Raw genomic sequence first — 1100962 nt, forward strand, 5'->3', positions numbered from 1 at the left:
TATCGATTTTTCAGATTTTTACTTAATACCGATAAGATAAACATTTTAAATCCGCTTAGGGTAATTCAATATCTTTTATAGTGTATTTTACATTTTTATAAAGAACCTGTATATTATATCGTTATTTGTTGTGCTTACTTTGCGTAAAGCATATAATTATAACGAGTAAATCTTTTGAAACCATCGTAATTTTAAAAAATCTTTAAGATGTTCAACTGATAAAAAAAAAAAAAAAAAAAAAAAAAAGAGAAACGTGAGATATAAGTTTCGTGCTTTGTCACTTATTGCGAATAATTATCTTGAAATGAGTTTACAAAACGAGGTAGGGCGGAAGTGTCTAGAGATTTATCTAGCTTTATGATATCGCCTCTGACAGCAAAATTGCTTGAACCACTACTTTCCTTTATAACGTTACGTTCCGCTCACAATAAGCCTTTACAGCATCTGATGACACTAGTAGTCCCTATTAAACGTGGCACTACACACATTTCGGTTTAACCGTTATCTGCTTTCCACAAACCTAAGCGGTATTATTTTTATCTCAATTATAATGTACAGTTTTTAATTAAAAATTTATATTATAAAAATTTATTAATTATTATTAGTATAAAAATTATTACACTTACATATAAATATATTTTCTTATTTAAAAGCAAATAATCTGTTTGAAATAAAAAATTATTTACTCGTACCGCTTTAAATCTGCAGCATTATAGGCAATTCAATGCAACAAAAATATTTAAAATAAAAAATAAAAATATATTTTTAATAATTTAAAGTTATTTTAAATATTGTTTTGTTAGTTGGAACTCGGGTAGAAAAATTATAATTGTAGCGTATAATTTTACCGTAACGCGGTAACGTACGTTCGCCATCAACCAGTACTCGTTGTAGAACGTACGTCGAGTATCACCATCCTGCGGTAACATTTCACGTTATCAAAGAACTCGGTACATACCGGTGACTGCAACGTTATTGTAAAATCAGATTTATCGCAGGAGCTTTTAGCTGTAAACTATAAGCTTTAACAAAGTTCCAAAAGAGACGTGGCTTATTATCGTTGCGATAGCGTTTCAAATTATTTAAAATTCAAAAAATTATATTAAATGATTTACACAGACACGCGCTAATAAACGCACTGCGTCAGGTGTTTTACGTACAGATAAAATTTAGCTGAGTATTCGAAATTGAAAATAAGGTAAAAGTTAATTCATGCGTCACTCACCAATTTTTTAAGATAGGATAAATAATGTAATGTAAATTTTTTATGTGCAATGCAGCAAAAATTTCCCGTCCCACTTAAACAGACTGCGGACTGTCGGTTGTACATACTTTTAATATTTTCTTTAAATACAACCGGTGTGGTTAAAAATTTTTGATGCTTTCCACATTATTTCACTGAAAGAAATATATATTAGTACAAATATATATATAAATATATAAATATATATAAAATATATATAATAAGACAATTAAATAAAGAATTTGTAAAAAAAAGCATGCGACTTGCCAATCTGCATGAGCTTCAGTAAAGATGTTGAGTTCTGCCGGTGTAACATGTCACATGATTTTCTTTTCGTAGTTTGTAATTGGAGTTTTTTAAAAAATAGCGCGCACGTAGCGCGCACATGGTTTCTTCTAGTATAACAAATTTCGAATGCTTTCTATCGCACCATTCTTACATTTTCATTCTAATTGACATTCACGTCACATTTTTACCAATTCACACGATATATTCCCAGATAATACAAACGCTGCCGAAAGCTTTTGACATCGTTCTTCACTCTCCTTATCTGATTTTGCTTCGTACAATGGGAATAAAAAAGAGCCACATTAATGTCGTAAAATGCGAAAAACCGCGACAAAGTTCTTGATTAAAAAATTTTGCGGAAAAACAAAGTGAGTCTATATGCATGCATTACAAAACGATAAAATGGTTATTATGTTATTTATCATGTTATTAAAATTTTTTTTGGCGTTTAATATAAAATGTGAAAAATTTATTTTTTAACGTTTACACATTTTTTTTCAAACATTGTCATTTAAATCCATCGCCTTCGAATTTCAACAATTAAACATGGATTTTCGCCACATTTTTGGCAGTTTCATATTTCTCAGTTTAGTTAAAAATACAAACAAAACGCCAATAAATTGTCTTTCTCCTGTAACATGCACTATCATATTACAAGTAATATAAATTCCTATTAAATAAAAAAAATAGAAATACGTGTATAGTATACGCATATTTTTGTTTATATTAACAAAAATTTGTGCACGCGTCTACTTTATAAAAATATTATAAAAATGTACTAATTTTATATGAATCAATTGGTCAACGCAAAAATAACAACGTCTACGTTTATTGTATTTGCCGAGATCTTTTTGTTTTTTAAAAACGTCAAAACTTTTATCATATAAAAGTATTTTTTTTTTAATTTTCCAAAGCCTTCGCGAATTTAAGAAGCTACTCTAATAATAGCGGCAACGATCTAAAAGGAGAAGAGAAAATAATTATTTATTTAATATCTCGCGTCGTAAGGGCGCGATTAATATCGCGAGACCTTGCGGAAGTACGGGAGATCCCTTTCGGCCTTGCACGGTTCATCGAACCGCGTTTTTGCAAATCGTCAATGCCGGCGGATTCACGTCCGAGGCTTTTTGACGGCACATTTGCGAGAGACGAGCTTGTATAATGCGCGCGACGTCATGGAGTCGAATTTACCACACCACGACGTATGAAGGAGCTTAAATCCGCACGATTACGAAAATAGAATGATAACGGAGCCCCGCCACCTACGGGGGCTGCCTCTACAGAATCGACACGCTGTATACATTTTACGCGGCCCGTTTATTCCTCTTTTTTATTGCAAGCGCATATCGGATGCCGCTGCGAAATGGTCCGTGCTTGCGTATACGCGACATCGTCGCCCGATGTGCGTGGCTCTCGTTACGTTTTCGAAATTCTCTTCCACCAGCGTTCGCAAATTATTTGCGTAATACTTGGGCCGCCGGAGAACAGATATCCTAGGCAACGTGTACGCGGTATTTATGTACTTACGTAGGATCGACGCTCCACCACACCAAAATTGCATTAAATTTACCCGCTCGCGTATCTCATTGGCTTGTAGGTGTAACAAAGTTTATTGTTGGAGAAAGAGGATTGTCTATTAATAAATAGATGATCTAATTATGTCAGAATCAATTCCATAAGTACGTCGAAATTAACGATAGAGATATATCTTTTTGTATAATACAAATGTTTCGCGATTATGACTTTTGCGAGGTATGCGAAAATTAAACGTTAACAAGTTGTGAACTGATAATGAACTTAATTCAATTAACCTCATGAATATTCCAATCGATCGAGCGAGAGAATAATAATAGGTCCGAAATTGCTAGAGTGTTTCGAACTTTCTGAATTAAAACCACGTTCTCATCAGCTGAGTAAAGAAGTAAAAACATGGAAGATGAAAATCGGCAAATCTGTATTTAACATACATATTTTTGTCATGGGATTATCAGCGGAATCCCATTACATACCGAATTACATCTTAATTTCCGGAAAGTCGAAGAAATCTCATTATCGCGAAATCCGGCATCAGGCAGTATCGAGGGACATATCTCTAGTGTTCGTAAAACACTTCCTGCAAAGCTAATGATTCAGCATATTGCCTCTTGACGCTTAGGAAATTCTTTTCGGGATTCGTCGAGTTTAATAAGCGAGTAGGAATTTCGCTCATAGATTTAAATAGATTATATTAAGAAGCTTAGCGAATTATAAGAAGAAGGAATTGTGCTTGCATATTATTTTTTTTTAATTTTTAACTCGAGAATTTAATGAATATGAAAATTTTTTAATATACTTTTCTCTTTCTCTTTCTCTCTTCTTTGAATATGAAATTTGAGCAGGACAAAAAAAAATGCTTTGGTTTAAAAATAATAATCCGCTTTTTCATTAAATACAAATAAAATTGTCGTGATAAAAAATCCAGCGAGTACAATTCGCGCACCATTTGGAAGAGAAAAGGTTGTATATCGATCCAGCACTGGTTTCGCGCCATTGAAGCCGGTACCATAAAATTATATTAATCGTGAATGCTGCGAAGTGACGAAAGCGGCCTAACATTCAAATGCGTAATTCGGTGACTATTCTCCGTACGCGTTAGATTAAATCGCCCGGTTATTGCCTTCTATGTGAAGGGCCGCAAAAGTAATTGACAACGAAAGCGACTTGTGCCACTCTTCCTCTTTCTGATGACTTAGGCTTTACGACTAGCGCGCGAGATCACTCTCCCTCGTGATGAAACGGTACGGGTGACACACAGGGCTGTTGACATGATTCTTACACGACGATATTGAGCTCTTCGATACACTCGCGATGCACTCGATACTTCGACACTCCAAAGTGGCAGAAAGTCAGTCATTAGTCCGCGTTTATTTACCGTAGTATCTCGAACAACATACTTAGGACGATAAATTAAGTCGTAAATATTTTGCGCAAATTTTCTACAATCTATTAGCAGAAATGTTTATTAATTATATTGCGTTTTTATCAATTTAATTCCGCGGGTACGCGATACAATATTGATCCGTATTTGCCGGCTGACTGAAATTGTTGGTACATGTATTTATATTTGTATCCGCGATGCGACGCGGCGCACTATGAGATATTTGTACCATTTACGAGGGTCCAGCTGATCTACAGCTGTCCAGGAACTTGTTGCGCTTTCCCCGCGGATGCGTCAGCGAAACTCGAGGTTTATTTAGATCCATTTAGGTAATTTGAAAAACGTAATAACTATTTTTCGAGACACGTTCTTATTTCGACAGAGGGTGAAAACGCACGTGGTAGCATTTCGGCGAAAAGTTTAATTTATAATTGCTGTAAGAAATATTTCTTGGCACGAGGTGCTGTTACGAGTTTTCTCCGGATAATATCTAATTACAAGTCTTGCGGCCACATGGCCACCAACATATCTCAACAAATTACAGGCTTATACTAACAATAATGCTGGATAACTCAGATCACTATTTTCTGGAAGATGTTACTTGTCTTGAAACGTGATATTAATACGATTTATCCAATTATTTAATACGTGATCTTTAATAAAGGGTTCACGTGAAAACTAACAGACGTATTAGCAGTGCGTTAATTAAGTCAGATAAATATATAATTATGTTAAAGTATTTATGTTAAAAAATGCGATCGGAAAGCTGGTTGTCTCGTTCTTTAAAAAAAAAATTTACGAACGTACATAAAAATTTTCTCTGAACACTTTTCTTGCGTATCAAATTTCTAAATGCATACATATGTATATAGTCATTGCCTGGCCATCGGATACGAGTAAAATATTGTCGTGGATGCATCCGCGTTTATGCTGGGCTCTAAATTTTGCATATGCGCTTCTATTCGTATATCCGCATATGAAGTAAACGCTTTAAGAATCGCAAACATTCTGCATGTTTGTTAAACAAACAAAAATAATCTCGAGTTTCATGCAACACGAGTTGAAGAAGCTTCAGATGAAAGTTGAGTCTCAGATTACGCAAATTCATAACAGAACGTTAATTACTTCTCAATTTAAAAGCTATTTAACATCGTACGTAATTTACTTTAGTCAAGCTTCAATACTTGATTACACTACGAAAATATTTAATGTCGAAATTAAAGAAATGAAATTAGTAGTGAGCTAAAAGGAAGATAATTCTGAATTATTAGTTGACTAGTCTGAAATTTGGCATGTAGAACTAAATTAAGCGTATGAATTAATGCTCTGATGAATAATACAATATCTAATCTACATGACATGAGGCAAAAATTTATTTAAGATTATTGGAAAACCCTTTTTTTCTGTAATCAGATTTTCTTGATTGTATTGAAATAGACACCACCGGGTGATCTATTTTTTAAATAGTATTTCATGCATTTGGATTTAAAAACGTTTTCAGTATCTATTCGGGGCTAACATCAAAATCCCAGTATTATCGTAAATTTTCAATTAAATCCCACCCACGACGATTGTTTTTGTTCGCTTGCACGAAGTTCGTCGTCACCGACGCAGGTGCGCATCCGGAGGGTGGCGTCGCTCAGTTACCCCACCATGCACCACCGTAGAGCTCGCTACCGTATATAAAAGCCGTGGTCGCGACACCCCCGACTTTGAGTTCAGTTGCCGATCTCTTTGATCGAAATCGACCCTTCTTTCGCGAACAAAAATTTTCACATTCGTGTAAACGTGCGCAACACGTTTGTAATCCTTATAACGGTGTTTCGCTCGTCTTTGTAAGAGTGAACGGAAGTGACGTACGCGCACTATCTTTCGAGTGTGTAAAAAAAAAAGAAAAAGATAAAGGTAGAGTTTTTTTTCGAGAGGTGAAAGTCGCCGAGGTATTTATCTAAAAATAGCTATCTCTTTAAGAAAAAACAAAGTAAAATTAATTTCCAGGTAGCAAGCAATCTCGGGTAACATTTCCGGAACGTATCTACTCAATTGTTTATATAGAGAAGCTTAAAATATCACATGGCATTAACTTTGAAAAAACCTCGCGCTTTGACAATCCTCATGCAGACTTGCACTGTCATGTTAATCTTCTGCTTTGCCGGATGCGCAGCTGGTGGGTACAGTACATTTTTTAATTATAATTCTATTTTTTACACTTTCTTAATTTTGAATTAATTATGGCTGGAAATTGTAATGTTTTAGATAAGTATAATATTTTTTTTTCTTTTTTTAATTATATTACGTCACGTTTCGAGATCTTTATCGTTATGATAATATTTATGTATAAAACGTACGCTTAATTTCGTGAACTTTTTTTTTCCTTTAAATTGTATCTTTTATTGTTAATGAAAAATCGACAAAATTTAATTGTACATATGTATTGTCTATTTCTCCATTATTGATTTCTAATTACTTAACGTTATTTCAAAAATCAATGATAGTTAATTGGTGCGAAACGACAATTTCGACAAATTATAATATATTTGCTTCTACGTGATATATTTATGAAACAGCGCGACCGAGCATAAGCCAAATGCAAATCTCATAGCAGTTGTATCTTATTATTCTTTAATCACGATTACATTTTCATGAGAGCCAACTCGAGTGCTCATTGGATGGCTTACAGAACCTTTGCAGAAACACGTCTAAGTAACTGAGAAAATGTTTATTGCATTTTGTTTACGCATTGGGCGGAAAGTAATTATTCAAAAGACATTGCAATATCTGTGGCTGTTCTCGGATATATGGCCATTAATTTGAAATAAAGAGATGCGAGTTTATTATAGTGTTTGCGAAACGCTAAGTGGTTTATCATGAGAAATGCGCTCATAACATTTTTTTTTTAATGCCGTAAAATGCAATAACGTGATATGAAAATAATTTAAATTATTTTTTTTTTTTTTGAAAGCAAAGTTTTCCATCGAATTAAATTTTAAACATAGCATCCACGATGATGAGATTGAAATTAAATCTAAACTATCTCTAGCGAAAGTCTGTGGTTCTTATTCTTTATGCTCTTATAGCCGTTGGCCAGCCATTTCCGTAATGATTATCATAATTTTTGTGAATAAGACACATCTTGAATACATCAAAACCGTTGAATTAATATTTAAAAAATAATACCTATAGTTTAATGTTTAAGTCATATCGAGAGTTTAGCGAAAAACATGAAAAACGCTTTGAAAGATGAGTCGTTCATGCCTTGAAAGTCGGTGCTATCGAGTACATATTTCAAATTCCCTTGACATATTATGTACATGTCTCACACAAAGATATTATCTTACGAATATTTGCATGGATGGATAAAAGCGAATTTTTCTTCCTTATATGAACGCACCTTGCTTTCGAACAAAGAGAGAGGTACGGTTGCTTTTTTCCATCCGGATCTTTTTCCGGTTCAAAAATGAAACGCGAATAACTATCCATGCTGTTAATTTCATTTGTCCCATTGCAACCCTGTCGATAAGCATTCCTTTAATCCTGATATCGCAATTTCAATTATTTCTTACTTATTCGTTTATCGAGATTCTATTCTAAATTTATAACGCACAAGCGCACGCGGACTTTTAATTCTAAATCACTTTACAAACGGAATCGGCAATCGATGATCCCTTAATTACAACAGTATGTTAATCGTATTCTTAATTATCTTAAAATGAAAACTTTATTATACCGTTATACACGGTACCTGTGGCACTTGACATTAATAAAAAAATTTTTTTTAATTATTTTTAATAATTCCTTAATATTATTTCTTGGAGTAAGCAAGTTCTTTTCAGTAAGAGCATAATAAAATCTGAGTTCTAAAGCGGAACGTTGAGTGAAATCATAATAAAGTAATAGCATAAAGCCAATTTTACGGAATATTGTCTGTCCTGACATTTATCGCGTATAAAAAATGCCGAGACAAACTTCTCCATATCGTTTATCGCTCTAAAATGATTTACAAGTTTATTTTTAGTAGTAGGACTCTATAGTGAAGCATCCACTGTGGAACGTAGTGGCACTAAGAATATTTAAATAAATTTTTATGCTTTTTATAATGTACTGAATACGAATTCCATTCATTTCCGCCGTTGTTTGATTTCTACTTTTCTACCGCGCGACACAAGACATAAAAACGAATAGTGTTACAAGTTCGGAAATAGTACGTTCAGTTATATCAGTTATATTAATATATGCATTACAATCCAGGATCCTGTCTAAGCTATGGGCATTCTTGTTGGGGAGGTACGTAATATTATTTTTAATAATAGTAAGTGTTTTAATATCTTGCACTATTAGCGATATATCGCAGTTATAACATTAAAAAAAAAATTTTTAGCGCACGGAAAGCGCAGCGATGTTCAGGGTGCACCTATTATGCGTATCTTGGCGGGCAAGGTTCTTTTAAACGAATCTCCGCAAAATGACCTCGCATCTTCCTTCAAGACGCAATGGATTCTGTCTCATTTGATTGCCGGACAGCCCGTATTACCGCTAACGGATAAATATCGCGATCGATGGGGTGGTTTCCTCAAGAATAGGTCGTACGTCTCGCCAAAATGGGATCACGATGCGGCACCGATTACCGACGAAGACACCGAGTCGATCAGGTGATGTTCCCGCAAAAACTGGGGAACAAAAGTCGAATGATATCTTAATAAAAAATTAACATTATAAATATATTAACGTATTACTTAATAATATTATGCATCACACCTAATTGCAGAATTCCCATGAATAACGAAAGCGAAGGTAACGAGAGGAGAATTAGTAATACGAAAGATACAGTACGTAATATGAACGAAAATCTTAAAAATAATCGAGAAATCTTCCTAATTTCATCTGGAGAACCTAGTATGCCAATAACCGATCCTCAAAAGTTAAATATATTCAAGTTACTGGTATGGTTCACGATTTTAACAATTATCTTACCAAATAGTTTTTTCTTTTTTTTTAATAATTAAGTATTTATAAATGTTAATGTATCAAATATCCACTTACTTAACGAAACGTTTGCTTTCAGAATGAGAGGAATAGAGATACGAAATAAAAGGAATATAAGAATGTAAAAGACTGCAAGATATTGCGACGAAAACTGTTTTAAAGAACAAGTCCATTGAAGTAATAATGTGTAATAATTCCTGTAAAAACATATATATGTGTTTTCTTATTAAATTATTATTTGATTTAGTGATCTCCACATGGAGAAATATATGAATCTTTACTTAGGAAATATTATACTCATCTCTAATAAAACTTTCGATAGTATAACGTTATTCCGGTGCAATCGCAATTTCGCGAATACTTTCATTGATTATTGCAACATTCTACTTTAATTAGCGAGACTGCACATCTCTTGCTACAGAATAGTTATCTGTGTAAAATTGGGTGAGCTTTACCTTCATTTCTTCGGCTCTGTAAATCTTAGCGAACAAATATGGAACCTTGATTTAATATTATTTAATATATACGTATTGAAAGTCGATTAAAATTAAAACGCATATCGATAAAAATCTTGTAAAAGTGTGTATCGTTATATATACATATATGAAAATAGTAAAACAGTCTCAAATATTTAATTCAATCTTCGAACTTTTTCGATATCTGTTGATGTTTATTTTACTTCAATTTTTACATGAATCGAAAACTATAAGTAAAGCTGTTTCGCAATTTAAATAGCTATTACATCGTAATTATAGTTTTAAACTACATAAAAAAAAAGAAAATTGTAAAGCTAATTATTGCATTATTGTATTATGCGTAAACACAAGATGAATAATATAAAGTGCATGCTAAAAATTGAATTGTATCAATACCGATAGATTGTAATTTCGATGGCGCTCATTCCAGTTATTACATGGGTATAAAAATAATAAATAATTATTATTAACAATTCCATAATACAATGAGCTAACTTACGAAATAATAATTTCGCAAATAACAAACGGTAACGACGGAAAAAAGTAATATTTTTTAAATGTGTGTATTCGGACAATTTTCATAATTTAATATTATTCGTAAAACGTCGATGGTTTTTCGACAGCGGACGATAAAACGAACAGTAAGTTGTTATCACACGATGATGGCAAATGTTACCGACAATTCATGCAGCAGTCACAGTTATCTATGGAAAATAAAATGTCACGAAGTATAGAAGACGCAATCTCGAGACTGCATATGAGTTACATTCAAGTTTAGTCAAACGTAGGGTTTAGAACAATGGCGATTCAATGTGAGAACAATTGAGAGACGTGATTAAATTAATATTATAATATTTAAAAAAGAATAATAATCAAAATATACAAATGTACAGCAAGAAATATCGATAAAAATTTTAATGCTATTTTTTTTTAATGCCGCTATAATAAATTATATCGATTTATAATAATTTGTAAGAAATGTGATTGTCGCATCAGTATAAAAAGAAATGGAACATGATACACGTAAGTAGTTATAACTAAAATGTAGTGACACATATATTGTACAATAATTCGTTCATATATGTTTACTAAATATAGTTATAACTAAATGAGCTAAGCCGTATCAATCAGTTAAAATCTTAATAATACAAATTAATCCTTTTGGATACATGATGTGCGCGGATATAAACGAAACTGCTTAGTTTCGACATAGACGGGTAATTATCCCTTTTGTTTCCTTTACTTATTGGTGATGTCTGTATCTGTACGATGAAGGCGGCGATGTGATGCCATCTGAAAAACACAGCATCTCTCTTTAGTTGTTCTTCACTAACGTACGTTTTTTTTTTATTTTTTTTTTATTTCTATAGTTTCATGTAACTTGCGGTTAGCACAAAGCAGTTTCAGGTAACGCAAGGGGCGTTCTCTTATTTTTCGGTCGTTAGAAGATTTTTCTACCCTTTTAACTATTTCGCACTCGAGAAGCAACTTTCGGTCGATACTTTTTCTTACGGCAAACGCTATTTTTGTTTTTTTGTTTTTTATTTGAACAAATTTTTTTATTTTATATCTATAAGCGGTTTTAGTAGCAAATCGTGGAGTTGAGAATCGTGTAATGCTGTGAAGTCGAAGATTCGAATTAGAATCCAACTAAAAATGATTTGATTGCTACCTCGCGATAAGTTAGTGGCGAACCACCGAGAATATTCTCGCCGAGAAATACTTTACAGAAATATCTATAAAAAGTCGTTTAGAATCGGTTAAGCTGTAGCTCTCACGTATACATATTTAGCGCAAAATTTGCAAAGGAATCCCTTAGTTATATTCGTTTTTAAAAACGTACCCATCGGTCTACTAAAGAAGAAAGAGGATAAACGTCGAACGGCTGCGTATCTTTGCGACTCCTCATGAAGGACTGATCGGGTCGTTCTCGAAATTCATTGTCCGAAAAAAAGTAAGGTAACCCATTGTTTAGCGACGGTACATCAGATTCTTGAATACTCGGGTTTTTTTCCAAATGCTGTACGGTCGAATCGAATCTTTTGCCGTGAGCGCCGAAACAGGAATGGCCGAATGAGGCGCAACCACCTACGAAAGTAATTATTAATATTAGTCGCACTATCGAATTACTTGTATAATCAATATAATAATTGGAAATATGATAATGTATTTACTAAATGCGGTTGGGTCTGCATAAAAGATATATGTTTTCGTTACATATCGTGCATATTTTATGCAATCTGCACTGTCACATTCGTGTTTGTGCGTTATTTTAGAATCAAACTGTTCCCGAATATTTTTTTAATCAATCAAGACCAGGTGACACTAAGTCACGAACAAACGTATAATAAATAACAATGATAGAGATATAATTCACAGTACGTGGTTTGTAAAATTAAAATTAATCGCAAACGATAAAACTACTTGTTTCGCGAGGTCGTACGTTCCATTACCACGTGGAACAAAGCTGATTAATTGATCGACTTCAATCTTCTTTTTCAGAGCGATTGAACAAGGTAGTTTTTCTTTTAAACAAATTGCTACATTTTTTTAAAGTTGTACGGACGAACGCTTCCGCTGCGAAAGGGCTCATTAAACATCCCCACATTTTACATCCGTTTCTCAATATAAGTACATCTCGCTCGCCGATAGTACAATTGCAACGTAATCACGCGTGTAAATTATTATCTACGTTATGCTAAACAAGTGACAAAGTAAAGCTTGTTAGTTGTATTACTGATTAAGTACTTGTTATGAATTTACGACTGATTGTCATCGGTACCATCCATCAAAGTGACGTCAATCACTCTGATCCCGTAAACTCTGATACAGTAACTCAAAATGAACATACCGCTTGGCAGGTAACACATTTGCACATGTGGAGAACACGAATATTTCGGACCCGACTTTTTTTTTTCAATATATACCCGTTTGCACTTTGATCGCGCCTAGATTCGTCGTTGCTCATCGAAAATACGCGTCACGGCCGGACAATTCGGACTTCAATCTGAGCGACGGCCACATTTACAGTGAAATGGACTGGCGTATTGCGTAATTCCATTCCATCTGCGCGATATAAATCTACCCAAGTGCACTTCACCGTGACACTTCACGCCCGCAAAAACTCCTACATTCTACTTAAAAGACCACTTTTGATGGATTTACTCTAGATACAATCTATGTTCCTTTAACATTTAGCAGATTCCTGAAAATCTATTTTAAATATGTTCTATAACTTTATATATGTATACGAGGTTTGACTGTTCTTTTTAATTTTTTTTTTTTTAATTTTTTTATTATTTTAATTATTACTGCCTGTATCCGTTTTACTCTTGGTTTTAGTTCAACTATTTTTTATTGAAAACTAATTTTTAAATCTCCTTGCGATAATATAAAATTAATTACGGTTTGACGTTAATCCGTTTCTGCATACACATATTGCATTATCTATGTATAATTGAACAAAAGCTGAAATTTTAAAATTTACGCAATTTTTGGTCGTGTAGCATATTCGTAAATAGCTGAATAATTTAACGAAATTTATTCCGTTCTTGTATCATTTAATCTCTTCGGACAAATTTTCCTCTTTTTTTTTTCTTTTTTTTATCGTATTATCTCTATCTCTGTTTTAACACTATTCAAATTTATCAATGTATTATCACCATTAAATGCATTAAAAAACTTGGATATTTTATCGTTAAAAACTTAGTATGTAAAATTGGTAAATAAGTAAGAGATATTAATATTTGAAACTTTTATAAACCCTTTCTGTGAGTTTAATGCAATGGTCCTTTAGCTACCACATATCTGGTGGCAGCAATCATAATCAAAGCCGGGTAAAACTTATCGTTGCAGTCCGTTCTTGTTTCTTTTGATGAGAGGAAATTCGTAACATAGGAAAATAGAAAATTGTTTCAAATCTCTTTCTGCTTTCTTGTCTGACACTCATTTGCACTATATTGCATTTCAGCTTTTTACAAAAGTTACGGAAATTTTTGAATAAGAATTTATATAGATTTCCAGACCAGTGGTTTTAGCAAATATAAACGCAACGTATTTCCATATTTTCATCGTTTTGCATATGCTTCGGCGATTGCGTACGTGTAACGCGTCGTTAATAGGATTCGTTATATACACGTTATAGCGTATGTATTTTGTTTCTCGCGTTGTTAATTAACAGAATTTACAAGCTGCAAACCCGAAACCCGATCAAAGAAAATCCCACGCAAAATTAAATAATATAATTCTTAATGTGCTTTTAAAAGCATTTTAATCTATCTCAACATTTCAATGACGTTAACAGTATAATTATTATTGCTTTTTATTATTAACGAAATCATAGTATTAAATAAAATTTAAATAACATATTAATCAAACGAGATTTTCATGTTATATTATCTTCGAATTCTTAGCTATGGTAAAAGAAATTCCGGCAAACGAAGAAAATTCGATAAAATATCCGCAAGCCATAAAACAAATCGAAATAAAATATCTGCAACAACTTGAAAACTAGAATAAAAAATTAAAAAATCACAGAAAATTATTCTGATAAAAATAAGATGGCTTCTCTTCTAAAATTAAAATTTAAATAAAAAAATAATAACGCCCTGTTTTTCCTTTTATAAAACTTTGATCAGTTTCTCGAAGATCGTAACGATATTGCGACCGCGAATAATCTTATAAGCTCCGCAAAGTTAAATGCTAACTTTTTTACTTAAAACGTTTCTAATAGCATTGATTATATCGACTGATTAATTCGAAAAAAAAGATGTGCAAAATGTACTTGCCTAATTTTTCATCGCTATATTACCGTGAAATATTTATAACTATTGAGATGTAAAGCTACTACATTTTAATAACGAAATAAACTGAAGGTTAATATTAACTCTTTCGATAAATACGAACAAGAAACAATCACTGATGTAAAACAAGTCGGGAGCAACGATTATATTAACGGCTAGATGCACGGCCGTTAATAATATACGTAATATTTGTCTATCATACAACGTGTATAAGCTATTTCATTAGATGCTAACTATGATGCGATTTTCTCGACTGACATTGGCTTTTAACGCCGCATAATGTGTCAATCAAGTTATTAATTTTCAATATATGTATAATATAACCAGAGCATTATTGAAAGTTTATAAGAGACTTGCTATCAGCAATCAAGATGGTTATTAATTTTATAATATACATAAATTAGTTCAATGAAGTTTTTGGACATAAAAAAAAATTATTCTATAACTAACACCTATTAAAAAAAAAAAAAACTGCAACTTTTAAGTATGATGATAGAAACTATAAATAAATAGTCTAATTTTTATTATTCAATATGCATATCAGCTACGTACAGTTTTAATATAAATTTCTATTTTCGCGCTAGTCCCACGCTTGTGCTGTTTCTAACCCACGTTAGAATTGATAACTGCGTCACAAAAACGTGAATGTTAACATTTTATAACCACGAGAGTTAATGGATTTGATACGACAATAGAGCAACGATAATTCGCTTTTACGCGAGTTTTGCGTAGAAGGAAAACTTTGTGACAGCATCGCAGAAATAATCTGTTGCTCGCGCCGAGACCCAAAAGGAAGTTGAGCGGGCGTATGCAATCGTCAAATCTGCGATATAACTACCCCAACTTTACATCGTAGATTGTTACAGTTTGCACAAGCGAAAAGGGAACGATTGATGTCACTAATATAACTAAGTCCGCAGTTATATACTTTGCAATATTATCGTTTTACGACAAGAAATTTAAACAAAAAATAGAAAACTCTCTGAGATATTACATTTTTAATCATTTTTGTACCCGCGCAAATCGGTTTCAATATATTTGACTACAGAAAATTAAAATAACCAGTCGAATGTCGGACCGACGAAACAGCGACGTGACGCGACGATATATGAAATATCAAAGCGTTGTTTAAATTATAGTTTTTTTTTTTTTTTGCGAAAAAGCACGACTGAAAAATAAAGTTATGCGTAAACACATATAACAAACACTATTTTGACATTTTTGATCGCTTTATGTTTGCTGTTCGACTGACCATTTATCCATTTGATGACGTAACGTTTTATCGTAGAAGAACTTTAACTTACATTTAGACGACACAAATTTACAATTAATTTAAATATTACGTTAACTTACGGCATTCTTCATTCAAGTAAGCTTCACAACAGCGCTTGTACCACTTTTTAGCTTTAGTATTATTAATAAATTATTATCGTGGCCTTAAATCATTCTAATTACTACTGAAAGATTTTGTCAAAAAAGCTAAAAATAAATATACAGATTAACGAAGAGGGTAAGATTACTCACGTTTGGCGTGCGTTTTGTCGCTGACGGAAATTAAAATCACGAGTAGGACGATCGAGATGTAGAGTGAGAAAACGGGACCGGAAGTCGCGTTGGTCCTCATCCTGCGGTCGTCGACGGCGGGCTTCGCTGTCGCGAGGGTGGGTAGGCCGGGGGAAAAAGAAAGGGGCTGCTGGCTTCTTCTGGTTGCACGATCACAAATGACAGATGTTACCCCGCCGAGCAGGTGGTTGTGAATGAACGATGGCGGCGCCGCGCGTTCCCTCTTTTACAGGAACGGAAACCGGAGTGGCGCAGTCGGATATCACCCAGCAGTGCATGCCGGGTACGCAGACAGTGGGATACTCGTGGGTGGTGATATCTTCCAGGTGGTGGTGACGGTGGTGGTGGTGGCGATCGCGACATTGCTATCAGCGTGAACTTTGATGATAATCCCGAATCCAGAGATTGATGAGTATATATATGGCTTTGTGAGATCGCGCCGGTAGAATTACGTGCCTTCAAGGCCGATCTCAGGAGATTTCGTGTAGGGTAGTCGAGTGCACTTTCAGACCTCGCTATAGCTTGATAACTCCACTCAAGAGCTGCTTGCATAACTTTCTTACGAACTTTTTTTACATGAATGTTTGTACAAAGATAAGATCGAAGTGTTACTTGCCAAAATGTTAAACCGTTTATAGCGATTTGTTCAAGAGCTTATCATTTTTTTTTTTTTTAATTAACGTATCAATATATAGCTATATGTGCATAATATTGCTGCGTGCAGTAACTTTGACACTGTGACCCCTTTATCATCGCTTTTTAAAGTTTTTTTTCTTTTTTATATTGTGGCTTTTAAGGAATCATTATTTTTGACAATTTTTTCTTACAAAGATACTTGAACTTACTGACATTATTGATAATAAATAATTAATATTACAATGTACGAAATGTTACAAATTTAGTATAAAGACTGTTTTATACGTTTTTATATGAATTGGAATCTCTTAACGCATCATTGAGATGCTTCGGTACGATAATGTCATTGAAATTAAAATTATAATTGTCGCGCTCCACAATTTGTATTTAATTATCCGTTATTTAATTATTTGAGGCGTATGCACAACAATGTTCGCACAATCGGTGGAAAATCTTGACAAATGATTAATTAATTGTAGTCGATAATGCCAATCGTGGCCATCCTTGTCATTTTGTGGGCAATCGAATGCAAATTTAACTGAAGAACCAATGCGTGCAAGCGATCGCGTTAATTAACTACTGTCCTAATTTTGTCGGTGTTACAACCTCCACGAGGGTTGTTATTTTTTCCTTGCTCTGCGCAGAACGTCTAATTCACTACCTATTAGCGCTTTTACCTCGTAACTTTTATTATAGACCGCTTCTTTTACTTTTGTTCTTATTGGTCGAAATATTTTTAACTTCAAAGTTGTAATACAAATCTTATCGCGTTTTATTTTACGCCTCGCGCAACATGACTGCGCTGTAATTAGATTTAAGATAATTACCGTAATTAATTTTTTTTCTTAATCATTACGCTCACGCGTGTAATTAATTAATGGCCAGCAATGGGTGTTCATTAAAATATTAAATATCAAACAGCAAGTATCTAAAAACTCTAAAATGTATTATAATGAAAAAGTACATAACGATATCTCATCTTACATCATTTATATACGTGTTTTATGTGGGACAATATTAAATTTTTCTGTCGACTCGGCTTACTTAGAATTTAGGTAATAAGGTTTTTCAGCTAATGAGCTTATTTTATAAGCATAATTGTTTAAAAAAAAAAAAAAAGTTAACTCTTATACACTTCTTACATGAGTATTGTACAGTACAGATCGAGCAGGTTTCACAAACAAGTTATATTTCAAAGTGCCACAATATTTTAAAACTTTATGTATTGTACATGGTTATGAAATGATGATCGTGTTGCAAATTTAAAACGATGTTACATCGCAAAAACACGGACGTTACGTTTGAACGTCTTTCTTGGGCGGGAATTAAGATTGATAAACTCCGTAAGATCATCCTAAACATTTTTCAGAGTTATAGAATAGGTATGTAACTGTAATAATCTTTCATTCAGAATGTTCCGGCTTCCAAGTTGAATTTTTCACCCATGTTTCGCAATGACATACGTCATGCTCGACGCGCATCGTCGCTGTCATAATTTCAACGTCTTGCGGTGTATCCGTCAACTGATAATGATGATCAATTCGACGTTAACATCCCGTCATGACGCACACAATTGACAATCCGTAAAAAGTGTTACCGTCGAACGTAACGAATATGCAATTAATCAATAGTTGATACTCATTCTCGTGCATTAATGTCGATACATGTAAATTTATTTGACTAAACAGTAATTTTTCTAAAATTTTATTTTATAAATATTTTCAGATTAAAATTGTCCGCTTTTTTTTATTATTTTGTTTTAATATTTTATCTCTCTCGCTCTCTTTCTTTTTGCGTTAAACGTCCAAAGAAATTAAAAGTTCCAAATCACGATGACCTTTGAAATTATTTCCTTCCTTGTAATTCCTATGTATATAAGGTAAATCCACTGACCTCGTTCTGCCGTTGTCAAGTTAAAGAAAATAGTTACCATCAAGTGAAAACGTTCTTTAAGTGAATTTCAAACCAAATTGCATTTTACGGGCAATGTTCAAATGAAATTGTAACTTCCTTGGAAAAACCAGTAAGAAAATCTTTTCATGCGTTAATGTCAGAATCTCGATTCGATACAGCCTAACGTTAACTGTATTCTATTCGGACTTAATAGGGTATTTTTCAATTACAGTTTTTGAAATGTAGATAATAACGAAATTAATAGAAACGAGCTTCCATAGCACTCGGGATGGATTTTATTTTTGAGTTTTTTTTCCGCAAAGTAACGAGAAAAAGAGTTTATTTCAAATGGAAAATGGAACGACTGTACTGCGTTCGTGGAATAGCCTTGATCCAAACTGATGAACTAAATATGTACATCACTCCTTCGCTTCATGACTAGAAGATTGAGAATACTTAAACAATAGCCAGATAATATTGACTAAAGTTCGCTCATTGTTACCGACTCCGTAATGGCGCTACGACTTACAGACCGAGACACGCTTCTAAGGTTCTAAGGTACCAAAGCCGGAACCTGTTTCGAGGCACCGATGATAGAAATGCAAACCCTCGTTCGCATAATGTTAATGTTAAATTGAAACAAGAGAGAAAGAAAGAGAGAGAGAGAGAGAGAGCTGCGCTAAAATAGCAATCGTCATCTCTCACCCTGTTGCTCATCTTCATTATCTTACATGCCAACAAAATGTATTCAAGAGCTGAATCAAAATACTAATAATATTTAAACGTAATAAATGATTGCGTCATTGCGAAATAAACATTTTACAATGATGAAAAGTAAAGTAAAGTAAAGATAAAGCGTAATTATATTGAAAATTTCACTCACTATTATTACGTCATCAGTATTAGTTACGCAACGCGTTAATTATTTATATTAAAATGAAATAACTAACAAGGCTTTTGAGATCATCTCTTTGCAAATATAATTACAAAAGTAAGCATAGCGTATCAACATCGATTTTTCCTGTGAGCGCAATTTAATATATGTTGTCATTAATGTTTAAATATTCTTACACTGGTTCTGTCGAATTGTTCGCCAACAATAAATAGAAATTTTTTTTTTGTTTTAAATTTTTAGATTGCCAATTTAAATAAATCGCCTTGCGTAAACTATGTAGCTTTCGCAGCGGCACATTTGATTTTTTTGACATTCGCATTGATTGCTGTCGATTATTATAACGTAACGACTAGCGCTAATGGAACGTCACCTACAATACTTGCGTTCAATAATTATAACGTTCTAATTGCCCAGTCAATCATATTGGATACATCAAATAGTCAGTTAATGCGCGCATCTCTTGAAATTTTTGACGTAATGATATTTGCGTCTGAATTTAAATTTAACTTTTGTGGTTATTAATTCATATATCCCCGTGTAAAAAAAAATCTTAATAATGAAATACGCGCATTTGTTGGATATTTCATTTCTAACGAATTGATATAGAATTTCTATTATACAAATATACGGTAGCATTTTTATTTCTTTTGTAAAATTTACTTCGAAAATTTTATAAAAATAATTTGCATTTCTCTTTACTTTTCTCTCGCAGTTAAAGTTTAATTGCAAACTCTTGCGTATTACAAGAAAGCGCTTTAGTGGCTTCCACCTACGTATATAATCTTATAGTGCTACGTGATGCATGCGACATTATAAGAGGAATAAAAACAGTCCCGTTGTATTCGGCGGTGACTAAGGACACGTAAGGATGAAGCAAAATATACTAGCAGATTTAAAATGTGATGAAATTAGCATGCCGCGGCACGTAGAATCAGAGAAAGTCGGCGTCGCTGAAAGAAATCCGGTATTCTTTCGTAGATGTTTACAATTAATTGGATTAACGGTGATAACTTAGCTTTTCTGCGATATGTCTGGCGCATCACGCGATACAGATCCCGCACGTATCGCGAAGTCACGTTTGCGACCGCCGACCTAGTTCGACTTAATTGCGACTGATACTTTGCGCGATGTGCGGCGGCTTTGGCAAAAATTAATCTCGCTCCTACTTTCACACGGGTAGCAAGACGCGTGGAGAGATAATTTTACGTAATTTTCCTAACGGCACGTACCGAAAATAATTCGCGTGTCGGACGTACAAAATCGCTGCGACTGTCAGTCTTCGTGGGAAATGGGGGTCGCGGTGTTAAAGAGTTAATAAGCGCAAAGCTGCTTTAACGATGAACCGCGTGTACGTTCTTTTCCGAAGAATTTGCCGCGACACGAGATCTTATTCCTGCTTCCTTTACCCAATTTCGAGAAAACATAAGATTAATTACAACGTTGTTTTAGTAGTTAATTTCGCGTGCACCACGTGCGCCTAGCGCCTGCAGTTTGTTCCTCGGGTATAACTCGTCGTCGAGTTTCTCAGCTTTTTGTTGATCAATGTGTTTTGCGGGGCCATTGATTCGAAGTTACTTGACAAATCGCGCTCGATAATTCGAACGGACAGTTTTCCGCGTATATCAGAAACGGCACACTCAGCCACGCGTAGTACCGGTCGACTAGGTCAGCTCGCTACTAACGACCCATAATCAGATTCTTGTGGTTTGCCGACGACCGGCCGTCGTATTTTTCCAAGAAATTTTCAGTCGATCAAGCGCTCGCCGGAGGCTCTTTTCCGTCGAACACGTCCCCTCGATGGAACTTCGTTGAGAATAATGAGATTATCGATTAGTAACGCTAATATCGCCGTGTCGCGAGATCGCGCGGTGGACTTTCGGTGTCGTTTAATCGTTGCCGCGTGCGTATAGATCGCCGTCGAGATTGAATTTCGCTTCGAGCATCGGAGCCGACGACGGTCGTCCTCATATTCTCGCCCGTATTCGTTGACATTCTCGTGAAATTCTCTGCCGCGGAATCCCGTAGCGCGCAATCACGGTAGGATACACCCGGTTGCGCAGATGGGTTACTTCTGCGTTATCGTCGTTCTTATTTGCATATCGAAGTGGACAACGCGCCGGAGTTTAACGGGAATGGAGGCCGAGTGAAATTTCGGCTAAGTATTATGCGTGAAGAAAGCGCAAGTGAAACGTTGGGCGATTTTGTCGACGAAGATCAATACAGTTCCCGGTATAATAATTCTCGCGCGAGTAATCGATGAGATTTACGAGTGAAAAGGATACTTCCGAGGAGATTTGTGGGCCGGGCGAGTCTTCGTGGTAAAAATTTCACGAATCACGTTATCGCGGGCTTTATAAATTTTTTTTTCCAACAAGCATATCAACATCTTGCTAAAATGCCTGAAAGAAAATTCAGGTTGTCTTCGGGTTACAAATGCATTCGCGTAGTTGTACTTTACCGAATGACTAAGGGCGACCACGCCAGTGGTTCAATATATTCACGGGCCGTGCGCAGTCTATTTTTAATAATATCTTATCGTCTACTCTCGTCGTCTACGAAACGAAAAGTTCATGTTTCATATCGCGGAATATTTATCGAACATAACGACAAGGTAACAATGCTCCAAGGGATTCCCAGGCGCATTAACGCCTACGTGGAGTGCGACAGATAACAGCGAGAACGTCATTTGACAATCGTGCCGTAGTTATATGGACGACAATAATTTCATATCTCGTCTTGTCGCTATTTATTAACATTCGGATAGTCGCGTTAGGAATTGAGACGCCTCTGCTAGACACCGCAAACTCAAATATAATTCTTTTCTCCTAGCGCTCGACGGTTCGTTCAGCTTTTTATTTCAAACTTTACTCCAGTTTTAATCCCTCGGGTATATGCTTACGTCATTTAAATTTTTTTCTTTTATAAAGGAAGTCGTAAACGTTGGGAAATGCAATTTCTCAAACACTAATTACGTTAGTAAATGGAAACTAGGTATGTTTAGCTGGACTCGCTTTTGAACTTTTTATTTACTCGCGTATTTCAAAAACTGCGCGTAATTTAATTTGCTTATCTTGTCCTGGTAATGTAACTGTGAGAAAAATCCGATATCCCGATTATGTAGGCTCGATATACTTTCCTTAATTAGACATTAAACAGAACTCTTCCTTGCGACAATTTCTTTTTACAAACAATTTCTTGCAATTAACACGGAGTTGCAATTAGTATCGCGATGTTCGCGAAAGTGATACGAGGTAACGTGGCATGATGAACTAAAGTCATTTAACAGCGTCGCGTTGGTGTCTGCTCTCTGTTCCCCGGGTAGAAACAATGACTCGTTCTTTAGGTGCATAATCGTGCCCGATGCGCGAAATGTCTTCTTGAAATTGTGCAACTTTAAGTACAAAAGCATGTCGCTCGGCAGTCACCATTGTCTATCATTTTCTCTCCGCCTGTTATTTTCTGCTCGCGGGCACGGGAGGGTTAAACGACGATAATACAATTAAACAACCTCGTCCAGGGGATTCGTTTTCAGCGATACTTTTATTCGGCGCCAATTAAATCGCGGGCAACAATTAACGCTGACAACAATCACCATCCCGTACTTTGTGGTGCATTAATCTCGATCTCCCGCCCGCCCTTTCCGCTTCTCTCCTTCTTCGTATTGTATCGCGCACCGTTGTGCATTGTCCGATTATCACGCTGATCAAAATTCTGCCACGCATCGTTTCGTAACCGGGCGCGATTGTGCCGCATTTGCCGTCGCGTGCATCAGCGCGGTATCCCGCTATGCCTTGCGTTCACCGCGATGCAGAACAGCGTGAGGACGGCCAATCTCCTCTGTGTTTCTCGATGTCGGGCCAGTCAGTCGGTCAGTCGGTGAGTATACCTCTTCCGTAATTTCCCAGACCGTACGGCGACGACGTGAATCCCCGCGAGAAGATGCGGCGCGAAATGTCCCTGATGATCGGAGGCCCAGCCCCGGGGCACGTGGATAAATCGCGGGTACGAGAGAATCCCACGCCGCGCCCGGATGTAGAAAGTAGCCTCCTTTGCATCCCGATCCTACGCGCCGCGATCGTGCACCCGAGATCGATGGGCTGAATTATCGGCGCGGCTCGACTTTGGAGAACCGGGCGTGAAAAAATCTCGCGCATTCCTCCGCGATTCGCTGCGGCTATTGCCGGTGAAACGAGGCGCGTTTAAAGGAAAAGTTCGTTCCAGCGCATTCGACGAACATTTATTAAAAGTAAATGATGGAGCGGTGCAGTAAAATGGATTATTTAATCGTTAAATTACTGTACGATGAACGGAGGCTTTTCTATTTATGTAAAAAGGGTGGGAAAGTGTCTTGTAAAAATTTGATTTTTTAATAACGACACATAAAAATTCTCAGTCCCGTCTTGTACATATATTTGCTCATAAACACATAAGTAACAATGAATTATAAATATACATATTACACTCGACTGTGAATTATGGTACGTTTGAGACTAAAGTAAGAATAGCTGTAACCTGTTGCACCTCGACCTCGAGTTAAACTTTCGCTTGCCTACATCGATTCTATCGTAAACGTTTATTTAGTAAAAAATTAATTTAAATGAATATTTAAAGAGTTGTCTATTTTTTGTTTAACATAATGTAATGATTAAATCATCACTTAATTATTATTTAACCGTACTCTTCATAAGTACTTGCAGAGATAACGAGATCAATATTCATTTATTTATTTAATTATTTTAACGACGTAAATCTATAAATATTATTCAACGACAAGTTGCAGCAATTAATTAGTTAATTTCATAGCACGTTGCATGATTCTCTCGTTGTTCGTAAAACGTTAAATCCGATAAACGGGCGTTACGGGCGTCGATTTCACGCGGAGGCATTCGACTCAATAAAAAAAAAAAAAAATACCCAAGAATTCGGAATGCGAGGAGTCTTTCGTTTGCTCGTTCTTTGAATTTGGAGCGCGAAAGAGGGCTATTCAAAGGATTAAAGATCAACGCGCGGTCAATGGAAAAAGCCTGGCCATCTTTCTCTCATTCTCCTCCTCCGACGAAAGTGTAACAGCGCGGAGATTCGCTAGACCAAAGAGAGTACCATGGTAGTGCGACTACGGGAACCGAGCAAGTCACACTCCTCGAGTCGAGCACACAATCGACGCTCCCGATGGACTTTCTCGGGGTCACAGAGTTGAACCGAGTGGTGTATCTGAGAACGTGGTGCGTTCAAGAATGTTGGCAAGAGGTGGAAGGAGATGTTGCGCCAAGGAAGACAACGGAACGGGCCTGATAAGAACAGTGCTCCGTCGATCTCTCGTTGCGGAAGTTGATCTCCGCTATGTGGGAAACTTTGAAGTAAATCGCGGCGCGACAGCTTAAAATAAAGTTTCTCGAAAGGCGTTCTTCAGCACAAAAGGGAACTTGGAAATATTTCGCGGCCGAGCTGAATCAAACCGCGCGCGATAACAAACGTTTTTAGGAAAACGCTGAGGTTTATGCAACTCGTTCGCAAAACAACACCGTGTAATAACGTGCAAGCCGTGTAAATCCGCGACGGAAATCGCTTTAAAAAAAAAAAAAAAAAAGCAACTTGTTAATTTATTATTAAACGGCGTCGTGCGCATTTAACGGCATACAAAAAGCAGCTACATTATTGAATTTCCACAGATTCAATGCAGAATCCACGCGGCTCGACGCGAGAGAAACTCCCTTTGTGCCGTGCGGGAGTAACCGTACGTCCGGTTGCTCCCTTATTCGAATAATAATGATCAGTCCGCGTTTTCAGTCAATGTTCCTCAGCCGAGGAAACACCGTCGGCGAAAAGACCGCATTGTGAGCGCGTTAATTGATCCATCGGCAATCGAAACTGGTATGCGGCAGTGGTAATGGTGGGTGATTCGCGGTCTCTCAAATTACACGGGTTACGTCATAAAGCGCGCGCGAATCAGTTTAATCAGCAATCACGGTGACGACGAAAACGGAGAAGCTGCAGGTAATTGGATGTAGCCGTTATTGTTATTATTGCCGTCGCTGCCGCAATTTCCCCGATGCGCCGACACGTGGAGAACAATGCTGTCGCGCGGGATCCACTAAGGATGATTCGCAGGTGACACGGAGGATCGAGCCCCGATCTGCTCGGCGAAAACGGGTCTCGATGTACCGTGAAAGGTACAATGTCGCACGTGGTCGCGATCCGCCACGGATGGATCGATCGTCTCGTCCGCGCGGAAGGATCCTGTGCGTCATCCTGTTGCTCGCGACGCTGCTCAACCGCGACGTTCGAGGTGAGCACAATTGGCACGATTTATCTTGTCATTATTGACGAGCGTTTCTTTTTGTTTTTTTTTTTTTTGGAATTAAAAAGCGTAGTTGCAATTTATTAATTATCTATTAGTTTATTCTAAGACTTAATTATTGTATTAAATCAATAATTTTAGTTGTAATAGTAAATATTTAAAAGTAATAAAATATTCAATAATAATATAATATTTATACACATAAGTAAAAAGTAAAATATTATACGTATAAAATAATTATATAATAATTAAAAAAATAAATAATAATTAAATTTAAACTATAAAAAATAACATTATATAAATAATCAACAAAATATTAACATAATGTATATCAAAAATATTTATAAAATTAATTTATTAACGTTTTTCTCGTGCCTTCGTAGCGATCATATTATTCCAATATCGTTAACATAAATCACGCATTATACGTGCGAAAAATGTGCTTACATTGTTGTCTGGTTTCTTGCTAAAAGCTTAATTACCGGTCTAATCATGCGCTCGCGAAATTATTATATCAAATCTAACATCACGACCACATATCGCACGTAAACTTTCTAAGGAATATACACACAATTTAATCAGATTTAAGAAGTGACAAAAGCGGCGTCTAATTAAGTCGGTTCGCACGGCAATACTGAGACAACCATTCAACCGAGATAATTTCGTTCACAGCGAAAGTAACGCAAAGGTATAATTAATTAGACTTAATGAGACCTCAGAGTGGAACTATACGCTGTAGCTTCAATAATGAGCGCAAGCCCTTTCATTTGTTCCGAAATTATTTCTCTCCCTTAGCAGTCGGAACATTCGAGCGTGTCCGCACGTTTTACCAGCGAGCTAAATTCATTTCCGAAGTAAGTAAATATTAAGGTTAAATTTTATTTCGAGCAGGCGAGGTTTCAGCGGTTTATATTATGCTTTCTGTTAATTAAATCTCTTTTCTGAAAATCGAATATTTGCGATGGAATCCCGCTTGAATGATTGAACCTAACTTCTACGCTCCGCTCGCCCACGTCTCGTTACTTCAAGGGAGAGAAAATCAACGTATTAAATTTTTACGTGGCTGCGCCATGGTAACCGCGAGCAAAAAGGAATTGCATTTCGCTGATTACTGAAACTACCACTGTCGAAGACTAATTAACGTTATGAAGCATTATAACGCCAATCATTGTTACGATGGAATCATTAAAACTGGCAATTCGATCGCACCGTTTCGTTTCACGGTCTCAATTTATTTGTCGTTGAGCAATTTCGACCGCAGAGACGAGCATTAAACAATGCATAATCTCTCGATTTTCCTCTGAACGTTAACCGCAACAAGTGCGTATAATTACGGTAATTTTTTACGGAAGCCTAAGCGCGATATTTTCTCATACTAGTTCTATTAGTTACATCTATCGTCATTTACATCACTACGGCTTCGGTCATTAGAAATGCCGTTCTTTTCACTACGTAATACCTTAGATAAAAAAAATGCGTTTAAAAATATTCATTAATTATATTTTATTAACACGCAAATTTTAATTTGAATTGATTTGATTTGAAATCCATCAAGACTCGATTAAGAATTAATTTTTATTTGCTTTTGAAACTTTCGTCGTGTAATGTTGCGTAACGTATTTAAGGTTTTCATTTGCCTGTTGATTTACCTTCCATGATTATTGAACTTTTCGCTTAAGGCAGCCGGAACAGCAAAATTCCATCAAGCCAGGGATTATTGCGAACTGAAGTGAGGGACTGCACGTATTTTTGCGATTACGCGATTGCATTTGAATTGAAATTTATAGTTACACCTACAGAGTTTCTCTGCGTCCGCAAACTTACCGCATAATTTGTAGAATTCCAAAAATATCGTGTCATCAAAAAAAAAATATTATTTGTAAGCGTATCTCGTATCGAATGCGTGGGTCTCTTACGTTAAATTCCGAGAAACGCAAACGAGACGTTTGCACATTTTCAACGACAGCTCCTGTTAGCAACCACAGCTGAACTCTGACTGTGCGCATATATGGAAACGTATCTTATTATTGTACACGAGATACTTATATGTACACCGCGAGACGCCAACCAATTTTCAAACATCATCTCTCTCGATGAGATGAAAAATGAACTTTCATCCGGATAGGATCGAAGATACCTTAATAGGAAAAAAAAACTGGCTGCTTCCGTTCCCATGCGCTTAATCTTCGGTAATCACATAAATGAGATATCATGCATCTCTGCTTTATTGCTGTTATTCTTTTTCGAATCGTTATCTGTTGTATTGTTTGTAGCTTGCACATTATCGCTAGGCAAGTTCATTAGCGATTAAAAAAACCGTGGGCGTCATTAAATATATGTATAAATATAATATTTCATCTTTTTCCCCTTGAAGCTACGAATCGTTAAAAATGTTTTTTTTTTTTTTAGAACAAAAAAGCAAAATGTTTAATAAAAATAATTACAATTTAGTCGCGCACTCGATTTTCATGGTGATTCTTGAAAAGCAGAAAATGTCACAGTTCGTAAAATAAATACTGAGGCTTACATGGCGCTAACGAAATAAAAATAACTAAAAATAATTGCGTAAACATGCCTCAGGAGGATAAAATGGCTATTGAATAACCGATGATAAGATACAGAATTTTTTTTTTTTAGGAAAAAAAAAATTTAATTTTATCGCAAAAATAAAATGAGAGATATATAAGTTTCTTTTAGTTAGTAACTTATTTTTCTCTCCCGTTCTGAATTTACGAGACGCCTTAAAATAATCTCGACGTCGCGAAATTTACCGAGATGGTCTGCGTATCTCATCATCAGACTAGTAGAAAGGATAGATAATATAAAAAGTGAAATTAAGGAAAATAGCTCCCGTATTCCGTTGTACGGTCGTTCGGCAAAGAGTGGATGCCCCTTGTGCAATTGCCTCGGCGTTTATGGAAAATCGTTGAGAAACCGTTAAAACGGCCACAAGTGGGATACATAAGAGTAGTTTTACGCTAACCGAGTTTAAATCAAGGCGAAGTCGAATACCCTTGATGATTAGATTATATACTAGATACAAGACGGTTTGGAAAATACGAGGAAATGCATCTCGGACCTGTTGGTAGAAGTAATCGATGAAATTATTAAAAAGAGATCTCCTCTGATATCGATAGTACACTCTCGACTCCTTTACATATAGAAAGTTGCGAGATAATTTCAAAGTATTGGCCGTAATAAAACATTGTAGAAAGCCGTCAATTTTTAACGCGCTTAGACTTCCAGCCGATAAAGATCGTATGAATGCAATTGTAATTAATATAAGTATGACAAACTACGGTTACGTATAACTGTAGATCGCCGATGACTCTACGTAGGTGTTGATGCAGCCTTTTTCTCTTCTCTTTGCTAACGCTATTTATTTGATCTATCAGCACTTATGGTACCTGCAGGTAACGGTATGCCAGATGTTTATAAGATACTTGGAGGTGCCAGAACGCGCCAGACAGATTATTCCGATATGAGCGACGACGAAAATGGGAATCAAGAGAATCTCTATGTCGGTCACGGCGGTGATCCTTGGAGCGCTTCCTCAGCGCGTATTTACGATAAGGATGTCCACGTGCGCGTCGTATTATCAAATAATGCGACAACGAACAACACGAAGCCTCAATCCGCGTAAGTACCGAGAGTGACTGCGCGGAATAAAACTCAATAGACGTGTTCTATTAATAAATTTTTAATAAATAATGACTTAAGAATACATAATATCGGAGTGAAGATTACACGATTTCAGAGCGAGCGGAAGAGCGATGGGCCATACGAGAATCAAAAGGGGAGTGATACACCTTTACAACATGGTAGTGTGCGCCACAGGATGTAATCCTCTGGCTTACAAAGGATACGGTTGTTACTGCGGATTCTTGGGATCCGGTTACGTCATCGATGGTATCGATCAGTACGTTACCCGTTTGTATGAAGTTACATTTATCGATTTCTTTTTCGCAAAAAGCAAGTGTCAGTTGACAAAATGTACTGCGTTACAGGTGCTGCAAGATGCACGACTGGTGCTACGATGCTACAGAGTGTCTCATGTTCTCGGAATACTTCGTACCATATTACTGGAGATGTTACCACGGTTACAAACCCGTTTGTGGTACGTTTATCGATTATTCGTTTACCAATTTCCTCATTCCATTTTCCTTTGCGGATTAAAAAGATTGAAATAATTTTAATGCAGCAAAGTCTTTGTACGTGTTGCAGAGAGCCTCACCATCTCAATTAATTTTTTAAATCTATATGTAAATAAAACAATAAAATAAAATAGTCCAATAAAATCTTTGTCGCAGCTATTGAGCACGGCAGCTGGGGAGGATCGGGATCTTGCGCTCAACGTTTGTGTGAATGCGATCGTTCATTAGCCGAATGTCTGAGAAGGTATCCTTGCCCTACTACCAAAGCAGTTTGTACCTCGTCGCCATGGAGACTCGTGCAAAATCTCTTCATGATTTTATAAATAGCAAATCTAAAAGTTAGCATAGTCTATGTTTTAAAATACAAAAATATTCGCTTCGTACTTTGCAAAATTTGACTTTTAAGATAAATTATCTCATAAGATTTAATTTATAACTTGCACGTGTCGCATAAACAAATCAGTTGTCGAAACTCGATTAAATTCTCGGGTACCAAAGAAAATACATATTATTTCTAAAAATTACAGATAATTTAAGATAAAAAATTAACAGTTATCATTACAGTAAAATGTTCTATAAAAAAATATCTATAGAATATATAAAATTAAAGAACTATATTGTATATTATACAATAACAAAAATAGTATTAATTTAAGATAGTAGGTATTATTTACATTTGACATAATCCAATTTGTTTTCCATTGTCTACCTACAACATACTTACGCCTCCGGTTAAATATACCGTTCTATTCTTGTACTTCTTAGAGATATCTTGCTCTATCTGTAATTAGATACAATGTAAAAATATTACAATTTATTATTTGAAAACGTAGCATTACAAGAGCAAAAGTGACATACCTCTGTTTGTAGTTCTTTAGTTCTTTGTATAACGAGTTTTAATAGCGGATGTAATTTATCGATTTGATCCTGCGTGTCATCTTGCTTCTGTCGCATGGATTTTTGTTGTATCACCATTCTATCAATTAAATTTAATTTCTGCTTCAAAGTAGTAGCAACAGCATCCACGTACCTACGACAGAGATATATAAACATCCGTAAAACGATATATTTAATTACAATAATTGTACCTTGGATAATGTTTGATGTTATGTAAATGCTGAACATTGTTATGCAATATTTCGGAGAGGATAACTTGAACGTTATCCAACATAATCTGAGTAGTCTCTATAGTAGAAAGTTGCAGAATAGATGAAGCGTCTTGCATCTGACTGAAGCTGAGAAGGTTGTTTCTATCGTCTCCTTTGAATTCGTATAGACGTAACTTCAGAAAAGCCTCCAGCTGTAGAAATATATATATGTATATTTAGATAAAAATATAGAGCAATCAATTTTTTATATGCACATTTATAAATCATACTTCAAATAATTGATTGATAAATTCGGATCTCGTTATTGGATTATCTAATATTGTGTACGCTTCGGATCCTGTAGCCATGCCACCTTCACGACCCACAGCTTCTACAACTATACCCGATTCCTCCAAAGAAATATTGTAATCTATTTCTTCTGCAGGTTGTTCCACATTTTCGTCTCCCCAATCAATGTCGCTTCCTGTATCCAAATCGACTTCTTCGCCAAAGTCAATCTCCCCATCGAGATTAAAGTTGCCAAAATCAATAGCCTATTAAAAATGTCCGGGATAATAACGTATTAAATATACATTAAATAAGTTTTCAGATTAAGTTAAGTCAAACCGTCGATTTCATTTTTCGACTATTCTAATTAGAACTTCTTTGTTTTATGTCAAATATTTTCGACCCAAAACTGACGTTTCGTTGAACTTTCTAGCGACAATACTTAAAAAATCATGTCCGACATTAGCCCGTTTCTATTAATATACTTTTGTTATAAACCTAAAGAAATTATACTTAAAAAAATATTCTTACATTAACGTCCTCACTAGGCCTCCCATTACTTTCATCTTCATCCGCTTTAATATTCAATTCTGGCTCAGTTATCGATATTGGGACTTCTCCATAAGTATATTCAAACATCGTCGTGTTTCCCTTTTCTTTAAAAAAAAAAAAAAAAACACAAATAATATGTAACAATTTATACGTTTTTTATTTAACGTTATGTTAAATGCATTCTTAAAATAATAATTTTACAAACCTATGATGTATTTAATTATAGACACGCAATTACTATCGCGCTGCTGGCCAAAAGTAAATTCAACAAATGCACTATAAAACTCCACTACCTTTTCCAAACTTTTCGTCTTTTCCGCCACTTTTTGATAAATCTCTGGCAACTCTTTCACCTTATCCATTAATTCGTTTTTAATTGTTCTGTAACCAGTCACACCTAATTGTTTGCATAGCGTGTTATATTCGGTATGGGCAATATTTTCAGATTTTTTATACTCTGTTTCCTTCTTCTCCAGTTCCTGCCAATATAATTTTATATGCATTAACATGATAGAATTAACAAATAATATAACAACATTGTACGTTATATAAATCAATTTACAGTTAACAATTGTTCTAATTTCTGTATTTGCTTTTTAATATTGGGAACTTCGTAATTAACATTTCTCATAAGCATTTGAGCGGCTTCGGCAAGATATACATTATCTTTTTCATACGATCTCAAAATCTCTTGCCAGTCCTTCATCCTTTGTGAACCATAACGTCCAAATAAGTTTTTTGTATCCGCTTCTGTTTCTTTCAGAATTTCCACAATTTTCAAACAGTAAAAATAATTTATATCTATAAAAAAAATTAATCAAGAATTTGAGTATTTACAGAAAAATTAAATAGAACTCTGTAACTCATACTACTTACAGGCGCCGGATAATAACGAGGCAATGCCATCATGAGCAGGCATATTTTGTATCGCATTATTAATCTTCTGTCTGATAGTTAAAATGTTTGTGTGCCAATCTTTTTTGCAGTGCCTGCGATTAATCAGCCAATCTAATAATTTTCCAGCGTTAATATCGATCGGGATATCTTGCTCCTAAATAATGTAAATATATGATTTAATAAAACGTTACAATAAAAGAAAAAGCGCAAAATGTATCGAATAAAATCACACAAACAAGATGTTAATTCGCAATTGTATCATACACAATTTTTCATATTTATGTTTAAAATTAATATTATTGATATAAAAATTAATGGCGTGCTCGATTAATGTAATTACTTGCCTGCATATTGTTAAATTCGACGAATCTCACGGCCAGAAACCGTGTCTTTAATTCAAGAATAGGTTATAACAGCTGTTACTTTCTTCTGACAACGTGCACTCGGAGCAATAACACAACAGAACAGACTCGAGTGTCTACAACTCCAGTTGTCTTTATAATCAGTAACACACTAGAGTGGGAAGAAAATAAAAAACAAAAGAAAGCATAAAAAATGGAACATAAAGCAAAATTATTGAAAAAAATTAAAAAAAAAAGAGAGAGAGAAAGAATATATGCTCCTAGAAAAAATGGCAAAAGAATCTCCTAAAAAGTAGAAGAAAAGCCTTAATAAAAGTAATTTATATATATATATATATATATATAAATGTTTAAATTGTGTTTAACAAAAATTAACTCTTTTCAAATCAATAAGAAAAATATAAATAGTTATCCTTCTTCCTTCGTATGAAGATTCGAGGGATAATCTCTAAACAGTCTAAACTAATGCAGTCAGCTCAGCTGAAAATAACAAATAATATGCTGTTAGTACTAGCCATCAGAGTTGGGGTCTCTACCAGCGTGAACGAAGGAGTCAACGATCGGACAACGTCGCGGTAACGTCGCCGTCGGGCCGCACGACGAGGACGGTGATGTCGCAGGTGCGCGAATACACCGCAAGCGGAATCGACGGGACGCGCGATTGATCGATGCCGTAGCCGCGATGCGCGCCGAGGCCGTGCCGCCGCCGTGCGACACCCAAGACATCGTTAATCAAACCGTCGATTGAACGTTCGAGTTAGCGAGCGTGCGTATTTCGGGGAACGGCGGGGACGGGGCGGTAGCGCACCTTCCCTCGAGCGAGCGCGAAGGGCGGATAAAGAGCACGAGAAAGAGAGTGAGAGAAGCAGTGGCGGGAGGGAGGGAGCAAAAGCGAATTGAATTCCTGCAACGTACGGTGCCGGAACTGCAGCCCGATAAACCGTCTGTTTCTTTCCGCGTGACGACGAGTTGCGGGTGCTTGAGAGAGACAGACCGAAGGCTCTAGTGGCGAGAGGAAAAGGACGAACAAGAAAGAGAGAGAGAGAGAGAGGAACAATTAGGAGGGTTAGATGAGGGAGGGAGTAGGTTTCGGTGAAGCAAGTGCAAGCGCAGCAACGAATAATCCGGACTCCGGAGTAGGTACGATCGACTAAGAGCGACTGATTGGTTAGCGTGCACGAGGAACCGAAAGACCGCTTCACGATGGACGAGTGCATGCTGAATGACTTGTTGGAGTGCTCAGTATGCCTGGAGCGGCTCGACACGTCCAGCAAGGTGCTACCGTGTCAGCATACGTTTTGCAAAAAGTGCCTGGAGGAAATCGTCAGTACCCATCGCGAGCTACGTTGCCCGGAATGCCGTGTTCTCGTAGACGCCAAGGTAGACGATCTGCCGCCGAATGTATTGTTGATGCGCATTCTCGAAGGAATGCGAAATGCTGCGCCGAAAAACCAAGCCAAGTCCACGCTGCCGTCGTCGAGGTCTTCGGGTGGTACTGCTGTACCCCAAAGACTGTTTGGAGGCCACCAGGTTGCTCCAGCACCTATTGTCACTGGTAATTTGGCACCCACCATTGGTTCTGAGCCAACAGTGCGACATTCCAATGCTGCTGCTAAGCAGGTGCATTTGCACAACCAGGCATACGGCAGAGCAATCTATGATTATGTCTCCAAGGTGCCAGGGTATGTATTATCACACTGCACATTTATATATATACTTATATCTGTCTTATTATTTAATATTATTGTAAATATTACTGTTTATTTTTGTAGTGATTTAAGTTTTAAGAAGGGTGATATAGTCATTCTTCGGAAGAAAATTGATAACAATTGGTATTTTGGGGAATGTGGCAATAATCACGGTGTCTTTCCTTTGTCGTATGTTCAGGTATGATGCAAATTCTATTTTGCAAATTAAATATTCTACTATTCCAAATTTATACAAGTTACAACTTTAATCATTGTTATTTTTAGGTGATGACACCTTTGACACCACATGTACCTCAATGTAAAGCATTATATGATTTTAGAATGACAAATGATGATGAAGATGGTTGTCTAACTTTTAACAAGGTAATTTTATACATTGATTTTTAGTAACATACATTAGTATACTGTTATCAATTTATATATATATTATAAAATGTGTGAATTTCGTGTGATCGTTTTCAGGGTGAAGTTATCAGCGTTATCAGAAGAGTAGATGAAAATTGGGCGGAAGGTAAACTCTTGGACAGAATTGGTATTTTTCCCCTAGCCTTTGTCGAACTTAATAGCGTTGCTAGAGCTTTGATGAAACTTTCAACAAAGTAAGCAAATTAATCAACTAATTCACTTAATTTTTTTTTTAATAAACATACATTAATTAATTTTGTTTTGATTAGTGTACAGCCAGGACCGTCAAGGGTAGCGCCGCCAACTCCGACAAACGAAGAAACCACCCCATTAATACCAACTGATCACTCACGTAATGTGCAAACAACAAGTCAATCTCGACCACAAATAGTACAGGTATATATTTTTAATTAAAACATCTGCAATGTAAATAAGACATATATTTTATATTTTAATATTATAATGCGTAATACAGGTATCTGATTCGGTCTCAAACGTGTCGTCTGGTGGTAGCTCCACGACCACCACTCCAAACACCCCAAACAGTTCGACTACATCAAGTAGTTCCAGTACTGCTCCGAGCAGCCCTGGTAGTCCTGCGACGTCGCCACCCGCGGTTGGCAACAGACATAACGTTAAACGTCATAGTTTCACTGCCGTTAATACTGGTCATCATGCACATGCTCATCATAGGCATAGTGCTGAAATACTTAGTCCTCCAGTAGACAGTGCCCCGAATAACGCCAACAATAGCGGAGGAAATGAATCATTTTCCTCTTTACAAGTAAGGAAATCACTTTTTCTGACGATTTCTTTATAATTATAACTCGATGAATTGCTCGGCTGTTAACTCGATTAACGACCTAATCATAAAAATTCTTTATTTTAAATTTAAAAACAATTTTTTTTTATTCTAGACAAGCGGTAGTAGCACGGATCACAATCTTCGTCACAGACGAAGTGGCAGCAGTGATCTTGTTCTCGCCCAGGTGTCGCAAAATATACCTGTTGGCCAAACTACAGGTGCATCTGGTGCAACGCATTTACCGGCAGCATATGTAGCATTGTATCCGTACAAACCTCAGAAAGCAGACGAGCTTGAATTACGAAAAGGCGGGATTTACATGGTGACAGAACGCTGTCAGGACGGTTGGTTCAAGGGAACGTCCAATCGTACCCAGAAATGTGGAGTGTTTCCTGGAAATTACGTTGCACCTGCCAAGTACGTTTTTATTTTACAATCTTTATTTATTGTATTAATTTGATAATTTACGTTACAATAATGATATATTTACAGTAGATGTCAACGTGGGTTGTGTCGCGGATCTCCAAACTCACCGAGCCAACATCAAAGTTCACCATTGTCAAACGCACCACCGAATACCGAATCGCGTTTGGCGGTGACGTACACGAAGAGTAAGGGTCCTGCACCGCAACCATATAATCCTCGCACACTTCCACCACCTGAATTACCGCCGCGCGCTATTAGTCCTTCTACGACAACTGTGTCTTCGTCCTGGCACGGTGCCGCTCAGTCGAATCAGGGACTGAATCAAGAAACTAGTCCGCCCCGACACAACGACCAAAATGCAGTTGCCACCCCGCTTGGGCGCAGTCACAGCGCGGTGATGACGGCAAATATTCGTAAGTATTTAAAATATGTTGCATTGAATTATGACTTAATTTATAATAAAATAATATGTTTCTTTTCAGCTTCCCCTGGTAAACAAATCACTGCATCATCATCGCTACAACCGACAGCAAGTATAAATAGTGTTAACAATGGTTGCAGCAGCGTTACCACCATTCCAGCTCCTTCCTCATCCACGGGTGACATGAACAGAAGCCCGAATAATACTTTGCGTGTAGCGAGTGGTATTACATCGCCGAATGCAACTGCGATAGCGTCGAGAACAGAAAAGGTATTTTTTATAAAAGATATTTTATATATATGTTATTTTAATAATATAATAATCTAATAACTTTTCATATATTTATTTATAAATTTCAGCCTAAGGAAAAGAAAGATAAATGTGTCTCTTTAATGCGGCGTTTAACTAATATTAAGAAATCTAAATCGCCTCCACCTGCTACGTATTCGATGGATAATCCTGTATTTGACGATGGTAACTCCGTCAATCCGATGCACGTTCGGTGAGTATAAAATTTGTTTAAATTATCTCCAAATTTTTGAATATGTATGTGTGTGTGTGCAATCTGTATTATAATTTAAAAATCAAGAACAACATTGATTTGCGAATTGCACGTTTGATAATCAATTTTGTTTGACTAATCCTGCTAATTTTTGTATGCACATACATGCATTATTATGTACATTATATAATCTCAGATTGTTAAGTAATTTGTACGTGCCCGTATGAATGTTTATCAATGTGTTAGTTTAAATGTTGAGTACAAACGCCACTTTTTTATTTTTATTTTTTATCGCTCGATCGTTGCATGATCGTTACGTTATCAATAATTATGCACACGTGCAGAATAGATGGTAGCTAAATAGCTACCTACGAATAATATAATTTTATCATGCTTTATGCAGCATGACACAAACTGCACGCCTTAAAATGTTTCTCTAATATTGTGTTGGGATGGGCTGGGTGGAAACAAATTGACAATCGCAGATCGGGGTCTTGTCCAAGTCAATTGCTACAGGTGGTACCTACACAGGAATTAAACGCTTCAAACAACCCACACCGCTTATGTCCAGGCTCTGTGCAAGGGCACGTCACATCTTCACAGAGATTGAAATACAAGGAGAGACCCTCCTTACCAGTATCGGTACTAAACCAGAGGTTAGTCGTCTGTAATTTTAAATAAAATGGAAAACAAATTTGTTAAACTCTTGCCAATTAGCTAATAAGAAAGAAATATTTTTTTTATATATTAGAAAATCAACGACATTATTTCACAAAATTATTTAACAATGCCATAATTATTTACATTTGTAAAAACGTATAGAATGGTAAATTAATCCAATATTAAATTGTTCTACAAATTAATACTTTCTTTTTTTAAGCAATCAATTCTTAATTTTAATGGCGAAGACATGTTTTATGTGTAAGTCAATTTGTGCATTTGAGAATTATAATATTCTACCATATTCGTTTTTATTTTTTTATTTATTTTTTAAATATATACAATATTTGAAATTTATTGCAAGGTAGAACTGCATTTTATTTCAAGGTAAGCTTAAAAATATATAGATCACATTATAAATTTTTTTTATTACGGCATAACTAACAGTACACAAATGTTTTTGATACATCACAAAATTATAGCACGCTCTTTTGCACAAAGAAAATTTTATTTTATATAATTTAGTTAGAGAAACATCGATTGCAGATACTTCGCATGTTCGAAAAATTGATGTGATAATTGTGATGAATCTATGAAATGTTTACCGTTTGTTATACATATAGCCCTCCGTTAATAATTTTCTATGCAAAATGCTGTGTTTTATTTATTTGTGCTTGTGTGATGCTGAACCATGTGATATATTGTCAATAGTTTTATATTTTCTGTTGTATTTACATAACAAATTATCACTAAACTTTTTTATAAAAATATTCATAGAAGCAGTCTTATTACCATTGGCTTTTACTTTCAATTAGATCTAATGAATCTGGCGCAATGGTATGCTCGACTGTTGGAAATCACCATCGCAAGAGTAATTCCTTAGACGCCGGAATGGGAAAGCAAATGAAGCAGCAATCATCGCGCGAGCGGTATGTATAATTTGGTTTTCCAAATCTTGAGTTTAACTTTCGTTAACTTTCGCTTATTGAACGTAAAATTGTACGTTCTTCATTGTCCCATAATAATTGAATTCAATTTCAGCGCAGGGTATAGATTCCGTTGTATCGTACCGTATCCACCTAATAGCGAGTTCGAATTGGAGCTACGCGTGGGGGACATAATATACGTGCAAAAAAAGCGCGACGATGGTTGGTATAAGGGTATGCAGCAACGTACCGGTCGTACGGGACTATTTCCAGCGAGTTTTGTTGAAGCTTTCTGAGACCCAACACATAGTCGCTTAGTGTTAGAGACTTGTATATAATTTGGCCTTTTGCGTAAGTATTTACACGACATATTCATATTCGAGATTACCTTCGGTAAACGGTACGTAATTCGTATATACTTGTTACCGTTGTTCTTCTCTGACATTCTTTAGGATATCATCGATGCGCGCGTATGATACATGCCGTATCTTGTACTGTGTAATGTACGATACGCACATCTGTTGTGTGAATTTAATGGGCCATTAATTAACGTGTTTGTAATAACCGCGTCGTGTAAATGATCAACGTACAAGTGGTCGATGATACGTCAAGTTAATAAACGCATTCACGTTGTGAGTGCAGTAGGAAATTTTAGCACAAAGCAATTATCTTATTTCGCATGTAAATATGTGCAAGAAACGATGAAGAATATACGCTGAAACTATTTGAAACTTATACTGCCATTGGTTACGTAGACGTGTGTAACTGTAATGAGATAACTTCATTTCGCGCAACGTTACTGCCATTTGCGATTGTAAAAAAAAAGATTTGCTGTCTTTTTTTCATTCGCGTAATATATAATAAAAGAGATTAATGTGGGTTGTGTAATAATTATGGTTACACGCGTGAAACCGTCATGACACGTAAATTAAATTTAGAATTATGGAATGAATGAAGGGAAAGGAAATTGTATATAAAAAAGGAGGATTTTTTTTTATTTAAATATCTCAGGACACACATGTAGATTAACACAAGACTATAAGTGCAGAAGTATCCATGCGACGATACGGTCATATTTTATTAACAATATTGGAATTATATTTGCGACTTTCTAAATAAGACTATACTCGTATACGTATAATTGATAGTGTAATTGAAAGATGCAATTCCATCATGTTTAAAATTTAAACGGATTGTCGCAAAGGTATTTATTCCTGAGATATCTAAGTTTATAAGTTCGAGCTATATTGTCAGTCATCGGGCTTTATATAATTATTTCTTTCTTAACCTGCCAGCGTAGACGATTGGCTTATTTGCCACTGATAACTTATGCTTGTGTATCAAAAGGTATAAAAGAACACAATCAATAATTTTGTTATTGACATGATTTAAGACTGGACTATATTTTCAAATTGTTAATCGAGATAAGGAGAGCGAACGTTTTTTCTTAGAGGGTATATTCATTGTATACCTCCGCCATACAAAGATGTTCTATTTTAACAAACAATTTGAATTGTTATAGACAATTTAGCTAAAATATTTAGAAAATGGCCTTGATACGCGCAATGTTGATGTATTATTATATACACCATTTTATATAACTCAATTTATAACTTGTTTTCTAATTTTAAAATTACGCAAGCATCCATGGCATGAGTTAGTTGTTTAAATAGCTAATTCTGGATGAATATAAAAATATCCATTAAAGTGCTTCCATTATCTGATTAATAATCAGTATAGATATGAATTTTGTTATATTCTTTATATTTTTTATTATTATTGATTATTCTATTCATTATTCTTATTAATTATACAATTTTCGCAAACAATTTTTATAAATCTTTATACATACGCCTTTAAAATATGTTTAATTGATTACGATTATTATTCTAATAATTATACTCTCGTTTTTTAGAATTTATAATTAAATCGCGAAAGTGTACCTTATTTCAATAAGTTATTCAATAATTATATACATCAATTGTACATACATTACGCGTGTATAAATATGTAGAGAGGAACTTGTATATACATATTCGTAATGCTCAATTCATTGACATTTATATATAAGCTATCTAACATTATTTACTTACTTGAATTTAAGGACATGTATTGCACAAACCAGGTAAACGAAAAACTTACATATGTATCCATAATATAATTTTGCTCGCATATGTATACGTATACATATATATCGTGGGAACATGTATTTATATTAATTATGGACATTTAACAGCATTTTTGTATATAATTTTATTGTAATTTGACACATTATTGGAGTTTGCAGATGTCCTGTTATCTAATTTAAAACTTTGTGCACAACTAACATTATTATAATGCTAAAACGTCAAAAACACTATGTAGTACGTTATAAAAATAGAAATCATAAACAGTGGCAGCTGTGAGAAAAAATGTTCTTTGCAACTTTCTTTCTTAAAATTTTTATCATTAATTTTATTAATGAAATAAAACTCAACTATAATGTTATTAATTCTATAGCACATTTCTAACGAATTAATATGCAGTCATTACACACATAACTGTGACATCTACAAACTGTTACAATACGAAAAATGTCATTGTCCTTATAGAAATGCAAAGCAAATCAGATATCAAAAAACAACAATTTAAGTTATAATCATGCAATAATAGCAAAAAAAAATAATAATAATAATAATGAAAAGGTCTCGTTTTTGTCATTTAAAATTAAGAAAAAAGCGTCGCCTGTTACGAGCGAATAATTTTCTGTGGCCATTAAACTATAGAAAATAAAATTTAGGAAGATTAACATAACTGATAAAACTTACGAGACTTGTCGACGTTAATAAAGTTTACGTCACATACGAGCAAAGTGTGACTTAGAGATTCTGAACGTCTATATACGCGTAGGAAAAAATGTAATTTTATAACTAATCGTCCGAATGGGAAGGTGGCTGGATATATTTTTTTATGTCAGTCACTTCAGCGCGAAAAAAGTGAACGACCGATCGACCATAGGATCGAATTTAATCGAATCTAGAATTATGATAGGAAAAGAATATCTCTTACACTTTTATGCGAGGGGCCACACTGCGCATACTATGATAAATTTGGCAGTCTATTGTAGCACGATATTTAGAAATCGGAGAAAGAATAAAAATAAACGTGAGATATATATATGCATATTTATAAGTAAAAAAAAACTTGTCTGTTTGTGTTCATGCGAATTATTGGAATCATTATACAGTAAAGAAATTATGAATATGTCATACGCACAATATATTAATGTTTTGCATTTCGATCTTGCATATCCATTTCTGAGAAAAATATGAACTTTAGATGAAAGTTTTGCCCTTTTTTTACATCTCTTGGTGCATCTTCACGACGATTAAATTATTGAATTTTTTATGTCAAATTGCATAGAAACTATTTATATACAGGCATGCATATGTGTGTTTTATATAATGTACGCTTAAGTAATTTATTATTAATGGCTTGTAAAGGTACCGCTAAGTTGCGGGTGGTATATCAGATTGGCTGTAACAAGAGAGACTAATTATTATTATCACTACTTTATATCGCACGCAATACAAAATCAGGTGTGATACGATACGCCTGTAAGATCATCTTCTACGTAATTATGTCGTTGATTTAACATCGTCGCTCATTTATTTTTGCATTAAAAAAACCGAAAATGCACGAAGCGCATTCACATTAACAGTCTTGAATAACCGAGAGTATACGTACAATGCGATTAACCGTCTCCATAAATTGTAAATAAGTTACTGCGAAATCTGACGTTACCGCGACGTTACGCTAAAACAAGATTATGTCAGTAAAGCTATACTCCCATATACATAGAAGCGACTCTCCTGCGTTTCGCAGGAGGTCGAAATCTATCTAGATTTCAGAGCAGGTACACGTAGCGTAGGAATGTAAGACAAAGATACGAGTCAAGAGCCTTCGTTTAGACCAAATGTGTTTCTAGCACTTCTTTCATAAAGGAAAACTTAGATTAGTCATTATATACCGATTATTACCTTTACACGCTACTTACGCTACTCGGTATTTTGTCACTAACGTAACGATGTTCCAACAAGTCTATGTCGATGTCGTGTCCAAGCGTAATTACACATATACATAAGTATATCATTTAATATTTAAATAGCATATAAAACTGTAATAAAATCCTTCACGTGGCTACCACAAGTACTGGGGTCTGTGTATGTTGTCCCAAATCAGTCATTTTTATTTGTCATGCTCGTGAAGTCGATTCGCTGTTACGATCCATTATTTCAAATTGCGTTTAACTTAATAGATCGTAATAATTATTTTGACAATAGAAACTGATCAGTTTTGTACAATTAAAGAGCTTGTCGAGTCTTATTTGAAAAAAAAAAAGAAAAGAAATACACGTGTATTTCTTTTTTAATATATGTTAAACATATGTGGTTCCTTAATTGCACGAAATCGATCGACGTGCTGAATCCTTTAAACTGCTGCAGACAGCGCATAGGAAGAAGCCTTTTACAGTCTCTTTATTGTACTATAGACAGCAATTTCGACAGATATGCACCGGCTCTGTTCCAGCGTTATAAAGACTGCTATACTATATATCAAGATATTTAAGTGGAAAATTGCAGTATAAGCATTTCAATAAAATTTAAAATTATAAATTCAATTAAAAATATGATAATCATGACGTCAAGTAATTTATCAGTTAAAATATTATGTTTATAAAACGTATTGTATACATAGCAGCTTTAATTACGTGATTAGATCAGACTGGTGCAAGTCATCGGATTTGCTATTGCTGCAGATACCATTATCATTACTCTTTTCATTACGCTTATTATTATCTCAAACATTGTAAAGACAAAATAGTTCTTGTCTTAAAACTCTACGTTATTTTTTAGCTTACCCACATAAGAATGTTTCGTAGCAATATAAAAGCTTAGCCGAAAAACAATATTATATCTCAGGAATGCCTCTAAAATAAAATCGGTAATGGTATCATCCTTAATTAATTTATCTTTATTATTTGTCTGGTGCTCGCTAATGAATACAATCAGAGTACGGAGGAACACGCGTGTAAATAATAGATAAAGTTATTCCATTTTCTGTATCTTACGTATTTATTTGACATTTACTACGCAACGATGCCATTCGTGCCGGCTACTTTAATACAACAGCTGGTCGTCTTGATGTAGAAGCGCTTCTTTGCACGCGAGCGTATCAATTGAGTTCCGTCGAGAGTTTATTAAAGTTATTTAACACGGTCCTTTACGCACTGGTGCACAGTTAGATTCTTCTATCTGGGACACAGTGCACGGTGTAAATACATTGCACGTAAATCGAATATATTTGTATAAATTGCATATTCTTACGTACACGTATAAAATTATGTTATAAAGATTATATTAGCGTGAAACATTCCAGTGATATTACAGTAACGTCCTGTAGTGTCATAGAGATATTACTGCAATATTGTTGTAATGTGGTCTAAATAATACTAAAATTAAGTAATCGAAAAAAAACATTTTTGTACAGTACGTTAATAATTTCAGGTGTAGTCTTCGTGAACGTTTAGACTTTAGATGAATTGATTACCAAGTGGTTTACATATCTTAAGCAGAAACTATACCAAAAATTAAAATTTTTTTTTAAAGCGACATAAAAGCATTGAAACTTTAATACATATAAACTGGTTTTATTTTTTTTTATTTTTTTCAATCAAGTCACGTAAGATTATTTTAATTTTCGAGAAGCTGTAATTTATGCGAGATAAATAAGCAAAATGATATACTTTATACTTCTCTCAAGCGTAATAACGAAGCTTACGCAATTTCATGATATAAAAAGATCCTTGTAAAGTTCATATTTGTATTTCAATATATATATTTCTGTGCAAACTTCTACGAGAGATAAGCTCGTAACGAAGATCAGTTTGAGAAGGATCTTTCTAAGTCCATCGTTATCTCGAGGACATAAAAGTGTAGTTGGCGATATGATGTCTTACATGTAATACTATATTTTAAGAACTGATAAAAGTTAGCTTGGATAAATTTCAACGATGAAAAGATTGAAATCTAAAGATTCTACGATGGCACGTCGCGTCACGTAACAGTACTCTCGTTCTGACCGATGCAAAGAGGCGCCTGAAATCGCAGCGTGACTCAGGACCTTGGGAATCTATTTAGCAAGACTTTGTACACTGGAGGCTAGCATCCCGCTCGAAGAAGTGCCGAGTACAAGACATGCGGTGACGGGCGCTACAAAACGCGCAGTGCGACCGCGGCGTTCGTACTGTTAAATAACTCGGGACGATGCGATAAAAGTCCATCCCGGCTGTTCGTACGACTGATTCGTCGACTGGCGACTCGCGAATCACCGACCGGTCTCGAGCTGTAAGTAATTTTGCGAATAAACCAGTCCGCCCGTTCGTCATTTTGCCGTGTCTCTGGCATCCCGGGGTTTACTCGTTTGTGTGTGCGTCGAAAGGAACGAAGAAAAAAAAAAGGGAAATCGAAGTTGAGCGCGCACACGTAGCCGCGCGATGCGACGAATAAATCAGTGAGCTCTTTTTCCTGTCCTTTCGCGATCGTTGACCTCGCAGAACAACGACCAAGGACGGTTAGATTGCAGTTCGAATCGCGAGCCAAGAAACACCCGTTGCTCCTTTCGTTTTACTTTGTTTTGCAGTTTTGACGGAAGATCCGGAATGATATCGCGAGCGTATAGTACTTTTTTTGCGCAACGAGTCACGCTCGTTTACATGACTAATTCTTTTTTTTTTTGCTTTGATAAAATTTATTCTTTTCATTGTTTTCATATTTTGATGTCTGGCGTCGTTGAAAGATAACGTAGTCGTAAAAACCAGTGATTTGTCTTGAATGAGTTTAATTAGAAATTCATCGCAAGATGAATCTATATTTATGATCTATATTTATGAAGGCTTACATTTATTCTGTTTCTGTCGAGTTTTCTTAAACGCACGCTTGAATGCACGCGATAAAGTTAAAAATATCCACAATTTACATACGATCTGAATACATTTAACTAATTACAAGTACGTTTTTTCTTCTTCTGTCTCGTATTCAGCATTTGTAAAAAGAAATTGAATTGCTTGTATACTCTTTTATACACCCAGACGTTTCGTTAATATTTTCAGCGTTATGTAAAATTATCTCTTAATTAAGAAAAAAAAAAAAGAAATCCTTAAAACGAGAAACTTGGCGATTACGACAAAATGTTTCTGAAACGATCGCTAACATCTAGCGCTATTTTAATATTACTAATCGTGACGTCATTACGACTTCTCGTTCTATTTGGGACGGGCGCGCGCGCGCGCGCTCACGTTTACGCACCCCTTGAGAAAAAAATAGTGGAGTCCCCAGGCGTGCGAGAGCGACGCATGAACACCGTCGTAGTTCGTACGCTTGTAGCTGGTAACCTTTCGCGGTGGCGACGTCCGGGAAGATTCCGTTCCGGCCGCGCCAGACAGTATTTATTCCGAGCGAATTCATTTCAGTGACGCGCTGTTTCGCTCTGGGGGTTGATACCGGAACTCATTCGTGCCGCAATAGATAAATTCGATAAACGCCGTCACGAGCCGCCGCATTATCGCTGCCAAACGGAGACACGGACCTCGGTGTTCTCGGACTTTACACAAGTTGTTGCGATAGCGATTGCCACGACAAGTCCGCGTGGCGCTATTATGTATTTATTTGTAAACGCGATCGCGTACGTGTGTGCGTAACGACACCCATGTAACTTTGACAATCTGCCATCCCACTTCTCCCCAGGACTCCCCAGTCGTCATCGCGCGTCCCACTCGAGCGGCAGCATCGATTCTAACTTGATTTCAGTAACCAAGAGCCTGTATCTCGCTTTTACTCAGGTATAAAATGCAAATTAGCTGGCGAAGTGGAATAATCCTCTCGACGTGCCCCGAAGAAAGAAAGGAACAGTGAAAAAGAGAGAGGGAAGGTGCGAAGGTGGGAGATGAGATAATTGTATGTAGTATAATCGACAAGCCAATCATAAGGAATTGTTCATTATGCAGAGTCGGCAGAATTATTGGTGAAATACATAGACGCAGTGTACGCTCGAGTGGTCTGTCGGGTGGGATCTTTACAAAAATCGGTTGGTAATAAGTTTTTAATTGTATTACATAAGATAAAAGCATTTCCCAGTGAAAGCATCACAGTTGTGCATTTAAACCTCATTGCCTGTTCTTATTATTAAATTTTTTTTTTATTTTACGATACATATACATATGTACGTACATGTTATATGTTGTACATATGCTTCCTAGCTAAAGTTTAAATGTTTATATTTAACGTCAAAGTTTAAGTCTATGTCAGATTATTGATACTTTTTGCCTCATTTTGTGATTAGAACCTTTATCGAAATATTTACTATGTTATACTGGAAGTAATATAATCTTTTGATATTTTGTAGGTATATGAGAAAAGCAGCAAACTTTTTTTGTCACAATGATGGTAAGAGCTTTGTGCAATGCCTATTTGGGAAGGCAAATTAGCTTGTGTGCGCAGTCACAGCTGTTGAGGCGCAACCCATACTTGGTATTGTGTTCTTTTACTTGCAATGCAAAAATAATGATAATGCTGGGGCAACTTATAATTGTTAATCATGTGTTCTTATTATATTCCTCGTTATGATATTTGCAATTTCTTTTAATTTAGGGTATCGGACAACTAACGCGCCTGATATCTTCGCATCATGTGTCAAAGAATATCGAATTTCTTACACAGGATAATCGCATTGTATTATCTAAGAACGTCGCATCTAACTTAAATGTGACAAACAATCGTCCTTTATTAGTTATTCTTACTTGGCTGCTATCAAAACGACGACACGTTATGAAATTTGTTAATTTATATATGGAGCAAGGTTTTGATGTGGCAGTGGTATCTCTCACACCCTGGCAGCTCATGTGGCCTGCAAAAGGCTCTAGAGTAAGGACAAATGCAGTATTTTATATATCTTCTCCATAACATAAGTAATATGTGAGGCACATAAAATTAAATAGAATTTTGTTCAGAATTCTAAATTGTCTAAAGTGGGTTGGTATGTTTATTACATTAGAAAACTTTTTTTCAGTTAGTTGCAGCGGATTTGTTGACTTTCTTAAAACAAAATGAAAGTTACCAGCAAATTCTGTTACATGGATTTTCAGTGGGCGGTTACATGTGGGGTGAAGCTTTGGATTTAATACACAGCAATAAGGATAAGTACAATAATATTACAGACAGAATTGTCGGACAAGTGTGGGATAGCATAGCTGACGTTAGTCAGATTGCAATTGGTTTTCCTCGTGCAGTATTCCCGAAAAATGCAATGCTGCAATCTATGCTGCAAAAATATGTAGAGTAAGCAACAAAAAAGATCGATTGACATTTGTGCGATAAAAAAAAAAGTGTATAATTATATCGAGCAATGTTTACTTTTAGATATCATATGAAAACATTCCATCAACAAGCGACACAGTATTATATTCGATCCAGTCAGATATTTCATACCGCTGGTGTGCGCGTACCAGCATTATTATTCGTAAGCAAAACTGATCCCGTTGGTGCAGTAACCAGTAATTTGACTTTGCGTGACACTTGGGAATCATTAGGAATAAAGGTATAAATCGCGTTTAATAATTTGTGAGAAAATCATATAAAAGATACATTTATATGTTACAGACGTACGTGAAAACATTTGAGGAGTCGCCACACGTTGCTCATTTCTACACATACCCTAAAGAATACGTCGCTGAGCTCTATGCCTTTTTACAAAAATTAAACTTAATACAAAATGAAGAAAAAATTAGAGCGCGCCTTTAAATATCTCAAAAGTGCGCTATTTTCTGGATAATGTAGTCATATAGTATTTTTTATATGAAGTTGCCTTTTCAATTACATTTTACTCCATTTATTACATTAAAAATATCTAGCACTTATCAGATACAAACATACATACACACACATACACACATATATATACATATATATAAACAGTAAATTATTTTAAATATTTAAATTAAAAAAAAGAAATTTGTATAAAATTTTTTTTTACAAAGTAAAAAATTTATATAAAATTTTACGAAAAATTAACACCAATTTTAATGAAACAAAAACATTTAAATAAAAATATCTTATTTTTTATTTAAATTGAAACTGCCTAACATTTTCTGTGTAAATTTTCAAAAATATATTTAAACTTTAAAATAGGTATCGTATTATGTATTTTTATACATTTATGCACAATTATAAACATATTTATTATTTGTTTTTATTCAAATATAATTTACATACTATTTTGATGCGAAATATGCAATGCAGTTTTTTAATAAGTTATAAAAATGTGGTAAAAATAATTGTGTATAACTTATAATTGTATGTACGAATTATATGAATAGGTAATTGCATATTGTATGTATATTTGATGTTGTTTATTATAAATATTACCATATTAATTGTCATTCACAAGAAACTTCAAGTTTTTGTTTCTTGTACTTTTCTTTTTTTTCTTTTTTTATGTTCCTTTTTTTCCTCGATAATATCTATCTCATCTAGAGATCGACCTTCCTCCAGTCCTTTCAAGATTAATTTTTTTCGTTTATACATCATTTTCTTTTCGTAAAAATCAGTCTCATCCAATTTAATTTCTGCTTCCCGTTTTGCCACAGATATTTGCGTCACAATGGTAACAATTTCTTTATCTAATATCAAAGAATAATTACATATAATTTTCAATTATTTTTATTCAAAAATAAAAGTATATAAACATAAAAAAAATATGTACTCACCATCTACTTTAAATTCTGTTAATTTAGTACCTATGGCGTCCTCGATTGCGTGCAATAATTTAATATCATGTGGAGTTATCAAGCTTATCGCCATACCACTTTTACCTGCACGAGCAGTTCTACCGACTCTATGAATATATTCCTTTGGTACATTTGGTATTGTGTGATTAATAACCAACTGTACTGTTGGGATATCCAGTCCTCTTGCTGCGACATTGGTAGCAATTAATATCTGTACATGGTTTGACTTGAACTTACTTAATGCTGCTAAGCGTTCTTTTTGCTTAATCATCGCATGAAGAGCTACGTTCGTAAATCCAACATCATTCAATGTCATTGATAATAACTGACAATGTCTAAATATAAAAAAATTATATATAATTAGATTTGAATACATAATCTTTGAAGCTTCTTTTATATTGTATGACAAGAACAAATGTGTAACTTACTTGCAAGTGTCTGTAAATATCATAATGGAACCGTCTTTATTTGCAGCACGAAATGTCCGTATTACTTCTATTAAATATGAATCAAGTACATCTTTAGGACACAACACATAACGTTGATCTAATTTTCTTACAGTAGCGATTCCGGCGTCATCCTCTTCTTGCCATGTAAAAACCTGAATCAAGCATTTATAATTTTAATCTATTACTTTTGTAATGTTATGGATTAATTGTATTTTATGCATAGTGTTCACTATCAAACAAAGATAATTTTAAAGGTACACTCTGTGTAATATGGTTATGTTAATGAATTATACCTTATCAGAAGCCAAATGTTGCACTTTTTCAAGAGCATCTGTCATTGTAGCACTAAAGAACAATACTTGTTTTTGCTTAGGTAGTGCAGCAAATATTTTTTTCAACTGTGCATCAAAATGACCACCAAGTAACCTGTCAGCTTCATCCAATACTAAAAATTGGATTTTCTGCAAGGAAAATGTATCACAACTGTCTAAGTGGTCTGCTAGTCGACCTGGGGTAGCTACAACTATATGTGGATGTTTTGATAATTCTAATCCTTGTACAATCATGTCCATGCCACCAACAATTACACATTTTTTCAAATTGATAGCTTTACCAATGGCAGCAAACTGATCAGCAATCTAAAATAATTTTATTATTGTAAGTATTATTTTACCTAAATATTAAATTATTACAAATCATGCACTTAATTTTAATAAATTAATAAAAATAGTAACATTGCTGGTTTACCTGAAAGGCCAATTCTCTTGTTGGCGTTAATATAAGAGCAAATATACCATATGGATCTTCGCATAATTTTTGCAAAATAGGCAGAGCAAATGCCAAGGTTTTTCCACTACCTGTTTTGGCACAACCTATGCAATCTTTGCCTGCCAGTACTTGAGGAATACAGTTCTGTTGAATTGGTGTTGGCTTTTTTAAACCTGAACAAACAAATAATTGTGTGATTCAATAAAACTTATACTTTTGCAAAGGCTTATTGTCTTGAATATCATAAATCGTTCTTTGTAACTTTGTAATCAGAAAGTACTCTAGTAAAAAAATTTGTTAACAAAAAATTATTTACCCATGGACTCGCATTGCGCAAGGAGCCAAGAATTTAGTTTTAATTGGGAGAAATCCTTAATTTCCTCGCCCATATCGAACGTTGTTAATCGAGATGTAAATTAAATGAAACTCATTTTGTTTAGCACGTGTCAACGAAATCACGTTTTCTTTTACCTGCACTCGTTCTTTCGGCATGTGAGAACCGTAAAATGCAGATAAACGAAAACTCTTCAATGCGCCATCTGCACTCGAATTACTAAACTACATTGTATTATATCAATTCTTTTATGTAAAATCTGTGTTATCATTTTAGGTTATTATCAATCAGGATGCAATCGCTATGTCTGCATCTTGGAAACTGTACCGTAAATAGCTATGTTCACGACAAAATAAAAATCTGACTTACTACGATAATAAAAAAAAATCAATTGTAAGTAAATTCTTTCAGTCAAATAGACTCGACATAACGAAGATATAAATATTATTAGTTGTGAGTGTAATTTTTTTTTTTTTAATCAATAGATATTCGAGTACAATTAGTTGATGTCGCCAAATGACAGGCTTGAATTAGCGACAAATTCATAAGCAGTCTAACCTAGACATAATTAAATCTGTTTTGTAAATGACACGGAATTGTGTGAACTGGGGGAAACTTTGGCTAAGCGCGATGGGTCGTGACAAAAACAAGGACGAGAATGAATCGGACACGGATGATGATATTAGCGAGAGCGACGAAACACTCTCTACGGAAAAGAGTTCACGGAACGTCGATGATTCTCCCGAATCGTTTTACGAGCGGCTGCCGATGGGATGTTCAAAATTTTCCTTCTTGTTACTCAACAGCATGATCCTCGTAAGTATGCGGAAATGAGGTGTTATGTTTAAAGTTTTCATGCAATTTGTCAGTTCGAAGATGTTGCATTAACTTCGGAATTTATTTAATTAGCTCGCAGGTGCAGCGGTAATAGCGTTATCCATTTGGATACTGGCAACTGAAGATCTAACATTCAGATTCTTTGGCCAACGGCTTTCCGTGACGATTTTATTAATTTTAGGAGTTTTCGTGTTTCTTGTGGCTCTTACCGGGATTGTAGGGATTGTAAAGAGAAAAGAACATCTTATGGTCTTCGTAAGTTAATTAACTTAATAACAGCAAATGTTCTAAAATCATTCCATATATGTATGTATATATATATTTAACCAAATAACGAACGCGCGGTTTTGGATAGGGAATAGTTCAGATAAAACGCAGCAGTAATAATTATGATAATTGAAAAATAAGATAATTGACAAAGTAAAAGATGGCAAATCCGTACGACCATCGGCGCGTTGACTCCGTATTATTTGCTTGATTTGTCGGTGGTGGCTCGTAGTGAATTTCCTCGGAACTATCAGCGCTGTTCCCGCTAATTCCTTGTCCACGCCCTTTTCGTAATGGCCGCTACCTTCCACCACCAGGCTACAAAATTGGCGGGAACGGTGCTCTAACCATACGATCAATTTACTCTTTCTACATATACTCTTAATGCTTCCCAAACGTTTTCGGAGTGTCTACGCCGCGAAACCCTGGGATTGAATTTCTCAATCATCTACATGGGCGCATGATTAAATTGTCATTTTTCTTTAATTACAATTGAGAATTAAATATTATTTATTTAATTGGTAATGTATTTTTTAATAACATTAAACATTACAAAGCAGCAATAAATTCGATTTAATCCAAAACAGGTTTTTAAAGATAAAATATATTTTATATTGATTTACTTGTAATGTTAACTGTGACAAAAAAACTTGAGAGCATTATTTGTTTTATGTTTCTGATATATATATTTTATTTTGCAGTATATAATATGTCAAACAGTTGCTCTCTGTGCTGTATTTATATCCCTGACAATAAGTTTTCCAATTTTTGATATGATTACGAAAAAAGTTCGAGATGGTATGATTTATTCGATGAAAAATTATCAATCTAAGGATTGGGCAGAAGAATGGGACAACACTCATAGATATGTAAGAATTTATTAATTTCATAACCATGCTGTCACATTTTTTTCAATTGTAAACTTCGAATTTTTATTAACGATCATTTATTGCAGTTAAAATGTTGTGGAATCAGATCATCCAGAGACTGGCTGGATCATCATATGAACATTCCTGAAAGTTGTTGCTCTACGTCAACTAAACAAGTAAATTTAAAACAGCTCATTGAAAAAATTCTTTTTAATATAAAAGGAGGAGCGCAGAAATATATTATGTAGGTAATTAAATACAGATAATTTATAGTTTGAATATCTATAGAGAAAACAAATTTAAAATAGCTCTCGTCTGAAAGCTACATCCGCTCTTACTCATGGAAGGATTGCACCAGTCATGTCTTGATCCATTTTCTGCCAAGTAGCAGAACTTAAAGCGTGTACTTTCTTTTTCATGCCGGGGAAATGAACGAGTTGCGTTCAGGCGTGCCGCACATCCGGTCGCCTAATAATATCCGAATTCCTTTTAGTCTTCTCTCGTTCCGGGATTTTCTCTTTTTCCTGTTCCGTCAAACAGTCACGGACGGGTCGTCATAATTTTCATCCGGTCAACTGCAATAAACTACTTCATTAGCAGTTTAATTTCCAAATAGCCGACATAAATTAAACAATCGAAAACATCATTTATTCGACGACCATAATTGCTGATTATTAAATACATTAATAATTATTAATTTACTTTAATCCATACTGATAATTTATTTAATTGTTAAATAAATATATTATCCAATATTAGCAAATTTCCACAATCGCGCAAAACGGATACGGCTGTTGCATCCAATTTAAAAATAAATATCAATATAGAATTTACATAGAAATGTTGTAATTTATCTCAACCATTTTCAGTGCCTGCCCATGACCGAGAATATGTCTTATAAATCTGGATGTTTAAAGGAAGCCATAATATTATTTAAATCGTATATTCAGACTACTTCTATTTCCACACTCGTCATATGTCCAATTCTGGTAAGCCCATTTACTCTCTTGCCTTCATATATAGATATATTTAATAAATAAAGAATTAATGTAATTTTTTATTTTAGATAATCAGCGTGCTTTTAGCAATTAGTTTGCGAAAGGAATTGAAAGCGAATTATTTGACGAGGAATGAAATAGTCGATTCGTAAAGACAACTGAGGGTGATCGTGATTTAGAAAGTGAATGTAAATCCGATAAAACGTTTTCCCGTTTTTTTATTATCATATATAGATCATATATTTTTTGAAAACACTTAATATATTGTACTTAAGATAGTAATATTGTAAGTTTATTTGGACATGTGCTGGTTGGATCGCCGTCTGCCGCGTGGCAGTGGTTTCAGTGGAAAAGTCCGTAAGTCACTAACGTCTAGCGCTTTTACGATGATCATCGAATCGGGATGTGTTTTCAACACGTGGAGAAGAGGGAGACGAAAAAATACATTTATAAAAATTCTTGTGACCATCGTAACGCTCTCGTTTACGGAAGGATTTAAATAGAAGGGAAATAGAGGTTTGATTGCGGATGACAGGTAATGAGTTCTTCTTTTTCCTTCGTTTTTCCTATGATAAAATGGAGCGTCTTACATGAAATCGATTGCCTGTCGATGCGATACGAAATATTGACGTAGTGATAATTCAACGCGTGCAATGCACCTGCATTTTTCTCTCCATTTATCCTCTTCTCTAAATTATCGTTAAATGGCTGTTGCACTAGACACCGTAATTAATGTAATACTGTGTGCGTGTATGCTGTGTTTGTGTCGTATATGCTTTATACACATATATGCCTTGTACTCATGTACGGTATGTATACGGATTTAGCTGCTGCGAATCGGGGGAATGAAGGGGACAAGGCTCTGGGCGTAGTTTCAGGCAGGTTTCCATCCAATTACAGATATATTATATCATAGCAAACATCGTGACTATTTACAATAAATACAGTTGATTAGATTATATAAATAAAATATATATAATATCGTATCGTTAGGTTTAAGGTTTACAGCAACACGTGACAGTAAACAATTAGATCAGCGGCAAAGTAGCGTAATCTATCTAGGGTAGTGGTCGTAGTAGCTTTAGCGTGGCTGACTCTTCCGTTCGCCTTTCGCGCTCGCTTAATCTTCGATATCTCTCATTTTCACGCTCTCCTTCTATCAGTTCTATCCTCCCCTTTTTCGTTCTCGCTCTCCATTTATCGCCCTCGCATCCTTAACTTCCATCACGTTTATCGGATACCCAATTTCTTTTCCCCTTTAATCCCCTGCTTTTCGACATGGAGTCGCGCTCGAGAACCAATCGCGCCGCAAATGCGCGGATTGACGGTTTACTTGCTATAATTGGCCACTCTAGCTCCTCTCGTGTGTGTATATATATATATATATATCTTCTCAATATATCCATATATATTTATATTTATTTATTTATCTCACATAATCGTTATTTCTTCGCGCGCCCTACTTCGTTTCTTTTTATTTAGAGAAGTACGTGGAGTTTGTCGCGATCCCCCGCGGACGGTCGCGAGGGATGAACGAATCTAGAACGAGTTCGCAAAAACGAGAGATGAAACTTCACGGAAGTTAGAGAGTGAATCTTTTTTTTTTATTTATTTTTTTTTTATTTTTTAATATTTTTCTAATATTACAATCACGCGAGACGGGATCGGGCCTCGAGTCGAGTTTTGAGGACCCTGCCCGTACGACACGTGCATCGCGGCTACCTGGCCCGCTTGTTAATTTGACACGTGATATTTAAAAAATAGTCGATTCTTCTTGAACGTACCGTTGCCGGGTCCAACGGCAGATAATACGGTTAAAGATCAAGAGTGTGAGGGAGGCAGTGTATAAAGGGCAGTGAAGGGAGCAGATGTGTGAAGGGGTTGGCTGGCCAAGGAGAGACGATGAGTGTTTAGATGTGCACGAATGTCGAAGCACTCCTATTTCGCTTATCTAGAGAAAGCAGAAGCCCTCGGAAGATTAACGGAAATTACCCTCAAGCATTACCCTCGCGAAATTACCACTGATGAAAGGAGAGACGATATCCGTGCCTCATTAATGCAATTACGATCATGAATAGAGTTGTTTTTGATGTAGCCAACATCCGTTATTATTATTAATTTGAATACGATTTTAAACGCTTGCTAATTGAATTAAACAGTCGGAATAAATTATTTGAGACTAATAGTCTCGAGATTTTCACCTATTTTCGTACACGAGTGCCTTCTAAAGATAAGGTTGAAATAAAGCGAAATGTAATTGCGCCGGTTACGTTTAGATAAGCGAGGGAGGAATGCGGCTCGACGGTCGAGCCTATTTGCGCGGCCGTTCGCGAGAGTACGCGATGATGAATACGCGTAGGGACAGATATTTACGGCGCGATTCAGCGACTTCCGTTTTCGCGTGTCGTTTCGCGCGTGCAAACGAGGACGTGAAATGTACAAAAAAGATCGCCCCTTACGGCCTCGTCGGCATGTGCGAGTGGCGCGTGCCTTCGACAGGAGTATCTCGTCTTGGACCGCGATTTAAAATATCACCCGGACAGCACAACGTCGTAAAAGAAGCCGTAAATACTCTATCTCTTAGATATTGTTTGAATATCTTTCGAAAGTCTTTTACGATTTTATTGTTGCCGGGTATTGTAGGTCTAAACACTCGCTCGAGTTAAAAATACGTTACGAAGCTTTTCTATCTCTTTCTCATTTTTTCTTTCACTCTCGCTTTCTCGCTATATATATATATATAGTATATATATATATTTATACATATATATATATATATTTTTTTTTTATACACTCAGCATATAGATAACATTTTTTTATTTTTTATCTATTCAGACAGCAATGTCGTTGTGCCTCTAACTATGCATAAACGGCACCACCTCTAAAGCCGCATTGCAAAATATCAATGGCGAGTATGAACGTTAGTGGAAACGCGAACAAACAATACGTGCGATAAATCGACAGATTCGGAGTCTTCATGAGGGTGAAGGGTGGAGGGAAATAAGAAAAGGGATTGACGGGTAGTAATGAGAAGGATCTCCGACGCTAAAGGGTTCGATGCACGTATATGGGTTTTGTATGCGGGCAATCGACGCACTGACATACACTCACGCACATACATACATACAAATATACACAGGCAAAACGATCGTTACTTTGCGGGCAGTAATTTTGGATACACATACTTAGTACTCTCGATAAGGAAACATAGTTTTAACGTCCGTTACGTTCATATCCAGCAAGCACAAATATGCGATATTGTATACGTATTATTTTTACCGATAATAAGTTTTACTCTCCTTTCGAAATTCCTTCGTTTCCGGCTAATAACGCAGACACCTGCTCACACGCCCGGCTCGCATTCCTCTCCGTGGTCTTCGACTAAAGCGGAGGATATTCACTGTCAATTCCGAGCAACTGTCTTCCCGCACATTCGCGCACACGACGATGCGATATAGATCACCGATCGACAGCGGTCGGGAACGCTTACGCTACGGATAGGACACATTCACATGTTAAAAATACGTTTAGTCTCGCTATTGGTATTCGACGATCTTATACATACTCATCCTTGTAATTATCGCTGATTCTTTCACTCTGCTTTTCTTTCACACTCTCTCATTTTCGCATCGTACAAGAAAAGCACCACTTTATAATACAAATTTATCTCGTCCTTAATTGCCTAAAGCCGTAAACGGAATTCAAGCTCGAGACCGCACGATCGAGTTCGCACGACCGTTGGCTTCTAGTTCTCTTTGAAGATACCGTGAGGTCCGCCTCTCTTCCGATTTCTCTTCCTCGGTCGCTTGTCGCCAGGGCCATTCATGGTTGAGACACATTCCGTGCATTTCGCGCTCACTTTTCGTATCGTATTCGTCACCACGCGAATACCATTCTTATACATCCGCCGTTGTTTTTTTTTTTTTTTTCTAAGTACGACGTTAATATATCACCGGCAGTGCATACGTGGTTCGTTAACGTTATCTTCAACAGTATCGCTTTTTCCGGTTTGCATTCTCCTCGCATTTATTCTACGCCGAAGAAGGCTCCTATGTCAATGTAAAGCTATGTATTGACTAGTTTCTCTCACTCGTCGCTCTCAACTACAAATGGCCTGCTTCTCGATTCATTTTTCTTCTTTATTTTTTTCCTCACTCTTCACGATATACTTATAAATACCTTGTATCGATGCAGTGTACCGTCGAACATATATGATTCGCACGCGCGGTATCACGATCCGCCGTTTACTTTAGGCCTCGAGCGCAAGCTCCACGAGCTTGCTGGCCTTGCCTCTCACGAACGTCTTCAAGAAACGCCTGAAATTTATTAATTCAATCTTGCAAGCTGGTAACAAGCTCGAGCTGCGTCTACGTCACGCTAAAGTCCCAGAAGGTATTTCGATGTTTCTTCTAGGCTCATGCGCTTCAAGATCCGTTATACATTCCCGATTTTTATCCTTTCCTCTTCCGTTTGTAAGGCTTTCGGGAATCTGCCGATTACGGATCGTCGTGCAGCTGGTCCGTGGAGCGAATACTTGGTGAAACCCGCGTTCCTTTGCGTGCGCTAACGCTCTCTTACATCCTACGTACCCTATACCTCGTGGTATATATATATATATATATATAGATACATATATATATATATATATATATACATATACATATATATATATACTTATAATATATTATATATAATATAACGTTATAGTGTTTTTGGCATCTTTGAAATACACAAATAGACTTTGGTATAAAACTTTTTGATAGTGTTCAGTACGTTTATATATATATATGCGCGTGCATATATACGGACGCTGCGCTACAGCGTGCCACAGTAGCAGTTTTTACTCCCTTCGTTAACTTTCACGTTTCCGGTTTTTTCAGCTCTCTAATATCTTTTTCTATCTCTCTGGTGTCTTACTCATTCAAAAATTTTACAGCTTCGAGATTGGACAATGTCCCTACGCGAAGGGACGATACGACTGATTTTTAAATCGCTCTAGCACATCTTATCTAACCACCAGAGTTTACAGGACGGCGCGCCTCTCCTTCTGCGTCGCTTCTTGCTCGACTGGTCCACGGCCTTCTTTACGAATCTGATGTTGTAGGGATCTTCCGCGAGTTCGGGATACTGTTGCGCGTCGTGTATATACTCGCCCTCGTAGTTAGATGCGAGGCCGACTTTTAGTATCTCATCTTGTTCGGCGACCATCCATTCGACGGACGTGGGAGTATTTGTTTTGAGAGCCTCGCGTTCTCGATGCCATGCTTTTCTGATAGCCGTCGTTTTCGCGTGATGTAACAGTCTCTGCTTTTCTTTTTCTGCTGTGGTTCCATAGCGCAAGTTCACCACGTAGCTGGCGCCATGTATTTTTACATCAATCAGTGAGCTGCTACCACTGCCATTCTCGTTTTCGTGGAACGTCGTATTCACTTGACCTCCTAGTCGTTTTAGTTGACCACGATCTTCGCTAGCACGCCAGGTTTCTTCTTTGACGAAATAGAAGGCGTCCTGTTGTGCGCTGTGCACGACGAATGTAAACGGCAAGAAGTACGAACGATTGAACACGGATGTGAATACGTCGCCGTAAATAGCATTAGCACTGGGTACGCTGGATACCACCGCTTGACCCTCAGCGGTTCTCGATACAAGAATACCTTTGCCGAATGGTGGATCGGACGCTGCTCCTAAGCGGCTAGGTATTAATTCGCTTGTGTCTTTCTTTAAAGCTGATCGCGGCGGTGCTGATAGGCTCACTGCGTCGCCTGAATGTCTCTGAGCGATGTGCGCGAGAAATCCGGATTGAACGCCCATATTGCGAGCTCTTTTCTTTTTACCAAATATAGAAGTTCCTGGACCAAGAGCTTGCGGAACGAGGCTTTCTGGCAGTTCGTCTGGAAATAGCTGCGGTGCTAAACTCTTCAGATCATATCCGAGATGCGACAGCCATGATATGTGATCTAAAAAATAAAAATACATTTAATGCATATTTATGTAATAAGAATATTGATATGATGGCCAATGCCTTCTTACCGGTTGGTTGACTTGGTCTGTCCGTATGTCTGACATCGATCGGATCGTTTCCATTAAATCTATACAGATGTAAGTGTGTCGGTTTATCTACTCGATCTAAAACATTCTCCCAAAGTGGTGACATCCATTGTCCTATCAACGGATCGTATACCTTACCGTTTGGCATATGAACAAGAGAGGTAACCTGCAGATATATAATATAATAATTATATTGTTACAATGCGATGTACACTGACAGGTAGATAGATTAGCTGCCGTCGTCGCAGCAAACGCCACATCTGTCTCTCAGTGTACAAAAAAAAAATGTTTTAAAGAAATGTTTTAAATATCGTTATATTACAATTAAAATTTTAATTTACCTGATCTAAAAGACCTCCACAGAAATCAACCGGTAAGTAAAGATATGGATTTGAATCGTAAACGATGTGACCGTACGGCGATCGCATAATTTCTCTAATACCTTCACCATACTGATTAAAAATCATAATGGGTGTGCCACATTGATCAGTGGCAATATAATATTTGTGCCGGTACACTTGTGCGTAAATAAGATGTCCTCTATCGTCATAAACCAAAGACATTAGTTTACCATCGCGCGGGCTGTATATTTGGCTGACTTCGTGCGGTCGTTTCTGATTATTGTAGAAGAATTGCGTGACATTGCCGTAATTATCTTTCCTCGTGGCTAGGCGATCCAGATGATCGTAATAGTATCGCACGTCAAAGCGACCGCGTTTGGTGGCGCGCACAAGGAGACCCTTAGCATTGTAATTGAATCTCTCCTCTCTCGCGTTCTGCACCACCAGACCTCGATTGTCGTATTTGTAGAGACCCTCGCCGAACTTGACTATTCGGTCCATAGCATTGTACTCCATTGGGATTGTATTACCTCGATATGTGAGCGACAGCATATTACCATTGGCATCGTATTTGAAACCCCATGGTTCTTGCGCTTCCACGCCGGTCAATTGACCGTCGCAATCCCATGTGTAATTTTTTACGTTGGTGTATGTGTTAACGGCGACATTGCGTGTGTATGTTCTCGTCTGATTAATACGACCGCGTGAATCGTGCGTGAATTCCATTCTAAATACTTCCATTCGATGGATCGTCACTGTAACTTGAGTCTCAAGAAATCGATCGTCCGTAGTGCGCGAGAACAGCGCGGTACCATCGAACACGGTCGTTTCGTTCGACTGCGGTTTCGTCACTTTAAATTGACCGATTTGCTCCAGCGTACCCGACCTCGGACTGTAAGCCATGGTGTGCGGCGGTAGCGTTTGGCCGCCTATTCTACCTTGCACCGCAACCAGCCGGAAGTTAGAATCATATTCAAATGTGAATTTGGCGTTACTCAGACCGGTCTTGGCACCGAAATCTATACGCTCCTCCACAAGAAGTCCCGCACTATATTGATAATCCCATTTATATTCTACGTCTCTCTCGGAATGTATCACTTCAGAAGGTAGTCCACTCTCGGTGTATCTGATTTCACTCTTACCATCACCGTGAACGACTTCCGCCAATTGACCCGAGGTATGATATCTGTACACGATACGAGCTCCGTCGCCCGGAAATACGGTCTGCAGTAAGTTGCCGTCGTGACTGTAGTGTTGTAGATAGGCTCTTGTGCTGCCCGGTGGAGTGTATGTCACTCTGAGGAAACCAAGAGAAGCCTGACAAGAAAAAGAGTGCTTGGTTTCTGACGGTAAAATAATATGTCGCAATCCACCGTCGTCATCGTATTGTAACGAAAATTGTCTATTGCTGGCGAGCGTGATCTTCGATAACATATTGAAATCGTTGTAAGTGTAACGTTTTGTGCCGTCCTTGCTGTTTGTAATTTCTGCCAATTGACCGTGCCGATCGTAGCTATACGACTCGTCAGAAGCTCCCCATTTCCAACTCTCGATTCTGTTGAACCGATCATAAGTAAGGCTGAGATTATAACCTTGTTCATACGGCTGCCAAACCAAAGGTAGACCGGCCTGGTCAAAGGTCACTGTCAATAGAGAAGTTCCTGCCTTATCGTAGAATGTCTCGCGGCTGAATGCCTGCTCAAATTCGACGCTTATAACTCGCGTGTCGTTTACCCAAATTTCTCTATTGAGCGTTTGCTGAGGATGACTAACTTCTCCGACCAGATTATATGTCGTCGTCATGGTGTTCGTTAATTCGCCCAACGACATTAATTGATAGCTCCACATGGGTAGCATCTCCGCTTCTACTGGCAAAGACGGCTTTAATAACGGATGTTTTGTCGTTGCTGCGCTTAAAACTCTACCGCCACCGGGTAAAAGCACCTCCAAGCTGCTGTTTGTAAATGAGATTGCTTTCATAAGTTTGGTGCCGTCAGTGATAGACAACATTTTCGATTTCTCGTTTTTCATTTCAAATTCTACGATTCGCTGTTTATCACCTTTCGATAAAGCTTGCAATGGAGCAGAAACTTTAACCAATAGACCTTCATCGTCAGATAAGTCGGATAATAATTTTAATTTTTCGCCTGTCGGTAGTATTACGTCAGTGACACGTCCTAAACTGTCATAATTATATATATACGTTTCATCTCCTCCTGATCGACTGGTGAGCAAGCCAGTTGAGCCATCGTAACCAAGAGCGATTTCTGCTCTGCCGCGTTCAGACAATTTTTCTAAAAATCCAACTGCAGAGATTTTCAATTCAGATTTATGATCTTGAGTATTCTCGATGGAGCTAACAACGCTGCTATAATCCCGCAGGAATTGAATTTTATTTCCTGCACTATCTGTCACTGTAGACAATTTGCCGAAACTCGTGTTCTTGCTATACAGGAAGGAATAGCGAGTCTTTCCAGACGTTAAATCTTTTGTAGAAATATGTTGACCGTAGCGATTGAAGACGTAAATTTCGTTCGAAGGTGGGAACGGAATGCGGAACTCTCCATTCTCGTCGTGATTTGGAAGATACGGCTGGAGAGCTAGGATATGAAGACTGCCTTGATCGGCCACGTGCAAAACACCATCCGGCGAAACTGCTAAAGCGGATATTGTAGTAAATTTAGCATTCGATGAAAGAAGTGTCTCGGTGCTGCTGGTATCATCCGTGCAAGTGCACGTATCCATATCCTTAGTGCTGGGTGTAGTATTGTTGCATTCACATTGGCCGCGCAATCTTTCTTGTTGCTGACCCGCGAAATGTGACATCTTTCCAGAAGAATCAACGACTCTGATAGAATTCACTCGATGAGAATCGCGATCTGCTATGTATAGTTCGCCGCTTGGACTGAAACCGACGGCCAACACCGATCCGAGGACCTCATCCGGTTTTTTCAGGCTCGTTGTCAATGACGAATTTAATTTTGGAAGTTCATCATTACCGTTAGTGTTGCTGTTTGCATTGCTGGTGCAATGAAGAGGCGTTCCAGCAACCACGCGCACTTTCAAATCGCTAGTAAGTTTCAAAACTAGTCTGTCATCGATAAAGTGCAGGGATCCATCCAGCGGGCTTAAAGTTAATCCAGTGGGCCATTGTAATTGAGCCTGATGTGCGGGAATGGCTCCAATGCAGGGAGCTGGTGACCAATGATTATGATGACCGTGATGTCCCACGAGTGTATGTATGATACCTTGAGGATCGACAGCACGAATGTTCGTTCCGTCGGCAATGTACATCGTTTTGTCGGCAGCAATTGCTATTCCTAATTACACACACACACACAAATTTATAATTATTTTGCAAAAATATTTTTTAATTTAGAAATTTTTTTTTAATTTCCCTTAAAAAGTTTTTAAATTGTTCAAAGTTTTAATGTATAAAAGTGCTTTTTTAAAAAATAATAGATATACATATTTTAATTTGTTATCTACCTTTGGGATGAGCTAATTTTGCATTAATTGCCGGACCTTCATCGCCGCAGTGACCTTCGTCACCTGGGATACATCTCTCGCCGCTACCAACAACGGGTTCGATATTAATGCTGGGATCTTGGACTTGTTCCAACGAGAGAGCTTTCAATATCTGATGTTTCTCTGGGTCGCTGATATACAAATGTCCGTCAGCCGGCGAGATACACAGATAATACTGATACGCCACTTGAGTAGCACTGCAAAAGATGGGATAATTAAATTTAAACCATCACTAATTTTTCAATTATAAAATATAAAATAAATAATAAAATAAAAATAAAATAAAAAATAAATGTAAAATATTAATAAAATATAAAAAATAACAATTAATTTACCTCAGAATTAAAACAGTGTAAACCTTTCCTTCGGGCGTAATTCTGCGTACAAGATTAAAATCTCCGACGTATATGCTACCGTCAGGTCCGCTGGCAAGTGCCACCGGCGTCAGAAGTCTGGCATCCTTAGCGAGACCATCGCAATTCTGACACACAAAGCTTCTCTGGAGGCCAGTGCCCATTACCACTTTCACAGTGCGCGGATACTGTTTGAAATGTAGAGTAGAGCCGTCGCCTTTCTGCAGGATTCCCTCGTGAAAGTTGTAATGGTGATGGATGTCGAGTCCCCAGCCGCCGATATCGGAGATATCGACGTCGAATCCCTGTAAAGTGGCCGTCTGCGTCTCCCATATCACCGACGGACAAGTGGAATGCTGATAGCCGATCGAGATTCTCGCCTGTGCCACACCATACACCTTTTGCTTGTAAACGTTTCTCTTGTTCCAGGCGAACGTGTGCGTCAGATTCGGATCGGCCTCGTACGTTTTCGCATGAAGCGAGCCTTCGATCTCCACGTGCACGTGTACGTGCGTCAGCGATTTCGGGATGAACGGCCCGGTCAGTTGCATCCTCACGGTAGAGAGATAGCCCGCAGCCTGACTGCTTTGATACATCAAGTGGAGATTGGAGCCCGGAATGGCGATGCTTTCCTGCACGATCTGTAAACGATGTTTAACGTTGTGTTAATTCGGTCACACAATGCAGTAATCTGGTAAATATTGTTACGTTTGCGCAGCATTCTTTGATTTATTTCCTTCTTACGCAACGTAAGTCGATTTAATACTTAATTCTCTTATATTAAAGTTTTACGCGCTGCACTTTTTCTATTTAAAGGCGTTGAAACCGGTATTAAAATAATTGTGCCATCTAGAGAATTTTTTTTCTTCCAAATTAAGACTTAATTTTAATTGACGTAACGAGAGCGTTATAATGACATCGTTTACGAAGTGGAAACTTACCTGACTTTCAGCAAAGACTAAGCTCTTTCCAGGCAAACCACCAACTTTTTCCGGCATCCACGTGCTTACGATAATTGGCCGTAGCGTCTCGTGGTCGTGCTCCAAACACGGACCGTGCTCACTAAAGAGTCCCATTGAAATCCCTGGGAAGCCTATTATATTGTATTCCGTAAATAATAAGAAACTCAAAAATGCATAACACTTAAGGACGGAACAAAGACGGCACACACGTTGAACAACGCTGGAAACAACTTTGTGAAGATGCACACGGTTAACGGGCGCGCGATCCGATTCGACATGCTTGCAAGGGGAACAGTAATAAATTACGTAGACCGTTGTAACGGAACTTTTGCAAATGATAAAAAAAATATCCATTCGTTTCTTTTGTTATCTCTTCCTTTCTCTGCGCGCAGGGATCGGTTTCAGGTGATCGAGCACGTACGCGCGTTTATCGAAACGTTTGTGACGTTAATGGGTAACGCGATCCGACACGTAACACGATGAGATATATGTGTACCAGGTCGACCGACCAAAAAAAAAAAAAAAAAACAAAAAAGGGGTAAAAAAATCCGTAATACATAGCGGAAGCTTAATGCTTACCAACTGCTGGGCTCGGCGGCTGGTTAGATTTATACGATTCGCCTTCCTTGTTGAGGCTCATCACTACGGGCGGCAGAACTACGATCTGATTCCAGGGTACGAAGACGGTCCTCGTGAGTGGTTTGAAGGGGCTGCGCTGGAATTGAAGCGTCACGGCGCCTCCACCATTGACCAGAACGTCGAACCTGATCAAAGTACGTAAATGCATTTCGAACTCCATTGCCACTGGTATTACGTAAGGATTCGACGTAGGTCGATCAAGATAGTGCGCCCGCTTTATCCGAGAATGAATGTCCGACAAAAATTGGAACGCGTATCTTTTAAGTTTCTTCGTTCCATTTGATTAATTTCAATAATTATCTAAACGCAGCGTACTGTTAACTAAGAATAATTTTATCAAATTTTTTTCTTTTAGAAAAAAAAAAAATTTACCTCGCCCGTAACAAATAATTAAAATATTTCTACTCAAAATAATATATTCTTTATTTTTTTTTATTGTGTAATATATTTTTTATTATAAAAAGCAAAATGTGAAGGGAGTTGGATGAGAGTTTCAATAGAATATAATCAATTATTAAAAAAAAAGTAAGTTTTCGAAATATTAACAATGTGTAATTAAAAAAATTCCTTTTCGAGGGATCATTATTCATGCTAGTCCTATTTATTGATGCAAATAATGTATAAAGAGGATTTTTATTTATACGTGCTTTGTAATTTTTCCCTTTTAGTCTGTTCGTTATTTAAGTTTGTACCTAGGTTCAAAAGTGCACTATGGAATTTAATGAAGTAATATTCCTTCTCATATAAAATTACTGACAGACTTCTCTGAAAGTTGGAGCGCGGAAACAAAAACTGCAGAGCGTATTTTTAACAGGATTTATAGAAGTATTGTACTTATTATATGATTAATGCATAATAGTTAGACAATAGTTAGATTGAATTCTTCATTCAACTATTTATAAAATAATTTTCTGACATACACACGTTTATAGAGGCAATTATTATTATTTTTTAAATTATATAAATTATTCTATAACACCAATTATCTCTTACGCTGAAAAAAAATTTCATATTTTATCTCCGAAAAATTTTGTACATTAAAATTTTGGTTACGTAATAATTTTCAAAATGTAAAATCAGATTTTACATTAATGCATGGTTGAATTATTATGTGTCGAAAAATTCGTCTAAGTTATAATGCGCTGTAACAATATTGTAATTGAAGGTGCGTCAATGAATAGAATAATACGTACAGCGCTTGTTATTTTACATTTATGAGCATTAATTACGAGTAGGTGCGGTGTTCCGGTCGTTGGATTAATGTGAATTAAATCGAAAGAGAATGCCCGACCCAAAGTTTCGTAACGAGTAGATTCGGTCGATATGTGCGAACACATTTCGACGACTGGCGATGCACCGAGGGCCACGGATCGGGCCGTAGTACCGTAGGTTTGCACGGAGTAATTAGTAAGCTTTCGACATCATTAGCTCGGGCTTTGATGCGGTCTAGTATCCCAACTCCTCCGCTTTCCTGTTTCAGAATTATTCTCGCCAGAATTGCTGTATACCCTCGCCTGATGTAGTCGTTCTCGACTACATCCCCTGCACCCATCCCTCCCTTTCATTACAATGCAGCCTTGATACTATCGCGCAGGACGTCCAGCTCCGGCCCTACATGTCGTGCTCATCGCATGTGCAAATGCTAATACAGCGATGATGACGGCAACGCGAGCGTGTTGGTCACTGCTATAACTGTAAACGCATGTAACGGGCGTAACTCTTTCCACGAATACCTTTCTATCGCCGGTAATATATTACCCACCATAGCATGACCCACTTATTTCACGCACGACACTCAAGAATAATTAGCAATTAGCAGATACGGATTTGAGATTACGCTCTTAAATGTTCTCGGAGTGTGATGGTAATGCATATATAATAATCTGGATTACGCCCGTGGTATCCGTCATTTATGTTATGGATGTCTGTCATTAATCGTGCAAATCCCTCTTTCAAAATAATATTATGCCACAGTAATAACTACATCGGCTTAAAATACGAACAGCATAATTGCCTCTACGTGTGTAATGGCGAATTATTAATACGAATTACTATCTATTACCATATCTATTAGGGACAAACCAGAACGCACGTTTAAAATCATTTATATCATTTGCACGTATTCATAAAATTATTCCATTATTCGGACATTACATCTGATTAAGAAAAAACAATAAAGCTTCCCGCTTGTGTTTGATACTTGGCGCACTATGATAATCAACCTTCGTTTCGTTTTAATGCTCCAGTGCTTTAAAAATTATTATCATTATTACACGTAATATTTCATATAAAGATTTTGCAAAACATTAATTTCTTATGTCTATGTATTTTAACATAATTTAAATAATTAATTGTAAATGATTAATCTTGCTATTCATTTAGAAAAATTTGTAACTAATGATAATTGAACAGAACTCAGTTGCATAAGATACACAGTTTAAAATAATATATGTATATAAATGGGTAAATTAATCCTTACCATCCATCTGCTCTGGTCAAGGTGAATCCAAAGCGCGAGTCCCTGTCCACGGACACTCTGATGCCTACTATTCCAAGTCCTTGTTCGGAAACAACTTGGCCTCGCATCACCGCAACTCGACTGTTACAAATTACAGATATATCGGAGTCCACCGAAGCGGGATCGTTTCGTCGACCCATTAATCCGCGCAATGCTGATTTAAAACGAAGTATTCTCACAATTTACATTCGTCTACGATCGGAATGCAATTTCGCGCATTGAAGTTACGGCAGGAAAATTATATATAAAAAAAAAAAAAAATTATTATTTGAATTTTCATAACGTTTCGTCGGAACATTGTTTGCAACTTAAATACGAATAATGTCTCGAAATTAAGTTTCGAAATATTCAGTCGCAGATACCATCGCGAATTTATAACGTTTATTCGAAGCTTTCAGTCTTCAAATAAACGCTTTGGTAATTTTAGATTTAATTATTTTTGTAATCATTGATACACTTTACATTTTCATAAAATTTCAAAGCTGTACGTTCGAATTATGTCACGATTCAATTTCCTGCGATCTCACCGCGAATGACGGCGGCGGCACTGTTAATACCCACTTAGTGCCCGCCTAATTAACGGGTAATGCGATCGTACTACTCGGTCGTAGCACGATCGGTGTCTTTACGCGGGCGCGGACGCGAGCAATCGATTTCGCCTGTTAAATCAGCTTCCGCGGTCAACGGTTCAATGCGATCCAATATTCTCACTTCGCTGCCAATACAATCCGCAACTCCATTCGGCCGACATTCGACGGCCGCGTTGCCACGTACAAGGGAAGCTAATGCCTCTGGCTGAATCGAGGAGCGATACAAATTGATTTTACAAATAGAACAATGCCGCGTAGGCGAAGGGGTGGCGGAACGGGGGACACGGGTCGTGGGGTTGAACGGCGGGGCCAGCGGAATACGCGCAGTGCGTCGACGATGCATTGTGCTCGCGAAAATCAGCATTCGCGGTGGTGGCGATGGCAGCGAGGCGGGAACATTCTTCTCGGCACTGACTTTCAGGATTTTTAGAGACCAGAAAAAAGAGCGGAAAAAGAGATGGGGTAGAAAAAATAAAAAAAAAAAAAAAAAAAAAGAGAAGAAGACATAATACTTCGTCCCGAAGCGAATGAACGTGGGCAGGAAAACGGGGGTGGGAAATTTGTGGTGGGAATTATCTCGTGAGAGAGTAAAAGGCATGCAGTTATGTTATATAGATACGTAGTAGGCGTGAGATATGTAATATGTAATATAATAATAGACGTATTATATGAACTTCTCGTGAACGGAACTGGAAGGGCAAGAGAAGTGGATGTATGAGATTAGAAGGGGGGTGGCTGGACTCTCGGCGAGAGAAAGTTGGAATGTTTGAAGCTGAATATTTTAAGCAATTCGTGTAGTGCTGAATATAATGAGGTCGATGTATATAGGTACGTAGATAATATATATAATGTATATAAGAGATATATGCGACACGTCGCATGTGTGTATGTAGCTTGTTACACCACCCGTTGGGTAACGAATGTAACGCGGCGCGTGCAACATGAGCTACGATCCCCCGCGCTGTGTAACAAGCTATATACCCGTTTATATGCATTCGGTATGTAGATATATATATATATGTATAGATATATATATTTATCAGTCTCTAAGGGATTGCGTATGGGGGCATATTCGTTCTTGGAGGATCACGCGTGTCCCCAACGCTGTGCGCGATGTCGATGGTCATATCATCGCCTAACGTAGAACCATTGATTATTTTCATTTGTCAAATTCGCAGATTTTGTGATGCCCAAGGATCGAAACCGGAATTATTTTGAACGAGATCAATTTCTGCATAATTATAGAAATGTAATTTTTAAATTTTAAATATTACATAAGCTAATAATAATCAAACTTTATTACTTCAATAATATTCGATGATTTTATATAAAAATGTTTTAATCTGCAGGAATTGAATCTTGCATAAATATTTAAACGTTTAAAATATAAAAGCTGTCGTAATTTTTTTTTTTTTTTTTAATATCTGCATCCTATATCTTTCGCGAATTGTCATTTTTCTGTCATTGCGAATAAAGAGATGTAAAAACAATACAATATGCACTTTGGCGTATGTAAAGAAGCGAAATGTGAAATCGTTATTGGACAATGCTGCCGATTTCGATCACTGATCGTGCCTTTGTTTCAAGTAGCTTGGAGATCAAACTGTGCCGGTGAGGCGGGCGCTGATCCTCCAAGTGCGAGCATAGCAAGGTGGCAGGCACAGTCGTCACTACTGTACGTCCAAACCCATAGTGAATGATAAACAGAAAAAAGAAAAACGGATGATGCTCGAATGCACCGAGATCTCTAAAGGCAGTCGTAGTCAAACCTATATGCAAATAACGAAAGAAGAGAATATATACGCGCGACGCGCACCTAACGCCATTAAAAATTATTAATCTAGCTTATTTTAATTTTTTTTTTGTTCTTATTACTTTTTTTTTTCTTTCTTCCCGCCGAGCGAATGATCGTTTGCGATTTCATTCTCTTTCTCTGTTCTTCCGTGAGTCTTTCTCTCGGTTTATCTGTTTTTTCTTTTTCTCTCTCCTCTCGCCTCTTTTCCGTCGTTCTCGCGCGAACGAGGACGTCGAGGACCGATCTCGGAGAATCATCAAGACGCACGAGAGGCCGCGTAATTTTCAGTCGAAATAATTTCAACGGAATTAGCAAACGTTCGTCGTTTTCAGTAAGTAATCCGCGCCAGAAAGAAGCATCGTTAAGTTAGTAAAAGCGGGAATTTTGAGGGTAGACGGAGGAGGTAGAGCTCCGGGATCGGTCGAGGGTCATGGGTATGATCTTTTTCGGTGGGTTTCGATTTTCTCGGATATCGGATAAAGACAGACACAGGGCGTTGGTGTCGGGTCATTGGCACATTTTAGACAGGTGATAATAGACGCAGACAAGGGACAAGGAAAGACGGTCCTTTGGGGTCCTTCATCATGAACTGTACGGTGCCGATTAGCAATACTTGCCGATCCGTCGATAGAACAGAAAGCGAACATGTACATTTGTTGAGTTATTATCTCGTGTTCGTATCGTATGTATATAATATATATATATAATAATAATATATGATAGAAAAAGGAACGATATAATAAAAAGAACGCAACAGAGTCGTTCACGCAAGAGGCGCGCAATAAGGTTTAGCGTTCGTGTAAAATGCTAGGACGTTCACTATAAGACAAGTTCGACAGGATGGTACATAAAGTGCAAGCCTGGCAAACACAAACAACACAAGACCAGGTTCGTAAGTATACGATTCGTAACATACTATTATGTATATCAGTCATATGGCTAACGCATCTAAGGGACAAGAAGACAAGACATAACAGAAAGGGGAAGACAACAATCTGACGACATATCACAGATAACACAGAGACAATTCGTACGGTTGACTTTAATGTATATGTGAAGAGCTTTTGCCCATGGACAGACGCTCGGATGATGCGTACAAGCATTACGCACGTTCGTGAATGAGATAAAAGAGTAATCCGATAACTAGCGAGATTTTATACATTTGTAATAAAAAGGAAACGGCATGTAGATTCTTCAGAATTAGATAGTAATTTTTTTTTTTTTTTCGGAACATTTTATTTCTCCCTCTTTTCTTTTTCTATATGATTAAACTCTTCGCCCGGATCTATTTCCGACGTGATTTTGCACAAAACAAGAGAGAGTGTTCCACAAAGAGGATTTAAAAAAAGTAGGTTACTGAATATTTGTTGTAAATTCGTTATCAATACCGGGAGGATTGTTTCTCGTCCGTATGTTTTTTCGAAGTCCATGGCGGTTTTTATTGCGAATATGTATTCGACTATTTTTATAAAAATATAGACGAAACCCTCCACCCTCCCTCCAGCCCCATAACAGGATAAACCACCACAAAAATCGTCGATGACTCATCTCCTGTACGTATCAGCGCGAGCGTGGCCATGGGGCGCGAAAGTGAATAAAGATAGATAGGTCAGACAGGTAGATAGAGGCTCAGAGAGAAAGAAAAAAAGAGAGAGAAAGAGAGAGAAAGCGAGAGATAAGAGAGAGAGAAAGATAGAAAGAGAAAGAGAGAGAGAAAGAGAGGAAGATAGAGAGAGTGGACGAAGTAGAATAGATTGTGACGTCGGATGAGAGAGATGAGACAAATAAGCAAAGTGTGATCAAACATTGGCGAAACGCAAATATTCGTATAATGAGAAATGATAACAGGCTGTTATATGGACGGCGTAAAAAATAAGGAAGGCAGAAAGAGAGATAGACAAAACGAAACGTAGGATAGTAATGACAGTGTAGGCAGGCTAAGGGCTTGATATATAAATACATAAGTGTTACATATTAATGGGTCATACGAAAGACATGTAAGATGAATGTACGAGCGAAACGAGCAATAGATGATACTTTGTTCTTTTTTTTTTTTTTTTTTGGATAATGAACGATTAGCGAGAGCTTGAGCTGCAACTTACCGCGGTGTAAAGGAACTCCAGAACGTACTACGTGTGGGAAAAACCAACGAGAAGAAAGGGCGTTACCACGGTCACAGAACCCGCGTTTGCGGGCAAAAAACGGAGGCGCGTGCGCAGCATTGCGCGAGCAATCGTTTCTCGCGAGCAATTGCCTCCGAACGGCAATTTTCTTTTTTTTTTTTTTTATTATTGTGAGAGAATACGTCTCCAACTACTCGCGTTAAAGCTATCTCGCCGCGATCTTTAGTCGCGATCCGGGACCAAACGGCGCCCGGCTTTTCCGTCCCCGGCTCCGTTCCGGCTGGACCGGCACGGAGACCCCGCGAGTGCTCCTCGCAATGTTCCGCACGCCATTACAGAAACAATAGACGTAGACACACACTAATCAAGCGTACCCATCACACACGCGATCTTTCCAATCACGCAACATGAACGCACTCACTCTCTGACTCATTCAACATAGAGTGGTATACAGTGTGACAGACACAAGTTGGAAACTACGCAACGCATACACATATGTATAATGAGTATATATATATAAATATATAGGACCCAGAAAAGAACGAATGACCAAATGAACGGTCATATTAATACACGGCATCGTTTTGACTGGGGATGGTACCCCATGACGTCACTCTTGGCGCGGGCACCCTGATGAAGCGACCGAGGGAAACTCTTATCAGTTCGGTCTAACAGGGTCGAAAGGATCGCCTGGACCGACAACGAGAGGAGATTCCATCGGCGTCGATCTAGGACCCGGGCTGAGGGACGATCCTCGAATATTGATTACGCTGTCCGAGCAACCTCAATGCCAGTCTGAATACCTGATTCACGGTAGAGCGCTTGTATCCGCGAGCATCTTTCTCGTTTGAAGCGAACGCGCTCTAAAAATCGCGTTAACGAAAATAGCCTTCCGAAGGAAATACGAGAATTCCGAATAATGAAAAAGTAACATTGAAATATCCGTGAAGCTTTCAAACTTCGAAGACGAATGATAGACATCTTAATAAATTTTCTCTTAAATTTTATATATATATATATATATATATATATATATATATATATATATATATAATATGTATATAGTTGAAAGTAAGCGTTACTAATTATCCAATAGAGGTTTCACTGTTATTTAACATTAATTAAACTGAGAATAATTAACACATAATACGCTATTGTTGAAACTTTTAAATGAGCGCAAATGTTGGCTGTATACTCAGAACAGTAATCGATATTCCAGCGATATTACGAAACGAATGGACAATGGACAAAAACAATGCTCTAAATGCCCGACTCGTGGAACAGAGTCGATGACGACAACATGGACCTTATTATACGCACCGTATATAAAGTTTTCGTAGAGTAAAAAGAAGGAGACGGTACGAGAAATTTCAAACTTGTGTCTACCATATCTAGAAATACTTTTACGAGTGGGCGAGTCACGGCGCTTGTGCTCTTTGACATCGATAGCTCTCTGCACAGAATTTCACAGATAATTGCAAATTCTCGTTAAGGGAGTTTTGATCTCTGCCTGTCTGACTCAACCATTCGTATGCTTTATCTATGAATTCCTTCCTCGTAATCGCTTAACGAATGGCCAGATTATTGGTGTCGGAAAGCAATTTTGAAAATTGTATTTCTGTCCTTCTTTATATATGTTAATTATATTGCGCGCAGGCCGACTGTTATACTTTATGACGATAACGAACAGTGCCTAGAATACATTAACGCGTGAGAAATGAATTAACTGATAATAATAAGGTAATACAAAAGCAAGTCTCTAGCATATTTCCGTTATACAGACTTTCGTCATTCAGTCCGTAGGCAAAACGGAGCCTTTTTTTTTCGGTCTTCGGCTGTAGGGTGATTGGTAATCTGGTAGTGGTAAAGGGCTACACACAGAGGATAAACACTAGACAAAATACACGATACCCCCGAAGTGCCCACGCGGCTTCTTTCAGTTGAGCCGCATGCATATCGATAATTATTTCTTCAATGCCGAAAAAAGGAAATAAAAAAAAAAAGAAGAAAAAAATTAAAAAAATTTTTATCTCGTAAAAAATTTTGTTTATCTTTTTAAACATAAACTTTTTTCATACTTTATATCATAATTATCTTCTATATATTCCATTTATCATATTTTGTTAGTTTATACTTCGTTAGAATTTTTTTTTTAATTGATTTTATGCAAGATGTAATTTTATATATTCATTAATTATTAAATTATATATATTAAAATATTTTATCAACTTTAATAATTTTTGAAAAGTTTTTTTCAAATTAGACAAAGTAATATCTTTTTCCTGAATAATGAATAAAAAAATATCTCATTGGATTAACATGCAGTTATTAATCATAGTCATTGTTAATAAAAATTTTAATAAAAGATATGCGTATAAAATTGTTATACGATTTTATTTACAAAGAAAAAAAAGTAATTAATAGAAAACCTTTGATTGGCAATGGCTTCAAGATAATCATCGATACAATTGGCATTCGGAGGGGGGAAAGGGGTGAAACACTAGGAAAGGATGGTTAAGGGGTAGCAGGGTGTCACCCACCGGGGGCTCTCCTGATATTTCAGCTGTTACGGATGTGGATTCATCACGATTCGATCAAATTTTTGTAGCGTTCAATGGCCGCTCACGATGGGGGCAACATCAATTTAATGAATAATTATTCGCAGTATCTTCATTTATAAACAATATTTGCGATATATAACGTCCGTTCGCGAACCAATAGTTTCGACGTATGACACTCGTTTAATCAACGAAATAATTTATATCGTGCTGCAAATTATATAAAATAACGATATTGATAAAACTATAACACATTCCAAATATGTAAACTGTTTGAAGCTCGCCATTTTCGTAACTAAGTTTTGTTTATCATTAATTTTAAATGGCAGGTCTGAAATATGCAAATTCTTTCATAATATCAAATTTTGTGTATCTATAATATTTTGCACCGTATGTATTTGTGTATTGTGCCCGTATCAAACGTATACTTCACAAACAAAATTTATGTTACGTTCCCCCCACAATAAATTAAAAACAAATTATACGCATTCAAAGCTGAAAATATATTTTAATTAACTTTGTACCGCCAACGTGAAATCATTGGTACGCATCTATCATGCATGCATATGCAATATAAATATATATGTACGCATGTATGCGCACGTGTTCGTGTAAAAGAGAAAGATATGATAAATAAATATGAGAAAGTATATACCCCATCGTAAACTGTTACCACAGATTGAAACGCGTAAGTTACACAATAACATTTATAACTCGATAACCGCGTGTAGCGTGACGCGATATATTGTATTTTCGCACATTAAATTTGTCAGTCCTGTAAACTGCAATTTTGCCATTAATTAATTAACGCCTTTTTAGAATGTTTACTGCATGTGTCGAAGACAAATTCACGGCGTGCCGTACCAAAAAGGAACGAAAGTGCTCAACCAAACACGATGATACGCGTGTTTCTGGCTAAACGATAAAACCGAGAAAAGTAATGCGCGGCGGCATGAAAGTCGTAAAAAGGCCAAACTATGACACGCAGCTATGCTATTTTATCTTCATTAAATGTCATATGTGTAACGTTTACGATCGACCGAGTTTGCCCGTGTTTATGTTCTTTCTAAAGTATTAATACAAAAATAAAATAAAAATAGAGAGCGCGAATATCCGCGATTTTCTGTTACGCGGAAAATCTGCCAGAAATTTAATGGAGAAACGGCGAGTACTCGGTCGTTCGAACACGTTACTCTCGCTTATCTTATAAATGTAAGAGACTAAGCGAATTCTAATTCGAATTTTAATCTGTCCGGGTGAAAATGATCGATCTTACCTTTCCGTGTACTCGTCCATGTGGGCGTAGCTCTGTACGCTGTTCTCCTCGACGAGGAACTTCACCCGCTGATAAAAGGACGCTGTGACGCTGGGCGGTTGTTTTCGCAAGAGAACGTCCACGGGATTATTACTAGCAAGGCACATGATATGTTCTGAACAAGTTTCGTGCGAGCAGCACTCGCTGTCAGAGCAGTCCATCATGCCATCTAAGAAAGACAATCTATCAGATATCCATTCCAACACACAAATAATATAATTCTTAAATCATCCTTTTTTTTTCTCGGATTTATATTTTTTTTCAAGCTTAAGAAAAAAAATTAGATCAGAATAATCGAAATTAGTATTTTATTTGCGCCGTGCTTCGTTCAATGTTACGTTGAATGCAATTAATATTTTGCTACTGTAACAATGCCATCTCGGTAAATTCCTTCCCCGACCCTTCCCCTTCTTCCTCTATTTCGCAAGAATAATATCCGTTAGATACAGATGAGCAATAGTATGCCATTAATCACCGTTGATTTAATGCTGGGCTACTCGAGGACTTACCTCCGTCATTGTCAACGTAATCATTACATTCCAATTCGAGTCGTATGCTGCAATCCCTACCGGCCCACCCGGTCGAACATTCACAACTATATTCACCGTCCTGCAGGGTGCACAATCCGTGGCGGCTACATCCATTCTCGCATCCGGCTGTTAAAGAGAGAAAGCCATTTTCAGACACCATTTTCAATAATTACAGTCGGCTAATCGATTATTGAAAAATGATATTACGCCGCTTCGTAGCGGGCAGAATATACGTATGTGCAGTTAAAGCGAAGTAAAACGCCGATTTATTACGAGAACAAAATGTTCTACGTACGTAATGTGCAATGCCTTCCGTTCCAGCCTTGGCTGCACACGCAGGTCCCATTTTTGCACTGGCCATGCTCGGCGCAACGCGAATCGCACGGTTTTTGATCGCATTTCGTTCCGGTCCAGTCGTCATGGCATCTGCAAACAAGTACGCCTTGCATCTTACAGCACGTACAACGGACTCAATTTCGTTTAATTAAAATTATGGAATAAAAACAATATTAACGTTATTCGAGGAAATAATTATGTTTTTTTGACATTAATCGCATTGTACTTCGTAGTACTTGATGCGCAAATGTTTTTAACAGGATTCGTTATGTTAAACGACGGTATCGTCGAACGTAAAATAATTTCTCGCCGTTTATACCGGCTGCAATAAAAAATGCGAGTTTGAACTGAGTTCCGAAGTTGTTCTGCCGTAGTAAGGAACTTTTTGCACTTAGAGCCTCTTTTACGCCAACTCTCGAGGATGGAACGGGGGTGAGTGAGGGGGGAGGAAGAGGGTGGTAGACGAAAGGCGTCAGCTTTAGAATATGAGAAAGGAGATCCTCTCCCGCGTCCTTGATTCTGACAAAGGAAAGTAGGAAGGGACGAGGACGGTCCTTCGAGTTGTGATAAGTTGGCGCCTCGTAAGACAGAGCCTTTTTCTCGCAATTTTTCACCTTTTTAGCCTTAACTTTTGTGCCCGCGATCCCGACGAGCAATTTACTCATTTTTAGGCCATTCTTCGCCCACATCTATCCCACAATATTTCAATGTCCCGACAAAACGTTACTCTTTCTCTTTCACTCTCGCGCGCGGATTACTATTAAATGCCCCGCGACGTGCCTCCCTCGTGCATTCGTCGTTGAAAACTTTACGACGTTTCTCACTCTTCGACGTGGCATTACCCGGTAATCTATTCCAGTCGTAAAAGTTGCAAAAAGCTCGCACGTCACACTCTATGAAGCGCAGAAAGCGCGTAAATGGCCGTCACGTCCGCACAATTCCGCAAATCTCTCACATTAAACAATGATCTTGCGCAAGGTGCGGGGGCGTCATATGAGAGAGAAACGGATCGAGGTCGCATGGAATTCCTTTAATCTGAGAAAAACGACCCGAGCATTGAGACACGCGTCACTTTCCTCGTTCAATCCCGGAGAGAGCGGCTGCTGGCTGATGTCAGTTGCGCCAGCGGATAACCCAATTCCGGAATCCCGGTCGCAACACGCCCACGGAGGGCCCATAAAGGACGACGATATATATAAAGGACGATGTACGTGTGCGCATCGTATGTGTATACTGACTTGCAGCGGCCCTGCTCGCAGGATCCGTGAAGTCCGCAGTCTAGACCGCAACTCGGCTGCGAGCAATCGACCCCAGTCCAATGCTCCTCGCAAACGCAGGCCGCAGATTCGAGGTCGTACGTGCCATGATCGGAGCAACCGGGCAGACACTGGTACACCTGCTGATCGACCTGATTGCACCGCTCGCCCTGCCAGCCGGCCTTGCAGTAACATTTGCCGGAGACACAAGCGCCGTGGCCACTGCAGTTCGGGTCAGAGCAATCGGCTGAAAAATGTTGAGAGAAATCGGATCAAGCACGCGTTCAAGATTAGGAAACTATCACATTTTTACGCTTCAACGCGATTTAGATTTTCCTGCTAAAGGCTAAACTTCCTCGGCGCACCCCGTCGGTTATCAGGTCCATCCCCGTTTTCCCTCGGCCGTCACGCTCGGGCGCCGCTGATTGCATCCATGGCGTGGACGAATGGACCAACTTTTTAAATTATGGCATCGGAACAATTGCATTATTCCCGCGGATCCGACCTGCCCCGGGGAAATTATGAAACTTAATTCCAGAGCGTCCTCGGCGCGGCGGCGGAGGAACCGTCGCGACCCGCGTTGTTCGCGTCCGCCGTGCTGCGTTATATGTATACACGCAGAACGCGAGAGATGAGAGAAATTCCTGGTGGATTCTTCTTGCATTATGTATGCGCGACATTGATCGAACGGGATCATAGATTTGTTCGTTTTCATTAGAACCTGGCAGGTGCGTTTCGCGCGCCGTCGTGGAACGCAGAAATACGGAACACGGTAAATTGGGCGTTGAAGTATGATACCATTAAGCGTATTTAATGGTACATACAGAATGTTTCTTCGGAACGAGCTCTCTTCGGTAAAAATGCCGGGACATCAATTTCTAAGTCGCCAACAATAAGAGAAACGGTATAAATTTTAACGAGTCTGAATTTACGTGGTACAACTAGCCCGTGAAATAATTCTTTCAGAAAATAAATAAAATACATTATAAATCATAAATAAAAAATATAATGCAGAGATCGTTATTATCTCTTTAAAGATTTTTTTTTTTTTTTTTAAGAAATAACTTGTCAGTCTCTTGGTTCGGATTCTTATTCGCCAGTTAGTTCTCATTTGCCGTCGTGTCGCGACTAATGCAAATCCGTTTCCGCTCTTCGAATTTATCGTTCTTACGATTGGAGCTGACATATTCCACTGACGTGGAACTAATACCGTTTTCGTCTGCGTTTAGGAAAAAGCGACGGGCGAGCGTATCTCTAACGAAGACCGTGAGAATGTCAGAGACGAAGTGTCTCGTTCCCGGCGAATAATCTCGTCATTTATATCGTACGTCACTCAGTCCCCGGAAATTCCGGGCGCGCGAAATTATAACGTATCGAACGCAGCTGCGTGCCGCGTGTATTATTCAAATTCCCGTGAAACAATACGAAACTAATTGTCGCGCCGAATTGGCGTGGCTTGACCCATATGTAAATTTGGAGAACTCTGCGTGCATTAATTATAGGTTGTACACAGGCCGGTTGTGTTCTCCACCGACGGGGACTCTGCATTACTAATATCTTGAATCTCCCCGGATAGAGGGCCAGGTACGCTTGAATTATGGGAAAATTAATGGTGCCGTGACAAACATGAAGAAATAACGATCCGGGGCAGAAATAGATGTTCGAGGTAAACGTTTCCCGTCACTCGTGACTTCTGCTAAGCCATTTTTAACGTTGAAATATGCACCGTGACGCAGATATGCATTTGCAATGCAACGTTATCGCTCGCGAATTGTCCTCGGATAATCTTTTTAAGCTATCTGTCAATATCGATCCCCTTTTCATCCGCGTAAGAAAACATAAATCTAATTTAAAAGCGAACGATTCTCTCGTAAATCTTTCGTCCATTTTTAACTTACGTTCGCCGCAGAAGGCACCCTTCCAGCCGGGATTACAAACGCAGGATCCTCTAACGCACTGGCCATGTTGATTGCAGTCAGGAACTTGGCAATCGCCTAACGGTATGTCGCACTCCGCGCCTTTCCAGCCTTCCTCGCAATGGCACATGCCACCGCCGTATTGTCCATGAGAAGAACACAAAACCGGACATACGCTTTTGCTGCAATCAGCACCCTGAAAATTTTTTTTACTTAGCTTTTGCTTTCTTCGCGATCAACGCAGTCAATAAATAATTACGCAGAAACGCACCTGATATCCGTCTATACAATCGCACTTGCCAAGGTAGCATGAGCCACGTCCAGAGCAGTCGTTGGGACACGTAGTGGAGACACCTTCGGCCTCCGTCACGACCAGAGTAACTTTGTAAGGCTGTAACTCGTCGTTATACACGGACAGGAACCAGTCGCCAGTGTCGAAGTACTGCAGTAAACTGACGTTGACCATCAGTGGCTCCACGACGGTTCTTTTAATAAGCACGTGTTGGTAGGACGTGGCTGGTTGCGCCGCCACGTGCTCCACGAGAACTTCCTGCGGGCTGCTGGATTGCATAAAACTCACGGCCTCCGCGGTGATGTCCCTTTTCAGCCTATGAACCACTCTGCCGCCCTTCACAAATTCGACGAAATCGTATTGCGTGACGCTGGGAGCGACGTTCCGCCTGCCGTACACCGCGAAATTCGCGCCCCACGGCAGAGTCAAGTTCAGCCTGATGAATGCCGGCTGTTTGTTGCGAAACTCCGTATTCCAGAAATGATACGGCTGAATAATAGCGGAGTGCGCGACATTGTAGGCCTGCAGCTCAAGCACAGCTGGCCATTGCTGTGCCGACTGCTGGATCTGCGGATCGCTCTGCTGATCTCCGACACTATCCGCGGCACTTGAATGTTCCGCCGTGCTCGTTGGCAAGGATTCTATATATAAAAAAAAAAAAAAGAGACGCGAAAAGTGTGACACGTTGAACAACACAGTAATCACGGGCCAAACAAAATATTGCGTAACATTGAATTATTAAAAAAAAACCCCTCTTATATTTCTGTGTACGATCTGTGCATTTTGATTGCAACACGGTGAGCTATATAAGTTTGATAAACAATTAAAAAAAATATTACACTGTTTTTTTTTAATACATTATTTTTAAAAAAAGGCAAAAATATTATTTTACAAAAAAAATATTATTAAATATTTATTTTAAGCCGAACAGATCGTCAGCTCTTTATCATGACCATTAATTGTTTTATATCTCACGGTTTATTTTCATGTAAAGTGTGTCAAATGCACTTCAATTGGTTAATTATCCTTCAAAATTGGCACGACTCGCGGTGCGAAATCTTTATAGCGGATATTTGGATATCGCGCGGCAATATAAGCCCTGCTAAAGATATTATATTGATGAAACGCCCACTCGCGTTTCCCAAAAGCAATTAGCGTATGACGCTGTACGCGAGAGTATTTACATCATGCAGAGTAGATGCAAATTAATACCGCTCGATATTTACCTTCTGTGGGGATCTGCGTGGATATCGAGTCGTGGATGTGTGCGTTTTCATGAGTGACAGCTTTGATATCTTGAACCAGAATGCAGTTAGTGCTGTCTATCGGGCGCATAGAGCTCACTGCTGGAAAGTAAACAAAGGAGATTCGTTTTAGAACAGGAGAAAGATGAAAATCCACCGCGCAAAGATACCTCACGCGCAATTGCGCGTGGACACAAGTATATTATATTTGCAACGACTGTATTCTCGGCGTAATAGCATTGGGTGCCACGACGCTTTTATAGCGTCAGGAATCAAGAACGGCTTTAGTCGAATGTCTGGCAGCGGTCTAATGGGTTCATAAATTCGGACAATCGCTTTCGAATTACGATGGCACACTAGATTTCCCATGACAACCCGACCTTCTTGCTCGGGTAACTTTTAAAGCAACGTATCGCGTAATAAAGTTCGAGATCTCACGGTTTGAATCACGGTTGTATCGAGCGTATGATATTGCTTCATCAGATCAAGACTCGTAGAGCGACGCTGCGAAACATCTCCGCATCGTATATTTCTTTTTTTAAACATTATTTTAAGCACAAAATAACGCTGATAATCAATGGTTGTTTTGAAGAATTGTTTGATACGTCCTATAATTAATAATTAATATCTAATATTTAGACAATGACTCCTCAAAGGCTAATTAATATTGGCCAATATAATTCAAGATCCGATTACGTTGACGCAGTGTCAATAGTTCCTCGGAATTCCAGGCCATTTATATTAATGTTTTTTGAGCGATAAGTGCGAGTTCGTTGAATTTAAACGCCATGATAAATTTGGCAATAAAACCCTTATCCGTGGCGGGATATTGCGGTTTAATTAATTATCTGTCTCGTGCGCCACAAGCGGCACGAATTAATTACGCGGTTTAACGAGAGTTTTTAAAAAGAGGCAGACCCGGGCTAACGCAACCCCGCCTAACGACCTCTTGGCTTATCAACGCAACAAAACATCGATAACGCATAATTGAATTCGCGTGTTATTGCCGCGCGGGTGATTTGACAAATCGCGATTCGCCGATACAGTCGGCGCCGATATTTAATGGACGCGTTTTCGCGCCCTGCGATTTGTCGCATCGCGGAATGTATAAGCTTTCTATCGTGATAATAGCACTCGTTATTGCGCATCGTTTCTAGTTGGAATTACGAATGCGATGTATACATTGTTATTTTATTATGCTTCTACAGCTTTTCCCTCAAAATACGCGAAAATACAGCGTAAATTAAAATGAACATCAATATTTGGCTTTGATACGAAAAAAATATAGAAAAAAAAGAAAAAAAAACACATGCAAACACGTACAAGTTTGAATCGAGTAATTTAATAAATGTAGATCGTTATCTAATTTTCGAAATACTTTACGTAATAACTTGTATTTTTCTGCATGGAGAAAAAGTCTTCCATGTAAATAATAGTCCTCGAGAAGTTTTTTTCGAGGTAAAAAAGTTACGCGATACGTGAGAGAGGAGAAATTACGCGTGCACGTAAAAGTTCCTCGTGTACACTGAAAAGCAGATCTAGCGTTTGCTGTGGCGACGGCAGCTAGCGAGCGCGACTTTAGCGTCGTGTGCGTCGAGTTTCACATGTGCCGCATGTATATACCGCGCCGGCCGGATTGCCGAAGACCGATTTTCCCCCCCGTTATCTCATTCCTTGCCTCTGCCGCCTAGGGTTACACACGCTAGCCGCTGTCGCCGTAGAAAACGCCACATCTGCTTTCGGTGTACGTATGCATACGTGTACACACGTACGCACATCAGGACCGAAGATAGGCGAAATGACCGGAAAAGAGCGACTATTCCTTCGGGATCGACGTTGCCTGGCCGCCATGTAACTATCGCTGAAATTGAGTTGCAGTGAACTGTGAATGACCTTATTTCGCGTATATGCCAGTCAGCGCGGCATCGTTTTCGTTCCCGCTTCACGTCGCTGCAACTCAGCGGAATCCAACTTTCCACATATCGCACTGTCTAAAAAATCACCGCGCGGCAATTTCGTAATACCGGTATCAAATATTGCACTAATAGAAAAAAAACAGACGGTTACTTTACACATAGGAAAAGAAAATACAAAAATCAATACGCCGGGCGTCGTAAAAATACGTTCTTTAAGTCTCGATTACGTAATACGCAGCTGTGCATCTTTCAATTTATTCTGCATAGACTTTATTTTAGCGGTGCTTTAATATCGTAGCTGTTCTTAAAATATTTGACGTTGTAAATCAGGAGCCCCGGATAGCGAATGCAAAATGAGCTTGCACTTGGGATCTCTAAGCAATTTAATCTACTGGCAGCTGCGACCTCTGAGACGCTCTGTATGCTTAACTATAAGGACAATACTGCGAAACGAAGTAGTCTTAAAATTCAATATATAGATCGAGAAGACCCCTCCAAGTTTTGATAACGAGCCTCCGTAAATTTAAAATGGCCATAATGCGAGCCACGATCGTTACACCACCGTCCGCCTTACTTTCGCGAGCGATGGAAGAGGCAAGCACGACTGTGAAGGACAGCGGGCACGTTCACGGGGGAAGAAAGGGGGAAGATAGAGGGGCGCAAAGGAACAACTTTTTCAATTATATACCTCCGGATCGATAGAGCGATTCATTCCCGAGAATGATTCCCGGATTATCGTAGGATTATCCCGCCGCCACCCCGGCCGGTCCGTTCTGCCGCCCACTTCCGCTCGTACGTTATAATGAAATGTTTACAATCGATCCGTCTACCCTTTCGTTCCGATCCGGCGAAGCGTGAGTCCAGACACGACAGCGTTATCGAGCTGCCTGCAATGTCGTTATTATTGACGAGTTAACTATTAATGGTACAGTAATAATGTTCCCGCGTGGCGGTGAACACAAGCGGACGAGTCACACTGTAATTTTTTTTTAACGACAAACATCCGGTAAAAATAATTCAAAACACCAACAGTTTTCAATCATAATTAAGGAACTTTTGCATAAAAGATGTAAAATGAAATCTGTACGATGCAAGGGAAAGAAAAGAGCGTACAAAAGCCGTATTGTGTTTCGCGGGTCTATACAACAATTTCTCGCCCCTCTGTGCCTTTGTACAGATATTCGTAACAGCGCTCTAAAAATTAAACGCCGATCGGAAATGAGTAAATAACGCTTTTCCTAACTCACGGAATACGCCCGTGGAAAATAATTACAAGTAACAAACAAGATCTCCCAGCTTTAGCTCTTAGTTTCAGCACCGCTCGTCAAGAGGAATTAGCGCAGCGACGGTTTCGTTAGTCATTTGTAGATGAAACCGTACAAGAGGTCCACGTCGGAAGTGGCTTGTCGCGAAACGATTTTGGCCCTGTGAGGACCATAAGCGAGATGGCGAGCAAGCAGACATACGTCAAATTACCAAAAAGCAAGGCAACTCGCGTGCATGCAAAATTCGTGCGTTTCAGAGCGAGGCAGAGGGACGAGGCGAAGGGGGAAAGCTTCGCGCGCAGCTTCGCGAGCTTTGGTGTGCGTGCATATACGTAACCACGTGTGTATGTGTGCGCTCGGGGATGGGAGAGGGTAGACGGACCTGCAGCGACCGTAAAAGAGACGCGAGGGAGGACGGAGAGGGGTAGTGCTCGAGCTGCGGGGTAGTTTGGATGCAGTAGCAAACAGGCAGATTGGATTCCAGACTCGATTTACTGGAATGCAGAAATAACAGCTGGCGAGCAGTGTCCTCGAGGCCGAGAACCGACTTTGCAGTCTCCACCATCTCTCTCTCTCTCTCTCTCTCTACCTACGACACGCAAAGACGACGGAGGGGAGTGAAGGAAGGATGTGACGTCGAAGTCACAGCGGTGGACAGCTACGTAGGTGAGAATCGAAAGAATGTTGTATAGATTCGCGTCAATACCTTGTGGCTCTCGCATTCACTTTTTTTTTTTTCCGTTAAATTCTCTTCGACCTCGCGCGATAAAGTCTAATACGGTCGCAGGTCGGATTTCGGCTATGACATAAATTTTCTGATTTTTCGCGAAATGCAAAAACACAATTTGCGCGAAGGAGCAGAAGGAAAGGGTACCTCTCTATTGCGCGTTGATAACGGGCTAACATTAATTCCTCTAATCGGACTCGACACCGTGAAGATGCTGCGATCTTGGAGCCTGTTCGCGCGTATCTTCGGTCCGCGGCCTTGTGCTCTGCTAGCTCTTGCATTAGCATAACGGACCTGGCGGAACCATTTTCCGAGACCTTTTTGCAGTAACGATAACCTAACGCGGTGTTCTTTCAACGTTGATCTTAACGACGCGGATCAACGAGAACGATTTGTCTCTCCGTTTTCTTGTCGCGACCTCGTTAATAGAGCTGGCTACCGACGGCAAAAATGTCGTTGTAGTGTTTAGCTGCAGTAAGAATTCACGTTTACACACATCGCGGGTCCTAGCCGTTATTTATGCAGCAAAGTTTACCAATGTTAGCCATAGGGCGTATCGAGGTAGTGCGCCGTTAGTTGCACGGATATCGATTTGTACGTCGGGTAGGCCATTGCCCTGCGAAATTGCCCGATTCGTTTAGCAAAGACACGTACTTTTAAATTCCGATAATCCCCTTTTCTTCGACGAGTACAAACTAAAACCTGATACTTGAAAATGTCTAAAACATGCCCGACGTTATTGCTGTTCGACATAAAAATATCGTATCTCCCGCGATACTTTGTTATATTTATTAAAACGTCGCAAATAGAAAGGCGTGGGTATCGATTTATGTACGAATGCATTCACCCTTTTTCCCCTCGATCTTGCGAGCGCTACGGCGTATAGTTCCTGAGCTTCGAGTGTTATGTGTAAAACGCACCCCATCCTGCGCTTCCTCCCATCGACGGGCAATATTTTTGCTTCTCCCTAACCGGATGGAGCCAACCACTCCGTGTTAAATGAACCATTACGCTGGCAATGTTACGTCGTAGCTACGCTTCCTATAGAAAATCCGGATTTCCGTCATTAAACAGTATTTAATTTTCACAAATACATCGCCTGCAAACATCGAATATTATTTAGTTTTAAATAATAATAATAATAATTTATGGAGAGCTGAATTTAAGATTAAAGATAAAACGTAATGCTGATGAACTTAGAAAAATTGATTAAACGTTCAATTCAGGCATTATATATGTTTGCTATTCTTTAACGTAAATAAAAATTTGCCGCTTCTAATGTAATATATATATTTTTTAATTTTTTAATTTTTTTCTGAAACTGTACGACAACATGAATTTTCTGCTCGCTAATATTTGTGAATCTCATTTAGTTATGATTTGCATGATTACGCGAAATTCGTCATGCCTTCACGCGGAATGTTATGGTGTCAGTCATATGTATAATTCCCCTCTGTGCGTATAGGGATTAGCATGGTGCAGTAATGCCGACGTTCCGATGGATTTTAGCATTAGGTGGGTTGGGTTAGTCGTAACCAGATTTGCAAGTTAATAATGAATTATTGTACCGTGAATTTCGGGTCAGCCAGCAATAGAATTGCGCGGACTATCTGCCGGCGGCTATGTTACTATTCGGACGTGCGCGCTGGGACTAATAAAAACGGCTCATTCAAATTTACATTGAGGCAAATATTATTTATGAAACGGCTGCATTAAATAGCTGCCTCTCACGCTCTCAGTACATTACTGGTATAGATTCGGTTATATCTTTAGTTTAATATTAGCCCGCATTAATCTAATGCGATGCATTTAATCTGAAATTGACTCCAGAGTGGCGATTCGCATTTGAAGCTCTGAAATAAAATTTGTCAAGGGACGTAAGGCGATTACTTACCAGCAAAGTACGCCAGCATCGCTGTCAGGGCCACGGCCAGGAGGATCAGGGCGATCGAGAAGCATTTCCAGGAGCACCTGTGCTGGCAGCGTTTGTCGATGTGAAAGCGCGACGGCGAATACGGCGAATAGTGCGGCACGGCTGCGGCGCGAAGCGGAAAACCCGGCATCACCATGGCTTGGCCTTGCGCGCCTACTGTGGCGGTGCCGCCATTCCCTGCACCGCCTAACCCGCCGCCAAGAGAACCCACCGTCACCTGCTGTTGCGGTGGTGGAAGCCTGAAACAACAAGAAATAACCGAGATGTTAGAATACCGCCTAGTTAGACGAAAGTACCGTTATCGCAAGCCGCAAGATTACTCTCCATATATACGTGTACGGGCGCGTTAAATCACGCAAGATGATACCGTTGCGAGAGCGTCCGGGAATTGAGCTCGAACGAGCTACACAGGCGTACGGAAGCGAAGACTGCGTAGGTGTCCGCGAGAAGGCGCCAGCGTCCGGCAGCGCGTCAAAATCGCGACGGGCTCGCGCGAATTTAAGGCCGGTATTCATAATCCGTTCTTGCACGTAACTGTGTTATTCAGTTTCCGACCAGTCACAAAACCGTAAGGCGATCGAAATAAGAACTAATTACTGCGAATAATGGCCTGAGGGAACGTTCGAGCTTCGGCGAAATATAACAGGTATAAATCAGATAGCTTTATGTCCCGATTATTCGATTGCCGTGCTTAATAATTGCAAGCCGAATGACTCGAGCGACCATGATGACAAATCATCCATACGATTGCGGATCGAGTAGACGTCGATTAACATCTCCCATGCGTCTTGGTTACTCCTGATTATTAGGTAAATTCATGCCGATACTCATCGGCATATCGATGTTGCTGGGGTAATAAATGGGGTGGTTGACTGCAGGTACTCCAAAGCGAGGCGCTTGATCCCTACGTCGCTCCGGGGGCGATACGCAGCAGCGATAAATCGACGACCGGTATCTGTTCGCCGCACGTGTGCAAGCGGAGGCGTCGATCGCGTCGTGGTACACAGGCCAGGGCATCGGCGACGCGCGTCCGGGGATGCAGATAACGCCGAGCTTATAAAAGATGCAGATGCCGCCCATTAAGCCCGACATGGCGAGTCGTGTGTGCGTGTGGATATCGCCCGCACGAGACACACGTGAAACCCATGGGCTTTCGGAAAATGACGGTTCGCGGGGGTGACGAGGTTAAGGCCCTACCCGTCGGACCCGTGTCAAGGATTTTATTTTCATCATCGGCGATATTTATCTTCATACCCCTCATCGAGAGGCCGGGATAAGCGTAGCCAGTCGGATGAAAGGCCAACGTCGAAACAGGGATTTAATATGGTGCCCAGGGTAAATATAGTTTTCCGATAATCATGCGGACTCATGAATAGCATTATGCGCGCACTGCGGCTGAAATCCCGTAAGAATAACTCGATTGACAGTACGTCTCTTGTAGGGATGGCAGATAGAAGGAAGGGCAAAGGGGAAGACTGAAGCGACCAGAAAAAGGAAACAAGCGGGAACTTAACAATGCGCCGCGGCGCCAATATTGGATTTTCCGCTTAAAAATTCACGTAGTATAAAGCCTGAACACGAGGCGCGGCTGCTCGAATCGAATGCTTACGAAAAATCTCTTTCGAGTCGGTTTTACGCCAGGTTCGACGGGAAGGCAGTCAGAACGTTGGATTTAATCCTGAACTTATCGCCTTAAGGTAACGTTTCACTTTCACGGGATGTAAGCGAAGTGATTTAAAGTGGTTTAAAAAAGATATTTCCTGGAGGTAATACTTACGATATATCGATCGTCAAACACTTTTTTGCTTTTTTTAAGAACGTTAAAACAGTCGAATAATCATTCTTCATTTATTCAGTAGATATCAATTCAATCGAATGTTAAAATTTAGTTTCTTCTTCTCTCACAATCTCAGAAATATATGTATATTCATCTTTCAAATACTATTTTAATTAAAATATCATTCAAATGTTATTAAAAAAATTAATTTTTGTTTTAGATGTATTCAAATCAAACAGTATTCCAATAATTCTGCGTTGCTTTACACGGAGAAAGATTTGTTAAAAAAAAGAAAAAAAAAATGATGGATGCTACGACAGAAAATTCTAAAGATAAGTCGTAAAACAAGACATCTTGCTCAAAGGTAAGAATTTTCATCTCGCTTGAAGAAATTATCAAGATGTGTCGTGTGCCGCGCGTAATTTATAAGTTGCTTAACAAATCCAGTCCGACAAATACCATAAATAATCACGCTTAGATCCCGACGCTTCGTGATCCTATAAATGTCTACTCATATTTTCTAGAGCAGGAAGCAATCAGACATGACGTGAAAAAATATCACTGGCAAAAGTCCCGAGCGTTCTTACGCAGCGACGTAGAAAAAAGAAGAAGATGCGCGAGAGAAGGAATCCCGCGTAATAAATATTACTTTTTCCACGGCATCATTAACTTAGGGACGAAGCGGCGTAAAATTAATTTACTAAAAGTATCGGTGTGCTCGACGTCCGACAAAAATCGGGAAGGAAAAAACTTAATGGTGAAATAATGGGAATTCCTTTTTTTCTTTTCCAAGTTGGAAGGCTGCCAAAGGTATAGTCTTATTTCATTTCTAAATGCAGCAATATAAATACTTAAAATATAATTACGAAAGTTAATTGATTTGATTTGCTTATAATCGTCATCTAATTTAAAAACAAATTTTCGAAGAAAAATAAATTCTTAAAAAATAACTTTATCTATAATATATTTTTGCAGCAATACTGTTATTGAGTATTGTTAATTAAATTAGTTTCCGGAAATTCTTTTTATCTCTTTTTTGTGCATGAATTAACTCTCAACATTAATTTATAGGGATTCAAGAATTACTTCCGTATTCCGTTGGACTTTTTGAACTAGAGATCTAGACATTTTTTCTGGGAAATAAATAAATCTAACCCCCTGGCTCGGCTAAGAGCCTCCGGATAGATGTACGGCGCTCCGGTTGGGACAACTGGATTCTTGATTGCACGTAACAGACAAATGAAGCGAGGGGAGTGGCTGAAAACAAGATAAACGACGAAAAAGGAGAGATAGTAAAGCCGAGGGATGCACTGCGGAAGAACGGAGTAAGCAGCATTTCGGCGTGTTCACGCCGTGGCCCCTCTCCAAGCCGGGTTAATCCATTTGTGCGAGTAAATCGGTTAACTGGAATTGGGTTATATTTCCTAATCGATACGATGGATTAAGTTACCGGTTGGTCCGTCCTCTGGTCGGCACGATGTACGGCTCTTTCTTCGCTAATTATCGTTAGCAGCGGCGAAGGGAACGTGAGAGAAATATGAATTCCGGCCGAGGCTTCAACGGTAAATTATGGCACTATTTCAGCTGCATCGTGTATCAATACAAACGGCGCTTTTAATTATAAAAGAGTACCGCTTTTAGTAAATTCATATATTTTTAAATTTAATTTCTAGTTTTCGGTAAACATTTACAAAAATTTTACAGGGTTGCTCAGGAATGAGAAATTGCAAGACCTCAAATCCTCTTCCCTTTGATTCGAACAGTTTGCGATTTTTCTTGTGACAGCTTAATCTAACTCGGGGACGTAAGCGTAAAGCTAGAGCGAGAAGTTGCCGCGGCACGACTTTCGGGAAGGAAGTTCGAAAACGTGCGGATGCTCCTTTAACCAATGTAAAAGTGGGTCGAGGAGCGCCGAGTTTGATCGTCAGCAACCTGGGCGGATTACGCAGTCCCGCTGCGAAGTTAGGATGTTCCTGATCTAACTTAAGTCGTAGTCCGGTCACGAAAGGATCCACCGTCGCTTTAAGCAGGTAGCTGCTCTAACTGGGCGACGACGATGGCAGTGGACGTAGATTGTACGAACGTGTACAAAACACCTCCACCGATTAAACCAATTGGACGGCTGTCTGATATATTGGAAGTTAAAGAGGTAATTGCGAGCGGCGTTGCTGCCACATATTGAGTTGAGTGTCGTCTGAGTGGAAGATTGGACTGTTTCAGCTGCGCGAACTGAGGATAGCGTCGAGCGTGTGATCCAATTATGATGTAACGCATGTTCCATCGCCGGAACGATTGGCAGCGACGAGTGCCATATAGTTCCTACACCATTTCAAACTTCGAGAGCTTCCCTGTGTCGTGTGCCTCCGTTAAATTTAACGAATGAAAGGGTAAGTCTCAAAAGAAATAGAACAGATGTTAAATAGTAACAATTAAACAAATATTCAAGTAAAGTTATTTTATTTTTAATTCCTTATTAAATATAATTTTTAAAGTAGAATGTATATTACACACATTTATTTATCTTTAAGTTTATTCAAATTATTCTATCTATTAAATTGATCATATTTTAATCTCTTTTAAATATATATTAATTAAAACTGGGATAATAATGTATAATAAATATGATACGTGGCTGTATAATTCCGTCATTGTCCATCGAATCAACGAGTTAAAAATTTTTTTTCAGCGAAAAAACTAGGATCGTGCATACATATTTTACAGCATATTTAATTTCGTAATGATTAAGACGAACAAAGTTTTTGAACACCGGAACACATCGGCAATTGGTACCTGTGCAGGCGCGAGTAGCACATGCGCGCCGGTGCGCCATGTGTGTGCTGCCGCCGTATCCTCTCTCTTTCACTCGCTGGCGGCCGACTACGCAGGAAGTGCACAGAGGACATCGCGACGGCGGACCGAAAGTTCGACTCAAATTCAACCCTCGACGACTCAACCTCGACGCAAATACCTTCTGCACGCCCTGCTCCGTTTGCGGAGAAGCATTCAACATTATTTCTCTTTCCATAAAAGTAAGTACATTCCCATTTATAAGTGCTTCTCCGGGCCGGTCGCATAATTCGCGAACGATTGATTCGAGAGTTCAAAGTGGCGCTTCATCAACGAGAACCGCGACGCGTTCATAATGAGAAATTCGTAATATATTGAGCATAATCGTAAGTGGAATATTCCCTACATATATACCTTTGTCCTTAACCCAGCGTGTTTACACCACGGTCATATGCACGATTGCCGACCCCGCTGTTGATCGCTAGCTGATCACACATTCTTTGCGACGTATGAAGTTCGCGTGCAATGCTTACGTTTTAAATGAAAAATTGATTAAAAGCGTTTAACATTTTTTTTTAATAATTATTATTATTACGAACGCTCCTACAATTTAATTTTGTTTTTTGTATGTTACAGATTATCATTGCCGAAACAACTCTGCTGCTGCGCATCGCAAAGTAAGATTGCATGGTTTCTTTGTACTAACTCAATGGGGAATATACCCCACTGATAAAAAATAATATTAGCATCGCGATAAAAAATATAAAAAATTAATCGTTCCCCACCGCAAATAAAAAATTAAAATAATATTAATAAAAAAAAGATAAAACAAAATAAAAGATTTGCATAGCTCGCGAGTTAATAAATTCAATTAATTTTAAATAGTAGATTGCACTGACTAATCATTTATAAATTAACTTGTTATTAACATATGAGTTTTCCTAGGATATTATCCAAGCAGAACTTTTGTTCTACTTAGTTAAAATCCGAAGGAGATTTTCAGAAAGTGTTCGCCGCCGATATAAATCAACAAACGAACTGCAGCCAGTTCGTCGGGCGTTTTCGCGAACTTCGATAAAGTAGCCGGGCGATTTTTGTTGCGAAATTTAGGAACAGGAGTGTCGTTTACTTTCGCGCCAAAGATATCAAATGATCAGTGTGTTAATTAGCTCTCGCGATTATAATTTCAGCGTCGCGGATCTCGCGGGTGTCTTGTGCGTGGAAAGATGACTCGGCACGTCCCATCTGGGAGGAGGAGGAGACCCGGGAAGGGCATCATGCCTCGGTGGAGCAACGTTTTGGTAAGCATCATTTTTTAATTGCTTTTAAACAACAGTTTATCGACAATAAAAGTTTAATTTAATAATTAATTAAAAGCGCGTAAACTTTTTTTTTTTAATAATAGAAATCATTACAACTCTCTACAATTAATATTTTCCATTTGTATGTTTCAGAAGCTGCCTTGCTGAATCTCCACCGCCGCGCATCAAACTGGTGAGTCGCATGCCATACTTTTTTTTACGTACGCGTTATGAAAAATCACTCTCAACATCTATTTAAATAAGGTAATGAATACATTACCTACCTACAAAATCTTTAACGTCTATTCCGTTTTCTACCGTTTTATAAATTCTTTTTTTTTTTTCTTTGAACCGGTTTATCCATTATTGAAAATGACACGTTTGCGTAGCGACATTACTTCGGATAGTTCCTGACACAATAGATCCTTCTGACGGGTGGGAAAAATTTCGGGGGGTGCTGATACTATTCGATCGTTTGTCAAGAGCGGCGCTTATCTACGATCTCCCTCAAGATCGCATAGCGCAGACGAAGCGCGTTCTAAGATACGATTGTCGGCGTTGAGGAACGTTACCGTGGTCCCGTAGGAGGTACACGTAGGAAGAATCCTAATAAAAATCTGATATCCCGGTCCGCGCGCAGGTCCGGCGAAACGCGTTTCAAAGGGAAGATAAGGTGACAGAGAGACACAGGTAACACGACGCGTCGCAGTTGAAATTGAATCCTACTCTCAGGTGAAAAATTACGATCGTTGCTAACACGACCGGGAAATAATGAAGTCTGCTTTCGTGGGCATTGTTCCACGGAGGGTACGTCAGCGCATATAGTTGTGCTCCGAGCCGTGCCTTCCGACAGCCGCCTGCTTTCTCGCCTCTAGCGCGACGCTTCTAATTATTAATTTCGGCCTTTTAATATTAATTAGACTCGCGCGGGTCTGGGTGCGCGCGCTCGCGCTATGCGCCGTAATGGAACGGCGTGATTACGCCGAGATTATAATTTTAATCGCTCGATTACCACTCCGAGATAGCGGGAGGGAAAAGGGCGTACCGCCTCGCGGCGGCGCAGCTCTTGTATGCGTTTCTCCGCACACAGTAATAATAAGTGCGATACCACTGAATATTCAGAGTGACTGTGCCGCGAAGATTCCGCGGTATTACGATTTTAAGACTGCGAGGCGCCTCGTAAACTACGCGCTCAACGCGGAGCTTTACGTCTATTATCTTTAGCTAAACTTCGCGTTTGCGTCTAGATATTAATTTTACGTCATAGTGGAGAGAATAGAATGTTCGCGCGGATGGCACACGAGTTATTTCCCAATGGAAGATGGATGGGAACGTTATAGATGGCGAGATTTGACAGGAGACCTTGCCAATCACTTTTGACAATCCTGTCAATCTTCGCGCGCGAATAAAAAAATCGATAAACGAGACAAAAAGGATAGGGAAGATTTTAGACTTAGCTACAAGTTGCTTCATAAATTGGTATTCACGAAATCTTCTAGCAAAATAGATCTTCGCATATTTTTATACATCATGTACAAACTAGCTGCAAGCTTAAGTAATACCTTTGCAAGAAGTTATCAGATTGCTCCGAGCGAAATTTACGTCGCAATATCATTTTTGAGGATTTTCTCATATTTCGCATAAAGCTACCGTAAGCCTGAGTAATATCGTGAAATGAAATCTTCGTGAATGTTTCCCGCGCGGCGAAACTGATATGGTTTTATATATATATATATATAGTATATATATATATATCCGTGCGTAAGCGCTACACGCGTGATGTTACGTATGCGCGCATGTATCATTATATTAAACTAATTAAATTGTCAAAATACCACCAAACACTCTCGAGAGTTTGCGGAAGTGGAACAATGATAATGCGCTGCCGGGGCTAAAAGCTTTTTTCCGTAAATCTCGCAGTTCGCAAGGGAGTTACGATCTCTCAGTCTACTGTCCTACGGGCTATTGTCACTATCAAGCAACGACAGTCGGCAGTCTCACCGGGTCGTCGAGCGAACGATCGGTAAGAATGACGGTGTTAATGGTCGACCGCGGTTCTAAACGAGCGCGAGACTTGCGCCCATTGTGGCCGCATACGAGCGAGTAACGCGAGGGACGCGCCGGAGAGAGCTAATGTCAGTCGTAACGTTATAAAACGCGACACCGAGCAGCTGGCTACACCCCGCCCGGTAATACAATCCCGCGTAAATCCCGTGCCTCCTCTTCTTCGTCGGCGTGCGCCAACCAGTTCCCGTGGTTTATTGCCATCCGGCGTCGTGTTAAAAGGACACCAGCTGCGAGAGCGCGCGCGAGAAAGAACGAGGGCGCACGCTTGTACTCCGACACGCAGAAATCGGAGACCGCCGTGATACTCCGATAAGAGAAGATGAGGGCACTGGCAAAGTTTCATTCTCGATTGCTTTATCGTTCGTGAAAATCTCGCGATCAGCGAACGTTATTTTTGTGGAGCCTTTAAGAAAGGAGAGATAAATTTAAAAAAAATCTTTTTTCAAAGCGCTATCCGGTAATCAGAGAATCACATTAGATTAGTAATTTTTACATCACCCTCCCGGCCTCTTCTTTTTTTTTGCGCTGCAAGCCTCATTCGTTGGGCCATTGCCATCGATTCCCGCTTACGCGACATTCGGGAATTCTCCCCGGGAATTTTCCTCGGACATGACCTACTTCATCGCCAACGAGGTCCGAATTCGGCGATTCGTCTTGCTACATAATTCCGTGATAAAGATTCCTCCCGTGCCGCGCACCGCGCGCGACAAGTTTGCTCAACAGGGACGACCGCCTATGTTTTTCTCGCGTTATCCTTAACGCGGCGATGCATTAGCCTCGAAATCACTTCCCGAGTGGGTTGCTGCGACTGCGATTGCGAGACTACGATTGCGAGACTGCGAATCTCGTCGAGCATCACTCCGTGCCGAGGTTCCGCGAGATAGAATCGCGCAAGACGTGAGAGGAATCCCTCGGCCTCTCGTAGACGCGGCGCGGCGTATTCGAAGCGAAAATCCAATCTTTCCCGAGCCATTCCGGGGCCCATGCCTCGATAAGGGATGTCATCTCTGTTTCCTTCTTCCTTTTTTCCTCACCCCGCTGAACGTCTCTCTTTATCTTCGAATTTCCGTGTCAATAGTTGACCGATTTCTCAGCAACCGCCGTCGCTAGACTCCCTAATAAAAATCACGAAATAATATCCGCACGATTCTGATTACTTTAGCTTTTCACGTATCCGAGATCAATAACTTTAATCGGAACGATAACTTTGCTGGCGAAAACTGCATCGCGAGAAATCTCTAAATATTATATTACAATGCGCCTTTTTATTTTTCAAGACGAAATCGTATCACGCAAGGAAGGCAGGTTTCGCGTGGTACAAAAGCGTGGAATACGTTTTTACATTCTTTAACGAGTTCGCAGCCATAAAGTTTATTTCCGTCGAGCGGCTCTTTCGAGTGAAACTTGATCGGTGCCAATCTTCACCGATGCATTACCTTGGATCATGCGTCAAAGCGCTTTCCTTTCTACGTATTATTACTCGTGAACGAACTTGCGTATTTAAAATCGTGGAAATTGCGATAGAAACAGAAAACCAAAGAAAAACTTAAGTCTCGATTCTCCTTCTTAATTTTTCGTCGAATTTAAAACATAAAAAGTCTTTAATTTCTTAGGTTTTTAGTAATTGCTGTTTTTCTTTTTTTTAAATTTCTTTTTTAAAAATTAAGAAAATAATCTAAATAAAATAATTTTGTCGAGCGGTTTTGTTAAAATTACGTAAGCCCCGTTTTATTTTACTAATATAAATTTGTTTGACTAAGAATTAAAATAAATTGTGACTTAGACGAGTATGTTAGGTGAAATATAGATTGCAGACGCGTATAAGTATTATACTATCGCTTTCCGCATTACAACTTTTATTAGAGGCGTACGTACGGATCGTTCAAAAAAAAAAAAAAAAAATAAAATAAAATTTAAAAAAAATCGCAAATGATACTCGCGCGGGTATATCGTCGCCAATACGCACGCATCAATACTGCAGCCACGTATGTGGACGCATGAAAAGTTCCCGGTGAGAAAAATATCGTACGTGCCCACCACGATCCATGTGGCAGCGTGCTAGGGCGATTGTGCGTCCCTTATTCCGCTTCTTTATTGCGAGCGATCAGAATTGAATAATGCAGTGGACGCGAGCCGGCGGAAGCGGTTCTGCATCGAGGAGCAAAAGCTCTGAACACCATCTTTCCGTACATACGGAGGAGAGATATACGCATATGTATACATATATAGGCGCCAGGCACGTATGTAAAAATGCCCAGGAATTCAGATATATACCAGAGGCGGAGATTTGTTCCCCGCACGTATACGCGAAAGATACGATGCATATTCTTCTCGCACAATGCAAAGGTTGCACGATGCGTCGAAAATATCGACTTCCGCGGGGTACGCAAATTAGCTTTAACAGTCCGCGCGAGACGAACGGGCGAAATTGCTCACGTGGCGCATTCAAGGTAGATTGCACGTCAATCGTTATCGGTTAATTGTAGACCTTTAATTGATTCTTCGCTTCTCCTCTAATTCTAACGGCGGCGAGAAAGAGACCAACGGGCGATTAAATTTGCTGCGTATCGCGTAATTGACCGTCCTCACAATCTCACCGTCGCGAAGTAAAACGTACGAATTTAAGTAGAAATAATCAGCAATTATCGCAGGCATATCTTCCTTTCTTTCGACTTTCTGTCAATTGGAATTGTTACTCTCAACGTTTCATTTCTCCGCACGTACTTTAGTTTATCGCGGTGTGATATATACTCGATGCAATCCACAATTCATCCCCCAAATATCATTGGTTCGCCCATGGTTATCGTGTAACTACCAAACGTGCAATTTATAGACATTAATGAAATTGTTTTCCATATATATTCAGAATTATCGTACACATAGGTAAATACACACGTGCACATGTGTACTTTGAGACTGATTCAATTACGAAAAATACGGCTTAAAAATGTGCTGACAAGTCTGTTACGCGCTGTTTTAAATATAAAATAATGCATTTTAAAATACGACGCCGAATCATTTAATATCACGCTACAAAACGCAAACGAGATAAAAGTACCGACGCATATTTCATTAGTCATTAATTTTCGAGATCGTAATTACTTTAAATCAGTTTAGTCGATTATTAATTTTAAGCTTAGGGATTATCTGCGCGGCTGTTGGACTCGTGCCATTTATTGTCGAAAATTGAAGAAAATTAGAACACGACGTTTCGCGGTGTAATTTTAAACGCAAAGATACATAATAACGTTTAAAGTTTTATGCAAATGCTGGGAAACATCTGTGTTAAGACTTTTTTTTTTTCCCCTTGACAAACTCGGCTGTGAAAAGTAGACTGTTAAAGAAGGTCAAAAATAACTCTAAATTTGTTGCGAGTGCTAGTTGCGAGATTAACTTGATATAAATGCAGTGTACTGTTCCTTGCGAGGAAGCTTTCAAGTTTTCTCATTATGACAAACTCCGTTGATTTAACAACAACGGTCTGCGTAAAATGTAACAAAGGACATACCGAGCACGTTTTTATCATTCCTTGTACAGGCGTTACACCATGTAAAAGACAGCTGCACTACATTCAAAAACAGAGTATATTCGTATAGCAAACGCGTTCCAAGCATACATTCGGCAAATGAATATGATATTCGAGACGATTATTTCAATCCTTTTGTATGCCAGAGATGACATCGTAATCGAAGGAAAAAACGATAGTAGTTTATTTTAAAAGACAGTAAAAATTTCAGCGTAAAGAGCGGGCAAAAGTTTAGTCATAATACCATTAAATTTTCTAAAAATTGTCCCCGCGTTTTCCTTCGCAATCGTGTCGATAAATTAAATAAACAACGTCGAGAAATTGATCAGAACGATATTCGTGATTTAGGTATTGCTCTCGTGGAAAAGTTTATTTGGCGCCTATAAAAAAAAAAACAGAAAAAACCAATGGGGGTGTATCGCCACGAGCAAAGTTTCCTCACGCGAAACGAGCTTCTCCGAAAACTTACTTCGACGGTTATCGCGCGAGGGGGGTGCGGTACGTTATGCGTATTAGCGGCATATCCCTTAAAAATGGCTCTCGACCTTTATGGATCCCATCAGACAGTAACGGCCGTTCCGGTTTCCAAGTCGAGGCACGTTCCGCGACTGTCGCTCGCGACACAAGGCGGTGGTGATTCGGCGGTGTGGTTAGGGATGATCGGTCGAGTCGGGAAAGAAGGCGACGGTCGGGAGCCAACGTGTGCGCGGAAGCCATTATTACAAGACACGGATGGACGATATCCGTCGCGGCGGAGAGCAACGTGTAGGGCACGTGGAAAGAAAAGCGGATGCCGACGATGCCAGCTGCGCGATCGCGCGCGTATAGGCGACCCTCCCTCCGACCTTCGCGCGGAACTTTTCACGCGAGCACCAACTTCTACGCGAGCGGAATCGAAAGGGTGCGGGATTTCGGGGTGGAGAGGATGGATGTATCATCCTCACGACTCTTCGCAAACTTTAGCAACATTCGATCATCCTCGGCCCTGCCCTCCCCGCCCTCGGTTGCCACCGTGGCAATGAACCGCCTGTCGCATCCCTAACGGCGTGAAGTCGACGTGAAGTCGCGCCGGGGCCGAAGAAGAAAGCCGCGAACCGACGCGAAGATGAGGGGGAGAATATTACACCACGTGTGCCGGTAATAAGACCGCGCACGTGACGATAATGCAAAAATGTCCTCCTCAGGCCCCGTTCGTTCCCCTGTCTCGTTTCCCCTCTTTCACCTTGTTTTCCCTTGTCGTCTTACGACGGAGCTTCTTCACCCTCTACACCCACCGCGCGATCTCATAGTTCGGAGCGTTGATGTTTTCTGCACTCAAGCGATTAACTTTCATGAGACCCTTGCGACATTCGATTAAATTGGATTTTCTTTATTTTTTTTATTTTTCGCTTATTGGATTCAAGTCTCTTGAGTGAACGCAGGGAATAAAGAGGCTTTAAATATTCAACTATAATTTACCTATATTATTAAAATAAAATTGACAAAGTTGGTAGATAAAAATTCATGGAAAAATAAGAAAAAATAAATAAAGACACAAAAAGAATGACAGAAAGTTATTAAACTATTCATATAAATAGCATAATTGGTTCTGGTAACAATATCACCATTTAATCCAGTGGGTTAATTTTCTATACGGAAATTACATAATTATCTCGCGGAATATTCCTATGTATCTTGCATAATTGGTCGCACGATAGATTAAACAGTATATAATTTAATTTTGGATGTAATAACCGACGTGTGCGTGATATTTTACTATCTAGAAATGTGTATCTAGCAGTTGGAGCTTTTAGGTTAAAAATAAAAAATAATATATGTTGCACTGATTTCACTTAATGTATTTGGTAAAGAAAAAACATATATTTTTTATTTTTTAAAGTTCCAACTGCTAGATACAACATTTTATGTTACGTAAAATGCATAAAACATGCAATTTTGATTTTTCTGAAAATATTTTATTTAGTTAAATGTTTTTCAGTGAAATAAACTTAGAAGACTTTATTTGCGCTTGTATATAAATATAATATACATACACACACATATATATATTTTTTTGGCATTAAGAAAATACATGCGTATATTTATTCTCATTTTACATTTCTCTCTGAATATTATTCGAGTCTACGACAACCGTGAATACGGCTGACTCACTGCACAGAGTAGTATAATTCTCTAAACCTCTTTCTTTGAGGAAAATTGAATTGGACGAGGAAAGGCGGTGTCTTGTAGACATAAGGCCTCCGTTATTCTTAGATTCGCGCGCGCGATATAACGAAACGAAACCCCTCATAAACGTCTTTTCCGCTTGGGCCTGCCCATCCCATTGATTCTGAAATCGGCGTCGTCGGTCAAGCGTCACCCTTGAGGCGAACCGGGGAAAAATAGAAAACAAAGCGTGGAGCGTACCATTTTATATTTTTAGTCGGGCCACAGCACCGCGAAACCTTCCGCCGCTGCTTCGTTCTCATCCACCCTCACTTCGACTTTTTGTTCTTACGCCGTGTCTTTTCGCTCCACGAAGACGGGACTCAATTTCATCTCGGTCGAGGGAAAGAATAAGAGAAAGCGGGAAAGTCGGCGTGCCGGGTCGCGACGTAATGAAGAAAAATCTTAGGAGGATATTGCAGATAGAACGGCGGGGGCTCGGGACATTTCCACATACGTAGACGTAACGACTTTCGGGTCGGATGAGCTTGAGGAAGGGTCGAAGGGCAGCGAGCCGTGTGTCGCCGTGGCGCGTCATTATTTTGAGTGCGACACGTCTGTAGAAATGAGACGCGCGGCGCCGGGACAACGATTCGAAAAAGGGAAAGAGATTGAGAGAAGGCGCTCCGAAGGCCGGTCTTTTCTCTAACGATGATGATAACGTCGCGTTAAGGCGGCGGCAGCCGTGTCGCCGATGAGCTTCGTTCACACCATTTGCGAGCTGTGGCGAACGCTAGGGTGGATCGTTACCGTTCGCGTAACACTGATGACAATGATTTTTCACCGTTTGCGTTCGATGATGCGAGATAAATCGTTGCGCGAGGCGGAGCGGAATCTATCTTTATTTTTACTACGCGTATTCGAAAATAAGCCTTATCGTAAAGACATCACTTCACGATCACAATTAGACAGACAACCGTCTGTGTGATCGTACAGCGGGAAAATATTTTTAAGTACATCGACATCGCGTTGCTTTCGTCGCGATCACCGCGTTTCCGCTCTCGTTTATTCAACGTGCGTTCGCGATGTTGACTTGAGTACAATCTCGTAAATGTCGTTTGAAGGAACCTGCGAACAATATTAGTGCAGCGTACGAGCGGCGAAGCATGCTACGTGCCCGAAAGTGGGTGCTTTGTCATTCTAGCAGTCCATCGCTTGACATGAAGCATCTCTCGTCAATCAAACCGGTATAATAATAATAATAATTCGTCCCCTTTGCTAGATTTACTCACGCACGATATCGCGTGAACGTTGGAACCTAGGATTTTAGATAAATATTATACGAATATTCCGCTCAAATGCATTATTGTTTAACTAACGTATATCGCAGCCTCATCGTCCGAGACATTAATTTGAACTTTCACAGTGTTACTGAGTTTTATTTGTATTTATGTGGATTCGATAAAACTGCAGTTATTATGATTATTTCCATATTTAAATATTTAAAATATATCCGTAGTTCATAATCCAGAGATTGTTTGGAGTTTATTTTTAAAAAGAGAATTATTAAGGAATAGAGAATATAATCACGGATGGTTATCACAATCACATTTATATAATTGATGAATGTATATTTAGAGTGCGCAACAGAATAATTGTACTGAAGAATAATTAATAAATATTATTTAACGAGATCGAAAATGTAATTAATTAATAAATTAATGAATAAATATGTAGCGTCGACGCGATGATAGTATTGTGACAAAACGTAATTAATAACTGTCGCTTAGCGAGATACGAAGTGCACGTAATTTAACGAGTGTCGACTATAATCACGCTTTTTTGTTAGTGGCGATGTTATTCGCAATAACACGGAAGAAGCGTTTATTGTTATTCTTCAGACAGGCGTTATACTCTTTCTTACATAATTAATCATCCCTCCGAGTACTAAAAGTTTTACGGGATATCTCGTTATAACATTTCTCCATTTTTCTCTTTCGCCGTTAGAAACACGCGTAGTTTATTTATATATAAATTATAGAAATAATAAATAAAAATCTCAAGAGTTGATTGATTAATCATCTCGCGTAGTCTTTTGTTTTAATATTAAATTTATTTAAACAAGTACTTCTGGTATTTCAAAATATTTCGGAGACGCTGCGCCATAACCGATCGATTCGACTAACTTCTAAGAAATGGCCACTTCATGTCGCTCATATAAATTAGGTTTGCCCAAGCTCACCCCAAGTTCTGATAATTAACGCTTCCCGCATCGTTCCCCATCTATCGTCCGTAGACGCTTTACTCTTCAGGTGTTCCGGAAAGGCCTGACCTACGACCCTCTGCGACAACCTTAGCCGGGTAAATCTAATTTCGAGGGTTGCGATTGTCCGTTGCATTATATATGTACTGTCTGCAGGGTCATTCCCTTGGTCGGTGGTGGGTGACCAGACTCGGCGGGGATCCCGCAAACCCGCTCGTCCCTTTTCTCTCCGCGTTCCGCGCGAAAAGAACGAACGAGAATAGTAAATTCCACGGCTGCGCGCACTCTCCACCCGCGGTTCGTAGACCGACACGGCTAAACACAGCTTTTGCTTTAACTTCTATATTTTTAGATGAGAGCTGTTTTCTGTGTTTAGCATTTACGCAGGAATATTACTCTATTTATAACCGGAATAGCTTTGTTGAGCGCCACGTGCCTCGCACTCATCCCCGCACCTCTGTTGCCGGAAGGGATGTACGCTCGATGATAATTCAAAGGCTAAAATGCCGGTCATTACTCAGCCTGTTAGCCCCGTCAAGTTCCGTTGACAATACACGTGATGATGTCTAATTGCCATTTCTTTTGGACGATTTCTCCCGACGCCTAATAGAACGATAATAATATTTACTCAACCAAAATAACGAACGACCGCATCTCTTTCCGTGCATTTCTGGCATCTATTTTCGGAGAAATTACGGAACGGTTCAATCATGTCTAAATTTATTCTACACATTTTGAGTAATAATTCTAGCCACAAGAATTAGTTTTCAAGCTTTAAAATAATGCTCGATGATGCAAGAAATAATAGTACCTAATTTTTAATTAAGTAAAAATAATTGCAACTTGATTCCAAATGTTATAAGTAATATTAAAAAAAAAACAAAATCTTAAAGTTTAGCTTTGTACCCACAAAGTATTTTACCAGGATGAAATAACGCAACAAAAGAATAATTCATATAACACATATATAAGCACGTCTGAAATTACACGATATTTGCATATTTGTGCATCATTTATCACGAACAATCGCGCTTGTTCCGCAAAAAAGAAAAGAACTCGTTCCATCACTGCATCTAGTCGATGTTTTATGCGATCTACGCATATCTCTCCCTGTTTTGGCTAAACGTATGCATGCTTGTATTCGCTCCCGTGTTCGACTGTATCGGCGCGTAAGATTTATGATGCCCGCGAGCTCTGTTCGATCTGTTGCAAATCTATCTACGGGCGATATTTTATAAGAGCGTGTACTTTACGGCTTCTCTGGAACTTATCCCGGATGGCACGATATAAGCTTCTTCTATCCCGGTACGGAATTTCGCGAGGCCGAGAGAGGAAAATAATGAACGACGTTTCGCGCGCGCAGCCGGAGAGATTCGCAGCTAAATATTTCCAAGGGAACGAGAGCGAGAGAAACAGGCGCCCGCCACCTCGACTCGGTGCTCACGTTATTAATGCCGTTATGAATGTTGAATAGCGCCGTGAAACGTTAAATACACACGTTTCCGACTTCGGCGAATTGTCTTAGTGTTGCCCGTGAAAGGCGGCGAAAATAGATTTTAATAATGAGGGAACCGACGAACGATATCCGCGGGCGATATCGCGACGAATAATACGGCGTAATAATAATAATTTATTTAGCGAAATTAGCATATTTATTTTACCTTAAACCTGCGGCTTCGAACTATCTCGTCGTTATCTCACTTTTATTTAAAATATATTTTATCCCACGCTCTAGTTGTGTTTATGATCAATTAAATGAATTTAATTCGACCATTCGCGCTTAATAATCACCCAAGCAGTATATTTGCTATGTTAATGTCGAAAGGGGATTAAATTGAGCGCTTTGAATAATGCCGGCACAACTGACACTAAATTCGGCAGTGATTCCGGGAGAGACACTCGCGATTTTGAGATACCATCAACGCGGCTTGCTTACGCATCCTGTCCGAAGTAATATGAGGTGCATGGGTGGATGCCGGTAGATACCGATGTGGGAGAAACCGACCGCGAGGGTGGAGGGCATTGGCGCTCCTCCTGGGCGGAAGCACTATTTCAACGTAATTGTCGTTTCATCGTTCCCTCTCGTCCGTGCAGTGCCATATCTAAGCCGCGGACGTGCCATCGCGCCAGGGATTCCGCCTTCGTATACACTTACACAGGCGCGCGATATTAATGCCCAGTTATGTCTGCTGCGCCGGGTAGACACACCTAACCAGCGGGCGAAATTAACTTTAAGCTCGGCCGGCCGTACGCGGTTCGGCAATTTCGCCGGAAAATGATTGAGCGGCGCGCTCTCTTTCTCCCTTTCGCTCTCTACGCGCGATGGATACACTCGCATCCGGCGTGTGTCACTTCCCCTATTAAGTCAGACCTAATTTCTGTCCTACTGCACTTCCGCGTTTCGTATGAAATCGGGCGATCTTTCATTCACGCATCATTATCCGCAAGTTACGCGCGCTCCTTGATTTTACACCAATTTTCTCCCGTACGCGAGTCTCATTTACGTACACTTGAACAGAAGATCGTATAGATGTTTTATAAAAAATGTATCGCGTTTCTTTTTTAATTTCATTTCGTAGATAAGGCGCTCGATAGCTTTGCATAATTACAGCACGGCATCGTCGAGCCTTTCATTAATTAAATATAAATTGCGTAAAATTGCGGAACATATATGTGTACATGCAAACAGCGTCCCTTCAACATTCGCGCTCCCTGAAACCTTCGTGCCGTCGCCGTAATTCGGGGTGCACGGGAATTATCGCGCAGAATCTTCTTACGGCGCACGACATAGCGGCGCTTAATCGATTCAAAAGCGGGACAGGGCGGCAGCGCACGCCGCTTCTAAAAGGTATTTCGCAAAGGCAGGTCGACCGGACGCGAGCGATACAAATCGATCGTCGTGGCATATAAACGACAACGACGGCGATATCGACAAATTGGTGGGCCGGGCAAGCGGGTGGATATATTTCGTGAAGTTTGTTAGACCCTCGCGTCCAATCTGTCACGCATCGCCGCGAGACGTTTCTCTGTATGTGCGTACGCGCGTATAAATAAAGTGTGCGCGTGTAACTTTCGTGTACGTATAAGGTACATACCTATCTATGTATACATCTTTCCTACATCACTTCCGTCTATCTATCTATCTCGTTCCGATTCTCGCGCTTCTCCTCGTTCTCTCTCACCCTTTTGCGCTCTGTAACTTCTTCCTCGGTTCTCGCGCGTGGGGGAGGAAACGCGAAAACCGTTTGCCGTATTTATTTCAAGTCGGGCTCGAAGGGTGGCGGCAAAGTAGAGGAAGCGCCGACAAGAAAAACACAAGGAGGTGGGTGGAGTGAGGAAAAACGAAGGGTCTTTCTTTCTCCCGATGAATAAGGGAGTTCTAATCCGACACGTGAGCGAATGAGACAAAGGGGGTGGGGAAAAAAGAAAAAAAGAAAAGGAAAAAAAAAAAAAAACGGGCGTGTGTGAGGGCTAAATCGAAAAGAGAGAGGCCGACGATGGGCGAAGACACGCGGAAGGAAGAAAAAGTAGGCAATAGAAAGTGAAGATGAACGCATTTTATCTCGTACCTGTGTGTTCCTCTAATTAAGCTAGCTAACTTATCGGCTCGCCACGTGCTGAAGATAGCCTCGCGGAAGTTAATAGCGGTTAATTTTCTCGTGTCGGTAATTCATTCTTATTTTATCGGTGTTTGCAGAAATATTAATCTTTTTAAAATATACATATATACTTTGTAAAGATGTTCAGAGTTTTGGGAGGGAAATATATATATATACATACTTTATATTCTTTCGTTTCAATTTCGTCGATCTGTAAGTTGAAATCGGCCTGTCAAATATCATAAAAGTATATAGGAAGAACACGCATATATGTATTTCTCGAAGGGACTTGAAAACTTTAACGCCGCATCAAAGCACGTAATGCCTGAAGACGACTGAAGCGCGCCGTCGTGCGTGGCTTATGGTCGGCGATAGACGTTTAGATAACGATCTCAATTTGCGCCGCGCGAGGATGAATAGTGGATTAGCCAAGTGTCTAATTACAATCTCAATGGAGATTCCGTCTTGCGATAGAGATCGACGTTCGGCGCGTCGTCGGTTTTCACATAGGATGAGACGGGATGCGAGAGCAAGGGGGCGACGAAATGAACGAGCGAGCGGCGAAAAAGTCCAGGGCACGAGAAGGCAACCTAATTAAGTCTGCGAGATGTCTCGCCGAGATCTCGCTGATGAAGACGTTTGTCCGACGCGCCTCAGGCGCGGAACTTTCGGCTGATTTCACAGAAAAGGAAACGAACGAGCGAGCGAGCGAACGAGCACGCTTGTCGCGTTTACGTTTCCCTTTTTCCGTTTACGCGACAATTTTCCTACCGTATTTGCGAATATTCCTTGAGAAAAGCAAAGAGGCAGAGGCGGTAGGATAGACAGAGAGAGGAAGTTTGGAACTTGAGCGGAAATATGATGCGGGCGCGTCAGGCGTACAAGCGGAGCGGATGGAATAGTTCCGGGCGAATTATCGTAATAGTCGCGCCCCGAAAAGCGACTTTTAATTCCGCATACGGGCGGGCTGTCATCAGGTGGAATTTATCTCGCTTTATGCCCGGCGCACGGTTCATGAAGTCTTACTGCGAAATGTGATAAAAATGTCTGTTCACGTGTCAGAGATTGCTCGAAGAACTGGAAAGTTTCGTTCGCAATCTCATTTCGCTACTGTACATACCTCGCGCTATATTTTTACTATCTTCGAAACCCTGCATGTATCTATAAATATCGCCAAAACTTCGTTGATTACAGACTCGTAAAAATAAAATTTATTTGTGTATACAGTAAAAAAAAAAATAAAAAAAAAAAAAAAAATTAAAGCGTGAAAATTGTGGTTAAAAGCAACAAATGTCGAGTAACTCCAGAAAACTATTTACATATTGAGAAACTTCTTAATTAAGAACAGTTTCTGTAAAGAACTCGTTACCTCCGTTAATCTTTCCGCCGGGCATAAATCAGTTCTCAAAAGAAGGCACGCGGATCTGAATTCGAGACGGTAGCGGGCGAAGTGGTAAAGAAAACGGTTTATCGAAGGACAAGGCGACTTGCTGCATTTCGGTAGATAACAAGGAGACACGCCGATCATTCGTAAAGCTGTCAGTCGAGCGATATATCAGTATCCTTTTTACTCGTTACCGTGACGCACCCTCCTTCTAAGCCATTCGAGCACCGCCGACGACGACGACGACTGCTAGTCGGGGGGGAAAGGGGGGAGAAAACTCGGCAACGATCCCCAATGCAAGTATACACGCAGAATATTCGATAATTGATAGCGCAAAAAATCTTGACTCGTCGCAGACTATATCTATTTGTAAGACCGGTCCTTTTTTCTACGAGATATCCACGGAGATCCATCGCAGACTCGCTTTCGAGACCCACGCGTCGACATTACGTAATTTATTTCGAGTCTCCGACGATAATTAGACTTCCACTCGAAAATAGATCGCTTACAGCGAAATAAGATTTTATATAGTGTAAGGTAAAATTGCATTCGTAAATATCGCAAAGATAGAAGAGCTCGTAAAAAAAAAAAATAAATTGCCGCTATTTTTACGGGTGGATTCACCGCTTCGCGAAGAGGGAGGGATCTACTTATTTTCCGGTTGTCCCGTCGATCACGAGGTAGTCAGAACGTTCAAGTGGCGTATGCATAGGTGGGCGCCGACCGGCAATGTGGTGGGCTTGGGTGGGCTACTGCACGGTCGTTAGTTAGCAAGCATTCATCATCGTATTGTTATCGTCGGCCACGACCTTCGCAGTTATTCGAGCCGCCCTTCTGAAATCACAATACGGCCAGATGCAGCGGCACGGCCTGGCAGACGCGCCGATAGGTTTCCTTCTTTGTGCACGATATTGGGCCGATACAGGCGGCGGCCCTCTCTTCAGTCTTCTCTTGCCCTGTGTATGGGCCAAAGGGATGCCCCGGTGTAAAAACGTAGCGCTATGCTCGCGCGCGGCAGCGCAGCCGGCACAAAGCGGCACCCTTGATAGGGTCGGCATGTTACGGCAGCACGATCGCCCTTCGATCGGAGGGTCTTCTTCCTGGCCCGGAGGTGGCGGAGATGTGGCGAAAAATAGGGCGCGCTGACGTTAATTCTTTAAGGCACTGAGCCGAATACACGACGTGGACCTCAAAATAGCTCGGATAAATATAATAAATCTGGCCTACCGCACATATATTTTATCCCGTTCATTCTCGTCGTTATTCGCGCACTTGAAGCATATGGTTGACGTAAAGAGAGGCTTTGACGACAAAGAAAGAGGGGGTGGAGGCTTCGGTGCTGTGCACGACGCTCAATGGACACAAAGTGCCGTCGTGCACACGGAATTCGTGAATAATATTTGCCGAGATGGATACACGGGCGTGCACAGCCTCCTCCTCTCGTTAATAATTTGCTCGTGCTTTTCTTTAAGATCTCTAAGCCGGGTAAGAATCCCGAATGAATCGTTGACGAGCTCGAGCCGTTAAGCTATGTTATGCATGCAACCTGTTCGGGACTGATTCAAGTTGTCGGAAGTTAGCCTGGGTTCTCCGAGGGGGATACACCGCTACGAGGAAAGGTGCCTTCGGAGGCGTAGCGGGCACGACGCGACGCGACGCGACTCGGGGAAAAGCGGTGCTTCGTTATAGTGAAGCGATGCGGAGGGAATGAAGGAGGGTCTCGAACGTTTCAAAAGAGAGAGAGAAACTTCCTTATTTCCGGTGAAAATAAATATTTGACCTGCGAGAGAGCGCACCGGCGCGGCGGTGGCAGCGCGCGGCGACGGCGATAGCGGTGGCGGGGACTTTGTTGAATGGTTTCTTTCATTCTTAACGAGCACGACCGGCCGTGCGCTTTGGGACACGCCGGCATCGTTATAACGCGGCCCCAGCAATTAATTCGGCTCCCGTGACACTAGGTTTAACCTTTCGGAAAAAGAACTCCGCAGCGCGTAATGCCGTGGATTTCTTGCAATCTCAAGCCATCCGCGGGTCCCCGTGGAAATAGAAACCCGGCTCGTATATACACACCGTATATAGGCGGCGAAATAAGGACAAATATAAACAGGAGGGTGCGTGGAAACAGATTCCGCTGAGAATGCGGAACGAATTTTGCGGAGATTGGAAGTATCCCGAAGTTCGCGTGGCGTGTGGGAACGTACAAATATCTCGTTCTGTGTAGCGCGCGATCGTGAGGTAACTTTTATTCATTTCGGGCTTATCGCGTCAATAATGTAGAAATATCAATTTTATAAGTTTTCATCAAATTTTATTTTATTTTATTTTTACTTTTTTTTTTACAAAAAGTATTTTACTGGCGCCAGATGCATCTTAAAATTAATCAATAGTTCGAGATGTATTTCCGTAAATATATTTGATTTCCTTCGCTGCGACTTTGTCGATATTTCCCGTGTACCGATTTCCCAGCTGGGCTTTAAGTATGTCGGCGGCGAGGATCGTTTCGTAAGTCCACGGACGGATCGACCTACTTCGCCAAGTAATATTTACACGTAATGCTAGACCTTATCTGCGGGACGACGTTTTCTTAACAAGGCAAAAAGAGATTTCTCCTTTACGGGCGGGTCATAATCAGCGCAGCGTACGCATCCACCCTTATCAGTCGTTGTAGAAGTTACAGCGTGCGCGCCGTTCAGCTCGAATTTCCCGCATCGAATTCCTGGTCTGCGTTATTAGCGCGCTAAAATTCTGTAGCTGATAAACGCCTCGCGTTAATATCTATGAATATATTAGTTTTTCATCAAGATCGCCGCGATGGGCAAAACGCGAAATTCAACGCGTAATTTCAGAACTAATTTTCATTATACGGGAGTATATTTCTGAAGTATTCAATTACAACGCGACGCCGCGTTACGTAATTATGAAATGTTACACCGTCGCGGAACTGGTTCATAGTTAGCGGCGAATTTTGCGTCATCGCAAATACATAACAGCGTAGTTCAGCACGGGTGAGAGCGGGCTGCATCGCGAAAGCGGGTTGAAAACAAAGATATTATCACGCATACGTCATCATCTTTCCGGGCACGCGATAGCGCGCGCGTACATCCCAGGGCGCATTCGTGGTCACACATGCGTCGGAGGCGAAGGTGTACTGACCTCAACTTTGCAAATGTGCATTACGCGGCATCTGCATACACAGAGCTCTGTTTCGCTGGCATATAGGGGACATCTTTCTCCGCGCGGACGATTTCTCGTTCGCATTTCCTTTTATCGTCCAAACGACTGTGTGGCTTGCTCTCGATGCCCGGCGGAAAAACGAAAAGTACCAAAGCTGCGCTTGAAATTCTTCGAGATTCGTGCGGAGATTCGTCTAGCGTTTGCGGGATGAAATTTCTTGGTACTTTTCGTTCTTTGAGCAACACTCGTCAAGTTTACTTCGCGCAAGGTTTACATTTGTTTCTGGATCGCATCTAAATATATCGTTGATTAATCAAGTTTGAAATTCGGCCCCATCCGCGCAACTGTTATTTCGATGGGATAGCATCCGAGGATAATCCGAACTGTTTGTCGCAGTGGTCGGTCCACTCGCGCGCACGTAGTTAACTTTATATAAAATCCCTCGAGTCACGGCGGGTCCGACTTTAATTGCATGTTTAATATTCATCTGGCTGGTGACCGGCACAAAGTTCCTTCATCTCGGAACCACATATCAATTCTCGCGCACTTTGCCCGTGATAACGCTTGACGCTCTACGTTGGATCTTCTCAGAAGTTTCCACGAAACTTTCGAGAATCGAATGGAACGGTCGCTGTCAATCCTAGGTGGATTTTGGCGTCTGGCTGTCGTCAATACTCCGCGAGCGGTCGTGTGGTGTGCGTGCGGGAGTAGCGCCACATCAATGTACACAACGGCATGGCAGTTTCTATGGGATCTAATCGACGAAGTTGTAATTACTTCGTCGAGGAGCGATAGAGCGAAAGAGAAAGAGAGAGAGAGAGAGAGAGAGCGACGGGGGGGGGGAAGGGTGAAAAGAGAGAAAGAGAGCAGAAACGGACTCGGCAGAGTTTTATTTTATCGGGGAGTGATGGAGATATCGACAGATGTAATGCCGCCTCTCAGACTGTCCCTTCGCCATTGCAACATCTCACCATTTTCTTCGCTTTTACTATCCGTGGTCCGCTCGTCCCCATCCATCGAACAACCCAGCAAACGATCTCTACGAGCGTGATTACCGAACACCTTGGAAATCCATTACTTTATATCAGTTTTTCCTTAAAGGGTTTGCAACCGCTGGTACCGCCGATTCCTTAGAAACTCCTCGCGGGATCCTCCTCTCGAAGCGGTCGAGCTTTTATTCGCGCGTTCTCGAGGGTGTTATCTGCTCGAATACCTCTCTATGCTTTGGTTCTTCTCGATCTTTGCGAGGACATTGCCCTGCTTCTCTGTCGCGTCATTCGGTTCTTTGCAACATGATAAGCCGCTTTTTCTCGCGTAAATAGTTCGCCGTTTGTCGAACGATTGGAATCTGTCTGGTTCCCGTGTTAAATGTGCCGTGGACTCATCAGTATTAGCGAAAATATTAATAGCAGAAAGACAAGAAAATTACGGTAGATATTGAAACGAAGAAATATTGTATACCGCGTGTATATATTTATTTCAATTATCGGTTAAAGATGTTAAAAAAGCGTAGCATTTGATAGATATGTAAAGTAGATACTTATACTTTTTTAATTTTTTTCAATTCGTTATTTAAATTGCGCAAATAATTTATCAGGCATTTCGTGAAAATTGCTTTTCATACATTCATATTAATTAAGTTAGAAGCTCGTAGGAGGTTAATGTTTTTGCATAGAGCTGTGCAAAGGGATATTAAGTCGTCTAAAATTACGGATATGCGAAATGGATAGAATTTCGGTTTGAAATATCTACCGCGCCGCGCACACAAACAAAGGCGAAACCGGCTTTTCCGTGGCCCGACCCCGTATGAAATCTTAAACCTTATATCTCGGGAAGTAAGGGGCGCTCCCTCGCACATCGGCGTTCCTCATCATTGTTATACCTAAGGACATCGCCTACCGTGAAAGGGGTCGCTTCAAGATTTTGCGTTTAAATTACGGAGCACCACCTTCCTTTCCCTTCCTTTGCAAAGCTCACCCTTTGCAGTGCTCTACTTTCCGGTTCTTCGTGCGCCATCGAATCGAGTTCAAATTTCGGTTCCAGAGACAAGAGGAGATAGCTAGAGAGAGAGAGAGAGAGAGAGAACAGAAAAGAAAAATGGGGTAGAGCTTATGTGTGAGGCCAATTAATTATCAGGCACTCTCTTCCACCTCTTGGTACTGGGGTTTCTCTTTCTCTATTCACCCTCACCTCGATTTTTCTTTTGTTCTCGCTTTCCACCTCTCTCTCTCTCTCTCTTTCTCTCTTTTTTTTTCTCTTATCAAACGTCATATCGACTTGAAGTTAAATCGATGTTTAAGTTGAGAATTTCCTGACTTTCTTGGACTTTATTTACGAGCGATGCTCCGGATTTCGTGCAGAGTTCCGTACTAAGGAAGAATCCGGTGACGCTTCCCTAATAATCATATTATGTTCGTTCCATAGACTCGTGATCAGGCCGCGTTTTGCATTCTCTATTTTCCTTGTTTTCTCCCTCCTTTTCTCTCTCTCTCTCTCTATCTGTCTCCATTTCGAGGAGAAAATTTTCTACTTGGCGGAAATTATGCGCTCTGTGGTTACCTATGCCCGCCTGCACGCGATTAATTTATTTCTTCTTGCGCTCACGAGTATTATCCCCTCTAGAGGAGTCGCGTCCCGGTCATCGCTACTGGCTTTAGCAGTTGAATCCGGAAATATCCCTCCCGAGAGCACTTTCACGAACGTTGACGCGAGTGCGAACTTCGGTGCACCGCGAACTTTTTGTTAGGGAACTATTATAGAGAATGTTCCATTTTCCATTTCCCGCACTTTCTCTTGACTGGTTTAGAGTAGATTCTTCTTTGACAAATATGTGGAGGAAACTATAATTTTTGTAACACAAGCGGCCTTAATGAAAATTAAAACTCCTTTCAAAGAGAATTCCAAATGTAACAGCTAACTTAATACCTTATTAGATTAATAATTAAAAATCTAATCGAAAAGATATTTGAAATTAAATTATAAATTACAGAAATTATCAAAATTATTAATCAAAGAGTTTGTAAGAAAAAAAATAAAAATAAATTATATCACTTTGTGTATATTAAAATCTCTTAAAACTTAATTAATTCGCTCGTTTAACTAATGAAAATATTCTTTTAAATAGTCGTCGAAATGCATATCTAACGCGTATAACGTTTGATTCGACTTCTAAAAGAAGCTTGTACGGGCGCGTAATTGGCTTAATTTTTCTTGATCACTTTAATTGAGCTCCATGGTCCAACAATGAAGCGTTACTTTCGACTTGATTGATATGAAAGGTCCGCAGCGTTCGTTCTCTGTTTTAACTCGAAGTTTGATTTCGGAATTACATTTTGTCGAAATGAACAAAGTTTGACGTTTAATCTTCGTTAAACTATTCCTTAGTGTTCGGTCTTTAATGCGACATTTTGAAGAACAAAGAGTATTTCAGAAACCTCAATAAGCATTTTTTATATACCGCAACATTTTTTTTTTCCATACGTCATAATGATTTACACCGGAAAATTTGATATATTTTATTTGTTGTTTTCTAGAACATGTATAAATATAATATTAATTTAATTTTATTCAAGATAAAATAACGTAACAAAATTTTCGCTCATAAAATTTCACGAAAAATAGAGGTTTGTACCTGTTTTTCTTATGCTTAAAATTTTTAATTTCATAAAATAACGCAGAATTTAATAATGTCAGCCATAATTTGGTAAACAGAGTTCACAAACAACCAGATAAACGATTTCGTTTCATTTCGCTTGCTTAGTATTTCTTAAGAAGCATTTGCCGCTGTATTAAAGAACGAATGAATGGTTTTACTCTTGTAACAGGCGTCGCGACAATTGCCAAAGCAATGCAACTTCAACAATCGCGTTAAAATTGTGACGTATACGCAGAGATATTCTTTAATCAGTTTTACCTCGTTAATGTCGACTACAATGTTTTAACATTGGTCCCACTCGAAACTTCGTAGACGAATCGTATTGTTTCACGGTGCTTTCTACTGGCATTGTCTTTATTGCGGCATCCGACATATGCGCATATGATTTTGCAGGACATTTCTATCTTCAGTCTATCTGTATACAGAACGCACCGATGATGCGCGGTGTCACGAACTTGTAATGAATTTTCAATTGTGCTTTACGAGCCGAGCATTACGACAGTTCATAGTAGCTCCGCTACTATCCTATATTGTTACCTGATTGACTTTATCGTGGCCGGTCAAATGCATTGTTACAACTGCCGCTACTTGCGTTCGAAACTGTTTATCTATAGGCGGGCGAAGAATATCTATTGTATCGCATATTGCGAAGTTACGAATGTCCTGCAACTTCGCGACGGCGTAAAGGGCGCAGCTACAGGTTGCTAGGTCGTTCAAAAGCACCTCTTCTCACTTTTAAAATTGTGTAACTAAATTAATGAAGCAAAGAAACAGAAAGCGCACGTTGCATTACACACGCATTACGAATTGTTCATGTAAAAGAGCAGTTTTTCTCGTTCCTAAATCTTTATTCGGATTCTCTTATTGTATTTATTACAATGCGTACTCTCTAATATTTCTCTCATCTACGATATTTTTTATTAATTCAGATTTAAATGACTTTTTTTTCGAGACAATTTTCTCCCTTGGTATTTTTAGCGCGTGTGACGATGAAGAAACGAGTTATAATGTGAGGGAGTTATGATATTGTAATCGTACGGGGGATGACCGTGCGGGGGTTTTTTTTTTTCTCTGACAGACACTTTCATTGATTTTCATGAAAGTGAAACAATATGTGCTCGCGATCAAGCGTATCATCAAAGAAGGACGTATATGCATCCCTTTATGCTTGTAAACACGCGCATTCCCGTTCGACGTGTAGCTCGCCCCCCTTGATATATGTTATAATATGAGATCACGTCCTACACGCGTTGCCGAGCATGTAAACACACACGCGGGCCGCTGTACGTGCCGAGATATCCTGTGTACGTAGCGATGAATGTACAATCCGCGGAATCTGCCCTGCGTGAAATTAACTTCGCTGCTTTAAAACGGGAGCGCAGTATACGGGAGGCAACGAGAAATAAATGCGCGTTAGAAAACCGTTGCGTTGCCAATTTTTTTTCTTTTTTTCCCGCACAGCCATACGTGATGCACCGTCGCGTACATCGAGAAATACTGATCCGTAATATTGTTACTGATGTACAACCGACATATTTGCCGCATATATTCGTTGGAAGTTACAGCTAATGCGCCGTGTAAATACGCTGCGCGAGTTTTAGCAAACTTTTTAATTGTGTCCCGGTTTGATATTTTGATTATCTTACATATAATATTTATATGCACGAAAACATTCCCTCCCTAAAAAAAAAAGAAATATTAATAATACACATTTTGTCTGTCTTAATAAAATGAAGAATCGTATACCGGTAGATATTTCTTGAATTTAGTTTCGGCACGTATGTGAAATCCGATGGGATCAGGAATTTAAATTTCGTTCGGGAAATTTATGTTCAGCGATATGAAAAAATAAAGCTGCTCGCAAGAGCAGACAGTTGGAATAAATCGACGCTCTATAGGCTCTGTAGACGCCTGTATCGCTCGGCTAACAAACCCACTTCATGGAAAAACAAGGGGATGAAAGAATAATCGATCGTACTTACGCAGGCGGTATATCTGCCCCGGGACAATGCACTGACTTGTTAGCGTTGACATATGTGGCAAGATACTACAAGTCCTACGTATTCCGCGCTCGTGTAATCACCGGGGGAGGGGAGGGCGGACAAATAATTGCGTGAAAACGTATTGACGAACAGTAGCGCGATATTGCCCGATAAAATCGCTCTTTATATAAAATATGCCGCGTTAATAAATTCTGAGAGTAACCGAGGACACTACGAGTAAACCGAGTTTTAACTTGGCGCCGCGTACCGCCAGGCACATCAGATTACCGAGCGGTCTCATAATTAATTATACACTTTTAATTATCTCGGGTAAAAATTTTTCATTACGCTCACTCTTCTCCCGGTCGCTACGTGATTATTTGCAAAAAACACTCGTACGAGCTGGCTGTCGCGGTTCTTTTTTTCTTTTTTTTTTCCGCTCCCCCTTCTCCTCCAGTATGCGCTTCTGTGTGAGTCTTGCCACTGCCGACGCGTGTATATTATGTCGCTAATTAATTGCGTAGATCAAAAGAGCGAAAAATCGAACGCGCGTCGCAGTCTCGGGACAGGAATACAATCGGGCCGTATGACGCGAGGTAGCTGCTCCGGAATTTCATCGCATATTTGGAATCCGCAGACAATGCGCCGCTCATATTGAACTCGGGGATGAGACACGAGGCAGATACGAGACAGTTGGGCTGCACGGAGGTTGTAAAGCGGGACTAAATGAAACGCAATACGGCCCTCCCGCGAGAGAGTTTTATATAATTTATTTCATCTCGCATTCCCGGTAATATACGGGCGGCACGGAGCACAAAAAGCACCGCGTATTTGTACACGCGAGGCAGCGGCTGCGTATAATAACTGATAAAACTTATCGGGCAGCAGGATATTACGTATTCGTGCCGATGTCAAGAATTGAAATAATTTTTTACCGACAAGATCTAATCGCGAGTAGGAGTAACGTTACATTACGCGTGTCAAAAAAAATTCGCGCCGAGAGATATTTTATACTTAAGCGTGTATTGGCGAGTACTAAACGTTTATAGGTTTTAATACAAATGTGTAGGTGCGCACCCGCGCCTGGAAATTTTATATGAAGGGAGAATAATACGTAGCACGGCGTGAAAGAACGGTTAGCCCAAGAACGAACGATGTGGTATGCAAAAGCGCTTCACGACTGCAATTGTAATACATCGACGGCGGTCGGCGATATTATGCAGATCGACTTAAGTCGTAACACGTTTCTCTCGCCGCTGTCGTTATGGCGATTTCAAGATTGGCCTTCGCCACCGTAATCTCGCAGTTTACGACGGGGGTTAACGTTATTAACGTCTCGCGGGACGATGACACGATCCCGGTCGTCCGCAATCTCTCTGTCTTTCCTCTCTCGTTCTCTCTCTCTCTTTCTCTCCGCGAATCCCTTTCAAGCGGGCGTGTAGCTGGAGCTTTTATCCGGCGCTATGATCTACTTATTCTGTATCATACATACTGGATAAACTCCACTGTTGCTAGCTGCACCGCAGTCGTTTATCACCACTCCGCTTTCGCGCGCGCGGGCTCTTGGTGCGGCGCGCGCGTCTCAGACTGCGAGAACACCGAAACGTTTAACACCGTAAAATGGGGAAGCGGAGATCGCGTCTAAACGCGGTCGGTACACACGGTATCACGGACGTATTTAATTACGTAAGTGCGCACCTTTAATCATGTGAGGAACATCTATCTTGTTTGAAAGTCGGGCTGTACCTTTGATAGATTATACATCGCGCGGGAGTACACGGAGGGAGAGATCCGAAAGACCGGCCGTTTATAAATTATTTCTTGACTGCTCGTTGCAGATATGCACGCATGCGACCGCCGCTACTTGTGTGGAATAAATCGGAAACCGCGAGCCCGCGTAACGCCTTCTAATCGTCCATCACGCGTGCCTTTGAAACGAAATCTAATGTATACGGCACATTACCCATTTATTACGCGGTATGAAGTTATACATTATTTATATTTACGATACCGTCAGGTTATACCGCCTCGCTTCGAATTTTCGCGACGCTGAAATTGGCTCCGCGTCGTTATTCTTTAGTTTATGATGTAACAACGTCGTTGAAATCGTTCTTTATTGCACTATCTCCTCGACATCGATTCTACAACGCATCGCGGAATGTATTCGAGCCGCTCGCGGATTCAGCGGCGATCGCGAGAGGGAATCATCGCCATTATAAATATACATTCGTCTAGATTCTCTTATGGAAGAGCCTTGATTTATATGTATCAACGTTTTATCTTAATTAAACGTTCCCATTAGCGGTTGCTTCGTAATGCAATCGCTCGTGATTAATATTTCAAACGTATCGCGGTCCGCAAGAGCGACAGCCACGGGGCTAACTCACGTCGGCATATTTTCCTCGAACTTTCACGGTTGGCCCCCGATTTGGATTATCGGACGACAATCTCGTGGTTTACGATGGACTAACATCATTAACGTCCCGCGGAGTGACTCTCGAGGCAGACCTCTTTCATCTGAAATTCTAGCTACCGACGTTTATCCAGTGCATTATCTATTTATACCGGGCGGGCGCGCGCCCACGACTCCCGCTTCTTATCCTCTTCGCCGTCGCAGCCGTCGTCGTTGCCGTCGCGACGACGATGAGAACGGATCTCAGAAGCCTGCGCGTCGGTGGTTATGCTTCGCCAGCCGCGGAAAATTTTCGAGCCGCGTTTCCTGTCATTGGGAAACGTCGTGCCGGCGAAAGGCCTGCATTAATCATGAGGCTCGAATCCGCGGGATCCGGCAGCCGTGGCACAAACGCGCCGAGCACGCCCGGAAAGCGATTCCTAGTCGTTTATTATCCACCGTAACGAGAAACGTCCGGGTGCCTTCCGCGGGCAAATTTTCGATACGGCCGCAACACAGCGATCCACAATTGCGCCCGGGTGTATCTTGTCGGAAGGGATTCGATGATGCGACGCGAGCTCAAAATGATATATAGAACGTCAGGAAAACGATATCTCAAGCCTGAAAATTTCTTGATTAATTCTGGATATACCTTTTTCAATTGAAAATGACAATTAATCAAAGAAAAAAAAAATTACTTTCTTAAACAAAAAAAAAAAAAAGAGTCTAGCGCGTTTAAAATTATGGCAAACGTTTTCCCCGGCTCATGAATCGTATTCTTGATGGTTTTAAACATTCTCGTATTCGCTATTTTCATAGTCATTATTCCCGTTTCATCGTTTATTGGCCCTAAAATTCCGGTTTCTTGAGTTTTATGCTCCACGATGTCGCGCCGTAAAAATTGATCGCGGTTACATGCAAGATTTATCAAGCGTCGCAAGAAGTTGTACTACGTACATACGGTCAAGAGTTTCCGGTGGAAATACACAGCGAACCCCGGCTCGAAGCCGCGAAAGTTTACGAACCTGAAATTCGATGAAGAGCTCGTCTCGTTTACGCTGGCTTGTCCGTCGCGCGATTCCTTGCTCCGCGCTCGCGACCGTTCGCTCTTTCCGCTCTCTTTCTCTCTCTGCCTCGGTACTTTCAACCCCCCTGACCGATATTGATCCGCCAACGTGGCGCGGGGCCGCTTCGGTTATTACTTTGTGCCCACACAGGAAGCCGCGGCTCACACGTGACGGTCGAAATATGATACAGTATGCAGTCATATACTGTTCTTTATACGCGTAATCCGCGATTAATAAATACTTTTTCTTTTTCCTCAAAGCTTGTGATAAAACCTAATTTTCGCAGAAAAAATTACGTATCTCTTTATATAACGATACGTCATATAATAAATTGCACCGTCTTAGATCCAATTGTTATCGTCGTAAATACGACTTGACGCGATATTTGCAAAGTGTCCCTTAGAAGAAAAAAGAAAAAAAAAGCGAGATAAAAAATACAAAGCAATAAAATGTAAAATGTCTCCGGGGTGTTCGCTCAGGGGAAATGGTAATTTAGATCTGCCGATATGCGCTAGCAAACATTAGCATAAGTGCAAAGTACTTCGTACTATAAGTAACTTTGTGTAACGACTGCGTGTCATGACTATATAAAACGTAGTAGAACTAACCAGCGGGGAACAAGCATCAGATGTTACATAGTCGATATAATACTTTTTTAATAGCGATCTTTCTTGTCAAGTTCGATGAGTCGTCATTGTCCGCCGGAAGCTCTCAAAGAGCCGCCATGAATGTATTACGAGTATTACAATATATGTATATTAATAACGGCGGTCGGCACCGAGTGCCGGTCCGTGATTCAACGCGGTGAATCGCAGTACAATAACGCGTTAGACCAATTCTCCTTTCTCTCGCTTTATTAACGTAATGACCGCGCGTTTTCCAAGTCCCACGGAAACGGCACTTCGCGTCTTCCATTTCGGAGAGCGTGGCGAGCTTCGATTCAATTTCAACGTTCCAGACTGTGGACAGGCGAAGGACCAGCCACGGGGTCGGGCGGAGAGGGTGGGATTTAGTGGAAGGGAACGAAATGTAAGAGGTTAATTGGAACAGATAACTGCGTCTGCGTGTGTCGATGTGCTCCTCTGCCTCTCCCGGTCTCACCCTCCGTCGCCGCCATCCCTTCGACACCGCCACTTCCCTTTCTCCCTTTTGCCAGCCCTCGGTCACATTTTATCCGGCTCTTCGTTTCTTTTTCATCTCCTGTCGTGCAATCCGCCCTAACCGAATCCGCTGTTACTTCTTTACGCGAGCCGTAAGCGTTCTCTTCTCGTCGCATCGATGCGGTCGTCCGTCATTAACGGTTAAAGGCCGACGTTAGCCATGCCATCGTCGAGTGCAGGGCATCTATTTAGATTAGGGTATACGTAATGCCAAAGTATACACCGACGCTGACCGAGCGGCCGCGGTAAAGATAGAGATCTCTACAAGAAGTTGCGAGAAGGAGAGAAGAGCAACCAGAAAAAAAAAAAACAAAAAAACAAAAAGCGATGCGAAGGAGCAGTCGCTACGAAAAGAACATCGGAGAAAACATACAGCAGGAGCGACTATTCACAGTCTGACCAATTCATCACTTTTTACAATATAGCTTGTAGTCTAGTGTTCGATTTTTGTTTCTCTTATCGGGACCGGTTTTTCGATCTGGTTTCTGCCGCCGCGCGAACGAGATAAAAAGAATCCGCGATCTTTTCTGCTGCCATTTCCTTAAAGCGCGCCTAATTGCAACGAAGCGATAGAAAGAATCGAGTTGCCGTGGCACCCTGATTTCGAGGCTCGAGTGCCTCCACGAGCTGAAGATAGGAGCAATGAAGAGACATAGAGATGTCGACTGAGTTAGAGCGTGCCGCATCGTCGGCATTTACATCGCCGCCGACTTGGCCGCGCGTTACGAGGCGATGAATTACTTATAACCACCTCGATCTCACACACCCACGTGCGTTTCTCTCTGGTCGTGTCCTTTTATCTCTTCCTCTGACTAACTCCCGTCTGAGCGTACGCTCGGCGTATAAATATCGCGCATTTATAAACCGGTCGGTGACAGTCATCGTGGAATCGCCAGCGGCCGCGAACTCTGGCATCTACTTTAGTGCTCTTGCGATATTTTTGAGATACGTTTTCAGTTTAGCAAAAATAAAAAAAAAATAAAATACAATAAAAAAAAGCATGGAATTTATAAATAAAAATATATAACATGTTTAGACGAAATAAATTTCGCTATTTAGAAATGCAATGTTCGATCGTTCTATCAACTGCGCTTCGCGATACAGGTCCTTGCACTTGACGTTCCGTGATCACGATGTTAACGTTTGATGTTTTCGATTTGAGATGATGGATTATACATGGACAGAATGGCGACTCTCGCGACATGAGGGATGTTCACTCGGCCCGTGGGATTGCGCCTCTTTGTTGCGACGCTTGTTGCAAAACGTACTCTATCATTACGCGAAGTTCATAGATGCGCTATGTTAGTAATGATCAGTAAGTTTTTGCTGAACTTTCCTGTCACGTTCGCGGTCTATAATATTCGTTTAAGGTATAGCTAAGCCCCGAGCAGATATATTTCTTTCTGTTCCATATGCGACGAATAAAAACTTCTCGGTAGCACTCGCGTGATGCAAGTTAATTTCATCCACCGCGTTCGTTAATTATTTAGAAGACGACGACGATGCCTGCTCGAAGTTTGCCGTTTCTACAATTATCCAGACATCTTGTATGATTAATTTTCTGTAATGTCAATATTAACTAGTTTACGAATTATTTTGTTATCGTAAAAATTTTAATCGATTAAGATGGAAATTAAATTACGATTAAAAATCTAACGTTCTCCGATGAAGTAAAATTTTGCTTGGCCGCGATTTACGATTACGATTAATCAGATTCTTGGAAACATGAAACTTAAAGATGCACCTATGCAGTTAGCGAACGAACACCGAACACAACGACCGCGACGTTCGTCGGTATGTTATTTTTGTAAGGATCGATCGGTTTGGATGGAATGTTCGCGTTCGCTATTCACGCCAAGCGTTATACACACCTTTAAACATTAAACAGCACGCTATTCGGCGCATTCGTCTTTACGTTTCATTTAATGTCATCCGACAATTTCTATCTATCGCTCATTGAGGAGCTCGTGCCGGTTTGTACGTTGAACCGCCTAACGAGCGGAGTTTACGGAAAGGTCCCCAGCGGGGCGTAGACATTGCCGATAATAAAGGAGATTGGCTCTAAATTACGAAGTCCGTTGCAGACGGTCCCGCGTTAAATGCCTCTCAGCGACAGAACAGAACAGTCGCCGAATCGGGTTCTATAGTCGGTAGGTGGTCCGCTTCTGTATTCCCCGTTCGCGTTTGCGAGAGACTCCGTTTCCGTCTTCGCCGTGTCTCGCAGTCTCGATTTTCCGGAGGCAACGAACAGAGGCCAGAGGCGTAGCTACCCCGGTTCCGCCGGTCTAAGGAAACTTGGTACTGGAGTTTCGAGGAAAAGAGGCACTTCTTGGTACGTCCGTGAGCGATGGGAAGTGGTAGTTGAGGTCCTCCGATTGTCTCCCGGCGAGCCCGGGGAGCTCTACGCTCCTCCTTAAACGACTAATTGCGTAATTAAAAGAAAGTTAATCCGAGCCGCGGGAGCGACGTTCGTTGCATAAACAGACGAGGAATCCGATGGCGCGTTGGAAATAGCAGAGGGAACGGCGACGCGACCGGATGCGCGCGTGTGAGCGTGCTCATGTAGAGGCGATGAGTAATTTAACGCCCGACGAGATTTATTAAAATTCGTTTTGGATACTCATGCGGGTGTGCGGTACGTCGAACGTATGGGCCGGTCAGTCACCGAACTAAATGGTCCTTTGTGTGTCAGCGGATGCGCTTGCCTGTTGCCAATTCCCTGATAAAGTTCGTAACCCATTATCGGCATTAACGCAATGTTGCACTTTCGAAAATATAGAACACAATGGAGATTATCTGCCGACGTTCGCGAGCAAACTAGCGAGCGTGCGCGCTCGAGGGACCGGAGCTTTGTATCGATGCAGTGCACGAGCGAGGAAAATTAATTAATTAATTCTCCGAGGACGTCGAAGCTAACGCAAGATAAGAAAGCTGATAGAATAATGTAGCATCTCGCTGTGTTTAATACGCCGGAGTAATTAATTTGCTCCAAAGAGTCGTCCGCCTTTGTGCCGTTACAAAAGATATTAGTGCTCGGGCCGGGCGACGCCGCGCGTAAGAAAAATCTTAGAGGGACTCTCGTACGAGGCAGTCCTCAAATGGTAGACAATTTTCAAATAGCGCAGAAAATACAATGTGCATGCAAGCCATTACAATGTAGCGGATGTGAAACGATAACAATAATAGAAACGGTCGGAAATCGAAACGCTGTATGTGTAGCGCCGCTACACCTTCTGGCAATAATAGCGCTAAAAAGGAAATACGAGTTTCAAAATTATGAATTTCTTTTAAAATAAGAAAAAAAAAAGATATATGTATATATATATAAACGCTACTTTTCATCTCTCAAAATTAATAATTTTCTTCTTGAAACGCCCGTTTATCTAGTAGCTTACAGTTAAAGTTAATATTGCCGCACGTATTTTCTTAGCGATAATTTCATAATATATTACGAAAAGTATATTAAAATAATATATATAAAGCAAGGAATTATACGAACAGTGTAATAATAATAACGTAATGCAAGAACAAGATTCTCAAATTATAAAAATACGAAAAAAAAAAAAAAATGTAAGATTTATATTTATATATATATTTTTTTAAATATATTTTTTAACAAGCTAAGAGATATCTTTTGAAATAAAGCTACTAAATTTTAAATTTGATTAAGAAAAATTAATGAAAGTATTACAAAATTATTATTATGGGCATAAAATTATAGAGAGGAAAAAAAAATGCAGAAATTATATATCATATATTCTCGTCAGAATTAATTTTATGGTGAATAACGAAGTTAAGAAATTCGAGATTAGAGGATATTCATCGGACGTGGATGTTGCGCGGAAAAATTTCCCATATATCTTGACCCTGCCTTTTTCCTATTAGAAAAGTATTAGGTGCGAATCGCTCGGGCGGAGTAAGTTCGAAGAAGCGGATCAAGGAACGACTAAAACCCCGAGTCACTCGAGCAGCGCTGGTTGTTACTCGCCACGGGGGTGGCGAGGATGAAAAATGCGTGGTGGTCAGCGACGGAAGCGAGAAAACCCTCGGACGGAGGCGAAACGCGGCGCGTCGGGATCGCTGCGGGGTGGCGAAGTAGGATAGGAAAAAGGATAGGAAAAAGAAGACAAGATAGAGAGATAGAGAGAAAAACGTGGGGAAACACGCATGCGTCGATAAGGACAGGATACGGAGTGGTTTAAGAGCGATGGTAAAAGTGCGGTGAGATATCCGCGCGGTGGAGAGCGGAGGCATGGACATGTTGAGACGATGGAACCGGAGGTTCCAGCTTACACAAAGAACGAGGACAAAGTAGAAAGAGAGAGAAAGAAAGAGTAGGTGAACTAGAAAAAGGCGCCGGGAGTGGTAACGCGGAAGAAGGAGAGAAACGAAGACGGTGAATCCGGGGTGAAAAGAGGGTAGCAAAGTGACGTTGGAGCAAAGGGTGTGCGAGGAGGGGCGATTGAGCGTGGTTGTAGGCGAAAGATACGAGGCGGAAGCTACGAACGCCCGGTCTGGGAGTGGATTTTACGAAAGCTAAGGCGACCGCAAGGGGGGTGGCGGTAAAGGCGGGAGCCGCGTACGATGCGCTACACGAACTGATGTCCCTTGAGGTCAGCCTAGCGTGACTACCTATCAATTGCCGAGACTGCGTCTGGGCCGTCTAAGTGACGCGCCGGTGTGTACGTACACTCGGATATATTCTAGAGATATTCCTGATGCCGCAAATGCGTTTAGGTAGCAACGCACAAGCGTAGCCGCGTACATTTGACTACTTCAATTTGACGATTTTTATCTCGCAATATTTTTCAGATATATAGCAGCTGCCAATTATTTGTAAAACCGTTGCAAGTTACATATATAGTATATATATATACGTACAGACTCGTAAAAAATTTTTGCGATAACAAAACGTTCGTTTATTTGTCACAAAATAATCAAAGATTTTTTATCACTGAATTCTCGTTCGATTATATCTCGTATTTTCGGTCCCGCAGATGTTAAATGGCTTACATACCAGAAATTTCAACAAATGCGCGTAATAAATTGTCGTAATGTGGTGCAAAACCTGAAATTGCGGGTACTGCATCAGTTTTCCCACCAAAACGTTGATCGATGCTCTTACATTCCCGCAATCAACGTCGTGTCGCCCCTCGTTCCCAGAAATCAATCCCCACCGTGTGCATCATCAAGAGCAGCGGCATAATAAAGCGTCTCGACCCCTCGAACGCGGTTAATTCCGCTACATCTTAACGGGCTTGTACCCGGAAACGAAGTCTATTTTATAAGACGGTCGTTTGCACTTGTGGCGCTTTTCCGGAATTAGTTTTTCCTCGATTTAAGGGCGTTCAGAAGTTTCCCCTATTTGTCGGGGCAGGTAAATAAATGCGGGTGGAGGTGTTGTTCACACATTCTCGTTCACCACGATGCGTCAGCGGACGGAAACCTTTCCTTCCTCGTCAAACCCCTGATGTAACGCGTGATAGCATATCTTAGATCTACGAGTGTGCGCTCAATCTTTTTTTTTTTTTTTTGCATGCCGCTCGACGCGAGGATACCCCGAATGCAACGAAAGTGACAGCGTACTTTCGTCACACACGAAATGGCCTCATTAATAATATCGCAGTGGCATGATTTCGTTAATTAACAGCGAGGCGGAAAATTACATTCGCGCGCCGACTTTCGTAAAAGGCGAGGCGAGAGGTCGATCGTTAGTTTCGAGTCCAATGGGAATTTCAGTTGCCTTTTTATTTATTGCATCGGTACGGTACAAGAGAAACAGAAGTGCCTGGCACTTGTAACCTTTGAATATTTCGTGAGGTAAGCAAAGTTTCCCTCAGAAAGCGGCGTTTTTTAGGTCAAGCAAAATTCTGAGAATAACTTGTCTCTAATATTGAATATGTGAATTTTATAATGAACTCGTCGAGGAGCGTGTATAAAAAAAAAAAGTTTTGCAACTCTCCGCGCAGACCTCCGAAAAGTTTTTTGCCGAGCAGCTCGTCCGAGTCAGGAGTTTAGGGCATTCTTGATATTTGATGACTCGCAATTTTGTCCTGAACTAATAATTACTCGAGAAGTATTGCTACCGGAAGATAAAGACGAGCTTTGCTTGCTCAGCAAAGTATGATTTATACATCTCGTGAAATATATTCCACGTACATATAGTATATGAGTGCCTCAAACTTAAATTACATAGAAGTACGGATAGGATAGGGCCGGATAGAATTAATAGAATTAATATCGCGAGTAATAAAGTACGCAATCGTCTTTTCCTCGTGTTATCTCCAAACGGTGTCGCGAGAATCTAAGAAAAGAAAACCGAACTCGTTAGTTAATCGTTACGTTTTCACGTGCCAGTTGCTCGATCTGAGCGGTCGGCCTGGCCAGAATACGATTTGTCACGCCGATATATCGAACGTGCTCGCCGCGCGCAGCGCGTAGAGAAATATCATCGGTGTACCAATATCCCGGTAAGTGGAATATTCCGGTGGGAAGAGAAGTCGTACCATCGCTCATCCAGTGTGGCGTAACATAGAATGTAAAACCCTTATCTCCGCCGAGAGAATTCTCCGCGCACTTTTCTCTCTCCTCTTCTCTCATCTTTTTTCTTCGCTCCGTCTCTCTTTCTCTTTCGCGAAAAGTATCTATCACCTCCTTTCGTACCACGGCTCCTACCCTCCTCATATCGCGAAAAACCGCTGCGTCTCCGGCGTTACGCTACAGTCGGCTAATATCGAACGATGGAAATCGTTCGCCCGTCTCTGTAAGATTCTCCCCGCGACGTTCTCTTTCGGTGTCTTCGCTCGCATTTCACCGACGCGGAAGCAGTTTAGGATATTATGGAAATACGATTTCCATTCTTCACGCTGCCTATCCGTGCCACGGAAGCTCGCGCAGCCTCTCCCGTTCTCTTCGGCTCCTGCGTTCGTCGTTCAACCGAGCAGCGCAATATCGTTTCGTCGCGTCGCGTCCGCCGCCGGACTACGAGCGGGTGTACGTATCTAGATTACGAAATGAGCGGCGAACGAGGTAATGGTGCCGCTGCGTGTTACGCGAAGCGCATAAAATGGAATCTCGGCGTTAGGGAGAGTCACGAGGTGGTAAGAAGGACCGGCGACGACGGCGGTCGAATTGTGCCGAGCGAAAACCAGGGCACGAATAGTCAAGAGGGACGTGACCGCGCTTACGGAAGAGATAAAAGATAGACAACGCCGGGCGGGGGAGAGAGGAAAAAGTGCTACCGAACGGAGAAAAACGCGAGAACGGCGAATGGGAACGAGACGAGGAAGAACGGGCGGCGGCGGAAGCGACAAAGCGCGTCGGGCGAAAAAGGAAGAGAGGAGAAAAAGAGAGAGAGAGAGAGAGAGAGAGAAAGAGGGAAAATGAGGGTGAAAGAGAGACAAAAGCGGAGAAGAGAAGTTGCGACGGGGGTCGCATAGGTGCAGCTATAGCGGGTAGTTGTTGGTAGAGGACAGGGTGATGCATGGCTATGGGGTCGCCTGCTTCACCGCGAAATGTCGGCGCCGTGCAGCCGCCCCGCGCCGCTCGCCTTTTACATACTCGACGTACCCTCACTAAACCCGCCTTCTTCCTCCTACCGTCGCTTTCTCGTCCTACGCTCCTTCGCCACCCTCGTCGCGGCTTCCTCTTCTCGGTATCACTTTGTTTGCCTTTCCCGCGGCGGGCCGTCGCGTCGTCGCGCGCTGCCTTACTCGCGTACACTCTTCTCGCCCTCCGCGTGCGTGCATATATCGATCGCGTGCTTCGGTCCTCTCTCTCGACATACCGCTCGCTCCTGCGACGCATGCCGCGCTGCACCCCCTCGCAAAACGGAGGAAGGGAGGAGGGTGTCACTCGTTCGCGACGACAGAATCCGTCGGATTACAACGTGTGTTTTCTACGAGCCGTGGCGAACCGCGCTCGCTAAGACTAACGCGCGCGGATTTCCGGGCCGCTTTGATTGCTCTCGGGCCAGAGTGCGGCATGCGTGGATTTCCCGAGGTCTAGACGCTCGACGTAACCCTCCGCCTGTTTGCTTTGCGTCGCTCGTGCGCGGGTACGTAGACAGACAACCTCCGCTCGCACATATTTGCGCATATTTCGCGCGCTCGTCAAGGTACGACGAAGGACGGGTTTCGAAAAGGCTCTAGCCGGCGTCACCGGCGAGCTGTTAATGGTGCGGTTACAGCGCGCAGTCGGTCCGCTTTGCGTTAATTTTAATTACGGTATACCGTGCGAATTTATGCGCCACTTTGCATACTTGACGGGCGTTGCCGTAGAATTCGGGTAGATCTCGCTCTGGGACGTGCCGGATGCCACACGAACGCTGACGCGCGCGGTCGACGACATATTTTAGTCGCGCTCGTTATCGCGTGGCGAACAGGTTGTTGGGCCGCGCGGAAACGACGTAACGCAAGAAACTGGGTTCTTGAGGGGCGTGAATATTTCCGGGGAGAGAGGGGGGGGGGAAACAACGCGAGAGATGGGTGCTCTCTTCTCGTTTCGCTCGCCTCGAATCGTCGCCGGTGCTCGCCCCCTCGTCTTTCGGTGCACCTCTCGCTCGTTCGGTATCGATCGTCGTATACGTAGCGTAGTCTGAAACGAAGGCACGGGTTTTCGGCTTTGCCCGCGTCCACGATGCACGGTAAACGGGCTAAGATTGCGCACGACGTTCCGCGTGCTCGCTGTAGCGGAGCGCGCGAATCCCGGTTCGACAGTTTAAGATCCGTGACGTGGAAAGAGAACGGACGGCACGTCGAGCGAAAGACAAAGATAGGGAATAAGGGGCTTGACATGTCGAGTGCATGCTGCGGACCAATATAGCTCGCAGCGCACTCGAAATACAGCGAGGTTCGACGGGTTCACGCTCGAGGGATGGAGTTAATGACGGGTCGTTTCGACGCGCACGTTGATATCGATCGACGCTCAATAGCACACTTGATTTAAAATGGCGAATTTGAATAATAAATATGAATAGCGCAGTCGATTGATTCAATTTAATACTTAAATTATTTTTGCATTATACGGAATCGCCAACAGGCATTTAAAGCGGCATAAAGTGAGGTAATTATTAATTTCCATATATCAAAATGTGGAGTTCTTTGAAAACATATATATTTTTAATTTACTAAGGGAAAAAATAAAACGCAAATTAAATACACGTCTGAGATTTTTGACAGTTTAATTGCGTTAGGAAGTACCTTCTACAGGTTGCCTACGTGCGTGAGTTTGCGGCATAAATAATGGTAAAATAATAATCCGATAATTTCCTTATTGCGATACCACAATTGCTCGTTGATATTCCACTGAAAGGAGCCCGCTGGGAACGAAACGCAATCAAATCCGAGCGCCCAACTTCTATCTATATTTGTTCGGTGCACATCCGAATTTACCTAGTCGATCGTTAAATACCGGTGCGTAATCGTAATAAACGTTTCTTACCGGACGTGACGTCGTGGTAAAGGCGGCGGCACCGGGCTGTGAAAGTTATCCATCATCGAGTACGCGTCGTGCTCGACGGATTTGTGATCGAGGCCCTCGAGATGATCGAGGCGCAGCAGCTCGGCCTCCCGTGGCGAGTGAAGCTCACAGTGGGCTACGTGAAGCAACGGCCTCAGGGAAGAACCGCCTTCGCATCGCGGTTGCTGCCGCGAAGGCGGCCTCGCCACCTGACGGTCTAAACCACCATCCGCCGCGTGGTGTTCGTCACCCCAGACTTCGAATTCACCCGCCGCCGAATAATCGCCGAATCCGCCGTTGCCCTTCACCGTTGCACACTTGGCGGTACTTTCGAGAGCGAGCCTGGGGCAGGATGCGCCCCTGACGTCCCGTTCGCGGTCAACGGTGTTCTCGTGTCGCTTCTCCTTCCGACGATACTTGACGAGATACTCCTTGGTAGGCAAAGTAAACGACAGGCTGCCACGACGGTTAGATCGTCGGGATGTCAGATTTCCGACGGGCGCCGCACGATTAGCATCGAAATCCCGCGACGGGGTAGGGCGCTCTTTCAAGGACCGTTCCTATGGTCGCATATCACGTCGAGTTTACGCGTAAGATGCACCGATTACGTGACACGTTGTCGCTGGGGTAACGTCAAGTCCGCTGCGAGTCACGTTTGCGAGTTCATTGATCCTGGACGTTCACGGGTGAACGCTTGGCGGAGGCTTGGTCCCTCAGGGTCTCCGGGCGCAGGAGTCGTTTAATGTTAAACACATTCCACGTCCGACCGTAGCAAGGAGGTGGAGTGCGCCAAAAGCGTGCTGCAGACTCCGCGCGGTACCGCTCACACGGCCGGCAGGCACGACGACAGGGGGAGAAATTCGCGTACGCAAACTTTGTTATCGATCTGTCAACGCCAGCGAGAAAGTTCAACTTCCTCCCGCGAGCGATGTTCGACACGGCGATTCAGCGTGACCCGAAACTCCGCGTCAACCCTTTCCCCGGCGCGAATTTGGCCGACACTCTCGAACGTGCTCCGGATAACGACGTCCCTTATCCGAGGTTCATTCACCAACGCGGCCTGCTAGGTACTCCAAAATCGTGCTCACGACACTCCACAGAAAATTAAAAAAAAAATAAAAAGAAAAAGAAACACCACTATCTGATCGGTTGCGTAATTTCACCACCTAGCCACTTCGACGAAACGACTGAAATCCCGAGAGTATGCCGGCGTATTTCTTATTCGTAGCTGCACGGAGCGGCTCTTCAGCCCGATGATGTAGCCGCGCACAGCGAATTTCGACGCGCGTTTCAAAGAGAGCACGTTCAGCGCGTGCAAAGTTCACGTCGTACAGTTGAATCTGCTTGGTTCGGAAAACTATGATCAGTCGGTGCGCTTTGTGGACGCGCGCCCGCGGGCATTCTCTTAGCCTCGAGCGCTGTCGGTACTCGATTGTGTGAAAACTAATTGGGTCAGCAGGCCGAGAAACGCACGCAGATCCCGCGCTGGTGCGGAGAGCGAGTGTAGCAGCTCCGAAAATCCCCGGGCTTTGTGCGATAGGCCGCGTCGAGGATAACAGACCGCCGGACGTCACCTATGGATTCTCGTGTGGCGCGAGAGAACTTTCACGACTTTTCGCGAGGTCGATCGGTGCAATTTCCTCCGCTTCAATTCGCCCTATCGGATCCCGAAGTGTCACGTCGAAGTTGCCGACTGTTTGTCGACTTCCAAAGACTTCCCGAAAGTGATTTAGCTGTCGACTTCCGGAGAAGAATCGCCGATCGTTATCGCGAACCAACGACGCGGTCGTTCTACGAGTACGCTTACAGTCCCCGAATTTTCAACTTTCACAGCCTCGGTTGACGCGCGCGTCAACAATTACGCGATTAAAAATCGTGCGTCCGGATATCAAAAGATTGCTCGTTGTTGTGGCCGCGGATGTCTCCTCTTTTCACGCACGACGACGGACGGGGGTCGTTAATCTCGGCTGGTCGCGCGGAGACACGGCGGGTACGAGAACGGCACGCAACTGCGGCAGCTGCGGATCAAAGACTGAAGAGTGGAGGCGCCGCAACGCCCGGCACAAAGTGACACTGAACGTCCCCACCATCACGAGATTCGACGCGTGCGCCCACGCGCGACACAAACCCTCACTCTCCTAGAGCCTCAGGCTCACCCTCGTTTCGGTGTTGCGACCCTTGCGAGACAGCGCCTCCACACGGAGGGTGCGGCCACTATTCGGATCGTCGTGGTCGTCGGCCCTTGATGATGCGCCTTCCACAAGGGTCGCGAGCGCTTGGGTGTCGATAGCATAAATCTACTCGTTTCACGGTTGACGCGTGAAAACACGATGACGTCGGGAACTTAAACCATTTCTCTTGTTTTATATCGAAATGCTTATGACATTTTTAACATCGGGATATATTAAGTTACATGAATATGCCTAGCGTATACGCTGTTTAAATCTTATTTCCATAAAAAAATTTTTTTTTCTTGTATAATCGTTTAGATATTTTTTAATTTATTTGAAATATTATTGGTACCAAGTGTGCTTGCACACAAGGTGTCGTTCGCATTTTGCGCCGAATCGGCACCGAGACAATGGGGAGCCTACGGTTGAAGACACATTGATCGCGCCAGATTTAATTTGACATTCGTGGCTCGTTCTGTTGCGAACATAAGTTTTCTCGATCCTGTATAGATGCAGTCGCGGACACACGTACATATAGAAACCTATGCACATGTAATGCTACCCTTGCTATGGCCGAGCAGCAAGAGAAATAGCGATGCGCGTGCGCTACGACAAGGATAACGTAGACACGGAGGTTGTAGAGAAAGAGAGAGAGCGAGAGAGAGAAAGAGAGAAAGAGGAGGAAAGGAAGGAAAGGGAAGTTGCATGGTGGTGGATTTCGTGGACGTAGAGCACTTGTATTTTCGATTCGGGGTCAAAGATCGCGTCAACGCGACCCCGTTCATTTAATGCGTCCTTAAATTAATTGATGTTGTGCACTACCGCCACGATATTTCATTTATTTCGCTGTAAATAAGCGTGCTAAATCTATTTTGAATCCATCTCTGCATTCGTCGATACTCAGAGGAGCGTGTACTGAAGAAATTGCTGTGATATTACTTAAAGCTTAATTACTGATCTATTAAACATCGTTTTTTATATTAATGCTAGATGCAACATCTCGACACGTTTTGACGTCAATTAAGCACAAAATTTATTTTCTACGTGTTCAATATTTTATTCGTGGTTATTTCTAAAAAATTGTTCAAACCGAAAACAAATATAAGAACGATATTGACCGGCAACTTGACGACATAAAAATAATTCACGTTATTGTCAATATTTTACGTAAAGCGTTTTTCAATGTGAAATAAATTTTATAATTAATAACGTATCTAATAAAAACTTAATTGGCTGATAATTCCACGAACCTACCATAAGCGGAATTCTTATGTAGGTCAATTGAGATGAGGAATTACGGTATTTCGGTGCTGAAAGGCGTTCTTATTAGCGTCCGGCATAAGCTTCTCGCGTGGAACTTACTCTCCGAGAAAAAAAATATATATAAAAAAAAAAGAAAAGCGAATAAAAAGGCTTCTGAACGAAGAACGTGACGTAGATTCGCGTAGAATCATCGGGCACTTTAATCGCCCGACGCCAGCCACTTCGCTCCCTCTCATACACAACTCGTGAGAACGATCGGAAGGAAGTTTAATTATCTCTTCAGTGCATCGCGCCCTGCGGTCGTTGATACTCGCTCGCGCCTGTGTGTACACATGTACACACGTCACCCTCACCTAAATTTATATCCACAAATATGTGCGTACGTATGTGCGCGTAAATGTTCGTTCAATGAGCGGCGCGTACGTACACGCTCGCCCGTCGCGTCGACGCGACGTACGTTCGAGAGGTGGGAAGGAAGATGGATGGAGAAGTTGTTTTATCCCCTGTTGTGCATCCGCCAAAATCCACCGCGGCAGTCCTACAACGTTTACCCTTTTAGCGGAGGCGGCGGCCGCCTGCCGTTCCCCGCTCGCGACGTTTCACCATTCTTCGGTGCCCTAAACTATCGCCGGGAACTCCGAAACTCCGAGCTGGAACGCGTCGTATGTACGCGCGCGTACGCGGTAAATGGAACACGGGTCTCGTATGATCCTGGATAGGGCGGGGGCGGGAGGGTACAGAGCGAGGACGGTAGAAAATTTGCGACAAGCTCTTTGATGTTGCTTAAACAGAAAACGCCAGGCGCCCACCCATCCCATCCGTGTCGCTTTCCCCTCGCCGCGTCGCGGCGTAGGACCTTCCTTCCTTCCTTCCTTCCGCTCTTCGTACCCTTGTATACGTTCCCTGCTGTCCCTCGAGCACCTAAAACGTCGGACGTCTTTGAATCCCACCCTCTCCTCTTTATTCTCCTCATCGCGCCCTCTTATCGTGCATCTCCTTAGTTCTTTAGTCCTGGTCGCTTTGTGACGCGACTGCCTGCCTGACGACGACGATGGAGATATCGCTTACCCTCCACCGTGCCATAAGCACTCATTTGTTCTCCTTATCTCCTCGATAGTCACTTCTCTGCCTTCGGGACGGCGAGCTGCCCGGACGTGCGGGAAGCGTCCTCGCTTTCTTCCCGCCTGTCGCTCGTGGACGACCCTGAAGACGATCTGCATTGTACGGGCAGACTTAACTGACGGTAGTGAAATAAGGAAATAAATTGAGAAAGTGAGAGCCATTTCCCAAGGTCATTTCGAAGGTATCGCGAAGTCTTATTCAGAATTTTTAACCGTCGTGAAACGCGCTCTCTTTGATGTAATGCCTCTGCGATGTTATCGCTGCGGGGCAGATGGTGGTTTTCTTTAATTAAAGTTTCCCCCTGTTATCGATTTTCGTATTGCTCTCCGGTTACTCATCGCGATGAATTTTAATACACAGGCTCACAATATTTTGCAAATTGTCGTTTTACAGTTTCCGACATATTACTATACTTGATGAGGTCATAATTCTAGAAATGCGTGCTTAATAAAATAACAAACGAGCGTGCAAGTCAATCAACGGGAGGGCAAATCAAATATTATTTTACGCAATACTTGTATGCAATAACTTTTCCGCTTGTTATCAATTTACTCGCGCTTTCTAATTAAATATAAAATTCGTTTATATTATCCGGCATGTAAGCGCCGCCTAATTTTCTTAAGTTCATTAATTGAATTTTAAAGCAATTTTCTTAAAGGCTTCTCCATTTGTATATTCAGTTGTACAGCCGGTCGTATATACGCCGGGAACCACGCCGGTAAAATAAATCTGCTTGTTTTGCGTGAGTTTTATCCCTTTGCGTTTAATAAACCCTGATCGATAACGTTCTGTGAATGTACTTCTGCATAATTAACAGTACTTCGTTATTTCATTGATGCGTACTTGCGATACTTGCTGCTATGACATTACAATATGACCTAGTTTCGCCGTTTATGTACCGTACGGATTACATACGATAGCGTTATACGCGCGCATACGTTGGATTACGTTGCGTATCGTTTCTGCGGTCGCAACATAGAGCGATGCGAGCTTTCAGCGAGCATTCTATTTACATGTCAGAGAAAGAGAGGAAGAGAGCGAGTAGAAGAAGATACACTTCAACTATCGATATTAATAATTTAATACAGATTAAAAAAAACATTAATTAATTAAGAAAAACATCTAATCGATAGAAAAAATTTTACCGCGAAAGGTACGTCGCGCAACGCATTAGCGTTTTGCATGTAAACAGCTGTTTTTTGCGGGAGAGCACTATCGGAAGTTTTGAGAGGTCCGAATTATAACATCGAGGCAAGCCGTGTCGCTAGGAGCGAAAGAGAACGCGCCGTCATTACTAACGAACCAATTTTCTGCGACGCGCGTTACATCTCGAGTATCCTCAGTGGGATTTACCGCGTTGCGAAGAGAACCCAAAGATGTGCCACGTAGATCGTAGACGATCGTGGCGAGAATGTGTCTGCGCGAGAGAATGAGAAAGAAAGAGAGAGAGATAGAGAGGGAGAGAAAGAGACAGCGAGAGAAGGCGGCCAGAGGAGAAGTCAGCGGAAGAATGGTCGATTTCATATGAATGCATTCCATGCAAATGCGCCGGTGAAGATAGAGAGAAAGAGGGGAAAAAGTTGCGGCACAACGAGGGGACGCGCGGCAAGGGAGGGATGAAACGCGGAGCACGGCGATGCGAAGATAATTGGGTGAATACATTTGGGCCTGCGGTGTGCCGTCGCGGAGGGTGGAGGAGATATATTCCTCGACCGGGGCCCGTTCTTTTGCATTATGCACGCGCGTACGGTACGCGACATACACGCGAGAAGACGACACAGCCGCGCACGTACTCCGTTCGAGGGAAACGAGCTCCGCATTGGCGATACGACCGAGTCTCAGGTAGCTGATTTAAAAAGGAGAACGACGGCAAGAGGAGATTCTCTCTTCGAGGATCTCGAGCGGGTACGTCGCTCATCGCTCTCGACCATTGTCTCGCCCGGCGAGTGTTCACTTTGCGAACGGTCGATAGTTGAGAGGATTGCGAGACCCATTCTTGTACGTCCGTGGTCAACTGATGCCTTATATCGAGAGATCCTTCTATAAGTGCGGACGAAATAATAGAAGGGAATTTATCCGGAGAGATAGATGTAAAAATGACACAAATGCCACTTTTTAGATTTTCCTCGGTAAAAAAAAAAAAAAAAAAAAAAAAAAAAAACGAATTTCTATAGAAGTTAATCCTTAAAATAATTTACATATGGAACGTGATCTGTATTTTGCGATAAAAATATAAAAGAGAAAGAGATAGTTAAATTTATCGTGTGCGTTTTATTTCTATTGAGAAAATACGCATGAATACATAACGGCGTTCGTATGCAAAATATTTTAGAAATCAAATTCCACGCAAATCTGTCTATCAAGGGCCGTTCAATTCGCGCCAAGTATTTTATGCATGAGCGTGAACAGTATCTTGTCAATGAAAATATTCGATGAAGAAAGATGCGCGTCAATGTATCCCGATGCCAATGCGCGTTAAATATGTGCATGGTGAAACAGATACGACTATTATTTATGCTCGTAATTCCGCCGAGATGAATCGAGTTCGCAGTCGATCGACCGAGGGGATAGGCTCGACGATGTAAAAAAACTGGAATGTCCGTGGAGAATCGTGTAGGGGGCTTAGATACGACGTACACTGGACCATTGTCTAAGTCACGATTGCCCATTAACCGCGCATAACCGGGCGCCCTGGTTGCCGGATGACGAATCGATCCGCGAAGTCCGTCGCGCCGCACTTCTCTCGTTCGCGTTCTCTCGATCGGTTTGGAGGTACCCCCAGCGCGGCTCGCTTAACATCATATCCCGGCGGATATTATGATGTCCGCCTCTCCGCGCGCGAGAGACCGGTTTACCTAGCTCCGGACGAGCGGCAGGCGGCATAATTCAAATCAGGTCCTGCGTATTGCATTTACCGTCGGCGTCGCCGATAACGCAGCGGTGTTTGGCCGGATGCCAATCTCGTTCCCCCGCGGACATTCCCCGGGGCCCCTATCTCTCCTTCCAGTTGTACGCTCCCCTGCAGTTCGAAAGATATCGGAAGTGCGAAAGGTATATCGATCGCGTGTACATACGCGAGCGCAAAACTTATTCCGGCCCCTAAATAATCTGCGGATCGAAGGCTATTAAGCGCTTCCGACAATTTGTTCTCCGTTCGCTTCGCGTCGTCTTGAACGTACATAATGTCGTTTTTTCGTCTCTCGATTATGCGAATTACATTCGGGAACATTTAATATGGCTAATTTTACGATATAAAATTTCGCGAGTTAAAAATCGATCTCGCGCACTCCGTAAAAAAATAAAAATTTTGCACCGCTTTGCTCTTAACAGTCTAGCTATGATGCAAATTACGTCGATATATAGATGGAGTTCAATCTCCAGGGTGAAACGACTCTGTTGTGCGTGGAAGCGCGATGGCGAAGCAGAGTTCGTTGGACTGTCGGACGAAACCTCCGCGTTAATCTTGCAACATGCGGATTTCGGGGACCGATCGGATCTGCGCCGAGTGATCGGAGTCAGCATCGACGAAATTCGCCAACTAATAGGACTGACCCGAGCCGAGGCTGCGACCATTAGTAAATTGAATCGGCCATTAGCGAGGTGGGCACCGGGATGCAGACGTTTCTCTAGGCGACCGACTTAAAGGGGATTCCACAATAGGGTTCTGCGCGCCGCATCACGTTGATACAAACGCGTAATCGCACGGCGAAACCGCGTTATATGTACGCTTTTCCCTACGCATTCCATATCTCTCCGTCGCGGGCCGTGCTGTGGCGTTAATCTCCTTTCGCGTTCTCCATTTGCTTTCATACGCGAGCAAGCACACGCATACATATGTAGCGCGCTCGCGATCACGCGTCGCGGTGCCTCGAAAGATCGCGTGGAAGTAGCAGGGTAGGTAGATACATATGTACGTACACGTGCGTGTTTCCGGTGAGCATAAAGAGCTCAACCGAGATCGCGGTTGCTGCTGGGTGCAGGGTGACTGGGCTCGCTCGCTGAAGCTCTCACTGGTGCCCGACTCACTGCAAATAAAGCCTCACCCGGCCGGTTTGTTTGAAACATTGAGCAAACGTCGGTTGTTTAACCGGGCGGAGAAGCTAGACAACGCTCGAGCGGCGAAAGAGATAAAGATAGATAGAAGCGAAAGAGAGACCGAAAGAAAGGCGAAAAGAGACGGGGATAGAAGGGTGGAGGACGAACGTGTCTTTAACCCTCCAACGGTGCGCGAATCCTTACCGAATCTATTTATTGGCTTGCTTCCGCGAGGAACACCGGTGCGCATTCAGCTCGTCGCGACGACTGCTGAAGACGCTAAGACGGATTTACCGAAGAGTAGCTTAACAAAGTTCGCTTGAGAGCGCGACGAGCGAATCTACCGTCTTATCGGAGGCTTGCGTGACTGCGTCGGTTATCGGGCTCTCGGTAGAGTTTACTACTTTTTTCGGCAATGATCACGAAGTGAGAAACCCGTAGCGCTTTTCGTGATAAATAATGCGCCTTGCGTCGACTTACAACGCGACGCGCCGAACAATCTCAAGACCTCGAAACCCGTCGTACCAAAGGTCACGTCGAAGGAAGCCTCGCTCGAGTGCGAGTTCACTGGAAAACTTTATCTGATAAAACGTCAGCGACGATGATACATCGATAAATGGAGGAGTAATTTAAAAAGTGTGACAAGGGTAAAAAAAAAATAAACCGTGTATATATATTTATCGTATTTAATAAAACTTAGGGGCGCAAATTAAGACAAACCAAGTAAAGTCGCTTAATTACATTATACTGTCACGAAGTTTTATAGCTTTAATTTCAAGATCTCGGGAATTGTGGTAGCTTCGCACGTACATGAGGTATACCGGCAAATTTAGCATCGTGTGGCTGCGGCTCTGATTTCACTATTTTTTTGGGGACCCACCTACGCGATATCTGCCACCGGAGAGAAATAAGGCCGACCGGCTCCTACGTCTCCCTGTGGCACGATATTGCGACATAGGGGTGGTTGCGGGCTCGCGTTTACAGGCTCATCCATCCTACTCTGCGGAGAGACGCTCCCCCTTGACGAGAAGTGCACGATGGTCCCGGGTTGTAAAAACGTTATTGTTCTCCACGCACACGCGCGCTTAAGTCTGCGGAGACCGAGAAAGCACTCGCTCGATCAGGGATCGTAATACCATCGGACGCCTTCCATCTCGAACGTGACGCTCTCTCCCTCGTCGGTATACGCATTTTATATGTGAACGTCTCGTTTTCCCGGTGCTTCGCGCCGGCAACGAAATCGATAGCCGTGCAATCACGTCCCTCGCGAATTGTCTGTGCATTGACGTCCCGAGTGAAACCCAAAACAGCACCGAGGAGTTTCCGAATGTTCCCTCTCAAGGCGCCCTCGTTTTGCTCGATTTACCTCTCACGTAACTGACAAACGCGACTGGTTAATGACTGTTTAATCTCCCGTTTATATACAGTTACAGTAAGCCAGTTTAGATTCTGTCTGCTAACCCTTCCAATTATAAATTCTGCTTTGGCGCCGTTAACAAATTTAATCCCTTCCAGCGTAAACAAATGAATATTTATAAGGAAAAGTGATGTGTTACGTATGAGCAGGCAAATTGAGAAAACTTAACGATATAAAAACGTATCTTATATAATATTTTCAAATGTTTTAAATACGTCTCGTTTCTTTAAATGAAATTTATAATTACGTTCGTACATTAATTATATTCTTTTTTTCAGTTTGATCATCTTAACATTTTAAACATGTTGATTTAATCGAAAATTACCGCGGTTACAATGCGCGATAGATCACAGATAATAATCGGTATAATTATTTTGCAAGTGTATTTAAAAATTCGACGAATCGTTACGTGATTTGCGGAAACTCTCTGTTAAATCAAACGTTGCCGGGCTTCGATTATCTCCTCTCAGTATCTATATGTATATTATTTCATAGATATTAAAATAGAAAGGGGAGTTACGTTCTTAAGACATCTTAACTATGTACGTCGTTTGTGAAGCCGGCTTCTCAACGTATCGCTGCTTAACGGTCTGGAAAGCGAAAGACCATTACAGGGAATCACACGCTCGATGACACTCTTCTACTTAGGAAACCATATTAGGTCGGCCTGCCGAGTACTTAAATCACCGCTCGCGATTCCGAGGTGAAGGGTCGATCTGGATTTATGTGCGGTTACCGCGGTCACCGTGAGCCGTTGGAGGGAGATTCGCTTTCCCTCGTTACTCTATTGCCACGAGAGACCGGGGTATGCCGAGATTTTTTTTTTTTTTCGAGGGAAACTGCGGCGCCATAAACAATAGCTTCGAATAAAACTTTAGATACAATTTTGTATAAAATTAGTCAAACTCTTTTACAATTCTGTCTCACAAAATTCTCGTAAATTGTGTTACAATTATATTTAAAAATACGTCAAATAAAATCGTCGTGAATTTTTTAAAGTGAATTATAAAATATACGAATACAGAACTCAAACGTAAAGGATTAAGTAAATGAATAAATTTTCCGAGTCTTTTTATTTGTAATCTTTTTTTTTCGGTAAAAGATTCCGGGATACTCTCCAAAATTTATTTGTTCCAAAAAGATATATGATGCGTTCAATATGGTCTTCCCCTAAATCGTTTGACTGTTCGTGTCATTTGGTAGATTGCCGGGATATCGTATAAATGCGTATGCGTGACATAGTGGGTATTACGCGTGTAGGCCGAGAAAGAATACAAGGGAATTACAAGGGAGAGAGTGTGACATCGACGGTACTTAAGTGGTTCGATCGAACGGTTGTAAACGATACGCTGGCGTGTTGCATGTACATGCCTACTTTTGCTGTCACTATTACAAGCTGTACAATTTCATGCCGATTTGTATTCTCGGCATTCGCGTATGCGTTGATCGCGCGAAGAGGCATTACGGGTTAATCGGTAATTAGGGGCCATTTTGTCAGGTCGCTCCGTCTTGCGTTACACGGACAAGCCGAAAATAGCGGGGCATCAATTTTCTAAATTACAGTAACTCGATGAAGATGATCGATCGGGTGGCGTCAAATTTAGTAAAGTTATAAATTCATTTTAAGACGGCCCGTGGAACTTCTCGGGACGACTATTACAAAACGTCCCACTTAATATCGATCTGTCCGCGGTTACAAAACTTGCACGCAGGTCCTGCATAAGGAATTCCAGGATGAGTATTGCGGGATATCTCCGGCGAAGATCCGAGACCATTCCTAAACGGCATAAGTTCCGCGGGGTACAAAAACTGGGTAGAAACGCTTAACGACAATGGGTATGCAGATAGTATGACCCGGTTTGCCGAGAGGGACGATGTAATTAAGGGTGTCTCTTCCGAAGGCATGGACGACCATTTGTTTTAATAAGATGCTCGTGGAACTTGAGTAAAACGACTTCTTTGAAAATAATAAAAAAAAAAAAAAAAGAAAATTAAAAAGAATCCCGCGCTGCTCTCTTTTCCTCGGCGCGCTTTTTTCCAAAAATCGCCAACGCCTCTCGATCAATGATGAATCTCAGTCTGGCTGGGGGACTTGAGTCGCGGTTAGATAAGTGAATAGCCGATATCGCGTTAACTGCAGTAATTACTCCACCAGGTGATTCAAACGTTCATTCGTTCGGAACTGAGAATTAAGTACGGCCGGAGTTTTTGCGCAGGACGCGTGATCAACGAATGAATCGTTTAATGGCCTAGCTAGCCCGGCGGGGTGTATTTAAGACGAAAAACCAGGACAATTAAACCGTACCGATCGATAGCTTCTAATTAAAAGCGTAGCGGCGTCGGGATATAGAATAAGTCTTTTATAACTTGTAACTTGAAAATTCTACGGATAGTTTTTAATTTCATAGCGACCGAAATGGAAGATTTTTCGATCTACTTGCGCCGTTAAAACGCATTTATAAAGAAAGAATTTTATTTAAGTTAATTAACCGTCCGGCAGTTCCGTGCGGCTTTCAAAAAGTTCTTAATGCACAGCAATGCACGGAATGTTATACGTTAATATAAATAAAAGATTCGTGTTTCTATATAAATTAACTTTTAATAGCTACGTGTCGTTAATGCCTCTGCACAAATCTCCGATCTTGTAATTATGCGAATATATCGCACATCACCGTTCAACGGAAGGAAGGAAGGAGAGAACAGCAATGTAATGGTGATCCACCACCATCGTCGTCGTCGTCGTCGTCGTCGTCGCCGTCGTTGCCGTCGTTGCCGCCGCCGTTGTTGTCGTAGAGCAAGGCTCATAACACGACGTGGGGGTGCGAGAGTGCGGCTGGGGTGGCGCGGGCGATAAAGGCGGGCAAAATACGGCTTTTCATAGGGCACCGCGCAGGATGCAGATAAAGTTAATGGGATTTTATCGGGACGCGGCGCAATCTTAGGTTGCTGACCAGGCTGGACGTATCAGCCGGGCTTGGGGCGAGCAGCTCTCCCGCTTTTTTACCCTTTCGCGTGCTCCCTCGGACGCAATTAATAAAAGGATTCTCTACTCCCATTGCGCGCTCCGACACTCGTGTCATGCGTCGGCAATGGCCAATGTCGGGCAGCGCGACAGCGGACATCACTAATACAATCACGCGGTTTCTGGACAGCACTCCGCTGTCGCGTCGGGAGACGAGCGAAGACGACTCGCCGGATGCGCGAAGTTAGCAATTTCATCTCGCGAAAAAAGATTCACGGATGTTGGAACTACGTTGCAAAAATGCGAGTATATATATGTATGAACATTTTTCTTTGGCGCAGCAAGAGGAATAAGGGGGGAAAAATCAGAAGAAGAATTTTTAAATTAAGTAAGTCTCCATTTAAATTTTAATTAAGTATTATCCTAATCGAATTCCGCGAATCTCGCTCAAATCTCTTTGCGAAAGAGAAGTAACGAAGTTTCTCCTAAAAAGAAAGTTACGCGTTACCACATTTTTTTTCGTTTCCTTTTTTTTTTTTTTTTTTACGATTGATGAAAAAGTCTGCATCTCTTGCACATTCTTAGGATGCTGTGCGACTTTTTACGTTCGAGATATATACCGATTTAAACTATCATCGTTTATGCGCATCCCCCGCGAATCTTATAAAGACGGTGCTCAAGTAAATTAATAGGAGACGCGGGGGGTTGAGATTATTTGCTCAGGCAAGGATTGACCGCTACGCAAAGGCACTCAGCTCCCATCGTTCGTTTCGGGTTGCCGCTCGGCCCCGGTCATTCGTTTCTGTTGCGACCTGCGGATTTCGGCAGGGGGTTGGCCCTCGCATATAACCACCCTCGCAACGACGAGTCGAAGGGTCGCGTAATTAATGCTGCTAATATACTCCGGATCTCTCCCGCCGGTTTCAACACTCGCGCCTGCCTGTACATACCGGGGCGTGAGGTAATTTCGCGAGGGAGGATGTTAATTGCATCGAACGGTCGTTTCCTTGATTTTGATTGATCGGCCGTGTCTCGGCGTTACCGTCAGCGTCGATAAACTCGGAGAATAATGTCTTGAGGCTGTTCGATCTGATCCCGCTAGGCTAGGAGATGTATGGTGTTATGACCACGTATTTACCTTGCATCGTTTCTCTTCGATGTTTACGGCGATACGTTCAGACCCGTGATTCTTCCTTTCCTTTTCACCGACGGAGAAAAGAAACATGGTCTCCAAATCCGGAAAGCTAAGCGCTGGACGCTGAATACGAGACGCTTGATATATTTTTTTAATATTGAAAAAGTATGTTGTAATAAATATTATCATATATTAAAATTCTGTCTGTACGTATCGCCAGCTGTGATCTTAACGTCATACGGTCAGGTATTTTTGAAAAAAAAAAAATCAAATATCTATTACCAAGATAATATATCTAGCCTTAAATTTCTTTTAATAGAGAACTTTATTTCTCTTTCAAATTTTATTTGGACGCGCGATGTCATATTTTCTTACTTTTACATCTTAACGTAGAAGGTACATTTTCATTATTTCGGAGCCCCCACGGCGAAGGATATTACAAACGCCGGTCGTAAGCTCGACATAAATATAGTGGTGTCGTTAACAGGCCTCTATCGTCTGTCAACTGTTTCAACGGAGTAATAAAGGGTGTATTAATAGACCAGTCGTGGACGACAGGCTGCGACACCTTGTAACAACGTATCCGCGCACCGTCGTAGCTCATTCGTTTTCTAGTCGGGTTCTACCCCGTCGTTTCAGTAAGAGGACCCAGTGGGAGAGGGGAAGGGTGCTGGAAGCGGTGAGGGGGTTGCTTTCACCTTAAACTTCTCCGTAGACATCAAACGCCCGGGATTACGATGCTCTGCGTGTCGCTCGGCCCTTCGCGTATGCATATGTCACTTTGTACATATGAGCTATGAATGCGGGCGTATGACGCGTGTAGCCGCCCTCCGCTTCTCGTACCTCATAGCTGTTTACGTCTCTGTTATACGGCTTCTACGTGTGTGCGTACGACCGTCGTGTATTTTTCCGCGGGGGGTCCGTCGCCGCCGTCGGGAAAGGAAACGAGGGTGCCGACGGGAGACGGAGGAGATGAGAAGAAAACAAGAAAAAAAAAAGGAAGAAAAAAAAGAACGTATATAAAACGTACGTCGGTACGGCGCGACGTCGTGAGTGTTTTTTCACTTGATCGACTCCGGGCGCGCACCGATTGGAATCTCGCGGAAACGAGACGGCGGATACGCCGTTGTACGTGTGTTACGGCACGTTACAGACGGACGGGCTTTTCCCTCATTCTCTCATCCTCTTCGGCTCCTCTCTGCTCTCGGCGAATGCGGAATTACTTTCGCAGCGGTAAATCAGGCTCTCGAGTCGGCGTTCGGCTGACGGTGGTTTAGAAGTTCGGACCGACGGCGATAATTCGCGGACAGATTAACCCACCGGGTACCGGGACGAATCTGCAACGCTCGGGATCAGGCACGTCCTGACTAACATGCAGGCATGATCCGAGTTCGGGAAAACTTGGTCCCGGGTATACCCTTCGCGTCCCAATATATGCGGCGCCCCGGCCCTTTGAATCGCTCGCCAGCATCCGCGCGCAATTTGCAAGCATCCGTGTCCGACGGGGTCTGGATCAGTCGCAGATATTTCAGCGCGATGTCGAAATTGGGCCGTCATCTTTCATAAAGTGCACAATCTTGTAAATGACCGACGAAATATCGCGTCGCAGTGACGTTTCCGCGCAAAAGTTGCGAAATATGATTTATCCATTACAGAACCCGGATTTAATGTACGACGCAGGATCGCCATCGCCGATCCGTAACGACAATTTGCGAAAGGTATTTTATACGGGCGTAACAGCGCGTATTTCGATACGCGAACAGGCAGCTAGCCGAGCCGGGGAATTGCATGATACAGCGGCGTGTAAAGTGCAGGGGGTTTCAAAGCGTTATCACGAGTGCGCCGGCGTTTATTGCAATCTATCCGCACGCGTGACGTGCTTTTAACGCTGCCGGATAGAGTTGTATACATTCATCAGCGTTTTTAATATTCACCGACCGAGGCGGAGCGACGAGTGTGCGCGGCGCGCTCTGCCTCCCGTTCTCCGGATACACGACGGAATTCTTTCATCCACACCGACGCGGCTTGTTACAGCGCGCGCGATCTGCGAACCGCCCAGCTAAACGACAATCCTCGACGTCGATCGTGTCACTCCGAGTGAACGAAATGCATGCCGTGTGTCCCGGAGCGCCGTGTGCAATCGATTCGTCTGCATTCTTTATCATCGCCGGTATCCGCGGCGCTTTGACGATATACGCTACTTGTGACACGTGCATTACGGGCTATTGACGTCCGTAGAAACATGCGCCTCCTCTCCGCCCTCTCGCCACCCTTCACCCCCGCCCTCGAGAGGAAACAAAGAAGGTAATCGCGCTCTCTTACGTCGAGCACGCTTTCCCGAGGGGAAGTGTCACGGACACGCGACACACTTGGTCGGTACGATGACACGCACTTCAGGAATTAAGGGGAGAGACCGGGAGATGCGTGCGCTCCGATCGCTCGCGGACTATACTTGAGCCGGCTGAAATACCCGAGTATCAATGCAAAAACATCGATCCCGATAAGCGATGGTGAATACCTCGGGACTTGAAAGAGCGTGCAGCTTCGTAGCTAACTTATCTGGTTCATTTCACGAGCGTAATGAAGAGAATTTAATCATGACACGGTAAGAAAGAAAAAGAAAAGATCCGCCACGTTTATTTTCGCGCGCGAGTCGTAAAATAGAGAAGAGATTGAGATTTTTTTTTATATCCACCGGGGTACTAAGAAATATCTCTTTGTTATTTAATAGGCTTAACATATTTCGACTGCAATTACTGAAATGTTTAAAGAGAATACAATGTATTATGTTTCGTTACACTAATGCTTCCATTTATCATCGTTCTAAAGCGGGATTAACGCTAAGCGCAGGCATCTTATTTCCGGACTCTAAACGCAACGAAAGCTTGGATATCGCGTTGGAAGGATGAAGGTATTGAGCTCACTGCCTCCCGTATGGAATAAGATGGTGCTAACTTACTCCATCCGGGAGACAGTGAACTCGATAACCGGCGCTGGTCACGCTAGTCGCGTTATGCAACGTGATACGCAATGGAAAGAGAGCGGAGATGCAAAATGGAGAAATGACGTAGAAAACGGGGAAAAAAAGGGAAGAAGAAAGAAAGGAATAAAAAAAAAGAGACCGCGCGATAGGGAAAAGAAGAATAGGCGAAGGGGAGGCTCACCTATATTTTCTCTCCTCTTTCTTTTTCATCCGTGCGAGGAACGTATTATGCGAGCAGATCGAATCGCGGTGGCGGCCCCCTTAATGCATGACGCAGCGCCGAAGGGTGCGCGCGCTGCACCTTGCATCCTGCTGCACCCTGCACACGTATTCGATTGGGTGCACTGCGTCGCAACGCAATAATATCGTAACGATCCATCACACCTTCGCCGTCAATAAAACATCTGGCAGTTTCTGCCACCCTCGGCTCTTCGTCTCTTCGCCGCTCTTACACTTTCTCCCGACTCTTCTTCTCTCTTTTACTATCTGTTCCCCTTACCCCTACGTTCGCGTCCGTGTCTCCGCGGCCTCTCTCTACGGATCCTTTTCTCCCGCTGACTCGCACTCCAACCACGTACTCGCCACGTCCGCCTATTTATTTGATTTTTTCTTTCCACCCGTACTTCCCGCCGTCCCGTCGCCCTTTTTTGCGCGTCTCATTTTCTCTCCTCTCGCCCAACCAGCCACCCACCTATCCGTATATTTTTTCTATCAGCCTTTCCGCCCCGTTCCACGTCCATCCGTTTTCCCCGCTGCGCTGTCCCGTCGTTCCTCCCTTTCTCTTTCGCACTCGTGCCGCGCGTCTACGTCGAGAAAAACCATCCCGCGTCACGAGCTCCCGTCGGCCTGACTTTTTGCTCCTTCGTGGGTCACCGCAGGTATTAATGATTCCGCTCGTGCTATGGATCGAGACACGCACGCACCTATTCGGACACGTGCTCATTCGCGCGTCCGCTGCCGCGAGAAAGCGTATTCGTCGAATGTCAAGCCCAGGCATGTTCCTCACGCAAATGAGCATTGAATTGGAATACTTTCGCAAGTCGATGCACAAAGAGAATTATGCGGCGCCGGTGGCATGTGCGTGCGCGAGAATATACTGTCTATATTCCGTAACCGTCGGCTAAATTAATAAGTTTCGCTGATCGTAAAGAGATTATTTTAACGCGGTAAATGTATTAATTGCGTTATATTAATTGCGCGCAAATCAATAAATAAACACTTGAATATTCCAAAGAATGTTTCTGAATGTAAAGGATATGCGCGTTTCACGCGCTCGGTTATCGCAAAGTTCCACGTAGCGCGATGATGCTGCAATCGCGTAAATGGTAATACGAGAGGAAATGAATGTTTATTTCAGTTATTTTTACGATGCAATTGGAAGCACTACAAATGCAAATGTTTCTCTTTTTATACTTTTTTTTTAAAGTACATAACTGTAATATAGAGGAAGTTCGATCTCTGAGATTTCCAATTTTCTCCATTCAACCGTTTTAATGCAAAATCTTCAGTTATTGAAATTAAATTTCTCAACTGAAATTGTATTGGAATAACATATCAATTTTCACCCGTAGCGTTTTGATATTGCTTTTTCCTTGTCGTTGCGTCAACCGTTGCCGGCGTTTGTTGCTAAAAAGTAGGATAAAAGATGGACAATACGGCAGTTATTACTCGCCTCCGCAGTTTCTAACACCCTTCTATCTGCACAACACACCTCCGCTCTCTTTTTCTTCGATCGGGGATGACCATGAGACTGACATGACGAACGGAATAATACCGCCTTTACGAGGATAGCGCCGGCAATGTCCGTCGGTTTTCCTTTCTCGCGTTTCTCGGGAATCGCCCGAGTTCGGACGATGATCCTAGCGAAATTCCAATTCTCTATCCAGCGTGATACGTATGTTTCACTACAAGAATTCAGAAAGAATCCTCGAGGAAACGTATACGACGTACACTGAACATAAGAGTAACTTTTTCTGTCTTACGTTTATATGCTTAGAAAAGTAAATCGGCTACTTATATGCACGCGACATATAAATTTGTAATTTAATAAATAAAATAAAATAAAAAGTAGTAATAATAAATTAATATTTTGAACAAGATCACGTTGGGGATTCTCGATCCGTCCGGTCGGGATTCTAAAAGCTTAAGTTTTATTAGTTTCCATACGGATCCACCCAGAGAACGCGTCCTCGAAAGGGACGTCTACCGTTGTCGAGGAGAATGGGGTAGGCCGGTATCTACGCAAGGATTGGATTCTTTCATTGAATTGCAAAGCAGCGTTCGGCAAATTTAACGCGGGATCGGAGGGATCGTGTTCGCCGTTCCCGGAGGTCGTCGTCGACTACCAGACGTCGCCGTCGACGTCGACGGACGACGCAACGGCCGTGCGAACGCCGATGTCGTTTCCTCTCCGTTCCTTTCGACGCGGCGACGAGAGGCGTGGGTGGAAATTCAATCCGGAGTGCCAATTATCGCGGAGAATCGGATACTGTCTTGGGGAACAGCGGAGAAGGTTGTGCGGGAGGGCGTTAAGATGACGAGGCGAAGATATAATGTTTTACGTTGCAGCATTTTGCCATCGTTGATTGAGTATTATATTATTAAGTAACGAAAATCGTTAACATCCATGACACTTATTTGAAGCAGCAAATAAAATAGATCAAAAGAAATTTTTAATCAAATACACGAAGCAAGTTGATGTAGCGTATAATTTTCGTGCAACGTCGAAAATAACTTTTTATTTCGAAGAGACGATTAGCTTCCTCGGATTCTCTAAAAATTAAATCACTTCGTCGGGTTGAACATAACGTGATAAAAAGGCCTCATTTAGTTCGCACTTTAGGTAGTAATTAAGCTGAAAAATCTGCGGTCTCTCCTCCCCTCCTCCCTCCCCATGTTATATGTGATGTGCGAACGTGACGCGGCGGTGAAAAGGGTGGAAACGTTGCCAGCCAGTTACGATTGTAAATCGGCTTTCTACAACGGCTCTCGTATTCGTCCGGCGACTCGTCACCGCGATGCTAATGACAGTTATTACCCGGCTCTAACTACACCGTGTCGGATCACGTACGCGTATCGCGACGCGAAAAACCTCTCTTTAAGCATCGCCACCCGGCTTACTCGCCAACTTCCTCCGGTCGCCGACTGCAGAACGTAGGTAGAGAAGCGAGCAAGCGGAGATGAGCGAAACGAGCAAAAGGGTTATTCATGCAAAGAGCGGAACGAAAAAGAGCAAGAGAGAGAGAGAAAGAGAATGCGATGCTGGCGAGTAACCTTCAGTAACGATGCAATAACATTACCATTGAGGTTCAAAGCCAAATGAATGGATGTATTCCACGTGTGCACGAGAATCCAGGAAGGCGTCCCGCATACAGCGACGGCGGGAGCGTAGAAAATAAAAGGGTGTGCTTTCGCCGCTAGAAAGAGCCACGTAATAGTCTGCGTTACCTCTGTCCCGCTGCTTTTGTCCGCCTATCGCGCTCTCTTTCTTTCTCTCTCTCTATATATATATCTATCCAGCGCCCTCTCATTTTGATCATCTTTTATCGTTCTCTCCTCCACCCGCCTTCTTTTCCCAACGCGTGCGAAACGTTCGCTTGCCCTTCGTTTTCCGTTTGCGCCGTTTCCTTCGTGCGTTCTCACTCCGTTCGCGCGTGTATATTCAGTGCCCTTCTCGGCCACTTTTATTAAAACAGCTTAAATCTAACGTATATCATTTGCATATTTGTGTTACGGTTGTGTCACGTACCTCCACGTGACGTTTAAAGATCCCAAAAAAAAAAAAAATAGCGCAGATAAATATTTCGCGAGACGGATATTTTTGGGCTCGATGACAGTTCTAAATAACCACCGCGTTTTTTTATATATTTTCTTTTGCGACTTTAATAAAATTTTTTTCTCGTTTCCTTTACCTCGACATTGAATTGGACAAGTTCTAAATAACCACCGCGTTTTTTTATATATTTTCTTTTGCGATTTTAATAAAATTTCCCTTTCGTTTCCTTTACCTCGACATTGAATTGGACATGAGCGTAACTAGTTGTTTGTAAAAGAGAATCATTTAGCGTGGGCGTGCCTTGAAACCGTTTCCATTTCGCTATGTTTGTTGTCGAACGATGCGAGCATTTCGGTCGCCGTAAAAGCTACGTTGCATCATGCACGCTGTGGATACTACCGCGGGGAAGCGAGAAGAGCGAGGACACGACGATGCAAGTTCCCGCATAGTCGCATTGTGCACTAGAAGCTGAATGCGTTTTCTGTAACTGCGGCGAGGAGAATTAGACGATGTTTATATAATACATTTTGCGCGCGCTTCCGCCGCGTTACCACGTCGCAGCCCGAGACGTCCCGGATCCGTTTCTGTTGTCTTTGTATCGTATTTACGGAAGTTCGATCGCGCTCCTAGCTCGGCACCGGAAGTACCCATTTATCTTCAGACCGCGCGGACATCGCTCTCGCTGCAGGCGCCTTTTATTTCGCGCTCGCACTTTCTTTGAAGGCCGCATCGCCGAAGAAAACGGCGCTTTTCCATCGCGCCACTTCACAAATTGTAATTTGCGTACATCAAGGCGAACTCCCCTACAAAGATAGCGACGGTAATGAAAGTAAGCATTAAACGCTGCCCGTCGGCGGAGAGAGACTTTTCGGTCGCGGGCGGAGACGAGTAGCAGCGTAAATATTATTCTATGCCGTCGCCGCGCGCTTCCCGGTTTTTGAAAGGACGAACGTATTATTGCACCTGCTTGCCACGGCGACGCCGAGTCAGAACCCTGCCATTTATAAGGGTCATTAAGGCGGAATTAGTAAGCGAAATTCGACGTGCGTACTATTCCCCCACGGAGGGGTCATTTCCATTCTGCGCGATATGTCATTAAAGACCATTTCGAATTTCGTTGCGTGCACGATCGCGACGAATGTACGTACGAGACATCACGCGTGCGGAAAGAGGTGGCGAAAGAAGGATATATTCGCGCTGTCTATCGCGCCCGGTCGCGATGAATCAGTTCCGAGAAATGTGTGCCGCTGTTCTCTTGATCGCAATCGCACACGCGTGCACGTAATTTTCTTTCGTCGCGGGAGAAGTCGGGGGCATAATGCGGTAAACTATTACCCAGAACTCGCCGATAAATCACAATACACACCTTCACTCATCCGGCGCAATTGGAATTAACTTCCCCAGAATTCTCCGACGACGATTAGCAAATAATTTATTATTCCAAATTTTAATTCTTTTTTTTTTTACGACACTCGTAAAATAAAATTAATTTTTTTAACAAGTACCTTAGACGCGCAACTTTTTTCAATATAATTTTTCCAATAATATAAAATAATCGTGAACAATGCATGTCTCTCGAAATTAATTTTACCCTTTTAACGGAAGATTTAATAAACACCCCACTTGGCGCGTATATCGCAGTCCCTTTCGCAGTAAGTGCACCCTTCGACATCGCCCTTCCGCGTTACGGCCTCGAGGGGTTCTTTCACTGTCGGAAGCCTTTTTTTGTGACAATTTTTATGGCGCGCGACCGAGAGCGAACCGCGGAGAGATCAGGGATTCTCCTTGGAAGATGGACCATGAAAATGTTACGATTCACTTCCCATTGGGCAATTATGTCATTAAATGATTTCGGGAGAAGGGAGGAGCATGACAAACGGTCGATGAATGTCGGGCTTAATTTTTTGAATATGCACGGAATGCTCCGTGAAATTGGTGATATATAATGCAGCTGCCTAGGAAGTAAATACGCGTATTTACGCACGATATGCATGAAAAGTTAAAGCGTTGCATTTATATTCTGAACAAGTATTTTATGTATAAATATATTTCATGTTTTTTTTTCCCTCTTTCCCCGGCATAACCATATTGTCATTTAATCTGCTTTTATACGCGTACAGCATTACAGCGTTATATGTACCCGAGTGGAAATTGATTCCCAACGTTACCTAATAATTAGCTAGCCAATTCGTGGTTTATCTCGTGGCTGACTAGCAAAACTAGCACGCCGACCGCCGCGGTAGTGTAAGTACGTGCGTGTGTTTACATCTGGTCGGCAGGTCCTCGCGTTCCAAGTTCGCAAGGTGGAAGACGCGGGGGCAGCGGACAGCAAGAACCGGTTTGCCCGGCGATTTCGGCAGTCGAGCGAACGTTGCGTAAATACAACAGTAAACAAGTACGCGGCAAAAAAAAAGATATCTATTTAGATACATGGTCCGCGCTGAACAGTGACTAAACGATCGATACCAGACTGATTTTGTTTTTCTTTTTTTAAATAACTTTGTTTTTTGAAGGTAGTCATATATTTAATCTGCGCGATTTAATCACTAGCTGCAAAATCAGAGTAGCTAGATAATATTCCACTCGGGTACACGTAACAGTCACATCAAATTTATACAATCATATTTAATTACTTGTAACGCAGCACGTTTAATTTTTGTCATTTTTGCTAATAAAATATAACTTTTTGTTTCAGATAAAAATCCAGAGGAAGACTTTCGTCAAAGGAGCACCAGCCTGACATCCCCGTTGAAGTAGCTAATGCTGAGAGGAGGAGGAGGACCTAGGAAAGGCATCGAGCATCGGCGAAGCAACCCACTGGTAAGGATCAATTTTTTTTTTATTGTTGCCGCTTTTTAAACTTAAATTTGTGGTATTTAATTATAAATCAGAGGCGCGTATAATTTTGTTTCTTTAATAAATAATTATTGAGATCTCTACAATTTAATGTTTTTCATTTATTTGTTACAGATCATCTTGCCAACACTCCGCCGAAAAGTGCCGCACGCCGAAACTGTTATAACGAATACAAACCGCAGCCGGTTCGTCGGTCGCTTCGGGAGTTCCGCAAAGTAATCGGACGTTTTTCTTTTATATTAAAATTTTTTAACGGGAGTGTCATGGACCATGGAGCGACAGTGTTAAATAAAAAATATAATTCTCGCGATAATTAATCGGGCGCGTTCGCGAGTGTCCAGTGCGCGGAAGGATGACTCGACACGTCCTATCTGAGAGGAGGAGCAGGCTCGGGACGGGCATCTTGCATCAGCGGAGCAACTTTTAGGTAAGCATGAATTTTTTAAATAAAATCTTTATTAAAAAAAAAACTTTTAACATTTTTTCTTTTAATTATATTAACTAATATACTGGCATGTCTACATTAATGTTTTTCATTTTATGTTACAGTCACCGGCAGAACTCTACAACTCCGCTGAAGTTCATGCAGATTGGTAAGTCGCATGATTTTGTTTTTTTTCGTAGTTTGTAATTAAAATCTTTTAAAAAATAATGCGCGCATGGTTTCTTTTAGTAAAAAAAAAAAAATGTCTTTATATATAAATCGTACATTAATTAAAAATTGAAAAAAATAATACACAGTGCGGTTCCAATTGATAATTTGGCGGTGCAATTTTTTTATTTTAAATATTCCGTATCTGTCGATTAAACGATCAAAGGGCGCTAATCTCATTGTTTACATTAACAAACAGAAATAAAGTACACGCGCGTATATAGGTACATCATACACGAGTACATAACTTTCTGCTGTGACTGAGTAATTAGCTCGTGCGCATTTCATATTAAATTTAAGAAGTGCTAGCTGGAAATGCTTTCGCAAGCGCGTATCACCGAGTATAATTTACCGATTTAAATATTTAACGTACGTAAATGGTACATGCCGGCACCGGCTAACTTATTTACCTTTTACACCATGCCGAATCGAGCTTGCAAACATTGGAATTCTACTTTCTCTCTTCCTCTTCACCCCTCGCGGTCGCTCTATCTCTCTTGCTCTTTTGCAATATATTCTACTTGCGTTTATCTCTTCGCAATATTTATGGGTAATCAGCTTTTTATACAGACTGGACATTACAAAGCGCGCGCTTTGCCCGCCATTTACTTTTACTCCCACGTTAAAGAAAAACTATGTTACATGTAATAATTTTCGGCAATATGCTGCAGATGTGTGTATCCTACATGGCACTCTAAATATCTCACGTTTCTTTAAATGTGATTTAAATATACATTTGAATGTTAATTATATACTTTTTTTTTAATAATTACGTCAAGTACAAATGATTGAATAATCAAACACCGCAACGTATTCATCAGTTACATATTTGTAATATCAATATATTAATATTAATGAATTAATATTCGTCATAATATCAGTCGGCGAGTCCTATATTTTTTCGTAATCTCTTTTTCTCATTTTTGTTTTTGCCAAAAAAAAGTGTTGGAAAAAAAAATTAAATAAATAAATAAGCGGCAATACGAAAAAACTCGCTGCGGCTATTAGTTGAGGTATCAAATATTTCCTTAACCGTTAATGTCAATTATTACATGTCGGCGAGTAAGTAAAAAAGCAAATACGCTTTCGCATGCAGAGGAAACGAAACGGATCCGGCTTTTTCCGCCGCACTTTTAAAAGCCGATCGCGCCGAGTCCGTCATGGGCTTTTCGTGCGGAAATGAAAAACGAGGGTGGAGAAACGAATTGATGGACTGGCACGTACTGCGTAAAATCGCAGCTCCACCTGACGATTCAAGCGAAGGGGCTAACGAACTGACGCCTGATAGATCGTAAATGTCATTTGTGCGGTAGTCGAGTGCTAATTTCATTGCACCAAATTATAATTATGTTTCCGAGCTAAGACTATCCTATCTAATAAAGCTGCCGTCCTGAAAAGATTTACAAGTCTTGATTCTGGCTTGAGTAGCGTTACATTTTATTTGATTTTTTTTTTTTACTTTTAATGCCCGTATATCATCGTGCAAGAATTCGGTAAATAATAGTTCTTACTGCTTGCGTTACAACTTAAATCGGTATTGTTACGACATTGGAAAGTTACGTGCTTTTAGTAAAAAATGTAATCACAACCAGACACGTAATCGCGGACTGTGTAATATCGCGTGACGACGTTGTCTTTATTTTGACCCGGATGAAAATGGCGTGTTCCAATTTATCAAGCGACAAGTTCCCATAGCATTACTTAGGAGAATCTTATTTTTTATTATCAACCGGCCGTAATAATTCGATGCCCCCTATCGCTGCTTCTCGTCGAAAACGGTGATAAAGCATGACGGTCGTCGAGACTTCCGCAGAATAAATGTGGTCATTAGGCTTGATTAAATCTTTTACGGGGTATCAAACGACCGCATCGCATCGCGCAATTAAAACGTGTCTTAATGGCGAACCTCCGTCGCGCTTCGATAAGTGAATTGCGAGATGTGCGCTTATAGAAATCGCTTATGAATATTCATATTCACTCGCAAGTTACACGCGATATTTTAAAAATAAAACAATATGTAGCAATTATTGCAAACGTAAATTATGAATCGTGATCTTACCATTATCACGCGAAACAAATCATTCCGTTAAATTTTTTTTTTTTTTTAAATCGAATAATGCGTCTACATATTATACGTTAAAATTAATACAATTATTGTTATTGGTCGTACCATTATTCTTTTCGCTTATGCAATAACTGCACTCTGACCGCGAGGAGCGATAGATCATCGCGGCCGCGCGGCCACGGTCTGCGAAGGCAGCCAGCCAGCGGCTGAATTTGCAAATTTACGGTGGGATTTTATTGCGACCCGACTTTTGCGGAATTCGCAGAAGCCGAAGTCGCTGGCATTCGCCGTGGTATCTGTCGCGGTCGAAGGACAATGCAAGTCGTGGACGATGCTACACGCGCGGCCTAAACCAAGAACTACGGGCCGGTAGTCTGTCGTTCTTGTTGGAGAACCGAACTCGCTAACGCCAGATGCACCGCAAACGGTGACGCGGGATTTAACAGAGGTAGCACTAACGGCGAGGCGACAGCCAGTGGAAGCAGAAGCAATGACACCGGTAACATTACGCGCGCGATCGCGACACTTGATCCTCGCTCGTCCCTTCGAGTCCTCCGTTCATCCGTTCTCGGCTTGCTTCCGCTTTCGCCTAACTTCGTCTCGGTCCTCCGCGTTCCGAGGGGAGAAATCGGTCCCGCGAACTTTGTTGGATCCGCGACTACTGGAGGAAACGCGCACCGGTGTACCGACGCGGCGGTGTAAACAGAAGCGGATAGAGATCCAAATACGCGCCACTTGTATGAAGTTGGATAGGCGGTGTAGCTGATTTTCGCGCATAACGGAGAAGCTTGTCAACTCAAACAATACCGGCGTAGCCGCGAGACCGTCTCGGAGCGGCTGCGAGAAGTGGTTACAAGAAGCAGTGCGGGGTGGCGCAAAGAGAGCGAGGGCACTTGGTGGTACTTGAAAAACGAATAAATCCCGCACCGTCGTCGTAAGAAATGTCGTCGAAATACCGGCTGCGCGAGATCGTAATTTCTTCCGTTCAACGGATTTCGCCGGTAACTTTGCAAGAAGATACGTTAAGTATGCAAATTCGCGGAGAAATTTGAAGTAAATAAGAGGACACGAATGGCGAAAAGTAGGTGAGAATTATACAATTCTTTGCGCAACTCCCATATTTCAGGTAGATATCGGTGTAGACAAATTTTTCCGCGAATAAAAATTTAAATCCTTGGAAAATTTTATATCTCCGCATATTTCTTTATGATAACGCACTTCTGATTTGTACATTTTTCCTTCGTTCCGATTCTCGATTATAAAAATGCAACAGTAACGCATGTAGCAACACTTAGGATCTATATCGCGTACTTTAGAAGTATTCACCTATGAGCTGTCGCGAAAAGAACGGGGAAGGATTATATAATGGCGGGGCACGCTTTTCTGCGAGTTTTGAAGCCAAGTGGAAGCAGGCACGAACTGCAGGCTTCTGAATGTTTTATTCATCACTATGGCTTTGCAGCGACTGGAGAAAGATTCGTGATGTGCTCGGCGAAAAAAAAAAAAAAAAAAGAATTTTTCCTCCATCTGGAAGGGAGGGGAGGAGAGAAGGGGTGGAGTTGACTTCGAATTTGTACGGTACATTTGTCAAGGTAGTGGGTAAAGGCGTAATACTTAGTTTCCGTGTAGTATATTAGTACAATATTCCCCCTTCCCCTCTTTTTGAGTACAAAGTACCGCTATCTCGCCGGGCAAAATGCAGGATCGCGGGCAAGTTATGTGTAACGAGCGTGAATATGTAGAATATGGAAATCGCACGGCTTGCATAATGACGCACTCACTTTCTTTCCGCTATCTTTACTTTCTCGCCTTTTCGCGCATTCTGCGAGTATCCCTGTGTAAATTCCGTGTACGTCGCGCCGGGGCGATAATATATACTACTGCGCGACGCGATGTAAATATTGCGCGTGGCGTTAAATATTCAGCAGAACGCGGGAATTAGCGCGAGTATTTATGTAGATCTCTCTCAACTTCTAAATGGGAAAGCCTTTATCAGTCAACCGTCAAATGCACATTTTCTATGCCGGAGGTCAGAATTAAATCCATTCGCGGCATAAATTAACTCCTCTCTCCGCAATACCAATTATTTCTGATTCCGAGTGCCGCGTGAAATAAGAAAATTTAAGGATTCTTTACGTACGTCGTTAATAATTATATACACTTGTCTCTGATCGGCGTAATAATTGTATTAAATACACCTTGGCGAGACACGATTGTGGGAAATGCGAAAGGTCCCCTCCCGAGATAATATCGTTAACGACAAATTAGTTTTACCAGGCGCGTAATGATACTTAGACCTCCCTAATGACATATGATGAGCGTATTCAAGGGTATTACGTAAAGGCACAAAAACTATTCCAAGTGCAACAAACAAGTGTAATCTTGACCTAAATTGCGAGGTACGGTCGATGGTACCTGTTAGGTCGGCTCCTTTGTGCCCGCTAGAAGTCGTCCTTTGTCAAAGAGGCGAACGAAGACGCTAATTACAGAGCAGGTTACTTCCTGGTACCGTTTGCCCTCGCCGCGTACAACACAGAACAGGTCGGCTGACTGGGATGTCTAGGGAGGGTGGAGGACTATGCCGCAAAGCGGAGGTCCACATCAGCGGCCGGATGTTACCGCGATGGGATGTCGAGATGGCTAGAGTGGCTTACCCGTCTCCTTCCACCGCTAGTTCTGGGTTCCCCTGTCAACTTTTGAACTAGCGGAGTCAAAGGGATGAAGTTTTTGTTTTAATCATTTCCGTTTATTCCTTTTTTGACACTCGTCAATTTCTCGGGCGGGCAACGATGAATTAGATCGGGCGAAAATATGCGTCACTGTTTTGCCATATAGAATAATTTGGCGCTTGAGAAAGTTTGGAAGGGATATTAACGAAGCGAACGGTAAATTTAATCTTTTAATTACTTCTCGTGGAAATAAAATAAACTAGGAATTTATTGATCAAATCTCAAGTTAAACCAATCACGTAATAATTAATATTATCATTACATTAGAATTTCTCGCATTTCTCATCAATATCGATGTCGTGTGATTATTTGTAACTAAAACACTATAATATTTCAATAGCCAAATTATTGCGCGCATACGCGATAACCATTACGTGAAATCGGATATAGCAATCAAAACGAAGCCTTACAGAGTGCCCGTTAGACGTATTCGGCCATGTAATGCAACTCACGAGCAAAATAAGTGATATTATTATAGTGGAGAATAGAGACGTTCGACTTGGAAAAATACACGATATCGTTTCACGTGGCTGCGCAATTGGAGACGGGTATGCCGCTTTATGGTGGTGCTTGTATAATGTGACATCGCATTATACGAGTATACACGGTCCAAAGGTTTCCATAATAACTAGCGCAACAATCGCGCGGCGGGGCCTGGGGAGGGTTCAGGAAAACGAGACGAGGAAACCACTCCTGTTTCGACAGCGGAGGACTCTTAAAATAAGAACGTAGGGAGGAAATGTTCCGAGAGAAACTCCGGGGAATCGCAGATCGCGCGTACGTGTATCAATAAGATTTAATGATAAAACGCAGGGTAGTCGCCGTCGTTTTCGTGCGCCGCGAACCCCACGAAGGACTCCCGGAGTCATCCGGCCACGTCTTGAGAACGTGACTCGTCCTGACGCCTTTCCAAATTCCACGTATCTCGCGGCTTTTGAATTTTCATTCCCGCCTCGTTCATTATCCCGGGCGCCGTCGCGAATACTAACGAATGTTAATCAAGGGAGCTTAATCCTTTCAATATTTCTCGAGCGAACGGCGTGGGCCGATGGGGGGGAGGGGGGGAAATGCATAAGCATCGTGTCCGTTCGCGTTTGTCGGTGCTCGCTGACGCGAAAAGGTGAGCGTCGTCTTCGCGGTTGTTGCTCAATTTACCTTTCATAACGGGCGCGTCAGTACGGCCGGCGAAGTTGCGCTCTTTTGCGGGCGAGCAATATTCTCGGGGAAAGAAAAATTTCAGCCTCGAAAGTACTTCTTTCGACCAAGTTTTTAATTACGACGGGATGCGATCGATCACGCGCCCAGCTCCGAGAACAACGGATTCTTCGGGACGAGTAAACAATCTTCTATAATTGTATACGGTTTCCTTCGACGCGGCATCTGAGGCGAAACGTCGGCTCGAAAACGTATTGGGCTTCCCGCCGGGATCGTCGACGCTGATCCCCGTGCGCAACTCCCCGATCACGACGAACATGATTACTCTTTTTTTCTTTTTTTTCTCTTTTTTCTTCTCTCTTAACTTCGAGAAACTCCAAAAGTGCTACCCGACGAATTCCTATTTATACTACAACTTGTATTCGTATAATTTTTGTCGTGAATTTAATATAAAAGAACGTCGCTTTATCGATTATTACAATTTATTTAATTATAAGTAAATCTAAGATAAGCAGAATTGAAAATCTACATTTTGAAAATAAAAATACATTGCCGTTTTAATTTGATTACGGGTAAGATTTAAAATGTAGTGATTTTATAAAAATATATTTCAGAAAATAGGATACCTGTAGGGTAGGATATAGGTGATAATTTATTGATATAATTATTATATCAAGAAATAGAAGACGTGTGACGAAGAAACTAAAGTACACATAATATACATAAATGATGTCCCGAGACTGGATTATCGTTTCCCTTCGCAGCAGGACGTTCAAAAATTCTATCGCGCCGCACTTTATCTCGCGTCCCTCTTTAAATTTGACGCGCCGGGGCAGATGTCGAGTGTCACTGCGAAAGGGATGCCCATAAAATCTCGAAAATTTATAATACACGAGAGTTATTGTGTCCGATCGTCTTTGGAAAATATGAAAAGCACTTTGTTGGTCGAACACTTCGCGACAGTCCCTTTGTGCATATGATCCTTTCATGAAAAGGCTCGCGCCCATCGTGCAATAGTCACCACCAAATAAAGTGCACATCAAAGATGTGAATGTTTTCTCAATAGTCCAGACAACGTGGTTAAATATTAAAGATCAAAGATAAAATGCGGATGCACACATACGCGCGTGTGTCACAGAAAAATAAAAAGATATTTTAATCTGATAAAATTTATTTGCGCATGTTTCCTGAAGCATTATTTAATATTACTTTAAATTATTATTATTCTTTTTTTAAAAGAATAAATAATTTTATGAGAAAGAATGCCGTCTAAACTTATTTTATAATATAAAATAATTTGTATCGTAAAAATTAGCCAATAATGGCGAGTAATACGGCCATCGATAAGCGTTTGCTCAACTCGTACTCGGCCAATAAAAAGTCTTTTTTCTCTTTATAATCGACAATTTCATGCATGTTTATCAGATTACAGTATTTATTATTCTACAGCAAAAAACGAGACGAAACGTAGATTGTATGTCGATACATCGGTTAATTCGGGCTCAAAGGTGAATCAAGTCCATATCGTTGAAAGACATATCCCTCACTTGTATTACAGATTCTCTCTGGCCAGCAGGCTAAATTTTAAAAAGCCGCTCGGACGCGCAAAAGAATCTTTATTTATGAAACCAAGTTCACACGCCGCTTTGCTGAATCCATCATGTCTTTTTGCTAAATATAATGAAAACAGCAACCGTACTGATACACGCCACGAATGTGGTTTTATAGCAAGCCTAGGGGACATAAAGTTAAAGTTATATTTTAATTTAAATTATCCTTTAAAATTTAATATTATTAAATTAAATATAAAATTTAATATGAGCAATACAATTTGTTATTATTAAATTTAATATTGTAAAAAATTTAATATTCCGCAAAGTAAAAAAAAGGGAAAGGGACAAAAAAAAGATTATAATTTTATTTATAATTAAAAAAATTATTTTGCAGTTTAAATTTCGAGAAACAAAGAATCAATAACAACGCGCCAGCTTTTATTAGTTCAATTTCACGCTTGCGTGTATTTTAAAGCCTATCGGGAACAAAAACAAATATAACGAGTCGCGCGCGTCCCTCTTCTTTTTTACGGTAATAATTTTTATGTGCGTTTATTAAAAAAAAGGGATAACTCGTGAAAGTGTAAGTTCAGCCTTCGGGAAGGCTGCCACAAAGGTGCACACGTGGATTCTTACTCATGCGTGATACTCTCCGATTAAAATATCCAGGGCACTCGTGCGATCCGTCGATCAAATATGATGCATTGGCCGCACGCCAAAGTTCTCCCGCATTACACGGGAGCCTGTATCGAGCCACACGGATGGCGCATAGCCGCGATGATTAGGAAGTCACAGTTTCGAAGTACGTGCGTGCCATTCGAATGGAAATGATTGAGTTTGATCGAGGGAATTTCCGGGTACCAAGCCACCGAGTAAGTAAATCGCTCGGCCATCGGCGGAAAAGATTTATCACGAACACAATTCTTTCCGCGAGGCGGAAGAGCGCCTAGCACCGCAAAGGGGAAAGAACAACTTCGGGAAGAGCAAAAGTTGCGGACGGGAAACGTGATTTCGTGGTTCCAACGGGAACAGACTGTTTCGCGCGGAGGGACTCGCGAAAGGGTCACGACGGGGACGGGCAAATATAAGAAACGGCTGCGAAAGTCTCTCGTATATACACTCTCGTATATATCGGACGTATCGACAAATGGCGACGACCGAACCAATATCCATCCCCGATTTATTACGTTACACGATTTTTCAGTCCGGGATAATTAACACTAACGGTTGCCATCGGGGTGACGCGCTGTAAAATCCTAGGTGAGGCTGGAGCACGCGGAAAAAAAAATATATATATACATATACATATATACGAGTTGCTCGCGCGTCCAACATGTGAAACGATAAAACTTTCGACGGAGCGCGCGCTGGACACCGTTGTCGGACAACGTTGACGTAACGACAACAAATAGCACATTGCGCCGGTAATGCATTTACTGCCGACTCGATAGGTTATCCCCATTGAAAACGAGCGAAACTGTAATCGCCGACGTCCGAGCGCAAAACTCACGTGGCAATGAAATGACGTGGCACGTTTAACGGGCGGAAAATCGCGCGGTGTTAAGAGCGCGCGCCGTTCCCTTATTAAGTTTTCGATCATCCGCAATCGCGGTTTAATACGGTTATTTTTGCTGGATTAGCTCGCGATGAATGACGTGCAGGACGGACACGAGAATTCGAGGGATTGCAAGGGCGAGACCGAGGGCTGTCAGAGGCACGTGCTAGATGAGCTTTGCTCTGATTGGTCATGTCTCTCTTTTCTTCCTGTCTCTCGCCGGGTTTCGCTTTCACCCACGTTTCCCCGGTTCTCCCCTTTCTCACTCTCTCAGCGCTCTTTCCTCTCGTTAGTCCGTCTCTTTCCGAGTCTGGAGAGCCGAAGCGTCGGCCTAGATGAACCAACAAACCGAGCTGTAAACGGAAACGAGGCGCAACCGAAACGGATGATGGTCTTGTGACATGAGGCAGCGGTCGGGGGCGTGTTTGCGAAATAAACAATTTCCATGGATCGGCAAAGAATAACACACGCTCTGTCAAGCTATTTCCTCCAAGAGTCCACGCAATACTGAACGACGAGACGCACTTTCCGCCATGCGAATTTTGTCGTGAACTTTCTTCTCGATACTTTCTCGGAACACACAATATTCGACTTCGTAGCATAAACAAGTTTCAATATATAGTGCTTTGTGCCACCGATGTTATATCGTGAAAGTTAATATAATACGCGCTTCAGCGTCGCCGCCCGATATTGCAACAATCGCGGCCACCTTAATGACGTAGAGGCCATCGAGGCAGAACCAATCAATGCTCGATAGGTAATCTACACGTAAATCGCGTCGCTCGGCTTCCACAAAGGACGAAAGGGGGAACGTTTGATATGAGCTGACAGTCGAATCGCACGGCACGACGTACAATAGCACCGTACTAGCTTGCTCCATTTAGACCGAAAGTATATATTATTGGATTATTGGCGAAGGATCTTAATGCACTATCCCGAAATTCCGGTTTCACCGTGTTCACTCGCGATTCGCAATTCTCTTTAGCCCTCCGCGGCGAAACATTCGCGTCGACACTCCCTTTGCCGTTCGAGCTGTTTGTCCCAGGCACAAGCGACTGGCGCGGTCACTACCGTAAGGTAATCAAATCCAGAAGCGTGAAACGCAACTGAACGCTCGACGCGACACATCACCGCGTGAAATTTCAGATGCCTCTAATGTGGCCGACCTTTACTCTCAGCATGAAGTAAATACGCTTTTTTTTTTTTTTTTTTATTTCAAACGAAACGCCTATTACATCATTTCGTTGTAAAATCCCCTTTCTGTATTTAAACGCTCGATTTTTTATTTATTTTTTTTTTTCCTCGACATGCGCTAATCACGCCTGATTTAACATCGCCTGTTGAACGATTGTCTTGAAATGTTAACGTCAATCGCAGTTGTAACAGGCGTTATATCGCTCACGCAAAATTCGAGTTTTAAGTACACTTTATTCGGTCTTTCTCTCTCTTTTTCTCTTTTGGTTTTTTTTTTATCGCGACTGATTGTACGGGTAGATTAAAACAGGCGTGCCCAATGTATGTATCTATATGCACGAACTCGCGTGCCATATACTTATGTATGAACATAGGCCTTTCATCAGCTCGTGCGTGCTTCCGCGAGCGTGCAAATCACTTTTCACGCGCAATGGCGCCGAAAAGCGGAGCGGTGCATGCACCTATACGTATATACATGCATCCGGCGAGCTACGTGAAGCACGTAGGTGCACACGGCGGACTGCACCGCGACAAATCGACGTAGTCAGGTGGTGTGTACGATTTAACACAAATGACAAAGGAAAAATAAGGCTGCAGTAAGCACGATTTGTCACAAGTTGGCAGTCACGTTTAATAACTGTATCATAAATTAAATTGACATTATAAAATTTTTACAGCGGCTAAATAACAATTTCTTTTTTTTTTTCTTTCTTTCTTTTTTTAAGCTAACAATTGATTTGCTATTGTTATTTGATTTTGTAAAAATAATTACATTTCTGTTCTGGACATCGCATGTGTCTCTTTTACTTGTACATTTTTTATTGGCCCGGAGATCTAAGCTGCAATCGTATGATTCCGCGCGATCTCACCCTCCCCTCGTATGTATCTCCAATGTGAAAGACACAATACGGTTGTGTTTTCTTCAAGTAGCAGATGTTACGGGCTCTTAAAGGCTTTGTTGCACTCCATCCGTGCTTAAAGGCGCCGCGAGTACGTGCTCTTTCAAGCGAATAAACGTGGGTTCCGTTTTCGGAGGCCGGGCGAATTCGAAAGAGACTCATCCCAATAACAAATACACTTATATGTACGATGAATAAAAAGATTAGACGACAGATCGGCGCTTGTCATGCGACTCGGCAAGAAGGGTCCGAGGTCTCTGTCAGATTTGATTATACCTTCGGGAATTCGCCCGGCAGACATATTTCTGCGTTTCGCGAGCTTTAACGTCAAAATATTGAAAATAGTATGCTCCTCATGTCACCAGTCTACATTTCTATGAATCGAGAGCGGGAGGTACGAGACATAAAGAGACACGGGGAAGATGGAACTCGCATAAAATTGATTTTGTCTCGCGGTGTTTACATTTCGGCTGTACGAGAAACTTTTGCGACGTTAAGTGCCCGCTTATGCATTTTTGCAGATACGTTATAACGTAGCCGTTCTCGAAACGGTCGTTTATTGTCGACGATGTGCATTTAGTTTGTTAATATTTCATAGCCGCGATGACGATGCAAAACAGCTGAATTCCACAGTTCCTTTAGACAAAAGTTTTTCTTTTGAGAGAAGTCGACCGTTTGCATATATTAAACGGGGCATGTGTCTGATACGTATCGCGTGACATGATATCACGGCGTCGAGTGAATGAGATGACGTGAATTTTTATAAGGTAATCTTGTAAAGCATTCGCGCATTACCGGTTGCCATTGAGGACAGTCTCTGTTAGCTAGGCGAGACCTTAAGAATGAGAAAACAAAATTATACTTTCTAAAATATGGAATTTGTTCCCACCAGGACGGCAAGAGTATTCATATTTCTGACGGTTATTCGCGACGGTGGTTTCGAAGAGGTCGTCGTACGTCTTACGGAAAGTTTTACGCTATTTCTATTCCCGGTATTCCCATATCCCCGGAATGCGGCATCCCAGTGAATTTCCGAAACTACGAGTCATCGAGCAGAATGAAAAAGTGGTCGGTGCCTTGGAACGATAAGAGCACAATGCCGGGAGTTTATCGCGAAACACGTATGTATGATATCGGACAATCATTCATCAGCACGGTCACTTAGCCCTCGCAAAAGGGGGAATATGACTTCGATACGAGTGGAGGCACGTTTCGCTATAAAAATAGATAGCTACCGACTTTATCTTTATTTACATACGCGTAGATGGACTCTTGCGTGCGCGGTTTAATACAGCCCACACTTACGTGCAAAGCGGACACTTCTACGTCACAAACTAAAATACTTTTTTTTTCGCCCAAAAAAATTGTTAAATAAAATATAAATCGAACTTTCGAAGCCGAGGATTTTAATGTCGCGTTAAAAAAAAAAAATAAAATAAAATAAAATAAAACGTGAAAGGCACATGAGCATTACTTGTCCGTGTGACGGAATAGTTTATGAGTGTACGTACGTTTCATATATCGCGGGGAAGTTTCGCGAAATCTGTCATGTATATAGATGTTATGTAATATTTTGTGGACGTAAGCTTTGGGAACATTATGGACGAGACGGACACTAATACCACTATCTCAAAACTCTGTCGACGTCCAACTGCCTAAGCTCAGAGAGTCCGTGACGATCGAAACTCTTCGTAAAGCCGTATACTTGGCAACGAGTTCGTTAAAACTTCCTTCAGACCTGTTCATGTTTAAATTAGGATTGCATTCTTTAGTGCAAATTTTCCGCGCCGGTCTTAAAACTTTCAAAGCCGTACTACATGACTCAAGGGATACTTTTTGGCCCCATTTAGTAAAATTCGCGCGACTAATCTCTGGCGGCTAAGCGTTCAGGATTAGCTGAATAATTTAATACTTCCGTAGGAGTAAGACTGTCTAGCGCATCGTCTTTAGCGGACTTCTACCTTTCAGCTTAAGCGATATACGAATGCAGTATAGCGCAATGTCAATTTCAAGCCACAGAATTACAAGAGAATCAACAAAGTAGCAGTAATAAATACAAATAATTTTTTCTTAATATTTTAACAGCGAGTTTATCCTGCAATATAATTCGTATTTCTTTATACAATTTAAAATTAAAATTGTTTAAAAAAACATTTTGTTCGTCTAACATAAACGAGCCTGATGATATCTGCGAAGTTTTAGATATATATATATATATATATATATATACAATATATATATTCTCCCTCCGTCGGAAAGCCCAGAGCCCCCCCTCCCCCTTCATTGACGTCGCACTTTCTTTTCCCCGGTTCGCATTTAAATTGAGTAATATTCCGACGGTCGAGTGTTCCTCAAAGTTAAAGGCTTTGCATTTCGTGGGGCGTTCACGTTTTATTCGCGTTCTCGGCTCTCTACGTTGCTCTTCTCGTCCCTTATGTATATATAATCCGCATCGGTCGCGTAGCTCGTAAAGCAGGATGTGATAGATGGCTAGTTAGGCGACGTATACCACGTACCCACCTTATGCACACAACCCACCAACCTATCTACCTACCTACCTATGAACACAAGTTCCCGTACCCCCTTCGTTCCCTGACGCTCTCATCACCCCGGTCGTACGCTCGCCCCAAACCACTAACATGCTACAAGCCCTCAAACGTTTATTCAATATCTGTCGAGGGGCACGCTCTATATACGTTGAATCCGTTCATAAGTCTCGTTATGTTAGAACGCCGGACAACCCTACTGCTGAATTTGTAAAGGTGGGCATCCAGCCAGCTGATTTCAACCCTTTGCGCTAACCCCGAATTTTAATGCTTCTCGTTTTTGCAATTCATCGCCACCCCTGACTGTCCTCTAATCAAGACTTTTGAGTACCCATGTCTCTACCCGTGTACCGTGATACGATTCAACAAGATCGCAATGCCAAACGCATGTTAGCTGAAAAGAATTGTACATCAATCTTCCTACTTAAATTCAATGGTAGTTTTATATACGCGGGATAGACAAATTGCTACAGCGCCATTTAAATATTTTTATTTTAACTAATCGTTGTATCTGTAAGGAACTTTTTTTTTCTATATATTTAAATGAACACTTTGTAATCTATTTTTGTAATCTGAGGACACGCACTCGTTGTTTCTGGTTTATCGCAAAAAACAGCGAAAGAATTGCAAACTCGGAAATCGTCGATAACGCATACACGCTGTGGTTGCTTATAGATATTATTATTTCTCACGCAATTCACGCGCCTGGTCACGGCGCTCGTTCGTTCATTCGTTCGTTTGTTCGTTCATTCGCTCGCTCGCTCGCTCGCTTACACGTTGCAATCTCGTTGTTGCACGCGAGGTATGACCGGACGAGATAGGCCGCATCCCGCCCGCCGCACCGATTGTTCGCGATTCTGCCGTCGGGAATTAATTCAGTGAGACCGCGTTGCGACGCACTACAATGATGAGCGCATACACGCGCGCGTCTCGATTCGCCACTCTCCCGAGAGGAATCGCGTGAATATGATTTAGAAATCGCGCGCCATAAGGCGGGAAAAGGGGCACTGCTCGGGCTCGAATTCGCTTCACCTCGCCTCGCCTCGCCTCGCCTCACGGTTACTACGAGCCTTCGAGTATTTGTTTGCCCGGACCAATGCCGGCCATATGCCAGGACTGCACGACCGCATTATATGCAGCGCACCGTCATTGCATCGCGTCGTCGTGCCACACCGAACCCAATGGACCCTTTGTTTTCATTTCGGTTCAACGCACCAACCTCCTCCCCCCGTGTTACCGCGATCGTTTCTCCTTCTCGCTCTCTCGGTCTTTCCCTTTCGCTTTAGTCGGGTATTCCTGATTTCCTCCGTTTCACCCCTTTCACCGAACTCCACGGCGCCTTTTTCCTTTTTGCATTTCCCGCAAGTACGCGAGCGTCACTTCGATATTTCTGCATTCTCGCGTCGACGAGTTCGGCCGCGTGAAAGAACCACCGTTACCTCGGCCGCGCTTTTGTTTTGCCGCTCTACGCGCGGTGGAACTTCTCGTGATTGCAGCCGCCACCGGCTCAATGCAGGGCTTCGTGTCAAAAGTATCTTACGAATCATTACTGGAGTAAATATTGGAATCATTTGTTTCGTTAATTAGGTTCTCACGTTCATTCAAACAAAGATCTAGATTTTAAATACAAGGCAATTATTCTTTTATTTTTCCTGCTCAAATGGTTAAGTAATTAATTGGTTAATTGATTCGTTTCTCTGTCGATTTTTGCGCGAATTAATATAGGGAAATTAATTTACGTCACTTTTAAATAAATTAATTTAGACTTTTGCGAGCGTTTTAAATAGCTCGCAAAATTTGTAAGGTTAGTTATTCTCGACGATGTCGCAGCAAAAAAATAAAAAAAAATAAAAAAAAAAACGCAGAACGATATTACAGAGCAACCGATCGACAGGGCCGTTCGATAACGAAAAATAACTTAATTTCAAAACAACGTCATTTCAAGTCGAGGGGGAGAGCGGGTCAGTGTCTGGGCAAAAATTTGACGAAGCTTTTAGCCCGTAACTCTATTAGCCAATGCTTTGGGAGTGCATTTTATACCGCTCTGTGTGTGGCCCTGTCATTTTCAGCAGGCACCGACAGGCTTTAAGAGAACGCGGGAGGGACATAGAAGTGAATGAGGGCGGACTTAGGAAGGGAATACAAGATGCGAGCGAAGCGAGCAAGATAGGCCACTCTCTCTTTCGCCGCCACTTTTTAACTCTTGCCGCTCATGCAAACTACGCTGGCCCTCTTGGAACATGTCACTTCTGACAGGGGACAAAAACACGAAATACACGTTCGAACTAACGAATCCATTGAGCCGCTCATACCCCGGCCGCCTTCTTACGTCAGTGTTTTTCTGAGTTGCCGTACTCGCGAGCAGACGCCTGGTCGAGCACGGTGTGGAATATAAATTGCACGTGGAAAAACCGTAGAACATGCCGTGGGCACGCCTTCCCCTCTTACTGAAAGGTATGGGGGGATAGATCTTTTGATGCTGTTCCAAAAACGCGAGAAAATTTGAATAAAACGGGCTTCTTTAAATCTCAACGTGCAAGAATGGGGGGGCTACTTTTTTGATAATCAGTACTCAACCAGACGCTCTCCGCTGGTCCACTGGAATCTCTGCATATAATCATGTGTCTTTTACCTTTGAAGGAGACTTGTACGCTGAAGATGATTAGCATATTTCAAATATTAATGCGTTATTAGGATTCGCACCTAATTTTATTAATTAAATATTTAGCGCCCCGGGCGTAAAAATGTATCTCGACTAGTGCAAGCGAAATTTGAAAGTTCAAAGAAGTCGCCCTGCTTCATTATTTAGCACCTTAGGTGAGGAAAGGGTCTAGTCGCCCTTGTACTAACAGAAGGGTGACGTCGTGTTTTACTACGCGTCTGCTCTTATTTTCCGAAAGTGCCCAGCTTATGAAATACTCAGAAATATTGCCGAGTTACACTACCGACGTATGAGGTACTTTCCGCTTTCTGCATCTTGCTTGCCATTTTGTAAATTCGTACGTGCATCAATTTTTCAACGCTTCGTGCGGGAAAATTGCGACGGAGAGAACACATCGCGATTTCGGTTCAACACATACAACGCCCACTCGAATATACGGCTCGCCCGATAAGAAAACGAAGTAGGATGTTGAAAATTCGCACCTCCGCCGTATAAAAGTTGTAGACACAGTTTAAAAATAACGCTCTCAAAAATACAGCGCGAGTTGAATTGAACGCAGTCAACAGCGCGGGTTTTTGGACGTGACAAATGATTTTTTTACTTATCTTCTCGCGGGAAATTAAGTAAAAGGCAAGGTAAAAAAAAATCCGGGCGTATAATGTTTTCTCTTACTCGTTTTATACATCTGTCGAAATCAGTTTCGAGCACGGCAAACATAGACCGCGGCTTTGATTTACTAAGCTCCTGCCGCTACCAAGTTTTATTCCGATATTTATTTTTGGTCGCTACAATGTCTAAGCATATGACAAAACAGTCCTGCACAAACGCGCGGGGTAACACAACGGGGGTGCCACTCACTCTGTGCCCACCATGAAATCTATGGCATGTGATGGTCATCAAAAAGAGAGGGAAAAAAAAAGAAAAAAAAAAGAAAGAAAGGAAGCACTTGTGCGCGACCGTTACACAGAGAGAATCTCGGGATTTGCAGTCGACGGATTAATAGGTGGGCAAGGCACTCCACTAGACTCGGTAAAGAAAACGTGCGCCCGAATCCAAAACAAATTCCGGGCACGAGAAATTTCACGGAGAACGCCGCGGGGTGCCCGGCCCGAACGCGTACTCACACCCTCGGAAACACATGCTCCGCAGATGCACCCCTATACGGCAGGATGTGGCGAGGAGATCCTGAAAATTGGTCCCCTCGACGCAATATTTCACATGTGTATTGTGTTACACCGCTGTCGGCACAATAAGGCCCCGAAAGTGAAAAGTCGGCTAAAAGTATCGATTTGAAGCGACTGGTATAACGAGGACGGCGCTGACAGTTGATGCTGACAGACATTACTCGCGATTTATGTCACTAGTGATTTCCTGCCACTTTGAATAATTCGCACGACATGAGAGACCGTTTTCCGAAACATGATTAAATTCGGTTTTGACCCTGGCTCGTTCTCGCAAATATTCGATAAAGGAAAAACTATAATTGCAATATTTATTATTAGATTACTTTTTGAAAAAATATTTTTACATTTTAATTAATCGAAATAAAATTAGGATTGCTTTTTGTTATAACGTTTCACTAGGAAAGGAATAAAAGATAAAAGCGATATTAGTATTATACTTGACAATAAAACGACTTTTATAAACGACTGGTATATCCAATATATTCATTTATCACAGTGAAGTGAATACTGAAACGAAAAAACGGAAGCTGAAAAGATTCGACTTTAGATCATATTTAAACGATCGTAATATAATCATACATGTATCTATAAAACTGGTGTAAATGTTTAAAATATTACGGACTCTTAGCGTATGAGCCCTTCAAATTAATTTCGTTACATGACGAATTCTGACATACATTCGAAAATTATATTACTGCTACGAATATATCAGCTGTCATAAATAACTCAATTACATAGTACATTTCATATCAAATGTCTGTTCACTTTACTTGCATGTGTTATAATTATCTATGCTCGAATGAATCTATAAATGATTTGTATATAACATTAACACATTGCAGTATATTTGTATTGTATTTAATTAATCAAATAAGTAGGTGTTAAATATAAAGCATCTAATTTATACGATAAGTCGTAACTGTCGCGCATATATTTTCGAGATAACTTATTGAGAGAGCAAACCAGTGAAAAAGAGTCAGGTGGCATGGACGCGATCGTAATGACGATGCATTAATCGAACAATTTTGGATTGCAGAAAATTGAACGTCGCTTAGAGTGGAACAACGACGGCTAATCATTTTTGTTACAGTTGCATTTTCAATAATTCGCAGTATTGTATCGCGACCATTACGCCACGTTCCCTCGACAGCTGCGAGGAATTGTGCTATTACGAATAACTGCGTGCATTTTATTGGCCAAAAAGTAACAATGCCGCGCTTAGTCGATGGCTCTTTAACGTGCGCACCCTAATAACAACAAATACAATATTGCCACAATGCACCCCCGTGTAACGCGATTATTATTTAATTGCTCATTACTTTAAGTACACATTTCATCCTGTACAAGCCTTCTATTCAATCATAATGATGCGCGAGCTACATAAATCTAAATTAAATGCACTATCTTCGGAAACGTCAACCGTGAAACTTTTGAAATTAAAACTCCGCCGACTCTTTGCGAGTGCGCCGCGATGATGAGCGCTTTAACGATTTCGATGTCAAATACATGAGCCTCTGTGAAAAGTCTGTCAACAACGACGCACGCTGTCATCTTTCTTATCAAAAATGATGCTGCGAAGGCATATTAAAACCCTACTCAAAATATGTTTGTCTTTGCCGTAATCGTCGCGCGTGTTAACGCGTCGGTGCCTTTAATCGTTGCTGTCAGGACGTATCGAGCTTGATGCGAGAGCGCGCGATGAGAGAGCGAGAGAGAGCAAAAGAGAGAGAGAGAGAGAGAAAGAGAAAGCGAGCGAGGAAAGGGTGGGTTCGGGTAAGTGCGTTGTATGGGGTAGTTGTGCAGCCTTTTACCACCCTCTTCCACCCTAGTAGCGCGGCTTCGGGCACCAACACAGTTGGTACGACCACGGAGAGGCTGTGTTGTCCGTAAAATTGCTTGCGCCCTCGACGTTACCCTCCACCTCCTACGTCCCTCCGTCACCCCATTCCCCGGCCCATCGCGTTTTCCTCTTCCGCCACCCTTCCACTTCACCCGCCTCTCACATCTTTCCCGATACTCCGTCGCGTCTAAAATAAACTGACCGTGCAGAGATTTTCACGTCCAGGCGAACTCGAATTGGGAAATGTCGAGCGACGCCGGCCAGAAAAACGAAAAGCGGAGGAGAGGAGAAAAGACGGAAACTCTAGGGAGGTCCGCCATTCGATCCTCTCGATTCGGCATCGATGCATTCACTCTCGGTCGCGCATCAGAGATCCATGCACAAATTTTGATTTTATTGCACTTAAACTTTTCTTACTCTACGGACGATATCGATTACGTTTAAGTTCTAAAATCGCGAGTAGTGATCGCCGAAAATTTACTAACGATACCGTAGATTTTTTTAATTTTACGCGAGTATTTGAATCGACGAGTCTAAAATTACTGACGCGAACGACATTTTTATGATATTTCTCATTTTCCCATATCAAGTTTATGGAGCGTTTTACTTAAATTAGAAAAATATTTTTCTTTATTCTATACAGAATCGTCCGATTGAAAAACGTATAAGTAAAGCGCGAAACCTATGACTCTTTATTCGGATAATCAAGTAGACTTTCTTTCCACTTGTTTCCCGAGACGAATTGGCGACCGAGGGACGTGTACTCGAAAACTCTTGCGCAAACTCGAGACTTATTTTCCCAGCACAAACAGTTCTCGCAATGAACGCGTAAAAGCCAATCTTTCCAGTGGCCACCGAAGTTCCTGGTTGAAAGTAGTTCCGGGCCAGTTTTGTTAGAACACACCCGACGACTCCATTTCCCTCGGTTCCTTCGCCGGCATCGGCATCGATCTGCCGCCTCCTACGCTGTTTACATATAAACTCAACCTTAATGCACGATTCGCGTGTCATCCGCCACCCGGTACAAATCATTTTCCGGCATCTATCCGCCACGTCGAAGATTTTCCAGAGAAGCGTCAGCCACGGCAAAAAAAAAAAAAGAAAGAAAAAAAGAAAAAAAAATAATCGAAAAAAAATCGCGCGTAAATGGGAATGCGTGTACAAAATTGCCGACGCTGATAGCGCGTCAGAACACTATCTCGTATCGCGGCGATCGTCAAACGTCAATTTAGCCGTTGTTTTATTTGCCCTTCTCTCTCTCTCTCTCTTTCTTTTATTTTATTTCTTTTTTTACTAATTGCAGACGCGACTACCGAGGACGACGCTCGTTAATCATTTACCATTACTCGGTTAGTAATCACTCTGATAATTTCTTCTAAAGAAATTATTCCCGCGGTTGCGCTATAAAGCGGCGGCGGAACGTTAAAATAATATATCGCGCCCATCAGTCAATGTCGATTTTGCTCGCGCGCGGATGTCTTATATATAACGCGATTTAAATTTATGTAAATGTACCTTGTGAAGGGTGCAACTGGAGAGAACCCGATAAAGGAAGTGGATACGTACATGCGCTTCAATTTTTTATCGATCTCGTATGCATGAAAAGTAAATCACCCATATGTCCTATACATGTCGCGTAGATAAAATGCACCACGTGTACACGTGAGAGTTGTCAACGTAACAGTTTTAAAGTGCCCGTTGTAATTTGTCCACGGGACGCCGCGTGTGTACAGCGAAGCGTATATTTAGAATTAATTTCACGAATATAGAAATATCATGTAGAAATGATACGTTGCCCGCAATACGAGCGCCGGGAAAAACTTTTAATAATGAAAAATGTTTAAATGCTTGCGATGCGCGACAATAAGAGGTCTCGCGGCGCGAGCCGCAAAGGCGGAAATGTAGCTGAAAAAAAAAAAAAAAAAAAAAAGTTGTACATTATAAAACGTAATTATGAAAATGAGTTTGGGCGTTCTACGGCCGCGGAACAAAGCTTTGAGAGATAACATTGACCAGAATTACGAGGTTTTGCTTCTCTATTATTCCAACAGGAGCCGGTCGCTCGTTTGTTGTACCTTCACTTGCGAGCTCCGCTTTTATGCCTGTATGTAGCGGCGAGAGAGTATTTTTCATTCATTACAACGGCTGTTTTATAATTGCCATATATTTTACCACGAGAATTATTATATCGATAGGATTTGAAGCGACTGGCGCAAAATTAAAAAATATAAAATATAATACCTGCGTGTAACTCGCACATACAATTTTAAATAGCAAATAGCTAACAGTTAATTGGAGATGTTTCACGTTTCTTTTAGCTTTGGTTTACTTAATAATTTAATAAGATCTCTTATTTAAGGGACATTTCGCACTTGTTAAAGTAATTTATTATTTATATTCTGTCGATCTTAACATCGTCACGATGCTATAATTTTATTATATATATTAAAGTCAAAGCATGTTTAGATCAGACGATCTCGAATTAACTTTTTCCAAAATACGTGACTAATAATATGCTATACATATATGCTGAATAAAATATTGCCCGAGATCGTCTACCTTTCCTTTCACCACTATTATTACTGACATGCGAAAAGAAGATATAATATACGTAATAAATTCAAATATTTCTGACATATCCTAAACATGCGAAGAAATAAACTTCATTCAAAACCTTTCCAACGTGCGTACACGTCTGTAATCTATTGCGAGGGGAGTGGAGATTTTTAATCGAGTTTCGTGACATCAAAGTGCTGCTGTCATCGTTCTCTCCTCTTTCCCTACTGTCCTTCTCGTTGCCATACTACGCTCGTTCCATCGTTCATCAGCTCGTTCAGAGTTGAAAATTAATCGCCGCGACTGAAAATAAGAGACCGGCTTAAAAATTCAGTCCGACGCGCCATGTCGAAAGAACGCGAAAGAAACTTGACACTCTCTTCACTATTTATGAACCTCTGGCTGTTGAAATAATTCCGATGAAAAGAAAAAGGAGAAAGAGGAACGAAGTTGTAATTATGAGCAACAAGAGAAGTAAGATACGCGATAAAGCACTTTACATCCGCGGTGTAAAAATTAGCCAAGTATATTGATCGCTTCTTGGACATATATCGCGATGGAACTACACTTCCTCTTCGGAATTTTATTGCTACAATATTTCAGCCTTCTCGCGAGGCCATCGTAATACGACGGTCGATTCCGGCAAAAGTACTGTCGCGCTGGTCCACCATTGTGGCCTTTTGCAATCAGCAAAGTGCCATATGCCGGTATCGAAACGCTTGCTAGCTGAAATTTCCGGTACGCAGATAAAATCGCCCGACGTTCAGGTATTCCAATAATTAATGAAATAAAAACTCGCCGCTCCGTGTCACTTTACCGTCAGAAACAAATTTTATTAAAAAATTTATGCATATACGTGGGACCATGATGTGGATTCTCATTTATATATCAAGTACACGTTGGGTGGCGTTTGCCGCTATCCAATTATATCTTATTAATCAACATTAATTTCGCGAACAGGGGAAGAAGAGGGAAAACATGGCGCAGGTTCGATACCAGCCAATGTGAAAACGCTAAAATCGAACGTTGCCCTTTGCGTAAATGTAGTTTGTAACACGCGTATCATATTGTCGCGTTAATCCCGGTAAAAATTTATACGCGCGTTGTAATATTGTTATAAAAGACCGGCGCGGATTCAAAATGTTGGTTCGTTGCCGATATGGAAAAAAGCACATTGCGCCGTAGCTCTGATTGAACATTCTATATTTCCTTCGCTCGGCGATCGTCCGACAAATCTGGAGCATCCCCGACGCCTCTTTCCTGCGCTTTCACCCCCCGACCAACGATTTCATTCCTCGGGAAAAATGAAGTAACAAAATTACAGAGTCGACTCGTCAGCAACAGACTCCGCTAAATCAACTCTCTATCCCTCCCACTTTCTCTGCCAGTCTTTCTCTGCTACCCTGCGCCCGTCTCTCCCTCTCATTTCGCTCGCACCCTCTCATCCTCCTCTCGCGTTTCAACGAAGTCCTTTTCCGCTTTCTCTCTGGTCACCCTGTAATCTAGAAATCTATGATTCAACGCCACTCGTGTGTCCCTAACATCTGCTCTCTGACAGGCGCACTCCAAACTGTCTCCCTCACAAAGCAAGGTCCTGTTCTTAGGAAATAATATTTTCCTCGCGCATTCGAGGATCTCGGGGAATGCGCGCTACGCGTTGCGTGTGCCACATCGTTGAGCGCGATGTGCAATTCGGGAGAGTGCACATAGTGTAAAATGTAGTTGAAACCCTAAATCCGTGTTTTGTATGCCGGTTGCTTCAACAGGTAGAGACTTAAAACTTGTTGTCGATGCATTTCGCTGCTGAAAGGTCTATCAATTTATATTGAAGCCGAAAAGTAGATGAAACCATCCGTATAACAGATTTAAGTATAAGAATATCATATATTGGGTACAGATTGTGAGTTAATTCTTTATCACTCTTCTCTTTTTACTATTTCTTTTTATTATTAATTTTGCAAATAGAAAAAAAAAACAAAAAAAGAACAAATAAAGTTATTAAAATTGTATGGAAAATGATTTCCGTCGCGTTATGTACTTTATCAAAATTTAATAGTATTTACGCAATTGCCTGTGTACTTTGGCTTTTCTATCATATTTGATATTAAAACAGTGCGACTTTTAACCGCAGGTACTAAAGTTATCGAACGTTCATTACGAACTAATTCATTACATTCCCTCGTGACCTCGTTCGAACTTTCGAGGAATTAAAATTCAACTCTGTAAACTATAGTAATAACGTCGACGCTCAACGACCGTATCTTTAAAAAGCCCGAAATCTTCTTTTTAATCGTGTTCCAATAAAAATTTCTAATGTAATTAGAACACTTTAGTTGCCGGACTAATATTACGCGAATAAATTATATCGGCCTTGAACTGAACATCTCATATTAAATTAAATAATTTAACTTGAATCGTAACTTTACTCATTATTAAATAAAAAAGCATCCGCGAAGCACACTTTTTCTCTTTCGTTGTTATATGAGTATTCATGTAAACTTTGTTTTTAAGAAAACACCGTCTTCCTATAAAGGCATAAAAAAAGAGCAACAAGAGTCAAACAAGTCGGAATATCATGCTATAACGCGGCCAGCCCTTTAAAAATTCATTATTTCCCTACCCGGGTTGCTTTTGCGTCTGCTTGTCGCCAGTTTTATATTCTCTGCTATATTATGCATGTCATCGACTTTAGTTTTATTGCCACGTACAGATCCGTCCACCCGAGTAAGGTCGCAAATAGGGCGTAGATTTCATGAGAACATTTCTCTCGAATATATATGTATGTATGTACATGTCTATTATGCGGGAAGCGAAGCTGCGAAGACGTTTCTTATTATGCGTCTTTTCGAAACATTTATGTGAAACATTAAAATTAATATTTTTGAATTATTTTTTTTTTTTCATGTAAATTGTGCGTACGTGATATTCTAAAAATAAAAATTTTTCTGATTTTGCAGCTAGTGGTTAGATCGCTCAAATTATATATTTTTTTTAGCTAGTATCTAGCCGTCATTATTGTATAGGATTCGAAAGTGTGATTGTATTACTTACAAAAAAATCTGTCTAGTATCTGTCTAGTAATAGCGAGTTAGAAAAACTAGATATCTAAACGTTTTTCGCCGCGTACTAGCCTACTGTGCGTACTTATGTCAACGCGCGCTCGATCGTGTTCTAATTTTTTATATCTATTCTATTCTATTATATTGCATTCTATATTCTATTTTTTTATATTAATGTTATCTTACGAAAATTTGTGCTTGCAATATTCGCGGTTAAAAATGTGTTTAATAAGAGTATGAAAATAAAATACGGCAAAACAAATTCTTATTTTAACAGAATAATAAATTTGTAACTGTGGATTTGTTCAGTTAACATCCGCAGTTAAACATCCATTGTTAGATGTTCCATTTTTAACGCCAGGAGGTTAAATTAATGATGTATTTTCGCACATTCGCTATTTCGCACAATGTCTACTTGAAATGCCAAATTAATCACGTTACTCCACTGTCGAGACAATTCGCGGGATTTTTCATGAATTCTACGCGGGTTTTACTGAATCGAGGGTAGTGCGAACGAAACTCGTAAATACAAATTGTTTTGGAGTGCATTGGCACCCTCGCGCCATGCGAGGGTCAAAGTAGCCATGTCAGTGTAGTTGATTTATAACGCGATAGGGATGCTGCCGTTGCGAAGCGTTGAAATTCCGTTACTCGAGAGTCAGCATGACGGCGGCTTCAGTAAGTCAACTGAATCATTTCAATTAATTTCTCCAAATTGAACACGATCGAAGGCGTACCCGCCAAAACAAAGATAGATCACTCTTATTTTTCATACGTCATTTTTCAAGCGAATAATTTATTTTCAATATTTGAATGTTGTTACATTAAATGGTTTTTTTTTTTTTAAACTGTATATAACATCCTATATAAATTGTGCGTTTCTTTATATAATTTTAACCGATCATGTGTCATGAACTGCTCCCTGCTTGTACTTTCTTTTTTGTGAACGACATTCGCGATATTTTGTAACGAACCATAAAATATGACGTTTCTAACGATCATAAATGACGATGTTACGGCTCACTCGTTAATTCCGTTCGTCGAAATCTCACAACGTGGAATGAGAGTTCACTCGAGTGTTTTATTATTTGCGGCTTGGTTATAAAGCGATAAGTTTTACGACATGCGTGATAGTCGGTGAAACATTCAAGAGATTAATTCGAATGAATGACAGACTGGACCTCGCAGTCTCGTGGGAGGTACCGAACTCACGCCCCGGTGATTGCCGGCTGATGTTTCCTCGCTTTCTCGTACTCCGTCTTGCTCGTTCACCCTGCCTCCCTCTTTCTCGACATTTCTCGCATTTGCTTGCTTCCCGTTCTTTACCCGTTTCCCCCCTTGTCATTTCCTCTCCTTTCTGTCTTTTCCTGTCTCTGTTACGCATCACCTACCCGCATCTACCGGTTACCTTTTCATTGATTTGCGACCCAAGAAATTGCTTTCTTGTGGAGGCGTCGCCGAGAATCCTTAATTAGAGGATTTGTAAAACTCCAATACCGAGAAACATTATATATAATCGTTAACCTCAATATTCTCGTATCGGTTGACATCGTGTTCGCTCATGCAAACCGTTTGCATGTCAAATAGCAGGTTCTCATGTATGGAATTAATAATTAAAGAATTCTGAACGCACGCAACTGAAACCGCGATCTAAAGAATATAAATTATATTTTATTAACTTGGATGAGGTTATATTTTTTAAATAATCTTAATGCTTACAATATTAATATTTCAAACAGTGTTCCGCATTTAAATGGAGAGCTATGGATTTTTTAAATAAAATTTCTATTTAATTTAACAAATTTATAAACAATTGGAAAAATGAAATCAAATGTATTATTTTATAGATATTATACGCATGGTGATTTTTCGGTTTCGCCAAATGAAAAATGAGCTTTGTACAACATAGACAGTTTAATGTCCGTGCAAGGCAATATCCCGAAAGAATAAAAAAAAAAAATTATATATACGCGACGAATCGATTCTGACGCTAACGATGCGCCGTAACGTCTAATTTGCGGTCACCAATGATCACGATCGCGGGAAGGAAAACGCTGGCGACTGTTTGCAGGTGCCTGCGCTCAGTGGTTACGGCAGTAATTCGGATGAAAGAAACCGCTTATTAGACGTTCGTGTAATTATTGTAATTCGTGACATTTCCCGCCGCGACAGTCGAAATTTGGACCCTCGGTTTATCCCGCGCGGGAACTCTACGCCCAAATCATCCTGAAAGCGACACGCTCGGGTTTCAAACGAGCAGGTATATTTTGCGCGTCCGATCGAATCCGAACCTTCGTTCGACGCGACGGTGTGGGCTTACAGAGAGTTTTATGTGCCTGGTGTTTGTAAATTTCCGCTGTCAGCGGCGGTTCGTAGGAACGCGATCTTACCCGAGTGTCGTTTTTCCGGCGCTTTATTAAATACTTTTCTCTAACAATTAAAGGGGGCTTCTCAGACATCGGTAACATTCCAACGGAACGGAGCCTTTACGCCAACAAAACGGGCTTTAATACTTTACGATCGTTGCGTCAGATAATGAAGTGCTTGCTGCTGTTTAATTAATTCTTATCGTCAGGAAACTCTGAAGCTTACTTTTTAATTGAACAACGAATTCAATATTTAATCTTTTGTTTGTTTTTCATTTAACAGCTAAACTGATTTAATGGATTTTTTTTTTGTGCTTTGCTTTAAGGTAATTTAAAGTAATATAACTTGTAAGTAGATCTGAAGAACATTAATGAAAAATTATAATATATAATTTAACATATTACAACAAGCAAAATATTTTAGTAGTACAAGTTTTGTATTTTTTTTTTAATTATTCACAAATTAATAATAAAATTAGAAAATACGACCGTCGAATTGTTCGATATGTTTTCTCAAATATGTCGAAAATATCTGCTTAATGTCTCGACTAATATCGTTTTACTATTTGGTATTAACAATAAATAAAAGTGCGGAAACGTTTAGTAAACGACACGTCAGTGCGACGTCGCGCTTGCTATCAGAAGTTCACTGCGATAATAAAAGAGACGCACCGGACCGTCGAAGTAGCTAAGGGGATCATTTTCATTAAGGCCTGGTCAATTAGGTGTGCTTCAAATGGCGTGCAGTCTCGGGCAAACTTGGACAACACTCTCCCAACGATACCTCGAACGCAATGACCAGATAGAACGTGGACACAAAAGGAAAGGCCAAGGTATAGACTAGTGCTTAAGACGCGGAAGAGTCGAGGAGAAAAAGATGTATCGAGAGAAAGAAAGAAAGAGAGAGAGAGAGAGAGAGAGAGAGAGAGAGAGAGAGAGAGAGAGAGAGAGAGAAAAGAAGTCGAAAAGAGAGAAGAATAGTTCATGCGCCAAAGTGAAGAAGGAAAGCGGACTACTCTTATACGGCCTCGACACGAGGAGAGGCCGCCATAACCTCGGCACTAGTAATTGAACGCAAGTGGTTGAAAGTACTTCTTGGCTCCCGGAAGCGTCTCCTCTCCTCGACCACTATCACCACTACACCCGGCACCAGCAACAGCGCCGGCAGTACCATCTCTTTCATGTCTACTGCTACCATCTGCCATCGTTTCGTCCTTCTTCTTCTCCACCTTCTTCTTGTCCTTTTTCGGTTTCTTCCTCATCTAACTCTTCTTCGTTCTCGCTATCCGTTTTTTTCCCCTCTCCATTCTCCCTTTGGAGCGACTGCACCGCTTCAGGCGTACCTGTTTCAAACCTCCGTGGTCTCTACCTATCTCGGCGGTAGCAGCGAAGATCGGCGAGGGCTTATGATTAATCCGAAAGAGATTAAACTCGTCTGACCATCCGTAGGAACGGAGCAAGTATCTCGCCTCGCTCGCAAACCAATCCGGCGCCACCATGAAAGCCTTCTGCCTTCTAATACTGAGTTAAGAACTAGCCCGACGACAAACCCGATCGTGTCGTGATTATATAAAATAATGAAAGGATAGAAAAGTAAACGGTCGGATCTGTGGCCTTACTTCCATTTTTTTTTTTTTTTTTTGAAGCCCCACGGAAATTAATTGCCCACGAATTTGTCAAGTTACAAATCTGTGTATTATTTTTATTTTAAATTAAATAAATTTAATTTTAAATATTTAAAATTGATAAGACAATCTAAACAATATTTAATTTTTCTTTTAATTAAAAAATTAAAATTAAACGTAACCGGAAAATTAATTTACATTTAATATAGCAGATTTATTATTATATTATTATATTAAAATATTACAACAAATTTACTTTTATTTGTTTAAAAAACCATTTATATTACAGTGCATGTAATTTTATCAATAGTTATAATATGATGTATACGTTGACAGGAGGGCAGTAGTGCTTCACCCTACACACAGCAGACACGCCTTTCACAAAAGAGTGCATTTATCGCGTAATCGACGACGATCGGTCAACCCCCCGGCTAAAAGATTCCGCAGTCTGGCACGTCAATACGATTGAATGTACGTTGCCTGTGTAGGTTTCGACGTTGCTTAATAAGATCTAATCGTCGATCGCTCCGAGCGATCACGCTACGCGAATCAGAGGAGATAAAGCACGCTGGGCGAAAGGGCGAATAATACGATTGCGCATCGATTGGGTCATTTCGAGTGTTTTATAGACCACAAATCTTCTTTATGGTCGGGCCCCGCGCTCAGTCCTTCCCGATAAGTTAGCTAGACACTAACACCGCTTCCGAGCTGCGAAATTAATTAAGGCACTCTCTTCGCCAGAGTAATTAAACGACAAAAGTATCTCGGTACACCGACACCGATTAATTTCTCGTCGCGAGACGCGCGCGCGGAAATCCGCAAATTGCTTCGGTGCTTCGGCAAAACGAGAGATCGCGATCGTGATTGCGGCTTGCGGACAGATCCGTCGCGTTTCAAGGACAAATATCGAACCCCGCGAACCGCAGTATTGTCGCCCGGATAACGGGTACACGCAAAACGAATCAGCGAAGCTGTGCCGGGGGTAGATGCGTCTGGCATCGTCGAGTTGCCGAGCTGAATGTGACGGCTTCTCTTCCTATCATCTTCAATCCTTTGTCGAACCCTTACACCCGCGGCGACGTATACGTTGAGTGCCGGGCGTTATCATAAATAAAGAGCGGGTAAATTAGATTTCCAAATCAAGATGGCGACGGCATTGTCTACGACCGAGGCTGAATTAATTGGATTTCAGAGCCAACTTTGTCGCGTCTCGCACCAACCGACCCCATTCCGCATTGCCGCCCTTCTTACACCCAGAAATACCCCCTGAAGCCCTCTCGGCCTGTATTCCAGGCAACCATTAGACGGGGACCACGGCCGCGCGGCACCGTAGCAATCGCCATCGCGTCGACGTCGCCGTTGCAGGTGCCGATTATACTGCATTTTCCATAAGGTTAGCTTCGTTGAATTCGGTACCGCGAGGGTTTACAGACTTCGTTCACGATAGGAACGGGGGTAGGCGAAGATACTTGAGGGTTATTAAGGGCTCACCGGGTCGGACAGATGCAAAGATAAACAAACCGGCCGTAATGAACGAGACTGGATCGCTGGAGAGCAGTCAGATATACTCGGCGCTTATTGTCACAGAGATTCGGGCCTCTCCCTCGGGGCAGATATGTTAAATCAACGTGTCGCCGACCAGAGAAGAAGGGCACTGCTCGCGATGCACGTAGGGTCCGCGGTAATCGAAAAGCATTGTGCAGCTTTTGTGCAAATGACAATAATAAAAAAAAAAAAATTGTAAGCTCTATTAAAAAATTTATGTAATGTTATCATGGAGATTTAATGATTTTATTAAAAGTTTTATTTAAAATTTAATTAATTTTGCTGTATTACGAATTATGATTTTTATTTATTTATTATTATTATTATTATTATTTTTTTTTTTTTTTTTTTTTTTTTTAAGCAACGAGTAAAAGTTATATATTTCGACGGTTAATCTACAACTAGTAGATAGAATCGGAGTTCAAAGTACAATAATTGTGCTTAAAACTATTTTAACGTTAATCGAGCCTCATAAACTTTACGAGAACTCCATTAGGAAAATTAACTCCATTAAAGTCTTCTTACCGCTTGCGCTCGTAATATCTTTCGACTGCCATAGAACAAAAGAGACGTTATCGTTCTATACGCGTCCTGCGCATTATATCCCCCTCATTTTCACTTCCGGCAAATACAAAACGGATTATGCAGCGAACGTAAAGCTCGCGTTCGCTCTCGACGCCAAGGCCGGCCAAAGATTCGGAATAAAATAACGCGCCGCGAACCGAGGCTGGTTAGCCGGCGCCTATTATGGAGAATCGCAGCAAATTGCGAGGGACCAGAATTCCCGCTTGCGGATTAGATTCCCGGGAATCCTCCTAGACGAAGATATCTGTTGCTCTATCTACGGCCACGGATCCGTCTCTGCGGGCGCATGGTTTTGATGTTACCGCGATATTCGCGAGCCCACGCGGCCGCTGCCGACGGGGGAGGGGGAGGGGTAGGTCTGGATTAGCACGTGGAAGCTTCGCCTCATTACTCAAATACTGGAATACCTTCTGCCAGCGGACCAAGGAACGCAAAACGGTGGTTATAGGCGGAAGGTAAGAGAGGTCAGATGGTGAACGGAGTAACACGACTTAGGATAGCAGAAAGGGCCGGCGAGATAGAGAAGGCCGGGGAGGAGGGAAGGGGGTGGTAAAAGATCAAACCACGACGAAATGGCAGATCGTGGTTGGGGTCCCGTATGCACCGACTACTAGATAGATGGAAAAGGGAGACTGGTAGGGCTAAGAAGGGAGTTTGCTGAGTGATCCGGAGCTATAGCTCGTCCTTATTCTACCTTGCGCTTACACCGTCTCTGTTCTAACTGCTCCACCCGCTAGTTTCCTTCTCTCCCTCCGGCCTTTCGCGCCCTCTCATGGTATTAAGATTAGCACAAAGCACTACCTATCATCGTTCTCCGTTTCCCTCTGTGCAGTATTCTGAGGCGCGTAGCCTCTGTGAACGTTATATGGGTAGACGTACCGCTCGCAGTAATTTGTGGTGTTTCTGCGAGACCTCCAGAAGCTTCGCACACGTCGCTTTGCCATTACCAGTGACATTGACGGTAATCTCCCGGGCAGAAAGATATTTGCGGAGCGGATGATAATGAATCATTTAAATGTCGCAATGTGTTGTCTCATATATTCAGGTCACTTAGTGCGTAAAACAACACGTCGAATCTATGTCGTAAGTAACGTAAAATATTATACGCAAAATTTTGGATTCGTCTTTGTGTATCCGTTGTTAGAGGCCTGTTTTAACGTAGTATTTTTTTTTAATTTATATATATATATATATATTTTTTTTTTTTTTTTTAAATTTTCTTTGCCCGCCGTACACGCGTTTTATAAATGGTCCTCGCACGTAGAAGAAATCCGATTGTAGTGTATTGCCCTCGCGTTCGAGAGAGCCGCGACACTTACGCGTAATCCTTTGAAATGCTCGAATCCTTTCATTCATCGAACCGTGATCGCGCAGGATTGTCAATGTACAGTATTTTTTACGAGTGATTCGCGATTCTTGAGACATTAATCCGGGAGGGGCTGAGCCGGCACTCGATGGTAGCAGAAGGGGTTGACGGATTGCGTCTACCGTGTCTGAGAAGATATAAGGGGAGCTATATAATCCTCTTGATGAGCTGGCTCGACGAGAAGAGTATAGCGCCTTTGTGCTCATTCCCGAAAGTATTTACCTCGAAGATTCTGCCTTACGCTTCGCGCCGTACCGCGCGCGATGTCTGTTTCAATTTACGTCGAATTAAATTGCAAACATTGATTAAGGATTGAACGGGAAATTTGTCTCGGCGTACTCTATAGTTGGCTACAACAAATAATTATCCTCACGATGTTTTTATTCGCCGAATTCTTTTTAAGCACGGATATTGTTGCATTTAATTATTGAAGAAATTTTGAATTTAATTATTGAAGAAGTTTTTTTTTTCTTTTTTTTTTATGTGTGTATACTTTATAATTATTTACATATAAAAGATTTAATATTTTTTTAATCCTTACTGAATGTTATCAACGGGCACGCTTATCAAATGGAAAATTCTAAGATTATAATTCTCTCATCTAGAATATCTCGATTGCCGCCATAGACAACTCTCGGTTCTCGCGTGCAACGTAACGTTAAACGTTCCCGCTAAACGGTAATTGTATATTGTTTTACGGATCACGCGATACCGTTGCCATCCATCATCGTGTTTTCTAGTTTCGTCGCAGTGCTCGTCATCGCCGTCGTCGTAATCGCAGCAATAAGGTGGATGACATCAGTCTGCGTTCGGTTTCATTTCCGTATCGCAGGAACAGCAGTTCGCAAATGGATAACGTACCCCCAGCCATCTTCTTCCGCGCGTTCGCTCTACAATCGCGGCTGCGGCTGCAGCTGCAGCTATCGCGTATCTAACGACACCATATTGTACGAATCGGAGCGCGCGGTGCCGGGGCCACTGCCAATTTCCATGGCAGATTACTTTTCAGTATCACGTGCCCTTCTTCCCCGTTGAAGGAGGCAGACGGAGCGTGCCGCCCGCTCCGCACACCTGCACGTATCGTGTGCGGATAAAACTAATTTCGAGCCTCCCGACGAAATAAGGCGCACGGGACGTGAATTCGTAATCCGGTAAAGGGGCGCTTTATCATTGGGAACCTATCGATGCGTCAGTAATCTTTTCCGCTACTCGGGTAACGTGGCGTTACGCTAACGAATCATCAAACAGTATGTCGTGCAAAGCGCCTTCTATTGTCCCGAGCCCCATAGGATTTTAGCTTCCCATCCGTGATATCTTTTCTCGATACGTTCGTCAATCGAATTGGCGATTCGAGAAACGTATCAAATAAAAAAAAAATAAAATTATTGATCCTGCGGATTTCGCTTTCTTAGCGCATACTCGCCTAAACGTTTCAATTTTTTTTTGTCTTCTCAATAACGGTCGAGTTTTATAAAATTATACAATATGTGACTTTTCGTCTTTGATTTTAATTTCTACCGACAGGTTTCGGGAGCGACATGTTGGCTTGGAATAGCTTATAGAAACTAATAATTTTTATATCCAGTTGAAAAACATAAATTAAGCTTAATACGTCTTTAAAATTAACAGTTCAGTTTTACGTTGTTATAAAATAATCCTAGTATCTCTTTACCGTTGGTTATTGAATTTATACCGGTTTTGCTGGATTGATTAATTGATTTATCGCAATGAGTGGCATTGGACTAATTAAATTTGTTCTTTCTGTTTCGGGTACGTGACCCGGTATTATAATGCAAAGTGTCACGAGTCATGACAGGTAACATGAGCGTTAATATAATCACGCGTACATTATTAATTTAGAAAAATATTCATTAAAACGATTATATCGTAAACGCGCCACACACACGCGTGCGAGAGTTGTATAATAATCCTGCATAAGCCGAAATTCATTCGACACAAATTTCCCGAACGAACATGTTCGAAATTTGTCAAAAAGCGTCTTTGCAGGCATATGACGCGCAGGTAGCAGATTTACCTTTGACTGAAGTATAAAAGGAATTAGGGCTAATAAATTCGCTATGCTGGCTGCCGTCCCCTTCAATTTTGCGCAAGGGTATCCAGAAGGCAGGCGGCGATAATATGCGATCTAGCAGAGCGCGAATTGAGTTTGCTGAAAACGCGCGAGAGGGATTTTTCGCGTAACCCCGTCCGACCCCGCAGCAAGACGAACGCCCTTTGATCTATCCCTTCGAATTTCGTTCCCTCGCTGGTGCGACACGATCCCGTCTGCACGTCTAATTCTTTCTTTTACTATCGATGAGGTCGCTACTTCCGATGTCACTTCACGCTCAAAGAGCCCGTCGTTAGCGGATAAAATGTTCTTTCAGGCGGTTCAGGTTCTACTCTTTGACACAAAACAGTGATTGTTGATTGTTTTCACGCGTCAACACGAAGATGTAATCAGAGTGAAATTGAAAAAAAAAAGAAAAAAAGAAAGAAAACGATTTTGTAAGAATACAGCTTCTGAGATAATATTCAATTACTCTTTGAAATAAAAAGTAAATTAAAATTTCTTTATTTCTTTACGCATATGTGTATATTAAAGTAGAAAGAGCAAAATAATATAATAATATTACTAAAATAATGCATTTTGCAAATCTGTGAAATATCGAATCTGGTTTCTTAGCTGCATATGGTTTTTCGATTCGGCTTCTAAAGAGAGGCGCATAACAAAAGATGGAGAGTTCGCTTCGAATGAACATGTCACGCTCGTTTTATACTTCGGCTGACGCGAACTACCTACCGAGGCAGATCAAATCATTGTAATAGAAGCTACAGGTCTACAGGGAGTTCGGGAGGGGGGCGGGACAAAAGTTTCGTACTACTCCGAAACTATCGGATTACTCGAGCTATCTGTACATCAAGGAAAAAAAAAAAAGAGAAAAAAAATAAGCAAGTTGGACCAACGTTGAGATTTTCAGATACGAGAGCCTATTTCTGATGCACGAACCGGATGAGTCAGATAAGAAAACTTTTCGAACTGAATAACAATCTAAAATTTCAAACTACATCAACTGTCCGAAGATGCATACGAGTCCTTCGATTCCCACGTGACGTAAGTCCAATATCGGCTACGCGAGTTGATAACAAGTATAATTCCCATTTGCACTTCAGAAAGTTATTTCGAAATTTCCTTTAGGACACGCGAAGAGCTCAGTATATTTCTCTTTTTTTTTTTTCTCGAAATATTTTAATAAAATACGTTTCAATACGTGCGTATGAATATTCAGCGTGATTTTATTTTTATTCTATGAAAACGGTGTGACGTAAAAAAAAAAAAAAAAAAAAAAGAAAAACTTGTATCACTTCGGTTGAATATGCTCTTACGCTTGTCCGCAGCTGGTTCATTCCTTATCGTGCCACCGACGTCGGCGAGACAACGTCCGCGTCGTACGCAATTATTGAAGCGACACGTTAGCAAACAGAACTTGCCGCTCGCGCTGAGAGTCGCGCGTCACACGGAAAGAGTGTTATCGTAGCGCTCACATGCGCGCGACACTCTTACGTCGGACATTGTCCGGGGATGCATGGGGTGTCCGTGAAAAGTGTGCTCCGAACAATAGCCGGTGAAAAAAACGGCGCCTGCGGGACGGCGGGGAAAAGGGCCGAAGTAGAGAAGGTGACGCGAGCGAGCGAGCGCGAACGAAAGGCTACCTCGCTCGTGCGATGACAGCCACCATCGTAAGCAACGCCGCGGGCAAACAATGCCGGCGACGAGTGCCGGTGCCGGGTGCCGAGAGTAGTAGGAGCTTTTGAAGGGGTCCGTCCTTTCTCGCGCCCGTTTGCGCGCGTTCCCGTTTCTCGGGATTTCCATAATCTGCGGCCCCGCCGCGGACTCCAGACAGATTTATCCGCGTTTTGCCACGGAAAACGAACAATGTCTCTCCCTCGACTTTTTTTTCCCCCCGTTTTGTTTCACCGCGGCTCGAGAAGCTCTGTAACACGCGCAAGAGAAAGCGAGAGGAAGGGAGGGAGGAGAGAAAAAAGAGAAAGGAACGGACTGACCCGCAGACGCGTCTGCATATAGAACCGGCGTCGCGAAAATACCCGTCAATCAAGATGATGCTCTCACCCTTCGAAACTAAACAAACGTGCCGGTCCTCCCACGAGATAAGTCTAGACAGGCTATAATTGCAAATAAATAGAGACGTCACGACTCGAGGGGTAACGGAAGATCTTTTTTCTGCCACCGCCGCCGCTTACTTTCTTTTTTTATCTAGATATGGGTGTGACAGAAAGGGATGGGATAAGCGGACCCCCGTTTGGTAAAATTTACTGTAAACCTGTAGATTAAATTGGATAAACTCGTCTTGATCAATCAAAGAGCATAAAGTGCACTTTACCTAAGAACTCATATAAATATAAAATTTTTTATTTGTTATTTAATTTTTTTTTATTTTTTTAATGGTATTAGTAATTTCTACTAGTATAAAATATTTTTTGTTAATTAACAAGCATTCGCGCAGCGTCAGGTTTCATTAGCGTTCTACTTTCTTTGCTGCGCTCTTTAAATAGAGAGAAATAATTGAGAAAATTAGGAACGCGATTCCAGCGCCCAAGATTAATCGCGATAGCACCGGGCACGATTTATCGCGCTATTTTAACATCGGAATGGCGCTCGATGATAGAAGCGAAGTTAAATGCCCGCGCACTAAATCTCGAAATGAATCCCGAGTGTGCCCTCCCCCTTCCCTTCGGACGACTGTTGAATCGCGGCATTCCGGGAATTCATAAAAATTCGTCGTGCGTGTATCTCACACGCGCACGAAATGTGTGACGTAACGAGCGGCTCAGATGATTCACGGATGCATATCTTCTTCAATGTCCCACGCCGGAGTGTCTCTCACACGATTTAGTGCGGTATAATGGCTCCGAGAATTGCTCAAGTCCGACTGGGTTACTGTGTTCTCCGCCCGATCTTGCTTTCTCTCTTATTCTATATTTCTTTTATTTTCCATTTCTCTTTCTCCTCCGGTTGTGATCTATGGCCGCGCCGCCTCGCCAAAGGTCTTTCACTCGGTTCGGTGGCGCGTTCCACGAACACCAAGTGCGCTTGTCAAGAAAAGGAAAGACAAACGTCGACCTACTATCGGTGATGGAAAAATGGGGAAGGGCCGCAGGAATGAATTTCGAGTTGGTCGGAACGTTGTCGCCGCGAGATTCACGAATGCCGCACCGTACGATCGTACAGACGATAAATTATTATTTATGCATTCAATTGTTATTTTTCGTATACGTAGGTATTTAATTTATTTTGATTCGGAAAACGGAAACGTAAGGGAAATTATTTTTAAGCCCATCCGTATAGTTAAAAATAGTAGCTACATAATTTCGAATCACTCTATATTTAATCGATCATGTACAAGGCCTATTGATTACCGCGATGTAAAATTTGCAAATGGAGAAATTACTAATCAAAGGATTATTAATATTCGGTCGGAGAATAATTATTGCCGGCGTGTTGCGAGACTTGCATCGCGCGAAACCGTCCGTGTTTTTTGTACTTTTGACAATTACCAAAAAACATTATGCTCGGATAATTGTCGGATATTTTTTTTTTTTTTTTTTTTTTTTTTGCTAGGGAAACTGAAAGCTATGCGAACCAATAAATCATCTTGGCATCGCGGCAATAGCAATATTTCGCTAGGCTGTAAATTTTTTATGGCCCCGCGATTGTAATTGACATCGTATCCAGAGTCGGCACACTCGAGGATTCAACTGTCAGTATGAATGCTGCGTGATTGAAGGTGTAATGAAGCGAATTACGAAACGAACGAACGGAGAGTGAAAAGGGAGCTGAAATATATCGCGAAATATCTCGCGTAGGCAACGTGATATCGATATTGGTTACGGTGGGAGTAGCGGTTGTCCCGCACAGGGATAGCGTACGTTTTTTTTTTTTTGCTCCAATCTTTGATCCAATATCAGTAGAAAAACGTAAAATGAACGATGACAATCTGTTTCTGTCCACGACATGACACGAATGGATATTTAACCAGTTGTGTGCAAGAGGATGGAAATAATTACGGCATTCAAGGGTCAGAAACAAGGAAGGGTACCGTGATATTAAATGTAGTTACTGACATTTCGCTTTTTAAAAAGGTTAAACAAGTGCCGAATCCTATTTAAATGTGTCAGCTATTAAATCGGCGATTTTTAGGTTCGGTTAAATTGTAATATTTGTTCTAATATTTATAAAATTTCATATTGTATCGAAATAAAAACAGCGTAATTGCAAGTGACAATTAACGACATTTGCAAATTGATTTATTCTATAAACTATAAAAGATCAGTAATAGAGATAATATTAAACGAATATTTGAGAATTTGTTTGGTGCGAATCAAATATAATTATCGAACAATAGATTTAATCTTTATAAAAAGATGTTAAATCCACTTTGCTGTCGTTTGCATCCAAAAACGATCCCGTCTACGTTATGAAATCGCGTTAACATTTCTCGCGAAGCTTTCCGAAGGAACACGAGTGAGGGGCGTACGTTAAAAAGCCTATTATTCTCTCGCAAATGCCGAACGTGAAACATCTTCGACGGATCTCCGTACCAATAGGATCTGGCACTTTTTATCTAGCCGGAAAAAATCCGCTTTTGACACCCCGACGTGCAACGCGACACCTCGACCGGGGTGGCGATCACAATCGATCGTAGTGGTGTTCGAAGTCCCGTCACTTTGAATGGTATGTGATTGGACGAGCAATGAACCGAGCGAGTATAGAACGCAGAAAAAAACGGACGAGTTCCCCGTAAGAAGAGGGAAATCGGAAAAGCGGAGAATAGCCGGATATACTGACGTATGATAGAGATGAGCTGTTAGCATAGAAGGCAGCATATACCTCCTAGGCGCGCGTTATACATATACATATATTTAGGTACACGTACTATTCTTTTTTTTTTTTCCTTCTTTCTCGCTACTTTTCTTATTATTTCTCTGTCCGTACGTAAATGTATGCCTATACCTATATCGGAACAAGAAGTACAGGCACCCCTACCACGTTGGGGGTTACCCAGGTAACGCATCATTCCTCGTGTACCCATAGTAATCGGGTTTCTTTTGTATGGCTGCATCCATATCTTGTTTAGACCATGTGTTGTAATATTCGTAAACAATATAAAATTCGAAATTTAATTTTATAAAAATAAACTTTTTAAAGTTAAGGTCGGAAAAAATGGAAGAAAATTAACAAATATCATGGTAAAAAACAATCGAATAGGTGTTAATTTTAATATGTGTCTATAGATGCAGCCATATATTTTATAAATTGCACGGTACGAATTAGGCAAGTTTTCCCTATCTATAATTTCACAAATTAAATGAATATATTAAATTATACGGATATATCTAATATATAAATTTAATATCCTTCATGCGTTTTTTTTTTTAATTAGATAGTATATTATAATATCCTGGGTGATGTAATTACGCGTATTATTGTTAATATTAAAAATGTTATCGCGCTCTTGCAGAGAAAACTAGTTATTAAAATAATATCGGATTAATTATAGTCGGAGGACAAACAGAATCCGAGTGAAAAGCTTGAGCTTTCGCTCCGTTGCATTCTGAACCGTTACATTCCGGCGGGAGACATTCGAGAAATCGCTGAGAACCTCGATTATGGCCTGGCCGGAAAAGGGCTACTTCCGTGGATACAGGAAAGATTGAGAAACGATGGGGGTGGGGGAAAGAGGGAAGTCGGCCGGCAAGAATCCTCTTAATTATAACCGATCCATCAGCATTTCCCGACGGGATTTAAGTAATTAAGTCCGATTTAACGAAGAATTGGCGCCGGCGACAGGAATAAGAACGGAATAGTCGAGCAGTCGCCATCAGCGACAACGATTGCAGAAGAAGAGAACGCCGCGGGGTTCCACGAGGCAACGAGAAGGAAAAGACTAAAGAGACGCCGAGTGGTCCCGATATCAAAATAATTGCTCCATCAAGTCGCGCTCTCTTGACTGGGACGATGGTAGAAGATTTATGCCTTGTTTGACCGTTGCTGAAATTACTCTAATGAGAGAAAATTGTTTCTTGAACTAGCGGAATAGCGTTCGCGTTCTGAATCTATCTACAATTATTTAAAATATGCGAATTGTATAAGAATCGCTTTCGTTATTTGAAGATTTTAGGTGTTTTATTTATTAAATTGCGAGAAAAAAATTTATTACGTTGTATATTTTCTTCTATATATGTATATTAAATTATAGATAGGTATTAAGGATATCTTTGCAGACGCTCATGCAGAGAGATATTTAAAATAATATTACTCCACACGGGAGATCATAAATTCGGAAGTACAATTTACTATGTAATATTGGATTTTAATTACGTAGCGGCAGACAAAACGTTTTTTTTTAATTAAAAAAATTTATTTAAACAAACTCTAAGCCCACGTGCTTAATTAGAAAACTGCAAATACTCGCATACGGTAAATTCACTAACGCGAAGAATGCGGGCGGACTGCTGCCGCAAGATAACGGCAGTCCCCGGCCCGGCGCGATGAGCACGTTCGAACGAACAAAACCGTAAATACACAAGAACGGTGCGTGCGCGTATCACGCGTGAAACGGGAAAACGATTCACGGTGGGATCCGTTTTAATTTCAATTTCGATCCCTGCGCGCGATATCCGCGCCGGCCATTAACGTGCATGCGCGCATAACGAACAGACGCGGCTGTTCGCATCGCCGATGGTCGATATAAATCACGGACAAACAGAAGATCGATATGCGATCCAATGCGGGACGCGTATTTATTTTGATCGCGCGGACTCGTGCTCGCGCGCGCGGTGTTCTTTTCGGCGATGATGAAACTCGCGCTGCCGTAATCTCGCATTATTATACGCACATTGAAATATCCGCGCGGGAATATTCGGACGTGTTCGTCCGATTGACAGAAGCCTCGATATGTAGCTGTTGCAAATCGAATTGGAAAATGGTAATGAGGAATACGACGGGAGTAAAACGCCCCGGCTTTTTGTACTGTGAACGGTGATAGTACCTCTTGTGTACCTACATACCTCCGCGGAATCTCTACGGAACTCCGATTGGATTATATAAGTAAAGCAGGAATGTAATTATCGATCCTAATGAGTGTACCGGTATCACGGCGGAAGCAAATAAAACAGCGTTATTAACGTGCCGTAATCCCCGTCGCTTGTTACAGCGGCGCGACGGCAGCACGGTGCCTTGTTTAAATTCGAAAAGCAGTCGCTAGAAGCTCTTGATAGTTACGCGATGCAATGTGTGCGCTCTTGTTACGAAACGGCAGTAAGACCAAGTTGTAGTCAATATAGTTGAACTGGGAAAGGATAAAGTGGAAGAGAGAGGGAGATACGGCGGGAGATAGAGCGAGAGATATAGCAGGCGGTGCAGGTAGAGGGACGATACAACAAGGGATGAAGAGAGTAAGGCAATAGCATTTCCGGTATGGCGTCTATGTCTTCGCAACCTACAGCCGGAGGCTACCTTTCTCAATAATAAGTTTCGCATTATACTGCAACTCTTCTGTTTGCATCTCCGAGTTCAAGGGGATCGTTTCCCTCGCACACCTCTCTCCCTCACTCGTTATCTCTATCTCTCTCTTGATTCCACCCTCTTCTTGTATACGTCTTTCTCTTCCTCTTGATCGCGCCCGGCTGGTTTGCTCGAGTCGCTCAACGCCTCGATCTTTATCCAACTACGGACTAACTTTTATGTTGGCATGACGGAAGAACAGCTCTGTTTATAGTCCAAATACACGTATAGTTTTTCCTGCCCGTTTCACTCCGCCTCTCGCGGCGCATATCTTCACCTTATCATCGCTGCGCTATTTTAAATGTAAAATAAAAGACCCGAGTGATTTGCTGCGGGAAAATTTAGACGGCGTCTGCTTCAGCTAACTAATTTGAATCGAGTATGCCGGTCGATGTTTATTTTTATTGGTGAATACGCGGCGAATAAAAATTGACAATGTTTAATATCCCTCAGATAATAAAGAAATACGTGCTAATTTATCGCCAGCACGAAACCAGGAGCTAAAGTTAGGTGTATCAAAAAAAGTACCAAAAAAAAAAATTTTTTTAAATAATTTTTTTTATAAAGGTAGACAAATAAAATTTTTTATTGGACATACGTGGACAAATGATGGACAAACGAATGCAACTTGATTAAAAAAAAAAATCTTAATTTGGGGGTGCCAGCATCACACACCTGCTAAAGTTACCGTTGTTTTCCCGCGACAGACGCGTATTCATTATCCCGTAGCAATTGCAGCTTTTCCTTCGACGTTCGTCAGGAACTTAAACGAGTTACCGTGCTCGAGGCATCGATTCACGTCGCAGGCAATGAATTACGTGAGGTCCATCTCGAAGGCGATATGCTGAATCGCTCACGATCGCGAGAGAAGTTAGCGTAAGCTCTGGATAGGTCACTGCTGTTCGTCTGGCTTAGCGCGCAATATTGGTTACTGTCGACGTAATATAACATCTTGTAACATGAAATGGATCATAATATTCCCAATGTAATACGGGCCATCTATCTGGATTTCGCTTTCCGTGCGCGGTGGTTAATTTCGCGTGGAGTTATATCCGAGCGCGCTTTATTCCACGACGGTTACGCGCGTTAACTCGCTTGAAACCCTAAAAACCCGTGAACATAGATCGGCCGGTGGACTCAAAGGCTTCGCCCGCGAACGAGTTGTAATTCGCTAATGATCGCGTGCGCCTTCCGCCCGTCGGCGGCATATACAATGGACGATAGCGCTGGATAATATAAATGCCAAACTTTTCAGAGCGCGGATTTTGCGCGAAATTTATACCGAACTCGCCGATCGAGGCAATATGCCGGGATGAAAGGGTAGCGCTCGATTTGGTTTCAGACGTTTGATCCTGCACCGAACATGAATAAAGTTATAAATGAATTGAAATTTAATTCAGTTAGCGGAAATTACGAAACTTTATTTCGGAAGTGTTGGTCGCTGTCCTCAAGAGAGACAGAGAGATAAAGAGAGAGGGAGAGACAAAGAGTAAGATAGATGAAGCAAGAGAGAAAAGGCGGAATTTTTTTTTTTTTTTTTAAATATTTAACCACATATTTTGATTAGCGACTAATAATCTACGCCCGTCAGTTCTTTATCATATTCTTTGTCATTTCTATTATAAGCTTTTATTTTATACGATAAGTTTGCGCTGTGACACGAATATAACTCGTTATTATATGAATCTGAATATGATAAGCTTTGACAGTATCATTCTAGTATTTCGTCAAAATCCAACGGACTGGTTTGGCGGCGCATTTCCATAGAATTTCGATGTAGTGCAACTCGGTTGAGCGCAAAGGGCGCAAAACAGCGCTTCGTCTCGTGCCCTTATTATAATGTATTCCCATCGGTCGGGGGTCGAACTCGCTCCTGTAGGACACGGGTAGGATTCAACGATGTAACGTTTAGCAGACGGAAGTCCCGTGGGGTTAGAGCGAGCTAGTTCCGGACGATTCCTTGCAGAACTGTAAATACGACAGGAACGACACGACGTCGATTTTCTTCGGAGAAAATCGAATTTCCTCAAACTCGTATGTTCGAAAACTTCTTATTGAAGGCAAGATAAATGGAAATGAAGGAGAAAAGAGACACCATGCATTTCAAAGCTAATTATACTTAAGAATATTTTAATATTTTAGCATTTTTCTTCAACGCTCTTCCCCTGTGTCATCTGGTCTCACATTTGACCTGTTAAAAATGTATGTTAAAATATCATAAATTAATTTGTGTGAAAATGTATATTCTTGCAGAATAATCATAATTAACTTATTTCCATTTCATGTATTATTCCTTCATTTCCAACGTCTTGTCATTTCTTAATCAAATTAATATCTTTTTTTTCTTTCTATACGAAATCGCCGCGGCGCGCGGAGAAATCAGTCGAGGGGCGAGAAAACCTACCCTTAATTAGGTACGGTAATCACGAGAGCCGAAGGGAGCAAATCCAAGTTTGATTTACCATTCACCTGTTTTATCTAGATGCAATTATGCACCCCTCGTGTGTATCGGGGAACTCGTATATGGGAGGATTATGCAAGGGGCCCATCATTCGCGGAACGGGGTATGGTCGTTGAGAAGGGCGGTACAGAGCAAGGGGAGGGACTTTTCGCGTTTTGCGCCGTTCCTAACTCACGTACAGCTGCATAACTCCATTGTTGTATCGATTCGTACGCCGTTCTCTCGCCGGGCTTTCCGCTTCATCCCTTCGGCGAAGGGCAGCGCGATGGGTCGGAGAAGTTCGCTTTAACGAGCTTTCTCAAACTCGATTTTGACAACGCGAGGGAAAGGTTGACTTCAACGAAAAGTGCACGCCGTGGAATAAACACTCGTGTAAGGTATGTGTTTTATGCCAGGCACATATCTACACGTACGCGCGGAAGATAGATACTCGAATCAATATCGGCGGTATTGATAAGTTAGACAATCATTATAAATGTCGTACGAAGCAATGTATATCATAAGACTTTCACATACTTAAGTATTTTTCTTGAAAGCAGTTTTTCGTAGGTTAAATTCTACTTTTTAAAAGAGAAAGAAAGAGGAAAGAAAAGTGAGAGCAGCGACTATGTACTAATTATACATATTTAATGTACTAAAACAAACATTAATTAAATTTAATAATTCTACGAAAAGAAACTTTACAGCGAGAACATTTATAATTTTCATGCTTAAAAATATTTTATAATACTTTAATAATTAAACGAAATCTTTCTTATAATTAATAGTAATAATGAAAATTTTTATTAAAAGTAAATAATTTATTTTTTATTTTAATTTAAAATTAGTTTTATATGCGAGGTGCTTCTCCCACCTTTTTTTTTTTCCAGTTTCAGAAAATGAAAATCCTCTCAGGGAGACTTCTCGTTCCCATCACGAAAGGTTGCATGCTTCGTTGACTTTAATTTTAGGGGACACGTCGGAAATATATTAAATATAGATCAAATTTGTGCAAACCTAGGGAGTATTCTGATGGGAATATGATGACAGTGGTGAAGTTGGAGAATATTTTCCATCTTCGTAATATTTCGGAAAGTATTCTATGTATCGATAGCGATTCTATTTTATTCTCTGTATATTAAATTTGAGGACATCAAAATGCTTCAAAACTTTCCTTTGAAACCTTTATCAATTTATCTGTTAGATAAAAGAAGCAATTATGCGCAACTACTTTTAAAACAATCTCAAGAAAATCTTTAAGAAAAGAATAATAAGGAGCTAAACTGTCGTAGAATTTACAATTGATAGATGAAAAACGCAAAACTCTTGACTGCACTTTATACGCTCGCAACTTACTTACAACTATAATATCTATTTGTATAATCTTTGTGTTTTAAGTTACACAGACAGATGATTCAATTTGCCAATGTCCAGTTTACACAATATCTCGTCAAGCGGTCTACAGCTGACAAAAAAAGAGATACATTGGGGGCTTGACAGCAATCAATTCTGATAATTCGTCGCCGGGAAATAAAATTTAACTGGGGAAAGCGATTGCAAGAGAAACGACAAAAATCGCGAGAACATTGCTGCTTCTATATACTTGATACGGCAATGACCTTTTCAGATTGAACAATTCCGCATTTAATTAAAAAAAAAGAAAGAAATTGATCAATGAATTTTTTATTCTTATTTTTTATTATGTAGCGCGAATAAATATGTTTATTTTAATTAGTTTTAAGCAAAGTTCTGGTTATTATTAATTTTTTTTAACAAAAGGCATATAGCCGGATAAGCATGCTCCCATCGAGCTTTCAATCGGCACTGTAAGAGATGAATTTAGTATCAAACAAAATTTAATTCAAATTTCAACTCTAAATCTCTAACATTTTACGAGTACCTAATAATATAAAAATCCATTTTTTAGTTTTTATTTTATTTTATTTATTTATTTTTTTTTATAGTAAAAAATAAAATTAATTTATGGCAATACTTACAAGTAAATATTTACGAGTAAAAGCCATAAAATAACGCTTTCGTCATGATCCCCAAATTAAAACCCGATTTTTAACCAAAAAACAAAAATTAAAATTATTTTTTTAATGTGCATGTGATAATATGCATCAAATTTTTACAGATGAGCCTCTCATGCACCTCTGTACTCTAGAATTATTTTAATTTTTTTGGTTTGGTGTAACATTAAGAAAGAATTTTAAAACTGATTTTTTTTAAATAATTTCATATTTTAACTACTTGGTGCAATATTTTATTGATTAAAAAAACCAAATGTACATTCAAATACAGAAAGTACAATTATAAAACATATTAGCAATTTATATTTCAAATACTTCAAATTAATCTTCATCACTCTCCTCATTAATCACTACACAGTGCCAAGGAATATTAAAAATTCGACTTAAAATATCTGCTGATCTAGCAATTTTTAATAAATATTTAGTATGTGACAAAAACAATTAAACCAACTGATACAGATAACTGAACCAAAGGTACAGTTGTACGCTTACCATTAGCGCAATCATAGCAGTATCGAGAAATTCGGTTCATTCTTCCATTATTGTTAGAATGATATTCAAGCTTCAATGAAGCAGCGAAATGTTTTCGCATTAATATGCCGAAATCTCACTTGCTTTTATTCCAAGTTGGTTGTCATACCTATCATACATGTCAAATGTAGCAGGGATTATTATATTATTTGTCACAGCTAAATATTTATTAAAAATTGTAAGATCAGCAGAAATATTAATTCGCATTTTTAATAATATCAAGTCACTGTGTAGTAATCAATGAGAACAGCGATGAAGATAAATTTAAAATATTTTGCTAATACGTTTTATAACAAATATAGTATTTTCTGTATCTAAAAATTTATTTGTTTTTTTTATTAATTAAATATAGTACAAATAGTTAAAATACAAAATTATTTTTAAAAAATCAGTTTTTAATTTTTGTTATAAATTTTTTTTATGTTGCATCAAAGAAAAAAATTTTTTTTTATTTCTAAGTGCAAAAATGTATAATCATGATAAGTGTTTTTTTTATTGCTTTTAGTTGTAAACATTTGAAAAAAAATTGCCATTAATTAATTTTAAATTTCACTATTAAAAAAAATAATGAAACAAAACAATAAATTTTTTTAAATTACTAATAAAATGATTTTTGAGATTAAGACAGAAATGTTGATAAAATTATTTTTATTTGGTACTAAATTCATCTATGCAGTACCACAGATTAAAAACTCGATAGCAACTCATTTGGCATGCCTATCTGACTATGCCTTTTGTTATTAAATTTAACTCCTGCACAGTGTGCAAATGTAAGAAATGTATCTGGCATGTATGCTCAATGAAGACATCGCGATGTACCGGCACACGAAACGTACCGCGCCGTAATTTGTGGATCGTTGCGTTAACATCAGCATTTAAGCGACGTTTTCGGAAATTACGGCGGGATGTAGTTCGCGCAGGTGAGGAGGTTTTTGCATAAATTGTAATTAACATACCATCAATTATGATTATGACGGACACGCGTGTGGCAAGGCAGATTAATGTTTATGGGTAGCGAGCTTTATGGTCAAGAGTAATGCGAGGCGCGCAAGGTGCCAAACTGGAAATTAGATCGTAGCGCAAAGGATTTACGGTAGCCGGTAACATCAGGTAACAACGGTGTAACACTTACTGTGAAATTAATGCTAAGCCAACAATCTCTGTTGCATGTAATGTATATGAATGTTACATCAAGTACGTACCGATCTTATATGTACTTTACCATACAACACTTGACATTATTTTACACCTGCAAATTTTGATTTACATTTCATGAATATAATTTCTCAACGTCTTACAAAAATAAAGTTTAAAAATCATTACGTACTTGATTACTATTAGCAAAAATAATGATTAAGAAAAATAATCAAGTGCCGTTATAAATGATTCAATTGCATCTGTATAAAAAATTTAGTATCAATTTCCATCGTAATTTTTATAAAACAATTTAATAATTTACGGTAAATGATGTTATATAGTATATATATGTTTTATTTTTTTATAAATTAAAAATAGAGCTGAGTAAAAATTAACGATTGGGTCGATGGTCACCGGATGCCATCAGCTTAATGACCGGCGCGCGTTACAGTCGATAAAACCGACAATCAGCCAAGGGACAAAGTTTATCGCGTATTGACAATATTTTACAATAAAGAGGTGATATACAGGGGATTTAGTTTATATTTAAAAGTTTCACCGTTATGAAAGCGCGCGGTAGCTATTCTTATAGAACGCAAAGTTAAACTCACATGGAGCTCATAGAGGGAACGGCGTTTTCACTCCTCAGCCCCACACACTAACGTACTTTATAGTTCATCTACATTGGATACCATGGGGTGTTATTAGAACTTTTCAGTCGTATAAATCTGCGCTCACGATGATACGACTTCCCGCAAGGACGTTCTCTATAATAAGTCGTCGTAAATAGATCCCTTAAAAACGTATGGAAATAACTTGCAGAATTCTCAGATGCTAATTAGATTTCTTTTCACAAATGCCTATATCTTTATTAATAAGTTGCAAATTATACATATATTTTTAGGGATTATAAGTAATATAAAACTGAATGCGACGAGAGAAACAAGCGCGGATTGTTGTTTCGTTCTATCACTATATTTAGAAACTTTTAAAAGTATTGTTAGCAAACTGCACAGCTTGTACTCGCACGAAAAGTGGAGTATGTTCCCAGCGCTGGATACTCGAAAAAGCGTAATGCGGCTCCAATTTCAATTATCTGACAGGAAAATTTCTCCGTCCTATTCAGATTCTTTTGTTTTTCTCCTAATGGGCTCGGATCAAATTACCAGGATATTTATTTACTCGTACAATTCTGAGGATCTCAAGGGACGAGATCAAAGCTCGCGGGTTTTCTTCCTCAAATAGCACTTCAGAGAGTTATTTTCAGATGTCTTTCAAAATTCAGGCTAAATAATAAATCGAAAATAGATTTATTGTTAGATGAAACTCATGTCTATCGTTAAATATCTACAAATTTTAATAATATTAAACATTTTCTTGATTGCCTTTAAATTTTTTATATTATATATTTTTAATTTTTGTGATATGTCCGATAAATTATTTACCATTACGATGATAGAAATTAATTTAAAATTATACGAATTTACAATTATATTAATTTATAATCGTATGCTTGCATCATTCTGCATGTCGGTGTAAGAACAATTCGATACAGGGAAAATTTATATCGTATGTTGGAATTTGTGAAAGAAAGGGTACTGTCGTACCAGTTACAATACATGCAACGTGAGTTATAAGAAAGAAGAAATGTGGCGCAAGAAATCGGCGAACAGAGAAAGAACGAAAAAGACATTAGGAGATTTATCAAGTCTGAGAACGAAATGCGAAGGGAATGCGAAGAGATCTCTGCTTCTCGTGACTGCCGAGTATCAACTGCTTTCCGCAGTCGATATTACTGCTCGCCGGGCACGGGGCAAGAAGAAACGAAAAACAATCCATGAAACGCGAGAAACATCGCAAACGATATTTGCGACGCGGCGCACACTCGATTGGCTCGCATGAGTTTTTCCAATCCGATGAAAAGCTCCACTAGGATACACATCGTGCGCTTGTTCGGTCGGCCGATGTTAAAATCCCGGAAAGTCGAGTCTCCCATTTTTTTTATTTTTTTCCTTCCTTTTTATGAAATGAACGAACATCACTGTTGCCTAATATAATTATACGCCGTGAAATAAAGAAAATTGCCTCTCTTCGTCGAGCCGTAGAGGATGGGTCGATGCTTGGTTCGCCTATTACGTAAGGGGCGCCATATTAAGTTCTTCCTCCAACATCACGCTTGCCTCTTGTTTCGCCGCCTTTTTCCTTCTGCTATTCTTTTTATCTTATTCCCCTTATCTTTTTTCCCTCCCACACCCCCAGCTACGCAACGAAGTTTATTACTTCTTTTTACGCTTTGCATTACGTTTTAGCTCGCGAACATGCATGTGTTCTATTCTCTAGGTTCTTATTTTTGCTACTCGTGGCAAAACTTCCATGGAAACCGTACTTCTTATAACGGAATTCATACATATTTTGGTACTTTATTAATTTAGTAATTAACGCATTGTGCCGGTATTCGCGAAAAAGTGCTTCGTATTTAAGAATAATTTGAACTTCACAATTACGAACAATTTCATTTAGCAAAGTTACGAACCCCGCGCACGCTTTGTGAAAGGGAATAAAGATAATAAGACGTGTTTATACTAAAACCGGGCAGTGGTGGAATATTCGAGCGAATCTTGAGTCATAATAAAACTTGATTTCCGCCCGTTATAAAGATACATTAGCGTTATTTTACGCGGCGCCGCGGTATTCACGGTTTCCTTTCTTCGTGCACCATTATTCTCCTCGACAAGTATGTTTTCTGCCCGTAACTTTCGCGAGGCATTAATCGCTCGTTTTCTAGTAAGAACGCAAGCGAGGACGAGGTAGGGCCAGCGGTAAGATTCGGATGCTGAGGAGATACGACAGAAACGAGAACGAGAGAAACGTGAATAATTTGTTATGGGATTTTGCCTCGATTAATTAGCTGAATTAAATTAATAAATAAAAAAAAGTAACCCCTACAATTAGATTATTAAAAGACAAAATTAACAATTATCTACGTGAATTGATTTATGTAAATATTATTTCGTATTAAAGAAAATTTTAGGAAGATTAAATAAAATGATTATTATATTCTCTAAAATAAAAAACATGAGATCTATTCTAGAAAGACAGGAAAAGCAGATATTGACGCGGACAGCAGATTGTTTAACAAACTGAAATTCGAGTCTGGAAAACTTGAGTTTACGAGCCACTTTTTAGAGAGCCGTCTCCCTGTGACGTTAGAGCATACGACCCGGGTTGGAACTTCCGCTTTTCTTTTTCGGGGGTGCAAGGACGAAGCACCGAAATCTAGATCACGCACGTTCCCATGCCAACGCGTAAAAGGTCTCTTGAGACACGTCGCTTCCGAGCTATTAGAAGTCACCCGACGACCCGCGGAATTATTTTAAAGTGCCTCGACTTATCTCGGAGAAAAAAAAATGTGGACGAGTCTTGATGCACTGAAATATCTCGCCTGGCAATTTCGAGGACACCGATTTATCTCGGGCGTTTCCCACACACGGGGCCTGCACGCGGTGATCTTTACACACCGAATATACGTTATATCGTTGAGATAACACGAGGACGTCTCTGGGATTTTTCAATGTCCTTTTGGTTGAAAAAGTATAATCAGTAAGAAATGTCTGAATAACAACGAGAGTACTACCATACAAGTCCTAGAGAATTTGTAATATGTAAAAGTATACTTGTTGCTGCATTAAGATTTTTATTTGGCGCGATTGATAACAATCGGTGGTATTATATTTATTTTTAACGGTAATTAATGTTTCGTACAAAGAACAAGTTTATGCATATAATATATAAATCAATATCAAGTTTGCGATACCCTTAATACAGGATGTCCCTGACATAATGAAGGATACTGGTGGGTGGGTAGATCTCCTAGAGACAAGTGTAAAAATTTCATGTTATTTTGCATTATTTGCACTAATTACGGAGATAGGAATTTCTAAAAATTAAACTTGTAGGGCAAATAAGAGCGCACGGTTAGAAGCGGCTTCGCCTCGGAAGTATAAGTCCTTCCTACTCGACTTAAGAATTGGATGATGTACGAGCGAGACGATGCGACAACGCGCGAGCGAAACGATGCGACAACGCGTGCGGAGAGGCGACCGACGACGCGCGAGCGAGACGATGCGACAACGCGCGAGTGAAACGATGCGACAACGCATGCGGAGAGGCGACCGACGACGCGCGAGCGAGACGATGCGACAACGCGCGAGCGAAACGATGCGACAACGCGTGCGGAGAGGCGACCGACAACGCGCGAGCGAGACGATGCATCAGTTCAATGCAAGCAATAATTGTTCAAAGTGCCGTTCTTGTTGTTGTAAACAAAGTTCGGCTCTTAAACAATTGTTGCATTGAACTGATGCATCGTCTCGCGCGCGTTGTCGCGCCTCTCCGCACGCATCGTTTCGCTCGCGCGTTGTCGCTCGCTCGCGCGTCGTCGTCGCTCTCGCGTTGTCGCATCGTTTCGTTGTCGCATCTCGCTCGCGCTCGTCGTCTCCGCACGCGTTGTCGCATCGTTCGCTCGCGTTCATCGTCTCGCTCGTACATCATCCAATTCTTAAGTCGGTAGAAGGACTTTACCGAGGCGAAGCCGCTTCTAACCGTGCGGTCCTATTTGTCCTACAAGTTTAATTTAAAAAATTTCTATCTTCGTCATTAGTGCAAATAATGCAAAATAAAATGGAACTTTTACACTTGTCTAAGAGATCTACCCACCCACCAAGTATCCTTCGTCACGTCAGGGACACCCTGTATATCATAAAAAAAGAAAGAAAAAGATAAAACCTACAGAAATAATAATTTAATATGCTGGCATAATAGTTCCGACATTGTTAAAAAAAAAGAAAAAGAAAAGAAGATTAATGTAGAAGCCATGCAAAAAAATCTTGTTTGATTTTTTCGAAAATATCGTGTGCAATATATCTTGTATTGGAAAAGTTGGCGGTTTTCTGCGAGCATCGAGCTATCGTGATCAGTGTTCTCGGCGGATTCGGTCGTTAGCAGTCTTTAAAAGGAAGTCGGGGTAAGGCGTAACGGATGGACGGCGAGTAAAAGGAAGGATGGAACGAGGGAGGAAGCTCTCTTTCGCTCTTTCGAACAAGGGTCGCGCGTGTTCTTTTAGCCGCGTTGCCTCAGCAACAGAGTACCTTCCGTCTCGCTGACCTGCTGTTTCCGGTGACACCGATGGCCCTTCCTTCTCTCGTCATTTTACCGGTACGCGCTTTCTCTCAAGGAACGAAAAAAAAAAAAAAAGAAAAGTCTACCGACTGATAGCGAAAAACTGCGAGAAAGCGTTAAGGGTCGATGCGATTATCGTTCGGAAGTAACGGTATCTTTAGATTGAATTTTCTATTCCTGTCATCAATTCTTGCGTAATGATCTCGTATCTTTTATGGTTAAAGAGATCACCGTTAACAGATCGCCGCGGAAAATTATGCGATGATATGTCAATAGTACACCTGGTGTATACCAAGGTTGAATTATCAGACAAGTGAGCTTTACACGGCGGTAACGATGTCTTATACCCGAGTACTTTGCCGATAGGTAGGATTCAAAATAGAAAACGTTATCGCGCGGCATAAGTATAGAATAAGATCGATACCCCTGACTAGAGTTCAAGATCCTCAAGAAAAGATCGTCGAACTCGCGTGACTGCCTATAAATGCGTAATGTGAAAATTCCCCCCTCGTCAATCACTACAAACAGTTAATTAATATTGAAACTGCACGAGACAAGTAGTCATATGCATCGCTGTACAGATATTCCTAATTCGAGTGAGTTTAGGAAATTAAACATGATAGCGAACGCATTAATTCCGCAGGGAGGAACCTTAATACTGGCATGTACGACATGAATTGGATAATTCAAGCTGCGAGTGATGTTTCGTAAAATATCGACATCTACTTATTATTAATAAGTATTACATTTTAATTGCGTGGCGTAGGTATTTATTTTTATCGACAAATTATCGAGGATAATATTTTTTGCGAGAACACGTAATTAACGTTACTGTTTCTAAACCGCTCACGTTCTTTTTTTTTTTTTTATAAATAATTAAATCACACGAATAAAAATACTTTTAAATTCTGAATAACGGAAGAATAGAATTTTTATCGCACTTATAAAGTTATGTCTCTTTGCGTATATACGTCTCTTTGCGGTATACAATTGTTTTTTTTTTTTTCTCTCGCACACGCGAGTTATTTCCCCGCAACATCACACAAAGATAATTAACTGAGGCGTATTTTGTCTTTTAACAGGAACGATAACAAGCACTTTTTGTCAAGCGACTGTAACGCAAAACGAAATATCTTTTCCGTGTTGAAAAAGAGAGATTTTCACACCGCGCGAAAATTGGCTATTGAATCAATAACGAGGCAGAATATAATGGAAGTGAGAAAGAGAGAGAGTCCCGAAAAGAAGCGGTTGCAAAATAAAAAATAACAAGGATAGTTTGTTTGTTCGTTCACTTTGATATACCGGCGCTACATCGGTTTCGGCCCATAAGATTCTTCTAACCACCGCTTTTGCCCTCTTATTTCTGCGGCAATTTGTCACTGTCTACGCCTCGAGAATCTTTACTTTGTACGCTAGATTCTAAGTATAACTCACTAAACTCTGATAAGGAGCATCATTATATTGTTTTATGTCGATTTCCGTGTTTTTTATATTTATGATACGGCATTTAATTGCTCTTTAACATAACTCTCTGTATTTAAATCCTACGACTATATGTTTAAATGTACCTGCTGTGTGAAATACGCGACAGCAATAACGTGGCACTTTGACAACAGGAGCACGAAAGAGGTAAACGCGTTCGCGCGAAGCCGCCACCGATCATAAACACCACCGATCCGACTTTAGACCGATTTTGCTAGCGAAATCTGGGAAAGGGGATCGGAATCGTTGTGTCATCGACATGGTCTTGCCATTCGTCACTCGCTACCTCAAAGGCTTCGCTTGCAACACACAGGATGTAACGTTTCCTTTGTAATTCTGAGCATAAATTGGCGCGTGTCAGATGCGAATGAGTCGATTCCGTTGAACCGCGTACATTGGTAGGTGGATAGGTTTAGGTACTGAAACCTATATCGGCCGGAGAGAGAGTCCTGACAGCTGGGAGCACAAAGCGACGGGTTCATTCTCGCAGGGCGAGAGATTGGTTGCCAGGCTGCCGAGGCTTAGCAGCCATGTCGGCTACCGTTTGTTTCGTCCGGTAGTCATGGTGATAACACGGAGAAGGTGGGCGCAACTGATCGAGGGTTCTCCGATATCTCGCATATTTTCTAGCAGCCACCCTCTCGGCGAAAGCGACGCTTCTGGCTTGCTGGACCACCCATCGAGAATATTAACGCCCACGAAGGGATGCGCCGCGTGCCTCTGTCGGAGTACATTCGGAAGAAATAAGCTATGCTATGATGCAAGCGCGAATGCAACGAGCACATCCCCGATAATGGCATTGGAATGAGAGTAAGTTATACCATTGTATAAAGATTCGCTATATTTTCATATTACTGCCCTAAGAAAAGAACATTTCTTTCTTTGTATGCGCACAATGACAAGAATTTTTATTGTCATGGAAAAAGTGTTATATTTAAATTAAAATTCTTTAAGTAATTAAAAAATTATAAAATGTATACCCGGGTAAATAAAAAAAAAAATATCGTTTTACCAGCTTATTAAAAATTTTGCAGCCACGAGTAACCGTGATTTATTTAATGTCATTAACACGAAGAAGTTGCGACGACATAATTTTATTAATCTCTTTTCTATTATGAATTTTTTCTATTTCTTTGCAAAATGAACAATTGTTTTTGCACAAGCTAAATATTCTTGTCGAAGTTCGACGAATGATGCGATCGAGTTGGTAACGAGCGATCATTATCGTGCAGCGATCCTCGAGAAAGATTTCAATTTCTCTTTAACGGCCGGTCCGAGAATACTTCCGTAGTCTTCCTTCATTAGCATTTGTTTCGGCCGATTTTAGAAAAATTCTCTCTGAAATGAGCCGCTCGTCAGCGAGGTACGATCGATTACGTTCTATCTACGAGAATTGAAGTTTGGCCGACCCATCTTTCGCTCGAAAAAGTGTCATTATCTGCTAATGGTGCGACAGCAACTAGGTCGATGCGCTTGGTCGGTTAATGACGTGACTTTCGCATTTTGCCGATGGACTATACTGATTTTATCTACGTGCTCCGATTTTACCTGATGTCCTACCGGAGATTCGCGAGCGCCGCGACCACTTCCCAGTTATTTAAGGGCTTAGAGATGTTTTTATTGCTCCGCCGCATTCTTATCTCGTTACTTCGTTATTTTCAAGAGTTTATTCGCTGCAAGGCAAAATATTTCCGGAAACTATACGCAAGAGACAAGCCCGTGCGAAATATTCTCGTGTAAGAAAACCGCCGACCCAAATACGCCGCAGTCAGTACGTCGTCAAAGAGAAACGAGCATTATCGCGGTCACGATAACTCTACTAAAAATTAAGCAAGCGATATAAATCTTATCGCAATGATTTTTCTCCGCGTTCTGATCGCTGACGGAGCATGCCGATCGCAAGCTTGTTAAGAAGCGCGCAATTTAGTAAATCGGGTGGCATTTTCGAGAAAAGCTTTTCCTCCTCGCAATCGAGGACGGTCGACCGATCTGTTCTTTATTTAATCATGGCTCTCTTAACGTAAATGGGCAACCGATAATCAAGGTAGAAAACTAGATGTCGAAGGACGATCGAACGAAATTGTCAGAGACAGAGGCGACCGAAAATATCGGCGAATTCGGGAAAAGTAACGGAAAACAAGAGTGATAACGAAAGTGATAACGAAAGTGATAGCGCGGGAGTGACAGGGCGTAGTTAGAACGACAGCCGAAAAGGACCAGTGAGTGGTGGTTATAGAAGGGGTAGAAACACAGTTAGAAAATGGAATTTGAGGGTGAGTCGAAGCGAGGCGAGACGAAACGAGAATAAGGGCGAAAGGCACGTAAAGACAAGAGAAAAAGATCAAAGATAGGTACGTAAGTCCCTGGATGGAGTGGATACAGTTGAGTCTGAGGGTTTCTTGGTTGTTGGGTGTTTGGCTGTCGGCCAGAGAATCTCTGGAGCGCGACGGTTACCTTTTTCTACGTCGGGAGGTCTCTTCGACCTTATACGTACACCACAGAAAGCGTACGGTCTTTCCGGAATGTCAACTGTATAAAGAGCGCGCGAGTGTGCGAGTGTGCCGGCGCGTACCCGATACATGTCGCCGGAGGTGCGGTGTCACAGTCCGCACTTTCGAAAACTCGTCTGTAGATTCTAGATCTAGACCGAAGCGGCTCTTCTACGTTTTATTACTCATATGTCATTTGACCTCACGCGTTGCATACCGCTGAACTTTGAACGTAAGTTAAAACCGCATTGCGAAATGTGATTCTTTAATCGATTCATCAAGAAATGTCCAAATTAATAACGAAGATGTATTTTAGAATCCAACCATTAGTTTTTCAAAAAATTAAAATAATAACTTAATTATAAAGTATTTAATATAAAAAAAAACAATTATATGTATATCTATATTAAAAAAAATAACATTTTAAAAGCATAAGATAAAATAAAAACTTATTTTGCAGTGAATTTCATACAAGCTTTTAAAAAAATTTGCAATTACTGCGCTATTACTGGAAGTTATTTATTAAAAATTTTTTTACATCGCGTATAATAGCTGCCGGGTAATTCTCGTTGATTAATACCCTTTCATAAAATATACTTCTGCTTTCAATATCCACGTTTTATCGACTACTCCATAACGTAGATTCGTGCAGTTCGTATAATAAGCGACAAATATATGCAATATGATTTTTGTTTGCCGAGATGAATTCTACCAACGCTACACAATGAGTAATAGCGGCATGAAAACGGAAGAGATCGAGCTTGGAAGAGAGATGCGAATTGAAAGACTCCACTTTAGCATCCCCGACCCCGTTCTTCCCGCCTCCAAACACTAGCAACGTTTGCTACAGTTACAGTGCTGCAGTGTGCGACTATGTGGGACGCGAAGACGAAGTCGGGGGAGGAACGGGCTGGCGCGTTTTTATTTACGACCTCACCCAATGAAATAACGGCTGCGAAAGGGCTTGCAATTGCCTTCTCATCTCGGCGACCCACATAAGCGCTCATTGGCTTTCTCTAAAAACATTAATTGCTTGGTGTTAATAAAGAGCCAGCGCTCCAACGTTTCGTCTATTCCGTAATTCCATTCTCATTTAAATTCAGACAAAAGACGTGTCTTGCCGTCGAGTTTAGGATCCGCGAGTTTTAAATTCTACCACAAATTTTCATTCCAAAAATGGCTCAACGAATTATTGAATTATTTATCGTATGTTTGCGCATTGTTCGTCATAAAGGTCGCGATGTATGAGGAGAGAATTCCGAACATGTTCGTTATTCGCCGACTTCGTCCGTAAGCATCGCTTTTTGGGCTAAACGTTGGGAGTTGCCTTGTCCAAAACTTTTCGACCGTGTTGTGTCGCTTAGACAGGCAGTAGGGGCAGCGAATTATTCGACGCTCACCGACAGACTGCTATGGTTGTTTGCCGAAGTGAATGTAGAACGATCAATGTAAAGCTTCCTGTCCGCTGATGGCTGCACCGTTAGCCATTAATGCTCTCATCAACACTCGAATTACTCCATTTTTTTCCTTTTATATGACTTATACCGTGTGCTTTACGCTATCGTAATAATTTTTCTAAACCTCAGTAAATTTAATTTATCGTTATAAAATAATGCAACATAAACTGTAAATTTTAACAAACAAATTAATAAATTATTCACAATTTATTTATTACTTTAATCATTATAATAAATAAATTAGATCTGCAATGCTCATTTTATTAATTCAAAATAAAAAATTCAATTATACAAGTGAGTTGCAAATAAAAAAATTCACGTATAATTCAAGCGTAATAAAAAACACATAAATTTTTTATTTCCCACAATCTAGTGCTGTTGAAGAACTGATACGAATGATGATAGAGCACGAATGATATACGATGATAGCGGCACTTTGTCTCTTGACAGGATAAATAAAGGGCAAATCATGAGAGGGAAGTACTATCGCATCTGCAATATATTTACGCAAGTCTTATCAACCGTAATTCTATTTCAGAATTAAAAGAGTTAATAGAATGTTTCCACTTGCTCCAATTTCAGTCATTAATTTTAGATACGCGATATATCATTATTATTCAGAGATAAATTTTCGGTCACATAATCATAATGTTATCATATTAATCTTAGTTACTTGAATAAAATTATAATTCACATCAAACACGCAAATAATCTTTTGAAAATATATTCTTTAACAAGTATTAATATTATAAAAAAAAAAAAATGCTTGAATGTTAAAAAATTTTAGTAGCTCTAAACACTTTGACAGTTCTTTGCCACCTACGTTATTCCTTCAGCCAAATCTTACTAGGCAATAACAGGTCTGATCGATTTTCTTGAATTCAATTAGATGCGACATATTGCAGATGCGGCTCGACGACGCGGGTGGTCCGTACCTCGATTTCATCTCGAGTCGCCTCGCGGCCGTGAAACCGTTTACACCATGAAAAACGCAGTTGAATTCCGTCTCCCTCCATGAGATTGCATTAATTCCACACGCGACACGTAACCCTAGCAATAAAGTGGCGTAATTGCCGATGCGACCGTGCCCCTTTGGGCGCGGAAGAGGAGGAAACTCCCGGCGGCATCGGGCGCGGAAAGTACGCGGCAATATACTATATTTATGTTCTTAAGTTGTTAAAAAAAAAAAGCGAACGAGAAATCTAAGTTTTTTTTTTTTAATGGTAATTTTCTGCGTGTTGTCACGTAACGTATAATTAATTTATACCCACTGCGTGTAATTATAAACTTGTGTAGTATAAAAAATAAGTGTTGCCGTAATAGATACAAGTCCTTACTCATGCTTGTGGTCTTTACTATCTTGTATAAACCATCGGTGTTGCCAATATCTAGAGGGTTGATCTTGGCTTGGCGAGTAATGAATGTTTATTAGGGCAGGATCCGTTGACGGATCTCCGTAGACTCGAGACGGATCGATATACGTTGGTCTAGACGTTCGTGCCTCGAAATAATTGGTTGACTCTGATCCTGCATTCTGTGTTCGTGAGAGGTAAACATTTGCGATTGCCTGCGCTTCAAATACGTCCACGTACTAACATGAATCAATAAACCTGGTCAAAGTTATTTAAGGAATAGTCTCGGATTGTTTCAAGTTCAAAATTTCCTCCAAACGTTCGGCACAAACAACAACACTTATTTCTTTATTTGTTTTTTTTTTTTTTTTGAAATTAAAAAGCCCGATTGCTAAACCTCTTGATCAAGAAATCCATTCACTCGGTTAATGCAGTTTGTGTAACTTTTCATAAACGTCGATAACACTAGAACAATTGCGTTTGTATGAATGACAATGTACATTGACATTTACTGCACGCTATTATGTACCACGTGGAAATAGAAGTAGCTAAAGTTTAACTAGCTTCTCAGTGAAATGGTCTCGTTTTCTTCATCAACTCAAATTGCGGGAATTAGTTCCTGGCCCCTGTCCAGATTACTTTTGTATTCTCCGCTGCATCTTGTCTCATTTGATTTGCGTGATACGTTAATTTCGAAAATGGTGACCGAGCGATAAGTAATGACGGATATTAAAAAATCTCTGCGGTAATATCGTGAAACCGAACTTGGATGTAAATTTTTCATAGCATTCAATTTTTCTTTTCAAGGTAATAATTACGTAACGCGGTAAATTAACATATTTAATTTTACTTTGAACGGGCAATATCATCGCGCTAATGGCGTAATTATCCGGTAATGCTTTAACCGAGGGACGAGTAACGCATCGGCTGGAGTAGGCAAAATTACAACGAAATTGCAGCAAAAGAATTGATACGTAGCGCGTTAAATTTAGTTTCACGAGAGTGTCGGTGTGCATTACGGCCAGCCGAATTTCTCGTATCTGACCAAATTCGAGTGAGCAGGGGGATAAATTGTTACACGCTTTTCGCAGAGCGACTGCCGGAGAATTGTGCATTTGCGTCACGTAACCTGTTTTACGTTAGCGCTTTTGTTCCGCATGAATCTTATTAGCGCCAACCATTTTACAGGAAATTGAGTTAAACAGTTTTCTGCATTAAAGCTTTCGCTTTCCTTTCGAGTCGCTATTGGCCTACAGGAAGTCGTACAGAAGATCGTGATTGAGAAGAAAGAGGGTTAATACATTTCCTTAATGTAATGCAAGAAAAAAAATAAAATAAAATAAAATAAAAAAATATATATGTATAATGTTAATTAAAAAAAAATCTTACTTTGATTATAATAAATATTATATTAATTTTTATTTTTTAAAAGTCGGGTTCCAGGTTCACACAGGTTTTCCGGCGGGTTCGAAAAGTCGGTCGTAGCTTTGCACGTAAAACCGGTCGGACAGTTCGCGAATGCGAAATATCTTCATATATAGGTATAGATATACATACACACGCGAACCGCGAGGATGCAGGAGGAGAGATTGGGGTTGAGGGATGAAAATATGGGCGGTCATCCCCTAAACCAAAGTAACGACAGCCGACGGCGGCACCGTCCATACGTCTTCTCCTAAACCGGCCAATAAATCGAAGAAATCGATGGCTGATTGAATGGAGCGAAGTAGATTGCTGTACACTTTCTCCATCTCAGCCCTACCTATCTTTAACCTATCTGTTTCCTTTCTCGTTGCTAGCGCATTGCTCTTCCCATCTTCCGCACTCAATCCGCAAATGCGTGAACTGATAACCAAGCCGAGGTGCTTAGCAGTTGAACAACGTAAAAATTGCGCGTGTATTTCTAACGTTTCGAGAGGAGCATCGAGGATATTAAAATTTTAACAAAAAAAAAAAGAGAGAGAGAGAGAGAGAGAGAGAGAGAGAGAGAGAGAGAGAACACGCGGCGCTTGTTTGTTGAAAAAAATTCGCAAAATATCTCGAGAGAGCAGTTTCTGGGTCATCAATCCCGTCAATAATTATCTGCGTTGACTGCTTTGTTTAAAAAATTTTTAACCAAGCTTTTAAACTTTTTTAAACTACGTGATTACACAACTTTAGCAATAATTAAGCTACGACAAAACCATATAATTTGGATAATTAAATACAACCATTAAATGGTTTTGCAAAAATAGAATTAGATTGCCAAGATTCAACTCGACCGAAAATCTTTTTCATTAACGTGTATTAACGTTTACTGAAAATAAAGTAATTTAGATAAAAATTATATTCTGTGACAGCAGATCGCAGAGCGTCGCTATGCGCACTCGAGTAGTAACGCTGTGAATTTATTAAAAACCTGCGATGAAATTAATTTTAATTTCTATTACGGTAATGGAATGCGGTAATTAACATAAGATCCTGACGCACGCGGATTGACATTCACAAATCGAACAGAGTAATTTCGATTGCGGGTTCCGGCGCTGTAATAGTACATTGCACGCGATGCGCCGCCACGGCCTAAATAAAACAGGACGGGCGTATAATACGACGGGGGCATGTCAGTGTCAACGTCTCCCTTTGGAATCAAAATTAGAAAGGGAGTGTGGAATTTCAAGGGGTTATGCCGATCGGGTGGGTGATCGTTCTATTGCAGTGCCACGTATCGTCATTGCAAAAGACGATGGGGTGACCCCTAGCGGCACCAACGAAGGGGAGAGCCTTCGCGCATATCTGTTTTGGATAATGTAACAGGGGGAGGACGCGCCGTGTAAACTGCAAAGTTAAGAAGATAAGCGAGGGGGATTGATAGGCGCGAGTTAAATGCAATTTCATGCGCGTCCATGCTCTCGCGGGCAAGTCTCTTTGAATTTTTATATTAGCATAATTGACGAACTCTATAAACCGTAATTTATACATAATTCCCCACGCGGACGTACGTCCATTAACGCGCGATTCTTCCGGGGAGCGCAGTGAATCCATTTGACAGAGATTGTTTCAGATTCCTCTCTGGCTACGGATCAAAATTATATTTCCCTTTCTCTACGGTAGTTTGCGATGCATGCAAAATTGCAATAGAACGTACAGCGCGGAATATCGACGTGTATGCCAAATTCGCGACACGAATTTAGTCTATTTTGTTCCTGCGTGGACCGGAGCTTTGTAGATCGAAATTCGGCGCCGAAGATCGACCGGCAGGTGTCAATAATCTATACGTGTACGATTCAGACTGTCCGTTTTTCACCTGAATACTAATGAGCCATTTTCGACCTGTGTGAACCTGGAACCCGACTTTTAAAAAATTAAAAATTGATAACGTGGTTCGATTGTACTACGTTTGTACTCGTTTGTACCACTTTTTATTTCGTTTGTACCTTAATAATTAAAAAAATAAAAATTAATTAAAAAATATGAAAATTTCAATTTCAAGATATTCTTATTTTCTTATTATCACTCGTTAGAAAATCAGGGTGGTACAAACGGGTACAAACAATTTTCTAACGAGTGATAATAAGAAAATAAGAATATCTTTAAATTGAAATTTTGACATTTTATAATTAATTTTTTTTTTTTAATTATTAAGGTACAAACGAAATAAAAAGTGGTACAAACGAGTACAAACGTAGTACAATCGAACCACGTTATCAATTTTTTATTTTTTAAAAGTCGGGTTCCAGGTTCACACAGGTGCAAGACAGATATACAATAGACAGGAAAATAATAGTCATTTTTATAGAGTGTGTCTAAATCGATGTCTCTTAATTTCTAATTCACAGTGGGTGTGTTTTACATTTAATATTCCAACCATTCGTTGAGATTTTCCTTCGTTCAAAGGAGTATGAAAATATTAAGTCTGTAATTTAATAATTTATTTATATTTGTAAAGAGATAAAAATTATTGAAAGGTTTTTACTTTCTCTTCTTCATTTTAACGACGTTAATAAAATACGAGTATAATTCCGCGGAAATGTAAGATACCTTCTGTCTCTTTACGAAGAAGACATACAGAAGGAACCGAAGAAAAGACAATTTACCATCGTTAGGTCGTGTATAATGAATGACGTGTACGGTGGCAATTACATGTGCGCAAGCTTCCACGAGTAGGCCATAACGAGAAACGTTTACATATGTATACTCCGCGTTTATTTACGTTCATCGATGTGCAACAATGCCGCGCGCGTTAATTGCAGGTGCCGTGTAGACGTATTATACCCCGGCCGTAATATCGCCATCAACCGTGAAATGACGCCGCGCACCCGTCATTAATTTACAAAACGGTCATTAGAGCGTGCGATATACGAAGTAGCTTCTTCTAGATTTGGCCGTAGGTACATGAAGAGAGAGAGAGAGAGAGAGAGGGGGAGGGAGGGGTATGGTCATTAAAAAATGTCTGATGAATATGCATAAGCCGACCGACCTTTAACGATCCGCCAAATTAGAATATACAACCTCGTGAAAGTTATGTAATTTCGTGTCCCTTGTAATTAGTGACTGTGTACTTCTCCCCGGCGTTCGCCGGCGGGGGTCGCTTTCCGAGGGCGCATATCTTTGCAAACATTATAACGCGAAGAAACGCGGCGGTGGCGAAGCGACGACACGCTATTCACTATTCACTGTGTGTCACTTATTTAACATCATATTTAAAAGTCACGCTAATGCCGTACTAATGCCCTCTCATTCGAAGTAATGTTTGACTTACGTTTTTATTTTATTAATATTATCTGTATTTCACTTTTTGTGCCGGATCCCGTAAAATTAGCGAGAAATATGACGTTTGTGGGAGGGTTACGGGAGCAAAAGTTTTTTCCAAAAATGTAAACCGGGATTTCAAGTTTCCGCGTCGGTCGTTTTTAGGCGGGCCGATTTTAGGTCATGAAAGCGCGGAGCTGCGAAGCGATAAAAAATCGCGCGAGTGGGACACAATGCGCGACAATGGATAGCTGGCGCTTTACTTTCGTTATTTTCCAACCATTTCCCTCTTCGGTATCAAACATCCACACCATTATATAGGCGTTCTTTTACGTAAAACCAATCTGTAACGTATGATGCATTGCTCCGCTGCGCGCACACATGCCGCGGCCCCAAAGTCCCTGATGTATGTGGAGCAGGAACGGCTCATTGGTCTATTTTAGGGAAACGGTTTCTGTCCCGGGGGTGTATTTCGCTTCTGCTGCGACCCAGGATGATATTGGATTCATCATTCAAACATCTTCACGATCGCCCATCCGCGTTAAACTATACAACGAAACCAACATTCATTCTAAAAGAATAAATTAGCTTGTGTACGATCAATAATATTCAAAACAATCGCGTATATAGATATATTTATTTTTATTTTTATTTTTTTGCTTTACTGCTGTATATAAATGTATAAAAAAAAAAAAAAAATTTTAGACAAGTTAAATCACGAAATAATATGTAATTGTGTGCGGTTCATTTGAAAAATCACAGCTTGCTATAAAATTTTCGATCAATCTATCGTAAATACACTGGAGGAACTCGGTGAATGCAACAAAGAGTGCTACTGCGTGATTGGCTAAAAAGTGCTTCGACTAAAAGCAGCTAAGCAATCTGAAGATTGGGAAGGTTAAAACTCGACCTTACCGCCCACCGATGCTCGCCGTTACGTTCTATGAAAGTGCGTTGTAAGAGCCCTCGAGGTATATACTTTTCTTGAACGCGGCACTCCTAAGGGAAAATTCTACGATTTTCTCGATAGTTGGTTACTAGCTTTCTATCTCGTCCAGGGAGAGAACGTTTACCGTTTCTTTTAATTTCCCGACGCGGTAGAGTTGAAAAAAAGTAAGACGCATCCGTTCAATATCATTATATCTCAAATGTGGCTGCGCACATACCGCGATAAATTGCATTAGAATTTTTCTGCGCTCTTTGGAAAACAGTCGTTTTCTGAAACCTGTGTGAACCTGGAACCCGACTTTTAAAAAATAAAAAATTGATAACGTGGTTCGATTGTACTACGTTTGTACTCGTTTGTACCACTTTTTATTTCGTTTGTACCTTAATAATTAAAAAAATAAAAATTAATTAAAAAATATGAAAATTTCAATTTCAAGATATTCTTATTTTCTTATTATCACTCGTTAGAAAATCGTTTGTACCTGTTTGTACCACGTACCTGATTTTCGTTTGTACCTCAACCGGTTAATAAATTTAATTTTAGCTGTAAAAAAGCGGTTCTGCAACTTTAACGTAATTTTAAAACACTAAAATTAAATTTATTTTTGAACCGGCTGAGGTACAAACGGGTACAAACGATTTTCTGGCAAACCCCGTTTACAGCTTCGCGATATCTCAAAAAATAGCGGAGTTCTTAAATTAACATTAATTAAAGAATTAAAAAGTTGGTACAATCAAACCGGTTGAGGTACAAATGAAAATCAGGGTGGTACAAACGGGTACAAACAATTTTCTAACGAGTGATAATAAGAAAATAAGAATATCTTTAAATTGAAATTTTGACATTTTATAATTAATTTTTTTTTTTAATTATTAAGGTACAAACGAAATAAAAAGTGGTACAAACGAGTACAAACGTAGTACAATCGAACCACGTTATCAATTTTTTATTTTTTAAAAGTCGGGTTCCAGGTTCACACAGGTGATGACCGGCAAGTGGCGGTGATCATATCAGAATAAGGCAGGACTTTCTAAGATTAATGCGAATTCGTCTACGGTTCCCCAGAGTGACAATGAAAAAGGCCGGGTTAGAGGAAAAAAGCGTCAAAAGAAACAGTGGGTGGGCGACGAGGTTCTTGACTGCGTGAAATTCCATTCGAATCGATCCCGACGCATTTCGGGACGCACGCATGCACAAAGCGAGCAGCTGCAGGGTGGCGATGCGCGTCACTAGCGCGCGCGGGTGGATGCAATTTCGTCATGGGGATCGCAAAAATTCCGCGCATTTCACTTTTATGTTGCGTCCCGCCGTCCTTACGTCCCGCGTCCACGCTTTATCTTTCTTTATACTTTGTTCCTTTTTTTTTATTTTTTTCTACCGTAGACAGTACGCGTAGACTTATGCGTTCGCCAACGCGTGACAGTCGCGCGCGTATCGACGACGACGAATGCATCCGTGCATTGTGTATCCTACGCACACATACGTACGCGAGTCGCGATGCGCTCACGCGGGTTCGGCCGTGTTTGGATAACGCGATAACATCGTTAAACTTTTTGTCCCTTTGCCTGACGAGCGTGACAGGTGGACCGCCCAGGTAAACTCGATTCCAGAAACAATAAGATTTATTTTTCCGCACGTGCGCTACGTACGCCGCACTTCCCACGTGCCATCCCGCCGCCCGACACGAAGCGAATCACGACGCCCGAGATACGTGCGTAGACGCGCGTATGCGGCCGGTGAACGCCAGTTATGCTTATACGCGGATCATGCTCAACACACGTGCGACTCCCGATGGATGCGTGAGAGAAATACCTACAGTGTAAGACGAACAAGATGCAGTTTCATAAATATTTTATACGAGACAACGTTTGAGGTGGAAAAAAAAAAAATGTTTTTACGACAACAATAGATAATAAAAATGTCAACATTTAGTCCATGTCGTAACTCGCGCGAACAAAACGGCAGTTTCGTTATGTCTTGTCGAATAAATTTTATTTCAGGGAACGTTATAGATACGGCTGTGCATATCAATTTTTACTGTCGTCAACGTTTATGTCAACTATCGATAACAAAATGGATGCAAATAATGGAGAAGACTGCGCGTCAGTCGGGAAAACGAGCGTTATTTGATGCTCGAAGGCCGTTAATTGCTTAATTGAGCGAAATTGGGTTCCGATACGTAGGTTAGCGTTAATTTGCGAGCATTTACGATAACAGCGACGCGAAATAAAGTACAAGGGAAAATGTCATTGTCTACAATTAGTCAGTAATTAGTTACGCCATGCGTAACAATCGAAACGCCGGTGCATGCCTTCCCTCTAGTGAAACGCTGAATGGTCGACGAGTCTCATTTTAAAGATGAATATCTAGCTATTCTGTCGAGAAACTTGCGTGGACGTTGTTTTAGTTACTCGTTTTCAGGTGCTTTTCAATGTTATCGAGAAGGCTGCGCGTACGGGCTTTTACTCCGCGCAATTCTTTCCCGCCGTATCATAACGTTGACTAACCAGACGTGCAGGATATTAGAAAGGAAAAACAATTTTTGCGTGTACTTGACAGTCACAACTGCGCGGAATAGAATTTAAAGATTGAAAAATAATTTTACGAATAAGTTATATCGACGCATACGAGTTATTTGCATTCGCGCTCGGGTATACGATCGCCGAGCGCAATTCAATGATGAATCGTTTATTTTTAAAGGAGAAATAAAAGTCGCAATGCCGCGCAGACGAGCTCGTTTCGAGTGACGCGTACACGCGGATGAGGGCTCGTCGTTTTACCTCACGATAATAAAATGGTGGTCGACGAGCGGAGGGACAGCGTCGAACGGCATCTAGGTATAAGCCCATAAACAAGATGATACGATCTAGGTGTAACGATGTTTCCAACAAAATTAGAGGGAAACTGCAAACAACCCCGTCTCAGTTCTCGTTCATCCCCGTTTAACCCCAACCCCTCGTCGTCCCTCAGCTCGCCGCCCTCGCGCTCGCCGCAGCCAGCTCGCGCAGAGCGGCGCGACAACCCTTCATTCGACTCGTTAGGGTGGCTGAAACACGATACCAAACAGTAATGAAAAGCCTATCCTCCACTCGGTTTCTCCTAGAGCCGTTTATGCACCGTTCTGCGCGTAATGCACTCATACAGGGCCGAGCATTATCAACGCGTGTACGTGACAGATAACGCCGGCTTGTCGCGAACGAGCAACGTCAGTGCCCTGTTTATTCGACGATGGGATTAATCGTTGCGTAGCAAGATCTTTATGTCGTTTAGCAGCCGCGCCGCGGGGCCGGCCGGTAATGCGTGAATTAATCGTTTTACAACGATGCGGCACGTTTCGCGCCCTTTATCGCGCACGTAATCCGCCGCCCGATAGGTCGCCCTTTGTTATAACGCATCCGTCGCGGATAACGCGCACTTTCCTAATAGACGTGAAAGCGAATCTATTAAGAGATAGACATAAATGAGAGTCACAGATGTTACCAGATCTAGATGTCTTGGCGATATATGAGCGTATTGAAAAATTCTACTGTCTTGAAAATAAATTTATTAAGATTATCTCTAATTATTTCTTATAAAAATTAAAATTTCTTTCAACAGTTCTAATCTCGCAAATTTAACGCCATGTGATAATATGAACACGAGGCACCTTTCTACGTTTCTCTAAAAGAATCAACGCTGCACTTGTTGATACCCCATCGTAGCATCGCGTCGATTCCCCGGCGCTATGTCGCGGCGTAAATAAAGAAATTCAGTGTAGATGCAGTTACGCACGTCCGGGTATCCGTTTAAGCGAATAAATTAAAACGATACTGCCGTGGAGATCAAAGGCTCCCCTGACTTCTTCATCATGCACGAATGTAATTCGCTTCTTTTAGAGGACGACTCTGACGTACAAAAGAGAGACGCTCAATAGAATACGCATCTATTCGCGCGTCTGCCGCGCGTTTAATTTGTCGGACGTACGTGAATCCTAGGCCGGGATTTATTAGTATTTACGTTGCGCAATATGCAAAGCAGGCGCGTTGCGTTCTTTACTTCGGAACAACTCGCCGCCAGCGCGGCGCGCGTATTGTGCGCTTCTCTTTAGTCTCCACTTTGTAATTAATTCGTTTGATTTATATCGCCGAAGGACTCGGAATGCTAATTCGTATTTACTTATTAGTCGCGCATGCGGAGCTACCGGCTGGCCCATATTGTTTTACGGTCTGTCTGCGAAGCCGGTGTTAGGGTGAACCCACTCCCGATTCTCTCTTCCGCCCCGTCCCTCCCCTCCGCGGGTATACTCGTCTCATTCTATGCGCAGTCTTACCCATCCACCAGCGGTTCCTACAAAGGACACCAAACAGTCGGGTAGATGCGCCAGCGCGCGAAACACAGCCGATAATTAAAGTAGCTCCTTTGTTCGACTTAGATCGATAACTCCTTTGATGGAACCGACAAAGGTGGACGCGCGAAAGAAAACTATCTATCGTTCTTCGCGTTTTGCCTATCCCTTTGGCCTCTCATCGCTATCCCGAAATAATACTCGTGTACAGCCATCTCGTTTTCTTAACGCTGATAGATGGTGGAAATACGTTGCTTTAATTCTGATATTTAATTGTGACCTATGAAGATCGCGTAATGACTACATCTTTCAAACTAAATTTATCACGCGTGCATATTTTTTTTTACATTTTATCGCCTTTACTGTACTTTTTAAATTTGATAATTACAAATACTTTACGGTTATAATCTCGGAAAGCACTGCTTATGGATATAAATTACGGGAATAGGGTGTTAGTCATAAATCAACTAGGCGCGCTTGCCTCCTCGCGTAAGTGAAACCCTCCTATCATTCGTCATATGTTATAAATTACGAAACGATTCCAAAACAGCCGCTAATGCGAATGGTTTGTATGCAAAATGGTTTATGATTGCTACGGTCTGCGGTTACCTAAAATAGATTAATGTCGTCAAACATTAGTTAATGCCAATGAAGCTGCAATGGCGTTTAATATTGACGGAAATATCGCCCCACTGTGCAAACTATAAAATCTGACTGCGTCGTGAAATCCAGCAACCCGAGCGCGCGTACTATTAAATCATCGCGTTCGCGCAATTACAAATGACGGCGGTACGTCAACGTTGGACAGCCGAATTTCAGAAGTTTTCTCGTAATCAGAGATTATTCATCCCTCGAATCTGAGCATACGAATATTTTTACCGAGCTATACGATATACTGATACATAATTCCGCAATCAGGATTTGCTGACTTCTCGCGTTATACTATACGTGCGCGAGCAGGAAATATTTCCTTATGCCACCATTGCTTACGAACGATTAATTTACACATCGTTTGAGCACGATCAATCTGCTGCTCAGTCCTTCTGCTCCTTTGAACGAGCTACGCGCGGATACGGGAAAGGAGATGCCGTGAGGGTTAATTAAAGAATTTCAATAGGTATTCCTGCATCGAGCTACCCCGAATGGGCTTTCATCCTACACCCTCTCGCTGACGGACACTGCAAACAAGTGCCTCCAGCGAATGTTCGCTATCGAATCTATACATGAAAATCGAGACAACCGTATGTACATATATATATATATATATATATATATATATATATATATATATATATATATATACACAGGGTGTCCCAGGGTTAGTGTGACAACGCTCGTGGGGTGATAGATCTCGACAAATTGAACGTAAAAGTTCTATATCATTTTACGTTTTTTCAAATTATAGTCGAGATATAAATTTTTTTAAATTAATAAAATACAGCGAATAAGTTCCACGCTCTAGTAGAAAATAGCACAGCCTACTCTAACACGCATGGGCCGACGCTCGATTGTAAATGTACCGAGCCGACTGTCTTGCCGCTATAGAAACAATTTTTGGCCCATGCGTGATTGAGTAGGCTGTGCTATTTTCTTTTAGAGCGTGGAACTCATACGCTGTACTTTATAGATTTTTTTTAATTTATATCTCGATTATAATTTAAAAAAACGTAAAATGGTGTAGGACTTTTATGTTTAATTTATCGAGATCTAATACTCCACGAGCGTTGTCACACCAACCCTGGGATACTCAGTATATAACGTTGAAACGTCACACTCGTTAAAAGCTTTAAAAAGAAAACATATGTATAGATTCGGTATAAAGTACTCTTCGTTATCACGATCATTTATCATAAAAGCAGCTTATACATCGATTCAACAAATATGTAAATAATTTTGTTTGTATTGAACGGATTAATTGATGTCCAATAAATGCAATGTCTGACATAGTGGTGAATATTACTATTTCGTATAACGGACTGTTCACTGTTGGTTAAATTAATTTGATCTACATCTCTAAAAAAAAAAAAAAAAAAAAAAAAAACAACGTAGTTATCGTTTAATATTGTTATAATTCAGTAACGCGCTGTCTAAGTGTATATGCATAATACAGAGATAATTCTTATCATCTTCATAAACCGCACGCACGTATTGATCGTAACGTGAATATGCGTGTATAAAACTAATATTTTAATAAAAATATGAATAGTAGAATATAAAATCCAGCAAGCAAGGAATATCGCAGATGCTCTCTTTGTGCATTACGATGTCAGACAATCGATGACATGTGACTTTATCAAACATTCATTAGTGATTCGAGTATGCCCGCGAGATGTTTGCAAGAGTAGACGTTTGATCAGGACAAGTCGAGATTACTCAAAGCAAAGCGATAAATTCGCTACTTCGAAGAAGATCAAGGTATTGTGGTAAAACTCATTGTAAATGATAACAGCCGACGCGAACATACGCCGTGAATAAAAAAATAGAATATAATTTCAAAAATAATCATCGAATTTATCGATAAAAATATCTTTATACGATTATCACAAACACGTTCATTGTTTTTGACGTTTGACAAAATAAATGTAAATTGAATGCATTCCGCGAACGGCAATGATTTTCACAGCGTAAACGACAGAAGCGAGTCAAAGGCCGTTCTCTTCGCGGTTACAGAGAATGTTTCCGCGACAAAACTCGAGCGCGAAAAGTTTCGAAGGTCTAAATCAATCGGTCGAGAAGAGAAGACGGCCGAGAGTGTAGTAGGAAGCGCGATAAGTACAGAGAACTCTGCGGCGATCCGACCGTTGGGTGGTGGTAGTTGAGAAAAGTAGGGAGTGGAGAAAGAGACACGTCTAAAGATGTTCCAATTCTAATGAGTTGAACTTTTAAAATATTTAGAATGTTGAACAGGCCCCGTCCCGGCATTTCCATTTCGCTTCTCCGTCTCTTCTTTCGCCGAGCGTGCCGGTCGATCGCCGTCGGTGACGCGCACGAAATTTCGAATTAGTTCGCTCTTTATTCTACCTCATTACCGTCCCTCAGCATTCCTCCTACTTTCTTTTCTCAAGCAGCTAATGGCCCACTACGTGCCGCAATTCATATTTCATCGCCCGCACGCGGAATGTTTCTTAGTAACTTCGCCATACTAATATAGCTGATATCACGTCTCGCGATTTTATTTTATATGTATAATATATGTATACACGATTGCATCGACGGCGATCCGAGACGTGGATCGCACCATGCCATTACTTTATTGTAAAACTCAACCGCGAGGACTGTGAAGGAATAAAAAATCATTATATTTCACGAACATCTGAAGTATCTTTACTGTCACTTCGAGTTCATCGGCAGTAACGCTGTGAAGGCGTTATCGAACAAATTCAATAAAAAAAAAAAAAATTACATTAATAACGTTGGTAATTTTTACTGGTCAAGCTCGATTCGAAATTCGATATCATAATGTACTGGGCGACTTTATCGAAGGATCGGAATTGCATGCAAACAAAACGTAAGTCATGTACGCACGGTACACAGAGTGGAGCCAATATCATAAATCAAAATGTACATTTCTTGACGCTCGACTAACGTATAATCAAGAGGTGCGAGAATACGAACGACGATTAAGTAAACAAAGGGTTGATTAACGATAATGGCGATGTGAGACAATTTCCAATAGCCTTGTCTCTTGATCGCGCGAGGGATATTTTAGCGGAGGGGTAAACGGACAAACTGTCGGCACGTTGTGCAACGTTACGAACGTCAGCCCGTGGGACGCTGGACGTTGAAGGTAATCCAGGGGGATGCGTGCCCGAGAATTCTGATCAGCGCTTTACCTCTTATAGATCCCGCCAATGTGTTATTACTGTTAACACCTCTACTTCGTGTAATACCGCGTACATCATCGCTCCGGCGACAACGGCGCCCACGATCTCGGCGCGCGAACGTTCGGTTTCGATGATACGCCAATAGATGCGGCCGTCATTATTGCTTTCATTCCAAATGTCATACACGCGCCGATGCTGTCCGCGTTGTTTTCAACGTGAAGATAATACTTGCAAGATATCAAGAACGACAGAAACCGTGTATTCTCGAGAACGCATTGTGTACTTGACGCGCAAGTACAAAAATAGAATTGCATGTGCGAACCTGTATGAACCTGGAACCCGACTTTTAAAAAATAAAAAATTGATAACGTGGTTCGATTGTACTACGTTTGTACTCGTTTGTACCACTTTTTATTTCGTTTGTACCTTAATAATTAAAAAAATAAAAATTAATTATAAAATGTCAAAATTTCAATTTCAAGATATTCTTATTTTCTTATTATCACTCGTTAGAAAATTGTTTGTACCCGTTTGTACCACGTACCTGCTTTTCGTTTGTACCTCAACCGGTTAATAAATTTAATTTTAGCTGTAAAAAAGCGGTTCTGCAACTTTAACGTAATTTTAAAACACTAAAATTAAATTTATTTTTGAACCGGCTGAGGTACAAACGGGTACAAACAATTTTCTAACGAGTGATAATAAGAAAATAAGAATATCTTGAAATTGAAATTTTGACATTTTATAATTAATTTTTATTTTTTTAATTATTAAGGTACAAACGAAATAAAAAGTGGTACAAACGAGTACAAACGTAGTACAATCGAACCACGTTATCAATTTTTTATTTTTTAAAAGTCGGGTTCCAGGTTCACACAGGTAGTTAAAAGAGTTATAATATCACGATAAATTCGTTCTTTGTAATATTGTGTTATACGGCGAATAATTGTATCTGACAACAATTATTCAAAATATATTACTGATACATTGAAAAATATATGCATTTAAAAATAATTTTATACAGGGTGTCCCAGGGTTGGTGTAACCCTGGGACACCCTGTATATTGCGCGATTTTATATTACGTACAGGATGAACACAAAATATCTTAATACAACTAATTCATTAATTACCCCATGTCGATTATTTTTTATATTACTAGATATAACAAACTTCGTGCGTCATTTACTTTATTATCGTGTTTAAATAAAACGGAAGAATTAGAAATAGAAAATCGCGTAGAAGGGATCTCACAATGTGGATGTTACACGCTAATCATAAAGCAGAATCTATCTACCTTCCGATATCGGCAACAAATGTACACACCTATAACATAACAATCTCGAAAGTAGTATTTGCGGAGGATGGTGTTTATCGAAGGATTAGACTGAATATATTTCAGGCGAGGGCAATTAATTACAGTAGGGGCAGCGGCGGCTATCGTTCTGATTATATGTGATTAATAAGTATTGCTCACTAATTTCCCATTTGCCGGATATATGTACCCTTAACTGGGACAACAGACGATACGCTCGTAATTAGGACACGAGCCGAGTGTCCGTCATATTTTACGTTGCATTACGCCGGCCGGAGCATCGCGACGCATCGCCATAGTGCAGACCTGTATATCGGACGCAGCGTTTCTCATTTCTCCGCGGACAAATGCAGCATCCGGAATCCACGCATCCGCCGTCTCGACGGTACGAGCAAAGAGCCTTACGAATACCGCGCGCGATACGTCCTGATTACGCAACGCGAGTAAATTCGCCCCGCAACGAAATGGTCGAAACGCAGTCGGGTGAGTTTTGCGATTTCTCTCGCGTCGTCGCTTCTGCGCGATCCTTTCGCAATTTTTGTTACACGCGTAGCACGGCCGCGTCATCTCTCACCTTCCGATTTTAATCACGGGTCTAATTTCGTCTCTGCCGTCCGCGCAAATTATAATATTTGCAAAATATTTTCGTTCCGGCGAAAATATTAAAATAATCGACACTCCGCGTTATATTATATTAAATGTTAAGAAAAATTTTTTATATAGTAGATGAGGCTAGACTAGAAGATTAAGAAAAATTACTTAACTATTTTAATATTTTAAAATTTATTAAAGTTTTTTTTACTGCCTCAAAACATTTTTTAAATACTGATGTTACGAATTAATTTACCATACTGTAACACTGTTTAATTTAAAAATGCAGTTACATAATTTTTCTGTTTCTGGCATTTTCACAAGAAGAAGGAAAGTTTTGTGTTTATTTGTTAGAAAATCAGAAAGCTTTATGAACGATAAGCAAAAGCAGAGAATTGATGGAAACATATACATATATGTGTGTGTGTGTGTGTGTGTATGTGTGCGTACGGCGAGGACGGGAGAGTAACGTTGATACTTCGTGCGGGAAGTTTAATATTGCCATCAATTCGGCCCTCGCTTCTTTCCCACTCATGCGCGATGTGTCGGCAAGAGTGAATTAGTCCGGACCGGGGTTGCGAAAATTGCCTTTAAAATGTAATCTGGATACTGATGTACGAATGGAGAACGGAGAATAGGCACCAATAAATATTTTTTGAGTAATCACATATCCGATACATGTGTAATTGGACCGATTTCGCTTCGGATGAAATGCCCTATATACCTCACGGCCGATACGCGCGCGCGAACACCCGTTCCACGTAAAACGCGAAATGTCAGATTTGTTCCTATTCGTGTATAACGCGCGATACTTAAATTTAAACAAACGTCAGAATTTTTAGATAGCTTAAAAAAAAATTTGTCTCTTATAAATACAAATTATACAGGGTGTTTCTGATCAGTGGACTTTACCGTAATGGTAGATAGAACTAATCGAAACAAGACAAAAAGTTCTTTACCATTTTAAAAAATTCTCAATAGTTTTCGAGAAAAAAATTAAAATCCACTAATCAGAAACACCCTGTATATTTTGTGTGTTTTATCTTTTCAATTTCTCTCACGAGAGTAAATTTTCGTTATCCTATACAAATGGTAATTTTTCCGCCAACGGCTCCAACAGTTTCATCACAAAGAAATCACGCAAAAATGGGGTACTGCTAAACAAGGGCAGCAACGAGAATACATCCCGCGAGAAAAAAGAAAACATTTTAAATTTGGCTTCGTGAAGGCACACTGGCGAACGAGGCTCGGGTTCGGTAGGGCGGATGGAAAGTTTAAGAGGAAGAGAAGCCTGAGTCGCGTGCGCAAATTGAAGCTGGGATTAAGATGTCGGGCGAGATTAAGGTTTCCATGTTGATTAATTTAAATAGTTCCGCCCTCGCTCCGTGGAGAGACAAAAGCATACCCGTAACCGTAGTTGCACTGAGCGGCCGAGGTACGTAGGGAAAGGATGCATGGTAAACAACTTACTTTTCACAGTGCAAAGGCGACCTGGAGAATTAAGGAACGTAATACAGAGTTAAACGAAGCGCACTTAGGTGTCGACCTGCTTTAACTGTGAATTTGTTCGGATTGAGACGTATTTCTCCACCCATTTTTTTATTTTTTTACTTTTGTTATTCATATCTAATTTAACATCTCTCTGGAATATAGTCGGAGATATTTTTCATTATTAAACAAACAATGAGAGAAGCATAAGAAAATCTGTATCGTGGGAAATCAGGTTGCAGTTGAAATAAAAGTTAAAAGATTGAAAGAAAGAGCGCTACGTTTCGGTACTCTTTTGAGCAGTAAATTTCATGAAGTCTTATCAACGTTCACCATAATTCTACCGTCACCGCGTCATCTTACTCTGCAAAACATGCTGAAGATATTTCGGGGAAAAATGTAGCGAACTTCTTGCGTTTCACGCTCCATAAAAGAAAATTATAACGTCGGTATTTTCTTTTAATCTCTTAATATCAGTTAATTTGTGAAACTGACTTGAGATTTCTCATGCGTTTCTTCTATACGCTTTTACAAACATGTATAAATGTAAAATATATCTAAGATTAGAGAGAAAAGAAAAACAAGATAAAATCGTACTGAATTAAATTGCAAAATTAAAAAACTTAATTTTATACCTGAGTGGAAATTGAATCTAACCGTGTTCTAATAATTGGTTAGCCAGTCTAAGATTTATCCACGTGGCTGTCTAGCAAAACTATCCAGCATTGAACCAGAAATATAATGCACAAAACTTCGAGATACTAGACAATTATTATTAGTTAATATTGAGCTATAAAAGTTAGAAAAAATCTCATGACAGTTTTATAAAATAAATGCTTTTTAAGTAATAAATATTGACAGTAAAATATTGTATGAATTTATTTTAATAAGAAAAGTAAAGTATATGTATGCAGTTAATATTTCATACAAAAAATTAAATAAATATTAATAATAATTTTGAAATTCTTTCTTGAAATTCATATCTCGAAAACGATACTAATTTTTCACAGTTCATCAACAAGATCGCCTTTTCGATCGTTTCTATGGTTAGAAACCGATAGGAAAATAGTAAAGCAAGAAAAGCTAAGATGAAACGTTTAAGAGAAGAAAAGTAAGAAAACGGAAAGAGTCTTTATCGCCGGTCAAGTGTAGCGAGTATCTTTTTTAATCACGTTGTTGCAGTTAATAAGCGATAAATACGACAGAAAAGCGATTGTCTTCTTTCGCGTATCATCCGAAATAAGACGAAGACCGTATCCATTTATTCTGGCCAGGAAAAAGATAAAAATATATTGCTTTCTTTGACAGATATATGTATATGTTTCAACACCCACTTGTTTCTCGTCGACTATTTTAATTCTCGCAGACTTAAATTCGATTATCCGTAAAATGCATAAATTATCGTCTCTCCCCCAACTGTTAAAAAATTAAATCAGCGTTATTTCGAATTAGGTAAATACAACGGCCATTCGCCGTACTCGAAATGCGCATCGAGATGTATTCTACGCAATGCTTTGCCGCCTTCGGGAGGTCTAAAAGCGAGCTTCCCTGTAATTCTCGCTGATCCAATTACGGTAACGCGGGGAATAAGTTAGCGCACAGCAACGGGGGAGGCGGTGCAAGCATGCGATTTCTAAACAAAGCACGAACCTAGAAGCGGTCGGTATTCCGTATCGTCCATTCTTAAACCGCATTGAACCGGCTAATTCAAAGTCAAATAAAAGAGTTCGCGATGGTGTGTACTTCGACGATGGCGCTTCTACCTTTATACATCCTTAGCGTTCGCTCAATTTTTGTTTTCTTTTGTTTTTTTTTTTCTTTATCCCGTGTAGGTATTGTAAAGTAAAAAGGGGCCATCTCCGGCCCGAGACTTTAACACCCAATCTACGGCTAGTTAAACTTGACAATTAATAACGGGCTCGTTAGGGAGATAAATTTAATCGCCGCGGCACGTCACGATTATATTTGAACAAACTTTCGAACGCCGTTTTGGACGCTGACGATTATCAGTTCAACTCGTAGATACGTGAACGGCTGTGGTATCGTAAAACCGCATTCAACCTCTTGCTGAAGCTCGCGCATCCACTTTATTCATGAAGCGGCAATCGGTGAAAACGGAGGTATGCCTGGCGACGCTATCGTCGAAAATCGTTCTATATAAACACGGACTTAACCGCTTCCGCTCGCCCCACCGTCAGTCGCTCACCCCTTTCCCGATACAATGTAGCCGAAGCGAGATTGACCGGGGTGGAAAGGGGTGAGGCAGGGTTGAACCACCGTGCTCCAGCATATTCATGAGCGCTGAGTGCGCGGGGGTCTGAACCAATATACTGCCTCTGTTCTTCACGTATGTATGCAGTCACGTATGCCTGTATGTACACACGTGCATGCTCGCGGGCGCAGCACATACGTGTACGTGTATGCAGGTATGTAGGTATGGAGAACGGCTAGTTTAGTGCCGTAAGTAAGGGTGAACCGTTTATTCAGCAGCTTTTGCGCGGTTACGCGACAAGTCCGAAGAGATCCAAAAGGACGACGTGCCCTCTGGGCTTCCTTCCACGATCTAATCCGTAACACTTTGCAATTTTGCGAAGTCAAGCTTTCGGGCTCGTTTCGCGATGTAACACGTCAGTGGGGTCGAAGTTTGGTAATGGCTTCATGTTAAGTTTTAAGATTGTAGATTACGCCCGCTCTCTTGTTATAATTTTTGCTTCCGCACCTTACAGTTATGTATTAACGAACACAATGTTTTAATTATACTTGCATGATCATCTTGTCCGAGATAATTTTGAATTAAGATAATAATTTTTTTTGCAAGACTAAAAATTACTGTTTAAAAAAATACAATTACAAATTATATAATAAAATTAATTTACATGCAGGAGCAAATTTAAATAATTTAAAACGCACGTCACATTTTTATTTTATTTTATTTTTTTTACTTTTTAATAAATTATAATATATTATTATTAATGTGTGCCGGTGGCAATTTCTTTACGGAAAATATATTTTATGAACGCGACACTGACGTCAACGCAAAATCGATCCGGCTCGTATGAGAATTGTACGAATGCATTACGATCGTTTGGTGAGCGACTCCAACGGGGGGAAAAAAGAGAACGGTATTGAGATAGAGAGGATATTCCGATGGATCCGTATATCAAAACTGTTTTCTGCAATTATATTTATGTGCGGCAACTACGATCGCTGCACGATAATTGAGTACACGGATTTTTAAACAGTTATTATGTCCGAAACTCCATCATAGATAATCCTGAGCGATAAAGCGTGTACGCTTCAAACGGTGAGCATTTGTTGGCTCAGTCACGCGTGCGCGTAAGTACAACAAATTCATGAATTCAGGCCACGCAAGCGAAAGAATAAAACGATGGCTATAAAACGGTGACACGTTAACTTTGCCCATTCCCTGCTGCAATTAGCCGAAGAATTCTTATCAAGGTACACTCGACGAGGGTGGTAATTGACCGACAGATAGGGACGTGGGAAACGTATCATCCTAATTTTAGATCGCAACGCACGCACATCGTGAACAGGGGGGAAAAAAAAAGAGAATTCGGACGCGACGAGAAGGTGCGCGTCGTAATGTCGGCATGTTAATAAAACTCCGGGTGACTCGCGTGACACGGCGCGATACGATCGGCAGTATTTTCGGCGGTGGGTACGCGCACGTGCGCTCCTCGCGACGTTTCGCACCTGCCGCACTTTATTTCGCTATGCACGTGAAAAATGTTTCGAGACGTATCCGCAGGTTATTCTTAGTGACGCGGCTAAATGGAGTAACTTGGGAGTTTGAAAGTCGCACACGCACGCACGCAGACTTGCCGTGATAGGTACGAACGCGAAATACGAGAACGAAAGTGAAAATAAAAAATAGCGAAAGTAAAATTTAAAAAGCGAAACTTTCTATTTCCTCAATTAATTTCACGCTTTACACATTTTATTCGCATAATTTGCAAAATAATAATTAAATAAAATAGAAAAAAAAAATATATATATATTGAAATCCGATATACATATAAATTAATCTGCGTTTAATTACTTCCGCCTATTTTAAATCCGGTGCGCTCTTTCTCGCTGGCGTAGCGACGTTATTTAATATTTAATTATTAGTAACGAAGCGTAACGCCTTAGCAGACATTACGTTAGAAGTCCCGCGTGCTTCGTATGTGCGAAGAACGAGCGTCTCTTGAGAAGGGCGCGAAAACGGAAAGTAGGTCGCTGGTTACCGCGCAGACTGGAAAGTACGAATGACATCGCACTGGGACAAATTTGCATGAAATGCTTCCGCGAGCAGGAAGACCATTCGTTTGGCCGACACGTCTCTTGCGCCGCGCGTGCACCTTAAAACCACCAAGTTTCAAAGCGTGTGGCCGCGCGCCGTAATCCCTGCCATTCGCTCTCAAATTCCCGGATATGCGCTACGGACGTGAATCTCACCTTCGCGCAATATTATCTCACCAGCGACGAAGATTTATTACGATATCTCAGCTGTTACCGAAAGCTCAGGAAGGGAATATGGTTACAATGTATTGATATCGTGAAATCGCTACGTACAAGAGAAAGAACTTTCCTAAATTCCGACTTAATTAGTTTGACTGAATTATTTCAAACGTTAATGCAATTGAATTTAGAGTACACGTAGGTATTTCTGGTATTTTTGATATTTTAAAAGTAGTTTTGCAAGTGTTTTAAAATTAGTTTTAAGTAGATTTCCGGTTACAATTAATTTTTCTTAACATTTATTATAATATATCGATTTTCTTATATAGTAGAACTTATATAGTAGATGTAATAAATATTCATAAAATAATCGACACTCCGCGTTACACACGGCAAATTACCTGACATCGTTACAGTCGGGAAAGTTTATTGCGCTGAAGCTCGAGTAAATATATCTGCCGCGCGATGAGCAAACACGAAAAAGAGTATTTTTTAATGTTTTAGTTTTTTATTTTATTTTTTATTTTTTCGAGAGAGAGATCAAAGGTGCGTGCAACATTTCAACTAACCGGATCTCTTTAACGTACATGAAACGACACTTCAAACATGCGTTCGTGCAAGCCCGGGGCCTTTAAAAAAAAAAAAAAAAGAAAAAAAAATATGATGACACGCGCTTTGTAGACGGTTGAACGAAGTACTGTTTTAAACGTATCTGCGATGCGGCAGAAACGGCTGCTGATTTGTTTTCATAAGAGCCAAATGCGCCGGGATTGCTCGGAATCGTTACTGTCACTCGCTTATACCGGAAGAGTTATGATGTTGTTGACGTAGCCGAATGGGCTTGCGAAGGCGGGCGAAATTCTCGCGTTCCCGGATTCGACATCAAAGTTCACCTAAGTTTGTTCGCCGCGTTATCTAACGAAGGTATTTGCATCCCAGGAATTTCCGTAATTATGCATACCTAATTAGCCATTGTGTCCTATCTTACGCGATCTAGTGTCTCGCCTGCAAGACACATCTCGCTTGCGCGGGCGGTCGCGTCGTGCTGGAACGTTCAAGGAATAATCAATTTCTCCGAATAATACGAGTATATTGCGCGAAGAGATACCATTAACATTATTCGCCAACTTTGAAGCAGTCGTTAGCGCAAAAACCAGATTAACACGTCAGATTCAATTGATATTGCAAACAAGAGTTACGGTTACGAAAGGATTGCGCGCCTGCAACGCGTGAGAAAAACGCACGCCGTGTATCGTATCATTGTTCTCGTAACCCCGGGCTCGTAGTCGCGAAGATCTCGCGCTTAAGGCCTCGATAAATTTTGAGGCAGCCGCGAGATTCTCCGTTTTCGCTCCCCATTGACAACGTCGATCGGACCGATATCGAACGGCGAAGTTTCGCCGGCGGTAGGTGCTGCTGCAGCCCGGTAATCAGTCTCGCTCGGGCGAGTAATAAATTTCACCGCAATGGTGTACCACGCGTGCCACGTGACCCCGATCCCTTCGTCCCGCCGCGCTTCTCAGCACACTCTCCCTTCGTAACCCCCGTAATTCATCGGGCGTTTTATCGTGCCGTCGAATATATATATTCACGAAAATCCGCGGTAATCGTCCCCTCGTAATTCCCATCACGACACTCGATCGAAAGAGAGAGAGAGAGAGAGAGACGCGATCGGCTGGACGGCTCGACCCCTCGGTGCACTTCGGATAGCGACCTGTGTGAACCTGAAACCCGACTTTTAAAAAATAAAAAATTGATATCGTGGTTCGATTGTACTACGTTTGTACTCGTTTGTACCACTTTTTATTTCGTTTGTACCTTAATAATTAAAAAAATAAAAATTAATTATAAAATGTCAAAATTTCAATTTCAAGATATTCTTATTTTCTTATTATCACTCGTTAGAAAATTGTTTGTACCCGTTTGTACCACGTACCTGATTTTCGTTTGTACCTCAACCGGTTAATAAATTTAATTTTAGCTGTAAAAAAGCGGTTCTGCAACTTTAACGTAATTTTAAAACACTAAAATTAAATTTATTTTTGAACCGGTTGAGGTACAAACGGGTACAAACGATTCTCTGGCAAACCCCGTTTACAGCTTCGCGATATCTCAAAAAATAACGGAATTCTTAAATTAACATTAATTAAAGAATTAAAAAGTTGATACAATTAAACCGGTTGAGGTACAAATGAAAATCAGGGTGGTACAAACGGGTACAAACAATTTTCTAACGAGTGATAATAAGAAAATAAGAATATCTTAAAATTGAAATTTTCATATTTTTTAATTAATTTTTATTTTTTTAATTATTAAGGTACAAACGAAATAAAAAGTGGTACAAACGAGAACAAACGTAGTTCAATCGAACCACGTTATCAATTTTTTATTTTTTAAAAGTCGGGTTCCAGGTTCACACAGGTCGCCGGAAACTCGCTGACGGCAGCCTTTCATCGCGAAGATCTCCCTCGCCTTTCCGTTTTTCATCCTTCTCTCTCTCTCCCTCTTTTTTTTTCTTTTTTTTTTTTTTCCTTACCGCGGAAGTTTTTAGAAAGTCAACGAGGCGGTGAAGTCTACGTATCGACGTGTACGCCCCCGATAGTTACCAGCCGGGAATTTCTCGAATCCGCGATGGGAAACGAAACGACACCGACTGCTCTACATAATGCAGCTCGCACGACACGTCCATTCTCCGAGCGGATCGATCCGCTCGATAAGGTATCGACGAATAACGTTGCGTGACATGACAAGTCTCCCGGCAACGGAATATATGGATGAGCTACGAAAATAGAATAAACGAAATTGCGCGTGCATACCTAATGCATGATACGCGCTGTATAAAAGTTCGGCGAATGAACGGAATGCAAGAGTTTAATAGTTAAATCAATATTAGCATTCTATTTTGTGACCCCATTCTTTTTTTTTGTTTTTTTTTTTTTTACGGTATAGGCTGCACAGTCGTAACGATCGAACGCACGCACACGCATACGTACGTCTACGCACGCACACGCATAATATCTTGACATTTGATTTACCGTATGTGCCAACCACATACCAATTCGCTATTACATTCCTTGTCATATAACATTCGTATCGTTACGATACAGATTTCGAGAATACAGTTATACATGATAGGCATCTCGCTAAGCGTAACGTGACAAATGAGCGCATTCGTATTATCAGTAATTACATCGGGATTAGCAATGGTCGGCATTAATCCTGTCGTAAATACATTTCGATACTTTGAAACGTTAAATACTCATTGGGCCTTAATGACGGATCATTGCGTCAGTGTAATCTATTTATGAAACTTGCGATCCGCCCGGACGCGATTTGTAACTCGTAAAGTGTTGTAAATGATCTGCGCGTATCATGCAAACGAGCGCGCGCGGTCATTGATTTCATAGAAAAATTGTAAGTTTCAATAATCCTATTAAAGAGTTAACTCCTAAAACGTATAACCTGTGTGAACCTGGAACCCGACTTTTAAAAAATAAAAAATTGATAACGTGGTTCGATTGTACTTTGTTTGTACCACTTTTATTTCGTTTGTACCTTAATAATTAAAAATAAAAATTAATTAAAATATGAAAATTTCAATTTCAAGATATTCTTATTTTCTTATTATCACTCGTTAGAAAATCAGGGTGGTACAAACAGGTACAAACAATTTTCTAACGAGTGATAATAAGAAAATAAGAATATCTTAAAATTGAAATTTTGACATTTTATAATTAATTTTTTTTTTTTATTATTAAGGTACAAACGAAATAAAAAGTGGTACAAACGAGTACAAACGTAGTACAATCGAACCACGTTATCAATTTTTTATTTTTTAAAAGTCGGGTTCCAGGTTCACACAGGTCAGCGCGTCGGTGGTCATCTCGTTACGCAGCGCGTATATGTATATTACAGGAACGATTCGTTCAAGACAGGCGACGTCAATCTTTTTCCCGGCGCTTGGCTCTAGCTGAATAATTAAATGAATATACACTCGCCCGTCGAGAGGGAGCTATGGATATAATGCGTAAAAATCTCACGAAGTGTAAAATATTTCGCTAAATATTCGAGGGATGACAACCGCGCGATAAACTTCGTATCCTCTCTTTCTACGCATGGACAAAAAACGTATGTGCGTTATACGTATATGTGTCCTATACGCGGACAGCAGATACGTACGTTTGCTGTTGATTGAATGTGACTGTCGTGATGGAAGAAATTTCGCGAGGTACGTCACACCAATACGAACGCGGGTGGGATGAATATGAATGAAACGGGTTTCCGGTCTGGCTGAGTCCGAACCAGTTTTACATTTGCATCCGTATTTGTCGAACGCGAGGGGTGAGTAATAAAGGCAGTCTAATTTTCTCCTCTTTTTCGGTAGCTTTGCACTGTACACACCCCCGCGATGTTTCGCTCGGTGGCAGCACACATCGGTGCGGTGCGAAAAAAAAATAAAAAAAAAAGAAAAAGGAAAAGAGTACGCCTAGCAACCGCTTTTCGATCACCGGGCCGCTGAGTGCTGCGTACTCCTAAATACGTTACAACAAATTGTGTCTCCGTACGTGCGCGTGTTTCCGCGCGTGTATATTATGGAGCGCGCCTTTTCCCAACACATTACTGAACGCGTGCTGGCACGCGGAATACATTTAAATGCGTTATAAGCATACGAAGTTTCATCAAAATTCCTACGCGACATCTGCGATCAATTTTTTTTTTTTTTGTTTAAATGATACAATAGGCACGTCACAAATTACGAAAAAAATTAGCGCGAAAGTGAACATTTTCATTCCTAAATTTTATACCAAAAATCCGCCCGGCTACTTTATTGGTACTCGTAAAAACGGCCGACAAACCTCTTTTGGATTTTATTTAAGGAGAACTTTTGTTCAGGGGAAAGTGTAGAGTATTATTGACACGTTAAATTGTGGATAGTCAATGCCCAACTTTAGAAATTAATTTAATATACACGCGAGCTACGTCAATTTTTTATTATTTTTTTTTTTAAATATTATTTTACGTTTTTATACAGGTGTTCAGCCATGTAAAATCTATACAGATAGGTAGATAAATAAAAGTTATTTAACATTTTGTAAAATTCTCAATTGTTGTTGAGAAAAATTAATTTGTCTAGCGCAAGAGCGACAAGGAAGCTGCGGGCAAGTGAGTGCGACAGGCGATTGGCGCCGTCGCCTATCGCGCTCACTCACCTATAGCTTCCTTGTCCTCTTGCGCTAGACAAATTAATTTTTTTTTCAATAAGTATTGAAAATTTTTCAAAACGTTAAAGAACTTTTTTATTTATCTCCTTAAGACTTACCTATCTGTATAGGATTTTACACATGGGCTGAGACACCCTGTATACGGTGGGAAATTTCTAATTTATTTTTTTATCGCGATATTATTATATTTAATTGGGGTAGTTCCCCATGGCGTTAGTAAAAAAAACCTGTGTGAACCTGTACTCGTTTGTACCACTTTTTATTTCGTTTGTACCTTAATAATTAAAAAAATAAAAATTAATTATAAAATGTCAAAATTTCAATTTTAAGATATTCTTATTTTCTTATTATCACTCGTTAGAAAATTGTTTGTACCCGTTTGTACCACCCTGATTTTCTAACGAGTGATAATAAGAAAATAAGAATATTTTGAAATTGAAATTTTCATATTTTTTAATTAATTTTTATTTTTTTAATTATTAAGGTACAAACGAAATAAAAAGTGGTACAAACGAGTACAAACGTAGTACAATCGAACCACGTTATCAATTTTTTATTTTTTAAAAGTCGGGTTCCAGGTTCACACATGTGGCTATTCGCCGTTCCTTCAACGCCGACGATGACATTCGCGCGGAATTGCAGAACAGTTGCGAGAGAACGGGAACTCGTTTTCGCCTTCGTTCTCATTCACCGCGACCCTCGATGTTTGAATTTACCGAGGTAATTCGCCTGCTACCCAATTCATCGTGCGCCTTTTTCGATAAACTGTTTTTTCGAGAAATGCAACTTTTATACGGGAATAAAAAAATCAAATCATGCACAATTGTGACTGGACAATACGTGTAACGGCCGAGGCTCTTTCAAGTAGACAGAATACGTGCGAAGTGATAGAATAATATTTCAAATAAACCTCGGTTCCACGTAATTGGTTTCGTGCATCGTGCTTTTTATATAGCGAACGAACAAACGGAAACACCGCGGTTGTTAGACGAAACTGTTTCTTTTGACATTGTTAAAGAGTAATAATAACGCACAACTACTTGCAACAGACATTTAGCGGCAAACTGTAATAATGAAGGAAATAATGGAGGTTATATAATTTCGCTGCGGCGGCGATTTCTCGGGCTGCATTTGACCCGAAAGCACAAGCTTGTAACTTGTCGGATTGTGCGTTACGAGGTGGAAAATAAATTTTAAAATGAGTCTTGAAATGCGTGTTCTCAATGAGTATTTGCAAAGAACGTAATTTCATTTCCGTTCATTCTTCCGTGGCAAACCAACTTGGTGTGAACATAAGTACTTCGAAATTTCCTTCGATTTTATTCATGCCCATCTTCCATTTTAAAATAAACTTAAGAAACTCATTGCGATAAATTAACGTTAACTAATCGACTGAAACAATCAAATTACAAACGAAATATCGATATTATAAAATCTGATTACAACGATATTATTTATTTCTATCTGCATCATTTTCAGGGAAATATTAGCGATACGTAAGGGATAGGAAATGAGAAAACTCTTACTCGGGATTGACTGAGAAAGGTCTGGTCACCCTAGTTTAATCGTGCGCATACCATATGTCCAGGCACATCCGGTACGGTTATGGCGGACGTGTCCACACCATCCTAAATTGCCTGCCAGGATTGTAACTGAGGTTTCCAGATGGACCTGTGTGAACCTGGAACCCGACTTTTAAAAAATAAAAAATTGATAACGTGGTTCGATTGTACTACGTTTGTACTCGTTTGTACCACTTTTTATTTCGTTTGTACCTTAATAATTAAAAAAAAAAAATTAATTATAAAATGTCAAAATTTCAATTTTAAGATATTCTTATTTTCTTATTATCACTCGTTAGAAAATTGTTTGTACCTGTTTGTACCACCCTGATTTTCTAACGAGTGATAATAAGAAAATAAGAATATCTTGAAATTGAAATTTTCATATTTTTTAATTAATTTTTATTTTTTTAATTATTAAGGTACAAACGAAATAAAAAGTGGTACAAACGAGTACAAACGTAGTACAATCGAACCAGGTTATCAATTTTTTATTTTTTAAAAGTTGGGTTCCAGGTTCACACAGGTGTTGCGGGAACGCGTAGTATTGATTAACTTCGTGTGGATGATCCCCGAAACTGATAAGAAAATAGGATTAAAAAGCTGCTTCTCCGTAATCCTGTTATCATTAAAGAGGAGCGGCAAAAATTTATGTGATCAATTCAATAGAGCAAGGTACTGGAATAATGCTATTCTTATTTTTACGAACAGAAAGAAGAAAGAAACCTAGCTATGTAAGAGAATCTATATATACGTAAGAGAACTCCTGGCTTTAAGATAATACCAAGATATTTGTGTAAGACGTAATTGAGTAAAAGAATTAAAAATTCTTGAATTTTTATTCGGAATTAAAACCGCTTAAAATTAGCCGACGATTATGATAGATAAAGCTTGGCTGAATCTGTTCGATCACTCAATCTTTTCGATATTGAGCGAGCGGTAAGAAGGTAAACTAGGTACCGCCACGGAAATACGGGCGAACAGGGCAATGTTCGTCGACGGTCGTGAGTAGAGCGTGGCGGAAAACAGGGGCGAATATAAGCGACAAAGGAGCTAGGCATTATTATATGGCGAGGTTCTGAATGCATGACAATGCCAGGCAAAGCTTTCTCTCTCTCACTCTCTCTCTCTCTCTCTCTCTCTCTCTCTCTCTGTCTTCCCCCCATCTCCACACCCTCTTTGTCTCCCGGTCGCGCTCCCGGTTACTCCCGCGGGCGCCGCTCAAGCACCGCCACGGGACCATCGTTTCACAATGCTACGCTAACAAGGTCAGCAATTAATGAATCGTTGGCAATGCGCCGTCAGAAAAATACGCGCATCCAATGGGACCGGTATATCATTAAGAAGGTGGTACATCGGGGTATGCCGTTTCACGGATCGCCGCTTCGGAGTTCCGACATTAGCAATCAGCAGCCTTTGAACGACTGCGAAACAAAATACAGATACGAAAACTGTGCACGCGGCTCAAAGTTCGTTTATTTCGGTACCTCTGAAAGATAGATTACACCGTAATTTGTACGCGGGATAATTAGCAACCTGGTGATACGAGCTCTAATTAGAATGTTGATCGCAGAAAAATAATTGACGTTAATATTATACGCAAGATGTCGAAATCAACAGACGTGATACAAAATTGAAACAATCAGGTATCGCTTTTCAGTGTTCATCGCGTAATTTTTACGTTGGCGCGCGTAAAAGGCAGCGTGTCAGTAACTGAATATTCTTTTTACAGCCCGTTCATACATTGCTATTATCTGTTTCGCACCAGATGTATTTTTCGCGAAATAGTTTCACATTTTCGAGACAGTAATCCTCGAATGAAACTGTCAACGTTGATTCGTTAAAGCTCCAACTTTATTTCCCGATCATGAACGGGATACACGATATATTTTCTCGGCAAGAAGAAGGTTTACGAATAAAGTATCTTTTCAGAAAAACCTGTGTGAACCTGGAACTCGACTTTTAAAAAATAAAAAATTGATAACGTGGTTCGATTGTACTACGTTTGTTCTCGTTTGTACCACTTTTATTTCGTTTGTACCTTAATAATTAAAAAAATTAAAATTTATTAAAAAATATGAAAATTTCAATTTCAAGATATTCTTATTTTCTTATTATCACTCGTTAGAAAATCGTTTGTACCCGTTTGTACCACGAACCTGATTTTCGTTTGTACCTCAACCGGTTAATAAATTTAATTTTAGCTGTAAAAAAGCGGTTCTGCAACTTTAACGTAATTTTAAAACACTAAAATTAAATTTATTTTTGAACCGGCTGAGCTACAAACGGGTACAAACGATTCTCTGGCAAACCCCGTTTACAGTTTCGCGATATCTCAAAAAATAGCGGAGTTCTTAAATTAACATTAATTAAAGAATTAAAAAGTTGGTACAATCAAACCGGTTGAGGTACAAATGAAAATCAGGGTGGTACAAACGGGTACAAACGATTTTCTAACGAGTGATAATAAGAAAATAAGAATATCTTTAAATTGAAATTTTGACATTTTATAATTAATTTTTTTTTTTTAATTATTAAGGTACAAACGAAATAAAAAGTGGTACAAACGAGTACAAACGTAGTACAATCGAACCACGTTATCAATTTTTTTATTTTTTAAAAGTCGGGTTCCAGGTTCACACAGGTGTTTTTTTGCTACGAGAAAGCTTGCAGACGCTATTCTTAACGTTAACGTGCCTATTTGGCAAATGTATGCAAGTTAGATCCCAGGCGTACCGGGTGCCCCTTGTATTCAGAATTATATTAGGTCCTTCGGGCTTTTCGTGCTGGTCTTACTCGGAATTTAAATTGGACCAGATACGTTACGGACGAAATGAGGAAATGAAATAAAACCTTTAGTGCTATCCCTAACTAAAAAAATTTCGGGATTATATCTCGGCTTGGACGATTAGATCTGAGAGACTGCAATTAAGTACCGAGCACTAATTGCACATTTTTCCGTAAGCTAATTTTATATAAATAATTTACGTAAATAAAATTGAACACACACTCGACAATTTATCGCCTTCCAGCAGTAACGTCTCCCTAAGCTGGCAAATATTAATGCGAACTTGAAATAAATTGGCGTGATTAAAGCAAAAACTTCCCGCCTATTTGTTCGCGAGTTGGATCGTTAAATAACTTATTCGCATCCTTTCTCATGCGCTTTACATTAGTTCCGTTAACCAGAATGGACCGCGATCGTGCGGACGTAGATGACAAAACTATGGCGATATCATTGGACTCGCGAACTCGAGAAACAATGCGAGGGCGAAAGTGTAGGGCACATTGTGCATTGTCCGTACGGCCGACCGACGCACGTATTCTCGGAGCCCGTGGCGCATTGTGCTTTAAGACCGTAGCTCGTAAGCAAATTAGAATGGTGCACGTGGCTCGCATAAGTCGACCCACTGTCTGCCTGCGTGTGGGATATGTCAGGGTGGAATTGTACGGCAGTGTTACGTTTCGGAAAAATTCGTCGTTAATGACTTTTATGAATAGTAAAAATTAAACATTATTTAATAAAGAGATTTAGCGATCTTTTGTGCTGGCAACCAAGACGAAAGCGTCAGACGACTGCGGTCGATAGCAGGACGTCACTGACGGTTACATTAGTCATGAACGCATTAACTATACAGATAAAAGGAAGGCAGCTTGCGACGACCCATCAACTAGAATATGCATGACGCTACGAACCGACAGACCGGAGACCACGCACGGTGAACGAAGGCTAAATCGAATGGCAACGTCAGCCTGCCATCGGGCAGAAAAGAAAGTTTGAAAATTAATTATGCATGCGCGCGCGTCGCTACTCGTTGATACCAGGGTCTCTACGAATTCGCCTCGACGATTGCACTTATCACTCTTCCGATTTGTCTGTTCGCGTAGTCCACACATCTCCGACACAAGTCCTTAACGTTTTCAATTAATTAAAACGTTATGCCGATTCTGCCCGTGATTGCCGAATTTTATTATCGTATACCGATCGTTTACGAAGGGCGGGTGTTAAAAAGTAATACGTAATTAAGAACGGTGTAGGCACGCATCCGTTTTGATCGTTTCATTTAAATAATTCCGCAGACATTATACTCGAAACAGGGTTAAAGCACTTGCGAATACGAGAACAACTTGCGTTTAATAAACTCAATTATCTCGTCGCATGACACAGGTCAAGTTGCCGAGAGTAGAGGAATATCTGCGTCCGCCGCAGATCCTGTTACCTGTCTAAGTAATTAAGCAGTAGTTACGGCGGCATATGTTTCAGCGAAATGCCGCAGTATGCAGCAGCTATGAATCAAGTGCACAGAAAATTGGAACACGCGCGGAATGACCTGTGTGAACCTGGAACCCGACTTTTAAAAAATTAAAAATTGATAACGTGGTTCGATTGTACTACGTTTGTACTCGTTTGTACCACTTTTTATTTCGTTTGTACCTTAATAATTAAAAAAAAAAAATTAATTATAAAATGTCAAAATTTCAATTTTAAGATATTCTTATTTTCTTATTATCACTCGTTAGAAAATTGTTTGTACCTGTTTGTACCACCCTGATTTTCTAACGAGTGATAATAAGAAAATAAGAATATCTTGAAATGGAAATTTTCATATTTTTTAATTAATTTTTATTTTTTTAATTATTAAGGTACAAACGAAATAAAAAGTGGTACAAACGAGTACAAACGTAGTATAATCGAACCACGTTATCAATTTTTTATTTTTTAAAAGTCGGGTTCCAGGTTCACACAGGTGTGATATCAGCGTTGAAATAACCCTATTCGAACAGTATCTTTATTAATTTTGCACATTTCTGTTATAAATTTAGTCCGTACGTCATACGTTAATTACGAAAGAGTAAAGGTTCGTGTCAAAATGATGTCCAAAGGTTTCGCGAAATGACGGGTTAAAAATACGTCGGCGCTCATAACGATGCTTCGGACATCGTTCGCGATATTATCTCTGGCACTCTCGGGAATTCCTTCTCGCCTCGGCGGGTGCCTTTTATGCCCGTAATATCGGGCGCGTGTTACGCGGTCCCGATGGCACCGTCGCAGATCGCCGTTGGTCGATAACGATATTCTGTCAATGTTACGCGCACATCGGGACAGGGTCCGAGGGTTGTCGTCATATGTGCGCTACGAAACAGAGGGATAGATAGATAGAGAGAGATAGAGATAGATAGATAGAGAGAGAGAAAGAAGGAAGGAAAGAGAAAGAAAGAGCGGGGAGACCGAGAGAGATGAAGGGTAGGTCGAAATCTTGATCGCGTCACATCGTCGCCACGTCGAAACGTCCGCTATACGACATGACAGTTATGCACCAGAGATGCCCGATGCCCTGTCATTACGCGGGGATAAATCTTTCGATGGGGCCCGCGAGGCTTCCAGATGTTCGTCGAGATCGCGTCACGGTTGGACGACTACGGTGTCGAGCATGAAACGCGACACGATGTCAGCCGCGGGAGGAAGTGCGTTATCTGCGAACCGCGCTGTGCGCCGAATATCGGCTTGTTTGTGTTTATCCGCGTACCCGACGTGTTGACGCTAATACGGGTAGAACGATCGGTTTGGACTAGGCGAAGTTTGCATTACCCTGGTTTACTCCGCATCCCACTAGTGAACCGATTAGCTGCTGCATTAGTAAGTCGACGCGATTGTCTGACTAAATGCCACTGCGAGCCTTTGAGAGAATGCTCATCAATTTCCACGGAAATAAACAATACGAAATCAACTGTGCACTTGTAAATCTATCACGTATTCGCGCAATTGTATTTCTCTTTTTTTCTTTTTATTTCGCCGAGGTATTCCGTATAAATAACATTTCGATGAATTTTAATCAATTTGTCGAGATACATTTTTCGCATTAATTTTTTTTTAAATAATTTATGGCTAATATTAAAGCTGTTTCTATCAAAATACATATTTGTAGTATAAAGTAATATTTGAGAGACATTTCTGCGACATGCGTGACGCTCATACAGACAGAAAAAAAAAATCTAGAATATAGCAAGACCATCCGGAACCTGTGTGAACCTCGACTTTTAAAATTTGAAACGTTGATTGCGATACACTTTATTTCGTTTGTACCTTAATAATTAAAAATAAAAATTAATTAAAATATGAAAATTTCCATTTCAAGATATTCTTATTTTCTTATTATCACTCGTTAGAAAATCAGGGTGGTACAAACGGGTACAAACAATTTTCTAACGAGTGATAATAAGAAAATAAGAATATCTTAAAATTGAAATTTTGACATTTTATAATTAATTTTTTTTTTTTAATTATTAAGGTACAAACGAAATAAAAAGTGGTACAAACGAGTACAAACGTAGTACAATCGAACCACGTTATCAATTTTTTATTTTTTAAAAGTCGGGTTCCAGGTTCACACAGGTCTATCTTGCCAGGCGATGTAGCTTTAATCGGATGGTACTGCGTTATCGCGATAACATCGACCGCCCTAAACAACGTTTAAACCTACAATTTTCGGTGAATACACCACTGACTAGCGAAAATACCCGAGTTACAAAATCCATGACAAGCAATCCACCGGTTTGAGATTTTCGCCGACAATCAAATTTTCCGACGAGGGTCACGCCGAGTTGATAGAGCTGATTAAATCAACAGATCGAAACTTTAAGACGGGCCGTGGTCATTTAATTTTACCAAACCGGAACGGTTCTCGGATGAACTCGGGTAGTGCTCGTAATACCAACGGCGTTGTCGATGAAAAGTTCTTTCCGAAGGTGGATAGGAACGGAAAGTAGGCGAAGGCGCAAAGAACGAGAGCACATCCACCGAATCACAAATGAGTTACGAGACTCGATTAAGCATCTTCTGGATGCATTATTAAGGGACGGAAGAGCAAAGCAAGGAGTGAGAAAGGGAGAGAGAGAAGGGAAGAGCTGAGCTAGCTAGAGGCAACTAATGGGTTGTAACTAGTGTGTGCGGATTATATCTTCTCGGTCAAGCCGGTACAAGCCACTATACGTAGAAACCTCTAGTGGATGCGAGAGAGATGGAGAATACAACAAGGGACGATGAGAGTTGCGAGCCACCGAGATAGATAAAGAGAGAAGGGGGAGGGGTGAAGAGAGAGAAAGCGAGAGAGAGAACGGAGAGAGGACGAAGAGAGAGGCTTAACTCGGGACTTTATGAATGCCCGACTGCAGCGCAGGAGTTCAGGTAAGATAAGGGCTTTCTGCACCCTCTTCATCCCACCGCCTCAGGGGCTACTGTGTCTATGCCTCTCCCTTCGTCTCGTCGAAAACGCTACATCGCCACCAAATCCGGGCAACGGTTTCCCGGGCACGCAGCTACTCCCTCGCCTATACTCACGTTCCGACCGCTTAACGCCAGATTTCGCAACTTCTGCAACGAGACAGAAGCCTCATTAATATTCGAACGGCGATCTTTCATCGTGGTACCGATGCTACCACGATCTCGATATGGCGCGAGTATCATCGTAACGAAAACCTTTCAAAAAAAAAAAACATTTTTTTTTTTATCAGACCGAAATTAAAAATATATTTATTAGCGCGCAAAATTGTGACAACATTTCTACAAAGTTAAAAGAATTTTGCATTAATTAATATCAAGTAAGTCGTTACACATTTTTATAAAATTATATCTGAATATACGTACGACAAACTGTCACTTCTTAAATTACAAAGTAATCGAAGAAGTTCTTAATAAATCGTTTCTATATAAAAATCTTCTATAAAAGAATCTCTCGATCACACCGCTCAACCTGCTGGTGAAAACGAGGTCACGATAAAAACGCGGTTGAAGTTTAGAAACTAAAGGCACATTGTAATATTGCAATTCAGATCAGCGCTATAAGTAACGATTTTGGGGGAAGGGCTGAAAAAATAGTTCATCGACCGTCCGAGCAATTTCATTTCGCGCGTGAGTACCTATAACCTGAACGATAGGTCAGTTCACGTAAGAAAAGAGCGCGCAAATGCTTCTAGAGGAAAGGCTGGATTTCAATTTCATGGGGAGCAAGGAGCCCATTGAAGCCTTATTCTGGCGTATAAACATAAACGGCGCAAAACGATAAAAGTCGCTTGTGCCGTGTACGAAGTGCCATAAGTATGAGAGAGAAACGACTGGGGTGGTTGAAAGAAAAAGAGAGAAAGAGAGAAGAGAAAGAGTGAGTGACTAAGCAGGGTGGAAAAGGGGAGCGGCGTAGAAGAGTGTCAGCGGCCTGGCAGGTGTGAGGAAAAAGGAGTGCCCGCGTTAGGAGAAGCGAGAGTCAGTAAGAGAAAGGAGATCCGTCGGAGTGAGTTCACGAGCGAAATATATTTCCCGGCGGGACACGAATTACCGTGGAAACGAGAAAAATAATGAAACTCGTTCTGAAATCTGTTAAATTGAATATTATTTAAATCTGCCAGCGTAACCGGGATATCGCGTGAGCGATTACGCCTGTGAAAAAGAGAGCGTTGCGGTGGCAACCTGATCCGATACCTATTTTCGGACGGACGGGCGATATCTTACCGCGACCTGTGTGAACCTGGAACCCGACTTTTAAAAAATTAAAAATTGATAACGTGGTTCGATTGTACTACGTTTGTACTCGTTTGTACCACTTTTTATTTCGTTTGTACCTTAATAATTAAAAAAAAAAAATTAATTATAAAATGTCAAAATTTCAATTTTAAGATATTCTTATTTTCTTATTATCACTCGTTAGAAAATTGTTTGTACCTGTTTGTACCACCCTGATTTTCTAACGAGTGATAATAAGAAAATAAGAATATCTTGAAATTGATATTTTCATATTTTTTAATTAATTTTTATTTTTTTAATTATTAAGGTACAAACGAAATAAAAAGTGGTACAAACGAGTACAAACGTAGTACAATCGAACCACGTTATCAATTTTTTATTTTTTAAAAGTCGGGTTCCAGGTTCACACAGGTCAACAGACGGGTGTCAAAACGCGAGCGTGTTAAACACGCGTGACGACCTATCGTCGCGCGTCAAACTGCCGCGCCGGCCGAAAACCGCTGTCCTTTTCATGCGTTACGCGCATACGACCGCTAATGCCGGTGATATCGAACTAATTATCGTCCGAACGTGTCACGATTAAGCTACTTGGCGCGCTACCAGTTTATAGACGGTGTTGAGAAGATTTCGAACGGACCGTTGACTTACTCAAGCAAATTACTCCCGAGTGACTTATTTCATACGTAATGCTAGCGGTAGCGATTCGTCATATGATTACTTTATAAGTGAAACTTGAGTAGTTGCGTCGTCCAACTTCAACGAGTATTTGAACAACTCTGTTCCACGCGCGTCCTGCTTCATTATATTCCAGTTCATTGCAACAATGTACTATGTGTACCGTGACGAAGAATGCGTCGGTGTCAGGTACAGAAACCGCAGACCTCAACATCGACGTGCGTTTTTCATGGCGTCGCCGCGGGTAATTTGCGCAAGCATGCGTCCGCGTGCGTGTTCGGTCAGCGTGTATCGCGCTAGGTTCGCGGGGAATCTCGCATTAAATTCGCACCGCGCGGCAATCAGTCGCCATTCTGCCGGCGTTGCGACGCTGTTACGTGCGACGCTTACGTACGTTATTACGCGAATATGTGACCACTGTGGCGCCCATCGTCGCTGCCTTTTCTCAGCATATCGCAGACAACACGTACGCTTAATTAAACTGCCATCGTCGCCGCCGCAGCTCCATTTTGTTCGTGTCGTACGCACGTCATCCCTACTGCAGAATAGCGGGCAAAATTTCTTGACACGCGAATCGAAGGAATCCAAGCGTGCATACCAATCGTGCGCCGTATGCGAATGCAGCATGGCTTTTGAGCTCTTGCAAAGTGCCAATCACGACTACGAATGTAGTTAATTGAAAATGAAAAGCGGATATTTTATACGCGTTCCGTGACTTCGAAATGCAGCGTTTTCCAAGTTCGTGCACGGAAAAAAAAAAAATTTGTTATTAAATCAAATTGTCAAATATTTGACTAGTCTCCGCTTAATTAAGAAATTAAAAAAACTGCTTCAAAAAATGATATATTAGTTTTCAACTAAATCATAATCGTACAATTCAATTGCAATTTTAGCAGAACGAATTAAATGCTTTCTATACTTGTTTAACCCAGTTTCTCATATTTCTTTTATCCTTTCTCTGAAAAATATTCTTTTTAGCTAAGTCCTCCACTATTCTGTAATTACTCTACTTTTCACTTCCTGTTCATTATTCTAGAAACGAGACATTGTACGATTTCCTATTATTTACGTTGCTTTTTCATTTTTCATATCTGGAAAAATGCAGTTATTGAGAAAATAATATAATTTTTCCTGTGCGCAACCGACATAGGCGATGTATTAATATACAAAGTAAATGGGAGTGGTTAGTGCAACGGATTGAAATTCGTGCGGTCGTTCAACACATGTTTTTATATACATGTTTGGGATGAATTAGATCGCAGAGTTCGTCAAACAACAATAGGCTCAATAGACAAATTAAAAAAACGTTTAAAAGAAGAATGGGCAAAAATTAGTGTAGAATACTTAAAAAAATTAATTTCCTCTGTTCCCACGCGGTTACAATATGTAATTCAGCAAAAGGGGTACCCTACCAAATATTAAATTTTTATTTTTTTTTAGTTTGTAAGCTCTTTTTTTATAGTTTGTAAGTTATTCTTTTAGTGTCCGAATAATTTTGTGAGGTACAAACTTGTCATTTTGCGGTATTTGCGTTATTATTTAAATAATAAAAAATAATAATAATTAAATTTTTGTATTAATTTTATCTATACAGTGCTACCTAATAAAATAAAACATAATTTTTTTATTCCGCGTCCGCGTATTAAAAATATAGTAATTAAAAGGTCAAAATACATTGGTGTCCGAATAAATATGTGAGTGACTGTAGCTTCGTTACACGAAGATAGAATATAGACTCCTGTACATTTTGGGTGACAATAACCATTTGATAGCATCATGAATTCGACATTCGGTATTTTTGAGTCGATATGCGCGACCTCGCCAATCCCGCCCATCCAATCATTACAATAAACGTTCGAATAATCGTCGTAGAATCGCTGCAATATGTTGATTGCAATCCCGAAATGGGTTTACGGAAATGATGCAGCTTACGTGCTGCCTGTTTAATCACATTTAGTGAAACTTTAGTGTTCAAAATTTCGCACAATTATCGATATAATCGATGCATTGAAATACAATCTTTTACAAATTAACTTGAAAAAGAGCAACGAAATCTCTAGTTAAAATACATAACATAGTTCTGTGAGTAAAATTGCAATAATATAAATATACATATAATTTTCTTGAATAGAATTTTGTAAAAGATTAACTGTACATTTTTTTGCACAAAAATTTTCAATTTTAATAATTTTTACTTAAAGTTAAATAGTTTATAAGTAAAAAAAAAATTTTAGCTTTGCCATTTGCACGAATTACCGTGGAAACGAGAAAAATAATGAAACTTGTTCTGAAATCTGTTAAAGTGAATATTATTTAAATCTGCCAGCGTAACCGGGATATCGCGTGAGCGATTACGCCTGTGAAAAAGAGAGCACGTCGGAAGGTGATACCGACGCCGCTAACTACGTACGTTCTCGTCGCCGGTGTTCATAGCGTGTCCCTACAATACCGCGGCGTTAACGATAACAACAATATTGGTGGTGCCGTTAGGACACCAATGTTACCATCCGTTCACCTCCCATCCCGACGCTGCGCATTTGTAAGAATCTTGCGTAAGTTTATCTCGCCCGCCTACGACTTCTAGTATCGCTAACGGATAACCTCCGCTAGTATTATTTCAAGTATACACGCGCGGGTTTAATACACCGGCCGACCGTGTGGTGTGCGTAACGCCACCCACATATTCCATCCTGTTTCCGCATGCCCGCTCCACTCGCCTATCTGCGTCCGTGCGAGCGTACAATCGGCGGCTATAAAAAGCGATAGCGGCCGACGAAATATCTGCAAAACACTCCCCAAGGTTCCCGCTTGCGTTTATTCGTTACACCCTGGCGCCGACGGGCGCTGTTTTCCCGGATGCGGTTATCTGCGTACCGCCCGTTCGATATCAGCCAAGTATAAATGTGTCATTAGGAGAACGCATCCGATATCAGACAAGAATAAATGCATCATTAAAAGCACGCGTGGCAATTCGCGAGAGTGTGCGTCTACGATTACGCTATTTACGCTACCGCGATCGTGCGTTGCGGTGGCAACCTGATCCGATACCTATTTCCGGACGGACGGGCGATATCTTACCGCGCTCATGATCGGTTCGCCGGCCCGGATTATGCAAAATCGAATTTCTGTATATAGTCGTCCCGCGAAATAAGAGATAGGTCTGGCGCTCGCTCCGAATATAGCCGGAATATAGATGCCCCATTTTTGCCAAAAAGCTACAGATTTTATCGCGAAAAAAGAGAGTGGCTCGATGTAGAATCGCGAACCGGATAAGAGATAATGAGCGGGAGTTAATTTTTCTTTCTGCCATTTTTGGAGATAATCGCGCTTCACCTAAATATTACTTATTTACGAGGGTGAATTTATTTTTGTACATTTTTACGTGATATCAACCTGTGTGAACCTGGAACCTGACTTTTAAAAAATAAAAAATTGATAACGTGGTTCGATTGTACTACGTTTGTACTCGTTTGTACCACTTTTTATTTCGTTTGTACCTTAATAATTAAAAAAAAAAAATTAATTATAAAATGTCAAAATTTCAATTTTAAGATATTCTTATTTTCTTATTATCACTCGTTAGAAAATTGTTTGTACCCGTTTGTAAAATTACGTTAAAGTTGCAGAACCGCTTTTTTACAGCTAAAATTAAATTTATTAACCGGTTGAGGTACAAACGAAAATCATGTACGTGGTACAAACGGGTACAAACGATTTTCTAACGAGTGATAATAAGAAAATAAGAATATCTTGAAATGGAAATTTTGACATTTTATAATTAATTTTTATTTTTTTAATTATTAAGGTACAAACGAAATAAAAAGTGGTACAAACGAGTACAAACGTAGTACAATCGAACCACGTTATCAATTTTTAATTTTTTAAAAGTCGGGTTCCAGGTTCACACAGGTCGGATAGCGGACGTCGCGCGGCTCCATTTGGTCCTGCAAGCCGGGCGTAGATTGGGATCCGGTTTCAGATTCGACCGGGATTTAGATCATTATCCGCCGACAGGACTTGGGAACACGTTGCCGTGGTGCACGATGTGTTCTTTGACGCGCCGCAAATCCCCGCGCGAAACAATTAACCCTTTGCACTGGCGTCGCCGCTCAGAGCACGTGTGCCTGGGACGAACGAAGCCGCCCGGAAAGATGGAACTCGGTCCGCGTGCGAGTGTCGCGCCTGCTGCATTCGTTACACGGCCCTTTGTGACGGCGAATGTTGTGTTATACTTTTATATTTTTTTTTTTTTTTTTTTTTACAGCGCCTCAGCCGTATCGCGTTCAACGGGCTTAAACGCACGATAATTACGCGACCGTTCGCCGTCGTCCTTTCTGTCGCGCGCACAATTTTAGAACACGTGAAATAATTTGATAACGTATCGTTTCAGTGAAACAAAATATGTAAATAGGTCTTGCATTCGCGATTATACTTACGTATCCGTGTATATTAAATTTTAGTGTATATTAAATTGTAGTCGCGCAAACGCCGTTGCTAGGGATAACAACCATGGTTTAAGAAAACAGTCTGATGAAGTGACGAGATGATAATTGTCATTACGGGACATGTGTCAAAAATGCATAGAAACTGCAGTTATGACACAGCAAACACTGTTCAAGAAAAGTATAACAATGATCAGAACATCTTGCCTGATGATGATGATAATATTTTACCATTAAAAATAAAATAGACATTTCTTATTGATTTTTAATTAAAATGTAAAGGAAGCATGTGGTTAGGCCCGTAAATAAAATGTAATAAACACTGTATATGAGTATTCATTTACTGATGTCTTAAATTTCATAATTTTTATTATAAAATTTAAGAAATCAGTAAATGAATTAATTATAAAAATTAAGACATCAGTAAATGAATATTTATATACAGTGTTCATTACATTTTATTTACGGGCCTAACCACATGCTTCCTTTACATTTTAATTAAAAATCAATAAGAAATTTCTAACAGTGTACGTACATGCTTTCGCGAAATTTACGTGGTCGTGAAACATTGTCTCGAAGCGATCCCGGGCGTGGGATAATTAACACGGGCGACGTTACACGTTGAATCTGCCAGGCCGCGCGTCGTCAGGACTGACCAAATTACTCTCGAAATTGGCTTCGCGTGACGCGCCGCATTACGACATTCTGATATAACCCCGTTTGCGCCTAACTACATTAAATTCCAAAACAAAATGCGTGGACGAAATTTGCATTTCCCCTCTGGCGCACACATCCGCGTGGCACCGTTGGGAGCAACTCCCGGATAAAACGTGTATGGTGCGCGCCGCGTACGGCCGGCGCGGTCCGCGCGGCATTAAAATTATATTATTTCGCCAGCTTCGAACGTATGCGCCAAGTATGCGCCGCGTTGATTATGAGTTTTAATGAATTTCTACGGGATCATTACAAAGCCGCTGTCGGGGCTGTGCGGTCGGCACACGTGGCCGTGCTGCCGCCACGCCGCACGGGCGTATTTGTGAAACACAGCACGCCGCCACGCACGACGTTCAGCAGTTCGCCTCCCGTGCACGCCTTTATTGCTCCGTGTACACGGGCGGCCGTATTATATTCCCGGGGCTTTTTCGCGCAGATAGAGTCGTACGGGTTAGGATTGACAAATGGAGCCGACACGTGTCACGATGCTAATGCGCGGTGAAAAATTATTTCGCAATATTCGACGGCACGGGGCGCGCCCTTTTCGCACCGCGTCTCGCGTTGCCTCGCCTCGCCGGAGAGATCTGTTCCTTGGCTATTAAGCTGCAATAAAACAGTCGGTGTCCTCCGGGGTGAGAAGTAAATGATTAATCTTCCGATCCGATCAATGTGCGTGACAATCCCTCAACGAGGTCTAAATTATTTTCGGGGATTATCAGCATTTTCCGCAAAGTATTTGATGCGATTATTTACGTACATGAGGGATAATCGTGTATGAATGTCCGTGATTACCGATTAACTAAATTAAAAATAATCTTTTGATTTATACCTTTTGAAAATAATTATTTTGACCCAAAGAAGTGGTAAACGCGGTCCTTTTGAAATAAATAATTACTTAATTAAAAATAATTTTAATTGCGCGCCAATATTATATTGCAGATACATTTGATTCCGACATATCATTCGATTTCACTCAAATAACAATACTACGTATTTCCATTTCTCATTGTCAGCTATTTCGATGACATTCTGTATTATTCCGTATTGTATTGTACGTATTCAAACAAACTGCGGGATAGCGATAAGCGAGAATCGGAGTACCAAAATGTGCTCGGGAGGGTGGTGGACGCGACGCGCAAAGAAAAGGGAACGAAAAAGGATGGAGGGCGCGGAAGAGAATCGGATATAGTAGAGAGAGCGAAAGAGAATGGCATTTGCACTGGCTCACAGCCAAATCCCACCTCATCAAAATGTCGGAAAGACGGGCTCGAGACGAGTCGCAAGGCAACAACGGGGTCTGAATGTTATCCCTCGAGAAACCGTCCCCGCGAAATTCGGCTTGGGTGACGAGGGAGACTCGTGACCGCTTTAATATTTTTCCGCGCTGCAACGGGAAGGAACGCGACAAATTCGAGACAAATGCGGAAGTCATCGCTCATCGTCGCGTAACGCGCGGTACCCTCTGATCATCATAATTCAGGATCAGCAGATTTATCCCTAGCCCCGATTAAACTGACGAACGATCGTGGACGATTCGAGGGGAAGCATTCGGCCCGCGGTAAATCACGAGAATAAATCGGGTTATCAACAAACCAGTTAATGGGCTTTTATTATGCACTGTGTTGGGAAAATTAGATTACTTTAGAGACGCATCGTTGAGGGGAAAAGGTACCGGGTAATATTCTAAAATTTAGAATATTACCCGGAATCTAAATAATCAAATAATCCGCTAATTAGAGACGCTATCACAACGATATAAGTGAGGGTGACGCGACAAAAACGTGACATATTGTAGCATTTTTGTATTTAGTAACTATGATTACTGAAAAGCGCGATTACTAAGGGAGAATTCGTACCGAGCATTTCTTTGCGTACCATTTTATTCGAGGGCAATCTTACCAATGAAATTCTTCAAGCAGACGGTCGCATAGCACACAATAAATATTCTCCAGACTCTTTTAAAGGAGATTTCTACAAGGCAGACAGGTATTCTATTGCGATCAACGATTGCGTCGTTCAAGAATCTGTCATAAGATAGTTCAACAGACTCTATTTCTGCGTTATGAAACAAGAAGATAAACGATTCTCCGACACGCAGATAGTTAAAGTTTAAGTCGTTGCACCGTAGCGGGATCACGCTGTCTTTCGTACATTCTTTAATTAACTATATTACCTTGGCTTTAATTAAAAATCACGCTCCACTTTCGTCAAATTTAGAATTAACATGCAGTTTTTCGTATTGGTTATATCGATGAATTAACCGCGACGGCCAATCGTGCGATCGTATTTAAAAATTTCCGGACGATCGGAATTCCCGTGGCTTTAAACCCATCGAGAGATAACTGCATGCGTATCGATAGCGGTGCGGGATAAAAAGAGAGAAGCGTGCGCAAACGAAACGCGCTATTTAATTCCGGGCAGCTCAAGCGCGCACGCCCCCGGTTCGCACGCCGATGCAGCAGCCGTACGGGAAAAATTACGCGGAAAAATGAAACGGTTTAGGAAAATTCCCGATGCGGCGCGAGGCGACACGAGACCCCGCGGAAACCAATTTCGAAAAATGCGGGGCGGCGTAGCCGAGTATCACCGCGACGGCATTCGCGATTGGGAGGCGGCGGGGAACAGGAATATCGGCCCTTTACCCCATCGCGGGCGCTCATGCGACCGCTGATACGCCGGTCGGTCGCTCTCGCAGCGAAACCCAGGTTGCCCATTACGCAGCGGTTAAGCCGGATAATCGATCGGTCGGCGGTGGCGGCAGTGGTGGCGGTGGCGGTGGCGGCGACGGCAGCGGTGGCAGCAACGGTAACGGCAACGACAGCAGCACACGCACCGGCACAGATAAATTAGACGGGCTGCCAATACCGCTCATTAGCGTGCCAGGCGCAGAAAACGCCGCAGGCCAATTATGAAAAGCGAATTTCTACCGACGGACAACCGCGGCTCGGAAGCGGTGGCGGCGGCGGCGACGACGACGACGACCGCGGCCGCTTCGACGAGACGAGCGAAGTTCGGTGGGAGAGGAAAAAAAAAAAAAAAAAACCGAAAAAATTTAAAAAAATGTATCGCCGCGGAAAAACGATCGGAACGTCGGCGCGGTCGGCCGATCGCGAATGGATTTTGCAGTTTCCTCGCGCGTCCGTGCGTGTGGACGTGCACCGCGTGTGTACACGCACGTCCAACAGACGACCTGTGTGAACCTGGAACCCGACTTTTGAAAAATAAAAAATTGATAACGTGGTTCGATTGTACTACGTTTGTACTCGTTTGTACCACTTTTTATTTCGTTTGTACCTTAATAATTAAAAAAATTAATTGTCAAAATTTCAATTTTAAGATATTCTTATTTTCTTATTATCACTCGTTAGAAAATCAGGGTGGTACAAACAGGTACAAACAATTTTCTAACGAGTGATAACAAGAAAATAAGAATATCTTAAAATTGAAATTTTGACATTTTATAATTAATTTTTTTTTTTTAATTATTAAGGTACAAACGAAATAAAAAATGGTACAAACGAGTATAAACGTAGTACAATCGAACCACGTTATCAATTTTTTATTTTTTAAAAGTTGGGTTCCAGGTTCACACAGGTCCATTTTCGACGGTCCGCTTTCAGCGCGCGAAGGGTAAAACGGAATAGACGGATATGTACCTGCCATTCACAATCTGTCGGAAAAGCAACGACGACAGCAAAAGAACGAAAGGATTATGGAACGAAAAGTCTTTTTTATATCTGCGTTTCATTAAATCGAGATTTACATTCAACGGTTATCTTACCGCTCTCCTACGTTTCAATCATAATTACACGCCCGACGACGTCAAGTGATTTTCTTATTATTCCGTCATCATTCATATACTTTGTTAAAAAACATAATCTTGGTATTAAATTGAACTTGAATGACAGATTTAAATTTCATGTATCTGAATTATAAATCAACATTCACGATGCATCTATTATCGTCTTTTATCGTTAAGCGATATTAATAAAGCGTAACTTTATCGATAATAAATTTTAAACGTACGATTTAAAATGCATACTGTATTATAAAAAGTACATTTTTAAATAATATATCTGTATGTAAAAAAAAATATTAAATTTAAATTTAAAATTAATTTTTTTAATGTACCTATACATTGAACAATGACAATACGACTGTCCATTTTGGAAAAATAAGTACCAAAAAAAGTAAGTATTATCTGCTTCGTATTCTTGAAGCTTCCTATCGATATCCTTTTGGTTCCAATGTAATATTTCTAAGTTGCAGAAATATATTGCAACAACGTAGCAGAGGTTGGAATCCTATAAACTAGAACGGCCGAAAGAAGAAGAGAGATAAAACGCGAATAGAGAGGCAGGGAGAGAGACACAAATAGTGATATCGAGTCCAGATCGAGCCAAGCAGTACGAGTTGGTTGATATTGAGAAGCAAATTGAATCTGAATGTTGTCGTAAAAGATGGATATCAGTCTGCACGTGCATTGCCCTTCCCAAATATTGTCTACCAATTCGTTACTAACTTTATTCCCGGCGTACGTTCGTTGCAGAGCTTTATCAATCTCTCCAGATGTCCGACAGGATTCACATTGCGGAGAGAGAACTTCCGGACATTATTGTAAAGAAATTGTATAGCGAAAACGTGAGATTGATGCCCCTAAACGGGCATAGCTCAATTTTTGCACCATTTTTGCAATTGAAGCAGACAAATAAAATAAATAAGTACTATTATTCCTACCAACGCAATACTTACTCGAGTGGAAATTGATTCCTACCGTTACCTAATTATTAGCTAGCCAATTTGTAATTTATCTCGTGGCTGTTTATCAAAACTGTTCAGCACTGAGCTAAAAATGTAACACTCAAAACGTATTAAGTACTAAATAATTATTACTATAGTTAATAACAAACTAGGAAGCTAGAAACATGGTCCGAGCTGGACAGTGACTAGACGACTGATACTAGATAGATTTCGTTTTTTTTTTTTAATGACAACTTTATTTTTTGAAGATAATTAATACTTTCTTATAATTTATGGCTAGTACCTAGCTAGTCACTAGCTAAGAAATTTATTTAATCTACGCGATCTAACCATTAGTTGCAAAATCAAATTAGCTAGATAAACTTCCACTCGGGTATAGACAAATCCTTAATTATTCAAATTAATTTCTCAAATATTAATTCCGATTAATTTTTAGTCGTGCTAGTTTATCTAAAATAATTGTATGCCACATAAACAATTAAGTATTTAAAAAACATGATACTACAAAATGAAGAAATTTATGATATTTACGAAAATTAATTGATTCATAAAATTTGAAAACCAATATTTTTGATGCTATAGTACGTATAAATTTTTGAACTGATTAAATTTATAAAGTTAAAAGACCTGTGTGAACCTGGAACCCGACTTTTAAAAAATAAAAAATTGATAACGTGGTTCGATTGTACTACGTTTGTACTCGTTTGTACCACTTTTTATTTCGTTTGTACCTTAATAATTAAAAAAATAAAAATTAATAAAAAAATATGAAAATTTCAATTTCAAGATATTCTTATTTTCTTATTATCACTCGTTAGAAAATCAGGGTGGTACAAACGGGTACAAACAATTTTCTAACGAGTGATAATAAGAAAATAAGAATATCTTAAAATTGAAATTTTGACATTTTTTAATTAATTTTTATTTTTTTAATTATTAAGGTACAAACGAAATAAAAAGTGGTACAAACGAGTACAAACGTAGTACAATCGAACCACGTTATCAATTTTTTATTTTTTAAAAGTCGGGTTTCAGGTTCACACAGGTGTATAAGAGACTTATTATTATTTTGACCGAGGCGCCGTTAGACCTCTCGTATTATTGTTAGCGGCGAAAAACAGCGAGTGCACAAGTGGATCGGTAAAAGCACGGGAAAACGGTACGTGCAACGCGGTAATCAAGTGCACGGCAAGATCTCGGAAAAGAGAGAGAGAGAGTCGTAACGAGTCGTTCGGGTCGCGAGATTTATAACCGGCGAAATGAGTGAGGCGCCGGGATACGAGTTTACCGTGGCCGAGCTAAAGAAAGCCCTGCGGTCCAAAGGATTGCCAACGAGCGGAGTGAAGCTCGAGCTTATCAAGAGACTAAGCGAATACGATCCGAACATATGGGCAGAATTGGTGCTGATCGCGAGATCCACGCCCGTGAGGGACGATGCGAGTCAGGAAGATGATGAGGAAACAGAGGTGCAAGTGGAGGACGGTGCATCTCGAATCGAGGAGCCGCGAGAAGGCGACATGTCGGGCGAGAGAAAAGCCCGTGAAAGAGCAATGCGGCGGGAGATCGAGCTCCTCCGGCGAGAGAAAGAGTGCGCCGAGCGGGAACGGTGACTCTTGCAGCGTGAATTAGAGACGCTGCGGAATTTTCCTGTGGCCAGGAGCGTGGCCACGGAAAGCGTAACGAGTGCGGCGCCGGGCGGTGTCCGCGGGATAAAAGAATTATTGCCCGAGTTCGACGGGACCAATAACGCCTTTTGGCGATGAAAGCAGCAACTGTAGCTGATAAGGCAGTCCTACTCTCTCGATGAGAACTCAAGCGCAACGATTAAACGCCGATCGATACAATTTGCGTAGAAAGGCGGCACGGCGTTACAATATCGGCGACTATGTAGAAATTCGCAATCTGGACACAGCGGCGTGCGTAAATAAAAAGCTAATACTAAGATACAAGGGTCCTTACATCGTCAAAAAAGTATTAGATCGTGATCGATATGTGTATGGACGCAACTGTAAGCGTGCGAGCAACGTATTATTTCGAACATGTATATATGCGTGTCCTCGGTGGGTAGAACGTACAGCGAGATCAAGCGGGATCTCCCGTTTAGTCAGTAGTCAAAAAACAAGCGAAAGAATAGGTCGCTTCGATAATTTACCGAATTATACATAGGAAAAGGAATTGTTGAATTCCCGTAAACCGCTAGTATATATTCGCCGAATAATCATCTGAAAGTATTTAATGTCGAGAGTGTAAAATTTAATTAATTAATAAAGTGACTGGCGCAATAGCTTCGGGCGCGCTTCAGTGTTAATAAAGAATTTTTTATGCAACGGATATGCAACTTCATCCTTACAATATGTAATCACCGACGTCAACGGATTCCAGCTGACCCAGCGACCGTACACTGGCATATTAGCACCCGACCAAATGCACCCTCATGTACACGCATAAAAAAAAAAAAAAAAAAAAAAAAACCCCAACTTGCGAATTATCTATTGCGACTAGTGACCGAGACGGTCAATTTATCAAAATGGCCGAGCTGTAGGTATTTTCTAAGGAGAATGTTATATTCTCTTTAGAGTGCCAATATAAGAAACTTATTATTATTTTAAGGCACGAGGCGCCGTTAGACCTCTCGTATTATTGTTAACGGCAAAAAACAGCGAGATTCGCGGACGAGTCGATGACTTCGCGAGTGAACGTTGCTATTTGAAATACATTTCGCAATGTAACAATTGGCCGCGAATAAAAAGTAGGAGAGACGACGCGACGGTATAAACGGACCGGCCACGGTTGCGGATCGGCGCTCTCTCTCGAAATAAAGAAAAACAGTGCGCACGAATTATTTAATCTATCACGTTGCGAAAATTACAAAGTATTCCTACACAAACTTTATATCTTTGATTTTTATCATGTGTAGTTTACAATAGCAACGATAATGAAATCTGCGAAGCGCGATACATGATGGTCGAAAACCATCGAACGTCACGATGTGTTCACGGTTTCAGAACGAATCAATCGCGGGCCATCGACTCTTTGTAACTGCTAGGGCTTAATTCAGCCACGTGAAAGCCAACCAGTGGGTAAAAACCGATAAGGCTGACCGATTTGCTGCTCTAGCGAGAAAAATCCGTTTGGTCGCTCGCACTCTTGTGAGAATCTGTATTACGTTATTCCGGTCGAAGTACGGGACGTGTCACATTTGCGTGCGAGAGACGACGTCGCACATTCGCGTTTACGGATTGGCAAAATTTACAGGAGGCGTACTAACTCACCTGGTCACGGTTGGCGTGGAAGCGACCCCCGGGGACCGTGCTGGATAACTCCGTGGACTTCCTGACATCAAGTACTCTGCAACACACAGCGAAACGTTTGTCCTTAATGCTCTGCTGCATAAAGTCACACTCGGCGATCGAATAACGCGTCCGTCTTGCACCGGTTAACGGCGGTACAAACGTCGCTTTCGAAGCTACCCATTGTGAGTAATTATGACGTGCAATTGCTGCCGTCAACGCTTCATATACTCAGCGCCGATACGGCATTTCCGTTTGAGACGCGCTGCAATATAAGAGCATCGCACGCGAGATAGTAAATGGTAGCAATCGTAATTTTAATTATTTCCGGTATCTGATGATAATTTAAACGAACGGATAATTAGGATCAAAATTATGTACTTCAATTAATTGGACGGTAATGCTAGATATTCCCCACCCCGAAGTATAATGTAGCGCGAATAGAAATTCTTCGATACATTCCGCGACCTGTGTGAACCTGAAACCCGACTTTTAAAAAATAAAAAATTGATAACGTGGTTCGATTGTACTACGTTGTACTTGTACCACTTTTATTTCGTTTGTACCTTAATAATTAAAAAAATTAATTATAAAATGTCAAAATTTCAATTTTAAGATATTCTTATTTTCTTATTATCACTCGTTAGAAAACTGTTTGTACCCGTTTGTACCACCCTGACGGGTACAAACGATTTTCTAACGAGTGATAATAAGAAAATAAGAAGATCTTGAAATTGAAATTTTCATATTTTTTAATTAATTTTTATTTTTTTAATTATTAAGGTACAAACGAAATAAAAAGTGGTACAAACAAGTACAAACGTAGTACAATCGAACCACGTTATCAATTTTTTATTTTTTAAAAGTCGGATTCCAGGTTCACACAGGTCAAAAAAACGCATATTTTTTTCGTCAAATATATTACACAATATTAAGGCTTTACTACGTACGCATTATAAATATATTGCATAAATTATTTACCGTAAAAAAAAAATGTCTTATTTTAGATAATCGATTGTAATATAAAATTCATTATAAAACAGCATAACATTTTAATTAAAATTTAAATTGACTTGTAGCACGCAAAATTAATTTGACGCGGTTATTGCATTGTATCGTTCCACGCGTTATTTTCTTTATTTCGTACGTACCAACGCGATCTATGTCTTCTTGCGTGTAGTAGTGATGCATCGTTGCTGCTGGGTTGGCTTGCGGTAGCAATTGAATCACACGGGCGACAGTTTATGGCCGTACGATGATCATCACGACCAATACAGCGGTCACTTTACTCTGCTATTACTCACTTCCATCTCAAACAGTCGCGCAGGCCACCCATTCGCCACTTCCGGCACGGTATTGTTTCTACAAGTTTGGCTGTGCGCAGATTCGCGTAGACGTGCGTGCACGCGCGTATATAAGCGTATGACGTTTGATCCTTCGTGCGCAATGATGCCTTTTCGCAAATGGCGGAGTCCACGTGAACGAGAAAAGGTCGATGTCCGTGGAAGTGAGAGCGCAACGAACGTAACGCGATCGTCCGAGCGTGCACCTGACAAGAAAAAGCTCACTGTACGCGCGAATTCGGGCGTTCACCTCTCGCATTTCGCGCCATGGTCTCGCGCTCTGTTCGCGCGCGTGATTACGAAGGTCCTGCTCTCGTAGATTAACGTGTGAACTTGCACAATTGTTGCTTTTTTTTACTCTATAATCACTGATAGGTCGTATAGATTTTAGAGGCAAAAAACTCTAGGAATATCTCACAACGTATAAATCGAACGAGTCTTCCGTTTTACGTGACGATCATAGAAGCGTGACAGACGATGACTTCTCGCATGATTATGGCACTCGTCGACGTTGACCCGATTCAAGGTTATGACAGAGGGACAATTGGTCCAGAAGATAGCGCCAACGACCCGTCACGGAGAAAACGTCGATGATGCGGTGCGATTCTCTTCACAAGAAACGGAACGCATTTCACCCTTGACCGACGTACCTCACGCACTGCACCTTCTCTCCCCGTCGCCTACGCGCCTCTTCCCCCCTTTTTTTTTACCGGTGCAACAAAATCAACAACAATAGGGACACGGAGTAAAACGACAAGGCCGATAACATTGTGGCACAACGCTCCTCCGCAAACCGATTCTGCGCAGAGTGTCGGTCGCACTTTCGGAGAGGCCGACAGCAGCCACGCTACACGAAGAGGATGCCGGCGATCGTAGCGCCATCCGCGACGGGAGGGGCGTCGGTGGTCGACGCGAGGGTGGTAAGCCGACTGCCACCCCCGCGACATCCCATCCGCCGCCACCTCTGCTATCCCCTCGCTCTCTTCTCGCTTTTCTCTCGCTCTCGCGCCATCGTATTCCCGCCGTTCCCGCAACCCCATCGACCGTCTTCCCTGCCGTCGTACCCGCGCATCCCCCTGCCGCCACCTTGCACTCTCCGTACCCTCTCGTTGTCTCGCTCGCTCTATCGCGGCAGCCACCACCGGCTGCGGTATCGATTGGCCCAGTTGTCCCTCGTCAGAGCACGGCAGTCGCTCCAACATCCGAACACGGCCCACCACCGCCTTCTTCACCTTCATAGCCATCTTCACCTGCCGCCCCCTTTCCCATCTCCAGCACCACCTTCGCGTTCATCTCTTTTTCGGCGCGCGGTGATACAAATTGCAAAAAGGTATTTCACACTGCTGTAATGCAGCAAGTTGGTAATGGGCAGATTTTTACGACTATCACTTACACCATTGATCAGAGCGGAACATCTCTTTACTATTTTTTTTTTTTTTTTTTTTGGTTATCGCAAAAAAGGAACGATTGTATTCACGAAAAGGGACTTAGTATGACGTAAACGATAAGGAAACGATAAATTGGATTAGCGACTCATCGATTGTTTGAATAGCGGAAGGGATGTTTTTATGACGTTGTGGAATTGTGAACTGGAACCCGACTTTAAAAATTGATAACGTGGTTCGATTGTAATTTGTTCGTTTACCACTTTTTATTTTTGTACCTAATAATTAAAAATAAAATTAATTAAAAAATATGAAAATTTCCATTTCAAGATATTCTTATTTTCTTATTATCACTCGTTAGAAAATCGTTTGTACCCGTCAGGGTGGTACAAACGGGTGCAAACAGTTTTCTAACGAGTGATAATAAGAAAATAAGAATATCTTAAAATTGAAATTTTCATATTTTTTAATTAATTTTTATTTTTTTAATTATTAAGGTACAAACGAAATAAAAAGTGGTACAAACGAGTACAAACGTAGTACAATCGAACCACGTTATCAATTTTTTATTTTTTAAAAGTCGGGTTCCAGGTTCACACAGGTGATTTTCTTCCGCGGTACGAAAGAGTTGCAAGCCACGCCAACGAGCGGTATTAATGGATGCGGTTGCAAATGAAACGAAGCTACTATATCGCGGCGTCGTGCGGTGCGTGTGACAAACGAGGAAAGGCTGGAAAAGCCGATGGGGCCGAGGGGGGAAAAAAGTCGCTGTAACACCGGTGGTCCGCAAGACCGAGCGATTGTCGTGCAAAGAACAACGCCGCTGTCGGTCTGGAAGTCTACGGAGAACCGGCCGGGTGACAAAAGCAATGCCGACGCCGGTTTCACGGGAGTGACACGTAATCGTTTACACGGAATTCGTCCGATACGGTGCGACGTATAACGAAGAAGAGAGAAAAAGAGAGAGAGAGAGAGAGAGAGAGAGAGAGAGAGAGATAGAGAGAGAGAGAGATAGATAGAGAGAGAGAGAGAGAGAGAGAGAGAGAGAGAGAGAGAGAGAGAGAGAGAGAGAGAGAGAGAGAGAGAGAGAGAGAGAGAGAGAGAGAGAGAGAGAGAGAGAGAGAGAGAGAGAGAGAGAGAGAGAGAGAGAGAGAGAGAGAGAGAGAGAGAGAGAGAGAGAGAGAGAGAGAGAGAGAGAGGTGGAGACGCAACGACAGAACCATTCGGGTTAGCCGGGCACGAAGGACGCGTGGAATTCGTTTGCGTTTTAATGAATTTTTTATTTTTTAAAAGTCGGGTTCCACGTTCACACAGGTCTTACCGCGCTCATGATCGGTTCGCCGGCCCGGATTATGCAAAATCGAATTTCTGTATACATATAAATCAAACGAAGGGATTGTGTGCATGACGGTTAATTACTCTTCTGTTATTATTTCAGAGTATCGTCTCGATCTTCGAAAAAGTTGCGACGAGCGGCAACATTACGCAATGCGGTAATACAATTTGAAGATTAATGATCATCTTTGGAAGATTGCAAGAAAAAATACTTGATCATCCGCTGTCCGCCGCATACTTCGTGGTAAGTAGCAAGTTACTATCTGATTATACAATCTCCTTAATGATAGAAGTGCCGCAAGTTTGCGACTTCGCCGTCGTCTTACGATGCAGCTCGTTTAAAAATTTGTTTCCTAGTACATTAAGACATCCTACTAACTATTAACTTCCTCGCTATTCCTCCTATGATGCTGTTAGGATATGTATGCGACATGAATAAGTTACATTGTTCGTTCTGACGCAAAAATGTGTGCATTTTAGAAGAGTAATAGCACAAGCGAGATTTCCCGCGGTTTCGTTGAACGAAATATTGCGAACGACATATGAGACTCTCTAACAAATATCCCGGTACTCTTTTTTTTCCCCCTTTCCTAATCCGCACCCCTTCGCCTCCCCGGCGTCCCAGAAAAAGATTATAGCCGAGCTCAATATTCCGACCTGCGTCATGTCACACAATGCAGTTGAAATTCACTGTGAATAGATGGTTGATCGTTGTGCACGTACCTTAATCATACACCGAGTTACTTTATGCTCTCATCCTTCATCGCTACTGCGTTTTCCATTCTTATTCCTCCGGTCATCCTCTTTCGTCCTCCGGTCATCCTCTTTTGTTCTCCGCTCATCCTCCTTTGTCCTACGATCACTCTCCTTCGTTTCCCGCTCATCCTCCTTTGTCCTCCTTCATCTTCCGATCATCCGCCTTCGTCTTTCACTTCACTGATTTGCACACGCGATTCAATCCTGACGCGAAAATACAAAAAACCTCGCGACAAGAGGTCCCGCGACTAACCATCTAATCTCGCGGAAGCGTTCCGCAGTACTGAAGTATCTGCAGGCTCGCGACGGGACGCTTGCCACTCCTTAACCAACGAAGTCGTGCAACTCTCGTAACGCGTGAGCCAGTCGGGCCCAATAATTGAATTATCGTAAATTCTTACAAGTAAGATACGTTGACGGCGCTTTAAAATATAGTAATAATTATTTCTAAACAGTGATCACTGTTACGTAAATATTAGTAACTCTGACAAGATTAGCAAAGTGACCACACGACTTACGTAATCGCCTGGTAACGCGAGAAGACGTTCATCGAGAAGACGTTTCCCTCTCCACTCGGACATATAATATTACTCAATCCTGAGCTCGATTTTTGTTACCAAGTCCGCAACTACTTATAATGCACGGGCGAGTCGACCCCAATTGCCAAATTTTTTTTTTTATTATATAGTCTCAAGCGAGAGCTCGACAAACATTAATTAAAAATATTAACTCGGATTAAAAAATCCGAAAATATATATAAAATATTAAAATATAACTATAAAACAGTCATAAATAGACAAAAAGGTTTATCTTGTATCTTCCAGTAACATATAACATCTCAGAATAAATCTTACTTTCTAGTTAGTCAGCCACATTAATTAAAAATATTAAATCGGGTTGAATAATTCGAAAATATATAAAAAATATTAAAATAAACTCATAAAACAGTAATAAATAGACCAAACTTTCATCTTGTATCTTTCAGTAATATATAACATCTCAGAATGAATCTTACTTTCAGGTTAGTCAGCCACGTAGTGACGACGCCGCAAACTACATACTACTGCTGAAACTTTTTGGATGTATTAACACTAAATTACTCAATCCTGAGCTCGATCTTTATTACCAAGTCCACAATTATTCGCAATGCGCGGGCGAGTCGACCCCAATTGCCAAATTTTTTTTTTATTATATAGTCTCAAGCGAGAACTCGACAAACATTAATTAAAAATATTGACTCGGATTGAATAATCCGAAAATATATATAAAATATTAAAATATACCCATAAAAAAATAATAAATAGACAAAAAGGTTTATCTTGTATCTTCCAGTAATATATAACATCTCAGAATAAATCTTACTTTCAAGTTAGTCAGTCAGCCACATTAATTAAAAATATTAAATCGGGTTAAATAATCCGAAAATATATATAAAATATTAAAATATACTCATAAAACAGTAATAAATAGGCAAAACTTTTATCTTGTATCTTTCAGTAATATATAACATCTCAGAATGAATCTTACTTTCAAGTTAGTCAGCCACGTAGTGACGACGCCGCGAACTACACAATACCGTTGGAAGTTTTGGAAGTTAAGACAATAACGTTTTAAATAATCTAAATTAATATATAATCCGAAATATATCTTAAAATATGCGATACGTTGGCGTCGTTTTAAAATAAAATAATGATTATTCGTGAAGAGAGAGTATCGCTACGAAACCGATTACTAACACTCGATTACGCGTTTAGTACTTCTTCTCCATGATTCATGTAGTTCCTTCTAGATCATTTTGCAAGTTGCGCAATGACGTGGCACCGGTCGGGTCGTTCAGTTCGTGGCTCGCGGTTTTTTTGAGATCGAAGGATCTCAGCGGCGGATTCGGCCTCAGATCGTTCGTCGCCGATTCTTAAAACATCGCGTACGGGAGTGCCGGGAGTATGAGAAGTTGAAAGACGGTCTTTTAGAGTGTCGTTCCCGAAAGAGAAAGTGTCGAAGAAATGGAGTCGATCTCCTCGCGTTCGTCGTCGTCATCGGTCAGGTCGTTTTGTCCGTGGCTCACGAATTCTGAGATATAGGTAGAATATCGACGGCGGATCCGGCTTCAGAGCACCCGCCGCCGTTCTCTAATAATAAGACACCGTATACGGAAGTATCGGGAGCATCGAAAAAATACAGTCGACTTCCTCGCGTTCGTCATCGTCATCGTCATCGGTCAGATCGCTCAGTTCGTGGCTCACGACTTTGAGACATTGGTAGAATCTCGGCAGCGGATCCGGCTCCCGAGCGTCCACCGTCGTTTTCTAACAATAAGACACCGCATACGAGAGTATCGGGAGCATCGAAAAAATACAGCCGACTTTCTCGCGTTCGTCATCGTCATCGGTCAAGTCACTCAGTTCGTGGCTCACGACTTCGAGACATTGGTAGGATCTCGGCAGCGGATTCGGCCCCGGAACGTCCGCTGCCGTTCCCTAAGACATCGCATACGGGAGTGTCGAGAAAGTGGAGGCGGCCTTCTCGCGTTCGTCGTACCCGGAAACGGAAGTATCGAAAATATGGCAGTGATCTCCTTGCGTTCGTCATGTCCGGAAACGGAAGTATCGAAAATATGGTGGCGACCTCCCCGCATTCGTCATCGTCACTCGTTCGAGTCAGGAACATCGGATAGCCGAGCAGCTTCAACGAATATTCAGTTACCGGCTGAAGTAAGAATAAACTCTGTAAGTGACTTAGATTCTTGTTAACTCGATGTGATAATGTTGTAATAATCTGTATAATTTTAGTGGTTGTGCATTTTCGACGAGAGACTACGGAAAAAGATTCAACGTTGCTGTGCGTCGCCGTTCCCGAAGTTCGTGTATGGAAGTGTTGAAAGAAATAGAAGGTGATTTTCTCTCGTTCGTCACCGGCCGAAAACGTCGGATACCCCAAGCAGATTAAACGCAGACTCGATTACCAGCCAAAGGAGAGCGGATTTGACAAGTAAGTCTTTGATTCTCGTTATTTCAATAATTATAATATAACAGTCGGTATTATACATATAATGTTAGAAATTACATGCATTCTTGACATGCAGGTATTTAAAAAAGTATGCCTTTGCTCGAATCGTATCTTGATTTTCGCTAGATTATTTTTCTGTCTCTAACTTTTAAATCGTTTCAGTGTCAGGTTCACTTGTGTAGGTCCCAAACCGGTTTCGATGCTTCACTCTTCCTTACCTCCTCTCTTTCGTCCCCTCCACTTCGCGCTGAATGCAGAAACTCGACGTTGAATGATGTTTGTTTGGTAGTAGATAAAAATAGCTCGTTTCCTAGTATCGTGGGTGGCTCGTTTACGCTCGGTCAAAGTCTCCGTTCGAAGAGACGCAATGAACAGAGTTAGTCATAGGTTAATTTTGTGATTATAAACTCACTCAAGAAATTATACCCAGAAAAATTGTATTTAAAGAATTTCTTTCAATTGTTTTCAATATTTTTCAGTTTTAGATGTTTCTATTCGTTATAAAATGAGTTTCAATTACCGTTCGGATTAACGAATTAATTCGACACCTGCCTTTATTTTTTTTTAGTTTTATTTTTATTTTTTTTTTTCACGTTTGCTTCAGACGCATACGATAAATCGTGCTTGTTAACGATTGAAATTTATTTCAACTACTGTTGAAACACGTGTGATTGGCAGTGAATATTTTTTAACCTGACAAGCGCTTTTTTCGTAAAACGTACGTTTTACTAATTGTTAACTAACTGTATCTGATTAAGTCATTAGGTCTTAAAAAGTATTTTTAAACTTAATTCAGGAGAATGCTGAACACTATTCAATCAATAATGAACGTGCACGTTTTTCATACGTTTCAATTTTGAATTCTAAAATTATTAATATAAAGAGTTTGTAAATTTCAAATATTTAAAAACTGTACAACTGCGCGTACATATTTTTATCTCTTATACGCGTTCAAAAAAAAAAAAAGAAAAAAATGTTGTTGAGTATAATTAAAATAATTTGTTATTTTCTATTGTTGCATCCACTAAATTTACGTAAAAGTGCACGTTATAAGAACGATGGTTTCTATTTTACCTCCGCTTTATTGCACTTAAAAATTCCTTTTTGCGCCAAATGTAATAAAGGAGGAACAGATTACATTTTCTCGAGATAAGAGTAACGTTTACTTTCCCCCTAAATTCAGTAGGAGTCTTTTACCGAAGAGACAACCGGTTGAGAATGGCATTGCGGTAACCAGGCTTTAAAATTAAAGTATGTTTCCGTTTCATAAATATTTCGTCAGTGAACTCTTACAACAATGAGCTAAGTCGTTGTATCTCGATAAATTAAGAAACATGCCTAGATATACATTTTATAATTGGTGATTAAAAATAACTTTTACACGTTGAACGTTAAATAAACGACGATTGTTGGTATAAAAGAATTATCTCTTTTACAATGGATTATGTAATATCGTTTATTCGTCGGCAAGCCTAAAAGTTTAAAGCTACGCTTACCGTAATACGGCTATGACTCATTATATAAAATATTTTGAAAGTTCGCAACTTCGGTATAGTTTTAACGCAACTATTCAGAGTTCCTGCATCTCTAACGGTTTTAAGAAGTAGCACGGAATAGTTATATAAACGCAACCCGTACTTCTCATGGAGTAACGATTCGTCCTCTTTCAGTATCGGTCACATTGTCCTTTTTGTCTTCGTTTTAACGTTATGCACGCAGCCCCGTAACAATACGAATATTATCTTCGTACTTTCAAAGTTAGTTATTACGACTACTTTGTCTCTTTCCTTCGAAATACTGAAATGCAGAAGATGTCGAGAAATAGCACAAAGGAAGCAGTCATTATTTTATGAACAAGCCATCTTGTGCCGTTTGGTGCAAACAGCAAACTTTGCTTTACAGTTAAATTAATAAGTTATAATAATAGTAATAATGTACTAAATAATCAGCAAATTTTCTCATTAAAACTCATTAAGGAATAAGAATGAAGATTTGTTATAATATCTAATTAGTGTTCATCATTTTCTTAAATGGCATTCTACATTGTTGTCTTTGTTATATTGTACTTTCTATTATTTTACTGCAAACGTTTGACTGGCGTCTTGATAAGTGCAATTATTCAACCGTTGCTTGGACGACTCGTTCTATCGATGCGCGGATATACGTATTGGCTGCTCGCGACCGATTTCCTTCTGTGTCGCATTTGTGATCACGAAGAGGTTGAACTTCCTCCCGACATAGGTGCACGTATCCGAGGAAGAGGTATCCGCGTATGCCGCACGCGATTTCGACGTCTCTAATCGAGCTTTCGTGTCTACCGTACTTAGATGGCGGTATGATGGTTGAGCGGATGACTAGCTCGGGGCTTCGTACGGTGATTAGGAAAGTTACCATGTGCCTGAGAGTCTGAGACCGAAGCCTGCGCTTGAGCTTGTACTCACGCTTGTCGACCAACTCCTCCGCATCCAGCCCTCCGCGCTTTCCTCCCCCTTACGATCTCATTCACCCCCGTCGTTTCATCCTCCCGGCCTTCGACTTCCCCGCCGACTCTACCTACCGCTATACAACCCGCTCCCCCTCCCCCCCTCATATCTCGTTGCTGTTGTAATCCTCAATTAATGCACAAGTAACGCTAACTACGCAAACTCACTAACTTCGTACACACATCGAAGGATGCGCAGACGACGGAAGCCGAGAGGACGCTCTCGGTTTTCGAGCGGACAGGGAAACCAGCCGATATACGCGACGAAGTCGTACGAGATCGGATTAGGTTATCTATCTGAGCGTGTAAACGCGGCTGCGTTGTTTAGATCTCGTATCGTATTAGAAAGCGTCGGGCGCGCGTTGATGCATTTTCTCGGGTTTTATCTAAAAAATTCCGATCTTTTATAAGACTACAAATTTTATCTTTAAACCGCAATATTTTCATACGAAGAATACCAAGAAAAGATAATACTTTATTTTAATAATAAATTTATTTATTTAATTGAAACGCGGAAAACCTCTTAGAAAATAAATTTTAAAAAAGGCAAAGAGCGTTTTTTTTTTTAACTATTATATAAAATTCTAAAATAAATTACATTTTACAAGACAATTATTTTTCAAAAAGAGTCAATTAGTGTCCATGCCATTAAATAAAGAAAACGTTTCAAGCGTAGGCCGGGCCGCTCGATACGGCAATAGATATTTGCACGCGTGAACGCACGAACACGTTCGATAAATTCCGATCAGCCGTAGTCCAGCGAGACCCTACTCACGAAAGAGATGAACAAACTAACGGGCAGGTGGAGTGCGAGAGAGATAGGGAGAGAAACGCGCGTTACGTGTAAACGGGCGGGACACGGCGGGAGAAACGACGGCGAGAATTCGACCATGGACAACTAACTCGCTGATTAACCAAATACCGGTCTGCAGGACAAACGGTCGAGCAAACATTGAACAACCTGTCAGCGGCACGCCACGGGGGATCAAAGTTCAAGGGATAAGCGAAAAGCTGGGTTTTTTTTTTTTTTTTTTTTTTCAACGAGGTCGCTTCCATCCCCCGGCGCGTCGTCCGGCGCGTCGCCGGAATGATTTTCGACGGGCCGGGCGCGGCGTTCTGTCGGGAAATTTGCACGCTACAGCGCGTCGTTCGCAGGAATTATTCGTTGATAATCAGAGCGTACCATGAGCGCGGCACGCGTGAGCGGATATCGTCGCTTCCGAGAGCAAATACGCGCGCGGCTGCGCTCGAATTTACCGTGCGGCGCGATGACGAAGGCAGTAACGGCGCGTTGTGCATCATCCATTGCACCGGTCGCATAATATCGCGCAATATGGACGCAATATCTTTATCTCGTTCTCGCGAACAGGCACAACCGCCACCGACGTTTTGCGCAGAGAGAACACTCGTCCGTTTCGCTATCGATAAACGACTGAGTGTATTTGTGATCCGTGAAGTCTTGCGAATGCATATATGTATACGCATGCAGTGCGAGCAATAATAAAAAAAAGAATTATGCGTCACTTAAGAAAAATGATGAGGAAAATTCCATGTGTAGAATGACATTAATTTGATTTAGATATCTGTCGTGATTATTAAAATATTTAAGCTTGCTTGCAGTCGGTAGTTAATATTTAATTATACCAATTTTTCATTGTAATAATTTTGTTTGAAAGAAAAGCTCAAATTCACGGACGGAGATACACCAAGTACGACATGCATTTAATATTTTCTAAATACAACCATGAAAGCTTAGCGCAACTCATTACTTATTGCACAAGGGAGGGTATTATTTTGAAATTTCAAACCCCACGGCTAATATTGTATCAAAGGCAATATTGATCCGTGATATAAGTAAGGGGCATTTCTCCGGATTTGTGCCGCTTTCCAGCTAATTGCTTCGAAGGATTTAGTCATCGATGATTTCGTAATGTAAGATAGGTATTATGGGTTGATGCGCGATCCCCGTTTAACAACAGATGGCCCGTGAACCTTCGATTCGGCCCGCTGCCGATCGTTCCTCATAGCCTGCGACTTGAAACGCGTCGTCCCGATCGCAGCTTAGCCGAGGATTTCGCAACTCCACCACGACCCATCTGGCCTTGTGGTCTGGTGTGGAGAAATGATTGGAACCGGGGGGTTATTTCACCACGGATCATCGACCGTAATCGCCGCGCCCAGGGTCATGAATGTAACGGAACCATCCTAATGGGGTCTCTGGTCGGATCGGTGTAAGCTCTCGCTACTGCTATCACGAACATCGATTAGGATAATAGCGGCAGTAATATTGACATTACTTTATTCCTTACCCGTTGAAATTCGTCAAAAAACTGCGAGGTCTCGATTTAACGAACATGACGCGAAAATATAGCTTTTTGGTCCTTTAAAATTGGTACGCTTGGGAAATTAACGGATTCGAGAAATGTATATTTACAATCTGCAAAAAATATCCCACTCTGCTCCTATATCTGCGTTATCCATAAAATTATGAAAGCTTTACTAAACCCTTTTATCTTTATTTTTCGTCGGTATAAATATTCAAGCGAATAAATATTTTCAAACACATATTTAATATTAAAAAAAAAAAGAAAGTTACGCGATATATGAATTTATATCTACTCTGAAATTGCGTTAGCGCGATTTAACGTATATTGAAACGTATTTCTGCGAGTTAATTTTGAACAGCTGTAATAAAATAAATCTTCCAAAAACAAAAACGGAAAAAAATAATTTAGTTAGGTCTTTCATGACGCGGCTTTTAAACCCGCCTCACCCTTCTTGCACGCGTATTTGCATTGCTCTATACATATTGCTCCGGTATGTATGCGGCGCCGAAAACGCGCCGTGGCGATGAGGGTTGCTCGCCACCATCTAGAGTGATCAGGCTTGTTTGTAAACAGTTAGGGAAGCCTCGCGCGCGGACTTGGTATTTCGAGAAAGCCCCGTGAAAACATTTCGCGTGAATGCATTACCATATTTGCTCCGACGAGCATATGAACGGCGCGTGCACGTAGACACGCGCATACGTGATAGGATTGCCGCAATGCCGCATGGCTTTCTGTTTACAGTTGACGCGACGCGACGCGACGCGGCTGCAGCACAGCCGGCGACAGCCAGGATTTCCGTTGGCAAATAAAATAAAAATAGATTAATGAAAAAATAAATAAGTGCGGGCGAGGCAGAGGTGTGTGCGTTAGGCGGTGGATGCGTATTGCGGACTGACACGTAGAACTTTCGCGTTCGAAAATACTAACCATCAAACGATCGAACAAAGATGTGCAAATATAAAAAAAAAAAAAAAACATTCCTGCAACGTAAGATTGTTAAAATAGAGACGAATTGGATAGATAGACAAATAGACGGAAAAAAGGGACGAAAAACAAAATTGGAAATCGATATCTTTCGTTGATATAAAACGTTTATACATATACGGATTCGTTACTCCCTCGTATAAAAATTAAGACATAACTGAATGCATTTAATTTATATTATATTACATTTGCCATTTACGAAAAAGCAGTTTTCTCTTCCTGTAAATAAGGTACTTTGAATGTTGAAATAAATTTTAAAAATGCTAATCGATATTAAGATGATGAAAATTTATGCAGCAATAAAACCGGGTGTTATCGTAGATTGTCGTGTTTCTAAATTAGAGATTACTTACTGCGGGAGCTATGCTGTGTGCACACACAGCGCGGTGATTTCCCCACTGATTCCCCACCGAACTTTGCACGAAGAAACCCAGCTTCGCGAGAAATTTGAAATGTAAAATTGCATTTTCCAGCTATGCACACTCTCCTGTATTTTAGATCTTTATATTATTATTTCGAATACGAATAAAATTGACATTGCGCCGCGTTTATTCAATAATATTTAACTTACTGATTACATTGCGCGTAACAATTACTATCGCTAGAAATTAAATTACAACCTAATATATTTTCAGGGAAAATAATTTTTATTCACCAGCTCGTCTTTTATAACCGGCCCGCAGTCGTGTTTAATAACATTGCAATTTTTATTAACTAATAAACCGTACGCAGATACGCGAAGCGCTCTCTGAAATGTTGCCGTAATATCATTCCGCACTTGGTCGTGCCGTGCGCGAGGCAAATTAGCCGCCAAATGTTGAAATTTTATCTCCGATGGAATTGGTCATGTTTACGGCCGCGAGCTGCAAAATTGACAGGCATCCTCCGAAGCATATTATGCCGTCGTGCTCGTGCATAGCATTCACTCTCGGACCGCACGATCGGCCCGAAAGCGACCATTGTGCCGGTGCGAGGGAGAGACCGAACGAGCGAGTTGCAAAAAAGGAGTTATACAATTGGTAATCAGGCCGCCATTGACGGATGAAATGATATCTGAATGCCCGAAATTAGCGTCAGCGAGCTGTGATAATTGGATGGTGATGTATGCTCCGAATGCGTACACCGCGAGCGCTCGCGCCGACGCTGATTTGCCGTGCGTGTTTCCGCTCGTCAAAGGGTTAAATGCGTGTAAATGTCCGCACTCCTGGCTCGTGTGATCGCATCATGGCGGTACATATTCCGATACACACGGAGACAGCAGACGACAGCGGTTTTCCATCGATGACTATACTTCCTTCCGCCGTGCCGCCGGCGGGAAATAAATCGACGCCGTCGGCACGCGATACACACGTCATTAGATCGCGAATGATTTTGATAATGAACACAGCATGTACCCTGCGATCCTCGGTGTGGTTAATCCCGAAAATGCTTCTCGCACAAAATTTGCGTATCGAAAATTTTTCACGGATTACTAAAGTTACTAGACCCGATTTATTTAGTTAAATGTTTTTTTTTATATTTTTTTTTAAAGTTGTAAACAACACGGTTTATTCGAGAAGTATAGCCGATGGAAAACTATTGTTTGTAAATTCTTAAAAATTTAACTGCAAATAAAAAGTGCTATTGCGATATTAGTTAATAAATTTGCATTGATGTGGCAAATTTGTTTACTTCAAAATTTATAAAATTCACCAACGGACCGATATCGCGGTAGATATGATTGAAGAATGTTTGCGGAATGCACACCTACTATTTGTGTATTTTATATAAAAATATATTTTTTTATATTAAAAACAAAAATTGCGCGATGCACGCCGTGATGCTTTTGTTGTAAAAAAAAATTGATACAACGCCGGTCTAGGTCAATTGCTCATTAGTTCATAACATTCAACGATTTTTAACAATCGAACACTCGAGATAGAAGTATCTATCGGTGGTGAAATCGAGCGCGAAATGCAACAAGCGTTACAAAAAGAAGGTTAATGCTATGGGTCGTTGCAAAGCATTCGGTATATAGGTTTAGTAATACGGTAAATAGTCTCTTTGTTGAGCGAAGAAAGGTATCGATTTGCAGCTTTATAGCCGGGCGACCGCGTCTCGTTCTTGAAAGAACGTTTAGAAGATAACGAGGGAGGCTATAGAACGTATAGGAAAGGAATTAATGTAACGCGCAATAGAACATAATTTATTTATAACACCTCGTAAGTATCAATTATACTCGCCTTGCACTTCCCACGAGGCAAGTACCTTAGGGATGAGATTTAAATAAATAACGATAAATGAATTTCCAAATAAAACGTAACGTACACATTTCGTCAAATTAAAATACGCTAATTTTACCTTTGATCTAATTTAATTTTAAATGAAAATGTACATTTCACGAGGTTTTTTTTACATCTCCAACGACTCCTTTCTACTGCTTGGCTAAAACCGCTTTTTTTTTTTTTTTTTTTTTTTTTTTTTACTCTTACGATATACCGCGTCATACATTTTCCGCGGAGTGGCGTGCGGCAGTTTCCACTTTTTTCTTGTTATCTCGTCTCTCATTTCCTCTCCCTCGCCTCCGCGTTCTAATAGCAATACAAGGAGCTTGCGCGTAGGCAAAGTCGTGAGGTATTCTCTCCACAGAGATGCACGCTTCTTTCGCGAATAATGAAATTAGAGTCGCGTTCTATTTGCGGTCCATGCGGGGCAATATTCTTCAATTATAGCTGCCGTTCGAGTGCACCGTCTGGGGGAAAGAGGCAAGCAAGCGCGGTGCGTTGTCGCAAATAAGAAAGCGCTTTTCGAAGGAGAACGCCGCTTGGAAAATGTGATAGCGAGCGAGAGCTAAAGAGAGACCGACCTGTAAACGTGAGGGGGAGGAAGGTAGAAACGAAAGAACGGAAGAGACAGAGCGGATAAAAAGCCGAGTGCAAGGAGATACACGAAGTGTTGAACAGAGACAGCGGGATCGTCGTTTGCAACCGACCCCGCTTTCTTGTCGAAGAAAGGAGGATCTCGAATACCTCTTTAACTTCGTCATATGAAAGCCGTCGCCATTCTCAACCGTCAGAGCCCTTGCTCTGCCAATAGAAGCTTCCTTCGCGATTCATTCCTTTTCGAAATATAATCGGTTCGAAAAAAACCACGATATATATAGTTAATTACCTAGATTTAAAAAGACAATTATTTATTTCTTATAAATAAAATAATTTAAAGTGGTAATATGTCTGTCTCCTGGGAGTAAGATGCAGTTTTTAAGTTGAATGTCTACTTTTAACCGAATTAATCAGATAGCTCTACGATATTCTTATCTTCACAGAGTCAGAAAATGAAAGAATAAAAATTCAGAGATTTATAAGCTACTCATTCGTACTCGTTTGCATTCTTTTATAAACATTACATATAAAACAGATTTAATTAAAACCAGCTAATAACAATTTATTACGACCCGTTTTCATTTAGGATTCAAATTTTTTTTTTTGGATATTTTTTATTATTAATTGATCTGTTGATATTCATCGTTGTGCTGTGATATAAACGGCGTGAAAAAAAAGCGAATAAAAACGTTCTTTTAAAATCTTTCAAACGTGCATGTACCCATTAACTTTACAAAATATCTTGTATATATGCAAACATATTATTACAAACGCAATTATATCAAGCACACGGATGGGCTATATTGCATTAAACATGGCACAGTGTATGAAATTACTTTGAAGTCTATCGTGTGCGTGATCCTACATTATGCTCTAATAATACTATTTTGTAACATTCTATCTATCGTACAGGACAAAGTTTAGAAAAAAAAGAGAACTTTAAATTCTTATATTTTTGTTAGTCGAAATCGAGAAACGGCGATAATATCGCGTATGTACATGTTGATGTATGTTCCGTCTTATCTCATCTTATCGCAATTAGTAAGCTCAAGAGTTTAGTGTCATTAAAAATTGCATTCGGTGACGTCTACCCGATGCAGCAGGAGTCGTGCACCGACGATATCGCCGTGATTTGCGCTACGTAATGTATTGTTACACGCTGGTATGTCGTAGAACGTATCTGCGTTACACGTTATAGCACTGAGAATAATCCGGAATTAGAGAATGCCGAGATTAACTCGCTGCAGGGCATCCATGCTGCGCGAAGAGTTACATTGTAAAGCACTATTACAAAGCGGCGTTTCCTAAATAGGTGATTATAGCAAGTGCGTTAAAACTTCTATCATTATCGTGCTCATTCGAGACAATATCAAAGACAAGTAATTTCACGTTGCTCCGATGTTTGCAGTTAATTTTTTTTTTATGCTAAAAACTGTATTATATATTCAGTGCTTGTCGTCTGGTGCTTAAACATAAGAATTGAACGTATCGCTTTTTAATTTTTACGTGAGATTAAAATGTTTGTATTAATAATTGGTAAAAAAGAGCATATTGGGGAAATATGAACGGAACATACAAGCAGTGATTTAATCAATTACGATCTATCTTTTCTGTCATGAACGTAAAGGGAGTACGAATTTTCTCATGTCGCGATACCAGAAATGGAATTTGGATTAAAAAGGGCATTACCCATCTATCCAACTGAAGAGTCACTGAAAAGAGAACGTTTCCAATGCAGTAAAACCCGATTTAAAGCTGTCAGTTCGGTGTATATGTCGTCTGTATGAAAGGATTAGTAATGAAGGGCTGTGTTACGTTACAGTCGCATTGGGCAGGTACGAAATACTCCGATAATAATTCTAAGAATGACAAGGATATGTGATACATTGAGCTTTTTCCGTGCACGTGTACATATACGTATACGTGTGTATATGTATATGTATATTAAATGGTATTATTATCACGCTGAATGTAAAAGCTGGTTTAATGAGTTGCATGATTATGGTAACGTGAAAAGAGTGAATTAAAAAATATCAAAATGTAAAATTTAAAAGATTGCCGCAAATGCATGTATAATATTTACTTTTCCTTTTATTTTTATGTTTTTTTAATTTTTAGAATTAATTTATATTTAGCTAAAGCTTTTTCTTTTTTATTGAAGTTAAATCGAATGTATATTTTCAAGTCTTTCGATATTTTCACGCACTTATGCAACATAAGCTCTATACTTATTCAATATATTATATAAAGTGTCAAAATAATAACGTTTAATTCATCACTTTGCTCGGTTGTATTATACGATCCAATTAGTAAGGATTTAAGGACAAAGGAGACATAATTCTTGTTAGCTCCTTTACATTTCATTGCTCGTTATGTGAGTTAATTAAGTATGAATTTTTAGACGGATGGCTATATATAAAATACAGCCGTAACTACTCTCGTTTCTCATCATTCTTATTACACAATATTAATTAACATTAATTAAATATTATTTCATTTTGATGCCGATATTAGAATGCGACAATCTTCGCTGTTTCGTCTTATTGATTATCTGTAATTTTTTAACGAATGCAAAGTACATTAATTTATATACATATATACATATACATATAATGTTTCACATTTGCTTGTCTATTTAATTTTCTATTATCTTAAGTATTATTGCTCGTTTCGGTTTAATCTCAAAATATTTCCTATCCAAAATTAATATTTCGAATCTCCTACCGTCACTGTAAAAAAAAAAAAAAATTACGATAGCGCGTTTCTATGTATAAACGTTTCTGAATCGTTTTATTCATTAAAATATAACGCTGCGGTTCTCTCTAATTGTTTCTCAAGGAGTAAGTGCCAACTACAGAGAACAAATTTTCTCAGAAAGTTCAAAGTGTTGAGATTTAGCCTATAGCGGCAATTTTGCGAAATTTTCCCGAGATAATGGCTCATCTATAACTGTTCGAGGGGGTATTATACCCAAGTCGAAGTAGGTGGTAGCGGGACGCGAGCAAAGAGGGTTCTATACTGTGGAGGAGAAACTCGACACTCAACGCTGTGAGGTCTTAACGTCTAGATGATCGAGAGCCATGTAAAGTAAATGTATAGAGTATATCTCGGGCGCGCCAAAATGGGTGCCCTGGCAGCACCATGACGTCAAGGGATCCTTCAAAACTCGCCCGAACTCGACGTTTTCATCGTCACATTCCCGCGCTGCGAAACACGCGTTTCGAGGGTGCTTAGCGAAAGTATCGACTTCCGATCACAGCCGCCACGTCGTTTAGCACGCCGGCTCTCCATGGCGATTGAAATTATGGCCCGACGATGCAAACACAGAAAGCGACGCTAACATTCCGTTCTAATGTACGTAGGTTTCCGGCGTGTGCACGCGGTGCGTGATACGGCTCGCGTTTGTATCAATTAGCGCGCCCGCCACCACGGTGGTTCGCGACGGTGAAAATGCACCGGGCGCGGCGATGATAAAGGTGGATAGGATACAGTTCGTGCCGGTGACGCAGCTCGAGATGGGTGGAATAGTTTTTGCCGGAAATTCGATTCTCTCGTTCTCTCTTCCCTTTCCGTTTACGTCCGCGCATTTTTCAGGATTCTCGCGACCGAAGATCGCGATGTGCTCGCCGCTTTTTCGTCGATTAAGACACGAAAATATTCCCTCCTCGTCTACTTCCCCATCTCTCCAAAGGTTTAGCCTAAACACAGCGTTAAGGATATAAATTGAAGTAACAACGCGCGCCTCTCTTTCTGTTTTTCGCTCGACTCGCGAGCATTTTTTTTCTCCTCCTGCTTCCAACTGCCTTGCCTTTTCCTATTTGTATCTGTGTTTCCGCACGCGTATACATTTGTGTCTGCCGTACAGGCGAATGTATGTAGGTATGTGCACTGGTATGGGCCGGAGGGCTCCCGTGGGTGCGATTGTCGCAGCACAAATTACCATGCCCAACCGTCGACGGGGTCAAACCTTCTAACCGTGGCGTAGTCACACAGGGTTCGGTCACCGCCGTTGCCAAAGGGTCGTTCCACGCGTACCAATTTCTCCCGACTGTCGGCTGCTCCTTTTTTTTATTTTTTTCTTTTTTTTCTTTTTTTTTTGTCCGTCCACCTTGCTCATCCCATCGATGAAACGGCGGGCGTGCTTTTACTGTGTTGTGGAAATACTAGCAATGGCGCGTATTGCAGCGACTGTAACTGATGGTATCACCGGGAATATTTAAAGAGGCCCCCCGATGGTGATTAAGAGAGCCTTACGTGGAGCTCTTTACATTGGCCCAACGGTAACGTCAGAGCTATGAATAATTAAAATATGTCGTACTTAATTTGCAGATGCTTTTCTCTTACGTCTTAAATTGTAATCGATAGTCGGCTGGGAATATATTGGGTAATAATTAAATTGACATACCTACTGGAACGAGAAATAAAACTGCCTTTACATTTTAATTAAGCTGCTTAATCATCACTCAAGTATCTTCTTAGCTATTACAAAGTCGCAATAAATTTAATGATAATTGATACGTACTCGTATGATTACCGACAGCAAGTTGAATGGCGCTCATTATTACGCGTTTGCTTCATTTGAACGAATGCTGGATAAATACGGTTGCTGCATAATCGTTCACGATCCTCGATTGTAGCCGCCAGCCTTTTATATGCTGACACATTTTCACGAGCACTATCGAAACGTCCATTCTCGAGTTGCGCGCATTTTAAACTGCAATACACACACAAACGCTCGCGCGAGCGGCCGTACGGTATTGGCATGCAGCGTAAAACGTAAAAAAACCCACCCACGAACAGTAATTTACGAATTTGTCGAGTTCGAATTTGCTACGCTCTACTATAGAGTCAAGTGTTTTGCGAGGGAATTTACCGGTGGCACACGAGCCCGATCTGGTGTAATGATCGCCGATGGTCATCGAACGTGCGAGTGAATTTTCCGAGCTATAAAATTCGTCGAATTGTGAAATAATTGTTTTATTGTTTTAAACGTGAACCAATGACCTCGTTCTAGACAGAAAAAAAAAAAAAGATAATTATTATCCAAAGAATAATTACGTCAAGTTCTCGATATTATATGCCGGGCCTATTATTATTTTGCATGATCCACTCTACGCTCGTAGAATATTGTACGAAAATATTTTCCCCCGCTATTAACACATATTTTACGTACGTGTTGTCAAATATTATGCACAAGTTGTCTTAGAGAAGAATAACCCGTAAAAATTCATACACGCGTACAACCATATGCGCGGCAGTTAAAAGAAGATGCACGTATGCATTACACATCTGTAAACCCGGTACAGCCTACCATTACCGAAGTTCTCGTTGCGTGGCGCAAATGTAGAATTTTCCTGCAAAATTCATGTTGCTAAGTACATAACCGCGCGCAGGGGTGCGAGCCCGAGCAAGATAAAATTGCTCCCGCGGGGCTAGCGGACGAGGCAAAAATTTGAGACTATTCTGGGAATGCAATCTCAAAATGTGGAGCTAAAAATGCGCCCTCGCAATTTCACACATATTACCGCAAGAATGCCACCGCCGTGGGGTGTAGGGCAACGGGGTTGTCGACGGTCAGGGGAGAACACATGCGTTTTTACATTCCCCCGTTGCTGTTAAGCGTAATGCAGCTCGTAAAAAGTCGCGATCTTTTCGCTCTTAATATCGTGGTTTTACGTATTTTCTCATTCGCGCGACGGAGCGGTGTCAGGTGTGCAAGTCGTATATCGATGGGCATCACCGATCTTCGAGTTTCAGATTAAAATTCTTGGTCCAGATACTATGCATAAAGAGGGGGAAGCACGTTTCATTGTTGCATAAATCGATATTCGGTTTTATACTTAATAGAATACAGCATAAAAATGGAAGTGGATACTATCGCTTGCTTAGATTTGTGTTGCATGCACAATCGTGTTGTAGTAACGTTTTAACTCACTTTCACGGCCGTATAATCTAAACAAACACATCTCGCGCATTTTCATGAGTTTTAGAATTTTTTTTTTAAGCATTAGATAATTTTTAATCTCAAAAACTGGTTTATAATAAACGCCTTATTTGCATCTCGACATTTTTATATTTCAATTTAGACAATTACATAATTTGTGGAATCTCATATATTTGCTTGTCGTATAACAAGAAAGAAAAAAAAATAGTGTTATGCGCAAAAGATTATCGAAGAAAAATAGCAAAGTAAAAGAGAGGAATACAAAGAATTTTAAGTTTAATCACAAGCTAGGTACCGCCTTCTTGAAGTTTTCTATTAAGGAATGCTCGTTGTAACGACTTGGAAAGTTTGGGTTCCGAACGCAGTTACGTCTTTAGATATTTTTATTTCCGCCCGAGGGAACCGTGTCTCATCAACTACGCTGTCTAACAACAACAAAGATGGGAGAAACATCCCGAATAAACATCTCATTGCTAGTATGGCAACATAGTCATGCTGAGTTCGCCAGTGCTTTTAATGACTATCCCTCAGATTCAAATATCTTTACACAAATTAAAATACGAATAAATACTGTTGTGAAACTTATAAAATTTAATTACGCAACGTTCTGCGGTTTAAAATAATTGTAGCTCAGATTTATATACAAATATTAAAAAGAAATTATAAAAATGCTGTTACGAAAAAAGTATATAAAAAATTTATAAATATTTTTAGTATGAAATTAATCAACATATTTATTTTAAAAGGCTTTTCCTTAATTTTAATTTTTATTTGTTTAAAATATACTTTTCTTACGCAATTAGATTTATTTGTCTTTGCAATCTTTTAATGTCTTAAAAAAATTTTGTATTCCTTCTCTTTCTCAAATAGAAATTGTCGCATAGTCTATTTTTTATTTAATTTACTAGTTAAATCAATTAGTAAATTATTTAAATAAATTAAACGTTACAGAGCGCGCGCGGCTGTGTGCGTGTTTTGCGCGGAGGCTGACCACGCAACGACTTACGATAATCTCGACGGCGTATGTGGCTCACGCGCGATGTCAAAACGTCGCGTCTCTTAAAATTAAGTCTCACGTTTGCGCGTCCCTCTAAATTTTCCATTATATTAATTATTAATATTATTTTTGATCTTCATTATTTTCTATCTCTTTAAAGATATATTATTTTCTAGCTCTTTTGAGATAGGAATAAAATATATAAATGTAAATAATTGCTATTACATTTTGCTTTGCATTTTTATGATAGATTAACGATTTACGTGAGATATTTTTCTATCTATTTTTATTTCGGAATTGTTAAATTCTAATATAGATGCGATGAATACGATAAAACTTGCACGAGTGTGTTGGTACGTGTGTGTATATTAAAATCGCCGACAGGCAACAATAACGCAATTTTCGTAGATCCACGGAAACGTTTGTCGTCGAAATGTTTGAATAGATCACAGCGATGGCATTTACGTAGAACAATGATAAAACGAAGTACAATATTGTTGTAAATCTAAATTAATTGTGCTTTTTGCTATTTAGTACTGATATTATTTGTTCAGAATCTGCTTCTAGTTAAGACATGTATATATTGTAAAATTATTATTTCCATAATCAATCGTGTATTACCTGTTGTGTGCAATCAATTAACATATTTATTATACATAGAACGTGAATACGTATCTTTGTTACGAGTATCTGTTCTTTGTATGAATAGATATGTAACATATTAATGAATAATTTAATGGTAGATATCACATGATAATCAGCAATTTATTAAAAATACATTCAATTTTATATTTAATGTGTTCATTTCCGATCGTTTGAGAAAGTTTATACTACATAGATTTACAGAAATACAAGCCTTACGTAAGATGATACAATTATCTCTCAATAATCGTTTATAAATTGACGGCAGAATTCATTAATTTATTATATAATTAAATTTTATGATAAACATTATATAAGCATTTTAATTATAACGATTGATTATTGAAATATCGGAGAAACTTTGAAAATGTAATATCGGGAAATAGTTTACGTTTCCGTGAAAGACAAGCAGTGTTTCGAGTAGTATTCGGGATCAATTTCGTCTGATGTTACGCAAATTGTCCTGATCCTGGCGACGTCCTCATATTAATCATAGAAGCCACCCTCCTTTACAGGGTGAGCAGCCGTTCCTCCAACCTCGAAATTTGCTTTCTCTCCCTCGAATTCTCGATTCGCCCTTCTACCTATTCGTCCTTCTCCTCTTCCAGTCCATATATTCTCCTTCATCTAGCGATCCGCGTGATATGTTTAACGTTGAATATAATTTGAAAGATAACCCGCAGCTTGCTTGCCCTTTTGGCGTCTAGAAATTATAAGCTTAGAAACTTTCGAATTGGAAGCGCTGCTGCGGTTTTCAGATTGATCTAAATGCGATGCGCGCCAATATATTATTTACACCCAAGGTAGCAGAAGTTTCGAAGTTTACGGCATAATCCTCCATGTTATCCGCAACGGTCCTGTCCTATTTTGACTGTGCGGTAAAAAAAAAAAAAAAAGAAAGTTTTATAAAAGTTTGTGATACGTTTTTGTTACATTCCGCATTGGCGCTTTAGAAAATAACAAATTCGCACGTTTATTTCATTTTTCAATCAGTGACGTCGTTAAGATGTTTCCAAATCGATATTTTATACTTCTGAAATAGTCGGACTTGCATTTTTAAGATATTGGTTTTACTGTGCAGTCAATTGTGATCGCCTCAATTCACAGTATAATCGCAAAAGACTTCTTACGAATGCATGTGCACAGTAGCGATTCGCTTTATTGGTTTCTATTGTATGTGCAATCCTCCTCTTTCTCTCTTTATATGCATAAAAGCTGCAACCTGTTCCGCTTGTACCTCCCATTACATTTGTTGCGTAAAATTGCATTCGGTAATAATTCGTAGCAGTGCGAATAAGCAATTTTTCATGATATTTAAGTAACTCCATATTGATGCGTTTTAATTGTAAATAATACATTCACAGATTATCGAAATGCAAATCGGCTCTAAATTTAATCTTTCAATTAATGGGAACGGTGGAAATAAATTTTCGAGCAAAGTGCGGCTGCAAAGTATAATTGCGTAACAACCGTATAATAAAAGCTTACGTCTAAATACAATATTAACATTTTCTTATTAGCATTTATGTAATTTCCAAATTTAATTTAGAAGCTAATTGATTTAGCAATCGGTTGCCCGCGCCTAAAAATTAAATTTAAATCATTGCGTATAAAGTGTTGCGAGGTGATCACTAATATTTTATCAAGTTTTGAGCTCGCAGCCGAGGGCATCTACGCATTATCGGTGCCAGCCTCGAGGTACGGGGTTCTGCCTCGCTAGAACGGCCGTATAATCCCCGATGCGGTATACAGTGGTTGCGTTTACAGTTAAGTGCGTCCGCTTACTCACGATCGTATCTATGCTCTAACTTTAAGCGTTACGTTCGCGCAAACCCCTATCACGTCTGTGCTATCCCGGACATCCAATAGCTTGGAGTTCCTAATACGGACCGACTTAACATGACGTCACTTCCATGAGATCCTCGTGCCGATAACATTTCGCACATTTTTTCGCGAACAGTACCGTTTCGATCAAGTCCCCACTGGGTATAAAGAAATTAATTTTACGCACGAGTTATTCAAAATTGTGATTTATACATATAAGAATAAATAGAATAATCAAGTTAGTTAGGTTGATAAATACCGTAACTCTCTTCAACAAGAATCGATAGTGCGAAAGTCAGCGAAAACATGACAACAGAATTTTATCCCGAACAATCTATTAAGGAGAAAACGGCGCGCAGTTATTTCGGTATTTTCTTTACGATATCAAATGAAACATAAATGTGGAGATCTGGTAGACTCGAGACGATTATTTTTAATATACTTTAGATTTATAGAGCGGAGAAGGGTTACAACAAGGCGAGGATCTCGTTTCGCCTCGCTTTCCGTTTCTCTCGTTCTGACTTTTATCGTTTTTTTTTTTTTTTGTTTCCAAAGTATACAAGCGCAACTAGTTATCTCCACCTTTTTCACCGTTTCCTACGGGCACACGAATGGAAAAACTGCTTCGTGACAGCGCGGGCAGGCAGTGATTCGTCACTCGTTGAGTAGCTAGACTCTCGCGTTCAGTGATTTCAGTTTGGAAATTTTTTCGACATTTTACAGTTTGCCGATAGGGATTCTTTTATTCTTCAGCTATTGATTCTTTGTCGAGAAATTAATCTTCTTATTGAACATCTGTGAAACAATATTTTTCATTATCAGAATAATTAATTGTTGTAGTAAATTGTTAGAGTATTTATTTTTTATCGTTGTTTAAAACGCAGGAACGAAGGTATAATATTGTATTTGTTATACGTATAACAATAGTGATTTATCCATTTTATAACCCAGCTACGTGGAGAATCATTTTTATATTATCGAACATGTTTCACATGTGATCTTTGATAAAAGAATCGGTGGCTCGAACACGATCGCTGATAGTTGCGGGTGAGGCGCGGGAAAATCGCGAAGACCGTCTTTGCTTGGACATATCAATTCAATATTAAAATTAAACTGAACGAGTGTAATGTAGCCGCGGCCGGGGAGGGGTGAGAGGCGAGCGCGAGCCTACGTGCCGCGCGCTAGGTATATTCCCCCACTACTCCCACTCTCACTCTGTCCTTCTCCAGCGGTCGAGCAACATACACGTACGTACGCGCTACGCAGACCGCGTGTCCGTGCCGGAAGTAATACTCGTTTGCGTATTGCGTACAACGAAAACCGTTCGGTACGAGAACTATCTTCTCCTCCCCATTCTTCGTGTGAGGAGAGCACGTGTAATTACGTCTCCTGTCCTCAAAGTAAGTTATATCCTTACGCGTTCATCTCTGCGAAGTGATTTTTTGTTTCAGAAGTGTTGCATATACTCGCGCAATTCTAATTAATTATCCGGGCTTGTTGCAGGTAATCAGTGCGAGGACGACCTGAGAGGAAGCTAGTCAATCTGACGGGAGGTCTAATACTCTGAGAGGAGGAGCAGGCTCGGGACGGGCATCCTGTGTCAGCGGAGCAGCTTTTAAGTAAGCATGAGTTTTTTAAATCTTTATAAAAAAAAAACGTTTTCTCTTTTTTTTTATTAATTTTATTAATTAATAATGGCATATCTACATTAATATTATCTTTTTATGTTACAGTGATTGGCAGAACTCCACAACTCCGCTGAAGTTTATGTAAATTGGTAAGTCGTAAATTTTTTTTTGTAGTTATATTTACATTCATGAAACTTTAAATTATTTGGAAATGTAATGCAATCCTTTCTTGTGACATGATACGTTTATTGCCCCAAATGATTATTGAGACTGCCATTAACTTAGTTATTTCAGTTTTCATTTGTTCAGACATTTTTTCCATAAACAACGTTCTAGTTATATTTATAAATTGCGCGAATAATAAAATTTATAGTCTATTTATTAAACTGCCTCGAATGAGGTAATTTAATCTCCCTCCGTAGGTATTTTATCTGCGATAATAAGAATTTTTATTTCTAAATGTCATCTCGTTTATTGCGCAATGTTATTCAGCGGCGCGTAATGAAATTCCTCAAACGTAAACGTCAATCGAGTAAGAATATTAATTCGACGAAATCGTTGTTTACAACGAAGTATAAATCGAATTTCACAAAAGACGTAATGAGAAAGATCTATACCTTTGATTTTACAGAACTGAACATTGCATCGTTAATAAAATGCAATCTCAGACTTCTGGATATTAACTTATTATCTTTAGCTTTTCTCTGACATATTTAATATTTAACACGCGTAAACAATTAATTGTCAATACTAAGAAAACATCTGAATGTAGTTAGGCATAAATTTAATTATTAATCCAACTGTATAATATCGATTTAGTGTTGAAGTTTTATTCTGATCCTTAAAATAGGGTACATTAAAATACTGTCAATGCTCCGTGTGTAATCTTAACATACTAGTTATCGAAAAAATGCGCCAATTTTTCTATAATGCTTTTGCACTGGTCAATCACGATTACGGGGGTGCGAGATTTTTTTTTTTTCTTTTATCATCCGTTCTCGTTTACCGTCGCATCGATTTTTTTCTACCTGTCGCGAGCTGACGCACCACGGAGTCGTGAATAGAAGTCGTCGCACTTAGCTCGGCCGATCGTAATCTCTCACCTCGCTTTTACTGTCGCAATGAAAAGCATAGCGATCGTTTCTTCGCGCTTCGTAGTCGCTGTTGCCGCCGGTTGGCTGGCTTCCTTGCGTGGGGAATCCGCGAGGCGTACGATAGGGCGCGCAAAACGGCGAGGACCAGAAACCCTTCGTGATTTCCTATTAGCACAGATATTGCTTCACGAAGGACGAAAGTAATAATTTATCCGGGCGTGGGCTCGTAGGGTCGCGCTTCCTTTCGCGCCCCCCTTCTCGCTCGCTTTCTCTTTTCCCCTTGGTCTATTCATCCCTCGTATTTTGACCCTCTCGTTCTCTCTTTTCTCTTCGCGGTGCCGCTAACCGCCTCCGAGCTTAACCCACCACCACCACCACGTCTGCTTGGTTCATTGTAGCGCAAAAATAAGTGAGTGTATGATGCACGAGCGCAGGGGGAATTATATGCCCTGTAAGTGGAAAAAGAAAAAGGGGAGTTGCCACGGACTGCTCTCCAGGGTAAGGGAAGGAGGTTAGCTGAATACTTTACCACGGCGACGCACATACGATGGAGAACGCGAATTTGCTCGTTTTCCTGATAGTTCCTCTCTCTTCAACATCTCTCATTCGGTTGTCTCTTCTATATACCTGTTCGTCGTCGTTTTTATTTTCTTGATTCTCTCTCTAATCCCTCTTTCTTTGCCCGTATCTTTCGCTTTTTTCCCCTCCCTTTCGTCGGCCGTGCATCCTTTCGGCCGCGCGCTGACGAAAAAGCTTGGGCAAAACGGACGGACGGAGTTAATCCTTCGCGCGCGAAAAGCAAAAGGCGGACCGCCGTCTCTTGAGCTTCATGGGGCTTTGGCGATTATGCTAGGAAAAAGAGGACTGCTTAGGCAGAGCTCCGGCGAGCGATTGTTAAATTCCGAACATGAATATAGTAGAAGCGCAGTGAAATACTTGTACGTGATAGCATGGAAACGTCGGCGCTTTGATAATGAACTTTAGTCGTGAGTTTTTCGTATTTAATGCATATTTATATACATAGGACTTGAATTATCATCTTGAATGTCACATCGGTAAAAAGAAGTCATTATTTTTTTTAATTTATAAAATAATTGAATAATTGATTTTTTTTTTACTTAGAATTTTCTTTATAAATATATCTTTACTTATCGATTACCTTCAGCTTATTGGAGTTTGATTAATTCATAGTTACGCGTTGAAATAGAAACTATAATGAAGTTAAAGAGCTATTAAGGAATAAAATTACTTTTTTTTACTAACGTTTCATTAATAATTAATTGTAATCTCAACCAGAAATATTGATGCTGTTTTTATCATCTATAAATTTCCTTTAATTATTAATGACTGCTCCGCTTCCAAACATTAACGCGCTTGACATCGCTGCATGAATCAAAGAGGGAACTAGGAAACAAATTCTCTTTGACGAGTACGCGTTATCTCGAGCGTATTTTCATTAGGAACAGCGCGAATTAATTAGCATCTTCCTTAGCGATCGATCAATGTGTACCACGTACACCTCGAAGTGCCGTCTCGAATCCAGAAGAAACTTGCTTGACTTGCCAAGTTTCGTCCGCTTGACAAACTGCGATTTGCGCATTTCTTGAAATAACAGGCCGGAAAGGGGTCGCGATAATTATTATTATCTAGTTTGTCAAACGATTAGGGCAGATGTCGTCGCTCCGTGTCTCGAAGATGCGTCATGGATCTTGCTGGCTGGTTGAAGTGAGCCAAGATGTAAATCCCATTAGCGAACTTGACGCGACTTCCTGGCCCAAGTGCCGGGACGCGGCGCGGCGCGAGGTATAGGCGTCGCGACGACGAAGATGACGAAGAGAACGATTGCGGTGGCGACGGCGATGACGACAAGCGCGACGGGTGTGGTAGAATATACGAATTAACGATTCGCTCCGACGTATATGCAGATATACGTGTAGGAACAATATTTATGTTGTAGTCGGCGATGCAGTTTGCGCTCGGACTTCTTGTACGAACAATACGCAACGCCAAGATACACGTAGCCGCCGCGGTAGTACGTGCCGAGTTTCGAAATGTTTGCGGGGCAACAGTCAACTGGGTATTTCGGAAATTGAGAGAAACGAAACTGCCCCCGTGCGTTCGTCTAACTTCATTTCGGAATTCTCTCGCCCCTTTTCGCGGCGAATACAAACGGATTAATGAGAACAATATTTCCTCGCGGATAAAATAGCTGGGGGTTTTATTTTCTATAAGATATACCAATGAAAATCAAAGTAAAGCCATTACTTTCGCTACAAAGTTAAATGCGGTTCGCAAATTAAAGGAGCACTTCGCGAACGCGACGTGAACATCACGGGATTTATTATATCGTTAGAGCGTGAAAGCAGGGAATATTTCTCTCCCGGTACTGCCTGGGGGTTACGTCACCCCTCTGGCCGACACATCCCAGTCTTCCCCCTTTCATTTTATTACGAACGGACGAACGTGTCGTCAATTCTCCACGGTTCTAAAATCTGCAAATATATTACAGATAGGAAATAAAGAAACATCTAAGAAAGAAATAATCACGTTTTTGTCGTCATTTAAAAATTACAATTTTCAGAATATTTTTAGAAGACATATGTTCTTTTAGATAAATACAAAATTTATATCTCAATAAGAGAAAAGTAGAATAACACAATTGTGAATGTTTTATCTTTAAACGTGGAAAGTGCGCTCGTCTAATTAATTATATAATTAAAATTCTACAACATATACAGAGTGCGACGAGAACTCGAAGTGTACTAGTATAATATTCGTAATCGATTCTACGTTTCTCTCTCCGAGGCGAGATAAACACGACATCGGGCGACAAGGGGATGCAATCTTACAACGTCGTAACTCGCTGTGCACATTACCCCGTCGTATTTCCATAGCGCCGCGATGGATACGCGTACGTACGCACATGTAACACACGTGTATCCGGTATGCGCGCGAGAGACAAATTTGCATGTCAATATCTTCCGAGAGAATAAATCCATACGTATGAGGGAAGAAGAGCTCCTTAAATTGGTAATCGTGGTCTACGTAGCAGCCTCCGCATTTATCCGCCAACGAGTAGCGGAGTTACGCAACAACGCGACGTCTTTCACAGCGCGGTGACAACGCGGCGCGCAAACATCCGGTAACTCGATACCGGATGTCTCGCGTGTGCAGAGATATCCGTCCCGCCGTGTTCTCGATTAATTTGCAAATTTAAATGCACCCGCACGCTCCAGCGATTGCGAATTGCAAGCGACTGTCTCGAGAAAATTTTGCAGAGGTGCGGAGACAAATTCTGGGCGCGTTATTCCTTGCCGTCTCTCTCAAACGTGTCATATTATCACATATATTTAACGTGCGTAGATAAAAGAAAGGGGGAAAAAAAGAGAAAATAATACCGTACACTACATTTTCGAAACTGTAATGCAGAGTAACTATAATTTGACAAAATACACTTACGCATATCCGTGCGCGTGTGAACACATTTAATTAAATACCTGTTTAATAATATTAATATGTTGCGTATTATAACATGTTTATAATTATGAAATAGATTAATACGTTAATATCAGATTTAATAATGTATATCAATATAAAATTAAATTAGGATTTAATAATCCTACATTATGTTCTCACTTCTTTTTTTTCTATTTTTTTGAGGTACATTAAAGCGCTTTATTTATAATTATTTTACAATGTGTAAATTACAGTATAATTTTGATTATACATTATAAATTAGACAATACGTATTTTATACGTGAAATCATAAATGCATACGGCTGTGATACAGTTTCGATATATGTACAAGAGTATGTTTAATTCAAACTAATCCGCTGTTCTCTCAGAATGGGTAGGGTCATCATGAGATCGTTAATGTTAACGTAACTCTCTACGATATGCAAAGTTTCTAGCAACTAGATCTGCTACGAGATCAGCTGTGAAAGAACCGGGGGATTGAATGTGGCTCGTAAGCTGAACCAGCGATGCTAACGCGTATCTATGTGGAAATTAGGGCACATGACTAAAGCCTGTAAAGCGCGCATCTCCCGTCATTTATACATGAAAATTTACGTCTGCATTTTACTCGCAAAGCCATTTGAAATAACAGCTTAAATTAATCAGTTTATTTATTAATTTCTTTTTTTAAGACCGTCGTTCTCATTAAACTTTTTATTAACAGAAAATCTGTTTGCAATCAAAGCGTAGGATAAATAAATTTTAATGTTAAAATAATACGTTCATACACGTGCGTCTAATTTATAACGAATTCCTAATACAGATTTTTCTAAATTCTTTACGCGGCATAGTAGTATATTGTACACGACGGTGCAAACTGTTAAATTAATATACATGCGAGGCAGAGATAGGCACGTGTTAATCTTTTGCTCACAAAAGCATGGCGTTCTACAGTGTCAGTGCATCGAGGTCTATTTGCATGGAGACGTCTAACGTGTCGAGCGTAGCAAGTCGCGAAATTCCTCCAATGCGTCCTCCGTAAATATTCATTAAAAGAGGGAGGCGGTCTACTCCCAAGTCGTTGACGGTAATGTTAAAGAGGACCTCCCGGGAGAACCTTGCCGCTCTCATCCCGGCCGTTGGTGTTGCGGAAAAGTGCCGATACCTTATTTCGCCGAGACGGTGAAATAATCTCCTATGCATAGCTCTGCCCCCGCCGCGTGCTGCGGTGCGCCGCTCCGTGTGCCGCACACATCGCCATTATATTTTAACTTCTACACGCCATTTACCAGCGGCCGCGCCACCGACGGTGTTAAATTCTGTGGCAGCCGGCCTGGCAACGATCGTGGTCCCGGGTAGACAGGCAGTTTCAGGGGTCTCCACAAATCCCCGGCGAGCCTTAGTCGGGAATCGAACGTAGTACACCGCGGCCTTTTTCACCCGGCACACTTTGCTTTTTGATTAACCTATGCATACTTGAAATCGCCTCGGCGCGATTTCCCCTGCATAAAACTTTAAACGGGCTACAGTCTGAAAAGGCACCGGGCGCGCTTTCTTTTAGACGAACTTCGCCGTCGTCGCTGGCAAAATAACCCACGGTCGTAATATAAAATAATTATTTCATCTCTGGTTCGAAGTAACAAATTTATAATTATTAACAACGGTATCTTGATGTACGGATTATTATTAATTTTTTTTTAAATTAATTAAACGTTTTCAAGTTAAATTAAACCGCTGTAATATGCTGGGGTTACTTGCCGTTAATTATTCATTGAATTTTACTTTCACACTTTCGCAATCTATCAAACGGATAATAAAAATTGAGGGTATACAGGAAGTTCATTTATCTGCGATTTATTCGCGACGATCAGATCGTTAGGTCGTTCGTAGCCTAATGAGCATCTTGGAGACGAATTGCGGAGATCGGCTCAGATATTGATGGAGGGTGTTCTTATTCTAAGCGATCATGAAGCGGACGAGGAACATCAGTGAGGGTAGTAATCGATAAAAGGGCGTCTCCTCGTTAATACTGTTCGAAGCTTAGCTCATTATAAGCTTGCACGTGTTACATGCATAATGGCTGCGGAAATTAGCGAAATTAATGGTGCCCCGAGTCCGCGAAGTATTAAATAAGTAGATTACTTTAATGGCCGCTACACGGCGGTCGCTTTAAGCTCGGAACAACCTCTTCATGTTCTTCTCAAGCGAATTTCCATCGCAGCAAAGAAAGTGGCAGGAGCAGAAAATTTTCGAATAATTATGTATATATGAGGCTACGTAATAAAAGATAACTTTCTTAACTAATAGGAAACGGACATTGAAAACATTTCATTTTACTTCTATCGAGCTGATAAAAATTACGTACATTTTCAAGCAAATATCACGTGAGATTTTGCAGGGACATTTACTGAGATAGTAAAAAGAATTTCATAACGATTGCGTGTCGTATTCATACCGGAGGAGATTACGTACATGTCGTGGAAAATTGCGGGGACGCGATTGCAGGGAAGCCCTTTTATCGACGGGCAAGGAAAGAGTTTGCCCATACCCTTATAAGGAGGGAGATATCTAATAATGCATTAATGAAAGGTCAACCGCCGGCATAGCCAGACTTGCGGAAGAGCGAAAAGAAATAACGAGCAATAACGGTAGTTCGCGTTCTTCGAATATCCTCGGCGGCTCAGATTCTCCCCGCACTCGCCGTTTCCGTGCGACTATATAAACGTAATGTTCTATATAAATACTTTCGCTGTGAGAGACGTGAAAGCAGCCCCCGCTTCCAGTAGTCCAGTGCCATACGTTTCGTAATTATTATCGCGGCGTCGATGCCTCAAATATTTTTGCTAATTATCTCGCGTGGCGCGGCCGACAGCGTGGGGTAGGTCGCATACAGGGTGACTTTCAGAATGTGAATAATGGCCGGGGAGGGACTGTCATCGGAAATAATATGAAGAGACCAGCGGGTATGCGCCGGCAAGATTGTACGAAGGGGAAAAAAAAAAAAAAAAGAGAGAGAAAAGGGGAGAAGAAGAAAAAGGATCGCGAGCTGATAGAGCGCGGGGACAATTTGCCGGGAATTTCAAGAACGCGACACCTCCATCGGCGCAAAATGAAATAAGCCAACGAATATTAATTCAAGAACGCCGGAGAATAATCGTAGACGCGAACGTTCGATACAGATTATCTGACCTGCCCTCAGAACGTGCGCGAAAAGAGCTTTTTCACTACGGAATCGCGTTCTCAAGACGGCTGTACTGTTGCGATATTCCTCGACATTCGATACACCGGTGCAGCCGACAAAATATTGATCAGCATTTAATAATAAAGTATTTATTCCCTCCGCAATCTTTAAGGCGAGTCGAATTGATTAAAAGCATATTATCAAGTTTATTAATACATGCATATGTACATTTTAATAACGCAAATTTATTTTCTAAATATTCGCTCGTGAGTTACAATTTTCATTGGCTTAAAATTATGAAGGAAAAGCAATAACGTATAATATCGTGTAACGTGTAACGTAATATCACTATTCAGCGCTGGGAAGACCTTTGTTTCATGCAGCCACGGGGAACTTTATATCCCATTTCGCTAAATCGTAATGCGCATTCGCTCTCTTCATGGCGCTTTCAGGCATCGCGAAGATTATTCGTGAGTAGGCAAAATCTTTCACCCCCGTGAGCGCGTTTTCGCGCAAACGAAATTCGCGCATAAAGCCGATCCGTAGAAAGCGGCACGAAGCTCACTGAACACCCGCAGAACTTAATGTGCCATATGTGCGCGCACGTGCGAACGTGTATGTGTGACAGGCACACACGTTCATATGCGCATACGGTCACACGTGTGGCACCCAGTAGTATAACGCGATATGGTCACGCCATCGCCTTTGGGATTCTGCCGGTTTCCCGCATGTAACTTATGATCGTTACTAACGGAACATTATGTAACCCACGATAAGCGTATAATAGTTCATTCTAATCGTTATTTAAAACGCACCTCCGTATCGTGCTGAACCTGTTAACTCCTCTGTAATCTTCTTGAAACGTTACTAATTGTATTAAGTCGGCCCTGGTCCCCAAAGCGACTGCGAATAAATTTGCGCTGCAATGTAAAAAAAAAAAAGAAAAAAAAAAGAAAAGGAAAGAAAAGAAGGCAGATCCTTTTACGATCTTAATAAGTTCGTATGCGAATATTTGGAATTACTCGGTCTAATTAATGTTAAATACTGCACGGCATTACGTTAACGAAGGGAAGAAGAACGGAAACGGGACATCGTGTTAGGTGATCGGATCAATTCCCGAGAGCAGACTTTACATATTTAAGGTACATACACGTGCGATGGTTCGTTAAAATCGCACGTTTCCCATTCAATTAATACATTATTGAAAATGTATTAACTTCCGCGCGAGTTTTTAAGAAAACGAGAACGGCAAAGTCCACCGTTTAACGCTTCGCACTGCAAGTTTAAACGTCGCGAACTTTATTCATTGGCGTAAATGATTCCCCTAAATTGCGTTCGCGAGATTTGCAAACAAAAGTGAATCAAGAGGCGAGAAGCTCGTTGAGGTTTATAAACGCGTCCAAGCGTCGAGAGATGGAACAAGAGAGAGAGAAGGAAAGAGTTATCAGTAATTTGAATATTTATGGAGCGGCGCGAGTTATCCGTAGATTTTTTTTTTGTTTTCGTTTTTTTTAAGTTTAATAATCAACTCGCAACTCACAAATTTAGTTCACGTCGCCTAAACGTTCTTCAGTAGCTTGAGCGAAATTACAAGCGACCCCGCGCTGAAATGCATTTCGAAGTTTATCGCTCCGAGTAATCAATGGTAGGTAAATAATTTCAACCGCAACCACTCGCGCAGAACGATGACCGTAAAAACATCGGTTGCTATCGTCGCTATTTGTAAATATTACTCACGTGGGACGGCGCCAAAGGACCGCGAATGAGTATGCGTACCGAAGATAACTTCGCGTTTTTATTCGAGTATCGCGCAGGCGAGGAACCGATATAATATCGCAAACGGTTGGGAAAGCGCTATTACTTTTCCCCGCTATTACATAAGGCGTCGGCATGCTCGTGTTACGATTCGTTTTGCCGGTTCGTGTGCATTCAGCTATATGCCAATATCATAAGCTTCGAATTTACTTTCATCATGAAAATCGCCATTGGATCTTAAGAGCGAAAAAGAGAGAAAGTATATGAGAGAGTAAATTTTATATCAGCTGTTTGATCTGTGATTTTTTAATTTTTTAATTTTTTTTATTTCCTTACTAATAAACATTATTACTTCGACGTCCTAGGTTATTAAAACCGCATTGGTTTTTATTCCGTAATGGTATGTTAAGGTATTGCGGCTACGTTGCCGCATTACTCCTAATTTCTGAAGCAAACTAACCAAAACACCATTGTCTTTCTCATAATATTCTTGCAAAAGATGTTTGTGGTATTAACAGCGGCATCGCGGTGCTCTTTTTTTCAATTTCCATTACTTGTTTTACTGATATTTGTACTTGACAATGGACTTTGTATTAACACAGCGGACTTAAATTACTGCCTTAGTTTCTAGAGCGTACTAATCTTGAATTAATTACGCAATTCCTTTCTGATGTTACAACTTAGCACTTTCTTATTACCGCTTCGTCAGTTTCGTTTCTTCGAATTCCAGTCGGTCGTTAAATACGTCGAAGTCACGATTGCACTCGACTAGAGACACCGCACAAGCGCGATAAGATTTTCGACAAAGTTGAATAACGATTAACGACGGGCGATCACGCCAAATACATTTCGGCAGCGGCACAACCTGCGCGAAACGATCAGACACTTGGATTGTTCCATTTCGCCGAATCAAATATTTTACACTTAAGTTTGCAGTAGGTTTATTTCTTCCGGTTTAAATCCGACCGCAATTTTCTCTCTTTGTACAACAAATCGGGGTGCTCCCGCGAACGGACGTCTTGCCCGTTAATTTATCCATCGAAATTCGATTATCGCGTATTTTGAATATTTGCGGTCTCCGCTCCGTGGAATATCGGAGTTTCCGCGCTCTCGGAGTGGTCGCGAAGCTCGGAAGTTGGTTATTATATTAAGAAAAAGTCTCCGTTAACGGAAATTGGATTTCACTTTTAACCGCGAGATGGAGGTTGCTTAAGAGTCTGCTTCGCTGGCTGGATTTTGATTGTAAACTATTCTATCTCGTTTCCACATTCCGCGAGCGAACCTCCTCGCGCTATCCGGTCGTGCTCGAGCCATAGGCAGTCGTCCGCGTACAGAGATATTATTGGAAAAATATATCGACGCTATAAAAGCCGTGGAAGCCTTTAAGCTGAAAATTGCTTTCAGCCGAAAGTGGGTGTTCCGCCGCTGCAATATTTTTCCGGAAGCTAATATTCGATTCAAGGCGTAAATTCGATAATCGCGACCCGTAAGCGCACCGCATTAAATGCGGCATTAATGCTACCCTTCTTCCCTCTGCCCTTGCTTTCCACCATTTCCATATTTCTCGTAAGAGTGCACGTTGTTACGCTGCGTTTGTACCGTCGTGATTTTGTTTTGGTCAGTGTTTACTAATTTCAAGCGGACGGGTATAATTCAACGATCGTGCATAAATGATAGTCATCGAATATCCCACGACCATTCTTAACTGGAAAAATTTATATTCGCGCTGCTCTCCGCTGCGAAAATGCACGGCAAAATTTTCCGTCGTAAATTATGCAGTTATAATCGTTTGGAAAACATTAATCTCTTTATCTCGTTTAAAACTTTGTGAATGTTTTCTTTTCAATGTTCTTAATTTTAATTTATAATTGTATTAATTATGATCCTTATCAATTAAGTGATTACTTGACGCGTTATCGCCTAGAAGAATCGCATTACAGACGAAACTGGGTGCTTTTCCGTATATTTCCATAAGTAAAAGTTTCGTGATACGTGGTACCCATTACTGAGCGAAAACAATTTCTCACATCAACCCGCGGACATCTTATAAATTCTCGTGCTAGCCAAGCAAAGACGATAAGTATTTCAGTTCTCCCAGGCAGCGACGTTATTGTTGTCTGGACGATAAGATCTCGCGCTAAATTCAAGGCTCGCATCGGTACCACGAGGACAGTTTGAGTTATGCCGGTTGGTACCACAATAAGGAAACTCAGTCGGAGGTTAGATGAACGAAGGTTAGGGTGCGCGACAAAGAAAGAAAGTCTAAGTAAATGAGGGACAGAGAGGAGAACAACAAGGGTAAGGCGAAGGATTTATAGGAAGAAACTTGTCTCACGCGAGTACGAAACACTGTTAGGCCTTGCATAAAGTATGTCTGCAATGCGATTCATTTGCTTTGAATAGCTTATATTCCACGAGCACATGCGATTGCCCTGTCGCACAAAAAGAAGCGTATCGAATAAACGTATATTGGTTTTTAAAAAATAAATTGCAAGTTAATTAAAAGGCGTATATAAAATAGAAAATTATAATCGAGCCGAAGCCGGTTTAATTGTTATACGAATTTTTATATATTGACACACGATTACCGATATCGATTTATTACCAGATACTAAGCGCAGCTTCTCGTAAAACAGCGAAAAGTTCCTCGTTCGATTACGTTCATTACTTTCGGCGCATGTTTCGCAATAATGGATAATCAATGAATCGGGTCTACCCTATCTCTTCCGTAGCTTCCCGCAGAAGCGTTCGAGCCCGGCCGAGATTTATCATAGGCTATAATTCTTATTAGAATAATGCCGGCGGAGGCTTCCCGTTACCGTTCGCACACCGCATCCGGTAACGCGTGCACCTTTAATATGGAAGGCCTTAATATGGAAGCGTTTCTCTCCCATCTGCTTCTCTTTCTCGCTCTCTCCTCGTTCCAAAATATCTCTATTTAAAGCAAAATAAGCAAAACGATGTAACCAGTAGATGTGTGCGGTGTAGGTAATCAGCGGTGGCCGGTGGATGCAGGAACGACGGAAATTGCGCGAAACTAGTGCGGGCCCTATACCGGCGGGATTAGTCTGTCTAATGCGCGTCCACCGTTACAGAAGTTCACTCGGATGCTCTGAAATATGAAGTGGCTTCTGCGCGGTTCCATGTTTATTCCACTAGCCATATCTATCTTCTGCATGGTCGAAGTGGCGCACCGGGCGCAGCTAGGACATCGCGTTTGTCCACTTTGAGCGGTCGTACCATTTCGCGGGATCGAGTTAATCTCGTGCTGCTTCCTGAAATAGCCTCCTTCAACTAAAGACAGAATATTGACGTACTCTGCGGTAGCCTCTCGCACGTTCATCAAATTGCTTATACCTTCGTATGCCACTTACTTTGCACGGATTTTGGGTTCGGGAAATTTTTCAGAGAAACTTTCCAATAAAAATTTAAATGACAAAAAATAATATTAAGATTGGAATTGCGTATATTATGATGTATCGTTTCTATATAAAATAATATAATTTTACAAAAAAGTTCGAGCTTCTAATTCTGCTTAAAATTCTTTTATATGTGTAAATACTTTTCCGTTTTAATTAATATAAATATATATATATTATATATACATAATTATCTCTGAAGAATCGATAATTGATGCAGCATTATCCTTTAATGAGGACTTGCGAATAAAATATGACCTAATAAAATATTCAAGCAAGTGGTGCAGAGATCCATTAAATATAATCTTCTCAAGCAGAAGTATAGAGATTAAATAAATTAGCATATTATGTCAAAAGATTAAAATATTAAGCTTATTATATCTTATTTAGATAATTAATCATATTGAGCCTAATTGCATTTTTATTTTACCTCTTTTTGTTTCTTCGACAATAATCTTTTAATTAAATATTCTATTTTTTTTTTAATTAATATATATTACGCAACAAAATTAATTTTGTCACATTTGAAATGACAATAACAGCATTGTTCGACTCACAATCGCGTTGGTTCTGAAGTAGATTCTCAAGAAATGCGTTTTATTCGCGCAAAGCGAGAATTTAATAGCCGATGAGACTATATGCTCTCGTTCCTCGTATAATGTCCTGAACGTTCTATAAATTGTGGAAAAAGCGTCCTATTATATTCTCGTTGCTGGTGTGCTCGTTTTACTTATCGCCGGAGATGTATCTTGCATCCTTAAGCCGACGCGCAATAGGTTAAAGGCAATTTGTCACGGCACGCGTTATCGTCGTCGTAAACTTTCTTCTTTGATAGTAACTACGCGGAAGTGAGCGTACCTCTAAAACATGTTCACTATATAAATTTAATTATTTGCTTAATAGAAAGTTAAAGATCCCTTTCGTCCCCCCTCCTTCTCACTCTTTCTCTTTCACATCAAGATACAAAAGAAAATGCAATATGCATTCATTATTCTACGTAGCAGAATATACGATGTAATTTTCTGAAATCTCGTGTGACGCCTTATATAAGATGTAAAGGAAAATCTAAATGCTCCGGATGGGAAAAAAAATTGATACATGTTAAAAGATGCTCGGAAGGGAGAGGGTGAGGAGGATCGGTTATCGTTTCAATGTTCTTGCATCAGTGCAAGACGTAATCAACAGTGTAACGAAGTTGCCCTAAAACGACGCTACAACGTAGACGCTCGTTTGAAACGAAGCGATAATGACGCGTCTCAACTCGACTCCACGTGGCGTTTGCGCCAGTCTCTAATAAATAGTAATTAGCGAGCCGGTAATTAATATAGGGCCAATTGCAGTGAAGGAGCACAAAGCATTTCACAGTTCGCTTCTATCTGCGATCGTTTCGTCGGTCAACTAACCAATCCCGGGCTTATCCATTATTTTCACCCTCACAAGGCATCCCTCGACCTAATAGTTAATTTCTCGTGTGTGCAATGACCTCGGTGTTAACGATTATACTAATAAAATTTCCGTTCACTTTGCGACGCACGGCCACGTATCTCTGCGAGACATTAGGAAGCGAAGAGCCCCAGAAGAAGGCAAACATTTGCCCGCCTTTCGCCCCCGCGTGAGCAAACAACGGCTGGGTAGATCGAGTTCATCCTTCGCAGGATGCGAAAGTTTGCAGCGTAGAAAACGCGGTAGTAGAAATTCCTGTTGAAACGATTAAAGGGATCCTTTGAAGCGTCATATCGCGGGGCGGTGCCTCGGTGGAAAATCAGCAGGGGTAAAGTGGTGTATGACGATCTCCCCTCGGCAGCTAATGACCTCGCGCCCGGTTTCAATGTAATTCGGGCTCAGTTTGATATTGTACGCGTGGATTATTAAGTAAATCCATTTATTCTGAAACTCGGTTGTCAGGGAAGTATTTTGCGTTTCCGTCAGTTTCAGAACTGCTGGATAAAAATCGAGACTTATTTTCAATTCTCATTTATGTAATACGCACGTGCAGCCTTTAAACTTTAATATAAAGTCCGTGTTGTTACAAGTTGAAAATGTTATGTCATTAATATTTTATAAATAGGAAAAGCTCTAATAAAGAATTCGGTTTACTGCACCCTGTACCGCTCGGCGGTACGATTTTTGTTACAAAGCTGGACAGGCAAGTTTTGTTTAGAATTATATTCATAATTATCTTGGCAAATGCTTCTTAACGAGAGAAAGAGATGCGCGGAGAAACGCGAGTGAGTGCTCGCGTACGTTCCGTAAACTTTACAGAACTATGGGTGGCTACTTGTACTTAGAGCAAAGTTATGAAGTGTCATTAACCAACTGTATGTAACTTACTTGGGCCGGGTGCATCTCCAATCTGTTCATTACATGACTTTCTCTTGCTATACTCACTTCGTAAACAACCGTGTTATTTTTGGGAGGGATATTAACATAGCCTTATCTCTTAATATTGTAATATAAATTTTTATATAAATTGTTATACGCTTTTAAAGTCGCAAAATGTATTTTAACACCTTTTGCGAGACGTAGCAAACAAAAAAAACAAAAAATTAATAACGCAGAATTATCTTTATTCAACGTAAATGCAATCGTTGATGTGGCGAAATTATTAGAAGCCTCTCTAGAGCAATCCTCCGTTACTTACTCGCATGAATTTCGATAAACATACCCCGCAAAAAAGGCATTGAGGGAGTTATCTGTCGCGCATCGCGTGGCTATTGCCCAACATCGTCGCTCCCCGCGGTGCAACAATAATTAATTCTAATTTCCAGTTATGCAAAAATGCGCGAAGCTTAAGTACTCTAGATAATAATATCGGCCTCTCCCTCGACACTCCCAAAGGTAGCGTAGATTTTTTTCTCACGAATTATCCACTCGGCTATCAAGAGCAGACGCAGCCTCTCAAAATGTTATCAATAAGTCAAAACTGTGTGATTTATTTATTTTTTTTTTAATTTCGTTACTTCAAATGTATCGAGATGCATTCAAGTGCATCACTTGAATGCATCTCGATAAATTTGAAGCAACAGGATTATAACATCGCGCCAATTTGCGTGCGCATTTACTATCTCTATGGTGCTTGTACTAAATACCGTCTGGCTTGTGTGCGTGGATGATATAACTTTCAATAATTTCCCAACAGCAGATTTGGTACCGCATAGCGCATGAATATTTTAACGTGGGATCACATTATATTCACATAAAGCATAACGGTATCCCAAGATTTGTCTACATATTAAAGTTTGTGTTTATAACAACACGTGGTTCGCGTTAATTATATAGTGATCAACGCGAATCGATATTATTAAATTGAACCAGACCAAAAGCGTGCGCGAGTGATCCTTTGCCGCGAAAGAGAAATGCTGCGTTTGGCCAAACTTTGCGCTCCGTTAAAACGGTACGGATTATCGAGAATGCATTACAATAAATTTCCGTGTAAGCATAGTGAGCCATGTGAACATTCGATATACTGGCAAAACACTTCTCGTAAAATTCGAGTGATCCCGTGGAAATAAAGTGGGCCGAATAGCATTTCGCTTGTACTCCCATAAAAAATCCCGGATTTACGTTTTTTGGGTTTTTTTTTTATTCTTTTATTTTTTTTTTTTTTATTCAGAATACAAGAGCGCTTTTTAGTATTCAAACGAATATTTTAGATTACAGACAAATTAAACGTACGTATTGTTCAGCATCTGTTACAACTTTTTAAGACTTAAAATAATTATCGTATTATAATAAACAGTTGCTCGTGTGGAAGTAATTCTAGTAAAAGTTAAAACGTAATCAAACATTGCAAATTTCCCGGTGTCTTTATCAACTGTCATCGCACGCAAGTAATCGCGCTTGTTAATATGTTTCGCGCTTCTATTATTATACAAATGTTTAGAGCGGCGGTACGTTAATCGAATGCAACTGTACGTTAATCGCACGTGCACTTAATCTCCGTGCACATGCATGTACCAATGTTCAGGATCGTCACGATCAGTACAAACGATGTTTAGTCACAGGAATATACTAATGGTATGTACATAGAAATATAGAGAAACGAATATACGCTGAGTATATTTACAATGAATTAACGGGTGCTTTAATGCAAACTCTCTCCCTCTCCCTCTTGATCTACACCCCATTAGTTTAAACAGATACCCCATACCATCGCGTACACATCTACATAATTGGCGCTGGAGCATGCACCAAATTAAACATTCGCCGGTGAAAACTGAACCGCGTCACATAACGGTATCCACGAGTTAGCGGAATGGATCGTGTTACGATTCAATTGTCATTATATTGCTCTTTTCATGGAGTACTAGCGACGTTCACGTTACGCACATGTATTAACACTATTTTACGAAGGAATAAATATGTGCTCGCCCGCAAATTAAAAAAAAAAAAAAAGAAAAGCGTTTAAAGTAACATACACGTTTAAATTCGTTAATGAATTATTGATTGTTAATTTATATTCGTCGATTTAGAGTTCGTAAGTTTAACTATCTAAATAAATGCCGTTAAAGCATGTAAAGTATCAAGTATCGCCACTTACCCGAATAAGTCTCGGCCGGCATTTGATCACTTGGCACAGTGAAACTTCCAGATGCGTTCGGTGGGCAACCGTTTCGGTTTTGTTGCGTACGTAAAGTGTGCGTCGCGTGTAAAGACGGTCCACGCGGCGGTACTTCCGGTGGCGCGGGTTCCGGGGGTGAGTCTCTACCGGTATCTGAAAATGCACAATTACATTTCTTCCTTCTATTAAGGCGCATTTTTTTTTTTATTCCGCAACGTTGTAATAAAAAGCACAACAGAATTTGATGATATACTAAATAACATTAAAATAGAATATTATATTGCGTAAATACATGTAATGTAATATTAATGATTTTCAATCGAATTGTATCGATTATATGAGAAATCAAATTATCTGTTTATTCATTGTGTACAAGAATTGTGAGGAAAATAACTATCGATCTTTAGTAAATTTAATCTCACATTTTTGGTAATTTTCTTTGATTTCTCAAATAACAGATTTATTTGATATGTTGGCAAATTCAAAATATTCAATGTTTATCTTGTGAATTATTGATTGTATCGGTGTAATTCCATCCATTTCATTGCGATATTATTCTCTCTTACGTTGCATTCATGAAATTCTAGTCTGCTTGTAGAAACGGTATGAGCAATTAAGCACCAATAATTAGGCATCTCCTCGTAACGTTTTACGCATGCAAATTCAAAGAATCCATCTGCCATTACGCGATGAAATTGATTACCCATTATAGGCGAAGGAATATGCAAGGAAATACTAAATAGCAGTTGAGTGCCGTAATTGAGACATTAACGGCATGTATTATATTGCAATTCTGGTATCATTATTCATAAATGCACATTAAAAACTGCGACAGCGATACGACGCAATGCGTTACGCAACTCTTTTTCGTATTCATGCATATATGTATGTACGCTGGAAGGTATATATGGCGTTTGCTGCGCCAATGGCAGCTAGCGAACGTGACTTTAGAGTCGTGTGCGTCGAGTTTCACATGTGCCGCATGTATGTACCGCGCCGGCCGGATTGCCGATGACTGATTTCCTCCCGTTTTCTCATTCCCAGCCTCCGCTGCATAGGGTTACGTACGCTAGCCGCTATCACCGCAGAAAACGCCATACTGCTCTTCGGTGTACATTAATAGCGAATATATTTTCTGAAATTTTTCTAAGTTTTTGTATTTGAAACATAAAGCAATTGTGGCAAGTTTCAATACAGCAATACTAAAAATGTTCCATTTCCACTACCCTTTCATCATTGGCCCTTCAGGGCTTAGCGTTGCGGGCTTTCCTGTGGTTAAGTTACTTATAAAGTTGTTAAAACTTGAAAGGAACTCCGCTAAAGAATAATTAAAGTTACCTAAACATAAAGAGCACAAAAGACCGCCCACCAGGCATGTTGAGGGCAACAAAAATATTTGAGAGTACCCATAAAAACCTCGTTTCTTGCGTCAGATAGGTGCCAATGTAATTAATATACAAAGGCATTTAACCTTTATTAATCAATATATTCGACACAACCGAAAGGATAATGTTATAAATTTTATGCTTTTTTTTTTCTTCTTCTTCTTTAATTACTGATATCACTTGAACGGGTACCAGTTATTGCGAATTAGCTAAAACAGCCTACGATGACGCCATAAACCGATACCATGTTGAGCATATATACATAATTGGAGCAATGTATAACCATTAAAGGTTGTTAATGTTACAGAGCACATTATTGTAAATCAAGTTTAACTGCAATACAGTGGTCTATCGCGCTTTCGTGAAGCTACGTAACTTGGTTGTGGTAACTCGGATATGGGATAATGGAATTTCGGTCCTGGTTCTGCGGATTAAAATCTATTAAGCGAGTCGTTATAACTTATGAATGTGTGCTGTAAATGTCAAGACAATTACTTGAGCCATACTAGTAAACAATACTTTAATGTCTCATTATTATCGCGCTTCCTTACGTCGTCGGGCAAGTCAACAGCAAGTAACGTTGTTCGATGCTTGAGAGTAAAAACTAATAAAATATAAAATTTTTAGATATTTTAGATGCGTTGATAAGTAATATTAAAAAGTACGAGAAAGTAATTAATTATTGAAACGTAATTAAATAGAAACGAGATTTTTATGTGGTAAAATATATTTCTTGTAATTATATTATTTTGTTATGAAAAGACGAATGCATAATACTAACATCAAATCTATTTGTACTTATTCGTGGTTTTCTACATTACTTACATACCTGTGAGATAAATAGGCCTGGGTAGACCTGTGCGTCAAGGAATGTGCAGAGAGAAAAGTGCATTAGTGCGGCGGGATTGGCATGTGCGCATGTGAAAATTCCAATAAAAGGATTACATCATGCAGATGGAATGTATGATAAATTAGCTTTTATTTATTATACACGGTAAATTAACGTTAAAACAAACCTACACGAGAGCAAATTACAAAGCGTTTAACGTAATAAAGCGATGATAATTTCTTTCAAATTTGTATTCGTAAAAGAGTAACTAATAGGTGATAGTGATTTTCTCTTCGGCAGTTAGAAACTTTCAGATTATTAATTAATGGAAAATGAGCAATCGAGGCAGAGCGCAGTAGGGTGCTATTTCGTGATTAATTTCATTATTTTACGGGAAAAACGAGATCACAAATGCATTTTAGAGTGCGATTGAAACAGATGACATCGAAGGTTAATGCAATTGTCATGCATGTGAATGATAATGATGTATCTGCAATGTTCGCTTTCGCTTCCTGACAACGTTTCCCATTGGAGGCTGTTGCAGATTTTCGGCGATTTTCGCGGTTATCACTCGGCCAGATCAAAGTCTAATTAATCGTAGAAATTGTAAACGCGATAGGGAAATTATTTCTGCGAAGTCATCTGGGAGCAGCGTCGATATTTTCCGTAATAAGCAGCAATAATCGCTTAATTAAACCGGACCGTGAAATGCGCAATGCGTAGCTGTCAGCGCCAGCCGCGTCCGTCGCGTATCTCGGACAACTTTACCGTCGAAATATACATTTGTTCCAGTTATTGAACAATTTGCTGGCATCGTTCGAATGCTCGGAACACCTGTAACGCTCAATTACAAAGTCGATATCGCCATTGACAACGGGGCGGGAAATATCTCGGAACCGGTGCCGAGCCGCGACAGAAAGGGCCGACTTCCTTTGAATCCGCAACGTGTTACTTCGCGGACTTGTACGTTTTGCAACGGCGCTCCGCAAATCGCCGGGATACATCTCGCCTTCGTGAGAGTTACATTGCTTTACACGCACGCGTGTGACGTAGCGGCAAATTAAAGTCCGTGAAAAGTATATATTTGAAGATGGTGTTTTTTGAAAATTGCAAAATATGTTCCACGTTAACGTTAAATTGCTAGAATGTGGTAAAAGAATTAAAACCGGTTAAATTTAATCCAATCGCTGAATTGCCAAAAGCAAAAATATCTCGCAACGAGCGCAACAGAATTTGATGAATCTCCAGTAGATCAATTATATCCACGATTGGCAACAAACAATTTTATTATCTATTTGATGGATATATTCGACATCATCTTTTTTTTTTTTTATATATACGTTTTACGCGCGCACATACACGCGAATCCATTATTTGCTAACGTAACGTGTAATGTGAAAATCTGCAGGTTTTGATTGTGATTGATTTTAATTTCCGCGTAAATTATACTAAATTCCATTAAAGACTTATTGCGTTTGTACGTGTAAACTCACCAGCATAACTAATTATATGTAACAAGGATAGGAGATAACGGTGCCTACGTGAAGGTTAGATCAATACGGCTCCAGCCAATTATAGCTAATACTGGTACATCATTGACCAGTGGTCAAACCGCGTTACTGTCCCTCATAAAGCATAGGATAGCGTTTACAGAACGCGCAAAATAAATCATGCAGTTTCTGATGGCAATAGGTGCAGTGCAATCTAATTCTGCAAAATGATGAACATGATATAACTCGATAATATACATAGATTTCACTATTTACATAATGCGGCTTACTCCGCTGTGGTAGAATATATTACACTCGAATTAAAATTCGCCCGATCTCTCTCCTACGTGAAAAATTCTTTTTTTTTTTTTTTTTTTTTTTTTTAAAAGAGGTAACTTTTACAGAAAATTAATTAATTAAATTTTTCTAAATATTACACTGTTGATCCGTATTATTAAAACAATTAAAATATTCTAAATATATTGTTGAAATATTTCGATCGAGACATTCGATTTTCTTGACATAATTTAATAAGATTTATCGACTATTGCTTTCGACTGTTATTGCAAACGTGACAAGCGTACGTACACCTATTCGGCGTCAGTACGACATCTAATTGGACACATTATTGAGCAATATAACGTCGCCGACGGTATGTCTTAGCCAATCGTTGTGAGCCAATTATGTAGTATGCCAGCGCATCACCGATACCGAGTTCAACCGAGTTATCCCTCATCCGCGGGTGGCGAGAAGGGTTAGTCAGACAGTGCAAGGGGATGCAAGGTAGCCGACAGTGACTTGATGCGGTTAGCGATTCGCGTCTGTAATTCGATTTGTCGGTCTAACGCCTCCGCCGCGTCGGGGAGTACACGTTCATGTAAATACGAATTATTTGCCAACGCTATACCGCCGTGGTATTGCCGCGATGGTAGGTACCGCACCTACTGTCCGATAACCAGTCCAACGAATCGTTCCGGCTTGACTCCTTCCGGACCAAACAGTCTAATAAACCGAGTTAGCATTCGTGAATGCTTCGTCCGAACTGTCTCGCACAATTTCTAGTGCCGCTTCCGCCTTCACGCTGGACACACAAAATTTCATTCTCGACTTCCATTTACCACTGGCGAGTAAGATACGACGCTTTTATTCCCAGAACCTTTCATGCGTACCGAAATAATAAATAATAAAATACGAATATATTTAGTTATAACAGGTTGGCTGTAATAAATTTTCACGGAGGAGAAAGTTCATAAATATCACGTCGCTCGTAGCCCGAGTATTATACGATAATTTACGACAATTAAGTTTGCGCATTGATTATATTCTCTTTGAATTATTATGTAATGGTAATAGCAGTAAAATAGTGAGGCCGTTATAACGTCATCTATAAACGTAATGTCTCGCGATTTTAATTTCCGCCCGTACTTCTCGCCGTCGTGAAAAATATCCGCTTTTATAATGTAAACATTAACTTTTATTTCCGCAAACGGCGAAAAGATTGCGTTGCGAACAATTAAATGTAATAAAAGATTTGCGCTGTCACAGATATCTAGTCCGGAAAAAAGATAGACTAAAAAGAACAGAACGATAATGGTAATGGCGAACACGGACTATTGGCATAGTTCGCAAGTGGCGCTTGAAATTATTCCTATTCGCCGAAACTTGGCACTCATCCAAGCAGGCACATTCGAATATAACTTTCTGAATGGTCATTGTCGCAAAAAGTATTCGATTGTAGTTAGAAGTGACGAATTAAGTGTTTTTTGATTAAACGCGCCACGACCGGAGGGCGAAAATTCGCGCAAAGTTATTTACCAGAAAGAGCTGAACCCGGTCATATTATTGTTCATTAAAAATACCGGCATACTTTTGCGTTACAGCGTGGCATTTTTTTTTTTTTTAAGTTTATACTTTATTGTATACGTAAGTCAATTGATTCCGCGTGCATTATTTTGTTCACAACATATGCCACAAAACCTGCATCAATCGAACGGATTGATAACATCACGGTTGCTGGTGCGCGTGATTTGTTCTACGGCATTAAATGCAACAACCCGCATCGGAGCCCGTCAAAAATTACCGGCCATCGTTGAACGATTGCGAAGATCCGCGGAAAATTTGTTTTCCACCGGCGGTGATTTGCTTTCTGCACATTTACATTGTGCGCAATTATTAATTTTCGCAAAAACTGTGCATTTCTTTTAATTGATACACCCCGCATAAATGTGTGTAATTCATATACGTTTTCACGAATTTAATGGTTGTTTGAAAATCCCGTGGATTAATAAATGTTTATAACGAACGGTATTAAATTGCAAGAAGAACTTACTGTACATTTCGATAGAATTATTTTGCTTTCAATATTCATTTATTCGCAGTTTCGTTGCAGAGTTAATATTTACAGCGCAGTTTCTGCGTACCACGCGTTATGTCTTAATTTCGATGACGAGTATGCTGATTTAGCGTGTACGTTTCATAGCTTTGTGGTAGCAAATTACCGTAACGTTATCGGGTTTCGCGCGTTCGCCAATTCAATAACGTGCTCCTCGACTGGGCCGCATTAGACTACGGTGGTCTAATGTAATATCAATCGTCTTTCTGGCGATGCGGCGCACACGGGGTTAACGCGGGTAAGCCCTGACCGTTGGGAGCCATTTGCTAATAGATGCCGCGACATGCCTCCATTAGACCGCAGGGACATTCTGGCAAGCAATATCCCATCGCAGATTCAGACTCAAATTACTGCTTACGAGATCCTGCTAATTATACGCGGTATCTCGCAACATCTTACGTAATGCCCGTCGTCACCGTCGGCATTCTCGTCAAGCATCTAAAAATTACCGCCTGGAAACGTAATCGATAAGCAGCAAGTCGTAAAAATGAATTTTTTTCTTCCCTATAAAACGCCGAAAATGACACAAATTTCGAAGTATAAAAAAGAAACGAGAAAATATTAAAAAAAAAAAAAAAATACGTCACGTTCACTTATTGTTGGGGTTATTTAACTTTTGCATACGACTTAATATACACGCGCTTGCGCTACATCTTAAATGCATGGCTGCTCATATACGTTGTAAATACCCGCGAGCGAGAGTCATGAGCTTAATTCGCGTCGCTAATTTTCACGAAACCTACGCGTAATGCGATCGCACTCGAGCGGGTAGGAGCAATGCGGCCTTCGAAATTCCGGAGGTAACCGTCCACGAAGATGCGGTGAAGCTCTCGCTCCTTACCGCACGCCTGGCAGCTTTCCACCCGACTATCCTTCGTCCTTTCATCCACGCTCACGCTGTCTCGCGATATCGGTAGACTAATTGGCAGCTAGCTTCCCTCGAACCCGACGTGACCGCCGCCGCATCGACGTCGCGTCGACACGAAATGAGATCCGACGAAATTTCGTTTAAAACTTAGCCGACGAGCGTAAGCCGCTCGTCAACCGCGGCCGTCGGTTCAAAGCCGCAAAGCTACTTTCTCTTATCTCTTGGTGGTTGCCGCTCGAAGCTGCGTTATACGATGAGATAGTGCGTGTGCCAAGATAGCGCGTGGCCCAGGAGATCTAAATACTGTTGACGTTTTGAAACAATATAGTCGGTAGGGTCACGCTAACTTTGACGATGGTCTATGCTCTCTAACTAGCTGAGCCCAGGCGCCAACTGCTAACTCCGTTAGCCCGGGGCTCGAGTTCTCTCTCTTTCTCTCTCTCTCTTTCTCTCTCTCTCTCTCTCTCTCTGCTCTTCTCTTCTCCTCGCACTTGTACTGTGTTATTGCCGCTGCCATTGCAGCTACCGACACTGTTAGTGTTACTGCTGGTACATTACTGCATCAAACAACAATGAACCTAACTACTAAAATAGAAGGTCCCTTGGTTATTTAATGACCCGGCGTATAATGTAGTTTGTCGATTATGGCATTGTTCGTTTGACGCGATAACACATGGCTCGGAAACGTTTGCCTTCGCTAAGACTTTCGCCTTTGCCCGCTGCATAAATATTCAAGCTTTATTCACATTCGTCGATGGTGAACATAAGACGCGTGATGTTCGTAACGATAACATTTCCACAGCTGAAACCGTAACTGTGTTGCTTTCAAAACGAAATTAATGAAAAACTTTGTTTTTATGCCATCCGCAGTTCTTGCTGAATTAATTTCTAATGAGAATTTATTAATAAAGCTATGTTTTATGAAATAGAAACCAGAGATAGAAACAAGTTGTCTATAACTTTTATCTTGGTCAATATCTTTCAATAATTAATGATATTCACATAATGAAAGTTTTAGAGAGTATACAAGAATATGTTTCGTGAAATCTATAGGTGTCGAGTTCCACGTGCGATTTATTTGGTTTTTTTTTTTTTCGTTTGCGTTTCGCGTTTCTAGGTGACTATTAATATTAAGCTTTTAACGAGGAACACGTTTACGAGAAACCCGATTTAACTCCGGCCAGGGGCTCGATACCAGCCGGTAACTCGGTTAGTCCGGTAATCGCATTTGAGGCATGGATCGTTAACTTATCGCACCGCGGCAAATTTTACGTCGTGATTTAAAGGACCGATCCGCTCAGGGCGATCGACGAGGATTTATCTCGAACCATCACAGCGAATGAGCTCTGTTGAAATTGTTGTCTTTAAAAATAGAAATTTTTACTCGTTGACTCAATACATTCGTTCCAATTCCATTATCGGAATAATTGTGATCCCTGAGCGATGGTATATGCGGTGACATGCGGCGTGGCGCGATGATCGTGCACGTGAAATAATAATCGCGCGATGACGTGTGCGTAAAAAGGATATTTTATTTCATTTCTCCTCACCATTGGTGAGATGCATGCGAGTGTGCTCGTCGGGGAAGACGGTTTCTGAACGATCGCTCGCGGTGGAGCTACTGCTCAAGGCGCTTGCGTGACCTCGCCGTGTTCTTCGACCTAAGGTACCGCCGCCGGAAGTCGTCTTTTTTGTGGACGCCGCGTAAACGGTCTCACCTGCAATGAGAAAGATAGGAATATTTTTGAATAGTCTGGCAAGAAATTTTTTTTCTCCTGGTAAGCGCCGGGTTTGTGCTAACGAACAGGAATCGTACCGTTTAATTCAATCTTTCATTACCACAAAGAAAATATTCTAGTCCTTTAATCCGTTTGAAATTATTTTCGAGAAAGCGAAATTATTATCGTTAAATGATTATTTAATCGCGTGGACCAATTTATATCTTTTAAATAAATTTTTAGCGGCTCAGGAATTATTTTAATGATTCTGTTTAACGTGAAACATATGCATTTAATAACAATTGAAGGCAGATGATTTAAAACAGATTAAAGTGCGAAATATTTGAATGGGTTAATACCGAGTATTGTTTACGCTGCCGATATCACATTGCTTATCACTTTAAAGTGCCTATTTACTGAAATTTCGCGTCTTGCGTCGCGTATATCGGAATAAGCTCGTCTTGCACGTGTCACGGTTGTACAACACAGTATAAAATTGCGTTTGATGAGATTCATCTTGCGGCAAGCCCATAAGTATCATCTTGCGTGCAAACCAACCCGTTTGCGGTTCTAATTAACTCCCTACCATTGCCGTTGCGAGATCTCTCGGAAGATATGCTGCCGTTATAATGATGCCGGCGAGAGTTTGTGCTTTCGAGGGGAAACGGAGAAGCTTGCCGATGATTCGGTGTCAAGGTTGGGGGCGGCGTAGGAAATGGCGTTGTAGGGTTGTCCGTAGTTGCTGCGCCTTCCGTGTCAGATCCCGTACGGTACGATCTGTCTCCCGCATCTACACAAATTAATCAAACGTTAATGACATTTTCATTTTTATCGGCCTGGCATCTTCTCTCTTCCGACAAGACATATGTTTTTCACGTAAATTAATTTAAAAAAAAAAAAAAGATAAGATAAGTAATGGCGAGCGAGAAAGGTAAAAGCAATTATTTGTTGAAGAATTCTAAGACTTAAGTCTACTTCAGATACCTACTATAATAAATCAAAATTTTATCGTATTTACAAGTTTTTTTTTTCGTGTATGTGTACACGTATTATCTATAATCTTGTCATTTACGAACAACAGTAGGTGCACTGTGGCACACATGACCTCGCATATAAAAGTATATCGCGTTTTCGCCTATCTTGCTGGGGGAGGCCTTCCACGACGTAACCATCATTTTATTTTAGAGATCTCTCGCTGTGATGCTACGAACTATTTCGCTTTGCCTCTATCACTAGTCGACATTTCCTCTGGTTCTCTGTCAGATCCGAGCACTTCGTCGCGCGTCGTTGCTCTGATCTGCATTTGCTTAAGTTGACGCATGTCTAAACTCTTAAAGGCGCTTGTCACTAAAGCAGTGCCGTTTCGAGGCGGCTTGCATTATTCGGCGCGCGATAGCAGAACATAAGAAGCGCGGGCTAGAGGGGACTTTTCGCCGTAAGAAATACCGGGGTATGTCGGTGTGTCTTCGCGCGATGCGCGACCGCACGTGTGTGGGTACGTCTGTATTTTTAACCACGTTGACACGTACAAGGTGTACCGGGAGTTATTTCTTTGACGGGAAGATATACTCGCAGATGTGTCGAGGTGATGCTGAAAGGATAAAGTGGGGCGACATAGTTATCCGAAGACGGACTTTTTCTGTGGCATTCCCACGCGTGGTGAAACTTGAAGGCTTTTAGTCAAGCTTACGTTATTAATAAAATATTGTGAAATTATTTTTGGCTATAGAAACGGTTTAAAATTTGATTTCCTGCTCTTTGTTTTTTCTCTATTTTTTTTCTTTTTCTGTTTTTTTTTTTTTTTTTTTTTTTTTTATTGTAACAAATTCTTTTATATGCGTTTTTAAAATTAAAAATATAACTCAACCACGTATGGCTTATTAATTGGTACGTAATTGCCGGTTGCGCGAACGCACGTTCTAATTCACTATTAAACTTCGTTTCGCTATGGCACACAAAGGGGCAAAACCATAGTGAGAAAAGGTTGGAATGGGAGATTGGTACGGGAGGGAGGGGACGAAATCGAATCTTGTCGGTAATTAATGAGGAAAGTTTTACAAATAGCCGAAGGCATAGTCACTAAACGCCTTAGCGAGCTCGTGAATCCCATCCACAAGCATGGTATCTTTACACAAAAGTAAGTTTTTAATTGATAATTATCCTTTTTCATGCGAGAATAAGGCTAGACGACTGCTAACTGTTTTACAATACTTTCGTATTGTATTTTTTTTTATTAGAATAAAAAAGACTTTACAATTTTTTTTTTTTTTTTTTTTTAGTAAAAAGTTACGAAGTTGCGTCACATATTGATTAATCGTAAAATATATATATAACAGTTTACCATTCGACATAACGTAAATATAATTGAAATCGTACGACAAGTGTGCGATTCGTAAATTAAACGCAAAGGAAATCGAATCACCGGCACTATCGTAGGCTTCCTCTTGTTCTACCATTTCCCGCGCGTTGAAAATAACCGATATTCAGGTCTAGAGAAGAGCGAACGAGGTGCTAATTACGTTCTCGCGCCGCCCGTTGCGTTCTAAACGTTGTTTGCATCGAAATGGATGCGCTTGTCGAAAGCGACGCGTGGCTGCGGACTGGCAAATCAGTTTTTCAAATCGGTTGGGAATTTACGCGCCAGTGTGGAACAAGCTCGAGGCGACCTGCTGCGGGTTACCTCGGGACATCAAAGATTCGAAGTGCTCTCTGCCGTTTCTGCCTCTCTCTCTTCCTCTCTCTCTCTCCTCCGCCGCTCCCCAGTATAAGCGCACTCGCGATATAAAGAGAGATACAACCAAGATGGGCACCCTGATAGTCGAGACGTCTGAGAGTGAGTAGCCGAGGGCCGGGGCAGTGGCGCTGATATTGCTCGCATTAAACTTTCATATTCAATCTTGCCACCCAACGTTGGGGCACCCTCCGCGCGGTCCCCGACCCTCATCCCGGCCGCTATGCCGTACGGAGAGCGAGCTCGGCATCAACCCCACATGTAATTGTGTTATGCCCTCTTTGCCCTCCCCCGTAGCTTCCCTCCCTCACTCCTCGCTAACCTCCTCCGACCTTTCCTCTCTTCTCTTCCACCTATTTCCCTTCGGCGCGACCTCGACCATCCTCTCGCTCGTGCGGTTCCGCTACGCCCTTCGTGGCGCTCCTCCTTTCTATATTGGATTTTCTAATCCGTATGGATTCGAAAACGTCGCCGTGACGTTTAAGAGGATAGAAAGGTCGTTTCTTTATCGGTCGGTTGCTACGTCGCTTTTAGTCCAGCGCGACAAATTTCTGTGATCACGAGACACCATTTCGTGTCATTTCTCGTTTATTGTGCCGTAACGCTGACAAGCATCGAGACGGTGCAGCGTGTTTATTGCAAAAGTAAAAACCAATATTTTGTCCGTTTCGCTTCATCTAAAATCGACAAACATGTTATCGGAGCTACTAAAACGTAAATATATAGCACTTTAAGCTTCACTTAAGCTGTAACTCTGTACGTAGCTCCGTAAATGAAATTACGGGGTTCGAGTCCTTCGTGAAACTAATAATTATTAGTTTATAATAACATGAGTTAGTAATTATTGTTACATCGACATAACGGTTAAAGGGAAACTCGGCGTTCGGGATTTACCGATAGATTCGTCCAACAATCCACGCATCGACCGTATTGATCGCGAAAGTGTTAACCGCGTAACAACATCTCGTCCGTACCTCGACGTAGCGAAACGAACAGTCGGCGCGCTTATCTTTAATCGACCGTTAATCATCGGCGCCGATCGCGTGCTCACCGGTGTCCCCTTTCGACACTCCCGGCAGAGCCGTGCGAGTGCACGAGCTAGCCGGACGATTTATCTCGTAAAGCACACGGGGGCCGCCGTCCCCTCCGGCAACTCGCCACGCTCGGAATTTACAGTCGTGTCTCGTCCTGTCCGGTGGCATTTCTTCACCCCGGCAACGGTTCCTTCCGTGGCGACTAAACGCACGGCGGGTGGGCACCACCGGCCCCGGCGCGACAAGGAGACCCGTGGCATGTCGTGTGCACACGATGCATTTTGTTTGTAGGGGATTGTTGCCATGGCAGCGAACTGCGAACATCGAATGCACTTCGCCCTGGCACGGCGCGCGGCGCGGCGCGGCGCAACACCGACACGGCTCGTAGACCCGAGCGAGCTTGCGGAAGAGTTAGCCCCCGGCTTGCTTTCGCAAGCTCCGCGCAACGGCCCGTGTACACCTGGACACGGTAGACGACGCAACTTCGGCCGAAGCGCGTTAATTTTCTTCAAAATTTTGCCCGTGAACGACGCCGCGTTGCGGCTCGTAGTTAACACGCGTTTTTCCAAAGCGTTCCCCTCTAATGATTTCGTATTGCGTTAAAATGCAAGCGCGGAATATCCGTGAGGTACATTTTATATGAAACTCCATACGGCTGAAATATATACGGGAATTAAAACCGGAGGAAAAAATAATTATGCATTAAGGCTGATAATTATTTATTAAAACGTATTTCGATTTTGTGGCCAATTTCAGTCATCGCGAAACTATATGGCTTCGAATATGGAAACGTTTCAAAGTTGCAATATCCAGTCTCGTAAACGTACTTTTGCAAGAATGCAACACATGTTTGTGACAACTGCAAATAGCGTTGACACAAATATTGGATATCATTTCCATATGCAACGGCATTGCAGTATTGCTCTTGTGTTTTGAATTCGAGTATTCTCCGATGACGAATGAATATTTGAGTTGAACGCGGAATTCCTTTTCGGCTCTTGATTGTAATTTTCGACTCCTTTTGCCGCACGTTCAATCGCGCACGAAAAGCGTACTGTTGCGAAAAGGTGTACACGTGTCAGAAGGGGGGAAAAAGAAAAAAAACAATAAGGGATGCGAGATGCGTTTTCGAGCAGCTGTCGCACGCACAAGGAACAATGGGATACCTACGTCGAAGCTCATATCGAAAACCAATTTCCGAGATGTCAACGAAACGAAATCGGGGGGCGCTAGGAGGGAATTTGCCGGCGTTTTTCTAGTAACTGCCAGAGGTTGGAGATCACTTTGAGCGGGAGGGTTTGGCAAGATCGAGGAGTGGCTGTACCTTCAACAGGTGCAAAGTGTCTTCGTTGAAAGGGCCACTCTCCGACTGCTTCCATGCATTCCATCGCCTCCTCCTTCCGCTTCTTAAACTGCAAGCTCTTTGAGAGAAGGCCTAAAGCGTCCGCGAGCCCTTCAGGGAGACGAGTCGAGACCTTCATACAATTACGGCGGCTCGTAATAAGCCGATGCTCCGTTTGAGAAAATAACGATGCTCGCTAATGAGACATATCCCCCGTGCTTTGCATTCCTACCTACGACTATGTGTCTTTATCACAAATTATTTCGAGTTTTCATTGAAAGCGAACATATTTCCGTCACAGCGGCACGATACGAAGTACAATGTGGCAGAAGTTGTAACGACGACATTACTTATCTTACGCGCGTTTCGTTGTCGAACAAATTTGGTATTTAAGAAATATTTATTAGCCTATTTGCAGGGAGAGAATTATAGTTACTACTGGTGACGTACGTTTACAAATATTTGACATTTTTATCGTTTTAAAAATACTTTCGATATGACGGCTTTTAAACGACCGTTAAAACTTCCATTGTCACACAGCGCATGTAACGGAGTTAAACGCAATGATATTTCATAAAATGGCACGTTTTATCGTAGTAGCAATTTCGACTGGCGCTTACAGTGTAAAATAACATGTGCAATGTTAACACATAAAATTTAATACGTCATTTTGAGCTCACGCGGTCTAAAAAAATTTAACATTCGGTCAAAAACACAACCGCTATCACTGGTAACATTGCCAGAGCAATGGGGCGGAGGGAGGAAAAAATGATAGAGAAATTAATACACGGAATGTTGGAAAAACAATTGCAATCGCTAAAAGTTTTTAAGTACAATTTTTTCAATAGCTTAATTTATTATTTATATTAAATTTAAATTAAACTATAACAAACGATCGAAATTTATGCGCACATTTCTGCACGATTAACGGACTATTGGTTTTATAAAAGTTGGTTTTTACAATTTTCGTTTCTAATTAATAGTAATGCCAAATGTAAATCACGTAATAATCGAATACATTCAATAATAATTAATTGTATAAAAAAATAACAAATTACATTCTAATTAGAAAGATCCAAAATTAAACTCTGAATTCATTAACTTGTTAAATTAGCGAATACAAATTATATTTTAATTAGATTAAATCTGTAAGATAATATTCATAATAATTGAATTGCTCGCGGTTATTTGGCAATGATAAATGTATTATGTGGACATGAAACTTTTCATTCAAACTCTTAAAAAAAAAAAAAAAATTGCCCAAGGTTGATATCGCCCTTTTCGTTTCTTACATTTCTTACAAAACAAAACCAAACAAAACGGAATTGTAGTCAGCGACGAGGGTTCGAAGTTCAACGTTCGCTGCAGTATTCCCATCTACTTAATGTTTTGTTTTTCTCGTGCGACCGACTACAACAGAGTTGAGTCCCCCTTCGACAGTAATGAATAGTACATCCGTTATATATTTTATGAACGGTACGAGAACTTTTCTCATCATCCTTGAAACTAAGAATTACATATCGATATCTTCCGTTATTGACGATGTTGGCGCGGAATAGCATACCATCGATAGAAGATCCTCTAGCTTCAAACTTTCCACCGATTTCCCCTCTTCGTACCTTCTACATTTTTATTTTTTTTTATTTTTTCGCCGGCATATCACAAAATACAAAATAGCCCACTTTAACATAAACAAGAATTATAATATACGCGAAATAGATATTAATTCAATTATAACAAACAAGTCTTTTGTATTACAGAAGCTTAAACAAATGTTTGTTGAGGTATCGCAGACAGTGCGCAATGGTAACAGTAATGAATGAAGCACGTCTCTCAAAAGATTACATAATCACGATAATGTATCTAATATTCTTGTTAAAATAACCATTAATTAATTATAAATTAGTTACATATAATCGTGAATCATTATGACATGGCGATATCAACGAAATTAAAGAGCTAAAACTGTTATAGTAATATTGTAACTGCCATGAATGCAACGTTGAATTATTGATTTGAACAAATATATTTCCATGGAAAATAAATCCATACTGTTTGCGATGCTTTTACTATATATGAATTTATTCAATATTTATTTTTAATACCTGATATGTTATTGCACGCGAAAAAAATTTTGTCTGCGATTCTCTTCAATTATTTTCAAAATTGCTCGACGTATTCGGTTGATCGATTTGTAAGGAGATATATATATATATATATATATATATATATATATATATATATATATATATATATATATATATATATATATTAGCTAATATTAAAAACCAATATTAATAATTCGTTTATATTAATAAATAGGAAAATATTAAGCCTATACTTGTTTATGTGTGTAAAGCCTATTTTTAGGTAACCCCGCGTACCTCCAACAAGTAATGTGTCAAATAGATTAGAAAATCTAAGCCTCGAGCACACCACCCGGAAGTGCTGAGCCCAGAACGTATTTTACCAGGTTATCGTTAGCGGCGAAACAGCGGCGATAGTGAGATGCGCATTGTTAAAGAGCGGCCGCGGTAAATTCATTATGACCCCAACTACTTGCGGTCTACCGCTTTTTGCTACAAAGTCTAGCTTAATGTTCTGCTTTGACATTTCGTTATGTAAAATTTGCTAAAATTTTCTAGCGACGTGTTCATTACGCCACGGTAATAATAAAGAGTTATTTTAATATCTTAAAGCCCGGAAGTAACCCTGGTTTTAAAATATTAAATACGTTAAGTTATTCCGCAGTATGAAAGAAAGAAAAGAAAATATTGAAGCGTGTATGCAGTAAAAATAAAAGACATCTATTCTTTACTTCCAAGTCGCCTTTCAGGCATATTAAAGATTCTACATTTAATTAGGATACATTTGAATACTTCCAACCGTAAATTGCACGTCGCCCAAGAGTATTTTTAGTCTAATGGGATTTCTTATTGACCATTTAAACTGATTTAAACTGACATCGTTAGGTAATAAGAATCACTTGAAGCGAATGGAATTAGATCTCGATTTAAACAAATTAAATCTTGAAATTTAATTAAAATTCTCTCTTGTTTAAATATACATACTTATAATAAAATCGTTGATACGCGAGAGAAACGGGCGACATATTATTAATGGAAATTTTTTTATAGAAAAGATGTACGTGTATGAGACGATCTGAACCGAATATATATTAGTAATAATATTACGAACGACATGTTAGCACGTCTACTGTACAATCCGACATATATATATTCTACACTGATCTCGAGAATCCTCGTTGCGTTGCTCGCACACCGTTTACCTTACGTTGGATAGATAAAGTATACGGCGGTGCTCCTTTTAAAGGTATTAGTAATAGCCGTCGACATCTTGGTTATCTCCGCGCGAGACGTTAAAACCTTACGCCCGAAATTATGATCCACGAAGCGTGAATAATTCCGTCTGGCCACCATTCATTCCGCGGTCGGTGTAAATTATTGCAAGGAGCGCATTAATTTCCTTTGCGAATAATTAACAACGCACCGGACAACGAAACCTTCGCGCACCTCCTACGCTTTTGCAATGGTCAGTCCTTCCGTCGGTGCCCTCACACTCCGGACGTCCCCCTTAGACTGCACCCCCGCCCGTACCCCTTTGCCTCAACCTCTTGGTCGACAACTGAAATATTAATCATGACTTACACATGGTGTTCCGGGACTAGGGGCATTCTCCATCTGCATTATTAAGTGAGCCCGCGCACGAGTTACGCTAGGTAGGCTCAGCCCTTATTCCGCAAAACGAATATGGATGTGCGGTTCGCGTTGTTATTATTCCAACGTGAAGGTCGGTTGCAATATTTTGTCGATTCTCGCCGAGCGGTCCGCGTAATCACGCATTGCTTTGCCCCGCGAGCAAACATTTTGCTATACATGAGATGCCCAAGCGTAGCCTACAGGTAACTCGGCGAAGTTAATTTATACATATATGAAGCGAAATCGGTGCTATATTATGCGAGCGTTATTATGCACATTCTTTTTTTCTTTTTTTTTTCTTTTTTTTTTTTATCGTTAAGAATATTAATTGCATTTACGCTACTAAAATCTGACATTTATATAATAATATGTTATTAGCTTTTAATCCTCGTACGATTTATTAATTAAATCTTAATTAAACCATATTTCCCGGTTTCTTTATGAATTCACAAATAGATTCAAAACGAAAGTAATAAATAGCGACGTTCCAACTCGATCCCGCCGTCTCTTTTACGTGAAAATAAAATTGTTATTCTTGTATTCCCAAAGGTTCGCGCGGAAAAATGAAAGTTCATTAAAACCAGCATGGTTTATCGGCTTTTCGCTCGGATTTCTCGGGCCTCTGGAGTGTTCTCGTTCTAGGAAGCGATTTATCTCTCTTTTTCCTTTTTCCCGTGTAACGATACCAACGAGATAGTAGCGCAGACATACTCGAGTATTTCGATATCACATAACGTTTGCTCGATACTCGCGAGTTACTCCGCGCCGAATCCATTTGGACGGCGGTAATGCACGTTAAACGTCGTAAAATTATCTCGATATAATTGTCCGCCTTAAATAACGACAGTTGCGTCAGCAGTTGAGCGCCCGACGCAATGCGTTTCCTTTCAGGAATTAATTCAGTATTCAGAAGGACTGCTCCGACATCAAAGCGAGCAATAATAGGAGCCGCTGCTTCTGACGAGGTATGCAGAAGTGGGTACGTTGGGTTGGCTATAAGTGACAAACTGACTCGCGTATAATAGGGAACGACGATGCGACGGGCGATATCGGTGGATTTGCATCTGAAAACAATTTGCCCGCATGCTGGGCGCATAACGTTGCAATTGAATATCTCGATTAACGCGTAGCAACAATCTAGATATAAAAGATACTCATCGTGTTAATATCGATTCGCTGTCCCGACCTGTGCAACATATATTCATATTACACAATATACATATTGATTTTGTCGGAAGTAGTATTAACTTGAAGAAGTTCGATGCCCAGCGTTACGTTTTCAAGAAAAAACATTTTCGTCACTTTATTGTGATTGAATATAAAGTGAATTGAAAATATATAAATTCATACGGCTAACGTAGTTAGTGTAAATGTCGGGTGGGTTATTCCAAAATTGCAAATGCGCCACTATGAAAGATCCGCAACAGCTTTCCCGGCATTAAATCCGACCACGCGACACAACAAAGTTACACCTGCGCGCGTCGCTTTACCCATCTCTCTCGTACGCTGTTATCTTCCACGGATTCGATCCAGACGACAGAGGATGGCAAACTGCTAATAGGAGGGGAGTTTTAAATGCGCGTAACGTAATAACGCGTGCATTAGGCGACTACTATGGCGTCGGTGGCGTCTGCGGCGGCGACAACGATAGTAGACCCATTCTCCGTAAGGGGTAGTTTGCCTGACAACTCGATTATACGATACTGCAGGGCTGAGTGGCAAGTGGTGATATATGGTGCGCATATATACGCTTGCCTCTGAAGTCACTTAAAATAATGAGAAACCCCGTATCGGGTACCACGCTTGTTTCCTACACTTTTTCCTTTTTCTTTTCTTCATCGGCGTTTACCCGCGAGTATCGGGTAAACGCGACAGAATGGCGAACTGGTGCGCGCTCCGCAAAACTTTGAAAACCCTTCACGCGCGCGTCTAACCGACGCGACGATCGTTTAGATAATCAACCGGAAGGGACTCTCGAATGTTCTCGCGTCAAATACATCCCGGTGTTCGACGTACGCTCGTGACACTATTGGCCGAACGGTTAACGTAATATGCAATTTTACATTTGCGGGACATATAAGCAATTTTGGATATTGAGTGGTCATATTGCATTTCTCGCTCTGCAGCTTTGCGAACGCGTGCGTGGCACTGGTCGATTCTCGGATAGACATCCAGATATTTGCATTGAGTCCGAAAACGTAATAACGCATTTCATTAAATCACGTATGTAGATCGTTAGCCATTATTAATCGCCTACAGCGCTGTTTGACACTCTATCTCGGTTTCTCTTGTAATCAAATACGCGGTGCTGTTAGATATTCATTATTGCACTGTCAAACTGTGTCAGCAGCTAAATTGTTAGTTACTTTAGAAATCGCTTAACAAATGTCAAATCTCATAATGCCGCGAATGTAACAGCGAGATAATTATTTTCGTAGAAAGGCGTTTTTATTTTCTAATCACTTATATCGTACCAGATCAAAGTATGATCGGGCAATTGCGACGATTGATGGAAACGATGATTTGCGTAACGCAGTAATTTCGAATGTATATACGCGTGTATTCGCGTATGTCGTATTTGAATGAAAAAGCTTGGCTACGCAATAAGCACAAGGCAACATCATTTTCAGCAAATCAAGGAATTTCCTCGTTAGGATAATTTTACCTCCGGCATGTTTATTTTGCCGATGAGAAGTCGCATCTACGTAAAACGAGAGTGATATTTACGGCGGGCGAGCCCGCCGGTACGTAATCCTAAAACGAGCTCTATGATCAAGCGCGACAGTATAGGAGGAAAAGGAGTTTGTAAGAGGAGATACGTATCCAGTTCGTAATTTGTATGTAGTCCGTAATTTGACTGTTGAGTCAAGAGCAATGGTCAAATATAGCATTACTAAGATTTTATTTAACACGGTTATAATTTTATGCTGAATAATATGCGCATATTTATTATTTGTTTTAAATAAATTTTACATGAATATTTAACATTATTATGGCCATTTAATAATTTGAGGAATTAAAATTTCTATAAGCCTTCCATTTATTTTTCGTGACACGCGCTAGTATGATGAAGCATTGACTCACACTACTTCGTTTTGCATCACGTAGCGGTATTTACTTTATAGGGCTCTATAGGACATTAATCGATCGATGAGCGACATTAATGCTACTGAATATTGATGCTGAGCAAATATTTTAAATAGACATTGCTTTTGCACAAATAATTGAGGTATCAGCGCGCTATAATTACACGGGCCGCGTGACGGCGGTGTTAAAGACGGGACAACAGGTACCATTATTGCGTGATAGGAGATTAGGAAGTAAGGGAAGGATTTCTACGAAAATTTATTGGTAATGTATACATTGTACATATGTACTGGCGCGGCATGCTGGACTGTGCAGGACTTAGAACGGGAATATTCAGTCAGGCACACAAGCTCGCGTATTTTAGTACTTATGGTCATGTAGGTCTACTTTACATACCTCTTAAATCGTGGTTCTATGTTATGCGAATATTACTGAATCTCTAATCACGTCATATTAACGTGATTTTAATCACACCGTTATTTATATTCTTAATAGAACACAATATTAAGAAAAAAAAATTAATTGCCTGTCTATCTTAATTGAGGACATAATTAATAAAATAAAAATTAAAAAAAGATATATATTTTAATAATATTAATAAGTTAATACTTTTATTCATAAAAAAAAATTTTATGTACAAGACACTCCTTTGTAGAAATATCATGTCGCTTCCATTTTCAAATTTTTGTAACACAAGGTTTCTTGGCGAAGATATATAAATCTTAAGAATAACATTTGGAGTATTAATCGCAAACTTATGTAAAATATACTTTGTAATGCAAAGTAATTTTGTTAATGCAAATTTACTTTGTCTACAAACGCGTTAGCGACCCTTCTCAACCGTCGGCAGTAGGTTCATCGAGACAAGATTTATTAGAATTTATCAGAATATTCCCGCGCCGCGAACCGTTGCGCAATTGGCGCGACAGGAATTCGATCCGCTGCATTTTAATGAACCATTTGTCGGCAATAGAGTGATTTAAATGGATTGACTGTCTGTAACGTAATTATTCAAGCGATCGCTCGAAGAGAGCGCCTTCCCACCCCCTCATAATTTGACGTTCAAAACGATTCCCAGACATGTGAATTTCGATTGTGCGATCCGACATCTTCAAATTATTCATTCCTTCTGATAGCTACGACGCTCGCTAGTGTGTAAGTTTCTGACGTGATGGAATAAGTGGAAACGGTAGACCGTTGCTTTCTTTTCCGACGAAACTTTCGCATTACCTTCTAATGATTGTTGTTTTAACCCATTTTCCGGGCCCGTTACGAGAACTCCAGATATCTAATCCCGTACGTTAGCGTCTTAGAGTTTCCAACTCTCACATATATGCCGTTACACTCGAATAAGGATTCCATTATATAATCTGTGTTCTTACCGAAAACTCTTAATAAAGAAGTAACATTATAGCAACGCAGAGAAAGAAAATTGACCGATAGTATCCAATAAATTCTATTAAAATTTTTTTTTTTTTTGCTAATATTTTAAATACGCAAGAGATTAGGTCATTTAAAAACTTGAAAGCTACGAAATTGTTGAGAATGATTTAAGATTGATTTCCTCATTCTCGAGCTATAATGACTTGGCTGTTTTCGAATTCTAAACTAATCCTTCTATCTCGCATATACCATACGATTACTTCGCGAAGCTGAAACTTCCATCTGACCATTAAAAATTTATCCATGGCTTAACCTCATCTTCTGAAATCCTTGAGAATACATCGGGTAGCTAAGAGTCCGTGGTATGTAGTAACTTGAAAATGCTCGGGGGCCAGATGGAGAGCTCGAGCGCGGTTAGAAGGTCTCGAGCCTTAGCTGGAAAAGCAGTCGGCTTTTAGTTCTCGTTACCGCCCCCATTAATACTAAGAACACTCTTTGCTGTGATATCTTCGAATTTGTTTTATTCATTTCGGTCATGACACTTTCCCGGCCAGTGGCCGTCCGCGGGGCATAACGATGCGGTACAGTGATCTGTAAATATTTGACATAAATATAAATCGATGATACGATTCCACGTGATGCAACCTCGAGATTTACGCTGTGTCGACTCATAAATGACAGTAACGCGCGCGTTGCTTTTTGATCGATTACGCGATGCATCGATTTTAGAATTTATCGGGGGAGGGGAGGGAAAGGGGGAGGCGAAATATGGAACAATAGACATGTATGAATCAATGTATCAATATCCATATATTGAATAACGTATAAATGTATATTTGATTAACGCGAATGAAACGGCCCAATAAACAGATAGGTGTGCACTCGCGTAATAATCCCGTACACTGCCATTGTATTTATTTCGCCGTACCAAATTACCAATTTATATAATCTCTTGGGGATAATACACGTAGCGCCGTGATACGGTGTCGTCGTTTACGCGAGATTTCTACGCACACATACGTGACATTTCGGAGGACAACATTTTCCGGAAGGTAGTAAAGCGTGATATGAACTGTTGCTGGTGTAATGAGCTGGCAATATAATGTCTAGGTCGGCTTGGTCCGGGCTCGCCTGGAGACAGGATCCCCAACGGCCGGACATCAATATATTGATGACTGTGCGGACGGAGATTAAGAGCCGCCATCCATATCGGCACGCTTCGGCCCTCTTGTAACGTGACACATCGGATACCATTAATAAAGAGACGATACTTTCTTTTGCGTCTGACTAAAAGCTGTAATAGGTATTTTAATCCGAGCTAAGAAGGCATGGGAAAAAGAGATCTCTGTCCATTATATCATATAGAGATGATAACGTCGTAACATATGTATTTTTGTTAGAGAAATTTTTGCGTCCGGACTTTAATCGCGGTTATTGAACTGTTAATCATTCTTTTTTTTTTTTTTCTTTTTTTTTCGTCGTTAGTAATGATGACAAATACTTCCTAGCAGATAAAAAATAGATTAATAAACGAGATTTCGAAACGACGTAACCACGCAATCATTCTTTTCAAGCGGAAAATACATTTGAGATCGCAATCGTCGCGGAAAACTGCGTAATATCGTTTCACAATAAAATGCGTATCAAGTGGTAACCGAGAGAATGGTATGCGGAAACGGAATGGGACAAGCACGAGAGCTGCGGGCTAGTAAAGGCGAGTCATTACGTTGTCGGTACATCGACTCTTTCGATACATTTCGAGTGCGGTTACGTGACACTGCGCTGTGCCCACCGAGTCGAGTGGTAGATGGGCTCGAGAGAGAACGGGTCAGGCGCAGATCGAGGGCGGAGGAAATGGGAGAATAGGGATGAAAATGGGGTTGGACGACGTGGGATCAGCGCGGAGAGGCAACGCGGTAATCGGCAGCAAGTGAATTGGAACAAATGCAGACAGACGTGAGGTGGACTGTTGGGCTCGCCCTCCCCCTCTCTCTCTTTCTCTTTCTCTCTCTCTCGCTTGATACCGCAACCAAGAAATATAGTATAAACCGGACTATCGCTATTAATTGAGTTCGTCCCTATCGTCGATGCGCGCAACGTCCCCTACTTTGTTCAGCCTCAAGACGAATCGATGAAACGTGGGAATAGAGAAGCGACGAGGGAGATGATGAAGTAGATATTAGGGGAGCAGATAACGGAATACCATATGAGACAACTTATCTCGACTTATTGCATTATTTTTTTCCAACCCAGTTCGTTGTTTTGCCATTAAAATTGTAACATATTTTCCCCCTCCTCCTCTTTACGCGCGCGAAGTACTTTCACATCGATGTAAAATTAAAGATATAAAACAGTTTTAACACGTAACTCGCGTAACTTGGTTTCCGCGTAATAATATACGTTTGTGAAAATTATTATTCGCGAGGCTTCATTTACTTTTCAAAGTACTCACACCCATTATATTAGGTATTATATTAGAAGGAGGTTGCCGGCGCGGCAATCTTGATTTTGGTCTTCGAACGTAATATCCGGCAGTGCTTGTAGACGACGCGAGGAAGTAAAACTAATTTCGTAAATCCTTTAATCTACGCGTTTGGTGGAAAGCCGAGGCGAGATTAAGGGAAGCGGACTGAATGGGCGAGCTCCTGGGTGTTTGATGGAATATGATGAACGAGGCACGTAAAACTTGGTTATTGGTATACCAGATCAAATAGAGGAAAAAGAAGCAACTTTAGTCCGACGCGCCGCAATTAAAGCAGTTGCAAAAGTCACGACACGCAATCGGACTTAATAACAGGATAGTTGATAACGTTTCTTGCCATTAAACACGTTGTATGCATTTATTCGCAACATCTAGCTTCGAACTCTCGTTGTGGTACACACATGATCTCCGTTATACAGACGTTAAAATAATATTTTAAATTATTATTTTTTAATGGAATTTCACAATGTATACTGTATCTGTTATGAAATTAATTGTGTGATTTAATAATATATTTTACGATTATATATAAATATTCTTAAAAAAAAAAAAATTTTGCTACAGTAAAACAAGGTACAAAGCGTGTAAAATATACATTAAAATTACATCTCTCGATCGAAAAATCATTATAGCGAATAAATATAATATTGTGCTGTCACTGGATTCATCCATAAAAATAGGATCAACTGTAAATCAAAAGTAGATATCGATGAAAAAATCAACAACGAAACAGTGATTGTTGGCAGAATCACGTTTTTTCGATAGATTCGAACGATTGCAAATATACGCCAGTTTTGCTCTGTTGAATATAACAAACATAGAATTGTATCGCAGATTTGCAATACGCACTGAGTATAAATATAATGCGTATCAACAGTTTCTGTTTTCTTGTTAGTTTATTCGTTAGGGCATTCTATTTTATATTAAACGCAAGAGAAATTTAAAATTAACAAAAAAAAAGTTTTCTTTAATAGTAAATAACCATGTTAGATAAATATCTCTTTTTTTTTGAGATACAACCGTTAGCTTTTATTAAAATTTTTATACGGATAGAACTGCGTGTTATAACAAAAAGAAAGTTTAATCGTAAAAATAAATAAATGGAACTCACTTCCATATTGTTGCGCCAAAATAGAGGCGAAGACTTGACCGGGGCTACGAGCACCTCTTGCAACAGACGAGCTCGACACCGGGCCCACTGCGTGACGTGCGTTATCTTCATCATCGCTACTAGATTGAGCACTGGCTCCATAACCGCGCCGTTCTCTCCATTCTAGGGACCGTTGACGGCGCAGCCCACGGCCCCCATTTGCATGGCGGCCCAATGTGCCCTCGCTGTCCATCACTGCAGCATCTGTAACAAGTGGTTAATAATTTAGAGTGATAGTATAACGCATATATCGTTGAAAAAAAAAAAAAAGTACAACGTTATTACATTCCCTTGTAAATTGTATTATATGCATATAAAAAAAATCTCTTTCGCGGTATGCGATTTTTAAAAGATATTGAAATCACGTTCCACATTTGAATTAATTACAGCGTACAAGGGAAGATTACTAAGTTCTGCTTTTAATAACGTTTCTCCGCGTGTTAGAGAATATCTTAAGATTTGTGTAAGAATGGCAAATGGCGGGGTCGAACATAACACGAAAATTGTTGCGTGGAATAACAATGATGCCATTACGTGGAGCGTCGATAGCATGTCAATGTCGAACAACAGCGACTCATTAGGCATTCACGGCCGTTGCTCGGAATCATTCAGGGCCGAACGAAATCGAATTGCATACTCGACATTTGCTGATATTCAATGCAGATAATTCTAGCTTGGCTGCTGACAGGTTTGTTTATATCTGAATTATAGAATGTATTAATATGCATTGTCAATCAAAATATACAAAGGAGTAATGCTTTTCTCTGGTTCCGATAATATTTTAAGTAACAAAATGCTGGGAAAGAAAATTTAAAAAACTTTTTACAAAACAAAATACGAAGTAATGACATTACACGTATAATATGTTCCGTATATCTCAATTAATTATCAACTGTTCAAAGTGATCTGATTATATTTCTTAAATTTGTCTTCTGATTTCGATAACGTATTATTGATAAAGATTTCTCATTATATTTCCTTGAACATTTTATATTTGCTACACAAGTTTCAATAGTAAGCAACTAAATTTCCGCAAAATTTTCTTGTTGACCCTCCTTCGAGTACAGATTTCCGTAGACCGATAAGATCTCGAATGTGTATGGTGGCAAATAATTGAGTGGTGGATGCCTCTCGAAATTCCCATGGAGACGTCCTCGCTCGCCGTTGCTCTGCCTTGATTGCAGGGACCACTGATTGATGCTCGGAGGGAGAACCGAACAGTGATGTCTTAAGATCACTCACTGTTCCTTGGACTATGAAATTTCAGTTTAGGTCTGGTATCACAAATGGGATGGCCGTGTTACGTTTTCGGTCACGTATTCGAAGAACGGAATTAATGCTAATCTATTGTCGTCGCCGACACGGAAAGATAGCCCCATCGATCATATTTATACGATTAATGATACGTAATAATTGCGGACTTTTAAACGAGATATAAATGTGAATATGGCAAAAAACAATCTCATGGAGCGCACGCGATCCCGATTCAATAAAAGAAAATAAATACGGCCGTTTACCGATGGCTGTATCCGATAGAGTTGGTCAGGGAATTTGCTCGGCAAATATTATATGAAAATTGAATGAGATGGAAGTAAATTAAATTCTACGTGGCAAGCACACACACAAGCTGCGTCAGATCGATTTTATAAAAGTACAATAATAGTGGTAATATATACGTCATAAATTTATAATTCATATTTGGTAAACAACGCTTTCACGCGCGTGTTTTTTAAAAATAATTTCGGCAATCGTCGTATTACTCGAATGCTGTAAATAGAGGGAACCGCGTTGCATAATGACAAGCTTTATCCAGCCATAATTCAAAATCGGAGCGGTAGGAGGGAGAGGGGGAATTAAACGGGACGGTTCATAACCGCGAGCATATCGGCGTGAATTCCCAGAAATTTGCAACCGTGAAATTTATGGGGAGACATCCCGCGGTGTCGAGCGTCGCGTTAATAAATCTCAATGCGTCGCAAAGCCGGCCGGGGGATAAACCGTACTTGGGAGATGCGCTCTTATGCATCGCCGTGCACCTCTCACAGCCACTTTTCTCACTTGCCTCAATAGTAGCTAACAGGTCGCATCCTCCACACACGAGGGCACTTTGCGATGTTTTGTTTCGTCGGCCCTTCGCATCCTCCTTCGTTCGCGTAAGTGCGTTGAGAATGTGGGCGACTTGTCAAACCGTAAGTGAATCGGAAACCTTCCGTGGTGCGAGTCGTGTTAACGAAGAACCCGCAAGCGTAGTCGAGTGCCTCTTCCCCGGGCAAAGCAAGAGGAACGTTAAGGGACGATCATCTGTCAGTCTTCGTGATTTCACGTTATTGACCGATATTTTTTTTTTTTTATGACCTCGATTCTTAAAACAGCAATGAAACGATTTTGAATGACATCAAGTGATCCTTTATGTCAGCTTTATCATGTCAATTTGACATTTCCATCCTATGATTCTCTTTATCTGCCTTAAGTACACATTTATTGTCGTATAACAAGTTTTATATTATTAATCGGCGTACTGTAGAAAAGCAAATTATAGATATTTAATAACTTTATGAAATTCCACGGTTTACAAGAATAATGGTTTCGTCGTAACAAAAAAAAAAAAAAAAAAAAAGAATTCCAAGGCTGAAAAAATAGATAAAGTATAAAATAGTATAATGTTCTTGATATTACACATTGTACTGCCTCTTTCATAGTTGCGAACGGCATTCGTCGTTTTAATAGAAAATTTTTACAAGGGGTCATAAACATAAAATATACTATACAGCCGTGGAGAACTCTTATTGCTATAACTTATAACACGCGGCTGATAATATAATGGGCCTGTACGATATAAAGTGCTTCGCGAAGAGGGCTGTCAGGGATTTGCTGACTTCGAGTATGGCTCTGCTATTATCACATACTGCTGTTTTTAACATAAAAATTTAATATAAATTTCTTTTGAAGAAAGAAAGCATGAACGGGGAATTTTTTTATTTTAAGGCACATGTTTTTATGATTAATTGCTATTCCGATAAAAAATTTATCTTAAATAAAATATTAATATTAAATATTAATAATCAAATTTATGTAGAAAAGTTTTGTACGATAAATGATAATGTTTGAAAGAAAGAGTGAAACGTAACGTAAAGTTTTTCTCTTATTGCGAGATGTCGTGTTTAATAAGATCGTTACATAGATGTTTCGGCGGGTTCTAATAAAACAAAGTTGGTGTTAAAAATCATAATCTTACGAGATAACGTGGTACAATCTCGGGATATTCGCTGGTTACATCCGACGTCGGACACAGAACAAGCATTAGGGTGGACGTTTTTAATATTGAGACACGTCGCACGTGCTTATTATTGCCAGGAAACTGATTCTCACTTTGTGTAATAATAAGTCAACGCAAAAGTTTGTCACTATTTGTCAACGACAATGCCAAATTGTTCTTGTAAGAATAGCAAAAGTATGCAATAGTTGGCGCTGCACGGATCGTTTATCGTATTAAATAAACGAAAAATTTGTTCAACAGAGAAACGCGAGGCGTGCGCGTCGGATTTCATGCATGCCACTCGCGGCGCACCGCGATATTCGTTATTCTGTAAATATAAATCAGTCTGCGCGTGTCGCAACCTCTTAGAAGGGGTTAAAAATCCTCAGCCACGTATACGTATAACCCGCGCGAAAAGTCGTCTCGTAATACCCATGCTTGAGAATATAGTAGCACTCCGACTTTCAGGCCACGAATTCAGTCTTAGAGAAGGCATACTATAAAAGGCTTTAAGAGTTTCCTCGTGTTCGTGCGAATTGAGTGGGATTTGCATACCACCGTCGCGGCGAGAATTTCACGAGAAATGTGGACCGGGTTTTTAAACGGCATCTAATGAAGGTAACATTAGACGACATTGTTCAACCGTGTCTGCCGCGGTCCGCCTTTTAGGAATGTAAGAAGGGCATCTGAATGCATGAAACATAGACCGGCGGCCTGCGCAGCCAGATATGATTCGAGAAAGACTCTTGCATATTCATCGGGATGCGTGAAAACCTCTTTGCTCGTCAAGAAGGCACGGCCTTAAATATTAGGTATCCTCGCCCAGTTACCCCGCCATGGACCGCTGCTGCTGCCTCGATATTATCGCGCCGGATAATTATATAGCTTTAATCTGCGTTACGTTTCCGAAGCGCCCGTGAGGCATTTGTCGACTTTGACGATAGAAATTTGAATACACATTAATTACAACACACGTGTTGGCGTGTTTATAATTTACATAACGCATATACTGCACGCACGGGCATAAATTTACTTTGTGCTCGGCGTGTGCGTTTCCACGGCGCTTTGCCGTATGTAATCCAAGATGCACAGAATTATATTAAATACAGTATTTTGAATAGATAATATTACCGGCGCGTTTAACGTAACGTTCTTCCATAATAAACGAAGAGATTATTAATTACTGGTAAATGAGAAATAAATAGATGTCCTTTTCAGTTATTAATTTCTGTTTAAATATTCTTATTTAAACGAGAAATAATTAACGCGATTTTCGTAAACTGCAAATTAAAAAGGCCTTTGAGGTATCCTTTTATTATACATTTTGTAAACAACCTCCTCTCTTTTTTAAGCTGACAACGCGATGTTATTTCTTCGCGATAATTACTGTGGTCGCATGGGAAAATTTGAGATTACGCGAAAATCCCAGCACTTGGCTAAATTTGATGTAAATGCGGCCGTCAATCATCCCCCTCGATCGAATAGATAGCGCGATGAAGAAAATTGCACGGCAGCGGCAGCCTCCGCGGCATTTTGCGGTGCAGAATGTCAATTAAACGGCGTGGCCGATTAACCATAACCGAAACCTCGACAAAGGCCGGAGCGTGCACGGTTTCGCACTCCGGCGGGTTCATCACGCGATAATTTATATGGTAATTCTAGGGACGTAATAAGTCCCCCTCGGCAAACTCTGGCTGCCACTACACACGATCCTCCGATGCAGCCGCGGCGTCCTGCGTTGACCCCGGCGCGGCGTTCCATCGGGAGAGGATGGCCTGCCATGTACACATCATTACTAAAAGCGGTCATCGATTCATCGGAGTTCGACCACCGGCCGTGCCCACCGACCGATCCGTCGTGGTAGCGCGTCGATGCATAGACAAGCTGACGTATATTGTATATCTATATGTACGTACATGTGTGTAATGTGTACACATATAATATATATATATATATATATATATATATATATATATATATATATATACATATATATATATATTTTGTATATGTGTGTATGAGTATACATGCATGTATATTCTATGCACCGACGAGAACGTGTAGGCGTGTCTATTGTCAAATTTTCCCACTCGCGATCGACCGTGCGGGATTTAATTAACACCATCTCGTTAACTTTTGTCGCGACCTATCGTGCCCACCCAGTGTTATCTCTCACGAAGATGAGCTTGCTTGCTCGATCAAGTGGATCGTTTATATCGATGAATTAACGACACACACTGCTCGTTCTTCAGAGCCCAGTCTACTTAAAATTTGCACGTTGACAAACATGAACTATCATAGGTATATTTCAATTTTTTATACGTACTTGTAATTTAATTACTTTAATATTTTTTTCAAACAAAAAAATTTTTTACGCGGCGGATTAAAAGAAAAAAAAATTATTTTTCTACAAAAATTTAATTTATTCTTGCGTTTATTGGGTATTTAATTTATAAATTGAGGCTTACATCACGTTTTGCATCATGCTTTCTATAATAATTTATTGATCAAGATAAATCTGCTTTTAGATGACTTCTCTTCTCCCCCCTTCTTTCTCTCTCTCTCACTCTCTTTTTCTCTCATTCTCCCTGCTTTCTCGCCTCATACTCCTTGTCTTCCTGTCTCTTTCTCCCTTTCTTTGATAGAAGAGCTTTAAATATATTTCAAAATCTGTCGCGCGATTGATGATGATTCATGGAGACGAGATAGAAATTATTAAAAGCGGTGATAATCGATGAGGATGGATGGCATTATAACATTACAGCGAAGCAGTTTACTCATAAATTTTGTTTGCCCTGACAAAATCGAAAAACCGCGAGGCATCGCTAGGGCGTGAATATATTGGCACGAATGTGACTACAGCATCAGGGCAGTATTTATTTTCCCGGAAATTTTTAGCACGGTGAGCATATAAGTATCGAATAACCGTCACGTGTATGTGACACTCTTTTTGTAAACGAATTATAGATGTATCACCTTGAAAACTTTGATAAAATTTGATCTATATAAAGGAATTTTTTTTTCTATCTCGGCAGTAGACAAGTATCGATCCATTAATAATTTAATATTTTATATTATGAGGAAAGATTTTTTTTTATGCTGGACTAAAAGATATAATTCTTATTGCAAATAAAAGGGAAAATGAAAAGTAATACTCGCGCCGCTCTAACAACGATGAAAGGTGAAAGAGATGCGTCCGGAATAAGAGATGAAAAAGAAAAAGAGAGAGAGAGGGAGAGAAAGAGAGAGAGAAAGAGAAGGAGGACTAGAGGGAGGTAATGATTTCCGTTTAATTTACTTCGAAAGAGAGCTTCCACGTGTCATAGACTGAGTACTATCGAAAGTTCAAAGTAGCAGTCGATAGAAAGCAAACGGGTCCATCGCCGCGGCGTTTATAGACGTCTCGTTCGAGATCAGAGAGGAAAGGCATCGGATCCTAACGATCGTTCCGTTCGATTGCAGTGATTACAAAGTTGATTGTTAGCGGCTCTTTGAAGCTCAATTATTCTTGGTAGTGACTCTTCTATTTAATCACAAATATACGTACGTAGCAGTATGCATTGCGATCTTAAAAACGTGCTTCGGAATTGGAATGCGAAAATAACGTGAGCATCAACGCAAATCTTATGGAATAAAATATTACTTTAACACAAGAGAAATTATCGCGTCAATTATAATTATGAAACAATAATCGAGTCTTCCTTTTCTCTGTTTCGCGCATGCTTTTATCAAAATCGTAGCAATATAGTTAATTATTGCCAATAGATACGTTAAGATACTCGACACTCTATTGCGTCCTGCGCTTCTGCCTCGCTCTCGCTCCGTAATCTACGATGTAGTTTCATCTTCATTTGCCAAATGGTCGGTAAATCCACCCCGCGCGACGTCGTCACTAGCTGCAGGAAAGACGGTTTAGCATCACAGCATCCAACCGTCGCGGGGGCGTTACGATGAAACTTAACTGCGATGTAAACCCACTTTGGGGTCCGTTGGATGCTGCTAAATGAACGTCGTTTCTCACTAACACAAAGTCGCACGAACCATTTAACGATTCTCCGCGTGGGATTACGTGTCGCGCAATCGTCGACCCTGATCTGTTTTTGTAGGCTCGCGAATGTGGGAGATTTGTCTTATGACGTACAGGAAAATTGCCATATATTAATTAGAATTACAAAGTACACTCACACGTGCAAAAACGGCAATTATTAACACCGGTTAATTTTAAGCATAAATTTTTTAAAACTTTTTTCATTATCAGTAAATTGCAAATCAAAGTAAAATTTATTGTATAATTACAACGTTGTTATATCGGACGTAACTGAAATAAACGTTCAACTGTGAATGACGATTCCCTAATGAATCGAATACTTCCAGTCCCATGAGGAATAATTAATTTTTGCAATAATTCCAACGTAATACGATAACGGAAAATACGGATGTAGGTTTATCGCGGGGCTTTATATCTGCATAAAAACGAAGATTAAAAATATGAAAATTAATTACCTAGTATATTTGCAATGATTTTATACGGGTATATTGTTATATATATAGAGAAAGAAAGAGAGAGAAAGAACAAAATAAAACGTGTAATAACAAACGTCTATTTTATCTGCATGTATATATGCGTAGTTTAGATGCATGTATTTCTGCTTAAGCAATATTGGAATAATATGCCACCGAAAATGTACGAGAAACATTTGACTTTTTAATGCATAGAGATACGAGTTCGATAAAAAGACAAAATCTATCTGATATCGTCGAAAAAGAAAGCACGAGGTCCCTGAGACTTTCAGACTGTCACTTTTCCGACCTGCAGAAAACAACATTCTTGAAACGAAAGACTGGTCGTGGAAATTGGATTGTCCTTCGAAAGCCCCTGGGGTGTTATGCGTAGGAACGCGGGATGATTCATTCAACACTACATCCGTGAAATGTTCTGAAACGTTCTACAACCCCGTATAAGAGAATAAGCTATAAATAGAAACGAAATTTCGCACGTGTTGGTAGATTTCCGCCAGGAAATTTTACGGACCGTTTAATGCACTCCCGTCATCTAAAACATTCAATGCTTTCCACCAGATTCGTATCGGAATTGTGCATATCTTATGCACACGCTGCAACAATGAGATTTAAGTAACGTTATTACCCTACATTATTTCTCATGCTCGTTAAATTAAACCGCGTGCTTGTAGCATGAAAAAGATCAGGATTGCAAATTAAATTTGACGCTTATGAACAATTGGCGTATACGTAAATGGTTTATCTAACGCCTCTTCTCATTTCCGACGCATTAAACGTTTTAAGTCTAATTTTTCTCAGCAAATACGTCCTAGGAATACGTCCTATTACAAATTGGCCCGATTACTCGAATTAAAAAAAAAAGTTAGATAACAAAAGTAAATAAAAGTTGCGTTTGATGGTTGTTCGTTTATATGAACTTTTCTCATTATTTTGTTTAGTAGAACGTGCTGTTGAAGTTCAAGCATTTTAGAAACACTCGGCGCACTAATCACGGATGTAGTCTCTCAACGTTTATTCGCGCGGTAACATGAGCGAGAAGTCTTTCGTTACAATATAGACATTGCAGCATTCACGAAACAAATAGAGTGTCACGCGAGGATTTACATTTTCAATTGCTACGCGATACTCTCGCGCGCATTCTTACGCAATCTCCCTTTTAATTCCGTCTCGCGTCGAAAAATTCTACAATTTTCTTCCCCTTACTTCTCTCTCGGGGCATTCTTCAGAACGCTCTCGCAAAAAAAAAAAAAAAAAATGACACCGGCGGATACCAGGATAAACTCGCGTCGCGGCGCAAATGTAAAATGACATGAACATTAAATAAAGCCCAGAATAGCGACAACATTCTGCGCGTCCTGCAAAGCTTCTTAGATAGAAGTAAATTGTAAGTCTCTTACCCGACTGGTCAACGCCGTAAGCACTTTCGTTTGGTCGGTAAAAACAGCTTGAAGCGTAAGGAGATTAGAGTCGTTATGGCGTCAGCCGGGGACAAAAGTGGAGGAAGTTTCATGCGAAAGTCGCGACCCTCGTCTAACGTTTCACCATCTCTCGCGACGCAAACCGTGCAAAGTGACGGAAAGCCGGCTACCGCTACAAAAGAATCACAGTCGGGATGTACTAAAGTACAAGTTGCGTAACGGTGCAGACGACGTTGAGCCCCCGCGAGAAAGGAATAATTCACGCGACAAAAATACGAAGAAAGTCCCGCCGTGTCGTGGTGCGCGGGTAAAAGAATCTCTCTGCACGATGAAACTCAATTCGGATTTCTTTATGCGTCGGTACGAGGAGCTCTTTATTAAACGTACTTTTGATTATTGAGGCTGATGGAAATTCAATTTCGCCGAGCTCCATTATTTTATTTATATTATTCTGCCAACAAAGATGCTTTTAAAAAAAAGTATTGTTTTATTTTTAAAACTAAATGTCAAATTTGCCGTAAGGTACTTACAGTGACACGTCAGACTAGTGGTCAGAATTTGCTTATTAGCGTCCGCGTCGGCAGAGCTGAAAATAGGAAGAAAAAAGTAAATTATTATCGATTGCAATTAACACGTAGTACAGTTACTCGAGTAAAAATTTATTTAACTATTCTGAATTTGCAGCTAGTGGTTAGATTACGTAGATTAGATATATTTCTTAGCAAGTATCTAGCCGTTAATACTGTATAGAATTCGAAAGTAAGGTAGTGTTATTTAAAAAAAAAATCTGTCCACTATCCATACTGTCATATTGTCACCGTCCAACGCCACGTAGCGAGACAATTATTACTAGCTAATAACAAGCTAGAAAAACTAGATATCTAAACGTTTTTCGTCGCGTACTAGCTTACTGCGCGTAAACATTTAATATTAGAAGGATAATTGTGAAAAGACGAAACAAAAAAGACGAAAAAATGCATATAAATGTTTTTCGCAAGACTTTATTTCATTCTACATTAAATCTGCGATTATAAATATTAATATTATTTACAGACGTTAAATATGCGCGATGTAAAAAATTTATGATTTTACCATTTTTCGTAGTTTTTAATAATTCGGTACAATGGACATAAACGCGTCGGGCAACTCTCAAACGGGATAAATGTCTCGGATAACTCGTTCGTGCCGGTGGTGAATGTTTAATGCCGGAAGTGGCTCGACTCCCAGGCCCCGCCGTCATCCTCTCGCAGCGGTTTCCGCAAGCTCCGTAGGGTCATTAGCCAACCATTCATTATGCAACTGCGAGGCAGTATTGCGTCAATATGGGGGCGGCAGATTGTTGGCCCAATCGATAACAATGCGCCGTGTTTACCAGCCGGATAATCAACAGACGCAGCTTCTGCTGCCTCGCCTCCGAAGACCAAGCAAGTGGGAATTACGGTCCGCTTCGCTCCGAATGATATTGCGTTCCGGAAGTGTTACCTTTCCTCGTACCTCTCCACCCGCCGGCGATCCGGCGACGTCGATTCCAGCCATCTCTCTATCTCGCAAGTGCTATTCAGCTAGGAGCGAGCACGATTGCGAACTCACCGTCTCTAAATGGTACACATGATCGAAAAGCTGTTCGGATTTATAGCTTAATCGTACAGACACTCGCGCGATCCAATTATTTCGATATGATTTTCCACTTCGTAATTTAGGTTGGCTGAAGTAATCCGGATGCATCGGATGTATCGGCTTTGCGATCACGTGTGCACAAGTGGACTGTAATGATTTTCTAAAGAGTAGATATAATACAACGCGTTCAGCTACGTACAACAGGGCAAGTCCAACAGATATTTTAACGCGCGGAACAAAAAGTTGCGATATAAATATAATAATGGCATATCGAATTGGCGATTCGAGCTTAACCGCATTAAACTTGCGTCATATCGCTGCGCACGACAAGCTATGCATCTCGATGCGTTCGTTACACAAGCGTCTGCTTCGATCACGATCGTAGAACGGTTGAGCGCGTTCAATCGGCCAGCCAAGCTGTTCTCCATACAAGTTTAACGTCTGTGAAACGATCAGAGTAAAGGAAAAGAGGTGCCGGAAGTACGGGCGCCGTGAGATGAAACGTTGTCGAGCGCGATATTCCCGCGCGTAGGACGTCGGTTCCCTTTGATCTAAGTTGTCGGGAATTCAGGGCGAAGGGACAGTGTGCGTAGCTGTCGCCCAGGAAGTTGGTGGTAATTTGCTTAGTTGGATTAGATTGTGAATTTTGTGTCGCGGTGTTTGAACCACCGTTCATCTCGTCGCGCTCTCTATCTCGTTCCCCGCTTCCCTTTCCGTTCCTCTCGCCGGTCCATCGACATCGATCTCCGTCCTCTCGCGCACAACTGCCGCCAGCCTTATAATTACGGTATCATCTTCAGAGACGGGCTTGCCAATTCATTGCCCGACGGAAATACGCACTTTGATCCGGCAAGAAGCGGGTATTAGTCGGTAGGATAGGTCATCGAAATCCGCGACGGTGCGCAACGTTAAGCGCCATCGCCCCGGATAATGTAGACGCTCCCTGATTCCTGATGCTTTGATCTATCGAATAAAGCTAGATTAGAAAGCGGTCGCGATCAGCAAAATTCGCGCGATCGAGAAAATAATCCATCAGACGTTTTGTAATTAATCTAACATAAAGAAAAAAAAGATTCTATTTCTCTTACAACGGAAATTAAATAGACGTCAGAAAATCGCGATTATCAATGAAGCTCAACGCGCGCGGGCACGTGTGTAGGTGCGTATGTGTGAATCCGAAAAGAAAAATGGGGGGATTATTTTTTTAAGTAACCACGCGGGTTTCACCGTTGCGCGGTTGGTTGGAAGATCGGGTCTCGCGGCCCGACCCAAATACCATTAGCGTCGAATTATGCGCGAAGCTTTCGTGATTCGCGTGTAGATCACGATACCGGCAGACGCGTACGTGTGCACCCAATGGGCGCAGCGAGTTCACGCATGCAGAGAGTCGGATATAATCTCGTCGAAACGGTGGTATAGTGTTCTGTATGCAAGCGCGGCTCGGTATATCTGTGAACGGCGCGGCCCGGCTCGGCTCGACGTGGCGCGGGGGATGCCTAACGGCATTGCGAATCCTATACAAGAGACTTCAGGCACGAATGGCGGATCAATGTTTTATCGATATTGCAGCAGACGCAGCGTTGATGTACGTCTCGAGTCGGCGATACGTATATTGCGCGTGCTTTCTGCCGTTTGCAAGAGGATTTATGGATTAGCGTTTGTTTATCGTCGCCCTTGCTACGATTTTCCCCGTCGGCAGCTTGCGTTTTTTCTACCCGGACGATCCGCAGACACGGGGAAGGGCATTTAAAATGGGCGATCCGAGAAAAAGCGGCGGAGGCTCGATACGCGCCGTGCATGTTATGTCGCGATTTCTCTTTGTGCCTTCTATCTCTCTTGCTTTCTTTTAACCGGTTAAAGTATGTCTGGGAAGTATATCCCGGCAGTACACTCGAAAGAAGACGTGTTATCGGTTTCGTAATGCTCACGCAAGTTAAGATATTATTTAAACGCGTTTGGATAAGTAATTAAATATTTTTGTATAAATAAATGACGTTATAAAATTAAGCCGCAGCGCGAGAAAAATGGAACGATCTCGCGATCGTAAAATGCAAAAAAATTCGCTCGGGCGAAGAAGCAACAGAATTCCTGTAATGGGCGAAGGAGGCACGAACGAAACATGTTAGTAGACAAAGAAGCGATGTGCCTAGCTCATGCAGGTTGGGCCATGCATGAACGCGCGCCTAGAATCCGCGGCGTCGACAGCAGAGAAGGTAGAAGACGCGAAAGGAGTGCAACGGAGAGGGAGGACCAGAGAGGTTACTGCCGTCAGGAAACTTTTGTTTAAAATTGGAATTCCTTTGCGGCTCGTTGGGACTAGGAATGCAGATAGGGCGGAGGCGACGAAAACCATGAGTGGGCGAGACGAGGTCGCCGGTGGAACGGAAGAAATGCGGGTGGTTGAAAAAGGCGACGTACGATATTGTTTCATCATAAAGGGAAGCTCCTCCCTCGTGATGGAAAGCTCTTAAGGAGCGACGTCGTCGAAACTTAAGCGCGTGTTGACGTAGCTTCTTACGTAAACATTTTGTTATATACTGCGGATTTTCTCGGTCGGGTATTTTCGTAAATTAGCGCCACGCGCGCTGCCGCATATCAATCGTGTGCAACGACTGGTAGCGAATAACATAAAGACCAGCAGTAATGAAGGAAGGTAGTAGTAACAGTCAAGCAATAAACGGGATGGCATACCGTGCGGTTTTATTCGGACGATTTATTTAGTTTAATTTCTTCTTCTTTTTTTTTAGAATTTATTAGCCACCTCATTACTTTGATATTAATTCTTTCCGCTAATTTATAGAACTCTTGTTGAAGAGATCCTGCAAATTTTCTTACTTTAGCAACGAGGACGAATGAGATTTGTAATTTTGAGTTGCGCTGAATTTATACGTCTGCGACAAGCATGTAACAATTGAACCATTACGTGTTATTTGGTCGAATACAGTAATCGTTTAATTAATTTGCAGGTATCTCACGTACGCTTGGAATCATGTTCCTGCTACGTGTGCCAGTACGTGGCTAAACGCATTAACCCATAATTATCGAAATTACAGATCCGAGCAGCAGCCAGCCGTGGAGTCTCCTCACCGCCGTCTCCCAAGATTCTCTCTCGGCCTATTGCGGATACTTCGGTGAGTATCCCATCTCGCTAATTATTCGAACGCAACCGCAGCTCTCACGGTCCTCCCCCTCCCACGCTGGCGAGAACGTAAGAAAGTGGATTGCGATAACTTCATCATCGTTTAAGAAATTCTCTCGGCGAAAATCTTTATCGCGGCAAATCGCGTAATTAAGTTCGCCGCGCGATATTTTGATTATAAGAATTGCTGTTTGCTCACGAGCGATTTTAAGAATATTGAACACGCAAAAGTGACGCGAACATTTTCACGGTGGGGTGGCACCTGGCGTAGAAAACGCCTTTAATTTGCAGTTGGAACGACGTCGCGAAGGGGCGAAGGGGACGACGTCTCTCGTTGGAATTTCGCATCGGAATCGATCGTCCGGAACTATGAAATATCGCCATCGACGATGACGTATTTCATTTCGCCCGTCAATTTTTTTTAAAGGCAAGCATCACGGATATCGACGACCTTTCAATGGAATAACGGATCTCTCGTGAGAAAAAAAAGAAATTCCGCCGCGTTGCAGTCGAGATGTAATTGCAGTAAATACTTATTCTGCGTGGCAATATACAAACGCGGGGAGTAAAAGGACCGATTAGAGAGACGCGGTATAATTAAAAAAATAATTAATAAATAAAAATAAAAAAAACGTTTTGTTCCCTTTTGCGCCGAGCTCTGTAACACAACGCAACAATGGCGATATATTTCACGCGGGGATATTGTCCCCGAACACACGAGTTCTAATCCGTATTAAATTAATCTTACGAAAAGACCCGCGCAAAGTACGAAAACTTAGCTGGCCGCGGCGAACTTTTTCTATTAGGCATTATCTAGATCCCGGAACACCGCTTATTTCCGTCTAGAAAGTGTTTTATTTGTTAATGCTAGGCCGTCTTATCATACTCGTTATTATTCAAGAGTCACGAAGTACCGCGTACACGCGATCGTTACATACCGTAAAATGGTCTCTCGAAACGGTACTTCCTAGTCGGACTTTTTCAAAGTTCGGCAGTTTTTTTTTTTTTTTTTAAAGCGTTACTATCACACCAAATCTCAAAAATGTTTTCACCATTGCACTCTTTAATGCTAAAAGGTTTCGATATTAATAAAAAAAATTTTTAATAACTAACTTAAATACACAAATATTTATTTATAATATTTAAAGCTTCACAAATGAAAAAATAATTTACGTAATAATTTAAAATAATATAAAAAAGATATATCACATTTGAAACGTATGAAATGCGTTGCAATTGCATTAAATGCAATTAAGTCTGATAAGTATAACGAATAGCTGATGCGAGAATGTAGGTGAATTTTTACTATTACTTCCAACACAGAGCTTTGCCCTCTGCTAAGTGTTTCTCCGGACTTTTATCCTGATGAGTTCTGGACGGGGTGTGGTTGATTCTGTCAAGAAAATTTACTAGCGATTCTGACGTCCAGCAATTAGAGAAAGTAGGTGCATAAAGTTTCTTCGACTCGACTCGTAACGAGCGTACTTTTATGATCATCTAACCCGCTTTACGATTAACTAACCCGCTAAGTATTCAAGATTGTACGAAATATCTCAATTTACCGCTTTTCAAGCATCTTTAAATGTTATTACGTAATTGTATTGTTGTTCATTTTATCTGTTGCACATTTTGCAACGAAGTTTGGGAAAAATTGATTTCCGAAATAACGGCAACGCGCGGGGGCGAGGGGCGGTGGGCGGAACACTAGTTTACGCGCATACGTATACCGGAGTTTGACGAAAGTTTTGTTTCCGGACGCGCTGGCACTCCGGCGTGGAACTTTATGCTAATTCGACGCGCCGACTGTACAACATTAATAGAAGTCCAACTAGTCGCCGAGGCAGCGGTTCCCACGAGCGCAGACGAGCGTAGCGCGATGTCTCTTGCGAGGATGATGGGACAAAGTCGAGAGGATAATGCATCGATTACGCAATCCTCGCCTCTGTGATCATTCGGGCAGTTAAAAGCGACAAGCGATCGACTCACCACGTGCATTACACGTAGACTAATACTCCATAATGGCCTGATAGGAATGATTAAACTCGACTAAACAAACAAAGCGGCTCGGGAGCCGCGTTGCGTGCGTTTACACGGATAAGCGTAAGTGTGCGTTTGTGCGGCACCGCCGCGGAGAGATGCGCGAGCAACGAAGTCAAGGGCTCCTTGCTACAGGCGTCACAACTCATCCTAATTACATCTACCCTCGTTTCCGGATTCTGGGAGCTTCCCGTCAGGAGAGTACACTAGTACTTAATTAGTATTGCCTACCGGACCTACCGGCGCTGCAATTGAGACGTTTAACTATATTTCCGTTCCGGGAAATTATTATATTTCGATCTAATTCGCATTGGCAATTCGTTTCCTCGCCAGTAGAGAGGACTCACGGGATCTTAAGCGCTTACATCGAGTCATGAAAATTTATCGAAGCGTACTGCTTTTATATAAAAATATACGTTAAACGCGATACGTCATTATTCGTGAATGTATTTCGATATCGCGATGTTTATTAAATGGATATTACGCCAGGCATAGAAATTAATATCGTACAACTCATCGTATGTATCTCTTTGCAAATGATTTGTTAATTGATCTATCCCTCTCGTGTAAAGTAATACCGTTTGACGCTCGGCCTATCTTTAAATTTAATTGTAACAAATCCGGCGTGACTAACGAGCAAGTGGTTGTCTGGTTGTCTGAATATATATATATATATATATATATATATATATATATATATATATATATATATATACCGTGCGTCGAGGAGAGCACAGCGCTCCGGTTTCGCAAATCATTTATAACCGAGCATTAAAAGATCTTAACGCTCGTGTAGCGTAAAAAATGAACAGGCCGACCGAGTCGGGCCCACTAGCAATTTCGTCTCCCCGGGACATTCTTTCTAATTACCAGAGATTTATTAACGTTGTCGCTGCACAATCCACTTCTTGCATCCCATACCACCTCCTGCGCGCTTCCCTTAAGCAAGTTCACTCTGCCCTATCCCGTGACGATCATTCCTAAAGTAATTGCTCTTGCCGTGGTCTGGGCTAAAAATCAGAGACGCGAAACTTTCGTTTCTTAACAGCCGTAATCGTTTTATGTATTTTCTCCACCTCTGTTTATTCTATTAATTTAATACAGCAGCGTTTTGTATCCGCCGTAAACAGTAATGACGCGTTACAAGCGTCACTTGTCTTTTAATGACGGCATTCATTATTTTTAATTATTTTTCGATATTTTTAAATCCAATTTTCTTTTCACTAATTCGTTCTTCTTCACATTCTATATTCAATTCGCGTTTTAGAACCGGGATGTGTTATATAAGATATTTAGTAATTAAATTTGATTGATAATTTAATTGTTTTTATTAACAACTTGAAATGATTCACTTAAAGCAATGGAATTACGACTTAATGAGTATCTAATGATGCAAATTAAAATGATAAAGGCATGCGGTCCCGTTATAACGTTAAGTAAGAAAACATCAGGTTAAGCAGAGCTAACCGAGCTACGAGGGTATTTCGGTGTAATGGGGCGAATCCTATTTGATACTTAACAACTTTCGTGATTCGGCTTTTTTTTTTCTTTCTTTTTTTATCTTCCTACTTCAGCGTGTCAACGAGCGGCGGGTTTTAAATACGTTGCAAACTCTCGAAAAATGTTGCGGCTACTTTTTAAAGTATTCGTTACGTTACGAAATATAATAGCAGTGTTATATTATATTCACGTGCACGTGTGTGTATCCGTGTCTATTTAATATTAAATTTTGTTTTCACTTTTATACGTACGTATACAATTATCATCAAGTATAATATAAATTATACTCCGTGATACTAATCCGCATAGTGTACAAATTCTGTGTTGTAGCTCAAATTGCATTATGTTATAAATTATACTGTATTTAGTATAACCGCACATTCGCTATAACGCGACGTTGGACGCAACATGGTTTGATGATGACGTTGACGTTGTCATAACACCTATTCCAACTAAATTTGTATATTATCTTGATTCGTGCATCTGAAATGCTTGTCCAAATTGGAAAAGTAAAAATAGAGGCTTATTATCTTGTAAGTTAAGTTAAAAAGATTATTTTCGTGAAAAAGATACGCATCTTTGTATCATCGAGTTTCAGATTTTAACTCACGGTAGGTAGCTCATTGGGGAGAGGCCGAATGACGGAGAAAAATAGGCAGTAATTTTCTTTAAAGGTAGCTCGATGAACGCGAAAGAAGAAAATCAAATTGTTTAGTACGTTCTTAAAATCACAGACAAATCGGAACAGAAAAGGGAAGAGAGAAAAACGAAAACAAGCGACGACCTTTTTCGTTAAATAGTTTAAAATGAAAAACGAATAATTCCTCATATTTTGTAGAATAGCAATGTAATTATCATGAAAATAACATTTTTTTTTTCGAGAGCAACATGTATTAATGTTAAAAATACATTGAGCATAATTTATCAGTAAATACCTTATTTTTAAAACTAATTTACTTAAATATCAAATATTGTTCTTTTTTTTTTTCAATTAAAAAGATATTCTTGTACTTGTGATTTGGATACGTACTATAATATCTAGACTCTAACAATAACATAAAATTAATTCACAGTTACATTATTCTTTAATTATTATAAAACTGTCTGTCAGCTTTACTCGCGCGATTTATTTTGCGCTGCAACTTATTTTTTATTTGTCTTTTTCTCTCTTCGTGTCCCATCGCCCTTTTACTTTCCGCATTGAGGGTGACTGATTAAAGAAATCCACGTCAGATACTCGCATCTTGGACAGAACGCCTGTCAAAAGGTTACGTTAATTGCCTCGCACTTGATTGATTAACGTTCTGATCCTATTAACTATTGAAAAAGATTAGAGGAAGGCCCTCTCGAGTGTAGATAGATAGTTCCAACGAAATCTGATTATGTTTCTATCGCGAGATGAAAAATGATTCTTTGCATTTCAGCAAGCGCGTTACATCAAATTATAATGGACTGCTCCGACAATCATTCATATTACTCTTAGTAATATTAATATGAAATGACTGCTTAGACATCTTTGAGAGTGTTAAATGAACATTACCGTGCTGCGAGAAACTGTTATCTTAATATTTAAAAAAGCTGCTTTAGAATTTTTCTCAAAAGTCAAATAATCGACACTGGATGTAAAGATGAAAGAAAAAATATTTTCTATATAAAATAGAGATCTATTCGCGTTTAACGATCACGTTGCAACGTAACCCGTAATACAGGCAGAACAATGTAGTCAATGGGAACGACATACTTTGCATGAGAATACAATCAGTGCAATTCAGCTGGCGCAGGCATCAAGCATATCACTGTGAAATCAACTTCATAGTGATATGTTTCTACTATACATATACATATAACGCGTATCGATAGATTAAGTCAGTAATCGAAAATAGCGCACGTAGTTAAAAAAAGAGATGTATATGCAGACTGAATTTATTTTACCACTCTTGCATCAAGCGAATAATTTATTTCAGCTATTGTTGTGCGAGAAAGCATTTTTATTCCCAGAAAAGCTTTATTTTCTGAAAACTAAAATATCTGTGTAGCCGATTTTAATGAACGCAATCGTCGTTACCATAATCGTCGTATTAATAGACAGTGGCAATTAAAACTTGTGAGAAATGATTCCGCCGACGTATAGCGATATGCCCCATGTCTGAACTTCATTCAACATGTCTGGAAAAGCCTTGAATTCTCGGCTCTGCCGGAGTTATGCGAATTGATACCGGTAATTAAAACTTTCCCCGATCGTGCCATGATTGCGCTGTAAATGCGAATCGTGCGCTCACATATACACGCATACTTGAATGTAGATACACATACAATACTTGATATATTAAGCAAATGTTACCGTCTGTAACTTTTAATTTATGTAACAGTTATTTCTAAAATATGTGTTAAATACATTTAGTTTAATTTATTATTTTTTTTTTTTTGTAAAATTAATGAAAAATATCTCAAGTTAAAACTTTATTATTGGTTATTTAATATTCAGGTAATAAAAAAAATACGCGAATGTATATATATTTGTGTTAAAATTACCAATTTACAATCAAAACGTCTGAACAATATATTTTCGTGCCTGCGAACGTATATGGAGGTACGCCGATCATAAATCCAATTATAGGTGAACCTGTTCCCGATGACGTCACATCTATCCTTTAGCGACCCTATCCCTTGGTCTCGATCGGATAACAATTACGACCGCCTATACTACCACCATGCTCGCCTAGCTATCGATATCTCATTCCTTTCCTTCGCTCCGACACCCCTTTGACAACTGACCAACACACCCTAGAAAAGTCTCTCGTTTCGCACTTACGGGATCCACATCTCGCGTTCCGCATCACATATCCTTTTGTCATCGAAAACAATAGCGATACTCAGCTGCATAATATTATCAATGTCATTCATAATACAGCCTCCTGATCTAGCATTAACGCATATTAATTTTCAAGATTTTCCAACGCGATCACTAATAGCACATTTTACGTAATTGTCGTGACGTAATTTTCTTGCGAAATAAATTTATTTTAATAAAAACTTGCAATTACGCGCAACGTGTAATTTGACAATAGATAAATATGGAGAATTATAATATATAAGTTTATGTTCATAATACGTAAAATTGCATGGCGCATGAAGTTATTGATGAAATCAGTGAAAAAATTAGTAATGCGACAATGGGATGAGCTTGCGTCTAACATAAGTACAGGTGTGTGGACTACGAGGCTATTGATTAAACTCGTTATAACGAGTACGCGATAACAGACACGTTGGAGGATACTTAATAGCAGAGATGTTTAGAACTGCGTATTTTTAATATAATACGCGATAAGCAAGACATAACAAATATTAGGTTGATCTTGTAAATTATATGTTTTTTCACTCGCAATAAGCACGCGATGAGCTCTAAATAAATATACGTAGATTTTTTTTCTTTTTAAACATTAGTTTAATGTTATTAATATCGCATGTTGAACGCAGAATGTATATAGTAGTATTGTAAATGTTTGAAATATATGAGATTACATTCCGTCAGAACTGCAATGCTTTTTAGCTCCGTCGGAACGTCGCGGCTAAGAGCGATAAACCGGCGGAACATCACAAATTGGTATTAGCGGGCAATCGAGCACGAAATAAACAATCGCATTTAAACGTACATCTCTGCCACGAGCCGCCACCGTCCATTTGTCAGAGAATATCACATTTTTCCACTCGGCCGGGTACACAGTATCGAGGACCTCGCTCGCTATGTGTAGCCCGGTCGCTGTTAGTGCGCGCGTGTGTATCATAAAATAAATCGCGGCAAATAAAGGAAGCGCTAAGATACAGAAATTCTCCTCTCTTGCTCCCCTTTTTCGCTTTCTCTTTCTCCCTTTTTTCTCTCTCGTCAACGACGATTCCCTCGCGCCATCTCGATTCCGTCGACGTCCCGCGAAAGTCGACTCCTCCGACGAGGTCTGAGATACACGAAGAAGCCGAGGGAAGGGACGGGAAAAGGAACCTAGGGTGAATCCACTTTCGCGTCCTCACTCTTTTACTCTGGGGTGGATGTGGTATTGTACTCTCTTACGGTATTTCTAATAACTTCTTCTTCTTCTGCTTCTTCGTCCCGCTTCTGCTTCAAGCTCGTCCCCGCTGTCTTGCCTATCTCCTCCGTCTTATCCACCAGTACCGCTCTCGCACCGCTGTTCTTATACACAGCCACCCTAGTCGCTGCTTCCTCTTCTTCTTCCCCATGTCTGGACTTCACAATGCCAGCAGTAATCCAACACCGTCGAGCTTCTCTCTTCTTCTCTCGTTCATGTTCCCATACTCTCCTCCACCATCCCCCCTCCCTTTGCTTATCGCCCCTGAGTTCTCTCTGAACAACAATTACTCCGCCATATTGTTCGCTATCCTATATCGTAAACGAAAGGTTGGAGGTCGAGTAAAACGAACTCGAAGGACAGGAGCGATGGATGGGTGGTCGGATAAAGATGGAGCGGCACCGTAGGATCAAGTTTTTAATCACTCTCCAATGTCAGTGGAAAAAGAAATGCGACCCGCTCGCACCCCCCTGTCTTTTTTTTTTTCGCTGCGATCTCAAGCAAGACACAAATATTGTCATCTCCCTCTTCGTATTATTTTTACGATATATAAAAAACCGCACGCGACAATATGTGCGTATATTGTATCGATTTTGAGTTTTTGTCGTAAAAAAATATGATCAAGATATAAATTTTTATTTCGGAAACTTTTATTAGATATACATAGATTTATTTTATTTTATTTTTTTTTTTTTCGTAGTATTGTCAGCGACCTTAACTCAACAATTCAAGTTCATTAACATAGACTGAATGACATACCATTTTAGACATTGAGTGATTATCTTATGCACTGCAAGAGTAAAGGTAAAGGCGTGAATTATTTAAGTCGAGACGCACGCGCTTGTTCTCATTTGCATTGACATTAACATTGTATTGTATAATAACTATTCTGCGTAATATACAGCAATTAAAATAAGTATGGTATTACTGGGCGTTTGACGTTATAGCAACTATTTCATGTCCCATTAGTCAGTATTATTACACAATACAATGTCTCGGGACAATCGTTATCGTCTTATTCGCTTGATTTACTTTATGTACACGGATAATCCGCTATCTTTTCATTCTCGCATCCCTCTTTGAAATCTCTGTGAGTTTAGCAAATGTAACGGAAATCTATTATTCACAATTCATGTATTTATAACGCCTGTGTATTCTTTATCGTGAACATTTTCATTCGCATATTAATCAAGTATACGCGTGCACAACTTTTGAACGCGATTATAATTATTCGCAAAACCTCGCACATTTGCTTCACTGTAATTAAGGTGTGTATACACTTGGCGAACGAACGCTCGAACGAACAGCGAACGCGACATTCTTAATCAAATAGATTACTGCAAAAATAACACACCAACATTACACATCATCGAGAAATGTCCGCGGCCGCTTGTGTTCATTCGGTGTTCGTTCGCTAAGTGTATACACAACTTTATGCAATTATTCGCTGCCAGAGCGCGAATCAGTACCGATTACATCCAGCGAGCTTATTCTGTTGCTTTCTAAATTTAAAATCGAGACGAAAAATGACATAGTAACACCGTTAAAAATGAACGAGCGTAACTGAGAAATGACGTTGTCTCCCCGTAACGTCACATAGCGAAAGCTTTGAAATGCGATGACGAGCATCTCGCAACGCTTGCATCGTACTTTGACGTATATATAATTCAGAGTGTACGTGAAGACAGAACGATAATGATAACCCGGGAATAAGGCACAATGGGAACTTCCATAGCATCGAGGGTCTATCTTCGCTTGCGCGCGCACCTGTCAGAACCATCGGCCATTCCTGGCCTTCTGTCGTGCCTTCTTATTGCAAGGTGTCAGGCCGTTATACACGAGAAAATGGCTCGGCACGACTGTCACTCACCCCTGACGTCTGACCCGACTTCGTCGGCGACCGCGGAGGGTGCAGGAACCTCGCATTTACGACTGAAAGTGCCGGCACGAGCTAAGACACGTGCAGGTATATCTGCAACCGTGAAATCGATATTCTGGAACGACGGGGTTCGCATCCGAGCTTTTACGAGTAGCGGCGCAGTAAAATACGGCACACGAAATCGCGCACAACAAGTTTGTCTCGCGAGGCGTTCGATTGGCATGTACCCCCGAGGCGTTTGGTGTCCAAAAATTATTTTATCGGTATACCGAGTGTTCTCTACGTCGCCCAACAACGTCGTGTTATTTCAGATTTAAGTAATCAGTCATATAATTCGCTGTACTGGCCAGATAAGGCGTAAAATGTCAAATTTTTTTTTTAATTAATTATGTGCTTGGCGAGAAATAGTATTTTTATTTTAATTAACAGCTTTGCGATGTATTATAGCTGCAAACTGTCATGATTGCCAAACGTATCGGGGAAATTATCGGCGAACGATTACACAAACATTAGACGGGTGCAGCTGACGCGTTATCACGGCAAAAAATTACTGGTAACCCCATCACTCGAGCTTCACCCCAGTACACAGTTTGCAGAGGGCTTTCGAATACTCTACCGGCAAAGCCACCCTTTGCAGCGAACCATCCTTCCTTACCGACTACCTAGTAAAACTACCCCTGTCATAGGGGTAGGACACCGACGTCGGTACACTGCAGAATAATTCGCAGGATATGCCCATCTGTTTTATCCTACCAGCAGTCTTACACCTCGGATATTGATATCTACTTATATTTGTAAAGAATATGCTTATTACTTATTTACGAAGAATTCGATATCACGTTCGTCAATATCTGTATTTCTTAATATACTTATTTCTCAATACTCGTTAATAAAATTTAATCATCTGTCGAGTCTTCAAATTTGCACGTAGGACATTTCAGTAAATTAGTTAATTACAAAACTTTAGGTGCTACTTATTTTAGCAGCGCAGTAATTTACTAGCATTAGTATGTAACAAAAGAAATGTAATAATCATACGTCTGAATATTTTAAATAATCAATTTTTGCTTTATTAATTGTGCGACAATGTGGAAGAAATTTATCGAATAATTAACAGACGTATATATTTTTAAGTTATTACGTAATATCGTTTTTTTTTTTTTTAATGATACGGTAAACGCAACCGTTCTCGTGTACGGTCGCATTCTTATGTAAGCAGCATGGGTTTCAAGTTTTCAGGTCAAGAAAACTTGATGCCCGAGAAAAATAGCCAATTCCACCACTGATGAACTACTACGTGATATGGGCTTCTAATACGACGAATTTTATGTAGCCGCTGACAAGGCGCTTTTCTATATCGAAAATTTACTATCGACTCTTCGATTCGGCATTCGCGTGAAATAGATGTGCTGTAGGTGCTCGGAAATTTCTTACACGCATGAAATTTTTATACGGACAGAATTTAGAAATAACCGAAATATAATGAAGGTACATGCATTTCGCAGAAAGCTGCGCATTTAGGGAAATGCATTATATACGTATTACTCTCTGATTTTATACGCGGGATACTAAATGGGGTCAGACAAGTGGAAGCATTTAAAATGTAGTCAGCTGCAAGGATAATTTATAAAAATATGGTTTAGGAAAATTTCACGATATATGTTATTAATAATAACGATCTTTGAAACACGCTGGCGTATAATACGCGAGCTGGAAAATATTTCTTTAAGTGCCCTAATTCTTAAATGTACATATATGAATGAGATATATATATATGTATATATATATATATATATATATATATATATATATATATATATATATAATTAGTGTGATTGAAATAGCACAAATCAATGACATAATTACTTTACTGGTGGATAATTAGTAATTTGCCAGTTTCATTCCATTAATAATTGTTATATTAACCAAGTATATCAAAATGCTATCGCCTGTCGTGCGTATATAAATAGCGATTTGGATTTCCATCGAGATAAACGGTACATTTGCATGGCATATTCACAGTTTTCGTAATATCGAATAAGGGAGGAACATTACGTTCGCACGAATATAAATAATGTATCAGTTTGAACGTTTTATCCAGTTATTCTAGATGCTGCGGGATATTTGAAAATCATTTCACGTTTCATCGCTAGAACATCTAGAACATCTGGGGTCAGTCACCCAGAGTGTCGTCTACTAGTCTCGCATATTCCGCGTTTTTCAAAAAAAAAAAAAAAAAAAATACCACGAGTGCCCAAAGGATCCGCGGTGTCTTTTTTTTTCCGACCGTCCCGCGGTGCTCCTGGTATCGTTTGGATTTCCATCCGGTATCGTGGATTGTTTTCGGTCAATCCAAGTAGACGGTAGAAAAACGCGCAGACTCGACGCGCCATATTGAAATTTACATACGTATCCAGTGTACATAGGGTGTATCTATCGGCGTGTGTACCTATATTGGTGGTGGAGTGAGAAAGGTCTTAGGGTCTCTATTGGATTACAGAACAAGCGGCTAGCACTCAAGCCCCGCAGCCCCCCGTCTTGTTCGGGGCAAAGTAGTTTAGCTTTGGAGTATAGCCTTACCCATCTAGCCTTAGCTTGCCTGTCCATCCGTTACGTTATGTATCCAGGATCCACCCTAACATCGTGTATCGCTCTCTTTCTCTTTTTTTCGCTCCTCCGTCTCTCTCTCTTTCTCTCCGTTCTCCTTTCCCGCTTCTTTGTGCGTCGCGGCACGTGACCGTCCCACGCAGGTAAGGAAAATAAAGGAGCGGTTTCTTCACCCCAATCTGCACCCTTATAGGGCACGTGTGTATACGAGTGAAAATAGCCCATCCCGTTGAATCGTGTATACCTCGCCTTTCCGGATTTTCGCGAAGACTTCTTTCTCAATACGCTCCCGTAAAGATGTTACCCTCAAGTTTGCTTTGTATTAAATTTTACCAGTGATAACACCAAATCTTTTTAAACACGCTCCTTTTTTTTTTTTTTTATTTGCATTATGAATTTAAAATATACTTTTTGAGCACTATACATAAAAATAATTGCATGTTTATAAAATTAATAAGCACGCATTACAATTTGAATTTGATAATTTAAGATAACGCGAATAAATTAAAACTTCGTCGATTTCAGCACAAGAATAAAAACATCGCGATATAAAATCTTTTACCGGACAAGTAAATAACGTCATTACGCCAATTTCGCGGTTTGCGTCAACGATTTACGGCACGTGTACTCGAACATGTCCGTACGATCCTTCAACGGATGTGCGTCCCGACGTTGTTTCGCGCCGCAGAAATATCATTGCTCGCAGGTAACGAACACCGCGGCATCGTGTTACGTCGTTAAATTAGCGATGCTACTTTCCGTTCCGACAGGAAACAAGTTGCCACGGTTGTACCGGATTTACGTTTTGCAGCCAGCGGTAACGGCCGCGCGCGCGTTACATGGTCACTAGCAAACAACGGTCACAACTTGACCCAAATACTCGAAATCGTTCCCGTCTGTCGGACAGAGGCTGGATGGAAGTTAGAGAACATTGGTACGCCCGGCGGCGCGGTTGTGGTGTTATTCACACGTATGTATACTTGCGCCTGGATAGCGGCGAACGCGGTGTTATTAAAGTAGTAAATTTCATCCTCGCCCGGATATGGATTAGATTCCGCGTATGCTCGCCAGCCCGAAACGACGGTACGTCAGAAAACAAAGTAACGTCCTATTGTTTCAAGGAACAAGAGGGCCGGAGCCACTCTGGCGTGCGCCGGCACAGCTATTATTATGCCACGTGATACTGGGTCAGCTCGCAGGGACCTGTTAAAAAAAGAAGGAAGAAAGAAAAAAAAGGAGAAAGAATCCGCTCGTAATGGTGTAATCCATCATCGGGAGGAGGGGGAGGCAGGGTAACGAAACGGGAGAGAGCCAACGAATACTCCAAATTGCATTCTGCGAAAAGGGATTTCGAACGATCGATAAGGTCGCGAGACGATATCAACGTAATACTTGTAATTCCGCCCGTCGTTCTTCGGATTTCTCCACCGGCTCTGTACGTATATCGCGTAAACTTAGATCATAGTTTGCGATAGTTTCCGAAGCAATCGCTCGCGCGCACGTGGGAGAGCCCACGGAGACGCTGCCGTGTATATCTGCATACTTAATTATAGTGCAAGTGAAATTTTCACGTAAATCGATCGACAAATCTATTATTAGCTGTATTTATTGGCAGCTTTATCGAGCACACTTTTTGTTACATTCGTAGTCATTACTACTTTTACAAAAATAGATGCGCGTCACGTCCAGATTTGTTCAGCAGTAACAAATTTGATTAAAACGACGCGATGTATATTACGTTTTTTTTTTTTTTATTTTTATCGAAACCATTATCAAATTGACGGACGCTTGCTCCGAAAGTCTATGACCGAGCAAATTGACTCGAGTTGCAGAGTGAGTTAGTCTATCGGACAAGGAACTGGCGGCCGGCCAGCTCATTAAGAGTAACGTTCTTTTTAGCTCGGACCTTCCGAAAGGCCGTTTTGGTTCGTTGGATGTATATGCACGCACATAATCACTTCTGCGACGGTCACGCTCAAGATACTTTACACATTGGAGAAAAGGTCGTCGGGCAAAGCGCCAATTTCAACGAAGCCGAATCTATTGTAGTTTTAACCATTTAACAATATTATTACCTTCGTGATTTTGGATATATCATTTCGAGAAGTGCAATAAGTCCAGCCGTGCAACTACCGAGAAATATAATTATCTCTGCGCGCTGTTTTTCCGCGAAATTTTTTCTTTTATACGACACATTAATGAGCAGAACTAATGCACTTCGCAAATTCGCGGAATACCATCTCCGAGTGCGTGACGCAATAGCGGTGGTTAATGTCATGCAGCGTTACGCGCTTAATCTACGATCACGCTGCGGCTTATCCTCTTAATGCACACGACGTCTGCTGGAGGTCCTAGGACCCCACTCGATTCGGGATTAGATAGCGGCTGACTGCTAACACCTACGGTTACTCGCTACGGCGTTATCCGTAATTGGAAACTTCCGTATAATTATCCGCTCACGGCTTCTTGTCCGTCCGCATACGGCGCGGCTGGAGCACGATAAAGCATCCTCGTCCGCTGGCTGTTCCGGTAACCATCATTAATGCGATTCGCTCGGTCGGCTACGAGTGTCGTCATTTCGAGTGGCTGTGCGCCAATGTCGACGTAACGCCGCGAACGTGCATTCGGTTAAAGCGCTTTTGCGGCTACCATGGCGTAATCGGTGCCACAGGATCCGATTGCGGTTGTATCGTCGAACTGAGGCACGTGGGTCAGAAGATCTCCGGCACGTTCATAAATATCATTGACTCATGACCGTCGCGCTCGCGACTTTCGCCGAAAAATTGCAATCGTCTGTTAATATTAGCGCGATTAGCGAATTTCATTTATATCGGCGATCGCGCGTGCACGCAAAGCACGTGGCTACGCGGCTATTATTCGTTGAATAATAACGATGATTTTATGATCGATTTAACAATCGGCGTGATCGATCGTAATAGGTGATAAGCACGACGTCGGTTCGAGCCTTGATCATTTTCAAATCTACGTGGATTTAACGACCAAGAAATAACGCGTGATTGAAGAAAATAAAAGGGATTGGATTTAATCGATGCTAGTGCCACTTAATATACACTCCCAGTGGTGCACAATCGGGAAGCGGATAAAAGGCGCGAGAGCTTTCTCGAGAACGCCGTTAGCCGCGGGCCAGAGAGCGGGATTGAGGTTTTATTGATCTCAACGAAGCTGTATTTTCGAGCGAGCTATAACCCAGACAACACACGACATTGCTTTTTACCAGATTTCTCTCCTCAGCGTTCTAGATTCACGCGTTATCCGCTTCCGCGCACAATTTATTCGCGGCCTTTTCACCAGCCACAGCAGCCAATGTCTTTTAGAACGGCCGCGTTTTCCCGCCTATCCGTCGGATCGCGATAAATTCGAGATAACGGCTCATCGCGTTCCGTCTTATAACGCGATTCCGACGGTCCATTCTCTCGTCCGCGGCCCCGCATCCGTGTACCAAATCGATCCGGGACAATGTCCGTCGGGCGAGCCGATAGTCGAAGCGAAGAGGACCCGTTTAATATTACATTACGCCGCGGCTACGAAAACATATACTACGTACGATATAGTTCCTCCCAGGAAGAACGGAGCGGGAGGTATTTTCATTCGCACGCTACGGTGGGATCCATTGACGAGAGAGAGGAAATGTGCGCGAAACGGAGTAGCATCCGGTCCCCGGTCTCTATATTCTGGTGGCGTTCAGCGATGACCGCCCTCTGATAACGTTTGGACACGTCCAACGTCGGAATTCCCGCCGAAGTCTCCCTCGAATCGACCGCCGCCACCTCGATATCCAACGTCGGCGTAGCGGCAAGCCGTTATTTCACGCCGTGAGGGGCAACGGTGAGGGGTGGAGGCCCGAGGGGGGTGGGCGACCCTGTGGCACGATGGCGGGCGGAAAAATTCTCTCTCGAGCGCTCCTCGCTGGCCATTAATTCTATTGTCCTTCCGATCACACGGTATCTATAGTCAGGCTTTGTTCTCCGAGGACCTTACGAAAAAGTTGCGACCGAGCAATTCATTCGAGAGTCGGCGAGCTTACCGCGAGATAATAAATCGTACAGTGCGGCACGACGCGGCGTGTCGTTTGCCTTTATTGCTCCTCGGTAAGTCGCGCGAAAAAGTAACGCGCCACGAGTTTTGGGCACGTGCAGGCGTGCGCGATTGCAAGTACTTACGTCGGCGATCGCGTTTCCGCCACATCGAACGTGTATTTCCGTGAATTGCCTGCCTTCGCCGCGAGTGCTTTTCTCGAATGTCGAAATCGTACGCCAGGTGCAGCGCGAAGTGGTAATAAATGTGCCGTAATATTAACGTGGCTAATGGACGCGATGTTAAAAATAACGATAATACGTAATGCCATTGTTGCAATATTCTTTTTACTGCATGCAGCGGAGTTATAATTTTTTTTTCTTTTCACATTTTACATCCCACGAGATGTAAAAATTTAAGTATGCATCGCTTGCACCATTTACAATAAATCTCGCGAAATTTCAGCGAAACATTGGTTCCGATACGCTTAACATTTGTAACCGCTGACAGAGGAATGCGCGTTTAAATTCACTTGTAACAGGTCGCCGAGCTGTCAACAGCTGTTTGTAAAAAAAAAAATATATATATATATATATATATATATATACATCGGAAAGCAATGCCAAGTTTCGGCCACAACGGGGTTTCGCAAAAGCTAGGAAAATAAATGAAAATACTGAACATCGACCAAACGGGGCGTTTATGAGAAGTAATGATAAAAAAAAAAAAAAAAAAAAAAAAACGGAACTGAATTTAACGGTACGTTTGTGACCCAATTCCCATTTAACATTTTAAAACGCCGCGACTCTTTTAACTCCATTACAAGAACGGTATTTAATTAACGGGGAAAAAATGTTGAATAGTTTCGCCGTAGTTAGCCTCGAACTTTCCAACGTAGACCGATGTAAGAACCGCGCGCAAGTCAGTCGACTCTTAAAATGTCCATGGACCGAACGTTTGAAAGAACTTTATAAATGCTTTAGCGATTGTACTCTCGCACTGTGTCGTGGTATTGTACACCTTGAATTTTACACGTAAAACCGCATGTCTGTGTCTTTTAGCGAGCGAGAAACCACGCCAATGCTATTTCGCAAACCGGCAAAAATGCGCAAATCAAAATTTTCTTTTTATCCTTTCTTGTCGTACCTCGAGATCTAAACTGCTAGAAAATATGTCACTCTCTATACAACTGCATAAAGAAGTGGCTTACGTCACATCTATTTTCAAGACCTTTGACGCAAAGAATATAACGCGAATGTAAGATATATTTTGACCTCTTGATCCAGATACACAAGTCAATCACGAAATTTAATCTTGTAGAAAGTCGTTAAACGCTATCGAGTTAATTTCAATTTTTTTTTGTTTATCCAGCAAACTAATTAAGTGTCCGTGAAATATTTACATTATGCTCGATTTAGAATGCCAGGATCGCGAAAATACAAGGAACTAGAGAACCGACCCGTCGAGAAAAGTTGCCGCCATCGAGCTGTTCTTCTTCCATTTCTACCAATCAATTTCCTTCGTCTCGCACCCGCCTTTTCTATCCGACCGAGTCAATTTAATTCTGATTAATTACGTTTTAATTAATACAAACGCGTTTTCCGAACAATCTTAGGCCGGGTCTGCTGGAAGGGGAGCCTCGCAAACGGCACGGTTTCTTTTTATCCTTACTCCTCTGCTTTTATCTTGAATGAAATCGAAGCAAAGTTGTCTCGGAAATCCGAATGAGACGAGTGACTCTTCAAACCCGGGATCGGAATTTTCCTGCCATAGTGGGATTAATGGAAAATAATGGCTGGCAACACAGAATTGCGGTCGAGGAATCTCGTTATTTCCCTGTCGGAAACCTGTCGTTCATATTTATTTGTGACAGAGCTGTTCCGGTACAAATATGCTGAATTCTGTCCGATAATTGCCTGAACACGACGACTACAATCGTTTTGTATCGTGTCATTTGTAATTTTTCTGCTGTCACCGTTAGAGACGGGCGTTATATATATATCTATTAAAGTTAAATCGAGACAAATTTAATAAATGTAATTTAATCGGGAATCTCCCCCGCGCGAATAGCTGAGTCGAGGATTTGATTCTGATTCAGGATTGTACGCTTGAGAGCAAGAGAAAAGTTAGAGAATGAAGGAAGAAACAAAGAAGCTGAAAATCTCCTGATAGATTGCAGTAGGAAAAGAGCACAATAGTGACAAGTGCGACTTTACTTTGAACCGGTTATGCAGCGGAAAATTATACAGATTTATCACGATTTTCATTGAAAAATTTTCCAAATCTCATAATTGTATATTAACATTTATGTGAAATTTATTATGTCAATTGTGGTTGCGTGACAAAAAAAATTAAATTATTTCTTCGTGAATCATTAGGTAATGTAATTTTGTTTTTATTAATATATAATCTGCCATATCTTGCTTCGTTTTATAACAAGTTATATTTAACCAGATTAAACACCCAAAATATGTAGTTTCATATCCGCGCAATTGCGGGTGTGCGCTTTCAAGACTCTCTCGTTCCTCGTTTCTTGCATTAGTGAATTTCCCCGCACTACAGGTAGATAAAATCATCCCGCAACGATATTCAAAAGTTGAAAGCTCCGAGCTGCGGCAATAATTGTTCATAGCGGATGTCCGCGCTCCTCTCTTTGGAGGAGGCAGAAGACGATCTTCTTTATCTCGACGGCGCCGGCACAGTCGGTTATCGCAAAAGAAAACGCATGCAGCAACTGCTCTACCTCGGTGATTTCCCGAGCCAAGACGCGGAAAAACATTCCCACAAAGAAACTCATCGTCTTGCAGCTGCAGGTAACGTCGGCGTGCCTGCTGCAGTGCCTCCCCAAGATAATGTTAATATCCAGCTCGGTTTTGTAATTGGCAATTATTTTAGCTTAGTCCGCTCTTTGTTCTCCGACGTTATCCTGGCGACGGTGCCTCGCCTGGATTCCCCGAAGAATCCTCGAATGTGCCTGCAGCTGCGCCCTTTACGCAATCACTTCGGGGTTAAGCCGCCGTCGCCGACTCGTATCCCCGGCGGCCTGGAACTTCTCTTAACGCGAAACGTACGTCCCATTTTCCCTTGAATCTCTTACCGGCAACAAACGCCGGGAAATTTCGGAATCAGGATTTTTCCAGCGAGACCCCTTCGCCGAGACTTTACGGTAACGGGAGGAATATTTTCGCGGACGTTATCGCAAACGGCCGCGCTGGCGACGTTTGCTGCGAGGTGACGCGTGTCCACCCCGCAAGGAAGACGAATAGTCAAAAGCAGCATCGAGATCGCGAGGGCCACGAGACGGGCGCGTTTAAACGGTAAATGTGAGGCGTGGCTTCCGGACTTTCGCGTTACGGCGTGCGTTATCGAGGACAGGCATAAATCCCGAGGCTCGACCGGCCGCGAATGAGCGCGCGTGCACCCCGGATCTCTCTGCGGCTACGAGCGCACAAAAGCGAAAGGTTATTAACGAGCCGAGATTAAACCCGATAACACGCCGCGGCGGTATCTTTTGGCTCATGGCGATGCACGAGGCGCCCTTTGCCGGCGCCGCTTCCCTTGTTATCCATTTTCGCCGGTTAACGTTTAATGCATTCCCCGAGCGGGACTGGCGCGCACCCTGTGCCACTCGCAAGCCTCCGCTCCACAAATTTTGCAAAACACCGATATAAATCGTTTGATAACGCACATAGCCCTGGGCGTCGATATATACAACGCGCGGGAGTCGACGGCAGGCAGGTGGAGGCAGGGTGCGGGTGAAGGGAACGAGAAAGAGGATGGGTCAGCTGGAAATTTGGCGATACGCCAGGCGGCACCGACGACGCCACGAAGTGCGCACTCCCACGCCAGCCGGTGCATCGCGTCGCTCGGCCGGCCGAACGTGTCGGATGACGTAGCCGATATCGCTAATTGCAAAAACTACCACCACGGAACATCGCCCGCAGTATCCACATTCATACTTTTTAACCCGCGCTAACCCGTGCGCGTCGCACGCCCGGTTTTGAATTCGATGCTATCGCGGGTAATTTAGACGTTTCTTTTAACGCGAAACCGCAACGCCAGCATTGTCGCTCGTCGATACGCAGAGTTTCACGCGAAAACTTTTCTAATATCCATTCACGCCGGTCAGTTAAACATAGTTTCCTACTGACACGGCTGTGTACTCGACGATATAGCTTGAATATTTTGGCGTCACTTTCAATTAATATGGATATAAAAAAAGATAAAAAGAGAGAAAGAAAGAAAGATAGATAGATAGAGAGAGAGAGAGAGAGATAGGTGTGTGAATATATAATAAAAAAAGATTTAAAAAATTTCAAGCCGTGAAAATTCATACCGCAGTGAGATAGAAAAATATTAAAGTATCGCAAAATGTATCGGACTTATTCAAACGAATAATAATACTTTTTTTTTACGGGAATATTAAATAAAATAGAGAATTGCGACTGAGGGGTATTAAAATTAATTTATTCAAATAAATTCACGCTCGTTATATTCGCCATGAATTTCGCGCCTTGGAATGGCAAAAATTCGCGACCGAGGCTTCGTCAGGGAACGTCTCCAAGGTCTGTGCAACGGCGCGGACACTCACGGCAATTAAGCATTTCTCCTACAGGATCCACAAACTCTCCGAGAAAAAACTAAATAAATAGAGGACCGTGGTAGTTCGCCTTGCACGAAGCTGGCCGCGAAAGACGGGGTCGATGTGGATACGCGGCGGTTGGTAGTGCCAGGGAGCTTGTGCAAACACAAAAGCTCACGGCTGAAGATAAACAGTGAGACTGTAAGCTGCAACATACCTTCGGGCATTGCGCGGTAGGTAGGATGAAGGAAGGAAGAGCCGCACAAGGAGAGAAATACACGGCGTTGCGAACTCCTTGCGAGAGAACGGAGGAGGAAGTAAGACGCGCGGAGAAAGCCCTGGTGAAAAGAGGCTACCTATAACGTTGACACCTATACCTAACAGTCGAAGGTACCCCCCGCGTCTCTTCCGTCGAGGTCCTCTGTAAACTTACGACATTAGACCGTCTGCGGAATAAACTCTCGTCTTAACAGCGAAAGTATATACATGACGCGTAATCCACTTTGTTTCTCCGCTCTGACTCGCACGCAATTTTTGCGTAACGCAAAAACGCCACCCGCCGGTGTCGCGAATCTTTCCGAGTCTCAAGTTTGCGTTAGCACCTTTATGCCATGTTATATTCCAGACTGCGAGTTTTAGCCGAATAGAATTGCCGAATAAAAACGTAGATTAAAACTGTGATTACGTTCCGCCACGGTTTAAAGTGAAATTGAAATTAAATGTATAAAATTGTATGTATTTGGTAGATGTACTTTTATAATTAATTTCTCGTGCAATACTCAGCTTCTTAATATCTTGGATCTTACCTGTTGTTGTTTCCGTTGGAGAGATCAGAGATCGTCCTGCAACAAACAAAATAATATTGCTAATTAATTATTATTAATATAACTGATAATAAATGCAGTTATGCCATTTCACTGGATTGGAAATAATAATATAATTAAATTTATTATCTGAGCTGACTTTTCGTTTTAACGATACAATGTGAAACAAACGAAATATATTAATTGTATTATTTCTAACTCATTTTATCATATTTAATACAATGACATAACGTTTATTAAACAAGATATTACAAAGCGTGCGCTTTATTTGCTTTAACTTCTTTTTAGTGCGTCCGTGCCAAAAAAATAATCATATGCAATGAACGAAGCTCTCGATTTAGACGTATTCATTTCTACAGTCGACAATCCGTACGTGGAAAGTATTTACGAAGCTAATTTATCGCGTGCAATGCTTGTAATTATCTAATAATATTCGCATAATATTCGGCATATAAATTTTCTATAACAAAATTGAATTATGTAAAGGTGAGACAGAGAGAGACAGACGGACAGGTGATCGGGGTGGAAGGGGTGAGAGTGAGCACGGGTGTACGTGCCACGCGCGAGTTACGTTCTCCTCACTACTCCCACTCTCGCTCTGTCCTTCTTCAGCGGTCAAGTGAGACGCACATACGCAAGAGCCGCGCTATCCGTGTCGAAGGTAATACGCACTTGCGTTCAACAAAAACCTCCCGGCACGGGAGATTTACCTTGTTCTCTCCATTCTTCGTGTACGGAGAGCGTCTGTATCATTTCTCCTTTCCCTGAAGTAAGTCATATTCTTATTTAAGCGTTTACGTCGCCGCGGCGATCAATATAACCTGACAAATAATTGATCCGGGCTCGCTTCGATCGAGCTCCGAGTAAGCTTGATCGAAAGCTATGTTCTCACCGCTGCTAACGGCGTTTCCGCCGGGCGTGAAATTTCCGCACGTGGCCGGAAGTGTATCGTAATATTGAAAATTAATCGGTCGATCGTGGTGGGACTTGAGTGACGAGGACTGCGATGTATAAACAGCGCGCTCAAAGCACGTACAAAGTTTGTTCTAGTTGAAATAAAAGAATATATACGCCGCATGGTTATGAGCTCGTCGCAGTGGTTTTGATATTCCGAAAATGTTATTTAAGTAAAATCTTTGTTCTGTTTAGATAATGCAGAGGAGAAGCTACCGTATCCTCGCCGTTGATATGAAATAAACAAACCGCAGACGGTTCGTCGGGTTACTTCCGGGAGTGCTGTTCAGTATCGCGTCGTAATTATCACGTAGTTAATTCGCGTGTATTTCGCGAGTGTCCAACGGACAAAGGGAATACGACCTACCATTCTGAGAGGAGGAGAAAACCTAGGATAGGCACCATTCGGAGGATCAACGTCGAGGTGAGGATCACTTTTTATCAATCAAATATCACAAAATTCCAATTACTTTATTGTTTTAATAATACATAGACACTATAATTTATATTTTTATGTTTCAGAATCATTGTGGTTGCTAGTGTGCTGGTTCATCGGGTTGCTTTGGAAATGCCGTTAATCGGGAGTGAAACGAGCAGGGTTTTTGTTATATAGTGCGTTAATCTCGAGTGACCAGTATGTAAAAAAAAGTGCACGTTCCACCATTCCAGACTTAGAGGAGGAGGAGGCCTCGGAAAGGCAACATGCTTCGGCGGAGCAACGTTAAGGTGAGAATCTCTTTATTAACGTAAAATCAATAGTTCTTGATCATTTTATTGTTTCGATAATGTGGAGAAATAATAAAAACTTTAATAATTAGTTCAGAAAACAAAGCTACATTAAAGAAAAATAAAATTAATTAGAAATTTTGTTTAGATCTTGTTTTGATAACCTTACTTCTTTTTATTTAATCGACAAATTTAATTAGAGGCGCGGACATAATTTTTTTTAATAGCTCATATTATGTTATATACATCGCTATAATTTTTATTTTTTATTGTACGTTTCAGATTCGTCGTAGCTGCATCTCCGCCGCTGCGCATCGAACCGGTGAGTCCTTTTTTTTATCTTATTTTATTGGCGTTATAGAAAATTGCACATGTGGTTAGACTTGAAAACTACGTGACGCGGCTTACGTTCATGCTGCGTATTCTCGGAAAAGTTGGTCATTACTTGCAGCCACGGGCGCTCGATCGCATGTGGCATAATTAATTCAAGTAATGTCATTAAAAAGCACGGTGAAAGTTAAAACGCGCTAAATGGCGCGTTTATTTCGGTAAGCTTGTCGAAATAACTTTTGTCGCGATAAAAAATAAACAGGCGGAATAAACGCAATTTTAGAATTGAATAAAACATATCGCTTCATTAAATAGATATAAGAATGAGTCATTAACGCGTTCGGTCTCTTTTGCTTTTGCAGCGAGATAAAATAATTAACGTCAAATAATCGATAGACGCGCATGGAAATGGAATAAAAAGAAACACGGTAATGCAGCTTTTATATACGCGTGATAGCTGCAACGATTATCCATCGAATTTATCACGAACGTATCTCCTGAGGCCTGTATGTGTCAGGTCCGTGTATATAATTTATTATCACTTCGCGTTACTAAAAATGCCTTTACTGATTCATTCGCAGACGCATAAAAACCGCGCCGTCATACATTACTCCGTGGAGACCCTTGTATCCACTTTACGCGCACACAATCAACTCTTCGCTATAAAGCGAACCTCAACCTGGCAATATTTTTTCCCACCACTTTTGCGTTTCACAACTTTGTGCATGAATATAAAAGGCGGAAGTCTTAGGGAACTTCATCACTATATTCTTTCATCAACTTGTTATCTCATCAAACATTTTACGACATCGTGTTCCGATGGTCAATTTTTCTACATTATTTCTCCCTACAAAACTTACCGCATAGTTAAAGGCCAAACGTAATTACTAAGAATCTTCCTGTCAGATTGTCGATATATTAGGAAACATCGCGCCGTCCTTATTTCGCTATGATTACACGAGTCCGCGGGCGAAGTTTTCGTTATTGTGTGTGAAGTGGCGTATACGGATATAAATAAATTTCGTTCGTAGCATTCAGTGGGGGAGGGCCAAGAAGTCTAAAGCTAACTGAAGTTGTACCGAGTTTGAAACTTGCTCCGCGAAGTACAGAAGCAGTAAGATCTTGCACAATGCGTTACAGGGTGTAGGGCTCCCTTGTTAAAGATTAGCACGATTCTAGAAAAGCTCTTCGAGAGTGAATGAAAGACACGAACGGGGATATTGTTTTCTTGTCGCGTGCTTTGAACTAACTTTGAGTGGGTAACTGAGATATAGCCAAGTAGAAGCGAGATATCGCTAAAGAGTGAGCTATTGTAAGATCAATAAGGAGAAGTTTAATTAGGACTAAAGTAATAATGTTACGAAAGAAAAGACGTACGCTACAATTAGATTGGAAACACATGCATATTAATACCGATGGCACTTTTATACCTCGATTAAGATATTGAAGGATTATAGCAAATTCAACGACCCAATTACATCCTAATATAAAACGTTTATTCTTATAACTATTTTTGAAGAAAATCTTTTACGTTGGTATAAATTGAATAAATAAAATACGACATATAAAATATTATCTTATTGCAGTCTTAATTTTCTTCTGTTATTAAAATATGTCGTGAGCTTTTTACCAAATTAAAATAATAATTATTTTTTTATTAATAATCAATGAAATAAGTAACGAAATATTTTTTTAAGTAAAATCAAACGAAAATTACATTTACCATAATGTTTGCAATTTTTGTATTTTTTTTATACATATGTATCTACGAAAAATAATATTCAAATGCTTCTCTTTTTAATGAATAAATAGTGTTAATATGCATTTGATAATAAGATAACCCGTAATTACAAGATAAACGCTCCATTAATTTTTATCCGTTACGTTAAACGCGTACGTCTTTTTCTGCTGATACGGCGCGTGCTGCAAATCACCCTGTTAGAGCGATTAATTGGGTCAAAATCATTATCGGTCTCTCCGCTGATATAATTAATGATCACGACTTTGAGCAGTTAACTTCAATTACTGTATCTGCACCGCATTCATTATTGTACTTACTGCATTTACACACGCATACGTCTAGACATAATCTCGTTAATATTAGACGATGATATTAGAGTTATATTATTTAAGCTAGTCCGTGTAATTTTACAAATATAGCTAAGAGGATCATATATATAATGATCTTAAAGCTCGCATGAGATATTATGGTAAAAGGGGGAAGAGAAATTAGACGAAACTGTTGGAATTATCTTTAAATAAAATTTTATTTTCATGATTTGTGTGACTTTAGTCGATAAATATATGACGTATATAAATTTGGAATTATTATATCATTAACTTTTTTTTCCGCGTATGAATAAAAATGAATCAATACATAAATCTACGTTACAATGTGCAGTTGTGTAGGATAAAATTTGTTTCTCGAACAAGCGTACATACACGTATGTTTCAAAATTTAATAAAGCTAGAACACGCGAGAGCAGTATAAAACAATTGGAATAAAATAATTTTCTACCAGCTAGTCTGGGAAATTTCATGGAATGGTAGGTTATCGATACACAGAATACATTGGGGATACGCGTATTAAGAGATCAATATTTGATATTACGACAATCAATAAATGAGCGCAATTGTTTTCTGAAACGTACTTCTGTGTTAGTTTCGCAGCTCGTCGAGCGTTTTATTTGCTAATGAAAATGTAAGAGGGAAATTTATACGGGTACGTTTTCGTTACGCATATATCAGTGAGCATAAGGTATCTCTCGGCTAAAGTCCATCGCATTGACAGAAAGAAATTCCGTTTAAGTTGCACTCGGACGGCATTTACGTGCAAAGTATACGCGTTCATCATTCTTCTCGGAGTTTCTCGTATCGTCCCCCCGTCTTACGTTGATGTAGTCAGAAGGCAGCGTGTTCTACACACAAAACAACCTTGTCCCGGGAACATTCCAGCGCACGTACACCCCCGGTACGATACCCCTTTACCGGGAGCTCGACGAGGAACGCGAATGCTGGGTTTCGTTCGCAGTAGCTGCATGAGGGGTTGGGTCTCCAACAACTTGAACAACTTCACAATAGCCCCGGCCTTTGCACGCCACTCGCGAAATAAACTTTACCCGCGTAACTTTAAAATTGATGATCGTGCCGCCGACACATGTAAGAGTGTCCAAGAGGGAGAAATACGATGTCCGTCAATGAGTTTATCGACGCGGTTTCATGTTCATGCATAATCGACATTATGGAGTCCCTAATATTATATTACTTATTATTATGGCATGTGTGAGTTTTTATTTAATTTCATAATTGATGCTATGAATAAAGAATATATTTTTGAAAATTGTACGAGACAGAAAAAAAAAAAAATACAGAGAAATGTTACTAACGATATAACCCACGAGAAAATTTCAGATTCGCTCAAAATCATAGCAAAATCGAAAGAATGCAATTAGCTAGTTGAAAAGAAATAGCGATTTAATTTCAACTCCTATATTTATTAAAAATTGAACCTAAATGCAGGGAAGAAACAATAATATTATAAATTAATGTGACTATAAATATCTTTTTCAAACAAAGATAAATTTCGTTTCTTAAGTCGGAAACATTAGGAATTAATTGAAACATTAGATTTAACGTGCGGTGATATTCCCTTTATTGAAACCGATTTGAAACATCGGGAACAGGAAATATACGGTGTACACTTCTTTTTACAATGCGCTTTTAAAAATCGTGCGGTAGCGAGAAATTAGTTGGCTCACGATGCTCCGAGCTCCCGTTTTTTATGAAGCATAGCATATTTTTTATGACCACGCGGTCACTTACTGTCATCCGCTCTACAGAACCCGGACACGAAAGCATTGCATGTTGTCATATTACTCCTTGAAACGCAATCACGACGAACAGTAGTAGACACCAAACGTAATCATTCTCTACGATTATTATAATTAGCGATTACCAGCGTGCGTTATTAATTAACTCTCGCGATTAATGACGCGTAAACATATCGAGGCAACGATTATTTATTGAAGCAGATATTTCGGGCGATTTAATGCGGAAAGCAAAGCGATATGAGGGTGGTAGTTATAAATTGCTGCACCCGTTGCTATATTTACGGACCGTAATTATATCTTTAACAGTACTTGGATCACGATGTGTCTTGCGTGTTACGCTTTGAATTTCTTGTTGAATTAAATATAATTTTTTCGTCATATACGGATCGCTGAATTAATATACGCGTTACTCAATTCAAATAAAAAGAATTATATTATATCGATTGTTCATTAATAATGCATGTTTATCGCGGAACTTGTTCAAAACATGTTATCTATACAATACTGAATTTTAATTGTATATATGTTTTTTAATAATCTACTGTGTCTTAATTAAACAGTAATTCATGCAGCTAATATTATATGAATTAATGCAAAAAAAAAAAGAAAAAAAATATTAAAAGCAGAATATTCCGATATCCATATATTGTAAGTTTGAATAACAAAAAGACATAGAATATTTTATAACACATTTTATATTGTGTAGCACATTTTAACTAGTTTATTTAATTGCTATTAATTATTTATATAATTTGTTAATTTCATCGAGATATAACTATTACAATTATTACTAAAAGTTTGAATAATAAATGTGACACTTGGAATTTTTTTTATAAATAAAAAAACATAATTTTATAAGAGATTTTTGTAACACAATATTAATATAACATTTAGAAAATGTTATACAATATTTTTTAAAAAATAAAAATACTTTGCTGTTACTGCGATCATTAATTTGCGCAACGTTAAAAGTTCATCAGCGTAGCCTCGCGTACTTCCGGTTTAATTACAACTATCTCGTACGGAGCGTGCGGTCGCTAAAAGTCAGTCATGAATGTGCATACGTCAAACCGAACGAATGTGCCGTAATTTAAATTACCTATTTCAGACCTGTTAGTACGGTTTGCTTTTCTCTGCTTTGATTAAATGTTTCAACATAGCGTGAATATTTATGGGATTACTAGGAGCACAAGCCAAGCATCGCTTTAAACGATCGAATTTTCCGGAAAGTAGGATACGAAAAAGATAAATACAACCAGCCCATAGGAATTCTAACATAATTACGCGGCGAAGCGTGGATCTTGGTACTACAATAAGTGCGGTACGTGCCGCGTTTGCACAATGCGTATTAATCCAATAATTACGTACTAAAACCTGCGCCCGGCCGAGAAGTAGCTCTTAGAGCCACCACACTCTCCCAAAAGCATCCATTAACGATCTAAGCGCAGATATTGACCCACGTTATACGTTTATTTATTCACACTCAGGGTACATACACGCGTTTTACACGTAGATACACTCGTGAATTCCATTTCCTTTTAAGATAATTAATACCGTTGCTAAATAAAGCCGGTCCCGCGTGTATTCATATGCACGTATCGATCTTTATTCCAAAAACAATATTTGAATGAAGAAGGAAAATGCTTTTATTTTTTATTTTTTTTTAACATTGCGTAATAATGGAATTTTTATTCTTGCACGTTGTAAATTTGTGATAATGAATGACTGAACATTGATATGACGTTACATAGTGAATATTTTCTCTCTCTTTCTCTCTTTCTCTTTTTTTGACAAGGAAAAAATACTTTTATTTTTTAATTTATATATTTTTCACTGCACTACGATTATCAATATTTGCAGAATAGATAGCACGCTGGGAGAATTCAAGTATTAACTAATGACTTCTCGCGATAGATAAAAAATTGTTTTATTAAATTAAATATCGATTCTCTGCTGCTCGGCGAAGCGAAAAGGAGATAATGACAATTAGCAAAGCTATATGTATAAATCGCAACATGCAAGTTATTGAATTTTATTTATATTCCTTTTTACAAACTAATCTCTTTCGCGAAATTAAGAACGCCGGAGGTTTCTAATTATTGTAGCCAAGGATTAATGCCGAATATGCAGTTTGCTTTAACATCGAGTATAATTATACGTCAATTTGTTTTCAAATAAAGTCTGCATTATTATCATGTAGCGTGACATCGCTCAATTATCTTATGCCATGCACAGAGAAATTAAGCGAGTACCTACTACGTCGAATAATCTTACTTAGGTATCTATAAGAACATCTAAATGCGATGCATTCGCAGATGCGCAGTAACTTTCTTGCATGTAAAATGCGTTTCGAACATTACTTAAAATACATGGTTGGAAATGTTAATAATATTTTTTTTTAGTCTATTTGCAAAGGCTCGGGCGCAAAGAAGTTGTTTTCTAATCGCTCCGTAAATTACGCGTATTTTCGACCTTAGATGAGAGAAGTATCGCATATACGAATAATTATCGACTCGAGAACGGACGATCATTTTTTTGTACTCCTGTATTATTCTACTCATCGTTTTGTGCTTCGGAAAGGAAAAGTTATTTCGCGCACAAAGCGTCCGGCATTTCCAACCCGCTTCACTCGCCATCTCCTTCAGCGACATTCAACGGGTTCCGACGATCGCCATTGTCAGGGCGTGAGATCTGCACCTCGCCCGTCTTCTTCGTCGCGGCCGAGATTCTAATCCCGTTTCGAGCAAGTAATTTTTAAGGAACTTAAGGAAGATTAAGCGCGCGGGGGAACATTTCGCGTAGCACGCGCACAGTTTCCTTCTAGTTTCATCAATAAAATCGCGGATATAATATTTTCGTTTATTCGCGAGGATAGTAGCAATGAGGACTATGACGCTTTGCACGATTTGCAATAAGCATGGAATTACGTATATCATGGTAAATAAATACGTCATTAGAGATTTAATTCGCTGTTGCGATTCGATTGTAATCCGATGCCGCGGGGGTTCGGATATATCGTGTCTCGTGCCGTTCGGTTATCCAAGTAGCTGCATACGCCTATAACGAGATCTATACACCGGAGCCTTGAGATCTGTATTGCAGACGATATAGTGCAGAAACAAGACGATATAGCGGTATAGCGAGGGGAAAGGGGGAGGGGTGACGCAGAGAGAGAGGATAACAGTTACGGCATACGGTAACGCGGCAGTATTGACAAACATCTTCATTAGCTCCGGTTCCCTGTGTACTGTCTACCTACAAACATCGTATATATGCCGCGAAGCCATTCTCTATCTACCTGAGCATACCTGCGCATACCTTCGGAACTGTAGACACGGACAGTAATTTGCCAGGATTGCCACTTGATGCGAGTTAAACCGACACGTCCGCAATGTCTCGACCTCCGCTAAATCTTACGGCACATTATCGGGGCTGAGCGAAACCGTTGGGAAATCGTGCGTCGACTGCGGTCGTCCATAAATCGAGGACTTTAATCCTAATTCAAGACTCGATATCGTACATTGCTTATTTTAACCTAGAAATGCATTTATAAACCTGCCATTTAAAGTAAAGAGAAATCGACACTTCATATCGCGTCCTGAGATTGCAATGAATATCGATAAGCAATTAAAGTATGACAATCGCACGCGAACGTAGTTATATATTCTGTATGAAATAGACTTGCCAGTCACTACATTATGTACGTTACGAAACATCAAAGTACGAATCTATAACTTTAATTTAATACGGCTAAATAATTCAGAAAATTAACAATTACATGATGCGTTTGTTGTAAAAGCTTAAACATGCTTTAAAATCGGTAACATCGATCAGTTGATGCACGTGATAAGGCAAATAATTAATGACACGCTTGTGACACAACAAAATTTGTATCTAGATCATATGTATTGTAATATTATGATATATTACCTGCAATAATTGCTTTACATCGGTTTTTCACTTGTTCCATCTCATTTGCGTAAATTGCGCTATTAGTTGTTTTCTCAGTAACACGAAAAATAATTAAAAAATAACACGAAATTATATATACTTCGTACATAATACGGTAATTTAATAAGTTTGATGTTCAGAACGTTGCCACTGTAGCTACAACGTTCTTTTTTTTTCGTTTTTATCAGAAATTATGCATATTGAATTAAATAAATAATGCAGGCTACGTGACATTTATGCTGTTTGATCAAGAAAGTACTTTTTCTTTCATATTTGTTTCTTTTTAAAAAAATTCTAGGAATTGCAAAATTATTTAAATCGAAATTCTATTTCCGATGTTAACAAATATCCGAAAGAAAAAAAAATTAATGAATTGTAATTAAAATTTCGTAAAAGTTAATTGTAATACATATTAAATTGTTAAATTTATAATAATAAACTAGTTTATAAAATATACACATTCTACATATATATGTATAATAAATATGTATTACGTATTCCATTACAAGAATATATGATATAAACTTTTGCAAAATAAATACTATTACTGTGTGATTAAAATAATAACGAATTATCAGAAACTGAATAATCACTTTCTTAATCAAAATGCGTACATGGACGCTATAACTAACACGAGGTTATTTTAAATTAATCGATTTCCCGAGTAATATTAATATCAAATACAATGGCGTTTTTAATAGAAATATTTGAGTTCTCAATTTAAATCAGTTTTGTTAAAGAAAAGGTGCCAGGACTTTATTACACTGTACACCTCTCGGAATAAAATCCGATAAAAACTGGTTTTTATTTTTTGTGGATAGATCGGTGAAAAATTCAACATGTATTGTGAGACTTTTTTTTTTCATTTTATCTAGAACGATTGCCATCTGTTCAATTTTTGGATGCATGAAATACATTTTTCAGTTTTATTCAGCTCAGAAAAATCTGGGGGGCGGAGGGAGTTGGGAAAAAAAATAATAGTGCACCAATTTTCCTCACTATAAAAGTATTTTGCCGAAGTGCGTCACTTCTCCCCCTTTTTTTTTAATCTTTTAACACGTAAGTGATGCCGAATATTACATCAATTTGATACTATAATATACATATGTTACTAATACAATCATGTATTATTTATAAATACGCCTGCAAATCCCGATATCTGATCGAAAAAGCATAAAAGTGACTTGATGAGAAAGCTATTGCTGCAAGCTAACCGAATACCGAATATACGAGTGCAATATATCTGTAGCTACGCTGCAAAGAGATAATGGTCATAATTGTATTATCAATTCTATTTGTCGCAACAAACGAACTCCATCCCGTACGTGCCACTGTCGCGTGCGCTTCACTTATCGTCGCTAACGCAGTCGCACATCCATTTCACTGGTTCTATAATAATTAAAGTCTCAATACGCGCGCTTTCTTTTAAACCCTTGAGCTAATTTTTAAACATTCTCTTTGCCGAATACGTAATGAAGAAAATTACGTTTGCGGCAGCACAATTTAACTTATATAATTTTTTTGCGAAAAGCGTTTAGCGCGAAATTAATTATCTATCGCTTACGCTTGAACGTTCGTCGTGTTTATTGATAACAAGAAGAGCTACGAAAAAGTAAACCGCGTCAACAGGTTTTATTAACGGCAAAATTAACGTTGGCAGTTTTTGAATAAGTACTGTATTTTATTTCGATACTTGTAGCGTGCACTTTCGAAAATGATTAATAAGGATGTCAATCATAATTATTATCATTACCCTGATCGCTCGGACAAGAACAATGACAATAGCCGGCAAGTACAAAAGTAATATTCACGGTATTAATAAATTAGTCGGTGATAGGCAAGCACGATGTAACAGCGTCGTTTATCACGAACTTGTCCATTCATCGTTACGAGGATTAGATTAATTACCGAAAAGCCCGATAAAACGGCGTGCCTGGCACCTAAGTGCAGCACAGGCTCGTCAATCAAGCCGGGAAGTAATTCTTACGCGAATCTCCACGCCGGCGGACGACGGGCGCAATGAAAACCCCGAGGAACGGTACAGATAAAATATACGTGACGAGTACGCGAATATTTATTCGAATCACAGGTGACGGATTTCTTTTTATTTTCATTAACCGAAGTATTTATCTCGTTAATTATTCGTTAATTGCCAGGTAATGTTGGTCACGTTAATCCGAGCAATAGCGCGAGCAAAGAATTATTCAATTTCCAATGTACAACTACGGAGTACATTGTACGATCTCGGGCGATATGATGTCGACGACGTATTGCAATTGCGCGCCGACTCACGCGGCTCAGTAAAGCTCGGATCGGACGCGTCGATAGGCTATGCGCGGCCGTACCATTATTTCCGAGAATAGCATCATTTTCGATGCTATTACCCCGAGTACACCCGCACGACAGTCCAACGGATAGACACAATGGCGATGTTTGCCGCCATGCGGGGAGGGCACGAACACGGCATACGTAGGCGCGAGTATAGATTAAGCTGATAGGTGGGGCCCTATAGGAGCAGGTCTGGCCAGGCCACGATATGCTTACGAGATTGATAATGCACGTCGGGATCGAATGGCTGCTAGATAAGTAGAATCCGATATATAGATGATGCTTTACTCGAGCGTGCGTACATACATAGCGCTATGCCTAATTGCTCGTAAATGACGGATCACGATGTCAAGTCGGGAGGTCAAGCGACTCCTCGACGTGGTGCCTCGGCAACCACGTTCTCAGCCCAGGTCCCTTCATCTACGCCGCCCATCCATATTCCTATCAATTTAATTTTGAAATCTGAAATCGGAGCGCCGACGTTCGTATTTCTCGCTGCCGATCACGGCCTTTCTCTTTTACGCTATCATTTCAGGGAGAGATTTAAATGTAGGTCATCGTACCCTTTGTCGATTACGGGGCATTCGTTCGGCTCGTCGAATAACGTGTGACGCTGCAGGAAAAAAAAAAAAATTTTGAAACAAAAAAGTCTATCTGCATTCGGTTATAAAAACGAACGTCAGGTGATGATAGGAGCGTTCTGTTAACAGCGACAGTGCACGCGGATGCACGTAGATATACAAATGAATTAGATGGCGGATAAACTTGTACAACGTGCGACATTTATGCAAACATTTGTCTAGCGTTGCTTTTCCATTTCACCTTTCAGAAAATACCTCTCGTAATTAACTTCCGTCGCCTAATGTATGGCGTAAGAGCCATAACGCGGCGTGACGGGTACGTTCCAGCCGTACGAGAGTCCCTTTAAGGGCGAAATTTTACACTTTTATAGCGTATGACTGCACAGAAATGCACTCTACGACACAAATATCGCGCGTATGCATTTTGAGTATGCTTGACCATGGATAACACGATAAACTTTACGACCCCGAAGCTCGTTGCTCGTAATGGATTTGCAATATGTTGTAAACGGGGCGCGGAATGTGCGACACGCGGCAACATGAAAAGTGTGACACGCTCGTCATCAGGAAAATTAATATGGATAGAATCACATTTGCTGGAGAATTTAAACTCTGGACCCCAACGAGACTTATTTTGCAAACATCTATATTTACGATAGACACGTTAAAAGTAGTATATTTCTCTGTCTATGCGGAAACGTTTTTTTTTTACATTTCAAGCATAAATTTAATCGTGTCATCACTTTTTCCAATTTTTTTTTTTTTTTTTTGAAACTGCGTACTTTTATTTATTTTCGTGCTCGTAATTGTAAATAGGTAACTATGCTTACTCTTTCGTTACGCTCATTTATGTCCTGTTGCATCACTAAACATTACAAGCATCGTCAACGTATCGTAATTGACAAACGACATGATCGATGCATCGGAAGATTATGATACTCGTATCTCCGATGGTCGTAGCGGAATGTTAGCTTCGTCCAATAAGAGTATCCTTACCGTGAATTGAATCCATCTATCAAGTCCAGCCGTCATGATTGGTGCTTAAGGGTGGTTTGTTGCTCGGCTTAGAACAAGATACCTTGATTGAATAGCGGGTGATATACGAGCGCGGATAACGAAAAAGACGGCGCAAATCTGCGGGCTCAAAAAGTTTAGCCGATAAATAACCTTTAACGAGCACCGCGATATAGATACGAATTCGATAAAGTGCAACGCTCTCGAGATAACGTTGGTACACCCAAGAATTCTGTTACTGTCGTAATTCCAGGAAAATATAATTTACGAAAAATTGCTTGCAAAATAAATTCGATCCAATCGTGTTGATAATACCACGTTTAGAAACGGTAAAGCGAATGAATCGTTATTTCATATTTTAGAAGTATTAAGCTACAATACGTTATGAATAAAAATAAAAGTAGAGTAAATTTTAATTTGTAAAATAATTTTAATGTAATTGCAATCCCAGCAATAACAATTTAGTGGGTCAGTTATTCATTTCTATATGTTAATATAAGTTAAGTCTCTTCAAATTTTACATTTCTCGAAATATACATAACAATAACATATATGCACTCAAATTTTAAATTTAATTTACTTTAAATAGTCTTATTTAAATTAAATAGTCTCTCTTAGCATACAATACTATTAATAATTTTGGAATTAAATAATTAAACCTGTTATATCCAATTTTAATTTGTTACGAAGGTAAAAAAAATCACATTATGATTTAATTGATGATAAAAAATTGACATTTGTCAGTATTAATTTAAATACTATACTATCATACGCTTTGTGTTTTTACTCGCGACTGCTTATTTCCCCGGTATTAATTGTTCGTACTCGTAGCAGTGTTGACAGCGCTAGGGTCTCGTTACTAAGTGCGAGATGCATGCATTATCCTTTGTTCCATGATAGAATATGCGGCTTTTGGTACCGACCAGCATGAAGCAGTACATACGTCATTGTCCAACGGGTGTTCTGCGGTAGTAATTGTCATTTGATCTCGGTAACCCTCCCATATATACGTAACACCCGCAGTTCCTACCCGCCTCGCAGACATTCATCATTTACAGACAATTGCCTCAACTTGCCTTGCACGATGCGTAAGCTACTAGGTAACCCTAGTGAGACATCCACCGGCGTTCATTGACGTAATATATATTCAGCGTGCGATTGCAATCGTAAGACGATGTGCGCATAACTGCGACGTGCCTTTGACGAAGCATCGTCACCTGCAGAACGGTAATAGCTGACTGCGCCGATCGATACAGCGACGATATACCCGACGTGAAAAGAAAATTCGCGCCCGCTTCTTCGTGCGCGAATGATTACATCGCGGATGTTTGAATATCAATATTATCTTTCTGAGAAATAAATGCTGTATTCTCGATCGCGGAGAGACAGAAGTACTCGTGAAAACTTGGCGAAAAGCTAATCGAGGCGTTAAGCAATTTTATCATCATTTATTTAGCCATTTCTGTCAGAAAATTCAAAAGTCACTTCGCCATCGATCTTAATATTATTATGAATTAATTGATGCTCTTAGCGCCTAATTAATTTACGTTGAACTTATTATCAAACAAAATATTAAAGTTTATTTAATGGAGCGCGCTGTGCAAATTATCGAAAACTATCAATTTTGTAAAAGATAATTTGAAGTTTACGTGCCAGAAGGGGATTAAATTATTTAACAATTTTGCTATTTTAGAAATGTCAGATGATACAGTGAAATTATATTCTCTATATGTATATCTTCCAAAGCGGTCGTAATATATGTTCCACTTTAGCAAGAAGGGTTATAGCGAAGATGGAGAATCTCAGAGACTCCATCAACAGTCTATTTTATAAAGCTGTTAATTAAGGGCAAGACCCATGGTCACATTGCGCGTTAGTAGGAATATCTTGAAACGCCTTATGAATATTTATATATACCAGGCTGCTGGTAATTATACTAGGAGCCGCTACATGGATCTGCTGCCGTTTACGTCTACTTACTACTTCAAAATTTATTACCTTTTAGTTTAGACTCTGAAATAGCAATTATAATATATAAAAGCTTATTTTCTGTTTTAAGTATTAAAAATGACTCGGCGAAATGAAAATAATTAATTTACCGAGTGACTGACGTGGTGTTCTAAGATCAGAATAATAATTATTAATTTATTTATTGTTAGCTAAAGAAAAACTTGATACAAACATCCAGTCTGAAAAACATGCCAAGTTGTTGAGTTTAATTCGTAAGCGAAAGGGCTACTGTGAACAATGTATAATTAGGAAAATAATCTGAAAGCTCAGGTCGTAAAGAGGAAAGGGCAAATTACATGCACTAATTATTTGCATAAATATTTATGGTAGAGTTACTTGCTCGCTGGTACACACGTATTTCGGTCTGTATGCCAGAATTCAAAACGCATATGCTGCTAGGTAAATGGAAATTAGCAAAATGTACTTCTGAAATTTTCGCGTAATAGGATAGCGAAAATCAGCTTAGCGCGAAATCACCGTGAGATGCAAATCCAGATTTTTACAGTATGGGGATTTGCCGCCGAGATCTCTGCTTGCGCGAAATATTCGCCTTGGTGCATTACCAGTCAGACACCATAGATCTGAACGGTAGCACTCCAAGGCGGTAGTCTAAATCTACTGCGGTTTTGCCGTGAATCTCGGAGGTAACATACCGAGAAACTCTGTTTACGGCCGAATCTTCAGGATCGCTAAATCCAGGTTACTCATTTCCTCTGCATCGACCTCGATGCACGAAAAGCGTTTTAATGAATTCTCCACACGAGATGAGCCGCTAAATGCCGCGCAAATTTATGAGGGCTAAATACGTATGTGCCGTCTACAGTATTTCTACAATATTTTCACAACTAGGGAAAGTCAATCGTTTATAAAGCAATAACTTTTTAATTGTCTATTCACATATTAAAACCAAATATTCAAAATATTATTTTAAATTCGAGATAACTTATAATTAGAAATAAATTTCCCTCGGTATCCGCATATTAAGTTAAGAAACTTTGTTTTGACTTTCTTTGAATATGAAATGAAATTTAAGCTCGGCGCAATGTAGAAATCTTCTCTTTCTCTCTTTCTCTCTCCCTCGCTCTTTCTAAAATTTAAAAATAAAAATGCACCTTTATATGAGAAATACGAATATATAAAATCATTGCTTCTTCAAAAGATGAGCTTACCCAGCCGGAAGTTATTATAAAGCAGAAACGAGAATAAATCTCGACGTAAATCACGAGCGCGAACATTCCTTGGAATTATTCGCGTCGTGGATTATGCGTTTACGTTCGAAGTGGACGTGCACTTAGAGAAAACGGAAGCTCCTTGCCCTTCCGAGTTATGAGGGCGGCTAAAATTCGCGTCACGCCACCTGCGTAATATCGGTTGCCACGACTTATCGCTTTTCGCCGCAACGTTGACCAACGTAAATAACGCCCGTATCACTGAACACATCCGTTTCATCGTCCGACCGTTTCTATTTGCCTTTCAACGGAGTCAAGAGACATTCCGTCAGATAGTACGACGTCAAAGCGTCGTTTTGTTGCAAGCGAAAGGAGATATTTTCTAAAGTCGCTACACGTACCAACAGCTGTGCGAAATTAAAATATTCGTATCGCCAATTATTGTCACTTTTACTATCGTGCATTTCTTGTAAGGTTAACCGATTTTAACGAAAATTTTTTCTCATTAAATATATATATTTGTACATGTATATTTATTAAAAGTAAATATTGTAGATTGAGGAAAAATACAGAAAATGAGAAATGTATCTAATTAAAATGACACTTTTATAATATTGAGATGTGGAAGGTAACCTTTGAATACTACACAATTTCGCGCACTGTTCTGTGCGAAGGAAAAGAAATTAGCGATGAAATAATCTAAGGAAGGGTAATCCCATTTCTATACTTTTGTGCTGCCAGAAACAGAGATAATTACCTTTGAGTTTGGTTAACGAATCTTATTGCAATTAGTTAAGCCAGGTTTCGTTATAAGCGAGTAAGAGCTTCTTGAATGCAAGAAGATAAATATATGTATTGTCAAGTCTCTCTCTATACAAACTGCGCCCAAGTATTAATAAAGTAAAGAAGAATCAGTGGCTGTTTTATAATAAAGACTACTTCAAAGCAGTAATTGGATCAAATCCAGCGCAGAAATAGAAAAAAAAAGGAATGTTTCTTTTGATACGTTTCATTAAATTCCGCTGCTTCTAAAAATATTACATTGCTCAATTCAGTTTGCTGTTTCATTATAACGATATATACTTTCATTTCGCGATTTCTATGCTCGACGAGTTTCTAACGAAAAAGTATCATCATATCTCTAATATCTTCCATTCTCTTCTTCTTTTATTAAATAAAGTCTTTATTTCGAACGCTAACATTAATATCGATAGACCCGGGGGGAAAAAGAAAAGAAAAAAAAAAAAAAATCAGGGGTGGTAATAAATACCAATCTCCGCGGGATCGGCACGTATTCTCAGAGTAGAAATCTCTATCGGGCTAGAAAATCGATTATGTCTCCGACAGCAGCAGCAGCAGCCGGGCAGTCATTCTAAGCTAAACAAAAAAGTCGCTGATGCGTTGTCGGACTTCTGCTCCTGATATGCAAACGTAAGCTCTGGCCAGAGGTATATGTACATATACACATATATCTATGTATGTACGGCAAAAGGGTCCAGCAGATGTAGGATTACTGCTGCACTATTGCGAGAGGACCTATATAGCGTGTGGTCCCGAAACGGTTCTGTGCGGAGGAGAGTTGCCGGAGCTGGTTCGAACCGAAAGAGGGAATGGAATAGCAGAGGCGAATGGCGAGAGGATAGAGGAAGAGGAAAAGGAAGAGAGCACGGTTTCGCCCGAATGCATCGATAGCACGGTGGCCCAGTTCTCTTTCCCTCCTTCTCCCTTTCACCTCCTCTGATCCCTCTCATTTTCTTGCTCCCTTCGTCTACCCACTACGCTATCTTGCATAGCATCTTTGTCACACCGCCTACCGTTGACATCTAGTCGAATTCTCTCCCTTTCTCTCTCACACTCGCTATCTGCCTCTCTTTGTTCCCCCTCACGTCGTTCTGTACGAATTTATAGTCGACCTCATCACTATACATCCGCGGTCCAATAGAGTTACGATGATATGGAATTGATTTCGGAAATCCCCGAAATTGCATACGAAGAAAGTTTTAAAACGTTTTGCACTACGAGCGACAGGCAGGCTGTTATTATTAAAGTGCGAATACACTTAGCATATGAACGCTGAACGAACAGCAAACGCAACATTCTGAAGCAAATAAATCGCTACAAAAATAACAACTAACAAATATCTGCTGCGTTTGTTCTTTAAGTGTATACGCATCTTTACGCGTTTGCAGGCCAGAATATGCAAACCATCGATATCTATCGTTATCATAATGTTAAATTATAATATTTTGCAATTTAATAGTTGGAAAAATAATAAAACGAATTATGCGTTACACATCGGGCACACTCGTAATCGAACATAGATAACATACATGCTGTGACATAGTAACCGCAATGCATACACTAGGCACACTTGCGATTAGAGTAGAGGTTCGCAATCGCCACGAACACAGAATTATATTGATTACAACACTCATCAACAATTAATTTCTCGGGAGTTCTATCTGTATGCGATGTTAGCACATATACTCCAATATACCGTGGAATCCACAATTGCAAACCGCAATTCTGGTCCACTGAATGATTCCAAGCCGACATAATGTTTCCTAGTAATTGAACCGAGCATTGTACGGTGATGTGTGTATCTTTGGGAAATATTGGAATACGACCGTAGAAAAATATACGTCCAAACACTCGGTAAAAAAAGTGAAAGAAAAAAAAAAATAATAATAATGCTGTGCACAGTATTCAAAAAGTATAATCTTTTATTAATTTTCTTTAGACATATAGCCCTTCGTGTTTGCTTATCGCAATTTTGCTCTTTTATTTTTCTTTATTTTCAATTATTAATATAAACGAAAAATTCTGGTGGCGTCCGCGAATGTGAAATTTGAAACACTTTCCGGACAAAGTTCGAGGTACATATTTATTCATACAAGTCTATTCACGTTTTCGGTGGTTTAACAAACTCACGCGATGCTTGAATTAACAAGCACATAACGAAGATAGTGCACTCAATATTTCAATTAAAATCTATGGCAGTTTGCGGATTTGCGTCACAACGGTCTTACTATGCGAACGTTTGACGATGTTCGATCCGCACATTGGACCGCAAACCTCGAGGTTACAAATTATTCGCAATCACGCAGAGTGGTTTCCCTATATCCTTCGATGGCATGTTCGTGGAAAATTAATTTGGTTCCAAGCCTTAGTTGCAACGCCGTCCGAAGATTCATCGTGACGCGTTCAAACTTGCATATCAGAATTAATTGAACAACCGCTGTTAATACGAGGAAGTTTTAAGCTTTTAAGCATTCTTCGTAACATTTTAAAACGTCCTGGTTTATGATTAAGAGTTGATTGAGATAGCAACGCAGATTACGTATTAAAAAAATACAATTTTTAGAAGCCGATATTCGATAGAATTAACATTCTGACTAAGATACATCGTTAAATTATTAAAATTATTTATTTTGAACTTGTTATCGCTTTTATCACTTTAATTTGTAAAACTTCTAACTTGATATAATATTCGATTTGAACTTGATTTATGCATGCACATATCGTCGAGTTTTTTTCTTTTCCTTTTTTTTTCTTTTTTTTTTCCTCGCGTTATCCGTCGGTGCTGACGAATTGCTAACGATATTGAGTCAGCCGCACTGCAGGTCCCGCGGAAAACTGGCATTACCCAGCATCTTAATGGTTGTACCGAGCAAAGTTCTTGGTTACCGAAGAAACGACCCGCTTTACTATAAATTCCAGATAAGCCGAGGTTTATGGACGGCGTGCAGTTAAGACATCACGCCCGCGCGCGCACGAACGTGAGCCAATCCCATCTGCGTTGCGGAAAACAAACAGTCCGCGCAATTACTGTCTTCGTTCATTGACGCCAGATTAGGACCAATGACTTAACGGCACTCGCGGTGAAGAACGGCCTGATTTCCGCGGCGTAATCATAAAAGACAATTCTGATTAAGCGGAAAGTCAATTACGTAATCATTTATAACTTTACATAAAAATAATTTATTTGCACACTTGAAGTTGAGATAGTAAGTTAAATACGTCAAGTATCTCAATGGAAATAGAACGATATACATATACATAGGTACATATGCTACGAATTTGCTATATCTAGATTCAGGACGCCTGTAATCAATCATGTCGTTTTTATTAAAAATGGGACTCGCAAATTGGAGGAAAAGTGTCAGATCAAAAAGCGCAATTTATAGTTCGATCGATATTTAGACACTCAAATAGTAAAGGTATCGATGGGCCGTGGATAAAAATTAATTTCGTCGCCAGTGCCTTTTCGTCAGCACCGTTGCAGCTTTAATCGAGAGATTTATTTTTGCCGGTGTCGGTCGTAGTGGGATTAGTTAATCAACGCGGAAAGATTGGCTGTTTCCGTCGCAAGAAGTGCGTCAGGCTTCCTTCAAGTTTTAGCAACCGACGGTGTCTTCGGGCTACGTTCGCCTTCCTTAAACCTGAATTTTTCATCTAATTCCGACGGGGGTCGAGCGAACGACTACGCGTCAATTTTCACGCGGATTAAATATTAGAGAGGTGAAGCGTCTTTTCCCTACTTCGCGGAGAATCGCGGATGAAAGAAGACCGGAGAGATTCGAATATGGTAGACGAATGGCCGTAGGATGTGCCGTGTTAGGAACGATATTCGATGCGAGGTGACGTTCAGAGAGTTTGAGTAGCTTACCTGATGCGGAGAGATATATAGCACGTCGATGATTTAATGGTAACGCAAATATTGCGAGCCCTTTGAGAGTTTCAACGATTACGTCGAACGTTGCAATTTTTAGAGAACAACGATTACTAACAAAATCGAATATCATTGTTCGTCACCAGCCCGATTTTGTTAAGCCGCATCGCACATTGCGCGAAATAATCTAAATAACTTTTTTTTTTAATACTACGGTCGCATGCATATAAAGAATTGGATATTTCGTTTTGTAATTATTTCATGTATATATGTATGTAACGAATGGAAATTTATTAAAATGCGCACGGCTGAGGAACGTGTTATTAATTGAATAAATTGATTTAATCAACCGTAACAGTATTTACACGTAAAACCGTGCATTTGATGCGAATTCGTTTAGTTAAGTGTTACTTGTGACATTTCATATTTCTCCATCGACAGCTAATTACAAACATCAACGCTCGGGCGAGCACATCGTGCGCACGTTATTAATTACGCGGATGCATTTATCGCACCAATATCATAGTGACAAACAATGTGGATTTGATATCTAATGTTTAATACGCGCAATGCTGACGGAAAAAAGGGGGTGTAATATTTTTGAAAAAAAATGTATAATTTAAAACTTGTCGAAGAGCGCAATTATATTATTTTTGGTAGATTCTGCGATTTCTGAAAAACGTTAACGCAAAAACGTGTCGTAGAGCTCTTAGGTGACTGACTCGTGAACTACAAAAATTTCTGCAGGCCTCATTCATTCATCGTTGAAATGCCAACAAGCACGAAATGTCGACGAGTTATTGTGTGCGCTCTTCTGAAGCCGTCGAACGATGAGACGTATGAAAGAGTATGCAGGTGGATTGTTCCATCGCGTAACTCCTAGGAGAATTGGTTTTTCCGGGCGGAAGTGAACGCCAATAAACGAAGCACGGTACTCAGTCACTCAGTCGCTTAGCGAAGTTGACCGAGATTCGGCTGGCAAAGCACAATAACTCGCCACATCAGTCCCGGGATTTTGCAGCGTGCGCGCGCTACAAGCAACGCGTGCACACATCTATGCGCCGTTGCTGCAAGCTCTGCGAAGCGTTTTCACGCTCCGATGAATCCCGCAGTCCGATTGAATCGAGATGTTCCCGCGGCCGTGTTCGTCCCCTGTTTGCGAATTTCCAATAAAAGGTCCACGCAAGACAGATCCGTAGTATCGCCGAGAGTTGAAACGGTGAGATTATTTAAAATTACGTTCGACCCACGTGCGCGACGTAGAATTGCGGGAGATTTATCCATCTGGCGATACAACGGGGTCGGCCAAACTCTCGATTGTAAAGTGGCATACTTTTCCTCGCGAGAAATGGTCAACGCGCTTTAAAACGAAGCTCGCGGTATACTTCGGGAGGCATTTGTGCCGCGATTAATATGCAGATAATGAAAGACGTAAATTCTAAATAATTGAAAACTGTGTATTCTTTCAAAACAGAACTGGACATTTACACAAATTCGAGCAGAATTATTATTGCAATACACGCCGAGCTTTTAATCATTTATTGTACATCCGTCTGTGATGTTTTCTGTTGCTTTACAATGTAAGCGTAAATATTCAGACTGTATTTAATATTTTATCGCACTCGACGAAGCTTATGATTTATGAACAGTTTCGTCGTCGACATATTCGTTCTCTCTAGTCTTTTACTAAAACGCAAATAACTATCAAGACCGTTCTGGATTCTAATTAAAACTGGGAGACATATTTATATTGCGCATAGTTGAAATGTTTTGTAACATAAAACATTTATTTGTAGATGATACATGTAGCATATATTTTTTCAATTTACAACCTATATAGCTTTTCATTTAAATATCTCTGCCAATCAGCAGTCAAATTTTATCAAAAATAATTGGTCCATTCATTATTTCTATACGATAAATTGCATTGTGTTCTAGCTTTTTTTTTACATTACTCTGCATTTTAATCCAGCTTTTCGAGCTGCAATACGAGACTGCTTTTGATTCTATTTCAAAACTATACGCGATGCGCATAAGATACATTTATTGAAGCGGTTCGTAACGATGATCGAACGATCGCGCGATAATACCGCCGCCTCGATGTTTCAACGATGATGCTCTTAAAAAAAAAAAAAAATAATAAATAAATAAATAGAATAAAAATTTACGCGTTTGCGAAATTCATTGGCCAGGACGCGCGAAGAATAAACGTGCGGCGCATCGATTACAGGCCGGAATTTGGATTTCTTTCGTTGAAACTGGTGACGATGGCGCGCGGAAATGTGACTCTCGAAAGGGTCAAACAATAAATTACCCCGGGCGTACCCCGGTAGTAAACGGCGCTATTAACTTTCCCGTCGAAACGACAAATCCGTTTAACGCGCGGCTACGCTGACTGCATCGGTAATAAGTTTCATTCGCGTCCAGCCCAACGGCACCGCGGGCGCGGCACTCGCGAAGAGGGACTGTTAGTACTGCGTTTGTTTCACGAATGCAGATAGGCCAGGTATTATGAGGTGCAGCCGCGCCGCAGGTGCGGAGAGGAAAATACAGTAAATCCACTCCGGGATTTTCCGAACCGACGTATTCTAGTCGTTACAGAGCGGTGCCGCGTGTGTGCGTGAAAGTGATACGTGTCTCGCCATAAAAACGTGCACGTACGCACGCGGTATGTACATATTGTTTATGGGCGACGAATGAATTTCTACTTTAACTCGAATAAAAACCCATTGGGAAACTTGACGATCTCGGGTGGGAAAAACAAAAAACAAAAAACATTAAAAAAAAACAAAAAAAAGTCTGCACCAAAATGCAATCTATTTCCCATGTCACAAGCACGATATTAGGTATCATAACTGCGCCGTAGCGTGTACTAGATTCAGAGATAGGCTCGCGACGGCGTTGTCGCGCTTATAAAAATCGCGCGTTGATCGTATTGCCGAAAGTGTTTCTTGTATTATCGAAAAACGCGTACAATATTTGACAGATGACATTCGCTATTCAAGGCGGGCGCGATCGCTTTACGTGATCGCGAGGAGCTACGGCGGATTAAACGGGGAAACACGAGAGAAACCGACGAATAAGCTGATATAAAGTACGAAAATATATTTTCCAATGGGAAAGTGGTCGATTCGCGCCGTGGCACGAGAAAAAGATGCGAGAGTGGTTGAAAAGCAGGATCGATCAGCTGATACCCCAGGGTAAGCTAAAGTTTCGTTTACCGAACTCCTCGCCGATACACTGCAAATGGCATATCCCTCCGGTAGGCGTGTGTGTGGGCGCGCGTGCGTATGTGTTAAGTAATACACATATTTATATATACGACACGTACATTTATGCACGTGTACACTTAACGTATATTACATTTACGGATGCCGGTCCTGCACGCCGCAGGAAGCAATATAACTTTCTCGCCAATTAATTTCGTAGTAACAAACGTGCGCGATTAATTCGAAGTTAAACGGCGCCGGCGCAAATTCGGATGGTAATGAGGTCACGGGGTTGCTATGAGCCTGGCAGCAGTTGCAGGCCTCTCAGATCCATACGGTGCTTTCCCTTAGCTACGTATTTCTTTTTATCCCGCCCGCGCGGATCTTTGAATTCAGTGCCTTTTTCCTCTTTCTCCGTTCTCCACCATCTTTCTTCCGTTCTTTCCCGGAATAATCTGATTTCAGTCATTGTTAGAAGCTTTTACTTCGGCGTGTTCTCAGATCCATTTCGACTTGTTTAGCAACTCACGCAACCCATCTTCAGATTGGGCGAGCTTTCCGCAGGTTTCATTAATCAATATGTAAATTCTTTCGCTTAACGTTTTGCCGCAAAGGAAACAGAAAGAACCGGGGAAACTTGCATTTCGCCGCGTAAGTGTTGCATAATACGCCGGCAGAATTTGCATGCCGCAAGTTTGCCGAGTGCTTCGTTACAAATTTTCACCGGCCGTATTAGAATCTCGCGTGCGACTCGCGCCAATTTGACGAATGTCGACGGAGAAACGTGAAAAACGTCTAATTGATAGTTTTATTTCGATATGAAAGCTGCGTGTAAATATAATGAGAGCGTGTCTGAGAGTTTCCACCGGTGGGCTAATAAAAGTTTCAAGGGGATTCCACCGCAGTGGACAGCGGGCGATGGTCCCTCGCTTAGAAGCAGCCCTGCGGATGGCATCCTCGGCTACAACTTTCGTGAAGCCCAACCTGAATTATTTGCATGGTACACCTCAAAGCCTTGACCAGGCAGTGCTTGCCGTTACCGTTACTACAACAGAGAAAAATACAGGGGAAAAAGGAAGAAAGGGCACAAAATTGGATAGCAGGATAGAGAGACGAGGCCGGATAGGAAACTTTATTCTCTGCTGATGGCATTAGCCGGAAAACGTTGGGAATCAAATAATCGTGTTCTTTGCCGTCTCTTCCTGCTATCTTAACAGAGAGGCAAAATAGTTCACTCTAAAAGCACTGCTGTAATTTCGTGATATTCAATCACCTGTGTACAAAAATCCTTTTTCGATGTTCGCGCGCGCACCGCGCGCACATTTTATACGCTTTCTTTTGCGAGACAAATTAAAATGTTTCCCGGAGCACGTGTAATACGATTTCCGTAATACAACGACGCAGCGTTTACTTAAAGCTTTCGTTTAATTAACATATTCTCAAAATAGAGGCATTATTTACCGTGCCGTGTGTTTATACGTTTCTCTCGTACCGTACCTACACACGTTACCGATCGTAACCCGACGCTTCGTCTGCTCGAAATAGCAACGCGCCTTCTCTCGCCGAGTTTTCTCTGTCTAGCTCCGATTACGAATCCGAGGAGAAAATGAAAGGAGTGCGGCGCGGCGGAGCGCGCTTTCCTCGCACGAGAAACCGACCGCCGACAGTTTCGAAGCATTTCTACATTTTCCCCGACTGTTCCCAACGACATCGCCCTATCACCCGTTAGATTTTCCAATGGGAGTGTTTTTCGAGCATCACAAATTTGCCTACCGCCGTTCCACCTGCCATCTTCTTTTTCCGGCAAGATCGGCAAGATGTAAACGACAGCGTCGCGAAACGAGGTACGGTCTGGCAGAGAAGGTCGGCGGTAGAAATCGGCGAGAAACTTGCGTTTTCACGAAATTTCCCTGTAGCCCCATGTGCAAATATTTATCGGGAGTATCGGGACCCGCGCGGGCTTCTGTATGCGCGTGTACGATCGCGTTGCCAGCCCTTGCATACGCACGCTCTCGCACACGCACACGGGCGCAATCGTACCACGCGCGGAAGCCGCAGTATGCATCGGGGAGCTGTGTGAATACATGCATAAAAATGTCTGCTTTCGCGTGCCTGCACCCTCGCCCTCGGTCTCCTCCCTCCGCCACCTCCGGGCCCGCGATCCCTTTTGTATTTTTCCCCCTGCGCCCGCACGCCTGGCGTACCACGACGACGATGTCGCCGACGTCATCGCCGCGCATACATACGGCGCGAAAATCTCCCCGGATCTAAAATGTGCCAGCCGAATGCTAACCTTTCAGACACGTCGCGGAATGATTACGCTCATGACCTACATCGACGGCCGAGGCGGCGTGCAATCGTGTATCCCCGTGCTGACACCCTCGCGAGAAACACAGTTCGACGTGAATGCTCGCGCTAAAAGAACTACGAACTTTGTTTTTGGATACCGATTCGTGTGACTTCTCACCGTGGATTCGTCCGCCGGTGCCAAGCACGAGAAGTCGCACATAACTTTAGATACGTTCGACCTGAATATTTCGACAGTTTCATTTTTAGCTGTTTTTTTTCTCCGATTGCACAAATGTATCGCGAAAACTCAAATGCGTTACGAATCTATTGTTGTATTATGTTGTATTTATCCATCGTACACTGCGCGAAAGGCGCATACGCGTATTTCTTTTAATGAAATTATTTTTTATTCCCTTCCCAGCAACAAGTTTCTTTAAAGTGTCTTATTAGCGAACGATTTTATTGCGTGACTTTTGCGATCGTGAGTCATCGCAATTCGCGCGGCCGCTTGCACTCTGCGGCGCAAAGTGATTTCTTATCATGAAATGAGTATGCAGAAATGTAATTTTTCGGCGCAAATTATGGCACATAGGTAATAAGTGCTTTAAGTAAAAAACAATTTCTGATGTTAGAAACGGGTTCCATTAACTTTTAATCGCGCAAGCTATTTTCTAAACGCAAACGGATAATATATTTTTTTTTTTATCAAATATTATTGGATTACATTACTTGATATAGAATGTTTACACCAAGCTATTTATTAGAAAAAATTGATTGAGCAAAAATTATAAGATTATATTATAAATCAATAGTTTCTACGTATGTGAAAAAGGATTAATATTAGTCTTCTAATATGTCTAACTTCTACAATGACAATTACCAGTACCGTCAAGTTCGATTGAACGCAACGAGCCGCTACAATGTAATTTTCCAGCGACTGCCCTGCTGTGATTTGTTAACCCGTTTATAATGATTACGCCGCATTCCGCGCTAACGAGTCACGCTATCGTACGTGTTATACATATCGAACTGAGATACTAAAAATATCTTTTTTTTTTCGCGACATGTTAAAAACGTTCTGTCATAAAAAAAAAAATTTCTAGTACCCGTCTAGCCACTGTCCAGCGCGGAACATTTAGCAAGACCCGGTGAACTCGGCAGTCGAACGCACGTTAGCATAAATCTGTACACGTAGGAGACTAGAACACAGTAAATTAACGAGATATAAAGCGAAATAATATACAATCAAGGTGTCTTAATATATTCTTTTGATACAATCGCATAAACATTTTTCTTAAAAAATTTCTGCAGTATGAAGCAGAATATATGACTTAAAGTGTATGTAATTCGTAATATTAACCCGTATCTTTTTATTTCTTTATTTCTAACTTCTTTTTTCTTTCGATCATACGGTTTTGCGATTATTTTTGTGGAAGCCGCGAATCCTGTGCAAAGTATTAGTTGACCGAAACGCATCGCGAAGCCGATATCGGCGAAACCACGAAATGCAATCGTATCATCGGTGCCGGCGAAACTTTTGAAATGGCACATGCACTCGTATTCGTGACACGTGACTCACATGCACGGGACAAGTTAACTATTGAGAAACGATCCACGCGCTTAACGTATTGACCCACTTCCCGATATGAATCTTCTGCGCTTCCGCCGGCCGAAAGTCGTCGCTCGGTCACGTTGGTTTGCCTAGCGAGGGGAAAGCTCGCGCAATAAAGAGGAAGAGAGAATCGTTCTCCGATACATCAATGACGATGATGCATTGTATGTTAGAGTGTTTCTCGGTTGGAACGAGATGAGCCGTCGTGAACTACTTCCGAGTTTTACGCCGCTGAAATTGCGCGCCATTGAACGTTCAATCTTCTTTAATTGTCACGCTTCGCGCTTCAAATTCGCACTGTTGCGAAAAATGCAGTTAAATTACACGAAAACTCGCTTATCTTGCCATATGACAGTTACCGTTTCTCGAAAAACAATTTTTTAATTGACGTCACTCATGTGTGTGCGTCTACCCCGCATTTTGCAGCTACTGTATTGCGTTCGAATCAGTTTTAGATACGTTGCAAAAAAAAAAAAAAAGATCGTTCATAATGAGTATTTCTGCGCTGCGTGTGACAGAGGCGCGAGAGATTTTTATTAGCAATTATTATAATTGTAGCCTGCGAATAAATATACAGCAAGACTCTTGCCACAGGTGTCCCATGTGTGGCTTAACATTTATTACTCCGAGCCCTTCAATTAGCGGCGCACCCAGCGGAGGGTTAATATTAAGCGCGTAACTATATTCTTCCTAAAGCCCAGAAAGCTGCCCGGTTTGAATACTTGGCTTGTTAAGACGTAGCAAGTTAATGCACAGAAATTAATTAAGTGCTCCAATGTTTGGCAAGCCAGCCGTTCAGAAAAGATACGGTTATTCGCAATGATGTTTGGAAGCCTGGCTGACACGAGCACTCCATCAACGTCAGCTCGTAAGAAAATAGGGATTTATATTCATGAACTGTTTGCTTCCGTTACTTTTATGATGCAAGTATATCAATGCGCGTGTCCCTATTAAAAAGATACAAATGTATATAACGCGCGTTTTGGAATTGACGAATTATTTTTAAGATGTGTATAAACTTAGCGAACGAACATAGCGACCGTGACATTCTTTGGTAATGTGTGATGTTGGAGTGTTATTTCTGTAGCGATCGATTTGTTCGGAATGTTCGCGTTCGGGGTTCATTCGCTAAGCTTATACACACTTTTAGTCATTTTATTTCTCGCTTTATTCAAGCATCCATCGTTGATATGGCAAACTCGAGATGAATTTCAATTATCGATAAATTAATAACGACATTTAAATAACTTAGAAGAAGCGGTAAGAATTCGAGAGATTAAGCAAAAGTACGTAACACGAATCCTACATGTTCAATTAGCCGAAAGTTTCGGATTATTTGGCAACGACGCTTCGCAAATTAGTATTGTTATTCGAGTTGCGTGGAGCTTTGGTTCCCTTGCAATAGAATGCATTTGCTTTGCTTCGCTTTGCTCTGTCGGCCCTACTTTCTACGGAACGAGGGTTTCAGCGGGATTAAAGCGCATCGAGGAATCATATCTGTGTAGCAGGTAGATGTAGTCCTATTGTATAGCATCACATTGAGTATACGGCATTGTGACTTGGCTCAAACCGTTTGTTTTGGCCCACAAGTCGCTGGAACCCGTGGTGATAAACATGCACCCATATAAGTCAATTCGAAGTTTCGGCTTGCCAGCTAACAAGGAAGTGCACGATACACTTCCACTTGTCGTAAACCTAGAGACGAAATTGCGGTAAACAAACTGTCACGGTTTTCAGACTTTTCGGTAAAGCATTCGGCGTGTAAAAAAATTTTCTCAATAATTTCAATTTAAAATCTTTTCAAGCGCTTTTCGTCCTGCTTTAATATATAAAATACTCAATGAAGTATTTTATCGTGTTATTTATATCTATCGCGTTTCTTATCTAGCGTGTCATTATTCAATATGAAATGCAACTGTAATGGGGAAATCGATATTTTTCATATAAAGAATTTATTCCAATATTTGAAGGAAACTACAAAATCTGTAATTTAAATCTCGTCCAATCTTTTTTAATTGCGCGTACTGCTTTTAATAATACTTTAAACGAGAATATTGGAAATCGTTTTAAACGATGTTGCATACCCTTCGATTTTCATACTTTTGCAAGGGAAGCAGCCACGATGCAGGCACGTTCGGAACCCCGGCGGCTTGTTCCCCACGCCACTGTTTAGTTCTTCATCTTTTCCCCCGGCTACCACTTCACCTCTAAACTCCTGACACAGTCAAGATGCAATCGATAACCCTTGATATTTTATTCGCAAACATTTTAATTTCCTGCGCTCCGCAGCCGAGCGCCTCGAATACTTTTAAAATGCGCAAATGTGAGAGACCAGCGGAAAAAGAAAATTGAGAAATCGCCTATTGACATTCATTCGTGGAAATTTATTTTTTTACCCCGCGGAAAAATTTCACGGCAGCTGGCTGTCTAATTTTACGTTATGAAAAACATTTTCTTCGTGCGAAGTTTATAGAAAATAAAGCGTTTCTTTCAATTTCTTTTTTTTTATATCGATAATAAACAATGAGTGTCATTGCATTCTTATTTTTACAGCAAATTTTTTTTTTCTTTTTCTCCCCTTTTTTTTAATGCGACGGTAGCCCGTTCGGCGCGACGACCGGCGAATGATTGTTTCGCTAAAAGACTAGGAAACGCTATTTTCATCGAGTCAATGCGTGTCACCTGTCATCGCGTGTGAACAGTCACGCTGAGACACTCCCGCGAAATGGTTGCCACTCAAGCAAAGCGATTTACTTCGCCGGTGGCTGGTGTCGCATCGGGTCCTCATTTTCCGTCTGCCCGCAGCGACGGCCAAGTTCCATACGCGTTTACCGCTATCCACTGGATAACACATGTCGCGCCCGCGTTTTCTGCAATTTTCATTATAAACGGAAACGAAGTGAAATGGATCGTCTGGCGACACGTATTTATTGCGGAGTGGCTGCCTTTGAGCGGGAGCACGCGCTCGGCTGCGAGAAAAAGGAACACAGAGGTTCCGGTTGGTTTGCACAAACAAAGGAAATGCCGGGCGCAAAGCGATATGCTCGCATACACATGTCGCATCCTCCGATGGTCGACATATTGAGCCACTCCTTTATGCGATGTCTATCGAGAGATTCAACGTTTCTTCGCGACGTGCACAGGTATTGCATGCATCAGGTACTGCAAAATAAAGAAATGACCCTGCCGTCTACGTCGTCGCGACGTTGCCTCCCAGAAGAGGGGAAAAAAACCATCAAGAGATTACCCGGAAATTATCTCGCAATTTGTGGCGAGGGATTTGCTCTCCGGCGATGCATTAAATGACCAAATTATTATAAAGATCTCGTGGAGCATTAAATACGCGGCTATGTAGTATATCGCGACTAAGTTTCACAGAGGACACATAAGCTATGCTTCATGCAAGGCAAAGCGTAAATATTTAAATAGATGTAATATCCCAGAGTAGACATGAAGGATATGTAGCGAAACGAGTTTTGATACTAAAGTGACTAAAATACGGTCGCGCTATATGTCGTTTCCGCGCGCCGAGTAAGGTTTTACATTTAGCCATATTTGAGTGTATCAAGGTGTATGCGTAAGTCACATTCGCGAATTAATATTTTCTGATAAAATTATTACCTGCTGTCTAGCCCCGCGAGTCGTTTCACATATTAAGGACGCAATTTTCTCTTATTAAAATTAATGCAGCATGAAAGATAATTCGCCGCGGAGCAATTTTTTTGTATAAGGATGACAGATCCATTTTATGCTGCTTCCGCATATATAAAAATTCTTATATAATTCTACAACGATTCTACGCAAGCCGGAACATCCGATTACTTGCAACAAGAGGGGAAATAGAAAAAAAAAAAAAAAAAAAAAAAAAATGCAATGCTCGTTACACCGGGCGCTACTAATGCCAGCTTTATCAATTGTTGCTCTCTGAAGGATGCTCTGGGAGGTAAAATTGAATGGGAACTTAATCCAAACTGTTTTTATCGAATCATTGGCACGGGGTTCGCGAACGTGCGTTGTCCGCGTGACGGCATGTAATTACGTTGCCCGGCATTCGAGGCGAGACTTGACCTCTTTTGCCTCGAAGAACGCGGAAACGTTGAGACGAGCGGCGCGGAATTTAGTGTACGTTTAACACCCGAGTAAAATTAAAAAAATGCTCTACATTGTAATGGAACTTTAATATCAATTTATGAGGAGCGAACTAGGATGGCATAATCTCTAGTTATACTACCGCACACGGTCTACCTAAGGGGCTTACAGTTGCCTCACTTTATTACTGATATATGCGTGTACACGATCAGGCTATTGTTAGCGCTGTTATAGGCAGGCCGAACAGTTTCCGTAAGCATGTGCTAACTACACTTCATCCATTTTACCTAACCGAACGCGATACCACGGAAAACCCCTGATATTTATTCCTGCCATCGCCCGGTTTTAACGGTGTTACGGTTCGCTGCGAGACGCTAAAGCTTTTTAATGCTTCTTAATGGCGTTCTGTTCTCGTGCTTGTTGTGCAACTATTACCACTCGGTAATGTTAACATTGAATTCCAATGGCGAGATGGAATCGAGCCAGTAATGATACAAAGCCGCTTTCATCGTGGCGCAAAGCGGCTATTTCTTATTGCGCGACGCGAGGAAGAGCGGACGTAATATGTCGCCGCCGCGTGTAGAATAATATTTTTAAAAACATCTCGCGGACGCCTCTTTTGTGTGCATTTATCGCGAATGGAAAAGCGTTCTATTGGGAGCGCGCACATCGGGGGCGTTTCATGCCCGGTGATAATACCCGGCTAATTCGAAAGCATCGATCGCCTTTTAATATCGCAAATAGTCACGCGAAGATACTAATATGAACGTAATCCCGGCTGCAATGTGACGGCAGCTTTGCACGAAATTAAAAATAAACCGCGCCATGTTTTTCGTGCGGCGACACTCTCATAATATAAAGCCCGGCGCAACGACACGACATGTATTCAAGTTTTAACAGAAGGTACAATTGCGAACAATGGAATTACATATCTCGCCTCTGGTTAGTACTACATTGCACGTGCGGGACACATACATTTACATTGTTAATAGATACGTTATATGGCGAAACGCGTATATATACACGGTAATTTCTCCTCCTAAATTTGCGATCCCATTTTACCTATTCTTTCGCATGCCCGACTTAAATATAGGCCACGTTTCGATTCGCGATGACGCCGGCACAGAAATAATAATGGAAGTAATATTTTGAAGAGACCAATTATCTAAAAGCTTTTATTTAGGCGGCCAGTTAATCGAGTGCTGTTATACTATTAGCAATATCGTTAAAATATCAATTTTTCAGATAATGATTTATTTATAGCAATTTAATTCGCGTATATACGTAATTAAAGGAACATGTAGAGTTGAAATTTCACGGCGAATAATTTATGGCACAATTTCGAGATGTAATCTCGAAGCCACACTTTCAGAGTTCGAACAATTTATATTTTACAGATGAAAGACTTAGCGAGGACCTTCATATTGAAACTGGCATCTGTGCATACGACGTAAAACCCGAATTTTATTCGTGCTCCGGCGGGTTCAGTCATATACATACATATACTGAATAAACTACACGTGTGTCTTTATATTACATATGTATAGAAATAGCATGTACATACAGGCACATAACATCTACATAACTTTTCTTCAAAGAAAGCACTGCTAGAGATCCTATATTAGAATTTTTCTGTACGCGTATTTTATATGTACATAAGTAACATTACATATTGCCGACAAAATAGTTGCATTAATTTAACAAGATGAACAAATAATTTCTGCTTTCTCCGCTCTGCTTGTCTTATCAATCATCCAGGAAGGGTTTCGCTAAAAAAGATCGGCGGAATTTCGCTCTTACGTTATTCGCAACAATTATCCACCGTAAGCGTTAACGTAAGACATTCGGGTAATACGGGATATTCTTATTTGAACTAATTCCAATTACACAGCACGCTCCGCTCGCTCGCTACTTTCTCATGTTCAGCGAGAGTAAATGGCGAAAAGAGAACGCGGAGAAGCGGTCTGAAATTGCTAGAGGGTTGGCGTGCAGATAAAAATGTCACACTTGTATCTCCGGGGAGTAAGTGAACCCGCGAATAACCGAGTGAGATGTAGATAGAAGGTACGTAGGAATAGCAGGGAACCGGCCGCGTGTTGCTCAAGAAAACTGTACACGTTCTTTGCGTCAGCATTCATATCAGTGTTAGCTTTTATCCTCCATCCATCTTGGAGCATGGTCTTTCATAACCTTTTGATCCAGCTGTTATTTGCAAAAATGCAAACGAGTTACTTCCTCCCGGTATCAGCCCCTCGGTTATCAGACCGTATTATTTTTTACGCCCACTTGATATTTAATTCCTTTTCATTGGTAGAACTTGGCGGAATAATTTATTTGTTCGATAAATCGCGCGAGTTAATATCTTACGAGTCTGCTAATTATTAACCGCTTTAGATTTCTATTATTATATTGCCTCGTTAAGAATTAAAAAAAGAAAATTGAATCGATGATAAGCTCGTAGAATATTTAAGAACACTTTTTAATAACGTAATAAATAAATCACGAAATATCCCGACGCTTAAAATTTTCGCTTGCTTCCGTCAATAATAATTGCAGCCAGTTTAACGACGTCTCGTTAACGGTGGACATCTTTTTTCTTTTCCCATCGTTTTATTCTTTTCAATCATTAAAATTCCTGTCCGTCATACAAAAAGGCACGTCCCCACTGAAGGTGTATACGATCGAATAATTTCAAGTATCGTTCCTGCATTATAATTACAATTATTGTACGCAACATAACGCCTTTCTTAAAATTTAAAGTGTATACTCGCAATGGATGAGTTTTAACTAGCAAAGTTAGAATCCACATAGTACTCGAAGTAGAACTAATTCCAAAATCGAAGTTTAGCAGTTCGTAAGAGAATTCATTAAAATAAACTATCTCAGGATATTAATACAACGTTATTGCGGTTCGCGTACCAACTTTGATATATCTAACTTGAAGCGTGTATTAATTAAGCACATTATGCGCCATCTAATAATAATCTCTATGAGAATATTACATATTCTCGTGGAGGGCTAATTTATTTTCCTTCTCGTTAAACGTAATAAGTATTTCTACATGCGACAGTGGTGCGTAATATTTGACGTATTTATTAATAATGATGTTTTCGGCGAATAACTTGTGCGAAAAATAGCAAAAAATAGAAAAGGAGACAGGCGGCAAAGATCGTAAGAAAGAAAATAAAGGCGAAAAGTGTACGCGAAAGAAACGGGGCACAAAGTTAACGTAGGAGCTTTCATGTCGAACGTTTCCACGCTCGCTTGGCTTTCGAAGAAGCTGAATCGCGTGTCAGAAATGCACCCCTCGCCTCGCCACCACTTTTCACCTACGTAATCCCGTGTACGGTTATACCACCCACGAGTATGCCTCCTATCAGGTGTATTACTGTTCGTGAAAGGTATAATTATCGATAATACCCGAGAAACTAGATACCATCGTACACGTTAGTCTTAAAGAGCTTTTCAATTTTTACTTGCGTAAAATATAGAGCGCGATAATAATACTAGCTTGACGTGAACACTGAAATCGCAAAGAATATCTTTTAGTGCTTTTATAAAAATTAAAATCTGTGATGACACATGTACATATTTAGCAATTAAGTAATATGTCACATTTCCCTCGTTTCATAATAATATTATTGAAAAGAAATCTTGCGAGATGTTAAAATAATTTCTAATTAATTAAATTTGAGAAAAATCTTAAAACTGTGTTACTCACTGTATTAATACATTAGTCAATATTAAAGTATCATGAAAATAATGTACGTTATAATAGATTTAAAATACGATTTTTTTAAAGTTAATTGCACAAAGTGCACGATTATTTATTTAAACCGCAAAGATATTTTTTGGAGATCTTTTAATATTCATTTAATATAAATTTATTATTCGAATATGTTATTATAACCAGTGCGATAATACTCCAGCCAGTCTGGATCTCTTATCGAATGTACTGCTTGTTACCAAGTTATGCACGATCACGTCCCAATATCTCCTCCGTTGGCGTAACACGTGTGGTTAATTACACAGGGTGATATAACATCTCGCATAGCGACTTCAGATGATGATTTATTCGTCACAGTTACTAAAACAGATAATACGCACATTCTTTTTTTTATACTGGGATTTAATGTACATTTGAACAACCAGATGAATGATATGTGCACGGTCTCTCATTCAGTACCGAATGACTAGTGGCATTTATTACATCGTAAGCATCTTGTTTTATACGTAATCGATATTTAAATCCACGACACGGATTTCATCCATATTATAAAAGTTCGACTAAACTCGTTACGCGCGCAAACTCATAATCTCATTACAAATGACGGAAATTTTTCCGCGTTTATTCCTTTCATCGCGATATGAATTTTAAAATTATTTCACTAGTGCCGTATTACTCACGACCTTGATATCATTATGCAGGCTCATTTTCTCGTCGGGATTAATTACGTGCGTCTGCTCGCGAGCCAGTTTATATGCGGAAACGGTAGATCTGCTCGAGATCAATCGCAAGTTCGCATACCTGCGGTCACTTGGTTCAATTACAGAGAATTCCGTGTGCAAATGGCTCTTATCGGATTAAATCGAATCAGACAAGCTCGACAATTATTTCAGCGCAATTTATATTTCGACTACACGTGCGATATAAAATTTATCGGATTATTTAACATATTTAAATCCTTGAGGTATTTATAAAAAGTTTATAAATATCAATAACGTGTTAGATTAAATGTTAAAAATTATTTGCGGGCATATCTGCTATCACTAGATAGCCTTTGCAAAATTCTGATTTGACGAATCTATTTGCGATGTTGTTCGCACGAGGCTGTTTATAGTGACGTAATTATCATAACCCTCTCACGTAAAGCGTATTATGCGAATGCTAAAAATATTCTTCTTTTTTTTTTTAAATAGTTTCAAACGACCGACCTTTCCTACACTCGCCGTAGCGTGTTAAGCGATGGTTAACGCATGCTCGTATCTGAATAACGTATCTGACGAGTGCAGGGTTCTATTCTTGGGAGCTTTGCATTCGTAGATAGAAGGCGAAAGAAACTGCGCTCGTGCATAAAAAATTACTTTTGAAATATATATCCAACTTACAGATACTGGTTAAAAGATAATGACTTTGTCGGGTGGAAAAAAACGCGGTTGCTTCAAACACTGAGACATATGATTAATTAAAAACTTGATGTTAGACTGCACGTTGGACTTCAAGAGGGTGAACTGAATTAAAGCTGTATGTTCCACTACCTACATTGCATGCTAACGTTTGCATGCCATTCGTAAAGAACCGGCAATATTAAAAATAGTTGCTCAATGGAGATTATGTTCGGCTAATCGTTCATCATAATTTCATTTACCTGCACTTTCTAACAATACTGTAGATACACACGCAAATGCTAAAATACATGTGTATTTTAAGACAAACACTTTTTAGAATAATAAAAGCGAATCCTAATTCTCGTTAAAATAAATAAATTCTTTTTAAATCTTGATGCGGCGGCGGATTAAAATGCGCGCCGTGCCGATTTCGGTGGGAAACTAAACCATCGTTCGAACTAAAAAATGCATTAAAGATATTTTTAGCCGATAGTAACGGTATTAGTTATACATTCAGCGGCAGGGTAGAGGGGGGAGGTAGAAACGTCGGGCAGTGGCATGCAAGTAGAACACACAACCCGCAAGATTCCGCTGTTCGGCACTCCATTTGTTTCGATATAGATCGCTGGATAAGGTTTCGTTGTATGTTGCGGCTTTATTCACCAGTCAAGTGATATACACTTTTCTAGCTGTCCCACATCGACGATGGAAAGGGCTGCCGAAATACATTGTGCTCCTCCACGTAGCTGTGCATACGAACGTTTTGTCACATTCTAGCACGGTGGCAGGACGTGACACAATTCCTGGGTAACATCACCCTCGCCCCTGCATATTCTTCCATCGAGCGTAAAAACATTTCTCTTCCTGTCGATAAGTCTTAACGAAAACATTGCAAAGGCGCAGCAACGAGATTCCTGCACGTTCAATTATCATTATTAATATTCGCGAAGCACGCGTGTAAAGAGTGCGCATACTTAGCGTATAAAGGTTAGCACTTAGCGAACGCGACATTCTCAAAGAAATAAATCGCTACGAAAGTAACACATATCACTGACAAATATCGCGGTTGCTGTGTTCGTTTTCCAAGTGTATACGCAGTATGCATAAACTTTTGTATTCCTATATGTGTAAATTACATATTGTTATAAAATTCTGTATTTAAATATCTGATGGTACAATTAAATGGCAAGAAAAATTTAATAAGGTTGCTCGCGAGTTTAATAAAATACGGATAATTGATAACTTTAATGATAAATTGTGTTAATTAAGCGAGAAGATAAATATATTATTTGTTGCTGCGCCGAGGAAAAAAAAAAAAAACGTTGATCTATGATTACCACGTGGTCGTTCTCCTACGCGATTGGGATCGCTGGTAGGCATGTTTCTGCCGGATGTAACATATTTCTCCCGTCGTGGCATTAACTTTGCGGTAGCGCGGCGGTCACGTTCGGCAGGACGCAACCGAGACAAAACTCCTCTGTCCGACTATCTCAGGTAGGTAGTCTTCTCTGGCGTTTCACTATTGATTCCCGTTGAGGCGCGGGGATGAAGGCTGGGGACTCGGTCGCGGGGGAGTGCAGGATAGGGTAGCGTGGCAAAGTGGATGGTAGCAGTGCCGCCGGGGGTGAGAAGAGAACGGGTCGCGGGAGGAACTCGAAGTAGGATAGTAAGGGAGACAGGCGGTCGCAGAAGCGCAAGAGAAGCTCGGTCGCCCCAGTTGCCGCCACTAATGTCTCCTCATACTAACTACCTTCTTATCCTCTCTCCATTCTATGCCCAGCTCAGACCGGAGAGTCTACGAGAGAAAGGGAGACGGATACACACACACATAGATATATATACTATACTACATATACATACAAAGGGCAGAGGGACAAGCGCAGAAGAAAGACAAGGCAAACTCGACGGGTTGTGAGCGGGAGAAAACCTGCAGCAGTTAAGATAAAATAGCTCGGTAGAGAGTGGACACTTTTGTCTCGGGACGCGGGCAGATTTTTCTTTTGGCTGTAGCACGATAGGACCTTGCACGTATCACCGCCGGCGGTGGGATCCGCGGGCGCTGTTTATGAACGTCGATTACTAAGGTTGGTTAATTCCCAAGGAAAAATAGCGCGGTAGCTGTGCTAGTCGCTAGGGACTTCTTTCGCCGTTCCTCGAAAAGAGAGACGGTGCCTGGTAGCGGCGTCTCGCAGGATGAGAAAAACAGCTGCATGATGAAGATTGGTTGAGCCCGGATAATCAGCCGGGCGATCTCTCTCTTTCTCTCGGCTTCTCCATCCCTTCTATTTTTTTCATTCTCGTACACGGTATAGCTGCGAGGTTCATTCGAGTGGCAAATTGGGCCGTTTTACCGCGTGGATGATTCTGTAATCTCTATCGCCAAGGTGAGCGATAATAAGCACTGATAATAATCCTTGCGCACGAATGGCGGGATTTTTATAGCCAGATGCGAAGAGTATTCGCGGAAATATTCAGAAGAAAACGACAGCGTGAAATAGATACCGGATATAAAAATAACATTTATTTTGTCTCACACAAGAGTATTAAATATATTTATATTATTAACATTATTATAAAGAACCTCGCACAAAGCATTGCATATTTATAAAACAATATTGAAAGTAAATTTAAAAAAATAACATTAATGTAGATTTATTTAACAGACTTTTTGTATTTTTCCTTATGATTAAAAAACAAAAGGATTTTTTTTTTTATCTTTTTTATAAAAATTTGGTTTTACTTTATCATTACCCAAAGCTGATTGAGAAAAAAAAGGAAATAAATCTTTTTACATGAAGTATATATAATATTATGTTGAATTGGGTGCTCTTTGAAAATACTAGACAAGTCACAATCAGATCTCCGCCGGATAATTTTGCAGATCAGAATTGACTCCGTTGTACAACAATTGATGAATGCATTGCAGCATACAATCGTTGATATCGTTATCACAATCCGATTGGTGGATTATTAATCCAAGTATTTTTCAGATTTATCTCTCGCGGAATATAAAATAAAATTATCGGACGCAGTTGCAACTGGAATCGTATTCATTTTCAGCATGACGGCGAACTAGCGTTTGCACCGACAAAGCCGATGGGATACGCTTTGCACTGTAGGAGAATTTTTCGATATTTGCTTCAAAGTTTCTGTATGGAAATTAGTTATGTTATTCTCGCGAGTTTACAAATAGCGCTGTATGATACGAAGAAATTATAACCGAAGAACGTTCGGGTTAATTTCCGCGAAAGTTATAATTGCGAACTGCGCTGCGGAAAATTAGATTGACATCGCGAAGTTATCGTGCAGAATAGAACGAATTGAATAAATCGCTACTGTGTGACTTACGGATTTGTAACCGATCGCGAGATTAATTCGAATATTCGTTTTGCGTCCGTACGGTTTCATCGAGTGCAAATCGCTCTACAAATTGGACTTGCGTAATCATTGCGCTATATATAAATTATTTATGACATAATATATTTCAGGAGTGGTATTAACTCGGTATATATCAACGGGACTGCGCACGTCACGTCTGAACTGGCACATTGTTTTGCACTAGCTCGATTCTGTTTAAACGCATATAATTGATTTGCACATTGACCAAGCTGTTGCACCAAAACAACGACCTATTTTCAGATATAATGCGTACCCTATAGGCCATCAACGGATTTCACAGGTAGCCTCTCATGTCTTATGGCTATTTTCGTGTGGTAAACTCCGGCTATTAATCATCCTCGTTTCACTGGGCCGTAGTCGCGTGATAGTCGGTAAAATCTTAGTTAACGTTTAATATAGTTGAGTATGACGTTATATTTAAATATGAAAGCTCCGGTACATTAATTAGCATATCTACATAAATATTACGCTAATTGTTCCAATGATGGCAATCTTAATTAAAATAATTTAGGCCCTCTTAAGAGTGAGAAGTCTCGTTTTATCGTTTCCAATCGAATTAGTTATTCATACTGAACAAAGTATATACTGTATATTTTGATTGCGTCTTCCTGGGGAGCTCTGAAAGGATAAATTTATTTATGCAACACCATAAATATCAAAAGCAAAATTTCTTATCACTCAAATAAATTCCATGCATTTATGCAGACGATCGAGTTACATATTCATAGGTTCTACATGCGTATATTTTATAAAGGTCATCTTTACGCGAAGGGGAAACGTTTCTACGTTTTAATTATCAGTCGATAAAATTTTTTCAATGCCGAACTGATCGCATTTGATGGATATATCGCGCCAATTATAGTATCACGTGCAGGACAAGGACGCGCCCTAGTCTTGGCTAGACATCTAAAAATTAGGAAACAAGGACGGCGGTGTAAAAAATAAATGCTCCACTATTTCATCATTATTTTATCGATCGCGCGAAAAGGTCATTGTCACGAAGGGAAAAAAAAAAAAAAATTATCGTGTTCGTGGGAAGAATTATCGTTCAATAGTCTCGGAAAGTAAGGCCATTCTTTTCAATAACCAGCAGCAACTGTGTGTAATATTTTTCATTCTTTATATATTACGTTGACGTCGTAATCATTACAGGGCTTTTTTTATACGGAGGCAAATAATCGTTTGTCGCACGGATTTATATATTAAATTCTGTCATCGTCCACGGTAGCGACAACGATTTTCATCCAAAATGCGCAATTGCAACGACCATTATTTCACATCAACGGGATTAATAACTTGTTTATGCTTAGGCCTGTCACATCGAAAGTGGGACAGAAACAATTACCTTAGCGCGGCGATATGTAATGTGGTAATTAACTCGATACTATCCAATATCCGAGGCGCGATATAAACGTGCGACCTGACGGCAAATCGAAAATTGTTACTAAAACTACACGTGACGTGAGCGTAGAACGCAGAGCGGGCAACATATTGCATTGGTCGAGGCTGAGAATCACGCTTGATTTGACGCGGCAAGAGAGCTTCCTGATGGATCGATAGCGGGGTAATCTACCAGGACACACAAGGATCGGGACCTTTACAGGTTCAATTAACAAACAAACCAATTTAATTAGCATTATCAATGCAATTTCCGTACTGGCATCGGAACTAATATTGGAGGCGGCGGAGTCCGCCGATGTACGTACGTAATGTACACGTTATTGGTTCGAGCGAGAGGCGACGACGAACGGACGGACCATGTAGTAATTCTGTAATATTGTGGGTGACGGTGGTTAGCCTTAGGGAATGGGTAAACAATGACATCCGACCAACGCGGCACGATTGTTACGCCGCCGTCGTCGCGTCGGTGTTGTGAATGACGATAATGTAAATACATTATAGAATTATTTGCCGGGCATTTTGCAAATTACATGTACACTCCAGAGATTTGCGAGGAAAAAAAAGAAAAAAAAAAAAAGAACAAGAAAGCGAACGTGCCATTAATCGTGATTAAATGTCTTTGAGCATATCGACGTCGCGGTCAATTATTCGTCACGTAAATGTTTTACGACTCAGCGTTATACATATAACTGAGAACGTCGATTTAAATGTTAAAATAACATTCGATACCGCGTGCATTAATAATAAGCGATTAGGACGCATTACGCGTGAGACCAATTTACACGCATTAATGTAAAATACAATGTTTACTGTAACATTTATAACGTTGTAAATCGCATAATATCTGTTTGCATAACATCGTGACATTAGACAGATTTACGTAGAAATTTTACAAGTTATTGCAGTGTTCGTGGAAATTATGCATTGACATATAAAAGCTATCAACTTCTGTCGAATATGTAATCAGCCTTACTACATGAATAATTTAAATATATATGAACGGGAAACACATTTACGTGAATAAACGAACAAGTGGTCGCGCGATTATTCGAAAAATCGGGGCGTCACGGAGATGAAAATATGTACGCCGCGAACAGTAAATCTCACGCGTTTTCCAGCCCAAGCTGCTACTCATAATTATAGGAAATCGTTAAGCCAACGTTATTTATTGATCAAGTTGTTAGTGGGATCAAAACATTTCATTTTTTCTAGTTTGCTACCACGCACGGCGGCAATATGCGAATTGCCGGCATTTAAGCGTGCATATTACTTGCATACACACCGCCGGAAATGGGAGCGGCGGCACAACGCCGTAATACAGTACAAACATTTGCGTTGTTTCATATTGTCCCTCATATTTGTCAGGAACTATCATTAAGTGACAATGTCTAATTTGCTGCGCATTAACCCACACAGTCTCCCCATAATGATCCACTAAGAGGATTCAGTTACTTCCGAAGTATTGATTTCAGCGTCGTTCTTTTAAAGACGCTACGCGTAACGACGCGGAGTAGCTGCAACATTAATCAAAGGAGAGATAAAATGCTGTAACACGTTGGGATTATAATTTTTAACTATTAATTGTGAAATATTTAAATGCCAAGTTTTATTAAAAATTATCTTGTCAGAAGAAGGGATATAAAAATACGGTCGACATATTATTTCAAAGAAATAAGGAAAAATGTGCGCGACATTCGACATTTGGTCGAATAAAATAAATTTGCTCGGTCGTTGCGCGCGCATTCGTTGAACATATTCAAAGGTTTAACTAAATTTTTATTTTATTTTTTTTTTCTACTTTATACGAAAGGAATGGGCAGTGCTGAGCGCCATTTTAATTTCCTTTCGTTCTCGGCAGATTTGTTACGGATTCCCTTTTGTTCGCAAAAGCTGCTCGTGATATTTCAGCGCACGTTCTACATCCTCATTTCTATGTGAAATCATTTTCATGACCATACGGTCATTAGACGTTACAAATTGGCTCTCGTTTCCTGCTATGTCGTTTGTAACGTGAAATTGATACAAAAATAATGTATTATTGAATAAATTATATTTCCGCTTCAGTCATCTAATTCGGTCTACCGCGTTAGTCCGCGGATTATGCATTCTCCTATGATATTGGATGAGGCTAGGAGCCGACGTTTAAATTGGGTCGACACGATCCAGGGATTTCAATATTCACATTGCGGTTAAAGATCGGGGGACTAATCCAAATGCGATCGGGTGCATTACGGGAGAGAAATCGCCATGCAGGCTAGGAACGTAAATGTTTGTTTGGGACTGCATACCGCGCGTGTGTACCGGATGCCCGGCGTCTTAAGCACGGTCAAAAAGGATGAATGTCTGAGAGCGTGATAATTAATACATAATCCCACCGTTCGATCGGCACCGAGGAAGATACTCGTAGTATTTCGATTAAATCCCCATTAAGTCGACCGCGATAAAAGTGATGCGCGCAATCGAACGGCGAGTAATTATCGAAAACGGCGCAACAGCGAATTACCGTCTCTCGGACATCATAAAACATACGAGCAATTTATCGTCGTAATGATGACGTAATCCTTTTTGGCGATTCCATCCAGTTCTAAAGTTCACCGTTGCCGGGACGGCTGGCAGTTCAACAACTTCGCGTTTCCAAATTGCAAACCGTCGTAAATAAGCATGCTTATCTCGTCAAGTGTCGTCGCCAAACTCTCAGTGCGCTTCGCATTTCTGTGCGAATTATGGCATCGTCAAACCGAGTTTGTCCGCTTGTTAAGACGGGCATAACGGCTCGGATGGCGCCGTATCGCGAATACCGAGCCCGCGTACCAAGGATAATGGGTTCGCGGGAACTTTGTGTGTCGCTAAATGGAGTAGATTAAGATATTGACGAGCGCCGCGGCGATATATTTATGCCGTTTCGTTTTGCATTTATCCGCGCGCTCTTTACATTTATGCCGCGTCGCTTCGCTTCCGCGTGAACGTCAGGGCGCGTTAAGCGAAAAACGCGAGTGAAATTTCCTCTCGCGAGACGCGAGCAAATACGTTTCCCCCCGTCCCAGCCGTACCGACGAGATATTAAGTTGTTGAGACGAAAGTTGAGGGCTTTATAGAACCCGTAAGACTCATCAATTTCCCGGCATTTCCGATCGGTCAATCCTGCAGAGACAGCAACATCATTGCGCTACAATCCCATTGACGGTGAAGAATGAAAACTCCGTTTAACAATATCGCTTATTCAGGCGCGTCAGCACCGGTGCAGACTTTCTTCGCCCGTGGCGAGATGATCGATTGCATTCGCGCGCACGGGGTCCCGCAGTCAAAACTGCACCCGCGCCGGCGATCAATATACGCGTGGCCCTCGTGTGTCTCGCCGCGTTCCGCGTGACTTCCCGTGTACTTGAAAACGGCACCGCGCGCTAAATTTAACGTTGCGACGAGCGCAATGCCACCGCCGACTGCGCTTTTGATTGCGTCATAAAACACAGCGGCCTGGGCTTTATCAAGGTTGCAGTTCCAGGCGGCATACATCGAGAGAGCGAGGCGTACTTGGCGAATTGGCGTGTACACGCCGCCTCTTTTCCACGAACGCAAATCGGTTCTCCATTCGTTGCGTCGCGCGGTGCGTCGCCCCGGTTCGGCCGTACATTGCCGGCAAAAGTTCACGCTTATTCGTGCGCCGAAACAAGCGCATAATTTCGTTAGAGAACTCGCAGGGTCGGCGGTTTCACCTCGTTATACGAAAACTTTTCGCGGTCCTGTATGAAAAAGGATATAGGCAACGCGGAGCAGCCGAGCAACAGCTGCAACGACGCGGCTCGCTCCGCCCGCAATAATTTTCATTTCGTGCGATTATTCGCGAATTGTTCACGGCGTACCGCGCGCGTGCGCGCACGATAACGACAAAAGAGTTTCTTGCGGGCGGCGGCCGCTCTATTTGTTACCATTTGGCTCGTAACGACCTGACAAGGCATAAATTTTCTTTTCATCCGATACGTCAGTTAGCGGATCGCTGTGCGCGCACAGTAACGCGCGCGAGATCGTGCGTGACTCACCCACGCCACCAGATACATCCAGACCGCCGCCGCGAGAAAAGATACGTATGAGCGTGCGAGAAGGGTGAACAGACGAGCTGGAGGAAAAGAGAAAGAGATAGAGGAGACAAAGAGGTAGCGGGGTTACAACAAATTGCCAATCTCAACCACGGTAACCAACTGCTAAGAGTTTACCCGAGTTACATCAACATTCCTTCCCGCAACAATTTCACTATTTCGGATATAGACTCGACGTTTCCCTTTCAGCGAATTTCGCGCTCGCGAAGACGTAGGTAGCACGTAAGTGCGCGTAATACGAAATGAAAGAATCGTGTACTCGAATGCTCATTATTAATATAACGTAACTATTAACGGCAATTGATGCCAGGAAAATGTAATTGCTAACTCTAATTGGATGTTTTATAATTCAGTGCCGACTTTATCGATCACCGTAGCTTTTCGGTGCCTCTCCTCGAAGCGGGATCTCGAGCATCTCGAACTAATTACTTTCAGTTAACATTTTATTTACGATCTTATACATTTGCGGCTTACATAATATGCATATATTTGTCGTCATAATTACGCGTTAAAGTTCGATGTGTATTTATTTCGCGCATTCCCGCGGCGTAACGTATTTTTTTTTTTTTTTTTCTTTTTATTAATCGAGAACATTTTTGTACAAGTTTTTCCAGAAGTCAGCTCTTTCGCTTAATAAACCTTTCTCCATTTTCAATTCTTGATTAATATTCATATAATTATCTTCCGTGCCTTTGGGCTCCCAATTCACGTTCACGTATTCGTTCATGTTTGACGTGGGATTTCTGAAATTTTTACAATTAACCCTCAGTTTATATCTGTTATTAAATTTGACGATTGAAAAATCTTTAGACGTACCCATCCTTTGCGAAATTCGTTACCAGAGTGGTGTAAATGCGAACCATTTTCTCCGCTGGGGAACCTGGTTGCGGCATATTTTTCAACATGTCCGAATAAAATTCGTACGTCAGTTCGTCACCGTGGGCAGCGCCTAGTCGATAAAAATTACGAACGATTGTAGTTTGTTAAAATATAATATCACATCTTCTTCCTTCCGTTACATAACGAGTACGTCGCCGGTACTGATTTCTCGCGTACAACTCGTAATTCGTAACTCACCTTCCTCCACTTCGAGCAAAGATTTTATCATACCGAATGGAGCTTCGTAAGAGAATATGTACTGGTAAATTGGAGATGAAATTCGGGAACTTAATACCTCTAAACTGAGCGCGATCCCGGCATCAAACATGACGTCGTCCAACATCTAAAATGCACAAACAACTTTAATATGCACATCGTTAAACTTATACTCTGCTTATACGAAGTTTCGCGATAGCGGGACGATATTAACGTTAAGTACTTACCATCATGAGCTCTTTCGTGGTTTCTGTGGAGATCAATTTATCCTCGAAGTAGTAGCTCTTCAAGCTTTCACCTAGTTGGTTCTTCTGCCCGGCATCGGTTATATTCAAGTCGTTCGGCAGGAAGTTCTCGAAGTGCTCATTTATCTGATCGATATTGCCGAGCATCACTGGAAACAAATGTTTTCATATCGTTTACATGACGCCGAGCATGTAACTTCTGCGTAATATCGTATCGATGATTACTCTGCACATAGAAGGAGGACTCGTCGGCGGTAAATCCGGCCATAACTGGCACGTCGGCGATTTTTCCAGATTTCAAAAGTGTCCAGGGATCGGCGGGCAGAAATATCTCTTGTCCAATGTCGGCTTCTACCGACGGAATAAACGCCTCGGTGCGACCGTTCATCGCGTTCTGCGGTAATGCAATCAGAATGATTATCGGCGTTCAATACTCATCGACGCGGGATTTGCTTTCGATGTTTATTATGTAAACTTCAATTAGCATAACGCTATCCATCATGCGTGCAACGAGAAGATAATGGTATTTAATTAACGTAATAAGGAGACGTTAATTTGTTACCTTAAGGAACGCCAAATCGTTGCTGGCCGCAATTAATTCTTTCGGCGAAAACTCCGCGAGCTTGGCAACTAATTCGACAGGATCGCTTGTCTCAATGTCGAGCTTCTCGCCGAGTTTAAAGGCCACATCTCTGGCATCGTACGCCATCGCCCATGTATTCACCGCGCTCCCGCTTTGCAAGATAGCTTTATTGAACAAGCCTGTGGCACGGTAAATCGCGTTGTACACATTTCACGCTGATGAAAGCGACAAAAGTTTATTTCGAGTCAAGGAATTAAATAGTTGCGCATCTCACCGTCGGACATAGGAGACATCATGTGAAACTGAACAGAACTTCCGCCCGCATCTTCACCAAAGATCGTAACTCGGTTAGGGCAGCCACCGAAATAATGTATGTTATCCTTGACCCACTTCAGCGCCATTACCTGATCCTTTAGGCCGGCATTTCCGGGTGCACTTTTGTCGCCAGTATTTAAAAATCCTTTAACGCAATAATGACACGACAGTTTCGCGCACTTCGAGGTTCAGCGATTTAGCAAATCATTAAAAAAAAAAAATGCCACACGGTTGTTCATTAATTATATCGATATTAAACAATTTCGCTTACCGATTGCGCCCAGCCTATAATTAAGCGTCACGAGAACAACGCCTTGCTCAATTAAAAAATCAGGACCGAAGAATATGTCGTCTCCGAGGCCGTGATTAAACATACCGCCATGAAACCATACCATGACGGCTTTACAAGCGGCTTTGTCCAGTACCGGAGTATAGACATTCAGAAAGAGACAATCCTCCTCGCCAACTATATCTTGTTCTAGCATGCAGAAAAAGGGACATGGTGAACGGTGGTAGGTGGCATCGTACGTGCCTTCCCACGGCTCCGCTGCCTCTGGCATCTAAAAAAAAATATTAAATTAAAACTCAAAATATTAATTTATTAACCTGCCAATGCTTCGGCTCAAATTTTAATGTAGAAATAATCCTATTTGTAAAAAATTGATGTGACCCATAAATAGTTCATGAATAATGAATAGTTAATAGTCGATTTTATTATTGCCGTTAATTAACTTACCTGGAATTTATTAAGACCAACATTAGGTTTCGCGTATGGTATCCCTTTAAAGCTGTAGTACTGCTTGTTCTCCATCACAGTCGTAGTCTTTACGCCTTTTAGAAATCCTTGAGGAATTTCCAATTCAACATCCTGCTGCGCTTCGGCCGATATCAGCATAAGCGCACAAAACACGAATTTGATAGACCACATTTTAACACTGCGGAAAGATCGCGTAGCGCTCATCTTTTATAGCCTCACGTTTGCGATCAAAAGAGCGGGTTATCACAGATTATATTTACGCAATTACTACTCAGGAAACATAATAGCGCGAACAGGTTACTCGTGGAGCAATTTACGAGATGCCTCCATAATCTCGCGTGTCAACTATAACCGCGCAACATCGGGTTTTCAGGTAGAATTGTTAGGTCGGATTTCCTCAGTTTATCTTTAGCCTCGATACATAATCTTCATTAGAGGTTCATAATGTGCTTCCTGAAATTTATTGTAATCCGCAATAGAATACATCGTGGCAACTATATGGCTTTTCACGAACCGCGCATAAAAGAGATAAATTACTCTTTATTGTTATCTACTAGCTGGAATATGCAATACGGATTTACTAAAATCCGTATCCATAATCGAATTTATTTATTATGTGCAATTAATAAATGTAATTCTAAATCACTCTCTATGCCGGTTACGCAGCACGATTTGTATTAATAATAATGCTTGAAAAAATGACAAAGATATAAATACATTATGTACGAAAAATATTAGAAGAGTTGACAAATTCGGAGCATTATTACGTTGGAAAAATTTCAAGTGGAAGTTTGAGGCAGAATACATAAAGTGCATTCGGCACGAATAAATTTCTATAATTTACTTTTACATTCGCGCAAATAGAAAAGCAGATATAAAGGGAAGAAATGAAGCGAACACAACTTTACAAACTATGTAGAATGAATTTGAATGGTATGCCTTAATGATGAAGACCACGTACTTGATGCAAACTTCACAAGTTAAGCAGTAATTAAGGTCGAGTTAAAAGAGAATTGCTTCGATATTTACGGGATTAAGTTACTCTTTACGGATTTGTAACATAATTAAAATAGTGGTAACAAGTATTTTAAGTAAGTGTGCCAATTTTAATTCCAAAATTAAGGAATCGGTTTATCTTCTATCTGGGAATAAAGAAATTTTTTGTCATATTTCTTATAAATTCCATAAAATAAATATTTTTTCGAATGTTTAGTCATGAGTAGCAAAGTTTATTTCGCGATAAATCAACATTTTCGGAACCGCGCTGACAAGAGATGCAGTCGAAAAAATATAAAATCGAAGTAAATCTCGTGCACGTGATTTTTCGTTTTAACGAACGATCCGACGGTTTCTGACAATCTGTTCGCCGCGCTCGGGAAAAGGAAGATACGCTCCGTGAGCAATTGCAGCCGTCCACCCCACGTTCCCCCGAGTGAGCTTCAGTCTGTTTCGAGCATGCCATCGAATTTTTCAAACTTCAACGTGATTTTCCATGAGGAGTTTCTTCGCCAGCGGCGACGATTCCCTTAAAAACGACGTTGCGCTCGTCATAAATGTACGGCATCTTCACGCTCAGACCGAATTTATGCAAAGTGGCAGATAGATACACACACGACTCAAGTCGCAAACGGTTCCTTCCCCATCCCTTTCGGCGATTTCGGGTCATGCACTTATTCCGCCAAATAAAGTACTTTAGAAGATCGTATTTATATATTACTCGATCCGAGAAAAGAGGGTATAGAAATAAATTAGTTTGCATATTCAAACGAAGTGGATCTATGCAGCGAAGGAGGACAAGTCGGTCGATAAGCAGTTTTATACAACGGCAAGGAACAAGCACGCTTCCAACTTTTTTCCTAAATAGAATATCCGCTTACAGCAAGCTGCTTTCAACGGTTGCCTCTAGGGAAAAGACAAAAGGGTAGACATGGGACACTTGTGCGAAATATGACCACTTTGTCCACGCCCCGGCATCGACGGCTCTCGCTTCTACGCGTTTTCTACCCGAGAAAACTTACGGCCCAGTTTCACGTTTCAAAGCGACTTTCAAGTCGAATTTTAATCAACATGCTAATTTTCAAGAAACAAGCGACGTGTGAAAACAGCAATTTGAGGTGAGCGTTAACGTCAGCATGCCCCTTCGAGTCGGCCAACTTAAAGTCTACAAATGTAACAAGAACTTAAAACTTAGACCTTCGTCTTATTTTTTTTTTTTTTTATTTTTTTTTTATGTATAGCAGGATGAAAACTTATGTAATAACGGCAAATCCCCCCTTCTTATTCACCACTTCAAAAAGTGCAACGCTTGTCTCTTGATGAATTCCGCGATTATACGCAGGAAGTGCAAAAGAGCGCTTTATCGTGATATTTTTGTAACTTTATTTAACACTCCGCGCAAGCAATTGCGCGAACAACTTGTGAAAGAGCCGCAATAAAATTTTTTTTGCCGCGATATGCGAAGGGCAAAAAGCCGGGCACTCAATCGTGCGTTACGCAGTCGCGCAGTTTGCGAGACGTATCGCGATAATAATAAAAGAGGCTCGCACAAAACATATGGAAATGTGGGTGGGCAGTCGTGAGCCGTTTAACCGGTCGTTGTATGCTCAAATTACGGACCATTGACATCGGAAGAATTTCGAATAATACGAAAACAACGCCGCAGCTGGACGCGGGCGGGCAAACGCCCGGCGCACAGGCAAAATAAAACGCGGACGAATATTTTTTTTGTCGTTACCCGCACCCTCTGTCACAGCGCGCGCCATCATCAGCGATCCTCCCCGACGCGACGGCTTCGCCGAGCTCGAACGTACACGGCAGACGGAGCACGCGCGAATTTGACACATTTCCGTCGTACGGAAAGCGTGCCGAGAACATATTTTCACGTTTTTTTACCCTCCCACAGCCGAATCAACGGCCCGCCGTCACTCAGACGCGCCGCCATCTCTCTCTCGAGCTTTTCACTTCGTTTTAACAGTCCGTGCTTTCGTCCGCCGCCTCCACTTCCTCTTTTTCTCGCGTCCTATCTCCACACTTCTTCTATGTCTACCTTTCTATTTTCCCGTCTGCTTTGCTCTACCACATTCGCGGCCCTTTAACTGTCTTCTCTTTTTCTATGTCCATTTATCCCTTCTGATCACCCCCAGGCCACCGTTAGCTCGCTCTTTCGCACTATCGCCCGGCTCTGGACATTTCGTTCGCTCGCAAACAATGTTGCGGCCGCTCCCGTGCCTACACGCTGTTTTCACTGAATAAATTTAATTTAAATTTTCCTGCCGTTCGGAACGTTTATTAAGTAAATATATCACGCGAAGAAGGGAGAGAGGGGGAAGGAGGCAGAACGCTATGCACACTGATATTTTCCGCAGGACTTGCGCCGCCAAAGCCGCGAGCACGTATTGCATCCCATCCGCTATCGTCGCGGATGCGTGCACGTGTTCATGATGCACGCACGAAATAGCCGGCGAAACGCGATTCTCCATGTTTACGGGATTAATTTATTAAGTTCCGCGCGCGAACCCTTTTACCTACCATTTCACCCGCCCCTAGCCGAGACTCGCCTGGTATGCGAATTGGAAAATGTAGTTTCGTCGCGCTGGAATCATATTAAAGCATTAAACCACTCGCAACAAAGCGCAACGCGATATACGGCCGTATAAATTTTAAGGATCGAGAGTCGCGGATCTGGTGAAATTAGAAATCTTGCACATAACGAGATTTTCCCTGGTCGAAATGTCAACTTCGCCTATTGCGGAATATCGAATTACACACGACAAGCCTGATGTAAAAGCGACCGTTCATGAAATGTAAATACACATCGGGTATGCAATATGATACCATTATTAAAGCGTGGGATTGACGTCGAGTAACGACTCGTATCGAAATAAAGACTGAGACAGAAAACAAAGCGCGGTGGAAAGGAGGACGAGATATCATATTCGCGGCCATTAGGAAGCAATTATCCGAGCACAAGTTATTCTTTTATCCTTGAGTCGGAAAGAACTTACGCGTGATATGTTTCCTTGATCGCGATAACGAGTTTACCAGCTCGCGAAACTCCTTTCGGGATAAACGCCCGAACTCATATCACTTTACGTTGTTCTGCGTATAAAGAACTTAAAATAAATCATTATTCTAAGTTTATTAAAATTTAATTAAATATGTCGAACAAAATGGTTTTATACTTTTTTAGGGAAAAGTATGGAAAATTCGTCGACCGATTAAAACATAGTTATGCATCTGTCCGGCGAGCATTTATATTTTTTAGAAAGTCTTTTAACCGTAGTAAAATACGATATTTGTGTGCTTTTATGTCGTACGCCCTGCTACCATTCGAACATTTTTCGCCGGCCCTTTGGTACAAAGACCTCGCATCAAGAGCGCTGTGCATCGCTTTGTTATTTTAACTAAAACTGACCAATCGCATTTGCAATTCTACTTGCAATAACAATGGCTGCTGCGATAAAACAAATGCAAACTGATCGATATATGCAATTTTATCTAATTAATTTATGAAAGACTACAGAAACTTAAAAATCCAAAATAATAATACTGACAATGAGACAACAGGTAAAACCCGATAAAAAAAAGCTTTTTTTATTCAAGTAGAATAACCAATAATAACGAAACAGCAACGAGATCTATTAAGTCATCAGACAGTGATTAAGCTGTCGTAGAACGAAACTTTAATCGCAATGAAAATCGAGCACTTTTAACGACGCGGGTAGGTCTCTTGATTTGAATGTAAGAGCGATTTTCCGTGCGAGAAGCTTGAAAATGTGAAAGCCAACTTTCATGGCTGCGGAAGAAAGTGGCGGGTAGAAAAATAGAGAAAAGGTGAATGACAAGGAACGAAAGGACCTCAGAGGGACTTTAGGTATCGTTAGTAAGAGAGGGAAAGGAGGGAAAGGAGGTAACATAATTGCTTTTGCAAAAGAGGTCAGAAATTCGTCATTCACAGTCGGTCAGTGCGGTTGAAAGCGTCTTTTCGAGCGTTTGGTTTTTAATACGAAGCGGAGTGCCGCTTCTGGTTTTGAAAGCATCAAAGATTTCCGTCTGTCGCGCTCAGTTTCCGCGCATTCCGTCCCTTTTTCGGTGCTTCTTTCCCTCGCGCTCTTGCGGCGCACCTTGCTGGCGTTGAGCGGGTCCGTACCAAATCGCCTCTGGTGGAATATCGATTCTCGATATTTATTGCCATGCGGTCAGCATGCGTCGCCTATATATTCGACATTAGCCGATCAAACGGCACGATGTACGATTTTCGGAGCCGGTTAGATATTGTCGAGTGCATCGCAAACTGATCGGAAGATGATTTTCACGTACTAATACCTATAAGTTAATGGCTTAACATCGGCTTGCGAACAATACGCTGGTGGGATGGATACCGGCGATGGTTCGTTGACGTTCACTTCCTCCAATGATATCTACTTCGCGTTCGCGCAGACAAATGTCAGTAATAACGTTCCAGCGGGATTTCATGTCGCGTGAACGTTAGACACCGCGTGCGAAACGGTGCGCGAAAGATACGGTTTTCGCATGGACGGAGTATTCGTCGTTGCGAAAGACCGAAGACACTCCGGGAATCTGATATACCGTAAACGCATATGGGGAGGCGTCATAATTTTTAACATTGCCGTCGGCTGATTACGAAACTTTTGACGTTGCCTGAAGCGACGTTGAGTCTTCTTACGGGAAAAGCCGGCCGGGGACGGCAAAGGGAAGCAGCTTATACGCAAAATTTCACGGTAATGGGGCGCATTTTTTATCGAGATATTGTATTGTAGCCTGGGTTGCTTGCGCCTCCGCCCGCCTCCCGTATCCGATGTCAAACAGCGAGATATGAATGTTTACGACGCGGCCTGTCGTAAGAACCGTAATTTAGTGGTTGCATTTTGTAAGACGTCGTGCACCGCGGCTGGGAACCGTCTAAAACCGTATGTCTTATGCGCCGTATTCTTCTTGCTCGTAAATGCAGACCGCCACGGCGGTATCGCCCTTTCCTTCCCTTGGGCTGTCACGGGAAACGTTTTGTCTAGCTATCGAATAATACGCGCGAAATGTGCCGAACATAATACCTAAACGTGTAACGCAAACGTTCACGCAATAGAGAAAAGAGATGCGAAAAGGATGATCGGGCCGCCGCATTCAATTTCAAGTTGCATTCTCGTTCGAACGATCTGTTTTATCATCGGCATGATTTTTACCGAGAATGGAGAAGGAACTCGCGTGGGAGCCTCGCGCTTGTTACCTGTAAAGTTTTAACTTAATTCTCTCGGCAGTTTCTTGATGTCTAATGGGCGAGTTTCAAACTCAGTAGTCACAATTGCATTACTTAATCGATCATATAAATCGATTCTCTCTGCGATGTGTCATTTAAAAAAAAGAAAAAAAAATGAAACTAACGCGGAAACGAGAAAGAAAAAGTACAGAATGGAAACTTAAACCAAGTAAGTTTAAAACAGCGCGAAGTTTGTAAACCGTGTAATAAAAACTGATACAAGTTTATGGAAGCGATATTGCATGTGCGCTAAACGTTCGCAAAGCATTTGCGTGTCAAATTTCTCATATGCGTCGAATAATTGAAGAATATTTAACAATGTTCCGCAACTGATCTTATTGCCAGCACAATTTTCCATTCTAAGGTAACTAATGCAAGCGTTCTTGTGTGATAATAAAAAAAAAAGTATTATATAATTCTGAATTTTTAACTCGCGGCGAATAATCAAGCTACATGTTAATATTTACGAGATTTATATTTATAATTTATTTCACGTAGTTTTTTTTTTACGCCAAACACGTAATCGAAAAAAATTTTAATCAGAAAGACGAAGGTACAGAATATATCGCTCTGTGTACGGTTTCATGTGAAAAGCGTAGAATTGCTGTCCAACACAAGGATATGATACGAACGGATCAGATTTACAGGCGAAATCCGTATCTCGAGATATCTTTCCCTGGCGACGTAGATTCGTGGACGAGAAACGGTACGCGCGCGAAAAATATACGCAGCACCACGTAGGGGAAATAAATTAGGTTCCTTGGAAACGAACCCGGGAACTGAAGACAGAGTCAATTATCGAGAACCCCAGCGTTCTCGAGAGACCGTACCTTCATAGGATATTCTCAAATCTCGATATGATCTTAATTTTTGAGTTTCGAAGAACAAATCGAATTATATTATTTTAAGAGTTATTTAAAAATAAAATAAAATAAAATAAAACTTAATAAATGCGGTAACGTTATTTTTACTTGCTTTTTAGAAAATTATCAGCTTGCTATCTTAAAGGCAGGTTTCATTTAATGTTCCGCGACAAATGTCTGACCGACTGAAAGAATAATTTTCGCGAACTAGAATTCTACGAAAGATTCATAAAATCTAGGTCGCACCTATCTGCTTCCATTTGATATGCTATGTTTGATTGTAAAGCTTCGTACAATAGTAACCAGAGACAATTGTGATGTGGTGTCAAAGTAACACAAGTACAGAAGGACAAGCGAGGTTGAGCTTCTGTGTACAGCAGGATTCTTGTACAAGATATCGTATTGCAATCGTCTATTGATCTGCGCAGTGGCTGCGGATTACTCGTTGTTTAGGGCAGGAAATGTTTTCGAGAATTTCGAGAAACTTCAATAAGCAGGATTAGTCCCGTGTTATTTTAATTGTTTATTAGTTCGCAGCATTTGTATCAAACAGATATACGATATCTAGTTTGCGCTAGCTTGACAAGCGGAAGGTGTAACACTAATAAGCGACTAGAATCGCGCCGAGATGAAGTCCCGTCACACCAGGTGGATCCGACAGCTTCTTGTTCGTCTTGTCGTTATAAATTTAAGATGCATCCGCATCTGTGCGAACGGCGTGAGGAAGTAGGGCAGCAGTCGCCGTACCCCTTATCTGATTTTTGCGGGGGCAACGTCCATTTTATACCCTCGTATTTTCCGCCTCGACGTGGTAATCAGAAAGATCTATAGTTACATCGCCGCTGAAGTTCTATCCAACGTTATGTACGCCCCGCGGTAAATAGACGGCCGAGGGCGGTTACACCGTTACATCGAAATGAATTATCATCGTGCCGACGTCGGCGATGCGCCCGCGGTTTGTACACATATCATACGATATCGTCCCGAATTGAAAAACAAATCACACGACGAGGCTTAGCGGGCGCGAGCTTAAGTAAAGTAGCTACAAGAGCCGAATCGATTGGAGGAGGTGCGGTCTTACCTTATGGATGAAAAAAAATGTTTGTATTAAATCTCTTTGAATCCGTCGGCGGTTCTGAAATTAAAACTTTAAGCCGAGCTTACGTTTCTGACCAATCAATCACGAGCAACGAGGCGTAGCTGAAATTTTGAGCCGCTTCGTCGGGGGAAGATTAAGCGCTCGTTCAGAAGAAGCGCACACCCTCTTTTCGAGATCTCATTCCCGTCAGGTCAAGGAGAAATCTAATAAAAATCTACTCGCGAGTCTTTAGTCCCTGAAATCGATCTAGCGGCACCCATTTAATCTCCGACGTTCTCGATACGTCATTTCAAAAAGGATATCGTTGCAAGCCGTATGCATATTGTAGCGGTCAAGATTGCCTCGCTTGATGAATGTATCCCGCTCGCGCTATCGTGTGTGAATAAATGTTCCGAGGATCATCCTCTTCACGTTGTTATCAGCTTTCACATTACCCGCTTTCAACCGCGATGAATCCCGCAAAGCAGATGTCGAGTCCTGAAAGAACACGAAGAGCCGCGCGCGTAATTACGAGATGCGCGGCGGAACCCTTTCCCAGATTCGTGCAACTCCCCGGACGTTAGAGGTGCACTTTTCGTCGAGATCGATCCCGTATCCTTACTCGTCTGCAACACGGAAACGCTTCTTCCCTGATAAATTTAATTTACATCAGGTTAACTTTGGAACAGACAGCGTACTCTAACTTTCCTCCGAGCGCAATTGACGATTATATCTAGTCGACGGGGGATTTTCAGTTTTTCTCTAACAAAGTTCGAAATTAAATGAAAGAAGTAAATATATTAAGAATATACATTTAATTAAAAAATTCTTATCCGATTACGCGACTTTGCTCGACGCCGATAGAAATAGCTCGTCGTGCCATTTCGCGCGAGGTGACCACTTTTAAGACGCGATCGCTCGAAACGCCGCCTCCGCCGCGTATGAAATTTCCTACTTAAGATCCGAATCAATCGCGTTAATTATATTCTCGTAGATATTTATAGTGTGCCGTAATAAGCGACATAATCCGCTACCCGGCACGCAACGGCGCGCGCGTGCAGAATTTTTTGATCAGTCACGTGAGGCTCATTAACTCTCACCCTTAACGAGGTGAAAACGTACGTAGAAGCTCGTGTTAATTCGCGGTAACGTCCCTATTCTTACCGGATCTCGCCCTCCCGTTTCCTCGTACGGGCGACAATTTTTCCGTTCGCATTAGCCTGCCGGAAAAAGCAATAACGTCTCTTTATCTCGACACCGCGAGAGCCGTGAACCATTTTCTCTGCCGCGCGAATATTTTATTCCTCCTATTCTCGGGAGTCCTCGCAGTTTCCCGTTTTCTTTACACTACTCGCCCCGAATATTCTTTTCTCCTATTTTGTTTGCCACGTACGTCTTTCGCGCTAGCTTTCACGTGTGCGTACTTTTCACGTGCACATGTGTACGCTATCAGGCTTGTACGTGACAGCGTTTACCATCGGGTCGGGTTTAAATCAATAATCCTGAAGACGGTGACATGAGACAGTTTGCTGGTGTAGTTAGCGAGGCAATGCAAGTTGGAAACGTCCACATCTAACCAAGGTAATTGCAACATTAAATTCAATTTGCCTACTGGCGCCCCGTAAGATATGCCACGAAATTACACGAGCCCCTGATAAAATTGATTCTACGAAACTCGCGAGAAGAACAACCAAGGAGTTTATAACGACGGATTTGTTTTTAATATGAAAATTTTTACATTTAAATTTCACGTTTAAATTTTTCTTTTTTTTTTTTTTTTCGGCAACAATTATTTCAACGTCGCAGTTGGATAATTTTTTCTCTTTCCCCTCCCTCTCCCCGCGTAAAATCAAATTAACGTAAATTACATGCGATAAAATCATAACTGTACCATATCCCGTTTGTTTGTATATAATAAACTTGAAATAGCATTAGTTATTCGCACAGATCGTACGGAGTACCTGTTAGTTTTAGAACACGTTAAAATACATTATAACATTTGGTTGCTCAATTTCGTGTTTAAATGAGATTCTCGTACAATTACCGCCGGTCCCTATTGAACGCGCATATCATAGCGCTTATGGCTTTTAGCGGTCTCGAAAACAGGAAGCGTAAAGTTTTCATAATAACGCATCCTCTCCGTTAGATAGGGAGAGACCCAATTGCCACAGGATGCACACAGGGTCCGTCGGTACAAAGGTCCGCCTTTTTTCCTGCTTCAGCCGCATCTACACGGAACAGCGAACGCTTATGCGAACCCTCACCCGCAGGGGAATAATTTTAGAAAAGATTTCCTCATTCAAAGGATGGGATAAACCGTTTTAAACACTTTCCGTGAAACAAGAGAGCAGAGGGTGTTCCCTCTTTGCAGCGAACGAGGGCCCGCCGGGCCCGAGATTAATCGAAATAGTAGCGAAACTGTATTCATTATACAAAACTAAATGCAATATATTATATTTAAGCGCGAGCGAACTCTTACCAAATATATTCGAGCCGAACGTTACACTTCGAAATAAGATCGTGCGTTTACGTGAGAACGTGCACACTCGTGTTCAAGTTTAGGTATTTTTATATAGTAAAAACCGAAATAAACTACTAGAAATCGGTCTTCCAATCTTAGCGGAATACGTATATCTTCCTCAGAAAACTGTGCAGCTTCTTTTCCGCGGCTAAGTAGGACGGTGAAAAGTTTTGCGGAAAATCAGTATTCCTCCGAAAAAGCGAAAAGCGTAAAACGTGCGAGAAACGGTAAATTATAATTTCATTTTGTATTTAAGTGCATAGTTAAAGTTTGTCTTTAATTACAAACATTGTCGTTCACGGCGAATGCAAATTCCAATGCGACGCTTTCTTATATCAGTGTATAACAAAAACTGGCCAGATGTTACCGCAATAAAAAAAAAAAAAAATATATATATATTAATTTTGCTAGACTTTGAACCCATAAAGTATCATAGTATTGCAAGATATCATAGTCGAGCTCATACGTTCGTATATTAAAATTATTTTTACATTTCTACCAAATTGATATAAAAATAAAATCCAACATTCTAGTGTGACAAAATAATTTATTCCGTTTGATAGAAAAACTCGTAAAAAATATTCGTGAAAACAGGACGCCTTGTTAATAAAGTGTTTCTCGGAAAATGTGTCCGGGCCGATTATTTTTGTGCAGGCATGCGTAAAATATTGCATTCACTTTTTAAAGCAGGCTCTATATTGTTCTATATAGTAACGTATAAATGGATAGCTGTGGTTACATAAAAATCGTTTGGTAGGTACAGCGTGCGCCTAGCTAATATACTCCGTGTGGATTATTACTTTTATTTTCGGCGTTCGAGCACCCTCGTCAATACTGATCCAGGTGAACAAGTTTTGCCAATATTAAATTTACGAGCTCTTTATTAAAACTTTTGGCGACATATAAATTTAATGTAATGAAATTGAATTTCACGAGTGAGCTATTATTGCTCCTGTGGATTTTGATTTATATACATCACATCAAAAGCCATTAATTAAAGCGTACTCGTTAAACATACGACGCACGGTAATATTCTTTTTTTTCTTTTTAATATATAAATATATATGTATATCTATAGATAATTTTAATAATAGAACAACCAGCATGCAGAAAGTAAACAAACTGTTGGTGACAAATGAAATGTGTGGTAACAAAATGATCATTTACGTTACAAACGTTATTTTCCTGCATTATCACGTTACGCAAAGATTTTTTAATATTTTAAAATAGTTTCGGAAACTGATACGTGACATTTTTGCGTTTTTTAATAATGAAAGAAATGAATAAACCAACGGCAGAAAAATGTACGGCTGAAAAATATCATCTTGCGCCGAGTTAGCGTGCGAAACTGTTTTTCGGATTCATCCGGTGTCATTTCCCCGGCAATCTGCCTGGCCGTGCAAATACATATTTTTTCGTCCTGGTTGGGCTAACTTTGCCAGAGCGGAGAGCGAGCTATCGACGATGCAATTTATATCGCGTGAACTACGACCATTTTGAAAAGCGGCGGTGCGCAGTAAGCTTGTGATGCAATAAAAACTTTAACGTGGGATATTACATACGCGTTTGAATCAATTTTTCTCGTAAACTTCGAATGCCCTCTTCTTGTTTCAAACATTTTTGCGTCTTCCGAAGCGCCGACTTTATTCGCATAATATGCTAATATCTCAAGGGGATGCAGATATTATCGAGCTGGGACGTGCTCGTATTCATCGAACGCCGTAACATCGTGGCGTATCGCCGTTCACAGGAATTGCCCTGACCGATTGGAACTTGCACTTTAAATGTCCTTCGGGGTCGAATGATGATTACGACCGAAGGATCACTTCGCTGCAGCAGAACGTCAATTAGGTAAATGCGAGAGAATTTCGTCGCGATCAAGCCTGTTGGGAATATATCGAATATTGATTTATACAATTACGTTAGCTGTTCGTGGGGATGGTGTTCAGCATTCCCACATCTAGCAGCTATAAAAATGAAATATTTCACACGCCTGGCCAGAGATGTGCATTAAAAAACCGCAAGCATTTATAACCGAACGGTTAGTTTTTCGCGTTAAATATTTTTTAATTCAGTTTTTATTGCATTAACCGGCCAAGTCTGCGCGAGCACTATCGTGCTGGACGATGGGTGCATCTTCGTGATAGGCGAAAAAAGAAAATTCGAACGCTACGAAAGGAGCCGCAGTGCTTTCATCGAGGTACGTTCGCTGATCGATGGTCGTAACACCGTCGAGTAGCATTGAAGAGCTTGTGGACGACGCGGCGCTTTGTGAAAACGTTCATATTTCTCGTTTGGGGATATCGCGGTCTCATTGAACTCGCCGCGGTGATAAGTCCGACGAAGAAACGAGGACATCGAGCGTAGGCGGGAGATAAGTATACGAGGGGAGATCGCTACCCTGAGGACGGCTAGGTCCGAGCAACGTCGTGGCGATGACAGCGCGATATGTCAAACCATTGTCCCCCTTCGTACTCTCGTTACGACCCTCTTGTCGCCACCGTTCTTCTTCGCACCACATAAGACCGGCGAACTAACTATGCACACTGCTGTAGAAGACAATACGATCACGTTTCAATTTCCGATAAGATATATTGTGTTGGTGTGTCGCGGCAAAATACGATCGAACTGAAACGAATAAGATTCTCGTTAATGCAATTAAATAATTCAACGACGAGTTAATACGATTAAAATGAGAGTAATTTAGGTAAATATGACTTTTACGGTGAGTATTTCTGAAGAAATACAACGACCTCGTAAGAGGTCAGACTAGTCAACGCGGAGAACCCCGGTAACTCTCGGGCAATAAATAAGGGGCGGCTAGTTGCTTAGAAATACGCGGGGCAGTGTCTGAAAAGTTTCGACGAGCGGCGAAATGGCCCGTGGTAGAAGCGCCGCATTGATTTCAAACTGAATAAATGTATATATGCATACGTTAAAGCGTCTATACGATTCCCACAAAAACCGGGGTCAGGTACAAAAAAAAGTTTTTTTTTTTGTGTCCAGCTATTTTTATCGCAGCTATATCTATAATTTTTCTTCCTTCAAATTTCATGCATTTAAAATTTATTAGATTATAAAAATTATATCACTCTTACAATTTATAGCGCATATAAATTATATAAAGTTATTCCTGTGCTTTACGGCTTTCAAATATTTCTTCTTTATTTCCGTGGAGACTAAATAAGTTGGGACACACAAACTGAGTTATTTTATTTGCCCTTTAATAAATTTTGCACGAAAGAAAATTGACAATAATAATCCATTAAATAGTGTAATCGGAAACGCATTTATAGCGCATGAAAGTGTAAAAGCCAGTCTAGCTCTTCTGTTGGCAGGAAACGAAAGTTAGATCGAACAAAGCAATTATAGTCTTGAAGTCGCTTCGTGCACTACCTGAAAGTTCTAACCGCATCTGGTATTCATCCGAGGGGACGTAATAAAGGAGAGAGTAAGACGGGCAGCATGCTCCAGAAGTTACAGAAGTTTCTGTTCTCTCGTCGCATCGGCTTAAAAAGTCACCGATTGTCGATCGCTGAACGTCGCGTAATATTTGCCAACTTTGGCATATCTTCGTTACATATTTACCAAAGTAAAGGCGTCCCGCGCACGCCAAGACATACGTCCGTGAGCAAGACATCGCTGTCTACGAAATTGCGGTGGAAAGTGCGGTGCTTGTTCTACCGTAAAATATCCTTAGTCTTCCGAGCGTTATTAATTTTACGTAAAATAATATTATAATGCTCCAGCATTTCAGTCACAATGTTACGATTACAATATTTCAGTTAACAAACTTGATAGGTGTAAACGTCAAGTTTTAAATCCTGATTTTATTAAAAATCTATTTGACGACGATAATAATTGAAATTGCGATACAGCAAAGCCCCGAGGTTTATCGAGCAATCTATTTTCTTTTTCTGATTGTTTAATATAATATATTTAAACGTCTCGGCAAAGGAGCACGTTAATTTTGGAAACCACTAAAGCCACACGAGAGCCTCCACTTTAAAACATTATAATTATATTTTCCGCGAGGAACCTCGAGGCAAATGAAAGTTAAATCAAAGTCTTGGCTCGGGGCATGGTGGTCGAGGAAAACGTCGAGAGAGCTGATGTTGAAAGTCTTCGTTGTAAGCTTTGTATCGGTCTTACTTGTAACGTAAGTTACGAAATAATCGAGATACATGGGAGATAGAAAGAAAGCACACGATATTAATACGAAACGCGGATTAAATCCCCTTAAAAACACTCACTAGACGGAAAAAAAAAATATATATATATATACAAACGCGTGCACTTAAAATACCATTTAGAATAAATTTTAGGATAAATTTACGGCATTTCAAAATGTCATTCTGTGTTTATTTTCAAATGCTCTACATGTTTATTTTATGATGCGAAATAAAATATTCCGTTGCAAAAAGCAGAACCATTTACATCGCGCTTTATTTCATGATGATTTTACGCATACAGATACTCGCTCGCATTTTCAGTAATGCGTGTGAGTATCCATTAATAAGAGTATATTAAACCTAATATTTGAAGACCACTTTTTTCGGGATTTTCCCCGTTAATTGCGTTACGGGGATTTGGAAAATAACGTTGAGTGATAGAACACTGAGGTGCAGAAATATTAAACTGCAGCGTCGCAGGCGAAAGTTCGTGATACGGCAGCCGCAGATAAAGGCAGCTATTTGTTACAATTAGGTTCTCTTCCGCGGGGCTGCAGACGGTGTGTCCCTAGGTTGCACTTGCTCACTTCACCTCCGGCACTTCTTGTCACCGTCCTTGCACCCTGCGCCCTCGTATGCATTCAAGCGTCTCCGTCACCTCGAGCATCTCAAATGGAATTACGTGAAATGGCGGTCGCGTTTTCCTAATATTCGGTAGCGTTCTCATTCCCCTCGTGCTTCCATTGTTACCAATGTCGAGTACGTGCACATAATTGCTGAACGTCGGGAGCAACTTCTTCAATACAGACGCGGCTTACTGTTCGAAATATCTATGTGCACATAGACAATTAACATTTAACGCGAAAAATTAATGAAAAAGAGAATTATTTTGCAAATATTTATCTGTCACATCAAATAAAAATTAAAAAAAAAAAAAAAAAAAAAGACAGTGGCATATTAATGTATTAGAATTATATTTAATAGTTAACTGCAAGTGTAAAATGTCGTGATGTCTTTTAACGCAACATGTTAAAATCAGATGCATGTCTTTTATATTCTTAGATAAGCGCTCCCAATAATCTTTTCAATAATACTTCTCTCTGCTAACCCAAGCTTCTCTGGTGGCCGCTGGACATATCGGCTTTTAGCTCAAAAGGCTCAATTGGCTTCGGCCCCGAGCTTTCCCACACCGCAGCATTCAAACATAGGATCATATCTGTCTATATTCATGAGCAATACCAATACGGAACGGAGGAAGATGCAAATGTCGTGCGTTTCCGCCCCAAGATCCGGGTACAATTTTCGCGGAGCCCAAGGGAGGACATACGTTTCCTTTCCTACGTCCGAATATATATATTATAATGGAGCGTAAAGAAGAATTCCTTTCCTTTGCAGATTCGATTCCGCACTGAAATGTAAAATTTTCAACCCGGCGCACCTCTCCGCGATTTGTATTTAAAATTATCAAGTAAATATTTTATACTCAGATTGAATAACACATGTTTCATCCCGACACATTCTTCGTCATATATTTTCACAAAATTCATCAAGTCACTAGTTAATGACGAAAGCAAACGGTGGAAATAAAACTCGTATTTTATGTCTGTCACAGATATTTCAAATTATATGAAATATATTTTTGTTAATATACAATATACGCGGACTAAAAATTATCCAATAAAATTCGAACATCTTGTTAAGCGCGTCTCTTTGATAATAAAAATTAAAAAATTACTTATCTTAAAAAACTATTCATTTCGTCGACATACTATCGAGTACATCCTTTGTGTAAAATATAAAGAATAAAAATATTCGTAACTATCGTGTAATAAATTATTAACTGTCTAAAATAATTAACTTTTTTTCAAATGTTTCGTTATTTAAAGCTTATCATCTGAAAATATATACTCCAACGTGCAGTCTCAACAAAAATTGACAAATTAAGTGGTTTGTACTGTATATAATAAATGAATTTCTTTCTATTTAAAATTCCTTCTGCGTAACTAAATCGATATTTATTTCCGACGTACACTGTTTTCGATCAATTCATTTCTCCTTAATATAGACTCGACAGATATCGAATTTTATTATTCGACAAATGATATAGAATTGACGTGAGATTGTGAAACGTGTAGAAATATAAATCACGATAAAGGATACTTCAAAAATAGGTAACTGCATTGCCAGTCGCTATCGCAAAGCTCTGAGACGGGTGAGATAACGTTACCTATAATAACAGGAAAACTGGAAACTGGTATTGGAGTAATCTCCTGTTCAGGAAATTTATCCGCCATCTCGGCAGCTTCCGCCTACATCGCTCTTTCCAACTCCCTATTCGGCTTCGCCATTTTGCCAGGATTAATACTTACGTCCTATCGTACAGCTTGTTGAAATTTACTGCAAGATAAGACCGGCAAAATAGAGTTGTTCGTATAGTTTAGATCACATTATACCGATACGACATCGTGTCAAGATTAAATTGTATTTAGACACCCCGGTTGTACATACATTTACGAGAAAAGGCTCCGTGGAAATTCATATATTCCATTGTATTTATTTTCGCGGTGGACACGTAATGTATAATATATATATATATATATATATATATATATATATATATATATATATATACAATTTGCAGATTCAACTGCATTAAATTACTGAATGCCGATCGTCAAAATAAATATCCGCACATTTGTATAGACTCCTATATACGCATACGTCCGCCAAGATTACACAACACTCGTTAAATACGAATTTCAAAGACACAATGCATATATGGTTTAAAATTATTATTAATATAATGTATTAAAAACGCAATTGTACGATAACGCATTATTAATATAATAAATGCCAACAAATTTGCGAAATTGTTCGCATAAGGAAAATGAGCTTTCGAAAGGGGAACGAGCGAACGATTAATTTCCAGCCAAGTGGCTTAATAAACCGTGTCATCCAGTCAGAGAAATTATCGGGCATGCTAGGAATTTAATTGAATCTCAACCGTGCAATTTCTGCCTTCGGATCTGTAGAAGACGTGACAGATCCGTCATCTAACTGTGGCTTAAGGGAGGATGTAAAAGGGTATGCCGGATTATAAACCGTAGTAAGGCGCTTCTCCTTTCGCTATAGCATCGCGGTATTCATGTCTATGTTTAGAACCGTGCAAGTAAGAGCACGTTTTACAAAAGACGGTATTACGAACATATTTCGTGGATTTATGTCAAGTGTTATTTCATTTTTTTGCTCGTCGCTGAACATTGTAGCTCTCGGGGGAGGGAAAGAATATTAAGGCTCTTCCTCGGCGTCTATTTCTCAAATATTAAATATTCTCTTTTGTCTTTCGCGAATTGATATTTAGAATTGTTATTACAAAGAGACACAGAATCTAACGTCGACAAAAAAAAAAAAAAATATTACGCTCAGATTGCTCGGGCACCGTGGCATTCTCGGATCGTGTTCTCGACGAATGGAAAGAAAGAAAGTGCGGTAAACAGAGAAAAAAGAAAAGAAAAAAAAAAAATTTTTTCTTTTTTTCGCTCAAACGTTGGCGGTAACGTTGGACGGTGATATTTGCCATCGACGTATCGACGTACTCTATACCAAGTGTGGACGTACAAGTATTATCAAGCTCATACACCCGTTTCTACTCCATGTTATCCTTCGAAATTACTTACAAAAAATAAACCGGGCGAAGGAGCGATTGAGAAATACGGTCAGTTTATTAAGAAAACACGAGCCGCGCTCGGATCTTAGTTTTGAATGTTTCACGCGTCATGTATCTTACTATTATCGAAAATATAAAAAGTATTCACGAATCACAAATATTAGGCGAGACAGAATTACTCAAGTTACGTAAATGCGCTGTTTTAAAAAGTTTTAAAATAAGTCTTTACATTTATATTACGGAAGATACGAAATTAACTGAAAAGGGGACCATAAGAGCAAACAAAATATATTAATGCATGAGCCCTACGTATGGGTGACTACGCGGCTATCGATAAAAGTACCCTTCAGCTTGAAGTAGCACGTTCAGAAAAGCCGAACAACGCACAAGTGTGTGATAGAGTGATATCGTAAATGTATACACAGGCTATGAAGTCCCGTGTAACCAACGATCTCATTGGGTAACGTAAGATATATGGCGGTAGCTTTTATATGTATGTATCTCACATAGAAGTATTTTCTATCTTACTTAAAAATTTCTATATTAGTGCGGATGATAACGCAAATAATCTAACCACACGTCATTCTATTCCGAGAGAATATTTTGAATTTTTCGGCATTTTATTCCTCGTACATCACTCCAGTTTTATTTTGCGAATTTCCACGGAATCTTAGCGCTTTCGCGAAACTGCTGTTCAAATAGTTTACTCTTCTGCGATCCCGGGGCAATTGCTTATCCATTAATCTTATAATATTGTCACACCGAGTCTACGGCGGTGCCGTATCGATTTGTTGACTTCGTTTCAACACCGGCGCGCTAGATTTTTGCATATGCCTTGAACCTGCGGTACACCCGATATCGGAAATCTACGAAGAAAATCTCGCTCGCGTTCGTTTTTGTCGTGGAATTATTCGCCGCGCGCTCATCTCGGTCGTTGCACTCCGTAGCCCACGCGAAAAGCAACAAGAATGCGACAGCGGAATGTGGCGGGCGCGCTCGCATCAACGCGATTCAAGATCCAAATTGCAATTTGACCGCGTGAATAGCTACAAAACGCATCTAAAAGGGGGATTGAAGATCCACCGGGGCGCCGGTATCGTATCGGAACGTTTTGGGAGAGCTACGCGCAGATCATTAACCCCCAGGTCATCGTCGATCGTAATACTTGCGAGCTTGTACGAGCGGGAAGAGCATTTTGGACCAACGGCGCTGGAGGAAAAAGCTCGCCCCGTGAGAGACGAGGGGCGCCGGGGGGAAGGAGGGAAAGGGGCGTCGATGAAGAAAAAGCAGGAATCAATGAGATGGTTTTGATAGCCAGCCATCGTCGGTTATGATATGTATGCTACATTACGTTCGCTTTTGTGTTCCTACCTGGCTGGTCTTCGCGCTAGACCTGAGAAGCTTGGGTAAATTGACGGGAAGAGAGCGCCCCGGGATCGGCGATTTGAACCGGTATGGCCTATAGAAGGAGGTCCGCGGTGCTGATGGCGGGCGGGTAGATTGGTACGAGAATGATGGGAGAATGGGGAGAACAGAGGAACGGCAGGGAAATGGGCTCGGCTGTCACATACACGTACTCCCCGGAGCTGCAAACTGATAGTGGACAGATACTGCGCATTCGTGGCGCACGGTTAGAATTAATTGCCAATGTTTGGCCCGGTACGTGGATATTGGGATGAATGTTCGTTAGCGGGCACGGTTCCCTCGGCATTATCCCGACGGAACGAGTTATCCCGTCAGAGCGGTACTTATGTTGGCCCTGATGCCCGAAAACGAGCATCGTGTCCGCTGATAATAGGACTACAGTCATTAATCATAGAACGCGAATAAAAAAAAAAAAAAAAAAGGAAAGAGAGAAAGAGAAACAAAAAAGCGATGAATCGGATTTCGAATGGTGGAAAACGTCCGCTGATAAGTACGTTCGATAGGCATGTACCGGGTACATGGTGGCCTAATGGCTACAACATGTGACTTCACCGTACGGAAATAACGTTTCGAGTAGGCCATGTAAACGCGGCTATTGTTTGAACAGGTGTACAGTCTGTTTCGATGCATACGCGTCTATCGCACCGAATAGAATAACATTTACGTGCATGTTACGTATCGATTTCTGTGTAACAATTAATAATTCGACGGTTTATCAGCACAGCCGGATAAAATTGGTACTTGGTTATTATTAGAATTAATTACTCCGTAGCCATTTTCGTTATGTCTTTGATCGATATGACGCACGACAGTTTGTTTTCGAAACGAGAGCCGTGCCCGTCCGCGTGGCAGAAATTTGCAACGACGTAATGAGGATATGCAGTTGACGTAATCGCGCGTGATAATGGGGGACTTCTAAATACGTCGCTAATCGTAACGCGTTTGCCGGACCGCAACGTAGGCAGATTCTCGCTGTAATTAGGCTCGGGCGCGCCATCCCCCGCTTTTTTTTTTCTTTTTCCCGCAATGTAGCGAAATTTCAGTCAGATAACGCGCGGCCGGATCTAATGACCGACCAATTTAGAAGCTAACGACATTACCTTGTACGCGAGGATTATGTTAATGCAACATTTCGGGGGGGATGGTCTTCTCGCGTCGGGTTGCAAGCGCATATTTGGCCAACTCGCGCGCGGACACGCGGCGCGTTTTCTCGCGCGCGCGGAGAAAGTACACGCCTTAGAGAGAAAGAGAACGATATTACCGTAACGCCATAGAACGTGGAAACGATTATTGTCTCGGGTATAAAACGTAACTACTTCCTTCCGCGGTGCGGTGTGGCAAAGTGCGACAGTTTTGTAGTTATCCTCGGCCTGCAACGGCTCGGTATAATGGTAAGTGAATGAGGTCCACGCCCAAGCTCGCCGCGGTTTTAAATAAAGAAACCGCGCGAGCTAACGTGATTTCTCACCACGAGCCATGCGAACGAAAAAGAAGGGGGGTGGAAGGAAAGAAAAGAAAAAAGAGGAATCCGCTTTTATTCTTGCTTCGGCTTGTCGGTCAACGACATTTACGACGACGGCGACGACAATGACGGGCTGTAATACCGTAATTGCGTCGTGATTCGCGTCAACGTGCAATAATTGGCGTACGCGCGCGGTGTCTTACCAGTCGAACGCGAGCTTCGAATTTTCTACCGAGCGTGGAACGCGATTCGCTCCACTGCGAACGCCGGAATTCTCAAAGAAATTCCGTAGACGGAGACGGAGTCGGGCTTTTATTTTCGAATGCGTCGTTGGCGCGGGATACCCGATCGACGTAAGTATCCAATAATACGGACGTGATTTACGGAATGCAAGTAGCGCACGTACCGTTTTATACATTGTGCTACAGCGTTTAATTCACAGCGCAAAATATGAGCTACGTAGAAACTGCGAGAGGCGAAAAAAATGTTTTCTCTTCCTCCCTATTTTTTTTTTTTTTTTTTTTGCCGAAACTAAAATTTCAGCTCTGTGCCAGGGAAATAAAGTTTATATCTAAATCGCTACTTAAGTTTGAAGTAAATTGCTACGTAACCTAAACTTACGGTGTCGAATAGAGATATAACCGAAAGGATTCCAGCAAAGTATCTTCGCCGTCGACGGCATTCTTATCTTTCGTACTTATCCTTTATCATTTCGAAACTTCTAAACTTCATCCGCCATGCAACTCTGTCGCCGATGTAAATGGCATCGTTTGCCGATTATCTCGAACTTACCTGGAAATTGAAGAAAAATATTGTTTTATTTATATTCTTTCGTAATAAATGTGAATGCTCGGGAGCATTATTTTTTCAGAAGAGATTCGACGGGTAGAAATATATGTAAAAAAAATACAGATGTAACTCGCGCACTTACGATTCTTGTAATATAACAGAAAATACATCAAAGCCAGCGTTTTCGCGCAAGTTTTTCTTGAAACAGAATTACAGCGTCGCGGCTTTATCAACACGGATTCCGTTAAGTATCTTATGTTACTTTAAATATTCAACAAAAGACGATTGTAACACATCGCCAGAGAAGAAATGATAAAAGTAAATCGACTTTCTTTATAAAGTTGGAGTTTCATTCAGCGAGTTTCTTCTCGATGTATCAGCTAACAGGCATTGTGCATGAGAACTGTATAATGTTGCGACACAAAACGGGGAGAAATCCTTAGAATGTTTTCTTCGATAATAGGAAGACATATTTCGCATTTCCTGTCTAAAGCATTTTATTAGAACTAAAGGTTGAGAGCAAAAAATACCTTGTATTTTTTTTTATCTTTTATCTATGTCTGTTCCTTTTTATTTTTACAAAAATTATTCAACTAATGAATATCAAAGAGTAAACTATTAAAATAATTTAAAAAAGCCAATCGTTTTTTTTTTTTTTCGTCGTTCGATATATATATGTACTTTTATTTGTTCATTCACTCACATTTTTACCTTTTTTTAAAAGAATATTTTCCATTTAGAGCCGCAAATATTACTCAAGTCAATGGAGTCGTGCTATTTAATCATAAAATATGAATATGTCGAACGTATTGAATTCAGTCATCAACAAGCACACTTCGAGCTAACATCGCCTACTTAATTACGCTAATGATACAAATATATTTTTTTTAACAATTTTTAATAAACGTCAAATTACATTCGAGTACGTTAATTAATATGAACGAATGCTCTTCTCTTTAGTCGGAGCGTCTAATTGTACATATACATGAACGATGCGCTAGCGTACGATTTCAGTAACTATGCAAGAAATTACACAAGCCACGTGCAACCGTCGGCAGCCGACTGTGTTTCGTCTTCCTGCGCGGAGACGTACAAAGTTTCGTCTCTTCGCTGTAACAGTACGTATCGTCCCAACTGTAGGTTATGACTCGTGCCAGGACACATAATTAATCTGTCAGTTACGAGGGGGTAACAGAATGAAAAGACAGGAAGGAGAGACCGGGTGTATAATGGCTGAAGTGTCGGGAAAGAAGCAGCATCGGTCGCTGGCAAGCTACTTACAACTTCACCTGCTACTCTCTAACGAGGAACATAGGTACAAAACATAATAAACGGCAATCGTGAGATGCGCATTAGAAGAGAACTCGGCGCTGATCCCACGGACTTTATTTTCTCGCAAATGAATATCGCTCACTTTATGAAGCGCCGTCTCCGGTTTCCTTTTTTTACTTTCGCTCTCGCCTTTTGTTTTCCCTGGACCACGAAATGGTCTCCGTAAGTCTATCAGTGAACTCTCGCCGCGCTAATTCGAAACGAATACTCTATAGCACTGGCACGCGAAATTCTTTTCATTCGCAACTAGATAAAGCGCAATAAAGAAATCCCGTTTAACTTCGTTGCCTCAAAGGCGAGAAATTGTATTTGTCGAAACTTTACCCGCGATAAATTTGCAAGTTTATTGCATTAGCGGATTATTCGTTACGTCAGACGTTCCGATATCAACAGGAACTCGGTCCTACCTAATTTATTTTTCTTCGGAAAATTAACGAATAAACTTATGGTTATTAATTACTGTGAAAAAAATTTTATTTTAATTATGAAAAGAGAAAAAAAAAGCAGAGCAGTGTAATATAATGTCAAGTGATTTAAAATGCTACAACACGTCAAGATAATCCAGAATACTGCCACGAAAGGAAGGAAGGGAAGAAGAACGGAAGGATGGAAAATATCCTGTTCTAACCTAACCGGAAAATACAAGCGTAAGCAAAATTAAAATAATTAACTAATGTCCGAATCTAATGAGGCGCGCAAAACTCCGCGCTCTGTAATCACTGGTACTTATTAAAAAACCACATCGGTTGTTTACCGTGATTTTCGTTTCGTATTATGTATTTCTTGCGGTTAGAGGTAAATTATCCGGACATGCGATTCGCTGTTTTGGGCATTCTCACGGCGCAATAAAATACCCATCGGACAGCTTTAACCTACATTTCCAGGCAAATGCATGCCACCCCGGCTCTGAAATATGCAGAAGACCGACCGATGGTCGGTCAACAGTTTTTTTTTTTTCTTTTTTTTCTTTTTTTTTTTTTTATCAGTCATTTCATGCAGTATAGTCATCGCCGCGTTTTAAAACGTTGCGCATCCGTGAGCGAATTAAGGATTATGAATTTAATAAAAGCAAAAAGTGTGTATTTAATCCCTGACTCGTCCCTTGTACTCTCATTGCATGTAAAGAATATCTAAAATATTTGAAAACGCCGGGGAGATAAAATATTATAAAAATGCAAAAAGCATTTGTAATCTTTCATAAAATAAAATTAGATACGGAACAGGTATTGTCACAAATACAAGTCCGGCCGGAGTGCATTTTCGCGTAATCGACGTATTTCCTTTTAGTAACGGACGTTGTAGCTTGTTAGCGTCACGTCGAAAAATCTCAGGCCATACACAGAGGTGTTATAAAAAATCTTCAACCTGTCCTATAAGCGAGTTTGCGTCGCAGTAATTTCCACTTGGCTTCTTTCCCACCCTCTGACCACCCCGTTGACCCAAGGGTATTCCCTCCGGTGTTACCTCATGCTGACCAACTCGTGTTTTTTCTCACCCTTAACCTGAGGTGAGCGTGAGGTTAACCGTAAGGGTAGAGGTAGCGCGAGGTAGCGAAGGGGAGGTCGTCCAACCAAGGCGAGAAAAGTGTTGATTCCGAGAAGAATTGACGGAATCGCCAAAGAAATGCCGTCGCGGCTCGACGTCCGCTCCTAAATTCTCCAAGCGTATCGATCTTTCGGAATTATTTGACGATGTTATTTAAAATATCCTATGCATGCGCGTCGAATCGCTGTGAAGGGGGGGAATCATATTCCACAGCAATTAATCAAGTAGCGCACTGATAACTTACGCGAAACGGGCGCGCGTATAAATAATGTAAGAAAGTAGAACAAAGTTGGATGATGGATACTTTTCAGGGAGGAGAAATGTTCCACGGTTTATGACTGGGTTTACGGCTGCAGAACGTCCTATCGATTCCCTTCTGCAGTGCTGTCGACGAAGACGACAATGTAACATTTCATTCAAGTTATAACACCCTAGCACTTTATTACATTTGCTGAATATCGAGGTTAATGTAACTTCTTCACTAATTATCTTATCCATCCAGTTTAATGAAGTTATTCTAATTTTCAACGAAAATATATTCGCAATAACGTGCTGATAAAATGATAAATGAACCGGAGTTTGTTAAAATATCGGATAATGACGCGTATTAATTAATAATAGATGAAAAATTTTATAGATGGATAATCGTCGACGGTTCTGTTTTCGCAGCTGAAGCAATTCGATAGCTCTGTTTATAACAGCTGTGAGCCAATATTAGAATTTCGCAGTATTGAAGAAAGGAGGAGGAGAAATAGTTCGGTGACGTTCTCCAAATGGACCACCCTGAACGTTGAGGAAAATACGCGCCTGCTAGATGTTAGAGTAGTTGACAGGTTTGATCTTGTACTTCGTGGCCACTTAGAAAATGTCGGGCTTTTACTTACTCGGGAGCTATTAGCACTGAGCGCTCGCGAAAGACAAGCTCAAGCATCTCGTTAAAATTATATTGACGCACGAATGGCCGCGAATATAATATTCTTAATTGAAAATATTGTCAACGCTGTGCTGGACGCTTTTAGTAGCATGATCGCTACAATATAACGTAACGTATTATTTTGCTGACACCTAATTATTATAAAAGCCGTGCTTTGTTAGAATATAATATACACATACATACATTTTTTAAAATAAATTTTTTTTTAATTTAGAACAGCAAAATATTACTACTTTTGTTAGAATATAATGTTTTTTTTTTTTTTTACATTAAGTCTATAGGTTTTGATGAAAAAATTATGTAGCTTTTATTACGATTATAGCTTACTTGCTTGTATAACGAATTCTATTTCTACGTTCAGCAAAAAAATAACATAGCTCACCGGGTCAAGGTAAAATCAATAACCACAGAATATCGAAACGGAAACAAAAATAACAAAGCCCTGATAATTTTCATTTTTTAAACTTATTGTCAAACTTTCAGGGAGATCTCTCACGTCTGTTATTGCATTCTCGACAATTATTACACAGAAATGAACATCCTCGAGCGTTTTCTCCGTTCTGTGTTCTGGGCTCTGCTATCTTTCTTTTTTCGTCCGTAATTTTTCACCAACATCCTTTACGTCAAGCGTAAGATCGCGGCACACGCCATAACGATATCGCGGCGGCCTTTTTTGCCGGTGAAATTTATGGCGAGGTAATAGAGGGCAAATTAGAACCACATGACTGGCTACGCCATCAATCTCCGCACTTCCCTCTTAGCCAATGGGCCTCCTTGTGGCGCCGAATAAACTAAACCTGCCGCGTGCTTCGTCGAATTCTTGGCGATTCTTGCGAAAAGCTTAAAATCGTTGAACTTGTTAAATGTGCCGAAAAAAACGCGAATCTTGGTTCTGCGATTCCTTAATTGGGCGTTTAACCAAACTAGGGGTGAAAGAGGAAAATTCTAACTTAAGAAATGATGAGTTAAGTTTGATTTCGGTTTTCGATGTAATTAGCAAAAGTCTTTATCTTAATAACCGCTAATATTAATAGCTTAATAACGTAAAAATGATGAAATATTGACATTTTTTTCACTTTGCCGCGTTTATTTTATCGTTAACAAATTCTTTTTAATAACAATCTTAATTATATTCCTCTCAAGAATTATTACGAAAAGGCCTTGCATTCTATTTTCGTTATTCTCATTGTACATTTTATAGCTCTTCACCGTAAGCATATAAAGTAAGATAAATTTTCCGCTTTGTTACGTATGCATGAAAGTCGTGGACCTTCATGGACGCATTAGTCGTAAGTAATAATTAATTTTTTCCCATCGTGTCATACAAAAAAAAAAAGAAAAAAAAAAGAAAAAATCCAGAAAATAATCTAAGCTAACGAGCCACACAGTTGTGGCTAACTGTTAACTTCATAAAGCAATGCACGTATTATATGATAGCTCACGATAATGGAACAACTATTTAGCGGAACAGAAACGTAAATATGCATTTTACATCAAGGCAGCGCTTTCCCGTTACCGGTTCGAGAGTAGTGGAAGCTGTCGAGAATCTTTTATGTGTAAACTTGCGGATGCATTGCTATGCCATCTTAAAGTCCACGAACGAGCGTTCTCTCCTCGGCGAAATGTCACCGAAGCACACCGGATGCATCGTGTACTTCCCCGTGTTTGCATTGGCATTTAACTAAAACCCGTGAGAGCGTACAATATCGGCGCGGCTGTCTGGCGATGATATTCATGCGTAGTGTCCGAAGTTTCCATATAGTGCGGGGGACCAATCTTTACTTTTCCCTAAGCTGGTTGGGGACCGGCGTGGCATATAGGTGCCAGCGCGGGATTTGACTTCGTCTGACTCGACTTGACTTTCCTCGCGACAGAAGGATTATATCTTCTCAGCGAATTCCCTCTTTTGCAGAAGCTTGAGGGTCGTCTGGGTGCGCGGAAAACTTAAAGTTTAATGTCAGATGTGCCGCTCCAGATATTACGAATGCGATATGATTATTGTCGTTTTATAAAATTCGTGACTGATCGAGTTCTTGCGTGATTTCGTATCGGCGTTGATAGCCCGGGAAATATTTCTGCGGTTGAGGTGACGTTCAAAACGACCGATTAGAAGTAATCGATTAAATAATAAATAGATAATTTATTTATCGTAATCTAATTACGTTGGTAAAATAATTTAATGGACTAAACGAAGACGTGGCTTTCACTGACAAACTCGGTAAAATTGTGTGCTGACATATACATATCGAAAATAAAAATGACGTACGTGTGTCTAGCAAGGCTGATGAGCAATTGATCGAACTAAGAAAAAGTAGTTTAATCGATCAGAATAAAATACGTTTTTCTTTTTCTTCTTGAACATGTTGCCCCGAATATCATTTTGGAATAAAATAGTGAATTACGATAGTGGAATATCTACTATTCTGACTGATGCAGTCATAATGTACGGCACTTTTGCATTATCGATATCCAATGAAATAAAATTTCCAATAAATACTGTCTCATATAACAATATATCTCAATTAAAAACAAAGAAAAATATGTATTTAGATGGTTTGGCAAATGTATTTTGTATTGCATTCTCGTGCGCTCTTGCTTATTGGCACGAGCATTCATGCCGATGACGGTGGAGATTTGATTTACATTTTAATACAACGTGCAGATAAGTCGCTTTCAATTAGTGGCACATTATAATCAATGCAAATCTCACAGTTTTAATTAATACGAATCTCGCCGTATAAGCGCATTTTAATTTATTATATTAAGCCCGCGTTATATGTAAATTTTGTTTTCCGTACGAAAAGCGCGTACAAAAGTGTGATTTGCGTCATTTATAGAGACGCAATGTTATCAAGAATCTCGTTTGCATTGAAGTCCGCCGAACAATGACGGATTACTCTTAAAATGTTCGGTATTTCGTCGTAGGCTGTTTCGTTAAAAGAAAAAAAAAAAAAACTTAAGGTTGATAATTAATGTATCATCATAAATTGTTAAAATTGTAAAAGCTCATATTAAAACGATTATTAATTATGTAATATTTATTAATTTAATTTATAGGTAGATTAAGATGTACGTATTAAAAAGAAAGTAACAACTGCAATATTTGAGGCTTGATGTCGTTGCGGTTTTTCATCATCGAGGTTATAATACGCTATCAGAGACAGAAAAGGGACGACACACTATTCCGTAAAGGAAAAAAACCTTTTTATCGTTCCGCGCGCGGCTCGACGGAATAATAAAATCTTTACGAGCAAATGAATTCACGGATCGTTGAGCTGACGTCGATAACGCGAAATCAAAGCGAATATCCGCACTCGAAGGCGCAAATATCCCATATTTGATCGCATAAATCCGCCGCTCTGCAACCTGGAGTAATGCGCGGAGTGCAAATAAAGAGTATACGGGATCCTCCCTCTTTTACATTTAATCTCGGGGGTGACGTGAGAAAAGCAGAAAGAGTTCTCTATTGGAAATAAGATAAGATGAAATGAATGACGATTGAATCCTGGATATTTGAGGGTATATATTGGCTTGATGGTACCTATCATATGGTAATTTTCTTTAATGGAAGATCTATCCCTGTGTTCGACGAATTTCTTTATTTTCGCGTCGTGATACGCGACGATATTGACCCATAATTTCACCGTGGTGAATATTTTACGTTTGATTTACTCCTCGCTTTATTTATTCAAGAGCTCGCTCGTTTGTAGATGTGAGCTAAATTATTATCTCGTCTTGTCGTTCGCAATCCCGACAGGAAAGTGACTCATCCATAAGTCGCGAGACCGTTGATTATCTTAATTTATGTGCGATTACACTTCAATCGCGGCATATAGCGTACAACAATTCGCCGTGTATCCATTCATTCGATATCTGTGCTATTCGTGGGATCCTTTGTCCGTTATCGAGTGCTTTCGCAAAACGATGTCCTTTGTTCGACGTTGGAAGCTTTCACAAACGAATTGACGGAGAACTGCCGGCAGGTCTATCTATACCAATATACGCATGTATTATTATTCTCTAATAGAATGATTGGATTGCTACCGGCGGCGTACTGATTCTGACAGCCGTGCCAAATGAACGTTAAAAACACGGCGGAACGTCAATCAATTTCTGTATTTTTAATGTCTCGACAATAAAAAAAAAAAAAAAAGTGTGTGCTAAATGTTTTTCTTGGATATCGCGATTTAATAAACCTTATCGATTTCATTGGGATATAACTAGATTTTTCAAGTGCGGATAAACACTTAGAGGAACTGCGATGTTCCATCTACTTAAAAGCGGCAATAATCAGTTGCAATTCAAGCTCGGATATTATCTACTGCACGCGTCTAAAACTAGCTCGATTATATACGCTGGCGCTATTAGATTTCTCATGAAAGCTCGAAGCCGAGTTCTACGAGCCGTTAAAAAGTTTCCACGGCAGTATGGATGAGCATAACTTGAGAGGATTGTGCAGGCATCGAGACTCGTGCCGAATAAGGTGCAAACTATTTTGTTAGTAACGCCATTTAACTTGAAATGCGTTGGTGTTCGTATAAAGGTATGGTTGAATCATCGAATGATAGCCCGATCTTACACGAACTTGCACAACTTCCTGGATTATATGGCGGCATACTTAATGCGTTGCATATAACAGTTTGAAAGTAAGTTTTCAAATCGTGTATGGATTTCCATGCACGCAACGTCTCCGGCAATTATTCTCAGCACGATGGTCGCGAGCAATTTCCACGTTACCGCCCGCACATATATCCCAGATCTTATTATTTCACATACATATGTATATCCGTGGTTTTTCAGCAATTACATACAGAATAATCAAAGTATGCTCATCTTCTCGCCGTGGCGTTTGCCGCAAATCTCACGAAGCGCCGGCTTCGCGCGTAAATGAGGGTGGGTGATGCGGAAATGCATACACGGCCGTATCTACGTGCCGTCGGAAAAGTGCTTTCAAATTTGCGATTTGCACGAGTCGTACCGGCGCGTCGATTCTTCGGCTGAAATGGAACGGACGGACGCTGGATGGGTGGGAGGACATTTCCAATACGCATATTTACAGGAGATCTCCGAGCGCGTTATATTTTCAGAAGGGGAGAAAGCAAGGGAGCAAAAAAAAAAAAAAAAGAGGAGGAAGGCAAAGAGAGAACGAATGTTGTACAAATGGCACGGTGGGACGTTGCAAATTTTATCGAGTCTGAATTCGCACGACCTACACTCTTTCCGGTCATTAATCTTGTCACGCGTGGCACGATGAATTCGCGGGAAGACGTATGCCTCGATGTCGTCGTGTCATCGTAGCGGAGTTCATATCTGCTACACGTCTCACTTCGCACGATACCAGCGTCAACATAGATTCGTACTAACCGTAATGAACTATAGCGGTTCGACGAAGAGAATTCCCGCCTCTCTTGTCTCAAAGAGAACTATGCGAACATAACGCGCAACCTGCATTAATACATATTTCACACTCGGGTCGAACTTTTGTTGGAAATAAATTCAGCCTCAAGACAAAATGATTCTCCTAAATCCGCTATTGAGAAAATCGTATTAGCGATGTATTCTACTGGTGAAATAACAGTATATATTCTATTGTGTAGAAATAAATTATGTGCGGATTGCAGCGTGCTTTTCTGTGAAAATTCTACGTAACAAATCGCCGGACTGTAACGCCAGTCTTGCGCCAGTTTCCGCGTTGTGCGACCCCGTGAAGCATGCGCGATGCACCGTGACCTGTGCTAATGGATTGTTAAGTTGGGATGTCGTGAATTTTCATATAAAATGAGCGTAAGACGATTAACGCTCATGTCAAGATTACTATATTGAAATAATGCGTACACACGTATACCCTTGCACTTCTTTGTTTTAGCTACGTTGCTGACTGTGTTAGATTTCCTCTTACAAGCGAATAAAGTACCGCATTAAAAGCTGTATAAATTATAACTTTTTTTTTTCTTTCTTTTTTTTATTGACTTAAGTCACTGCACGTTTGAAGTCACAAAAAAATTCTATTCCTCGCGATTCGATATGTACTTTCAGATTAAAAGATTAACAGAGATATAAATATGGCGTAAAAAGTTGTCGAGTTTACAAATGTTCGCTGTTTCTTCGCAAGTTTCACGGCGGCGGAGCTTTCATAAGTCAAACGAGACGTATCGAGAGCCTCGAGGTCGACTTCGTTAGCTTAAGAACTGCGGGCGAGACTCCGGGAAAAATGAATACCTACTATTAATCGTGCGGAACTCGAACCATTTACTAAGTTGCGGCTTGTTTTACTTCGTTCGTTTGATGTCCGGCGAATGTATGTGGTTCACTTGCCGACGCTACGTCGCTATTATTTTGCAAAATTTATAGGATTATACGTTTCCCTGTGATCTGACATAATATTTTTCCGCCTTCCGTATGATAGCCTCTTGAGTCTCGCGAAATTCGCGAGACGGGGACGGCAGACTTCGAGGGGAGGGAAAGCATCCCTGTAAGCCGCGGTAAGCCTACGTACGGCCGCGCTTACGAAGGATTCCCTTCCAAGCTCTATCAGCATTCGGATAAGCCGCGTTCGGTATTATGTTCTTCTTAGGTTGCTAACATTGTGCTCGTGTTTCGACAAAAACTGCATTCGGCCGAAAGACCGACATGCTCACGAAGCGAAAACCATAACAGCGAAGAGTATTACGCGGATAAATAAAAATGTCATAGTAGTACCCTGGAAATTTGAAAACGCAATTAAAAACACTAACACCAACGCGCGTTTTTACGTTAGAAATTTCACGCGCAAAACGATACGAACAACCGTGCAACTAATTTTGAAAGAACCATTCGTACACGAAGCTAGAATTTTCGTATATTTTTGAAGAATGTTAAATTGACAACTTGTCGCTGTTTTTGTATTTATATGAAAAAAAAAAAAAAAAAAAAAGGAAAAACTATTTTTACGCGCTTCGAAAAACTTGCTTAGAAATATTAATTTAAAATTGCAAATGGCACGGATAAGTTAACGACCTCGTACGTCGCACTGTTCAATATGTCTCAAGCATTTTCGTCAATCGAGTTACCGAGCATGCCTCCACGTCGGCGAGAAATCGATACGTGATTGACGTTGGATTAGTCGTTGAGAATGTATCCACTGTGTCGAGCCCTAGAGGAAATAACGATCGGTGATTGGACCGGGCTGAGTCGAGTTTTAAAGCTTGTCGGGATCCCGCGTGTGTACTGGTAGATTTCATCCGTGAAACGTTTGCACCACTTTTACCAGTTCGAACGTTCTGAATCAGCGAGTCGTGGCAAGATTGGTATTTCATCACCGACAGACGACATGTCTCGTAATATTATTTTCTAATATATAAGTTATTGAGAACTGCACAATATTCTCGGTTATTGCGTTACTTTTCGTGATAATAAAGATTTCTCCGGATTACCTGATGATTGAAGAAATATCGTGATATATATGTACCGTATTTTCCTAAAACTTTTAATCCATTATTAATCCGCATATTTTTCAAGTTGAATATATTTTTGTTATAAACATTTATTTATCTAAATCCCTTTTTACATTTTTGACGATTTATTTAATCAGTTTCGTATATGCTTTACTCTCTTCCTTCATCCCTTTTCACTTTCTCTTTCTCTCTCTCTCTCTTTCTCTCTGCACCTAATGCATCCAATAATGGAGCATGTATGTTTCGAAGCATATCGCATTTGCTTTCGACACACGTGAATGAGGAAGTTTCTGTAACAGATCTCCAGCGGAATAGAATCGCATTTATCGCGCACATTTACTGGAACATCTCCGGTACCATATCAAGGCGACCCCTTTCTTTTAGAAATACGTGAGCATGTATATCAAGTGACAATTTCAAGCAGCCCTGGGCAGCATATTTATTGTTTTTATCGATCATGTCTTTACTTTCTCGATACACATTCTTATTCTTGTAAAGAACAGTTTACAAATGTCAATGAATTTATCTGATATCGCCGCTGACGCGTCGACGTCGAAGCGTTTTCCATCACAATTTTTTATTTGTAACTGCATTGTCAAAATTATTTGTGTAACTGAAATAAACTGCGAACGCGATAACTAACGACGGTGCGGGTTTTAATTGCATTACGTTGATTAAACGTGTTTTAATGAAGATTTCAAGCGCGTAAACAGGCTTCGTTTCGGCGTGAAGTTACAGGGAGTCTCGGAGAAAGGAAAAACGTAAAATACGACGGTGCACGTGGCGCGCAAACTATTTAAATCTGTAGCGCAGAATTGTAGACACGTCGTGGGCGGACAGGGTGCTATAGCTCACCGGGACAGGAACACGGCCTCGATTTTAGGGACACACTAGATTTCACAATCTAGTTACACGAGTGCAGTTTCCCACGTAGTCTGAATGCGGCTAAGCAGATTAAAGCTTGTTGCGGCGAATGGAACCGCAGAAAGAGAATAGTTTCCGATAGCGGAAGGTGCCGGGATGATTCAGCAAAACGACGACGCGGTTTAAAGGCGGTGACATAATTGTGACGTAATAATTTCGTCGAGTTAAAAATTTATACGCGGCTATCTGTCTTCGCGTCCATTCGGATGAAACGTAAACCCTCCCCTGAAGGTATCTATACACTTAGCGAATGGACACCGAACCAACACAGCGGACGTTCGTTGGTATGCGTGTTGGTCTGTTATTTCTGTAGCGATTTATCTGTTTGAGAATGTTCGCGCTAGCTGTTTGTTCGCTAAGTGCATACACACCTTAATATATGTAGAGAATAATTTGTTTTTCTTTTTTTCTTTTTTTTTTCTCTCCTAAAAAAAATTGTCGTACTAATGAAAATTGAAGATCTGTAATATGGGATAGCACGAAATTCCATTGTTTGTGCTGCAAGGGATAATGCGATACATCGCGTTGTATGATATTAAACATTAATTTAATACACAGCTGGGAAACGAGTTTACGTATTAGCTATAATAACGAGAAAATAAAATTCCATGCCCCGGACTTCTCGCGTAAAATATCGCATTGCACGCTATGCCGCGTGCACGCGGTGAGCTCGTCCAGTACGGTTTCAATAAAAAGTAATCCTCTACATACGTAGCCTCTGCTGGAGGCGCGTGCACACCCATATGAATATACCCGCGCTATTGTAATGGTCAATGCGTTCTTTTTGCCGCTCGTTATTGCACGTTAATAGAAAGAAGTAAAATTCGACGCGACATAATTGCTGCGCCACGTATCCTTACGCACACGCGAAGAAGTAGAAAAAAAAGAAAAGAAAAAAGAAAAAAAGGACTTAATATCACTGATATGGTACGATTTATCGAGTTTAATCAAGACACTTTCGAGCGAATTAATATTTTCGTTTTAATTGAACGATTTAACGACGCTTTTATGTAGTATTTTCATATACTCTTTTCATAACTCGCACTTTGTCCTCGTCTTATTACTATCCAATTTGCAAGTTCAGGAAAAATGACCTTTCTCGCACCGCACGTACGGCACGGCTCTATTGTTTAAGGTATACATATTATAATTCGCAGCGGGATTATTAATGGCACTGCCTCGAAACGGAAATTTGATGAAAATAACATAACGAGAAATTAATTAGTAACGATAATGGAGCTAGTTACAAATTTAACCAGATTTATCGAAATCATTGTATAATATAAATATAATTTCCTACGCAAATTTCATTCTTATTGGAAACGCGGCAGTTACCTATGTAACGTCCATATATAATTCCGGCGCTTTAACGTGCATAATTGATCTATTACGCGCGCGATATTAACGCTATTGAAAAATGACGTGCGGGCGAGACGTCACGAAGGGGTGTATCATTTCTCGAAATTCAAACGACATTACCGCACAGCGATTACTTTGCGTCATCTTTCTTTCGGTGGTTCGGATTAAATCCTCCGCACGTTCGTTCATGCATATTTATGCGCATATTCCGCAACGGATAATGTGTCCACGCGTAATCTATCGTGCAGCTACGTGTATGTACCTCGTAATTTACCCTCCGCGTTTCAGCTCGTCCGACGGCGGGAGCTCGGGGAGTCTATTTTTGCCATTCATTCTTTTCTGGAAGGGCGTACGCGTTTTTCCTCTTTCGACGGTAATCTCGTCGTGTCAGATCAGAGACAGCCCCGGTACCTATCCCTTGCTGAGTGCGCTCTCGTCCGCTTCCACCGTAGATGCCTTCGCAACGCTACCTCGTTCCCAAATGTTCTACCCTCCCGTGCTCCCCCACGCACCATTCTACGTAGCCCTACTAGACTAGAACGGGGGTCGTCCCGACAACATCGGTGAGACTCCGAGCAGAGCGATACCGATATCCACTATCCCGAAGGAAATGCTATCCGAAATTCGAAACATTTTCTGGAATTTTTCGCGTCTAATGGAACGAGGGGCTTTCCGAGAGTCTCAGGTTGAAGTGGGCCACGGTCACGAAATCCTTTTTCATTCGAACACGAGGTCTAAAGCGGATATTTGTCCAAGCGTACCATCTGAATGGTTCTTGATTGATATCGACGATACGGATATTACCGCGCGTACTATAATACGCTTGCATACGTAAGCTCATTTTCAGAGGCTCATTTCCAAGGGGAGAAAAAGAAAATCCTTCTCGTGCGAGCAAAAGTGTAAAATATCACGTTCGGAATTGCGTTTCCTTAATATAATTCGTGTTTACGTTTCCTTCTTGGATTTAGACGGGAGGAAAGAATTGTTCGGCGCCTTATAGCGGATTTTTGTCATTATCCGTATTACGCGCCGGGCACTCGTAAGGAAATAAATTATTCCACGGCAATATTGGAATATCGGGAAAGCATATTTCATTACATCGCGCCGTAGGCACGCGTATATACGTTTACGAATGAAATTTCCAGGCGATCGCTTAAGCGTAACGCTGCCGCGTGGAAGTAACTACTTCGTACAAAAGAGCCGGTGCGGCTCCATAATTCACGTGTCGTCAAATATCATGCAAATTGCCGACCCCGTATATTTCGTTACTTCGACATTATTCGTGAACGATCGGGTGGGCGATTCATTACGGCCAATTTCTTGTTTGCGAACGTGTCATTTAGCATCAAATAATGTATCATGCTTGCCTTGTCCGCGAGCGTTACGAGATTTCCATTGTCCGCGCGCGAGACATTACAAATTTTACGCGGGCGAAGATCCGAACAAAGAACAACCCCGCTAATGTACATGCAGGTATAGCCGGCTATCTAGTCGCGAGTTCCTGTGCATCGTACCTTCACAAGAAGGCACATATGTACATAGATATATGTAAATGTGCAGTTATATTTGCGCTTATAGCGCGCGGCCCGCATCGCACCGATACACCGGAGTTTGTTAGGCCGGAATGCCCGGCGAAACGCGGAGAGTGCCTTGGAAAAAGAGCGAGGAAGAAAACCCTTCCGTGCCCATCATCCCGGAATAATTCGCGGTTGCGTGTGTAGTTGCATTCATGCGTCCGGCAGTTCCCGTTACGGCGCTATTAATAAGTAGAGTATATAAGTAAAGTGCGTTACAAATCCCTGCAAAGAATACTTTGTCGCAGAACGGTTCTATGTATATTGTTTCAAAGATAACTGCTCCTTATTGTCGATGCAAATTAAGAATATTCCGAGTACAGAGTTTTCCTTATCGCAATTTTTTTTTTTTTTTTCCGGAGTACCTTCTTCGAGTCGCTATCTATAAAGCGTGAAAAAGTGTTTATTGGACCCGCGAGGGAAGTAAGAAATGAGCGCAGCGCCGACAATAGACCGAACGGACTTAATTGCGGGATACTTAATGAGAGAGCGAAACTGTAAGTTGCAAAAATATAGAACTGTCAATTCGGCGGCGATTGTTTCGGACTAACGAGTTAAATTGCGCGCGGTATTATCAGTCCTCCGTATCTGTGGAGAGGATTACGTTTACCGCGCGTAATTTTCATTTCTGCTTTCGAGGAAAGTTGAAATTTATCCACGGCAGTACGGGCGTTCAGATTGCCCGGTCGATAAAGTTCATCCTCTTGGAAGCTATGGTGAAACTTTCAGATATCGCAACGCCTATTTGAAGATTTCCATCGAGCGCGGTTGCAAATATATTGAGCTCGTTCGCAACGAAATCTTATTATACCTCAAGCCGCGATAGTTTTATTAAACCATGCATATCACGTAGCGATTTCGCTCTCCGAATGTCTGCAATCAGGGGTTTATAATGTTAGTAAATGAAATGTGATATCGATTTTTGAACGACCTGCTTCTCTTAACCGAGGTGAGAGGTCCTATTATTATTTGACATGCACATGAAGTAAGTCCCGAGTGGAAATTCATCTACCCATTCTGATTTTGCAGCTGGTGGTTAGATCGCGTAGATTAGAATATATTCCTTAGCTAGCTTGGTACTAGTCGTAATTTGTAATAGAGTATTTATTATTTAGTGACTATTGAATCCGATAAAAAGAATAAAAACGAGGAAGAATTTTAGCCCCGATTTCTATACTTTCTCAGATGCTTTGTAGAAATATGCGATGATATTCACTACGAAAAAACTAGAAATAAAAAAATGCGGAAAGAGAACTTTTTTACGCATATTTATTTTCTCCCATTAAACAGAGAAAAAACTCTCGTATATTCGAAAAAGTTGGTGCGCGATGTACTGCCATCATCGCCAGGCAGTCAAGCGTTGTTTTAACTAATGCGTTCTCTTAAAGTCCCTTGTATTATGAAATCAAAAGTCTAAGTTATTAGCGCAACTTATATATTTATGTATATATCTATCTGATATGGATAATTGGCATCGTCGAAGCTGACATTCGTTCTAATTTTTTTTTTTTTATAATTACAGATTATACAACAAAAGGAAACATGGTAGAAATTATTTATATTACGAACGCGTCTAAATTAATATCCTTATCGTGAAATTTTGTTCTCGAATAAACGTAATTTTTCACTCGACGTGACAAACAAATAGTGGCCAAGTTTTTTTTATTTTACAATCGATAGGAATCGAGATTATGGAAAGAATAAAAGCAAAAATGTTATGTCTACCTTGCTACATTTTATTCCGTCAACAAAATAAGTTGTTTTTACTCACGATCGGTTGCCTGTGAAAAATTCTATCAGAAATCGATCGATAGGGCATCTCGACCAGCCGCCGTTTTGTAATTATGCAAATCGGCTTTTCCCATCGTTACCTCACATACATTTTTTGTTCTCTCTGGAATAGGAATACGCTATCACAGCTGGTGACCGATAAACCGACATGTTTAAAATTTGTAAAGTTTTTTAATATCATTTCTTAATATGAAAATAGATGTCCATATTTTAACAACTATTTAATACCTAACAATTTATTTAAATACTTATTATTTATAATATAATAAAGGAAGAATACCTTAAAATAACGTAGTTATATTATGATTGAATTTAATAATTAAAAAAAAAAGAATTATTTGTCCGTAAGAAGTTCGTGTCGCATGTAACTGAGTGCTCCGCGGTATGTCTGATAACAAGGGGTCAGTCTGTTTCCAAGGTCGTACAAAGCGAACGCACGTTCGCCTGCACATAATAGAATACGGCAGTAACTTGTACTAAGGCTGGTGCTCGCGCTATAACTCGAAACTTCGTTTATTCGAAGGCGTCCACCGGGAGACGGTGCGACAGTAGTGTCAGCGATGCGAACCCAACATTTAACTAGATATGGTCGCAACTCAATTTCCAGACACAAGCTTTGCTTAACCCGAGCATTAGGGATACCGAAGCCGGCGTACACTTGCAGAGAGTACCTTTGAATCAATTCCGATTCGTGCGCCGACGGTTAGTTTGGCAAATGATTGAGAGTATCCGCGAGCGCACGGCTTTCTCTCTTTAATACGACTAACAATCGCCAGCGCGCAGTAACCCCGTACCCGTTTGATTGCGTTTGACGATGGGGCTCGGGATAAACGACCATTATCATAAAGAGATCACGCACGCGTTGGTAATCCGCAATCGCCGCAATCGCTCGTAAATTCGATTGTATATTTGACTTGGTGCGCGCTTGGCTCGCGGTTTCGATCGCGAGAGAAATAACGGTAAACGATTGATCTGCGGAGGGCCATGTATTCTAATGTTAATGGCACGAGACGCGGTGCCGCGAAAATTTTCGCCGGGGAATTGTGTATGACCTAATGCATCCCACCCGCGAGCCGACTCACGCGTATCTCTCGATCACGCTGGCATAAACGTCGCGCGGCGTAATGCATGCGGCGCTCGCCCGCGCGCGGTTCAATATAAAGGATTGTTATTTACGGCACGGTTTATATTTCATCGGAATATAATGGAAAATGGACCCGGTGTTAGGGATAACGCATAACTTACCATACATATATCTTTCGCCTCTATCGCTTTGGCTCGCCGCCCAACGTTGGGTGCGTTTTGACATTTGTTTGTAGTTGAAATACGCGTCCGCACGCATTTCTGTAATCGTTCGAATATTATATTCGCACGTTCGTCGTCAGCGTTATCCAAAATTGTTAATCTGCCCCGACATGACCGTCGACACTTTGCGATACATATTTGTAACCGTGAAATAAATGTCAAAGAGAGGCGTGTCCGTCGCGCTTGAGCACGTAACGGTGCAATTTTTAAGTTTATCCCGGAGTTTTAATCTAATAGCAGCTGCCCTCTGATAGCGACACTTTGCGCACGCGAAGCACGCGAATTGTCTAGTTTAATTACCGCCTTCCAAATGTCGTTTTGATAGCATGAGTTACTACATGACAAATATTTGCGCGACGCCCCGGTGGAAGTGCAGCCCGAGCGTGAATTATCATACTGTTAAAGTCAAGCGAGATTCATTCATTCTTAATTTCAGTCTTACTTCGCCCCTATGCGTCATAACTTTCCAAACTGCTGGTCCGGAAACGAACAAATATATCTTCCGACAACAACTAAACGGTCGTAACTTTCTTTTCGAACTTTCCTTCACGCGCAGCGTTTACGAGCAAGAGCCGAGAAGCGGCTGCTAGCTACGTATCAATTAATTTGACTTGATCGCGCTCACACGCCGACAGATACGATTCGCGCGAGACGGCGGGCTCGGTTAAACGCCATACGGCGTTTTTCCGCAAGGCAAACAGCGAAAGGGCAGCCAATAATGTGAACAAAGCGAGAGATACCAGAACGAAATGCTCGTCCGCGTTATAACCGCCAACAGATGTTTCTCGCGCGGTGGAATTTCGCCCCGCGCGGTTCTCGGGTCAACGGAAACTTCGTTGCATCGTAAACGAGCTCGACGGACAGAACCTTTGCAGTCAGCTTCCCTTCGGCGCCGGGAGATTTTTCTGACGGACGTTGCCCGCAACTTCAAATATCGTTCTGTCCAAACGGGACAGGTCGTATACGAGAAACTTTCGCCGACGCAGTTTTCCGTCGCTCTTACGTTGCACCCTCATCTCGAGGGAGAGTAGCCCTACGTGCGTGGATTTTTACATACCGTCCTTCTTACATCGCGCGCGGATATGTGCGGAAATGTGCATACGCAATCTCATCGGTCTTTCAGTCCGTGCGAGCAAATATGCCGGGTAAAATTTACTCGCGATGCCGGGAAGAACTTTCGCAAATGGATGCGGAAGAGAAAAATTTTTCGAGTCGCAAGTGGACAGGTTTTTCACGCGCGGTCTTTGGAAAAGGGAAGAGCGCTTGCAGAATGCAACGGAAGGAAAGCCGAAGAAGAGAAGAGACGTGGGGAAAGAGAGTGGGAAAGTGGGCAGGAATTGTTACGGCAGCGGGTTTACGAGGTCCCGAAGGACAGGATGCCAAGCAAAAGGGGGCAAGGAGTGCACGTCGCTCGTTTTCGAAAGGAGAAAAGCGTTATCTTGCTGTGTGTGACTCGAATAACGAGAGTAAGCCTTCGCGAAGTCCGATCTATCGGACATTCTAACGTGGCAACGTTAATGCGATTTCTGTTTGCGCGATTTCGCGCCGCAGCTCTCTCTTGGATCTTGCGACATTAACAATTCGTTAAATCTATATCGATATATCTATGATAATGTTCCTCGATTTATTCTCACCGGTACCACGCAAAGACTTTTATGTCACAACGAAAAAATAAACATAATTTTTTTCTTTCTATTTTTTTTTTTTTTTTGAAAATAAAACTGTCGTCAAGTCTTGTATGATAACGTCTGTTTAATTCACATTATCATACATCATGAAACAGGCGGCAGCGGTAATGGAATGTGAATAATGATAGACGTCAAATGACTTCGTACTGGAGGTAGCGACGGTTAATTCTAGAATGTTGAGAATGTCTCCGTATTGTGACTAAATAGACAATTCAAACAGTATGATAGATCTCGTTGCGAGAAGCGCTTCATCACGTAAACGTTTGCAAACATTGGCTGTGAATTTGGAATACCTAGCTTTATTTGATGTATCAAAATTTCCTACTAATCAAATATTATAATAATTCGTTAAAATTAATATTACTAGATCTACCAGAGCGTATATTTTAATTTCGAAAAAAAGGAAAAAAAAAGTTACGATAACAGTTTATTTTTTTAAATTGCAATTTTAACTGAGGTCATTAAAAATAAAATAAAATAAAATATCTTTAGCCGTAATTAATATCACTCAAATACATATGAAAATTAAATGATCAATTTCAATTTCAGTTTAAACAATAGCTAAATTTGCAATACAGATGTACAAAAAGTAGCCTAAAGAGCTTTTAGTAATATTAAATATTGCAGGTTCCACAAATGTGCCTGACGCATTTACATTTAATCTCGGTGTAAAACCGATGGTTGGTTGGGTAATTACCAAGAATGATTGCTCGTTGTCAATACGCACACAACCCGTTATAACCATTTCAAAAATAAATTCGACATCGTCCGAAACTGTGCATATTCATTTAAAAACTCGAATTGATGACGGACGCTTCTTACTTTTTGCGTTGCCGAATTGTTGAGTGATTAATGCAGTTTAAAATTTGATGATTTATTTTCGAAATATTCTGCATTAAATTAAATAGAAAATATATTACATTTATACATATAATTTATATTAAAGCACATCAAATATAAAGCAGAATAATATATTCTCGATACAATCAATCTTTTATGTCCAATTAATATACATAAATAAAGACGAATCTGATCTTATATCGACGCGTATGATTTATTGCTGCAATATTAATTAAATAAACAGGTTATTAAAAATTGTCGAGTAACTAAAATCACTGTTCTCGCCGTGAAATGTTATCGAGAAACAAATTGCATTGATTCGCATCGTAACAGTTGCGTTACGAAAAATCACTGCACCAGTTAGGGATTAATACCATTAATAATACCTGCCGAACAGCACTTGCCAGCGAGTCAAGCGGCAAAACATTTCGCAAACTCATTTTCCTGTTCTCGCACACTTTTAATGACACACGCGAACGTACTAATATAATTATTGCGACAGTTTCACTCGTTATCCTTGATTGTTCCGTACGACAAATAATAACTGCTTGAAAACTGTGCTATGTGTGTCAATAGCTTTAGTGCGCGAATTTTAGTTACGATTGACACTTTCACGGTCGTTTAATTAATCCGTGTATTCCCCTCGCACGCGAATAGCGTGTGGACTTTGAATCGTTACAATAGCGTCGCGGAATTAGATTTCCATTTGTAAACGATAAGTGAGAAACAACAACGCGGCGCAACGATGTTAGAAAGTTTAACGCCGCGGACTTTTGATATTTGCAAATACTGCAAATGCATGTAATAGCCGCGCTATTTTCATACTCCCTGAGAGAGCGCCATTATCCTTGACGAGTAATGAATTGCCGAAGCGGCAGGGGTTGAGAAAAAAAAAAAAAAAAAAAGAAAGAAAAAAAAGACAAGAAAAAAAAAAATGGACCGAGGTCGCGGAAAATGAGCCCAAAACTTTTACGGCGGATGCAAAGCAGCGGCAGCTTATCGCGTGAATGTTTGTATGGTGATCTATCCTCCACGAAGTCAGAACCTCCACCCCGGTTTGGCCTACATACCGAGAGTTATGGCCGCAGCCGTGTCATAGAACCGCGCGAGGTCTCCGTGAGACATATAAGGAAATAGGAGCATCACCTTCGCCAAGCATTGCGGGCCGCGAGGATGTTGAAGGTACGAAATAAGCATCGCCGGGCGAAAATATCCCGTGGCAGCTATAACACTCGATTTCTATTTGTCTGCGATGTATGTATTGAAATCAGAAATAAAATACAATACTAATAACAGTTCCTCTCAATGCCAGAAATATCGCAACAGTTTTTTTATAGGATATATCGGAGAATACCAGTATCGAAGCGCAAACATTTTCGGTTCTGGTCGAGTGATTTTAACCTGCGTTTTTATTACGGCTATTCTAGTGCGGTGTGGCTGGCGCGGATATAAACGTCCGTTGCGTAAACCGTAGTGCATACGTGCTTAATACTTGTTAGCAGTGCGCGCCTTAAAATGTCGTAGTATGCTAAATACCTATAGTTGTCTCTCATGACACGGCATACGACTACTTTAATCCATGCATGTACGCTCACTATGTACAATCTTAGCGATGAAATATTTTAGTTTGATGGCGCGAATGTGTCCTACATTCAACAGTTCGCGTTCTCGCATGACAACTATAATAATTTCACAGCCAAATGGAGAATCCAATAATGCTGCATCACGAAAAACTATATCTACGTTAAGAGAAGTGCCGCATAAAAATCTTCACGTCCGTCTATATTCTCGTTTAAAAATTTAAAACCGGTAAAAATTTCAGCATTTAATGCTGAACTTATTAAAAACCTTCACAAATTCAGATAAAAAAAATAGATTGACTAAAAAAAAAAGAACCTCTTTTCACGTCTACTATTTAATCAAACCTTTTTTGGCATTTATAATTCACATAAAATTAAACTCTTAATCGCTATGGCAATAAAGATTATTATGATGAATGTCGCATGTGAAAACATGTAATTTTAAGGAGAGCCAGAAACGAGAACATGCGTTTATATTCACTTGTGGCAGACGACGAGCGAGCGAATGAAATAACGGGACTCATCGTCTCTCATTAACAGTCATACTTGTTTTCAAAGAAAATCTTTGCTCGAGTTTTCTCATCCTATATACGATCTTCTGCTATGTCAGACATGTCCAAAAGTAACAAATGAATCCCCTTTCTACACGGCGAGTGACGTTTGTAATTTCACAGTTTGTCGTCGGCAATTAGCGTAATTTCGGCGTTTAAGAGACACGTTATTTTTTCGCTGCCGCGTTCCATCTTATCACGTGTTTTGTCGTCGCTGAAAACGCGGCTACTGTATACGAGCACAGTTGTTCTAATCGATAAGCCGGGATATTAGCAATATTAGCGCACCTCGCCTTTTCTCCCCTTCGGAAAGGGTCTACCAATCTCTCCCTTCTTCTCCGTGACAGTTTTATCAAATTTATGATAATGTCCAGTTACACAGTAATCTTTCATTCTCTGTTTTCACAGTGGGACACGGTACAATCATATAATTTCTTCGCGGCGTCGCTAATGCGCGGTAATTTTTCGATTTCACCGGTAGGTGTGAAATATCGCAAAGTACCTCTGGAGTTAGGTAATGTGTATTTATGATTTTTAAACAAAGTCGAGAACAAAGTTTACCTCAAACCGTCGTTATATTTTTTTAGCCGAATAAATAATTGCTGACCGTTCTCGCGTGTAAGAATGGTATCGCGCCCTTTAGCTATCCATACGCCACGTATATCGCGTGTAAATATATCCGGGGAGTGAGGCCGGCCAGATATGCAGGGCCCGCCGAATAACGTACGTACTTATCTGAACCATGCACTTTTCACTGTGTGACAAGGGGATATGATTTATTGCTTACAAGCTTGCTACAATGACTGCGGTACGTGTTAAACTGACCAACGTTCATCATTAAAATTAATGGGTATTGGATACTGCCCACGGTAAGCGGAAGAAGAGGCAGAAAATGACCGAAAGCGCCGGGAAAGCCCGATAACCGACGAAGATGTTGTTAATATCGCGGCCCGATATTTTGCAGCGTTTCGCGATAACAGTCGCTAGAAAAACATCATGTAATATTGATTTCGCCCGTATTTGTATCGTTCGTCTTCAATAATACAAATCGCACAAGATTAACTGATATGAAGCCGCGTGAATCTTTGATGCGATAGATTTTTATAATTTCATGCGCGGAATTTTTTATCGCGTCCAAATGAAAACTTGATTACAAATTTATGTAATCAACGCGGACCCCAGAGCGACGGTAGGCGACGTGCGACGCGAGCTGTTATAACGTATTATGCGTTTTCATGTATTCTGTAATTGCTTCTGGTGTCTATTGTGCGGACGAGTGTTAAGTCTGCGGCCCGGCATCCATTAAAATTAATGGGGATTGGGATAGCGGAGATAGTCAGGCGTGATACTAAACGCGAAGTGAAATGATGCATCCGTCACAAAGAAACAATGCGCACAATTCCGTGATCGCGTTATAATAATTTGTATGTTACAACGTATGCATTGTTATCAAAGCGATCAATATAGCGTTTCGATTAGAGTACGCGAGTTAATGCGCGACACACGTTCCGCTCATTACATTACTCAGTTTAATCAATCTTTTTTTTTTCTTTTTTCTTTTTTGCGTCGATATACATCGCGTTATCGAATTATCATTGCGTTGCGTTAAATCAGTCATCTACGGGATCTGTGCGGCTTGGTGCTACGAGCTCATGGTAGTTATTTTTATCAGAATCCCTCGCAATATATTCCGAAGCATCATGTTAACGGGTAAGAATCTGCTGGCTGAGCACGCGGTAATCGCTTACGATCGACTACTTTATGGACATAAATCGTATTACGGTAATCGACCCAGTTCACAAGAGTAAGTTAAAAAAAAGGAGGGGAAGGGGAAAGAAAAAAAAAGTAAGATTAGGCCGCAACGTTACTATCTGCCAATTTTCCTGTTCACACGCCCCGCTTACGACGCCCTTATCGCGGTACACGCGACTCAGAATCACATTACCCGGCAACGGCAGAATAACCGCATAAAAATTTCCGTCTTCCTTTTTTCCAGGATCGACGCGGCGAGAGGTGAACGGCGAACGAGCGAGCAGGACCGCGAATATGCCGAGCGGCGCTTTCGCCAAACCGCTTCAATCGCCGCCTATCATCGATGTTCTTGCGGGCGCGATAGATCGCGTTACCGTAATGACATTTCGCGGCCGGTTTTCGCGGCCGCTGACGGGGCAGCAATATGAGGGTCGCGGCGAGACAAGAGGGTAAGTTAGGCAAATCGATCTGTCGACGCGCATAACGCACAGCTAAGTAGCGCGTTAAAACCCAGCGAGCGTTTCGCCCATGCTTTCAGCTTTCATGCAGCATGCATATTTGCATAGAATTCTGCTCGGTGGCGCGTACGCGGTAGCCGGCCCGTGGTACGCTAGCGCCTGCCGAACGCTTACGTAACTACGCAAAATGACAACGCTATCGTTACGCATACCCGGGATAGCCGGGATACTTAACAATCCGGTATTCCGATTACGATCGTAACGCCTATGCACGTAGGAGCGCGCATCTTCGAATGCGCCCGGGCAAGGCGCGTTCGCGAGGCGGATCGCAGCATGTGGAACGGGCCTAGCGATCCCCCGAAGCGACGATGATCAGACCTCTCCGTTCATCGGCTTATGACAAGCATGTGACATGAATGCTAATCGGCAATCTGACGGCGCAATCGGAGAGAAATTTATCAGCTCCGTAAATTTTGTATAAATTCCCCCGCGGCCGAATACGTCGGAGCAATATCGCGTATTACATTACGAAGCGCGCGATTATTACGTGTTCTTTGTGCCTTGATAAAAATGCCGCATTATGCCGCTCCGTTCAATGTAAGATTAAAACTCGCCCGTTATTATCAGAGATCATCGGACGATAAATCGAACTGAGTGACTTTGTAACGGAATGGATTTTTACTCTTTGATTTGTAGCTTGTTCTCAGTTTGAGAAACAATTCATAAAGTAATATCGTTCGGGCAAAAGTGTTTGATCAAAGACAGAAAAAGTTTCATTAAAACTTCTTTGATCGCCGGAACAAGTAAAAAGAAGTACGCGCTGCCAATTATGTACTCCAGTTACGCAATGACCTACTGATTATGAAGAATAAAACGTTATTATTACGCAACGGAGGTCGCTGATTAAATTTATACCGAAGTATCGGTTTTATCAGAAAGTTATATCCATATTTTTCGTATTTTTAATTAGGTTTGACATAACCGCTAGTGTGCCAACGTCGTCGCGCGCATCTAATAGCGTTCGTTTCATCTCATAACTAGATGGATACACAAATATCTTTGCATTACGTAAAAGGTAAAGCAAGTACGTATATACGGATAAATTAAAAAAGAGGTTACGTGTGGAGTAGCTGTGTATAATCGTTTACATCGTGGCTCCACATAATATAGAAGGCATCCGTACAAGAGTTGGATTTTAAAGTAGGAAAAGTTTCCGAGTTTTCTTGAATTTTCATTACGTACGTTCCAGGAGCGAGGCGGAAAGGTCTCTAGAGGGGATCCCGCGATAACACCAGAAGCACAAGCGCCTCAGGTTCTATCTCTAGCGGCGCGTAATTCGAGACCCAACTCACCGTTCGATTATAATTTCATTTGCCGGGAGCTCGCACGATTAATGCAACGGCGCCGACCTATTCCCTCTAATTAAATCCCTATGTACCGGCGAAGGTATTACGGTTCGATTCTGGAATCGTTGACGAAAATCGCTCCCGCCGATCGGTCGTCGGAGGACGGCCGGAGACATTCCGCGCGCGGAACTTTCACTTACCTTAGTTCGATGCCCTGGCTGCGCTTGTCATTTATGCTAACGATCACGTCGCGCGGCTGTATCTTCTTATCACCGCTGCACTTCGGGGTAGTCACTTTGCCGCGCGAATTTACGCCAGGCACAAACGACAACGACTACGTACGCTCAGCACACGTACGTCCTGCCTCGCGATGACGTAGTGACATTCAGCGTTCCGCGATGACGAGATCAACGTCTTTTGCGTTTCCTCCCCTTGTCGTCCTACTCACGCGGGTTCAATTCGCGGTGACGTGAGAGTTCGCCCGGCGTATCAACATGTACACATACATGCACGAACGCGCCCCGGGTTAAAACAGTCACGTATCGTTGCAAGTTCTCGTCGCACACTGCTGCACTGTCACGGTGCCCGCGGCGCCTCTCCACCCCCGACGATTTAGCGAATCCCCCGAGCCAGCGATCCTAATCGCCCAATTCCTCGCGAGCGCGCACACCGGCGTGACTATCACGACGCGATAAAGTCCGAAACGCGAGATTTACGAACTCTCGAAGCGAACTCACGTAAATTCCAAGACGACGGCCGAATGTATCACGAATTGACATAGGTGAGCACCAATCGTGTCTCTTATCCGAGGGTGAACATCGAGTCGAGGTACGAGATAGTTCGGATTTACATTGAACGTGATTTTATCGCGCCGAGCACATGTAGTTTCGGCGGTGAGATCGATATCCAGCGGTCGAATCGGTTCTATCTTCACGTTCACAAAACGCGAGACGTCGCTCGACTCATTACGTTGAAGCGAAAGAGCCAAGTTTTAGAACTGCCAGCTGATTCGCGCCGATAGGGAGAGAAAGAGACGTGCGTGGGACAGTGGTGCGAGGGTGCGAGCACGGCAGCGCGTGTTTACCCGCGCGACGACGTAAACACTCCGCACGAAAGCACTCGACTGCTCAGCAGGGATGACCGAGCGGCACAGTTTGGTTGCTCGCGCAGTAGCTTGGTAACGCGGCGCAACAGTGCGCAAGTTGTGCTTTTGTGCGGCGAATGCGGTATGCGAGGGCCAGCACCTATGACCTCTCTCTTCCTTTCTATCTCCTTCCGCCTTACGCTCTTTTCCTTATCTGTCTATATTTTTTCGTTTTTTTTTTATCTTCCTGCCTTCTTTTTTTTATTTTTTTTATTTTTTTTTCTTCTCCCTTGTAGTCCGCAATGCTTTCACCCTTTTTCACTCTTGCCGCGTTTTCTCTTTCTCTTCCCTAAGCTATCTTTTTTTTTTCTTTCTTATTCCGTTCGGCAATCCTTTTACATTCCTCCTTTCCGTCTCACCAACTGACTGACTGACTGACTAACTGACTGACTGACTGTCGTCCGTCTACCTGCGCCGCGGAAGAGCGGCCACGGTGAATCGCGAAAAGTAACTGGCGAGCCGGCCGACCCCGATTGGCTCGAGTCTGCGCCCTAGCGACAACTCGGGTACACCGGATATAAAATATAGACGCCTAGTGTGTACGTATACCTACGCGCCGCTGTGCGCGGTACGCGGCAACACGGGGGTTGAAAAGGAGGAAACTCTCCTACCCCCCTGTGACCTCCTCGCCGGAGGTCTCGTCCTCCCGTTACCTGCTCTCCTCTTATTCTATTTTCACTCACTGTACCGGTAGTCTTTCTCTCTCTTTCCACCCCAGGTTCGTCCGCTACCCGGTACACGTTCTCTCTTTCTCCGACGGTCTTCCTTTCTGTCTCCGTGCTCTCTCGCGTCGTCTCTACTCCTCTCTCGTCTTGTTTTCCTCTCTGTCTTCCTCCCTAGTTCCTTCATTCGTGACTATGCATCTCGTATCGTCTACCGCAGCGGCGCCGATATGCTGTTGCTGGTACGTTGTAGCTGCTGATGAAACCTCAAGGTGCACGCGTATCTGCCTGTGAAAGAAAAGGACGCCGCTCGGCGGAACATAAAGGCGTATATTTGTCTTAATCCAGGGTACACGTTAAATGGGTACTGAAATTGCGTTGTCTTGCGAGAGTAGTATTAACAACGTTAAGCCGACCTGTCGGGGCCCAGTAGTAAATATGACATTTTTCCCGGGCGTTATACGCGAATCTTTGTCATTGCAGATTGCACGGATTTATCAGATAGACTCCATAATGTATCGCGGGGGCCGCAGTGAAACTGATTAAATTTGGCGAGTGCTTCCTGGGTTACGTATTTTAAGTCTGAAATCTACATCGCTTGTTTAGAGACTAATTGCACGCTTGTTTCTTCACGGTGAATTACCTCGCGCTTAAACGGTATATCGATTTAGTAGCGCCGTGTACTTATATAACGACAATATATATTATGTATATATCGGTGTACATAAATAAAAGTGTACGTATGTATGTGCGTGTGTGTGTATGCAATACTCACTGCATTCCGTTTTCACTGACCATGAACGTAAGATTACCAATTTATTTATGTTTCTTTAAAAAGCGCTTGGTTTCGATTAAAACGTACGTCGTTACGTTATATCATTATGTTTATAATGAATAATTACGGTGCATAAAATGCGGCACAGTAATTTTTCCGGATATGAAAAATTGTACGTTATTTTACGGTTAAAACCTACGGTAAATTACGTCTTTGCATTGCTCCGCGATATTCCAAAGGAAACAGTTTCGGTAACAACTATAAATAAAACAGCCAGCAAGACGTGCCGCAACAGTTGACGTTCGCACGTCATTAAGTGAATTGTAGAGGTATTGTTCATTATATTAACGACATTTGTTATTGCTACTATCGTAATTAATTAAAAACGCCGCTCGGAATGATGAATCGCAGGATAGTTGATACGATTCCGTATTTTTCGATTATTCAAAATTCGCATAAATATGTTAATATGCTTATCATTGTTTCGACAGACATCGACATACATCGACAGATATTTTTTCAGCTCTCTTATATTAACTACGAAATCATTGATTTTCCGTGCGCTTCATATTTCTGAACTAAGTTACATAATAATAACGTTACCCGTTACTTTATTTGTGTGTAATTAAATCCATATTTTATCGACAGTTATTTAATTAAATTCAGTTATAGATTGCTATATAAAATATTGATTTCCATTACGCTCGGCATTTTTGGCGCCAGATAATAAGGTGGCAATCTTTTATCTTATATTATTTCCATATAATTAAATTCGCGATCATTGATATTATGCACTGTAGGCAAAGCTTTATTCCGATGTCTTCTGATTAAAGGGGATTTCGAAGCATCTTCGGTAATACAAAGTTATATTGTTATTCATAACAGGTAGAGAGAGGTAGTTTCGCGAAGCCTGTAGCAAAGCCCATTATCTTAACGCGACTATGACGGCAGTCTTAAAATTGGACGCATCTCTTGGTAGTCTAATTACTCATTAGCCGGGCCAGCCGGTGATTCGAACATTATCTTAACACAGCCGAAAACTTGGCAGCGGCTATTATAGCCGCTCGTAGATCCGTTTTCACGGCTGCTTTAACCAGACGCGGTAACAGGTTTCAGATCCCGATTTCGTCTGAATTATACGCTATATTAAATTACTCGGCTTGCATCACCATTACAGTTTGTCGCTCGGCAAAGTAGATGTGGGGAAACTATTTCTGTTGGATCATTACCGTTAGTTAATGGGTACGAAGCCACGCAGAATTCATATGTTAGCGAATTGTGGAATAACTAAGTGCTCCCTATTGTGACACTTTGCATAACACGTGGCGCGTTCACAGCTATGTGCTCACGCGTTCTTACATTAATATATACCGTTAACGATTGCCGCCACGTCGTATTAAAATAAAAATATATATATTATTTTCTTTTTGTAAAATTTCCTTTAAATTCTTTATGATACTAAGCAATGAAAAATAATATTCAAAAATAATACCAATTAGGATCTGTAACAATGTTGTTACACAATCTGCGCTTCTTGTTATAGCAATAGAACGGGAGAATGTTATTAAACTCGAAATACGATATTAGCTTATTATATTACGTTGTGCGTTAACATTACGTAGACATACATCCCGCGCGCTTTTTTCCCCGGCTTGCTTGACGCAGAGCAAGAAACGTAGCGCGCTTTCGTATAGATACCAGTCTGCTCATTCGAGTCCCGAAGGCAGAGACGCCGTCGACGATAAATACATATTCAATACGGTGCATGTATTTTAATAAAATGTTATAAAATAACATGTGAAAGTCGTTTCACTACGGAGCGAATGTAATACTATGCTCTTAGCGTCACCGTCGTACTTATAAATGACTCGTACCACTGCCGTGAAACAAGGTCGTTGACTCGCGAATAATATCCACCACGGCAATAACAGAAGATACCGCTCCGGCGAGATACGGCATATATCTTCCGCTAATTAGCATTCATCTAGCCGTGGCTGATATGGCGAGTAGTATCAGCGTAACGCGAATATACGTTAATTCCACGATCCATTCCGGTACCCCGCTAGCTTTGCGCCTTTGCTGTTTCGCCGAACCGTATTCCGCGATCGCACAATGTAAACGGAGCGCCGGGCGTCATTCCGATGCATCGAGCCCAGCGTACACGTGCGCGTAGCAGCTTCCGTGCGTAACAGGAACAGACGTGTTCGTCGTGATAACCTGCCTCCAGGACGTGTGGAATTACTCGATAAGCTCACGTTCCACCAGGCCGGAGCCAATTCTAGGTTGCGCGGAAGAAAACATCCCTACGCTGTCAGCGTTTCCCCGAGAGTCGAGGGTAAACAACATGACTAATGGTAATGCTGATGTCCTGGTGCGACTGCAGGATTAAATCGTGCCGATAAATGCTTCTGCAAGAGCGCGACGGTCTTCGTTACTTCCGCGTATTAATAACGCGACAAGCAACTTATTACTATTATTATTAGTATTATTAATTTACATAAATATTTCAGTGCCATTAGCTACATCGGATTTGTGATGTAGTGATAATTAAATTAGCATCACCTCGTTCGATTTGTACGATTTTACGGAGAGAGGATGAGTGAAATTCCTATAATTTTTTTCGGAATAACGTTGAAGCGAACAATTGATGCCCATAGCAGTCTACGCAAACAAGTAAAAACACAAAATTGTGTAATATGCATATATTAAAATAATTCAAGTATCTTATGAACTCTCGATAAAGGTACTGGGTGTACACTTTTCATTTTAGATTATCGGAATATCCTAAGAATGCTCGCGAGCAATAATACGCACAAAAACGTAATATAGAATATTAAACTGAAAGCGTGTCTATTTAAAAATGCAGGAAACGGTTAATCACATTATTGTAGAACGTGTTTAGTAAAATCTTTTTATTAAACTGGAAACATGTCGGAAAGCAGGTTTTATAATAAATTGAATCGGCGAGCATGTACGTACGATAATTAATCAAAGAGTGCGCTTTGTAATGTTCAGTGTACACGGTATTCAATACTCTCTGTTCGTTGAATCTGCTATCTTCGTTAAATTCCGCAGCACGTACTGCAAAGCGACGTGTTTATTATATTCGCAGAATAACCCATCTGCCTTCGGATTATCTGTACGTTGTAGAAAGATCTCATAATATTTGAGTGAATATCTGATCTGACATTTTCGTAATATTTCTATTTAGACCGCGAGGCTGCTAACCGAATTTTAAAAGCTTTAAACGACCGAGGACACCCAATAATTCCAGTTAATTATATTTGCGGCCTGATTAAATAATCTGCAATTTTTTTTTATCCCACCGTAGACTCGACGCGCGGGAATTATTTGTATGTAGTTATGCGCGCACGGAAAAATCTGCATGAAAATATGACTGCAAGAAATGGCTGCTAATAAGAGAAGAGAAATAGGCCGTAGTTTCTCGCGCCGTAGTTAAGAAATATGATTGTGTGATTGCGTCTGGCGCAATAACATCCCTTAGACAACTCGTGCATGGCATAGAGTTGGACTAGTCACTTGTTATGCATGATATATTGTGGCATGCTTTCTACGTGTCTTCGTTATATCCCTGTTTATATCTTCCCGCCGTATACGATAGCGCGCTCCATTATGCGAATATTGAGAATAACACAATTCTTATCTCCCGGCATATAACTGGCAGATGAACGTTAAAATCGTAGAATGCTTAGTTAAAACATGTAAATATGCGATTTGGAAATACCACGGCCACGTGCCGTGCTCGGCCTAAGAAATACGTCCCGTAAATTATTGCATACTTGTTCGAATGGTTAACGAGTAGAAATAGCTTGGCACGTAGTCACGTTTAATTCGAATAACTTTTACCGAAATGTAAATCGCGGTCAAAGGACATTAATTATGCCGCATGAGTAAATCAAGACAAACAAGGATAGGCCCATTTTACAATTCGCGTGCAAAATGGCCATTACATGCATTTAACGATGCTTTACAAAATTTATACATCGATATAACGAAGAGATTATTAATCATTTATAAAGATTTTATTGTAATTTTATGTTATTCGTGATTAGTGCAGATAAAATATAAAATTCACCGATTGTATTGATACCGAATGCAACTTAATTAGATTAAATATAATAAATGCTTTATTGTCGCGCAATTATATTTTATTTATGTCAATACATGTTACTATTTAATAACTAGTTAATTCAGTATTTCGGAGCTAAATATCCACGCGCGTTTAAATATATATTTATAAATGGTATTAAAATGAAATTAAATGAAGCATGTGGTGTAAAATACGTAACGATTCGTTGCAATTACACTCGGCGGTTCTGTGTTCTTCGTAAATTTTTTCTTTAATATTTTAAGTATGTTTATTCTAACTTTGGCAAAGAATGCATGAACTATCGTCCGCTTAAAAAAATTTGATTAAACGTCGACGGAATATTCTTCTACCGAAGTAAACAAACATTTTTTGCAAAATGAAAGTTGTATACTATAACCCTGCATCTTTGTGCATTTTTGCATCTTTTTAAAATTAAAATTAATTAAAATTAAAAAAAAAAGTTTAAAAATATCTATTTGAACCTTATAATTTATACATAGAGAAACATAAACTTTGTTTTCCGTTAAAACGGTGTTAAAACTATCTTCATACATCAAAATTGCTGCAAAGTAGACTTGACTTACTCTATCGTGAATTTTATGTTGCGATGTTTATATTACACTAGAATACTAGATTGACGAATTCTTATTTCGCGAGCGGGGACATTTGCATCGTACATATGTCGATAAAATATAAATAAATCTTACGCGTTTCTACTCATATTCAATAACAACCTGTCATGGCGAAACTCGCGACACAACTTTGCATACGTATATAACAAAAGTTGGAAACTTATAAGACGTCAGAAAGTTTCTAAGATAATACAACAAGACGCAAACGGGCTCTGGCAACGTCGGCAGCACTACAACTTTCCCAATTTGCTATCTATGACTACAACTGCAGATTCTAACTCAATACACGCCCCTTAATATTCATCAAATTGGCCAAGCGTATAACATCTTTAAGACGTTGTCCAACTTAGCCCAGATCAACTAGATAATACTTGTGCTAACTTTTCCAACTAGACACATTAGACATACGTGGCACAGTTAAGTCGGATGGCACGTCGCGGCATTTTGCGAGAGACGGTATTAATGATATAACGCAGCTTATATGGCATTGTCGTTCTAAAATTTCAATATCACGATCTAGTCATTTCTTGAGACAAATTGCGTTCAAATTGTGCTTCTACTTCGTTATTATAAATTCATACAATTATAATTATTAATGTAATAAAATGTTCGTTCAAATGTAAAGAATGCCTTCGTTTATTCAGTTACATGCAAACATTCCTTTGTCCAAATTTATGCAGAATAAATTCTCTACTGTATAGGTTTCATCATGACGTAATGCAATGGATATCTGATTACAATGCGGATAACGTTATTGAAATCTGCACTAGAATCAATATACAACTAGTGAGAATTCCAATATCGATACGGATACTGATGCACTGTAAATTATATAAATGCCCCGAGCATTGCTCATTTGCTCTCAGCTGTGCTAGATAAACTATATGTCACTCATTTCAGTGCCGAGATATCAATACTCTTTTTTATTCGAATTAGCAAGGATTTTTAATTAATTAAAAACTAAGAGCATACATTAATATTTTGAACTCTCTGAATTATTATTTAAGATATTTTTTCCCGTTGTGAATTAACGTATCGTCAAATTAATTCAATTTAAAAAAATTAATTCTAATAATTTGGCTTTAAATTTAAAGCGAATATTTTGAACGAAACTGATTCCTTCCAGCTTTCTTCCCTAAGCATTGTGCAGCAAATGCGTCTGAGTGAATAGTTTTTAATTATGTGAGTATGCGAAAAACATTACGCTTGTACGTTATTTCAGCGGTTCTTCATGAAGGCATAAAGTATCCTGGATATATCATGAAGTTTTCATAACTCACGCCACTTACCGTGAATATATGCTCAGCCTAGCCGCATCGCCGGCATTACCCCTCGCGCTGCGCGACATTTTATTCTACATTTATGATCACTATAAGCTAAGATCGTTATTCCTGCAGCCGTATTTTTCACCATTATCGGCTAATAGACTCATAAATCGGCATATGACATAAATGAAAAATTGCAGTGGCCGTGCATCGTTATAACACGATGAATGAATTGGATTTAAAGTATCAGATTTATAATAGTACCAAAAAACTCGTTTAGCAATAACTTTATCACATTTTTCACTTTATCTCTTTAATTGACGTAATTAGGAGAGGTAAATTATATTGACGTCGGCAATCATCGAGAATGCAAATGCATGTTGGAGAAAACTTGAATATTTCAGCCGTATATCTAAGTGAGTGAAATAAATTTTTTATCTTGTATTAGGTACAGAAATAACATTACATCGATGATTTTAACCATCGAGAACCAGATAATAACTATTTACCGTTCGCGTCTAACTTTAGCAATAATTATTTAGATGTATTACCTTTCCATGAAAATAGATATTGCTACCGGTTGTCAAACATTTCCCGGATGGAAGTAATAATTTATTTTTTCTTTAACAATTCAGCAATGAATCGTGTAAAAGAAAACGAAAGAGAATTAATGCCAAGTGGTTGATAAATTACGAAAACATTCGTCAACGCGCATTGCCTTTCGTTTTTTCTTTTTTTTTTGTTTTTTTTGCGGCCTTAATTACAACATCAATGATACATCGATGTAAACTTATCTTCCGTTACGGCGGCCTTAATCTACTTTAAGTGCACTCCTACGTTTGGCGATTCGGTTCGAATTAAGACGCAAGAACCGTCGCAGAAGTCTGTTTGCTGCCGCGACAGTGAAATACAGCGGTCCTCGTTAGCGAAATTTCGGTATTATCAACTCATTAACATATCGTCCCCGGGACGAAATGGAGATAAGAACGTTAATCTCCGTTAAGTGCATTCGAGTCCGTCGATTCGTTCGGAATAACAGCGCGGCAGGCACCCTTTTCCGGTCTCCTCGGTGCTTTGTCTTTCGACCACCCGCTGGAGGATACCACAAACGTTGTCCGCCTGCAATATGGCTCGCGATCCTGCACATAACGGCCCGCACTTTGACAAGTTTACGACGTTTAACGGGATGCAAATGCGGAGCAGAGGCACGTCCGCGCGCGGGTCCAGTTTGGACTATAAAGAGCGGAATACACGAGATGTCGGGAAATAAAAGGAGAGAGAAATGGAATAAGAGAGAGACCAAGAAAAAAGAGAGAGAGCGAAGAGGGAAAATTACTTAGTGTACAGGAAGAGTAGCGCAGTATACTCTAATCCTTGTATAACGGGTGAGGAAAGACGCATCGGCACCAGGAATTGGCCAAACGCCAACTGTTAGACAGTAGAAACGGTTGTTTCAACTGCAAACTATATCACTGCTAACTTGCCATAGCCGCGGCGCGTATATGCGCGCGGAGAACACGCGAGAACGAGCTTAAGTACGTACGGCCACCAGTTGCCTCTCCTCTCTCTCTTTCTCTCTCTTGCCGGCTTATAATAATAGATTACGCGTTATATCTTCCGCAACTTTATCACCGCGGCGGACCGTAACGCAGGTTGTGTATTGAAAAAATAATCGACAAAGTGCCCAAAGCATGATTTTAAAACCGAAGATATCTTCGCAATTGTTATTTTACCGAAAATGCAACATGAAAATCTTCGAGTCTCGTTTATTTTAAATTTAAATATAATTTACACCGCTGCATCTAACGCGAATACAAAATTGACGTGGCGTCTTTATTTAAGCTAGATTTAATCCAACCTGCTGTTTAACGAATGATACGTGCGAATTACATGGTGCAGACGTTACTAGTATAGATCGTACCTTTTATTAACGCTGGCTGTTCGAGTATTAAACCTTTCCTTCAATTGAATGTTATTTATATCGTCGCGCTAATTATTTTATAGATTCGATGAGGCGGGTATATTAGGTAACATTCTGTCGTAATGGCGCGCGAAAAAGGCCAGGGTGCTCGAAAATATTTACGGAGCCCGTGTTTCCATAAGTTTCCATGGCTTTTGGGTAACTGCCGCTCGTCTATGTCTCTTACCATTCGGTATATTTACGCCAGTACTAGACTTTGCAGACGAGTGTTTTCGTCTCGCTGGCTATATCGTTGGCAGCTTGCTACGTATATACGCAGCGAACCTACACGTACGTAAGTACTTACGACCACCAGTTGCCGCCTCTTTCCCTGGCGTTACATCCATCGAAGTATAAAGCGTCGTTCAGCGGCGTGGACGGGATGGTTTATTGATCATTGCGGCGGAAGCAAGAATTACTTTCGTTCGCGCTTTTACATCGTAAATATAAAAGAAACATCTCGGTCCTGACAATCGTGCTGAAATATGGTTCGCTGCATTAATAAAAAAAAAAAAAAAAAAAAAAAAAAAAAACCTCTTTCGCGAACAATACTTATTAAAAGAAAAAAAAGTAATACGTGAAATATGTGGAACTTATAATTGTTTCACGTCATTTGTTTAGGACTAGCGTTGTATTTCTCGCGTGTGACCCGCGGCACTTTCACACCTGGTGTATGTTAGGTATCAAATAAAATTGTATTACGATTATATTACTTAAACGATAGCAAAATCGCAATGTTGCGCCACAAACTATTTGAATAACTAACTATCGATCATGACCATTCGCTCATTATTGTATACAATGGCCGCGCGCAATGATCCGTGAAACCTCTATATTAGCATACGCATCAGGATGAAGCGCAATAATGATAATATCAATATTTTAGGTAAACGTAATTGGTATAATTAGAGGAATGATCTCTGCATATGTATGTATCTTTACTTGGTATAAAATTTCGATGGATTTTCAATACAATTATGAAACGGTGAAACGAGACTCGTTATACATATACACTTGAAATGATCCATCTTTCCCTCTAATGAGAGGCAGGACGTAAATATCAATGGATAACTAGCAAATACAGGCGCGCATTAGAGATCCTATTTAACGCTTCCGTCATTTCCCAGTTAGTTGATATTGATATAGTAAGCCGATTTTGCAATACGCGGAAACGTTCCTACGTATCGCAAATGATCGATTGCAGTTCTCATAAAACATGACACAATAATTCAATTCCTGCATTCAAAACATACCGCCATTCCTGCGCGCAAAGTTGCACGTGTAACGAGCGACCGGCGCCCCGGCAGGACGTATTACAATTTCGCTGAGGTCGGTCAGCCCCGCGAAAGGCGAGCATTCCGGTTTTATTTCCGTCGTAGCCTCTAACGAGATATTGATACAGCAACGAGACCACCCAATAACTTTTCCACCCCAGAATCGCGTATATAGACTCTTCCGCAGTCACTCGTCGTTACGCGGAGGATGGGCCTCGGTAAATCCACGTTAGTATGTGCGGAGGGTTGTGAGCGTACCCTGAGTAACCACCCTTCTTGTTCTCGAGCACCGTCTATAACATCGTTCCTGAGTTCCAGGACGTAGCTGGACGACTTGAAAATTTATTACCGGGATAGGAAAGAAAAAAAAGCTGCGGAGAACCCGACTTCCTGGCGATATACTTGCCTCTGCGTCTGACCCTTAATTCCCTCGGGACAGACAGAAGTAGCGACTTTAAATTGCGTACACCGCTTAACCGGTAGATTTTCCGGAGCTCGAGATAAAATGTTTCCTGATACCCCTTTAGTCCCGACCGCAATATTTGCGTAAGAAGCACCGTGCTCGAAATGCTCGCGGAGGCCCTTTCGCATTTTGTTTTACGGCAGTAATTTAAGGGAGGCCGTAACGCACGCATCGATATAAAATGAAAATGTTTAATATTTTCTCGACGCACTGGCGAACTAGACTAGGTGCTCTCATCGTTTTTACTCACTCGAATAGACATGGTTATGGCCGAGTTTATTCATGAATATAACACACTTATTCGTGTATATAGGGAACGAATAAAATCGTCCATAAAATCTCGTCGTTACATTGAGAATTCAACGCGTAGAATATATGCCGGAAGGTTGTCTTTATATGCGGCGCACGCAACGAAGGTCTGAGCCCTCATAAAGCCGACTTGTATAAAGCGTTACTTAAATGTACCGTGAACAGATCATCCATCCTGAAAGCGATCCGCGATCTCGGTTGGTGGATACTTTCATCTTTACCACGATAATCCGCGGTAGGGAGGACTCGCGAATACGTACGACGAAAATCTCGACTCCGCAAAAAAAAAACAAAAAAACAATCGTCGATGCACGCGCAGTATTTCAGTATATACGAAGAATTACATAGCGAAAATATTGTCACATGTACCGTTCATTTGTCACTCGCTAGGAAAAACGTTTCTTCATTCGTACGGTTAGTTCGATATTTTTATATCTCGCGGAAACCAGCTGTCAGTTGCACCAAAAATAAACTGACCGCGCCGAAATTCACTGGCTGTGATGCACGCGACTCGCAAATCATACCGGCAATTATTCACGTCTCCATGAGCCGGAACGTATGAAAAATATGATGCATTTAGTATATTGGATGATATTAATTTCGTGATGGGTACGTATATTAGTAAACGCATTCGCGCGAGTCGCAGACGCAAAATTTAATGAAGTCTTTCAACGCGTACGCACGCATAGATTTTTAAATAAATTTCATATTTTTAATTTAATTTTAGTTCTTAATAAATCTTACAAATCTCAACAAAAATAATTAATATACATATACGTATATACGTATGTTAAATTAATAATTTGAAACTTTATGTGGAATATTTTTTACAAATTATACCGGTATGAATTCGAAAAAAAGATTGAATATCACATAAAAGAGAGAATTGTGAAGCAAAAAGTTAAAATAATTTATATGTAAATTTATAGCAGGCAATAAGAGAAAGTACATAATATCAAATATTTTTCTAAGAAAACATGATTATAGATATTTCTAATTACTTTTTTCCATCAGTATAATTAATTAAAACTAAAGTGCTGTCCTCGTCAGGCGAAAGGCTATACAACAAATACGAACAACGAAATCGATCGTATGTTATCAGCAGCATTCTGCTAAGTGTTACCCGTATATCCAACAGAAATTGTCTTACCGTTTATAGATGAAAACGAATATCATTCTCGGTTCAATTTCAAGATAACGTGGCTGATATCATATCGAAAGATACTCCGAGAGAAACCTGAGCTCAAGCCTGATCATCCACCGGCAACGTCACAACCTACTGCGTTCACTCGTATGAATCAATCGTGAAAGGACGGGCGGCTCTCCTTTCATTCGAGATAAAGAGATGCCGCCGTTGCTAGCGATACACGTTTGTTTCATACATGTGTCGATATTTCTTTAACATTTAATAATATATATTTCTCCCTTTTTTTTCACAATAATAATAATTGTCACTTAAAAAGTACTACGATGCTTCGTGTAGAGCATAAATGTGAACTCGAGACCGAACATGAAGATATATTCTTTGCTCCCGATCGCAATTTCTTCCAAAAAGCGTTTGACGCGTTCCGCCCTTTGCTGATGGCATCGGGAAAAAATCCAGGTGCCCGCAAGTATTTACGCAGCCGCGCTTCCGTAATCTTGGAAAGGCAACGGCATTTGCGTCACTATAAATACATTCTTCATCCATTCAGTACCTTTAGGTATATTTCTTTAACAAATTTCTACAATCTGCCTATATACTTAAAATATGTACGTTGTGTACATCACCAATTTAAATAGATTATACTAAACCATGTTTTTTATAGAACAGATTTTTCTTGGATCTCTTAATGATTGTAACGATGACATATTTACTATTGGCTGTTCCATATCAAGCTGCCTTTCAGATAAAGAAACGTTTACTTTATTGGACAATTTGCAAAAATATTCTACTTTTTCTTTGTTGCGTGGACGTTATCATTAATTTTATGACGGGGTAAATAATTTTAATAAAAAAATGCAAACTTAATTAATATTAATTTAATGTAAAAATAATTTCTGTAATTTTTTTTTTCTAATAATTTCAATATCATAAAATTCATTAAAGTAACTATAAAATTAAACATTTCTTTATTTTTTACCGAGCAGATACTTCGATAAACTGCATCACGTTGTCGTGATGAAACCGAGAAAAATAATGAAGAGATACATAAGATACGGCACTTTCCTGCCAGATTTGCTGGCCTCTACACCAACAGATATCTTTTTTATTAAAACATGGCAGAATGATATAGTCATACGCGAGCTGATATCTTTGATATACGGATTCCGCGTGTTCTCTCTGAATTCCTACCTAACGAAGATCGCTCGTGCGTACAATATTTCGATGGCTCTCTACGAGGTTTGCGTTATGATATTTTGGATAATAATAGCTTTCCATTGGCATTCGTGTCTCTATTGGGTCGTGCCAATAGCGACGACTTCTATGCATTTACCAAAGCGACCAGACGACGATTCCTGGATGCACGAGTTTAATCTTTGGGAAGAATCCGAAAGTTTACAGTACCAGTATAGTCTCTTACGAGCCATTACGACTTTTCTATCGTCGAGCTTTTTACATAGAAGACCAAGAAACGGAGCGGACCTCACGTTGACGATTTTCTTAAACCTCTGGGGATCTATATTTATTTTACTGCTAATAGCGCGCGTAAGTCGGCTTTACAAAAGCGTCAACAGCTCTAGAATAAAATATCAAGACGTCATGGTAGAGGTAAAGCGGTACATGGAGTGCCGACAATTACCTTACGCGACTCAGCAACGTATCGTCTCTTACTACGAGTATTGCTTTCGGTATCGATATTTCGACGAATTCAAGATCCTTAGCACGTTGTCACCGCATATGCGCCAGGAGATCGATATGCACGTCTGCCGTAAGGTCGTGGAAAACGTTACGTTTTTTAACAATCTACCATTCTCGCTACTGACGCGCATCGTCGCTCTGATAAAGTCCGAGATCTTTTTAACGAACGACGTGATTGTACGAGCCAATACACCAGGTGACTGCATGTACTTTATCGCCAGCGGTACGGTGGCTATTTATACGGGTTCCGGAAAGGAAGTGTGTCACTTGGAGGATGGGGCGTACTTTGGGGAGATCGCGCTGGTAATGCCGGACGAGCGAAGAGTGGCCAGCGTCGTCGCCGTCGAGATCTGCGAATTGTACCGTCTGAACCGCGCGGACTTCGCCAGGACGATTCATCCCTATCCTATGCTTTGGGAGCAAATAAAAAAAGTTGCTGTCGAAAGACACGAGCGAACAGCCATACTGGATATGCATTAAACTTGGCGAACTTGTTGTAGCGCATTTAATACACGGTTATAAGAGTTGCCGTTAAATTGTTACGATTGTAAGAATTGTTAATGATCGTTGACGATAATAGCGGAAAATTGTTAAGGAACCGATAAATTTCAAGAGCCCGATAACTGTTTCTCGTAACCCAACATTAGGGCAGATTTATTACCCTGGACGTGGATCAAGAAGATCGCGATCGTGCGCCGCGAAAGACTACAATTTTCAATGTACTGTAGATCATCGGTAATATCATGTAGCAAGAAGAATGCGTGATCACTTCTTAAGATGAATTCGTGATAATTACAGTTTAGCGCTGCCGCATCACGACCGGAACTCGGACTCGTTGTTTTGCGCACGTCAAAAAATCAAGTTGATTCGAAATGCATCGCGCGTATCAAACGTATCGAGCTTTGAATCGGCAAGTGGAGCACTTAATATAATGGAACGAGAAACGGAAGGACGGTCTCTTCGCTTTGTGGCCGTGCATCGGCGCAACTAGCTCACGCTATTAATACTTATCGGCCGGTGGGATCATTATCTTTAGCGCTGGTTGTAAGATCCGTAGTTGATTGTAGTCGGTGTCCCGGGATATTGCATTAAGAATACGCGTGTAACGAGAAGAGGCCTGATTTACTTGACGATGCGTGCTTATCTGAAAGATTCGCATATCGAGTTAGCCCGACCGGTTCTACCTGAATATCTGCGTGACGCGATGCAACGATACGTTATCCGTTATTAATGAATGCAGTTTTCACGATAATTGTTTTTTGTCGTTGCTGAACGAACTTGTTCTTTCACCGGCCGTGGAATGTCTAAGCAGGAAAACTTCGATGGCACGCGTAAATAATTGGTATGCATGTATGTTAAAAGAAGAAAAAAAAAAAAAAAAAAAAAAAAAAGGGGAAAAAAATAGTAACTAACTTATTATTAGATCCAGGTGCACGGTAGCGTGGCAACAAGTCCGCGCCACGATGATATATCGCACTTCTCTGATGTTAAATGCGACAAATATGTATCCCGATTATCCTGCGTTCGCAAAAAGCAGTATGAACTACCGCAAAAGAGAAAAGCGAGCTTTGGTTACCGCGCCGTCGCACGCAGTAAGGACAAAGCGAAGCGTGCAAATCGTCGAGACGCATACGAAGTAGTATAATAAATACGCATTAATTATTCAAAGGGGGAAAAAAAAAAAGAGAGAGAAAGCTGCTACACATATATGTCGGCGAGTTTAATGCACAAATTTAATGACAAGCTGCGTTACCATTGTAAATACCGGTAATTCGCGAGGGAGGAAGGGGAGGAATTTTACGTGTAATAATTGATGATCGCGCCGTAACAGTCGGGTCGACAAATCTATCACGCTAATAACACGGTAATATCTCTCCGACGAAGGGAATTGCGCTTACATTAGATAAAAGCAATTAATATACTCTACCACTGGCGGTCATGGGTGGCCGATCGCGCAGAACCTCACGCCTCGCTTGGCCTCACCGTGGAAACGGCGCGTTATCCGATGACGACGGCTTGGCCGGCGAGAGCCGCCCATTCGATGAGAAACAATGGTTCGCGCGCATCGACGCATGGGCAGAGAGAACGCCGATGACAATGAAACGTTTAGGAGGGCTGGCCATTGTAATAGGCCGACGATGCGCCTGCTTGGTAGCTCCCGATGGCGTGCACGCACTGGCGTATCCCTATTGCCGCGCGCGCACCGGCTTCGGGCAGAAAGGGGAATGCAGAGCAGATAGTACGAACGAGAGTTAAATGGAAAGAGGAACGAAGAGCTCGCTATTGTTATCAGCATGACCGTGGATTTGGTTAGCGGGAGCGAGACAAAGAATTCCTATGGTGAAACGCGACGGCGAAACCGTGAGGAAAAGCTGGACGGACGAAGAGGGTGAGACCGCGAGATAGTTGACGAAGGAGAGAGAGAAAGAGACCGAGAGGAGAGAATCGTTGCGGCTATGGTTATGTGGCCACACCCCGCGAAGCCAGCCAACGAGCTCTCCGCCGACCGACGACCCACCTGACCCTACAATGGGCAGATCCACGTAGCTGCGCTCGGTGGCTATGCATTGTTCCCCCTCTGTGCGAGTTAAGCGGCGGGCATGCCGCAAAACGAAGCTAAAGTATGCGGCGTGGGTGATAGATGCAAGGAGGATAGAAAACTAGAAAAACGTGCGATGATATATTCAAAGCAAGATCTTTCTATTAAACGCGTATTGTTCACAGCGGCCGATACAACGACAGCGACGTCGAAGACGCCGAGGATGCGATGCGTGGCGAACGGTTTGAGGTCGTTAACATGTTTAACGGTGCATGAGCGATGTAGAATCGCGATATGTCCTTTAATATATTTACGTCGAGCGCATCGCAAGTAATTCGACTCGGATACTTCCATGACCGCGTTCTTTCTCTAATCGCTTTCCTGTCATCTCGCGCAAACATCGCAGGACGGGGGAGAACACGTAGAAACAGATATTGAGACCGTTGCTCCTGGCGGAATGCGCACTCCGTTCGAGAACGTAGTAACGAATGTGAAAGTCCATAAAATGAAGATTGCTTCGAGTCAAAGGGACATTAATGATTTAAAGAGTTCTGTAAATCTTCTTACCACGCACGCTCTTATTAATGAATCGTGGCGTGCACGCATACTCCTCCCGAGATTAAAGCGAAATCGTAGACGGTATTCTATCGCAGTCACGTCAGACAAGCGGTATATCTCGAGGGTCAACATTGAATAGCATGTACGTTTGAGAAATCGCGAAACACTCCCGAGTGGTATGCCTCAACGGAATTAAAGCGTGGAAACGATTCAAGCTCGTATCGCCGATGCGACAGCGAGATTGAGTCCCGTAACGTCTTCGCGCAGATATCCAGATAGACAGATACGCGGAGCGTGTACACCTACATCAACAAAACCCGGCGAAGGCGACCCTGGCTGCCTTCTCCTCTGCGATGGGTCGATACTCTGCAAGCCGCCACCTTCCCCCGCGCTACCCTCACTCCGCGTCTCGTGCCTCCTCTGTCTTCTGCCCCTACCGCCGCTGTTTCCGTTCAACCCCTTCCATCCTTCCTCTCACATACCCATCTTCACCCACCATCGTACCGTTTCTCTCATCCCTTGTACTTCCTACCCCTACGTCGTCCTCCGTTACCACTTCCTCCTCCTTCTCCTCCGACCGTCTCTACCTTCCCGCCGCTGCCACCGCCGCCTCTTTTACCCTCGGTGGCCTCGTCCATAGGTGTACCAGTTGATTGATCGTTTATCGATACGCAGAGGGCCCACCCCGGCGAGTTGCGGGAACGTCCTACGCCCGATCCTCCGCTGTCCTTCCCCCCTTTCCCTTCGTTCCGCGGCCCGGCCATTCCCACTTTCAAGTATACGCATTACACATTTATAAGGGCGTTAAACACGAGCCGCATCGATGGCATAGAACGCTGTACAAGGATATATATATGCGTATTTCCCTCATCCTCTTCGTGTTCGTCCCTCCGCGTCTCTCTTGATACTCTGCCCGCAGTTCTCTACTCTTTCCTCCATCCCTCTCTGTCTTTCTCCCTCCCTTCCTCTTCTCTCTCTTTCTCTCTTTCTCTCTCTCTTTCTCTCTCCTCCACCCCTGTAAAGCCAACCGGCCGCCTGGCCAACGAAGCCCCCCTACATCGGTTTTGTGTAGGAAGAGCCATGCTCGATTGGTGTCGGTGTGTTTGTAAGCGCGCCGGGCAACGTCAATGTTTCGAGTCGAGCGTCCGCCCCCATTATTTTACCCCCGGCCTTGGAACCGCCATCCCATCGACTAGCTCTATACAACGCGGCGCGCCATCTCGTCCCCCTTTTCCTCCCTCTCGGTTTCCTCCACCCGCTCGTTCGCGCGCAGAGATCCCGATACACACAGGCCGATACTTATTGATATGGGCTTCCGCTTACCGTTGACTACATACGTGACTTAACCGCCGGCCCCGTGCACTTCCGAAACTACTACATCAATTTTTAACTGCGCAGTCAGATTTATCGGAGCTTATATTCCGCCCTGTGCACGCCCGAGCAACTGCGCTTGTGCTGCTCCACGAGTTTCCACTATTCTTATATCTCGTTTCAGCCCGTTACTTCATCAAATTCGCAGTCAAGCGGAATATGAAACGCGCACCGAGAAATACCGAACGTATCGACGCATTCTTCTATATCTACCGAAAAAATTGCAAATTATCGTACAGACGATAATTGTAAAACTTGGAGCACGAATGCTCGTCGCGTTCGCGCTGATTTTATCGGTCAAAAAAAAAAAAAAAAAAAAAAAAAGTTGATAACGTCGTTAGTTAACGAATTAAAGCAAGGTTATAGATCGGGAGTTCTCCCAACCCCCGAATGCGAGCTTTCAATCGTGACGTGGCATCCACGGTGTTGACTGTCCGTCACACATCCCCGAGCCCGAATGACGACGTTTATAAGCTAGTGTCAACAACGGTGGGTAATGATGTGCGGTCCCCATGTTCAGCAACCAAGAGCTTCCCGGCGGGTGGTCGGGCACCCGCAACGTATCATCCCGTCACGCTACATTGAACGTCATTGTCCGAACTAAAGTCGCCGTTTATCGCTCAACGGGTGACGGTACGCGAACAGAGAAACTGAATACGCCCAGCGCGAGCGTCGTCCGTTCCCTTGCGCCGGCGATGCAAAAAATCCGCTCTCAAAAAAGCGACATATCGATTTACGCGCGTTCATTACCGTAGATCGTACCTTCACTAATTTTTAATACAAATTATAAATCATAATGACTGCATTTTCTACACGCAGATATAAGAAAATGATTATTTCTGCAATGCAGTTTTAAAAAAATTTCTTTTTACATAGTAACATTATTTTATAGCAGTATATATTTTTTTTTAAATAAAATATCGCTTATGTCATGCAGACGTAAAGTTTTTTTAGAATTCCATGAGACAGGGAGCATTTCATTGTGACAAAGACACGCGTTTCTATCCCCTACATGCGACAGATGATTTACATAATTCGTCATTGGCATCGCCTTTGCAATCACCCCTTGACTAACGAGACTACCCCAGCAGGGGGGATGTTTCTGCAAATTCACTTTCGCTCAACGTTATACACTGACATACGATTATCTTTGCACGGTTAAAGCATTCAGTGCAACTGGTAGATAAAACGGAAAATACGACCATAGCATGAATTGCAAAACTCATTTAACTAGAAAGAAGAGAAAGTGCGAAGATGTTATTAATCAATGTCGCAGTGTCCTTACGATAATTGCTAACAATAATTAACGATATAATAATATGTACAAGTTTTGTCTCGGGAAGATATATAAATTCTTCATACCGGACAATTGCGTTGACTTGACATTATTCATTATTAACAATAAAAGCCGCGATTAGATATTTATTTTTTTAAATGCATATTTTTTAAAAGGCACAATGAACTTGCTAAAATTTAAATGTTTAATCAGCGACGCTTCGTTCGAGTGGCAGAGGCAAAAATAAACGGAGGAGAGAGAACGTGAGTCAGCTCGTGATTGTAATGTGTGGGCAAAGTGTTTGTTCGCGATAAATAACGACAATACATAAACGCGTATATCGCAAAGAATTCTGCATACATCAAACGTCATTAATACTTTCCATTTCCGGGTTAGACGTTTACGAATAGAACGCATCTCGCAACTGGATGTTCGTATATCATAGCTCTTGTGTCTGACAGTAACATTTTTTAATGTCGACGAATATACATACGCGTATAATACATATTTGAAAAATCAAATATGAGAAATGGGAAATATGTCGCGTGCAGTGCTTGAAATTATTTAAACTGCAAAAATATAAAAATGCAACACAATAAACGTGAAAAAAAAAACCATTATTTGCACATTAAAGTCTCGTGAAAATAAACGCGAGCGTTTAAATAACCACGTACAAATATTCGATCGACAACTATATTTTTTTGCAACGCAGAAAAAGTGTATCGCGAGCCCTGGACTCCGCCGCACCTGATCTTGATTACTTTCATCTCACGTAGATCGTTCTGTAGCAAACGCGACAGAAATTACCCGCGGCGCTAGATTTCGCTGCGTTCTCAATAAGCGGTGTCTGGAGTCTGGACCAACAAACGCTACGAATGCCGAGGACAGCCAGAATGGACTCGCTGAGCACTCGCGAAATTCATAAACTTCCACCACACGCGTGCCTTCCTTTCTTCAACGATTAGAAGTCGCATATTCTCCACCGCGCATGAATGGCTCTCCATTATGGAGACGGATTTTCGCGACTCTTTACTAACTATGACTTGCACACGAGCGCTGCCGAAACAAATAATTCTTCGTCATTATAAATGAACCAAGTTTCAGCGGAATTTGCTTTAACTCATTATCGACTTCTTCGAAACGGTTTCGCTAAACTAGTCGACTCGTTACGTTTTGACAAGGTTCCTGCAAAAAACGTTTAAGGATATGATTACTCCGCTTGTTTCGTAATAAATAAGAACCTGTTTGTCGCCGTGCTATTAAATCATAACTTTTATAAAACGATAATACAGTAAATTATATAAAATGAAAAAGAGTTTGTTTGTCAATTATTTATACAAATATTGATATATGAAAATAAAATTCGTGAATTTAATTGAAAATTTTATGCAAGTGATCGTGCACCGTATTAATTTTCTTCTCTTCTTTTTTTTTTCTTTTTTTTTTTATCAAATTTAATTCATATATACTTAAGTAACTTAATTATAAAATTATCTTACAAGAACGGGAGGTAAAATAAGTATCGCGATTGTATTTCAAAGAAATATACAACTTGAAAACAAAATTTCACATATTGCAGTTAATTACTTGGTATCCATCGTCGTGTGCGTATACTTTTTTTTGGGGCCAACGTATTCACATAATTTCTTTCGAGGCATGCTCTCTTATATCACACAGCTTTATTCGAAGAGCATGCCGCGGGACAGTTTATCATCCGCTATGACCGCCATAGGGCCTACTGTGTCGATAACGATACTCGAGGTGAAAAGAAGTATCAACTGCGAAGCGATAGTGATACCGAGATGATCTCATCGTCTCCAAGCACGAAATCCGACGTATCTTCGCAAAAGAATTCGCGATCAAGTTACGAGGCATTTATTATCGCGATAATGACCGAGCTTAATTACTTGGCCACTGTAAACACGTCACCCGCGATGCCGCCCGGAAAAATGGATGCTGTTAATAATGAATGCGAAACGATTGCCATGAATTGTGCCGTATGTGAAAACGCAAAGGTCATAATTTTTAAAACTCGGCCGTTCTTTTCGCGCGACAACCTGTTCAGTTGTTGCTCGCAGCAATGGGCCTGCAATATTGTACGAAGTTCATCTAAACGAACCTGTTTCCGCAGAACCGTGGAATTAACCGTTACGAAAGATCGTGCCGTATGATAATGAATTTTCTCTTAAGCTTAGAAAATATCGTATACGCGCGGCATCTTCGTACATGCAACGAAATTACTGCCGGTCCCGTACCGTGCGCCTCGCACAGATGAAGAAGCTCTCGATAAGCCCAAAGATACTTGATTATTTAATCGACGCGCACGACAAGTTTCGCACAAATAATGCGCGTAATATCGGCTCTGGCGTACCGGCCCCGGCAAGGTTCCTCGCGGACAATTTTCCGCAAGAATGTTCGAATCGCGACTGTTGCGCAACGTGCTCGATCACTTACAATACACGCAGCACACGCGCTCGCACGTATACCGCGTACTTCCCCCTGCGAGTTTCTGCTAAATAACATCCATTACTCAGGAATTTATTCGTAGGCTCGCAACAGGGCGCCGACATTACGAAGCGATAGACAAGCGTCCTCTTCTATAAACGTTTCCGCGAGGGGGTACGTACCTTGTTCCTGGGCTAGGATACTTTCGTCCTCGTCCTCGTCTAATCCTCGACGTGGCTATATATACGGGATAAGAACATCCGCAAACTTCCGTATTCATAACTATTCAGTCGCGGAGCCGATGCGACTTTCGATATGCGCGCTCACAAAAAGATCTAAAAAGATTATTCGGCAAATCGTTTACAGAGAAATACACGATGGCCCTGATGTGTTAAAAATAAAAAATAGATCAAGTCGATTTTATAAAAATCGATGATGTAAAAAAAGAACAAAAAAAAAAAAAAAACAAGAAATTGATCAATGAACTCGAATGTTAAATTCTGCGTCACGTCTGAATTCTTTTTTGTTTCGCTCACCTATTTTTCTCGGGGTACGCAGGTACAACACGCGCGTGTACGGCACGTATATCCACTGCTCGTCTGTCGCTGGGGCCATTTTGCAATATCGCGAGCTTTACGAGCAGATTTCCAACCAGCCTACACGACGACCCCCGCTGACGACGATAGTGTTAAAGCGGTAGCGTGACTGCACGCCGCTTTCCCCTCCGTTTCCCGCCGCGACGAAAAAGCGTCGGATCGAGAGGATCGAGGGGCCGAGGCGCCGTGACGATCCACGCCGCGGCCGTGCGGACCACCCGATGCGCCGGGCATCTGAATTAATTATTTGTTTTAATATAAAATCCGCGGGGTGTGATTTAGTTCGCCGCTACGGGGGCAAGTGGTCGGGGGGCCGAGCGCATAAACAAGTCACAGCGGTCGGGACCCTATCTCTTTGCTCCTCGTGGATGCGTTCCGCGCCGGCGAGAGAGGTATTCGGGCGCATATGTATGCCGTATGCAACGCGCGCAAAGGAGAGAGCCGAGCTAACGAGTCGCAGTCACGTCGGCCCTGCCGCAGCACGAGGAAAATCGCGCTCGCCGGGATCGGCGCGACGCCGATTATCGATGGCGAGATTTAATCAAGCATGTCGATTGCTCCTCGGCATTTATGGCGAATTTCACTCTCTTCGCGTCCACTGAATCATATTTTTTGTCGGGGCGCGAGATTGGTTTATGCAGTGCGCGCGTCTGATACCAGATAGGTCGAGTATCTTAACTGCGATCAACTGACCGTCGCCGATATCGTCGGTTTTATTCGGGAAACGTTCTCCATTTTTTTTTTTTCTTTCCTTCTCTCAACGTATCGCTTTGATTAGTTATGCGAGTCTAAAATATCGTGAGTTTGGTACTAATGTCATGACGAGTTCGCTATATGTTGAGTTGTTTTTTGATCCCGCGTTTTAAAAAGTTCCGTCAATTACTTCGTCTAAAAACGCGCGAGTGATAAATTTTTAAGATCTTGATCTGCAAGTATACCGATTGCTGAAAGACAAAATAACTCGGCAATGATAAATTGGATTGTTAATTCGCATATATACAATCCATAAGTTGAGAATTTATTCCTTTTCGTGTATCATATTTCGTAGTATCTTATCACAGCCACGGCTATTATATAATAATTAATTATCCTATTAATAATGGAATAAGATAAAATTTGTAATTACAACTGCCAAATGAATTAGTGTAACAATTTTTCCATCTACCGCTATTAATTGTATCTAATTATCTCTTTCACGCAATGTCTGAACTCTGTGTACGAGTGTAGGTGAATTAATTAATTTCTAACGTTCGGCACAACTCGCAAATCGACAAAAACAGAAAATCAAAGAGCATATATAATATTATGCCACTGTTCCGTGAAGCAAACAGGAAAGGGAGGAGCAGAAATTCGAGTCGACTTGGAAGTCTCGTTAATGGATGGAAGGTCGCGTGTAGAAGAGAGTAGCGCGTTCAGAGCTATTGCCCGGCATCGGTGGTCGGCAAGCCACTAATCACCACTAATGTTAATATTATGCAGCAACCACAATGCTCTACGTGGAACCCCGATAAACCATGAACGGATCTCCGGAAGATGCATGCAGCCGTCTCATGCGATTCCCTTGTCGAAACCACGCCACTACATCCCGATCGTTTTCTTCATCGGTCTTTGCATGCAAGTATACTCATTTTCTGAGTAATGTTAAAGTTTCAGCATAGTCGCGACTGTGATCTTTCTCTCTCTTTCCTCTTATTTTTTCTCTTTTCCTCTCCTTCTTGCTATTTCTGACTGTATTATTTAAAGATTGTTTTTTATTTATTTTTTTTATTTTTTTTTTTATTATTATCGTGTTTGGTAATTCTTGCTCAATTAATCTTAATTACACAAAATAACTGAGCTGGCAAAATGGTTTAATGTCTGCGTTTTCAGTAATGCAACGCTAATTGTATATACTTTACTCGTAACCTATTCGATTATGAACAGTAGGCGAGAGTTCATAGATCACCTTGCGGATTCTGTAATCTAGCAGACTCTTAACGCCACTTATGCGACCCGTCCACGAAATCGAGGTCCCGGAAGATACCGCGCTGAGGGAGATTATCATTTATTTTGACGTCTTTGGTAATCGCCAACGCGCGGGTAAATGTTAATGGACGGGTACTGACGGCAAGTTGAATACGTGCATCGATACCAGGTGCGTTTTGTTCGACTCGGCACTCTATCAAACCGGCTGACCTATCAACTTGCCACGTATCACGAGCCACGACAAGGGGACAAGTTCTGAACTGCCATAAGTGGCCGCGGGTGGTCAATTAGAAATGAATATTCAGCATTTCACATCCATTGACAACGATTCCCCCGACGATGAGTTATCGGAGTCGGTCACGCGAATACTTGTACAAGCTAATAGTACGATCCATGCGCGCGCGCACAGCTAACTGCGTACGATAACGATAATTACAGTGTTCCACTGATTAATTATCCGCGCAGAGGGATTTTTACGCGCGATTTAAGGAATCGACGGGACCCGTATTCCAATTAACTCCATTCATATTAACATTATAATTAAATTACATATTCCCAACGCGGAGAAAAAGGCGCCTGATTTATTTTATTGCCCGAAGACTGCCGGGACGGATACCGAAATTGGGTTACCTTAATTGGAGGCAGAAACGTATTCGCATGTGAATCCGTCCTCGCACTGTCCGTCGCGTTTCCGTATTCACGTGATCGGGGCGTGAATTCCGCGTATTTAAGTGTCCGTTGCGCCGTGGTGCCTTTCTTTACCCCCGGTAATGATCCCTTTGTCCGGCGAGTGAGCGCGACTTTAAGTGAAAACGTCCATTCAACCAACGACAACGACGGTTTGCGCCCTGAATATATTGCACCGATTGCGAGGGGAAGATAAGTACGGGAGACTGAGGTCCATCGGTTCTTAGCTTCCGATGATTCTCAGCGAAGAAGGTGCCTTTTTTCTTCGGCTCGCTGGAGAAAAGGAGCTTAACGCTCGCTTCTTCGGTGTCGGAAAGAAAAGAGAGAAAAAGAGAGAAAGAGAGAGAGAGAGATATTGCGTTATTCATGGAGGCAAAACGTCGTCGTCATAATACGAGCTCCCTATTACATCGATTTCGGAGGAAGCGGCTCGTAATAAAGCCCAGCAATTATTCTGATCTCGTGAAACTTGCCCCTTCGCGGCGCGCACGGTCCTCGCCGTTTTCCCTATAACGTCCATCACGGCGTGGCAACACGAGCGATCAATCAACGTGAGAGATACGCTATTAGCGTGAGATTTTTTTACAAAATTCAAGCTTCGTTCATTTCGACGGGATAGCGCGTCGCGATAAATCGCCGGCCACGACGTCCGTGTTTATTTGCATGCGCAGATGGCTTTGACGAGCGTCCGTTCATGCTGGCCGCGGGGGACGACGAAATGTGTTTAAGCCGCATCGATTCGTCTTGAGCCACGCGAACACCGGTCGCGCGAGCGGAGTCGTTATCACATCTGGTTGAGATTTTCACGAGATCGGCCCTAAGTCTTTACCGCGGCGAACCCCGCAGAATTTTTCCAGAGAATTAATTAACACACCCGCGTCGCCGTAAGCCGCTTATTGCCACGACGATAATCCGGACGTTAGACTCGCGGACGCGTTAAGCGCTAATAGATGCAGTCGAATCGCGCGGACTCTAGCGAGTGTGCTCGTCGAGAGTAAATAAGCGTATCTCAAGTGGCTCTATTAATAAGTTCCCGTGAGCTTATAATCCGGAATATATTTTTTTTCCGAGACCAGATACCGGCGCGCGGCGGTATCACGTGCGTCCAGCGCCGCATCCAAAGGCACGTCGATCCAGAAGCCGATCTCGCATCGAGATAATAACAGGGAGATCGCCCCGTGGCGTCGGCAGGCGGTTAAAATGTACCTGGCGATAGTCAACGACCGAGATCGCCCCAAACGGTCCTGACCTACCGATCGATTCCCCTCGATCATTTGCACGCGATTTGTTAAACGCAGTTAATTCCTCCTTCCTCCACTTTCTCCCTCTGCCTGTTGTTGTCCCAGCTTTCTTGCCAAAAATACATATATTTGTAAAGAGATCTCCTAAATTTTTTTTTTTGTAATGCTAAATTAATTATAGAAATTAAATAAATAATCAATTTTCCAACGAAAATTTAAATGACGAAGATTATCGAAAACAAATAATTTACTCATCCATGCTCGTAAAGTGTCTAAATAAACAGGTTAAAAATTGTCAGTAACCGAACGTGTTTTAATGAAAAAACATTTAAATTTCCTGTAACGATTGCATCACTTACTTTACCGTATCCTGTTTGGTGCGAAAGACGCGTTGTTGGATAAAAAAAAGAACGCGTATCGGATAAAAGTGGACAAAAATCATGGCGAAACGGGCATTAATTTGCGTTTCCGCAGCACAAACGGGTGCGCGGATAACGAAGGCTTATTAATAGAGAAGGCAGCGCATGCCAGAAGACGACTATCCCTTTTTCAGAAAGAAGCCTGCGGCGGCATACTGCCATGCTACTACATATTTGCACGTACTTCACAAACAGATAGGCACTCGAACGAGTCGGTAATTACGGATGTGGCTCAAAATAATGAAAATCTATTAGTTGGTACAGCGTTTAACAGCGATGCTATCCGTTTAGGAGCGAGTAACACGTCCACCAATACACATGTACGGCTTGGAAATGGAATCTCGCCGCATGACAGGACGAATGAAATCTACCTTAGAAGGACGTTCGAAGCAGGATGAAGGTTGTAGCGAGAAGTACGCCAACAAGATCTATTTCATGTCAATCAGATCTTTATAGAATGAAACAAAATTAGGTGAGGAAAAACATTTTTTTTCCCTTTTTTTTTCTGTTAGTTTTAAACGTTCGTCCACATCAGACTCGGCGAAATTGAGTAATAACTACATATTTTTGTCCCATTCCTGAAGAAAAATATTACAAAATCTGTTACATAGACTTGTGCCATATTACAAAACTCATTAAAATTCTGAGTATAAGCTTATCGATAATTAACATAAATTTACACTAGATACCAAGCCTGAAAACCGTAATCTGACTAGATTTAGTTACGATGATGTAAAGCAAGTTTAATTGCGTTCATAAATAAAACCAATTTACTGATCAATAATACAAATACCTACTTAAAAATTTTTGGTACGTTGAAAAAAAAAATGCTACATAAAGTTATTTTATTTTACGATAAAAAAAATAACGATTAATAAGCTGATCAAACGAGCCGAATAACGAATTAATAAAAAAAAAAAAAAAAAAAACTTGTCGAATATCGGTCGATATTCTCGATTGCAAGCGCCTATCATCGGAGCACATCGCGGCGAGTCGATTAAAGCGGAAACGGTACAGCGTGAGGAGAAAACAGATATAGAGAGCGCGCCGTCAACAGCTCGGATGCTGCGGAGAGGATCTTCGCGCGGAGTGAGCGCCGCGTTTCGCATCGGCTGGCCGGCCGGCCGGTCGGTCGGTCGGTCGGGGTCGCTGACTCGAACGGTCGCCGATCCGTCAGTCGATTACTCCGGGGATCTTACGTGAACATGGAAACAGGTTCTTGGAATCCGGTTCTCGATTCTACATACGACTCTAATCAACGCGGCTAGATTGCTGCATCGTATAGGTACATACGCCGTGTACGGCGAGCTAGCGCGCTGGACGCTCGCTCGCGGTCGCATGCGTTACCTCGTTATTCCCTCCGGTATAATGTGCGTTGTTTGTTCGACTGGCGACGGCCGTTCTTCGGCCGGCTGGTTAAAATGTATTTAGAACTGATTTCATCAACGTCGCTTTGGACGTAGTTAACATACTTCTCATTTTTCTTTAGCCCGAGATTAAGAAAGTGAAAAGATATCAATTCTAAGTTCGACGTGTGTGCCCAATTAACGTTGACGGGGATAATTGTTTTTTTTTTTTTTTTTTTTTTTAACGTTATGTAATAAATGACAGCGGCATTAATTATTAAACTAAAGATCTTTCGGTATAATTTAAATATCAATTTCGGCTGTTTTTATCGATGCAGAAGATGATTCGGTAATTACTTGTTAATTTATTAGTTTAATAGCTTTCGGCACTTTGTGTGAAATATTTAACTTGCTACATTGAATTAAAATACCATTTTTATAGTTTAGCCGAGTAATATCTGTATATTACTGACAATATAAATGACCGCCAATCTTCTCGGCCAATTCCCGTTAAACAAACGTCTTCGATTACGTTGACGGTTCGGTGACATTTCCAATTTCGGTCACTTGCCTAAATGGACTTTTGTAAAATTGGACAAGCCAGAGGCCGGTTTATGCTTTGTATGAATTGTCACGAAGGTGTTCCGTCAGCGGCTTCTTACAAGAAATGAAGTTACAATTACTCAAAATTCGTCGCGCGGCTCACAGCAAACCGAAAAAAATCGCGATGCGTGCGCCAAGCAATAGCTGCAGCTGGTGACTTTGTTTGTACATACACGTGGAGCAAAGTCGGAGTCGCATTTACGTGCGCGTCAGTCGAAGTCGGAAAGATCAAGCCGAGACGAGAGAATTGCGCTCCCTAGTGCCGATTTTACCGTGGCTACGCCACGGTAGCTGGCAATTATCGTTAATTGAGATCCTGAAATGCAACGCCTTACAGGCAGCTGCCGCGACGGAAAACGATCTCCGCGATCCCCGATGAGTTTCGCCGAAGAAGATACGCCGGGAACGAAGCCGGTCCTTTTTCGACCCGCCGCGAATCCTTTCGCCAGCGATCGTAAGCGGCACATGCACATCAAACAGTAGGGTTTTTTTTTTCCTTTGAGCGAGATACTTTACGATCGCACGCGCGATATGAAACAATATTATTCTCCTTAGCGCTTTTTTGCACTTCGTAAAACCGGAAACGTTCGCGGCTCTAATACGCGTTGCTAGCGAAGCGCGACCAATTAGCGTCATTCCTACGTTGCGATAATGTCAAATTATTTTAATGTTGATATTACTAATACGCATTTTTTTCCGATATAATGCGCACAATACGACTAGTTACGAAACGCGAGAAGATAAAACCGTTAGAAAGGTACAAAAAGAAAAAAAAAAAAATAAGAATAATAAAAATAGAGAGAAAAGAAATGAGAAGAAAGGCAAAGAGAACGTTAGAAATAGAAATCGGAGGCTTCTGCATCAATACGTCGCGCTGTGAATAATAAATTTAAGCGATCCACTGTGACATAAGAAAATATTCATTCTTTATTATGGAGATTCGTGTTGAATGATCTAGCCGATAAGCCCACTAGTAAACCACGTAACTAAGGCGTGCGACAAGTTCGAAAAAGACCGATCGGTTTATCGGTGTCAATGAGATGCGCGGGACCAGGGTCCTGGATCAAGGTCGTCCACCTGCCCGTCAGGACCAGGTTATCTGTCGCGCGCGATCCAGCGTCTCTCGCTAGTCCACGCCTGCCTGCGGAATACACGCACGGTTAGACCGAGTGAGAGAGCGAGGTCCCCTCGTTACAACGCAATGCTCTGCGCCGCCACCAGTCGAGAATGGAGACATCATCCCCGATGATGCCGCGGAATCTGAACGGAGAAGCGTCTTTTCTCTCACGCGCCCGGAACGTTCGAGCTGTTCCGGAAGCGCTCTTCACGCAACTGACGTTTGTTTGCCGCCGGTTGTAGGTAGCGAGTAGCTCCGCGAAATGATATCCGCGGGAACGGTTGAAATTCGAGAGCACGCACTGTTAAAATACGCATTCTAAATATTATGCGACTTACCAATCTGCATGAACTTCAGCGGAGTGGTAGAGTTCTGCCGGTGACTGTAACATAAAATGGAAAACATTAATGTAGACATGCCTGTATATTATATTAGTTAATAAAATTAATAAAAAAAAGTAAATTTTTTTAAGAAAGATTTTATTAAAAAAAATTTATGCTTACCTAAAAGTTGCTCCGCCGATGCATGATGCCTTTCCTAGGCTCTCCTCCTCCTCTCAGTCCTGATCACTTCAACGAGGATGTCAGTCTGGTGCTCCTTCGACGAAAGTCTTCCTCTGGTCTCTGGATTTTTATCTGAAACAAAAAAGTTATATTTTATTAGCAAAAATGACGAAAATTAAACGTGCTGAGTTACAAGTAAGTAAAGCAGTTGCGCACGCTTCACGTTTTTTTCACGTATTTTTCAAAAGATCCTATCTTATTATTTTATTATTTTATTATATTTATATTATATTATATTATTTATTATTATATATATTAAATTACCTTACACGGGGAGTTTTTTTCCCTTCTCATATTTTCGTCTTAAAGTATTTTAATACTATCGTGTAACTTTTAGATATTTCTTTGCTAATTAGAATACTCGAAAAACCGTATAATAATGTTTCACACTGAAACAGCAGAAGAGCAGTTTTCATTTAGATGTGCGGGCAACTTTTTATTACCTCCAACTCACGCGTGTGACTTTGGCTATCAATATGTTTCGTTTTGTGACGGTAATAAATATGAAATCATGAAAATAATTTGTGGTGCACTGTACCAATAGTTGCAGAGAAATATCCACTGGACGCAAGAAGTTCAATTAATTTTCGACCGTTATGAAAGAGCTGCGACAGAAGCTACTTGTACAAGTCTTTTTTGTAGATAATGTACTGTATTACGAATGAGGGTTTTACACAATCGTCGCCATCAATAGCATCTCTAACTCAATTCACAGTTGACGCAATAAGATTTTTTTTTTTTTGCGAAACCACTATGCTATTTTTGCTTCGGTAAGCTAAAGAAAATGGCTATTATTTTAATACGTAGAATACACGAATAATTTTTATAATATTAAATAAATGTAAGTAATGCTTGGATTGGAAAGTGTAAAATTCTATGAACGACGAATATCACTGAGAGAGACGATTATCAAGCTTTTTCTTCGGCGTTGCAACGGAATGAGATCGGTTATCGGTTCTCCGTGTCTCACGTCGCACAATATTTCCCCGTCAGAAAATAATCCCGTTGCACGACAACGGAGAAAATACCGATAGCCCAATACCGCCGGGCCGCAATATCTCCTGACACACATTCCGCTTCTACCGGGATGAAAATTCGTGCCAAGTCCGCGTACGGATAAAGTAAAATGCATCGTTGATCGGGCTTATGTATAATCCGGATGCATCGGCAGGTGTTATCGCATTATCGCAATTGCGCTACCGAAGTTGTAATTTTCAAGCGCGAGTAGACGATCCAAATGCAGAAAAATAATGTATATGCACATACACGTGTATATGTATATAAGTTAGCGCTGATGCGACACAAAAAAAAAAATATATTTATATATTGCCTGTTCGCGCATCTGGAACGACGTAATGCGATATATTGCGCGGGAGCTGGTTAATGCCGGTTTATCTATGCTACTATCTAAATCATCGTGTGATACCGCCACGCGATACCGTCGATTGCTTTACGGCTGCATAAATCCACGGCGGACCCCTCGATGTCGCATCGGCGCATCTTCGCCGGCGCGATTAATGGGAGATTTGTAAAACGCGCCAGCGTTTCGTTTTGACGCGCTTTTGCGTATGCACATTCGCGGAATTCGCGCGTTACTTTCTAAAACTCTCTCCGACGTCCTCTCCCGCGATCGCGGCTAATTATTAGTTGCCGGCGCGCATGACGTGGACATTTACACTCACAAAGCTCTCGCTCCAAGAGCAATTCGTAATTCGCTAATCATCAATTCGTCGACGCGACGACGCAACGAATGCTGTCCAGGCTTCCCGGCAGCGCTTTAACTTTCGCTAATCTTCTTAAATAAATTGTTACTTACGGTTACTTACTTCGAATTACCTTATCTCTTAATCACAATAATTTCCTTCATCCAAACGCCTTTCATTATTTCGTTAAGTTCGTATTATACTTTTCTCTTTAAGTTCGAGAAAGCATTAATCTTGAATATTTTAATATCGCTACACGGGAGATGCGATCGTGAAATGTCACGATCTTTGTCCGTCGAATTTCGCGTTAATTGAATCCCGACGTTAATCCCGTGCTTTTTAAGATCGGTACCGAGAAGGAATCTGATAAATAAACTGACATTTGTACTTTTACATTTTACGCAACACTTTTAATACTTTAATCACGCAACGAAATAAAAGTATGCGTATGTTTTAACATTTAATAATGTTCCATATATATAAAGTGCCTTTCGCTGAAACGTTACGTTTTATATTAATATAAAAGAAAACAGGGGATTAGAAATGGCAAATAAAATGTCAATTACGTTATACGTGTCGTTGTCCCTTAAAATCGAAATTTTCAGGAAGAAGAAATCGAGTGCAATTTTACTTCCACGTTTCGCCGAGCTCGCGATTAACTGGCGGTATGAGTGCCTCTCGCGCGCGTGCACGTCGGCGTGGCATCACGAAGGTCTCAATGCCGTCCGCGGAGAGCAGCCGATTTCGACGTGGCCGTCGAGCGAAGGAGGCTTCCGACACGACCCCGGGTCACGCGTAGCGCCCGAGTAAACACGTGCACATGGGCCCCGTCACGCCGCGAAGCCCCCGGCATGTCGTTTGCGTACGTACTCGCAAGAAAGCAGACAATAACAGGCGTTACTGATGTGAGCTGAGGTTGTTTCGCTCCGAAAGCACGGCGCGTTGCGCACAGGTGAGACGAAGTAAAGGGAGACGAGAGGAGGAACCGAGAGCGCGAAAGGGAGACGGGGGACAATCGTGATCTTTCGAACGCGCGACAACGCGCGAGGAGAAAGAGTCGAGGGCGGCGGAGGGCGGTAAGAGTGGCAAGGGCCCCGCGGGGACAGGCGAAGCATCGTACGTTCGAGCCGGTGGGAAAGAGCCCGAAGAGTGGATCGAAGATGTAAGGAGGCCCGTGCATCACCTGTGTCGGCCCACGGGTATCGCCGCTGGCGTGCCGTGTAGCGTTGCGAGATGAAGGAAGCGGGACGAGAGAAAGAGAAGGAAAAGGGAATCCCAATCGGTGGTAGGGATAGCGTGGGTCCGCGAAGATAGACTCGAACGAGGGGCACAGCGAGAGGTTCGGGGGGCCACGGATGAGCCGCGCGCTGCGTGTGTGACAAGTGAGGCCCCAGGAGGTATCGGCAACCACCACAATCGCGTGGACTCGCTCATGCGACCGTACGTGGCGAGCAACGGACAGAGAGCGATCGACCGACGACGACGACGGCGACGACGACGACGACGACGACGACGGTCAGACGAGCGGGCTCGGTGAGCAGGGGCGAGAGGGGGAGACAGCGGCAGTCGACCGAGAAGGGAGACAGGGTATTCTCTCTTGTACTGTGAGGGCGACGGGGCGAGAGGGCCTTCTGGATGCGAGAGAGGAGCCGCGCGCGGCTGCCCTCCGGCGCTCGTCCGACGGCATTCCTTCCACCGAGCGAGTCGTCTCTTCATTCTTCTTATCGGCCTCTCTCTCTTCCGCCTCTTTGTACCGCCATGCGCGTCCTCTCTCCTTTGCTACCCTGACTCCTTTAAACCTTCCCTACCCGTCTCACTGGCCGCCCAGCCCCACCTGTCAGCCACCTCGGATCCCAATTTTAGCCTGGAAAGATGCCTAAACACCCGACTTTGTCACCTGCCATCCCTTGAATCTCGCCGCCTTTCTCTTTTTCTCTTTCTCTCTCCTTACCCTTCCTATCCCTCTTTTTTCCTTGTCTCGCTCTCATTCTCTACTTTTTATTGTCATTTGAGAGAACGACATCCGACTCCACGAACATGATTTAAAAAAAAAAAAAAAAAAAAAAAAGAGAGAGATTTCTATTCGCTTGTCTCTTGCGTGAGCGGATTCCTCCGTTCCTTTTGTTGCGCGGCCTGTGTTATTGGATAACGCGTATACGATCGTTCCAAGCGTGAAACGCTGTGACACCGAAATACAGAAAAAAATATATTTTATCCAAAAAGAGTTATATGCTGAATAATTATTTGTTAATGAAAGTCTGTTAACGGGATTATATATGCCGTCATTCCCCCGCATTAATTGCGCGCTACATAAAATACACCTTGAAAAGTGTCATAAGAAATGTCCGATGGCGAAAAAGAGGAAACAGATTTCCCTCTATACACGTTCGTTAGCGCGGAGACACGTTCGGGCGAGTAAGTGCGATCGTCGTTGATATATAAAATTTGAGCAACGCGGTCGAGTAAATGAAGATTTTCACGGTGGCGCGCGTTCGCGAGTAGACGGTATTTTCGCAGCAATTAAAAACGGTCGGTAATTTCTTTAACCAACCCTCCCCCTTCGTTCCCCTTTCCCCGCCGGCGTGCAGCGTCTCCTCCGTCGGAACTAAGTTTCAACGCCGAGATAACATCGAGCCACGGGGTGATAAGTTACGCAAACCCCCTAACCGTAGAAAAACAAATGCGTTTCCGACGGCAGATCATTATACGGAGCGTTATTTATTCTTGATGATCATGAAATACCGGTTCCCTACGGGGCACGGCCGGAGCGTGCACAATAATTAACGTACGATAGCAATAACGATAATTCGAGATCTCGCGCAGCATTCCGGCGCTACCGGACACCGGTGGTGTGCGCTTCATTCATCGATCTCGAGTTTATATACCTCGCTACCAAAGCATCGGCCCGTTGCTCCAGCAACGGTTCCGATTCTCGGCGTATCAGTCCCGACGCGAGGCCGCGGAATCGGCCGCGATTATCAGCACGGTGGTGCGTACCAAATCGGTATTATCTAATCGCAGCTGGCATACCGGAGCTACCGCGATCTCGTACTCTCCCGGCGCGGCGTATCACGTTTACACGGACGGATGTAAGGTACGTACGCGCGCGTTTCACGTACGCGTACTTCCACGTGCACCGCCCTTCATGTAGGCAAATCAACGCGCGCACCGCCGGTCGTTTCCACGGCTGATTTTTACTCGCGGCAAATAATAAATTATCGGGGCGGCCGTGCGTAATCGGTTCGGAATATAATCTGCGCATGGACAACCGTATCGCGCTGCGGTAGCAGCGGAGGCTCCCTCTTAGCCTACAATCTGTCTTACATATTCATTATAGCTGCAGGGTGAGCAGGTATTATCTTAGATGGTCGGTTTGGAACAACGTATAGCTTGTAATTTTCAAGGGGCCTCTCTCTTCCTCTCGGACCACCTCCCCTCGTTCCGCGCGTTTCTCTCATCCGTTCCATCGTGCTCTCCGCCGCCGTTCATCTCGCCTACACTTCTCTCGCACACATCCCTTACACGCGTTTCCCCTATCACCACGCCCGGGCGCTCTAAGTCGCGACCCTTCCGACCTCGGTATCGCGTACCCCCGGACACCTGATCTCGCCGTCGTTAGCCGCGACGTAATGACAGTTCGGTACGCGTGTGTAAGTGCGCAAGTACAAACGTACGTGCACGCCTCCGTCTGATAATATCACGGCCTGACCGATAATTGCCGCTCGTGTGCTCGCCACAATGGCCCGAGTGACGATCCTGGAATTCTCGGAACTCCGAGCGGCGCCTTCTCCGGAGAGAAGAAGACTCGTCGTTCTCGTCTGTACCACGCAACGACACGATACTCTGAATACGCATCGGGCTGGCCGCGTTCAACTTGTTCAGTCGCGAGAATACGAGTTTTACTTTCTTCGTCGATATCGATTTTAATACTACGTTATGTTAAAATTAATTTTACAGCGCGATAAAAACATACGGGGGCATTTTTTACGGTAACGATAATTAATTTATTTTATCTACAATTTCGCGAAATTTTATCTTCTTGATGCAATTACAAGTTCTCTCACAATTATTATGAACTAACTACTCACGCAAGTCTTTACGATCCACGTATTTCCGCGGAGACGCGATTAGATAGCAGAAAATGAACAGACGTTCTCGAAAAGGACTTAAGGGTGACGATTCCCTAGCGACTTGCCGAGTAGGGATTATCCTTCAATTTTCAAACTTCGGGCGGTGCATTTTCTTGACACGACGCTCCGGAGAACATACTCGGGCGTTATAGTCGCTCGGTGTATAACGTCGTTATGCAGGTAGGTGGAGAGCAGGTGCCACATGAAGTGAATGACTGGTGGCATATAGCAGCAGCGGTGACGAAGGTGAAAAAGAGAGTAGAGAAGAGAAGAGGAGAAAACGAGAGGAAGGGTTTGGGGGAGTAACGCGAATGAGGTATGCGACTCCCGTGAGTGGATAACGCGAGTTTAGTGAATGGGGCGAATGAAGTGAAACACTCGAAGTCGACGGAGCGTGCAACGAGTAGGTGATACGCTTTCTAATTATCGGAATTAACTCGACGGGAATAGAAGCGCAGCTTGGCACGCTTCGGGCCGCGCCGCGCGATCTTCGTCTCCCTATTTTGACCGGAAAACACCGAGCATAATTTCTCGTACCGGTTTGACAATTTTTTTCGTAATGGTATTAATATTTCGTGGAATGTTGCATAGTATTTTCCACTTATCAATACCGTTATCGTCGTTTGGTTTTAACGGTTGGCGATAGCGCGGACACGCTGAAAACACTTCATCATAAAATTATCATTATTAGCTGACTGGTTTTAGAAAATTTCCCTGCTAGCTTGTTATCTCGTATGGTCGTGTAAATCGAGCATTAATTCACATGTCTGTTAAAAATGCGCTTGTCACGTAGACCTTTTATATTACCGCTATTTTTATAGTATAATATTATATCCATATGCTTTCTTTATCCGAATATGAAAGTAAAATAATAGGCGCAATCTAAAACGAAGCGGAATAACAACGGTTTTCAAGCTAAAATCTTGTCGAGGTTGATCGATTCTGCCGGGTAGACGGCTGGGACGGCGAGCGCCCGGAATCGGGGCACGCTTGTCGTACGTCAAGGCGGGGAGGAAAGTGCACCAGCAACAATAATCAATGGAGTTACTGCATTGGGGTGTGGCGCGCAGTGCCGGCGCCTCCTTGCTGTCCGACGTACTTCGATCCGTACCCCTTGCAACCCTGTCTTCGCCTCCCTTCTCTAGTGACTCCTTTCTCTCTCTCTCTCTCTTTCTCTCTCTCTCTCTTACCTATCTCTTTCTTTCTCTCTCTTACCTACCCTTCCACCACCCTTTCCTCTTAACTCACTAGCTACCCCTCCGACGTTGTAGGTATCGACATCCCGTCTTGTGTCTCGTCTTCCTTCTACTTAGACATTTCTATCTTACGAAGCGAATTGTAAAAGGAAACATTTATCCGATGCAGCAGTTATGCCACGGAAAGAGTAATTACAGACAGATATCAATTATGTCTAGTTTATGCGATCATTTTCGCGTTAATTCCGAAGATTGCGCAGTCAATAATTTTCGTAATTGTCTCAACACGCCATTCTACTTCTCTCTCTCTCTTTCTCTCTCTTTTTTCCTCCGCATTCCTTGAGCGATAAAGTGACACAAGGTTACGCAGAGTGATTTTGATTTTGCAACAGATAAAGTAACGACATTTCTGCGGCAGATAATTATGAACGATAATCATAGGCTATCGCGATACAATAATAAAATCGCATATTCACGCGGTCGGTTTTCTTTGGGCTGAGACGCGCGCAGTTTCTGGTACCTACTTCTGGACCCCAGGGGACTGGTTCCGATACCGAGACCGTGCGTGGGTGGAGCGGATGCAGTAGCGCGACCACAATGCGTTGCAGACTGCAGGTGCAGCGCAACGGAGTGTCGGCAAAAGAAGTAGCGTTGCGCTGGTCAGCACTGACACGCCCGGTTGCTTATGCTTCCGGCGCCAACATATCCGGACCGCGCAGTCTGCGAGTGCCGAGTGCACCACGGATGTCGCGCTCGTTTTGCAGAGATCTGCTGCTACACATCTGTTCATCGTTTATCATTGAAATCACATTGTGAGATAATTTTTCAGAAGCTAATCTAATTACACGTACATCACGATTCTGCAAATTTGATATTTTTGAACGCGAGGGGCAATAATTTTTTATAATCGCTACTCTTGAAATAATTAGATTACAAGCACGAGATGATTAATGATTCGAAAGATTGGTGACTGACGTAGACGGTTCTGTTTGACCGCGCGATGACAAATTGATAACGTCGGTAGTTTAGACGCATTTACGACGAAGAATTCGAAACGACGACGGCAGAATGGCATTTTACTGGTTACAGCTGCCGCGCGTTTGATTATTCGCACTTCCGCTGCATCGAATCGCTCCGTGCGAACGTCCCGCGGAATTTGCAATTCTCATTCTGCTGATAATGCCGATCTTGAAGGGAGAATCGGCCGAATGTTCCCGTGAATACATTACGCATTTCTTGGATTGTATATGCGCGTAATGTAAATAATGGCGATAATGCCGACCGTTGCGCGCACATCGGTACGGGCACACTATTTAAACGGCCGTGCTTTCTACATTACTCGTAATTTATTCCGGAGGCAATTACAGCTCGGCAAAGCTATATTTTATGATCGCTAATTGGAAATCGACACCGTGCGACATTTGAAAAGTATCATCTCTTTTAACTACTGCGTTAATCATTTTAAGTGCAACTCGATAATTGGCACTAAGTGCTGTAACTTTTGCCTGTAAAACTTTTTCTCCTTCTCCCTTTCTTTTTCTCCCTGTCTCTCCCATCATTAACGCTACTAAACGCAGACGGTACGCCTCGCATACGATAACGATGACTTTTAGCGTAGTCACCGTTGTCACTGTCAAGCAGTCAGCACACCGGTGCCTGCTGCCGTCGATATTTAAACCAGCACCGTCATCCCTCGGCCGGTCCACATAGCTCATTCATGCTCGCTCTCCATTCAATCTTCCGATCAGAAACCACCTGATCGCACGCTACCGTTTGTGCCTGCTATGGGACGGTACATACCCGGCGTTACATTATTTATTGCTATTTCTAATCGCCTTACAATTTCCGCCGGCTTGTAGCAAGAGCAATCCCCGATAGTCAATAACGTCTTAAACATTGGCATTAGTTACAGTACAAAACGTCGAAGAATGCACCGGCTAGAAATGAAACGTACCTTTTCTTTTTATCTCCCGCGAGAAAACCTCATCATCGATCGATCAATCAATGTATTCGTGTCGCCGTGAAGCGCGCTTTATTCCACAATCAATCAAGAAAGGTAAGGCCGCGTTCCGCGCGAACAAATGCTCGTCCAAACTAATTAAAACATACAAGTCCCGATTTATCTATGTGCGCGCCGGTATCTTTATATAAGCGTGCAGCCAGGCAGGATCTTAGAAGCGGTCATTAAGAATTGCAACATGAAGGAACATATAGTTATTGTCCCCAGTGTATACAGGTGGAAACTCGTTATAAAGTACTTGTTACGCATGACGCAATCCTCAATATAAGTTATACGTCACAGCATGGACGTCAATGCAATTCAAGTCATTATTGAATGATATATAGATAGTCTTGCGCCTAACAAAATGGGACGTCTTACATCACCTCGTGGCAGAGATAATAGTGACGTATTATTAAGCCTGCGTGTACAGTATAATGACGAATATATTATTCGCTTTGCTCAGCTTCTTTCATAATTTATCCTTTCGTGGCACTTGATATATATTAATTAAAGTAAATTTGTGCAACGCGGCCAGCGACGCAATAAAACGTGAAAGGTTCTCCTAAACTTTATTTTACTTCTTCGAATTTTAGTAATATATTCATTAATATTTATATTCAATAACGTATATTATTAAAATTAGATGCATATCTTTGAGTGCTAAATGAGACAAATTAATGTTTCATGCGAAACTTAAATAGCTACTATTTTTATAAGGATTAGCCCGCGTTAAATCCGATCCATTCTTTATCTTCGGCGATCAGAAAGGGGCAGCGGTCCCGCAGGAATATTCGGTTAGAATTCAAAGCGTGTGCCGTTCCCACGTAGACTCCGGGGAGTTTTTCCGATTCACGATGAATCGCTAACCCAAATGCTCAGTAGCCCGAGGATCCAGATTGTGCCGCTCGGAGGCATTATGCCATCCCGCATTGTCCGCTCATTGTGCGATTGAATAAAGAATATTTTTAGACATCACTTAGGGCTTACTCGACGGGGTGACACGCAAGCACATCTCATCCTCGCCTAACATCCCCTTACTATTGCGGCGGAAGATGCTCTTATTGTTTGGGATGCTTTTAGCGGCCGAACGTCTAACGTTAAAATTACAAACAGATAAAAACGAAAAAAAAAAAAAATGATCGTACGTAAAAAAAAAGCAGAAGCTATCTAGCCACGAGAAAGCTTTTACTAACGTCATAAAGATTCCTAATAAAATTTGGTATTCAGAAAAATTATATAATTTATTCGTCATTACTAAATATCGGCACATATTTTAATTGCGCCGTCTCTTTTACTGCTCGCCGCGATTAAAATCATAATTGAGGATGAACGTTAAAGATGTATGAATTATTTATATAGAAAGCTTCAATTATATGGTAAACGAAATGATCGACATCACGTCAAGTACAGGCTGTTGTAATGCTAATTAATTACACTAAAATAAACGGTATCGATAATATCAATGAATATCATTAACATCACATGCGAACAAGTGCTTTATCTGATATAAAACTGTGATATCTCGATTGTCAGTTTTTTTTTTCAATTTAATTTTGCATTTACTTAATTATTTATTTTTTAAGTTGATACTAAAGTTCGAGAAAATAAAATCGGACTTGTTGTCGAAAAATTCGTATCGCGATAATCATATATCTTCAAATTTAAGGATCACGTTTTGATTAAATTATCTTCTTTGTTGCAGACTGACGTCACGTTGCTGCAAGGTGTTTGGTGATGTAAGTAAAATTGTCAATTCTTAAAGAAAACCTGACGATAAGAACGCGGTTCAACCGAGCTGCCGCCAGCTAAAACTTCGTTTAGCATCGCATCGGGGTGAAACAAACCGGTCGCGTGCGTGTTGGCTGCGTGCGACGAGCAGAGGAGCAGAGGGTCAATCTCCTCGCGCGCTTCTTCTTCTTGTTCTTTCTCTTTATATTCTCTCTTTTCCTTCCGCGTAACCATTTTCTTCTTCTTTTTCATCATCATCTTCTTCTTCGCCCGCCTAACCATCTCTTCTCCACCTCTGTTTCCTTCGCGGCAACATCCTTTCTCTTTGGCCATTTCTTCCCGTGCCTCCTCTGCCCCAGGTAGTCGCCATTATAATGTTCCAAAATATCAAAACGCTACCACCCACTATCGTAAACGTATTGTCGTGATCGAATCGAAAAGAATGGTCCACTGGATCACCGCGAGATTCGACACGAGTTACATAGAATATTTCGCAAATCATTATTCAAGCGAAGGCAAATGTAATTTAATGCTCTTATTAGTTATTTTGATGCTGTGGCTGGAATTTTTTCTGCATGTAAACTAGTGACTAGTTATAAAAAAAATAATTGACCATTTAATACGCTAAAAGAATTCATCGCCGTGAAATAAATCTTATATAAAAAGAAACTGATATAAGAAATTAATGAGATATTACCGATCACACTATAACTTTAAACTCATCAACGCGTTTGATTGCGTACTTTTCGCAACATTTTTTAGTCATCGATCGACATCGCTCACAATAGTCGAAGGAAATACTCGGCACATTGGATCGGTTCGCGAATTTTGAAGATGATGCGACATATTGACGCGCCGGGACTATACATGTGTACACTGAATCGCCGTGAAACGTTATAATAACGGTCGTAACAACAGTAAGAAGTCGTAATTTAAATTGAGTTTCTCGCTTGTCTGTCTGTAATAGCTCTATCGCACGCCACTCGAAAGAGAAGGAGAGTAAAGGTATGAAAGACAGTGAGAAAGGCGCGTTAATCCAGGGGGAAGAGAGAAAGATATATATATATATACATATATGATGATGAGAGCGTGACTCGAGGAACACGCGGGAGCAAGAGAAACGCGATCGAATGTCGAGCGAGAGCGGGTGGGTGTGAGAGATATCTGCGCTTGTGGCTGGGGCGCGTTGATCTAATTGATGCCCAGAGTTGGGGACAGAGCCAGGATATGACGCGAATCCATTGTGGCTCGTATTATTATAATATATATTATACACATATCCTCCGCGCTGCACTAATATCACCGCGTGCGACGTGACAACGAGAGCGGAGTGAACGAGGGAGAGGTATGCTGAGGAAGAATGGGGACGGAGAGATACGAATGTGACAATCCGGCGACATTGTTCGGTCAGCCAGTTAGGGAGTACGGCTAACGGGAGTCAGACACTTTGCCTGATATATCGGCAATGATTTGAGGAATCGGTGGTCGCGGTTTGTGTGCGTAAGATTCAAGAGTTTGCGATCCCGGAAGAGAAGAAGACGGTGCCTAATAAAAATGTAGACCCGCCGCGATTCCCGACGAATTTTATTGTAACGTTATTTCAAGCACAAGAAATTTTTCTAACAACGCAATTGGGAGACGAGAAATACGTGTTTTTTTTGTTGTATTTTTATTTTATTTTATTTTTTTTTTTTTTTTTTTTTAACGCGAGGAATTTGCTCATTCAATTTCGCTGCGGCGTGTCGAGCGAGGCTGTAACCAAGGAATCCCCCTTCTCAGCGATTCGTTAAAAAGGACATGTTGGTAAGTCGTGCATGCTGTACGAGCGCCAAGTGAAATTGACGCGCAACCACTCGAAAACGAGCCCGGGTAATCGCGTTCGCGTAAAAGTGTCTTAGGTCGTTCCTTCCGCCGGATCTTCCTCCACCGCCTCTGCCCTTTTCAAGACGCATACCAGACGTCGCCCTCGGAAACTTATAATGAAGAAAACCCTCGAGAAACGCTCATGCATAGGAACCGGCGATATAAAATCATTAAAGGAACCGCGCAAGTATTCTTCCCCTCCGCCGGCAACGTCCACCCTCCCGGTCGCCTTTCGTTGCTCACGAGCGAGTTGATATTCAAAGTGTCCCTCTCGTTTTAGCCGAGTGGATGCCACTTTGACTCGTCCCCGCGATAACATCTAACGTTTAATTGCATTCGAGTCCGTCGCCGGATATAACTTTACTACCGGAAATTAACGAACTTTGACTATCGGCCCCGCCCGCGTACGGTCGTACGTTTAAAACCGAGAGAGCGAGAGGCGCCGCTTGAAATCGCTTGCGCGCGCGGCCGCTATTAGCAAATCGGGCGAGACCGTCGCGTAGACCGATAATTAATATCCCGATGTTAAGGTGAGCAGCGCACGCCGGCAGAGAGCCGGAGTTATTACCGCTTATGCAATGCAATACCGCGCGTGATGCCAAAGTGAGAGAGAGAGAGTAGAGCACCCGCGCACACAGAAGATCCTAATATTTCGTCTCCCGCTCGTAACAACTCGGCCGCTTATTTCCGAGTACTCGCGATCGATCATCCGGCAACGGATGCTCCTTTAATTTTAGACTTCCCGAGAGGATCGAGAAGGTAGGGACGATCGGCGTTAGGCCCAACTTGCTGATCAACTGCCGCCGATCAACGCCGCTCGTAAAAAAAGCGTCTTTATGTCCGTTCCCGAGAGCTACCTACCGCAAAAATTCCAAGATATCCCACGTCGTGCGCGTCACTTGTCGACGGGGCCTGTCGACCGAGATACGTCCTCCGTCCGTATCGTTACCGAGATCGGCGGCGGCGCGCAGCATCACCGCGAGCGGTGGCTTCGGCGCGCAGTTCGAACTTATCGGACACCCGATGGGCACGGCCGGGGCCCGAAATAATTGCCCGCAGTGAAATATAAATGATACCAAGATTGTGGATCGTCCAGGATGAGCGAACCCGCGGGGGGACGCGAGGAGATGGGTTTTGGACGAGAGGGGAACGGGTTACGCGGGCCGAGCCACAGCGTCGTTGGTGCGCACCTTCGTGTCGGCGTGTGTGCGTGCGTGCGTGGTCCGTCGACCGGCTACTTGGTACGCGAGACGTACGCGCACGTAATTGCGTGCCCGTCCTGAAATTATTCATCTCCCCGACCAACGGCTGATCCCAGACGCGCACCGCACCGCACACGGTCCCGGCACCAGCCGAGCCAGCCCCAGCGGTATGATAATGCATAGAAGTGCCAGTCATTATACCTATACGTACCCGGTGTATCCAGCGCCCATCCTACCTACTCGGTACGTAGATTACACCACCTCGAGTCCACCTCCCCCGTGCACCCCCTTCCCGCAAACCCGCCCAGTGACTGCTCTTGCCCCCCCATCGCGTTGCATACACGCATACGCGGCGCAACACGCGCGAATTACACCTACCTATCTGCCTCCGACCGATACGCGCGATGCACGACGCGCCGTGTAAGTCTGGGCGCGAACGCATCTATCCCGTATACGCACGTCGCGAGAACATTAAGGATATCGCGAGTTACGAGAAAACCGAGGAAAATTGGATTTCCAAGTAACATGCGATGGCTAGGGCGAAGATGCGGTTGCCTGGTGTAAAATGATGCGTCTCTTTTTGCACGTTGTTTAGACGATGACTTTTTTTTCCTTCAGAAAGAATGAGATTACGGTTGTGTCGACAACTTTATAACAAATTACAGCGCTTTATTAAAATGCAAAAAATCTTAACTCGATAGTCATCTTTTATTTTAAAAAATATTTGTTTTATTTTTTAATCTGTTTTCTCTCTTTATATCTATAATGAGACATAAACGTGAGAGCATTTAGATATTATCTCGAAAAAAAATAACGCTTGAATTTCGGGCGAAGTGCTTTATTATTAACTGAATTTGAACTTAAAAACACCTCTACGTGGAATTGCGTTGTTGAACCTTTCGGCACAGCAGAAGTACGTGCGGTGCCGTTGGTTTTGAGTCATTAAAAGTCGCTTAGGATAATATCTGGGTGATTCGCTTTTAAGCGAATACTTTTTTTGAGCAATTTATCTCGTATTTTCGCGAAACCCTTTGGTACCGCATGGTTGTCAGAAATGAATATTCCGGTACCTTCTGATCTACCGAATATCTGACGAGTCCCGAGGTTTTATGCAACGCCAGAAGCAACTTTCATCATTAAAGTAACAGAAATAACAAATTGCGTAATACGAATGTTATCAGAGATTTTAAAACAATTTTAGTCGTAAATTATTATTGAAATATATATAAAAAAAAAAAAATTAATAACATGTAGTGTTTCAAACATTAGCGCTTTGCTTTTCAAGACTTCTAGTTCGAGCAACGATACATAAACTCCATGCTCGTTGCATGGAAACAAATCGCACGAAGAATGTCATTACGTCGCAAAAGAAATCTCGATCATAGGGGGAGAGGGAGAATGTAAGGCCTTCGCGGAACGGAAGTTCGCCCGATTCGCGATATCCGACGCCGCGTGGCCGCTCCTTTCCCTTTCTCGTCCGCTTTGTTTCTGGAGCCCCGAAGATAATGAGCACAATTACGGCAGGGTTTTTGTTCTAGAAATTACACAGTAGTGTGCGGATGCATGTCTGTGGCTGATTGCTATACCCCCGCCGTCCCCCTCGGCGCGATACCTCGCGTTTCGCGCACGTCCGTGTTGCGTGCGTGTTCGTGTACCTGTTGCGGTGGCCGCGTGAGCGCGAAAGAAAGTCGTGGTGGCGAAGATCGAGGGGGCTCCGCGCGTGTGTACGTGAGCGCGTCCGTGCGTGAACCACCACGTTTGCGCGGGGAAGTCGAAAGGACGACGTGGTAGCGCGGGGTATGAGAAGTGGGGGCAGAGACACGGAGTAAGCTCTAATTGCATTCAATAAAGCAAATAATAGCAAGCTCATTAGAGTAGAGAGAGGAGCTGGCGAGTTGACCGCGGCTCGTACGCCAACCTACCTACGCCTCGGACGAAGAAAGGAAAGGAGGGGAAGAAAGGCGCGGAGGGTAAGGCCGCGTCGTTGAAGGAGGAACGAGAGGCCGCGAAACAAGGAGGGGAGGACAAACCGGGCAGAAACCGGCGATCGTGCAGTCGTATCGTTGCGAGCACCATGGTCCCAATGTCATTTATTGTCCGCGGTGGACGCGCCGTTTGCCGGAGAACGTACCCCTGCTCCCACCGCGGATTCGTCCGTTTCATATGAATGGGCTGCAGCCATGCAACCTTCGCGTCCTTCGTTAGGTATTTATCCCCGTTTATTATTATTCGGCCGTATCCTCGCGCATGCATACAGATGCCGCGTTCACCACGGCGCATCGGCAAAATCGATGAGTAATGTTTTGCGCGGCGCGCGATAGCGCATCGTTTCCCCCGAGAAACCCAGCGATCAACGCGCTATCCCTCCGCTTCTCTGGAATCCACTCGGAAATTACAATCGCGCGGCATTAAGACGCGACCTGTTGCTGTTGCTAACAACGCGCGAGCTTGGATTCCCTCGTTATGCAAAATAGGCAATGAAATATCCTTCTGGGGTTTAATTTCTGGAGCTTGTACTTAATTAACGATGCAGCGTCGCAAGAATAGCTTTGATAAAGTCACCAAGGCTTACAGGTTTACCGAGATCTTTTTCTTTTTTATTGAAGCTGGATTAAAAATACGGTGCAAGTAACTTTGGCAATTAGCGAAACAGTGTTCGATAAGGGTCAACTTTATCACTTGTGACATTTGCCTATTTTAAATAAAAAATAGAAAAGAAAATACCGCTTCGGTCAGATTACCATTAAAAACAATAATACAACCGCAGTTCGCAGGCGCCAACATTGACAAATCTACTCTCCGCCCGGTGATCCATCTTCAGGCGCTCTTTCATTTATTCGCTTTCGTTAAGCGCGACTTTGACTATGTTAATTCATCAATCCGGCGCGTAGCACTGCTATGTAGAAATCAATATACGCGTTACAGCATTTCTCAACGCGGATGAGAAATTAATCAATCTCGATTAATTTACATTATTAATTCACCAGCATTTCCTTCTCGTCCAAATCTAACGAGCGGGGTGAAGCGGTTTCTGCAAAATCTCGCGCGTAACGGGCACGTGTCTCCAGGAAAGACGAACGATGGGCCATCGACGAAGGCACTCCACCGAGCGAACGATCGCTGAGGCGGGAGAGTAGTCCGAGGGGGAGGGAAATCGACGGAGGAGAATCGTCCGCCCCCGAGACGCGAGTAAATGTCGGTAAGAATGGCGATTCGGCTAATGTATTCCGCGGATGTGCGCGCTCATTATTCAGCGATAATTAATTGACGGCTATAAATAAGCGGCGCGTCCGGGCACCGCATAAATAAATGGTTCGCGCGCTGCGGAATGGTAATGGTGACTTTGACGGACCGTTTAAACTGGAATAAAGCAGGGTAACTCGTTTCCCCCGGGCACTCCCCGGGTCCGGGTCTGCCCATCGCACGGTAACGAATATAACTCACCTGCCATGCCGCGCGGCGGCCGGCGTAGCGACCGACCGTTCGAAGGACTTGTGGCCCTTACGGCCTGGTACTGACCCACAGATATTTACTCCTCCGGGACTCTCTTAAGCCCGCGTCCTGAAATCTTTGGCCCCTCTCGTTTTACTCGCCGCAAATCGCTCGAGGGACGCGTATCAATCGATCATATTGGTTTAAACCGCTTATCTTCTTGTCTACGATTTTACGATCAAAATAATATTCAATTATCCCTCGCGTTAAACTGTCATTTTGCCCCATTACTGACAAATATTTGGAACAAATAGAGAATTGCACGTTCGCGTATCTGTTACGCATCAAAGAGGCATAAAATATTTAATTGAGATTGCGTGGCGTTTGAATAAAGTACGATTTCACATTGTTAGCGTTCAAGCTTAGTAATAACCGGTGGCTTCTTTCCTTGTTAACGCCCACAGCGCATTGTACAATGCGTGATTAATCTCGATCATAACAAGCTCCGACGAGGTTCTCCAACCTTTCGGTTAATATTCGCTACTGATAAAATGATAGCTGACTAGCGTTCACAGTCATAGTTGTCATTTCTTTTTTTTTTAGATATGAAAAACGATGTCTCTTAATCATCACCGACTTTCTAAAAGATACGCAAGATGCGTGTAATAAACGCAGCATATAACGTGGATTATGTTTCAACGAGTCGCTCTGCGCGACGTGAACCTTTGGTATCACGAGTAAAAAAGAGAAAATCAGATTACGGAATGCACTTGCTTTAATGTCGTTGTTAAGACTCTCGATGTCACGTTGAAATAAAAAGACCCCGTGGCGGCATTATCGTAATATTTGAAACCAATTCGAGCGACGTAGTCGCGGGTGCGACCGCAGCCGCGGCATCTTGCGAGGCAGCACGGATTAAAAAGACGACGGCGATGACGAAAGTGTCGTTGAACTAACAACGCGTAGCCAAAGAGGTAATTCTCGAGTTCTTACGACAGGTAGCAGGGTATGCGACAGGCAACAAAGTCCGGAGCCTCGGGTCGTAATTGCCTCGGCGGCGCCATTATTATTTCATAGCGCTTGTATCTGAAGTAAGGAGAAACCCGGCGGGCGAAATTACAGAGTTTCCACGCAACGGATCTCGATATGTAGAGGAGCGCTCTAGTTCTCGAGAGCCCTATACTTTGAGGGAGAACCGATCCTCCATCGAATGAATATAAATCCGCGACAATATATGCCGCGCTTGTCACGAGATACAGGCAGCGTCTTGCAGTTAATGCAAGTTAATGCGCGCCGATGCGCGTGCGAGGGACGAGCTCTCTCGATTATTAGAATTCAGAAGGCAGCGCGACGTGCGCGGCGTTCTCGCGTGTGTATTATTTTGCTCGTTTCAAGTGAAACACGGAGCGCCGTACGAGATATCGTTACGAAATCTGCGTTAAAGCAAAGATCGTTCCGCGGCCCTTTTAATTGGGCATGCCGCCGCCGGTGCGCCGCGTCGCCTCGCGTCCGTCCAACTTTTATTACGCACGCAACCCGGTTTTCGACGGGAGAAATAATACAATGAATCGAAGAGCGTTATCGGACGGCATCTCCTGCGAACACGGAATCCCGCCTAATAACCACTTCGCCGATCGACATTGTTATGGGGCGGTCATTAGAGGCGCGTCCCAGTGGCACCCAAAAAACGCGGGATGCACCGTCGTTTAACGGCCCTTACGCCGTCGGGTCTCATCGGCGCGTACTTATCTCAAGGGACTTGAAAATCCGGTCGCATTAAGATATCTATCGGAACAACGGATGTGCGCCATTAAACTTTTACTTTATTTAGTGCTCGGAGGAGAGCCACGGTCAGCGCAGCAGCCTCCAGAAAGGAAGACGAGAAAGAGGACGAGAGAGAAAAGGAGATGAGAGAATGACGGTCCGCGTACCGAGTCGTGCACTGTTCCGTCAGTGACGTTTGCAGGTAGGATTTCTCTCCGCGTTGCGCACGATTGTTCCCCAACGTATAATTATTACTTATACATTTGCCGCGCTAATGACACCGCCGGAGACGTCGTTTAGAATTGCTAATGTTCATGCGCTGTCAATAGGCAGTAAAGCCACGAGTCTAGCCAGCATCTAGCTAATTGGATGCGTTACGATTAACAAAAGGCGTGCATATGATTAACTGACAGAAATATCTCTCCCACAAGAGATTCGCGCATCCTCGGATTTATGTTAGTAGCCGCTGTCGTGATGGACGGGGCAAGTCCGGCGCGATTCACGTTTCAACGATTGTCAGTGGTACATCGCGTAAGGAACATGGAAATCTGAGTACCGCGCGAACATTAACACCGACAATTACGGCCCGGCGCGGCGATCAAAATCGGAGGAACGGGCGCTACTCTTGCCGCCTTTCCTACATAAGCGATTGTTAACTGGTTATTTCCTACGGTCGTGAAGCTGGACGGTTTAAGCAGAGAGTTACGACTTTGGAGCTCGTTATGCATGCATAGACGCAAGCATAAAACATTGGAATTGCCCGTGAGACCAAACGAGCGAGCGGACGAGCGAATAGCACGCCGGTTTCGATTCGTCGTCGCGTATCGATGCGTTCCTGATCTTCTCTTTAACTCACCGGAGACGATCCGGCGACTCGGCGACGATGCCATTGCCGTTAACCTAGGCTCGAAACCCCCCCTCCTCTCTCCGTCGTGCTCGCTCCCTTTCCGTGACGCGTCGCGAAATCACGAAGGCGAGAAAATCTCGCCTCGCGGCTACGTGCCCGCATTGCAGAAAGTCCACAACCATCGGCGAGGGCGACGACGGCCGTCGTTACTCGCGCTGATTTAGTTGAAGGCTATGGATTTACGGATCTACCCTTGCTGGCACGCGGTACGTACAACGGGCGGCCCAGGCCCGCGTCGAGCCCTTTCTCGTTAGCCGCCTACATTATATTACCCATCGTGCGGCATACATCATTCCCTCTTTATGTAAGTATCTATAACGGCCCGAGAAACATTTGCAGCTCACCCCGCGCAGAGGAATGAAACGGAACAGCGCGGCTGGATACGCGAAGCCGCGCCGCGTGGGCTGGACCCGGCTAGTGCCAGTGCGGGTAAACCGCTCGCGACCGCCGCGGAATTGATGTACTGCGTCCGGGAAACAATGCCTCGTACCAGCGACGTGCCGCACCGCGGGGTGATCTTTTCGCCCGCTGAGTCCGCGCCCGACAACCTTACAGAAACGCCTACATCTCACGAAAATTAAAGACACTCGAATAAACGAACCTCGCAAATGCGATACGTTTAAATTAAATAATTAATTGTGCGTAAAGTAAATATGAAGCGCAAAGTTATTGTCGACAATAAACAGCTTGATAAAAATAATAACTAAATTAATAAAAAAAAAGAAAAAAAACAATAAAATAATTTTTATAAGAACCTTGCGTAATTTCCAAACGTCTGAGGCGTAAAATCCACGTCATAAAGGCCTCAAAAGATATATCCTAGAGCATCGATTCCATTAGACGCATTAGGCGTTACTTCGGGCATTTATGTGACGTCCGCGTTATCTCGTACATCGCGGATCGTCAAGAGTAAGAACGCACGAATCGAAGATAAGTCGTGAAGCGATAATCGACCGACGCGACTCAGACTCGAGAACAGAAGAAACGGTGCTTTATATCTCCTCAGCGAAGACGAAGGTAAATGGCAGCGTTTGCGCATATACGGCGAGGTTTACTCCCCGGCCAGGAAGTAGAATCCTCAAGAAAACCATCCGTCGTTGCGTAGAAATTTATCGTCGAGCACGAAACGCATCTTATTGCAGGAGACGTACTCGCGGACGACAACAACGAATAGGTACTTAAGTCCTATAAGACGCTCGGGCCGAGAACAAGCGTGGATTCTACCGGTTCTTAATAATTGTGCGCCGGTCCCTCTCGCGGGATCGCGAGGCTTATCTCCGGCAAAACGCTTCAAAAGCCAGTCGGCAATTCCAGAATACTCTTTGCATACCACTGGCCGATACATTCTGGACGCGCGGCTCGGTACGACAAACTATCTTGAATGCGTTGACGTCTTTTCAGCACGTCTTTCGACAACGGCTATAATTATTTTATATAACTATAATTATACTGAATCGCGAAAAAAAATTTTAATCCTTGATTCTACAGTAATTTATTTTTTATTTATTTTTTTTTCAAATTTATATCTTCTCACTGGTTCGTGGTGCGTTGTGCAATTCTCAACCGTTACATACACGTGTCATAACCGCTCATTAATCACTCATAAATGGCTATTAATAGACAGCTTATTAATATTCCACACAACTATTACTAGCTCGATCGCGTCAAGACAAACTGAAAATTACGCTGTAATAATGTTATTCACATTACGCGCGCATAAGCCGAACAGTTACGTGTCACGATCTCATTAATCGCCTATCAATTAGACAGAGCGCGCCATGGCGAACTATCTTCGCGAGCAATCCCGCGACGTGAAATCGGTAGAATCGACAGCTCTTGGACGTATTTTTATCCCGCGGAGGCCTAATCGCATCAGTCACGAGACGGAGGACCTTTTAACCATCAAGTCCTCTCAGGTTGGAGAACGAGATAGAACAGCCGGCCGTGGACACGGAAGACGAGTAAAGAAAGAAAACAGCAGGAATATAGGAGAGAAAAGAAACAAGAAATAAGAAAGAAGAAAAGGCAGAAAGAGACAGAAAAGGGCAAGAGCGCGGCAGAAGACAAGAGACGAGAGCAGAGGAGCTGTGAGAGAGTCCCGGTCTCCGCTTGACAGTGAGGTGTCGGGTGGTCGGAGCCCGGCATGCTGTCAGCTTGTCAGCCTGTCAGCCCACGCACGTTGGCACCGTGGCGACCGGCAACCACGTATGGATTCACACACCGACGCCTTACACCGTGGCCGCACGCACGACGCGACCGTGCCGGACGCGGTATTGTTACGACGCGCGAACGCTATTTCGTATGCATGTGAAGAGCCGAGGCCAAGCCTCGGCCGACCAGCCCTCGGAGCGAGTCCGCTTCGCGGCTTACACGCGGCCCGTCATTAGTCGCGGAATACATGCCTGTCAATTCGGTTTTGCAAGGATTTATTAAAGGTGGCTTTTCGCCAAGGCTGCACCGCGAGGAGCCCTTTACGGTTTCTGATAATGACGCCGATAATTGCGGTCACACCTGCGCTTTGCCGCATCAATAAAATCACCTGTTTTTGCAGCGCCAGCACCACTACCGATAATACGTATATAAACGGTAAACCGGGATCTTTTCTTCGTGCATTCGTGAAGCTAAAGAGCCTAAATGTATATTCCCCAGCGCGATTGCGTGTCCCAATCGTTAATAAAGTCCATTCTATTCGTTCGCTTTTTAAAAATCAGAGAGACAAGTGCTCCCAGGTGATGCCCTTAGGAAACCGGAGGTGAAGGGACATTGTACGCTCGAGAAAACACAATCACTTTGAATGGACTCGATCTAAGATTGCGATAAACCACTTTAGAGGGCTCGGGATATTACGTGATTCCTACGATTGGAATTTTGCCCGCCGGGGAAAAAGCGATTTTATATCGCGATTAACGAATAATGTGTTAATCTGCAAATGAAGGGGGACTTACAAGCTACTTCTGCTTTCATAAACGTTGCAGAAACATTCTTATCGTAACATTTTCGAAATAATTCCGCCTATAAAGTTAAAAAAATTTTACGTTACTGGTAGAATATCGAAATTGCCGAGATACGTGCCGAACAATCTTGCATTAATCATTCGAAAAACGTTAAAAATTTTTATTCGGGCAGCTCTCGTAAGAAACATCTTGTTGTTTAATTTATTGACTAAGAGAAAGTGCGCGTGGCTTTAACGAGTTTCGCCGGTGCACCGCGTGTCACAAGTAGGAAGGAAATAAACGAACGTATCAAAATAACACTGTTATAATACGATATTGCAGTTGCCATCACGATTATACGCTGTATCCAGCTGTGAAATTAATACCTCCACCTGTGGTTTCCGTATCAATTGACCAATCTAAATTTTTTCACTACAATTGTATTGCAGAATCTAGTTTGCGGCATGTGACTCTGACGTCACGGGCGTGTCTCATTCTCATTATCTGCGCAACCGGTTTCTCAATAATATCACGCCGAAATGTGCGCGCTTTGTGAAAGAAACATTGTTACTAATGCCGCGAAGCCCGAGCCGTACTTTCATTAAAATTATCGTTGCTACCGTAGCCGGATGGTTACGCGCTACTGTTCTAGAAGTATATAATTTATCTATAGCGAGAGGGCGTAGCTCCCGCGCGAAAAGCGTTTACTTACGATAGCGAAACGTTATATTTAAGGGAATGTTCCATAATGATAAAGACTCGCTCGAGATTGTCCCGGATCGCTGCGGAATTACGGAGGCGAGCGCAATTATCGATAGTATATCTCCGATTACATCAGGGTCGGCGCATTATCATGTGTGCCGATGTAAAAGAGCGCAAAATGACGAGCGCCGCATTCCCCCCAAGAAGATCGCAGCTATTACGTTAGATTTTCTGCCATTAAAGCTCAATCTCCGAGGCACCGCGCGTACAGGCCGCGCGCCTCGATCGTGCCGATAGCGCGTACCGTAGCGCGTCGCGTAAACGTGGCGCAAAAATCCACGCCGTTAAGAGTCTTCCTATTAATTTACAACGATAGCGCGTACCCTCGGCAATTAATAGCGCTCGCGGTAATTAACAGCTCCGTATGGACTGCGCGGCACGGCACGGCGCGACTCAGCTCGCCTCGCCTCGCCTCGACTCGACTTGACTCATCGTGTCACGAGCAGCATCGTTCGCTGGATGCATCGCCGTAAATGCTTTCCACCGTGGAGGCGAATTGCCGCCGTCGCTCGGCATCGTCGCACGCAGAGTTCCCGTTGTTTGCACACATTTATCGCGCCGAGGCGATCTCCCTGGCGATCGCGCCCATCGTCCGACTAATCCGCGAGGATTCTAAGCCGCAAAAGCTCGCGCACCCCCAAACGTATTATTATCCGGTAACCCATCTTAATTGACCTCACCCTAGACGCACGGTTCGCCGGTAATCGATGCGATTAAATCGCTCGATCGCCGACGCAAGGAACGTATATGATAATTCAGTGGGCAGCCGAAGCCGGCGGTCAATGGTCGCGCACCTGTTCTCTAAACTATCTCTTTCTCTTTCCCTCCGTCTCTCTCCCTCGCGCAACCTTCTCTCTTATTACAGGCGTATAACTCGTCCCTGTTCTTCTTCAACATCTCTCGACGGGTCCTCCTTCTCCGTTGGGTCAAGGCACGTCTAGGCTGTTGGAAGGCCATTTACCCCTTGCCCGGTACACAACACACCCGTGGCCTCTCTTCTTTCTCTGGATACGAGTGTGCTATCCGCGTATCTCGTTTCGTCATTACGCAATCTAAAGACGATGCCTCGTATAATAAGCATTGTGGTCTGCACTCAGCGTCTCGACAAATAACATTCGCGTCGCTTTCCATAAATCGATAGAGGCGTGGAAATATCGACAGGCTTAAATGCCATCGTAAATCGCGTGAAAAAAAGAAAACCCATTAATTCCCTCAATATTCTTATTTCTTAATCGCGCATCAAGTTGATTGAATAATTTAATACGATGGCTCGTATAAATGACAAGTCAACAGACGGACATTAGAAAGCGATAAATATAACCAAGCCCAACACAGGCGTTATTCGAGGACTACCGTGTAGCGCAAAGCGTGGCGGACAATTTGTCAGACAGCTCCGTTAAAACTTACGCAACTGCTTGTATTATAGATCTTACGAGCGCGACGTATACACCGATCTCGCGGCGATCATAAGTATCGATGACCTTTCGCACGGTGTTCGACAGATCTAACGAACAGATATCCACCGATACCGCGTACAGTTATGACGTTTTGCGTCGCACGACTTCGAACAATCGGGGGAACAAGGCGTGGAGGTTTTCCTTTCTTTTCCTTTTTTTGTTTTTAGTTTTATAAAATTGCACCCGCCGGCACTGCACGGTTGCGTACGCGCAAACACACGCGCGAACACTTGTCGATTAACATGTTGCGATAGGCACGTTAACAACGTCACCGATGTCGACGTGCGGCGCATACTTATTGCAGGAAAGCAATCATACCGTAAGCGACTTCGGGTGGCATGAGCACGATTAATTATCCGTGTCGAACGGTTTTCACCGATGCATCGGCCAACTGCTAAGATTAATTGATTCGAAACCGACTTTCTGGCGACAAACGGCGCGGCGTCGTTAACGCCGTGGGATGAGGAAAGATCGCGCACGTCTGATCTGCTAACAACGTTATATCTAACAATAACCGCGATTATCAATCATCCGGAAAATATTTATTGCATTAAATATTATCGAGAAAACTGCAGCGAGAAGAAAGTGCACGCGGCGAACGAACTCCAGCTTCCGCACGTTTTTCACGTTTACAATAAGTGCATTAATATTCACACAAAACCCTCTATGTATGTATTTTACACGTACGGACCATTCATATGTATATAGCTTACGTCTCGAAAAGTATTTTCGCTTTAATAGATACACGTATAAAATCGATCCCGCGGCTTTATTCGGGAGCCGGCATGCGGCCAGCTATATCAATTTGTAGGCGCGTGTGCACGTATAATCGTGCATGCGTGAGCCCGGGTGGTATATATATATATACGTACATGAGAGAACACCTACACGATGCCGTGCGGTTGCGCGCGAATCCGCAGCCTCTTGTAGTTTCAGATCTCTCCCGCCCCCTTTCCTCCGCGCCGCATGCGTTATAATCTCGATATCCCATATATCCATGTACAAGACATGCCTCCCATTTTAAATATACCATCGTGTAATTCATAATAAATGACTTATAAATGCAATGTACTTTTTGTGCCGGAGCACCGTGCGCCCGTTGTGCGAGGGAACCACATCGGCTATCTCCCTTTTTCCCGCCGAGATGTGCACGCACACACACAATCGCGCGTACGCGTGCATGTGCACACGCGGTGGCGAACGCGAGCCCGACACCGTAGCCGCGTCTGCGTTCCTGCTTTATTATGTGTAACACGCATTATACGAGCCCTTGCGCACGGCCGCAACGCGTCCTCTTCCCTCGCGCCGCTGATTTAGATAAATCGAAGATAGCCGTGGCGAAGGTCAGCCCGTGCGTACCTCATTCTCATCTCGCCGTTCCATTTCCGAGAGTCGCGCGGCGCTAAATCTCGTCGCTGCCGCGTATACCTCTTCGAGGTGTCGCACAATTCAACCTCCGCCGGCCGTATGTCGCGGCCAGTTGCGAAGAAGAGTGTCTGACGACATACTTAAAATCAAACGAGGAGAACTTATTTTTAATTTAATTTTAATTAAGTAATACGTGTATTTCTATTGACTATTTTCATACTATTTTAAATCCAGAATATCTTTTTTTATAAATGTAAGAGATATAAGTAAATTAGTCGCGTACGAAGAACAGTGTACTAGTGCCAAGCAAATTTTCACTCCCCTTCCTTCCTCTCTTTTCTTAATTGCTCGACTTATTTCGACGCCTGATACGCGCGAATTATCGTAAAAGCTGGTCCGGCGGACATTTGTATTCCTCGTGTCCGGTTTCTCGCGAGCCAGGACGCGAGCGACGCTGCGTGATCGAGGTCCACGGTAAAAGAGACGCGGCGAGATTTATCGAAACCCGATGCGGCGAACGCGCGCCGATATATGTCCCGGACTCCGCTCGAAAACGCTCCAAAGAATCGTCCGATACTGAAAATAAAGGATCATCGTCTCTCTTTCCGCCGGCCGTCGACGGCGGGATGCTGCGTTTATGTGCGTACGGAGAGCCAACGGGAGAAAAGGAGCGAAAAGCAGAACAGAGGAGGAGAGAGAGAGTGAGGCAGTACGGCGCGTAGCAGCAGGGGTGCGATTAATCGTCGTAAGCAATCGCTTATATTCCGGAATTTTAATTCGCAGTCAGTTAAGCGCGCTTGTAGCCGCCGGGGAGGAACAAAACGTCGTCCGCGTATATTGCGAAAAGCGGGATTCAAACGGCGTGCGCGTCCGAGGCGAGTCGCCGATACCTAGGTGCGCGTCTGTTACACGTGACCGAGTACCTATCTACTAACGCATGTACATCCTATACTTATACTTGGATATCTACACTTAAAATCCGGCCAGTGCGACTCTGGCACCTGCGCTCGCGAGCGCAACGAAGCGGTCGTACCAGTCCGGTTGTTGTAAAAGTGTCAACGTGCACCGGCTTAACTTAAGGCATACCACCGATCCGTAATAACCGTTTCCTCGCGTCTCTCGCAGTTTTCGAAGGTGCTAACAACTCGGAGCGAGAAACTCCCCCGTCGATGAACCGACGCAATTTTCAGTCTAGCCAGATTTTCTCTCTTGATACACGAACTCGAATATACGCGCGCGATCCGCACATCGCATTATAATAGGTGGACGTGCACGTGTGCGTGCTCGAGACGCGCCTGGCATAGTTATGTACCACGGATAAGATGCCGCGTCTCCCGCAGCGAAGCATCTCGCTAAATAATGCAATAACGTAAGAATTATGGCAACTTAATGATACTTTATGTATAATTATGCGGCTGCATTACAGGGCACGCGGATTCTCTTTCTCTATTTTGATCGCGGGTGGTAAGCCGCGGGATTCGTTGCTTATATATATTTGGACTATAAATAGTTGTTCAATGCAGTTTTCCATCCCCGAGATAACCGCGCCGTGAGATTCGATGTTATCGCCGGTTTCATAAATACACGTTTCTCAAAGAATAATGTTGTAAGTTCCGCACTTTTGGTTTTCGTATTATAAAGACGGCGCTTAATGCACGCGCTTTAAAAAAAAAAAAAAAAAAAAAAAAAACAAACGACGACGGCGCATTGATAGCGGAATATAATTTCGTAGACGCGGCAGTAGACGCGTGTGCGTGTACATGTCAATTGCGTTGCAGCTAAGAAATTTCAAAGGAGTACGGCGCATGTGGTTTGCGGCAACTCTCCGGTATATGTATATAATGACCATGCAATTACGCGTAATGAAACAATATTACTTTACTGCCTAAGAGAATACCGTGGTTTATTAATTTTTATGAGATAATTTCGGGAGCGCAACTCGTGCGTTTAATATCTCTCTCGCGGATCCATATAATTTGCCGCCTATCTCGGCTACCATATTACAAAGTCTCAAATATGTACACGCGAGGACGAAAGGGGGCTTGGCACGAGTGTGTCACGCAATGTAACGAGTGGCCGCCCTTCGAGGCTTTGACGAGTCCACCGACTTTGTGCGCCTTTTCACGCGAAAGGAAGGCGCCGGGAGCGGTTAATTTAAAACATGTTATATGCAAAGTGGTAATGGTCCCCACTGTCGCGACCATCACTGTCGGTTGCCTTAAATATCCGTCGATGCGTGTTTGTCGTCTCAAAGAGGCAGGGCCTCTTTATGCCCTCCCGCCATTTAAAAAAAAAAAAAGAAAAAAAAGAAAAAATAGAAAGAAAAGAAAAAAGAAAAAGAACGTACGTGTAATCTGCAAAACGCTTTATCGCGCGGGCGCATCCATCCGGGTCCGTGTTTATAAATCGTTAGGACGTTGAATCGCGCGGATCTATCGCGGAATCGCGCCGGGGAAAAATGGTTAATCGCTAAATTAACGGTTGCTCGCACCTGCGAAGATTTGTAATGCAATCAGCGCCGTCGGTCCGGCGTCTTCGAGCGACCCGACCCGATGGCCGCTGACCTCTGACTCGGCAAACATATTGATTTATTAAAGTGCACGTGCATACGTACACATTACCGTAGCATCCCATCACCGGGCATGCCAGGTGTAAATAGACGGTTATTTTCTTAATAGATTTCCATTGCCCAAAGAAATATTTAACCGGCGCGCCGGAACGCCACTGTCCGTGTGAGGACCGCCGCTTCAAATTGCAGCTTGTTCGCGGTTACAAAGTCCGGCTTATTTACGCTGAATTGCCCCGGCCTGTCGGTATAAAAGCGACGATAACGAGCCGGCACTCTTGAAAAGTTTGACGCGAGAATTGTTCATTGTTCAATATGTATAATCAAATAATTTCAACGAGATCGAACCTCCGTGCTGTCTGCTGTCGCGTAAGCAATCGCTTTCTTAATAAAGAAAATTCCATGTTAATTAACAGATTTATTTTCTCGACGGTTTCGAAATCCAGTTTTCGACACATAAATCATTGATAAATTAGGCCGATTTCTCTTATTTGATAAACTCGCCGATTTCGTGCATGAAAGAAGCGGAGGGGTTGACGGGCGAAAGATCGAGGGTGACACGAGGGAAGATGGGCGAAATTGGTAGTCCACCGAGCGAGACTGGTAATTTATAATGTGTAATATGTAAAGTGGTAATGAACGGCCGGTTGTAGTGGTTTGATGCAAGTTGGGACTTGAGGTTGAAAGAGAGTCTCGAGACAGGATAGCGACCAAGCAACCGGCCACGAAGATGTTGCGAGGGGGCACCGTGGGGCGAAAAGGGCGAGAGGGGTCCCTCTGGGGCGTCGAATGGGGTACCCGATCCCGAGAGTGCAACAACGATGAGAGGGATGAGAGGATGAGGTGGAAACAGAGACGGCGAAGAGACGTGCGACGAGGAAAAGGAGAGCGCGAAACGGGGCAGGCGGACGAAGTGAGGCGGAGGAAAAGAAGGAGAGAGCATCTCAGAACCGCCACTGCTTGCGTGTCGAGCCTTAATGAATGCAAACCACGATCCGGAGGCAGCCCGCTCGACCTGTTGTTTTCCAGTCCAGATAGCCTATAATTTTTATTGTCACGGGAGAAATAGCAGCCTGATGGAGGCACGGCTTATCTCGGTCCTCGTTTTGCGTCCTGGCCATGTTCCATGCGTTTTGTTGCCCTCTCCTTAGCCCTCGCACCACCCCGTCCTCCTTGCTTCACCCTCGTCGCTCTCTTTCTCTCTCCGACACGATAAACCTCGCGCTGTTTCTCACCCCTTCCCCGCCTTTCCGCGAGCCTCTCTCGACTGCGATTCCGATTCCCCATCTCATTTCTGATCCTCTTCGATCAACGCCACCGAGCGTTATGCAGGCCTTATATACGAAGAATATGATAGCGTATTACCTGCTTTATATCGCTAGGATGTAGAGATACGTATATAATAGATATATGTATATAATATATACCGCACGCTCTATATGGATATATATGAATTCGCTAAGGAACAGCCACCCTGAATGATCACTGGCAGCGATTTACCGATATGAAAGCCGAACGATCAAAGTTTGCGTCGATCTCTTCGAGTAATAGTTTATTACAATAATAATCGGAGGATAACCGCAGGTATTTCGTATCGTTTCGCAAATAAAAAGATTGGTGGTTATCTCGAGACGTCCAAAACAAAAAAAATTCACGTATCATTCGGCAACGAGAAGATACAGTGACAAATATATCATATATTCGGTTCTCTATAGTCAGCTGTACGGGAAGACGGAGAGACGTCGCGAAAGACAGGTACCATCCTCGCTCGCGATCCAAAGGCACGTAATCGTTTCCGAGGAATCGCATCGGGAGAAGATCCCGATGAAGACACGTCAGATCGCCCATAACGATTATCCGGCGGCGAGGTATCGTTCCCGCGTGCAATGTACAACGAGCCTTGTTATATGGAAGATGCGCCGGGGTGTATTGTCGGCCTCGTACACAAATGGTTTCACAGAATCACGGTGGCCAATGACGGTTGTGATAATCACGGCGTGGACGGGTACGCGAGCGAAATAAATCGCGAGGTGCGCGCGATCGTCTTCAGAGAACTCGGTATTTACGCGCGACCGCGAAGACGGGCACCGGCCAGATTTGCGGCGTGTAACGAGACTCGCCCGTATAATTCGGGGAAAATTTGTTGGCCGTGTCGGGTTAAATTAAATTACGATGCGATCCTACCTTTACGTGAGCGCGAAACGAATCGGCATTATACACTTGCAAATTCGTTAACGACGGCCGCGAGTCACGGCGCGATAATCTGAATAAAATAAATTCGCCGAACCCTTAAGTGCGGCGATACTTTGGAACCGGCCGGCGGCGTAGCGGCTGTTTACTCGATTTCACGTCACAGGCGTACATCCGCGAATTATTCGCCCAAGAGATCTTTCGATCTTACCGCGTCATTTGTGTGACTATTTGGATAATAGAATTCATCCGATATACGAGCGAGTACGAAACGTCCGGCGTGTACGTGTGTTTTAGACCATCGTTCTAGCACATGTGTCCGCGCGCGTGCAGGGTCCATTCCGCGGTGGGATCGGCGTCATCATCATCATTATCGTCATCATCGTCGGCTTTTCCATGCGTGTGCACTCTCGTTCTTTCTCCTTCTCTCCGCCGGCGCGGCAACAAGAAATTCCAGCGGGTGAACGGTATAGCGACCGCAGGGCAATCAGCGTTAACAATGTTTTATTGTTACGTCACGGATCGGGTTGGCCGTACACGTATATGTATATATATATATATATACATATATATTATTATATATACATACGAGACGAACGGACAGGCGTGCATTAAAGCTTATCATAACGGTTCGCCGTTAAGTCGCCGTCAGGGCGAACCCGGAGTAGTTCGCGGGCGGGAAAGAAAAAAGCGGCTCGAAAGTTGGACCTGACGCGACTTGCTGGACCGAGCACAATGTTCCGCGTCTCGGAATCGACTTACCGCCGGTGTCGTGGATATACCTACGTAAATATAGCGTACACTCGCACGGATACGCTCGATTAAAGTTGACCGCGCGCATATTTACCGAGCGCGCACGAAAATAAGCCGCGCACATTCCCGAAGCGGTGGAAAACTATTAATCTTCCATAACAGAAACGGTATTGCCTCGCACCTAAAGTATGCGGAATATCCAGTGGGAAGCTGCATGTGCATATATTAACTTAATCCGCGATAGCTGGTTTTATCTAAATAATGTAGACACTGTTAACTATTATCGGTAATTTCTACACCTCCCGATAGACTCTTTAATTTCGAATATTAAGTGTAAAATTTATAAACTCGCGTAATGAATATGTAACTCTTTAATAGTAAATTATACAAAACGGCGAATAAATATATATCTAATAAATACGCGACGTTTTAATAGCAAGTCGGTACCAAACGGTAAAATATATTATTGCAAAATGTAGCACGTTAATTAATACATATATATATACATATTTGTGTACATTTTATTAAAGCTCCACGCCCGCGATGTTGCACTTTCGCAGGCCAAACGTGAGAAGTTTTTCCGCTCATTCTCTCATAGCCTAATGCATGGTATACGAGGTGAGCTAAGGTGCGGGCAGGAAAAGGTGGGAGAGCCCATGTATAAGGGTAAAGGTGTAACGGGACCCCTGACGATCTACGTATTCATCATACGCGACCTTAAGTGAGAAAAAAGTCACAACCAATTTATAACCGGGATAATTACAATATCAAGCATTGGGCTTTTAATACATGCTTAATAACCGATAATGAGCGAACATTGGCGAGCCGATGTACCCGTTTTACTACTCGTGGTTTATTTTTCATACACTAGAAAAAATTATGCGCGCGCGTAAAGCGCTCTATTTTTTAAGAGACCCCAATTTTTAACTATGAAAAAGAAAATTATGCGACTTACCAGTCTGCATGAGCCTCGGCGGAGTTGTGAAGTTCTGCCGGTGACTGTAACATAAAATGCAAAATATTACTGTAGAGATGCTGGTATATCAATTAATAAAGTTGAAAAAAAAAATTAATTTTTTGTTAATTAAAGATTTTATTTAAAAAATTTATATCTACCTAAAAGTTGCTCCGCCGATGCATGATACCCTTCCCGGGTCAGCTCCTCCTCTCAGATGGGACACTTTCGTTGATGCAACTGCGTCGATCTGTAACAAAAAAAAAAACATATGATTTAATAAACGTCAAGAATAGAATCGATTATTAGTTAATTTAGGCGTCACACCAATTTTTTACAGATAGAAAGATATCTGTAGAATAAGAAGTTTTTTTTTTCTTTTTTTTTTCGTAACTGTTCGCATTCAGAGGAGATCCTATCGACAGGCACGACAAAACACGATTCACCTGGCGTAGCCGATGACAGTGTAATTCACGCAAATGGGCGAATCCCACGGCGGAGGACTAATTGACAAACATTGACGGACGGTATGCACGGTCACGTGAAGTGGTGTACGGCATTCCGAAGTGGCCTTTGTTGACAGGCGGACCTGGGCCGACACGAGCATTTCCCACAAAACCCCTGGCTACTTCCACTCAATTTGCCCGTCCGCGCGAACTCCGGTGCGGATCGAGCGGTACCGCGCGAGAATGCTTATTGCACACGGATGAGAAATTTTCTCCAATTTTATTGAGGACGATCGAGTGATTACAGCTCTCCACTGAGTTCTTAATTAATTGCGATAACTTTTATCGTAACCGCTAATTTATCGCGCGCGGCCATTAATTTTCTGCAGTAAAACCGGAAAGGCTCGCGGGATGTCTAAGCACGCTTCTCCGTTTACAATCTTCCAGCTAGTCGTGTGGCCCGTAGGTTTCTCTGCCTACGTGGCAGTTCGAAGTAAGTTGCCCTAATATCGAAAGGAAATTCGATCAGCGTTTCGTATCGACGGCGACAAGCTTGCCAGCCGCGAATGGAAAAGCATTTATTTGCATAGGCGGCGAGTGCCATCAGCAAAGGATTTCTGTAATCCCATGCAAATTGTTAAAGTTGAACCATTAGCGAAAATTAATGCGATTTTCTGCGAGCGCGCGGGAACGGGTGAATATAATATTGATGGGTTTGATACGAGTGAAAGAAGGGAGCGGAGGAGCGCGCGTTCGATTGGGGCGAGAGCGAGGGGAGCACTCGCATTATTTATCGAATCATCGCTATGGAATTGTGAGCGTTGCTGTAGTATCGCGTGTGGCGCTTCCGCGAAAGACTTAAAGCACCGCTCCGGATTTATTTCCGTATGCCGAATACATTATGCAAGATAACCGCGGAAGTAAATACATCTTACTTTCCCTCCCAACGAAATGCGTCACGATCGTTTCGACATTATTTCCATCTATATCGCCTTGTCGCGTCTCACCGTGAAACACGGGACGCCAAAAAATGCCTATGCCTACCGTGTTGACACTCGAATACTCCAACGTATCGAATGTAGATTTTACCGGGGAGATAGAGAAATCGTACGAACCCATTAAAAGAATAACGAATATACGTTTCTTCGAAAGAAAAACAAGATATTTTAAGCTCCCCGACTCGTTAAGAATGTGAGTAAAGTTTATTTTTTTTTTATTTTTTTTATTTTTTTATTTCGCAAGCAGCGCTATCTGATATATTGCCGCGTTCTATCAATCATCTGTTTTAATTGCTAGACAAATGGACATATTAGGTACGTCTCAGAAATATAAATAGTACCTCAGCTGTCCGGCGCGCTCGTTTAATATTCTATTAGCTTAGCCGTGGACCGTCTCTCTTTCCTCCACCAGCGCTCTCCTTCTCGTACATAGGTTTGCCAGCTAGTTTAGAGGCTAGAGAGCGGTACTCTTACACAACGGCAAGTACAATAGCTTCGTTCAGTAGTCTTTTTTCCCGTGTTCTCTCGTCCTTTTCTCTCGCTCGGCCGACTCGACGAATCCAGGAATCTTTATGAAAGGCATAAACGGCTATCTTCGCTAACGGTATCGTCGAAAATGGTATTCATAATTATACAGTTGCGACACACGCATTATTTGTTCGGAATTGTAATGGCCACGAGTTCTTTGGCTGAATGAGCCTGCGAGCGGTATAAAACGTTAATCGCCGCGCCACGGAAAGATGTCTTTTACGACCGATTATAAATCGTCGCTTTCTCACTGCGTTACTCTCGTCTTAGTCTGTCGGAATAATTATATCCTGTAGCACGAACGGGTTAATAGTCGGACACGATGATAAACCGGTGGCCGTTGATTGATCTTAACAAGCGAGTATTGTGATATCCTAGGAATGTTCGCGAATCTACCAGCGGAATTTTCTCATTAAACGGCGTGATTACTAAATTGGATTCAACGCGATTTAACACGGATGCTGTAAAATTAACCGTGCCACGTACACGTTTTAGACGTACCAAGTTATTTTAAAATAACTCATCATTTTTCTCGATCAAAAATTTTTTTTTTTTTTCAATTTTTTCCTCTGAAAGTAAGAATATATTTGATTTTCTTGCCGCAGCAATTTACTTGCCGATTATTACTTGAATTATTAACAGGCTGCTGCATTGAAAGGCACGATTTTTTACGAAATAAAAACGCGTTACTGTCACCGAAACTCATCGACATCCGGTTGAAGGCAAATACAGTGTGGGGTGCTTTCGAGAACGGGTCTAATGACAGTGTATCTCTTCGTCTTTCATCGCCATCACGTCGCTAATGCACGCGTGTAAAGTTGCATCGCCGACGACAAGCAGTCCGTGCCTTTTCGCCCCGATATCATCCGTCCGGCAATTTTGTTGTCGATCGAGCCCAACGTCATTACCGGACCCTACCGACCCGAGAACTGCCACGCCGAAAACGGCCGGCGTGAAAGAGTTGCGCTTCTTCTCGCAAATAATGCAGGTTCGTTGGCCGGTTGCCGACGTTTTCTCCCGTCCCGTTCGCTCTTGCTCTTTTCCTCTCGACACCCCATCTCGTTTAGTTTCTCTCTATCTCCCCTTTTCCGTCTCTTTCGCGCCCACTTACGCGACTCACTCCGACTTGGTCTCCGCGCCCGTGTTTTTGTCGCCCCATTGTGCCAGCCAGGGTTGCTGCCTCTTTTACTCCGTCCATTGTGCGAATTCATCAACGTATTCATTCATTCCGCCGGTATTGTTTCACAGCTGCTCGCGTAAGGTCCGTCTCCTCCCCGCCAACGTTTCTTTCTATCGCCGCTGATCGCCTCCGTCGTTACGTCGCGCATTAATGGTAATCTTCTCGCGGCAAAGAAATCGAGGCGGACAAAGGAAAGTTCGGATTAACGAAGAAACACGCGAAGGAGCGCGTGGCGAGGAGCAAAAAGTTCGTTCGGCCTATACCACCGCGCAAGCAAGTGCCATTCGTTATACAGCTTCGCGAGCTTGTAACGCTTCATCTTCGAGGCGGCGGAACAAAGCGTCAGAACGGAAACCTACCACGAGCCATCGATTTATTGTTCAATTTACGAAACGACATTGTCCCAGTTTACTCAATAACCTGTTTTCCGCGCCCCTCGTATGGAATTCTCCGATTCCCGTCGCGTAGGTGCGTAACGACGTCCGACGACAACTTCCTGGGGCGAGCTTCGTCACCCCGTAACAGCGGCGACGCTTCTACATGTGTCGGATCGCAGGGGGCCTCGAGGAAGGGTGCGAGCAAAAGAGCGGTAACAATCGCATTTCCCGAGCGGGAATTATCGAGCCCACGCAATATCGTTGCGGATATTGTTTTCGACGCGAAACAGCGCGAGCGTCGCGTCTAGGGTGGCGCCGGCGATGACAATGGCGAAAACGTTGCCGCACGAGCCAGACGGAGAGACGAAGGGAAAGCGAAAGGGCCTTTCCGCCCGAGGAGGGCAACATGCGAAGAAAAGGAGAATGTGCGTGCGAGCAAACGAGAAAGGAGAACCTGCACGGTGGTGGGCCGAAGGGGCGCGTTATTGTCGTCGCAGCGCGAGACCATTCTCTCGCGACTAGCAGTCAATCAGAGCCTCGCAACGGCGGTGCCGTTCGTTCGTTCAGTCAGTCAGTCAGTCAACTAGTCTGCCAACCACCAACCCAACCAGCCGAGCCGAAGTAGTCGCGGTGGTTGCCGACCTACCGAGCATGGAAATACAATTACCACGCCAGGAACACTATGCCTCGCAGCTCCACCATTACGACCGGCAAGCGCGACCCCGCCACCGTTCCCGGAGTCGTAATGACGCCTGATTGTGTAACGCCGGTAGGGATATTGGGTTAAATAAACAATATTAAATCCGCAAACGCGCGGGTGGGATTGGCGTCTCGCCGCTTACATCTCCGTGCGCCGAAGACGACGACGTTCGCCAGACAGAGGGCGGATTCTTACGTTTGCGCGTCTCGCGTTGCCGCCGACTACCGCGTTATCGTATACCGAACTGTTAGCGGCTAAAACAATAAGCGCGCGCGTCGTCCCTTCGCCTGTCGGAACGAATGCGGGGGCCCGGGAAATTGAAGCCGGGACGCAGGGGTTGCGCGCCGCTTGCAACACGCTTAATGCGCCAAAGCGGAGCACGGTAATAGCTGCCGGTGATTTATGAGAGCGCGCAAGAGGGCACATGCGGTTGCACTGATCGCGATTTTCGCTGCGCCAAGCAATGATTTATCAACTCGCGCGTTAGGATACAAATAAAAATCGCTGTTCCCACTTATCACCGCCGTGATACTATGTACAAGTGTACTATTAGCCGTTGCCAGCAATCACTTATCCGCGCTTTCCTCAACACGTATAATATCGCCTATTAATTTATGCGCAATGCATATGCATATGCATATACGTAGATGAATACCTTATATGATAAATAATTTACAATACGCACATATATTTATCTTGCGGAATTAATGATCCGGTACCACGCGCGCGCGCGTGTCAGATCGGTGAGACGTTATCGATATCATATTTGACAGCGGTAATTAAAGTTTTCGCAAAGCAATTGTCTTTTACAGTTACTCGAGACCGGCGACGCGTAGCAGAAATACTATTTCTGGCGTGATGTGTAAATGATTGTTAGCCGAGGACCTCCGTGCCGGTTTTTATAGCGCGTAAGATTTAATGTCAAATGCACTTAACAAGCAATTCAATTAGAAAACATCGCGAGGGCCCCGAGTAGTAAAGATAATGGAGGCAAAAGTACGAATTTATTTTTACGGCGAATTATCCCGGTGGCTACACAGGAATGGAACTAATAACAATTTACAGACCCTTTCGGCGCTGGTCGCAACATTTTCGAAACAACTATAATAACAACGGTGGATGCGTGTACCTCCGCTAGAATGGCTAGACATAAATAAGAATGATAATAACGATTACTGCAGTTTTTGCCCGACCGTTGTTAAGCTCTCCGCTCTCTCTCTCCGCGTCGCCGGCATTAATTCCGTTTAATTGCAGAATCCCGGATGCTTTAAGTGCCGCAGATACGCGGGCATGTAGGGTCGCAGTTTCCACAATCGTCGTCATTTACGATATTGTTGCAATGCTAACCTGTCATAATATTTACGACGCGGAATAAATTTGCATACGAAGCGCGTTTTATTTTTCGCGGCCAATCCCGCTCGGAAAGAGAACTCGCTCGATCGATCACTATGGAAGATTCAAGGCAATCTCATTCCTCGCGGTAAAGACGATACTTGCTCGGAGACACGACGATGATCGAACGAAGAATTTTATTTCGTTCCTTTTTCCAGAGCGGACTTGACGTGCACGTGAATTAAAACTGATAAAGATATAAATCAAGCGAGGCTCGTTTCCGTCTTAAATCCTAGGGTTGCCGATTATTTTGTACTTATTATCTAACACTTTTTATTCAAAGTTTGCTGTCAATAAACTCGACCGGAATACCAAGAAGCATAATTCGTAGTGTTACTCTGAAAGCTTTAGTACTTCATGTAAATTGTGTTTATCGAACGGTGGATGACCCATAGTTTTCGCATATTTTCGGTGGCTCGAAGCGCAATATCACGATCAATTACTATCAATACCGGGAAGAGTCTCATAATTCGCAGGTGCCCGTGGAACGTATTATTTACGCGAGGCTCGAGGCACCTCGTGATTACGTTACCACGCAGGGAAACAAAAAAGTCAAAGGACAACCCTTCATTTACTCGTCCTTTGTAAGTGGTTACCCAGCAATTCGTATGCATCAAAAGAAACTGCATTCGGTCACTCCACGGTTTATCATTAGAACACAACAGATGTTTGCGCGCGGCGTAATTTCTGCAAGCGCGTTAATAATTTTTGTATTTTTTTTTTCATAATAATTGTAATATTATCCCGTCCGATAAAAAGGTCAATTTCACGAGAAAATGCCATTTCTCTTGACAGGAATGTAAATTATTCTCTATTTGGCTGCCTATTATACAAGCTGGTAATCGCAGTGTAGAATCAGTCGAAGCGTATTTGGGACAGGCGGTCTAATTATTGCCGACATTATTAACCTCGATGAGAGTGGGGTTCGCGCGGAAGATGAAGGTTGAGTGAATGGGTGTCGGAGGGCGAAAAGGCGATAGATGGTTGCTCGGAGACGTCGGTTGAAGGAGCGTTTGCGAGTAAGGAGAAGGAAGCCGGAGGTTGCTGGCTTCGGCTATAGACGCCGCATTATGTCTTCGTTCGCCTTGCTTGCAACGCACCGTGTGACGTGACGTGAGTGTTCCAGACAACCTAATTACATCACAACATAGCACACCGTCATGCGCTACCGTCTCGCGCGCACTACCAGCCGCCTTATAAACCGCCTTTCCTCTGAGCTACCCCTCGCTTTCACCTTCACCCCTTGGCATCCAATCGTCTCTCGCACTCCGCGACACCCTCTAACCGACGTGTCTTCGGATGAAACAGTCGCTCATGAGTATATAATACGCGCGCGCTAGACAGACGACATCCTAAATTCCAAAACGTTATCGTAGCAGAAATGCCTAAATATAGCTGCCACAATTATGTCGAATATCGAGGATATAATAGCAGATTCTGAGAAAACAGTACACGTCTCAAATAAGAAATTATGCAAATATAAAATAATATTATTAATTATAATTTATTCGTGTAAATAATAGTAATAAATTAAATTAAAATTTCAGATATTTTTAAGTTAAGTGTCATTTACAAAAATTACTTTTTAATAATCAAAATGCACATCCGACTTGTATGTAGATTGCAATATTGAATAGATCCGTTTTACTTAGATGAGCAAATATTTCTTAATAACCAACATTGTACGTGGCAAGCGTCCATGCAGAAAATAAACATGCACCGGCTGCATGGCACGAAGGGGCGTGAATGGGCGCCATTCATAATACAAATGATGAAAGTGCATCGCATTGCAGGCTAACCATGCCCTTTCGTTGCACTTTCGCTGATATCTAATTGTAAGCCGAGTCAAGGGCGTTCGTGATCACGGCGATAGGCTTAAATCTCGCCAAGTTATCACTGACGCTATCTACAATCGTAAAGCACGGCCGGCGCCATGAGAAAGAACAGTTACCTTGCACTCAAAATCGTTTAATACAAATACGACGATACACCGAGATGCTGCGGCGCGCAATAAGTTACTATGGCAAGCTAATTAACAGGCTGAACGTTCAATAGATTACGAGAAAAATGCAACATCACAGTTACCACCTTTTATTCTCGCTCAGGCTTTTATTATCGAGCTTTGTTGTGTCATAAATTAATGTCCTTTCGCAATTGATCGAAAGTACATTGGTAAAATGCTAAAACTTGTAATAATTACGTAAAATGCAGCTAACAAGAATAAGTTACGCTTGAAAATAATATACTATCAATTGTCGATTAATTAATGCGTTAATCGATACATACAAGCAATAAGTTATCATTTATCATGTGATATATCACGTAATATTTATAATATTGTGTGCAGTTTATATGTGTTTGTATATGCATTGATTAGACGTGCGATTACAAATGCAAACCGATTACGCGGCGACGAGGAATTATCCGTCTCTGAGTCAGTACGTTATTGAGACCCAACGATTGAGAAGTAACTGGCTGAAGTAAATATCCATCACTCTCAGCACGTATCCGATTACCTGTATCTAAGTAAAATTACGAACGCCAACGTAAATCGTTCTCTATTAATACGCTCCGTTGATCTACGACCCTACCTAGCATCTTCCTATTCCTCGACGTCAGAGTTTTACGTTATCATGTTTTGCACAATGCCATGTTCTTACCGGAGTATCTTTATATTATCGCAATTAACGTGTATGACGATCAGATAAATAAACCATATTACAGAAACATAATTTTTTGTTTTTTTTTTTAATTACAAACTTATCTTTACCTGTGAGTAATAAAATTTGACAACTTTTTAATTTCAAATAAATGCACGACCCACGGTAACGTCGCAAATAAAGCAATTAATTAAACTTCCATTATTTTATTTAAGTACATTTACGCGCACCAGGTTCTTAAATTATTCACATTGCGTGCGAATAAACGAACCTCATATTTCACGAATAATATTTACGTACATACGTACGTTTTAGCTATAGAAACAGATCTCTGTGAAAGTGCACGGTGCAACGAGGTAGCCTTTTTTCGTAATTATCCCAATATTAATCTCAGTAAAAGAGCTCGCGTAGGCACACCGAGATGAGTGTGCTCTTTCAACGAACTATCAAGAACAGCGCAACCTGTTCTCGCAACATGTTTGGTCAGCAGGTAAAGCAACGCATAGCCTTAATAAAGAAGTTGCGGAACGAAATACGTAGAGAAATATATCGAGCCGTTATAAAAACTGCAAGATCGTAACACAGTGCGGGACAGATCAATGCGCGTTCGGAATAAGTTATAGGTACCGCGAGTATCAGCAATGGCCATGTGAGAGGCGAATTCACGAGGCGACGCCGAAATAACATATTACAAAAATCGTTTTTACTAAATAGACGTTAATGAAGCATTTCGAAGCGCATTCAAAAGCGGAATTATGTCCCACGGCAATCGTCAGAAAAGTACGTGCGTGGGCACCAGGCCGCATTTTCGCACACCGACACGTGCGCCGGCGATAATTATTTTATCCCCGTTCCTCTATCCCCGCCAGGCATTTTTCACGCGGAAAATCGAAATGGAACGGTTGCAGCGTGCCTTCTGCGCCTATCCTAACATGGCAAGCTCACCCGCGGGTGATCGATGTTCCTTGGGCCGCCGCCATATCTCACCGCATGTCACATTCCGCGAAATCCATCGATCGATGTGCGCGGAATATAATATGTAGCACCGCGATCGGATTGGCCGGGAGCGTCAGGTAGCGCGGCCGCAAGAAATTGCACGGCGCTGCCATTCCTGAATCGAGGCGCACAGTAGCCGCACGTCTCGACAACTTGATTAATAGCCTTAATTAAGATATTTAATTGCCTTTATTTTTATTTCCTGCCGTGTTGCACATAATGGCGACGTCGCGACAGCACGAGGAGGGAACGGCAGACCCGGCCAAGAGGTTCGGTCGCGACGAGAACACCGACTCTCGCGAAAGCGTCGGGAGAAAACCACCGGCTCTCGAGAAGCACGTCGTAAGCCTTGCATTTTGATTGTACGCTCGCATTGTGACAGCGCATCTCGTTTATCGCTGCTATATTTAGTTGAGGACGTTTGTATTTTATTTATTTTATACTATCGTCAGTTGTACTTTTGATAATAGCAGTATTTAATTTATATAACTTAAGCCTACGTTTGTTACGCAACTCGGCGCGCGTGGAGCAGACGCGCGGATACTCAATAACATCGTAAATCCTTGATCCGCCGTTTGACGGTAGCTTGGAACAATACGGGTAATCACGTATGAAGGAATCAGTGATTGTTTCATTTTCGGTGTGTGCGCGCGCGTGTGAGAGGAGAGGGTATGTCTGTCCAAGCCTGAGGAGAAAAGCGAGGTGTCAACTTCCAGACGCGCGCACAGACACCACTGTCTTTATCCGCCCCCTTTCGTTTATCTCGGACGGTCACCTTCGTGTTTCGTCCGTGCACGTACGACGGGAGGACCAGACTAACGGATGGATGGATAGGTGGACGAACGGACGGACGAACGAACGTGCCAGCTTTCGTGGCTCACCGACTGCTTTAGGGGTGGCTTCGTAGGAGTTGTGGGTGGGCGACGTGAGGCGTGCGAGCCGGGCATACGTGTGTGTTTCTGGGGTGCGGAGGAAACGTGTGGGAGCGAGATGCGGTGGTTGGAGCAGCTCTCAGAATGGAACAATCAGCCGAGAATCAAGCGACCACTTGTTCTATATGCAGGGACGACGGACGCCGGTCGCTCCTCGAAGTACTCCGCTCGGCGCCAGCCCGAACAATAGAGACCGTGACAATTATTGCAATTACCGCCGAAACTCCCGGAGAGAACGCGAGAGCGGCAAGGATACACCCGTCGCTAAGCCGTACCATTTCGATGCAAATCTAAGCTGGTCGTTGCTCGCGCGTATAAACGCGCCAAGTGGCGTCTCTCGTGTTAGACCGGCCCTCACGTTTGCACGTACAAATTTTCGAGCAACAATAAGTAAATACGACTGCACTGACAATCGTTTTACGTAATAAACGAGCGTTTTCTTCAAATTATCAGATTTTAATTATTGCTAAGCCAGTTTAACAGTAGAAACTTTGATACATTGAATTAAATCTCAACTTGGATTATAGTAGGTACATAGATTATAACATATCAATGAAGTAGAGATAAAGGCAAATGGAGAAAACTGGTTTATAGATAACGTGCTGCATATTCAGCAATGCTAATAAATAAACTTCAATTCGATTGTGCACATTTAGCTAGCTAAAATCACTGAAATTTATTTTGTGCCGATAGATATTATCATGTAAATAACAAGTTTATGGTCTTGATTGCCAGTAATCGCTACTTACTGTTGATTTTTCGAAAATACGGCAAACGTGTATTGATTTCGAATATTACATTCCGTTAACGTTTTTTAAGCTGACTTTAATGGACAATTTTTTTTTTTAATGCAGATTTTTATTTCTCGTTACATCGGCAATTATTATTAATCTTTATGAAAAAATTATAACAGCAAAAAATGTCATGCGACAGCGAATGCCGAAATCATAAAGAATAAAAAATACTAGAACAACTACATGGCTACGTCTCTATAGAGTCAAAAGAAAAAATTTCTAAAGAACGCGTTAGTATGCGTGGTATATAATATGTCATTGCGCGTACGTATACAGTTTCGACTAACGATGGTTAAAGAAGACTCGGAAAAAAGAAATAAAGAGAGACTGTCGAAAAAAAAGAAGAAAAAAGGAAAGGGTATGAACGGAATGAGAGATCGGAAGTCAGCGTACACGAGCTCTGTGTGTAAACGACAATGCTACCGGTGGTGCTGATAAAGTGTCGCGCCGCTCGGGGAGAGCAGGACGATCTCGCCCTCACATCTTCGCGCGGAGGGCGCCAGCCACCCTCCACGACGGTTATTGTTGCGGTTAGTGGCAACCCTCCGATGACGAAGTTAATTGGGCAACGATTGTGCGCCGGATACGCTGTTTTCCTTTCTCCCCGCGAGGTACGTTTACCCACGAACGATGAAAGTCTCATTACGAGAACAAAGATCATGTGCACCCTTCCGTCTTTGAAAATTCAACCGCCGAGAACTTTCGTGGCCAATGTTAGGTCATTTAGAGATATCTCGGCACGGCTCAGCGATTTCTTTTTTAATTAATTCATATTTTTATATATGATTAAAGTTATTAAAAATATATAATTGTTAATATACCGAGATTGTTACTGTAAAGTACAAAGTAATCTTGCTCGCTACTTTAATTTGCATTTTCCAATAACTAATATTAATGACTTTTAAATAAATCGAAATAAATTTAAATGAAGTTTTTTCGCTGAGAAATATACGAGCAATATACTTAATTATTTTTTTATTGTGTAAAAAAAAAAAAATATATAAGGAGTTTGATTAAGCGACACGCTTTCTGATTTCTCGTCTCAGATACTGTAATGGCTATCGCGAGAATGTTCATATCTGAGCGATCAATACTAAACTCCCTGCCATTGATTTGTACCATAATTGCATTTACTTGGGCGTTTTCGCACAGAAACCCAGTGACATTGACGTTAGCCCTCGGGCTGCCCGACCAATCCCCCTGTAATCCACTAACACTAACCCTACGCAGCAAGAATGAAAACTGACCTTCCGTGTGCGTAGGCATTGTAATTGCTGACACGCTGTATGTTAAATCCGACGATAAATCAAGAACCTCGGTAATGTATAGTAAAATATACACTGACATTTATTAATTAACAGAAATTAATTCGTGTTCCATATAAATTACTCTGCGACGTTTCATATTGTACATTTGAATTATGAGAATAGCTTTCTATTCCACTCTAAGTAATTAATATTGTTAAATATGTTGTAAAAATATTTTTTTTTTTTTAAGAAACTTTCTTAACTTCTGAGTTATGCAGGACGTCTACTAACGATTTTCATAAAAGTTTATGTTCTTAACAAGATCATTTTAGATTGTAAATTAATTTTATCAATTTACGTGTATAACAATATATGCGCAAGATTGAAATGAAAAAAATTAATTCCCCGCGTAAAAATAATAATTACTTTTTAAATAAGTTTTGTGAAATACATGTTGGCCGTAACTTCCAATTCTAACCACGTTTGCCGTATATTTCTTTATCGCACAGAAAGCAATTTCCACAAGGAAACGAGTGACTTAATTTTATCGGAAAAATACTAATATAGAACAAGTTGTCGAACGCTGATCATGCTGTAAGAGCCACCCCATCTCGCTCTTCCCGCCAATAATGAGATTTTATGCTCGCCCGTAACGAAATAAATATTCTTTTATTTCACGTTACATTGGCCGGGGCGTATCTTTCGTTCCGGCTCACCGAGCGCATTACCTCGAAAGGACGTAGCGTTTAAACGACAAAGCCTCACTTCCGGCGCTCGGACAGGCGCAACGATTGCACCATCGTGTTTCGGCGAGGCGAATTACAGCGATAGGAAGGGTGCATAACGACTAAACGGACAATCGTCGACGCATCCGGACGGATCGCAAGCGCACGATGCGCCGGGGCACGTGGAAGAACAGAGAGGCGACGTGCTGTCCGAAGAAGAACGAGGAAGGGAAACGTGTCCCTCTCAGCGGGCAGCAGCTCGTTACTCGCGACCCGCGGCTCACCGTCTCGTGGAATCGCGTCTGCGACTACCAGACACGATTGTACTACACGACGCACACGCTGGGAGCGTAGACTCTTATATTATCGCGTATCAAATATCACTATCTTTCCCTTTCTTTCTTTCTTTCTCTTTCTCTTTCTTGGCAAGTCAGCCGGGAATACCCGGCGCATCAATGCGCTACATCGCTGATTACGGCATTACATCGCGCGGACGGCTGTTTCTGATACCTACGCATTTTCTACAATTCCTTTTAGGGGTACAGCCTGCCATTTTCAGCACCGATAAGAACTATTTTCCATTAGAATTATTTAAGATCGCTCGCGAGATGCGAGGATCGTCCACGCGGATGTATCAAGGTAAATTCCGAGGTCCACGTGAATACAGATGTGATAACTTTCCAGTAGTTATCGATTACGTCTAAAGGTCTCGTCTCATAAAACGCGTAACGATTGCGCAAAATTAAGATCAGGTTACGAAAGTTCGTTTCAGCCCCGCTGGCGTTCTTCCGCGTTTGCCGATATGTTAAGGAAGACTTAATTTTTCCCGTGGCTTACTTTACCACATATATCTAATCGTTGAGCGTCAATTTATGCCACGCGGTGCTCCTGTAACGACCTCGAATCGCGAGGGATAAAACGAAGGCGCTGCAGCCGTCTCTCGTGTTGATGGCGAAAGAAGCCCTGTAGCGCGACGCCTAACGTATCGGTCTGGAACACGCGTCCCGTGCACGGAATCGCACACGAGCGTGTGCATAAAATCCACGGTGGTAATACCACAGTGGCACGCAAGCGAACGGGCGCCGTCCGACGACTCGGCATTGTTCTCTGGGGGAGGGCTCGCCGCCGCTAATTGCGCATTGTATACCATTGTTGCTCTCAACCGGTTAACTCCTATCGATCTGCTATCTTTATATAAAGTAACGCAAAACAACGTAATTAATTGCCAGTCTCCCGAGCATTGTTAGACGATAAATAACACGACGGGGCCTACGTCCAATTAAAATATTCAGTAAGACAAACAACAATGGGACGACCCTCCTCCACGGCTCCTTCGGTGCGTGCTTCTCGACCGCTTCTTCCTATCCGGTCGCGGCCGGCGCGGTTGGACGGTCCCGCCGTCTTTTCTTCTCCACCTCGGAAGATCTTCGCATGCGTTCTCCCGGCGGTTAAGCCCGCGCGCGCAGGTGGAAAAGATACGAGCCTGTACCTGCGACTAACACAAAAACAAAATGTGATATTCCCCGCGCGGTGTAATCACTGCTATCCCCGGATCGGCGGAATGAGAGTCTGCCTTTTATTCGAGCGTACAATAGCGCTTGACATGTTATGAGAAACCGGACTTTACGTGGAATGAAAGACAGGAGATACGATCCTTCGTCGCACCTTGCGTATAAAGTGAATCTGAAAGCTAATCGAGAAATTTTAATCGCCCCGAAGCCTATACTGATTTAAATTAATTAAAACCACGTTAAGAATCATCCTGCCCGTGGAAAAATGAATATCAAATCCCCAGGTAATATAACTCCAAGGGAATCTCGCCGTCGGCTCGCGCATTCCAGTTACGCATTATATTACGAAGCGTCGCGTTAAATAGGGTTTCTTGGTTTTTCGAATATATTATAGCGAAAATAGTTGATAATGTATTACGCTGCCGGAAGATAAATTTTAAACTTCTTTAGACACCCAGAAGAATTATTTTAATATCTAATCATTATGCGGTTAAAAGCAAACATATCAATGTTTCTCATAACATTCCTGTTCCAGGAAATTCCTCTTTCTATCCATCTCCGACTACGCAATTAGGTAATTATATAAGCGTGCTTAAGTTTATCTCGCTACATTTACAAGAAACTACCGTTATTCTTAGACTCGCTCATTGCGGCATGTGCATATGATTAGAGAAATTGAACGAGAGGAAATCTAAAATGACATTAGTGCCGGTGCGATCCGCATTTAGCAATAATTAATTTTCCTACCTGCCCGGGGAACGCTCGGGGCACGAGTAACCGGCGAACTTTTCCGTGCTTATTCTCGCCTTCGTTGCACGATGTCTAAACGTCTTGATTACAGGTTATCCGTCGGTGTCCACTTTCTAACGCGGCGTATCTATATTATAGCCGTTTTTTCTCAATTCGGCTCCGGGTGAAACTCGAATCACAGTCCGATAAGCGCGCGGCGATACGCACCGCTCGTCGCGGTTGCGCAAGGCATCTACTCTTGTTCCGACGCTCGATATGCTAGCGAGACATTTTTCCGAATAGCAAATCTGCTCGTATCTTCTGACCAAGCCGCCGTAACGAGATCGAGATTGGTCTCATTCACTTTTGCCGTAACCTCGGGTGATATCGCGCTCTATCCTTTTTGTCTCCTTTTTTCAACAACAATGACCGATAGTGACCGATGTTCGGATTACGTGCGGCCGTCCGCAGAAGAAGCTGCCCCGATAAGTTAATCGTAAAACTCGGATTTGCGCTCCGGCATAAAGATACTTCAATCTTCGCGGCATAGCGCGCGCCTCTCATGGTTCCGTAGCTTCCGAGGAGAGCGCTGGTCTCGAGCGCGATACGCATGCCGGCAACTTATATCAGCAAGAAATTGCCTTCAGGAAACAAGGCATTCTGCATTCTCGCACGCTCTAACGATGTGGGCATCTTTCGAGACGAGAGCTCGGGCGCCTCCATCGCGGCCCGTCCATCTCGTCCGGATTTACGAAGTAACCGCGCACCGGCGAATGCACGTATGCACGTACGTCTATTATCACACATTAGTGGAAGCTGGGACGTTGGCGGTCAGCCGCGAATAATGCAAAATAAGCTCGCCCTCCCGACTATTGTAACGCGCCTGAATAAGAATGCGCTGTGCATCACACTTTTTTCACCTTGAATAAGAACCATGCGTCGTAAGCTCAATCCGCTACGTAATATGAATTTCTTCGTCCTTTCGAAAGACGTTTAGTTCGATAACGGACTTAACAAATATAAAATCTTTAGTGTAAGAGAAGTCATTAGTGAGTAAAGAAAAGCTTTCTAACTACAAACTATGCAACTATACAAATCTCGCCTACAGTTTCAGTTTTCCTCTTCGTTCGTTTATTCGTTCGTTCTATCTCTCCTCTTTCGCTCTTCCTTTTCGTCCTCTCCGTTCTTTCTTCTACCAATCTGCTTTCCGCTTCTCCATCTTATCTATGTATATATTTCACTCTCTCCATCGAGCATCTTTCCTTTCTCGCTGACCGAGCGCGTTATTTATTGCCAACAGAAACAGCCGCGGAACTTAAAGCCCGTACGCGTGTACACTTTCTGTGTACGGCTTTTTACACCGCGCATTACAATGCACGCGCATGCAAGCATTACTCTGTCCGCGTGATTCATTACCGGCCAATCCTTCGGGCCCTTGAGAAAATACGGAAACTATAATTGCGCGAAACTTATGATGCGCACGGCGCCCGATACGCGAGCCCATTTCATGAATAACGTGCGAGCGCGACGTACGAGAACGCATAGGAGGCGTTTATGATCGCCGTGAGATCGTATCGCTCGATCTCTTCATTCGGCTATTCCGTTGCGGTCTTCGACCGTTCTCGTTGAACACTATGATTTGTAATCCTTATGTCATACGAGTCTCTATGGAAATTGCATTTCGAGCAACACTGATAAATGGATCCGTATAATTGCATTATTAGAAGAGCGCAATTGTGTGAGAACAATTACGTGTCTTTGAAATACTTGCGTAGAAAAAAGAAAAAAAAAAAGGGAAAAAAAAAGAAGAATTTTTACCTTACACCTAAAGAAAGCTTCGTCTCTTAAGAAATATTTTTTACGATCAAATTTTATTGCTTACTATAGAAATCTTATTACGAAACAGCGTGAAACATCGAGGTAATATAAGCATTCTCGAAGGCTTCGACATTAATAAAATTAAATTAACCTCGTTGTATAAAGATTCAATGTCCAGTTCCTGATATCATAGACAGTTCTTGGAATTTTTTTCTAACGCAAGAGCTTTGTGATCACTGATCCGACAGAGTAGATTGGTGCCTCTGTCGGTCTGTGAAAAAAAAAAGTAGATCGTTCTCGTACGTCACTTTTAATCTCGATCACGCCTATTGCGCGTAGCTGAATTACGATGGAATATCGATGACCTATTTTCTATACCGCTTCGCCTACTCGACCAAAAAGCGGAGGTTAATTAGATGAAACTTCCTTATTGCAATGCATCTTTCTACGAGGCTTTTTTTCCGAGTTAAAAACGCTGCTTGCTAACTATGTTTTGGCTATTCTTTCTGAATTTTCTCAATTTCCTCAAAATACCGAAGATCCTCGTAATACCGATAAAATTCTCAACAATAAATGGCGATATCCGTCGATTTCAACCAGTTAGCACGCCCACGGTGATTAGATCATTATTACAACAATTTCCGTACTGGTATCCTTTCATTCCGTGTTTCGCACGGACGGAGAACGTATTTATTCGCAGGACCGAACTCCCGCTCGACTACGGATATGACGGACCGATCTCCTTTTTCCTCTAGCTCTGTCCCGTCGAATGATCTCTGCCGTTTATTTCCTCTGTGCATCGCGTCCACCTATCTATTCGTTCCGTCTTTCCTACTTTCTTCTTCCGACGATTCTCTCTCTACCTCTCTTTCCCTCCGTGGAATCTTCAACATTGCAGTCAGGTGCCACGACTTACACAATCCGATGGATTCCATCTCCGGGTTCTCGTGCACAGAAGGGGGAACCGAATCGAGCCAAACGGACAACGGCGGAGGATATAGCAGGAGCGGTTTCTATTTTCTGCCATCTCCGGTGCTCGCGAGCGCGAACGTGCGCGTCGAGTGGCCGATTTCATCAGGGCGGTCGCCGCCGCGTGTATGTCGATTTATAGCATCGCGGTCCATTAGAGATAATTGTTCTCGGCCGCTATCCGATGGGTGTACCGAGCGCGATACAAAGTCGTTTTTCCCCCCTGTATACGCGTATGTGCCCGCGGTTCGTACACGCGGTCGCCTATCTGGTGCGGTTGTTTTATTACGTGCGAAATTTTTCTGCGGGCTCTCCGCGCGCGCGTCTCCACGGATATGCTACACGCACACACGCGTACAAATATATTGTACATACCATCATTCGCGTCCGCTTGAACGAGCTAGTTTTATAGTAGTCGTTGTAAACGCCGACCGCCGGGGGAACCTGGTTAATTGGAATGTTGCTCCTTCGATTAAACTATTAAAATAAAATCTCGATGTGTATGGTGTCGGCTCGGAAAACTTCTTTTTACTCCCCTTTCTTGCTTCGTCGTAGCATTCGCGCGGGATCGCAGCTTGCACTTTTTGATAAAGTGAGAAAGAAAGAGAGAAACGAAGAAAATGAGAAAGAAGCTTCTTAGAAAATCTCTTATTTTCGAAGCATGATGTATAACGGCAAGAAGTAATAGGTTTATGAAGAAAACAAATTATTCTTATATTATCACGATTCATATCTCTCATTGATAAGCGATAATTATATACCTATTATACAAATTAAATTTAATTTAACTCAAGTACTTGATGAAATGTAGAACGTTAAAATAATTTTGATACATGTTCTTTTTCTAAAAATTATTTTTGTAAAAAACATTCTGGAATTTATTATTTGAATTAAAATCGTATCGTTTCCAGGATGCTTTGTATCATTTACATTTTTCTTCCCCCCCGAGCTTGTTTACGGCGAGTTTATTCCACGACATTCAACGGGAAAATGTAAATCGCCGTATCTCGATCGATTTCCTTCTTGCTGTTATGCTTCTTTTTCATAAGCGAGTAGCTTTTCGCTTGCGCGAACACGGCTACCGAGGTAGCGCCCGACCAGATCGGTAATCTCTCCTGCGCCGGTTATGGCGCAGGTATTAATCTTACGCAATTCATCTCGTTGAGCTTGTCTGGCTTATTAATCCTAATAACGACAGTGCGATTCACTTTTCGAGATTCCGCATACGGCGCAGCGGACTATATTGCCATACATAAGGAATAAAAAAAAAGAATCGTGTGCACTCGCCTTCGTTGATTTTTGATAATACCGTAGTGCGCGCAATTCGCATGATCAGTATCTCTCCGTAAAACTCGCAAAAGCATAACGAATCGACAACACGCATGGAGCGCGCGATAAGCACTGTTCCTTTTCAGTTTGATACGAGAAGCAGAAAATAGAAGAAAAATAAGAAACGGTTGCAATTAAAAATGAAGACGCGAGGATAAGTAACAATCTTATGCAACGAATGCACACGATCTTATATCGCGGGAATCAACCTAATGTTCTTGTTCCGTTAGAGAAAGACGAGCTCTAGCTAAAAGGTCTGACTAATAAACGTTACCGAAACAACGTATGAATTATGACTTCCTGCGATTCCCTTCTGAAATTTCGCGCGATCGTCAACTTTCGTAAGTGCACCGCACGTAGATGAAAGAGAGATCGCGCAATACAAATAAATACGCGGGCAGCGCGCGTGTATTTTTATTTCATCTCGCAGCACGTTCCTTGTGGGATGCACTTATTCCGGTTAATCAATAATTTTTATTTTTATATGACTTTGAAGACCGTACGACAATTAAACACCGACGACTGACATTTCTTGGGAAAAAAAAAAAAAAAAGAGAGACATTTTCGAAATGTAAAATTTTAAATTAAATTCCTGGGCATCACGTATGTTAATTTCGCTAAAACGTGGTGTACCTATTTGATTCGTGCAACTTGACATTAAAAGATTAACGACGATATTTCGCATGCGAGAATATATTTTGAAGATTGGGTGGAACGCGAAAATACTGTATATATTAAACCAGGATGTGAGGACTGTCTGTATCGCAGTTTACACTTTCAGCAGGATAAAACGGCTTCCGCGCATCTGCCTGCCGGCCGTTTAAAGGCGACTGACAGTAATATTCGAGTGCCCGTAGAGAAAGTGCCCGTTTCCTATTTTCCCTCGGTCGCACTTCAAAAGACCAGGCGCGCGCGTCCTCGGCCACGCGGCCATGTGGTGATTTTAGTGTAACAATTCTCTTAAACTGGGCGGGTTTACGTTTCACGCGGCCGCACAGGAGCGGTTATAAAGGGGCGTCGATTGATTGATATTCGGACCGCCGTCGGTCTTTAAGCCGAAAAGATTTTAACGTCCCACCGTAGGAACGCGTCTTCCTTCCGCGCGGAGGAGGTATAGACCGCCAAGAGACCCGAGGTACTATGTGCCGTCTACTCGCGCGACGAGTGATGCACTCCACGCGCTTTCTTTGCCGCGCGCATAAACGTGTGCGTGATACGCATCGCTCGGCGTTCGCCACGACGAGAGAAAGAGAGGCTGCGCGCCGATGCCGTCACAAATTCTTTGTAGACCCATCGACGAAGGAAAGTTCTGAAACGGACCTCTCTCTAATCAGGTCAGCCTGTTCTTAAGATAATGTCCTCTCGACCGCTTAATAGAAGATGACGGTACTGAAGTTTCTAAATTACTGTCAACGTAACGGACAAGCGTCTCCCCCCTACCTTCGTGCGCGATTGTAATCTTATTCTATGTTAGACTAAGCAGCTCTGAGCCGAGGGACCGTGTCAAATGAAGAGAGAAGTCGTTCCCGACGAGCGCAGTTTGTCGTGCAGAGTTGCGCGAGGATTCGCATAACAGTGGCGTTGCATCATCGCCAGTCTCGCCAGTTTCTTTGCTTCTAGTAGCTTCCTACATCTCGTGATAACGTTCTTATAAGGCTCGGGTCTTCTACAAACTTGATCGTGTGTTCGACTAGGCGAAAGAACGCAATCTCTATCGCGAAGTCATCGAACCTGTTACAAATATAGCTAGAAGTATCTACACGCGATATAAGTGATATCTATAAAATTCACTGTGTGTGTGTGTGTGTGTCACATAATTTATTAATAGAAATATTAATTGACGTATTTTATGCGTGCAATATACGTGACTATATATAATTTATCGGTATATAATATTGATTGTAAATTATAATAGATAAAATTTAAATCGACGTCTATATTGCGAGGTTTTTAAAATGACGCCTGGCATTAACCTGAGGAGAAACAAGGGGGACACAATCGCCGTTTTTAATCTAGATGGCTTTTCGTAGTAAAGTTATTTCAATGTCGGAAAGGAGTCGTAAGAGAGCGCGAAGGATATCTGGCAGGCACATTTCCACGGTCGGCAGTAAAGCCGGCTAACAGTGGCGCACGAAAGTAAATGTTATAACAAACATGGTGAGCAGAGGCCACGACGCCCCGCTATTTAACATTATTTAGTTTGCTTTGTGAACGTTTAAACAGTGCCTGCCTACTTTTTGTATGGATATTTGATGTACCTCGCCCAGTCTCGAGCCGCGGTGTGTGTATATACACGAGAATGTTTGTTTTCTAGGTGGCGGTGGATGAAGCAAGGATAGTTAAATCGTTCGGTAGTACGTACGCACGTACACCTAATAATATGAATTGCAGACCTGCAACGCGCGGCATTGAAAGGAAAATCTAAAATGCGGAAAATATTTTCTTTTCGCGTACAAATTCGAATAGCACAGGCAACGAGATAATTTTAAAAGTAAAGGGACAATAATTATCATAATAAAAAAAATTTTTAATTAATGGTTTAAGTAAAACTTTGACAAACATATCGCGACCAGCTGGATCCAGCATCACGGATTCAACAGCGGCATTAAGACGGGTACGAAATCGCATGTTTACATTCGTCGCTCTTGGGAAAACGAAGGCTCTTTCGATTTCGGCCGATAATACCGTATTTTTCTCCCGAAGTAAAGAACGTCTGGCGCGCTGAGATTTACACGCGTATTAAATTACACGCGACTTCGTGACACGCAAAAGAGAGCCCTATCCCTGGGTGGAGCAGTACAGGACGAGGCGCGTATCGTGTAAGGCACCCGCGACTGTTCGCCGAGGCATAGAAATCAAGATAGAAAGCTCGTATACCTGCGGACGGTGGAGACAAATGGTTGTGACGTACGGCGTGAATTCTCCCGCGCGCGGGGACCTCCGCTTAAATCACACCCGGAATATTTACGGTACGGCGTATCACGTTTCAATATATCTTATTGTGGCCGCAACCGCGCCGCGTCTGTAATGAAAACATGTTTATGTAACGCCTAGTATGTCATATTCCAATATATCAAGCATGGGAAGGCGCGGGCCCGAATTAACGGCGGAGAGTTAGATTTATCGTCGAGCGCTTTGTTAGTTAATGAGAGAGTCCGCGGCGTACTATTGTGGCGTCATGCAGCCAATACAAATGGTCCCGACCAGGTGACATCGGTACTCTCGTGAGAGGAAAACGACTCCACCGTTACGTCTCAATGTCATAAATCTATGATTGCCGCGCATACTTATAATAAAGCAAAATTAACGAGCTGCAGAATGCGTTTCTTACACGATTTTGTCCCGTCGCTATAAACTTCCGCGTTTCACGTTAATTCTGGAAAATGCCCGCCCAAAGGTTTAACGGGCTCAAAGGTGTCCCGTTACCTCCAACTTTTCCTCTCGTCTGTATTTTAAAGTAAAGATGATAGAAATTTGTTCAATGGAATTTCAGGAATGTTCCGGAGATATTTGGGTACATTCAGCGGTGTTACGAGACACCGTTAACGGTAGAAGCTCGCGCTCAAAAAGAGAGCCTAACAAGACAGTTTATGCCGAGTCTCGGTATAAATCGACCCGAAACTCTAAAAAAGGTCGCATCATTACCGGGTACGAGAGACGTACGCACGCACTCACGCACGCGTGGCCGCGAGAAAGAAGGCGACACAGGTCTTCTGAATTGGCAACTTGGAAGCGCGTACTGAGAAAGGAAGCGCGCGTCACCAGGCTTTTACGAGCGACGTTATATCGTGCTACCGTAAACGGGGTGCCGGCGAGCCCATTTTGCGTTACGCAAAGCCTCATTAGACATCCTATTCTCGAACGCGCGTTTTAATCGAGCGACGCTCGTTTCCCGGCCGCGAGCGAGCGAGCGAACAAGCGAGGTGCAACGTCCTTTAGGCCGGACTCTCCTCGTGCACGTATTCTCTCCATCGGAGAGCCCCTCGTCTAGATTCACGCGACCGTTTCAGGCGCGCTCAACGGGAGAAGCGAGAAGGGACCTACTTTCTATCGTAGTTAGCCTACTGTTGGCGTACTCCGCGTGGCCCCAGCATCCGGCAGCGCCCGGGGCGAGCCATCACTCTCGCTGCGCGAGATGAGATCTCCGTGGGCCAGGTGTCCATTGTTGCTTTTTCAACGCGATTTCTCTATGACTATCGCGCGCGAACGTAAATCATGACGCCGCACTCGATGCGTAACCGCGAGGGAAGCGAACTTCTGCGAAGGATTACGGTGACCGCGCGCCGACGTGACCGCCACGTGCTGGTATTTCTGATTTACGGAACCGCGCGCGACATCTCCGCAATGATCAGAAATGGTCACGTCGGCCGTGTAAAATGTATTGTGTAATGGACAGTAGCCACGTGGCGAAAGACCACTAGTGCTACTCTAAGCGTGCTGACTTCATGCTTGGTCATCATGTCATGGCTGCTCTTTGAGCATCATGTTATTGAAAGAAAAGACGTGATGACATTACGTGCTTTTCTCACACGGTTACGTTTCAAACTAGATATGTGAGTTGAAATAATAAATTAAAATTTCAAGATATTCGAGTATCTAAAGGTGATCTGACGGACGTAATTTGTCACATTACGATATTAAACGAGGGAAAGTTGCGAAAAATTCAACCGACGTGAGACCGCGAGAAAAAATAATGAAACCAATTAAATTCAGTTGAAACACTTTCATGAATAATTAATTATATTTCTATCTGTCGAACGAGTATATATATAACATGATAATAGCACTGTCGTATACATAGATAACATTTCGGAGGGTAAAAAGAAAAAACAAAAATGCATAAAAAGAATAATATTAGCAAAACCTACTTCGAGGTGAGTCGCATAAAACGGATGAAAAATAGTCAAAAGACCGGCGAGAACGATTTACGCAATTTCCATCTCACGCGCGTTCCTGGTTAGTCCTTAACGAGTCCGCAAACAACCTCGAATGGGGCCCCCCCGTACTCGCTGTGACGCTAACTCATACGCCCCATAAACGCGCAGTAGACACGGAATTTGTGGAGTGTAAAGTATCAACGTATTGCTAGATACATTAACCTGCGGTTGTCTATGCAATGCATGCGTGCATGCGTGCGTGCGTGCGTGCTCGCGTGCGGACTTGGGGGATGCGCGTCTGTTCAAAGCGTCAATGTTAACTGCGTTCGGCTGATAGAAAACCGTTGGCATACCTAGTCGGCCACAAAGGCCATTTCAGTGACCACAATGCGCGCTGAAAACACGCACGGTGTATACGCGTACCCGTGGCCGTTTAGGCACATGCAATATGCTCTTACCTGCGCGCGCGGCCGCAGAGACGGAGAAAAAAGCCTCGAGAAAAGTACCCGCGTAACCGCACTTATTAAGACGTCGTTGGCTGGGCGGAATTCAAAGTGCCTGCCTTAACGTAGCGGTTGAGCACGAGCGGATAGATTATCCCGCATCGGTGTGCTTTTCCGTAAGAAAGTACGATCTTCCCGGTAGTGCGCGGTAAACAGGAAACTGAGGGCTGATGAGGCGCACAAATTAAGGAACGAACGATAGACGAGCGCGACGTGTTGTTAATTTAATATCTTGGTAGTTCTAGTAATAATTACGGATTCCGTTCGCATAAAAAGCGCAGAAAAAAAGAATTTTAAGCAGTAATTATATTCTTTCCTTCTTTCTTTTTTTCTTTTTTTTTTGTGTTTTTTTAAAGACGTAAATATATAGATAAATTATGGATGCCGTATTCTACTCGCAGATAACATCTCACGGTAAGAAAATGAGAAGGTAGGGAATTGCGTCTGTAGTTTTAAATTACCGAAAACAAACAAGATAAATTAGTTGGTGAATTATGGTCGAGCGATGGTATAGCGTGAAATGAAATCTGCGTAGATCGATCTACGCACAGGGAATATTCCTTTGCTTGTCGATGAATCTTCTGTCGCGTGGCTGTCGGCGGAATCGTTGAAGGTGGAATGGAGAAAGAGGCGAGCGATAGAAAGAGCGCGAGAAAGATCGGCGGAGCGAGGGCGCGGGAGGGTACGCAGAGAGACCAAACCAAAGCGCTTCATGGTAGCTCACATCAAAGAGTCGGCCTTAATAGAAAGCCTTAGAGGCGTTTGTTCGAGTCTCCTCATCTGGCTAAATATTCCTGACTGAGGAGATATCGGCGGGCCAAGATACACAGTAACGGCGCGGATCTTACGTATAGAACAAACAGCCCGGGCCTCGGGAATACGCTTCCGTTTCGTGCCTTCTGGGTAACGACCGCGTATTCGCATAAGTTTCCGCGAGTTTCTGCAATCTGCGTGTACACATATCGAGTCGTTGACTCCAACGTAATAACCAATGGGCGCGTTTCAACGCGAGCAGTCTTGCACCCCCGCGTCTGCTCGCGGCGTGCAATACGCAAGCCTTCTATCGCACGGAAGAATCGACCCGCCGCCGTCGACAGACGGCGGAATTCGACTAATTAATATCAGTGTTGACAGTGGGCCCGACAGTTGCCGCGATGAGAAACTTGCGAAATTTCGAGTAACGAAGGAAGGAAGGAAGGAAAACGGGAATGGAGTACGCCTTAAGGAAGTTTAGAAACAGTTCCGTGGTATCAACTAAGACGCTGCGAAATAGTATTGGAGACATCGACGTCGTCTGCATATATCAAAATGTACGAATATGTTGGAACTTTATGTAATTTCGTCCTCGATCTAAGACATTCCGAATTTTTTTCCGTTCTCGCCGCGGTGGCGTTCTTTAAAAAAAATTAACACCGTTGTTCTCTTTAATGCTAATTTTATATATTATTAGCCTTCAGACGTAAGATTTGCCTCGGTAAAAAGAAAATGTAATTAAAAAGAGCTCGGGGTGATCGCAATTCTCGCTAACATTTAGCCACACAAACGTATAATTAATCTTCGATTGGATGCCAACGTATTTACTGTAAATTATTAAAAAAAAAGTACTCCGCATGCGCAACACCGATTAATACCTGCGGATATACAACCGCGAAACCATACGCGCGTTTGATTGATTTAAACAGTCCCCCTTATCCTCTGACAGATACAAATGAATCGGATGCGTCCGTTACTAAGCGCCGTACAGATGTAATCCTTTAAAGGGATATTCGGCCTGCGATTCGCTTCGGTTAAGCTATACAAATAGACGTGGGATGTTCGCAATCAGGTTGGTCTCTCTGCACACTGGGGTGGGCTGGCGCGGCTATTTATAAATGAGTCCTCACGCAGAACACACCCTTTGACGAATCAGCAATCTTCCGTTATTATTCCACCATTCAGATATTCGCCGCACTCCGCGAATACGCCATCATACAAACTCCCGAAATTACGTCCCGAATGTAATACCTCGAAGCAAGATTATGCCCGTGTTATGTTTTAGCGATCTCCAATTAATAATATCTACCGATATAATATTATGTGGAAAAGACGATTACTCCCTGATTATTAATTTCTCCACGCTAGAGCATCCCGCGGATCGTTGATGTAGACCGAGAATCGCAGTGTCAAATAGGTCAATCTGGCGCGCAACCTCGCTGCGAGGTATAAGCCGCTAATTACTCCCGTCCCAGAAAGCGAAGCCTTTAATTTGAATATCAACGGGAGGGAGCAACATTATGCTCAACAATTATTCAGGCACGGCGAGAGGCGGGCTCATGAATTAACAAGATCTATCAGTACCTTCTCCCGTCGACCATCCCCGACACTCTACCCCTCCCGCCCTACCGGCAACCTCTCATGGAACGGGCTGGTACTGCGAATCATCGTGCCAAACGACCTCGGTAACGACGAAGCATCCGCCGTTTGTTTGTACGCTTACTTTACCGATCCGCCCGCCTTCTCCCTGTAACTCCTACACTCTCTCCCTCTTTTCCGGCGTTCTCTTGCGCGGAGTCTTCCGGCATTGTTTAAATACAATTTTGTCGTTTACTAATTAATGCGCCGTACATCAAAGAAGATGTTTATTGGTTCATGTGATACTAAAGAGACGGTAACGAAGAGGTAACTCGCTAAGGGAGCGCTTGAAGGAGCTAGGAAGGGTGGCCCGGGCACTGGTTTGAGAAGCGGTGAACGCCCATGAAAATATCTATATAGACGCGGGAAAAGTATTCTCCCTCTCTCTCCCTCTCTCTTTCGCTTTCGTCTCTGTCCCGTTCTTCTATCCGCCTGACTCTCCTCCTTTTCCTTTTCCGTCGTTTCCCGTTTCTCCTCTCAACCTCCCTCTTGTTCCGTGTTGCTCGTCGCTCTTCTCCTCGACAAACGACGGTAACCACCCACAGACTCATCAACTAACTCTGTTCCAGAGTTACCGAACGACGAACCCCCTTTTCCATCCCCTTCCCTCTGTCCCGCGGTCCTTTTCTCTCTTTCTACTTCCGCCTGCTGTGTCTCGGGCTTTACGGACATGCGGCGCGGCATCGCACGGCGCCGCCGAATCAGTCGTAGTTAGCTTCGTAGTTTTCGTCCTCAAACGGAAAACGGAATACAAACATCCTCACAAACGACAACGATCGGCGAACGGTGGCGAAGGCAACCATGAAAATCAGTAAGTTGTTCAACCGCGTAATTCACAGCTTCTCTACCAGATTTAATTGGATAATCCTTCTATTTGGGGGTCACACCACGAAGTTGAGTTTCTCATTTCACGTACCTCGTCATGTATGTGAATAGTATACAAGACAACTTTTTTTCTCGCGTTACAATATTTTTTTTAACTTTTTGTAACAACGCTGAAATTACGAAATAAACAAATTTCCGATTTTACACTTAATTTGCTATTGATTTTAATTATTTTTAACTTATTAAATCTAAGAATGCAAGCATTTTCGTATTAATTAACGCTTGAATGAAAAAGAGACACAATACACTAAATGACGTATTGAAAGAGCAAAGTTTTTAAACGTAATCTTTTATAATGGGTAAAAGTGGCAGGAGGTAACACTTTGGCGATAACGAGAGGAGAAGCAAATGCCGAATAATGAACGTAGGATCATAGCGCGGTGGTAAAACGAAGGTACAAAAGCGGATTAGAAAGCACGATGGAACAAAGCGGATCGTGATTGATCAGGGCTTTAGATATAGCCTGTTGATATCATCATTCACACGCAAGCCGATCCATATAATTCACCTAGCGACGTGGTACAAGAAACGGGGAAAGGGAACGAAAGTATATCGACCGAGAAAAACAGAATAACAAAGAAAATAAAACGAAGTGGCGTTAATGAACGAAATTTGTCTAAAGAGAAACAAGAAATCAGGCCGGATGATCAAAAGAAAATTTAAGAGCGAATTAAAAAACAGTTTATAAATTCGCAGAAAACGCATTCGTATGGTAGATAAATAAAGCATTGCAAAGGTAAAAGCCCAATGATTAAGAAAAATGACGGTCCTTTTAATGGCTTGTTTACTCGAGATTGTCGTTCCTCGTGCATACGATTTATGTTTCCAATGAGCAAATCCCAAAAGCATCCTGGAATTAAGAGAGGGACAAACAGGCGAGCGAGACGAGAACAGTGGGGGAAGGGGGGAAACAGCAACGATGTACGAGGGAGTGAGATGTAAGGATGAAGGACGAGGGTCAGGAGGCCGTAGGTCCATGTGATAATGTTGTGCTCCACCGACCGAACGAAAACGGTATCGAGGGGCTCTCCTCAACTAACGGGACGTATTATGCTCGACGGAACAGGAGGAGGCGCGCGTTGGCCGTCCGCGTGCCCTTCCTCTGTCAATAGGCTCGATTTCCCTTTCAAGTTGTCAACTCTTTTTGTGTGCCCGGCAAATTGTCGCCGACGGTGGAGACGGGAACCGAGGTTGACGCCGACGAAAGAGAGAAAGAGAAAGAGAGAGAAAAAGAGAGAAAGTAGGGAGATAAATTAACATTATTGTTGCGACAAAGATGGGGGGTGCCGAGCCCACCCAGACTGTCCCCGTGCATCCCCCGCGGGAGCCGTAGCTACGTAAACAATTCTACTTGATGATCGGCTCGTTTGATGTCGCCTGATTACCCTGTGCAAACAATCGTCGATTCTCTCTATGGAATATCGCGATATTTTCTTTCACTCGTTCCCAATTCTCCCTACTTGGGAAAAATGTCTCTTGGCGTGCTCATTTTCTGCGACTGATCATAAAACGAGGAAATTTTGATTAACTAATGTAAAAATAACGGCAAAATTGCTCGCGTCTTTTTATTACGAGCTCGAACTTCTTTCAATTTTCTGCATACAATTTTTATGCCAAGCAAATCCGTATTTCTTAATTTATTTTATTAAATTTTATTATATCATTAAAAAAAACGTATGCTCTATGCGAAAAAAAAGCAAAGTAAAATCTTACAAAATTTCTTTATCGCCGTGCTCAGAGACGCTCCTGTTACTAAACTCGAATAAAACAGCCTTTCACGCCTGAGTTCACTGAGATTACCTTCCGCTCACTTTACTCCCACACGTAGATGGATTGTGCACGCATATTTGTCACGGTAATATCGATTTGCAATATTGTATAGCATAAGAAATCTAATGAGAGTGATCTCGTTAATTGCATGTGCATATTGTTTTTTTTTTCGTTTTTTTTTTTTTACCCGTCGACCATTCCATGACCAGTCTCATTAATTAGCACTCAAAGTCTCCACACTCCCAAGAGTTCCTCGTCTTTTTATTTCTCCTACCCATTTTATTTGATGATGCAGACATTATACGATTTTTCTTCCTCGGTTCATGATCACAGTAAAAGAAACCACATACCGTTCTGGAAGTCCTTCGACTTCGATAGAGCGAAAAGTACCCTCGAGATCGCGGTTGGTCTTCCCGTATCTACTTATACACGCGCGTTCTTAATTAGAGTACCGCCCGCCCGCTCGAATCCGCCTTACGTAAGCATTGTCGTCGGTTCCTGATTTTCCGTCACAATGGGCGGCGATGGGCAATTATAAAGAGATTCACTGTTTTGGGCGCGGGCGACGCGTAATCTGAATAAAATATACGATCGGGTAGATGATAGATAAAGGACAATGCCCTTTTCATCGCGAAGCGGAGGGATGCGAAATAGAGCGCGAGAGAGGGAGGCAGGCAGGAGGGCCCGAGCGAACGAGGAGCACTCCGACTTTCAGCGAGTCGACAAAGAGGCTCCTTCTATGCAAATTAAATGCTGTTTCCATAACCATTCGTCCGTTCCATTGAGTGAGGTTCGGTTCTTTGTCATCAAGGTAAAGGGAACTTGCACAAGGGGCTGCGTTCGCTCGTTCGCTCCAACCAACCAACCAGCTAACCAGCCGCCGAACCACGCTACCACCCACTCGCCTATCCGACCACCACCTGTCCACAAACTACCCTTCTGATTTCAATAACCGAAAGCTTCGGCACGCTCCTCTGTACGATGCTGATAAAAAGATCCTTTTTTTTTTTATTCCTTCACATTTTTTTCTTTCCTTATTTTCGCTTATTTTCGCTATTATAATTTTTGTGATAGAAACAAATTATTCGAACAATTGAACAAAATTAATTGATATTATGCAATTTAACGGTACTGATTTTATCTACTATTTATCTATTTGCTACAAAAGTATCTTCAAATGTTTTTCTTTTTTTTTTATTATTGCTCAAAATATAAATTATATTATGGCGTTCGAGTGCTTGGGCGTAACGAGGGTTGCAGAAATCGTCTCGGCCGATTTCACTAGCGATTTGACTCAACTCGACTCGACTTGTAACGGCGAACGCACGCCGATAGCAATAAAATTACACTCGGCACAAAGAGCGCCGGCGGGCACGCCAGTCGGCCACCAGTAATGATGCAGCGGGTTTATGTTAAGAAAGCACACCGATTGCCTCCGAACAGAAGCAGGCTGCTTCTACACCTCGACTCCCATACGTGTATTATTGTCCGCGTGTATAAACATTAGAGGCGCATGTAAACATAGCCGCGAGAGAAGGTAATTTTCAAGAAGAATTTCTTAATGAAAAAATAATATTAAAAAGAAATTAAAATTAGTTACAACAGTGCTACGACTCCTTCGTTTGAAAGGAATTGATAAAAACTGCTGACAAAAAGAAAACTTGAAACAATTTTTCAGATGATTATCTGTCTAACTAGATAGTCGATAAGACGCAAGGGCGATCGCTACTAACCGGAAATTAATGACTAACAGCTGATTAAGGAGGGTCTCGGGGCTGGTACATGAGAGAAATACGCGGCGAAGAAAAGGAAGAAAGATGAATAAAGCTAGAGCTCGTTAAGTTTCTATCACCTGGCCGAGCCGAAGGAAAATGGCAGGACGCAGGACAAAGGCGCCCAGCGAAGTCACTGGCAAACTATGAAGCAGAAACGTATTTAACCTCTCACCTACATCACATTAACGCTGGGTTACAGGATAGTCTTTTTATGGTACTACGTCCCTATGGTCGGTACCGACGCGCAACAACATCGAGCGTTTTACGATACACCGTGACACCGCTCGCTCAATCATTTATGATCTTCACGTCGTTTGCGAGAACTGCTCGACTACGTGTACGCGAAGTTGTCGCATCTTGTTCTGTTTCGCGCGAAATAAAATGTCAACGGAGAGAAGTAAGACGGACTCTATTTACACTTAAAATTTTCGCAAAAAATCCAGAAATAAAATCTTTATTTTAATTTTTTTTTAAATAATGTTATTATATTTTAGCAGTAAAATGATACTGGGATCTATAAGATTTTGCTTAGAATCCACGAGATTTTCAAGCCTTCAGAATTAAAGATAGGACAAAAAGAAATGATACGGGAAACAGGATGGCTCCATTACAACGAGAACATCACGTTGCGGAAGACGATCGCGTGGAAATTGAAGAAAATTACGGCTGCCAGTCGTAGGCGCGTGATTTATATTTGCACGTTCCCTTAGCTCGCGGCTTGTTCCCTTTAAGCTCAGTGGTCGGCCAAGTCGAATAGCTTCGCACGAAGCTGTTACGCGCCTGAAGACGTTATTAGGCACGGCGGCACGTTATGCTCGTCAAATCGCACGGTTAAGCCACACCAAACGCGTAAGCTCAAACTGTAATCTTACGATCGTCTGCTTGAATAGATTATCGATTACCGCATTGAGATTTTTTGCAAGTCGCTCGACATTAGTGTACAATTTATCTACCTATTTTTATTATTTTTTAAAAATCTATCTATGCGGGAAATAAATTCTACCGGAGAACGTTTCACAACATGATATAATCTAAAAACCTAGCACATTTGCGTGAAAAACTGTAGACTACAAAACGACATGTCTGTCATTGCTTGCAGAAATTATTCGATTATTAAAATTACAAGTTTAACGATGTAAAAATAAAAATGTTTCACAAAAAAGAAAATAATTTTAAAAATACGCCGGATAGCATATGTCCCTTTTATCGTCACGAGAATCATGTAAATCCTAGCGAGGTGAAATTAAAATGTCATTGCAAAAAGAGCCATAACAATATCTGTATAAAACATATGCGCTGCGACGGAGCTAGTTAGCGAGGCGTTTCATTAGGCAGATAAGGCAATCAAGCAACCCGCCATCTCGTTGAATTGTGCACGGATCGTCTTGAGTACGTGTGCATACATTAAGCGTGTGTGTAGCACGGCCAAACGAGTATTTTACGTTGCTCGTACGCACAGCGTTTCGCGGAGTACCTACTCTAATAAGCCGCATTAAGACGCAGTCCGTCAGTTTGCGGTATTCGCGGAGCTTACCATACGAAATGTTCATCTCAAAGTGAACCAGAGGACGATCCACTCTCTCGAGAGCGCGCAGTGGAAATAAAGTCGACATTACGACTTTAGTCCAGCTCCATCGCGAGGGAAATGCATTTACAGCTAATATGTATGCTATTCGAAATTCCTGCAAAGTTACCGTGGACGTGGCGGCAAAAACCTACCGTGTCGCTGCGCGTTTTATTAAATTCCGTCCAATATAGCCGGTCTTTACTTTAATTACTCTCGATACGAGAATCCGGGATAACGTTTGGGAGACTGACACGCGCACAGTTTGCCGTTTCTGAAAATGCCTTTGCATCGCATCTCGTTAACTCGGAATAAATTGTATTACCCTTCCCCCATTCCCCCGCTCGGCAGCAAAATGCTGGAATATCGGTTGCACTTGCTTTAAACTCGTACTTTGCAAATAAATAGCGTTACGTTCAGTTGGAAGCGTGCTGTTTCACTCGTCGATGTCCTTTGTGACTCCTTATTAGGATACACGTGCCAAATCAGTAGCTAGCTCGGTTATCCGGATAGTAAATGGAATCGCGTGCATTCAGGATTGTCTCTCGATATCGCGAGCGGCCCACGTGAACAACTCGAAGCCTTCAGAAGCGCATTACGCACACCCTACACGCCGTCCCTTCGACATCCTCGACCCGGCGCGGAGCCTGGATATCTCGTACGCGTCCTACGTAAAAGATTTAACGTTCCATATCCCCTACGAACACATTCTGACACGGACGACGCGTACGCTCCACATGTATATATTAACGCGTCAATTTCAAATACAGCTACGTCTCGAAACGTACTTTTATATTTCTTTCCGTTCTCGTTGATTAATCTCAAACTATTCTCTACATGTCAGGGAAATGATAACGCTAATAGAGGTAGCGATAATAATAAGATACGGTTAAAAAATATATAAAATACAGAAATACAGTTAAAAGATATGCCTCAGTCGTAACGAACAAGATATCGTGCTCCATAAAGTCGTATCAATGCAAATCTGATGTGGCGCAATAATTGTGGCTGATATACATATACATTTCTCCGCGAGGGCGTGCTATCGAACACGACACGTGAATTGCACGTTCGCCGATTAAATTCGCGTGGTCGTCCGTATCAGAAACGACCGTAAAACCATGCGCGAAACCAAGACCACCATGACGAGAAAGCCAACACTGAGGAATAAATCTCCCGATCGACTACCGACTGCCATTCACTGCTGCGCCTCTGCTCACTTGCATGCGAGCGAGCGAGCGTCCGTTCGTTTATGCGCGCCTCTATATTTAATATCATAAATTATGATCCGTCCGCGAACGGGCTACCAGTAAACCGGACGATCCGGGAATTACTGGAACGTAATTAAGCGTGAAACGCGCCGGGTTCTCCGCGCGCGGCGACAGGTCCATGTGCGTTCAACTACCGCAAAGAGGAGAAAAAAAAAAGTACGCGAGAAGCGCGTTCTAGGAGAACGAACGTGTCTAAATGCCACGAGGCGATGCGCAATACCTTGCTAGGGACTGCAATTTAATTTGCGCGTTCGATACTTTTGGAATGTGAGCCGCGGGCAAGGTCAAGATGGCACATATCTAATATGCGATTCTTAATTCATTAACATGTCGTCCGCTAATTATATTCAATTTTTTTCCTTACAATTGAGTCACTAAGCCGCGTGTAGTCGGACGCAGTAGCATTATTATTTCAAATGATTATTTTCAGTCGCGATTATCTTGCGTCAAGTCCAATAATGAATCTTGCATAAGCTGGAGATATTTTAGTTTATAGAACGTGATTCATGTAAATGATAACTTGGCGAATTAATTGATCGCCAGCTCGGTAGCGAGTCCCTTCGAGAGCGCCCGAATGTCCTCGAAAGTTTAATAACTTCGGATAATTTGATAAAAGCAATGCGGGTTATGTTCTTGCGTCCGGCTCGCGTGCATCTTGCCGTTTTGCGCGGATAGTAATTAATGTAATTAGACGATAATTTATTCTGTCTTAATTTAAAACATTATATACGTAATTTGCAAGAATTGTATCGAATGACGTATAATTATCTCGCACTCCTATACCACGTAAAAACTATTTCATTTTGCTTTTGATTTGTTTTGATAATAATGCAATATACTGTATAATTATCGAGCAATTCTTCATAACAGTATTATCAAAGTAATGATAAATGGTCTCTCGAGATTTTTTTTTCCGTCGTAAAAAAAATCCGGACTAGTTGTCTATATAACGTCAAGGAAACGAGTAGGTCGCAAATTTCATAATTATTTCGCTCTGATAGCCGATTATAGAATGCGTTCGTGACTTTACGTGTCGTTCTAACAGCGTTTCTCGGGAGGGTTTTTTTTTTCACACCTGACTCACGCCATCGCGCCGATTCGATAAATCGGTAAATCACGCCTCGCATGACACACGTAGGCAATTAACGTATATCTACGGACGATTAGGTGCGCTGAGGACTACACGCGCCTCCAATCATGCTCTACCGCATGTTGCATGTGTAGTCAACGCGTGGGTGTACACGATTAATAAGATAAATACGAGAAGGAGGAATTCACGTCATTCCGCATTTGTTCATCTTCTTATCAATGTAATTATATAATTTATTATCGCATTAATTTTTTTTTTTAATAAAAATTTTTAATTAAAATATAATTGTTTGCTTCTACTTGTACCTTTACTTTTCTATTTTATTATGTATTAAATTAAAAATAAAATTATATTAACTGATTATTTTCGTTTTTAATAATTTTAATTTTTAATGACAAGTGTGAATAGATGAAGTAGTTATTTAAAAATGCAAAATGTAAATGGAAAATGAACAAATATACCGATCTTCGCCGTGTTAAAATTTTCTTAATTCTAATGGGGCTTTGCACGCACGAAAACGCTTATTTTAGCATGACTTGGCAAGCACCGCGGAGTAATGCAGATACATTGCGCAGGCTCTCGAGTTCTTTTTGCGCTCGTCTGGATTATCCCGCGGCGCCATATTTTGCTTGGCCACGTCCGGCGTTGGCTCTCCGTATCCAAGGATCTCATTCCGCCGATTCCTTCGTTTCCCATTCGCGGCCAGACAGCACAAAGTGGAAGCGCATAAAGGCGCGACCTTCCACTAGGCGCTTCTTCCTCGTCGCTCGTTGTCGTCGTCAGGGTGAATAGTCCCGCTGCTGCGTATACGTGTGCATACGTGTGCAGCAGATAGGTATATAAACGCACATATATTTTCTCCTGATGTGGAAAACAATAAGCGTGGATTTATATGCACCGCGGCCCGAGGCAATAACTTAAGTACGAAACGCCGTTTCTTTGGCATTTCCTTGCCATCCCGAACGCGTCCCCTATCTAAATAAGGACGTCGGAAATAGTTTCTCATTTCATTGTTCTATATCGCCTAATAATACGAAACTATCTTTTTTTTTGTTTTTTTTTGTTTTTTTTTTTGTTTCGTTCAACATATTACCAATATGTCATTTTACAGATCTCTACTCAATTTGCGTACATTTGCGCTTTCCAAATCTTAATTTAAATTACGCGTAAATTATAATAATAAAATCTTTTTTTGCTTTGCTTTTTAATTTTATAAAAGAATAAATGTGGTACTATAAATTAATCGGAAATTAATCTGTAAAATAAAATATTTTTAATGCAAGTTCTCTCGCGTGACACTACGTGTAGGAACCGTTTCCTGCGGAAGCATTCTTGTAGGCATAAATTTCGATTATTGGCGTTGTTTATGTCGGAGATATTCGGCAAACGGGAACGCTATAAATCTCAACGTGCATATTCCGGTCTAAAGAATAGAGTTTCCCGACAAGCGCCGATTTGTCAAGAAGGGCTTCGAATACCTCTCAATGGCAACAAGCGGAAAGCTCACCCTTCGCGGCATTCCGAAGCCACAATGCTGTGCATGAATGTGTGTTCCTTATCCTAGTGTTGGAGAAACGCCGACCGCGCTACGATGAAGGGAAAAGTAAAATAGATCTGTTTCCCTCCTCCCATTGAGATCGGAGAGGAAGCCTACAAATTTTACTTACTTACGATCTGTTCTTTTTTTTTCTCCCCCCGGACCCTTCAAAGCGGATAACTGTATTACGTTATATTGTATTTTCCCGTACCTATGAGGTACCACCTGATTTTTTGTCAGCCTGACGATAAAATGCGCATCGTGTGTTTAAAATAAAGAAATTAAAAAAGGGTCTTGCACTTAAGCGGAATATGTGCCGTGCGAACGCAAATGCAATAACGTTTACCGATCATTAATTACGCGTGAAGTCGTTGCGCTATTTTCTAACAAAGATATACACGATGTTGGTTGCGATGCGCGCCGATGACTGCAAACGGGCGGATGGATCCGTCTACGTGTCATTGTCTCCTCGATACCTGTCATCCGGACTTTCTCCTATCGATTGTGGATGGTTGATTCGCCAGCCCGCGTCCGCGCAAGTCCTGGCAAGGATTTATCGTGCCCGTCGATCGTATGTAATGGGTTGAACGACCTCGACTTTATCTTGGGACTTGAACCTCGGGGAACGAACAATCGATCTCGCGCGTACCCGCGCGCGCTCCGGAGAAGGACGAGCGCCCATTATAGTCGACGGATAGAACGTGCGTGCGAAAGGTCGTGACTGCCGTAGCTTCGCGATAGACCGGCCTTTTTTACGCTTTCTAATGCTCCACCGCGATCTCTCACCGCACGGGGCTAACGATAACAAAATCCCTTCGCCGTCGCAGATCCGACGCGTCGTTTTATTTTATTATACGCCATTACGAATGAAGCTCGGCGGGCTTCCGGTATCGTTCATGCAAGATGACACTGCTCTAAACGCTCTTTGACCGTTTCACTTTACGCAGATGCGCGATCGCCGCTCGTAAATTTAATCCCTGCCGGCTTAATAATGTCAATCGCAAATCTGTCGGATAATCTATTAAATTAAGTTTTATCTTAATTATTTTTAATGATATGGTGCATACCATTAAATACTTTTGCGACATTTCGCAGTCGAGAATCATTCTGCATGGTGACGCAGATAGATTATTATTGGGCTTGACGCATGAAATTAAGATTAGCGAAATTCACGCGCAATTAAGATTATGTCGTAACGGAGAAAGCGAAATGTGCGCGAGAATCTGTGCTCGCGTATTGAAAACACGGGGTACTACACTTGTAGACACTAACGAGCCTCGACAATTTAATGGCATAATGTCATTACACTCCCGGGGAAGGCATTGCACCGCGATAGAGAGATATAATAGGACTGGCGCTAATTAATAATTAATAACCCGGATCCAAATTAAATGGCTTTAAGGGTCGCGAGGGTGGCCGCCGATACGGAGCGATGAATGCCGCGGCGCGTGGTATATCGGAAATGGCATTGGGGTGGTCCGGAATGGTAGAGGGTCGACGAAGCCACGGCGCAAGATAGAGAGAGATACGAGAATTCTCCTGTTCGAAGGGTGTCCTGGGAGCTCAGGATTGCTCCGAGGGGTGTTGCATTATTTATGGCCGCCATCGATCATCGTCCGGCAAGTGGAACCGTCGCGAACACCCCACTAATCGCCATATGACAACCGTATTTATTTTAAAGTCGCCCACGTCAACATATGATGCATTAATCTTAATTGTTTCACTTGCCGCGTTACCCTCGGACGCGGAGAGGACATTTCGGGCCTACGCAAAAGCTGTATATTCGCTCCGCGGCTGAAGCAATCTCCGAATTCTCGATTCTGATACCACGTACCACGGGAAATATCGATCCGATGCCTTTAGCATACGTTGACACTTATTAATTCATGCGGCTAACTTGAGCGAGCATCTGTCACGAACAAATCGCTCACGATCTCTAGTACCGCTGCATCGTCGAAAGTGATTTCTACGAGTAACCGCTTCTCCTAGCAGGTAAGCTCATTGACCCTCGACCGCGGTAGAGCCGCAGGAAGCGGCACGAAGGCAGCCGGAGTACGCGAGGGTGGAAGTGCAGCGCAAGTAGTGCTATGAAATATGCATAGAGACTGGAAGGGGCCCGGGGTGTACGACACCGGAGAGAAGGGCGAGGGGGTGAAGAGGAGGAAGATACGGTGGAAGACGAAATATGAGTGGCGGGAATGAGGGGTGGCGGACTTGCGCTGTATTCGAATCCAAAGTCGTACGAGAGAGACAAGAAGATCGTTGCACCTCAGCGAGTATCGGCGACTAGAACGTAACGGAAGGAGCGCGACTCAGGGTGAGGGACAAGGAGCGGCAAAGGACTGCTACACGATCGACGTACAGGAAAAGCATCACGCACGCATTTGCGAAGGAACGCATATAACACGGGGAGAAAGATGAACGCGAGGGATATAAGGGGCGAGAGGGGGACTTACGCTCACCCTGTACACGGTGACGGCGAGGGTCGTCCGTTGACCTCGTTCGCCTCACCATTGCTTAACCCGCAACGCAAACCATTATCTTCGCGATGCGCAACGTGCGTGCACTTAGAGGTGTATCCGTGGATGATGCGTGCGTATCCGCGTGTGCACGAGAGTGCGCACACGTACCGATTATGATTTATAACGTTAGCGCGAGCACCGTCCTTTAAAAGCCCGAGAATTCAAGCGAGACAAAACACCGTGTACATTAACGTTATCTGCGAAAAATCTATATACGCACCTACAACTTCTTTCAATTTAAGACAATAAACATTATAATCTTTCTTTTTATGAAATATAATATTTCGTTCGTTATGAAGAATTGCAAAAAATTTGCTTTAAATTTGTATGAGAGTTATGTTTTATAAAAAGAATTAAATTTTTTTATCGTACAGATTGATATCCATTAATAAAGTATCAAGTTGCTATTAAGCGTTAAATATCATGGCGAGACTACTTTTTCCATGACCATATTTATATGGATTATATCGAGAAAGTGATAAATTAAAGTAGAAATTCCTATAAATGCAAGACGCGACGAATTGCGAAACGCGCGTAATTTGCTCCGTCGCAATCTCCGCTGAAAATCGGCGGATATTTATATTCGATTGGATGCATCTCAAATAAAAACGGGAGCTGTTTCCGATAACGCGGTATTCGATAGGCTGTCGCGAAAAAAGCTTCACGTTCGCACGGGCACGGGGCTCTCGCGAATCCGGATATTTGACCACGTTTATCGGTGGGACGTCGGCAGCTACCAGAGAGAAATCAATTTCCGCGTGTACGGCCGACAGATCTTTCACGGTCGATCTCATGGTGGCCTTCTCGGTCAAGGCGCAAGGAAAGATCGCAGGAAGAATCGCGCTGGCATATGCAACGTAGACACCGTAGCATCGGTATATCGAAGATCGGCGCGAAGCTGGCACGAGAGCCGTGTACGATAGGCACGGCTTCAAGCAGCGAATCCCGGACTGGCATAACTTGTTCAACACGTTCCTCGCGCGATGGGGTCATCGTCGAAGGAGAAGAGATGCTGTACTGACCGCCAGGGTCACCGCGGGGTTGCGCCGCGGCAGCGCACACGTGGCAGCCTGCCGCCGGCAATTCGGTTGCCGGCAATAGTATTCCGGCCGCGGATATATCTGGCGGACTCTAGCGCGACCCGCCGACATAAATCATTCGAGATAATCATGGCCGATGGCCGCTTAATCGTAGGACACATCACCGACGCGCGAACGCGAGAAGCTCATTCGGAGCGCGGATACGTGACCACCGCGTCGCGCCAGCTCAGCCAATTATTACGGAAGAGATATGCGCTCGTGGCGATTGGACGATCGGTGAAAAGTTCAATCGCGGCGCTAACCCGATGATACGTTGACCCCGACGAGCGCGAGCAGGTGTTCCGACAAATACGTACGTAGCCGACGACCTTATCCGGCGTGAATCTCGCTAAAAGGGGCAAAACCAGTTATGTGCTCTAAAAGAAAGCGCGCGATGGATCATCATCGTCGGTAATAATAGAAATTGAGATCCACGTAGATAACTTATACTTCAAAAATATATTAGGATTTACTACTGTTATTTTTAATTTTTTTTTTTTGAATTTTTCCCTCCCGATATCCGTATCTCTTTATGCGTGGCCGTGCAAGTACTAAAATATATCACGTTGCGATTCTCCGCGAAATCAAAGGGCACGTTCAAAGACGGCTCCTCGTCCCTCTTTAGTCTGAATGACGAGACTAGATAGGCAGTCCGACGGGAAAAAAAAGGTGTCGCGATAATGTAGTTTCCACAGTTTCTGCTGTGAGCACGATTCTTTCTAATTTCGTGCCTTCTCCTCCTACCTCGCCGCCACGCGCCTCGGATAATATGAGAGCGGCCCTGGAGCCGGAGGGCGAACGCGCCTCCGTTACTTTTCTAATGACAACGGCGCCAATCGGGGCGGCCCCGCGACAAAAGCAGGGTAATGAGAACAGAGGTAAATCATCGACCATTGTGAAGTAATCCCCTTGTATTGTCTGCCGGTACGCGCGTGATGTATTACGTTATTGGAGCGAACAAGCGAACGAGCTAGCGCCTGTCGTAAAGATGCTCTAAGGTTTTCTGCCGTCTCAAACGTTTCTCTTAATGTAACTCGGATTTTACATTTTAGCCGAACCATTTTTCCATTGACGCATCTTTTTTGCGATGCTGATTTTCGTGCCGCGAAAGTAAAGGTAAACTCGAATTTTATTATTTAATTTACTTTAATTATTTGAATTATTTTTGATTTGTTATAAATATATCGGTATATATTTGGTTATTTGCTAATCTTTAATTGTCGTTATTTTGCACGCCTAATACTTTTTTCTAATATGTTGACATGCATTGTAAAAAATAAAACGACTTACCAGTCGGCATGAACAACAGCGGAGTTGTTGTTACAGCAACAATAATTCTGCAACAAAAATATAAAAATCAAATTATAGAGAGATCAGAATTATTTCTATTGTGTTAAAAAAATTAGGCGTCTTTAATAAGTTTTTTAATTACACAAAACCAAAGTCAAATTATTTTAATATAATTTCTAAGAAATTTTATGCAAATAAAAAATAATTCTTACCATTGGGTTGCTCCGCTGATGCAGGAGCCCTTCCTGGGCCTCCTCCTCCTCTCAGTCAGTCTTAGATATCGGATCTTCCTTCCTGTCAACACAGGACACTCGCGAAACCGTATACGGATAAACTACATTCGCGCGATAGTGTTCGACACTCCCGGTTTAAAGATTATTCAACAAACGCCCGATACTTTAACGATAATCGCGACACGGCCGACGAACCGCCGGCGATTCGTTTATTTATTTCTGTCGGCGGCGAATACTTCCGGAAAATAATGATCTGTAACACAAAAAAAAAATTAAATTGTAGATATTTAAATAAATAATCTTCACTGTTAAAACAAAACTTACGTGTTAAAATCAATTTACTTTTTCTATTAAATATTATACAATAAAGTTATCTGTGACTGAAAAAGAGATCTTTACCCTACGGTTGCTCCGACGAAGTAAGATGCCTTTCCGAGGCCTGCTCCTCCTCTCAGGGTGTTGAGACGTAGGGCTAAGTGGTCCAAGGATGGCCTTCCACACACTAGATATTCCAGTTTCCTTCGGACTTCCATTTGAAACAAAACGGAATTTTGGTTAGAAGCTATCCTTAATAGGATACTGAATAAATACTATCCGTGTAAAAATCATTGAATGTAAAAATTATTTCACGGCCACGATATCGTTATTTATCAAATAGAATTACTTTTCCGTACAGCGTATAATCTACTTGATGCGACGTACTGATAAGGAATGTGGTAGTGGGTGTAGTGACGTGATGGAGATAGTGAGGGAACGTCGCGCGAGCCTCGGCCAGCTCGCATAGTCGAAGGCCAAGGTTAAGGCCAATATTGGTATACAGTCCTTAGCAATGAAGTTCAATGAAGCGTAAAGAAATACTCGAAATATTATTTTAAATATCATGTGAAATACTATGCCGAGTTATAACTTTGTAAAAGTGAATAATATTCGGCATTGCATATCACATGTTAATCAAAATAATATTTAAAGTATAAGCTCCTTTACATTTCACTGATCTTTATAGAGATATGAAGAAAATACTTTTATTCGCGTAGGTAAAAATGTTAATTTAATAATAATTAAAAAATGATGGTGATACTGCTTTTGTCGATGCAGTTACTCTGTCGTCACAAACTCTTCTTTTTGGGCCTCGTCCTTTTTTTCCTTCTCTCTCGATGTCATCTGCATGCAGTGGAAAGCACGAAAGTCACAACTGTAAATACATAAAAGAACTATTGAATACAATATCAAATAAAACCTGTGCAGACGCTGGGCGACACTCGCGTTACTCACCCTTTTAAATCTTCCTCCGAGCATTAGAACGGCGCTCCGGAGCTTCCGATAAGAAGTCTGACCTATTCAACACACTGGCTGCGGTGGCAAGGGCACGTTCGTTGTTGCCTCGTGTGCGTTCCTCGTCCGTGTGCGGCAGGAAGCCCGTACGCCGGCTGCTCCGACTGCCGACAGCCGAACGCGCATGAGCAGCACCGAGAGCGTCCGACTCTTTATGGCTCTACCACAGCGTTCGAGTACGCTGCTGAAAATGATTAAATATAAAATAATATTCTTTAACGTAAAAGAAGCACAATTAAATCACTCGCGCGCTCTGTAACGCCCGGTTTAATCAGGGTTATGTCACTGTATTAAATATGAATAAAATATGAATCTCTTTAACGCGACTCTGAACGACACTCGCGTTCTTAAATTTTGCAATATTTCTCTCGATTATTTGTTTGACGTTCCCGGGAACATGGTTGACGAACCGGCCGCGGCGGCGAGGACGCGTTTGCTTCTGAATTTTATCTAAGCGGACATAAAGAGACACGGCGCGAAGTATTAACGTCGACACGAAACGAAAAGTATTCTACGCCAAGTTTTCACTTACCGGTACTCTCCGGGTAGAGAACTCTGATCCTTGGCGCCAGATCTCGTTGGCCGATAGCGTTGTTCGTCACATACAGTGCAAAATTATTCGTTGTGCACGGAACTCCGTGTCTGCTTCCTTCGCACCTTGACCGATGACTCAAGCAAGGTACGTACGCTTACGCCGTCTGCTCCGACTGCCAACCGCCGAACGCGCAGGAACACGACCAAGAGCGTCCGACTCTTTATGACTCTACCACGGCGTTCTAGTACACTGCTGAAAATGATTAAATATAAAATAATATTCTTCAACGTAAAAGAAGCACAAGTAAATCACTCGCGCGCTCTGTAACGCCCGGTTTAATCAGGATTATGTCACTGTATTAAATATGAATAAAATATGAATCTCTTTTGCGCGACCCTGAACAACACTCGCGTTCTTAAATTTTGTAAAATTTCTCCCGATTATCTGATCGACGCTTCCGAGAACATGGACAATGAACCAGCCGCGGCGGCGAAGGCGCGTTTGTTACTCCTAGAGGTTAGCTTAGATAATATTCGCGACAGCTAGAATTCACTCAAGGCGGTGTAATCGTATCCACCGGGAAAAATAATTTATAGTATTAAACGAACGAAATAATTGCCGGACTACATGACTCTAGAAACACAGCGCGAAAGATTAAAGTCGCTATGTAATACAAAAGGGCAAATGATCTGCGTCAAATCTTCACTCACCGATATTCTTCGCGTCGAGAACCCCGATGACGAGACTAGATCATAGTAGCCGAGAATATTCTTCGACAAATACATCGCAAATTTATTTGGCGCGGAGTCCACATCTGCTTACTGCGCCACTCTAACTCCGCGACCGTTAGACACGGATGACGTGTCCGCCATGACGTCACGTCGTGCCAGACACTTCCTAATATTACTGGCATTGCCTCGCACTCTCTCACACGTACGCGGCCGCTCGCCAAGCACCTCCGAACAAACTCAATCGAGCTCGAGCACGCCCGATCATCCGCGGCTATGCCACTGTAGTTGTGTAGTTTGTAGTACATCGCTGAAAATAATCAAATATAAAATAATGTTTTTTCATATAAAGCGGAGCACGATTGTCGCGTAGTAAATAATAAAAAGTATTCTACGCCAACCTCTTTCCGCGTAGAGAACGATGGCCAGAGTGGTCAAATCGCTTTAGCAAAGAACGTTTTTTCTTAAGCGATGTCGCTATTGAGCGCATTAAGTTTCTTTATATCTGTGTCCTCCGTCGTCCGTACGGCGCGAGACTGGTACGCCGACAGCGGAATCCGCCGAGTACGCCGACTACTGCCGCTGACCGAGCACGTCCGAGCATGACCGAGGACGTCCGACCATCCACAGCTGTAATCGTATAGTTCACTGTTCGTTGTTAACCAGCCACGGTTGCAGTCGTAGCTCGCTGCTGAAAATAATTAAATACGAAATAATTGTCTTTCACGTAAAAGAAGCCAAAGTAAGTAAATAACGCTCGTGCTCTGTGATGTGCGGTCTAAGAAAAGGTACGCATTGAATATGAACGTCTTCCTCGTGATCCTGAGGGACACTCGCGTTCCTAATTCTTACAAATATTTCTCCGGTTATTAGACCGACGTTTCCAAAGACATCGGACGAACCGGCGGCGACAGTGGCGGCGGCGGGGACGGCGACGGCGACGAGTTTGTTCTTCCTGCACTTTACGAACGCAGCACGGAAAGTTCGCTTAGTAAATACCCGCCAAAAACTGTTACTCGCCCATAGCAACGAGATCACATCAGCCGGGAGAAATACTTGATAATATTAGACGAAATAATAAATGTGCCACAGAAATCAGAAAGACAGAGGTACAACGCCGAGGATTAAAGTTATCGAGTAATAAGAAACGAAAGGTATTCTGCACTGAGTTGTTACTTATCGATATTTTTTACGTAGAGAACACTTGTTACAAAAGTTAGATTGCGTTGACTGAAAGTGTTATTCGTTAAATGTATCGGCAATGCATTCGACGTACACGGGACGCGATCTCTGGTTGAGGGATCCGTGACATTTTGTGCGAGACACGTATACCGGCCGGTGAGCGCGTTCGAGCATACTTCACCATCTTCGATTATTATCGTAGTTTGTGAATCTTTTCCCGATTATTAAAAACGAAATAGTTATCTTTCACGTAAAAGAAGCAAATATAAATGACGCGCGCGCTCTGTGATGTCCGGTTTAATAAAAGGTATGCATTAAATATAAACGTTTTGTCCGTGACTCTGAGGGACTCTTACGTTTCTAACTCTCATAAATTTTTCTCCAATTATTAGACTGACGCTTTCAGGAACATGACTGATGACCGAGCTGCAGCAGCGAAAGCGCGTTTGTTTCTCCTGGACTTTATCAACGCACCACGGAAGGTTTGCTTAGAACATATCCGCCGAAGGCTGTTACTCGCCCACAACAACGAAATCAAACCCAGTCAGAAAAGGTGCTTTATAATATTAGACGAAATAATTGCCATGCTACAGAAATACAGAAGTACAATGCTGAGGATTAAAGTCGTCGATTAATACAAAACGAAAGGTATTGCATCAAATTACTGAAACTAAATCGCGTTGTGACCGATAGCGTTATTCATCAAATGTTTAATATTATTTTCAATGTATCACGAGTTTTTAACTGGTAGATATGTAATGGTAATAATTTATACTTTATATAATTCATAATGTCTAGTTAAAAAGAAAAAAGGAAAGTATTACAGCACGCCAACGTTTAAATAAATCAAATTCAATTCCGTGCAATAAAAGGTAATACTTGTCTTCTCATCTACTTGTCATTATAACGTGCGATCAATGGATCGCTCAACGCGGTTCTCATTGTAGGATGCATGTGGCTAGTCACAATATTGTAATTCACAGCGTGCATTTGCAATCAGGTCAGAGTTCAACGAAGAGGCGTAGAGCTTTGTCCAAATGTAAAAAAAAGAAAAAGGGACAGTGCGTAGTGCACTGCGTCATACAATTTGCCGACGTCATTGTTAATAATTTCTTGCAGGGAAATCGCACGTTCACTCAAATATATCTGCTGTTATCAAAGTGCGGATTGCAAACAACCGATCTTACGTGGGACACCAATCGACGCGTCAATGGGATCTCTCGAGAAGGCTTCAGTCACATAATGAAGATGACACGCAGTGAATTAGCAGAGCCTGACAATCAATAATTTTGCCGCCAGTTCGGGAATGTGCCGGAAGCGTTTCCACTGTTTGTATGCAGCGTTCGAGATGTATCGTCTACAAAGAAAGATAAACGTCCCGATACGATCAATCGGTCGGAGGTGAAACGCGACCTCGTGCTCTCCACAGCCGACACCTACGTAAGTCAGGCCCTGAGATTTCAAATGGGACGAGTATTCGACGAAAAGAGACTCGAGAGCCGTTTCCTTATTGGCGCATTTACGCGACGCGAAGAGACAACGGTGCAGCGAACCGTTACAATTCCTTCCTGTAACAACGCGTTGCGAGAGAAATTCTTCGTCCATCTATGCTCTCAGCGTTCTAGCGATTCGTTCTCCGTCGACGTCAGCTTCGGATAAAACGCTGTGTAATATGCGATCATGCCGGACTTTCCGTTCGCCGATACCTTCGTTTTGTTTCACTGATCGCGAGTCGTCGATCGAGGGAACACGGTAGTCGCGCCAAGGAACGTGCAGTAAATATGTTAACCGACTCACCGCCATTTCAACAATTGGCATGACCGACGCAATCCCGTTACATTACTTGATGCAACTATCATACGCGATCCCTAACGACCATAGATAACGATGTGCGATATAACGATCCGCGTGCGGAGGCCTTCGCGCGAAGAATGCCGCGTGGCAAAATACCGTTATTGTCTCGCGCCGGCTTCGTGCTTTTTGCGAACCTGTCGCCGGGTTAGTCGTTACATCGAGAATGCATTGATTTTCTTTTCGACGGAGGAAAATTATCAGGCATTTCAACAATCCGTGTATTGCAATGGACCCGATAACGAGCGAACGGTCGGCAATTGAAAGTGGAACATCGGGAAGTGTGTCGACGACGAAACAATTCAGCACGCTCGTTATTTGGCAGGCATCAAACTTGATTTCAAACTGGGCTCGGTTAATTTCGCGGCATTGAAACCCGGTGGAAACTCATTGATTTCTCGGAGTCTAAAACTAATTACCTGTGTTGCACGACATAATGTTCTTTCTTAAATTAACGTGAAGTAAATTGATTCCGCTTTGTTAATTGCTGAAAAGTAAAATAGTTTTGAAAACGTTACTTTGATGCAACGCAAATCAAGTCGAAAATTAATTAAGAATCGCCCGAAAATATGTAACCATAATTTAAATTATACGCGCGATACATTTCAAACGCGTAAATTCAGCGAAATGTCCATGTTATTAATAAATGATCGGTGATCACGATTTTTCATTACTTAAATTACACGACATGGTAATTGGCATATTACTTTGCTCGTTCAATTAAAAAATGCCGAATAAATTACATTCACGAAAAGTTTAAAGCGTGATACAAAATGCATTTAAATATTGTTAAAAAATATTACTATTGTCCGTAAATAATTTAAAGTGCTTTATAATTTTCATTTTTTTATCGTTTTGATACTCACTTCAAATTAATAAATCATGCGAAATATACGTCTATAATAATCGTCGCTTTGATACATCGTTTATAAATCATTAATCGTGGAATTTAAGCAATTACATGGCTTTACGAATGACTAATTGTTCGCACAGAATAGTCATTGCTTTCTCCTAGTACTTACTGTCGCTGCAGCGACTAATAATGTTACGACGTGAAAAGCAAATCGCGTTGTGTCAGATTGTCCAATAAAATAATAAACTTTTGACAATATAATTGTAATAAATCAACAACATTAAAATATTTTTATACTTATTTATAATTATAAGAAAATCAAATTCGAGCATAAACAGAAATTCTTTTTTTATATGTTATGCTTTTGTGACATTAAACGCGATAAATTTGCGACGTATATTTCTTTATTATTAAAATTTAAAGTCATTAAAATTATTAGAATTAGATTTTTTGTGTATAAATCTTAAACCATTGTTTGTAATTCATAAAATAAAATTTCAGCTACCATATATTCGTGACGAGAAGAGTCTTAACAAGCCACATGGATGTTTCGCGTCTGACGAAATGAGATTTGAATCTTTCCGGGTGATCGCTAGAGGAGGGCAGTCAGAGGAATGAAAGGAGGGTTAAGAGAGGAGATATACACGAAGTGGCGGTGCACATCGAGCAGAATGTAAGTAGAAGAACTCACAAACTGTCACCGGGAGTACAAAGTACAGGATGGCTGACGCGGCGGTAAAGGAAAGTCAGGAATATATCTCGCTTCTCATCTCCGCTTTTGCTTCCATATTGCAGTTATATTACTTCACCTTTACCGCCAGATTTTTTTTGCCAAATTTTACATTATTGATGTAAAAGATAGTTCAACTATTGAAATTATTTTATTATTATTATTATTATTTTGTACGATGCCTGTGATTTAAATCATAGCTGAGAGCAGAACGTGAAGTGTGCTCTGATTTATCGATGAACTATAACGATTAATGCACTGTGATATTTAATGATATTTCATATTCGACAAATTAGTATCACACCGATCGGATGTAATCGTACTTTAACGATCGCAAGAATTACATGACAAGAATCACATTGAGAATTAATGATAAGTCTCGTCTTGTGTACGATCCCGTGTGCGGAGAGTGGCGGAGGCCAGATCATCTTCTTGCTGACCTTGTAAGGAGGCAACCCCCTGGCGGATTCTGCTATGCGAGCAGCTAAACATTTACCGCACGCTCGGGTATCTATTCCTGTTCTCGACAGTACAAACGGCGAAGATTGCTCCAGACTACTGCTCAAACGCAGTAGTTACATCGGCAATACCGAACGTCTTGCTATCTGTCTCGAGATATCGGTCTTGTGCCGATTTAGATTGCCTTTTAGAACACGCTCGTACGAAACAGGATGCGCCGGATATTCCTTGATGTAAAGTGAACTTCCCAGAACTGTTTGAAGATTTGTAAGCCTAAGGCTTCCCGCTTTTCAATGCAAGACTCTTATTGAAAATTACATTCAATCTTTCTACAAATTTACACAAAGATAAAAGACTTTTTATATTGCTCTTGAAATAATTTAATGATTTAATTTTATGTTTCACAAATTTATTGAAACTTTTATAAATTTTTGGGAATTTTGAATACATTGATAAACTTCGGAGCATTATACAAATCCACTGGAGAAAATATCGGATTCGTTGGGTTCTAACAGAAACGAGCATGCATGTCGTTGTTATCGGACTCCTTTTCTGCAGTTGTCGGATTCCTTTTTCCGCGACACGATAACACTGCCGATAGTTCGATTTAACGTGTCCACGGAATACACTCGTCTTGATTTTCATGAGAGAGAGACGAAAGAACTGAGCATTCGCGTGCGTGTCTACCTACCGGAACATGTGCACGCGTACACACAACTGCATTCGAGTCGATTGGATGAATTTAAACCGATATAGAGAATACCGTTACCACTGCCGCGTGTCCGTGATACAGTCGTTGCTACTGAAACCGCAGCTTCGAAGTAATACAGTGTTCCAAAGAAACCTAAAAGCGCGCCTTCTTCCTTCCTCGCGTCGTGCATTCTGTTATCGCGCTTGAAAACTTTGTACGACGTTAACGTCCAAACTCGCGCATCCTGTTGCAGACTTTACAGCGACACTCGACCGGCGGGATTCTAACAGCGATGCAGATTCTTTGAAACACATTTTATTTTTATCATAGTGCATTATTCCAATAAAAGATACAAATGCTTTTGTTAGATAAAAAGAAACAAGTTTAATTTGGCAAAAATAATTTGTACGTCTCTCATTAATTAAAGCGCACTTTGCGTAAATTGAAACGTATATAATCTTTAAATATCTGTTGCCACAAATATTAGAGCGCCGCGATTTAATCTCTTAAATTACGGTAGCTTTTTTAATTTTTAACGAGATTTATTTTAAGAATTAAAATGGAGCGTTTGAGTCAACCCAGGCGCGAGCTCTTGTGTCGATGTAAGAAAATTCATACGGGGAGACAGAAACCGTGATAGAGCGCGTGGATGGGTTTAAAAGTAGAAATATATCGTGGAATAGGGAAACGGGCGAGCAAACGGCCAGGGATATCGCGCAGAGAGCAGAGCGCGGATCGGCAGTCGGGTGGAGACAAGAGGGAAAGAGAGCAGAGGTACGGCGCGGACCCGTAACGTTAACGCGGGCTAAACTACGCAACCTCGGCGGGTATAAGTCGGGCTATTATCGGGCTATGCACTGAGAGCCCTCCGCTTTCATCCGCTAATGGGCAGCTCTCCGCCCGTCTGCTCCTTTACTACGTCATTAATACAAGTTGCACATGTCGAGAGTCGGTGCGCTACAATAATTTACATGAATGGAATTGAAAATTTTCTACTCCGTGGAAGAGAAAAGAAACGCGAAGGAGTGAGAAACGGCGCGGCGGTACGGCGCGATGAGAAAAGCAGAGAGAAATAAAGAACGAGAGAAGATACGGATTAAGCGGAACGGGGGAGAGGAGAAAGGGAGGGTCGACGAGCGACGGGGCGAGGGAAGACGGTGCGGGCGAGCAAGGTGCAACGGAGAGGGCGAAAATCTTCTGGCATTTTATGTCAGTAATTACATGAAAGATGGTATAACCCAGCCAACCGACAGACCGACCAACCGACCGACCGACCGACCGAACATACACTCATCTGACCTCCCCTTACTATCCGTTCCGAATCAACCAACCAATGCCGTCCTCCCCTTTCATCCGCCGGTTGAATCCCCTTTAGCCTCCGTTACTCATCTCTTCGACTCTGTCCTTCCTGTCTTCCCGCGGCTTTTTCCGTTTCTTCACATTCGTGCGGACATACAAACGCTAAGAAAGCGGCGAGTCGGAAAGCGAAAAAGAGAGAAGGGCGGGAGAGAAGTCCTTTTTATGCTTTAGTTTGCACATGAAGTGTGTCCGGCTAAGGATTTAACTACGCGGGCCTCGAGTCCACCTTTCTTCGAGCTCGTTCCCGACAACCCCCAGCGTGGCGACGAGGTATATAATACTCTCATCTACGCTAGCTCCTCGGACGGCGAGCTCCCAGGCGCGGATTCTGCAGAATGTAATACGACTACAAGGACGACTGAGAAGCCGGGAGAAGCGGCTTTACCTATCGTTGACCCCGTGCACTTTATTATGCACGGTGCCATGAGTTAGCGCAAATAATGTCGTCGTAAAGCAATCACCCCGGCGCGATCCCCCACGCCTACGCATGCAAACTTCCATGGTGCGAACGGCATCGCGTCGCACGGGTGAGGATGTACGAACGCTCGTAACTATCGTCTATGCATACCAGCGAGCCGATGTGCCGCGTGAATTAATGGCAACTTGTGAGCTCTATGAAATAAATCCGATTTCTTGCACGCGCTCGGCATGAGAATCGTCGTCCTCTGGCCACGGTGAGGCCGTGATTTCTCGTCGACGCAACACCGGCCGTCAAGAAGAATGCCCGCAACGTTACATTAACATTTTCGCCAGTAATATTACACCCCGTGTCGAAAGTTACGGTTGCATCTAAGTATTATGAGCATAATTCATATCTCGATAACAATATAGCGAGGCCCTTTATCACGCCCGTTTTTCTCGTTTTTGGTTTCGATTATGCGCGAATACGATATGCTACATTGTACTCGAGTTTTCGCGCGGTAGAAGAAGGCGCAGATAATATATCGCCCGATAAAGATTGCGCTTTAGACACGATATGCGCTCGAAGTCGGATAACGTATTCCCGAGTTCTTCACAGTATTTCCGAAGGAATCAGAAGACTTTCCGTCATTGCTGTATGAGAAAATTGTGTAACTTGCGACCCTCAAGCTACGTTACTAACTAATAATTTATTTTTCCAAGTTATATTGCAACAATTTCAGAATATGATTATACCCAGAAATATGGCATACAACTCGATGCAAACATGACATGTACGTATCGATCTCTGAAGTTCCTGAGAAGTATTATAATTAAACTTCAACTTTCTTCGAGTCGCGATATAGAAATTTTTGCGAATTTGCATTCGCCGTAAAGATAAGCGATATAATTTGCATATTACGGCGTAATAAATAATCGCCGAAGTATTTTCTTCTTCTAAAAATTAATTTACAACGTAAAAACTCTGTCGGCGCTAAGACGCCTCGGTTGAGATATTATCTTACTCTCGATTTTACCGCGTCATTTTATCGTTTCTCGCGAGATCACTGCGGGCGATCGCCGGCGCGGTTTAACTTTCCGGGTCGCGTCGTGGACTTGGAGCACTCCGAGTATATAGCAGGCAGTCGTTGCCGAGTTCTTCGTCGACATCACCCCCGGCTACTCAGTAGCTATAGAGGCCATACGTCAACGTCCATTACACTTCCACCCCGCTGCTGGCTTTAATGTTTTCGACTCGGGCACTCTTTATCCCACCTTGCAGCTAATTAGCGAGCCAGATACCGGACACGCGCTCCCAGTTCCCCTCGTACCACCGACATACATACGCTCTCTCCACAAAGTCCTTCCACGATTGCCGCCCTCCGTCCCTTCGCCCACCTCGTCTTTACTCTCATAGGACCTTGTTCCTGCCTCTCTCGCTTCCTACCGTTCTCCGGCGTTATCTGCGGTTCCTTCTCTGCCCGAGGGACACGTCCTCCTCGTTCTAGCCGTCGCGGAACCGGCCCGACTCCGCGATTATTCCAAACTCATTTTAACTCATTACCCGGGTCCGCCGTTGCAGAATGGCGCGTCGACAAGTGCGCCGTACGTGAGCACGTCGACGTACGATGCTCGAAAAGCCGGAATATAAATATGAAAATTCGCACGAGGGGCATCTCCCTCGCGTTCGTTCGTGACCGCTCTTGTACTCCGTGCCGTCATATATGCGTACGACGATTCCATTAAAATTTATTACCGTTGCGATAAATTCTTGTTGGACGCGTGTTGAAATTTTCGAATTGTTATGTATTGCATTTCCGATGGAAATGGCTTAAGACCATTGAAAGACAATTTACCAGAAATTAATTTATTTTACTTTAAAAATAATGCAGTAATTTATGTCACAATAATAGCCACCCGCGGCGTGAAGTGACGTCAATTCGTACGTGATCTGTGGTCGTTTAGGCGTACGAATTTAAAACTCGGTAGAATGATCGTTGTTGAAGAAACTTTTTCGGCAAGGAGATTACGCGATCAGCTAAAGCGGGCATTCAATTTCGAGTTCTTCCCAACTCCATTAACTACTTCTCCAAGAGGATATTCCGGCAAGCAGCGATCTCTCCTACGGTCATGAGAGTAATTCCTCTCCGACTTTGACCGGTGTGTACATGGCAGTCGGGATAAGTTTCGAGCTGATCATTAGGTAAGTTTAGAAAAAGGGCCACTCCGAGGTTTCATTAGGAAATGGATGAAACAGTGGATATACGAGGATTGGAAAGGAGGCAGTTCTGTACGTAGTAGGAAAGGGGAAAGCTTTGAAGCTCGCGATGACTCGAACTGATAATCCATTAGGATCCGTCTACTTAGAGTATAACATCTATTTGAATGCAAATCAATAGGGAATGGGAAAGGACGGTAGTCAGTAATTGGTCCGGCTTTATTGGAGCTCTCAGTGTCTCAAAGAGCATCTCGTTCGGTCATCTCCTCTCTCTGGCTCTCTGCTTCAGCGTCTCCTGCTTGCCCTCCTCCGCTCCTTTCTATCCCTCTGTCTCATGATCTCTTTCTCTATGCTTCTCCAGAATTGCTCTTCCTCTTGCATCGCCTTTACGAGTCTGTCGCTTCTGTTTCGTCCGCACGCTCGTCGCACAAGATAGATACATAACGCTTAACAGTAATTAATCGACATTTTATTTTCCTTAGCTGGTCCTTCATTATAACTTATTCTGATACAATTGCCATTTCAGCAAAATTATTTGATATTTCTGTCGCCCTCATTCCGTCGTTAATGCAGCTTTAGTTTAAAGTTTCAACAGCAGACGTTGAATAGAACATCATGTTCCATCGCAACGTTCGCAGTTTTTAACACAAACTAACTCTGGAGCAACTAAGCTTTAAATCAGATCTCTTTTAAATCAAAGTTTATTTAAAATTAATTGAAAACAAATTTTTATTTGATTACGTGATATTTCGAACATTTTAAAATTCGATATTGAGATTAGTGTTAAATTCGCCGCCGTCATAAATGTCATACGCGAACCAATCTTTATTTAGATAAAATTAATAGAGATTATCTCGATTCTGTCAAATTTTCTAAACAGTTTTAAGGCGCGACGTGCTAACGTAACACTTAGAAGAGATTCGACAATCGGATAAAGAATGAATTAATGACGAGCGTACCGAAGCATCGCGGCGTTTCTATTCTCATATAATTCACGACGGCTCTCTCTCTCCCTCCTTCCCCTCCTCTCGTTTCTTTCTGGACAGGTGCAGAGCGATTCATTCCCCGTCGTTGCGTGAGTGCTAACAGCACGACGAGAGATGAAATTAATTCCAGCCACGTTCGAGCCACTCAATGGCTTCTTACTTTTCGCCGACTTGCGGTCGCGCACAAGTATCGCGAGTTCACGTTCGGTAATGGCTTGTGAGAGGAAACGCCGAAGATTTATAGGTTGCTGCGGCGAAGAAAATGCGCGCGAGGCCAACAATGCGCCGATACAATGTATACCGAGGGGGTGGCGGCCAGTATACATGATCTCCGACAAAAACGCGTACGTACAATTGAGCCGGCGCGATTGCGAATGGGGGAGTTTCTTTTCGCGTGGCTGTCATGATTAACGATTGAACGCACTCGACTTCCGATCCGAGACATTTCGACATTCCGCGAACGGTGAGGAACGGTTGCCCCTGCGGCCGCTTCGCTCTCCTTGATCGCGCATTCGATTTTTACCTCCTTTCTCCGCCCGCCACCCTGCCCGCACCCGAAACGTTTCGCGCCTTCGTATTCATTGATGTATCGCGAGCTATCCATCTTCTGTTTCCAAACAGCGCTCCATTTTTCTGCTCGCGGAAACGACAGGGAGAAATCAATGGGACCTCTCGGAAACGGTAGTCTGTAACGCTTGTACTGCTCAAATATTATCCGAACGTCTAACATGAATTTTTTCTCCATTTAATTTTGCAAAAAAAATTCTTATCTATACATATAAAGCGAGATCTCTTGTTAATTAATTACCATTAAAATGTTACATATTCTCTTTCTGTTCTAGTCGATTCTTGCTGCTCGAGACGACCTTAATAAAACTAGTGAAATGCCCATCGAAATGTACGCGCGAAGAATTTCCATGCAGCGAAATCTGTGCGAAGGAACGAAATATTCTTCGAGTGTTAGGGTAGAGAATTGACCGCTTTTCGTCGCGGATTTCGTGTATTTTTCTTCGAAGCTTTGGTTAAAACACTCGTCACGACTCGCGAGGCGTGTTTGTTTTGATTTTTTGTTTTCGTCCGGGCGCTCGCTCATGCTTGTGACGTCACGCGACTGTCTCTCGTACCCAGCAGTGATCGTTGCTCACTCCCACTCCTACCATTCTCTCGGTGGCACTCGGACGGACCGGCACGGTGCACGGCAGCTCTCCTCGCTCTCAGTAAAATATCATTGTTCTTTGATTTGTGACGGGATAGGACTTGCGGGAGTTATCGGATCATATAACCGCGCTTACTTATCCGTGAAGTAGACGATTCAAGTAACGGCATACCGCGGAAGTCGTGCATTCGTGTATCACTAAGACAATCTCGATCACATATTTCGGATGATTTTGCTCGGCACGCGTTATACGTGGCTTCGGGACGAAGTTTTTCCACGTGAATTTCTACTCGATCGAGTGACAAAACGTCGGGAGCCTAGACCGAGCCAGCGTGTCGCCGCGGCGTATTAATTCGTAGTAATTAAACCGTGTATTTTTTGCTTTAATTTTCGACTCGTGTACATTTTTTCGGTCAATTATTACAAGACGAGGTGGGAAGATGGTATAGAGCATACTCGTGTTTGCTAGCACGAGATTTCGAAAGTTTAATTGAGAGCAATCGGCGGCACGACCGATGTGAAGCTGATATCGCATGAGGTAGGTTGCAAGCGAGTCGCTCATGAAAGTCGAATCTCGAGTCTACTCGCGAGAGTCAGCCATATTGCGCCGCCATGTTGTGCTCGTCCCGGACATCGCGACAGTTGCCGGTGTCGGCAGTGAGCCACACCTCGCGATTCGGTTTAGTCGCACTTTTTCTGCACGTTCTGTCCCGTCTCGCGACACGGTGGCGAACGCTTTTCGTATGACCGTAGTTGTTGCCATCGCCGTGTTCCGAGGGTATCGTGCCAAGCGTGGCGAGAGAATCGTATCTTTATACTCGGTACGCGATCGTCCTTAACCGTGTTTCTCGATAGAAGTGCGGTATATGAGGTCATGCAATGACAATGTGAATGCTGCGAAGGACATTAAACCGATGACCAGAGGAATGAGAGCGGCATAACTTTTGGGCGCTGGCACGGGAGTGAGAAAGAACATAAATAGAACATTCGGTATCATTGTCGTGAAGGTGACTACCGCTTGAGGTTCGTCGCGGGTCGAGTCGCGGGATATCGTCTATTGCGCTGCCATGTTAAGTACCCGCCGCGTACGTCGTGAGACAGATGCTCGTGTCGGTGGTGTTTCACGCGTCGCAATTCAGTACAGTTCCGCCTTTTTCGAACGTCTCGTCCCGTTTCGCGATACGACGAAGTACGCGTTCCGTGTGGCCGTCATCGTCGCGTTCCGGGAGTGTCGTACCAGACGTCGCGGAGGCGTCGTACACGCGATCGTCCTTAACCGTGTTCCTCGTCAGGCAGTGCGATATATGCGGTTATGCTGCGATAGTGTGAGAGCTGCAAAGGAGCGACACAAAAACTGAGAGGAGGTGGAGGCCCGGGGAGGCATCGTGCGTCGGTGGAACAACCCATAGGTATCAAAATTTATTATTTGATAATATTATTTTTATTTATTTTGTTTTTATTTTTTATTAAATTTTATTAAATATTTTTACTTCGTTCTGTTTTTTTTTTGCTGGATTTTTTTTTACTAACGCGTCCGATTTATCATTGTTCTTCAGTTTCTTTTCCTCTCCAGATCACCAAATTATTTTTACTTCTATGCCTTTTTAATTTTTCTCTCAGTTTCCTTCTCTCGACTTTCGAAATGTTTTACATTAAAAAAATATTAAATTTTTATTAGATTTAATGAAAATTGTTGTACTTGATGAAAGGATCTTCTTTCGGAAATTATATAATTATTTTATGAAATATCTGTTTAAATGAGACAAATGGAAAATTCAACTCGCGGGGTAATTTTTAGAAATGTTATATTATAATTATTTCTGAATTTAATGTGGATTATATTTTTATGTTACAGATTAATGCAGTCATTATTCCACCGCTGCGCATCGCTGGTGAGTCTGATTATTTTTTTTTATCTTTTAAAAGACTATGAGAATTGTATTAATTATGTCACGTATATAATCGTGTTGTTCAAAAATGCGCGATTATCAAAGCAGAATATTACAAGCACGCACTCCCTATATAAAACCACGTAAATTTCCATCAGGTTATTTTATAGTAGATTTTTATATTTAAACTTTCTGTCTTGCTGCCAAATTATATTGAAACTATTTGCGGGAGCAACATTATGAGTGATAAACCAGTACGCGCGTCCGATTGAGCTAAATTAGCGTACTGCGGGATTAAGTGAAACAAATACGATTTGCATAAATAACCAGCACGTCAAAAACTATTGCGACCAATTCGTAAATAATCGACGGGCGAATAGCTCGTGGTTTGATCGGTTTCCATCTCGTTGAATGAGTCGCGATTTCAGAATTCACATGAAAGCCGCGCCAGCGGAGAGTACGTAAAGTTTTTCTCGATATTGCATTTCCTCGTACCTTGCGCGACGCTAATCGCCGATTTGTAAAAACCAATGCATCAATTAAGCAATCCTCTTTTATTATTAGCTATAAATGTCCCGCCGCTAAATGCCGATCCGGTGATGATAATCTCGTTTGACTACACGTACACATTGAAAAGGATGATTTAATTAACGCTTTAACTCATAACTTTCAACTTCGCAAAATGCAAATACTTAAATTAAACGTCGCGGAATTGTTACTGCGCAAGATAATAATTTCGACCGTTGATAGGGCCGTGAAATGGCTTCATTTATAACACTGTTTAATTACACGATATTTTCCTCTCACTTTCCGTTTTTTATTTAACGAAATGTACAAGCAACGCGAGAATCGTCTACATCATTGTTGCGCAAGCAACGATATCTCCAATCGATGCCAGTATCTATTTGACTCGAGCCGCGAAACCGCTCTCGCTCGGCTTATCACTTACCATTTTCCAACCCGACAAAATGCAATACCGTATAATTTTACAAACACCGTCCTCGCACGACACACGCATTCGCCCCCTAGTGTCACGAAGTATCTACCTTGTTGGCGCCAAGCAGCGTCGTCTCGTGCAACCTAACATATATCACTCGCGGTTTCCACGGTCCTCGGCGCTGATTCTCGCAGGAAGAACGAACGGGAAACGAAACTGCCGATAAACAACGGCGCGTTATACCTCTACGCCGTCGGGGTTATCTATCCGTCTGCACTTTGCCGGCTCGTGGATTTCTTCTCGCCGCGTATATTTACAATCGAATCGCGGTATCGAAGTGAAAGTACAATCGCACCGCGGCATGTGCCATTCTTTTTCCGATTGTCTCGTCACATCGCGACGCAGAGTTCAACGCCGGACGATGTGTGTTGAGAGAGAAGGGAGGAGAAAACGCGCACGGCGTCTTGTTGTTTATTCCGAACGATCTTCGCCGCGATTTCCGCGAGACGAATTCTCACGCTTCGCGTTCGATATGTACGCATTGGACGACTCTTCGTTCTCGGACTTAATAACGTTCGGACTCCTGCTTTGCGCGACGTAAGTTAATGTCCGTGGGTTCTGCGGCGTGTTGAAAAAAGAAAGAAAGAAAAAAAAATAAAAAATCTTTTTGTACGTATCTTTTTGTACGCAGAATAAGATGTCGATTCTGTTCTTTGCGCGACTCCGCATTAACGCTCCGATCGCGCATTAATGACGACCTTCGTAAATCCAACGACTGCTAAAGAACTTGACACATATCTTCTTATCCGCCCACTTCATAATAAATAAGAATCGTTCGTCGCGATGATTTACGTGCACGTATTCCGCGTGGTCGGCGATTTTTTTTTTGTTCGTTACGCGAGAAAGTTCAGAATGCGAGATGCGTGTGAAGCCGTACGCGGCACCCACACGATCGTTATCGTGCGATTAATATGTTAATCACGGTAACGACGTCACATTAGTCACGATTGCCACGAGCGACTTCGTCTCCGCTTAACGGACGTTCGACGCTCCCGTGCACGCCGGTAAGAACGACGAATCTACAACGGCATTTTTTTCAATCAGCGAAGTACAAATCAGTCCCGATCAAGATATCGCGCGCGTGAAGAACGCATCTTACTCATTTTCCGTTTCACATAGGTGAATGTCACAAGCGGCGCGTATCTCTACCTTGACGTCTATTAAGAATTAACTGTGCGCTGTCGAAGTTACGATCGCGTGTTTTACGGAGGAACGAGATTTCGAATCGAGACTGGATACACTCGAACGTTAATCGATGCAAAACAGCTACTTTCGCTCAATATCCGTTTACAAGATTTCGTTCGAAGAAATGTAAATAGTTAAATTCTATTTCGCATCTTGGATCACTAATTTCAGATTACTAATAACATCTTAATATCACGCGACGGAATAACGTGAAAGCGTGCTACGACTCGTCTGGTTAGTTGAATTATTAAAAACTTTCCGAAGAAAAATTCTAAAACAACCAATCAATAAGCTTTTCAAATTTTTTTTCCACGTTTGAATCTTTTTCTACATAACGAGTTCCCCGCACGATTATCTAAAAATGGAATTCACGTTGAAGATACGTCAATAGTAATCTACATGTCAGAGGAAGACTTTCTTATCAATTACTGCTAATAACAAGTTTGCATCGTCACTGGTGGCGCAAGAGAGAATGGAATTACTTATTTAATTGGGTGACAAATTCGAAATAGACCGAATCGTCCCGTCAGCGTTACCCCGCCATTCGAAATTATTGGAGCAGCGTGAAGTGAGAAATCGGCGATCCTCCTCCGTTAATCAGTAATTACCGCGCATTTAAATCGCCTCGCTGACGCGTGGACACCTCTCACGTACCGGCGTACGTCCGCACAATTCGCCGGCGCGCAATTTACGGCCGGGCCGTCCGTAAATTTACTTTCTTCTGCTATCGCGGCACGCAATTACGCGCCATCCATTTCGCCTGTCGCCCCGTCATCGAACCTCTAACGCGTATCTCCTTAAAAGCGACTCCCGCGTGATTCCGACCGCCGTCGATCGACTCGCTCGCGCCGCACGCTCACCCCGCCGTCTGTTCGAGGCGCAGGACGATTAGTAATTCAGATCGACACGGAGAGTAAGACGTTACGCGAGCAGAGCAATTACGGTCGCCGCTACTTCTGACGAGCACCGCGCGAATTTTCTATTTTCTCTTTCTCTCTCTCTTTTTTCGCGCTACCACGTTGCCCTAGGAAACCCGATAATCGTCGCTCGCAATCGCGAAGCGAGGCTAAATTCAACTGGAGATTCACCATAACGCAAAGTTAATTAGCCGCGCGGAATCTAAGGCATCCGGTTCGAGTACACGGGACACGCTAGTGCGCACGCACGTGTGTACCGTCCTTGTGAGGCCGAATACGTGGTAGTGACATCGACTTGGCGCCAGTCCGCTCGTTCCGCACCGGACCGTCCCAACCGGTGACGTGTAAAGCGCGTTTTCAGAGTAACTAGGCACAGGTACACGCACCTTGGCGGATAATGTATCTGGGTAAAGGTACAGCTACGGATTTTTTGAAAAAGACAACTATAAATAGGCGCGGCTGTGCACGCGAGTATTCAGATACGGCGATGCAATACGATGCGCGCGATTTAACCGCGTGCATACTTTGTTGCAGAAGTAACACATAAATGACCGCGAAAACGGCTTCGAGGATTTTAATACGATCTTAATGCAGAAACATGATACGAATCGTTAATTTTTTTTTTTTTTTTTTTTTTTTTTACCGAAGGAAACAGCTGTCTTAAGCTACCGTATAAATATAATTCACTGCGGATGCACGGTCGTGAATAAAAAGCAAAAAATTCGTGTACTATATCTTTTCGAAAAAAAAAAATCTGTAATATTTTTGAAAGTGCATCTCGTCAATATTACTCGCTCAAAAAAAACAAACAGCGTAATATAAAGATACAATCTTTTTAATTGTAAAAATAAAATTGTGTTTTTTATATTTTCAATTACGTTTCGATACAAAACTCCACGGCTTTATCGGCAATTAATATTTTCTCGGGTATTCGATATCCTATCAGAACTCGAAAGAAGTCGAAACCCCCTTCCCCTCCGCCAAAGTGCTTATTCAAAACTACAAAACTGCACGGTAATATACGATCGTAAGGTCTCTCGACCGAGAACGTCTGGCGTTTATCTCTTTTCGATACGGAAGTCCAACCGGAGGAATTAATTGCCTGCCGTGGCACCTTACCGCAGGGACCGAGCGTCTCCATGCAATATCTGTTCTCCGCGGAGCCATTAGCCGGGCGCATACTTTACGCGGAAAAACATGTAAGAACCGCGAGCACAACGCATGAAGTCCGACGACCGGCAAAACCTCATTTCACCGCTTCCACCTGGACCTTGCGCGGAATGGGGATCGTTAACGAAACGCAGCGAGAGTCGCATACGCGTCGGGACTCGGCGAGGCTCGCGTAACGACCGGTATCTCGTTAGAATCTTCTTAACTACTTTCGAACTCGGTTAGCGTTACTGAAAAGCAGAGCGAACGCGCGTTTTGAAGAACATTAGCCGCGCCGTAATCACGTCGCCGAGCGGCCTTGAAAAATTATCGCGACATCGACGTTTAATATTTTGCGCTGAAAATGAATACGCGCGCGCGAGCAGATTACCCGAGCGTGAGTCGAAAGTACTTTTACGTAGGCGTCTGTGTAATTTCGGGCAAAATTATAACGCGATCTCGATCGCACTTGCATCAATCCCCCGGTTCGACATCCCGAAGCGTAAATTCCGTGAGCGTAACACGTCGTCGAGACGTTGCTTCTCGTGAGTCGCCTACGCGGGAGAAACGATGCATTCGGTAGCGTGGCTCGTTGCGTGAAAGTGAAGCAAGTGGGCGAGTGGAGCGAAAAATTTCAAGAGGGACGGGGGCGAGCGGGAACTCCACCGAGTACCGTGTACGTTGATATACCGAGTAGCTTGACGTTGATATACAATGTAAGAAGAATACTCGAGATGTACTGCAATTAAATGTTTGAACATGTCGGTTTTTAACACGTTAGTTTTAACCTTTATGGATCTAAAAACTTTATCGAACTTTGAAAAATAAAATTATAAGAGTGAGGGGAAAATAGTGTAACAATAGAAAGTGATACTTATTAGAAAAGTAGAGTTAAATTCAGTTTTATGACGTACGTGATTGGTCGTTTATTCATGTAATCATATGCATGCCGCGGGATAATATCGTGCGAAAGATAATAGGCAAAACTCGTTTTAGTTAAAACATTTATAGTAGCCCTAGGATCGTAGTAATTAATATTAATTATTAGAGCGTATTTTAATGTTAATTAATACCGAGCCCATTTAATTGCGCCCTGGGCAGATTTCTCGGTACTCGCCGTCGATACCGTCGGGCCGCACTCGTAAAACAGCAATTAATAACGTGAAATGTTTGCACCCGATTTGCCGCGGTAATATGAGCTCGTTCGGGCGCTTCATAAACCGAACGATTGCTCTCGTTCCTCACACGGATCGTCACGAGCAAATTACAGCCGATATAAGAAAAACCGTTTGCGTTTTCTCGTCGCGGTGACGCGCGCGACGAGAACGATAAGCGCGTCCGCGAAGAGAGGAATTGGACCTATAACTTGTAGTCCGCCTCGTCATCGAGTGCAATAACACGGAATTCTGATCCAGCGATCACGGGCGAGCATCTTCTTCCCGCGCACCCTTTCCTCCGAGCCCGACTTGTTCTACCACCGGGAACATAATGCCGCGCGGAACAGGTATTCATAACGCCCGACCAACTTGTTGAGATATAGCCCGGGTAGTGTTTCAATCGCTAGGCTACGACCGTCGACAATGATACGTGCACGTATGCAAAACGTATTACAATATTGGATACCGGAGCTATGCATCATGATAGTCGAAATAAATCATCCGGCAACAAGCACCGACGTGGCTAGGGGAGTCTTAAATAATTTAGTAATTTTTTGACGCCGCGACCTTAAGGTCACGCCGAGCATCCCGTAAATCCCTTTAGCTCTTAGTAAGCCTCCTCGCCTCCCTTTCTCCCTTTTCTCGCGCTGAATATTCCGCCGAGTACTGGAAACCGAGGGAAATCTTGTGTTTGTTCAAAAAAGCGCGTATCCCACGTGCTTGCGTACGCGGTAATAAAGAGCCGTGCTTCGTGTATCGCTGCAACGCTTCCGCAAATCGAGCAACAAAACGCGTCGCGTACCGCGGCGGATATTATGTAAGCGTTTCAGCATGCAAAAATGAAACCCGTCCCTTTGCCCAGTTTACTCATTGCGCGGGGTTCAAAAGCAACGAGAAAAATTTCTGATCTTCTTTCAGTAAAGATATTTTATTTTACATTTAGTATTTTATACTGAAGTTGGAGATACGTAAGTTTTCATTTACAACGTACAGGCTTCGCTGTCTACTTCGTCAAATCAATATTTATTTTTCTTTGTGCGCGTGTCTATTAATGCTAATTTAATTGCGAGGCTTCTATAAGGAAGGGAGAGCGAGAGAGAACTGTGAAAAATATATTTAGAAGCAAAAAAGCAAATTAATTAAAAAAAAAAAAATTTTAACAATTAATTTATTGAAACTGTTTTTACAATGTAGTTAAATTTTAATAACAATTTAACTTTAGCCCGTACTGTTACACGCGTGAACGATTATGTACTGAAAATTGCAATTCGAGTATCGTAATACTGCACGAGATACACCAAAGTGGACAGACAACATTGTGTCTGAAGAGGTCACAATGCCACTTGATCCTTCGCTTTCGTGTATTCATGCGTGTATGTCCGTGTTCTATGTTCTCTCCTGCTCTCCCTTTCTCTTTGCTCTTTCTTCTCCCTGGTTATAATGGCCAAACACATAATAAAGAGGGCAAAACGCGAGACCGTGGTACGCGATATGTAGGGCGGCTAACAATGGAGCACACCTGAGCACGGGCCGGTGCGTTTGAGGTGGCTTTGGGGAGAAGGTACCGCATGGTGCACCGGTATGAAATGTGGGGGAACAGAAAAAAACGCGGGGGAACTCGGAGAAAGGCGCGCAAGGAACGGAACAATGCTTTCAGCCTCTTCTGCTTTTTCTTTTTCTTCCTCTCTTTAACAGCGAGCTGATGCTGTGCTCGCGTCCCTTCTTCGATCCCGCTTGTCGGAGAACTCGGGTGCCAGCATGACGCTCTCCGATTTGTTCGTGAAACGCCGAACACGGCCGGTCACTTGGTAGGCATGTCGCCGTAAAGCAACGCGGTATTACCCATCTTGCACTCTCACGTGTGCGTAAATTGTCTTATTCGCGTGTCATTAGGGATTCTCTCAGGAAACCGGTCATAATTCGAACCTCAAAGATGTTGCATCTTTTAACGTGACTTATAGGGCTTTCTTTAGCTGTACACTTGGTTGATAATACCTAAGTTATATTTACGGATAAATAGCAGGAATAAGTTTTAGTTTTTACTTTGACAAATTATTTTGCAAGAGCAAAAGTGTAATTACAGTAGGCAGGAAATTTATTAAATTAATTTTGTTGCTTCACAATTTTTATTTTTATTTTTTTTATTTTTTTTATTTCGTGAGACCAACTATTTAATATTGCCATGGAAGTATGGCATATTTAACTATGCGATTCTTTAAATGTACTTGGCGTTATGTCTACAATTCCGCTTGACGCCGTTAATAACTTCCCTTTGATCAATTACTTCTCAAGTACTTTCGACATTAATGTTTTCCCACCGCTGCGAGGGATCATTAACCATTGCAGGCTCGCTGCTTCCAACATTAAAACTTAAAACGGCGGTGATATAATTATGAGCAGCGGCTGAGATTTGCTTTCGCCATGAATTCTTGTGAATCGCCACTAATATCGAGCTATAAAATATATTTGTAATTGCACTTTCATCCTTTTTTATAATTTGTATATGTATAGATGAGGTTTCACGTTTATCTCTCTATTTCATTTTCTGATTAGTTTCATTATTATTGGCAGTTTCCATTTAAAGTCAATTATTTCCTATCTAAAACTGATATTTCTCCTTACGACAATATAAAAAACAAATTACGAAGATAGCCCGTTTCTACATATCGTGGATAATAACGTGATATTTTAATTGACTGAAACTGCAGAGATTTTTTTTTTTCTGGAACGAATTTTTGTCACATAAAAAATTAAGTATCCAAATTAAATATTTGAAATATCATGCGCGTGTATTCTGCAATACTTATGGATATTATTGTGGCGATTATATTTAATTCTCGCAAATTATATCGATCCTGCCATTAAAACCGATGACAGTTACCTATTATGGATTGCCGCTGGAAAAATTTTATTCATACTTAAAGAACGTACATATAGAATTCTCCGGTAAATCGGCTGAACAGGAATGTACATAATCCGAAGTGTATGTAATGAAAGAAGCTTTCACGCGGTACCGGATTATTGCTCGATTAATAACCATCTTCGATAAAAATAAAATGTTGCTGATAAATACGAGAACATTGACCGGGAATATCGACTTTTCATTAAGTTTTGAAAGCTCTTAATCATTAATAATCCAATAGTATCTAAAGATGGATCTAGCTTTCCGATTTGGTTAGAAGAAAAAAAGAAAGAGAAGTAGGTGAAGATTATTTTTTTTAATTAAAGTAAAATAATTATTTGTTGCTTAAAAATTTTATTTGCCAGTATATTTCCGGGGGTAACTAGTAAATATTAATTATTTAATTGTCTGATAATTGTCTCCGCACGTTCCAAGAATTATGACAATAATCAAGACGAGAAAGAGGTAATTAAACCTCCAGTTCTTAAGTGCCGCTCTTTTGTTCATCTCGCATGCTATGTCTTCTTCTTGATGACAATATTCTGTAGTTATTTCCTGTCCGTCTATTTGCGAATCGTGACTTTAGATAACACGAACCCAGTATTCACATATAATTAATATAAACGATTTACTTAAATACGCAAAGATACGAAAAGACGTCTTTTTTTTTAACTATTTTAATTACTATTTATTCATGTTTTATGCGAGTTAATATATTTGCGCATATCGCGAGCATATTTTGCGCGAGCACAACTTTTGACAGAAGTTATCCCACGAATTTTTCCACACGCGGTGTTAAATAATTTACTTCAGGTACGACCTGCAAGGTCGAAGATCGTGAATCAACCGCGTTTACCGCGAGTCGAACCGCGTAACGGTGCTAGTTAAAAGGCTTTTCAATTTAAGTGTCAGTTACGATAATCTTTTTCTCATATCATATCTAAATATAATTGAATAAAGCTTGCATTAATTTTAACTTTCGTCCAACGTAATCCGAGAGGTTGTAACGGAGTGCAGCCGCGATCAGGCTGACTACGCGGTTCTTGACGGTGAACAATAATGCCGCGATACGTCTGGTGATGGTACAACCGTCGGTGATAGTGAAAATCGGAGCAATCCGATCCGAGGGTCCAAGGGCCTCGCTGCATAATGGAAGCCGGCTTTAACAATCGTGTAAGGAGACGCCGGGCCATTTTAGATTGAGGAATATTGGGGTATTGTGAGGCCGCGCGGTCGACATACGCATATGCGCGTGTATTGGTTACGCGGGTTGACAATGGGAAGCCCAGTGGGTGCGTTAATCCGGCGTGTGTGAGGTTGGACTGTGGGAATATTTCGTGAAGAGAGAGAGAGAGGAGGCGCGGGGAGGGAGGGTTAGGCGGTCTTGGCTCTATTGTTGCATCTCGGCGATACTATCTGCCGTACACGCGATGCCTCTGTCGGCTCGCCGACAGCGTTGACTCGCGTTTAAAGTCTCGTACACTCGTGTGCACGCTGCCTCTCTTTTCCTCTTGCGCGGGGCTCGGCCGCCAGTAATTGCCGCGAACGACGTACGGGCCGACGAGGAGCTAAGCCGGCGATCGCCGCGGACAGGTCTCTCCATTTATCGAAGCCGGTACGGCGCACCTTCATCCGGAACCGATGAACTCATTGTCTACCATAACTCGTGATTCCACCGATGGCTAATAACGGAAGAGACAGGCTCATCGGAAGCGTCACTCGGTTGAAAAGGGGGGGGAGAAGGGGGAGGTCGTAGCAACCGCGAAGACAATCGGGAGATGAACAAAGCTGTGAGTCACTCTGCTTGCTTTTCTCATTGACAGATATTATCGAGATTGCGTTATCTATACCGGCGGTCTTTTCGCGGTACGTCTTTTCAATCGTACTTTAAAAACATTTTAATATTATCGTATTGATAAAAGCTAGATCCCTCTTATTTAAAAATAATTAACGTTAAAAAAAGAAACAAAATTAAAAATAACGATTCGCTGTTTTGCAAAATTGTAATATCTGATGTAATCTTCTCAGCGCAATGTTTATTCGAATCAGAAACATTACGTTTCTTACACACATAGATTAAAGAATTAGCCATTATTCTTTACGCCATCTCCTTAGTAGCTCTTGCCTCTTTCTTCTTCGATGTCGCGTCTCCTTATCGGGGGTTGCAATTTCATCCTTTCGGTCGAGTGGTTTCGAAATTCCAGCTCTGACGGGCGACACCCAACGACATCTCCGCGCCCGTTAAGAGTCCCCGTTCTAATCTCGAGAACGGATATCGAGTCGGTGTACTATGTCGCCGGTGATCGGTCAGAGGATCGTTCTCTCGGAAAAGTGGCTGGGCATTTTTGTAGTCGCTGAACGTGGGAATAATTTTGAGACGGGTGCGGCGAAAAGGGGGGGAGGGGGAGGGGTGGGCGAAGATGGAGCGAGAAGAACGGGGCACCTGGATGCCTTCTCGAGTCAGCTTAGTGATGTGCGAGCACGCGGGTAAATACACGCATACACGTTCGAGCGTTCACGATGCAATACATATGTCGCCCCGTGTATGCACGTTCATGTAGTTTGTAACGCGCGGAACAGGTATTCCCCCATTGAAATAAGGTAACGTCGCGAATATGAAATATACCCCCTTGTACAACTTGATAATCCGTGGTTACCATAAATCCTGAGTGATTATCCGCGTGTCTATTTATAAGCCTCGTGGCGTCGCCCTCACCTTCGCGAGCCCCGTCCTTCCTCCTCCTGCACCATGCATCTTTCTCCTGCCTACCTATCCTCTTTGTTCGGGTATTCTCCCAGTATTCTCGTTCTTCTCGGCGATGCCCCGAAAGAGCTAGGCTTTCCATGACGCGTGTAAAACCCTTTCGGATATATACTCGATAGGATTAATCAGCTTACGAGAGCTACACTTTCGAGAAGTGAGAATGATTTGTTGTTCGAAACGTCCGCATCTGCGACAAAAACCGATAGGCGTAACGTTAGTCGTAATGAATAACTGTTGATAGGAAATAATGCAATGCTCGTTATCTTCAATGCCAATATGTTGCAGCGAATGCACGTCGATATATTCATTTTTTTCTAATTATAAATAATACGTGGGATTTTATGGTATAATTACAAGCAAATACGTGTCTTGGTGCAGGTTCACAATCCTGCATCGCGCATGAAGAAAATGCGAGAAAATGTATTGAGTCAGGGGATAATAAATAATTCAGTTTGATATACGAGCTCGAATATCGCGAGATCTCGCCGCGTGCCATCCGTACATGGATATGTGTGAGTGGGTTGTCGCATTTTGCCTCGTAGACAGATACGTGCATATCGATCATTCTGGATGCATTGACAGCTTCATTCGAAAGCATATTCCGTGGAATTACACATCCGCTTTTTGCTCCCCTTTCAATATTTAATATGAACATATTAAAATGCCGTTTCTTCCATAAAAGATTCACCCGTGAACTCAATATTATTATCGGGATCGCCGTATTATTGTCTGCTACTGTTTCGCTTTTATCTAAAGACACGGAAATTACATGAATACTAACACAAAATATATTTGTAATTATCGAATATTTGCGATAAAAAGTTGAATATAAAAAAAAAAAAAATGATTGACATTTTATATAATAATAAAAAGAGAGAATTTTCTCATATTGCTTTACATCATATTAGGTATTTAATATCACGCGATACGGAAACATGACAAGATATAATACATTTAAATGTCATATAACGGAAGAAATATTCGCCTGAAATGCGACGTTTATTTATTTTATTTCCGTGTTAATTAACGTTCTCCATTGCGCGCCAAAGGATTTAGAATATCGCAGTGCGAAAGTTGATTAACAGTTAAATGGCGGAGAACGAAAGGTAATCGGGTGTTGATCTACCTCGAATAGAGACCGCGTTCGATGTGGAGAACGATTTTCGGTTCACGCGCGTTGGAGAGGTCAATGTTGAGAGAAGGCGAGGGAACTGGGAGTAACATCGTCGCCACAGGCACTGCGGCAAGCTATTAAAAACCCAAGTTATGAATGAAAGCCGGGCTGAAATAGAATGGCATGCCGGGTCCCGCCCACAGGAACAGGTACGAACACCACGACTACACATAGCCTCGGCCAGTGTCAAAAGATTCCCGAATAGCTACAGACGATCACTGAGAGATGCGCGAGTCGACGCCTCGCACGCAGAACCGGTAGTCGAATCTTGGGATAATTTAATTACTATGCACATGTCAAAATCAACTTGTTCACGTCAATACTCGGCATGTTGTTTAGACTCCATAAAAAAATACGGTACAGCTCAACGTTTGCACGGTCTACTCATTCGCGTGGTAAAAATACGTGTATCTCGACAATATATTTTTCTCCCAGGGGACGAATTTGTAAAGCAGATCGTTTATAAATAGCTTTATATTAGCATAATTTATGTGCGCGAAGTATAAACATATTCAATTATTAACCGCGTGTTATACATTTTATCGATGAAGCATACGAAGTAGCGAGCATTGCGATGGTCCGATAGATAATTTATGGAAATCGCGAGTTCGATCGATCCAAGTTTCAACGCTAAGGGTTTCTGGAAGGGACACGATGTCCGATTATCTGTCACATTCTTGATGTCAGCAGTCGATATCCTGAGGGCCAGTACTCTTTCTCTCTCTCTCTCTCTCTCGAACGTCCTGACGATTCAATTAGGATTCAGGCACGCAGCGAAGGTCTGGATCTCTCCTCGCCTCCTTTCCCCCTCGCCACCTTTCTTTCGTGGTATAATCGATCGCCGATTTCACGAGAGATCCGGCCGTACGCTCGCGTGGCCGTTGATATATGAAGTTTAGGAACCAGATGCAAGCATCCTGCGCCTGCGAGGTATCAACGAATCTACGTCCAAAATGCGGTCCAAAGAACAACATAATAAGCGCATCGAAAAAAAGTGATCGGTCACTATCTCCAATCATTAATTTCAATGTAATCCAATTACGTGTCGTAGGCTTGATTCTTTCAGTAATATAATTCACTGTCGGTCTCTGCGAAACACAGGCTAACATAATTTTTTCTTTCTTTTTTTTTTTTCTTAAGATTTACGTGCTGATCAAGTCGCGTTCGTGAATTTACGGTGACGAGGGTAGAAATAAATTTATATAGATTTTAATCGATCGCTGCTCATCGCGAATTACCTCGAGGCGCTATATTTCTCGCGCGCGAACAATGTCCACCTTGGAACCGTTACGTTTAATCAATCGCGAGAAGAGAACCTAGTCGTTATACATCGCGCACACAAGCGAGTCCGCCGGCGAGACTAAGGAAGTAGGACCGAGGCATCGAACCAAGGGCTGAAAGCCTCGATGAAGCCATCGCCGAGAAGCGTCGCGGGGACAATGGAGCAATCAATAGGGTAATGTGAGGACACTTTATCGAATTATCGATGCGGTCGACACTGGCGTACCTACGGTCAATGGACACGGGTACCCTGCTTTTCGAACGAACCCTTACGCCTCGCCGTCTCCACCGCCTCCTCCTCCCTCTCGTTCTCTCCACTTCTGTGTGTCGTTCTCCGTCTTTCTCGCCTACTCAGGTCTATCTCTCTACATCGCTCCCTCCGATCGCCGCGTACTCCTCTCTTTGCTGCTTTCAATCTGTCTATCCGCGTCTCTTTCTCGCTGGTTCCCGTCAATGTTCGGCGACTGATAGAGCCGGAGCATCCGCGCTGTAACAAGCTCAGTCGCCCTTGACACTTTGGGCCGTTAATGTCCGAGAAGCACGCGATAAATCCGGCCCCGAACGAAAGGCGTATTTCCATCTTATTGCAGTGCTATCCCGGGAGTGTCCTTCGGTACCGGAACGAGTGCCACCGCGGCGTATGTCGTCTCTCTCACATACGTTAAAGATACTGGTTCGTACGCTCGTCTCATTTCTGCACAATGTTCAACTTGGAATTCTTGTTATTGTATCATGTTGGAAAGCGAAGCCTCATCCTCTTCTCTCTCTCTCTATCTTTCTTTTTTCTCTTTATCTTTTGACAACAAAGTTAATTAGTCCAATTAATTAAGAAAATTGATCGATCGATCAATTCATCTATGAACTTCGTACTAGGAAATTTACCGTTTCTACGTTTTAACATACTTGTTCACACGTGGTAATCCTCGATACATAAATCTGTTCGTTTAATTGACGAAAAATCCGTAACGTTGAAGAAACTCAGACGACAACGCGCAGCTGGAAAATCCGGTCGTGAGTGGGTTTCGCACCCGTGCGATGAACGTTTAAACAGGGACGCCGGTGGGCCGATATTTTTACACGGTCTCGGCCACATATTTCACACCTGTCAGTTTGACTGGGATTTTTCCTCCGCGTCTTTACATCGAATATCGTCGCGGCATGCGTGCATGCGCGTGTATGTGTACGCGCTTGTAATTGCCGCGGCCGGTCTTCGGTGCCCTTATCTTCTCCGCTCGGTCTGCCAGCGTCGAGTCGCGTCGCGCTGCGTCGCCGCGCAATGTCGTGCCGGACCCGCGAAGCGTATGCCCGATTGACCACGTGTGAGAACACGATATCGCACGAATGAGTTATGATCCCTATTCGAGGATTTGCATACCGATTCATTATGCGCCGGTGGAACTCAAAATTGGAACGCAACGTGGCGCAACAGATCGCGCGCGCTGCATGGAACGTCGAAGGAGGGCGGCAGCAGAGACGATAAATCAAAAGCCTCCTACCCCGCGCCCCTGCCTCCCCTGCCCATCTCCTCTCCTCTCCTTTTTCGCGAAGCGCATGCAAATCGCATTCACCTTAATGGCGAACGATGCAACGGTCCAGGGAAATAAAGAAGCACCGTCCGAGGAACTTTCCGCTACTTTTCCGTACATTTTATCTGTGCGCTTTGAATGCTCGAACCCGTACGAATCGCTCGGCGAAGGCCGCGCGCACAGATGTACTAAATTGCGTACAAACAAATCACTTTGGCACGATCGACGTGCGCAAACACAGTTGTGTAATGCTTCGGTGTTGAGTAATTCGATTTATGTAACGGTAGTGCTATTGTCGACGCACGTTGTTCTGCGACGAGTCGAGAAATGTTTGATGAATAACAGAGCGTTATTGTCTCCAGATCTTTTTTTATTTTTACTTTCGCCTACTTAAAAAAAAAAAAAAAAAAAAGAAAAGAAAAGTCGCGCACATTTTTAGAATAATCAGACAACTAAGATTACCAAGATAACATTTTTTTTAAGTTGTAATTATAATTGTAATTTTTTGACAACGGCTTTATCCATTTCCTAGTATTTATCTTTCGAAATGCTCTTCATCAAGAAGTTGAAAAAAGTATGAAAAGAACGAGGAGGAGAGAAGTGGTTTCGAAAGACGGATGAACGGATTCTTTGAGATAAGAGGAGATGACAGGTGAAGTACGTGGGCGGAGGCGGGACAGATAGGCTGATCTGGATATACATGATACTACCCACGTTGGTATTCTTACAGCTATATCATCTCTCTTTCTCTCTCTCTCTTTTCTTTTCTTGTTTTCGACATTAACGCTTGCATAATTTACTTAATATTGACGTAGTAGAAATTAACAGTATAAACATGCAATTATTTTTCTTTCTTTTCAAATTATTGCAACATTTATTTATAATTTCGACATAAAGAAAAATTTACAATTCACAATTAATGCTCGTGTATTACAAATAACGGATTAATCACATTTATAATTGAACGTTGTATCATTTATCTATCGTCCGGTACTACGACGGCGTAGTAGATAGTAAATATACCGAGGCCTCATTTGCCGTACGGAAAACGAAGACTGGGTCAATGAGCGCATGTATCATCCGCGAACAATCCGTCATCCTGGCCTAAACGACTTTCATCCCCGAAGAAGGTAGCAATGGTTAGGCAGGCGGTACGCGGGCAGGGGTAGGGAGACGATTGCACGCGCGACTGCGTTAAAGCGTGCGTATCCGCTGCTTAAACACAGCAACGGCGGCTGCGTCGGCAGCAGCAGCATCAGGAGTAGCAGAAGCAGCAACGGACACCCCTCCATGACTGCAGGCTGTGTTTCTTTCGTCTCTTCTCTCGCGCTGGTCACTCTCTTCTCTTACCTCCACCTCTAGTGGTTAGTCTCGGCTCCCTCTTTTCTCTTTATGCTTCTCTCTCTCGCTGCCGGCCGGTTTCTCATCTTCTTCATTCCATCCCGTTCCCCCTGATCTCTCGCCGTCACTGTCTCGCCTCCTCTCTCGAGTCTCTTTAGTTTTGTGCGCTACCTGCCTGCCTTGTGGCTCGTTCGTATCGTATCGTATGTAAGTGAAGCGAGGTGCTTTGGCGCGCTCGCGGGATGAGATGAGGGGCCCCAGGACGACGGGTTATCCGTGTGTGCGGCGCGGCATGGCGTTGTCTCTTAGCGTGTAGGCACACGGTCCTCTCACACGTGCTCGCGCACGCACGCATGCATACCGTGCGTGCGCGCGCGACACGGCGCGATGTAACGGGGTACGCGAGGAAGACAGTGCGTCGGAGTGTACGTGCGAGCGGTCCGTACACTTCCCCAGCATCCGACGCATACAGGTGCGTAAACGCGCGAGAATGCTCTCCCGATTCCACTCTCGCGATCGCGAGGCTTTGCGCGAGAGTGTAGGTACATTGTGCACGCGCACTGGCGTGCGAGAAAGAGAGATGAAGAGAGAGAAAAAGAGAGAAAGCACACGTGTGCTTGTTCGTGTTCGTGTACCTGGGTGCCGCTTGTGTGCACGGCCGGTGCACAAGAGCGTGGGCTCCCCTCCCTCCGGAGCCACACTCCACCTCCTCCTACCTCTTGGTCTCTACCTCCTTCTTCTACCTGCCGGCCCAGCCGACACACATGTGTATGTGTACCTTGGTCTTCAGTGTAAGATCTGAACCAGCGGAGAACGCACGCTATTGTTATATCATTATCATTGTCATCGTTCGTGGCCGTTCGTTCGCGCCCGTTCCCGCCGTCTGGTGTGTCGTGAACATTTCGCGTCGGTGCCCGTGTGATGTCGTGAGGGAAATCGGGACAAAAATCATCCCGCTCTACTCCGACTAATCGGTCACGCGTGTTACGTACCGGTGCCGAAATAAACAAAAGAAACGTTCGAAGCTCCCGTGATCGAGGCGAGAGAAGCCCGCCGCGTCGTCTCACGGCCGGTGCTCGGATATTCCTAGAGCCAAGCGATGGGGCGCATGCCGGTATTGCGCCCTCTGACAGTAAGGCGCGCACGGGACAGTACAGTGTGAACACGTGGGAAATCGCGCTCGTCAATCACTTTTGCTATTAGCAATAATAACATAATTTGAAGACGCGTAAGCGGACTCTCCACTTCGTACCGAGAAAGATTTATAGATCTATTGTCAAGAAAGAGGATTGTCTCGAGGAAGATCTTTAGATCGGACGCTTATCGTTCGCAACCGCAGAGTTCAAAGATGATCATGATATAAAGTGCCTGTCGTTGGCCGACGTTAGGTTTACAAATTGGAGCTGCGAGTGGCTCTTAATCGACAACGGTCGGATGTAATCGATCAAGAAGAAGTAGATTAGAATTAAGAGGATCCGATGACGGAGAGGAAGCGGAGGAGGCTCCGAATCTCGACGGACGAGAAGGGCAGGCTAGATTGGAAGGAGGCTATGGATAACGCCTAATTAAAGCGATTAGACTTTGTGGTTAATTGTTCTGGAACGCCAAACTCTTATACGATCCCACATCGGTGTTGTCGCCGTAACTCGTTATCGTCGCGTCCCTTGGCAGGACTGAAAGGGCAACCCGATCCACGATCAGCCCAGCTCCGATGGGCCTCGAGTTATCGCTGTAGCTCGTATAAATCTTACTTGAGAAAATTATATAATCATAGACGAGATATTGGTTTTGATTTATGTGAAAAATTTCAGTGCTAACTGCCTGTGTGTTGTGACGCCATTGGCTTTGACAGTCGCCAAGGGCTGATTATCTCGAAGCGCGTTACCGGCTTTTTCTACATCTTAAAAAAAAAAATTTTTTTTTTCTTTCACAGTGATTCTTCTCGTCATTTTTATCCATTTCTCTTTTTTTTTCGCCTCTTTTTTTTCGCACCAGTGATTGAACCGTTTGCGAGCCTCTCTTGATTTCGTTGTAGTCATTTCGATGATACAAACGCGAAGAACCAACTCGATGTACCGTGTGATCGCGATGATTGCTCAATTAGTTTTAAGCGTGAGTATATGTATATAGTGCACCGTGAAAGATTCGTCCGGTTTGTTCGACCTTTTTTTTTTGTGATCGCGCGTGTTAGTGCGAGGTATCTTTTTTTGATTGCTAAGCAGAAACGTGAACTATATTAGTGTGGATGAAACGCCTTGACGACAGTGCAGGAACTAAAACCTCGTGTCAGGTGCCATCGGAAAGATATAGCCACTGCAAACCACCTCGTTTTTATTAGGAATCAATTACGAACGGATATTTGTAATAATGTGTAATTCGCGCGACAAACCTTTCGCTCGTACGGAAGCAGCCAGTTGAAACTGACGGTGAGTTGCACGCATCTCGCTTTAAGCGAGAAACATCCTCACAAAAATGTTATCTTTATCTGCGAGTAATCTGCGTCTCTCTACAAGCATCTTACGTAGAAAAATTTCGTTCTCCCGCGCTCGCGATCCCCTCGTAATCACATCCCACGTAAATTCGCGTAAATTCGCGCAAATCGCAATATTTTAGTCTGACTTCTTGAAAGAAATCATTACGCGATTTCACATGCGAATAGTAATTCTATGTCACATGCTACCATTTCACTTTGCAGAAGGTAGATAAATATGGAGTCGCTGCAGGATTAATCTTTTGCAGACGTTAATAGGAATCTTCAAGTCATTATGTCGGAATATCTCGAATCGCGATGCTTGCGGAACCGGCGCGGCGAATGCCGTGCATGCGGTCGATCTCGCCGTCTCGCCGCACTTCTTGGTGTAGTCATGAGCGATTCTCGGGGCGAATACGTGAGCAAATGGAACGATAAATCCTTCAATTGTCGAATGTTGATAATCGTTCAGAGACGCGCGCTATCGTGGCGTAGACACGGATGCGAAGTAGGCAAATAAACATTGTCCCACTAGTTTCGGTTATCATGCGCACGTGATCACGACAGCGGCTCGCTTTATTCTTGCCGCAAGAGCAAAATCGTTCTCTCGCTAACGCCGCGCGATTCAGTCACGTTTGCGGTGTAACACATTGCGTGGCAGATATAGATTGTCAGTCGGCAGGATACTTCGACATTCGTTAATTCGTCGAAATAAACCGGATTACTAAAATCATTAATTAAAACGCGGTTCTAAAAAAGAAATTTCTATTTGGTAGAATTGCCTGCGTAAAATTCTGTCTTTTACTTAAAAAAAAATAAAATTTGGCAAAAGTTTTGAATTTATTACTGTATAATATACATCGCGGAAAATTTTATCTTTTCGCGAAACGTAATCCGATAGCAATCTGAAAGTGCAAGACAATGAAATATTTAGAACGAGCAAACGGCTGGCTAGGATAATTACACGAACTTGCTGATTGTTGCAATGAAGCCCGATGTGAGAAAACGTATATTCTCTTCTCTTGCAGGATTACATTTTACGATCTTAACGCAATAAATTATTAATCAAACCGCTTAATTATACGTTCCTAATGCAACTGTGATTTCTTCGGGACCTAACGGTCACTAGAAGTCGTCTATATCCCGTGTGTTATTATCCTTCATTGTGGATATACGGATACCCTAGATACACAATGCGGTTGCATCAAGTTATTAAGCCGATCCCGTACCGCGGCATTTGCGGTAGGAAATTAAGATATCGAATGAACGCGACGACGTGGCGTAGGCTTTCATTTTACAGGGATTCCCTTTTCGTTGGAGCTTATTTTACCGCGTATCTCGCCGTATCTTTCCTTCCTTGCGTAGCTTTTACATTTCTCTGTTTTATTTCTTATATTTCAAAACAGAGAACGCACGTATCACGCAATATCATTACTTCTGCACCTGCCGAAGCCAAGTTTCTCGTACAAGTTTCTTCGTTGCGCGTTATGTCTCTCGCGAAATCACGTTCCTTCGCTGTGCGTACCACTCGATAGTGGTCACTTTTAGTGGCCATATTTTTGACTTAAAAGGAGTCCCTGTCAGCAGTGATTTGGGGACCGTGTGAAGTGCCGCTTTTATAGTACACACAGGAGGAGACAGTCCAATTAAGGGCACATTTGTATACTTAAGTGTACCGATATCGATGCATAAATCGGACCAGGCCCGACGATTTATAGCTCTACCGAATACCGTAAAACGTCCACCGCGAGATACGCACGGGGAAACAGCAGGACCTCTCTCGTTCTTAGAATTCTCGATACAAATATTTAACGAAAGATAATCGACACATTTTTTATAATAATATAAAGAATCGATATTTAAGAGCATACATAATTAATTAAATTTATTAAATGTGTCCTTAATATTTTATTTAATAAAATTTATAATAAATTATATTATAATAAATATTTTATTTGTCTGATAAGTAGAAAATGTATAAATATTTTATATACGTTAAATCATATTTAATTTGTTGTTTGAAAAATTTTAATATCTACTTTTTACACGCTGTGATAATTACTTCCGTGATACAAATTGACATAGCCATATTCGAATTATAAAAGTTGTCAGGGAAACGTCTCTCGAGCTCGCCGTGCACAAAGTCAACCCCTGTAGTACGTAAGGTTAAACCTTTTACGCGTTGCACAAAGAAGAGCGAGTTGTTGGCAACTCTTACGAGATAACTCTTTCTTTCCCTCGCAGCCTCCTTCCATTCTTCCGCGCTAAAATGTACACGCGCGGTCGGTCTAGAAGGTATATTTCCCTTGTCGTAAATCTTCTTCGCTTGTTTCTCACGTGCTCTTCAACGATCGGCGCTGAGTTACGTTCGTCGGTATTGCTGGTGCTCTTACGGTCGTTTCGGTGTGTTAGGAGCTCGTAAATGTTCAAAATGAAATCCTTTAAAGCGCGGCATATTCATTTTGTACATGGCAATTTGCATGTAAATCCACCGTGGTCGGACATAAAGATCATAGGATATCATAATTTTCCACGTCAAAAACGATGACATTTTTCGTACATCGAGTGCTAACTTGTACAATTTTGTGGAGAAACGTATCTTGCCCCGTCCCATCGTATAATTAACGGTTGAGCACTTTAATTAAATATTTCACATATTTTTAATAGATTATACATAGCATCATCTTTATTTGCTTTCTGTTAGTTACGCATTGAACATATACATTCTCGTTTGCACGCTTTCTTGATTTATCGAGGCGCGTGCAATCATTGATAGATCGATGCCGAAAGCATCGGTGGCGATTTTTGCGAAACAGGTGGTTTTATCCATATAGATCGAGAGAATACAATGTGAGATCGCGCCGTTTGCGGATCGTGCGATTTGTCTTCTTAGCCAATCCCGCTCGCCTTGGCATGGAAAATGCGCGCGTGCCCTAATAGAGTCCTTTGTTCAAAACCGAACTCAATTGTTACGGCCGGTTATTCAGAGTGGAACAATGTCCAGTCAGCCCAGATACCAGTTTGTCTCGAAACGCATGCTGCCGCGTCCACCGATCGCGGTATGCGCGATCTTATCTCGCGACCCGGAGCGAAATGCAAATTAAAGTTTCCTCGCATAATTGGTCCTTTTTAAGCACTTACCTATCTGAGAAACGCGCACGGACGGATGAATAAGTTTACTGCCATTTTTATCGAATATCGACATAAAATATAAATATTGAACGCCCCGGTAATCGCAACATCGTTTTTTAGTGCGCGTGACAAGTCGATTATCTCGTCGTGTTCACTAATGCCGTGGAAAATTTACACCGGAATATTTTCAAGACAATTGAGGCGTGTATGTAGAGTTAGTTTAGAACAATTATGCAATAAACTTTTATTCTCATTATATGTAAATTAATTTTAGATTAAAAGCAGTGTAACATGCGCAGCGGGAAACATATTATCAAAAGTCTAATCACTATTTCAAAAGAAATTTTGGTTTTGAATGTGGATCGTCATTTACATTTTAGTCGAGCGATTTCGCGGCGAGGTTACCTGACCCGTTCGCCCACCCGAACTCATCGAATCCCCCTGTTCCACGAAATAAATATAAAAGATCAAAGCAATTCACAGATTTAATGCTTGTGGGTTCGACTCATAAACGAGGCAACTCAGGAAATAAAGCGGGACGGCCATTCTTCTCGCGTCCACGTTAGTTTCCATATTATGGCTTAAGAGACAACACGCCCACTTGATGATCATTCGGAAATGATTCAAGTTCCCCTCGTAACATCCCACAGCATCCAGATCCATATTATCGAGATTAGTTAGAATTAAATTCCACAAAACGGAAGAAAGCGTTTGATCTCTCGATCGTCAATAAAAATATCGAGTCTTTTCTGCTATCGAGACACATAACGCGGATTAATTAGTTATTTATTGTCGATAAAATATATAATTACATTTTAGAAAATAGATAGCTATTTGCACGATATTTAGTAAAATCGAGGTTAAACTAAGGATCGTAAATCTCCGTGAACGCGTTAATTTAAAATTTCCGAATTTCTGTCTAACGTGACACATCTATCGCGCGCGCGCGTCAAGAGCGCTACCCTGCAGCTGCTTACGCTATCGATGAAACGGTCATTGACCTGATGGACGGGTACCCTCGGCCCTAACGAGTTTGCTCCTCAGAAAATGTCAACGAGAGCGCCATCGTAGTGTCAACGAAGCTGATCGCGAGCGGTCATTCGCGCGACGATCCTCCGAGAGTCCTGCTCCTCCCCTCGTTCGTTTTGCTCTTTTGCCGAAGCACGATCCTTTATAGCGGCGATCTGGCCCCTGGAATCCCGAGGCATTTATCGGTGGAGTTAATACAGGTGAATGAGAGAGCGACCGCGAACGTTTGTTGTAGTCGCCGTTGTCGTAACGAAGCAGAGACTCCTTTCCTTTCGTCTTCTTCTTTCTCTTCCTTTCTTTCGAACAAACAGTTGGCGTTTCTACGGTGTTCGGCGAAACACGATGGTTTCTCGACGAAGAGAAGTGACTCCCGATGGGTGGGAGGTCGGTATCATCGAAAGGGGTGACGGGACGGAGGAGAGACCGAGGAAAGAAGGCAGGGCGACGGTGGGCCTAATTAGTCAGGGATATATCTGGAATCTCATGGAGGCTGAGTTTTGTAGGCCTCCTTCAGTTTTATGTACGCAGGCGGATTTCTCTCGTGGATTAGCATACAAATCGATTTAAACTCGAGATAAATAGCCACTCACAGGCTCCTCACACGGAGCCGACTTCGGGCATTATCTTGTCCACCGCCGAGATTAACGCTTAATGCTTTATACTTTACAGCCGAGGCGCCTCCCCGCGCTGCCTCCTGCGGGTACCACTATATATACTTAAGTACGTACCTGCGTTTTGTCGTGACACCGTCGAGTGGCTCTTCATCTCTTCCTCTCTTTCCGTCCCTCGTCGCAACGTCTGCCTCGCGCGTTTCGCGCCAATGTTCTCTCGTTACTACTCCACCGGTCGATCGGACAAACTTGTTTCCGATTAATCGAAACGCCGGGTCATTGTTCGGCCAGTAACGGCCCGTCGTGGCGGATCGTTTACACTTTACACCCCCGATGAATTTCACGGGAGTACGTAGACAGCACCGCGCGCGGTCTTTACGTGCGTGCCGCGGTACCGTAACACTAACGCCGATGAAATTACTCAAAGATATGCTATTATGGTGTTACACGAGTTTATGCTTTGTCACGTCACGCTACGTTATCTAGTAAAGACGCAGAGCGATTATATCGTGTCCAGTTAATTAATATGAAGAAAAGGCATAATCCGCATACGTTGAGCAAAATTGGACTTTGCTTGCCGGATACCCGTTCGTGTTCCAATGTATCGGCTTTCTCGAAATATTATACATTCATTTCACGATGGTTTTATACCCGCTTTTGCAGCATTACAATTTCTAATCGCCGCGCCAAGCTAAAATGGTTGCAATAATAGCGTTTTATTCAGCGTTTTAATCACAATTATCGCATTTTCTCGCCGCGAACGGAAATACAGTGTTGGGCACTTGTCTGCAGTGACGGTGTCGTAATTTTTTCGTGCTCTTAACGAATACTGTGTTACACGATCGCACGTGGTTTTTCTTTTAGATAGTACTCGTTACTTTAGAGGATAATAACTTTTATATTATTGCCAATCGTCTTCAACGTTCGGCCGAAACGTCAATTATACTTTCGCGTTAAAATCGATTTATGTATTTTGCCTTGAATGACAACGAAATAATCGGTAAAATTATGGTACGAGCGATGTCGTTAACTTCGTCGATTGAAAAGAACGAATTTTAATGTCGTATTAGATTTCTCCGGGATTCACAGAGTTTGTTATGTTTTAACAGAATATTTCGATTATTCATGACATCTCAAGGTTCCGAATAGCGAACGTCATTCGAATACTTATTAACGAGCCGCGGATACACGTGGAGCTGCGGGAATCGAATCTCCCATGAGATTATCGTTGAAAGGTGCTCGTTATACTTCAGTCTTTTATACTAATTTATACCGTTATATCTCCTTTCTGTGAAACTTGCATTTCTTAAATTGGCCGTTGACTATAAACCGATTCTACAACTATTATAGAATTATTATACATTCTGTCATAAATTTTCTCGCAGCATTCATTAATATTCGTCATTTTATGCAGGCGAATTCACTGTCCATTCGATTAAATTGGTTCCACCTTTTTCGTTTTAAGATTATTTACTTTTTACACCGCTTAAGTATTTTTATCTTTACTTTTTATGGATTCTTTATTAATATATTTTTAACCACAGCGCCGGTGAGGAGGCGCGTCTTCTATTAATAATATTAAAATGTGACATTATAAGTTAATAGTATCTTCTGAAAAGAGATAATTTTATTCTCGCGGCATGCCATTTGGTTGAATTCAGCTATTACCATACTTTAGTTAATTAAGAGGGAATTGTCGGATAGATGTGTTGCAGATTGCCTAAAGGCTGTTGTTCAGAAGTGGTGGCGATGTATTGTGCGGTTATGCTTATCCACTGTAACGGAAAGGGAAATAATATCAGTTACAATCTAATTGCGTATTTAACGCAAGGAAATTTTTACTGTAGGGTGCTACCCGGTATCGCATTATGTTCATTGTTTATTCATTTTGTTTGTTCGTTATCTCTGTTACAGTAGGTGCAGTAGAATAGCGTGCGCTTTCGCTTACCTTCAATTCCTGTTCGTTAGCGTAACGTTCAATTAGCGATTACTTTGTTTGCCGGAATAATTATCTCGCGTGTCCCGACGAAATCATTAACGGTCGACTTTTAGCGCGGCCGCGAGACGGTCAGGTTTGCCCGGATTGATCTAACACGCGATCGCATTACAAATACTGGACCGCGCACGGTAATAAATACGAGATATCCCAGTCGGACGACTCCGCGCGGCGTATACAACGGCTAACGACTCTTCGTAATACAAAGATTTCTAAATACGGCTCTCGATAGTCGGGCTCAGGATAATAATGTGAGGCTGCTACGTCCCCGATTGCTTCATGAAACGCGCGAGGCAGCCGGAAAGAGAGGCGCAAGTGGGCCACTCTTGAAACGGATGAGCAGGTGAACGGGCGTAAATCAGGGTAGACTCGAGTCGCGGCACGAAAAGGGAGATAGAGGGAGGGGGGAGAGACTGAAAAGAACGAGAAAGAGCGAGAAGGGAAGGACAGGAAGAAACGGAAGATAAAGAGCGAATAAGAGAGAGCTGGTAAGATAGAGCGAGAATGCGAGAGGACGGACAGAAGCGGAGCAGTTCTTGCACGGCGCGGAGGGGGCAACGAGATTGGAAGCGTCCGATGCTGGATCGCGACCAGCTGCTGTCACCGACCTGCCTGGTAGACAGCCAGATTATTGCACGGAACCTCCATGGACCACGGATGTACGCTGATTTTGCTATCTGTCCGTACCGATAAAGTGGTCGATAGGAAATTGAAGTAGAAAATCGCACGTCAGGTTTTTCGAACAACAGCATTGAGAATTGTATCATTTAAAAAAATGAAATTCCGAAAATAGCTTGGTTTCCTTTACTCACGCGTGCACACGCTCCAATGCGAACTAATTATAAGACGTCTCGATTATTTGCGGGAACGGTTCGACACAGCGGTGAAATAAATACTGTATATCGCGCTCGATACACTCTCGAAGACATCGTTAAAATTATACTTGCCGATCGAATTGTTAATTGCCACTTGAAAATTCGAGTTTTATCCTAAAATTCCAAAAACTCGAGTTTTTCCTAAAAAGGGTCTTCTACGTTTAGTAACGTATACTGAACTGAGGCCTGACTGGCCGCACATGCGCGTAAAAACCCGTCCCATCTAACATCACTGCCCGCCATAAGAATTATGCGCAATTGATAAGACATGACGCAAAAGTATAATTTACGACATCGTTTGCGCGCGATGTAATTGACTGTAAATGAAATTATAAAAGAGAGTTAGCGGGTCGCTCGATGTCGATTCTTCGCCAAGTCTGTAACAGTTGAATTGTCTTGCAAAATTCGTCTCGCGTGCAACTTTGCCAGCTTATAATTTAGCAGGAAAGCATACCTCCCGATAGAGACGCGTGAGATATTTTCCGTTCGGTATTTGGACTGAAATCGCAATAATATAAAAACGTCGAGTGTATGAGGGATACGTGCGCTCACATACAAAACTCGTGTAATCCTCCGTGCCGAGGGAACACTCGAAAACTTCCGTTATTCGCGGGTTCGATCGGCGGCGCGCTCTTTTCGCGTGACGAAGTTTAATTTGGAAACTCCCGCGTGAGAACTCGTTTCTCGAATGTAGGTAATGCGTGACACCGTGGAATCGCTGCTAGGCGGCAAGGTGTTGAAGCTAAAGGGCTCGTATTTTTGTCGCGGCCAGAACTCTTCGTCGTCGGCGCGGCGAGCCCCTTTTCGGGCACGGTGGCGATAAATCCGTATCTTTATGAAACGCGCCGTCGGACGTTGCTGCCTATAGTGGCTTCTTTTGTTCGGTTAAATGTTCCGTAGCTCCGGGCCGGCTGCTCTCGATCTCTCTTTCGCCTCCATCCGTCGGTCCGGCATGCCTTCCCCTGCCTTTTCTTGTACAGGCATTGTATTTGTGCCGCGCGATCTCTCTCCATCAATCTCTTTTTCGCGGTACTACATGTTGCCAAAATTAGGATTAATTATTCTTGGCGAATAATTCTTAAAAGAAAATTAAAAATATAATTTTTGTGGCGAGGTAGCGCGGGATAAAATATAATACGTGAAATTTATTGAAATCGCGATGTCATCAAAGGTTAATATTCGGAGAAAGTGTATATTTTACACAGCGCTTAGTAAGCCTCGAGAAATCGTACGCCGCAATCGGAAGCGTCTCCTGAGTGATTTTATAGTTACCGATAACAGCCGCGATTAAATCGAATTCAACGATGCAATTATTAATATTTATACGTTATTAATTTACTTCTAGGTGAAAGCGGGTGTTACGTAAATAGACTGCGCGTTAATCGAATTATTTTTATCAATCGAACTTTGTCGTTGATAAATTTTTATTAAGGACGAAATTAAGGTAATATAAAGAAATTTCTATCTCGCCCACGGGAATCGGTTTTAGCCCTTTGTAGAAGCTGTTATCCAGCACTTAGATATTTCGTGTATCCATGTAAAGGCCTCTGATGGCCCAATCTTATCGTGACGAGGGACCGTGAGTTCGGTCGGAACCCATATAAATTATCGTTACGAATTTCGAAACACTCCACCTTCTTCTCTTTTCTCGCTCTCTCTCTCTCTCTCTCCTTTTTACCCCGCTTCTTCTTCTTTATTTTGAAGCTTGCTGTTCGTCTCTTCAACAATTTCGTTGGAATTTAACGCGTCGCGATCATCGTGGTAAGGAAACGCAGTGAACAGAGGAGCGGCACCTAATCAAAGAATAGCAGTAATCACCGAAAATAATGTCCTAACATTTCGTAGACCTTTAAAGCCAATATATGTGGCTGGCTTGAGCAACTAAGCATGATGGGTAATAAATTGTTGACACCTACGCGCAAATGTCAGGTTTGGCTCTTTTTTTTTTTTTTTTCTTCTCTTGGTCCGGTCTTGAAACGATTTTCGCTTTGTTCCTTTTCTTGTCGACTGACCATCGATTTGAGATATTTTAAAATAATAGTAAGGAGAAAAACTTGTTAATGAGTCTTTTCACGAGATGTTTTGAATTTGCGGCAAGTGCGATAAAATTTTTTATGGCGATTAAAAATGCAGATGAATGTATCATACCGGCAACTGTTTTTGTAAATGTGTAATCGTTAAACTATTTTGATCACTAAACGTATAACAGAAAAGAATATATTAGTCGAAAATAAATTCCGTTCAATATGTCACGTTCAGATAAATAATCAGGTTTTTTTTTTTTTTTTTGAGCAATTATTAAACATAATAGACATAACGTAATGATGTAACGTTTTTCGGAATTACTGAAACTACGATGCATTTTTTTCTTTGCAAAGAAATATGAGCTCATATGAATATACATGGCGATAGTTTCAAGAAAATATTTCTCGCGCAAAAAAACTTGGAAGAGGTTTATTGTATTGTTTGAAATGTAAATGTCTTAATGTCTTAACGTCGTACTGACAAAGTTTCATACAAGAATTAAATTTGAATTAATGAGTTACCTAGCTGAAAATAAATATGTAACTGTCAACACATTGCGGTATGTTTTCACGTTTTCGCGAAATTCTTTTGTAAAATTTGTGCGAAATAACTGTCTTGAAATAACGCGCGATTTGCGGATAAAAAAAAATTTTTTCCGCTACTTTCTTAAAATATTTCTCTAAAGACATTCTTAAAGAGATGTAACGTAAAAGTAATTTTCGATTTACCTAAATAATTTTTATAAACAATACAGTATATTTATACATACGTTTGTCCGAGAAATTAATTTAAATTTAAATAATTCGTTTGTAACTTCTTTCATATACAATTGGAAACAATATTTATTAAATGTTTGTTCTCATTTTCGGATTATGACAAATAAATATTAGCAATTATCTAAAGTCGTTGTCTGAAAAGGAAAGCAAATATTAGATCTTCGCCGCATTGCCGCCACTCGAGAGACGCAATTATCGGATATTCGTAAAAAGGCAAAAGAAGAGGGCAACAAGACGGCGGTGATGCGACCGATACCGTTAGCGCAGCCTATAATAAAGTAAATAAACAGTCCGACCGACGACTTGACTCTTCGCCGAGGCGAATCGCATTTTTATTTCCCTTCGTTCGACTAAGAGGGGACGAAAAAAAATCGTATACTCTCGAACCAGTTCGGAAGCGGCCTGTTGGTTCGCCACTCGTTACGCATTATCATTCTCGATATCATTCGTTGATTATGTAATTGACGGGCAGCAAGCTCTTCGTTCTTCACTAATTCCATGCCACCTGCCGATTCATCATGCCATTTCTTTTTATGAAGTCATTCCCTTTGCATTCTAATCACGAGCAAACATAGTATGTGAGATACAATCGTTATGAACATTTTAGATATGTCAAAACGACAAGACTTTGTTTTTTTTCTATCTTATTTTTAATTTTTTAATATATTTTAATTATATTCTTGGACTTATCAAATTAATAATTATGTAATATTTAGTTTTATAAGAAAACAAAATTACAGCATTATAAAATTGCAAATTAAATTCACGAAATGTTTATTTTTTGACATTTTATTAAAGCCAAAATTTTTATATAGCAGATAAATTCATTTCTATTACACAAAAGATTTATTATTCGAAGTTTAATATTTTTTTTTTAATTGTTACGTATTATTTTAAGCATTTTTTTATTATTAAATTAACATGTTTGCTTTAATGTCAAATTTTCTTATTTCAATTTATTTAATAGATACAGTGGAATACTTAATCATTTTTATAAATGCGTTCTTTAATATTGAGCAATATTTTTATTTTATGTAAAAAAAATTCTATTTTATGCAAAATATTTTCTAATTTAGAAATTAGCATATTTATCTAAGCCTGCTTTATCAAACGCAATCACTGTGAAACGATATTCATAATTTGATAGCTCGATTTTACAAGAACGCAAAAACGTTTGACATTTATCTAAAATATCATATCGCTTAATATTTCCGGTGAAAACGTACAAGATGGAAATTATTATTGCACGATCTAGAAAAAAGAAAAAAAGCAGCAAGACATTTTCGTCTTGCGCCGGTAACTTCGAACTTATTAAGCATCTGCAACGAACATAACGGGAACTCTGCATTGCACCACAGTTTGTTAGTCAGGAAATTTAGACACAAACGATTTATATTATCATTATATAAAATACATGTATACATAAATTCTCAGGGGGAAAAAATGAACAGTAGACTGACCATTTCGCCAAGTTTTTCTATGGATAGATTTAATTAATTTTATTAGAAATGATGTTCAGTCATGCGATTCGCCGTTGTGACACGTACATAATACGCTGCACCGGCCATTCGAACGGAACCCTCGTCGGCACTTGCGTACTTTAATCGCGCATGCACGCGACTGGAAAGGGTTGCGGGCACAGAAGGCCATACTCGTCGCTTGACGCACGACAGTTTCCCCGCCCAATTATCATTGAGTCGCGACACCTGTGGCGAGCCGGGTCTGCGCCGCCCTGCCTTTCTATCAAGCCGGACAGAAGCCGCGCATTAATGTCCTCACGCCCGGCAGGGCATTGTTCTCGTTAAATAGGGCGAGCGAGTCCGTACGCCGCGAGCCGCGATAATCACCGGTGCGGCGATGCCGACGAATGCATCTGCATACAAGCCGGCAATGCGAGCGAGCGGAGCGGAGCGTCCAGTGACAACGGGTAAGAGGATCAGTCCGTAAATGTAAACTTGAACGAGCGCCGCAAAAAGCGCGCGACTTCTACGTCGGGCGAAGGGCCGTTTGTCTGGCTAGAGGCCGGAACGAGCGCGGAGACTCTGCTTTTCTCCCTCGCCTTGAGCCGGTGCACGCTCTTGTGCTCCGTTCCCAATGCTCTTCTCTGCTGTTTGTGTAGTATTCTGCCCTTGCTTCCCGCTCCGTTCCTCCTCTTGTGATCCTCTTCTTCCGTCTCCGCGCTCAGTGTTCGCCTCCCTCCCTCCCCTTGCCACCTCCGTTAACCGTCTCCGTTCTCGTTCCGTCTCTCTTGTCTGTTTCGCTTCTTGCGCCGCTCATCTCCATTCTGCTCACCCTTTTTCTCGCAGCAGCCGCCGCAGTCCCGGAAAATCCATGCGCGCGCGCGCCTCTGTATCGCTCCGCTCGTTTGCTTAGCCGCGGCCGACGAGACTTTCTCCGCGGCGAAACGTCCGTTTCGAGAGCACCTGTTTAGGGGATACCGTGACGATGCACGCGGAGGTTTCTAGGAGCGTACGAAAAACATTCCCCTCGGTAGTTAGAGACTGCATGAACGGGCGGGCAAAAATAAAAAGTAAATACGTACGACTTTTTATTTGATTTCTAAGGAAACAAAGTGCATGAGAAATTACATCGCACTTCTTTATATTAAATGTAATGCGTTTCTGAAATGTTCTCGAGTACCGTTTCAATGGTTTTTCGAACCTCGTTTCTTAAGCACGCGTGAATAATTAGCTCGGATAAGAAACGAGCATGTTGTCAGTCTTTTCTCTTTACACGCTTTATTAACTCTCTAGTCTAGACGTACGAAGGATACGAACAGAAGAGCTATTATGCACGTTGTTCGGCATTCATCTTGTAAGCTTTTGCGACTGGGCATTTGCTCGTCGGTGCAGCGATTTCGTTTTTAACTTGTAATTATGCCGCGCACGTTGTAGAAAATAGTATTGTTACGATTCTCCGGAACTATAGTATATCAAATATACGTCACCCGTTCGAGATTCTTTTTGTCCGTAACGCCGTTGGAACATGAATTACGAGATGCCGCAACGATACAAGACGCGTAATTAATACCAGAGATAACAGCATTCTCGAAATCAAGTATTTCGTAATGCAGCTGGTATTCGGAATTCAGTTGCAGCTTTACTCGTACTTTAGGCATAATCGATCGGTGATTTCGACGTTGATCAATCCCGCCGTTGTTGAGTCACCTAACGCGATCTAACGACACACGTGTCGCGATGTGCCTTTTGCATTTTCTTCATTTCTTCTCTTCTTCTCGCCGACTGTCCTCCCGTACATTTTTCGCGCCGCGCTTCTTCCGGCGAGAAGGCAGCAAAAGGCAGCGATGCAGTTGGTGGAGGAAGAGCATTCGGTGAATTGAATTATTTAAAGCCCGCGCAAGAACAGGCGTCTTTTATGAGTGGTTCTGCACAATGCCGGCTTTGTGCCTCTCTGATACACGTGTTGCGTGCGCGCGTTCATGTACGCGGTGCGGCCACGTCGCCCGGCATGAATGTGCTAATAATGAAGGTAAATTTGTTCCGAGGAGTCATTAATTAAAGTATTTTGTAACAAGGCGACGTCCGCCGCCACACCGTCGGCGGCTTCTCCACCCGCGCGACGCTGGCCTTTCTTTCCACCCTATGTGTTACATAACGCGCAGGGTGGTTTAGAATTATTACTCGAAGGTACCAGAGATACAGTGCTTTAAGCTCGGTATAGAAATAAACGACGAATGGTCCTCTCAAACTTATTACAGTAAAGGAACTTATTACAGGAAGAAAGAACGTAATAATGATATTCCTTTAGAAAGATTATTCATTAGTGGTTGCTTAAAAATTATAAAGAGGAGGATGCTAACTCTGAAGCGTATTCTACATCTACGTATGGACCCGTCGTCCATGTGTCACGCGAAAGGGCGAATAGAGGATAGAAGAGTCAGTAGCAAGAACGTTGCGTATAAATAAAGGTGGCGATCATAGAATTGCTAATGTTTCAAAGAGAGAGAAAGAAAGGGAGATTATTCTTTTCAAAAGACGACAGGGCGTACGACTCGACGCAAGACTTTTCAGACGGTTGCTAGTGTGGGGGGAGGGGAGAGGGAGAGTTGAAAAAGACGGCGGAAGGGCGACGGAAGGACCGCAACGATGGATGGTGCCTGTTGGCGGAATGGCCAACCTCTCGTATCTTCTCTTTGCACGGACTTCGCGGATCCGCGTGTACAAGTCCGAGAGCAGCTCGCACCGCCATACTTATATATTACTTGTCGAGACGCGACGCATGTACGTATACACCGAAATCGCATACACACGCGCTAACGGGCGGTGCACAGACGAGCAGGTTTGCGTGAATACGTATACATTATGTGTCTATACAAAACAAGCGGCCACCAGTAATTCAAAGGCCCCATTCAAGCCTCCGGCTCTATTCTTGCTCTCGCGTTTGTAAACCATTTCATTTGCCCCTCGCCGGAATATATACTAATAACTAATAAGGAACTGCTCCCGGACTTTTAAACGCCAACAACGTGCCGTGGCACTGCCTTCATTACGCGGAAAACTAGTGCGCGGCCAAGAGCGGCTTTGATATTGTCTGACGGGGAAAACGATGGACAATAAACGTTGTAAGCCAATTTAGAGTAAGACGCTATCCATCTGCTGCGCGATGCTTTACCCTAAAGATACTGGGCGTTTTTATCTGAATAACAGATAGAAAAAGATCAACAAAGCTATCAAATGCGAATGAATTAATCATTCATGCAAAGAGAAAAACTGCTTTGCGGCATAAATTAAATATTGATCCATGGGTTTTTTTGTTTCTATAATAATATCCACTTACGGGTTTTTTTTTTAATTTTTTTTCTTTTTTTTAACTGCTGCAAAATGTTTTAAAAATATAATTTAGAACATTGTGTATGCTTAATTTTTTAAATTGTTAATTTAATAAAAATTCTTAAATTTATAACACAGTTACGATAATTAAAATAAAACATGGTATAAGAAATAAAATTAAGAATGTATTGATAACTTTTTATCTATGAAAAATATTTGTGTAAAAAAATAAGTTAGTCTTTATTTTATTGGTGTACATGTATTTATTATAATAATGATAATTATCGCTGAAGTCGGTCTATCATCAATGCTATTAAGGCATATATTTCGTCAAATGTATAAAGCTGATATATTACCAATGTTTTATTCATAAAACTATCCACACTACTCTAGCTATTTCGTGTCAAATAAGTATATCCGTTTAATGAACGTTAAAATAAAATTTTAATAAGTTAACATATCAAGTTTTTTTTCACAATTATTTGCTGGCCTAATTAAAAGAATAATACGAAATATTAGTTATCTGAACGGGACATTAATAAATATTTATATCTCGTTAAGATTTAGATAATTGATTATTGAAAACATATATGTTGTAATAAATTTATTACTTATTAATCAATTTTATATTATATTACAGACGTATCAAATTACATAAGATTACATACAATAAGAAAACGGAAAAAAATTAATACAAGCTGTTATTAAAATTAAAAAAATTATAACGAATTTTTGGACTTATAAATTAATAATAAGTTATTTTCTCTTCGCGGTAGTTGAGTTTGGCAACTTGTAAGATCAGTTGAAAAGAAAATGTCGAAAAACGGAGACGTGTTTGAGACCCGATCGATTCAGTTGCCGAAGTTAAAGAGTAGACGCGAAAAAGAGCTTAACACGTAATTACAGCCATACCATCTGCTCTTATCAAAGGTAGAAGCAAGATGACGTATCTACCCTTCGTGACGATATTACGCGATAAAGAAAATGAATACCGTGTATCTTTTTTTTTTTTTTTTTTTGTCGGTAGATCGCGGAGTATACATTTATGTCTCGTTGTAAGCGAGAACCATAGGCGTCGTAAACGTGAAGTGCGCGCGAAGTCACGCTGGTATGTGAGTTACGTCACCTGCGACGCCATCACGTGAAGACACACTCGGGGATCGGACCGAGGTGAGGTGTCCTTGGTGGACACCTGTCGGGACGCCCCGTCGACGGAACGATTATCGAGTGACGAAAGCGAACACGGGCGCAGTTACGAAGGCGGGGTTGGAGGAGTCGATGGGTCAGCGGGGTGAGGGCGAGAGGAGAAAAACACCCTCTTGCACTCGAAGGTCGATGAAATTTCAACCTCGACTGAGAGATCGGCCGGTAAATTGACGAAGGGCAAATGCGCCAGAGGCTCTCTTGCTCTCTCTGTCTCCCCTCAACCCTCCCCTAATCCACCCCTGTTCCTCCGTTTGCCCTCCCCGCGGGACGCAGTAAAGCCTCCGACCGACTAGATTGACGTCAGACAGAGGAAACGGTCCCGCGCCTAGTGATTGTCATTTTCCGGCCAGCATCCGGACTGCATGCTTTTTCTCCGTTTGCGCTCTTTTCCTCCGCGTTTGCTTCGTAATTATTTTTTACGATTAAGTGTGCCGCCGTCTGTGTATGCCCGTTTCGGAACCGGTACTGATTGCTATCCCGCCGTTGCGTTCTCAGTCTCGGGAATTGTCCCAAGCTCGAGTTCGATTTTTTTTTTTTTTTTTTTTTTTTTAAGACGATTCCATCATTTGCATATCGTAATTAATGGGGTACATTTTTATTACATTAATTTAATTTTCTCATCCTAATGGGTTTCTTTAAAGCAGTTTATAATTAACTATATTTAATATTATCTAATATAAAAAAACTAAACTATTACTTTTCTTTTAATCATAAATTTATATTTGCTGAAAAATAAATTTCCCGAAAATGCTTTAGGGTGCTAAAAACACATTTCGCCATAATCTGAGTGTGGTCTAGGAAGATTTCTGTTGCGGAAGAAAGAATAATCTTTTCGGCCGAGCGTTTGTTCTTCGCGGTAAAGGGAGTAAGCAGTGATCTCAATGGAGGCTCGACTCCATAAATAACCCTCGCAACAAGGATTAGCTCCCCTTTCGTCCGGTTCATTGTAAATTAATTACCTGGAAATGAGAAATCTCCGGTATACATTTTTCTTGGCAGCAGACGCATTCAGCGGAGAGATAAAAGGCCACTCTTTGAGTCACAACCTGATCATTTTTTTATTCGATGCACAGGAAAGCAATGCCATTTTCTAAAACCGAAACCGTAAGACCGATGCGCTTCCAGCGCCGTAAATACGAGATGCAGACGTGTGTTGGGATAAATTAATATCTTCACGTGGCACAAATAACACTTGAAAGCCCATAAATCTTTGCCATCAATAGAGACCTGCGAATTTAATCTAAGCGCCTCTAATCAAATCGCAACAACATTTACGTCATTTCTAACATTAATCGAAATCATGTCATTAGCAAAAAGTTTTTTTTTTTTTATAAATTTCTGTAGTTTCATGTTTATTTAGCCAGTGAATGTTAGACGGAGTCGAAGAACACCGATAAGAGAAATGGTGAAGAAAGCGTGTATACGAATCGTTTTTGCGTGGACGGTCGCGACGGAAATTCGCGAGGTTGTACTAATTGAATTAGAAAACAATTGTTACTCGTTATGCGCCGCGTATACACGTACGCGGACGCATATAGACAATTGCGTTGAAGCCTTGCGCGTTTCAACGCATATCGGCGCCTACGCAACTGCGCGCGGCCATGGTGGAATTTTCACCTGCTCAAACACTGCCCGGGCCGTCAAGCTCGCCGTGTCATTGTGTTTGCATTATTATGTTAATCACAACGTACGGCAGTAACAATGCGTCAACCTCGATTTAGGAAGCGACTCGAAAAGGAACATATAGCTGAACAAATATTAACTGAGCAAATCATTAGTTTCCTCCTCGCCTCCTCCTTTATGCCGGACGGCGTTTGTTCGAAGAGTCTCAAGGCGTATACGTGTCGCGTTGAGCAACACATTGATTTCGAGAGACTCGCAAAGTAGCTAGCCCTATAATTTGCAAACCGACAATGAACTTAACTCTCAGGGGGCCCGCCAGAAAGTGCCGCAGCGATGAAACCGTGAATAATCCGTGAGAACGATTAGAAGCTTCGTGTATTTACGCATTTTTATTCTTATCGAAACGACAGTCGAGAAAAATATTACACTTTAATTCTGTGGATGCTATTTTTATTTAAAATCTTAAGTCTCGCCTATAAAAAAATATTAACAGCAAATTTGTTAAAATTTATTGCTTGCATATCTTTGACATATAAAATGTAATCGAAGATGCTTATCCGCGCGTAGCGGAAAATCAGTTGCAATAAAGAAGCCTTGCTACGGCGGTATTTTCTTGCGTCCAAACAAATGGTGCATAACCAGAACACCGTGGCACAATTAAACGAGGCGAAGTAGAGTCGAACGGAAACAAGAACGTCGCATTCAACGGCGAAATGGTCCTCGACGGACTAATGATTGCGCGCGGCACGCGTCGTCCGTATGTCGCTAAAAAAACGATATTGATCGTCAATCCGTCGATGCGAAACGTGCTTGAGAGACTCGTGGCGCTAATCACGTTAACATAGCACCGCTGCTCGAAAACGACCGAATGGAGGAGCCAAAAAGTATGCTCGGCGGTGGCCACTCGTCAACGTGTAAAAGCCATCTCCCCCAATACGATATTCGTCACGAATCTATAGTACGCGAGTTCCCATCGAACGACGATAAGAACAGGCTCTACTGTGAAACAAATAAATCCGTTGATTCGGACGGCGAATTAGATAAAACTTTTTATATTATTATATTAAAATTAAAAGGGAGAGATAATTTATTCGACAAAGTGTACGACAAATTTTTATTTTATTAAAAATTATACACGTATTTTATAAAAGTTTCGGCGGCATCGTGTCATATTTGAAACGCGTGGAAATTTAAATATACTGTAAATCTGACGGACAGTAAATGAGGCGTTTTAAGTTTTGTAGAGATTCAATCTTAACAGCTTGGTGGACACTGCCAGAGCATCGTTTGCCATTCCGATTTATTCTTCACAAGTAAGCCCCTTCTATCTCCGTTTGTCCCGCTGCGACGTGTAATGCAATTACGATTGTTGTTTGAATGAACAATCAAGCGCCCTCGAGGCGCGCCTTCAATCATTCAATTTCTGTTCAATCGACTTCTCTACTCTTATACGCGCGCTCGTACACGGCAGCCAGTTCCCGCGACCCTTTCCTTCTCTTGAGAATCATCCAGAAAGAGAGGAGACGAAAGGGGAGAAAAGGAGGCAAAAAGGGTGTCGGCACATCGAAGGATAAAGAGTGGGTGAGCGCACACGGCCGCGGAGGAGAGGGGGGCCATGCGCGGACCCGCGATTATTGTCGCTTTCCCGACTGACAAAGTAACTGCGCCCGAATACTTCTTATTTCCTGCCGTTGACAGGGCGCGTATTACGGAAAAAGAAAGCTAATAACAGCCACCGTGCCGCCGCCTCGTCGTTCGGCTACCTGCATTGACGGGCGCGCCTCGCAGACCCGTCCCGGGGTTACATCGCCGCCCCCCTCGGGTCCCTCGTCCCCCCCTGGCCCTCGCTATTGATTTGTGCTGGTGGAATCGGGTACGCGCGCGTGTGTAGCAGAGACAGGCCTGTGAAACCCGGTTATTAGTTCCCTGCGGGAGAGCGGATCTCCTCTTCATTCTCGCTCCCCCTTCCTCCCCCTCTTGCTCGCCCGGTCGTTCGTTCTTCTCGATTTTCTGAAGGTACCGTACGAAACTTCTCTCGATTGAAGAGAGGAAGATGGGAAGAAACCGCTGAGAAGGAGAGGTCGCGGGCCGTCTATTATTTCATCCGTGACGTCATTGCCGCGAGCATTGCTCAACGTTAACGTGAACGTGACGTCGCAAGTCGTCGATGGGCTGTTTTACGCGGTGGTGCTGATACCAGCCGCGGGGGAACGCGCGATTAACGAGCCTGCCTTGTCGTAAAGGGCTCTCGCGATCATAATACGTTGCTCACGCTGGCCGTACCTCGTTGAAACGCGGATATTTATGGTTGCGATGAATGAAACGATAAATCTCATAAGCTCGCGCAGATAAATTGAACAAGCGCGGGCACGAGCGATCGAATTCACGCCCGTTTTAAGTAGCCCGTATTGTGATCTGAATCCAGCGCGTGAATATTACGTTACATTTTCACTTTAATATTCGGTCGTCCCGTAATAACAAACCGAAAGATGATCGTCGCGCCGAGGCGAAATCTTGGCCCGATTTGACGGCGTCGATTTCTTTTCCGGATTCCAAGATTTATGCAGACTTTGAGATACGCCGTTAATATCCGTGCCAATAAATCGAAGATAAACCGACGCGAAAACCCGGCAAACCTGTTTCAATCGTGCTCGCTTTGGGTTTTTATGTCGCAATTTAAGTGATGGAAGAAGAACTACATGGCGTAATCATTGTTCGAAATCGTCACTATGTACAAACCTCTTTTCCCCATTATGCTCTTTTTCCACTTTGTATCTTACGTCTATAATCTTCGTCTCTTTAAATTTCTAGTGAACATAGCGGTCGTAAAATGCTAATAATTCTGCTTTAACAGTATCGCTTTCGTGCCACTCAAAATTACGCCGTAAACCCCCTACGTCTTGCGAGTTCTACTGTACTTTCGCGATCATTAATACACTTACGCGCAACTAGTGCGGACGGAGGCGAGGGTCGAGACGTGAAAAATTAATAACGTCGGGACGGGAGCAGCTCTCTCGCGGGCGACGACACCGCGTGTGTCGCCTTAAAGAAACAAATTCTCGTTCGCGCGAGGTGCAAAGTGTAACGGGTCAATTATCGTGTTTACACGGGGAGTACAGTAACCGGCGATTTCTCGGAGTACAAATACCGGTAACTTAGTTAAGCCCGCGCTCAGCGTTCGGATCTAGAGCGGAGACGACTCGAGGGAGGGAAAAGGGGAAAAACACGTAGTAGTTGCACGGGAGGAGAGAGAATGGGCGAAGGGGACGACGCGAGTCAGAGGAGAGGAAGAGAGATCCGCGAGAGTCATCGTGTGTATGCGTGGATCTGCGTGTACGTGAATACCGGCGTGTATAGCGATCGCCGGCGAAGGGGGCAGCCGACGGCGAGGGGGCGGGAAGGGGCGAATGGGTGAACGGGTGAACGGCCTGCCGCGTCCTTGCGAGCCACCTGACCACACCGGCCGTGCCGCCACCACTCGGCCTCTTCAGCATCCTTCCAGCAGCTCGGACTCGCCTTCCAACCGGCAAACCGTTCGTCCACTGAACTACCTGACCGATCGCATACATTTGCGGCTTCTCCGCGCCGATCTTTTCACGTACCACTTCGATTGTTCCTCGCCACGCCGTTCATTACTCGAAAACGCTACGAGTTTCGCACGATCGTTATCGAATTCGAGTGCAAGCCTCGTCACTTGATAGCAGGTTCTGAACTTTCACGATGCTACTTGTTTCGGAATTACATATTATATAATTACCTTCGAAGTGCTTACGTAAATACGTATGTTATGTTAAATTAATATTAACATATTATATTAATCTCAGAAAAAAAAAGTAATTTAATTTATAATGGCGCAATTGTTGTATAATAAAATTCATCTCACGTTCGTATTCGGGACAATGATATTTTTTATGTGTGGGCGAAGAAGTCGATTATAATTTTACGTCGGTTCGAGGTACCTTATTCAGTTACAACTGCCCAAAAGTGGATGCCTTTAATGTTTCCTTATTTTCGGAAAGCACCCACCCACGCGTTATTAGCATGTTACCGCGGGTATCTTGCCTTTCTGGAAAACTGCGTGTTTTAATATAACCTGTTTACTTGTTACGCGCAACATGATACAATGTACACGTATTCTTGTATCATGTGATATTGATTGATCATTCGACATTTATTCGCATATATTGTTTTGCCCGAGCCTTCCTTAACGAATCGCTATTTATAAAGTTGCATTATTCTATCGTTGCAACTGATCTATGACGTGAAGCGATTTCTACATCTTACTTTACTACGCACTATCTAATCCAGTATTGAGTTCCTATTTATCTTAATTACTGGTTTTAATTACTCTTTATTGCGACATACATATTTCTGCACGCACTTCTGTAGGTGGCTACTTAACAATACGATATTGCATAAAATATGCACTTAAAACGAGTACAATTTTTTTTTTTTCTCTTTTACGTTATATAATACGAGCCTGTATTATGCGGTAGAATTCTGTTTCTTTCCATCGGAATAATATCAATCTCGAGTTACTCGAAAGATATTGATATCGCTGGCACTGAAGCCGCGCTAAATAATTTCCGTTACAAACTCTAGCGACTTGGCGTCGTCACTGACAAATATATAGTCGGCAAACGAAAGCGAGATCGGTACTTTCGATCGCGATATGCGCGTTTGATGCCTTATAACGACCGCGCTCATAAAGGGGAGACGATCCACGGCGGTGCACCGCCGTCGATGATTTGTTGCGCTTTCCTGGCACCGAGGAATAAACTGGAACACGCACGGCGTTTATATACCGGTGGCACGACGTTCCCCTGGCACATCGAACTCTCATTATTGCTAGATGCTACCATCGCAACTTCCGCGCCGTGCTTCTCTATCCGTCCATTTGCGCGTAATCCAAGCTGATTTTATGTACTCTCTCGAAGCGTCCCGTATGCCGTTGACTCCAATCTTCTCACCCTTGGGCTGGCGCTCTTAGTACCACTTTCTTACCGAGCCGAAAGTGGCTATTTAGCGTCTTTATGGCTTCTCACTAGAAACCGTAGTGCGCCTCTGGCCATATCGCTTTACGCTCGCAAATTTATCAACCATCGTATTAGCGCGGTACGATCTTTATCCGCGAATTCTCGTTTGATTATAAATATATATAAATTTTTTTTTCCCGTTTATTACTACTGCAATATTTTCCCTTTAATTTGATGCCGCAATATATTTTATTTAATACGCAAGAAAATGGAGAACAACGTGTCGTATTTGTAAAGTAGAGAAATTAACCGACGTCACAGTTTTGCGTTGATCTGCAATACGTAAATTGCAGTTTATTCGATTTTCGAAGGAAATTAATTTGCATTACGATTTAGCAACGTCACGATCGCGCGGACGTCGTTTTTACTTCACGGATGGCTGAAACTCGACTGAACGATTACATGCTTCACGGTGGTATCCTATCGAAGCATGTAACCAGTATTGGTTCGACAGAGACCGTAGGTTACGGAAAGATCCTCGAGGCTAATGATCCATCACCTCCTGATTCTAAAGTCCGAAGTGGCTACTTAACGACTTTACGGCTGTTCGCTACCCAGGAACGCCCACGTGCCACAGGTATATCTCACCGACGCGCCTGCGAATTGATCAACCGGTCTATTAATAGAGCGAGGCGCTACCTGCGATCTTCCGGAATGAGAAACGATATGATCCTACCAGTTTTCGAGAAAGGAGTGTCTAAAAGCCAACGACTTCCGTCCGCCAAATCAAATGACAAAATCTTTTTATTATACTTATTGAATTTTTATGTGCGGAACATTTTAATTTTTTTTAAAGCTTTTACAGGAAAGAAAAATGTTTTTTATGTCCGACGCGTAAATACAAATATTATTCCTAATTATAATATATTTAATACAGCTGAATAAAAAAATCTTATAATTAGCAGGTTTTAAAATATTAATCGTGTAAAAAACCATTTAAATGGTACGTGGTAAATTTAATATTTTATATACATATATTGCATATAGGTACAATATAAAGAACATTTTACTAAAAAATAAAACTGCTATTTATAAAATATGTATATTGTTCTATTTGCCAGTGATATTTTATTATAATTGTACCATATGTCTATTGAAATGACGCGAATATTTGTCTGACACTTAATTGATTTTTACGCAGTTATAAATTACAAAAGAGAAAGAGAGAAGAATGTTTAGCGGGCATTATATTTTCTCAAGACGATTCATTTAACATCGTTGGATTCCATGCGGCGGCAGGAATGCCGACGTTTCAAGTCTAAAACGTTAAACCGTAGAAGGTGCATGCAAGAGAGAAAGAAAGGGAGAACAGTAAAATGGAGAAGAAAAAGACAATGACGTAGTACCTACCTTCGTAGGAATCTCGTGTCATCTCTACCAGGTTCTTCTCTCCTTCTTTCTTTAAATCATCGTTCTTTGTTTTCTCTCAGGATCTTTCGTGTCCACAGATAGGCAACCACAAATTACCGATCCTTCGACGAATTTTAAATCTAGTGTGTGTAACGGGACGTCTTTTTTTTTATCATTATTTGAGATCATTATGACGCGTAATGATCTCAATATCTTTCACATCCAAAGTCATCTCTCGTACCTTTTTGAAATTTCTTACAATAATGTGGCTTAACGATATAAACTGGCTACATTTAATTTTTTATCCGCGTGTATCGATTCTCTTATATTTATACTTTTTGTGCCAATAGATGAAATAGTTAATGGTTCTATCTATTCTATCTTATCGTGTTTTCTGTCTATTAACTTTAGTGACTTAAGAATATACACCTATGCATTGTTATCTCTTGTTATCTCGCAACCATGCATTTTTTTTCAATTTATTTTTTCCTTTTCTGCTTTGAACACTTCCGATCTGTTCAAATTGTGCGGTAATATTAAGCCGGAAACCGCTGATTAATCGCTAACAAAACGCTATTATCTTATATCGATTCTTATTTCGTCAAGTGATTGTATTATATCGTAAAAAAAGGATATAATACAGTTAATAAAATAATTAAAGTTATAATACAAAAGAAATAAATCCATTCGAATAATCCGTTTGACCGGATCAATATTAACAATTTGATAACCAGCTGTAACAAGAATAAAAATATAAATAATACACATATAGGAACGTCAAAGAAATGTAATTGTTAATGTGTTTTACGCGAATCTTTGTCAAAGGTTAAACGGCGTGGAATGACGTCTCGCATTATTCGTCAAGCTAACCACAATTTTTTTTTTCTTTTGCAGGACCGTGCGCTTCCTGATGTTCGCCGTAATTGTACGACGGTGGACGGGGTCGATACGGCCGTAAACCCGATCAGCTGGAAGGAGATTCGAACCCGGTAAGTCCAACGGCACCTGCTTATTGTGCTTATTCATTCGCGACGCGGCTATTCGCCCGTGTACAATGTGACTTAATGGAACCCATAAAGACCTTTAACATTACTATGAAATCTATCACCGTAGGTCCGGCTACAAACCATCGCGACCTATCGACGATGTTTCCCCTAGCGATACACCTCCGCGTAGCATGTTCGCGAGTAAGACACGTATCCATTATATCGAGCCGTTGCGCCTACATAGTTACAAGCATATTTCAATTGAAATCATGTTATCATGATCATATAATAGCCTTTTTTTTTATATACTTTGGAAATCCATACTTCCTGTTATTCGTCAAATGGATTTTAGAATCCGCGACGTCTTGCTTGTCCATTTCTCCACCTAGTTTTTATCTAGTGGGAACGACTATCTGTTTATTGAAGTGTTAGGGCATTTTCTGAAAAGAATTATTATAGCGGAGAACCTATGATATCTCAATTCTCACTTCTGTACACCGCGGTGCTGATACGCTATCGAAATTATATTTTGCTCGTAAACGCGACTCAAGATCGGCTTTCGCGACGATTTCTCGGGCCCAAATAATAATTCGAATACGACAATTATAAATGCGTGGTGGTCAGTACGAAAAATAGATTCTACTTAGGAGAAGACTTTACGGTGTTTGATTTAATTATTTATATACAATCACGCGCGAACAATAATGTGCAACGAGACGTAATTTTTTTTTTAATAAGTTAACTCGGTTTTTTTTTTCAAGCCAAGTATAAATAAAAAAAAATAAAAAAAAGATCCAAGCTCGATATCGTTATTGCGGCTGTACACATGAACAGGTCGATCCGGTCGAGTGAGATCAAAAGAGAAATGAAGAACGAAAGATGAAAGGAGAAAGTAAAGAAGAATGGATGGAGGGAAAAGGAAAGGTTTTCGCGACGGTGACGGGACCGGGGGAGAGAAGCGCGGAAACGAAGTATACGTATATGACGGCATCGCGCGGCGATAAACACGTGAAGGAGAAGAAGAGAAGCAGCGCGGCGCGAAGAGCGGGAAAAAAAGAGATGAGAATGTCGTACAATAATCGAACCGCGTTCGCAGCGCAGTTGTTTGTAAAAGAGCGATATCTAATCGGCGAAATACTCGTCGAAAAGTAAACCCAAGAACAGGGTGGAGCACAGGCACGCATATATCGTTTCTCCTCGTTGCTCGCGAGCGATTTCGTCCGTTTCGTTTCTCGCTCCATTCGTGAACGGGTTATGCGCGCTGGAGAGCGCCTCTCCTGGCCGGCAATACCTGCCGCGCGCGGTGCACAGCACGCCCCGTTCGGTGTGGACCCATTCGGCGGTATCTATATAAACATGTGTGTACGTGCCCACGCACACACGTGTCCGCCGTATACGTACGGCGAGGTCGCACGTGAACGCGTGCACGCACACTCGCTCGTACGCGCCGGCGAACACGTATTGCCGTATATACTACCACCGAGTATTGTATAATGCAGCCATTGATAGCCGTCCTCTCTTTCACGCACGCGATCTGTTGCAGTCGCTGCAACCCGTGTCCGGTGACAGCCTCCAGTGTCCAGTCTCCCTCCCGGTGAGTGTCCACAAGATTTATTTTCCCAGGCGATATACGGGGTGTCGTTGCGAAAACGGAAAATCCGTCGTGGCGCCAAATACGCGGGTACCGGACGCGATCGCGGGAGTAACGATTATATCGGGCGTTTTCCAAACGACGGACGCGATCTAAGCGGAAATATTATTTAGTGAGGTGTGACTTTTGTGAGTTGGATATTTCTCGGTTTTTATTTGCGCGATCAATTCGAACATCGAGGTTTTCGTCTGACGCCTGAAATGGAATCGATTGGGTATGTAAAACTATTCACTAGTTATGCGCTTATATGAGCGAAAATAGCCTGGAAAGATTTCATTAATAGTTTCTAAGTAATTATATATGATATATAGTGACATTATTGTCGGCGTTATTAATGGAATATTTTTACTTAAGAAAGAATTTATATTAAAATTTGATTCATAATTTAATTACGAGACGAAATTGAATGTTTTAATGAATCAATTTCGAAGAAGGATAGACAATAGAAGATATTTTGATTCTTAATATAATATTCATAATTCGTTAAATCGCGCTAAAATAGCTAAATAAAAATCTTACAAGCTAGCGAACTGTTGCAAAAAAAAAAAGAAAAAAAAATGATTAGTAGTAACGGCAGCAACGGTCAGGCATTCTGTACGTCACGCGGCGCATTAACGGGAAACGAACTTTTACTTGCAAACTGTCTCGCCAGTGGCAATTTCTGTTGATATTATATTACGACAAAGCGGAAGCGAGCTACTACTGCGAGCTTATGTAATATCCAAGTTCCATCGTCGTTCGCGCAAGATCGACTCGAGGCAAGAAGTGTGGCGAGAGTAAACCTTCTTCCCGGTCGCGCTCGCGACTTTCGCCATTAATCGCGCGTACGTCTTGGGCATTGTCGTTATTTTCGCGATCGCGATCTCGTCGTTTCTCCCTCATCGTTTTCCAGGCGCTGTCTTGCCGCGCGGGGACCCGCGATACTTAATGAGCAGATCACTTTCAGTCACGGCTGGTACATTCGCGATCACTTTACAGGCGAATCGCCACGGGACCGTGCGAGTTGCGGAAGATTGCGATCGCCATGCGCGGCGGCCGGTTCGGCGAGAGGAAACGTTGCCGCCACCGATCTCTCGTGGGTGGTGAACGAGTTGCTATTCACGCGCGGCGATTTGCACACTGCCGTGGAAACACTGAAAAGGACGGGAAATGCTCGGGACACCCGTTGCGTCGTCGATCGCTCTGCCACTCGCGAACGCGCGAAATTGCGTAAACGAAATTGAATTACAGTCCATTGCGAGAACGGGAAATTCGCGGGCACGGTTCGATTTATTGGACGATTGCTGATGGATACCTACCGAATGGCTGTCATTTTGCGGATAGCTAAAAAAAATTGTTGACGGTCCTCGTTTTACCGCGCGCGAAAGACGATTTAATCGTATTCCGATTGTCCACGTTGCGCGATCTCGAGGTATAAAAAAAAAAAAAAATTATTGCGATATTCGAAAGGTGGAATCGTGATTGTTTTTGTGTTCCTTTAATCACGATAAATTTTCGGTGTATGTAATGCGAATTTGCACAACGATATTCACATAATTTCTCGAATATCGGTTTCCCGTTTTCGAATACAGACGTCGCGTTCGGCACGATATTGACATGCCACTACCAACGGCGAAACGTTAAGTAAATAGCGCGTAGCTACGAGTACGTTGGTATCGTCGTTCCATCTCGCACTTGTCAATAAACCTGCAGTATCAGCGTATCTTCCAAGGCGACGATAAAATGTTGCACGGTTTAGCTCGCGATTTTCGACGATGAAAAAGAGAGCTGCTTAATCTTATCCTCCTTTGTGCAAATAGTACAATAATGATTCGCGATTACGCGTGTCGCGACGTCCGACGTGGCAAATCCCGATGCTTCCGCTAATTTTATTTCCTCGTTTCTTCGGCGAAAAAAAAAGGGCGTCACGTCGCGAACATTAAACTGGGAGTGATCTAGGCGCGACAGCGTCACAAAGAAGTCATCTCGGTGCGCCTGTAAGTCGTAACAAAAAATGATATTTCCTTCGGCATTTGTTAGTCATAACTCTGGCGCTCTTTCCTTTGGTAATTATTAAAGTCACTTTATGAGAAAGTAAAAAATCAAAGGGAAGAGAAGCGTAGTTTGTCCATCTATCTTATCTTGAAGAAAAGGAAAAGAAAGAAAAAAAAGTCTGAAAACCGCGACAAAACGTGCGACTTTATACGTTCGCGAAATATAGTACGGACCAAAATGAAACCGTGTGCACGTCTATTTTTATACAGGAAAAAAAAGTGTTGTGTCGTTTTCAAGTTTCCAACAAAAGCGTCGGGTCGTGATCGTGCGTTATTATCGGTAACTCAAATTTTTGGCAACGACAAACGCTTTAAGAATACCGCGCCTCGATGACGTACGACGCAATCCTGCATGTTTGAAAATCTCGATTGCCGTGCGGACAGCGAGCTCTAGAATAACAAAGGCGATTTGAAAATATGCGGGGAACGCATTAAGAATATATGCTGCGGATAGAGCGACACGAAGGCAAGCGAGCCGACTTGCGGGAGGGAAAGAAAGAAAAAGAAGTTGAAACGCGCGCTTTTGTCGGTACGTCATTACGACATCCGGTCACCGTATGGTCGTTAAAGTGACACAAATGGTGTTTCAAAAATATCAAGCAAAATATGAATCCGAGTAGAAATAACATCACGCCACGCTGTTGTTGCGACGTCTTTTTACACTCATCATACTCGATAATTTATTCCTTTAAGCATCGCGTTCTCGCATTTAAAAATATTATTTTCAACCTAATGAAGCGAATATGTTAATTAAATAAAATAACACGTTATAACATTTACGTTGGTTTCGAAAATTTATATAGAGTCGATTTAAAATTTATAATTTTTGTCAAAACAATCTCGGAAATATATCTGCCGATAATGAATGAAAGACTATAGTGTCGCCAAATAGTATCGGGTTGTTTAAAATGCATCACCCAAAGATTAACACACTCTCGCGCGATTATACGGATTCAAAGAAGCTTGTCTATTTAATTCCCGATTTATGCGGAACTCGCCGACCGTTCAGTGTGTGACTCGTACTGGCCGTTGTCGACTTTAATCGAGGCCCGTGTGCGTGGAACATCCAATCGTGAATCTGCCGTTGACGCCGAGAAAGCCAACCTTCTTGACAAAAAAAAAAAAAGAAAAAGAAAAAAAGAAAAAAAAGTAGGCAAGCATAATCGTAAAGTGCGAATGTTATTCTCCGAGCGATGAGCGAGGCCGCGAAAGAAGGAGCAAAGGGGCAGTATTTTTTCGGCGCGTATAATGGAACGCCATGGAGAATAAAAATTCCATGTCGCGACGGAGATCTCAGGCGATTCGGCTCAAAGCCCCTTCGAACCGTTACAACGGACTTCAGATGATTCACAAAGCAAAACGTTATCGCGTAATTAGTTAACTTTGCCGTTGCCAATATCGAATCAAATCAATACAAAAACTTATTTCCATCGTACTTGTAAAATACGGGTTGACTGAGCCATGTTTCTCATTTTCTTCGTTTTACATGACGAAATCTTTTTACCATTTCTTTATTGAACTTTTGAATAAATTCAAAGGAAAATGAAAGATCGACGCACCCCTCTGCCAGCATTCGAGCGTGGTGCCGAATTCCATCGAGCACATCAATTGCGAATGATCGACAAACTGAAGACGAAACAGGGACGAGGTTGGTCGGCCGAATCGCACAAGCGGATTATACGTTTTCCTTCGTAATAAAACACGGGAGGTCTCAAAGGGAAAATAATGTCTCCCTGATTACTCGCCTCGATTCAACCCGCCACTCTCCCCTCTCTTCCCGACGCCTCTTTCGCGCTGTTTCTCTTTGCAGGGATATAACTTCCCGGTCCTTTCTACCCGGGACTTTGTTGAAATGGGGATTAAAACGATGTTTGCGCGAAAGCCAAAAGCATTACCGACTTTATCTTTCGAATTGCACCGTATTACTTTTCCTTTTATCTTCCGGCGCTTCTGTGATATTTGTTTCCTTAATTTCAGTTGGGCCGACGAAAGAAGGTATCTTGTACTCCGTAAGATTACATTTGTAAGAATTAAAATACGGAGTCAGCTTTTTCGTAAAAAATAAGTTGTAAAACAGAGTGATGTATTAAAAAAAAAAAAAAAAAAAAAAAAAACACTATTAACACTAAAGTAGTAAAAAGTAAAAGCATACGATATTTCAGCTTTAAATTGAAAATATAGAGTAGTTAAATAAAAATTTATCTTTTAGCATAAATACTATTTGATAAATATTACTAAGAGTGATTACTGAAAGATATTAATTATTAACTAGTGGCAAATTAATTACAGTGATGATTAATCATTAATCATTTTCTCATGCAAAGTGACACGCGCAACCCATATTCTTTATTCTTTCGCTCAACGTCATTTCTGTCACTTTCGTAATTAATATTTAATTATACACGTATCGAATCCCACTTACGGTTTGTAAAAAAGGCAATCATATTTCGCGAAATATGTTCAATATTCTTTGGGATTCTCCTGGTCTTCACCGGTATCAAATATTCAGCAAACGAGCTGCAGAGACAAAACTGTTGGTCCCCAATTCGACGAAGATCTCGGGTAAAAAAAAAAAGAAAAAGAAAAGGCGCAAGTCCAAGAACCAAACGGTCCACGGCCATGGCGCAGTGGATAGGCGTCGCGGCGAAAGCTCGTTCATAATATATGGAGCCCGCGCGAACATAAAATTCTCCAATTGCAAAATTGATGCGGCTTATGTTACCCTCTCTCTCAGTACCGCCGTATGCTCCCCGGTAGTCACCCCGCAGCAACGTCGTCTACGACGTCGATGTCGCAAGTCTCGCGGGTCCCCTCCTCGTTTTACTGTAAAGCAACTCCTCATATTGTACAGGGACGCGTAATTCATTTTTTACCGGACTCTGCTCAATTATTTATAAATTGCTGCTCCCTCGGGGAGGACGGGACCGACTTGTCATCCCTACGACATGACGCGTTGTGGCGCTGCGTTTTTCTCTGGTGGCTTAGACGCGAATGTAATATTGTCACGATATAACAAACAAAAAAAATCAAAAGTTGCGGAAATAATATACTTTGAAACGTGCAAGCGGTTTTATTAGACATTCAGTTTCGACTGCAGGTGCATTGCGCGTACTTACCTTTCTGATCGGCAATTTATAATCTTAATACACAGTTAATTGTTCATCGAGAGAAAAAAATGCCCTGCGTATAAAAACACGGTAAAGCATGTATCAAGTGGGTAATAAATCAATTAGACGCGAAGGTCACGTATGACCTCGCGCAGCACGCGTTTACAATCGCGAGGCTTCGTAATCTACGTGATCTTAATGATGCGTCGCTCTACATAAATTTACATATAATTGTAGGCTTTTTCGCGAACCTGGCAATTTTAGACTCAAGTGCATCAAGGCGCACACGGCGCATTTGTTTAACGGTTACACCCCCGTACTTGTAAAACAGGCTCTTGAATCCCGGCATTATTATATGTTGAAGCTTGGTGATCAAAGTACTGTAAACTTAATCTCGCTTATTATATATCGGAGTTCATTAACTGTGCATACTCATCTTCGTATAATCACAAGTGACATTAATAATTTAATATCGATGCAAGCCTTTTAGATAAAACATTTTTTTTTTAATCACGTATATTATCAAAATGTGTTATTATGCTATTACAAAGTCGAAGTGATAATTACGGAAACTAATAATTTGGATTTAGAGCATTATCATTCTAATCGTGTTTATCAGCGATTCGAACCAAGTTCAAAGAGCATTACGGTGGTTTTTGATACATTCGTATCATTACATATCGTACAAAGACATTGCCTGCTTTGACTGCGCCCCACAGATAACGATCTCCCTTTCTACATCTCCGCGTTTCATTTATCCTAATTTCCTACCCTTTTATCGCGCGTGCGAATGCGATTCGTTGTTTACGGAATCGACCAAAGGAAACGGGAGTTTTCTTTTTAAAGGACCATACGCTTTTTAATTAGTTCCCCGCTTGATTTCTCTCCGCTCGAGTGGGACGGTAGAAGCGCAGTAAACTCCTTAGACATTCTGAGGACGTTTTTTGATTAGCGATATTGATTCATCAATAAAAATATCAGTAGAGACTTACAAGTATTTTTTTGTAAAGAGATATTGAATATATTCATCAGAGTACGCCTCGAGTTCGACTCTGTGATCTCAATGATTTATCACGTTCTTAAACGGAAGATGGCGACGTGCATATGATCGAGTATATAATTGTTAGAACATCAATTAATTAGAAAAAAAAATTTTTCTATAATTGCAAGTCGCAAGTGTTGCGACAACTGATATCGTATTCTTTAGTAAACGGTAGCAAAACAAGCTGTTTTCCATAAGGCCGAATTATACATTCACTGGTGCGTACATGATCATACATTTTTGTTAAATTATCCTATTGAAGTATTAGCTCGCAGTTGATGTCGATACAATCGATCGGTATTACGCATACATTATGCCAAACGTGTAAATATTTAAAGTGCAGACAATGTAGATATAATGATTGTGCTCTATATTAAATAATATTTGATAAGAAAAGTACTCGTTGGTATCAGAAGTATTGAACAAACGTTGTTAGATATTCGTTTGTAATTTTTTTTTTTTATTCCAAATTAAGCAAAGTATATTCACTTTCGATCGAACTTTCGTTAAAAAAAATTTTTTTTTTTTTAAACGTTTTATTTTTGATATTTTTTATAAATTTATTTATCGATGAAATTCGATAGTCAAAGATTTCGTAATGCACAGCGTTACATTTTATGACGCGAATTTCACGGCAAAAGTTCCCTGCGAAATTGCGCGGAGCAATATAGTGCAAAATGTAACGTGTCATTAGAAAGTGCGAGGTCGCAGCTGCCGGGAGAAATCACAAGAAGCCGCCGCGCGCGACGACGGCTCTTTCCCCGCGATTCGTTAAAAAAAAAAAATCGTTGGATGGATGCGTCGCGAGAAGTCCGCGGAACTCGGCTTTATCTTCGCGCATACTGGACACAATGGTACAACTCTCACGAGAGCGCGCATCACGAGAGGACACCGCGACGTGTTCACGCGTGCACGCGGACGCGCGCGATCGGAGGCTACCCTTCAAACAACCTTGATATTAACCAGTTGTGGAGGGCCTATTGTCGGCTCCGGACTATGGACATTGTGCTCTTTGAGCGTCCCACAAAGAGCAACGGCTCGCACGCTCGGTGTGCGTGTGGTATTCAGTCATCGGGCGCTATCTCTGGTCCTGGGCCCCGTGTACACACGCATGCGAGCACGCACACATACGCGGGCTGAGTGCCGTTAGATTGCTGCTAAAAGCGCGATGCCCGCGAGGTATTATCCATTGTGAGCGCGGGGCATCTCGAAAACGTAACGCCGGTATCACGGTCAGCCATCGGTGGTCAACGCGAGAAAAATAGAGGAGATGATTGTAATATAGATTTATTGGCGCTATATCGTCCCGGGTGTATCGAGGGAAATTAAATCGATATTATTTACTATTTGCACAAAATTGCGAGCTTTATTGAAATTAATTGAAAAGATATAATATAAAATTACAATTTACATTTGATAAGCTTGTATTGCATTGCATTTGTAAAAAATTACTTGGCGTTCGATTTGTCTGTTACTTATTCGGACGTGCTTTTTAAGTTATTTTAAGGACAAACTTTAGAATACGTAAATATGCTTCGTGTATTATTTGCCACGTCCACGTCCGAAAAATTTCGATGAAACATGCGTGTGCCCCCGGACCCATAGAAATCCTCACGTGTGGCACATCGGGCCGACAATCAGAAACACGGGTAACCTCTTGAAAGGCGCGAACCACCCACCGGTCGGGCGAAGGAAGACGTCACAATGGGTCTGCCGTTTAAGGCGCGAGGGATTTCCAACGGCGGAGATTAATTGGTCGCGGAAGGTGCGAGCGGCCTGAATTCGACGATACGGCGGAACGTCGGATCTCTTGCGTGTAATCGCACGCATACACGCCCGCGCTCGTAACACACGTGCTCGCCGAGGGAGACGGGACGGAAGAGGGATCACGTCGGCTGCGTACGGTCGCACGAAGCTCGTCTTAAGGCCCTAAGCTCCTTGTCGGAGGACGCGACCACGCATGCGTGCCAAGGACTAACGCACCGGCGACAGCACAATGCGCGGCCACGATGAATGTGGGCATTAAATGATTATAGTCAGGGATTTGTATGAACAAATGGATGACAATAGCGTCCGCGAATGGCCGCGCGGGCACGGAGCGGCGGCGACGATCCGGCCTCTTGTTCCGCTCCTTCCTCTTTCGAGGTTCAATGAGAAGCTAATTGGAGGCTTGCATCGTTGGCGTTGGCTGCAAGCGGCGCACCAGTAGCTCCCTTGTATCTCATATGCGTACGCATTATTCTTCGCCGGCCAACCGCGCCATTATGCAAATTGCGCTCATCGATAAACGCGCTCCTATTATTTTAATCTCCGTTGTTTAGCGTGTACCGACGTAAGACGGACGCCGGCACAGGTACTCGATACACAGGTATACTTCTTGTGCACCGTCATTGCATATGGCGCATATAAAGCGCCGCGCTGCGTCATCGCGCACTTTCTTCCGTCTGGAAAATATCGCGGGGAACTTCGATGGAATTGTTCGTGACAGATAAGCGGGGCTATTACGATTCTTGCTTATTATTTCGCGGCGCTATCGCGAACGCCCGTATCTATCAATAGACGGTGGTACGCCACTTACTCCTCGCGCTTCACGTCGTGTAAATCATATCGGTCCCATAAATCACGGGCTAAAAGGGATCTCGAGAAATTGCCGAGCGATTGAAGAAGCTAGCTAGCCCACAATAAGGCGTGACGCATATCGGTGAACACTCTCCCGACCAGATGTCTTCCAGAAGGTCTTTTTCGGCCGATAAACAAACCCACGCCGGTGCACGGCGAGCGACGCGACGCCATCGAGGTGCCAGCGTCAAGACTCCTGCGTGACGTGCTTCCTTGTCACGCTTCCGCGAATCGCTGACCGATAACGACCTGATCCGCGAGCGCGAAAGAGAAGACTCGAGCACAGGGCCAAAGAAAAAGCATCGGAATGGGCGATACTGGCCGGTCGGCCGATCTAACAGCCACCATCTATCATGCAGCTGTTGCTTCCATTGTGTTGTTAGTCTTACGTTACGCGTCGCGACGAGAGAAGCCGAGGAGAGAGACTCTCCTCCCTCTCTTTCTCTCCCTCCGCGAGTAAAGGAATCAGCACCCGACGACTAGCGAGTGTGCAACATGTGTTTGTCCCGCGCGTCCTCTTTCCTCTTCTGCCGCCGCCTCTGTGTTTCTACTTCTCTAGATTTTTTTTTTTTTTCCGTTGCGTTATAACGTTATTCTTCCGACTTAACCGAGGGGTGAAAACCGCATGGCGAGAAGCGCGGTCGCGCGAATCGACAATGGATCAGATCTGTTCTTTTTAACTGCTTTGCGCATGATTGATACTTCTACCGCACCTTGCGTGGCTTCTGCTTCTCAAATCAGGTGAGGATTACGCCCTGAAAAGATGCGTCACTATTTTCGTAACGTACCGGGATTACGTCTTAGGATTACAGGAAATGGCTGGCCATTAACATTCTCTCTTGGGCAGAACGTATCGATCGCGGAGAAACGATGTATTAATTTCGCGTAATGGACTAGCCGTAGTATCAACCGATGCATTCTATATCAAGGAGTAATTTATAAATGGTCATCTCTCGGAACCCCAAAGCCACGCGTGCGGCTCGGGGAGAAAGAGGCAGCGGATGGCGCGGGGAGGAAGGGCCGGGGGAATGAAGGAGAGAATCGTCGAGGGATCCAGAGAGCCCAGCTAGGCAGAGAAAGGGCGTAAAGACCTTGGAAGAGGGGCAGAGGGTGAAGGACCGGGACTATGGGACAGAGAGGGAGGAAAAGAGCGAGCGAGAGAGAGAAACTGAGACAGAGGCGGAAAGATAAGTCTTTGATGTCTAGCGGAGATATGATGATAATCATGATGAAGGCTTCCGCTTGCACGCTACAGCGGAATCCGCGCTCGCTACCTCCCCGCCGTGAGCTATCGTGTGCGCGCGCGTGGTTTCGGGCCAGGTATCCTGTGTTCTCTCGCAATCAATATAACGGACGTGCCCCGAGACGTTGATATAGTCGCGGGCGACCTTACGTTAACGCGCTATGCCCAAACGGGATTCCAGGTACGGCAATGGGTCCTCGTCGCACAGGTGCGCGAACGAGTTTCGCTACGGCCGGCGCACATATCACCTTACCGTAACGACATCAGCGCGAAATGAGTACCAATTAACGTTAGGACCCTTCATACATTATTATAAAAAAAAAAACTTACACGGCGCGACATTAAATGCGCGAAATAAATTAGCGCGCTATCGAGCGTTAGAATTCTTCAGGATACAAAGTATGCAATTATGAAATCGCGACTGACAAAATGACACCGCGGTTCGAAATCACGAAATCTGTATTTTAAAATAGACGAGATGCGGCGCGCCGTAATATGCGATTATTTTCCGGAAATTTGGGAGAAAAAGCGTGAAAGCGCGGTAGCGCGCGCTGGTCAGCGTTTCGTGTTCAGCCGCGGAGACACAACGGAAGATACATACATACGTACAATAAAGACGATGACTCGTCGCGAGAATGTGCGCGTGTACAAGAAGTGCGTCCTGCTTTCACGACAATCCAATGCGGGCGCGAGAAAGTAGTCGGGTCCATCCGCCTTTATACATACCAATCGAATAGAAAGCCAGATAAGCTTTATAGTCGATCGAAATCGTAAAACGGCCAGACGGTGGAGTTTTAACGAGACGTACCGCGTCGTGACGATCGCGAGCGCGCGCTCGCGAGAGACACTCGGGACAATACGCGCACTCCCCGCGGATGATCGGCGGAATTGTAGCCCCCGAAGTTGTTATTGGCGGCCCGTGAGAACGAGTCGTCTCTTAAAAGTCGGCGCGAGTCGAACTCGTGACTAATAATAGGCCTTATCTCGCGGAATCCCGAGAATTTCAAGCACCGCGCTGCCCGAGGAAAACGAGCGAATCGATTTGCGGCGGTGCGGTCCACCGTGCGGGACAAATCCCTTTATTTTATCAGCGAACGGTGGACCGCGAATCGGACACTTTCATCAAATCGGTGCCGCGTGTCCAGCCATTTGCATACGTATGGCCGATGCATATTCTCCGATTGAATATCGCTTGCTTTCTCGCGCGGGATTATTCGGTTTGTGCTCGATGGTTTCTCCGATATAAAGATTAGTATGTATGTTCCATAGATAGTATTATTCACGGCGCGCCATGACGTTTGTATAAAAAGGCTCGTATATTACGAAAATACCGTACGGCGATTCAGCGACTGTTCGTAGGATTACTGTGACGAACTAGGATAAATATTTCTTAAATTTTATAACCACTTTAATAATTTTTTTTTTTTTTTTTCGTTTCCTTTATTAGCCTTATAAATTTTACTCGCGCGAATGAGATATATTTCGAATCTTGGGCATCACGTGCCCATTGTATATCAATATTGTGCGATCCGGAACGAATTCGCTTCTGTCACATTGCATCGAGAAACGAATTTACTTTTAAACCGCCCGACATATTCTCCGATGCACGTGATATCCCGGTGGTTGCTCTCCGGAGGGTTTTACCCACGAAATTTTATACCGTAAACCAGAAGAACGACTCCAACAGGGATAGGCGCACGTGCGCTGGACATCGTTACTAAAACATTAGGCGACGCCGATAAATGGCGGCAATAATCCGGCGGTTCGACTCGCATCGCCGATTGTAGAGTAAAAAGCGACGAGGACTCCTGGTGGCGACCCCACCCCGCCGACATAAATAATCGTTCTTCTTTCTTGGCCGCGTCTCTATACTCCACGGGCCGATAAATACAGGTTCGCCATAGGGCGGAGGCGAGGCCCCTGGCCCCACGAATTATAGGCGTTTTAAAAATATTGTTCCATCACTTATTCAGACGCCCGGCTAAGGTATCGCTTTCCAATAGTATCCTTCGATCACAATTTCCCACCGGCTGTATTATTGAAGCTTACTCCAAAACTCGAGTAGTCTAGGTGCCTACGAGGCGGATCGTCTACTTTGTAGGGATAGCTCGGCCGGATAAAAGGATGATGTACGATTATGGGAGCCCGCGAGAAGCTGCTTTTCTATTTTGGAACACTTTGGCGTCGATCGTCGTAAGTCGAGCCACTTAAGTGTCATTCTTGCGCCTAAATATGTATCACGCTAATGGAGTCGCGTGAAAAGTTGTTTGAAGATTAACTTCGTTTGATCGAGGGCTTTTCTTTAAGCCGCGAAAAATCGCTGATGGAAATGGGTTTAATTACGAGGTTTTAAGCCGACTATCGGAGAGCACGTATCGATTATGTCTCTGCGATATTTCGCGGGACGCGATTTGGTTCTTATTGCATCTGTACTCGTCGCGCTATGGGATGTGCCACGGATTATCCGCTTGTAATCTGTTACGAAACCGAAAGTTTTGATGATTTCATCAGAACTTTCGGGATCCCCTGATATATAACAGTCACACGCGTCGTGAACATAGGATTATTTTCCCGTTCAGAATTTCTGGATAGAAAATTTCCACGAGAAAATCACCGTCGGCCACAAAGAGCGATCAGCCATTTTTATTTATTATTAGAAAATTTATAGTAAAAATTTAACATTTTAATTAATTAATTAATCTTGTATCAACCAAGTTGCTCGAAGAAACGTATCTCTGTGCCGTCGTTATTGCTCTCACGATGCACCGATTACGGCGTCTATTTCCCCGCTCTCGGCTGAATCCGCCGCTTCGTTTCAGGCGTTAATGAGGACAGGCGGCTGGCTACGGGGTATTGCGCATACATTAGAAACCGCCGATCAACGGCGAGCGATGCGATCGGCCGCGGATCGGCCGTCGCTGCATGCCGCGCGAGTTACGTTGCAACGGGGGAGAGCAGGAGGACGCCTATACCGGCGTCAGGAGCAGCCGAGAGCCGCGCGCGGTAGCGACGACGGGAATGGGAATGAAAGACTCAAGAAGCGGCGCTTTCAATTATTCCCACCGAACAATCCCGCCGCTTGTTTCCTTCGGCGATTACATCTGCGAGTATTTATTTGCCTCCCCGTTCCACGCGCGCTGTTCCTCCAACGTTCCGCCGTATCTATTCGCCCAACCCCTTCGCCGCTTTCTCGCTCATACTCTCGCTCTCGACCGCTCCTCGTTCGTTCTAAAGTCCCGGCAATCCTTCCGTAAGAGTCGCGAAAAGAGCACGATGCGGACGGCCGAGCTCGTTGAGCCGGTGAAGTTTCGCGAACTACTTGTCGGAATGCGCTTGTAACCACTACGAACAAGTACGTAGATTGTCCTGAGAGGCGCATCTAGCTATCACTGTGCGAATGATGAATTTTATATTTGAGGAAAATAACGGGAGTAATTATTATTATTATATTTTTAAATGCGAGGTCAAGAGAGCAACGTAGTAATTTATATTACGATTAATAACAGTGCGGAAGACAGATTAAAAGTATTTTCATTAAAATTTGCCTCAATTAAGATAGAGCAATCTGCATGTTAGTTTTAAATTTAACACGTGCGACAACGTAATCATTCTAATAATTTTGATAATAAATAACGTCCGCTGTATCGTGTACCTATTTCCGCGTGAAATAACAAGACCGTTACAGATGATTTATGCGATTTGATAACAATATGACATGAGTTATAGACGTTTATCTCATCATTTAAAGTTCATCGAAAGACAATTAAAAAACATTCGGTGTATCTGAATAATAGTCTTGCCGCAACAAAAGCTTCAAGAAATTGCGCGTCACGCTCGGTAGTCATTACTCTTTAAAACAAACCATTAAGGGATTGTTCTCTTATTCTCCTGTCTTACCTGGCCAGTATCAAAAGCCGCTGGATCCGCTCGGAGATCCTAAACTGTGATTACGCGCACACAAATTATTGAGAGCTAATTGTAATCTTAATTAAAGTCTATAGAGCATGGTGGACACGGTGCTCGATAATTTCTCTCGAGGGATAGATGAATGAAACTTCAACGTGGGCTCTAACTACGCCACTTATCATTTACTCTGTTTTCTTTTTCCAAAGTTTTTTTTTTAATTAAATATTCAACGACGACTATAATTTATGGTGGTTTAATATAAAGAAAAAGGCTATTTCTAAATTTTTGCTGTTAGTGCACGTAACAAAGTTATGTCATTACGTATATTTTATTTATTGTAAAGAAGTTAAAGGGGGGAGGGGGAAAAAAAAAAGAAAAAAAAACAGGAAATATCGGAAGTGCATGTTGTCAACTCCATCATCATCGCTAAGAGCAGAACACCCTAGAGCGCGATGTTAAGCTCGGAGGTATAATCGAACAGCCTCTACGTCACACATACGTACACGCATATACGAACACACGGTTCGAATAGCCCGTTACATCTATCTATCCGTGAGTTTTCTTCGCAGGCACGTATGGCCCACACGTGTCTAAATTATTATTGTCTGAAATATGTGCGTTGTATATATAGGTACAAAAAGCGGTCTTTGGAACTCCACCTCGCGACTTAGAATTCGTTACTTTCCTTTCTGACGACCGTGTATTTTGCCGTCCCATCGCAAGGATTCGTTAAACCGTGACAATAACGGTTGATGGAACGAGGCACCATCGTAAAATCAAGCATACATTTAACAAGTAGTAACACTTTCAATTATCTCGTCAAATGCAGTTGCGATTATGCGTTACTGATAGCTTTATCTTTAATAAAATCGCTGCTCGCCGAGGTCTGATGCCGAGGCGAGATACCACCGGGGAAGAAATTGCTTAGCGTTAAACGCGGCGTGACACGGAATAATCTCTGTAAATCACCGTAAACGGCGGTCGTAAAACTTATGCGCTAGCTAAATTTATCCTTAGAAGGTAGGCACTGCATAAAAGATCTGTTATGCACTCTCGAGTGATACACGCGCGCGGCGACGCGTTTAAAAAAAACATTCATATTTCATGTACGCCGCGGGTTCGCACAGCGGTTGTCGCTTCTTCGAAACGATGGCCCTGACCTAGCTCTACCCGCCACTCACACGGGATTCTAATTTCGAGTCGGTCGCATCCTTTGCCGGAAATAGCGCGTGTGTGTATGCGCGAGAATCATCGGAAGATCCGGGCGTAGAGGAGGAGAGACGGGAAATATCCCTGTATCAACGTTCGGCACGGTGCAGCGATAATTAAGGGCAAGTGTTAAAGACCGCGGACGGTGACGTCGCGTGGCGTGCCGAAATTTTTCGCCCCTCGGCACGTACGGGTCGGGGATGCTGCCGGATGCTGTGTCACACCGTGTACGTCGGGTACGCCGCGCTGCATTTATTATGTTAGCGGCGCGGGACCGGTGCGCGCTTATGCCATCGGAGACGGATGCACCGGCGCGCCTGCAATCGCTCACTCGTACGCGCGGAGCACACTCCTACACCCGCAGCTCGTATATCACGCGTATCGTTGCATTGCGCTGAAAGCTAAATTTACATTGTTAAATTGTGTCACCGCTTCCGTCAAGCGACCGCCACTTATATTTGTATACGTAGTCGCCAGAGGTACGGACGCGTCCCGCCGGTTTCGCTATCTGTCCCGCGCCACTTCGCGTGTTACTCGTCATTAAATTTATATCGCGTCACGTCGCGGGCAATTCGGCAGAGACGGTGCGCCGCACATCGTTTAAATTGCTTCGATCGGTCGCGATCGCGGATAATTAATAATCTTAACACTCGTCTTCGTTGCGTTCGACGCGCGCACGTTAACTCGGTTTTTCTCGCTGCTCAAAAATTTATTCATTTCTCGTAATTATATGTTCACGGTATAACGGAATATGAAATCAAGTCATTAGTTACGAGTGAATAAACTCGTAACGTGCACTTACGAGATGACTATTCCGTCATTATCACAATTTAAATATTTCTACACTCGATTACTCGTACGTAGGCAACACCTTCAATCTCCCCTTCAATTTTCATTAATCGCGCGTAATTCCAACGTGCGAATTTTTCGCCGGCGCGCCGGCTCGCGATATTAAAATGTTACCGGCATAAAGCCGACGCATCCTTTTACCGTTATCGATCACTGTAATATGTATAAAGACCGCCAAGTGTCTCGATCGCGGCGCGTCGATTTTCCAATTATCTACGCACGCGTTCCACATTACGCTTATCGAACAACGGTATACGCGGCAGCAATGAGGAAATGTCTTCGAGCACTGCTATTACCGTACGCCGCGCGCTTCTAAATAATGATTTCCGTCAGTGCGACCTTGAGCATGAAAGAAAGTATATCGGCGCCGTAACGATCGGAAAAAGACGACGTTAGCTGCGCTGCGAAGCCTCCTCTTCCTGGTCTCGCTGCGTGCGCGAGCCACGCTCTCGCGATATGATACGCATCGAGTATTACGGTGTACACCGGCTAAATCAAATCGCCGACGGTGCCTAATGGGCGAACAAAGTTATCGACAACGATAGCGCTATTAATCGGCCACCGCGCTCGCGACGTGTTACGTATATGGCCCGATACAGTAGGTGATAAAGATTTACAATTGTAATTGCGCTATTGAGATATTGCACGGTGATAATAATCGCGGGAATTTCTATAATGACAAATTCCTTCTGGCTGTATAAAGTAACGTTTAGACCGATTATACAATGTAAATCTCGTAGGTGGAAAGAATAAATCTTAGCCAGAGGAAATATTGCAATATATGTCTTTCATATAGATTTTTCCGCGTCAAGATTTACATAAGGAAAGTATAATGACGTTCACGTCGATCTACTACATTTCACAAAGACTAATTATAGAGTTGGGTAATAATGTTGTCATTACATAACTCGGCTACCGTGAGAGAATTCGCGGTGAATAAAATTATTTCAAAAATAGCGATTGGCAGAAGATCAGGCATACCGCCGCTAATGAGACGGACGAATGCGATTCTACTTGTAGACCTATGCGCTTTCGTGACGCAATTTTTTAAGTGAAACGTATTCAGGCAAAAATCTTGGGTGGCACGGTCGCCTTTATTTTTTCTTTCGAGGTGCTTGACCTTAAGAAGAAAATGAGGTTTCCGTCGTGTGTAACCGCGCACCGTAGCTTCCATGCATAGTTAGTAGCGTGCAATAGGAGACCCTCTGTCCCCCGAAGCAGATCTCTAGACGGTAGTCACTTGCAGTCGTGATTTTCATAACTGCGAGTGTCTCGGCTAGAGAGAAGGTAAAAAAGACGATATTGTAATGGCTACCGGGTGCGAGAACGACGCCGCGGCGAGAGAAAGGGAGGAGAGCGCGGAACAAAGAAGCGGACAAGAATGCTCCTCTCGTCGCTCGCTCGTTGAGGATGATCAGCGCGCGAGGCGCAAGGGGGAGACGCGAAAGCGAAGGTGGATGAACGCGCGTGTACACGCGCGAACGGCCTGGAGGTGCGAGATTTAATGCCCCGTCTCTCGTTCGCGCGTTTACTTTAACGAGCGATCGTCAAATTAAATTAAACGACACGCGAATCGTTAAAGGGCGACGTCGCAGCGCTGACCACGGATGGGTATTTGCGTCGACCGTCGCCGCGGGCGGCCGACAACGTTTCCTTCTTCGTCCCTCGGCAAGCAGCGGATGCTGCGAACTGCAAAATGCTGACGTGTCGCCGCTGCCCATCGCCGCGCGACCGATGACTCGTGCATATCTGACGCGAGAAATAAATCGCGTTCGTTTCGAATAAGTCAATTACATCGACGACTCGCGGAGATGAAACAAGCCGCTGCGCGACATTATCTTCACCGCAGAGCAGCATTTTCAATTTGAACCGTGCGTTGAAGTTGATGTGTTAGTCGACAGTTCAAAATTCGAATTATTAAACTTTTTTTTTTAATATAAATTGCAAAAGTTAATTTTTCTAAACTAACGCTAATTTTTATTTTTTATTAAAAATAATATTTTTTTTATTATTATTTTTTTTTATTGTTACAATTATTTTTATTGTTATTAGTAGTTGTCGTGCAAATATAACAGGCGATTAAATAATCCCGTAAATCGCAGCAATAAATAGCAATAAAAAGCAACCCATATAATTCGATGACACAGAGAAGACGGCCCGTGAATACTGACGAGCGCGCAAAATAGCAGCATTGCCATTCGTACCCACACTCTGACACGCGGGATGTTTTGTGGTGGCAATTAATAGTAGATTAGCGACTCGTGCATGGTGCAAAGAGGAAGACGGCGGGAGAGCGGTGCGGATAAAGCGTATTGGGAGCGCGCTTGTAGGGAACACGAAACAGAGCCCAGGGGAGAGAGGTCGGTAAGGGGGTTGCTGAAGGGCCATGGGACTTACCCGGAGAAGAGCGAAACTTGGTCGGGGATGGGACGGTTCGGAAGAGGGATGAGATTACACACGCCGCCTCGGGGATTACCACACTCTGATTCTCCGATAAGAATGTCAAAATAAGCTGCATCTCGCGACGCCACGTGTCCCTCGTCTCACCCGCTTCCCCCTCCGCACGACGCTTACAAGCCGCGTAATTATATTGTGACGACCGCTCTATTACGATCGCCGTTGTAACGATCGTCTTCGCTACTGCGAGATCGTCGTCACGATCTCATCGGCGATGACTCGAATTATCCTGCACGAGTCGTGGCAATATTCCAATTCATCGCGCCGGGTACACATGTAAAATGCACGTTGTTCCGCTCCAGCACGAATATTAAACATGCGACATGTTAACGTCGCGCGAGAGAAATTATCTTCTTCAGGAGAACGCTGGCATGTGCAAGGTATATTTTACTCAGGGAATATTTACAATAGAATTAAATGGAATAAATAGAATTATAAATTTCTATACGAGCGGTACACCGATAATTTGCATATCGCTTTTATTTTTTAACAAATCCGATGCGCATAGTCGGCCTTCTGTGCGATTGAACAAAATCGATTTTCAAGTTAAAAACATAAATTACGGTTAACACTAGTCGCTCAGTCGTACACGGCATACGCACTGTCGTGTAAATCAGTCGGTTGGCTTGAAGGCAACGTACGCGATCGGAATTCTAAATATCTTTCGAAGACGAGAGTTCTTCGGGCATGGATATATCTAGTCGCCGGACAATCCGGAGAACTTTTGGCCATGTGTGCGAACTGGCGAGAGCGTAACGCATAAATTACGGCCTCTCGGGGGCCTCGCACCGGCAGACGTGCCACTTTTCACAGGTTCCGTCTAACGGTCGCGCGAACAATCCGTGTGCGCGAATAAAAGTAAGGAAGAATGGGATCGGACTGAAGGATTAGCCGCCTTTCAGGCCGACGTTGAAGGAGTACCGCGTCTTCGCTATGCCTGAGGATTAATCCACGGCTCTTTCGTGCGGCGAAATAGATGAAATCTCAAACGGCGAAAGAGTCACAGTTAGCTCGTTCGCTGTGTCCATAACACTTTTAGCACTTGAATTTTGTAATAGCAATTTATTAAACAAAATTTTTTTCTCTTTCTCTCTCTCGTAGATTCTAAAATAAACGTTCGGAGGCGATAATTTGAAACACGGCAGATTAATTTTACGAACGGTAATAGCTTCGCGTTTTTCGTCTCTTAGCTTCGCGCAGTTTATTACAGATGCGAAAAGTATCGATGCCCCGCGGGCTCGAATATATCTCTCCAACCGCAATGAATAGTCATAACAACGCGGATGTGTCTATATGCGTATGCGTTATAAATGCATCGATCTTCAAACCGCGCGGTCGAGGGTTTTTGCAAGGAAACGATACAATGGTCGGAGAATGACGATTATTCAAGTCGGGGTGGATTATGGGACATTTATTGAGGCTAGCTCCCCAGCGGACAGATAGGTGGAAAGGGAGCCGTCTTTTTGCGCGCGTGTGCACCGGGGTGTCCGCGCGGGGGGAGGATGTTGACATTGGCAGATCTGCTCGTGGATTAAAGCTTTGTGTCGTACAAAGCGCCGCCACAATGTCCCGTGTCATTGTATACACGACCTCATATACCTCCGCCGATGTAACACCCGACGGGGACGTAATAACTCGGTCGATTCCCTATTAAGGATTCAGCCATACTCGAGAGGCACGAGCGTATATGGAGAGACAAATCTCGTCCAATCGTCCCTTTTGGATTCTCCGGCTAGTCGCTTCAAAGCGCGTGGGAGTTTCGAATTGGCACCAAGCTGATGTCGCGAACGTCTCGCTTTATCGAATGCCCTTAGCTACTGCGCGAAGTATATGCTTCTCCTCGACGTACTCCGTTTCCGGACGTTAACTGAAAGACCCGCGAGTTTCTCCAGTTTCAATCATTACGCAAAACTAACACGATCCGGCAAATATTTTACGAATCCTTGTAAGTCAGTTTTGTCTCGTATCATTTTCTCGCGTGCCTAAACAATCGGACGCAATACACGTGATACCCTTGCATCGTGTTTAAAAAAAAAAAAAAAAATAATGCTTGTTGTTATTCTAAATTAAAAAAAAAAAATAATAACTTATACGCGCTGTTACAGATCACTCGCGATTCTGATAATTTTTTAAGGAAGGAATATAACACTTTCTGAAATAAGACAAAGTAATATCTCATCTCCACAGAAATAACCCCAAATTTATGAGTTTTCTGGGAGCGGCGAATCCGTCTTAATCTCAATTTAACGTCATGCCCGACGATCTTAGGTCTCCGAGTAAATTGCGTTAGTATAGCCTCTCTCGGAGGTGAAGACAGTTCCCCGCCCCGCACGATGTTGACCACCGCCTGGCGGTGCGCCTCTTTCTCTCGCGACGCCGTGATCTTCTCGCTAGCTCTGTGTTTTTAGTATTCCCCGAAATGAAGTTGCGAAAAGTGAGATGATCGGGCTACGGCGCTAACGCCGGTGATGGCTGCGCCTGTCGGCGTTGACGGTAGGTAGCTAGCTAGGTAATATCTTCGTAAGCTCCGTCTTTTATGACAGGACTGGAGCGCCTCTCAAGGATATTGGTAATCTTCGGGCTGGCTGTAGTAATATCGGCGTCGCAGTGATCTCTCGCCCCGAAGATCCCCTACCATGTGACCTTCTCCGCCGCCTCCGCTTTCACCACGTTCACCCCTCTGCCTTTTGCCTCTTTCTCCCTCTCGATTCCCCGACTATGCGCCTGTACAAGTTCGCCAGCCATCCTTCCCGTATGAGAGCCAAGACTTCGAGGAACCCCCGTCCCTATAGCTCCGATTTTCTCTCTTTCTATTTCTATCCCACCCTCTTACCTCCGCCGTTCGCACAACCATGTCTTGCAACTCTCTATTTCACCCTCTCTTCATTTTCTTTTTCTCTCTGTTTCCAACTCCCTTCCTTCGTAAGGTGTATTGACGCGACTTTGCAGCCTCATTCCGAAGTAAGAACGCGCGACATACGTATACCTTACCTTCTCCTCGTTCATCGTACTTACTTTTCTTACTTATACTTGTCATCTCTTAATATTCAAAATTGACGTCCGTGATTTGATTTTGCCGAGATTTTCCTTACTTTTTGAACTACTTTTGAACTTGCAATGCCAGTTTTATCGTCAGGTATATTTAAATTTGTAATGTTTATTAAATATATAGAAATTGTTATTAAATATATAGAAATAATGTTTGATTTATCGTCTGGTGGCGATATTCGACTCATAAAATACATTTCAGTTAATTATACAGTAGATATGATATTTCACAAATAGACGCTTTACTCGATTTATACATCACTTGTGCCACTATTCATAGACGCTTATCAACGATCAAAAATAACGTGTGCAATATTCGTGTCTGAATTTCCTCATATCTTAGATCGTATCTTGACGTAAATTCGTCACGTGACCGTCACACATCTTCGCGAGAAATATTTGCGTCGGGGATACGAATATACACGAGTACGGGTGCGGACAATTATTTCAAGCGCTTTCTGATCTTAAGCACCGCATAATATCCACGACTCACGCCGTTCCGTTGAACGGGTACAAATGTACCTGATAATTCACTCTAGCGACGATCTTGCGGGCAAGAATTATGGCTTGGACATAACGAGCCGTCGATCGGTTCGTTATACGATCGGCGCTCGAGAGAGCCGAAGATAATTGGGTACCATTCGATGAATTGCTCGTGTAACAATAGGACAGCGGTAAGACAAATCGCATTTGCTCGCGTTATCTACGACGATACAGAAGCGAGAAACTTCGGCGACTATTTGCTGCTCCTATTTTATCCGAATTTTTATTTCTTCTGTACGGTTGTCCAACACGTATTATAATTTGAAATTTATCAAGCACTTTCAAAGCCCATAAGGTATTCAAATTAAATCGTTGCTTTAAAACATTCTTTGCGTGATTGCAATAAAATGTGTTGTATTATGAAATCGATATTTTTATCGCCGTAAAACTTGTTTCTGCATAGTAATACAACGAACAATTCATTCTAATTTATACATTCTTTGCTTGTATCGTATTATTACGCGATATACTTGGCAGCGAGTGGTTATTTGTAAAAAAAAAAAGAAAAAAAATACACGCATATCGAGTGCATCGAGGACCGGAATCTCGCGATAAACATTTATTACGTTGAAAACTAGCACGTTAAGCGCGCGATCTAAATGTTTGTGTAATTACGACCGTAGATCTCTTGGAGACGTTTATTCCCATTAACAAGTTTGCCGCCTGCCGACTCGTCGCGGTTGTCGCTTTAGATCTTCACAGATTTAGATCTCCACAAAGAGCCTTTTCGTTAGCATTCTCCCTCGGAACAGGCAGGGGTCGCGGTGCTTAATTACAAAAATTAACGCTATCGCGACGTCGTTGCCCGGGCAATTGTTGGGGACTAATTAAAACAGCGATTTCATAACGTGAGGATATATAATGACCTCATTCATTCTGTTTGACACCGGTGTGAATCCCATGAGTCCATCGTGCACCCTTCTTTCCCCTGTCCCGCGTGTCCCCCCTCGCCCCTCTTTTTTCTGTGACCGTGCACAGAGCCCCTACCCGAGTCTCTTATTTGGCGTACAGGCGCCGAGTATAAGCCGGAACGACCTGGCTCCTGGTATCGCCCGCGCGAGATTAACGCGCGAGTAAAATAAAGGCCATTGAAATCCCCCACGGCTCCCCGAACAAAAATAGCCGCCAATGAGAAAGGGAACCTTACAGTTTCTTTTCAGGGCTTTCATAAAAATTTCTGAAAACTAATTTTCCTCTTACATACAGGGGCGCTAGGCGGGGCGCGCGAGCGGCGCGAACGGTATATAAGGTGAGCGGCCCTTCCTTCCTTCCTCCCGGTTTCCCTTACCCCTCGCTCACCCTTCGACGTTCGCCACCTCCGCGTTTGCTTTCTTTCTCTCTCTCTCTTTCTTTCTTTCTCACTCCCCTCGTTTTTCTGCCACGCAATTGCGTGCATCTCTCTTCCTCTCGATACTTCTGTCAACTACCTCCACCGCCGTCATCGCCGTCGCGTCTCTACCCTTCGCCGTTCTCCGTTCGTGCTACAGCACTTTTATACGAAGTGCTAATCTTCCAGACAAGCCCGTGCCACCCTCTCCCTTCATCTTCATCCTTATTCCGGCGATCTTTTTCTCGCGCTCTCTTCCCGCCGGGTCTCACGAGCCCCCGCTATTTCCTCTCGCCGAAGTCAGTGCCAGGATTATAATATATTATTGCACTTGTGCAGGGAACGAGCACTATCGCGGCCTGACGTCGCTGCGTTTCGATATTCATCTTTACAGAGAATCTCTCGGTAATATTCAACGAGTTTTTTTTTTTTTTTTTGTAATACATTTTTTTATAATTATTTTTTATTGGGAACCGAAACTGTGGGAAACAGACGTAACAAATTGCTGTTTGACGACGAGAGATTATTTCTTTTTTATATGTAGCGATTCCCCGAATATATCTCTTATCGCGTTCTGCGCTGGTGCATGCAGTTTATCGTCAATTAACTGTTTCGAATAAAATGCGCGGAGCACAGAACGAATCGTCGAGTGATTCAAGTTACCGGGACCACCCGATCGGCTACTTATCGATGATATTTGGAAGAGTTTTCGTACATTTTTAAACGTTTATTGTCAACATAAGCTGCAGGCACGTTTCACGTAACATTTTAATCAACAATTTATTTTCGAAATATACTAAAAAGCCTGTCTTAGCTCTTCTTTCTCTCTCTACAAGTAAATATACGTTTTATGAATACGCGTGTGAGCGTAAAGCGAGAGTTACGGCTTCTAAAGAAACGAAGGCACACTGCCATTTGAATAAGTTGCTCGATAAAAATTTCATTTCCCCGTCGTGAGGCGCTCAGGGAAATTCGTATCGCTTCGAGAGCGTGACGCTATTTCGTCGTTCATTATCGCCCGGGTAGCATAACTCGCCGCTGTATCGTCCCACGGGAGACCGACGGACGCGCGGGGGAACAATGTGACCGCCTCCTGAATTATTCCCTTTGATTGCTCGCTTTCGTCCCGCTTCGCTCGGCCCGATCTGACTCGCTGCGACCCTGCGATAAAGAGTTTTCGTGGCCCCGGCGCTCATGGTAACACGACTCCCGTCGAACCCTGATGCACGGATCACCGGGGGTTGACACCGATTACACTCCCTCTCGCCACCCCTTCCCTTCCGTCCCAGCGCTATCGCCGAGATGGAAGGTATGGCGAGGACGAGGGAAGCCGGGGATCGGACAGCCGGACCGCCGGACGGACAGATGGACGGATGGATGGATGGCACGGCAATCAAACTCCCGTTAATATGGCTAAGTGGAAACGAACCTCCGCCGCATACACCGGGGCGCATGCTCGTATATATATATATATATATATATATATCTCTCTCTCTCTTTCTCTCTGCCCGTTTCCGTCATGGAAAATTCATCAACCGGCCGATTGTCGACGCGAAGTCACACCCGACGTCCATTTAATCGTAACGGAAGTGTAAGGCGGTGTCCTTAATAACTGACCATTGTTTCTTCTCTTATTAAAACCGACTTCCGCGACCACGCCGTAATTAAAAGTCACTAAGCGTTTTTGAACGCTTGGTAACCTTACCTCCAAGTCTTAACGATAGTGTGCACAAGTTTTTCGAAAAATGGATACTCACGAGACTCGGCTCGGGACGTTTTATGTGCGTTAAATTCATGCGTGCAAGCCGGAACAGCCAATCGCGATGGCAGGCCACTCTATCATGCGGACCACAAAAAGACCTTTATTGGCTGACACTGAACGTACCTATTATATTAGCTATTATATTAGCGCGATCCATCTCCCGAAGACAGCTCAACAATAGCTCGATAAGGCTCCCAAAGTTCGAACGCGTGATGCCCGCTTATGCGAGATGAATTGATAGGCGCCGAGGATGCAAGCGCGGTGCAGTAGCATTATTTGTAGCTCGCAGATTTTCGCTGATCCCGTCCGGCCTCTCTTTCTCTCCCGGCAAGTCGCGACGTCGCGCCACAAAACCTTAAGCCGTGGGGACGGCACTGATTGAGGAGCACGTCCGTCAGATAAGCGTGTAATAAATACGAGCTTCGTGAGTAAGCTAGACCCGCCGTGCGGGTGAGTCAGCCTTTCGTCAAGTTGTCGGGATTTAACACATTATCCATCGCGAATCCATCGTCCTTTTCTCTCGCACCTGGCGATAACGAACGCCTGGAAGAAGAGCGAAGAACTTTCGTCCGACGTTAAAATCTACTTCGCCGTCGCACCGCAAAGGATCTCGTGTCGCAATCTTAGGTATATACGCGAGACAAAATCTCAAATCGTACGCTTTTTTTTTTTTTTTTTCTCTCTTTTTCGGAAACAAACGCGCGCGACCGTCGATAAAAGCCGAGAATACGGTCTGTACATTTGACGCGACGGCGTCGGGACGCTTGAATCGGCCCGGGGACTACGTCGGTTCGCCTCGCGGTGAAAGCGTTTATACGATATTTATTGAATGTTGTTGCCATAGGCGCTCTGACAGTTCGTGAATGGGGAATGAACTGAACGGCGCGAAGGGAGATAAAGGCGCGAGGGGGAACGGGAGTAGGAACAGGGGAGCCCGGGAGCGAGAGAGCAAGTGAAAGCATACGGTCCCGGCATAGCGCGAATAGGCGAATCAATCATCCCGCGACTCATTAGCCACGCTGGTATACTTTTCCCTTCTCGCCGTAGCTCCGGCTCGTTCTGTCTCTCGTCCGCTCCTTTTTCGCCCCTCGTCCCGCCGAAAGAGCTCCGCTGTTTCTCTTGAGAGGATTTCTCTCTCGCCGCACCCGTTACGAGAAGACGCTCGCCGTCCATTGTGAAGCCTCCACCGTGCTCACAATGCCCGGTGTAGTACCCGCTTTTAAAACTCCTGCGCCGAGATCGCAAAAAAATTACGAGGTCGATGGGGAACTGTGGCTAACCGCGGATCTCCTCGTATCCCGAAACAACATATCGACGGCGATTTTTTTATATTACTTTACCTCTATAAAAATTTCAATTAGTGTCGTTCGAGTAATTACGCACGCAGCGCGCGTATACGCACATATATTCGCACACGTGTTCGCGTGTGCGTACGTAGCTGAATAGAAACATCATTCTCCGTGCTGGTAGCATTATAATAGCATATCTAGCGCATAGAGATGGAAGCGATGAATAGACGAGGCAGAAGAAACAAAGACGGGAAAAGAAAAATTGCAAACCGCGAACGGGCCGCAGCATCCGGACCCCTCGTGCCAGCGTGCCCGTCGGTCATCGGTTTAATGAAACGTTAATTAAGGGGAAAAGACTACGCGCGAGTGTAGAGATCTTCGGTCTCGCAATTAACGCTACGGTACATCCAGCATTGACCGCGACGCGGTTCGGCAACGATTCGCCTTCCGCGAGAGATGGAACGAGTCCCGGCAGGTGATTACACCTGCGTTACATAACGCGTTCGTTAAGTTCGGCCCGTTATTCCGCGGCGATTTGATCGAGCGAACCGTTTATCGCGAAACCGGTAATTTACCTTTCTCTCTTTCTCTCCCCCTTCGACCTCCCTGTTCCCCTTTATCATCTCGCCCTCTCTTTTGTCCGTGTCTCTCGCTCTCTTCTCGCGATCGGTTTCTGGAAGTCATGCATAACGAATCCCTGTTCGTTTCGTTTCTTCTGGAGCGCGTATTATCGACGCCTATGTGATATCCGCGTGCGTGTCATTTATGTCGTTACGAAAACATCGCCTGCCAAGTTATACGCTTACTTTGTAATCACTGGACAGTCGGCGGCTGAAAACGGGTGGCGAACTAGTTTTTCACCGTGTGAAGTACGAATCGTGGCGCATTGTTTTTTTTTTCCTTCCCCGCTAGCCACTATACTCCTTTTTCTTTCTTTTAAATATTTTTATTTTTCTTTTAATTTTCACGTAGCGACCGTACATAATCGCGCTCGACGTCGGAACGAGCGCGTGTAACTTGTCGAGTCGCTCGAATCGGAATTTCGTAAAGTTAATAAAATAATGCGTGATCGGTGAATTTCAGCGTGCGCCTTTCTAAAGTTAAACGGCTCAAACGCGACCGAGAGGGAAAGAGAGGAAGAGGTAGAGAGAGAATATCGCGTATACACGTCCGCACAGACTTCGACAATAACTACCAATATGCAGCGTTGCATAATACATCGCGTATAACGCGCGTCAAAGCCGCTTCTCTCGGCGTCGAAGTTCCTTGCCGGCATACAGGGACCGGACCCATTAGCAGGATATATCGAGTCCCGTAGGATTAGTCGGGTTGCCCCGCGGCGCCTGCCCCATCAGCTCAAAGGACAAACATAACTACTTTAGTCCCGGCCGCAAACTCAAGGGTTAAGCGAGCCTCCGTTACGCTTTACGCGAGCCCTCCACACGCACCCTCCGCCCCTCCTCTCAGGACACGAAATCCTCGAACCTGCCGGCTCCTCCCTACCACCCCCCCGCGGGGCCACCCCAAGTCCATCCCGGATCGCGTAGTCAGGATTGATTTCGCCTGAATATTTCATAGCTATCCAAGCCCGAACTTGTTGCCCCAAACGCTCCTCTCCCTCTCTCTTGCCCCCCGCGCACTTCATTAACGTCATTATTCTATGATGAATTTATCGTCCATCGTTGCTCCTGCTGATGCCTGCCGTATGGGCTTGCCAAACTTAATGAGCGATTGCCCTGCGATCGCTAACGACTTGCTCGGGCGCATATAACCGCGTTTCGACATCGATTTTCATTAGATACACTTTCTTCGTTTTTTTTATTCTGCTCCCATTATGAATTTCCTTTCTCTTCGTCTTAAGAAATCGCAGGGAGATATTAATGCTTTCTATATCGTAAGCGAGTACACTCGTACGCCAGTTTTCTTTGACCATTTGGAAAATGTAACTAGAGACTTAAATAATTTAATTGCTTTTAAATTCTAGACGAGCACCGTCGTTATTTGCCCCGGCGTCTATTTCTATTCGCGCTGCAGCCGCAAATCGACGTGATAGATGAAGCGAATTTACAAGGAATCAACGAAATTCCTGCCGGATTATTGCGTATTTATCTGAATGTCTCGCGTCATATTAACGGCACTAACGACGGTCTATCTTAGCCCGATGAATTAGTTATGGCGACGGTACAATTCGGGACACTAAATAGCGACCTTTAATTGCATTATCTCGTCGTCGTTTACTATTGGCCACTATATTCATGGTGCGCGAGGTTGTACAGACTCCAAGTAAAATGTCACGACTTTATCCGGTCGATAATACGAGCGCCGGAAAAGAAGTAACACAAAGTATTCAGATCGCGATTGACAGATAATGAAAACGCGTTATCTCCCATGGCTCACCGGGCGCGATTACGATAGGTATTAATGGCTGTAATTACAGGATTCAGGCGTATCGCGTTACTCTATATAACGGAAGACGTCGATTATTTCGTATCGTCGTGTCGATCGAGCCGCGACTCGCTGTTCTAATCAATAGAGTAGATGGTTGCCAGGGGATGGGACATACAGCTCTGCGATGTCGTAATTATAATTATTAGGTAAACACACAGAGCGGTGCAGCTTGCACGCTGTGTTACATAGACATATCGTACACGCATGTTTCTATCTCGCTCTCCTCTCTCTCTCTTTCTCTCTCTCTTTCGTTCTCTCTCTCTCTCTCTCTCTCTCTCTCTCTCTCTCTCTCTCTCTCTCTCTCTCTCTTTCTCTCTCTCTGTTCCCTCTCTCTGTGTGCGCCAAGCGTAGCTTTGCTATACCGTGTGACTGCAATATATCCCAGCTATGCATTATGCACGGAATCCTCTCATTGGCTCGTAGCGTGCAGTCGATACTCTGCATTCAATGGATGTCTATAGGCTCAGACCTCGCCCGATGCCACTGCGTTTGTTGCGATCGATTAAGCGAAAATATTCGCTTCGCGTATGCCGGCTGAAATATCAGGATAACTATGTTGGCGCGAACGTATGACGTCGGATCTGGACGACAATCAGGACCGCGTGCGATTTCTTACGATCATTTAAACTAGCGGCGGGATCACAGACTTCTACTTGAGAAAAATTGTTCCAGCGCTGCTATCGCCATTTCCTTTTCCTAAATCGTATAAATATTTCCGCGAATAAAAAATGTATTTCTATTTATTGCGTTATAAAGACCGAAACGCCCTGTTTAATCTGTTAAGAGCAAGTTTTTCGATCGCCGTCGATTGGCCAACATGCGCGAGTTCCTTTTCTTCGTGGCGCCATAATTTCTAGCGTAGCTCGATATATGTATATATATATATTCTGCTGTAAATAGGTTTCCAATCGCGCGCGAGGAAATTGCCGTCGCTTCTCGATGGCAAATTACAAGAGTTCCGGGAACGCCGGCCAGCAGTAGGAAGGAAAAAGGACGCGATCAGGCAGGGAGCCTTAAACTTGCGGCGTACTCAATTTCAAAATGGCCAATAGGAGCCCCAGCCGTCATTTCTTCCGTTTGCCGGTGCAGCCGAAACCAAATACAGCGCGCGCGGTAGCGTTTCTCATTAATTTTTTATTTCGCAAGCACGAAAACTCGCCGCTTGGGAAAGTTCATCCGGCGCGGCGCTCCGTCTATTTCCCGTCGTTTCCTGCTTCTCTCCCTTTCGCGCCGTGTGCTCGTGGAAAAAAAAAAAAAAAAAGAAATGCGCGGAACAGGCTCTCTCGGACGGGGAGAGATTCCCTGCGAAACAAATGCGCGAAGATCAAAGTGCGCCCCGGGCTCATCGGACGGGACTGATTATTTTTATGACGTTACGTCACGGGCGCGGGGTCGCCCGCGAGATGAGATACCTCCTTCCCGTCGTCGTGTAACGAATCTTCATCGAGAAAGAGCCGCGAGTCCAACCCTCCTCGTGCTACTGACAACGACCCGCCGTCGTCGTGACCGGAATACATCTTCCCGTCTTTTATTTCGCGTCGTTCGTACCTTATTACTTACTGCGACGATAGACGGCTCGGCGAATTAATGGACATGAACATCGCGAACGGGAGAGACCGAGAGGGAACGACGGTGGAGATGAAACGCGACGATGTTACAAGAAACGTGATTCAAGTGTGACTTCTGTATGTTGCCTCATGTCCATTCTTCTGCAAATTGCTAATCACAATTGACGATGAAAATTCAATCAATTGTAAACCTTGACAGGCATTCTGACTATTCATTTAAGACAGAAGAAATATCCATTCGTGGCGATTCTTCGTTTTTTTTTTTCTTTTTTTTTTTTTTTTTTTTTTTCCTCTCGCGTGTAGGCCACGTATACGTATATGTATTTCTCAAACTGTCAGTTTGAGGCTAACAATTTTTCGCGTCGATATGTGCGCTCGCCGTCTCGTTACATAATAATAGAACGGATTCGGTATGACAAAGAGCGCCGACGGTGACGGGAATTAAGAAGCCGCGTATTATCCCGCGATGCGCCGTGCGACAGATTGACGGTGTTATTCTTAACCAAATGAGAAACGTCGCCGAGGCATGCGTGTGTGTTACGCAGGCGGGAGATTTTTCGTCTCGGGCACCGTCTTTCTCTCGCGCCGGCAGTCAGCTTCCATCGGCGCGAACAAAAAGCCGCTCCGACATCGAGATGTGGTAACCACGGGATAAAATATACACCTGCGCGTTCGACCGCGTGCAAAACGGCACCGACGCATGAGGAAAAATGCTCTATTATTTGCGCCGACAATGATTAAACGAATAATCGCCGCGATTAAATTCGCAATACGCAATGACGTAACATCGCGAAGTCTAATCTGAATGGTGCCGCAATTGTGGTAGCTACTTGGGAAGTAATATCGACTCTTGTCGTTATAGAAAAATTTATTTGCTTTAATGAATGAAGGAAAAATAATTGCACATAAAATTATGAAGCCATTAAAAAGTAGTAATTACTTCTCCGTAATTCTCTCTCTCTCTCTCTCTCTTCATCTTTCTTTTTATTCTTATTCTCTTTGATGCCGCTAATGTTCGCTAATTGTCGACTATTGTAAATCTGTGCAAGCTTAAAGGCTGCTTGCCACGCTTGTAAGAAGCATCTATCAATCTATCACGTGTGAACGTAGGTGCAATGTGAGAGACAAAAGAACGGACAGGTATAAGGCATTATTAACGTCTAGATTGAATTATGTAATCGGGACGGAGGTTGGCTTTTATACCTTAATGTAGACTTACAAAGAAGCGTTTGCTCGCTTTTAATTTCATTCGTTCGAAGAAGTACGAAACGCTTTTTTTTTTCTCTCGTCAACGAAATTAAATAAGCGATATTAATTAAATAATTTTTATAAAAATTTTGAATTTACGATAGCAGTTGAGCAAAGTTGTCATTGTCTTAGAAATATAAATATTTCGATTCCCGTGCTTCTCTTAATCTAACGAACTCCATAGAAATCCTATTCATTTCAAGTATCCCTGGAAGTCGTACGGTTTATTCAAGTGTTAACTGATTGCGTCTGTCGCAATCTTGGAATCGGGTCGGTTTTTCGAGAAACTGGCAAGATTTCCAGAGGAGCGCGACTGACGAAAATGTCCCGCGTGATAGACGGACGGTCCTAGGGGGATATACAGAGGGGAGGAGGATAAATTAACAACGTCATCAACATCCGGAGGAGCGAGAGAGAAAGAGAGATGAGTTATGCCTCTCAACGCTGAGTCTGAGAAGCAAAGTATCTCGGTGTAGATACTGTACACCCCGCACAGTTACTCGCGGATGCCTTGTGTCATTTCTCGAACGAAAATAACGCGCGGTATTTATAGTTGGTTTTTATGTGAAAACTTAAGTGCTTGCCGTAAAATTACATCGGTGCAAGCCGAACTATCTGCTGTTCGTAAAAAATAAATAAAATAAAATCTATATAATAGTAATAATAAAAAAAAATATATAAATGTATACTAAAATATGCTATGGAAAAATCGTGTCTTCTCGTGAAACTGAACGTCTGACATTTTAAATCGCTGTCTGGCTGGGAAGAAAAATTATTAATTTCCTCGTAATAAGAGATAAAGATTCCTGTCTACACTGTGTCTCTCGTATCAATGCGCATTATAAGAACTTGTTTTGTCAGCCGGGCATTATGTAATGAAAAAATTGCGTGGTTGGAAAATTCTTACGTATAAATATGCATAAAGCACACTCGAAACCTCGTTACTCCAATTAACATAACTCGGCACATACACACTCGTATTAATTTACAACATAGTATATAATTACGCGATGCATGCAACTTTTTCGTTCATCCGACAATCTTGCCATTTGAATAATACCGATATACGTATTCTTCTTTACTGCTTTGATATAATAGCAATTAAAAAGCAATTATTGTTAATTTTTGTTTTAATACGCCGAGCACAAGAACGGCATCGCAACTAATTATCGCCACAGGGAAGTCGGGATTATGTAAAATTTGTAATAAGGTACTATTCGTGCCGCGTTCGTACAAATTTATAACATTGCACAAAATTACCGCGTTACATAGGCTATATAGCGAGCAAAGCCCGGAAGCAGAATTTCAGCCAATGATTGAAATTGCTATAATTTCGGTTAATTTAATTCTTGATGCTGGAATAGTTATCGGTTATCAAACGGTTATTAATTAACGGAATAAGTTTCTTATGTAGCTCAAATAATTATATTTGTATCGTATTCCCATTTTCTATGTTTGATTACCGATAATTTTGTAAAACGCGAAGAACATTATAAATTTATCCGCGGGATTAATTTATATCCAGTAATTTTCTACATGTTACCGCTCGTATGGATCGAAAGATCGATAAATGGTTTATGAACTTTATTTAACTTTTACGTCTTACGTTACCGCAGAAAATTTTCAGTCCGTATGCGACGTCGAGCGCTACACTGGCCGAAATTGTAACGGTCTCAATGCCTGATTCTAGCTACGCGTGGACGCGGAAAAAGATCACAGAGATTCGATACGCGTCGTGGCGCCGCTTACACGCGCGCAATATAATTACAAAGTATATGGCAGGCACCCACACCCACGCACGGTTTCGTTTTCTTCGGATCCCCAACACAAGACGCCCTTTGTGCGCCGTTTTCCCCTCCCTCATTTCCTAACGACAAAAGAAAAGGCGCATTCGCGCCCTCCGGTGCCCTCTTCCGCTGCCTTTCCGCACGCCCACCTACCGTGCGCGTGTTCTTTAACAATTCCCACATACGTGCGCCAGCGTGGAAAGCCTCGACCGACCGCGTAAAAATTTAACGATGCACTGTAATTTATGCGTCTCGCAATTTATACGCGGCAAATCGATCGAGCGCGCGAGATGAGTCCAATTAACTCCTTCAGCCAGCCTGACCGGATCCCTACGCTAATTTGTTTCTGTAAACGCATAACTCTACTTTTGCATAAATAACACCAGCGCCGAGCGCGGATCGGAGGGTGCAGAGATTATCGCCCGGATACTTGCCGCATCGTTTGCTCGTGCAACGGAGGAATCGCGTCGATCATTATATCCGACGTAAAAAGGAAAAAAAAAAAAAAAAAAGAAATTGAGAGAGAAATCAAAATGCGCGTCTGGCGTAATTGAGCTTGGTCACTCGAGTCAACCGTCTCGTTTCCGGGGACCTCTTCCGTCAAGCACACCCATTCCAGTCGCCCATTATTCGTCGCTCCCGCTAATATGGACCATGTGTTTTGAATGGCGACGCTACGAAAGACGACGATGGTCTCTTCACGAAAGGGACCTTCGAGTATCGCGCTCCAGCGGGCCTGGACCAGCACGTGCAAACCTCATCTGACCTTCGCCGTGGCTCCTCCACTTCCTCGCGCTTCGCCGCGAACCGCCATCCTGGCGGCCATCAGCCTTTCTACGTCAGACAACAGTTCCATTGTGGCCGGCCCGTGATTTACATACTTGCACGTTTACGCCGGGCGTGTGCGTGTACACTGAACCGACTGTATCGCGCCTCGTATTAATCGCAATGTGCGTGTGATTGTCGTTCGCTTACGCGCGAGGAGAACGCCCTGCACGCCGCTGTTCGAGCGCGCTTCGTTGAGACCCAAAGTATGATGTGAAGTAATTTAAAATTAAATAGACTTAAATGTTGCTTCTTGCTTTACAAATAACTATACTTAAATAATTGCCATTCAGGCTGCGTTCTCCTTAGCTATCGCAGATTATATTAAAGTAACGCTAGTTGGACGAGAGTGGAAACCCGAAATCAGGTCTGATTGTTATGTCTAACTTCCAATAATTGGGCAAGCATTGTAACTCCCAAGCCTTTCTCGCGACTCGCCAAAAGAGGAGGCTCCCTTCTGTCCGAGAGTAGGGAGAGCCGCGATCTTTATCTACCTAAAGTCGAAGACAGATAGGAAAAGGGGAAATCATTCCTATAGAAACGTTAATAATAATAATCATAATAATTCTCTTCTCTTTTCACGATGTCTGTTCGACGCAGCCTTTTCATCGGAACGTGAATGGGTCGAACGAGTTGAGCCACATCCTCTTCGAGCTCCCTTTTTCCTACCTCCTCCAGCTTCACCATCATTGCCATCTCCACCCTCGTGCCCCCCCCGTAAGCCCTTTCCCATCTCCTCGCAAGGAGCATCCATTGGAGACCGCGGTACCGATTGTACGCTCTTCGCCGATCTAGGAAGTCACGTATGAATAGAGCTAGTTTCCGCGACGTTCTTCGAACGCTTTTTTCCTCGGAACTATCATGCGCCGAGAAAAACGTGAATAACGGCGCATATATGCGCCAATCGATTACATGATTGCAACCGATTCGGCGCGACTCTACCCCGCATTACGATCTGTAAAAGGTTTCGGGATATATACCGCCGTCGGTATTATCAGTTTAAATTTACTTATTCAATGAACATTACTGCCGCTTTCTAAAATTAGAATGAAAAAGCGGCTGGACGTCATTTGAATTGTAATTAAAATCAATGCTAATGAATATGGGTAGTGCAGGGCAGGAGAAGTCAACTTTCAAGACGACGTTACTGACACGAATATGAAATTTTCTATATAGTAGTCTTACGTCTCAATCATCGTTCCTGCAACGTTTTGGCTTCGCTGACAGGAGTATAATTACGTCAGAAAAATAAAAAAAGTTATGGTTTTCCATCCGGGAAGACGTATTTAATCACGCCAGGCATCGGTTACATACAATGAACTCTTATCTCATCTCGGGAGGGAGGGAGAGGGAGAGAAAGAGAGAAAACCGCGAAAAAACATCTAGTTATTCGCAGCGTTAATATTGAAAATTTTTATATTTTTATATTAAATTTTTATATTTCCTTAATAATTAACATATTTCTTCGCGCGTGTATTTAACAATTTACTTTGGCTCATGCCTCGTTAATTAACATCGCGAATTGATAATTAACGAAACTCTCGGCCTTTTTTCCTAACATTTAACCGAATGATAGCTTCGATTGCTGGCGGCGATTCGCGATCGACACAAAAATATGAAAGAGGTACAAAAAAAAAAAAAAAAAAGTAAAGGCTCGCGTAAAAAGACTCAAATCTATACCATCCGGCGTTTCTCTTTCATGCCGGTTTGCCCGATACTACTCTCTTGTCGCGTATGTCTATACAAATTAGTTGCGTGTACATACAAGTACATCGTTGCACAAGCGACCACTGAGCGCATTCCGCGTAGCGCGTGTTTATGATATGTATAGATAGAGCGAGGACTCCGCGGGACTCCCGCGGCATGATCCAATCAAACGCCAAAGTGGATCGCAACAAAACGCCGCGCCGTGATCCCTATCGTTGGCCCAACGAATTTCAATATGATCCGGCATGCCCGAATAACCACTTATCTCGTGCCGGCAGCAGGTATTCGTACGCGCGATATGAAAGGCACGACCGGCGCATCGCATGAGACGACGTGAATGCCGCGAGTGCACAGCGGAATAGCGAGCCGTCCTCCTCTTCGAACGAATTCGTCCCGCGTTCTCTTTAAAATAATCTGTTCTACCTGTACGCGTGGCTCGCTGACAACGAAGCCGCAATAACATCGTGATTAATATCACGTCCGATCGTGTAAATAAATCGAGACTTCAAATCTGACGGTTCTGGATATTTTCCAAATAATAGAGAGAGAGAAAAGAGAGAGAGAGGGAAAAAGAGATTGGTTGAAAATAAAATTTTTTTTGAGATTACCGCAAAGTTGTCATTTGTGAAAAATTTTCCGGATTTATTAAATGTATTTTTGAACTATTTTTCAAAAAAGAGCTTCTATTTTTAGGTACGTCTTTTTACGTTATACTCGTTGAATATGAAAATTTTGCTAGATTTTATTAATGCGACTAAACGTCACTTTTTGCCGGCCGGTGAGATCTGTAACAATTTACGTATGCTAATCGCTCGTTATTTGTCATACGTCACCGCGCTCGAAAGCAATTTGCATGGTTATAGGCTGTAGATTCTCGCCTCGCATTCTCACGATGCACTTTATCATACCGCGCTCGTTTTTTCCCTTCCTGCGAGAGATCTTGTTAATTAGAATCATTTGTAACATATCGATATCATTTATAACACACATCATTTACAATTTCTCGCTTTGACAATGATTACATCTCGATGATAATCGTACGTCCGTTCCGCGGACGACGACAAAGTATAGCTTTTTTTTTTTTTTTTTTTTTGGTTTCTTAATGTATACACTACAGACGTAATTACTATTCGGACATGGTTTATCGAGAATATCCATAGATTATGCCCCGAATCATTATTCGTCGCGCGTCCTCTACATTTTGCTTCGTTAAAATTTCAATCTCACGCAGTATCTCTAAACCGACTTTGTCGCAATTCCAAAGAGACGCCGAAAGACCGATAGCTTTGTCGAATGGAAAAAGAGGATTGCCTATTTAGAAGCTGATGGCTCGAAAGCCCTAAGGTGACGTCATTTATCTGGTAGGAAAAAGACGGTCGGGACGGGCGTTTAGAGCAATACGTAGATAGGTAGCGATAGTGGACGAGCGAGTAAGAAAACCAACGGAGAAAGAAGAGGCAAACGAGAAGAGAGAAGACGGGCACGATCTTTAGGGGATGACGAAGATGCGTTTTTGTCGACGTAACACGGGAGGGTGAAAAGATCGCTTCTTCTTTACCCGTCCTTTCTCTTTCTCGCTCCAGTTTTCCTCGTCTTCTTCGCGTTTCTTTCTCCCTGCGAGGCGGCGCGTTTAAGAAAGCCCACCCCCGTCATCCCTTCTTTCGGTTCGTCTTACCCGGTTTCTCCCTTTTATTCGCGGCGGCCGCCGTCCTCGTCGTTCGGTTTCGAAGAACGAGAGAACCGGCAGAGCGCGGGGGCGAAACGGAGGCTCCACGGATGAGAAACGTGTTTGTCAATAGCCTGTTAATGCGCTAAGCCATTAATCATTGCGAGCGCTTGCTCCTGTCACCGCGAACTTAAACCACCCCCCGAACTCCGGAGGAACTGCTGGGAAAAGAGGCAGGAGGGAGAGAGAGCACGGGGGTGGCTGTGCAAAACACCAACTTTGTGCGGTTCTTTCCTGATCCCGAGACCTCGTTTCCGGCGTTCGTTTTCCTCATCTCTCGCCCGTTTATTTCAACGTTACGTTTGCCGATAAACAGAATTTAATTTCCAAAGCGCTTTTTTATTAAATTTAGTTTATCGATTCTTAATGAGGATACAATCTCATCAAGCGCACTTTAGTCCGGAAATAATCGTATAATGTTTTTTTTTCTTTTTTATATGCGTTGATCTGAAGATCTGCAGCGAAAAAATCGATAACAATACGATAACAATAAATTGTCTTCGCTTGATCGACAGCCTATCTTTTTTATTTATTTCTTCGTTTTCTTTAAATTAATGCAATCTATATAAATTTAAATTAAATTATGTACAATATCCGCTCGGATATTTTTAATTCCCAAAAAAGCTAGGATTGTTCGAACGTAGTAGCGCCTGATCGTTTCGTTGCGGGCGTTGTCGTTCTTAATTTCCCTGCGCTTTCGCGGCGCGGAACGGTCGCGTCGGCGACGTAAAGCGGCGGCGGCCGTCTTCGTGCAACGTGATACATGCTCGTCTATCATATCGGAAGGATCTTCGCGCGCGTTAATGCACGGCCACGTAATAATATCTCGCTAGCGGCGTGCGAGAGAGCGGAGATTCGCTCTCTGAAATAACCGCGCGTTTGCGGCGTGCACGCGTGGCCGTAGAGTTTGTGGAGATGATGATCGGGACGCTTCTGTAGAATGCGGCAAGGAAGAGGAAGGCGGCGAAGAGGAGATGCACGAAGTGAGAGGAAACGGACCGGGCTCGAACGAGGAAGAGGGAGAAAGACGGCGAGAAGAGCGCGGAGGAGAGACCGAGAAAGCGACAGAGCATATCTATTTATAGCGCTCTATTCGTTTCGGGTAGCTTCGGATGCTGCATGGATCTGCCATGGCGGAAGGCATTATTATGGTAAACGAACGTACGATGCTCCGTTTATTATCTCGAAGTTTATTGTGCTTTCGCGGCCGATTAACTTGTCTAGTCTCGAGATCGGAACCGCTCGCGAGCCCGCGGGTGTGCGCCCGCGGAGTCGCTGGAGCATCTCTGAAAGTCTCGCTCATTCAGAAATCTGTAGTACGATCTGCAACATGCGAAGCCGTCCGCGCTTAAGTTCGTAATGGAATAATATATTATAATGATAAGACTTATTTAAGGATAAGGAAGATTAATATGTGTACGTTATGAAAGGTGATTTATCGTAGTCTCTAAATGCGATTAGGGACTCTTATTTTATTGTCGCTTGAGAACGCAAGCGCACGACGTTTTGCATAATAGTAATCCGAGTTCCGGCGTGTCGTGGATTAGACGATCCGCGGTAACGAACCGCGGATAATAAACGTTTAGCGTTTAACGAGTATGGGCACTATAATTCGCCTCGTGGAACTTGTAAATGCGCGGTTGTAACGAGAAATCCGCGCGTCGGCGCGCGTACATAAATTAACGTTAACAAGACGCGGCCTGTACGTTAATAGACGCATAACCGTAGCCGGTCGGGCGCAATCTACGAATTAGCGGCGACTCAGCCTCGTAAAACTCACCGATTAGAAATCCCGAAAGGCGGCGAGTATATGCGTGTCCGAAAGCGAGACGTCGCTCGTAAAGGCCGGATATCGCGATGTGACCAACCCGCGTTCAAAAAAATTCGCACTTGCCCGCTTTTTTCCTCTCGTCTACCTCGCTGGCTTCTCTCACCCCCTTTTTCTTTTACATTCGTTCGTTCGTTCGTTCATTCATTATCCCGCGACGCGATGAGAGGCGTGCTGGCAAAGTTTGCAACGCACCGGCCGTCAGCCTCTCGGTCCTTCAGCGAGGCTTCTCGTAAACGTTAGTTGAAATTAACTACGGGCTTGCATTCGCGTCTCTCGGTCTAATCACGCCGCCGAAAGCATCGACTTGGATGGGGGATCGGTTAAACATCAGTTAACGCGAACTAATCGCTTATGGGAACGCGCGGGTCATATCGTTCTTACACGCTGACCTCGGGGATACGCAATACATCATCGTGAGTGCACACAATATGCTTTCCCAAGTACAAACTGCTTATTGTTTCTCGAGCGGCGTGCGCGCGCGTTCACCCGCTCGTCGCCGCCGCTGCGAGGGCCGAGAAGTCGAGAAACGATAATAATAGCCGTGCGCGGCCTCCTCGCAGCCGCCACTCACGAGCGGGCCGTTTTCTCGCTCGGCTTTATAAAATATCCTCGCCATTCTTTCGCGCCTGACTCACTCCTTCGTCCGCGTCGTGCCTTCATTCATGAGGGCAACCGTGCGCGCGGAACAGCGGTCGGTACTGCGCGGCCACGCTTTAATTGCACGTGTGTGTGTGCCGCGCATATTATACACGTGCCGACATCGGGCTCTTTCCTGCCGCGCGTTGACTTTTCCCGACCGTAGAGAGCACTTGAATTTTTTTACGTTTTAATTGTACAATTGTGCAATTAAAATGGTACGCTGTTATTTTATTATATTTTTTTTTTTACGTCGCCGGATTATTTCCCGAAAAGAAAATTGAAGCTTGGGATTTTAGGAACTTTGCTATCTCGCGCGAGATTGTTTAAAGGTAAGAGATGTCTGCGATCGATTTGAATCGGCAGCTGAAGTTCTGCGGAGCGCGAGTTCGCACGGCGGTATTTGCGTCGCATAATTCCAGATATCTGATACTAATATGCGCACGTGTATTGTCGGAATGAGAATCCCATTGTTTCGGGCTGGGTATCGCAGCGAGCAGCCCGTGTTCCCGTCGCCGCCGCGCCGGTTGCGTGCGTAAAGGAATCGTCGTTTCGTAGTTATTAGTAATTAAGATTTCGAGCTGCGATGGGAACGGATGCAGCCACGTAAAATATAAAGAGAGGGGGGGAAAAACAAAGAAGGTTTTTTTTTCATACTAATTTTCTGCTAAGTGGACGATGGGAAGGCCGCTATTATCGCCAGTTTTGCGCTTGTTATTTCAATACTGAAGTTAATGATACAGTTCTGCTGTTGTTTAAACCGCACTGTTAAACATCGTATTTTCGCGGTCAAGCGAGCTCATTGCGACGTACAGCTTAAATTATATTGTTTAACGCACTACTTTTAGAAAATTATCCCTGCTTACTAACTGCTGCTTACTACCTGGAAATCTTTAACGATTTATAATAGATTTATAATAGACCTAATCTTAGATCGAGAGATTATAGCCGGTACTACGTAAATGAACAACTTATTGGATCATCTCACTTTAATAAGATTTACGCAAAAAGGTCCAAAGGAAAACGGTGAAAATTAAATAAATACGAAATTTATTTATCGCAATAAAAAGATAAATATTCAGCGTCTGCCAGACTGTTCTCAATTTTATACAGTTTGCAGCTAACTTAGCTCTTTCGATGTATAATCTATCACGAGACCGCTTCTGTAGTCTCCCGAGCTTTGAGATTAGATCCGTTCTATTATCGACAAACGTGAATCGATCTATCATTGTACCAATTCCCCGTCTATAATCGCCATGCACGACCGGTGCGCTCTCCCATCGTTCGTTAGCGCTGCCCGTGCCGTAATTCACGCCTACGCGTGCACGCGTGCGTTCACGGTAGAACTCACCGTCGTCGTCTGGACCGCGCGCACCGGAACGCTCGCCTATTACGGGCGCGACCGCATATGTACGCGGATTTTAATTATTCTCCAACCGGACACCTGTCACGTCGCGGACAGCGCGCGCTCTATTTATACGGACGCCGTTTAACAGTCAACGGTGTTTCGCCACGCCGCTACCGAGGGACGGAAATTTTCGCCTTCTTCTCGCCCAGCGTTTCGCCCGCGCGAGGAAGCGCGCAGCATCCGCTCCCGCCTCGCGCCGGCGCGACTCGAGTGTCGGCGCGTGTGTACGCACGCGGTCACTCGTGCGCGGGCACGCGCCCGCATCTCCGCCGTGGTCACTTTCTGCCTGCCCCACCGCGTGAATCCCGCTCCTCTGTCTCCTTCGCTCGGATCGGGGGCCTCGCAACTTTTCTTCCCACGCCGAGCCGCGCGCGGCCGATGCAAGCGCGCGGTGCGTATCCACGCGGCGCGACGCCGTTGCGCTCGTTGAGTTCGCGTGCAAAAATTAATTCCTTCATTTTCCGACGATCTCGAGGGATTGATTATCGTTTGAATCGCGGGGCTGACGAGCTGGTAGAAAATATTTAGACCGTCGGGATTGGAGGATATTTAGAGAATATATTGCTAAAAGTTACGAGGTAATTTGCCACGACCAGAAAGACAAGAGCGAATTTGTTCCGGGGAATAATGCCGCGACTCGTAGTAGCTGCGGGGAGCCGTCAACGTCATCCTTTTTCTAAACTTCCATTATATTCAGAATCGTCCCACGCGGCGATTGTTACTCCGTCCCTACGGCAACGTAAATGCAAACAGTTTAAGTTGCGAGCTTGGAAAATTACCGAGTAACTTAATGCAGTTGGCGTTCATAACGATACGCTCAGCTGACGCGCGGCAGATCTAATGAACGATCGATCGGACAAGTCGACATATTACGAATAAATTTCTGTTTGAAAAAATATCCGAAATATTAATATAAGAATATTAAATGCTGATTAAAAGCTGAATCAAGAATATCGTTGTATCTAATATATTTTATTTATCGCACAAGATTTTTATATACGACGCAAAGATCAATTTCTGGCTGGAAAAATCTCGTTCGTAAGTTATTCGCGCGTAAAGTCCGAAGGACCCGACCGCACAGAGGCGCAGAGGGGATGACGATGAGAAGATGGAGGTATAAAGAAAAGCGTCCGACAAAGGTTACTATTTATAATCGGTACAGTGCACGTTACCGGATGAGCCGGGCGGGGGTGATGCGCTCGAGAAGGAAGAAGAAGAAGAGGACCAAGAAGAAACAGCGACAGCAACGATGCGCGGAGAAGAACGGGCGGTTAGATGCGCGGAGACGACGATATATTAATAATGGAAGCAACAAAGCGGGGAGGAAGAGAGGAATAAAGGAGCGGAGGAGTAAAAAAAGGACACGGGAAAGGAGGGAGGCGAGCATATAGTGGCTTCGCTGTCTTCCTTTCCCTTCGTTCTCTCAGTTCCTGATCTAAATTCGTCGCAGGCCCCGTTGCAACCGTTCGGCTTAAGGCTAACGGTTCGTCCGGCCTCTTCTCTCCTCGGCCTCTTCTTCCACCTACCCCTCTGTCATTCTTTCGTCCTTCCTCGTCCACTTTGCTCGACGCACTCTGCCTCCGTCTCGCTTTCTCGGTCCCTCAGTCGCGAAGTCGCATCTCGGCGACTCTCATTCATAAGAGGACGCGAGTGGATGGAGGCGCGATCGGGGTGAAGCCACGGAAAGGGACAGACTAAAGGATAGAGGAGGAGAGGCGAGCGCGAAACGAAGGGAAGAGAAAGAGTGAGGCAGACCAGCGCGAGCGGCCGGAAATGCTCAGAAGCCAATGTTCATTCACAAGCGGCGACGGCTGCGTTGTCATCTTTCTCGTCGTTTTCCTTTTCCTTCATCTCGGCTGCGCGTCCGTTCCCGCCTGTCTTCTTCCTCCTACACGAAAGCTCTCTCATCCGCGCTTCTTCATCGTCGCGGTTTTCTAGTTGTCGACGACCACGACGACGATTACGACGACGACGGCGACGTCCAGCAGCGTGAGCAAAACGTTCCGACGCCACCGACGCCGCCGCCTCGCATAAATCTCGCTTCTTTCCCTCTCGCTCCTTTTCTTTTTCTTCGTTCTCTCTCGTGATCGCCATTCTCCTTTCCTCCCCCCCATTCTTTCTCTCTCTTCTACACCCACTATAGAGAGCACGGGAGGATGCACGAGCAGTACGCGGAACGCGTACAACACTCATTGTTCTTGTCAGTTCCCGCACCCGCAACCGGTACCGGAATAGCATGGTATCCCGCGTGCCACCGCGTTAATACCGCGCCCGTGCAACGCATAACGATGGCCCATCTCGCGTTTCTGCGCCAAACTCTATAAGCGCGCCCGTTCTCCAGAGGAAAACGCCTTGGTCCCCGCTCCCAGTGGCAGCTGGGAAAATACCCATGTATACCGTAAAAGTATAAAAAGAAATTCTTTACTGCAATAGACTTTAAAAAATTGTTCAATTCAGCGCGACAAAAAATAATGCAATTTTAACGGTTTGAACGGAATTTCGCGTGTAATCAAAAAAATAACGATGAGTTCAGGTGATTAATTTATTAAAGTAGCGCATAACGAGTATTAAAATTTACTTGCAATCATCTAGAGAGACGAGGAAAAAGTTATAATTATTTTTAATTTTATTTAAAGCTGTCATTATGTCGTTAATCTAATTCCGAATAATGTCTGGGTTTGTCCCACTGTAAAAAGGAAACTATCATGCTACGTAATTGCGACAGACAGCGCAAATTAACGCGGAACCGCAATCGATCTTAATCAAGAGGAAAAGAACATCGATTTGCGGTTTAACGCGGAATGGCTCAGGCGGGCAGACAGCGGACAGACGAATTACGCGGCGGTCGCGGCGAAAAGCGCTCGGGGGATGGTAAGAGGTCCTAGTTAAGGGTGCGCCGGGGCACGGAGAATAGGAAAAAGGAGGGTGGAACGGCGGGAGCGAACATGAAAGAGATACGAGCCAATGTCATTCTCGTGCGTTGCTCTTCGTCGAGAAAGCGAGGGTTGCGACGAACGTCACGAGGCGACGCGTGCATCATGTTGACATATATCCGCACGGGGTGGTGAAATAAATTCGACGTTGCGTTGCACGTTAAAAATGACGAGTCTCAAACGTACCTATAGTCATCGTACGTGTTACCTAATTGTTAATATATTTTCGGTCTGCGGCAAATGTAATATACCTGTCCGATTTAATTGTCAAGAGTTTTCGAACTTCGACATTAAAGACATTTAATATTTTAATAAATATTTTGCAGGTTACTATCTCTCAGATTTATCTCTAGATTTGATACATTGAATACGTGTTAAACGATATGATTTTAATGACTATTTAGCTTACTACTATCGTACTAATAATATTTGCCAATGTTAAGGTAAATTGATATAAAGATATTATTTAACAATCTTCTCCATTACTTAATGAACTATAAACCCATGCAGTTCTGTGGAAATAAGGGTAAAATAAATTGCAATGTGCATGTTATCGCATAGGTATTTTATTTTATTTTTATTTTTTGTGGAGCTCTTACAAAATTATTTATCGGTCAGTCATCGATAAAAATAGAGCGGTGGTATGTCCGTACGACACGTTGTGCACCAGTGAAACGTAATGGCGGTAAATTGCGTGCCACTCGTCCCGATTTGGGGTCGGTTCGGGGGATTTCTACCTGGGCGAGTGCCACAGGAGCCGCAACGAGTGGTGGAAGACGCGGCACGGGGATGTGGGCGGACAGCCTGGCGACAACAATGAGCATTGTGATTTGCGCGGGTGTGCCTCGCGCCCCATTGGTCGATTCTCACCACCTCCATGGACCCGTGCTCGTGGCAAAAGCTAGTGCTCGCCGGCAAAGAGGGTTGTGCTACCACCTCCAAACCGAACAATACACAATGCGCGCGGCGAATTTACCTGAGCCCGACGTCGCCGCACGACGCTTGACTGCGTCTACGCTACCGTTATTTGTAATTCAACTCCATTTTTTTTTTTCTTTGAACATTGTTTTTTTTTTCCGAGGATTAAATTTAATCCTGCGCTAATAACTGCAACAGTTAATATTATAAAGCGCAAAATTTCTACATTTTTCGTGCAGAATTAAGAGCGTTAGATAGTTGATAACGAACACCGAGGTGTTCATCAGTTTTTCAAAATATAAAAATTACATTTTAGTTCAAAAATTATATATTTTAAATATTCTAGATAATTATTCGTTTCTGTATTTTATCGCGAAAAAGATACTTATGGCAATATGAAATAATCGCGAGCACACAAATCGATGTCGAGCCGCTGTTTGTTTTAATTGAGAAAATAGATCGTTTCCAATTTAAAATATTTGAACGATCGATAACTAACATGTAAATTTTACACAATTTACTAAGTAATACTTGTAAATTATTACTTTCGTTTTTTAGTCACTTCGATTAATCGACGAATTAATAGAGAGCGAAATAGATTGCTCGCGGAATGGGACAGAGTAAATAGTTTTAAAAGGTACAATCAAAGTGCGTCGCCCACGTTGCAATTTTCCTCTAAACGGAAATATCGCTTCGAGGTTGGACTTAGTTACGTCGCGATGTCGGGCAGACCGATGCATAATTTGTCGTGCATTTCGCGGTGGTGCGTTTCTCCGGTTCCGGCGCTGCGCATCGTAGCGATGCATCGCGTTCTTCCACGCCACGTGACGCGCGCGTTAATCGCGTTCTCCATCCGCTCGCTCTCATTGAGCAACGAGACCAGTTAGTAAGGGGCCGCGAAGGGGAGAGAGGAAAATAAACGCAGCTACCGTGGCGCGCGTAGTTGTTCATCCGCGTTGCTACTACTACGCCCAGCTACGAGCTGGCTGCGCGTCTCGGGATGTCAGAGACCGGGGGAAAGGAGGCAGGTAGAGAATCTAACAACCACGGGCGCGCAGAGGCGAGCGGGATGCTGATCCGTCAGCGGCGGCGGCGGTGGCGGTGGCGGCGAGTGTCGGTACACGGCGGGGTGACAAAGGCGACGAGGACGAGGACGTGGACGAGGACGCCGGCGAGGACAACATCGGGGAGTCGGTGGCGGTGGAAGCTGTGCGGTGGAAGCTGTGCGGTGGTGGAGGCACCGGTGGTGGTGGCAGCGGCTGCAGCGGCGAGGCACAGCATCCGTCTCGGCGTGGGTGTCGGAGAAAAGAGGCGGCGACTAGGCTCCAAAAGAGGCGTGGCGTGCGTGGCAGAACTTGCTGCCGTGTTACAAACGGCGAGGGAACTCTACAGCGGCGAGAGAACGGCGCGCGGCAGATACAGAGAGATCGAGGGGAACAAGAACGGGAGCGATAGGGAACAAGAGGTGGAAGCGAGAGGGTCAGACGCGTCAGCGGCCGCCCGGCGGGATCGAGGGAGACGAAGCGCGTCGGTAACAAAAGCGAAGGAGAGAGTGAGCGCACACAGTGCGCGAGGGGCGAGAAAGGGTGCGAGCGGGACAAGGGACAGTAGCGGGGCGCGAAAGTGGTGCGACGCGCGGGCGCCGGCCGCCGCCGCCGCCGCCGCCAGGCAGCGCCTTCCGAATCTCATCCCGGTCGGTCCTCGGGGGCTTCAGTCAGTCAGCCGACGCTTCGAGAAACGCGGTGATTATTTCCATTGTATGCTCGTCGTTCCCCACGGGGGGGAGGGAAGGGGGCCTTCCCACCGTACTCTCGCGCGTTTCGCCTCTCTCCCTCTTCCGTCTGCCGTATCACTCCTTCTCTCGCACTGTCACGCCGCTCCCGCTCTTCTGTGTCGCGCGGTTATGCCCGTGCAGCCTCCGTTGCGCGCCTCCTTCTCGCCCCCACTGACGCGGACCTACTGACGCGCCGCGAGGTCCGCTGAAGTCTCTCCGCTGTGCTGCAGAGCGCCTCGTAGCTCGCGACAGTGGTACGCGAAACGGAGCGTCGCGTCGCGTCGCCGTCGTTATCGCGATCGGGGGATATATCGTTACAACTGTCCATCACGCGAATCGGCGGGCCGGGGCATCTCTGCCCGCTCGCGCGTATCGTCCTATCTCCGCGGTTTGGTGTTTCAAGTGCGCGGCCCCGGGTCATGAGGTAGCGCGGAAGGTATCGACGCTGCTCTGCCTCTGGTGAACGCGATCTCGTGCGACCGTGAGAGTATCTTCTCTGCCGATCATCCGTCGCGAGCGACGTCCGAGCTGTCGAGTGTGAGCTACCGAGTGTCGAGAAAAATATAAAAAAAAAAAGAAAAAAAAACCCGGTCGGTTCCGGTAGAGCGAGTCGCTCTGGCCGTCGATCTCTCTTTGGTTTTGTCAGTGGCGGTTTTATTCATTGTGCGAAGGTGCGTTCTATTATACGTGACAAGTGTTACGTCAATGGCAACGGGGTAGTCCAGGCTACCAGCACGCGGCAAGGATGATATGAGCACGCTTGGCAGGTGAGTCGACTGTTCTCGCGTGCTGTAGGTGCACGTGGCTTTCGAGGCAATACGAAATTTTTCAAGCGTCGGAATTATATCGCAACATTCTGCACCCGCACAAATCTCCGATTTCTACAAACATCTGATATTTATATAGGTTTTCGATGGCTCGAATTTTATTCTAATCAATTTTTTTCACCGCGGTGTTAATTAAAATAAAATCTTAACATTTCCTTCTCTCAAAATTATGACCCATAATCGCGATGATAATGAATGGAGTTTATTAGTCAGTGTGACTTAAAACGCGCCCGTGGCACGCATTGTTGAAAAATCGGGCGGGCCGGGAAAAACTGACGGAGGAAACTATTAGGATTCCCCGTATTTTTCTCCGGATCTGTTGATGCGGAACGTCGAGATAACTTTACCGAAAGCGCGTGTGTAACGAGCGAAACGGCACGCGCGCGCCTGCCTCGTAGACTCGTGAATTACAATCTGTCGCGCGATACGCACGTCTGGAGGGAAGTTCGATGATCGGGAAGCTTGGTCGGCCGTAGCCTCCAGGTCGGATTCGATCCGGCTCGGCGCAGCTCGAAACGCGAAATTACGTTTGCACGGGCTCCGCAAGCGATCGCGCTTAACCCGAGGTCTTCTCGCCGGTGTAATCAGAGTTACGTATGACATTGTATCCCCGTGATATGCGACCGCCGGCGTGATAGCGTGAGGGCGATTGTAACGTGTGCGCGTGTCCGTGTGGGTATCGAGACTGTGTGTTGCGTGCGTGTGTCCGCAGCCAGGCGGCCGGGTACAGGCGTGTACGCACGGGGGCCATGTGTTCGGCACGGCGAAGGAGAAAGAGAACCGGCTCGACGAGAGCGGAAGGTCGGCGGACGCGAGAGAGGAAGAGAGGCGAGGAGACGTAACGAACGAACGAGGGTTGAGAGAGGCGGGAGCCGTGCTCTACGCATCTGACCCAGTGACCCTCCCCGTTGTCCCCCTCGGTCTCTCTGCTTCTCCATGGGGTTTCATCTAATTCTCCACAGGCTTCCCGCGAAATATCTTGGCCGATCCTGCTCGAAATCCGACGACGCGTCCCCGTTTCTTTCGCGCGGCCCGATGCCCTGGAGGACACTCGAGTCCGTCCATTTCGATTAATTGCAGTGAGCGACCGCACATGCTGCCAAATCCTTTCGGCCTCGGGACGACAGCTCGGGATTTTTTTTTTTGTCGATTAGGTGCGCGCACAAAGGGACGAAGGAGCCGTACACATTTTACGCGGACACAGACGCGACTCACGAACTCTTGCGCGAATTCCCTTAATCTGCATTAATGTTTACAAAAAGATTGTTTCTACTAATGGACAGTCCTGCGTGATATAACGAGACATAACAAGTGAACTGTGTAATTGGTCTGCCGCTTATTACTGCATCACGGGAAACCGCTTACTCACGCAGCACTCAGAGGGAAACGTGATTCTGCAGTTTTTATCCGAATATCGAAAGGCACCGTGAATTAGTTGGGCGAAGATAATTGGGGATTTTGTCTGCTGATGCGCGCGCGTACGTATTTCCGGGTACAATGTCTCGTTAATCGACGCTTCTCGTTCAGGGGGAGAGAAGGGGAGGAAAAAAAAAGCGACCCTCTCGGATAAGAGCTTTGAGTGCCGAGTCGTCGAGTACACCGCTCTCTCGGCAAAAATATCGAATTATCTCCGAGCGCCGTGATAATAAGCGCGTACGCGCGGATTCCCGAAGGATATCCCCGACGTAGTGATCCACGCGCGACGGGTTACGTGCACGCATTTGCGTAACAAGAGCGCGTGTCGCCGAACAAATCGAGAGACTGCGATATGAAGTTAACGCGGCGAATGTCCGCCGCTTCGGGCGGTGTCCGCTTTATTTTTAATCGATTTCCCCGGAGCGCACCACCTCGTTTCAGTCTCGCGAGCGGTTTCACGGTATTCGTTAAATACGATCGATCTTTTAACGCTTTAATCGTCGGATTATTTAAATTAACCCGAGAGCGCCGCTAAAAAGCTGACTAAATGCGGAAGCAAATTGAAATACGTAATTGACATTTAATGCAAGATACCCCCGCGGTTACAATTATCTTTTCACATTACGGGATCTCTTAGCGCGTTACATTGATTGACGAGTATTACGTATACTTTTCTATTAAAAAGTTATTAATCGTAAACCGTATCTCGGTTGAAATAGATGAAGCGTGGAAAAAAAAAAAACGCCGCGTAGTTGTTAAACTTGCGCCCATTCATCGGGAGCCGCCATAGAATTTCGCATCTTTGAGGAGATAATTAAAAGGGGAACAATATGCGCGCACAAAAGCCCTTTATGCGACTAAAGGTGCAGCAAGGCTACATTATGCAGCGTTCCCGCTGTAATAAATTATACTTGGGTCGCGCGAGGCTACATCCCACCTACGAACCGAGACGTGTACGATGTGCATTATATCGTATACCGCGCTCAGCGATGTTGTCCGCGGCGATAATCCGACGCGATATCCATCGCAGTATTTTATTAAAGTCAATTGCTCTCTTAGTATAAATCTAGTTGCGCCTAGCGCGCCGCGGCTCGAGGCACCGGCTCGACCTCGACTGATACACGTAGACATCCCTATAATTATGCGTACCACCGCCGTAAATGAATTCGGGAGCGTATGAATAAAACCTGACAATGGAGACACATTGCACGCTCGGATTGCGTCAGTGAACTGCGCGTTTAGCGCATTGGCGTTGCGAGACAAAGCACGATTCTAAAGTGTCAAAACACAAGGCGGTAGAGTTTCGACATTCCGGCTCACTTGCGAAAACGACGCGCGATAGCCTCCATTTGCGTTATCGTTACATCGATAAAAAGTACGAGTGGTCAGCGTATTCACATTAATCTCTAACAATGTAAACGACGCGGCTGTAAACTCGTTAGTTAATACGCGTCGCTCTAAGCCTCCTAAATGCAAATCAATTAATTATTTATTCACACCGGAGAACGTGCATTACTCGCGTACATATAATATGCGCGTAATTTGTATATACATATATAATAATTATAAAAGCGCCTGACTGTTTGTCAGATATTACCGAATCGCGCGTAATCGTATTTTCGCGGGCACAAAAGAGTTGTATCTAAAATTCTATGAGGTTCAAATATATTCGTGCTAGTCTGTCAACGACTGCCCCGATTTCGAACTTATCTCAATGAAGTTACGCGTATGAATTACGTTGCCTTTAATAGAATGTATCTTCAATCGCGACGATATCGTGCTTGACTTTGACCGACAAATTCTAGGACGTAAAATGCACTTATTAAAAAATAAAAAAATAAATTAAAAAAAGAAAAATTCTTACTCATCAGTATCCGCTAAGGTCAAGGTCGGCATTGACAAGTCACTGGAGAACGATAATCATGAACAAATACGAGTGGGAACGTTAACGTTTCGCCTTTAGAATTATCGCACGAGTCGCCGCGAGCTTTAGCTTATTTCGTTTTCGCGCGGTGCATATCGCGAAGAAATGTCTGCAATGATGAGAAGTCTAAAAAAACTCGTGATTTGTTACTTAATGGCGAGCTGTGCGATATTGAACAGAACTGGCGACACTTGTAACATATAATAAAACGCAGTGAGTCAAATTATTCGACGATTACGAATCAGCCGATACGCGCGCGAATAAACATCCGGAATATCACAAAGCTCTATTTCTCAGTCAGATAAACTAGATTTGCAACGAAATTTAACAAATAATAAATAGACGATAAAGCGCTTGGTATACTTGACTCTATCAACTCGGTCGGAATTTTTTAAATAAAATACGATCCAGCGATATAATCTTTTCAACGCGTGTTTATATATTCAGCATATTAAAGAAAGTAATTAAAATATATATTAATTTTTATCTCTTGCATTTTGCATTTATCTGATTTTAAGAAGAGTCACGTAAAATGGTTTACAAAAACACGAAATCTGCACTGGAGTGAATAAGAAGTCGCTAATTAATCGCGATTCTACCTAACTACCGTGACCTATAATAGAAAATTACAGTGGTAGCCAGTGACAGGCGGATGATAACGTATAATACAACAATGCACAGCACATTGCATTCCGTGTAACATTACACCGCTAATCGAATAAGTTAAAACGACACGCATGTTCGGTTACAAAAATATTTGCTGATACTTGGCCGTCTGACGGATCGCAGTAACTAAATTTTACTGAACCTAAACGACATTCGGAAAAATTACTTTAAAAAGAAGATTTTGTATGAGTTTCCAGCCGTTTGGCACACCTGCTCAACGTGAAATAATGGGAGGAAAAACATAGGGAAAAGAGAGTAGATTTCGTTGCTGAACGACCGATCTCAAAAGAAGCCGATTCGAAGTCGCGCGCGAGATGCATGCAGGGATCGCTATTCGCGCGCATCGCACAATACCTGTGCTCCGGTCGCAGACAACGGCGAGGGTTTTGCGGTGCGGCGGGGATTCATCAGGACGGATGAATAGCGGCAGATAGCCGAGGTGCTTCGGCCACCGCGCGCTATCGCGCGTGCAGCCTCTCGCGTACGGATTCGTGTGTGCCGCGCGCTTTGTTCGCGATGTATGGGGCCCGGTTACGCGTTTGTTGAGTCGGACCAAGGGGAGGTGGGCACGGAAGAGCAGCAAGAGGAGAGTTGAGATGTACGAGCACGTAACGCACACGTGAACATCCTCTTTCTCCGTTTCTCGTTGTTTTCGGCTGGCGCGCGTACCCCGTGAATTCTCTCATTTCCTCCACGTCCGGGGTTTCCTTTCCTCTAATTCTTGCACCTCGTCTCTCCTTCTCTCTTATTCTCTCTGTCCTTTTCTCTCTTTCTCTCCCATACATTTCTCTCACGAAAGAGCTTGCTTTTCCTTATGCATACGTTAGTGTGCGCGCGTACATACGTGATCAACGGTGTGTGGGGGCGGTCGCGGAGGACCCTAACGCGTTCCAGATGCTGCGTGCTTTGTTCCCATCGGCGCGCGCTCTCGCGCGATGCTTGAGACCGTCTTTCTTCATTTCTTTCTCTCTCTCTCTCTCCATCTCTCTTTTCTTTTAGAGTGAAATTCCGACAAGCGCGCGTTCATTTATACCGAGTAACTGTATAAGTTTTATTTTCGATTTTAGATCTCAAATGAATAAACAGAAATTTAATCGCAAAGCGGCGAGTCGACTTATTTTCGGGAATATTTAATAAAACAAAGTTATTTTTCAATGCTTCTTCGAGGCCTCTAGCGAAGAGATATGTGCGGTTAAGGTGCACAAATTCTCCAACTGTCGCTAGTTTCGTAAACACAGGCCGTGGCGTTACTTAATTCCGGGCTGTTTGTCTTTTGTCTACTTTAGTACGCGTTTAGTTTCGGAGACAGAGACCGTCAAATAAATTCCTCCGCTCCCTTCGTCGACTCTCTCGTTCGACCGACCCTTTCTTCTCCGATCCCGTTTATCTACCCTCCCTTCTGGTTCCTCTCTTCGGGACCGATATGCGCGTACGCGCGCAGAAACAAGCGGCATGTGCACGTGCATCGCGTGTAACACGCTCCCTTTCCTCTCTCTAACGAACTCCGTTATAACGCGAAGGAGGAGGATCGAGGAAGCGATCTAAGGTCCGAGCAACTTGACACTGAACACATGGCCCCACTTCTTAAACCCACACTCGGTCAGAAGACCCTCCCTCGTTTCTAGCCGTCTGTATCCCTCGGTCCTCGGCCGCATTCTGTCTTCTCTCTCCTCTATTCTTTAGATCTTTTTCTTTTTCTGTCTCTTTCTCTCTTTCTCTTTTTTTTTATCCTCCTCTTTCACTTATTTTTTCCCCGATCAATCACACACTTGTGAATCCATATGAATTTCATCTGTGGACGAGGCAAAGTTATTCGTGCCAAATTGTAACGTTGTCAAAGAGGACGTTTTTTCCCTCCTCTCTTCCCCCTTTTTAAAATATCGCGGCAGAAACGGACATCGTTGTTATCACGTAGCGTAAAAAAAATCATGCGCCGGTATCATGTAGCCATGAAATTAAGTAATGAATTAAGTAACCCAATATATCGTATTTAGAATTATTCCGAATACAACCGATAGATAATGAGAATGTGAATATGTGTCGAAAGTGATTATGTGCCTCCGGAAATCTTATCGCATCATTGCGCAAGCGGTTTGGTGAGAGTCATTTGTTTGCGCAATAGTCAACCGTAAGATATACGCCTCGCGGAAATGAGAGAAAAGCACGAGTGGATAGTTGGTGAAAGGTCGAGCTTATTTGCGTGTATCCGCTCTTTCTACGATTCCACGTCACACTATCACGAAGGCGGCGGAGTCATTTTTTTTCGCTGGCGCCTTCGGAGAAAGCAGCTGATCGCACGTGGGCTCCTAACGCGCGTGAGATACGGTTGCGCAGCAGCGAATCTCGCGAGTTAAACGCGCTCATTTCTTTTGATCTTGTTGCTCTTCGAGAGCAAGTTCAGTGGTACGTTACTGCCGCTCTCGTAATCAAGTTACGACGATATTAATTACGACTGCTCGATGTGGCGCGCCCGCGGATTAATAATCCAGCTTCGCTTTCGTTCATTGATTTGCTTTGGCGAGATACGGGTCGGCATTCTGCCGTGCCGGAATTAGAAACAAAATCGGGAGGTAAATTGTTTATTAAAAATAGAAACTTTTTTATTTATTCGTATTGTTATAGCTGCAGTACATTGTTAATTTTTTTTTTTTTTTATCAATAAATAGAATTTGCATGCACGCGATAAGCAAAATAAAGATGCTCTAAAACAAATGACGATGTAATTTGCGTGTTATATGAAGATTGTATGTGTTTACTGTTTCTTTAATAAACTTTTTTATTAAATCATTAATCGATAAAAGGGTTGAGAAGAAGTGAAGATTGTAAAGCTGGGATTAAACGCTTATTTTGACGCATATAAATTGTTTGCGTAATCATTATATGTTGACAGTATCAATTAATTTGGGTATCATCTTTGGCTTCTTCAAAGTTAGTTGCACGCATACTTCTTTTTCGTTTAAAAAATAATATTTTAATAAAATATATTTTAATTTTTTTTATCGCGGTAAATATCTTAAATCACGTATAAAAGGCGAAGGAAAGCTGTACGAACAGAACTCTTTCAATTTATGATAAAAATTACCTTTTCTTGAAAAAAAATAAGAACTTGGAACCTAGTCATACACGTTCTTTAGACGTTATAAAATTCCCCCCAAGAGCTGCACTTTCTTAGCTTTACCTGGCGTAAAGTTTTGTATTACCATACTTCAGTGCGGAAGCCGCGAGTCTCAGATAAAAGCGCGCGTCGCGTGAGACGAGTGACAAAAAAAAAAGAAAAAAAAAGAGAGAGAGAGAAAGAGGAGAAATTTGCGACGAAAGGCGGTTCTCAGAGGCGACGGAAAAGAGAGAAGCTCCGGAAATAGTGAGAAGGGCTAGAGCAACCGCGGGGCCGAGAGGTCGCGGCCCTCTTCGACGCCACCGGTTCTGCTGATAACGTATTCTACGTAGAAAGAAGAGAAGAAGAAGAAGACTGACGGAAGATTGCTTTTACGGCGCGGTCGACGTAACGCGAGGGCGAGGCGGACGTCACGTTGTCGGTTCCTGTGAATGTGTTCCGGCCTAGTCGCGGCTCTTGCCCTCCGCCTTGCGCCGCGGAACGACGCAAAGAACGGGAGGACTGCGCGCGCGAGGGAGATCCGGCCACCCCAGGGACAACCACCAACCCCCCGGTGGGTGACGGCGGGTCGTACGGTGCCCGCGCGTCACGCGGGGGTGGGTGCGGTCCGCGCCCGCTCATACATAAACAAGAGATCGGCCAAGAGGTAGCATCAAAAGAAGAGACGCCGGTACCGAGACTCCATTATGTAGAGCGTATCCCACGGTGGCCCTACAAAGAATACTAACGACGGGTAGCGTTCTCCCATCGCGGCCAAGATTTTCTCGTGGGCGACTTTTCCGGCCCGATTTCGCGCCGGCATTAAAACTGTCTGCCGATACTTAAAACCGCAGGTGCTTTCTCGCTTTCGACATTTATCGTTTTATTTCGGCGCACAAAAACATGCGATCTCGTACTTTAGGAAAGGCGCATCGATTAGCGATCTCTTATATTTTTCGTCTCTTCTATTCGTTCTCTCTGCTCACGTTTTTATGATGAAATATATTTTTGCGTTATGTTATAAAATTTGTTTTCACTGACACGCTGCGACAATTAACAAAATTGCAGTATCGTTATCGACGCTCTTGGCACAAATTATGTACTAATCTAGAGTCATTCTTATGAAAGTACGCGTATCGCAGGATCGTCTCCTCCTTCGTATCTCTCTTACGACAGCTTCCGAAAATGTATGGAGAACAGATAATAAGTAAAAGAAAATGAAGCATTTAATGGTCTCTTATCGCCATTAAATGTTCCAAGACACGCTAATGGTACAAAATTAGTCAATAACACGCGTGTATCTTCTTTCGTCGCTGTATAATCAGGCAACTTAATTATGCCGCCGATGTTCACCGCCCCTCTACACAAAGAGCATGATATAATATAAATTTTTATACATATACTATGCCGCGTACTTACGGCCTGATCTCTTCTCCATTTCTGTTTGATAAGAAATAAATAATTTAATTAACGTAATTATAATATTTGACTAATTCTTAATTAATTTATTACACGCAACTCGGCACGTTTGCTGATAACGCTCTTTTTAATTACATTAGTTATTTTAGTTTTATAATATTTGTTGTAATAAAAGATATACGATTTTTATATCTCCGAGTCATTAAACGATGTATTTTAATTTTTTAATGCAATATAAAGAGACAGGGATAACGTTATCATCTATAAGGCGAGGGAAACCTTTTCATATCTATTATAAAATTTTCGATTGTTATACATATTAAATCTCTTTTTACAAATCTGATTGTAACTTTTGTAAAACTTTTTTTTTTATTTTTTCTTTTTTTTTAATAGAAACTACATATAATAACATTCAGTTAAATTCCATATTATCACGAGCGTAATTATACGGTTCTGAAATTACTTTCAATCTGCCCGATATATTTGCCTATTCTCCAAAAATTCTCGTTGACTGTTTCCCACAGACAGACCACTCGAAACGGATTTTTCGTCCGTCCTCTATTTGCGTGCGTGCTGACGGAAGTTGTAGCTCGCGGTATCGGGCTAACTTTCCCACCCCGGCACTGAAATGCCACCCTAAGCTTTGCTACTTGAGCCCGAACAGATGCCGCATCCCCTAAAAAAAACTAGGCTCCTATTGTGCCACTAATAGAAAGTCAAGCGTCGGCTCACACGCTTACATCCGTGGACGCGTGTCGTTATGCGTGAATATGCTGGCGTCTCTGGACGTTGTTCACGGATACACTTCGATCGATCACGGCCGCCGGAGAAAAACCCACAAATTAGTCGTAAAATATTTTAATTTTCTTTACGGCACGCATACACTATAAGTTAAATTAATTAAATTGAAAACTCGCGAAGTCAATATGAAAATATCTGTGTGCACGTATTATCAAAAATGTTAAATTCGTGTTACAATAAGTGAAATGCTGTAAATACTTGCGAGACTTACTATTATCTAAATTTGATAACAGCAACACACAAATTAGAAAATGCACTACTATTATCAGAGCAATTGTCTATTCAATTTAAATTACGAAATAATACCGCCTTCTTCATTCTGATTTCTATATTGTAGCTTTTTGTTTTTAAATAATTAAACAGAAATATTAAAATTTATTTGTTTGCTTTTTTCTATTTAAGTAAAATTATTTGCATTTATAAGTATGTCACGTTGATGAACTTGAATAAATAATAATATATATTTTATAAAATAAATTTCTTCTTTTTTGAAACATTTTGTACAAGGACTTGATTTTAAATATAGTCATAACATTGGTTTTTTTTTCATTGATATTTTATCTACAATAAAAGAAACTGAGATATTCGACCTTTTTCGATAAACGAAGCATGGCAATTCAAGCTAGCGGAGGCGTACAGACGCAGATAATTATATCAAGCTCTTCGGTGAGTTACTAGTTAAAAAAGCATAATTTTATGTCTTACATATGATAGTCACAGTTAGATTAACTGGAACGCTATTAAGTCATAATATAGCTGGTCTCACGAGAACTTTAATTGTTATCGCGTAACATTGTATTAAGATTATGAAATATCATATTTATGAATAATGCGCATACACAAATATATATATATATATATATATATATATATATATATATATATATATTTATTTATTTAATTATATATATATATAATTAATAAAATTGTTTATTTAATTTAACTAATGTATAATTTGATAATTATTTATTTACTTTTGATTAATTATTTTTCGCGATAATAAAATGTATGGCGTATTAAAACTTAATTAGAGCTCAATTTAAACTTGTCGGTGACAAAATTATCATTAATTTACAATGATTGCAACACGCGAGACACAAACTCGCGACACGCGTATATAAAGAGAAGAAAAAGAAAAAGGAGAGAGACGAGAATTGCGCTTGCGTAATTACTCATCTTACGAACTTAATGAATCAGCAAATGAATGAATGGATATTGCGTGGGTGCAAGAGAGTACTTAGAACACCCGGCGAGGGAAAGATTTATCTCGTTATCCGCAATGAACTCAAGCTTGCATTTCGATATCAACGGTCGAGATTATCGACCGCTTATCAAATAATAATATACGGAACCCTGTATGCGAATGCATGCAGATACAAGACGTTTGAGCTACGTTTGATGGTTAATTTTTTCTGCCACTTGTCGCAAATCTCAACGTGCGATCTCGCTTTACAGCCGACCTATCTTTCCGACTGTATTTCCCATCGTGCAAAATAATTTTTTTCCTTCTTCTTTTTTTTTCCGTTTTGCTTATTCAATCCGACACGATAGTTCCCGCGGAAGGAGAGAGGCCCGCCACCCGCGCGGCGTTCTTGCACTGTCACCGGCGCTGATGATCTCTCGCTATCCTCGTCTGTGATTTCAGTCGGCCGGACACGATGGCATCTGGCGGTTAAAAATATTTCTTCCGCGGACGTGCCGCAGGCGCGCGCGCTTTTTGTTCGCTCGGCTCGGCACGGTCGAGGCTATAGTTGCGAATCTGCGCTTCGCGAAGTAATTATGCCGGGCGGGAAGTCTAGAGACAGAAATACTTCGCGTACCGAGAGCGCGGTGAGTACGCCGCGCGCACAACGGCGAAGCTCGCGCGAGCACGCGCGACGTCGAGACAATAGAAATAGAAAAGCGGCGCGATAAACTCGGGGGATGCGTGCGAGGGGAGCGAGGCCGCGGGAAGGAAAGCGGTGTTCTCTCGGAGATCTTCCTCGCGAGCTGATTACCAAACGCTCGTACACTGACTGATCGCTGCCACGGTTGACAATCGTGACTTACAAGATTATTATCTAGCGTGCGCTCGGTTATGCCGTCAACATATCCGCGCTAAATATACACGGGTCGCTTATTCTTAGCGCGTCCGCCAAGCTTAAATTCAATTTTAAGAAGACATCAGTTCATTTTCGTCTTACTTTCATTTACTTTAAAAGCTCTTATCGTAATATAATACAGAGGCGTCTTCAGAAAATATTTGGCACGTTTGTCAAATCCGGATAACGAAATCTCGAGGCCCCATCGCTCTCAGGCTCCTTTTATCGTAACAGCTTGGCGAATGCGGTAATGAGTCAACGGGTTCAATATGCACTCTATTTATCTAACCGTTCCCGCGAATAAATGACTGTGAGATTTCCGCGAAAGTTGCCGATACGCGGAGAAGAAATTCGGTTTTCCCGGTTTCGTTACACCACGTGCGCGTCCGCAGCGTGCAAGATTTATCGATGAATTGTAGAGCGACCGGATCTTTCCTCCCGCGTGCAACGCGCGCGTTCGCCAATTCTTCGCGCGCTCGTTTGCGTGCGCTCGTAACAGCCGCTTGCGACACATGCGCTCGTAGTAAACGGAGCACGTGGTCCACGGCAAACCCCCGATCTGCGATTCGCGCGAGTGCACATGTGCATGCGCGACGTGCGCGTGCATAGCCGGCGTATCGCGCGAGCCAGCTCTAGCGTAAAAAAAAAAAAAAGCGCTCGCGCAGCGCGAACAATGTTCATCATTGTAACGAATTGTAATGACCGTGCACACAAGGCAGTACTGTCCATCCTCGTGTTATCGGTGCCCCCACTTCTCACCCATCGGCTCTGTTTCTTTTTTTATTCTACGTGTGATTCGTATAATAGCTTGCGGTGTAATGCGTATCGAGCAAAGAGACGCCGATGTTATAATCCTGACCTTCTTGATAACGCCGCTTCTCGGTGCGAGGACTCGGATACGTGAAAACTCGATACGTGAGAACTAAGGGCGAAAGCGTTATCTTTTTTCCTACTTCTATTGCGGAAAGACGTTGTGTTTCTTCAAAAAAAGTATTTCTCGCATCAGGTAATTTTATAAGTAATATTATTATCTGTATTTATTGTAATTATGGTACATTTGTGTGCGCGTATGCTCTTTCCTTCGATTTCGGTTGCGAGATTTCTGAGGAAAGTGTAATTGCAAAGATTGCGTTACAAATTGAGTTTGGCAAAGTGTTGTAATACTGACGTTACATCTGCCCTTCCGCAGAGATTCGATCGATTGATTTATATCGCGGCGGGAGATTACGCAGATCTCCGATACTCTTACGCAACGCATCTCGCATACAAATATTATCTCTATCTTCGCAAATATTATCTTTGTCGTAAATTGGCTCGCGGATATGAAAACCATCTCGCCTTTGTGCCAACGATTCGATACAACTCCGTGAAAAATCTTTTGATACTTTCTTTCTTAATCGTGGACATATTGCTGGCAAGAAAATATAGTCTTTTGGAAAAAAAAAGAAAAAAAATATATTTTTGTCTGCGAAATGCGTTCACATTTGATTTTAAATTAATTTAATTCGGCACAATTACGTAGTGCAGTCTACATTTGCCTTTTCTTCGTATGTCTACCTCTCGAAGGTTTAATTGATCGATCGATTTACATATATCTTCGGGGGAGGATTGCATACGTCTCGAGTGATGCATTGTATAAATATTATCTTTATCTCCGCGATACAGTTAGCAGTGCCCGCGGCGAAATGGTCGATGACAGCCGATGTCATTATATATTTCATAACTTTATGATACATCGCTCTTATGTTCCGAGAAGATGCACGCGCCATTCTCTCAGCACCGTAAATCGTTCTCCATTATGTGACTAACAAATGTCCGCGTAACGCGCAGTAATAAATCTCTGGCTATAATTATACGCATCGCAAGGAGAGGGAGGGGGACAATTTTGAACGCAAAGCGACATGTAAAACGCGTATTCTTCAGTTGAAAAGTCGTTCACGTCTAAAAGTCATTATCTCTGACACATTATATGTGTAATGAGATTTACCTCTATACATCAATGGCCCAGCTCAAAAATGTAGGTCGAGCTCCGTTAATGAGAAAAACCATTGACACGCAACTACTGGACATGGCACAATTTTTTTTTTTTATCAAGTAACACTCGATCTTTGCACTGCGCAACGTACACGGGCTTGAAAATTAAAAGACGAAAAGAGAGGAAGTAAAGTTACTTCGAAAAACTCGAAGACTCGAGGGGATTTAAAGTCGTTGATTTGCTCTATCGAGCCGATTACTTTCGGAAACGAGAAATATCTACGTGTCGCCGGAAATGTGATTAAGAATTGTTCTACATTTCAACCGATGTTGAGCGTCGAAACCGCGAATCCGTGCTTGTTCCTGACCCCGCAACCTCGCTCGTTCGTATTCCAGCCAGTGGAATATTATCGTGGCTAATGTAGCTGTCTTTCTCTCTCTCATTCTTTCGCTCTTTGTTTTCTATCGTCTTCGTCGCGCACTCGGTCAGTCGATTAATGGAATGTCGTTCGATTAATGGGGAGGTCTCGTTGCGACACGCCGACGCAACAATAATTCCAGTCTGATAATTGCGTCCAGTTACGTAACTCACTGTTCTTCCACTTGTCTGAGCACCGATATCGACGTCGCTGCCACCAGACAGTCGGTCGATCGCGCGATTTGGATTTAGATTTGGTAATTTGTAGACGGAAATGAATGGACGAACTTGGGCTAGTCTGTGTCTAAATTAACTCCGCGCCAGATGGTAGATAGTTTAGACGTCGCGCCCGCCGACGGATGGTCGGAGGGAGGGAGGGGACCGACCGTGTGACGTAAGGAACGACGTCGTTTTCGTCGTCCGCTCGTACGGTCCTCCACCTTGAGGACCGCCGAGATTGGATCTTCTGCCACTCTTTCGTGCTGCCAAGAAACTGGACAAGTCGCGATAATCAACGTAACGCAAATGAACCCTGCGACACATTGGACGATCTCTTTGCGATACGATAAGAAAAAGCTAGTCGTATCAGCAGGTATATAGAAAACGTGCGGAAATTTCGAACTCCGTCAATCTCTCCCGCTATTTCTCCACGATACATATCCCAATCGAGTACGTCGACGCAACAAATAAAATTAAAAGTAAAACAAAAAGCAAAGACAAAAAACACTTAACGTTCTCTCTTTACGCTTGTGTTGCAGACTGAGGATGTCCTCAAAGAGGAAGTCGCCACCAACGAAGCTATCGGAGGGCGGGGGCGGTACGGGTACAGTGGCAGGCGCCAACGAGGAAGAAGAGGACACTACCTCGCCGGTGGCTGGTTCCGGTGGCGAGGCAGCCGTCGTCGGTGAGGAAGGCGCCACCACCCCCGTCGACATCGAGGAGTGCTACTCCCATCAAAGAAGTGGCGAGTGCGAGTCGTCCGGCTGTTCATCGCCGGTCACTAGTGAACCGGATTTACGTGATTCGCCGTCACCTTCGTTGAATTCCTTGCGGACGACCAAGCGTCAGAGGCTCCTGTTCTTGTCGAGCCAAGAGACTCTCGCGCCGTACCACCATCCTCATCACCACCATCATCACCACCATCATCACCACCATACGAACACGTCGTCGTCATCAGGCGGTGCACTGGAACCGGCAAGCTCGTCGGAGTGCGGCTCGCCACCCACCCTCCTCTCCGTCGATTCTTATTACCCCCCTCATCACAATAACAACAATAATAGCGTTACGCAAAACAACAATAACAATAACGGCAGTGGTACTACCACTGCGGGCAGCAAAAGGTCCATGGACGACGTTCTTAAAAGACTAACGTGCAAGATGAACAGCGAATCCCTGTCAATTCAGGATGATACCAATACTAGGCGGACGTCGCCGCCGCTCTCTTCCACGCCAACCAGTCACAACGCACATAGGTAAGTTCACGTTATATTATTATGAATATAAATTATTAGAGCAGGCGAGATAAAATTTTAAATTTTTTATATGCACCAGATTTTTTTTCGGAATACAACAATCCAAAAAATATCGAATTATTTGATTATCAAGTAATTAATATAAAACAAAATTTGATGGTTTTTTTTATTATAATTACAAAATTTAACGCGTTTGGTTGTTATTTGAATAATATTAACTTATTAATGCTTTTTCGTTCTATGGAGTTTAGCACATTCGCTGTATCTCTGAACGAGATATTATTTAATCTAAGTATCATACAGCATTTTAGGAAATTAATATGCTAATTATATACGTCCAAAAAATTAACGATATCCAAACTTAAAGTATACGTTAATGATATTTAGGTATTTGACTTATGTGGAATGACGACAAGTCCGTTTACGAGCACATAAAAATTAAATCATGCAAATAGTATTTCGCGAAGCGATCTCAATTTATTTCCTAGAATTTACTGATCATTTACTTGCGCCAATTGACCTACTTGTGCACTCTTATCATAGTATTATACCATTTCTAGGATTCAATTAATATTTCAATTTAATTATCAGCATTTTATTGAACTTTAATTTATTTAATTTGGTATTTTATTTTTATTTTATTACGCATGCATGCGTGCATACATAAGTTATGTACGTACTTTTGTCGATTAAATTGTGTTTTTGAAATTGATCTCTTTTACTTCCTGGAGTGATTTCCTTCGGGGTTACTGTGGTATATCATTATAAGTCGTACACATCGAAATTATTTTCTAACACAAATATCAGGACGTGAGAATAGTGTGCCGTTTAAAAACTTCAAATTTTTCTTTTTTTGTATTGTTTAGACTGCTCACCATTCGTGTAATTCATGCGATATATCTCGATAAACGGCTCTTACGCAACTTGTGTATTTTAATTATTCGATACCGTGTTCGATCGACATTGTAACAGTGCACTACTCTGTTGCAATATCTACTTCATAATGCGCCACCGTGTCGCCGAGGTTATCGTATCTCTCCCACTTTACATAACTGATTAATATAATATAATGGTAAATCAGAGGCGGATGTAGCTTTTTGCAACTTTATTACGCGTGCCTATAATTTTTCCTTTCGCAACTATACTGCCAACTGTGTAATTGAAGCGCATACAAATTCTTATTTAAATTCTATCTAGATTTTATAACCAGGCGTTAATCGCGGACGCAATTGCAAATTGTTGTTTGTTAACGAGACAAATTAGTCGTATCTGTAAATCTGTTTTCTATAAAAGCTGTGCGGTCGAGCGGAGTTTGTCGAATGAAAATTTTTAGACGTTAACTCGTCCGCATTATCGATAATTCCTCGAGCGCCGCTCACAATGTGATAGTTCATATTCTCCGCCATCCGATGTTATCGCCGGAAATTAAGGCGGCAGTTATAATTTTGTTTTCTGAAAGAAAAGACTGTGTCGTTTCTTGCCTCGGTATTCTCAAGGCTCGGTATCTCGGATACAGTAACACGCAACTAACGATCGGGCGGAGCCTAAAAGAGACTATTGTCCCGAAACCATAAGGCCAACCTAGCAGTCTCTTGAAACTGATCCCTATTACCATACCGAGTTGACAATAACCAGTAACAAGAACAAAAAGCCACAACGCGTAACAGAGCGAAGCATAATTCGCCACAAATAATTATTTTTAAATAAAAAAAAAAATGTGTAACATTATAACAACACTCCGAAATGCCTTCGCGAATCGTCGGTAATTAATATTGTACCGTAATTTTTCAACAACACCGATGATTTTTAATAACATGATTTTGAAATGATTATTTTGCGTCGATAATAATCGTTCCGAGTAATCAAGTCTGTCAATGAATTGATTTGCATTTGAATAATGTTTTCTTTATTCTGTAAATCGCTCACACAAAGTCTAGAATAATGAGTATAAATTGTTTACACGTGACTAATTGCAATGCTGCGTCACGGAATGCTACGATGATGCTACCATAAAATTATACTTTTGTATTTCCATATAATTAATTCGCAGTATATTATTGACGCGTATTATGCCGATTGAATGATACTGAAATTAAAAATTGCCGACTTAATGAAGTGTTTACGCAAATAATTTGTGGCAAAGTCATGATCAAATTATTATGAAGTCCCTAGTTCGATCTGTGTCTTGTCTTCTAACATCGGAACTGTTATTATCATCAGAATAAAAAAAAAAAATATATATATATATATACTATAATAAGTCACGTATTCAATCTGTCTTTGTGATATCGGATTCGCACGAAGTAATGGTCGGCAAAAGTTACGCGGGTAACAATGGAACGGTAGAAATCTCTGCGAAAAGTGTCGCTGGATGTGTAGCGCGGTGTTTTATATTGACGTGGATTATCGAAAGTAAACGAGTGAACTTGGCAGCGCGGAGAAGCGGTAGCGCATAACTGTGCCAGTCTGCTGCCCACATCGCACAGACGGCTGGCCAAGATTCTTCAAAAATTCAGCCAACAGTACAACGTGCACTTACGTTGACGTTCACCCTCTTTTTGGAGCACGTTCAATTTGAGTTCGCGTATATCGAAATAGCATGGATTCGATGTAAAAATATACAGCCAATACCGACCAAGTTGTTATCACCGCGGCTGCACAACGTCGGAGCGACATTTATCGAGTATTTATTCATAAATTAATTTCCAGAATAATTCCATCCACTTATTTTTACCGACAGGCTAGATGTCGTTAGTTTTAATTTGTTGTTTACTTGTCGCGACTGTTATTTCAATGAGGATCAGAAAATCGGTACGGAGATACCTCGAAAATTCTGCAGGACGTACAAACAACTGTAACAACATTTGTTACATAAAGCGTCTCGGATCCGCGCGTCATATATGCGCCACTGACGTGTATCGTGCGCGAATCGTATTATGAGCGCGCACGAGCATTCGGAGATGCGAGTGACTAGCGAACGGAGTTATAGGGTGGACGAAAATATCGGGCATATAGCATTAGCTCTCGGCTATTCTAAATATAGTCGGTATTAGATAAAAACTCGTGGAATAACCGTCACATTATGGACCGGCGATAACTTCGATACGTAAAAACTCCCTGATATTTCTGATGTCGGTGGGATTTAACGACGTCGGCATAAGTTTTTGTCGACGGTCAGCTAAACGGCGTGACACTATAAATCAAGTAATAAAATAATCGGCTTCTGTTACAAAAACCTTGAACAATCTTTAACAAGTAAGAATTTAGAGACCGTTATTATGATTTTGCTCGTTATATCCAACAAGTCAACGCTTTCTGTTTCGCGGTAATAGCGAAAATAAAAGATCGACAAATAAATATCTCGATATTTTTTATATATTGCAAGATAATAGGTTAGATTTGATGACATTTATTGTGAAGCTCGGACTTTAATTAATAACAACTGTTGTTTTGACGAATTACTGTCACAAAAGAAAAAGCCGTCTCCCACGAAGATTTCACGGATAATGCAAACGATAAAAAAAATGCGAAAAGATCTCATTTCTATTGATTTCATCTACGATCCATGTGCCGTCAATTTATCATACAACCTACCGTCCGTTAGCTTGCTCGTAGGCAAGAGCGAATTGTGTACGCGGAGTAGCGCAAAAGAGACGGGGCGACCATTTATCTTGGCTTCGCGCATGAAATTAAACCCCTTCGAACATCTTAGCGCGCGATATTAATAACAGGAGAAAATTCTTTTCACCATTAAAACCGTTAAGCGCGAAGGAAATTGTCGAGCTTACGTCATCATCACGCCACAGGAAGTTCTCGTGGAATTAAGGCTTTTCACGATAGCGGTGCACACTTTCGCCGGTTGCCGAGTGAACAAGACGGACTCTAGCAGGAAATATTCAAATGTCATTGTCGGGTTAATTTCAAACGGGAAAAATCTACCGGGCTGATGTCGCGATTATTTTACTTATCTAAAGCTGTGTATACGAAAAAAAAAGAAAAAAAAATTGCATGTTATTCATGTGTTTGTCGTAATGTAACTTTAATCGTTTGACCCTGTGACGTCATGAGGAAACACGGCGGACGATGCTGGCCTATATTTTTTCGCGACGCAAGCTTCCTCGTTGTCAACCGCCGTCACCCTCGTCTTTCTCGTTCGCGTAGGCTTTGTCCGACCAGTGGTCTTCTAGGCGGCGCACAATGCGACCTGTATCACTTATTCGCGGACCATTTTCTCCGACATAAAGGAGCAGAATCTCGGGGCCGAGGTTCTGGGCGCGCGCTCGAGGGTCGGGGGAGGATTGATGGCACTGGGGTACCCCATCACGGACGCAAACACTCGCCCTGTCGTGATTGCGCGGCCGCGACTCATTTATTATTCACCTGGCTCCCAGCATCGCGTACGCGACCACCTACCATCTGGTTTCAACCTAATGTGCTGGAGGCTATTCCTTTTTCTCACTCGGCGTTCCGTGAACATCTCTACATCGATGGATATTCCCCAGCCAATATCCATTCTCTTTCTTCTTTTGATATAAAAACGCTTGCAATAATCAATAAGAAAGAATCATTGTACTAATTTACTGCTTGCGGTATGTTATAAAATTGTTAATGAACATTAGCAATTATTTATCATTGGTGATTAACGTACAGAAAAAAAAATTAATCTTTATTTACTCGGGAAAATTAAAATTATAAACTTTTTCTTTCCTACTGGTTTTTATCTGTTGTACGTAGTATAATTAAATAATTTTTTTTTTTTTCTTGATGATAATTTTTTAATGCTTAATTAATTGATAAGTATAAAAATTACTTAAATATAAGATTTTTTTTTTCCTGGCGTACTTATTTTATTGCGTACTTATCATAACTGTAATCGCATTTTTTAATTATTTTCAATTAATGAAAGAACTCGATCTTAGGACATTTAATTAAATCCGCTCATTCTGTTTCCCCCATTCATCTCGCGCAAAACTGATCGAGATTGAATTGCGTGTGTTACAGTTGCAGTGGAAGTACAGCTACCACCGTGGCAAATAACGTGGCACTCTCACTTCCGAATGCGGGAAGAATACCAAACGCAGCGGAAGTGGACAAAGACGGTCTGGCTGTCTTTATCCACAGGATTCTCTGCGTCGATAATATTGACGACAGACAACGCTTACTATCCGAAATGATCCAGCAACTGCAATTGTACAAGGATCGTCTACAGCAGCAGGTACAGCTCCAGGATCAATCGAAGGTAAGCGATTTTCCGCCTCTTACACATAAATAAACCCAGCCGAATTACATTTACAAGAGTTATTTATTTAAAATGCTCTCGAAGGAGTAGACAGGAAATTTAATTTGTTAGAATTTATTCTCGCGACGTATTATGGCGAATAATAATAAAATTACTTTATTGTAAATTACATAACCCACCCGACTTGTCGTATCGCGCATTACATCACGTCTCATATCGTTAACAAATCATTAAGAAGAAAAAGAAAAAAAATAAAAAATAAAAAAAAAGTAGAATACGTGCCGCGTGCGTGACGGTGACGAAATAGAGAATAACAGATCAAGTCGTGTCCCGATATAAATCGCCAGCATGTTGATTGACGAGGGAAAGTGCATCGATTACCGCGGAATCGTAATTACGCGGTTGAATCGCAGACGGACGGCAGAAAAATGAGAAACCCAAGTTCCACGCGACGGCCGGTATGCAGTTGCGACCGCGGCTCGGTGTGTTTTCATTTTAAAAAGCCAAGTATTCGCGATAAAGCGCGGCATTCGCAGACTTGTCCGGCGAGGGATCGCGAGAATAATTCATAATATCCGCGCGGCTAGTGCCTCTCCGCAAACAGCATAAAAATTCTACGCGCGTACCTTCCCGCGCCCCATCGGAATGCCGAGCCGTATTCTTCCGCTTAAAAGCATCTCCGCGATGTTCCTGACAATAACGCCGGGACCTCTCTCTCTCTCTCTTTCTCTCCCCGCAATATTACCGTACTAATAGCGGCGCGTTCGAGCCCGTTGCGCGTCCGCGAGTAACAGTACACCTTTGATGCGGCTGCATCACGCCAGGCTGCAATCCGCGAGCGAGCCGCCGCGATCGGGCGCGAACGTCCGCGGTACAATGAGGATCTCATTGAAATCGCGGACCGACCCGCGTATCGGATTCGATAACCGCGTCGAGATCGATATCGCCCTTCGTCTCGCGGTGATGACTCGGCGCTTCGCGCGGCCTCAAAAAGGCGCGGGTCATCGCGTGGCGAAACGCAGCCACGCCGCGCGCCGCTGCTCGCAAGAATCGCGGGAGACCGGAGGAACCTGTCTGCCCGCAAAAATGCGAGCGCGTGCAGATAATGCCCGACGTGTATTACCGTTATTATGCCAGTCATTTACGTGCTGTGGAAACGATGTTTCTTCCCCGGTGTCCCGCTAAATTCGCCCGCCGGCGAAATTCTACGGGTACACACGCGTGAATGCCCGCCGTGTGCGGCAGGTAGATGCCGATGTGCCCGAATATTAGCATTCGGCGGGCAGCGTCCGTCGTGGCGTAAATAACGATTCCGAAATGCTTCCCGAGATTGCAGTCGCCGTGCGAACAGGTCGTCCATGGTCCCGCGAGAAGGAACACGACGAACAAGTCGCTGACACATTTTCAATTATATCGATTTATATTTAATTATATGTTTGCGAGCGGAGAAACGCACGCGAGGCTCGCAATAAATGCGCGGGGTACGATATTTTCAAGCGCCTACGTGTCCGCGCTGCAAATTCGCAGTCGCGTAAAACCGAATGTCGGCGATTCTCTATGCAGATTTTAATTTGTTTAATGACAAGCGAAAGTTCACATTAACTTTGATATTAGCAAATTAAATGCGGACGAAAATAAAGCGCAATAATCGAATTTGAAATTGTAATTTAGCTCTACCGCGTGTTAGTAAAAATAGCGAAATGATATACATTCAATCAGCGTACTTTATTTTTTCGAAAGAGGAATAGTTATTTTTTTCCTCTCGCCTCCCCTGCGCGAGTTCAAGACTCCGCTGGTATCTCGCGTTTGCACTTGAGAAACCCATGCAGCTAGTAACGTGAGATTATATTCACGACATTTTATAGACAATTTACTTGCGAGAATGCGGTTAATGTCGTCAAGTAATTTAACCCGATAGAAAAGTAGAAAAGGGGGAGAGGAGGCGACAGGAATCAGAAGTCGTTACGATCGTCTCCAATTGCACCAATAATTGAAAACCGCAATCGGAGAGACGCGTAATTACCGGCAATAACGTTTAAGCGATAACGAGGGAGCAAGTGTCCCATCTGCGCGACAAAAATAAATTCGGTATTTCCTGTCATATTTTAATAGTCGCACAACGAGTTTGATGTCTGGCTGGTCGGGTTCAACATTAGATCGAAAATCCGGAAATGATCGCCGTTGAAGCCCTGTCTGTAAATTTTTCGTTCAATAACCGATTAGCAAAACCGGTCGTACAGTGACTGAAATATTAATATGGAATGTGTTATGGGACAAAAACGCAGGGATCTGACACGCTGGCCGCGCGAGGACGACGTCTCGAACAGAGGTCCTCCAAGGGTTGGAGAACGACGTTCTTTCGTCCGCCATTTCATCGGCGCGGAGTGAAAACGCGTTTGTCGGCGGCGTTTGCGCGGCGGGCGCCTCGAGTTAGCCGACGTTAAAAGCGGAAATGCAACGGAGGTACGGCGGGTGGATAGAAAGAGGGAGCCGGGGAGAGATGGGGGAGGAAGAGAAGCGCAGAGAAAGCCGGGCGGCAGGGAAAGGAAGGAGAGATTAGGAGCGGGCATACGAGGCAGATAGGAGCGAGAGCGGCGCGAGAGAGAGAGGTCGGCGGAGTAAAAAGGCGTCGAGAGAGACGGTGCGAGAGACGAGAAAACGTAGGAGGAAGGCGGTAGTCTCGATGCTCTCCTCCTCTCGGATCGCGGAGGGCGTATAGTAATGTTCGGAGTTGGCAGACTCGGGGTCGAGTGGGGGTCTCTCCCTCCGTCTGTCTGTCCGTCTCTCTTTCTCTTCCGCTCTCCCAGAGTGCTCTCCACCCGGCTGTGTCTCTCTCTCCTCCGTTACCTTTCCACCTGTTATGCGACGCCGTGCCATGCTGCGTTGGCACAGGTGTGCGCGACCGCCGTAGTCAGCGACAGGGCCCGCCACGCTCGCCTCGGGTCTCCAGTCCTCCCACCTCTACGACCTTTCTCTTCCACCTTTCCATGTCTCGCGTCTGTTTCTCCCGTTCTGTCGCACTTTATTCTCTCTTTCTGTCTCTTTATTTCGCCGACTCGACTCCTGTCTTTCCCAGCGAACGAGCAGGCCGATCGCGCGTGGGCGGCGAGGATCGCGTTCCCCTCTATCCCGAGGCGCGCATTCATGATCCTACCTATACGTTCGGTTGCACCTGCAGCAGGGGATACGCCGTCACGCCCAGCAGCTCGATCGCAGCCGACCTGCTGCACCGCGGACTTTCTCCTCGAAACCCGTACTCGCATTCTTCGACGTCACGGCCGATTCCGGTGACGGAGAAATTGCCCGTCGTCGGTTGGGTGCGATTTTTTCATTTTCTTTTTAACGGGGATGACAATGCGACGGGTGTATCGTCCAACGCGAATATTCGCCGCGAAACAAACGGGCAGCCCGAAAAGGCTTTCATTTCGCCTGGTCAAAGATGTTTGAACACACTCGCAGATAGCACAAGTCTCTTTGCGAACGAAATTTACCCCTGTCCCCCTACGTCTTTCCCCGCGGGCGTGCGCAAAAAGCAAATTATCTCTTCTATGTGACGGACGCGTATATTTCTCTGAAATAAATTTTCGTTCCTCATAAATTACCAACTTGCCAAACACGCGGGCGTAGCTGCGCGTGAAATTAGTACATTAACACGTTTCCCTGTACTACTTTTACATATTTTAATAAGAATTATGGTTAGCGCATATTACCAATGGAATACGTGCATTAACCGCGTGCGAAAATCTTCATCATACACGAGGAAAAACGCCGCTGCGGTTGGACATTTTCGCCTTTTGAAATCTAAATAGCCCCCGCTCATCTAAATACTCGATAACGTGTTTCACGAACTTTTATTTGATTACTTTAATTTCATCTTCCCGGCCAGTTTGAACATTATTATACGCCGCTAAAAACACATATAACAAATTAGCTTTGCCACACTCGTGGCCTGATAATAAAGTGCTCTCTAAAAGCAGCTTGGAATATAAACGATGACACGGCGGGTTGCAATAAGCATTTCCGCAAAAAGAAAAAAAACGCGCTCTCAAAATTTGCACGTTGCGAAAATTAACGACACAATTATATTCGGGGGCATTCATTAAGTATCCAGGTAGCCATTAGGTTGTGCAATATTTAATTACGTAAATAATTATTAACTCTCAATTACGACTCGCCAAAATGATTACAAGTCAAAACGTCGAACAGCTGATTATTAAATTCCTTCTTTCTCTCTCTCTTTCTTTCTCTCTCTCGGGAACTATGATAATTCGTGCGTCCGAGAAATAATTTGAAGAAATAATTTGAAGATATTAATATGCCGTAGTTCATAAAAAATATATTCGTACGCCCGCATTATTATTACTATTTCATATGCGCATATGTATCGGATGTATCTGTCACACGACAATATCGTTATTACATGCGACAACATGGGCCACAAAGGCGGGGCGAGCTGCATGAGGGCATCGCGTTTCGCGCATCAGGAACGACAGGGGTGGAGGGCGTGCGGCGGTTTCGGTACGGGGCGGATGCTGCACGTAGCCGCGGACCACGTTTGCATGTGCACCGTCCATATCCGTTTGTCCATTTGCGTATCGGCCGGCGCTTTATGGGAATTAGCAGTGCATTGTGGATCACCGGTGGGCGGGCTGTGTGTGCACCGGTGCACGAGACGCGACCGCAGGCACGCCACCCCCGCGAGCCGATGGCGGCGGGATAGCCGAAGGGGGATGGCGGACAGATAAAGAGCGAAGGAGAGGAAGAGCGGGCGGAAGAGACACAACGGTCGCTCGGACAGAGGAAATAAGAGGGAATTGCTGCCCCACGGCTCTCCGCAGAGGGGAATAATTCTCTTTCTCTGTCTCTCCGCGCGCCACTGTTTGTGTCAATACGCAAGCGATATGATCACCAAGTATAATCACCGGCGGCCCCGAGAGAGCGCCCGGGCTCACTCCGTCAATAGAATGCTACTTTGTGACCTCCCGCGCGCGCCATTGACCCCCCGCCTCCACTTCCGCTCTTCACCCTCTCTCCCACCCCCGTCGATTCCGCATCTCGCCGCTTATATATTGTATCAAACGCATCCGAGCGTCCGCCCTCTGAAGCACGTCGCCGCTCGTAAAATCCGTATCGACCACGAAGCCGGTAATGTGTACACGTATTCAGTACACGCGCATGCAACGAGGGTGGGAAAGAGCCAGAGAGAAAGAGAAAGAGATTCATAGAAACACATGCACGAGAGCCCGTGGAATCGACGTGGACCACGCTGGGCGTTCCGTGCTGGCGAACAAAAGTATATGCCCTCCGTTCTGCATATTTGCGTAACGTGTGTTTTCGTTATACATACACATAGACTCCCTACTCCGTCTGTTAGTTTTTTTTTTTTTTTTTGCGCGCGCGAACAGCTACAAAGGGAATCGCACGGCGCGGCCATTGCGATCGGGAATCACGCGTGTATACGTGTAAAAACGAGAAACCTGACGACAAAACTATTACTTATCGTTTATGCGATAATTACAGTGCGGGCTACTTCGCAATGCATAATGAGCAGTTGTTGCTGACAGAGCAGGGTGTTTAACAAACAGATTGATTCTTTGATTAATTTTTTTTTATTAAATATCTCCTTGCGATAAAATAAAACCAGATTAGTTCGGGCCACGCTACGACTTTGATGTAATATTCAAAAGGAATTATACGATTAGAAAAAAAATAATTACGTATATCACGGTGAAAATGTTAGATTATAAAAATAAATTAATTGATCCGACAATGTGACGCGAGGAGCAACATATTATATAACCCAAGTAGGATTCCGTTCATAGTACAGTATTATTTTTCTAAAAAAAAAAAATTGCAAAATAAAACGCTCACGAGAGAGATAAGCTTAGTTAATTTTATTTATTATATCTTATTACATTTTTATATTAATATTACAATTTATTACTACATTCCGTTAAATTGCTGCGTTCGTAATTTGTGCGTTTTTATTATTCCTTTATTCGCTTTACACGTTCAGTGGTCCACCGTCATCCTCATTGCGACGCTTACACTCCGCTTACATCCGTACCTTCGTCTGCAGTTTGCGTCCCGCATTCGCTAACGAAGCTTCCGCAAAGTGCGCATTATCACCGCGTCGTGCCGTTGCGGTGATTTTTGCAGAGCGCGACTCGGTCTGCCGTTAAACAGGCTAAACGAGCGCGGTCGCGTTTCCGCCCTCGCCTTCCCATCCGCTTTTCGAGAGATGTCGACTTACGCGCGCATCCGCGTGCGAAAGCCTGTCCTCCTTCCGTTCAGCTCATCCCCCCCGGCGTTATTGAACGAGAAGACCACGTTACCGCGGAGAGGTCTGGCCGATGTATCTTTTCGAGCGATCAAAGAATTATTCGAGTGGTAGGCCGACAGTGTTTGCCATTCGATCATGGTGCAACGACGCGTGACACTTGGCGTGTTCGCGTCACTTCATGCCCCATTCCCTAAACTGTTGGACGTTTGTGCATGCAATTTACATCCCAACGAAAACTATTTTCCTAACAGGAAATAACATGTAAAAAGTAAATTGATAATTGGGTTTAATTTATAATGATATAATATTGGCGGCATAATTTTTAATGTTTTAAATTAACAACATAAAAGTTCTACAGCTTGTTAAAAATTTGTTTCTAATTAGCCAAGCAAGATTTTGTTTTTTTTATTTAAAATAGCGATCTTGTTGCACCTCGATAAAGTTTTTTTTGAAACTAATTTTGCTCGCAAGAGATATAAATATCGCCGTCAGATATTATAGTGTATTTATTAATCATTAATGTATCAATGATTTTCTTATTCGCTTTTGTCTTTTTTTCCACTGCCATTTCTGTGTCATTATTAATTTTACCGATTTCTTTCTCTCTCTTAATTCTTCTCTTTCCTTTCTCATGCTCTCCATTCTCCCAGTTTTCCTTTGCCTAATTTTATCCGTTTCATTCACTCTCTCAGACTTGTGCGCCCAATACCTCTTTCGAACCGCCTCTTCGCTGTGCCGTATCAACGCAAGTAATTGCAACTAATCCCATTAGATTTCACCGATTGATGCTACTCGCTTAAATCCTATCTCTCTTTTAATTAATTCTACATTTGATTTTTTTTCTACACGTAGCACCTTGCTTTTATCTTTTCTTCGTTTCTTTTATTTCTGTGACTGCTACTAAATTGTATTTTGCTAATAAAAATTTCAAAAAAAGGAGCATTGTAACATTTCAGAAATACGAAATTTTTATATTGTGAAGACTGAAACATTTACGTTATGTCGATAGATAACGCGTATTTCGATTTCAAAAGAAAAATACTGAGGGATTTATGTGTGGCATCCAGGTTGAAATATGTAGCGTAAAAATTGAAAATGCCCGTACAATAATTAAAGGCTTGAATTGAGTTTATTGACGCCAAAAGCGCGCGCGCGCGTTCAGTATCCAGCGAAATTGAATTACAGCTTGAAAAAAAAAAAAAAAAAGAGAGAAAGAGAGAGCGGGGGGAGGAACGGTACTTGTAACCCGGTTGCTGCGTTCTAGGTATCGAAAGCTGATCGGGGATCATCGGTGTAAAACGCGTTCAATCAGCTCCTATACGTGCATTCAAATGTCTGGTATATCGGAAGTAATACTGCACTCCAAAAATCGACGATACAATTACGCCCGTGTACCTGTTTTCGTATTTTTTAAACCGTAACTGCAACGAAACCTGCGATCTGTTATTCAACGTGCAATTGAACAACTAACAAGGCATAATTCGTTTTATTTTCCAACATACATTGCCGCACACAGTTTGTCTCTCGTTTCATTTTTTTTTTTTCTTCAACTTCTACTTCTTTCTCTCTCTCTGTCACATACAACATAACGTGCAGTCTGTACGTGATTGTTATTAATATAGATATAAATGTTAAGCGTGTCAGTATCTCATTAATACGAATATATTAATACACCAGGCAGCTTCAACGTCTATCATCGTCACGGTCGGTAGCCACGTTTTTCTTTATACCCGCGTTAACACCGAGATACATTATGGTCGCGCATTAAATGAGATTCTAATTAACATAAATATAATACACGCCGTTGAATATAAATATGCGCACAACTATTTTGCGTCGAGGAAAGTCAGAAGTAGCGCTGTCGTAAACTAAATAACCCTTCGAGTTTCTTCGTCATTTAACATTGTCCGGACGCATCGCGCTCTTCATCCCTTCGTAAAAAGTGTCCACGGCACTTTTAATGGAATGATTGCACGGCGCAAGCAAATATTTAAATTACGAGTTTATTATATTACGTTTCAATTTAAAAGCCGTCCTTACTTGTTATATGTTTCCGTGAGAATTGCTTATATTCCTTTGATATTCGGTTGAGACTTTTAATCGAGACCACTGACGGTTATTATATTAATTATGAAATAATTATGCTGTCGGGTGCATGCTTTAAAGCCACGTCTTACGCGAAGGGACGAGGAGCAGCGAGTGTTAATGCATCCACGACGTTGTCTGGACCACTCGACTGCGATATTATGCGAGCCCTCTTACGGCCGTCTCCTTGGCCGTGCCAGTACCTCAACCTTTGATTTTCCGCGACGAGAGAAAGACCTCTCGTAATTATTTTTCTCATTAATGCGCCTCATTGTCCGCGCGTGTGACAGCGGTATTGGTGGCCACCCCACCGCGTCTTCATTAAATCCACGCATGAAACGAGGCGTCAATCTAAAGGCGAGATTTCGCGGACGCTTCGTGGTTAACGAGCGCGATATAAGATCAACTTAATCACTGTATAATAATATCCGTGTTCCGGTAAGAAATATTTAATGTACTAAAGATTTTTTTTTTTTTTAACAATTATCTGGAATAATCATTGTACTTCGACATCTTCGCGTCATAATTTCGCAGCAGGGGCGAGAATTTTTAGTACAGAAATCTTCCAGCGACAATAGCATTGTTAAAAGAGCGCAGGTTGACGAGCATGCGATAATTATTTTCCCCGGCTCATTTCGGAGGTCGAGAAAAACTCTTCGTCCTAAAAAAAAGACAGCGCACCGTGAATATTCGCGGACGCTCGAGCGAATTGTTGCGCCTCCGCAGCCTTTGTCATTCTTATCGAACGGCGGCCCCCACGTTAGCGACACGGATTGTTAACTGAATCCGGGAGCCGGCATTGTTCGAGGGTACCGAGCGCGCAACAGTGGCCTATTGTATTCTCTCGGACACATCCATCGGCTTCGCTTCCCTCTGTCTTCGATAGCTTTTTCTCTCGTTTCGCGATCCGTCACCGTCGCGACTGATTGTCTCTTGCAATTTTTCTATCGTGGCTGCATAACTCGTGCCCATTGTTTGCGCCTGGTTGTCGGGCGACGCGAATCTTCGCCTCGCAAATCCCGTCCGTCTTCTCCGTATTCCCGATTCGCTTTCGCTCTCGGCGTTTATCACGTGCTCGCTTATTGACGATATCGGTTCCCTTCGAAGTGAGCAGACGCGCGCCTTTAAGGTCCAGGCTGCCGCGAGGCTCGCGGTCGCGGTGGATATAATGCGCGTTTCGGCCACAGAGCCCAGAATAGTTCAAAGTAAATACCGTGCTGTGAGTGGTGCCTTCTAATCTTCTTCTCCTTCTTCCACGAGCGATATTCTGATTGCATTATGACCCGGTCCCGAACAGACGCGGCTCCTCGAGAGGGTTATTCTGCCGACGATGCTGATGTAACGCGCGAGGATTGTCGCCGCCGGTAAGTGGCAGTGTCTGGTTAACTAGTTTGACTTGTGAATAGTCTTACTACGAACGATCGCACCGTTGAATGCGAGAGAAACGCCGACGAATGACGATACAATGCTCCGCTGCGAACAAAAAAAAATTTATTTTTGTACGACATTCCTAGGTCGCTCTACTCCGGAGAGTTTCTCGGGTTTATTACATCAAATCTCTTATTAGTATAAAAAAAAGTAACACACATTTTTTTAATTAGTAAGGTTAAAATAAAAAAAAAAATTAACATCTACGTTAATTTAGAAAACACTTTTCTAAAGCTAGAATCCGCAATATTTTAATAACTCGAAGTGTTAACAAAGTACGTAAATGAATTTATCTTTAACGAAATTTCATTAATGTGTAGAAGAGATTTCTTTAATCATTTATTATCGCGCGCATTAATAGTTGAAATATCTACCTAGAATTTACAATATTTATAGTATATTCTCGTGAGCGAGCGTAACTGCAGATTGAATGCGCAAGGCGCTTCTACAAACTCGCCGAGATACTTCGGAGTAATTGAGCGCGACAATAGATAGACATTTCGGCCGCGATATTTGAATCTAGATATATCTCGCAGCGATCGTGAGGACTACAGAATGAAGTGGAAGTAGGTACCCGGCGGGCATTGAGTGCAGTTATACTTGTAACTTGGACGGCGACCCCGTGAGAGAGAGGAAGAAAGGGAGAAAGAGAGATGAGAGCAGCCGCGGGAGCTGCAGTAGTAAGAACTCTGCTGCGAGCGCGGTTGTGAATGAGCCCCGCAGCTGCTACATTCCTGTGTGCCATCACCGCGATTTCCTTCCATTTTCTTTACCCTCCTCTTCGAGTATTCTGGTTAGACCCGCGGTTGAATTGCGCTCGGGTCGGTACGCAAATTCGCTCGAATCGCGTTGCGCCGTGCGGCACAATTTTATTGTATCGAGGGACGATACTTGCGCTAAGTGCGAGCTTGGGCGGGCGAGATTGTGTAAGTAGCATATAACTGCCGCAAAAGCGGAAATTCCGGAATGTCTAACGCTCCAGATGACGAGGTTAATAACGCCGTCATTTTCACGTCGAAAGCAGTTCGCGGCAATTAGGTATAGACACGGAACATTGTATTATACCGCTAAACAATGTTCTTGATATTAAATTTACCGGCTGTAATTTTAATAAAACGCAGAGTTTGTTAATTTTCTAACAGTTTGAGCAAATGAAATGCGAGAGGTGAGAAAATTATCGACTATATGCGAATTAAATGCTCCACATGCGGCAAATATTATGCATCGCGTAGAGAATATTTTAATTAAAATAATTTATAGTCAATTTCACGAACGCCACTTATTAAAGCTGTAATTAATTTTTACCACATTTCTCCGGTTCTCTAAAATGATGCCGAAAGTATCAATTAAACTTCAATTAAAATTATTTCACGCGAACGGATCGTCAGGAGGAAAGATTCAGTTTGCGCGAGCCAAACGTTACACTTGTTAAGCGTGATTTTGCGCGCCTCAATAATAAACACTGTTACGGCTTGTTAACCGTGAATTAATTCGTACGACTATCAGTTCGTGCTTCTATGTAATAGGGTCGATGGTGGATTTCGATCCGCGCGCGTATTTTTGGTGCGTCGTCGTCGCGCGACTCTTTATTTCGGTTCTCACGTTTCGGCGACGCGTGCAGGCACAGGAGTGCGGGATAAATATCGCATACGCTCCGTGGAATGTGCACCGCGGCGCGAAGATGCCGATATCAGCTTACGGTACATACAGTTACGTCCCGCGTAAACGGGTCTTTTTTGAGCACTCGACCCTGCAACTTACTCGCTCCGATATGCATTCGGGTTATCTCACATTGCGTTTCATTATGATTCTAAAACATTCATCTCGCATCGCATTATGTTAAAAAAAAAAAAAAAAAAAAAAACGCATAAGACGGCTGAATTATTCCATTTTTAACTAAACACGCGAAATAACCAACGACGGCTAATGAATTATTTAATATAATCTGTTCGTAATTGTCTTGTTGATTCTAAGATCTGTTCTGTCTTTGTGTCGGAAATACGCTGAATTGTTTCGCGGTAATTGAGGCTATACTGTGTAATTTGTATGTATGTCTGCGGTTAGATTCGCATCTGATTGTGCATCGATACGCGCGCGTCGCATTATTGAAATTATATTTTAAAATATTCATTAATGTAACATATATCTTCCTTTGTAAAGAATCATAAAACATTTGGAAATTAAACCAAATCAACATATTTTGCGTGATATTTTAATTTCCACTGCGCATTTTATGATTCTACGTGCATGTCATCTCGTAATCCAAGGATAACTTTTTATTTGCAAATTCTAAATGAATAGTAACGAATGAAGTATAAAAAGCAAGTTTTGTATTATCGTGGCATTCGGAAATTTAATGCATATTAGAGATTTATTTCTATGAACAGACAAATTGTTTTATCTCTCTGCATTTTTAGTCGCTAATATTTCGAAAAAGTGTATAAATTTTTTGTTGGTATTTTACGAACGCGTTTTCATGAAATTTAAAGATAAAAAATTATTTGTTAATGGTTACAATTAATCTCTTTCTATCTTTTTTTCTAAGTGCGTTCTCGTCGAACGTCTTTGACAGCGGAAATCTTGCACAATGCTCGTCAGCGGCGCGGAGAATTAAAATTGCGGTTGAGTCGCTTGATCGAGAGAACAGCAACGACAAGAGGGGGTGTACGGTGGCACGTGCATCGCGCGTATTATTCTCGTTTCTCGAGTGCCTGGGGGGCATTACGGGATCTCCTCGCAAAGCGATTGTCGAACGCGAGAAAAAGCGGAAAAATACGCAGCGGACGCGTGCAAGACCGAGAACGAAAAAGAGGTGCGTGTGCGCGTCACGCTATATACATGTACATATAAAATTAATTAAAGTCGACGAAGAGGGTCGCTTATTGTCTTTGTCTCGATGACAGAATTAAAGCAGCGGCGGTCTGTGGGTTAGGTACATAGAAGTATTCATTTGCGTATTGTCGTAATCATCAATCTCTTTCTGTCATTTGCTCCTTGGTCTTTCGCCCCTTCACGCGCTCTAACTTATTTCAATAGCTCTCATCGGGATCATCAAGCGAAACTGTCGTCGCCAAGAATAAATATATTCCTCTCATTTATTACGTACGAGTTTCAGTAGAATGCAAGATTTTATGTTGGTAAAAAAATCTTTTATACATAAAAATATAATTATAAACTGGTTTTACGTAAATTACTCTCTATTGTTATTAATCTCGCAAAAAAAAAAAAAAAAAAAAATTAAATAAACGGTGGCGTTACGGTAAAAACTGTACCGAATCGTGTTCCCGTTTTTTCTCATTTACCGCAAGCGTGATTTTAGCTGCAGCACGACGACCGATTCGCATGACTGCGCGGTATTAAAGACTCGCGGGAAGGAATATAATACGCCGTACTTAACTCGTCGAAAACGATACTCTCTCATCTCGCGTATTTGAAGAGAAAACGCGTTGGTTGGTGCGGTCGTTGCGCGTATAATAAACCGATCGAGGTGTCGAAGTGGCACGGCGACAGTGTATCGCAGTTGTCGGCTGCCACGCACTACAGACGGAAGGGTCGCTGAGGGATCTCCTCTCGAGACGGGTGACCGTTGATGGGAAAGCCGACGATAGAGACAAAGAGAAAGAGCGTCAGACGACGGATAGAACAGTTCCCGCGAAAAGGGAAGAAGGTAAGACCGACGCGGTATCTCTTTCGTTTTCCTTGTCGCTGAAAGAGACGAATTGCACTGAAGGAAGCGACGCGAGAAAAGAAGATACGTCGGCAGGAAAGTCGGGAGAAGAAACCGGGGAAGACAGTCGGCGCGATTGCCCTCTCGCTCGTCTCAAAGTTGACGGGGGTTGCTTTGGACGCGTTCTGACGTTCCCTTGAGTCCCCGGGGACAGTCGCACACCGTCTTGCCTTACCACGTACGATCTACGCGGGGTGAACTCCCTGGTGGGCGTAAGAAGCCGAGGACAATAATCCTACTGACAGCCTGGGCTCTCATCATCGCAGCTTATTTCGATCCGCGATGGGCCCTGAGCCCTGCTAAGAAGAAACGCTGTCCGCGCCACGCTGGTGTCGCGCACGTCGTAATATCAGGGCTTAATGCCGTTAATTCTCATTCGCGAATCGACGTTACATAAGGCGGAGATACTCGCAGATGCACGCGTACTCTAAGCCGAAACGCTAAAGACCGTACGCTGAATCTATCTTTCTTTATCCCCTTAACCGCGAAAAGATTACTTGCTTAATACAAAATAAACTTGCGGTGGAAGCATCTTATTTTGATGAAGTAAAAGTCCGAGGATATTTTCAACGATGCGATAATTAGTAATAAATTGCAGAAAGGTCAAGATATTTATCATTCAGCTTACAGATAAGATATCTTTTGGAGCTAAAAGAAACGAAGATGTGCAAAAATAAAGTGCTTACGTAACGAAAAGTCTAAGGTCTTTCGAGCTCTACAAATGCGGAAACGGCTCAATATTTTAATACGCGCTTACGGGGGGGGCGACCAGGGTTGCGTCGTTTGCGCGACAGGCGATGTTGCGGTGGCAATCGCACGTTTCCGTTTAAAGAGCTAAACTTTGTTAGCTCTTTAAACGTTTTTTTTTTCCCGTGGGCCACCTGATCCGGTAACGGGATATTCAAATGGCTTCGGGCAGCAAAAGCGTTACCGCGAGAAACCCGCCCCGTTTATGGCAGTGGTCGCGTGCAGCACGGAATTTTTCCGCTCGCGGTTCCGCGGCACCCGGCTTTTGGTTGCTGGGTCGTGCCGTCACCTCTCGCGGTATTTGTGTCAACGTGGACGTGGAACGCGGGCAGAATCGAATCGCGAAAGATGATCAAAATGTGCCGCTAAATACCGAACGGATAACGCGATGCGGAACGACGAAACGCGCATGCTTGCAAAGTATTTCCGACACCGTTAACGCCCCGCGCATTACACTCGTGCTCTTGTAATGATTCCGTTTGCACCGGTCCCGCACTCGTGTCACTTAGCTTATGAACCTGTCAAAACACGTGAGCGGCCCAGTATATTTTATCCGACCGCGATCGCCTAGGATGATCTTTACGCTCACATTTGTCGTCGAAAGGGGACAGATATATGTATGCGTAACGGATATTATCTTTATTTATTAGGAAGACCAAACTGTCTGACAATATTTCCTAATTGATTCGCTCGCTCGCGCGACTATCTCGATCTCTTTCCCAGAAAGCGAATTATTGAGGCTGCGATCTCGCCATTGATCGGAAATCAATGATCGCGTGTCTCAACGGGAACTCGCGATTGGCGTAAGAAATCTTACACTGCTTGCTCTCGAACGGACATTATCACAATTGCTCGTAGAATCGATGACGCGAATTTAAAAAGGAAACAAAGTCGTCTTTGTAATATAGGATCGGGATCGAGACGCGCGCGTATAAAACGCCGCCGGATAAGCGCGATCCGTTCATTCGCGTAATCGGCGAACGATATCGGCCGGCATGCGGCAAAGGGAATTATTAATATTAATGTTTTCGCGAGAAACCGGCCACCGATCGGCCGATTTGTTTATCCCCGCCGGGCGCGGAATATCAAAAGGATTAGAGGCAGCGAATAGATAATAAACATTGGCCAATAAAGATATCCGAAAATATCGTGCCACGCACGTCTGTATCTGGACACGCGTCCATCGGGCTGGCCTGATCTATGATTATGGTTTTCGCGAGGTCGATGGCAAATTCATGCCTTTTGACGATCGCGCGCGACATGTCTGCGATCTCGAATGGCAGAATTATATAAATCGTGCAGCCGCAACAGTTGCGCTACAGGTCGATATGAAAAATATAAGAATCACGATTTTTTTTTTCCCCCTTTCGCTGATATCCTATTTTAAAAAGGAGTTAAGCACACTGTAGAGTAATATAAGACTCACTAATCGAGGCACGTACCCCACTCGTCCGCTAAATATTTTATTTTATAAACCTGTGTGTGCAGTTTATCATTTGATACAAAGTCTAATTAGCCGGATAATGCAAAGCAACGACTGCTTTTTTTAATACTCGTCTACCTTAGATTACGTGTAATAATAGTGTAATATGCTGATTGTCCTTGTTTATTCACATTTACAAATGGTTATAGAGAGAAAACGTATCGTTATACACGTGGCATAATGGGATTCAACTGGATACAAGGATAGAAATAGCACTAACAAGGTTTATGAGATTAGTATATTGCATAAGAAAAAACGACGGATCACCCGCGTGGAGAATCGTACGGAGTGTCCTGCGAAAAAGTCTTGACATTTCAAGAAACGATGTGCTAGTAGTTTTCTCTTTATAACATGTAACTTTGAAATAATTCGCAACGCTATTGTCCGCGGGTTGCCAGTGAATATTTTAAAACGGAAAACACCTCGAATAAATAAGAAATATATTATTAAAATTAAATCGCTCTTGTAGGACAGCATTTGCATGTTAAATCCATTGATCTTTCTTCGGTTTTATCTACATGGCTAATGCCGTCAATCTCCGCGTTATGTATCATCGCGCTTATGTGGTTTGCAATAGAAGAGAGAGGACGGACGAGTCCCGAAGAGGCGATGTAACCCGGCGATCGTCTCCTCCGCTACACTCGAAAAGCGGCGCCACGAAAATACCGCTTCCGGTTGCCCTAGATTCTCGCAATTCACCGGTCCCTCTCCTCTGTCTCTCTATCCTTTTTCTTCTGTCGGTTGCGACGGTGGTCCCGTACGGGACGAGCGCGAATCCCGTTCTCAAAGCGCTTCATAATTTATGTATCCACCGGCCACCCTTCCTCTTTGTCGTCGGAGATTCCGCATGTCTCTCTTTTAAAATTCCATTAAGGAGTGCAGTGGCACTTTTTTTTTTTTTTTTCTTGTTTCCCCGACTTCTCGTTGTCCCCGTATCGGCCGGCGGAGGACCGGGTTCCTCCTCAAAGAATCGATTATTCATAACGCTGGTATACCGCGGACGAAAACGAACGCGATAAGATCCGTGGACCGTCCCGGCGAGGTTGGTGGAGAACGGGGGCTTTAATTTGATCTACGTGCGCGGGCAGTTCACGTCGCAGTCGCGCGTTTCTTGTGGCGCGACATAATTTTAGACAGTACCCGCAGTGACAGTCTTTATAACGCACGTGAAGTATGAACCACTTCCGGTGGATCCGCGTCAACCGGCATGTCCCCTCGCACTCCAGTGGCTCCGATTCTAAATCCGGACAAGCGAATTTCCGTGGCCTTTAGCACCGCGTGTCGTGCCCAGGAAAATTGTCGATCGTCGGCACGACGCCGGGCAGAATACGCGTCGCTGATAAATATTTACTATTAAAAAATGCCGCAAATATAAAAAGCGGACCGGCTGTCCGGCAGGGGTCAACGTCTAAATGTCGTAGACTCGCTACATTAAACATAGGCACAAAATTATCTTTGATCCATGTAATTTATATAGAAATTAAAGTTACAAATTTAATGAATTGTTTGACAAACTGTCAAATTGTTTATTCGCGATTTTACATACGACCGATCCTGCCACCGGGTGTCATTCGAGATTACGTATCGCACGATTCGCGATAGATAATCGGCCGAAGAGCGATTACGGGGGTAAATATGTTTCGGTAATTGCGTGGCTAAGTTTAGGCGGTGCAGTTGGCGTCAATGCGCGGATGCATATTCAGAACAGGGCTCCTCATATTCTTATGCTCACTTACTAAACCGCCGCGTCGTGTGTGGATGTGAATGTGAATGGAACTTGCTGGCACCCCGCCTGTTTATATTTAGCTACTGTGGGCGGTATAGCTGTCACGGATACGTATCATCGGCATAACTGAACTATGCAAATGAATAATGAAGTTCCAGTCGTCCCTTTCTCTCCTTTCTCTCTCTTTCTATCGCTCTCTCTTTCTTTCTCTCTGTTTCTCTGCCTCTCCTATATTTGCCGCCTATTATAGGCGCCGCGAACCGGAGATGTTACCCGAATTGGCGTTACCCGGTCGCGACTCATTGTCTCCCGGTGGTCGATCCCTCGCGCCACCGAAGCGAACGCGACACATGTGGTCTCAATGAACGCATATGCGCTCATTGGGACGCTCGCGAAGACATAAACGCACAGTTCGGTAGGCTTTGAGCGACTCGCCGTACCGTCGATGCATCGTAAAAGTTCGTAACGGCAACGAGAATACAATCATACAATACGCTTAATTCTATAATGACTCAAGGCATTGTGTCCACCGTTATTTTCCCATACACGATTTTTATGCGTTATCTGTCTAGAAGTGCTTCTTTCTACTAACAATGAAAAAGAAATTGACGGCCTATCATTTCAAACGACTAAAAACAAACTCGGTCAGCGGCAAATAACCGACATCTCGGTTTCTTCCGTTTCGCACATTGTAATCACTTCGCGCACATTCTAACATTTTAATATGTTAGAACATGCTGCTGACACACATCTTTTTACGCTTAATCATTTTTAACAATCCGCTAGAAGCCAATAAGAAGTATCCAGCAATGTTAAATCGATACGGAAGGTCAGCGCTTATCGCGGCTTGCACAACGACACATGTTTTTGCACGGATTTTTGTGTCGCCCTGCAGTTTTTATTCTTTATTGCTACTATTTATAATATAAAGCGGTATTTCCTTACGTCGGTTTTCTACGTCTTGATGCGCGGAGTCCCCTCTTTCGGGGAGTGGTATGAAATTAATAATTGCGCGGCGCATCCCGGGGAGGGTTGGGGGCGAGGGGGAGGGCAAACGCGGGTGCATCCAGCATCCGTCGCGCGCGCGTGACATCTCAGCTGGTGCACAGGCTGGATGAATAAACGTCTTCCTTATCGTCTAAAATAACCTCCACGCGTATCTGGACCGCGGCCAGGACGTAGGAAAGTACAATGATATTCGCGCAAATTGTTACGTTCCTACGGACGGAGGGTGGATCCGGACACTCGACCGCCTAAGCGCATTGCCGGCCGCGATGCTATTAATACAACGTTAATCGAAAAAAAATTCGCTGGCGATGCACTTGGCTGCGATCCGCATAATCGCGCGATGCTACCAGTCAGGCACGCAATTAAGTCTTTAACCACTCGGTTATGAAGTAGTCATTTTTGACGTTAGCATTATATATTGCTACATATTACTACATACATTATGCATTTACACATCTGACGGACGCGTAATATGCATTTCGTGTTAAAACACCTTTGATAAGAGGGGACCAGCGGAGGTTTTAATAAATCCTGGCCTCTTTATGTTCAATCGTGGGAGCATGAAAATATCTCGCAATTAAAAAATTCCCTAAACAGTTATATTTCCAACAGATATTTTTAATTAATGCGCAAATTTTTATCCGCAAGTTTAAAGTAGCGATAGGCTAACCCTTTGACCATTCCAATTGTTGACTTATTAACATCAAACAACACCAATTCCTTTCATAATTCAAAATTTTTTTTATCGCGATATCGGTGAAAAATTTTAACCTAATGTAAAGGCAGTTTTTTTTAAATTTACTTTTACAAAAAAAAAAAATTGATGGAAAAATACTTTTTTAAACGAAGTTACGTGCCACTTACGTAAATAATGTAATAGTCTATTGCGCGTTTTGCTCGAAGTCTAAAGTATATATATAGACATAACGAGGGAACCCGAAACGGTATTTACGACGCATCGAGTCGTTGGTGGCACGAAGTGGCAATCGCGTCGTGCAATTTGCTCTACACCCGCATTGTCCCGGGCAACACGTCCGGCGTATTTCATCCGCGCGGATAAGTCGCTGCCAAGGTGGAACGGTCCACCCTCGGTAACGACAATGCAAGGGGGCCGCACAATTCCCCGCATGAGAGCCGGCGTGGTCTTTTAATTAGTGGTTTGTGCCTTTACAGTCGTATCCCTCACACATGACGGTCGACTCGCAGAAACAAATCGAGATGCGGCTGCAAACCGAGCACTTGAAACGGCAGCAAGAGCACATCATGCAGCATAACATCCAGGAGCTACAGGCTCAGATGACAAAGAATCAACTGAGCATGTCGGGGCCGCAATCAGTGTTCCTGTCCCCGTTTTTCGAGCAGCTCAGAGGGCTGCCCGTTCAGCCTCCTATGCCTCCGCCGCCGGCTACGTCAACTGCCACCACTACTGGCAACAAACACATCAACTCCATCGCCAATGTACGTGACACGGTGATTATCGATATCGTTACGATGTCGTTGCAGCTCCCTGTGGCGCTCGCAGTATTTTACAATATTGCAATATCGCGCGTTACTTTCGCTACATTAATTATTTTTTCCTCTATACTTGGCCGTTCCAAAAAAAAAAAAAATAATAAAAAAAAAATAAAAAACGGTGAAAAGTCAAAGAAAAGCTTCAGTATTTATGGGAAAATTGAATATATATAATTTTAATATCAATACTATTCCTATCAAGACATTCTAATCTGTTAGTCCGACGTTTCTGAGATTTTTCGTTTGCTCGCAGATGATCAGCAGCCATCGAGAAGGCCAAAATTGGACGACCGCGCACTTGGCGCAGATGACTACGCAAATGGAAAAGGAATCGTCGTCGCCGGCGCCGATTCCATCCACGGTGGCGCCGACAGGCCCACCGCTTCAGGATCTCGACGCCCCGCTAAATCTTAGCAAACCGAAGTCGACGTCTTCAGGTGCCACGGCGTCTTCGTCGTCGCCTGGTAGTGACTCGCACTCGACTGGCGCCGGAAGTAGCGGTCAGCAGGAGCAACCGTTAACGACGACCGCGCCTAAACTCTTCCCGTCGGGGTTACCGATACCGCGGAATTATCTGCCAACGCTTCCCTACGCCGGTCTATCGCCGCATCTCAGCACTCTGTCCTCGTCGAGTGAGTACAAAACATTCGCGATTTTACGCGTTTCTTTGCAATCGCGCCTGTGAAAGCGGAATAAAGCCGGGATTACGGCCGCCGAGAGGCTGCGAAGTTGGGGAGCATCGTGTCGACAATTCGCGGATATTCCAAGAGATCGTTACCATTCACAACGGTTAATTATCTTGACGCGATTATATCCGCTGCGCCGCGTTTTCGCGAATCATATATTGTAATCGGTCGACCGTTCGTAAAATATTCACTCGGATTACCGCGATTGAAATAATATTCATCCTAGCTCGCGATTGCGCCGCGATTGCTCAACGCGTTCGTCTTGGCGGAACAATTGCAAATTACGGCGATCGCAGAGAACGGATTCCGAGGGAGAAAGGTACGGTCGGTATCCTCCGGAGTATGCGATTTCAGCAGTGAACACTTAATCATCATCTTCCAGAGCTAGTTTTCCCGATTGTCCGCGGCCGGTTTTTTTTTTCCACTTCGTTCGCCTCGGAGAACCTGTTCTACTTGCTATCTGGTTTTTGCCGCGGTGCACTCATAATCAACAATGCGTAACGTGATTCCGCCCGATAAGGACCGCGCGATGTACAATTCGTATGAACAAAAAAGGGAAGAAAATCCGCGGATCCCGTCGTGCTTAAACTTCACGATTCGCTAGCGAGAGAAAAGATTTCCGCAAACGTGATTCTGAAGATAATATTTCTCACAAACGGTCTAAGAATACGAATTTTTCATTTTTTTCTTTGGTAATTCATTCATTACAGTAGGCAAGGTGATGGGTAAAGACGAAGCCGGCGGACTCGGAGGATCCGTAACTGCTGCGGTCGCGGCCGTAGAGAAGCATTTCGCGATGCACGGACTGTACGCATTGCCGTCGAACACGAGCGGGATGCAGCCGTCGGTTCAAGCTCAAAGACCGATCAAACATTCCGGATCTCGGGAGGAGCCGCCTCAAGAAGAGCAAGACTTTCTCTCGACACCTCACAGTAAGTGTATCGCGGGGAAACGAGAGTCAAACAGACTTTTTTTTTTTTTTTTACAATTTTAAACCCGATCTTTTTGTTGGGAAACAATTACGACAGAACGTATATTTTACGTTCGACGTTAATTTAAATAAAAAAATGTAAGATAAAATTGTATATAACGAATAAAAACGTGGTGCGTCTCTTATATATGACTTCGTTTCGAAATTGCAGTGTGGCGAGATCCGGGATATAAGGTGGCGGAAGACATAACGGAAAAGGGTAAGCACTTTTATGAGTAACGATTAGTCTAATATTACGTTCTTGTTTTGATAACGCCAAATGACGCCCTCGCGAAATCAGATTCGTTTCTCACGCGAGTATCGTGAGTCTCGACGACGACTACGTGACATCTAACGCCCCGTTTCTCTTTTTCTTTCCGCTCAGCTAAAATGGTGAGACAGCAAAAAAGGGAGGGTGAGAACAAGCCACATATCAAAAGACCTATGAACGCGTTCATGGTGTGGGCCAAGGACGAGCGTAGAAAGATCTTAAAAGCTTGCCCGGACATGCACAACTCAAACATATCGAAGATACTCGGTAAGTGTATCGTTCATTTGCGATTACAGTTGAACCTTAAAATCCAAATCTTATCTAATTTACCGATAAAAAGTTATTGTAGATTTTAAAACGCGCGTGTATTATCATTAACGTGCATTCTTCATCTCGGTTACAGGCGCCCGGTGGAAGGCGATGTCGAACTCAGAGAAGCAACCGTATTACGAGGAACAGTCGCGGCTTTCAAAGCTGCACATGGAAAAGCATCCGGACTACAGGTACCGACCGCGGCCGAAGCGCACGTGTATCGTGGATGGTAAAAAGATGCGTATCTCTGAGTACAAATCGCTAATGCGGCAGCGGCGGCAAGAGATGCGACAGTTGTGGTGCCGCGACGGCGGCAGCGAGATGAACTTTTTATCGCCGGTGAGCGCTGATCTGACCGGCACGCAGCATCACCCGGGCACGGGTGCCGGCCCATCGGCGCGACCGTCGGTCTCGCCACCGGCGTCAATGTTAAACGGCGGTGGTAGCGCGGGCCCTAGTTCGGATCACCCCTCGTTCTACTACCCCCAGGACAGCCTCTCGCCAACCGATATGATGAACTTCTCGCCTGAGAACTCGGGTTCGATCGGCGGCTACGACGCAAGTCCGCGACATCACGACGAAGATTGAATCACGGCTCCGGGTCAGCCACTTTGGCCACCCGGAGCAGTATCGTCATCATCGGCAGTAACAGCGGCAGCGGCAGCCGCGGCGACTGTAGCGGCCGCGTCCACGTCAAGACTCGCTTACGAACTCTTTTGGTAATCGGAATCGTCTGTCTCGGTGTGACGACGATGGCATCTTAAGTCACACACTGCACAGGTCGCGAGCGCGCGATCACGGGAACACGTTCGCGAGCTGCGTTTCTTTGCATGACGAAAGCGAACTCGAAGAGGACATTGATTCTCGAGAAAAAAAAAAAAAGAGTCGGGCGTCTCGAAACCTCTCGCCGGAGGTTGTGATATAACGTTCTATCTCTGTGCCATCGTACGTGAAACGCGAAATTATCTGCGAAGTAAATGCGCGAGAGTGTCTCCGTCGCGGCGTCGCTCGTGTTCTCTTATGTTTCAAGCTATTGAAAAACTTATGGTATTTTCGCAGTATGCGCTCTTTACATCCGTCAATCTGCTTGATTTATATCAAATATGTGTATGCGGATCCAGATATAGTGGTTTACAGATACAAGTTTATAATATGTTATCATATTGACTAAGCAACGCGTTTAGATTTGTGTAATATTTTAACAACGACATCGTTTGATGTCCAATTTGCACAGTGCTCAATTAACAAGAAAATTTACCTAATTATCCCCTCTGTGATTTTCAGAAATTTTGAATATGTTGTGCAATTACAATAATTTGACGTCAAATTCAAACAGTTTAAAATACAAAAAAAAATGTTGATTAAATTAATATCTATTTAATATTTGCTAATTTGTATTTAAAATTAATTTTAATTTAAACCTATTGTTAACTTCTATTATACGGGCGACGACGGAGAACGGCGAATCTCTTACGCACATTGACGAAACTCTCTGTATATTCTCCTGCATCGTAATCAAAAACAATCCGCACGAAACTCATGGAAGACATCGATCATCGGTAGCTGGCGCGTAAGAATAATGATTAACCGACGTTAAACTAGCGGCCAAAAAATCAACGCTTGTTGTAATTCTGTTTCTTTATTCAGCGTGTGTGCGCGCGCGAGACGTGAGGTGAGGGTCACGAGAGCACGCACGTATTTACGCATAATTTTTATAATAAGACAATCGCGCGCCAATTTGGATACACAGCTCGTGCCGGTCTTTTTTTTTTTTTTTTTTATCGGACTTGGATACATAGCCGATATCACGTTACGACACGATGCATGGCTAAAAAAGTCTTGTTCCTATTTCTCTTAGTGTGTATGTGTGTGTGTCTAACGATACGATTTCGGACAGCCATATCGAGAAAAAGAAACAAAAAGGGAAAAAAAGAGAGATTACACGAATAAATAGTAACTGGTTTATCGCAGCATCTCCCGCAACAATCGCGCGCGTTCGAATGCGTAGACGCCGCACGTGGCAATCTTATCTTGTGACCGCCAATCAGTTGTTTAAAATGTTTCCATCATATATAGAAAACAACTGCGTTCGACGCGTCGAACGAAAGGTCGGAACAGAGTGAGAAAAAGCTAGACGATAATCGCGCGAGCGATTAAGTCCCGGTACGTACACGCGTGACCGGCTTCTCGTTTAATATAAATGCCTAGTACTTATAGTATTTTCACCGTTAATTTATTGACCCTAATGTAAAAGTAGCGACAGCCGAGGCGATTAATAGTCGACTGAATGGCAGGGGGCGAAAAGGGGCGAGAGGACGTAAAGAGGGTTGAGATGCGACATACATTGGAAATTAGCGGATCGTCGATACATTATTACAGCGTTACGGTAAAACGGTCGCGAAAGGGATTATAGCGTGTATTTATCGAAAGATCAGCGTGCATCTGCGATCCCGATCGTCATGCTCGACACGTCGCCTCTATTTTCGTAGGGGCATGTTACGCGCCTCTCGATCTTTGAATTACATTTACGAATACGGGGGAGATTGCGCTACATGAAGGGGGAAAAAATGGGGTGAGGTCGACAATTACGTCCTCACGGCAAGTCAATGCGAAAAGACGAACACAGTTGTAACGTAGCTAGGCAGTGATCTATGAAATGATCGAACAAGGCGATATAATGATTTGGAGCTTGATGTGATATAATACTTATGTGCCAAATAGCGTTTTCGCGAGCGGGGGGTTAATCAAAAATAAAAAAAAATAAATAAAAAAAGGGAGAAAGAAGAACCTCTAGTTCCGAGTCGCCTCGTTGGCTCGACGTGAAACGAATTTTTGCGTCTACTCCTTTTTTCACGTTTTCTTTTGTTATTTATAATCAGTGCAATTACATACGACACACGGTACCTAATATAATTTTATAAAGAGAGCCAGTATCCTCGATATATCTGTACCCATTTTTGTTGGGGCTCGACCGGCATCAGATTTAGGATAGCTTAATGTTGATAATAATTTATTTTATGTATATAATGGATTTGTACATTGTGTCGGGTGATAATCATCGATCACGCGACCCGACACGAGCGTCATATTATTAATGTACAGTGTAACTATATTGTGATGTATCTACGTAGCTGCATTATCTATGTAACTATTCGAAGTATGTAGATTAACAATGTTAAACGCGATATGTATTCTTATTTTCAATGTCATTATTATCTTTATTATTATCTTTATAATTATTATTATTACTGAGATGGCACCATTATTATTATTATCATTATTATAAATATTACAGTTATAAATATCGTCGTTGCTTAATTAGTACACTATTATTTAAGTGACGAGCCTTATTATTTTTAGTAGCAAAAGAAAAGGTTGTACGTGCCAGTTTAGACAAGAACGGCAAGTGAAAGTTCGTTGGTCGTTTATGCTCGAATACTCAATCAAATTTTGATGCAATATTTCTATATGTATACATTTCTTTCGTTGTCGTTTTCTGATCTGTGATTATTTCGAAGTACTAAATCTAGGAATTTCTATCTTATAATATCACATTCACAATTTTCATTTTAAAGTTCCACGTTTTAAAATACGTCAGTTTTGAGATAAGTTTCTAAAGAAATTCAGTTCTCTTATTTATTTTATTGTTAGCCAATTTTTTCACATTGTTAATAGAAAGAAATGATAACATATTTGGATGAATAATCTGCCTATCTTGCATTTTTTTCAATTGTGCCATATATTATAAATGTTGAATGATAAAATTATTTTCACATTTGAGAAATTCTATAAAATTGAATTTTACAACATTATTTAACGATGTGACTTGCGCGTGCAATGGAGAATTCGGTCCGCGTTTTCCCCCTTTAAAAATTTTATCGATTCTTATTGTTGTCCGCAGTGTTTGCTTTGATAAAAATCGGTTCTGCATTCCATCGATTGCGATTCTATCTATACGATCGTTGAAATTATCAACGACATTTAGTCCGTGGCGATCTCCTTACTTTCAGATATCACGAATGTTACGCGATAATATATCAGCACACGATTATTAATATTTACTGGCCTTTACATGCAACCAATGCGAATGCAAACTGTAAGAATAGTAAATTGTAAATCGAATTACACTACTAATATTATAGTATATTTAACGTAAAGAAAAAGTGAACACTAACATCCGCTCTCAATATTCCAAGCATTCACTTCATTTACATGTACGTTGTTGTTAATGGTATAAAAAAAATATAATAAAATAACGCTTTACCGAAATTCAATCTTAGTTTTAGGGGTGTACGACACTATTTCTAGATGAAAAACTTGTATGTATGAGGGATGTATATAATAATGCAATACCAGTGCAAATGAAAAGAAATGGAGTGAGCGGGAGTAAGAACGAAAAAGGAGTGAAAGAGAATGAAAGGTAGAGAGATAAGAAAACAGTCAGAAGAAGTGTGAGTGGAGTAAAATTTTCGCGATCATCTTAACACTACTCGTGTCATGATCGTAGTACACTATCGGTATCAATAGCATAAAATCAAAATATATATTTAGGATGATGGGTAAATCGCTACTGATAACACTACTTTAAATTTTATTTATTGATACATACTCTTAACGGAATAATCTTCATCGCGGCAGTGTTAAGATGAGCGTACAAAACATACAATAGAACAAAGGAAAAGTCATTCTTAGGAACGCATCTATGGCGCAATAAAAAATTGTCTAAAGATATGACGCGTCTTCGGGAACATTTGAAAATACATATGAAATTTCTTATTGAATTGGTGAATTTAAAATAAAAGTCTCATCAAGAACGCACCACAAGCTGGCTGTGACTCACGTGACTAACTGTCTTTCATGTTTCATTTTTTTTTTTTTTACAAGAACATATTATTCATCACCATTTTTCTAAATTATACGAAAGAACATTGGCAAATTGAAATTATTGACTGATATTCGCACAACCCAAAATGGCTTTTCCTCATAGATAGAGACATCAAATGCACTGTATATCATAATAGAGAACAGCACTATTATAGACATAAAAAAATATATGATTATATTTATTATAATTTGAAAGCTAGGTACTCTTTGTTGTTTGTATTTTACAAGCGTAATCATTATTATACATAAATAAATATGAACTATATAAATGAATAGGTACGACTTCATTTTTACACGTGTGGGATCCTATCTTTCAAACATCTTCAAACATTTATGTAAATCAGAAAAAATATCTACCCAAACGGTGCTCCGCTGATGCCTAATGTCCATCCGGGACCTGGTCCTCCTCTCAGCAATCATCGTTGGATCATCTCTCCACAGATTACAAATCACTCGCGACACTCGCGAATACGCGCGCGAATTATTAATGAAAATTAATCGCACGATCTTGGCGACACTCCCGATTAAAAAATGTATATAATAAAATTCGGACGCCCGGTTACTTGTATTCGGTATCCGTAACAAACCCCGACCGTGGTTCGTTTATTTAAATATCGGCGGCGACGATACTTTAAATTCTTTTTCGGACAATAAATTTTACTTTAGATAACATCATAGGTGTATTACATTCTGTAAGAACACTATCCGCGACGCTCGAGCTTTGATGTCGTCTACGACGCGCGATCTTTAACGCCGTCTGCAACGCAAAGTAGGCCTGAATCAATCATTTGTGAATTACGCGACCGGCTCAAAGAAACGATCATAATTGTCGTATAAATGGGGGTAAAACTTACTTAAAAAAAAAGGAAAGGTGATATTGGGTGCTCATCGTATGTACAGGATAGACGGGAGAAGGGCTTTTCGCTGGGTTTATATTGTCTTTCGTTAAATATGTGGAGCACTCATCCGCTGGTCCTACTTCGACGGTCTCACAAAGAGAAGTGAAGGGGAAGGTTGCGCAATAAGTACGGCGCACTGTCGAGCATGCGCCGTTTACTTTTACAGGTATACGCGTTCTCTGCTCGTTACGCAGGAGTACCATTTAACGCAAAGAAATTTATTCTGAATATTGCTGCATTCGACAATGAGAACGCGGAATGGTTCGACAGTAAAGGACTATTAATTTTGTAATTAAAAATTGATGCTTACTTCCAATTAGGTTGCTTTGTCCTATAATGTCTTATATATTGTCGTATAATATATCTCTCAAAGTTCTCTTTCTTTGAGAATGTCGAGATGTCGAACCTTATCCTCCTTCCGTGCACGATGAGACATTCTCGAAGATCACGCCACGGATAATAATTTATAATCGCGCGTGGTTTTTGATTAATGTTTTTTTTTTTTTTAAGCACTAAGCATTAATGTTATTAAAATACTGTGAAACGTGTGCTTTATAGTGTCTGCTTCATAAAAAAGAATTAATTAAAAAGTTATTGAGCTAATTTAATGATAACGAAAATACATAGACAATAAAAACAAGGTTTCATCTATTTGTAACTCAGTAGCAGCTAGCTTTTTGATCGCATTTTGAGCTTTTTCAAGTTGTTGAGTTTCAGACGGCGTCATCATTTCTGCAATCTATAAAAAGAAACGTTTTTTAAACATTAATATTAAGAAATAAATATTAATTCGTTATTTTTTCAACTCTTATATCTTAGTAATATAAATATAGAAATATATATTTATTTCTTACATCAGCTAGTTGCTGTTCTGTTGCGCCATGTTCCTTCAAATTGGCAGAAAGTATCTGTACCCTTAACTGCTTTTCAATCATGCGTTTATTACTAGTCGACTCATGATCTCGCCTTTTTATTATATTATATAATGCTTGATAACAATGTTCGATTTCCATTTCGACAATTCTAGTTAAATCAATGCAAAAACGATAGGGCGATTTTGTTGGCCCTGACGATGACATAGTTCCACCTTTTCTCATTTCCTGAGTCTGAATATAACTTTCCCCTGACAAGGTATACGTTAAAAATTTGGCTTCTTTTGCTGGAATCATTGCTAAATTCTGAATTTGTTCCAGATTAATATCGTGTTCATAGCGAATTAATCTAAAAATCACAAGAAAACCATTTTGTTAAATAGAAAAAGCATACAAAGTATTATAAAGTGGTTTTAATAATTGAATCTTTACCTAAAAATTCTTGCAGCTTTGGAGCCAAACCTTTCCGTCACGATATGATCCAAAGTTTCCCATGTTAACTGTTTGAATGCATTTTTCATGTCAATACTATATTGCCCTCCACCAGAATCGCCAACTCGTTTGATGAATTGCGTACTATCCTCTTCCAAAAGACGTAAGTACTGATCAAGATAGTGCTCGAGTTCTTGAAAATTCGATTTTTTTACTTCCTCTTTTATATCAGTGTAAGGAATTGGATTTGATGTAGCTGCCCACGACGCAGTTCGCAAGTACATCAAATTAATTAATAGCCTCATTAATTCCCCAACATTTTTATCAAACCTTTGGGTTGCTGCTGATATAACAATTTGGTCTCTAACATAAATTATATGTCAATATTTTAAACAGAATTTAAATATAATTAAAAATTCTTGTAAATTGACATTTATATACCTAAGATCTTGTGTAAATCGATCAAAATTAACCTTCCAATATATTTTACTATCTACAAGTTCAATATTTTGTCCTTTGAGCACATTGGAAATAGCTATCACATCGAGATTTGGTAAGGTATAATTAGGTTTTTCAGTATCTTTCACTGTCGTTTCAAAAGATGTGCTATGCATTAAGAATTGATTTTTTACCAATAACTCAAATACCTTTTTTAGATCTGGAATTGAGATTGATTGAGAAGCTGAAAAAATAATTAGATAATTAAAACAAATAATTTTTTTGTTATAAAAGGATAAAAATATTAAAAAATAACTTTTAAATAGAGAATGAGAAATTGATTAAAAATATTGTATCTTACATTTAGGTGTTTGTTCAAGTCTTTTGTGTGTTTTTATTATTAGTTCAGATGCAGAGATATACCCATGTTTTAAAACTTCTTCCAACATTATTTCACTTTCATCTCCACAGTAAGTTTTTGCAAACAGCATGTATCTATAATAAATAATATAATAATTAATATTTCTGTAAATAAATTATATTCTATAATTAAAATTTTATTTTACAACAATACCTTGGATAACGTAGAAGCATAATAATTTTGTTCTGATGTAAAGTATACTCAACACTTTCATCAGTTTGTCCATAAGTGACAAAACCATACTTTATAAGAACACATAGTCCTTCCTTTACCTAAATGAATAAAAGCATATGTTAACAAAAATTGAAATTCTGAATAAATACAAGATACTAATGTATATTACACATTATATAATCATTAATGTTAAAACATAATACACAGTTGTGTCTTTCGTTACCTTCCCTAATGGCAGTTTTGTTCCAAAACCTATTGCACCTAATGTTTTTGTTCCAAACAAGAGATATTCACCAATGCACTGTACAATAGATCCAAAATATTCTTCTAACAATAACGAGCATAATTTATTGTAAAAATCCTTCATTTTTACAATCTTTTCGTCTTCAAGGTAATCTGTAACATACAGTAAACATGCTTAATTTAAAGTCAATCTGCTTACTAGTGCACACACAGCGTATCTAACCTCAAAATTTCTAGCCGGTAAGCATGATCTTATTTCCACATTATCATAAAGTTTAGAAGAATAAATTTTTGCTTATTAATAGAAGTATTAATAAAGATAAATATTACAGTCCACCTTTTATTCTACAAAGTAAAAAAATCGCGAAAATTATTTTTGCTCTAGTTTTGTCTCCCTTGCTCCTGCATGATTGAATATATCTTTCGAGCTTCTCTCGCCGACTAATCGAATAGTGGAGCATTATTTCTACACCTGCACTGTGCACTTGTAATAAAATAAGAAATAATAAAAGAGAAAACTTACAACATTACGTTATTATTTTGTTGCTCTGTGACGCTTGCAAATTTCAAAACGTATTACAATTTTCTTTAACAGTTTATAACAGTCTTAAATAAATTTACAAAAATGGTCTTGTTCCGATATCCAGTTTCAATAAAATTTATTTAATAATCTGGCTCAAAAGATATCAAATTTAAATCAGTGACATATATAATAATTATTATTTATCGACGCAGGTATCGAACTCGATTGATAATCGATTGAAGCATAATTTAACTGCCGCTTGAACCGTGCGGCACCGTGGCAGCAGTGCTTCCGGCGGAACAGCATTGTCGCGGATGATCACGTGATCGCGGATCGACTTCTTCGTTTGTGGCCACGAGGTTTTGTGGTGAAAATTAAGTTTACCGGGTGGAAAAGGCCCCCTATTTTTGTAGATATACAAAAATGCCCTCCAGCAACCCGTTGCCACCCAAAGAAAATGCCCTGTTCAAGCGGATCCTGGTGAGTAGCGGCCGATCAAAATACTCTGTTTTGGACCCCACTCTCCGGTGAGCGGGGTGAGCTTGCCGAGCTCTAATGATAAAGCACTCTTCGGAGATGAAAAATGGGAAAAGGTCACTGGCGACCGCCGCACGCGGCCGCCTGCATGACGCTACGAACGAAAAGCCGTCTCACCCGGCGACCCTCCGCGACGACCGAGCATCGCCGATCTTGCGTGAACCCGGGATTAGAACCTATCGAAGCTCCCTCCCCCCTCCTACCTAACCCTATAATGCATTTTCACGGTACATGTTGGACGCTCCTTACAGAGATGCTATGAACACAAACAATACAAAAATGGGCTGAAGTTCGCGAAACAGATCCTGTCAAATCCCAAGTTCAGCGAACATGGGGAGACCTTGGCGATGAAGGGTCTCACACTTAACTGCCTAGGCCGCAAAGACGAAGCCTACGATCATGTGCGCCGAGGCCTCAGGAACGACTTGCAGTCCCACGTTTGCTGGCACGTCTATGGTCTTCTGCAACGCTCCGACAAGAAATATGACGAAGCTATCAAGTGTTACAGGAATGCACTCAAGTGGGATAAGGATAATATTCAAATACTTAGAGATCTGTCTTTGCTACAAATTCAAATGAGAGATCTGGAAGGTTACAAGGTGAATATTCTTGGGTACAAGTTATTTTCTATTTTTGGTTTTTATTTTGCCATATATGCATGATTTAGTATTATATAAATTATATTTTAATTATGTACAAATATCGATTACTTTTTAGGATACCAGATATCAGTTGTTTATGTTACGTCCCACTCAACGAGCTTCTTGGATTGGATTTGCTATTTCATATCATTTATTGAGAGACTATGAGATGGCATTGAAGATTTTAGATACTTTTCGAAATTCTCCAATGGTATGTTGGTTTTTACAAACCACAAAATGTATAAAAGTATAATACTACAATAATAATACTTAATATATTCACAGATTTGTTATGATTATGAACATAGCGAGTTGTTATTATATCAAAATATGGTCATCCAGGAATCAGGAGAATATGAACAGGCGTTAAAACATTTAGACAAATATAGTGATCAAATTTGTGACAAGGTTACAGTCAAAGAGACTTATGGTAAGTGTAACATACTTTCGAAATTAATAACTTTTAATATGTGAATATTTTTGTAATATTTTTTTTTTCTTACCTTTTAGGTAAATTAAGATTACAACTGAAACAATATGCAGAAGCAGAACAAGTTTATAAGGAGCTATTAGATATTAATCCTGAAAATACAACATACTATACTAGGCTAGCAGAGGCTGAGAGACATTCTTCACCAAGTGAAACTTTGCAAATGCTCCAAAGATATGAAGAACTCTTCCCTCGAGCGTTAGCACCGCGCCGTTTGCAACTCAATTATGCGACAGGAGATGAATTTAAAGCTTTAGTTGATCGATATTTACGGAAAGGTTATTATTTTTTTGCAGAAAATATTTTTATATATAGTTATTTATGAACAAGATTTCAAATTTTAGACATGTTTGGGACATTTTGTATATTAATTAATTGAATTATTGTTTGTAGGACTTCATAAAGGTGTACCACCGTTATTTGTGAACCTTCGTTCATTATATACTGATAAGGAAAAGGTCGAAATCATATCATCTCTACTTGTGCAATACAAGGAGGCATTAAAACTTCATGGTCACTTTAGCGATCAAGAGAAAGATAATCCGCGAGAACCAGCATCTGCTTTATTGTGGACTTATTATTATCTAGCACAACATTACGATTACCTCGGTCAAACAGAAAAGGCATTGATTGAAATTGACGCTGCCATAGATCATACTCCTACGCTTATAGAACTTTTCGTTACCAAAGGACGCATTTATAAGGTAAGAGTTTATATAATTCAATGAATCAACAATCGTCAATTGCACAATACCTCGGAGTCGAGTCATGGTCTCTTAAAGCAAAGTTTGGTGCTTCAGATATTTCGATTACCTATCTTATCCGAGGCTTCTCTACAGATTTTTTTAAATAATAACTTTGAGTTTTTGATAATCACTGTAATTTTGAGTTATGTGGCATTTTATATAATTATAATATAAATATTATTTAAAAAAATAATACGGGAGATACACATAATCTAAAAAAGATGTTTGTATGTTAACAGCACGCTGGAAATGTTCAAGAAGCTTATAAATGGTTGGATGAGGCGCAGGGGTTAGATACTGCTGACCGATATATTAATTCTAAATGTGCCAAATATATGCTTCGTGCAAATCTCATTAAAGAAGCGGAGGAAACGTGTGGGAAGTTTACGAGGGAAGGAGTCTTAGCAATGGAAAACTTGAATGAAATGCAGTGCATGTGGATTCAAACGGAAGCGGCTAATGCATACAAACGTCTTGGAAAATATGGAGAGGCGTTGAAAAAATGCCACGAAGTTGATAGGGTAAGTATTGAGTAGCATTTGGGATGCATTGAAGACAGGTGTTACATAAGCTCTTATTTAATACCATTATTACTTGCAGCATTTTTCGGAAATCATAGACGACCAATTCGACTTTCATACATATTGCATGCGGAAAATGACGTTACGATCTTACGTGGGTCTCCTAAGGCTAGAAGATGTTCTCCGAGCTCATCCATTCTACTTCAAAGCAGCGAAATGTGCAATGGAAGTTTATCTGCGGCTACACGATTATCCTTTGCCAGATCCAGCGCAAACGCAAGAAATCGACACTGGTGAGTACTGTTATTTATTAGAATTATCTTTTTGAACAGCCATGCACAGTATAACTTTTATAAAATTTTTAATACAAATCCAATTAAATACTATGCAGATTATGCTTCAAAAATTAAAGTTAATAGAAAATGTGGAACTATGTGTATTGTAAATTGGCTGTTCAAACATTAAGATTTATTTCGAAACGTGTGCGTACATATAAAATTCTTTTAATCAAACTGATTACGTTACAATATGATTTTTCTTGGCATATTGTTTGAAAAATATTACATAAAAAAATTAATCAACAAAAATTCTCTAAAGATTAAAATAGCAGATTATCGTGTTACTTGTTATTTTATATATTTTCCGTTTTTATTCAATTACATATTCCGCGTACGGAGAAAAACTTGTGGAAAAATATTCGCAAAAATAATACCACAAAAACGCATACATTAAATAGACAATAGCAATTATATATATGTACACGTTTAATTCTATCCATCGTTCCATTAATCACAGATAATGCGCAAATATGCAATGACAAGGCGCATATTATAGATCGCAATACATAAATACGATCGCGTGTCTATTATTCTAAGGGAAAAATCGGGTTGCATAATAAATTAAGCGTTTATCGTAAAACAACAATAGCTATAATTATCTAACTTAGGCAACTCGTATTTACAAGTACAATAAATATGTTAATAATACGCGTATGCGTGCGTGTAGCCGACACGCACACAGGCGACGCGCGATCACTTCGTGCGCTGGATAATTCGCGAGATTATGGCATTGCGCGCGACTGCCGTATGAATACGCGCGTTCGGATGTTACCCTGGCCGTCTCCGTAATCTCGGCCCTCGGGGCTTCGGGTAGATGTACCCGCTATTCTGATCCTGCCGTTGCGTGATCGCCTGCGGCGTCAGGAAGTAAAAGTGACCGACGTCGCCGGGTAGCCGATACGCGAAGTACGAGTTCGGATTATTCGGCTGATTATTCTGCATTGCAACGGGATCGATGAATTCGGCGTCGGGATTGATGGGGGGACGCGGATTCCTGTAGTTGACCTCTATATCGTCCAGGAGCGATACCGGTTCTTGCACGTTCTCCAACTCTTCTCGGGACTCGGAGAATGGGACGAAATTATTGGTGTTTCTGTTGATCGGTTGTATTGTTCCTCGCAATCTATAACGAGGGGTCGGCCTCTGCTGCTGAACTCTTTGATTTTGCAATCGATAGTTCTCTGTTTGTAGCTCGTAGTTCGGCGACGGCTGCTTTGGTCGGTGCTTGGGCTCGATTATTTCGATGAACTCGCTGTCCGGATTGATCGGCGGCAAGGGCTGTTGGTAATTGACGAGGATGTCGTCCTTGAGAGAATAAGGTCGCGATTGATCTCCGTAGCGCACCTTGACGTTGGGCGTTTTATACGTCGCCGGTCGGCCGGTCTTGTAAGTATTCGAAACGTAGGTGTTCACGCCGTGATCAGGCTTCTCCGTGACGCTGCTCGATTTCCCGTAGATCGGAGTCGTGCTCGATATTCTCGAGTCTGGTAGTTTCTTGCCGAAGATCGTGAAGTATTCTTTCGTAACGTCGTCGAGCAGTTTCTCGTCCTGCTGCGTGAAATACGCGTATTGCGGGTTAGGCGTTGTGTTCACAATCGGATAGGCGGTGGTCGTGGAATAAACCGGATGTTGCGTTTTATATGACACTTGTTTCCGTGGCGCCGGACGCAGCGACGGAGAGTCGATGTCTTCGTAATCGTACTGCCGATTACCGGTCTTGACGTCCTGATACTCGCTGTACACAGACTCATCTTGCTGCGTTTGCTGCTGCTGTTCTTCGTGATACGGTAGTCTCTGATTGCCGTTGAGTTTCGAATAATCTGCTACCTGGAAGCTGTACTGATAAATGGGCTTGGGCTTCGTGGTCTGTCGATAGTACGGTTGAGGCTTCGGAGTCGTGTAGAACGGAGCTGACTGATAATAAACGGGCGGTTGGTCGCCTAGCATACGCTGGCCCTGGTCTCGAGACGAGCTGGCATCGAATTTCGAGGACGTGGTCTCGGAATCGTCGGAGTATTGGTACGTTTGCGAATTTTTGACGATGTTATCGATGAGTTTTACTTTATAGTCCTTTGAGGTCTCGACCGGCGGAATCGTTTCGACGGCGGCGTAATAGTGCTTCTTCTGCTCGTTTTGTCGAGGCTGCGACGTCTCGACGTTATAATATGGTGACTTGGTCGTGCTCTCGTAGTAGACGGGCGACGGTTTTGCGGTGACGTCCGAATTGTCGTCAGTCGACTCCTCGTAGAAATAATAGGATGCATGATTAGGAGATCGACCGGGCTGACTAGTGGTAATGATGCTCTTTATGGAGGCCGGAGTAACTTCTACCGGTCGTTCTAGCGACGACTGCGTGGACGACGGATAATACGCGAGAACCGGAATCGTTTTACTGGTCACTAGAGTGGACCAATCTTTTTGCTGTGTCGTCGCCTCGGACACTTGATTCCCGATCACGGGACTGATTGTATATATCTCGGTATTCTCGAGAGTGCGTGGTTTTCCAGACGTGGACGTTGTGACTTCCGCGCGAGGTACAGTTTTCTGCTTGTAAATGTTTGTCGCATTCTTCGTCGTACGGCCGAAAGAAATTTTCTCGGACGTCGATAAAGTGGTGCTTGTTTTAGTTACCAAATTCGGCAGAACGGACGAAGCTTTGTTCTGTTTGGTCGTGCCTTTTCTTGGCGGTAAATACGTTGGTCGCGTGCCTGGTGAAGACGTGGTCGTCGGTCGCTTCGTGTACTTCTTCGTGGTTGTTTTCTTGTCGTTTAGAGCGGAGAAGAAATCCGGCGGCGGTGGTAGGATAATGCCGGGCACGAGAGGGCCCGGCGGCACGGCGGTTGAATTATCTTGCGGATAATAGAAACTGTAGGGAGGTGGGTAGTAGATGGATTGATCCTCTTCGTCATAATCCGACTGATTTCCCGGCGGCGGTACGAAGATCGCACCCGGCGGTATGGCGTGATAGAAAGGCGGAGGTACACCAGGCGCCTGGGGAAAATCCGGTTTTATTTCTTTTTGATCACTGCTGCCTCTCGATGATTTCTCTTCGATGGTGAAGTTTTTCGGAGGGCCGAGATCTGGGGCGAATATCGTGCCGTTCGGGGAGATGGTGAAGAATGAATCCTCTCCCGGTAAACCCTTCGGGTAGAAAGAATTCGTGTTCGCGAGAGTGTCGTTGCCAATTTCCTCCGCGGTACCGTTCGGACCGAAAATCTGTATCGGTCCCCCTTCGGTAAGCTGTATCGGAAAGGGTGGCGGTACTTTCGGCCGCGCTGGTATCTTGACCTGCCGTTTAGGCGCCTTGTAATCGTCGATGGGTGGCCATTTCGGCTGCTCACCGTCGCCGATTTGTTGCTGGCCGTCCTGGTCGTGTTCAGGAAATTTCCCGCCCTTCAATACCAGGACGTGGTTTTCGGCGAGCCAGATTTCGTCCTCGTCGAGGCCGCCCAGATTGTCGATCGTGTCTTTCGGCACTTCGGGATTGCCGAGGTAGCTGATGATGCCGGGCCGTTTCGGTCGTTCCCCGTAAATCTCGTTCTGTATGAGGCCGTACTTGCCCTCCTTGACCTGCTGAGAGAGCGTTTTTTTCCCGTCGTCATCGTCGCCGCTACTACCGTCGCCGCCGCGATTACTTTTCCCTTCCTTGCCGTTGCCGGCCGCCGACATAAGAATCCCGTCGTCCCACAGAGAATCGCCATCGTCGCGATACTTCGTATCGATTCTTAGGTGACCCCCGATTAGATGGTGAGACACTTTTCTTCCGGGTTCCGTGGTGATCTTGTTGGTTGCCGTGCTGCTCGGCAACCTCGTGCTCCGACTGTCGAAAGTCCGTTCCTTGCCCAATCGATGACTAGATTCTTCGATGTGTCTCCTTTCCCTAATCATTGACGATTCCGTTACGGTCGCGCATGTCGCTATCAGTATTAGAGCTAGTGACAGCCTCCGCAGAGATAATTCAAAATGCGTCATCTGAAAATAAAAGACATTCGTGTTATTCATTTCTAATTTGAAAGCGGTATTATCCCGCGACTAGAGAACAGTTATTTTCATCTCTCGCGCGACAGACAACGTAACGGGAAAGTGTAAACTCGCGCATACCTTGATACGCATTTTTCCGCGCGAGCTGGATATGTTAATTAAATCATACGCTTTATTCTTTCGCGCAGCGCGAAATGATTTCTGCTTTTAATAGGTCAGTAAAAGACGCGCGTTGCGCAGCGTGTAAAACAGTTTATTACTCACAATGACCGGAATTACATTCATAGACGTCGGTAGACGTAGCACGCGGTTTCCAGCGTATGTCAAGGATCTAATTGCGCAACGGTGCCAATTAAGTACTAAGTCACGAACAAAGCGTATGTTTATTCGCATCCTAGCCAGGCCGGCGCTGCCCCGCAATTTAGTCTTGCGGTAACAAAGATACGGCTACTAATGATCCTTGCTCCTATTGCTATTTTACAAACGGTGCCGCCGTATATCTCTGAAATAATTTCAACAATTCCGCGAGCAGCGATTTGAGAGGATACCAGACACGAATGGGAAGAAAGCGCGAGGATAAAAACGTCAAATGCGATGCAAAGCGATCTCCTGAGTTGACATTTCGAGGTTTCTGAGCGAGAGAGTATCGTGAGACGAAAGAACAATTTTCGCGAATCGTATTCGATCTCCGTATCGGCGACCGATCTCTCGAGACCTATGTTCGTACATTCGGAGAATTCGTTAATTCCACCGGTCGTGGATTGCGGTGATACGAGAATGCGATAGACCGAGGGGGCTGCCACGCCTTTCTCCCTGGCGAACAGACCGGTGAACGTTCGACAAACATTCACGGGTCACTGGAGTACCAGCCGACTCCGTAATGACTTGCGACTGAGTAACGAACCGGTGCGAGCGTAGGTTTCCTGTAGGCATATGCCGATGCATTTAACGTCGAACATGAGCGCGCGTTGCCGCAACGCGCGGCGTCGTGTAAGTTTGCGGAAGTAACGCCACCGCGAGCAACACGATAATGCGCTTCCGACAGGCCCGCGGACGTCGCACTTCAGACTATCTTTCTCCCCCGAGCATTTCTAAAAAATTTTCTAACTTCCTTCGATTCGTTTATCCGCGATTCAAGGATGCGTCCTACGCTCATTTTTGATATCTTAATTGTCCGCTTTAGAGTCGCTATAAATAGAAAGTTGTTATATAAATAACATTATGCAAGCAATATATGATTTTAGCTGAAATATCGCGTAAACTTAGATTAAATTAAGTTGCATAATTGCACATCGATACTCCGCAAGCCTAAACGTCGGTCTCGGCAATTAGATTCCGTTTTTTTATGTCAATTTTCTCGATTGTTATAATTTTCCGAAATACGCGATTTTCTCGCGAAATTATAAATGGCCTCTAATGAAGGCGGCGCCGAGATGTACCTTTCTCCGTACATCCGGAACGGAATGACAAACGTTTACGACGAGCTGCGGGATTTCTGGTATGTCGCTGGATTGCTGTAATTGTACCGCCGCATGCGATAATGCCGCTTCCTCGAACAACCTGCAAGGTGGTCAAGTCCGATGATAGAGACGTAAAACGCCTTACGTGAGCGTGCAGCCCGATTTCTCCGCGCAAGTAACTACTTAATCTACGCGCGCTACGTGACGCGGCACTGAACGCGTGCGAGAAGAATCAATGAAACACGTAACACTCGGCTACTGATGCACGTGGTCAAAGTCATCAATATGTCCTTAACACTCGTGGATACGCCGCGTGATTCATCGAGTATTGCGCGTGCATATTGTAACACCGTGTTACAATATTCCGGAGATTTGCCAACGCGAATCTTACAGCTCGCTATCTCGTAAGAACCATCGTCCAGTCTCAATTAACACCTCGAGTCGCCTTGGTTTCCTTCAATTAACTGAAGCGTCGAACGGTCCCAGAGTTGTACGCGTTGCGAGTTGCGACATAGATTTTCTCCCCGAGATCATCCCCGCGTTCTCCGTCGCGCTTCGATAAAGTCAGAATAGCTGCGAACATCTTCATTGTGCACACATCGACGGGTCTACTTTACGACTCGGCATACTCAATTTCCGACATTTAATCGACACTGCTCACAACACCACGAGTTTGACGTTCTGTTCTATAAAAAAAAATGTTAAAAAAAAAAAAACAGTTGCGTCCCGCTTTGCGTTTCACTAACGGGATCAGCGCGCGATTGCACTCGAGTTAGGTGTAATTTATTTCAGGTGACGTAAATTTTCCCACGTTCAAATTCGTATCCTCCAGTTATTAATTTTTTCCGAAGTATACCGCGCTCGCAGAGCTCAAAGGGCGATAAGCGGCCGCGTACATTTGGTGCTTAGATTGACGAAGATTGGCGGTACACGTCGGATCTCGAGGGAACCGCGGTACGACCGCTCGAACCGGCATGGTACACGTGACTGGCGGATTTTCATCACCCTCTCCTGGTGTAGCGGGCCCCCCAAGGACGTTCGTCGGGGAAGGTGGAGTCGTTTCCAAGCGGTAGCGAGACGTGCACGGGCGACCCCGTCGGTGGAAAGGAGGAAGTCGCGGTCGGTTCATACGATTAACGATCGTAATTAAATCGCGGCTTCGCGTCTGGGCATTATTTCAGCGTCGCTGATTACACTCGAGGGGTGTTTTACGCGCGGCTGTCCTCGCGCGAGGACACACGTAACTTCAGAGAGACGTATAATAAGCGCGTAATGTCGCGGCGCTCCTTTCACTTCTGGCCGTGCCGACCGATTTTGCTTACTTTTCAGGGCGGTAATGCTCACGTGACGAGCGGCGAAAGAATCGCCGCGCATTTGCTCGGATTATCCGCGCGATTGCTCAACCATCCGGTAACAAAACCTTTTTGCGCACGACAATAAACGCGCAATAACCCATAAATCACGCTGATAGTGCATTCCGCTTCGCCGTCCAATCTAGCTGCTCGCGCAACACGCGAGTTTTCGCCTAAAGTTCGTTGAATAGGCAGTTCTCGGGTCGTTCGCCCGAAATTGCAATCTTGAATCGGTCTGTCGGCTTTTGACGCGCGGGTCCGACGGCTGTTAAGTTCGAGCTTTGTTAGCCTCTCGATCTATGTCGCGAAACTCGAATAATCGCTCCGTTCCTTCGCTCTCAGCATCTCCCACACAAAGCGCCTAATGACTAAGATATACATTGCAAAATAGACCAGGCCTGAACGTTGCCAAAATGGAATCGGTTCAACGAGACGAAAGTCGAAGGATTTTTCGACGTGATGCAAGACAAGCCATGATTCTTACTGGCAGGTGCCGTTACGTTCTCTAAAACGAGGCTTGCTCTAGTAAACCAGACTTCGCCGTTACGACCAGCAGCGGATCGCTTCGATCTTACTCGTCAAATTGAAAAAAAAAAAAAAATCAGAAACTAGTTTTGAGATAGACGTGGCGTAATAATTACAGCTCTCAGACAAGAGCTTTACCTGGAAGAGAAGTAATTTTCTTCCGGATTGTCAGGATTTTCATGATTTATGAAATTTATTTTTTATTTGTGGAACGATTAACGTTAAATGCAGTATTGCAATTTCGTAGTGTACATCTCTTTGTTCCGCGGAATATTAATTCTCATTAAAAAGCTTTGTAGTTGGTCGGAACGTCAAATCGTGCAAGTGAAATCAATTCGAGGGCAGTTTCCCGGTCGCATTGATATTCCGGCATGTAACGGAAATTGACCTTGGATCTGGGCCATCAAAGGCGTCCCACGGCTAAGATAAAACGGCATTGAGCCATCGCACTAGTTCCGCGAGAGTGAAAGGCCGAGCTGGCGGAACGAGAGCTTTGCAAAACAGCCTCCCGTTGATTCATCAGATCGATATCACTCGTTTTGTCTGGCCGATCGTGTGCCCGCGATCGTGATTAGCGGCTACGGTACCGTTTCAGCGAGAGAGTATCTACTTACACCGTTATCGGGAATACGGGTCATGTCACTTCTACGTTTTGAGAGTTTAATCGCTTGGAAAACCTATCGGCGCTTGCGATTCTCAGCCCGGCTCGTTGGGCGAGTACAACATGGCATAACTACTTGTACGTGAGCACCACGTAAGACTCGCGGATCTACCGTTATTCAATTGAATTTACGCTTTCAACTACTTTCCTTTTTGTTTCGCGTTGTGCTCGCTGAGCAGCATTAATTCCTCAACGCCGCCGCTTGACTTTCGGCGCGTCGTAACGATTTTACGGCCGTGCGTAGAAACTTTGGGGGGTACTCTCGAAAGTGATCGGGCACACCTTTTTGCACACAGGAAATTAACAATCGGCTCTAAATGGCATCTTGCGCGACGCCTTTTAGCGCGGCGCGCTTCTTTCTTTGATAACCATCTATTAACAAATTTACCGCCGCTCTATTTTCGGTGCCGAACGCGAGCTGCCGCGTTGCACGATACATTATTTTGAAACGTGTAATTTGTTACATTTTTTACGGATTCGCGTGTTTGCGTAAGAGCGATAAAGCTTGGAGAAAGCTAAAACACGAGTGCGCGAGGTGTCCCGGTGTACAGAGAATTATCTCTATCGCTTTCAGATGTCGAGATAAGTCAGAATATCCGCGTTACCTAGACACTCGATTGGCACGTTGCACTTGATGCCATATATTAATACTCCGCCCCGAGGCTCCGGGTACTCGCGAATTAAATTAGCACGTTGGAAACATCGCTTTCTTCTATTTGTAGATTGCACGTAGAAGCTTTCTTGTACCTCTGGGGCAACTCAAACGCATATGAGTTTGACATCTCTATTGTTATTTTTCTCTTATTAAACGCACGGGTGTGCGAAAGACGAAATTAAAATTGCCTTTAGCAAATTAACATGCTATTCGCAGTTTTTTCTTTTTTTTTAAGTAGAATTAATTAAATTCCGCCTGCAATAAAAAATATCTTTAGATTCAGATATATGCGTCTAATATTTTTCACACGCCGTCAGCATATCGCTAATTTAATCCGCCGTCTGTTCGCATGCGGGGATTAACCCAACGCGCGCAAAACACGTCCGATGAGTTCGTTGTGTCACGTAATATTCGTCGTACGGCAGCTTATCGCGCGCGTCACGTCCGAGGTGAATCCCCCCTGGTTTTGCGGTACAAAAGAAATCGACGACGAGATCGGCGCCAGGGATCGGAACGACAGGGAAGAGTAGCACTCGAAGTGGAACACCTTGGCATTGACCGGCTTGCTCCGCCGAGGCAGCCCGCGCGCGCTTGCATAATCAGCTCGTCTCGTTCATCCCGAGGCACCTCTCTCACGGCGGGTTACGGCATCAATCCCGTATCTCGCGGTAAACTCGCTCTTGAGATGATCCACTCGCGCGACCCGATCGCCGATAAGATCCTAACGGCGCGTGCACGCGAGCGAGAAGAATTTCTTTTTCACAACCGACCCGGGAAACGGTACTCTTTTGTCGAAGACTGTCACCCGTCGCAAATAAATCCTGCTTATCGACAGAAAGTGCAAACGAAATGACGAATGCGCCGTCGTGTACTTAACCGTTATTACAAGTCATACGGAAATTTAAATGTGGGCGTTATGTAAACTGATTGTAGATTGAGGGAATGATTTCATTTCAGCAATTTCGATATGTAATATTTATGAGTGAAATATGAATTAAGAAAGCGGAGAAATTAAGGTTCTTACTGCATACCATTCTTTACTTATTATTTTTTAATATATTTGATGAGACGTCAAGCCAAAAATTTGGGAGTAAAAGTTTTTCGTTTTCTGACTTTGTTCGTTTCAAAGAAAAATTACGATTCTCAAGATCATAGGGGATATCAGTGTGTCCTTCATTTTTAATCGTAATATTCTTTAGAATCCTTTTGCGTATTATTGCAGCGGCCTTCGCGTCTTGTGGCGACCGATCTTGATCCGCGAAAAATCTGAAAAAACAGGTCAAACCACGTGTTGACGAACGGCCGCAGACCTTCGTGGCGCAATAATTTGTACAATAAATACATTCTCGCTAATCTCATCAGCAGGTTAACCGCGCGTATTCAGCTCGCACTCCTTCGAGCGTTCACCTTCGGGATAGATAAGAACCGTAAATCTTGCAACACCTTCGAATGTACTTTGGGACGCAAAGTTATTAGCTACGGGTCTTTTGAAAGTAACCGCTTTGAAAATCGTCTCGTTGCCTTTACACGCGAATGAAGGATATATCATTAAGAAAAAAAGTTGCAAGTAAGTTTTTAGCTCTCGAATAAATTCAAGTAAAATTAAACCGAAACTTTCGTCTTAATTTACTCGGAAATTTTAATTCAGACATATCTGCTCGGCGATAAAAAGTTCAACATTCGCCCAGGCGCTCTTAATGTCATGTACTTGCGATCGTGCGCTTTTATGAGCTGTCGTTTAATTAACGCACGAAGGACACCGTGAGATCGCCGTCCTGTCACCCTGGGAGGGTAAAAATAATAATTAAAAAAAAAAAGAAAAACAGTAACCAGACGGTGAGATAAGGCACAGTCGTTGGAATTCGCGTCACAGTCACCCAGGATATTCCTGCCGTTTGTTCCTTTCGCATTAATGAATCCGTGCGCAGACTTTAATCGTGTGCCACGAGCGCCGGATTTCGAGCCGAGCAGATTTATCCCGCGGTGAATCACAGTCCGGGCATCCGAAGACGCGCGTGGTCCCGTCTCGCAAATCGCCCACGGCGGATCTTTATTTATTTATTTCTTTTTTTTTCCGCGTTCCGTCGCTGCACATTTTGCACGCGTACATTCCCACACTAACGTCAATCCCTCGCGTTCGCCGCGCGAGCTAGACACCGCCGTTGCACCTACAATTAAGGACGATCAGTCTCCGGCGAGAGGGGAAGCTGGTCAGCGCAAGGTCGGGCCCAAGGCTCCACCGATGACCCTGCCCGCCGTATTGTCATCCGTTCGTCGCGAAGGTCCGCGATCGAAATGCACTCGCAAAAGCATATTCGCCAGAGACACTTTCGTTTCAAACGCGCTCCTTTAATTCTCTTGTCTTTGGAAGTCGGCACGCGAGACGTGCGCGAGGTGTTACTTCACGCGGAGTAACTTGGCATCGAGATTGCAATGCTTACGAGGATAAAAAAAAAGCCGCAAAGCGAATATTGATACAACCCTCTCCTTTCCCCGACTACTCTCTAATCAGTGACTTTCATATTATTCCGTAACAAATACCGGGTTACTTACTGTGCACGTAATGCGATACACTTACGTACGCCCGTGTCATGCCTCAATACCGTATTTTAACCGGAGAATCGGAAAGATACTATTACTGATTTCGCTAAACACACGACGCGCGACTTTCTCTGTGTACAACCGCTACTTTTATTTTATCCGGGCGACTTCGTGCACGACTTGCATAACTTGATAAGCAGTCGCGGTTTAGTTGCGCTCGAAATACCGTTTCAATTGCGCCGCACAATCGATTTCTACCTGACGTTTGTTTGTTGATTAAAAAAAAAAAAAAGAATGAGAAAAAGAAAAAAAAAATCTTTAAATTTCATTCTCCGCATCACGACTATTTTCACCGTCTTTGCCACGTCGCGATTTGCGTATATACGCGAAACAAAATTATGTAACGCTCTTCGTGAGCACACGATGATATTCTATGTGACTGCTCTTAACGGTGGATCATAAAACGATCACGTCATAATAGCCAATGGCCATTTATACCGATTTATTATCTCTTTCCCTTTTCCTGTCCCGAGGGAGAGCTCCGTCGTGCACCAGATACGTAACATTGATGGATCGAGAGTCCGCGCGCGGACTAGCACTTGATCTTCAATCAATGATTTTTTTAAAAACGTGCCGGGTGTATTTTTTTAGCCGAGGGAAGAGAAGGGGAATGAATAAACCGGCGTGCTCTGAATTTCATCCGCTCTCGTTTCGCCTTCTGAATGTTTTTAGAGGACAAAATTATATTTAAAGTGAAAGTGATCAGCCGCCAATCGGCCGACAAGTCGCACGATCGCGGATTATAATTGACAAAACGAGACGAGGCCAATTAAGCGCGTTGTAAACGTATCGGGCCGTCGCCGCGACGACATGCCGCCGGAAGTTCTAACTTTCGCATACGCGCGATTGACCGGATACTCCGAGAACCCCCCCGAGCAAAATACGCGAGTATATACCGCGGGAACTATTAACAGCACCTTCTATTTCATGCCTTCATTTCAGGCTCATTTAACAATGTAATTTCGAGGAAATTCAACGAGTACAGAAAGTGAGACTTGCCGGTGATCCTTTACAGGAAACACATTTTTCGAAAGCGGCTCTTGTAGTGGAAAACTACATGCCTTACGAATTCTGTGTAATGTTAATTTTTTAAGGAAAATTAAAACGTTCCATTTGTGTTTGTTATACATGAATCGCGCGAGTTTCTCGTCTCGATTTGTGTTTGAAGTACAATATTTGGTAGAGGTAGCGCTTTCAAACTTGATGAATTCTACAGCTTACGGTCCAGTATTAAAAGTAGTGATATACAATAATGAGCAACATCCTGAAGTATGATGACCGCGTTCGCGTTATAATTAATGTTTCTCGGAAGACCTCTTAATTGAACCTTTACAGTTAGATAAATAGGATACGCGTGAAGACGAATAGATGGTTGATGCACAGGTCAACAATGAATGATCGAGGATACTGCGTCTTCAAGTGATCTGCAAGATTTTTATCTATGAAATTTATGAGTTTGCTACAACCGCACATGTCGCAGTTAATTGCTAATGCAGTTGTGTATAATTTTTTTTTTTTTTAATTTTTTTAATTTTTTTACATGTAATTAAATTCCTAAATGTCTTGTTTAAAATTTTATTTTTAAAAAATTCGATTTTCTTAGTACATTGAAGTATCGCTATTTTATTTTCTTTACCGTAAAAGTCAAGAACCTCAACATTATTTAATTTGATAGATCAATCCGAGATCATCGAGCACAATAACTTTTCATCTATCACGTGTACGTAAGACGCGCTAATTACTACGAAGATGGACTTCCCGGGGGACGTAGCGCATTAAGTGTTTTAAACCAGAAACACTTTCTTTCCCCGCTGATAATTATGCAAATTCACTCACGATCATTTATAACGCCGTATCGGCGCCCTCGGCGATCTCCCTCGACGCGCTTCAAAACGGATGCACCGGTGCTTTCAGACGCGTGTACCGCACTTCGAGTTCATCTGCGAAAACGCACAAAAGGATATCTCGATTGCGGACGGGGGGGACTCGCCTCAGCGCGTCCCACCTCCCATGACACAACACGTACGTCGCGTATCAGCCGTACGTGCCGCGAGATGCAATCACTGCACTTGGACCGACGATGCGCGAGCGAGTAGCCTTCTGCGCCGCGTGACCGATGATCTTTATATCGGTGGATCCTCTACTGGCCCTGCGCCAGTGTCCCGTCCCACTCTGTGATCCCGCGATGCGACGCGACTTTGCGATGATGCGCGACTCCACACCGCGTGCGATATTCGCGCATTCGGGGCACCTCGTGTACCTCACCTCACGGTAGCTACTACCACGTTGCACCCGCGTGCCACGCCGAAGGAAGGGAATGCCGCGTGTGCAATGTCGCTCCCACAACTGTCGGCCAAAGGCATCGTCCTGGTCCCGTTCGCGGACCTCACACGCCCTTCCTCTTTCGCAGTTAATTCGCGGCCCCCTGGCCTCTCTCTTTCTCTCAAAGTCGCAATCGTGCTCGTTGATTCGGGCATGACTGCGGGAGAATTACCTTCCGTCGCCTACGCACCGGAGAACCTTCGAATTGCATTTGATGCTGCGAAACGTTCAATTGCCGATGGTTAATTTTATTGCGACATGGCATTGCATTCCAAATCCATTATTGCCTTATTGTGATCGAAACTCGATTTTATATTAACGCAAAAGAATTTTTTTAATCCTTTTACTTTGTCGTCTGATATTCGCACATGTAGGCTGAGCATAATTACGTCATTATGTATGATAATTGCAACGTTATAAAAGTAATATTAAAATAGGAAGAACATGGGAGAGGCAGAAGTAAAGTCGAACAGTAAACGTGTAAACGTTGCCGAGAAAAAGATATTTCCGAGGTGCATCTGAATATTTATCTTCGAACGATTATCCCAGCTATAAACATGCATAAAGCAAATTTATTGCACCGCGCTTGTAAAAATCAAGGTCCCCGTTTCAAGCAGGCGTTTTATATTATTTTATTTTAATGGTCCAGACGAACATAACGATTTTTACTTGTCTACGCAAGCGAGATACAATCGCGCTTGAGACGGAAATAGAAATGGAAAAACCTACTTCTTACAGTGATGATACGGATGATACTGATGGCTCGTGCGAAAAAAAAAAAGAAAAAACTTATCAGGCCTCGCAATGCCAAAAATTTCAATCTTTTTGAACTTCCGTTTTTCATAAATTCCTTAAGCTCGTGTAATAAACGCGAAATATCGCTGGCAAGACGATAAAAATACTTGTGTAAGTTAGTAAATAAAATATCATTCGCATTACGTCATTTGCTGATATTATACGCGATATATATTCCGATATATTATATTATATATTTTACGTAATGATTATCGGTTAGATAGCATCTGATAAGGATAAGATAAAAAAAAAAAAAACTTTCTCGGCTTTCACCAAGAAGTCACGGTCCATTAATAGAAAGTAATTCGTAGACATATCAGTACTGTTTTAAATACAATATATAGTACAACGCGAGTTTATAGCTGCATATTATTTTATGCGTGTCTAATTTACTTTAATTTCCAATACGAATATCACGTCTACACCTTGTCCCATAGCTATTAATGACCGCAGAAACAGATAGGACGAATCCGTGAGTAATGGTGTCGCTTATATGTAATCACCTTGCGTGAATGCGAGCGACGCCGATCGCATATCAATCGCCGCGATGGATAGATAGTTCAACTACGCCGATATCAAATTAGTCACACATAACATTTTCATACCGACACCCATTATTCCAATCAGACTGTCAGTTAACCGGCAATAATAGCGACAGACGTTTCAAACAATTTAGTAGTGTTAACCTAACCGTTTGCAAATAAAATTAAAAAAATAAAGATTAATAAATACTAGTCACGTGCGAAAAACGCATACGGATGCACATGAAAGTTCGAGTTGCTTACCGTTCGCGAAAGTCTCGGGCCGATCGGTGCAACGCAGGTTTCATATTATTGTAAAAGTTTCATGATCAAAGCACCATGCACTTTCGACATCTACTACTATACTATATACATATAATAATTGATATGTATGTGCGTAATGAAGGGGAAAAGATTGTCTATTATTACGCTTCTTGAGATAATACCGTGTTTTCCATATTCAGACAGCCGAGTCGAATCGATTTAACGCGCACGACCGTCGATAATCTATTTAATCCGTTGAACCCAAATACGATTAATCCTTTCGCACGGCCAAATTTGGAGAACGCGCGAAGCCGCGGATCCTTCTCGTAATCAATTACGATTCACCGCAATGTCGTCATAATATACCTCGACTGTGACGGTATTATTCAAATGCGTCAAACCGTGACGTTTCTGCGTGACGCATTATTGATCGATCCTCTGATGACATCCTACGAGATCTATGATGAAACGATATTTTTAAACCGACGTTTGTTCACACACGCATGTTCTTCTCACGCACGTTAACTTGAATCAATGATCAAGGTTGCCCATGATTTATCTCGGTTTTAAAAGGAGTTCATCTGCACTTCGAAGAAAGATCGTTACCCGCGCCTGTCGTCGAGAGCCTCGCCAACGACGAATGCACTTATTTCGGACCGTCTGACTGCGTAATGACTCATCACGGGAGATCCGTAGCATTATCAAGGTCGGCCATACGTTATCCTTCGCATTGTCAATTTTTTTTCAGTGCCGCATCGTATTGTAAAACGTTCGCGAGCCGGTCTTTTTGTGGGTTTCTACGTTCGAAAATAATATATCGGCCAGGAAGATAGATCGCGGATGTTATACCTGAAAAGAATAGGTGACCCTGGCGGGGTATCGTGTGTCAAAATGAATTATCCCGTCACACGATGACGATATCATCACGATGTTCTCGGCATTGGAAACATTTTCATTAATATTTTACATTTACTTGAAATAATAATAAGATACTGATCCTATTTTCAGTTGTTTACTCGGTTTGCACTAATATTTTAGTCATTTACTTTTAACTTCACGTATATGTAAAACTGTGCTTGTAATAATAGATAAACCGACATTTTCTTTCGTTAAATCTTATTTTTGCTGATAAACTAAAAAAAAAACTTTTTATTATTATTATTTTATGGTAAATTTTTCTCAAAATAAAGTCTAAACGGGGATATTCAAATTAGAGCATCGAGTAAAGTCTTACATGTCAATTATGACCCGTCAAAGATGTTATCTTCGTTATTTGGTTCAGTACAGTTTGCTAAGTAAAATCGATCGTGGCTCGTAACATTTCGCGGTTGCATATTAAAACTCTGCGCATATCAATAAAGTGAGTAACTTTATCATTAAGGATGTTATTAGCCTTTATCAAAAACGTGCGAGAGACACGTGTACAAGCTTTGGAGGAGTACAGATATAATCTTCCCATTGTTCAGTCAACCTTCGTTCGTGCTTATTAGCACACGAGATTGACGGGAACAGTTTCGCTCGATGCACAATCTCGTTGAATTAACCTCGCCTTCTCTAACGCACCATTGTATTTATTATGTTTTATATCGTCCTTTCCATCACGAATATTAGACCAGAAGCGTGAATGAGTTGGAAAGTTGCGAGTGGAAATCGCGAGACAAGATCACTTGAAAGATTTTCCTCCGAGGTACTTCCCGAGGATCGTACCGGCGTATGACACTTTAAGATCACAGTGAAATCGTAGCTTTCGATGCCTTCGTTTCTTACATCGTCGTACTTACACCACTACCAGTCATAAGTGAATAATAAGCTGGTAAAAAAATTTGTGCTGTTCGAAGAGTCACTCTCGAAAATTTTCCAAGCTCATACGGGTAAAAATTTTTCTTAAAATTTCGATAGCCCTCTCGACGAGTTTTTTCGATATGTCTTATGACGTCTAAAGTCAAAACCGTAATGTTAAATGAAATAGGTGCATGCTGTAAATTTCTACAAATTAATGGCAAAGTCTTGATACGTGGTGGAAACTTTCCATTTCATATTCAGAGAAAGATGTTTATCATTTATTATTCTTCTCTTTCGGGGAAAGGGGGCATGTTCGTTGTACGCCGCACGAGCTCGAACAGAAACCCGCGTTTCTCGCCCGAGGTGTATGATCCATTGTTCGTCACCGTGCGCCTCCATTTTCCCGCGATTTTACAGGAAAGTGAGAAGACAATTTCTAGCGCATCTTAACGAGCGCGGTTGAGAAGTGGGCTGAATTGGTTAATTTCAAGATCACGGCGAAAAGGTTGCTCCCTGTGACCGTGCGACGCGTTACAGTCTTTAACCGAGGCTTTATGTTGCTTTGTTATACACTTACCTGGGATGTAGAAACTGTGAAACGAACACGCGCTTCTCATTCGCTTTTATCCACAAAGATTTCACGCAATAAGTGATCGTCATGTTTTCATTTTTATCTAGAATTATTTAAATAATTTAAAATTAAAATTTAATATTATTTACTCTTTATAGAACTAAATTGCCCAAGTATTTTCTAATTTTTACCAACTGTTCACGAATTTATCTAAATTCTATTTTGATTAAATTATTTTAATCGATTAGGTTGGGTTTTTTTTTTTAATATTAACTAGTTAAGAAAATAACGAAGACGACTGACGGTATGTCAAAGTATTTATTTTTCCATGAGTGACTGAATATTAACACTTTTCGATTTATTACGATAACGATGAGCAATTAAATCATCATGATTTATTTCTATAATTAATTTACAGTTAGCTAGCAGTTGAAACTGATTTATTGGCTTCGCAAGTGATCGATTGTCGTTTAATCGTTGTTATAATCAAAGCGTGGCAGTTGTCGGTTACGGTCGTAAAAATATAATATTCTGTGCGTTATATTTGCGATGAGGTTGCACATGTGTCGCTCATGGCTTCTTTTAGACGATCGGTGGTGCTTAAAGAAATTCAGACTTCCTGATACCCGTTAGTAGAAACCGAAGAATGACACAACGACAGTTAATTCACCGTTGGCACAACTTACCATGACGCGTCACTATATTCGCCAACTATGCTGACACACGTCTACTTCGCGTATTACACGTAAACTGTAATCGCTAGCGAAACGTTGCACATGCCGCGACACGTGCATCCGTCTGCGGCTGCGATTGATAGCGCAAAGTCGGCAGATTATTACAGGATGTCGCATTTCCGAGCGGAAATAGAAACGCCCCGATTATCAGGCACTTCTCAAAATTTGCAAGTTGTGCTATTTCTTATCGCGAAAATAGCTACGCGACGTCATCAATACACCTACATGTAGGCCAATCCTTTATTCCGTATCTTTTTACGAGTCCAATTAATTCTATATATATCCGCGGCAATTGTCGCTCCGAGAATAAATTATAGAATGCAAAATTATATTAAAAAAAAAAAAAGTGGATTTTAAGAAAATAGATTCTCTTAAAACAGAAATATTTATTTTTAATATTTAAAGTTACTTTTTCTGGGATGGATCAATGTAAATTATTGGTCATATGTATTTTCGCGTTATTAAAAAGGTTATTACAATGCGGAGGCCGAGTTTTGTTATTTTCCTTACGAAGAATTGGAGTTTCATAGAGAAATTTCGCAATGGCGAATCTCGCACAGAAATTCTGAAGCCGCACGCACCGATCGCCGTTAGCATCGTAAATCCCCTACAGTCGATTTTTCCTTTCGCTCATGGAATTAGAAATTCGAATTAAAACTGACCCCGTTCCACTATTCGTTATAAATGCCAGCGGCGCGTTGCCAGTATTTTTACACGTGCAATGACCTTTAGGGGGAAGAGCATTCAGCGAAAGTGTCATTGCCGTCGACACGCTACACGTCGTCGTCACGTCCGCCCGCTTTCCCCGTGATTTCCTGCGAAATCGGTCCTACTTCAACTCTCATATTTTTCTCATAAAGTCGCGGATTTACCTATTGATGTATGCGCAGGAAGAATTATCTCGCGACTTGACGCGCGATTCCGGAGAAATTGCGATTCTTTGTAGTATTCTTTACCTTGCTACATAAAGTATCGACGGATAACAAATTATTATAGAACCAGTTGGTTTTAGAAATCAATGGTATATATATTGATAAATTATAATCTAATAATTTAAACAGTTTCTACTAAGCAATTTATTAGGAATATATATGTATATATAATTTTTTTTTTTTTACCAATTGCTAATATATTAAGGCATTTATGACGGCTTATGAGGTACGAAAAAATGTATAAATGTATTACGTAGCGTCGTAAAAATCTGGAATGCAGAAAAAAAGCTATAAAAGACCCAGGGAAAATTGATTTATTATCGACATTAGTGTATTTCGGAGTAACATAGAACGAAATAAACGAGTTATTGTTGTCTACGGAGGCGCTAAATATTCCGCTTATATTATAAGAAGCGCCATTATATGCGGAAATTCATGGGTTGATGCATCGCAGCCAGGGTGTCTCATAAATTTTCATTAAATCACCTTGTTTTCGGGTGAATATAATTTTTAACTTTATTTCGATGCGCTAATCATTATAATGATGTAATATAACACGCTAAAAACTGTCTTCGTAAAGTAATAAGATAAAAAAATGCACGTATTCTGATTCTTTTAAAATGCTTCCTTGAAACAATTACAATTCGAGCCTTGCTAACTCGAATGCCAAGAAAACGGGTAATAATTCGCGGTATAAAATAAATTTTACGGGTGCTTATTAATTTTTATTAACGTTTTGTCTTCCATATTAAATAAATCCGTAATTCCCGTGATTAATTTGATAATTACTGAATTAAGAAGTACTGTTTGAAAATTATTGTATTTTTCATTTCTAATGTAACAGCTAGCTATTTCTAAATTACCCTGGAATTTCCCGAGCGAAATTGTGAATCTCTTTTTCTCTGTATCATCAAAAGGATGATTCGTCGTCGGTGGCTGGCCGTTTCGTAATACGGTCGGCGTTTTTGTTGCTGACAAACAGGAAACAGCGCGCGTGCAATGCCGAAGTACTTAAAGAGCATCGGGCTTGTATTTAAAACTTAACATTTATATCGCGTATCCGGGATAAAAATTGATATTCAAACTTTGCTCGTCGTTTTATTTTATTTTATTTTTTAATTAATTTATTTTTTTACGCGATCTCCGTGTAATGGAATATAAGTATTTATAGGACGTTCATTGAAGCAAAATATAGATTAAACTCAAAACGTTACAATAATCTGGTTTAATCCTCCGAGCACCGTAAAACGTCTTAAATCATAATTTTCTCGTGTTAACCCGCCGCGACATTTTTGCGCGAAATAAAGATTCCAGACACGTACTCCGGGACGCCGACTATTCTATGACGATCTACGAAGACGGAAGACACAATCCCGAGATAGCGTAACGTGGGATGAATACGCGGTATCTCTCTAAACAACTACAATTCAATTCAACCGCGACTGAATTTTAAAGAAGCGACCATCGGCTACTTTGCGAGAGTCCGGTTTTGCGGCGTCTTTGATGGTGCAATTGGCGAGCCGAATAAAATAAAATAAAACGAGGAAAAAGGAGAAAGAAAAGGGAAAAAAAAAACGAACACGAATGCCTCGCGTTTGGCTCGGCTCGCGAACTCCTCATGGGAAGTCAGCATTCCGGTGCCCGCGAGTTCTGGGCTTACCCGTCGCCGTTCGTGTGTAAGTGGCCTTTCCATGCAGGGCACAGATAAGCACACAGACGAGTGTGTAACGAGTACACACCGGCAAAGTGTTACGGGCACACCGCCGGTCCCTTTCTTATTTCTCCCGCGAGCCACGCCTAGCCCACTTGCCCCGTGGAACATTCGCGTGCACCCTTCACCGCACGCTACGAGATCGCTGGTGCAACAGCCACACACGGCTCCGACAGGAAACGTGGGCGAGAGACTTCGGTCGTCGATATGCCGCGGCCCGATGGTATCGGCCCGAATCGGGCGCAAAATGAGCGATTTGAATTGCTCTCGTTTCGCTAGCTCTCCCCGGACGTATCGGCGCGAAAGGAACAATTTTTTACCTCCGCGAAATATATGGACGCGCAGAAATGCGCCACGGGGGCTATCTCACTTAACGGGACGTAGTCGTTAATATCGCCGTTCGACGGAGGTTACGAATTATAAATGGGAGTTGAGCAATCTCGCGGATTAGCGCAATGTGCGATAATGCGTTTAATGATGTTCCGACGTTCGCCAGGAATTAAGCATTCCCCGCGCAACGGGATGGGCGCGCGAGGCAAAACGCACGCGATTCCTACCCGCTAGGAAATGTTGCACCAGTTTTCCAGATGAATAAATAACACGGTTTTCCAAGTTCTTTCTTGCCTCGGCTATTGATTTTTCCCTCGACATCCATTTTGGCGCATGGTTCGTTAAAATAGTCGGGCACCTTTTTCTGCCGCGTGTTCCGACACCGATTGGCGCTCCAAAAAAATATTCTGATTAATAGAACGCCTTTCTTAATCCTGTTAAAATCGCTCCTAATTATACATTATCAAGCTACGTTATTAAGCGTCTCGACTTTGTCTTGAAAGTGCATTTAAATATGAATGTTGATGCAAGCGTAAAATGCGACAGTCGTCCGGAATTTTATCTGTTTTACGTTTCTCTCTTATTTATGTTATTAATATATATGTATTCCTCCTGATTAAATTTATATTTTGTATATTAACGGCCCACGCGTTCCTTTAATATTTTTAGCCAAACACCTTAAATAAACTGAAAATATTTCAGTGATGGAAGTTATGTGTTCGTTGGGAATTTGCATATACGAATTAAGAGCGTCTAGAAAGAAAACGCAGCCATGAATGAGTCACAAACGCTTATTTAAACAGAGCTCCTTCGTGGAAGCAAACTTGCGACAGTGTTATAAATAAATTTGCATACTTCATAAGTCGTCGATACTCGCGTTTTATCGCAAAGCTTATTTTTCGACGTGCCATTTTTAAATTGGCAAGGAAACGCTCTGAATAACGAAAGGTTTTTCTTTCACGTATTCACGTTTCAAAGCCGAGATGTTGTCGATCGATCAGCTCCTTTTTAAACGCACGACAGTAACCTGCCGTACCTCAGATCTGTTCCACGAATCACTGATCTCAGCGCGGGATATTGCGACAATGATCACCGTCTATTACGCGCAGGAAATATATGACGTGTCTATATTCATATAGTATATGTATACATATATAAACACCATATATCACTCGCCCGATTTTCGAAAGAGTTAATCACTTCTTCCGAAATCTATTTTCGATCGCTTGCGAAACGGGTGTTTAAGGTAACGCGCGGAAATAGAGCGAAACTTAAAAGCAATCGTCGCACCAGTGAATCACGTTTTCGACCTGAAAATAATCGAACGCAACGGCGGACGAACAATCTACGTAAACCGTAGGTGCATTTAGATGCTTCCTGTACGGTGTGTAGGCGCCAGCAAAGAAACTGTTCCCAGCACCGCGCCTTTGTCAATTAACGCTACATCCGTCTTGAGAATAATTTAATTGCAGCACCCTTGAATATAGCGGATCTGACGTCGCGCTACGCGGCTTTAGAATTTATGGTGCAATTTCTCCCGCGCGCGAGTTTCTTTTATTACAAATCAGAGAGATATCGCTATTACTTTCCACTTCGTTCCCGCGAGGATCGTTAGTGCAAATGTGTGTTTCGCAAAGAATCTTTGAGCATGCCGGAACGATTAGATCGAGATATCCCAACTATCTGAAACTGTTGCTTTTTTTTATATAGAATTATATGTATAGAATTTGTGCAGAAACACAGCTAGGAAAATCGTAAAAAAATAACTCTTGATGTCTGTGTTACGAAGAAACTTCACATTACACATTTTTTAATAAGTTTCTTTTGAGAATTTATTAAAGACGAGAGAACGTGTAACAACTAAAAAAAAAAATATTTTTTATATATATCCAAAAATTAATTAATTACTGTCACTGCTTTTTTGTGACTGTGTTTAGCGAAATTTAGCAATGCTCAGCACAAGAATAAGTGAATTCGTAAGAGCTAAAAAGACTTAAAAATAAAGCTGCGTAACAGGTATAATCAGCGCAATTAATTGGCCGTTGATTGTTCTCCCCATTAACGCACGTTCGTTATATCGATATCGGAAGAATGTAATCTGTCCGCGATTAAAAAAATGGCATTCTCACGAGCGATTTATACACACACCGTGCAGGAGCTATATACACGTGGAACTGAATTCCATATTGCAGCGATAAATAGACGCGACTCGTGTCATATCGGGTTTTTGGATGCATTTGAATTTCCGATCGCGATAGCATGTTCTTGAATTTCTTATTACGATCATAAATGAATTGGCAATCAATAGAAAACTCCGATGGAAGTTGATTTATATTATTTCTATCTAGTATTTTGTATTCCTACATCGTCCATCAACATTATATAACCCGCATCTATTAGTTTTTTAACGGGATAGAGAACAAGGTGGAATTAACTAGACTAGCAATTACGTCGGTACAATTTCTTCGTTGAGCTTCTTCTCTCATTGCTGCGTTAGTCGCAGAATAATCGTCGCATCCTAAGTGAATCATTCAGTTACGTTTGAAAACAACGTAGCGAAAGAAAGGCCTTCGGTGGAAGAAAAACTGGCGCGGGGGAGGAGAAGGAGGACTTACTTTATGAAATTGTGAAAATTAAAATCGAAATTAAAGCCCTCTACGTACACAATTAAAAGACAGCGGCGGTAAATGACAAGTAAAGGATATCATTCGCGAGTCTCCTCATTGTCTTTGTACATTTTCTAATTACAGAGTCCTTTTTTCCGTCCCCCTTAATTTCTGCAACCCTTGCGTAATCGCGACTATTTTACGCGACGTAGATCCGAGCGAATTCGTTACACGCGGCGTCGGGTGCATCTCTCGTGTCGAACGCGGCCTCGGCTCGGAAATCGTGCTTCTGTTAAAACACGCCAACGACTCATCTCGCCTACACGCGAGATGATAATAACTGCGTGGATCGTGCGAATCGCCGCAATTGAAAGAAAGAGAAGAAACGGGCGCGATATCTTCGTATGCAGCCTCCGCGGATCGGCAACTCTATGCGCGTGCAGCACCGGTGAAAAATATGTAATTCGCACGGCGCGCGGATATCTCGAATAGAGATGAATTTAGCGCGCGATCCATTCGTCATGGCGCGACAGGATATGGGCTAAGTTGCAACGCATTGGGAAGGCTGCACCGTATTACATAAATCACCCTGTGGGTGTCATAAGGAAACCCGTTGGCGCTCGCAACGCGTTATTACATATAAATGAGCTAAACGCCTCGCGAGTTCGAACCGAGGCCTTGCCACGATTAATTTCTATTTAGTTAAAGAAAAGAACCAGGTCTCCGTCCCGTTATTTTTGAGGGCCGTTACTTCGGGGTTTATTTAATTCGGGGCGACACGGCTGGTGAGCTCGCAGAGTATCACCAGAATGCTAATTAAAGAAGAAGTACGCGGTAAATTTCGCGAAGGAGCAGCAAGAGGCTAAAACCACGATTTCGATCATTAATCTTGTTTACGAGCCCGGTCAGCAATTATTGGCAGCTCGATGCGAATATATTGTTCGCGCGAATTGTCCCAATGATTGCGTGAGAACACAAATCATTTGCGGGGCGCAGCGTGCGCGTTAAAGGCGCGGTCGCGCCTTGTTCTCTGGCGACCAAGGAAACGATTTAATTTTGCGGAACGCCGCCCGCACGAAAGCGCGTTATGTCGCGTATAAATCAGAGGTAGTTCGGCTGATTTCGAGGCGCATTGTCCTGCACCGCGCTTTCTAACGCGACTTGGAAATCCTGCGAAATTCGCCGCGCGCGAGTTATTGAATGAGCAGCTCACATCGCGGAGAAACTGGCCGAGCGATTTGCATAAGAATGCAGTGATCCTCCCGCGAGATCGGCGATGCTTGCGAAAGAGAATTGCGGCGTTTCGCGAAATCCCAATTGGCGCCGGATTCGATTTTCGCGACGGTCAATTCTGAATTCGCGTTGTTGCAAAATTCGACACGGACCAACGCGCGTAATTGCACGCACGTGCGTAAAGAGATGGCGATTTACATAGAAGGCTTGCACATCGGTGCCGCCTGTTGCTCCACATTCCTGAGCGCGCTCAAGGTCCGCCTTTACTTTATCAAGGATGAAAAATCCCGCTAATCCTTGCATACCGACGCCCAATTAATAGTGAAAGTTCTCGCGGACGCTCAGCATTAACCAGAAACCTTTTCCGAGCGTTAGTCATAATGAATCACGTACTTGGACATATTGCACTTCGATAAGTTAAACAATTTGTCAGAAACTTTAGTTACAATTCAATAATTTTTATGTAAGAAACCGGCCGTCGAAGAATCGAATGGATCTTCTCTGAGGTAACGCCTACACTCGAATTTACGGAGCATAGCAGCGGGTCTCTCTACCGCGTTCTAATAACGCATCGACTGGCCCTTACATAATTCGAAAGCGCTCGTGATTTTCGCGGCATAATGCCGAATTAATACAGCGGTAATTAAAGCGTTGATGCCCGCTGAGCAGGCTAAACGCCCGAGGATTAGCGCAACAATCGGAACTTTATTACACCCTGCTCTTTCGTAGTGATCATAAATCAACTGATCTCTCGAGGCACTTGATCGATAAAAAAAAAAAAAAGAGTTTCGAGCGAAATAAAAACCTATTGTATCAATAAGAAATCAGAGTAAATGCTGCGCTGTATATCCGGGACTACATAACGCGTAGTGCTGTCGTGCTGACGACTACATGTCATCTCGCTGGAGTGAAATGAGAAGCAGAAACAAGCATTTATGATCTCTCGCGGCTGTTTCCCTGATTAATTAACCTTTTTCGCGGATCAGGTAATTTACGTTTTAAATATCGTTATGGTTTTCGGCGAGCAGATCACGCGGCTCGGTGCAAGGGCTCCTTTCTACTTTTGCCACCGTCCCACGGTGTCCACCGGGCGTGCACGTGCCTCGCGTGCTCGTTAGGCACGTGCACGCATGCCAGACCTACTAAACAACTGTCAGTAGGTCTGGCCACGAACGAAGGCGAGGTGAAGTAAAAAGATAAAAAATATATATATCGCGAAACCGGCCGGATCGTGTACTTTATCCGCCGTTGTCGCGGGACAACCTTGGCAAGTACGTCAGCTAGAGCCCCGCCGCGAAAAGATCATGGTGATATTTGTAGAAGCAGCGGCGGAAATTATGTCGAAACTGGTCTCATTCGCTTTAAGAAAACAAGGGGCAGGGAGGAAACTTGCGTAAGAAAAAAAAAGGGAAAAAAAAAACAATTTTAAAGGCTACAGCTCCCCGCATTCATGCACGGAAACCAATATTGAGTAACCTCATGTTGAATCACGAAAAGGAAGTCACTGGTTATATCCGTAAACCATTTTTATTCAAGTTGTAAATTGCAACATTAAAAAGCGCAACTGCAAATATTAACTTAATTTACTGAACGAATAAACGTCTTTTCGCTTGCTTTTTTTTCGCGAGGATTGCTTTATGCGTAGATCAAGTAATTTTTAACGTACGTTAGAGATGACGTTTTTCTTTTTGCTGTATTACAGAAAATTTGGCGCCGTCTGAATTAAAGAAATTGAGAAACAAACAGAGGAAACAGCGCAGAAAGGCCGAACTCGAACGACAGCAGGCCGCTCAGGCTCAGGAGAAAAGAGAGCAGCATAATAAATCTCGACAGCAAAACGACCCTGATCTCGAGCAGCCTACATTAGACGAATTAATTCCGGAAAAGCTGGAAAGGGTTAGTATTAATTGTAAAACGATTAAAAAAAAAGACAAATAAAATATCCTTTGTATAAAATACGTTCAAGAGATCAGCGTAAGCTGCAAATTGATTTTTCTTTATGGCTAAAAATACTCTTTCAGGTCGAAGATCCACTGGAGCAAGCGATAAAGTTTTTACAGCCCTTACAGGAATTGGCGTCGAATCGGATAGAGACGCATCTCATGGCTTTCGAGATCTATATTCGAAAAGGTATTTTAGAAAAACATGACGGTGTAAATCAAACTAATGTAACAATCAATTGGCGCAAAATGGTAAATGTCTGTTTCTCTTACAGGTCGCATTCTTCTCATGCTACGCTCGATAAAACGCGCTCATATGTTGGACATAAATAATCCAGACCTGCATACGTGTTTGGTGCGTTTTCTGTTGCACATTAGTAAATCGCCGCTGAAAGGTGCGGTGGGCGAGGTAGTACAGCGTCAAACTGCCGATATCTTCTCCAGTACGGATGCGTCCCAACTGAACACCGAGTACTTGAAGAAAAATAGAAATTCGCTTCCGCATTTGCTACAAGGCGCGAGGATGATATACGTTTTGGATCCGTCTTCGCAGACGAAGGCGTTATCTCTCGTGACGAACATCGAGGAGCTCGAAGGTGTGACGTTGCAGAACTGCACGAAGGTGCTCGACGCATTACGCAACGGCGACTTTGGACACTGCGACGACACGATAGCCGAATACATGACCAAGTGTCACGTACGGTTTCCATTTGCTACCGCGTTTCGGCCGCCCGAGCCTAAAGCCAACAATCATCAAGAAAAAGAGAATTCGATCAAAAACTGATCCAGGCACGCGCTATTGCAGCGTCACTGAATCACTATCGTAATTAGAGAAGTCAATAAAGAGCCGAGGTACGGAAGAAACGTTCTTCAAATCTGTGCTAGAGGACGTTAAAAATCGTTTTAGGTGCCGTGGTAAAGATATGAAATTGGCGAAATAACTAATTGAGTAAAGCATGTGTGTTATACAAGAAACTTTTCTTCGAGAATATTTCATGTAGTGCGAACAGTGTTGGGATAGTGTTGAATAAACAATCCTAATTAATTATAATACGAAGGCGCGCGGTACGCCTACAACTTCTGGAATGCGATCCGGAATTTTACAGAATGGGAAATAATAAGCAAAACGAAAGAGGACGACTTAGCTAAATATTAGTTAAAACAATCGAGATCGATTAATTTGACACGTTCTGCTTGTCGCGGGCGGCGATGCTAAACGCGAGAGGTGGGATGGGGGATCAGGGTGCGAGGAGGAATAATCGACGAAAGTGCGGACTGTTTTGGTGTACAGGACGTGCAGTGTGTAAAATGACACGTGCGAGAACTAACACATTGGTACAAAAAGACAAGACTTGTATACAAACGTACGCGCGCTTTAATGCGAATATTTCTACTCGACTTAAGGTGTACAATTTCCAGCGATGCCTACATAACTCTACTATGTAGAGGCCGCAAAACGCTAGACGATCATCGAAGTACCGAATACTGTACCGTACATGTCCGTCGTCGCATTTGGATGGACTCCGTTCCCACATCGTGTACTAACTTCTGGTTCGCCTCACCCGTGAACTATTGATTTCAATGAACAAAATCTAACGCTTTTTCTCCTAGACACACATTTTATTCCTGCGTTTTTTTCCCTCAGGGTAATGATCTACGTTTGGATTGGAGCCCTGATATTCCATCGAGAAGTCAATAAGGAAGTAGTGACCGTTTGCGAAAGTCTCTGTGAAAGTTACTATAGGAACGATAAACTGCGTTTTGTATACGCAAACTACCAAAGTATATCATAAATCGAAAAGCCGTTAGTATGTTAATAGCGAATATCATCGTACATGTGTACATCGACGGATTGCGGAAATTTTAATAAATACAATTTGTGGAGCCTATCGGTACAAGCCGCAGAATGTTATGATTACCTCGTTTGATTTCCGAAAATAACGCTACACATTTATAGGTTCACAATTTTCCCGTAAAAACACTTTCGATACGAGATGACATAGATACTACCGAGCTATTAAAATAACGTTTGTACATACTTCAGATATTATATCAATAAGTGTATAATGTCTTACGACTTTCTTTCGAATAAGCGACAAATGAGTTTGCCGCCGATCCAATATTATCTGAATGTCACCTACTCAAACACGTCATAACAATAATCATAACCATGTAGTAGATATCTCTACGTTTGATTGCATTAATTATAATATATATTTACCTTCTTAATCAAACCGTAAAGTATCATACCGGCTATTATCATAAAATAAAAGAGTGGTGAATCGATGGAATATAACAAAATAAGATCGGTCGTTCTCTAAAATTTTTTTTTTTAATATTATTTCTTTTGTGAATGCATGGAAGTGCATTGTATGGAAATTATAGAAGTATAAAGTTAAGAACAATTTAGTGTATTATTTTTCTTGATTACGGTACAATTACTCCAGAAACCGATACGGAAGAAAATTAATGAATATTTAGGTTGATTTTTAAAGCATAATATAAATTGCTACAAGTGTGTATATTTCTATTAATTTATTAAATGTGATTGGACATTGTGACCAAGCATCTACTGAAGATTTAAATCTTTTCGAGTTTGTTACTTTTCACTTCAATATCTTTTCTGCAAAAGTACGAATACAATTCTGTAAATACTTTTCATGTGTTTATAAGAAAGTTCACGTTAATCGCTCCAATCTTTACCGCAGGTTATTACCTCGACATAAGAATTTTTATCATACGCATTTAGCCAGACATCAAAAGAATAGAGAATAAATAATGCTAATTGCAAATTGCATTGAAATTTATCGAAAGCTAGATTCGTCTTTCAATTTCCAACATAATATTGCACGATAAGCTAGCTTGAGTTACTCTCTAAATCGTATCTTCTTCCATTTCCGATTATAATTGGAATTCATCACACAGAATTAGAATAATTATACATGAGTAGTGTTTTTATTTCTTTCTTTTGTTTTTTTGAAATCAAATAAGATTCTTCAAATGGATGGTTTGGAGTACATGTGGGTATTTGAACATTGAGACATGCATTGGAGTCTTCGACATTTTATATTCCGCAAAATAATCCTAAAATAACGATATCTACGTATTGTCAGAATTTATCATTTTATTATGTAAAACTAATTGTATTATAACAGCATATTTATTTGCTCACTCTGACGTATATCAAATAAGTAACAAAGGCGAAAAAGTGTTGGCATGAATTATGATGCCCAGCATTTCGTTTCGATAAGCGATATTCTAAATGTTACTAATTTGACTATATTGATACACGATGCATAGTGTTCTATGCTGTATTCTCAATTTTCTACAATGCGAAAGACTTCTATGTGATGAATTCGGATTCCGCAATGTAATCACGCTCATTTTCTCTGACTTTCCTCGCATTATACTCACGACTGAGGAAATAAGTGAAATAGCATTTTAATTGAACGAATTCGAATATGTATAGTATGTACATAAAACGTATTATAAACACGCGCATATACATATATATATATATATATATATATATATATATATACATACATACATATTGTTTATGTGTATATATATTTATATATATATATATATTATCAAACGTTTTTACGTTTAATCATTTCCTTTTATTGTATTATGTCACCATTGAAACATTATATCATGTAAAACTGGTCTACCTTTGCTCCGCTTAATTCGAAGAGGAAATAAACGTTGTTACATATTTCTATTATGCCATAAGACTATTGTGTCACTGTTCACATTTGTACAGCTGGTAAAACGCATAAACGGAGAGTTGTGTCATATACTTAAATCTATCTTAGCCTTGTTTTTCCTTCTGTACATTGTTTTATTTATTTGTTTATTTTTTTCCACGTCATCTGGTTGATTAATATTAGAGAAATTATCAGTTATATGTAGATTGACGAAAGAGGCAAGTTTAAACTTTGCCCGCATTTGTACCTACTCGTAATTAATACTTTTATATGTAAATATTAATGTTCTCTAAACCTCTAAAAAAGGAAAAACGTAAAAGAGCAAAATCAATATCCAGCAATACAACCGTAAATTGTATTTTTACGCGTTATCTGGTGATAAACGTTACACGAGAAAGATTCGTTCTATAAAGTGTCAAGAAAAATAAATAAATGAATAGAAACATGAAAAGAAATAACACTTCTTATTGTACATACTACCATGACAATAGTAAAAAAAAAAAAAAAAAAGAGTACCTCTTCTAATTTTTATTAATTTTATTCAATCTAGTATCTGTAATAGTATTAGCACTTTTATATTCAGCAGCTTTATTCAACCGAAATAATGTTTAATCTCATCACCTTAATTATCCTGTTTCGTTGGAGTTTGCGGTAATTGATTCATTTCAATAACGTCAACGTCGCTGAAATCAATTTCTATCTTTTGATTCTTTGGAATATACTGCCTAAAATAGAAAAGTAAAGTACAGGACTTGTTACGAGAAAGTCTGCGATTGCAGAAATAAATCAATTCTGAAAAAGAAAAACAGAGTACCTATACTTGATGCCCGCGGCGTCGAACATTTTCTTCGAGGCTGTTGTCTCGACTTTATAAGCGTATTTGTCGGACATGTAGACGACGGTTTTTATGCCAGATTGTATTATTACTTTCGCGCACTCATTGCACGGGAATAAAGCGACGTATATTGTGCAGTCCTTAACGTCGCCTGAATTTTTATTCAGGATTGCGTTGACTTCCGCGTGACACACTGTAATTCAGAATTAGAAAAGAAGATTGTATCTCTCTTTGGCTTACACATATTTTCCAAAAAAAAAATATATATATAAGTAATAAAAACAAAAGTAAATTACTGTACCGTAAAGATACTTTGCATCTAAACTAGTGTGAGGACCCTTTTTCCAAGGGAATTCATCGTCGCTGCATCCCGTGGGCATCCCATTATATCCGATACCGACGATTCTCTTATCATTATTGACGATACATGCACCGACCTGGGTATTGGGATCTTTGCTCCGTTTAGCAGAAAGAAATGCGATGGCCATAAAGTACTCCTCCCAATCGATGTACGATGATCTCTTAGAATTCTCTCTGTGTTTACGAAACAGATTCACATTACATGTGCGTCAGTTTTCGCGACAATTATTTATTACAGCTAATAAATGTATTTTTATTGAGATAAAAATATACCCTTTGTCTCACATTTTCGTTGTTGAACTCTCCATTGTTAGTCTTGGACTTTTCACAAGTAATACAGACGTAGGTTTAAATATCTTAATATTTAAACGACGTTACTTGGGCACAACGTACCGTTTGGAATAGAAATCTAACCTACACAGAACGAAGGCATAGAATTACCGCCAAGTGGATTCCTCCTGAGAGCAGAGGGATCTTCGAGTTGGCAAAGCAACTAACTTACTCGTCGAGCATCATATGATTTCCATCCTAGGCGTCGATATTTCTCAATTATTTCATTTTTTTACCGTGAGAGTATGTTGATGACAGGGTTACTTTTGTTATTAAAAAGTATATTGACGAACCAAGTAAGTAAAAAAATAAAAATAGTAAAGATAACAAATCCGTCAATCTTGAGATTTCACGGCGTTAAGTATCTGAAAACACTCGGGAAATATCAAATATATAGGAAGTGTAAGTTGGTGGTATGGTCGGACTTCGTCACTTGACAGTGCCGATGTTTTCGAGGTTCGCCTTGTAGTGGATTTTCTCAGGACTAACTGACCGAGTGTCGTTCCCGCCAATTTCGTAGCCTCGATGGTAGAAGGTAGCGGCCATTGCAAAAAAGGCGAGGCCACGGAATTGGCGGGAACGGCGCACACCGTGCCGCCACGTGCGCACGTGCTATCAACTTCCTCTTCCTAATCGTCTGATACTCCTCGAGCGTTTTCGAAGACTCGGTGCCGAGAAACCGCAAGATTGACGGATGTCATCTTGTTTATTTTTAATTTCACATTTATTTTTTGTTTCTCTTTTATTATATTTAATTGTAAAAATTTGATATTTAATTCAACGCGTAATGTTTTAATAAAATAAAACTTTTAAATAATAAATATCGTATTAACTATACATATAAAACTTTTAACATTGTAAAGTAGTTTCTTTAATTTTTTATTTTTTTAATAAAAACGTTGCGCTATATTAAAAATTATTTTAAGAGAACAGCCCTTGCATTATTGCGTCGGTGGATTTAAGTAAACTTATTATTATGATTCACCGCCGATGGAATAATTCGATATTTATGTAAGAGCGTACGAATTAAGCGACCTTTGCGTACGAATTAAAATAATTCAGTTAGTTTATCGAGTTTCTGGCGACAAGATATCAACAATAGGAGCATGGTACAATCGATAAAAGAGGTAATAATCTGTGCATGGCGGAGCTTAGGACCGAGTCTTCAGACACGCCAACCGGCGGTTCCTGGCACCAGCTCATCTTCGCGAAATTTTTCAACTTTCTCTTTTCCTCCGTGAATTTCGGCGCTTCTTGGAAACTAAATGACGACAGTTTAACATACCGACTAAATCAAGTATTCATGAAGCAGTTGCCGAAATACGAGATATATACATATAAAAAATCTCATTGACGCCAATCTGCCGACGCAGTGTGTGCGCGTCGCCGAAATATCCTGCCTACTTTCTGCTCCGTTTACAGTCTGGCATCGGTCAAGTCGCATTTTTATCGCGGTGCACCGAAAGGTATCGGTCGGTTTATTCCTTTTCGTGGGCTGCGCTCCAGTTACACCGTACTTTGATTGTTGCAATAGCCACGACATGGATTTCCGTACGCACGACGCATTTTATCGCACCGCTATTTTGTATCCAAGGTCCGTGCAGTTTCAGGATATACATATGCGTGTTATTATTTCTGATTACAGAGCAAATGTTTCGTTAGCGGAAGGAGGCGCGTCTCGCCGCATAATGCGGTAATTTTGTACCAAGCATATCTCACATTCGCGATAGGTTCTTTTTTTTTTTTAATGCAGCCTGCTCGCACGACTGCATTTTTTATATTTTACTACAAAAAAACCATGCGCGCGTTATTTTTTAAAAGACTCTAATAACAAACTACAAAAAAAAATTCATACGACTTACCAATCTGCATGAGCTTCAGCGGAGTTGTACAATTCTGCCGGTGACTGTAACATAAAATAAAACATATTATTGTAGACATGTTAATATTTAAATTAATGTAAAGGTAAAGCTTTATTTTTATAAAGATTTTTTTTAAAAAATATATATATTTACCTAAAAGTTGCTCCGCCGATGTATGAAGCCCTTCCCGGGCCTGCTCCTCCTCTCAGATGGGACGTGTCGAGTCATCTTTCCGCGCACAAGTCACTCGCGAACACCCCGACCGTGATTTTATAATCGCGAGAATTACTCAATGATCACTTTCGCGCGTTCCCCGTTCGGCACTCGCGTTTAGAAGAAAGTCGTATGTAAAAAAAATTCCGCCGAATACTTTACGGAACTCCCGGAACGACCGACGAACCGGCTGCGGTTCGTATAATTAATAATATCGGCGGTGACGACACTTTCGTTAACAGCAGTAATGCATCTGCATCGATCTGTAACAAAAAAAAATATATATAATTTAATAAACGGCAATAATAAAATTGACTATTAACTTCAGGGATTAAAATCAGGGGTTACATCAATTTTTTACAGATAGAAATTCCATTTCGGTTATCATTGCAAGTGCGTCTTTCTTAGTCCGACGTACATTAAAATACACAGTACGCGCGCATTGTGTATACGCCTATACACATGAAGGCACGTATTCGCGACAACAGGAAAAAAAAGCACGCAGGTATTGCGACTAGCCGATGCACTTCCTGTTTCCGTGACAGCCGCTCGCGAGACAATTGAAAACCTGGATCCTGGTCTCTCGCATTCAAAGAAGAAGATTTCCTAAATAATTATCGCCTCTCTCGAGTGAGCACGGAAGGAAAAAATAACATCGTGTGATCAGCTAGAACCTGATTTAACACCGTACGGATTATTCGACAGATTACGTTCGAAGAAACGTTGAATCCTAGCCGAGCTCTTCGTTTAACCTCTCATCCCGAGGTACGTACTTCTATACATATGTATATTACAGCACCCCATTAGTCGATCGACGATAAATTGTTAAAAATTTCTCTTTCCTAACATATAAAAAATATTTCTATCGTTCTCAATCATTGTTGCAATGCCCTGGAATATTTATCAAGCAATATAGCGCCAGAAATTTATTACTATTGGCAGTTTATACTCGGGACATTTGATATGAGATATCCTTCACTTGCACGAGACATTTCACATGTCTCTGCATTGTGACATAAATGAATACACGTGGGCGCGGCATTGCGAGCACGTTTTACATCCGCGGCTAATATCGGCAGGAAAAGGAGCCAATAAACGGATCGTCAGTAATGGAGCTGGCGTGCAATCAGCGGCCGATGACTATCGATTTTAGATTACGCTCCGATCGATCGTGAGAAAAAGTTTCGCCGTGCGAGCCGTCCTATTTGCGTGCGAAATTCGCGCCAGCATCCAGTCGCCGCCGACTCAAATGCGCCGGCAAGCACAGCTTCCTCTTCCGATAAGAATATGATTTTTATTTTCTCTTTTTTTTTCTTCGAGGAAAAGCTGCGCGACGAATATTACTCTCCGAGCGTGCACGTTCTCGCAATTAGCTAGCATTTCATTCTTATCGTTTCGTTACACGCGAGCCAAGAGGCTTTACACTAATTAACGTTCGACGACGTAACGCGGCCACTCGTGTCGTGCTCCTCTGGGAGTCGATACCGCCGTTGATTCTACTTGACACGTAATCCACCGGCATTTAATCGAGGCCGCCGCCACCCGCTCGGGAAATCGACGCTTTCCGCCGCGAACATTTTTCTTCTGCCCCACGCAAAAAAAAGGGTCCGGATTCGACACGGGGGCGAAATCCCTTGCAGTGATTTCTTTCTAATTGGGAGAAAAGCGGTATTTCTAAATATGAAATGAGATTCAGTGAATTCCTTGAATATTCCGAGACAAATTCCTTTTCTCGTGCCTGGCAGCCTACATTATCCCTTTTCACTCTTGATAATAACAGTAAAGAATTTTTATTAAATTTTTCTAAAACAAATGGAAGGAATGACGCGATTGGCTTCGGCTGCACGATTCCATCGAATCGACCCGTTTAAAAATAAAGCCGTCTCGCGGTTTCTCGGGGTGGCTGTTACATAAAGGACCGCAGCGCCGAGATCATTTATTCGCCTCCTCTCCCGGACGCGGCGCAGACAGTTCGCCCTTCGCAATTCAACGTCACGGCGGCTGGTCTTTTTCGTCTCTCCCCGGCCGAATATGAATCCTATTTTATTCAACGCGCCGAAACTCACGGCGCGCGCGGTCCAGAGAGGATCGCGAGGGTATTCGCGGTCGCCGCGGAGGACGCCGAGTATTGATTAAGGGGGTTCGCCGGGAGGGATCTCTCTTTCTCTTTCGCCTCTCGGCAGGTCGTCGGGCGTCGTTCCTCCCCGTAAATGCTTGGGGATGAATGGGGCACGGTGGGAAACGCCACGCACCGGGTGCGTCTGCGCCCTAAGCGTCCTACGTAGTGCTCCGATGCGTTTTGCCCGAGCCGGGTGGTATCCACGGTCGCCGGGACGGTGACGGCGGCACGCACGTGGTTTGTCTGTCGGCGAGGGTGTCGGATGAGATCAAGCGGACGAGAGAGAATCAACGATCCCGGAGGAATTGCGATGCCGATCGACGCGTCGTTATCCACGGTGCCTCTCGCCCTTTGAAAGGGACTCGTTCTGGCGTAAGTAATAGCACGTTTCACGTCCTCTTAGGATCTCGATTTGGGGAGAGCTGGGGTCCCGGAAATTGATTCCGTCTTACGAAAATTTGTCGTGCTTGTTTTTATTCCCTACCCCGCAGTATCGAGATGCTCTATAAACCTTCCGGCGGTTCTCCGTCATTTTTAAAACCACATCATTTTTTTTTTTTTTTTTTTATTAACTACGTCGAAAGACAGAAAGACCGCAGTCGTGGTTTTTTAATGTACTTCCTACGTACACAGATTTATCTACTTATATGTGTACGTAGAAATAAGAGGTCCTTTTCAGAAACATCTGTCGACAGTCCCGACCCTTGTGATCAGGTTCAGGTATATCCAGGTAAACGTCAGTTGGGCTCGAACGCTCAAAATTTTATACGAATCGTCAAACTAATTATAACTCCGAAAAATTTAAAGGAGTTATTTGAGTTCTCAGAAAATATTGAACAGTTATTATTTAAGTAAATGTAACAAGATGGGTTTTGAATCTCTTGGGGATCGAGGGACCGTTGTTTTCAAGGGCTAGGTAGCATCCCGTACCACATCCTGACTCGTTGCTATCCCGTGAGCTTCCGTGCGAGCGCCTCGCGTACAATAGCGGTTTGTAGGAGTCGGTTCACGAGCGCGACCGTGGAGGGGCACAGATCTGTTCGACGATATCTCCCTCTTTCCTTCGCGGGCTCGTTCTCTTGGAGCGCCGGCTTCGAATCGAAGGGCTGCAGTCGCGATCGGATAATCGGCGTGTACGGGTCGCCGCCGGTCGTAAGAGCACAGTGTGCTCGTTCACTAGTCTGGGGAGAGAGAATTTCGCAAAAGTCACGAGGAAAGTTTGACGAACAAGCGACCGGACGAGCGATGTTCCTCGCGAGTATTCCTCAGGTAAGCGTCTGAACAAATCTTAGCGACTGTTTAATAATCGAGTAATGTTTTTAAAAATAATTAAATCGCGCGAAGAAACGAATTGTGCAATAATACGGAATGTTTTGTTTAACTTTCGATATTTTTTATTAGGAATTACGAAATTTGAAAGTCTGAATAAAAAATAAAATTAAAAAAAACCAACACTTACGCTTGCGCGCGCGATTTTGTAATCAAACAATTCATCATCGTCTCGATATAATTTATTGTCAAATTATCGGCAAGATAATCTAAAAATTTACGTGTCATCGGTTAATATCGGCAAGTTTCATGTGTATTTCATAGATTATCACGTGAACTTACTTTGTATTATTGATAAACGTACTAAGGTTAATTCTGAAGCGATTACTGGCGATATTTCTGTTGAATATAAACGGAATATTATATTTATTATTAATTTAAATCCAAAATGCAAATTTATTATATTTGCATATTCTAGTTAAACGTGTATTAGTTTCACAATTGAATTTAGATTTACGTATCGCGGAATAACGAGCAATTATACGAAAATAGTCGATAGGCGAAGGCTAATCCTATTAGTAATATATATTTTAATTAATCTGTCTATGAGCTTGACAGGAGATACAGATTACAATATGATTTATGTCAAGTAATGCGTATTTATAGCGTGATATTTTGATAAAGACAGGAAGAGCGTGATATACCTACTTTTTTTTTTTTCAAGTAGTATATTTCATCATACGTTTCTTATTTGGAAAACAAGAGCTGCAAACTGTTTGCCCGTGGCCTTATCAACTGTTTAAGAAAGCGAGGGTCGATATGCTTCATTAACTTTTAACGACTGTGTGTGTATTGTTACACGTTTACGTTATTCTTTTATAGAGAGCTAATTACTGCGAATATGACTCTCATTATTCACGGCAGTCAAGTTTATCACTCTAGGAATAGAACTAGAGGCAACATTCTGTGACACGCGTATTAAGATGTTATTCGAAACGCGTAGCTGAAAAAAGCATTTAGATTCTTTTTGAGCATGATACTTTCTCTCCATTACAAAGCGGCAATATTCTTCTCTTAATTAAAATTAAAGAAAAAAAAATATATATATATATTCATTCATCAAATATTTTAACAATTAAATTAAAAATAAAAATTCTATTAAAAGCAGAATGAAACTCATTAAAGAACAAAGTGCTTTTTGTTCGTTCGAAGAAGTTGCAAATGCGCGTCTACTTTATACGCGAGTACTTTATACTTCGTAAATCTTCATTAATTAGTCTTCGCAGTTGCGATCGAAGTTCCCTAACAGTTTTCTTCCACCGATCGCCTTGCGTATATAGTTTTCTCTCTTTCTCACGACACTTTGACGAATGACTGGCGGGCTCTCTCGCAGAACGAAGCTTAAATGACACATCTCGGTGTGTGCGCGCACCACTACGTGAAGTCATTAAAGAATTTCTAAGGCGTCGGGCAACGGCCTGCCTCTGCGAAGCTCATTATCCGAACATTACAACCGAGAGTATATCTGCTATTGTACCTCGTGTATACGCACATCGCGACTCTTGTCCGTCGTTCTCCCGTCGTAATTAAACCTGCCCTTAAAACGGCGCGACGCTCGTTTCTGAGAAACTAGATGTTTAATAGGAAAAGCGATTAACGCCCGGCTAGTAACGAACGCTCGGCAATTAAGCCGCTGAATTAGACGATGAATTGAGAAATACATTGGAAAGTTGATTAAAAATTTAGATAATGTAAAATTTTCAGCCGCTTGATCTGAATTTCGAAGCAGGGACGAAGTAACCGCTCATCGTACAAGCTCCGTTGTTACTTAAATCTCTGAAGCTCAACACGGAAAATGCATTTTAATCAGCAAGAGAGAGAGAAAAAAAAAAAGGAAGCCCCGGTCCGTACAGGCCGGTGTTTTCTTTATTTGCAAGATGCTCGTTCCCGCGAATCCGTTAAAACGCATTAAGCGCGGTCATTATTTCTCGTAACAGCTGGTAATAATATTACAAAGTGCGAAGCCCGGCGATACCAAACGTGACGGCGATAATGCCGAAGGCGCGAGTCGTGCATTCGTTTGCGTGTACAATTTCTAAATCGTTCCCCGGAAGACGTGACGCGCGTCAGCAGTTTTATTAACTTCGCACTGCTACCGCCGATTATCGCGACCTATTTTTTTTTTTTTTCTTTTTTTTAAATTCTTCCACTTTTATATAAGCTCGCTGTTAAGTCTATTTTTTCCCCCGCGATACAATTTCCACGCACGTACGTGGAAAGCTCGCGGGACGAGTTATTGTAACCTGCGCGGTGCTTCGGATTACTTTTTACGGCTTCGGCATTACAAATGCTTACGATACCTCAACAGCTCCTTCGTTCGCGAAGCGCGACTTTATGACCCGTCAGTCAACGGGCGGGATTAATGACTGCGAGAAGGCGCTATCGCCGGTCGAATCTCCGGCCGATCACAAAGGTGGACGAGTTAATAAAGTCGCGGATAGATAGATATCCGACCACGCCGCGTTATCGCGACATAAACAAGAGCCCGGTGGATCGTCTTCTAGATGCTTTCTCCCGCCGGAAGCACGAGGCGTCGACGGGCTTATGCTAATCCGGTGGACTTTCGCACCGACGGCGGAAACGTGGAATTTCATTTCCCGGCCGCCTTCCCCGTTCCCGGTACACGTCATGCATTGCGACGTACGTATGTATAAACACTCCTACGCGCGGTGGTCACGCTCCAAAACGGCCACTTATTACCTCAATCTTATTACCTCTAACGGCGCATTACCGCGCCTCGAGAATCGTTTCTTTTAATCTGCCGTCGACTGCCTCTCTTGGAAACGTACCGCGAGGGATCACCGGGCATCTCCGCGCCACTAAAAATACCCCGCTTCCGAGAGAGCTAACTTCCCGTTCTCGTACTCGCGGGGATCCGCGATTCGCAAGAGCGCGGCCCGCACGGCCGCGCTTTGTTAGCGCAAGAATCGGAGCGTAAAATACCTTGTCGCTGCCCGTCCGCCTCGCCCGATGACATTTAATTTGCCGTGGCGCGGTGCGTTTTAACCGAGTATAAATAAGTAAATTACAGGCCGAAGCGGCGGCGTCGTCGTCTGGGATCGCGATACGCGCCGTAGCGGCCACCCGATAACGCCGAGAAAATATTATATCGCATACCGGACGCGTGTGTTTGATCTCGCGGCGATATCTTAATGAAAATCGACGAATCTATTCCGCGGCGCGCGTACCTACATCCGTGTCACGCCGGCCGCGGCGACGTTGAGACGCGGAGAGCAAAAGGAAGCTGCAGACGCCTCATCAATCTCTCCGCGAGAACGTAAAATTCGCTCTCCGCAACGGTACGACGACACATTCATCGTCCGTTAAGTGCCACGTGCGTGAGGATATACGGGCGCAATTATACGATTAAAGCCTGTGAAAGCCAGCGGTTACGGTTGTGTGCATATGAATTCATACTCTCTTATCGATCAAAGGCTCGGTTCGTCTTTCGCGGCTTCCCGAGGCGACACGCGCCTCCGCTCCTCGTCTTGGCTTTCCCGCGCGTCGTTTTCCGCACGAGGAAAATCCACTCTCCGCCCGGACATTCTCTAATTCACTTTGTAGAGCACGCGGATGAAACTCGCGACAGTGTTTTCATCGCGCCGGACAAACCGGCCGTGCTCCTCGAGAACAGTAATTGGGGCGGGCACGCTCTGTTTGTGCGTTTTAATTAGTCCGCGCTGTACTGACTGTGGTCTCACACATTCTTCCCATCTCTTTTCCCGATTACCGTCGAAACGAAAAGTTCCCCGAGCACGACAAAGGCTTTCGAGTGGTCCTCTTATCGCATAATGCCGCCGCGACTATCTCGAGGGATCTCGTACCTCCTGACGAAACCTAGACTTACTCCGGTCACTCCGGAATGCTTTACGTATCACGAATATCTTTTTAAGGATTTATGACCACTGGAAACCTTGCGAAAGTTTACTACGAGATAAGAGTGATAAATAAAAGTAATGAGAAAACTCTATAGATATAGGGATTTTTGAAGAAATTCTTGAACCGATAGCCGATTATCAGCTTTGAAAGTACAAAAGAAAATTGTGAAAACCTTGGCGCGATCCCGTCTTCGACTGCCGCATTCGACAGGTCCGTTCAGAAGTATCCACTCGCAACGACGAGCGATGAATCTTTAATCAGAACCGACGACGATACTTTCTATTTGACAGGAAAAGCAGCAAGTGCGAGAACTAATGAGCATTCTTGTTGACGCCTGGCACGAACGTATCTCGCATACGTATCTAAATAAAAAAAAAGTTGTGCTAAAAAGCAATTTAAGGCCGGAATCTTGTCGACACTTTATCTTCATGCTCATGTGACAAATATCAGAATACTTTTTTTTTTTTTATTTTATCGTGATAATTAATATGAGCCAGAAAAAAAATCAGTGCGTAATGAGTGAGATTATTCCAAAAAACTTGTTTATGGCGCATTATATTTGATACGCTATTTGCTGTAACTTTTAACTTCGTGCAGGAGGAGATATACATATGTAAACGACACGATATAACTTTCGCATAAAACACGTATAGCGCTACGTAACTGTACTGAATTTTTGCAACTGGACCAACACGATGATATCACTTTTTCTCTTTGTGATGCGGGTGACCGCGATTTTATCGGCTCCTTATAAGGTACATTTTATGACGGTACATTCTCGCGAAACGACCACCTACACGCAACGCTGAGCCACGTGTAAAAAGTAAAACGACTAGAGAAACGCGTCGGAGAGCTGACCCAGCAAATCTTTCTCTTTCCGCGTAAATTTTCGTAGCTGTCCCCGTAAATCATGCCGGAATTGTGACTCGCTAGAGTAATCTATAAAGAAAACAATTTAATACCGCCTTCACAAATAGGTATCGCTATTAATTTACTAAAAAAAAACAAAAAAAAATTACCTTCCTGATGCACAATAAAAGGAAATCAAAATTTGATTAATTTCTATTGCGAAAAAAGAAAGTGCAGGAGAAAATGATGGGTCGTTAGTCTAATCAACCATTTACCGAGGTCCGATTATAATCGACTATTAAATCCGAACTAAACGCGGGTAAATGTTCGGTTAACAATGCGCAAACACGACATTAAGCACGGCGGATGGACGGTCCACGGCACTCGCGGAATCAGCCGCAAGATCTCGTGAACCGTCCTGAGGAGCGATTGTCACGCGACGTCCGTGTGTTACACGTGTCTACTTGTAACGAGCAATACGCCTACGTACTCGCGTCACCAGCCGGGCGGACGTGCGATGATAGACGCCCGGGCTTTCGCCGCACGCGGTTAATCCCGGTTATACGCACGTATGCGAGCGTTGAGGTCTCTAATGGCGATCCAATTCGCCGCTCATCCTCTGATTAGGCTCGATTGTTGCCCGGTCGTTGACTTCGGACACGGACTTTGACGCGTAATACGCTTTGATTTTTTTCCGATCGAGTAATGGACCGTGCCGCGCTCGTGTCACTCGGCTGACTTCCGTTTGCCCTGCGACTTAATCTTTAAATCGGTCGTCAATCGTACTTCGACCTGGCCAGGAGGAAATTACTGTCGAACGATTTTTCAACGATCTATTAGTATCGACTTGAACGACTGTTTCGTGTAAACGCGCGCGTTACATATTATTATATCACTGCACCGCATAGAAAAGCCCGGTACCGCGCGCACGTAATCCGTGAAACTTTATGAAATGCTAATGGGAATACGTTAGCAACTATTTCTCACGTTTCGCGCAAATTATACGTAATACGTGCGTCAATTAAAGTAATCGCGCCGATTGCATCGGGCTCTGAAACGCACGTGTTTTCTCCCCGCCGGGATAAACTCTACAAAGTGTTATTGCACGTACTGGCGCTTAATTTTATTCTAAGGAGAAGCAGCAAACGTCTACCCTCGGAGATTGAGATCGCGATTTTTTAATGTAGGCGTGTGGTAGCGATGTGCCTGCAACGGCCGTGCAATTACGTGGCTGCTAAGTATTGACAGAGCGCGCGGCCTATACAAATTAATGTGAAGATCGAAGACGTACAAACGTGACGAAGTTATGTCATCCCGTAGGCGGCCGTTACGTTGCCTAGCGAAAAATAAAAGCCTGACTAATAACGACGTCTCGCGCCATCGCTCATTTTTTTTTTTTTTTTTTTTTTTTTTTTACCGTCGTTTTTTGAATGCCGAGGGAGCCTCGCGGATCGATCGATCAATTTTAACGCGCAGTTAGATCATTATCGCCGCCTGATGTCATGTCTATCGTAGGAAATAACAAAGTGGAGTATACACTCGGGTTTGATTTTAGCGAGCCGCGTGGTAACGTCTCGCCTCTTAATCTTTTAGAATCTTGATTCCGTGGAGGTCTATCCGCGCGCTCGTTCAGCCGTGTCTCGGCAGTTACACAATGCCCCGTCTTTATGAATGGACGCCTTTGAGAGTATCCGGCCGAGGCCGAAACGTCGTCTGTGCCGTCCGATGAGTTTTGCAACTCTGAAATTAGCGTGAATTCGCGTGCTCCAGGAAGTCGGACTTGTCCGGGGTCTATTTCCCATTATGTTCCCGGTATGGACACACGAATTTTTGTTCAAGGATAATCGTCTGCGTACGCGCGTTCGCTTGCCACTTCGCGCTTACAAACGGCGTTCGACTTTAAGGAACACGCCGGGATGCTCAGCGTCTCGTAACGTAGGTACACCGCTACACGCGATATTTCTCATTCGCCTCTCGGAGAGGAAGCCTCGCGTTGTAACGCCGTATATAGGGATCTTACTCGTTGCTCTACCCCGCGTTTATTTTCGCGCGGTTACGTAAACTCGATTGTTACAACGGACTCGAGGCGCTCAAGAGGCGTCGATGAAGACCTCGGGTCTTCGAGATCGTGCTGAGAAGGACTGGTAAAGCGTCTTGAGAATTTGCCTTCGAAAGTGGACCTAACTGCACGTAATTATTACTCGGCTACTTGAGAAATCACGCGCGCCCGCGTGCGCTCTCTGCGTGATTTACGTCTTCGTTCGTGCCTATCAATGTTGACAGAATCCATCGAAAGCGTTGCTTTTCTCCTCGACCACTTTCGCTGTTATTTCACGAGGATGATTCCCAATTACTTGTTAATAATTTTTAGAAAAACATCCAGTTGAAAAGTCCGAGGGAACGAAGGCTTCTCGGCGATATCGGCGCGTTATAATATGCCCCGTGTGGACGGACGTCTAGGTCGGCAATTAATTAAACGATCTTGAAGCTGACGTTTCGCTTTATTCGACGTGTAATGGAAAAGCTATTAATCGCGGAAATGAAGGACCGATTCATCGCGGTTTATAGAAATGTCGACTGTAACGTGAGCGAGAGGATATCTCGCCCACGTGCGTCCGCGAGCAGCCGAGCGCGGCAACAATTTCATCTGCTGATCGAACGGTGCGTTTCACCGGTTTCGCAAACTTGTCGCTCGTCGCCCATTCGTCACGCTGGAAGCTTCGATCAGAAAGTCATCTCTCTTTCTCTCTCTCTTTTTCCCTTCGAATGAGTTGTTCTTAATACCCACGAATCTGAAAAACGCGCGTGTCCACGCGGTGATATATTACATTACGGTAACGCGGACAGCTGCGTGAAGATATCGATGCTGAAGGACACCCGTAGGTTTGTCCGTGAACGTCACGCTGGTGGCGATTTGTTTTCTCGGCTTCGACGACGCCGATGCGCAATTCCTACAACAGCGTTTTGACATCGCGCGATTAATTATGGTCGTCGATCTTCTCGTATTTGTTCGAGAAATGGTCTGGGTGTTTAAGTGTTACGCGGATTTTAATTTCGACGTATCACGCTTACGCTATTACGACCTGACATATATATATATATAAATATATATATTATAGTGATTGATATTAATTTTCGCGCAACATGCACGAACGTATAATTGGAGGCACTACCGTGTCGGGACGAAAGAAACGTTTCTTCTCGCTGGAAGATGTAGGGGGCACCTAATTAATTATTAGTGCGTGAGTGTTGATTCTGATTCTGCGATATATGTTTCGTCGGAATCGACGAACTACCCCTTGAAAAATGTATTAAAAATTTTTTAAAGATGCCGCACGTGTTTCACAGAATCCGATACGGCGTTCATTGCGCAATCTTCGGAAGCTGGTGAACGGTTCGTGCTCGACACTCGCTCTTCGGACTCTTCGTTCCTTGATCACTCAACTTCTTGTATTCTATTACGGCTGCCTCGGAGCACGCGATAATATAACAGCACGTATAGACGCAGGCAGAGAGCGCTTGTTGCACAGACGTACCTTCGTGAAAAATATAATTTTCAACGACGAGAAGATCGTCTAATTTAATTCTAATTTAGCGTTTATTTATTTCCCTTAATTTCAACTCGGCTTTCAATCTTGAATTACGCGCAAAGAGATAATTTCATCTCGAGTCTTGAATTTATAGCTACGAAGATAACAGCGGACAAGACACTCGAGAGAGCCCTTATTCAACGTGAAAGAAACTCCGCCGTTTCGTCACGGCTTCTCAGAGAAATCGCCAAGGATTCTCCGCGTGCATAAGTGCCCACTCATGTTCATCTATATCTCCTGAGTGCCTTATTCTTCTCCCATTTTCTGAGAAGAGGTTCACGTTGCGTCTTATCATCGCGCTCTCGCTTTCGATTAGCTTTCCCGGCGCGCGTATTCGCGATCTTCCGAAAGCGTCCCACGCGATAACGGTAATCTTCTTTTGCTTCCCAGGCGGCACTTGATCGCGCGGCGCACGTTTCTGCACGACACCGTACTTGAATAGCCTGGGAACTGTCGAAGAAAGTGAAGTGGGTCCTGAAGGAGGACCCGGGGCGAACGAGGAAAGAAACGTCGCGAGAAAATCCGGCGTGCGGAGCCGGAAGTACCGGCAGGAGCAGTCTCAGGATGTCGTACGCCAACCGATTCCCGGCCACCCAGCACACCCGCTACCGCAGTAGCTGGGGACCATCCTCGGTTTCCGTCTTCAATCGCGCCGACGTGCCGCGACCCTCACCGGAAGAGGAAGAGTTCGAGTTTTACCACGAGCGACTGCACTCGGCGCAAAGCCGGCAGCTGATACCGCTTCAGGAGGATTTGGCTGATTGGATCAACAAGACGATAAGTAAGTACATGGTTCATTACAAACGGAGCGTACATTTTTGCGACGACATTGAGACATCGATCGGCAAAAAGCTCGACGAATGAGTTCGGGCCACCGCCAAGGCCGAAGACTACCGTTTCGTAAGGCATCTTCGATAATCGTTAGATATTACTTTCGCTAATTTATGGGAAAAATCGATAGCCCGCGGATCTGCAGACCGCGCGAATTCGCGAACCCGAAGTTGGAATGACTCAGAGCTCTACCCCGGGAATTCCGATAGAACGCGAAGTCGAATTACTTCTACCGAAATTAATAGCTTCGTGCTCGTGATTTTGTCGTCTCGATGCGTCGTCACGCGAGCATTGCTACGACAGTGCATCGCGTGTTATCATCGAACCGTCGTTTTCATGTAAAGTTTGTCGAGGGCTCAGTGAAACTGATAAGCACGATTCCAAGTATTTATTATCGTCGAGAGTTCCTCAAAACGCACCGCTCCGAAATCGTTCTTGAGAATAGGGACGTAAAGAACTCGTCTCACAGTTTTATTCAATTTCCCAGAAAGTGCTTTAAAATAATAGATTAAACGACGCATTAATTACGCAGAAGAAGAACAAAAAAAAAAAAAATGTTTTTTTACCGGCTTTTCCCATCTGGGTCGATCGCAAACGCCGTGTAAGGCGCAAAAAGAAATCGCCGTGGCGTAACGACGTGTAACGACTCCGACATTCACGCCGCGATCGACTACATCCTTTTTTTTTCTCCGCGTTCCATCAGACTCCATTCGACGTCACCTTAAAAAGAACCGACGCGCCTTGTCGTGTCACGATGTGGCGTGCGCGTGCAAGCCTTACGCAGCTTCGGTATACAAGAGTCGGCACAAAAGTTCGCATCTGGCGCTACGTGTGGGAAAGGGTATTCACAATACTTCGCCCTACACTTCGTCGCGTTTTTGTCGAGCTATCGTGCAAAAATGTGCGCGCCATATGTACAGAATTTTGCGAAGCTTGTCAGCTCGTTCGGGCGTCGCAAAACCTTCAAGGATGGCACCGCAACATATATTCGTATACCATTTCGTTAGGGGAAAAAAAAAAAACAAAAAAAATTGATTTACAAGCCTATTTGGCAAGTCGTACGGAAGGAAGGACTATAAAACGAATAGCACGTTATGTGAAGAGATAGCTTCGATCTCGAAAATAACTGTAAAAAGATCAATAAGCAATTGCTCTCGTTGTTGAATGCGCAATATGGAAGCGAAATGTGCTGCATAAAGATCGTTATCGCATCGGTACTAAATTCGGGAAGTTCGTGAAGTAGGTGAAAGTTTCCGCGACTCGTTAGATTGCACGTTGAAGACTTCAATCCTGATTACATTTTTCTCGAAACGAGCGCACGAGGTTAATGCCATAAAACTTTTTTTTTTCTTTTTTTTCTCACCACTTAATGAACAAGCTGTCAATCAGCAATTAGTTCTGCAATTTATTGATTTGTACCACTTGAGACAAAATGGAAGCTCGTTGGTTTCGTCGACTGTGTAATTAAATTTAATCTTTTTTTTATTGCAACGTAATAACATGCAATATGACGCGTTAATTATCGGATAATTAATTTTATTTCAATACATTGTATACGGGTGCGTTTTTTTTCTCACTCTTGCTTTGCAGAAAATTCCGAAACAGTGTCTAACGCTATTGGAGAGTGTTTCAGAAATTTCTGCTTAATTTATAACGCCCGAAGAAAGAAAGGTGAAATGAAACGAAAAGAGCGAACGGTCTGCGATTCTTTTCGCTCAAGGAACTGGAAATCAACCGAAGGCTATCTAATTCAAGACGCGCGTGTGTGACCGCCTTTCTGAAATGCTAGTTTCCTAATACGGTACGAATACGAGTTGATGCGTAAAATAGAACTGCCACGGTGTACTGAGCGTCGCAGAAAGTAGCAATTCTACCGCTACACGGTACTTCGCGTAACAAACATACGACGACGCGGGCTCTTTTCTCTCCGCTGTCCATCTCTATTCTGACCTTGCACTTTTAGTGACTGATCTCAAAAATCGCCGCGCAAGCGTCTCGCTGAGATCGCCTCCGAAATTGCCACTTCAAAGATAATTAATTCCCGTTACAGCGAGGGATCATCGACGAAAACGTTCCATACCCACTTGATTCGATTCACTTGCAATCGTCGCTTCGCCGTACTTTCGCCTCGGCTTTCGCACGTCGCGAGACGCGAACGCGATTAAACGTAGTCGTATCGACCGATCAAGCAAAGTGCGCCTATAAAGTACCGCTCCGGCGCAGTTCGGCGAGCGGATTGTGCGAAAACGAGTGTGGTCTCGCGCGACCTCGAAGAATACAGCTTCACGACGTGGACCACCCTGAGAGATTGCGACACGGAACGCGCGCGCCGAGAAAAACGAGCGATACGCTAAACGGGGATCGGGCCGGTACATATATTTAGCCGCGAAAGGCGATGCACGCGAGATGATATGATTTACGCGACTCGTCTAAATCACGTCGCTAAATATATCGATCTTCGATGGACTGCCAGAGATGCTCCGCGACAATAAATTCATGTCGGACAATGCTATTGGGTCGCAAAAAAAAAAAAAAAAAATAATAATAAAAGGCGAAACTCGACAGCCAAGCGCAATTTTTAAAATGACTGTTCCCGAATAAGCAACAATGAGAAATTTTCATTTATTTATTCGCTCGTGTTAACAGACGTGAATTAGTTATACTCGAGGCATGTTTTATTCCCGAAGGGAGAGGCCGATCCTTCGCACGTATCGTATGCACGTAATACGTGCGCTGCAATTTTGCAAATTGCTCTCTTTTTCTTCGGCGTGTAATTTTGAAATCAATTTAAACTTTCTCTTTACTAGAGCATGAACATATGAAATCATACGGACCCATCGCGACATCGTGCATTATTTGTGTTTTAAATGCAAATTTAGCAAACAAGAATCAACGAGAGGATTAGAATCTTCTTCTCTGAATGTTACGAAGTAAATTCAATGCGCTCTGAATTATTAGTCAAATAATCTTTACGACGTATCCTGTCAATTAAACGTTCTAAGCCTGATTTTTGAAAGAGATTTTCAACGCGAGACGTGAATAAACGAAGTAAGCCCGTTTAATGAGCTTCCTTCGTTTTCAAAGGCGGGTTTCGGGAAAGGCTGAAATTCGCTCGGCCGTTTCCTAGCATGTCATAAAAGTGTTTGCTCATCCGAGTTCGTTTGAAGAACAGATTTGCTCGCACAGAACACCGTACTTTCAACGAAGATTAGAATTCTAAAACGGGAACGTACGAAATGGAGAGGCACTTTTATTTCTTAAAGAAAATTCGTTAATCCCACTCAGAATTCGGAGCCAATATTGAGGTATAAAAATATCGAGCTGATTACTCCTATTATTTCTGTCAAAGAAAGTGATTTACTTATTGTAAATTATTTAAACGGCTACACGAGTATCTCCTAAGAAGCTTACATATAATAAAGATACAAAAGGGAACGTCTCATTGATATTCAAAGGTTGCCAAAGTATCATCGGCGACGCAAAAAAAAAAAAAAAAAACGCGACGGCCTTTCGTTACCCACGCGCCCTGCGCCTCCTGCAGTTGCAAAGCCTCCGTGACTCAACCGGAAGTCGGTCGGGCACCCCTCTTCCTTCACGCCACTTCTTCACGTCCCCCTTCATCGCGGGGCACCCAAAGCCGCATTATGCATAATGGGCGTACGCCTTCCTAATACGCTTGTGCATCCGCGAGGCACCATCGGCTCCGTGAGACAATACGGCGGTCCAAGCGACGGCGGCATCGCCTTGACACGCGCCGCGGACAGGTCGAACGGTCGTAAATCAGAAAGCCGAGACCTTTGGATCGCCGCGCTAATTTATCGCCGCCGATTATGCGGCCGATACAGGCGGCCGCAGAGGCAATCGCGCGAACTCGCGGGCTACGATTGGATTTATCGTGGGATCCTGGTCGCGATACACGCCGGCCGCTTATAGAGCCGCGCTTCTGAACGGATCGTGATCGTGCTCCGGGGCCGCTTTTGCCACGTCGCCGTATTGCGTGGCGAATAATTCAAAAACGCCAGCTGTCTAGCGCGCTCGCGAACGAGATAAGGAACGACCACGCTCGGGCTTGTAACGAGATAATCGAGATACTCGCGAGCGGAGTTCGAAAAGAGGCTCGGGGAGTCGCGTTTAAAAAGTCAATCCGGTATATTGAAGTGGAACCGTCAAGGATTTAGCGTAAATGCGGGTCACGGTATATGGTAGTCGCGACGAGCCTCTGGCGTTGAGCAATCGCGGGAGAACGAAGGGCGGATGTCGGTACCAATAAGAGCCGGAGGAAGTCCTTCCTTTCGCCGCGGCACGTCGTCGTCTCTGTAAACCCGTCGTAAAATTTATGCGCGTCTCGAACGGCGGGCCGTACGTATTTTTATTCGAATCGCGGATGCGACATATCTCATTCGCTCGACGCCCGGTGATCGATAACCGCGCCGATTGGTACCACGTACCCTTCATTCGCAAAACGGGCCATCATCGCGCCGGAAAATCGCCTACGTGGCGCGAGTCTCTTGACACCTCGATCGAATTCGACAGCGGCTGGAAAGGTATTTTCAAGTCACGTCTAGGAGATAGGGAACGGACAATAACGCTGTCGACATGTACCTCGCTCGGTGACGGGGAACACAGTTGCCTTATATAGTTCCGGGTGACCGAGTTTTCCGTATGACGGGAACTCTTCGCGCGTCCCGTGTACGTGCTCAAGTACTCGAGTCTAGTCTTTCAATCCACTACTCGCGGCTGATAATGATAAACGTCATTTTTTGTTCAGCCATCTGTTTAAATGAAAAAATATTTGTTCCTAAAAAAAAAAGAAAAAAAACGAAGCACGTGACTCGTGATTAACGGATCTCGGATTCGATCTTTCGGCCTACATATGAATTTTTAAGCTATGCCTTCTAGATGTTTAAGTTAGAGTAACATGATATTATCGCTGACAAGCACACATTACGTGGAGCACGGTGTTGTTCATAAAAATGAAGATTAAATTCTTGGAATAGACAATGCCCACCCAAGTGACGTCAACGTCGATTAATTGATAGAATCAAGTTTTTTTTTTCACGTTTGTAGATACACGTGGCTGGTAACACGTGATAGATTCCGCGGGCTTCGCCGGTTAAAATTCTTTTCGTCGTGCCCCCGGTGCCAACCCCATTGTTGTTACCGGGTCGAGTCACGAGCTCGCGAGTTCTCATTACTATTCGTATCTACTATCGCTGCGCCAGAGCCCAACCTAGTTCCTATTTCCCATTGTGCCCGGTCTATATCTATATAGAGGCGTCCACGAGATCGTGTCGCGACCCCACGAGTTTTCCTTAGATCCGCACATCGATCGTTCCCCCTCACCCTCGCAGAGAAACGACGCGCATCGGAGATATTGGCACTCGGGGTAATTCAGGCGTCTTTTAATTAAGTGGAGCGCGGATTTCTACATTTGCGCGCCTCATATTTTCTGCACTTTTTAAAGGCGCGTGATAAAGTATTCCAGTTGCCACGACATCGAACACGGCACCGCGATCTGCGATTATCGCGCTCTTAATATCATCTTTAATATCACCTTCCTCCGGTTATAAAATTCCGCCGGTTTCTCCGATTAACATATACGTCCGACACGCTTGGAGAATTTCGTTGAGTAACAAAAGTAAATCGTACGTGTAAGTAGAAGTAAAAATCGCTGAGTTTTCCGAGTGGTAAACAAGACGCGGCTACTCCCGCCTGCGTATCCGGTGAAATTCGATTGCTCCGATATCTGTCAATATCTTCGGCACGGTAAATGTAATCGGATAACGACCGTGGTGTGCTACCACGTTTGTCCGTATGCTAAAACGGGAGATCTAACGGATCGAAACGGGAGGCGGTAATAGATAACGGCCGATGGCGAGCGCAGATGCGTTCACTCTATCATCTACTGTATGGCAGTATTCGCGCATGAACTGCTGAGGGATAATGAATACGGAAAAGAGACGGCAATAAATAATGCCCGACCGGTAATAGATAGCGGCTAATGGCGGGCACAGACTCGGATTAACGTACATAATTAACATAACGTGTTAAGCTGAACGGAGAGAATAGGTATAGAAGCGTCTTTCGCGGGGAAGATTGCGCAATTTGTCAAGGCAAATAAGGGTTCCTGTTAAGAGTCGTAAAATTACAAGCTTGAGAGATATAAGTGATAAAGACAGTAATTAATTGCGGCTAATAACGAGCGGAGACTTGGATGACGCGCGTGATCAATTTCCAAGTGGATCAAAGAGAATGGAAATGAAAGATCGCCTTCGCAAAGCCTTCAGACCATTTGCCTAATCCGAGGACAAACTAGGGGACCGAAAAAAGATCAATTTGATTCGGTCTTTTTTTTTCCCTCTTTTTTTTTCCAGCGAAAGCCGGAATCTATCAAATATTTATCAGGAAATCTCCCACCCTCTCGTTGGCACGTTCGAAAGTTTTATTATCCGGAAAAGTGTAAAACGTGCGTCTTTGATCTATGCGCTTCAGTATGTACAACGGCGAACGAAACTAAAGCGATTTTATAGTCACGCATGAGCCGACCTATCGTGAGAGTACCGCGACCCGTCTGTTTCTCGCTTGACCCGTAATGTCGTACAGATCGACGACTCTTTGACGGCTTTCGCAGTGCCGCCCTTTTTTCCTTCTGAAAATCACGAGACGCGACGAGAGAGCTGGGATCGGAATCCCGCGGCATGATGAATCAGCCCGTTTGACCGAAACCGATCCCATTGTCTTTCCAGCTGCCGATCTCGCGATCACTATTAAAACGCGTCGTCCTTGAGCGTCGCGCGTCACTGATAAATGATTTGCTGCACGATTACTGGCCGGAGTAAATTTGTTCCTTCAAGCAGACTGCGCCTCGGCCGACCAAACCGGCTCGCCGTTCGATATTCGATACATGGGCGAATCACCGTTGCATCTGGTACACTTACGGTCGATTACTGCAATCACGTTTGGCGATCGGTCGTGTCGAATGGCTTTCGCAAGGTGAAGCACCACATTTGCAATTGCCGACGCGCGAGACTTATAAATTTCGTCGCAAATTTAAGCGCCGTTTTCGTTACTCCGCGCCGTATTCGCACGGGGTTTTGCTGTATTTGCGTTGAGAGATATTTCGCGCGTAATTAGATTGAACGAACGAGCGAATAAGGAGTGATATATGTATAATTTATTATTTGCCACAGCTCGCGGTAGACGCTGAATAAGCGTGAACGGCATTATCTTTCTTTTTCTTTTTAGTCACACCGTACCACCTCGTCAAGCTACTCGAGTCTCATTGAGAGGTACTTGCGGCTTGTACCGAGGGATACTCGTGCGAATAATCGCTGACGCGACGGTCGGGCTAATTTCGCAATCTTCGAATTTCAGATGTGGACTACATAACGGGCGACAATTTCTTCGACGTGCTTGACAATGGGGTGATTGTGTGTCGATTGGCAAGAGTCATCCAGGAAAAGGCGAGATCCGCGATAGAGACTGGACGAGCGAAGGGAGTGAGTACTTTAAGGACTACATTTTTGCATTCGCAAATAAATAGTTAAAAAAAAAAAATTAATATTTCTAATTAGTGTTTAGACTTTAATGTCGATGTAACGAAAGCTTAGAAATGATCGCTCGCAGAAAGATAAAGAAATATTGTGTTACAGACGGTGCCGGTGATACGTGGACGCTGCTGGGAGAACGCGGCGCGTCGCAGCTTCTTCTCCCGCGACAACATGGAGAATTTCATACAATTCTGCCGGCGATTGGGCGTCCACGAGAATCTCCTCTTCGAAAGCGACGATCTCGGTAAAGCCGGGCGCAATTAATTTTAATGCATGCGAGTTTAGCGGGGACTGCGCGCCGTTTAGCCGCCCGCTCTATCGGACGACTTTCAACGGGATGGGATTTAAGTGCGCGTCCGATTAAGTTGACGAGCAGTGATTAGCGGAAACACAGTAATTGACTCGCGCAATCTTGCGGCGGACACGCGTATAGGAACGTGTGCCGTGTAAATTACAAACCGGCGTAAAACAAGATATGCAAATCCCGCCGGGGAGGGAAAGTGATCACCGCGCGGGCTTCGAGGAAAGTAGAGCGAATCTGTGGTGCATCACCTCGGAGATCGGCGGCACTTTCTCAGTTAATCGAGTTTAATAGCCGTCGAAAACGAACAATGCGGTTGCATAAGTGACGCAACGAGGTAATCGAGCGCGGCAAAAATCCGCTTTTTATTATGCGCGAACGGCATTGACTTGAATAAAATCGGGATGGACGATGTGGTAATATACGTATATATATTTATAATAAATGTAATAAATAAATTTCGACACGACGGAATGATATATCTTGTCGGTTTATAGAATGCGCGTTGTCTGTCTTTACAGTTTTGCACGGTCAGCCACGAAATGTCGTGCTGTGTCTGCTGGAAGTCGCGAGACTGGCGGCTAGATATTCCCTGGAGCCGCCAGGACTCGTACAGCTCGAAAGGGAGATCGCGGCGGAACAGGAAAGGGATCTTAACTGTTTGTCCGACAGCGGCATATCTCACAGCAGCCTCGTCTCTTGGCAATTCCAATCGCCGTCGCCGACTGCGACGCCCAGACCGCCGGCGGAGAAAATCAAGCACAGCAGGCGAGTGATTTTGCTTTTAAAATAAATTTCCGAGGCCTTTAAAAAAGTCAGTGTCGCGAGTCGCGATCGAGCCTGGGTATATTTCTCCATGAGCCGCGTGTAACTTAATGGTGGACAATGTTTGCGAGAAGGAACCGAAAACTCAACCGCTGCAGACTGCATAAGTTATACGCTCGCATAATTTCTTTTACGCGCACTGCATACGGAATCGCGTCCAGAACTCTCAATGTACACCGGCTCGTTTACGACGGCAGATTTCCCCATCGGGTCGCCGGCTGAATGGGCAATTCCGTGTAATGTTACTGAGAAGGGACCCTCTCGACCCGCGCGACTCTAGGAGCGGCTGAATTTTATTTAATATATGCGAGATTTCCGCGCGCCGCTGAAAGCATCGCGCTATCGTATAAATAGCTTGGTGTATTTTTACTGAATTATTACCGATAAGATTTATTTTCACGCCTTCGATAAATCACGGGCGAACTTTACTTTTTCCCGGTCGTCACGTCGTGCGGAAGCAATATTTTACGTGAGCGTTCAAAGGTTCGAGGTATCGATGTATAAATTCGTAACGTTATCATTCCAGCTCGGCGTCGGAAGTGACAACGACCGGCACGCGATGGCTGGACCCGGTGACCGGTGCGGCGCACGAAGCCGAAATGCGAAGGTCCGTCAGCGACAATGGACCGACTGGAAGCGACGGGGTACCCAGCGACACCACCGAGGACGACTGGTCTCGCGGTAGCATCGACGACCCTGACGAAGTGTCACCATCGAACTCGCCTTTGCCGTCACCGGCCGAACCACCGGAGCACACCGGACCGATAACAGAACTGGATCGCAAGGTATCGGAATAGCCCACTTTTGCCCGCGATGCAATCTCAATAGCGGACCGCTGCTTTGAATGTGCATTCTGCAAAAGCTGTTTGCATTCAGTGATATTGCCCAGGAATATTTACTGGCTCGGCGCGTTTAATAGTTCCCAGCTAGACTCGAGTTATCAAGGAGGGGCCTTCAAAGAAAAAATTTTTCTCCCGCGAACGAAACCGCGCGCTCGTTGAAAGATTAAAATTATATTGTGCGACGTGGGGACGCTGACTTCTTCCGCGTGGCAAGAGGTAAATGCATATGCGGAAGATTGAATAATTTATAGCCTTCCTATTAATGTTAATGCGACTTCGCTGATGTATTCCGAGCACGCGTTGTTTTAGTCGTACCCTCGCATGTAGTTGTGAAAACCTTGGTCCTACGTCTTATTACAGACGTTGCGCTTCCATTACAATCATTAGCGTGCGAGAGGGAATAGGCGTACGGAAAGGACGATGGGAATCGGCGTTTTCTCGTGTATGCTTTCCGCGCACGTATCTGCACGCGCGTGTCGGATTCCTGCATGCCTAGCAGCGGAAGTTACGCACCGGCGTATCTTCGGCCCTTCGCTTCTCGCCGCGACGACACGTCAAAACGATTTATCTCGCGTGACGACCGATCATTCTTTGCCTGTCTGACAATAACGAAGGTGGCGATGCGCAAAAAACGTCAGTCTAAATATATATATATACATACCTCTGGAATTTTTTTTTCGCTCGGCGCGCACCTCTTACGACATCTCCAGCATCGCATGCTTCTCTCCACAGGTGCGAAGGGCCACCGAGGCCGTCCAGAGACTCTGCCAATGCCCGTCGAGCAAGTGCTCCAAGTTGAAGGTGCGCAAAGTCGGCGAAGGACGCTACCACATCGCGGGACGTAACGTTTTTATCAGAGTAAGTACATCCATCTTCGTCATATGTGGTTCCATCTTTTTTTGCAAAATTTAAATTACCGTAAAAAAAAACTATCACACGAAATTCCGAAGACGAATTGCTTTTGTTGAATATTTTACTTCAAAATGCTCGTCGAGGATTTACCTTCGGATTTCAAGATTTTTCTTTTTTTCTTTTCTTTTTATCTCTATCGCGGTGACCCCGCCAGCCACTAATGATCGCGTCGCTGACGTGTTTGCAGCTTCTCAAGGGTAGACACATGATGGTGAGAGTAGGCGGCGGATGGGACACCCTGGAGCATTTTCTAGCGAGACACGACCCCTGTCAGGTGAGGGTCCTCACCCGCGAGGGCACGCCGCCACCCGCTCGTGGTACTAAGCACGATAGCTTCTTGCACATACGCGCCAAGTATCGCAGCCCGCCGTCGGAGCCGAGCCTCTCACGTCGCTCGCTAGCTTGAGAGAGCACGTCGTGCCTGATCATCCCGCCCGCGATCACGCAACGCGGACCTTCCGGGCCTCACGCGGCGCGAATCCGCTCGCACGCTTGACGCACGTGCGAAATGATATCCTCCAACGCGTATATATCCGTTATCACGTCCCTCGGGCACGACGTCGTCGGACCTCCCCCGTTTGATCCGTCACGGTGAAACGACGCGTGGCGGCTCGGGTTACCGTAAGAACGGCAACACGCATCATCGCACGATTTTTCACGCACGATACATTCCTTCTTTCCAACTGCGTCCGGTGAGTTGGCGATTTTGAGGGAAGAGAGGGCCGCCTTTCAGCGCTCGCGGTCACTCATGCACATTCCGATACTCGTTACTTACGAGTTCTTTCGCCGCGGCGGGAAATCATCGGTGCACGCACCGCCTATACGATTCGCAACGATACCTCTCACTACTTTCGTATCTACTGTACACTCACCGTCGGAAATGGCGTTTGTGGCGTTGCGACGGCAGTTAGCGTACGTGAGCTTGGCGTAGTGTGCGTCGAATTTCACACGAAGCGCGCGCGTAGATGTGTCGTGGAGTACCGGTCATCGAGGACCGAGGGGGGAACTATTACATCTCTCGTATTCGGTGACTGAGAGAGAGTAAAGTCACGTACACCAGCCGTCGTCGCCGCTCGTCGCAGCAAATGCCATATCTGCCTTTCAATGTACATCCAGAATTGCGCGATGTTTTACGTACCATCACGCAACACGTCGATCACGGTATATAGAGGCACGAGGATCACTATTTTTACTATGTCCACGTCAGGTGGTTGAAGAGCATGTGGATGTCGAAGGGTCCTCGCGGACGTGTAGCACTCCGCGGGGTTTTTTTTTTTTTTAAAGAAAGCGAATTCGAAAGTTAGTATCTTATCGCGTCTGCGATTCGGACTTCGACCATTTGGACTTTTATTATCACCTTAACGATTCAGCTACATGCTTTTTCATCTGAAATCACCTTCGGGCACTGACGTTCGCAGCACCTATCCGGAAATTTTCCGACCAGGAAGTGCGCTGCACCTCGGTAATGGTAGCGTTAAGATCGCAATGACCAAACTTTATTTTTCGGAACTGTATCCTCACGAGATAATCATTATACAAATATACTAATAATAGGAATTTTCGAATGATTGTCCACTTAAGCTCAAGCGTGCTAACGCTTGTACGTGCAATAAAGAGAGAGAAAAATAAAAAAAAGAGAGAGAGAATAAAAGTGCAATTAAAACCTCAGGTAAAAAATCGTCCGTGACATGCCTTACGAGAGATCGATTGATGTTTCTTTTTAGAAAATTTCTTTGCGATGCTAACGCACTGCTTAGTTTTTTTCTAAAGTAACAATAGCGGCTTTCATTAGCGACGTGCCAAAATTTCGTAGTTCAGCTGAATAAAATCGTAACGTTTTCATCGATGCTGTAACGTAGCTTTTAATATTCAACTTCGTTCGGGTTTCAATTGCATTTTGGTCATTGCTATATACGTATACTATAAATATATTCTTATGGTGCACTGCCACATTTCGCGGCGAGCACGCAATCAGGCACTTATATCGTAATAATCGACAGGGTCGGTTTAACTTTTCGTATGGTATTTTTCTACACGTCTAAATTGGAAATCACTCACAACGTATCGTTTTTTCCGCGTCAACTCGGTGAATGGATTTTTTTCTCTCAGCATAAATTGCCTCTTCTACATTTACGCAATCATATATCATCAAAAATAGTACTTAATTACAGGTGTCTTATAAAATATTAACGATCAGTTTCTTTTTTTTTTTTTCCTGACAATTTTATTTAAATTGTAAACTGTTTGCAAGTTTGCGACTCTTATTTCAGCCGACCCTGAAATTTAATAGATTACACATTAGCATTCAATTAATATTTAATAGAACTTGTATCGCCTAACGTGTAAAGTGCTTTCATAATTATCACGATATATGTATACCTACACCCACCATACACGCATATATTTTGTACTTTTATATAAATATCTATGGTAGGCTAAGGGAGATAATTAATCGGCGTATAGCCGAGATAATTAAACCATACAATTATTCCGCTTACAGAAGTGCAAGAGCACAGTGTGCAAAGGAATACCAAAGCAAAGAAACACGCGACGAGTAATGTCTGCTCGTTGATGCTAATTAAATCCGTCATCCGTGATCCGTTAATCGTTCGTGTCAGTTCGTGCCGGAAGATAATGATTGTGTTACACAAATCGGTCTTTTATGAGTTATCTTTTACAGGATAATCCGTTAACGGCGTTTCCATCATCCTTTACGAAATAGAATCGGCGTTAAATTGCAATTTGCACTGTAATGCAATAAGCTTAAGTTTAACGAACTACTATTGGATACAGGGCCTAACGTTACGTAGATATGATTATTTTGCGAAGAGGAGTTACTTGCTAGTATAAAAACCACCTTGCCTAATTGAACTAATTTCCGCCATATTATGTAATTGTAAATAATCCATCGCTCTGACATATCGACAGATAATTGATTTAAGTTAATTGTACCTGCTTATACCGCGTTAAATATGTAATATTCGCGGATTTTGCGTGTAACTGTATGAATCGTATTTAATAAGTTATTTATATTTCTAACTCGTCAAGCGCCTTTTTATTGCAGATTACGTTATCAATGTTCCAACTTCACGCGCGCTAATATTGCGAGGCGTAAAATAGAAGGGACTGTGTTTTTGATGATATTAAACGGTTGTAAACTGATTTAGATTATTTGTAGTAAAGTAATAAAGCGGTATAATTGATAAACGCGTATTTTAAAACAGATTATTATCTACTGCACTACAGCTCCATTGCAATGATTCGGCTAATGATGGAAGTGTTATAATAGCATTATGGTGCATATACGTATATATATACGTTTAGTTTTTGTTTATAGTAGTTGAGCTAGGCTTTCGTAAATTTTATGATTTTGTCTAATATGCAGAATATATTGCAGCATTACTTTAATCTATTCAACTAAGTTCAAAACTATTATGTCGTTTGTTATATTTTGTTGATCAATAAAATATCTGACAGTAAAATGTTTTCGACAATTTTATTTACCATCAGATTACCACGCACATTTTTTTTATCTCCATACTTTTGACGGCAATTGCTTGCTATCAATTACTCCTATTTTTTTATGAAACCATCATTCTCATTATAAAATTATTTTTAATTAAATGAGAGAGCAAGAAAGTATTTCATTTTGTATATTAATTATATATTTTGTATAAAATCAAAGTTGATACAAATAAATTTAAAAATATACGCACGATTATATTTCGTTAGAATTATTCCTACGTAATATGGAACCTATACGACTTAGAGTATATCTCTAAAAAAAATTTTTGGTACATACTTAATACATACGAAATACTTTCAACATGTACTACATAAAATAAAAAATATGTCAGGTTTAGACAGGTATATTATTAAAATAATACTACTATTTAGATAATGTAATTAAAATAACTGGTCATATTTAAATGGTATAAAAAGATATATCATGATGTAATGTTTTACTTTTTTTTGCTTTTACCTAACGTCAACGTGTGATGTTGTGGCTGCTGCGCAAATTGCGCTTTTCGTCTATTAAATTCCACTATATCGTCTTCAAGTTTTTTACGACTGTCTTCTAACTTCTTTTTTTCTTCAGTATGATCTTTTTTCAGCTTGTCAAATTTACTATGAAGCTTTATATAAATAGAAAAGTTAATAAATTTTAATAACAATTAAAAATTATAATAAAATAATTATTTAAAACTTATATAAATGTATTTAAATAGTAATTACCTGATTTTCCGCCTCTTTCAATTCAGCTTCTTTTTCTTTTACTCGCGCAACAAACATCTGTCGCATCTCGTCTTCTTTTTGCTGCAGTTCTTGCAAGTGGATAGATCTCTTCGCCTCACACGTCTGTTGAAAACTTACAGGTTTGTTGTCGCTGTCAACGTCACTAAAACCCATCTGAAAGTTTTACAAGAAACTTTAGGAAAAAGACAATTTCACGAAATATCTAACAGACAACGAAACATACCTGCTCCAATCTCTTTTTCCGATAAAGTTCGTAGTGACGGCAGTGGGTTTTCTCGCGCATATCTTCCATATTAGTACTTATCAGCATCTCGCGTAATTTTACGAAGTCACAATGAGATTCATTTTCAACTATAACAAAAACAAAATTAATTATTTAGACTTTTCAAATATAAATAAGGGATATAATTTAAAAACCAGACCTTGAACCGTGCCCCATGGATATTGACGAGAACGCATCATTTTATTGCCCACGCGAACAAAATCGGTACTGCCAACGACGGCAAAGGGTACATGAGTATTCATGGTGGAATTTATATCTGCTACGCTTTCGTCATCAGTTGGAAACTGATAAATATGTATTCCATTGTTTTGCAGCTCGGATATTATTTTGCTCTAAAATATAAACGTTATAATAAGCATTGTATCATAAGTATAAAAAATTAATAAAAATTGTTTCAGTAAAAATACCACATACTTTAAATTTTTGTAATTCAGTCTTTGATATTGTATCAGCTTTAGCAATTATCGGAATGATATTAACTTTGGTATCCAGTTTCTTCATACAGACTAGATCAATGGACTTCAAGCTGAAAATATAAAAATAAATAAAATTAGAACAATTCTTGTGATTTATTGGAAACAAATCGTAACATAATGTATACTTACCCATGACCAGTAGGACATATAAAATAAAGACAGATGTGGATGCGAGTGTCATGGTAGGTTGCCAGGTTGCGCTTGATTTTTAACTCTTCTTGTAAATAAGCTTCGAACTGTGCGTCTATGTAGTCAATAACTGCCTTGAAACTATCTTCCTTGTTAATTTGATCACCATAACCAGCCGTATCAACGATAGTTAACTTCAATCTGACATTACTCTCTTGCAATTCATAGGTATGTGCCTTAAGTTTTACAGATGACAAGTTATGGGGACTGGGATTAGATTCAAAACTTGTGTTAAAAAGGGAATCCATAAGTGTAGATTTTCCGAGGCCAGTCTCACCTGATTAAAATATATAATCAAAAATTAAATACCTACTGTAAACTACAAACAAAACAGCAATAAATAGATCATAGAATTCCTCAAAATGAAATTAATTTTATTTATTAGGTTTATTCGTACCAATGCAAAGAATGTTGAATATAAATCCATTTTGCACTGACTTATTCACCAACTGACTAGGCAGACTGTCAAACCCAACATGACCTGACAATTTTAGCGTACGCAGCATAGACTCGATCTAAAAAAAACAGAAATCAAAATTATTATACTGTAACACTCGGCGAAAACAGAAGAAAATAAGGACAGTAATGAGCCTGATTGCCATAAATGGATATGGAATAGATGCATGAAGGAATGCCTGATTCAATGTACAGTTACAGTGCCTGCGAGCCAACACCCTTCGCTCCCATACTCATAAACACTTAGCTCGTAAAGTTAAATATCCAATTGTACGCATACATATAAAACGACGTCAGACACTCCGACAGAGATGAAAGAAGACAGGAATCAAACAGAGGTAGACAACAAGCGGAAAACATATCGATTTTTTGCGAGAGAGTAAGGCTTTCTAAACGTTCAGCAAGGAATTCGACGAACGAGAACGCATTTCGACGGAGGGACACATGGAGTTGGAAGATACGTACCGAGGGATAACGCGCGAGTCGTGTAACGAAATCCCGAGGACGTGTCCGGATGCGTCAATAAACGGGAATCGATGCATGCGGGCGAGATAATGATTTATTTTTGTCTTACCTTAGCACGGTCAATATCTTCCGTCGCCATTGTTCCTGTGATTGGCACTGAACGCCAAACGGAAACGAGTCCAGCACTCTAAACGAAAATCCTGCAAGTGGAGTACGCGTCACGTCACTCCGGGCTCGGGTTCGGGTGGTTGGGGCCGCGGCCAGCCGCGGCTTCGGGCGCAAAATGCTGCCGCTAGGGTGCACCAGCGGTCCGGCCAAGGCCGGTGAGCCGGTCAGCGCATATGCGCCGGACAGCGCGGCGGCGCGTCAGCGCGACTCGCGCGCGCCGTCTAGGAACATTCGGGCCGGCACGACTGGCAGTGCTCACAACAGTGCCCACTTTCTAACATGGCAGATCAATTTGTGTTGTATTATCATGTGACGGCGAAACGCTGCCGTTGATAGGACCGTAACCTCGTGCGAAGCGATCCGTAGTTAACCCCGGGTTAACCTCGCGAGTGCGGGCGCGCGACGCGGCTCGCGGACGGCTCGCGTTAAAATATCCGTCGCGATGGCGGACCTAAAGAGCCCACCGTTCAGTGACATCAAGCGGCCCGAGGAGGTGGTGGCGATGGCGATGAACGACAGCCTCAAGTTCGCCGTGCTGATCGGCCTGATCGAGGTGGGCCAGGTGTCCAACCGGGAGGTCGTCAACACCGTGCTGCACCTGGTAAGTCCCCAGCTTAGCGCGCCGTCGAGGCCTCGTCGCCGTCGAGGCCTCGTCACCGTCGGGCTCGTCGCCACGGCTTCGCCCCCGGTCGAGTCGTAACTCTGACGTGACAGCAATTGTCAAATTGGATCGTATACTTCCTCGCGAATGACCGAGTCCCCGGGAGGCATTCGCAGTCCCTTTTCCTCGTCGGGAAACCGACGCGCTCCGATACGCGTTCTCTCGCTGGGTGATTTTCCTAATTGACTCTATATGTCGCCTGACTCGTTAGCGGCGAGTCTTGGCACGACTCATTAACATAGCTTCACCTTTACGCTAAATAGCCGATCCCATCTCCTCCCTTCGCGGAGATCGTTTTCGTATCGAGCCCACGCGGAATCTCCTCGTTCTCCGTTAACGATATATTTTTCTTTCGCATTTCGAACTAACGACTGTTTGTTATCGGAGCAAATTGAACGAGATAAATTCGCAGTCGGCTAACGAAGCGGCGTGACGACATTCTCCCGTGTTACTCCACGTCGGAAAATCTGTAACCGAGAGGCCTCGCGTGAAACGTGCCGCGTATTTAGCCGCGAAATGCGGCCCGCGCGATAATCAGCGATAGCATCGATCGCCGTGATGGACAAACAGGCGCCAGAATCCCGGTGGCCACGCCGCGTCGACAGGCGTGCGAAGGTGCGTGCGAGGCGGCAATTACGCAAGCATAATCGGCGAACGATGAGTCGCGGCTCGCGACACGTCGCCCACGTCGGGCCGCCTACGATGCCGCGAAGTGGACGAAAGTCGAGGAAAAACGGCGGGTACTCCGCGGGATTTCCGACGGCGGGATCTTTCAGCGCTTCGTTTATCGCCAAGAGAATTTCCATTCGCCTCGCGGTTATACCTACGTCGCGCCCGGTACTCGAGGCCCCGCGATTGCGCGGCCTACGTGGCTGTTCTTATCAGCGCCGAGCGAGGACCGCGATTTCCACGCCCGAATTACCGTCGCGGTCTCCGTGTCTTTGTCGAGTTTATCACGCGGGGCATCTCAACGACGGCCACTTAGCTGGACCATGAGATGCCTCGCGCCGGCAGCACTCGGTCGCGAATATCTCACACGTGGCTTCGATTAGTCGATCGGCACGGCGAGATTTAAAGCCGCCTATCGCTGGTTCGCAGCGACCGTGCTCCGAACTTATAGACTCTCTTTCTCTCCCGCGTATGTAACTTTTATACTTATATTTAACCCCGTTCAATATAACCAGCCTGGGCACGTAGAAGGACGTAGATCGTTCGCGTGAAGTAGAACACCTTCCTCTTTGAAGGAGGACTCGCGTACAAAGGCGGGCCGTGAAGCGAAGGGACGGTTCGCGCCGTCAAGTTTTTACGAAGTTTCGAAAAAGTCGTGCTCAAGGGCTCGATTTCGGAGAGAGAGAAGGACGGGGGAGAGAAAACTTTTTCTTTTTAATTATATCTTCAATAAATCCGTCGATCTGTTCGCGTGCCGGACGCTCGCTTGCTCCGCATAAATATTACCGTCGTCGTCGATAACCGAGGTGAGCATTCGCAGGCATTTCACATGTGGCGGCTGCGGCCGGGCCGCGTACAAGGAGATATAATAACGCGCCCAAGCTCGGAATACAGGCCGGTTAATTTATTATATTACATTCCGTGTGTGCCCGGTACCAATATTTCTGAATTATGCGCGCTATGCGCCTCGTGAAATGTAAACACACAGTGTTTCCAGTTGGTATTCTTGCAAAACACTCGTATTTGCGAGGTCTATTGAATATTCTGTATTTATCGATTTCGAGTACATTCAGCTATTTTTTCTCTCTCTCTCTTTCTCAACATTTTTGCGCATAAGCAAAAATAGATTTTCTGGTATAGCATATTCGTCGCCAGTTAATGGCGATAGCATTATCGTTCCGGTTAATGGCCAGCGTGAAGATCGCCGTGGCGGTCTCGAAGGTTAATATCAAGCACGAAGTTTCGAATTCGTTCGACCCTGAATTAGTTAATGCCGCCCGCAGTCGTACGATATGCTGTTGCATAAGCTGCGCGGCATTTAATCCTATGGCCCCGAGCTAGGCTCGTGTACGGTCGCAAGCGAAATGTAGTTTGGGATCATATTAGGACGTTACCCGCAGGCGATTGAACACCCGTAAAATAATATTCTTCCGAACAATGACCTTTTTATTATACATATACAACTCGCCTGAAAGCAGAACCCTTTGCCTTGATCGCTATTTTTTTTTCCCCTGTTAGCATCGCGCGATTGTTTCGCAAAGTTCTATTTCGATTGCGCGAGAAGAGAGTTTCGCGTTACGGCAATTTTAATAATTGGAACATTCGAATAATATTTGTACTGAATGCGCTGTAATGTAGAAACATATTATTACTATATAGGGAATTATTATTATTATAGAAATTCATTGTACGTTATGAGTTTGACGTATGGCGCTTGCATTATTATCGCGAAAATTAAATGTCAATACCTAAAAAGTTCGACGTTTCAATTGTTACTGTATTACTTAAAGCGTCTCTGAATTGGTTTTTAATATGATTTTCAACAGCTCGCAATGAAACGTAAATATCCGCCGAATCGTTTATTTTCCTATTATTTTTCAGCCCACGGATAATATATAGGAAACGTATCGATGGCTCACATATTTATCGCGAGATTAGACGAATACTTAGTCGGCCGCGTGTGTTTTAGATAAACATTTTATCAACTAGGCAAATTTATTTCACGTTATAGCCGTGCAAGGTGCGCGTACGCGTTCAGCTGCAATATGGAACTAAAGTTGAAGGGAGAATATGTGACGATGGTACATGTATATCAGCGCGACAGGGAAATACGATTTGTTTCAACCAAGATTTTATTCTGCTAAAAGATCATCTATGGCCTTTTTTTTTCCGCGTGCGCTCCGTCCCTTTTCGAAGGGTTAATAAGGAATTCCTAATGTGACCGCTTTGTGTCGATGATTGAAGGCTTCCGCAAGCATCGGAAATCGATACGATGCGTTTACGTAAGCAAATATTTGGCTTGATCGATATGATGGATGTCGGCGGGTAATTAGATGGAAATTCGCGACTGCAATTCATCACGGCGGCGTTATTCGTATCGGGCCGATCGCGCGGCCCCGCGGCGTTGATATTCGCTTTTGTCTACGCGTCCCCGCGGTCACTTTTGACGAAATATTTTATTTATACTTATGACATAGTTTCGTCGCGTGCACGCCGCTTTGACCATCGCGCGCGCGGCCGGTGTTAATCGATTTGACTGTGCATATCGCCTACATGCAAGGCCTGCTTTCGCAACCTCGGTGGGATTTGTCTCCCGGCCTCTCTTTATTTCCTAGTCTACTTTCCTCGATCTAGTTTCAGCGAAACGTTACGTTCGCGCCAACCATTTTTATATTGTAAATGTAAAACATCGCGCGCGTGTGATAAATTTTATAATTGCAAATAGCGAAGAATATTTTTATATAAACATCGTTTAATGTTGTAATATAAATAAAAGTGAGCCGACATGAAAAAGTAGGACATGAAGTACCCACCTTGGTGACTTCAGCAATATTTTAATAACTCGTTTATTATTTTATGAGGTCGGTTATTAAGACAGATAATGAGCTAAACTTCCCGCATTTTGGTCATTTATGACTCTTTAAAAATCAATCGTGAGGTAATATTTTTTTTCCCCAGAGGAAGAGAGAGGAAGGAAGAAATTCATGACGAACATTTTCGTTTAAGATATTTTTACCGTGGTTTCATATCTTGACACTCATTTTCATGCCGTAATTACATTTTCGTGTCCCGTTTCCTTTACCGATTCTCTTAATTAATTGCGCGAGCGTGCAGCGACGTCGATAATAAACCGCACAGGTCACCGTGTTTGTTTACCGCCCGTTTCTTGAATCACTTAACATCGGAGCGATGTATCATATCTGCGACCGGCGCCGATATTAATCGTTTTACATTCGCGTTCCCCGCCGTAATCTTCCACGATAATGGATTGCGCGGGTTGCCGTGGCGAAGCAATCCCCTTCTTTCCCCCCTTCGGTCGAATAAGCGATATCCGCGATTTCACGTACCGCCGATAGTCCGTCGCTAATTGATCGGACAAAAGCGTGATTTTGCAATTTCCATATAAATGGAAATGTAGATTCCGACATATTGCAAGAGCGAGGATTCACTATCGTCATCGGCCTATCCTCTCGGTTTCTACTCGTGGACCGGTGGGCCGCCGATCTCTCTATATGTTTATCGATCACAGATTCCGTTCATGCGTGCGACGTGATCGACATGCGCGCGTTTACGCTCGCACACCGACCGAACGGCAAATTGTCCAATGGGCGTAAATGATCGAAATGTAAATAGCGCTAAATTTTCAAAATCTTGTTTCGCGCAAAAATGAAAAAGCGACGAACGGCTGCAGACAGGCGACCGGGGAAAAAAAAGGAAAAAAAAAAATTTTTAGCAACTCGCTGGTGCGAATTTTCACGGGTTAAATGTTATAATGATGAAATTAGTACAAATTTGATACGATCTTATCTTTCGTGCGATGACACAACACGTAAGGGCGCTTGGATAACATAATTTCCACGTTTACCCCAGCGTACATACCCTTTACGTGCGCCGCGTAATTACATTTGCTCGCTGGAATCCTATTTTAAAAAATAATACGGGATATACCTGTGTAAATACATAAGTGGCCGTAGTTGAATGAACCGTGTTTAATAAATAATCGACGCGATGTACCAACCTAGTAGTTTAATGAATGCCGCGGTATATTGAAATTAAATTTTTCACAAAATACCTGAACTTTTTAAGGCTTTCACGGTCGCGTACGTGAAGGTGAATCTGATTATTTTATGTTTATATTTAGAACTTTATCAGCGGAGCGGCAGATTTATCGGAGCCCCGATCGCGAATACTCGGCGTACGTTGGCAATATCGTTAACACGGTATTTTCCCCGCTCGCAACAAACGTAATAGAAAAGCGTTAATTGACGTACCGACGGCGAATAACGTCAATCCAAACACAATCGTCAAATGCACGCCGCGCATAATACCGTTTTGTAATGGCTGTCTGACCGCTGTATCATTAAGCCCCTATATACACCGATTCGATTCGCGTAATTTGACCTGGCACTCACGTTAATCGCGATTCCGTGGGCAGCGCGGAATACTTTGTGCGCGCGGGGCATTAGCGGGGATGAGTCTTTAGTTAAACTGGCAGAACGATTATTAATTGATTTCGATGGGCCGCACTTATTTGCCTCTCGTTGCGCGGAACGCCCCGAGCGCGATCGACAGACGTTGACGCCGGCTGAAAATCTCGGTGAGAGGGAACGTTCGTGGACGTCGAAGTCACCGTTCATGCGTCACGAAATAATGCGCGTTTCTTCGAAGGGGAGGAAGAACAAAAAAAAAAGTCCCAAGCGCTTTTGGCGTTTCACGATGACGACTCGTGCTCGGAAGACCGCACGTTCGTTTTAAAAACTCGCGTGCGTTCGTTTCGCCGAGAATAAACCGGTTCTTTTATTTTATATTTTTTTTTTCCTTCCCGTCGCGTTTATAGCGAACGAAAAATTCGATATTGCGCGAACGTATTTATCCTATTCGCAGGCAGGATACACGGTGCGTTTCCTTTCCATACATAGGCGCGACCTTGCGTGTCCGTGCGGTCGCTGATTGTATCTCCGTGCGGATCCGTTCTCGCGATAGCTTCGGTTATCGAAATTTTAAAAACGCACGTGGCGGCTCGTCGGCCGGAATGTTTGCAGAAACCTGCCACGCGTGCTGTCAGTATCAGCGTGCGAGCAAACAATGAAGAGCGAGGCGCCTAACGAGTCCGTGAAATTAAATTTTCTTTTCCGCACCCCCGTTCCTGCGACACGCCCGCTGACGTAAAAGTGCAGAAAATTCGTCGGCGTGTTGACCGCGATAATTGCGCGCAATAATTAATTTATTGCGTCGGAGTAGGAACTGAACGAGCCCTCGTCACCGTTCGCGGAACAGATTTCCTTCTGTCATTCGGAGCAGCTGATAAGACTCTAGCGCGTAATTTAGAGCTTTTAAGCGCGCGAAGGCTGTAACGTCGGCTAATTAGACACGGCCGAGAAAAGCGAAACGTGCGCGACGCGTGCATGAAACGGCATGACTGGGAACGGCGATGACATAACTGCGTCTTAACTTGATAAATTAATTGTGGTTGCGGTAACAGGTTGCATGGCGAACGCCGTGCTCACGCGGCGCATATGTCTATGCAAGCATTAAGCCATTATCAAATCATAAGCGCGCAGTTCGGCAATAGCCCTGTTTGCCGGGGGACAATACTGCCGAGAATGCCGGCGTCGCGGTCTTGCATGTAAAGTTAATGCTAACGCCGTCGCTCGGCTTTTCAGCATAATGGCGTCGGACAATGCAACGGCGCGACAAAATAGCTGAGTTAATGGGATGAGTCACGTATGAATAATGACGCGAAGTTAAAAATTATCGTTCTCCCGCCGCCGTTATTTTCCCTCGCGCGGTTTTTCGCGACGCGGTCTTCTCTCGCGCGGGGGAAACGTCACGCGCCTTCGACCGCCGCACGGCGAAAATTTTAATTCGCGGACGAGGCGAATCTCCTGATGAGAAGTGATAAAGAATTATTGAGCGTGCCTTTTTTTTTTTTTTCTTTTTCTGGCCGGAACGGGGCCGCCGTTCGCGAAGGGACTGCAACACAATGTGATTAATGAAAGGGATTATTCCGTCCATTAATTTTCATCCCGCGCGTGTATTTGTAGAAGCGCCGGTCTAACGGCTACGTTCGTCGTAACGCGAATCATTAATTACGATTTAACGATAACCGACCGTATTTCATATACGGCGACGAAGTATCGATAACTCGCGGCGCTCTTATGTCGCTGCGTATATCTCCCTGGAGGCGCGGTACGGTCACGCCAAGTGATAAGCGAAATTGTTATCGATACGGACGACTTTAATCGCGCGATAATCTTGCCGTGCTCGCTTATCTTCCATTTCGCCTAACTGCCGAGTTGGCACTCGACCTCGTTGATGCTGCGGACGCATCTTGCTTTGCTCGGACGATCCACTTCGCGTGCCTGCGCTTATTCATGCACGCGTATTTGCATCCGGTAAAAGCCGTCATTAGTCCGCGATGCATGACAGTTTATGCAAATTGCACGTAAGAGAAAACCTCTGGTTGCCGACGGCACGTACATTGTTTTAATAACGCCTCATGTTTTTGTGAAAACCAATAATCAATAATTAGTTGAAAAGTAATCCCTTTAACGGAAATACCGGCTTTCTATTAATTGACGGCTGGTTCTTGTAAAAATATCGCGCATTCTTAGCGATCCACCGTGTAACCAATTAGACGCAATCTTTCCAACTATTAATCATACTGGAATCACGAAGTTATCGATTCGGGTATTGTTGTATGAGGTCTTTATGCAATTAATGATCCAAGTTATATGACGGCGATTGATTGAAATCCATTACCTGTTTCATCGTTTGTAAAACATGCCATTAATGTCGCGTTGCTGGTTTGTTGTAAAAAAAAAAATTGAGTGCAACCGAGGGAATAAATAATTACGGATAGGAGTGCCTCGAGGGCAAAAAGAAGAGCTTCTTATTTCATAATTTCCGGCAACATTCGCTGATTATATCGGCATATATTATAATATCGGGTGCTCAAGGGTGCAGGAAAAAATTTCGAGCGAGAGGGAGATAGCGGAACGCCTCCGCCTCTCGTTGTTGAAACCGAAAAGGACGGCGGTAGTTAGTAGCGGAGAGATGAGAAAGGGCTATTGAACGTTCAGCCTTTTGCTTTTCAAAGCCGTGAGGGGGAGGCTATTGGCATTACGCGAAACGAGATATCCAATAACTTCGTTTTTCACAATTAACGAAGCGCGCGCATCAAAGGATAGCCGGCGATGCGTAAGCTTCGCTGATGACGATACTCGCGCGCCAATGTTCAATAACTATGTGCCATTACTCGAGAACTCGATCCTGTTGTTTCAATGCTCGAAACGCCGTCGCGCACGTTTGCGAAGAGGAGTCTCAGAATCGTACATACGCCGCAAAACGCGCTAACGCGCCATTGTTTCATAGCGGAATTAAAATCGGCGATAACGTTTTATCGACGCTTTTGGCATATAGAAACGCACGTAACACACGACGCAATACAGCACACAATACTCTTTCTCGCTCTCTCTCTCTCTCTCTTCAAACTCTTTGCAATCCACCTGTTCATTGTGTTTTGTATTGTAAAATGCATCTTCTATTTATCTATTTCATATGGTAAATTGTTTGAAAAACGAACATAAATATATATATATATATTTTTTTTTTCCTCTCATGCAAATTGACACGAAAACCTAAAAAAAAACATTACTCGAGAAACATTTACGAGGTCTGCTTGCTCCAGGCGATGGTGCGGCTTTCCAAAAAATTACGAGATGTAATATGCACGCTTACCGCGGAAGGCTCGTTCGTAATATTTGGCGAAATAGCTATTTTCATACTTCACGGCCCGCAAGAAAGTATTTCTTATATCTCTGTGAATCCCTTTCCTTACCAGTTCACCCCTGAAAATATGTGTATCGAAGTTTAAAGGATTTGGCAGAAGAATTGCGAGAGCAATGCCAGAGCGCAGTGGCAAGAGCTTCTGGCGCGGGTCCATCTGCATTTATCGTACACTCTTCGTCGTTTAAGGTCAACGACTGGAGAGAGCCCGCACAGGTATATTCGTAACGGTGGTGCACCGCGGTTTAGTACGAAAACCCGATGAGAAGCAATTTTTCGAAGCGCTCCGGGTCCGAGCTTAATAGACATTTCGAGCGGGTGGCCAATGGCCGGCTGTGAAAACCTCCAGATTACCGGCCCTTCGCAGGAATTTCGAATTAACGTTTATTGGGAATAACGTTGTATCTCGCGGGACAAAGATAGCTAAAATATGTTGCAGCCACGCTATTGGATATCGCAGGGCCGATGCTCTTATTAGAAAAGTTGCGTTCAATGTCGCTGCGACGGCGGAGAAACGTTTGGCACGCCTCCAAGTGAACTCTCCTAAAGGGAAACTTTCCCCTCGCCCGTACGTTTGCATGAAAATTCCAAGGGTTCCTTACCCGATCGTACGACCTCTGAAAAATTACCCCTTTCGTATCATTCGATTAATCTCGATCGCTTGTTCTACATTATACATTGTATTCCTAAGGGGATCCGCTAATAGGATTATTCGCAGGATTGACTAATAACCGGGAGAAAAAAAAAAAATAAAATTTCTTCTTCGACGTTCAGGAAATCGATGCGGGGAAAGGTAAGAAATTCGTCTTTCCGCTGTCGCGTTTTCTGAATTGGCCGGAACACAGACCATCGCGTCGTATGAGCTTTTTGTAAGGCGTTCTTGCGGCGATGCTACCCAGCTTTCATACGGCTCACGTGGTGCAGAAGCGGGGATCAAAGTCGATGGCGCGAAGCCTCGAGTGGTCATTATCTATACCCGAAGAGATGCCATGAAAAGACGCGTGTGTCCGAGCATAAAATGGAACACGTGACTCGGCAAACGCTTCTAACGACACTTTAAGGTCAGACAAAGCACTCTGGAAGATCACACGAAAGTACTCGAGAATTAATTAAATCTTAATACCTTCTGATTGAACGACGCTACAACGATCGTGGTGTCAGATGTCTTAAAGCTGCTAAGAATAAAAAATAATTATTGTCATTTTTCGTGATACCTATTGCTTTAATCTTTAATGAATCATATAATTCGTTCATTTAATATCAATAATATCTTTTTTTTTATCATAATATGAACTTTTTTTTAAATTTTAATAAATAATATTCTTAATTAATTCTGTGGAAATTTTTGATTGTAACATTTATCCCTCCCGTGCGTTCAGTCTACATTATTACTCGGATTTGATTACAAGTAAAGTCATGAAATAAAATGTTATTGCATCCCGCGCGATTTACGCACAAATAAAAGGATCTGTGCGAGAATGTCGATGGAATCTGTGATATAGACATCTGCGCTCTTCTCAGACCTCTCTTTATGTCTCGGCGTAATTTCTTGTCGGGTTAAATCGAGGGCATTAATAATGCGACGATATGAAAGACGCTGCGCGGAAGTTGTAGGTAAGAGTACCACGTAAGGGGTGAATTGCAAGGATCGCAGTAAATGGTGGAAACACCACTTTAGTTCTCCCGCACGCTATTTATTACTCACGATACACGTTACCAGCCATTGCTAAATTATAGAGAATAATTGCGGGCGAGATATTTTTCTCGCAATCTGTATCCAGCTTCCGTTGCTCACGCCAGACCTTCTGTATACCGTACGACCTATAAATATCCGGTATGTGTGTTCGCGTCGCGTTATGAAAGATTAATCAGTGTGTTAATATTTGCATAAAATAATAATTGATAAAACGGGCCGCTTTGCGCGCCGATATCGCTGGCATATCGCATTTCGAATATTAAACCATCGCGTCATATATGCGCGGACAATAATTTATTCAGATCACATGCGTCGGTCTTCAACGGGGGAGGGAATTTGACATATCCGGGCATATTCAATTAATCATTTTATAGAGTTTGTGTAAAATGACATCCATGCGAAAATATTTATTTGGCGTATTCGCGCCGCTATGCGCCCTGATGGATTACACGGAGCGGTGTTAAAACCCGGCCGAGTGAAGATCCCGGGCTCCGATAATTTATAGCCCTTTGTGCAAGTTATCCAGGAACTACCGTTCGGAAATAGCGGTCTCGCCTCCCCTCCCATCCCCATGAATTATGGCGGACACCGTACGTCAATACTTTAAACGACAGATAATTTACTTCTTTCGTGGTTTTGATTACGGGGTGGAAGGAGTTATATAGGACGCCATCCCTATCGTCGTCCCATTTTTACGCCTTTCCAATTTCCGCGCCGACAGATCGTAACTTTCCCGCCACGTACCAGGTACAAAATCGCTGTCCGACGATGAAACGGCGCGTGTCGTAGACCGACAATCCGGTCGCATTCCACCCGGCGAAAGCGTCGAAATTTCAGTGCAATAATACATCAGGGGGGTATAAAATGAAATAACGTAACTAATATTGGCTCATAACTCGCGAGTAAAAAGAGATGTACACATATATGTATACATACACACAAACGTAGGATATTCATTTTTTCCACCTATGAACCATGCGATGCTATCGGTTGCCCTAGTTTCAAGATGTCGATATTACAACAACGCAGCAATAAAGTATAGGCGGACGCTTTAAATCATCCCGATATCTCTTCTCTCAGGAAAATATTAGACGAACGTCTCGCGATACCCACCCTCTCGGTCAGATACAGCCGCCTTTCGGCGTTAGCCGTTGAGGGAAACCGTAATCGCTTTCCGAGTGCGGAAGCCCGACTCTCGGTGTTGCGCGGGAAACGGTTCGACGATACGCCGGAGTGTATACCGTACTCGAATTTACGATGTAAGGAGATTTCGATGTCGCGCGCACTGCGCCAGACTGATGTATATGCGATGCACCGGCTGTCGGCCGGATAATATTTTGCGAGAGGAAAAAGACATGGGGAGAGGGAGGAAAAAAAAAAAAAGCAGCTCGGGCAAATATTCTGGTCGCGAGCGCGAGCGCGTGCACGTGGAGTGACGAGACAACGAGATTATTGGCATTGCTGTCGATCGCCTGTACACACACGAGGTGCAAGGTTACGCTCGCCGAAAAAAAAGCGAGCCGCACGTCAGAGGCGTATCTCTCACGCGCGGGTGAAATACGTTTCTCTCTCGCGAGCGTGATTCGTGGGCTTGAAAGTCCGAGGGACGGGAGGGTGGCCGGGATTTAATTCCAAAGGCCGATGAGAAATGGCGCAACGCGGAGGAAGGCAAAGTTTCTCTCTCGCGAAATTCCGCTACGAAGACGGAGCCTTTCAAGTCGCAACCCTCCTAAATAAGCCTTTTGCATCTGCATCGAATCGCAGCGGGATCGCGAGGGAAGCGCGAGCGTGCTTGTTCTCCAAGCAATTATTGCTTACCCCGGATGCGCTACTCGCTTTCTTCGTCATTTGCAAACTTCCTGGATAATTCCTTTGTCGCTTAGTTATCTAAAAGAGGGATATGCGATTAGGATGCATGATGGAAGTGTTAACTTTTGATAGACATTTTTTTTTGAGGAAATTAATTTATTAAAACTACTTTTTTTTGTAAAATTACTTATTTTTTTCGTATGTTTTTTAATAATTTACTCACGGGATCTGTATGATCTTTTTTATTTAATTCAGTGGTAGTTTACATCGCGATAAAGCTGCCCGCTCAGTTAAATATTCCCCAACGCTTCCTCGAAATTTAACCGGCTAATGGCACATGCTAATTAATATCTCGCGCACGAATAATCAGGTATTAACCGAGACGCGATTATGGGGACGATGCGATATGACTGAAAAGCGAATCCTGCATGTGGAATGCGGCTGCGGATACGGGTCTAGTCAGACACGAATAGCGGAGGAAACGTACATGCCTCGTGTGTACACATTAAGCCCTACAGCGGCCGATCGATCGTGAAGGGTACATACGGAACGGAACTGACCGTCGATGTCAGCCAAATGACAAGACGCGTGTTTCGCTCGTGCTCGCGTGCAAAGGGCCCCACGGACCGGGAATGGTCCTTTGAGGCGCAGAAATTCCAATTTCATGCTGCATCGCGACCCTTGTCAAATCGCGACGTCGCGAATCGCGGTGGCCGCGATGGTATCGAAAAACGCGGGGAAAAGAACGTTCCGTTGTTGAACCGTCCCAGTTTGTGCCCACGCCGTCTTCCAAGACGTATTCGTCGACGCAGAAAAATCTCGTCGGGGCACACACAATCGCGCGGGGGCGTTCCACCTCGTGCATGTATCGCGCGAGCTTTCAAGTGACGTCATCTCGTTCATGCGCGTGACACGCCGCCAGTTGTCTGTCGGTGCAGGCAAAGTTGCACCGCGACGGGAAAAAAGTTCGACACTCCCTGTATGAAGTCGCGATAGCTGTGGACAAACGTCGGGACGCAAACGCGGGTTTCAGCGTCCCGAGCTGCGCGATGTATCCACCCTCTCAGACGTGACCATTGAGAACGGGGGAGGGGGAGAAAAAAAATCATACGCGATTATCCCTCGCGTCCCGTCCGCGCGGTCGCGGTCGTTGACTCGGCCGGGAAACGGGAAGAGATGCAGTTTCCGTAAAAGCGGGACTCGCGTCGTCTAAATAAGTAAGACGGTTCCCACGCGAAGCCGCTCGGCTGAAAATTTTACGAAGCGCACGACTTCATCTCGAAATTTCATCGCGATCGATTCGTCGGGCCGACTTGGCCGGAATTTGGGACACACACATACACGCGGGACCGCAAATTGTCCATTGGGAGTTGTGTGTCTATCGTGTATTGTCGCGCAAAAGGGCGGGTCGATGTAAATGTAATGTAAAAGCTATTACGAAAGTTGAGAAAAGATAAACGGGAAAGAAAGGAGATCGATTCGAGTTCATTATCCAACAAAAATGTTATTTTTTATTTGCATCTGATTCCCCCCCGCCTGCCCCTCAGAAGTAATTTCATTTCTGGTGATTCTCGACGGTATAACGTTAAAAAATTAAAAACGCGTGAGAAAACTCAAGCTTCAAGAACCTCGATTTAGTAACTTGCGTGATTAATGATATTTCAGCTACAATTTTTTCCCCTCTCTTTTTGATTCTGAAAATCGCTTTATTTGCACGTATTTCAGGATATATTTGTAAAGAAGTGTGCCAGTGGATCTGTGCAGCTCACATTCACACAAGAATGTTATAATGCCAATGACGCGTTCGCTTTTTAGCGTTCGCTAGAGACGACTGTGGCTGCACGCATGGTGTTTTTGCAAATGCCAGGTGCAGCTCTCGACAAAAAGCGCTCTGTGCATAATGCAAACTTTGACTGTGCCGAGAATTTCATTCTATACTCATATGCACGATTTTATCTTTCACGCTTTATGTAAATACCGTCGCGGTTGAGCGCATTCTAATTAATCACCGCCGCTTTTCATATATTATTTGTAAAATAACAATTACAACATGTTATAAAATCGAACGAATAGCACTTTTAATGCGCGCTCGCTACAATAAAAATCGAAATTAAAATAAAAATAAAATTTATATATTATTAAAAATAAAATATTTAAATGTAAATTTACGTTATGCTTTTAAAAAATTCTTTATATTTCATTATTTATTTTACTGCAGTTGTCTAGGCAAATTATTTTTTAATTAACATTGCAGTTTACGAGGCGAAACAAAACTTTGTAAAGAATTGATACTCACGGAGTTATCAACAAAAAATTTGATTAGCTATTTTAAATCGAGCTTTTTTCGCATTCCAGAAAGAAAGAAAAAACGAACTTTGAATCGATTCTATTTATCAGTAATCGAATTCCCTATTTCGGTTTGTTTTAAAATAGATTTGTGTCTGTCCTAATTACAAAAAAAGTTGTGGTAAAACGAATTGAGGTTGATCTATTTAAGAATGGACTTTATCCGTATTCGCGTTTGTGCTAAATGAGCATATTATTAAATGTATTAACATTTTTTCGTAATAATTTCCACATAAGCTTACACATAAAAATAAAACTACGGGAATATTAATTTTCGTGCGCGTCGCGATCATAAAATATTTTTTCTTTTTTTCTCTTTTTTTTTTCTTTTGTTATTAATCAGGTTTATAGTCGAGACCATAGCTCTGCCTTTACAAATAAATGGTTGACAAACGCAAAGGGTCGAGAGATAATCCCCCGCCGATCTCCAACGCTATCGTAATAGCGGTAACGTAACGAAGGGTGTGGTGGAGAGTTGTGTTCGCGCAAATAATGGAGAATTGATGGGCCGCGTAAAAAAGAATCAAAAAGTAGGACACGCTTTATATTTTAGAGGTAGACGATCATGGACGTCGCGGTCAGTTGTTTCGCGGAGCTGAAATAAAACGGCTAAAAGAATATGATTATAAATTGCTGAGTAAATTCTGGACACGAGCGCTTTCAACATCGATTTGTATTATCAGCACGCGCTTGTGTTATTATTACTTACTTTTGCTCGATAAAACCAAATACGTATATACTTTTATAGAACGATTCGCAAGGGTTCTGGGTAAACGCGTTTTTGCTGATGCGTGAAAATTACATGACATTTATTAGAAATGATACGTTGTGAAACAGTCTGATTGCGAAGAATTCTGCATGCAGATTTCGCCCCTCTATGATTATTTATGCACGTATATTGGTTACGTGTTCTATATACTAAGCGGTTCGATATAAAGCATACCAGGGAGCGGCCGACCCCTATTGATTTCGAGTGAAACCGGTCAATCAGAGGGGACATTTCTTTGGCGTAAAGCAACCCTTTTGCTCTACAAAAATTGTTAGACCGTGGAAATTTCTGCCGTTTACTCGATAAAAACTAGTAATATATTTACGGTATATTATTAGCTGCACGCAGAAAGAACTTTGTATAAATACACACCGGCTATATTCCACTTGTATTTTTTTTAAATCGATTTTATCTATTTTTTTCTTGTTTCTTTTTCGTCTTTGGGAATTTAATCTTTGGTTTCGGACTTTGTGCTAAAACAAAACACTCCATTGCATTTAGCGACTTTCAATCTTGTTTCATTTGAAAGTTTGACGTGAGACTTTTGCAATTCCGTAATATAAACCGCACCCTTTTCACTATTTTCTCTCGAATTCAACTTCATTTCTTCGTTTTCCGGAAGCGAATGAAGTGGGGCGGTGGAAAATGCGTTACCGGTATAAATTCGATGAAGTGAGAAAGATATAGGGAGGCTGGAGATAGAGAGGTAGAAAAAGAGGAGAGGTAGGGCTGTGCATGTCACGATCTGTACAACGTTATTTCGACCACCAACGCGGAAAGCTGTTATAAAATCCATCCGTCTGTAGGGTCCTTCGCGCCGTGCCTTCGATTTTCCACAAAACTGTTATCTCCAATGAAAAATCGAGGCGCTCATATTTGCGAATATATATCCCGGACGAGATAATTTCGGTAGATCGATATATGAACTTTGAAACTGGCGCAGGTCCAATCTTAGAAGTGTTATATTTCGCGCAGCCCGCTTTCTTCGTTCTTTAATAATAAAGTGTTGTTTTTCGCATATCTGCATGACACGTGCTATATTTGCGGCAGGCTTAAATGACGATATATAGACAGAATATGCAATAAGAAGGCATTTCTTTTTACCTCTCTCTCGCTCTGCCCCACGGCTCATGTTTCTTGCAATTTGCGCGGGAGTAAGTTATCGATGGAGGCTCCCTAATCTGATTAAAAGTTAAGTACAGAGGAAGGACGTTACGACCCGGAAGACTGTAGTCTCCCACGCGGTGAAGACGTATATATGATCATAGATAATCTTTCGTCGACTTCGAACAGTTCAAAGTTAGCACACGCACACATATATAATTAATACATATATAAATTTAAATACATTGTATATGCATGATATGAAAATATAGAAATATATGTAGTGTAAATTATATAAATACATGCGGCAGATTTATCGAGTTTCGGTTTCGGAAATGTTAAGTAGTCTGATCCCGCAGATTACTTCGCTTTGCGAAAGTTGCAATATTTTATAACTTTCCTTCGGCTTAACAACGTTATCCCGCGTTGCGGCTGGGACATTCTCAAAGACGCAAAGTGGAGCGTTTCTGTCGTAAATATTAGAAATATTTTCTTTTGACGATGTCCTCTCGCGAAAAGCCCTTGTTCGAGTGCACTTACATCGCACTTCTGCGAAAGCCAGTCGAGGCTGCTCGAGACGGCCTTAAAAAGTAGTTTTAAGCTTCTGTAAAGCGTAGAAATTCGTGCGACACGCTGGAGGGCGAAACAATACCTGCCGGTAAATTTATTCTAGATATTCCGTGATTTCTTACTTGTCTGCGGGAGCACGAGTTCCGAGGGCATTCGTACCCGGGAGAAATTCCGTTTGCATTTTACTATTTGCGATTGTAACAACCTCTACGGTTCGATGTATTATCCTAACGTTTCCTACGCGGCGAGGAGGCGCGGCGAATAGAAGGATTTGTTAATGCAAGGAGTCCCGCGGGAGGCATTCGTGACGACTGAAGCCGACGTTTCTCTCGGCGAGACTTTTTAATGAACTCCATTTTTCCGATCCCCGCCCTATTTGGCGCTAAATATTTAGCGGTCGGCACTCGGGGTTTCCTCACGGACCTAGGCGGAGGATCGAACGAGGTTGTCGGAGAGTAATATCTTAAGAAGCTTGATGTAACGTCGATAAAAGTTTGCGTGAGAAATTTCCAGCGATGCACTCGTGACGCACGACGGGGCGTATTTCAAGAAATTTTTCACGGAGAACGAGGCTCCTGCCCTGAATATTACTACCTCCTTGGTGAAATAGTTCCGCATTCATAACTTTTGCAATTATTTTTGGTTACAACCTCCTATCCCTCATCAGGTCGTATTTTCTTTATGTTACATGCTAGAATATGAACGGCGAGGGTAATATTTAATCACGGGTGGCGTTGATCGCTCGGAAGTTGCGAGCTTGCCATCTCGCCGAAGTCATTATTTTACTTTACCGAGCGGCGTATCCCCGCAACGACTCGTGCCGTTTAATTACGAAAATTTCCCTCGGCAAAGTGAGCATCTATGAAACTGCGCGCGATCTTTTCTGAACGTAAAAATAAGGCCCTCGCAAAATTCTTCGCGTGACGTGCGCTCAAAGGCTGGAACGACAGAGGGAAAGAAGGGACGAGAAGAGGTGCGTGTATTTCGCTTTGTGCCACCGGGATCTATTGTTGTTATATTGAATTTTCTCTCATTTTACGTTAGTACCTGCGTTGTTGTTACGTACGACGGGAAGTTTAGCCTCCACACGAAGCATCCGATCTCGAGACGAAGTAACTGTCGATATATCCGACGCGCAAGTGCACGGGAGGGTAGCTTTCACCGCGACATTATACTTGTTCGATATTCCGTCGGGAAATGCGGTCGAATTTGCATATTTCTGCTGGTAGAAGACGGCGGTCTAACGGCGGGTCCACGCTGACCGTCACGCGAGTCAACGGCCGGTTCTTTCTCTGGCATGACACTCTCGGTACGGGCCACCCTCTGCACTCCCGGTAATCGCATTCAATGTTTACGTAGAACGGCGGGACCGAGAGCACCGTGGCCGAACGGAATAAAACCGGCTGCTGTAGCCATAAAAAGTCGGCCGTAACCGACTTTTCCCGTGCGCCTTATCGGTTTAGCTTTGCGCGTCGGCTCCGATAAAGGGCGATCGATCCATCGATCTACGACCCCGTATTGAAATGTTTAACCGGCACCGTCGTTGCTCCGCGCACCGCCGGTTCTCCCAGGAAAATATCTTTCATCGATGTGCCCTTTGAAACCGTCCAACGATCTATCTTCCTTTGAGTTAACTCTCCCGTGACCGTGCGCCGCGGCGGATTTCACTGAAATTCGTCCGGCCCTATTGTTATTGCTACCGCCGAGACGCGGGCAATTTACATGAAATTTCCAATCCCGTGACAATCCTATCGACGGGACAAACGACGTCGGCGTTGACGTTACTATTTTGCGCGGAATTGTTCGGCGATGTATTGTACAGCGATATCAACGTCGTCACGCCGGAAGTGGGGGACAATGAGGCGCCAGATGCCGGAATGACGGATTGCTCTTCCCACACAGGTCCTCGAGATTATCAATTTCGATCCTTGCTCGGTTTCACCCATAAAATCTCGGAAGGCTCGCCTCTCGTTTCTCCGACTGTCGCCGGCGACATGTAACCGCTTGTCCCGTATTAAAGTGTCGTACGTTTTACCGGGAGCGCGTATTCCGCCTGAGAGTCCGATAAATTCACCGGATGCGCCCTCGGGACCGTGAAACATAGCTGGTCTGACAACGGCGTGCCGCATCGCGCTTCCATCTCTTGGTCGGAGCAAACAAGAGAGCATTCTGTTCTTCGATATTTGCCTGCAGTTAAAGGCTTCTGTCGCTTAAGAGAGAACCACTCCACCGTCGCCTCGCACGACTAGAGACTTGGAGCACGTCCCGTATAATTGGCCGACGAATTGAGGACGACGTGCGAGCTGTGGCGCGATGGGAGACCCGTACCGAGGGATACTCGCGCGAAATCAAACGTGCTTAATCGAGTCGCGTCGTTATCGTCGAATTCGCCGGATCCTCGGCGGACTTTGGTGGCGAAATTGCACGCTTCACCGATTCCCTGGTTCACGTTCGCGCGAACAGCCACCGGCGGCTGATAGCCGACGCGACGTCAACGTGCGAGTTTCAATTCTACTTCGACGAGTGCTCGTCATTACGTTTGCCGCTTTGAGCTTACGCTTCACCGTCGCGCCGCAATTGAATCATAATACGTAATTAGAGCGAATGAAAAGCGATAAGCAGAGCTTATTGACGGCCTTTGAGAGCTTTTAATGGCGGCCGTGTAATCGACCGTGCGCCAGCTAAACCGACGCCGCACCTACGCTCGCCGAGCGGAATGTGTCAACGGCGTGTAGAAAAAGTATCCCCCTGACCGGCGGTGCAACGAGCTAGGGGTCATTCAGAGCTTTGCAAGCGGGTTCACGCGGATACGCGTGCATCCACCTCTCTCGTTCGCGCGACATCTTTCTTCCGTTTCATCCGGTGGTTGCTCCTATTTCGCTCCCGGTCTGCGAGACGGCGGTAAAATACGGGCGCCGCGCCCGGGCATGAGTGTTAGAGCGCGACCCGAGTGTTTTTCAGGAGAAAAGGTTTAATATTCGTCGGGCCGAGAGATGGATGGCGGTGCCGCGCCTTGTCGTAAAATTATTCAAACGCCTGCGAAGGCAGTAGCACGCATCTCGCGATAATGGGATTATTTTAAAGCGGCGGGAGGGAGACCAGCGAGGAATTTTATCAGAAATTTTATGCTAATCTCGTATCTTTCGCTGTCACGATGCCCCGAACGCGCGACGGTGGAAATCACAATTCATAACGGTTCCTGGCTCGTCGTTCCACGTTACCCTTTCTCGATACGATCTCGCGGACCAAGCCTTATCGTTCTCCTCGTTATACTCAACGAGCGTTTTTCGTGCTATTGATTTATACACGCGAAGCTACTAATTTCATTTGAGCTCTTACGTTACCGGCGATCATCAATAGAAATTTCATCTCGGAAATGAAAGGGCGCTCTCTCGTCTTTCCTACATAAAAGGATGAGCCGAGCTGGAAGCCTTTGGGCACGGCGACGAATAATGCCAGCAATGTACAGCGTCCCGATTGTACGGCTCCTTTTTACTTCGGACATTACGGAGGAATACTGATCGCGCTGCGCAGAATCACTTTGTATTTCCGGGTAAACGCGTCTATCACAACGACACGTATCTCGTGCAATTAATTCCTGTACCCGGGTGACCCCGTTTCCCGTGGGAAAATCCGCGCGACTCGCTTCTTAAGAAAATCCGTTTGCATTCGAGCCCCTTCTCCATTGAAATCCTGTTTCATCTCGGTTCATCTCGAGGCACTCTTAACTCGACGTTCGCCCCGAGAGGGCCGAAACGCGGATTTCGTATGATATTAATAACCACGCAATCCTCCGACATTGCGCTTGTATATAGTTCCGCCGAGAGCTGAATGATGCTTTGATAATTAGCAGCTGCGTGTTCATATCTCGGAGAATGCTTGAAGGAACTTTTCGTCGTATTTGTGTCTCGTGCAATTCGCCGCGCAACTTATACGGCTCTTCTCGCCGTCCGGGAAGAGCCGGAATAAGCTGCTAACAACTAATTCGGAATACGAAATGCCCGCCTTTTCTTCCCGGAACGATGCGATTTGATTAACGTGAACTGATAACGCTCGACGCTTTCTGAGAAGCACGCGAGAGAAACGAAGTCGGACGGTCGAGCTGCGGTATCTAAAGATCTGCGCTGAAATACAAAGTAAAAAAAAAAAAAAAAAAAAAAAAAAGAAGGAGATAAAAAGGAGAAAAAGTTTTCGACGCAGATTCGTTTCTGTATCGCGGCAATACTGATCTCGCGATATCTCAAAGAACGGACTAGGCATGAGATTAAAAAAGAGAAAATTCGTAGTCCGAACAGATAGTTAAAGTCACGTAACGACGGCGTCTGTTTAAAAGTCATTAGAGGTGTATAACCGAGACGCCAAGACTCTACACCATCCTTCATGATTACGGTAAACCCTCTCCCTTTCTTGCCACTGGCGCCTGATGTTCCTTGTGTGCATGCACCCGGACGGCACGGCTGAGTCAGACGCTGTCGGACCAAGTCAGATGTTTGGATTTGTCTTGCATGGAATAATCGTATGATAACGAGTCGAGAGAAAGGCAGTAACACGTATTAGCAAAATTAACGGACCGTAATAGTCGTACGTAGATTTCAAAAGCCTGGTGCAATGGCAGCCTTGCGCGAATTTTAATTTCTTATCCTCTCGGCAGATTGTATCGAGAAATAATAGCAAAAAAAAAAAAAAAAATTTCGCGAAAACAAATGGAATTGAAATTATTTCATTATAACAATTACACTTATTAGAAAATAATACCGCCGAATGACGTGACGTGAAATTGTTATGAATTATAATGTATTACATTTGCGGATACGCTGTATACCACGAAAAATTAATGATTACAACGGGATACACTCTAATTGCAGGACATTGCGGGTTTACGGACTCCAAAAATGAACGCGACATTTCAAAGCTCTCGACTTTCATTCGTAATTAATTTCAAAATAAAATATGAAAGAGATCGAAATGATCCGAGTGGAAAATTGAGCCTAATTGTTATCTAATGGCTATCCGTGGTTTATTTTGTGGCTGTCTAGCAAAACTGTCCGGTAATGAATCAGAAACGCTCAAAACGTCTAAGTAATACACAATTATTATCGGCTAATAACGAGCTAGAAAAGCTAGATATCTAAACGTTTTTTCGCCGCGTATTAGCTTATTGCGCGTATTGACTTATATCAACGCGCGCTCGACTGCCGAATCTGCTGGGCCAGCTGAGTCCCGCATCCGCCACCCGCGCGTCCCGCGCCACGTGGACGTGCAGTGCAATAGCCACCAGCCGATGAAAACACACGCACGTGCTCACGGTGCGTGGCGGCCGGCGGACTCGGCAGTCGCGCGCGCGTTGGCATAAGTCGGTACGCGCAATAGTATCGCGCCGCGGTAAGCTAGTACGCGGCGAAAAACGTTTAAATATCTAGCTTTTTTAGCTCGTTATTAATCAGTAATAATTAATATTTAAATAACGACAGTTTCATGCAGGTTTTCTTCTTCTCGGTAACTAGATAAGCCATATATTTGCTACCTACAAAAGCAAATGTACAGCTTCCGGATATATATACTCCATGGTGAATTTCCCGGTGGTGATTCTGCTCTTTGCCGAACGTAAGAAAGAGTCTTGAGCTTTTCGTGTGTCGACGTGTCCGCTTTGTTGCACGGCTTTATCGTATCACTTTAAGCGTGCTCGCGATCGAGAAATGCGGCAGAACCAATATTTTTTTAAAAGAAGAAAAATACATTTTTGCGAAGGATAGTCGCGAGTTTCTTTTTCATACGTCTCCTTTACCATTTCGGCTACACCGAATGAAGACGGAAACTCGATTCGCAAGTCTGACTTTCAAAACTTGGATTTTATGATACGCGCATGAAGTATCAGACGTTCTATAACTCGGGCGGATCTAAGTTTGAAATTTTATCGTCTACTTTCCATTCGGAATACGCGGTAGAACTCGCCGCTGAATTTATACGGTCGCGATATTCCGAACGGTACATCATTAATAGCGTTCTTCGGTTATTATTTGAAAATTTATTTCTAATAAATAATATGCTAATTCACGTGGTCACCGAGTTCTCTATTACACCATCCCTTCGGCAACTGATAAATATTTATGCACGCGTTAATTATGGGTAAGCTGGTTGTCAAAACGAGATAAATTGGCAATAACGGTTTAATGTTCATTAAACGCTATAAATAATGTTCCCGCATTATACGCGCAGTGCGAAATTAGGCCGCGAGTAAAATGCGATTAAAACACACTTTTAGGTAACAGCTTTAGCACGTTTATTACGTTGGCCGAAAATGGATCCGGAATCGATCGCGTTCGTCGATTTAAGAAGCGTCGAATAAGTGTATAATTGACTTTGATAAAAAAAAAAATTGCGATGAAGGTACTATCCAGAAATTATCGCGCCGCACTGCTCCGATATTTTAATGTGGTTGTAATAATTAAGATACGCTAATTTCTTTATGAATGTCAGACGGAGATGACGGATAATCGAACAAAGTTTTTCGACGATTTTTTTTCTCTGCTTGCCGGTTCACGATCCGAGATCACTGGCCACCGCCACGCACGGGAATCATTTATACGAAAGAAGTGTGCGCTCACGCCGATGTTAGTCCACCGACGCATGTATTTTTCATTGGCGAAAGATCCCGCGAGTCACGGCGACTTTACGTCTCTTCCGCGTGAGCTTCTCTGACGAAATAATATTGATTTACGGCCCGTCGAAATGTCCAGCGTCGCCTTGGCGGATCCACGGGCGGGCATCTTCCGCCTTCGATTCCGAAGCCGCAAAGAACTTTATCCGATGAAAGTCCCCGCCGTTCCCGCTCGTTCCCTTCACCCTTTCTTCTACGGGCGGAAGCGGGCGGAAGGACTTTGATAAGTCCCTTTCGCAGCTTCCGTCGGCGACTCCTAGGATCGGCAAACACTAATCTCACGTAGTCCGTTCACGAAAACTGTTGGCTCAGAGAAAGAAACCGGGAAGGGCGAAAGAGCGCGAGCGGATACGCCGTGATCTCCGATGTTTGCCGATATTTTCCCCGAGCGCGTTACACGTCACGTCCCTTCGTGTACGTAACGTAATTTTTATCACGTAGTTATATCAACAATGGACGCCTTTATGCATTCCGTTTAAAAATATACAAATCGTTACTTTGCGTATAATAAAATTGATAATTATTATAATTCGATATTGTGGCTTCTCGATAATTATCAAAGGGCTCTTAATATTCGACCTCACACTTGTTGAACGATGTTTTTTTACGCGACATGGATTTTCTTCTCGAACGCTATTCTACCGTGCGATAAGCAGGGAAACGTGAATTGTTATGCGCTCCGTATAATACATTATAGTAAGCGTAGCGGAAGTGCATACGGAATAAGATAGCACACTGGGAGGCGTCGCATCGATTTGGATAATCTGGGATGCATGAGTTTAATTAAGATGGTGCTAATACACCTGGGTACAAGGGACAGTGGTTCGTGCATATTATATGCCCAAACGCGACCGCCGCGCGATTGTGTGAGTATCGTTAAACGCCAGACGCCACGCTCGGAGTGTGTGCTTAGCCTTAATCTTTAAATGACAGAACTTCTCGATTCGCATTTATACTCTAACCGAATTATCGCGATACGAACTTCTATTTCTTGCGCAACGTTCGTTCGCAATCGTGTCGTAACGTACTTTTAACTAACTTTCTTTTTCTTTTTTTATTTCCGAATGTACGCTGATAAAAATCTTCGCGATGTAACAAGTGCATTTCGCGGGCAAACTAATGGCGTTTAATCATTCGTTTAAAAGTAACGACGCTTTAGCGCAGGGCAAACAAACTCGGAGATGCGGGAAGACAATTTGTGACGCTATTTAAAGTTTAACGATGCCCGTTTTATCCGCTGCGTTAATTTCAGCTTAATTGTGACGATGCATCGCGCTGAATTGTTCGAATTGGCCGACACACATCTGGCCGAGAGTTAAAAAAAATTTATTGGCAGTGCGTGCGCTCCCCTTTAAACATCTCTCCCTGACTGAGAATAAATCTCGCGGTTTTCAGATTTCGCCCCGGCCCTCGACGGGAACAAAGATAGGCGGGGTCGCTCCAATTAGCGTTCCGTATTTGTAATCTTTGCGAGTTTCTTGGAACTGAGACAGTGGTTGCATTCGCGTACAATTATCTAGAGCTCTTTTACGAGGGAACCTCGACAGTCTTTCTTGAGAAGACGGCGACTCGTCCAATTTCCACGTTGAATAATCCGCTGCGGTGAGGGTTCTACCACTTCGCGACCTCGCACACGAACTTTGGAGAGTTAACACGAGTCAAACGTAAAATCCGGCGTTGATAAAATAGCAATTTAACGAAAAGACAGTTACTTGAACCGTGCGCGTAAAAACGAGCGTTTTAAGGGGCAGAGATAATTACAGTAATTAATATTTCAGCAATATTTCGTAGATATTTCAATGTTTCAAAATGTAATATTAATCTCTATTTAATTTTACGCAGTGAAATTTCGCACTGACTCGCTAACTAGAATATAAATCTTTACATAATTATATTTTACATTCATGAGATTTAGAAGTGAATAAAAATATAGATTTGTAGTTATTTCTCAATTCAATATTTCAAGTACAAAAAAAAAAAAAAAAAAAAAAAAAAAAAATATTTAACGAGAGTCTTCTACAGAACTTTCGCTGTAGTAAAATCCCTGTGGATCAAATGATGCGCCGGTGAAATAGTTTCTTTCCTTTTGTCGCCTTACTTTGACATACTTTTATACCGCCTTCCAATTTTAACAATACGATCCTCGGCAGAAAGCACAGGGTTTTGTAGCGCTGCGAAACAACGCGGAAAGGAAGCGTCTTTTTTAGTGTTAATAAAGAAGTGGGAGAGGGGGTGGCAGGCCGTAACAGCGTGTTAAGTCCCTCTACTTTTCCGCCGCCTAGAAAATGTAACAAAGCCAATTTTTCTGCGCGATCGATTCCACGTTCGCGGTAGTTCGCCCAAGAATTTTATCGGGTTACTGTCGATGCGTCGGGGTAAAAATCGAAGCAATCTTTCTCCCGAGTTATATCGGCTTTAAGTGACAAATGAGCCGAATGACCGGGCGCTATATCACGCGTTTCGCGGGGAGAAATCGTGCTCCCTCGTCCGCGTTCATTGAAGGATACGCCCGATATCCGGGCAAGATATAGGTGCTGTTACTCACAAAAGCGAACGTCGCTGCGGCACAGTAAATAAACAAGCTAACGGCCGATAGAGATTTTAATGCACCCGGCGGAAATCGAAGCGGCTCGCGGCGCTCTCGAAACGTCAGAAAGGCTCGTATCGCACCATTACGAGCGTTCACCCGGGGCTCCGCGTTTATTCCGGGAACGGATCCGAGTCGAAACGCTGGAATTAATGCCGCTACGCTACGCCACGTAACGTCGAAGCGAGACTGACGAGATGGAACTTCCGTCCGGAACAAAAGTTTAGATTCATTTCGCGATTTCGAGCTCGCCGGAAAACGTTACTGCCGGCTTTCCCACGGCGTCACTTTTACCTACCCGCTTCGCAACACGAGCATTCGATTTCCATGGAAATCTGACGACGAGCAGCTTCTGATTTATATACGGTGTACGTCACATTCGCAACAACAATCTCCCGTCTAAGCGAGCCGCGCGATTTCGTTCCCCTATCTTCCGTCGAATCTCATTCTAATCACAAATCTAACTTCGTCCCACTTTAGTTAGAACTCGCGGCGCGAACTCCGCAGCGCTTTATATAATTTTTTTTTTCCAATTTATTTCGAGGGAATTTGCGAGGAGTGCTGATTTCATTATCACGATCCAAGTGCAATATTTAAGCGGGAGAAACGGATATTGCTTTATTCTGCAAAGTGGCCCGTGTTCTGCGTCGCGCGAAGCTCAATGAAAACGTTGGGTTGCTATTTCGAGTATTTTATCTTGAAAATTTACAGAATTTATGCTGAAGGTTAATTTCAGCGGGAGAACGCTTCCTCCGTTCGTTTTCTACTGACGTGACGTTTGGAATACCACTCGAACTTCCATCTCATTCTTCTCGTGGAAGAATCAACGTTTCCCGGAACGCGAGAACTTCGGAATTTTTCGTTAAAAACTTACAGGGACGTTCCGTGCGGCCGCGACCGTGTGTGACGACCTTCCATTTTTATGCCGACGGATATTCCCCTCGCAGGTACTCATTTTTTATTGAGACCGAGAAAAGCGCGCCGTTCCTCTCAATTATTTATTTCTGTCCCCGAAAAGTTGGCTCGAAGCCCCATTCGTGCGGCACCTAAATCTCGCTTTCAACCAAAGGTCTCTTCGTACTTTTACGTACTCTCTCCTTTAGATCGATACGCTTTTTGCCAGGATCCAGATATAAATAGCGAACGGGAAATGACAAGAAATTCTAAGTAGTTAACGTAGGTACTCGTTGTAAGATTTTCCTCGTTATTTCTCGCGCATTTTACGGGCCCGATATTTTATGCCGTGTTCACCGGAGAAGCTTTCAGAGGCTCTTGGCGAATCGCGAAGTATATAGCTGCGATGTTGCTCTTTCATTCGTTACCAAAAGTACAAAGTTTCGCAGCACCACGAGAAAAGCGACAGAGACAGAATGAGGGAGAAAAAGAGAGAGGGGGGAAAGAGGTGCACCGACTAAGAGATAGAGTCAATGAACCAGCGGACGGAAAAGTTGCAGCTTCACGCAATGCAATCTCGGCGTAATGATGCCGGCATAGGATCCAGTTTTCTCATTTTCCGTCGAAAACGGGATTAAGGAGCGAGAAATTTAGCATTTTATCAGTAAATCTGCTGCGATTACGTTGCCAGGGGAGAACAAGTGTCGAGATCTTACGCTTATTATAGCTCATTTTGCCACTAAAAATTTTCACCGCGGTTAAGTCTGTTTGCTACGCAGCTTTTATATTTCACATCTTTAGGCATTTAGCAATTTTACATAATTATATATAAACGGCACCGTTTATATACTTTCTTGCAAGAATAATTACGGGAAAATTAAAAGGCTTCCGTGCAGATGCCTGGACTTATTTCAGTTAAATGTAGATTAACTAACTAACTGAAAACATTTTGAACGAAAATAATTCGCTTTTCATCCGACACTTAATCAGTCAATTTACGATAATTTTAGATCGGACCGCGCGAAAGCTAATTTCATCTATATATCCGAGGCGAGGTCTCGGGACCACTTTCATCTCTCACAGAAACGTTCTAATTTCATATACCCGGGGCTTTCCTTGAGCGAATGTCTCGAACGGTAATTGAACATTTGGGGGACATTTCCCACGTCGATCTGGACGCGGGAAGCGAATGTCCGGTCGCGCAATTTTACATTTCTTTTTATGACCACGCCGCTCGCTCTCTGTCCCCACTCACCCTTACCATCTATTTTTGCGCTGCACGACAACGTGCACTGGGAAATGAATATTTACGACGCCGCATCCCCAAGGCCGGGGAGTCCCCGCGAGGGAGACCTCCGCGTACCAAATTCACGACGTTCTCTTGCTCGCCGCAGCTCGGCTACGTATAAAGTTACAAATTTACAGTACCACTGGCGCTGTATCTGCGCGCGCGTGCATCTCGCGTTTTTCATGAATGAGACCTGGCGAGAGCGAGCGAGCAGCGTCGCGTCCCGAAACGTGCACGAGACCGGAATTCGTACGTCTTCCGAGGTAACCCATGTGGCTGCCGAATACCCACCGTCTGATCTCGAATCCACGATCTCGGCTTTTGGATACCGCCCCCAAAGTGGATGGAAGCGACGTTTATCGGCGCATAGATTACGGCATCAAACTGGATCGTATCAGGGGAATTCGCGTGAATGAGATTAGAGAGCCGTTACGGAGCGCGATTATGTGGCTATTAGAGATCACTAATTAACAGAGATGTATTAACAGACAGTTCAATAGGTATATACAGGGTGTTTCAAGCAACAGCCACCTTCCGAAAACTGAGTGGATAGATATCGATATCGATGTATAGACAGATAAAATGAATAGGCCTTGCAGAGAACATTGATAAAACGTAGATTACGTAACTGTATTATTACGCTCAATATAAAAGAAGTTATAAAATTTAATATATAATTTTCGCTTATAATGAAATCTCAGCGAAATGCCATTTCATTGCAGCAAATCTTTCAATTACGCGTTAGTTACGTCAGCTCACTTTGAAGCCACTTCAGCGTGACATAAGTAAACGGAGCGATGCTATTTATTTTATAATTTCTGTCACGAAGCAATCAGTCTCGTTATTTTGTTTGTTAATGCTTGCGAAAGTACTCTTGCATCTCACGACGCTCGAATGTGATATCAATAAGCGTGAATCCGTTATCGGTTTTCTTTTAAGAACAGAAAAGCATTTTCTTCCTTCAGCCTTGATGGAACGTAATGTCCTTTACAGAATTTTATCGTAACTTCCGCGCTTTCCGAAGTACTCTTCTGCGTGCATTCGGGAAAATATTGCGAATGTAAAATAAATCGTGAAAAAAAAATAACGGCTCGTACCGTGTATCAGGACGAGTGGTAAGGTTTCAAACATTACAAAGGATTCCTTTAATAGACAGATTCGGAAGCACGCAACACGCAATAATTTAATTCGAGCCAATTATTTTTGCTTGCCCGTACGATAAAAATAAAGAAACGTTATTCGAGATGCTTTCGCTCTTAAAAAAATTTCGCCTTTCGTTCGTAAATAATTTATATATTTATGACACAAGTTTTTTTTCTTTTCTTTCTTTTGCGTGCATTCGTATACATCACTCTTATCTTTGCGCGAAATAAAGTGAACTACCTCCTTAGAATTTTTATTGGATCCCGCCGTCTCGCCTGTTATTCCTAATTTTTGTTGCTCGCGTTTTCTCACGTTGCTTTCTATCGCGCTCAAAAAGGCTTCGCGTTCATGGGAACTTATTCGCGCAGCGTGGTTTCAGATATCCTATTCTGTCGTCGATGCATAAGAGCAAGTGGTAACGCACGCCTCGTGTTACCCCGAGCGTATTCTCTTGCACACACTTCGACGTTACGGCTTTACGTATTGCCTATAGCGTTACGTAATCGGAATCACGTGTCAGGCAAATCGAATCTCGTGATGTTACAAAGGATTGCTTGTAGCAGCAGCGCGGTATCGACGGCTCGTGAAGTATCTGGATTTTTTCTTTTTCTTTTTTTTTTTTTTTTCCTCTTTTTTTTCAGCCCCGTGCTACATCACCGAACGTCTCTCGCGTGAATTTTGAATGGCAACTCTTAATCGTGACCGTCGTAAATGTACCGAAAATCTTTTTACTTTCTTACGACCACTTTCACCAATGTGGATTAATTTTAATTCCGATTTAATTCACTTTCAATCTGTCTTTTAGTTCGAAGAATTGGGAATGGAAAGCAAATTGGACAGAAATTAAAGTTAATTTGTACTTTTATCCTCGGAAGCTTTTGGAAGTTTCGGTAACTTGGGTTTAACTTCGTTGAACAGTTTGGCAAAGTCAACCATCAAATATCTTGAAATGTATTGATTCACAGTACGCTATAGCAATCGTATAACGTTATGCCATTTTGCAGTAACGAGGTCACGAGCTGTAAACGCAGTTATGGTTGTTTGACGTTTATGCATGCGAGCTTGCGACTAAGAGAAGCGTATATCAAACTTCCGGATATATTTGCTTTACCGCACGCAATATTTAAATGGCAGTATAAATCCCACGTAAGACACTCCAGGCGCGCGCCGCAGAATTTTTTTGCTTATCGTCCGCGCCGTATTACGGAAATATGTAAGGAAGCGTGCGACGTCAAAGGATCGAATACGTATAGTTGAGAAGCACAAAGCCATTTTCTTAAAAAAAAAAATATATAATAAAAGATAAAAGACGCTTCTAACACTTAACATTTCAAAGGAAAATACATGTTTTCAGAACTGATGAGTTCAGGACGCAATTCTAGATTCTGGATACCGTGTTCAATTTTCACAAATATCTCGACGCAATTGCACGAACTGCAATTGCGTCGGCGACCCTGACGGCAAAATAAACGCGCTTAACGGCGAACGCACGGGGTGAATGGGGCGGCGAAATGTAATACGATCGCGTTAGCGATCCAAGTTTTCCCTTCCGCGACTTACGCGACAGAGGTTAGCCTAATGCGAGTTAAATTGTTGAGTATATTCGGGACCCATTTCACGTACATAATCCAGAAGTTTCTGGAAGCACCATCACTCTTGCAGCAACTGTCAGTTATAATTTATTCCGAGCGGTCGGACGAGATTCCGCGAGAAATCGGAGAACGGCGGGAGACGCGCTCGGGGGAGATGACGACGATGACGGGATAAACGAGCGGTCCCGTAATTCGCCGACGGTCGCATCGAGTGCTCTCCTCGAGAGGCCACTCGTTTCCCTCTCACATTGAATCTCGGCCGCGAATCGGTCGGATCAAAAGCACACCTAAGGGGCGATTCGAGAGCGACTCCTCCTCGAGTTCGTGCCATTCGCACTTACACACGGTCCTTCTCCGGGCGCGATGTTCACCGTGCACGCCACCGGTGCCACCCCGGATCGGTGCCGGGGTGAACAAGAGAGCGAGATCAAGCCCGGCTAGCTCGCCGCCGTCGTCGGAACGTAAGCGGCGTAAGGCTCGACCGGGGAAGTCGAGAGCGAGAAAGGCGAGGTCGCATCGCTGTAATACCATCGCTACTGTGTGTCCGTTACTGTTGGTACGTATGAACGCTGGGACGACGAACGGACGAGGGGCAGACGGTAAGCGAGTCGGTCGATACGCGCCCCTTCGACGCGACGGCGGTGTTCTATCCTCCCAACCCTGGTGTCCTACACCCTCCCGCCCCGTCGCTCCTGTCTCTCTTCCGGTCTCTTTCTCGCTTTCTCTCCCTCGTTCTCTTTCTCCGTTTCCCTTCATAACCCGTCGAGACTATCCTTCCGCTCCGTTCTCATCCACGGTGTCTTCGCGGTGCATACCACGCTCGGAATCTTCGTCGATGTTGATTACCACGCAGCCAATCTACCCGTCTTATCGATCAAAGCCGCACGCGCGATTAGCCGTTCTCGCCATACGATGTCTAACGTCGGGGCTCTAATTCGAATAATTGACACATCCAGAAATGGAAACATGTTACTCGCGATCGCGTGATCACGACGTACCTTCAACGCGATACGGAATAGAGATACATATTTATGACATTCGACATTATTAACCCTGTCATTGCGCTGTCAAACTGCACTTCGTCTTCATGCGCGTACCCGCAAATGCACTCCATCTTTGCAGGCAACATAATTCCAGCTTACACACTCTCGTTCGCGTCGGAATATATTTAGCAACAATGACGTGTTCTGGCATTGGAAAAATTGATGTGTCCCATTACGTAATGCCGTTCGCTACCTTTTCGCTCGTTTGATTCCTTCGCGAATTACCGTCCCTGCAGTTTTGTCGCGGTGGATTGGTTTACGAAAGAGCTTTTAAAAAATTACCGCCTCGATAAATTCGCTTTTGCACGCTCAATTGTGCCCGAACGTTCGTTCTGGCTATCGATACGAGCCCACGCTTCGATGTCCCCGTCGCTTTGCAGGACTGGAAATTCTGGCGCGTCTTACGCTATTCGTTTCAACGCGTCCTGTGCACTCAGCACCGATTGCGCGCGTCGTATGCTAAACACCCCGAGTGTCCTCCATATCATCCCTCCGGCACGCTCCGCGGCACATACGGTACGTATAAAGTTTTACAATACTCCAAACGTATACTCGGCGTATTGATCCGTTCTGCCGTGCTTCCGAATAAAACCACCAACGGTTATATACCTACTTTATAATTACGTAATAACAAAAAAAGTCGCATGATCGTCGCCGGCTACCGTTCGCTAGATGTTGCTAATTTTTTTTCTTCTTTTTTTTTTTTTTTTTTTTTTTTTTGCGCCCTTATGCGAATCTTCGTGACCGCGAGAATCTTTACAATTGCGCGTCGCATTTCTCATTCGTTTCATTTGCATTTTATATCGCGCCGCGGTATACCGCGGTGTGTCTTTCACTTATGTCCGCACGTTGTTTTTTTTACCTCTTTTTTTTTGCGACGAATATGATCTATTTTAGTAAAAGCCTATCGTCCACGTTAGAATTTCATTTTCTCGTACCTTTGTCAACCCTCTCAAGAGGTTTGTTCGGGATTCCATGCACGGGGATGTTGCATTTCTCTATTATCGATTCATCTTAATTAGCAACTTTACGTACCTCAAAGTATCATTTGTAATTTTACGACCATTTAACACTTCGAGGGAGAGTTATCGCGATACTTCGTTTGCGCGCTCCTTTCGCAAGTTGCAATCAAGCGAGTATATACCATACGCCCCGCGTGTCATATACAAAGTTTCGCTCGCCAACTTTTTAATATGCCTTCGTACGGGTTTGTTTGTGCAGATCGAGTGTAATATAACGGCGAAACTCGTTCGTACACTATTGCATTCGGCCGCGGCGCTCAGGGATACGGTCGCGCAAAAGCACGAAGCAAGGAAAAAAATATTAATGTTTCGGCAATTTATGTTACGCGGCTCGCGATATGTCCGCGAAATTCGTATCTGTGGGACGGCGGAACAAAATGACGACGCGGCAAAAACGGCGAAGTAATTTGCTGGCAATGCCGGAATCGTCCGCGTTCGCCAGAGAGCGACGAATATTCTTCAATCACAGACGAACTTTATTAACGTCCCCGCGGACGAAATCCACCGCGATAGCAGACCATTACGTTCGCGCAGAAATTTCCTCTTCGGCCTTTTACGACTTCTGATCGTAATCTGCGGATTCGAGAAAAAGGACGACGAGGAGAGGCGCGACGAGAGAGATTGGAGTGATGCCCAACCTTCCCCTCCCCCCGTTTTTCCACTCACTAGAAATTCTATCTTGCAGTTAGATTGGTTGTTTCCCTGCTTTTCCCACGGTCGACTTTTAAACAGATTCCGGGTGACCGTAACTTCGTATCGATTCCTTTCCCACATCGCCGCTTTTATTTCACTCTTTTTCTTCCCCCCTCGCTCGTCCTCGTTTCGCCCGGTTATCTTTTTAGTCGGACCCCCACCTGTCATGACTTTCTTTCCCCGGTCTCTCTACCAATGTCAATACAGCTTACAACGGATTAGTGTGCTTTATCCGAGAGTTACGATTGTCGTGGACTAGCGGAGTCGCAAACGCGGGCGTTACTGCAAGGTTGAGGGAAGAGAGAAAATTGCGTCAAAGAACAGAAGTTCGGGGCGAGCGAAACTCCGCTTTCGTGCCACGGTGTACTCGGCTATGATCTCACTTCATCCACTTCGGCGGAAAAACGGGGGTATAAGCTGCGCGCGGCAGTTATTACTTCAAGGAAAATGTGACGTTGCCGCGAAGTACGAGACGGTATAATATATTTTTGACACTTTGCTAGATTCCCGGAGAGAAAGAGCGGATAAAACACGGTTAACTCTCGTTCAAACAATTCGCGCGCGTGCGAAAATAAAAGCTTCTACGACGATATTTCCCATCCTTTCCCTCAATAGATTTTAATTCATTCCTTTTGTCACGGTATAGATACCTTACGAGTGTTTTCTACAATAAAGAAATATTAGAGGAGATATATTATCCCCGCCATAATTTACTTATACTAACGTGCTGCGCAAACATTTTTAATATCTTCCTTTCTCATGCGAGGTAATTTTTCGCTGAGTAATTGCAAATTTTTTCTTTACGACACGCGTATATTCGCGTATATATTCGCGTTATGCACGCGAGAAGAAAAAAAAAGAAAAAAAAGAAAAATTGACGGCTCGCCGCGAGTACCTAGCAGCCGTTTCTAAACAGTCGTTAGCTTTACATATTATTCAAATGCAAACGGCTTACCTTGTTGCGACGTTAAGCGATTAACATTCCTGACGACACGGCGGATTTGTTTTGCGTGGCGAGCGGCGATTCAAGCTTGGGCAAAATCAATTATGTATGTGGCTTATTGCCGGCGCCCTGATCCGTCGCATTAAACTCGCCCTATCAGACGGAAGTTTTGACGCACGCATTGTCTTAACTTTATGTCGCTTCTATTGCGGCGCTAAGCCGATTGGGAACTCCTTTCGTAATACGAGTTGCTCGTTTGCAGTACCATTACAATAATTGCGCGCGCGCGCGCGAGCGGCGCCTAAGCCATTAAGCCACTTGCATCAAAACCAAGAGAGTTTGGACCAATTACTGGAAAATATATCCAAACGTGGAGGGAATAAGCTCATTACGTCGTAACCATCATCTAAAGTCGATTGGATACTACATAAATTCAACGCTCAGCTTAATTTAATGTCATATTTGAATTTTCTATTTAAATCAGGCAGGCTATCGTGCGAAATCGATAAAGGATTAACGACGCGTGAAGTCTTTCCTTTCATCTTGCCGAGGTAAAAGCTTCTACGACGCTTCGCAACGAAAATCCGGCGCAAGTCATTAATTTGCGGTGATTTTTTGATCTTTGTATGCGTTTTCAAGAATTTTCTTTTACTGTTGAATAAAGAGATAAGGATATGCGATACATTGAAACTTTGGGATACCATTGTGGCGCACGAGACATACGCACGTCACCGAGCAATTGCGTATAACAGAAGACGGGATACGCGTCTCTCTTTCTCTCTTTCTTTTTTTATTATTTTATTTTTTTACCGTCGTTACTGTCATCAGATTAAATTTCTCGTTTGTCCGCTCCTCCGATTTCCAGCCGTTACACGGACGTCTCCGCGCAGCAGGCACTCTCGCTCGTCCGTTGATTTATTAGCAGTCGCCAAACGTGTTTTCCCATCGTCGCGATTAACGCGAACGCCTGCCATTTCTCGCGGCGCGACTGATCAGCGGAATAAGGCCACTCTTTTCTACTCGTTAGGGAGAAGACGGGTGTAACTGGGCTCGCGAAAGATTTTAAATGACGTCTGGAGGTAACGGGAAGAATAATCATCCGCCGCGATATTGAAACGTCGGAGATCGCGACGATTTCCATGGAGGGCCCTTGTATCGACCACGCGCCCTTAGCCGAGCAAGGGAAATTAATTAGGCGAAACTCCCCGGATCGTTACAGGCTCAGACGGATAGAGTGGATGTAGTGCTCGCCGGTTATCCTTTAATCACTTTTCTTTCCCTTCAGCGCCAGATGACATCTTCATCCGTGCACGCTTCCCACTTTTTGTCTCAGCCTCGCCCGTCTCTTTGTCGCTTTCTCGCGATGGTACCTGTCGCCGCTGGTACCATTAGAGCTATCGCTCTCCTTTACGTGGCATAGAGAATATTAACTCGCGATTGAAATTTTTCCGCGACAAAAACAAGCGGCGCTCATCAAGTATTCGCTTTCCACTGGAGGATGTTTCTCAATGAGATGGAAATGAAAGTTGACTCGAAGACGATTTGAAATTAATCTATCTAGATCCGCGTTCACTCCCGACTGAAGTAATTTTTCGCAGTAAATTCTTTACGATTTAAATACGACGCTTATTAGCATCGAAAATTAAATTGATTATTGATTCGAACGCATTGATTTACGGATTTAACAAGGAGCATTTAATGGGTTGGAAAAGGCAACAAATAAAATTCACGCAGAAATATCATTTCATTAAACTTCCGAGATCTGCCTGACGTGACGTCTTTCTGATTATTCATCGTGTTTCATAATTGCGGAATAATGGAAGAGTGTCTATGGATTTAATTCATTTAGCTGCCTCTCGTATTATCGACCTGTTAAAAAAAAAAAAAAAACATCTATTGCGGAAATTGCTGTATCAGTGTTGAGCTGTTGGCTCGCAGCCTATTCCGCATTCATTAGCTAAACACCTATAATCGACGTGTTTTATTAGGTCATGAGTCGCACTGCCGGAATTGTTAAAACGGCTCTCGATTAGAATTCTCTTTCGAGAAACGGTCGATACGAAAGGAAACGGTTGCGAAGGGGGAAAAAAAAAAGAACAACGAAAGAAATTGGGACGGCTGGAGAGTGCACAATAGCAGTATTCGGTGAAATAAATTACGCCCAGCTAGCGGTTTCCCATTTTCTTCGATGCGAAAGGGAGATTCGAAGCCGCCGCGCGGTCTCTTATCAATTCAATCGCGCGGATATTACGATCGTATCGCGTCTCGTGCTCGCGAAAAATATATATTCCAATTTTTCGAGATTCGGCCGAAAAAGCGTTTACTATTTTAACGTAGATTTTCCTCGCGGTGTGGTTTTCAAAGACCCCGAAGTGGATTGTGCCCTGCAAAGGAGGGAATCGTCGGACAGGAAGATGTTCCGCGTGAAAAATATTTGCAGTTTCAATGCGCAGTATCGCCAAGGATTTGTCAACGTCGGAATCTCATATATTTTCCATCAATCCCCACCGTGCTGGAACTTTTGTAAGATTCAGACGGCGGCAACGTTCCGGAAGTAGTTATGTTCTTCTTAGCGAACCCCTGTAAGTTTCGTCGATGGGGTGTACAGTAACGCGGCGAGATCTCTTCCAGACGTGGAAGACGGGCTTGCGAAGCACGAATATCGCAGACGTAGCATCAAGACAAATGGCTTTCTTCCTTCTGACGCTGTTACATGCGAGTGTGGAAAATGCATTTTCTACATATCTTCATCTTTCGCGACGATCGAAAGCTTTTCCGCGATACAAGGATACATTTGCGTTCACAAAAGAAAGCGCCCGCGAAAGCAAAAGTGCATTACAATGGAAAGTTACGTCGATATACCGGGAGGCATTAAAAACATTCGATCCTCCCTCGATCATGTCGAAATGTTTTGTCCTAGCTGAGAATTACGTCGATTGCGTTTCAGGGTGCGCTTTTTTTTTTCTTCTCTCAAGTTTTCTCACCTTGTTCGCGCCTCTCTAAAGTCGGAGTTCTCCACTTCGCAAGCTTGTTCTATCACGGACACTTCTCTATCAGCCATTACCGAGCTCGTTTTATTTATTTTGCTGGCTTCCTGTTCTCAATTTTCTTACTGCTGCCAGCCTCCGCGCCTCGTTGAACGGCGGGTTGAGTTTTCCCATTAAAATCGAACGTCTTTCGCGAGACGGAGCGGCATCGCGCGATTGCGGTGACGGTATTTTCAGCGTGATGGCGAAGTAATCTCTTGCCATCGGATGCTGTATTGTTATGATGTATCTTGCCGGAAGACCGAGAACGAGGTAACGGAAGGGGAACAGGAAAAATGTCTTTCCGTATCGAGGAAATGATTCACTTTATCAGTGCACTCTCCTATATGACACTCGTGGAAGTTTAAACATTTTCCTACCTCCAATTATACCTCGCTAGGTTTCGCTTGTTTACCTAATATTTTCGACTCGCATTTTCGTCTTTTTTTTTTAAATAATCGCTGGATGCAAAACGCGCGGGTGTGTGTTTGTCGAACGTAACGCGGCCAGGGAACTAGTAACATAAATCAAGAAAATCACATGACATTTTAGATTGCTTACGCCGAAACACGACGTTTTGACATTTCCATTAATGTCAATTGGCCGGCTGTGTTCCCGAATCGCTTGAACGCGCTCTATGTTGTAACGTTAAAACACATTAAATCGCTCATTTATCCAATTAATTGAAATAGAATAAAACAGAGGTAAATGCGAATTACAATCGGAATAGGATTGTATTATGATGCGTAATTATTACATTTGTCAGATTATATAGCGCTGATTAAATTAATCATCGCGATAAATATATTCTCTAATTCGCGTTGTACACATATAAACATATGAATATTAGGTAATAAATCCCGATGGAATCATTTTCAAAATTATAATCAGCTATACGGCTAATTGGCACATTTTCTGTTAAATTACAAGGAACTATCCCTCTCAATTTTTCAATTTCGATCGGTGGATATTTTTAAATTTCTTTTTCTATGAAGTTTTGCTATTTTATCTCGCTGCTTTTATCCTGTGTACGATATTTCATAATAAAACTAATGATAAAATTATAACAGAAGCGTGTTCAGCGTGAAGAAGAAGAATATCGTGTTTCCTGAGCGTCCGACGTTCGACAAGTTTTCCCGTATTAAATTTCGGAGTTTGCAAAGTTTTATCTTGGCGAATGGGGAACGAGACGCGGGGGCCCACCACTACAGTCCGCGATTTCGCGCGGTAGGCACGTCTTAGGAGGAGTTAAAGCGCGTAATTTCACTATTCTTCGTAAAGGAGCCAACTCCGGGATCGTTAAGATCCCCCGTAACTTCACGCGCCCGTAATCCCGCAAAATGAAACGCGAAAGATTTAAGCCTCCCCCCGCGGTGTATCGGGACGAATCGAGAGACGTAGCGTTACGGTGCCCGCGCGCGCAGCACGCATTCGGAAAATATAATCCGCATCCGGCATCCGTATGCATCGCGCAATGTAATCTGTGATGAATTGTATTCATGGGAACAATATAGCCTGCTCGGGCACGAAGTTGCGATATGAGCTGACGTCGCTCCGCGGCGAGTCGGGGCTTGCAAAAACATTAGCACACGATACGCGGATATTTCGGCCCTTGCAGCCATTTTGCAGCATGCCAGTGCGTATATCTGACTTTTATTACAGAAAATGGATTGCCCCTATTTTTCATGTTCTTTATTTCGTTCTGATTTAATTAAAACAGAGTTCGCGCGCGCGCCGGCATCAAAAGGTAGATGATAAAAAGCAGAGTCGAGCGCAGGCTACAACTGTTTTCATCATCGACTCTAGGGGGGAAGGTAGGGAAGTTCGTGGGATCGATGGGTCCGTTTGCTGATACATTTCCAAGTTTCCCTGTTTCCGAATGTTATGACAGACGATGAACTTCACAAGCATAATATTTCGTTAATTCTCGTGCTTAAGTTCCCCGCGTTATCCCGTCGATATATACCGTTTTGTGCGGCGGAGCGACGGAAAGGACAGTTACGGACGTTAGCGTTGTGATTTATGTTATCACGCTTTGTTGCTGGCGCGGCGTACGAAAACGGAGCATACGTTTGTGTGTGCGGCCGCGCGTCTGCTCGGTAAACGAAATCCGAGAGACGACGTAAGTGAAACAACCGCGTGGAACGGGTCCGTATGACAATGGCCTCCACCTCTATCCGTAGATAGAAAACCGCGTCAAAAGCGTGACGTGACCAATGCGCCGCCGTGCCTGGCGTCATTGTTCGGATCCTCGTTCTCCGCGACAACGACACTTTTTGCTCCAACAAAACTCCGCTCTGAATTGCGAAGAACTTCCCATTCGGCGAATTATACGGTGTGATTACATTCGGCAAATATTGCAACGATTCCGCGAACAATGCTACGGCATGTAAAAGTTATTTTCTCTCTCAGACATTATTTCATCGCAAGCATCGCGTTTTCTTGATGCCGTTACACATTGTTCGTAAAATAAAAGCTGTTTTTTAAATTTCTTTTTTTAATTATATTAATTAAATATACTAATTAAATGCTGTAAAGTTATACTCGACCAACGCTGTAACTCCGGCGTTGTACAGCGTTATATGAGGCGTACTTTTTTTTTTTTTTTTTTTTTTTTTTGATAACGTGGAGATTTAATACGGAAGTTTGAAACACTAATCCGTCAATGAGCTCACATTAAACTTCGCGAGTTTTCCTACAGGTATTTTCAATTTCATCTCGAAAGCTGATTATTGAACCTGGTCGTTAGGGGAGAGAATTCGTTTGCGTAATAAGCTCTTTTCGGCACTCAGACGCGTATGCTCGTATCAACAGTAGAAACGTAATGCCTTAATTTTGAAAAAGATTACGAGTAGCCATTGAATAGCCAGACGGCTTGCGCAAGAGCTCTTAAACTCCATTCATTCGTTTCGCTCTTTTCATACTTATCTTTTGTACTTTGCTCTTCCTTCGTCCTTCCTCAACTCCTTCTTCTCGTCTCTTTTTCGCGGCCCGTATATCTTCCGTTATCATAGCTCGTTATAAGCGACGAACAACAATGTATCCGTAATAAAGATGATTAATGCTCCGGCTAGTAAAATTCCTTCTGTTCTGTCACTCGCATGCGGCCTGCTCGCGCAAACTCGTTCTTTGCTAACTGATTTTTATTACTGTAGCGAAAATACATTCCAATTTTCCGCGACTCGTGTACGGCACAAGATAATAAAATAATAAAAAAAAAATTATTTACGGCGTGTTATTTTTATTTCTATTTTCGTAGTCGCAATTTTTTTTTTTTTTTGAAAACAACAAAAATGCACGAAAATATTTTCAGATAAAATAAATAATTCTATCGGCGAATGTTTTGCGATTACCACGTGAAAAATAAGAAATATCGAGTGACGGATGCGTTTTATTGTTTCTGTTAAACCCTTAATGCAGTTAATACTGGTTACACGAGAGCTGTGTGCGGCGTTGCGGTCACTTTAGACCGCATTGCATCTCAGTGAAACGCGCAGGTATTTTCGCTTTAGGATTGAATAACTAGCACTCCCGGCCGCTTGTTTGTCCCGCAGATTATTGCATAACATGTTAAGCGTATATAATGAAACGTTCGTATGTACGCACGGTTCATCTTTTAATTATTCTGTGGACACGTACGTTTTTCGTTGTAAATAAGAAATATATCTTTTCCTGCCAAAGAGACACACGGGAAAAGTAAATCATCGGACGGCACTATTTTTACAAGTCGACGTTTGCAATGCTAACACGGGATTACTCTTGATCGGGCGATTTAATAGGCGGCGGTCGTTTGAGCTGGCCAACGACGTAATGGATTCATCCACTTCAGTCGATATTGCTCCCCGGAATATAAACCGAAATGTAATTATCGGAAATGTAAGAGCATGTGGAAATTTGAAAAATTTCCGCGCGGTCGGTCATGAACAAGTCCCGCTCGTTTCGCGGCAATTCAGTAACCATTACCGCGTGCTGCTTTGCGAAGTGAATTTTTATTATTAATAAAATCCGACTGCGTGAGCGTGCGCAATAATACAGAAAAAAAAGACGTCGAAGTGCAAAAGCACTCTCAAACACCTAATTTTTACGTTCGATCGCTAAGGGATGCACGTACGTAGTTGCCATTTCAATCACTCTTGCTCAAGAAGTTATTTACATTTTTAATCAATATCTCCGAGAAGCAAACAAATGTTTTTCTTGCTCTAATCAAAATTGATTTCACGAGGCAGAAACCATCGGGTTCTTACCGTGGCATTTGAGCTAGCTGGTATTATCGACAAAATCCGCAGAACTCGCTAACAAGTCCGATGTGGCTCTTCAAGCGTGAAACCGTTACATCACGCTTCTCTATTGGAGACGCGATAAGCTGCCCGTAAACCGGCGCGCGGTCGAGAAGGACGCGATCGTTGGACGAAGTTGGACGAGCCTCGCAGGTGGTATTGGTAATTCGTAAGCTGAATTTCGCGTACGTCCCTGTAGCCGTTTGGCTGCAAGTTTCACGAGTATGGACCGATAAATTTTCGGAAAATCCCGGCTATTAGCTTGAAACAGGCGTCGGGCCGCACCCGCTACGTCGAGATAATTTGGCGTCGCCCGAGAGCGATAGAGTAAGGGCAAGGGAACGTGTACGAGGGATGACGACAATTCCCTAGGGTGAGAGAATAGACCGGAGTATACACCGGCGGAGAAGAAGCGATCGAAATAGAGAGAGAGAGAGAGAGAGAGAGAGAGAGAGAGAGAGAGAGAGAGAGAGAGAGAGAGAGAGAGAGAGAGATGAAAGAAGGCAACTGTTGGCTTCTTGCGAAAGCGTAGCTAGTAGTGCCAAAAGCCAATGGGATCCCGTGCAGAATGCAACGAGGAGCATTTCTGGGCAACGGCCAGGAACGAAGGAGAGAATGGAGTAATCCAGGGTGTTGCCGTCAAAAGAGCCGGAAATGAGAGGTGAAAAAGCGGGAAGCGGAACTGCGCGCTGCATTCGGGAGTGCATTTGAGCGAGGTCTACCTGAGCGCTAAGATCGTTGTTACAAGACGTGGTCTGAGGACTGAAAGGTGCTACGGGGATTAACTCGCTCGCTAATGCCTGACTTTGTCTCGTCTCTAATTGAACCCGCGAAGGTCAATTTTTAATACCTCCCGAGGTCCCGCACGTGCGCCGTCGTTCCGAGAGCGAAATCACGATTCTCTAATTGTACGTTGAACGGTACTAATTGTTAAAAATAGATAGCCTTCTGCCTTCTTCTTTTTATTTTTTTTTTTTTTTTATGGAAGAAAACGAGAGAAGGAGAGAGAATGAGAAAATGAGAATACTATTGCCGTACCGAAGTGCACGTGAAACGCATTTCTGCTCGTTTCGCATGGAATTCCGTCTAGTAACGTGCGTATGTTCAAAACTCCTTCGTGCTTGCACTCCGTGATGCACTTCGTCTATTTATTCGAGCATGCTTTAGTTCATTCGCAGCCGATGCCGTCGCTATTGCGGAATAACTGCACGCGACGCGAGCTGCAAGATCGATCATGTTGAGAGATGGGATTTCGGGTTTCATATTTTATTTTACCGTCTGCAATCCGGAATTTTGAATTATTTTATTACGTTACAGAATCTAATTCTTTAAAATTAAAATATAAACTGTAATACCTTATTTCATGACTCATAATACGTAGCCAGGTGATTATAATAAAAAGAATTAGAATCTTTTATCTTGTAAAACTTTTAAATAAATGTTTTATAATAAAATACATTACGAATTTTAATTCGTTATTATTACTATATTCTTCTACTTGCCTCTTTGTTACTTTTTTATTTAATACAAAATTTATACAACAGTATTTTTTATCTGATAAACTTTTAATACCGTTTCTTATAAAAGTTTAATTTAACTTGGGATAAATGTATTAATTTTCAATAAACACGCGCACGTGTTCACAGCAGCCGCGCGCGAGCGGCGGTCAGTGGGCCCGACGACCGGCGGATTCGGTAGTTAAGCGCGTATTAACTATAGATCAGTACGCGGCGAAAAACATTTAGATATTTAGCTTTTCTACCTCATTGTAGTTTTTTTTTACCTCATGGACAATGAATTTTTTAATGACAATTTTATTTTTTGAATTATATACAATAATGACTAGACACTAGCTAATCACTAAATAACAAATATTTTCACGTATACAAATATTATCGCGTTTCCAGCGTACTCGTCGTTAATTTTAATCGTATAACCAAATGCGACGCATTTTACAAAGATCGTTTATTCACGACGAAATAGCACTGCTTTTATAACTCGCCCTTTCATAACAGGCGCATCGCATCATTCTTCTTTCGTATTGACGTGTCGCGCTGATGGACACTGATTTAATCCCTAAAGCTCCCGATAGAATTGTTTTGCGCATGAACACTATGTATATTCCCGCAGATTATTTTTTCCCCCTGATTCTTTTTTTTTTTTTTTTGTTCTCTCGTGTGTACCGAAGTGATTATCAGATGTCAGAATATCATTAATCTTTCACATTCGAAACGAGAAGCGGCGTATTTGAATCCCAGCCCTCGGTGCAGAATATTAGCGGCAGCATTATTAATCCACAGCCTATAGCAGTACTCTCCACCGGAAAACACCTTGTTTTATATTTAAACTGGAGCATCATCGGAGAAATACTTTCGTATGTAAATCCGTCCGCTTTCCATTCGGACACGTTTGAACGCGTGTTTAAAGAAATAACTCTTCCAACATATACCTACTCAGCATCGGTCATTTATGCCTCGCGGCCAAATCCTCACGTACTGTCGAACGTTCCTCCCGTCATTCATTCATTTTTAAATAAAGTATTTTACGAATTTTTTTTCTCAACAAATCATATTTTTTAACGAATGTTTTTTCTCAAAAAATTTTATTTTTTAACGAATTTTTTTCTCGACAACTTTTATTTTTTAACGAATTTTTTTTTTAACGAAACAAAAAGATAAATCTTTGTTAGTTGGAATTGTTCTATTTTTGCGGCAATCTCTTTCTCGTCAGTCGCGTCGTAAGTCTTCCCGGGAAGTGTGGATATACCGATAAGATATATCTCTCCTTCGCCGGGTAATCGATTGACCTTAAATCTCTCGCTAAACTTGTCCCTTATATTGCGGAATCGATTCCGAGAGAAAGAAATAGATTTTCAACGTTATCTTATAAGTGATGCCGGATAATCGTATTCTCGTATACTCATTTCTGTACCGTGTTCCTCGCGGTTCTAGCAAACCTACCGGCGCGAGACGTAGTGCAACGAAAATGCGATATTACGTTTCGAAAGTTACATCCTGAAATCTCGTCTTTAAAGCGGATTGTATAATTAGCTTTATCAACTTTATTTCGAAAGCGTGTATCAAGTTGTGTTCTTTAATAATCCAATTGCATATCATCAGATCTCACGCGTCAACGGCTACTGTAGATTGCATCGTATTTCCACGAATATACGAGACAAAGATAACGAGACGCTCGAGTAACGCAGTTCGCCGAGTGCGCGGAAATGACGTCTCGATGGAATTGTATTCTCCCGTCAGAGATATGCACGTTCTTATATTTGTTAAATCCGCAGGAAAAAAAAGTGTGCCGTGAACCTCCCCGTTACAGGGAAATGCTCAGCAACAAGTAGAACGGACTCCTCTCCTTCGGGTGGTTTTACGCGATACGCTTTGTCGCGATAATAATTACTTCAAAGTTAGAAACGCGAGCATTGTTTTAAATCAGTGGGAAGTCGTAATAAAAGAAATGCCAATAGTTATCGAAGAGAACGGAGTCGAAGTGGATTGCGAAACGTGACTTTATGTAAGAATCCTTTTCCGTTCTGTGGAAGGGTATCATTCCGCTTTAATTTCGCGAGACGTCCGCTCGTTGTCACGCGGTTCTCTCTTTTACAATATCCCACACCCTCATCGTGTGAGCGCACACATCCCGTTACGTCTGTAATTTCGCGTATAAAGACCACCCCAAGTTACCGCAGCATCCCTCCCCAATTGCGGAGCGGCGGTGTCCAAACCAGCATACTCCAAACATACGAAACCGCGTTTCAAAGATATTTCAGGCGAATTCCCGGACAAACGGCAGTTGGCGGTGACACTTCGTGGTTACTCTGTTTTTTTTTTAGTTACCGTTCGGCGGGCATTTAGGCTAATTGCGCCGCCGCCACGACCGAAATACGGTGTATCAACTGCGATCGGATCGTTGCGATCGTGCGGGCGGATATATCCGGAGAGTTTGCAATCGCAAACAAGCGTATGCACTTGCACCCATGGGCTTCCCGCAGAGAAGGGAATAGGCGACCGATAGCGGCGGCGCGACGTAATAGGGTGTCAACCTCCTCCTGCCGGAGTTGCAACGCTTGTTCGAGCACCACTCCCCGTCTGGCTAAAATTATTTTCTTGCGTCCCGGAGACGCCTTTTGAAAAGACGAACTTTCTGACAGCGACGGCAACCTAACGAAGGGCCGAACTTTCACGGAGACAAGACTTCCACGGCGCGCGAGCCGCGCCCGAGCCACGCCGCGTTTTACAACGTAAGGACGATGTAATCTTTTTCTTTTTTTTCTTTCTTTCTTTTTTTTTTTCTCCTCTTTTTCTCTTGCCGACAGAATCTCCAATCTCGACGGAATTCCGTATAAAATTCCGAAAAAAAACTACGCTTACGGGTATTCAAAATTTACGCGAATGGTAGTCCTGTATTCCGCGTCGCGTCCGACATTTTTTATCGGCGGTATTTTGCTTGTCAAAAATTGTGATGTTATTACAGTGGACTGAGTTCCAATGGATTTGTGCTGCCTATGCTCGCATTGTGCTACCATTTCATGTCAAATTAGCGTTGTCGAATAAATTTAATTTTTTTTTTCTCCCTCCTTTTTATGAAAAATTGCGTCGCCGCGCGGGTTATCGAGTTACGATTAAAACTGCTGCAACTATTTTTCACGGCGTGACATGTAAAGCGCTTTCGTAATGGTTGATACGATAACGTTTATGTATACACGAGCGATCGAGGGATATAACGAATTGCTGTTTGGCATTCCAGTGTATTGCGATCCGGTTAGCATGAACGAATTTTTCTTTTAATAGGGGACGCCGAGTCGAGTGATAGAAGTATATATTTGTGGATTTTTCGCTCTAGTATACAGGCAGTTTTACGGGATAGGGGGGCTTTTGCATATTGTCGACAAATGCTTGAAAGTATAAAAATTCCAAACGTACAAATATCAATAGCGCATGCATACACGATCTCCCATCGATTCGCATATGCGGGCATTTCTACGGCATTACATTTGATGTTATGCATCGCGCTCGTGGATCTCCATATCGCTGTATGGTATCCGCGGCTATCGATACACGCGATTCATATCGATGGCGCTTTGCCTATCACGTTGAGTGTCTTGTTTACGAGCACTTTGCCCGCTCTTGAATCTCGTTAACTTGGATATTACCGCGGCGCTAATGTAGAGCACGTCTTGCAGTAAAGTTATGCCAGTATCTTGAATGCGCACGCTGCCCCGTAAGCGCTTCCGATCGCTTAACTTTTGATGCATATACGTGTCTTACTGGCTAATGGATTCCACGCTTGCATTACTCGTGATCGATACAGTTGAACGAACGTATTGCTGCTCATGAACCGGTAATCTGTGACGAGATATATGGTATTCGGTCTCGATAGAAGTTCCCCGTAATCTTTTATTATTTAATACTCATGTAGATAATAGTAAAAGTATTTTTCTGCATCACATTAATTATAACAAACGATACGAGAAAGTCAGGCGTTAATGAATTACATGGCGGAGAACTAGAACGGCGCGAAAACGTAATCTGGTCGCAACTGTAATTAAGACAGTTGTTTTTAATTATTTCAATTCTAAAAAAAAAAAATAAAGCTCGCGCATGTTCGTGGCACATTGTACAGCTCGTGGGCAAACGTTGCAAATAAACTTTATTCACGGCATTGTTAATAACAAAAAAGCGATATTAAGTTTCGTTTTAATTTCCACAATAAAGCCGCATATAAAACCGAAAGATCCTCGGGCAACTCGCTCCGCGGTGCCCCCGCCAAGAAGTAGCAAGATGTAATTAGATTCATTAAAACTAACTCCACGGGGCCGTTCATAACCGTAATATTTCGGGGAGTGACGGTTCATTCCTCAGTGAAATTGAATTACTTCGACATAAATAATTGAAAGGACACCGGTACTTTTTTAATTCTCAGATTTAGTTTTATAGTGCTATTGGCATCGCAATTGCTATTTAAAATGTGTCCACGAGAATGTATTAAGTACTAAAAACAAAAAAGGAAAGTAAACTAAGTTTTTTAATTCTTTTCACCACAACGCGCCCATAAAACATTACCGTCGTTGAAAGAGGATGTAATATCAGTAAATTACCTAAAAAATCGAGAAGCCATACCAAGTATTGCAAAATAAATTAATATAAATTGTAAAATATTTTGTTCGAAGTGCGCGTTTCAAATTGATTATTATTGAATGAACAATTAATGTACTTTAATTAAATTATTCGAGTCGATAGATCTTGTTACTTTGTACTCTTAATTTTAAAATAATAGGCAATTAATATTTTTATTTTGCTCCAAGTCTTTTTCATGAATGAATCGTGTGAAATATCATTAAATAAAAATTTATTGGCTCGATACGGTAATTATTCTTGTGCAAACAACATTAATTGAATATTAATTAAGTCAATCGTCGCGCAATAGGACTCAAGCTAAAAAAAAGAAACAGTTTAACATGATGCGAGAGAAGTGGGACTGTGGCTTGAAATTAAATTAGAAAACGTTTGTAGAATTTAAGTTTCTACTAAATCGGATACAATCCGATTGATTCTGGTGTATCGAGTAATGGAAAACGGACAATGAATCTCTCGATTCACCTTCCTCTTTCGACAAATGTAGGTAGAATTCAAGGCTTTCTTGCCGTTTTACAGCATTAACGTAAACGTTCCGGTCCGATGGTGCAATATCAAACGAAACAAGTTCCGGTAAATTTAACACTGTCTGAGAATATTAAATGTGTAGGAATCAATATCTAAAAATTTTTGCATCAGACATTACTTTATTAAACGAAAAGAGAAGCTGTATCATCAGTAACCGAAGCGAGAATTATGCAAGTAATATTATTCTTCGGCACGAAAATAAAGTAAAACAGCTGTCGAATAATTATAATTCTCTGTAGTAATACTTTAAAATAAATAAAATTAAATAATGCATTATCTATGATTTCATCTTAAGTCATGCAAATTGCAATCCCGTACATAAATACGTCAAATATGGAATTCATTATGTAAATCTGGAAATTCTGAACTTAGATTTGGAATTGAATTTTGAGCTGAACAGAATCCCCGGCCCGAAGGGATTGCCATATTAATTACAACGAGTTAAGTTTACCGCGGTTTAAAGAATTAATAATTCCCCAAGCCGCGCGAAAAGTTATCGGCTAAGTATTCATCATGCAAAATAAATTCAGCGAGAAATAAAGTGCGCTCCCGCGATCGATCTAATCGAGCGATAAATCAGCACTCGTTTAATTTCTGGTTTTGACGTATTTTCTCTCAAGAGTTTTCTCAATAAACTGCGTTTTAGTTTCCTCCGCCTGCCTGCCTGCTGTTTTGTTCTACTTGCGTTTCGCCCATGCTTACAACTACAATTACCGGCTAATGACTGGAATACGTGGAATCGATACTGAAAATATACGAGCCGCTCGGCGTACGAGCCGAATCACAATGCGCTGAACTTCTATGTTATCTCGCCTCGAATTTCGAGACCGCGTGTGCTCATAAAATTAACAGGATAATGTATGAAGTAAACAATTGTTTGTACATCTTCCGGTATTCAATTTTACGCAATTTTACACACGGTAACCGCTAATTTGATACGGATATTCACATATGCTCTAAAATTCTACATATAGTGACATCATTTACATGTATTTGTATTTGAACATTTCTAAAATACACATTGGTGCATTTTATATAATTATAATGTGATTATTTGTCGGGGATATTTCTCGTAGTCTGCGATGTGTTTAAACTAATGTAATGAGCTCATTGTAGACGGTATGATGGTTGAGGGTGTTAGCGGTGTACAAACACAGATACGATGCAATTGATTCCGATACTATTTACTGTACTACCACTTCCTGCACTTCGTATTTGAAAATGCAGAGATACCGTATTGTGCGCCATGTATGCACCGTCGAGGCACTAAAGGTAATAGGGTATACCTGGGCTTCATAATAGCTTTGAGATTGTTGCATCTGCGAAATTTACCGGAATTGGGCATGCACTTAAGAAGCATATCGGTACGCAGGTGTACGACGTAAAAGATTTCCAAAATTATTTTGCCAACATTATTAACTCCCTAAAGAAAATTTCATGCGAAATGCGACCACGAGAATAACGACAGTATCGTTCTTTCTTTAGTTCCTCGAGAAATTTGAAAGCGCTTTTTGGCATTTGGCACGATCTCAATTTAGCGTCTTTTTAATATCTAGTTTTAATTTCAGAAATAAAAAGAGATCACGTGAAAAATAAAAGAGGAATAAATTTAAAGAGCAGGGTAATAGTCGGACGAGCCGGAGTGCTTTTTCACTTGAAAATTTACGGACTAAAAACGTCAATCGAGCAGACGCACTTATGTAATAAATAATTTAATTTTTTTTAACTCAACTTTTTGTAATATTTGGATATGATTATTGTGCAGGGTTTTTAATGTACTTTTTTTTTTTAAATGTCTAGCTAGTATTGTGACATTATTTTCTTCTTCATACACTATCTTATAAATGTTCCAACAAGAATCTCTTTCATTTTTAATAGAAAACAGCAATATAAAATTACAAAAATCACAAAATAAAAACGTTCAGTCAATTGGAAAGTTTCTCCATTAAAGATGAAAGAAAAATATATCTTACATGTACTTTTGCGTTGTCGTCTTTGTTCAATGTTACAAAGTTTTAGAATTGCAATCAGCTTTATCGTATTATATGTAAATTATAATATCGCAAAAGATAAAAATAACTATAATTATTTATAATAATTTCTGCATCAGTCTAACATTAAATAAATTATTATGCAATATATGAGTTACGCTTCTGCATTTTCAGTTGTAAAATATTGCAAATTAGTTAAATTTGACGAAAAACAGGATAGCGAGAGGCAATCTTGCACATATTTTCCTTTATACGCGCCTTAATAGGTTTTTGTATCCGAGTGTTTTGTAGCACAAGCTCACAAGATAATAAAAGGATTCTTTTACTCTCCCTTTAAATCTCCTTTATTTTTTAATCCCGTTCGTAGTTTGCGATTAACGTTTACAGATAAACATAATGTTTTACACGAGTTAATTAATAAAAATTTAACAGATCACCCTCGTTACATTTCGTCATTACGTTTTACATTTAATTAAGAGATCTCGATTGTAGCAAGTGCAGTCGTTATCATTGGCGCTTCAAGCTGAATACCTTGTTAGAGAAGCATATAGCGTCATATCTTAGCTGCTCTAGAAAGCATTACAGTAGCAGTATCTTAATTAACGCCGAGATGCCGCGTGAGATGCGAATTCCTTTCACAAGAATTTATCTTCTGCGACAAATCGCGTCGCTAAACTATGTCAGACAGCATCTTGCACCGAGCTATCGTTCGCCACGTCATGGTAACCATCGTTTATGCATTAATCAAGTTTTCGATCAACAAGTTCTTGAGCAACTTGTTGCTGTCATGCGACGACTATTTTACGCGTCAATTATTACAGTAAATTATTAGACTCTTGCTCGCGCATCCGACGAAATAATACAATTTTTTTTCGTAAAATGTAATTAGATCTTTCACGCAGCGCAAGATACGTAAGAGCCGCTAGCGCGAGTTGCTTCTGGAAAAGAAACACGTACACGAGGGAATATGTTCCCGAAAGTTATCTCGACTACGTTTACCGAGCGTTTTACATTAACCCGCAATATAAGTTTCTTTCTGACGTAATTAAAAGAGAAAATCAACGTTAAAGGGAGCACTGTAAGGAATTGCACACTTCTTCAATAACCAAGTCCTTTAGCTTTTGTTTTGTTTTTTTTTTTTTTTTTTTTTTTTTTACTTTAAACGATCGAGAGAAAGAGAGATAAGGCGAATAAGCGCGCTACAAAGTGCGAGCGCATGCAAGTCAGAAAACGAAAAAAGCGGGGAACAGGTCAAAACGTAGCTCAGCGTGACGGAGGACCTAAAGTCAGCTACGAGCGTGACTTACCGAGCGAACGAGGTCGCGACTACACCCACTTGCGTGCCCGCCGCTTTCATTGTCACCCTCCACATGCAAATTGTAAATCGAGCGGCGTGTACGTCTCCGTATTAATCTCCGAGGTATCGGCTGCGCGAGAGAGCATAATCGTGTCGTATCTTCATTTGATCCGTGAAGTTTCTCGCCTCTCAAGTTGAGATTGTAAGCCGTTAAGCAAGTGCCCGGGGTTCGACGTGATGACGCGGGGAACCCACCCTCGCTACCCTATCTATCCATCTTTCGTGTCATCCGCTCTTATTATACCGTGTGACCGTTCGGATAAAATGTTTCACAATTTTATCTGACGGCGGCTAACGGCGGCGGAAAGACGGATAACGTTAACACGTACCTCTTCCTGCGGCAAGAAGTTCTCTATTTCTATCGCTTTGACGAATGTTAAAAGTTTCCTCGGGGGTGCGATTCCCAAAGGGTGGTAATCGATACGATCCTCCCTCCCGGCGGTAATATTCGACGCAATGGATGTTACCGTCAACCAGCGTGACATATACACGTCGTAACGCAATTTTTCTTTCCGATTTGTTCCAGGTAAGTCCGTATGCCGATGCTTGTTTGATACTCGGTACTCGGTGTCCACGGAACTGCTCCGCCTATATAGGTAAAGTATTCAATGCCGAAAAGGAAAATGCAGCTTGAAACAGCACAATGCTCGACAAATATTTTTAACTTCCTACTTATTAAAGCTTTGGTGATAATATTAATTTCCCGTAGAAAATTAAATTTAGAAAGATATATTCCGCGTATCTCTGTGCTCGAAAACATCGTTAATCGTATGAAATACATTCAATATGCGCACCGTAGGCATTCGGCGGGGGATTCAGCGTCATATTTGCGTTGCCTTATGAAATCATTTTCATTAATGCCGCACATATTTGCACGGGGTGTACCAATATTAATGATTTGTCCGTTCCAAATGTGTTTCTTTGTGTAAGTGAATTAAAATCGTAATTACATCTTTAATCGCGTTGCTGCAAACGTACGTTATTTGCCGTTTACGACTTTTGAGAGATTTATTATATGCATACAAATGCGGAGATGTGTTTTCGTTGGTTTATGCGCTCGGAAAAATTCGTTGGTTAGTATTCCGCGGCTAAATGAAGCTGTATGCAGACATTCACGGCGAATTGCACCACGCGAATGCGAATTGTGCGGCACATGCAAGCGGAGGGCGCTTTCATTTTGGTATTCTCATTGAGCCTTGCGATCGATATTTAGTAATATTTGTTTGGGCCGTTGTGCCAACGAGAGAATTGGATATAACCCGCAACTATTGACGTTTAACCAGCGCAATATTAAAAAAAAAATTTATATCTAATAAATATTTAAATATATATATATATATACATATGTATTTTTAACGTGATATATTTATCAACGTTATTATTGCTTGCCTCCTGGTTCGTAATTAGCAGATACTTAATATGCTCATGATACCCCTCTGAATATATTTAGCCGTAATAGACTTTAAAACAAAAATTTAATGAACGCTTTTGTGCGAGCTTTCAACCTTATTATAACGTTATCGTTTGACGTCAACTTTAATAAAAGATACGTCCTTGCGCAATATTTTCTATGTCCGAAGGAAAGAGAGAAAAAAAAGGGGGGGTTGCACCGATCAATAAAACGTGTGTGCACGCGTCTATTTTCCAATTATCCCCAAAAGCACACGTTCTGATTAACGTGTGCCGCGAAAACAAATCATTATTCGTTATCGATTACGAGGCGCTATGAATTAATTGCGCTATATTTGATTGTGCTTCCGCGTGATGTTTCAACATTTTAGCACGGAAGTTTTCGTAACACTACGACGATATTCTCAGCGGGCCTTCCCTTCGCATAATCCCCGCCGGTTTTCCGCATTGTAGATACTTTTTGTCCCTGTTGACCTGCATAATGCTCGAAGTGAAAATTGCCCCTGTTTCGCTCGTCGGGCGCAAGTGGATCGCGCGCGAAGTGGACGATATTGGCTTAAAGTTTAAAGTAGCGATCGAAGCAGGGGCAAACACACGAGAGCGTGGCTCACTCGGTGCACCCTGCGCCCGCACGGCTCTTTGTGAGAGACGATGCGAAGTAATTAAAAGTCGATACGAACCCAGTGGCCTGCTCCAGTCCTTTCTTCACTCTGTTTTCCGTACACGTACCCTTTTTCTATCCCGTCCGTGCCGCCTACGCATGCCAGTCAACCCCGGCTATCAGCAGGGAAACATTCGTGCTTTAAGCGGCTTACAAGAACGCGTGGTTACTAAATCTACTTTTGTTTGGTTTTTAGATTGGTTTGTCGTTAGCCCCCTTAAGCGCGCCGGCTGATACGCGGATTAATCTATGTGAAAGTAATAGCGTAGCAAATACAGCTTGTTTTCCTTTTATCACGTTATCGCTTTAACGTGCAGCGCCGGTGTCATGAACGTGCCGCACCAAGAAACTACCTCCCGCAGATAATTAATATTTGTAACTCCAGACAGTTTCCATTAAATTCTCTTTGAATAATAATAATGTTAATGCTTTAATTCGTTCTCTGTGAATATCGTTTGTAATTTCTGTACGTTCGTTAAATTTTTTGGTACACACACACACACACACACACACACACACACATATAAATATCATTTGCGATCATTTTCATTATTTCGTTAAATCCGCGATATCTTTTCGTACCGTAATTCATTTTATAAATCATTTTATATAAATCATACAGGGAACGTTACAATTATGCGAGCTGTTTCGTTGAAAGTAATAATTCATCTGTGTTATATAACATTGTGCATATTTCATCTGACTACGAAATGAACAATTTATTTACGTTAACTCTTCTTTATTGCAAATACATATTTTTGCATAACGTACGATCGATGTCAATAGATTTCGGAACTCGCTGAAAAACCAGACTCGCTGCATTTCGCGTATTGTTTCTCGCCAATGTCTCCTACTTTTTCTTTAAACGAAATGTGGTAACTGCTATCTTTCGGTATCGCGTTGCGCGCGTATTGATTGCCACTGTGGAAAACGTCCAAGGTCCTGCATATGACCGATACGCGGGAAAAAGAGAGTACGTGTTCCGTGTATGTGTGTGTATCAAACGGACCAGACTCCGGCGTAAAATCGATATTTATTCCCAACACACGCGCCTAATGACATTTAATTACTCGAGTAGGTGGGGTCTATCGACCGCGCAGACCACGTGGATAAAAAACAAAGGAGGGAATTACGCGTATTTCTCGAGGAAATTTATTGCAGTTGTCGTCGCGCGCATAAAAAAAGGAAGGAAAAAGAACAAAAAGAAAGAGTTCGCGTTTCCGGTATAAAAATTTGCACGGACGCGAGAGAGCCGAGCCGTAATCCCAATAATAGTTTCGGCGAATAATTGAGACACGCGGAACCAGCCGCGCTCCGTTTACTTGATCTTCCGGCAGATTTATACCATGGGTGAATCTATACAGCGCGGAGGCATGTATCGTACAACGGGAATTTATCGCGGGTGGTCGGCTTCCTCGAGTAACCCGAATAAATTCCACTTGAAACAATCGAATCGCCGAGATTACTCGGCACTAACGAGCCATTTGTTACAGCAGCGGGCAAGATTTTTCATTATTACAACACTACGCGGTAATCGACTCTACATTCACCATTTCGCAGTGAAAAAGTATCTAATTACGAATGCTAATTCGTGCTCGCATTTAAAATGAATCACTAATCCGGAATATTGTTTTACACGAGGCAATTATTTCGATATCTCCCTAATATCGCGTGATACATCACATTTTATATTATATTTATACGGTAATAAGTACGTGAAACCCACGGTGAGGATTTAATTTATTCGTTTATCGACGGACTGCGGAAAATACACGCGGCATTTTTATTTCCTGCGATTTATTAGTTATGGCCAAATTAATATTCGATATCCATAAACGGCCCATTTGCCGTAATATTTCTATCATTTGGCTGCCAGTTAATCTTGTTTTTATTTATACCGTTTAAATTACGTTGCAACATGCGCGAATATTATTTCACAATTTGGGACATTTATTTGGCGTTACATTTTGATAATAAACAAAATCTTTATTGTATTTATTCCGCCATATGCTAATTACAGGACATACTTAAGTAATACGTCCGCATACTTTCATGACCACATTTCTTAGATATTTGTAAATTATCTAAAAATGTATAAAAAATTATGTCAACGCTCAAGTTGTAATTTAACACGTTACACTTCCTGTACAACGTGAACTTCGAAATATTTCGTTCTACAGCATTACAGTATTAAATCCTGTCAGACATAAATTACCTTTTTCTCAGGGTGACTGCGCTCGGACGCAGATAAAGTACGCTTTTTATCTTGCCCGTAAGGATTAACAGGAGTGGTATATTTTAACGATCTGAAAGTTTACTTTTGAATATTCATTTTTCCGTTTGATTAAATCCTTCATTTCTTATCCCTTTTTTGTTACAACTATTTAATACAAAATGTATTAAGCATCCTTTGGGTGCAATCGTTAATATATCTCCTTCACACATTAAAATTTTGTTCTGAATAAAGTTTTAGTAATTAGAAACTTATGTCGATTAAAAAACAAAAATAATAATAATTTTCGACTAACCAACTTAACATTTTTTATTTTAATTATATAACTTGATCATGATTGAGGTCGAAGTAACGTGAGCATATTTAACATGCACGATTGTTTTTTTATGTACGCTTTGCATTTTTAGTTTCGTACATGATTCATAACTTTTTTCATCAAACTACGGACCTTGAAGTTTGTAACGATCATCTCACGAAAAAGTCATAACTCCTCCATTACGCTTCGCGAACATTCGCGCATAAAATTGATTTGTTCGTCGAGCATGTCGCATTCGTCATTGCCTCTTCAATTACATATACCGCGACCTGCTCATGAAATACTTTCGATCGAATAAGTCCATACCATCGAAGAGATTATATTTTTGTCGCGGAAAGAATATGGAGACATTCAACTCATAATAATTTTACGCAACTCATTCTTACGAAATCCAAGGTTACAAAAAAAAAAAAATTACATTGTTTACTCATTTTGTAACGATTTGATGACGAAGCGCTTTATCAAAGCTTCACTTTTGTTTCGTCGCTCGCCGTTCTTTAAATCCGGATGATAGAGGTGGTGCAAAAGTATCACCGCAGCGAAAGTATTGCCTCGCTTGATACGCGATAAGCATATATATACGCTTTTATGCCTAGATCCCTATGGTAATGAGCTATACGCGAAAGAAACGAGGGAGATCCGCTGCTTTCCCTCCTACCGGTTTATCTTTCCAGTATAATGCGCTCTGACATTATTACCGAAGTCATTGCTCGTGGTCTCTCACTCCTGCCCGAGACAGCTATTGCCGGTTAAAGAAGTAGCGCGCTGGATCCGACGTTATGGCGGGGACAATAATTTCCGAGGCTGTCGAGATCCTTGCGCTTGACGTAACGACTTCGTGACGCTACTCGACGTTAGATAGTCTGGATAGCTCGCATCGTTCGTGTTGAATTGCGGATACAATCAGGATTATCGGATATAGAACGCAGGTAAAAAAAAAAAAAAAAGGAGTCACGCGTTTACGGTCTTCTACCCCGAGGGTTGTTTTTTCGATTAGCCGTGGTAAGCCGAATAAATTTAAAAGACTCACGCTGGGGCATACGAGGAAACCTCGATCTCGGTTTAACGTTTGCATAAAGTAAAAATAAAAACGCGGATATGCATTATATTTTTGTATTATATATTTTATATCTTTATTAGAGATTAATTTTTTATTTTTTTATTTTAAGTAAGTGTTTATATGATTTCTTAAAAATTGGCAGAAATATCTTCGCGGTAACGATTATCTCCGAAGGGTGCTAATTATCGCACGAAGGAAATAGAACTGAAATTAGTATCATTAGAAGTTCATGCTGAATACGTATTCGCAAGCATCATCAAGTGCAAATTTAGCTTAGGCAACGGTATAATCCTGTGTATATCCATTAGCATCTAGAAAGCTGTCTGCATATACACGTCGATATAACGTTAAACACGCCGCTTCGACGGATCGTAAGCGCACGTGCTGTGCTCGGATATCCCCAAATGCAGTTGCAGCAGCACGTGAAGCTGCAACTCGCACCCTCTATTGCACATTCCTGACTTTATTCGCAAAACCAGATTCGAGCTGGTAAAACAGGATGGTTGCTACTATTTCCTAAGATTTCTTGTCGTTTTGAATTGAATTTCATTGGTATATTTTCTTTTATACTGTACAGTTGCCTATTTTGTTCACCCTTTAATTATCTTAATATAATTTTTACTTTTATAAATAAAATATCTTAATAACATGGTACGGCAGAGGTTATACCCTTGCAGTTGAAGCTGTGCTAAAGGTAAGTTCATGCCGACGATACAGTAGGTATCTACGTTCTACCTTTTAACACTGGCAGTATTGTACGGAATCTCTCTTTACGAAGGTAAACCGCGATGGACCTACCCAAGCTCTTAACATTAGAGGGTAATAGAATTTGGAGTTTCGATTTTCTGACCAATTAAAAAATAATTTTATCTAATTTTTCTATCACAAGATGGAATTCCATACACTTTTTCGAACTGAAAAGCATATTAAATTAGACTAAATCTGTCTTCAGCGGTTATTAAAAAATATTTAATAAATTTGCGTCCCCTTTAAAATTTTTAATCATAGTCTATTAATTTTTATTCCACGCTCAGTACTTCTTCCTTTGAAATAAATATTAATTAATATCTATAATAAAATGTATATTATTTTAAATGCTCATTCAATCTTTGATATCTTTGATATTTATTCGTTCTCTGCGCCACTAATATAATCACGCGAGTATTAGTTTGTAACGTACGATTGATCAAAGGACTAATGCGTCCCTAAAGAGAGAATATATGTAGGTAAGCACCGATTGCAATACGCACGACGCTATCGTATTCATTAAAATCCACGCGCAATCGACTGCGCCCTGTAGCGAAACGTGCATCTCGCTCGTATTGGAAAGTTCGTAATTGTAATCACAAAGGTTTTCAGAATCCTATTCTAATTTATAATACAAAGCTAAAGTTTCATTATCTCGTTTTGTATCCTCTGTGTTTCGTCAAACGAGATATTGCAAATTTTCAATATTTGGCGATTAGCTACATACGGCGCGTATGTGTATAGTCGCATATAGAACAATTGTGGTTTGCGGTATTGCAATGATACCTGTTAGTGTCCGTGTTAGTTTGGAATTAGAGTATCTAATTACGATCCTTTTCCTAGCTGTGACGTCGGTTAATGCCGTTGTCGCATCCGGAACGTTCACGGTTTAAAGGAGAGAAAGAACGAAAAGAGACAGTAGCTTTGTTATTAATTTTCTCCTACTTTTCTACTTTTTTTACTAACTCGTATTGAAATATCTTAACGTTGTAAAGCTTATCATTGTTTTTTTTTTTTTTTTATATATTGATCCATAATTATTTATCTCAAATATAATTTCAATAAATATCGCATTCGTTATTAAATGAAAATACAATATGTAATGAATATATTGTATACGCCTTTCCCAAATGAACGTCAATTTTCTCCGTGCACATAACCGGGCCCTTTGCATACGAAAGCGCTGAATATGATCACTGAATTCAATGGTAATGCCGGGAGCTAACGTGTAGGATTCAGTCTTCATTCGGGTATTTGAGGAAAGTCGAATGAACAACGTCGAGTCAGGAAATCCGAGCGGACTTCGCTCTTCCCTTGCGCGAACGATTTGCAATTCGAAACGGTCTTTATCTTTACTTACTCTTTGTTCTCAAAGAGCTAATGCTGAGAAGCATTTATATGTATACGTATATGTAATATATATTTCATCACGCGTAACCCGCTCGCACATGACGAGACGCATTACTTCCGGTTCGCACGTCGCACATTTCTTTGCGAGAAGTATATGCAAAATATAATGCCGGCTGTTATTCCGTTACACCATTTCAAGTTTAGGTATACTCGAAAGATTGTTTTTCTGGAAGCACGCAGCTGCCGCGACTAATTCCAAAGTTTCTGATTGCCATAATTCCGTCAGAATGTAGTAAAGAGGAAAGTCAACTCTCGCATCCCCCGAAGTTTTACGCCAGCTCCGTGCGGCGACATAACTAACGCGTCGACGTCCCTTTCTCTTTTATACGCGAAATTTCGATTAATTCACGGCTGCCGCACAACGTGGAAAAATATAAAATCGCGGACTATTTATATCGCCGCATGACCTCACGGATTTATTCTCTGCTTGCGGTGCTGCTCCTGAATGCAGATGTGATAACCAACGGAGTAGCAAGCACCCGTGCTTTTCATTCGCGCTACTTGGTAGCCGCGGTTACCGGCGCCGTGTATCTCGTACTTTTTCGCTGACAGCAATGCTAATTTTCACTGGCAACAAACGTTCTAACAAGTATTACCATAACTCTTTGGTCGCAATATATAATAATTACATGCAAATATAAACAATTACTCGGTTAACATTGCTGCTGCTGATGTCGTTACGCTTACGTTTTTAAAGAGAGCCACCGCAGCACGGCTGCTGCATTGTTGCAGTAAAATATGTGCAATGTATTCATTCTCCGTTAATTATTGCGCGGGAAAGCTGTGCGGCATGATCCATCAGTTTACTCTCGGCACGTTTTTCGGTTAAAACTGAGTTAAGAATATTTATATAAAAAGTAATCATATAAATTTAATTAATTACACATTCTTTTTTTTTTTTGTTGCGATATTCGCGTAGAACGGTAACATCGCTGTCGATACATTTGCGCTTTTAATAGACGCATCAAAGAGATAATAATTTCCCTGAGCATGATAAAGGGAATATGGAACAGAAAGAAAAGACGGAACTTTAATTATGTCGCATTCGAGTAACGTTAAATTTGCGACCATTTTTTTCAAATATCGTAATTAAATATGCAGTATAATGATGCGATCGTTAAAAGGAAACGAGCATTTTCATCAGAGGCACGCTTTATCATTTCTTGCAATATTCTACCAGCGCTATTTCCAATAAAGTAATAAAATATTATAATATATTACTATATAATAAGATATCTAATATCATCATTATATCTCCTCGTAATATTCAATCAAGTAAATGTCACAACCGGTGACGTCGAAACGACGTCTCGCAGGTTTTGTGGGCGAAATTCGCAGCTTTCATAGATGTTTGATGGAAGGCGTCGATCGATTGGATGAGCCCTCGTCTTCGAAAATATTAAAACGATATTTCTCGCGTAGTATCGCGTATTCAGAGTTGCACATGTGTTTTGAAATGTATGGTAGCATTCGGCTTGGATAAAATAGAAATTGCTTGCAGCTCTGTAGAGCTAGAGGTTCTGGCGTAGACAGGATTATGCGATATTCGTGTTGAAACCGGTTCAATATCCAATGCGCAATTACATAACTTGGGAATGAGCTCTATCAGATACAAGTACTGTCGCATTCGAATTCGCGTAACGATGAATGCGGAGCGCTATAACATTGCGCTGAGAGCAAAATAGATGTTGTAACCGTGTCTCATTTGCATTTTGCGATTGTCATAGCTTTCAGGAGTTGATATTGTCTAACAAGATGTAAAACTCGATCCGAATGTATTTAACGCACGATAATTTGAAGCACCGTAATCGAATCGCAGAGATGATCGACGAGTTTTTTCGTATTTCCCATCTATCTTAATTTCGCGAAATTTTCAATAATAGATCTCGGCATTTCATTTTTTTTTCTTTCTTTTTGTTTTTTGAAGACCACCCTCCAAATAAACGGACGCTGCATCTCGGTTATTGCCGCAGCCGCGGGTGGAAAAATATCGGAGTTTCAAAACCCGACCGACGCGTAAACTGCTGGAAAAAAATGTTTCCATCTGCAAACGAAATGAAGGGGCAATCTTTTCGCTGATACGACCCCGGTCTATCGATCATCGGGCTTCTGTCATTCGCAACGCGCAGCGTACGTGACACCCGGCTGCAACAATAGGGCAACCACCTGCGTCAAATCGGCGTGACATTTTCGAATGCACGCTGGAAACCTAAAGGCAGATTAGCGAACGCGCGATGGAAATGTAGGGGGAGAGCGGGGGAGCATAGACGGCGGTGCATATTGTTCCGCTGTATTCTATTGTTTAATATGTCAACCGTGATACTCTGGTCTTTTCGGTTCGGTTCGCTTCTGATCGGTAGTCGCGTTGACAGAGAACATTACCACCGGAGGGAAGGGGCAAATAATTGTCACCGGGTGAAATCAGCTTCAAATGAAATATTTGCTTCTAAATTTTACAATTGTTCGGCGCTAGTCACCAAGCAAACAAGTCATCACGTTCTGTCAGTTCCATCGATGCCCTCTTGTTTTTTTTTTTTTTTTTTTTTTTTTTACAACATTCTCTTTAACGCGTAACAAGTTTCCACGGTCTATCTTGTTGATTTGACGTCGGCTACGTTGAATCTAGATCAAAGTTGGGAAATTTCACTCGTCTACGTAAAGGCGAGAATTTGTGTTAGTTACCGAGCAGAAAAAGGGAGAAAGGAAGCGAATTTTCCAGGTTTTTATGAGTTTGCCTAACCAGAAATTACTTCAAAAGTTTCTCTTGCAAGATTGTTTCGTATAACGTTCAGCTTGGAAGTTACATTAATTCAAATTTATCGAATATTAAAATGGCTAAAAAATAAAAAAAGGTCATATTACATTTATGTGTTACGTGACCCAGACCGCGTGGTTGTACGACCCGAATAATGGTGCGCGCGGGCAAAATAAAATTTGTTGACGTCACCGTGACGTACTTTTCCACAATGTAAGAGCCAGCAACGGAGTGTAATCGGAGGAAGGAAGATCTGGATATAGCCAAGGAAACGGGGGAAAAGGAAAAAGCGGAAGAACGACGAGTGGGTGTTGTGTGCGAGAAAGGCGAGGAGGAAAACGAGACGAGGGTTTCTGAGGAAGGAGTATTGGAGTATGAGCTCTTGTCGATACCAGATGCACGTTAACTGAAGGTATCGACCTGGTTTAAATATTCCCATCAACCGCCACAGTCCCCTCTTCAATAATTCATTTGGAATACGTCATCGTATCGCATGGTTATAATAATGAGGTCGATATAGTGGACAGGCGCGTCGTTATCATTTAATTTTGCCAATTTAATTCCACGCAAGCACGGCAGCTTCATTATTTTCGATTCACCGAGGCCGCGCTTTCGAAAACCGCTCGTCAAAACGTAAGGTCAGGGTTTCCGCTTCAGTCAAGATATAAAATTTAATTTAAAGGGCTCGCCGCCTTTATTGGCACTTCGAAGATGTACGCCGACATCCGAGTTTCTATGCTCTTTTCGGAATTCCTTCCGGACTGTCGCATCTATGGATCCTGCAAAAGATCGCCGCTCGCCTAGCCATCCTTCTCCCGGCTCCTTTGTCGTCCCCGCTCCGCGCTCTTTAATTACGACGTGCCATCGCGTTTGCTCCTCTTACATTTTCATTTTTCACGTCCGCACTCGAACGCGCGCCGTAAGTTTTAACGACGAAAGTTAAGCCGCGGACTGTAACCGGCATCGGAATTCTCCTCTTACGAATATTTTCCATGAATTCCGAACGTTTATTAGTCTTCTTCAACTTTTGCTATTACGAAGCATTTTGTGTAATTAATTGAACAATTCATTATCAAGCGGAACATAATTGGTGGCTCGAACTTTTATGTCTTGATAACGTAATGTACCACGTATACGAAAACAGCCTTTATATCTTGCTTTTTATTTTTGCCGCTGTGCTCTTTGAAGATATTTATTTATTACCGACGTTAGTCGTTAGCTGTCGATGCCGTACAGTACGTTCTGCGATACATGCCCCGCTGTGTCTTTTCTTTTCGCGGATATTTCTTTCTCATTGGCACTATTTTATCGTCCGTGAAAACGAAGCTTTTAAACGTCTTCTCTATATCCTGTGTCTTAACCAATCCACCCCGCTATATCTCCCGAGTATAAGAACCGGAGGGTTGAAATTATATCTTTAAGTTTACCTCGTGGCGCCGATGGACCTTTTCCCTTATTTTCTTCGCGCCCGTCCGACCGTGAATAAAACCGTTCGTCTAGCCATCTTCGATCCGGGTGAGTAGAGTTCGTCGCCAAGTAGGTGAAAACAATGGTTCGCCCGACAGAGTCTTCTTATAGAGAAGTCGCGAGAGGGCAAGGCTCTCCCCGCGGGACAGACGGGCGCGAAAAAGATAAGAGGGCGCCCAAGCCTAACCCGAGCTGTGCTTAGGGAAGTCCGAAGACGCGCGTTACTTACTTTTAATTCGGTTTCCCTTCGAGTTCGAGGCAACTTTCCGCCGATTCCACCCAAGTTTTAAGCCCGATGCGATTACCTCCGAAACGAACTCATTTGGTATGTATAAGACGACGCGGGCAACATGATCGATGTGCTTAATGAGTCAGTATATCTCGAAATTATTCAGTGTACTCGACCTTTTTTTTCCTCTTTGATTGACTCTGGGAGAGGGGGGGGGGAAAGGGAGGAAATTCGTATGACACGCAAAATTCATCGCTTTTCGTGAGATAACACGCTCTCTGTCACGAACGACTGGCGTAATAATTATAAATAAACAACTCTTAATTACTCGCTGGGACTTTTACACGCGACAGGAATTGAAATTCAAAAGTGTGAGTACGACTGCATACGAAGCAGGAACGCTATTAATCACTATCTACCTAAATTTCCCGAGTATTGTCCGGCGTACTATTCTCTGCTCTGGCTCTCTTCCAGACATTTCAATATCCACGGGCTTTCGGGAGAGGAAGGTCTTCGGCGAGCTCGTCGAGTCCTTTCAGGACGCACGAATGACCGGCTGCAGCGTGGAAATGCGAATCAAAATGGAGTGAGGGAAAAAAAAAAGGAGGCGCGTTGTTGCTCAATCCACGCGCAACATCGCCAGCAGGGAAAGCGAACGGGCAAAACCGGAGTATTCGCACAATCGTTCTCTTATTCCTTTTGACTTTTATTATCGCGACTCTTTGTCCATTCCCCGTGAAAATCGTGTACCCTGTTTCTCGAACCCTATTTTTCTCTCTTCTATTTTTTTTTTTTTTTTTTGTGCCCTCGATGATTAGAATATATCGACGTTCAACAGAGAGAACGGCTTTTATTTGCTTCTAGTGCAATTTCATGTTTTTACCGTTGTTCCTGGCTTATTCTTTCACGACCTCGCGTAAATTGGCTGTATTTTTGCCGGCCGAAGCATTAGCGAGTGCATTCTTGCGTACAGGGAGTCGATACAAAAGACATCGCTATGCTTCATAATTTCGCTAATGAGCATCATCCATAGAGCGGGCGTGTTGGCATTCTGTTATTTTCCTCCGTTCAAACTACCGCGCGTGTTTTCTCTTTTACGTCGACACGGCCTGCCGTTGTCGTTGTTGACTTCCTGTTCGTACGCGGAGTCGTAAAAATCCGGAAACGCCGCTTGTAACTCTTGGAACGACGGCTACCAACGAGTTGTAACGCGGCCACGTCGTTCGTAAATTGCCGTGCGTCCACGTCGCGGTGAGAAACGCGCACTTTCAATACGCGGCGATCGAAAAATGTTGGTAAAAATTTCAACCCCGGTGGTGAAAACACTTTAATCGCGCGTTGATTAAAACGTCCAAATCGAAATTCAATATTAAATCAAAGCTAAGAGAAATCTACGTAGCTTTACGAATTACGAGTCGCTTATCTTTTGTGTCCTTTCCGCGCGGTAATCGCGAGTCGTGATTGTAGAATTATGATTTTACACTAAGTATATCGATGGCGATCGGTTTTATGCCACTTCGAAAATAAATTTCCTGCTATCGCGTGAGAAACCGCGGCCGGAGCAATTAAACTTGTAGTTAATATCGGTACATAAAGGAGATTACGGATAATCCCTCTTCTTTTTTGTTTGACTTTCTGCGTCTGAGCTCTTTTCGTATTGGCTGAGAAGATATAACTCGCGGTGGAAGCTCAGGAAAAATGGCGAACGCGGATCTGTGAGTCGCGGATTTAGAAAGTTCCCACCGATAATTGAGTTCTCCGTGGAAGCTTGTTATGTCCGAAAGACGGGGACAACGAAACTCCCGTGGGGCAAAAAGCTCCGCGGAAAAAAAGCTGGCGATTATTAACATCTCTAAAGAGCCGACCGTGCAGTCGAATCTTGCCGGAGAAGCTCGCGTCGCCAACGACACGTAACGTTGCCTTAAGCGTTTTGAGGCCGCGTTTACCTCGCTTACGTAGAAAGACATCGTGGCACAGTCTTTGAACCCGAACAATTGAATTTAAACGACCGATTGCATGCCTTAAAGATGGCGAAAGCCTTTCGAAAGATTGTATGCGGACGGAGGGAAATAAACGCTGTCTTAGATTACGAAGAAGACGACAAAGGGTATTTCGCAATACTACGGAATACAGTCGCTGTTTTATTCGTCTACTCACTCGTCTGCTTTATACACCTTCAGAAAGTGCGCAGGCGAAAAACACACGTGGAATCTTTCGCATAAATGTCAGTAAGAAGGCACTCGAAACGTGCGATAAAAATACTCGAGTATGATACTGGTGAATTATTTCAATCGATAAAATAATTGTCTATTTGTTTTCTGGCCGGAGAAATCGAGTTTAAAAGAAATTTATTGAAAATTATCTAGCTTACGTTTAAATTTCTTTCCATCGTTATAAACGTCAATTTATCTTACAAACTTTCAACCTGGTTCCCACGAGTAATTAAGAGAGTTTACAAGATTGGTTATAAAAATTTATCAAGATTTGACGTAACATGATAGAATAATAAATGAACGTTATAAAATGTAAATTCGCGAGTGTACGTACACGAAATGGGAATCCTAATCCAGCGTCAATTTTAGATTAACTCCGCATCTCCGGGATTATAGGGATTGGTGAACACAGTTAAGAGAGAACGGGAGAGAAATTAAAATTAATTTCCTCTACCACAGATTATGGTTACATTAAATGTTGCCATTACAAGCCCTAATCGCCTCCAATTCGCGCCCACGAATACCATCTAACGATTGTATGTAATGTTATACCCTCGTTCTCAGATTTCATTGATATTTCGACAAATGTAAAGAACGTATTATTCACAGAATAATTCCGAGTCACGCTTTAGATTTGAAATTTGAACTGAAATGTAATACGATAACGAAATAAAATTATTGATATTATTTCGTGAAATCGTAGAAAAAAAAGATTTAAAAAAAATTGTGAATTTTTACTGATAATATTCTCGATATTAGATTTTGATCACTACAATGATACTTTCGTGCCACGACTCAGAAATAATTTTGTGAGACAAGCGGAGAATTTGCGACGTATCTTACTCTAACAGTTCGACTCTTATAAAATCTGCGCGTATAAAGCATCGCCAACTGTGCGCATCTTGTTCCGCTTGGATTATAACTGTTATCGTGCCAAGTTCGCTAAACAAACTTCTGTAATTAGCAGGGATATATATATATATATATATATATATATATATATATATATAATCAAGAAGCTTAAATCAGTCCAGCAGAATTAAGGAACAGTAACTCTAAGGATGTCAATGTACATACATATGCAAAAACGCATACATGACCGTGCAAATTTCACCGTTTATCGCTTCACAAATAGAAATAGAAATATATATATGAGCGAGACTTATTAATTTACCAATATGTTTATATGTTTGTCAATAAGTATATTTCGTTTTTTTTTTAATACTTAATAAATAATAATAATTCCAAACGAATGGATTTCTCTATTTGCCTACATTAATTATTCATTGCTTTTGTTCATCTCCGGTTAATAAAACGAACAAACACCGCGGTGAAATTCGACTGTTAAACAATTAAAGTTACCAATGAATTTTCGAGATAACAAACGCGCAATGCGGCATCTGTTTGTACGTTTCGCTTGATTCACCGTATCTCGACGAACTGTCGGGTATTTCAAACTCCGCATACTCCATACCGGCGATACGCTTCAATATACCTACTGCTTAAACTGAGCCAACTTCGCTAATTATATGGCGATGGTAGTTGAAGACATACGCAACCATGCAATCGGCTCGAAGCAATACCGAATATTATTGATACGTCTAAGAATCATCTTTCGTCGTTATTTTACAGAGCGCCTTCTACATATTATATCTACGTGCCTAATCTTCGCGCATCTTTAATATACGCGCCGACTTAAGGTGTACGGTAGCGCGAGGACGTATCCGCGGGTCTGCAGACGTAAGTGCAGTTTCTATTCGTGTACCGCCGACAGGATAATTATCACTGCGATATGCTTGAGCTCTTCAATTTGAGAAAGCTTTATCCGCGCTATAACGTTCACCATCCACGGGGTTTTCCCACCGGGGAAGGGGAGCTTACCGCTTTTGCCTAAGCGAACAAATCCAATCACTACTTCCACCGGTTGCCTCCGGCTGATTTGCATTACATACACGTGCACGCGCACGCGTGCACTGCGTCTATACAGGATAGTCCGTTTCCTAGCCGTGCAAGACGTTGAGAGCACCGACGCCGAGACCCCGAGATCGTCTTAATTAATTCCGTCTGCGGAACCGCGAAGAAGCGATTCCTTCAACCGAGTGACGTACAGATTAGTAGTAGGCGGCGTTAATTGGCCTCCTCTGTGCCACGCGCTAATCTCATCGTTATCGAATTTATGCGATACGCTCCGACATCGATAGACACTATTAACGATTCTTGAAAGCGACCCTTGCTGTTTCTAATTGATGTACGTCTATATATTACTTGTTAATTTCGTGTAACGATAAATTTCTACGGAGGGTAGCATTTAAAGAAAGATACCGGACAAGTTTTACCTTCTTGGATCAAGGTTTCTTTCTCGTTAGTTTACTTATGAAATCAATTATCAGTGCATCAGGTAGAATTTCAACGCATATATTTGCAAGAGAAAGGAGACTTGGTATAATATAAAATCTCTTCGCGTAGAATGCCGTTTGAAACAATTGGGAATGCGATACGAGACGTTTCAAATGTTTCACAAAATGAAATCATTCCGTATTTTTGTAAAAAATCTCCGAACTATTTGCCCTTTACGCAGTTCTTTCTTTAGATTCAGGAAAATATATGGCAATACTCTCCTCGTGTCTACGCAGTGTATTAACTTTCGGACTTTCCGCACCTTTTGATAAGCCGATGGGGACGTTACGCTACCGACGTTGTATTTATGCGGTAAGGAGCGCGGTTGGTCATCAGTCAATGACAACCCGTATCATTTTTTTCCCTTCAAAAACGCCTTTCAACTGTCAATTGCGACGGGCTTGAATAGAGGAGGGCGATGTTCATCAAACGAAGATTATGGTTGTCTACTCCCTAACGTCCAAAATCTTTGCTACTCGATTACTGTCCTTCAAGTATCTCCCGGCTTACTTTTTTTTCCCTCCCGAGCGAGGAACGAATATTCTGAAAGGAATACCTCTCGGTCCTTTCTTTATTCATGAACGCGTAAATCAGGTTCACTTATTAATGCTCTTTAAAATAAATTTTTTTTTAAATTAATCTTAATTATCTATTCTAATTACGAGTAACGCCGCGAACTTTTATTACAGAAGAAGGAAACGCGAGACTTCCAATACGTGCGGTGATACGACAAATTCCCGGGGAATAAAAAAAATTCTAACTCGTAGAACATTATCGGAGGAATTTGCCGAGGGAGGGGGGAAATTAATTCGCATCGTACATCGCGCGTGAAGCTTTTCTCGTCATTAATCAGTCCGGCACGTGTACGTTGTCGCCAATTTTGGCTGCGAGGAATTTTGGAAACGTGCGTGTGCCGGAATGTAATTCGCGATGCCAGTGGTTAATTATGCTGAACGACGCAATCCGCATGATTTTGCCGTGCGGACGAATGGGTTCATTTTGATAACGCATTTTCCTATCGCTGTCATTCTCCCGGATGTACGGTGATTACGAATTATGCCGTTTGTTATCGTGGCTGCGCGTTAATGTCTACGGCGTCTAACAAGGGCTGGGGCGAAACGAAGATTTGTGACAGATAATCGTGACTATTGTTTTGTAGGAGCCCCAGCTTGATACGATTGGGATCGGTCAGCCTTTGTCCCGGTGTACAAGCACGAATTCAATTTCAGCCGGTGCGCGTCAGGCTGCATTACGATGGGTCGGCTTCGATCGATAGACGTGTAACCATGCCTCCATCGAAGCGAAATGTTGAAATTCACTTGGTACCTCTGGATCGACGTCGAGCGTGATATAAAATTGCACCGCGATAGAATGATAAAGTAATCCTGAACAATATTGTATTTCACGTATGTATTGATGTAGTTTTACGTATGTCCGACGGGTGAACATTAGCAACCGAAGGAACAAGAGAAACCGTGTTGTTATCGCGTGTGTAGGTTATAAAAATTGTAGATAAAAATTAGAAATATTTTTACAACAGTTTCCTTCCATTTCCCGAATGAAAATTAATCCTAATCATTATCTAATAACTATCCGTGATTTATCTCGTGGCTGTGTAGCAAAACTGTTCAGCACTGAGCCAGAAATGTAACCTCGAAACGTCTTATAACGAGTTAGAAAAGTTAAATATCTAAACGATTTTCGCCGCGTGCTAGTTTATTGCGCGTGCTGATCTATGTTAACGCGCGCTCGATTCCGAGTCTGCCGGGCCAGCTGGATCCCGCGCTCACCGTCCGCGCGCCCCGCGCCATGTGGACGTGCAGTGCGATGACCGCTGGCCGATGAAAACACGCGCACGTGCTTCCAGCGGCCGCGTGCGCGCGGCGACCAGCGGGCCCGGCGGCCAGCGGAGTCGGCAGTTGAGCGCGTATTAACTAGGCTAGTACGCGCAGTAAATCAGTACGCGGGGTAAAACGTTTAGACATCTAGCTTTTTACCTTGTTGTGGTTTTTATCTACCTCATAGACAGTGACTAGTCGGATTAGATTTTTTTTGTTTTTATGACAATTTTACTTTTTGAATTTTATACAATAATGGTTAGAAATTATTAAATAACAAAAATTTTTTTACAAATTATGGCTAACGATCTAACCATTAGCTGTAAAGTCAGAATAGTTAGATGAAATTTCCACTCGGGTTAGTCAAGGATTAAAGCGGCTATTAATGTTATTTTAACTATTATTTTAACTACAATCTAGCCGCTATTGAAGTCATCCACACGGTAATTTTACGTCACGCAATTACGATGCGGCTCACTGAAGATAAATCTGGTTTTAAAGCGATAATAAGCGTTGCGCCATATGCGTCCTATTATTTTGATTGTTATAAAAGTGGTAGGGCGGGACCGGTGTTACATACGAGGTAACATTGGACATGACCTGCGGGTAAAGCCGCTCATTAAGCGGATTTGCGCCTCCTACTGCTAATCACTTTTCAATTCTTATGCAAAATTCTTTGGTTAACTTCGCAAAAGCCAATTTTCGACTGCGTAAATAATGGTTTAATCCGCGAAATTTTCGCATTAAAAGCGAACGAACTGTTTGCATTAAAATATATAAAATTGACATGCGGTGGAAAATCATTCGTCGCTCGCGCAAAAGTTAAAACTGCTTTCAGACAGTGCCTGCCGCGTTAATATTCAACATTCGGAATCATGCAATTTAAAAGTTGAGAATAACACGGTGCGTTGTGGAAATTAGTTGAATTCTTGTTCGAAAGTTCCATCAGGAGAATACTGCGGTTTTGCTTTTATTTGTTAATTATGCCAGCGCCGCGAAATGTGTTTGATAGAATAACGTCTTGCGCGAAGGATGAAAATTGATAGGCAGTTTAGAACGAAAATGCGATAAAGATATGTATATCACGTGGCGGATATAGCTATTATGAATTTTAATGGAAATTTTACCGTGCGCTTACAGGATGACAATGTCACGACGTTACGATACAATATCGAATGAGGAAATAATGAAAAATTAAACAAGATTACTCGGCTGCGTGCCTCGATCAACCCCTCATATCAACGTGATTAATGGGGATATACTTAGCTTCGAGATAGAAGGAGAGAGGTTGGGGGAGGGAGATGGATGTCGCAATAATTCTTTGCGCCTGGATCCAATCTGTGAGCAATAACGTCGGGATTATTAATGCCCTACATAATAAAATTTTAGAGTCCATTACAGCGAGAACTATCCAATCGTGGAGATTATAGATAAATTGGGCGATACTGTGTAGAACTTATTAAATTTAATGTCCCCTATACCTAACACCATTTTTCGCTTATGAACAACTCACGCTCCTTACCGCCTAAAAAATTTTTTTTTACCGTCTATTTTTCAGGATCTACGACAATCGTAAAACTGCGAAGTTTCGTAAGGGTCTCAAAGAAAATTAAATAATTATTTCGTATAATGTTTGTGTAATTTAGCGGCGCTTAGCTCAAGAATAAGAGAACACGTAACAGCTAAAAAAAAAACTATTTTAAATATTCTTATTTAAAATTATACTATTATTATCATCACTTACTGTACAATATTACTGTACAATATTACTGTACAATATAAGACAATGCGCGAAATAAATATTCCTACGCGCCTGATTCTGTCATGTGCGTAACCCGGTCGTTAAATACCTCGAGATATATTATCGAAGAGCTACTCCATAGATTCTCCACGAGTCTTTTATAAAAACGATCGTCCAATTTATTAAGTATCATAAATCAACTTCATTTACAATTTTTCACGTCGATTTGTCTTCTTAATAACTCATTTATTAAGCTCACTAAAAAAAATTACTACTTTCCGATTTCTTTACACAGCTCGAGATATTAATTTCTTACGCGACCATTTATTTATAAATCACAAAAAGGATTAGAATAGGAAATTCTGTGATTCCGCTTATATCCGTTAACCCTTTTACATTCGAAACAGCTTCTGTTACCTCTCGATCGCGTAATATCTTCACTTAATGCTTCGTTCGCTCCTAGCAGGTGTTTCATTCTCGTTTCGGTTTCGTTGCTCTTTTTTACGCTCTCTTCCGTTTTCCCTGTTTTGCATATCGAGCGAGCCGCATCTTTAATTCGCCGCGTTGTCTCGCATCCCACAGGAATTGCGAGAAATACGAATCTCTCATCAGAAGAAAAGCAAAACAAAACGAAAAGGGGAAAAAAAAAAATAATCCATCGAAAGCAAAAATCAGCGACTTTTCGCGTCGCGGTGAAGCTAGACGTTACTATTCATGGAAAAAGTTTTAATTTTCGTGCTACACGGGTTTTGAGTCCGGGATTGCCGTTACATCTGCGTGATAGATCGCACGTCGTACCGAACTTTAATAACGACGCGGAGTTACATCGCAAAATTAGTATGTGCATAGTATACGTTCGTAAATATTATCCTTCAATTGTTGGCGGCGCTATCAAACCACTTTTATTAAAACTACTAATTATAATTAATTTAAAATTTACGAATATTATTTGCGCGCCAAATAACTAAGAAAAAATTTAGTTTAATTCAAGATTAATTAATTTAATTCTATCGTACTGAGAGCAGAGCTTTCCCCGTAACTCGTTTGACTTTCGTGCGTTTAAAAAGCAGATTCAGGTTTCGCCGAACGTTGTTCTTACGCGGCTTTCTCGTAATGAATAATCGGATATCGATAATGCTCCCTAAGCTTTATTCGGCTAAACAAGATACAAGTTTCGCAAAGCAGTAGATAGGACGTAGATAGAACGACGTTACTATTCATGAGAAAAGTTTTAATTTTCGATCGGAGTTCGGGGTACGTCTTCGCTCAACGGTATTCGGAATCGGTTTACGATCTCCGTAACGGATCCGCGTTCCGTCGAACTTTGATGACGGCAGGTAGAGTTCTCCGCATCAAATCGAGGAACTCCATATTTGAAAGTTTTTGAAGAACGTGAACTTCTAAAAGTAGTCTGTTTGTTACGTGTACCCGTAGGAGTGCGACTCTTTCTAATTTCATTCCTGTATTTCGATGCGCTGCAATGTCCTTCGCATAAAGGAGACGTAATAAAGCTCGAAAATGTGTCCCTGCTGCGTCGCGCACGAAGTTTCTCAATTAATACAAATTGAACGTTAAGCTAATGAGATTTGGAATCGTCTCGTGAACAGAATCGCGTATTCGCGAAGGACATTTTTATCTCAAGCTCTTTTTAATTAAGAGTATAAAAATGCGCTTTAAATATTTGCCCTGCTCTCATATTAAACACAGTCTACGTCTAATTTTATCGTTTCTATTTTTTTCTGAAATTATCATATTTATTTGGTTTATACTTCCTCGAAGATTTATTGTACTCCTAAAGCTATGTGTACATGAACGTACATGACGTGCAAATGAATGCGAGCAATTAATCGCAGGACCGTGGATTTGCCTGGTCGAAAGGGCCGCAGGGATCGGTCACCCTCCCGAGATCAGCCGGAACTTTCTATGCGCGAGATTACGATTTATGCGGTCTCGTTCGGAATAGTCGCGACTTATTTTTTGAGAATTAATGATCGCGCGGAAAGTTTTCCTCTCGTGCTCCGCTCCGCGTTCAAAACAAGTCGGTTATATTCAGCAATACTCGCGGAAAAGCTCGGAACATGGAAAATGTACTCTTTGATAGCAGCTAAATGCAGTCAGCTTCAAATTTTCGAGCTTTGATATCGGTACAGTTCTGCGCACGTTCCTTTAAAAGTGCAATAGCTTTGAATTACTTATTGATTTATTGATACGCAAAAGATGGAGGGAAAAAGAAAAAAGTTAAAAAAGAAAAAAAAAAACGCTTGCAGAGATCAAAATTCTCAGCCGTGTAAAATGTTCTTCTAAATGCAAATCCAATAATGCCGCTATGTAATTCGGTCGCATTTGATCGTTCTACATTCTCGCGTACACATGCACGGTTCTCGGTGACGTGTTCCACGAGGATTCCCTACTCTAGCATAACTCTTTCAAGGCTTTCTAAAAATTCCATTTTATTGTAATGTTGTCTGCAACACTGGGCAAAGAATTTAATATCGCCTGTAATTCGCCGCCTTGTCGCGTCTTGCACGGCCGAGTTTTAGCTTTCGCGCAAAAGCATCGCTCGAGGACATTGCCGCTTTGATGCGGTATAGAAGATATCGATGGTCCATGGCACGGGTCATAATGCGATGTTAACGGCACTCTGTCTTTTTGCTCGCCGCCGGCGTAATATGCTACTTCTCATCTGTAGCTTATTAACCTAATATCGGAAATTCATTACACTCGAACGCGATAAATTAGCGATTCGGCCGACCTTTTGCCTTTCGGTGTCTTTGCCCGCCCGCGTATTTTGCATTCTACCTCACGAAAGCCCCGCGAAAGTTTAATTAGTTTATTTCATAGCGCAGCCCTCGCGCACTCTTGTCCTCCGCTTCTGTTTTCAATCTATAATTGGTACACAGAGATCTGCCGGGCGGACCGAGGTTCGTTAACTTGCGGCTTTTAAGAATCTTTCGTGCTCTTCATTACAAAAGGACTAACTCAAAAGCGGGATATACTTTAATTATAATACGTAACGACAGAGTTATTCAATTACGATTCTTTCAATTTTACTTTGTGCAGTTTTCGGATTAAGAAGGACTTTCACGGTTCTGCGAACCGTTTGGAAAAGGGGCGAGCCCTTTTGACATTTCACTTAGTTTACTTGTTTATAATTCGTTCGTTATCGCACAAGATTTATTCTTTGTGAAAATTATTAACATAATGATTAATAAAAGTACCGGCACAATTATGCATTCGAAACATCGTGAATCGTCTAACGTCAAACGAATGTTCCGCCGGCGTCCAAGGTTCAATTCGTTACGACAAGGCGTTTGGAGTGGCGCGAGATATTGCGAAAATTATTAACGCTTATTAGGTTGCTGCGACGAAACTCCAAAGACGACTACACCGACGGCTCTCATTCTTCCGTTCTCCGAAGGGACGCGGAGAGAATCAGTCGAGTCTCAAAAGTAGCAAGTTAAACGATAAATGCAAAATAACTTTCCGCATCGCGCATTTCTAAGTAGACGATAGATCCTACGGGAACGAGCCTCCGGACCGGGAGGAAAATATGCTTTGTTTCGAGTCCGAGTTGACTCCCCTGTCGCATCGCCTCGACATTCTGCGGGGACCACTTTGCTAAAGTACGAATTAATGAAGCTTCAATTAACTTCGCTCTTCCGTGCCCGTAAAACTTACCCGTACCCGACTATCAGCTGAACTGCAGAGCTCGTTCTCGAGCGAGCGAAGTTTCGTCGTGCACGCTTGCCGACGTAAAGCTCCTCCCGGCAGATGATGGCGAAAGATGAGCGTATTTCGTCGGAATAAGAAGGGCGAAACGGCGAAATACGTAAGAACACGCGTGTGCAAGCCGGTATACGAGAATGCCGTAGCGGGAGCGTATCGACGAAGAGCCAAAGCCGCTGTCGTGTTCTCTAAGCGCCGACTTCCGATACGTCAGCGAGGGTAATGCGGCACTGAAAGTGCGCCGCGCATCGCGTCGGTTCGCTGCGAAATTCATGGGCGACACCATGGGAAATCCGCACAGACAGCGGATTGCGAAGCGAACTTTAACGCGGCATTTCTCACGCGCATCGATGAAAAGTAAACAAATAGAAAGAGAAGGAATCATCGCGGTATTACCGCACGAGATAGTCGTCTACTTAATAATGATAATCGCGCGCGATTCTATCCTTTTAGCACAATCATTACGCCCGGTTTTACATTTTTTTATTACGTAATACTATTTGTAATATGACACGTTATTCGTTTCTTTCTAAAGTCGCCCTGCACTGTCGCGTATGCTACTTTCGTCGCCGCGAAGTGTCCGACCTGAAATTGCATCGACATTTCCAGGCACGTCGAGAATACACGTCGAGGAGTCATTCGAAGCATATGTTCCTGCACCCGGCAATTACTATTCGATCCGTGGTTTAACCGTATCCTTGATATCGCCCGCCTTTCTCCGGACATCTAAGAATGCTAATTATATCAGCCGAAGCGAATACTTAACAGAAGACCGCTGCTTAACTTAACGGAAAACTACCGCCTAATGCCTTAACTTTCAGAATAAGTAAGCGCGACGGGAAAAAAGCTCGGCTTCATAGAGTTACCTCGTTGCAAATTCAATACGCATCCCGAATATTATTACGGAACAAGCTACGTGTTTGCCGTCCGAAAATGCATCACGGGAGCGAATGCAAATTAGGGGGTTTCGCCCGCGACATAGGTCGTCTCATCAAATTACGATTATGCAATATTAAACACGCTGAAGATATGCGGATGCTGCGAATAAGCCCTCGGTCTGGAGTGGAGGAATGGGATTCCTGTTCGCGCGACGATCCCGAATTGCTGAAACCGGCTTCTTCGGTGAGCTCGAGTACGTTCCGTTTGATACGTCACGTACTCCGCTGACCGGTGAAATCGTTTAAAGGATAGTTCACGGTCTCCAATATGCAAATACTTATGAAACAATTTGCGTTCGCTATAACTAGAACCTGTTTGAATTACGAACGAAAATTACGAACTTCAGCCCGGCAAATTATTGCCAACAAATATCTGCGAGTCGAGTAAATATTGAGCTACAAGTATTTACGTTATTTAGCGAATCCGTTTTAATGCTGGCGGAACGCGAGTCGATTATTTTCACAGATTTTCCGATATCTTTCCCGACAGGCGGCCCCCTCGATCTTCTCGATCGCTCTTTCGCGAGCACTCCTCGCACGAGTGTCTGGGATTGACATAATCTATTGTAAGTCACTTGACACACTTGCTCGCCTGGCATATCATTAATGAGAGTTTCCTTCCTTCCAGTAATTGATTCATTGAATCAATATCATAACGACGAAGTTCTCTCGTCGAGAGGTATCGATCGAAAGTCAAACAGCAAGTGTAATATCTCTGTTATCGAAAATTTTCGCGTTTGCGTGCGCAAACGTAGGTTTAATTTCTTTCCAAAGTACCAAAATTTTTTTCTTCTTTTTTTTTTTTCTTTTACGTTACGTTAAAAAAATACAAGTTGCGTCGAGCTCGCATCAATTCGTTATCTTTTGGTCTCGGAAATGAATATTTCGCGATCAACAGACCGAGCCGGGCCCCGTTTATTGCTGATGTTTCAAAGCGAGGCGCCATTCGACCGGATCATATGGAGACGTTTGATTCGGTACGAGCTAACATCACGTTTGTAGCCGCGTAGCCTGTGTTTGCGGCGAATCTCCTCCTTGCACCGACGACTGCATGTCTCTGCCTACGTATGCGTAATCGATATATGTGTTACGTCAGCGCGCATATCGTATCTTCATTAGCGAATGATTGATTACCTATAACGTATCGGATATGTTTGCGTGTTTGCCGGCGAGCGCTATTATCGTGCGTTATAGAAAACGGATTGACGCGAATGTCACCGCGCGTCGCACACGGCCGTGAATCGATATAAATTACCTTCAAACGACGTTACGAAGTATTACGCCGATGCTTTCGCTAATCATTCATGAGCTCCGATTGTTCGCGCAATTCTGCTGCGGCTTGGTTTATTCACAACGCTTTTGCCTGTACACTCGCATTAGACAGGTATGTGCGTTATATACGCACTCGCGAACATATTCGCGTGATATATACGAGTATATGTCTGATATTACCGAACGTCTTTCTTTTTATTTCAAAAAATTATAAATAAAAATTAATTCACGAGAAATGGAAATTCTGTGACATTTTACGTGATAAATTACCATTGCAAACTGTATTACTGCGAATGGCGTTAACGTTTCAACTATCGAGCTTTCACTTTCACGGTAAACAATTTGCCCTAATTACCTCGTACTGTCAATAACATGTCAATAATAGTAAATGAAAGCAGACGTATCAATAGTATTAAGTGCAGCCGCTTGTTCATCAGTTTACTCAATATGAAGTTTCAATATTAGATCGTTTACTGTTATCACTGATTCTGCAACGTCGTTATAATTGGTATACTCGAAACAAAATGGATTCAACCAAAATTCATTGTTTAATCAGGCTATAGAGAGAATTTTGTGAAAGCGCGGCAAAGTAACTGAGCGTTTTGTTTAACTTCTGTTTGGGGGCGTATTGAAAAACTTTCAATAAAAAAGAAATATAAAAAATGCTTTAAATTAATTTCGTAATGTAATAATTAATCGTGATAATGCACGCAAGTGCATTGGAAGGCGGAAACAAAACCCCCCCCTCTCACTTGAATAAAGACGGAGAGGTACAATCCCGTTCTGCAATGAGAACTTTGTTGAGAAAAAGGAAAAAAAAGCACGTTGGACAATGAAGAACTAGCGGCTCGCGATTCAGACTATTGTTTACACTTTTCCGCGTTGGCGTTTTACATCTTTCAACACCAGGTTTTACTTTTGCCTCTCGTCTCTTCGTCTCTTTTTCTCGGTCGGATGACAATGAGGTCGGCGAGATGCGATTCGCGACGCAACACGAGCGCGTCCCTCGGGAGAGTAGTATTTTTCTTTCTCCGTTTGTTTCACGCCGCGTTCGCGTTCGATGCAAATCACACGTTGCGATTTTACGTTCGCGCAAAAAATGTGCTAATACTCGTGAAGCATTTAAGAATCCCGAGTTTGCCGATGATTTTATTCTATTAGCGTGGAAATGGGGTAATTGAAATTTTATCAGATATCAATGTTTCTCATCTTTATTTGGCGATTAACGCGGGTTAAAATCTCTTTGTAAATATTTCAACGTTTGTTGTCGCAACAGTAAAGTATCCCGGTTAGCGAGCTTTTACATTTGCACGTCCCTTTAAATTTTTTATTGTCATAATTATTACCGCCTGTTTCCGTTTTATCTCGATTATTAATATTTCCTCCTCGAAATTGATATTTCGAATCTTCCCGCAATAGTTAAAAAAAAAAAAAGTTACGTCCGACGATAGCGCGTTTCTTTATGTTAAGTGGCTTATATTTGCGGAAACCAGTTCCGCGAGATGAGCGAGCCATCGAAGAGACGCGCGCGTGTATTCATTTATCGAGGCGTGACAACGAGCATTGTCCTCACCGTGTCCAACCTCGTCGTCACCATTGACCGTGTCCGATGTAGCAACCAACGTTTTTATCCGCGAAACGCGGTCCTCAATTAATTTCTATTCATATTGGCCGACAAGCCGATGGATGTATTTACAACGTTCAGTAATTGCACGATTGTGTCGCGCCGTTCGATTGCGCGAATAACAATCGATAAAATGTGCTCTTGTTACACCGTCGCATTGAAGATTATAATATCTAATAAATTAATTAGCATGGTATAATAGAGAGAGAAATTAAAAAAAAAACAAAAAAAACCGCGCATTTCTATTAAATTCGGATTAAAACTCTGCAATTTAATAGAAATCTATTAAATCGAACTTGATACGCGTATTAGTTTGCCAATACAAAATTGAAGAATACGTATTCTATGTGATATCGCGAGAAATCAGTTTCACGTTCGTCGGAGGTGGAACACCGAGAAGAAAAACGATCGTAACGACGGACTTTTTCTACTAAAATCCTAGCGCGTTGGTATCATTTATCAAGCTACTTGCGCGAGAGCTGGTCTAATAAAGATCATTTTTTTGCCCTCCCCTCCCCGATTACATTACATCAAGTGAATGCTATCTCGGTCCTCTTTTGTCTTTTTATTGATCCCTCGTCATGGGTGCCATATATCTGACTCGCCGCCGCGTATGACTTTGCCAGCGTGGCTCCATAGAGCGCGGCCGGAAATTGGCGACGGTGAAATACAACGTGCACCTTCGGCAAACTCGGTTCTCGCTTTGAAAGAGCTATTAAGTCAAGGGTGCGTGACGGTGGTGGTTTCGCCCTTCTATGGACAGCTATCGATAGCCCGGTCGTGATAGGGAACCCGTGTCGACCGCAGCTTACAATAGCGGCGACTTTTGATTGCGATTATCTTTTAATTAAAATTTCAAGGTTGTTGGCCATTTGCCTTGCTCATCTCGCGTAATTCTATATACTCAAAATTTAAGCTGCTGAAAGATTTTTTTAAGAATTTAAAGTGCACTTTTGACGAATGAACTCAAAGGCTAAGCCGAGAATCGTTTGTCGAAACTCTCAATCAAAAACAGATAAAAATATCCTGAGGTTTACTTTGATAAAAAGTCGACATTTCCGTAAAGTAAAATACACCGTTAAAAATTGTAAAAGTACTTTGCTAACGGATGGATGTAAGAGAAACGTTTCCAGAGGGAAAAATAATGTTACGTAATTAAAAAAAAAAAAGAAAAAAAATGATGCGATGGTTGAGCTGGTTTCTTTTGTATGTACATAGATTTATACGGAACGCAACCATTTTCTTCATAAAATTTAGGTACTTTTCAACAATGTACGAAATGCTGCGTACTGCGTAATGCGTATTCTGCGACCGACAAAGACCAGTGGCTCTTTTCTTTGCTTTCTTTTACGTAAATATTTGTATCCTGCCACTGCGGCGAAAAAGTTATTTCTGAACGGTTGGTAGATTGCATAAATATGGAATTTATCGCGCAAGATTTTATCACGGAACTGGCATTGATATATAGAATAACGGCGTTGAGAAAAATTGCTTAGGGAAAAACTTGAAAGTACATTTCAGCGTCGCTGACAGCGAGCCACTATGGTAAGTGGATCGCGAGGAAGAAGTGCGTCGTATATACTGCACATTGTTCAATCGAAACCGTAAAAAAGTGGTACGACGTATTGAACTATAAAAGACCAATTTATGATACCCGCATCCGAAAGGCACCGATTTACAAATTGCATTAAGCACGAATATCGCGACTAATAACGTACAACTTTTACAACTGAACTTGTATAAAATATTTTTTGGCAAACGGTGGAACGATATTACATTCCGCAAACTTGTAGAAGGTCATTTCAGGAACGGTTGACATACTTTTACCGACGAGCCGATTAAGCGATTCCCGGCTACCCGAGCGAAGTTACAGTGACGTTTTCCCGTACTCGAAGCTTAAGACTTTCGTGGAATTTTCGAACCTCGGCCTGCTGGGGTTCTTGTCGATTTTCTCAATTTCCATTTACTCCCGGTTTTCTTCCTTCTTTTTTTCCACCCTTTTTTTTTCTCACTTCGGCCCTCTCGAGCACGCGACGCGCTCGTCCACGAAATTCAAGCGCAAATCGGTCGTCCTCGACGCGGTTGAAGATGTCGTAAAGGAAGCGCTGCATATTTATCGTGCCTCGCCAACCTCTCCTGTCGATTCCTAAACTTTAAAGCCGATAGCCCGATCCATCCGAAATGAATTATACGAAGAACGCATTTATTTCATTTGCCAATTTTTTTTTCTTTTTTTTTTAACAATTTTAAACTATTTTTTTCTTACTAAAAATTTTTATTTATTTATTATTTCTTTTTTTTTTTTGCATAATTTAATATTTAATATTCGCTAAAAGATATAAAAGTGACATTTTCGTATGTTGCGAGCGTTGGAAATCGTTGTAAAGAAACGTTTCGTGCTTACTCACGTTTTATTTTATTTGGTCAACGCAAACGGGATCAAGATGCTCTTCAAGAACTACCATTGTGCTTTTGCAATGTGGGCATCGCGCGGACAGGCGTACAAAAAGAAAGCGTGAAGATAAAAGTGTAAAGTTGAAGGAGAGGTTGCAAAGCCTTTGATCTAACCGCATTCGTTTTGCAGTAATGTTGCAGCGGCAGGATCAACTACCATTTTTCTCGTGGCCTCGATAATTTTTATTATCTCTTACGTCACTAAGCACGTGAGAATTGTGAAAAAAAAAACGAGCTAACATTCACAACATACAGTCGCAAAAATACGTTATAAAAGAAGGGAAACTATATATTAGCTGCAAAAAAACCACTTAACAAATAATGAGCTTACGAGCAATTAAAATTTTTTTTATTACCAATAAATCATTAATCTTGAAAAAAGAAAAATATGCCAGCGACGGAAAATCTTGGAGCAAGCATTTTTCTACAGATTTATTTTAATCAGCGCGATATTTATTCGAAGTTATTATTAAGGACATTTAATTAATTAATAAATTAAATAATTTATCATATAATGGACATAAAGCTTTTAAGAGATAGTAACGTGTAGTGTACGAAGCGAGCAATTTTTTTTTTCCCCAGTGCGAGATTAAATGTGACGAAAGATTACCGTGAGCCTCGAGACAGGCTCATTTAAAAATTAAACAAAATAGATTTAATTCGGGTTTCATGTTAAAAACAAAAATTTGTTTCATTAAGAATCGTCACCGTGTACAACGCCCGCGTTTGTATTAAATTCCGTTCATTCCTACAGCCGCGTAATAGCTTTTATGTGCGGAATTATAAGTTCACATTTAAACGTTCTCACTCCGTATTCATATTTCATTAAGAAAGGCACGCACAGCGCGATGAACATTCGGGTCGATTAACATCGTGATCTACATCTGCGGAATAATTATGAGTCTTATAACAAAGGTGAACAATTCAGTTAATTAAAGTCAATCTCTCGCTGTAGCGGAGAGCTGCCTCTCGTCGTCGATCACGTTGACATGAATTATTATTATAATAGCGATGAAGCAACAATGTATCTTTGAACCAACCGTCGATTGTTATAAAAAAAAAATATATATATATATGTATATATATATATATATATATATATATATATATATATATATATATATATAAATCGCGAGTCGCGTTTGTTTTATCTGTCTTACAATTAAACTATAATTCCAATTAATTTTTCATCGTAACGCATCTCTGCGATATTTTCCAAACGCTCTAGGTAAAATTCCAATACTTGTAATTTCGCAATGAAATAATTAACGTAACGTACATACATGTTTTTGCAAATGATATTTGATATTTTCAATTTCCGTTAACAAATATATTATATTTGTCATTACACAAAACTGTTTTTTGCCTCATTTTATATTTATGCAAATAGGTAACGGTGCTTGATAAAGTTCATGTTAACATGTTAACACTGTCAGTTCCGGTCGAATATTTTAAATGTCCTGTTTCCCATTATCGACTTCGCCAACGTACGATTTCATATGCATATGTGACCGTTTCCACGTAACGATATATGTTTAATTTCGTGATATATTTTTAGCTGACTACAACCCACGTGTATGCAGGAGCATCGCACGTAGCTATTCATCTACTTTCAATAAAATCACTGCATCCATTTCCCTGATATCAGCGTTATTTGCTCGGTATTTATTTAATTTTAGCTCTATATTCCTATTCTATGCATATATAAATGCATTTCGCCGTATTTAATCAGAAGAGAATCTCGAACTGGTAACCGTGTATATGGCAGAAAAACTCCATTTATTAATTCGTTATTTCGCGTTTAATTTTGCATTACGAAATAAAAGGCGGAACAATAAAGGATCGGGTGATACTGTCGATAGCCTGGCTTAATGAAATGTCCATGTTTAACGTATGTATTGTCAGTAGTGCACGTATCGACGTAACGTTCACTTTGTGAAATTTTTCCTCTGTGAGATTTTCACCAAGTGTATTTTTTCATTGTCTGTAATTCCGCGAGTTCTAACCTGCCTTTTGCCTGCCACGTTCGTCGCTGCGTGTCCCGGGAAATAACTCTCGATGTAATTCTTTGAAAATATTATAGTGTAGTTTCATGCACGCCGGTTAAAAATATACATAGAATTAAATTTTTTCGTATACAAGTGTACTAAAAAAAAAAAAAAAAAAACTATGCACAGGTTTGACGAGTTTTTCTTCGGATAATCGACGGATGAATAAAAGATAAAAAAGTAACCGCGTCTTCAGCATGACATTTTTTTGAAATGCAAATCATCCCTTTCCTCAATTACATCATTAGCATTTGCTATCAGCGCGTTACACTTTATTTACAAATCTTTCTATAATTAGAAAAGAATTATTCAAGCGGAATAATTGGTTTTAATTACTGATTTGTTACGTGCAAGGATTAGAAGAATATTAATCAGATATAGTTTTATAGGTACATTGCTGAAAGGATTAAGTTATAAAAAAGGAAAGATATGCTTTCGCATATAGACACTTCATTTAACTTCGTTAAAATACTTGTACACGTGCCTAAGGATTGCGCTTTAGCAGCGTTATCATGAATATTCTGCGTTCATTTTCTCTAGGTTTAATTTCCACTTGTATTTTACTTGAACGAAGAGCGAGCAAGTGTGAAGGATACTGGTTTACGTATCAAAATAACATTCAAGAAATTTATATGCCATTGGTTTGTTTTACAAAATGAAAATAAAAGAATTTATATACAAAAATTACATTTATTAATGCTTTATTGTTTTTTTTTCTTTTATTTATTTCTATTCATTAATTACTTATTAACTCATATTATATTCTCCAAAAGAATAAAAAGCTGTGATTTGTTTGATAAATAATTTTTCCATTTTTCAATGAATATTTATTGTATTAAAATTGTTTTATTTTGTATATATAGTAACCGTGATTAAGTATATTATTTCCTTTTCATATTATAAAAAATTTCGCGTGTAACAGGATTGCTAATATCGAGTTGTTGCTTTAACCATTAACTTCCTTTATAGACGCTGTATCGCCTCATGTACGTAGGTAAGCGTAACGTCGGTAGACACTTACTTTTTAATGAGATCAGTAATATCCTAACAGCTTTGTTCCGGAGTTTCGCATACACCAGCGAAATAACCCACCACATCTATTCACGTCTCTCCTTTATCGTTGCGAAGGATAGACATAACAGCCTACAAGGTATAAGGCTTGAAGTTAAAATCCCCGCGAAACATATAACTCGTACGCGCATATTTATTTTAAATTATTTAAAATGTAAATAAAGTATTAAAATGTAAAATTATTTATAACAATTGCTCAAAACAATAATTTATAACGCATTATTTTCGTTCTATAAATGTTATATTTTATTTTTGTTTGTAGTTTTAAAGCATTCGTATTCGAGTTTTATTCATTCGCCAAATTATATTTTATTTGTATTATTATATCGATTAATCGAGTCCGTCGCGTGTTATCGCAGAGACCGCCTGCGGCGAACTTGTTAACTGGTCGCGGTAATTAAAGCCGAGTGATTTTATGATAACCCGTAGCTCTCTCCTCTTTCTCTCTCTCTCTCTCTCTCTCTCTCTCTCTCTCTCTCTCTCTCTCTCTCTCTCTCTCTCTCTCTCTCTCTCTCTCTATTTCTCTCTTTCCCCAACGAAGAACGAGGCTTTCGCGCTGTTTGAGATACTTGACTCGAAGCTACCTCTTCTTTCTATCGCGATACTACCATTACTATAGCATTTTATCTGGCTTCCACTTCTACTTCTTCCCGCACACGCTTCATTCACTTTCCTTCTACTACTACCCGTCAGCGTCACTAACTCATTTAAAACTCCGGGGACAGGCCTTTAATTAAAAAAGTTTACGCTTCTTATTGGCTAGTCCCTGCGTCACATCGAGGTCTAATTGAAAATTACTTAGCGAATAGGTAATTCCATGAATAATTTTACGTCGCTGCGTGCAGAAGTGCATATAATCACATTTGATGTCTACGGTAATTTAATATATTATGTAAGAATAATCTGATATGTTTGCGAATTTACAAACACTCGGCAAGGGTTGCTTAATGTACCAGAAATTTTAATCGTTATCTAAATAATTTTGACGATTTGCATGATATACGCGCGAGAAGGTATAGTATTACCCTTTGACATAATTTCTGCATGGCGCCCTTACCCTCTGAGGAAATATACTATTCGCGTAAGCGTTAAAGCGGAAACGATCGCTGCGCCTGTGTTGTGTTGCTGAAATAAATTGTACATTTACCCTTTTCTTCGTCTGCCCGAAGATGAAGTATATCACACACGTATATGGCAGAGGGAAATAAAATTACGTTGCTTCTTTTCTCGGCAAAATTAAATTACTACCTAGCCATTAACGCGAGTAGAATTTCATTACATCTTGCTTTTCAAAAAGACGGGGAAGTTACAACGATTGTGTTCTTCGCGGGATTGTTTCTTGTTCTCTTTTTATGTATATATATATTTTTTTTTTTTTTTTTTTTACGTGATTACACAACATATGACAACCACGCACGTCTACGACGTGTGGAATGAAATATTAACGAGAGCAAAGTATTTTCCTTGTTACCTTGGTGCAATCAATGCGGCACATGTCACACTAAAAGAATGAAGAATTAAATACCCATCCGTTTAATATGATGAAACTCCTTCTAATAAGTTTCTACCTTTGACCATTGGGCAGAAACTTTAAACGTCGTCGGAATTAATTGTGCCGCATTAAGAATGATTGCTCTCACTTTGTTCGCGTGTCGTTCGTCGAATAAAAATGGCACGAAAAGCGATACCGGGCAGCATTGACCGCGTATTTCTCGCGCACGCGAAATGCTTGAATTTAATTCATTCCTTGAGAGGCACTTTCAAACCTCCCCCCTCCCCCCTCCGTCGATTTTTGCTCCCTGTCTTTCTCCATGAATACCTCGATTAATCGCGCGGAATTAAAAGCATACAAAGAAGAGAGGAATGTTAGGGAAAAAATGTAATTCAATTAATCTTGCACTGCACTGGCTTTCGACGATGATAATTGCTCGAAAAACGTGAGTTTTTACAGAAAGCTGATAAAGCTTCTCTGCAATACTGTACGCCATTTCGAGATATTTTATTCACGGAATTATAATTCCCCCTTTGAAGCTAATGAATTCTTGCCTAGAATATTTTATTCGTTATTATTATTATTACGTAAAAAGGAGAGTAATATTGAAATCTGAAAAATATTACGCGCAGTTACATGTTATATTAATATTAGTGGTATGCAAAATATCAGATAGTTTACATTTTCATAGCTACTTTTTTTTTCAAATATTTAATATTAATTATTAATTACATGAGGTAAAAAATTCGTAAAAATTCCAACGCGTTTATTTTAATGTAAAAATATTATATTATCCGAAATTTTCGATGTAATGGAGGACAACTTTCCCCACCGTTGTGAACCGGCGCAATCATGGTAGAAACAGAGAAAGGAAATACATATATGTGCTTTTACGAATCCGGAAATTTTCGCTGTGGCGCACTGAGTAACGTTTGCAGTGTGATGAAAATGGCACCTTTAACCGTACGCGTATGCCGTACTTAAATAGTGTTGTCAATTTAGCAACGAATGTAAGCTACACATAGGTAAATTTCTCTGATTTTAGCGCAGCTACGGGATCGTTATCTCAAAGTGCTCAAAGTGTGGCAAATTGAGTTTGCTGCATGATAATTAATGCCAAATGCGCACGAGATTTAACGGTTGTAATATCGGTTTATTAAAGTTATTGCCATAAATTTATATTAGCCACGAATTAATTCGCCCTGCCTCGAACCTGCACTTAAAATGTTGATGGTATGGTCCAACATTGACGAGCGAAATTCGAATCAAACATTTTTTCGTTGACCCACCCAAATTAAAAAAAAAATTTTTTATCTAAATATTTGGTTAGCACATCGCAAAGAATTTATATTTGCGAATTAATTTTCTTATTTAAGTAATAATCCTTACTTAATTTGCAATATTGTAAATCTTGATAATGAATATTATCTATTTAAAGATTTTTATAATTTTGAATAGTTAATTTTAATAAATTACATTTACTTTAACCAATAAATTTAATATTCATCTTTTACGGAGGAAAACATACCGCATGACAGAAATGTTACTACTACTAGTTACAATTTACGGCATTTAATGAATTGAGAATGAAATACGAAACCTGGAAAAGGAATACGATTGTAGGTTTTAAACGAGACCTCGGCCTGGTGCTTGAAAACTCAGAAATTCCTCTCGGAGCGAGACCCGGGATTTCTGCGAAATTAAACAGGTGGTTTCACGGGTTTCTCGCTCGTTCTAATGTGTTGACTACCACAGTACAGAATAATTAACTAGAATTACATCTAAACTGTGATTTACAAATCCACGCGTACGCATGTTTACACGCAAAATCTACATCTCAATTTTGCTCGCCCATTTCGAAGGTAATAAATATATAAAAGAAAACAGTCCATCCGCGGTATTTGCGGAGGAATTCATTACCGCCGGATTGAAGTAAAAAATAATTTGAAACTCACCGATACCGCGCAACAGGAGTCGTGATTACGCCGCTCCGAAAAATCGCGGAACGTCCAAATACGATATCCAAAATCACCAGAATCGGATCCACGAAATAATTGAAAATTTCAAAACATAGTTCACTACCTCCCAAGCCAGTTTGTACGTTCATATTTTGCGCAACACTCGCGAAAACGTGATTAATTGCGATCACCCGCGTGCTAATTATCAAATACTATAACCGCGCGGTACTTTGTACGGTACTCCCCGACATTAAACGCATGCCATTCCGCGAAAGGCACGAAATATTATTAATATTAATAAACGGTCGACATATTACGGTTTTCCACTCGTTGAAATTATCCAATTCGCGAAATGAAATTGTCATCTTGACATATTTGCGCTAATCGTAAATTAAGCACGCGGCTTGATAAATTATTTGCTGCTCGGCCGGCGACGAGTGATAATTGACGAAAAAGAACGTTCTCCTTCGTGTTACGAGCGCGACGGCACACGGAACGATACACGTCGCACGTATTGTTCGCTCGAGCACTGACAGACTGTATGGTAGCTTGCCGCCCGCGCACATTATATTATATCGCGGTGCCGTATGACATAAAAAAAGAAAAAAAAAAACAAACAATGAAGACGGAGTTTCGTAGGCCGAGACACTCGCTCCAGCTGAAATATTTGATCCCATGTATTTTAACCGGAAATCACTCCTAGCGCATTCTACTTCTTGCATTTCGCATTAATTTCGTAGTGCGATATTATTACTACGCTTCGTTTCGTTCGTTAAGATCTACCGCTGATAATCAGCTTGTCGATAATCGGGAGGCAAAAGTCGCTAATAAAAATGACAGACTTATGAATATTAAAGTGCCGACGGGCACTAATTAATGATGCAGGTAACGCAGATAATGATATTACAAAATATTTGCGCCAATCTGATTGGTGAAAACCAATCAAAAAGCGATTAAACTGATAACCGATTGAATTAGTCACGGGTATGCGTCGGATATTACGGCATGCCAACCCCCCGCCGACTACTTTCATCTGATTACGACATGCTTAATCGTCGGTGTATTTTGCCGTAAAAAATTACCATTTACCTCGATAAGTGAATATTAAAAGTTTCACAGTCAATTTAAGACATTAGCTCCGCGAGCGGAGATCGCCCCGACCTAAATATCACCGATAAATTTCTCTCTTCAACACGTATTTCCTGCTCCTCGCCATTTTCCGGCCCGTCTCTCATTACGCCACCCTGTCAAGCCCACCAGGCAGTAATAAATTGCCCGATACGAGGCGAGCTTAATACGTATTGACCAGGCTATCTTCTCGCGAACGATAGGTATCCCCGACTTTATTCGTTTCTGCTCTCGCTCGACGCGCTTGTCGAAATGCTAAAGGTCGTGTCATCGCAGCTGGCGTACCGATTCTTGCCCCCCGGCCCGTCCTGCCGCGCGTAAAAGGAGTAAACGTTTCGGGAACCGTTAAATGGTTTGACCCAATGCAATCGCCCAGGTTGGCAAGTTAACCGACTCTACTAAACTTACTTGTCCACCAGCGGCCCCGGTGCCTATCGCCTTGGGGGACATACGCTGGACAAACTTGTCGGGATTGAAAGTTAAGGATGGTTACGGCAAAGTATAGCTGTTACCTTCCATCTTACACGGTGGTTGCACTGTAAGTGGAAGATCTGGCCGTTTCAGTGAACACTGAGCAGTTTTATAAGTTGGAGAACGAGAATTTACGGAGATTTGCCGAGGATTATACGGTGAATCCTCGAATGACTTTATCAACTTTTTCAAACGTGACTCCAGAGATCCGAGCGAAAGGAGAAAGACAATGGTGTCCTTTTCATATTTCTAATATCTTTTTTTTTATAATTTATAATGTTTCTTAATAGCTGAATATTTTTAATACTTTTCGGGGTTTATTTCTTATTTATTGTGCGCAAATATCACGATAACAACGTATATATGTATATACTACATTTGAGACGAACACATATGGAATTCATATCAGTTTTTGTCGCATATTGTTATATCAAATTTTCATAAAGTTATAACGCTTTAAAAATTCAGCGTACCTGTGCCGTTTATAAAAGAAAACCGCCCGTATTTTTGTGTACTTAATGTGACAGGTGTGCTAAAAAGCAGGTGTGAAAACACGTGCAGTATCAAGCGCTTTGAACCACGGTACGCCGAGAAACACTCGTATATACGCGCGTTGCTCGAATCCTAAATCAAGATTGCAGGTTATATTACCGTCAACGTTGCCAAACAAAAAGAAAAATCGTAACGAGATAATTTACCCGAAAAATTAATAACAACTTTAAAGCGCAGTGTAAAATAATTTGAAATACTGAGATACTTTAAAACTTTAGCATTGTCATATTTTTAAAATTACATACAAAAATAACGATAGTTTGAATATGTATTCGATTTTATTGTCAAACAAAAGACTAATAAAAAACATTTTTTTGTAGTTTTGATAAAAATGTTTTTTAGCCAATTAAGTCATAAAAATATTATTTGAATAAACAATGCAATTTTGCATCATCACTAAAATATGCGCTTTTCTTTCTGCACAAAAAAATACAAGAATAAAATTTAAACAACATATTTTCTTTGGTATTGCAACGAATTGTTAGGGAAAAATTTTGTGATTATGTTTGCTAGTACCGAATTGCCTCGGCAGAATGAAAGCAACGATGAGGAAAAAAAAAAACAAAAAAACAAAACGAGCAAAATGCAATCCCCCTACACGTGTACGCTTATACATGTCTTATCTTCAATATAACGTACAATTCATTCCTTCTTTTGACACATAGATTGCTGAGATTCTCGCAATCCTCTTCCGGGCATTCGATTCACTTTCGTATGGCTCACTCACGATTCCTTTTAGGATCGTTTTAAGAAAAACGAAACCCTCAATAGATAGTAAGAAGTCATAAAGAGAAAGAAACTGGAATTGCTTTTATATATGTATATCTAAAGATAGTACTTCGCACGTGAAATAAGATAAAAAAATCTTTGCATTTTCAATATCTTTATACATATTTCTTTTTATAAAAAGAAAAAAAAATGAGAGTAGATAGAAATTATTTTGGTCGATATATTCCATTTTTCAAATATTAATTATAATAATAAAATAAATAATTAATTAATTCGCAATCAATTTAATCGTTAAGTATTTTCGTTTTCTATTCCTTCTGTAAACTCGATTAAGTTTATCTTTCTTTCCTCTTAAAACTGCCTAGAATGATTTTTACAGAATAAAAGTCTTAGGAAGTAACACGCGATGTCAAGCCTTTATAGAATCCTTGTAATGCGATAAGTTGTGGAATCGCGTGAGGATCTCACATAACAGGTGGGTATGCCCGTTCACCTTAACGTTCCTTTTATGCGTTTCACGTGCCAAAGGATTGCAGGATTTCCCCCAGTGACACGAAAACCTTGATAAAGTTCTCGTTTTCTGTATCTTAAATTTCATCGTTCACGTTACATATGTTTTATTTGCGCGTTAAAAACAATTTTTTTTTTTTAATAATTAAGTATGCAATATTATTCCGTGCTATTTGAGATTGCCGATTACTCGTTAATCATTAAATAATATTTCTGTTCCAGGTATGTATCGAGAAAAATGCAAGTATTAAGGCGTTCATTCTGTGTAGCATGTTGTGCGTGAGTAAATTGCGAACTCGACGTCTTACCGAGGGTTCTACGGTACGTAGTCGTCTTATTTTATATCTACCTCTGCGATAATCTACACGAGGATCGCGTATTGTCCGAGCCCTTTTTTTTCTCTCATTTTACCTTTTACTTTTCTTATCTTCGTATTGTCTTGCGCCTTTCCGCTGCGCCTTTCATTCGACGTTCGGGCCTGATAACAAGCAGGAGCGACCGGAGAATATAATGAAAGAATATATACAAGCTCGGTCGCCATGATGTCTGGCGGAAAAAGCTGCACTGTCATATCCTCCGTGTAAGGATAAAAGGGATCGCGTCTCTACTGATGATTTGTGTGCGTTTCTATCTCGGTAAAAGCCGAACGGAACATAATCTTCGCTTCAAAGAGCGCGCGGGCACCGTTCTAAACAATGACTTTTCTTACACAACGCTTTATCGCTAGCGTGCACTTCGCAGTGCCGCTTCTCCGTTTCTTAAGTAAGACGTATCATGCGCGCAACAATCAATCGTACTTCCGTCACAGGTAGCTTCGCCGTAACGAATGAGGAAGTTTAATGATGCCGCTATTACGTCAAGTGTCTTAATAACGTTTCGCGGAGACTACTCCCCGTCGTACTTCGTGCTAATTCTGTATCAAACTACCGGCGAGACTAAAGTTACCTCGACGCGATTACCTCCCAGGAACAAGGAAAAATACTCCCGGAGCAGTTCTTCCGTTATATTTCTCACGAGTTGGGAAGTACACGTTTCACGAAGTTTCGTCTTTTTATCGATAGAAGTTAACTTGTCGCGCGATTTTCATACACTTTATTTTTATTTTACCATCGCAGTATACAATGTTCAAAGCCATTGTCGCGACTTTTAATTGCAACACCTCTCTACGTCGTACGCAAGAGGACATTTAACGTAACGCGCGTTGTTGCGCAAAAATTAAATTTAATTAAAATGCTGATTAAGGGATTAAATATCTGTTTAACACAATTGGGTAATATCCTATCATAATATTCGATAAACTGCATGGGAAAATTTTCATGAAACGATGAATGGAAATGATAACACCTGCCTATAACATATATCCCAGTTTTATATTTATCGGTTAAGCTATCAATCGCTAGCAATAAAATGGATTGATTGTATTTCGTGAATTTTTGAATTGGCAGCTAACGATCCTATTCTGGTAACTCTCTCTCCTTTCACTCCCGACGTAACTGCTGCTGTGAAAATATAGATACCTATCGTGTGTTAATATTAGAGAAGTGAAAAGCGATAGCTCCCCGCGAGGTTCCTCGACGGTGCGAATTTCAACTGTAACACGTCAGAGATGTATCGCAGATAAAATAAAACAAAATAAAAAAAAAAATTAAAAATTAAAAATTTGAGGATCGTTATTTAATGCAACGGTTTTCTAAATATGTGGTTTGTTTATTCGGTACTTGCATCAATGCCAACTAATTGGAAATCATCGACGACAATCGGAAAATGTATATCATACTGCGAGCGCAAACACGATGCTTGTGTTTGGCCCTTTTCGAATGACCGCATCCATTATACACCGCAATACACAATCGCGTGCGCGCATTTACGCGTTGCAACATATGGAAACTCGGATAACCATTTTATCGGGCGTGTTCGGCGAGCAGAGAAATGGTCCGGCCGGAGAAATCGTTCGTTATCGCGGGATATTGCATTTGCGTTCTCAAAGGAAAATTACGCGCGAGTCCACTACGATCGATTCCATTTTCGCAATCGAGTTTCTCAAGTCCGTGCCGCGTCCAGGTCTCTCTTTCTCGCCCGGCACGGCCGACGTGCATTGTATAACGAAGAGACGCCCGCACGTCTCACCTGCAGAAGAAGAAAGTGCATAATAAATCTTCCGACCTTTTCCACCAGCCATCCGGCGTGGCACCGGGCTTCTCGAGTAGAGCGTGAGAGTCCGCGGAAAATGAGATTTCCCCCGCGGCGCGGCGCGGCGTCTCCCGCGCGCTTTCAAAATTCAAAAGGAGCACCGCGTTGCTCTACTTTGGGAGAACTAGCGGCTGGTTACGGTAAGCACGAGGGGGACTCGAGGCGAAAAGTCGGACAAGGAAAATCAGTTCGTGGTTAACGGAGAGAACCCGGCGGCAACCGGCGCCACTTTAGAGGCGGACTGTTGTTGGCTCTATGGACGTCTTCGCTATTGTCACACGCAAAGAAAGATGCTCCCTTTTGCGTTTTCCGCAAGTATACCTATGCTCGCGTCGTGCTTATGCATTGTCCGCGTACCTCCCGTTACTTTCCCCGTGCTTATCTTAACGACTCTGTGTCTCTACGGTTGAGAACTTTGTTTAAATCCTTTTTCTAATTTGAGTCGACAATTTACTTAAATTAATGAAAATACATAAGCCTTTAATTACGGTAGTAATATCAATATCGCGATTATTGCGTTTATTTCGAAGCAAAGATCAAAATACACTCTACTTTCCGATAAATACATTTTTTTTTATTAAATTTTTGCTATAAAAAACCATTATGGCGCCACCATTATTTTTATCGATTGACATTTTAATAAAATACTTTCTATTTGCATGGAAATGAAATAATGTGATATGAACAATTGAATCTGCATGAGAAATACATTTTAATAGAACGTCTGCTTGAAATTTATACACATTTTATCATTTTGATTGAAAAATCCAGTCGAAGCTGTTATCAAACGTTCCAATCGTAATACAGAAAATGACGTTTGAAAAGGAAAGGAAAAATAATAGATGCGCTCGATAGTGGTTATGCTTCTCAAGTGGGAGCAAATATCTTGATTTAATATTAGTTCACGACGGGAAAGAGGGAGAGTAGCTGTCGATTCCTTCCCTTCAGCAGAGAGGAGTTTACGCATTAGTAACAGAACGTCGCGCAATTCGTCTTGGTATCTGTACTAAAAAGGAGAGAAGTTCGAATGGAAAGAAAGATGTATCGTTTCCATTTCAAAGTGTATGCCGATATCGATTTCTAATTTTGCAAGACATATATATAATATATATATATATATATATATATATATATATATATATATATATATATATATATATATATATTTTTTTTTTTAGATCTTAATATGCATATAGGTATTTCTCTACTGCCAAGAAACATTAATAAAATGATAGAAATATGTTTCCTTACTTCTTTTTATTTTTTTTTTATTTTAATAAGAACTTTATTCTATATTACGTTAGCAAAATTTAAGTATTCCTCTTACGAGTAATTGTATAGTATCATCATGCCTAATTACATCTTTCCATTGATAATCTATTTAGCTGCTTCATTTGTGTTTAACGGACGTAACGCGGTATTCCATTTTCTGCTTGCCAAGCGGCTCCTTGTCTCATCTAATTTATACCGGTCGCTCAATTTCGCATTGTTCTTAAGTTCTTTCAGCATGTTAGTGCAGCGGGCAAATTTACAATGTGGGGCGCGGCAATTACATAAAGCTACAGTTAGCTAAAACGGGGCACACTTTCTGAAGTGAGGAAATTTATAATCTAAGTCCCGCCATATATTATGCAAAGTTACTTCAAGTCGTAAGCGTCGGAATATATCAATAGTTGGGCGATCCGCGTGCGTGTGATCGCGCACGCGCGCGTAAAGATGCATTTTGCATGCATACATATATATATTAAACGTTCCTTCCGTAGTAGCAGCGACCTCCGCCGCAGTTATCGGTGAAATTTTAGTTGCTCTAACTGCGTTTCGCCTTTCCGCGGATTAATTAGCCTCAATGCATGCATGGCAGATAATAATTAATTACGGCTTCATGCGCCAACATTTTTCTTCGTCGCTTAAAAATTCTTGGCGCCGCGTATATATAATTTATTGCATTATTTCATAACACAGAAATCTCACCCCGACGTCGTTTAACGGGGGAATGATATTTTAATTTAATAATTTAATACGTTGTACATTTTAGTCATTATAGATACTGATAGAACATAAGAAATATATGTTATCACATTCGAATCGTGAGCCACTATCCTTTGCCAATTTACGAAATTAAGATATACAATTTTTCTTTTTTTTACCGATTAAAAATTATTGCTATCGATTTAATCGATTCCGATTACGTGCGAGATATCCAATACATGTTGCTGTTTTACGTATATTCAAATATAGCTACTTTGCATACTACACTTTATTCTTGAACAAAAAAAAATTTTAAAAAAATTTATAGCTCAAGATAACTCAAAATGATAAAAATACACTATTTTTCAAGATGTGTGTGACATTATTAGCCCTGATAATGAATTACTTTCACAGATTCAACGATAATACGGTATACGGCGTCTATAAAGAGTGGAGATATATATTACAACGGTACCTACAGCATGTTGTATATTTATACGTGCTGTTTTCTATCGATCCGGCCGCGTAAGCTTTTGTTCTCGTAATTAACTACCCTTTCATTCGGCGCACCATTTCAACCGACAAACCAGCAACATTTGTCGTTACAATGTGATACTGAAACTTATATCACGAGCCCTCGTATTTCGCTATCGATCCGCATAGCCGCGGCATACGCGTAATCCCGAAAAACCATTTCAAGTACGCAGTACGTACATTTCGGCGACATGCAGCGCGCCTCAACAAATCCCCATGTCCGACACGAAGAAGAAACTTTTATCGTATTGGTTCAGAGGAAGCAGTGTCGAATGAAAGAGGAATTGAATCTGAATTCATGCCGCGGGATACAATATGCTGTTCGTAAAGATGGGGCGCGCCTCTATCCCGAGAAAAGAATTTTGCGACGAGTTTTACGTACCTGCCTCAAACAGCGTTTGACAGGAGAGAGAAAAAAAAAAAAAAACGAAATAAAACGGAAAAGGACGCCTACTAGATATGAATGTATGTCCCTACAGGACTGGGTTATATTGAAAGTAAATATGTATCATTATAGTGTACGAATGTGTAGTAGGTATATGAAAGAATATTACGGCTATAGTGATCGAAGAAGTTAACACTTTTAATAGAAAGTTGTAATGTACATACGTAATGGTTTACCCACGTAAAATCGATTTTCCATTACAAAATGTCCGGGCGATAAAGTTCAGAACTATATAAAGTTTGGTTAGCACTTTAAAGTAATTAGGCGGCGGAAGATTGGTTAAACATTCACCCGGGTGAATCTCATACCGTGGCAGAAACCTAACTATATCAAGGTGGAAATATGGAGCAATTAGTAGAAGATGTTAGATGAATGCGAGTGACGCTGGGTGACCTTATCTGTTTCTAACAGGCACCAATTATCGGCTTAGAGAACTGACCAACAGTTCACCTATGATTACGACGATTTAACATGGCTATTAGATTCAAGAAGACGTCGTTACGCGCGACAAGTATAACACCGGTATTCGTCTTCATTTGCAAAATTGCATTTCTAAACAAATAGTTTTAAAATTTGGAAATAAAATTCCAGTTTTTTTTAAATCGTTTTTTAAGTACGATAACCGTGTTGTAAATAATATATTTTCTATTACACCCCGAAGATTTAGTTTAATTTTATCGACATTGTACTGCACATTTTTTTGTCCTTTTTTTTCATGTATACGTGTAAGACGATTAAAAAAAACATCGTAAATAATAGAAATCGCGGGTTCGGACCATTTGTGGATAATATCGAGTCATTTTTAACGCATTGAGCGGGTAAATGTACTTATTGTTCTTTCGTGTTTAAAGATAGAGAAATCTTTTGGTGATTACGAGGTAGAAGTTGGCGAACTAAATGACTAAATGGTTGCGGCACAATTATTTCTCAGTTATGCCCACTCTGTTTCTTTCTCTCGCTAGTGGGTCATTCAAAATTGCTCTTCTATACGAGTGGGGGACGAATGTGACTTCAAGTGTATTTCTCCGGAAGAAAGGTCTTTAACCACTTACCACCTAGCGCGATAGACCGCGACCGTTAATTCCGCGACTTCTCTGGCGCGGCTCTCCAAACTTTATTAAAGCCAATTAAACCGGCGACACGAACTTGGAGCGAACAGTTGCGCCGATGGTATGTACCGTAAATGCAAACTCACAATTTGTCGATCCGGCGCACCTAATCTCGCGGGATATCCGTCGTAACTTGCTCGTTCATGATGCACGAAGTCGGTTGATGTTTGCGAAAATTCATTAAGGAAATACGAGCTATTTATTCATATTACTGTTATTCGATGAGATACGATTAGAAAGAGTAGCGATATATTTTTATAAAATCTATGCACGATGTGCGTATTAACGTTAATTTTTCACGACAAACAAAATTAGATAGAAAAAAAAAATTTGTTAAACAACAGAAAATTATCGATATCTTGAATAATAAATTTAAAGCTAATGAATATAATTAAAATATAATTAAGCGAATCAAAAATTAATTTACTCGTCGAATAATTCCCTGAATTGTATAACCAGTAAAAAAGATCGAAATAGGTCAGACGATTATACGTAATAAAGGTGGAAGAAATGAAGACAGAAAAGGAATTTTCCATAAAAAGGAAAATGCGTCTGTTTAAAAAATTCTATGGGAATTGCAATAGAGAAATCAATATAAGAGAAAATGGGACAAGTGAAGAAAAAGAGAATAAGTGATTTCGAGCTACAAAATGGAGATTTCTAAATAAAAGCGAAGCCATTGTATTGCGATGTAGTAGCGCAAATCATAGACGATCGTTGAAAACTTGAAACCGCGTTCGTAACAAGAGCGCAATTCGCAAGCCAGACGTGTATAAGATTTCAGTTGGATTACAATTTCGATTCCATGACCTAACGAATTTCAGCGAGAGGCGTGGAATGGAACGATCCATGCTTTAGCCATAAATTTAAAACCGGACGTTACCCGGCTCGCTTTCGTCTCATATTGATTCTGATTTTCGTAATATTCCCATTTTCATCTCACCGGAGCTTTTTATCGGGATTATTAGCGCCATGTGTCTACCGAAAGTACGTACTGTTCTTTTGTGAGCGCTTTGCAAGAAACACCGGAAGGCGCATTAAGAACATCGCGAGTGATCGCCGGACAGATGCACGAGCGCATTCATCCGCTTGAATATCCAACCTAGCCGTGCCTGGCGTAAAAATCGCCTCTGGCGTTATGCCGGGTCAACGGCGCGCGACGAGAGATACGCGATGAAGGAGCGCGAGGCGCGCAGCGCACACGGACGACACGAGAAATAAAGAATGCGATAAAAGAACGCGATAGAGAACGGACAAGAGTTCGGGAGGGCGACGGCGAAAGGAACGAAAGAAGCGTAAGAAACGAGATGACGAAGAATAAGACCCGAGTATAGCGTTGGTCGGTAGTATGGCCGGGGTGAAACGGCGAATAGCGCCTTGTGAGCGAGAGAGCGACCGGGGAGGGTGGATGACGAAGGGGGCGAATGTTCGCACGAAGGGGGAGATGAAAGGGGGCGACCTGGTGGATTTTGCGAGAGCTTCACGCGAAGGGGCCGGGGGTGGCGCCGCGGGCCGCGCCGTCGCCCAGCATCCCTCGCTTCCACCCGCCCACTCTTGTAAAGGCGCACCCTCACGCCGAGAGTATCTGGTAGTCATACGCTGGCCCGTTGCGAGTCCGTTGACGTAGCTACGCTGTTCTCGCTTTCGGTGAACTGCGTCCACGTTACGTCCGCGTTACGCGTACCGACGACCGCGTGATTCGATCTCATCGAGGTGTGCATTCCGCGAGGACCCCGGTGGTGTTTTTCGCCGATTTTTGTTCTCGCTGTCGGTCTCGATTAACGCTCGCGATTTTCGACCAAACCGAACGCGAAAGGTGAAAACAGCTCGTGCGATTCTCGCGCTTGTCTCGTACGAAAATAATCGAGGGCGCATTCTCGATTCGCGGTACTGTTAAAGTGCAGTGACAGCTGTCGGGACTAAGTATCATCGCGGTGTGCCTACTTGTCATATCCGGCTGGTTTGCTCACATGGTCCATGTTTTGTTTCTGTGATCGTCTAGCCGTGGCTCCCTCTCGGCCACTTCCGTTCGCGGCAATGAGCTTCTATCGCGTCTAAACCGCGCGCTTTAACGACCTCGTGTACGAAATCAACGTGTGCACGACGCGAGAAGAAGACGAAGAACGGCTCGCGGAACGTCCCGCTAACGCGGGATGCTTGGACGGCGGCGGTGCTCTCAGTGAAATGCCCGCCGACAAGCGTGCCCGTAGTAGCTGTAGGATCATTGACACCATCTCCGAATCCCTGATCAACGACCTGGCTGTCACCGACAGCGGGAACGCGTTAACGTTCGGTGTCTCGAGCGACCCTCGTATGGATGAAATCGCGTGATTGACATTATCCCGAACGGTCGGATCGTCGTGATATCGCGGGTTTGCACTTCGCGGCATTGCGCCCTACGTCGTTCTGCCTGCCTCCGCCTCTCGCCGACGAAACCGGGAATATTTGTGGACGGAAATACGTCATCGAGGACGTTAAACTGCGATCGACGCGACCGTTGTTCCGCCGTTACTTCACGCGTAAAGTGCATTTAACGACTCCACGATCATTTACGACACGAGACATTTTATGTGAGGAACCGTAGTACGTTAGAAACGACATTGAAAGAGAGAATAGAATTTATCGCTCAAATAAGAGCCCGAGATCTTTCTCGGGAGATCAGCGTTAAATTTCTTACAAAGCTCACGAACATCCGGTTAACGCTCACAAATCTACGGCAATATAATTATTAAAATTAGCGATCTAAAACATGGATACGTTCTTAATTATCGGCATTTGCTTCTTCTGCTACGAGATGTGCGATTTAATCAGGCGATATTCCACCCCACAAGCGATAGAATCACGCGGCTCAGTGGAAACTACAACTAAAGCGCTGCCACCGCAAAAGATTTACTCGATTTCTCGCAAAATTCAGGGACCCCGCGCCTGTTGCCCGCAATAGATCGCACGTTCGATTCCGGCACGAATTATTCTCTCGGGAATCGTTTAACATCTGTTGTGGGAAATGAAGGTTTCGCGCGAGCCACGACGGACGAAGTCTTCGCTGAATCTCAAACGGATATAGAATTCCGCTGGGCCGAGAGCCGGACCAAATGAATGGCCGCGCGAGATGGATTTACAGTTCCGCGCCGTGATAACAGACGCCCGTCTCGGAGATTCATGATGTTTACGGAGGTTCGAGACGACGCGATCAATAATGATTTGTCAGCTGTTATGCCACCTGGAACGCGGACCAGCGGCTCGATCAGCTCTTAGGTGACGAGCTCGTACACCTAGTGTTACAACCTGGACGCGGTAATTCGCGATTCGTGTCGACAAACGTGTCATCTCGCTCATGAATGTTGTCAGCGAGATAAGGCGCGCGGCAAGTTGTGAATCGATAAAGACGAGATGGAGAGAGTCCGTTGGGCGGTCTCGCCCGTAGATAACAAGACAATTCGCCGACGATTTGGGACTTGTTAGAGACATTACCGATAATACGTAATATACGATTACGGGCGAGTATATCCGATCGCTTTCTCAATTATTATTATAAATATATATTTTTTTTTTCGCGGTAAAATCGACAGTGATAAGTTTATTCGAGCGGTATTAGTTGCCGCGGCGCGCACGGTGTCGTCATTGCGAAGAAAGCAAGAGATAGATCGTCGTTAGGCTTTTGAGAGAACCCCGGTAAGTGATATCGATTGAGACGTTGCGGCGATAGCTCGTCACAAGAGTAAAGGAAAAGCAAACTCGCTTGACGAACTCTTCGGTACGTGCCGGTGAATGCGAACCTTAGCGTTAGACGCCGAATATCGTTAATGCGACCGCACCGCGCCGCGTTGTTTAAACAATAAGTGAGATCTTTCGATTACGCTGGATAAACCGACGTGGGAGTAAACGGGGGAGCGAAATAATCTTTCAAAATATAACAAGTCGGCAACATCTTCCGAAAGAAGAGGAGAAGAAACAGTAATATCGTTTATATGTTGTGATTGTACACGTTCACTACTCGTAACTCAATCTTAACGTCCGTATCGAAAAGTTTCTCCAGAAGAGTAACAACTTCATGGTTGGTGCAACGGCTACGTCATGACGCAAAAATAGTTTGTCGAAATCGGAAAAGAAGAGAGAAGGATTGATAGCTCAAAGTTTTGTTAACAAGAGAAATTAGACTGCGGCACTATTGTATTCTATAGCTGCCTGCGTAAAGGTCCAATTTACTTCTAACAAAAAAAAAAAGAAAAAAACGCGCGCGTTAAAAATAAAATTACATATACACCAACAATGCGTTGCTATCAGCGAAATTTCTTTCTCGGAATAGAAAGGGCGTTCGCACAGTTTTTTAATTACGTGTTAACGAAATGCGTTTATATTTAAGAAAGAAAACAAAGAGCTTCAAACGGCATCAAACCAAAATACCGTTAATGAAATTGCTGCGATGCATTTTTTTTATGTCGCACGGTGAGATTTACGATTCATGCGTCAAACGGATTTCAACCGATTGCGGGTGTGTTTCTGATCAACCTAAGTGGGATTTCTCGTGCCGGAAGATTTAGCGCGAGGACACGAGGCGAGATTCGTTCATCGATGCGACGGTGAAGGGGGAGGGGGAGAGTCATGACTAATGTTCGATACCATCCCCGAAGTTCGGTGTTACGCTACGACGCTTTCGCGACCCCTTTCTGGCCGATAACCCGAGAGAGATCGAAACGAGAGATCATCGAAAATTAGAAGACATGGACTCGCTGGAGCGTCTAATGAGTTCCCGTTCTCACCACCCGGCTCTCACGGCAGCCACGCGATCGCAAAATGCCTTTGTGCAGGCTAACCTCTGCTCCGTGATAGGCCGCAAAGGGCGACACCTCAACGGGACCTTTTGTTTAACCGGAGACACGATGGAAGGCATCATACAGTGCCTGGTCTTCCTCAAAGCTTTCTCGGTAAGAGATTCATATTTGTGTTCCTTCAACACGGTTATTTGCCCGTACTACGTTCAGCAAATTTTTTTATTTAACCTTTATGCGATAAGATACTTTAAGAGATTCTCTTTTTCCCGATACCTCGCCATTTTTGTGATTCTTGTATCAGAATCTTAGGATAACACGATATAAAGCACATATTTCTTGCAGATGTTAAAAGGGAAAGAAGGAATATGACCGAACTAAAATATGTTCGTAAAATGTCGGAGAATATTTTACTAAAATTACATGTACGATATGCCGATTATCTATTTAATTTAACTACCATGGGGTTAGGTAAAAATTAATGACTGCCCGCTTAATATAGCTGGTGTAAAACCGCGCTTCTTACGCTGATGCTCCGACAATGAGTTATCTCGACAGTTAATTCCCGTATGTTATCTCATTAGACGCGTTTAAAAAACGCCTGATTACATGCCATTTGTCGCGCGCCGAGAAAGATTTAGGTATCTTTATCACGCGTTGCCACTGTTAACTGGCAATTAAGATTTTTTTTTTTTTGCCTCGTAATTTTTCTCTTTACTCTAGATATGCTTTTGTTTCGCGCTCGCGCTACACTTAGAAGATTGCTTTCTTTTTAGAACAGTAAATTGAAACGCACTTTGTAGTCCATTTCATTTTCCATATGCGGTGACTACGGCAGCGTGGTACGCATACGCATCGCGAGTTTATACGTACGAGTATGCCCGTAAGTATACGAAATCGCGTGGATGTTTTAGAAGTTCTTACGGCGGGATTCGCTCTTCATCATTGAAACGAGGAGACAATAAGTAACTAATTACATTAATAAAGAGCTATAGTGATTCACATGATAAAGTGGTAAAGTAATTCAATAGACCACTTTCCATAATTTAACCGCGCGATTTCTGTACATTACCGCGATTCGTTACTACGTCGACCAAGCTGCTACCACATTTAATCCGCAAGGCGTATAATTCCAGATTAATTTAATTATGGTTGGGGATTTAATACGTTTTTCGTTGAAAATAATTGCGTACTTTAAGTATTAAAAAGTATTGTTTTAATTTTTATAGAAAATGTTTTAAGTTTACGTGTGTACTTTTTCTTATTTTAAAAAGGAAATCTAATCGATGCTCTTCCTAAAGAATATTGTAAAAACCATGCAACTCACCGGACGATGCGCAGCGACGGAGTTGTGGAATTCTGCCGGTGACTGTAACATAAAATTAAAAAAGATTAATTGTAGACGCTGACAATATTTATTATCTCAAAAAAAAAAAAAAAAAATTACGTGTTTGAAACTCATATTTACCTAAAAGTTGCTCCGTCGATGCATGTGCCCTCCTTGGGTCACCTCCTCCTCTCAGATGGGACGTGACGAGTCATCTTTCCGCGCACTGGACACTCGCGAAATCCGCGACCGAGTGACTTTACAATCGCGAGAACTAGTTTAAAAAAAAAATTCCACTTACACTCTTTTGCGCGACCCTGTACGGTACTCACATTTTTTAATTTCGCAGCAAATGTCGTCCGGCTACTTTATCGGTACTTCCGAAAAAAAAAACGCGCGACGAACTGGCTGCAGTTCGTATAATTATTGATATCGGCGAGCGACACGTTAATTTCTCCTTCGGATTTTTATTTAAATAAAACTCTGGTTTTATTTAAATAAAAATCCGGAAGAGTGCTGGCTGTAAGAATGTCAAGTTAAAATATTACACGAGAAATAACTAAATTTTTTATAATCGTTATTTTTAATGTTTTTATATATTATTTTATTTTTATATTTTATTTGTTCGCGCGCGTATAATGGGGATTATATATTATTTTACTTTATTAAATTAATTTTTATAAAAAGACTAATTTTTTTTTTCTTTTATATAGAATTTGATTTTCCCACCCAAAAATCTTATTTACTAAAAAGGGAACTATATCACAAACCTTGATCGATGCGCAGCAGCGAAGTTATAATATATCTGTAACAAACAAATAAAAAATTAAATTGTAGATATATATTTAACACACTGTTAAGGAAAAAAAATTTTTTGCGCGCTTTTAATTTTTCAATTAAAAAAAAAGAAAAAAGAAAAATTATAAAAACGTCACAGTCATTAATTTTATATTAATAAAAACGATGCTTACCCAAGTGTTGCTTCGCTGAAGCAGGATGCCCTTCCCGAGCCTCCTCCTCCTCCCAGATGGGACGTGACAAGTCATCCTTCACAAGATACTCGCGACACAAAGACTACACTTTCATCTTCACTTATGGATCATGATCTGAAACAGAGCAAAACAATTTTTCTTGGTTAATCACATATCAAATGTATTAATATATTATTAAAATATATCATTTGTATCAACGAACTCTGCGTGTGAAATATTTAGCGCGTACAGAACGCGGTGGCGAGCAACACTCCCTGCGTAGTTCGTCATCTACGGAACGCGACGGTGTAAAAGTCTAGCACGTGTCTCGATCTGCTTTACGGTAGAGGTCGTGTGATTGTGTAGGTCGTACAGCGCCAGCTGCGTGGCTGGTTAGTGTGGTCGGCTGTCCGTGTGGTCAGTCATCATGCACGTGTACACAGCGCGCGCGAGCACGTACGTCGCCTATGCCAATGACCCCTACTCGGTGCTCACCCGCTACGCAGTGAGGAGAACTGCTGCGACGGTCCCATCCGACGCGCTGCCGCACATGCTCCGTTCGCACTTGCGTACGTGACTCTCCTCCTCCCCCTCACCATCTACCGAATTTTGCTCGCTACGTACCGTTACCACGCATGTAACACAGGATATTATATCGAATATTATGCACTACAACGACAACGCGGGACTTTTTAATATCGAATAACTATTCACTTTGCAATGAAAAATTGATGCTTTACCTTTAGGTTGCTTCTACGATGCCTGATGCTTTTCCTAGGTTTCTTTTTCCTCTCGAAACGTCTGGGATGTCCGAGCCAGATCTTTCTTTTACCCAGAAGATATTCGTGAAAGTCGCGAAAAGCTAAGATCGCGCGTGGGCTAATTAATTCTTATTAAAATCGCATTGTACGGCATTCTTGATCACCAAAATCGCGTAAAAAAAAGGCCATACCCATTAGTTTCAACGACACTCTCGAGGCAAACCCGACGAACCGCCTGTGATTCGTTTTTTTTCACTAATATCGACGATGAGGGTGGGCACGTATGTTGGCTCTTCTCCAGGCTTCCAATCTAAACAGAAAAATAATTCTGGTAATATATAATTTTACGTAATTTTAACGCATCGCGAATCTAAAACTGACGGATACGTTACGCACGATATTTTTTAAGTCAATTATTTTTACTCTTGTAATCAAGTTTTGAAAATGAATATATAATTAACGTCTTAATGTATGTATAAATTATATATAATTGTAAAATGAACGAGAAGCGTTTAAAGTACCTCGTGAAATACGTACGTATTATACATCCGTGATTCGTTGCTGAAAATTATTAAATGGAAAAGTTTTCTCTAACGTGGAAGAAACAAGAGTAAACGAACGCGCGCGAGGCGCGCATTCTATAACGTCTAGTTTAGTAAAAAGCAAGTACGGTTTCAATATGTTTTAAAATGACGAGGTACTTTATATGAGGTAATATGAAATGTTACTCTTTTTCTTTTTATAATTGAATCGTTGATGCCTCACAAAAAGCTCCGATCGGGTTATTTATGGTCCGCGCACCACGTTACTGATCGTTAACCGGCGTTATGAATTTTTCAACGGATGTTACGAGTCAACGTTAAGATGAACCGGGGTCCCCACCGAATCGATCTCGATATCGCCTTTTTGCCACGTAAAATTTTCACCTCAAAAGCAAGCCTCGACAAGATCGGAAGACGAGCATGCACTTTCTTCAAGCAATAAAGCCTCGATGTTGTTTTCAAGTTGCGCATCGATACCCGAGGCAAAAAGCGGAGTAGCGTCTCAAGAGAAATTTAAACTCGGAATTGCGAAAGGAATGGAGCTTTCCTTTGACCAAACTCTTTGCTGAATTGGCGCATGGTCGAGTATACAGAACGTCCTGCTTAGTATCGTCTCATCAATCTCGGCGTAATTTAATTTACGAGTGCGTCCATTCTCGTTAAAGCCCGCGAGGCTAGAGTCTTTGATCGGTCGCAGAAATTAAATAACAAAGTATCGTCGGACCATAGAACTTCTAAACGAATGACTGACGCGTATTCAATTATTAGTACGTCCGCGCCCAGCAATACGGAATATTTAAAATGTTTTTTTTTTTATTCTTTTTATGCCGCGCGAGTATCAAACAGCACGAAAACTCGTTCCCTCCGGTGCGCCAAAAACGTATTGATGATTTTGTTGCACAGCTGCGGCAGATTAACCTTCTAAGCCGCATGGATCATTAATCAAACGCTTTTTGCGAATCCATTGGACTGTTATATACACGGCTGATGCGACGGTAGGCGCGCGGATGGCGTAAAAATTTACAACGCGTAGAGGATGGACGCCTCTCTTCTCACCCGCGCTTCATCGCGTACACGGCGGGTGCGGCTTACGATAGCGTGACGATAACTTTTTTACTCGGGCCTTGTCGCCGGTCGAGAGAAAGAGAGAGAGAGTCTTTGATACGCGTCTTATATAATCTCTGTCATCGTCATTGTCTTTGACATCGTCGATGACACGACCGGCACAACGGTCTAGTGGATAACATTCTTCGTTTCCTTTTGCACGTCCGAGATGAAGGGTGCGATGAGAACACGATAACATCTCTATGAGGGTGCCTATGAATTTTTATCCAACCCGCCCGCAGCTAAGGACCCATGAGAGGACGGAAAATTACGGTGATATTGCAAAAAAAAAAAAAGAAAAAAAAATGAAAAAAAACATAGCCACGATAAAAGTTATCGGAGGCATTGCACCGTAACGAGGACATCTTCGCGATTCCATCCGGTCAATTCCGGAAAAGAGTTCGATCAAAGGAATACGATTACCGAGAGGAAAGGGTCGGTCTATCTATGATCTCGCAAGGGATCTCCTTCGCGGACCCGAGAAACTCTGTCATAAGACTGCCGCATATACATATATCATGTAATATCTATTGTTTCGCGCAAAATATTATTACATCGAATACATATTTTTAAAAAAACGCGATTTTAAAAACATATACGCTGTTGCATCATCATGTACCAATGTTCGTAAATTAAATTTCAATTTAAAAATTCCTACGTCAGCTTTGTTATTTTATTTAATTACTGAAAATGCTTTTTGCGGCAGGAAAATTCACTGGGGAAATCATCAAAGAGCGTCAAAGCGCTGAAACTTAAATCCAAAGCCTGTGTTTGCTCGTGAAATAATCCATTGGTCTATTACCGAGCGTGAATGATATCCTCGTCGACGTGGAACCTCGCTTTTTCCAGGAAATCGAATAACACTTCGAAAACTCTCGTTCTACCCATTCCGGATGTTCGATGGATATATCACGCGCTGTTTGGCGTTTATTTAGGAATTCAAACAATCCGCGCGTATGCACATACATATAAAACGTTATTCCGCTGAATGAGAAAAATTCATGTATCACCAGATACCGTGTATGTGTTTATATAGTAAAAATTTAATAACATGTTACAATGGCAAGATTGATTGTGCGAAGAATATCGCGCGGATGGAGTGCAGCAAGAATATATTGCTTTACGATACAAAAACACATCTATGCGAGGAACCAATCAATCCGACGCAATCTAGAGAAAATATTCAGCAAGATAAAGGAATAATGTTGCTTGTTATACTACTGTGAAGAGAACAATGTTTAAAAAGTTTCTGGACTATATATGAAAGGGTTTGTGAAAGACAATAGAGCAGTATCTATGAATTCCGATATTTCACGAATTCAATTTAACAAAAACGCAGAGATATTGATTGCGACACGTACTGCGACACGATTATTAATTGTTCGATTTGGTGATGATATAATAGTATCCACAGAGAGTTATTTCTATTACCTAATTGTTTTTGCAAGGTAAATGTATATTTCATTAAAAGTCATTTACGAAATTTTTTTTTGCCCCTGGACATAAATATACATTTGATACGGGAAGAGAATCTCCTCGGTATTTTTTCTTTATTAAATCAATCATAAAAAATTTACAGACATAAAAGTCCAGTTTCAACGCCGATGGCCACCGAGCAAATATAAATAAAATTATGTTGTTTCTGCAATATTAAATAGTAGCCTCGCCACAAAATTTTATTTCACTAGCAATATCTGTAATTTTTACGTGAGATACGATCCGCTTTATCGTCAACGATCCGAACAACCGGACACGAGGGTAAGTTTTATCGTCGCCCCGATGTCGGGCATCGCACTTTATGCCAACTTTCAAGCAGACATGGACTCGGAATTTATGGCTATTCTGCAAAGACGGCTCTCACGACGATATCTCGCGTATTTTCCAGAGGGAAAAATGTAGAACGGTGAGATCCAACTTTTCTCTCGAAAATACTCATATTCGATTTTTGTTTCACAACTCTTGCCTTAATAAAATAATCAGTCTAAAACGGATGGGTTCACTTCATGATATAAGGCGCAATCGCGAGTTTTTCTACGTTATTTCTTTAAACTTGGGAAGGATAGCAGAGCGGATTACAACATCAAGACTTTTCCATCATTTTGAGATCTCGAAGTTATAGTACAATAGCATCATATCCGTTCATATTTCATCCTGCCGTTGTCTTAGTATAAGTCTCAGTAAGATGGATTTTATCTCACGAAAAGAATTAATAGCACAGAAATATCCGTTGCTAGATACTATTATTCTTTATTAGGAATTCTTTATTAAAAATTCTTTATTTATACGAATCAAACGATTAATTATCACGTTTTCGTTTGCATATACGGTACTGTCAATTAATATCTTCCATTTTTTTTTTTTTTTTTTGTGGATCGGATACGTGAAACGCCGGAGTTTGGGGAAACGGCGGAAGCAGGTATCATATAGAATGTGACACATCGTCGACATTCTGTAGTGGACCGTGCTGTTTTTACCGGATAAACCCGGATGTTCGTGACCGAGGTTTCATTTAGCTGTTGTACAAACATCGATTCTCTGCCAATAAACATTGTTCTTCCGACGCGTGTGCATGAACACTTAAGTATTCCAAGTTATTTCGAGTTTTTTAATCAATGTCCATTCGCATTACCACGTAACTTTGTCACCTCGTTATAAATAATGGCTTTTAAGATTTTATTAAAATCTAAATTAATATTTCATGTAACGTCGATTTAATACGATTGAATTGCTCGATGAAACAGTAGTCTCGATGTACGTTTTGTATTTTAACTGACAATAATCTAAATAAAATCCTTTTTTCTCATAAAACAAAAGCTATAAAACTATGTATACATTTTAAAGCGACTAAAATACAATTCGCATTCGAGTAATTTATTTAAATAAATATTTCTTTATTAATATAGCATGTATCATGAAATGTATGCAAATGTAAATGTAAATTTAATATTACTTATTAAGCTCTGTAATTAATTCGCGGGATGCTCACGCATTAAAGACATTGTATACGATTCGTAACGAAACGTTTCGAATTATTTGTATCTGTCATAAATACGAGTAGATCAAAAAATTAATATTTTAATTTTTATGTTATGAACTTACGGATGGAAATAATACATAACATTATTTTTCTTTATCGTGCACATTAGCGAAACGTAATAGAATCTAGAATTGTTTTTTTCGCACGGTCTCCCTCATCGAAATATTCCGTAATATGCGTATTCGCTTTTGCAGCCGGTATTTTACATACACGCACCATCTGTTCGGAGCTAGATTTTCCGTTCTATCTACCGTGCGCGGAATTACGTGGGGCCAAACAAACCGCGAAAACGGCCGCATTATTAACCTCCAGTTATCAAGTGGAATACCGACGTATTAAACAGAAGAATTTTTATCGTCAACCCTCCAAGAAAAAAACATGTTCCACGAGATGGAATTTCATAATGCAGTTTCATACGACGGCAAAATAGCCAATGGCAATTTTTCTATTGGATCAGCTTTCGTAACATGACGAGGAAGCATAAGAGATGTCAGTTTCAATTATATCGATTTGAAGGCTGGCGCCTGCAGCGCCGTATTATTTTATATATCGCAAATAACATGGGGATTTAACACTTTAGCTAGAAACAGGTCGTTGATGTTACGCGCCGGAGCGAAATTATGCGCCATTATCTTTCATTGTATCATATTATAACCGTGCGCCGTGCATTGTAACTGCGATTATTACGAGCAGCGTCCAATTATCGGTAAAGAGAGGAGGTCAGAATATTCCGGACAAAAATCTTGCGTCATCAACAGAGTCGCTATTGGCGCGTTATATCAGCATTGCGGGAAGTGCGTCGGTGCGCTGTTCCGCCTACGGGGATTTGTATACATGATCGAACTTAATTACGAGATATGCGTGAATTACTCGCCACTGTGCGCCAGAAAGGCATAAATATTCGCCGCCATCCCGGATTATTAATATTGAAGAAAATTAATCGCCGACTCTCGCATCTGCACGCTAAAAAATTATCTACTAATATATTTAGCGAGGTACCGACGTCAGCGTGGTGTATTCGGTCCTACGCTAATATTTGCGACGCGTTAATAGAACTGCGAATCTGTTGTTTCAGATCCGTCGTTGTTCAACTATCACCGACCGTAAACACGTAGAATTTAACTCATAATATTACCTAAATATCTGTACGCCTTTGACGTCGCCGTACAAAAGTACTGGTGTACTGTTGCGCTATTTACTCTACGCATTTACTTTGTACGTTATTACAAACTGCCGTATATACGTTTTAATGAGATTTCCATGGTGACTTTTTATTTCGACGGGACATTACGTGCGATCATTATGCCGTCGCTTGTACATTTTATATATAGCGCGTATTACATCTTGCGATTATTAGAACGAAGGGACAATGCTTTTATGCGAGATGCATGCCATCAGACACGGCACGCACAGTATTTCGCATTATCGCGACGTGAAAGCATTTAGATTTTAGTAATATTACCAATATCAACGTACCGATATAATCGCATTTTGCATACATTACAACATATGCGAGTAGGCGATAACCGCGGGCTGTTGTTATTTGTAAAATATACACGGCAAGTGTGTACGTGGCGTAAAGCCTGCTATCACTCTACACACGTTCACACTTATCCCAACGTTGCCTGGTATCAATTTTCGACAATATCCGTCGAAAGTGCATCAAATGACGCGCTCATTTCCCCCTATCTTCGCAGATATTGGGAAATTATTTGACAAACTCGCGCGGGCGGTTAAATCAAAACAACACGTGTAATGCGTCGGAACGAAGTATTAATAAATATTAATTAAAATTAATTTTGATACGATCGCCCGCATCGTTTATCGTAATTGCAACATGGCCGTTGTTCAGAGATTCATCCCCCAACTACGTTACCGAGATAGAACAATACGGCCTCAATGCCAATGGAGAAGCTGATGGAGAAGATTAAGCAATCTCAGGCGCACGACATTGATAGAGCTTACGTAGTACTCGTCGCCTTGAGATACCGCGGACCGCGCGCGTGGCGACCTGACGATGTCGACTTGAATAGGAGTCAATAGAAGGGATGATCGCTCCCGACAGGACGCGGAAGGGGTTGGCAAGATGCATCAACGCGCCTTGGCAAGGAATGCTATCAGGAGTGGCAGTATGAATAGCAATGCCGTTACTCTTAATGGAGCATGTCTAATGTTACCTTAAACTTTCTCACCGCAACCGCACACTTACGCGTCGTTGGAAAAATGTCCGACGATGATTATAAATGAAAACATCATATAATCAGACCTGATAATTAAAAACCTGCCTTGTAGAAATTAAATGGTTTAGAATTTTCGCCTTTCTAATTTTCCAACAGATGATTTATAATTTATACTTTGATAATCGAGAAAAATTAATTAAAAAATTAAAATTGAACGATAGTACGAATAACAGTATTATTATTATTTTTTTTTTTAGGAACTATAGGAAATCGATTGGACGTAATTTAGAATTTAAGTACATATTTCGCGAGATTAAAATAAAAATTTTGCAATTTGTTACCTATTTCAGTAACGCTGACATTCCTGGCAACAATGTATTGCAGAAAAACCTGTTGGCTAATATAACAAGGGAGTGGTTTATGCTCGCAATTGTGTATACGGAGCACAGAACTTTAAGGAATTTTTATTCGCGCAATTTACAGTTTCGTACATGTAAAAGGACAACGCTTATATTGTCCTGTCGTTATAAACAACGTGGATACCTTTCCCGCTGCTAGATATTATCCTTCCGTGGTTTACGTATGTCGCATCTGCGAGCGAAGGAGGAAAATGAATCCGCGCGACAGTAACGACGTACTCTCGAGTTCCGAATCGAGCGCGAAAATCTCTTCACACGTAATATCCATAATATCCATATTCGCATCGAAACGTACAATACGGCTGTAGATATGAATCGTATAAAATATCGCTTTTGCTGGCAACTCTCCCGACCGGCTTAATCACCGACGTTCCACTCCGTCGATTCGACGCGATTACGTTTCCATCGAATCTTCAAAATCGGAGCAGCCGCTTTAGTTAAGCCATCGATCTCGGTTCATCGGATTACGCATTCGTCAGGGAATCGTCGGGCCCACCCAACCTTCTATTCGACGGAAAAAGAACAGTTTTCGACAAATCTAATACTCTTTTCGCCGCTGCAAAGAGACAGGAATATTGCAAGATATCGATAACTTGTTAAAACAAAATCTGTGTTAAATCTTAAAGAATTTAATATACTTATAACAGCCATCTGTCAAAATTCTCGTTATCGTCGCTATCCGTCATTTCACGGCGGTAAAAATCTTTTAAACATATTTTATTTGTTATTAATATATTATAAAAAAATTTACTAGTATCATATACTCGATTTGTGAATTATTATGTATTAATGAATTTGTCATATAGTATAAATTTAAAATTATTCATATCTGCAATGATTCCGTGTAACAGCAAATGGTAAAAAATAAATGAAAATATCGAAAATTCACGCTTGTAAAACCAAACCATGACCGACACTGGATTTATGATTTATCTCGGAACATACGGAAATTTATTTAATATTTTTTAAAGCTTAAAAATGAAAAAAATATACATTAACTTATTGTGTACTGTTGAAAGCGGACTTAAACAATATTTGAAGAAATGCGTAGCATTTATTCATAAATATTTATTTTGTGTGTAACTTTAAAAATTAGTATCGCATAATGTTATGCATTATTTATTATTAAATTAAGCTTTGTTTGACGCGATAAGTTTTTGAGGTGAACGAAGAGCCGCGTACATGTCATAAGCACGTCTGTTAACCACGAAGGCTTGTAATGAGTTTGCCATATAGACATCAATGATAATCCGATAATGCATGTCACGCTTCCTGTTTGAGAGACCGATATTCTAGCGTGGGATGAATGTCAAAGGCAATTCTTACGTTGATTAGTGCGAAATTCACATCGTACCAAGGCACATCGTATTACTGACACGTAGTTGGAAAATAATTTTGCAGCATAATACACTAATAATAATAAGGCTTATGAGAAAATTTATAATATGTAAATACAAATACGCTTATGGAATAAATATGACGCTAAATATATATATATATATATATATATATATATATATATATATATATATATATATATAATGCTTTTTAATGAAATTATTAATGCAAAAGTGATAATAAGCTGTGTAATTCCGTAATTCAAAAATGCAATATAGCACTGCTTTAAATCCCTTCTATTGTTCTATCTTTGAAAACGTATGAACAATATCAACTACATTCGCGTATATTAAATCCTTTGCGATTGTGTTCTTTTGAATTTCAACAGAAATCGCGATATATATTTTCTATAGAAACATGAATTTAAATTAAATTTTGATTACATTTCACTAAAAATAAAAGCAATCGATCGTATCCACACTAACCGAGTTATTTTTTTAATGAATTCTGTATGATTTTATCAGAATTGCGCACCCATCAATAAGAACGTGCATTGTATTATATTTCTTTTTCCAACATAAATATATATTTTATATTTACTTAATAATAAAATATAATTAATTATAATGTATTACTTGTTTAACGAATATTTATCTGTCATACATGTACAAAACTGAATTCTGGTATTAATACTAGCGTCAGTGCCAGCTTACGATATCAATTATATTCTGATGTTACACGCAGATACTAAGTGGCTCACGTCGCATTCAGACATGGCTTTATGCCAGCAGCATCTCCCACACGTCCAAAAAAGAGATAAATAATTAGCTTCGTGAGTGCAGTTGGTGTGCACAATCAAGACACTGAACATTTTGAGTCATAGTTTTGCCAGCTAACGAGAACCGACTGTTAACCGAGCAATTCTACTATGCAAAAGCGCGTTTCTTATACTCGATAAATAATAAACTTGCGAAAAAATAAAATATTTATATTTCGTGCAAGGTTTTCCGTTTGTCCATCTCTTTAATTTTTCAATTATCTCATGCCACATCTTATCTCAACTATCTTCTACTCAAAACTAATATTCTGAATCTCCCAGCAATAATTTAAAATAAAAAAAATAAAAAAATAAAAACTTACGTCCAACGTTACCTCGTTTTTATACATTATATATATATATATATATATATATATATATATATATATATATATATATATATATATATATATTTTGTTTTCCGTAAACTCACAGTTCTGCAAATATTCTCGTTCCTCTTTGAGGGCGGGCGGAAAACTTTTCGATAAACATCATTTGCTTACGAGCAAAACACTCGTGCAAAGGAGATGATTGATCGCGACCCGAGAGTTTGCGAGAGCACTCGGACCCGGGACATGCAAAGATGGTAACCTTTGATCTAGTCGTTTGTTTTGAAATCCTCGAATACTTTCATCTACGCTGTGTACATACCCCCCAACAAAGTTCACCAAATCGTACTTTTTTCAGATCATTCTACATACATATGCGCGTTATCGTCCCCGCATGAAACTTTTCAATAGCACATCGTATAACGGAACTTGTTAATTAAAGATATCGCTTTCATCGACCTAAAATAATTTCAAGAGAGCGTCAACGCCGACACGGAGATCAATCTTCCCATCGAGTTATAGTTATATATATGTGAAAACGAATCGGTGATTTAACAAAGAGACGGAATTGAACTACCTATCGTCTTTTTGACCGGCTCGATTCTCATGGCTTTTCCATTAGCGAACACGTGAAATAATACACGGGAAATCCTTTCTCGCTGTCAAATCAATTAACCGCTGATTAACGAGGTCGCGAAAGTTTCGAAAATCAAACTACTTGATAATCGTGCTTGCAAAACGGCGACTAATCCCGTGTTTTTCATTCGTCAGAACGGCAACGGGCTAGATTAGAAGTTGGCATGGCACAAAATCAATTGTCAACCTCGATTCCCGATGGCGAACTTGCCTGGGTGCAACCCTTCGTTACGTATAACGACCGCGCCGTACGATCCCGGGCACATCGGGCTAGATCGAACCCCTTGGACCGCTCGTAGTAAGGGGTGTCTAATTGCTCGGCCATCGTGTACAACGCAAGTGCAATTAAACTCTGGCTACGCAGACATCGCAGTTACGCCGGTCACTTTAAGCACTTTCCCGTGAAAGTGCGCGCTTAAGGTAAAACATAAAACAACGAAATATCCATCTCGTTTGAAGATATCAAGCGCATGCATAAAGAGAGATCGAAATATACCTCCGGCGCGTATCTGACGCGTCAGAATCTTATTACCGGTCAGCTTTGTACACCCCAACGAACCTCATTCATATTTCACGAAAGTACATCCCATCCGAATACTGTATGGGTAGATTTCCGCGGCAGCTACACTGCGCGCTACGGAAATAATGGCAAATTGTAATTTTCAGTGAGCCAACCCATGATACAGCGTCCCGTTACAATTTGAATTCCAATCTCGCAGCGATCGCTTTATCGGGATAACTAGACTTGTTCAATTATCGAACGAATGCATTTGTACGACAACGGCTACATTAACGGTTGCTTCATCATTATACATACGACTGTGGATTATAACGAAAATTACATTATACGGCATGAAGGAAACGTACATCGAATATTGTTCAGAAAAAATAAAATAAAAGTAAATTACTGATTAATAATAATAAGAATAATAATAATAATTAATCAAATTGTCAATACTTTTTCCTTCTAACTACATTCAGAAACCTTGGATATTAATCATTTGAGGCTGGGAATTATCGCGCACAAAAGGCAGATTAACGTTATGACCGGACATAAGTCGTGACATCGAAAATCGTTAAAAATTGAAACCGGGCGCCAGACGACGTGGCAATAAATCGCGGGATTTAACGTCCGAAGATACCGTACTGCAATGGATTCTTCGTTGCATATAAATCTAACATGGTGTCTTTGCGGTAAACCCCCACGGCGCATTTCGCTGCAGCCATCGATTTGATCGTTCATCGTAAGTGTGGTATGTCTCGAGCACAATGCGAAGATTCGCTCGAGACGACTCGCCACACCTTCGACTCATCCCGAAAGTCGATTTGCGCGTTGGCTGCACCATAAATCGTCTCCCGCGATAAGTTCTTCTCGAACGCCTCCGTTCTATGGGAGATCTGGATTCTTTTCGAAAACATTCTACTGACGTTAATGTCTTTCATTCATCACACTGAATTGCACTAAAGATCGCGAAACGTCGAGATCGACCCGGTCGTATTAATTGTAAAATTGAATTATTCAGGCGGACTTATTAAAACCGAATTACATTACACAAATTCTTATTAACTTATCATTGCAAACGAGATGGCGAGAAGTCTCTCATTGAAGGTGTAAATCACTTTCGCGAAATATGGTTAACATTATTTAATATTAATTTTCACGGTTCGGAATTATAAATTTTGCGTGTAATTAATTCGATCGGGTAAGGAGTTCGAAGTAGAGAGGAGGACTTGAATTTCAATCCGAAACTATCGGGTAGTTACGGTTAAACATCCCTCATCATACCCTCGTCACAGAAAGACCGGCTCGTTTTCTACGATAAGCGATCGATTAATTAGGAATCTTGTTCCGCCGGCGGCGCGACGACGGCATTATGGTGTAATGGCGGCTTCACCGCGTAGCAAATAGCAATCTGTCATCGACAGTCCATACGAGACCTAAAATCTTCCGGAAACGACCAAACCGATTTTGTGGAGAGCCGCGCGCCTCAGGATAATCCGTGACTAATGAATTCTCTTGTCGCTTAATCGCCTTTCACCAAATCGCAAGGAACAGACGGCATTCGTTACCAAGGCGAGTAATTGCGGTCAAATTTAGTAGGTGCCTCTTAGACCAAGACCGTGGCCAACTTACGAAAGGAAATAAAAAACAAAGAGTTTATCCCTCTCCTCCCCTCCTTTTTTTTTGCTACGGAAAGAAATTGCGAGAGAGATGGAATTTTCTGGGAAATGAATTTTTAAATTGAAATTTAATACATACTTTGAGTACTTAATCCAGTTATTAGAAGAGGAGTAATTTCCGCATTTTTATGTATATATCTGTTTTGCAAATTTAACTTTAATGAGTTTGCATGAAATGAGCTTTGCCACATTATTTCAAACTTTTCTTTAATGCATTAAAAAAATTTTAGTTTGGTATAAACAACAATGTAAGCTCGTTCGTATATGTTTCTTAGTCCTGCTTGCTATTTCGATTTACCAGATCAGTTTAACTTAAGTGTACAAGAACAAAATTGGACGTTCGCAATTGGCGTTCTACTTTGCATCTCTGTAATTTCTTGCATACCAAAGTCCAATTTGCGCATTCTGTCGTTGTGCTAAATTCGACGTAAAGAATAAAAGAGAGAGAGAGAGAGAAAGAGAGATAAAAAAACCAGGAAAGGCTATTTGGCTTTAATTCGTTACGATGATATAGAGATCCCTAAAGAAACGCGATATTATTTTAGACTACAACTAGCGAGCTTTGTAACAACGACAGTTGGCTTCCATTTTTACGTTTTGTCTGGCATTGCCGTAAAAATCTAAGATGGACCAATTTGCATAGCTTACTTCTTCAGATTATGCGACGGGGGACATTGTTTCACACCATCGTTCAGAGGAATAAAAGTCGGGTTCCACCGTGCCGCATAATTCGCTCGTAAAGATAGGAAGAAAATGGTGTTTTCGAATGCTTCATAACGGTAGTTCTAAAGTGGCACTCGTAGTACCCGTTGTGTATTCATCAAATCGCGACACTTTTACGCGTTCTACATATATTTCTCGTAAAGTATTCGAATAAATAAAAAAAAAATTCTTTTTGGACAAATATAACGTTTGATTTTTTGAGTAAAATCTTACAACGGAAATAGCGAACTTTGCGCGTAACGGAGAACGGTGTAACTGTGATAAAAATTCCACAATGCAATATTCGGTTTTCATTATTTCCGGCCGGCTTATAATCATTTATAATGTCAGAGATGTAATTTGCGGAGAGATACCATTTGTCATTGTGTGAAAACGAATTTTAAATGACTTTCTCGTAAAGTATAAGCAACGTAGTGGTGTTGACGTTTGCTATAAAAAATTTCACAAAATTTTAGTTTCCCGCCAACGCGACACGCACGAACGAATTGCAATCACTCGCGATATCAAACGCTCGCGTTGTTTGCCGTGACAGAAGATGAAAAATTACTTGAATTTTAATAGCGTCATATGTGAAATATTTACATATATGCAGTATCAACGTATGATCCATGCAAATTTTCACCCTTTGTGGAAATTTCTGAGCGATCAATAACAATTTTGCGATATCAAGTATGCGTGATGTGCGTAACTCGCGGGGCGCGTGAAAAGCTGTAACATTCTGTGTATTTTGTACGCAATATGATCTATTTTTATGTTTCAGGTACGTATAATCGAGTCAAAACGGGATATGCTGTTCTTCGGATATGACGTACGTGACATGAAACGTGAGTGTGGTCAATGTGGTCGAACGGCGCCGGAGCATTATAACGAAAGGTCTCAGTTAATACTATGTAAACAAAAGTAGAATGCAAATAAATCGTTTACCACACCACTCTCTTGCTTTCTGTCACTCTTTTTCTCTGTGTCTTTTTTCCGTTTTCTCGTTGTACGCTTTTCCACAAGCCGCCACGTCATTAGACGCACATTGGATTTCCGCGCACGGTAATCGGGATTATTCGGATTACACGCGCATACCGAAGCTTGCGATGTTATTTGCCTAATTAATACCCAAATCGCAATGCTCGCCACGCCGTGATGGCTGCGTTTACATTGATTCTATTGATATCATACCATGAGAAATTCATATAAGTGATCACGTTAATCTTTCACTGATGACTTTTGCATCGTTGGCTCGGTTTAATGCGCCGTAAACCTAATATTCACGTCGCTTATAAGCTATCAACTATGTTCGATAAAAATTTTGCCGCTTCGCTCGAATGTCGCTTTTAAGAAAATTGAATCATTTGCTTATTCAACTGTTAACAAGGAGGACAAAATCTCTCGCAGCTTCTTTATTCAATTTTTCTCAGCAGCTTGTTAACCTCACATTATTTTATTAGACAAAGAATTTACAATAATTTCAGTTTTTCTTTAAAGTAATATATGCTTTTTTTTTTTTTAAAGCTTGGGTAATATTTTTAATCGCGGTGTCTCGTATCTTTCTCAAGGTATCTTATGAAGTATACGTCCGAAGTAATGTTTTAGAAGGTAATTTAAATCGCTAGAGACTACTGTCCCTGAATCGACGCCGAATCGGGACAATCAATCTATCGGACGCTTATCTTCCGTCAGCGTGACAAACGCCCAATTTCCACGTCTTGAGCTCATCCATTCCAATGGCATTTGCATGGACCGTCTTCCGCGCACATACATACATGTACACAAACACGCAGAGAGAGAGAGAGAGAAAGAGAGAGAGACAGAAAGACACACATGCATATACGTTCGCAAATACGTGCCCATGTCAGTGTACTTTATCAACTACATTGTCCCTTAACAAGCGAGGTCGCGAGGGAATTAGGACGCGAGCCGACAACGGTGCGACGAGGGTTTCCCGTATTTTCGCAGGGAAAGGCGATACGGCGCCCCTTAAGTGACTTTATCTGATCCGATGGTCGTTCTCCTCGCCTGAAGTCGTGCGTTCCAGCCAGATCGACTTTCAGACTTCGTGGGCCATGGGGAGCGGCGAAGCACGGCTGAATCTTATAGCGAGTTTCTGCCCTGTGCAGGCTACTTAGATAAATAGAGCGGACGTGCACTCGATGTTAGGAAACGGGGCTGCGAGTGGAAAGTGATGGTTACCGAGTTAAACGGCAATCGAGATCGTGCGGGGAGAGATAAAGATTGAGATAAATACGAAGATAGAGAGAAAGAGAGAGAGAAAAAGAAAGTAAAGCGGTGAGAGTACAAAAGCAGGCGGCGGAAAGTCGCCAGATTTCATGAACCGGAATGGACCATTACTCCGTCTCGATCGCGTAGCAAATATTCTGTTCTGGAAATCCGGTAGCGCGCCTACTATCGATCCCCACGGTCCACGAGAGTTGACACCCCACCCGGAATTGCTCAGCTTCCGCGATTCCCTTGTTCGGCAGATACCGTCGGTTTAGCTTCTCGAGTCCTTTTTTTTTCGTAATAATCGCAACCAGCCGCGAGTCAGCGATTTACGCAAGACGATTACATCCTGTTACATCCGCTTCCGTCTGCGCTTTTCACATCGCTGGCTTTATAAAGACCAGCAGCACTTTGCTGGTTTTCCGGGTCTTTCGCACGCCCGAAAATCAAGGATTCTCACGCGCGCGCTCTGATGGCTTTCAGTGAGACGAGTATAGATGCCAGTACTAAAGCTGAGCTTATGTGGATATTTGCATCGCGCGGCTGGATTGTAATTCGGGTATTATCCATTGTTTTAGATCGGATCAACTGCATTGTCCAGCTATGCGCGGATTAGATGGTACACGCTGCCTGCTATTCGAAAGAGACATGTTGAACGTTTTATCTTCGACAAAAATGTCGCCCATTACATTTTTCCCATAATAGCAGCGAATTTATATTTGTATATATAATTCAACCATGGCAAAATGTTGAATAAAGAATTTATCGCGCGCCAATGAAATTTTAATTCCGTTAAATGAGCGTCTATTGAAGTAAAATCAGTGGCATTCGGAACGCATTATAGAAACATGCACATTAAAAGCTATTGCTCTCGGTCCATTCAGCCAGCACTATTTTCTTTCGCCGAGTATGTATTAATGTATTCCGCGTAGCTCGAGCGTATTGGGAGCTATTGTTAATTCACGGAGAATAAAAACGGTTCGCTTCGCGATACGTCCAGTGGACAGTGCTTACCGTCAACATCACTATCACGACAATGGCGCGCACATTGAATTTTTAACGTGACACGAATGTACAGATATCACGTACGCGATGCCGCTTGCATTTAATATCGCTCCGCCAAGTATTCGATCGCTCGATCTTCTTCCTATTCGCGTGACATGTCAACCGCAGCCGAAAAGAGAAGCACCGTGTAACGCGGAGGGGCGCTCGATAGACTGCAAGCCGCAGACTCCGGACCGCAGTGAATTTTTCATTCACTCTAAAAATATCGGATTATTATATCTGGTGAAATTATATCTGGTGAAACAAAATTCTCATTTATGGACATTCGACCGTGATACATGCACCGCAATGATTTTTTCGCAATAATTTTTCCGCAAAATTTTCGTAGAACTCGCCCCCCCTTCCCATTTTTAACGCCTTCCACAAATAAAAGAGATAATTATTAACGAGATTATTTTCTTCAAATAGAATCATCAGCGACAGAGTATAAAAAGAATTACGCTTAACGTGATATTTATACCTTCAATGTAAAACAGTCTTCTTTTAAATTTTTCAATGCGTTACATTAGAGCTCGTTTATCGCAACGATCATTATGCCGCTTACATGAGATGCAAAGTACACGCGGAGCGTATTGAGGTACTGGCGATTAAAATTTAATGGTTTCACAGTATCAAGCTTTTCCTTTTGTGTCTCATTAACCGCTTGAGTCTCTTTGAAAAATGTTTCGGTGCAGCTAAAAGTTCGCTTGTTTTCTTTCTACTGGAATTATTTTATAATATTTAAATCGCAAATTAATCGAAAAATTATACGACCCGTTTATTCACAAAATTTGTATTGTTAATGGTATATATTCTATGAGGAATTTTAGTTTTCTTTTTTACTTGTTAAATTAAGCAACGTTCGTTATTCACGTGGAAAAACGCGAAAATACCCCCCTTTTTTTTCATGGCTAGAAATTGATGTAAATATATTGAAAATTACACCGCGGCATCGGACAATAGGTTTTAACGCGCTATTCGAAATTCTGTCGACAATGCTGTATAATGCGAGGAGAGACGACGCTACGTGTCGCGTCCGCGCAAATTGAAATGGGTATTTCACTTTGCGGAAAACCTGCGAGATAAATCACGTAGCCGAATTTCCCCGCAAAGTGGATATTTCTGATCGGAATTTATATCGGACTCCAAGAACGCTCGTATTCCTTCGCGCGCATCTATCTGCGTAACCGTACGCGTTCCGGTGAGCATTTCCAGTATAAATGGATCGCGCCACACGACAAGCATTGCGATACACTTGCAGTCGTAAATTGAACGGTAAGAGGATTCGCGCGTAGCCTTCAGGTATAGAAGATCGAGACTATTTATACTGCTATTTCCGATATACTTTCAGTAGATCACATTAACCTTTCGTGTGAATGGGTTTCTTGGATATTGCATGGGATATTCTCTAATGCGTAGTATACACGGTTTATTATATATATTATATATATATATATATATATATATATATATATAATTAATTCGTAAAATTATAGGAATGTCGCGGTAGCGTCCCGACAAAAGTAATCGAATAAAAAAAAAGAAAAGCAAAGAAAAAAAAACGTAAAGACAATGAGATGAGTTTACATGAATTATTTGTGTTTGATTAACTCGGAACTCTCGGTATTATAATTAATTAATGCTAAAGAAATTCGTCATTGAAAGTCCAACGCCACTGATGGCACACGAGATAATAAAATTTTTATTCGTGCATTTTTTAATTCAATAATTGTAGCAATTATTGAACAAGAATTTTATTATCTCATGCGCCATCAATCGCGTTTAACACTCAAAGTTCAATTTCTTTACTTTATTAATTAATTATTCTAATAACACGGTTTTATAAGAGGATTTAATAACGAAACGTTACATTCATTAAAGTTTTCACAGCGGTTTACGATTGTGTGGGGCGCGTTCAATATTACAGAAATTGTAGAACGGCACAGGATATGTCGACGGATATGACAGTTACAGACGTAAAAGGAGATATAATCCGCCTATACATACGTATCGAAAGGAAATAAAAAAAAATAAAAAATGTATGTATGTAGACGCGATATATTCTTCGGTAAAATAAATGAAGGAAAGTTACATGTCCCGCAGTTATATCTCGGAAAAAGTTACGTGTCTTCTGCTATCGAAGTCGGCTATGTCGGTGAAGGAACAGCCGTCTAGTGTCGTATTATAAATCTCCTGCCGACGTGAGCGTCATTTAAATTGTCGGTCGTATGGCGCAATGACCGTGCCTCGAGATGCTGGCGCTGCATAGCGCATTGCACATCATGCCGTAGCAGTTGCAGTTTCGCACGATGCGAAGGAAAGAGAAAAAAAGGGCACGATTCGCTAGCCCGTTCATCGGCACGACCCTTTTTTATCCCTTCTCAGTCGTGGGAACGTGCGCGGAATGATGCAGGCGCCCACGTTTATCTCATTTGTGTGCCCGCGAGACGATAAGCGCTACACTACACGGCGCGCTAAGCAACACGGTGTTTTATAAACGAGCGCTCTCACATTCGTAATACAGCTTTTCATTTCCGTTTCCGCGGCCTGCCATGTATTTCGCGGCACGTTTCTCTTTCTGCCGAATATATGTACATAAAAAAAAAGTCAATTTTTACGCGATTTTTCGACTGTTACTGAAATGTCCAATAAAAAAATAGAAAAAAAAAACAATCGTTATTTTTAATATTGCAGATTTTTAATTAAACGGTACGATGTATTTTTTCATATTAAAAAAAAAAATTGATTTATAAGATAATTTATCCCAGCGAACAGAGTAAGAATGTAACACTCCTACTGAACAGTTACCTTAGTCTGACTTAACGGCGACATCGACTACTACACGAACAGCTGATCGCATTTAGTTCCTACTGACTGTGTTACATCTGCGATGTCTGATTTAACGTTGGCCTCGAGTTCTCGCGTCGGCTTTATTAATGTATGATTTAATTTCTATATTTTTATATTTTATTTAATTAAATTTCTTTCCAAATAATTAATAATATATATATGTTTAATTTTACATCGAAATATGTGACATGTTTTCCATGATATATAAATATAATGGGCTTTTATAAAGTTTTTAATTTGAACATTGTTATTACTACACTTCCAATTTACTTGTTTTCTATATAATTCCGCAAAAGTAGGATTATAAGCAGGAGCAGTTCAATTTGATTTACGTTAAATCCTGTTTCATGGAAGTTTAATATCAAAAAAGAACTTCGAAAGGCGAACGAAATACAAGCGCGGGGCTTACCTTAGAGTACACTTATTAAGTCCCTAACTATATTACAATCTAAAAGACTTAAAAGTTACTTCGATATTAATGCCGGTCCAATAAGATATCAGAAATCGAACTTAGCGTTTTTTTTTTTTTTTTTCTTTCTCCCTCTCATCTCATTATCCCACCTTTATATATTATTCCTCAGTCGAAATGTCGAAGCGAGAAAGATCGCGAGACCGACATTTAAGTGTTCTTATTAATCTACCCGTGACCGTGTTTCTAGCAGATGTACTTGTGAAACTTGAAACGAATTCATTTAAGATCTTTACGATTACTGCGGCTTCAATTTCCGGTCGACGCTATCTTTACGACTTTTACAGTCGTCATTTCAGTCATGCCCGCCAATCTCTCAGAGTATTCTATGCAAGCCATTAAAAGAATTTAACTGTTTCTGGTAAATACGTTTAAGGAATGGCAATGAGAAGCCAACATACTGCCGTTATCCGATCTCGCTGTCTGGTCGTTAAGTTGCACCTTGAGTTCATCTATTATTTATGGCCAACGTTAAACGTCACGTTGAATACTATGAAAACACTACTTAAGATCTTCATTTTCTAGCAAAGAAATATAACCGTGCAAGATGCAAAAATAAAGTTCGATAAAAATCATATCGACCGACGCCGTTCGTTTTCATCTCTCTTTGAGTTGCAAAGTGGAAGGTGCAAAACAATGCGCGTGTATTCTACTTAAAAGAGCTCAGTCCGTTTCCATTGACGAGTATCAATGGTGAATATCTCGCGTATCGAATATATTGATTGCGCTCGACGGCGATATCGAAAACTTCCGGGGGATTTCACAATTTCGCGACGGCAACAGCAAAAGTCACGTGAAATAACTCGGCGCGCAACTTTATTTATTGCAACGGGCCACCTTTGAAATTCAATAGTACGTATATGCAACGACGACGGAACTCCTGGACGAATTCCTCACGCTGTAACTTCGGTGACGCCGCGTATCTGTTCAGACAGCAAGCTTAAACACAAGGTGCGACGTGTATTCAGGAGATTGCGCGGTTTCTATCAAATATGCAATTTCCATTAAATTGTTGTACGTGAACTTGAGGCTTTTCAGCATACACGCTTTATAAATACAAATTGTACTCGGTTGATGTAATCGCTCTCGATATACGATAGCGGATCGTACCTCGAAATTTGTGGTTCATTAATTGTATCGGCTACAATAAATATTATATTTATATACACACACACACACACATATATATATATATATATATATATATATATATATATATATATTTTATATATATTTTTTAGTACGGTCTATTTTATATGGACATTTTATATTTTTAAAATAATCTCTCGTCTGTGTATAATTCTAGTTGAAAATAAATCGCGCTTTACCATTCAGCACATAAATATGCGCTTTTATCTATTTTTCACTCTCGTCGCGGGGCTGAAAGCAAATCGTCGCATAAGCGCAAAGAAAAAAAAAAAATTATTAGCCGCTATGTGTGCCGACGACGTACATATCCCTACGACCGTATATTGGCAACAGCTTGCAGCCATCGAAAGTTCCGGAGAAGAGAAGTCCCCGAGTAAAAAGCCGTTCGTGTATCGCTATGTACATATATTTCCTCGGGGCGTTTTGTACGGGGGAAGCGCAGCTGGTGGCGTTTGCCGAATGTCAAGCTAAGACGAATTGCTCAGACACACCAGTCTTTCTATTGGCAGCCCGGATGGTTAACTTATTTTCTCGCGTTGCGTAATGGAGTTCGTCTCCGCTATATCACGTCTTTTCGACTCTGTTTCCCCTGTCTCGCGTACCGGAACAGTAGACCTCTTCTCTCGTACGTCCATTTCGTGACTCGAAATTACGAGCTGCCGTTGCAGCTGCGTCCTGTTCGCGCGGTGGCTTTCCTTCTTCGCGCCCGGCGTGTCGCGTGTTTACGAGAAATCGAGACTACTCTGGGAAAGTCGCGAAGTCACGACTTCGCTTGAGTAGAATATTACGCCCCGAGCTCGGGGCAAATTCGTCGCGGAAAGAGGAATAAGATATAGAGAATGTATCGCATCCCGGCTGCGGTAATCTGCTTTGCAACTACTCGCTGGGTTGATATATAAAATGGCTGAGAAAAGTAATGAACGTAAGGCGGTAAGTTCCGACGAATCTCGCGGGAGCAGTTTGCCGCGGGCTGTGATTTATCGCCGTTGAATTGCACACGAAGAAGGTGCACTCGTGCGAACGGTGGCGGCTATTTATACGGATCTTGCCGCTGACCCCTGCGAAAGAACTCGATCGTGATAGATTCAACCTTATCGCCGCATCATTCGACCGTAAAGACACCAGAAATACGTTATTACGTTCAATAATTCAACGTGCAAGCGAACTGCAGCGAGGAAAAATTAAAGCGAAGCGGACTGGACAAGCGGGTCGCCGTTAGACGAATATCACTGTCTATTGGAACGTTGTAAACACATTGACAGATTGATTAATTTCCTGAACGAACAAAGCATGCGCAACAAAACCGCATGGACTTTGTAAGCAAACTGCTATTTTAGTAATTAACTGAACGCGCTTACGAGTCTTTAAGATTGACAACTTATTGAGATAAAATTAATATTTAATATTAATAATTTATAGTAACGAGGCAACTTTGATTAATAATTGCCAATTAAGACTGAGCCGATTGCAGCATAAATAAATTGGCGATAAGGTCGCCAAAAATAAAAATCTAATTTGTGATTTGCACGTATATAACTTGAAGTATTTAACACGGGACTACTCGCGCGTTAAGTTTAAAACATTAATTACGAGATATTGTGCCAGTGATAGATTCCCCTTCGCTACCGAAATCTCGCTACAATGTTCAAGGAAGTTGTATCTGGTTATGCATCCCCGTTTCCATTAAAACGGACGGATTTAACCAGCGCGGCAAGCGCATTAAGCCGCGCTATGTGAGGAAATAGATATGCTTAATGAAACGCGCTTTCGGTGCACACGGTACCTAACTCGATTTCTCCACCACCGCGGTAATCGGGACCCGCGCGCGTATGTTTCTGCACACGATGAATATTATCATATTTCCCACCTGACAAACCACGAAAATTTGACACTTTGTCGCCGCGAACGTACAACGGACTCGAAGGTCATCTCTGACAATGCGCTCGCTGATTATTAAAAGCATAACAGTCGCGGCAAACGAACGTTGAGAAAGAAAAAGGAAGGAAGACAAATGCGAGAGAATGCATGCATATGTATTTTTCGCTGTAGAGAATAATATTTGTTCGCGGTCTTTCTTTTTAGATATCACATTTGCGTCGAATATTGAATCGCGTAAAATTTTCGTGAAATATTGGAAACCGCGCGAAATACTACTTCACGATATGATTTTCATGTATAAGAAAGGTGTCGGAGAGGTAACAATTATCGCGTGATTTACAGCTTTCCCCGGGTATCGTGTTTTACCGGCGAATAGCGCAATTTCCAAATGTATCGCATTCTAAAGTAATTGTTGTTGAATTTGGAAAATAATTGCCCACAAGTGACGTGAAATTTCACTGAAAACGATTGCATTGTGTCACAAACAAATAGGACAGGGATTAATTTCGCGGCCGTGTCCCGAATAATATTTGGAAAATGCTGCGAATCAACTGCGCCGGCTGGTTAATTAATTTTTTGTACTGTTTAATAAAATAGGTGAAACTTTAGTTTCCCAGTTACACAGTTAGACAGAAAGTTTGATCGTCTTAAGCGAAAATCAGCTTAAGGAAAACTGACTCCGTAGCTGACAGTTTATCTTTTCCACTTTAGAATTCTCGGCGGCTGGGAATATAGTCAGCTGACGATGTCTTAACTACATTTAATTACGGAACTTATTGATATATTCTTTAGGTCGTTGCAAGATTACATTTATTAACTCGCATCGCGAGCAGATATATATATGTATATATACATAAATATATATATACAACGAGAACATTTTATGGAACGAAACCACTTTTCTAAGTTGAAAGCCGATCGTTACGGCGATGCAAATTGCGAAAGAGAGTAAAGACGTATTCTTCGAATCGTTGTTAAGTCCGCGAAACAATTTCACAAATTGCAAGCGAGCCAAAGTGGAAATCGGTCGTACAGAGGAAATTGCCGAGTGCAAACTGATATTCCCCTTCTGCCTTCGGCGGATAATTAATCCCTTACATTATTCTAATGAAATACGTGAGCAGAGGAGACAGAGAGCCGGAAGGGACTGGAAACTTAGTTAGGAGAAGTGAAAATAAGCGGATAATGATAATAGTTCTTGGACCATAGATTTTCCTCGGGCAAGATTAGGGGGCGTAACTTCCGGCAACTTTAGGGGAGTGCAATGACAGCGACGACAACGACGACGACGACAAGGGGGGACGCTGGTGGAAACCGACGATGTTCGATAGAATTTTACGTAGTAGTTATTGGCAAATCTGATTTCAATGCTCACCCGATTCTCCGCTATAGCAACACGCAGCATAAACGTCTCGCTATAATAATCTCCCCTTTTTTACGATATGCAATAACAATAACTGTGAGCACGAAAATAGATCATGTTAGCTAGTAAACGGTATTCATTTCTCGCAATCGTCGTGCCAATCAGAAAAACGAGTCGAGGTATCTCGCACCTAAAAAAGTATCGCAACGCGGTATTTATAGCTCTGTTTTTTTATCGTCTTTCGATTACAAAACTTTATTCAACACTGATGTTAGTTCTAAATAAAAATTACGCTTTATTATTTTTTTTTTAATATTTATACGTGAACAGCTATTTTGAATTGATTTCGTCACATTGAATTAAAAAATAGTATTGATATAATTAACAGTAATTTCACAATTTAACAATTTATTGAAGTGATATAAAAGACGAGAGAACCGAAAAAAGAGAGCGCAAAAAGAAGAAAAAAAAAAAATAAATAAATAGAGGAGAGAATTACTGGTAAACCATCCCAAAAGGAACGAACGAGAAACAGGAGGTGTAGTGGAGAACGGTGGATGGACGAGAGAACAAGACGAAGGGTGGGTACGCCAACCCTTGATTTACTCGGGGTTCTTATTGAGTGGGGGAGGGGAAAAGGCGGGCAAACAGGTTATCCGAAGCACAGGATTGTCCATAGAAGTAGGAGTAGGTGGCACGTGATGTGAATGCACAACGCCATACCAATACCCTTCGTTCTCATCCTCTCGACCGCCTTTATCCTGACTTTACCCTCGTGTGTGTTCTCCAGAAGAATGCGACTGCTACCGGGCGCTACTGCCGCTACTACTACTATCAATGCTATTACTATCGCTGTTGCTACTACTGCTGCTGCTTCTACCACCAACGCGATAGCAATTCGTGGCTAGCAAGCTCAGCCATCGACCGATATTTCCAGCTTCTTCCATGTCCTTTCAGTCGACCCTAGCTGCGCACTTGTTCTCGTGTCCACGGGACCATTTGTACGGTATTTAACGTGATTTTTCAATCTCGTCCTTTATTGTTATCTCGTTTTCCTTTCCGTCTGTTCGTTCCTCCCCATGGGGCTTCTCTCACGCGAGAGGAAAAACGAAATATTCGAAGCGCAAGCGAATCGAACTCTTATATGATTGGACCGTTTCCCTTTCTCTCACTCTTTTGTACGCGAGATTCGAAATACGCGTAAAGAGAGCGAAATACGCCATCCGTATGTTTATTCGCATCCTTCGTGCCATTATAATTGCTCAATGTAGGTAAAATCAATACACTAAAATAGCGAGTGCACCGTCAAGATTGAATATACACAGAAGTTTGGGTAAGAGCCAGTTTTATTTGCAAGGATAACTCGAAGTGCTCGATTTGCTTATTCATGCTAGATGCAAACACGTAATATATCTGCCCTTTGAATTGAATTATTTTTCTTTTTAGAATTTATTTTATGGAATATGGAGAAGGCGACATTTATATTGATTTCGTAGTTATGCAAAACAATATTCAATTTGAGAATATGTAATTCGTATCAGAAACTATTCCGTATCAGAAATATATTTTTAAAATGCTTTGATATAAAAAAAACGCGTTTTATATGCATATGTACTGACGGATTTTGTTTTAAAAAGGAGATATAAAAATTTAATTATTATCATAAAGCATTTTGCACTAATGTTATTTTATACGTTTTTATATTTTATTATCTCTCTATATTCTTTTGTTAACACAAAAGAGGCAAAAATAAATGGCACGTGAGGATCGTACGATTTGTAATGTCTAGTGTATTTTAAGAAAAAGAAGTGTATTAAAAAATAATAATAAAAAATATTTATTTAACTTTACGAGAAACTGGCGCATAGCTTCTGTTTTGCTGCATATATCCTTATAAATCTGGTAACGTTTAAATATACTGCGATTTCGCATTTATTGATCTATGTCGACGGTAAAATATTGCACGCGAGTTCGAGCCAAATGAAGAAATGTGGCAAATCTAACTAAGATATGGTCCTTTTTAGGGTAAAATTGGGCGAGCATTTTACATTCTTTTCGATTTTGGAAATCCCCGCAGAGGTATTAAGCTCAACCCTGCGAAGTTTTTATTAGTCCCAGAAAGTTCCGTAACCTCAAAGGAACGAAGATCTGTCGGCCGCAGACCGCAGTAATTTATAATTCCACCGGTAAAGTTTAACATAAGCCGTGGAATGGAACGAATCGAAATTACCTAGTCTCTTGTGAATACTTTACGATAGGTTATTATTGAAAATTGCTTCTTAAAATAAATACAGTTGTGAAAGAAATAGCATTGACCACCCTATCAAGAAATGAGCAATATTTTATTTTCGCGAAATGAATTCGTTCGCGAAATGACAGGATTACGAGCGATTAAAAAACAATTTGATTGGCAATTCACGATCCTATCAACGAGGAAAAATCTCTGCGCCAAGATACCGAACTCAGAATACAAATGATATTTTCCGTTCAGCGACGTATAAAATTCTTTCAATCACAAAATTTTTACACCCATGTGGTCTCTGATCTCGGAATTTCGACTCGATCGATTCGTAAATGTAATGCCTGTCAGGGGGATACGTGAGACATGGGAGGGCGAGGTTTCCGAGAGGAAAATTTAATAAAAGGTATCTCGTTACGGTATCTGGCGTGTGTGACAGGAACGGTTCGATGGTATCAAGATACTTGGCACCTACTCGACAAGAATATAAGCTATCGTCATCTAAGGCCGAAGAGACTCACACGTTCCCGCTCATTCTCCCGTTCTCTCTTCTGCTACGACACGCGAGACCAATACATGCAAGCAGGCGCATTCACAAGTACCGCTCTCGTATACGATCTTCCTTGACTCCGTTTCTCTTCCTTCATCGAACAAGTCACTCCGCCATTTCCTTGTAAGCTATAGTAGTGCGAAACTAATTACTATTCATGTCACGAGCAGTTCCCAGCCACGCCCGCACGGAGCAATGTAAATAAATTATTATAGCGAGCACATGAAAAGCCATAATTTTGTTTCCGCCAACATTCTCATTTTTCTCTTAAAAAAAAAAAAAAATTGAAGACGCGGTCTTTCACCTCTGACTAAAAATTGTCGACGATACGATTAAAAAGTTAAGAAGTTCAAGTAAAAAAAAAAAAAGAAGATGCGGTTTGGGCACACTGCCAAACTCACGTGTGTCGTACAAAAATAGGGAACTCTTGTCCGGCGAGACAGTTTTAAAAGCGCGTATCTACGAGGTACAGTGCTTTACTAATATTATTGAAGTTTTGTTTTCATAGTAAATGACGTGAAATTAAGCGCGGAGAGATAATAACGAAAGCTGGTCGCGCAAAGTGTAATTAAGGTATACGCTACCGATATCTTTTGAGATAATCTTACTTCGTGAAAAGATAACGAGCGCTGCTTTCCCTGGTCGCGGGGTTAATGAAGATGGCCGTTCTAAACTAATGTTCGTTCCTATTTCTTTGTCAAGACGGCTCTTACGTCGGAATAAATTTGCATTATAGATACTATTTTCTAAGTATTTGCGCAAACAACGAGCTTTTGTTTTTTTGTAAACACGCGAACTTTTTGCCATCGTGCGTTTTTACATTCGGGATTTCCGGGAGGCGCTCATTTTTATTCCAATGTAAACGAATGAATTCCTCATAAAGGATAGGATAATACTGAAATGGTACATATAAAATCGCAGTTATACGCAAATCTGCTTTTAAATCCGACATCTGCCGCGCTTAATTATAGCCCAATTTCCATCCGTTATTTTTTCACGTAACAGAAGAACTTGTCACGAGAGATATTTATAAAAATAGCAAACGTATACTTCATTGTTCTAAATTTCATATCTACGCGGGACTAGTGTTTCTTAAAGTAACAAAGAATAGTGCGCAATGTAGTTTTAAATGAGCACGGACAACGGCTAGCATAACGAGAGGATTACGAAACTCTGATTTAGCGAAAAATATATAAAGCAGAAAGATCGCGGAATTGAGTTACGCTAAATGAGATATCAAGTACGAGAAACAGACAAAAACACAACTGTTTGAATATATATCATCGCGTAAATTATATAATGAAAGTTACTCGTAATTTTTAAACTTGTATCGCAGAGGAAAAGTGACGATTGCCTCCGGGAGGAAAGTGGCGAAACTCATTTACGATGCTAATTACTTCGAACAATTAATTAACTCAGTTATATCAAACTGAATAGAACTTATTGGTCTGCTCGCTTGAGAGGTTCATTTTATATACCTAAGCTCGGTGCGTCCTCGGTGCTTTGCATAAAAGGGAGTAGCAAGATGCTAATTGCCTTCCCACGTAAGAAAGTTTCGCCAGAAACATCGAGCTCTCGTGGAAAATATTATTAGCTTTAATCGCAGCTCGATAAACATGCCTCCCCCAGTCGCTTTGCAAACACTTGCAATTAAATGAATGTGCAACGAGAGTCGGTGAAGAACACGCGGCAGACAGGATAGCCTGCTAAAATCTTGCGCGATACAAGCAATTCCAGCGCCAGCGCCGCGCGATCCCATTTATTTTCAGCTGTCAATAAAACGCAAATAAATTCCCGCTAGTTTTGCGGAGGCTAAATATATTTCGCTTCAAATACCTCCGTGGCATATCCCCGGTAACAGTCCCTGAGTTTTGTTCGCGAAGGGATTACGCGCTGAAATTTCGGCATTCTCGTTTTTCTCGCGCAAAAAACAAGAAACGCGGAGGGTGCATGTTCATCGCGCGTGTTAATAAGCGCTATCAGCGCATTTCGATAATTTAAATTAACGAGAATTTCACGTCCCATTTTAAAATAATTATGAATGCACGTGACGGTAATAGAAGACATTAATATTGATATTTCTCCACGCGTAAAAACATTGCTTTAGCATCCCGTATTTAAATGAAATTAATATAAGTTTGTATCGCGAGAGTCTGAGCGTTTGTACAACGTGGTCCCATATGTCCACATTACAACATAATAGAGAATGCGGCGCAACGTCTGCCGAGAACTTTGCTACGTGATTTGTTAAGGAGATGAGGCTGTACGTTGCGATTTAACTTTCGTACGCTGGAGAAATGTAACAGCATGCCGTATAAAATCAATGTACACGTGAGTCAAGTATATTAAAGTCAGATATTTCAAACGTTCTAATATAATACAGATATTTAAGTTATTTGCGAGCAAAAGGAAAACGTTTTCATGAGAAATTACTTATATCGCAGCAAAAATTTCAGTCTTAAGTGGTAAAGGCACCTGCTACTTATCCACTTGATATATATCTATATTTTTAAAACGATAGTTACTTTTGAGTATATACGAAGCGAGCAGAGATATTTACAAAGCTGCGGGAATATATGGTAACGTCTGACGAGCGCGACGAAGCGTGCATTCAAGCAATTGAAGTCAGAATTAACGTTCTGGAAAATGTTGAAAATCCAAGAGGCGTGATGATAAACGTCAATTTGCTTACAACGAATAGACTTTCCTCCTCGTTGCGTCGAGGAAAGATTGTCATCGAGCGTTTAGGAAATTTATGGAGAATTAGAGTACGGTAAAAACGCAAGCGCGTTCGAGATATTCTATTTAAATCAAGTTTTACGCGTGAATTTATAATGAAAAATGCCGTGTCAGTTTAATTCGCGCGTAAACGCAATAAAAGCGAAACCAAAACTAATAACAAAAATTAAACAAAATCCCTCGTATTCTTGTCACAGTTATAACAGCAAAGCACATTGTGAGATTACGTGAAAATGTCTCGCGGACTCTCGGAAAAGGGATCTTTTCGCGTAAAGGGTTGGAAGAAAATAGGAACAGCGGTGTAAACGAAGAAAATAGAAGGATACATACTCTTTAATACAGATTCGTAAAGCTAAGATTTCGAAATTACTCGCGTTCGTGGAACTAAATCGCTTTACAACGAAGATTACTTTCGCGTTGCATTAAAGGGAGGAGATTTTTAAGTAGTAAAGCATTTAATACTGGTGAACGGTTACTCTCCCTCAAGTAACACTTAAATTCGATTCAGACATTTTTTTTTTTTTTTTCTGCAATCCGTGTGGAACGGCACAAGTTCGAAGTGCGCCTAAGCTAGCCCCTGTCAGAGAAACCTTTGAACTTTTACGATCGTTAATCGGCGCAGCCCTTCACTCTCATCATTTTCGAAACTATCTTGAGCGGCCGAGATGAACACGCCTGAGGACGCTTCGGCTTCAGGCAACCGCAAAACCGCAAGCGAAGGCTTATCGAGTTAAGCCTGGCCAAAATCACGGCTCGCCGCGTCTCGCCCCCGGGCCACAGATATCTTGAGATATTACCAAAATATTCGACAATTCCATCTGGCGGGAGAAAGCCAGCCACGGCGCAACTAAGTGTGATGGCTAATGAAGATAAGAGCGCGAAAGAGAAAAGCCGAAAGGGAGAGAACGTCGAGAATTCTCCAATTAAATCCAGTGCCCTACCAATTTCTTCCATTTTCCCTCTCGCTCGTATTCCTTCGCCCTCCCGCGTTGCGTCACTTCATCCCCCTATGACCGTTATTCCAGAATCCACTGTCTCCTTTTTCCTCATTTTCTCTCTGTTCTTTTGTTACCTAATACACTGCTGCCTACGACAGAAATCTAAATCCCCCCTCGATAGCACGGATACTCTGGGTAGTAATTCCGGATTTGTAAATCGTTTTACGTGGAAGCATTTCTTTTGCTCGCCACCAAATAAATTGCGTTCAGGTACATCTCAATGGGCGGATAAAGCTGTTAGAAATGTTGGCCTACCGACTATCTCAATCACTAAAACCCCTACTGTTTCTTGCCTTAAAAAAAGCTGTTCTAGAAACGTGATATCAAATATTTCGCGGAATATATTTGTTAGATAATATTGATGACGATTTACGTTGCGATATTTTCAATAATTAAAGAATGTATTTTTTTTTTTAATTTACAATATTCCGTTCTGTACAGGGCAAAAATGCAATTTAACGGCGTAGCGATTGCGTCGTCATCGCGATACAAAATCAACGTTTCACATAGCGTACGCTTTCGAAATATCGCCACACTCTACGAGAAATAATCGAAGCACTCGGAACGCTGCGCAGGTAGCGTAGGTCCGATAGGGCGGACTCGCGAAATTTCATTTTTGTCCGATGAATTCACTTCCGGGATAATGTACGCGGGTGCGCACTTGCGGGTGGCGTGTATAAGAGCGGATAAAAAAAAAAAAAAAAAAAAAAAAGAGGAGAAACTGATAGAAGGGAAATGGGACGGGGCGGTGGCGGAAAATAGGGTGGGCTGCGATAGGATGGGTCGCGTGTGTAGGCCAGAATTGTGGGTGCTCCGGGAGGGAACCGGGACGCGCGGAACGTGATTAATCGATGTTACCGAGCTAGACGAAGCGAAAGAGGGCGCCGTGACAAAGGTCGACTTCGCCATGGCGCCTCCACGCATAGCGCCGTCGGATTACCGGGACGGTAACGAGTTAACGACGAAGGCCGGCTCTCGTCGACACGACGCAGGCCATTACCCATGACAAATACTGCGCTATGACGTTGACTTTTTCTTTTCGTCCGCTCCGTTTTCCGCCCGCTCTTCTTCCACCTCCCTCCCCCTCCCCCTATCCGCCCGTCGTCGTATCATTCCGCGTCAGTCGAGGCGACACCCGGCTGCGAAAATGAATTTTTGCTAGGCAACGGACTTTTGTGTGCCACGGAGATGCTAAGCCCGACCATTAGCGCGACCCGTATCTCATGCCAGTTGCAGAATTACCGGCCACGGTTTCTTATAATATACCTTAGAAGCGAGGAATTTACCTAGAATAGCTTCGGTCTATTCCCTTTCGAAAGACCAGCGACGTCAATTGATCAGAAAATATCGGTCGTTTCTTAGAATTTACGTATACCCGAGCGACTTTATACTTGTGACAAGAAATCAGGGAGGTATTCGATCGCGTTGATTGATAACCGCATTTTCGTAAGAATTTTTCGTTACCAGCTAGAATTCCCGAACGCCGAACGTAATTCTCATCAAGGGGCTTTACACTCGGCGAGGATCCGTTCGCCAAGTCAGAATCGTAATTCGACAAGTTGTCAAATAAACTAATAAATTGGAAAACGATTCTTAACGCTTAACTTCTTTAATAGGTTCTCACAAAAATCAACACGTTGAATATTAAACAAACCGAAATACATTGCTATAAAAATCTGCAATGTTTAATATAGAATTTTTAATGGAGTTTAATTATTCAGCGATATATATGCAAAAGCTACCTTCGGGCAATATGAGACTACATCGTTATGTTGTGGAAGCCCCAGTAAACCTTAGCGGTACTACGAGTTCATATTATCATCCTTAAAATATGGAGGAGTCGGAGAACGCGCACGGCATAATTGGAAATACCGAAGCCCACTTGAAAATGTCGATAAATCCCTGATACCTCGCCGCCTCGCCGTGGTCGTGACGCAAATCCGATTCGAGGGATGCGAATGAAGTTGAATGAGACGGGCGAGAACAAGTATAGCCCGGCGATGGCAAACGGGGGAATGAACAAGGGACTGAATGGAGTAACCGCGCGTAACACATGTATCGTTGATTTGATGAATTTCAATTCCGTCGCACGCAAATAAACAGAGTAAGAGTAGGGCCGAGGGGGAGAGAAAAGCGCGCGAGAGAGAGAGGTTGAAAAGAGGTAAAGATATTGTATATTATACTATTATTTTTACGAATCCTACATCATTTTTTAATAATGACAAACTCTTTGACGGACACGAAATATATTTTTCGCCAAAATTGGACAGGGTAAGCAATTAGAGAGTTAATGTCGGAATTTCTGAACGCTGATTTACCTCAAAGTATATGTATCGTGAACAAAAAGTTGCTAATTAAGTATTTTACCGATTTTTTTTTTTTTAATATATTATATAAAAATATTTATATTAAAAAATTCGAAATGAGATTAAATATGCATGTAACGTGCTGACTTAAATATATATCAATATATACTTTATATTTATACAACATGACGCAGAACCCAATTCGCGCTTTGACGTCATATTTCACACACGTACGAGTTGCGCAATGGTATTTACAGCGATATGAGAATCGCAGAGAAGAAAAAAAAATTTTTACGTAAGAGACATTGTACCCGTATCTATCGAGGTGGACTAGTAATTATTTATTCACACAACCTAAAGTTCTGCACGGCTAAATGCTTTTGCGACAGAAGAATTATTTTATTAGCGATACCTTTCTTCGCGTACCCATTTACTTACGATATAGATGTCAACATGAGCTTTATTACAAACTTTCCCGGAGAGATAACGAAGCAGAAATAGACATGAATAGCATGTTCACTTCCTTTTCATATACTGCTTGGAAAACTAAGGAGCGATACACGCGACTTTTACAGTTGGCATAAAAATAGAATTTACAGCGATGTTTCGAAGTATCTACTGCGACGTTTTTAATGTTTATTTTATACTGCTTGTGGTACTTTACGCTAACTGGACGACGTAATCTGAATGATTCGTTATCTATACTGCATTCTTTATGCATCAGTGGAAACACCCCAGGTTCTTTTCCGACTTTATTTTAAAAATACATTATTAAAAAAATCCATGTGACTTACCGGATGATGCGCAGCAGCGGAGTTGATGTAGCTGGCGGTGACTGTAACATAAAATTAAAAAAGATTAATTGTAGATGTCGAAAATATCCATTGTTAAAAAAGTAAAATGTACGTTTGAAATTGATTTTTACCTAAAAGTTGCTCCGCTGATGCATGTTGCCCTTCCGGGGCCTCCTCCTCCTCTCAGATGGGACGTGACGAGTCGTCCTTCCGCGCACTGGACACTCACGTCTGCGACCGAGTGACTTTAATCGCGTAAACTACTTTAAAAGAGAAAAAAGAAGTATTTCACTTACAATCTTGCGCGCGACCTTGGACGACACACGCGTTTTTAACTTTGCGTAGCAAAAATCGCCGATTATTCAACGGCACTCACGACGCGCGACGATTTGGTTACAGTTTGTATGTTTTATAATTTCGGCAACGAGGACACTTGGTCACTCTTTCGGACAGCGGCGACGAAGGCGCCTTTCTACCTTCGGACTTCCTTCGAAATTGTTCCTAGAACAATGAAAGATTTGGATTAAAAACTATCCTGGAATACTCTCTGCGTAAAAGTCATTGAACAATTACTTTTCTGTACGCATGGCGCTCCGCTATCTCCGTACGCTGCATGTGGACCGCTCTGTGCTCCGATAAGACTACTCCCTGCGTCCTGTGCGGCCCGACTGGCGTGACTGCCGGAGTGGGGGAACGTGAGAAATGCGAGTCGCGCAGCTAGCTCGCTCGCTCGAGCGCCCGTGTTTATGTTTTGCTCACATATAAGCTCACCTATAAGCTTACCTATAAGCAGTTCAACACATTTTAAAACATCGAATATTATATGTAATATTCACTCCCATTTATCGCGAATTGTAACCATTGGACATGTCGCGATATTCGTTAGTTAAGTAAATTATTCGTAACTCATTTAACCAATTCAAAGAAAAGATTATAATTGATATATAATTGTATATATGTATATGTTACAATAAAAGATTAACAAAAAAAAGCAAGTATATGTAAATGACGCGCGCGAAGAGTCGTTTTTATTTTATTAGAATAAAAATTTATGCTTACTCTGGGGGTTGCGTGACGGGATATCTCCGGACCGTATTCTTCTTCCACGCGGGAAGTCCTCCGCGACGAGAACACTTTTTGCTTCTGCTCTCGATCTCAATCTGAAACAGAACAAAAGTTTTTCTTCGTTAATAACATATCTAATATTAATATATTATTAAAACATATAATTCGCTTTAGATGTACTCTCCGCGTATACAATATTTGGCGCGTACAGAGACTCAGTTGCGACGCTCGCTGCGTAGTCAGCCATTATGCGGGGCGCGTCGGTGTGAACATTGCGCGCGAATCTCGGACTCAATTGAAGTTACTGTAAGCCGCGCGATTGTCGCAGGTCGAGCGATTGTAGATCGAACGGCGCCAGCTGTGTGGTCGGCCGACGTATGGTCAGCCATCATGCGCGCGAAAGCGTCGCCGTGCCAACGACCTCGACTACTCGCTCCTCCGCACAGCGTGTAGTTTAATGATAATATATATATATATTTATTAAAATATTTAAAAAGTCACGTTAAATGCATGAGTTCGTAATTTCTTACTGAAAGCTATTACAATAAATCAGTCCCTTTTTGTTAACGTAGAAAAAGCAGGAGTAAATGACGCAAGCGAAGCGCGCACTTTGTAATGCCTAGTATAATAAATAACCGAGTATGTTTAAACGTTGCAATGAAAGTTCTCGTCTCAAAAGCTTACACTTCTTGTTCTATAATTATTGCCAATTGTGAATGTATAGACACGAGCACAAAGGACAAAGGGGCTAATTGGATTACATACATGTCTGCATTCGTGCCACGCGTTTTTGCCGACTTACGCGTAACTTTTCCAGAACCGTGTGCGAGCGAGTTAAAAATAATTTGCGCGAGCGTACGGAATTAAACGGATCCGCGCAACAGTAGAGCGCGATTTAAATTGGGATGCGCGGTTGCGGTGATACGAATTTTGCAGTCGGACAAAGGCGATCGTTTGCAACCGACAGTTAAATCGATGAAACGATGCCGCTTTTCATTGATTAGAATCCGGCGTTGTTCGGCCTATAGTGCGGCACGTTCAAATCGAGCCCGGCAAACTCACGAAACCGCGAGCTAAACGAGCGGCAGTTGCGTGCTCGATTGCACGCATTCGTAAGTGCGTGCAATTCGGACATACGTCACAACACGATGTGTTGCATATATACATGTGACGCGTACGTCGACGTGCCCGATTGCAAGCCACGCGACAGTGATATAAATTGGATTATAGGGTATGACGTAAACGTTTCAACGGCGTCGCTCGGCTACGAGGCGAGCTTCAAGTGCTGCGCCTTAATGCGTTACCTAAACTAATATCTAAACTAATGATATAGACGCTCGAGCTGGAAAGGTGAACGGCCGAGGCAGAGGGTGAAATCCACGCAATTGGAACCCTCGGTATCATCTGCTTTGCTAACGCAATATTTCTTTGTTTACTCGTTCTCAACCCCAACGATAGACGTCTACACGATACATACTTCCGACGTTTTCCCTTCGAAGCGACGGTCCGGAGTTTTCTTTCCTCTCGAAAGACGACTGAATTTGATTACGCCATGTACACGAAACGGGATGTGAAAGTAGAAAAACCGCTTGACGTTCGTTTGGTGATATCGGCTACTCGATATCGACCACTCTCCAGATATATTGGATAATATTCGTTATTTCAAGAATGATCGGAACTGAGAATACTCGGTGGAAATCAACTGCGATAGTAAGACCACGCTATCACGTAATTTATATGCATGACTGCGAGACGGTATTACCCCGAATCCAAAATATGCCGCGAAAATATATATTCGATATTACTTGGAAAAAAAAAAAAAAAAGATTTGCCGATGGCACTCGCTTCACGTATGAATATTTAGAAAAAATATTCCCAACTCCTTCTAAAAAAATTTTTTTAATATTTTTTTACATTTAACTCTATCATAAATCATTTTACATAAAGATCGTCTAAAAATATAAAAATATTAACATTTCGAAATCTTCCTGAAATAAATAACTCTTTAGCAATTATTTAATAGCAACAATTATCTACAAGTACCATTATCATGTTCATGAAATACTGAAACGCGGCATACACGACAATTATTACCCAGGCTTGTTGAAATCTTCCACAAGCCTAATTATATGACGAGAATGTTGCGCAACGGAATTTTGTTGCACATTCTAAGCCTCTGTGCATTTCCCGACGTACTGACCTATTTCGCTCGAGGTGGTTCTGCGCCGCCCCAAATTATACAGCGACTGCATTTCGGCGTTTCTCAACCCGATAACACACCCGCACCCGACATCCTTGCTACCTGGCGATTGTGCCACAGAATTATGGAAGACCCTGATGAAAAGTTTATCGCAACCGCATACACGATGAGAATATAAACCGCCACGTCGAACGGAAATTTCACATCGCTGAATAATTCCGTTGTGTTATACGCGCATTGTATATAATTTATTCAACACTTTCGAGATAATAAAGCGCGGATCTATAACAGGGGATTAATTTTTTTCCGCGCGATAATCAGCGTTCTTCCGTTTGCTCGCGTCGGAAATAAATTTCAATCGCGATTCCTCTCATTTTACCGCCGCCGTGAATCGTAGATTTTAACCGCGCGAGCAACGACGGCAACAAAAGACAGGGCGGAATGCAATGCACACATGCGCATGCATCTCGTGTGCATCCATTTTGAAAAGAAATGTTCGATACGGCGCGTACCGCTTTTCCTCCCTTTTTCTCCCTATCTCGACGGCAATCGTCGTTGACCGGACTGGGCGAAACTACGCAAATAGTGAGCGAACGATGAAAGTTATAACACTCAAATTTGGGTGGTTGATTTTTATTCCCACCGCTCAACTTCCCTCGGGCTTTCACTCGGACTTTTTCTCGTTATCCTGCCGTATGATTGCAAAGGGTGACGATAACGACCTATTGTACCACTTTCTGCCTCGCGGTAGCGAAAGGGTGCCGTGACATCACATTTTTTTCCAGCGGGACACGTAAAATTTCGACGATAAATATTTCCCGTCATTGGAATTTTTAATTAAAATAAAAATTTCCCGTAAATTAATAATTCCACATGTTTGTTACCTTATTTGGAAATTAATTGCGAGGTATCTTCATTAGCCGAAAAGGGTAGCGCCAAAATAATAACAGGTCAAGCAGAATGACCCGTTCGACGTACTGCCCGGTAGAGAAAATTAAATGTCACGCGTAATGAAACTTTGAGAATCAGATTTTACGCTCGTTCGTGGTACGGTCATTTAAAAGAGCCGGGAGATCGTAAATAGAACGCGTCAGTGATAAAAATGGTAGGAAATACGGAGAGAAAGGACTCGAAAAATAAAATAAAGTAAAAGAATCGAAGGCTATTGGGTGGTAGACGTAGCTTTTCGACCTCGCGTTCCGTTTGATCTTCCCTGAGAGACAAACTTGTCGTCTTCCTATGTCTCGCCAACTTCCTAGCGCGGCATCTGCGCTTGCATTGTAACCTAGTCGCCTGCAGCTACGTTCTCTCTTTCTTTTATCCTTTTTCGCATGCACAATTCTCGCCTACCGCTCTTGCGCGTTTTCGTCGGCTTTTCTTTCTTTCTCTCTCTCTCTCTCTTTCTCTCTCTCGTCGCTTTTACGATTCACATATATATACCTTAGGGTGGACACTGCAACAAGCCGCGCCCGTATCTTTGTGTTACGCGATGCGATAAGAATACGACGTCGTGTGCCGTGCTCGCGGATAAAACTATTAAATGCATCTGTGCAATTTTCGTCCAAAATCCAATTCGACATATGCGATCTCGAGTGCGCCGTTTACACGCCGAAGTAATATGATTTCTGAATTTCTGCTTGAGTTTCAAAAACGTTCGTGGAATACGGTTACATGATGAATATCTGCTTTACCTTTCGTTATCTAAAAATTCTAAAACAATATTCATGAAGAAAAAGTTGGCGCGCTAATATATCTCACAATATTGCGATCCTAACTTTGTGTATTGCCACCGCAGCGAATATTTATTGCTAAATGAATCGCGCAACTGCGCACCGGCACCAACACTCTCATCATTAAATCTGCGGTTTGCTATTCACATTTGCTCGTTATCGTCTGTTAGCGTTCTGCGGAATTTTCCACCGCACAGAAATGAAAATGGCATTACCGAAGCGTGCAAGTGAAGAGAAAAAAAAAAAAAAAAAAAAAATGGGATAATGGTTACTACGATGAATATCACCTGTTTTAGCGTTGCCACAACGTCCGTAATTTCTCAGGCGTGATAAACTATTCTTGGCGTATTTTGATTAAATCTACACATTAACAAAGTTTCTACTATCATAGAAATACGAAGCTGTCGGAATTTCTGGAAATTCTAGTAATTAGCGGCGTATGTAAAATTTTGTTAAGCTCGAATTTGTGTACATTCGAAACTTTTTCATAATCCGGCGCCGAATATTTCTGCATATTTCGCACACAATATTTTAATTTATAACATCGGATTTTTATCAGTTTAACGCTCGCTATGCATTTTCATAATCGTTTCCGAATATGCGAAACGTTTAATTCAATTATTGGGCTTTTATTTTCGAAATGCGCGTTCGCGTTGCTGTAAAGTTTTATTATGTTATTTAAAATTACGTGCCTTATATTTTCTTTGTCGAGAGATATCTGAATCGTTCCGATTACCTAAATAACGGCATTTTACCGAACGAAATCATGCATATGCGATTATTTGTACAACGATAGTCAATACAGTGCTACGACGCGTTAAATGTAAAAGTCGAGCGAAGTGCATTCTATACTTTCGCGTTTGACGTCCCGGTAAATACAACCGTTGCGTCCTGAATTCGAAAGCAAACTGTCAGCACCAATACTCGGTATAAACTGGCATTGGACGTACACCCCGGTAAGAACTCGGGTCTCCGTTTGGCGAATCGATCTTTACATGAGAGCCTTTACGCAAATAGTTTTACGTCACTACATCATCTGCGCCGATACATCTTAATCAATTAGCCGCTGTTAACATCAGGGATTGATTGATTGTTTGATCGTTCGAGAATTAATAGACAATAGAGATAAAATATTTTATACCGTCTGCAAAATGGCAGCAAATAAATACAATTTTTGCACAAATATAAAGTGATAAATTGCACCTTCGATAATTACATACACGCGAGACGAATTCCTTTGGAATTCTAATAACGTCAGGGGTTTCCCATTTCATGCATAGATATGAGCAACTCTATCCAATGATCATAGTAATCGTATCGACGGTTATTATTATTAAGTCGGTATATTAGTAACGTAGATTAATGTCCCGAAGCTTTCATCAGAAGCTTACACGAACTTGATCATTTTTTGAGAAAATTTATATAATAACGTTAATGACGTTTCGGTATAAAACACTCGCGTGCGGGAATTAGATAAGGCTAGATATTCACGCGCAAATGTTTCGCATTCTGAATTGAAATCCGTCGATTACCCGTCGTATCATGGCTCGTCGAGGTCGATTATGCGATGCCACGCACGGCTGCCTCTCGCTAATGCCGCGATCTTGCAGTCCATCGACGTGGCGTAGCCCTCAAAGCACGCAGGTTACAAATTACAGGCACCCCCGGCGCCGGTGCCCTCATGTCGCGACGTAAAATTATGATCTCCCTCTCACCTCCAATTAAGCCGACCGCCCACGCTCGCTTCCCTGTCGGCACTCGATCTTCTGAAAAGCTCGGCGCCGCGCTCCGGTGACGTCAACATGCCGCGGCTCTCAGTTTTGTTTGCCCAGATTTTCTGCGCGCATATTTTATCTCGTTGGAGATACGGTGAACGTTATTTCGATTTTATGTACTCCCGTGACACACGTAATCGTATCGTTAAGCTTCGCGACTTTAGAAAGCCTTCTATCTGATTGATTTAACGAAAACTGATTAATAGACTTTTATGTAAAAAAAAAATAATAATAATTATATATTATAACCCACAATATTTTCAAATAAAAATATCGTCAAGTAGTTCGAAAAATGAATTGAATAAACAGCAGCGAGGTAGAGGAAGAGAACAGATCGATGATGCGTATCTATTCGAAAGGTTCCTATCGATTGGAAATTGCTCTACAGAGCAAGCACAGTGCTTCGAAATGAATGATCCATGTGTAGTCGACAGTGCTAACAACGAGAAACACAAACAGACCTCAGGCTACCTATGGGTCGGATCGCTAGATTTCATTGCGTCGAGATGAGTCACTCCAATCGCGTTCAATTATGGGCGAAGTACTCGAACGGATTAGATCGATCGACATCGTCATTATCCCTTGATGAGTACGAAACTCTTGATGTGAAAAGGATGAACCAGCTATCGTGATATTGTCAGTTCAAATTTCAGTTTCATACACATATTTGTGACCTGTACATCCTCGATGATGTTATATCGATCGTTTCCACGGGTATACGAAATTGAATGACGTACAAAAACTTACTCGAACGTTCATTATATTACACTAAATGATTACGAAATTTATACAGTTGCTATCATAATTAAAAATTAGAAGATTTCATGTTTTACGCACGGATTATTTATACCTCAATTTCGCATACTCTGTCTATGACGAAAAAAAAAATATAATTTCGAATTTTATGTTCGGTTAAGTGAACCGTTTTTTGAATCCCAAAATTAACAAGCTTATCTGGAGAAGGAGTGAGACAAGGGCTGGATTGTTAACCATACGTGGGAACGGACAATACGCGAAAACAGGATCAGTCTGATCGATTTTAGCACGGAACTCGGTTCTCGATACGAAGCATGTCAACTCACTGTAAATAATGACGTACATGGTTTTGCGACAGACATGCATCAATCTGACAAACCTGTAACTGGCGCTCTCAGGTTTATTTTAATTAATCCATTAACTGATTCGAGGAATTACCAAAATTGCGTGAATAGAGATTTGTTGTTCGCAATCAACGAACTGCATAATAGAGTACGCGCTTTACTTTGACGTAGAAAACTAAATTAGAGATTTATACTATAGGTATGTCGGTGTCGTGTTGTATTATCGGAACTTTTTCATTAATATTCTAACATGTAAAGACAACAGCTGCAATAACAAATTTAGTAATATGAATAATATTATTAAAAAAATATTAATTTAAGCTACATTATTTTAGAATCAATAACAATTGTATTTAGCTTTACGAGCATTAAGCAGTAAAACAGTGATAGAAAAAACTTTTCAATATTCTATTAATTTTGTTAATGTTGCAATGGTTACCAATCGTAATATATTAAAGCGAACTGAACAGGTTGCGCGTTATGTGCAGCAAAATAATTAAAGTATCGGTCAGTGTGTTATAACTAAAACTAATTCTCATTTCTCATCACAACGCGAACTCATTAGTACGTAATTAACAGTTTGTTTAAAACGATGAGCTTCGCAGAATTAAATGATATTGAATGTAACAACGCATATAGTTTAAATGCATTATCTCTCATTAATTGAACTGGGCTTTTATAAATTATAAATTGCAATACATTCCGAGCCAGGGAAAATTCGAAAATAGTATTAAACAGTCCGGGTGTATTTCTTCTTCGGTTTTGTTTTTATCTCCTGCTGAATAATCTCTATGCGTGTCTAACATACTTCAGCATCCCGTAACTTTTTTACTTTTACCGACACCGGAAAAAGCAATACCTCGCATTCGAACTCAGCATATTTGAAAACTCCCCCTCGTCCTAGAATGCAACTATTCGTAACTGGACGAAGTATACAGTGCGTTGAGAAACTTCAGACTTCACCGTAGGACAGTAATATTTTTCTGTAAATTTTACAATTCTTCTCCTTTTTTTGTTTTTTTTTGTTTTGTTTAATTGTAAAAATTTTTACTGGCAAACAAATTTCCTTCTTTCTACCATCACGTAGCACGGTAATTAATATTAGACATACAAGAAATTAGTTTCAATTAATACAGTCCTATGTACGTGTGCTATTTTTAAAAAGTCTTTCTTTGCGATAGTTTGAGTCATTATCTACATTTGCTTCGAACCTAATTACCGGATTAAAGCTTTCATCGAGCACAAAGGAGAAGCCATTATCGATGAAAAGCTTTTTACGATAATTTCGAACAATTCCTTTTCCTATTTCCTCTAAATGAATACCACTAATAATAGTAATCAGAGAAAATAATAGAACTTCAAGAGAAGATGCAGCGCCGTCGTTGACTTGTTTACGACTCTTTCATCATTACCGCCTAGAATTCTTGTTAAAGACGGGAGAAATACTGCACGCAATCTGTAGCAGAATATCACAAGTTTCACTAATTGAGGAGAAACGTCTTCGAGTGAGTACCACCGTCGTCATTTGCTGTACGTGAACGGTAGTATCTGACAGTGTTAAGTAGAGTAGGAAATGTGAGAAAGGACTAATATGTTTCAGAAATGACAATGGTAACACCCGCCAGACGAACACTTGGCTGTTAATAATTACCATGCCATCTAAACTTTTCAATTATATTTACACGCTATCACAATTGGTTAAATTATTTTTCTCTTACTTCGTTTTTTATGTATTGCAATTCTCTAATATTCAACTGGATGCGATTTAAAAAATTATAATATATTAATATTAATATAATAACATATATATATATATATATATAGAGAGAGAGAGAGAGAGAGAGAAATTCAAACACGATTTGTTTACTTTCAAAGATCGAAGGAAGACTGTGTTCATATTGTTCAACGATAACGGTCGACAATAATTGCTTTGTTAATTGTAATGTCAGACAGGCGGAAACGCGATTCGTGATCTCACTTTCGTGACACTTCCTACAACGAGGATGGAGAGATATCGCCTGGCATTTACCAAACATGATCCCAAATCGAGATTCGTGGGCACGCGGACGCTCAGCCTGGAATCGTGAGATTGACCCCGACTTCAACATTGTTCCGAATGCAAATCGGATAGTTTACACCAACGCAACGGCGAGACGCTCTCGGATTACGTTCTCTGATGCATGTTCGAGGACGTCTGACGACAGAGCGAACGTCGGGGTCCGGTGTACGTCAGCCAAATCCAGAAAGTGACAGAGTGCTTACGTGGCAATGCCTCGTAGTCCAATTACGACGGAGGATCTCTCCTATTAATTCCTTTCGTGTTGAATAACCAACGAAACGAACAAAATGCCATCGAACGCACGCTTCGCTAAAACTTGAGCACGAACAGCAGCGAATTATGTGAAATTTTAGGGAGTTGTTGAAATGATTATCATCGTAACTATTGTTACCGCGGTTTCCTCCGTACTTGAATAAACAACGAACGACTCGATGGATACGATTCGATCAAATGCACGTAATGAAGCGTACGCATTGTCATTGCTGTTTATCGCATTTTCGTTCGGCGCATTATGTATACGGGAAAATTTATATTCAAATGCATTCTGACATTTCGAAATTGGTTGCGTTACGTACGCTTGATTATAATGAGGGCTTTAATTCACCTGCACGGCAAAGTTCCTTTTTTTCTTCATTTTTTTTTTTTAATTAATCTGCATACTCTGTAGCGAAAGCATTGACAATAGAGTTACGTGCATTAATTCGCTTCGTGTATTCGTTAATAATCTCGGTTGAATAACGCAATCTATTAATGAGCATGCCTAACGTAGCGGAATTCCCTCCGTACTGTTCGTGTAAATAGCTGACCCACGTATAACACGGATTTGTAATGGACGCAGTGTACGTTACTTATCAGATTGTTCCGGATAGTTTCGGGAGTCTGTGATTTTGGCCTTCTCAAAATGACATCACGTTCCCCCCATTGGAGTCAATGTACTGTCACCGACATAGTTGAAACGTGATATGCGTTGCTACCGGATCTGGAGAACTACGGTGGAAACTCCGTTTTCACAAAGGCTGCGACGCGTAACCAACACTGCATGTAACATACTTGTCCTCCTTTGAAGAGAAGTATGTAACTGACGCTGCACGGTGTTTTTATCATACGCGCATTTAATAATAAAGACAGATGAAAACCTCGCGCTTCTTACTTCAATGAGAACAATTTTTTTTTATTGCCGCTAAATGTACACGTTAAAAGTGTGCGATTAAATACGAATATTTTTTTACAAATTTTTACCGTAGCCAAAAGTTTTTTTTGTTCGCTATTTGCCCAACTATACAAAAGAAATTTATCAATTGTTTTCTTCTCTCTTTTATATGCGTGCGTAAAAGTCACAGGTTGGAATTTACAACGACTCAACGAGAATTCATTGGTGACCCGGTGACTAAAGGGGATGAATCGTGAAAGAAAGAACAATGCTCGTGAATATAAAACCATCCAAGATGGCGGTCTAATTAAGAAGCAACACGAGGCAAATATGAATGTTGAGCGGAATACGCGAACATAAGAAAAAGGGACGAGCAGAGAGGAGCGAGCGAGTTACATAGTTCATCCGGAATGTCAGACTTCCTAGTCGTGCATCTTCTCTTATTTCTAAATGGAGAGATAAGACTGCTGCTCTACATTATAGATAAGCGTGCATGAAAGCATGCAAATCTGCAGTATTTTGAACTGGTACTTTATTCATTAAAAGCGCCGATGCTGCATTTTTTAAATATAATAAACCGAGAATTGCAAACACTGCCGAAAATGTGCGTTTTAGTTAACGACAACCATTTGACAAATAAATTGCTACGAAAAATTTACAGTAAACACAATTTCTGATTATTATTCAGATTGGACGAGCTCCGTAGTTCTTATTTCCCGAGATAGGAAACGGTACGACGTCGTTATAACGCGGCGAAATGAAAGAGGCAACAAAGTCTCCGATTCCACAACAGAGGGAGAGAATTACTCAGATCCGTATTCCCCTACGCTACAAGCAAACGTCGTCAAAGTCGTAAAGTGGCGAGATAGGGTGAATGGGGATAGGCGCACGGTCTGAAATTTCCCGGGACACAGTTCGCAAATGCTCTACTAAAATAACCCCTCAGCGCATATCCTCGGAGAGAATTTTCCATGCTAGATCGAGTTGGCCGTGAACCGAAGAAAACAACGTCCACGACTACATAGCAGCCTGAGCACACGTGACATACACACGTGGCAAAGATATATATTTGCATTTATAAACAACGAATAATTATTTAAAATATAGAGCAAAATATCATTACAGCACTTTATACGATAATTAATAAAATGCGAGAAACTGTGTTGGTGAAGTATAATGAGCTATTATTATTTTAACACGCTGTAAATCTGTGGAAAGGAAATATTTCAAAAATATCTGTCGGAAACTATGTTCACGTTCAGCGGGATTAAACAAAAGATTAAGCCGCTATGTTTTACGCAGTTGGATTGCAGTTAACGTGACTGAGATTACTTCGACATGTATGCGCGACATGTAACTCACACGCGCGTCGTCGCGTACAGTATTACAAATTCAAATGCAGCACTCATATTGTCAGAGTTATGTTCCCCAGAGGTGACTTGTCACAGAGTCGACATTTCAGAACGCGTAACTGTAACCCCTTGTACCGATATGTAAATACAGCCGATGGTGATCTCGCGGAAGTCTCATCGGAGCGCACAGAACAGTGGACCGTATCATTTGCCGATTGAAATGCAGATCTCGATGCAGATTAATGACGTTTCAAAGTAGACGCGTGCTTGTCGAGATGATCCGCTTGCCTACTCCGACAGAAATTATAACGTACCGCAAATCTTTCGCGATATAATACACGTGAGAGCCATGCCATGCGATCGCGATGCATATTTCCACAATCTTCTGATACGCAATTACAAAATTGCACGTTTTTCATTATTATAATCTGTTAATTTAAATAAAAGCAGGAATACGCGTTATTTTCTCTGTATCAAGATCTCTCTCTCTCTCTCTCTCTCTTTTTTTTCTTTTTCTTTTTTGAGGACTGAATTGAGGTCAAAAACATACAAATATATAGAATCAAGAGAAATGTACTTTCCCGAGGAAATGGAGGACGTCTAAAATTTCACAAACAGGATTTGTACTGTACAGTAACTCGATAAAGACTTTTCATACAAGCAACACGAACGTGTTCGCACCACGCTTTGTACGTCGCAAATAAGGACTGACTTACAACTGGTAAATAGATTGTCTAATAAAATTGATTTGTGCCTCCCTTTGATAATACATATAATTCGAATTAAATTATAAATTAAATCTCTTTATAAAATAATTCTGAACTTTTTATTGCAAACTAATATTACGAAAATTTATTTAATAAAGTCGTCAATTTAAAACGCTTTCATCTACCTTGATTTTTACGCGGCTGCTTAATATTTCAATGTCGAATATTCAAGTCGGACGTGCGCTACGTCTTGCGCAACTGTTTTTGTCAAAAGGATCTGCAAGTGTAAAAGCGAGTGCTATCTAATTAGCGGTCAGCTCTGCCAGGCGACCTTAATTCACCGGTTGAGACTCACTTTCCGTTTGTCCACCCGTCCTCTCAGCTGTATATACATATCTACATATAGTGTCATTTAAATTTAGTACACGACTCCTCTATTACATACGTCGTATGTCCGTTTGTGCATTGCAAAATAAGAACATACAGCCGAAAAGGGATTTCTAAATTCAAAAGAGACGATTCACGCACAAAGAATTTTGATAATAAGTATAATAGCGCTTATTTTACGACTGAATAAATTTATATTGTTTAAATATTAATTGTTCAAATTGAAACATAAAAGGATATAAGTAAGATTTTTTTTTCTTTCTTTATCAAGGCGACCTAATGCAATTACGAAAACTGCGAATCAAGATATTTTTTTAATGTCACCCGATCATTCTTTCTATTCTCGGCACAGTGTTGGATGTTAAGATTCGCGCAAGTGATATGGGTCATTCGAAAAATTGCTCTGACGGCATTGAACTATCGCTATCGGCAATAATGCTCTATCTTTCTCCTTCCCTTCTTTATTACGCAAAGATTTATTTTCCACCAGGGATCAACAATTTCCGGAAATGGCAGATACGTAACAATATAAACTTTGATCTACACATCATGCCTTTTTTTATATTTTTTTTATGTCGTTATATTTTTATATAACAAGCTTGCAATATTCGTAAATATATTATGTATTAATCAAATTAATTTTTATAATAAAAAATATTTTCCACATTATAGAAAAAAAATGTCTTTAATAAATCGGTCACGTAGTCGTGAAATATTTCTACCTACAAAAACGTATAATTAGACAATAATTTATTTTAATTAAACAATTTAAATTTTTTACGATGGGGCAGTGAACGGTACATACAATGAAAAAATAATTAAATTCCAAACGCACGGTATCATGTGCCTTGTACGCGGAAATATAAACAGTTGGAATTGTAAACAGGTGGAAATATGCCAAGCGTCTGTACCGAGGTCTGTATTTTGAAAATTCTATTTCTCCTATGTGTAGTAATATAATCTAATCCAATTATTCGTATAAACAAAAAAATATAGAAGGAGAGAGTTGTAAAATTAATTTGGTAATGCAACGCTAATTTACCTTTATATTAAACGTTAGCAGTAATAGATATTCCATCATTCCCAAATATTATATTAATTATATTAGCATAATAACCGTCTGATTATTCACCAAGAGAAATTACATGAGTCGACTCAAACGCAATGTTTATTAAAACTACCGCTTTTAGTTTCGAGAGTTACCGAGATCGAGTAGCAAACTTTGTCATCTTATTACGCGCAACATGAGCTTTCCAAACGCTACGGTAAACCGTACTAAAAGCACTGGGTAAAAGCAAGAAAGTCCGAGCATGCCATTATCGAACACGGCGCCTCTGTAACAATTCTATTTTCCCGACGTTGGTTTACGCTTTATCGGCTAAATGCGGTATTAGCTCCGAGTTCTGTAAAAGAGTAACGTTTCTGCTTCGCGAAAAGTTTACCTTCGCTCTCACGTGTTTCGCGGAAGGATAGTTTCGACAATATTCTTCCGGAATGTAGAACGAAAGCAACGCTCCTTCCGAATCTCATGAGAAATGTCGGTTTCACTCGACACTCAATCTTTTAGCTTGCGATACAATTCCTCGGCAAAAGAAAGTAAAACTAAAATCTGATCCGCCAATTTGATCGAAACTGCTGAGCCGCGATGAGAGTCTCACTTTCAATTGTTCATGGACAATTTTATAAACGGTCCTGCGTAAGTCATGAATTTTTACGAGCGATCGGCGCTCATAAAAATTGGCCACGACCGCCGTAGACATAGATACGGCTATAAAGAATTCATGATCGATACCGGAACATTTGAAGGAAAACGAAGTAGGGAAAGACGTGAGAGAGAAAGAGAAACGGGGGATGAGCGCGAGATACTTCTCCGGAAATTACGCTCTCTCCGCAGAGGCAGCACTTCCGGTCCGGCTATATATAAGTCGTCCAAGAAGGGAAAAGAATCGCAAACGGACATAGCCTGTAAACTTCTCGTGTCCAAAATGTTTTGTCTGCGGCGCTTTAAGTATTCGTAAAAATGCATCGTTACTGCTGATCCAAATAATATAAATGCCGTTTCTCCAAGTAACTATTATTTCAAATTGCCCATTGACCATACGCGCGCATTATGTATTGTATAAGCGAATAAAAACGTGAAACTTGAGTGGCTTTATTCATTACCTTTTTATCCGTAATAACGAACAATACCGTAACACTCTTAAAAAGATGCAATACGTATAAATAATCCAATGTAATATCCCGGCCGGCCATATATATATATAATACGCTGATATTTATGCATTTTATGCGTATCGTGTAAATCGAATATTGTTTTTCAACATCGGACACGAAACATATTTAATGAACCAAGAAATTCTATCGGTACATAAAAGCGATACTGCATTCTCATTCGGAAAATTGTCCGCTACCAATTAATATTAATAATAATATAAGGTAATCAGCGATTGGTTGTCAAAATGGTATTTATTTCACTCCGCGCGTAGTTGTACGGGTTTTGATATAACGGAACAGCGTTACGTAACCGTTCGTTTGATGTATGCCCGAGTATCGAGCGATGAGGCTTTCAGTTAGCAACATGTCCGCGATTAAATACTGACGTTACCCATATACATCTCCCTCGGGAACTTCCGATCCGTTTGCGTCCAAAGTTACTATTTATGACTACTATTTCATATATTTGAGCGCGGAAAAGCCAATAATGTACATGTTAGAGTGAACTTCGCTTGTTAACATCGTTTCGTAAAACACTCGGCAGATTATACGGATGTGCGATTTATTAACCAGCGTGTTTTCTCTTTTCTTTTGCGCAGCTCGTGGGCGGCGAATTCGACATGGAGCTGAATTTCGTGATACAGGACGCGCAGAACATCAGGCACATGCTGGAGCTTCTCGACCATTGCCCACCCAATCTCCAGGTAAGCGAACGATGTTAAACTAGGTCGAATTAATTACGCGCGGAAAATATCCAACGTAAATCCGGGGAGAATGTGGTGGAGAGTACGGATAAGCGGGTGCCCGTCGATATCGCAATATCAGTAATTGAAATTGAAAATCTATTGTGTATATACGCGGGATAATATATATGACAGATGCACGTATATACGTGTACGTGCGTGTGTATACAATGCGCTTTTTGCAGCGCAGTGTTCTCAAGAATGTGAAGAGCATAAAGATAGAAAAGTGATTTTTAAGATCTTTCTCGGATATCATCGAGTAGGGTCGAGTTACACTATTGCGCCGGAGCTGATCGAAGACTCTCAAGCTATTCAATCTTCCCGTTGCCTCGACAGTTTTTGCAATAGACAACAATTTATATCTCTTTATGAGATTTCTCATTTCTCACTATTCGGTTCATATAATTCCCTTAGTCGTCCGTCAACATCTTTTTGAAAGAAATAAATCGCGATTTCTGCTTACGTTTCAATTCCCAGTTCGTAAGTCACTGATTAGCGGAAATAAAATGTCTCTGGCGAGCAGCGCGATTTAGAAACACGTCTAACATAAACGTAAGTAAAAATATTTTCAATACTACCGCGATCAGCTCTCGCTATAGCAAATATTTTATTTATCGCTTGTACCTTCAGTATTCGCAATAGAATTCTGTCGCTACTGAATATGAAAATCTCCAATGAAAGTCCTCAATACCGGTCTTCACATGTACGTACCTACGCTACAAGCATGTCGAGTAAAAACGCAGTAATTGAAGTTATGCGAAAAAAACATATGACTTTTTTTTTACATTGAAATCGCGCCATAACGAAACGTTGGCATGATGGCGCATTCGAAAGGAAAACTATGTCAAATATAATTCGTATATATGTACGAATTTCTGATTTTCTCTTTTTCCTACCTTTCCCTTTATCGTTACCTCGGTATTTGAATCAAAAAGAAAAGGGGAAAGAAAGAGAAAAGCGCGTGGCATGCGTAGGCCACGCACAATCTCAACGTACAAAAGGATCGGAATCCATTACGCGGCAAATTTTTCTCGGGACAGAAACTAGATTTTTGTTTTTTTTCGATTGCATAGCATGAGATTTATCACTGCTTTGAAGCATCGTCTGTATCCTCCGTTTTTCGTGCCTGTGAAGCGTCCAGAGGTACAGCAATTCATAGTGAGGAAAAAATATGATCTCGCGATATCGTACTATCAATAGAAAAATAGCCTGGTGTAATCTGGTCGATATTGATCGATGTAGACGTGTACCGAGTACTGGCATATAATAACTGACCAAAAGAACATGATTTGTCAAAATATTACCGGTAGAAATAAATTGCTCAGGCCGTTTTAACAAATTTTCTACCAAACAATTAATTCTCCAATACGATCAAATTTCCGCGCTCTCCTGTTAATTAATAAAAAAAAAAAAAACAGGCGTTTTAGTCGTTTTATTTTTAGCGATAATTTTATTTGTCCCATTTTCGTCTAACTTGATTTTTTTAAAAGAAAATAAATAAATAGGTACTCCAAACAGTTCGATTTAATTAAAAATAAATACGGACGGTAGTTAAAAAAAAAATTGCGACCAGTTTTTATTTTTAATGCGGACAATAGCTGTGTTAATTTAATACAAACGCGGTTGCATACGATTAATCCGCGTTTCGTATTATTTGTATCAAACGACGTAGTATTTTCGCGAAGCTTAGGTGCAAAGATTAAAGAGAAAGACTTCCCGCAAAAAGCACCATCTGCTATGTATCTTAGAAGTTCGTGTACGCCTCGCTTCGTTAAAAGCGGCGTACGACTTGGCGAGAAAGAAAAGTAAGGAACGGCGAACTTTTGTAAATAATAGCGGGTCCTTAGCCGCCATGTCGGATGGAGGAAAATCCGTTTACGCTTTCGTCGCTCTTCGCAAACTCATACACGACACTTGAGCCTTCGCTACAAACTTTCGGCGTGAAAGTAAATAGAAATTTAAACTAGATGGATGGAATAGACCAAGTTGCGAACGTTCTGTTTCTTCTCTAATCATCCGCGGTCGCGCGTTCTTTTTTCCCGTCAAAACCGCGAGTTTCCGCGCTTGCGAAAATATTCGATTCAGATTTGCACAAATTATTTAATAAAAAATTCCGCTTAGTTAAAATGATCGAACTTCTAAATTCCTAGCGGTATTCCGACGATTTATACGAAAGCTGAAGAGCTGTGCCTAGCAGCTGTGGCTGAGATAAGATGTAATTTGTATCCTGTATGTTAGAGAAAGCTCGTTTTAGTGTCGCGGGATCATATCAACGTATAAACGTTAAGTTCATGGCTTATATGAACTAAATCCACCTAATATTACACGCAAGATGTTCCTCCACTCTTGACGTAAGCTTTCTTTGTGCCTGTATTTTTCTCGACGTGAGTTTAATAAGAAGGAAAAAAAAATATATCTATTTAAATTAATTTTCGCAATTGCAGACATTAAATATTTTACTAATAAAATTAATGGAAGGAAATGTTAATTTAACTTTATCTTGAACTAACATCCCTGAATTTAACTGAGGAAATGTACTTCTTGCGCCTGATTTGCAATGCAAAGACCTTGCGTTTACTATAGGTATTTTGACTGTATATTTTGCCGAACTAAACAAACTTTCCTTCTCTTGTTTTGCAGAAATTAATTAATTTTTATTTCGTATCAAGGAACACGCGAGTTACTTACACGACATTTCCGGAAGGTCTGTTAATTATGATCGCACACGTTGCTCGTAATGTCAGAAAACAAGGATCGCATGACACTTGGCACGGCCCTCCTGTTGTTAACCGCGATGTCCCGTAAATTAGTATAATGGACGAATTGCGAACGGTTGGTTGATATAACGCCCAAGTTATAGTGTACGGTTAGCGTATGGAACTAATTATGATTGTGTACTTGTATTGTTCATAAGAAATTATCGTATCTCTTTCATTTTCCAGCATCTGTCATTATCGCGTACGGCGAGATAATATCGTGACAACGTATAATTTTGACGCTACGTACAAGTACAATAAAGCCAAAAAAAAAAACTGAATAAATATAATATATATATTACTCACCTTACTGCTATTCCTCCATTATTTGATGCCTCTGGCAGATCATCTTTCTCTATCAAGAAGGCTTCAGCAGGAAGGGCGTCATCCTCGCACATCACTTGCATTTTGCACAACTTTCACACAATTCTTGAATACGCTGCCAATTACTGTCACACGACTCTGCTCGCATCTGAAATCAAACAACACAATAACGTTAGAAAATCTTTGTACATCGTAAATAATTTTTTTATTAATAAATAAACAACTGATTTTTTAATACCCTAAGCTGAAAATGGTATTATATAAATCAAAAACTAACGTATTAAAGTCAAAACATTTTTCATATCATTTCTTGACTCTAATATCTGTCAGTTGAATATATGCCGTTGGTTTTGAGACGCATTACATATTTCACTGTATGTTCGCGTGGAGCCATCCATCTCCTTGAGATCTAAGCCGAGCATAATGGACCAACGTAATGCTCGTGGAAGCGTATTCTACCTAAATCTCTAGTACTTTTCTGTTAGAATCTTTGAGTAGACGAACATCCTGCGGGAACCGCGAACATAGCGACGATCGCGTTAAAGAGACACAATGCAGTTTGAAAGTGCCATTTGCGACGCATTCGTAGTTACGTCACTTTGAGAAATCGACGGAAAGCTTTCTAAATGAACGGCTCACCTATCTCGCGTTATATTCCTGCCTTCATTATTTAAATAAATATTCTGGAGGAGACTCTATTTTTCAGAGAAATATATTTCTTAAAAATAACACAACAGTAATTAAATTTCAACAAAGAAAAATAAACAAGGTTGAAAACAAACAAACTTTTTATTTTACGTAATTAACATAAATGTCATTTACTCAATTCTTTATCACAACTTGATTTTAATTATGTCTCTTTAAAAAAATAAAAAAAAAAAAGAGAGAGAGAGAAAGAAGAAAAATGGTGAATGCTCTACGATCGATAATAAAGAATAGAGGATTAAATTAAATTTTCAGCGTAGTAAAGCAATTTCGCTATTCGTGGATGAAGCTGCAGGCACGTGGTGCGTTTTCGAAGAGAAAAATTAAAATGGATGAGACACCCGTCTCGAAGGAAAGGTCGAGTAATGCGACGCCTTCACTTCAGTGCTATTTCAGAACCTGGCAAGGATATGGAGGCTAAGACATTCTTTTTGACGTACTGTTGTTTACAGTTGAATGGATACACGTCAAATCGAATTTTACGTTATTTGTTATCGTTTACTAACCCACCGGAGCACGATGTCTCACGCGATAACTCATTACAGCATCCTCATTTTATCACGCGGTTAAAAATGTGGATAAACGTTGCTTTCGTTTTGACAATACGCTAGTAATATTTTTGATTTCTATGCGACGGTGAAAAAGAATTTTATCTTTTACCCGAGTGAAAATTTACAACAAGCGTAAACAAGAATATCAGTTTTTCACTTCGCGAAATGCAACAACGATTTGCAATGAGAGTCACAACCGTTTGTGAACTCGATTTTATCCAAGTATTATGTCGCATTGTTATTTTGATGAGATGTAAAGCCGGATTACCACTAGCGAACACAACGCTCCACATGTGATATTTTATGTACATCGTAAAAATCTATGATTTCTATAGCAGGATATAGGCAATCAACATTTCAACAACAAGATAATTGATATATATTAACGTAACAAAGTTAGAATTATTTTCAATTAATTACTTAAGAATAATATGAAAACGCGTACACCTTTGTACATTATTATAGAATTATATATATAATTAAAATTTTCTAATAAACGTTCGTTTAATAATTATGTTTCTATTTGAATTAAACGTACACAATTAAATTAAATTCTGTGAAAAATATTGATTGTTACGTACGGTTCATTAGCCACTAAATATTGGTGGTTATTAAAGCATAACCTAGCCTTTAGAATTTCAGTCTTGTTACTTCCAATTGACAAACTCCGAACTTTCATTAGATTTCATTACCCCCTCATACAGTGCGTTCTATTCAGTTTACTATTAACAGCGTTTAAGCGTAATAACTCAGATATTGCAGGACCGTTCGCAGAGCTTTAATAAATTGCGAGACGGGTTATAGACGGGCTATACCTGCAACAAACACAGGCTATAAATTGTAATTCCTGTGAATATGCCATATTCGCTATAAAAAAAAAAAAAAAGCGATGGCCGATCGACGAACGAACTACCATTTATCAAATGCAGCTCGAAAGAGAAACCCGATGCACATATACGCTTATAAAGAAATATCAACAATTTTCACCGACTTGTCGAAAATGTAATTTAGAGATAACGATTCCTATCGTATGAAAGAGAGCGCAAAACTTGATTAATCGTACGTTGATATACGGACAGATACAACAACCTATTTAAACATGATTGAAAATCGATAGAAAATTAATAACGCAAATTAATTTACAACTAATGTATTATGGATAGATATGTAAAGTTAGAATTTTAAATCGTAGACGTTTATATAGGTGTGTGTACATTTAGCGAACGAATACCGATTAAATACAGCGATCAGGACATTGCTCGGTGAGGTGTATCGTTGGTGTATTATTTTTGCAGCGACTGATTTGTTTGTGAATATTCGCGTTCGTTGTTCGTTCGATACACGTTTGCTAAGTACATACACACACACATATACACTTTAAAATGAATATCTGTCAGGAAATCAATACCAGGTCGCTGTTGACAATATCTGTATTTCTTTAACTTGGAATTAATTTGGGTCAATGACTGTAAGATAAATATCAACTGCACTGTCAGTTATGAAATCAGCAGTTTACTTACATTTCGATAGTCAATCTAAATTTCCTTGCTTACTCTCTCTTTCTCTTTTTTCCCTCTATCTCGGTCTTACAATTCATTACATTTAATTTATTAATCAATATCCATGACAGTGATATCAGGTAATCGTATATCATTGCCACAGAGAATTGTACATAATTACCTACCAAATAATTCACACTATTTGTAGACCAGTGGTTCATCAGACTAAGGGAGCCAACGCAATTTCCATCTATACTCGAGAGAGAGGACAGAGATCAATTGAGTACTTAAATGTCAAACATTAACGCTATCGGTATCGAACTGATATGCAATTAAGTAGCAATAGTGTTATTTAAACGCATGTCTTGTTGCGTTTCGGTTAAACTTTGTCAAACGCAATGTGCATTTTATTTAGACCTATGATAAAATTACTGTAAGATTAATTGATCGTGATAAATTCAATTATTATTGAAATGTTGCATATTGCAGTTCAAAGGAGACTGCAATCCGCAACATTTATATCTGCAATGCATATCTATAATATATAGATTTTCCAGCTTTTATAAAATTATTCCATTTACGATTTTATCAAGTATTATACATGTACGATTAATGCCCTGCATAATTTTCGAATTGTTTTATGATAATTTCATGCTAGCGCCATTAACGTATTATTACAATGGTATAGGTAATATGCATATTCTACTTTAATATTATTTTCCGAATTAAAATTTTCATAGCGCACCATTTTACTGATTTCTTCTGTTTTAGGTTTTTACGAATTTTTATCGAAAATATGAAACTTATATGTGATATAAAAATAATACATAATATAAATGTTACCTAAAAAAAAAAAAAAAAAATTATTTTACATAAACTTATTTTTACATTTAAATGTTATATACGAAGAAATAAGCACATAGTTTTATCAAGAAAGATCTTTTATATTTTCTTCGTTACAAGATCTTCATTATCTTTCCTGTGTATTTAGAGTATGCTTTAATAAATTTGAAGACTTTTTGATTATCTAGATAAGACAGCAAACTCATAAGGGTTAAAGGAAAAGTTTCGTCTTTCAAGAGATAGACATATACCGTTCACGGTTGATAAGAAAAGATTTGACAGGCCAATAAAATCGCGCTTTTATATACGTATAATAACTTCGGTAAATTAGCTATCCGGACTAGCCATGCAGATTATAGTTGCTGTAACATCCCGGCCGAAGCTTCGCCATAATGCTCGACTGCACGTGCGTTACCTAATTACCGTACATCAAGCTGAGCAAAAATGTTCGCGATTTTGTAGCACGGTTACGGTTCAAAGGTTTACGATATGTCATCGGTGCGGTAAGTTGCAGGTTGCCAACGATCGGATAGCGCGCGTCGTAATATTCGCCTCCGCGTCACCAATTATGTTACTCGCTCGTGTTATACGTTGGTACGATCACATGCATCTCGCTTACATGTGCTCGCGTGTACATCCACGTGTACGAATATTGGGTTATTAACCCGGGCGGAATATTAATCCTGGTTAGCAGCAAGTGCCGCGATAATGGTGACACTTGTGCCGCGGTCACGGAGAATTTATGCCGACGAATCTCGCGGTGCGGCTTATTCCGGTGAACCGAAGCCGATGAATCGCAGCCTGTTTCGTTCGATGGGTGACCGATTGATTTTACAGCCCGTTTATTACGGTTACAATGGTAACCGGATGATAAATCAGTATCATTGTAGTGATTTATAAATAGATACATGCAAATATATATATATATACATTATTCCCTCGTCCAATTTACATTTCTATCCAATAGCGATACGTCCGTTATAATATCGACGAATTTTACGATTGGTAAATTGTTCTCTCTATTGACATAAATCAACGTTGCTGTGCAAGACCATTCGAAAGAGCTGCAATAGTTGGAAAATGCGCCGCAACTTTGTTGGTTCATAAAATTATGATTGCCTTTTTGATTATACCGAATACGATACATTGCAAATAGACTTTGTATTGGTCTAAGATATTTATCCAGACTAAATTCGAAAGTTTCATAAAAGAAAGTTATTTCTCGTTTTCAGTGTGTATTATTAACAACCAAAGAAAGGGGGGGCGTGTATAAGCTTTTAGAGGGAAAGTTCTCCTAACATTTTCAAGAAGTTATACCCGCTGATATTCGCTAGTCAGCCATATTTCTATAAAAATTTCATCGGGAGCTGTATCATAGATCACATAGCACACGTGCGCCTACATTTTCCTGTGTTGCGGCAGCGTGGCAAGAAAATGAATTTTTGCTACAATTCCGTGGACCGTATAACATACCAGCAGAAAATATTTATAATAACCAGCCAGAAATCAATAACGCGGTAGAAATATTTTTAAAAACTGAATATATTATAACTAAATATATTAACGGGAGGAATTTTCTCGTTTATTAAATATTAAAATATTACATAAATGTTTTTTTTTTTTTTTTTTTTTTTTTTATTTTAATTTGTACTCTATACGTTTGCTCTTGAGTGTCATTCGGGAAAAATTTTTATATTGTCGATTGATAAACGTACCTACTTTAAATCATAGAGATCCATTGCGATGCGGACCAATTTAAGAGACAGTCAACATGTTTTCGAATGAGCACTCTACGTAACAAGAGTATCACTCGATTTATACGCATCGACTTTTCATAACTGCACGTTGAATCGCGTCGATTTTAGCTTATCTCTCGTAGAAAGATACTCTGTCTACCGTTCGTCAGTCGAGATGCAGATGCACGTTCGGGATATACCTATGAATGATTCGAATTCACAATGTCCGTGGAATGAACGGGAAAATAAAGGTGACGAAACGATCAAGTGGACACGCTCGAACGGAGATTCGATGCCGTTACGCCATTGCGTGAGCAGAATATATTGATTTATCACGACCCCGTCCAACCCGATCGCACCGTCGTCGCCGCCACCTCGCCGTCTCTCTGAATTTCTCCTCGTCACTTCGAAACGCGCACCCAACTCTGTCTTCAATTGTGGAAAACCCTCGTTTTCCTCCCCGCGCGAGCTGTACTTCAACTCCGATTCACCTCTATCGACGTTCCGTTCGTGCGACATCCGTGCGAAGCATTATTGTCCCTGGTATTGACGATGTCGCCCTGTTATGCCCGGACTTCGCGCATTGATCCACGCGGGATATATCCATATCCACGCCTGTGGCCTGTCGATGATATTATGCCGCGTGACGAGTCTTTATACCGCCGGAATTTCTTCTCACTTGTCATTGAAAGATATCGGGGAACGCATACTAACGTTTTACAAGCATAATGTTGCACTGACCCATATGACGCTTTCTACATCATGTTTTTTTTTTTTTTAATATTTTGCGCTATGTTTCAATATTCAGTCTGTATCGATAACTTTCTGTTTATCATCGTTACGATTTTTCCCTTGCACATAAATATAAATTAGATTTATGCACTCGATAATAAATATGAGAGTAATTCTGTTATCATTTAAATTGCTGTTACGCAAAGTGTTATTTCGCATCAATGATCGCCGTGTTTACCCAATATTTACTTTCATCTCCGATCTGTCTCCGCAATCATGAAAAACATCGATTTTTCCGCGCGAGAAAAACCGTAAAAAAAATTACCCGTGTTGGCGTTGATGCGAACTTCAACGTCGTCATTGCATCTTGACTACAACCGAGCGTTATCATGAGAATTCTATTCAGACGTAGGAGTTCTCGAGAGCCCCAAGCATCTAAACATTCCGCGGGTGTAATCGAGTTGGTGCAATTGCACCCGGAGGGGTCGATACAGCGGAAAATCGGAAATTCAAGAGACACCGCCACAAATTTCCATATTTCGGTGCAATATGAACGAGAAAGTTCAGTCGATATCTAATAACGAAAGTCAATTCTTATTACACCCAATATTATTTTGTTAAAAAAAAATTTATTTTTTTAGTAATTAATTACTTAATACGAGTATTTAATAAATTTTTTGTAGAAAGAAACATCGGAAATGTTGCATTGTGTTTACAGTGAAAGAAAGTAATGAAAAAATATAGCGCTATAGCAAAAAGAATCGGCTTTTAAATATGAAGAAAGCGAGAAGAAATGGTAGTCTCGAAACATGTCTTAAATGGTCTCAAGATGCTCTTTTATCATTTTAATAATAACTGTCCGTAAAGGATAGAAATAAAAAAAAGAAGGCGGGACAGAGAATAACATGCATAATGCCGTAACAGAGAAGGTATGAATAAGAAAAGATAGTATAATATCATTTGCATCAAAGGGGGCGCGTAATGACTCCTTGGTCTTTATTACGCGTTCAAAGCCCATTTCGCGTAAGTAAAATTAATGAGTATTAATGAGGAACAAGTCTTCGTGATTTGCACATCGTCTTAAAGTGCAGAGGTGGGAGGTAGCGACATATCGGTATAAGTCATGCTATCACCGTGGTGCTCCCCTTTAAAACTAGTTTAGTTGAATATCGTGTATAACGATGTTCTCGAAAAGAAGGTAGAAATAGTGAAGTCAAACGTTCGGCCAACGCGTAAACAATAATATAGCACAATTCGCAAATTATCCACGGACAGTGAATCCCATTTTTATGAGCTGAGCGTCAATCTAAGTCAGGTAAACAAAGAAGAAAAATGCGCACCGGAAAGAATGTGTACGTTGGCATTTCGAGAGTCGGTATTCCGGTAAAGGGCACGAGGATGAACTTTTTAAACATTGTTCGCATACTGGCACAATTCCTGTCCAACATAATTTTTCGCTAAAACGTCTAATAGCTTTTATTTTATGTACACCGTAAGCACGTTAAATAAACAAAAACTATACTGATTAACGAATTGTTTTATGAAAAAATTTATTTCCTAAATATAAAAAAAAATAAAAATGAAAAAGAGAGCGAAAGGATATTCTGAACGATGATGCCTCTCTCGTCAAGTGAGACTTACTTGCACTGGAAATACATAGACTAAAAATCTAATACTTTGATCTCCTATAACAAACGATCGAACGTATCGATCATATATGTGTATATAGCCGAAGGCTAAGCCATGTCGATATGCTGATGAGGATTTAGTTCCACGTCACGCTTCCGTGACGTTATACCCAACGATGTAAAGAGAGAAACGATCCATCCAGAAAGGAGGCTGGCTCCCTGCTTCAATACGCGACCGAGATGCATTCTGATGCCAGGGGTCTCTCGTATCCTCGCCCTCTTCTTCGCTTACTCTGATCTACTTGCCCTTCCCTTCAACAACACTTCGCGACTTACGTCGATCCATCGCACCGGAAAATTATTCCACGGAGGGGGCACTCGGGGCTTTGCCACCGAGAGTCTCGTGACACCGATTGCACGATCCCGGCGAATCGGATGAACGATAACGCGACCCACTCTGACGTCACTATGGATAACTGAGAAATTTCCGTTCGGGGGTGAATAACCAAGGCACTGGTTCGGAAAAGCATGAGACAGAAGGCTTTATAATATTTTACAGAGGGGTTAAAGTTATAGGAAAAGTTGTCCCGTTTGTTATCGACTTCATTTAACGTTACAAATGTATAAGATCTACATTCCGATAAAATTATGAATATTGTAGCTTTATATGAGATAAAATAGATTTCAGTAGTACAATTACAGGCTCGTAAACTCGAAGACAAGAACGATGAACGCGATTATGTCAGACCGATTAGAACCCATTACGAACGACTTATTGAAAACGTGAAACTTCAGCTTTCATTCGAAAGACGGACAACGGCTTTCATTTACTTCGCATTCACTGATGAACGTCTTGACGCGCGCTTCGATCATGCTCGCGCTTTATTGCCAATCAGAGACTGGGGAGAGAAATGGAACCTCGCGAACAAAATAAAGTGGAAATTCCGGGGTTGAAGAGGTCTGTACTTTTTTTTTTTTTACCATTCTCTTTCTTACACTACGAACGATGAGGTATATAATCGATATCTATAAGGTTTGCTTTTAATTAAGTGCTAGCACAATAAACGCCCGAGAACAGATTTTGATAAATACGTCAGAAATTTACAATAAAATTATATTAATTTTAATATATTTTTCCGATTATCGAAAGATAATAAAAAATTTAACAATAAATTCGTATCCACGCGATAATAAACATATGTTATAAAAATATCGCAAAGTATGAGTTGCTCTCACAAGGAGATACTTCGATTTTGGAAAGATAATCATATTCATGTTTTCTCGTAGAGTTTGCTCTCCTAACACTTTTCTCTATCTTCAATAGTATCGTGAATATAGGAGGGAATTACTTCGCGTGGGAAATGTTCCGTCTTACACGATTTCAATTTTCCGCTCGACCCCGTATACGCTTTCACGATTTTCCTCGCAACAACGCTCTGCCGATCGTTACGCGCGCTTGCACAAAGAGATCCGCCATCATTTTACTCAGGCCCTTTATTTCCCTTTTTATTTCCTAGCAAATCTGCATGTTCGATTGAGCTGCGACAACGGCAACGACGATAACTCATCTTGTTGACAGTCTTTGTTGCAGTCAAGGTACATGCTCTAAGTAGTATATCATCGTAATGTCAAAGCTCGATGTTTCATTTTATTTTAATAATCGCGAACTTTACGTTACTCAAACCTCTGACGTCTACTTTCGTTCGTTGCATTACTATCATTTTAATGAAACTGTGGAAATATGAATTACTCGGAAAATTAAGATCAGAATTACTAGTTGTTAAAAAGAAAAAAAAGACCATTATCTTCTTGAACGTGTAACGTTACCGTTGGAAAAACTCGCTCGATTTTCTCAGATTCGCCGCGGCGAGAGAGAAAATATAACGTGGAATAAAAAAAAGGAATGCAATTACAAACATCCGAGAGAACGGCAGTTATACACTTGCCCTTGTTGCAATCGACGCGCCGTTTAACGATTGGGAAAATGGTATTTGCAGCGCACCAATTTTACCACATTCTACACATTCCGCAGGGCATTTGCAGTACACGAATTTTATCTAGCGATGCGCTATTTTCAGAGAGGCAGCAAAGAATTACGAAAATTTCATTCGTATAATGAAAGGAAACATATTGGCAGAGTTTTGCTAATAAATATTCAAAAAATCGTCTTGCAAAGTTTAAATACCCCTTCATTTCTTATCGCAGATCTAAAGTAGTACGAGTCATGTGTGTGAAGGCACGTGTCCATTCTGGTGAAATATTTCGGACAACTTACTGAAGTTCTAGAGTACAAGCATAATTTCATAAAACTGCAGTATGTCAAATTACTGTCCAAGTAACTCGCTGTCGACGGAAAAGAATTTTCGCGTAACAGCGTTACTCAACTTTGCGGTTGAAATTTCATTGTCATTTCATGAACGGCATGTTATGCAATAATTTAATAACTCAATTGTACTCGGCGTCCAAAACTCGTCCAATTTACATTCATTCACAACTGCTACATTAATCATAACCGCAAATTTTACGTGTAATTAAAAATTAATAAATCAAAAAGTACATTAAAAGTCGTTACGAAATATTTAACTCCTCAAAGTTGTAACACGAAATAGATTTTCTAAATTAATTTGTAAATAATAAATTAACTCAATGCAAAATAACTTAATCTTTTTGATATTTATGAGCAAAATTATAGACGTAATAGTTAACTACAAGGTAAAATAGATAATATCTATCGAAGGGAACTTCGAACCTGCTCTCCAGTACAAGCTACTATATTACTGGGCCAATATATCAAGCTTGACCTGTTAGAACTTAGGTAGTTCTCTCATTCACCAAAGACGACTTTGTTCGTCAGGCCATTTGGGATCGAAACTTGTCGCGCAAGAAGTTTAAAATGCATCATGAAGATGTCGGTGTACATCTCTCGGGAGGTGTGCCCCGCGGGATCGTTGTTTTACTCGCAAAACTCGCCCGTTCGTGAAGATACATTTCAATCCAAAAACGGAAGGGTGACGTTAGATGAGAACCCGAAGACGCCCCATAGCGCAGCGAGCATTTGTCAACGTGCCCGGAATCGCGGACGGTGTTCGATCCTATTTGGATTTATCTCTATAAATCTCTGTTAGATCTGGACGTGCCAGATATCGACGCGCGCGTGGAAAGACTATACGCCAGGCACGCAAGAAGATTTCTTAAGAAATTTCCATCCGCCCTGAGATTGACTGTGGAGCAAACGGAGATCTGTGAGATCTGCGCGACGAGGAGACGCCGCGCAAAAAAGATGGGAAACCGCAACGAAATTTTTCTACCATGGGGGATGAGAAACCGAGTGAAGCTTATGGTTTCGCCCTCCGTGTATATCAGCTGTATCTCTAGGATTATAGGAAGAGAGCGAGTTTATTCTGAGTTTCCGACGGAAGTGGCGACATAAGTCCAAAGCTGATCGATTCGTCACCTTAAGCGGATGTGGCGGTACGAAGTAAATCAGTATATTATTGGCATTTAATCAACTCGTCCGTGTAAGAAATTGCATATGTATAATTTAGCGTAAAGTAGATGGATTGTATATATGTGACAAGCTGTCCATTGCCTTAGTTTAGAATATATCGCGCGGCCAAGTTACCGAAGAACTCAATCAATCCGTGTCTGCTCTCTCAAGATACTCCATATATATTAGTTTGTAAACTTCCCAGGTATCGTTCGATAGGAAATCGCCTGCAATTCGGTTATCGAATCGTGCTTCTAATTAACTATGGCTCTCAAGTATAGATCGATACGTTAACGTCATCAACTAATTTAAATTAAACAACCTGAATATTTAAATTCAGTTATTATTAACACCTAACATTAAATATCAAATTGCGTAGCTGTATTATCTCGTGCTCGTTTCTAAAATTGATTTTACGCTGAAAGAGATTCATGTAACATTTACTTAATCGTACGCTATAATGTCGTCTCAATTTCTTTGACACACTAGCGGCATAACAAAATTACATTTCTAGCATTTGCCACTGTCGCGTTCCCTTTAACAAAAGCGACACTAAGCGAAGGCTTTTACTTATGTAAATTAAAGTATTCTTAACCAGCTGAGTGCTATTTCCGAGAAGCTCTTCGAATAACTATTATACGAGTGGATGTTTCGTTTATTTAATGACAACGTTTCTCATCAGAAACAATTGTGCGGGACGGGACTTCGCGCTCGCAAAGTTTTCCGTGTGTCGGCTGTAAAAAATACATCGCGGAAACTTTAAATGCGACGTAAATATGAAAATTCGCTGCATCCTTAAGATTTATATTATTAAAGTAGCCTGCGATAAATGGAACTTTTGCCGCGACAGGTATACAGATGTTACCTTTTAAAATAATAATTGCTACTTCTCAAAACTGTGTGATCTAAATTAGTATAATTATATTTGTTGAATAATGGAATATTGTTTAAAAGTAATTACTTCTTAGTAATTAAAAGTTCGTACTGCAAAACGTTTAAAAAATAATTTTCGCCAAGAATAAAGAAAAAAAGAAAAAAGAAAGGGGGAAACAAATTTTGATTAAAACCTATTCAATTTTGTATCAAACTGTCAATACCTTTAAAAAAATTTGTTTACAAGCCTGGGTCATTTAATTTTCAATATTACACCTTTATGGTGTATGAAAGTGCCAGATTAAACTGAGCATCTTTTACTTTTCTTTTTTAATACGTTACAACGCGTTGTGCATACAACTGCAAAGCGGCATTGAGCCTTATCATTATTTCTAGTCCGCGATTACGCCTTATTGTATCTCACCGTTTTACAACCTCGAATGCAAATAAATTCCTAAATAAAAGACAAAAGACTATCGTAGTGAGCTGCAAGATCGGAGCCAAGTTTTGCACGTGGCATTAACCCTGTATTAAAATTGTACACAATGCATCACGCGAATAAGTTTTTAATGTATCCTCACGCCTCGAAGAACTTTACGTTTCTTTCTCGTGCAGGCTACGAAATCCCACACGGGTTTTTACGGCTCCGCCGCTCGCGCTTTTCTCGAGTACGCTCCGAGCAAGCTTTCTCATCGAAATAACTCTCGGCCTCTCTTCTCTCATCTTTCACGCCGCCGTTCTAGCCTCGTTTCTAGCGTGAAAAATCGTAGCTTTCGAGTGATGGAGCTTTTTTGGTAAGTAGCAAAGAGCCAACTATTTGAACTGATCGTAAATTCTCATACATCTTTCTATGAGAAAGCAATCAAGCAACTAGTTAAACGGTATTACGTACGTTTAAAAGTTTGACAAATATTCCGTAAAAATTAGTTGCTAGTGATATTTTTGAAAATATACTTTTTCGTGAAAAATAGTATAAAAAATAATAAAAAATTGGGTTGCATATCATTATCACGTTTCATTCGCTGTTGTGCAAACTTATTATTTTTCTACATATATATTATATCCATATTTTTTTATTTTTTTTTATTTAAGCACTTTTAATTTTCGCATCATGGAAAGGTTTACACTCTGTATTTTCCTAGTACGTGCGTCACAAAATTTATTTTCTAACGTTTGCGTTACATGACAAGCCACGTATATCACATGATGTAGAATATGTATGCAGCTACGAAGCACCTCACTACATATTATTTTGTCTGCAAATACACTGCGGTTCGCGTATTTCAAGATACTCCAGGATTCTGTTTAATTAGCGGTAGTTTCACGTAAATGTCGCAATGACTCCGTGTTGCCGAGGCCCGACATGAATTTCACGATTCTTGACTCGATGAAGAATAACTATCATAAGCCCATAAAATCCCCGAAATTTCCACTTTGTTCTCACGAAATATTCTCTACGCGGGACGAAAGCGGAATAAGTAACTATGCTCCAGAGATTTTGGCAACTTTATCATCGGCCGTCACTGTTATTTATTATACAGTTTTGATATCGGATAAATTATTATGCAATGACATTCTACACGTTGCAAGTTTTTTTTCAACGTAAAATTAAACGAACATATTAAAAAGCAAATAAATATGGGAAAATTTAAGAATTGATGCTTCGATCAATTTTAGAAAAAAAAAAGAAGATCGTATTCTGACGCGTCACGTGAAGCTAATAAGATGGAAAGTGACGAGATGATGGGATTAGGACACCGGAAGTGGGCAGTCCTGCGTGTGATAGCCTCTCACTCGATTGCATAATCAGAGTGGCTCACCCACTAGTACTACGAGATACATTGGATTGCAATATATCGAAGGTTTCTCTAATCTCACGTCGCTACTCGAAACGCTAAATACACATATATTTATCTTTTTAACGCGCGTGTTATATAATTTCGTCTTTATATATTTTGAAAAAAATTCAGATCAAATCCAGCTTTTTTATATTACGCTGTGTTTAACAGGGGTGAACGGGGTGAAAGAAATAACCAAGACAATCCCTATAAATTTTTAAAGACAGGATAGACTCTATTTTCGATCGATACGTCTTCGTCCTATTTATGAAATCACTTGAACTGCTGCTTTCCAATATGGAGCGGTAGCTTTTAGATGGTTTTAACACTTTTGTGCCCTGGCTTTTATCTTCAAACAATTTTTCAAAGTCGTATCTAGAGAGTTTATATGGGCAATTTTAAATCGGAATTACGTGTTGAATCGAGAGAATATAATATAAGACCGGGCAAAGCATTTATAATTAAGATAATCTAAAAATTAGGTATAACGTAACATATAACTTGTAAATACGGTCTATCACGACTCTACCGTCCCTTTTTCTTCATCGCACGCCAAATCTAACACTTCTTCTCGAGTACTTTTATGACCATCAAGACCGCAAAGGATTTCTTCTTGCTCACCGAGAAAAAACGCAACGGTCAGCACTTTGATTCGTTGTTATCGTAGCTCTTTTGATAGATATGTACTCTTTTCTTATCGTATTTGTATTCGAGTCCATGGGGACGATCGTTTTTCCTCAATGTGCAAGTTCGCGAAAAATGATTGTTTGCGAAGTTCTTTTTTCGTTGCTCATTTACAAAAAAAAAAACAAAAAAAAAAGATAACTAAGACAGTAATTCTTAAGTTACTGATATTTTTATGGAAATAAAAAAGATTAGTTCATAAAAATAAAAAAAATTTTCGAGCTGTCGCAAGAGGAAAAAAGCTGACTGAAAGATTTCGAATGATGGATCGCTTCATTGGGAAAGAGAGAAAGTTTGTTCAGAAAACTGACGTTTCATATAAAAAATAATTGGATATTGCTGAAAGTGCGTGCGCTTGCGTATTTTTATAGACTTGTAGAATTACTTTTTAAGACATTTATCTCTGTAAAATTACTTCCTTTCAATTTATACTTATTCTAATAGTTTCGATACGCTGGAAATATACCTAATTGCAAATTATGTAACGATGCATACAGCTATGATCGATAGCGTTTCGATGGAAATGTGCGATTGTTGCCAATTACTGTTTGTCCGATAATTAACCACCCCACACATAATTTCATCTAACGCATTCCAACATCGCGTGACCAACGACACTTTTGTGACAGCTTTAATTATAGCGATGGTTATAATGCGTCGTTCATACTCGTAAGCGAAATCGTGATTCGATAGTCGTATATGCATACCGAGAGAGAAAGAGGGAGATAAACAATATACGGCATAGACTGAAAATGATGCTGGAGACCAGGGTCGAGCTATTTTGCATGAGATAATCGAATTTACTTTCCGACTTTTCACTGCTTCCTACAATATATTGTAGAATTTCATTAGAACAACAATATTTGGTTTATAAGTCTAGATTAAAAATTGACTCAAAATTAAATTAAAAAGCAAATTTAGGTATACATGTATTTAAATATTTATATTAAAGAACTCTTTAGAAATTTTAATAGAAAAATAGTATCAAATTATTTTTTTTTTTTTATATATAGCTTCAACAAACAATCCTGGACTCCGTTAGTTATAAAACTATTACGTGATCGACAGTTTTGATTAACGGCATGACGTTACATTCTGATAAAGGAATTTTTCACTTTTTGCTATAGCATGGGGATGCCTACGTACGTTCTCGACCCCACTAATAAGAATTCTCGGGTCGTTCCGCTATGATGAATTTTTTCCCTGACTCGGCAAAAGAGTTCCACGACGAAGGAAGTATAAAACCGGATAAAAGAGCACCCGACAAAAGGGGGGAATCGTGTTTCGCGAAAAATCGACAATTCGGTATGCAAAAACGCGGTATATAATCTCGTCGCATGTGTCAACTAGGTCGTCTGTGATTGACGGATTTGAATCATCGTCGAAAGTAGCGCCATTATTCCGCGGCACGTATCTCTTCGGCGTACTCTCGTTGCCTCATGTTCTTTGTGTGCACCGCGCTTTTACCTTTCCAACACATCTGCCCTTTACACGAATGTATCTGCCGCAAAATGCTCTATTCTTTTTCGAGTTATCTCGTTATTGTTTGACATGACAGTGATTGTACTTTTCTTTCTTGGCTTTTGCTTTGTATGCACGCATATGTGCTATGTCTTGTATAGAAAATTTTTCGAAACATATAAATGTATATATTTTTTATAAGATTCCGTAAAATTAATGAAAAACGCGAGATAGATAAAATTTGCTTTTAAACATGGTTAAAAAAAAAAATTAAAATATAAAGAACTAAGACACTCGATTTTCGAGGATTTACACGCAGTCTTCGTTTATCCTCGAGTATTGCGAAACGCGGTAGTGCAGGTCGATACGTAAATATACATCCTCGGTAAAGTGGCTTCGCAGTTATAATCCAATCGGCATGAGTAAAGCGAACGGGCGATCGAGCGGGAACGTTGGGATATTTGCAAATTCGCACATCGTGCGATGTCTGTGCATCTCATTCGCGGTAACGTAATGCGCGCTCGACGGCGGTAACGCAAGATCTCAATTTACGGAGATTGGAAAGCCAGCAGGGGAAGAAAGTCGCGGAAAACGAGGCGGCATTTGGGGTGGTCGGGAGATGCGAGAGGCGTCCAAACGAAAAGCAGCGAGGGATTTAAATTGCATTTCGCTGACGTTGCCACGATGGGTCCGGGTTTGCGCATCATATTTATCTAGCTCGGCGACGACGGCGACGACGATGACGGCGACGTACATGCCAGATCTGGGTGGGGGACTTAGGCAAATTCCGTGTATCGCGAATCCACAGGCCCGGTGACGTGCCGTGTGCGGGAAACCGAAGGTAGTTTGGTAATTGAAATGTAGTGGTTCAGGAAGAGCGACATTGCTTCTCCTTCGTTTTGGCGGAAACGACGATGGTTTCCGAGTTCGAAGAGGAATCAACGTGCTCCGAATAGACATCGCGACGTCTTCGCAATGTTATTCATTCGCGCCGCTGTCATCCGAGAGGTACGACAGGCCGGATAGCACGACGATTGTGCGGAGGGCGGAAAATGAAAAACGATAACGGAAGACGCAGTGAGGAGCGGCAGTTACGTAATAGCATTACGCGATGTACATTGAGAAAACGGATATCGTCGTAACGAACGCGTCATAAAGCTGACATAATTAGAACGTTCTCTCTAATGACTGACGTAAAAACGTTTGCTCGATACACCCAGTTGAATTCTTCATGGCGATTAATGAACATTAAAAGTAAAAATCTATATTGCATTACCTAATAATATTGTTTTCGTATTTATGAGACAGATATCCAAGAAGTAAATTCAATTAATAAATTTGCATATTAATATTAAATCATGTTTTTTTCTTACGTAAAAAAATCCGGAATATGATGTGCCGTGTAAATGTGTTAACTTTGCAGGGCATCGTGAGGCGAAAGAACGTGCATACGATTAAATGTAAACGCAGATCGTATTAGAGAGTTCAAAGAAAAGTCATAGTTGACGAGAAATATCTCCGTGAAAACTAGCGCTGCGAAAACGACCGTACAACTGTTGAAGAATATACACACTTGGCGAAAGAACACTGGACGAACAGCGAACGCGAACACTCATAAACAAGTCACAGCAACAACACAGCACGTCACCAACGAATGTTCGCGTTCTCTGTGTCTATTCGGAGTTCGTTCGCCAAGTGTATACACATACGCATTTAGATAATAATTTTGCTTGCTCTTTTATCAGCGCGCATCTCAGAGAAACCATTTTATTTCCTTTGAAATACCATTAGTTTAATATCGTTCTGCTCGATTATCGACTTGCTCTCCTCTCGCGTTATTAAAATAATGAAAATAGCGTTCTTTAGTATTCTAAACATGTCAAGTAAACAGCATGGGAAAAAAAAAACCAGATCGAAGTGAACAGATATCCGTACGACATTCGCCGGGAGAGACAAGCACCGGAATGTAAGGTATGTTCAAGCCAATTCTCGGTTGTTCCGAGAAATACCGCAATTCCCTACGCCATTCCTAAGTTATGATACCTGTAATACGGCTGGTATTTCATTGTTGCCGTCTACAAAATGACCGTCCTATAACTAGGTGTGCGCGTGCGGAGCTAGAAATCGCGGGGCCGCAAATATCTCCTCGGGCGAACCGAGCGTTAGGTCACTCGGCTTTCGTTGAAAATCGTATCATTTATTTTAAAAAACGAGAAAGGGAGAGAAACGATTTCTTTGAAACCGTGCGAGTGAAAAGGATTTCTCTTTTCGGCAGAAACGCGACCGGTACTTTTTCCATCCACAGCATTTGACCTATTCGCAATTACTCGCAAAAGATTTTATGACAGAAACTAACAACAAGCGAAATGACAAATTTATTATCAGATCAACCAACAAAAATAAAATAAAATATAATTAACGTAATATTATTATTAAAAAATGTAAAATTTAAGCTAACAGGCAGCTTCAGAGTACGCTAAGCGGTTTTTGAAAATGTTGAACTTTTGTTAATCAGTTGGTTTACTTAGCAAGCATTTAAAAAATTGTGACAGATAATAAAAATTATTTTAATGGATCATAAAATAATTAAAATACTGAATCGAGGTGGTAAAAAAAAACGTAAAAGAAATGTAATCATCGTTAGAGCAGTTGATGTATAAAGTGAGATGCGGCGCATCTGTAAAATCTTATGTCAATGTTTACAAGTAGTAAAAGCTGCCACTAAGGAGGCGCCGATTTTCCGCTACCAATACCTCACATTTCCCCTGGTATTACTCCGTCATCTGCATGTACTTACGAAATATCGTATTTCTTCAGTCAAGAAAATCGAACTTCTAGTTCTTCTCTGTTACGCGTTCCCGTTTTTACTTTCCGTACTATCGTGATTTTATTTTAAGAAGCCCAAAATAAATTACAAACTCCGCGAATAAATTAACTCGGTTGTGATTTCGAAAGTAATTTAAATTGTCTTTACAACAAAATTAATTGAATGCAATTTATCACAACGGATATAACCGCGAGAATTTATTTCTATGTTTATAACAGAGCTAAAAATTTGGTATTTTAATATGCAATCCAATTTATTACATAAAGAATAATATTAGCAATGCATTCTCGTCGACGTCAGATTTTCTCCCATATTTTAGCACAATATTAGTTACACATATTTTCTCTTTTACCGACATTGTTTTTTTACCCCAACCAACGTAATATTTTTCCTCAAGCTTTTAGGTACTTTATCGACCTTCGAGAAAATATCGTTTCAGCTTATTGCTAATATTCGCTTCTCTCCCGATCATAAACTATAATTGAAAAGCAACAATCACACATGATGGCGCGGTTAAATATAAAATGCCTATAACAAATTTTTTTAATTTACAAAATGTAAATTAAACGTCCAATAGTTTTAATAAAAAGATAGATATCTTTTTTTACTTGATGTGCGTCCGTTCAGTAAACCAAAATCTTTAAGATTTATCTCAGCAACGAAGAAAATCGTTTTATTGTACTTAATCTACAATAGTTGTCAACTGTGGGGAAACCGTGGCCTCAGGTTTAACTGCACTTCGCAAACGCTTGGCCTTTACTCGTAAATCTGTACGTTTAACGCTTCGTGGATCTCAATGCAATACAAACGCTACGTGTTAAGGTGCATTGCGAGGTCAATGCAGACTATAGCTACACCATTGTCAGGAAACATGTAACAATGCGGGCGGAATATCAATGTCCTGAAGCTTAACTCACGTGGAAATCAACAAAGAGAGCAAGACAGATCAATTTACCTCAAGTATTTCTTAACTAATCATAAAATTCGAAGTAATGAGCGTTAAGTCATAACGATGAGACAGTTACATGGCAGGAATAAAAACGTATGCTTTGCACTCGTTTAAACCCCCAAGCGCATCAGAAAGGAACGGCGATAAATGGAAAGCGCAGAGTCTCGGTGAAGTCGATTAAAGTCAGAAAGTTGGTTAAAGCGTGCCGTGACAGTGTATTTCGTAGAACGAAGCCGGAGATAACATCGGAGATGGTTTGTCCGTTTCTCCAAATGAACTGACTTTACCCTTCTTATTTCAGCCGCTGCTCTTTCTCAGATCCGTTGACTTAATGTTTTTACCTCACCAAGCCGTAGAATAAAAATTCGTATTTTTGCACAAAGTTAATACATTTTGAGGCGGAATATAAACCACCAGTAATAAGAATTATATACATTATTTAAAAAAAGGAAATTAATTAGAGAAACGAATTAATGTTACAAATATTAACTTTAGTTTATCAATTAATTGCTATTCGATTAAATGTAAAATAATGTATACAAATAATTACTTGTGTCAATCGTGCAGGATATGCCAATTTGTCGGTATCGATTTTCAAATGACTTCAAACGTTATATGAACGCTGGGGAATTGATGTGATACTTTCAGTCGTTTTTCTTTTCACGAAACTGTACTCTCCATCCTTTGATACAGTAGACCCAAATAGGTTAACCTAATACCACGACAGAAACCCCATGCTAAACGGGTTCAAATTCAATTGGATTGGCCGCTAACCGAAAGCTGACCCTTTGAGAGACTTGAAATTCAAAGAAGCGATTGCAGGCTGGTCTTTTTGCGGCATAAACACTTTACGTGTTCTCGTCAAATGGAACTTCTGCTCGACACTTAAACAGTCCACGCTCGCACTATTACTTTTAACATGCTCCCAACCTGAACTGATTACATTTATTACCGTCATTTATTCTTACTGCATTAAAATTTAAAATTTGAATGTAGTAAAGTTTGAACGTTTAAAAAGCTGCATCTAGCTTGTAATTATTTTAACCAAACGATAGTGATTAACCGCTCATCTAATAATATAACTAGGCGATATCATTATCTATGATTATCGCTAAAATTATCGCTTATTGAGATAAATTCGTTACATATTCTATAAATCTTGTTAAGATATAAATTTAGAATAATTTATTTCAGAAAATATATTTAGTCAATGTCATTAACGTGCCATCAAAAAGATAATATTATAAACTGTCAAAGATAATCGAGTGTAATCAAAAGATAATTGAAGTTTCATGAAAATGGAAATAATAATATTGAAACAAGATAAAATGTTATTTTTGTACTTATTCCTTAAATCTCATTTACGCAATAAACTTCAGAATTTTTAACTTGCACTCGAGGGAAAATCTGAATAAATGAAAGCATAACAATAGCAATGCGATAGTCCGTGATCCAAGAAATCCAATAACGAGAAGCATAATGATACAACTATTGATTTGTCATCGTTTATCTTCGAGTAATCTGCAATTTAACTACGAAATGACGCTCGGCAGAGTGAAAAAGAATGAAACGAAGAAGAAAAAACGGATTAAAACTCGGAACGGCACGAAATGCCGTGCAAATGGAACGAATCCTGGACAAAAAGCTTTATTGATTCTATAACGAATTAATTAGTGTCGGCACAAATGCTTCAAACTCGATCTTGCCCTTTAACGTACCTACCAACTCCAACTCTGTGTTATTCTTAAGTCCATTGTGAATACTTTCGTTTCTTTCCCTTCACTGATTTCACTATTATAATAAAGTAATAAAGTAAAAAAAAAAAAGACATTTTTACAGCCAAGAAAAATGGAAAACTTTTTTTCATGTTCGTTGAACCTTTGGTAAATTCAGAGTTGCTCTTTAACTAAGATGAATATTATTACTCGGAAACCGTTTCAACTTTATCATCTTATTTAGAACCCGAATTTAGCCTACCAGCAGGGCGAGCTCTGCGTGTATACTTATGAAAAAGTGAATAGAGGGATGTTTTTCACACTCGACGAAGTGCAAAACCACAGGCTCCCGCCTCTTTCTCCCTGTCTTTTCAACGCGGCAGTCAACTTTAAAAGCCACGCTACGCCGGTGGCTTTTAGCGTGGCACAATCGTTGAACGGTACGCACCAAACCGGCGAGTACGTTTTAATGTAGCGTAATGGATGGCCACGGTGAAATTGAACGATCCCGCAGGAAGCGCGATTCTACGAAACTCCCTGCCGGAGGAACCTAATTTTAGCAGTCTCCCGAGACTCTTCCGGGGGCTCAGGAAGAATTAGTGCCGTTGAGAGATCGATAGTAGGGTAGAAATGATAATAAGATGCCGATGACGCGTATAGCTCACCAGATTTCGTGAGAAATTGACGACCCACCCTGAATAATGCCCGAAAATAGTCAGTGCTATTAGTCAGTTTAGTTTCTATATTTCCGTGCAATAACAAAATTGTTTCATAATTCTGTTAGGTATACGAGAGTTTTTTTTTTTTTGACCGGAATAAAAACAGAAATACCGGGTATTTCTATATAAATATTATACTTCGATATAACGTGAGTGCGTTATAAAAGAAAATCTGTCTCGACGTGTTTTTCTCTCCCGAATCTTTACTGACGTCGACAACAACTTTTCTTGTATACGGAAGTTATTAAATTCCCGATGCTGCAACTTAACGACGCTCGCGTGCAGCGAATTATTCACGAGCGCGCCAGGTACTTGGATTTTACAGGTTCGCAAGCCCCCATATTATGCAGGATTATCTTGCCCCCCGCTTTCCCTCCCCCAGAAAACCTCCGAGGATCAAGCCTGAAACATTCGCGGAAGCAGAAGCTCATGGGAAAACGGCGCATAGAGCTGCCTTTATGTTTTCTCTTAAGTGCTATCAACGAATACCACTGATAGAACGCGAATTATGGTCGGGTGATTACATGTGTACACAAACCGTTAATTGCCTTTGTGCCAGCGACCTTACACAATACACATATCTCATATATTGTTCATTAATATCCTTACTTGAAACGTTATACTAAGATTTGGTTAATTAGACGTGTAAGATAAAAGAGACTTTAAAAAACAAAGTATAAAAAAGATATACTCATGAGTTGAGTGAAGATTTAAATAGTTTAATTGCGCATTTAGTCAGACATTAGAAATTGTTTCGATAAAATATATTATTTTGTATATAATAATTTTTTTTCGTGTATCAGGTGATATATGGCAAAGTATTTTTGAAAATATAATTCTATTCTTTCATGATTGCAATTATTGCACTTACTCAAATTATAGAGTAGCGTCATGGTTTAATACAATGTTTTAAATGTTTTAAAGATACAATTATGTATTTCAATCTAATTAAAAATTTTATCTTTTAGAAAGATTCAATTTTTGAAATAATTTAATATCGTGATTAAATTTTTTTTTTAAATACACAGATTGCTTTTATATTGTAGACTTTCTAATGGCAGGCTTTAAATCCTTAAAACGATATGGTACAATTTTTTTATATCAAACATTTTTGCTTAAATAAAATTAATTTTTATTTAAAAACATAATATTTTAATATTTTTAATATTTATTTTTAACTTCGTTATATTTTATAATATGACGCTGATATTAATTTAGAAAATTGCAATTATATTGCAATCACGAATTACGGCTAAATAATCATATTTCGAAGTTTTTTTGTTTTATTTGATATTGCAAAAAAAAAAAAAAAAATAAGGCGCACGATTTGTATGATTAAATTTTTGGCATTTCGTTCATTCTGCCTATTGATACGATTGTATCCACGAATATGCAACTACAATTTCAATATTAAATTTATTATGTAGCACTCGCTGCCGAGATGACGCGTTGCTTGCATTAAAATTTTATTTCTGCCCTTACACTGCGCTGGGTTATTCACGTTGGTGCTTTTTTTCGAGAAAATATACGAGCACGGTGTATTGAATTGTTAAAACAGAACGTTATGCATCAGCGAAAAACACGTCGGCTAATTACAAATAACACACAATGGAATAAATTAATTACACTGCGCTGCAAAAAGTAAATCAAAGAAAAGCGAGTCAATTTATTCTGAATTTTGTTTGTAGCTGCAAAAATGCGTATCGATAGGAAGAATAAAAAAGTTTTGCGGCGAGACATTGAAAAAAAAAAAATCTCGCGGCCAGCCTGCGTTTCTGCGGATATACTGTATATCACTTATTTAACGCTGCCGTCTGAACGAAAGTACTTTCTTCCCTCGCATCTATCACGATTTAGCGACCGGCCGATTTCTCGGCGCGTATAGACGAGCAAATCGAGTGTATCAGCTCGAGTTTCCGGAGTCATTTGTCATTTCATTACGATAGTCGAGAGAGAGAGAGGAAGACGCGGGCCGTCTCGGCGGGAAAGACGGACGAGAAGACGCGTACGTTCGTTCGGCCAGACTGCGCTCGGTGATTTATCAGGGTGTCCTGTGCGTATATTATCACGTCGCGGTTCGCAGCTCGACGCCCGAGCACGATTTACGCCTCCGCGAAACGACGGGCATGCGCCGCGAGAGGAAATGATGTTCAGTACTTACGTTGGCACAGTTGAATCAAACAGAATGTGGCGTGTGCGCCGCGGTCCGCGTCGATCGTCGCTTCCAACGTCAATTTCTAATGTCAGTGCTCATCCTCGATCGTCTCTCCATGTCCACTCGTGTACCTTGCTGAGACTCGGAGCCAGGATGCGGGAAAACGCCTGATTCTTCACCGATTGAATCCCTTGCGCTACCGTTATGACCAGGATCGGACGATAACTCTTTGTAAGAACGAAGCGTTGCGACTGGCTACGTATCGTCTTCCTATTGGTCCGCAAACAAGATGGTTGCGTGCTCTAGTTTCGTCCTGTGTTCCCAGGGCGCACCACCCGCTAGTAACACTTCGAACATTGCTACGCGCGATAAATATAATCAGTTTATTAATTGATATAAAAGCATATAAATTGAAAAAAAGAAAATCACATAATAGAATCAGTCAATTAAAATTTTTAAGATTTTACTTTTTCACTACGGAAAAAAGGCGATTTTAGACCACGTTTACAAGTTATATACCTGTAACTTTTACTTTTTGTGCATTATTTTTAACATTTTTATTAAGAAATACAAGTACAAATATCAGCTTATGGGAATATATAAGAATGTAAAAGGAAATTTTTACGACAACGAAAAACAGAAAGGTTGAGAGTTTTAGTTTCTGTTGTAGCGAGAGAGAACGCAAGTATGTTCACTGAAAGGCAGATATGGCATTTACTTCGGCGACGGTGGCTAGTGTACGTGATTTTGCCGTGGTGTGCGTCGAGTCTCACACGAAGCGCGTGCATACATATTTCGCGGAGCGCTGGTTGCCAAGGACTGAGGGGGAACGTCACCCAGCACTACCTCCCACCATTCTCGACGGCCGAAGGAGGGGATGAAGACGAAAAAAGTCACATACGCTGTACGCTAGCCGCCTTCGTCGCAGGGAACGCTTTATCTGCCTTTCAGTGTACAAGCGTGAATTTTTAGTTTAGAAGAAAAAATAATAAATGTGTGTACAACACGTAAGCGTTGTGTGCGATAATAGATAGCGAACATACTCTTTCCTGAACGCGTTCTCGTAAAGTGGCGTTACATCAAACTGATATTAACATCCGTGGTCGTAAAAGACGCTCACGGCAGTTCGCGATATCCTTGTCACCTGCTGCCAACATTTACGTGCCAGAATCCCGAACAAACTGATCGACGATTAATACTCACTGCTACCAACGCCACTTGCACCGGTTATTTGCAAAAGTGCAATGTATGCAGCATGATCAGTGAAAAGTTGGAAGCAGTTGAGTAACGGTTATTGGAAAATAACTGTTACTCAGTTTTAATCGAGGCTCGGTCGAAGTCGAGTCAGAGAGGACAGATAAGCAACGTTCCTTAGCGCGAAGACGAGGTACCCAGCACGAAGATCAACTTGACTAACCACTGCTCTTGCGAGGTAGAGTAATTTATCACAGTCGAGTGACAGCTGAAAGCTTCTACGACATTACTCGAGGCTTTCTCTTTGCGTTCTCTCTCTCTCTCTCTCCCTCTTTCTCTTTCTTTTTCTCGCCCCCTCATCTCTATCTCTTTTGCCACTTTTTTGTGTTCGCAGGACGGATTCATCCGCAACTCGAATGTAGTAAGCCGACAAGGTGTATAGCCGCGAGATCATTACTCTGGAATTATCCGAATGCCCATAACTTCTCCTTGCTAAAACTCCGGCTCGCGGGGCCGAAATTCCGACTGGGGGAATTCCAGCGGCATTTTCGGGATTTCTCCGCTATTCGGCGGTTACCCCGCGCCCGTAGTTATCTCGCTTCGTGGCCTACCTTGCATATCAGTAAGGGATTACGCGGGCTGGGTACACGGTCTGCGTTCGCGTCGCGTCGGTTGTACGCGGTTGTCCGGCTATCCGGCGGTATAATAATTTGAGGATGAACTGTTGCAAGGTCATTGGAAGCTGATCCGCGTTGTATAAGCATGCCCGCAGGTTAACGCTGCTTATACATATATTGAAATAGTTACGGAGAAACTATGCTAATGCTTGCGTCTTGAACTCGCGTTAATCTCAGTTTTCTACAATAGCCGGGAGTTGTGTTTAATTGTATTAAATGACACGGTTCTTGGACAGCGATTGCCGTATTGCTTTGTTTGGAGTGTCTAAGTGAATTATTCACGATGGCTTACAAAAAACCTCTTTAGAGCATTAACTTCTTCTTTACAGGGTGAACGTGCGGTTTTATTAAGCTATCCTTTATTCGGTGTGAGAGTAAAACCACCACTACTCCGCTCGAAGAACCCCTTTAAGTAGTTTTTGCTTCCAGTAATTGGCAAGGCATTATCTATAACAAAGACATCACTGGATTTTCTGTCTTCGATTCAGACAATCTGATTAATTGAATCGATTCGAATCAAATAGATGATGTTAAACCAGAAAGTTAATAAAATACGGGACAGAACTTAATTTATATTAAAGAGTAATCTTCTTGCATCCTGCTGCATATATGCAAAATATTTAATTTTAATTAATTTAAATCAGTTTAATATATATGCAACTTTTTTTGTTTCAGGCTGAAATATGGAGCGTCTTTATTGCAATTCTGAGGAAAAGCGTCAGAAACTTACAAGCATGCACGGATGTGAGTCTCATAGAACATGTTCTGCATCGATTGTCTCGTGCGGAAACTGTTGTGGCCGGTAAGTAAACGTTTTAGCCACGAGGTTTATATTATCATTAATAATTAATTAAATTACAGGAATTAAATTTTTTATATGTTTTTGTCATAATGTAATCATCATCATAATGTAGATAAATGTATTTATTTCAATATGTTAAATATTTTTATATGTCGTGGCAGATTTGTTAATCGATATGCTGGGGGTGCTAGCAAGCTACAGCATAACGGTGAAAGAATTAAAACTTTTGTTCGGCGCTATGAAATCCGTAAAAGGAAAATGGGTAAGAACTTTTAAAATTTAATTAAATTCTTTAAAATATACTGAAAGAAATAAGGCAAAAATAGATACACTGAGTAAATATATTAGATACCTCGAGATCGCTAAAGTAGCATTTACGTTTTATAGCCACGGCATTCAGCGAAACTATTAAACGTCCTCCGCCAAATGCCGCAACGAAATGGGCCCGACGTATTTTTCAGTTTCCCTGGCAGGAAGGGGTCGGTAAGTTCTTTTCTTGTTCGCCTTTATCTTAGAACAGATACTTCTTACTTTACGACATCCCAGAGGACGTCGTTCGATTCTAAACTCGATCAAAGTTCCGATAAAAGAATTTACCCCATGTCACAAGATTCCGCTACTCGCTACATTTTCGAAATCAATCACGGTAAGAAACTTTCCGGAACGTTATTACCGTATATACATTCAATCAATGCGCTCATTGTAGAGTGCCAGAGTGTTTCAATTTAAATTGAAGCAATTTAATTACTCTCTAAACTTTTTGGAATAAAATCTGTGAGGAAATACATTTATACATAGAATTATGTTGAAAAAAAACTTGTATCAATAACAAACATCGTTATAACTTTGATTTTATTTTACATGTGGTAACATTACAACACTTTGAAACAACATACGTATAATTATTAATTAAATTATTTATGCAGTTATATAGTTTGTTGGAATTTTTCAAACAGTTTGTTAAAGAGTAAACCTCACCATGTAAAATGTGACAAATATTGTACATTCTGTCAATGGAAATATGATAAAGTAATAGCTACATTGTACTTTCAGAAAAAATTGAAACTAAAACTACAATTGAAACTATGCAACTTTTAATGTAAATTAAAATGTACTAGCTATTAAAAAAGTGTATAAACGTTATTGAACACGAATAACACAACGGAATATCGTAAACATAAAAAATTAATTAAATTATTAATATCAAATTTGATATTGCAAATCGTTCAAATTATGCATAATATGTATTTGATAAGAATCTTTTCATCTTCTTTATCTTCTATAGGCGATTGTTTTACCGCCACTTGCGAAGTGGCCGCACGAGAATGGATTTACCTTTACCACATGGTTTCGTCTAGATCCCATCAACTCTGTTAATATCGAACGAGAAAAACCGTACCTCTACTGGTAAGTGCTCTCACATCAAGTACCCTTACGAAAGTACTCTCTACAGGTAGAGCAACGACCTTAAAGAATCACCTATGTTTCTCAACCACAAAAAGCACTCAGGTATTCCAATTGAACTCATTAAACGTGATTCTGTTGGCATACATTTGCAACAAGAACAAATTAAATTTTAAAACCGTCTCACATTTTACTCTAATTTTATTCTCGCAGGAATAATTATATGTACATAAACTACACATTTTTTTAATTAATTCTTTTATTGTAGTAAAAGAATGGTGGTAGTAAGTAACATTGTTGCTCATTATTTTAGCTTTAAAACAAGCAAAGGAGTAGGCTATTCTGCACATTTCGTAGGCAACTGCTTAGTCCTGACTTCTATGAAAATAAAGGGCAAGGGCTTCCAACATTGTGTCAAATATGAATTTCAACCACGAAAGGTACATTATTAAATAATATTTCTTTTAACTAGTGTATATATGCATATAAGATTTTAGATATGCTCTACAAGAAAAATTACCTTTATTTTACAGTGGTATATGATCGCGGTAGTGTATATATACAATAGGTGGACAAAAAGTGAAATTAAATGTTTGGTCAATGGCCAATTGGCGTCGAGTACAGAAATGACATGGCACGTTTCGACAAACGACGTGAGTGTTCGCGAATATTTTTTATATACCAATAATTCCTCGTCAATGCCACTTTAAAGAAGAAAAATTGGTAACGTTATTTTACAGCCTTTTGACAAATGTTACATTGGAGCAACCCCCGAACTGGACGAAGAGCGCGTGTTTTGCGGACAAATGAGTGCAATATATTTATTCAGCGAAGCTCTGACGACGCATCAGATATGCGCGATGCATAGACTGGGTCCAGGATATAAGGTACGCTGTAATCTTTCTCTTTCTCTCGCCGTAACTACGTGCGCTAGATATATCGTGTATATCTACGCGCGCGCATATAAATCTCTAGTTAAACGCGGATATTTTTATTCGCGAACAAATATTTATCGTCTTTCTTTCAATTCGTACGCAGAGCCAGTTTCGTTTCGACAACGAGTGCTACTTGAATCTGCCCGACAATCATAAAAGGGTGAGTGAGCAGGATCTCTCTACGAGCATGGTGGACCAAAGTATGCAAATTGTAAGCATTTTGATTTTATTTTTTTGTTAACATATGATTTGTACTTTGTTAATTATTCTGTTACTGCGTTCGAGTTCATCTAAGGTAATTACCCAATTATGATCATTGATCTATCTTGATGGCCCTTGCGGCTGAGTTTATCGATTTGTTTAATTTTTATTTTGGAAAAGTCGATTTGTTGTGACTATAAATTTTATATTATATCTATCATATTAGTGATATATGTATTTTTGTGCATATTATATTTTTTTTACTATATTCTTCTCTTTATTTGATGCTTATCTTTTTTAATTATCGAATGTTGTAAAACGAATTTAATAATATACAAAGTATTTTTGTTTAAGCATTGCTTTATATATATATATATATATATATATATTATATAATTTTTTTATATAATTTAATTTGATGCTTATCAGTATCCTTAGTTAGGTTGTAAGTAGTATTATAATTATGAAGTACCGTAGAATTATTGATTATTGCTTTAGAGTATGTGTTTCCATGTATTTATTTATTTTGTGTAGTTAATATTTGAAATATTAATATTGAATAATAAGATTGTCTAATGTAGTGCATTTACCTTGATGTTACAGTGATACATTACGAATTATTTACAATAAGTATTAAAATTTGCGGAAATTAATAATTTTGTTAATTTATTATTTTTTATGTAATATTTCAGGTACTTTATGATGGAAAATTGTCGAATGCAATTGTGTTCATGTACAATCCAGTAGCGACAGATTCGCAGCTTTGTCTACAGAGTGCACCGAAAGGCAACGTCTCTTATTTTGTACATACTCCGCATGCCCTCATGCTACAGGTATAGTTTATTGTTGTTATTGAATAGAGAGATAGATTCGACATTAGATAAATAGAATTACATCTTATTTTTATTTATTGTGAATAATGACGGTAGAATAAATTTTAGGCAATGCATAAAATAAAAATATAAGTTAGATAAGAAACTTTTATTTCGGCTTTTAGGATGTCAAGGCAGTTATAACACACTCCATTCATAGCACGTTGAACTCGATAGGTGGTATCCAAGTACTGTTCCCATTATTTTCACAGCTGGATATGCCTTATGACTGCATAGCGCCGAATGATATTAAGCGTGATCCCACATTATGGTAAAGCTTATTAATAGTTATTGCTTTGCAAACCCATGCGTTTAAATAGATTGCATTAACAAAAAAGATCGACTTTTTTTTTCAGTTCGAAATTGCTCGGGTTTATTTGCGACTTGGTAGAGAGCTCTCAAACCGTTCAACAACATATGGTACAAAACAGAGGATTTCTGGTAATAAGTTTTATGCTACAGAAGGCAAGTCGAGATCATCTTACGACGGAAGTTCTTGCATCCTTCTTGGAACTCACGAAGCATTTAGTGACCTGTCTTAGCGCAAACAGCGATTTATTACTAAAACAGGTACTGATTTATTGACAAATTATTACTTTACGATAATCAATTAAATATGTTAATATGATAAATATATTGATAAATATATCTAGAGAGCTGATAAATGCAGTTAAGATAATTGCAGTTTTTGATTGACCTTATTTGGCTAAAAGATTACGTAAAATTCTGTAAATTTTAATTTGATATATCTTATGTAATTTGCGATTATCTTAGCTGACGATAGTAAAATGCTTATATATTAGATTTAGAAAAATTAGAGAGTAAAAAATCTCTGCTAAGTATAAAAATTAGATCAAATATAAATAATAATTAAAAATTTAATATAGAAAATTATTGATTAAAAAATTTATTACTTTAAATTTAGAATTAAACATAGTAACATTTATTTTATTTAAATTAAAATTAAATAAAAGAAGATTAAGTTTAATTACACATTCGTAGATTAAATTAAAAAAAAAAGAAGTTAAAAATCCTTTATTCATGCATATCTAGTTATCTCTTTTCATCTTTGATTTCATTTACTGTACATGCATGGATTATGTTCAATTCGGTTCAATTTTGTTAAAATGTCAATATCAATCCCTTCAATTTATGTTATCATTTCCGCTATGTAATGCAATAACTTCCATGCTTTCATTGCAATTGCTCCTACTGAAACGTTTGCAAATATCCTGTATGTGTATGTTATGCGTATGTGTTTAATATGCATTTTTGTGGCATTGAGAGATTTTGTTAAAGGCTTTACAGCAAGCCCGTTGTGAGCATGTTTATTGACCTATTTCGATTATTGTTGTGTTTTTAAAACTTCGGATCGCATGCAATCTACCGACTTTTGAGCTTCCTGATTTAAAAGAAGTGGCTACGCAAAGTATTTTGTTCGTAAAGTATGTCGCTTTTACATCAAAATTCATAATTCTTATTTTGCGACGCTAAAAATCTTCGTCTATCTCTGTTATATCATAAAATTCTGTTCTTTCTATTTTTAATAATGCACTGTCATCAAAATCCTGTTACATGGCATATTGTTTTCGATTATGCACAGGTTTCCCAGCGGCATAATTAATTCTATTACTTAATACTAATCGTATATTTAATATATGTTTTATTTATTTACAGTTTAATCTGAATAATATACCAATATTAATACAGTATTAATACAGAATTGATGCATTTTTTTGTGGATAAACGATATCTTAATAATACAATAAATAATTATATGATTATTAATTACATTAAATTAGTAGCATTTTTCTATTGTCAGAATATATGTGCATTGTATATTTTAACTTACGTTTTTTAATATTGATATATGATTATTTTCAGATTATTTTTAGTTAATAAAAGTGCACGAATATTTACTTGCACTTGTCATGTTTTATAATTTTATTTAAATTTAATTGTCACACAATAATTCTTGCTGTTTGTAACAGTAATATTCTGCATTTTATCTATTGCTTTCATCATTATCTTAAAAATATGTACTGTTTTTTTTCTTTGTGTTTTTTTTTTTTTTTTTTAATACAAAAACTACTTTTGCCATCATAATTACAATGTATTGTATTTTGAATAATGTTTTAAATTACTGTATACGGTTTTTTAATATTGCATTTACACATATTAATTAATTAAATTGAAGTAAATAGGAATAAAATAAAGGCATTTAAAATATTTATGCAACAAATGAGCTCTATGAATAGACAATAAATTGTTAATTGTACATTTATGCAACAAATGAGCTCTATGAATAGACAATAAATTGTTAATTGTACAAGTTACACATTTTAACTCAAATCGAGATATAGCTCAAAAAAAATATATAAGTCGGCTAGATTGGTGTGTTCGAAGAACAGGCAGATCCATGGTGATGTAGTTGTTTTATTTTTCATTCCTAACATGGCAGCTACTGGATCACGTTCTTTTTAATCCTGCTCTGTGGATATACACCCCAGCGCCAGTACAAACACGGCTTTATTCGTACTTGGCTACAGAATTTCTTAGCGACACGCAAATTTATTCCAATGTGAGACGTGTATCGACGGTTTTGCAAACCGTACATACACTCAAGTACTATTACTGGGTAGCTAATCCTCGCGCCAAAAGTGGAATAACACCAAAAGGACTCGGTACGTTATTTAATTAGTTAATATTAACAGTATAAATTCAACCAGATAGTATAAAAAGTGACACTTTATACGCAAACTTGTTTTTTTTATAGATGGACCACGGCCGCAGCAAAAAGATATTCTTACAATTCGCTCTTACATTTTATTATTTTTAAAACAACTAATAATGATCGGCAATGGTGTAAAGGACGACGAATTACAAAGCATACTTAATTATTTAACGACGATGCACGAGGTAACTTTAAATAATAATGCAAAATAATAAAATGACAAATGCATTCGTCAACTTTTGAGACTGTTTTTAGGATGAAAATTTGCACGATGTTTTACAAATGCTAATATCGTTAATGTCGGAACATCCGTCATCGATGGTGCCCGCATTCGATGCAAAACAAGGAGTACGAACAATTTTCAAACTTTTGGCAGCTGAAAGCCAACTGATACGTCTGCAAGCGTTAAAACTGTTAGGATTCTTTCTTAGTCGCAGTACACACAAGTAAGTAAACTTTTTATAAATAAAACTTGTACGATTAAAATATCTTTAAAAAATATATATATCTTAATATTATTTAATCGCACAGACGGAAATACGACGTTATGAGCCCACATAATTTGTACACATTATTGGCTGAAAGACTTTTACTGAACGAGGAAACACTTTCATTACCAACATACAATGTTTTATACGAGGTACCGTTTTTTTTATTTATAAATTAATAAAATAATATTTGTTTAACAAATTTTTATAAAAAATGTTTTATTTCAGATTATGACTGAGCACATCAGTCAACAAATATTGTATGCCAGACATCCTGAACCGGAATCTCACTACCGTTTAGAAAATCCGAGTAAGTTGTAAATTTATAATGGAATTATAATTATAAAGTCGTACGTGCGTTAATTTATCAATATTTCTTTCAGTGATTCTCAAGGTAGTTGCGACATTAATTCGACAATCAAAGCAAACGGAGCAGCTGTTGGAAGTAAAGAAACTATTTCTCTCGGACATGACGCTACTCTGTAATAATAATCGGGAAAATCGGCGGACTGTTCTGCAAATGTCTGTATGGCAAGAGTGGCTTATTGCAATGGCTTATATTCATCCGAAAAATACTGAAGAACAGAAAATCTCCGATATGGTGTATTCTTTATTTCGCATGCTTCTTCATCATGCAATTAAACACGAATACGGTGGCTGGCGCGTATGGGTTGACACGTTAGCTATCGTGCACTCTAAGGTGAGTTGGTAAGAAATCTTTGATGCGAAACTATTTTAATGCTTTTTTTTTTTTTAATGTACGTAGGTATCGTACGAGGAATTTAAACTTCAATTTGCTCAAATGTACGAACATTATGAGCGACAGAGATCTGATAACATAACGGATCCTGAACTACGGCAACAGAGGCCGATCAGTACAATTTCAGGATGGGATCAGCAACATTCTGGAAGCAACGGATATAGTAGACCCGCAGTGTGGGGAAATCAGCAAAATCACGAGATACAACATTTGGAAAGAAATTATAAGGTACGTTATAAAACAAATATCAGACTCATCGATCACGATTTAAAAGAATTTATACGAATATTATGATGAATATTTTTTGTCGAATATTATTTTCGATGTATCACAATTGATTATTTCAATTATCAATGTATCACGAATTAGAATCTTAAAATCTATTCATTAATTAAAGTTTTTTACGCGTCACTGTAATGTTAAGTAATTTAAAATTATTAATTTATAATTGCAAAATTTTTTTAACAACGTTTTTTGTATTATATTGCAGGAATTTGATTCACCCGAGGCAAATGATCGATTAGAAGAATCCTGCAGCTGCGATCTTAATTCAATAGACAATACCGAAAGCGACGGTAGTCCGGCCATCGTAAAGTCGCGCAGTGAAACCTTGGATACACTGCAATCGTGCGAGGTAGTGTCGTTAGACTCCAGACTAAGCGATAAACCGGAAACACCAACTACTGCGCGCGAAACTCACACGGAGACGCCGACGATTCTTGAAGAAGCAAACAGCGAAGCCGTTTCATTACCGACAACGCAAGAAACCAGTGAAGTGATATCAATTGAGAGCTCTAGCGATTTTTATAGTGAAGTTCACAAAATCGAGAGTTCCAGTCCTGATTCGATGATAGTTCAAGACACGTTGAAAAAAGAAGATGACACAGTTCTTGAAAAAGAATCAGCTGCTGTTTCCGAGTCCTCTTCGACTGAACAGAGTAAGGAAAGTATAGAAGTGACAGCTGTCAAATTAAAGGACCCGAAGGAAACTGTGGCAGATACAAATATTCCTGGCACGGATTCCACGGAAGTAGAAAAAGTTGAAGATAATCCACCGGTTGCAAACGATGAAGTGAAGGATAAAACTATCGAGGAGAATAACGTTGCGACTGATGACAGTAATACACTGGCCAACACCGAAGATTCCGATAAGACTGCGATAGCAATCGAAAACGCGGCTAATTCTGTTGTTTCAAAGGACGAGGCCGATGTCGATGTCAAGACCGACGCCGACGCCGACGCCGACGCCGATACCGATGCCGATGCCGATGCCGATGCCGATGTCGATGCCGATGCCGATGCCGATGCCAAAGCTGACGCCGACGCTGACGCTGACGTCGAAGCCGATGTCGATGCCGATACTGATGCCGATGCCGATGTCAACACCAGAGAAGATACCGTGCCAATTGTCCCTTCTGACGAAACGCGAGAACCGCTAACAATTAAAGTTATTGAGAAGCTCCAATTAGAGAGCGATCGCGAGGTAGTTGATAGCGATACGTCAGAGGCGTACTTGACGCCAACTGAGAATCAAGAAATCTCGAGTGATATAAAAAGCAAAACGTCCGAAGGTGAAAAAACCGACGACGACACCGTTGAAAAAAAAGACATTTCCGAAGACAGGGACACTACCGCTGAGACTGGCGAGAACGACGCAGGGGAAACTGTAAAAAATCCTAATTGCTCAACTAGCATAGTAGAAAGCGGTGAGGCTTGCACGGAGAAGGCGGTAGATCTAGAAAGCGAAAAGGTGGAGCCCGTAATAGTGAATAATGCGTTAAGTAGTGACGAACGCACCGTGGATTCTTTAACGGAGGACAAAAGTGCTGTTATTAATGATAACGAAGACGCGAAGGTAAACGAGAAACACTCAAGGGAGCCGTCCACTATTTCTACTAGCGTAAGTGATAATAAGTCAGACGTTCCGGCGACGACTGACGAGGTAGAAGTTACAGATAGTGTTTGTAGTAATAGCGATGTTCAAAGTTCTGTAGATAATGTGACGCAAGTGCCAAATCCTAAGCAGCAAATCCCAACAATATCTACGGTCTGTGATGCAACTCAAAGTTTATCCGACGGTGTGCCTCAAATCGTTAGTTCTAATGTGGTTGCCAGAGACAATGCGTTAATGAATGACTTAACACCAGATCACGTAGATACCCACCGCAGATCCAGCCTGCCGATTGTCTCTACGGAAACGGTCGCGGACGATAACAGTCACGAGCCACCCTCCTTGCCTGTGCCCTTACGAAAAACATCGTCACCCCAAAAACGACCAAGGAGTGCCTCTACGTCCACGCAGGTGGATCCTAATCATTTCGGTGAGTTAAAAAATAAATTTTTGTTTTACTTTAATATAAAAATAAAATTGCGTCTGTATTTTTTATGCATTTTTTTTCTTTTATATAGAAGCCAAAAGATCGAAGCAAGGAAATCCCTCCACGCGGCCAATGTTCAGTCCAGGCCCGACACGACCTCCATTCAGAATACCGGAATTTAAATGGTCATACATACATCAACGATTACTGTCGGATGTGCTATTCTCTTTGGAAACAGATATTCAAGTGTGGAGAAGGTAGAATATCTAATGTTGCATAAAAATTTTGAAGTTATGTTAAACTTTTATCGGAATATTATACAATAATTTTTTTTTTTTATTACAGTCATTCAACGAAGTCTGTATTGGATTTCGTGAACAGCAGCGAAAACGCCATTTTCGTGGTAAACACTGTCCATCTAATTTCGCAATTAGCCGACAATCTAATAATAGCTTGTGGCGGCTTGTTGCCCTTATTAGCGTCAGCCACTTCGCCAAATGTATGTAAATTATTTTAATACGTACGATTAAAGAAGAAAATTATTTTACGATTGTCATTTCTAATCAATGCCTGAATTTTTTTGTAGAACGAACTGGATGTAATCGAGCCAACTCAGGGGATGCCAATCGAAGTGGCAGTTTCTTTTTTGCAAAGACTGGTCAACATGGCTGATGTACTTATATTCGCTAGCTCATTAAACTTTGGAGAACTGGAGGCTGAGAAAAATATGTCAAGCGGTGGCATTTTACGACAATGTTTACGACTGGTTTGTATCGCAATATAAGGTATTTTATGGATACAGAATGAGATAATAAACTCCGTTAGAATAGCTAGACATAGTTAATTTTTATTATTATACAGTTTATATAGATAAACGAGTTTAACAAATCCTGTGTCAATTTAGGAAAATATATTAAATATTAGTGCACAGTGTGTTTAATTTGCACTTATCAGAATATAGTATTTATATATTATATCAAATGTTCAATTTAGAAAAAATATGAAAAAAATTAATATGAAAGATTTTTTTTAGTTTTGCTTTTTGCAGTGTCGTATTACATGTGCAATTAATTAAGAGAAAAAATATAATTCGTATATAGAACAGTTTAATGTGATATATGAAAAAGTAAAATTGCAATAGTAGTGTTTCATTTTTATTTATATTTATATTAGTAAAAATATATACTTACGTAATACAGATACATAGTACTTATGGCATGCACATGTCAGACTATACAATACACATTAAAAATATAAAATGTAGTATGTAAAATTTACTCAATTTACACGAATTATTAGAAAAAAATTATATTTTATAAAGTTATTTAATCTTTAATTTAAAGAAAATTGAACATTTTTTTATCAAAGTGATCGAGAGAATTTTAAATTTTAAACATGCGAATATGTATCATTTATAATTGTTCCGAAAAAGTAAGACACGATTAATTCTTAGCCTTGATATATGTTCCAGTTAAAGATTTAATATGTACATTCACACAACATTTTTTGTTGTATTTACCTAATAAACTGCTTCTATAGGTCTGTACATGTGCCGTTAGAAACTGCTTAGAGTGTAAAGAACGTGGCAGATCGTACAGCATGTTAGGTCGGCAGATTGGTACTAGTAATAAATCACAGCACATACAATCACTAATACGCGGAGCTCAGACATCGCCTAAGGTACGTTCTATTCGATCGGACTCAGTTAAATGATTGTAATATTGCTATCTGGCGCAATACTTTATATTTCTTGTCTTGAATTTCCGTTCGCTAAAGAAGACGTATATTTTTTGTGACTATTTTATAATATGCCAAAATACTTTTTATTTATAGAACATTGTGGACAACCTTACGCATCAGTTAAGTCCTGTAAAGGATCCCGAAAAATTGCTGCAAGACATGGACGTAAATCGTTTAAGAGCTGTGATATACAGAGATGTTGTAAGTATATTATATTTTATAACAACGATAAAATAACATAATTATATACATGAGATAAGAGATTAAGTTACGTATATGTCAATTGCAGGAAGAAACCAAGCAGGCACAGTTTCTGTCCCTTGCTATAGTTTACTTCATCTCTGTATTGATGGTCTCGAAATATCGTGACATATTGGAACCTCCAATATCTCAACGTCCACCAAGTCCTGTGCAAACGATACAGACAAATGGTGCTGGTCTCAGGCCAGGCAGTCCTTCAGGTAAGATCGTTGTCTTACTGGCGTTATTAATATTAATGCAAAAGATAATCTGTGTAAATATCGATACACATGATTCGTTATAAAGATAATTTTACATTTAATTAATGAAATAAGAGTATTTAAATATAATGTAAAAATTTACGAATAATTGTACGACAAAATGTTATGTGCAATAATTATGCAAAAAGTTATTAGTTTTTTTTTTACTATTGTTTCTGCAAATTATCTGGGTATGCACTCTGCAAAGAACTTATAAATTACGAAGAAGATAATACAAGATACAATACAGTATCAGAATACTATTTTATATCAGTAACATGGTGTGCTTTTTATATTCATATTATCTACATTTTTTTAAATTTGTCAATTATTTAATATTTGTATTACTTAAAATTAATTATCTATTATTATAAAAAGTTATTTAAATATTTAATTTTACGTTACTATGATTTGCACGTAAAATACTCATTTGCGTAATACTTCCCTTAAAAAATTAAAAGTTTTTTTTTAATCAAAACTCTTAAGTGTCAGATATATTCATTTTAAAACTTACACTGGATAAATTCAATTCACTCTATAAATTAACTGTCGATTTATTTCCGCTGCAGCATGACTGCAGCTATATAAATGTACGAAAAAAAGATTTTAAATGTATTTCTTGTGAAAAAAATTGTATCTACTATTTAAATGTAATTAAATTTGGACTTTAATTAAAATTTTAATTAACATTGCTGCTAAAATATTATTATACAATTTTTCAAACTTTGAATATCATATTAACTGATTAAAACATTTTCTATCAATAACAATGCTATGTAAATGAATGAAATATGAATGTTATAAATAGGATATGTACACTGAAAGACAGATATGGCATTTGCTGTGGCGACGGTGGCTAGCGTACGTGACCTTACGTGGTGTGCGTTGAGTCTTATACGAAGCACCTGATACATATGCCACAGAGCGTCGGCCTGAGGAGGATTGAGGTGGGCGAGAAGATCGAGAGAAGATGTCTCATTACTTTCCCTCCTTTCGATCTTTCTCTCCCCAACATTACGCTAGGGACACGTACGCTATCCGCCGTCGCCGCAGCAAACGTCATATCTGCTTTTCAGTTTACAAATATGTAGCTAATATGTTGAACACTGTGCACCAAACGATGTAGCTGCAACTAACAATAAGACAACAGCACATGACACCAAGTAGAACGCATGTGTTATTGCACTGTATGAAGTAAACATTTTATATGTATCTGACAGTGAGAGTTTTGATGTTTGCCGAATGTGTTTGCACTTTCTTTGCATTACGGTTATACTTACGCCGTTATATTATTGTTGTTGTATTCTCTTGGATGTGAAACTTCTTTATGTGGGAAATTGAAAAAGTACAGATATCTCTTTATGATTACTACTACATAATTAATATTTAAAAGTTCAACAAACCAAGAAGTTTTGCGAAATAAGTTCTTTTAGAATGTTATACTCTTATTGTTATCGATCACATGTTACAAACGATGATATAAGAAATGAAATTTGCGTAAGCAATGCTTTATCATTTTTATTATAGTAATTTTTCTTTGTTTAAAATTTATTTACGATTTATATAGTAATACATATTTAAAGCGATATATTTACTGACTTTCACTCTATAAATGTTAATTAAACTGAATACTTTTCCGAATGTGCTTTTCTTATGATTTTAAGATGAAAAACAAGTTTATTTCTAATAAATATTTATACATATATTCTTAGACAGAAATTAAACATATGTTATCTTTTTTGACACTTTAAATCTTCTCTAAAAATATTAAAAATTACATTTTTTATTACATTGCGATTAGTTTTTAACTTTCAAGCTAAGAAATAGTGTATATGTTTCACTGAGCACGTAGTTATATTCTTACGAAAATGTGAGCAAAGTGCAGAGTCATAATTAAAAAAATAAAAGCTTTAAAATGAAGAGAGATTAATGACATCGCTTGTTCATAGTTTCCTCAAATTAATGTATAGAGTGAAAGACAGTGTTGAAAATACGTTATGGATCGCGAACGATAAAAGTGATAGCGCACGATCGGATAACGTGGTAAATGTTCCTCGGCAGATGGGAATGGTGGTGGAGGAGGGCGGCCCTTATTTCCACAGTGGTCGCACCACGTGTATCCACAGTTCCTCCCAGGATCTCACCCTAACGCCAATGCAAATGTCAATGCCAATGCCAATCATCACATTAACCAGCACCATCACCAGCACCCGCTACCGGCTGCCAGGCACTCTAATCGCCAGCCACCTTCTAACTATTATCTCCCGAATCACCACAACAATCACTACAATCATCATCCAAATAACCATAACTACCACCGCCATCATCACTATCATCATCACAATAACAACAACCACCACCATACGCTTCAAAAGCATATCGATCAGCCCCGAAATCTCTGTCATAGAAACTCCGGTGTCGGTCTGCAAGGTAACTCGAAAACCCGAAAGTTGTTTCACGGAATGCCTGAGTTTTTTTGGCCTGATTTGTTGCGCATTACTCTTGTTTGTCCGTTAACTTGCAAACTGCACGACGCTTGTCAATCACAAGAACAATGCGCAATTTTTTCGATGTTTTCTTGATGTCATTATCTTTGATGATGTTGATCAATGCAATTTCTACACTGCAAATTATATTTTTTAAATACTTTTTTTTAATATACGTTTTAAACAACGAATTAAAAGTTAAAGAAAATTATTCTATTAACTTATTTACTTTTTTTACTCTCTTTATTAAAATATTAAATATATAAAATGTCGAATATAATTATTTTTTATTCATTCTCTTTATATTGATATTAAAGTGAAATACTTATTAGTTATGACATTTAATTAATATTTTTATTTCTGTACAAAACTTGCACTGCATGACACACACACGAAGCAGTTACACTGAAGCACATCAAGCAGTTACCTGCAGCATATTGTTTCATAAAAAAATTAATTTAATAATTGTCTTATTTTGCAGCATGTAGAAAATGCATTTCAATTGTAAGAAATTATTTTATTAATGAAAACCAAAACACGCATGAGATGATATGACAAAGACATTTCTAGAAGTTAATACAATGGACAAAAATAATCCTAAATACGTTATTCGATAATTAATTTACTGGTGTTAAACTACAATAGTTTCTGAATTTAATTTTTTTTATTTAATTTGATATTGCATATTTTAATCGTTAATGAAATATATACATTAATTATGTAATATTTAAATATATATTTTAAATTTTATATAATTGATATGATATGCACGTAAGTGATTCATTTTATGACACATGTTATCATTCTTATGTCTCACTTTTATTTATTCATTAATTAGAAAATTGCACGATGCTTGCCGATGCCAACATTACCAAGGAATCCATGCGCACTTTTCTCGATGTTTTTTTTTTTTATATTGTATCAATGCAGCTAATCCTTATCCTACAATTATGTTATTTAAGAAACATGACACAATCTTTAAGAAACACCAGCTATTTTCTAAAAATTGGAATAAACATTTTTTCAAATATTATATTTGCTATAAAGCGCTAAATGTATTTATTATGAATTAATTATGTATGAAAGCTTGTGTTTCTTATAACTTATAAAATAATTGAAACGCCTATTATATGCTATAACTTATTTTCCAGCATTTTTACGCAGTTCTTTATATAATGTAAACAAGAAGAATGTTTTGTATTTAATTTTTTAACGTACATAGATGTGACACTCTGGTGTTATATTTTCTGGTGTTATATTATATTTTCTACGTTAACAAACTGATTTTCAAAGTATTAAATTATTACTTTATACGCCATGTACAAAGGAAATCAATACTGTCAAATTATCGAACGCATGTGTATGAATATTAATTGGCTTAGCAAACAAAATCTTCGTACTTCTCGATTTCTCATATCATATTTTGATCACATGTTTTCAGGTAGCGGAGGTATAATGAGTCAGTCAGGCTCTCAAGACGATGGCGAATACGAGGTCATCATCGTCGACGAGAACAATTCTTCGATTTTGGCTGATCACGACGTCACGTCATCCGGTCCGCCGTCGACCAAGGTAAGTTAACTTCGCAGAGAAATTGCAATTGTCTGAAATATGAATATGATCTGAAAAGAGCGACGGAACACTTGTCCTCCACCAAACATATTTGAAAGAAGTGAACACCGAAAGTAGTTGTACCGAAAATCTCAGGTAAAAGTCTTGTAACGTCCGTCACATGTAAAACTTTAATCCAATAGTGACAGTATAGTTTGATTGGTATTAAAAAAAGAAAAAAGACAAGATGGTTCTATGAAGTTACAATAATTTTATATTGAGACTGCATGCACATTTTTGATAGATCGAGACTGTAGACAAGGAGACTTGGTGTTTCAGTCTGTCGCTTTATACAGCTCTACGTAGCGAGTACGATAAGCGGGTCTTTCGAATTTAACTCCGTTTCTTTCAATACTACTCTGAGTACCTTCTTCTTTATGCTCGAATTCAAATGATACTTCACAGCAGCGAGACCTTAGCACTTTTCACGCACGATCTTATGGGATATCCACCGCAGTAATGATCCGATACTTGTGCTACCGCACAGTGCTTTGCATCAATTTATTACGTGTACTTTTCGTTGTGCGATGACAAGACAAATTTTATATAACTTTTCCCTGAAAGGATTAAATATATATTGTGCAATTGCGACAGAGACCGGTTTATAGGTACACTAGATTTATATATACATATTTATTACATTTATTACGTGTATTAAAATCTAACGAGGTAAACTTACATTTATTGAATGTCAATTTTTAATTAACACAATTTTAGACAGAGTTTTATTATCAGTCACCATTGTGTGATCTTCAAATTATTATAGTATTATTAGTTAATTTTCCCATAATATAATTAGATGACGACATTACCCATCGTAGTTAAAGATCTCTTGAAGTACCCCGCATGTAGTGTTCACTTATCGATTGATGTTCTCGTACTTACTTACCGATCGATGTTCTGCATCTACGTAGACCAGCGTAACGGCCATTTTATTAGTTCAACTGCGATCTCGTAACTGTCTCTCGCACTTAGCGTCTGTATCTCGTCACGGATTCTCCGGAAAAGAATTGGCATTATCAGAGCGAACTCTTAATCAGCCCTAGAAGCCCGACACGTAATCGCACTTCCGAAAGAGAAACCACTGTATTTATATTTGTAATTCTATCAAGCATGCGATACTCTGACTCTCAAATTTTTCTCATTGTTAACTTCCTCTGCTTGCATTGCTATGCGTACTAACTACTGGTTCTGAAGGGAGGTCACAGTGGTGTACCTCGGCCGCGGACTATTCTCGAGGATTACACCTCATCAGAACCGACGCTTGGCACTTCTACAAGGCCCGAGCCACTGCCACGAAATCTACAGGTAAAACTTTAACTTGAGTACAGATCCGGATGTATGGAGAAGGGGAGCTCGATTCCCGAGTTGTGCCGCCGCGACCGGTCGCGTTTACGGCAGCAATCAGAGAAATTTGTCTTTAATTATTTAATTTTTTTTTTGTCTTCGTAAAAGAATGCGAGGGGATACGCAACAATGCCCACTTGACGGGTGCAAGAAAGAGAGAGTGACGTACATCTCAGTTTACATCTTTTTCAATGTTTCTGTAATGTTACAATGTAAGATAGCGGTCCTTACATGCGTAAAACTTTGGCCTTATTATAGAATTAAAAAGTTTGCTAACGAGGCTTGAATATATGAGAAGCTTGACTCTTTCTTTTTATAACATATTAGTTGATTGCGAAGTAGTGGTACTACTAATTGCATGTAATAAAGTAAGTACATGGCACGCGAGAGTAAGTCATAAAGTGTGATTGTATGAAATTTTTCTATGAAATGTTTTGCTGATAAAATTTAGCTATAAATTTTTATTAGTAAAGTACTTCAGTATTGTAGTGAGACTCTTAGGCCTGAATAACATACCTGAATAGTTTTACATAATAATTAATGACCGTTGAAAGGAATTTCTTGTTAATCCAATAAAATCCATCAATGTGAAGAAATAAAATACGTTCTGAGTGCTGTATCATTTATATACCATTAAGAAAGAATAATCTATTTTGTTATAAGGATAAATCTTTTTTTCATGTCTTTCAATTAATGCCTTCTGCTAAAAATGCCTCAATGTTTTTTTTTTTTTTTTTAATACATCATAATTGATTTTAATCAAAGTAGATAAGAAAATTTCAATGTTTTGTTCTTCCCTTCATTTTGATGGACTTTCTCTCAGAGCAATGACTCCAGTGAAGAGACAGTTCATCGCAGCAATATCACTGCGGACCCAAGTCCTTCTGAAGTTACTACAGACAATGAGAACAAGCATAACTCGTCGGAAGAAGCTTGGACAGACGTAAACCTTAATGAGGATGGCGATACAATGCCCATTACAAATCCAAGAGAAGATCCACGAAATATTCACAATATTGCACACTCGCGTGGTAAGTGTCAAGTTAGTTGTAACATAGTTACTTTTGTGACTGACAATCAGTCTTATAAAAAAAAAAAAAAAAAAAAAAGTTCTTGTCATTTTGATATGTAAATTAAGAGATATATTTTAAAATGCAGGTGATATGCAAGATAGCGAGGGCAACGTTCTTGAACAAGAGATGCTCGGCAACACAGAACGCGGGGAGAAACCATCGGCAGAAATCTCTGTGGTACGAGTTCCCGATCGGTTAGTAGTAACCGCAGCATCACCGCGGGCCGACGAATTGCCGATCAAAGGTCTGGTCGATCATTTACCTGTACCAACACCTTCCCGCGAGGCCTCTCTCACGCAAAAGCTGGAAATGGCTTTGGGTTCGGTTTGCCCCCTCCTTCGGGAGATCATGGTGGACTTTGCTCCCTTCCTGTCCAAAACACTCGTTGGCTCTCATGGTCAAGAATTGTTAATGGAAGGAAAAGGTACGAGCTGCAAGGGTACGTCGAACGTACGGTCATACTTCTGTGTTCGATGTATGTATTGTTGCACATGAATCCGTTAAGGAAACATTTATTACGGGCAGACTAAGCCTGCTCTCCGAATATTATTTGACGACTTTAGAACAGTCTCTTATAAATAGCACTATAAACACACCGCGGTTTTATTATGTGCGCGCTTACAAAATGAGATGTAAAAGGAAATCACTGCTCGCATTCCGCATTTTACGTGCACGTAATATGATATAGAACGTTTGAAGCTCGATAAATAAAAAGGATATATTTTATGTTAGACTTTATTACACGGAGAAGTCGTAGCATGGTCTATGTTTTCTAAGCGATGTCAAGATATATCACGCCTACGCATAAAAAAAGTATCATAAAAGACTAAAGAACTAAAATTTAGCTATTTTTGTGTAAGCACATTATTTTCCAAAGTAAAACTTTTACATTTATATTTTTTAATATTTAATAAATTTTTTATTACAAACCTGCTGTATTGTATTCGTAATCAGCGTTTTTAACAAACAAAATCAAATTAAATATTTCGAAATTGGTGCGTCATAGACGCTTTAAAAGATAAAAAGCGATCATAAAAGTGAGAATTCAACAATGTTGTTTACGTAGAATGTTTAATATCGTATATTCTGATATGTTCGAGTAATAAACAAATTTTAGCGTCTATTTAAATGGGCATACTTGGCAGGACTTTCGTCACTTTTATGGTCTTTGGTCTTTCACACCGGGTATTCAAATTAGTCACTTTATGATTTCGCTTTAGGAAGATGGCCAGCGTATTCCGAGTAATCGCTCACTATTAGTATTCAGCAGGCGTGTAGAGACCGCGATGATTCTCGCAGATTTTATATTCAAGGAACGTGGCGTTTGACGGTCTTGTAACGCATCGATGTACTTTATTTTTAACTATTCGAATATATTGTGCACATTGCTCGTTTTTCTCATTCTATCTCTTTGTCAGTCATTGTTATTCATCGTTTAACGTTTGCTTGTTTAACGATTTTCTCTCTGTAATTTACCAGGTTTAACCACATTTAAGAACAGCAACTCCGTTGTGGAATTGGTTATGCTCCTCTGCTCCCAGGAATGGCAAAACTCTTTGCAAAAGCACGCGGGTCTTGCTTTCATCGAGCTCATTAACGAGGGAAGGTAAGACGTTTATTATACGGCTAGAATGCGCACAAACAAAACGAAATCAAACATTCTCGTTTCCCTTCATGAAAATGCTTTGCGTTACACAGGTTGCTATCTCACGCGATGAAGGATCACATAGTAAGAGTCGCAAACGAGGCAGAGTTCATTTTAAACAGGATGAGAGCGGATGACGTGCTGAAGCATGCTGACTTTGAGGTATTGCGTGCATTTCTTCTGGCGATTTTATTGCTCTGTAAATAGATCCGACCGGTTTTTGTCGCCAGAACGGTCTTGGCGAGTCACCTAATACTCCGATCCGATACGATAATTCCTCTGCTTAAATGTACCGTTAATATAATTCGATATTGTTAATTATAAGAAAATACGTTAATAATATATGCTTCTTTCTGATATTTAGTCACAGTGCGCACAGACATTACTGGATCGTCGTGAAGAAGAACGCATGTGCGATCATCTAATCACCGCGGCACGAAGACGCGATAACGTTATAGCCAGCAGGCTGTTAGAGAAAGTCCGAAATATCTTGTCCAACAAGCATGGTGCATGGGGATATATGGATCCAATGGCTGCAAAGTAAGTGCAAAATTAGTTGTTTTAATTTTGTTTTCTATTTCTTAATAAGAAAATCGTGTATTTCACATTTTGCTTTTTTTCACTACTCACAGATTGGCCGAGTACTGGAAGCTGGATGCTTGGGAGGATGATGCACGTAGACGTAAGCGTTTCGTGCACAATCCACTAGGCTCGAGCCACCCCGAGGCTACTCTCAAGGCGGCTCTAGAACACGGTGCACCCGAGGATGCGATACTTCAAGCGCGTGAAGAATTTCACGCGCATCTCGCAGCCTCGCGTGCACACCAACAGCAATTGCAGTCGGCGGATCTTATGGATGACAGTGAATTGCTGTCGGACGACAGGGATCTCGACAACGACTTGACAGGTTAGTTCGGCATTCTGTTGCCTGACAAACGAGACGCGACGTTTTAATAGCATATTACCGATTACGTAAACCGGTTTTACTTTCGTCAGTTTCGCCGAATTCGTTATTTCGATATCAATCGTCAATTGTTATTTGTTATTTTAATTTTTATCTTTAATTTCCAATTTCTATGCGTTATACATTACCAAAATAGCATTTCACCGATAATTTGTAGTATGTATGCACGAACTTAACTTAAAATAGCAACAAACTCATTTGCGGTGTTATAGTTAAATAAAAAGACACGTATAGTCAATACATTATTACTATTATATTGCGCCGCTGTTTACTCACACGCAGTCTAATTATTCGTGTTTTATCAGGCCCGGTGAACATTAGCACGAAAGGCAAATTAATTGCACCTGGTATCGTGGCGCCCGGCATTATTTCCGTTACATCTACGGAGCTGTATTTCGAGGTGGATGAGGATGATCCAGAGTTCAAGAAAATCGACAGCGAGGTGAGTACTTAAATTATAAAATACACGTAGAAGGACACATGATAAAAAGGCCCATTATTGAATATGCGTTTTCATTAAGATATGCGTTATTTATACAATTTTCTATAATGAGTCGTTTTATCTATTCTTTTCTTCATTACGTTAGAATATATGTATTTGGGATATTCTCGGTGTTATCTCTAGTCAAAATGTAGACGTTAGTTGGCTTGGTGATAAAACTGTTTTTAAATGAAAAACCATAGTTGTCGAGAAAGCGACTGAAGTTAAATTTATATACTAGCATTTTTTACAAAGCTAAAGAAGCTAAAAAACATATCGTTAAATGATGTAAGGTTGGCTAAGCACTCGATATGATAAAAACTCGCTAATTACGTGACGCGTTCATTTACATTATTTTGCATTTACGTATTCCGTTAATTATTCTTTTCTCTATTTTTATTTTATCATTTCTTTCAACTTCTATCGTTTATCGCAAGACGTATCTTTATCAGTGCGTGCATTAACACTGCGGCTTAAAAATGCGTGCAGTAATAGCAACGCCCATTATTTACATATTAAATGTTTCGGGTAATATTTTACCCTGGCCTCTCTTAAACTGACGAACGCGAGAGCCTAAGGTAGCCGCTCATAACGAAGAGTATCAATCATTTCAGCCGTCGTAGGATTTGAATAAGTGTGTGTCGTAAATGATGAGACGTGGCGAAAGCTTCCACGGCACCGCTAGTCGAGGTAGATTCTGATTAGAATTAGTTCGGACATGTCCCTGTCTATCAGCCGCTCATGAGGCATTCTACATTCGTAAAGTTTATACAGTTAAAAAAAAAAAAAAAGATATTTAAGAAAACGTCGGGAAAGTCGAGATAAAACCGGGGGAAGTCGAAAAAAAAGAGATCGAGAGAGAGAAAAAAGCGAACTGGAAGAACTAGAAGGACGATTATCATATATCGGTCGTAGATCTTGCGTTTGTATAACTAGGGAATAAAACAAACAGAGGAGGGCCCCATGGGGTCGGCCGATCTTCAGGGTCGGCAATTATGAGCCCCCCGCAGGGTCCGGTATCTGCCTGCCTACTCTTCCGTTTCTCTTGCTTTCTATCTTCCATCGCCTCGCCACGCACTAACTATGCATCGGTGGCATAGGTGAACAAGCTTCTCGCTGGAATGCGCTGAAACTACCGCGTTTTCCCACCTAGCCGATGAACATCGTGCGGTGTAGTCGTGTATTCAGCGCGGCGTGTCGTACGAATAAAACCTCGTGGGAATTTTACATCTGCGTCGATAAAAATACGTAATTTTATCCGCTCTTATAAATTATAATTAGCTCCGCCTTTATTGAATTGCTAATACATTAATAAAATTTTCTATAGTCTATCAATTTACATCACGAATTTTATCGGTCCCGAAAGATCATCCTTCTTTAACGCTTACCGGCATTTCTTGTTAATAAACGGAATATATTCGGTGTCCTCCGCGCGAGAGACTCCCAGTAATCGCCCGCCGACGATCGTATCTTTGTGTTTCTTCGGGGTATGCCCAAGGATTTCGCAGTGTCCACCTGTCGTCCCCGTTATATCTCGGCCGACAGACTTGCTCGTGAATAGGACGTACGAACTCATTCGGGCTCTCTTAATTGGAATCCTTTTTAAGAAGGAACGCTCAGCGCACCTGGAAGCGAATAGGGAAAGAACGCGAGGAAGAAAGTGAGAGACAGATAGGTGGAGAGGGAGGTTGAGACGAGGATAGGAAGAAGGGAGGAAAATGAGAGAGAAAGAGAGAAGGAACGAGAGACCGGTCGTTCACGATCGAGACACGCTCATTAGTTGAGGATGTCCCGAGGGTAGGCGGGAGGCTTCGTCGAATTCGTAGGCGATGGATCACTCGATAGTCGAGCCGAGACTTAAGCGATCGTAATGCGTGGCCGCAGAAGAGGATGCACCCAGGAGTGGCCCCAGGGAGGGACTGCATATCGGGCCGCGCGCCACTGCACCCTTTTATGCGTATCTCTTCACAAGCCTTCTCTACGCCGATTGCGCTGATTCCTCTCTTCTGCCTCCTCCACCTTTTATAATGGTTCGGGCAAACGTATTTATCGTGATTTATCGTTTACACGGGTCTTCCTTTTCTCTCCCTCTTCATCGTTTCTCTTCTCTCTTTCTCTCTTCCTTTCTCTTCTTTTCTTTTTCTCCGTCTGTCCCGCAACGTCGTATGTTAAAGATAGAGGATGCACACCGTGCGATTACGTCGAGAATGAATTATTGATAGTCCGCACGGGGCATTAATATCTAAAACAAATAATCAGCCGGTATGGCCGCTCTCGCGAATGTACTTTTTGTCTCTAATTTGATGAAGAGACTTTACTTTTCTGCTGTTTAACCACTGAAGCGCAAGCTCCTACTGCAGCCGCACAATTAACGGTTATTTATCTCGCGTATCACGTGTAAGATTTATGTCACATAATTGCCCATGATGATACGTGATAACGATGCGCTGTTGTCGCAATTTGCATAATGCTGAAAATTGAGTCGCCACTTCGATTATTCTTAGAGACAGTAAAACACGGAATAAAATAAAGCCGTAAAATAATAATCGACTTCCTGAATTTCTTAGCAGTATTCGTCGTACGTTGTAAGGTATATTATATTTGCAAAAGAAATATGAACCCGATATATTCACGCACAAATAATATGATAAATCGATGGTGTTTTTACGGTGTCAACACGCGTTATTAAATATTAACGTAATAATTCTTAAAAAAAATTAATCTTAAACTTTTTATTTGTGTACGTTTTTTTTTTGTTTTTTTTTTTTCTTTATTCGAAGGAGAAAAACAGATCGGCTTTCAGTAAATCTAACGGGTTGCTGCTTCAGGCTTCGAGAGGGTAGGTCACACGGGACATTAAACTCCGCCGCGTTACGGAGGATCGGGCGACTCGCATTTTTATGAAAACCTGCTCTGTGGCGCCTAAAGTTCCCTTTCCCGTGGTATAGTTATCGCAGGCACATGCTGCGAATATCCCGTGGTATCCTCGTGCCGCCCGAGAAGAAGAGAGCGCGTGAAAATACGAGAAAGAGAGCCGAAGAGTACCAACCGGACAGGTGGTCCGTGCCATACGTTGGTGCTCATTCGCGACGAAGATACCATTAACGAGGAATACGGCGTCGCGAAAAATCCGAGACATCGAGCCGTTTATCAGCGGTCGCAAATAGAAACTGCCTCGTAGATCATGCGGTGCCGGAGGTTTCCAGGTTCGTAGTCGACGGTATCGCGGTGATTCGCTTCGCGGTTATTAATATTGCTGTATTATTCACGCGTAAATACACATTGTGTGGACCGATTGTGTAACCGATATGTATCTCTCCGTGAGATAACAGTATAAAAAGAGCTCTGCGCCGCATTCGCGTATAGAGGACTAAGCGAGAATGACAGGAGGGCGGACTGTGACCGAGCACCGGTTTAATGTTATGCGATTACGGCCTTCTTAGGCAATGCATATGCATGACATCGGTGTAATATAGTGCGAGTGACGTTATAATAATGCAACTGTAATTATTCCGTGCCCCAATCGCGATACCTCGTGCGCTGATACTGCGAAGATTGTCCACCTCGCTTTAACCACCATGCAGTCATCGAATGCGCGACCGTATCTTATTGCAATTATTTCGCCGCATTATCCTTGCATCTCGCGACTATAAATGTCTGTCGATAAATAATAAAACCTGTCAGCTACTTTTGCAGTTCGATTGCCGTGCAGCCGGTGCCCTCTTCAATGAGGACCCGATTTTTCTTTCTCGGTACGCGATGCTCCGCGTAGCTTGTGCTCGCTGTTTGAGTTATGCATCGTGAATTCCGGAATAATAACTCTCGTCGCGTTTGATGAATAAGCCTATAACTCTCGATCAGATCTAATGTCTTGTACCCGACCATATATCATTGGCGCTATTATTAATTAAAAAATAAAAAAAAAAATAAAAAAACGGCAATCGAGAAAGAATAATTATTCTCGGCAATTTTATTGCGCGTTTTCTGCCAAAGGAGAACCGAAGTGCTCGGGGATCAAGGTGCGCGTATCGAAGCGCATTTGCATATTCCGCATAATTTAATCGATCCACAATTTCGATGAGACTCGACGTTGTCGATGACCAAGTAGCCAATGACCAAGGGGCAGTCTGTGCGAAAAGGATGCAGTTAGTTTGGTAAACATCCATCAATTCGTGGGCAGGGCAGCGCGAAGTAGAGAACGGGGCAGAACCTGAAGAGCAGGCAAGCTGGAAGGAGCAGGCGGGTTCATTCTCAACAAGGCAGGGGTAATCACTGCTATTAGTGCGGACATTACTCCGGTGGTCCGCCAATCTCCGCAACACTCCATCATATCGGTGCCCTAAGGCTCTTCAGTGGTGTAGAAAATAGATTTTCCTACAAACTTCAATCGCGCTATGTTTTGCACCCGCGTAAAATACTCTTGACCGGAAAAAAAAAAAAAACTTACTCAGTCAAATAAAATAATTCGTCGACAGCTGTAATCATTGTTGGGACATAGTACTTACTGCTTAAATCTTAATCGCAATAATTTACCCACCTCTATTATTTCTCAATTATCCAAAATCGTCGCTTTAACTAACTGCGGAAGTCGAAACGTGTCATTCTAATTTATAAGTGTCGTTGATAAGCAAACGTCCAAAATCTCTCTTATTTTAGCAAACGATCTTTATCGTGGTCTTTCCTCGGTCGTTATAGGCGTGACGACCGATTATCCTCGAAAGGAATGATGATGGATATCGTAGGCAACTGTCTCGTGCCACATCAGTTCTGTCAGCGACTGCAGGTAGGCGGAAAGCTTGTGGGTGTATCCGTTCTGTAGATACGCGAACCCAGCATGGTGTTAAGAGTTTGCTCGAAGGTATACATGTATATAACGTGTTCCGAATACAATGCTCTGCTTCTAAATAGCATCTTCTTCTAACAAGCTTCGATATTCCACGATACGCTGTTCGCATTTGACTCGTCTTGTTTATAACATAAATCATTCGTCGACTGGCGCCGTACTTCTGCTTCACATTTTACGCATTTTTTTCTGAGGTCCACCCTATATATGCATATATATGAAAGATACGATACACATCAAGGGATGCTACTACAATGTTAGACGTTGATTAAAAACGGCGCAATTTAGGCAGCCACGTTATGACTAAGAATGAAGCTATAATTACCGGCTCCAGCAACGTTGATTCAACACAGTGGGGGTATACTGTCTGGGTTTTCGTTTTTGAGAAATATGTTTAACATTTTTTTTTTTTTTTCTAGTTCAATAAAGTCTTACATCATTATTTCATTGACTCTGCTAGACCCTGTAGTCTTACGTCGCACGTAATATAAGTTGAATTGAACGGTGTCATCGAGGATATCATTCGTACTTTCGTCTCGCGTTCTCCAAGTGTTCTCCAAGTTCTCCAAGTCCGCGGGTTCTCTCATTGCCTCATTCGTACGGACCTGGAAAAGAGCTAGTCGCTGGCAATATAGGCGGAGCGAAGCTGGATCCGATTCAGAGTGTGACGGATGGCGCCCACCTGTGGATTCATTCACTAATCTGCTCGCTAAGCAAACAGCCCGAACACACCCCGTCATTATCGCTGACGGCGTAAGTAGCGCCCGATCTCGTCCTTACCTGATATTTATTATGCTCTCTCGGGTCCCCTTTTCCTTCTGCTCTTCGGTCTCTGTCTTTCTTTTCTCGCTTACCACTCTAACGGGGCACGGATCGAACACCGTGCTCATTTTCGCGTCACCCTTTCGCCACCATTGATTTTCGGGCTGTACGGGTGCACGTTGCCCCGCAATTATCGATGGCGCCTGATGCCACGTATCGGGGGCCGCGTGTGCCATCTGGATACGTGACTCGAATGGAATTTCAGGGATACAAGTCTTGTGCAAATTAGCTTTTGGTTCCGCGTAAACGTGTGCATGGGTGAATGTGGAAGCGGCATTGCTTATCGATCGTTGCGCGATACGTGCGCGTCACATTCTCTTCTCTTAGTCTCGAGTCGAAAGTACCTTGTATCCTGGTATTTAAGATATCTAGATGAAGTGCGATATTCGTAAAACTTGCGAAAAAGTTTATATGAAAAAAAGAAACCCTTCACATAAATAATAAAATTTATCAAGCTTTAACTGTACGTATCAATTTACTGATAATAACAATTACGCATAATTACGTGAGAATTTTAAATAACACAAAATTAACGAGATTCCTCTGGGAGAAAATTATCATTAATCGCTGTTGATCGATAATCTGCGAGCTTTCTGCACTTTTTACGGCAGACATATCGTCTTTGATCTCGACATTATTGCAGATCGTAATGATCATCGTGCCTGGTAATCTCCGATGCAAAAAGAAGCCTGAACTTTTTATTCCGGTTCCCGCGCGCCATTAAAAGCGTATCAGTGGCAGATAGATTTAATCGGGCAATTTTCTCATCGCGCGATATCTAATTACTCCTATCTTTATTACCGGTAATCGCGGTATGATAGGTCCATCGTGACGCGCACCGGCGTGTCTCTCGTTACAGTGAAACGATCGGAAAATTAGCCGGGCACGCAGGTGCAACGTCGTGGACGCAAACGAGCGGCGAGATAAGGGAAAACTTCTACTCGAGGCCTTGCCTTTCCCGCCTTTTCTGCCATTAATCACCACGTCTCGCGCGCGGACGCACGGCACGGCGGGGGCCCGAGGCGCATTTTCAAACGCATTTGCAAAACGAGCCGCGACGCTCTACGACGAATCGATTAATATTAATGAAACTGCCGCGACAACGAGCGCGCAAATCACGAAGAGATAAATGCACGGACCTCGGTATTATTCGCATAATATCAATGCCGTGTGTCGCGGTGCGAAACGCGATTCCCGCACGTGCGTGTGCCGCTCGTTTGAGGCGATTGCTCGGACGATGCTGGGCGCGCGCGAAGAAGAAAAACGGTTATTCCGGTCTCGCGGATTCTTCGATTTTCGCTTCGTCGACCGCGACGACATCGTCCTGCATCGGATGAGTAAATTTGTAAATAAAAAATCCGAGAAATGTTCTTCACTGTGTGCCTCACGCGGGACACGTCCTATTCTAGACTAGTAGTGAGTTTTTACTACATATTTTATCGAGATACTGCTCCGATCGTTTCGTGAAGTATCCCGACTGATAAGCGCACGAGATAATATGCATGCCTGGAATAATCTTGAATTGGTTATCACCGTTGAATGGAACGAAACGCGGATGGAGCGTAGCATAAAATCGGTGTTGCGTATCCGGTTTCGCCTTTAGAGGCGTTGTGCGACGGACCGTGTAATTTGTCGCTCGTGGAGGCAGATCTTATTTCTCAATTATGCAAAAATGGGGCCGCGCTACTCGAGAAAGGATCAACGGTATCGGACAAAATAGCGAACGACGTTTGTCGTCGCTCGCGCGCGATAGTTGCGCAACTTGTCAACTCTTGTCGTTCTGGTATTTCTCATTAAATTTAATCCAAAAAAGTCAAGCCGAGAGTGCTCGTTAGCTCCGATCTATTATAACGAGCGGAGCGACGAAAACCGGAGATTCCGAGTTTCTCGATGTCATTTTGGAGGGAGTTGATGAAAATTAATGATCGCACGCCGGTCGTGTGCCCGTGTCGAAGATCGCAAAATAAAAATGAAAGAAACAATTAGGGCCTCGCGCGCCGATCGCTCGTTTTCGAACAATTTTTATTGTCCCATTAATCATGCGCAAACTGATGACGTTGGGAATGGGCGCGTCAGCTGTCTCACACGATTTTCATTCACGGCGTCCGGTGCCTGCCGATTCGTGTGCGGCAGATCTGCGTGGTAAAAAAAAGAAAGCGAAACGTAGGAGGCTAGTTATCGGCGAGCAAGATGGGACGAGCGGATAGGCAGGAAACGGGAATGTTACTGACCCGGCAGAGCGAGCTGGTAGTTAAAACTGTACGTATCCCATAATTTAGCGATTATTTTGACAAGGGTATGATCTCCTGACAGGTTGTTGGCCTTATGGCTACGCTCTGAAATATAGCTATTTAAATGGGCACTTTTAGGGGTAACAAAATACAGCGAGGGAATCACAGAACCGCGCGGAAAGTGATATGTACAAATACCTATTCCAACTATAAGATCTTCATTTAAAAATTAAAAAATTAAAAAAAAAAAATTACGTTTATTGTAGCGAAGAAATGTTACGTATATCTGGCGGAGTTGATTCTTGAATGGACGTAAATTGATGAGAGGCTGGTTAAGACACATACCGAGTGCCTCGCGTAAAATTCATACAGTAATATAATTATATATATACAATTATTGATAATTCGCGAGCGTGCGTGAAGTAATTTATAAACTATTGCATGCGTTTCGCAAGCTCCGTGTGGATAATGACACGGTTGATTACAGTCGCGTGACCGGAGGCAGGGAGTGAGAAAACGGACAACGGAATGCAAACTATTACCATAAGCGCAATTCATAATTTTACAAATACGTCGAGTCGAATAGGCGAGCCTCCGCGAGCATCCTTGCTCTCTTACTTGATCGAACAACATTATTTCTCCAGCATAACACGGGATTAAGGCGTTCTCACTCGCCTCTATATACGCGGCCTGCATTATATCTGTTCTATAAATCGGCAATAAAAACGAAGAGAAGAGATACGATCGAGTTCGCGCGATATGCGCCGATGCTCGAAGAATGGCTCGGTCGTTACGCCTTGCCTTCGATTAATTCTCGTTACCCTGGATTATTCGTGCGCAACGGTGGCCGGTGTCGCGCTAAAGCGGCGATCGCGAGCGAATTAATATCCGATACGCGTAAATCATACGATTGTGCCCGCAACGGTACGGACGGTAAACAGGTATTCCCACAAAGCAGCAGCCATAAAGATGCCTGTGAGATATAGCCGCGCCGCAAAGGCTGTGGGATTTCGAGATACCGGCGTCATTTAGTGCAGAACGGTGTAAACGCGTGGTAGAGAGAGAGTTTTGTTGAACTTCGTGGAGATCCCGGTTGCAAGAGGCTGCCTCCTCATCTTCTCTTGGCAATGATTATCCGGTTGTTAGCCGGCCGCACGAATCGATGGAAGGGAACGCTTGTTCGCCAAGCCTGCTTTCGGCACGCTGTCATGCAACATGCAAAATCAGTTTTCTTCGGCCATGAGTCAATTTACCGCAGCACTCTGTACCTTATGGTATAACTTATCCACAGATTGCCTTTTTCTTAGCTTTGTCAATTTTTTATTTTATTTTATTTTGCATTTTTTTTTTCTTGTCACACAATTATATTTAATCCTTCTTTTTTTCTCTCTCTTTTTTTATCTTGGATTATTTATTTTACGTACTTGAACGACTAATGAAGCAACATTTAAAAACTGAACACACGTCGCCGTGTTGCACATTTGGATTTCGTGGCGACAGGTTGCATTTTACGTTGCTGCACGTGCTTGGCAGATCCGCGGAACGGGTTGCCGCAGCATCTTTATTCATGCATATCGGACCACGTTGTTACAATGTTTGCTTTTAATAGTATTTGAAGGAGCGGTATATAATACCACACCGCGCGCGAGTAGGTCCATACGTGAATACACAAATGCCTTCCTCGAGAGTGAAGGTGCGTGCGTGGAGAAGAAGGGAGGTCCGCCCGCGGCTGGAGGCGCGACGTACGTTGAGTTATGGCGCAGGTTAATTATACAAAACATTCAATTATACCTCCCCACGAAACTCACACGGGCCCGGGTTCGTCTATACGAACGCACGGATCGTGTATCCCAAAATCATAAGCGGGCCGATTCGAACGGTGTTATAGATTCGCAAAAACCGAGCAGCCGGTTGTGACCGAATCTCGATTTTGCTTGACCACTGTCTCACTCGCTGAGCATTGAAATCACCTGTTTCACAGACGTATCTCCCATATGGCAGGTGCTAAATCGCTTTCCCATTTTTTTTTCGCGTGTCGTTAGAATAAACTCAGGTTCCGAAGAAAAGTGCGATGGTCGATCTCCCCTCTGCGGTCATCTCGGGGACCGATCTCGTCGGCAAATTCTGTCGCGGTCGGAGAACGTGTCGCCGCGCGTGGTTTATCGATTGATCCCGTCTCGAAGGGTATCATTTATCACGACCGGTAGATCCTCGGGGTACCTTAAAACAAAAGCCACGGAAGAGCGGGATGTCTTCCAGCGGCGAGGAGAAGGTGGACCACGGGGTGCGCGAGAGGCAAGGTGGCGGACCGACGTGGTTGCCGGGCTCCGACGTGGCGTGGGGCCCTACGATGAGGCGGGCAACCGGTGGTACGGGGTGAAGGGGGACTCATAACGCAGAGATTTTACGCGCCGGCGCCGGCGCCCCCCGCGGTCTCAGACGCCGTGACCATAATGCCAAAGCTGAACGGACGCATGGCGAACGACGGACGGAGTATCTTCGGGACTATATCACTGGCGCCCCTCGACGATCCACCTTTTCCTCCGACATTTAGAAATGATTTTATTGATATGTTCGTTACATAATGTCCGGACCGCGGGACATTATTTTTAATCGCGTTTGATCACACAAATTCAGCTTTGTCGTAATTCTATGCTATTGTTGATTAAAACAAAATTAACAATGCTTTTAAATAAGTTCGTGTGGCGTTGGAAATAATCAGGTATTTTATTGAATTTTAAAAAAGAGAGAGAGAGAGAGAGAGCAAGAGAGCCCCATTCTTCTAGGAGCCGAACTTTTTATTCGGTTCCTCAGTATTCACGTTTTTTATTACAAACTAATAGATTCAAGTATTAACTTCAAACGAATGCGGCTCATGTCAACGATCGCTTCTCGAGACAAAAAGTTTATGTTTAGGTGTCATAACGCCGCGATAACGTGTAGTTGAGTCGAATAAATATGTATACCGTGTATATACATGCTATTTCGGGTCTATTTTCGTCTCGAGATTGGTCTTAATATAACAATGTCTACATTCGTGTTTTTATTTTATTTTATTTTATTTTTTTTTTTTTTTTTTTTTTTTGAGATTAATTTTTAATTTTTATTTCTCGATACTTTCTGATGCTGCTTGTTACTCAAAGTACAACACTCCCGCGCGAATGATTAGTGACGGACGTGGATAGTTCCCCCTCATCGAGAATTCTGTACCGATCACGCAGCGTGTTCGGTTGTCATATATCTATCGATCGTGCGTAACGGTCTGAAGAAATAGTGTTCGAAAATGATCGCGGTTGATCATTAATTACCTGGTTTTATTAATAGCATGCGCCAGTAGTATCATTGCATGAATTGCGATACGACTGGCTCTCTTAATTCAATACGTTTGATTTATTTCTCAACCTTGAACTTTCGTGTCATGGCAAGTCGAAAGAACTGTCCGGCATAAGTTTGGTCGTTGTTGCCGTGACTACTGGACGCAAAGACTGGTCACGAGACAAAACCCAATAGGCAAAATTAAATTTGTTACGTTAATCGCCTTTGTGTGTTTTATTATTTTAATCAATGGCATAAGAAAATATTTTTTATGCTGCGAAATTAAAATAAAATTTATTTTGCGAACCTGATCTAACATTAGTCTCGACTTTGCAATCACTATTGAAAGTTATTAACGGTATGTAATGGGATACGTGATTCCCTTGGTAATGACAGAAAATTATGTATGTAACTCTATCCCAAAAAAATTATGATATATATGATATACGTGTATTACATGTCTATACGTTTAATTTACCGCGAAAATTATTAGCGATACCGCTATCAAAATATATCTTTGTCGTCCCGTGTGAACGCAAACGAAATTCCATTCGTTCGCTTGTGCGAAAAATATTAATTCGAACGAGATTCTAGGGAGATAAAATTTGTAAATGTCAGCACGGGTGATCGCGAATTACCACGACCTCCAATAGACAATTACGTCGACGTTCTTTTCGCGACATAGGAATATATTCGTGCAGCGTATACGCCACGGGAACGGGTCCAGATAAGGACATCGCTCTGGGCGCTCGCGGGGCCGGAGAGGCGAGGATTCCTGTACTGAAACTGAATCTTGTCGTACCGTAAACCATGTTTTCCGCACTTGGAGCGGCGTGGCGCGCACGTGTACGTCCCCGACGAGCCTTGTTTTCGCCTCGATTTGCGCGCGGTCTCCCGCACCAACCATTACCGTGAAACATCCTCCGGCCTGGGACAGGTACGAGCAGCAAAGAATTCTCAAGATGTTGGAGAGAGCCCGGCTCCGACGTCCCGAGTTTCCACAGCCTCAGCCCGTAGCAGAACCGGGGCCCCGAACGAGCACCGGCATCCGACCCCCGATGACCGTTCGGGGACTGACGTAATCGCACGGGGGATTCACGGATCAGCGGGGCAGCTTGGTGCGCACAATCCTGAAGACACCGTAAACGTGATATACACCGTCCCAGGTCGGATACCGACGCGTTGACGACGATGATCCGCGCGGCCACGGTTTCTCCGTCTCTCACGGTCGAAATCTACCTATTCATTGTTTTATAGGAGCCGTAAAGATGTCAGGCAATTAAAAGATTCGCTTGATTTGTTGTGTGGGCGAAACGGCGCGACGGGTCTTGGATAATGGTAGTTGCGCCGGCGGTGGCGACGGCCGGCATGCGAGTGGGTGGTTAGGTTCAAGCAAGGTAGACGAGGAAATGGTTGTCCGCGTGCGCGATATCGCGGGGACACCTGACATTGTACTATATTGTCGTTTCACAAAGGATGCCTTCAGCCACGCTCATAAACGTCCACGATTCTGGTGTGATATACCGCGAGCTGTATATTACGCCTGTAACATGCAAGTTTCGAGAGGCGGTTTCGGGGTGAACAGCCACCGTCATCCGTTTTGCTTTGATATTGCCCATTACCTTTCGCCTCGCAAACCGCGCGCGAGATCGCGAATGCAACAGCGATAAGCAGTGATTCTCCAAATCATAGTATCTTCAAATCACTTAATTTACGCACGCCCATAAAACTGCTGGTCGGGGTACTAAACAGCGATGGGTGATTAAAAATCAGATATGAATATTCTGCAAGTTATCTCGAGAATGACCTGTGAAAAAAGTTTATAGGCGTGTAAAACTTCGCAGTAACTGAGCAGAAAATGTTTTGTAGAGAAACCAGTCGCGTAATCTTTCACATACATAAAATATGGCGTGATTTTCATTCTTTCTTGCGCAAGTATAAAGTAATGGTCTTTTTTTAAAAGAATTTTTTTCTCAAATTAAATATTTCTTGATAATAGAAAGCCTTTATCAGATGCTCTAATATTGCGAGAGCTTTGTAAATTTTCATGATAAGACTATAGATAGGTAAAATCCCATGACCGAACAGACCTGCCACGTCACCTACGGATGAAACCATCGCGTGGCTTATTTAATTCCCGGATGGCGACGTAATCAATCTCCACGGTAGACAACACGCCGCATCTTTGCCTGCCACCGATATTCCCGACTAGAAACCGCCGCGGCCCGATAGCATCTCACGAGAGAAGCTCGTGGTTACCTCGTCCCGTGTCGACGGCGACGAGGGCGACGAGGACGGAGGTAAGATGGCGAGAGCTCTCGTGCACAGGTTCATCGCGCGACGGGCGCAGGCCACAGTGGAGAGAACCTTGAAGAAAGAAAACGAGAAAGGGGGGAACGATGGCGACGACGATGTTTTGGTGGGAGATTAAAACAATGCGGTCGGTCAGATAACGCGGGTGTGACAGGTCTCCGCCGTATCCACGGGCCCGCGGACTCGGATGGACCTTAACGAGAACCTCCTAATAAATAACAAGCAAGCTCAAGCCCGTTCTCGTCTCCCTTTCCCGTTTCTCTTCTCTCTCTCTCTCCCTTCTCTCCATCTCTCTCTGGGCTTCTTGTGTTTCGTGAGCCGCACGAGGATAGAGGGACCGAAGGGATGAGACCCAAACAGGCCTCGAACATGAAGATGGATGTGGTCCGAGGCGCCGCCGTCACCTGGCAGGCTCTCGGCCAGACTTCCAGTTGTACTCCGTAGCGAAGGGAGACCGACTCTCGACTGTGACACCTTGTACCGAAGAAAAAACTTCCCTGGGTGAGCTTAAACGTGACGCTCGTGAATTTTGAGAATGAAAAAAGAAACCGATCGCGGTCTTTTTATGATTTTCAGGGGGAATTATATAAAAAATAATTATTTTTTGTGACTGTTTTTAAAATTTACAAATGTACAAATTAATTTCAAAGTTGACGAGGTTTAGAGTAGATTTCCTCAGAGATTTTTTCTGATTATTATTCTCGCGAAATTTTTTTTAATATCCACATAATTTTTATAAAGTTAAAAAAAATTTTTTTATTTTTAATAATTTTTAATAATTAATAATAACGTGCTCTGTTGAAAATTGCTAAGCTTGCGCGTTATTTGCATATTTATAATTTTTTTTACACCGTCGTCTTCGGCTACTGATGATATGCGCATTGTACATTGTCGGTGCATCCTCGATACCTGCTTGACTCGGTAACCCAAGGGATTCACTTATCTTCCACCCGATCGTCTTCACGCATATTATACTCTAAGGAAAACAACGCGAGCAAAAAAAAAAAAAAAAAAAAAATTGGAGGGATGGGCATATCCTGCACGGCAACTCGTGAGTTCTACCGCGCGAATAACAGGATCAAGTTACCCTCTTGGAAAAAGGAAAAGGGTCGAACGAAGCGTTTCTTAAGGGATCCCGACTGATGGCGGCGGTGTGTTTCAAAGGAAGGGGTTAACCTATCGTTTTCCGCGAGATTGCACGCGAGACATTTCTCGGTAATCTTCCTTTGCTTCGTGCATATCTTACGCATTACGAAGTGAACGTAGTATTCGCGAGCGCCTGACAAGCCTGTGTTTATCCGCGCGTTACTTAATGACAATCTTATTAAGCAAATTATACAGCAGGCAACATTGATAATAGCTGTCCCTGCTTGAACGCACCGAGGGATAAAAAAGAAAAATTATGAAATTAAAAGAAGACTTTAAAGAGGAGTGTCCCGTTTGTTTCCGCGAGGAAACCGCGACTTCGCGGCGTTATTAAAAATCATGTCCCTTCGCTCCAAGAGAGGCCCACCCTGTTTACCAATGGGAAGCATAAATCTTCGCCAGATCGGATGATTGACGTCTATTTAATAGAAACGCAACTATACAAGGATGATGCGGAATAACATTAACTTGTCCGGGAGTCGAGAGGGCTGGTCTTGCCGCGACGGGTGGCCATTGTACCTCGTGGACCCCTGCGAGCCTTAGCCTTTCTCCCATTCTTATGCCTGCCAGCTCCCTCGTAAAGTCAAACGTTGACACTAGCCGCGGGACACCGACTTCACGGTCAAAACTTTTTTTTTTCTCTCTCTCCGTGCTCTTTCTTGCGTAGTTTCTGTCGTTCGCTTCCTCCTCGCTTCCTTTTATCCACGAGTGAGCTCTTTTTCGCACACATCTCATCAAGTACCTCGCGGTTAAATTCGCCAGACTAGAATGAAAAAAACACCGACGTCGCGCCGATCTACTATCGAGGATCACGAATTTCGTTCTTTATAAGAGTGTAGGAGTATTGTAGTAAAACTCGTAGTTTAAAAAAAAAAAAAAAAAAAAAAAAAATATTGACTTGAAAGCAAATCCAGATTTTATAGCGTAAAATAATATCCTGTTGTTTGAGATCTCGTCTGAGTTAATAATTTAATAAACCTGAATTCGTGTTTGTACACGGGTTAACACTGCAAACGAGAAGTATTCTCGTATATGAGTGAAGATGAAAAACGTTTGAAGAGATTGCGTGTACGTCAGCGTATTGATGTCGCGAGCTTGCGTTATAAACTAGAAGGGTGTTTTAATGGTTAATAATATGCATCACGTAAACAACTTTGCCTATCGTCATCGTTTCGCCAGTGTTTCACAGAATATTTTTCTAATTCTATTTTTATCGATTCTCCGCTTTACAAATTACAACGAGAGAGCGAACGTTCTGATAAAACCGGCACGCAAACTTGTGCGAAACTTCGAAGGGTCTTAAATCGCCGCGCCGCCCGCTTTATCGCGCTGTGCACGTGGACGAGGCATTTTCGTTCGTTAAATTAGAAGGTTTATGGGTGCCTTAGCAAACTTAACGACCTAATCAGAGTAGCACGGCATCAGAGAAGCCGCGACGGAATTGACGTGAGCATCTTGACACGGGCTCGACGCCTCAGGTCAGGCCAACGATGCCTTTTATCTTCGCCGATTTTCTCTTTAGAGCCACGAGAGATTACCGTCTACGAATACGATCCAGTTTACTTCGATTTTCTCCTTCGCTGTTTCATTAGATCGTAAAAAAATTGTTCTAAATTAACGTACGTTCGTAACTCACCAAGAAACGTACCGGCGTATCGGAATTAATTTAACGTTCGCGCGCACGTGTGTTGCGTACGATGAAAAACTTGGCAAATGTGCCCCTTTCTTATACCTGCTCCAATAAAGTACTCGGTAACATGATACCGGTCAACGTGGCCCGGCGAGATCCTAGTCGTACTTTAACGTCAGCCGTCCCGCGATGCGGCTCGGAGGAGCTGCGGCCGGCCGGCCGGCCACGAAGAGCCTTAAAACAAGAAGAATACGAGACGCGAATAAGACGAGGCGGAGGTAGCAAAAAGAGAACGGCGAAGAAAGCGGAGGAACGGGCAACGGGGTTTACTTTTCGCTTCGTCGGCGAGATCAAGGTGGCGCCACGCCTCCGGACCGCCTCCTCTAATCATCGACTCATTACTCATTAGTGCTAATGAGCCACGCGCACCGTCCGTACCTACCTGGCTAGAGGTAAAACACCTAGGAAAACTCCAACGCGATAGCTCCCGTCGTATCGAGCCGCATCTAGGAACACCTTTCGTCGTACGAAAGGATACTGGCTCACCCGAGTCAAATAAAACGCGTAACACGGTTTATTTTCGTCGGCAATCTGGCCACTTTGCGATCGGCCAGGTGACGATAATTAGTGATAGCTCCGATAGAAAACGTTTCTTTTTATTATGGAGTTTTAGTCAACTCGACCGTGACTTTAATGCGTGCCTAGAATTCCTGAGAAGATGACCGCAGCGGTCATATTTCACTAAAATTCAGGGTACAACTTGGCGTGTGGAATCTCGCTACCGATGATTCAACTCGAGTAACACGGTTATCCGTGAAAGTTGAACGTCACGAGTGAACGTAGGTAGTTTTTGGGGACCACGCACGCGTCTTTGTAGAATGCTCCGGCAACGCAATATTTTTTTATAAACTGAAGATTATTTTTCGCGCGTGTAAAGTAAAAAGTTTACAAAAAATTTAATTTATTTTTACAGATTTATGTTTTTATCTTATTTTTAGTTTTATTTCTAATCTTTTGAGTGTGATCCTCTGCTGCGTAATGCTGTGAGGGGGATGATTTTTGATTTTCTCGTGCTCGGAACACCCCCGAGTTCCCATAAAACAAGCCATGACATCGTGCCCAGTGAAGCGACCACGTGTGACGAACGCTCACGCAGAATGCGTTCGAAGCTGCGTCTCGTTACATCCGTCACAGCCGCCGGCCCGTAAAATTAGCGCCACCTGCCACCCTCTCAGAATCCGGCTTTTCGTTGCTGGTGGAGATTCTGACTCATCCCATCGCCGCGGAATATTTAATGCATTTATAATACACGACTTAATGACCCCTAGCATAACCCATCATCTTCAGCGGAATTTATTGCGAATTCAACGACCGGCTTGTGCACAAAACTCGCTTGTATTATTCATTAATTTTCCCTTTATTTTCGTCTACACATTGGCTAACAAATCCATGATTTTCTTTTACATTTGAAAAGTATACACGCGATTATTTTGAATGCAAAAATCTTTTAAAAAAGAAAAAAAATTTTTACGGCTAATATATTTTTAAAAGAGACTTTGTTTTATCTGAAAATGACTTAATTAAAGTAACCGAATTTAGGCGTTCATTTGTTTCTAGCTTAAAGGAATAAGGGATCATTACATTACATTAGTCCGGTTAGCTCCGGAGGGGAGTTTAGTATCGAAGTCGTGAGGGTAGACAGGACTTGATGTACAAAATATAATGTGATTGTTTCCGAATCAACGGTCGAACTAGGGATGCTCTGCTGGCGATGACTTCATCCCCATCTGATCACCGGTTTCTATCTCGAAATCAGCCAGCGAGCCGATACGTAAAGTGACAAAATAATAGCAGTACATATTTTAGTCGTTTTTGACAGTTAAATTACTTTACGCATAAATTGCTGAGAAAGCCTTTTATATTTCTATATAAAAATTCAAATATTAATACTTTGCCATTTATTTTAAATAATTTAACCAATTCGATATTCGAATTTTCTTTAGAAAATGTCGCGATATCTCGTAGAGAACTACTGGCGTAGCTGAAGGGAACTTGGCTGATCGGCAAGAACAAAGATTGCAGATAGGCTTAGTCGCATTGTTCCGCGGCTGTTTCGCGTCCGTTTATTCCAAGCAGATTGTCCGACGCGCATTGTGCCATTCGGTGTTCTCGTCGTGCAGCATTGGCTCTTCTCTCGCCAACTGCGAGGAAAGGATTACCAGAGAAATCCTTTAATGGCATTGTTGGTATTTGAATAACACGAAATATGATACGAGATCAAGCCTAGCTCCTCGCTTTTTCCACCCTGGTTGCTTTCTATGCTTGAACTTGGGGGTTCTTGGGTGTAGAATTACCGTCGTGTTCTACGCGTTGTTGTTCGCCCGGATTAATTGTTGGCAGCTTGTCGATAGACGTCACGTAGTGACGAAAAATATTTGTAAAACGTTAATATTCGCGCGCGACTCTGTATTTTTATAAGGTATTAGAAAGATTGAATTTTTTTTTTAATCTTAAAGATAATAATTCTATAATTAAATCCAATAATCGAAGAACGAAAAGAAGCTTTATTTAATTGGATAATAAGACAGAACTCTTTTCCTTTCTCTTTCTTTCTCTTAAGTCAGATAGAAATCGACACCGATTTAATCTTCTGTCGCCCGAGGTTGTCCCGCGTGAACCGCCCACTCTCTTCTCGAAGAACACACACAATACTAATATTTTTATAATATAGATTGATTTAGATTCTACCCTTCGGTTGAATTTTTATTACGTACGAATTCTCGCTGTAAATTAATCTTGTGGATAATAATTGGTTAAGAAGCATAACTTTATTTAATTACTATTTACATTAAACTAAAAAAAAAAAAAACAATAAGGCATATCTGATTTTTTTTCTTGCGAGCGTTGTGTGCATTAAAAAAAATAATACCTTGCGGAACTGGAGCAATTATTAAAATTTGTATTTTGTAGTGGACTAATACAATGAAACACGTTAGTGAAATGTAGAATTAGCCAGAGTTTACGAAGTTAAAAGGCCAGACTGTGTTTAAATGAGTTGCAGAGAAACATTAACTTGTTAACGTCGTCTCGTACGTGAGCGACTACTGGTCATTCCGTTGCATTCTTCGTGACTATTATTTTTCTTAAAAGACGTCCATAAACCAGACACTTTAGAGGTTCAGCGAACATTGCAGTCTATTTAGTATTCACGGTGTTGCAGAATACGAACGAGAAAGGAATACGAATCTTTCGTTGCGATTAAAAAGTTTATTTTTATCAGCTGCACGCGAGAGAATTGATGCGAGTAGTTCGCATTGAAAGGCGAAATTTCACGGGAGAGAGTTTACGAGCGATACGTGCGAAATACCGTCAAAATTACAAGTTTAGACCTGAGGCTTGGGCGTATTTTTAATTTTAAATAAATAATTTATTTGTAATTAATTTAATTAAAAATGTATAAATAATAGAATATTCAACAGTCATCTCTAAAATATTATGTTTTTCTGTTTGCAGGTGAGTACATAGACATACGTATCATACGACAATTATTTGAGCCCTGGGTCTGCAGTTATCGGTGAGTAACATTATCGCATAACGAGGTGGTTAACGATGTGGCGTTAGATGCCACGCATAAAGAAGCTTGCATGTATGTTACGCTTCTCGTAGTTATAACCGACACTTAAAAAGAGTACCCAAGGCGTGCTTTCACAGAACGCGCACAGGGTGCTTCGTAAAATAGTTTGGCGGTTACCGTCTTTGAAGATACGAGCGTAAACAGACGATACACTTGACGCTGAAGAGCGACGGTGGTCGAGCAGGCGCGAAAAGGACTAGGAAAAGGGCGGAAAAAAGATAAAAAAAAAAGGAGGGGTGGACTGGGAAGTCGTAGGACTCGCGGTGATAATTCAAGCGAAAGGATGCATCAATCCTGCAAACCCTCTGCCTCTCGCGTCCCGCAGCACTCCCTTGTCCCAGAAATAGAGTGATGTTCGAAGCGCTGTTTCTCTCGCCGTCCCTCTTGTTGGCGTTCCCACAAACTCGGCCGGGTCTCCCTCGGGAAAAGCCGAATGACTGCCGATTATTCCCGCCCGCGCTCCACCGGAACATCCTCTCCCCACGTCGTCGTGCAGGGCGCACTTTGCAAACATAAATCTCCGCTCGCGCAGACTCGCAGGGGTCGACGCCACCTACCCTTCCCTCTCCCCCGAAACTAATCAAATTCGGATTCGCGGCGATTTGACGTAATGCGTTTCGATTCGTTCGAACGCGACAGGTTGTCACGAATTTTATCGAGAAGAATTAACATTATTTAGCATCCGAGTTGCATTACGCACATCACGGTTCCTTTTTTACATATTATCAGTTTTCGCATTGTTAAATTTAAGAATTTTTCCACAGCGCATATTGTTAGTGAGATAATAATTTATTAGGTATGAATGATAAAGAAATACTTTTAATTAATTACTTCGAACAGAATAAAAAAATTAAATGCGTAATCGAGAAAGAAATGGATTTAATGCGACGGGAGTTAAAAGAGATCAATTTATCGTGGTGATAGATTGCGTTGCGCGTGCACTTAGGCCGTCCTTTACCCCTTTCAGTATTAACGATATTACCGAGGTCGCAGCAGTTCGGGGTGGACGATTAAATTTCTTCGCTCGGAATTAGAAGCGCAAGAGCCTTTCGTATAACGTCTATTAGCGTCGCGAATACAGCGCCCGGGGATCTATATGAATACTCCGTTTTGCGGAATTATTTATCTTTTAATCTCGCGTAAAAGCTTCGTTTATTGATGGGGCACCGTGCGCGATAAAACTTTCTCATTGCGCACGATGGCTATCATAACATTTTGTCCTCGGGCGTTTTATCGGATTGAGTACCGCCGAGGTGGCGATCGTTTGTATCAATTTGCCCGGAGCTGCAAGAATTTACTTGTGAAATATAGCCATCGCGAGTTCCTCCAAGTTTTTACGGAATTACGTTTCACAAAAAATTACGTTGCCACGTGGCGAAGTAATTTGCAGCTCTTCTGCGTTTCTTTGCAAATTTAATAAGTTCGACAGTTACCAAGCACGAGGAAGTACGTAAAAAATTAAAAAAAATATTAAATTAAGAAACATTTTGTCATCAAACAAACGTGGTAATCTAAAAATAAACTCGAAAATTGTTTATTTGCCCGATGCCGATTTCTAGGCTTGTCTACAAAAAGAGGAAACAAAAAAAGATAGAAAAAGCGTTTCTCTTCCGGAAGTAGAAGCACTTAATGGCGCATACGTTTCGCTTTCGGGAGATCACAACAAAATTACCACTTGGAAATTTAAAGGCAGTTTGCGTTCGGGAGCTCTCGCGCTCTCTACGCTCCCATTTGATTTAGTAAAATGTCCCGAGAGACATTCGGGACCTAATAGATTTCGGACAGCGGTGCGTGTACTAGAAAGGGAGAAGGCCCTCGGTATCCAAAGAAGAGGCGACTTCTTGTAGAACAAAGCTCGCCGCCTCGCATGCATCAGGCACCTCCTGCGTCCACAGTCGGGTCGCTGTCTCTTTCTCCCTCGCGTCAGGACGTTAACCAGATCACCGGATGCCCGGGACACTTTTCTCACCCACTCGGGCGTCGTTATCTGCGCCATTCGGAACGGGGCGGCCATAAAACGAGACCAGTTTCGTGCTCGGATGTTATTGAAAAATCCCATTAATTTCGCATTCCTCGGGGCAATAAAGAGCACGTCTATCGACAAGCGAATTCAGTGTCAGCTTATCGCGGACCGTCGGCGAAATGTGTTCGCGAGGCAGAGAGGATCGGTTCACGCATCTGACGTGGATCGTAAGAAAATCATTTATCGCGATTACTCTGTAGTTTTAACGGCGAACTTGATCGTGTCGGTAAGCGATGCTCGTTAAAGCTGTACGCAAAGTAGTGTGATTATTGGCTCTGTGATAACACCTCGCGTCGAACCTCGAATGAAGGCGAGATTACCTAACGGCTCTTAGCTTATCTTATTAACCCTCGATATACCCTCGCGCTCGTTTCGCTTATCTTTCACGTTAATATTGAGTCACTTATGGTGGATGCAAGTCTCTCATCGCGCTCTCTCGTGTGTGGGTGATTTCTCGCTGTTTCCGCGCAACCGGGCGTAATAACGTAGTTGCGGTAGCGTGGACGTGGGCTTTAATAGTCAATCTCCGACTCGTCGCTGATAGCTCGACGACCTTGTAGGCTCACTCTCGAAGTCCCTGAAACTCGTGCGTTCTCAATTTTTTTCAAGTGTCCCGAGCTAATTTCGATACTCCCGAAGTTATGCTAAGCGCAACTCCGTGCCTGGTCAATTATGTATAAAATCGTGCTGCGACTAGAGAAAGTCTCTTGTCGGAAGGATCGTGTACACGAAGATTAACGTAAACTTTCCAGAGCGTGTCAGAATGCTAACTCGATTTCACGTTGCACGAAATCCTGCTACCCTTCGCGGCGATCTCGCGTGCCGACGACGTTCCGACGCACATTCAAGGCGCGCACGCTGCTTCCCTCGGCGTCCTCATCAATGTTGCAGGTCAGCACGCAATGACCCTAGCCGACACGGCCGCGATACACTAAGTGGTTTTGCTCATAAAGCTGTAAGCCTCGGTAGGATAATGCTGGTAGTAAGTGCTTTTAAGTTACGGGGTGAATATCGCGGGTGCAAGAGCGCACATGCGACCCTGAGACCGAAAGCAAGGGAAGTCCCGCCGCATTTGAGATAACTTTCATCGCGAAACGGGTCAAATCGCTACGAGCTTTTTGATCATCTGGCAAAATAAGCCGAACGTTATATAAAAATTTTCGATAGAGGTGAACACTTAAATATATCGCTTAGAAAAACGACCGAGCTATCTTTGTTTTTCATATTTTCTTTAAAACGCGAGCGCATTCGGCTCTAGCCTCGATTAGAATTTATCACAGCACCGCGTTAATGGGTCTTTTCTTTTATTTTGCCGGCCCTCCGAATTTATAAACGACTTCTACGAATGTTAAACGTGAATACATTAGAGACTGACAACCATTGGTACACGTTACCAACAGGTATCGGGCGATAGCGGTCCATAAATTCGGACGATTTATGCAGAAGATTCTTTCTCGGTCTCTCCGCGATGTAAATTACGCGATTGTTTTCAATTTATTGAATGCAGGAAAATATTTCACGATACCGGCGGCGATGTTTACATTTTCTTTCCGACGCGATTTGCGGGCGTAATTTGGGCCGGGTCAACTAACGCTCCCGCGTTATTTTTACAATCCCGCCTCGGTTCCTCCATCGCGGCTCTTGCGGTGTCTTACAAACTCACGCGTGCATAAAGAGAGGAAAAAATTTGACGGACGGTATCGCGTTACTGGTAGGTTAGACGCTTTCCTGCTCCTCTAGTTTCTTTTTTTATTTCTCTTTTAGAAAAAGCGCTCGGTCGAGGGTCTAATAAAATTGAGACACAGCGAGAGTATGATGAGTTGCCCAAAATTCGACCTGACGTATAGGCGCTCGAGCTTTGAAAGCGGAGATATAAAATATACACACATGTACGGCGCCTTTCGTGAGTAAAAAACTCCGGTGTCGCTAAGAGAAATTAAAAGATATCCACGCAGGATGTGAATGAATTAATGGACCGAATTTGATAGCCAAACAATTTTAATTTTTGGCGACAAAAATCTGTTTAGTTGCCATTGTTTAAAAAAAAAAAAAAAAAAATTGTACAGGCTGCTTTTTAATCGACGAAATAAGAAAAAATTTTATTATTACTATATTTACGCTCGTTCCCCGTATTTTACTTTATCGCGAGAGATAAAAGGTACTCTGCAATCTCGAATGGTCATTAATTTTTCTGTGGAAATCGTTTGGAGACAAACGTTGATCGCGTGGCGTTCGACCATTCGCATCTCGATAAACGCAAATTACGGATATATGTATAATGTACAATAATCCCGTTTCAGTCGACGTGTCCACGCATCCTTACAGCCGGTCGAGCTAAGCGGAGAGGAGATTCTAATGAGAGCTCACTCACTCTCTCGCGAGATAAGCGTCGCGGTCGGGTAGCCCGTAACACGACGCATTCGTCCGTGCATTCCTGTCCGGTTTCCTCCTTTTCTAGTCGTCCCTCGGCACCCTTCGTCCCCTCTTCTCTCTCGTGCGTTGCAGCATCCACCGTGTCCGCGGTACAGCTCTCTTTCCCCATCCTCGCACGGTCGCACGGCCCTATCTCGCCAGGATTCGTTTCCTCTTTCTTCCTCCTCTCTCTTCTACCTGATCGCATCATCCCGCTTCTCCCCTCGCTTCACCGTCGTCCACCCCCGGCGTCTTTTGTCTTATTATTTTGTCGGCGCGCGCGGCCGGCAGGTATATCTCTCCTTCTACACGGCACTCCTCTCTCTTCTTCTTGCCGCGATCTCTGCATATAAACATCGCAGCTTTATCTGAACGTTTTATAGCGGGAGAGGTCCGCGCTGACCGAGGAGACCAACCCCGAAGAGGGAGGAGAGCCGGATCGGTGCCGGCTTTCTCGTACCAAGCATCCGCGCGCGGGCGTGGAGTGAGGATCACGGATCCACGGCCTACGCTTCGACTTCTTTGCGAACATCTTCCCCTCTGTCTCTGTCCGCTGCCATCCTCTTCCTGTCCCTTCGCCAATTACAATGTTTGTTTTCGCGAATTTCTGCCTTTGTCTCGCGCTGCTTCGTGCAATCCGCGCCGAACTCGAGAAAGTGCGACCGATGCAACGATAAAACTTCTTTCTTGTAAAATATCGTAAACGTAAAAGAAAAGAACGACCAAATATATTTGCATCTTGCAGATCTACCTCTCAGTCCCCTCGTTGCTTCTTCGCTTTTCGTATAGATCTTTTTTTCGCGTATAACGTTTAAATGTACATCAAGTTCATAAATAATGTTATTAATAAATGTGAAGTTTACGGAAAATTAGTCAACCGTTCAATATTGGTATTACAGACGGGAATAAATTCTTGAGCGACGCATTGTCGTTATTGGCAGACAGTGATTGAGTTGCAAAAATGTAATTAATGCTAGATCGATATATCGCGACAACAAGATTATTGATAGGTTTGCATGTAATTTAATTGACAGCGATCATATTTTATTATCACGTTGCCTAACGATTAAGTTTGTCGTTATGAATAATAATTTATTGTAATTGCTCTGCTTCTAATCAGTTATGGCTTTCTTGTTGTTATTGCCGGTTTATGAAACAGCCGCACGTCAGCCGTCTCGCGAGCTACGGTGATAAACCGATAAGCATGTAAATTTGTTCATACAAGTCGTCGCGCATTCGGGTCGAATTGCAACCGTGTCACTAAGTTACGACGTGCAACCAGCACGTGGTGTTTGAATTTAAAAGCACTGCTCGAGATATTAGCGCGGAGAGAGTTTCGTTACTCGTCGCTACGGAGCGTGAAGTAAATCTAATAATAACGACTTACACGCTCACTTTTAATATTTAATTGATACGCAACTTGATGTGCCAAAAAAAAAGAAAAAAAAAATTAATACACGAGATAGCAATTAAAATCGTTATACATTATTAACAAAAACTTGACTTATTTTCACGCGAGTTCAGGACATGTTGCAAATACTTTTTGCTCTCGAACATGTTACATGTATTTAGTGATCCATACAAAACCACTATAAGTATAAATTTCACTTTTTTACATATTATCAAGTAAATCAATGTCTCTTTAACGTGTTTTCTCGTTTTAAGAACTAACTCGTAAGTAATTCACGCGACTGACTGTGCTCGCTTTGCTGGTTTAATTGCGAATTTAATTATTGCTTCTTAGGAAATTATTTATACGTTCATTAGAAATAAACAAAGATAACACATACATACTAGATCTAGGTCTCGACATAGATATTTTTCTCATTTAACTTTTAATAATTCGTATTTTTATGTACAAACAGTATTAAACTTTGATTTTTCTACGTTCTCGTACGCTCGTTTTATACGCATTTTTATTAACTGTCCCGCATATACATGTACACAAAAAACAAGTGTATTGCGTAACATTGATTCCGATATAAATATCTGAAATTATAAGGTCAACGTTAACGTGAAAAAGGAATTTATTCATCACGAGATTATGTTTAAAGACGGGAATATTTGAAGTTTCTCTGATGCACGTTCGGTAAACACAGTTATTAGTAATTGTTGTTTGAATGGGTGCCAGTTGCACGGTCATTTACGCCAGCCAAGACGAGTCTTTATAACTGACGCACGGTCTCAAATCTACTGCGCGTGCAAAATCATTTGTTACTTCCGTTTAAGCTTTGAGTAAAGTGTCTCTGAAACATGTGCTCACGCGGCAGCTGGCTTGCAAAACGCCGTAACATCTATTAATTGAAAATGATCCCGCACGAATCTCGTTTCGCGAGATTGCCTTACGTGTTAACCGTCGCCGTGCGTTTAGCTCGCAATCTAATGAGTTTATTTCCGCCAAGATTGCCAATATCATTACACCACCTTAGAAACATTACGATTCCCTCGCACTTTATCGAAAGCTAATTAAATATCTGACATTAGGCATTTACATTAGGTATTTTACACGTAAAAAAAGGGGAGGGATACGTTCCACTTTTTTTATTTAATATAATGATGTATCCGTTGTTAGTTATGTCATCAATTTATAAGATTCATTAATCGTTAATTGTAAAGCGGCAAAAGATATATGTAATAACCGAGCATGGAAAATCAGTACCGCAACCAAGTGACAATATTTTATAAAATAATATCTTATTTGTAATGGAACTTTATTCAGGCGCCTATAATACTTAAGACGCGTAATATAATTTTCAAGAGACCATTTAGTTATCAACCTAATGCGTTTCTTTTTCCTGCATGAGACTCTTCGTCTACAAGAACGGTGCCCTTCGCGTTAAGAGCAGCTGTTTAAAACCCGTCCCGGTTTGCCGCAAGTTATTACGTAGACCGTGGCCCGTCGCGTCTATAAGTTCGCGGTAAAACATTGAGATAAGGTCCAATTAGCTTATCAAAAGGAAGGTAGTTAACTCGAAAAACAGAAAGGTATGACGTACGTTAGTAATTATAAATGCGTGTCGAAGGGAAACGAAAACAACGAAAAGATAACAGAGTGCTCACCTACGTGATTATTGTCAAAACTCATAAATAATTCCCCGTAAATAATAGCTAATCAATTTGCATTTGGTATACGTCGTGAGTCATTCGATCTCGATGATTTTTAAGAAAAATTATGGAATTATCTCGAGCCGCTACGCGCTATAAAAAATATGCAGAAGCACGTCGAGTATTAGTTTCGTTTTTCCGCGATGTTCGCCGTCGGGATCGCGATAATTTGCCGTCGCTGAACGTCGCAACGTAAAAGGTACGCGCGCATGGCATTGCCTCAGTCTTTTCCTTACCTTGATTCCCATCGGCGGTTCAAAGAACAAAAAAGTGTGAGAGCTGTAAAATTTACGAGTCCTAACGTTCTCTCCGCCGCGCGTTTATCGCGAGCGAAACGTTTAACGATCGTCGCGCCGCGATCAGCGCGACGCAGCGATATTTACGACGAACGATTTTTCGGATAGCACAGGGTTAAGGAGTGGGTGTACGTGTGACATCGACCGACGCGGCCAGACTTCCATATAAATAGTAATATATTTTGCATTTTTGCGCGCTCGCGCACGTTACAGTTCAATAAATATTTTTTAAGTTTTATTTACATAGGCGGCGGAAGAGGCAAATGATAAACCCTTAATCGTGGTCGCGATCACAAAAATTATAGAACGAACCTGTTCAGCGTGTTGAGAAAACGTTGTCGAAACTGATCCAGTCGCGTCAACTCTTTAAGTATTGATATGACAGTTGTTGCAGTCTCAGTCTTAAGACTAACGCTTATAAACTTTTAGATAAAAAGTAAAAAATGTAAAAATTAAGGAACATTGTTCGAACAATTTGCGTTACTGGAATTCATACAGTTATCGGGCATGTAGATTTTAAGATCTTAAAGAGTTAAACACGGCGAATAATAGTTTTTTCTTTTCTTTTTTCGCTCGATAGCAAGATTCTGTACCACAAGTTTAAGGTCGTTCTTCGCGCATTTTCACGGCGTTGTAAATACCATTGCGCGGCCTAATGACAATTTTTTGCGGCATATAACATGTTTACTTTATATTTCGCGCCGACAGTAAAAGCAAAATCTGTCCTCTAACGTCGAAGAAATTATTTATGGCACTAATTTGATCGTCCGCGAGCCAATCACGTATTTACCAACCATCACAACATGTGCGCGTGATTAATCTCGCGAGGATTGCTTTCGGCACACACTGAATATCTTCGGAGAACATCAAGAACATATATGCGATCTTCAGATCCGCGAAATCCAGGAAGGTGCAGACCTCCCGATGAATCGGCAGTGCGTTGGGCGGCGGTGAAAGAACCAAGAAAAACGCGTCTTCTTCTCGAGAGTTTTCTCTCACGTCACTAGTTTCCAGTTTAATATATTTCTCGCGTGGTCCGTGCACGGTCGTATATGATTAAATGTATCCTACTCGGGCGTCGAAGTCATTGACGCGGCAGTTACAGGAACGTGTGAGACGAGACTTGCGAGATCAATTCACGTATTGCACGACGATCGATCGCGGCGTCGGTCACTACAGTTTCTCGAGCGCGCGACTGTTCGTCAGCAACTCCCTGGTGAGTCTCCACACCTGCTTCGCGGCGTTCTCCAGGCCGCTGGGCGATTTTCCCTTGAATAGATCGAGATTCGGTAGGAAGTAATGCGGGCATCTACGGCACTGCAAGCAGGAGATTAGCTGCAGAAAAATGCCGTTAATTCGCTCGGCCAGGCAGCCTTCGTCCCATTCCGCCTCGTGAGGGTGTTTTTCGCACTCGTAAAGCAGCAAAGTTTTCATGTGATAGCTGGTGACCGGGTTGCCCGGCAGCTCAAGGTGTCGGTCCCTCAGGGTCTTCAGTATACTGAGGCAACGTTTTCTACTCGCGCCTTGCAACAATCGATTCTCCGCGTCGATAAACGACAACGCCCAAGCGTCGCCTTCCATGGCCGACTGCTTGCCTTGCAGGCCTATGCATTCCTTCGAGAGCATATCGAAACCTTCCGCCTTCACCTCGGCGACTATGTTCGGGTGCGGCCAAGGTATATGCGCGATCGGCCAGTGGGAGGCCGATCTCGGCCAGAGACCGGCGCATTTAAATGCCGGCGTGATCTGCACGACGTATCGCTCGCGTATCCGTAGTTTCACCTCGGTGGTATCGGCGATCATCTTCACCGAATCTCGATACGTACACTTGTCGCAGGCTTGCGCCACTAAGGTTTGAAATCTCGAGCGTATTTTCCTGGCCGACAGGTAACCGGATGCGGTGATGAATTCTACCCAGAGGGACATAGATCGCTTGCGCCCGTCGCTGAGTTTCAGCACGGCGCAGCCCGGCAGGGTGCCGTCATCCACAAAGTTCAACACGCCCATCTGGTTCAAGTAGATGACGATCTCGAACTCCGTCGGCGAGATAACGTCCAACCCGTCGAATCGGCCGTTGTAGTCCGTCAAAGACGAGATAAATCTCGGCTCCTGCACCTCCACCTCTTTTAACACGTCTTGCACGACTCGACACACTTCTTGAATGGTCTTCGCCACCTGACTCTTTCGGCTCATTACCCGTTCGCCAAAATACTTGTTGAACTGATAGACCATCCTGGAGTGGGACGAAATCATATCAGGCGGTACGAGCATCGTGCACCGCCCGTAGTCCACGGATGGCTGTTACGCGGTCTTCAGCTTCTCCGGCTCGTTACATTCTCGTGTCTTTTCATCCAGGTCTGATTCTGCTTCGCGTTGTCATCGAGCCGCTTTGCGCGATCTGTCGCGCTGGTAGACGCGAACGTAACCGCTCCGTGAATCAGCGTTAGACTCGTTTTCCACCTGGCGTTCGCCAGGACGCGCCGTGCGCCGGAGACACCAACGAAACGGGAGGAAGAAGTATCACGAGCGTCTCCGTGCAGGAGCAGATTGCCGACTGCGCTGATGTCTACCTCCTCTTCGTCACCCATCCTCTGAAGCGAGCACGAACGTACAGTGTTTCTGGCACGCCTCTTCTGGCACACAACGCCTTCTGGCAAGGTTTTTTAGCCAATCGGGGATTTGCCACGCTGTGCAGGCGTGGTGAACTGCGCCAGACCGACAAGATCGATCCGACACAGATACTCTAACAACGTTCGTGTGTGGAGTATGCGGCAGGGGAACGTAGGTAACGCGGGGCAACCCTCGTGGTAGCCCTTCTTCCTTCCCATGAATTATGTAGGAACTGCTTAGTTTATTTCCCATCCGTGAGGGCACGATCCCTCCTCTGCAGCCCTTTTAGTTATTCCAAAATTTTCGACATGGTGGACCACAGTCGTGTTTACGCCACCGAATAGAGTTATCTTCAACTTCATGTCAAAGACATTTTATTTTCAAAGGTTTAACATTGAACGTCGATGGGCCGTAATAATTATTCCTGGCCGTATTCAACTTATTGAATTAGCGTTGTCGAGAAAAATTTTTTTTTTGCAGCATGATTGAATTAATTCGAATATTTTTTTATGCAAACAAAAATGTTGAAAAAAATAATTATAAAATTATTAATAACATGTCACGTAATATTTATGACGAGATTACATTATTTAATTAATATTGCTATGTCGTTTCTCGTGATATTAAATACAAAACGTATTTTTAGCAAAGAAACTTAAAAAGGGCAGAAAGACGTTATTATCTTAATATGTCCTATAACGATAAAAATATTGCAGTGTTTTGCAGTAAAGAATGCAATTTGATATTCCACAGTTGGTAGAAATCTTTATTGTTCGTGTTAGAGTGTAATAACAATTATCGTACGCATTTGGAAATAGTCGGACGTCTGGTAAAGCAAGGAAAGTGAATGGCAGCGGTTAACGAATGTCATCACCAGGAAAGGAAGACGCGGAACGTTAAGGATAAAATTAAGATAAGAACGTGATATTCTAGGTAGGCGTATAATAAAGATGATGGTCTTCGCCTTGCTGCCAGCGAGTTATTCAAGGCTTCTATAACATACATGTTAAGTACAAGTATTTGTATAATAATTATGATAATACACGTGTATCGTGATATGTAACACATTACGCGAAAAATATGTTCCCGAGAAAAAAAAAGAAAAAACTGTTTCGTCGGAAATTAATTAGCAAAGATACTGTCATACTCTAACGTTACATGTTACGAAACGTGAAATTTACGAATCAAATCAAATTAAATTCTCGTGAAAATACATTCGCAAAGTTAAGCAGTATTTACCGCGGCAGAAACGCGACATTTGATAGGATTATATTAAAATACATAGTATTTTGTGTCGAAATTATTTTAATTATAAAAAAAATAAAAATTATATTTTTTAAACATACTTTTTAATATACATTTGTGTATATTATCTGCGGATACACGCACACATAAAATTTGCACAAAATTACTACAACACATCGAATAAGATTTTCTAATCGCAATTGAATAATTTCTAAGGGTTAGGGGGTTTATTTTCACATATATAATTATTTAATTGAAGATGAAATAACTGCATTTAATCATTATGTACATTTTATGCTTCAAATATACATATGATGATCCGATTGTAAAATAAATATCGTTTAAATAATATAATAGAAGTATACCACATATATACATATAACAATAAGTTATAAAACTATCAGAAGCTTATTATTAACCGATTATAAATATTATTAAGAACTTAATAACAAATCACATTATTTTCTTTCGCTAAAGAGATAATTATAGTAACAGTTAATTAAAACAAATTATATATTTTATGCTTTTTTTAACAAATTTAAAAAGCAAAAATAATTTTTATTAAAATATTTTAAGTATAGATATTTCATTCGTCAGTACAGTCGTGCGGAGTAATGCTAAACTTTAAAACAATGTATCTTCAAAATTTTCTTCTCTATTTTATTGCTATTATAATTCTGATTTCGTTGTTTTATAGTTGAAACGAAGTAGTTCTTATCTCACTAAATAATTTGAAATTTATTTGAAACATTTTGTTTTAACAGAATTAATTGCACGATTTATATGCATTGCAACATAACGTTTCGTGTTAACTATCGAGCTATTTTATAACACTCATCTAATTGCACGGTTATCATTTAGTTGTTGTGAGATTGCTCATTGACATTTACAGAAATTTACATAAATAAAAAAAATATAAATATATTAATTTCGAAACAATCGCTTAACTAATCAAAATATAACGTTTAAAACAAAACTAAATTAGATTAAAAATTAAAAATGAGCCTAATGTTTGCTTCACAATAATTGCACAATATAAAAAAGACAAGCGATGAGATTTTTAACTGGGACTATTTAAAGAGAATTAAAAGCTCAGGTTATCTGACCGACGATCGTTATTGCTCGTTGAATCGCGGTAGTTGCTGAAGGAAAACAAGCACGATTTAAAGTAGCTTACGTGTCGAGAATCATTTGTAACAATGCACCAAGCCCTTGATACAAGCGTGTATTAAGTTATAACAGTAACTACAATACTGTTGGCGTGTAATATCAGAGAAGCACGTAATACCAGCCGGTAGAAATGTTCTCTAGATTTGTTGCACGTGTCACCGTTTCTCTTTTCGTCAATGCACGGTTCTTTTTTTTTTTTTTAATTTTTTTTCGAGCAGAACGCTAAAGCTTCTCTAACGCGCGACTGTTCGTAAGAAGCTCTCTCGTGAGTCTCCAAACTTGCTTCGCAGCGTTCTCCAGACCGCTTGGCGATTTTCCCTTGAAGAGATCGAGATTTGGCAAAAAGTAGTGCGGACACCGCCGACACTGCAGGCAGGATATCAGTTGCAAAAAGATACCGTTAATACGATCGGCCAAGCATCCCTCGTCCCATTCGGTCTCGAGGGGATGTTTCTCGCACTCGTGCAACAGTAGCGTTTTCATGTGATAGCTCGTGACTGGATTTCCGGGCAGATCGAGGTGTCGATCTCTTAAGGTTTTGAGTATGCTCAAACACTTTCGGCGGCAGCCGCCCTGCAGCAATCTGGTTTCCGCTTCCGTGAAGGACAATACCCAGGCGTCACCCTCCATCGCCGACTGTTTGCCCTGAAGAGCGACGCTCTCCTTCGACAATAAGTCGAAGCCCTCCGTTTTGACTTCCGCCACCAGGTTAGGATGAGGCCAAGGTATATGCGGTATCGGCCAATGTGCGGCGGATCGCGGCCACACACCCGAGCATTTAAACGCCGGCGTAATTTGCACGACGTACCGCTCGCGTATTCGCAGCTTCACTTCGGTGGTGTCGGCGATCATCTTCACCGAGTCTCTGTAGTTACACTTGTCGCAGGCCTGAGCCACCAGGGTCTGAAACCGCGAACGTATCTTCCTGGCCGACAAATAGCCGGACGCGGTGATGAACTCGACCCAGAGGGACATGGACCGCTTGCGTCCATCGCTGAGCTTCAGCACGGCGCATCCCGGCAGGGTGCCGTCGTCGACAAAGTTGAAGACCCCCATCTGATTAAGGTAGAGGACCACCTCGAATTCACCCGGAGAGATCACCTCGAGGCCCTCGTAGCGGCCGTTGCACTCGGTCAGCGAGGAGATGAAGCGCGGCTCTTGCACCTCGACCTCCTTGAGCACGTCCTGCACGACCTTGCACACCTCTCGTATGGTCTTCTGCACCTGGCCCATGCGAGCCTGTACGCGCTCGGCGTAATACTTGTTCATTTGGTACAGCATCTTCGACGGGCCGCCCATAATGTCTTGTGGTACCAACATCATGACGAGGTAGTCCGTTGCCGACGATCCTGGGAATGTTGGCCCGCTTCGAACGAGCGAGTCTCATTCTCCCGTGCGTCTATTCACTCACGGATCGACATGTCATAAGTGTTGCTCTTATCGCCGATCGTTTTCTCGCGCATGATTCCGACGGCACCCAAAGCGGTCGCGCTAGAGATTGATGTCGCCTCGATTTTTGGGCCGGGTGGAGGGAGAGGCACTGCTCAAAATTTGCAGTCTCAAAAAAAAGTCGCCGGAACGGGTTACGGATGGACGAACCGTGCGTGCCTAATCGCGCGGCAGGTGTTGTACGTGCAACGAGCGCGGCTTGAGGTGTCCCGCGCGCGCGACGACAGAGAGAACGTCGCTGACCACCGGCTGGTTCTACTGCTTGTTGTAGTTGTGTGCTCCGTTGCTGAAGTCCCGCCTTCCAAACGACAGGATCACGTGGAGTATGCGCGTTGTTACCACGCCTCCTGTCGTGCTTCCTCCACTATTCCTCCACCGCTCGGGTACTGTCGCTATCGATATTACTGGATAGCGATAAGATATGCGATTCAAGGATCCCCATGACATTCCATTACTAGCGATGTTTCGATTTTCGACAATACTTTTATCCGGCTTTTATAAGCAATTTTGAGAAATTTTTGTGAAATTTTTGTGAAATTTTGCTTTTAAACGGAAACATAGAATTTTATATAAGGCGTCATCGATGAAACATGATACGTGTACATATTTTTATTTATTAATATTATATTTGTTGAATTATTATAATGATAATGATAGTAATGAAGATAGTTTTAAAAAAGTAAAAATATTTTTATGAAAGGCACAGTTCTAATACTATTTTCATAAATATATGTTGGTAGCTAGAACATATTTGAGCGAGTGAACGGAGAGTTTGCGCGATTCCATAGCACGATAATCCGAAACATGGCCAAGTGAATAGATACGATAAGATTCCGTTGAAAGGATCATTTGAATATTGGGCGCTGGCATGAAAGGCGACGACACTTTCTCGCTTTCGTTCGTACACCGCCGAACGTAAATATGAAGTTTCAGTCTCGATGGATGGTACACGCGTATAGATACACGCACCGTAGAAGCAGGTGTGCGACAACGAAAAATAGCTTACAAACACGTGATACTGGGGACTCCCTTTTATAGCACAATCGTAAAAACTCACGCTACACAAATATTCACTGAAGAATACTGATCGATCAGACGGATATCCAACTCGTCGACTATTCAGATTTTCCCGATTAGAGACCACCATATTCTTCAGTTACCACCGTTCTTGCCTGTTCGATCATTTTTATTCTTCGCGATAAAATAAAAAATAAATGTTACTATTTAGAATAAAAATATTTTTTGCAACATTATTTGTTTCGAATTTTTTATAATCGTTTCTTACCTCGGTCATTGGAAATCAAATTTTTACCTATATAAAAAAAAAATAATTAATTTTGATCTTTTTATTTCATATATTTCATTTACTTCATTTACGTCGTTCGTCACTGTAGAGCTTGTTGTTTATGCCTCGATTGCCAAAGCTGCGGAGCGAAACGACGGGTTATGCCAGAGAGCCGCGCCACATTCAATTCGTACTCCTCGTTCGTGGATAATCGAATAAAGCTCGAGAATCCAATCTACTCCAAGTTGGAATGGTAGATTGGTACCCGGCGGTCCCTATTTCTCTCTCGCTAATACGACTTGATTCATGAGCCGAGCACGTGTGTCGTACTCGCGATCTCTCTCTCCGTCTCGCTCTTCCCGTTTCGTTCTCCCATCTTGCGTTGGTGAGGCGAGGGGTCAAACGTTCTGCTACATCAGCCCTCGCATTAAGGCAGAACTCGAGGGCTCCTACCGCCCTAAATGCGCCTTTCATCATCCCATTTCAAGTTAATTCGTTTATCATCTGAATTATTTGTACACCGACGTTCTCGCGACCTGGCTCCGAAAATGACACTCTTGAGAAATTACCGCTCGATCGAGATACGAGCTGTCGGATATAAAAAAAAAATTGATTAAGGGCGATTTAACTCCAACTTAGATTCACCCGAGCAAATTTATTAATACGCGAATATTATTCAGTCTCGCGAACGCCGATTATGTTTTCATTTTCTTATCATTTTCATCGTGGGCAGAAAAATGAGCTCGAGCAATCGTCGTACGTCAAAATATCTCGCTTAGTAAATTGTATAGTACAATAGGTACAAGAAAACTTCGGTTTCCATTGCGTAGGGCCGCCTGTTCTCATTGTGCAACGTTTCTATCGAAAATCATGACGCATCTTTTGGGACGACCACTCCGCGTTCTATGCAGACGGCACGCCGAGTCGACCTTGTAAATCAGCTCGAATGAACATCCCCGCGTAATCCTCGAGTAATCCGGGACTCGTTCGTTGAGCTTTGGCAGCCGGTAGAGAAGCGGCGACCGTGGAGTGCGTATTTCACGGTTTCTTTGTCAAATGGCACGGAAAATATAGATCGTCCCGAATGTCGAGATTCTACCGTGAAGAAGTTGTCCCGATTGTTACGTAAGTCTGCCATTACAAAAACCATTTGTTAGATCGAACGATCGAAAGTGAAGGAGAAATTTCTCATTTTACTTAAATATTACATTAATTATTTTACATTGCATTAAATATTAAATGACAGATTTTTTTTAGTAAACGAAACAAAAATAAATTTCTTTTTGCATATGAATTATACGATTATTATAAATTATTTCGAATGCACGCAATATATTCGGGACAGAGCCGTGCAACAATTAAAGCCGGTCGTTTACGATGGAATTATTAATAGCAGAGGCAACCGATGCTCTAATCTCCTTAGAATTCATAGACTATTAGCTCAGACGAGCCACTTAACGCGACAGACGGCCTGCTCACATCTGTTACCGGAAACAGGTCATATTATTTACCGTTTTATGATACCTGGGAAAACCGGCAGCACGGGTTAATTGAATGGAAAAACGTCGATCTCTTTCCGCTAGCTATTGAGTGTCATTAGCTCGCCGACCCGCCGTTCCGTTCGTATTTCCGTGCTCGATGGCGATTTCTTCGTCACGCGCGTATGCTGTGCTTTCGGAAGATTTTTATTCTTTACTTGCGTGGCAACAAATTTAGCGGAACGCGAGATGCGTCACGCCACGCGGTTGTCCTTTGTGCGTTACGCACGGTGCGTTATCTCGCGCGATGCTGCGGTAATAAAGGTATGAGAACACGCACGTGGCGCGCATAACTCATCGCCGCTTGGGATCGCTGAGATGGCAGCCGAATGTTTCGAACATTAGCCGGCATAACCGCTGAAAAGATACTACACCGCCCAACATGACAATAAAATATCCTACGATCGTTCTATGAAATTTTACAAAACTTAATTTCCTTTCGTTTTTTTGCAATAATAAATTCACACGGATATACATATTATACCTAAAACATTTTTTTAATATTTAAATGCAATTTAAAAATAAATTTTTTTTATTTGCTATCAAGTAAAACAAATATTTTATTTTAAGTAAATTGTCGTTTAAATTCTAAATTAACTGATGATTAAAATTATATTTTAATTTTCTTTATACATTTATTCGATGTGTATTTAATTGATTAATGCTGGGGAATCAATGAGATCTGCGAAGAGACACCCCTTCGGTGAGTAAGTGAGATGTATGCAAGCATAACATTTTACTAGTCATTCGTACGTAACACTTTATTGTGCCATTTGTATTATCGTATCGTGATTTCGAAAGAATCGGTACTCGTGGCGTAGGGTCGCTGCTCGTAGGTGTCCAAGAGAACCCCACGAGTGGAGCGGCGGGTCCCATTATTGTCCAGCGCTTAATCTGTTTGTTGTATACCGCCGGCGGGCTGCTAAGTGGTATCCCATTCTACAATATCCCTATATGCTGCATATAGGACCATCGCGCGACGAGAGGGACGAGGAAGAGAGCCCCCCTTTGCGAACGCGACACATGTTGTTACATCATGTTGCCCATTGTCGTCACGGACGCGCAACCCCAGCTCTCTGCTGAGCTGAGAGCTCGGGACGATTTCGGTTTGTGAGAGATGAGCACGGAGAGAGCATCATGGGGAGCTCTAATCGCGTACCACTTGACACTCGACGGCCAGGACCTCTCTTTAACCGCGTGTGGTCTCCGCCACCCGGCTACTGGCTCGCGTCGCGACATGTTAGCGTATTATTTTTTATGTCCTACCGGTACGATGCAAATTCTGCGGTTTGATGACATCTCGAATAAAGCAGAAGACGAATATACTACATGTGACGTGCGCAGAAACGTCGCGGCTTTCTTCTCTGGATATAGAATAATTGCAAACATACTTTTGCACGTGGGTATGAATTATATTTTCTTTTCTCACGCCTTCGCGCGTATGAATATTTTTACAGCGTGTCAAAAGTTACTTAATAATTTGAACAGGCTTTGTGTGAACTATGAGACTTAGATTTTCTTCGAGAGTTGTATTTCGTGAATTAACGCGCGGTACATCGTACGCTATTTACGCGAGGGTTAAACGATGAATGAGCCTATCTCATCCTTGACAGGATTTAATGCGGAGTACGTGATATATCTGTACTGCTGCCGCAGGTATCCAAATAATGGATTCTGGGCCGCGATGCGGCCCTTATCAATCTCGAGCAGTGTTTGCAAAGGGCTTGCGCAGATCGCCTTAGGGGTTGGCTTTGTGCATTGGTACCCGGGCTGCTTTCCAACCTTGCGCGTTACGTCTACCGTTCGTAAGGTCGCCGTGCAACTCTTAAAACTGCGAGAAGAAATTAAAAAAAAAAAAAAAAGAAATTCTTGAAAATAATAAAATATCTAAATTCGTTTACTGAAAAATAAATAATTGCTTGCTGTAAGCACATTTGCTAAGGTGTTTTCGAGTACCGATATCATTGCCGATAAGTCCGACAACATTTCTGGTTACGCTTACGTTTGCAATACCCGCGTTTTCGTGGCGAAAGGACGGTTCTTAACGAACGACGAGGGCCGCAGATAAGATCTTATTGGCGTTTCTCGCCGCAGACTCTCGGCCGTAATCAGCTGAATGGATCATTTTGGCGGATTATTTCGAGGATAATTTCATTCGCCGCGCGTAAGGACATCGTGGCGGCACGATACGTCCTCATTAAAAGGCAAAAATTGAAAGCCTTGTTAGACACTGGGGTGGTAAATCCGGGATCCCTCAGCTCGCCTCCCTTCCGCCCCCCTACTTTCTTATCCCCGTGTACGCCGGGATCTTTTTCCCTTCCGCCCTGCGCACTCTCTCGCGGAACTTTGTTCTTTTTATTCTCCATCTCTCCCTCTTTCGCCAACGAGTTGTTCACGACTCGTCCAAGAGCGCAAGTCCGCGAGGTCCTGGGATCGATTCTCGGCTCAGCAGGAGGCTCCTCCTACCATGACGGCCATCTTGCAACCGGCACTAGTCTCACTATATCACATCACACTTCACTGCATCGCGGTTACATTCTTATATTCAACCATAAGCTCGTATCCTCGGACCATCCCGCCTTGGACCCCAATGGACATTTTCTTTTACGCGATGCCGGGAAACTCGCACTTAACTGCCTCTGCGAATGGTATCTCGCGCTCACTGCGATAAATAATTAATCAAGACGATTTATAAACGTTTCTTTTTTTTTTAATTTAGCAATTTATATATAGTAATAATCTAGAACTAATTTAAAGGACGTCTTTTAACGTATCGTAAGTTTTTCTCTTTTATAATTTTAATTGAAGTCGCATATTAAAAAATATGATATTAGATATGTATATTTTGCAACATATTTCTTATTTCTTTTGTTTTACACAAATTTAAAATAGATAATAAAAAGCGTGTATGTTTAATTTCTGTTCCAGGTGCTAAAGTACTGCGACCATTTGCACGGAAAATGGTACTTTTCCGAGGTCCGCGCGATCTTCTCGCGGCGTTATTTACTGCAAAATGTGGCCATCGAGATCTTCCTCGCCAGCAGAAGTAAGTGTCGGCAATTTCTCTTGTTTTACTTGTCTTCAATCAGTACGCCGCCTTCGGGAAGCGCATTCCATTTCTTGTCGACTTCCAGTCCGCGTTTATTTCGCGCGACGAGGATGCAATCTAATCCGATGAACAACGGCGGAATCTCGAACTCGCCGCAAGGTGTTGCCCGCGTTAGTTTTTACAAAAGAAATACCTTGCCCGCATTACGATAAGTTTCTTTCTGAAATTAATTTGTTATTCAATCTCGCGCACCTGCCCGTACCTCGCCTCCATGTTGGAATCGCAACATGATTTTAATAACGTCCCGCAAACGCGACAATCCCATTTTTAGTCAGGAATTTATGTAAAACCGCCGCATTGATTAAAACAAATACCGCATTAATTATAATGCTAAACGATTGACGTTGAAATTTTCTAAATTAATAAATTCATCGCGGTCACTTAATTGCTAATAACGATTTTGTTAGCGATTCCTCGTCCTTTGTTTGTCCGCAACAGATATCACCGTATCCTATAACAAACCGCGCGAGAATTATTTATACCTGCCTCGGTCCACTATCCCGCTGATTATTTCTCCGAGGCGCAGATAAATTCTCAGGATCGTTCCCCGATTCTAATCTGATCTCGACTTTCGATGCGTCGTGAGGAGACGTTAGCGGTGGAATGTCATCCCTGCGAGGTGCCTTCGCCGTTCATTAAAAAATCACTGGAAACGCGCGTTCGTTAGCCGAAAAACGTCGGGGGACACGCACGGATCGCGTCTCCACTTGCGATAAATCGTCGAACAATAAAAACCGAGGACGAGTTACTTTATAACGGGGCCACGGCGTAACTTTCGATCATTCCTTGCGTTACGGTCGTTTAAAATTACGCGAAGGGACCTTCGCGTTATGGAATGTAAGCAGTTAGTCCCGCAAGACGGCTCTTACGGTTATCACCTCACGACATGCCACCTTGTTCGCTCGCTGATTTACGTTATCGGACATTGCGAAACCCGCCGCGGATAAGGGCGCTTCTGCGATGGAAGTGATTGCCGGAACATCTGCTTTCCCCGTTTGCAACGTGCGAATATTTATAATTAGAAGATTAGTAATATGGGTGTACCAGCATGAGTTCGAAGAAAAACATGGAACAGCTGGAGTGGACATACGCTTTCATGCATAGTAACTATTACGTTATAAAAATTAAATGCGTGTGCGCATTGAGAAAAAAAAATAAAATTCGTCAACTTCCATTGCTCGGAAAAAAAATTTATATTATATTTAATATAATTATTAAAATATATTGCTATTTATTAAGGAAAGGAAAAATTTATTTTAACGTATACGCGTATAAAAAAATTTTCACTATATACTATTTATTCGTGTACGCGAGTAAAGTAATTTAATGTTTCCTCCTTCTTAATTAAGATTAAAATGAGTGTTTTTACTTTCGTGCGGAGATAGTACAATAAATTACTAGGAAGTATTTATGGTAACCATCTTCTCTCACGCTACCCTTTGAACTCTCATGGGGAACGTCGCGCTCCGAATTGATTGGGTCACTTTCCCGCGTTCTATCATTCTGTAAGAACAAGCTAATCGATTTTTAAATAAATCTTCAAATTTATTTCAAGTCCAGTCACTAATTATAATTAATTGAGTACAATTATACTTATCAATTTATCATTGCGATCTCTGATATCTTAATAATATTAACATAATCACATGATTAAATGGCGATACTTCCGCGGTATTCGAAAGGTAGCATTACAGCTTTATCTTCGTTTCAATGTCTTTATTAAACTATAACTCATATCGATATTCGCATATGTAAATACGTATTTAAATCCGAGAGTATACACTTTTTAAGTAAGAAATTGCGTTTCATCTTTCTTTCGTACGAATGATTGAATGATTGTCAACGTATTCTCGAAATCGGACTCGCTAGATAATTCACACCTCAACACTTTTTTACCCGCAGCTTCGATCCTGTTCGCGTTCTCGGATCAGGCAACAGTGAAAAAGATGATCAAGGCGCTACCGCGGGTCGGTGTTGGCATCAAATATGGGATACCACAGACTAGGTAAGCGATAACTACCCAGAGGAAGGAAGCGCTTCTGCCGTTCCACGGAAAGATCTAAGGATCTCGGAATTCACTTCCAACATGCTCGTCGCATTCCCTCGTTTCTTTGTCCTTTTCGGTAAAGCGACTCCAGGGACGGATTCGAAGCGCTTCTTTCTATAGATACTTATCATTTTTAATTTATACTTTAACTGTAGACGCATAAGGGAATGAAAATAAAAATACATTTTAATTAGCCACTCTTGGCAAGAAAGATACGAGATAAAGAATAGCTTTGGATCGAGCTTACACTTAGCGAAATTTTTATTAGTTTATAATTTATCGCCAGGATATATATTTTTTTTTTTTAATTATTTATTTTAATATATTTCTGCACGTTTTTCTTACGCGGCAAATATTTTATGACGTTCGAAAAACAACGAAGATATCGCGATATAAATGAGCACAGGAAAGATGGCAAGGCTTCGTCCCTGCACGAAGAGAGTTCTATGTCTTTCTCGCATTGTGGTATTGTAAGCCAAAGAGATTCTCGCAGGATACCAAGTCTCCCATACGTCGACAAGAGTCGGCGGCAAGAACAGAGGTTTGCGTATATCCGCGCTTCGACTCATCCATTACACTGTTCCTATATACGAGATAGCCGGCGAGAAGGATACATCGGCCATAAATATACGACGGCAAACTCTGACGTTTCTCTTCGGCTGATCCGAGGAGAACATTCTTGGCTAGCCAAAATAATTCGTCGATATATAAAATGCGAATTGGCCCGATGAAAAAGAAACATATTCATCGACGAGAAAAATTTTTAAGTTAATGTTTAGTTAGCGTAACAAATCCTTAAGGCTTCAAAAATTTGTTGCGTTTATAATAAATTACATTTTAATAAATACAATATGTTTAGATTGATTTTTACAGTATTTGAGAAAATTAATTAAAAAGATGTTCGTACAAGACTTTATACGTGAGAGTAATTACGTTTCGACGCTTGTGCTTCGAGAAATGCTGCTGGCATATAGAAGTCATTTTCATACTTACGTGAAATTTACGCGAGATAAATCCGAGAATTGAATTTATGCGTCCGGTCGCCTTAATATGCCCTTTTTTAATGTCTGAAGGACGAACGCCCGTTAAAATCTCCCGTATAAATCCTAAATCAGCGATCTTCACATTCATAAAGACGCGGAATGGGCTTTATGGCGCGAACGCAAAGTGCCGGTGAGCGCGTTCTGACGTAATTGCTTTTGCGAATTGAGTCCGACCATCGTCTTAATTGCGTATCAAAGCCGATGTACCGCTCGTTTCATTCGGCAATTAAAGCACGCCGCCCGATGCCAAGAAGTGACAAGTTTCGCAATCTGGCTCGCAATTATGAACTTTTGGCGACGAATCATAAGTCATTAAGGCGTGCAACGTCAATGCATATTTAAGCACACGCTTTCGAATATTCTTATTTTTATACGCTTATAATAAATTTTCTACTTCGATTTAACGAGCAGAAATACAAGCAAGTAAATTGAGATAAAATTTTATTTTAATCTATAATTTGTTAATAAATTGACAATAACCGAGAAACGTTGTAATCGTTGACATGCAGACAAGTTAAAAATTAATTAAGCGACCGGCACCGTTTCTTCCTGACTCGCGTCGCGTATTAATTAACTGGAGATAAATCGAAAAACGATTTGCCGAAGTTGGGTAGTTTGTTCTCCGTTAATTACTACATTCGAGGTGCTTATAATTGCAAGTTTAAATATCAAATGGTATTGCAATCGGTAAACTTTATTTATTTTACAGACGAGCGTCGCTGATGTCACCGCGACAGCTGATGAGAAGCTCCAACATGACTCAGAAGTGGCAGCGTCGAGAAATATCCAATTTTGAGTATCTGATGTTCCTGAATACAATCGCTGGTGAGTACTTAAAAGTACTCTAGAATTACCGCTAGAATTCTAGATAAACGTAAGACGTGATCCAACGCGACCGATGGTCCATCGATTCGGCTCGGGTATCGATTAGAGAAAGGAGCGCGAGAATAGCGAAGACGCCGGGCTTTTTTTATGGGCGCGCACGGGCGGATGGAGTCTGTCGTAGCGCATTAGGGATGTTCTCAATCAGCCCTGTGTTCCGTTAGCTACCCCATGCGAGTAATCCCAACCTTGTGGACCCCGGTAATCCTCTCCCGAGGGACTCTCGCCACCACCCCTCCCGTCTCGCGCTGACTGAGGGCGAAATGGGAGAGTGTCTTTGTTTCTCTTCGGTTTAATATCTGCTCCCTCGCGCGCTCGTCGAACCAAATCACGAAACTCGAGACGCCGCTCGCCTCGTGCGCTTTTTAACGAGACAGTTTGGACGGTTGTCGACGAGTCCGATCGCCTCGCCGAGCCTTTTCGTCGTGGCGCATTCTTCTCCGCGGACAGCATTTACGTGAGATTTAATAATACACGCAAGCCATGCGCTCCTCGTGTTTTTATTATCGCGCTCACGATAGAACAATTTATCTTTAATTCCACGGAAGAGAGGATTCAACGCGAACCATTTGTCTTCTATATTACACGCGGGAAACCCAGGAGAAACAAACGTATCATCAAACGATTCTCTTCACTCGCCGCGAGGTTCATCGACTCTCAGGAGCGATCGATCTCCTCTCCACGGGCGGAGCTCTCCCGATGATAATCGCCGGCGCGCACGATAGTGTTGCGGGCGGCACGCCGGTCGTCGTCGCGGCGATATTAACCGGCGATCGGCCGCGATTCTTGTAAACGAGCTGACTGTATACTGGCTGTATAGGCGCTCGCTCAAAGCTCTTTCGTAAGTTATACCGCCCGCGCGGGATTTATGCGCCTCCACGCCCGCGGTCGACCGGCTTAATGACGCCGATGAGCACGGACGCGTAATTATTCGCATTTCGGCGCAGTCTTCGCCGCGAGGCCCGGGGGTGGCCGCGCAGCCGCGTATTTACGAGGGTTATATATTAATTGCTCGAATAAATAGCCGTGGGTACATCGGGGCCCCGTGCATCCGCCCGCAACGTACCGGAATCGTCGGCGGAGAGAGGAGCACGATATACGAAAACGAACCGGTCGGCGCCGCGCCGCGCCGCGCCGGTACCGTGCCGCGCTCCCGCATACGATCAGGAGTTTTATTTGCTTCTTGCGCGCGTCGGTTTATTAAAAATTAATGACAGCGAATCCGATGTAAATACGATAGCCCGCCGCGGCGGCGGCGGCGGCGAGCCTGCCATGCGTCTACAGGGCGAATCGCGAAGAGCGATCATCCGAGACGGCGACGATTGATAAACGCTCGGCGAAATAAATTTCACGTATTTTTCAAACGCTGACTGTTCACTCTCGCGTACATTCTCGCCGTCCACAGTCACGTTTTGTTACCGTCCCCGCATTGTTTTCACAGCGAGAAACGGGTTTGCAGCACTTTATGGACCACCCTGTGCAAAATGCGTGGCAGTCCGACGTGTGTGCCTGCAGCGTGCCGATTGCGCCGCAATCTGATCTTAACTCTTCTCGATATAATTGCTTTGGTCACATCCCGCGGTTATCGCGATAATTTAAATCTATTTATACACCTTGCAGTCGTATCTCGCATCTCGGCTAGTCGTATTTAATGAAAAAATAAAATAAAATAAAGAATGCCCGCATGACTCCCCAATTAAATATTTGCTAAAACGGATGAAAAATGCGGAGCATATAAATACAACGCGGAATGCAACGTAACGCGCGATAAACATATACGCGTGCACCGGGAGTGCATTGATGTACGAGTATCCCCAATATATCTGTCGCGTTTATTTCTCAAAACGTATGCAGTTCCTTTTACGTATGCCAAACTACGGACCTTTCATCCCAGGTAGTTGCCAACAGGTCGTCGCCTTCGTTTTCGATGGTATCTAGGCTGGTCCTGGCACGGCGGTGAATTATTGCCGAGGACGCAGCGACAACGCGATAAAGCGACCGGCCGGCCGATCCGTTCGTACGGAAACGACTATAATCCTGATGCACGCAATGTAAACATCGTTTACTTTAACTGAAATAAATAACTCCACGTCCTAATTTTACGACTCTCTCAATTAACGTTGAATTATGCTACATTACATTATCGTTTCAAATAAAAAAAAAATAAAGAAAAAAGAAAAAAACCGGATTTGGGAGACAGGACGTATGTTTCGCGCGCGTTTCTTTGGCTCTCATCTGCCTTCGCTGTTCGCCGCGAATCATCGCGATCTTTCCTTTCTGAATATCGGTCGGTACTTCTTCTGGTGCGTGAATAAAGTTCGAAAGGGAAAGAGGCGAAGAGAGCGAAGTCTCGGATATCCTGAAGAAACTGGCGAACGGCAAGTACGTGTGCGCCGCGTTCGTGTCACGGACATTCCGCTGTCGAGGCGCGTTCTCCGAGCGCTCACTCACGCCGACGCTACCATTAATAATCACTTTGATGCATAACGCGGCTTCGCTATTATTTACGCGTGGCGCACACGATTTACAGCCGTATTGTAGCGACGGTGGGTCTTACGCCGCGGCAGCCGACGTGGCACAACTTTTGTCAGTGCGACGTCTTTTTGCGTCGAAGGGATTAAGTATCCGGCCGGCTTCTCGGAGACAGTCTCGAGCTAGCGGCTCCCGTCACTTCGCGACGTCTAGCTCGATGACAAATTGTCTCGTATCGGTACCTTCGGGCTGCTTCTAATATAAGAAATATTTGAACAATTATAATTCGCATGCATTTCGATCGCGATGGCAAATTAGCTCGAATATTAATCGAATTGGTGTTTTTAATGAAATAACTTTTAAGGCACCGCGCTTCTTGCAGGTTTAGTATAAGTCGATGATTCCGGCGAATTGAACTTTAATCGCGTTCACCGTGCGATTATCGCGGGCGGGCATATTGCGCGTGTTTTCATCGCCGAATAATACGGTCGTCAAAAGAGAACGACGTAACGGAGCGAGGGAGGACGATGACACACACGTGTATCCGTCATGAGGGCGCCGAGTGACAAAGTCGCTGACGTGCTTTAATTAGCGACAGGGAAAGAGATTAGAACTCAGCCTTGGGCAGCCGCGCTGCCGTCACTAATGCATTTCGAGATGGGATTCTGGAAGGGCTCAGGGGGAGGAGGAGGCGAGCGCGAGTAAGACCTCGGGGAGTGACAATTTCAGGAGCGATTAGCCGTCACGCTCTGAGTTATGCGCTTACTAAACGGCGCACCGCGCCCCAGTGAGCCGTACGGCGCGTTTTTCGTAAAAATAGAATCACGAGCTCGGCACGGTCTCGTGGCCGCTTTCGTCGCCCTAGCTGCCAGCGGGGGTGCGAGATAGATAGGAGTGACCGTGGCTGAGGCGCAGGGTCAGGCCAAGGGAGAGAAATAAACCGGCGATTATCCGCATTAAAAACCGTAGCACGATCCTCCAGTCTATTTTTGGCGGTACGTACAAGGAATTTAATTTAAATACCGCCCATCCCGCGGCACTTCCCTGTTTGTTTTTTTTTCGTCTGGGATATCAAGCGATGATTTAGGGCGCGTAGGAGGGTGGAGAAACACACATGTGGTCGTAAAACAATGTCTGCATTCTTGCATCAGTTTTGTCATCGATAAGAAGTATGGTGATTTAATCGAGAAATAAATATATTATATATATATATTATTGATTCTAATGAAAATTTGCTTTTTTTTTCAGGCCGCACGTACAACGACTTAAATCAGTATCCCGTATTTCCCTGGGTGTTAACGAATTACGAAACCAAGGAACTTGATCTCAGTTTGCCGAGCAACTATCGAGATTTATCCAAGGTATAGACGGCAGCAAAGTTACGTAGTAGCGACGAGAGAAATATTTTTATTGCTCTCATTCTCTTCTCACAAGTCAATGATATCGTATTATCAAGGTGTTGCAAAAGATTTTTTTTATGTTTAAAATATTCCTATGTTTCCTAGCCAATCGGTGCCCTGAATCCAAACAGAAGAGCGTACTTCGAAGAGCGCTTCCAGAGCTGGGAACACGACACTATACCGCCTTTCCATTACGGCACGCATTATTCTACAGCGGCCTTTGTTTTAAATTGGATGATACGCGTGGTGAGTTTCTTATTACTTTGTGAAGATAATACGCCCGATAAAATTATGAAATCCATGTCTACTTTTCTCGTCTTTTTCGACATCGCAAATCTAACGGGACGAAATAAGAATTTATTCATGTAATAGCCGTATAATTAGCTACCAATCGCTAATTTTTGGTCCTTTCACTCACGAAGCGTGTCCAGTCTGCGCTATAAATTTAAACGACACTTTTAGTACTGCGTGCACGCTAATTTGGGGGCGTCGAAACGCCCTCGTGCCAACGACGCCCGCCTTCTCGTTAAATATACACATTTGTTTTCTGCTGCATTTCCTCGTTCCCTTGAAATCCAGAACCTTTACCTGGAAAACGTCTTTATTTCTCTTTCTTATTTCCGAGCTACAGTAAATTATATAGGCAATTTATATTTTAAAAAAATTAATTTTATTATATGCCACTTTTTCTGGTTCATTAAACACATGTATCTACTTAATTTGAAATTAATCGATCACGGTAATAATTGCTAATTTATATAACTGGCTTTAAATAATATTTACATAAATTAAATTTAAAGTATTCGTATTACATTTAAATTTAAGACAACGATATAACACACCTAATTGTTCATTCGCCATGCGGTAAACGATAAAATATCGCATCATAAACAATTTATAGGCCTATAACCGCATGCTATCCCGCTGCTTCGTCCAAAGACTCGTTAACGATTCGTTTATAGCATTGTTTTTGAAATTTATCCATAAAGAAATAGTTTTAGGTCTGGTATCTAGCGAAGAGTGTGTTCTTCGTGAAATATAAAAATCGAGTTTATACCTTATGTACAATCGTCGTATCCGTGCCGCAACATGAGAGTGCATCGGTTACGTGTGTGGCCTCTCGCTTTGCATTCGTTCGCCTGTCAACGAAACGGATGACTGACCGAGAAACGAGAAGGGCTTCTCAAGAAACCGCGCACACAAAGGACCGCCTGCAAAGTGTCTTTAAGTGGCGGTTTAGAGTCACGCTGCATTTTCTTCGCTCCAACTCACGTTCGTTTCTACGTCTCATCCATATTGACATTCTGCGGGATTTATGCGCTCCCGTTGCGAGAAGGGCTCAACTAGTCGCCAAAATGGTTCTACAAATAAATTATTCTTGCAGGAGCCGATGACAACTATGTTCCTGGCGTTACAAGGCGGCAAATTTGATCATCCCAATAGACTATTTTCATCTATCGCGCTCTCGTGGAAGAATTGCCAACGCGATACGTCCGACGTAAAGGTACGTTGAATTTAATTAAGATATTCGTAAAATTTACATTTTTACGCCTCGGTGAGTAAGTATTGTTATCATCGTCGCATAAATTCTCGATCGTACACGTCGCTTGATACACGGCAGATCAACAAAGTTATAAATTTCACTTTCTCATTAACAGGAGCTAATTCCGGAATTCTTCTTTCTGCCGGAAATGTTGGTAAATAGCAATCGCTATCGCCTGGGCAGGCAGGAAGACGGTAGCTCGGTTGGCGATGTCGAATTACCACCTTGGGCTTCGTCTCCTGAAGAGTTTATACGTATAAATCGAATGGTACAGAATTTAATTTTTAAAGATAATATTAATAAATCTTAATATTATGAGCTTTGAGTTAAAAAAAAGACTAATATTTATGCACACATATTTTGCAACACATTTTTTATTAAACTATACTTTTCCAGGCTCTCGAATCCGAATTTGTGTCTTGTCAATTACATCAATGGATCGATCTGATCTTCGGTTATAAGCAGAAAGGTAAGATAAATTTTAAAACTAATTTTTATATAATACCATTTACTATAAGATATAGTTTTGAGATATTTTTTCATCAATAGTAAGGTCATTCGTGGCATTAGATTCGGATACGTGATAATAACACGTGAATTAAATTAATAAATGTTAGCACAATGGCAGGCGCCGCTCGCAAGCACCGAGATTGCGCTTTGGGTGTTAGGACAGAAGCACAGTCGAGTCAAATTAGATTTCCACCGATGTTAATTGCCGATGGCGCCTCTATATCCGGCACTTCCCCGAAGATGCTGCTTCGGCATCGCACGCGGCAACAAGGAAAGGCGACTGGCACACGACAACGTATGGAAGGAATTAGTTTTTAGTTAGCTTCCTCGCTCTCTCTTTCGGTCCCTGTCCCGACCAATTAGGCACGTGTGCCGAGCGCGACAATGAGTCCCACCCGTAATATGCAACACGTTTACGTAGCAGCCGGTAGCACGAAAATGAAGCCAGCCGGAAATACCGAGCACAAGCAATCGTCGAGAGCTCTTTCGGAATCGTTTCCGGAGAAATAAATCGCGTGGTGTGGCGACAAAACGCACAAAACAGGATCGCAAAAATTGTAGCGGTAACGCGTTGGAGATCTTTGTGTAAAACGCTAATTTCTTTGTCTTTTGCAGGTCCGGAAGCCGTGCGTGCAACCAACGTTTTTTACTACTTAACGTACGAAGGTAGCGTTGAATTAGACACGATCTCCGATTCCATGATAAGAGAAGCAATAGAGAATCAAATAAAAAATTTCGGGCAAACACCATCGCAACTTTTGATGGAGCCACATCCTCCAAGAAGCTCAGCGATGCACTTGGTGAGATTATCTTAACTTATTTATTGAAAAGTAGTTTTATATATAGTTTGAAAAAACATTAATATATATGTAGATATATAAATATATAATATACATTTTTTTTTTAGTCACCCATGATGTTTTCGAGCATTCCGGATGATGTGTGCATGACTATCAAGTTTCCGTCTAATTCTCCGATCTGTCACATCTCGGCTAACACTTATCCGCAACTACCACTGCCATCGGTTGTGACGGTAACTACCGGACAACAGTTTGCTGTTAATCGGTGGAATACCAACTACGCAGGTAATTTTCTACACGCACTAGCATTCAAGTTTATCCCCATTATTTAGTAGTTATCACAATTTAAACCTTTTGCAGCCTCCGTGCAATCTCCGAGTTATGCAGATACACCTCAGGCGCAGGCTGCCAATCAGCCATTGTCCATGGATCCTGTTCTATGTAAGTATACATGTACACGTATGTAAGTAATGTAAAGTAACATTTTTTAAGACAATATGTGCACACTAACAATATACCGTCGTATTTTTAGCTCAAGCGGCAAATAGCTCGAATCCAACGTTACAACGTCGACATTTAGGCGATAATTTTAGCCAGAAGCTCAAGATTCGTAGCAATTGCTTTGTTACCACTGTAGATAGCCGATTTTTAGTAGCCTGCGGATTTTGGGACAATAGTTTCCGCGTCTTTTCCACCGAAACAGGTAAGTTAATATTTGATAATCGCCAAATGTATAAACAATTGTTAATTTATACTTTTTTTTACATAATAAAGCTTTACTAAGAAAAAAAATTATTTGTAGCAAAAATCGTTCAGATAGTTTTCGGTCATTACGGAGTTGTCACTTGCTTATCGCGCAGCGAGTGTAACATTACTTCTGATTGCTATATTGCGTCCGGAAGTGCTGACTGCACTGTTCTCCTCTGGCATTGGAACGCAAGAACACAAACCATTGTAGGTGAGGGTGAAGCACCAGCGCCACGTGCTACCCTTACAGGTCACGAACAGCCTGTGACGGCCGTTGTAATATCCGCCGAGTTGGGTTTGGTTGTATCAGGATCGCATTGTACGTATTACAAATTAAAAAAAAATTGTTAAAATATAATTATACATTTTTCTATTTTCTGTAATTATTTTATAACTATTAAATATACTAATATTAATTTTACTGCACTTTTTAAAATAATTAATTTGGTTTTTAATATTACAGATGGCCCAGTACTCGTTCATACCACTTTCGGTGATCTTTTGAGATCTCTCGAAGCACCAAACGGATTTTCATCCCCTGAGAATATTGCTATGTCACGTGAAGGTGTCATCGTGGTAAATTACGAACGTGGACACATAGCGGCTTTTACTATAAACGGAAAACGTCTACGTCACGAGTCTCACAATGATAATTTACAAGTAATTTTTATAATTTATTTTTATGAGGATTTATACATAATCATATTTATATCATTGTTTTTTGTTTTTAGTGCTTATTACTGAGCAGAGACGGTGAATATTTGATGACTGGAGGTGATAAGGGTATCGTAGAAGTTTGGCGGACCTTTAATCTTGCTCTACTTTATGCATTTCCTGCATGCGAAAGCAGTGTGCGTTCTCTCGCTCTTGCTCATGATCAAAAGTGAGTAAAATTGATATATATATTTTTAAAAAACAATATATATTTTTTTTTAGTTATTAATCTAATAACATAACATTTGTATAATATTTTAGGATGCGTTTTAAACTTTTATTGTTCTATAACATGAGAATTATGTATATATTTTCTATTTCACAGGTTTCTTCTAGCTGGTCTGGCAAATGGGTCCATTGTGATATTCCACATCGATTTTAACAGATGGCATCACGAGTTCCAGCAGCGTTACTGAAATTACGACTTCCTCTTCGCTTAAGAAGACACACAAAAAAAGCGCACTCCATAAAACAAGCTTGCGCTTAACTTCTTTCCAAGTAGTACGACATATATATTTCTCGAACATATGACGTTTCGTTTGTTCGATTTTCCGTGTCCTGTGGATCGTTTACGAGTTACAAATGTACGGGAGATTGCATATTATTTGCACGACATTTGCGGGCCAGCTTCTCGTCAGATTATTCTTAGATTCGCCGCAATTAATGATACGCAAAGTATACATATATATATTCAATCAGTCGTTTCGGATTAAATGTAATAAGCGGCAATGAAACGAACGTGGTGCACTGCGAATCTTAACATTCAGCAATAAGCTCGCTTTCATGGCTGCGTGCAGTGCTTCCGTGAGGAGGAGGTCGAGCGGAACGTGATACAGAAGACGAGGTGCAATCAGAAATCCGGCCGTTTATCCCACGTGATTGCTGAGTGGAAATTATACCACATCGCAAACTAAGAAAAAAAAACGCGAGAACTACACACGTACCGCTCGAAACGCTAGTCAATTAACGAAAACTCGGATCTTACTTACGTTTGCAAGTGTTCGCGCGATTTCTTCTCACGCGGCGCAGAGAACGAGGTACATTGATAAATCGGAGAAGAGATGACGACGCGAAGAAAGAAACCGCGTCAACGAGACGGGCGGAGCTGAACATACGTTATTTTTATGCCTGAAACTGCACGTGGATTTGGCCCACGACACTATAGCGTTAAATGTCCAATTGTAAATACGGATAATGTAATTCTTCACGTTATACATATATACATACACACGTGCATACACGCGCGCTTTACTCCATATATTAGAAAGGGCGAGGAGGTGAGAGGCGTATATTATCGCGAGAGGTTTGCATTATATTCTTCTCAGACGTATTAATGTCGCTCACGTCGAACTTTTTGGCTAAGCACCTTGTACGTTCAGTTCGGATAACACGCACGCGAACACACTGTGTATCACTGATATTCACGACGTCGGTTGATGTCTCGCGAATAAATGTCGCGAAATTATTCCGTCGGGCGCGATATCAATCACCCACCCCCGCCGCCGCCGCCGCAACACTTTCTACACCCTAATGTTCGCGTCCTTCGAAAGAGATCCTAATTTTTATCAAAGCCGTCCAGCTTAACTTTTGCGAGGATATTTCTTAGTATTTTCGCACGCGACGTATATTAATCAGCAAAGCAAGTTATTTAGGCTAAAATAACATCCCGAATTCATTCTTAACATTCCGCGACTTATCGAGGATCGCGTTTGTGTGTGAATGCGTCGTGGGTGATCTTTAGGATGGCTCGAATGACGATAAAATAGAATAGATGAGAAAGAAAGAGAGAAAGGGAGAGAATGTGAAATGTGAGTGAATGAAGAGAAAAACAAAGCAAACTTACACCTTAACATCCAACAACGATGGGGAAGAAGATGCTTGATCACGTATAAGCGATAGATTTACTAGCTTGATTTTTTTTCGTACGTCACCGTAGAAACATGTGATAGTCTAGTAGGGTCACTACAGAGCATTGTCATTCTGAGCCTTGTGTATTTCACGAACTAGTTGTAATCACAGGACACCGCATAAGTATAGCCTTCAGTTGTTTGTACGTATTCTGGACGTAGTGTATTGTCGTCAACTTGATTTTAATCACACATGTAACAAGTAGTTACTTAATCTATGAGAAAGAGGAATGAGGAAACCGTTTTGTTGTCGTTGCTTTATAGCCGACGATGATAGATGTATTTCCGAGGTTGCCACGACAGTTGTCGCAAAATTTCCATGTACGAAAAAATGAGAGAAGAGTGCGGGGACGAAAAGTATAGAATATTAATTATCGGGGAAAAAAGCGAAAGAATATAAATATAATTTATTTCCGAAATTTTTTCTGTTAACCATCACAGTGATTCCAAAAGAAAAATGTGATTCCGTAATGGATATTGCTCATTTAGATAAATTATTATTTATTTTGTTTATTAAAATACGTCATTATCAAGTAATTTCAATTTTTTAATATTTTATTCAATGGTGAATACGACGGCAAGGAATGGATTTCCCCGCATCTCAATACGTGTTCTAGTCAAAAATTACCGTCGAATCGCTGTCGTGAATTACCTACGATCCTCAGCATTTAGGTACCGGTACATTAAAAAAAATATATGCCGTACTGTTTACGTGTAGTTGTATAAAGTAAAGGCGTAATGCCATCGTTCTAGCGATCATCATTTCGGGCTTGCGAGGTCACGGTAGCGTTACGGTTGTAATATCGATTCTTGCTGTGTGCCAGACGATTAGAAGGAAAACTTCGCAATTGATCGTCGGTAATCGTACAATTTTTAAATGTATAGGAGAATGTTACGTGTGCAACGTGTTAATAATGATATATTGCCACTCGTTATGGGCGTGCTTCTGCATGATCGTTCGTGTCGTTTCGTTCGCGCGAAAGAATGAAAGTGTGGTTGAGAGAAAAAGGACGATAAAGGGAGGGATAACACGGGTAAGATGCTGCAGATTGAAGGTTATGTCTGGGTGCTTTCAACAATACCGCTAAATTTTCTTACGTATGGAAACGAATTTTTGTCACGCGTTTATAAATGTTTACGTGTGTACTCGATGTATAGGCGCACTATCGATGCACTTTATTTTCGCTACAGTGAGAAACACGAAAGGGAAGGAGAGAATGAGGAGAGAGAGAAAAAAAAGAGAAGCACACGACATTCCATCCGCATTTCCTGCTCTTAGCCGATTTATAATTGCGTTCGTTTATCTACTTAGAGGTGAAGGGGGATTATAAAATTGGCAAGTCGCTTCTTGTTCATAAATAGTCAAATTAAAAACAAAATGTAGTCAAATTGCGAGATAATAAGGATGATTTCTGACGACGCGCGGTAGCGAGTACTCGACATGTGTATTCAGCACGCATTTTCGCAATTATTCAATAAGTGCGAAGGCAGCGTAATGGATGAGAATGCATCGGCGTGACAAAAGGTCGCATAAAAGAAGAGTTTTTATATTTGTTTATAGATGTGTGAGAATGTGCTGCACTCTTTAAGCAAATTGTTAGTGAATTCCCTCCATATTGCTAATATACATAAAGGAAGTTAACTCAGATCGATTTCTGTCCGTACTTGAACATTCAGTACATATATAAAAAAAAAAAATATTGCTACTATTTTAAATAACGCTAAGTACAACGCTACAAGAGTTTGCCTATATTATTATTACGATTACGATTTATTGTCGTCATTATTATTAATATTCTTATTATTATACAATTGTGGCTACATTAACGTACTTAATATCGACGGCTACTTATATAGGAGCATAGATTTGTATATTCGTCGGATAAGGTCCTTAATGTTTGCGTGTTAAGTAATAATTTTACTTATCGACATTACGATTACGAGGTGGAATGTAACGAGACCTGTGTAAAGTTTTATCCGGGTTTATTCACACCGCGAGCTGCCCGTAGAAAAGTACTTACATCTATAGACTAACCGATGCGTCTGTAATATTTACAAGCGCGACCACGTGCGGAGCGACATAAGCGCTTCAAATAACGTGGGTATACCACTCAAGCGGTTATTTATTAGGCTCACATTTATCTACTTAAAGGTTTGGTTTCAAGTCTGTCAGAGTTACGCAAATTTAAACGACGCGGGATAGTCAATGTAGTAGCAGAAAAGCTCAACGGAATGTGAATCGACATCTCGATCCTTGCGAGAGATCCGTGGCCAGTCGGAAGCTTTTGTCGACGTGCATCAATTTTTTTACATCACGTACGAAAGTCAATATACCACGTAGCCGTAAAGATAGAGCAGCCTTGATCGCGTGGACTCACGAGGGGCTTCGTCGAGCATCGTTTACACTAATGTTTTATAAGCACCGACACGTTTTTTTTTCTTTTTTTTTTCTTTTTTTTCTTACCTCGATCTGACGCGACCCAATCTGACTTCGTGCACGGATCACGGCCGAACTCTCCCAATTTACGGATCAGCGTTCACTCATTACATCTCGTCGAGGCCGAGCCTCCCACCGACCCCGGACGTCGTTACCGAATATCCTTTGTCGTTTCACGAATTGAAGAGACGCGCGCGCGAAAGAGAGTTGACAAAACGATTGTGTTTCACGACCAGAAGTTAGTGGCCTAATTATTTTGCCGGCAACGTGAAAGCGTGTCCGTGACGATTCGACGCTCGACCGGTGGACGCAGGACGATCGTGAGCACCGTCGACAGGGTTTCGACACTTGTCTCGTATCGAATTCCGACGAAGCCAAACCGTAATCGCGGGCACCTCGTCGTCGACAGGAGATATGCGGTGCAGAATTAATTCCCGCCACTTTTAAGGAGTACTAGGTAGAAAAGTACTTAAGTCGTTGCTACATACCAGTATATATAAGCTCTATCGCTTATTTTATACTTAGAAGTATTGTAATGTTCGATTAGAGGTAATATAATGGGAAAGTTGTATCTTAGCATAAGGTAGAATAATCTGTAAAGATAAGTAGTCAAATAAATGAAAAGTACATTTGATGTTGCAGACGATCTTTTTTTTTTCTTTACGTTTCTTGAAACGAGTGTTACGAATTATACCGAAATTGTGCAGGGGCAAAATTCAAACGTCACCAACTTCCTTGTCACCGATTTATTTATGTCATTTACGATCATAACAGGGAGCACTGGATGTACTCGAATATATAATATAGATATGTACTCGTTAGAAAAGTATACACATCGTCCATACCGATTATTGTTACTTGCCCATAAATTAATTACGTACGTATCGCTTTCATAATTAGAGTAGTATTAAACAAAGTACTCTTCCAACTTAGATAGTCACAACACGTTACCAATATAACTTATTTAACGTACACTCACTGCATATATGTATTTTGCCCGTCCATATAACAGATACACACACATCTATATTTTAATTTTACAACCCAATACGTTTATATTTCAAAGCCAATCTTTTATCATTCATGACCCAACGTCGATTTAAAAAATAAAAGTATAAACTTTTTAACGACGCATATGTAATTAAAAAACTAAACGTATTTAGTATTCTGGATCCGTTTGCTAAATTAATTTCAATAAATTATTGTTACACTAACGCCATTAATGGAGAGACAATTTTGCATCGGATATTTCGTGTAAATATAAGTTTGTTTTAATTGCTCGTTTAAATCCTACTCTCAATATGGAGCGATTCTATTTCGCTTTACCTGTTACATGAAGTTGCTTAAGAAAGCTCAGTCCTGTGGTAGAGTATCCCACTTGTACGAAAGATACAGCAGTTTTTTTTTTCTTTATGGGCATCGCTGGAGTAACGAAATAAGTGAAAAATTCTTAAAGACTTAGAAAGATGTTTCTTACAACTTATAGGCGAAAAAAAGGCATACAGTCGAAGTATATTGACTCGTAATAGAGGGTCTAGGATTACTACAAAGCGTCGACTAAAGTTTCTATTGTTTCAAGCATGTATGGTTACAACATACTACTATTAATATAACACTACTTCAGTTACATAGTCATTTTGTTGGCACATTTTTTGCTAATCAATACGTCACTCGTATTATATCACCTCAGCTTTAATATTATATTCAATTAATTTTATGGTTAGCACGATATCATACTATGTATGTGTGGATTATGTTATTTTGTGATTACCATTTTTTTCCCTCATTAAAAAGGGCTTGAAAAATTTAAAATTACTGAAAAACTTTAACACGAAATTAAAGATTAACGCAAATATAATTGAAACTACATTCCCTTTTTCCCACTGTATTTTATCTCGTAAAATATTCGAAGATATTTTCTTTTATTTCCGGAAACTCTTATATTTCCTTGGTGCTAGATTCTCTCCTAACATCCTATGCAAGGGTCCGAAACGTCCTTAAAAATATATTAGCGAAGCAAAATGTCTACAGATTCATTAAAGACATTTACAAATTTGACCAAAGACAACTCACGAAGAAATTAATTAATTTTCTTACACTGAAAACTTATCTACAAAAATCTCTTACGTGTGCATGCAAATTATGTATCTATAATTTTTTTTTTTCTTTCTTTCAATTATAAAAGGACTGCATTTACTAGTCCTTTTTCTATATTATATAATTAATTTACACGGCGTATATTATTATTTATTATCAAGTTCACAATCGAGGAGTCGTGTTGCAAACGTACATTGTACGAAGCAGCTACTGATATACGTGGATTCTGAGCCACGTTACGCTTTATCTGTACGTATATATGTGTTATTATGCGTATGTGTTCAGATACATTATCACAAAGAGTGCCCGCTTGCGTCGAGCATTATGTTTAAACATGTATCACGTTAATAGAACATTTGCGCGGAAATACGTAGCGAACGAGAAATAATAAACGATACAAGATCCAATCTATTTGTACTACCTTAGACGTCTACTGCACTCAATTGTACTTTGCCATTAATATAATCCATCTCGCCAAAATCTCCTTGCATTCGTCCCGTCATTATCGAGGATAAGGCCTTATACTCCTCACACTTATGTTCTTCTATAAAAACTTACGTTATCCGACCTCACGTGCTAATCTAGAACATTTAAGCTATCGTCATGCTCAACATCACGTGTGATAAGAGGAGGATTTCTACGGGGATATTGTAAATACAACAACCTGCTTTTGAAATTGTGCGGGGCCAGCCCGCACTATCGCGAGCAGTAGCTCAAAAGACAAAGCAAAATGATCTCGTTCCATCGCGATCGCGGCCGGATCATCGGAATTTGAGCAACGTGTGTTACGCGAGCAATCAGTTTTTTTTTCTTTTTTTTTTTTTTTTCTTTTTTCTTTTTTTTTTTCTTTTTTTTTCGTTACATCGGATTATTTATTATTTCATGCCTGCCGTACGAGGTATGCAAGATTGCAAAGCACAGAGTTCGCCTTCCGGCCTTCGTTTGAGACAGAAGTTGTACTTAAGTCAGTCAAGCGATGTACATGAAGTGACGACAGAAGGAGACGATGTCCAAGCCAACGTTAGACAATATTTGCGAGCTTCTGCACTGTATATTTTCCGCCTTTTGTCTTCATCTGCAATCCGAATTCCATCAAAAGTGTTAATAGAAATTCTTAATTTTAATCGTCCCGGCTGGATCGTATCTCGTAATTAATCACAAACGGCAACCCGCTCCAAGAAGTTGAACTCACCTGCTGTTTAAGCAACTCAGACTCACTGGGAGCGGTTCTGAATCCACGGCTGGGATATGTCCAGCTACAGTCTCCATTAACGGATACCATTGCGCCACTGGTTTTCTTGGATTATCTAGCATTTCTAGCCAGTGATCACGGCCAATTCCAATAAAGCTCGATCCAATCGCGGTGCAGCCCATTAACTCATTCGATCCAATTCTAACGTTTTATAAAATATTATAGTCCCATTATTATTTAATTAAAAAAAAAAAGTTATACAAAGTGTTTCCCAAGGATTCTTCTCACCTATCGTAATCAATTACTTTTACTATAAGACTAACATCCTCGATATTATCCGCAGGAACATCAAAAACGAGCGCCTCGTTGTAAACAGGATAGAGAGTATTCTTCTTCACCGTAGTCTTTTTCTTTTTTATTCTCTTTCCTTGGCATAGCAGATAGACTTTCACATAAGGATCTAATAAAATAATTAAATCGATTTAAATTACAAATTGAATTTCCAATAAGATTTTTTTTATTTATTAATAACATAAAAATATTTAATCTATCAAAACCTGATTTTCCTGTTATATCCATTCCCTTCAGATTTCTGGCTTTAACAACAGTCACTGTCAATCGGCCAGCCGTTGGTAGATAACACAATGACAGCATCAATTCTCCTAAATTGACCTTCTCCTGCAATGATACAAAGGTTTATATCCGAAATTGCCGTTTTGAAATAATTAAATCCTTGTCTAATGCAAATTAAAATACCTGCAGAGCACAAAGGATGTCCATCGTGTACTCGATTTCTTGCTCGAGGTCAGTGCACTCTAAAAGCCCTTTAAGGACTACTTGTCCAATGAGATCGTGACGTGAAAATCGATCAAAGTCGTAAACCGAGAATTGTAGGTAACGTTCTCTCAGTTCTTCATATGACACGCTGGTAAAATAAATTACATATTAAATACTGCATTCAATTTTTAAAAAATGTAATTATATAATTCAATACATGTGATTACATATGAAGAACATCTTTCAACATGTGCAATAATTGTAAATTTTCTTACCTAAAAATAAACGTTTCATTAAATATCGGATTTAAATTTTTTCGATGTACTTTTGTCTGAAATTTCTTCTTCCTGTCTGGCAACAAGTATACCTTGACATAAGGATCACTGCTGCCAGTTACATCTTTTATCGGCAATTCGCGAGCTTCCAGAACCTAATATCAGAGAAGCAAATAGAATTAAATTTAATAAATAATTTTCTTTTTTTTTTTTTGTAGATATTTAGATTCGTTGAAAAGAAAAATTTAATTATACGGCACGCAATCGATTATAAATCATATGCTTTCTTTTGAATAACGATTTTTAAATATTGTTTTGGTTTTTTGAAACTTCGTGTATAGTATAACGCAGCGAAGCAGATGTGGAACAAAGGCCGATAATGGCATTATATTTAAATTTATCTTCATGGCAGAACGCGGTTTGGTATGTAATTGATCTTAATGCACTTGAATTTACCACAGTAGTAGCTTAATGCAAATAGGAGTTGCTTAATCTACACGTTACCACGATTAATTCTAGCGCAGGAGAGCGTGCATCCATAAATGCAATATTTTATGATGCTATACATTATCATTATTCAATATCTCACGTGCTGAACATAACCCTGGTGGATATGTATTCAGCCCAAAGCAGTTTAAATGCAAACTCATTTATTCACACATATAACGCGTTATTTTCCAGTTCAGGAAAATTTCATATCTCATTTATACAATTACGATGGAATTAATTTTGTTTAATATTTTACTAAAATATTTATTCATTGTAATTCGTTCACCAACCGTACTGTACAATTACAAAAAATTAAAAGGAATAAAAAGAAGATTATTTATTGTACTTTATAATTTATAATGTACGTTTCAACAGGCATGCATTTTTTAATGCAACTAAAAACTGGAAAAAAAATTATAATGCCGTACGTTACTTACTTTGACAACAAGACCTTCGATTTCCTTGTCATAGCGAAGAGCAAAATGTAATTTCCCAGCGTATTCCATCTCTGTTGTACTAGAGCTTTCCGCGCTCTCTTGTCTCACGAGTTCTTTTTTATACAACTCTGGCTGCACATTATTAAAAAATTTATTTTAATATTATATCTCGTTGATAAAATCGAAATTTTTCTACGTTTAATCATGCATGCATAATATGAGTCAATCGCGAAGGTGATTTGGAAATAAACCGGAAAATCAAAGTATACAGTGCTCTATGTTACATGATATATAAGCCTGCTTCAATAGGAATCAAATAATATTGCGTCACTGTTTATATTTCGTTGCACAATCATCAAAGCAAAAGTATAAATACAATAATGACCAAATACCTTGATAAGACCAAGGCTGGAGTCACTGCGATTTTCGAAACTGCAAATACTGAATTTAATATTAGGCAGGTCAAGCCGATGCGATAATTGACGTTGAAAACTTTGATGTCTCATTGGCACGATGGGTAAAGTGGTTTGACGCAGCACCTGATAAAATGTTAAAGTTACATTGGCGGCTGAGCTTCGTGGAACACTTTATTAACGGGACTTTACTAAAAAATACCTTCTTGCTATCTTTCTGCTCTTGAACGTATTCGTGAGTGATCGGCTCCGATTGAAGATCCGGTAGAGAATGACTGATACGAATTGCATTCTGCTGAATCTGATCGGTCTCTGTATCCTCGGTGTTTTCGTGCCGAGTCACGCTCATTAACCATCGCCAAGTAGAAGAGCATTGAAAGCTCACAGCTGCCAGAAGGACCAGACCAACTACGGCCACCCCTGCTGCAATTAGCAGCTGATAAGGGAAGTTCTCGCTCCATTCTTCTGGAATAATAACCGCTCGTTAGAAAACTCGTGGAAAATCTTAATTTAAGTATTTCGCGGAATGCCGCGTAGACGAACCGTGACATAGTGAAAGGTTCGAGTGAAATATTCGCACAAATTCATATTCGCCACGGAACGTTGGACTATAATGTAATAATGGTTAATAAAACCATATTATATAACTTATTAATTGGATTGGAAATCATACGATTTCAAATTGCCGTAACGTAAAGTAGATGGAACATCTAAAGAGAAAGCGTAACTTTTATTAGATCTGTTCAACGGAAAGAAAGTAAATGCAGATGAAGGAGGCCCTTCAAAGTAAATTGCGGTCGTATACGTGTGCGTATTTCCGAGGAATGCGTCATCGCGTACATTTCACGACAAAGAGAAGGTATCCTTGGTCTGGTGAACGAAGAGATCTACACCAACGCGCTTCGAGCTTTCCGTTCTCGTTTATATCGAGAACAATGCGCGACTTGCTAATGACAGAAATATCTTTGATTTTTTTTTTTTCTTTTTCCCTTTTACGTAGAGGAAGTTATCAACTGCATGTAAGTATAATATATGATGCATTTCCCTGCGGCATATTTCAACTCCGAGATCAAATCCCGTTCGAAAAAAAAGCAGAAGGAAACCTGTTGTAAAAATATTTCAGGATGCACGACACGGTATTTATTCTTAATTTTATCTTCTCTGTTGTATTTTTAAAATATAAATATCTCAGCGACTGTTACTTTTTGCCCTGTTAGAGATGAGAAGGAGCGTTGCTCGGAATAATTTAACGTAATAAGATTTTATGTCGTATGCGCTCTTATCGGAGAAAAATACTTTCAGATATTGTTTTGCGGAAATGATTCACCGTCGACGACTGTTGAAAACGTCACTACACACGCTGTATCGGAAATAATAGGAAATCGATGTGCGATTGGCCACACAGAACCTTTGACTGACTAAATTGCGCATGCACGAGACAGCGTACATATTACAGTTTTGTCCCTTTTTTTGCGTGCGCGTATCACGGCTGTTTAAAAAGAAAAAAAAATAGAGAGAATGACACATAGCTCGCTTTTTATCTTTAATAACAATGGAATAAAGCCGGCAAACAAAACCATATGCGGGTTTTTTGCTTGTTGCCACTTGTAACGAGGAGATGAAATGGATTCACGTGACGAACAAGAATACGCGTAGGTGGTTTATTGTTTCATTGTAAAGTTCACTTGTTATTATGATAGCAGGTATCTCGCTACGAGTTAACTTCTGCCCGCTTCGCGTTCTATTCAATCATACGCGATGTAAAATCGCGTCATGCGATTCAACACGGCTTTTTTTTCACGGAGGTAAGAAGGAAGGAAAAGGAATTCGTTGGCACGAAATGCGCTTTTTCGAAGTATGAATAATTACGTGCAAACTTATAATTGGTTACAATATCACAAAGAAGTCGGAAGTTCTTTCTTTTGTAGTTCAATTTAAACTTGCACAGTTTTGCAATCCATTCTCCATTAATCCGTCTTTCTTGGATTTTATTTCTCCACCAGCTGTATATCAAAACTATTTTTGTTGTAAATCATGTACCCAATATGATCTATGACTCGAACTTGCGGACCAGCCACTTGCTGTTCGTAGTATGATAAGTTAATACATATCCAACATGCTTTTTTTTATTCTGTATATATTTACAAAGAAAAAAAAAATAAATGTATACTCGTGACACTATAATAAAGTTTTCGACGCAGAGTACGATTTACGATATGCTTTTTTGTCGGCGGTATACCGAGCTGCAGCTATGTATTTGACTAAATGATTGATGGACCTATATACGAGAATTACGGAGTCTCCGGTATTTCTAATACTTGTCGCCGATAATAGCCAAGTTTCGTTTTTTTTCTGTAATTCGCGAGAAAATTTTTCTTAACACCTATTCTCGAGTAGCATTTACGCAACAAATAAATTACTCTGGTACTCCTGTTCTTTCCTAGTATTAAGTATTAATGAGCGAACCATAATTGGAAGCAATCTATTCTATTTCCCCAACATGTTCTTATATTAATCGAATTTCCATTTATAATACACGCACTTTGCTCGGTCAAAACATGCCAATATCTTTTTACGTTTATTGCGCTTTTTCATCTTCCGGATGACATGAATTAACCCTGACCCTCGTCCTTCCACAGAGTGCTCAGATAGTCCTTCGCGTGCTATATTAGGATACTTCTTACAAGGCCAATAAGAAATTCATATCCTTTGTTTATGTGCCATTATCATCGATCCAATTATAAAGCAAATACATTTTGTTAACACCAAGGATTTCATTCGCTATTAATTACGTAGCAATGAGTATTAATGTATTCGCTGGTATTAATTATTTTCTTCATTAAATAATTAAAGAACAGAAAATACTGGCACGTTTGTTGAGTGCATGTTTTTCGAGAAAAATTATTAACGAGAAGCATATCGAAAAAACGAAACCTTAATTTTAATTAACGACAGTAATTAAAATTTTGTGGTGACAGCGATTGCGTAATTTACGTAACTTCATTAAAGGGATTAATTCAATATCGGTGTATGTTATAATGATTTTTTATGAAGAATAACGCTTCGAATATACTTCGAGAAATATTGGTGTCCTTGACCTCCTCCTTCTCGATCTCCTTCGTTTTGTCTCTCTAGACTCCACCAACCCTCCTTGGGTTTATCTCGCTTTGTAAAAAAATTATTCGTTTCCATCCATTCTAAAATTTCGTATTGTTTAATATTTACTCTTGTATTTTGCCGATAAACTAGAATTTTGTATTCAATATTTTCTAAAGCTGCTCACTAATTTATAAATTATATAAATTATACTACAATTCATATTTTACATTATTATTTACAGTGTTAGGTAAAATTTTTTTCTTTTCTCTCTCTAAATTGTGTCGGAAACTACAAGTCTTTTAAAACGAGCTTTGTTTTATTTAACAGCCTAAGCTCTGCGTAAGCAGAAGATTTCTTATTCCTGCTACTTGTAATTTCTGTTTTCAAGAGCAGCTTTTCTCCGAGGGGTTGCTCGAGAATTGAAAACGCTGCTATGTTTGTCTCACATCAGAAAGTTAATACATATTTCCCTTTTTGTCTTTATGTTTATAGTAATAATAATTCTCGACCGCAAAACCTCTATGTCATACTTACAAACTTCGTCATTAATAACTTATACTACCGATAACTGCTCAAATTTGTAGAACTCTGTACGTATATACATAACGAATTTTTTTTATCACACAAAGTTGTAAATTCAACAATACAAAATGTCGATAGCAAAACATATCCCGCAGCTCACATAACTTTATATATCGAAATATCATATGTTTGTGGTGTAATAGTTATATGTCACGTATTTTAGCAAATATGGATAGCAAACAAAATATGTCAATAACTAAACTAACAAACGCTGTGGACGCTTTAGGTAATCTGTCTTTGAGATAATTAAAAACCAATAAAAGAACTGAATACGTCAACTAAAATGCAAAAAAAACTGTAGATAGTTAATAGTGATTTTTTTTTCGAATTTTTATATAGAGCTTGATAAGATTATTTTGATTAAGGCGACTGTAATGGTGCAATAAAAATCAATTTAATATTTAAAATATGTATATATAAAAGAAAAAAAAAAGATCGAGTAATGATTATTACTTTTATAGAAAACCCTTGAGGCGCTCTCGTAGCAATTTAGTTGATTTATTATTTTTAACCGCTGTAGCGTAGCTTATGAAACAAATATTTATGTTTGCGGTCCAGTAATTAAAACTAACATTACATCAATATAAATTGCTTTTTGCTAAATAATAGAGTTCTAAATGAAAGATATCGATGACACGATAAGCTTTTCACAGGCGTAGATGAAGCAGATTTATATAAAGTAGGCTGCAAATCAGATCAATGTGACGCCTAATATTTTCTTTTTATTTATATAAAAATTTTCTTAGCTACAGAAAATAACGTTGTATACGCTGATTAAAATGTTCAAATATTACCAGATCTACACCGATTTATTATTAAGACAAGAAAATGCTTCGCCGAATAACGAAGATTCTACGACAAAGGTGACGGAGTATGTAGAAAGAAATGAGAAAAGAAAGTAGCCGGGCAAGAGTAAGATTTCAAGAAAATACGAAGTGATCGATACAGTTTTGCATCCTAAGGTAATATTTTCGAGTTCTTTGCAGTTCAAGTTCTATCAAATTTAACGACGGTTTCTTGGTAGTTTGAAATGAAGTTTTCTCTTATCGGATATTTCTTTTTCAAACTGCATAGATTTTTTATACTTGCGCTTTTACAAAAAATATATACCAAGATCTGAAACTCTTAATAATGTTAGCTGCATACGTATGGATTTGATTAATACACACGTACTATTGTATCACATATTTATATATCGTTATTTATCTCGTTTTGTGAGAAAAGTAAAATAAACGTACGAGAATAAAATGAAATAAAGGCACTGAAGGATACGAGGAAAAAGTATGATAAATTTGTTAGCACAAAGTATTGTTTGATGTCCATCACTTTCCAACAGTACTTGTGCTCAGAAGACGTAATAATGATTAATTTGGACAATAAAGATTTTCCTATTTTTTTTGTAGCTCAGTTGATAAATTACAATGTCATTATTCGTGATATTACGCAGGAACCAGATCAAATTAAGAAAACATGTTCGATCTTTAAAAGTACATTAATACCAATATTGAATTTATTTCAACATCGTAAGAAAAAAAGTAATTCTAGCAAATAAATTACTTCACCTGTCTAATAAACGGATTTTTGTATTGTATGTCAATATATTTCATTAAACACAGAACTAGATTCTCGATATTTAACGAGAAATTCCATTTCTTACTAACTGTACTGCAAAAACAGAAAATCGGAAGATAAATTTGCATTCTAATTAATTAATAATTAAGACAAGAACGATGTAATTTCATTATTCTTCTTAGTGTTTATTATATATTTAATGCGAAATAGAGAGATGAAAATGTTAAAATATATTAATTATATTAGATAGTGCATTTTATCATAATAAAAAGTGTTGGTAAAAACATTTTATAATTAAAAACATAGATATATGTATTCTATACTTTAAGTATTAATAAACATAAAGCATTTTTAAATAAGACTATGTAGCTAGATATTATAAAACATGTAAAAATATTAATTTTTTATCTTTATTTGAGAATATAAAAATAATATTTGTACCAAATCTATCTTGCTACAATAAATAAAGTTTTTTATTTTAATTTTAAATGATGTTTACTTGTCGGAAATAGAAAGAAAAAATCCTCTGAAGCGTTTAAACGAGAGAAGCCTGTTTGACATTTTATTTTGACTTCTACCATATTAGTATAGGCTTTCGCAAAATCATTAGTAATAGATCCGATAAATCCGGATTTAATTTTTCCGGAAACAGATTACGGAAAATAAAATTCTCATTTGAATTATAAGAAACATATTCAGTGTAAAATGGCGATTGTGACTGAAAAAAAGATTGCCAGTTTAAAAAATAAATTCAGAAATTCGACCATTTGCTGAAGTATTACGTATAATAAGGAGAAAGGTCCGCTTCATTATTTATTCAAAATGGCAAAGCATATCTTTTTTTACTGATATTTGGCAAAAGGCAAAATAAAGTACCTCTCTTACTTGTCCGGGACTTGGCCCCACGAGTGTAATAATGGAGAAGAAATATGCGGGCGTTTATTTTGTTTGAAAAATTGTTACATTAATATTAATTTCAACACCTGAAGAATAAAGTAGATTAGAATACATTTTGATTTGTCATAAAGAATTTTTTTACAGTACGATTTTTGTTCTCTTTTTTTTTCAAAATGTTTTATAATTTCTTGAAACAAAAAAAAATGTAATATCCCATAAATTTTAATACGTTGATAGGTAATGTTAACGTAAGCTTGTTACAGCACGCTGGAGTTCTAATTGTCTGGTTAACCAAATCCGCTTAACGTTACAAGTAATTTCATTTTCAGAACTGTATCCTCGGTGGTACAAAATTGGCCTTCGATGCGATATATTGTGGCTGATGCCAGAATTAATCTCTCCAAATATGATCGTTAAAGGGTGAAACCTTTCACTTATTGACAAACTAAATACATATAAATAAAATAGTATACGAAATATTTTATAAGATTTTATATCATTTGGCTTTATAAAATAAAAAAGAAATATCAGACAAAATCTTCAAAGCGTTAAAGATTAAATATGCCTTGCAGTGATAAAAATCGAGAAAAATAAAATGATAATTACTATAGCTTTTGTCATTACTATTAAAAAAAATTTTTTTTTTCACATAAATATCTATCGAGTTGAATTATCCAAAACAAGAGTTGATTTAAATAATTTTTATCATATTTCGTTTTGTTGATGCAAACCAGTTTTTAAAACCTTCTTTGTCCTACTTGTATAAACTGGTTTATAAAAGTAAGTGGAGAAAAGAATCAAGTACTTTGAGTCGATTTTAGAGAGCTCGTCGAAAGATTGCGAATATTAACTCTTCGCCATAATGTACGAAGATTTTCTTGTTACGGAAATTTTACATATCATCTGCAAACAGTTTCAGTATTATTTGAAGTCCTCATAAAATGCAGACATTAGTCTTTAATAATATTTTTTTATATTCTCGCTGTATTTTATATTCTACTTTTAATAAAAACGATTCCTTTTTAAACTGCAAAGTAAAAAGGTTTAAAAATAAATGTACTATGATATAATATTTTTAACATTTTTATACATGAAATATTTTTAGTTTAATTCATAGCTTTTTAAACAGAATATCAGTTAGGGTCTAGCATCTGATAAAATAAAAACGTATCAAAGGGAGAAGCTTTTTTGCTGCCAGAAGTCAGCAGTTTCGCATCAGACATGTGATCAGATGACAGTGGATTTAAATATCGATTCTATTACACATCATCGATTAAACACGCTGATATTTTAACACGCTATTTTAAACATTGTACGCGAAGCCATAAAGGAATATAAAGTAGCGCGACGTTTACGCCCAGTAAAAATAGTCGTTTTTGGTTCGCCAGCGTCTGGAAATGCGCTGCTCGCTCAATATCTTGCGGATTATTGTAAAGTGCATTATGTTCGCATAAAAACATTAATCTTTCATACACACTCCACAAGTTCGCATATTTTTTTTTATTCATAAAAGGATTTATTATTATTATTAACATATGTTCTATATATGACGATTTGCAATGTAATTTGCAATTGGGATTCAAAAATTGAAGACGTTAAAGGTACTGAAGCATTAATAGCACAAAATGGCTCAAGAGATACAGCCAAAAGCGCTGTTGACGACGCGGATAAACGGACTGGGAAAGATGATGTAAAAGACATAAAAAGAGATCGCTGTAAAGCTGTAAAAGCAGCTTGGCGAGATTCAACATGGCAGCGATAAACTGACTGAACAGGATGATGCAAAAGATAGAAAAAAAAGATCATTGTAAAGCTGTAAAAACAGCTCGACAAAATCCAACATAGCAGCGAATAATGGCCGGTCCCGATGATATCGCTTTAAATAAGTTGCTAATTTGCTTGAAAACCAAACACGCTTACGAGCCTCTATCAGTTCACGTTCTATTTCAGATTGATATAGAAAAAAGAAAAATTTTGGGCCTAAAAATATTTTTGTGTATAAAAAGAGAACTCTCGCTTTATTCATCGTGACAGCTCTGACGAAGAATCGACATTAAAACTAGCTTCCAATCTCACAAATGGAAGTGAAAATCAAGAACGTCGTGTAATGAAAAATTACGCGACAATTAAATTACTCACGCTACGACACAACAGTATTTACTCGCACAATTCTAATTTAATTAAAGACTTTTTAGCACGAATATTTTTCATGCTATATACATTAATAAAAATCTATACTCTTAATTTTACTGCAAGCTATTACTTGAATATTATATAAAGTATTATTAGCGACAATTTTGTTTTCTTTATTTAAATTTTCTGCATTTGCGGAAATAAAGTATTGTTTAATAAAATGCAGAAGTTTATTTATAAAAGTTATATGAAACAAATGCATTAAATGGCAATGTATTGTAGAAAGAGAATTGCGAACGATAACACGTCCCTTCAATTATTTGATGAAATGGAAATCCACCTACTCGTCATCGCTGTGGAAACTGACACTTGTCCGGATATAGATTTTACGATCTCACTGATGCTTGAAAAAAAAAAAAAAAAAAAGAAAAACTAGGAAAACTAAGAAATTACGATCAATATTAATTCATATTTCTTTGGGTGATTTTATGCTATCTGAACGCGTTTTTCCGCACGCACATCTGCAGTCTTTGTTTCTAATATTGGTCGGTATGTCCTATTACTCCTATTATTCTTGTCCCTTCTAAACTTACAAACGATAAATGTCACGAGACGACGTCTTCTATTGTTCGTAGTAAAATTTATTAAAAAGGACTTATTCTCTGATAAGCTGTTGAATGACGCGATAAAAACTTCCTTTTAAGTATCAAGTAATAATTTCTGGAACAGTGGCCTTAATTTTTAATATACTTATATATCCTGTTAGTTAAAGGTCGAACAACCTTTCGCTGCTGAACAATCTTAGTTCGTTTTTTTCTTTTTTTTTCGTTTCTTTTTTCTTCGTTCGTACCGTAATTATATCTGTGATCTATAAAACGCAAGAGAAAACATTCGGTTGTGTTCAATTAGCCTTAACCGATGTCGAAGAAAATGACTTTTATACTGATTAATGAGACTACATCAAAGTTATTTTTATTGATTTAATAGCAAAAAAGATCTATAGAAAAGCTACCATAAAACTTGTTGGCCAAGTTATTACGTGATTTTGCCGTAATATAATTTATTAAATAATATAAAAACTGCACAAACTTAAAGTTTTTTTTTTCTATCAAAAATCAGTCAAGGAAATGAAACTTGCATGAAAACGTACTGAAGCAGAAACACGTGCTGCTGAAGTTGCGGAAAAATTACGAAAAGAACAAGAAATTTTTGAATGCAAAAAGAATCGTAAAGAGAAAATGATGGAATAGATTTATATATTCTTTCTGCGTCTGAAGATCAAACTTTATGCCTATGCAACTAAACATATTTTAATTTATTCTGTTTAAATATTTATTATATGCATGGAATTATTTAATTAGATAGATAGGTGTGACATAGGCAGACAATAAATTACCTTTTAGAGCTGCTTATATTATGTTTCAATAAGCAAGTTTGCTGATTATGTAAATTATTATTTTGCGTGCTAAATTAAATGAATTATTTATTAAATTGTCGGAATTCCATCCTTTAATTGTTTAAAGTAAAAAATACATTCAAATTATAAGTTAAACAAATTTAACGTTCATTAGTAGTAATATAATTTATTTGATGTAGTCAGCACGTTATTTCCTATCCCGTCTTTTTTGTACTATTGCAATATAGATGCATGTTATAAGCTGGGCTTTAATCTATCCAGTGTAATTACGAGAGCAGTTATCAAGTTTCTGCTTAGCTGGGTGTAATTCTGGTAGATATTTGACTTTTCTTTCAATCAATCCGCATCGTTGATCATAAATGCGAAGTTATTGATCACGGCGAAATTCATGTCCGCATATATCGACGAATATTTCAACTGAGCCAATATTTTCAATATTTCCATTAGCATTTGCAATGTTCGTATTATGTCAATTTACGTTTTTCAAATTTTCTGGAAATTACGTTTGAAGGCAAATCAGTGCCTCGTAAGCGGATCTGAAGATTAAACGAACCAGACGAATTAAAGTACGTACTAGCAATATTAATCTGCTTTTTGTGCACATATCTCTGGCAAATTTGGGCAACTAACCAGGATTAGTCGCATTTGAAGTTTATCTTTTTGCGCATAGAGCTCTGTTTTATACATCAGCGACTCAAGCCACCGGAAAATGCAAATGCATATCGAACATAAAACACGAATTTTTAATATCACATACTTTATGTTTTATCTCAAAGATGTTAAACGATGGTCTCAAGCAATAATTTGTACTCGAGTGTACTTCGATGAAAAATAACCCGCTATATAGGCAACGACTGCAATTAACAAGAGTGAAAGCAATAAACGCGAATAAAATTCCTCCTTGCAGGCCTACTTGGTATGCGAACGTCCGCTCTAACTAAGGCACTGCCGGAGTAAATAATTCTGTTGAATTTTCGATACAGTTCGGCAATCGGCGCGAACATTTCACATGTGCGAATGCGAGAACAACTTTCACACTTCGAATCCCGTTCCCGTGGAAATCGATAGGTTGCTGCTCACGATCAGACGCCGTTCCACTCCGGAGCATCGAACTACGAGGGGAATAGGAGCATGACCGTTCTCTTGGCTCTCTGTCGACCATATCGAGACCTTCTATCTATAATTTCGTGATTTCGAGCTTCGTCGATTTTGATCGGTCCGCTATTAAGAAGAAAACGCAAAGGGCATAGACAATTTTTTTCACTATCGGCTTCAGTAATCGTTTTAATTCGTTATTCATGATCAATCTTTTTCGAGATCATACAAATGCAATTCCACCGGGTTAAAGACCACGTTATTATCGCAGAATTGATGGTAAATTAATTTTCGTATATTTTAAATACTATTTTTTTTACATGTCACGCGTTTATTTCGTATATATGCTTGTTAACCATCGTTGCATCGTGAGACAACTTTTTATACAAAACATTTTAATCTGCCTGCAACTCTATTTACGCGAACAACGAATCTTATCATACCTATATCAGTATTTTTTTTTTTTTTTAATTCTATTTTTCCATTTCCCCTAATCTGAAGATCGTCCACGTAAGAGAAAGTTCTTACCCACTTTCAATTCATTACAATATTTTCTTTCAGACAATAATTTTTTTTTTCTTTTTTTCATTAAAATTGGTAATAGAAAGTTTTCATTATATGTATTTATAGTTTCATAAATGTGGATAGAAATAATCGTGGCAAGGAAAGCGACAAAGAGATAGGAGAAGAGAAAAAAGAAGAAAAGTAACGTCCACACAAACGCAAAATATTTTTACGTATCATTTCGTGTAATTACGCAAAAGGCATGACCGTGAAAAACCATACATACAGATGTATTGTTTTCCGTCGGGCTTGCACAGCCTTGCCTCGACTAAATTTTCTAAGCCACATTTGCTTTCTATTATTACCCGCGTGTTTTATTGCATCGCAATACGATAAAACGAGCCTAGCTTCTCTTAGATGTAGATAATGTGATCGTTTCTATGCGGACAGCGTGCAAACAAATCAGGATTCTAACGTTGTTAGGGAAATATCGGGACATGAGCGTACACAAGATTGCAAGGTAATAGAACACGATAACGCAACAATAAGCTAGTATCTTTAGACGCTCTTGCATAAGAGCGTGCCGGTCGCGCGGACCAATTTACAAAGGAAAATTAATAACGAGGTGGAATGCGCGATGTGCGGCGTCACTGGCTGTGTTAAAATTACGATTACAACGTAATGTAACATTCATATAACTGCCGTAAATATAGAACGGTGACGTAAAACAATTTTATAACTTCATAAACTGCATTATCGTAATCCTGCATTTTCAGCGGACAGTTTTGACAAAAGGTAACGAAATGATAGGTCTTAAAATAACGAGAATTTTAATAAAAAATAAAAAAAATTCGTTATACCTTCTACAGCTATTTTTGTAAGAACATAAGAAACTTCAAGAAATTATGGAACAAAAAAAAAAACCCTTTTTATGTGTTGCGGGATTTCAATTTTCCATACACGTAACAAATCTCTCATCCCGTGAAACTCAAGTTTAAATCCATCGCGGCCGTAACGAGGTAACGGCAGATACATCTATTAAAAAGTTATTTCACAATATCGATGTGTCGGAGAAAATTGGATGAAACACATTAAATGGCACGTGGATGCTACCAATGAGGAAAAAAAAAATAATAATAATAAAATCCAAAGAAAGCCAATGCATGTTACGTACGAAAAAGCAGACTAATATACTTTTATTTAATACAATGTGAAATATATAGGCCAATTTCTAATTGCTCCGAAAGCCTTCTTTATTAATAGACCTTTGTATTAAGTTGTTTATTACTTCAAATACGCGAGATGGGTTATTTTCGTAAAGCGAAATATTCTCATTTATGATATCAATTATATTCTCGTTCGATTAAATATTCTATGGCATTTCTGTGGTCCTATTGACTGTATTGTATTAGCACGACGCAGGCATTCACACCATCGTGAAATATGAAAATGGCGCTTACCGCAGAACTAACTAATTTATTAATAGCGACAAACCTCACGCAACCGGTGTCGATATTTATGTACATATATAATAATTCATTGCCACGCTAAACAATATAGAAAGCATCATTATTAATTGCTAAGTTTTATAGACAAATTTCAATTTCATATTTTACACGTATTACTAATTTGGTATAACAGAAAACGGCAGAGCTGCGTATGCAGCATTTTCTACAATAAACAATTACGAAGTAATAATATACATATAATAATTTCTTGAATAATATAACTACATTTTATGCACGCGGATTGAGACACGCCACTTCCGTTTATTGTCGAACAATCCCGCGTTAGATATTATTTAAACTATGTGCCAGCATTTACGATAACTACATTGTTATGTCAATCATCGTTCCAGCTAGAAATAAAACAACGGCAAAGCTTTCCCGCAATATATGAAGAATTGAAATGGTGTGAAGGTAAAACGATACGTGGGCTGTCCACTGTTGAATCGCGAAAAGAATTCTGATGTAAAATCAGAGCCAAGTAGAGCAGATGACATTGAAAGTGAAAGTGGGTCGTAATATTGGTTGCAGATGAGGGAAGATGATACATGACCTGCTTCTAAACAGATTTTGAGGTCGATTCTATATTCTTGCATATTTTTGCATACGAGTGAAGACTGTAGGAACAGCCGAATTAATTTCAGAAACTGTGACGATTCAAAAAAGTTCCATATACGCAATTAAATAAAAAAAAAAAAAAAAACTTGTGTAATTAAAATACTTTTAAGTCTAATAAAGTTTACCACGTAACGTTTTGCCTTTTAGTTGTAATTTGATCATAATTTTCAAAAATAAAGGCTATATCGCGTTCCATTCGAAAGTTCAATTAGACTCGTTACAAAAAAGTTTTATTCGTAGAAATAGTTATCCAAATATTCATTGTTATTCGACTTTTAAATTCGCGGCGCATTGAAATATCGTATTAATCTATCAGCCGACAACAAAACGACGTTTTTCTAAAGGCAGGATTGGAGGCTGACGTAGCGCAATTCTTGAAAAGGCAGGATGGATTATTTACCGCGGACAAAATATTAAAAAAATAATAATAAAACGTCAGATACGGGCAGTAGGGAAGTAAATCTGATTTTTTAAGGGAGCGTTGAAAATGGGGATTCTAAAAGGGATAAATTAAATTTCGCTGAGCAACCGACTAAAAAAAAAAAAAAAAAAAACATTGAGAGCGAAGCTTAACAATTTGGACAAATTATTTTTAAAGTTGACAGCAAGTTGTGGCTAATTCAAATACTTTTCATAATGCAGATTCATACTACACGAACAATCGTTCATTATATTTCAATTTAATCACGAATTTTTAGACACGCAAATAAAATACATCTAATATAAATCCTCTTTGATATACAATATCAACTCTTCATGCATAATAACTCTGTTAACTTAACTGTGACGATTTTTTTATGCAAACGTTATTTTTTTAACCCAATAATGCCGATGTTCATCCAAACGTGACTTTGTCTTTAGACACGTGCAATGCAAACTAAATATAACACGATGTACTTAAATAATCTATTCCTCTTGTACTACGTATTTTTTTTTTTTTTTTTAAATTAAATTACATATTTGGTATTCCAAAAATAATACGTTATTGCAATTTTTCCATAAATCTCTTATTTCACCGTATCTGCAATACCTGATTCGGTATCTCCAGTTCATATCTGATTTTGAATTCAAGTGCTTATGCTATTCTGTTGTGCAACGCAGAGCAGCCGTTTCAAGCTGACCGTTTGAAGTAAAGTCTACGAAGATTTAGCTCTTAACTCGCGAAATCGCAATTCGCGTACGCACTAGTTGCATTATGAAAACACTTCGAGAAAGAGTTTGGTATAAACGGATCAATTTTTTTTTTTAAAACAAATGCACAAAAAAATCTTGATAGAAAAAAATTTTGTTTACGAATGTCTGGACACGTGCGATTTCTTGAAAGGGAAATTTACAGTTTTTCACCAGAGTGATGGGCTATATTTGCGGGTTATATCTGTGGAAAGCTTACGCAACTTTAATTACTTTATACTACGGGATAAGTTACTGCTAATGCACAGTACTAAATTGACTTAATATGCCTTACTAAAAACTTTTCGTTATAGTATTAACAATGCCATTTTATTGTTAAACTTTTGCTTTATAATTTGTACTAATGCAAAAGAATAACGAAAATTCTTAAGTTTTTAATTTGCCATAAACGATCAATTACGTAACGTTCACAAATAAATTATTTCGTGAACTTGAAGTTGCGTTTAATTTTTCGATTAGCCGTCGGGGTTATGCTGGCAAATATTGGTTTGCCTAAATCTATCCATTTATTATGTAGATTTGAATGTGTGCTCACCCTTTTCCAGGTCGCGAAATTAATTGTTTAAAAAAATTTTTTAAAGCGAAATAAAATAAATATAATTTTTATTTTATAATCAACGTTAAAAATAATTAGTAATAATATTTCCTTGTTAAAAACAGAATAATGTTTATCTATCGTTAACAAGAAAATTATTATCAATCACTTGTATCGTTTGTTTAAAATAATATCGCTTGTTGATTGCCTCTGACGGCCAAATTGTACACAAGCGTGTCCTGTAGCTCAATTATGCAGATAATATACTAATATTGTTATAATGATAGCGGGTAGTCTATCAAGTGTTAAGCTAAACTGTTCAATCCTTTAAAATCTCGCTATCAATTTACGGCTTTCCCTAAAAGCGCATGTCTAAAACACCTTCTGGAATCGTGAGTTTTCCAACCGTTTGGTAATTATAAGGCCAAGAGCAAAAATGCCACCGTCATTTGTATTTTTTACTATAGAAATCCTAATCCATTTTCAAATTGTATTTCTGTATTATTAATTGTTACACGTCAGCGATATATAAAGTAAATTTCTGCAACAAAATACGAGAGATTCACTTTTAAATTATAATATAAACTGCTTTTTTATTACAAGCAATATTATATTGGCATAATGCAGTCGTCTTATTTTATTCGACGGAACATGAAAATGCTCTTTACGCCCGGAGCCGAGAGATTTTATAAATAATTCGGCGGCGAAAGTAAATTCGCAGGAAATCGCGAGATAAATGTAAATTATTCCTGAATGCCGCATATGAAAGTAAATTCGAAAATTAAGGAAATGTAATGCGGCCTATTAGTTTGCAAATGTTCTACGCAGCTTTAATTCGCGCGACCTAATCGATTCGAAACTTACGCCTACCGGTCAGAAATTGGGTCGGTTTACCGTAACCCGGTTTTAATCAATACAATGCAATATCCGTGTTGAAAGTAGATCTGAATCGGACAGCTACCCAGCCGAATGATCGACAGGCAATATTCTATCTATTGCACTTGCTAATTTCCGCCAACACCGTCGCAGAAACGGGAACGGCCAGGCTGCCTTGTTCTTTGTAAAACTTTGTTGCGACACTTATCGATTCTTACAAGTATAAATAGTTAAAGCCGTGCTTTTTCGTACTAGAAGCACAAGTAAGTGCGCGCTGTTCAACTAATGCCATGATATTAGTAACACGACGCCAACAGTGTTAACGTGTTGATGGAATATCACGCACGTACTGCTTTAATTTCGGAACATGCCTGACGCTCGATATATGCGACGCATGGTTCATTTGGTATGCCCGTAATCTATTAGAACGCCCTGTAACGTAATTAATCGCTTACGTGCAACCCGAGATTAATTTCAAACTATCGATCTCTCCCAGTCAGTCTTTAAATCGTTTCTAAAATATTCCTCAATTTTTTTATCTCGTTAATATTAAACTTAAAAAATTTTTTTTTTTTTTTTTTATCGTCCACTGTGTTACGGCCTAAGATATAGATTAATTCAATGCAGCTTTACAATTGATTTAATTCCTACCAATCGCTGAAATCAATCCTCCAAAAAATTCGCGAACAAACGACGACGTAGACTTCTTTCACGATTACGCAAATCCCGTCACGGTTTCAAGCTACTACTCGACTCTACGATCTGACGTTACAACAGCAAAGATCGAATTTCCCCAGCGGTGCTGATGGAAGAGCACTGCGAGCGGTATATATGTACATATCTCCAAACACCTGTTAGCAGCCGCTCTCGGGTGGGCGGTTCGCCATATCACCTTTAAAGCTACGCGAGCAGTACGAGTTCCAGCACCGGAGCCGGTCCGAAGATCGAAGAAAGGAACGGGCGACCTTGATCGCGGCACCTGATACTACGGGAGCTATCGCAAGTTCGCCTTGCACTCCGTCGGATTCCGCCCGGCTGCGGCCTCGCGGTCCCATCCTTTTATTTTTTTTTCCCCCCGTGAAAGAAAAGAGAAAATCAACTTCCTTACCGGCATAACCTTGTTGCGAATAATTCGCTTGCTCGCTCGGCACCACGGTCTCCTCGAGGATGCTCTCCGACGCCGTCTTCACAACTCCCATCTTCGGTGCACGATTGAACGCCGCGGACTGAACGTGTAGGTGGGTAGTCACGGAGGTAGTTTAAAGCTCCCCGACAGCGATTATCTCGTCTCGATTGTGCCGCGTTGTCTGGCGTCGCCGGAATGCTCGGCGCCGTTTCGTCCGCCTATTGCGTCTGCGTTCGCGCCTGCGTCCATCCCCCTCGCCGTACCCCTCGCCTCGCCCTTCTTGACCCTCGTGTATCCCCCGCTGCCACGGTCGCGTCTCACCCCCGCCGTGTCGGCACACAGGGAGCAAGGCTATCTCTCTAGGCCAGGGTGAGCGCGGTAAGCAGGAAAAATTGCGCTGGTGGTAGTAGTAAGTAGCAGCGATGATGACGGTGGTGGTGATGGTGGTGGTAGCGACGGTGTCCTCTTTATGTTGTGGTACAGGGGCTGCCGCCGCTGCTACCCTAGCTCTTGCCGCCACCGCCGCCGCTTTTGCTCGTGACGGCTGACACTATCCAGGGTGCTCCTGCCGCTATATATGGGGCGGGGTGCTGCGAGCGTACAGCACAGGGGCAATGTCGACCTTCCTCGGTCTCGGTGAAGGTCTTCGTTAGAGTTACTCGTGCCGGATAATACTTCCCTCTTGCGCTCCGTCGTCATCCACGTCTTTCTCATTTCGCTCTCTCTCTTTCTCTCTCCTTCGAATGTATTTATTCTCTAATTTCTCTCTGTCCATCTCTCTTTTTCTGTCTCCATCTACGGCCTTTTATTTTAGTTTATTAATTTACGTACGTTTTGTTATACTTCAACCCTGTCGCTGACTCGCAATTATTCTTGTTGGAGTATAATATAATATTATAAATTTAATTTACGCATAATTAAAAATTCTAAGAGGCAGAAGGAGAGAGAAAAAGAGAGACAGAGAGAAAGAAAGAAGCAGAGAAAAAGAGTTCTGAAATCTCCTCTTTTCTGGTTTTTTTTTTATTTTTTTTTCTCTTTTTCCTTTTCTCTTTTACATCATTTGCAACAAACATTCGCGTTTTGATACTCTTTGAGTAAACAGACCATTTTGTTCTATTTTCCATGACCTCGAGCTCGTTTTTTTTAATAAACGGAAATACGCGTAGCGTAGCGTTATCGTCTACGCACGTAAAGCCCGAGTGTGTCCCTATGCACATACATCTGCCGCCGAAAATCTACGTCGAAGCGCTCGCAACACGTGTTTGCCCTTGAAACCTCCCACGACCGGCGCGGGGTGCCTCGTTGCACGCAGGAGGCGATCGTTAAATCACACCCTTCGCAATGCTCTCGCGCTGGTGATCTCTGAATCCCGGCTCTCCTATTATCTATGCCACGGTGTGCGTCTCAAGTAGCTCTTTACCCTCGAACTTAACCATCCAGACACTCCTCACTGTCCGACTCGCACCTTCGTTTGTGAGTGTGCGACACCTGCGTCATCGGGCTCTCTTCCGCTTTATTGAGTGCACCGACTGGATCGCGGCTAAAGGCTTTCTACCCTTCCAAACCGCTCCTTTTAAGTCCCGTAACACACTGGCAGACGGAATCGCATTCACGTAGAATATCTCACGTTACGCGACTTGTACGAACAAAATGCTTCGAGAGCAGTCGAGCTCTTGATACCGTGCTCGAGTAAAGTCGTCGATGGAACACGAGAAGAGTAGGTCTTAAGGATAACGCTGCATTTTATGCATAAGTCTTATAAATATTTGCGTTTATATATTAGAGTAAATATATAATTAGAAAAAAAGAAATACGTATTTTAGCTCGAATATTAAATTAAAGCAACAAATTTAACATGCTGAATCGTTAAATATGCATAACATGGTACATTATTATTCATATTGAAATATAATAATACAATAACAATAATTGATAATTCGAGAAATTTAGCGTAATAAGAAATAATTAATAACTTTATACATACGACCGTAGACATTTAATATTCTCAAGGGCCACTCAAATCTAGTTAAATTAGCGTTCGCGATAGACATGTGGTTATTATCATGCCGTTAAAACTTTATTGACTTTGTATTTCGCTCATGATAATACAGAAAAAATAAAGGACCCATCCCATATCCCATGCTTTTAACTCGATTACACTTCCGCGTTCACGTTTGTACGCAGCTTTTAACTCTCTTCGAATTCCGTTGTTATTTAGAACGCAATGAACATATTGACATTTCTACTACGATGTTACAAGACCTTGCAAGAAGAGTCGCACGTGCGGAATGTATTTCCATGTGAAACTTTAACGCTCATGTTGCGAACTATCATTTTCGCTTTACTGCTACCATTTTTTTTTCTTTTTTTTTTTGCGTGACGTCCCGTTTCTATGATTACGGATTCTAAATCAAATCCGTTCTCGATTACATATTCCACGCTGAATAAACACAGCGATTCGAAGAAGCAAATCATATATGTATATTATACATTTAATTTATAATATTTAACTTTATTCACTTCGAAAAAGACACGATTTAAATTCCGTCGATGATGTTAACGTGCATGATTAAATCACGCGACGATTAACGTAATAATATTTAAGATATCTTATTACCGACATAAAATTTACAACTACTGTACATAACTAAAAAAATATTTCGGAAAAATTTCAACAAAAGTTGCAGCAGCATAAAATTATAACAAACGTATTGTTATAATCAGAAAAAAAAATCTTTAATTAAATTTAAGCATTAAAAATTGCACAATAAAAAAATTTTTTTTTGCGCTTCTGAAAACATTTACTAATTTTCCTTGTCTAAATTTATGATAGTTAATATTAAAATAATAGATTATATCTCAACTAAGAGAATTCAAATTGTAATGTTTAAGAGATAATCCTATTTTTCGCATAAATTTTACAATTCTTTTTTTATGCATTTTTATTTTATTGTTTATTTATTTTTATATTACGACGTGATACGATTCAACCATCCATATCAATTCTTGAATATGTAAAAGTATGCAGCCAGCAAACATACAGCGATCGATTCAAATTGCCTATATACCCATCCACTATTCCGTTTATGTACGTGAGTTTCGAAGAGACACAGACAGAATAGCGCTTAACAAATACAGACAAATTTGCTTTCACGATTTAAATTTTTTATATTTAAACTGAATACATCAAACGAATAAAATTTTTCTTTTCCCTGTAACATTATTAGAAATAAAACAAATATTTTTTTTTTTAGAACTGAAAATTTACTAAACACAACGAGTGAAAAAGATAGACGATAAAAATTAATATTTTAAATTGCACTAAAGTTTATAATAGAAAAGTTGCACGTTAAAACTCAAAACTCATTTCCGTACAACTTAAATGCATTACCTTATTTTCCAATTAATTCGAGATGAGATCCAAGCCAGTCATTTTCTTGTTGTACGACGGGCAGATATCTTCAGTAATAGCGGTGGTGATATCGATTTAACTTGTTGCACGTGTAAATAAAGATAACCAATTCTGCGTCATGTTTGGCTGCTTTTAACGTAGTTCAAGTTAAATTATGGGACAGCTGTATTATTGAGAAAAATTGAAACTACTGTTACAAACGCGTATCTCTGGAGAAAGTGGAATAAGTATACTTTAGTCTGATGCAACTGCGCTTTAATGGCAAATAAAAATTATTCTACTTGAATTAGAAACTTTAATCTCAATGCCAGGAAGTAAAAATACTTACGGATGTAAATTGCATTACGCGTGGCACCATGTAACGTTTGTTTTTAT

The 1100962-nt window shown here is 41.4% G+C and overlaps 22 protein-coding genes and 3 long non-coding RNA genes across 68 annotated transcripts; 11 read left to right on the forward strand and 14 right to left on the reverse strand.

The window, feature by feature from the left end:
* Positions 1-6139: 6139 nt before the first annotated feature.
* Positions 6140-10027, forward strand: Ccha1 (neuropeptide CCHamide 1). 2 transcript variants are annotated; one of them, XM_070656097.1, is made up of 6 exons: positions 6140-6388; positions 6447-6615; positions 8697-8732; positions 8827-9097; positions 9214-9388; positions 9511-10027. In XM_070656097.1, exons 2-6 carry the CDS (start codon positions 6522-6524, stop codon positions 9535-9537), a joined length of 603 nt encoding a protein of 200 aa, XP_070512198.1. In that variant the 5' UTR covers positions 6140-6388; positions 6447-6521; the 3' UTR covers positions 9538-10027. The 2 variants fall into 2 exon arrangements, with proteins under 2 accessions (XP_070512198.1, XP_070512197.1); XM_070656096.1 differs by having other exon boundaries at positions 6141-6353.
* Positions 10028-10915: 888 nt separating this feature from the next.
* LOC139102299 (uncharacterized) lies at positions 10916-16758 on the reverse strand. Its single transcript, XM_070656105.1, has 3 exons — positions 16234-16758; positions 11751-11995; positions 10916-11200 (listed from the first exon to the last, which is right to left on the reverse strand). The coding sequence occupies exons 1-3, from the start codon at positions 16331-16333 to the stop codon at positions 11147-11149; spliced, it is 399 nt and encodes a 132-aa protein (XP_070512206.1). The 5' UTR covers positions 16334-16758; the 3' UTR covers positions 10916-11146.
* Positions 16759-25291: 8533 nt separating this feature from the next.
* LOC139102288 (uncharacterized) lies at positions 25292-30471 on the forward strand. 2 transcript variants are annotated; one of them, XM_070656090.1, is made up of 5 exons: positions 25292-25982; positions 29408-29633; positions 29752-29913; positions 30002-30111; positions 30305-30471. In XM_070656090.1, the coding sequence occupies exons 1-5, from the start codon at positions 25853-25855 to the stop codon at positions 30469-30471; spliced, it is 795 nt and encodes a 264-aa protein (XP_070512191.1). In that variant the 5' UTR covers positions 25292-25852. The 2 variants fall into 2 exon arrangements, with proteins under 2 accessions (XP_070512191.1, XP_070512190.1); XM_070656089.1 differs by lacking the exon at positions 25292-25982 and having other exon boundaries at positions 26121-29633; positions 29737-29913.
* Positions 29679-33592, reverse strand: LOC139102270 (CDK5 regulatory subunit-associated protein 3). Its single transcript, XM_070656053.1, has 9 exons — positions 33318-33592; positions 32953-33127; positions 32639-32877; positions 32282-32555; positions 32056-32180; positions 31527-31790; positions 31237-31448; positions 31007-31178; positions 29679-30929 (listed from the first exon to the last, which is right to left on the reverse strand). The coding sequence occupies exons 1-9, from the start codon at positions 33321-33323 to the stop codon at positions 30858-30860; spliced, it is 1539 nt and encodes a 512-aa protein (XP_070512154.1). The 5' UTR covers positions 33324-33592; the 3' UTR covers positions 29679-30857.
* Positions 33593-34260: 668 nt separating this feature from the next.
* On the forward strand, positions 34261-44191 carry Posh (Plenty of SH3s). Of its 3 annotated transcripts, none has more exons than XM_070656023.1 (13): positions 34261-35017; positions 35108-35222; positions 35309-35407; positions 35507-35643; positions 35719-35845; positions 35925-36233; positions 36367-36671; positions 36750-37093; positions 37163-37371; positions 37461-37603; positions 38089-38259; positions 39079-39192; positions 39305-44191. In XM_070656023.1, exons 1-13 carry the CDS (start codon positions 34539-34541, stop codon positions 39483-39485), a joined length of 2733 nt encoding a protein of 910 aa, XP_070512124.1. In that variant the 5' UTR covers positions 34261-34538; the 3' UTR covers positions 39486-44191. The 3 variants fall into 3 exon arrangements, with proteins under 3 accessions (XP_070512124.1, XP_070512123.1, XP_070512125.1); XM_070656022.1 differs by having other exon boundaries at positions 34262-35017; positions 36747-37093; XM_070656024.1 differs by lacking the exon at positions 38089-38259 and having other exon boundaries at positions 34265-35017; positions 36747-37093.
* A 1062-nt stretch (positions 44192-45253) lies between these two features.
* L(2)k09913 (lethal (2) k09913) lies at positions 45254-49622 on the forward strand. Of its 5 annotated transcripts, XM_070656074.1 has the most exons (8): positions 45254-45575; positions 47069-47165; positions 47234-47313; positions 47632-47756; positions 47877-48149; positions 48295-48563; positions 48645-48822; positions 48885-49622. In XM_070656074.1, exons 4-8 carry the CDS (start codon positions 47667-47669, stop codon positions 49023-49025), a joined length of 951 nt encoding a protein of 316 aa, XP_070512175.1. In that variant the 5' UTR covers positions 45254-45575; positions 47069-47165; positions 47234-47313; positions 47632-47666; the 3' UTR covers positions 49026-49622. The 5 variants fall into 5 exon arrangements, with proteins under 5 accessions (XP_070512175.1, XP_070512178.1, XP_070512177.1 ...); XM_070656077.1 differs by lacking the exon at positions 45254-45575 and having other exon boundaries at positions 46878-47165; positions 47632-47672; XM_070656075.1 differs by lacking the exon at positions 45254-45575 and having other exon boundaries at positions 46879-47157.
* Positions 49070-52002, reverse strand: Dbp45a (putative ATP-dependent RNA helicase Dbp45A). The gene is made up of 6 exons (XM_070656066.1): positions 51545-52002; positions 51208-51401; positions 50754-51098; positions 50440-50612; positions 49991-50346; positions 49070-49903 (listed from the first exon to the last, which is right to left on the reverse strand). Exons 1-6 carry the CDS (start codon positions 51615-51617, stop codon positions 49677-49679), a joined length of 1368 nt encoding a protein of 455 aa, XP_070512167.1. The 5' UTR covers positions 51618-52002; the 3' UTR covers positions 49070-49676.
* On the forward strand, positions 51845-55249 carry LOC139102284 (tetraspanin-13-like). Of its 2 annotated transcripts, XM_070656084.1 has the most exons (7): positions 51845-51955; positions 52048-52378; positions 52472-52654; positions 53368-53535; positions 53622-53779; positions 54405-54524; positions 54602-55249. In XM_070656084.1, exons 2-6 carry the CDS (start codon positions 52148-52150, stop codon positions 54415-54417), a joined length of 753 nt encoding a protein of 250 aa, XP_070512185.1. In that variant the 5' UTR covers positions 51845-51955; positions 52048-52147; the 3' UTR covers positions 54418-54524; positions 54602-55249. The 2 variants fall into 2 exon arrangements, with proteins under 2 accessions (XP_070512185.1, XP_070512186.1); XM_070656085.1 differs by lacking the exon at positions 54602-55249 and having other exon boundaries at positions 53622-53783.
* A 167-nt stretch (positions 55250-55416) lies between these two features.
* Positions 55417-504381, reverse strand: Ten-a (tenascin accessory). 8 transcript variants are annotated; one of them, XM_070655991.1, is made up of 25 exons: positions 504306-504381; positions 373925-373960; positions 348171-348226; positions 338407-338649; positions 322104-322307; positions 321350-321517; positions 315050-315076; positions 312815-312988; positions 267838-267913; positions 88680-88957; positions 82860-82976; positions 81613-82274; positions 81324-81537; positions 79408-79672; positions 78129-78259; positions 77813-77959; positions 77265-77472; positions 68884-69003; positions 66345-66529; positions 65745-65896; positions 64786-65444; positions 64412-64647; positions 60923-64242; positions 60564-60747; positions 55417-60490 (listed from the first exon to the last, which is right to left on the reverse strand). In XM_070655991.1, exons 1-25 carry the CDS (start codon positions 504356-504358, stop codon positions 59529-59531), a joined length of 8877 nt encoding a protein of 2958 aa, XP_070512092.1. In that variant the 5' UTR covers positions 504359-504381; the 3' UTR covers positions 55417-59528. The 8 variants fall into 8 exon arrangements, with proteins under 8 accessions (XP_070512092.1, XP_070512094.1, XP_070512091.1 ...); XM_070655993.1 differs by having other exon boundaries at positions 65745-65887; positions 82860-82979; XM_070655990.1 differs by having other exon boundaries at positions 82860-82979.
* Positions 249492-251488, forward strand: LOC139101472 (uncharacterized). Its single transcript, XR_011545555.1, has 2 exons — positions 249492-249791; positions 250207-251488. It is a non-coding gene; the product is annotated as an uncharacterized lncRNA (long non-coding RNA).
* LOC139102266 (esterase FE4) lies at positions 421132-427725 on the reverse strand. Its single transcript, XM_070656049.1, has 9 exons — positions 423684-427725; positions 423219-423507; positions 422907-423092; positions 422612-422811; positions 422275-422443; positions 422032-422198; positions 421787-421931; positions 421526-421658; positions 421132-421452 (listed from the first exon to the last, which is right to left on the reverse strand). Exons 1-9 carry the CDS (start codon positions 423906-423908, stop codon positions 421290-421292), a joined length of 1677 nt encoding a protein of 558 aa, XP_070512150.1. The 5' UTR covers positions 423909-427725; the 3' UTR covers positions 421132-421289.
* LOC139101590 (potassium/sodium hyperpolarization-activated cyclic nucleotide-gated channel 2) lies at positions 482747-488898 on the forward strand. The gene is made up of 3 exons (XM_070654847.1): positions 482747-486723; positions 486771-486940; positions 487093-488898. Exons 1-3 carry the CDS (start codon positions 486433-486435, stop codon positions 488282-488284), a joined length of 1653 nt encoding a protein of 550 aa, XP_070510948.1. The 5' UTR covers positions 482747-486432; the 3' UTR covers positions 488285-488898.
* A 32095-nt stretch (positions 504382-536476) lies between the features above and the next one.
* LOC139102307 (uncharacterized) lies at positions 536477-582456 on the reverse strand. Its single transcript, XR_011545679.1, has 7 exons — positions 582137-582456; positions 581424-581678; positions 580832-581075; positions 579959-580751; positions 579539-579812; positions 579327-579373; positions 536477-537691 (listed from the first exon to the last, which is right to left on the reverse strand). It is a non-coding gene; the product is annotated as an uncharacterized lncRNA (long non-coding RNA).
* A 12210-nt stretch (positions 582457-594666) lies between these two features.
* On the forward strand, positions 594667-737567 carry Sox102f (transcription factor Sox102F). 6 transcript variants are annotated; one of them, XM_070656025.1, is made up of 12 exons: positions 594667-595447; positions 595894-595930; positions 640134-640228; positions 665599-665664; positions 704498-705211; positions 710213-710450; positions 730111-730395; positions 730703-731081; positions 731846-732067; positions 732278-732325; positions 732491-732643; positions 732780-737567. In XM_070656025.1, exons 2-12 carry the CDS (start codon positions 595898-595900, stop codon positions 733274-733276), a joined length of 2730 nt encoding a protein of 909 aa, XP_070512126.1. In that variant the 5' UTR covers positions 594667-595447; positions 595894-595897; the 3' UTR covers positions 733277-737567. The 6 variants fall into 6 exon arrangements, with proteins under 6 accessions (XP_070512126.1, XP_070512127.1, XP_070512128.1 ...); XM_070656026.1 differs by lacking the exon at positions 665599-665664 and adding an exon at positions 641769-641819 and having other exon boundaries at positions 594668-595447; XM_070656027.1 differs by lacking the exon at positions 665599-665664 and having other exon boundaries at positions 594671-595447.
* Positions 737568-737899: 332 nt separating this feature from the next.
* Polr3c (RNA polymerase III subunit C) lies at positions 737900-741726 on the reverse strand. Of its 3 annotated transcripts, none has more exons than XM_070656055.1 (8): positions 741575-741726; positions 741032-741204; positions 740788-740906; positions 740575-740708; positions 740217-740457; positions 739776-740138; positions 739326-739692; positions 737900-739210 (listed from the first exon to the last, which is right to left on the reverse strand). In XM_070656055.1, the coding sequence occupies exons 2-8, from the start codon at positions 741173-741175 to the stop codon at positions 739076-739078; spliced, it is 1503 nt and encodes a 500-aa protein (XP_070512156.1). In that variant the 5' UTR covers positions 741176-741204; positions 741575-741726; the 3' UTR covers positions 737900-739075. The 3 variants fall into 3 exon arrangements, with proteins under 3 accessions (XP_070512156.1, XP_070512158.1, XP_070512155.1); XM_070656057.1 differs by lacking the exon at positions 741575-741726 and adding an exon at positions 741389-741484; XM_070656054.1 differs by lacking the exon at positions 741575-741726 and adding an exon at positions 741275-741478.
* A 137-nt stretch (positions 741727-741863) lies between these two features.
* Naa15-16 (N-alpha-acetyltransferase 15/16) lies at positions 741864-773721 on the forward strand. The gene is made up of 11 exons (XM_070656032.1): positions 741864-742054; positions 742363-742710; positions 742829-742963; positions 743038-743182; positions 743263-743520; positions 743636-743946; positions 744228-744509; positions 744589-744802; positions 771586-771779; positions 771905-772013; positions 772099-773721. Exons 1-11 carry the CDS (start codon positions 741998-742000, stop codon positions 772605-772607), a joined length of 2562 nt encoding a protein of 853 aa, XP_070512133.1. The 5' UTR covers positions 741864-741997; the 3' UTR covers positions 772608-773721.
* Positions 744842-758885, reverse strand: LOC139102250 (uncharacterized). 2 transcript variants are annotated; one of them, XM_070656005.1, is made up of 2 exons: positions 757919-758885; positions 744842-748819 (listed from the first exon to the last, which is right to left on the reverse strand). In XM_070656005.1, the coding sequence occupies exons 1-2, from the start codon at positions 757922-757924 to the stop codon at positions 745616-745618; spliced, it is 3210 nt and encodes a 1069-aa protein (XP_070512106.1). In that variant the 5' UTR covers positions 757925-758885; the 3' UTR covers positions 744842-745615. The 2 variants fall into 2 exon arrangements, with proteins under 2 accessions (XP_070512106.1, XP_070512107.1); XM_070656006.1 differs by lacking the exon at positions 757919-758885 and adding an exon at positions 750268-751177.
* Positions 773722-774772: 1051 nt separating the features above from the next.
* Positions 774773-777561, reverse strand: LOC139102297 (deoxycytidylate deaminase). Of its 3 annotated transcripts, XM_070656100.1 has the most exons (5): positions 777231-777561; positions 777014-777142; positions 776670-776902; positions 776348-776561; positions 774773-776258 (listed from the first exon to the last, which is right to left on the reverse strand). In XM_070656100.1, exons 2-5 carry the CDS (start codon positions 777034-777036, stop codon positions 776156-776158), a joined length of 573 nt encoding a protein of 190 aa, XP_070512201.1. In that variant the 5' UTR covers positions 777037-777142; positions 777231-777561; the 3' UTR covers positions 774773-776155. The 3 variants fall into 3 exon arrangements, with proteins under 3 accessions (XP_070512201.1, XP_070512202.1, XP_070512203.1); XM_070656101.1 differs by lacking the exon at positions 777231-777561 and having other exon boundaries at positions 777014-777222; XM_070656102.1 differs by lacking the exon at positions 777231-777561 and having other exon boundaries at positions 777002-777220.
* Positions 777562-781419: 3858 nt separating this feature from the next.
* On the forward strand, positions 781420-805642 carry LOC139102319 (growth arrest-specific protein 2). 3 transcript variants are annotated; one of them, XM_070656147.1, is made up of 9 exons: positions 781425-782521; positions 791290-791680; positions 799105-799229; positions 799383-799524; positions 800103-800349; positions 800933-801191; positions 801981-802106; positions 802348-802434; positions 804661-805642. In XM_070656147.1, the coding sequence occupies exons 2-9, from the start codon at positions 791464-791466 to the stop codon at positions 804730-804732; spliced, it is 1275 nt and encodes a 424-aa protein (XP_070512248.1). In that variant the 5' UTR covers positions 781425-782521; positions 791290-791463; the 3' UTR covers positions 804733-805642. The 3 variants fall into 3 exon arrangements, with proteins under 3 accessions (XP_070512246.1, XP_070512247.1, XP_070512248.1); XM_070656145.1 differs by lacking the exon at positions 804661-805642 and having other exon boundaries at positions 781420-782521; positions 802348-803803; XM_070656146.1 differs by lacking the exon at positions 804661-805642 and having other exon boundaries at positions 781420-781624; positions 802348-803803.
* A 160-nt stretch (positions 805643-805802) lies between these two features.
* Septin2 (septin 2) lies at positions 805803-808569 on the reverse strand. Its single transcript, XM_070656148.1, has 8 exons — positions 808396-808569; positions 807763-807880; positions 807306-807642; positions 807115-807226; positions 806840-807032; positions 806641-806768; positions 806397-806570; positions 805803-806296 (listed from the first exon to the last, which is right to left on the reverse strand). The coding sequence occupies exons 1-8, from the start codon at positions 808423-808425 to the stop codon at positions 806123-806125; spliced, it is 1266 nt and encodes a 421-aa protein (XP_070512249.1). The 5' UTR covers positions 808426-808569; the 3' UTR covers positions 805803-806122.
* A 129-nt stretch (positions 808570-808698) lies between these two features.
* Positions 808699-1074986, forward strand: Rg (A kinase anchor protein rugose). 14 transcript variants are annotated; one of them, XM_070656134.1, is made up of 53 exons: positions 808699-809055; positions 965810-965914; positions 995982-996108; positions 996270-996370; positions 996496-996591; positions 997394-997515; positions 997826-997952; positions 998046-998165; positions 998253-998399; positions 998551-998607; positions 999341-999481; positions 999646-999791; positions 999877-1000090; positions 1001952-1002204; positions 1002297-1002439; positions 1002510-1002700; positions 1002786-1002894; positions 1002971-1003052; positions 1003126-1003442; positions 1003509-1003730; positions 1003993-1005823; positions 1005912-1006077; positions 1006166-1006319; positions 1006407-1006586; positions 1007360-1007500; positions 1007654-1007761; positions 1007850-1008021; positions 1010122-1010490; positions 1011988-1012118; positions 1013355-1013465; positions 1014328-1014535; positions 1014663-1015016; positions 1016057-1016183; positions 1016276-1016384; positions 1016587-1016762; positions 1016855-1017129; positions 1017492-1017628; positions 1057663-1057780; positions 1059746-1059848; positions 1061643-1061758; positions 1065536-1065648; positions 1065793-1065933; positions 1067072-1067191; positions 1067346-1067498; positions 1067627-1067699; positions 1068356-1068540; positions 1068648-1068825; positions 1068901-1068981; positions 1069073-1069243; positions 1069343-1069606; positions 1069751-1069947; positions 1070019-1070170; positions 1070327-1074986. In XM_070656134.1, the coding sequence occupies exons 1-53, from the start codon at positions 808897-808899 to the stop codon at positions 1070415-1070417; spliced, it is 9984 nt and encodes a 3327-aa protein (XP_070512235.1). In that variant the 5' UTR covers positions 808699-808896; the 3' UTR covers positions 1070418-1074986. The 14 variants fall into 14 exon arrangements, with proteins under 14 accessions (XP_070512235.1, XP_070512240.1, XP_070512232.1 ...); XM_070656139.1 differs by having other exon boundaries at positions 1014663-1015001; XM_070656131.1 differs by having other exon boundaries at positions 808700-809055; positions 998551-998658.
* On the reverse strand, positions 915775-949689 carry LOC139102323 (uncharacterized). The gene is made up of 3 exons (XR_011545682.1): positions 949603-949689; positions 949472-949512; positions 915775-915885 (listed from the first exon to the last, which is right to left on the reverse strand). It is a non-coding gene; the product is annotated as an uncharacterized lncRNA (long non-coding RNA).
* Positions 1045597-1048002, reverse strand: LOC139102322 (protein mab-21). Its single transcript, XM_070656150.1, has one exon. The coding sequence runs from the start codon at positions 1047706-1047708 to the stop codon at positions 1046611-1046613; it is 1098 nt and encodes a 365-aa protein (XP_070512251.1). The 5' UTR covers positions 1047709-1048002; the 3' UTR covers positions 1045597-1046610.
* Positions 1050609-1055244, reverse strand: LOC139102321 (protein mab-21). The gene has a single exon (XM_070656149.1). It carries the CDS (start codon positions 1051783-1051785, stop codon positions 1050685-1050687), a length of 1101 nt encoding a protein of 366 aa, XP_070512250.1. The 5' UTR covers positions 1051786-1055244; the 3' UTR covers positions 1050609-1050684.
* Positions 1074987-1075076: 90 nt separating the features above from the next.
* LOC139102318 (synaptotagmin-10) lies at positions 1075077-1097385 on the reverse strand. Of its 3 annotated transcripts, XR_011545681.1 has the most exons (11): positions 1097158-1097382; positions 1080228-1080490; positions 1080005-1080151; positions 1079613-1079744; positions 1078687-1078841; positions 1078391-1078559; positions 1078192-1078312; positions 1077923-1078094; positions 1077635-1077835; positions 1077107-1077517; positions 1075077-1077023 (listed from the first exon to the last, which is right to left on the reverse strand). XR_011545681.1 is itself a non-coding variant. In XM_070656144.1 (10 exons), exons 1-10 carry the CDS (start codon positions 1097246-1097248, stop codon positions 1077514-1077516), a joined length of 1452 nt encoding a protein of 483 aa, XP_070512245.1. In that variant the 5' UTR covers positions 1097249-1097385; the 3' UTR covers positions 1075077-1077513. The 3 variants fall into 3 exon arrangements, 2 of the variants coding, with proteins under 2 accessions (XP_070512245.1, XP_070512244.1); XM_070656144.1 differs by having other exon boundaries at positions 1075077-1077517; positions 1080228-1080487; positions 1097158-1097385; XM_070656143.1 differs by having other exon boundaries at positions 1075077-1077517.
* Between the last annotated feature and the right edge of the window lie 3577 nt (positions 1097386-1100962).

This window comes from Cardiocondyla obscurior, linkage group LG04 (assembly GCF_019399895.1).
Source record: "Cardiocondyla obscurior isolate alpha-2009 linkage group LG04, Cobs3.1, whole genome shotgun sequence".
NCBI classification, from domain to species: Eukaryota; Metazoa; Arthropoda; class Insecta; order Hymenoptera; family Formicidae; genus Cardiocondyla; species Cardiocondyla obscurior.

Coding starts and splice junctions, on each gene's coding strand:
- Ccha1 (XM_070656097.1), top strand. CDS start 6,522: ATGGCATTAACTTTGAAAAAACCTCGCGCTTTGACAATCCTCATGCAG. Junction 6,616..8,696: donor CTTTGCCGGATGCGCAGCTG/GTGGGTACAGTA, acceptor ATTACAATCCAG/GATCCTGTCTAAGCTATGGG. Junction 9,389..9,510: donor TAAATATATTCAAGTTACTG/GTATGGTTCACG, acceptor GTTTGCTTTCAG/AATGAGAGGAATAGAGATAC.
- LOC139102299 (XM_070656105.1), bottom strand. CDS start 16,333: ATGAGGACCAACGCGACTTCCGGTCCCGTTTTCTCACTCTACATCTCG. Junction 11,996..16,233: donor CGACAAAACGCACGCCAAAC/GTGAGTAATCTT, acceptor TTACTTTCGTAG/GTGGTTGCGCCTCATTCGGC. Junction 11,201..11,750: donor CTTCTTTAGTAGACCGATGG/GTACGTTTTTAA, acceptor TGTGTTTTTCAG/ATGGCATCACATCGCCGCCT.
- LOC139102288 (XM_070656090.1), top strand. CDS start 25,853: ATGTACCGTGAAAGGTACAATGTCGCACGTGGTCGCGATCCGCCACGG. Junction 29,914..30,001: donor GTCATCGATGGTATCGATCA/GTACGTTACCCG, acceptor ACTGCGTTACAG/GTGCTGCAAGATGCACGACT. Junction 30,112..30,304: donor CGGTTACAAACCCGTTTGTG/GTACGTTTATCG, acceptor TCTTTGTCGCAG/CTATTGAGCACGGCAGCTGG.
- LOC139102270 (XM_070656053.1), bottom strand. Junction 32,556..32,638: donor AATTAGAACAATTGTTAACT/GTAAATTGATTT, acceptor TTATATTGGCAG/GAACTGGAGAAGAAGGAAAC. Junction 31,791..32,055: donor GGCCTAGTGAGGACGTTAAT/GTAAGAATATTT, acceptor CATTTTTAATAG/GCTATTGATTTTGGCAACTT.
- Posh (XM_070656022.1), top strand. CDS start 34,539: ATGGACGAGTGCATGCTGAATGACTTGTTGGAGTGCTCAGTATGCCTG. Junction 35,223..35,308: donor TTCCTTTGTCGTATGTTCAG/GTATGATGCAAA, acceptor TGTTATTTTTAG/GTGATGACACCTTTGACACC. Junction 37,094..37,162: donor GGTGATGACGGCAAATATTC/GTAAGTATTTAA, acceptor GTTTCTTTTCAG/CTTCCCCTGGTAAACAAATC.
- Dbp45a (XM_070656066.1), bottom strand. CDS start 51,617: ATGGGCGAGGAAATTAAGGATTTCTCCCAATTAAAACTAAATTCTTGG. Junction 51,402..51,544: donor TGCGCAATGCGAGTCCATGG/GTAAATAATTTT, acceptor TTGTTTGTTCAG/GTTTAAAAAAGCCAACACCA. Junction 51,099..51,207: donor CAAGAGAATTGGCCTTTCAG/GTAAACCAGCAA, acceptor AAATTATTTTAG/ATTGCTGATCAGTTTGCTGC.
- LOC139102284 (XM_070656084.1), top strand. CDS start 52,148: ATGACACGGAATTGTGTGAACTGGGGGAAACTTTGGCTAAGCGCGATG. Junction 52,655..53,367: donor AAGAACATCTTATGGTCTTC/GTAAGTTAATTA, acceptor TTTATTTTGCAG/TATATAATATGTCAAACAGT. Junction 53,536..53,621: donor GGGACAACACTCATAGATAT/GTAAGAATTTAT, acceptor CATTTATTGCAG/TTAAAATGTTGTGGAATCAG.
- LOC139102266 (XM_070656049.1), bottom strand. CDS start 423,908: ATGAGCGCTACGCGATCTTTCCGCAGTGTTAAAATGTGGTCTATCAAA. Junction 422,199..422,274: donor GTCCTCCTTCTATGTGCAGA/GTAATCATCGAT, acceptor ATTTGTTTCCAG/TGATGCTCGGCAATATCGAT. Junction 421,932..422,031: donor CCACGAAAGAGCTCATGATG/GTAAGTACTTAA, acceptor TGTGCATTTTAG/ATGTTGGACGACGTCATGTT.
- LOC139101590 (XM_070654847.1), top strand. CDS start 486,433: ATGCTTCGTGTAGAGCATAAATGTGAACTCGAGACCGAACATGAAGAT. Junction 486,724..486,770: donor ACTTAAAATATGTACGTTGT/GTACATCACCAA, acceptor TGTTTTTTATAG/AACAGATTTTTCTTGGATCT. Junction 486,941..487,092: donor ATCATTAATTTTATGACGGG/GTAAATAATTTT, acceptor TTTACCGAGCAG/ATACTTCGATAAACTGCATC.
- Ten-a (XM_070655990.1), bottom strand. CDS start 504,358: ATGTTACAGTCACCGGCAGAACTCTACCACTCCGCTGAAGTTCATGCA. Junction 267,914..312,814: donor GCCGGCCGAGACTTATTCGG/GTAAGTGGCGAT, acceptor TGTGTGTTGCAG/AGTACTTGATGTCAGGAAGT. Junction 77,960..78,128: donor CGGAAGGCATTGCACATTAC/GTACGTAGAACA, acceptor TCTCTTTAACAG/CCGGATGCGAGAATGGATGT.
- Sox102f (XM_070656025.1), top strand. CDS start 595,898: ATGCAGTCATTATTCCACCGCTGCGCATCGCTG. Junction 640,229..665,598: donor TGGAAGGAGATTCGAACCCG/GTAAGTCCAACG, acceptor GCACTTGTGCAG/GGAACGAGCACTATCGCGGC. Junction 665,665..704,497: donor TCTTTACAGAGAATCTCTCG/GTAATATTCAAC, acceptor CTTGTGTTGCAG/ACTGAGGATGTCCTCAAAGA.
- Polr3c (XM_070656055.1), bottom strand. CDS start 741,175: ATGAAGGATTTTTACAATAAATTATGCTCGTTATTGTTAGAAGAATAT. Junction 740,139..740,216: donor CGATTTACACAAGATCTTAG/GTATATAAATGT, acceptor AATTTATGTTAG/AGACCAAATTGTTATATCAG. Junction 739,693..739,775: donor AAAGCTGCAAGAATTTTTAG/GTAAAGATTCAA, acceptor TGTGATTTTTAG/ATTAATTCGCTATGAACACG.
- Naa15-16 (XM_070656032.1), top strand. CDS start 741,998: ATGCCCTCCAGCAACCCGTTGCCACCCAAAGAAAATGCCCTGTTCAAG. Junction 742,055..742,362: donor CCCTGTTCAAGCGGATCCTG/GTGAGTAGCGGC, acceptor CGCTCCTTACAG/AGATGCTATGAACACAAACA. Junction 743,521..743,635: donor TGATCGATATTTACGGAAAG/GTTATTATTTTT, acceptor TATTGTTTGTAG/GACTTCATAAAGGTGTACCA.
- LOC139102297 (XM_070656100.1), bottom strand. CDS start 777,036: ATGGAGAGTTCAACAACGAAAAT. Junction 776,903..777,013: donor GAGAGTTCAACAACGAAAAT/GTGAGACAAAGG, acceptor TCGTAAACACAG/AGAGAATTCTAAGAGATCAT. Junction 776,562..776,669: donor AGATGCAAAGTATCTTTACG/GTACAGTAATTT, acceptor TCTGAATTACAG/TGTGTCACGCGGAAGTCAAC.
- LOC139102319 (XM_070656145.1), top strand. CDS start 791,464: ATGTCGTACGCCAACCGATTCCCGGCCACCCAGCACACCCGCTACCGC. Junction 791,681..799,104: donor TTGGATCAACAAGACGATAA/GTAAGTACATGG, acceptor TTCGAATTTCAG/ATGTGGACTACATAACGGGC. Junction 801,192..801,980: donor TAACAGAACTGGATCGCAAG/GTATCGGAATAG, acceptor TTCTCTCCACAG/GTGCGAAGGGCCACCGAGGC.
- Septin2 (XM_070656148.1), bottom strand. CDS start 808,425: ATGGCGACGGAAGATATTGACCGTGCTAAG. Junction 807,643..807,762: donor ATTCAACATTCTTTGCATTG/GTACGAATAAAC, acceptor TATTTTAATCAG/GTGAGACTGGCCTCGGAAAA. Junction 807,227..807,305: donor ATATGTCCTACTGGTCATGG/GTAAGTATACAT, acceptor TTATATTTTCAG/CTTGAAGTCCATTGATCTAG.
- Rg (XM_070656128.1), top strand. CDS start 912,469: ATGGACTCGCTGGAGCGTCTAATGAGTTCCCGTTCTCACCACCCGGCT. Junction 1,013,466..1,014,327: donor CACTGCCACGAAATCTACAG/GTAAAACTTTAA, acceptor ACTTTCTCTCAG/AGCAATGACTCCAGTGAAGA. Junction 1,068,982..1,069,072: donor GTCCATGGATCCTGTTCTAT/GTAAGTATACAT, acceptor TCGTATTTTTAG/CTCAAGCGGCAAATAGCTCG.
- LOC139102322 (XM_070656150.1), bottom strand. CDS start 1,047,708: ATGCTCGTACCGCCTGATATGATTTCGTCCCACTCCAGGATGGTCTAT.
- LOC139102321 (XM_070656149.1), bottom strand. CDS start 1,051,785: ATGATGTTGGTACCACAAGACATTATGGGCGGCCCGTCGAAGATGCTG.
- LOC139102318 (XM_070656143.1), bottom strand. CDS start 1,097,248: ATGGGAGTTGTGAAGACGGCGTCGGAGAGCATCCTCGAGGAGACCGTG. Junction 1,078,313..1,078,390: donor ACATCCTTTGTGCTCTGCAG/GTATTTTAATTT, acceptor GTATCATTGCAG/GAGAAGGTCAATTTAGGAGA. Junction 1,078,095..1,078,191: donor GGATATAACAGGAAAATCAG/GTTTTGATAGAT, acceptor TTATTTTATTAG/ATCCTTATGTGAAAGTCTAT.